The sequence below is a fragment of the Emydura macquarii genome, unplaced genomic scaffold (assembly GCF_026122565.2).
Source record: "Emydura macquarii macquarii isolate MOO-44397 ecotype Brisbane River unplaced genomic scaffold, CSIRO-AGI_Emac_v2 contig_2676, whole genome shotgun sequence".
Lineage (NCBI taxonomy): Eukaryota > Metazoa > Chordata > Testudines > Chelidae > Emydura > Emydura macquarii.
In genome coordinates this window covers 46319782-47473214 of record NW_027132813.1, presented here as the reverse complement: position 1 = coordinate 47473214, position 1153433 = coordinate 46319782, and the positions used below count along the sequence as shown (strand labels likewise).

The following is a 1153433-nucleotide window of genomic DNA, read 5'->3' as shown; positions in this document are numbered from 1 at the left end:
CAGGAATAGAGCACAACGTCACACTGGCAACTCTAAGCCGGTGTCCGGTCCCTTATGGACTATAACCAGCTGCTATAAGTTAAAAACAAACTTGGCTGGCAGAGATCAGCCCAAAGAATCAGACTCACTGACACCTCCCCCACACCTCCCTCTAATAACCACATCTCAGCACAGTAGAAACTTTGGATTGTGCTTTTCTATTTTAATATTATAGGCCAAGATCCAGACTTCATCATCTGACATGAGTAGCCAGCTATGTTCTGGGTAGATACATGGTGGGAAATTCTCTCTCCAGCCATATTAGCAGTTCAGCCCAGTGAGTACGTGCCCCTCCCACACACCCCCATCATGGGGGTGCAACAGAGGGAGCTATGTAATGATGGATCCCCTTGTCCTAGCCTGCCCCAGCCAACCCCTTGCATGCTGTCATGCAGAAAGCTCATGCAGAGCAAGTCTTTGTGCCATACAGTGGGTGCACACACCTGGCAACACTTCCAGACGTCCAGTACTGCAGAATCAAAACTGCTCTGGTTTCATTAATCAGGCCTCTGCCATTGTATGCTTAATTTTCTGCAGAGTTCACCAATTAATGATTTCCATTCCTGGTGATTGACTGCTCTAGTTTTTCAAGTTGCTCCAGAATCTGATTTCCTCCTGAGAGATTCCAGCTTCCATCAAAAGCCAAACTCCAATTTTTCATTTAAAAAAAAAAATGCCTGTGGAGTCAGCATTTCCTTATTGTCTTCTCCAGTGAGGACAAAATGATTCAGACCTAACTGAAAGGCAGCAAGATCTAACGGTCAGAGCACCAAACTAGGAGTCAGACCTGGGTCCTGCCACTGATCTGCTCTGTGACTTTGGGCAAGTCTCTTCACCTCTTTGGGCCTTGGTTTCCTTTGTCCATCTTGTCTATTTAGACTGTAAACTCTTTGGGTCAGGGATTCTCTGTTATTATGTGTTTGTACAGAGCCTAGCACAATGAGGCCCTGGTCCCAATTAAGGTCTCTGGGTGCTACCGTCTTAAAAATTAAAATAATAGACTGGGAGCTAACCGAGATCTTTTTTTGTGTGGATTGCAAGTCAAGAACAAGTTTGGAGAGACTCAGCACTCTGGTATGACACTGTAACACTCTTATTCATGTTGAGTAGCTCCTTCAATAGAACCACTCATGGAGTAAGGCTTTCACTGTGGGCAAAGGTATTGGGAATCTGGGTCTTAGCTCACTGGGTTAAATCCTTTTGTCTTGAAAACTGCAAATTATTTGTTAATTTAAATACTGCCTTTTTTTCTTAAAATAACATATACGTTGGGAAAGTTCAGAGACTCACAGTACATTATTTATTATCAAGCTAATATTAGCTTAATCATGGACTATCACAAGCTGCCACTGTTTTCTGGGTCTGCCCATCAGGTTTTCAATCCAACTGAAAGCAAGAATTTTAATAGTTATACTGTGATTCCTTATTAGAAAGACTGAAGTTTAAAAAAATATTGTTATTGGTGCAAAAAAGCCCTTTTAACTAGGAATTTGGAAGTTCGAGAGCTTTTTTATTTTTAGCATTTACAGGGAAATGATCTTTTTTTTTTTTCCTAAGGAAATTAAGTTTGCACACCTACCTGGAATATAATTAGCTTCCATTTTTTTTAAAATACAAATATATTGGATTTGACACTTCTTCCCTTATTATATTTCTAAATTTGTACTCCAGAAAATGTGTGTTTGTTTAAAAATAATTAAACACAGTGGTTCAAAGCCACTGGGACAGCCAGGGCAGAATGTTGAACTTTACGTTCCCAAGAAATGTGCAGCCTTGACCTTGCCAAAAAATTCTTTTTTCTGTTTAAATGGTCACAGCTTTAACAATGGGTATCAAGAAAGACTCTCCTTTAACGGCATCCTTTACTTTTCACATAGTTAACCAAACACTCATGCCTATGGTGTATGCTGTCAGAACTGTGTTAATTATCTAGGATAATCTGTACACGTTAGCAAATGATGTCCCACTAGGTCAATACAGAAATTAATTGTGGAATTCTTGTCCTATTCACATTGTTTCCTGGCATAGCTGAAATCCACTCAGACACCTTTCAAGTCTTTTGCTGATCTAAATGTAGTTAATTGCTCAAGTTCTGGATGTGATGATTCATTCCCAGCTGTCTCAGACTTTGCTCCACTAAAATCAATATGTACAGCCAGCCAATAGGACATTCATGCAAACAGGATATTTTACTCATGCCCTGCCTTTTATGTGATTAATCCAAAGTAAGGAAGGGCTCCTGAATCACACTCTTGACATGGCAAATCCTCTTCACATTAGCCAGCTTCCCACACACACACAAGAGATTGGTCATGAATGCAGCCTTTCTGTCGCCCCTCTCCAGGTGCAGTGCTAGTCACACTTGAGCTTGACAGCATAACATAACAGTTTTCATTTGCCAGCCTCCTTGGCGGAGTATTCTTTTCTCTTCTCATTTGCCCATATATCAGTGGAAGGGCCAGCCAAATTGAAAATGAGTGAAGCACAAAGAGAGACTGTAGTTTCCACAGTGACAGTCTATGGGAAAATCGTGCACTGTTTGTTTATTTGTTTGTTTGTTTTTATGGAGCCCTCAACGGTCGCTGGTACCACTTATGACTGTGAAACCCCAGACAAAAGGCCTAAAGCATCTGGTCCATTGGTTACCAGTTTTCTGGGGAAATCATCACTAGCTGTTGCACATGAGCTGTGTGCTTTTTGTTTGTTTGTTTGCTTTACCTGGAAACCTCTTCATCAACCAGCGTTCTGCAGCTGTGTGCCACTGCAGACCGTTGTATGGGAGTAGCCAAAGTAACCAGTGTTAGAAGGCAGGTTTCATACAATGTTGTGGGGCAGCAATGTTTTACATTACAAGTTTGTGATTCCAACCTTGCTGGGTGGCGGGGATTGTGAAACTTTAACTAGATTTAGGAGTAGCAATTTTGGCTCTATACCACGTCAGCTGGCCTCCCGGCTAGGAACATTCACTCACTCACCTGCCATTAACCTAAGCAGCCACTGGATGTCTGCATTGCTCCATTCCAATGCTCCTGAAAAAGCACTTCCCTGAGAGGAAAAATATAGGTCTCTTAAAGATGGCAATACAGAAACAACACCTGGGAGGGAATACTCCTGTGTGACATCCATGCTTAAGGAGCTACATCCAATGGTTAGGCAGCTGGGATGAAGGCCAAGAGCTCCTGGCTTTATTCCTAGCTGCACCACTGACTTGCTGTATGGCCTTGAGAAAAATCATTTAACTGCTCCATGCCTCAGTTTCCCCATCTGCAAATTAACGCTTGTAGGGGGGTTGGGATAATTCATCAATGTCTGTGGAGCATTTTGAGAAGTTGAGATGGAAGGAGTTATGTTATGTCATGTAAACACAATGTATTATCCATTATTGCATGCCTTGTTTGAATGTGCCCTTCGCTCCTTGTCCTCCGACGCTGGGGACTGCAACAGTACTCAAGTAACCAATTCAAATGAGCAACATCAGCAACCCTTGAGATCCCATTCTCTCCTCACTATGTGGGTTAAACAGGAATGGACAGAGAAAGCGTAGAAGGCAAGCCAAAGGAAGTGTAATTGCAGTTATTTATTAATTATTGTAGCATCATGGTAGCACTTAGAAGCCAGGACTTCACTGTGCTAGGCACCGTACAAACACAAAACAAAAAGAGTCTGTGCCCCAGAGAGTTTAGGTATGTCTACACTGCAATTAAGAACCCATGGCTCTCCCATGCCAGCTGACTTGGGCTCGCGGGGCTTAGGCTAAGGGGCTGTTTAACTGTAATGTAGATGTCTGGACAGTGTAAGAGTGGCTGAACTCAGGCTGCCACCTGAGCCTGAACATCTACACCCCTATTAAGCAGCCTGAGTTGGCTGGTACAGGCCAGCCGTGGGTTTTCAACTGCATTGTAGATACACCCTTAAAGTCTGAATGTAAGGCTGCAGACAACAGCCCAGCACAACAACTGGATGGGAGTAACACAAGGAGCAATGAAACGATAATGGGCAGCGGGAAAAATAGGGGTTGCAGCACTCCAGCACTCACCCCAGCATGGAGGTTTTTGTAACATCCCAGCAGGAAAGAGTTCTGCCAGCCAGTGTGCTAACTCCAAAAAGGACCCAGCGAGCAGCAATCTAAACTATATTTATCCTTTGGCTGGGTACCTGGGAAAAAACTGACCTACGTGACTGGTTGTGGGAATTCCTTCCTATGCCATCAGAGGCTGGAGCAGGGACCAAGGGCAACCTGTGTTTGCCCTGTCCCAGTGGGAGCAGCCCCCACTGCAGACTAGATTATTAGGGAACACCTAGCTGCATCCCAACCATGCCTCTTCCTTCAACTGTGCTGGGGATTATCGTGAGGCACACGCAGGCCTGTGGCACTGGCTCAGATCTTGTTGGTGAGGACCTCTGTGCCATTGTCCCAGGGGATGCTTACATCTGCTTTGTGGCCCTATCATTAATTCCCCATGCCGTGAAGCTGCTTTCATCACATGTTTATAGTTGGTGTACAAGGACCCTACCCAGTAAAATCTACCTGTGTGCCCATCTCTACAGAGTCCGAGAGTCTCCTAGGCAAAAATACAATAAGCAATGGACTAAGTCTAGGTTTCCTTCCTACTGCCCCTGAAGTCTGGGCAGACTTTCTGATTGTTAGATTTTAATTTCCATGGATTTTCTTCTCCTCACTTTCCTCTCCTAGCATTTCTTTCCTTTGCTCTTTCTCGCTTTGCCTACTTTTCCTGCTGTCTCCTGCCTTCTAACAACTTCTATGTCTGGCTTTAGTGAGACATGGATCCTCTGTAAGGATCTCCCTCCCCCTGGTACACACAGACTTGTAAAAGCTGCAAGCTCCCCCCTTTTGTGTAATACGCTCCCCAATCTTGGGTGTAGAGTCTGGAGACACAAAAGAGAATACAAAGAGAAGGTAAAGAGACAAATTAGCGAAGCAGATTATCAGATGATAAAGTGGGGGTCCCTCAGCATCCAGCTAATGCAAGTAGGGAGTGAACAAGGGTCACTTTGCAATATGTATTGCACTAACTTCAATTTTGGGAAACTACACAGGGGCTTGGCAGGGAAGTGTGAGCTTTCTTACCTGGGCATTTTTCCTCTGCAGCATTTGCCTTAGGCGCTGTTTGAGGTGATTTTCACCCAGAGCCATCAGAGAGCTTTCTTTCCCACCTCATGCCCCTGTCCAAGTTCCCCTAGCAGCAGGTTCTGGGTTTAAAATTCTGCTGTGACCCAGAGCTACAGAGAAGGAGTGACAGAGTGAAACGGCTATACAGGCCATTTTGGCTCCTCCCCATGAGCTTCTATCGGCACTTGTGGCTTTCTGGTGTAAAAACTATAAGATCAGGTTGATGGAAACAAGGACCTAATTTAAAGCCCATTGAAGTCAATGGTAATCTTTCTAGCTGCTGTAGCCCTCTTCCTTTCTACACGTCACCTAGAATTAAGTCCAGAAATTTTTGGGAGGAGCCAAGACGAAGTCCTATTAAATAGAAGAGATCTCGTCCTCTGACTGGCAAGATGTTTAAAGATGTAAGGCAGAGAGCTTAAAGTTTTCAGAAACTGTTTAAGGGCTCGAGTTTCCCAGCATTCAAATTTCTGCCAAAAACAAAAACAAAAATCAAAACTTTCACAGGCACCATCACCACCACCACCATTTTTGATTAGCTCTACACAGAAGCCCAAGTCCAATTTTCAAAGCACCTAAGTGCCATTGAAAATCAGTAGGAATTATGTGGAATTCCTATTCCAGTAGGAAAAATGACAGCCACTTTTAAAAATGGAACATAGGCTCCTAAATCACATAGGCATATTAGAAAATTTTACCCAGAGGCTTTGGGGAAAACTCTTTTTTCCGGAATCAATTCTCCAAAAACTGAACTTGTCCCGCCACTGGGGAAAAAGTTTTCAGCTTTGTATAGTCACAGTCCAGGATGATATATTCCCCCTGCACTCTGGCAATTTCAGGTTGATGAAGCATTGTTCATTTCCAGTTAGGAAAGTAGTTTTCTGGGGATGGGGGAAGGGAGAAAACAAGTTTGGAAAAAATGTCAGACTTCTTCCTTCTTTTCTAGCAATTTAGATGTACATGAAAATTATAACATAACTGGTGAGCAGTGATTACTCACCGATCATAATTATCTGTGTTACCTTGTGCTCCTCTTGCCTGCTTATTGTGTCTCATTGTCTCCTTAAATACTTTGCAGTCTTTTCTTTCTATCAGCACACAGCTGCTAGCACAATGGGCCCCTCCGATCTCTGTCTGGGTCCTCTTTGCGCTGCCGGAATACAAATAAATAATTGTTATGCTTACAGAATGCAAGGAAGCAAATTAAAGGACTGTGGAAATGTGTGAAATGTGTCCCTTGCTCCCTGGGATGATAGCTCTGAGGGAGGCGATGTACTTAGCCACTCAGGAGCAGGGAATGCCTCACGTCACCTTAGTGGTCTGTCTGGCCAATACGGGATTAGTGTTGATGAAATGGGCTCCAGTTTTCTTTAGTATCAGCAGTTCCAGGAGAAAGTGTGAATGACCGGGCTCATTATCAAATGAATCCATAACCTCAGAGATGTCTTTTTCTGACCTCTTAAGGTCCTGTTCAACTCTTAAAGCATGTGAGTAATCCAACTGAAGTCAATGGGAAATACTCCTATGCTTAAAGTTACATACATTAAGTTAAGTATTAACTACTCACTTACTAATTAATTAGCTTAATCTTAATACTTAAGTGCTTTCCTGAGGACTAAAGACACCACAGCTCTCGTTTTTTGTCTTTGCAGTTATCTTCTCCACGTGGCCATGGAAGGTGAGGATGCGGTTGAGTTTCATGTTGAGGTATGATGAGGTGTAATCAAGTCACATATTTTTACCACATTTTTTTCAGTGTGTTTAGAGCACTCCTATTATCAAGATGGAATGCGCTTACTATTGTTTCTCCAGGGTTTGATTTGAGCCTCCATTTATGAGAGCACTGTTCGTTCCATAATTCGGAGATCCTGAGTTAATGCTTTCTTAATGTCCTGGAAGTTTGGTACCTGGATCATCATGGCAAGAGCATAGCCAAATTTTCACGACTGAGTTGGAGGCATGTCACTTACATAAATATTGAAAAGGTTTGGCGCGAGTGCAGAGTCTTCTGGTATCTCATTAGTTATGGTATGGAGTGAGCTGGTCTTATTACCTAGGTACACCCAGAGGCCTCTGTTACTCAGCATGGTCCACAGCAGGTAAAGTGTTTGATAGCAAGGTATAATTTTCGCAAGCTTCAGCATCAGGTCCTTAATCCATACTCTGTCATATGCAGATGACAGGTTGACAAATGCTGCCCCAGTCTTTAGTTTTTTTCTTAGTTTTTACCTTAAGAAGGTAGCTACAAAGACAAAAATGAGAGCCTACATAATTCAGAAACTAGCAGCTACAACCTGGAGTGCACTGACATCAGTATTGCGAATATCTGCAATGGCACGTGTATATTGGGTAGCTGAATATTGTGCACCGGTATGGAGCAGATGCAGCCACACACAACTTATTGACCCCCAGCTCAATACAGTGTTGCAACGCACCTTAAGTCGATTCCAACACCATGGCTACCTGTTCTGTCTAACATTGCACCCCCGCCAATACACCAAACTGCTCAGCAAACCCAGGAAAACAGATGTCTCCCTATCCACCAAGACTTCGGCAACCTGTCCTTCCAACCCCCAATGCTTTTAGTACCACAAGCCTTTCTGGATATATTCACTTAGCTTCATGCAATCATGCAATCAGAAGGAAGCCTGGAAAGCAGATTGGGCTAAATAAGACTTAAAAAATAAGCATCTTGTGCCAGATCCCACGCAGAAGGTTCCTGGGTTCGACCTCCCATGGACATCTTGGTCAACTCTGAACTGAAGCCAAACCAACCATGATAGATGCAGATATTTAATGCACAAATGGAAAATCAAGGACTCCCTGGCAGGCTAGCATGACTCCCCATGACAGACCATCAAACATATCACCACCTATTGCCCAATTTGTAAATATGAAGGAGGCATCACTGCAATAAATTCTGCCACTCCTGATGTAGCCATCTGGCTCAAACAACTTCAGGTGAAATTACAGTTACTGCTCTACACCAGCCATATGAAAGAAGAACAAGAATATACCACAGTTTTGATCCAAAGCTTACTAAAGTCAATGCAAAGACTCCCATTGATTTCAATGGGCTTTGGATCAAGTCCTATAACTGTAAAGTCCCCATTTAAAAGTTAACATCTATCTATTTATCTAAAGGTTTTATCTTATCACCCATCACCATAATATCTGAGAGCTTTCCCCATAAAATCAATAGCAATAGCAAAGTCTCTGGTTAGGCCTGTATTACTTGCCTTGCACTAGGAAACAATGACCTTTTCCTTCGGTATTTTCTGTTTTGGAACACAGAATTTGGCAGACCATATTTCTCAATCATGTCATGAGAACTAATCTGAACTTGGTTCCAGATCCAAATATTGCAAATGGATCCCATCTTTATAACGGACTGAACCAACCTCCCAAAGCTGAACACAGCAGACTTTCCGGGTGTTCAAAACCCAGATCTGGTCTTTGTGATTTGGGTTCATCCCTAATTTTTCATTTAATATATTGAATACGTACGAAGCATTGACGAGGATTAGACTAGATGACCCTTGCGGACCTTTCTAACCCTATGATTCTATGATCCTCTTTGATCTCTCCATCTGTGCCTTGCAAAGTGCTTTTTCCCCATAGCCTTGCATTATATTACCAAGATCAGGAAATAAAAATAATCCTAAAGAGAAGCATATTTGAGTGATTATCAATGCAACACTGAAGTAGTGAAAAAAAAAAAAAAGATAATACCTAAAATATTAGTTACTATGTAACGATTAGACTGTAACCTTGATCTTTGCACAAACCTCCCATTGGCACCAATGAAGGATCTGTTTATGGATGGGGCAGATGGGGAATATGGAGTCCTACATGTATACCCCGGGCCATGGACTATCAGTAAATATGGAATTTGCCCCAGTCCACCAACTGTGTTTGACACCTCTACATTAAATCTTGAAGGGAATCTCTCTTCCCTACACATGGCCTGCATAACAGCCAATCAGAACTATAGCCTGAGTGCCGCAGAGCACAAGGCTTGCTCTGTCCTTTCTTCCTGGGGGTCATATGGTACCCCAAAGGGGCTATGCTATTGCTCCACATTCTCCCTATACACAAGCCAGCAGAGCCAGCTGTCCATGCCAGAGATGAGAGAGATACACAGGAGTGTAGTGGTGGACATGCAGCCTCAATGGGCCAGGAACACCAGCATGTTCTGAAGCCTGTTGGTATTCCCCATAAAGTAATGCAGTTCTGCATCTCACCCCACTAAGGGGCAGTGCTCACGTAGAACAATCAAGCCCCTTCTGATTAATGCTTACACTAGAGGAACCATTTCAGACCTAACTTCAGCCTATCTCAATGTGAATATTCTGTAAGGTTCAAAATCTTAGTTATACATACCTATAATCATAGGCGTCTGCACTACTTGGTTTGACATGGGACAGGACGCAAAAAGGCAAGTAAATAACTGAGTCTTTCATGGTGTTTCCAACCTGCTGTCATTAGACAGAGCAGAAATGACATCAGAATTCTAGCTCAAAACCCACACCAAAAAAGTTCAGATTGTTAAGTAAGACTTCAATATGGGGAGGAAGGAAATTTAAATGGGACTTCTGCAAACTTATCTTGGGACTATATAACTCAAGGAACTGGTAAGGGCCTGCAAAGCTTTTTAGCTCTAGGTCACTGGTTTGAATCCAACCCAACTGGTAGTGACAGAAAATCTTTGCTATCCAGCAGATGTTCAGCAGCTCATGTGAAATGAGTTACTGGTGTCAGTTCAATTCTTAGTGGACAAGTGCAAGTGTCACAAAAGCAACCATCATTTGCTCTGGTTTGCACCCTTATGGGCAGTCTGTAGGGAGTATAAATGGGCTAATAGGCTGAGATGAAGGTGTTTTTTTCCAGCTCAAGGCTGAGACACATTAGCAAGGTAGTACCTGTAGGGAGCTTGCACTACCACGGCCTGTGCTAACCATTCCTGATGGCCAGAGATTCCTTCAGTTTCTAATTTGGCACCAATCACATGCAGAATCCAGCCCCATGCAAACAAAGAAAAATCTCAATCACTGTTAAAAAACAAGCTTCATAACAAGACAATTTTCATATGGCTGAACTGCTGAGACTCTCACATATTGAATAACACAACAGAAACCAATGTGTAATTAATAATTACTGAGTTATTCACTCTAGGCTTATTCCAGCTGGTTTTATTTGATGGTTTCCCCTTTTTTTTTTTTGGCTGTCCTTACTATTATAAAATTCATTCTTTTATTAATTTCATCACATTTCCACAAATATCATTCTGCAGAGGGAGCATGCCAGAAAACTATTAGAATATTACTTGCCCTGTTGCTGCCCTACATGCTGCATACATTAAACTGTCTCAAGATCTTTCCATCCAGTCCTCCCTAGCTTACATGAAGACACACACATGCATACCGCACTGGCAGTGTCCCTTTACTAAGGGAGCATTTGGGAAAGAACACCTAAGTTATGAAGGTTTCTTTTAAAAGCAAGATGCAATTTACCTACATTAGTGAGACCCTCCAAAATAAATAATATCAAGAGTACTAGAATGACAGTTTCCAGAGCAGATTATTTTTATATACTGTAGTCATCTGAAAGTCAGGGCCGCACAAATAAAATAGCATGTACTAAGTGTATTCCTAGATTCCTGTGGAACAAATCTGGAATTTTGCCTTGCTCTTACAATGCAATGTTTTTGCTATCTTCTATCACCTGTCACAGCAGCAAGCTACCAGAAATGAAAGCTTAAGATGGTCCTGTAGGGTAAATATCATTATTCTTCATTTAATTCGCTACAAATCAGTCTTGTTATGAATCAAGGAATGTTCATTAATCAATCCATTTTTAAAAATATTTTATTTGGCCAAGAGCGTCAGTTCATCCAAGTCACAAAGAAAAATAATTAAAACCATGTGCTACAAAGGGGTTCATGGCTACATGCTTACATCAACAAAGACTCAGAACTGCACAAACAATTACCATAGATCATGTTCACTTTCATTAAATAAAACCATGCTGAAAGCCAGTAGTACCGCTCTTATAAAACACACATGTTGTCTAATCTGTTTATGTATTCAGGACAAAATTTTACCCTCTGTCAGCCCTGCGAACTTGGACTACAAAGGTAAATCGGGGCAGAATTTCTCTCACCAGTTCCCCACACTCAAATATATTAGAGGGCATGTTGTATGAAGACACCTAATAGGAAGCAATAAGCGTCTGACGTTGCTTTCATTTCATATCTCTGGTAGCTCACTTGGAAACACTGGGATAGCAAGGGAACTCAATCTGGCCTTTACTGAGAAATGTATGTAGTGATTGAAGTAGGGGATTAGGAACAAGGATACCTCGATTCTATTCTTAATTTTGCCACTGTTTAACCTTTGGTGAGTCACTTATACTGACATGCTCAAACATGATAGGGGCCAGTTCCTCAGCCAGTGTAAACTGGAATAACTTCATTGACTGCAAAAGAGTTACACTGATTGACACCAGCTGTTTGGGCCTTCTTTGCCTAAAATCACACACCTCCATCCATATTTCACAAGAGGGTCATGCCTATACTATGCAGTTTTGTCGACAAAAAAGTCAGCTTTCATCAACAAAACAGCAGAGGTGTGCGCACTGAAATGCTCCTCCCACCGATGTGATGCCCCTGCTACGCCAACATAATAAAACCACCTAGATGAGAGGCATGGAGCTTTTTGCGAAATAGTTAGAGCAACACAGCGTCGGTGTACACACTGCACTTGGTTACGTCACCCTAACTGGCCTCCAGGAGGTGTCCCACCAGGCCCATACTGACCGCTCTGGTCAGCAGTTTGAACTCTGCTGTCCTGAAGGTATGCGCCCCTCCCCCGTTTAAAGGCCCAGGGATTTTTTTAAATTCCTTTTCCTGTTTGCTCGACATGCACAGTTCACACAGCATCTTTCCAGCTGACCATGCTGGCTTTTCGCAGCAGATGCTCTCCCACGTGGAGCACACCGGAGAGGTTCGATCTGCTGGGGAGAGGAGGCTGTGCAGTCACAGCTTCGCTCCAGCTGTTGAAACTTTGATACCTAGGGGCTGATTGTTAGCAGCATGCAGGAGCAGGGGCACGAAAGGGACATGCAGCAGTGGCATGTGAAGATCAAGGCACTGAGGCAGGCATACCAGAAGGCCAGGGAGGCCAACCGTCGCTCTGAAGCGGCACTGAAGACAAGCTGCTTCTATAAGGAACTGCACGCCATCCTCGGCGGTGACCCCACCTCCACCACCAAGAGCCCCACGGATACTTTGGAGGGACAGAAGGCAGCGTCCAGTGGACTCAGCCCCGATGACAAGGTGGTGGATGAGAAAGTGGAGCTGAAGAACGATGTGGAGCACATGGCAGGGTCGCCTGGTGACGCAGCCAGTCAGGACTTCTTTTCCACTCCACCGGGGTCTAGCCAGTCCCAGCACTCCAGCTCTGCTGCGCAGAATGCAGAAGAGGGGAGCTCCGGTAAGTCCTCATTTTGCTTTGATACTTCATGGTGAGAGGAGACTGAGCGCTCATGTCATTTGTTACAGAGTACAGGAGGGAGAAAGGACAGATATTAAGAATAGAGTCTGTCCATCTACGCAGTTGGGCCATGGCAGAAAAAAAAGTTTGTTAATGTACACGGGGATGTCCCAGGAATGCTCCATAGAAATCTCTAGGAAACTTTCCTGTAGGTATTCTGCAATCCTCTGCCAAAGGTTCCTTGGCAGAGAGACCTTGTTTCTTCCCCAGCTGTAGGAAACTTTGCCATGCCACCCGGCAATTATTTCTGCAGGGACCAGAGCAGCACACAAGCAAGCAGCATACGGAGCCGGTCTGAAGCCGTACAAATGCAGGAGATGCACCCTTGCATTCTGGGTTACTCTTAGAAGTGAGATATCAGGTTTGATTATCCTAGCCTGTGGAAAAGGGTAACAGTATTCAGAACAGGCTTCCTAGCCACTTGTAGTAACCCCATTCGCAAACCACTCTTTGTTCCTTCTTGCCCTTGCAACCCCCTGTCCCCCGGCAAACTCACCATATTTGGGACTCACACTGAACCGTGTGCTAGCCAAGGGACAGTGAGAAAGAGGCATGTGTAACTTTTGTGATTCACGGCTGTGAGTACACTCACAATACTGTCTCTGTTCATTGTTTCTTTGGCTTCTGCCCTTGAGGGCCCACTCCTTCGCACTCGCAGAGCACCTCCAGCAGATAAGGCACAGACCCTGGAAGAATAAGGAGGATATGTTTTGTGAAAAATTGCAGTCACCAGATGCAGCACATAGCGAAACGAGCATGCAGGGAGACAATGAAAGACTGAGGCTGGATAGCATGGAAAGGACACAAGGGTAGGAATGAATGATAAGCTACTAGAGGGCCAGACAGAAATGATGAAGTCCCTCATTACCCTGCAATCTGAGCACATCCATGCACAACTCCCCCTGCAGCCATTACAGAATTCTGCTCCATGTCCTTCCTAAACACTGCCACTGCATTTCTCGCGTGTTCCCGGACCCTCACGTACCTCGTGCACGCCACACCTAGGGATTGGTATCCCCAAGAGAGCTGGACTTACAGGTAGGGATCTCACAGTTTGTGTGTGAGACTGTGCCTCATTGTAATGTCCCGTTTGACCAAAGCTTTCCATTTTGTCCTGTTATTAAACTTGTATCTTTGTGTGTGTCACACACACACACACACACACACACACACACACACACACACACACACACACACACACACACACACACACACACACACACACACACACACACCAGTCAATGCTAACATTCAAACACAGTGGCTATAGGTAGGAATATTTGCTTAGTACAACTAACGCTCAAGAAGCAACCATTACAGGGGTAATTCAAGGCAGCAAGTAAACATTGCCTGGCCGAATGCATCACATAGAGACACATTATTGGAAATCATTGTCAAAATGCTCCTTCGAAAGCCTCCCTGATTCAAATAGTCTCCAGCTGCGCCCCTCGAATTGTCTTTGTATCTGGCTGCTCAAAATCAGCCGCCAGCCAATCAGCCTCAGCAGTCCACCTCTGGGGAAACATTTTCCCCTTCACTTTGCAAATATTATACAGAGTACAGCAGACCACAATGGCCGTCAGAATATTTTCCTCATCGAGGTCCATCTGGCCAAAAAGACAGTGCCAGAGACCTTTTAATTGGTCAAAGGCACATTCAATGGTCATTCAGCACCTGTTGAGCCTGTTGTTGAAGTGCTCCTTGCTGCTGTCTAGGTTCGTGGTGTAAGGCTTCATGAGCCCTGGGAGCAAGAGGTAGGTGGGGTCTCCAAGGATCACTCTGGGCATTTCCACATCCCCCACTGGGAATCTTCTGGTTTGAAAGAAAGTCCCAGCGTGAAGCTTTCTATACAGCACAGTGTTCCGAAAGATGCATTCATCCTGCACCTTCCCTGACCACCCTGCGCTGATGTCCAAGAAATGGTCCCAGTGATCTTCCAGTGCCTGCAAGACAATGGAAAAGTAGCCCTTTAGGTTGATGTACTCCATTCCAAGATGGTCAGGTGCCATGGTCAGATGTGCCATCTATCGCCCTGCTGCAGTTAGGGAATCCCATTGCCTCAAAACCATCACTATTATTTCCTGCATATTACCGAGAATCACGGTCCTTCATAGCAGGAGGTGATTAATGGCTCTGCACACTTGCAGCACCACAACCCCCACGGTGGTCTTTCGAACTCAAAACTAATTTGCCAGCTTTCACACAGTGATCACCACTCGCTTTTCCACAGTAAGGCAGCTCTCATTCTAGTGTCCTTGCGCTGCAGTGCAGGGGCGAGCTCCGAACACAGTTCTAGGAGGGCAGATTTGCACATCTGAAAGTTTTGCAGATATTGCTTGTCATCCCATACATGCATCACGATGCGATCCCGCCACTCCATGTTTGCTTCCAGTAGCCAGAGTCCAGTACCAACAGTCCACCGTGGCAAGCTGTTTCGTGAACACCAGCAGCAATCCTGAATTATTTGTTTCCATGGCAGACAGCAGGGCAGGCATCACCGATTCACTCTGTTTCACAGCCCATGAAATACTGCAGGGCCAGCTGCGTTGAGTTCATAATGCTTATCACCAAACTGGTCAGCAGCTCAATATCCATGCTGTCAGGCAGAGATGGCAGGCACACAATTTACAAGGGCTGTCGAAAAACTACACGAAACGAAGTCGGAAGCCCATGAAATTATGGGATGGAAATAACTGCATCATGGGACAGTGAGCACATACCCCTGGTGCACCACGAACTTTCCCAGAGCTCCCAGTGGCAGATAGTGACAGAGGTTGGAAAATTGCAGTGGGATAACTACCCATGATGCAACAATCTCTCTGTCGATGCAAGAGCAATGACTGTGGATGCATTCCGCCAACACAAGGAACGTTGTGTGGATGTGCACAACCGATGCTATAAGTTTACCAGGTGAGAGATTTACAGCAGAGGACGTGTGACGAGCTTCCTGGTCTGCAGAGAAAGCGACAAATAATTATCTTGTCTCGATCAGCATCAACCAAGGTTTGATTTACCACGAAGGCAATGGAGCCTTCTGAACCAGTTTCATACTAGACACGGAATTTGTGCTGCAGTGGAATTTCGGTGGCATCTTAGAGTCAGTCCACTATGTCAATGTGGACAGCCACAAACCATGACACGTGGTTAAGAACTGCAAAATGACTCAACTTCCTGGAGATCTTCATGCCTTTAACATCGCTGAAAAGAATGCTGTAGTTTGGCTTGACTGGATTGCATACATCAAATAATAAATAACCAATGTTATTAAAAGTGATTTATGATTGTCAATGTAACTTAAGTTGACAACTTTGTAGCATAGACATGGCCTAGAAAAGGTTTGCCAGTATACCTCTGCTTGTATAGCTATCCTGGCGAGCCCGGCTAGTGTAGACACAGCTTACATGGGCAAAAGAGTCCTTTTGCGGGTATAGTTTATGCCAGCTCCCCAAATGAAATAAGCTATACCAGCAAAAGGATTTTTCACCAGTATAACTGCATCTGTACTAGGGCTTTTAGCAATATAAAAATGTCATTAAAAATAGAGAGCCAAGGTGGGTGAGGTAATATCTTTTATTAGACCAACTTCTGTTGGTGAGAAAGACAAGTTTTCGAGCTTACACAGTGTTCTTCTTCAGGGCTGGGAAGGGTACGCCAAGTGCCACAGCTAACTACAAGGTGGAACAGACATTTTAGCATAAGTGGTTAACACAAATTTCAAGGGACCATTCAAGGTGATGTGGCCCGTTAACACTCACCCAGTCACAGGGGGGAAAAGAAGGGGAGGAAAAGTCAGCTGAGGGAGGGAAGCAGGGTTGTTAGTGGGTTACAGATTGTTGTAATAAGCCATAAATCCAATGTCTCTGTTCAGTCCACAATTGTTAGCATCTAGCAGAGTTATGAATTTCAGCTCCCAGGGTTGGCTTTTGAAAGTGTTGTGCAGGCTTCCTTTAAGGATGAGGACTGATTGTACAAAGTGGTTACTCTACATCTGCCCTAAGTGTTCACTCACAGGGGATATGGTATTTTTGTCTTATTTTCCTATGTATGTTCATTTGAGAACATAGTGTTTGTCTGGTTTCAAACAGTAGCTGTTATTGGGGAATTTAGTGAACTGGATGAGGTACATCACATGCTGTGATAGGCATGTATAGGACCCATAGACCTTGAAAGGTGTGTTGTGGTGGGCATTGATCATTATAGCAGTGGATAGATGTCTGCAGGTTTTGCATCTGTTGCTCTGGCACCTAGTGTTGCTTTGGTCTGTGGGGAGCTTGCTTCTGATGGTGAGCTTGGAGTGGTTGGGGTGGTGTTTGAAGGCCAGAAGAGGAGGTTCAGGAAAGATTTCTTTCTTCCTTTCCTGTTTATGACAGGAGGGATGTTAACAGGCCACTTCACCTTGAATGGTCCCTAGAAATATGTGTTAACTACTTTTGCTAAGCAATCTGTTCCATCTTGTATTTAGCTGTGACACTCTGAGTATGTTTCCCAGACCTGAAGAAGAGCTCTGTGTAAGCTCAGAAGCTTGTCTCTATCACCAACAGAAGTTGGTGCAATAAAAGATATTACCTCACCCACTTTGTCTCTCTAATATCCTGGGACCGACATGGCTCCAACAACACTGCAGAACTTAAAAAAAATAATCTCATGCCTAACCAACATTACTATACCTACAAAAGATTCTAGCGTAGATCCTGGCCTTAGTTACCTAAAGATGTGACCTGTTTTCCAGAAGTGCCATGCATTCCTTTAACTGTAGACTCCCACATTGAAACATTTTTGCCAAGTTTGAAACAGGAAGGAATAATATTTGCACAGGAATGTTTTGAAAATAAATGATTGTTAAAGGTCCAGTCCAACTCCAATTAAAGTGGATAGAAAAACTCTCACTGAAGTCACTCCCTCCATTCTTTGAGCATCTTAGATCAAATGTACCACTGGTCTCAGTGTAGTAAAGCACTTGCTTAATGTTAATGTCCTGAAGTGCTTTACTGAATCAGTGCCTATATATGGTGGGCCTAATCCCCTGGTCTTGTGCAAAGCCTGAATGTGGGGGGAGGGGGCGATGAGGTGTGAAGGTGTCTCTCACACCTTTGTGCACCCCCAATTCCTTGGGCTACCAGGGGCCAATTTGGCATCAGGCGTAGGTTAGGACAGCCTCAAGGTTGATCTAACTTATACTGGCTAGTAACACTCTTCTAGGTGCTATTACACCAATCAAAACTCTCTGGAGCACAACACTCCTTATTTTGTACACCTCTATGAACTCCCCACTTCACCAGCTTCTCACAAAATCAAATAGCCAAAACCTTTTTAATCTCTCTCTAACTGTTGTGGTCTTATACTTCTCAGCTGACCAAAGCTCATGTGGTACAGGACGTGGGCGAAGTTCAAACCTGTGACAGGGCCAGCACAAGGCCCACTCTGTCCAACTTCTACCCTATTTCTACTATATCTTGCAGAAAGGAGATAAACACAGGACACTCCAGATGAGGAAACACCATCAGCTAATGGGATGGAATTGTAATATTTTCAGAATTATTCTCTATCCCTTTCTTAATATGCCCTAATACCTTGTAACCTTTTTTGATTGCTGCTTCCCATGAAGCAGCTAATTCCACTGAGCTGTCCACAGTGGCACCCAGGAGCTTGTCCTGAGGGACTAGAGTTAATTTTTTGCCTATTAGTGTGTTTGATGAGTGCAAACGGTTCTCTCTCATATGCACTGATTCACACTTGTCTACAATCCATGTGATAGCCACCATGCTGCCCATTGCCTAGTTTTATTAGCTCCTTCTGAAGTTCCTCAGAATTCTAATTGTAATGGATGATATTATGATATCCCATTTACTAAAATATATCTTCTTAAACCAGTATTTACCAGACACTCCCAAGCGATTATCTAGTCAGAAAATAATCCTGTTAAAGGACTGAAGTGTCAGCAAACTAGGGTTACCATGTGCCTTGTTTAAAACATGGTTTTCCCTGGTGCTAATGGAAATGGTTGGTTCAATTGTCAGGGCTTGAGATCTCTGAGCTAAAGGAAGTTGGTAGAAGCTAATTTAAATGTGCAAGGGAAATATATTCTAGCACAAATGATCACTGAGAACTATCATTCTGAAGTTTGAAAGGGCGAACCTGCTAGAGTGACATAACTGAAGACCCAGATTCTATCACTGCATTGGGATGCTACAGAGAAATGCAAGCATTCAGAACAAAAATCTCTGAAGGAAAAAGTCAGCCAAAGGTTAAGTGTCCATGTTAAAGAAGTGAAGGGGCTGGAGCGAGCACTTCCCTAGATCACACAAGCCATGTGATAGCTGCCAAAAGTTGATTCTACTTCCACTTCTTTTGCAGACTGCAACATATTGATAGTTATTATTTATTTATATTACAGTATTACCCACAATAATATCAGGGTATTATTGAACAAACACCTAGTAAAAGACAGTCCCTGGCCTGAAGAGGTGACAACTGAAATAGGCAAGACGGACAAATGGGGAAAGAAAAATAATTATCATTATCCTCATTTTCTGCATGGAAAATGGAGACAAAAAGATTTAGTTCCTAACCCAGGTAAGAATATACTTGACTTTGAGCATGTGAGTTCTTCCACTGAAATAAATGGAGCTATGCACATGCTTGAAGTAAGGCACGTGCTTAATTGCTTTGCTGGATCAAGGCTTAAATGACTAGCCCAAAGTCACACGGGAAGATTATGGCGGAGCTAGGAATTGAACCTACAATTCCTGAGTAGAGCAGAGCGAATAAATGATTTTTTCAGTTTGCTGGCCAAAACAAACAAACTAAAGAAAAGATTTATACTGGATCAAACAAAATGTTTCATTCAATCTGAAACTACACCCTACCCTGCCATTTCATGTCTCCTGGGAAGAAAAAAAGCCAAAATACTTTGACTTTTTGCAAACTATTTTTCATTTGTTTTTTGGCCAAAATGATTCAACCCAAATTTGTGAATTGTTACAGTCAACCTAAAACTGACTTTCCTGGCAAATTCTTCACCCTGCTGTACTCCTGAATCATAGTCCAAAGCCTTTAGCACATAACTACTGATGGTCTCACAATTCCCATCATTCCTGTGCAATGTGCTTCATGATTTTTTTTACTTGAAAATTAAATTAATGTCTAAAACAATGCCTCTTCAATTTGGGAACCCAGAGTTCCACCCAAACTCATTTCATCCCCAAAGTTATCTCCATGTAGAATTTTCAAAAGCACTTAAATGACTTAGGAGCACAAGTCCCATTGATTTTTCCTGTTGTCAACTCTTGTGATATTTATTGTTTTTCTTAAAGCCTCAGCTCCTGGAGTCAAGGGATTATGCGAGAATCTCAGCTTTAATTTAAACAAAATTCTAGCCCTTATGATTGTAGAGAAAAGCTTTAAAAAAGGCTCACAAACCAGAAGGCAAATACAAGAAAAACAATTTTTTTAAAATCTCACTATTTTTAAGTCAATCTTATAATTTTGGAGGGAAGGGGGTCTGACCCATGATCTGATCACTTAAGGTTGGCAATACTGTGCGATATCAGGTGTCTCCTGATACTCGAATGTAGACAAAAATCCCCACAAGCACAAAGAATGCGTGCACATTCACTTGCAAACTTGTTTTATGTGAGTCTCTTGTCTTTAAGGTTCCATACACTAATGGTTATCAAATGGGCAGCTGTTTATTTTTACAGGGAAAGTCTACCCTGTGGAGCTGGTAGTTTTAAGTACTTTAAACAAACATTATCTGTAAACCCTAAAATGGTGCATTTATTAGCACTTTTATAAAGGGCTCGTTTACATTCAGATTTGTGGGGGGAAAAATAAACAGAACAACGGATAATTTAAAACCTTGTCATCAGTAGAGTCAGTCTCTGAGCTCAAGCACCTAATACTTTTTTCCAAGTGCAACACTTGGTGGCTGCTGCTTATAAACGGATTCTGGTCTGTCATTGTCAAATAAGCCAAAATATAGTCCTGCAAGATTTTCATCATTATTTAGAAGAATCAATTAAAAAAAAACAAAAAACAAAATATTTGATTTGTGACATGATTTGCAGTTTGTGCAAAAATCCCCCGTGGCCTGCAGAAAGATGATCAGTGGTGGTTCAGGATTAAACCTGACGTTTAGTGAAAACAAATGCCTGTCCTCTCACAGGCCTGTTGTACTTAGCACCCCTTTGCTGATGAGTTGCATTGATTCTGTGAAGTGTTCCATGAATTATGCCTTTGGTGCAGTGAAAAAACACCCTGAAAGAAGACAACCACTGTGAACGTACAAAACATTCTTTGTGTGAAAACTGCAAAGCTCCTCATCACTTTTCCTTTTTAATGGAGGCTTCAGCTACAAACAAACAAAGCAAGATGGAAGGATGTCATGGTTTTCAGCGTAAGTGCTGGATCTTGCAGTGACTTCCCTTACTGATTTCTTTCTACTCATCTGGTTTTCAGTCTGCTTCCCTTCTTCTCTCTCTCTTTTCCAAACTTTCAGAAAGCTTTGCTACTTGCCCTGGGACCCCCCTACTTTATCACACACCAAACAAAGCAATAAGGCAGTGAGACTCTAGGTTTGAATATTTAGAGCTGGTCAACATTTATCAAACATTTTTTCCTCTTTTTCCAAAAGCTTGCCAAAAAATCATTTTCAAAATTTTATTAAGAAACCCCAAAATTAATTTTGGGTTTTTTTTGTTTTTTTTTTTTGCTTTTCTGCTCTTTAGAAGAGGAAGAAAGAGGAAAATGGGGCAGACTGAGAGAGAAGGGGAGATAAAACTAAAAATAAAGAAGTCAACAATTTTCAAAACGTCCCGAGCATTTACAGCTTCAAGCTACCTTTTTTAGCCACCTATGCTTTAGTTGCCTACTATGTGATCTAATGTATGTGTAATATAGGTTTAAAGATGGTCTGCATATATTATCACTGTGGCTTGTTAAAAACTGTCAACACTTATTTTGGATAGAAAAATGGATTTTCAACTAATCCAATATTTGCCGAAAATATCTGCTTTTCTTGACATTAGGTTTTTCTTTGTCAGAAAACCAATGTTCTTATGGTTATAATAGACGACTTAATAATGAACTTTGGCTTTTCTTAAAAATGTTAAACTGATCAGATGTTTTATAAATATATAGGCTAGAAATCAAAAACAGTTTTAATAAATTAAGATATTTTAGTCAACTTCAATGGCCAAAATTTATTCTGAGTTAAATAGCTGTGTATCTAGGTTAAATATATTTCAGTGGAGTTTATCCAAATATACATCAGTGTAACTGAGAACAGCATTTGGGCCAAATCACTTATAGATTACCTATAATTATAGTTATCATAATAATAATGCAATTAATTCATTATATTTTATTATTTTACTTGTACTGATCCCAAAAACATAAGTAGTTTATGGAACAAATATCAGACCTGGTACTTGCCTTGTGGAGCTTGCATTCTAGAATCATGATGAGTGATAAAGGAAAGAAGACAGGTTGGGGCTAGGAGAAGGGAGGAGAAGGGGAACTTAAACAAGATTACGCAGTTGAGGCCAGATCCAAAGATGCTCATTGACTTCTTTTGAGCTTAGAGCAGGCCCTCGCTCAGGTAAGAAGTGTACCTCTTGATAAACAGAAAAGAGAAGGGGTTTCTTGCTCCCTTCCTTCTCCCCTTATACTGGGGGAAAGGGAATGAAGAAAGCAGGTAGGTGCATGAAAGCAGAGATGGAAGGAGGGAATGAGAGATGAGGTGATATTGATGAAGGGGAGTGGATGGTTGTCAGAGGAGAGGGAGAAGTCAGAAGCGAGGGGAGCAGTGCAGATAGTCTGGTCACATTGCCTCAGCAGCAAGGATCTAGAGAAATGAACCAAACAGCAGTACAGACTTTAGTCGCTAAAGTTTGTGCTGACACTGGAATAGGACTCCTTCAAGGGAGACGGGGACTACTGCAGGTGATAGGGAGAATGAGGGGAAGCCACTGGGTCTCGTAACCCACAGAAGCCCCCTGCTGGCCTTCAGGGAAGAAATCCCCATCTTTCTCCCCTGTCCTCTACTAGTTGTGCTGCCCCTGGAATTGGAGCAGAGACTCTTCAAAGGTCCTACCTTAGCCAGATACTCAGACTACAATTCTGCAGTTCATATAAAGCAGTCAATTGTGCTGCTGTTGACAGTGCAGGAGTTAACATCTGAACTTAAGTGCTCCATCTAAATATAAAGTAACCAGCCTTCAAACTGGGTCGCTGGCCTTTCTTCTGCCTTTCAGCTGCCCTTAACGTCATCTGTAGATAGACCTTCTCAGTATCCATCCTATTTAAACCTATCAAGATTCATTCACAAAAAGGAAAAAAAAATATATCTACTTGGAGCAAGTTTGGAAACAGGCTTATAAAGATTGGAGATGGAGTTGGCTGAAAAATGATTTTTTTCCCCTCCAGTATAAAATTTTGATAAGTTTTTCTTTGTCAATTTTTCACTTGTGTGTGTTTATGGTACAAAACTTAGAACCCAACATTTTAATACGTTCCCCTTCCCCGCACAAAAATCCCCAGGTTTCCACCAAAACTTACACTTTGTCCAAAGAGCCATTTTCTATTGAAAAGGTTTTTGTCAGTCCAAAGAAACACCATTGAAACAAATGGCGTTATTCCAGATTGACCCCCTCTGTGAATGTGATCAGAATCGTATCCCATTTTTCTTCAAGCTCATCTTGGGATAGTTCACTCTCTCTCCCCCACCTTTCGGATATAGAACTAACATAGGAGAAATGAGACATAACTCTTGTTTTCTAAATCACACCAGCTTCTTCTGAATTTATAATTAAGATCTATTTTTTTGGCAGGGATAATAAGAAAGGTCAAACCAGAACACAGCTGCAGGTGTGCAGGTACAATCCTCTACAGTGCTTTGTTTGAAGATGAATGAAAATGCAGGCAGGCCCTTTTAACTCTGTCTAATGATCCAGGGGCTGCTTTCTCTCTCCTTGAGGGACTATAGAAGGAGGCAGTTCAGCTGCTGCCATATAGGAAACATTTGGTCCTGCTGATTTCATGGCTGGGAAGCTTATATTGCAGCTGATTAGACAATCTGTTCTTTCCTCGTCTAGCTTTCATGTATCCTTGCATACCACAATGTGCTGCAAAGGAATGTAAATGATAGTGAAACAATCTGAAAGCAAAAATCCATCAGGATTATAATTAGTCCAAAATAAGGGTTAGATCTAATATAATTTAAATAATTATAATTTTTCAAATTACATACAAGTTCTAACATATGCAAAGAGGCTGCAATTAAAACAAAGCAAGTACATACAAGGTTCATGTAAAGATACCAGTTCATTTTTGAAAAACAAAAAGGAGAATTTGCACTTATTATCATATGTTCAATCTCATGTTTTACAGAAGGGTGTTCCTGACCAGAGCTGAATTCACACTGAATAGTCAGGTAATTTGTTGATTTTAAGGAGAGAACGGAACCATTCTATGAACACTGGAAAAGATGCCACCGCACTTGGTACAAGAGAGAGTCTAATTCTCATCTCAGTTACAGCTGTGCAAATATGGACTTACTCCATGTTGTTGTAATTCCATAAATATTTGCTTTCCCCAGCTGCCCATCAGCCTACCCACTAGGGGCCAGATTTTTAAAACCATTCAGATCCCAACAGCTTCTTTTTAGGTCCTTAAATAAGTGGTCAGATTTTTACAGTGAACTCACCTCGCAGTTAGGCAGGTAGAAGTAGCAGCCAGATTTTCAAAAGCACTTAACACCCAACAGCTCCCACCAGAGGTGAGAGAATCCCCCCCGCCTCCTCCCAATGAGCTGGGCTGAGCACTTTTGAAAGCCAGGCTGCTTTGTTTAGCTACATCAGCTGGTGCTGAGATCTTTGAAAATCTGGATGCAGCTGCAGTACTTGAAAAGCCGAGTACCTGAAAATAGGCCCCAGGTGTACAATTTTCAAGAGTGACTCAGGTGCCCAAGTCTCCCTGGGTGCCCATAAGTCACCTGGCATCTCAAAAGTTTTACCCGCAGAACCTAACTTCAGGCTCTAACTTCTAAAAAGCTTGACCTTAAGCAAAACCTCATATATAGTTCTCCAGGCAGCACAACCTCAAGCTTTCCAATAAACATAAATGGGCCAGACTCACCTGTGTTTTTATTCTGCTGGCTTCGGTGGAGTTACTAGATAAATGACGATGGACAAATATATTTAGACATGATTTTATATATAATATGCACACTATCGAATGAAAAACAGATCCCTAACAGGGACTGCATCATGAAAGCAGCAGCCCAGGAACCAGACTGTGATTTTAAGACTCAGGATGTGGTTCCCAGTTCCCAAAAGGACAATAATCTGTCTCAACACTATGCTGGCCACATAGTCTGTCTATTTTAGGTATTTATATGGACCCTGCTATAGTATCTGAGCACCTCATCATCTTTAATATATTTTACTTTCCTAACACCAGGCGAGGTAGGGATTATCATTTCCTTTTACAGAAGAGGAACTACGGCACAGAGAGATGGAGTGACTTGCCCAAGGTCACACCAGAAATCTGTGGCAGAGCAGAGAACTGAACCCAGGTCTCAGGTTTTAGGCTAGTACCCCAACCATTGAATTGTCCTGCTGCTTGTTTCACCGGGCATGCTAGCTGAGTCACACTGACTAACTCGCTGGCCAAGGGAAGCCAAGGACACCCACCCATATTAGAGGGCAGAGTAGCAGCAGCCTCAGGAAACCTGCTCTCCACACTGCACTTGGAGTAGGCTACTCCAGGGGATGCTTTGCAGCACCTTACTGCCTTAAAGAGGCTCATTGGGGGCTGCAGCTGAACCCCTATTGGTATGACTATATTGCATTGTAACCCAGGTCTGTGGGACCCAGGCATGCGGGCTTGGTGTTTTCAAGCCTGTGCTTGAGCGTCCACACTGCATTGTTAAACTGGCTTTACTGTTGCTGGACCCATGTCGCACAGCTGACATGTCTGTACTGTGCCATGCAGACCTTCTGACTTAGGTCTGCAGCTCGAGCTGGGTCCACACTGCAAAATGACAGGGATTGGATTTGAATCACGACAGGACTTCCCACCAGCTGGGTCCTAGTACCCAGATCTTGAGTGCTTGCTGACCCATGTCAAAGTGACTTGTGTGTAGACAAAAGGGGGCTTGGGCTCGGGCTCAAACCTGAGTCAGGGCTTGGGCTCAAATCAGAGCCTGGGCTTACTGTGCAGTGTAGACACACCTATAACACCTTTTGCTGTTTTCTTAAAAAGGTTCAGAGACTGCTTCTGAACCCCTGATTTGAACCTTTGCCCTCCCCAAAATCTGGTACAAATTGATGAAAAGTAATTGGATCATCACGATGTTTTTAAAAAAGATTGTTTCCAAAGTTCGCGTGTGATGTTTCCAGTATTTTATTGGAGCACACTGAACCATGATTCTAAATGTCTGCCTTAAACACAGAACTAAGAGATTCATACCTGTAGTGGATGAAATTCCAGGCTTTGTTTTGATGAACATCCAGAAGTTAGGTTTAGCCAAGCTTATAAAAACTTCTTTGGTTAGAGGAAAAATGTATATTAAGGCACTCCTCCTCCCCTCGCATCTCCCCAGTTTCTATGGAAAGTTAGAATAGGACAAAGCTGAAAAGAACTGCCTCCCAGTCACAGGTGCATTTTGCATATGATCTTCTCCCACAGATGATACATGTTCCAGAGGTTTAATGCAGGCAATGTGTTATGAGTGGTTATAAACCTTTAAAATCACTAAAGACAAAGAATGAAGTGTAGGCATTGGGATTAGATAGGAGCCATGAATACTTTTTAGGAGATGCTGCTCTTTGATTTGTCGGGGGAAGGGGCAGATGGCATCTTTAAGCGGGAACCTGTCGCGGGGCGGGTACACCCCGTCACGGGCATTGGGTCACATATGCTGGGAATGTGGGAATAAGGGGTGGCTTGATGTCTACCCTGCTAGGTTCTCTTCCGGAACGAGGTGGTAGGGTGGTCAAAGTCACTGGGGCTGCCCTTCTCTTCTGGGCAGTGCAGCTCAATGGCCAGAGTCAGCAAAACAGCCCTCCAATGGGGGAAGCGTGGCCCAATGGCCAGAGTCAGTAAGCAACCCTCTGACCAGGGCAGTGTGGCCTAGTAGCCGGCACCAATAAATCTGTCCTCTAATCAGGACAGCGTGACCCAATGGCCAGAGTCAGCACAGCGGCCCCCGTGTCGGGGCAGCACAGCCCAATGTCCCATTGGGGCACTGCCTACAGGGGTGCAGCGCCCAGGGTAGGGGGGCTCAGGCCTGCCCTGCTCCTCTGAGCCCCAGTCCAGGGCCATGTCGGTGCCAGGGGTGCTTGACAGCAGAGATCCTCCTGATACACGCTGACTGGCACCCTGCTTCACCCCCTTTAATACCGTTCGAGCCCCCTGGGCTACCTCCTACCCTGCTGTCGGCCTTGGTGACATTCCATGATTCCCTGGGGCCTCCAGGGGTGGCCAGTTGGCGTGGTTCCTGGCTGCTCGGTCCCTCGTCTTCGGGGTTCGTCTGACAGCCTGGGATCTGTCTGGGGCTCAGCCATGTTCAGCTCAGGAGTTCAGCATTTGCAACAGTCGCCTGGAGAGATGCGGTGGTGCACTGCCTGGGATGCTGCCTTTTATAGCCCCCTTCCACATTGAGCATGACTTCTTCAGCCTGCAGTGAGTCCTTAACCCTTTCTCACCCTTTCTAGGCCAGGGCGGGGCTGGTATGTCCCATCACAGAACCCTTTTGTTGGCTTGGATTCAGGCCCTATTTAGTCTTCATCCATCATTACCTGCAGGATCTTCAGAAGTGGGAGGGAGGGCCCTTGTGGAGACAATGGGACTTTTATCATTCACTGCAGCGGAGTCATGTTTCACCCGTTTTGTTCTTTGCATTCAAGCAACAAGAGCATGTAGGGAACAACTCCAATGTTTTTGTTTAACTATTAGTGTACCTCTAGCATAACACAAGCCACAGGCTGGGATAAGCAACAGGCTGCAGCTCCTTCTCTGAGCCTGCACCAGACCACACTCCTTTACACGGCAACTGGTAGAAAAATGACTCATCAGCTGGCATGCCCCACTCATGGGAAGGCAAGGCACGCTTTCCTCTGGCACCCACTGCTGACAGCCACTCCAGCCCTGTGATGGTCTGCTGCTTCTCATAACTCGGCCTCCAGGCAGGTCATTTTCAGTCCCACTCCTTCCAGGGTAACAGAGTCCCTCCAAACCATGGCCCAATGACCTCACACCAGCACTTTGGCTCCTGACTCTGGGCCCAATGTTCCTTACATCACTTGTCTCCAGGCTTTCCATAGGCCTTACCCCTTGTGTCACACAAAATTCTTCAGTGGGTGGTAGGGGAACCCATGCCCTCTCTCTCCTCTGGTTCTAATCCAGGAATCCTATAGCAAGCAGCTATGGTCTGCTCCTTCAAACCCCTTGCTGCCTCCCTGGATAAGTTCCTGCCTCAGTCTGTCTCCTGGTCCTTTTCTCCAGTCCCTTTCCAGGCTCTACAGAGTTCTTTGCAACTGCCCTCCTTATCAAGGCTCATCACAGGCACTCTCCACTGTGGATATTCAGAATCTTTCCTGGCCTTTTGCCAGAGCTCCCTTCTCAAGCAAGGATCCCAAGGCTTTCTCTCTCTCTCCCTCTCCCTCCCATCTCCCCTGCTCTCTCTCTTCTCTCCAGCTTCCTGCCTCCTTCTCACAGGAACCCTTTATAGAAATCACAGAAGTGTAGGACTGGAAGGGACCTTGAGAGGTCATCTAGTCCAATGTCCTGCACTGAGACATGGCTAAGCATTACCCTAGACCAGTGGTTCTCAACCAGGGGTTCTTGTACCCCAAGAGATACGCAGAGATCTTCTGGGGGTACATGAACTCATCTAAGTATTTGCCTAGATTTATAACAGGCTACATAAAAAGCACTAGCAAAGTCAGAACAAACTAAAATTTCATACAGACAAAATGAGAACATAAGCAATTTTTCAGTAATAGCGTGCTGCGACACTTTTGCATTTTTATATCCGATTTTGCAAGCAAGTAGTTTTTAAGTGAGGTGAAACTGGGGGTATGCAAAACAAATCAGACTCCTGAAAGGGGTACAGTCGTCTGGAAAGGTTGAGAACCACTGATCTAGACCATCACTGACAGATGTTTCTCTAAACCAATCTAAAAAAGCCTCCAACCTTTCTTTGTATTACCAGTTTCTCCCCACTTGGATAACCATAACTATTAGAATTTGATTTTCTGCATGAATGTTAGCACAAAACAATTGTAAAACTCTCCACTTTTTGCTTCACCGTGGGTAAAACAAACTTAAACCCATGTATTTTCTAGAGGAGAATTTACCTACTCATGTCTACACAACTGCAAGTAGGGAAGAGTTCATTAGCTCCCTCTTCATAATCCTGGTACCACTATTGTTGATGAACAGCTTTCTATCGTTTTAGGACTATAGCTAGCATTTAATTCTGCCAGGCTTGAACATGCTTGTCTCACATTCAAGCTGAATTACTGCAATTCTTAGCCTTCCGTTTTATTAACTTTACAGAACCTGCAGTTCACCCAGAATAAAGCAGAAGCACTTACAAAGCAGACTGTTTGGCTCTTGTAAGAACAAGACAGACTTACCTGCCCTAAAATCTACACATGGATTCCAAACATCAGCCAAAGCCAGTTTTGAAGTTGTCCTATCAAATTAAGAATTATTTTTCTCTGGTGTGTATTCATCTGGAGCTTTAAATGAGAGGGACATCAGAGCTATCTTTCACACCCAAACTACAAGCTATTTGGATTTTCCTGTACATGAGCTATCCTTTCTCTCCCCAGTGATTTTTTGCTCACCTGACAACTAGCCTTTCTGCTACCACCATGCACACAGCTGCTAATCCTGCTCGCTCCACCCTACCTCCAGACTTCCTCTCTGCTGTGCTTGAGGATCCTGCTCCCATTCCGCTACTTTTCAGACTACGGTGACCAGAAAGCAAGTGTGAAAAATCGGGTCAGAGGGTGAGGATAATAGGCACCTATATAAGAAAAAGTTCCAAATATCGGGACTGTCCCTATAAAATGAAGACATCTGGTCACCCTATTTCAGACAATGGATCCAATGCAAAAGATTTCACTGGGAATTTTGAAATTGAGCTTGCCTCCTCTTTGCTTGCTCTCTCCCCAGTGGGATCTGTCACCCATCCTCTCCCACCAGGCCCCACCAGCTGCAACTGAAGTACCGCCATAGGAGACACCCTCAATTTAGTGGCAAGGCATCCTATCACAATGGTTACCCCAGACTACCAGTTTTCCTTACATAATATGAGAGTCTCCCCTTTTATGGACCCTTTACTTGTAGCTTGGTAGTTCTACCTTTCCAGTGGCCTATTCACAGGTCATCTATCTGCTTTCCTTTCAGGTTTGGGAAGTCATTCAGTAAGCTTGGAATGGTTCTATTCCAGAGGCACCAGATGGTGTTCCCATCACACCACCTGAAGAAGGGATGATGGAAACCTCTTGGGTACCAAAAGCACAAGGTACCAGAGACAACCCGTCTGCACAGTGTCTGGAAGTAGCATGTGGGCGTCTTCTAAAGGAGGCCCATCCTTCTCAGCACAAAGAATGGACTTTGGCCTGGCATTTCTAAAAAAGACATCAACTCTGATTGGCAAAGAAATCAAAGGTAGTTTTCACCATTGACTGAGGTGGCATCAGATAGCCCTAACATTTTTCACCATCCCACCTCAGAGCACCATGAACATAGCTCAGAGGGTTAGTGGCGACACCTAACCTAGACTGCCCCAGAACCTTCAATTCGAAAGAGACTTTAGTGAAGCTCCTAACCCACACACCAAGAAGAAAACTGGAGCATGGGGGGCCACATTCAGTTCTATCAGTATACATCTCTGTTAAACTCTGTTCAAGTCCATGGGACAATTCATGTAAGAAAGTGCCTACCTGGAAAGGGCTGTGCTAGCTGGCCTTTGGGAAACAGGACAGAGCTTTTCTAAGGACAATCCAGTGGAAATTGTTGATAATGTTTCGTCTCTCCATGACCTGTCCATCACAGGGCAGCCCTGTGGGTAACTGCCAGAGCTAGGATGGTCAAGTACTGCTGCTGGGAGGAATAGACAAACATTGCCAAAGCCTTCAGAGCTCCCAAATATAGAAAGCTCAGACCTCTTCAGTCAGACTCACATCAGGAGGTTAATAAAGGAAGGAAACTATCTAAATCCACTGCTGGGATGGTTAACCCTAAGCCAGGCATAAAAGACACCAAGAAGTCTGAATCCCTAGCTTCTAAAAGATCTTTCACAGTAGCCAGCTTTGGGTCAGCTAACAACTTCCACCTGCTCCAGGGGCCTGGCTGAAGTAAGTAGCTTTCCAGTTCTGTATGTCTCCATGGAAAGATTTGAACTCACTTAGCCATTTCTAGACAGTCCCTCTGCAGCTACTGAAAGAAATTTTAACCTACCTCTGTCAAACTGCTCCTCGGCAAGCTCAGACACAGTATCCAGGTCAAGGAAAAAACAGCCTCTGTTCTCTCTTTCCCAGGTCCTAATCCACTAGCCCCTCTCCCCCCTTTTTTTGTCATAGGACTGCAGAGGTGTGAAGGGGCCACTTCACCTTGAATGGTCTCTTTCAATATGCATTAACTATTTATGCTAAACAATCTGTTCCCCCTTATGTTTAGCTGTGACACTCTAAGGCTAATGTCTATACTACCACTTTTGCTGGAGTAACTTATGTCACTGAGAGGTGTGAAAAAAACCAATCCCCTGAGCGACATAAGTTACGCCAGCAGAAGTGCCAGAGTGGATGGTGCTGTGTCAGCGGGAGAGCGTCTCCTGCCAAAATAGCTACTGCCGCTTGTTGGGGGCAGTCTAATTAAGTCAATGGGAGAGCTCTCTCCCAGTGGCATAGAACGGCTACATGAGAGATCTTACAGCAGCACAGCTGCTTTCCCAGACCTGAAGAAGAGCTCTGTGTAAGCTCAAAAGCTTGTCTCCTTCCCCAACAGAAGTTGGTCCAATAAAATATATTACTTCACCCACCTTGTGTCTCCCATGTCTTAAGGTAGCTTCTGAAACTTAAACTTCAGTTCAGACCCGGGTAAAGGGTCCCTCATCCACAAATAAATTTAGACAGGGATATCTTCTCCACTCAGAAGAGGAAATATCAACCAGCCTTCATGCTCAAGCCTTAGAAGTGGTATTGAATAGAGGCATTCACCATAGCTGAATAAGCTCCATTTTCATGCTTCCCCAAAGTCCACTGGGGGTTACCGCCCTGTTTTAAATGTAAAACCCTTAAATCAGTTTATTATAGCTCAGTTGTTCATTTAGCTGGTCTCAAAGACTCAAATTACAGAGCCAATATCACTTCATTGAAGTCAATGAGTGATTTATACCTGCTGATGATCTGGCCCAATGTTAGCACAGGGGCTTTCTTGCAAAAATACATCTGAGCTTTGAGTTTCAGATTCTAGAATGTGTTACCTCCTAGAAAATAACGTGGCTTTATTCCCCAGCAGATGACCTGTGATTTCATGAACAGGCAAGTCTATTTATTAGTGGGGAATAAGAACAAATGATTTTATTTCCTCCATCTTCTCCTATGCAAAGTCACAATGCAGGTGTCTTAGTCTTTCTCAAGGCCTCAGTTTAAAATCAAAAGACATGGGGAAAATAAAGCTCTATTTACAAAGAGTTTCAATTGATTGTAAAAGTTTGTTCTGTCCATCTGACTTCATTTAAAGAAACAGGTGAATCCTCCTGTCTGAAAAAAGAATGGACTTGATTCTCCACTCAGCTACAATGTCTATACACTATTATAACTCCAATGTATTGTGTGTTTATGCCCTACAAATAAACAGAAGTAGTTGTTCTCTCAGCAAAAAAATGATCTGTTTTACCCTAACGATCTATATCATGACTACTGGAGTGAATCATTTAGTCCCACTTGGCTACCCTTGGGATCAGCCAGTGCCAGACTCCCTCTCAAGAACGGCAAAAAAAATTCCAAAAACAGAATACATGTGTTTTGCCCATACATTACTCGTGAGTGAAAATATAAGCCCAGATCCACAGCTGGCATACACTGACAGAGCTCCATTGACTACAATTGCAGAAACTTTCACACATTTTGCATGAGGCCAGCAAAATTATACAAACTGTACACCGGGCAAAATGCTTGAATTCAACTAGAATGCATTGTAAAGTAACATTTGTAACAAGACTGGTGACATCTGAAAACCTTCCCCCCAGTTTTTCTGTAGAAGCTGTGTGAGGCAAAAACAAAGGCATAATAGCGAGTCAGTGGAAACTCTCCTGGGCTCTTTTGAAAATCTCAGCCACGAGCATAAAAAAAAAAAATCTCCACACATGCACAAGAAAAACGCTACAGGTTATCATTAGCTGTTTTGTAGCAGGAGGCCCAGGTTAAATTCTCTACTGGCCCACAGACTTTGTGACCACAGGCAAGTCATTTAGGTTTGTTGTGTGTCTCTTCCCCCCCACTCGGCCCCACTCCTCTCTTCCACACCCCTCTTTCCCCACTTGGCCTCCCCGCCAGCACGTCCCTCCTCCCCGCTCAGTCCCCTCCCCCACACTATCGCTCGCCACCTTGGGGAAGGGGGCTGTGTAAGAGAGAAGGGGGAACAAGCAGGGGGGAGGGACACAGCAGCAAGCGGGCCAAGCAAGGGAGGGGGCATGGCCTGGGTCAGAGTGGGGGTGGGGTGTGGGTGGGGCCACAGGAGGAAGAGGTGGGATGGGGAGCTAGCCTCCCCAAGAGGAAGCTTCACCCACCTCCCATGGTCGTAAACCTCAGCTCTCCCTTTCCGGGTGGGGCTGTTGAGTGCTCTGCCCCAGGGTCCAGAATTGCTGTCAGAGGGCCTGCTGATACCTGAAACTTCCACTAGCAAGGAGCAAGCACCTCAAGCTTGCAATGGATGCTTTGTGCTACTCCAGCCGCTCAAAGCAGTTCCAGCGCCAGCAGGAGGGGTGATCCCGAAGTAACAAAGATCTGCTGGGATGTAGAAAGTATATCTAGGAAAAAATGGGACATGGCAGGGTCTCTCTACTGCCCAGTGATTCCCAACTGCCAAACTAGCCAGAGACCTCCTGATATAAGTGTGAGCAGCATAGGCACAGTCCACGATTGTGGCCTATAACTTTAGATTCTTCTCTGAGGCCCTGAGCCTTCAAATCAGAGGCGATACGCAGCAGGGGCATGTGGGGCCACATGATACCTAGATTAGTTGCTTGGCTTGTACTGAGCATGTTCAGTAACGCTGCAGAAGCCGGCTGCCCTCACTCTGCTCCCTCCCTCCCCCACTATCGGCAGGCACAGGTCATCTCTGCTTCAAATATTTAAGCATGTGCTGAACTTTATGCATGTCAGTGGTCCCACTGAAGTCAGAGGAATGACTCCCATGCATCAACTTACATACATGCTAAAGTGTTTGCAGGATCTGGTCTCATTTGTACCGTTCTGACAGAGCTATGTGAAAACCTGCGTGTTCTACCTCATCGTGTTTTCACCGGTTTCATGACAAGCAGGATGCTTTCAGATTTTACCTCAGATCTCCATGTTCTTCCAGAAAACAAAAGATCGTCATCTTAGATTAAATCTTATCATCTTCTTTGTTTTTGTTGTTGAAAATTAGCAAGTTTTCACCTGGGGTAAATACCTGTCTCTTTGGGGGCACAATTTTTCTCACACACCTGTTTTTCCACTTATAGCTGTGCAAGTTACACCAGCATAAATCCAGTGACTTCAGTGGAGTTGCTCCTCCTTTTCACCAACGTCATTTAGAGGAGAATCAGGGCCTTTATCCATACTGCAATGTTATTTTTCACTGGTAGAAATGATGACATCTCAGCCAAGACCAAATGCAGATGCAAAAGAATTAGAAAATGGCCAAAATCAAAACGAAACACTCTGATTTTGTCAAAACAAAATATTTGGTTTGATCCTAAATGACTTTTTTTTTTTTTTTTAATTTTTCTATTTGCCAAAGATTTGGGAAGTTTTCACTTTTTGGTCCAACCTGAAATGATTTTTTTCCTGACATTTTGAAATTGCTGATGGAGCAAAAAATCCACTTTTCATTTTAGAAAGGTGTGCTCCATATTCACTGTAATGCTTTCCCAAGTTCACACAGCTGTTACCTTGTTTCTTTTCCACAGACGAAAGGGAGGGTTCAGGTAGAGTGACCAGATAGCAAGTGTGAAAAATCAGGATAGCAAGTGGGGGGTAATAGGCACCTATATAAGAAAAAGCCTTAAATATTGGGACTGTCCCTATGAAATCGGGACATCTAGTCACCCTCGCTCTAGGAACTACCATGCAAGATCTAGGCAGCAGGGTCTTTGGCCTTGTAGCTTTGTGAGAGCCTGTATTCCCCTCTTCTATATCCTCCTCCCAGGCTTGTTCCTGCCTGACTTGACACTAACTCCATTGGCAATTTCAAAGTGTCAGAGAAAAATTCATTTCAGGTTGGGCCAAAAATGAAAACTTCCTAATCTTCTGAAGATTGAAAAGTAAAAATTCATTTAGGGTTTCATTTTGATGTTTGCCATTTCCTAATATTTTTGCATTTAAAAAAAGTAAAAAGAAAGGAAATTTTGAAAAGTTGTTTCAAACCAAAAAACCAAAGTGTGTTGTTTTCAAAACGTCAAAATGAAATTGTTTGACATTATTTTTTTGGGTGGGGTAGGAGTTCAAAACAAAACAGTTCAGCAAAAATTACATGTTTTGCTGCCACCACATTTACACTTTTCATCCCCAAAAATGTTACATCCGAAAAATTTAGCCCAGCTCTATTCCACACACACAAAAAAAACCTCCGAAAATATTTACAAGACAACATCTTCATAGTTAGTTCCTTGTACTACAGATGCAAGAAGATGGAGGAATGATGATGCAGTGGGTATAGCTGTTATCTGATCATCTGATGTAGCCTTGAAAGGAGTGTCTGAAGTGAGAGTCAATAGACTTACTTCTGTCTCTAGTCGAGAAATCCAAGGGACATCTGTGAAGGAAAGGGATGCAGTCTTTAAGCCAGGTCAATAACAGACATCAGTAAGATATAGTTTTCATAGTTCTACATGGAAGATGTATGCATAAATCCCCATGTCAACAGATTTGTTCATGAGCCTGCCACACACAGCCTGGAATTTTTAGCCTTGCAGTCTGAAGGTTGGCAGAAACAGGAACTAAAGCAAAACATACAATGCTCAGTGTGTCATAAATTTAAAAGATTTAGGTTGAGGTTTTCATAGCCAGCTAGGAGATTTAGCCACCCAACTCCCATTGAAATGAATGGACTCCCATTGTGGAGCTGTACCAATTTCAGCCAGCTCAGGATTTGGCCCTTTGTAATTAAAGCAGACATTAAAATAAAGCTCAGTCAGTTCATGCCCTAGCCTGCACTAACACTCTATAAACTTAAACATTTCAAAGGAACTGTGCAAAATGGCCCGAACAGGTTGCTCACTGTCTCTGATCACTGTGCGCTAATCCACAGCTGTTCCTCATAAAAAAAACTACTAATCGGAACCTGAAAGTCTGACAAGAATTTGTACCCTTCTTTTTACATGTTTTAGTGCTGACTTCCTTCTCTCCTAACTAATGCTAATAGTTTCTGAGCTATTAACCTTCCTGTGAACTTCATTAAAATAGGAACCTGTTACTTCTAGCTGCTCAGTTGAATAAACAAGGGGAGTGGAATAGGAAAGGGAGAAAATGTCTGTATCCAGCATTGGGGGAAGCACTGCTGGGATCCAGTGTCCAGTTCTAGGGTCCACACTTCAAAAAGGATGTTGAAAAATTGTAACCTGTTCAGAGACAAGCTGCAAGGGTGATTTGTGTATGGAAAATATCCCTATAATGAGAACCTGTAGGACCTCAATCTATTTAGTTTATCAAAGAGAAGGTTAGGAGGTGAGTGAATTGGTCAAATCTGTAAACACTAAAATCTTGCTCTCACACTAAGAAAGAGATTTTTCTGTAAGACTAAGTATAGTAGCACCATCCCTGAAATAACAGCATTTACCCTGGGAGAAGATATGAACCTAGGGAGCTATTTAATGTAGCAGACAAAGGTATAGCAAAATATTGGAGCTAAAAAAATGAAAATTGAAATTAAAATATAATTAACAGTGGAATTATACCAAGGGAAACCATCAATTTACCAACTCTTAGGTCCTTACCTGAACACTGAATATCTTCTTAAGAGTGAAACTCTAGCTCAACCACAAGTTATTTGGCTCCATAGTGTTACTTACATAGTAGGAAACAACAGTTCCTCTAACTGCAGGAATTACTGGGGGAGGTTCTATGACTTGTTTATGCAGGAGGTCAGACCAAGCAACAGAATGGTCCCTTTTGGCCTTAAAATGCATTAATCTACTAGTTATTGCCCTCTGCTCCTAACTTGCTTCAAATACAACTGCTTAGGCAGTTTTCTGTTGTTTTTGGAGTGTACAAGTAAATAGGTTCAACATATTTAGTCAACATTTCACCTTTTCAGGAAAACACTTCAGAAGGAAAACATTAAGTACATTCTCTATACAAATATGGTCTGGAGAATACCAAGGATTGCATGGAGTAATACATGGCTAATGATCCTTTATATTGGAGGGGAGCACAGCTGAAAAGGGAGATTTCTTAAAGGTGAAAATACTCTCTCTTCAAATAAGGGGGAATCACTGTTCCCAGCACAATTCTTTTGCTTGAATTTTGTTGTGTGGGAAGGAAAGTAAATGGATGTTTCGTTGTCTTTTAGTAGGAGTCAGTTTCTACATTATGGGCCAGCTCCAAAGCTCATTGGAGGTCAAATGGGAATTTTTCCACTGACTTCAAGGGGCATTGGATTAGGTCCTATCTTTGGCAACGAAAATCATGTTTGCACTTTAAGACAGGAAGGAAAATACATTACAAACATATAAAGTTGCAGGCACTTTCCATTTACATGGAACCAAGGTATCCCTGTGCAAACATCACTTTTCAATGAACACGCTGGTTGCTGGCTAGTGTCTTTGCACTCTCCCCTCTGAGTCACTATTGGTGTCAGTAGATATGGCTAAAGGATCTGCCGTACTTTGAAAGACATAAAACAGAGGTCCTGACCACTTCTGCTCATTAAGGGCCAAAGTTTTAGTGAGCATCTATTTAATGCACATGAAAAATTTACCATTGTATTCATTTCCTCACACAAAAATCCAGGTGAAAGACATGAACAGGGTAATTAAGCATGCAGCCATCAATTGTTGAATGTATGTGCCTATGTGTTTGTGCTAATGTGGGTGTCCGATGCATTAATAGATGCAACTTTAATACAGATAAGTTGAAAATGTGGCTGTAAAGATTTCAAGACATCTTTTGCAAAAGAATGGTGTTAGCCCTGGTATTTCAGTTCTAGTAATGCATCTTACGTTCTAACCTACGTCATTGGTGACCCCTTGGAGTTTGAGGATGATTGTCTTCCAATAAAATGATAGCCAGTTATTGCTGGTGGATCTACAGGTGACTAATGAGACCCATCCGGGATCCACAGACCTTGGCACAGTTGGGGCAGACATTTCCCAATGGAAAGGGAGGAGCTAGATTGTTAAGTCAGGCTGTGGCAAGTTCTTTCCTCCTTTCCCATTTCTCCATTTCCTATTGTCTCTGTTGGATCTCAAAATAACCTTTTATTGTCACAAAGTCCTTTTCTAGTTTGGTTGATCGAGGGCTTGGGTTTCCCATGAGTTTTGGTCAATATTGCACTTCATGTTGGCTTTGACAGTGTCTTTGAAGTTTTTGGGGGTTTTTTTGCCTGCCCTTTGACTGTTGGCACATAGTTCAGTTGTGAGAACATCACCTGCTTTGGGAGTTGACTTTGGATGTCAGCTTTGGGAGTCGAACATGATCAACCAATGGAGTTGGTGGCGGATGACCAGGGTGGCAGGTGATTGCTATTTGCCAGAGGCTGGGAATGACCGACAGGATGGATCACTGGATGATTACCTGTTCTATCCATTCCCTCTGAAGCACCTAGCATTGGCCACTGTCAGAAAACAGGATGCTGGGCTAGATGGACCATTGGTCTGACCCAGTATGGCCGTTCTTATAGCTTCAAGGCTGGAGGTTTTGGTTTGGGACAGAACACTGATATTGTGCGTTGGTCATTCCACTTGATTCAGAAGATCTTTCGGAGGCACCGTTGATTGTATCTTTCAAGAATTTTGAGGTGTTTACAATATATGACCCAGGTATAAGAAAGCAGAAATAGCAACAGCCTGGAGCACAAGAAGCTTGGTTTGATTCTTCATCTCACTATCATTGAAGACACGTTTTCTCAAGCTTCCAAAAGCTGCACTAGCACACAGAAGACGGTGTTGAATTTCCTTGTCAATGTCAGCCTACATATTTAAAATGTTAGGTGAGTTTAGATTAGGTTAGCCTATAGTATTTATAGGCTGCTAATCACTATAGTATCTAGGGGACAATACAAGTATTAAAAATTAGCACAGAAGTATAATTAGCAATGCAAACTACTCTGCATTCTGGTGATGTTTGCTTTCCTGAATCAGTGCTATAAGCATGTGCTTAACTTTAATACACAGATAATGACAATTAGTCTAGTAATTAAGCATGTACTATATTTGAAAGTTTGGAGGGAGTACCAGACTCATAAACCACTTTAGGTGGTCCAGCCACTGGGGAGCAAGGGGGGAGAGGAACAGGGTCACTTGGTCAGTGAGTTACATACAGTGAGTTTAAATGGAGAGGGGATAGGACTGATGCTGAAGGATCATCACATGTGAGAACTCCTGAGCACAAAGGGCAGCTGCCCATCTCCAATGCTTTCTGGAATCTGTTTAAGAGGAGCACCAACACCTCCTTCTATCCCTAGCCCCCTCTCACCCCCCACCCCAACAGCAAAGAGGAAGGAAATTAATAAACCTCTATAAAACAGCAAAACAAGAACCCTATCGAGAGCACAGTTTTGACCCTCAAAGAGGAAGAAGAGCCAGAGACTCCATGGTGCCCCCTAGGGAGTTGGTTACTGCAACTGATTTTAAGTGGAAGGTGCCTAGATACTGTGGTGATGGGGGCAGTATAAAACCCGAAGGCTTGGTCTACACTTGAAAAGTTTTATTGATATAACTATGTCAGTCAAGGATGTGATTTCTTTCTCTCTACTTATTTTTACACAAACAGTTATGCCAGTAAAAGCCCGAACATACATACCTCTATACCAGAATAAGGCACTTTATACAGGCATAGCTTATTCCATTTCAGCAAACTGGAATAAGCTATACCAGCTTAAGCATTTGGATAGCCGTATAACTGGGTCCATAGGAGGAGTGGGGAGATGCTTTTTTTAACAATTCCAATATAATTAAAGAGGGAAAACTTTTTAAGTGTAGATTAAAATAGGTGGCTATTGGCCAGTGGCCTGGATTCTAGGTCCTACATGCACTTTGGAATTGACCATGTCGAAAGTTTCCAGGAAATTCAAGTAGAATGAGCTCAGAAATTAACAGAATTATATGTTTACAAGGAAACTCACCTAACATTTTAAAATGCAGCTTGACAGACGGAGTATAATGACAGTTTGTCTGAGTAAAACTGGACTACGGATGTTGGTATTTGGTCCTGTAAATAAAACACTTAACTAGACATGGTCAGATGTTTACCAAGGACAAGGCAAAAGCATTTGAACCCAGCTGCTTATGATGTATGGTCCTCCAAATATTATAGTGGTGTGGATCCACTGAACTCTTGTAATAAAAGTGTTTTAGTAAACCAAAAATACTACTCTTAAAAAACATGCCACCACCACTGGAATGGGATTTGCAATTAATGTGTTAGTACTACTGTGTGGAGCTACTGGGCATTACTGGCAAAGGTATTAGATGACATCACTATCAACCAACCAGAAAGCTCCAATGGTGTCCCAAATTCGATAGCCATTTCATAATCACTACACTACACAGCTCCCCTCCCCATCTTCCAAAAAACCATTGATCTTAGGTCCAGTTGCTTGAGAGCGTGTTAGGTAAACATTTAGATTCAGGATGATTGGCCGCCAGGAAGTGAACTCAGAATTTCAGCCAGAAATTTTGTTCTCAAAAGCTTGACTTAGATAAACACAGCGATACCCTCAGGTATATAAATGACCCCAATTCAGTTTCAGCCATTCATTTCAGCTGTTATAATAATGCACGCTCCTGTGTGTTTTTGTTGCAAAGGAAAAAACTACCATAAAATAATGAAGCACTGTAGTTGGTTCTTGTTAGATGGAATGAAAATGCAACATTTCCTGTTTATTTTTGTAAATGAATGAACAGAAAAGATTCACTGGCTAACCTGTTACATGCTGACCTTTTGCAAACCTTTGAAAGGAACACTGACAATTTGTATTTCAAACTTTTTTTCAGTAGAGTTAATGATTTCTCCAAATCTCTTGCAAAAGGGTTCCTTTGTGTGTTTTTTCCTTCATTCTAAAATGTTTCTTTTCATTTTTCCCCCTTTGCTTCTACAGGGTTTTGCCAACATAAAAAAAAAAAAAACAACCCTGATTTATCAAGAGCTGCGGATTGGTTGATGAGCTTGGCAGATTAACAGGGTAATTCTGCAGTGAATTCAGAGAGAGAGAGAGAGAAATACACATATGCTAGTTCAAAAGTTAGTATACACACAAGAGGGGAAAAAATGAAATCTGCAATCTTAGTCTGATGATGAAATTGTTGTTCCTATAAAACACTAGAAAATATACATAAACAGGGCTGCATTAATCAGAAGAGTCCTGGAAGCCATAAGGGGTTGTAGATATAGGGCCTGCTTCAAAGCTCGTTGAAGTCAGTGGACAAACTCCCGTTGTCTTTGATGGACATTGGATTGGGCCCATCGCTTCCTAAGCCAAGTCTATCCATTGTCAAATTTGACAGTCTGCTGAAGGTTCCTACATAGCTCTGTTTAAGTCTAGGCCCAGAGAGGAGATTTGATGGAAGTGAGTATTTTGATGCTAGTAGCCAGATATTTCACACCAATGTAGCCATTGCTGTGCTGGCCCTGTGAGCAAATTGAACATTACAGCACAGGCAAAATGCAGACTGGCAAATAAACATCAATTCCACCTAATAAGCCAGTGGGAATCCTGCTACTGATTGATCCTAAAAAGAAGCTGTGCCGTACTTTCCTCAGCTAGAAATTATTCCTCAGTGCATCATATATTGTCCTTCGTGTTAGAGGCAACATGCAGGATTACATTATATTTTTAAGCCTGACAATCTTTAGCCAGGTCAACTCAGCTAATTTGGCCAAAAAGTTGCTAAGACTCAAATCTTCCATAGGCAGCAACTGTATCTGGTGAACAAGAAGTTTCTCTCTTTTTCCCAGTGTAAGAGCTGTAGTAAGAAGTGTCCAGCTGATTTCCTCTTCCTGAGAAGAGACTTATGTGACCTATCTGGGGGGGGTTCGCCTTCTTCTGCAGCATGGGTCACAGGGCACTTGCTGGTGGATTCTCTGTACCTTGAAGTCTTTATACCATGATTTGAGGACTTTGATAACTGTGTCACAGGGTAGGGGTCTATTACAAGAATGGGTGGGTGAGGTTCTGTGGCCTGTGTTGTGCAGGAGGTTAGACTAGAGGATCATAATGGTCCCTTCTGACCTTAAAGTCTATGATTCCATGTGAGAGAGCAGGGAGGGCATGCTCAGATACCACAGTGATGGGGGTAGCATAAGAAGTACAGACCAACAGAGGGCAGTGCTAAAAATGGAGGGCCTGATTTCCAGAGATGCGGAGGACTTGCAGTTCTTACTGAAATCAGTGGGGTCTGGGGGTGCTAAGCATATCTGAAAATCAGACACAGGAGCTTGAAATCATAGAATCATAGAAGATTAGGGTTGGAAGGGACCTCAGGAGGTCACCTAATCCAACCCCCTGCTCAAAGAAGGACCAACCCCAACTAAACCACATATACAGGACCAGATCCTCAGCTGGTGTAAATCAGCATAGGCAGATTCACACCAGGCCCCTGATCCAGAAAAGGAGTTATGCATATGCTTAAGTATATCTCTATTCAAGACAGCACGTAAGCACATGCTTATCTAGTGTCCTGGATAAGGCTGCTTTGCTAAATCAGGGTCTCGTGGAGAATCTGGCCCATTCTGTGTTGGAAGTACAAGTTGCAAAAGCAGCTGTACAGAATCAAGCTAATTTCTTTTTTCACTTAGTTCTAAATACCAAAGCAGAGTATATCATTTAAGCAGTGGCTTCTCATTCCTAGTGGATTTATACCAAGAATCTGCTGTGTCCATGGAAACGCCAGGAAAAAGGATCTCAAGTGAGATTTCCACTTTCTGCTATCCATTTTATTGAGTCTCCCTCGTACATTAGTTGCCATTGGGTCCTCTTGCAAACAAGGACCTGACCTTAATCCTACGTGTCAGCCATGCCCTGTGAACAGTCTCTCTTCATTACTATACTTCAGCCACATTTGGACTCTCGTATACAGATAATAAATATTTGTTGGATTAACATCTAGAGGGAGGGAATGGAAGTGTGAACACCTTGACCCGAGATTGGAATGACATATTCCGTGCCTGAGGTGGCTTTGTAATAATAGTCCAACGGGGACATCTGAGGAAGAATAATTGAAAAAACAGCTTCTTTAAGTAGTCCACAGGCACCATGTGGTGTAATTCCCCCTCCCCCAACAAGAATGTTTCATATCATGCTGGTTTGGTGTTAAGTGTGCATATATAGAGGCATTTTTCTCCAAAATTTGGATCCAAAAACACATCAAAAATAACAGTTCATCTGTCACGGTTGGGAAGCATGTATGACAAGAAAATATTTGCTTTGCTCTGGTTTTGTGTTTGGTTTGCTGACCGCTTATATCAAAAAGCTAAAACTGCTTTTTCATCTTGGTGTAGTTTAGAAATATTTATAGGACAGATGGTCTATATTTGTGGGTTTTATAAACTTAATGAGAATAAAGAAAAAAAGCGCATATGGGTGCAATATTTTCTGGGGCTTCTTTGAGCTGACCAAAAGGTAGCCCTTTGCGAAACGAAGCAACAGTTCACATTGGGAGCTCCTTCAAAGGTTGACTAATGACTGTGAAACGGTAGTGGGCTTAAAATCAAAAAGGGACTGTCACTGGCCATCTTTTTTCACCTCAGTGACAGTATTGCTTGCAGTATACAGCATAGAGAAAACATACATTATTCTTTCCAGCAAGCAACTATTTCTTTAAACTTTGCCATTATGCCTTTTTTTTTTTTTTTTTTAATGGCTTGGATGTGAAAGCGCTCCAAAACTGATTAAATGCTGCTGCTTCATGTCTTATAGATTCACTCCTGGGAACTTGCTCTAGGCCAAAACAGCTCTCCTGTTCCTTTGGGTGTGATGCCCCTTATTCTACAACATAACTAGCATTTTATTCCAACATACAACTAATTTTTTTCCTTTTTTTAGCTAAAAAACATCATTGCACAGAGATTTGACAATGCAGGATGGTCTTGAGATTAAGGCACCATGCTGGACCTCAGGAGATCTGCATTCAGTTCCTGGCTCTGTCACAAACTGCCTGCATGCACTTGGGAAAAATCACTTACTCTCTGTGACTCAGCTCCCCCAGCTCTCAGAGGGGGATAATAATCCTTTCTTTCCTTCACCATGTGTCTCTCTTGTCTATATTCAGAATTCCAGCTCTCCAATGCAGAGTCTGTCCCGGATTGTGTGATCACACAGCACCTGGCATAATAGGCTCCTCATCTCTGTGTGGGTTTCTCAGTGAGTTTTTAACAGAAATCGTAAACATGCCATGTCATAGCTACGTAAAGAAATGGTGCAGGAAATGTATACCTCAGTCTGAGATCCACAAGGGTTAAAAAGATGAAAACCACCTGACATGGGTTCTTCCCAGCTGCCATATACGTCACCCCCATTTAAAACAACAATGGGCAGAAATTCTCAACGTCCTTTTCACTTTTGGCCAATATCACTCGGTAGCCAATTCAATTTGGTCAAAGCAGCTGAAATCTTGAATGACCTATTCCAAGGACATTCTGGCAATTAGAGATTGCACAATCTCTGCATCTTCTCATACCAAGACTTGGCTAGGCCAAAATACTTACATGTACAGCATTAAAAAAAATCAGCATTCAGCTTCTTTTCTGTAAACTACCATAATGTTTGTGCATAAAGGACAACTCAATAAGGTGGCCTACACTGGACTGTTTAAGGCCCCAATTCAGCAAGGTACTTAAGCATATGCCTGAAGCTAGGCAGAAAAGTCATGGCACTGGGTAAAATTTCCACAAGCACTTAAGTCACTTAGGAGCATTGTCATCAAACACGCATAGACTACTGAGGACATTGTGCCAGTCAGAGTGACCATGGTGGATGGCATCATACCAGGCATCATGAAGAGGAGTTCTCAGATCTGGTTCAGTTCTGAGAATCCTTGAATCTCCGGAGCAGCCTCATTGAAGATACCATATAGGATTGAGGCAGCCATATGCTGTTGGAGCGTTTAAGAGCAGGGTGCGCTGGAATGTTTTTGTCCATCCTGGCAATGTGGCTTAAGAGCCTGCAATGGCACTTTTTAATGTAATGAGCAACTGGCAGAAGGCCTGAGATCTGTACAATTATGGCATTTTGCACAAAATTAAACCACTTCATGCTCAGGATTTGGATCTGATCACACAGGTGGAATGCTTCTATCCGCTTCAAGGCTGCTTGCAAGAAGGGCCAGGTTTCTGACCTGAATATCAATACAGGTGGCACATAATCTTGATAGATCCTGAACTTTGTCTCAGCACAGATATGTTTTTGCATCTGTAAGCCAGACATGGACTTCAGGAAGGAGGTGGAGAGACCTATATGTTGGAGGACATCTGGTTTGCTGTGACTCTTTGAACTCTGCTAACAACCTAGGTAGATGAACTTGTCACACCCTCCACGATGTTCGAATGGGCAGCGAGTAGCACTGGCATAAGCTGTTCTACTTCAGGAGGTAGTTGTCCCTGCCCACACAGGCCTCAAGTCCAACTGGCCCGGGCCAGTAACACCCAATTAGAGCACCTGCTCAGGGTAATGAGCAAAGGCCAATGGCAGCCTCAGCAGATGAGGGCCAAGTTCCCCAACAGTGATGACGGTGGATTGTCTACAACTGTGGTTACATGGACCACACAGGGTGGAAGAAGGGCTAGATCTTCTAAATAGGCCTCCAGAACCAAAGGAACCAATGGCCTCTGGAGGAAGAGTTCCTGGGAATGGGGATGGTGTCTGTCTTCCCACTGCCTCCCAACAAACCCTCTACATCTCCCCAGTCCCAAGGAGGCAGAGTGAAATGAAGGGACAACCAGCCAGGACAGACTGCATCAGAATCAAAGCCCTATTACCAACTCTAGGAGGAAGAGCCTGTTCCACACATGACAGGAACAATCCAAAACTCACTCAAGGGAAGGGGCAGGCTCGTTGACCCCAACTTCCTGGAAGTCCAACCCGTTCCATGCTGCCACATGGGACGTGTTAACACTGAACGGTACCAGGTCCAAGACAGCTCTGCTTAGAGACTTCACTAGCTATGAGATGATAATTGCAGGCACCACAGAGACCTTCCTGCCACTTTAGAACCTAAGCACCATTTTCGAAAGCACCTAAGACACATTGGCTTCAAGGGGGCTACTGATGTGTTTGAAGCCAGACCCATTAAGGCTGTGATTTTCAAAAGGTACCTAAGAGATTTATATGCCCAACTCTTTTTTAAATGAATGAGAATAGGGCCTCTGAATCCCTTATGTGGATTTGAAAATCTGAGCCTAAATATACCATTCTGCCAATAGTAAAGCAGATTAATGTTTGAAAGCAGCCGCAACTGAACTGCGTCTCATGCGCTCAACACCAAGCTGGACCTAAATTCTATGGCAAAGTCCCTGGATTCCACTGCAATGCAGTGAAAAATCTGGAAATATTGCAGCAGCTCCAGATCCATTTTAAAAATGGAGGCCTTAATTCAGTAAATGAGAACAGACAAACAGGGCAGCAGCCCCTGGGTTGTTTAGAAAGTAAATTCCATGTATTTCATGCTGTTTCCACATGTTCAGTTTTCAATGTGCCACAGAATTGTGCATTGATGGAGCCATATTTTGTCTGAACGTCTGGTTCTGTCAGAAATAAAACTGGGTCAGTTTCAGCAGAATTTCATTTTGGAAGAAAACCAGGAAAAAGGTTCCAACAATATCAGTACATCTTTTTTGATATTTTTGGAACAATTATAATAAAAAAGGCTGAAATGTTATTACAATACAAAACCTTTAAGAAGTCAAAGCAAAACATTTTGATGAAGTCAAAATTTTCAGAAGAATTGTTTCAGAAAGAAACCAAATCTCAAAATCCTTCGTGACCAGAACTTCCATCCTCCGCACAGCTCTGTTGACAATGGCTAACCACATCACAGACCTTGTCAGGTTAGAAGCTGGTGGAGTGGGTTTGAGGATCATTGGAGCTTTTTACCAGATGTGGAGGCAATTTGCAATAAAGCACGGTAGAAGGGATTGGGGTTTTTTTAAATACCAAAATGATCAGCAGTGGAATAGTTAGCCATATTGGCTTTTAAATGGTCCTCTCTAGGTTGCTGGATAAACACCCGAATAAGATGAATGGGGCAGTTTACATTTTGGAATTGTTGTTTCAGTCTCTCTGAAAACTCAGACAAACAACAGAGCTTCATTTTACACTTGGTTGTGTTTCCAAGTCTTGCTTTGGATCCATGTGGACTAGAAGTATAATTTTCTAAATAAAATGACAGCTCAGATCCTGGAGCACAACTGAGCAGCCAGGTGTGAATTACATGGCAAATTACATGGCTGTAAGAGTGTGGAACACACAGAGCCCAGATTACTAATCTGGCTGTCCACTGATTTCAGTGTTGGGATTGACTGAATAGGGACTGTGTTGGAAAGTGGGTAAATTATGCAGGTTTTGCTTTTGCTCAGCCACTCTTAGCTGTTTTTCTTACCAAGACACACGCACACGCACACGCACACGCGCAGTTGGAATGCATTGAAATCTCCCCATATACAACAGAAGTGCAAAGCTGCGGAGGGCCAAATTCTGCCATGATTCAAACCTCACTGAAATCCCTGGGATTTCTATGGTTGTAAATAGAGAGAATTGCACCATGTGTGAAGAAAGATGCTCCCACTGAAATGTCCTTTTCCTACCATAACTATAGATCTTCACGGTTTTCAAGTTCTCTCTGCCAGGGTTTGTGTTGCTTTCTTCTCCACCCCCCACCCAATCTCCCCCTCCACAAACCACCTTTTCCTGTAGGGTAGAGGTGAGGTTTTTTTGTTTGTTTTTTAAAAAAAAGCATTCAGCAAATGTCTAACAATTACTTTTACAAATAGCTGAGGACCTTTTAGTCAGAATGTCAAATGGTAATTGAATCTTAACGTGTACTTTCCAAAGTATTTTTTTTCTGTTGTTGTTTATTTGAAAGGAAGGTAGTAAAACCCACAGATGTGGACAGTCATAAACCTTTAGATGAGACTCAATTTCCTTGATGTCTGATGATAAAATCCACTAATAAATGTATACAGATTCAAAGGCCTATTTGTTGTCCTGTCAAGTCAGGCCATGTGGAACCAAAAACGTAAAAGCAACCAGGAAAGGAACTAATGATGGGGGGGTTGCCTCTGCCAAGATGCACTTACTGAAGTTCCTGTGACATTTAAGGAACATAATGATGCGACATTCCTTTTTAACTTTATTGTTTAGTCGAAAGCAGGTTTTTACAGCCGAAGATCACGTTCCCAAGATAGTCAGTTAGGTTATGCAGATTTACACACATGCTGTGATCTCTTTAGTGCAGCATGACTAGTTTCTTTGCTAACAATCATTCATATTTGATGACAAAGATGAGGCTGGAGTCAATATCTCCCATATGGGGCTGGATTGTTTTTTTCCACGAACAGCTCTTTAGATCTCACAATGCATCAAGAAGCCTTACACACACACACACACACACACACACACACACACACACACACATATATCCTGATAATTATTTCTGAATGTGCAAATATAGTTCAGAAGAAAAAAAATCCCTTTCCGAAGTAACCGAACACCAGATTTCCGCAGAATGCAAGCCATTTTAAGACACTGCGATGTGCTCCGCGGTTAGCCCTGCTTCTACGTAATTAGGGACCTCAGTTACAAGTCTACAGCTGCAGGAGAGTAATAAATAGCTATTGCTGACTTCCTTATTGCCAATACGTACATCATGATTGTAGGGTGAAACGCAGAGATCTTTTCATACACTGAGCTTGATGCGGCAATGGCACTTTGATGTCATAAGAAGGCTGTTACATATTTGAAGTCCTAACTGTGGGCTCTTGTGGTGCTGTCAGCTTCCTGGTGAAACATTAAACCTTCCCATGATTTCTTTGGTATACAGGACATGCCTTTTATTTGCAGGTTTTGTGATTAAGACAACATCTGCCAGATCCTCAGATGGTGGGAATGAGTGTAGCTCCACTGATTTGAGTGGAACTATACCAAGTTACCCGAACTCTTTCTCTAGTCATAGCGCACACATGCACACACACATACACAGTGGGTTTTTTTTAAATATACAGTATTAAGGATGCTTCCTTGATCCATATTGTTCTAATGAATAGTACCTGTTTGCTTGTTGTTCAGAATACGCCCACCCTAAGAGCACTGGTCACCTCCAGAAACTCCCTTTTCAGCTCCTCAGTCACCCTAGCCCAGTTTTCTCAGCTAATCTAAGGCTTCTGAGGGATATTATCATGCATCAATATTTAACTAAGGCCTGGTCTACACTGCCGGTGAAATTCAGCGGCAGTCGATGGGAGATACACAAGCTACGTAGAGTAGCTTGCATATCTCCTGTCAACTTCCTAACTTCTGATTGCCACGCCGTTCCCACTACACTGCGCAGATTGGAAATGCCTTCCAGTCGACACAGCATTACTCTTTTTGCAGGGATGGATTAACGCAGTCAACATTCTGTTAGTTGGAGCAGGTCTCCACTTCCACTCACTCGATCCTGCTGAATCAAGCCAGCGGCGCTGACTGTGCCGCCATCAGTGTGCACATACCCTAAGCTCCTCCCAACCCCTGTAATTTTAATAAATTAATTCAGCTTCTCAGCCTTTCCAATACCTGCCCTCCCAGAGACTCCAGGTTCTTTGACCTTCGGCAATTTGAACATCTAAGTAAACCTTCCCTGTAATTCCTTAATCTCGGATTTTGTTGACCTCTACTGAGTTTATTGGACAGTGAAGAGAGGGGACTTTTTCCTGGGTGTGTGAATGTCTCTCTAAAAAGCATGCTGTAGTTCAACCACATGTTAGAAATAGGCTTGATAATGTTGGCATGTCATATTGAACTGTAATTCCCTCTTCTGCAGGACTTACAAAATGAAATCTGGCCTGTGTTATGCAGGACGTGAGACTAGATGATCATAGTGGTCTCTTCTGGCCTTCAAATCTATGACCATCTTTGTAATATAACAGTACTCCAGTAGCCAAGGGAGCTATGAAATGTGGACTAGGACACTAGCCTCAGAATCAGGAGACCTGGGTTCTATTTCCACTTTGCCACTGACCAACTGTAAGTGGTACCTGGTGCAAGATACTTCCCCCCTTTCCTGCTCTAGTGGTGGCTGGTACATATAAGGGTTGATTAACCAGCAATAGCCTTGACTAACAGACCCATGGTTTTTTAGCTCAGAAAGTTGACACCGAAACCTTTAGATCCAGAATTTCCAGGTTCCATCCGTGCTGCTAACAATCCACTCAGGGCTTAGTGTTGCATTTGCACAGTGGTCAGCGCAATGAGCTCCCCATCTCAGTTGGGGTATCTGGACAATACAAATAAGTAATGACAGGAACTGTGGAATAACTGCTTACAATTATATTTGGCACAATTGTGAGATCCATGCCCATTGTCGGTTACAGCACTTTAGAATCTGCCGGAAAAAATGAATTGTTTGAAAACACAATGGGATTTACGATGAAGTGGTGACAAGTGGATTTCCTCCCTGGCTGGAGGCTCCTATTGTTTGCCATCTGCACAGCGTGCCTTATGGAGTCACATCTTGCAACAAGAACACTGAGGTCTGGCCAAAAAAAAAAAAAAGCACCAGGAGGAAGGGGGCAGTTTCTAGTGCAAAGAACCACTGGATTAAAAGGTAGAGAAGAATCTCCTAGAGGCAACAAGACAACAGCTGTTATCAGAAAGAGGGACTAACTCACGGACAATTTATGTGGGAAAGGAAAACTGGGTACTGCGTTGTCTGGGAAGTACAGCTGTGGGAGAATGAGAAGACGTTCAAGACACCTGCATATCGGTAGATAGGTTGGGCAAAAGGGAGAAGAGTAAGGTCACAGGATATGATTGGGTAGAGGATTCATGGTTATGGTTGGGAAAGGCAGGTCAGTGGCAGAAAGGGAACTGGAATATGGCTGAAAGGGAGGCTGTTTTAAAGCGAGGGGTGGGTCAAAGTCAAATTATTCCAGTGCCATTAGTTTAGGGGTCAGGGAGGTTGCAAAGCAAAACTGGTAAATCATTTCACAGGGAAATGCAAAGTCAGCCCAGTTCTGTTTTAATTTTAAACCTGGAGCTCGGGCTAGACTTACTGAAATTCACGGATCTTTTGAGCCAGCCTGGTTCCCTCTCTCCCTCCAGGTTTGGATGAGTGAGGGCAGGCGTATGGTTCTGTGCCAGAGCTGTATCCAATCTCATAGGTGAGCATGATTTTACGCGAGATCTGGCCATTAGGGGAAACACATTCTGCTCATGAAATCACTGCAGCATATTAAGGTAAATGCACTGACTGGTCTGGTCACTCTGAGACCTTGACTACCCTCAGCAGCTCCACACCTCAGGCTCAGTGGAGGTGTCTAGTGAAAGAATGAAAATTGTATGTACAGGAGACAGAGCTATCTGGGATTGGCTGCAGACCATAGAACTGACTCTGGCAGAAACAAAGAACTACCCCTTTCCAGTCCAAAGACAAAGCACATTTTGAACTTGCTTCCCCGTCCAACAACAGATAGCACATCAGATAATAAAAACCAACCCCAAGGCAGTCTTGGCCCCTGAGAATGCTGAGAAATGCCACTGGGAAATGTTAGTCACTATGGGGAGAATTTGTAAAGGCACATACGGTAGTTAGGCACACAATTCCCACTGAAAGCCACTGGGAGATGTGTGGGTAACTGCCTTTTGTGCCATATCCAAAAAGTGCTCAGATACCATAGTGATAAGTTTAATATAAGACCCTGAACAGAACAAGGGTGTCAAGTAGCATTAAGTGTTTTGTGAACTGCATTAAAATAACCTCATTTTACATATGCCACCAAAAAGAGTTGACAGATGGAAATAACGTTACACTACCTGCCTAACTTGGATTTGAACTCATGTGGGTTGTACAGAAAAACATTCCCCACCACCACCAAAAGAAAAATGCTTTTCTTTGCTGACATGGATGGAATGAGAGACTGCATATGTATGTACAAATTATTTATCTGAGTTAGAAACAGCCCTATAAATGGACTACTACTGGCATACTGTATTCAATAAACATGAATGGAGTAACATTAACAATACATATGTAGACCAGATCTTCAGCTGAAGTCAATAGTACTTTACCCTTTTATACCGACTCAGGATCTGTCCTAGAATGCATATAAATTGCAACATTTGGAAACTGGGAAAATGCCTGAGAATTAGATTTCATTTTGTAAGTATTCAAAAAAAAATCTGTTTCATTATCTGGAAGACCAGAAATAAAACACTGTTAAAGAATCAGTGGATGATAAATATCATGGCACAACATAGTTATTAGCTTTAGTACACTGGATTCTGTGTCAATAATGCAGTCACACAAACAGGAAGAGAGATGGCACGCAATCATTTGGCTAATACATTACTTTGCTCAAAGCTAGTCTTCATTGCATTTTCTTCATCATCACCAGTTATGCCCCAAGCCATGGCCCCAATCCGGCAAAGCAACAAAGCTGGGATTTTCAAAGGGCTGAAGGGAGTTAGATGCCTGATTCTCATTGAAAGTCAATGTGAGTTGAGCACGCTAACACCCTGGGCCCATTTGAAATTCCTAGTCTTATGCACATGCTCAACTTTAAGCACGTTTGTAGTCCCACTGAAGTCAATCTAGTGAAGCAGATGCATAAGCAGTTTGCTGGATCAGGTCCTAAGCTAATATTAATTGCTGACAAGTTTTACACTTGTAGTTGGAATTTGTTTAGGAGTAAAACATTTAGAAGCTGGACTTCCTTTGCTGTTGGTTAATCTGCAGCGACAGGCAGACCCCCCTCCCCAGCCTTTGTGTGGTAAGTAGCTATGTCATGCTGCACTGGTAGTGAAGATTTATTGCATTGTATTAAAAGAACATTATCTGAAAAAAGTCTAGCCTGTGACGACGGAGACCCATGCGTTCAGAACACCCACACAGATTCCGAAGATTTAGGGTTTCAGTAAACATTTTCTTTGGATTTTATTGCACTCCGAATTTAAATCATCATTTTAAATTAATGAAGTTTCTAGCCCTTCTGGTTCTCCAGCTACACATCAGAACATAAGCCCATGTGCTGGAATCCCTATCTACAGCCAGCGAGACCCAAACAATAGCCCCAAGGGCCATGGTTCTGATCCAATGAGCAGTGGAGTTCGCAGAAAGACTCCCACTGACTTCAGTAAGCTTTTGGAGCAGGCCCCAAGTCCTGAGATCTTCATGGAGCACCAGTACTTAACACAATGGCCTATGCTAGCGAGTGGTATGGAGCTGCACTATCCCCAGGGAGGGATTGTGCCTCATTCTGTACCCCCCATCACCCTCAGCATGCAACGGAGCGTACACAGAGAACTATCCCTTTGCATGATACAGGCTGCTCATCCCGGGAGACTGTCCAGTGATGCAGATTGCTGTGGAGGCAGGCGGGGGTGACTCTCTGCTCTCCCGCTCCTGCTTTCCTTGGTGTGGTTTGCACCCTAGTGGCATTAGGAAGGAGTCAGGACTGCACTCCAAATGAAGAGATGATTTGTCAACCTGGCCGCTGTGCAAAAGGTACCGTGAGGAAGGCTCCTTGTGCCCTCCCCTGCCCAGTTCATCCATGCCAGGGACAGGCTTTATTTCTCTCACCATTTTTCCTCCCTCAGGTAAATCTACATTGAATTCAGTAAGAGCTTGCCTAAGAAAGGACCACAGGAGCAGGCCCAAATCTTGAGGTTGGCTCATGTGGTGCTGTGGGGCCTGGGATTTCATTACTCCCACATATGGGGTCAACAATGCCTTTCACTTATCTCCAAGACAGTCAGGTGCATGCAGAAGGATTTTGCTACATCTGTCCTTTGGGTTCCGAGGGCAGAAGCCTTATGTCTCTCTTCAGCGCGATCAGCTGTACTTGCATTGTGACACACTGACATTCTATTTCTTAGACACACTATCACAAGGGAATAGGGCTGTGGATTTAGATAACTGAGATGCTTATTACTTTCCTTCAAAATTAAGGTTATTTGCAGTGTCATTTTGTCATTTGCCCAAATGCCCCACCCCCCCTATAATAAGGGCACAAAACCCAGTTCACAGGACACCTGTCACACTTGATTAGAGACAGACAAAAAATTTCCTCAAAACTGTTTTTAATGGAAAATTGGGTTTTCAATAACAGGAAAGTTTCCATGGATATGTTCTGCTCTCCTAAAAAAAAAAATAAAAAATTGAGTTTTTCATTGGAAAAAAAATCAAACTCTCAAAAAGTATCTGTTTGTTTTCAGCTTGTTTTGTTTGTTTGTTTTGGGGTTTTTTAGTTAAAAAAAATGAGAACAACAAGCGTTTTATTTTCATCAAATATTCCCATGAAGGGAAAGAAGAGGGAGAGGAACATTTTCCTTTTAACTCTACATTTGATCCTACATATAATCTACTTACAGAACACCACCGCATTTGCCCATTCTGAAGACTCATTCGTTCCCACCCACTCCCACACCTCCAACATATCTAAACTTATTGTAGACCTCTTTAGTATTTAGCGCTATTGAACTTTTCCAAGTTCCAACAGAAAAAACAGGGGGAAAAAATCTGGTTTTTAGTAAGGAACATTTTCACATAATCCTTTTCACGTTTCTTTAGCCAGTTCTAGTAAACATCCTTTGGTGAAATATGTCTATATCATTTTAGCAGCAAAACAAAAGGCTGGAGTTGGCAAAGAGATTTAGGAGATCTGGATTCAATTCCTGACTCTGCCAGAGACTCCCTCTGTGTGATGTTGGGCACTTTCTCTCTCTGTACCACAGTTCTCCACCTGTCAGTGGGGATAATAGTATTCTTTCTTCCTGAGGTTGTTCGTCTGTTTTGTCTGTTTGTTTTATAAGTTCTTCAGGATTGACCCTGTCTCTTTCTTCGTGTATGTACCGTGTCTAGAAGAGTGAAGCCACAATTCTGTTCCATTCTGCCTACTATATATTTAATTTTTGAAAACATGCAAATGAGAATAAAGTCTAGTAGCAGTAGGGAGTCAAATGCCTTTCATACTGTATTCATTCATCAAGCTACAGCAAAAAAGGATGCCTTCCCATCTCATTTCCTCTTAAGAATGAACCTCAAAAACTCTTCTACAGCAAGGTTTACTGATGTTATTCCAGAACCAAACAAAAAGGACACATAAGACAGGAGAATTACAGGCATTTACACTGTGCATGTCTTTTTGATGAATCATTTCATGGATGCAAATTGAAATAATTACCAAACCATTATTATGATTCACATTAAATAATGGTAACTGAGTCAAGCAGTCTCTGCATGTGGAAGAGGGCAGGTGAGGGACAGTTTTTAATGTAATGAAAGGCCCACTGAAGCAACACTAACTCCCTAGCTTCTAAAGGATTACTGTACAGTAGTTCATACAAAGGTTATCCTTGCCAGTGGTATTTACACTAGACATGAGTGGGTACTTACATACCCACCTACAGGCATTGACTTGTGGATACCCCCAAATTACTAACTGACTCAGGAGGTAGCGTTTCTGGAAATAATGATTCAGTCCAGTGGATTGACTAGATGGATCTTTTCCTTCCCACCAAACCCAACTCATTGCTACCCATAACCTCATAACTGTGGTCCTGCTGGGTTTGGAAGCATGGAACAATGTGGGGAGTGTACATATATCTTTCAGCTGTGTCCCAGATCTTATACTGTGTGTTGTTTATAGCTCAGAACTCTAGCAGTCTACCTGCAAATAGCATTTACTTGATTTAATACCTACATTAACAGAACAATAAAATCAGTCAATTAAATCTGTAAGCAATCTCTCTAGATTTTTCCTCATTTTTCCAGATTTCACAGAGTTTTGGCAAATAATTCTAAATGCATGAATTTCACCTCCATCTCATTACAAACATATCAGAATTTCCTTTAACATATTTTTTGTTCAAAATTATTCATCCAAATGATTTCTTCAAATAATGCTTGCCTTTATTATTTTTCATTGCAACATAATCTAGAGGCCCTGGCTGAAATTGTGGCCTGGATGTGCTGGACAATAGAGCTGAATAAAATATTTTTACCAATATTTTTTTCCAGTGGAAAAAAAGGCAGATTTGGTGACACCAAAAACCTTTTTGTAAATTCGTGTGGAATTCACCAAATTATTTCAGTAAAAAAAAAAAAAAAAAAAAAGTCTTTAGAAACGTCAAAAAAAATTGAAACATTGCAATTTTTCAGTTTAAAACGACTTTTCATTTCAAAATTTCCCTTGATTTTATTTAGAAAAATCCAAAATATTTCAAAATGTAGATTTAGATTCGCATAAAGCTAAATATTTTTTGACCCAGATCAAAAGTTTTGTTTTTACTTTTTGATTCGCCAAAATTTTCAACAAATTTTTTTTTATTTGACCTGAAATTATTTTTTCTTCAATTTTTCAGAATTGCCAGCAAACCAAAAATTCTATAACTCACATAGCACTTCTAAGCACCGAACACATACATAGTAAGCAACAGTCAACTGTATCAAAGAGTTGAAAACTCTAAGACTTCAGTGCTACAAAAGACTTATGCACATGCTTCAATTTAAGGACAACATGAATTGTCCTACAGCAGTCTTTTTTTTTTTTTTTTTAACAAATTGTTGCAAGATAAGGTTCTATACCTGTAACTTGTTTGTTTCAAATTATTCAAAATATCACCTAATATTGCAAATTCATATTTGGAAAGCAAAATTTTGAATTCATGTTCATGGCAGAAGTCTGGTTCCAGTTGGGGAACAGCAAAATATCATGTCATCTATGCATTATTTGAAATTAGGGGTGTTTTGATTCAGTACATAAATGACATGATATGATATTTTGCTGTTCCCCAACTGGAACCAGACTTCTGCCATGAACATGAATTCAAAATTTTGCTTTCCAAATATGAATTTGCAATATTAGGTGATATTTGCTTAACATTCACTGTTTTGGCAACCATTACTGATAAAGCTCATTTGTTAGAATGTTAATGAAAAGCAAATGCAAAGCAAATTCACTTCAAAATTCAATCAAATATTGGCAGAATTTTGGGGGGTAATATTTGCTCAACTCTAATAGTTCTCTCTTAAAACAAAGCTATATAGATAAAGGTCCAAATTAACTAGTGGATTTACACCTGGGGTTAATTTGGCTAAGATCTTTATAGTTCAGCAACCCCATTTGGCTGTATATATACTGCAAGTGAAATCATTCCCCTTAAAAAGAAGACTATCAAGCAGAAATCAGCAACACCTGTGACGATGGTAAAAACAACAACAAGGCAAGATGTTGTTCATTTACAGTAAGAAGGATTTTACTTTGCCAAAATTTGTTTTGGCCTCTGGTTAATCTATGTCTAATAAGAAAGCAATGCATTGCATAGAAAATAAACTGCACCTGGATTTGAGTCATACCTTGTCCCTTTGAAAACCTACCATATCCTCCCCCTTAAATGTCTCTGATACAATAAACACATGAACATAAACAAGAATGTGACTCTTGTTTTCCCTGTCTCATCATTCAAGACAGAAAACTTAAAACAGTTAAAGGACCAAGACGCACAAAACCATTTCTAAAGCTACTTTGGGTTACTGTTTAATGTAATCCAGGAAGGAGACCATACAGCTAAGGTCTTGCTTAAGTATCATGTTGAATCAAGGCCTCAGTAGATGAGACAGACAAATGGTGGGAAAAGAAAAAGGCCCAGAGATGTGAAGTGACTTGCCCAAAGCCAGAGTGTGGGCAAATGGAGAATTGGAGAGAACGAATGGGGTCAAGGAGCTAGCGAGGGATTTCAGAGACATGAATTTAGTTTCCTGAAGCACCAGAAGTCCCCTGTGTGACCTTGAGCAAGTCAATTAGTCTTTTAATGCCTCAGCCCCCTAATCTGTAAAATGGGGAGAATAGCACTGCCCCACTTGTGTGTTGTGGGGGGTAAATGACACATTCAAGACTATGAAGTGCTTAAATACTACAGTAATGGGGGGAGGCCAGAAAAGTATTATAGATAGCTGAGAGTGGAATCCCAGATTTCAGTCCAGTCCCCTACCCACTAGATCAAGCTCTCTCTTGGAGGTCACCTAGACGCTGATGAACTGGCATTTGTAGTTGCTGAAATATAAAAAAATCTTTGTATTTTATTTCTGGTGTGCTTGATTGTAACCCCTGCTGCACAGCCCCAGGATTTGGTTGAATATTTTTTCTCTTTTCCTCTCCGACATCACACTGTCAGGCCGGCAGAAGGTTTGAGGAGTTGCCAGTGTTCAAGATTAATGTTTTTTTCAGTTCATTTATAAGTCAGTTGCTCCATACATGAACCATGTACGTCAACGCACCCGAAAACAAGCAACAATCAGATCCTTTTTCTCATGTCATCATTTCTTTTATTACGTGCTTTCCCATCCGGCCACACAGGTAGACAAAGTGAAAATTAAAATGACCAAGAGTCACGTCAGCAATCCCAGGACCACCCATGCCCTAATCACTGGAGAGCTAGCAAGTGTTTGAAGTATTTGTAATAGTAGCAGTACTATTTGAAGTGGTTCTATACTAGTTGCCTTTAGGTAGATGCCAGACAGACTATAAAGCCTCCTAGACCCAGATATACTTGACAGTGGTACATGCTAACAGTTCAAACTAAATACAGCATCTATACCAGGGGTGGCCAAACCATGGCTCGTGAGCCACTCGTGGCTCTTTTACAGTTAAAGTGTGACTCACAGAGTCCCCTATGCCCTCCCATTCTCCACCTACCAGACTGGAGTGGAAAGCTCAGAGCTTCTGGCCTGTGGCGGGATGGTCGGGCTAGAAGGTTCTGCCCAGCAGGGAGGGAGATTCTTGGGAAAGGGAAAGTAAGTTTCAGCCATCCCTGATCTATGCTAAACAAATCACATACATGGGATGACATTGAACTTCAGTTGCCTGGAAGTCACTTGCAGGTTTTCCCCTTGATGATTTATTCTACCTTGAAGCTACTTGTTCAGTTCTGTTCCCCTTCCCAAACTCCCTCCATGCCCAAAAAGTATGACTATAAAGACTCAATACATCAGACAAACAGTGCCCTAAGTAGTTCAAAAAAAGATTCTCTGGGTAGTGAGATTATGTGAACAATTGACCAGATCTGTGGAAGAAATGTCAGCACAAGCATAGAGAACAAATATTCTCTGTTAAATGCACAGCATCAGTAACCTTTAAAGCACTGCATTTGTTACCCGATGAAAAATAAGAGAAAAGAATGTGATAATGTTGGGTCAGATTTTCAAACCAGAGGAATGGAAATGGCATGCCTACAACTGAGCATGTTACTTTCACACCCACAGTGAGTATTTCCCTGTAACTGAGAATCAAGCCCAAGGGTTGCTACTCAGAGGGTGAGAAAAACAAAAGGGTTGTGTTGAGTAGAAGCCACAGCAAGTTAGCTCTAAAGAAACACAGGTGCTACCCTGTGCGGTTTATACTTCTGGGTTTTGTATTTTTGAGTTTACTTCTTAATAATCTTCATAGAAGGAATAAAAGACAAACTGGGTTAGCCAAACTTGACACCTGAAACCATGAAATAAAATTATAGGTGGAGAGGCGGCTCTTTTTATTCATGCCTCAGCTGACAGTGAATGCTCTCGGTCATTGTGAATCAGACACTGGCTTTGGAATCAGGAGACCTGGATCCTATTCCCAGCTCAGGCACTGACCTGCTGGGTGACCTTGGTGAAATCACTTCAGTTCTGTTTTCTTTGTCTTGTCTAATTTAGATAGATAGTAAGAAAACATCCCTGCCCTGGACAATCTGTACATTTGTATAGTGCCTAGCACAATGGGGCCCAAAGCATACTACCAGTTCTTTAAGCACTACCATAATAAGAAATAACATTATTTTCCCAGGCCGCTACTTGCTGCTTTGCATTCACAATTATTTTGGCAAATAGTTTAGGTCAATAAATTCCAACCTTTCGTTGTACTCAAAACAATTTGCTTCAACTGTCCAGCACTCATATGTGGGTCGTGAGCCAGAACACAAAATAACTTGCTCGAGTGCCCAGGTAAATCTTTTCACTAATCCATTTGTGCCAGGATGTATGTAACAGGTTGGATACTGTTTCTTTTAACAAACAATTGAAACTCTTCAGATGTGAGCAGAGTTCCATTGTAACACTCCGTTCTTGAAAACAAGAGTCTTAACATTTCCACCATGTGTGCTGAACTAGTTGAATTCATACAGAATACTTCAGGGCATTTAGAATGGGCATGTACTGCAATCAAAAACACATGTCCCATAAACGGTCCAACATAGTCTGGGTGAATTCACTGCCACAGGGTAGTTGGCCATTCCCAAGAATACATAGTAGCATGGTTAGAGATGTTGTGAATTTGCTGACTACTTTGACATTGTCCATTTCCTCTACTTGTGTATCAATTCCTGGCCACCACACAACTCCTGGCAAGGACTTTCCATTTTTAAAATTCCCAAATGGGCTTCATGTAATTCTTGGCATATAAGTGACCAGAACTTCCCCCATTACCCCAGTTAGCTGGTGGGAGTGGGGGTGGACTGTGCGTAAGGGGAGAATCTCAGGATTTAATTTACGCCATTCCAGCCAGAGTGGGGTTTACAAGGAGATTTACATTGTTCTAGTAGTAATATATCTGCTCTGAAATCACTACTGAATTATTAATTTGGAGCTTACTAGCAAATCATAATGTTCCATGACTTCTAAAATTTAACACATTGTAGAAGGGCAGGGTGCTGTTATAACCATCTATGAGCACCTAAAGGATGTAAGCACCAAGAAGGGAGAGGAGAGGAACTGCTTAGGATAATAATCCAAGGGGTAGAATTTGGAGTAAAGGGATGACATTAAGCACAAGAAAATATTAATCTACACAGCAAGCCAAATTTCCTATCTGTGAGAGCTATTAGATTGTGGAATAGTCTCTCAAGGGTTGTAGTAGAAGAAACATTCCTCGTGTCCTTTAAAAACTACTCTGAACAAAGACTCAGAAGTTGGCCACATCCCCAATTTCTCACTCCATGCTGCCGCACCACCTCTACCATGTTAGTGTGACTTCAGAAAGGAGATGCGCACTGCATTCTCTGCACAAAGCCTTTCCTCTGATCACTTTCAATCTGCTCTCGGGAGTCCAACCAATGCTTCACCCTCCTGAGATACTTGATAAACCCTCTCTACCTGAAATACAGTACAGGACAGAGCTTCAAATTCTGCAAGAGTTTTTCCATGTGTCTTTTGTGACTTGTATTCAGTTCTTTAATGGTGCAATCAGAGTGGATGATCCTGTCAGCCGTGATTCAGGGAAGTTCTTAAGCACATGCGTATCTTTAAGCAGGTGAGTGGTCCAGTTGAAGTAGTCACATGCTTAAGATGATGACACACGCTGAAGTATTTTGCTGAATCAGGGCCGTTGTGAAAGCATTCTTATCACAGGCACACTTCACAGTGGGCCTGATCCAAAACCCATCGAGGTCAGTGGAAGTATCTCTAACTGCAGTGGGCCCTACAAGCACTTTCACTATAACCAGCATTGGAATTTGTGCATGTCCACGCATGGAAGCAATTTGAGTCTTTCATTCTAATTCACTATAATCCGTAGATTCCAACACCCTGAACTCTGGGAAAGATGAGCTCTGATGCTAGATCTGAACTTGACTCTATCCCCTGCCTCTGTAATGGTCTGACTAGAATACAAAGGAGCATCAAACTTTGGGAAAGTTCATATCTGGATCAGGATCTAAACTTAAAAAACAGCTGGAGTCTATCCCTGTGGTGGATAGTTTCATTATAGCTTTGTTATACCACAGGTTAAGAAGTATAAAAAAAAATAAAATATTTAAAAAGAGCCACTGACAGGACATCTGCTGAGGTATAAATTTCAGGCTCTTTACACAAAGATCAGAGCGCCGCTTCTTAATAGCCATATAACTCCATAAAGAATTATCCATGATTTCACTGATAGATCACCAATGGAAAAAAAAAAAGCATAAAAGCATTCCACCTGTATTGCTGGCAGATGGCTTATAAATGTCGCACAGACGTAAACCTACTACTGGCTCATACAAGAGGTATTAAATAAACTGCTGAACATCTGCTGGTAAATACGCAGCAAACAAGAATGCAACTTTGAGCCAAACATCTGGTGAGTGTGGGCCACATCTTTGCTCATAAACTAAGCAATGTTTTCTGCTAATCATTAGCAGAGTTATTGATTTTAGATGTGTATCGCACAACTATAATTTTGTCAGAGAGTAGACCACATAAGTTGTTCTTTTTTGGTTGTTTCATTTTGTCTTATTCCAAAAGTCCGTAAATTGACGAGCGGGACAAAAATTATAATTGACATCATCTGTGGGAAATATTTCATAAAACAACAGGCCCAGATGTAGGATTAAAGCCATGTGGTAGTAAAATACCACACTGAAAAAACTCCAGGTTCCATGATTTCTTACGAAAACAGATGTGCTATTACTCCACTTTACTTGTTTTTCAATGCTTTTTACTCCAAATAATTCCTTCCCTCCCCCCAGCAACTGAATTAAGGAGAGAGCATAAATTGATTACAGATGGCGACTTGTACTTCAAAATCCTAACTGTCACACACTTTGAAATAAAAATAAATGAAACATTTTGCGAAATTATATTGAACTGTGTTAAAGGTTATGAAGATTATACAAACATATGTCTGCTTGTCATTTATATAGCACTTTGAGGCATGATAACCAAATCTATTGGATAGTGCTTTCCTCCCTGGGAAGTAGTAGTTCTCCGTGCATCCAGGATATATTGAAATGTAGTAAGTAACCCGTCTGAGAGCCCCTCAATTCAAACCACAAGATGGTTTAAACATTTGAATATTCTAACACAGTGTTTCTCAACCTTTTGGATACCAGGGACCAGCCTGCTGCCATCCTAAACTGTGTCAAGGAGATCTCAGGGACCGGTGCCTGGTCATTGAGAAACACTCTCCTAACGCACTTAATGAGAGATGCCAGTACCTGTGTTTTCTAAGACCCTCTTCAGCAGGGGAGACAACATAAAAATAAGACATCAGTTCTGTGTGTCTGGTTTGTCATGTAATCTCATAGTACTGTTATGTTCTTCACATGTGTACTGTGTGTAGCTAGCCAGATGAGAGACAGAGGCTTATATTGTTTTGAATACTAATTTGTCACAGTGCAGTGCAGAACTGCAAACAATTGTATTCTTACTAAATAGCTTATGGTCATGTGGAATCCATTATGATGCCACTAATTACAAATCATTAATTTAGCATTTATGGGATTTCACAATAGGCTTGCATGAATTCTCCATGGGAGTTTATCATAGCGTTAGTCAATCCTAATAAAATACAATGTAAATTAAGCTCCCATTATGTGCTACTTTAAAGGCTCTTGACCTGAACCTTTTCTAACAGAACCACTGTAATGGGAGCAGGATCAAGCCCTCTGTTGGGATACTTAAAGCCCAGAAGAAAATACTATCACAGAAGTTCACTTGCAAGAAGAAATTCAACTCCTGGTATTTGTTTTGAAAAATTTCAGTTCACTTTTGTGTGCATCAGTGCAAAGGACAAAGGAGGGGCAGCTAACGAGAACCAAGGGGGAAAGAGAAAAAGAAAAAAAAAAAGTACTATGACCAAAGAAATAATCAGAGAACTAGAGCAGAGGCTAGACCAATGCCCAAATAGCAGCAATAGAGGTGGGAACAGATGGCGAAAAAGCACACCAGTGACACGGTGTCTCATACAAAAACTATGCATCTAAGCCAGCTTCATCATTACCTCTTGAAGTCAAACCTTCACAGATTGGCAGTTCTTGCCACCTGGCTTTGAAAACTTTAGACCCTTGCTGCAAAAATCTTTACTAATGATGCAGCCCCCAGAACGTCCGTTCAGCCAAGCATGGCTGCAGGCTGATGGATGTGCACCAACTTGTGAAGAATTCCTCCAGCAGGGAAGCACCAAGCTTCACCAAGTGAAAACCTGCTCAGTCGATCCCAGAAGTGTTCTCCAGTCGACGCGATTAATCCACCTCCCCAAAAAGAGTACGGTTGCATCAACTGGAGGGCATCTCCCATCAACACAGCACAATGAAGACGTTGCGGTACTGCAACGTAAGTAAGTAGACAGCAAATACGCAAGCTACAGTATGTGGCTTGCATATCTCCTATTGATTGCTGGCAGCAGTGTAGACCAGGCCTAGTATGAATGCAGTAGCTGAAGAGTTACTAAGTGGAGGGAGATTATTGGTAAGGGACTGGACTACTGCTCACTTGGCTGAAATAAGGTCTTTTGGAAGGACTTTAGGCCAGGGTCAATTCTTTTCTGTTATACAAGAATCTGAAATCCCATAAGGACATGAAGTGCCAGGGTGAAAGAGTTTGAAGCTATAGTAAAGTTAGTGTGGGGGCGCACTAGTTAAAGGCCCTATCCACTTGCCCCAAAAAAGACACAGGTTCAAATCCTCCACTGGTGTAAATAGTTGCAGTACCATAAACATCCAGATTTAGACCAGCTAAGATTTGGTCCATGGACTGCCACCCTGCATGAGGTCACAGGTCATGAGAATGGTGGTACACATCATGAAGCCAGCATATAATGTGGCAGAACTAGCTGCTCCGGGAAGAGCAGTCCTGGACTGGAATAGATGGGGCATTGCCAGCCAGGAGTTAAGGCGCGACAAGAGCTATGTAGGGAAGTTTATATACAAGCTATTCACTTGTTTTCTGAGTCTAGCCAGGGATGATTTTCCTGTTCCTGAGCAATGAATGAAGAAATTAAGATGCAGAAAATCTACAATAGATTCCTCAGCAGGAGTAGCAGGAGATGCCATTTTGGACTGCAAGGATGGGACTTTCAGAAGTACTTGGCCTTGAACTAATTCTGCCTCCACTGAAGTCAATGACAAAACCCCCATGAACTCTAATGAAATAGGCCAATACTGAGAACTTTTGAATATCCCATCCTAAAAGACTGTCTCAGCCCTTCAGTGTTTTGGTAGCCCTAGGCTTCCTTTAATCTATTTCAAATATCCGATATTGTCTTCTAACACCACCCGCCTCTTCTTTAAGCATGTCGGAAGAGGCGGGGATGTGTTTTATAAAGATGGGATAGGCATCCAGTCAGAAAGAAGACAGGCTATAAGAAATGGGTGAAAACGGCAAAGTTTGGCTCCAAATCCACATCTGATATTCACTAAAAAAACAGAAATTATCACCCCTTTTTCAGCTACAGGTGAGGAAGGAAAAGATTCCAAGGCAAATCTGCTAGCATGGAATTGGGGAATACAGAGGTCCCTGTCTAGGGATAAAAAGCACTAAGTGATTTATGATTGTATTTTCTTATCATTGGATGAAAAGTCATCTACGGCAACTAGTCCTGTTGGAAACCATTATTTTTAGCACCATCTGTGATATGGACATCTCTGTCTTTGATACAAACACTATGGAAATGGAGACCATCAGCAGCAACTGTAGAGTGGGTGGAATGAGGAGGGAAAATAGCACAGTAGCAGAAGTTACAGGATTCCTTGTAGGTAGCTAAGAGGATGGCTTGGAGTAGGATATTGTTCAGTTAGCAGCCACATTTGCACAGTTGAAGCTATAAAAATCTATGTAGCATCAAGGGCAAGAGGAACTCTGCTCTTCAAGTTATATTTCTGCCCTAAATTATACCCAGTTGGCTTGTGACCCGTCCTCATATGGAATAGTTGGTCACAGACACCAGCAGCAAATCAGGAGAAAGTGACAGTATGGATGCATTTTACACTGAAGTCAGAGGATGCATAAAGGAATACACAAATACTGTGGTTCAGCTTTTGAACCTGGGGAAATATCTTTCACAATCGGGCAATCACATTGTTGTTGACTCCAAACCAGTGTTGATGGAGAAGAACGCTAGCATTGAATACATTGCCTCCTAAAAAGCTAATTATGGTTGGTTCCACCCTTTCCGCGATGATGTTGGCCCCTGTGACAGCCACAAAAGAGATGGCATTGCCTGGCACAAAGATATTGAACACAACTTCCCACAAGTTAAATTTTGAGCCAGAGCAAAATATTAGCCCTTACTACCTGTGAAAAAGAACATGACCTAACTGCTTGATCAATTAATAGCGCTGTAACTGTAAGCTGCTCCTTTCTAGCTGGCTTCAGGCCCAGAGGGGGCCCATTCCTAGGTTCCACCAGAACAGTGAAATTCTGGGGATTGTCGTTCCGAGGACCAATGGGAGTTACAGGCTGTCACAGCAAGGGATGCTGGGAAGGACCATTAGCAACCCCCTTTTGCTCAGAACAGACAATGATTAAAGGTAGGAGCAAGACCTGCTTGGGACATCCCTGAAGACAGAGAACAGAGGCTTTGATTAGGAAAGAGCAATGTGATGAGAACGAACTTGTGTACATGCTCAACCTCATGACGACTGATGGTCCAATATACGCAACACTGGCCTAATACATATCAGACTATGAAGCACTGGTGGCAATTTTCAGCCAGGGAACCTGAACCACTGTACAAGTTCCAGGCACACTTGGGCTTTCCTGAACATACCTTGCCTAAGATATGCCCACTTGCTGCAGCTCGATATTTTAATTGTTCAGGAGACTACTGGAGCAGACAGTCTTTGTACCAGCTCTCTCTGCAGAAGATGAATGATAATCCTGATGCAAGTCAGGACATGGGCACTTTCTGAGTGCATATCATAGCTATATACTAACATGCCTTCCACTGAGCCAAGTAATGCCAGCAGAGAATGCAGCAATGGAGTCTTCAAAGAATCAGGCCACACTGGATCCTGATAACTTTCCCCCTATCGGCTGTCACTAAAGGCTTGGAGTCATATAAACACATCATCCCCATACGGCTAGTATTATTTCATATGTATGGCCCTGCAAGACCTCTTCACAGCATAGCTCAGTGCCAGGTATGAGGATATAAAGAACAGCAGAGATAACCTACACACCAAGGAAGAATCAGGAGGAGCAAGATGAGGAGGACTTAGCATCAGCTTATGAGACAGAGTCTTTGCTCTTGCCAGAGGATCACTAGCACTTGGTTTGTAATGCTGTCGGGGTGATGGCTGCTTATCAGAAATGTTATTTCTCCATGGTTGTTGAGGAAAGGAAGGAGAATCATAATGTGAAAGCCAATGGCGACAAATTACATGGCCAAAACTAACCTGCAAAGTTTTCTGGGTCATTTGGCTCTGATCATCCATTCTACTATTCAAATTCAAACTGGAACAGGTGCAGAGAAGGGCTAGTAGGATGATCCGAGGAATGGAAAACTTGCCTTATTAGAGGAGACTCAAAGAGCTTGGCTCATTTAGGCTAACCAAAAGAAGGATGAGGGGAGATATGATTGCTCTTTATAAATACATCAGAGGGATAAATACCAAGGAGGAAGAGGAATTATTTAGGTTCAGTACCAATGTGGACACAAGAACAAATGGGTATAAACTGGCCACCAGGAAGTTTAGACTTGAAATTAGATGAAGGTTTCTAAACATTAGAGGAGTGAAGTTCTGGAACAGCCTTCCAAGGGAAGCAGTGGGGGCAAAAAACCTAGCTGGCTTCAAGACTGGGTTTGATAAGTTTTATGGAGGGGATGGTATGATGGGACAGCCTAATTTGGCAATTCACTGATCTTTGACATACTACTATATGCCCAATGGCCTGTTATGGGATGTTAGATGGGATAGACTCTGAGTTACTAGAGAGAATTTTTCCCGGGTGTCTGGCTGGTGAGTCTTGCCCACATGCTCAGTGTTGAGCTGATCACCATATTTGGCGTCAGGAGGCAATTTTCCCCTAGGACAGATTGACAGAGGCCCTGGGGGTTTTTTCACCTTCCTTTGCTGCATGGATCACTTGCTGGTGGATTCTTTGTACCTTGAAGTCTTTAAACCATGATTTGAGGACTTCAGTAACTCAGTCATAGGTTAGGGGTCTATTACAGGAGTGGATGGGTGAGGTTCTGTGGCCTGCATTATGCAGGAGGTCAGACTAGATGAGCATAATGGTCCCCTCTGACCTTAAAATCTATGAGTCTACTAGACTAAAAATCATTATCCTGGCTACAGCTTTGCCCACATCCAAGCAAAAAATTCAAGTAACTCAGCCCAGACTCACTGCTCCATTTGCTTTCCCAAAAACTAGAACCCATGAAGCTATGTATCTGACAGCCTACCGAAAGCCCCTATATAAAAAGTACTCCTGCACTGCATGCATGAGTCCATGTGTATCAGATGAATGCAAGTTCTCTGCGAGGTTGCTACAAGCCAAAGCCTGACGTGTCAAGTCTATATTGTATGGAAGATCTATGTGGAATATTACAGTGTCCTTTAACATCTGCCTGACCATGACCGCCATTAGTCTGTTTGAATTAATTGCCAGTGGCTGTTTTAGCCCTTTCAAAGTTTTGTTCTAGATTCCGAATCTCAGATCAGGCATTTTCCATTTGAAATTAAATTGCATTTCCCATAGTAAAAAGTGTAGACCATAAATACTGTGATAATTTACCAGGAACAGTTCAGCTGACTACCCATGGAAGGTACTATAGGAAGGTGTTAATTTCACCACGCTGCTTTCCTGCTCTAGATAGAGAAGAACGTATGCAGCAATGGAATCCAGGAAATAGACAATGCAGAAGGCTGAACCTCACAGTCAATACATTGGATTTTTATTTTTAAACAAAGGACTATGGCTGCCTTTCAGATCTTCTCAGCAGGGCCAGACCTCATCCCTGGTGTGGAGAGATTTTGCAAAATGAGGGCAGTTGCTCTTCAGGACTAGGCATTCTCTTTTCCTTTCATCTTTGTATTCATTCCTCAGTCCTACTTCAGTTATCTATCCCCTCCCTTTCTGCCATACTTTCCTGCTTGTACCTTCCACTGCATCATCCTCATCTCACGCTCCCCAGACATATCTGGGCCTCACCACTAACAGTAGGGCCCTACAGTTATGCTACTTTGAAGACTACAGGGCACTCAGTCAGGGAAAAATTCCATCAGCCCCCATTACAATCTGTAGTCCCCCTCTGCAGCTTGGGACATGGAGTACCCAAGCATCTCTCACCTAATCAATTCCCGGCCACTGGAGGGGCCTCAACCATTGGTGGCACTTCAGTCTGTCCTGTACACAACAGTTTAGTTTCCTGAGGACTAAAATTCTTTAGCTTAACTGGGCTCAACATAGGGGTCTTTGGATCAAATGTATGCTCTGCAACGTGCAGGAGCTCAGGTTAGATGATCTAATGATCCCTTTTGGCTTTACACTGTATAAAACAAAAGCTACCACTGAGTCTAGCGTCACCACCAGCATTTTAGATCTCACAGGCTAAGACCAACCAAAGTCAATTTGAGTTTTCCCCAGGCAGAAAGCTAAGATAGAAAGACTTGAAAGCTGTGCGATTCCTTGGAAGTGATGTGAGGAAACCATTTTCTGCTTTATCTAGTCTGATGCATAGCCAGACTTTGGTCCGGATCCAATAATTCAGCTGGCTAAATGTTTAGGAAAGGAGCCCAAGGTTTTTAAAGGTCACTCATTTCTATTGTCCACCAATAAGCAGCACTGGGTGTATCAGCAGAGGCTTCATTTAATCTGCTGACCTACTATATTTTCATTTTAAGCAACAGCTCATATTTCACCACTAATGGTATGTAAGGCAATAGCAAATGCTTGATTGTTATTGGCACACTATATCCCATCCAACTTTTATCACTTCCATTCATTTTCCTTCCAGAGCATAATTTGTGCACTTAAAGCTGTCCAGGCCTAAAAAATACCTTAGCAAGATGGAGTTAAAATGAGCTTCAGTCAATCCTTCAGAATCACACTTTCTTCTTAATGGATAGTGAAGCATTTTAAACTCTTACATGATTCTACATGCATTTGGGATTAAAGATGTTTTAGCAAGGTGAATGTCATTCAGTATTATTCTCCCACTCTTCTCGTGCTATAAGGAAATGCCCTTCCAGTCCTAATGACAGATGCCTACTCAATAACCAAATACCATGTGCCAAACACTAATGAGCTGTTGCATTGCATAGCAAGTCGGAAAAGATGTAGGATTGGAACCAAAGTGTATGAACATCTCATGATCCTACAACATCTGATTCTCAAGTCAAAAAGCCGCAGCTATGCTAAAATAATTAATCCTTACAAAAATCCTCTCTCTTGGGGAGACAAACACAGAGAAGAAAGGAAGTTCCATGGATAAGAGGTGTCAGAGTTTGATTGTAAGCTCTTCATGGTAGGGATGCTGGGCAAAATTCTGCTGTCACAGCTCTACTGTCTTCACTAGGGTTATATGGAGCCAGGGTTTAATCCTGCAAGGTGCTGAGTACCCTCTACTCCCACTGAAGTCATCACCTCACAGGATTTGGCCATATGCGAGAGCAGAATTTACTTCCACGGTGCCTCCCACCCCCCACACACGTATATTTCTGGAGTACCATATGCACTGACAGCAACCTGTACATAATAATAAATGCAGGGAAAATAATTATCTTCAAATGTACGCAGTTCAGAGCGTTCACTTCCATATTCCTGACACCCGCCCATTTGCAATCATCAGTCATCCTCATACATAGCAGCTCTCTGTATAGGTCTGGTTTCAAGCGCAGTTTATAGCACCTATTAAGGCTCCTCTAAGTTGTGTCAGCTGATAACTGCCATCTTTACCTCTGCCAACACCCACTACACTGGAGTTCAGGAGACAAGGTATCATAATTGTTGCTACACCACCAACAAAAATTGAGAACGGCACAAAGTGGCTGAAGAATAGGTCAAAACCCGGCCCTACGAGTTCATAAGCAAAAAAATATAAAATGTCTGCTTCTCCTATAAGTAACTAGTTAGAAATTCCAAGTGTTGACCAGTTTATTTCTATTTCACAGGAAATTTTAACATTTCAGAATCTGGTTTAGACATTTCCCCATTGAATGAAAATTTTGTTTCAGAAATGTTTAAAATGAAATTTATTGATATTTAAATATTTTTATTATTTGTATATTACTTCCTGACATCAGTTGTTGTGCATAATGTGACGTCAGCATGTCATAATGCCCATATGTCATGATATAACAGTCAAAATATTCTATTTCATATTTAATACACATTACAGGCAGCTGATATTTAGTATAGATTGAAACATCTTATTTTCTAGATCGAAGTGTCTTCTGTTTCGGTGCTGTAGTGAAATGGTTTGGAACACACACACAAAAAATTGTTTTGGGGAAAACAATCCAAAGCTATACTATCTGTTTTCACAAAATCTTTTGGTTTCATTGAAAACTGTTTTCACAAAGAAAGTAACTTTCTGAACTAGCTCTAGCTAGAAACCTCTAACACAGGATCTTCTAAAGTATCAAAGATAAATACTAACCATCCTTTGCAGCTCTGTACATCCGTAAAGACGGATGCAGAAAGCAGAACAAACTACTGGACAAAATCACTAAAGAGGTTTTTACACCACAGAGTTATGAATTACTGATGCTCTTTCACCTCCCTCATCTATTGTGCATTTTATATCTGAGATCCAGTAGGTGGAAAATATTATTCCGTACACTATCACCATGCTTACAGACATTTGATGTGTGTCGGTAGCACAAAAAGTATAATTTTGATTAAAAACAGTATTGCACAGTTTAAAAGTCAGAAACAGAAGAAGCAGACATACACCAATCATATGAAAGAGCTAGTGACTCCATGCGGTTAGTCATCTACATATGTGTTTATGGGAGCAAATATTACATGATGTTAAAAATTACCACATACTAATCAGAATTCTGCATGTCAGTGATCTTACGAGATTATTTTACTATATACAGCAACATACATTTGTTAATTACACAAACAAATAACAGCATGACCTTATTTTGTGTAAGCCTCAAACTTTCCTTACCTCTCCACCCCCAAAGCCCACAGCTAATGTTCAGTCTCCCTTTGCCACGTGTAAGTGTGGATGTCTACAAAGTTTGGAAGCATTCCAGCAAGTCATTAGGATTCAGCAAGCACATAAGGTAATAGCACTTCTATTTCTTCTGTTTAGCCCCCAATCATGCAATCTGTTTCATATGCAAGCATACGGAGCCCCACTAAAGTCAAGTGGGCTTTGGATTGTAAGCCTCTTAGAAAAGGGACTGTCTTTTAATAGGTGTCTATACGGTGCCTGCACAATGCAGCTGTGATCTCAGTTGGTGCCTCTAGACTCTGCCATAATATGAAGAATAAGAAAACGATAGGTTAGTTGGCTAATATAGACCCTAATTACACTGCAGACTTCCTGAAGCCTCATGGGTGCATTGCGCTGGATTCACTGGTTCGCTCAGGTCACTTTATGCTGCACAAGAGGCACAAAGTGGCCCCAAAGGGGAGAATATCCCTCGGCAGGGGAACTCTGCACCAGTGGAAAGTTGGTGGAGGCTATCTTTCTATATATTCCACAAGCCAACTCCTAGCAAAGGAGGGGGCATGTCAGAGATGTTGGGGAGGTGGCGTGGCAGAGTGAAGCTCCACTTCATCCAATTCTCCACTGGCATTCATTGCGGCTGCTCCCTTATGGCTTTAAATACTTACACCAGGGCTTGTTACCCAAGGATCACAGAGATGCAACCACTTTCTTGCAAGTCCCATTTCTTCCCCAGTGCCTGAGCAGAGCTCTGTCAGGGCAGATTCTCATTATCTTCATTCAGATACCAGCCACCTTGTAAAGATGCCACATGTGTGCCACAGGCCACCAAGTGATCAAGCCTTCAGTGCATTAATATGCTAATGCTTGTCAATGTTTCTGAAGTCAAAAGGGAATTTTAAGGGGGGGTTTTGAAGGAGGATAATGAGTTAGTTTACAGGGAGCTCATCCCAAGCCTTAGTGGCAGCATGGAAGAAAGTACAAAAGGGGTTAATTTGAAAGTAACAAGTGAGCAATAGAAGCTGACATCATAGGCCAATTAGAGCTAGTAGTCGACCTTTTGATAGTAAAAGAGAGATTGGGGGGAGATTAGGTCATGAAGGGCCTTAAAAGTGAAGACAAGAAGCTTATGTTTGATGCAATAGAGAAGGGAGAGCAGTTGAAGGGATTTAAAGACAGGGGTAACACGGTCAAGGTGACAGGCTTGGAAAATGATCTTTGCAGCAGCATTCTGAAGGGATGTAAGTAGAGCAACATTGCATACATAAAGGCCAGAAAGAAGGACGTTGAAGTAATTGAGATGTAAGATGATGAGGGCCTGGATAAAAGCTTTAGCTGTGTGTATAACTAGGATAGGTCGTATCTTAGGCCTGGTCTACACTGACAATGGAGGTCGATGTAACGCCGCTTACGTCAACCCCCTAAAGTATGCGTCTCCACTGGCACGTCAGTTCTGCCGACCTAAATCACAGTAAAATTTGACTTAATAAGACCACCTCCACAAGTGGTGTAGTGCTGAAGCAGAATTCTGTGGGTCAAATGAGCATTAGTGTAGGCAGAGTGCAATGTAAATCGATGTCATTGGCCTCCGGGAGTATCCCATAATGCTCTGTTCTGACCACTCTGCACATTTGCAGTCTGCTACACTGTGGCTACACAAACAGGAAATAGCTCAAGCCCTGGGAAATTTTAAATTCCCATTTCTTGTTTGGTCAGCGTGGAAAGAGCTTGTCAGCACAGCTGATCATGGTGACTGCACACTCCAAACATGCTCCAGCCTGGAGCCAACCTCAGATCTTGGATCTCATCGGTCTGTGGGGCAAAGAGTCTTTTCTGGCTCAGCTCCGAACAAGCAAAAGAAATTTGGATATCTATGAGAAGATATCTCACGGCATGTTGGAGAAGGGGGACAACAGGCTCCCTCTGCAGCCCCTGCAAAACTCTGAGCTAATGCAGTCTTTCCTAGCCCCCACCCAAAGTGGTCTAGGAGGAGGTTGAGCAGGGTGCAGTATGAGCTGCACTTCTCTCCGGTTGAGGCAAGCAGAAAGAGACGATGGCCCCTTTAAGGAGTGGGGATATGTGTTTCTTTCATGTGTGCACAGCCAAAATGGGATCTGTATCCCTGGCCCCACAAAATGCATGTGGAACATTCCATTTTCTTCCAATTACCCCCTCTGTGAAGGGTCACCAACAAAGAATGTACCACTCCTTCTCACTGTCCAGGTGCCTGGTGTAGAGCTTCATTAGCCAGGGGAGTAAGGGGTAAGCAGGATTACCCAGGATCACTATTGGCATTTCAACAGCGCCAATATTTATTTTTTGGTCAGGGAAGAAAGTGTCCGCCTGCATCATTTTGAATAGACCTGAGTTCCTAAAGATGCGCACGCCATGCAACTTTCCAGACCACCCCATACTGATGTTGGTAAAGCATCCCCTGTGATCCACAAAGGACTGCAACACCATTGAGAAGTATCCCTTTCGATTTATGTACTCTGTGGCAATGTGGTCTGGAGCTAAGATAGGGATGTGCATGCCATCTATGGCCCCCACACAGTTTGGGAACCCCATTGTGGAAAAGCCTTCCACTATGTCCTCCACATTTCCCAAAGTCACTACCCCTCTTAGCAGAAGTCTACTAATGGCCAAACACACTTGTATCACAGCTGCTCCCATGGTGGATTTACCGACTCCAAACTGATCCCAACTGAGCGGTAGCAGTCTGGCATTGCTAGCTTCCACAAAGCAATGGCCACTCTCTTCTCCACTGTCAGAGCTCATCTCAAGCACGTATTCATGTGTTTCTGGGCTGGTGAGAGCTCTCCACAAATTTCAAAGAAAGTGGCCTTTCGCATTCAAAAGTTCTGCAGCCACTGCTCATCATCCCATATCCTCATAATGATGCAATCCCACTAGTCACTGCTTGTTTCCCGGGACCAGAAGCAGAACTCTACCGACTGCAGATGGTGCATGACAGCATGCAACAAACGGGAATTGTTTTGTTCTATGGCTTGTAGCAAGGCGGCTCCTATGACATCGCAATTTTCAGCGCTGCGGCTCCTGTCTCGCCCCTGAAAATACTGCAGAATAAGACGTGAGTTGTTTGTGATGTTCACAATAATAGTGCAGAGCTGAGCAGGCTCCATTCTTCTCAGGCAATGACGTGCAAGCATCTGAAAGTGAAGGGTTTGAGAAAATGGTGCAAAAAGGAGATTGTCTGTTTGTTTTGGACTAGGACAAGAAGGTGGGGGGAGTATGTTGCATCATGGGAGGACGACAACCTTCCCAAAAGCCTCTGTGGCTGGTTGCACTGTGGGGATAGCTACCTATGTTGCACTGCTTTGATTGTGTGAATGTGTGTGGTGTGATCACGCTCCTCCGACTTCTAAAATTCAGAGGGTGAAAGTCGATTTAAAATAAATTGACTTCACTCCAGTGTAGACATACCCTTAGAGATGTTATGCAGAATACGTCTGCAAGACTTAGACATAACCTGGATGTGAGGATCTAGAAGGAGGTCCAAGTCAATGGTGATACAGAAGGTATGTACAGACTGACGGCGGCAGATCGATATATCCAGATCAATTGAGCAGCAGTGAAGACCCGCTCAATTGATCCAGAAGTCAATTCAATTAAACCACCTCTTCAAAAGGCGTAGCACTGCATTGACAGAGATGTATTTCCCGTCGGCTCAGCGCAGTGGAGACAGCGCACTAAAGGGAAGTTAGGAAGTCGACGGGAGTTACGCAAGCTACTCTGCATAGCTTGTGTAACTCCCATTGACTGCCGCCAAATTTCCCGGTAAGTGTGTACTAAGCCTGAGGCTACAGACCTGACAGCTACAATGGTGGTGTCCACTGTGATCAAGAAAGGATCTAGTGGGGAGGAATTGGGGAAGGGGGGCGAGGGAGATTCTGAGCTCTGTTTTACCAATATCAAGCTTAAGCTAACAGCTAGACTTGCACAAGAAATGTCAGAGAGACAGGCAGAGATTTTAGTTTAGACGGATGGTTACAGATCTGGTGTAGAGATAGATCTGTCAATCATCAACATAGAGATGGTAGTTGGGTTTGTGTTTGTGGATGAGATTACTTAGAGAGAAGATGTAGAGGGAATAGAGAAGTGGATTATGAACTCAATCCTGTGGAAATCTAGATGGGGATTAAGAGGTTCCTCCAAAGGACAAGCTGAAGGAGTAATTAAAGAGGTGGGAGGAGAACAAGGGGAGGACAGTCACAGAAGCCAAGTGATAGCTCCTGCTATCCATCACATGCGCTCTACTCCAGGGTGGCTTTTAAAAGGTTTTTTGTATGATTATCTTCTTCCTCGTTTGCCCCTCTCCCCTTTCTGGGCCCCTTGACATCCAGGGTGCAATCCAGACTAATGAGTAGCTATGTCACCCCTGCCTTGTAACCTGGAGTGCCCTGTATAATGCCTTGCCACTGTAGCCTCCAACCTGGACTGCCTCCAGCATATAAATCACTCCTGGCAATATCTGTGTGTGGGCTGCAGCCAGCTAGCCACACCTGGGCTCTTACCAGCCTTGGTTATGCTGCAGGGTGACCCCAACACAGCCCCAGTCCCAGGTTTCCCCCCAGAAACGTATGTCCTGTACTTAGGGTTGTTAACAGTCCCTGATTACAAAACACAACCCTTATTTTTTTCCATTTCTGTACAACAAGATTGTGAGTTGCTGAGAGCTACAAAAAGCAGCAAGAAATACCCCTGGCAAATGTAGGCGAGTATTGCTTATTATTAAAAAATAATAATATCAAGAGAAAGGTGGAGCAGGGTTGCTATGAAAAAAGTCCCTTATTTATGAAATACAATTAAATGCAATTAAATGATAGGCACACAACTTATCACCCCAAATGGGGTTACCCAGACACTTCAACTTGAACACAAAAACAATAAAACAAGTTAATTAACTACAGATAGATTTTAAGTGAGTACCAGTAATGCGGCATAAAAGTTAAAAATGGTTACAAGAAAAATAAAGATAAAGAATGTAACACACTATATTAGATTCAAGCGAAGTTCAACAGATTACTGACCAAGCTCTTTAGGCCAGGACCCTTCCCCCAGAGTCCAACACCTGCTTCCTTTGTCTCTTCAATTGTAGTGAATGAGATAGGCAGGAAGAGAGTGAGGGGTTCCTGGGGGGGTTGTTCTTCCTTTTTATAGGAAGGACAAAAATAAAGATGTTTACTTAAAGATTAAGACATTTATTAATGCCTAACATATTAGATTCACATTTGAAGCATTGTGTCCCCCACTACAGGAAGGATGTGGACAAATTGGAGAGTTCAGCGGAGGGCAACAAAAATGATTAGGGGGCTGGAGCACATGACTTATGAGGAGAGGCTGAGGGAACTAGGTTTGTTTAGTCTGCAGAAGAGAAGAGTGAGGAAGTATTTGATAGCGGCCTTTAACTACCTGAAAGGGAGTTCCAAGGAGAAGGGAGCTAGGCTGTTCTCATTGGTGGCAGATGACAGAACTAAGAGCAATGGTCTGAAGCTGCAGGTGGGAGGCCCAGGTTGGATATGAGGAAAACTTTTTTCCCTAGGAGGGTGGTGAAGCACTGAAATGGGTTACCTAGGGAGGTGGTAGAATCTCCATCCTTTGAGATTTTTAAGGTGCGGCCTGACAAAGCTCTGGCTGAGATGATTTAGTTGGGGTTGGTCCTGCTTTGAGCAGGGGGTTGGACTAGATGACTTCCTGAAGGCCCTTGTAACCCTAATCTTCTATGATTCAAGCAAAATTCAGCAGATTACTGACCAAACTCTTTAGGTCCCCCCCCAGAGTCCAACACCTGCTTCCTTTGTTTTTTCAGGTGTAGTGAATGCCATAGGCAGGGAGAGAGAGAGGGGGTCCCTTGGGGGGTTTGTCCTTCTTTTTCATAGTTTCAGTCCCAGTCTTGAAAAACATTTCCAGGTGAGAACCAGGAGCCAAAGGGTTTATGTGGAAGGATATTCCCTGCTAGGTTTTTTAACCTGTTTGAACTTCCTTTGTCTTTCTTTCCTGCTTGATGACTCTGTTTACTGCTTAAAAGCAAATTACAGCAAGCAGACATTTCTTTGTTTAGGACAGACCTGTTTGCCAACTTCTGTTTGGGCCAGGCTATTGTGTTTGGAACATGTGTTAACAGCATGTGGGGGTATTGTATAATTTCACACACGATGTTGCCACACATATTTCACCAAGACAATACTGACCAGCAAATTATGAGTTTTTAAATGATACCTCACAAGGCATACCTTATACAAACATTATTACAATGATGTGTAGAATGTGAACAAAGGGGTATATTCTGTCACAGCCCCTTTAATTGTTTTTATTCACTGATATCTTAAAATGATAACTATCACAATCGTGCTTTGCTTTATACAGCACTGCAAGCATCTTGGCCACAGGCAGTATATCAAGCAATATTTAATGAATCATTGTAATTCCCCTCTTGTATTCTTGTTTCAGTATCTATCTTGCATAAATCCGACTGCTTGCAGCAGCCTTTGAAAATGAAAGGCACTGCATAAGTGCTAAGCATTAAATACAATGGGCATCATTAAAGAGTAAACATTGGTCAAGATGCAGCACAAATACTTCACTGTGGTATCCTCTGTAAATATAGGGGTTGCCACAGTCAAGCCAACAGCAAGGCACAGTATTTGCTTACTTTTTAAATGGGGACCATGCTATTAATAACAAAAAGGTTAATAAAGAAAAAAGGAAAAGGCAGAATATGCTAAGGGCCTTTAATTTACGAGAGTAGTGAATTGTCTTTTGATAAGTATTTGATGTGGATTCGAGCATGCTTTTAGGCCCAGGCCTGTACTTGTTATGGTATGTAAACTGCACCACCACAGAACAAGGTGTGAGAGACGTAGCCCTCTGAGTCACAGTTCTCCCTGTGCTGAAGAGGAGTCAGTAGTAGTTATGTACTGTTGCCTTGCACTATCAATAATTGCAATACAACCTGCACTGGCTCATCTGCAGTAGCCAGCAAGTAGATGGATCCAAAGTTCTACTTATTCCCTAACTCTTCTGCCCACCTGCTCTTGGGAGAGAGAAGTAGACCGTTGTGCAGTGTCTGCTTATTCCTGCCAATCCAAAGGTTACTCAGAGGTTCAGGTAACCTTTGCAGAAATGCAGGGGGCAGGGATTCTTATTCCCAGGCATATCCAGTGGTAGGATTTTCAAAAGTACTTAATTGACTTCAGAAGACAAACCACATTGACAAACTAAATCTAGCACTATGTCAGTATCTATAACTTTCTAATGCATTGTAACATTCATATTTTTGGAGCCTGCATCTGTTTTGCTAATGAAGGGTGGGATTTTTCCAAACCAGCTTGGGGATTGGGACACCCAGTTTCCATGAGTCTTAATGAGAACTGGGCATCCCAATTCCTGATGCTGCTTTGAAAATCAGCCTACCTGCTTAATGACTACTAGAGATGGGCATAAAATAAATTTTCTTGTCCTGCAAAATTTGAGATATCACAAAATTTTCCCATTCAAAGCCAGGATCTAACGGTGAAATCTCAAAATTTCAAAGGATCAAAAATCCAGAAAAAAAAATTCTCTTCAGGTCAATTGAAACATTTCATTTTAATAATTTCAGACTGTTTCAATCAATATTTTTAACCATTAGCTTAAATTTCAAAATGAAAAGTCATTTTGAACTCAAGCTGTATTTTTTTTCATTTTGAAAAGGTCAAAATGAAGCTTTGACACCTTCAGAAATTAAAAAAAAAAAAAAAGAACCGAAAAATATGTCAAAACCAACCTTTTCCTGCAAATGGTTTTGGCAAATCTACAGTTTCCAGTGAAAAAATCATTTTGTTAGAAAATTCCCAATCACCACTAACAACAACTCATAGCAAAGAGCAGAAACTGAAGAGTAAATGAGCTGAGACTGAAAGAAAAAGCAAAGGCACCCAGAGTACAATGATCATGAACATCCCTTTCTTTGTGCTAGGCTTTCCTCAAGACAGACAAGCCTTCTACTTTCACATGGAAGGCCAACCTTCAAAACGTAAATATTTCCTGTAATTTATGATTGCAGAGCTAGAAAGTCATCCTCCTTTCATAGAATCATAGAACTGGAAGGACCTCAAGAGGTCTTCTCGTCCAGTCACCTGCACTCAAGGCAGGATTAAGTATTATCTAGACCATCCCTGACAGGTGTTTGTTTAACCTGCTCTGAAATATCTCAAATGATGGAGATTCCACAACCTCCCTAGGCAATGTATTCTGGTGCTTAACAACCCTGACATTTAGGAAGTTTTTCCTAATGTCCGGCCTAAAAGGTCCTGGCTGCAATTTAAACCCATTGCTTCTTGTCCTATCCTCAGAGGTTAAAGAGAACAACATTTTCTCCCTCCTCCTTGTAACAACCTTTTATGTATTTGAAAACGAACATGTCCGTCCCTCACCCGCCCCCCGTCTTCTCTTCTCCAGATTAAACAATCCCAGTTTTTCCAATCTTTCCTCATAGGTCATGTTTTCTAGACCTTTAATAATTTTTGTTGCTTTCTTCTGTATTATCTTCAGTTTGTCCACATCTTCTCAAAAATGTGGTGCCCAGACCTGGACACAGTAATCCACTTGAGGCCCAATCAGCACAGAGTAGAGTGGAAGAAATACTTCTTATGTTTTGCTTACAACAGTCTTGCTAATACATGTTTGCTTTATTTGCAGCAGTGTTACACTGTTGACTCATATTTAGCTTGTGATCCACTATGACCCCCAAATCCCTTTCCGCAGTACTCCTTCCTAGGCAGTCATTTGCCATTTCGTGTGCATGCAACTGATTGTTCCTTCCTAAGTGGAGGACTTTGCATTTGTCCTTATTGAATTGCATCTGGTTTACTTCTGACCATTTCTCCAGTTTGTCCAGATCATTTTGAATTTTAATCCTATCCTCCAAAGCACTTGCAACTCCTCCCAGCTTGGGATCCTCCACAAACTTTTAAAGTGTACTCTCTATGCCATTATCTAAATCATTGATTAAGATACTGAAGAGAACTGGACCCAGAACTGATCCCTGAGGAACCCCACTTAATATGCCCTTCCAGCTTGACTGTGAACCACAGATAATTACTCTCTGAGGATGGTTTTCCAACCACTTATGCACCCACCTTATGATACAAGCTAGATGCAGCTATTTCCCTAGTTTGTTTATGAGAAGGTCACGAGAGTTAGTATCAAAAGCCTTACTAAAGTCAAGAGATACCAGATCTACCACTTCCCCCCATCCACAAGGCTTGTTACCCTGTCAAAGAAAGCTATTAAGTTGGATTGACACGATTTGTTCTTGACAAATCCATGCTGACTGTTACTTATCACTTTATCATCTTCTAGATGTTTGCAAATTGATTGCTTAAATTATTTGCTCCATTATCTTTCTGGGTACTAAAACTAAATTGACTAGTCTGTTACGCCCTAGATTGTCCTTATTCCCCTTTTTCTAAATTGGCACTATATTTGCCCTTTCCCAGTCCTCTGGAATCTCTCCCGTCTTCCATGACTTTTTGAAGATAATCATGAATGGCTCAGATATCTCCTCAGTCAGCTCCTTGAGAATTCTAGGATGTATTTAATCTTTTATTTATGTATATAAGCTAACTGTCAGATTGACTTCTGGCTGTGTGTGAAATTCTGCTGCTTTATTGACTTACATCAATTCAAAATAAAAGGGCAACAGAGAAATTGCTGTTCATGGCAAAACAGGAGTTGCCACCTAAGGCGTTCTGTCAAACTAAACAGCCAGCCCATTATTTTCTTCTTCAAAACTATTCCTTGCACATTTCAGTTGGTTTGCAAGATGACTCTTCTGGGATTAAATAGTAACATTTCATTTTTCACTGATCCTTAACAAAATATAGCAAAGGTTTCTATAATATAACAGAAGGGTGCTGTTATTGTTCCAAGTATATTACATTTTGGACTAGCTGAATAATCTTTTGAGAACCAGAATGCTGAATCACACATAAAACACTACTATGCTTTCTTGTCCATTAAGCCACATTTCTACGGAAAAGCATTCCTTGATTTGGACTGTGGGATTTGTTCATCTGTGGAGCAAAGGAGGCTAGACATAGGGATAAGATCAGCTACAGCCTCACAATATTTTTCTTCACTGTAGTCCCATTGCAACTGAGGTGCTCAGTGACTTGGCCAGAATTGTGTTTAGCCTACAGCCATATTTAATCCCATTTTTGAATCTCACCGGTCACATACAAGAACTTAAAATGTTGTTAAGTTCCTGACCTCCCTTTCCTTGTGAGTTAAATAGTCTGCCCTGGCTTATGCAGAGAGACCAGTTAATCAAATGTCATCTTGGCTGATGGGGGAAATAAATCTGGTCTGAATTATCACTGAGGCTAACGCTTGTTAAAATTAAATATAAAAGATAAGTTTTTTTCCAGTGCTGAGATTTGCTGGGGGGCATGAGGGTGGAGGGTTACAACCCCTTGATTCTCCACCCCACTGCAGAGCCACTATACATTAGAGCAGCCTAGGAACTGCTCTAATTCATCCCAGCCATCAAGAGCAGCTAAAGAGTATGCACTAGCTGTAATTGCAAAAGCCATTTTCCTTCCTCCGCAGCACATCTCTTTCCACCCCTGACAGTTCTCTGATGCTATGGATAAGTAAAGGTTGACACAGGAGCCAATTGTACCCACTGAGAGCTTCCATGCTGAGGAAAAACTACAAAAACAGCACGAAAGGGGTTAGATCAGAGGAGAGAATGAGATTTTGCCACATGGTATTAAGATTATGTGTTTCACACATAAATATTAATGCCCCCATTCGTAATAAAGGGTCTGAGCCTTCAAGTCATTGTTATGCAAGTAATGCCATCGACTTCAGTGGGATGTTTATGGAAGGTTACCTGTATGAGTCAGATCTTACATCGTTGGTAAACTAGCAGCAGACCCTGCAAGCATTTTGTTTATTTCTACCAAAAAAAAGTTCTCCAAATCTAACCTAGTTATCCTCCCACTCTATATCATTCTACTGACTAAAAGCCATTTCACCACTTCAGTTGGCCTGCCTTATAACCCTTTCTTAGCCTCTCAGCTCTTGCAGTCTCCTGGCGGTTAGAGAGAAATGACAGCTCTGTTGTTAGGGTGCTTGTCCGTGACTCTGAAAATCTAGGATCAAGTCTCTACTCTGGCATGTGGTGTCTGTGTGACTTACAGCCAGGTTTTTCCCAAGACATTTAGACACCTAAAAGATGTAAATCAGCACCTAGTTGAGGACCTTTTGAGAATCCCAGCAGGTAACTATCTGAATCTTTAGGTGCATAAATACCTTTTAAAGTTTGGCCCTTAATCTCTGTGATTAGATCCCATCTGTACGATGGGGACGATAGCACTTTCCAACCTCACAGGAGTTTTATGAGGATAAATACAGTAATGATTATCAAGAATATAGATACTATGACAACGGGAGATATGCAAGTACTTAAGAGAGCTCAATGTCCAGTTGCTCATAAGAATCCAATTAAAAAAAACCCCACACCCCCTGAAGTACATGAGTAAATCACCTTGGAATAAATGTATATATTAAAATAGTTTCGTGGCCCTCACAATCATTTTATTAGCTGCTATAGGCTCTGATCCCGCCTCACTGAAGTCAAGATGGGAGCTTGGCCAGTGACTTCGCTGGGTCCAGACTTCAATAGAATATTGAAGTGCTTGAAGTTATGCATGTACTTAAGTGCTTTGTTGGATCAGCGCCACTGGGCCCAATTCTGTCACCCCCAATTACACTGAGTAGTTCCATTGAATGGGCCTAATTCACCCCTGAACAGAACGCCCAGTTGGATGCCTATACCTCACTTACATCTCAATTCAGTCCTTTTAAGTGGTGCATGGGCAAGAGGCCCACGCTCTGAATAAGAGTGAATTTCACCCTCCCATTGGTGCCAGGTCAGACTTGCAGTGAGGCCTCTGCTCACCCAAAGGCCTTCATGTGGTGGAGAGAACCACTAAATAAATTATCTTGTCTGTGGCAGGCTTGGCTGTCTCCCCATCAGATCCCCATATGTGGGATCTTTTCCACCCTTTCAATTTTAACATGAGCGATAAAACAAACAGCACAACACACATGCAGGAATCGTCTTCTAAAACCATAAGAATGTGGGTTTCATGCTGGATAAATGGCTCTGAAATGCCAGTTGTTCTATAAATACTAAATATCCCCTCAGAAATGTTCCCAAGTGAAACACAATCAGTTTGACCCCACTCTGGAGGTTCAGGTCCTTTTTATTCGAAGGTCAACTTCACCACTGGCCCCTGTGGGAACAACCCCTTTGACTATGCTGATTATTAAAGATGAGGCACAAAATACATCTTAGTGTCACTGGAATAGGCACTTGTCCTGTGCGTTCCCCACAGAAGTTCAGTGTAACTTAAGGAAGTAGCACTTACCAGGTGTCAGAACTAGAGCTGGGAGTACAAGCGATTTTTTTGTTTTGCTGGCAATTTGGGAGTGGGGGGCAGGGAGGAAAGGGCACCAAGTGTTATGTTAGATCTGAAACAAAACATTGTTTCAATTTCAAACACACAAAGTTGTGAGTTTTTTTTAATTTAATAAAACCGAAGGAAATTTTAAACAAAATCATTTCAAATAAAAAAACCCCTCTGTTTTAATTTTCAAAACAAACATTTAAACATTTTTATTTTGTTTTCCGGGGTCTCCCCCCCCCCCCCATGAATGATTTTGTGAAACCAACACAAATTCACAAAATGTTTTGGAGTCACTTCATCTGCACTTTGCACTGAAAGAAGTTTTGGACCAAAAAAACATTTCAACCAGCTCTTGTCAGAGCACACCCAGGGGCTGACCCAAAACCCTTTGAAGTTAAGGAGACTTTTTTCCATTGGCTTCACAATGGCTTTGTATAAGGTCTAGAGGAGCCCAGTACCTAGACATATCTGATTTTTTTTTTTAGGAATGGAGAATGTATGCATGTCTTCCTTCATACAAGACTATGGGTAGTTGGCCAAAAGTAAACTTGGGCATGTCCCTCTGCAAAACAGGGAAGGGGAAAAATGGGTAACAGGCAAAAACTGACTTTTCCTGCTTCTGAGAGGCAGAGTTCTGACCCAGATCCAAACTCAAGCTGCCCTCAAATTCAGGGGTGTTTGGATCCATTACAAAGTTGAGGACCCACACTGAAGTCCAAAAGCAGGTTCAGATGTAAATCTCATCCATCTCTCTGCTTCAGTTCCACCCCATTTCTGTAAGAGGGGGATAATACTTCCTTTCTTCCATCCTTTGTCATGTGTATTTGGATTGTATACTCTGTGGTGACAAGGATTGTCTCTGAGGTGCACATCCTCAAAGGTATTTAGGCTCCTAATTTCCATGAAATCCCAAGGATCCCAACTTCTACTTGTCTTCAGGCAGCAATGCCTTTGACCCATCCCCTGAGAAGCATCTCCAGGCAGCAAGCTGTCTTGGGCTCTTAGCGGAGACCAGGTTCCCTCAGCAAGACAGAAGCAGAGCCCTGCTCTCTGTTCTAATCAGCCCCGCATTCAGCTGGACCTTCCCCTTTTAACTGCCCTCTCCAAACCTGACATCTGTTATGGGTGTAATGGATTGGGGCCAGTTGTGTCCACAGGCCCTCTTTAACCCCTTCCTTGCTCACATGGGGCCTGGCTGCCCCCTCATAGGGCCTGTAACAACAATTGTTTTCTGTTCCAGGATTTTGCTTTTGATCCAACTCTAATAAAGAGATCTGCTTTAAGCAGAAATTATTTTGAGTTGTGCCATTCTAATTAAGGACAAGAAGAGAGTTCTGTCACCCTTGAGGAGTGATGAGAAACTGAGGTTTGCTTGTTGAGGGGAAGGGGAGGGGGTTAAAAGAAACCTCTCTTTTAAAAACTGCTCCAAACATCCCTGCTGCTGTTCTAGCCCCATTACAAAAGCCCTTTGCTTTGCTTAACATGGATGATTTAACATGTGTCCAATCAACTTCAATTTCTGGGTCAATCTAGATGGAAAACAATCAGGTGTTATCAATAGTATCATTTGGAGCAACATCAAAGCTTTGTTTGGAGCATAAGGCTTGATACTTCCCAGCTGCAGGGTACAGTACAGTGAGAAACTCCAGGATCTGACAGAGACTATAAGAGACCTTGTAAAGATGGAGGAAATTAACAAAGCAGGTGTCTGATGTGGGGAAGAGGGGGGTGGTTCTAGAAACCCCTTCTCTACATTAGACTTTGTGAGGAAGGGAGAGCAAGACAATGAGTGTAATCTGTGTAACAAATGCTTTTCGTAGTACCAACGCTAGTGGCTGGGAAAGAATAGAGTCCCTGATGATTCAGGGAAGGGTTTATGCCAATTTCCAACAAATGGTCAGAAGAAAACCTGCTTGTAGGGCAAGCTCTCCCATAACAGTCTGCTGCAGAGTACCTTGCCTCGTCTTCTGAATCTGCTGGTACAGATCACTGCCACAGACAGGTTACTGGACTAGGTAGATCATGCATCTGACCCAGTATAGAATTCTTACGGTTGCTATGAGTTTCCATGCAGGATTTTTATTTCAGCCAGGGTTATATTTCAATTCTAATATTAGGTGTGAAGTGGAAAGAAGGAAAGACTCAGAAAGGCAGGCAAGCATGGATTATTAAAAGCACAATTTGACAGCATCCTGACTGATATAAAAGATACGGTGGGTGTCACATTTTGCTTCAAGAATACAGGGGGCAGCTTTGGGCACTGGGAGGGGCTCCATAGGACACAACATTTCAATAATGCCTATCAAAGCAAAGCAATTTTGTATTTAATATACCAAACATAACAAAAAAAAAAGGCGGGGGAAACCAGTTTCAAATGGCAGCATTCAAACACTTATCACGAGGGCTCAGTCTCACATGGTTTAGTGAATAAACCAAGTGTAGAAGTAGGACGTGTCATACAATAAATGGCAAGCAAAGATAGCCAAGCAGATGCTATGCAAAACAGATGTACTTTGAGTCTCACTAAACTCCGGCTCTGATGGAATGAAATCCAAGGTGCTGAGATAAGCTGTATTGTGCCCATAACCATGTTGTTATGGACACTACATGATGGATCTTTGTGACTGACTCAAAAGATTGAACGTTGCACACACAGTTTCATGCAGGGGTCATGTGTTCCATGGACCTAGTTCTGACTATGCCTGATTAGCTTCCCTTGCAGTGGCAATTAATTCACAGGACTGAACTTGGCAATATTGCTCTCCTAATCAGGCCTCCCCCGCTTAGTGCCCTCACTTTGCTCTGGCCTGTTCATGTCACAGGCCTGCCTCAAGATGGAGCCAAGTAGCTGGGAGTAGATACCTGGGATGGCATTTGGACTTGCATCTCATTTAAGAGTGTGGCTAGGGGATGAAAGATTTAATTGCAAGAATTCCCTCTTCTAATTGGCTAAGAATTAAATGTGCTTTGACAATTAGCATGTAGCCCAAACAGATCAACTCTAGCTGGTTAGAACTCTCCCCTCACCCCACCCAGCACTTAAAGGCCCATTTTGGCTACTGGTTTCACAGCCTTGTGCCCTGAAAAGCCCAGATTCCTCTGTACCAGCTGCCTAAGGTATGAGAGGCATAGCCGATATAGTAGCTATAATCAGCTCCAGCTGGGACACTTCCTGTTTCCCACAGCCTTCAGTAACCCCTTCCTTACTTCTCAGGAGCATAGACCCCATCACACACCTAACATCCTACCTTTGGTAGGAAGGAACCTACTCCATGGAAGCAATGCCCCTTCCAGGAAAGGCCTGGATTTTAATACTGCATGACAGCTGAGCATTGCACCAAGAAGGAACTGAGCTGCAGCGTAAGGTACCAGCACTTAATCCTGACAACAGAGTTTCACAGCCGCCATCTTAGGGGTGAAGGATCTGTAGCCAAATGGACATGCTTCTTTAGTAGCCCATCTGACCGCCAGGCATTCCTTCTCAGCAACAGCTTTTCTTTTGGGAATAGTTCCCAAGCAGGCTACAGCCAAGGAGTACTTTGCCCTCTAGTTCCTGAGATAGGAGGAGTCCTATCATTTCTCCCAAAGCCTCAGTCTGGAAGATGAATGCCCTGGAAACATAAATCCAAATAATATAAAACGAGTTGGGCACAAAAGATGCCTTTGATAGCCTGGAATTCTCTCTCCCATGCTGAAGTCTACAGGGCCCTTCTAGGAGCTGATTGTTTGGGGAAGTTAGTGAGAAACGAAGCCAGTGTGGTGAATATGGGCACAAACTCTGTAAAATAACCAATCAAGAAAGTCCTTGACTTCTTCTTAGGGATCAGAATGCAGTAATCTCCAAGAGGCTGGACCTTACCAAATCACAGGAATCTTAGAAATGTAGGATTGTAATGGACCTCAATAAGTCATCTAGTGCACTGAGGCAGAACTAAGTATTATCGCAATCATACCTGACAGGTGTTTGCCTAACCTGCTCTTAAAAGCCTCCAGTGATGGAGATTCCACAACCTCCCTCGGCAATTTGTTCCTATGCTTAACTACCCTGACAGTTAGGAAGTTTTACCTAATGTCTAAGCAAAAGCCCACTACTTCTTGAACTGTCCTCAGTGGATAAGGAGAAAAATTAGTCACCATCCTCTTTATGACAACCTTCTATGTACTTGAAAACTTATCATGGCCCCCAGTTCAGTCATGTGTTCTCCAAACTAAACAAATGCAGGGTTTTTTTCAATCTTTCCTCATAGGTCATTTTTATCAATACAGCTGATTAAAAATAATTATTTTCAGTGGAAATGTTGGGGAAAAATAGTTGGTTTGTTATTTGTTGAAATGTAAGAGTTTTCTTGGGAAAAGAGAAAAATTGGGAAGAATGGTAAGGGAAAATAAAAAGTCAAAAAGCAAAATATTTGAGGAAGCGTTTGGTATTTGTATGGGAAAACAAGATATTTCACCCAAAATGAAAATTTCCATTTAGATCAAAGGGACTTTTCTTCATTTAAAGAGATGTTTTAACAGAAACAATTTTTTTAGATTGGGTTTATCTCCCCCCCTCCCTGCACCGCATCATTGATATTGGGTTTAGTTTTTCCCTGTTGTACTTTTGGTAGACTTGCCGTCAGCCCAAGCCAGCCCCAGTGACTCTAGAGTATGTCTACATTCATGGCAGCAATGTCAGTGCCGCCGGATCGATTTTGCGGGGTCAATTGAGTGGTTGTGGGGACCTGCTCAGTCGATCCAGAAGTCGACTCAGTAAATCCACTCTTGCAAAAAAGATTAATAATGCATCGACAGGAGGGCATTTCCTGTCATGCAGCATAGTGGGGACAACACACTAATTAGAATTTAGGAAGTCAATGGGAGATATGCAAGCTACTCTTTGTAGCTTGAATATCTATCTCCCACCGACTGCTGCCAAATTTCGCCGCAAGTGTAGACCAGTCCTAGGACCACAGACACATTTTTCTAGTGTGTAACCCAGTCTTCAAAGTACTCTTTGGTGTGGTCAACACCTGGCCTCTGGATTTGGTCCATTAGCCCCTGAAAGGTTGTGGTGGCCTTGGGAGGACCAAAAGACATGGCTTGGAATGGAAATGTATCAAAAAAGGGGTAGGAAAAGAAGTTTTCCGAAGAGGTCTTCAGGCAAGGGGTTTGCCAATGCCCCTTTATCAGCTCTGGGGTAAATATCAAGCCTGGCCCCAACTGTCAGTGAATTCATCCACATAAAGCATGCAGGATGTGTCAAAATGAAAGTGTATTGCCCTTCCTAAAATCAATACAGAAGCTTGTGAACACATCTGGCTTCAAGACCAGTGTTAACAGGCTATGCCACTCATGTTGAGAGTCCTCTCTGCCCACAAAGTCCTTCATATTCTCACTCCCTGCTCTTACTAGCATGAATTTTCAGATTCTTTGGTGGGAGTGAGGAACACTAGCTGAATCGTATGGTTGTTACTTCAGCTGAGGCACTTCCTAGAGCCTGGATTAGCACATATACAAATATATCCAGTGCTGGGGCTCTACCTGACCAAGAGACAAGGCTTAGTGAAAGGGTGGGGTTGTGGTTAGGACACTGATATGGAAGCAGGTACAAAGGAGTTCACTCCCTCTCTCTGCTCTAGACTCTGTGTAGGACCTCAGCCAAGACATTTAGTCTCTCTGGACCTTAATTCCCTAGCTGTAGAACAGGGATAACAATGCTTTTTTCACATCTTGTTTGTAGAAAATATGAACTCACTGGGACAGGGACTATCTCTTACTATGTGTAGGTACAGGGCTTTGCACAATGGGGCCCTGAGCTTGGCTGAGGTCTCCAGGCACTGCTGTAACACAATTAATAATGTGCCTGTACCCTCCTTTTCAGGTACATGCAATGTGCCTAGAATTCTTCATATGTCTTTATTCTCATCTGGTTATACACACTACTCAAGACAACAGAACTACTCCTATGGGCAAACTGAGCTGGATTTACCCATCAGTGTTTTTATTTACCACCATGCACTTGACGATCTCAGCTCTCTGGCTGAACTTGTCTATGTAGCATGTCTGAGCAGTATTCGGTCCTGAACCCACCAAAGAATGAAGAGAACTAAGTTATACAGAACTTGCTGCCAATTAAAATGCAGGACCTGAGAAACTTTTTCCAGCAAGAACGTATTTAAGGTTTTGTACATTTTTTCTACTTTGACATTAAAATAGTTTTCCCACCTGTCCCCCGAACATATGACTCTTTCCCTCACAGATTAGAATAAAATATTTATGGTGTCCATATAGATTTTAAGGGGAGAAGGACCATTGTGATCACCTAAGACCTGGTCTATACTACAGACCAGAGTCCTCTTTTTGCACCAAAACAGTGGTGATGTACACACTGCAATCACTCTCCCCCCACCAACCCAACTTCCCTGGTCTTGCGACAAAATAAAAAACACCTCAAAGAGAGGCGTAGATCTTTTTGTGCCAAACTTTTAGCCTCAAAGTGTCAGTGCAGACACTGTGCTTGGTTATGTTGTGGTAAATGGCCTCCAGGAAGTGTCCCACAATGCCCATCCTGACCGCTCTGGCCATCAGTTTGAACTCTGCTGCCCTGCAGTCATCCACCCCTCTTCCTTTAAAGCCCCGGGAATTTTTGAAATTCTACTCCCTGCTTGGTCAGCATGGAGAGCTCATCTCATTTTCCCAGCTGACCATGGCGGGTACACACACCAAACACTCTTCCACTTGGAGCACACCAGACCTTCCAGATCTGATCAGCATTTGGGGAGAGGAGGCTGTGCAATCCCAGCTCTGCTTGAGCTGAAGGAATTTCGATACGTACAGTCAAATTCTCATTCAATGGCAAAGGAGGACTATGAACAGGACACTGCAGTGCCATGCAAAAAATCAAAGAGCTGAGGAGAGGCTACCAAAAAGCTAGGGAGTCAAACCATTGCTCTGGTGCAGAGGCAAAGACCTGCCACTTCTATAAGGAGCTGGAAGCCATCCTTGGTGGCGACCCCTCAATCACTGCCAAGAGACCCATGCATAGCTCCGCAGGCCTGGTGGCAATGGACACTGGACTCAACCCTGACGAAGAAGTCACGGATGAAGAGGTCAACTTGGAGGGCAATGCAGAGCAGGGAACTGCGTTGTTTGCTGACATGGGATACAGGACCTCTTCTCAACCCCAGAGGGTTCGAGCCAGTTCCAGTTCGAGCTCTGGAGTGCAGGATGCAGGCAAGGGGAGCTCGGGTAAGTGATTTTTTTGAGTTGATGCTGCTCGGTTACACAAAGTACAGCTGTCCTTTGCTTTTTTGCATTATACAGATGGTTGAAGGGATAGAAATGCACAAGAGTAGCTGTGTTTGCATGTGCTTCCCATTCCCTTGTCCAGCTAGGCAGTGCGGTGAAGTGTGTTAATGCACACCAAGATTTCATGGGAATCCTCCAGAGAGATCTCTAGGAAACTTTCTTAGCCAGAGATTCCTCCACAGAGCTGCTTTGTTCCTTCCCCTGTAGTAAGGGACTTTCCTGTTCCAATTGGCAATCACTTGTGCAGAGACCAAAGCAGTGCTCAGGTGAGCAGCACAGGGACCTGGTTTGAAGCTGCTCGCTTGCAGAAGATGCACCCTAGCATCCCTGCTTACTCTCAGGAGTGAGATACTGGCTTCTATGGCCCCTGCCTGTGGGAAATAGTGGCACAATTTGAAATGTTGTCCATGTGTATATCCATCAATACCCCAAACAATCACCCATAACCTTTTCCCCAGCTTGAGTGCCCCCTCCCCTCTGGCACAACTCACCATGCCCTGGTTGATCGCTGAGCTGTGCGCTTGACAGGGGACAGTGAGAAAGAAGTATATTTTACAATAGTGAATCGGTGCTGTTATTGCACGGACAATCATACTTCGGTTCATTGTGCTTCTACAGATGTACCCTTGAGGGAGACCCCTCCACACTTGCCAAGCACCTGCAGCTGATAAGAAAACAACCTCGGAGAAGCAAAGAGGAGATGTTCCAAGAACTCTTCCACTCCTGCAAGGTGGAAAAAAGAAGAAAAGGGCATGGAGACACGGTGTGTCTGAAAAACAAAAAACTGATAGGCAGGAGAGGAGGGAAAACCAGGAACGAGTGATAGCAGATCATGAGCTCATGATCAAAGCCATGGAGGAGTAAATGGCACTGTTAATGTCACTAATAGTCTGAATTCATGCATGCTTGCCTCCCATTGCAGCTAATACACAACTGCTTTCCATGCCTTCCCCAAATTCCACCCACACATTCCCAGCCAGAGGTTAGGGGTCCATTACAGGAGTGGGTGCATGAGGTTCCATGGCCTGCAACATGCAGGAGGTCAGACTAGATGATCACAGTGATCCCTTCTGACCTTAAAGTCTATGAGATGCATTCATAGAAAGTAGAAAGATCTCGCTTGTTTAATTCTGCACTAGAGGGTGAGGAAGGTGTTAATATAGCAATAATCTGGGGAAGGTGTGTCCAGTGAGGCAATGGACAGCCACAAGAGACATAAAAATTCGTTATTTGGTCAGGGATGGGCTGATAAACTCAGTAGATTGTCATCCGTGAGATGGAGGATGTGCCTTCGTCTCAGTACAGAGAGTGCCTCAGAAAGGACCTTTAATCTCTTTCCGTTCAGAGAACATACATCACAGCCACACACTACTCCCAGCGCAGACATAGCCCACCTGTGTCCCAGTTCAGCCTCCCTAACGAATAAGAGGAATAATAGTGTGTAGGACTCTCTCACCCAATGGTGTGTCAGAATGGCCAGAGATGAAGGGATCATATCTGCTGTTAAGACAGAGTGTAAACTCTACCCCTATCTAGAGAATCCCTGTGCTTGGGGATCATCAACACACATTTTCTCAATGCTCACGTTGTAATTCAGCAATGGGAACAAGCGAGGGGATGCATGTGGCTAGCTAGTCAGCCCCAGGGTCAGGACCCTGAGCTGGATTCTTCAGGCTGCTAAGGCTACTTTGTGCTACTTCAACAGTCTGGCAAGTCCCAGCAGAGAATTCCCCAGGTGGAGAGAGAATTTCCACAAGCACAGATCTGACAGAGCCGTGCCTTTCCATGGAGTACAGGGGAGAAGGTGGTGTTTTCGGGACAAGAGGAGGCGTGGTCATGAGGTGCGAGGGACCTTACTCCAACAGTGTAAATCAGGACAAGTCATTTAACGCCGGATTAGAGGAGTGTGAGATTACACCAATACAAAATATGCACTTAGGCTCAGGTTTTAAAAAGTATTTAGGCCAAGTTCTGCTTAGCATTGGATCCTCAAAAGATATCTAGGTGCCTATTTCCATTCAAATCAAAAGTGGTTTCGACTCTTATGAGCCTAAAAGTCTCTGAGGACTCCTAAATCGTTACTGAAAATGGGACTTAGCTGAACAGAGCAGGTCTTAAATGCCTTTAAAAAGCTGGGCCTTATTCTAACTCGAACTCTGTTACATTGCTGTAACTTGCACTGGGGCAGGGTGGTCCTGATTCAGGGAGCCACAGCCAGCTCCCTGCTTCCTCCACTCAGCGCAGACATAATTGGGAAGCAGGGACCGCACACTCAGTTGTCATATTTTTACCACCACTGTTCCCTTCGTGGCCGAAGCCAGGCGTTGCCCTTTGAGGGGGAGGGACTCAGTACCCCCTGCTCACCCCCAGTCCAAGGCATAATTACAAATATTTTTTCCCTCAGGTCACACTTCCCTTCTCCCTCCTTCTCTGGCCACTGCGCTGAGGAACAGGAAGGGGATATCTGGAGTAGCCCCAAGCAGCCATTTACTGTTAATTGACTCAGATGCTGACTTCTCTCCAAGAGTCATAGCAGGTCACCTGCTTGTGTGTTACTTTTGGGAAAGTTACTTGCTTCCCCGTGGCTGTTTAAAAGGTTTACTTTCCTGCCTGTGGCTATTTTGAAGGTGGCTTTATCCCCAGGGTTATTTTAGTGATTGCCTGGCCTCCTTGTGGCTGTTTTTGGAGCACCCTGCTGCCTTGTGGCTATTCTGAGCGGACAACTCACCTATTCGTGATGAGTAATAGGATCACAGTCCCTGCTGTAGTGTAATAATGAGAGTCTCTCACGGATATAGGAATTGCCGGACTGGATAAGAGCCCTGGTTCATTTCTGCACCCTTATCTGATAGTGGTCAGTACCAAACACTTCAGAGGAAGGTGCAAGTTTCTTCTTAACCCCACCCCCTCAGTTAGAGATTGGTTTCTGCCATGAAGCATCTGGGTTTCTATCCCTTCCAGAACTCTTTGGAAGGTTTTATTTTCACTCCTTTTAATGCTGGATGTTCTTGTTATCCATATCAAGGTCTGGTCCTTTTTCTAATCCTGCTAAGCATTTTGCCTCAAAGACCTCTGGGGGCAGTAAAGTACAACAGACTAATTGTGCTTTGTGATAGCAGCATTCTTTACCTACTCATCCGTCAAATGCAAAACATGGCGACAAACGGATGGGTGACCCACAAAAGCACAGGCCTTCTGCAGTTTGGATTTCAGCGTATGGTAGCCCTATCATAACAAAGAAAATAACCATGTTTAGTTGTGTGGCCTTTAGCAAAAATCATGGTTAAACAACAGATCTGTCAGTGCCTCATTCTGAGATGTAAGGGGCTGGCTTCACTTCTAGTCCTTGCTAAGGGTGGTCCTAAAGAGTACAGATTGTAAGAGCACTGGAGCAGGGACTGTCTTTTTATTCTGTGTTTGTGCAGTGCCTAGCGCAATCAGCTCCTGGTCCATGACTAGAGCGCCTAGGTGTTACAGTAATACCCATAGTAAGTATTACACAATTGTATGCACCTCTCTAATGTCTCAGTACGAGTAACGTGGTGTCAATCCTGTACCTTTCCCCAGCATTTTTAAGGCACCAAACAGGTCATAACTGATTTTCTGCCAAAGTAATGAGGCCCTGTGCAGGTGGGTTCAGCTTTTCTGAGTTCTGATAGACAAAGTTGGATGGCATTGAACATCATGGATCATACCAGAATAATGCCTTAATCCAGGAGTACAATATTACTCGACATGCTTGAAGCGGGAAGAATCCGGACTTAAGTTTTTGTAGAAACTGAATAACAGTTGCTATTCACCTGGATCTTGACTTGGTATCCTACAAAACTTCTAGCTAAGCTTTAGTATCAAGTGATTCCAAATGTGGATTTGTCCCATGCCAGTCCAAACACCCCTATAATCAATTACCGGAACAGTGATTTTTGGTGTTACAGAAAGTCTTTGGCTACATCAACTTGAAGACATTAGCTTTTCTGGCTTTTGCTGTGGGCCACGAGAGGTTATTCCAAATTCAGCACTTCCACCTTTTATTTTTAACTGCAACATTTAATTTAATGTTCAGTTCTTTTGGCCTTCAGGGTCTGATCCAATGCCCATTGAGGTCAATGGAAAGACTCCCATTGATTTCAACGTGAGTTGGACTGGGCCAGGAAGTGTTGATCAGAACTGTTTATGTAACAATTTACAACGTTAAAAAGATCTCTTCATTTTAGCTTGGGGATTTTTTTTTTTTTTTTTTTTTTTTTTTTTTTAAGTTTAATGATCTGAAAGTCTTTGTGCTCTAACAAATTTTTCCATGGACTTCTGTCATTTTTTTTTTCTTTTAAATATTACAGTTAGCAACACAAGAACTAGTTTGGCCAAATGTCATCCTGAACTACATGTTGTTGTGGCCTTAATCTGGCAATGGAACAAAACCTCTTAAGGTACGTGCTCCATGAAGGCTGATGAAATTCAATTGCCTCTGCAGATTCCTTATGCAGATGTTCATAAAAACTACACTGAATACATAAATCACTGGTATCATGCTCACTTACTGTCTACATACCCTTCTGACTGTCATTACATTATTTTAGAATTTGTGGTGAAAGAAATGATACTGTCTTGGTTGGTAGCTAAGCTGGATATTGTGTTTATAGAATTGGTGTCATCTTGCTTGTCATTTACGAGTGCCCTGGACATGGTTGTAACATTTAGGGTATTTCTCATGCTCTTTAGGAGCAGATGGTAGGTATTTCCATACTGGATCATCTTTTCCAGTGGCCTGTCTCAGGCTTCTGAGGAATGTGCAAGAAATTCCATAGTGGACCAATATGGAATAAGGTTCCCATGAGCAAAATTTCTTCCTAATGGTCACTTTTGTCCTGACACCTGAGGGTATATCCTTCTTTTAAAAAAAAAAAAAATCTATCTAATGTTCTCATTATCCATACAAATGTCCTACTAAGCTCCTGGCCTCAAAATTACACCTTGTGGCAATGAGTTCCCTTTGTGAATAATGCACTGTGTGTAGAAAAGAACTCTGTTCTTTCACCATTTTTAAAATGCACCATCTTTCATGGTCATTGAAAGTCTCCTTCACTTCTGAGACCCTGTCTACACTTACCTCCAAGATTCGGCAGCAGTCAACAGGAGTTACGCAAGCTACGCAAAAAACTTGCGTAACTCCCATCGACTTCTCTGCTCCTCTTCTGTGCGCCGTCTTCACTGCATTGCGCCGACGGGAACTGCGTTCCCATCAACGCAGCGCTACGCCACTTGTGTAGCTGGTCTTAGTACGTCGATTTCTGGATCGACTGAGCAGGTCTTCACTGACCGCTTAGTTGATCCAGAGAAATTGATCTGACGGCAGCGACTTTGCCGCCGTCAGTGTAGCCGTAGCCTTAGGAAGCTAAATGGGGGACGGGAGAGAGGGCTGTCCTCGCTACACCATTCATTATTGTACAGCTCTGTCATGTTCCTTTTGATTTATCTACTTGCTAAGCTGTCCCACTCTCTTCAATGAGGACTTAAAATCTTTGTTTAGAACATCATACTTCTCCTTTTCCTCCTACCTCACCTCCTCATCCCATTATATTAATCCCAGGTTTTAATGCCTTACACATACAAGTGCAAGGAGAAATTTGGCTCCCCTTTACTGCCCCTGTACGGGCTACCTGCAACGGCAAATGCTGTGCAGCAGAGGGCTGAGTCTCTTCCATGCTGTAGCTATTCCCTCTCCCGCAGAGGTGGGCAGAGAGTGGATAGGCGAGGGTGGGGCATAGGCAGAGTCTCAGCTCCCCACCAAACACATGCACATTCATCAGCAGAGCTGAGAAGGGGAAGTAGCTTACTGCCTTGTCTAGGTGCAGTTTTTATAGTGGTTAATTATTTGAAGAAGGGGTGCAATTTTTATACCAAAATAGTTAAAGCTATTGTTGGGGTGCCATTAAAAACTAAGTGTCAAGGCCCTAAAACTGAGACTCCTCAAAATGCATTCACAGGAAAATTCCTAATCAAGTTTCTTTGTATGATTCACAAACAAAGCTGGACTTTGAATTTAAAAAAAAAAAAAAAAAATCAACTATGTTGAAAGATAAGGAAAAATGTTGATATTAAAGAATCATCCTGTTTTCCTTAACTCTCCCTCCCTTTTCTTTCTAATAGATTAAGGGTAGCACAGAAGGAGATATACTTATAACAGTGAAATATAAAATGAGGAATTGTTAATGGTAAAATGAAGAGCTTTGATAGCTATATTTTTAATTATTTGTAATTATGTATAGTGAATGAGTGCAGGTGAGAACACTTAAGCCAAGTCCTTGCTGGCATAAGTGTGTTTTTCCCAATTCTTCTTTTACAAAGTATTGTTAATCTTAAATTGTTACTTCTGAAAGAACGAAAGGTAACGTTTTGGAAGATGTAAGTAAAATATACAAAAACCATGTAACAATAAATAAAAAGCCCTTTTCTTTGGAAAGACCCAGGAGAGGGGGACACAAACCATGACCCAGGAACTGCAAACCCATCTGGAAAAATACAGAAGGCAAGAATCAAAGCTTGCGCATGTGTAATGTATAGGTTAGCACATCAACTCTTTGGATTTTAAGTAAACAGCCAGTTGGATAAAGATTAAGTAATCTATAATATAGAAACATAGAAAGGATCTAAGTGAATGTGGGCCTAAGATGGAGAAACACTGAACCAGACACTGAAGAATGGGTCTGAAGGACCAAACCAAAGGATCAGAGAAGGTGACAACTGTCATGAAAAATGGAAGAACTTCCGGTCGCCCCAGAATGTGATAACTCGGGCCCATTTACCAATTCCTTCTTGTCTTATTATTTGTCTGGCACAAATGTATGTCCAGACACTGGAAGTGACAATAATTCTGTCTGAAATTGTATAAATGAAGGCAACAATTGATTAAACTTCAGTTTCCCAACTTTTACCCCCAAACACTATAAATGGTTATATTAGTATAAAGCTCACTCCCCTTTTCTATACCAGTACAATTTGTTTGTAGACAAGGTCTACTGGTTACAGATGGGTACTAGATTATAGAGCCATCCTGGAGAAAGGGGATTGCCAGGGAATGAACTGAGACCCAAAAATCACTTTACTTGACCCTTGATTTGTTCCTGGGGCAATGTAGCTATGTACTACCCCTTACTTAGAGCAAATTGTTAGGTCACAGTCTAGCTCTTAACCAGTTCCTCAGAGTGCAGCTCTTCAGGACCATGGGCCACACCAGGGTTACACAGAGCAAGTCAACATTTCAAGTAGAGATTGTCCTTAACTGCAAAGTTCAGAGGTGGAGCTGGACTTTTCTCAAATGATCAGGGGGTGTCTGGCCCCAGATTTTGGTTTGACTCAGTCTAGAGAAGTTTGGTTCCAAATCCAACTTCTCCAGATTTTGGAGAGCAATTGTATCTAGACCCACCTCTGGTTCGGTCAGAGGAGAAGAGGCTAGTAGCTATTTCCGGCTCCATCTTGCAAAGCTATACATATTCTTAAGAGAAAGGAAAATGGAAAATTTCCATGCAGGTCATGGCAGAGGCGCTGCAGCTCTAAAATGCCTTTGACCATTTATATGGTTTTTATGCAAATATTTACTGTGCTTTCAATCAAAAACAAATATTTACTATTCTAATTGCAGCAGTACTTGGCACACACACTCCTCTTCAAATACAGAGCATCTTCCTAAGGAAATACACACTCAGGCTGATTAGTAATGAGTTTGCAAGGGAAAAACTGTTTTTTTCCACTATTAAAGACACCTTTCTTTTAGCTTTCCTAAACCTGTGCCAGCTGAGTAAAAATAAAGTTTTTGCTTCTGGTCTATTCCATTCTACCCACAAGCAATTTATGGGGTTGCTATATCCACTCGTCTATCTACATTGCCTTGCATTTCTAATGACTGTGGTGACCTCTGATCCATATCTGTTCTGCCACTTGCTTGATCCAGTTGCTCAATCTTTTTAATAAAGTGTAAAATAAATTATCTTTTGCTTCCACTACATTAACTCTTCTTTTAAGTGTTTAAGTTTGCTGGAGGTCACGGATCTCCCAGGATACCTCTGAGCAGAGAGTAGCATGCTTGAAAGGCAACCACAGACTCTGTTCCCCCTTTAGTGCATTGCCAGTGTTATTTTAAATAAGGCACTCTCCACAGAGTAGAGGAAAACAGATCAGAGACATGTACTAGTAATGGGTTGTCTACAAGACTAGGAAAGAAACTCAACAAGGCTTGAAACAGGAATAGCTACTGGTAGAAGAACCAAACACCTAAATACCATATAGACGTGTTATCAACCTAAAAGTTACACTAAGTTGTGAGCAATAAACTTGGCCCTGCTAAAAATCATAAGCTAGGTTTCTCTTGTCCCCCCTAAATTGCTGTCTTGAGAACTGGAGATATAAAGGTCAGCTCTTCAGCTGGAGTAAATCAGCATAGCTCCATTGACCACAGTGGAGCTATGCTGATTTACACCAGTGAAGGTCTAGCTCATCTCTTTGGCACCCCAACAGCTTAGAACCTGACCTGCTATTCATTCTGTGGTTTCAACAAGCAGGTCACTCAACAGATGAGCCAGGCACTTCACTTTCAGTTTTAACAAAGCCTTTACCCAGACTGCTCAGCTGAACTTTCCTTTTCCCCCTTCAAGAAGCTTCTAGACTATTCTGAGAGTCTCCTTAACAATCAGCAGCGTGACCTCCTAAGGCACATGCCCATTCAGCTTCTCAATGACTATCCTGCAATGCAACATTCTTTATCACTTCTGGTAACTTGTGCCAACCGAATATCTCACACAATCCACGTTACAAACCACCACATGGATGCCTTGGCTGAAACGATGCGGAGCACAGCCCTAGTGGCCACAGTCTTGGTTCAGTTTGTATATTATCCCTAGGGACAGATTTTTATTGCTTGTGCAATGCCTTACAATGCATCTTCTTGAGCACAATGAATTGTAGTATTGGGTGCTGCATGGTACTGCTTGTGGGCACCAGTCTGGCTCACGTTGCCCAGGCTGGGACATTACTCCATATTTCCATTTTGAAATCCTTACAATATAGTTTTTTGCTCCTCCTCTCAGTTTCATTAGTTCTCTCTCAGAGAAGCAGGGTGGCCTAGAGGAGTCTGCCTTGAACCAGGGTCATGGAGTTGCAATTTGTATTCTTAGCTGTCACGTATTATTGCTCCTAGCTCCAGGGTGCTAGTCACAGAACAATAAGTTGATCCATGCCCCAAATAGCTTACAGACTAAGTAAATCCAAGCTCTTCCACTGCTTTGCTGTGTGCCCTTAGCAAGGTAACTTACCACCAGTGTGGCTCAATGCCACAATAGAAAATAGGTGGCACAGTCACTTAGCTACCTGACAAGGATTAATTAATTGATATCTGTGTCATGCTCACCACATGTAAACCACTGTAGAAGTGTTAGCATTAATTACCTACTTTTTAAAATACTGAGCTATAGAATATTAGAAGAGAAAGCATTTCAAAGAGGTATGAAACAGCCAAATCAAATGCATTTAATAAATATGCATGGCAAACTTCTTGCAGCTAACTCCTGAACTACTAGAGCAGTGGTCCCCGAACTGTGGGGCATGCCTTCTTAGGGAACAATCGGGGGGCGGGGAAGGAGTGCCACGCTTTCAGCCCCACTCCACACTCAGATCAGCTCCGCCCCAACTTTGCTCCTCCCACAATTCCATTCAGCCCTCAGTCCCACTCTGCCTTCCGTCCCAGGCCAGCCCCCACAGGGGGCAAGAGGGAGCTCAATGCCCGCAGCCCTGCTCCACCCCCAGACTAACTCCGCCCACAATCCTGTTCAGCCTACCAGCCAGGCTCCACCCATATCCTACCGCATCCCCAGTTCCGCCCCCATCTCCACCTTCAGCCCAAGCTCTGCTGCTGAGGAAGCTTTGGCTGTACAGTAATGGGGGAGAGAGGAAATTCCCATTAATGGTAAAAGGGGAGAGACACGACTGGAAAAGTTTGTGCACCACTGTACTAGAGTGAAACTCATCCCTGGGCAGACAGCTAGCATGAAGCCAATGCAAGCTTAAGTCTCACTTCAGTTGTCAAACGGGCTTTAAGTGATAAATGGTGCATTTTTCATGTAGGCTCTCTGCACGGGGGTGAATTTCACTTCTAGTGCACAAGGACATTGAGAGCTGTGCCGTCCTTCCATGCTGGGTCTCCCTCTGAGACTTCCAATTTCCTTTTAACTCTAAACATGCAATACTCCCACCCAACTCCACCAGTGCTAACAGGCTGGAATGACAGCCTCTACAGTATCATCCACCTCCACCGTGTACTACTGGTCAGCTGCTTTTAGACTCAAGAGCTAGCAAAATATTTTTTTCTGAATTATATGGGCGAAATGCTAACCCCATTGAAGTCAATGGGAGTTTTGCCATTGGCTTCAGTGAAGCCAGGATTTCATCCTGTAGTAATGAAGTCAACTTTAACAAGATACCATTGAGCGCCACAGTTGGACCAACAGAACACGGCAGTTTTGATGAGGAGTTTCTCACTCTTGACATAGTGGACCGTATAAACTGGAATAGCTCCTGTGATTTAAATGGTGCTTTACACCAGTGGCGGATCTGGCTAGTTATGACACTGTCAAGTATAGGAACATTGCAACATCCACAGGAAGGCAAGTTGTTCATTGCTCAGTCAGTGTTTACTTTTGGCCTTATTTTTCCTTTATTTTCTCAAAGCTGAAGAGCAGCAAGCATCTAAATATTCTCCTGGCATTACCCACTTTCAAGCTCACCAAAATTGCCTGTGCCCCACTTCCCCACCACGTAGCCTATCACCACGTATCTGCTTCTGCCTGTGCTTGTGCATCACTGTTAGTACTCTACTTCAGAAAGGCAGACTTTACAGAGAGCCAAGCCATAGCCCAGCTAACGGTTTGGCTTGATACTAGGAGGCCAAATGCTAGCCAAGTCTTGGGAACTGCCAATATTGGTAACTACTGAGACATATTAAAATTGTTGTTTTTACTTTAAAAAGATGTTTGTTTAATTATTCTCTAATTTCAATTTCCATGACCTTACTGGATTTGTCATCTTTGTGGTAACTTTTAGTGTACACTAAGTTCACAGTGGCTCAAGTCCTGCATCTGTCAGAGCAGCGGCCACATTGCCCACTCCCAGCCAGGAGGTAGGAATATTCTTGGTGGCTTGGCTCAGCTAATGCTTCTCCTTTACAGACAGTGGCCTGGGCCTAAGCCAGAGCCAGAGTTGGGCACTAAGTCTACACTAGGCTTGAGTGTAGACCATTGGCCAACTTACCTCATAAAAGCATGCACATGTGCGCAGTGAAAAGGTTTCCTGACTGCAGTTCCATAACCGTTACTACCCTGCTGTCCCATATGGTTCACTGCTGCTAAAATTCAGTTTTTTGTAATTGGTAGGGGGTCTTTGAAATAGAGAGACTCCAGGAAAGGGGATATTCTGAAACAGGGTTGGTGTTTGGGAAAGGAGATGTGTCTGGGCAGCACAGAATGAATGCAACAAATGCCAGAAGTTCTTCACAGGTCTACAAGGAAGGGTGGCTCAATGGCTTGGGTGCTACCTTAGGCCTTGGTGGCTCTAGATTCAAGTCCCTGCTTGCCCTATGTTTTCTGCATAACATAGGTCCCTTGGTCTCTCTGTGCCTCATTTTTCCATCCAGAAAATGGGGATAACAGCACTTCCCTACCTCACTCAGGTGTTGTGAGGGTAAGCGTTGTAAAGAGTGTGAAGTGCTCAGAGGCTATGGTAACGGAGGCATTATAAATACCAAAGACAGAGCAGCTGACCTCTGCCATTCAGACTGGGACCATGACAGAGTGCTGTATCAACAGTGGCAGGCTGAAAGACTGATGAAGTAAAGACAGCATTCAGAAGTAGAGAATCATGTAATTGCTATTCATTTTAGAGGACTTCTTTAAAATTAATTGCAGACTCATTGCCTCCAAAGAAATAGAGGGTTTGGTGCGGGGGTGTGCGTGTGAGGGGGGACAGCAGTGCTAAGTTTAATTACTGGTGGAAACAATATGTACTTCACCCCTAGTGGGTCTGTGGCAGAGCTGGGAAATGAGTCCATGTCTCCTGCACCTCAGGCCATCACCTTAACCACAAGGCCAGCCTTCCCGTGATAATACAATTGTATTTTTAAATAGTACTCTCACAATAGCTCTGGGAAACGCATAAAAAGGCCTGCGGCGAACACATGAAAGAACAAAGGGGAAAGTAGGGATTCTGCATATTCATCTCACCTTCTAGCCCTATTTCTATGTCCCCCATCCCACATTAAGATTTGTAGGGGGGATTTTTAGAGGCACAAAGGACAGTTGGTTGCCCAACTAGCATTCTATTTTAATGGGTACTAGGCATCTAACTTCTCTTTGTGACTTTGAAATCAGAGCAGTTGGAGCACTCAAACCCTAGCATTAGAGGCTCCATGCAAATCTTCTCAAGTAGCACAGCTCCTGGACAAGTTTTATTATTTTAAGAAAAAAAACACTTATCTATTTCAAAACAAAACAGATGCAATTGGAAGCTCTTCACCCTTATTGCAGCATGAAGAGCTTGCTCCTTCTTTACATAAAAGCAGGAGCAGGCCCCAAATCATGCACTAATAGGAGAGCATCAGGGCTTGGTCAGAAGGTTATAAATTGTAACAATATGAATATTACAATGTTCTAAAAAAATCTGAATGTTGTTGTTTTTTAGTAGCTTGATGTGAAGAACACAGTCAGTGAAAAAGACTCCGACTGACTTCAAGGGACTTTGGATCAAGTCCATAGTCCTCATCTTCGAGCTATGGATAGAAAGGGAAAAGAAGGTCTAAGCAGATTCAAAGAGCTCAAGGCAAGAGGATTGAAAACCTTCAAGGCAGAATTGAATCACTCAGGGGTTGATGAGAAGACTCTCCCCCCCCTCTTTTGAAAGACAAGGACTTGATTAAATAAATAAAAAAAAAGACTCAATAAAAGATATCAATAATCAGAGTCTCCTAAAATACCAAGCTGTGAAATAGGAAACTCAATGGCTGGGCAAGAGACTGCCTGTTCCTGATAAGATATTATATTAATTAAAGAAATATGCAATGATACATTTGCCTTGACACAATAATCAAGTTTAACCATATTCCAGTGAGATTTAAAACCAGAGGTATATGCATAAACTCATCTTGCTTAATAGCATACAGTTTAGACGGTTAGACCTGGCATGGCTAGTGATCTTTATAAAGTCTCTGTAGTCAGTTACATCCTCAATTGTCAATATATGGTAAATTGAAGTGTAATTGCAGAGTCTAAATTATAAAGCATTTTATCTTTTCTTTTTTTTGGACACCCGGGGGTTTCTTCACTGTGTAATGATGCATTCTGGTGTCCCTGGTCTGTGGGATGCACCCTTGAACAGCTTAAGCTGGCTAACATGATAAACTTCACCCAGTAACCCAAATTTATCTACAGATAAACTCAATGTGTTCACAATGTGATGGGGAACAAGCCATTTATGACCCAAGTTATGCTTGGATACTGCCTATGACAGGTGTCCAAACTGGTTTTTTACTCTGTTTTATTCCTTTGTTAAAATACATTTTTAGCTTTATGTTTTGACTTTCCCAATTTTTGAGCACAAATATACCTGTTTCAGATGTTCTTGCAGGTTTTTGCATAAAGCCATTCATTTTAACTTGCTTGCACATGTGCATTACTAGTTTCCCATAATAGATAAACTACTTGACAGCTAAGTCCGGTGCTTATGATTTTCTGTTAGATATATTACTCTCCCCTGTGCCCGAGCACTCCATTTTAACCAACAGAATTTTTACCCAAGATTTTTAGAGTTAATTTGTTACAGCAAGTTAATTTTGTTTAAATAATTTAAAGCACAAACTGGAAGAACCAATACATTTTTTTAAAACATAGCACAGATGAAAATAGTATAAAATTAAAAGAAAATGAAATTTAAATGCAGGTTTGTTTATATAAACAATTTGAGGGTAAACTCATATCATTGGGTTATGCTCATGAAAGATAAAAAACTTGTTGAAATGTGTATAACACTTTGTAATATAACCACAGCTAACCAGACATAATATATAGTTATATTTTAACCATTTTGGTTATAATTATATTTTTATATTTTAATATTAATAAAGGTGTAAACAAGTTTAACCACCAATAAAGTTATCTTGTTAATTTAATTTTTTCATTAATATTGCAGTCTTTTCCTTACGGTTTTAAAACCGTGTTTGTTTGCAGTTGAATTATTCATTCAAGCAGAAATATATGCACATCTATTTATAATTGAGGCCCTTTTGAGCTTTGCAGAAAAAAAAATGAGTTGGTATTATGAAGTGCAATCACAGTATCAAAATAGTGTGGTACTACTAATGGTTTTTCTTAATATATACATACATATAAAATTATGCATGCAAATTTTTTTGTTGCGACAAAGAAGTAAAATAGAAGCTAAAATAGTCACATGACCCACAAAATACAACACTTGAACAATATGCTTTACATAAAGGACTACTTACAATTACAAGACAAAGATGCCAAAATGGTTATATTTAAATAAGCTATTAATGCTTCATCTTGCATAAAGTTATTATGGCAATGTGCACTATAAAATAAGAAGTTAAACAAAAGAATTTAACAAGTTACTGTTAACTTAATAAAAACTGATTAAATTAATAAACTAATATGGATTTTAATTTAGGTAATCACATTCCTTTACAACATTTTTATCTTAAGAATACAAGTATAAAGAAAAGCCAATGTTTTGTACATAATGTTAGTTAATGGCTAGTTTTGCTTACCAACCACATCTTCATTATCTGTTGAACTCCTGAAGGGTTAAAACAATTCATTTATAGGACTTATTTTTACCTTCAGCATTTGGTAATTTCTTTCTTTCAGTTTCTCTGTAAGGGCTGTAACTTTTAAAACAAAAAGGAAGGAAAGAATGCAGGAGGAAGCAAGGTAGGAAAGGAGATTAACTTTGCAAGGGCATTTCAAGCAGTATAGGCAACAGCAGCAAGTTCAGCCAAATGAGCTAAGTGAGCAATATAAGAAAAAAGGAAAGGAGAAGGTTTGAACAGAAGAAAAAGTTTCAGATCTATAATTGATGAGCCAGCCCAGGAGCCATTAGCCAGTATTAGCCAAACCATTTGGTACGGGTTAGCGACCTGGTCACTTGGATTTTGGATAATAAATCACAGAGGTTAGAGAACTTTGATGGTTATGAATCCTAAATACAATCTTGCAGCACAGCTAGCCTAGGTGGAGGTGGAAGTGAGATTTATAGTAGTGCTACTTCAGCAAAATGCCTTAAATAACCAATAATATAGGGTACTTATAGCAAAATGCTTTATTTGGCAAAATGCCCTTTTATAAATATAAACCATGGGAAAATAAGGGAGCTCTTGAAATTTTTTTGCAAGGAAATATGTAACTTATCACCAGGGTGCCTCATGCATGTGGGACATGATGAATAAGAATGATCCCTGGCATTAGGCTTGTTCTCGATACAACTCAGAAAAAGGAAAATTGGAAAAGACAGACAAAAGGAAAAGATGGTCAGTTAAGATGCAGCCAGCAAGAAGGAGAGAAGAACAGGAACAATCTGGCAGGAACAGACTGAAAATCAAGTGTCCCAGGAACTGCAGCAGAGATGGGCAACTTGACAAAGCATGGAGAGAGGGGAGTTAGAGGAACAGATTCAGGTTTTGCAGAAATAGTGGTGCCCACCGCTCCCAGTGCCAGGATAAAACCCAGAAGTCCTGGCTACTGCCCCACTGCGCTAACCCAGTGATCCTAATCCCCTTCTAGAGGAGGGAAAGTTTAGAAAAATTTGACAAGATTTTATACAGATCCCCAGTTGCTTCAATTATAGCTCTGCTTGTAATGTATCAGCTATTTATTTCTTGTGTGTCTGTTCCGTGACTAGCACAATGGGGTTCAGATCCATAACTGGAGCTCAGGAGTGCTACCACAAGACAAATAATAAATCATCACAGTCATAACACTGAGCTGTAGTTTAATATTTTGCTAAATGATTTCTTTTTTTCCAGTGCTGTTTGAAGACAGATTGTTGTTTCACAAGAAATTTATCCCCCCAGAAATTGTCAGAATTTGAAAATAGGCAGCTGCTTTATGAAACTGGGAAAAACTTGTCCAGGTTTGGCAAAAAATAGAAAGTTGATAACCTCTGCCAAAATAGTTTCTCGGAGACACAAGATACAGGTTGTGCCTATTTGTAAAACATATGCAAAAATGATCTAAGTGTCTTGCTTACATGTAACTCACAAGAGTTTTCATAAAATAAGTCTCCGGGGAGAACAGTGGCAAAGAAAAGGATTTTGAATGGCACAAAGTTAAAAATATACTGGTATCAAACCCAAAGGTTAGTGTTCCTTCTGAAACTGTATATATAAAAGTTCTATCATGTATATAAAAAGATGACAACTTGGATCCCCTCCAAAGAAAAAGGAAGATCATTTATAATTTCATTTCCAGACCAGAACGTCAACCAACATAGACAAATCAATCTGTTTAGTGCATGCTGAAATGTGATTTTGACCACACATCATAAACAGACAGAAAACTTTTCTTTAGCGGTCAGTTATGTATGACAAAAGGTGGAGAGACAATACAGTAGCAAATGCCAAGTCACCAATATATGAAAGAGGACTGAAATGACACATTCTAATAGACCATCTTCTCTGGAATTCCATACAAAATGAGTGAGTGTGGAGATGCTTGATTGCGGTTGATCTAAAAAGCGGTAAGGAGTTACTACAATCAGAAGGAGCAGACTGAATTCAAAACAAGGTTAGACAAAAAGATACTCACGTTTCGTTCCTCTAGCTAACTACTCATTTTAAGTTAGAGTTCGTTGATAGAAGTTTTCTTTAAAAAAAAAAAAAAAAAAGACTGATTAAATGCTTCATATTGCTTTGCAATATTCCTTTGGAAGTCTACCGACTGAAATACACACACATACACACAGTCTTCTAAGGACCTTTACAACAGCCAGAGTGACAATGGATGATGGCATCGCATCAGGTGTCACGTAGCAAAGTTCTGGAATCTGGCTCAATCCTATGAATCCATGAATCTCTGGGGTGGCCTCAACAGCGGCACCAGATAGGGTGAGGGTGGGCAGCCCTTTGCATGTGGATGGAAAGTTTGAGCGCACACTACACTGGGGTATTTTTGTCCATCCTAGCGGGATAGCCAAAGAGCACACAATGCTGCTTTTGGATATGAGGAGTGCTGCCAGGAAGACACATCATTGCAAGATTGTGGCATTTCACACAAATTCAAGCCATTTTATGCTCAGGCTGTGGGATTGACTGCATGTAATGGAATGCTTCTAGACACTTCAAGTCTAGGAGGGTCCAGGTTTGATCAATACAGTTACATTTTATATTAAGGGTACATATGTAGATGGCTGTAAAGCATTAATGAATTAATAGAAGTTTTAATAAATGATTCATTTGCAGAGTCCAACAGGTTAACGGGTTGCTTTTGACAACTTACAAGTGCACATTCAGTAGATGTTATCAGTAACAATCTATGCCAATCATTATTCATGTTTCAAATAACGTTCATAACATCTATCAGTCATTTAGGGTACAACTTTCAGAAGTGCCTAAGTCACTTCTGAAAATGGGACTGACATTCCTAAATCACTTAGGCACTTTTGAAAAATGTACCCTTAGTAACCTGTTATAAGCCATTTATAACTTTTCCCCTAATATAAAATGTTACCTAAAATATGACAACATTAATATAGGTTTCTAAATATGGTTGAATGCTGATGCTATTAAAGCAGAGTAAGAGCACCTTACACCACAAGGTGACCCATTGACTTAACTAACCGCAAGTGATCTCATCTATCTACCCATGGAGTTATTCAAGAATGACTAGTCCATTTTGGATTAAACTGAAAAGGAACAAGGCATAGTTATTCCAGAGTAAGCATCCATACATGGATTTATTTAGGAATAGCTATTGTGCTTTACATTCACACCCTACCTTAATCTGAATTAACTTTTAAGTGAAGACAAGCCCTGAAAGTATGGGTGTCAGAATCTGACATTAAAAATATTTAGTGGATCTGCAATGATACTGTCAAAACCTGCAACAACAACCACTCGCCAACAGGCAATCTGTTGTAAGAGACCATTTTATAGTATCCCAAAGGTTTCCTGTACAATTTTGCTTGACCTTAAGTTAAAGGACCTTGGCTAGACAACCAACTTTTGCTGTCTTAAGCAAAAACAAGTGGCCAGGTTTTACAGTATGTATCAGAACATCTGCTTTTAAGACTTTTAAAAAACCCTAGAAAATATGGTATTTTTCAATGATGTTCTAAGCAATTTTGGTTAGTTGGTGTGATGTGTTTTGCTACTGTAAAATGAACTGGGCCAATATTTTTGAACTCTGATGCCTAAAATTAGGTACCTAAACCCATGCTTAGGATGTGGTTCACAGAATTTGTCAGCGGACTGGAGGTTTGCCACTGAGTTCAGTGGAAACAGTAATGGCTCACCCATGTCACGGATATTTGCTATTAAAGTTTATTTGACCCTTCTAAAGATTATGTTTTTTCTACATCAAGCACTAGGAGAAGGGAATTTGAGAAGTCATCAATGCATTTTGAAATGGTTTTATTATTTTTTTAAAACATTTGGCCAAATTCTGAACTCAACTTACACATGTGTAAATCCATAATTCATTTCAGTGTTAAATCCAGAGTATTTTCAGTTGAATTACTCTAGATTTACCCTAGCATGTAAGCGCAGGATCAGGCCTACCGTGGTTATGGAGAGCAGTGAAAGGATGTTTTGTCACTGTAAGGCATTTAACATCTTGCCACATGCACACTCTTAAATCCTTAAGTTATTACGGTTCCCTGATATAAGTCTTGTATACTCTGGTGTTTGTAAAGGAGGCATCCAGAATTTCCTGAAACATATTTTTACTGTATTTACGATATTCTCTTAACTAAGCACCAGAACCAATATGGCCACCAAAATTTCTCTTCCTGTTATGTGCTACATACATTGCTTGAGATTTGTAGAAATAGAAGCTATGGAGATGGCATTAAATACTATGTGCTATACTAAACTTTTAGTATGCATACATTCCATCACTCAGTATTATATATTTCACAGAGGTCTGAAATGCATGTTGTTACAAAGTATACTATCTTTTTGTCCCAGAGAAGATTTACTCCTATCTGGGAAAATTTTCTTAGTGAGAGTGGGCCATAGAAAACCAGTAATAGCATATTAGATATTTGTTAAACTTTGTTCTCACAGAGCCTGATCCAAAGTCACTTTGAAGTCCATGGGCCAATTTCCATTAGCTTCAAGGAGCTTTGTATCAAGCCCATAAATTGTTATGTGCAGTGCCTGGTGAGACTGCTGGACTAACTAGAATTGAGCAAGCAGTTTGGTGCCCAAAGCAAGACAGATCCTGAACATTTTGGCTTCTTGCTTCTGCCTGCTTGGATGTGAGGTATGTATAATTTCATGCTAGATTCTCATTCCTCTGGAAAGATGATTTCACTTTTAAAAAGTGACTTTCCCCACCCATAAATAAAATTGATTGTTGAGGCCTGCCATATAGATGCCTGAAAATCATTACAACAGTAAAATCCTTTCAGTCTTCTAGTAGGTTCTAACCTGAACACTGCAGGCCTAGACAGCATAATGTAGTCTGCATCTCATTCCGTGACCTTTTAATCTAACCAGGAATATGTAGTCCCATAAAGTACCATAGGCTGTTAGCTAGAGAACTAAAGTACTGCTGAAATCTTAGTCTGTACCCAGCAAAATAAATAAGCATTAAAAGAGTCCGATCCAACTCCTACTGAAGTCAGTAGAACCACTTGAGCATGTGCTCAAGTATTTTGCCAGCTAGAGTCTGAGTTCTCGAGAGAGCCAGGACTGCTGGGAAGCCTTGTATGTTCCAGAGAGGGAGAAAGAGCACAGGCAAACTCAAAGCAAGCTTCCTTATCAAACAGAAAATAAGAGAGATTTTATGAATAGAGGCTGTTCAGAAGATTTCCATCAACTTGTTCCCCTCCGCCTCCAGAAAATGGCTTTATCGGCAAATAAATTTTCACTCATGTTTGTTAAAAAACAAAACCCTTGATTTTCTTTAAAGAATCTTAGAACTCAAACTGAAAATTGGTTACCAAGAACACTTATGGTTCAGGGTTTTGTTTTTTTGTTTTTTTTAAATGAAAATCTAAAAAGATTCAAAGAAAATGTGATGAGGAAAAAATGCCAACTAACTTTTTTAGTAGGGAAAATGTTAAGTTTCCGACCAGCTCTATTTCAGAATATGGGGAAGAGTGAAGCGATGTGCTGTAACATTGCTCCTTTGGCCCAAACCACCTTCCAAGGTCTTGCAGTGCTGTCTGTTAGGAGGAGAAGATGACTACATATGAGACAAGTATATTAACAAAGAAGTGTACACAAAGTCCGGTTTCCTGGAATGCAGTAGAAACAAACTTGTAGGGGGGATTTCTGAGCAAGACAGCTCAAGTCTGCCCTCCAGCCAGTGCTTAATTTGTAATGAAAGAGGTGCTGGGGCTCAAGCAAATTTTTTTTACATTCATAACTGATAGCTTTGGCACCTCTGGGCTTGCTGTATGAACTGCCCAGCTCTGGCACAAACTAAGCACTGACTCCAGCAAGCTGTGCCCAAGAAGCCCTGCCTCTCCACTTCCTCTCACACTCATGCCTACAGCTGCTACACTAGCTTTCTGCCTTCTAGGGTGTGTTTTCATAGAGCTATCTTGAGCTCTTATTTAGGTGTTGCCCCTAATCACCCCTCCCAATCAATCATGCATAAAAACCTCTGACCCAAATTTAGTGGCGCTAGCTGGCTTGTTTGGCATCAGGAAAATGCCAGAGCAGGGCTTTCACTCAGGCTAATAAAGTGAGATGCAGGGTAAGCCACTTGAAGCCCAACAGCCCCCTCCAATGCCTTCCCACAATTTTCTGTATGTGGTCAGAAGATCAGGGGAGTTCTCCAGTGAGGACACAGTAACTCAGGTAACTGCTTTATAATGTGGCCGTCTACACCCAGGTTAGGCCAATCGGACAGAAGTGCCAATCACCCAGGCTAACTTTTCAGCCAAAACCTCCTCACAGACATACAGGTTGCAATGAATATCCTAGCCCCTTTGTTTGCAACACCAGGGAAACCGCTTAGTCCACACAGCTTAGTTCTGACCGGCTATACAGCCCATTGTCTTCAGCAGTCACCACCTTTATCTGCAGTGGTTTTCTACCTAAAGGGGCCTGACTGCTCCTTTACTTCAATCTGGAAGAGGGTACTTGGCTTTAATGATCAAATCAACAACCTTGCCTTTATTTATTAAGCATCAGCCTGCCAAAGGCCTTCCTCTGCTCCAATAGATTTTGCAATTGGAGTGTATGACTGTGCAGTCATCATCTCCGACATCAGGAGTCTACATTTAAAATTCAAAGGGGGAATGTTGTGTTTAGAGAAATGTTGGTTTTCCCCCAACCCTCCCATTAAAAACTGGATGTGGAGAAAGGGAAGAGGTTGCTTTTTTCAAGTCATTACTGTAACTCCCATGACTTAGCTGATGGGTTTGCAAGTACTTTCCAATGAGACTTGTTGCAGAAGCTCTGTTTCAAATAATAGATGCATGCACACAATCACACCCATTTGGATGTGCCTTTTGGCTTGGTCTTTGGTTTGAGTTTGATTTGGCTCTCCTGTAGCTTATTATTGAACTTTTATTTTTTTGAACTGCCAAATGTGGGATGATGGGCTGGTCTTGTTGACATCTTGTGGCCCATATGCTATGTTCATTTTGCTGATCTTCAGTGCAATGTGACCTTGCAGTCAAAGAAAGATTTAACTCAATAACCTTCACTAAAATACTGCACTTTGAAGCCTCATTACAAGAAGCAAGCTATAAAGGACAACAATTTTCATCACTGCTCCTGTACAGAAAATCCTTTAAACCAACCTGCATGGTTTGTCTGGTTCTCCTTTACCAACCATGACTGGTTGAACAACCAAAGTGCAGGACGAGTAATATTGAGTCTTGGACCCATGATAGATAGAGGGTTAGAAGGCAAATACCATGGGCCAAGTCATCTGTTGTTGTAAGCCACTGTTGGTCAAAGGTCTTCAAACTGTGGAGTGCACCCTCCCAGAGGGGCATGGAGGAACATTGAGACACACGGCAGGGTCCAGGCCAGCCTCTATGTGGGACAGGGAGAAAGCGCCACACCCACCCCCTCCATTCTGCCCCAAGCTCTGCTCTGGGCCCCAGCCCCCAACCATGGCTCCAGCCTCAGCTCACGTCCTCACCCCCCAGTCCTGGCTGCAGGCAGAGTTCCCCAGCTTGGTTCCAGGTTCAGCCACTGGCCCACTGCCACCGCGGTCCCACTCCCAGTCTCGGCTGCCATGGCCCCACCTCAGCCCCCAGCCTTGGCCCCTGGCTCCCAGCTGCTGTTCTCGACTCGGTTCCCAGCCGCTGTGGCCCCACTTCATCCCACTTAAGCACATGAATAGAACTAGTCACAGGATCAATCTCACAAGATTCATGAAGCACTCTGGCCTCATCCAGCAAAATACTTAAGCATATGCTTATCTTTAAGCATGTGAGCAATCCCACTGACTTCAAATTTAAGTTCAGATATTTTGACCAGCTTCATCTAGATTATTAGAACTGGTTGAAGTTTTTTTAAACCAAAAAAATTGCTTTGTAAAATGGCCTTTTTTCAAAACTCCTTCCCACCCACCACAGACACACACACTGTCATCATTGCAGTAATGTTCTCGATTTTGTGAAGTGTGTCATAACTTTATTAAAAACAGCCATCAAAATGGTTATAAAAATGTTGAATTAGTTAAACAGAACAATAAACAGAACTTTTCAATAAGTTTAATTTGTGAAAAATTGAAGAGTGAAGAATTGTTCCAACTTGAATGCTTTGAAACAAAAAGTACAAGTTTTCAGCAAAAAAAATGGTTTTCCAGATCTAATAATTATTTAATTCTGCAATTTTTGTAAAACGTTTTCCTGATGCAGGTGGGAGGAAAGATGCTATACAATATTGCAATGTTAATTTACACATGCAAAATTTACTTTTGCCCCCTCGCCCCCCAAAAAACCCAACTTCAGTGGAAATTTTACTCTCTATCAGCCGCAACACACAATGGTCACTTTAAAAACATGCCCATTTACTCATGGAATTACTAACAGATGAATTTCCATACCAGGTCAGACTAGTTCTCCATCTAGTGCAGTAGTCTGTCTCCGACTGACGTCTGTACCAAATGTTTCAGAATCAGGTACTGCAAAAAAATTAATTAATTAATTAATTAAAAAGCACACGGTACACTGTTATAGGATAACCTGCCCTCAGGGAAAGTTTCTTCTATTAGTTGGATTATGCTCTAAAGCACAGAAATGTTTATCCTCTTTTTAAAGTTTTTAATATTAAAAGTCTGGGTACTCTAATTATCTGTTTTAATTAGGGTTTTATAATGCCACCCATCACCATAGTATCTGAGCACCCATCATGTAAAGATCAATAGCAATGAGCCCGGATGCTCAAACATATTTAGGTGACTAACTCCCAAGAGTTACAGGTAGTTAGACACCTGTGGATTTCATTAAGTCTCTGGTTCTTTTCACTTTTGGAGGTAAAAATTCTGCTTTAGGGTTTGTGGGGTTTTTATTTAAAAATATTTTTATTTAGGTATTTTGGGTAGGTTGAGTTGTTACACATTTTCAAGGACATAGGTTTGGGAATGGGCACAATTGGGGGGGGGGGGGGAAGGGGAGGGGTCAGTGAGATGCCAGTAATACAAGGAACCTAAAACTCCATCATGCAACATTTCATTAAGATTCGCCAACTGGCTGCTTTATACATAACTGTTTAGTATGAGGAGACAGTGACACGTGAGAACATGTGCCCACTTGTGAGTCTAAGCTAGTGGTGGGTGAGCGCCAACAGGTTTGGTGCTTTACCCCAATTGCTTAGGCCCTTCTACTGTGTCTCATCTCTCCCCCCAACGCACACATAAAGACTCTCCTGATAGTCCTAGTGAGAGAGGTGAATCCCCCTTCCCTCTGATGAGTTTTTATTATTCTTTTCTCCCTCTCCAGGGGGCCACAACATGGCCATAGGCCCTCTCCAGAGAGGAGAGCTAAGGTCTTACTGGTGCCACATTTCCCCCCAGATCAGACTGGCAGTGACATTGGGGGAGGGAGGGGGGGGCGGGTTGCCTCCCTCTGCAGTACATGGGTGCAGGTCACTTGCTAAGATTATCTGTGTATGTCTCACTTAATCATTTCCCTGCCACTGGGGGACCTGGGGCACTGGCGCACATCGGTCCCTCCTATTCTTTGCCTGTGGTACATAACAGTCATCTCCTGTAGGCTGTAATACTTTGATCTGATTTTGGTTGTTGGGTTTACCGTGCAGGTGCTGGAGGCCTCAAATAAACAGGAGGCCAGAGAAGGTGATCTCTTCTGGCCTTAAACTCAATGCTCCTTCAAGATCAGAGTTTTCCCAACCTCAGCTGGAACCTGTTAGGAGCAGGTCAGGTAGAGAAAAAGCCACCTCCTGGTCTGACAGCAACAACTTTATTGAACCTGCCAACTTATAAATGTACTAGCAGCATGAACAACACTACACGCCTTGTTCTTATACCTCAGTAAGACATTCTTCACTAGATCTATACGTGCACACTCGGATACGCCTTTTTATACACACAGCTCTTGTAATAAAACCCTGTGCCACAAAATACAAATTCCCTGTGCTCTACAGTTACACACTCCAAATGCCTGGCATGTAGCAGCCTCAAAGCATGTACTATTTTGGTGAAGTGGTAGTGGGGACCCAGTAGAAAGGTTGCATCACCACACAATATAGGACTGAATTAAGACTTTGTCAGCATGGGGCAATACGCAGAGTCCTCCCCCGAGTCACTTAATTTTTCTGAGCAGCCGAAAGCCATAATATAGTTGCCTGCGTTCTTGTGGCCTGGTTCTCCATTGCCCTATACCTTATATAGCCATCTACATCAGTGCCACAGCTGCACTTAGTAGCTTTTGATCTTATAATATTTCATACGCATTTTGCACTGATGTCGATGACTGCACAGGGCGCAGGGCAATGGAAAGACCAGACCTCTTGAGTGCAAGAGAAAGGGAATCTGGCTTTCCCCTAACATTAGGGAGCATTTGCAAAGCTGAACTGTGGGGAGCACACACAACACCTGTAATAATCACTGCTAGTAAAAATGTTCCCTTCCCCACACACCTCAAGAGGCACTGCACCCACTCCTACTTCGGTACAAATAATTCCTGCAGCCATCTCCCGAATATGCTCCTTTTCCCCCTCCATCCCTAGCATGGCTCTGTTTCATGGTGCTGAGCCTCTCATACCGTATATTACATACCATATTTCATATCTCATCAACTTCAGCTCCTTAAGCTAGGCACAGTTTATTTACAAACATAAAAACTTTGTGTAAAAGACTTAAGGTTGACAGGGAATTTCAGTGGAGTCCCGTGCCTCCGCTTCATACATTTGCTGTAGCGAGCCTGACTCTACCAACCTCAGTGGGAAATATAAACACCTCATCACAAGCGCTTTGTATTGTCTCCCTTTGCAATTTCCCTCAAGCCGAAGAGGTGTTAGGAAGACTTTCAAAAAGCCCCAGCCAGGAAGATGGTTGGAAGGCCATTGGCCTGAGAGCCCACTGCTTTCTACCAACCTCAGAACAGTGAGTAGAGAATCAAGCCCTGTAGCTCTAAAATCCCTTCTTCTGGCTTCCCACCCAAAGAAACACTCTAGGCAGGAGGAGATTGGGCATGTGACATTTCTGAAGAGGTTCATTTTTTCTGCAGCGGGGTGATCTCAAGCAGTGCTTAGATTGGAAACCATAGGCAGTAGTGGTACCCTGGTCTGTTAAGCAGTGCATTAAACATAAGTCCTAGACTGGCCTACAGACAGCACCTGTGTCTGGGCAGAGACAAACCCTCTGTCAATACAAAGGGCCCATTCAGGGACTCTCACAGCCCTTCAGCCCAGCAATAGCACCACACAGCAAATCCCCAACACCTAAATATACAGGGGGCTGCTCTCTAAGCCAATCAAGTACCCCCAGCCCATCTTGTAATGCAAAACAAGGTACCTTCTGTCCTCCATGCTGGTCACCAGTGCTTGGGTGTGGTGCAAGCTCAAAAACGAATGCCAGTTTCTGCTGTGCTGCCTAGCTTCCACCACTAAGCTTGTGTGAACTCCCACAATGGAGTTAGGCTTCTTCTTAGCCCAATCTCCTGACCCCAGATTCCAGCTGTGTTTGGGCTTTGCCACAGCAGCAGGCTTCAGCAAATATATTCCTCTTCATTCCTATCCCCATCAGCCAACTGACTCATAGCCAATCAGCTGACAGACAACCCACTACCACCCCACTTGGTCAGGGCTGAGTGACACTCCTCTCCTCTAGTGGAGAGTCAGGGGTGGGATTTCCTTCCAGTCTGCTAGCCAAAGGCACCCGGGGCCCGCCCTCTACTCTGTCCAGCCCCTAATCAGTTAGGGCTCCTGGGTGTAGGACACTGATGATGATCTGTGGAGTGGGAGCACCACGCAAGCTTCAGCCTTAGCTGAAGCCTATATTATAGCATGTACCAGTGTCTGCCTTAAAGGGCAAATCCTTCAGGTCGGACATCAGTCATGTGGTAAACACATCTGGGCCAATACATGTCCGTGGATTACACAGAATCTGCTTAAAGAGCATGCCTGTAAATGATGCCACCCTATTCCTGAACCCATCACACACAGATTTGTATCATCCTCCTTGTTCTTAAGTCAAAACATTGCTGCCTGTTCTGATAAGAGTTTTAATAGTGCAGCTGTCAGCCTAACACTATGTCATCAATGTAATGAAAGGATCAAGTTTCGAAAAGAATTATAAATCAGCCTAACTTTTTTTTTCTTTTTTTGCTTTGTTTTAATAGCAATGGCATCCACCGGTGGATTCAAAAGTGAGTGGGTCTATTCACCAGCGGAAATCAAGTCGGCTGGCTTGTCCTAGCAACTTTGTACTAGGGAGGCAAGGGCTTTCAGGGAAAGTAGACAAGAGGAGTGAGGGCCAAGGCAGAGGAAACTGATCCAGACGGATGGGTAAGAACACAGGATCCTTCTTTTCTGGAGGTATCAGAGGGCATGGCTGGCTCAATGAGAAATTTTGCTTGGTGGAGTTCTCCATTGGACGTGGGTACCTGAGGGCTGTCAGGTCTCCAGCAGCGAGCCCAGTAAGAGGATTTTTCTGGAGGTGAGAGAAAAAATAACCTGGCATTCACTGTGATGCATATGAAACTCCCTGGCCAGTATGAAAAATCACCCCTTGAAAAAGCTGCTCCCACTCCCCATGGCTCCCTCTAACCCAAAGGGTTTCTCCCCAAATGACTCTTTCCTCCACTTCCTCCCCCTCCACAGGGCTGATCTCATTTCCTGTGAAGGCCCAAATCACTCTAGTGATTAAGCTAAGTGTCCCACTCTGCCTAGCTCCCTCAATCGCATCAGCCGCCAACTGCTTCTTCTCTATCAGGGTAACCACTGCAGAGTGGCTCTCAGTGAAAGGCAAACATTAGAGGCTGGCATCAGGGAGCTAGGGAGGGACTCACTCAACAGCTCATTTTTCAAAACACCATTTCATGCTGGCTACAGCCTGGGGCATCAGCTAAAGTCCTAACATCCTGGGATGTGTGTGTCCAACTCTGGACTGTCCAGGGACAGAACCACAGACTCTCTTTTTCTTCTGGCTCAGGCAAACGTGGCAAGAGGGCAGCCTCCACTCCGCAGGGCAGGAGGAGAATTGTTAGGCTAAAGGATGCACAGAAGTACAGGGAAGTCTCCGTTCCTGTTGGCCCCAGAGGGAAGGGTCACCTTCTGGAGATGTCTATGGTGTCCGGGTTGTGACAGTCCTTCTCTGGTTACTCCTGCCCTGCTGGGACTTGGCTACGTGGAGCTGGCAAGCAGTATGTCACTGGTGATGGGTTGACATGAAGGGCCTTCCCCGAGCAGACATGCTGGCTGCCTCCCTTTCTCTGCTGCTGTTCCAGTGCCTTATGGGGCAGTCAGAGCTGCAGGCATATCAGAAGCAAACCACTGCCTGGTTATGCTGGAGGGGCTGGGAGGAGGAGAAACACAGAAAGGCCCGTCTCTTTCCAAACCTGAAAGAGGCAGATGGCTTGTTTGTTTGGGTCTCTCTTTACTACCTACTATTGGGCTGGCTGGCTGGGGACCACCTAAAACGCCCCTGGAACCTCCATGGGCCATTCTGATCCTGCAGCTGAGTCTTCAATTGCATCAGTGCCATGTGCACAAGGCTACACGATCCAGCTTGCTTGAGGCCTCTGTCAAAGGGAACGATAACCACCACAGCAGTGAAGGTCCCACTGCATTGACAGAGCTGTTTGGAGAAACTTGGATAGCATCCCCCACCCTGTACTATCAAGCCTGATTCTGATATCATTTACACCAGTCCAATTCCCCTGATTTCACTGCACTCATTCTCGAGTTACATCAGTCTAACTGTGATCAGAATCAAGGCCAGTACCAGGGTCTGGTCGATGCTAGATGGCCCTCTCATTCATGCCCACGAAAATTACTCACAGGTGGCATTTTTGTGCGTGTTAGATTGAAGGCGCTCCTTTATTTAACATCTGTAAAGGATCAAGTACAAATGTGATGAACAGTTCAGGGGGAAATTAGAGTGCGATGAATACAGTGTATATGCAAGTGCTTGGGACCGAACTAAACTAGTCTAGTTTTAGCACCTACTGGCATATTTTCCTTTAATTACAATGTGAATTGTTAATGCAGTACAAACAGAGTATATATAATTTCTATCAGTTCCTGAGTCAGCACTAAACTACTGTAGTTTGCAATACATGAACACTTACCAGCCTGATGCAATCAGATGCCATCACACATTTTTCATTCCATCAGTGAGTATAGAATAACATTGGGGAATAAAGGTAATATTTCGGAGAGCTGCAGCCCTTTGAAAGCATTTCCTGCTGAATGGGAAAACATGGAGGGAAAGTCAGCTGTAATGTACAATAAACTCCATTGTATCACTGAAATGGCAAGCTACAGCCCCATCCTTCCACTGACTTTATGGGCATTAGATCAGGCTTGATCTGTAATAACTGGTCTTTTAAAAACAGCCATTTTTCCCATGAACTTTTTTTTTTTAATCTTACAGTTATGAAAAGCCTGTGTTGGGAAGTCTGTGATGATAGTACCCTAACACCAGTCAGCCATGTTTCCTATGGAAAATAAAGGATGACAGAAGATGAAAGATAACATTAAACTCCTTTTGTCTTCAATATCTCAATCCCTTTCTCTAGCACTAAAACAGATAAAGGCTGGCCTCCTCCTTCATTCTTTGTGAGATCGGGTTCTCTCTTATTCCGGTTACTGCTGCCCTTGCAACCCGCCAGCATTTCTCCGGGTGACAGCTGAATCCAGGTGATCACAATACAAATCTGTGCCTAGGACAGGATTACTTTTGATGCTCCAACAGTGGATCACAAATCTAAGAACCACCATGCTCTGTAAAACAGAATATTAGAGGCTTTGCATGCCATATACATTTTTCTGTCTTCCCAGCAGCTGGATGCCATTTGGGACAATCCTCACACTTTAGCAAGTACAGGATCGGGCAGGACAGGAAATATTAAACCATCAAGAGTTCATGAACTAATTTTGAAAGTATTTGGTTGAAAAGGGCAGGAAGTTTCAGGTCCAATATTCTTTTATCCTCCCACCACATGCTAGGACTTTTTCTCCACTTGTCTACAGTTTCCATGTGACTTTGTGGTGCAAAGGCAGGAAAATATTCCCACAGGTGTGAGGGGAAGGATCTAGTGCAGTGGGTCAATGCACAGGAGATTGATTTACCATATGGATAGGTATGGTGTCCAAAAAGAAGTCTGTATTCATTATCATGCTAGTACTCAGTGGATATGTCAAAAATCCCAGATGTGACAGTAACATTGGTTGAGAAGCCTTCACATTCACAAGAGTAACGAAATATAGGTTCAAAACTAATACTATAAGGCCAACTTTTTCAGCAGGCTTTGACCTGCCTGCAAACCCCACATTTCTGCACCCATACAGGGTAGGCCAGAAGGGCACATGGGAGTTAGGCACCTAAATTCCTTTTGGGAACTGGGCCATCATCCCCTAGGTTGCAATTGCAAATGGAGCGATTGTTTGTGACAACAGATGCCTCCATACGTTTTCTGAGCACATAAAAGGAGACAAATGGAAATGTGGGTGTAAAAGATTCTAAATAAGTGAAGTTAATTGGGTATGTTATATTTTCAATGATATTCTGATTATCCTTGGAACTGGACGCTGTTGAAACGGAATGGTCTGATACTACATTACAGCTAGTAGATCTACTTTCCCAGCTTTGCCACATAGTTCCTGGGTGGTCTTGGGCAAGTCACTTCATTCTCTGCACTTCACATTTTCCATCTGTAAATAGGGGAGACTAATCCTTCCTTTCTCCCACCCTTTGTCTGTCTTCTTGTCTATTTAGATTGTAACAGCTTCAGGTATGAGGCTGCCTCTTATGATCCGAGCTTCTAGGTGCTACTGTAATTGAAAAAAATAACACTAAATAACTCATACAGAATTATACCAGAAGGATGATATTATTCTGTGTTATCTTTTTATTTGCTCCTTGCCACTTTTAAAAAAATTTGCTTTTGACTTCTTCTGGAAATGGTCACATGAAAGAAAAATAAATATACCTGAAATTTCCCATATGAATGGATGAGAGTTGTCTGCAGTGCTGTGGTTGGTAGCAAAGTGAGCCCATAGTTCAAACAAATGCACTTAAAAGTCCTCTGCTATTTATATTGGCTTTGTTTCTTGACCACTATTTTGCAAATGGCCTGCCTAAGACATTTGTCTCATTTCCAGCCTAAAAGGTACTCTGTCGGGGCTGATACACCACCGTTTAGTTTAAGCACTGGGCTCTTTGCTGGGGCTCCCACCTGTATATTTCAAGCCAGAGGAGCTAATTTGCGAGAGCTGATATCTGAAAGTTAAAGACACATGCAGTGATGGTACATTTGGTAGTATTGCACTGTCTCAGTTACGGCGCTGAGAACAGTCCGAGAGCCAGTCAGAATAGAGAAAGAGTAAGAAAAAGCAATATTTAGATACAAAACTTTCCAAGCATTTAGCAGACAATGGATTGCAGATGTTTATGTTTAAATGCCATTTACGGTCCTGTTGTTTCCTTTAACCTACTGCCCATCTTTCTGCAAGCGTCTTCTGATGAAAAAAACAATACTGCTGAAAGCAGTAGTTTTTTGGTGAGAAAAAACACTTTTCCCCTCATATATTTCTCCTGTATGCTAAAGCAAAAGGCCAGCATTTCAGTTTTTCCCTTTCGCAGACAGGAGGCCAGACTGTTGGCTCTGGTACAAACCTCAGAAATGGTAATAGAGCTGGTGGTGTAACTGGCCACAGGAGAATCACCCCAGCGCAGAGTGACCATGCCATGCACAAGAACAGAAGACTGGTCATACTGGGTCAGACCAATGGTCCATCTAGCCCAGTATCTTGTCTTCCGACAGTGGCCAATGCCAGATGCTTCAGGGGGAATGAACAGAACAGGGCAATTATTGAGTGATCTATTCCTTTGTCATCCAGTCCTAGCACATGGCAGATAGAGGCTTAGGGACATGGGCTTGCATCCCTGACCATCTTGGCTGATAGCCATTGATGGACCTATCTTCCATGAGCTTAATCTAATTCTTTTTTTAATCCAGTTATACTTTTGGCCTTCACAACGTCCCCTGGCAATGAGTTCCACAGGACTGTGCATTGTTTGATGTATTTCCTTGTGGTTTTTTTGAAAGCTGCTGCCTATTCATTTCATTGGGTGAGCCCTGATTCTTGTGTTCTGTGAAGGGGTAAATAGGCACTTCCTTATTCACTTTCTTTGAGATTTTATACCCCTAGATCACATCCCCCCTTCATCATCTCTTCTCTAAGATGAACAGTCCCATTCTTTTTAATCTCTCCCCATATCAAAGCTGTTCTGTACCCCTAATCATTTTGTGTTGCTCTTTTTTGTACCTTGTCCAATTCTAAATATATCTTTATGGAGCAGGAGTGACCTGGCATTGGCCACTGTCGGAAGACAGGATACTGGGCTAGATGGACCATTGGACTGACCCAGTCTGGCTGTTCTTGTGTTCTAGAACTGCACACGGTATTCAAGGTGTGCATTTATATAGTGGCATGATATTTTTTGTCTTATTGTCTATCCCTTTCCTAATGGTTCCTAACATTGTTAGCTTCTTTGACTGCCGCTGCACATTGAGCAGACGTTTTCAGAGAACTCTCCATGATAATTCAAGACCATTCTTGAGTGGTAGCAGCTAATTTAGAACAGAGTTGATATAGAAGTTTATGCGTCTCCCCCCCCCCCTCTCCCCGCAACTGTGCTGCCCATGTAGGTGGCGTGGCCAGAGCAAAAGGGGCATGGACAGAGCTGTATTACAACCTGCCAATCTCCCACTGCCATTTTGGCTCCTTACAGCCACTAGCAGCCAGAGTAACCTAGAACAGCTACTGGATAGATACCAAAACTCCCTTCAGGGCAGTGCCAAAGTGAGCTAGATGCCAAATTTGTGCCTGCTTCCTAATCTCCACTGTGCGGTTCTCAGCCACACCTAAGGACCTAGCCCAGCGTCAGTAGGACATTGATTCGATCGGGTGGCTCAGTCTCATTAAGGGCCCAACCCTTAAAGCCTATTGAAGCCAAAGGGAGTCTTTCTATCAACATCTGCGACCTTGGATCAGGACCTAAATGCAAAACTGTTATACAAGCTTTTCTCTTTGCACACCTCAAAATCACCTAAAGATTGAAACAGGCTAGCGTAATAAAATACTGGAAATTAAGAGGTTCTAGGTTTTTGGGGGTGGGGAGCATCCTCCCAACCAAGAGCCTATCCCAGGGTTCACTGAAGGCAGTGGCAAAGTTCCCATTGACTGTTATGGTGCAGAAGCAGACACCAACCTTCGTATTAGCAGGTTTTGTCAAATTCTCATTGCAGGATAGGAAACCTTATTGTATTTTAATAAGAGTTCAATATTTCACTTTATTAGGCTTAAATTAATGGTACATTGCCTGGTGTGTTCAGTTAATTTAATCCCTAAATTAGCAACCCTTACTGCATATTTAAATGCTTTGAACATGAATGGAATTATTTAAATACTTGAAGTTAAGCATGTGCTTAAATACTTTGCTGAATCGGGGGTTTAACTGCAGAAGTAATTGATTAATGCTATTTGAGAAACAGAAAAAAGGATGTCAAATATAGTATTCAACAAATTTCACTAACATTCATCAAGTAATTGATTTCATCGGGACTTAAACACATGCTTAAACTTAATCACACTTCCTGAATAAGGACGCCTTCCTTATAGTCACCAAAGAGAATTCTAATAGAATTCTAGAATAGCTACAAAGCTTGTTCAACACCAGAAAACAAAATCTATAATTATTCAAGCACAAAAAAAGGTGAAATATACTAGCCATATTAAGTAGCCAAATACTACTTTAGCTGCCCTTATTATTCTGTTAACCAAAAATAACCCCAGATAAACAAATCAATAAAATCCCAAACTTAAAGCAAAGGGGCCAAGTTTTCATTTCATGTGTTCTTGTGCAATCATGTGGAGTTTCAAGTGTGGCTGAAAGAAGAATTTAATCCCAGAAGTTTAGGGCGTGTTCCTGCTCCATTTGACTTTAAAAGCATAGTCATCTCCTTGTTCTTATAAGCCAATATTGTAATTATTTCTTCATTTAACTTGGTGTTTTGATTTTCTGGATGACACTGCTTCTCTAGCCATGTAAACGGTCAGATTAGCTCTAATGGACTAGAAAGGAGCTTCAAACCATTACAACATTTTAGATGCAATGATACGGCAATAATTTGCTGTAGGTATGGAATTTTCCCCACAGTTACATCAACAGTTCCTGTGTGGTTTCCATTAGTTTGCCTCTCCTGATTCTTTAAAGATGGAGACCTCTTGGATGTTTAAGATTCAACATTATTTTGAGCCAAAAAACCCCAGTCTATTTAGCATCTGAATAATGTTATCAGAATATTCGCTGATATCTGAAAGAACGGTGCTAAGAATAAGTGATAGGTGATCCTAAAGCGGGAGAGTGGGTGGGATGGAAATCCACAGGACGATTCTCTTTTATGCTAAGGTACCTCTACAACACTCTGGCAATGGTATGGGGCAATAAAGTGGACATAAAGTCAGAGAAACTCTTAGAATCTGGAAGCCAGTTTAGACACAAGGATCAGGGGAGTTGGGAAGAGTCACCTTTTCCTCCCATTCGCCCAAGCTGGACCAAGCATGAGCTAAGTGCAAGTAAGCATTTAGCCTATGAATCCAGCATCAGTGAGATCCACCAGAAAACAAACTACTTAGAAGGATGAGAGCAAGCTGAAGACCAAGGGAAGGATGGAAAGAGATAAGAAGGCAGTGAGTTGGGATGAGGGAATTAGGCCACACAATGACAAGAGTTTCACCCTTTTGGAGGGAGTTAGCTTTCACCCTTTTGGAGGGAGTTAGCCCCACTAATCCTCCAGACTTTTGTATTATTAATTGAAAAGCAGGAGAGGTCAGCAGAATGGAGTAGCAGATCATTAGAGTTGTTCTCTTCCCATGCACTGTTGGCAAAATTAGGCCATATTGGTTGATGCATTAAACTAGATGACTCCAAATGGCCCTGTCTCATATATGCCCTGGCACAGACTTATATAGACTTTAATGCCAGAAGGACCATCATGATCATCTCATGTGACCTCCTTCACATTGCAGGACACAAAACCTCACCCACTCTCTCCTATAACAGACTCCTAACCTCTCACTGAGTTACTGATGTCCTCAAATACTGACTAAAGATTTCAAGGTACAGAAAACCCACCATTTACTCTAGTTCATGTCCCATGCCACAGAGGAAGGCAAAAAATCCCCAAGGTCTCTGCCAATCTGACCTGGGGGAAATTCCTTCCTTACCCCACATATGGCGATCAGCTATACCCGGAGCACATGGGCGAGACCCACCAGCTAGACACCTGGGAAAGAATTCTTTATAGTAACTCAGAGCCCTACCCATCTAGCATCCCATCTCTGGCCCTTGGAGATATTTGCTAATAGCAGTCATGGATGGGCCATATGCCATTGTAGGCAATCTGATCATGCTATCTCCTCCATACACTTATCAAGTCTTGAAACAAGTTAAGTTTTTTGCCCCTGCAACTCCCTTTGGAAGGCTATTGTAGAAAGTCACTCCTCTGATGGTTAGAAACCTTCATCTAATTTCTAGTCTAAATTTATTGATGGCCAGTTTATATCCATTCGGGACATAATTATGTTCCCTGCTGTTCTCTGGGGGTTTAGACCTTGAGGCAGATCCTTAGCCGCTTGAAGTCAATGGGGCTACGACAGTCTGCACCAGCTAAGGATCTGCCCTATTGCGTCTAGTATATTGAGAATCACCTTCAGTACTCAGATTAGGCTGCCAAAGCTGAAGCATAAGGCATAGCTATAGAGCTAGCACCTTACTCATAGCAACAACATTTACCAATAATAGATGGAAGAGAAAAATGAGTCACACAATGTCAGTATGAATCATTGAATAACAGTCGTGAGTAATTATATTTATTCACTGCACTGAGACAACCACATGTGTCACCTCGTCTTGAGGATGGGTCAGTCCCCAGAAATCAGTAATAGAGGCATCTGATACCAGAATTATATTTTATTTCTTTCCACACATGGGAGGGCAGAGAGACGGGAAACTGGTTCTTAGAAATACCTTAAATCTGACATTTGCTAGCACTGTCATTCTATACAGACAAGCAAGGTGCGTTTTTGTGGCTGTAATTAACACGAGTGAACAGAAGTTGAGAAACAGTGGGAAGTAATAAGAATTTTTCTAGAAATAATTTGGATATCAAATACCACCCCAGAATTTGACCCAAAGCCCACTGAAGTCATTGGAAAGAGACTCCCATTGACTTAAATAAGCATTGGCTGTTTGTAACACAGCAGTTTTTAATTTGATTTGCCAAACAGCTTCTTCCCAGATGGTGTGGATACTTTGGCATCCCCTACTGTAGCATCTCTATTTTTGATTTTCTGCCTTAGAAAATCTCTTTTGTGGTTCGACCGCTTATTTTTTTTAACTTCCTATGATTGACATACGATCTTAGCTTGGCCAGGGTAAAGGGACGTGCTGCCTGGCATGTCATCAGGAAGAAACATACGTGGTCAAGAAGTGGTTTGACTGAAAACGAGGAAATATTTTGGATAGGATGTTCATGTGCAGAAAAAATAGCCCCGTTAGGCAGAGGGAAATGTCTGCCATCTAAAGAGATGGGCTCAGATCCTCAGGTGATATAAGTTGCAGCTCCATGGAAGATACCAGCTCTCCAGCTGCATAAATTAATGTCACATGATATATGAACTAGCCATGATTGGAAAGAGCTTGCCATTCAAATGGTGACATTCCCCCTCTTGCCTACTAAGAAGTAACAGGTTCTATTACATGGCATTGCTAAGGTTCTAGCACAAGAGGATGAAATAAGAAACCATTGGTGCTAGACTAGCCCACTTTCACATGTGGGCTTAATTAATCCTAGGATGGTAGATGATTATGTCTGTTGGCCATTTAACTAGCTCACACTTTTCTGGTACAGCTTGTTTTTCTAGTTATCACATGTGAGTTGCTGTATGCTTATTTCCTAAAAGTTCACAGGAACAATAAAACATGACACATTGTTGCTGTGGATGTTACTGCTTAGACCAAAAATAACCATAACTTGTGAATTAGGAAAATTTCCCCAAAATCAAGGGGCGGGAGGCTGATTTGGAGCTTTTCTTATACCAGTGTAAAAGCAGTGTCACGCTAATGGAGTTATTCCAGATTTGCACCAGTGTAAGTTTGAACTGGGCCTATGATCCTACCTCTGGGTCTGACTTACCATAAAGTTTTGAGTGAGCTGCTTTTGCAGAAATCCTGTAGCTCCAAGTCACCCCCAGGGAGCTGTTAAAAATACATTAAAATACAATTCAATTTAAATGTATAATGTGCCCTTCATGCCTAGATCTCACACCGCATGGCAGTTACAGCATGCTGTAAAACGTTATAATAAGAAGCAAGCGAATGCAAGCAGTAAATTGTGAGAGGCATGAAAGCTCCATAATAGAACTTCAAGGGCCAACACGAGCAACTGGCTGACATCTTACTGAAAGGAGGCAGTGTAGTGGATTAGGTTTTGCGTAGTTCAAAAAGGAATGGTGAATAGACTCTTCAGCTGGCTGCATCAGCAGATTTTTTTAAAGAAATCCTCCATCATGCCGAATTTCTTGGCATTTTGCCTGGCGGACAAAATTTTTTGCATTTGCTCCCTAGGAAAACAAAAAGTCATCTTCTAAGCAGGTCCCTGATATGTTACAGAAGGCAGCACTCTTTCCCAGATGCAAGTGAAGATAAATTCTGTCTGAGTGACAGGGATGGATGGTGGTTGGCCAGTGGGCACTGCCCAGTTGCCAAGTGGTGATCAAGAGACATGTAGCAGAGTCAGAGTCAAGCCAGGACATACCAGGAAGCTGGGGTCAGGCACCAAATTGCTAGCAGAAGACGAGTAGCGGGGTTAGGGGTGAAGCCAGGTCAGGCTACCCAGAAGTCAGGGTCAGGCACCAGGTTACAGACAGGATGCAAGTAGTGGGGTCGGGGACAAATGAGGGTCAAGAGCTGGAATCTAAGGCTCCGAGTAAGATAAGGTCTGGAGTAGAAGCCAGCAGACAGTCTGAATTGATTCTCACACAGCTCCCTAGTTTATATACAGGTATGGGCCAATCAAGGAATTGTCGCAATGTATTGTCAATAGCATTAGTACTGACTTGCCCTTCTTTGGAACCTAAGAAACCAGGGTAAGTGGCCCAGCAAACCTGAACACAGATGACAATTTCTCCCGGAAAGAAAAGGTGGATGAGATCATATCTTTTATTGGACGCATAGATGCACATGCCAAGAGAAGAATCGTTGATACCATCATATCACTACGCCTATCAAAGGAGCACAATTGTCCCTTGGCTACCACTGAAACCCAGTCACCATATGAGCAGGTAACAAACTCAGCAGTGGACGCTGCCACATTTGCCCAAGATCAGCTGACCAGAAGAGCCACAAACAACGTGGAGAAAGCAGTGAACGTGCATGCACTGACCCTTCCACATCAATGCTAATGTGTGAAACGTAGGCTCCCACTGAATGAAATGCCTGCTAGTTCTTTCAATTTGCTAGTTCAATACATATTTTTTGTTTAAACATTAAAGAAATTGTTCTTAGTTCCTGAACGCATTTGGGGACAAAAGTCCCCCAAAATCCAATTAATATAACTCTTTTTCACCGCTAGATGAAAGTGAATCAAATAATAAAGTAGAAAATGAACTCAGACTTCAGGCAATGGGCCAGATTTCCAGCTGGTGTCAGGGGAAAGCAGCTCCAGTGACTTCAGTGCAGCATTAGCCATGTTTATGAAGTGGTTTTACCATGATCTGCCCATCTTGAACTAGAGCTCAGGTTATCAAGAGCAGTTCTTTTTGGAAATTATTAGCAATTCTCATTGCATTTCATATTTCTGGGAGACAGTCTAGGGAGAACAATGGTGTCAAGCTCTGCTCCTCTGGAGGACTGAAAATAGAAGCTTTTTTTTTTTTTTTAATGTTGAGGTTACTGCAGACTTCAAAATAAGTCTCCATTTTGCCCTCGTTGCCAATACTCCAGTGAGCCGTTCACTGGAAAACCAAAGCCAGCCAGGTGGATGTGAGAGCTAGAATATGACTCCAACACCTTCCCTTAGCAGACTGGAAGTAATACATTAATAATCTTCCTTCGGAGAACTACCAGTGATTGTTCTTCATTTGACTGAGTCATTAGGAGCATTGAGTTAGCTTCAAGGGGTTCAGAAGTTCAATTAAATATGGATCAGCATCCAAAGTGTTTTATCCAAGTGTCTATCAAATCTCCAGACCCCCTGCAACCACATGCCTCAGACATATTCCTCCTTATTTTCTCCCTCCGCACTGCCAAATCATACCTCAATTCACTGCCACCTGCTCACGCTAATCTCTGTTCAACCCCCAAAGTCATTGTTCTACCCCCACTTCTCTTTAAGATGGGGAGGGGGAGATCTGAGGAGATCTGAGGATCTTGCAGTTGGCCCATGCTGGTTTGCTCACACTGCAAATAGTGCTCAGTACTTGTGCCACATTATTCTGGCAAATTTGTCATGACCGGTGTGCCGGAATCAAGTGGAGAGGCTGCCATACCTACTGGACCTCCATTTTAAGAAATAAGAAGTCAGAGGAATCTAGGGCTGACTAGGGTTGAGATTTGGATTATGAATAGAATTTGGTTAAGGACTAATAGCAATGGAGCTTGTAACTGGAAGGGAGAAATGAATAAGATCCTCAGCAAAGATTTGCGTACTGAGAAAATTTGTATGAGATAGTAAATTTTTTATACTTTTCCACAATTATAGAGGGAGGTTTATTTTGGGTTAGGATTGGGTAACATTCACTGCAGAATCCTTAATTCTTGTTATCTCTACAATAGCTCTTCATCCTGCTCTTTTAAGAGTTTGTTCAGCAAAGGAATAGGAAAGGGCCTATGGATTCAGTTATATCTTCACAGGCCAGCTTGCTGGGGATACGTTGCTTCTAACTGCAGCGTGATCCAATAGAAAGTGGACTGGACTGGAGTCATGATATCAGATTTCTTTCCCTGGCTCTGCCACTAACCTGCTATATGACTTTAGGCAAGTCACATCACCCCTCCGTAAAAAAAAAAAAAAAAAAAAAGTTGACCAAAATGTTTCATTTCTATTTCAAGCTTTATGTTTTTTTAAATATAAAATTGAAGGACATTTCCAACCCAAAGTCAATTAATGAAACAATCAAAACATTTCATTTAAAAATGTCAAAATGAAACGCTCCAGTTTCAGGGTTTTTTAGGGCAAGATTGCTTCCCAGGTTATGGTCGTTCTGAAGAATTTTATATTTTCAGGAAGAAATGGGTAGAGTCTTAAGATTTTAAACACTCATCTTCTTCTTGGATCATATGGGACCCTCCCTCCTCTATGTAATCTATCCCCATTTTCTTCCTTTCTTGTGAATGTCTTGCTACGCCCATTATCACCCTGACTTTGTGAAGGTGATAGGGGGCACCAGAAGCCAGCAGAAAAATCACAGCAGATGGCCAGCTGCCATTGAAATGTCTGTGCTTCATGTCTCCCAGCACATCAGAGCTGATTGACATTCTCTCCATTGTGGAGGAACCTAGAGCGTGGAGTTTGAAAGAAGTCCACCCTTTATCAACTGGCCAGTATTTAAGACACATACTTTGGAATAGCTGATGCTTCAAAAGCCAGCCAGAATGGTGGATGCACTGTACACCTATTTTCTGGGCTACTCGGAGGGTGGAGGACTCAGAAACCAGAAAAGAACATTGCATATCTCTGGATACGCAAAGGTGGATTAACTGGGGTGTTTCCGTTAGCTAGAATTCAGTAAATCAAGCCTACACTCTACAATGCACTGCATATTTGCAACAGCTACCTCTACCTTGTATGTCTGAGCTGCATGTTGAGATTTTTTTTGCAGGGGGTTGCTAATAGACCATGCAGGTCATCTCCTACATAATAAATAAATACATACATTTTGAACTTTGGCTATGGTAATTCAACATGCCAGTAGCTGAATGCACAGTCCTTGAATGTGGTTGGATCAACTTCCCCGGTACATGAGAAAATTGACTCTAAGCATGCAGTGTCTCTCCGAGTTCAGGTGCGCCACATTTTCCTTGGGAGAGTGCAGGGGAAGAGATTAATATAAACCCAGGCAGGCCCAAAATCATAATTTTCCAGAAAGAAGAGAAGAGCCCCTGCCCAGCTACCCCTCCCTGAAACAACACCGTCTCAGCACATTGGTTCCCACTCCGCTTCCCTTCCTCTCGGGAGTTTCACCTGGTCTTTTGCCCCCTCAAGGTGTTTTTCTCCTCCCTTGTTGCTAATCCTGCTCCCCTATCTTTTTAAATCCTGCAACAGACAAGGAGATTCCCTGCATTTAAAGGTGCAGTATATGCAATTCCAACTGAAGGAGAGGAAGTATTCTGAGCAGGCATTTGCAAGTTTGGGGGGATTTTTGCTCTAATTTCAAACCTGCTTGAACATTGTGTGTTCAAGTTTGATTTGAATTTGAACAGCCTTCCTCTGGTTCCATTTAGGAGAGACAGTGAAAAAGAAGAGCAAAGACAGTGCAGGAACAAGACAATTTTTCTCATTTGCAAGTGCTAAGTAAGCAAGGTCATTCTCTCAGTGAATTTTAGGCCTGGCTGGAAAACAAGATTTCCATTTTTTGTGAAAAATTGAACTTTCAGCATTTGGTTTCATTCCAGTGCAGAACGAAACCAAAACCTTTAGAAATTTTTCATTAAAATAAGAGAAACCCAGATTAAAACCCCGATCTTTTTAATTAAAAAAGGGACATTTTGAAAGGATTTTATTTTGCACAAACATGACAGTTTTTTCCATTCCAATGTTAAATGAAGACAAATTTCAGAATCTCAAAAGTTGTCACAGAACAGATTTGTCTTCCTCCAGCCAGCTCTAGAAATGACCATTTTCAGGTAAGAAAACGTCTCCTGAGGACTAGATTGTGACATTCAGGCACAGCCTTATATTTTTATTATTTGTATTATTGTAGTGCCCAAGAGCATCAGTCATGGGCCAGGGCCCCATTGTGCTAGGTGCTGTACAAATACAGCAAAGACAGACCCTGCCCCAAAGAACTTACAATTCAAGTAAAGGGATGCTGTAAAGTCTCAGAGAGACAGGGTGCCTCCTGGGCCACCTGTTCCTACAGTGCACAATAAACACACTAGAGAAACCCTACAGTGGAGTGCAATAGCATAATTTATGCACCAGCTTCCCCACCCATTCTGGAGTGCTGCTATCTTCCACCCATGTGGCTGGGCAATTCCACAAGCCAGCACATGGAACCAGAGTTCCACTTTCTCCTTACTCTCTTTGGTGCCTTATGCACCTGATTCCTTATGCTCTGTATTATGACATTCATATTTCTTGATTATTCACCAATGAACAGGTATATGCAAAGCCTTTGCAGTGGGGTCTTTGAAACAACTCTCTAATGCACATTTTTGGAAGAGCAGTTACGTAAAAGACCTGTTCTAGGAATTATTTAAGGGAAGTTCTCTGGCCTGTGCTGTACAGGACGTCAGACTAAGATGATCACAATGGCCCCTTGTGGCTTTGGAATCTATGAATCTATAAATTAAGAATTGTAAAAAGAATCAGAATATTGGTTATAGGATAATAAAGTGCTTTACAAATTAGGTTCTACTGTCCATGTGATCTGTACTTATGGACTGCACTTATATATTACAGCCTGCTTTGTGATATCAAGGTCTTTTTGGGTTCATCTCACTTTGCACATACTTGGCTCGGTGCATTATTAAGGCTCCTTCAGTCCTGTTATGGATTTGTGTGTCTTGTCAATCAACAGCTATGGATTAAAAATCCATATTAATTTTCCATCAAACACGTTACCTTGAAAACGTGCATAATAGTTGCCGTTTATCATGAAAGAACATAATTTACCATTTCTCTTTCAAATACACAAAACTATCAACCCACATTATCTAGACATGTCCTATACAATTTCATTTATATACAACAACGTGGCTTTCCGTTCATATAGGTGCAAAAAGAAAAAAGGACTCCATTTTTTGTTATTGTTGCTGTTTCTTACCATCTTATCTGACAGCATAAAATGTCTAAGCAGAATTCCAACCTCTTCAAACTCTTACATGAAAAGAAATCCCTCCTGAGCTAAGATCTTGATTGGAATATCTGCAATCTCCATCAAACACACTTGTGGGTAAGGAACACTTCAGTACAGCTGTTGGGAATTATTTTTTCCTGTTGTGAAAAATGTTGGTGAAAATGAAAACATTTTCATCAAAAAAAGTTTCCACTGCAAGTTTCAATTTTTCAGCAAAAATTCAAAACCTGAAGTTTTTCAATTTGGAAATGTTGCTGCAAGGCCTCTTGGGAGTTGTAGTTCTGTTAGCTCACGCTTTCATTCTCCTCTGTAGGCTAGGCTCACTGGTTGGATTACATCTCATGATTTTGATGGCAAATTTTTGCCCAGCCCCTACTCCTGATCTTGATGTGCCTGGTTCACTTTGCAGGCTGCTCTGGAGGCAGGGTGGGGCCAAGTCCACCACATCATCTCTCTTATTCCTCTTCCCACCTTGGTGGCTTGTAGAGGGAGCAGACCTTAAATTCTACTAAACACAGGAACTGCAATTGTATCTGTCCGTCTTGCAGTGTGAGTGTCCATAGCTCTCATTCACCACTGTACATGGGGAATTGAAAGGCTTCTCCCACCTGATATCTACCAGTTTTTATAAAAGGATCAGAGACGATCTGTCCCTAAAATAAAAGGCCGGAACAAATGATTACAGCTCAGTTTTCAACCCCTCCGACAAGAGGTTCTTTATAATCAGAGTTAAGCCAAGATCCAATACCCAGCTCTGACCCTCACATGACTCAACCCTCAAGAAAACTTGGATTCACACCAAAACATTGCATCTCAGCCCTATTTCTAATTATATGGAAACACAGAAATAACTAGAATAGTAAAAAGGGTGAACTCTGACCTGTACCCTCAACTTCAGGGGCAAAAAACAATGCTTGGATAAAGACAGGTAAAGTCCCATGTCTTAAAAAAAATGAAGTAAAATCCCAACGCTGAAAAAAAAAAGAAAGAAACACACACTTGGGCGCAAGTGATATTAAGTTTGATGTTTGCATCACTAAGTCTAATATCCTTTATGAAGGCTGACATCAGAACAAGAGACATCCTAATAGCGATGTGTAAACTACCAAGGATTTTCAGATGAGCAAAGGTAGAATACTGGTGCCTTTATATCACAGGCGGTGGCAAATGTTCAGTAATTTCCTGGAGTCCCTGGGCCTGATTCTGCTCTTACTTCCACAGGTTTTACACTGGTATAACTCCATTTGACTTTGCAGGAGTTACACCTGATTTGCAAACAGAACCAAGCCCTTTATCTGAGATGGTGGCTGACTGAGAAGAATGCTAGTAACATGAACATTTGGGGCAAGATTCACAAATGTGCTCCAGCTGCTTTGGGCATCTCTGGCACTGCAATGTAGCTATAAAGCCAGTTTAATGAGACCTGGCTTAAATGGTTAGTTAGGCAGCGTTTGAGAGCTTTGTTTCAATGGACTCACACAAAGCAGCCAGGGTCTAGGTGAATCTGGCTGTTGTATGCACTGAATAGTTGGGAGATTTTTGAAATCTAGTAACAAAGCTGTGACTGCTCAAAATCAGGTGATCATCAGTAGCACACAAGTATAAATTATCTACACGACTTCTCCTTTGTAATGAAAGTACTGACAAGAGAACTATTGTATTGCAAAACAGAAACAACTTAGACCCCACTGCCCCATGAGCGTGATTTAACCCGACATTGATAATACGTCGGAGGGTGAAAAGATAGTTTCTTCTCAATGCTGATTCAGTCCTTCGTTTCTCCAGTGAGATGGCCATCAAGGAACTGTCATTGTAGAAATGACTGAGACTGGGCTTTTTGGGAACAGCCAGGTATTGGACTGAGGCCTCCATCTCAATTCATATAGGCCACTGAACTATAGTAAGATGGCAAAATTCCCATTGATTTCTATAGGGCCCCGTGATTTTCAAGCACAAGCTACCTTCCCTGGTCTGAAACCAATTACCTATATAGAAAGGCTCTGTATCTCATAACCAGTCCTCTCATCCATAATATTTTGGGGGTTCATAGGTTCTAGCCCTCTGTTAAGGTTTACCAAGCCTTATGTTTAAGCACACTACAGGAGCATATGCAATTAAGATTAATGTGAGCGCCACTAGTTCGAAGCTCCTATATGCTTAGACTTTGGAATAGCTTGCAGCTGTTTCTTGAATTAGGCTAATAAACTCCCATTTCCTTCTCTCTCCTTTTTCACTGTGGTTGGTAGCTATAAATATGCAGCGATGGAAGAAACACCAACAACAATGTTGTAGTGTAGTGTATTCCATGCAAGAAGAAAACGAAATCTGAAACAACAATGGAATGAGGGCACAGGGTCTTTTCTGGTTAGTTGGAGACATGCTACAGAAAAGACCACCCTATGGGTGTCTCTCGGTGTTAAGTCTGACATCTCTTCTGCAATATATATATATATATATATATATATATAATTTTACAAGGTTCTAAGCTTTTTTATGAGGTCAATAAAACTCACAAGAGCAAACTCTCAAGCGGTTAAAGTGCAATGGTAGATGTCTTCGCTGTGCACTTGCTTCTAATAGAATTCCCACTCACTTGCCTTCAGCAAATCAAAGGCTTTTTGGGGGAAAAGTTATTCTTTTCCAAAGGAGAGAAAGAGGCATTAAAAGTTTGCAAGGCTTCCCCCAAAACATATATCCACAGAATACACTGTTGAGTGAATGAAGTGCACAATAGTTCAGGCTCTAGCTGAGAATTCCAGGACTTCACTGGAGAATCCAAAGGGCCAAAGATTACAGCAAAATCACTCATGAACTCCCACAGCACATTGTACTTCCCTTGTGGGCTTTATCAATGTATCTTGGATGGCAGCAATGTGCCATATAGTGTTTTCTTTCCTTTGAATGAAGCTAATTGTTTTTACGTCTTATCAGCCCTTTTGGAACCAAATGGTCTTTCACTCCACCCTAAGTGGAAGCATCTAGCTTTCTTCTCTGCTGCTTTTCAGGTCCTTTTCTTCAGCTGCCAACCAGCCATGTTCTCTAATCTAAGACCTGATCTATTCTATTCTCCTCCTCCATGTCCTGGATCAGTACTTGGTTATAAGCAATCAGTACATTCTTTTCAGAAAGTGGCAAACCCAGCAAGCTTCACTGAGGCCTCTAGATCTGTCAGTGGTAAAGGAAGGGGAATGCTGACCTCCAATGTGTGGGATAAAAGTAAAATGAAGCTCATGACAAAAATTAGTAAAGAAGGAAGCTCGAACAGATGGAAAGAATTTTGGTGGAGTGAATAAGATTTCTCATATGATTCAACAATTCAGTTGTTACACTGCAAGTTGTAGTAATGGAAAACAGAGCAAAGACTGGGGAGATGGGAGGTGGAAGTGAACTGAAAATAAAAAGATGTGTCACCTTTTCATGCAGGAGAGGTGAGGGTTACATATGTTTAGGATGCATTAAAACCATCTATCTCTAGGTGAAATTCTATTTCCTTTCCATTTGAATTTTCTTCTTCCACATAAGGATTTACTATTGGATCTATGTTTTACAAGAAAACCTAAGGTCTTCTGGTTCTCAATTTGGCCTATAAACTTCAGCATCATGGAGTTGGAGCAGCAGTTGGTCACAGGCTGACTTCCAACTAAATTATCATAACCTCTCACCTCTAGTGGAGGCAAGTGCATCACCACATGGTGTCAACACCAAACCTCAATTGTTAATAGAGTTCTTTTTGATTTCTACAGCTGATGGCTCATTAACTTTCCCCACCAACTTTTACCCAGCTGACAAAGGAAAAATATTCAGTCATCACACTAAAAAAGAAAATGCAGTGTTACCAATTCTCAGAATTTCATTGAGTCTTACAATATTTGTTGGCTTTATGAAGCCTCACCTCCTGGAGTCCAGAGATGACAACAACATGAGAATCTCAGCTTTTTTTTTTTTTTTTTTTTTCCTAAGTAAGTTTCTAGCCCCTCATGGTTGTGGAGAAAAAGCTTAAAAACATGAAGTGATGGCTCAGAAACCAGAAAGCAAATTTTTAAAAGTACATCAAAGCTATTCTATATTTTTGTTTTTAATCTTTTGATTATTTAGGCTAATATCATGATTCTGGGGGGCTTGTCTTGATTTCTGAAGGCTTGCAGTTGGTAATTTGCTCTTATTGTGTGCTGGGAACAGAATAAGGAGGCAAGAAAAAGGGAGAGAGGAGTGACAGCAAGAGAACAACAGAACAGAAACTGTGCTTGGAGGAGCTAATGATAGCCACCTGAGGTACCACGAGGACAGTCTAACTTACATCTGCACTGAGACGACTCATGTTATAACAAGAGCACCATGATAGGCTGTGGAGAGGCACAGCCAGGAGAGGATGAAACAAATAAAGACTGCCGCGAGAGACAAAGGGTAGAAGAGCAATGCTGGGGGCAAGCATGGATAGCAGGAGGCCGGCGGCCATCTGAGGGAAGGGGTGGGAGGCTGAAAGAAAGAAAATGTGAAGAGAAGGAATGGAAGAGGAGACTGAGAATCAAGCAAGGCAGGTTTGTAAGTTAAGGCTTTGATTTTCAAGCAGTGTACAAATGTTATGAAACATGCACACGGTGACAGAGATGCAGACATATATACTCTTTCACTGCATTGTGCAATAAATGTACCTAGTTTACAGTGTTGCTGGGACCTTAATTTGCGGAGATTAAATTTCTTGTCTCTTCCAATATTTTGGGTCAACATTACCTCATTTACCCAGAGACAGAAGACCTGGGAGGGTGAAGGTTAGTGCTTGGCAGACCAGATACTCGACTTAGCTCTGCTGGAGTCAATTTACACCAGTGGAGGATTTGGCTGGATGTGTTTTGCTAGAAATGCCCAGATAAAAATCCCTCCCCGCACTTGTCAGGGAAAACAGGTTAGAATCCTGCTGACAAAGGCTGCATCTAACATACCAGTTCCACAGTTAGCATGGTTCTGATCCAGATGTGGGCATGACCTAAGTCTTGTTCATGGCCTTAGGGGCCAATCCTGTGCCCATTGAAGTCAATGCGAATTTTCCCTTTGGCCATAAAAGGCACAGGATTGACTCCATTGGAAAGACATGACTGTAACAAGTATAATCTCTTGCAATGATCATACTCGGTTTGTCAGACAGATTAATTCCAGACATGGTGGATGAGAGATCAAGTTTGAATTTCCACCACACCCACCCAAAATTAACTGGAAGAGCCTCTCTCTCTCTCTCCCCCCTCCCATCGCCCTTCCCCAAACATCCCCACCGCCACCACCTCTCAGAGGGTAAAACTCGAACTTGTACAGATCAAGTTATATAAACTGACATTCCAGTTAATAGTTGCTTTGGAAATTCCCAAGCCATGAGCTGTCCTGCAATCTAGAAACTGTGGTTACCAAACATGAGCTAAATCAGAAACCGCTGCACAAAGAGTCTTTGCAAACATTCCTGGTGTCATTGTTTCAAAATAAAGCTTGTAATATTTGAATCCCATGACCACAAGAGCTTGTCCGTTGGAGTGTGTAAGGAATATCCAGTGAGTTAGGAAAGAATCCTCTTTATCCCCCATTTTCCACCCATTGACAAAACTGTATTGGATCAAAGGAGAGTCCTGCTGGAAACAGATACTGAGTTAACTGCAGCACGAAAGATCACTTCAGGATAATTCTGTGTACATTTTAACGCAGAGTACTTTCCGTATTCCTGTTACTGATCACTGTGCATCTTGGAAAGCATTTTGAAAGACTTTCCCTAGCATTCATGACAGATGACAACAATGGAAAGTGCCATCTTGTCCACAGAACTAATACCAGGTGGGTTACAACACTGCAATATTTTCCCTATACAATACCACCTTCCTCCATTGTTAGCAATATCATTACAATAGTGCATAGAAGCTCAGATCACTGTACAAAAATAATAATGAGGGACAGTTCCTGCCCCCTAAGGAGGTTGCAGTCTAAACAGACAAGTAACACTACCCTGATTTTAAACAAACATGGGGGAACAAATCACAGAGAATAAGTGACTTGGCCATGATCACACAGGAAGTCTGCTGCAGAGCTAGGAAATGAACACAGATCTCCTGAGTCCTAGTCTTACAAGACTATCCTTGCTCTCAGATGCCCACCTACCACCCTGGGAGATAGAAAGTGAATTCACTTTCAATGCTCAGTAAGGGCTGAATTCAATGCCTGGTGAAATCAACTCAAGGACTTCTATGCTGATTTTATTAGATATTAGATGAGGCCCTGAACTCTTCAGGACAGGGACCTTCTCTCTCTGATTTTGTACAGCACCTTGCACAATGAAGCCTCAATCTCAGATGGGGCCTCCAAGTGCTTCTGTAATACAGACAATGGGTAATACTAATACATTCTCAGCCTTTCTACTGAGATAGACTGGCTATGCCAGTTATAATGATGGACTTCATGATGTAGACATCTGTGCAACTGTACTTTATCCCCTGAAAAGCCATCAGATGCTATTTGACTTTGGCCACTAACTATTCTGCTCCAGATTTAAACTGGTGACCCAGTATCAAAAGATTTCAGATTCCATGATCTGGATTTTCATTTACACTAAACACCCTTGTACATTGCTCTGGCTCACTCCTAGAGCCTAGATATCTGTACAAAGTCTGCTGCCCTCCAATCCTCTGATACAGGAGCTGTTTTAGATAAGAAATCTCATATTTTTGCTAGCAACTCAGCCACTTCAAACTTGAGCTCCTTCAGAAGTCTTGGATGTAACATTTGGGCCAGGTGACTTACTACTTTTTTTAAAATTATCAGTTTGCTCCAGAACTTGTTTTTCTGACAACTCACTCTCCGAGACTACCTGATCTATAGTACCAGAAAAGGCAGGTCTGGGGTAGGTATCTCCCCCAACATACTCTGCAGTGAAGACTAATGCAAAGAAATCATTCAACTTCTAAGCAATGCCCTTATCTTCCTTAATTGCTACCTTTATCTCCTCATGATGCAGTGGACACACCAATTTTTTCCATACCTTCTGATATACTTAAAGAATTCCCTGAATAGAGATGCTTTCCTAAGTCAGTGCCTCTTCGAAGGAGAGAAAGGTATTTATATGCCCACTGGCCGCAGGAAACTTTTGGAACTTCTAGTTTTATTATAAAAGATATGTAGGACTGTAATTGTTGGTGAAATAAACACAAATATTTAGTAAATTGAAGTTCATTACTGGCAGATGGTTTGGTTCACTGAAATTCAGAACTTATCGGTAAGCTGGCAGTTTGTTTTCAGTAACTTTGGAGGTGGTGGGAAAAGGAAAAGAAATTTATCAGAGAACGATCATTTTAATTATCTTCATTCTGTTCCATCCAGAGAGGTTAAAGGAGAATCAGTCAGAAGCAGTGAAGTGTGAATAGGATTTTCTTTTCACATAGCAGATTGCAGAGCTCTGCAAAAGTAAAAATACTCAAATATTTCAGACCACAAAGATTCCAGGAAAGCGACAAGGATTCGGATAAGTCAGGCGAACACAGACTATTAACTCTCTGGAGTTTGTGGAGAATTCCAAATTTTGCTTGATCAGCTGAAACAATTTAGGGAATAATTCTCTCCAATTTTGGTGCCAGAATTTTAGCAAAGAATTTAGTGTCAACAGCGGTAAAGGTATAGGCCTATAATTGCAGACATTAGGAGAATCCTTGCCTAGCTTTTCTAGTAAGGTGATATGAGCCTTAGAGGATGAAGCATCTTTCAATGTCAATTAAATTTGGAAGTTAGAAGAATGCTAAAGGCTTAAATCAATACAGAACAAAAAGCCAGCTGAAATACAGGCTTTGCTCATTTTCATTTTTGGGCGGCTTTGGTAACTTTCTTGTTCAGACCTATTCTTTGATCAGCTTGCATGGCTAAGTTTGTGGTTTTTTGCTGTTGTTAGTAAGTATAGCCTTCAAATTTGTACCTCACAACAGAACGGAGATATGTAATAATGGTTTAATATGCACCCTGTCACGGCTTATTGCTCTATTAGTGTTCCATTGTAGAGAATGATTAGCTAAAGCCATGTTCTGATTGGCTAGATGGCCCTTTCTGATTATGTCAAAGCTGTGGCCAACTCCCAGAAGTACCCAGCTTGTACCCTCATCACTGGCATACACACCCTTGGTCTGATTCACGGTCGCCTTGCACTTTTTGCAGCAATTTATACCTGTGTAAAGTAAGTGTAAAATGACACCATTCCAATGGAGCAGCATGTATACTCACTTCCCAGCATAAATGATTGCACAAGATGCAGGACCTTCATGCATTATCCCTGTGCTCTCATGGCCGATTATTTTAAATGTGGGATGAGGGGAGAAGAGAACATTGATCTGGGAAGTACAACGTTGTAAGGCACCCTCTGGGAATGGGGACTGAAGAGGGGCAATTAGGTGTGGGTGGGGAGAGAGGACTGAATGTGAAAAGTGATGGCAGGATGGAGCATATTCAAATTCCCCAGTGGTAGCTGGAGAGGAGTAGTGAAGGACCTACCAAAGGAAACACTGAATATGCAACTACAGTGGAGTTGGAGGAGAACCAGGAGAGCATGGAGTCCTAAAAGCTGAGAGGGATAGACATCAAGAAGAAGAGCACAGTCATGGCATGGGTCAGGGAGGGGAAGACTTTGTCCAGAGACCAGCCACTGGAGACCCTGGTGGGTATAGTTTCAGAGGGGCATGCATAGTGGAAATCAGATTTGGAGAGGGTCTAGGAATCAATCAGAGGGAAAAATTCCAGGTATCATTTGTAGACAACATGTTTGAGGACTGTGGAGAAGAAAGGAATAAGAGAGACTGATTGATAGTTTGAGCATGAGGTGAGGGTCAGTAGTATTGTTTAAGTTAGGGGAGACCAAAGCATGCTTTTATGGGGAAGAAGGAACCTGATGAAAATGAGAGATCCATCAGAAAGGTGGGAGGGGCGGAGAGAGACTATTGTATCATACGCTTTTGACTGCCTCTCTCTATCCTGTTGGGCCAGTCACCTGAACTCACTACTTGAGTATTCGGCAAACCGAGAACATGATCCCAGTCCTACACTACATCGTGTGTAGAATTTGCCCATGTGCATTGAGAAGAGCAGTCATAGAGCCCGACCTAAACAAGACCTCTATAAAAATGAATTCGGCAGTTAAGAAAGCAGTGTTTGGCAGGTGGTTCCTTCCTACAAGAGTTTTTGCTGAATAGGCAGGCCATCTGTTTGGGGTGGATGTGGTGCGACAATAGTTCCCTACAAATCATCATCAACTGGTAATTGTCATTGTAGGAATCTGCAGCTGTTTAATTTTTTCCCCTAAAAAATGACAAAAATGCTTTAAAGTTAGACACTGGAATAATAAAACCATGTAGGTTTCTACAAAGAAAGCATGTTTTGGGGGGGATTCTTTGGTATGCTGTGTTTATTGTTTAACTAGTTGCAAACCACAATCTATTTTCATTGTCTCTCTGCTCTGAATTGTACATCTGGCTGCCGGTGTTAATGTCAACTTGGTGAGAAAATTCTCTAGTGGTTTGTGCCTGTCAAAAATCTCTGTTTGGCATGCCTTGTGTGTAGGTTTGGGGGTTGCCTTTGTTCTAACCTCCCACAGAAGGCTCATAAGTAAAATGCACTCCCCTTTAACAACAGAATCCAAAGTTTTCAACAAGGCTCAAGGCAGCCAACTCTGTACATGACTGAGAAAAATCAAGCAGCAGCATGCCAGTTTGGCATTTGTTAACCACTTTGACCAAAACCATCAAAAGCTTATTTGTTTGTTCATGTCCAATAAAATAGCTTACCCTACTGTTCTGTCCCCCACACCCCCTTGGGAAGTGTCTGATGCACAGAGGCACTGGGGTTGTCTCAAGTTTAGCATATCTATTATGCCTTTTAACCATCTGTTAGTGAATGTGAACATACAAAAAGGAGAAAATATTAGGAGGTGACCTGCTTTGTTGTGTCAGTTGAACACGTAGCATCTCCATGTGGCCGTTGGAAATGCAATGAATATTTTGTCTGTGCTGGCCATGTAGTCCTGTGAGCTGGGCACCTCCTGTGAAATGCTGAACATTTTCGTCTCCCAAATTTACTTTCCTGGATGTTGAAGGCATTCCACAGTTATTATTTATTGTTGGCATTACAATAGCACCCAGAGGTCCCTATTGAGATCAGGACACTGTTACGCTGGGTGCCATATATATACATATTAGGAAACCCTGCCCTGAAGAACTTACAATCTAAACAGACAAGACAGAGAAAGGGATGCAATCTACAAGCAAGAACTGACGCACGTAGAGATTCAATGATTTAGCCAGGAAGTCTGTGACACAGCTGGGAATTGAACTCAGAATTATAGAATTTCAATCTAGTGCCTTAACCACAAGATCATCCATCTTGCCCTTCCAGGATCAGGTAATTGCTAGTAAGGTCATTTCTTTGTCATTTATACATTCAAGCGAGTAGGGGGGGAACCACAGCCAAATTCTGCCCTCGGTTACATATGTTCAGTTTCATTAAGTCAATAATATTACACCAGACAAAATGAAGACAAACCCAGTCCATAATTGTTAAGACAATAAAACAGTCATAAGTGGATGCAACCTCTGCTCTTGACGTCACACACCATTCTATGGGCCCCTTCAAGTTCCACTGGAAGGCCAGTATTCTAATACCCACACTCAAGTCTGTGTCATAAATATGGGTATAACTCATGGAAATTCATAATGCTGTAAAAACAATGGTGATGAGTGACATAATTTAGAGAGAGCATTGTTGGTTTTGAAAATTAGGCTATTATATTTATGCTTTATGTGTGGATTTGGAAAATGGAAAACTTGGTATGTTTCTAGACATAAGTATATTTTTTTTTAAATGCGCTTCATTTAGTTTTGCAACTCAATGCAAACCACACAATCCATATTTTTATTTTTTTGAGGTTTTATTAAAGAATTTGGCCAGACTATCAGTGATCTGAAATGCTTCATATGTTGCATATACATAAATGAGCTGTAAATTGGACCTCATTTTTTCTCTCTCATGAAGAACCACTCCTCAAGTGCTAGATACAGCATGGTAATTACTACTGCACCAGTTTTTTTACTCCTGGTTTGGAGTTCATAACTATGCGATTAACTGGTTTATGGGTTCCCTGATTGTCCTGGAAGAAGAAAAAATAAAAAAGCCACACATTTTGGGTTGAGCAAAACATTTAAAAAAACTTTAGTGACCCAAAAGTTAATAAAAAAAAAGTTTCAGGTCAAACCAAATGTTTCGTTCAACCCTGTGATGGTTGGTGCTCGTTGGAAGCATCGCCTAGTGGTTAGGTGGTCAGGCCCTTCTTAATGCAGGGAGGGAGTGATAGGGAAACCTTGGCCGTAGTCCCTGTAAGAGTTACCAAAGTTCTGGCACCAAGGAGTGCCTTATGCTGCCCTCCCTAAGCCACTTCCTACCATCCACTCTTTCGTCAGAGTTTTGCTGTCTGTTGTGAAAAGGTAAAAGAAAAAGGTACTAACTGCACCTTCAGTCTGTCTCGGCCCACCAAGTAGGTGCCTCTTCTCCAAGAGAAGGGTTCTGCTGAACCCCTCCTCAGGATCTCCCAGGGAAAGTCTTTCTCCCTGCCTTGTCAGCCCTCGCTTGAGCTGTCTGGCTTCCTTTTAAGCTCCATCTCTATCTGAAGCATGTTCTGTAAGTGAGGCTGGATGGAGTCAATTGGTCTCCGAGTTGCTCTTTAACTCCTTCAGTTCTAGCACAGGGTTTATATACCCCATCACAAAATGCAAAAAAGAAATGTTTCATTTTGGTTTTAAGCTTTTTGTTTGTTTCTTTGTTTTACAATGATTATATTTTAATAAAATTGAAGTCAATTAAAAACAATCATTTAAAAAATGTCAGAAAGAAGCATTTTCATTTTTGTTCAGGTTTTTTTGTTTTTTTTAAACCAAACAATTTGGCAAACTCAGTGCAAGTTTACAAAATGTGTTGATTGACCCAATTCTTCATTTTTCAGCCCCAAAATTTAATCCAGCTCTATTTATAAACATCTGGAGCAATCTTCTGAAAATGGTCATTGACAGCTCACGCAAAATATTATTTCATCCTCAACTGTAAAAATATCACCATCACTTTCCCGCAAAAATTCCACTGGAAAATTTTGAAAAATCTAAGAAAAGTACGTGGGTCCCAATGGATTAAATGCTAAAACATTCTATTCTGTTAGTGGCAGAGGAAGGGCCAGAATTTAGAACTTCCTTGTGCCAATAACCCCTACGCTGAATGTATCAGGTCAGGGTGGTTTAGAATACGTTGGCCTTAGAACAATTTGCAAATATTATTTGCTAGGTAGGCAATATTAACAATCATCCTGTCTGACAAAGGGTGAAACTTGATCCTCAGAGAAGTTAAGTCAAGTCAGATCCAGGATTAGATCTACGAGCCCTATGCCTGATTTACTAGAGAATAATGCCCATAACTAGGAATGTCACCTGACTTTTCCAAATCCTCACAACGAGCATAGAATCATAGAAGATTAGGGTTGGAGTATTTTAGCTACCTTCAATAGCTGTGGCCAATTAAAATCCTGTATATTTCTGGATTTCACTTACAGTGGTGTAACTTTTAGATTTAGAGCTAGACAGCCCTGGCTTTTGTGCAAGGAGGAGTCAGGGACAATCACAGGCCTGCCCCATCTATATGAACCCGTAGGAGACATAAAACACCCTCAACAGAGAGGAGCGATGGCTCACTTCTCCTATATGCCAGTCCATGAAGCTCACTGGTCATCCTGGGGAAATGGACACTACAGTCACGCCAAGGGACCGTGCATCTTGCTCACTCTGTGTGCTGGGGTAGGGAGAGTCCATCCTGTAACATAATCATTCTCCAAACCCTTCCTCCAGCGGTGCAGCTGCACCCTGCTGTCCAAGCAGGGCTTTGCCTCACTGCCTCAATCTAGTCCCTAGAAATTTACATTCAGGAAAGAAAAGTGACTTTCATGGCAGTCACTGTAACCCTCTGTATTGGGCATAGGACCAGAAGTCATGAGACCTGAGTCTGAACCCTGGTTTTTACACTACATTGTTGTATTACCGTGGATAAGTCACTTAACGGGGTTAAGCCAATCTCATTCAGACACAGAATAAATCGCACCATGGTCCAGTTCACAGAAGACAGTTGTATTGGACAATTACTGTTGCAACTGGCATCGTTGCTGGCATTCTCTCATTGCTTCCAGGTCACTGTTGGAACATATTGACAGGGCAGAGTGGAGAAATCTGATCTACAATTGCCTGTGCTACATATGCTCTTTGAAGATGGATGGGAGGGTTGATAGATAATTGCACTAGCTGGGTGAGACAAGATCCAGATATAGACCAGGGTGACACCAGTATATTAAAAGTACCATGGCCCATAACACCTCTCCAAGCCTTCTAACAGCTTCATATATATGTCGAATAGGAAATTAAAAGAAAGAAACGCTGAACAACTCCCATCAGACTAGCAACTGCCCTTCAAAACTTCTCAGAAATAAAGGAATGGAGACATATTCCATTTCCTCTTACAAGGGGCCCCAGATGTTTCATCTGTACCTCATGCTCAATAGCTGACAGACCAGAAAGAATCAACATGGCTATCTGATTGTCATCCATTGCTAGCAGGAAATAATTCGTGAAATTAGCACAGTAACTTTACCATATTCAAGAGTGAAACTAGTTCAGCCAGGGTCAACTCCACATATCTGATGTTTTGTCACAAACTTTCCAGCAATTTCTTCTGCCACCCCAAATATGGGAGGAAGGACTGCTGTATTTCTCCAGCAACTCACTGCCTAATGCTCCCATAGTAGCCTTTGCAAGCAAGGACAAGCATGGATCTGTGTCTATATCAAAGCTCCCCAGGCACCTCCATCAGCCATACACAAGTAATGAATACGTAGTATTTGTCCCCTTATACATTATTCTGCCACCACAGACAGATAGCCTCGTCCAGATGTGGGAAGATTTCCTTCAGCAAAGTAAATATGACTCTGACAAATTGGAAACAACCCAAATTACCAGGATGTCTTCCTCTGGCCCAGTTCTACTCTTTCAGCAAAAAACAGAAAACAAGCTTTTTTTGTTTGTTTGCTTTTTATAAATTGTTTATGGTTAAGATTTTCTGCTTCTCAAAAGGCAAAACCTGAACATTTTTGTTTAAAAAAGATGAAAAAATTTACTGAAAAATGTTTTGGTTTCAGTTTTCTTTTTTTTTTCCAATGAAAAACCAGAACATTTTGATCAAAATGAAAACTTGTCTGTGAAATTTGCTTTTGATCAGAAAGCGTTATTCCATAGAAACACATTGGGATGAAATAAAAGTTGCCACCAGCTCTGATAATGCTATAATGAAGGCAAAGAAACATTTCTCCACCACCTGCACAGTCATGACTTAAAACTGCAAAAGTTATAAAATGCTTGGTACACAACTTCTACCTGTGGAGCTCTGTGCACCAAGTCTACCAGGAGGTGTATGGGGAGCTTCGATACCTGTAGACTTGGTACCTGACTTCTACCTGTAGAAGCTCGCTTTACTTTGAAAAGGTTCTCAGCCAGGGCTATCGTGATCTTAATATGAAAGGTCTACATTATTTATCAGGACTCCGATTTGCACACGCATATAATTTGTCTCTACCCGTCCTCACATACAAAATCTGCCTCTGCACTGTCAGATGAGCATTTGTGCACACAAACTGGGCTGGGGAGCAGGTGGTTATCCACTATGCATGTTCAATATCTTGTCTGCAGATGCAAAACAGGGTTTTAGAACATGAAAATAAATGCACGCTTAGACTATTGTCTTGTGTTCCCACAGAAAAATCTGATCCAAAATTGTAGCCTAGGTGGCCTAAACAGAAGGAGCCTGATTTCCTATAGAAGGATGATAAAGTAGTGATTAGAACAGTGGTTCCCAACCCGTGGCTGGCGGGATCTTTCAGAGTGGCCCACTGCTCCCTTCCCGCTGGCTGCAGAAGGGAGCCGCTGCCTAAGTACCCAGTCGGAGCACATTGCCAATGCAGGCTCCTAGCTGCAGCCAAGGGGACGGGAGTTCAGCACTTCTCTGCCCCTGGCTGTAGCAGGGAGCATGGCAAAGAGCTCTGCCTGGGTCCCTGGGCTCTGTGATCCCTGCTGGAGCCAGGGGAAGAGGAGCACTGATCTCCCACCCCCTGGCTGCAGAAGGGAGCCACTGCCTAGGGACCCAGGTGGAGCGTATGGTTTCCCTGCTCCCAGGGGGAAGGGAGATCCTCCTCACTGAATGCCTTCCCTCTGGCTGCAGTGGGGGAAGAGGAGGTGCTGGCAGAGACTGGTGGCCCTTCAGGGTTGTAAAAATTGTATTTGTGGCCCTCAAGACAAAAAGGTTGGGAACCACTGGATTAGAGCATGTGACTAGGAGTCAGTCTCTGTTTCTGGATAAGTAACTGATCTGCTGTTTGACCTAGGGCAAGATACTTCATTTCAAAGATAAAACCTACCTGCCTTCCAGTGGTGTTAATGGCTTAACCCATCCTGTGCAAAGCAATCTGAGATCCACAGAGGGAAAGTGTTATAAGAACGCAGCGTGCCTTTATTTAATATTTGTAATTGCAATGTAACAGTTATCATACTGGTGACGGCTCCTCAATCCCATCAGCTGCCCTCTAAGCTGTCTGTTCACCTTGCCCAAAAGCTGCCAGAATAGTTTGTAACATACCTAGTGCTAAGCAGAAAGCAGCAGTGCAACTCAGGCATCATATCCTGCAAACAGGCCATGATTTAATTAATTTGTATTAATTTCATTTGTCAGGTATTATATTGCACATACAGATTGGGTAAGAACTAAATGGGAAGAAGATTGCAGGGGAAAATAGTGCCGATCAAAGTAAGTAACGTTTCACAGAATAACGAAATTTAATTTTGCACACAACATCACAGCCATTTCAGCAAAATCTCTGCTAAGAGAACAGTTGCATTAAGACCGTCCCATAAATGAAGGTGGTATCTCATTAGATCCATCCACTCCTTTTAAATCTCTTTTCTCTCTCTTCAGTTTTTCATTACCACCATAAGACATTCCTTTTGCAATGTAAGGATGAGACATATCATAGCTCCAGTAAAAGAGAAACAGAGTAATTGCCAAAACTAGCAAAGCTCAATGAATCCTGAAGCTTTTTCTGATCCAGTTCCAGCTTATAAATGGTCAAGGCTTTGCAAACTTTATGGGACATCTGCAGGCCTTAGACAATTTATGTTTGAAGTGTTATATCAGATCTTGAAATCCTATTTTCACTTAAATAAAATAATGGGTAAAATTTATGCTTTGTAGAAATTTTTCTTACAGCCCAGTTTTCTCATAGCAAAATTATGATAAACATACTGGAGGTCCTTGGTATTCCTCTGGGCTCTTTCCTGTTCCCCCCACATCCCTCTCAGCACAGATTTGATGGCTAAGGTCCTTTCTGGACCAAAAAAAAAGTGACCTGAACCTTCATCCAAACCTCAAACCTAAGAAGCAGCAATCTTCTTCAAACCACAAACACTTTGGTCACAATATTTTTTTTCATTGCCTTTGGTCTTTCCAGGCTCTGGGTGATAACGGAAGCAAAAGTGACAAAATGATATGAAAAAGCCTGTTCTCATCCGATTTTTTGTAAACCCAAAAGATTCAGATAGATAAACTATGCATCCTAATGTCTGTGTACCAATGCGAATGAAAATGAGGGGCAAATCCTATTTGCCTTGCTTACTCAAGTAACACCAATGAAGTCAAAATAATACACGGACATCAGCTATGACAGACATCTATACAGAGGTCCCTCAACCCATACCCAGACTAAGCACTGTCAGTTATTTCTAACAGAGAGCGATACACAATGTGTAACTTATAGGCTGAGCTCAGGTCTCAATTTACTTAATTAATGTTCTGCTTCTACATATTTTTAATTTCAAGAGATTTGGTAAATTTAACATTGATAGAAAGAAACAATGTAGCAAATATGTTGAACAACATTAATATTTATTGGCATAAGGGTGCCACCTATTGTCATGATGGCCAATGTGAGAGCAGCTTTAACAGGCTCAATTCAAAAGTATATCCTTTTTTACTCTATCTTTGGATCATTTTTAATTTTTTTAAATGACCCAACCCCAACAGGTAAATATTTCTATACATATATTATGTGGGGAGGTTGGTTAATGGTACTGATTATTTTTTAATCAAACTTGGTCAGTGTTATGAACATTTTAAAAATATTTTATATTGTCCTATACAGTAAATGTCATATATATAAATAGGTTTGTAAATGTCAATTTCACCAAACATGCACAAACACAATGAAAAAATATTTCCAACAACACTAATCGAAATTTACAGATAAAGTAAGAAAAATGCTGCTTGAGACTTACTAGCGTTGATTTAAAGATATTTACTTTGCATACATGTGATGTTGACAATGTATGTTTTGATGGTTATACATTTTTGAACCTCAATATCAAATAATTATTGTCTGACTTCCCCCCCGCATTGTCTGATCCCCTATAAGTACCCACACCTGTAAAAAATTAAATAACAAATTTTTAAAATGCTTAAAATCCATAATTCTGCACAATAAAATAATACACATTCTGCAAAATCAATAATAGAAAAATTATTTTAAATAATCAGTATTATCTGTCAAAATAATAAACAAATAAAAATCAAATTCTGCCATACCTCATTCTAAAGGAGCAGATTTCCACAAGTGATCAGCACCCGCATTTGGGATCAGCGTTCCAGAAGAACTCAGCTCTCTGTCAGACACCTAAGTGGCTACATTTTCAAAAGCATTCAGCCCCCAGCAGCTCCAATTGTTCTTACTCCAGCCACTTATTTAGGTGCCTACATGAATCAGTGGAAGTTAGGTGCCCAACTCACTTAGGCACAGTTGTAAATCTTCCTAGAGCCCTGATTCTCAAAGGTATGAAGGCCAGGTCTACACTACAGATTTATATTGGTATCACTACATCACTCAGAAGTGTGAAAAATCCACACCCCTGAGCAACAGAGTTATACCGATTTAAATCCCAGCATAGACAGCGCTATGCCAGTGGGAGAGCTTCTCCCAGCAAAATAGCTATCGCCTCTCAGGGAGATGGATTAACTATGCCAATGGGAAAAGCTCTCCCTTTGTTGTAGGAGCATCTTCACTTAAGCGCTACAGCGGTGCAGCTGTGCCGATGCAACGTTTTAAGTGCAGACCTGTCCCCAGTCACCTAAATCTCAATTCAGATTAGGTGCTTAAATACCTTTGAGGATCTGGATCTAGTCACCTAGCTGTGTCTTTAGGCTCCCAAATACCTTTATAAAACTGGCCCTGAAAACCCAGCAGTAGCACTGAGTTTAATGGAAGCTGCTGGGATTCAGCACCTTTGAAACATTGATTCAGATGTCTCACTGTGGATTTCAGAAGCTCACTTTGACACTGTTTTCGTAAATCTTATTTTAGAATCCAATCTCAAGTACATAAAACATATCACCAATCTCAGTTGCTGTGCTTGCACTGATTGATTTTCTAAGGTAGCACGCCTTATGGTCCGATTACAAGAATGTCTAGTGTCCTAAAGTTACAGTGGTCTTAGTGGTAGAGCCGGTCATCATTTTATATATGAAAATGATTGTGCCGAAAAACAGTCTTTTTTAAACTTAAAAATAATTAAATTAAATTTTTTAATCCAATTCTTTTGTCAAAACTTGTTAGCAATATTTTTATCAAGCCTTTTTATCAAGATAGCTCAGTTATCACTTTTCATTTCCCCTTCATTTCTTTTCCCAGGTTTTTTTTTTCCTTCCTTGTTTGAAAATGACTGCAGGAAAAAAAGGAAAGAAGAAGTGCAGAAGATCCCCTGTAGGGGGCGGTGCCGGAGGTTCTTCCTCGGCATCAATCTCAGAGGGAGGCCACACCTCTCAGCGCCTATGCCCTTTGGGGAGTCCAAAATAAGGGGCTGCCTCTGGCCCTCAGTAGGGCGAGCCTTAGTTCAGGCCACTGTTTTGGGGAGAATAGTCTCTGGCCCCACGGGGCATGCCAGCAGTATATGGTCCGGCCCTCAGCCAGGGACGGGCCGGCATTGGAAAACAGCCTTCAGCCGGGCAAAGAAGTGGTCTATAGCCTAGAATCCCTGGAGGGCAGGCCAGCAAACAGTCTCGAGCCCCGGGCAGGGTGAGGAAGCAGTCTCTGGCACAGCCCTTCAGTAGGGCAGGCAGGCAAACACACACAGGCTTGAGCCCTCAGCAGGGTCATTTCATTGGTCTCGACTAAAGTTTCCCAGCAGGCTCGGGGGCTGGCCCTCCCCTTCTGACGGGTTCTGGGTATCATTCCCCATCTCGGTCTGATCGCTGGACAGCCATGGGGTCGCCTGGGCCCTTGGGTCCTCTGATTCTGGGGAATCCCCCCACGGAGATACCCCCAGGAGTGCCGTCCATCTGGGGAGTTCTCGATGAGCAACCCTCTGCAGGACTTGGGAGAACCCTGGCTAGTCCCGGCCGAGTATGACGGGGTAGGGCAGCCTAGTGGCTACCCCCACTTGTACCACTTGGGTCACTCCGGTGATGGTGAGCGGGAGCGGGCAGGTGGGGTATTCCCTCAGGTCCCCATGGATGCAGCGCAGGTGGACCCGCTCTCAGGTTTGCTGGACCGGGGAGGGATCAGCTCCTGGCGGACCAGCGTCTGTCCACATCCCGAGTCGATGAGAGCCTGCACCTGCCGATTGGGGAGCCTCACGGAGATTGTTACCGTGGGCCCGAGTTGCCTCCGGGCTCATCCCTCCCCAGTGCATACTAGGCCAAAGGTGCAGTCCATTCTGGGACAGTCTCGCTGTAGGTGGCCTAAATGGCCACAGGTGAAGCAGGAGCCGACCTCTGAGAGTCCAGGTTGGGCGCTGGTATCCTGGACCTGGTCGAGCAGGCCATGGAGGGCCAAGGCCCATTCTGGCCTCTGCCTGGGCAGCCTCCGATGAGCCACTGGGTTCAATGTCGCTGACGACTGGTGTGGCCTGCCTCCCATAGCTGGGCCCAGCTTGGCTGGGTGTTGGGGTTGAGGCAGAGGCTCTTAGAGCCCCCCTGTATATCAGCCGCAGGGTCCCTTGGGTTGGAGGGGCCTCAGCCTCTAGGAAGACCTCCATGAGATGCACCGCGACACTCAATGTGGCTGGGCAGTGGTGCATAACCCAGGTCCTCCCTCGTGGCGGCAAGATCTGGAGGAACTGCTCCATCACAATCTGATCCATGACTTCTGAGGCCAATCATTGGTCTGGCTGCAGCCACCGCCAACAAATGTCCTTCAGCTCCTGGGCAACAGCTCGGAGCCAGACGCCTGGCGGGTAGGCCTTCCCCGAAACCAATGCCTGAAGGTGTCAGGGATGATGTCCAAGGCATCCAAAATCCCAGCCTTCACTGCCTTATAGTCTCGGGCCTCCTCCTCGGAAAGCACCCGGTAGGCGGCCTGCGGGACTCCTGTCAAGTCGGGGGCCAGCAGGGTGGCCCACTGCGTGGGGGCCCAGCCGGCAGCCGATTCAACCCACTCAAAGGTGATGAGGAAGGCCTCCGGGTCGTCCTCTGGTCCCAGCTTGGTCAGGGGGAGCGGCATCGGGGCCCCACTTGGGCCCATCGTTCCTCCCACAGCTGTACTGCTAGAGCTAGGGAACAGGGCAGGAAGCTGCTGGAGGCACTGGCATTGCTGTTCCTGTTGCTGCGACCCCAGTTTGCAGACGAGCTGCTGCTGCTGCTGGGGAGCTCCTCCAGGTCCCAGGCAGTAGGAAGTGCTGGCAGGTTCTCAGGGTCCTTGGCAGTAGGCAGCTCGGGCAGGCCTTCCTCCGGGTCGTACGGTTCAGGCAGCTCCTCCGGATCCGCAGGGCCCCATGCCATGGGTAGATCCAGCAGCATCTCCTCTGGGTGGACGTTGGGCGTGGTCCTAGGCTTGAGCACCAAGGGAGAGGTGTCCTTCTCCCTCGGCCACTGGCCCCGGACTGAGCGAGCAGGCCTGGGTTTTAAAGGCCTAGCCCTGCCTAGGTGCTTTCAGTCAGGTGTTGTTTTTCCGGGTTCCCTCTCCCTCTGCGTCAATCTCAGAGGGAGGCCACACCTCCTGGCTACAGGGAGCAAAAAAGAAGAAAAAATGAAAAGAGAAAAAGAAGGGAGAAAAAAGGAAGGGCAGAAAATGAGGAAAGGAAAAATGATTAATTAAAAACTGATTAAAGGGTTTTTTTTTTTTAAAAATAAAAATATTTAGTGAAAGTTTTTGGGGAAAAAAAAATGAAAAATGGGCCCACTTTGAACCCTGCAAAAAGAGACAACTCTGATGTTTCAAATTTTTTCACAAAATTATTTTTCCAATTTTGATCAGCTCCATTTGGGAGGTTACTTGTACCAATGACAGCGTTGTCAAGGGGCCTCCACGCAAGCACCCCTACAACTAGCCCCTGCATCCCCCTTTGAGGGTCTTATTCAGTAACTCGCAAACCCTTGTGTCCATTCACAGCCCTTCTCTGGCTCTAGGTTTATTAAATTAACAAACATTCACAATAAAGGTTCTCAAGTCTCTCCATTTATCCTCTTATTGAGTCACTCCCAGGCCTTCCTACCAGTAGTCTCATTTTCCTAGTCCCAGGTTTCTCTCTTGGAGCCAGCTTACTCTCAGTAGTCTCTGTACGTCACTCTGATGTCCCCGAAAATCTCCCCTCTACAACTTCCGGCTGCTCTTCATAGGGAAATCAGCTGATCTTATTAACTAGGGTTGGCTGGTCCCAGGCCTTTAGACCTTAAAGGGCAAATCACTTTGTTACAAGTAGAAACAAACCTTCCAGATAGAAGTGTCCCTTTAACTGTGATAGTGGCATTGCAACAATAATTACCAACGCTGCTCAAAAGTGTTGCTTTGCCCCTGTAATGATGGTACAGAAGGCTAAAATTCTCATTGCAAAGCATCGGCTTTGTTGTATCCCCTAATTGTTGGTTTGCATTTCAAGTTTCAGTGAACCTCTGATAACCCAAACTGCTGACTTCTGCCAGCTATCAGACTGAGCCCACCAAGATTTGCATAGTTTCCATCTTAGCCCAGGTTTGCTTGAAACTTTATCTAGGTTACTGACTGAAGTATTTTATTACTGACAGACAAAAATACAACAAAATCCTTTGCTTTCATGACTCACCCTCAGGAATCCTCTTCCTGAAAGAAGAAAAAGACAAGAAAAAAAAATGTAAGGAGTAAGACTGGGTACAAACAGTGTTAGTAGGTAAAGAACAGATTTATTTTAATAAATGATGATCATTAGATATGAGAAACACCATTAATGATATGGGAATATCAAGCTACACTGTCTATCAAAGGGTGACTCTCCATTTTTATTGAAGGGATATCACACAGCATTTTGTACCTGATCTTTGTTCATACCAGCAAGTGTTTATCCTTATCCAATGGTCTTCAATAATAGTTAAAAATGTACTGGAACAGGACCACCGAGTTCCTGCTAAGACTAAGAAACATCCATTGCCTGTGTTTTTTTTGTTTGTTTGTTTGTTTTTTTGCTGATAGTACTCTGAAAGAATGAGCATTGTACTGTGTGTTAATAGATCAATATCTGCTTCTTTTAAACCAACAGGGTCTTAATATTATATTAATATTAACACAGTCTCTGTGAACTCTACAGGCATTCAGACATCATGGCAATGGTCAACCTTATAAAAACCTAGAGGGATACCAAGGGTTACCTGGGTTTCATTTCATTTGATCGTTCTGTGTTGCATAATCTGTAACCAAGCACTCCTGAACTAAGGTGTTCAAGCCATCTTGTACACTACTTAAAAACAGTCAGGGTACAGACTGAGCCAGTACATGCTCACAGCAGTTTTTCTTTGGTGACTCATGTATTCCTGCTATCGTTGAGCTTTCAGGTGCGGGTTTTTTTCTTCTGGGGAGATTGGGGGGCTAGGAACATGGTGGAGACACATTTCTAGCCCAAAGAAAACCTACCAAATCTGAAGTGATGCAATGCTGACTTGCTGAGTCTGGAGACAGAAAGAAACAAACTCTAAGGCAAAGAAGGGGAAAAAAAAAATCAAATGCACAGCTACAAAATGGGGAATAACTGTCTAGGCCATAGTACTGCAGAAGAGGATTTGGGGGTTGTAGTGGATCACAAATTGAACATGAGTCAACAATGTGATGCTGTTGCAAAACGGCTAATATTCTGGGGTGTATTAACAGGAGCATTGTATGTAAGATATGGGACACAATGTCCTACTTTACTCAGCACTGGTGAGGCCTCAGCTGGAGTACTGTGACCAGTTCTGGGTGCTACACTTAAGGAAAGATATGAACAAATTGGAGAGAGTTCAGAGGAAAGCAACACAAATGATGTAAGGTTTAGAAAACCTGGCCTGTGAGGAAAGGTTAAACAAACTGGGCATGTTTAGTCTTGAGAAACAAAGACTGTGCGGGGACTTGATAACAGTCATTGTATATTTTAAGGGGTATATAAAAGGACAGTGATCAATTGTTTTCCATGTCCACTGAACGTAGGACAAATAGTAATGGACTTAATGTGCAGCAAGGGAGAATTATATTAGAGATCAGGAAAAAACGTTCTAACTATAAGGGTATTAAGTACTGGAATTTGATACCAAGGGAGGTTGTGGAATCCCCATCATTGGGGTTTTTAAAAACTGGTTGGACAAACCCCTGACAGGAATGGTCTAGGTTTACTGGGTCTTGCCTCACTGCAGGGGGCTGGACTTGATGACCTGTCAAAGTTCCTGCCAGCCCTACACATATATGATTCTACAATTCTTTGGTGATCTTTTTAGCAGAAATAACCAAATATTCCAGGTCTGTGGCTTTGAGTGCGTGGAAGTGTGAATGGTGTCATCACTCTAATCCCAAAAGACAATGAAACCGAACCAATAGCTGTTTGACCTTTAACTCTTCCAAACAGAAGAATTCAATATCAGTAGTTATTCTTCTTTTGAGTTTTGGTTCTGGAATTCTAAAAATAAAAGCAACCCTGATATTCTTATTTGACAATGAGTTCCAGAGGGATAGCCGTGTTAGTTTGTTTTTAGCAAAACAACGAGAGTTCTGTGGCACCTTAAAGACTAACAAATTTATTTGGGCATAAGCTTTCATGGGCAGAAGTTTTATTTGACAATGTTATCTGGAGGCAAAAAAAAAAAGTCTGTTTTCATTTGGCTGCCCTTTACAAAAAAAAAAATCACCATTATTTAATTTAATTTTTTAGATGTAAGCAGCAATGAAAAAGCACCTATACAAAAAGTTCTAGGTACTCTAATGATTCATGTTAACCAATTGGCAGCATTAAATAATCATATAATAAAATACAGTTGTCTTTTAAAAAAAAAAAAAAAAAAAAAAAGAAGAAGAGTTTCCCATGGAAAAAATCAATATTCCAGAAACCACATTTTCTGTCAAGAAATTATTGCAGTGGAAAATTCCCAACCAGCTCTAGGGTGAACTAGTTCCACACTCCCAGAGATAATGAATGGCTGTGGGGATTAGTAGTGAGGTACAGACCCAACACACCAGTTGAAATTTGCCTTAGGTCATTCATAACCAAAAGCCACTACTGTCTGAAGCCCATGCAGCTTTATTTGTGTGTATGGTATATTAAACCTATAAGGAGTTGGGATAGGAGGCATCTCAGGGCTTGGGGAATATTTCAGAAGTAATGATTAAAATACCCTCATTTCGGCTCTGCTAACTAACCAATATGCAGCAAATGCATATTTCAGCTCAGCTGCTAATTCCCCTCAATTAACTTGTTGACTTGTAACTATCAGCAGATGAAATAAAAAGCTCATTTGTTTACCATTCGGAAAGACGGATTTAATGAGAACAGCTGTTCTTAACAACACAATCTAACCTTTAATTTGACCAGCTAATGGAAATCCTGATGTCCATGCCAAAGCATAAGTCTTAATTGTTGAAGCTGCTTTTACTTTTTTGCGCTAAAAATATAAATAAATAAGCCAGTAATCAAAGTTATAATATCCGAGGAGACATCTTTATGCCTTGGCGCTTGTCGATGGATAAGAGTAATACATGGAGTTTAAGAATCATAAATGGCCTCTTTTCAACTTCAACCGAGCTATAGGTTGACTTTGGAATTCATGTGTCCAGTCCTGCAGCTCTTCTATGAGAACACTGTACCTATACGAGCAACCCTGTTGGCTTCCACTAATCTATACATGGGTAGTCTTATTGACTTCAGTGGAACTACTTGCATGAATATTAAGGGTCCTAGGCCTGGATCCCCAATGGTATTTGGGCTCCTAACTTCCATTGATTTTAATTTAATAGGAGCCTAAATAGCTTTGGAGATCTGGGGCTTATATCCTACCCAGAGACTCTGGAATAGATTCTCAGCTGTGCCCAAGGTCTGCAGATGGGAGCATGGTCTTTGGCTCCAATGTGCCTTTTGCCGTTGTACTGTTGTAGCACAGCTGTGTATTCCTTTCATGTTGATATGTACTCCTGAATTACCTGCATCTGAATTAAACTGGGCACAGCTCTTATCATTCTGTGTGTTTTGTGAAGCACCTCCGCAGCCCTCTCTAATCTACAGATGGGGACAAATCAAAGGATTAGATCCAAACCCCTTCAAAGTATGGACAAGACTGGCTCAGGATCTGGAGTCAAGCTTTGCAGTTTATTTCTCTAAGATATATCCTAAGCAGAATACTGCCCAACCCAGGACAGCTGCCAAGACGCCCTATATTTTTGCATCAGCTCTAGCCCCCAGCAGCTCAGATGTTCCCTGGCTTGGAACCACACTGTCAGGGAACTGCTCTGTCTCCCTAAGAGCTGTGTTACCTTTTTCAAGCAGTGAGTTTCCATAGGACTAGAGAAGGGCGCCCCTGCCAACTTATATCAACCTCTCTTTCTCTATCCCCTCTCCCACTGGGGACCCAAAAGTGCACGGATAAGCCTCCTAGAGGGTGAGCTGCCTCCGAAGTGCCTGAGCCCCTTTCTGCTAGGAAATGGATGGTTTCCACAAGGGTGATCTGCACCATATCAATGGGGGAACTAATCTGGCCCATTATTAATTAAAGGTGGGGGAACAGGTAATACCACCTCAGTTTCACGGCAAAGCATCCCTTTCTGCCAGTTCCCAGCAGAGCAGCATAATGAAACATTTCTACACTTCAACGTGATTCGTCAGTCTTGCATAAAATCAAGACAGAGCTCCATACAGCGGGGTTTGGGTGCGGATCATAACAGGATGTTGAGTGCAGCGATTGTCACGCATGTTGGGGATTTGGGACATGGAAAAACACACAGCATTGTCAGCGTGGCTAAGGTGCAGGTTCTGAGCTTCACCCAGGCATGGGAACACTGATGTCTGCTCATTTCCTGTTACGTTGTTTATACTACAGATAATCCACCCTTGTGGTCAGTGCGGCAATGCTCTCAGTCCCTGAATCTACAAAAGCATCCTCTCCTATGGACCTTTTCTCTCCTGCTGAGTTGCTCTGAAGTTTGAAAAGCAGGCTTCAATGGAGTTTCATAAAGGGGTAAGGGTCTTTCTGTGCACATGCCTATACTAGTATGAGCACTGCCCTGGCTGGGAGATGGAGATTTATTATTATATTGCTTTAACTATGCCAATATAGTTAAAGCAGCACAACTCTTATGTGCAGATAAGGTCCTAAGCATGTTCCAGAGTTGCAGGTATACATAAAACTCTGCAGAGATTCCAGCATTACTTAGATGGAGAAAGAATATGTTCATGTAAGACTGGAACCTCTGTAAGGTGACTGATTATTTCATGACCACGCAAAAAAATACAGATCCAGTCAAATACATTAAATATTTTTGCTGCTGCAGCTTTAGAATTCACCAAAACACAGAGGGGGGAAAAACAAATAAATCTAGCAAGTGGCCCTTGGTTAGAGTTACATGTTTATTTAGTGTTCCTTTTGTTGAATTTAAATGGATGGCATCGCTAAGCTGTGTCAACAAATATCTTCCTTTCCTTTTATTGATTCTCCCCTTTCTTCCCGTAGCTTTTTTTTCCACAAAATCCTATTTCCATCTTTAATGAAATTTAAAAAAAAAAGGCAAACAAAGATTACAAGTCTGACATTTGCACAATATTTGTGTCACTTGACATTCAATGTGCAGTCATATATAATTGGATTTCTGTTTGACGCTGTAAATTTAAGTTATATTCTTGGCAAAGGAGACCTAGAAGCTGGCTAGTGAAAATAAAAAACCTTCTTTCGCTTTGTTTTGCCCACCTACTTTTCCTCCACAGCCAAAAATCGCAATTTGCTTTACAAAGAGAACCCTCAACAAGTCAGAGAGAGCCTGCCTCCTCCATTTATTTGCATTGTATAAGCTAACGTAAACCTAACCCTGCATTTTAATTCCCTGCATAACCTAGACTTTCTGCTTGGCTAACATAATAGCACAAAGAAAAGTGTCCGTTATATACAGCAAAACATGCTGCCGGTCGAACTTCTGCTAATATGAAATTACACAGGAAAAATGCTTATTTCCAACTAGAGAAATAACACACCAAATAAGGCTCTTATTCTTGCACTATTTCCTATTGAAAACATGACTACAAAGTATGCCTTTTATACAAACATCAGTTGAGAGCTGTATGCTACCCGATCAAAGACCTTTTATAACAAAATTAACCTATTTTAAAATAGTTACAAAATTTAGAACTCCAAAAACCAGGAATGCTATACAAATATATTCACCTGCATGATGTGTAAGTACAGCCTCCATCCTATACAGTTGTTCTACCTCTGAGCCCTTTGCCATCCGAACTGGAGTAAAGCAAGGTTGCGTTCTGTCACCCATTCTGCTCCATTTTCTTAGCAACTATGAAAACACTAATCCAAGACCATTAGCCACAGGGCATTCGCATCCAATATCAAACTGACGGCAACCTCTTCAACCTCTCTCGCCTCTGCGCCAGAACTAAAGTAACATCGGCAACAATAACCAAACTGCAGGATGCAGATAATGGTGGTGTAGTTGCACACTCCAAAGAGAATCTACAAACAACCCTTAACTGCTTCTCTGAAGCTTATAAAAAAGTCTAAGAGCTAACCCTGAACATCGGCAAAACAAAAGTTCTCCACCAGCCTGCTCTTGGCCATTCATCAGACGCAGCAAGGAAAATCTACATTGACAGAGAGGAACTAGAAAATGTAGACTTTGTGTATCTTGGCAGCCATCTCTCAGAGAGAGCAAACATAGATGTCAAGATTCAGCACAGAATCTGCTGCGCCAGACTTGCCTTTGGCAGACTACATCACTGGGTGATCAACAGCCATGACATCAGGACACACAACTAGACTTTTAGTTTACGAAGCAACAGTAATCCCAACTCTCCTTTATGGCTGCGAGACTTGGGTGACCTACAGAAAAAATCTGAAAAACCTGGAATGCCAGCACCAGCACTTTCTCTGGGAGATCCTCAACATAAAGTGGGAGGACCATCGCACTAACAACAGTGTTCTCACAGAGGCCAGTGTCTTCAGTGCTGGGGCCCTGATTATCCAGCACCAGCATGCCTACCAAAACAATTACTGTACGCCCCACTCACCAAAGGAGAAAAGAAACGGGGAGGCCAAAAGAAACATGTCAAAGACACCTTCAAAACCAACATCAAGAGATGTGGCATTGACACCACACACTGGGAGACAGCAGCCCAACATAGGGCTAACTGGAAAGACATGCCAGAAAAGGAACAATAACTTTTGAGGAAAATCGCCTTGTCCTGGTCAGAGAAAAACACCAGAAAAGAAAGGACAGACAACTGTCATGCAGCATTCGTGGCCCAACCCTGCCTTCCACCAGCCCCTCATCTGCCAATGAGTCTGCAGCTCAAAGATCAGACTCCTTAGTCACCAAAGGACCCGTATAAAATAAAACTTGTGAAAGAAATGATCCTCAATTCAGAGGGATCACTGACAACATGCAAGTAGGCATGGAGTGTGGATCTAAAATCAAGAACTATAAGTCACTATTTGTAGCCAAATTCTACCCTCCTTAATAATAAACATGCACTATCCTCCTGCTGTAGCTGTGTATCAAAATCTGACACCAGAAGAATTATGAGTGAAGTGCAACCCCATTCAGATGGCCAGCATAAGGCCTATGCACCACTTAAATCCTTAAATTAGGCCTCAAGTGGGATCTTAGCACTGCATAGGCTTCATGCTGGTTCTAGGCCCAGCGTGAAATTCACTCTGCAAGAAATAAAAATGGATGGACTAAAGACCTGTGGACAGGTCTACACTACAAAGTTGTATTAACGTAGCTATGTTGGTTGGGACTATGAAAAAACCCCTATCCCAGGCCGACATAGATAGATCAGCAAAACTCCCAGTGTAGATGTGAGATGAATGCTTTGGTTAGCTTAGGTAAGGGCTTAGCTAAGGGTTTAGTTGGCTTCGGAATGCTTCAGTTGGCTTAGCTGTGGAGTCCACAGGCGGTGGAAGCCAGCAGCAGTTGGGGCCTGCAAGCAGCAGGAGCCAGCAGCAGCCAGCGGTCAGGGCCCGCAGGCGGCAGGTGCAGCAGAGGGGACCAGTCCAGCCTGTGTAAGGCAGGCGGCAGAAGCCAGCAGAGGGGACTGGGTGAGCCCCACAGCCTAGAGGTGGACTGTGCAAATATGATAGTCAGTAGGGCAGGGGAAAGCAAGAAGGGAGAGGTGAAGGACACGCCCCACATACTCTGGAGTTGGGTGGATTCGGCTCATTGTGTTAATAAATTCTGTTTGCACTGTTTTCCCAAACCAGTGCTGTGTTACTTCATTTACATTTCCCTTTTTTTCCCCAAAATTATTTAAATATAACCTTAATGTGGAACATATGTATTTTAACAATTCATATTAACTTGGGGTTTTTTTGTTGCTTTTTTTTTTATGGGGGAGTGGGAGGGGAAGCAGAATATTTTCCAAGGTAGATGGGAAAGATTCTCAGAAAAGCAGAAAGAAAAGCTAAGGAGACTAAGTGTGGACAGCAGAATGTAATTCAGTTACTACCTTCTGTGTATCACCTTCATGACTAACCTATAAATATAGGATTACTGTGTCTATATCACATCATCTTAATGATTTCAGCATTTCTCTGGGGAAAAAAATTAATAGACTATCTTATAATGATATTTTATAATATAAAATAATCTTATAATTTTGTGAGAACGGTGCCAGACAAATTCACAAAAAAAGGATACAAGGAATAATATACACTGCACAGGTAAACTCTCATGGTTTCATCATAAGTTTCATGATATTTGATGGTGGAAGGGAATTTAAAAGCCCCAGCTCCTGGAGTCAGGTGATTATGTGAGAATGTCAACTTTCTTCTTTTTTTTGTTAAAGTAAATTTATAACCCTCATGGTCTCAGAGAAAAAGTTTGAAAACATCATCGCTAAAAGATAAAAAATGAGGTGGTAAATTAAAACAAGTAAAAATATATATTATTTTGGAAACCTCTTGATTTTTTTAAGCCAATGTCATAATTTAGTGGGGCCTGATTCATTATTTTATAATGTTTAGGGTTTACAGTAATGTAGCTTGTAATTCAATATGCTACAAGTCTATTACTCAGATCACTAGTATTACACAGGTTCACACATTATTTAATATGGAGTTCTTCTCTTGCATAGTTTGAAATGGCCTTTTTTTAGTTATTAAATCTTTTTTTTTTACAAACTCAAATAATATTTTTAAAGACAAAAATATTTCTTTTGGAAAATTCTCAGGTTTCCTAGAGCACTAAATATATTACACATGTATAGTTGCATTAGCAAGTACTAAGAATCTGATACTACAGCTATAGAAGCATAACCACTGCTGACTGACAGTTCAGTTTTTACTCAATTTTGTTTTGTAGTGAATATCTGAACTGTAGATTCAGATATAAACTATGTACAGCAAAGGAAGGGCACTTGTTTAAAGTAGAGACATTAGCAACTGATGTTAGCATCCCCTGTGTATTAGCAAACAAAAGAAATCTTTTGCACATTACTTAATGTTTACCTAGATTTTGCTGGTCATATAAAGTATACTGAGTATTTCTTCAGAATGACCCAAATTGATGGCCTTGTCTATTCATTCTTGCCAAGTAGTAGTTGGAAAGAGAGCAATGCATTGCGGAGAGTACTGCATTTTACTGATGACATCTTTACCCTTAAAGCTTCATTTTGTTAATTTAACTGAGCAAATATTTTTTTTTGACCAGACCCTCAGTCATTGTATATCAGAATAACATCAATGTCCCCTAGCTGAAAATCTGGCCCTACCAGTTCAGTCTATGTTAGATATCGGAATGGACTGGGTTGGACAATCTCATATTCTTTGAAGTTTCATGATCTTTGCAAACATTGCACAGGGCTTGGGAAACTAGGGTTTGTGAACTATTTCCCTCTGCAATTTAGATTCTATGTTTTTTTAAGGAGATTCAATAAAAAAAATAAACTAATGAATGGGAAGCCTGAATTGTGTATGAGGGGAACTTGCTCAAAATCATAGTATTGCCAATTCATTATTTTATCATGAGTCTCATATTTTGGTGCTTATCTTAAATCCCCAGATCCTGGAGTCATTAGATTATTTGAGAATCTCTGCTTTCATTTTTGAAATCTCAGTCCTGAAATGAAGGTATGCTTTCAACTTTATAATATATTTACATCTAAAAGGAATTAAAATACCAATTTAGGCCCTGATCCTGGAACCGCTTACACATGTACTTAACTTTATTATTGTGAGCAATCCCACTGACTAAAATAAGTTGATTTCAGCTGATCTATTTCAATGAGACTTATGCACGTGATTGCATTTCCTACTATGAGAAGTACAGGATTGAGGCCTTTTACTGTTGGTATGCCTTGCTGTAATAGGTTAAGAAGCCCAATTTTCGAATAGGGCATCTGAATCATGCATTTTAGACACTCAAACTGGTGCTCACAGTAAGCTCTTTAATGCTTGTTTTCTGTAACTAAAGGTCAACCTGAACCTCTAAATGTGGAATTTTTGACATTCAACTAAATAGCCCACTTCTAACACTGGGCCCACAGTGGTTGCTAAGATTTAATTATGTTTGGAGAATACAAGAGCTTAACTGAGACAATTCACACCCACCTCATACGTTTTTGATGGTGGCACTGAATAAGTAGTTCTTTGCTCCACAGATGCACTGGATCAAGGTTTAGCTTGTTACACATAAAAAATAAATCAGCTCATATTTCCTTTACTTCATTTTTCCAGCTTTGTCATACTGTCTAGGAGCACATTGCATGGTCAAGCCAGGCAGAGCTGTGCGTGTTAATAAACCTTTGGAAAACCATGGATACTTATATGTAATCATTTTTTAAATTAAATATTAAAAACACACCTGATGAATGACACTTTTCGTTTTATTAAAGCTCCCAAAAGCAGCTGAAGGGGAAGGGGGAAGCACTGCATAAGTGGAATCACAACTGTGATGCTGCTTTTCAAATCAAAAGGACAGTGCAATCTTTACAGGATATGGCTTTTAGCCATTTGTTTAATGCTGATGGGCCAATATACAACAACTTGAGCTTCTGATGCCTAATTGACAAACCAAATATCAGCTGCCGTTTTATTAATAATTTAGCATTCTTTTACTTAAGATCTGGTTTTGAGACCCCGTAGCCCCCACCCCTCTTTATTTTATCATTCACAAGTATCAACTCTGATCGCAGCCAGACACAGTAGACGTGAGCCCTGATAAGCGAGGGGTGTTTCGACACATGGGAGCCAGGCTAGCTGCTCAGCACCCTTCTGCTTTAAATCTGCCAAAGCACTTTAGACTAGAGCATGGCATGGGATTAATTGTTTAATCCCACCCACATCCCGCCCCGCAATACCCTCTCCTGCTCCCACATTGGTTCTTGCATTTTATCCCACTCCAACCCACCAAAACCTGAGATCCCAGAAATCCTGCAAGAGAGAGAGAGATTCTCCCACACTACATAAACAAACAAAAAAGAAGAGGTTGGTTTACACACACACACACACACACACACACACACACACACACACACACACTTTTTACCACTGAAAGAATAAAACAAATCTTGCTTAAACAATGTAAAAAAAACCCACCTAAAAAACCTTTAACTCTTGTTATAATAGATATCAAACCTCATTCCAGCCCTCACTTAAATTTAAGTACTAAAGCCTCTATTTTTTTAAAGGAAAAATTGCTTTACAGAGCTGATTTACTGCACTCTGGTTTACTGCAGTCTGTTTTTTTTGCCCTCCCCATCCCACCTGCAACAAAGTACATATTACCCGCTCCTGCTATTATGGCAGTGGGTCTTGCGGGATCCATGGTATCCCAGTCCCACTGCAGGGCTCTAGTTTGGACCCTGCATCACTGGCATAAATCATTTGCACACTTGCAAACTGGGAAGAAGCTCCTCCCGAACATTTTTGATTGGTCACATCGTGACACCAAACATCAGCACATCTCCTGGCATCATGATACAATCCAGTAAATTATTCCAGTTTATCTATAAATCATTTGTGTTGCAAGCGAAATATTTTTTTGGCAAAGCCAAGTGCTCCAATCTCTTGCAAAGACATTTAAAAACCAAACAAGCAAACAAAGCTACAAAGTTATTCTTTTTTCATCCTCTCTCCATTTTGAGTGAGCAAACACATGCACAACAGTAGTGTGCTAAGAGGATACATTGAACAAAGAATAAGCAAAGAACAGAATTCAAAGACATACATACAGTTGCTCAGAAAAGTAAGCATGAGTCAGCTGTAAGAACTATATGCTAGGACTGATTATAGCCCCCCACTCTGATCCCTCTGTTGCCTGAAATATAAAGGCCCAGATCCTCAAAGATATTTAGCTCCCATTAATTTGGGCCAGGGACCAAGGGGAAATTCTAGAAATCAGTCCTATGCTATTACTCCTTGCAATCCCCTACATAGGGGATGTGCTCAGGACAGGGCAGGGTAAGCTCTTGGTGGGAGGGAAAGAAGACACAGCCCCGAGCACCAGGTGGATTGTGGGCTGTGTTACAGTCTATGGCAGTTACAGCATCCCTTAGACAAAGGGCCATTTTGGCTCCATCAACTACCCAGAATCCACAGGACACAAATATGGTGTCAAACCCTCTCCTTGGACTGCACTTACTGTGCTGAATCTATCAGGAGGTGCAGCTGGAAGCACGTGAGCAGATTATGTATGCATGATACTGACACGCCAAGGCAGATATTCAGTCACCAGGGACCAGACACATCTCTCAGTTACAGCAAGGTAAATTCCAGAGTAATTCCAATGACTCAGCTTCCATTGTGCATAGCACAGGTATTATTTTGTAGCCAACCAGTGGCGATGAATCAATCCATAAGAAACAAAGCAAAACCGATACGATTTTGCAGTAGTTGTAACAGCAAGAAGCAATACATGGTTATGTTTAAACACATGCTGCCAGCCTCTTACATTATAGAACAGATGGCTCAAGAGAGAGAACAGAATCCACACCTTCTGTCTCAACTCTTGGTTTAACACCAGACGTACCCTGGCTGTTTGATTTTCTACCTATTCACCTCTTTGCTGAAGTCATATTTTGTTCAATGAAGATACCATACAAAGGCCACAGATGTGAGAGCTCTAACATTAGATTGCATTGATTTCTGGCAGGGAACTTACATTTGTATTTCCAAAGCTGAAGTAACTGCGGCTGTTGGGGTAGGGTGGGGAATTACAGCATCCATCATTTTGAAGGATTACGGTCGGGTCCATTCATTTTTGAATGCTGCTCTAGTCCAAACTCTTAGGTACCACTGACAATTAAAGCGAGTGTTGTGAGACCTGAAATAAACTAGATTAGGACTAGAAAGCCAAAGAACACCACTCCTTTTTCCATAAACCCATTGAAGGTATTTTGCATCTTATACAAGGGCAGGTTAAGGTGTATCTTAATGGGAATGGAAGCCAAAGTTCAGTGTATCACAGTAGCCTTATAAGAGTGGAATACTATAGTTTTAAAAGTTAGACAAGGTGGTGGGTTTTTTTTAATTCAGTGCTCATAACTATCATTAGAACTTGCTTAATGCAGTGATTTTATTTTGTCCAGATTCCTTACTTCTGAGTGATTTCATTCATCCTTGCGATTTTTCTTTAGAGATAACCAAGTAATACTTTCACATATGCCTTGGGAGACATTCAGGGCCCCGTGAGTTCACTGCCACGAACTGAATGCACTCCTTGCCCCAGATGTGGGATCAAGACTCTTAAGTTTCATAAAAATAAACAAACAGAGGGGATTACTGCTCAAGATGAGCCCAGTTCTGCTCTGAAGTCAATGGTTTGAAACCCAACCTGACATTTCTATGGTTGCAAACAAAACTTTAAAAATGCAATGCATAACTTGATGCAATGAAGTCTTCCCGAGTCTGTAGACTGCCTGAAACATTACCTCTGAAAGAGATGAACTGCCTTCTTCATCTTCCTGGGTTAAATCTGAAACCTAAAGGTGACCATTTGTGGAAACATGGTTAGCTATTCCATTGCTGATCATTTTAGCAGAAACATTCCACCAATCCTAAACTGTCTTCTTTGCCTTCCCAAAGGCCAAAGAAAAAAAATCCAACTGCCCCATACCTAGTTTCCAGTATCCCCAGCTTCTCTCTTGACAATTTCTATGGTGCAGTTGAGTTGTTAATATAGCAATCTGCAGCACACTGAAAACTGAAAATCACACAGGAGTTCTGTGCTGATTGTATGACTCAAAGATTTAATTGTGAATTTAAGATACTCTGCTGCAAAGTTTTCAGTCTGCTTCACCAAGTGATCTTTGACATAGCTTTATGTCTGGCTTGCTATACTACGCAGGGACTTTGATATAGCAGTTATACTCAGGGCTAGTCTGATGGCTGCCATATTGGCTGACACACCAGGGATTGAACCTAGAAACTTCAGAGCTAAAAGTATGAGTCTTAACAGTGCTTGTTCTAACAGCTGTAACAGACCCAATTCCTCTGCAGATAGGGCACAGAGAGGGACACATAACCCACATTGATCAGCGAGTTATACAAACATAACATATAAGAGGTTCAAGTATTTCTCAATGGGGCTGCCAGTTTCTTGAAATCCATTTTCCCCCAATAAGCTCCCTCCACTCCTACCACCTTCTCCATCCTCTTCCTCTTCAAAAGAGACAACAGATAGATAAAGACAGACTGGGTAGAATAAGTCAACATTGAGAGAATTCTGGTTATCATGAGACTGTGATCTCAGCACACCCAATTCCTAACAATTGGGAAGCTTTTTTTGTGTCATGGTGTTCAAAATGGGTTACAGCTGACAGTGCCAATCTCAGGTCAGACTGTCAGAAAACAGCAGACACATCCAAACTGGTGGTATATTCTATTAGATTTTACCAACTCAGTAACAAATGTGCACTTCTGGGTTTCTATATTAGCCTAACCATGCAGACACAAGCAGTCCCCTTAGACACTCCAGCCTGTATTACCACCCAGACAACCTGGACTTAATGATGAAAGGTTATTCAAAACAAAATCATTACACATTTGGTTACTCCCAGCCCCAAAGGGCCCGTCACTTACCCCAGATCTCAAAAACACTGAAGCCAATGTCTCTAGTAAACTAACTGAAGGTTTATTAGTTAAGAAAAAGAAATGAGAGTAATTTAGAGATTAAAGCAGATAAAATACATTACAGGTGAGTCAAAGTTTTTAAGTAAAATATGGTAGCAAAGATGTAGTAATTTGCTGGTTTCCAATAGTCTCTCAGGGTTACCTAGAATGGCTCTAGGGATCACGGTCCCATTATTCAGAATTCCACCCTGTCAGAGTTCATCAGTCCAAGAGATAAAAGATTGTTCCCTTAAACCAGTATTTATAGATCTTGCTCACAGCAAACACGTGGGTTTTTATGACTGGCAGCTGCCGATTGAGCTGTGAATGTCCATTGTTGAACATGAAATGATCTTTGCTTTGAAGTTAATGACGGATACTTCCTATACATACACAAGTAATCCAGTTACAGTAATAGACATAATAATTGCCAGCCATTCATTACAATAGGGATGGATAAGTGGGAACCATACAAGTATCCTTCATTAGTATTCATGAAGTTCAAAGATTGCTAAACGTAAGCAAAGAGATTCCTGTGATGCTTGGCTTGGGTTAGCTGTGAAAGACATTTTGAATTGACAGATTACTACACCTCTGTCACCTTCTGAATCACAGACAAACTCATTTGTGTGTATATACTCGCTTGTTTTAACCTGTAAATAACTTTCATTTCTTTTTCCTAGTTAATAATCCTTAGTTAGTTCCCTATAGGATTGGCTACAAGTGGGGTCTTTGGTGTGAGATTTAAGGTACAAATTGACCTAGGGTAAGTGACCAATCCCTCGGGTCTGGAATCAACCTGAATATTTTGTGATTTTGGGTGTAGGTGACCATTTATCACTAAATCCAGCTTGCCTGGGTGGCAAGATAAACTGAAGTGCCCAAGGGGATTGTCTGTGACTCCGTAGTAAGACTGTTAAAGTGATCCAAGAGTCCACATTTGTTACTGGGTTGATGAAATCTAATTATAGAAAATATCACCAGTCTGGGATGTCCACCCTGCTTTTTGACAGTCTCCCCTGAGGTTCACACTCATGGTTGTGAACCGCTCCAGGTAGCATGACAATGATATCTATGTCTCTTCTGTTCTCTCTGTCCATAGAATCTTGTCTTTCAACACTACATTTACTCCCTATAAAAAAGATTGTGTACATTAAATTAATGGTTTTACAGGTGGGGTCACATTGGTCCAGCTTGTTATAGTTTGGTATATGGAACAGGAATGAATGTCCTCCATGTGTTTAAGACAGACATTACCATTCAGGAAGTGAGACAGTGTTCATCAGTGGCTAGATCAGAGGACTTTGAATGAGGCAGCCCTGGGTTCTATTCCCAGCTCTACTTCCAACTTGCTGTGCAAACTGGGGCAAATCATTAAGCCCTTCTGTGCCTCAGTTTCCCCCTCAGTAAAACAGAGCTTTAATAAATAATACTTGCCTACTTTAGCACCACGACATCCCTCTGCATTCATAGAGACATAGAAATGTAGGGCTGGAAAGCACTTTCAGTAGTCATCAAGTCCAGCCCCCTGTGCTGTACCAGGACCAAGTAAACCTAGACCACCCCTCACAGATGTTTGTCTAACTTGTTCTTAAAACCCTCCAGTGCTGGGGATTCCATAACCTCTTTTGGAAACCTATTCCCGAACTTAACGACCCTTATCATTAGAAAGACTTTTCCTAATAGCTAACCTAAATCTCCCTTGCTGCAGATTAAGTCCATTATTTCTTGTCCTATGTTCAGTGGACATACAGAAGAATTAATCAATCATCCTTCTCTTTATATTTGAAGACTTATCAGGTCCCCCCTCAGTCTTCTCTTCTCAAGTCTAAGCATGCCCAGGCTTTTAACTTTTCTTCATAGATCAGGTTTTCTAACCTTTTATCATTTCTGTTGCTCTCCTCTGGACTCTCTTCAATTTGTCCATTTCTTTTCTAAAGTACAATGCCCACAACTGGACACAGTACACAGCTGAGGCCTTACCTGTGCTGAGTATAGGGATAGTTACTTCTTGAGTCTTACTTGCAATACTCCTGTTAACACACCCCAGAATGACTAACTTTTTTCACGGCTGCATCACATTGTTTACTCTTATTCAATTTGCAATCCCCTGTAGGCCCCAGATCCTTTCCAACCATACTACCACCTAGCTACTTATTCCCCATTTTGTAATTGTGCATTTGATTTTTCCTTCCTAAGTCAAGTACTTTGCACTTGTCTTGAAGGAATTTCATCTTGTTGAATTCAGACCAACGTGCTTGCAAGCCCTCCCAGCTTGGTGTCATCTGCAAATTTTATAAAAACACTCTCCACTCCATTATCCAAGTCAGTAATGAAAATATTGACTTGTACCCATCAGTACATTAATTGATGTCTATGAAGTGCTGAAAGACCATAATTATTCAGGACATAGAAAAGACTCTAAATAAGGAAACCCAATTCAATCTGGCAAAAGTGGGGATATAGGCGAAATTAAATGACTCCCGATTCAGGAGAATTATAACACATTATAATTACACTGCAAGCTTGCTAATTCTCACCTATGCAGTGGATACCAGTAAAAGTTGACATTTAACATTAGGGCAGTATTCCTGGTACTCCTTGCATATTTTCTCCACTAAGTGCAATGTATGCTGCAAATACCATGGTATTGTTCATTGCTTGCAATGGAATAAAAGATTATTTAAAAAAAAAAAAAAAAAAAAGCATATGCCAACCATTCTACAAGTGCCAGTGAATAAAGCATCAGGGACATGGATAGGACACTCGTACACTTTCTCTGAAAAGATAAGGCACCAAGATTTAAATTTCCAACACTACATAACTTAAGGATGCAGAAGACTAATGTTATCTAATTTGAATTATTATTATTAGACAGACATTCTGTTCATCTGTGTTAACAAAACCAAGTGTCAGATGACACTAATCTGTGGGGAGTGGTAGATACGCTGGAGGGTAGGGATAGGATACAGTGACACTAGATAAATTAGAGGATTGGGCAAAAGAAATCTGATCAGGTTCAACAAAGAAAAATGCAGAGTCCTGCACTTAGGACGGAAGAATCCCATGCACTGCTACAGACTGGGGACTGACTGGTTAGGCAGAAGTTCTGCAGAAAAGGACCTGAGGGTTACAGTGGTCAAGAAGCTAGATATGAGTCAACAGTGTGCCCTTATTGCCAAGAAGGCTAATGGCATATTTGGGCTGCATTAGTAGGAGCAATATAAATATTGGGCTGCATTAGTAGGAGCATTGCCAGCAGATTGAAGGAAGTGATTATTTCCCTCTATTCAGCACCGGTGAGGCCACATTTGGAGTATTGTGTCCAGTGTTGGTCCCTCCACTAAAGAAAGGATGTGGACAAATTTGAAAGAGTCCAGCAGAGGGCAACAAAAATGATTAGGGGGCTGGAGCATATGACTTATGAGGAGAAGCTGAGGAAATTAGGCTTGTTTAGTCTGCAGAAGAGAAGATGACGGGGGATTTGATAGCAGCCTTCAACTACCTGAAAGGGGGTTTCAGGGAGGATGGAGCTAAGCTGTTCTCAGTGGTAGCAGATGGCAGAACTAGGAGCAGTGGTTTCAAGTTGCAGTGGGAGAGGTCTAGGTTGAATATTAGGAAAAAGCTTTTTCACTAGGAGGTCGGGAAGCACTGGAATGGTTGACCTACGGAGGTTGTGGAACCTCCATCCTTAGAGGTTTTTAAGGTGCGGTTTGACAAAGGCTGGGATGATTTAGTTGGGGTTGGTCCTGCTTTAAGCAAGGGGTTAAACTAGATGACCTCCTGAGGTCCCTTCCACCCCTAATCTATGATTCTATTTGGATTATAAACTGTTCAAGGCAGGGATTGTCTTTTTACTCCATGTATATATGAGGACACTCTGTAGAGCTATCATTATTTCAATTTTCTCCCTGTTTATCAACTTCTAGCTTCAAGCAGTGGTGTAATCCTTAAAGTGAATGTCATTTATTGATTATCCTTTGGACCTGATATTGCTGTAGTATTCACTCAAGCAAAGTAGAGTGCCTATTATTCTCTGTCACTTGAAGTCTTTAAATTGAACTTTGAGGATTTCAGTAAATCTGTCAGAGATTAGGGGTCTATCACAGGAGCAGGTGGGTGAGGTTCTGTGGCCTGCAATGTGCAAGATGTCAGACTAGATGATCATGATGATACTTTCTGGCCTTAAAGTCTATAAGCATGTCTACACTCCGATAAAAAACCCACAGCAATGAGTGTCAGATGCCAGGGCAGCTGACTCAGGCTCACCAGGCTAAAAATTGCAGCATAGATACTCAGGGTGGGGCCAAAGCCCAGGTTCTGAGCCCCCCCACCCATCCTTGTGGCACTTCAGAGCCTTGGATCCAGCACAATATAGGACTGCTGCAGCCAGCGCCCAAGTCAGGTCAGATAACCTAGGCCAGTTGTAGCTGTGCCATAGGCCCTATAAGTCTGTGAAGCCAATGACTGCCTACCACAGGTACCCACTGGGTTGTGCTGCCTTGCCTGCTTCCATTGCCTCATGCTCATAAACATACCCAGGCTGCTTCCATTTCACTACATATACCCTATTCCACACCGACAGAACAAGACACAAGTATATTGCAGTAGAAACTTCTCGCCTTCACACAGCTCACCCATAGCTCCTTCTTCCTGTTCCTCCCAATGATATATCCTCCTGGTTACTGAACTAATTATCACCTTAGCACAGCTATTACCACCAAGGTGTCAGTAATCCCCACCCCCCCAACAGAAATTAATTGCTTCCAATTAAGCCTGCAGCCTTGGTGGTGCTACAGCTCAGTGAGCAGGGGGCAACAGCTAGCACTCTATCACACTGCTCTTCTGAAGGAGCCAGCTGGATTGATTGTTGATTTAAAAAATCCCATTTAACTGTAATCTAAGAAAACCAGAAAATCACAGCAGAGTATGTTCTCTTCCAGCCTCTCACATTGTGTTGTTTTGCATTCCCATATATAAATACTGTGTTTATTTGGAGTATGCTTTTAGTTCATAGGAATTAAGAGTAATACATTCAAAACATTTCTAAAAGAGATCTAAAAATGTCTCTACTATACATAAAAATAATCACAATTGATTGATATTCTCTGCACCTTCTCCTAGTGCTAGAAGGAAGTTTTGTGTGGGTCACATTGTAAAACTGGAAAAAACTCCCCCTCGTAGTATAACACTGCTCTGTCTCAACCTGAAGGCTTGTGATAAACTGGCCCTTAAACCTGACTATGATGCAGGGCCCGGCTTGCTGCTCAAGGTAGAGTCATTTTGGTGGAAATCTGCACCTTTAGAGGAAAGAAGGAAACTGGGTTTTTTAAACATGACAAACAGTTGATTCGTTAATATTGGCTGTTTGAAGCTACTCAGAGTTTGGAACATAATGAGCAGCCCTGGAGGAGAGAGATTCATGTGCGGAGTGTATGTGAAGTAATTAAAGGTGCTTAAATAAATGCTGTTTACCAAATTGCAGAGGCATGTATCACATGAATATCAACACCAGATTGTGCGTGTGTGTACACACACACACACACACACACACACACACGTACGTATGTGGGGGTTTTTTATATGATGGAATAATACATATAACAAGTTAGCTAGAAGTTATACCTCTCTAAGTATGTGTCTTATGCTAGTTATGTTTGAAAATAAGAAATACATTACATTTTCCATCACCCTCAAGAAGAAACTATTTTTCCTAAGAGGCTATATCCACAACCCCAAACCCTTGGTTGTTTGAAATCCAGATTTCAGTTATGAGAGTTTGGGCCCTTCTCTAGTGCAAGGTCTGGGGCATACCCCTACAGCTCTGATCCCAAGTTTTGTGATAAATCTGGGACAGAAATGAACAAGAACAAACATCTGAAAACACAGTTTCATTAAATGAGATCATCCTTTATGTTGGATCAGCTATTAGGTATATTGTATAACAAGGAAAGTCCAACTAGATTTATCAAAACTGCCATGGATTATGAATTCGTTATTTTGCTTTGGAACCAAATGCTCAGCAGGGAATGGAATCACAGTGTAAGGAAGGTATAACAAAGGTTTTGTTTGTAGGGGGCTAGAACCATGATCTCTGGTCAGCACTGAAGTTGGCTGATGTGTTTTCCATAATAACCAGTTGAACAATCTGAGCACTCAATCCCAGCCAAATATTAATCTGCTGGATTTATTGCCTTTGGGAGTCTTAAATTAAAATTTTCATTGGTAGCCTGCGTGTATGGTATACTGAACAGTGTAGCACTGTGACATTAGAGAAAGAAGTTTGTGAAGAGATGGGCAAACTCATCTCTGCCTTGAAGCCACATGAATTGTGATACTGCACATGGAGCATTTACTCACTTGGGTGGTGTGGTGATTCATGCAATATTTGTTACTAATTCCTCCATGTAGCTCTAATGGCGTATGCAGCCCAGGTTTGGAAACAAAGTTGGCTTGACCACATCAGTGCTATCAGTTGAACAAAACCAAATTTTATAGGAAAAATGCCATAGTAGCCAGAAATAATGCACATACACAAAACATCCCAACTGGTTTCCCCTAAAGAGTGCTATTCTTGCAAGCGTAAAATGGCTCAAGACAACAAAACCAGCTTTAATATAACAGCTAGAGAACACTCCATAGGTAAAACCCTGGCCTCACTGAACTCGGGGAATTTTGCAATTGACGTCATTGGGGCTGGGATTTCACGCAGCCACTTTGCTTTGCAAAGGTTTCTGTAGAGCTACAATTTTAACTCAGATGGTTTCATATAACCTGCATGGGGTTAAATTTAGGCCCTGATTCAACAAGACTCCAACGCACATGCATAACTTTTGTCATGGGATGCACACAGTCTCTTCCCCTTCTGGACATTAGGCACAGGTGCCGGCGTCATGCTGAACAGAGCCACACAGCTTGGTAACAGATTACTGATTTGTTCCACACACTGTGCTTTCACGTCAGAGTTACACCCACCCACTAGCATGGTTTAGATGAGACATCAGAAAGGAATCTGAGTTCACTGGATTCTGGCCCCAAGTTCAGGCAAGGTACGTCTACACCACAAAGAAAAACCCACAGCACTGAGTCTCAGAGCCCAGATCAATTGACTCAAGCTCATGGGGCTGAGGCTCTGGGGCTAAAAATAGTTGGGTAGACGTTGCCTCTCAGGCTCCAAGATCCTCCCTACTCACCATATTACAGAGCCAAGCTCCAGCCCAAGCGAGAACATCTAGCCTGCTATATTTAGCCCCACAAGCTATGCCCACCCCACAAGAGTCAGTTGAGCTGGGCTCTGATACTGATGGGTTTTCCTTTGCAATGTCAACATACCCTCAGATGCTTAGAGCTGTACAACATATTTTTTAAAATTGAACTTTGGCAAAACTTGCCTTTTGTTTTTTTAATGTGCTTTGATGGCAAATGTTTTCAAAGGGATATTTTGATGAAGTGGTTGGAGTAGTGGTTGAGAACAAGGGCCAACGGTCACAGCCAGACAGAGTTGGGAGCAGACCAAGGACAGGCTGAAACCAGGATCCAGGGACAAGCTGTGGGTCAGCATCCATAAACAAGCCAAATGAGGATCATGCTCGGAGTCCGGGGAGAACAGAAGTCAAAGCCTGATTGGAATCCGTCGGGAGGTGGGTGCATGGCTGGAGCGTCAGGACCAGGGCTGGAGCAAGCTCTGAGTAGGATACAGAGAAGGCTCAGGCAAGGCGGGGGCAGGAACAGGATTCAAGGCAGGCTTAAGGCGTCTGTAACACCGCCAGGCAGCAGGAGGGTTCTTAGCCGAGTGGTGCTGTTGCACAGACGAACTTGCAGCTCTGGTAGTGAGTGACATACATGTGCCTAGGGGTCATCTGACCCAGGCCCTGCCCTGGGATAAGCTGCTGCAGCATACCTGAGGGATGAGTCACTGCCAGTGAGTGAGTGCACCTATTAAGACTCTGGGGATGAACGGGTGAAAACCCAACCACCGCTAAAGGCCCCACCTCCAGCCTAAGGGGAGGAGCCACTGGACTCAGGTCTCAACTGATTAAGGGACACAACAAATTTAAAAAAACAGGGGCGGGAGTGAGGATCACAGGTTCAAAAGGGATCCAGAGGGGGACACCGAGCAGAGAACTCTAGACAGCGCCTGCTGCTCCTCGAAGGCATCCAGGGAGCCAGTGGACATGGCCCAGTGCTACTCTGCCTGGAGATGTGACTCAAGGGAGGACTGGAAACAGGCCCCGCAGTCGCAGAGCACACCCACTCCCCACATCCAACTGCCTCCTACTGGTGTGGTGGACGGCCACCTTGGCCAGCGCCAGGAGGAGGTTGACGAGGAGGTCTCGTGACTTCAGTGAGTCAGTACAGCTGAGTGAGCCGCCCTGGTCCAGCTGGAGGTTTGCCTCACACCCCGGGGTGCTCATAAATTAGACAGACTGCCTCAATTTGACCCAGTGAGTCAGCTCCAATACCACGAATGGATCTATCAAGCACAGCCACTTCTCCCTGATCCCCGCACATCTTCTGAAAAACCATATACCCTAGCGGGGATGTAGCTAAACCAGTCCTTCTCCTGCAGCTACATCCAGCTGGGACTCAGTTATGCATATAGAGTCATGGTTCTCATCACTGATCAGACCATGGGCTATGGTGATTTCACGACCCAGGAAGATGGCATCTTTGTAAAAATCATTGACCGGGAAATAAGTAAGTACGTACTAGTCCTGCCAGTTTCCCAATAGATGGCAGCATTGTTTCATCTTCTCAGCCTCCCCCAAAGGTGGTTATTGTAGGATCACAGCAAGGCTCCCATATGACAGCCTACTGGACAGATTGCAAAGCTCATCTCAACACCTGCCTGAGACCCCACCAAATATCCCCTCCTCTCATCCAACCCCTAAGGATTCTGGCCTCATAGTTATGGGTTCCACCCACCCCGCCTGGCAGCTCTGAGGATTATCTCCCTCCAGGTGCTGTGCCATCCTCTGGCAGGCTCTCCACGCATCGTCTCCTCTCACTCTGCAGCCCCTCTCGCTTCAGAAGCTGCAGCTTCCTCTTCGTGGCATGGCCTTCCGGCCAGGATGCCATGGTCCTCCCATTCTGGGGTATCAAAGTCATCCAACGTGACCTGTCCCAGGCAATCTCCCCTGCACTTCCTGGCCTGTGCCACTTCCCCAGTGGCTGGCAGGAGAACCAGGGACCACCCCCTACTCCGTGTTCCAGCTCAGGGGCCCTCTCTTCAACAGCCAAGGCTTGTATTGTCCAACGCCTTGCTGCTTTTCCCCTGGGTCTTTCCTACCTTTCTGGCTCCTCCTCTGGGTTTGCCCACCACACAATTCCCTCCTCCCAGGGAGTAACCATAGGCTATTTGCCTCCATAGCCCCAAACACGCCTCCCTTCTTCTCAAGGAGTGACTGCAGATTACTTCCCTCCCAGCTTCAAAACAGCCCCGCCTCTTCTCATCCCCAGTTGAACTTCATTTCTAATTAATCCCTGCTCCCTGGCTCCTCCTCCAGGTGCAGCCTGGGTAGGCAACTGGTCCACCTAGCCACCTTAACCCCTTCAGGCCTTGTGTGGAGTTGACTCCCTATCACACCCATAGAGAATCAATCCCACACAATCCGTTCTCTTTCTCCTTCCATAATCCTAAAGGCTCTCACCACTAACTTATCTAATTTATATCTTCTAAACCACTGCAATCCATCCTGCTCCCAAGAGATGCCCATTCACATTCCTATTTACATCCAGGTTATAGGTCAGCTCCCCAGTTTGTTCCTTCATCCAGGTTAGCATGTTTAAAGAGCATTGCGCCCTCTGCTTGGGAAGGAAAAAGCCATACAAGCTTTGTCCCGACATCTCCTGATCTTTCCCTGAAACCAACTGCTCAGTGCTGCATGGGGAACAATCACCCTGATCCAAAAAAAACCAAAAAACCATCAGTTGTGCAACCAGGTTCCAACCAAATTATGTCCACCTGTGCATCACCCTTGTTGGGACACTCAAGAAGAAATAAATGGACAGAAGAAAACAGATCTAGAACTTCTCACTCACATCTCAGCTTAGTCCCCTTTTAGAAGGGCAACTCATTGGTCAGCATGCTGCCTTGTGACGAGGCGCAGCATGGCACAATCTCTCCCCTTAGCCAACTCTTTCTGACAGCCATTCAGGTCCTCTGGTGACCTGGTTCTTCTAATGACTCAGCCCTCTGGCCAGGTCACATACAGCCTTACCTCTTCTGAGGTGTCAATCTCAAATAAACAGTGTCCAAAAGAATATTCATCATAATACCATATCTTCTTCCCCTTCTTGGTTCCTCTTCAATCCCACTCTTCTTTCAGAGTAGTAAGCTCCCAGGCTTCACCCTAGAATCCTCCAGCAGAAGTAAGAACACAAGCACAATTTAAGCTACTTCTGCCCATTCAACATTTGAACTTGAAGTTCCCCTGGGTTCTCCCCAGCTCCCTGATCCTCTTCCAGAAACCCAATACACAGGGCTACCTCCCTGGAGCCTTGCCCCTATTTCAAGGTCTATTTCAGGGCTACTCCTGTGGCTTTCCTGGTTTTTTCACCCCAGGCAGAATGAATGCCTGACCCTCACTCCCTTCTCCTTGGTCTCTCTCTTCTCTTCCAGGACTCCACTCCTTCCTATATGAAGCAGTCCCAGTTCCTCCTCAGCTGGTTCTGATAAGTAATGAAGTCTGACACCATCCAGCTACAACAAAGTGGGCTAATTGAGCTCTCATTAGGCCCTTGCATACCAGTTTACACACCCCACTATGATTAAAGGTTCTCCCATTACAGGATCTTATTCCCTGGATCTGCTGCCAAATGTGGGCTATGGAGACATGTAGAAGGGATGATATTTTCTATTAGCCTAGCAAATGAACTCTCCCCCTCTCTCCCGCCCCATCCCTAGGTGTGGTCCCACAAGATCAGAGTTGAAACATATTGACTGGGCAGTATAGAGAATCTTCCACTGTTGCTGCCCATGCTGTACATATTCTGCATCTAGAAACTTGATTTAGGTCTCCATAATTATCCTTACAGTACCTTTCATGGGCATAAACTCTCTTTAATATATGTTCTTTGCAATGCAGTTGTAACCATGTTGATCCCAGGATATTAGAGAAATAAGGCAGGTGAGGTAATATCTTTTAGTGGACCAACTTTTGGCCAATTGGAAAGGCTTTATTGGACAAGCTTCCTGAGCTTAAGAACTCTGTGTAAGCTTGAAAGTTAGTCTTTCACTAACAAAAATTGGTCCAATAAAAGATATAGTTTCTGAAATATGAAACTAATTGCAAAGTTCCAAAAAAGAGAGGTGAGGGTTTTGTTGATTGGTTTTAGCTACTATATTGCTATGAAGCAAGAGAACAGATGTGTGGAGTGGACTCCTCATCACATCCATAAAGAATCAATCCCACACAACCCATTCTCTTTCTCCTTCCATAATCCTGAAGGCTCTCACTTCTAAATTACATAATTTATATCTTCTCATCTACTGCAATCCATCCCACCCCCAAGACATTCCTATTTACATCCAGGTTATAGGTTAGTTACCCAGCTTGTTCCTTCATTCAGGATAGAATGGTTAAAGAACATTGTGCCCTCTGCTTGGGAAGGAAAAGCCATACAAGCTTTGTCTTGACTTCTCCCAATCCTTCCCTGAAACCAACTGCTTAGTGCTACATGGAGAACAATCAACCTGATTAAAAAAATCCCATCAGTTGTGCAATCAGGTTCCTACCAAATTATTTCCACCTGTGCACCACCCTTGTTGGGACACTCAGGAAGAAATAATCCATTTCTGGTTCTCATCTTAAAATATACATCATAGAAATAGTGTGTAATTCTCCCCCCCCCCCCCCAAACTCTTTTCCCAAACCTTTAGAAGGTTTGTCAACCTTATTATGATAGTGACTACCATCTCACTCACCCTCTTTTGAATAGTTGAGTTGTTGTTATATTTCTGGCTATCCTTACAGAACCTCCTGTTAAGAGCAAGATCAATGGAGTTCTCCACCTCCCACCTTCTAATTTGTCATCCCTCCAGAGCTTTAGTAACTTGAAACATCCAGTAAAACATAACAGGATTAGTTCTCCGTATAGAAATATTGGTTCTCCATCCAAGCTAAGCAAACATTCCTCACATTCTAAATTCTGGAGTTTAAATGAGCACACCCAACATATTAGACAAAAAAAGTGACCTTCCTAGTGTGAGAACATTATTCTGATTTTTGACATTGTTTTGTCTGAGACAAGACTGTGCTGAAGCCATTGTGAATAAACCAAGGACAATAGAGTAAATTTGTCTCTGATGTCGTTAGGACATTATACCATAAGATGGAGAAAATATTCACTTTTTTGATGGAACTGGACATTTTACATCGCAGTGTGTTTAAACACGATGTTTTGTTTAGGATTTTCAATCCCTATTTCAACCTATCCCATAATCTCCTTCAGAATAAATAATCAGATTATAACCCAAAACAGGCCCTAATATCAAGTCATGTAGTATGATCTGATGATCAAGAAGTTATGGTGGGTAAGAGGATGGGCAACAAAGTACAAAAAGAGAAAAGGTGATAATCAGGTTTTGGTGGAAGAGTTTTGGATTAGATGGAAGTGGTAGTGGATTACTATTTTTGGGCAAACACTTCTTGCAGAACCGTCTGTCAGTTTTACAGTGGAAACATGAAGGATTTTATAATGTTAAAGCCCACCAAGATGTTTGGTGAAATCAGGTGCCTTATTTCAAGTTATGTGTAACAAGGTATTTGTTTACACATCTATAAAGAATAACTTCCATTTCTTTGACATCATTTGCTTCTCTTTGGAAGCTTTCTCCCATGCTGTCCCTCACGCATGGGAGAAACTCCCCATAAAGATCTATAAAACTAACTCATTATCCTCTTTCAAAACCCTTCCTGTTAAATCTACAAAAAAAGTACCTTAACAGTTAGGCTGCTGTTGCACTGAAACTATTGTTGATCACATTGACCAATACGGTCACATTATTTCCCATTATTCTGTCTGTAAGCATCTATTGTTTCTTGTCTTACACTGAGATTGTAAACTCTTTGGGCAGGGACTGTCTTTTTGTTCTGGAATTGTACAGCACTTAGCACAATGGGATCCTGGTCCATGACTGGGGCTCCTACAAGAATGCAAACACCACTTCATAATCATTGGAACCATCACTGCTCCACATTGCAGTGACGAAAGTTTGGAGCATTAAATTGATGGCTTTTCAGGATTTCAAAAGCCAATATTTCAGAATTTCAGTCACCTTCAAGAAATGAAAACTAGTACACTTTCAAATACCCATACTTTATATTTTGGGCTTTTATGAGGCCCTGTGAATACAATATTTAGATTTAAATTCACAGTAAGCCATAATGAAAATATTTACCAGGACAGGGTCATGGAGGTTGCTACTTTTACACCTTTACAAATAGTGACTTTTGGGGCAACATCCAGATGAGGATGATCAAAAAGCAAAAAAAGTTTCCCATTGAAAAAAAAAATCATGCCATTGTTCAATCAAGGTTTCAGTAATCCTTAACATTTCTACCAGCTCTGTTTGTAGATTGTTCTAGCTTCCCCTTGTTCAGTGATCACTCATTAAAATCAGCAGCTTGGCTCTTTCCTCGTAACACAGTCCCTTCTATTTTTCTTGCTCTTCTGTGCTGATCTTCAACTTTCCAGTAGCTTTTCAGGTAAAGGAAGGTGCCTGAAGTGGACTCAGTATTCCAGAGGTGACTTCACTAGAGCCATAAAGAGAGGGACAATCACCTCTCTTCTCTGCAATGCAATGGCTTTGTGTATGCAGCCAAAAGCTGCATCATCATATTACATTGCAAACTCACTTCTAATGTGCTCTCCACTACTATTAGTCTTAAGACTTTCAGGATATTACTGCTTTCAATCTGTATTTTGGTGAAATACTCCCTGAATGTAGTAGCTCACATTCTAAGTCATTCTTATGTTCCGCTTACGTAACTCCCCAGGTACCGTTTTTTACCCTGTGCTCTTGAGAGGAAGGGAGTGAGCAGGCAAAGGTCCTCTACCTTCTCCTCAGTGCAGAGCACCATACCTACCGCTTAGATTTCCTTATACTCACATGCAGTTTCCACTCATACCATAGTGGAACAACCTTGCAAGGATTTGAGGATCAAGACCTTACTATCATTTGAGAATTTCATTAATGTGCTATCCACTTCTGAATCCAGATCATTAATGAAGATATCGAGCAAACACAGATATCTCCAGAAGAGCAAAAAAACACATTCTCACAATACCAGGTAACAGTATCTATCACTTGCTTTGGAAGACTATATTGGCTTTTTTTTACAGTTATCATCTGCGATTGCAATGCAGTTGGCTACAGCATGTCAGAGGAACTTTTTCACTTCAGACAATGCCACAAATCCTATATACAGAGACTCTTCTGTAGAGATATACTTGTGTGTCCTGAGCTACAAGTGTACTACTGAAAACACAGGACCATATTTGTTATGCCAGATAAGAGCACCAGTTCAGATATAACCCATAAAGTAAGAGCAGATAGATTTTTTTCCAGAATGAATAGATCCAAAAGCCACTTCAGAAGGAGACAATATTTTCTTACTTCCATCGTTTCAACCACAAGCATATACAAGGGAAGCATCACTGTGTCGAGGCCATGATTCAACAGCAGTCAGACTGGCTTGGGTGGAATACTAGATATTTCAGTCACCACTTCCTTTTAAATACTCTTTCCACTTTCTGAACATGTTACTCCTCCCATTTTGGCCAGTAGTATAGCTTAGTTTATCTGGAAAGAATAGTAGCTTGTTATAGACTCAGAGTTAAAGGACAGAAGGGACCATCATGATCATCTAGTCTGACCTCCTGCACATCTCAGGCTACAGAACCTCATCCACCCACTCCTATAATAAGCCCATGGCCTCTGGTTGAGTTACTGAAGTCCTCAAATCTTGATTTAAGACTTCAAGTTACAGAAAATTCATCATTTATTCTAGTTCAAACCAGTAAGTGACTTGTGCCCCACACTACAGAGGAGGGTGAAAAGCCCCCAGGGTGTCTCCAATCTGACCTGGGGAAAATTCCTTCCCAACTCCCCATATGGAGATCAATTAAACCCTGAGCATGGGGGCAAGACCCACCAACCAGACACCTGGGAAAGAATTCTCTTGCAGTAACTTGGAGCCCTTCCCATCTAGCATTCCATCTCTAGCCATTGGAGATATTTGCTAATAGCAGTCGTAGATGGGCCATATGCCATGGTAGGCAGCCTCATCATACCATCCCCTCCGTAAACTTATCGAGCTCAGTCTTGAAACAAGTTAGGTTTTTACTCCCACTACTCCCCTTGGAAGGCTGTTCCAGAGCTTCATTCCTGATGGCTAGAAATCAGTCTAATTTCAAGGCTAAGCTTGTTGATGGCCAATTTATATCCATTTGTTCTTGTGTCAGCATTGGCCCTTAACTTAAATAACTCTCTCCTGCCCTGGTGTTTGTCCCTCTGATGTATTTATATAGAGCAATATCTCCCCTCAGCCTTCATTTTGTTTGGTTAAACAAGCCAAGCTCCTTAAGTCTCTTCTCATAAGGTAGGTTGTCCATTCCTCTGATCATCCTAATAGCCCTTCTCTGCACCTGTTCCAATTTGAATTAATCTTTCTTAAACATGGAAGACCAGAACTGCACACAGTATTCCAGATGAGGTCTCATCATTGGCTTGTACAATGGCAATAACACTTCCCTATCTCTACTAGAAATATCTCACTTGATGCATCCTTGGATTGCACTAGCCTTTTTCACAGCTGCATTGTATTGGTGGCTCGTAGTCATCCTGTGATGGACCAATAAACCCAACTCTTTCTGCTCCTCTGTCACTTCCAACTGATGGGTCCTCACCTTATAGCAAAAATTCTTATTGTTAGTCCCCAAATGCAAGGTAATGCACAATTAAGTTTCATCCCATTTCTATTACCACTTTAAAAGGTAAATCTTCTTATATAATATTCTGGTCCTTCCCCATATTGGCAATGCCTCCCAACTTTGTGTCAGCCACAAATTTTATTAGCACACTCCCACTTTTTGTACCAAGGTCATAAATGAAAATGTTAAATAAGATTGGTCCCTAGACCAATTCTGGAGAAACTCCATTAGTATCATCCCTCTAGCCTGACAGTTCACCTTTCAGTATGACCTGTCATCCTCTCCCCTTTATTGAAAGATGGGTAAGGACCTGATTACTCATTAATCCCCATCTTCTCCAATTTAACTAATAATTTCCAAAGTGAAATTGTAGCAAATGATTATATCTACTGCATTTCCTTTGGGTAGAAAAATCTGTTATCTTTTCAAAGAAAGAGATTAGGTTGCTTTGGTGTGATCTATCTTTTGTAAAGCCATGTTGTATTTTATCCCAATTACCATTTACCTCTATGTGTTTATTTACCTCCCTTTCAAAATTTGTTCTAAGACCTTGTGTACAATTGAGTTCAAACTAACAAACCTGTAGTATCCCTGGATCACTTCCCTTCCATATTTGCAATTCTCCAGTCATAGGGTACAAGCCCCAGATTCATAAAAAATCCTTGCTACTTGACTTGCAATGTCATGTGCCAGTTCCTTTAATAGTTTCGATGGAGATTATGTACGGCCCTGATTTGGTCCCATTAAGCTGTTTGAGTTTGGCTTCTCATCTTGGATGTGGCAGTTTCTACTTCCATGTCTTTGTTCCCATTAGCCATCCTGCCACTGCCCCAAAGCTCTTCATTACCCTTATTAAAAACTGAGACACAGTATTCATTTAGGTGTTGGGCCATACCTAGGTTATCTCCAGCCTGTCCTCAGCACTAAGCAGCCCCCCTTCTTTTTATTTATATGGCTAAAGAACTTCTTACTATTGATTTTAATTTCTTTTGAGAGGTCCAGCTTTGTCTGACTTTTGGCACTTCACTTTTCCCCTACACTTCTGACCTCCAAGAGGTAGCTATCCTTGCAGATCTGTCCCTTCAGCTGGTTCAGAGGAACAGCCACGATCACTAGACTTGTCATTAAGAGTCTCAAATGATTCACAAAACCGCTCGCCTCAGATTCTGTCTCTTGATAGAAAGATTGTGGGCAGAGTAATAAAGGGAAGAGAAATAAAGGACAAAAGAAGCCCATCCAAAAATATCCAGGCACACAAGTATCTGTTTTCTCCATTCTGGAATCTTACACCACCAGAAATAAGGTATGTGGGCCAGATCTAGAACCATGTCATTTTTTTTCAGTTCACTAGCAATTCAAAACAAAACCAAAAACTTGTGTTGAACTGAAAATTAAATTTTCGGTCAGTCAAAAAGTATTTCATTTTGGGTAGAGCAAAACTTTTTTTTGTTTCACCAAAAATGAAACGTTTTGGCTCCGTTTTGAGGATTTAGCCATTTTGATTGTTTTTTTTAAATGAAATTAAAGAAATTGTGAAACAAAAAGTAATTTCAAAATGAAAAATTGAAACATTTCAATTTCCAAATTTTAGGGCCCCCAACCAAAACAATTCAGTGAAGCCAACATAAATGTGTGAAATGTTTTGGTGTCAAATCTGAGTTTACACTGACAACATGTTTCAGCTGAAAAATTTCTTCCAGCTCTAGACAGATCCACCATTGTCCACAGCTCATGAAATCATTTAAACTTGTGCATGGGAGGAGGGGTGCAAAATGCTCTCAGAGCACCATAGTAGTGTTTTGCATTCACTTTGCACTCGTGTGCATATAGTGAGAATCTGGCCCTTTGAGCCTCATTCCAACCTTTCTTTCACCAGTGTAAATCAGGAGTAACTTCATAGAGATCAATGGAATTAGGAGTGTAAAACCAGTGAGAGATCAAAATAAGACCATAAGAGTGGAAAAATTAAGAATGAAAGAAATTTACTTAAAAGCAAAGTACATACAGAAAAAAATACAAGGGATGTACAATTGATTTGCACTAAAAAAAATTTTTAAAACTGGCTTTGTTCCAATAAGTGTCCCTTAAGCATTTTTTTAATGGAAGTCCTGCTCATAATTAATAAAAGAACAGCTGTGTATAACCTTAAGGCAGCCTATGAGATCCTTGACCTGAATAGGGATAATCTAAAAATACTACTATGAATCTACAATGATTAAATGTATTAATTTTAATTTTGCCCAGGCTTTACAATTAGAATGCAAAACGTCTTGTTAATACTAAAGCCAGAGAGAAAAGAATTAGGTTAGTAGGTGAGCTGAATTCCTTGAGTGAATTTGGCTTCATTTAATTTCTGAAACCATAATGTAACATGAGTAACACATTTAAACTTTGACATAAGTTAGCTGCTTAAATTCCATTAGGGTACAAGCCAACAGTCAAATGGATAAATCAAGAGATTTTGTCACAGAATTTCAAAACTGCTACAGGGTTTGGACACCCAACTCCCATTGATTTTAATAGGAATTAATCATCCCAATCCTTTACATTGCTTTCCAAACTTCAGCCTTTATTTCCTTACCATCATACTAAAATTAAAGATTGGACCTTAGCAGCAAAATCCAGGTCTGGATCTGGATTTCCAAAGCCCTCTCCTGCAAAGGGGCTAAGGTCTAGATCTGAGGAAGGCAACTAGAAAGTCTGAGCTAAATACAAGTTGGGACAGATGTTAATATAAGGGGTTTCCTTTTTACAAAAAAGCAAGAACTGGAGCAAAGGTTGTTAGCTGAAATCTGAGTTCTTAATTATTTCAGTGAGGACAAAATTTAAACATGCCGTCATGAGCTCCATATTACTCAGTTAACATTTTTAAAATATTGCTTGGTTTTGTCCCAAGAAGAATTTGTCTCTGTTAAAAAACCTCCAAGCTATTTCCCTGGTCAGAAAATAGTGGTTAAATGACATTTACTCTTGGAAATCAACTGTTAAGAACTACCAAGAACTACCAACTACCAGTTTTCTTTAAAAGGTCACACTGAGACAAATTAACTTTATTTCCTGCCTGGGTCACAGTCACGTGACCTGGATCAAAGTTACAAAAGATACTGCTAGAATATTTAAGCCATGTTCAGCCATACTTAGTACTAGTGCAATTGGGTGCCACTCCACTAAAGTTAATTGGGTCAAAGGCTAAATATATTAGGCTTCTTTTTCTCAAAAATGTTCCTCCATTGCTTCAACAATGATTACACTAGTCTGGAGGTCACCGTAATTAAAATGCCAGCAGCTACCAATACTTGGTCTGTTGGAAAGTCCCTACCACTCCTGGTGGAATTGAACTAGTAGGAAGCAAACATGAGATATTTAAAGGAAAAAAGTCTAGAATAAACAAGGCCCCAAAGTGGGAAACAAAGGGGGCGGGGGTGAGGGGAAATCCATGAGGGTTTGACTGAGGTGTCTAGGTCTGAGATTACACTGTTGATAGTTTTAAAATAATTTCTGTCTTTTTACTGAAAGATTCCAAGGTCACGAGAACCATCACTAATAGTTGTTTTCTATTGTCAGAGACGATTCAGACAAAAGCCTGTAACAGTTCTCGGGGTGCCCAGGAGTATGTCACCTTGTTATCCCTGTCTCCAGTGAGAGGGAGTCTTTCTTGTCGTGGATGGGTGTCAGCTCCCTGACACTGCCAGCTCTTCAGCCACTCACGCACTCTCCTCTGGGTTTTTGCCCGCCCTTTCTTCGCTTTGAAGGTTAACAATAGATGCACCCGATCCCCAAATCCCTTTGAATCACTCTCCTGTGATATCCAGCCCCTGACACTGACTACTCACAGAAATCCCAAATCCCCTGCACCTAAAGGTGCAGTGTACCTCAATTTGCCAGTTTTACCCTAAACCACTGCTCCTGGAAACCACATAGCACTTACGATAAAACAAAAGTAGGTTTATTTAAGAAAGAATAAAATTTAGCTAGACACAAGAGAGCTATGGAAACAAGAAGTTACAATACCGAACAAAACTATAAAATGTGAACCTGGATTTACACTTATCCATATCTAGTAAAGTACATTCTCCTCCGCCTACTTCCGAAGTTCAGTTTATTGCAGCACAGGCTGGTTCCGTAATAACCAGGCTCCAAAACATTCAGGAAAGACCCCCCACGCCCCAAGGGATTTCCTCAGTAAATGGATTCAGAGTGTCTTTCCCTATACTCCGATATATTGAAAACAATCTTTTGTTTCTATTCACCACCAGGACAAAGCTCTGTCTGTTTTCATGTTCCTTTTTCACCTCGAAGAGGTTTCAATTGTTTGGTGGTGCTTCTGAGGGTTTGCCACAGATAGCGTTTGGAAGAAGCAAGGCTGGTCACTGAGCCTTGTATTACCTCGCCATTTGATTAGGGAGGAGTGAGAACTCCCTCTTACTTAGATAGGATGTCCCCAAGACATAATATTCCCTGCTATCTTAACTTCTACTCCAAATCCATGAAGCATACTTTCAATATAAAATACATTGTTCTTTAAATATCACATACATCTCGCAATGATTATGAGTCTTGGAAAGTTACAAGCTTTCTGTAGATGACTCACATGATACTTCTTATGGACAAATACCCTGCAGGATACATGTTTGGAGTAACAGGTTTGTCAGATCTGAAGTGAGAGCTGTTTACACAGAGAGGGGTCTCTGTGACACAAACTCCCAAACCTACAGCTGTAAAGGTGCTGTGAGTAGGGTGACCAGATAGCAAGTGTGAAAATCAAGACACATTTTGGGGGAGTAATAGTTGCATATATAAGAAAAAGCCCTTAATATTAGGACATCTGGTCACCCTACCCCTGAGGGGCTGGGGACATCCCACCAGGGAGCTGTTGGAATAAGAGTTGGTTATTTACCACTCAAGTACCTAGTGTGGAGTAAAAGTTAGGAGGTAACTAGAACTCTCATGTGGGAGTTTGGCTGGAAAAAAGGTCATTGTAATGTGGTTTTCTGCTCACCACTGGGGCACATCCATATGGCTGCAGCTGGGGAATAGCTCCACCCAGTCTGACACCCCTTTCTGTCCCTTGTTTGCACTGCAGGCCCTCTCACATGCCAGGAGTTACAGTGCTTCCTCTTCATGATTCAGGAAGTTCCCTCTCTGTGGTTTGTCCCTCCAACAAGGTCACTATGTTGTTTCCCCCACCAGAATATCAAAGTCTCCCTGGATTAATCAACTGGTAACATTCCAGACAGTCCTCTAATTCAAAGCAATGCCATTTCCCAGTGGCTAGTAGGGGAACCTGCCTTCTACTCCAGGTTCCAGCTCAGGGACCCTTGAATCAGCAGCCAAGGTCTGCACCATCCCAAACCTTGCTGCCCTTTCCAACGCCACCTCTATCAGGCTTCCGCTCCATCACCTTCTGGATAAACCCTTCCCTCAGGGCCCAGATCTTCAGGGCTTCTACTCTCCTCCTGGGCCTCTTCCTTTCCCTCTCAAAGCCCACACAGTGACTGTGGTCTTTCACATTGCAGCTCCCAACTGCTCTCACTTCCAGGATTTATACAAGCCCCTGGACTACTCCTGCCCAGATGGTCTCCATCTTCAATCAGGGAATGCTTGCCAAGCCTAATTATCCCCTAGGTGTGGCCTATCAGGTCACATAATCCTTTGTGAGCCTCGTAAACCCTTTCTGGGCTAGTGTGGGGGTGAACACCCCATCACAGGCATATATTGAATTTTGGACCTTGCACTTGAGGGTTGCAAAGACCCCAGGTTGAGCCCATTGCTTCTTGTTCCGTTTGGATGCCTGGGGCACTCCAGCCAAGAGACAGGGCTCTGCAGGCTTAGCACCTGGGCTGCCCTCTCCAGGCCACTCTCTGTTCAAGCAAATAGGAGCTTGCAGATTTCCAGGCCAGGCTCAGTTCAGTGACTCTCATGGGGTCTCTCTTTCCTGGCTCCCTGCCCAGTCGCTGCTGCTCTCCCATAAGTCCCACCCAGACTTATGCTCAGCAGTATTATCTGGCAGTCACTGCTTGTTCCACACCCGGGCCTGAATATTCTACTCTGAATTCAGTTTCTCTCCAGCTCCCTGCTTGCCACGCACTGCCTCCGCTTCTCTGCAGCTCCTGGCTCACTCTGCAGGGGCTGTTTCCAAATAGAGCCCAACCACTTCCTGGTTCAGGGACCTTTCCCCTACCTGGTCAAGAGGAAAGGGATGTGTAGTGGGGAGAGAGCTAATGGGAGTCGTAGTCCCCTGTTTAGCAGATCTATCACATTTGGAAAATAAAATAAAAGGGCATTCTCACACAGAAGTCTACACTGAAACAACTGAAGAGTCTAGCTTAAATCAACTAAAAGACAGGAAACTGACAGGCTTTAACAATGTCCTTAACTCACCCCAGTGTGCCTAGGTACAAAGGGATCAGGATTGAAACCTGGAGTTCAAAATGTGGTGTCTCTGTTTCCTTCCACCGCTGAGCTATTAAACTTTAAAAAAAAAAAATTGTTAAATTTACTCAGAAAGCCCCAAGTGACAGTAAACAGGACAGGGTGGTAATCTGTGCACTTTTCTTGCTTTTCAAGTCATTTTTCAACTTTACAGCTTTGCAAGATAACAAAAGCAGCTGCTTGATGTTGTTTATATTCCTTGCCAGGTATATTTCACACTATTCTAGCTGCTACCCTTTTTTTTTGGTTAACAACTTCACAGCCTCGTCCCTTTACAGCACATTGTCAGTTTACAAGATGCCAGTGCTGGCTAGCAAACAGGGGTTACTTTGCAAAAGTGACACAGTTTTCACAGGGGGGCAATAATGCACTGGGCCAAATCCTGCACTGATTGACACCTCCACATTTCAGTGAGCCTTTCCCTTATCCGTGTATCTCAGAAAACAAGGTTTTAGGTGAAATCATACACAACAATATATGACTGTGTTATTCATTTAACATTTCATTCCGTAGAGAAACACTGGGTTGGATATTCATATGCCTATATAAGACATGGCCTAATTTCCATCTGTGATGGGGTCCGATATTGATGAGCCACAGGGACAGCAGCTGAAAGGGTCTAGCAGAGCTGGGCAGGAATAGGAAAGAAAGGTGATGCTAATCCAGGGACAGGACACATGGTTTACTCATAATCCGCTTGTTGTCCACTGTAAACCCAGGTCCTTTTCTGCAGAGCTACTGCTTAGACAGTTGGTTCCCAGTCTGTAGCAGGGCATGGGATTCTTCCATCCTAAGTGCAGGACTCTGCACTTGTCCTTGCTGAACCTCATCAGATTTCTTTTAGCCCAGTCCTCCAATTTGTTTAGGTCACTCTGTATCCTATACCTATCCTCCATCAAATCTACCACTCCCCACAGCTTAGTGTCATCTGCGAACTTGCTGAGGGTGCAATCCACCCCATCCTCCAGATCATTAATGAAAATGTTGAACAAAACCAGCCCCAGGACCAACCCCTGGGGCACTCCACTTGTTACCAGCTCCCAACTAGACATCGAGCCGTTGTTCACTACCCATTAAGCCTGATGATCTAGCCAGCTTTCTCTTCACCCTATAGTCCATTCATCCAACCTATACTTCTTTAACTTGCTGGCAAGAATACTGTGGGAGACCATATCAAAAGCATTACTGAGGTTAAGATATATCACGTCCACCACTTTCCCCACATCCAGAATGGGAAGTGGAGACTCATTGGATGGGGCCAAGGAAGCAGCATGGGGAAGAAGGACTGAGTACTTAAGTGGTGAGGGGAAGGAAGCAAGACTTAAATTATGCCAGGACTGAGCCCCAGCACCTCTAGGCTTGACAGTTCATCGCCACGTCAGTTATGAAATAAAAAAAAAAAACTGCTAGAGCCCCGGCACCTCTTTCATTACAAATTAAGCACTGGGAGGATGCAACAGGAGCAGAGAGGAAATAAGCCCTGGGGAGTGGTGGGGTCGACAACCTTACCTTGAAGGATGGGCAGAGGGTCGTCAGAGACACTCCATTCTCTCTAGGCTTCTGCTTAACACCTAGCTGGAGACTGAAAACAGAGAGAAGCCCTCTTTGTGGGAGGAGGCAGAAACAAGCAGAAGATGGCTGTACAAGGAGCACGGTCCAGCTGGCTGCCACGGAAGCAGACAAGCTAGTGGCTGGATTTCCAGAACAATCCGTTTCCGTGGTGAGGAGGTGGTGGATTGCTGTAGCAGCTGGCTCCGAGCGGGCATTCCATCGGGGCAGAACCCTTCTACGGTTCAGCCATTTGTGATTCCAGAGGCCTGGACCTTGCAATGAACTGTGTGTGGGTGAACTCTCATTGACTTTGCTGCCTTCCACACAGAGCTCATGGCTATACTGGGCCTTAGAATGTTTAATGGGGGTTCTCTGTCTCCTTGACCCTCCTTTCCCCAGGAACAGTTGTCCACACAAGCACTGGCCAAAGCATCCATGCCAGCTGGCCTTGACTCTCACAAACAAAACAACTTTGTTATGGTGCTTGGACAAGAGACACACACCTTCCCGCCCTCTCATCTTGGTCTCCCTAGCAACCTTGTTTTGTTGTTCTACAAAGAAATGCCAAATCAAATAGCACACGAGGCAGAAGCACATTAAAAACCTCTTTCCTTCATTGAAAGCCTCCATAACTTGGCAACTTCCCTGCTTTGGGACGAGTAAACAGTTTAGACAGCATGCTGTACACTGCGATTTCTCTATGAGGATGCAGAGATCTGAAGTTCACTACTGTTCTGTTAGTAATTACACAACCTTTCCTGAGAATACGGTCATGCTGCTTGTCAGGTTAGAATTAGTAGCCTATTACATAAGGGTGCATTTCCCCTGACTCACTTGATGTATCGCAGCACCATCTGCTGGCTCCTATAAATTAAACAGATTGACATCTTTGCCAAAAAAAACGACTGGTAGAATATTTTTAACACTTCACAGCTAACCTGAAGGTTCAAGCTCTTGGTCTTTTCAACTACTTGTTGTTGCACTTTTTTTTACATTCTATAATTAATTTCCACATGTAAAAAGAAATCCAAATAGTTCTGCAAAACCCATCTCTAGAAAACCATCAGCAGAGATGGTTAATAAAATAATTATCTATAATAGACTTTCACCAGGAGTTCCTTCTCAGAAATGATATAATGAGCAAAATCCACCCACTCTGCTATTCCCCTAAATTAAACGCTAGTACCTTTTCAAAGATTTTTTGGCCATGATTTTGCAACTTCCAATAAAGTTCATGAACAAGCCACTTCACCAGAATGGTTCAGTAATGTTCATGAACTTTATTGATAGTTGCTTGTTGCAGTTAATTTATAACCTCTTGGGGGGTGAGAAGAGCAGAACATAATGTCTCTGCCACAGTAGATACACACAGTCAAATACATCTACAGCACCTACCAGGTGGATCTGCCAGGACTAGTCAATGTACTTTTATTCTTTAAACAAGCCATCAGAGGAACATAAAGAAAATGTGAATTTTTGCAAATTATCGCTTTTTTGTTTCTCTGAGTGGGTTTCCTTTGCCAACCTAAAACAATCCAGATTCAAAGGAGACTGAGTTCCCGCTCCCAAGAAAAAGTAACATAGTTTTCAGATTATTAAATTTTTGATACACAGAGGGTGAAAGTAGTGTACTTTACTTCTTTAAACACCAGGTCTCCAAAACCTTTACTCATTCCTGTAGCACAGTGTAAATCAGTGGGACTACTCATGTGAGTAAGAGTTATCACAGAAGTAATAGTTTGCAAGATCAGGAATTTATTTAGAAGTGTAGCATAATTACTATGTAAACTGGACAATTACCACGCACAGCATTTCAACGTACCATGGTATTTGAGGTAGCTCCTAATTTGGGAGATAATGTGAACAAGTGGATAGAGCAAGCTGGGAATCAGGTGACCTGGTTCTATTCCCAGTTCTGCTTTGAAATCTAAGGCAAGTCATTTCATCTCCATTTCCCCTCCTGCCCTTTGTCAGTTTTGTCTGTTTAGATTGCAAGCTTCTCAGGGCAGAGACTGTCTCTGACTATGTCATTGTACAGCACCTAGCACAGTGCCCCCCCCCCCCCATCTTGATTGTGAACTCTTGGTGCTACTGTAACACAAACAACAGGAATAATCATTTTAATTATGCAGAATACTGCAGACACTGTGGTAGAACTGGATACTACACCATGGTAAACGGCCATTCTCTACTATTGCCAGCTATCTGTTCACTTCCATTTCTATGGTCTGTGCTAACATTAATATACTATCTCCTAGAATGCAAGTTAAAAGAAAAGGGACTTCACCCACACAACCAGTAGCATGTTATATTCCTTTCCTGACTCGCTCTTTCATTGAGCCTTTAAAGCTGTTATGTGATGAACTGTTTAAGCTGTTATGTGATGTTATTTGCAACAACAATAATAATAATAATTATAATAATTTTAAAATGTGACTCCAAATACAGCACATTTGATTTAAGGAAAAGGGTTTCCCCTTTCAGGGCCCAGCAAACGTACAAGGTTCACACAAAGTACGAAGCGCTAATGAACAGAGTCTTGACAAACTTTGTTTTCCTGTGCAGGGTCTCAGCACATAATGATTTCATTCAGCAGCTACTGTTCAAGCATGGAAAGAGTTGGTAAAGAGAAATCCCACAGAGTTCAGACTACCTTTTTCCTAACGTTAGCTTCCCCCCTCTCCTGTTTGCCATTCGGGTTTTTTGCCAGAGATAACATAAATATTCATCAGCTGATATTTGCCATAGCTGTGAAATCATGAATGAGGCCAAGCGCCTTTTCCCTCTTGCCCTGTCTGCAAAATGGCAGCTTCTGGTCTTAGCTCATAGCCAAACGACACTTTCCGAAATCCCCAAAGTGCACTTGCAAGCTTTTCAAATTCCGTCGGGTTTTTAATGTGCAAAGCAGAAATGCTGTCTGCCTAATATTTACCTTGGGATTTACAGGGAAAAAAATATTACTTTGCTATGCTTTAAATTTTGGGATGCCTTGACGTAACGGACAGAAGTGCTGGCAGCTCAAATATTGGTTGGTTTATTTCAGTGGACATGACTGCTGCAGGTTTCCTTTCTGAATCAAACACCAGATACTTGAACGATTTGTTGTACAGAAAAGAGAAACAGCTTTAATCCGTAACGCTGTTTTTTTAACAACTTAGGTTCTGTCCCAGGGAACCCCAGGCATTGGAAAACACTTTTAATAAAAGTCCTTAAAGCTTACCTTAATGAGTGGATCCTGAAAAGTAGAATCTCCCATCCATTGTCACACCTGTTTTGCCTTTTATGGTCTAGATAGGGATTACCGCTTTAGAACTGTTCTAACAAATCCAGAATCATTCATTCAATCTTATACAGTTAATAGGTAGAGGAGTGTCTTAATAATTAATTTCTGCTGAAATGGCAAGAAAAATAATATAACAGGACAGATCCCCAACTGCCAATGAAGTCTGTAGAGCTACACAGGTTTACAACAGTCAAGCATTGAACCCAATATGTTATCATTAGAGGCCGGATCCTAAGAAGTGCTATGTGTCTACGCTTGATGGTTACAGGGACACAGCACCATTCAGGACCAGGCATGGAAGATGCACAGGTCTTGGTAGTTTGGATCTGCAGGAGCCAGTGCAATTTTTGCATGCATTTTGATTCACACACCTTCAATAGTTTTGGATTAGAATGAGCCCCCAAAAAATCAAAGCAAATCTCAGGCAAAAGTGATGGCTCTCATAGATTTTCAGGCTCACATAAGCTATTAGGATCATCTAGTCTGACCTCCTGCATAACACAGACCACAAAATTTCAGTCAGGGATTCCTCCATCGAGTCCAAAACTTGTGTTTGAACTACAGCATACCTTGTAGGAGCAGATCTACTTTTGATGTAAATACTCATAGTGATGGAAAATGTATCATAGCCCTTGGGAATCTGTTCCAATGTTTAATTAACCTTAGTGTGAAAAATTGGTGCCTTATTTCAAGTTTGAATTTTTAATACCATCATCTTCCAGGTGTTGGAAGCCCAGTGCAATTTGAGTTGCCTGACCACTGTCCTACAGGCCTAGCATAGCTTTAGTTGCTTGCTTGGCTATTCTGACCCCTGTAGCATGACATCTTCCGGTTAGCAGAGATGAATAGGACTACTGAGTAACCTTGCAGATGTCTCAGTTTCTGCATACCACGGCACATAACAAGACAAAATACACAACAAGTATGCTTGCAGCTGCACATAGATAATGGTGATGGGAACAAGAAGTTATCTTTGAATGTCTGGGGTACACTTTTTCACTGCCAAGGGGCATATTTTTACACCGCCCCTCCTATCACCAGATGTTATATTGGCAACCCCAAATACCATAGGGAGAATGGAACGTAGTCAAGGGTGAAAACCCAAAGTAGGTAATTAGCATATATGATAATGAGTAGAGAGGTAATTAGGTGAAGGTTGTTTATGGAAAGGTATAAGAAGTTACCACACAGATAAAGAGAAGCGCTCCATCAATACCTGACTCCACAAGAGGTGCTGCCAGTCAGACCAGAGGCCACTGACTCCCTAGCAGGGCCCCTGAAGAAAGCCGTTCCTGTATACAGCCTTCTGAGTGACTGTGTAGCTCTCCAGGCTTAGTGAGTATGATATATGGTAGTTAATTTTAGACTTTGTATTCAACTAGTATATCTATAGAAAGCCTTGCACATCAAACCTTATTGATCTGCAAATCGGGCGTACCATGTCTCACTGGTATTCACACTGATCACTAAACGTCCAGTATCAACACCAGCCACTGGATCGTGTTATCTCTTTGTCTGCTAAGGCTTGTCTACATGGTGCGTTAGTCTACACTACAGGGGTATAAATTCTAGTGCACCTTTACTGTGCATAGCACAATTGGCCTTGTGCGAACCCTGCTGGTGTGTAGTAAAAGCTTCCTACTGCATATAAATTTAGTCCCATTTTAAACAATACTACATTCACGTGCACTAGGGAACTTTTAGTGCACACCACCAGGGTCCACACGGGCTTGTTAGTGTTCAACACACTACTGCACACTAAAATTTATGCCCCTCTAGTGCAGACTAAGGCACTGTGTAGACAAGCCCCTAGATTAAAGAGTCCGCTAGTATCCAACATTTCTCTCTCCGCTAGTATTTATAGAACATGATCAAGTCTTAACCTTCACAATGATAAGCTACATAGATTTCACACAGTTGTTGCTATATAGCTGCAGGCATCTATAGTTGTTGCATTAAAACCATGCACTATCACAGAGTTCTGCATGGTTTCCACCCAAAAATAAAAATCAGACCACGTCTAAAAATCTGGCCCAGGTTCATTCAAATGCTTCTCCGACTTCAGCCAATCTTTCAGCAAACCTGGCTCAGGCTTTGTCTTTATAATTAACCCCACAACCCAGCAAGTTACACATGGGATGGCATTGTACTCTGAACAGCTCTCTCTGCTCTAGACTCAACTTTTAATTCATAGTCACTGAATTAAAAAATGATGACATTGTGAGTGCATAAAAAATTATGAGCCAGATGTTAGATGTGCACATTTGTGTGTCTAACTTCCAGGCACAGATAACCCCTGTGTGTGTATGTATTAGATATATATTTGTACACACAGAAGACCATTTAGGCACCTAACTTATCAAATGCATGTGGGAGGATTTGTTTTGCAAACAATTGCTTGCATGCAACGGTGATTAGAGCTGGCTGAAGTTTTCCAGAGGAATAGTTTGTTTGCTGAAAAATACTGTTTTGAGCAGACCAAATTTGGATCAAATTCAGTGAATAGTTTCAGTTTAAAAAAATGGAACCATTTTTTTTAAAAGCTGAAATGTTTCATTTTGATATTTTTGAAATGCAGCGTTTCCACTTTTCATTTCAAAATGATATTGCTAAATTTAATTTTTTAAAGGAGTAAAAACAACAGAAAACAAAACAATGGTTTTACTGTTTTTCATTTCAGTGAGAAAATATTTAAAATTTCCATTTGTTTCAACACAAAACAATTTTTTTTCTGATATTTTGGCCACCAAATCAAAAAAAAAACAAACAACCCACAATTATTCACCCAACTCTCATTATGATTACCTAATTTACAAAACTGAGTCCTCAAAATGAAAATGACTGATCAAGAATTTTTACTTTACCTCCTTTAGCTGCCTTTACTTAGGCTGGGAAATTATCTTCCTGTAGTTTATACTTCATTCAAAATCCAGAGTTCTTACCATATTGATTGCTACATTTTCACCCAGTAGTTACATATTAAAACACTGGATGTGCTTAAAAGCACATTTTGGGGATTAGCTCGCTGCCCTTATGGCAGTGTAAATAGCATTTAGAACTGTACAGGTTTATTACATTTCACTGCAGCACAATCTTGACATTTCCAGCACTAGAAAAATGAATCACAAAGACACCACGTTTTTCAGAAGGAACAAATGATTTTGGAGGCCTCCGTTTCTGGGTCTCCAACTCGACGCATCTTAAAGAGAAATGATTTCCAGAATGTGCGGACCACTTTCAGGTGCCTCAAGTTGGGCATCCAAATCACCAGTTGTTTTCGAAAATCTTGGCCATAAAAAATACAGATCTTCAGTAATAGGCTTATTATGTTTGTGCATTAGCACAATGGTGATCTAAAGCGGTCCAGAAAGTGCAGCTCCAATCCAGAAATCATCATTCACTCAAGTAGTTCTTGCTCATCGGAGTCAATGGGTAGGGGCTTCTTGCACGAGTGAGAGTGCAATCTGTTCTAGCAGCACTCCTGCCATTCAAACTACACTTGATTACAGGCCATTACTCTCTGCTGGAATGGTTGCAAGTGTGGGTCTATTCTGAAAAGGGACTATGTCAATAAGGGACATTCTCACCCAGCAGCAAGATTCACCTAAACTGTGTGCTCGCAACTCGCATGGCCATGAACCCTTCTTGCAGCCACTGTGCAGATAAGTGCCTGCTGTGCTCTGAGCTCACCCATTCCCTCCATTGCTTCTAGCACCACCAGCTGGGGAGAGGAAGGATCTTCAGGGATCTCTTGGCCCCAGCCACTTCTGATGCGGCCGCTCCAGGCTACCAGTGTCCCCAGGGCAGAAGAGAGGGAAGTGGGGAAACAAGCACTGCTTTTTGCCTTTTTTCCAGCCATCACTCTCCTGCCCTTCCTGCCCCTTTCTCTTCTTTTTCTCTCTGTCTCTTTTTTTAAGTCACGCACAGTGAAAGAGAGGGCCTGTGAGGCAGGGAGGAAGTGAAAGAGAGAGAATGACCGAGGGAGAGGTGAAGAAAACGATGAGGATGGAGAGGCACTGTTGCTCCTTGGTCATTATTCGGAGTCATACTTGCTGACGTAACCAATGGAGCTGCCCCAGATGACACCAGCTGAGGGCACAGCCCATTCCTCTGTCTCGTTACAGCTGTTTGAGACACAGCAAACATTTTTCCATGGGAAGCTTCCATCACAATCACCAGAATCTGAAACATTTTCAGTTAGCTCTAAGTGATCGCTCTGCTCCAGTCCCGCCTTCATACCTGACCCTCCTCCATAGGGTGTGGGCAAGGCGGAGGAGGAGCTACTGCTGACTCAGTCTCTCCTGTGACTCTCCCACCGGCCTCGGGTCACCCTGCTCTGCCTCCCACTCAGGGCCAAAAGCACCGGGGAGCCTCTTCCTTTCTGCCCAGTGGGAGAACAGAGCAGCACTCAGTGGCAGGGAGCTGCAACTGCAACTTCCTCCCCCATGCCCACCTCAATAGCTCTTCAGTGGGGAAATGCACCAAGCAACTTCACACATCCCCATTACCCCCACTGTGCTGCCTCCCCCTCCTCCAAGTAGGGGCTGAAAGCTGAGCGGAGAAGAAATGTAATGTTGTCCCCCACCATGCTGAAAATTGGGGAGGGGAGGAGATGTCCTCCCTCAAAATTACGCCCATGACGGACACTGAATGCTCTTCCAGTGCAAGGCTGAGACACACTGGGAGGCTAGCATGTGGAGTAGATGTCATTGCAGTGTGAAAATGTAGGTTGCTGCGGCAGGCACTGAAGGGCATCCTCCATTGTAGAAGGCCAGGCTGAGATGGCACAGAGTCGCCAGCTGCATTCGCGCCAGGCTTTGCTTGCTCTTGTGTTAAGAGCTGTGTAATGACTAAATAAAAATAACGGAGTTGTTCAATCCCAAAGCATCTCATTGAACTAATTGCACGTCTCGACTCCCAACAACAGACCACCATGTGAATGGCAGTAGACACTTGAGTAGTTTTCCAAAAGGCAGGATGTGAGGCCAGGGTATATTTTGTCCCCAAACTCTATAATATATACATAGAATTTATTACAAGACAAGCTTGGGAAGTTTAGACTAAATGGAAGGAGCTGGATCTGGATTGGTGGACACTTCTTAACCAACCTCAAATATGCTGATGACATGATGCTCTTTAGTATAACCAGCAATGCAGTACAATGCATGTTGGAGTCTGTTAAAACAGTCAGTGAGGAATAGGGACTTTTCTTGAATGTGCTAAAAACAAAATTCACGTACACTGACATGATTAACGAAAGCAGGATGCAAGCGGATATCACAATGAACAGACAAGCTGTAAAGGCAGTAGATTAATGTAATTGTCTGGGATCATATAGACTAACCCAGGAGGCTGTTCCCTAGAAATTGGAAGAAGAGTAGGGATGGGTCATTCAGCTCTGACCTCCCGGAAGAAAGTGTTGAATTAACATGGCATCTCGAAATGTGTGTGAAGGTGCAACTGCTGAAAAGCCTAATTTTTTTCCCTAGTGATTTATGGTTGTGAATCATGGGAAGTTAATGCTACTGACAAGAAGAAAATTGAAACTTTTTAAAATGTGGTGCTGGTGAAGACGTATCTTCTGGATGGGAAGAAAGATGAATGCCTACGTTAGAGCTATTATTGGAGAGAAGCAGATCCTGATGTCGGAAATCAACAGATACAAACTGATGTACTTTGGTCACATTATGCATAGAGATGTAAATAACCTTGAGAAAGTTATTATGGAAGGAATGGTGGAGGGTCATCATAGTAGGAGGCAACCAGTGAAGAGATGGATGGATGGTGTGTGAAAGATCGCGGAAAGGCCATCTCGAAGTTAACGATGTACCAATAAGGTTTTAGAAAATTGTGACATTAAGACGCGAATAAATGGATTTACTTACTTCAGTTGTTAAATAGAAGCCCCTTCAGGCCCTAATAGGCAGAGGTAGGGGAAGGGAGCCAGAATTATTGCTGATCTTGCGGTATCTGTTCAAGAGGGTAGATAAATGGAAGGAGTGTCAGAAAATGCAGCCCTTTCACAGTTACTAAAGCGCCCTGAAATCAATGGGTGCTTTTCCATTGGCTTCCATGGGTGCAGGAGGAGGCACTGAACCTACAGAGATTGCCAAAGAACACTGAAAAAGATCGACCATACAGAATCTCTAAACCCACATCTTCTTCTGTAACATGTACAGTACAACTTCCTCATTGTACAAGACCAATAATGGAAAAAAGATTACAGGCTTAAAAGAAATACTTATTTATCTTCATTTGCAGCAAAATGCTTTGATCTGATAGATAAGAGATACGTTTTTATGCTCATTTTAAAAAACTTGAAACAACAAAAAAGCAGAAAAATACATCTGGTGAAATCATCTGGGGTTACCATTCAGTTGCATGACAACAACTTATTTAGATTGTGTGCAGCTTTATAATCTTTTATAAAATAGTAGTTACCATGGGAACACCCATATCCATCCTGCTTCTGATAGCCAAAGTACCCAGCTTAGAAAGAGACATTCTTAGGATGTCTCCTTCTGAGCTTTTGTTGTTCGACTGATTACCCAGAAAACAAGTAGGGAATTGGACCGCTAATGCCTCTCCTGCGGCATCTACAGTGGCGACTGCAGGCTGACTAGTGAAGAATGAGCACTCAGAATACAAGGGTTGGGAAAACCAGTTCAGATAAAATAAGAACCAACCCAACCAAGGCACAAAGAAACCCTCAATCTGAACCCCAACCTTCGTAAAGTTTGAAAAAGTCTGGTACAGAATCTAACAAAAACAGTCGATTGGTTTCCACTCCCTCTGGACTTAACGGTAAGGACTTTAATCTGGAATATGAGGTGATATCCTGTGGGAAGGTAGAGTAGTGAGCAAAGGACAGACCTTGTAATTCGTTCGACTGTAGTTTCTGTTTTGCAGTGTGTGTCTTTTGGACATCCGACGTTAGATCCAAGGAGTCAGTCAATGCAGCTCCAGTCGCACACGCTGATGATCTGGCTTCCAGCATCTCAGCTCCATAACTAATGAGTTTCTGGGTGGGGGAAATGCAAAGGGGTTTGAGAGTTTTCTCTGTCCTAGTAGGAAATATGATGTCTTATCTGCTGCTAAGTTGCAATGGTAACTGTTATGCTCTCTGCCCCAAAATTTCTAATTTAAGTCATACGTCTTCCCACCTGGCAGGTGCAAGGCCAAGCACAGATTCCAGCAAAGAATGTTTCCTTGCTGCAGATCAAATACAAAGGCTTGATGCTGAACATCCAAAATTCCCACTTAAATCAATGAGACTTCCAGGGGCTAAGCACCTCTCAGGAAAAAAGTCCAAAGGCTCAGATCCTTAGTTAATGTTATCAGCATAGCTCCGTTGATTCCAACAGCTATGGCAATTTACACCAACTGTTTTAGACAAAGATTACATCATCATGTAAACACATGAAGTGGAATAAATGTCTTTTTGTTGTGGAGTGAGTTTCTGGACCTTTCTTATTGACACAAAACATTATCCCTATGGCCAGAAACTCTAGAAGGAAACGAGTCCTCTGCTCTTCTATTGGTGAAATGGGGAAAGTGCTGCCTGGGGAAAGCTTCATTTACATAAGCTACCTACCCACAATTCTTCTAGACACTGGGGGGTTCAACATAACTATACATGAATTTGGATTTGGGGACATAGTGAATTTCGAGACACACTTAAAGAGGGGCTGGAGATCTTACCTTGTGGTAAAGAGGTTATGTCCCAGCAGCAATACTCAGTTCAAGGTTTGCAAGGGCCACAAGAGATGGTGTGAACTGAAGACTTCATGACAAGAAATGATGCAGAAGGCAGCAACAGAGCTGAGTGGACTCCAGTGAGGCACCAGCCTCTCAGTAAAACTGAATAGGTAAGATGGGTTTTGTGATACCTCCAAGTGGAGCTGGACAAGTGTATGTGTGAGCAGGTGCAGCCAAGAGACTCTTACCTGTGGGACATTCTCACTGTCTGGAAAGAAGGGAATTAGAGGAACTGGTACCAGAGTTATTGGCGGGGCACTTATTTGCATAGACGTTCTGTTGCTGTGTTTTCCCAAGTTTATGACTGTGTTCTCTTTCCCCTCAAACACTTCCTTGTTTGTACTCAGTCTAGGAGTTCTTGGAAGTAGGGACGTTCTGGCTCTTAAGGGCCCCCAGGGAGGGTGCATTTAGTTTTCCCAGATTGTTGGGTGGGAGTTCAAACCAGTTTCTTTATTTGTCAAGAAGTACCCTAGATATATTGAACCCAGCCCTCTTTGCTGCCATTAACCACCTGGAAGAAGAGCTACACACATATAGGTATCACTCTAGAGTCGGTGTCACTTATTGTTAAAATACAAAAAGGACCCATTTACGCTACCTCAAAGACAAGCCTATCTCAGATCTGAAAGATGCATGATGGTGTATTCAGGAGAAAGTTAGAGCGTGTGGTATGATTTTGCAATTCATTAAAGCTCATGTGTAAATCCCAGCTCAGATCATGAAGTCAGACTTTTCCTACATTCGGAAGCCTGTTTCTCTTGTGTCCATGTTGGATTTCTGTATCCAACTACAGTATGTGTTTGACTTGTCCACAGACTGTGCCAGCTAGGACCGGCACAATACTTATCCCTCATGCTTCATGACTTAAAACAATCTTTAACTATTAGAGATCAGGATGAGTCCTAATATGTGGGGGGAGATTATTCCACATCTGCCCGCTGAAGAGTTCTTAAACCATCATCCAATCAGTGGTTCCCAATCTTTTTGAGTGAAAGCCCCACTAGTTAACACTAGGTAAAACATGTGCCCCCTCACCCCACATCCGACCCATCCATAAACACATATGACCCCTATAAACACATATAATAATAATAATAATACCACTAAATTACATAAATAATAATAATAAATTAGTCTTCCCTAAGTAAGAAGCTAAGCCTTCCCTGGCGCAGGATTTGTGGGGGGCTGCTCGTCCACTCTGGCTGGGCACCCAGTCGGCATCCAGCTTGGGGGCCTAAATGACCTTAATATTATTGAAACCTCACAGACCCCGCTGTAAGCCTCAGCGACCCCACAAGGGGGTCCCACACCCCAGGTTGGGAACCATTGATATAATGCATTTTGGCCTGGCCACTATCAGGAGCAGAACTCTTGACTGAATAGATCTTGGGTTTGAACCAGTCTAGCCATTGTTACGTAGAGTGTCTTATTTTTCTTCCCCAGAACCGGGCCTGTCTGACACACCCAGATTTAAAGGTAAATTTAAACCTGCATAACATATCACTGTACAAGCTCAGTGAATAATTTAACTCTGCTGCATTGATTTTACAAAACTGAAAAATCTCATAACCCTATATATGAATCTAACAGATAGGGTATAAAAAAAATCCAGTCAGAAAGAAAAAAAAATCATTTTATAGTAATATACTATAGATATAATCAGGGGGGGAAAAAAGGAAAGTTTAACTCAGCCCATAGTTAGCATGATGATGATGATGGAACTGTTATTGCTATTTTATTTTAAACAAGGAAAGTTAAAAATTGAAATTCTCTGCACAGAATTTTGTCTTTAGGGCCTGCTCCTGCACACCCTTGTTGAGTGAATGAGGGTTTCCAAGATGGACTCTCAGTTTGCAAACCTTTGTTAAAGAATGCTGTACAATTGCACGGATGCTATTCTGAAAGCTCAAAGGGCAGGCATCTGTTTACTATAGATGGGCAACATCGGGATAGGATGTGGGTTTTATAAAACCAAAATCAGGCATATTGCAAATTCAGTTGCATAGTTTGCAACATGTCAAAATTTTGCAAGGGACACATCTCCAAATAAGCCAAGGAGTTGGCTGCTACGGGAGGGAAGAAAATTTGATTCGTGCTCACAGTCATGGTGAATGAAAATGTAGGCACGTAACTACACACATACGTGCAGCTCTTCTTTATAAAATAGTTGGCCTTAGAGTCTATGAAATGCAAATGAGACCACAGTTAAGGTCTCATTCAAAAGCCCCACATAGAGTTCGTATAACTTGAAAGGATGAATCCACGCAGCTTGGATATGAACCTAAAGTTCCAGGCATCTCAGTAATTTAAAGCTGATCTCAAACCACTAAATCAGATCAGTAAAATAAGTCAACTCATTTCCTCCTTTCTCCCCTCAACTGCAACAAACAAATCAATTGATTGTCCCTTCCCTCATAATCAATAAGGCAATTTCACATCCCCCATCAATTCTCCTCCAAAGCGAATCTGTTCTCCTCTTCCCCAAATCAAACAGTTCTTCTGGCCCCATCTCACCCCAAAACCTCTTTGCAGGACTGCCAGCTCCACAGATGGAAATATGGACCAGGCCTCCAGTTCCCCAGGATCAGAGCTGGACAAGCAAGGATTTCTCGGAGTTGTGCAGTTGCCATATTAGCCCAACATTCAGAGAAGTTTGAGAAGGATAAGGCGTTTGGCTCATTTATTCCTGCATTTAACATAGAAATGGCCCCACAGGGTGGCGGTTTCTGTGTTGCAAAACCACAGCAATCATATTTTGTTTGGCAAAATGCAAACCGCTAGCATTTCAGATCCATCTTCATCAGAACCACCAGTGTCCATGAGAAAGGGTCTATGGATAAATGGTCCTGGCCCTGGCCCAGCTCTGATTTGTAGTTGTTGGTTTACTTGCAGTGCCCTCAACATGGTTGATGGATCTTTGTGGCATTTTGAGGCCACCTCAAATGCACATTCACAAAGTTGTGCATGAGACAGTAAGGACTTGTCATTAATGCATTGGATTGGAAATATGGGGGATCTAGGTTCTGCAACAGACTTCTGTGAGACCTTGGGCAAGTCATTTAGGGCTCTTAATCTCCCTTTGCCTCCATTCCCCATCTGTAAAATGGGAATAATAATAGATCTTTTCCCCCAACTGTTTGTCTTGTCTATTTAAATCAAACTCTTCAGGGTGCAGAAAGTATCTTCTTCGGCTTATGCACAGTGCCTAACACAACAGGGCCATGATCTTGACTGAGGCCTGTAGATGTTACTGTAATATAATAATTAATATAAAGTTATGAATGCACTCACCTCGCCCAAGCAATCTGGAATCTATTCTTGCAAAGTGAATTTGTGACCACTTAAATGGCAGATTGTACAGTGCTAGTCTTGTCTGTGCAAAGTTACAGGTACCTAAATGCAAATGCAGTGATTCTGCAAGCACAACTGACCACTTGCAGTTTATCTTAACTGTTTAAGCATTGTCCCTTGAAATTCATAAAACACAATGCCTCTGAAAATGAAGACGCTGAACTGTGACACAAAACTAGTTTGCATCTGGAGGAAATGTTTTGCTGTATTGAGAATTTTTTTGTTATGAGTGTAACACATGTGGCATTCTCCCTCTGTTTGGCAGGAGATAAGATAAACAGAAGCATAGCAAAATGAAAACAAAATGGAGCATCTATGCATCATGAAATAATTACAGTGCCGTTCCATTAGAATCTAAATCTGGGTTGGCAAGCTTGCTTTAAAAACAATTTTGCTCAACACACTGTGATTGAATTTGAAAGCAGTGACATTTTGCAATATAGTAGCCAGAGCCCAGCTGGTGTAAATCAGTGTAGGTTGACAAAGCCAATGGAGCTACACCGATTTATACCAGCTGAGGGTTTGGCCCAATAACTTTAAACCTACTTTCCAGGAGTATTCAAGGACGCCAACTTCTTTCTCTCTTGCAAGGCAGTGGTTACTTATAATGGTCTTCTGTGTGGGTTGGAGCCAAATGTCCACATCAAAAGTAATTTTATAAGAGAGCCTTCCAGTTCAGCTCAGCACACAATCACAACTTCAGAAATCAGCTTTTCCCATCCTCTTAGGATTTGCTTTTGGGCTGAAAACCATTCAGGAAGCCAAAAAATGCAGAGCCTACTTTCCTAGGTTTGTTTCACCTCTGAGTCTACTACATATTCAACAGGACCAAAACCTGCACTACTCATTTATCAAAGTGAGTTACTCTAAGTGTCTGTTTATTAACGTTAGGAAATTCTCAATAAGACACACACGTTTCACACATAACGCACATTTTGTTTTCCTGCTGAGCTTGCGAAAAGGTAACGCTTTTCACCAGAGCAGTTCTGTTTGGTTTGGCCACAAGTAAAAATAAAATAAAATACACCAGAGACCAGGGGAGACCTGAAGGTCACAAGTGAAGGTTTGGTGAGCTGGAAGCTCCCTGTAACACCCTTTCAGCTCCCGATTGTCAGATTATTACTATTTACCTACTGTAGCACCCCCTAGATGCTCTTTCCAAACATTCAAGAAGGAATGGTTCCTTGCTCCAAGGAGTTCACAGTCTAAGGACAGACAGGTAGCCAGTGGTGAAGTTACACCACATATAGGAGATCAGCTGGAAGCAGACATGGAAATGATTCAAGAAGTCAACAAACGAGCAGACAAGTCAGGAGCAATGGTGGAGCGGAGGAGATGGGTGGCAATGTGAAGCCGGGTCGGGCAGAGTTTGAAGGCCCTGACAAGAAGCTTAAATGTGATGCAATAGCAGATGGGGAGCCAATGGAGGCATTATAAGAGGAGAATGGTCATGCCAGGAAGATGCATCTAGGGGCTGCAATTTCAATGGACTGAAGGGGACAATGTGGGGACAGATCAAATACAATCCACTGGTTATGTCTCCAGGGTTCGGTTGAGGCACACTGGTGCCTGGCTAATGTTCCTTCTGTCTATGCTGTTCCTGATCTGTACGGGCCTGATCCAAAGTCCATGGAAGTAAATTGAAAATCTATTTATTTAATTGGGTTTCGGATCAGGTCCTAGATGAAATTAAGGATTCCAAGCCCTGGGGCTATCAATCCAGCACCTCTCATAAGTAATAAATTCACATGAATACCCAAGTACCCAAAACCAGAGGAATGCCTCTCGCTGATACGTGATTGTTAGGGCAATAGACTTGTCAAGACACATTTTGGAAAAAAACGTTATCACTGGAACAAACGCTAAAACTCTGAAAAGCCACAGATGTATTTTGTTTGCAGAACTGCTCCTCTGAGTCATGTGGTTTGCTTCAAATAACACCCAACAGCAGCTAGGGTCCTCCTAACCTCTGCCAGCCCAACCCTCCATCTCAAGGGCTCAAACTAGTTACTTGAAAGCTTCAGCAAAGTTGTCAAGATTTTAGAACCCCCTAATTTCCCTTCTCTTTCCCTTTACTTCATTGTCCACATAATATGATTGGGAGGGTGAAATACCAAGTATGCTTCTAGCTTTGCTATAGCTGCTGTGCCTTCTAGTGAAGGTTATCATCCTCTGTGATGGGCTTAATCCCCATCGTCTGTAAGGCAAGGGAAATAACCTAATTAGTTATGCTCCGCACATGAGGTGATTAGCTAATTGCCTCCTCCTGGCCAGAGGAGGCAAGGCTAGGTTGTATAAGATGCTGAGGGAGAAACAGGTCTCTCTGATAGGAAGAAGGTCCTGGAGTATGTCTTAATAGGTAGGCAACAACAGGGGAACTATACTGAAGTCGAAGAGGTGTAGAAGGGCTATTAATTTAAAGACTCATTTGAATCTTTATTAGGACTTGTTCATGCTATCCCAGAAGAGGTTTAGACTTCTGTGTGACTTGACACGAAGGCCCATGGAAAACCTGGATCCAGTCCAGACTCATGAATAGCTGTGCCATTCCTGCCCTGTAACCTTGATATCCTTTACAATGCTTTGCTGTTGTAGCCTCTAACCTGTACTGCTCACAAACAGCCTCCAGCATGCAACTCACAAGCTTTGTCTGTGTGGGCTGCAGCCAGCCAGCCACACCTGGGCTCTTACCAGCCTTGGTTATACTGTAGAGTGACCCAACAAACCCCCAGTCTTAGATTTGCCTCCAGAAATGTTTGTCCTGTACTGCCCATCCCTCTCCTGGACAGTATAAGTTTATATGAAATCCATTATTTCTTTAATAGAAATAATATGCACACAACTTGCCACACCAAATAATTACCCAAACACTTCAATTTAAACACACTGGATTAGATAAGGCAAGTTTAATAACTACAAAGAGAGATTTTTAAGGGAGTACAAGTAATGAGGTAACAAAGTCAGAAATGGTCACAAGGAAACAAAATTAAAATACTTATTGGTGCCTAACTTAACCTATAGCAGAGTTAAGCAAGGAGTCTTACCATATGCTTTCAGCAGTCTTACTGACAAACCCTCTAGGTCAGGACCCTGCCCCCAGAATCCAATGAAGGCTTCCTTTGTTGCTTCAGTTATAGAGAGAGAGTGAGTGCCTTGGGGTAGTTGTCTATCTTTTTTATAGCTTCAGTGCCCCTCTTGGGTACCAGGATACAAAAAGCCTATATGGAAGGATGTTCCCTGCTGCTTTTTCCCCTCACCTGTTCGAGCTTCTTTTCTTTCCCTTCCTGCTTGCTGATTCTATTTACTGCTTAAATGCAAATTAAGCAGAGCACACATTCCTCTGTTTGAGACAGACCTGTTTGCCAACTTCTGCTTGGTTAGGGCTGTGGTTTGAAGCATGTGTTAATAACATCATACAGGGAAATTTTAACTTAACATACAATGTTGCCACACATTTTATCAGGATGATTCTGATCAGTAAACTCTGAGTTTTCAAATGATCCCTTGTAAGAGATCATACTTTGTACAAAGATTATTACAATCGTGTGTAAGTTGTAAATAAAGAGGTACATTCATTCTGTCACACTAACATCCATCACATGAGGCTCATTCTCACTCTCACCTTCTCACCAGGGGGAAATAAGTTGTACTGTGTCAATTGTTTTTGTTTTGGTGGGAGAGGCCTGGGGGTATTTGTGTGGGTTTTATAAATCTACATGTTCCTCTGAGATCTGTTGACCCCAACCCCTGCTTTCTCACCCCATAATCAAAAATCAGATACAAAACTCTTGTCTTTTCACATTAATTTTCTTCAGGCAACATTGTTAGTCTAACACAGAACACAGGGAGAGTCCACTTCACCCTGAAAGTTTTTTTTTCTTCAAAAACTGAAAGATTTAAGGGAAATACATTAACTTCATCTTGCAGCCTTTTAACATTTGGCTCTGAAATCACTCTTTATGGAAAGGCCTTATCAGCTTAGAACTTGGAGAGTCACTCAGTTTGGAGATGAGCAGGCAAAGCAGAGCAAGGCCATTATCCCACAGAAGAAGCAACATAGAAATAGTTAATTAAACACAAGTACTAAAGTCTTCTTCCTCACTACCAAAATTTACTCTGGGCCACAACACTACGGGACCTTCCTCAAATTAGGTTGGGTTAAGGACAGGAAACTGCATCTTCTAAACTTTAGAAATAGATCTTAAACATGTAAACATAAGATACTGTGCCCCTATCTTTTGAGTAACATTTATATTATCTAAAATAAACAGTCTTTCTGAAGTTGCTCTGTAATTGACATCTGACACAGTCCACATTGCAACAGATATAAGTGCAGTAAACATTAGAAATTATGCTTCCGTATGCTCTGAGAAACATTCATATTGCCTTAAACAGATAAACTTTATTTTGTTGCTATGCAACATAATACATTCTGCAGTAAATAAGAGTACAAATTTTACAACTGAAGGGCAGCGTGTGCCCCCCCCTCCCCCCATATACACACATCCCCTTTGACCTTTGAGTTCAAGTCCCTACTTAAGTTCATGCTGTAGTATTCCATCATTTTATTCTAAGATTTTCACAAACTCCAGTTTTTGGCAAAAAAAGGATTCAATTAGTGAAGCTCAGTCAGGGGTATTTCAAATAGTTGATAAGGGCAGTGGCAGGGGGAGAGGGGGTGGCAAGATGCATCAGTCCTATCAACAGTGATGGGAGATAAATGGCTAAGGGCCTTAGCCTACGCCCATTTGTATCAATGACAAAATTCCCCAGGACGTCAATGAATGTAGAACAATGGGATAGAGACCTATCTCCTGCTTAAACTTGTCACTAGATTTCTAGGGCAGGATTTTCAAACCTAACTTCACTCCCATGGACACTAGCATTGACTTCAGAGTTAGGCTCACCAGATTACTTTAGAAAACTCTAGTCCTGGTATTTCATGTTCACTTGAGAGGCAAGATACCAAGAGTAACCTTGGTTTTAGCCAGGAGTGATGACTAGATTCTTAACCCGACTCTTTGTATGGACTGGGTCAGGTCTCTTAACACTTCCGTGCCCGATCCCATTTTTTTTTTTTATCCAAGCACAAGTCCCTTTGGACGCAGTAGAAGTTTAGTTTGCTCAGGGAATACAAGACCAAATCCCTTATCTTACTTAGTATTTATACTGCAGTGAAGTGAAATATTTCCAAGAAATAATCTAAACCAGTGTAAATTTTTTTTTTTTTTAGTAAAAGTATAGCAGCGCTCCAGCTGGTGTCAATCAGCATAGCTCTGTTGAAGTCACTAGGGCTATGTGGATTTATGCCAGCTGAGGATCTGTTTTATTGTCTGTATTCATATGTAATCATAATTTAAGTGCAAAGAGATTCATGTCAGTTAAGACTGAACCTCCAAAATCCTGATTTGCTGTACAGTCCCTTGCATTTCAAAAGCCACTGAGATACTTGCACATCTCCCAGTAGACACTGTTTACACAGTAATGTGGTTGCTAGGGGAAAGGATACCATGTTGATATGAAAGCAATATTTAATCCGGACAATCTAAAGTGTAGCTTCTATAAATAGTGAACAAGCAATATCCTCTAAACTTTTATATTTTGGTAGTTGCTTGCTATGAAAACATTTCTGTTCATAGTTTCATTTTAACAGCTAAGCTACTTCCAGGCATGCATCTTAACATCTGAGAAATGTTCTTTGCATCTGTACACATATTGAAAAGTCAGGGGTTTCTGGCTAGCTGGAAAACAACTGCAATTTTGTGCACCAGTAGAGAATTAGGGCCCAATCTTTCCCTCCTGACTTGCATCCGGGGCCAGATTTTCAAAAGTGCTCAACTCCTTTGAGGAGCTACTGCGGGATACTAAGCACTTATGAAAACCTGGCCCATGTACTGCTTTCAGAAGTTGCCCCATATAAACCAGTTGGGCTACTCTCCTAAGTAAGGGTTTCAGGATGAGGCTCAAACACAACAATCTGTCCACATTGAATAGAATGACCTTGTCCTCCCGCTCCCCCCTCAAAAAAGGCTTTCATGCTAAATCTTGGAAACAGCAGGCAAAGTTCTTCGTACCAATGTTCTGTCAATCCCTTTCACGCTGCAGCATCCTGGGAGAGAAATTAAATAAATATACTTAGACGAATAATCAGCATTATGCAGGAACTAGTTTTCCTGCAAAAGATGGCCCTTGACTGTTGATAGTCTCATGATTTAGGTCTCAAACTCAAGTCATAGGTTCGAGTCCTGGCTCTTCTACAAACTTCCTGGGTGAGCTGGGGCATGTCACTTTTATAGTTTAATTCCAGAAGGGACTATTATGATGATATAATCTGACCACCTGCGTAACACAGGTTAGAGAATGTCACCTTGTGATTCCCACATTGAGCCAAATAATTTGCGATTTGAGCTAGAATGTATCTTTTAGAAAAACACCCAATCTTGATTTAAAGACTCCTCGTGTTGGAGAATTTACCACATCCCTGGTGTTGTGTGTTAATGGGTAATTACCTACACTGTTAAAAATTTACTATTTTGTCCCACTAACTCTCTCTGCATCTCAGTACTCTATCGGTACAACAGGGACAATTATACTCCTTTTGTCTATATTATCTATTTAGATGGTAAATTCTTCAGGGCATGGACTCTCATGTTCTAGATTTGTGCATTGTTCTGCACAATGGGGTCCTGTTCTCTCTGGTCCCTGGGCACTAGTGTAACAAACATAATAAATAAAAAGAAATTAAATTATTCAGGATGGGAACTGTTTTACTATGTGAATGTGCAGCACCTAGCACAATAGGTCTTGGTTGGAGTGCCTAGGTACTACTGTAATACACATAACTGAGGCTATGTCTTCACTGATGGCAGCAAATTTGCCGCCGTCAGATCGACTTCTCTGGATCGACTGAATGGTCAGTGCAGACCCACTCAGTCGATCCAGAAATTGATATATTAAGACCACCTCCTCAAGTAACGTAACGCTGCGTCGACGGGAACCGGTGCAGTGCAGTGAAGATGGTGCGCAGAACAGAAGCAGAGAAGTTGATGGGAGTTACACAAGTTTTTTGTGTAGCTTGCATATCTCCGGTCGACTGCCACCGAATCTCAGAGGTAAGTGAAGACAAGCCCTGCGTCAATTCAGGCTTGTTAACTTTTATGGCTTAGTGGCTATGGCACTGGGCTGAGACTCAGAAAACCTGGGTTCAATTCTAGGCTCTGCCACTGGCCGGCTGGGTGACCATGTGTAAGGCACATCCCACCCTGTGTCTCAGTTTCCCCATGTGTAAAATGGAGATAATGATACTAAGTTCCTTTTAAAGCATTTTGTCATCTACAGGTGAAAAGAGCTAGATATTGAACCATTTTCATTTCCTAAACCGACCCTAAAAAAGCGGATGGCTAGGACAATTTTTTTGTATTAAACTATATTCTGCTGTAATAGTTTAAAGCTAATAATTTTAGCTTATGGCTTCTCTATGCAACACAGAAATCCACACTGCTGCAGCGGCGTTGGTGTTTGTTAGTTAGTACTGATCCAGTGCCGTGCTAGGGGACATGTCATTGGAGGTGCTGTCTTTCTCATGAAACATAAAAGCAAGATCCTGGATAGGGCTGTATGATTCTTTCATAATAAACCTAGAACCAGATTAAATTCGTTTTTCTGTTGACACAGTGCATCATGGGATGCACAAAGCCTAGTCACCAGCCATTATGGACCTGATCCAATGGCTACTGAAGTCAACAGCAATATTTCTATTGACTACATTGGGCTTTGGGTCAGGCCCGAAAAACAGTGCAATCCAAAGTACCCTGCCCGGTCGTTGCTGCTGAACTGGGGTGGAGTTGAAGGGAGTTGATCCCTTGCTGGTGTTTTTGGTGTAGTGCAAGTAGCAAGCTTGCTTTCACAGTCCCCTTGAAGGAGGAAGCTGGGAGAACAGAACTGTTGGCCAACCCCTGAAGATGTGGTGTGGGAAAGGGTCCAACCTACTTCTCTGTCATGATGCTAGAGCTGGAGGAGCCTCCAGGCCGGAAGGAGCCCCCAAAGAAGGCATCTGCAAAGAAACAGAGCCTGGGTCTGCTAGAAAGAGAGCATGTTCTGAAGAAGGGGGGCCCTGCACATGGTTTCAAGCAGAAAATATGGGAGATCTAGCATTTTCTGCCAAATTCCCCTTTGAACCTGAAATGGTGAAAATGCACCAGCCCAAACCAAAGCCCTGGATCTAAACACCACAGAACTGGGAGCCAGCTCTGAGTTTCTTACAAGGGTCCCATATCTCGATCCTGGGCCAAACTGGACCTCCACATCAACCCCCTCTGCTCTACGGGGAGGGAGGGATTTCAAAATATAGATCAGGATCCAAATGTTCCAGCTCAAGCCCATCTCTGGGGGGAAAAAAGAAACCGACATTTTCTGATGGTTCGTGCACAGGGAACATGGCGACTGTCATATGGCTCTACTCCTCACTGGTGCTAAAAGCATTAGAGGTCACTTGGTTCTTTTTGCAAGGATAGAGACATGAGCCCCGATAGTCTGGCCAAAATTCCCATTTCCACTTTGAATGTTCATTCTACTTCAATTTCCCCTTGCCATTCCAATAGGGCACGGGATGCGTCTTCCCATCCTGCACCCAACTGTTGTGTACAGTGAAACATTGTCGTCTTTCATCCTAGAGGGAGCTGGGTGAAGGGGGTTAAGTAATACTTAATCGTTCCCATTCAACTTATGAAAATTTCTTGGAGAAATTAAACTTTCTGTATGTTTTTTTTAAACATCCTATAGCAATTAATAGAAGTTTTACCTCTGTTTTAGAATCATAGAAGTGTAAAGGGACCTCAATAGGTCATCTAGTCCACTTCTCTCCACTCAAGCCAGGACTACGTAAAAATTAGACCCTTTCTGACAGGTGTTTGTCTAACCTGCTCTTAAAAACCTCCAATGACAGAGATTCCACAACCTTCTAGGCAAGTGCTTAACCACCCTGACAGTTAGGAAGTTTTTCCTAATGTCCAACCTAAACCGCCATTGTTGCAATTTAAGCCCATTGCTTCTTGTCCTGTCCTCAGAGGTTAAGGAGAACAATTTTTCACCCTCCTTCTTGTAACAACCTTTTATGGACTTGAAAACTATTATCAAGTCCCCCTCTCAGTCTTCTCTTCTCCTGATTGAACAAACCCAGTTTTTTTTAATCTTTCCTCATAGGTCATATTTTCTAGACCTGTAATCATTTTTGTTGCTCTTCTTTGGACTTCCTCCAATTTGTCCACATCTTTCCTGAAATGGGGTGCCCAGAATTGAACACAATACTCCAGATAAGGCCTTATTAACATGGAGCAGAGCGGAAGAATTACTTCTTGTGTCTTGCTTACAAACCTCCTGCTAATACATCCCAGAATGAGGTTCGCTTTTTTTGCAGCAGTGTTACACTGTTGACTCATCCACTTGTGATCCACTATGACTCCTCGATCCCTTTCCACAGTACTCCTTCCTAGCCAGTCCTTTCCCATTTTGTATGTGTGCAACTGATTGTTTCTTCCTATGTGGAGTACTTTGCTTTTGTCCTTATTGAATTGCATCCTGTTTACTTCAGACCATTAGTCTAGTTTGCCCAAATCATTTTGAATGTTAACCCTATCCTCCACAGCACTTGCAACTCCTCTCAACTTGGTATCATACACAAACTTAATAAGTGTACTCTCTATGCCATTATCTAAAACACTGATGAAAATATTGAACAGAACCAGACCCAGAACTGATCCCTGTGGGACCTCACTCGGTATGTCCGTCCAGTTTGACTATAAACCACTGATAACTACTCTCTGGCAATGGTTTTTCAACCAGTTATGTGCCCACGTTGCTCCATCTAGGTGGTATTTCCCTAGTTTGTTTATGAGAAGATCATGTGAAAAAGTATCAAAAGCTTTACTAAAGTCAAGATATACTACGTCTACTGTCTCCCCCCCATCCACATGGTTTGTTACTCTGTCAAATAAAGCTATTAGATTGGTTTGTTGTGATTTGTTCTTGACAAATCCATGTTGACTGTTGCTTATCTTCTTCTCATCCAAGTGTTTGCAAATTGATTGCTTGATTTTTTTTTCCTACACAATCCCTCTGGGTACTGAAGTTAAAATGACTGGTCTGTAATTCCCTGGGTTGTCCTTATTCCTATTTTTATAGATTGATACTGTATTTGCCCTCTTCCATCCTCTGGAATCTCTCCTGTCTTCCACAAGTTTTTTAAGATAATTGCTAATGACTCAGTTTTCTCCTCAGTCAGGTCCTTGAGTATTCTAAGAAGTATTTCATCAGTCCCTGTTGACTTGAAGACATCTAACTAACTTGTTCTTTCCCTGTCTTAGCCTCAGATCCTACCTCATTTTCACTGATGTTCACTATGTTAGACGACCAATCACTGTCCTACTCTGTCCTTTGTCTTCCTCTTGCTTCTAATGTATTTATAGAATGTTTTATTGTTACCCTTTATGTCTCTAGCTAATTTAATCTTGTTTTGTGCCTTGGCATTTCTAATTTTGTCCCTACACACATGTGGTGTTTGTTTATATTAATCCTTTGTAATTTGACCTACATTCCACTTTTTGTAGGACTTTTTTTTTTTCTTTTTTGAGTTTGGGATCATTGAAGATCTCCTTGTTAAACTAGGATGGTCACTCGACATATTTCCTATCTTTCCTTTCCTATAAAGGCGATTTGAGGAACCTTGAGAAAGATCATTCTCAATCAATGAACCATTTCTGTAGAACCCTGTTCAATTTCTATAACCTTGTTGTTTCCAATCCTATAACTCTTTTCCATAAGGGCAGCTCAGCACAGTCTTGCACATGGGTGGGGAAGGAGGCAGCAAAAATGCCATCTGTCCCAGAGCTCAGACTAGGATGATTTAGGGCATCCAGGATGGCTTTAGAAATAGGCACTGTGCACCTTTACCTACTGCACATGAACAGAACAGCCATGACTATGAGCATGCCCCCAAACCAGCAGGTTGTGTCCACTTCCTGGGACCCATGATGTCCCAGCTGGGTGGGGTATAGAACACCTGCCATGTTACAACACAGAGAAGAAGAGTCTGTGTGTCATTTCTCTCCACTGGTCTCACATGGAACCAAAGGGATGGATTTTCTCCACAGCTGGGTTTCCTTTGAGAAGAAAGATGTTATACAAATGTGATACAGTGACCATGTCTACACTGCAGTTAGAAGGATAAGTGCAGCATATCCATGCCATCTTTAATCTAGCTAGTGCAGCTAAAAATAGCAGTGAATACATGGTGACCGAGACCCCAGCACAGGTTGGCAACCTGACCAGGTACCCAGGTGGGCTTGTAACAGCCTTCACTGAAGACCATGCTGCCACATCTTCACTGCTAGCCTCACTAGCAAGATTAAATCTAGCACAGGTTGGCCTATCTGAGTGGCAAATAATACTTTCAGTTGCAGGGATCACAGAAGGAAAGATTGTGACAATGGAAAGGAAGCTGGTGTCTCACCAGAAAGTGCCATTGCGAGCTGGAATTCTTCCTTCAGCATCTGGAGAACTTCTTTTGCCCCTTCTTCACCCTAATAGATTGGAAGACAATACATTGTACTACAACATATATAGGCACCAGGGGATAGAATTAAGGTTTCGTGGATAATCTTAATTCTGGCATTTCATAACTTTTGAGTGCTTGAGTTTTCACCCAGAACATTCCCAGATCATATTTTCTGAATGTTCGTGTGTGTCTAAGAGGCTAATCTAAAAGTCAAAATTTGGACTGCAGCCTTTGACGAAATACCTGATAAACCAACCCCCAGATGATAGGTCTTCCAATGAACACTGCCGTGGCGCCAAGTGCTAATGCCTTGAGAACATCTGTGCCTTTCCTCACTCCACCATCTAGGAACACCTCCACCTTCCCTTCCACAGCCTCAACAATTTCTGGCAAGACATCAATCTAGAAAAGCAAGAAGACGACAGCAACAATTCAAGTCATTTATGACACTACTGAATTTTTAAGCGAACGGCCACACTTAGGAACCAATCTTTAATGACGATAAGCATGAATTGTGTGCCTAATATATGTGCACAAACAATGCAGTTGTATGTACAAATATGAAAGTGACTAATTATGCTAGTGTGCAAAGGGGGAAGTAGGTTAGTACTGATCCAGTGCAGTGCTAGGGGACACTTTGTTGGAGGTGCTGTCAGCGACCAGCCATTATGGACCTGATTCACCAGACCTGAAGAAAAGCACTGTTTAGGCTCAAAACCTTGTCTCTCTCACCAATAGAAGTTGGTCCAATAAAAAACATTAACCACCTTGTCTCTCGTACTAGTAGGCATGCACAAAGATCCTATTTACATGCACAATCAATGTGGCTGTAAGTTATCTGTGTATGGTATTATCATTTATTTGTATTATGCCGAACAGATTGCAATCCCATTGTGCTAGGCTCTATATGTACCCATAGCAAGAGACAGCCCTTGCCCTGAAGAATTTACTGTTAGAGCTAGTAGACAATTTTCCATCAAAACATTTTTCCAAGGAAAAATGGCTTTTTAATTGAACATATTTTTGTGATAATATTCAGTTTTTGAAAGGAACATGCTGGCATTCATTGAAAACCAAAACATTTTCAGTATTTCAACTAAAACCTGAAATACTATTTTAAAATGTTTTTTTCTAAATTTTGGAGTGGGAGAAGAATTCATTTTCTAGCCAACTCTACTTACTGTCGAACAAACAAAGGGAAAAGATGGGAGAAAGAGAGGGGTATTAGTCCTATCTTACAAATGGGGAACTGAGGCAGAGACAGATTAAGTATCTTGCCCAAGGTCACACAAGATGCCTCAAGTCCCAGACCTTAACTACAGGACCATCCTTCCTGTCATACCTAACTTTTTACTAACTAAACAAAACAGGAGAGACATTAGATTAGAAGCAAAGTGCTAAAGAGGCTGAAAATATCATGGAATAGGAAGGCAAGGGGGGTCCAGATTCATCCCTTTTCAAACAGGGATGTAATTAATTTCCTTTTTAAAAGATAAAAATATTGCCCACTTTCTACATCCAAACAAACTGCACCAACCTACAAGCGCTGTAATTACTAAAGTATGATGCAGACCATAATTAAAACATCTATTTCCTCCATGTGTAACTAGGCATTAGGAAATGTTAAGCAGTTTGTGTTCAACTCACATTTCAAAAACCCAATAAATTAAAACACATGATTATGATGCAGAAACAGAAACACTTAAGTATGATCTGCTACAAATAAATATATCATGAAAAATGTATTATAAAATATATCCCACTCTTGCAATATGAAATCCAGTGAACAGACAAAAGTGTTCTACATATGCAACTTTAACAGCTTCTCCTCCTCCAAGCTAATTTATTACAAGCAAATAATTTGTAACAAATACATTTTTTCAGTTCAAATTTTTCTCTATTTCAGTTGCCAAAATAAGAGTAGACTTCAAAATTCTTGAATTTACTTATTATTGAAAATCATTTCTTAATTTCTTCATGAATTGTCCATCTCAGAATAGCTCTCATAGCATAACTTTTTCAGAAGTGCCCAAGTGACTTAGGAGTCTAAGTCCCATTTTCAGAAGTGATCAGGCCAAGATTTTCAGCTAGGCCTTATTTTGTGGGTGCTCAGCTTCAGACATTTAAAAAGAGACCTCATTTTCAGAAAGTGCTGAGCACTTGCCATCTGAAAAGCTGGCTTTTCTTGGTGTCTTAAATTAGGGTACCTGAAAATTGAGGCTACCAAAATCAATGAACACGTTTAAAACATTGGTCTGTCACTTTTGAAAAGGGGACTTTGACTTAATCTATGAGGGACTCAAAGATTTTACAGATAGTTCACTGCAAATCATCTTTTATATTTAAACTTCAGAATCTATGCAGCACTGATTAGTAAAACACAAGTCACATGGTATTGCTTAGTTCCCCACTTGAGGGTCTAAAGTGCTGCCCTACACCATACAAAGGTGGAGTTTTACAATCCAATATATCATTTGAAATTTGCTTTCTGCAAATATTCAAACACTGCAGGTAATAAAGCCAGATCTACTGAATATTTGCACAAAGCAAATACGAAAAGTCATGAGCACAGTTACATTTCATTTTGAATGCAAACAAACATTCAAACGCGTTCCTCTTGTTGACTCAGATCTAATTACAGAAGTTAGCTGGAAGGAACAAGTGCTAAATTCTGCTCATGTGACTTATCACAAAGTATGTTCTTCTCTCCCTATAGGGGAAAGTCTCCTACTGATTTAATGGGAGAGGCACATTATTATACAGAGAAGAATATCTGAGAACTGAAAGACCTGAGAGTAGAATTTTGACACCTACCTTACATTTAAAAACTGAGACAAGTTGCCGGCTGACATATCCACATACTCCCACACTGGGAGCATCACTGCACAGCTTTTTTCTCCCAATCCCCCCTGATCATCAGTAATCATTGTTCTGCCTGAGACACATGGCCAAGCTAGGTCCAAACAGAGAATGACTCCTTGGTTTGTTTAGCATTTAGGAAACACTTGTGATCATAGCTACAGTAGGGAGCCAAGATAATTTTTTCTTCTGGAAAACTAGCAAAAGATGTTCAGTGTGGGGTCATTTGTGTAATACCAATAGGATCTGGGAAGGAGGGTTAACAGTGGAAATTGGCTGGACTTCCAGAGAGGAAGGAAGGAAGGAAGGAAGGAAGAAGAGACCAAAGGGCTCTAAGGGAAGGAAGGGATGTTCTAAAGCAAATATTTGACATTTTTAATTCAAAATGTTTTTCAATGAAAAACAGCCTGTGTCTCAGAACTGAGAGCTAGCATGAAAACATTTTTTAAATAACTTCCCAGTTTTACATCAAAACTAACCATTTCCCCCAAAAAATTGGTTCGGGGTTTTTTCTCTTGTGCACTTTTCTGCTTCTGAATGCAATAGCATGATTGATTAATAGTTGTATGTTTATTTACCCCATGTAAACTTTTTTTTTTGGCACGACTCAGTATCTTTTCAAAGCTACATCAATCTTGGAAAAGTTACAGAATCGCAAAAGGAAAAACTAAACACTAAGGGCTAGTCTACACTAGAAGCGCTGCATCGGTGCAGTGCCACTGTAACATGTCTGGTGAAGACACCCTATGCCGATGGCAGAGAGCTTTCCCGTTGGCATAATAAATCCACCTCCATGAGAGGCAGTAGCTATGTCAGTGAGAGAAGCTTCCCAGCAGTACTTAGATCAGTGTAACTTAAGTCCCTCGGGGAGTGGTTTATTCGCACCCTTGAGCAATCTAAGTTATTCCAAAGTGAGTGGTATTATTGACCTGCCTTTACTCAGCTACTCTGCAATTTTCCCAAAGTTGGAGATGTAGTGAAAAGTTAGAGTGGCAGACGTCGATTTTCATTTCTCATTTTGCTGCTACATAGCTTTTCAGAGGTTTTGAAAAGTTATAGTGTATCAAAAGGAAAAGGTGAGGAGGGGGAGAAACAAGCCTGGATATCATTCAGTGTATTGCAGTAGGTGGTAAAAGGGGGGGGGAATACTAAGAATGTCTACATTTTTAAAATTCAGAAAACTTTTTTTAAAAAATCCATAAAAATTTATCGAGGAAAAAACATAGTATTCATCAAATCCTGCACAGCAACTCTGAATTTTTTTGCAAATTTTATTTCCATGTTTCATCCAGCTTTATTAAAACTACTGGTTTCCTGTGAGACTCTTGATTTGGGGCAACCTCTCCTACCCATCAGAGCATCTGTCTCAATCTCCTGCTTTTCACACAGTCTCTCAAGAGCCCAGGAATCTCAGAAGCCAGAAGCCAGAGAGAGGATGAAAAGGGAGAAACTAGAAAGGAAGGGGGAAATGGTGGAGAAACTCAAAGGGGAGGAAAGCTGGGTGTGTTGAACAGGACAGCTTTAATAGATTTGTTGGTAGGAGGGTTTATTCAAATGAAGAAATTCATATTCAAATCTACACATTAAAACATTGCCTAATTAGTATAAAATCCCCAGAATTCCAGGCCTCCATCTTTAACAGGTACGGTTAAGAGAAGGTAGCACAGTACAGAAGTTGCTGGTCCCTACCATTCTTAGTGTAAGCAGGAGATCACCAAAGACTGGGGACTCATAGACATGAGAGGGGCCAGAAACAGAGGGGAGAGGGAAGGAGTTCACTAAGGCTCAACTCCCAAGCAAATGCATACTTGCTGCTTACAGTAAAATGGAGATATCTGAGTTAATGCAGCTACAGTTGGCTTCTCACCATAGCTAATCCAGTCAACAACAACTTTATTCTTTAGATGTGACCTATGGCCTCCTGTTACATGATTCATTCCACATTTCAGTACGTTTCCTTTGCCATCCGGTAGCGTGAGGTAAGACATTGTTTCAGTGTGTCACAAGACCCATGTCCCCACTAGCACCTCCTAGTGCAGTCACTGTTTTGCATTATCTATGTCAAGCCAAACATCAAGGGCTACTTTTCTCCTTCTATTAGGCTATTAAATGAGCTAACCTGAAACCATTCCTTTGGATTGCTTTCTTGAGCTCTGCAGCCTGCCCTCAGGTACCCAGAGGCGACAGCCCTCATGTTAATCCTTCCATGGCTTTTGGTTTCATTTTCTTAGAACAAAGAAATCCCCATCCTACCATCACACACATCAGTAAGGGGTTACACGACTGCTTAAAAAGCATGTTGTGAAATTCTAAAGGGCCTAGAGAGAAACCATTCATTGGCATTTAAAAAAATATAGCACACGTTTACATATTTCCTCTCCAGTAATCACATGTGCAACTTAAAAGTGGGGGGACACGTGGGAGAGAGTGAAAAAGTTAGCAAGAGGCTGCAGATGCAATTAAAATTACTAAACAGCTTCTCAAATGCCATTCTTAAGTGGTTTCACCAATATACTCACAGTTGCTGGGACACCATCCAGTTGGCGTGCACCATGGTTTGACACCAGGATCCCATTTACACCATGCTTCACAGCTTCTCTAGCATCATCAGCTGGAAGAAATAAGATTCAGCCCTTCAGCCTCTTCAGTTAATTAGGTCTGTCAGTATAGAAATGACAGCATCTGTAAAAATATTCTCAGTTAATGAGAATCTACCCAGAGTTCTGGCTTTTAATAGCTGGGCCTTGCACCGGCCTATGTACAGTTGTGGCAATAAATTGTGGCCTGACCGGGATTACAGTTAACATTTGTATCACCTAGATCGTTGGAGAAGATCATTTTTACTGCTCTGAATGGGCAGTTATTGGTCTCCTCTGGTGGCTGGTATGCACTTTCATCACACTGAACTGCAATTCATCATCATTAAAATAATCCTCCTGCTGTGTGTTTTACTGTAGTCTGAAATTAATATCATTACAGTACTAATCCACACTTAATGTAGTCACTTCACTATGTTCAATTGGCTTTTGACTGATTACAGAAGCTTCCGAAAGAAACAAACAAAAACAAAGTCCTGCTCTCAGGTTTGGACCTGTATAGGCCATGGGTTGAACAAGTCTATTTGTTCCCTTTTCATAGCTGATTTCAGATTCACCTAAATGAATGCCAACACATATGAATCCTTACAACATTATTGAAAATTGTATATTTTATTGATCTGGGAATATATCAGTTAAAATGGAAAGTTAGGGGTTGTCTAGAATCTAGACAGAGTGAGGATGGTCCCAGTCTTTGCTCTGGCACACAGTGAGTGACCTTGGCCAAGTCACTAAGGCGTTTTTGAAAATATGACCTTAAACGACGAAGCCTTCTAAAGTGCCTAAATCATTTTTGAAAAGGGGATTTAGGAGCCTAAGTCTCATTGACCGTCAATAGGACTTAGTACCTAAGTGACACAGACACTTAGGTGTATCAGTCACACAAAGACTTCAAAAACATTTTAAAGCGTCTTTGTGCCTCAGTCCCCCCATTTGTACAATGGGGATAATAGCATGGTCCTACCCCACAAGGCTTTTGTGAGAATTAATATATTAGAGACTTGAAGCGCTCTGATCTTATGGTAATGGGGGCCACTGTAAGTACTATAGATAGAATTATACTTAGTTTTACATATTAAAGTGTATATGTAAACATGTAAAACTATTTATAATACTTATACCCACTACCATAGTATCTGTGCTTACACACACACACACAACTAAAATATAAACTGTATCTTTTAACAGGATCTCAAAGTCCTTTCCACATGGTAATTAAGTCCCGTAACATCCTTCCGATATATGAAACGTTCATATTTTGTAAATGGGTTAACTGAAGCATGAGTGGTCAAACAACTACCTCAAAGTCAAACACCAAGACGGGCTGAATCAGGATTTGAAGCCTGAGTTCTAACGCACTGGAAAAGACCTCTCCCTTATGTATGTAAATGAGCTGTGAGAATCTCTGACACGAGGCAGAACTGTGCTGTAATAATACATGGTGAAAGGGATATGCATAGAACAATGCAAACTCAATTTCCATATAAAACAACCCTGTTTTTGCTGTGTGTGTACACAGCACCAATAACAATGGGGTCCTGCCCCATGAATGGGGCTTCTAAGTACCATTGCAATAAATAATAACTTAAAGCAACTTTTGGCTGTCCAGTCTCCAGATCAGTATGTGAAGAGAAAGGAGGTGAAATGTCTCATATACAACATTTGTTTGTGTGCAGGTGGCGTTGGTCCCTCAGGGAGGCAATGAGATTTAGCACAACAGGCACATAATTGAGAGTAAGGAAGTACTGAATGTAGGGTGACCAGAGAGCAAGCGTGAAAAATCAGGACAGGGGATAGGGGGTGATAGGTGTCTATATAAGAAAAAGCCCCGAATATCGGGACTGTCCCTATAAAATCGGGACATCTGGTTACCCTAACTGAATGCTATTTCCTGCTTCTGTGACTAGCTTGCCATGAGGCCTGGGGCTAGTCCCAACATCTCCAACCTTGAGTCAATTACTTACACTGACGAGCGCCAGAGAAGAGTTTATATGAGAAAGAAAGAGGAAGAGAATGCCCTTCAACTCCCACTGAACTCGGATGGCACGGAAAGACAGTTAGCACCTCCCAGGTGATGCCTGCCATTTTACAGAATCCAGCCCCGAGTTAGGAGGAAGAAGCCTTTTGTTTCAGCTAGTTTAGGCTCCATTTGGCAACTCATCCCTATTCAGGAAAGCATTTAAGCATGCATGAAATCCATAGTAAAATCAATGGGATTTCAGCAAATGCTTAAAGTTATTGGTGCCTCTGTTATAAGAATATTTTTAAAACGAGAAAGTAAAATCATGCACTCCCTATGCAGTCTTTATGTATTTATTATTTGAACAAATTTCTACCATTTAATCCTACAGAAAAATCAGTACCAATAAAGCAACATAAAAGTTTTTATTTCTATCAGCTGGTGATTTAAATAAAGGAAGCCTCATCTAGCTTCAAGAGAAGCTGTTGCTGAATCTTCACTGCCACAAACCTCTGAGAATTCCTTTTGCAACGATCGGCAGAGATGTCAATCCTCTGAGCCATTTAATATCCTCCCACGTGATGGATGGATCAATCGCTTGGGCTACATAAACAGCCAGTCCACTATTTTCGCCGTAGCCTTTCTCGGAGGAAAATGCCAAATCGTTGGTGTCAAAATTTTTCATTCTAAAGTTACAGAGAGACAAAGAAAATTAAACTGAAAAAAACCTCTCATTAGCCCTGCACTGAGTTCCATGCAAGCAGATCCCTGCAGCAGTACAGATCTTATGGCAGGATTGGAGCCTTATATAATGCAGCTGACAAAGGCACATATCCTAGCATTTAGGGTAATATTCAACACCAACAAAAACACTTTTGGCCAGTCACGTGTCTCTTAGCTTGCACAAAAGGGCCACTACGACTGTCATTGCAATCAATAGCAACATCCCCTTGCTTTCAAGGGGAGCAAAATCAGGTCCCAATCCAACAAGTCTTGAGACTAGAACCCATGAAGAGGAAGGATGGCCCAGTGATTAGGATGGTCTTACTAGCCTACGACTTGGATTCAAGTCCCTGCTCTCCCACAGGCTTCTTGTGTGACCTTGGACAAGTCCCAGAGTCTCTCTGTGCCTCAGTTCCCCATCTGTACAATGGGGAAAATAGTCCAGCCCTGCCTCCCAGGTTTGTTGTGAGGATAAATGCAGTAAAGATTGTGAGGAGCTCAGATACTATGGTAATGGGGCCCCTATAAGTACCTAAAATAGATAGATGCTCATTCTGCTGGACCAGGGCTGCTCCTTTAGGGAATAATCCAAAGCCCATTAAACATAGTAAGTGATTTCCTGGTCTCGTTGGTGTTGATGGCATAATACCCTTCAACTTCAATGCAGCCAGGATTTCAGCCAATGGATCTGGCTCATCGGTATCTCTAAGGTCTGTTTATGCTACGTGTACGACAGCAGCACGGCTGTAGCCACGTCACTGTAGTGTGGACAATCAGGTCATGTCTACACTACAGTGGCACAGCTATGACGCTGCAGCCCTGTAGTGTAGATGCTTCCAACCTCAACAGAAGGGTTTTTTCCCATCAACCTAACTGTATATATAGTGAGGGATAGGTCAACCTATGTTGCACAGGGCATTAACTGTTTCACAGTTATACAGTGATGTATCTAGGCTGACCTAAGTTTTAGATGTAGACCAAGCTTTAGTTAACCCACTCACATTTCCAGAGTTAGCTTGAAGCAAAGGAGATATCAAGGGGATTCTCCCCAGTGCAGTCTTCGTAGGACATGTCAGCTCATCAGATGAGCTGGCAAAGGCTTCAGTAGCATTATAGAGGAAGTGGCAGCAGCTGCTTAACAGTTTATATTCAAACACCCCTTTTTAGAATTGGACATAACTTTCTGAAATGTTTCCCTTTTGGACTGAGGTCATATCGTTTTATTGGACTAACTCCTCCCCTCTCCAGAAGTTGGTCCCATAAAAGATATCACCTCACTCACCTTGTCTCTCTAATATCCTGGGACCAACAGGGCTACAACACCACTGCACACCTTTTGGGCTGAAATTTTCCTTGCATGGTCACTGCCTGAAGGTGAACATTTTTGGAAAGTTTGAGCAAAGGAAGGTTCCACTGTTTTTTGTGTAAAAAAGAGGAATGTGTCATGTACTTCTTGCACACAGTCAGTAGCAGGTAAGGCCCTTATACCAGAAATGAACCGGCTACAGAGCTTCTTTTTCACTGAGAGATACACCAGAGATGTGTCTTTCAAAGCTCTTCTGTAACCCACCTCAATGGCCCATCCACCAAACCACTCTGCCAGAAACTAGGCCCCGCCTCTGATGGCATGAAGTTTTATTTTGCATTTCAATGAACCAAACAATTTTCACATGAAACCAGCTGGTTTCACTTTTCTCTTCATCCTGAAACTAGCTGAATTTCACATGGTTTTCAGCTTTTGTTCTGCGGCTCTAATCGTAGCATTAGAAGAAAATGAGAAGGGAACAGTCTGCATTCTCCCTCCCCTTTCCAGGTAAGATCCAGCTTTTCAGCAGTTGGTTTGTGGGGTGGATCGGAAAAAACAGAACCATGGATAAGATTATATAAATAACTCTTGTTTTTCTTGGACTGTGAAATGCAGATCAACACTTGAATGAATGTTGCCTTACATAAATTTCTGTGCACAATGGCACCTTGTCGTTACTCTGAAACTTTGTTGAAAGTCTGAAGCCAAGAAAAAGTTATTAGATAACGTGACAAAGCACCATACTGGAGAACTTCACCTAAGGCTCTGAAACAAAAAGATTCACAAATGTCTTTTATTTCCATTTGAATTACTCCATTTTAGAGTTTAAAAGAATTCTCTGGCTTTAGATGGTTTTGCAATGTTAATGTAATGAAAAAGCAGATTTTCATCAAAGTAATTCTACAAGTAGGGGCAAAATGTTTCAGAAATGTTCTGCCAAGTCTGACTACACGGAGGCTCACAGGTAAGGCCGGTTTCATTAGCAGTAAGTGATGCGGCAGGCAGGATGAGTTGTCGGAAAGAGATCTCCCTTATGTCTGCTAAGCAATTGGTGTTACATGCTGAGAGTCTAGCGTCTGACAGCCAGCAATCCTGACTCAGTTTGGATTCCTCAGTGGCACACTAAATTAGGTCCCTCCTGAAACTGGGGCCTCTTTCTCCATTCCAACTCATTATACAAGAAGACCCAGGTTTCTTTGTTTGTTTAAAATCAGGAGCAGTTCCCCTTTTTCCCCCCTGCTTTTAATACTCCCACTGATACTCAAGACCCTTTACCTCGGGGTTGGTCTCCAGTATGCTCCGAGAGATAGCAGGGGTGAGAGAACTACAGATGGAGCTTGCCTTACTAAAGGAAAGTGCGGCACGTGTCCTCCCGCCAGACGGGAACAACCCGAAACACACAACATTGCAGCAGCAGCAGCCGCCATGGAGGTGTGTATGCCTTAGCTGTAAATGTCCTTCCCGGAGCAGCAGGCTGGTCAGTACCTGAGGTGCGGGGGGAGCTGGAACTTGTTGCGTACGTCATCAAAACGTTTGCCGAGGAATGGCGTGTCCACGGTCACAAAGATTCCCTGGTAGCCTGCTATCTCAGCACGCTGCACTAGTGAGCGGGTGACCTTCCGGTCCTTGTAGATATAAAGCTGCAGCCAGCGAAGGCCGTCAGGAGCCGCCTGGGCAACTTCTTCAATGGTGGAGGTGGCCCAGGAGCTCAGCATCATCCCTGTCCCCATTGATCTGCAAGCTGAGGAGCAGAGGTTAGATTAGTGTCCATTCTTCTTATGTGGGACCCCTTTAGAGCTGTCTACTTGGCAAGAGTCACCAGAGTAAAACAGCAGTGAAGACATGGCAGCTCTGTTTTTAATTCAGGTTAACCACTCAAGTTGAAGCATATAGGGAAGTCTGGGGTTGGACTCAAGTGGCTAATCCGAGTTAAAAGCAAAGTCTCCATGTTTTCCCTGCTATTGTCACCCAAATTAGCTCACTTGGGCTAAGAACACACCTTTTTTCCTGCAGTACCCTGAACAGAGAAGGCAGACAAAGGGTGGGAGGTAAGGGAGAGGTGACTTGCCCAAGTTCAAACAGCAGGTCAGAGTTGGGTCTCCTGTCTCCCACTCTAGTTCCCTAGCCATTACACCACACGGCCTCTCCATAGACCTGAGCTTTTCCTCCTAGAACTTAAAAATCTGGTGGGTGAAAATCCCTCCTGTGCAGAAAGCTAGCCACAGAGTTATGCCTCATTTAAAAGCTCCAAATAGGGTTGAAATGGTGCCCAGGCTGTGTGCACAGAGGGGAATTCCACCCCAGGGTGCTTAACAAACCAACTAACCTCACACAATCATGTTTTATGAATCTAACAGGGCAATTTATCACTTAATGTAAAATAGAGGGAAAGACATAGTCAAGCTCAAAAATATCATATAGAGCCGTCTTTTTCTTGGTGCATGGCAGTATGCATATTTTTAATATAAATGGACCTGTGTCTAAAAACCTCATCTCCATACCTTCCAGGCCCTTAAAAGTGGTCTTTATGACAACGTTTGATTAAATAAGGGTTACAAATCTCTCCAAGTGGAATCTTATGAACAGTTTATTCAGACAAATTGGTTACACCCTTCCACAACCACTAGGCAGTTTTCAATCGGTGAACAAGCATGCTTTGGTCTTCTATCTTGCATGTTTTGCTATTCCATGAAGTGCAGACGGAGGGAATCGTAAATTACAGAATCTATGAAGCAGGGTGTTGATAGGCATTTATGATGCATGAGAATCTACTAAGTATTTGTTTTTATTTATATTCTCCGTTTGCTTAACTCAGTAGATGGACAACTGTATAACATGAACAGCCACAGATGGATCTGTTGCATTTACACTATCCTCGTAAAAGAAACGATATGGAACATTTTTACTCTCCGGCCTACCCAGAAAGTGTAAATTGCAAATCATTCATTTGAAAAACTTTGCCTCTTTCCCCCCCACAAACTAGCAGCAAGAAGATAGCGACTATTGCCAATGGATCCATTGCCCAAAAGTATGTGCTGAATAATTCTTGGTCTAAATGACAGATTGTTCAGAAACCAGTCCCTTGAAAGTATTTAGAAATCAAGTTGATTTGGTTGGACACATACGTAACATGGTACATTTCCGTCACCTGATTAAATAAGGATCATTTTAACAGTTAGGTGTATGACATATCAATACTCTCACATTTGAAATTCGCTTTCAGCAAATATTCTGCAAAATAACTGTGAAACTCACCATTTCAACAAATATTCCTACCAATAAATGTAATGACAATATTTATGGAAATAAACATCTGTGCAAAATGTACACAATATCTAAATTGAGCCATGATTTGGCCCAATGTGTAAGAAGGGAAGAATCCAGATTGATTTAAATCCCAGGTTGATTTCACACCACTGGCAATTCAAAGAAAAATCTTTTTACTCACGAGCTAATCAAATCATGATGGAATCTCTCAGAAAGCATCAGATTTTCAAGATAGAACACACCATTGACCCAGATCCAGCAAAACACTGAAGCACATGCTTTCATTTGCCATGAATAGGACTGCTCTCATGCTTAAATTTAATTGCTCAATATTGTGATTACCAAAAGTGCCTAAACAGGCTAGTCTCATAAATACACAGACTTTAAGGCCAGGAGGGACCATTATGATCATCTAGTCTGACCGCCTGCAAATTGCAGGCCACAGAACCTCACCCACCCACTCCAGCAGTAGGTCCATAACCTCTGGCTGATCTTGATTTAAAGACTTAAAGACCCAAATCTTGATTTAAAGACTTCAAGTTGCTGAGAATCCACTGGGATCAATGGAAGTTAGGCACCTAACTCACTTAGGTGATTTTCTATAGCCCACAATAAGTGTTGTGCAAAATCAAGGCCTTTAAATGTTAGTAACTCAGTTACTGCAGAAGCCTGAAATCAAATAATGGTAGAAAATGTAAATATTTTGCATTAATGTGTGTTTAGATAGTTATTTATTTACTATTAAGACTTGCCTACATGGTGGGGTAATGTGCTCTATGAGATGTGGCGAGGACAGTCTATTTGGCCCCACGGGTCTTGCGCTCTCTTTGGCTACACCGATGGTGTGGCTGGGTGGGAGCAGGGGGGGCCCAGTCCCACCCTCTACCCCAGGCTCCAACTCAAGGATCCTGTGAGGAGTAGCCTCAAACTGCTCAAACCGTGAGCAACTACCTTCCCTGGGTTGCCTGTCCTTGGGCCCCACTGCTCATGGTCTGCTTCCTGGAACCAGGACAAGGGTCTTTCCTCAGGCCTCTGTGCCTGTGATCCCTGGCCATGCCCAGATGGGCTTCCCCTTGACTCCTGTACCTTTTGGGTTGTGGTAGCAACAGCGATCGCTTCAAGCTCTGTAGCAGCTCCGCTCCGCTCCGTTCCTCCTAACTCCTTTTCAGCTGCCCCCATTCTGCCTAACTGGGAGGCTTTTAACTGCTGGGTCAAGCTCCTCAATTGGCCTCAACTGGCCTAATTGGCCTAATTGCCCTGGAGTAGCCCCAGCTGAATCACCCAGGGAACAAGGATTTGTTGATCCTGGGGCTAATATAGATACCTCCACTACTCTCTTGTAGCCATCAGGTCTGGCCCTGTCATAGCGGGTGTGATTTCTCAAGCTCACTAACGCGTTACATTTTAATTGGACTGTGTAGACCCTGCTGGTGTGCTTTAATTCATGCTGTTTGAAACAGTACTATGTTGAAGTGCACTAGGGAACTTGTAGTGTGCACCAGCAGGGTCTGTACAGACCAATTAATGTGCAACATTTTAGTGCACTTAAGAGATCACCCCCCAAAGCACATTATCCTATCATGTAGACACGTTCTTAGTTGTACCTCTGTAAGCCCAGTGACATAAGTGTAGCTGAAAAGGCATAAATGAAAACATAATCTTCCGTATTACATTCATGTATATTTTGTTAAAAGTAGGGGATCTTGAACATTTTTAATAAACATTTGAGTTCAACTATATATATGGAAATGAACTGGAAAGACAATGTTTACATCTGGATTCAGATTAGGTCTAGTTCATAGAAAATTAACCCTTTTTGGGTGTAGACCAAATCATCATCATTCTACTCATGCCATTAGGTGCATAATGCAGAAATCGGATGGTGCAAACCTTCCCTGTCCTGGTCTTGTTTATACAGCAATTTTAGATTCTAATTATAATGCTGCTGCAGCCATCATTGTGCTACTGAGTGTGCCTCTAGATCAGTATCTCCGTCTCTTGCACTGGGGGTCACCAAAGAAATGCTTGTTTAGGTTGCCTATTATTATGGACCAAATCCAAACTCAAAACTATAGGCATCTGTTTTGTATCTGCAGTGTCAAATCACACATGCACACACTCAAAGTTGTTCAGATTCTAAGTTCCAGTTTTAGCTGATCTACACTTTAAATATCTTGGACATTTTAAAAACATAATATTTTTCACCTTTCAAAAAACGATAATGATTGTGGCTGTTGTAAAACGACTTCAGATACTTAAATCATTTTTGTGAATAATAATGAAATGAACTGATAACTTTTAAGGAGCTAATGCTTCCATTATGTGTCCTCATCACCACCATTAACCTTCAAGGGAGTTACACTCTCGGTAATGGAGAATAGGCTAGTAGATGAATCCCAGCCTACCGTGATCTGAATGGCCAAGAGACTAGCTCCACAGACAGAATCTTAGTGACAATATAGCATGCTGTTGGGAGGCGGTTTGGTGTCCACACCCAGCAGTACTGCCTGGTGGTGATACTCTGGGCTGCATCGCCTGGCGGCTGGAGTCAACAGCCAGGGGTAAGTGAACCTGGGCCCTCTCTGCTCCACTGGGTTCCAACCCAGGGCCCAATGAAACAATCATTCAAAATGTGCGTCCTAGGGGGTAGGTGCCCCTATGCCCGCTCTCTGGGCCACTTCCTACTCTGGCTTCTGTTCCTCTGTTGGTATCCCTGGTTCGCTTCTGAGTCCCCTCTGGAGTCCTCTCTGTCTGTGCTCCAAAGGGCCTTCCTCTCGCAGTCGCGTCTCCTCCTCCTTGATTGAAAGGCCTGGAGCTCAGCCTCCATGGTGACCATGCCCAGCAAGGGCGGCTGGGTGGGGCTTTCTGGGCCCATAGCTGTTCCTTAACCCATACCTCCCAGTGTGGGGCTTGTACACCCCATCACACACCTTCCCCCTCAGGCGAGAATCTGGTGGTGGGCCTTCTTCCTGTTCTCCTCCGCAAAAAATCAGTGTTTTCCTGCTCCTTTCCTGGGCAGTGGAGTACTTGGAAGTCATAAGGCTGCAGGCAGAGGCAGCACCTCATAATCCAGGCATTGGTGTCTCCTCAAGTTCAGCCAGCAGAGAAGGCCATGGTCTGTGATGAGTAGGAAGGGATTTCCTAACAGGTAATAACATAGGGTCTCTATGGCTCCTTTCACCATTTGGGCCTCCTCAATTGTTGAGTGGTTTGTCTCTTTGGAGAACAGCATCCTACTCAAATACAATGCCGGGTGTTCTTTGCCACCTATCTCTTTGGACAACACGGCCCTGAGGCCCACTTCTGACGCATCTATCTGGAGAATAACTGGCTTGGAAAAATCGGGGTAAAAGAGAACTGGCCCCTGGTTTAGCCGGTCCTTCAAAGTCCAGAAGCCTCTGTCACATTCCTCCATTCATTGCATCTTCCTGGGTGGGGCACTCTTTACAAGGTCCATTAGAGGAGCAGCTATTGTGGTAAAGTAAGCACCAAACACATATAATAGCTAGGCAGGCCGATGAAACACTGCATATGCTTCTTGGTTGCAGAAGCCAGGCAATTCCTGGACTTTATCCATTTGGGGTTATAGTCAGCCCCGCCTCATGGTGTATCCGAGATATGTTACTTCTCTCTACCCCAGGCAGCACTTGGCCGGGTTTGTGTTAAGCTCTGCATTCTCGACAGCTTGGACTACCACAGTGATGTGAGTGTGGACTACCACAGCAGTCCTCCTAACCGCTACTATAAATGACTATGTCATCGATATAGGCAGTCGCATACTGGTTGTGGGATCGCAGCACCTGGTCCATTAGTTGCTGAAAGGTTGCAGCTGCTCCATGCAGGCTGAAGGGCATCATCATGAATTGATAGAGGCCAAAGGGCTTTGGGAAGGCTGTCTTCTTCCAGGATGCCCTTGTCATCAGGATTTGCCAGTGACCTTTTGTTAAGTCCAGCGTGGAGATCTATTTAGTGATCCCTGCTCTCTCTAATAGCTCATCCAACTGGGGCATTGAGTAGGCATCAAAGCATGATCTCGCATTGACTTTTCTGAAGTCTATACAGAACCAGGTCACGCCCTCGGTTTTTGGCACTGGTACGATGGGCCTCCTCCATTCCCTGCAGCACTCCTCAATGACCTCTAGGATCAGCCTAGTTTGGAGTTCCTTGCAAACCATTCCCCACATCTCCTTTGGTAGGGGGTCAACGATTTTCATGTACTTTCTGTTCAGGGATCATCGCAATGTGATGGCGGGTTAGGTGTAACCTTTCTGGGAGGGCTGAGACCACTGCAGGGAAGATCCGTGTCAGCTGCAACAGCTGCCCTTGCTGCACCGGGTTCAGCTCCAACCCCATTGGCATAGGTATTGGGTCTGGTGATGGTGCGGCTTGAGGCCTCACTCAGGTCCCGGAGGGGATGGGGACACGGGGCTATCAAAAAGTCTTCCTGAGCCTCCCAGGCCTTCAGGAGATTGACATGGTAAATCTATCTTTCCTTCCATCTCCTGGGCTGATGGATCTCATAGTCAACTGGACCTACCTTCTTCACCACTTAGAATGGGCCCTGCCATTGGGCCAATAGTTTAGACTCAGAGGTTGGGAGTAGCAACACCCCCCTATTGCCTGGTTCCAAAGTTGGCAACCGAGCCCCCTGGTTGTAGGCAAAGTCCTGTTTTTGTGGAGCTTTCAACAGGTTTTCCTTGGCAAAGCTCCCTAGTGTCTTCAATCTCTTGCATAGCTGGAGCACATATGGCTCTAAGCCCATGACCCAGAATTCCTGCTCTTCCCATGCTTCCTCGAGAAGGACCAAAATCCTCTGGGTGGTCTCACATATAAAAGTTCAAAGGGCTAGAATCGGGTGGAGGCTTGAGGGACCACTCATATGGCAAACAGAACTAAGGGCAATAACCAGTCCCAGTGCTGGGGTTTGAGTCAACACATTTTTTTCAACATAGCCTTCAGGGTCCCACTGAATCGCTCCACCAGCCCATCTTTCTGTGGGTGGTACATAGAGATCTTGTGGGTCTTACAATGTAGAAATTTGCACTGCTCCTGCATCAGTTTAGATGAAAAGTTGGACCCCTCATCAGTCAATATTTCTTTTGGTATTCCGACCCTCATGAAGAAACTCATGACTTCATTCACTATGGCAGGTATGTTTGTCGAGCACAGTGGTATGGCTTCAGGGTACCATGTAGCATAGTTGACTATCCCTAATATGTGACAGTACCCCACCGTGCTCTTCACGAGTGACCCACTAGATCCATCCCTATTCATTTGAGGGGTATGCCCACCACTTGGAGAGCAATTGGGGGCCCTTCGGCATCCCTTTGGGCCATGGCGGTTGGCATTCAGGCACAAAGCACAGAAATAGTAGGCCTCTTTGTGAATCACTAGCCAGAAGAACCTGAGGGCCACTCTCTCCAACGTCTTCTCCCTTCCCAAGTGCCCTGTGCATGGCACCGAGAGGACCAGGTGGAGAAGCCTCCAGTGGAACTTGCGGGGGACTAGTAGCTGATGTTGTGCCTCCCAGGGCAGGGGGCAGGGGTCTCTTGTCACCCGGTAGAGTCGCTCATTTTGGAACTTGAAATGGAGCCACTGTCTTGACTGTTGGACTTCACCCTCCTCCACAGTGGGAATGGTTACCTGCTCCCAGGCCTGGCTCAGAGTCTGGTCCTCTCGCTGTTTCCCAACAAAGTCCACATTTGCCAGTATCCAGCCAAGGCTCAGTTTCTCGGGCATCCCTCAGCTAGCGTATTGTTGGGTTGGCATCCTGGCTGGCCTGAAGTGCCCCCTCCCTAGAGCCTTCTGCCTTATCCTGGCCCATGAGCGCCCTTGTTTTTGGATCTGGGTTGTTCGTGATCAGGGAGCCTTTGTTCCATTGCTGCAGGAGCTCCCCAAACCATCCCAATATCACTGCATAGGCCAGAGTGGCTGACCCGGCAAGTCTCCATGTCACCTCCCACTTCCAGTTGCATTTTTGTCATGGTGTAGGGTTGCACATCCCCATGGATATACTGGATGTACACTGGAGTCCCCACTGTATTGGGGGATTCTACCAAGCTTGCCCATACAATGGGTCTGGTTACACCCAGAGTGCACCAAGCCTATCACTGTAGTGCTGTTGATTCAGACCAGCAGCATTATCTTGGCTGGGCTCCATTTCCAAGCTCTGGTGCCTGCCGCCAATGCCTGCCCATAGCTGCAGTCCATGAAGAGCACTCCTGCCTAAAATGTTTCTCCTGTCCACACTCAAATCAATTGCTCTTTGATGTCACCGGCGACTAGCTCACCCTCAGGTCTATGGGTCCCCGGGGGTGGGGAGCATATCCCCCTCCTGAAAGACATCACTCTTCCCTCCATTCTGCCTTAGTGGTTAGGGCAGGGGTATGCAGGGCAACTCCCCAGGACACAGCTGATTTAGACTGCCCTTGGCTTGTCCTCCTAGCCCAAGCCTTGCTTATGATTAGTGCTTTGGCTCCTGAGGCCCCTAACCTAAGGGTCGGTGTGGCTGGACCTCCAGTGGCCGCATAATTTTCCATCAGGGTCTCAGCTTCCCTCATAGTCAGTGGTTGGTGGCACTTCACGCACTCCTTCCCACCAGTTGGGAGAGTTTGGGAGAACTGCTCTAATACTACAGCCTCTGCCACCTGTACTCTGGTCTGCTTCTGCTACCTGTACTCCAATTCACTTCTCTTCTCCAACCAGTGCCAACACTGTTCCTTCAAGCATTGGGCCACCACTCCAGGCCAGGCTCCAGGTGGGTCTCTCTCTTTGCAAAGCCTCTGGTGGAAAATCTCTGGGTTGATATCTAGGTAGTCAAGTATGGCCACTTTTACCTTGGCATAGTCGAGTGCTTCAGTGGGGTCCAAGCTCCAATAGGTTGCTTGCGTAGAGCTGGTCAAGTATGGGGCCAAAAAGGTGGTCCAATGTTCTGGTGGCCAATGTGCCATGGTGGCCACCCACTCAAAGATGACCAGGAAAGCTTCAGGGTCATCTCCAGGGCCCATTTTTGTAAACTGGCTGGGCAGAATGATGAGTAGTGCGTCTCCTAAGGGTCCAAGTGCCATGATGTTGGATGCCCCTTGAGGCTGTAATAATGTTACCACCTGCTAGATCAAGCATTCCTGTTGTACCTGGTGCTGGGCCACCAGCTACCAAATTAGCTGTTGGGCGACTTGCTGTTGCTGGGCCACAATCTGTTGCTGGTTCTGCAGCATCTATTTCAGCAGCTCTTTTATATCCATGATCTCCCTAAGGTCGTCCAATCAGTATTCCAAAGGTCCTTTTAAGAGCACCCAGACATTACCTGCGTTCACCATCATGAGTCAAGGAGAGGGAGTTTGGTGTCCGCACCCAGCAATTCTGCCTAGTGGGGATACTCTGGGCTGTGTCACCCAGCAGCTGGAGTCAATACACCTGCTCCCTGGGCCACTTCCTACTCCAGCGTCTGTTCCTCTGTTTGTGTCCCTGGTTCACCTCTGAGTTCCTCCTGGAGTCCTCTCTGTCATGGCTCACCATCATCGACCTCTGCGAGTGAAAGGCCTAGGGTGGCTTGGTGGTGAGGCCTGGTCCCAGCAGCATGGGGCCTCGGAAGCTTTTCGGCAGGATCCTGCACCACGCAACTGCTCTCCTGCTCCATCCGCCCTGACTGTGCTAAGCTGCTCCCTTTTGAGCTCAGCCACTGTGAGCATGGCCAGCAGGGGTAGCTGGGCAGGGCTCTCTGGGTCTGGAGCTGTTCCTTAACCTTTCCCTCACCAGTGTGTTGTTTGTACACCCCATCACACATGCATATTGGCCTGTGTCAACTACCCAGACTAGATGATCACATTGGTCCCATCTGGCTTTATAATCTTTGCTGAAAATATACCCCCCATTCTAGTATTTTTATTTTAGCAATAGTTTTATGATGATAGAAGAAATTAACTACTCCAGCAACCATATTTTAGGCTTGAATTTCAGAATGTGCTTTTTCTTGATTAGTTATGCAAACTACTCCTGGATCCACACCCAGTTTGGACACTTGTATTAGCAAGATAATTTTGACAGAGCTTATGCATCAGATTATTTTTGCTATTCTGCCCACCCACTCTTGTTTTTCATTTCCCATTTACGTCTTGTCTTTTAGGCCTTGATCCTACACTGATTGCCGCATGTCCTTAACTATATACACGTTGAGTACCCCCATTAAAGGGGCTATTCAAGTCCCTAACATTAGGCATGCACACAGGTCTTCTCAGGTTCAGGACTTCAGACTGCAAATTCTGTAGGGCAGAGCCCTATATGTTTGTGCCTAGCAGAAAGGGGCTCTGATCTAGTTGAGGGACGCTATCACAATATAAATGATAAATAATAATCAAGTGTGACTCTTATCTGCTGGGAAATTCAACTTAAAACATGGCATAAAGGGACAGATTAAGGTTTATTAGGGCTAGATCAATCCAGAAGCTGGGCCAAAACCCCACTGAGTAGTGTGGTGAGAGATAACACAGTATGAAAAGGGTTAAGAAATGCTAATGGCCCCCTCCCCAGGGCCCTCCTGCCATCTAAACAGGATCTAGCTCAGATCCCACTCCCATTTAGCAGTATGGGCAGAGTAGATTGGTCATGACCTCTAGATTAAGATCCCTTGGGGAAGCATTTTTAAGGGAAGGCCTTCTTGTGTATTCCCTGGGGTTTGGCTTACATAGTGTGACTCAGGGAGTTCATTGCCCTGTATGTTTCTTGGGAGGTTGACTCGTTTTTTTTTTTTTGTTTGTTTCTCAGAGGGAGGTTCTCCCATTATTTCCAGTTTTAGGGGATCCTTTGGAAAGGGCAATCTGAATTGCCTGGCCATTCAGTCTGACTGGAATCCATCACTAAATATATCATCTCTAGGCCACAGGAGAAGAATGCATTATTTTGGTTCAACATAATGTCCTTAGGACTGGGTAGTATTTATGGAGAGAAGCAGCCATGGTTTCCAAGTTGTATTTTCTAAGAAATAAAATTGTTTGAAGTGCCTAAAGTTATTTGCTTGATGAAACACAGTCGGCCAAGAAGGCCCCTGCAATGACTTACTCAACAAAACACTCTGTGCCAGCCGTGCCTAAAATAATTTAGTCGACAAATTGAATTTTGTCATCTGCTCAGGAAGTCATTATGGAGTGGGGAAAATGTGTAATGACAAAGTACAAAACGGTTTCTGTTGATCTAAAGAATCAGGGCTGTCATTCTGGAGCATTTTGTACAAATGTGCACCGTAAAGGCCACGGGTTGTGTCAGCCTCTCCCGTGGTTCTGTTTGCTGCAGGGGCTCTGATTAGCTCAGACCAGCCATTTTTTGCCAGCATTGACATTGTTTGTTGAACAAACTAAATGACTCCGTTGAGATTTTCCAGAAGTACGGCCAAGAAGCCAGTGACCTAAAGGGGAACGAGGCACCCACATCTGCCAGTTGCAGTAGATTTGAAGTGCTTCGGAGAAGTCACACACAAAAACAGTGTAAGATCTTTTGTCTCGACAAATAATGAAGGAAGTGACCTCCTCTACTCCTTCCCTACAAAATAAGAGAGTGCAGAGGGGAAATTTTGACCTGATTTCTAGCTGGTTTGCCTAAATGGGAATAAGATCCTCACCCTCGGCCTGTGCAAAAACCTTTCCAGACTCCTGCTGCAGATGCAGGGGGACAAAAAATTCTGCATGACTGGCTCATCAACACCTCATGCTGTTGGGCAGAAAGAGATGAGAATGGGTAAAATCTTGGCTTGTCCCTACCTCACATGCCAGTACAGCTGAGCTGGTGTGGTGAGGAGGGGTTCGTTATCTCCCAGTAGTCAGAATCACTGGTAGATTACTTTGATTATTACCCCCCGAAGAGCAACATGGGGAGCAGCAGAGGAATGGTACCTCTGAGACACATTCCTTTCCCTGGGCTTATCCAACTCTGCTCCGTCCCTCATTGTGGGACAGAAGTGAAGAGATATTCCAGGATTGTGGCTTTTTTCATATTTAAATTTCCCGAAAAACCTTGTCAAGGTGAAAGGCCCCAAAACTCAGCTTATTTCCTTTTAAAATGCCATAAATGTGACGGCCAAAAAGTTATTACAATAATGTCGCACTATTGCCAGCGCGTCTTTCTGGATCACCAAAAGCAACAGAAGGCTCAATCCCTCCATCAGACCATCATGTGATTGCACCCATATCTCATCAACACGCAGTGGGCCACCTAAGAAGGGGTATCTGCTGTGGACCAGAAAGTAATTTGCATCCCTTAGAACAGGATTCATAGAACATCTTACCACAACCTTCAGTACTAATGTCCCCTCTCATCCCATACTTGGTGCTTGTAATATTCCCAGCGATGTTGATTTTCCATTTGCAGCTGTTCCCTCTGTTGACTGTGAGTGGAGGCAGCAACAAGTAGGAAAGGAAGAGAAAGGGTACTCCAGTGGTCAGTGTGCTAGCATGTCAAGCCTCGATTAACCAATGTGTATTCAGTGTGCTGGCACAGGGCCACCATCTCAGGGCGCCCTTCACCACACTGTCAGGAGGAAGGGAGGACACAGGCCAGAAAGGGGGAAGAGTGTTGTAGGGGGAGGGCCTCACCTTCAAACTGTGATGACACCTAACAGGCCAAAGCAAGGAGCTGGGCCTGTCCCGTGAGACGGAAGCTGCTGCACGGTGAGGGCAGGGAGGGCTTGCTCTGCAGCGTCGTCTCCCTGCCACAGGGCCTCCCACAACACCCCAGGGCCAGCACCTGACCCCCAGCAACAGTGAAAATAGAGAGATCCCCAATTTCCATAGTGCATAAGACCCAAAAATTCTCTAATCCAGCACTGCATCTTATGGCTCTGAAGTCCTGAGTCAAGTCCCCGTTCCACCACAGGCTTCCTGAATGTCCATGGGCAAGTAAGCTGGGAAATCAATGTGAATCAGGCACGTAAAGACCTTTGAAACTCTGGGCCTAAGTTTCACTGTGCTTCAGATTCCCACCTGAAAAAGGGGGATAATTGTTCTACCCTACCACATAGGGGTACTGTAGATAAATACATTAAAGATAGTGAGACACAAGGTGGGTGAGGTCGTATCTTTTATTGTACCAACTTCTGTTGGTGAGAGAGACAAGCTTTTGAGCAGCACAGAGCTCTGCTTCGGGTCTGTGCAGGTCTACGCTCAGCTCTGTGTAGCTTCTCTTTCGTCAATGGAAGTTGACCTAATAAAAGATATTACCTTACCCACCTTGTCTCTGTAATATCTGAGGACCAACACGGCTACAGCAACACTGCAAACATTAAAGATTGTGAGGCACTCAGATAACACAGTGAGGGGGGCTGTACAATTAGCTTAGATAGCTAGAAAGCCAGCTGTGTGAAGGCTGTAGTAGGTGCTGCTGGCCAGATGGAAGGGAGAGCCACTGTGGTACTCACGGGCAGTTCAGACAAATACATGTGTTACAACGGCATAGTAACTCATTGATATGGCTGACTATTTTCTGACTAAAGCCAGCGTTCCATTGCAAAATGTCGAAATGTTTTATCTTGACTGAAATTCTCAACTCTTTTTTTCTCTTATTTTGACATTTGTGATTTGAAATTCTTCTGGAATTTTCATTGTGTGGGGGAAAAAAAAATTCATCCAATTTGGGATGAAACGGTGAATATCAGAATTTCCCTCGAGAAGGTAATTCCATTTCCCGCCCACTCCAGCAATTGCACTCTTTCAATTGCACGGTCACCACCAATATTACTGTCAGGCAAGCTGTTGCAATACATGGGGCCAGATCCTCAGCTGGTGTAAATCAATGGTATCAATGGAGCGACACTGATTTACACCAGTTGGGAATCTGGCCCATAATCCTTACATACTGTACAGCATGCATATGCCATTTGCAATGTAATTACCAAGTCCTCACATGCTGGCACATTCCCTGCAAGATTGAGGCTTGGTCCACACTACAAACTCATGTGAGTATAACTACATCGCTCGGGGGTTTGGAAAATAAACACACCTGAATAACGCAGTTACACCGACCTAACTCCTGGTGTAGACAGCACTATGTCAACAGGAGGGCTTCTCCCATCAACACAGCTACTGCCTCTCAGGGAGGTGGCATACCAATGCCAACAGGAGACGCTCTCCCATCGACGTAGGTAGCATCTTCACTGAAGCAGCACTGCTGCCTTATTTTAAGTGTAGACAAACCTGGAGTAACACAGAGAAATGCAGTTTCATTCCCAACAGATACAACAATGCGGATGCCCTTCTACCCAGAGTGAACATTGTGGCATACAATCTGAAAGAAAAAATCTAGAACTGACATGATCTTAAAGCAAAATGCTGTCTCACGTCTCTGGCTGATGCTTTGTATAATGGAACTCAATGAGCAAATTAGACTCAGTAAATATGATTTTGAAAAACAAAGTGGGGGGGGAGACGGCTCATTCTACTAACCTTACAATCTGTTGTGTTGGAAAGATCAGGCTCAATGAGGACTCTCTCTCTTGGAGTCCAATCCCGATGACACCGGTATATACTGCTGTGCCTGCTGAACAGTGGCCAGAGACCTCAAGTAGATTTATTAATTAGCAGAGATACTATGTCTCAAAACATGCTGTCTTACTGTGCCTGCAACGTGCTCACCACCACCCCACTGAGATTCAGGCAACAGCTTTACCAAGGAACTAAAGGGCAGCCTTCTTCTGGCAGAGAGCCCCATGCAGGGGTGTGGTTCCTGAGATACCTCATGACAGCCATTTTCCTACTGGAAAGGAATGAGACCCCATACCACAGATGATGTCCTCACAATAGGAGAGGCACACGGTATCTATTTTTTTCTGTATACCTTACAGAGTATTCAAGGTTACAGAGTGCTGCATTTTCCAAGAGACCGGCCTAGATCCTCAGCTGATGTAGCTGCATTGAAGTCATGCTGTTTTATACCAACTGAAGTTCTCTTGTGTGCGTTGCTGTAGTTATAGGGATACCACACAGGCTTCCCAAGAGGATATAGGAAATATAAGTTAAATGTTTAGAGATGAGTCCGAACCAAAATGCCAGATGCTAACACTCCAAAATTTGTGTGTGGTATCTGAATGTGTTCATAGCTATATCAGATATCAAATATAGGCTTATTTGACCACACACTCAGCTAATAACAACTAGCTTTCATCAAGAGATCTCAAAGCCCTTAACAAAGGAGAAAGTATCATGCTTTTGCTTTTTCTGATTTAAAACTCAAGACAATTAAATGTCAAATCCTTGAGATTTTAGGTGCCCAAAAGTCAGGGCATTCCATAATGAAGGTATATCAGGCTACCACAACCACAACTCAACCCTTGTGGATAGTGTTTTATATCACTGTACTGTACATGCTCTTTAATTTAGGCCTTAAAACTGAATTGGTCATGGTTTCTGTGGGAGTCAACTATAGATTGTCCTGAATTTTGTGCATTTTAAATCTCGGCCTTAACACTGAGTTAACATGATTGCATTTAAGAGCATTATGGTTTGTAGTTTCTTCAGTAAGGTCCTATCATTGTAACCATGGCCAAAAATAGCTTTAAAAAGTTGTCAGCTGACCAAACCTTGCAAAGAAAACTGAGAGTGCTGGAAGTTCTTGTCTCAAATCACTACTATCTATTAAAGGTATTAGGGCTCCATCATGTGGAACATAGCTGTATAACTATAGAATTTTTTTTTTCTTAAAAAAACCGCTCAACTAGCTAATAAATCTCCTAGGAAGTAATACAATTTTAAACATGATATAAATCTTCATCAAAGCAACTTGCTCTTACAGAGTGTATGATTCACACTGAAAACTAAAGATCTAAGAAGGCCAGTCTTAATAGAAGGGTTATCCTTGATCAAGTCCTTGAACACTGTGGTGAGTTGCACTGCAATTAACCCTAGCAGTCCCTGTATGCGATGCGTCTAACCACTTTTTCATATAGAACTCTGTACTCCAATAGGAACAGAACCAGACTCAACATTGCCCCTTAATAAGGAACAGGCACAAGCATTTTTCTGCTTCTAGCATGGGAAATGTAATTAAATGTATAGTTTATGTACGTGCCTTGCCCACACAGTGCTGGTATTTTACCTTGCTTTCCCAGATTTTATAACCTTGTTCATTATTTTCACATTACAAAAATGTTAATGTACTGACTGGTCCTTTTCATGTACAATAATTATTGCATGGCCTCTGAGATACACACCTGGTGCTCTCTGTAATTCCATAGGGTTAGACTGAGCTAGAGACAAACAGCCCAGAGTGAGGGGTAACAAGTAGCTCCAAGTTTGACATTGAATACTGGTTAATGCGCCTGGACTTTAGCTGTGTACTACAGCTATGTAGACTGTAAGCTCTTTGGGGCAGGGACTGCCATTTTCTATATGTTTGTACAACATCTAGAACAATGGGACCCCAGCTTGGCTGACCCCGTGGCCTGATCACAATATAAGTGTGAAATGTTAATAGCACTCAAAGGGTTAAATTCCGTGAGCAGGGAGTGTTTTTATGGTGAAGCAATGGCTCCTGAAATCCTCCAGACAAAGCTACAGCTTCTCATAGCTGTACATAAATAGACCCACGACTGCCAGTAGAGGTGGTCTAATACTGGGGAAAGAAATCCATTAATCTTTATTTTCATTTTATGGACTTGTTTCTACTGAATTGTTTTACTGACTGCTTTCCCACACCCCTCTGTGTGCAAATATTCTAGCAAAGGACTTTACCAGCAGGAATGATCTCAGAAGCAACTAATGGTAAGTGGCTATTGCGGAACATTTGTGCCAAGTAAATGTTGAATTCACAATCAAACACCAGAAACATGACTCTGAGGGTTATGCTCATCCAGTCAGGGAATAGAAACAATACCACATGACTGGCTTGTATAATGCAAGTAACTTGAATGCTGTATACGAAACCCTCCCCTAGTAAGCTGCTTGCAAACAAGCTATCAGCCAAGAAATTATTCATAGAATGTGGTGGGAAGATAATTTTGAACAACAAATCTGAGGAAATTGCTCAGGGCTGTTGTGAAGGCCAAAACTATAACAGGGCTCAAATAAAGAACTAGAGAAGTTCATGGAGGATAGGTCCATCAATGACTATTAGCCAAGATGGTCAGGGATGCAACCCCATGCTCTGGGTGTCCTTAGCCACTCCCAGTTTCTGCAAACAGAGAACAACAGGATGGATCATTCGGTGACTGCCAGTCCAATTCATTCCCTCTGAAGCACCTGGCATTGGCCACTGTCCGAAGACAGGATCCTGGGCTAGATGGACCACTGGTCTGATCCACTCGGACCATTCTTATGTTCTTATGTAATTATGACCTGTTTACAGCCAGTTCACAACAAACAAAAAAGAGGTAAAATGCCTTGAATTAATTATTTGTTATGAATTATTCACCCAGCTCAAGTGATCATGAGTGAGAACTACAATGACTAGTGGCCTGGAAAAGACATCTTATAAGGAGAGACTAAACTGGCTCAATCAATATAATTTATTGAAAAGCAGATTAAGAGGTAAATACCTACATGGGAAAGAGATTTCTGATGGTGGAGGGCTTTTTAGTCTAGCAAACAAAGGCATAGTAACATCCAGTTGTTGGAATCTGAATTATTCAGACTAGAAATCAGGCACATGACATGGTGGATTCCCCATCACTTAGAGTCCAAGTCAAGACTGATTGTCTTCCTAAAAGATATGCTATGGACCAAGCAGAAGTTATGGACTTGGTGCAGATATTAATGGGTGAGGTTCTTTGCCTTGTTTTATACAGGAGGTCAGGCTAGATAAGGTCAATCTGGCTCTAGATAAGGGTCAAAATGTTCCCTTCTGGCCTTAAAATCTCTGAATCTATAAAGCATTGTTTATATTACCGTTGATTCCAAAAAGCAAATGATGGTGTACAGACACCTAGAAAATCATAGCTTTTGTCCCATTAAGTTTACAAAAGAAAAACAGATAGACAAAGGGTTGGGAGAAAGGGTGCAACATACAAGCAAAATGAATACACAGATGACTGACACCCAGTGAGATTCTGTCAGAATCTCAAGGAGTTCTGCGGGGCTTCTATAGAGCCATCTGCACTTTGTAGTACCCACAATGCAAACACCTGTCATTTGCTCCTGTTTACTTGCCAAGTATTTAAGCGGATGGCACATTTCCACTTTCATCTCTGCTGCGGCACTGAAAGCATTGTTACCTGGAAGTGCTGTCAAGCTGCAAGTGCCCCCACAGATGTTCTTGTGAAAAAGAATGTTTCTAAATTAGAGGCCAAATTTGTCACACCTGGGGGCCTAATGTGAGGCACCTAATCAAAGTGACCTGTTTTTCAAAATGCTGGGTGTACACAGTTTTCATCTGAAGCCAGATGGAGATACAAGTGCTCAGCAGTTTTGAAGGCCACTTTGATTTCAGTCCCTACACATTAAATTAGTGCCGGACTTTAGTCCCAAACTTTGCAGATGTTGGCCCACGTTGCTGTTGAAATGTGATTCATTTAATACAAAAGAATATAATCACTTCATGATTTGTCCCTTTTCTCTTTTACAGAGAAATAAAGAAAGCGCTTAACATGCAACAGTTCATGTTGTGCTGGAGCACAGACCTATTTCTGGAAGGAAGAGAAGAAATAAAAATGGTAGGCCAGTAAATTGGTGCAGCTTCATTGACTTCAGTAGAACAAGGCTGATTTATACCAGTTGAAGATCTGGCTCATATGGCAATTCCCTTCCCACCAATGCTCATCTTACCAGGCTGACTTTTTCAGGAACTGGAATCAGAGAAGGAATTGTTGTTAGTACAAAGTGCTAGAGAACAATGGGATAGATCTTCAGTTGCTCCATCAGGGCACTAGATTTACACCAGCTGAGGATCTGGCCCCAAATTCTAAAGTAATTCCATGGTAGCTGAACAAGGTGTTCTGAGAACATTACATATCAGAAGGGATTGTGTTAGCGTGTGGAGTACAGGGAAGAAACCACAGGTACATCCTCAGAGTTACACAAGTTTTAAAATTCCCTTTGGCTGGAATGGGAAATGCATGGCCAAATGCAAAAGTGCTCTGAAGGGCAATAAAATTTTTAAAAAATTAAAAATGAGATCTATGTCCCACTGAACTGATAAGTTCATCCTCTCATCCTTGAAACACACTAGAGAATATTTTAGCCCTGTTCCCATAAATGAAACAGCCTAGCCACAAGCCACTGCTGAAACACCCAGCTGACCCTGAAAATCAGGCCCAAATTCTGCTCCCAATTACACCAGTATAAACCCACCAGGAATTGAGTTGCTGTGCTTGTGTGGAGCCCCTTCTCCACATATCAACAGGGGTAAGGACCAGCCCTCTACGACCAGAGCCCTGGTTGACTAGGCAGCTGGTTGAAAATCCCATGCCTACTGCCTGTAGTCCTGGTCAGGCATTGTAGCCTGCTACTGTAATGGCAGTAGATGGTACCACCTGCAACTGGTCAACGCTGTGTGCTGAGAAGCAGTTAAGTCAGGGGTGTCAAACCCATTTGCTATGGCAGGCCAGATTTGAATTAAATGTACTTCAAGTGGGCCATACATACCATAAATCGAAATACTAGCCACAACCATTTTTATGTAGTATTATATTTTATTTGCTAGATATCAGCGATATAAAAACTGCAGTAAATTCACTTCTACAACTACTACTATTTTACGATTAAAAGAATCAATCAATGATTAAGAATTATAATATTGCGTGATGCCCCAAGACCACACTGTCCTTCTCCTGCCTTTTGAAGCGTGGTGTCTCGTGCACACAGTGCTCCATGCGCTGCCGCCAGAGTACACAGATCTCATGGCAGTGTGTAACGCTGCGACATTTCGCGGCATTGTACTCTCTGCCGGCAGGCATGAAGGGAAGCTCACCACTGTGACCAAAGAACTGGAAAGATGTAAGATAGAAATAATGTGGAATCTCATAGCTGCATCGGAAGGGTAGAGGTCATTTCATGACAATGAATAGGTACAAGTGTGCGATTCAGGATCTGAGGAAATGGGGTTGCATTTATGTCATCCGAAGAAACATCAAAACATAAAATCCAATCAGCAACCAAATAATTTCAGTTCACCTTTGAGAGTAGCCAGTCAATATGTTGAGTATACAGGTTTATGTCCCTATGACAGCAGCGGATGAGAACATGACTGATGAGTTCTATGAACAACTTGAAGAGACAGTCATTAAAACACCAAGTAAAGATATCATTGTTGTAATTAGGGACTTGAATGCTAAAGTTGGAGTTGTAAGCTTTCATAAAGTAGTAATGGGGAACAATGGTCCAGGTTCACAAAATGAAAGAGGAAGGCATTCAGTTGAATTCTGTTCCTCTGCTCACTTGGTCATTACAAACATCTTCACCCAACATCCTAGACATTTACACATGGAAGTGTATGACAAAGAACCAAATCAACTATGTTATGATACAACAATATTGGAGATAGACTGTCCAATGGACAAAGATTTTCTTAGTGCAGACAGTGGGTGAGACCACCAGCTGTTAGTTTCAAACATAACATTAAAACTTAAAAAGATCCAATGTTCAACAGGTCCACTGCATTTGGATTTGTTCAGAATCAATAAAAATTATATAACTTCTGTCCAGAAGAGGTTTGAGGCATTGGTACCAGGTGATAGAGGAGACCAACCCAAATGAAGTTATGAGATTTTGCTATATGGTTGTTATTGAAATATGTTGATAGTTTGGGAGATGCCCATTGTTAGCTCTCCAGCGACAACAAAGGTAGTGACCATCACCCAGGCGGGTGTTAAGCAACCATCACAAGCCATTGACCAGCAGGGGAACTGTAAACAAGAGATTTACAATTCTATTAGAGAAAGTTGTGCAAGCACCACATAATGAGAATTGCTCATCTCTATTACTCAACAAGGCCCACCAGGACATGCCTGGACCAGTATCTTTCATGGGACATGAATTGAGGGCTTAAAATAAAGGACAGTAGCATCATGAGTCCGCCTCTCTCCTCTCCCACCTACTCTGAAGGCAACAAGAATACTGAGAAAACAGAGTTGAAGTGGGGAGATTGGTCCCAGGCTGGGAAGGGAATTAAGGTTTAAGAACTATAACCTGCTTGCAACGACCAATCAGATGAGAAAAGCTGTTTGAATCAAATCTTACTTAGCCTGTTACAGTTTAGGATTTAGACTGAGATTTTATTTTTATTTCTTAGGTAACTATCTCCGACCTTTATTCCTACCACTTATAATTACTTAAAATCTAGCTTTCTGTGGTCAATAAACTTTTTTTAATGTTTTATACTTACCAGTGAGTTTGTCGAAAGTGCTTGGGGAATCTGCTCAGATTACAAAGGTTGGGCATGTCCACTACCCTTTGACAAAGTAGCAAACAAATTGATGAGCTAGCATTGTTCAAGAGAAAGCCTTGAGCAATATAAGATGGTACATTTCTGGGGTGCAAGGCTGAGGGCTGGGGGGATTTGCTAGTGTCTCCCTCTGTATAGTTCATGAGTGGCTTAGAATGCATACATGCAGTTTAGCTGGGTGTGTCCCTACAGGTTGTTGACTGAGCGATAACAGCTCTTGGAGGGGTTTGCTGCTTTACACGAGCAAAGCTTTTTGAGTGAAAGCCCAGGCTGTAGAGTTAAGGGGGCACACTGGTCCCTCAATTTCAGGTTGTACCTCGGGAATCCCGTCACAGCCGCATTGCACAGAGAATCAGCCTTGGCCCAAAGGAAAGGAGATTCTGATAAAGTTAGTAGTTTGATACTGACAGCTGTGATGGAGTGATTATGAGTGAATTCCTGCCTTCCCAAAGGCTGTAGGAGGGTCTGCATCCCAAGGTAAGGGGTGGAAGTTTCTAAGTAACTCCCCAGAGAGGGGAACCCCCCATCATATGAATATGACTCCCATAGGAATAGCAAACCAAGCACAGAACTTACTTGGCTGAAAGAGAATAAAGAGAATAGGGTGGAAGATCTGCTGATCACAAAAGTTAGACCCACCCATGACAGAATTAATATGCAGGCACCTGTATTCTTTGAAAATGTCATTATCTTGGGGACAGAGAAACATTTGTTGTCCCTATCCCATCTCTCCCGGACCCAGAACAAGTTACAGTGAGCTGGATTATATATCCCAATTGGTGTTGGATCCGCTTATACTCCATAGGAGCCAGATCCTCAGCTGGTGTGAACTAGTAAAGGACTAGGAGTCCATACAACTCAAAAGAGCAGAGGCTATTATCTGCTTATACATGAGCTTAATGATCAGTGGTTTCAAAATGCTCTTACAGCTTTTCTTTGTCAATTATGTATAGCTGTTTTGAAAAAGGGATTGTGAAATGGTTATTAACTTGGACCCTCTGCCTCCATTGCTGAATCATTTCCCATTGTAGATTGGATTTTCTCATCACTGTCATACACAGAGGGAGAACAAAAAACCCAAAACAAACCAAAAAAAAACCCCAAACTGGCAGCAACAACTAAAAGCCATCTGTAGGAAAAGAATCACTAGCAAGAAACAAAGCAAAAATTCGTGAACTGCAGGCTCAATATCATTCCATTCATCTCTTTGCTTTGCTAGAGGGGTTTCTTTACTGTTTACCTCTGGCAGTAGCTGTTTCTCCATCCATGTGAGCCAGGCGCTGCATGGCAGTTGCTCCAACACATATTGGCATGCTGATTTTCTGCCCTAAGATAGAGGTTGACAGGTCCAGTACAGACACATCCCTGAGCATCCGCGGGTACAGCCTCCATCTGGCATAAAAGGGGGAGGGGGAGAAGGAAAAAATTGACTGTATTGTTCACAGCCCATAATGAACAAGATCAGATTGCCTTTCGGCGGACGTATCATAATGAAAAGCTGAGAAGAGAAGGAAGTCCTGAGACCTATTTGCAAGGTAGACAGGGGTGAGTTAAAAGTTAGGAAGGAACACAGCTTTAAATTTACTACCTCAAGCTTCCGGGAAGCTGATTAAACGTACAAAGCGAGGGGGTGGTGGGGGTGAATCAATGGAGGAAAGAGGTGAAAAGCCTTAGAACATTATCAGCTGATACAATATTTAAAAAAAACTAGTCAGCAGATGCAAAACAGTTACATTTAAAATGAGTCTCAATCCCAGAGCAGAAGTGAGTGTCTGTCCAGGACAGAGAGCAAGAAAAATTATTGTTGCTCAGCTCGACTTCCCTCAGTTATTTCTCCCTGCAGAACTGAGAGCCTCCAGAAAGAAGCATTTCATGGAAAATGGTACAACGGGATCAGTGATCTCATTCACTTTCGTTCCTCTGTGGCTGTCACCCAACGCATGGTCCTTCTATCATATGCCATGTTCTTTCTTTAAGGCTAGGTTATCTCACTCGCTATTCAGCCAGGCAGGGGAGAAGGGAGTTCCAGGTGAGCCTTTAACTCCCAGACACAGGCTACCTGCATCATGGTTCGTGACCTTGTGGGGAGAATTCACATGGCTGGGCTGCTCTTTCAATGCAAGTTATAAAAGATTCTGTTGGATCAACTGGATTAGTTTGCCAGTTTAATTTTGTTAATTTAATGGCTGCAGTAAGTGACAAATGAGTAGACTAGTGATCAGTGAATATCCTAGCAAGCGAGCAGTTATGTGACACAAGAAATGTGGTGTGCACCATGCATATTTTGCGAGGGATGGCATGTAAATACAGTGGATTGTAAAATGCTTCTTTTAATTTTCAGGGAACTAGGAGAAGTTTGAATAGCAGGGAGATGGGGAGGAAATGGGTAGAGCCGTGGTTTCGCTCACCCTCTCCACTTCAACGCAATGGCCTAGTGCAGAGGGGGAAGTCATCTGCTACTGATCTGTACCAGCCGCAAGATTACTTCCTTCCTGGAGCAAGTGGGGAGGGATGGGGTGAATTGAAATGCTCTCTTTGTTGCCTGGTCTGGTCACGCACAGCTACGCACTCCCCCTTAGGCAGGGCTGACTGTTAAATTACAATCTAGCCCTTGAACAAGTCTGTCAGAAATCTGCCTGACCATCCCGATCCCTGGATTGGTCCCCGTCCACTGCAACACCTGGAAACAATACCATTCCCGAGCACACCATTAGGGTTCTTTACGAAGGTCAGGTTCCAAAAGGGATGCCAGGAAATGTTATTCCAAAACAGACCAACCCAGAAGAGTCATGTAGTGCATCACAATACAGCCAAACATCATGTGCTTTGACAGTAAGCAACTCAGGGCAGGGACTGTCTTTCTATTATGTCTTTGTACAGAACCTAACACGGGGAGGTCCTGGGTCTCCCAGGTGATGTCATAACATAAATAACTGTGTTAACATGAATGCCAGGCCGTCCGTCAAGTCATACTTACTGTCCCACAACAGGCTGAGTTCTAAAAGACAGCAGGAAAGATTGAGCCATTATTACTACAAACCACAAGAGGGTGTACATTAGTAGGTATTGGTGTCTGTCCGGAGTGCACTGAGAGACACAAGGAGGGAGGTCCTTCCAGCAATGCACGCACCAGCATCTTGCTAATGCACACTCGGGGGCTGGCTCCTTGCTATGAGATTGTGGCTCCTGAATTTTGATTAAAGAAAATTAATTAAAAGCTGCCCCGCTACTTCCTTTTGAAGCACCATGTCTATTATTATTTTTCATATTAGAGTACCAGCTCAATGCCCCAATGTGCTAGGCATTATAAAGGCAATGGCCCATACCCCGAAAAGCTTACCATCTAAGTAGACGCGACAAGTTTTATAGCGGGGGAACTGAAACACAGAGAGCTCAGGTGACTCGTCCAGGGTCACACAGACAGAAGCTGTGGCAGAGTCAGGATTTCCTGCATCTCTGTGCAGTGTCTTAACCACGAGATCATTCTACTTCTCCAGGAAAGTACTCCTCTAGGAAGAGGGAAAATGTTACCTTGCCCTTCATTCAAGTTATTGTGCTCAGCAATAGCTATAAAAGTAGCTGTGTGATTTAAGCATGCTATTATTATTTGCATTATGGTACGTGTTGGAGTCTCAATCCTGGCCCCAGACCCCCTGGTGCTAGGTGCTGTACAAACACAGAACAAAAAGATAGCCCCTGCCCACAGAGCTTACAATCTATACTATTTCACACCCATTGCGTTGACATAAAACGTGGTGTCAGCCTTGTGCCTTACAGTCTACTAAATAGGAATTACCACTCCCATCAAGACCTCCCCCTGTCATACCTGATTGCTGCTTTGGAGGGAAGGATGTGTTGAGGGATGCAAGGGAGGGGACATTGCTTATTTTTCCCACTTATCAGCCTCTCCATTCCATCATTTATAACCTAGACTTCCGTTATGTAGCCATAGGTCAATTTTCTGTTCTAGACTGAGTTGACCCTAGAAGATTGGTGTGAACTTTGTGTTCCCCTGCCACCAGATAACACTTACTCCTTGGTTTACTGCAACTAGTCTCCTCTGACTCCCCGAGTCAACTTTTCCCAGAGCTTATAAAGCAGGGATGTGTAAAACAGTTCAGAAAATATAAATCCCTCTAAAACCTTTGCCCTCTTTTCCAGGCAAACTTAAAATAAAACCTTAGGATTCTGAAACTTTGAATGGCGGATTCTCTGTAACTTGAAGTCTTTAAACCATGATTTGAGGACTTCAGTAACTCACCCAGAGGTTAGGGGTCTATTACAGGAGTGGGTGGGTGAGGTTCTGTGGCCTGCAGTGTGCAGGAGGTCAGACAAGATGATCTCGATGGTCACTTCTGACCTTAAAGTTTGAGAGTCTAAGAAATATTTCCCATCCTGAACTTCTACTGTCAGGTTTTGGCCGTGCTCTGTTCTGTTATGCTCAGATCCTCAGGTGCCATAAATCAATTTAGCTCCACTGAAGGACACCAGCTCCTTCAAGCTCCAGGATCAAGCTCTAAGTGTCAAACTACCACAACTCTCACAGTACTTCTAGTCAGGAACAGAGGCAGAAGTATCAAAATCTTTCCTTAAAAAAGCCTGTATTCATGGGATTTCCAGCCCAAATTTGCAGAACCAATAGGCTTGGCCACATTGTTGGAGGATAGCCATAAAACAACCTCGATTCCCAGCCCCTTGAAGCCCATGTTTCAGCAGTGGTTTTACAAGGTCACCTTTTCTTATGAAATAAACAAAATGACACATTCAATTCCTCCAACCCTTTGAACTATAGCATTTCTGGGACATATATTCAAAACCGTGTGTGTGTGTGTAATCATCTACTGAGCACCCACTTTTTTTTAAAGCTAATTTAGCCTGTGTAACCATGTGCTGTGATCAGCTGTTATGAGCTAAGCCGATTCCGTCTATGTCAGCTGTTGGGATGGGAAACCACCATGGTGCACTTAAATGATGCAGGAAATAGGCTTTTGTGATTCTTTCTAATGGTTTTCTTCCCAAGTTGATTTTTTTTAAAAAGGGAGGGAGGGAGAGTTTAAGGAATTCTCCACACCCACCCCCTTTATTTTTTCTTAATTTTTAGATTTAAATTCCATTAAAATTTCAAAAATTGAAAAATGTCAATCAATTCTATATTTGGTTTTCAAAAAGAGGAAACGTTTTCACTGGCATTTCCCCTATTTGTTTTCAAATTTCAAAACTTGAAATGTCACTGAAATGTTTAAATATAATATATTTTAACCAGCTGTCCTTTGTTGCCTCTGAGTCAGTGCTAATTAATGTCCCAGCTCTAGGTAAACGTACTGCAAAATCAAACTCCTTATCCCAGGCAAATTCTAACTCATTCTGCAACCTTACTTCCCTCCGTAGCCCTGCGCTTCCTGTCATATACTGTCATGGCTGGTGCCATGCACCATTCAGCAGTTACCCAGAGGAAACCTATTTGATCTCACTGGCTGTTTTGAATTTAATCAGTTAACTTTTGTAAAGCACTGGGATGACAGGCATCAGAGAAATGCAGCCATCATATCCCCATTAAAAATGTATGAACCTCTCAGGGCAAGACAGGTGGAAATAAATCCACAGATTTATTCAAAGAAGCCATGTAAGAGTGGGCACGTCCACCCACAAGCCCCCTTCTCTGGAGATCTCTCTGCAGTAGAAACAAGAAAACATTTCATTCACATGGCTGTTGATGGGGTGATGGCTTGACGCATGTGTTCATAATAGATTCTTTAGCCTCCCAATACAATGTGATGGAACTCCTTAATGTGCTCTACACCGTATTACTTCCATCAGCAAGCACTCGGCGCTGGGAATTTACACTTAACGGGCTTAAGGAAGATGGTGACTGAAAGAGTGCACTCTACTATAGTATGTGAGCACAAGCAATAAATCACCACCTATTCAAACATACCTCTCAAAGAGGGAAATACCAAATGAGGGGACGTGTGGCTATTCAGTGAAGTGCCTTGGCTTTCCAGAGGCAGTGTTCCTCTTTGTTCCTTTGAACTTCTGTATCAAATACAAAGCATTCCTGTTTTTTTAACTGAATATAAATGCTTGTTTGAACCTGACAGTTTTCTCAGTCTTCCCCAACAGATAGGACCAGTCATTTGAATGACCTTAATACCTAGCCACAAGGCAATGATTTACTGGATGGCTATGTCAAAGCAGTCTTTGGTAAACAAGCTGTCGTTGTTCACTGAGTGTTATTCCAAATGCCTTTGGAGAGTCCGGGGCAGAGTGTGTCACAACAGGTTATCAGAGATTTGACTCCCCACTCCATCCACATTTCATTTAAAATGCTGAAAGAAGAGATTTCAGATTGATTTCTTGAGTGCCATCAAGCCAAAGACACTCTGACCTTGTTCTAAAATCCATTCTCTGTTCACCCTGATTGGATATTAGACAACTTAAGGAGTGAATTTAATCAGCAGGCAGCACAGCATTGGAAGGACATGGCATCGTGGGACTAAAAACAAATGTAAGGTGACCAAGGTGACACTCTGTAGGGATGACGTGCTCTGACATCCCAAAATCTTCTTTGGTCTTAAAAATTTCACCTTTACAACAACCATCACCGTGTTATCCTGGGGCTCTGAAGGCACAGTTAGCTACTGTTAGCAGTAAAGTCCTGACAATGGAATGTGAATGCTGGCTCTTATTGCACTAAAGACTCACATTTACGATCAGCGTTAATAATCACTGAAAAATCAAAGAATACAAAAAAAGTTACTGTGACTAGCATAAAAACTCATCTTTCATGGAAATCTATACTCTAAACTCTAGGTGAACTGATTATATGTCCAGAGCATTTGAAGTTACTCAAACTTCTCATTGCCTTAAAGCTAAAACAAGCATTTTATAATCTGTTACATCTGTGTGCCACTCCCCCAGAAGTATGCATGGTACATACCAAATTAACTGTGTCACATCCCAAAGTAATTGGTCTCTTGTTAGGATATTCATTGATAACCATTCTAATAATTTGTCACTTAATGCAGCTATTGAGCAGATAAAAAAATAAACTAATCCAACAATGTAATCATGTAATTCGCATTAAAGGCATCAAAGTTATTTAGTGCGTGTACCTAAATAATTGCTTCATGTACCAAAACAGCAATCTGTGCATTTCCCACACACTGAAGAGTCGAAATGCGATTCAGCCTCAATTTTGTGCTGTCTATTGTGCAGTTAAAAAAACCTGAATTCTAAAGCCATAGTCAGTCCAGAGTCCTTTGTCTTAAAAGTATAAGTGACAATTGTATTTTTAGGGTAGGATTTTCAAAAGTATTGGCCTAACTCTATGCCATTGAAGGCAATGGGAGGTTTATGGGTTTCATAAATGAAGTTAAACATTAATGAATCTTTGCAGCACTAACTTTGTGAACTAAGGAAGCAGAATTCCCTTTTTTTCCCCACCAGAATGGGTGGTTCACTAAATCCTATAACTTGCCCCCAAGAAATCTGTGGTAGAATTAGCAGCTGACCCTGATATTCCTGAGCCACAATCCAGGGGCTTAACCACAAGATCATCCTTCCTCATTCAGCCTTTTGGCAGAAACATTAAGGATATTTCCTGGAGATAATACTCACCCAACCACACATTACCAGCACCAGCATTTTCTCCGGAATACCCTCAACATAAAATGGGAGGATCACCGCGCTAACATCAGTGTCCTCACCAAGGCCAACATCTTCAGTGTTGAAGCCCCGATTATCAAGCACCAGTTGAGATGGAGCGGGCACTGTGTGCACATGACTGATACATGTCTACCACAACAACTGTTGTACATCCAACTCGCCAAAAGAGAAAGGAAACAGGGAGACCAAAAGAAACGCTTCAAAAACACCCTCAAGACCAACATCAAGAGATGTGGCATCAACATGACACACTGGGAGACAGTAGCCCAAGATAGGGCTAACTGGTGAAGATTTGTCAGAGAAGGAATGACCACTTTTGAGGAAAATCGCCTTGCCCAGGTCACTGAAAAACACCAGAAAAGAAAGGACAGACAACTGTTATGCATCAGTTGTGGCTCAGCCTTGCCTTCCAACACCACCTGCTCATAGCCTGTACCTTTCAATACCTAGATTGCTCTACCCTGGCTCTAACATTATCATATTTCTGGTTAATAAGATTATCAGAATTTGGTGGGTGATCTTGCAAGAGTTGAAACACTTTAAAAAGTACTTTAAAACATGTTAGTATAAGCACTGGAGCCTGCAAAAGGATCCATCATCCTGATACCCACATGGAATCCCATGCTGTAGAGGCAAGATGATGTTGTGGACAGAGCACTGGACTGGATTGGACTGGGACTCAGGAGACATTGGTTCCATTCCTGGCTCAGCCGATGATCTTGGGGCAAGACACATCAGCTCTGTGCCTCAGTTTCCCCACCTATAAAATGGGGATAACAACACCAACTTCTTTTGTAAAGTGCCTTGAGATCTCCTGATGAAGAGTGCTGCATTAGAGCTAGATATTATAAATCCAGTGAGACACCATGTGTAAAGATCCAGGCGGGCAGATCCCTCTGCAGGAGTAGAGCATTGTATTTTAGACTTAATACTATATCTCTCTATTTGATCCGTCTTTAGCATGGTCATCTTTCTGCTTCTCTTTTACTTTGAAGTTAAATTAAGAAAAAGAGGAAAAAGGTGACAAATCATTTCAACCTGTTCTGGAATGGAACATGCCATTTCTGCATGCTGGACATGTTTCTTTTTACTATAGCCAGTAAATATTAGTCATCATGCCAGGTGTTTGGCACTTGTAATGGGAAAATGAGAAGGAGGGAAATATCCAAAAGTAATTACGATTTTTTTTTTTTACTCTTTGTTTTGTTAGAGAGAGAACAGATGCAAGAGATTAAAGATGAAAGCTCCAGAGATTAGCAGAGACAGTGTGGTAGGATTAAGACAACACCACCAATAAAACGTGTGATAATAGAACGAAAGAGAGCTAACCGCTGTTTGTTCAAACAGTTCGATTAGGCTTAACTGGAATGAGGCCTGGTCTACATTGCCACACTGGGTCAGCGTGAGATAACGTAACTCTCATGTCTCACGTCAATGCACTTACATCGACGCTGCACAGCATCTTCACAATGCTACATCAACGGGAGAATCTCCCGTCGACTCTGCCTTTCGGGGAGGTGGACTAATTCAGTCAACAGGAGAGCACGCTCCCATGAACTGAGCGGGTCTACACAGACCTGCTCAATCGATGCCACTACATCGATGCCTTCCGCCGCTGCAGTATAGACATGCCCTGAGATGACTATCCTGCATTTTTGTGGTGGTTTGGTGAATGGCATGGTAGCACAACAACAAGGCAAAATCAGGGGGTAAGGGGAGAGAATAACAAAGATAACTTGATCTAAAATTAGGTTTGGCACTTTCTCATGGAATCTAGTCAATCCCTTGAGAAAGGCCATTATACACAGCTTCCAAAGTATGGCACAACTTTGTCTCAGGCCATTGGGCCAAAAAGTTAAATGAATTTGAAAATATTATGAAAGACCAGATCCTCAGGTGTTGTAAATGAGTGCTGGTATTAGAACTACACTGATTTACAGCAGCTGAGAGATTTGGCCCTTAGTCTCCTACTACCACACAGCTGCTGCTTTACTAGAGGGACCTTTGGCAGAAGTCATTTTGGCTAAGGGGCAAGAGAAGATCCCCAAACATTTTCTGAATAGAGTAACAGCTCCCAAACTTTACAATGTCTTACAACCAAATGCTGCGTCTTTCATTAAGTCTAAGGGCTTGTCTACACTTGAAACGCTACCTACGCCAACTGGAGGTCTTCTCCCGTCAGTGTAGGTAATTCAGCTACCCCAAGAGGCAATAGCTAGGTTGACAGAATTCTTCTTAGGTAGGCTTAACTACACTGCTCAGGTGTGTGGGTTTTTCACACCCCTGAGTGGCACAGATAAATTGACCTAATTTTCTAGTGTAGACCAGGCCTGAGAAAGGCCTGAACCCAACAGAACTGGTCTGGTCCTCTGACTGCTCAACAGTAATGGCTGGCCTCAATAGAGATGTCTAGCACACAATCTAGCCACCCAGACTATGCACTAGGTTTTGTGAATTTGCTCCTAGGTGCACCAATAGGACACAGCTTTGATTCAGCTGCCATGCAGGAATGCACTTCATTGGTAGTTTGTGTAACTGAGTGGAGGAGCTGTGATTCACTATTTAAAGAGATGATATAAACCCCCTTGAATTTCATCCTTGTAAAGAGAATCTGATGAAGATGGAAACTGGTCTAAAGCTTGTTACCAACTGCTCCTTGTACGTTTGTCTGAGTCAATATATATTAGTGTCCATTATCTTGGAGTGCAAGTCAGTTTTGAAGTTCTCCCACATCTGTTATTTGCCCCCTCAGAAAAAATGTGAAGGCTGAAAAGTTCCCTGATGGCAGATGTATCACTCAGGTGGTGAAGACAAGTGTAGAAATTAAAATCTCAATCAACAGATTAAATACTGCTTACACCAGGCCTGATCCAAAGCACACTGAAGTCAAGAGGAATCTTTCTACAAACTTCAGTGAAAAATCAATTGGGCTCACAATAGAAGCTGGTCAAGAAAATTCTGTCAAAAATATTTTCCCTCTTTGGATGGAAAACTTTTTTAACTATATGGAAATTTTCACGAAAATATGTCATGTCCACAAAAACTGTTGCTTAGATACTAATTATTTTGTTTTTCAAAGAAAAATGTTGATGAACCATTTTTCATTTCTGTTGATTTTTTTTTTTTTTTTTTCAGGGGAAAAATAATTCCCCAACTCGCTCTACTCCTAGTAAAGATTTTCAACATATTAAAGAGTTATTCTGTCTTTTTCCTACCTTGAAAATGCTGCTACATTATCTGCTAATGTTTGTTGATTGTCCGCTCCTGATCGGTAATAGTCGTATACCGATTTTGGAAGAACTCTTTTGGCGTATTGTTCAAAATCACCAACACAAACTGGTTTTCCAGACATTTTGCAGATCCCACAGGACAAGCCTTTTCTTACATCCCTCTCTTTTGAAGCTCTATTTTTCGGTCTGTAAATCATTAATATGGGACTTCTCCAAAGTTCAAGTACCTTAAACTATTTAATCATTTTTTTAAAATGTGCAAACAATCCTGGCCCATTTCTTGACATTCTCTTTGGACTTTGCTACTATGTTCTGATTCACAGATTAAGGTATGTGCCCAGTTTGTTCAGGACAGCCACAGAATGTAAAGGTCAACAATGTGGGAAAAAGGAGAAGCAAGAAATAAAAATGAATAAATAAGCAAAATGAACATATTGGCACTATACGGATGCATCAATTAAAGCTTAACCAAGGCTAGATGATAAGTTCCTTGGGTCAGGGATTGTGTCTGTGTGTGTCTTGTTCAGTGCTCTAGATATTGTCAGTGCTAAAGACTGAAAATCCAAATCCAGATTCAAATGCTCACGAATTTAGCCCTGGTCTACACTTACCTGTAAATTCGGTGGCAGTTGACAGGAGTTATGCAAGCTACGCAGAGTAGCTTGCGTAACTCCCGTCAATTGCTGTGCTTCCCTTCTGCACGCCGTCTTCACTGCACTGCACTGACGGAAAGTGTGTTCCCATCAACGCAGCACTACGCCACTTGAGGGGGTGGATTACCAGCATTGACTTCCTGATCGATTGAGCGGGTCTACACTGACCACTCAATCGATCCAGATAAGTCAATCTGATGGCAGTGACTTTGCTGCTATCAATATAGACATACCCTTAGAGGAGTCTCAGATGTCTACAGTTAAGGTGTACTGGGAGATTTTGATAGACTGGTAAAAGGGCCAGGGCCACGTGATACTGCAATATTGATTATCATATTTGTTGCTAACAGCAGCCAAAGTTGATAGGCCTTTCTGCCGGCCAGTGCAGCATTGGCATGACTAAGCCAGGAGGGGAGCCTCTTGCTCAACCTTTGCCTGACCCTGCACCCCTCCCTGATGCTCTGGTGGACGTGCTGGGATCTGTGTTTCAGGAAAAGACCAATAAGCTTATTTATGCATGCCCTCTGGGAGATGTTTGTCCGGGCCTCAAGATATGCAGATTCTGCAGGAACACATCTAGTTAATTAAGTGCTCTGGCGACCTTAGGTCTAGCTTTTGAAACTTTTTTTCCTTTCTTGATATGTTATTATCTACTAACAAGGATAAATGGGGTGGGAGAGGCTTGGACACTTCGGAATCTCTTCTTGGACACAGCTTCTGGATCCTCCAATGGCAGCTGGAAGATAAGGCCAATGAGAAAGCCGTTGCTGTTTCCACTCGAAAGCAACCCCAGACTTCGGTAATTATTAAGTGTTGAGGGTTGGGGTTTTACTAAACTGTTGCGGACGTGTGTGAGTGCTTGAGTCTAAGTCAAGTATAGCTTTAAAGTAAAGCACTTTTGTGTTATACTGTTTCTATCAGTCCATCTATCGGACTTATTTCCTGACACCACCTCACACAAAGTAAAGTTACCACGAGCTTTGGGTTTCCAGAACCCCGGCCAACAGAGGCACCTACTCAGGAGATCTGGTCTCAATTCCCAGCTCTCCCACAGACTCCTTGTCCTCGAGGCAGCGACTGTCTTGCTGTGGCTCAGTTCCCCCTCTGTAAAATGGGATAACAGTCCTTCTTCTCTCCCACCCTGTCTTGTCCACTCAGACAATAAGAGACACACAGGCCCCAAAGCACTTACTATGTATTTGTGTGGCACCAAGCACAGTGGAGGCCTGATTTCAGCTGAACATCCAGGCTCTTCTCTAACCTAAATAAATCCCACCCGTAACTTGTAAAACTGGCCAGCCTCTCGCTGCTTTCTTTGATTCATACCAGGCCCTATGCTGCTATGCTTCCTCTTTTCCCCTGTGGGAGGTGCTGTGGGCACGGGAAGCCTGCTGTAGCTGTCGCCTCTGCCTATGCCTCCACTACAGACACAAGAGGGACAGAAAGAACTCAGCAGGTGGGGGCACAGCCCTGTGGCACCCTAGTGGGAAGAGGACTGAATGCCCTAGCAAAAGGAGAGGTTGAAACAGTGAGTGAAGGGTTGTGGGGGGAGGGTTGGGATGAGGGGAGAGAGAGAGAGTGATCTTGCTTGTCTCACTAGCACCTCTCTTCCCCTCTCCCATTAACTCCTGGCTGTCTCTTCCCTCCCCTTCCCTCCCAAACCCGATGCTGGCCCATATCATTAAGACCTCACCAACCCCAGTTCATTTGCCTGCCAGGCCCTTATCCTTAAACTTCTCTCTTCATAGTGTAAGGAGCAGTGCACAGTGGGACTAATAGTTTCTAAGGGTTGCAGTTCCAAAATAAAGATGCATAGGTTAGGCCAGATTCTAGTTTTATGCATTTTAACAGATGACATTCACATGTCCTAGATCCTCCTTTTATTTTTGGACTGCATCTAAAGACATCATCTACAAGCAATGATTTGCAAAGTCTTTTTGAAACTGTGCAACCACCTCAGATTTATGCCACAGCTGGAAATAAAAAGAATCCACCTAATAGCTGTTATTCATCCCAAATGTAATAACTGTAAAACAAGTCTGGATTCAGAAATGAAATCATAGTATTTTAACCATCTCACATTAATTTCTTATCATCAGCTTGCCAGAGAGAATTGCAACTTACAAGCACAATGTATCATATGTTTGCAACTTACTTGCACTGTAAGGGTCAATTATTAAGGATGCAGATGTTTTCCATTGGTGTTTGGAGTAGAAGGAGAAATCTAGAATTTAATTTAAATATAATCCTTCCAAACCATAGGACGAGACACAATAGAACTTTGACCGTTGCCTACAAGCTCTGTAGGTCACCCTTGGGTCACCACAGGGTCAGCGTAGGGCTTGAGCTCTCATTGCATTATTCCACTTTTGAAGTTACAGCAACTTCAAACCAGAGTAAGGTGCTAATGAATCAGACTCCACTATTTACATGTGAGGTGCTCTCCAATCAGGAACTGCATGTAATCAGAAAACAAAACCATCCACCAGTCTCCCGGCCATTTGCATTTTAAAGTGGCTTTATATTTCTTTAATGAGGCTGTAGAGTAAAAAACAAACAAACAAAAACTGAATCACAACACCTCCTAGTTCACCGTAGCGTGACACAAATTCTACTTTTGAAAATATTGCCTTTGTCTTTTTTTAAAGGTACATCGCTGTTGTGTGGATACACTGTCTGGAGTATAAGGTTCAATGATGAATGAGAAAAACACTTACGATTCAGCAGTGATTTTCTAACATCTTTTGAGAAACACCTTAGGGACTGGAACAGGAAGAAGAGAGATGACTGTAAGGTCAGTCTTGGGAAACATTTAAAGAAAACTATAGCACTTAGAGAGAAAGCTGCATACCTCTAATTGCTTTTCCCATATACAGGGAAGATTAGTCTAAGGGGTTTGAAAGAGAGGAGTTTCTGCTTCTTGTGGATATTCATCTGCTGAGAACTTTCATGAGAGGAATTACTGGAGATGAATATTAACGTATGTGTAATTATAGCAGGAGATATTTTATCCAAGCAACGCAGGTCACACATCCATGTTAATTTCAAGCAAAATCCAGAACGGTTTAATTGACATAGGGTCAACCCTAGTGATACAAAACTGGGGCTGTATCTACTTTTTTATTATTATTATTTAAAAAGCATACTGTCTATGCTAAACAGGTTATCTATTCCAGTGTCTATCAGAGAATAAGCACTGTGTGATAGCCAGACATTTTAATGTGTGCAGCTGTATTCAGAATTACTTTGTATGTCTGTTTATAATCTTAATAATTTGCACAACTGCTGAAGATAGCTACGCTGCTTCTCTCTTTCAAAGCTGTCCGTACCACCTCCCCCCGCCCCAAATCCACCCATCTCTCTACTTTTCATTAGTCACATTCACAGAAATGAGACTGCTTTTCTGTCACTAGCAGTGATTGGGCGCACTAGCCAATGCTTCCTCTCCCCCACTATGACACACAAATTCACTACACACACAAAGAGAGAAAAAGAAAAACCAGGAAAGAATGCTCAGTCCAGACTGGCTAAGAAGGTAAACCAAGGACCAAATTCCGGCTGCTCTGTGCACAGAGCGATATGCCAGCAAATGCCCAAGGCAAGGGAGAGACCCTGCACCTCAGTTTCAACTCCCCTCCCAAAGCCTGTGGGGAAACTGCTCATGTTCCTAGCAGAGAGAATGTGGGTAAAGATAGCCAGTGGAGTGCTCTGGGTCTCTACTGGCCATAATGCAGATAGCAGGTAGCATATGGAGCTACTGACGTGATAGGCCAGAATTAGCCCCCGATTTTTGATGTCGATGTAATCTATATATCTTTGTGTACATCTTCTGATTATAGATGGACATTCAGCTGGCCTGAAAGAATGGCCACATTTTCTCACGTTCATAGCAAATAATTCACTCAGCTGCACTGTGAAAAGCTATGCCAAACTACAAGCAAATTGTCTTAAAGCTCAAGTGAAACCTATTTTTTTTAAAAATATCCTAAATGCATAATAGCTCTTTGTGCTTCTTTGGTATCCCCAGCAGCACTGCTTTCACTGATTCAGGTGTTAGAGATGTCAGTCACACCACCTACGGAGCCTGCTGCCAGGCACCACTGTTTAAACAGGCACTTCCCCAAACAGCAATGCTGCAATGACGACAGATGCAGGAGGCCTCAAGTACCCGCGTCCTATGACTGCAAGGAACCGGCTTAGAAGAAGGGGGTCAAACTAATTTCAAGAGGGAGTTTGATATATTGTGAATATTGTGCAGCGCACACATACTACCACACATGAACACTGTGGACAGGCTTCTGAATAGCATAGTTAGGAGCTACCAGGAAGCGGGATGATCAGCTTTTCAGTGACATCACCACCTAGCTTAGGGTAGCAATACCTCTACACATAGGGGCTTGCATTATGCCTTGCATTGGGAAGGCAGCTGGCAATATCATGCATCCAAGTCCCTGATACCATGGAACAGCTCGGTATTGATCTACATAGGACTGTGATGCACCCCATCAGGATGGGTCTGCACCTACTGGGATCAACCCAAGACCCTCAGATGGAGGGTGGGGTAGCTCAAGCCAGAGAGGCAGGATACAGATATGTTGCTTTGCAGTGAGCTTTGTGCATTGGCTAGGAAGGCATTATCCCTTCCCACTTCTCAGAGCACAGCTGTCCTCCTAGCCTACAGATGAGATGTATAAGATGTGTGGTCACTGCTACCTGATCACAGGGAGCCTCCAAACTTGTTACAAAGCAAGTCAAAAAAAGGTTGTCTGATGATAGGTCTAATCATTTGGCCTCTTGTCGGTACAACATGTGTAAACTCGCCCCACACCCAGCACAGTGCACTGAACAACCTCCTCCATGCATCTGACAAAGATTTATAGACCAGCTCTGACACATAATTGGCTCCTTTATTTTAATGAACCTGTACCATTGCTGTCTTGCAGGAGGAAAGACTCCTTCTGTCTGCTTAATGAGACCTCAGCTGTCTTCGCTGTAACCTTAGGGAAAGACGTTGGCATTTTACTGAACAGCGAAGAGCTCACTTGAATGACTAACCAAAGATTGCTGATAAAAGTCAAAGCTCAATCCAATTGAAACATTCAAATGTAATTGTGGGGATGAGAGAGGGCAGAAATCAAGGCAATGTTAACATCCTATTCTGTAACTCCCATTGTCTTTCTTTTGCTGCCTGGCAGACACTGGACAGTTACCCTGGTAGGGACACAGCAGTGAAAGTTTAGCCAAGCTGTCCACAGAGCCCTGCCCTTTTCCAGGATAAAAGAGATAGTGAAGACATATCATAGGTTCTTTTTTTAAAAACGTCTTTATCTGTGTTACAAGCACCTTAGATGACTGAAATGGAGAGGATGGTCTATTCAGGGTCCTACGGAGAGTTCTCCTATGGAGAGTCCTACGGAGAGTTCAGAATCGGAGTGATATTAATCTAGTTTTCACCATTTAGGCTCCTGGTTTACTTTTCACTCGCCTTGGATATGAAGTCAGGTTCCTCTAGAGCCTAAAACGCTGAGCTCTTTCATACGCTGGGCGCTGCTGTTCTAGCACTTCTCTGCAGAAGTTGAGCTTTCATTTTTCAAGTGTCTAGCCGTGTCCTCTGCAAAGCTGGCCTCCCAAAGTAAGGTCTCATCCACATGGCCGAACAGCTGAGTCTGGCATGGCTCTTAACATTGGAAGTGGCCAAATTAGGCTATAGCATGGTTTAGTTCAGTCCATGTGGATGGGGTGAAGCACTCAATTGGGCACACTAGTGACAGTACCCGCTGGAAGTAGGGAACAGGGTCAGGAAACTTTGTGAGGTTCACATCAGAGTCCTTTTCTAATCAGCCACTTGGGGATGCAGGCTCTACAGAGGGTGCAGCTGCCCAGGTCTTGGGGTTCCCTCAGGGAAACCCCCAGTCCTGCAGAGTGTTAACGTCTCTGTGCTGCTCCTCAGACTCTTCCCGAATCACAGGCCTCCTTCAGGAGCTTTCATGTCAGAAGGCAGCTATCCTGTGATTACACAATCCCCGCCCACCTACCCACACACCCTTCCTTTGATCAGCATTAGTTTAGGTGTAAATATATGTTAGGATGGCCAACTGCAGTACAGCAGAGAAAGGCTCCTACAGCGCCTCCCTTTGCCAGAGTGCCAGGCGAGTCCATTTTTAAATAGGAAAAATATCAAAAAATGGAGAGACAGGGTTATGTATTAGGGACAGTATGACCTGCCACTTCTGGAAAGATAGGACCAATTGGCTCTTTGTTTAACGAAGGAAATCAAAGATGACAAATTCTACAGGCAATCCGGTAAGTAAGAGTCAGAGTCAGATGGGATGTTCTTTGATGGTTCTCTTGCTTGTTCTCAGATGAACTGCAATACATGGTTAAAGTGTAATTATGCTCCAGTATTTTGGTAGAATGCCTCAGTGCGTCTTAAAAGTATTGCAGCAAGTTGTTTAGCCAAATGATTTATTTATGTGAAAGCTTTTCTCTGGCCCCATCAGAATGCTTTGCAAACATTAATGAATTTATCCTCAAAAGCAACATGAGGCAGACAGGTCTGATTATCCTCATTTTACAACTGGGAAACTGATACATGGAGGTTAAATGACTGGCCCAAGGTCACACCTTGAGTCAGTGCAAGAGCTGAAAATTGAGTCAAGCTCTCCTGAATCCCACACCCATATCTTTTCCACAAAACCATCCTTCCTCCATTGTAAGATAGTCACTATACCATGCGAAGACAAGATTTAAAAAAAAGGTATGCTCATTTTCATGGTAAAATAACCTCTCCCCACACCTTACCCTAGCCAAGCAATTCTTTGCATATTATAGTTCTCTTTGGAAATTGTTCCTTCCTGGTTAGGGCAAAGGATTATTTGTATCAAATGAACACCAAAGGCCAGATTTTCAGGAGGGCTCAGCACCCACAACTGGGGGTCTCGATTTTCAAAGAGCAAAACTCCCATGTAGACACCTAAATAAAGTGGCCATCACTCCCAACAGGAGCTCCGGGGTTCTGAGCGCCTTTGAATATCCAGCCACTTACTGAGAAGCCTAAATGGGGAACTCCAGAGTGCAGAGTTCTTTTGAAAATCTGGTCTCAAAGGCCTATTGTCTTACATGCTACATTATCCATATATTGATCCATTCATGCATTTGGATACATTATTTACACCAGCCGATCAGTAGGGAAGGGAACATCTCAACATTTAAATAAAAAAGACATCTCTCTTTTTATTTACATAGCTACATGCATCTCAAGTCTGGCCTGGCCTGCCCAGGATCTTAATAACATTTGCTACCATATATACCCTCCCTTCCATTTTGATCTAAATACATCACTTTCCTTCGTGGATCTTTTTTCCGCCAGACTGTTACAGTGACAAGGCCTGGGTCCGAAAACCCTTCCCCAACGGCAGCCAGAGTGGCAAACTGAAATGTAAAATAACAACAGAGAGGTGAGGGACTGATGCACAATGTTCTCGTTCCCCGGCAGCAACCTGTGAGTTGAGTGCAGATGTGCAGTGTTGAGTTGAGTGCAGGTGTGAGTTGAGCGCAGGTGTGCAATGCTGGGTTGACAGTGGTAGGGTCCCTGGTGGGGAAAAGGGTAGCTTCCTGGCCAGTCACAGCAGACTGTGGAGGAGAACAGGGTGGCGTTGATGGGGCTCTGGGGAACGTCCATTCAGCCACACCAAGTGAGGATGATGGTGACCTCTACATGGAGACCAGAGAGTGGGAGTTGCAGGGAAAGGGGGTGCTGTCAAGAAGGCAGCAGGGTATTAAAAATGTATTTTAAAAAGTGAATGTAACATTTTCTCCCTCTTCTTAACCAGGGTATTCTAGAAAGAAGCTGCATCCATCCCAGGTGTCTTTTTGCCACTCCCATTACAATGGAGAGATTTGGTCCTGGGAAGCTCTTGTGATGGGACAGGGCACAAGCCACGTCAAACTCAACATGCAGCTAGAACAGAGGTTCCCCCAGCCACTCCATTCCACAGACTGGTGCGCAAGAGGGACAGCCTTTTGGGATCCTCTGCCAGCTCCTGCCACAGTCTATGCATTCTCCACCTCCTGCTTTCCTCCCAAACTCTTCGCCTTCCCCATGCCACAGGCCAACTGATAGGGCTCTCTGCGCCCTCTGGAGATCAAGTCTGTGCGCCGTCATTTGAGAATCTCTGGCCTAGAGCTTTAGCATCCTTCTAGACATCAATAAAATACTATGAAAACAGGCTTCGTCCTCCATGAAAACAGCCCAGTTTCTTTGCTCACCTTGTACGGCTTGCTCCACTTCCCCGCTCCGGCTATATTCACTGCACGGACTCTGAGGAGATACTCCACATTGGGTGTTAAGTTCCGCAGTTCAACGGAGTTGCTCGCTATTTGGAAGACCCATGGGTTGAGCTTCTCGATGGCCATATCTGTCCCATTCATGTCCACTTCATGCACCACCAGCTGGTAAAAACTCACCTGCTGTCTGGTGAATGGGTCCATCCAGCAGACCTGAAAAGAGTCCACATGAGCTTTCTTAGACCTGTGGATCTGCAGAAGTCATCCCTAGATTAGAGGGTGGAAAGAGGTTGTATTATCTTTAGAGTAAACACTATAAATGGCCATGTTGCCACACTCAAGCAGCCTACTGTTCTGTGACCACCAATGTCCCGAGACATCACTGTTATCTAGAGCCATATTCTCAAAGGTATTTAGGTGCCTAATTCCCATTAATTTCAATGGGAGTTAGGTGCCTAAATATCTTTGAAGATCTTGGCCCTAGTGATGAGTTCATTACACTTTCAGGTAGGAGGTCGAGGGTACATACTTTACATATGTCTTAGTGCGTGTATGAGCATTTGTAAGGAAGTGTGTGCATAGCTTGTGTGCCTCATTTGTCAGTATATGAACCCAATTCTCTTGTCTCTCACACCAGTGTAAAACCAGATGTAACACCATTTAAATCAATGGATTTATACCACTGTACAACCAGCTGAAGTGAGGGGAGAATCAGGCTCTTTGTGTTTATTATTATTTATTACAGCTGCTTGAATTTCTTTGTCAAAGTTCTTTGAGTGAAAATGGATTTTCAACACAAATGGAAAATTTCATTTTGATTTGTTCCCGAACCCCACCCCCTTTTTTTTTTTTTTTTTTTTTTTTTTAAATATACACTTTTCCTTCCCCACCAGAAAATGGGAGAAAAGTAAGAAAAGTGTGGGGGAAGGGGAAGCCAGAGGGGGAAGGAAACACAGTTATAAAAATCTTTTTCCAGGGAAAGAGTGGAAGAAACATTTGTTTAGAAACGAGAGAAAATGTTACATTCATTTTTTTTTTTTTTTTTTTTTTTTTTAAATACACTTTTTCTAGTTGTAAGAAAAGGTGAGCAAGAGCTGGGAAGGAAATGGGCAGTCTTGGTAGGACTGAGCGCAGCAGGGAATAGAGGCAATCAGTGAATGAAATTGTGGGTAAGAGGGGCAGGAAAACAAGAATTCCATTTTGAATATTTTTGGGAGGGAGGGGAAACAACCGTAAAAAAAAGAGCAAGACCTCTACTGTAGCCCAGTCGTTCAGACATTCATGGGGGATGTGGAAGACCCAGGTTCAAGTCCCTGCTCCATCTGATTCACAACAGGGACTGGTTCTCCCACATCCCAGGCATGTGCAGAGTCTGCAGCCCAGCTACTTATGCTAGGAACCAGGAGCCTCTGGCCTACTTCTCCATACAGTGCATGTGGTGAATGTGAACAACTGGAAAGTGAAGTTAAACACTCAAGATAGGGGAGGGGAAGGGAGTGACACCCTCTTGGAGCTGAAACTTTTGATGGAGTGAGTTGCAGTTTTTATTTCCAGCCTTACTGCCCAGTTCACCGGCAGCATTCTGATGGGCAACTGGCTTTGCTGTAGCAGTGTGTGTGGAGATATGGAAAATCCCCAGGCCACTGGATTCTTGGTGTGTCAGAGAGGAATATACTGGCCACAGACAAGGAGGTTGGGAGGGAGTGGGATGGCTACCTGCTATACTAGTGCCACCTGCAGGCCATCTTGGCAGGAACCAGCTTGGCAGGGACCTGCAGACCCAGCCATCTAGAGGCAATAGGCTATGTAGGAGGAAATAACCTCTGTAATGAGGGTGAAGGGAATCTAGGGACAGAATCTGAACAGGACACCAGAAATAGCTAAGGAAAGAGCCATGTTCAACTACCAGGGAAGTACATTGCTCAGACATTGATAAATTGATTACTTACTGATCAATGATAACCCATCCATTGGGTGGTTTGCATTTACTGTGAGATGCGCCCTTGAACCATGGCAATGATCTCACTGTTATTAAAGTAAAGTAAACAAGTCTGAGCTGCTTCCAGTAAGTGTCTACTGAAACGAGCCAGTCATTTGTCCACTGACCTTGAGATGATCTTATCTCCTGCCATATTTAAAAGAACTAGATAAATACAGCACAAATATTCAAATAAATGACAATATTATTGCCTTTATTAATCAAATAAATATGCCACATGGTTAGTATTTGACCAGCTCTCATACTGAATCCTACCACCAGTCCACCAAGTTCAGAGACCCACTTTCAGTGATGACCAATATCTGATTCTTACAAGGAAGGCAAAATTACACCTGAATAATTGGGCTATATTTAGTACGCAAGGAGGAAAACTCCTACCTGACCCTAGTCAGACTAGGCCCTGAATCATGAAGTTTGATCTCCTCTATTATCAGTAGCATAGGCTCTTAAAAGAGCTGGTCAGGAATTTTCTGTCCTAATCTTTTTCAGAAAACAAAGTCTTCCACGGGAAAATGTTTTGAATTAATTTTTTTGATTTTCCACCCATAAAAAAAATATGAATGAAAAGTTTTATGCCAGGTCAGTTCAACATTACGTTGCCTCTACTTGAGGCACCATGATGAGACTCATACCCTCCTTCTCAACTAAGTGCCAGGCTGCCTGGTATGACTGTACCTCCCATGAGGGACTGACCTCCTCTCTGAGTTGCCATAATGCATAATGGGCAGAGCAGTCCAGTCCGTAGAGGAGAAGGCACCGCAGTTCAGGTGAATGGGTTGAATGGGTCCAAAATTAAATGTTTACATTTTTGGTTTGTTGACCAAACTTGAATGTTTCAATTTCGATTGAAAATGCTTTGACATTTCTGAATCCAATATTTCACTGAACTTTTTGTTCCACACAAAGTTTTGATATTTTGAGTTTTTGGTCCAATTCAGGACAGATAAATATTGGAATATGAGAATTTTCTCTGGGATGAAAGTTCCATCCTGTGCATCAAGTAATTGAGAGACTCTGTGTTCTCATTGTGAGATGGGAACAAGGAGCATCTGATTGAATGGTAAAGCAAAAAGCAACCAAGAGGGTTCAGTTCAGCACTTCTCCACTGAGTTTTACTACAGAACCTGATAAAATGGAAAGGAGAACAACAAAGCTGAAGCCACTCAATCTGTGCAGTGATATCATTCACAGTATGCTCGCAAATGAAGGGTGGTCCAGGGAACTCATTGGTCAAGGAGGAATCCAACTCGCGGCATGATGCTTTAGAGTCCAGTGCTCCATCTAGGTCCATTGGGATGACAGACAACTTCCCATCCATCACCATACTTAGCAACCGAGGGCTAAGACTACGCACTGTGGCAAAGATCTCTTGCTGTAAGCTACTGCCAGAGGAGAGAGCATCTAAACTGACAAGCTTCTTGATGGTGGCATTGTTGGGAAGTGATTTGCTGCTGTCTTCTCTGTCCCTGGTGGGGCTGGCAGACTGACGACATAAGGGACCCTCGGTGTCATCCATGAACATTCTAACACAAGAGAAGATTAAATGTCAGGGGCCCATGTTGGCAGGGGAAAAGCGTAAGGAATAAAGTCACCTTGTCCCCAACAGCTGCCTAATGCAGCTGCAATCTGAGGTCTGGTAGCCTCATAAACCACAAGATGAAAGCTTGAATGATAGAAACCCTCAGAAGGCAGAATGAAAGAGCTTAATTAGAAACAAACAAGCAAACAAACAAAAACACCCACCTCCAGGAATATTATTTTATTATTTTGAACAAGATTTTGATACCTTTACTCATGATGAATTGGATCTTATACTTTACCCACTGAACTTGCTGAGGCTACTTCAGAAGTAAGGAGCTTCCCAACATGAGCATGTTCACTTCAGGCCCTTAAACCATAAGGTCAATGGGGAGGGATGGTGCCTTATTGTGACTTATCCAGCACTGAACACGGAGGCCTAGTGACAAAAATATCTTCTCTAAAGGGACACTGTCAACTGGAAGATCACATTGCTGTCTGAAAATTGTATGGCTACGCTAGTTGTGACACCCAAGATCTTAATGCAAACTTCAGGCTCTCCGATCTTGTTCTTAGATTCATCTAAAGGCCTCTCCCACTAAAAACGTGGAATGATATCCAAACGTTTGTATACATTTGACATTGAAGATGTAATTATAGTGGCTTGCGTAATAACTCTAGTACAATACCTACAATTTTCCGGACAAGAAAACTAAAATCATTAAGCCCTGAGGGAAAGTCTAACCATCAAGGAAAGGGAATAATGACTAACTTAAATGAGAATATGCAACTTCCAGGCATTAAGAGGAACAGTAAGCAATGGGTTAGAGAAAAGTATGTGAAGGCACAGTATTATGATTAAAGTTGGGAAGACAGAACGGTTACTTACCTTACAGTACCCGTGGTTCTTTGAGATGTGTTGTCCTCATGGATTGCATTCTTTGTGACCTTGCATCCCTGGCATGCAAGAAGAGATCTTTCAGCCTGCAGTGTCCTTTGGAGCCAGATAATTCCTAGCTAGCAGTTTATCCATCACCCTTCCACGGCAAACGGAAAGGGCAAAGCAGGCCCAACCATCTCTCAGTTTTTTCATTAATACAGAATCCCAGAGGAGCAGGACTCCATCGTAGCAGGGAAGGAGAGTAGATCATGGAGTCCATGTGGTCAACACATCTCGAAGAACCAGATACCTCTTTGAAGGACTGTCCACATAGATTCTATGTTTGGTGACTAACAAGCAGTTATTTGTTCGCTTGAAGGTGGGTAGTAGGAGTCCTAATTAAACAGTGACCGCAGAACAGCCCTGTTAGAGAGCACAGGAACTGACCTCCACATAGCACGTATAAATTTCTGAAATAGGGACATTTTTCAGACAGGCCACAGATGCTACCTGAGTTCTAATACCACGAGTTTCAATGTGGCTAGGTGGATCTAATTCAGCCATAACATGCCCTTATACAGTTGGAGAACCATTTACACAATCTCCGAGAGGTTGCCTGACCTTTAAACCTCTCTGCAAAGGCTGTCGAGGTGGGCTCCTAAATGGTTTTGTCCTGTCAATTTAAAAAGACGGTGCATTTACTACATAAAGTGTATGAAACTTAGCTTCTCCAGGGGTTAAGTGAGGCTTGGAAGAAAAGAGAGCGAAATAAATTGGTTCATGTGAAACTCAAACAACTTTGGGCAGAAATTTGGATGGATGCATGAGAGTAACCCATCCTTATAAAGCACTGTCAGTGGAATGCACTCTGAGGACCCAAATTCCTCCTACCTTTCCAGCTGAAATAACGGCCACTTGAAAAGCAGTATTCACTAACAGGAGGACTAGGAAACAGGTTGCTAAGGGCTCAGAAGGGAAACGCATCCATCAGCCTTGAAGTCCCAGGAAAGAGAGCACTCCTGAACTGGAGGAAAAGCACAATTAAAGGCTCTTAGGAACCTTAATGTTGTTGGATGGGAAAATACTGCATGACCCTGAATAAGAGGAGGATGTACAGATCTTGCTGCTAAATGGGGCCTTATGAAACCAATAGAAGCCCAGACAGTTTCGGGGCTAGTAGACAATTCAATATTGATTAAATGAGGGTTTTCAAGGGAGATAGCGGATGCTAAGATGTCCAAATAGAAAACCTCTTTCACTTAGCTTTGTCAATCAGTCTAGTCAAGGCTTTCCTGCTTTGAAACAGAACGTTCTGAACTTCAACTCAACAGTTTCTTTCGGTGGCCATCAGCCAATCACCATCCAGGTGGACGGATGAAAGGAAGTTGGGTCCAGGTGCAGGATATGACTGTTGTTCTGAGAGACTAAGCTGGGCAGAGCAGACAGGATGATTGGGGGCTGCCGCAGGGGATTCATCAGTGCCAAATACCAGAACTTCCTGCCTCATGTTGAGGCTATCATAATCATCAGTCCTGCGCCTTGCCTTGCTTTCTTTAGAACCCTGAGTATCATGGGGCTCAGCAGAAAGGCACAAATCAGTTACCGTGTCCAGAGGATGAGAAAGGCATCTATTAGGGAGCCCAGGCTGGAACAAGCATTTGACACCTTGTATTCTGATCTGTGACAAACAGGTCTATTTCTGGGAAAGCCCACTTACAAAAAATATTCTGTAGGAGCAAGTCTTTGATAGACCACTTGTGGTTTGCTGAGAGAACTGTCTACTGAGCTGATCTGCCAAGTTCCTGTGAAGGTCTGGGAGGTGCAGGCATTAACTATAAGAACTAATTAACAGCCCTTATTTGTATCTAGGAGACCCAGTCATGGACCAGAATCCATTGTACACACACAGAACAAAAAGGCGGTTCTTGCCCACTAACCTTATAAGTAGTCAGACTAATATAAACTACACTAGCACAGCACGCAGGGAAGAAGGCAAACATCTCACTGCCACAGCCACTAAGAAGAAACAGACATGGTTGGGCCCACTCTGTCCTAGAAGCTCTGGGGTGAGGGGCATGAGGACATCTATGATACAGGCACATCCCCATTGAACACTGTTGGCCAAAAGAATCCAAACTTGCATGCATGCACACTGAGTGAATTCCATTAGGACAATCACTCAGAGAAGAGTGGCACTTTTCCCTTGACCTATCAGTTCGTACTATAGGGATATAGCTAAATGTATTGAGATTATGTAGCCAACCAGCAGCGTGCTGTTATGAGCCTGCGGCTGGAAAGCTGGCTCTTATGAGTTCAGTAGGGAGCTTTAGTTTCTTTAGTGGAAAATAAGAACCCTTTTCTGTCCACACAATTTCTATAAGCCCCTGACTGAATCATCTAATATCTTTAACGTACATGGCAGCATTGACAATTTACACAACAGGTGAGGTTATAGGATATAGCACCATTTTTGGCCAACATACAAAGAAAAAGGCGGGAGTGATGGCCAATGTTCTACAGCAATGGTTCCCAACCTGTGGCCCAGGGGCCAAAAGTGGCCTGTGGGGGTTTTCAAAGTGGCCTGTGGCTGCAGAAGCTACTGCCTAAGGACCCAGGTGGAGTGCGTTTCCACGGGACTAAGAGACCAGTGCAGGCTCCTTACAGCAGTCAAGGAGATGGGAGATCAGTGCTCTCCTCCCCCTGGCTGTCACAAGGAACACAGCAAAGCACTCCGCCTGGTCCCTAGGCGCTGGGGTCCCTGCTGGAACCAGAGGGAGGGGAGCACTGATCTTCTGTCCCCTGGCTGCAGAAGGGAGCCACTGCCTAGGGACCCAGGTGGAGCACACAGGGCTACAGGATGCCTGTAGATTCCCTGCTGGAGCCAGGGAGATGAGAGATCAGTGAGGAAGCAGCCTCCTCTTTGAACTCCTTCCATCTGGCTGCAGTGGGGTGGGGGGCTTGCTGGTGGACACTGGTGGCCCTTCAGGGTTGTAAAAATGATATCTGTGGCCTTTGAGCCAAAAAGGTTGGGAACCACTGTTCTAAGGTGTGTTGAAATTAATCACAAAGGTGAATATTTGGAGAATAAGGCTGAGATTTTCAGAAGTAACTAGTGATTTTGAGTGCCTCCATTTTTGGGTGCCCAAAACTGAAGCACTCAAAATCACTAATCACTTTGAAAATCTTGTTCCAGAGTTGTTACAAAAATCAAAAATACCAAACAGACCTTTGAACCAATTGAAATGGCAAAGTGGATGATGAAGCGACTCACTCAAAGCTACACGTCACTAATATCTTAGACTTATTGTAAGGAACAGAACTCGACAGCTGTCCCAGGATTAGACAAGCACACAATGCCTGTATCTCCTATTAGAAAGAAAATAGAAAAAGGTTGATTTTTTTCTTACAGCATTTTGAGCACACTTGGAAATACGGCCCTTATCTCAAAGCAGAAACCAAAGGATTTCTGGAAAGAGAATATCTCTTGGAAGGATGGATGTTTCTTCAAATAACTTGCTTCTTGTTGATCGGTGACTGGCTTATAAAAATACCTGGCAAACGCATGTGGAGTCCTCAGCAGCAAGTCAGACTATCCCTGGAGTCCCTCCATAGTACAACATTACTAAACCACAGACTATGAAAGCAACCAGAGAAGGAATAAATTCTGCAGAGACTGGTGTCTGTGCCGAGCATGTGAGCTATTCCCCACCAGCAGGGTAACAGAACCACTGAGGTCATAATGACAAACAGGTGACTGCTGAGCAAGGACAATAGGAAAAAGTGTCTCCTTCCTGATTGGAGAGGATAATGTCATCATCATAAAGGCAGCCTGCTTTAGCAGGCAAGCTGCCTCGCATGGACACACCCACATCCGAGTGTCTCTCACCTGCTAAAGCAGTGGGTTATGTAGATATGAAGGCAGCATCAGGAGACCAAAGAGAGTTCAGATGGGAAGGAGGCAGTAACATGAGCTGAAGAGGAGTATGGAATGAATGCAATGACAAGAACTGATGGGTGCACCATGGAGGCAGGAGTGTGAGGAACGGAATACAGGCAGAAAAGAGACAAGTAGGGGACTACGGCATAAGGAGGTGGCATTTCTTTTCCTGAAAATCAGTAACGACAAAGAGGAATGCCTTCCTACGGCAGTTGCCAAGGGGAAGCCTCCTTTTATGGGTCTGCATTTCAGACTGAATTTATAGAGAAGGAATCTCACAGATTGAGAAGAGCTCCCCCCAAGAATTCAAACGCAGAAGGCCAACCAAGAATTCTGAGAGGCCATTCACAGTATGGCGGCCCAACGGTGTACCTAGATTAAAGGAGTTACACTTTTCTAAGGTCTCTCAATATTTGGGAGGTTTGTCTCTGGCCTCTTGGGACTAACAATACTGCCCACTCTTATATTTAGGACTCAGGGACAGCAGTGTGTGCACTTGGGGTGGGTGGGATGGGGAGGAGAGGGACAAACCCAGTGCTATCAGCATCATGTTGCGAGGATGCCGATGAATGCAGTAGCAGTGAGCATGCAAGACCATAGAGGTGTGAGCTTGTGTGAACAGCAGCTCTACATAAGAGGAGTGGAAGGGCTGCAACCTTCTATGTAAGATGCCTGGGGAAGACCAAGGCTATCAGGGTGGGTGCCTATGCATGTATGTGACAAGGCAGGATGCAAGATTATATGTAGGTTGCAGTGAGGACCAGTAACATGTGCCAAGGGAGAGCTGATGTCAGGGTAACATGTAAGAGCAGTGACCCCTACTGTAACTTTCCACCTCTCAATCATCTCTCTGTACCCCTTGCTCCACCCTCACTTTGGCACGTTTTTTTTTAAACTAATATAAGTGTGGTCTGTGTTCATAACATTTGTCATTGACATGACTGAGGAAGGGCAGCAGGTCAGGCAGATGAAGTTGTAATTGAGTCAGCAACAGCAGATAGGTGGGGCCAGCTGTTCCACTTTCTCCCATCTGGTTATCCCTTAACTTGCTCACCCACTCCCTCCTCATTCACACAGGAGAGTCCCTCACCCACCTTCCATCCCCACCTCGGGTGGATTTGTCTTCTGTTCCTCTTTTCTTGTTCTCATATTTCTTGACTCTGTCCTCTTGTCTAAATATTTAGGAGAAAGGCAGACACGCCCGTGGGGAACTGAGCTTCTACTGGCAGGTTTATTTCCAACAGACACTTTCTAAACAGAATCATTATTGGTTTAATCTCTATCCACTAAAAAACCCACATAATTCCCAAAGAGGAAAATTAAAGGATTTGATAGGAATTTTTAATCTGCTATTCCAGTTGCCCAAGAGATCCTGTGATATTTTAAATGTCTTTAAAGCCACTTAATCATATATCAAAGAACCAACTACTAAAAAGGTTATTTTAAAAAATACTGCCTTTTCCATTCCACAAAGCAGGCTTGTGTAATGAAACGCTGAGGGAATATTGAATTAATATTTCATAAGTGTTGATAAAGATTTGAGAGTGCTTCAGTTACTCAGCAAGTATTCTCTCTTGGGCCACAGCTAGCTTAATGAGTGCCTTAGAAGCTGTGGTGAGCAACGATAAAGAAGAGTGAGGAAATCACTTACCAGACTGAAAAGATCTTTGTCCTCCTTATTTCACTTAGACTCAGAGTTTATACTCTGAATAAATGGTAATGGCTCTCTATTAATTTCTAGCATGGTGTGCCGGCTAACTCCACACCGGCCTTTGGTATTGCAGCTAATCACATTTTTGTTATAGTGAAGAAGATTCTATATTTGATGTTGAGATTCAAACAGTGGAGCTGTACAAAATATTCACACTGAAATTCAAATGCAGACTGAGCTTTAGCCTCAAGACCTGGATTTGAAAGTCTTTCTGGAAGTCAAATAAGTCAAAGAGGGAGGGAGCATGGATTGGTGGGAAAAAATGACAGAGAGGAATTTGATGTCAGTTTCCTGAACTCAGATTTATAACCAAACAACACACTGACTTTGAGACCCTTCATTTGAATTTGAGACCCTTCAAACCAAACTTAGATAAGACAGCAAACCCCTTCCCAAAGGCCATATGGGTCTATTTTGAGAAATATGCAGCCCAAATATAAGAAGAAAGATTGCGGATGTACAGCAAGTGAAAACGTGACAGTTACGCAAAACTCAGCTGCTGCACTTAAAGGGCATTTGAGAATATTTCGTTCACTTTTGATATGCAAGATCTCATGTTTCACTGTGTTTTGGATTAGAAAAATGCAAAACCTTAAAGAGAAACTAGGTTGAAACCTTTTGTATTAAGATTAGAACACAAACTCATCAGCTGTCCAGTTTCACTTGACACTTCAGCCCACTCTAGCAACTCTTTGGAAGAACAGAGTGAGCTTTAACTTTGTAACAAAACATGAAACTACAAACTTCAACCACAGTGAATAAATAAACTCAGCATTTCAGAGAATTGCAAGGGATTTTCCATCTTCTGTTTCCTTACTGAATATAAAAACAAATTTTATGTCTCAATATACCGAGCCATTTGGGATTACAAATTCTGTTGCTTTAAACATAATTACCAAAACAACTGAATCTTGGACTCTTATTTCCGTACCTGAAGATGGTTAAGGAAAAAATTTGTATCAACTTCATAATTGGGTTTGTAGAGATAATTGTAAGTAGAATATAGCATTCAATTGGTCACACTTCATATCAAGGATACATTTACAAAGGGTTAATAAATGATGTATAAATGTTACAAGCATGTTACAGCCACCACTATGTGTTATAGATCAATAGGTGTTGTAAGACTAACAACTGATTAAACATTTATTAAAACATCTTCATTTATTAACCCTTTATAAACTATTTACAAATGCACCCTTGATATACAGTGTGACCCTTCAATCAAAAGTGGCTATGCTGAAAAATAAAAACTAGTCACAACCAGATTATAAATAAAAAAATTTATATGGAATTCCAGTACAAATACCCAGGGCTTAAGTTTGCAGAATTTTAGTATAAAAAGTAATTTTGCATAATATTTCCATGAAAAAGCCATGTAACAAAAAAAGTTGTCCAACAGAATTATAGTCTATACAGAGAGTATTCTAAGATTTACAATGATTTATATTTCACTTGAAACTTTATCAGAAGCACAATTAGAAAAGGCAAAGCTTCATTTGTGCCCTCTTTAGAAACACAGGCTTAAAATTTCAAGAGTGACTTGGTTTCTGGATGCCTCACTCTTTGGATGTTCATGCTGAGATACTCTGGGGCAGGTCTGATTTCAAGAATGTGCTAATCGCCAGCGTCTGAAAAGTATGTCTCTAAGTTGGGCACCCAAAATCACTAGTCACCTTTGAAAGTCTGCACTCCCCATCCATAGATCTTAACAGAGTTAACAGTGCTACATTTACTCAAACAATTTCAGCCAACTGTGTGAAGAACAGTTTTTTTCCAAAGACATTTTGTCTATATTCTGAATGCAAAGTCAAATTCTACTTCTGCAAAGTGAATCAAAAGAGAGGATGGAGCTGATGAGATGACAAACAGGGTCTTCTCAGTTGGCACAAAGGAGCAGTATTAATCCTTTAACTAACACAGAAATACAGAAAATGCTAAAATTGCAAGTCTAATACTGCTGTAAACATTTCAGTACTATACTAACATGACTTAACAAGGTTAAGACAACATACTTTTTTTTTAAAAGGTATAAATCCTCCATATATTATTCAGGACTGACACAGCTATTATTGCACAGTTACCACATTAGTCATCAAGGAGAAATTTGCCCTTTATAATGCTCCTTTAATAGCACCTGTCACTTAAACCAAACAGTGGATTTTCTCCAAAAGCCAGGAGTCACTACCGTTTTGTTACAACAGTCTATATGACAAAGGAAAATGATATTCTTAAAGCTGAGAGGGTGTTGTTAATGTTTGTACAGCCCTTTGAGAAGGTAAGTGTCCTATAAATACAATAATCAAACCCATTGTACTTAAAACTTGCAATATAATAGATTGACTATCAAACCAAAATTAGCAATAATTTTCCACCATATATGGAGTATGATGTTTGATGTATGATGTTTGAGACACCTTAAAATGAGCCTAGCATCATTCAATCAATGTCAGATTCACAAGACACATAACTAGTAGGAGATGAACAGTTGTCATTTGCTATGTGCCTAAAGGTTTGCTGTTCAGGCATGAGTCCCACTTGCTTTCTGTCCCTTCATCTACAACAGAACTGAGATTTCATGTCTTCTTTAGAATTTATCACTGAACACTTTAAAAAGCTCAAACCTGAAATATATGACATGCTTCTTCACTTCAATGGGAGTTATTTGAACATAAAGGGACTTCAGAAAATAGTTTCTGTAATTAAAGTTTTGTTGTTTCTCAGGACATCTTGTAATCCCTGCAGTTTGTATGGAAATAACCTTGTTATGTCATTTGCTCAGATCACTCAGTCTATGCAGAGAGAGGTGTAACCCTTTATAAGATTAACAGATTTTTCAACACCAATATGTCTAGATTTCAAAAACAGATGCCTATAAAATTACTCCTCACTTAATTCTTAGGCACCTAAACTAGAGGAAGATTTTTAAACCTAGCATCTTGCACTGAAGTCACTAGGACATGCTCTGTTCTTTTGCAAGTTCGACCTCTAATTTAGGGGCCTCAAGATGACTTTGTGAAGCCAACTTTAAAGCTCTTATTTTTTAAAATCTTGGCCATAACTTTTTGACATTTTTAATACGAACATTTCTCTCCCCCCAAATCTTTCATTTTTTGGAACAACTCAGGACTCTACTCTGTAGGAAATGTCCTTTTCATTTTATACAACACAGGTCAATGTTTTCAATGAATTCATGATGGACACAATCCCCTATATTTTCAGCGTCAAGCAGAGTTTTAAATCCATGACTCATTGAAGAGACGTCATCTCATCTGAATCCTAATCAGGTGAAAAAGAAGTCAAGTCACTGAAGATATAACACTTGGCCCACATGCCCCAGCCAGTTTTGGTGATTTAAGTATTTCATTTGCCTAGTCTTAAAAATATTCTCCTCTCTCGCTGTATGACTTACCCATACAAACAAGGAAAACTGACTACACAGAGGAAATAGTGAAATACAACCAAGGGTGGTAGATTTTTTTTTTTTTTAAATGAAACCTATAATCGCTTCCATTTACAGTAATCTGGCACCAGATGATGGCAAAAAGTCATTTTTTACATTTGTCCCTTTAAGGACAGTGGGCCTCAGCTGCACAGCTGAAGCCCTTCACACCACTTTTGAAAGGACACTTTTGTGTCCAGGCAAGTCAAGCTAAGCCATCTGTTCTCATTCTAGTGCACTGCCACAATTTTATGTCCATCACATCTGTTTAAGAATTTTCTCTGCATCTGTGTACAAAACCGAAGGGCTGGGGCAAAGAATCTAATCTTTATGGTTGTACGAACACTCTAAATATCTGAATATATTCAGAAGGAATTTAAGTACAGCCCCTATTCTGATCTCCTTTATGCTCAAGAGTTCAGGGAAGTTATACCTGCTTTACACTTGTACAAGACCAGAATCAGGCTCCATGACTGTAGGATTTATACTTAGCAAATGTTCTAAATTGGAAACATTTAAAAAAAAAAAGTGAGACACGTTAAATTATAATGTGAAAATTATATTGCTTTCTGCTAAATAACATCTGCACATTAACAGTAAAACAACTACCAAGACAGATGTCAACTGGCCACGTTAAGACTTATTGTCTCATAAGAAATCACCTTTGTGCACTTGTAACATCCCTTTTCTAACACTAGGGGGCAACCATCTGAAGCCCACAGAATACTCCTTTGTCTCAAAAAACAAAATCAAAAGTCTGATGCTATCAGCCAGGTTTATGCAATATGGTAACTTTTGTATTGCCTATTTAATTAAGATTTAAACAACCTTTCTGCTTCGCATTATTCAATGTGGATCAGCATGCTACCCAAGTGGGAATATATAGGATTATACTTCAGATATTCATTCACTTAATGGGATGTGGTTCTTAAAAGTTTCTTAATATAAATCATGCCAACTAGACTGAATAAAAGGCTGATTTCCTGAATAAACTGGACAGCATGGGGAGTTGTCAGCAGATTAGCTAGTGAGCCATTTCCACTTTATGCAGTTTGAAAGATACATGACTACGTAGATAAAAGATAGCAGTGTAACCAAAAGCTATTTCTTTCATTTCTTGGTGCGTTTTTTCCACTACCTCTGTCATTAAAGCCAGCACATTAGAGGTGAAAACATAAGTGGTTTTTCAGTTAATATTACTAAAGCAGTTTTGATTGCCAACTACTCTGTGCTGGAAACAGAAAAAAAAATAGAGCATTTCTCTGTATATGACTAGCTTGTACTGGCATTTATTGGCGTAGAAAGGAATACTTCTCACTTCAACATCTTAAAGGAAAAAGGTTACACTTTGGCAAAAAAAAACCCTCTTCTAACTAAACTATCTCCTTTCGAATCTCTGAGGTTCACACATGTCATTTTAAGCATCAAGTTGCTTATTATATTCCACAGACTAAGGTTTTTGATGATCTAAACCCCTTAAGTGATTAAAATCACCAACTGATGTAAGTCTGACTTGATTATTCAAAGGCATGGTGCACAACAGTTTGGGTCCACTTCAAGCACAGAATAAAACTAGTCACAGTTATAACATTATGGTATATTTTCAAAATACTTATTCAGTAGGGAAAACAAAAAACAAAAAAACCAATATAATGAAGGTGCTTCAGTTGAGTTGATGAAAGCAAAACCACCAAACAGAGTTGTTTTAATGGAAGACAATTAAGGTGCCTCCATCTGCTGTTTTATGATGTGCCTCATGTTTTTATAGCATTGAAAGAAAATAATCAGACAGAAAGAAAAGGAAGTCAGACTCCTGCTAAACTACTACTTGTTAATGCAGGTTTGTGAATTCAAATTCACTCGTCTTATCTTGCTTAGAGCAGTGTCTATAAAGGAGCACAAGCATGAACAACAAGCATCTCATTACCAAGTCTTTCATTCCAGTGGTCACGTCCCCTTCCCCTCAAGCCTCTCAGCAGATCAAATCATACTTATGGTTTTGATTGTCATGGCTAATGTAATATAAAAAGGTGTGCTTATAAAAATGGAAGTCTGTGAGCAAATATTGGCTTTAAAAAAAGGTCAGAAGAAAGAAGCCAGCTGATGCAGAACAGAGGTTTTGCTTTACGTAAACACAAACTACAAATCACGTGTTTGGCTTCAGCTGCAGACCAGAAGGGCCCCTGATATTTCTTTGGTCCAAGTTTATGAAAAACACCATGGAAACTATAGTCCATTGTCAGCCACCTGGCTTTTACGTTGCCTTAGAGAGCTTTGAGTCTCTGAATCAGATGGATGTTGTTCACAGATGTCTTCAGTCTCTTCTGTCCCTGATCCTTCATCAACAGCAGAGTCCTCTTCTGAGCCATTCTCACTTGCATTGGCCTCTTCACTTGATGTGGCTCCATCTTCCCCATCTGAAACATCCTTTTCCTCTGCGGCCTCTTCTAACTCATTTGCTGAAAACTCTTCAGCTTCTTCCACTTCTTCTACTGCTGTAAGCTCTGCATTCTCCTTTTCAATCAACTCTTCTGAAACAAAACAAAGAATGAAAATGTTTAAATCGTGAGGCCTGCTCATCAGCTGAAGTATCTTTTCTAGTTACTGCACTAACACAAGACTGCAAAAATTACAAAATATTCTTTATGAAAAAGTCCTTGGCGTAATTCTAATGTAGCATTATGATCTTCTCCTCATTTTATTATTTTACTCTGTTAGCACTGTACCCCCAAATTTGTCTGTCTTACTAGTAGGAAAATATTTCTTTTCATTTTGTTCCTAATGGATTACAAGTTAACAGTAGTTCCATTTTATTTAGTTCCTTGTACACCATCATCCGAAAAGTGTTAGCAGGAACATAAGCTCTGGGAATGCTTTTTCTTAGGTAATTGCAGCTATAGAGGCAAACACAAGCAGCACATATTTGTGTAAATTTGTCATAAATATACTTTTCCCATTGTTTCTCAGAGTAATGCATGTCTTAATATTACATGAAGTATATTCTCCACCAGTTTTAAATTTGGCCAAAGTGGAGTCTAATTACTTGGCAGTATCACTTTAAAGGATGCCTTTGAAACAGCTCATTATTTTCAATACTACTGAACCAAACCCAAAAACCTACCAGCAAATATACACATATACACAAATCAATTCCTTACTGCCAGGTTTCACTACAACTATGTCAAGATAAGATTCGTGGAATATGGTGTTCCAGAATCAAACCTAAACCTAGACTCCATTTCTGATTAAATATCAACCAGGGATTGAGATTTTTGCTTTGCGCCAGTTGCTACCTTCATTATTTTTATAGCGTGGAACCTTACTGTAAGAGTCTTCACACTGAAAAGATGGCATGACTGTCTCATTTATAAATCATATATAATAGATTCTGCTTATTAGCAACTCCTCGGTTGCCAGCAAAGACTTGCTATTATCTGGCATTTGTCAATAAGTTTGCAAGGCTACAAACAGGGAAGTAAGCAAGGGGCAGGCAAGCAGAGGGGAGAAGGGCTACAGCCCGGATGCTGGGGCCTTCTACAGGGGGCAGGATATGCTGGGGGCCCACCCGAGCTGCATGGTACCACTCCTGGGCACTCTGGAGGTGGGGGCTCAGCACATTCCAGCACTTCCTTCCCTGGGTGCAGTCTTCCAGCAAGACACAGCCCAGAAAGCCCAGGGAGAGTTAACCTGAAGAAGCCTCCCTCCGCATTACTACCCTGCCCACAGGCAAGTTTGCGGGGTTGCAGCCAGGGAAGACATGTCCCAGCACTTCCTTCTCCGACTGCAGGCCTGCAAACCTGCCCGCAGCTGGGGCCTTTCTTCAATAAAATGTTCTTAATAAGCTACATGCCATTGCCTATATCTGAAAAACCCTTAATATTAAAGTCAATGGGACAGGATTGGTTCGCAGCAAAATGTTATTAACCAGAAGTTAATATCTGGGTTGCTATTAAGTGGAATCTACTGTCTAAAGTGTATGGACCTTTCTAAAGGGCAGTTTTGACCCTCAGATGCACATACTGCTTCCATTAAAGTCAATGGAGCCATCTAAATATATTGGAGGGGATAATTCGACCTTAAATGTGCCAAGACTACAGAGAGAGAATGAAATAATATTAGATTATTAAAAGTGCATTTTGCGCAGTAAGAGGCAGCTTGGTCTACTCTACTGGATTGTTTAAGGGACTTGGAGCCAGACTCCTTAGGTCTAGTTTTCCTTCTGCCATTGACTCACTGTTTGCCTTTCAGAAAATCTTACACGGCAAATCTGCTCCAAGTGCGTTTTGGAGTTATATCTGTCTACTTTGTAGGGGGGGAAAAAAAACATATTTTCTCTCCATTTTAGCAGTGACAAGTCTTTCCATGTAAGGAAGATTAAGATGAACTCTGCTAAGCATCAACAAAAAATTGTCAGCTAAATGCGATAGCAAAATATTTAGTTCTGGTAATGATGCATGAGGCAGAAAATTTCCCAATTTGTAAACTGAACACACTGGATATGGAAGTAATTAATTATTATAAAACTGCATTATGGCAACTTATCTACACCCTGTGTGACTTTAAGTGTCACAATACACAATCCTGCATCCATATGTGACCATAACTTCCATTGAAGTGTTGCAGAGGGAGGTTCACGTGGGTCCAAAGTGTAGTCTGTGTAATGTCTGCCTGTGTACAAGATGTGGTTAAGAACTAGAAAAATCTTGTCAGCGAGGTATTGCTTGTCCCTTTAAATTAGAAGATTTTGTGAATAAGCATAAAACTGGGGATCAGCAGAACTATTTCTATTTCTGGCTCTATTATGGATTTTCTGTTGGATTTGGGGTATTTTTTAGCCTCTCTGTGCCCCAGTTTCTATGTCCGTAAAATGGGATTACTACTGCTTTTCCTAATAAGGCTAAACACTTTGGTGTTTGTAAAATGCTTTGAGTTCCTCAGATGGAAGGACACGAAAATCACAGTATTATTTACAACAGCAAATACAGACCTTGTCAGACATCCATGAAGGAAATGATTGTTGTCAGGATTAGTCAGTTGCCATCAATGAAGCTTAGAGAAAAGCTTTTTCATGAAAAACAATGTACATTAGTCAGCATAAATTATTCCAAAAATATAATATCCATGCACATAGAGTGCTTACCAGATGTTTCTGCTATGTACTTTGGCTTGGGAGGGCAAAGGCAGTCTGCAATCAAAACCAGTATCTGACAAGAAGAAGAAAATATATAATTCGGTGACTTAACCAGCATGCATTTCTTATCTCGCAGCCCCTGCAATATCAGCCCATTTGCACTACTGAACTGGGTTTCTGGGCTTGCAATCAATTTAACTGGCGAAGCTGTAACGAGAGGACTTTTTGAAGAAGACGGCAACATCCTGACTAAGTCATCTGTGCTGGGCCCCAACAGTGCAGGGGTATAGTTTTAATGTTTTCTCTATATAACTAATTAATTCTACATTATGAAACTGGTCACACTTCATATTATATTATAATAGATTATATATATTAAGTTTATAAAAGGTTAATAAATGATTAGTCCATTATTTTTTAATAATCTAACAATTAACCATCATTAGGGTTGCTTATAGCCACCTATAATACACCTTATAGTAATGGTCTATAATACATACTATTCATATCTAGCATGCTTAGAACATGTATTAATCATTTATTAACCATTTATAAATCCAAATATGCCCTTAATATCAAGTGTGACCATTAAAGTAGTATTTCAATATTTGGAATTTATATTACTCTGCATCTGTTCCTAACAAATATCTACATAAAAGTTAAGTGCAAATGCAACAGATTAATTTCTTCTAAAGAAAAACAATAATAGCAGTGGACAGGCTCAGACATGTTTAACAACAGCTACCATAAGAAGCACCACTTTCAGAAAGGAATTACTACTTACAAATAATTCTATGGGTCATTTTCCTCTTCTCTTATTCTACAATAAGAATTCCAATAGCCTTGCTTACCAAGAAGCAGAAGACAAAAAACTATCAGTGACTGGTAGTATAAATATCCATGCTTAAGTCACTTGCCTTAATTTATGAAGAGCACAAAGACCGGGAAAACCTTAATACTAAATACAGAAGCAGGAAGGAAGCAGAATATGAGACAGTTATGACAAAGTTACTAGCTTTCTATTGCTGTATACTCAACTTCTCTCATCTGACAATAATTCCAATACAAACAAGCAGAGTGTATGACTATGCAAAAAATGAGATTTAGCCTTGACCTAAGGAGCAGCCTAGAAAAACTACAACAAAGCCCAGCCTCAAAGGACAATAGCAGGTCCAGCTGTTAATAGTTACATAGGACTGAACAGAGAATTACACAGCAGACATGTCTGTATCAAATGTTGAAGCATATCCTCCATCCCTAAAAACCAGCATTCTTTTTAAGTGTCTATCAATAGGCAGTGAATGAAGAAATTAATTAACAGGCCTTATTGCCTTCTATCCACTAAATAACAGTGGCTTTAAAAAGCTAATTAAAAAAAAAACCCCAACATTTTTCCATGGAACAAAATTTTAGAGACTTACAGAGAAGCTTTATCTATGCTAAATCCAACGTGATTTTCCCTTAGCATCTAAGCTATGGAATTTCATCTGTACATTGAAGTAAATGGTTCAGAGAGAAACAGACAATTCATGTGCTGCCAACATTGACATGAAAAATATGCAAGAAACCTGAAGTTTATTCAAAACACTTGTAGGTAGGGTGGTCCAATACATAGTTATCTCCCCTCTTCCAATAAAGATTACAACTTAAATAGAGCTGGACAGAAAATGATTTTCCTGTACCAAGAAAACTTGAGATTTCAAAACATTTTCTTATACCAATCTAAACAGTCCAAAACTCAATTTTTTGTGAACTGATAATCTAGAAAATCAGTTTGGGTCAATCTAAACATTTTGTTTCAACCATTTTGAAATGTTTTGTTTAGATTTTTACTTCTTAGATTTTGATGTGAGGTGCCCTCAAGTTCTATGACTCTATATATAAACTTGCATTTTGAAATAAGAAGTCATTTCAAACCAAAAAAGTAGCCTTTTCATTTAGAAAATGCCAGACGTGGATGTTTTGACAATTTTGAAACTTTTCAAAAATATTTTGACATGGGAAATTCATCAACATTGACTTTCCAGTGAAGAGTTTTGGTTTTGACAAATCTGCCTTACAACAGAAAAATGTTTTGCTGAAAAATTCATGACAAGCTCTACTTAAGAAGGCTATTTGGGTAGAAAGAAAATGAAAGGATACCTTTACCAAAGTCTTAAAAAGACAACCCATAAAATAGCAAATGTAAACGAAAAGCCCGTCCCATTGAGGGAAAATAAATGTGCTTATGGAACTGTGCAAATCATTAAGTTCTGGGGAAAAAAACAATAGGAAAGATTTGTAAACCAAAGGTACATTCCTCTATGAAATGCCAAACAGCAAAAATAGCAGCTGTGAACAATTAGTGATAAGACCAAGATGCTTGCGATGCATAAACACCACATGACAATATCAAAAGACTCCTGCACCATGTCTATTGGAGAGCTTGCATTATTAACACCAGTGCAGAAAAATGGATAAGAAATTACCTAGAGTAGACAAGGACTTTAAACCCTGTTAAAATAAAAATCAAGATCTTGTTTTAAAAGCAAACCTTAAACCTTTAAAAAAGAGTAAAATTTTCAAGGGTTCTTAAGTGACTTAGGAGGCCAAGTCCTATAGACTTTCAGCAAGATTAAGGGTGTCTTCATTTACTTAGGGTAAAATTTTTAAAGGAACCAAAGTGAGCAAAGTGGCTCATCGTCTGCTAATAGCAGACATTTGGACACTTCAGGCAAGAAATCTTCATTCAAGAATGAAATACGTGCATGTGTAGAGAGAAACACTCCACTGGCAAATCTAAAGGGCCACTTCTTCGTCAAGACCCCGTTTCCCCAGAACAAATGTCTTGCTGACTGAGTCTGTTTGAATGTTCGGGGGGTTTTCTGTCCTTGATGTAGAAAAGCAGAAATTCCATCCAGGAGCATAAACTCACTGATTATCGGAGCAGCTGAATTATCTTTTAACAGTGGCGCGCTGGTATAAGCTACAGCAGCATGACTGTTACATGTGCCTGTTACATGGTGCACCACTATCATCCTTCAAAGACAGACATATGAGCTCCAGAGCAGGAAGCTAATCGACATATGAGCTCCAGAGCAGGAAGAGGGACTTAAGATACAAAAACCTGTGATCTCAGAAGATGAAGGCCCTTGGTGAATCAAGTCAGATTTCCACTGACAAGGTAACAGTCATATCAGCCTGTAATCTGTCAACTCCCTCTCAAACTTCTTTCAGTTCCTTTTTGCAGTGTTGTTGCCATGTCGGTCCCAGGATATTACAGAGACAAGGTGGGTGAAGTAATATCTTTTATTGGACCAACTTCTGTTGGTGAAAAAGACACGCTTTCAAGATACAAAAAGCTCTTTTCAGGTCTTCAATTGATTTTGTAAGTTCACTGCCTCTCTGCGGAGATGCTGCGTATAAAATGCATGTTACATTTTGATCAAAGATCAAAATGGTCAGTACATATTTATTGGATACAGATACAGGCAACTTCCTGTGATTTTTATCAAGTATTTCTGATTAGCTGGGGCATTTATCCTCCTTCTCCAATAAGCCAACAAGGCTGATGAGTGGTGGCCAAAGACTCTTAACTTCCACAATACGCTGTAGAGGGCAGTGTTTAATGTTACTTATTTCCTCAAAGAGGTTTGACTAGTGTGCTGAATACACTAAAAGTTTAGGTTGCTTGCATCAAAGAAGTTACCACTTTCTCATTTTCTTTTTGTTATGTAAGCAAAGACCTCATTATACTTCTCTGCATTCCTGGGTGACAGTCAGCAATTTGGACACAATATTCTGCGGGTTTCTTTTCAGACATGGAATAAATAGCAGTAAGTAGAAACACATTTCTCCTTGTAGCCATTATTGGATCAATTCTCACGTTCAACCAGCCATCTCACAATAATGACATGTTGATTAGTTTAATCCTGTCATTTTCCCTTTATTTCTTCACTTGCAGCATCTAGCAATGGATTTACAAGTTTAAATCTGTCTGGAGAAGCATATCCCATAATGAACATTTCAGTCATGTCTTTAAATTACTCATTTTATGCTACACTGAAGGTCAAGTTAGCAGAAGTGAAGGTTGCAACATTTTTATCAAATTCACTGCTTTGCCATTCTGTTTTTATGACAATTGCTAATTGTTCTTTGCTATTTCTGGATGCCAAACATGCACTGAAAAGGCTCCTCAATGACGCTGATGCACTGCTAGAAGGCACTGAGAACGTCAATAATTATTGTGGCTACATTTCAAGGATGATGGCATGTCCTCTTCAGACAAAATTTCAAGTTCGACATCAACGGAGATTCCCACAATCAAATCATTGCAGTGCTTTCTCAGTAATTATTTCAGTAAATTTGCTGGAGGGAGAAGAGATGTAAATTTAACATACAAGGCTACAGATCCTGAGAGGCAAGCAGCATTTCCAAGCCAAAAAATAGTGAATCTCTGCATGAGACTTTAATCCATGTTTTATGAAAGGAACATGAACAGTAGGGTCATGACTCAGACAGCTGTCTTCTTTTTGCTGGGAACCTGAAGCATAAGCGATGATTCCCAAGCAAAATGGGTTTTTTTAGGTAGCCTCTTCCTCCTCATCCTTTTTATCCTCTTCATCTAAATGGCCTCTTTTTTCCTCTTAAGATTCATAGTAAAAGTGTTTGTTCAAAGTTGAGGAATGAGTGAGAATTTCATGTTTCTATTCTAAAGGAGCTAAAAAATGCTGAAGGGGAAGTGGGTGGAGTCAGAGTATTTATACTGACAGTTCTTTTCCTCCTGCTTCCTTTATGTATGTTATATTGAAACTCCTTAGGATAGGAGAAAAGGGAATATCTAACAATTGCCATTTAACAAGTGAGGTTCTTTACATTAAAGAGCTGTTTTAGGGGGTTTATTTATTTGCAGTGCCTATGCAGTTTTTCTATCCACTGGATAATTATCCAGTTATTTTTACATAAAATATTTTCACCTCTTGCTATGGGCTTTTTTGGTTTTTTTTAACTAGGCTTTGCTATCCAATTCTGTTGTGACTTAAGATGCAAACACCTTCTTATCTGCTCTTGCAAAGTGCATCATGTAAGTGCTAAAACCAAAGTTTATACATAAATGGTAGAAAAAGAAAAACAAGAAAATGGTACCATATATTTCAAGAAACAGATCTTCCAATTAGTCACAAAATACAGTTTTTCTAGAAGTAAGGGCAAACAAATGAATCCACCAGGTGATAGTTTTACAACTTTTCAGTTTCATCCATTTTTGGGTAATAAATGTATTCTATTTCTTGCTAACTATGAATCTAATAAAACACCCATTTGATTCACATCTATTTAGCAAGGGTACATTTACTACTTAGAAGAACTGGCAGAGACATCTCAGTGTTATAAAAATTATAATACAGGACATTCATCTTTGCACAGGTTATACACTGGTGCCCACAATATGCTGTATATATTAAAGGATAAAGAAACACACACAATAAATACGCTGTTCTGATACAATTACTGTCCTGTTGTTTACAATCAAATTCTCAGACCCCTTTGTCTAATCCCAGCAATCTGTGCTCAGAACCTAAGGGGAAAGCCCAAAAGGTGGCTTTAAACCATCTCTTAGGTAGACAGGGGTCCAGCTTTGCCCCTGGTATGAGTCAGAAGAGCTCACGAAGCTTATTATGCAGGTGGATCACCAGAGTACAGCAGCACTACATCCATGCCTCCAGCTCCAGCCACACTCCCCGTGCCAGGGGCTGTGAGATGAGTATGTATGATGCTGGCTACACCATTTTGGGGATGACAAGTGAATCCTCAGCTGTCCTGTAAAGGCAGCTTAATATGGCCCCTTTACATTGCTGGAGCAGTGCAAAGTCTTGTTGTATTACTTTAGATGGAATATATGAGCCAAAGTTGTAACATAACCCAATCACTGTCTAATGCTGAACAGTGTTAAACAAGGTTCGGAGTTTTGGTATACAGAGACCTGGAGAGTTTTTAGAAGGAAAAATCCCTTGTTTAACAGCCCTTAGATGATATCAAAGATGGTAAAGTAACTTCCTTTTGCAGAAGAGAAAAGAAGTTAGTTGAGATGGCGTGGCGCTATTGTTGTTAATGTCCAATCCTATTTCATCCTAGAAAGTGATGAGATTGCCACTTCTACTGGCTCCAGTTGAATTCTCATCTGGGTTCCTCTCTCTGGCCTGATCTAGTCAGGACATCTGTTAGAATCTGAGTCTCTACTGTAAGTAGCTTTTTCAGCAACTGTAGTTCTGTGACTAACTGGGGATTTCAGAATACTCTTGGGTGTCAGTTCTGCTCAGCAACAACAGATGGCAATGTCACAGATGCTTGATTTTGATTCACTAAGGGGACTTAAACCAGGATAGAACTCATGGAGGAAACAATGGAAAATTAAGTTCTGATATAGGCTAAAATATTATCAAAACAGAGAAATTATGAACCATTGTTAAAAACAAATATCTTCATACACAATCAAATTACAGAAAACCTCTTTAAATCTGGGTACCTTCCCCCCAAAAGATCAAAGTCAGACCTTGACATTTAATGAATCATAACATCACAGAGTGAATCAAAGTGAACTTGAGCTTTCACTATAACTGGTCATTAATACAAAATTATTTTTTACTGTTTATGCTTTTTGAGCAACAGTATGGATGGATACTGGCACTGCAAGCACTATAATGCTACGCAAATCTCCTTTCCACCTGTTATACAGGATCTTTTCCACAGTAGTTGTGCTTTCATAAAAACTGAATCAGATGGATATAATATATCAAAATATTTACCTATAAACATGGAAACTTTCGATATAATGGTACACCTTGTGAAATTATTTACTATTACTGTATTTTAGTCAATTTAAAACTCGAAAAATACTGTGCTGTTCACTTATGAGAGAAGAAAATAAGCTAGCTCAGAACAACAACTCAAGGAATTCACAGTGTGTACGTGTGTAGCGAAAGCAGCACGCTACGACAGGAATGACTGAATGGGTGTAAACTCAGGTGCTTACACTTTGGTTCCCCAAACATACATCAACAGTAATAGGAAGCAAGGTGGGCAATGTTAACTTCACTGTCATACCATGTGTTGATTCTGGACACTTTGTGATCAGTGTGAATACCAGTGACACACGGTACGCCTGATTTGCAGCTCAATAAGGTTTAATGTGAAAGGTTTTCTATAAATATACTGGTTAGATACAAAGCCTAAAATTAACTACAATATATCATACTCACTAAGCCTGGAGAGCTAAGCAGTTACTCAGAAGGCTGTATACAGGAACGGCTTTCTTCAGTGGCCCCGCCAGGGAGTCAGTGGATCCTCTGGTCCAACCAGCAGCACCTCCCATGGAGTCAGGTGTTGATGAAGCACCCCCCTTTGTCTAAGAGGTGACTTCTTATACCCTTCCATAAACAGCCTTCACCTAATTATCTCTCTCATTATCATATATGCTAATGACCTGCATTGGGTTTCACCCTTAACTACATTCCATTCTCACCATGATAATTCGGGTTGTCAAAACAACATCTGGTGATAGGAGGGGGCGGAGTAAAAATATGCTTCTTGATAATAAAACAGTGTACCCCAGACGTTCAAGGATAACTTGTTGTTTCCATCACTGTTATCTATGTGCAGCTGCAAGCATACAGTATCTGTATTTTGTTTTATTATGTGCCGTGCTATACAGAAACTGAGTCATCTATAAGGTTATTCAGTCTCTGCCAACTGGAAGATGTCATGCTACAGGGGTCAGAATAGCCAAGCAAGCAACTGAAGCTATGCTAGGCCTGTAGGACAGTGGTCAAGCAACTCAAATTTACTGGGCCTCCAACACCATGCATTCGCCATACCTTGCTATGAGATACTGGCTCCCGAGGAGGGGTACTTAACCAATGGTCTCTGTTTCAAGGGATTAATTGCAAGAACTACATACTAGCAGGTGGAGGTCTGATCTCCACCTACTATAAAACTGTACATTTTTATCTTTAAAAGCTAATACCGCTATCATACCAGGTAACAGGACAGTAGCATCTTGTTCACACATGCGACCAGCTTAGGGAATGGGAGCTAGTTCAGGAGCTGGTGGTAGAGTGCCTCTTATTCCTCCCATTCAGAAAGTTTGAATGTTGGGGGTGAGGTCAGTTTGCAAAATATCCCACAAAACAGCTGCTACCAACACCACAGAGGTAAGGAATATTCACAGAAGTGCCTTGATGCTATTTAATATCAAGATCTTACTGTGACACTAGATACAGCCATTAATAGGACATGTTTTTCCCTGCAGCCCTAGGAAGACAGGTTAGGATCATTATATTGCTATGTATGCAATGAAACACACATTTAATTTAAAGTATTAAAAAAGAGTCTCCTTATAGCCATTTATTAAAAACAAATAGCAAAATCTCTAGATAATTTTTAAAGCAATGAGTTCACATTTGGTTATAAAGAGGAAAATTAAAATGTAATATTGCTTTCTTACCAAACCCAGGATTAGGCCAATCAACAGGGTGGCTAAAATGAAAATTGCATAGGAACCCCAGACATGAATTCCAAGAGTCCCTGTGAAGTAGTTGTGAATTTGCTGCAAATGGGAAAAGAAACAGATTTAATATTCTTGTGTTACATATACTTAGTATTCTGGCCAATTACTTATCCTGAAGCCACCGGTTCCGTAAACTGTTTTTCTCAAGTTATTTCCCAATTGAGACCTTTCATTCAACAGCCACTATTTATATCAAACAAATCTTCCCCCATTCCCCTCATGCACTTCCACACTACACTTACGCCTACTGATATTGTAATTGTTATAAGACATATGATGATAATAAAATCAAACCATTTATTTTCCTTGTTTAATAATTCTACATGTAAAAGCTGTTTAAGGAAGGAAACTGCCATTTTTCCTTCCTGCAACATTCACAAGGAATAGTGATATCAAATCTTCCTGAACTGAAATTTCATATTGGCCCCATCACTAATTTACAATGCAATTTCCACACTCCAGTCATCATACTGAAAAAGAGAGACACACTTGTAAGAGTGCATATGCTCAAAAATATGTACTCAAGTTGTGCATGCATTTCTAAGCTGAAATCCTGTATATTAACAAAAAGAAAAAGTCATGTAAGGAAATAATTATGTATATGGCTGAGACTTCCACAGCTACACTGGCCAGTGCGGCTTATCTCAAGGCTGCCTGAGCAGCTGGCCCAGGGGCCACCCACACCAACCACGGCTGGAGCTGCTCGAGCAGCGGTCCCGGGAGTGGCTCTGGGGACTGCCAGGGCAGCAGTGGTCCCAGGAGCAGCCTGTCTAGTGGCCAGAGCAGCAGCCCTGGAGACCATCAAAGCAGTGAGAAGCCAGGGGCAAGATGTCAGCGCCCAGCGAGCAACTAAGATTTAGTCAGGGGTATTTATAGTAAAAGTCATGGACAGGTCACAGGCCGTGAATTTTTATTTATTATCTGTGACCTGTCCATGACTTTTACTAAAAATTCCCAACTAAATCTTAGCCTTAATTATGTATAGTGATTCTCACATTACTGACTTGAATCTTTTTCACTCTCTTCTCTAGGTCTTGTAGCATACAGTGCGGTGACATCAACGTTTGCTCAGAAACTGGGTAGCAAAAGAGGGCAATATTAAATGAAAGGCTTCGGATTATTCGAATGGTCTGATCCCTGTGCTTAGCACTATCCTGCAGATCCATTAGTGTTAGCAATATTGGGGACCTAGTAAAAAAATAAAATTTCATGATGTGATCTGCCCATAATCATGCAGCAACTGGCATCACAATGAAATTTACAATTCAGGGGGCTTCCACCACAATTTCTAATCAGCACAGGAATTGCCACACTGCTTCAGACCCATATCATTACCCTGTCTCAAACACTGCCCAGCAGCAGATACTTCAGAGGAAATTACAATACACCATTACAGTAGGCAGATGTAGGATGATCTGCTGCCCACAAGAGAAAGACTCCTCCTAATCCCTAATAGCTGAGACTGGCTTTAAGGCATGAAATAAAAGGTTTTAGGTTTCTTCTAAAACCTCTCTTTAAAAAAAAAAAAAAAATTCAATATTATAACTCTGGATTTTCTTGTTATCCCTCCCAGTGTCCAATTCCACTTGCATAATGCACTAATGCACAAGAACAGTGTGCAAGTCATTTAACCACTGAGTCTTAAAAGTGCCCTCCTGTAAAATGGCATAGAAAAGATTTGCACCAGCTAGGAAAGGAATGAGAAGGAGCAATAAGCTATGCCATTCACTATCCCTGTTAAAGGCACAACTGAAGAATAGCTCAGCCTACCTTGCTGGAATTCAGTTGCTTGGCCTCCCATCCCTTCCGTTTGCTCTTTTAATTTACTGCAGTGCCCACTTTTCTGCCTCCCTTTACCCTTTGGGGTCACAAGTTACCCTTGGATATGTGGCCACTTCTTCATAGGAAATGGAAGCCCACTGTCTGTGCTCTACTGACTATGAGCAGCTCTGTACTTCACTCCAGCTGCATGCTTGATAGAGCATTCTGATCAATCTAGTTTTGCCTGATTAATAGAAAGCAAGTACCATGTTATCTTCAACATTTTTTTAAAAAAACCCTGATTTGTTCACAATACCATCAGCATGAGACTCACGGGGTGGGAAGAGACTTGTGTGTCTACTCATTGCTGGAGGTGTGTGTATTTGTGTACTAGATTCTGCCATTCCATGTTCTAAAGGCTGTTCTTTAAGCAGTATTCCAATCTGTCATCACCTGCCTTCCTACCCATGTGCAGTATTTAAGAATGTGCCACCTCCTTATCCGGCTACCAAATTGGTGGGGGGTGCGGACTGGTAGAGGCTCAGAATTTCTCCTACTAGCTCCATGAGGGAAGAGCCTTTGGAAAGCATGTGGGCGTGCAAATATTCCACCCCACTGTCCTTTCTGGTGAACGAGTTACTTATGTAGATGCCAGTGGACAGAAGCAAGAACTAAGAATGGGGCTCTGGGAACCAATGGCTGATCAGGAAGGGGAATAAAGAACACAGCTGAGGTATGGGGATGACTGTGGGAAGGACCATGGATGATCGGTGCAGTTTTCTATCATTTAATTTATATTTTCCAAGACCATATTCAAACAAGTATAAAATGTTAATTTTAAAAAATATGTCTAGCCCATTTCTTCATTTGCATTTATTCAAAGGACAAAAAAAAAGGTGCCCCATGCAAGACTCTGGATTCCTTGCCACTATTTAGCATTACAAAAGTTTTCATCAATTTGCAAACAAACCTGGAGTCTTCAAAACTTTAAATCCAGCTAAATATTCCCACGATGTGTAGTGAATCCTACTCCTATGTATCTAAACCATACGTAATTCTCCTCCTCAAAGGCCACATGCCACATGCCTTGAACATCACGAAATTCAGGCTATTTCAGTGACCAGGGATGTAGGTGAGGGAATGAAATCCAAATCTGAGGGGACTCCTAATTGTGGAGGACACCTTGGTATAGCCCCTTCCGTTAAATGAGCCACCCATTTCCTAAAAGTATGTAAAGGCACTGCTCTGGACAACTGAGTACACATTCAAAGTTCCTAAACTAAATCCTTTCAAAGGAGATATTCCAAAAATAAATATGACTTCTCCAAAAGTGAAGAATCTCATTATTCAAATCTCTACACGCAAGAAGTCAGATTTAAGTAACCTAATCTTAAGGAAAAAAATTCTTCTGGCTAGACACCAAGCATGAGAAATTCTAGCTGGAAATATTTTTTTAAGTGACACTAGAAAGATGGAACTGTCTAAAATAGGTTTATCCTAGAAAACTATTTCCAAAATCAACGTAAATGTCACCACTGTAAGTCCAAATTCATTTCTATTTTCTTTGTCAAGGTTTTTTACTTGTATAAATAAGAATAAAAGGAAGTTATATTAAATAGACTGATGGAATGTACTGCTGAAATATGAATAAGGGTGGGAATCCAATAAAGAAAAAGCAGCCCTGCTCAGAATGACAGATAAACTAGGAGCACTAGACAGGTAAGCTTTGTATTCAGTATAATCAAATGTGAGGCAATGAACAGAGGGAAAAAGAAGCAAAAGGCTCTATATCCACAACAGGTCAAATACTAGAAATACATAGCAGCTGATGGATCAAGAGAATGTCTTGCACAGAATGTGTGATACCCTTCAGAAAGACAGTACAATTCTGGAATGTTTAAATGCTTTTTGTGACAAAAAAAAAAAGGAAATTATTTTAGCAACATAAAAATAACTGAGGTCACATTTAAAATATTGTGCTTACTTCTGATCACCTTATTTTAAAAAGGGCATTACAGAATTGGAGAAAATGCAGTACAGGACAGCCAGAATGTTTGAAATGGCTTAGTAATTAGACTGGACACATTTAAGTGGTTATAAAAAAGGCTATAAGTTACAACAGAAAAAAGGACAAGAAATTCTAAATTTGAACTTAGGTCTTCTCTCATAGTCATATGGAAGTGATACTCCCCCAGCTTTGTATGGTTAGAGAAAGATACAACACTAAAATGAGCTCATGAATAAAATAATTCTTTCTGGCTGTTGTGCAGAGGGCCAACACAAGGCCCTCCAAAGAAAAGCAGCATACCCTCAATATGATGCAGAAAAGGTCTCCAAGCTAGTCCATGAGGACACAGCCATAAATCCATATTTACACAGATCCAGTGGCCCCAATATCTTATGCAACTGGAACAGCTGCTTTACACCAGCCTATTAGAAAAAAGTGACACCTAGTCATACTATTTATAGTCATAGACAAAGAAATCTAATTCAGATAGTTATGGTGGCAAGTGAGTACATGTTAACTTTTCAGTCAGAAAAACTTTTGAAGTGCAGCAATACTGAGCTTAAAGTACATAGCTTTTACTCTGCCCCCCATTACCTATTGCATTGTAACATAAGAATTACAATACCAGTGTCTTTCATTGTATAGCAATATCACTCACACTGACCCTTTGCTTTTACCTTTTTTACATTTATAAAAAAGGTTAAAAATAAAAATGTTTCAACGCCACTTGCCTCTGGCTCTTCCAAAGTTTTACAATTCTCCTAAAAAAATCATTTCACTCTGCCTGCCTGAATATTAATCAAATGAAATGTTCACCAAAGAGGCTTTTCATGAAGTGGTTGTATGGCTCCTTAAAGAAAACAGTTTTGAACATTTGTGAAACACTATTTTCAAGAAATTCAATACATTTCACACAAAACACCTGGGTAAAATGTTGCAAAAATTCTGTTCACCCTTTGTCAGGGACTGCAGGTCTTGAACCCTAGTCCACAGGGTTCTCAGAAGCCAATAAATTCCAACCTGCCACCCAGGGACCTGCTAAAAGTTGCTGGAATAGAAACTGAAACACAACAGAGGACTCCAGTCCAAGAATCCAAATGACAGAATGTTGAGGGTCCTGATTGGTTCACAGCTTCTATATAAACCTAGCACAGGAACAGGAAGTTGTCCATGCAACTTGGTTTTCCCTGCGTTGGACTGCTTCCCCTGCAATATCTGCTCTTACTGCCTGCTGCTGATCTTCTGGTAACCTGACCTGGCTGGCTCCTGACTCTCAGTTTGTGCTCTGGCCACTCCCAGACTCTGACCTCCTGCTATCTGACCGCCCTGACTCCTGCTCCAACCCTCAGTCAGACCACCCACATCCCAGTTGCGACACCCTTAGCTGTTGCACACAATGTATGGGACACTTGTGATTTTAAGTCACAGCTATAAGCATTCATATTTCATATGCACAGATTTATGAATTTTCATCTATATAATACAATTTACAACCTGACAGTGACTTGGTATTGCAGAACTTTAATGACAAATACTTAAAATATGAAGAGAATAATCTGCCGAATCTGTTGGCAGCCTAGTTCCGTTGTGAATGCAAGATATATTCCCCAATATGGTTGCAATCAGGCTATAACAATTCCCAGGATCAGTACAGAATTAATTTTAGGCTGGCTCATTCGATTAGAACTGCTAACCAACATTAGGATAACTTTGAACATTGAGTATCTTTGGCAGATCATAATCTTATCTATAACCTTAAAATGTCATTTTTGGCAAACAATTCATTAGCTGGGCATGATTTCTGCCTTCAGTTACAAGGACATGGGAATACATCAAGGGCAGAGTCAGCTACAATAAGAAAAATGTAAGTTATGTATGAGGCTGTCAAATATCTGTTTAAACATTGTTTTTTCAGACCTTAAATGCTAAACTGGAGAATAATGTGACAGTGATTAGGGTTACTTACCCTGATCCATCCAGACAGATGAAAAAGGCCTGCCATTCCATGCATCCTAAGAAAGAAAGGGACATACCCTAGATAAGATTAAGAGTTAGATGCATGACATACTGTACAAATTGGACGAAAACTGATGGAAGAGACAGATGTAAAATTTCCAACATCCATCACATTCAGCCTTTCACAGCTTCAAACAGAAATTTATATTGCACATTAGTGAACAAAAGGTGAAATTCATCCCTCCTGCACTATGCCTGCTTTGTATAGGGCACTAAGTAGAGACTTTGGAAGAAGAAAGTCAAGCAGACCAAAATGCACAAGACGACCTGCAGGGCCACTGTCCACAGCCACTACTTCATCCAATAGGCCAGAACAGCCACTACTGCCTTTTTGTAACCCCCAGGCAGGGCACAGTCAAGGATCCTGTGGTTCTTCACCAACCCAGCCTCAAACACACACTAGCCTATTTGGAGTAGAAGAGGCTCCTCGCACTTGTAGAATTCCTATCACCTTCCCAGCTTTTAAGCCATGCAAAAGCACTTCTGCTGGGACCCCATATACCGCACTTTCACTCGTGATGACTAAAGGTCTCTCTTACACTAAAGTAAAAAGGGATTCCAACACTCAAATCTTTGATTCATTGTTTCATCATCATCTCTAACAGTAAAAGTGTGGTTTTCACTTAATGAAAACCCCTGTAAATGTAGCAATTTACAGGAAAATACCTTATTCTAGCACTAAGTTTTATCTCCTACCATTCAGCAACAAAGAAAGGAAAACTGCACTTTGATGTACTTGCTAGTCACTTAACTATAGGAATGTTTTAGTGAGTTAAAATGGTCCTTGTGACCATAAGTCATCATATGACTGACAGTGACCTGCATAACAAAGCTGTTTCATTCCAGTACTCGGTGGACATAAAAACAGACATTCCTGTTAATAATAAAAGCTGAGCACTTACGTTTTTCATCGTCAAAGAACTTTGTGTGTATTAAATGGACCAATATTAGAGATGCCAGGGACTGAATAGGCATGGAAAATAAACTGCTCATACCCCAAAAGATCAGGGCAGAGGCATCACAGCAGGGTAGCTTGCAGAAGCTTAGACTGCCAATGCCCATGCTATGCTTTTTCAGTGGACAAGGACTTCAATCTTTAATGCTATCAGTCTAGCACCGTTTATTAGTAACATCAAAAACAATTATTTTAAGATAAAAATTATACTGTAGTTACATTATGGAAGATGGGGATTTCCATCCAGCTATGGGCTCTACAGCTTCCCACTTTCTCTCTCGGATATAGTCTTGAAGGTCCTCTGACGTCCTTGAGCCACGGTATCTGCGAAAGACTCCATCCTTCGCACTAAGGAGCACAGATACACGGTAATTACAATAATGCCCCTTATTATAAGAAACTGACTCTGTAGCCACAGTGACTTACCCATCATAACAAGTATTGGTGCCACTTATGAAGCTTAAAGTGCACTCCAACAAAACGACCCTCTATGATGAATTATGGTTCCAAACAAATTATGAATACTTCACTTCGTGAACTTTTACAAACCAAACAATCCTGAGGGATTAAACACATTTTTACAAGAATTATACCCATATCTGCATACCATTATGGCAGCGATTTTCTCAGAAAATTCAAATAGTTGGTATCCCAAATCCCATTAAAATTCAGTAGAATTCAGGCACCTGATTTTCTCTGGCGCTTCTGAAATAGCTTTAGCTTTTTTATTTTTTTTAAGTTAGTTTACAGACCTAACTGTGTGGCATATTATTTATGTGCATTTATTTAAAGGATTCTTACAATGTAATGGAGTGGAAGGATGAGGGATTGAACACCTTACAATTCCTCCCCTGAACATTTTTAACTATGTTCTGCATAAACAAGAGCATTTACAAACACTATTTTTCTTGGAAACAAAAAAACAGGTGCAGAATTTACCTGTATTATCACAGATAACAGTTTTAGTCAAAAGCTTGAATTAAATTTCAGAAAATTAGAGAGTGTTCCCCTTGTCCATTCATACACCCATTTTGCTTTCAATTATAGCAGTTTTAAGACTAGAGTTATGAGCAGAATTAGGCACACTCTGAGCGTGTGAGCATATGTACACATTAGATATATTTATTTTTAAGGTCCATACATTTAAAAATAATCTAAGAATAAAAAATTCAGTACTCCAAATATGCAGTATGGACAAATTATTGTTGAGATGAAAACCCAGACTTCAGTTTCCTGACATGTTTAAATTTGCAACCTTATCATTATATTAACCTTCTTATTTTTTGCATTAACTTTTAAGTAGAAAATGTTTCCTGCTTCTGCCTTTAGACTTCACAATTACATAAACTTTCCAAGAAAATTCTCACTTTGAGATATGGTCACAATAAATCTCAACTCAAAATGAAAATTTCTAAGAAAATTACGAGCAAGTGAGAACAGAGGAAAATCTTCTTGCAAATTTAACTATAGTGTTAGCTACTAAAATGTAATTAAAATTGTCTAATATATTTTACATCAGTTATTTCTTAGGCCCTGTCTACACTTACCTGTGAGATTCGGCGGCAGTCAACCGGAGTTACGTAAAGTATGCAAAAAACTTGTGTAACTCCCGTTGACTGCTGAGCTTCTCTTTTGCGCTCTGTCTGCACTGCGCTGCGCTACTTTTGTAGCTGGTCTTAGTATGTTGATTTCTCTAGATCAACTGAGCGGGTCTGCACTGACCGCTCAGTCGATCCAGAGAAATCGATGTGACGGCGGCGAATTTGCCGCCATCAGTGTAGCCGTAGCCTTAGTCTAATCTGAGTTACATATGCAGATCAAGGCTATTTTGTCTTGGCACAGAAAAACAGTTTTTAAAAGATATTTTAAGCTCTAAAATTTATTTCTTCAATTTTAAAAACTATAACTATCTATCCAGTGTTCTGGGTGCTTATTCCATAAATTAAAACACAAAATAGACAGACATAGGACTACTTATAGCTATATTCATCTCATCCCACACCCTTAACGCAGAAGGAGAATAAACTCCAAGTCTTGTTCTTAGCCACTGCGATAACTAAGGCTCTGGGGGAGGTGAGGAGAATTATGTTATTTAACATATAATATACCACAACTATGTTCAACAGGTAGTGGCTATCAAGAACACTATGTAAGAATTCATTTTAATTTGCATCTGTTCACAGGCTCTGCATGGTGCTTGCATCTGTATGGAAAGTGACAGCTTTGATTCCCTTATGATACAGACTTACTGGTAAATAGTAGGCAGCGTTGTGACAAAGAAACGGCCACTCAAACCTGGTAGAGAGAAAAAATACAAATCACATTTGTTCAGTTCAACTTCTGAAAAATAAATTTATATTTTGCTTTTCTAAAGATACCTATAAACATGTGTCTTTTCAGAACAAAATGTGAACATTCAATGCGGTTACCACATCTTTAATAAAATATGTTTAGCTTCATTCTAGAGAACACTGCACTAAATCCATAACACTATTTAATATAAAATATGGTCTAGTGTAATTGCAAAAAACCTAAAAAAACTGTTACCTAATGGTAACTGATTCTTTGAGATGTTTTATCTGTGTGAATCCCTCTAGGTGTGCACATGACTCTTGGGAGATCAGAATCTTTAAATAGCAGCGTCTGAGCTGCGCCTGTGGCATGCATGTTCTTGTTCCCTTCCCACTCCCACCCAAGGGCATAAAGGGCAGAGTGGCTGCAACTGTCCCTTAGTTCACTTGCTAATTCAGAATTCCAGTTAAGGAACACTCAAAAAAAGTGGATGAGGAGGTATGGAGGGGAGAGAGCCACGCTGATGACAACATCCCAAGGTATCAGTTACTAAAAGTTAAATAAATGGAGATTACTTACCTGTAACAGGAGGTTCTTAGAGATGTGTAGTCCCTATCTGTAGCCAACGTGTACCCCATGTACACCATGCGCCTCAGTCTGGAATTTTTGAAAGCACTGTCTCTTGGCCCACACCAGCAAGTGTAGCTCTCCCCATGCTAAACCACAGGCATAAAAGATGGTACAGACAGACACCTCTCCAGTTTCCCCTTCTTACTGCAGTCCAAACAAAATGCAGCACAGAGGATAGAGGGCAGGTAGTAAAATACAGATAGGGACTACACATCTTAAAGAACCTCTAGTTACAGGTAAGTAACCTCCATTTTGTTGAGTGATGGTCTCTGTGCATTCCATATGTGGGAGATTAACAAACAGTACTCAGGAGAGGTGGGAGTGAGGATGTAGAAGTGATAGCTGTCCCCACAGCTGCATCCACAGATGACAACTGGACCAGAGATGATGTCTCGTGAAGGTATGCAAAGAGCTCCTAGTACCTCCTATATATCTCTAGGAAGGGATATGTCTCTCAGAGATGCAGCCAAAGTAGCTTGTCCTCTAGTGGAACGAGCCCTCACCCACCAGAGGGGTTCCAGAGGGGGAACACAAGTTAGTTGGTAACAAAGAGCAACAAAGATCCATTTTGAAAGCCTCTTGGCCGATATAGCTTGATCACTCAGCTATGGAAATAAATAGTTTAGGTGTCTTTCTAAAGTCCTTTGTTCTCTGCAGATAAAAGGCCAAAGCCCTTTGGATGTCCAGAGAATGCAGCCATCTCTCCTCAACTGAGGCATACGGTGTACGGAAAAAAAATACTGGTAAGTGGATGACCTGGCTCATATGAAACTTGGAAACTGCTTTAGATATGGATCTGGGGTGGGGTCACAAGACCTTTTCTTCACAGAACATGACACATGGTGGGCCCACCCTGGGCACTTCCAACTCTCTGAATCATCTGGATGATGACATAGCTATTAGAAAGGCCACCTCCATGGTCAGATGGACCATAGAGCATGCAGCTAAGGCTTAAATAGGGGTCTAGTGAGAAGAAAAACTGAGGTCCCACTAAGATGCAAACTTCACCAATGGTGAAAGGATCTGAGAATCCCCTTCAGAAATCCAGGTGCGACAGGATGAATGAACATTGTACAGTTATCCACCAGAAGATGGGAAGTGCTGATCGCTGCTAAAATCACTTACAAAGAACTGAGCAAAGACTTACGGGTAAATAGATAATGTAAGGGAGCAGGGATCCCGGTGGATTCTGAGACAAGTTGCACTGGTGAGCCCAAGAGGAGAAATGCTTCCATTTTGCTGAATAACTGCTTGTTAGAGTCTTTTCTGCTTTTGGTTAAGGCTCTGAGTTGCAGCAATCCCAGACTGAGATGCCTGTGCTGTGCTAGAAGATCTGACGATGTGGGGATGACACCAGTAGGGCATCTCCCATAAAGCCCTTGCTCAAAGCTGTTCTGAAGTAGTACCAAGGAAATTTCCTGTTCTCCCACGAGGCAAAAAGGTCCCAGGCCAGCATTCCCCTTTGGGTAAAGACATCAAGAACCAAACTGTGAATCTCCCATTTGTGATTTGTGGGAAAATATATGCTCAGGCAGTCCATTAGGGACTTTTGCATCCCTGAAAAAATATTCTGCTGATACAATTCCAGATACCGATTGCCTCTATTCACAGAGGGGGAGAGCTCACTCCTTTGTTTGTTTATATAAAATACTATTGTTGTGTTGTCCAACATTATTTGAACACATCTGGTTCAGATGAGTGGGAGAAAAGCATTGCAGGCTCAACAGACAGACTGGAGTTGCTTAGACTACTCTGTAGCTGCCTGCACCACCAAAGAGGTAAGCAGTGGGTGAGAGGACAAACACTCTCACCCCTTGGACAGAACAAAGTAGTGCTTCTCAGCCTTCTTAGGGGTGGGAGCACAAGAAGCAGGAGTGTGTCAAACTGTCTTTTCTGGGTCCATGATGAGCTCGTTGATGGTAAGGGCCACTCAGCTGGGACCAGAAGGCTGAAGAATGTCTAGTAAACTATGCTGAGGCTCCTGGACTTCTTCATGCTGAATCTGTAACTCCACAGCCACCCTGTCCATAGTTCTTAATACTGTTTAAAATCATCTGGCAGAGACTGAGAAGATGGAGCAACAGCCTCATCCAGTGAAGATGACAAGATTGCTCCTGGAACCGGCAAGACCAGCTGAGCTTCCTCTTCTGAATATTATGACAGGGCTGGTTGCGAGTGTCCAAGAATGGCAAATAGGACTCCCGCTCCAATCCAATCCTGGCTGTCTAGGGAGGGGCTCCCAGGGTTCCCAATATTGCCAGTAGGACAGATGAACTGTCAGAGGACCCCCCATGGCATAGGGTACCACCTGTCGCTTGATCAATTGTATCTGGATAGAGGCTGGAACCCCAATATCCTGGGGTCCAGTGTCGGGCCACCTCCACCTGATGAAGCAGAGAGTCCTGTGGGGCCTCAGACTCATATGAAAAGAAAGCCAGATCCTTTATCTCCAGCGGAACCAACTGTACACCAATCATTGTGCTTCACGGCTGGCAGATGGGATGGGAAAATGACTGCCCTGTTGGGATGGTCTCTTCCTCTGGTGTAACAACATCCTGGAATAGATATAGTCCCAAAAGGAGGGGTAAATGCAGACAGGAAAGAGCAAAGCTGTCTTCCAGAGAGATGTAGATCTCAGATCTCCCTGGAGTATGAGGAGAGTCCATCGGCAGAGCCATTGGAACCAGAGTTTTGCTGGTCACCATGGCGGTCAGCTTGCTCCGGGGCTGTGTCACTATTGGTAGGGAATTGGCTTTAGAAGGCCCCAGTAGGATTGCCCCTATATAGGGCTGAAAAATACTTAGACTGAGGTTACAAACAAAAACTGACTGAACTAAAAGTAATCTTAACAGGCCCATTGCAAAAAATCTGTCTACAGCACAAAAAACATGGAAGCTTATGGTCTATTAAATTCCCACAAGGGGCACACTGGAATGGTAAACTTGTCTACTAGAAGAAAACTCAGATGATTTCCTAATTCATCACTGTTGGCATAGGATTTTAACATTAGCGAAACCCCAAACAACAGCTACAAAGTACCTTTGTACACAGTTATGTTTTTGGGGGAAAACAATCACATACAGCCTGGAGCTCAGGAATATTCAAGTATCATAAATGCACTGATTTTCCCAAGACCCAGAGAGTATCTGTCCTTGGTATCAAAATTAATATTTGAATGATCATCAGGTGCCAAAAATGGGTGGGAAAAATGAGGTTACCCTAAGAATGTATGGAGGAGCTCTAAGGAGAAATAAATGATAATGTTTTCTATTATAATTAAATCAGATTGTCATTTCAGGACTTAGCTGAGTCTGAGCTGGGCAGAGGTAATTGAAGTTCAGCAAGAGAGAAGGGGACTTGTGAAGACACCCTCTCTGAGCATCAGAGAACTCACACCGCTGCAAAATCAGCTATGCTCTCACCCCTGAAATTTACTTGCTTTTGTAGGCTAAAGAAGAGATCATAGGAAGAAAGGCTAAAAAGGGTTGCTAACTATAGGCTTGCTTTCTTATCTTAACAAACGGCTTTGAGTCTAATGGCACACAGGTCCATGAGGTCACCTGAGACTTTAAGAGGACCATGGTACCTGCAATGTTGCTTATGTGTAGCAGCATTCCCCTCTGCTGAATGGATTAAAGCTAGTTAGTGAGCTACCAATCCAACGTGGAGAACAAGTGGCGTGATTGACTATGTGAGCCGACAGCTCTGAGAAACTTTGCAGAGAGCGGATCTGAGTTACTGGTCCCCAAAAGAGTACATGAAGGGGGTGCATGCACAGTTAAAAGCTGGTGCTAGTTCGAAGGTCGTCCCTGGGAAGAAAGGCAAACCTGAACGATGACTCTCTGGGTGCCACCCTACTGAATGAACATTGCTTCTTCTCACTTGAATGGGCTTGCGGGTTTTGGGCCACTGATGCATATTTTGGTAGGGAAAAGGACTGGCAATGTTAGCTTTAGAACTACTCTGTTGTTATCCCCAACATGTTCGCAAAAAACTGCCAACGAAGTGGAGGTCTCGTGTACATCAGAGGCAAGCCTGTTATCCTTGCTTTGGACAGGGTGAAGGGGAGGCTATTATGCAGCTACTAGCCACTTTGCTGAACCCTCTGGCATATCCCCAGTTTTGTAGTGCAGAAAAGTAGGAGAAAGGCTCCTAAGCTCCTGGCTGCAGGAACTGGGGAGGATCTGCTAAATATTTCTGAGGGGAGAGTCTGCACTTGAGGGAGCCTCTGGTGACAGGGGAACCTCTCACAGTAGCTGCCCTCCCATTCCGCAATGCAAACTTCCTGGGAGGAAGGGGGGAATAGACAGAAACTTGTTTCCCCATGGAAATGCATCTCACTCAGAAAAGGAGGAAGCATTTGTTCTTCTCTACAAAAGCAGAGATATTGGAGATGACAAGTATGGCAGTAGAAGCCACCTTAAAGAGAAATTCTTCCTCCATTCAGTTAGATTGAACAATACCACCCACAAATAACAATTTCTGTCCAGGGCAGTGGATCTAATTTAGGACTTCTTTCACTGGTTGTTGTCCACAAAAAATGTTAAGATTAAAAAACAGAGACACACCCATAGGCATACCTGGCTGTATATTTCCTTTACATACATGCACAGCTGAAAACCATGTTTTATAGCAATTCAAGATATAACAATAAAGTTCTAACTCACATATGGACTGATGGACTAAAACTTTATGAAATTCATGCAGTAGAGTTAAGGTTTTTAATCTGAATGAAACGTGGATAGTCATTAAAAGTTCAAAAACAATCCTTCAAGTTATCAGTGTGTAACTCCTGTGGGAACCCAAGTGCCACTACTGCATATGCAGGAGATAATGAACATATGAGTATAGAGATAATCCTGACACGGTGAAAGGTGAGACTGGACAGTTGTCAATCATTTAGTCAACATCCCAAAAAACACACTGTTACCTCTCTTGGATACCTTATTTAGCCTACAAGGCAATGTGAATGGTTTTCGGCACTGGGAAATTGAAGCATGGAGAAGTTTAAAGCAATGGGTTTCAGGCTTTGAAAACAAAAAAACTGAAGGTACATTAAATAGATCCAGGTATTTTAAATTTTAAAGATTTCATCTGTAATTGATTGCCATTGTTACAGAGACACATTCACACCAAGAGAATGAACATGCATCCAAGAAGGCTTTAGTACCAAATATCAACAGCAGTTTTTAAAAAATTCATAAAGGAAGTTGTTTTCATTGATTTTATTTTAATTTTGCAGCTCCTTACTTTTACTAGTATGTAGAGATGTCAAAAACAGTAAAAATCATTACAGGCACAAGGAGACAGTCCTAAGCACTTCGTTTATGCTGTAACAGCACTATGTACCTGGAAAAGAACAGCATTGGACCAAAAACGGCAAAGAGAGCATTACAACAGAGAACAGAGAGAAGATGCAGAGGAGCTGAGAGAAAGGCTTTGAATAGCTATAATGAAGGATCAAGTCAGACAAACAGACTGAAATTATTAGTAGTTTTAGATCTCAGTTGAGAGAGGTCTTCTGTCACACGGAAGGTACCATTAGCCTCAGAACGAATGTTAAACAGAACTCTGCAAAAGTGGTATTTCTCAGCCAAGATGCATTTAAGAAACAAAAACCAAACTAACCAAGCCACTACTGGCCATTAAGCCAACCTGAAATAAGATAGCCTTAGATACAGTCAGTTACATCAGGCTGGCAAGCAGTGTGGAAGCTATGCCTTCACTGATGGCGGCAAATTCACCGCCGTCAGATCGATTTCTCTGGATCGACTGAGCAGTCAGTGAAGACCCGCTCAATCAATCCAGAAATCGACATATTAAGACCACCTCCTCAAGTAGCGTAGTGCTGCATCAACGGGAACACTGTTCCTGTCGGCGCAGTGCAGTGAAGACGGGGTGCAGAAGAGAAGCAGAGAAGTTGACGGGAGTTATGCAAGTTTTTTGCATAGCTTGCGTAACTCCAGTCGACTGCTGCCGAATCTCAGAGGTAAGTGAATACAAGCCCTAAGCAATAAATGAGCTAGTTGCAGGGAGTCAACTAGTAGGAGCAGACAGCAAGCTGATCTGAAACCAACAGGGACAGAAATATTGCAACACAACCAGACATTGAACTACAGATAGAAGTAGACCAGCATCCAGTTACGGAAGGCACTTTAGACCACAGGACAAAAGCAAGCTATAAAACAAAGAAAAAGACCTCTGGTATTTGCATATCCAAATCAAAAGAGGACATACAAACCTGTCAATAGGGTTACAACAACACTGTAAACAAGAAATACAATAAACAACAGAAAGCAAGTTCTCAGAGGAAGATTAATCAAGAGGACTCCCAGGAACCTGCGGGGGGGGGGGGGGGGGGGGGGGGGGGGGACACTAGTCAGTGTGAAAATTTAAAAATTGTCTTAGAGAAAACAATAATGGGAAAAACATTTAAAGTAGTGAATTTTTTTTAAAATTAAACTTTTGGAAAATAGATGCAGAAAAAATGGAAGGCAATATATACATTAGAAGGGAAAAAATCCATTCGTTATACAAAGAGAAAAACACTTTAAATCATTGTTTCTCAACCTGTGGTACGTGTACCCCTGGGGGTACACGAGACACAGGCAGGGGGTACGTGGCAAAATACACAGTGAAGAGAGGCGGGCAGCAGCCGCCGACTTCTGAGGGAGACGGGCAGCAGCCGCTGGCTTCCCGCCCAGTCCCACCTCCTAGCTGGGAGGTAGACGGCAGCCGCTCCAGTCCTAGGAAGCTGGGCGGCAGCCACTGGCTTTTTGGAAAGCCGGAGCTGCCCGCATCCCACCCCGTCCCAGCTCCCAGATGGGAGCCCAGCAGCAGCCTCCTGCGCCTTGCGAGCTGGGCTCACAGCTGGGTGGCTGCCACTTGTGCCCCAGCTCTGAGCCGAGAGACAGCCTCCCACGCCCTGGCTTGAATATGGGCAGCAGCTGCCTGCCGCCCGTCCACATCCCCGGGTCCCAGCCTGCATGAAAGCCTCCTCTGCCCCAGCTCTGATTGGGTGGCAGTCACCAACCTCCCCGGCTAGCAGCCAGACGGCAGCCGCCTGCAACTTGCCCAGGTGGCAGCTCCCCCCACCAGCTCAAAGCCCAGTGCCCAGAAAACTAGATGGAGAGCCCAGAGGCTTGCCCAGTCCTGGAGATGGGTTCTACCACCAGGCTTACTTGTCAATTTCACTGCTCTAGCTGAGCAGTGAAATTGACAACTATGACAGCCCCAGATTTTACCAGTATAAAAATGTTAAGAGGGGCCCACACAGTGTGATTTGCCCCAGGCTCATACCCCTCTATGGACAGTCCGGAGGAGCGCTGCTATCCATTCTGGTGGGCCACTACTGCCTGCTCATACTTCACAAGTTCCCACCTGTGTGAGGAGAACACCACGTGATCCCACCATCAGGCCATAGTGATTGGCTGGTGTTAACCTTTGCTCCTATATGGAGGAAGGGGAGGAGGAAGGAGGGGAGAAACAGCAGGGGGTTTTATGATCTGCCACAGCCACACAGCACTGAAGAACTCTCCAGTTTTACGAGAAATACAGTCGTCCAGCAGTAAAGGGGGAAAAAATTATTTCTCAGAGTGGAAAATTGAGTGTTGGGGTACTTATTATAATTTTCAGAAGTTAGGGGGTACCCGCTACTTAAAAGGTTGAGAAACACTGCCTTAAATCTCTTCAAAAATTTCTGAGAAGTAGAGTGAGCTTTTCAAAAGAGCCTAGAGCAACCTAGGTGCACAAGTACCATAGGCGCGCACATCCCATAGACAACCAAAACCACTTAGGCTCTTTTGCAAATGCTACCAGTAATTTACAAGTTATTTATTGGAAAGACTAATTTTTTGAAGTTTTCCCAAACAATTCTGCTTGTCACAGCCTTATTTTTGAAAGTGAATAGTGGCTATAGGCCCAAATAAAGACCGAAGCCCCATTGTTTTAACACAGTAAAAACACAAAAGACCTTAAAATTTAAGGGGGATTGAAAGATGAGGTTTACAATGGAACACTGGTTGCAATCTTAACTAGAGAGACTGTTGATATTGCCATAGTAAGGAGCTCACTGTTTCTTTAATATGAGAAAGCAGAGGTTTGATTTAATTAATTAATGAAAAAAGAAGGATTGTTTTCAAACTCATCCATTTATTAATTTGGTAACGATCTGTGCATTTGCTAACTCAAGAACCCATACTGGTAGCCTTTCAGTTTCAGAGAATTTTGGTGTTCCTCCAACTTTCTAATAATACAACTCACAAGCACACACTGAGCCTCTAGGAACACCTGGTATTCTTTGTCCTTGAGATTAGAGTTCAGCTTCACAGGTACAGAAAATTAAGTCTGAACGTGTTAAAATTAACAGTATGGAGTTAACTTAATTGCAGCATCACCTGCACTTGAGAAATAAACTCATAAAGTGTGTGTGCGTTTCCGTGGTTTGAAAAAGCAAAACCATCACCCTTGGAGTTCTGATTCAGACATAACTGGAACTTTCACTTTTATCACAAAACATTACTATAATTATGCCTGGCAGAATTTTTTTTTTTTTTTTTTTTTTAAATTTCAACAGCTAGTATTGATGTTTATTTTAAAGTATTTTCTAATTGTCATCGATATAAACTTTCACGGTTGTGGGAAATGTTGGGGGAAGAGGGGACAGACAGTAATTATTTAAAAGTAGATGTTGAGATTCATAAAGCTGAAGCTGTATAACCATTAAACCACAAGGTATCCTTAAATCAAATGCTAATAAGTTGTCAAGCAGCATTTTTCTTACTTTGCCCATCTTTAAAATTTAATCATCATCAATGAAAATATATTTTATATGTTTGCATGTCTAGGTTTGAAGTTTACTGACATTTACCAATAAAAATCTAATCCTTCCAAGCCTAACTATAATAAACTTCATCCTTTTACAGCTAGGATAAATGCAACATGTTTACAATTCTATCTGCACATGCTTATAAACCTAACAAAGCTTTCTTTATTTCAAAATGTTACATATATGTGCCAGACATTTAAAAAAATAAACAATGCAGGAAATAGCCTTTTGCAAGTATAATTTATAAAAAAAAGTTTTGTAAAATCTTTTTTCTATACATGCTTCATTTACAAGAAACAGAATTGAACTGGTCCCTTTAAAGTACTTAAAAGCATTCCTATAGTTAGATAATACAATAAGGCAATAAAGCAGCCAGCTAACAGAGACGGTTTATAAAAATTTCCATTTAGCTTGAGCGGACAACAAGATCGTATTCCCAACTAGAAAAAAAACATGGTTTTCAGTCTTCTTATTCCCCACCACCATTACTACCAAGAGGTGTCAAGTGACAGCCTTCCATGGCAGAGGTAGATCAACACTGTCGACAGACACTCTTATGGGATGTCTAGAGGGCACTAGGGCAGATGACCCATACAGATCCTTCATTTGGAAGACTGAAACACTATGCTGTTAAATTCAGAACTGTGAACAGCACATAGAAATGGGAGGAAATAACAATTATTTTGATTAAATAAATCTCATTTTTTGGAGCTGGCCAATTTTCAGGTGCCCAATAAAATGAAGCATTTTCCCAGTAGTTTGCATTGTTCCTTTTAAATACTTATATAGTGCTCATTGCACGCTGTACCTGGTTCTTGAGTGACGTCCACTTTTCCTACAGTGGTATCTAGAAGTTCACTTTCCTTTGCAAAATTTTCCCATGCTGCTTCAATCTGCTGGCAGGCTGGACACCACGGGGCATAACTAAGAATAGAGAAAAATGTATTACATTAATCTATGCACACTGAATTTTTTTTTAAAATCAAGCTTTCAAGAAAACGCACATCTGATACAAAAGAAATATAAAACTACTGATCGCAGATAAGTAAGCAGTTTTTTCTAAATTTCTCTTATTAAAACTACTGGATTAGTAAAAAATCATTAAATCCCAACCAATTTTCTCTAAATCCATAGGGATTTTTTAAAGTTGTTTAAACAATTCACAAGTCTGAAAAGTTCATCTTTTCCAAATCCTTCACAATCCAGCACAAAACAACTACATTTACACACAAAATGGATTAATTTTCATAGAAGCTGTCAAGAGTTACTGAAAAGAGGTATCTCTTCAAAATTTATGTCCTAAAGACAATATTCTACATCACCTTCGTACACCTCAGAGTAAATGTAATTTCGAGAAGGTCCCAATTATTACTTGATATTATCAAGGCAATGTACCAATACTGTCAAGACATACTTGTCTTGACAACATTCTTTAGAGATGCACACTAACAAAATAAAGCTCGTCAAACAGGAAAAAATCAAACAATAACCTGTAACGACTACATAAAGGAGTTTGATATGAAAAAGTGGGAAACTTAAACAGAAGTGAAAACAATAAGTTTCCATATTCAACTGGTAGAGGAAGGAGATGGGGAAAGTGGAGAGGCACAGCAACCTGTAGAAGCTAGGAATAACAACCTGGACATTAGGACATGGCACCTGTAGTTGCAGCTGGCAACAACGGCAGGATTAATTTGTTTTTTAATGTGTGGCAGGAAATCCCCTCTATTATATCCTCCCAGGGAAAGTGAGGGGAATATACAGCAATAGTTTATCTGGGACAGCTGTTGACCTAAGGATAATTTCATAGTACTCTGTGTCTGAAAATTTTGTTTGTTTTTAAATATATATGTTTTTAAATATATATGTATTTAAGACTCACTGTGGTGTGAGAGTGTGCACACATCCAAACTGAATCACAATGTTTGGGCCTCATCTTTTTGCATTGATCTCCTCTTCCCCCTCCCCCCTCCGACTCCATTCTGTGAAGGACAGTGGTGGAACAAAGTGCTGATGAAAAACCACCATGCTGGTTTCTTTAGGTCAGAAAGAGAAAGTGTTTTTTTTTTTATTATTTCCCCTTTCACAGTTTGTCACACATGATCCTGTTTTGGGGTGGGGGTTGGGAGGGGTGCACAGAATTGGACTCTGATTGTTTTAAAAATATTTAGAAGTGACTAGCGCTCCCAATGCCTTCTACAAGGATGGGCTTATTGTTTTCTCTCCTCCACAGGGGTCCCTTTTGGGTCTCAACGAAGGGCTCCCCAGAAGCTCTACCCCCTTTCTGCTCCAACGGAGTCACATGGGCCAGATAAGTCTGTGTTCCCCTTCAAGTCTCAGCCTGGGATATGAGTAGGCATCTCCTGGAGGGTGAGGAGGGGGCGGTTATGGAGGAGGCAGCAGGGGGAAGGAGCTGTGCTAAAATGCCCTGTTAGTACACTCTCTGGCATTAACGTGTGTGTTGTGTCCGGTGCCCTCCATCCATGACTCATATAGATCTGGAGGGAGAGAAAGATGCTGAGCTCTACAGTCAAGAGTTTAGCTACTGATAGGGGCTGTACAGACTAAGACTATCTTTCATTTGGCACACTGCCCTTCTGGCTCCACTCCCCTTATGGAGATGGGGAAGCAGTTTGTCCCTGGAGCTGCTTTTTCCAATCCTGCCTGGCTCCTTTCCTGCCCCAAGGGAGGCAGGCCAAGGTGACCCCCCCTCAGAATAGGTCCTGAGGAGCAAACTGAATCCTGCTCACTAAACAAGCCAAGTCCCTCAGTGAGGCACTCAGTAAGGTCTTTGTTCCCTGCCTCATCCCTTCCCTTTTGCCACAGGTTTTTCTTAGCCTGGCTCTCTTCATGAAGCCTGCAAGGGCACCATCCACTGCAAACGGGGCCGTATTATCCATTAGGCAAAATAGGCACAGTGCCTAGGGCCTACGAAACTTTCAGGGCCTACGAATTTTTTTTTTTTTAATATATATAATTTTTTAATTTTTATTTAAAAAACTATTTTTAATAGCTTAAAATCAAATTAGTTATTTTGGTCGGGGGGCCTATGAAGGCAAGTGCACCTCGGGCCTACGAAGGTCTTAAAACGGCCCTGACTGCAAATGTCTCCAAAGACAATGCAGAGCTTAGGGGACAAACGCTGAGTTAAAAATGCTAGTTAGAAATTTGAAATAAAAGGTTGACATTTTCCTCAGCTCAGAGGTCTGGTTGGACTTCCAGCAGCTGTGGAGACAGATAAAACGCAGGTGAAATCCAAGGGGCAGGGCATTCGCCTTACGGGCAGTAACTGACAGGTCCGGTTCTGCCCCCAAGCTGTAAGCAGGATTGTAATAGATTTGTGGTCCTTAGCACAAATGAAGAACAGTTACTTTTTATCTGTGTAAGTAGTCTTAGCCCTGAGGTTAGCAGGTCTTAGGTATATTTCTTAAGCCTTTTCTCTTTAGACTACCAAGAAACTAGACTCCCTTGATGAGCTAATAACGCATACACAATATTTCTAGAAAGATGCTGTCTTTTCTATCCTTAAATCTGCATTATTCTGATCTGGTATAACTACGGGGCTGGAACAAAATGAATGGGTGACTGGGGCAGTTTTATAGAAAAACTATTAATTTTGCCTAGTTTGAGTGCTTAGAAATTTGTCTTGTAGATGTTTCAATGCCACTAATATCCCAACTGTGAGAATTTCAGGTCATTTTAGAAATTAGAAGGGAAACTGTGATTGGAAATAAACTTAGTATTGCTTGTGATGATTAGAAATGGAAGCCTTAGCTTGAAAGCTAATATAGTGGAATTTTTTTATGATGTATGAATGAATATGTATGAGACCATTTTAAAAATATAAATATATAACATATCCTGAGAGGGAACAAACATTTACGGATAATATTGTAGAAATGCATTTCCTAACAGAGAAGCAAAACATCTTTGTACATTATATTTCAGATTCCCTCAGAGAAAGAGCTTCTGACAAACCAAGCAGACAATATTAAAATAAAAAATTCCATAAAATAACCCTGTGCTCTATGAAGAAAAGAATAAATCATTTGAGGTACATTCAGAAATCAGAGAGCAGTCAGAAAATAAAATAGAAATAAAAAAGAAAAAAAATGAAGAAAAACTATTTAATGAGAAAGCAAGAGGTGAGAGATAAGAAAGCCACTACAGAAAGCTGATGTGACAGCTATGATAAATATAGTAAGAGTATTGAAAGAAAGAAAATCCATAGGCCTACATCCAGGCGAGCAAGACTGGGATTCAAGAATATGCCTAAAGCATTCCACATTCAGAACAGGAAGAGAATTAATTATGTGCTATCCTTTCAAAATTCTAAGCTCCCTGTTTGCTGAGAGTTGAAAATGTAAAGTTTAAGAACTACAGGAAAGAAAAAATAAATGAGGCATAGAGGAAAAGAGTATTAAGAAGGTATGTGCAGACTGGAGGTTAAGGATGGAAGGGAGAAGGACAAAAAACTATTTTCATTCTCCTGTCTCCTATTTCCCGCTGTCTACACATCTTCCTCTTAAAAATAACAATGGTTTTAAATAAAAATAACAGAACATATGAGGCTTAGGGGAAAGCACAGACTGATCTTTTGAAAGAATTTAGGTTTTATCAAGTTACATAACAGTGGGATGGGTAATAGTTTTATAAAGAAGTTGAATCCAGCCTATGTCCCTAAAATCTAATAATTAGACATACTGATGGAAGTTTTATAAACCCAGCTGCACTACAAATGTGTTACCTGAGAAGATAATCACAAGATTTCCAATATTTACAAGATTAAAAGTTTAGTGGGGATTTTTTTTAACCAAAATGTCACAATCTGGCCTTAAAATAAGATGCCCAGATAATGAAGTTTTTCTTGCCTACCAATTATAAAGGTAAAGCTACAAAAACCATTTGAAGATATGAGCTAGATAACTGGTTTCCCGTGAGTCTATTAAGTTATAGGTAACCTCAAAATAACAGATTACTTTTTTTTTTTTTACATTGATGCTAAAATAGAAAATATTCAAAATATTTTACCAATGCAGTAAACAATTTTTCAGATCAGTGCAAAAAATGTGAGAGCCACCCAGAAGAAAAAAAAATACCTAATAAAATACTTTGCACTAGAATTGTAGCTCACCACTCGATAGACAGAATCTGCTCCTTTAGCACAGGTCAATGTCACACTGACACCTGTAGGCTGTCAATAGGACCAAAAACATGTATCCTAGTGCAATCACAAACAGATATGGTAGAAATGTATTTATTTATATTTTTTAAAACTGCCACTGATCGAAGAATACAGAATTGTTTTAGTCACTGAACAAACACACATTTACAGTCTTGTTACAAAGACAAAATATTTTCAAACCTTATCTACAATACTCTCTTTGATTCAGAAAGGGGAAATCACTGAGGTCAAAGTTTCAAGTTTCGATGCCTAGTTTTAAATCATTATGTATAATAATTTGGTATGAGTCTATATGACAATCAAACATTCATTCAATGTGTCAGTGGGGACATCACTCTTCAAAAGAAAATTAAATGGAACATTTAATGCAATGTTAAGCTTGACATTTTAAATGCACAAAAATTCAGGAAATTAAAAGTTGTGGTTGCTAAAATTATTGTTAAAAGCCACACTGGACCTATATTAAAGCCTGGCAGCAATGGTCCTATAACAAAAATAAGGCAACTCCTAGCCTACAGAATTGCTGTAAGAACCTTAGCTTTGAGTGTCCTCATTTGCATTAATTGATATATTAATTAATCATAGAATATTAGGGATGGAAGGGACCACAGAAGATCATCTAGTCCAATCCCTTGCTGAAAGCAGGACCAACCCCAACTAAATCTTCCCAGCCAGGGTTTTGTCAAGCCAGGCCTCAAAAACCTCTAAGGATAGAGATTCCACCACCTCCCTACATAATCCATTCCAGTGCTTCACCACCCTCCAGTGAAAATGTTTTTCCTAATATCCAATTGAGACCTCCCTCACTGCAACTTGAGACCTTTGCTCCTTGTTCTGTCTTCTGCCACTACCCTAGATCCATCCTCTTTGGAACCCCCTTCAGTTAGTTGAAAGCTGCTGTCAAATCTCCCCTCACTCTTCTCTTCCGCAGACTAAACAAGCCTAGTTCCCTCAGCCTCTCCTCATAAGTCATGTGCCCCAGCCACCTAATCATTTCTGTTGTCCTCCACTGGACTCTCTCCAATTTGTACAAATCCTTTCTGAAGTGGGGGGCCCAATACTCCAGATGTGACCTCACCAGTGACAAATAGAGGGGAATAATCACTTCCCTTGATCTGCTGGCAATGCTCTTACCAATACAGCCCAATATGCCAGTTGCCTTCATGGCAACATGGGCCCAATGTTGACTCATATCCAGCTTCTTGTCCACTGTAACCTCCAGATCCTTTTCTACAGAACTGCTGCCTAGCCCGTCGGTCCCCAGCCTGTAGCACTGCATGGGACTCTTCCGTCTTAAGTGCAGGACTGTGCACTTGAACTTCATCAGATTTCTTTTGACCCAAACCTCCAATTTGTCTAGGTCACTCTATACCCTATCCCTACCCTCCAGCATATTTGCCACTCTGCCCAATTTAGGGTCATCCACAAATTTGCTCAGGGTGCAATCCATCCCATCATCCAGATCATTAATGAAGATTTTGAACAAAACCTGTACTAATGCTATATTAAGGTGTAGATATTTAATATGTAATACTCTAATACCCAAGTCACTCAGGCTGCATACTGGCAACTGACATCGAGCCTAACGACTGAAACATTATCAATAACATTTGTTCTACCTATATCTGATTTTTTTTAAACAATAGATATATTACAGGATAGGGAAGATCTGGGTTCTGTAAAGTATTATTGCTATTATTTCCATCACTTGCTTCAAAATTTGGTGGCCATAGTTTCCAAAACATGGTTGCCCATAAAATATTTTCACACATATAATCAGATAAGAATTCGGGAATGCAATCACAATACAAAGTAGTTTAAGAAAACTGTTCAAATCCCAGAACTTCATCATCACAGCAGTTATTCTGTATACCTCAGAATCTGAAAGTAAAAACTGCAAGCAGTTATACAACTTTTGGAATTTAGCAAATGCCAGCTAATTTAAGAGTAAAATACTTTGCACATATAAAACAATTTTTTATTTAAGGGTCTCAAAGCTCTTTGCAATATTCATTAAGCATCGCAAAAAGCCTGTGATTAAAGTTTTATCCTCCATTTTATGAATAGATATAATTAAAGAGGTAAAAGACCTGATCTGTAGACATGCTAAGCATCCACAGGTCCCACTGAGGATTGTGGGTGCACCACATCTCTGAAAATTAGGGCACAACTCCAACTCTCAAGTTCACACAGCAAATCAGCAGACGTGGGAACAAAGAAGTCAATTGTCAGTGCTACTGTGAAGTCTCTCTGCCATCTTGTCTTGTTATACCTAGCCTATGCACCTGTCGTATGTTGCAGATACGTACACAGCTTAGTCTCTACAATTTATATTTCCTCTGCAGGACCTTCTGTAAAGATTGCCTCTAGTTGATGAGAAGGATATAGGCCAGCAACACCTTAGCTGTCCTGTTATTTATCTGGTCCACCAACCATCTGGTCTTTCATCCTGATACTTCCCAGTGCATGCATAATTGCATAAAACATTTCGTCTTTAACAAACATAGCTGTCAGGACCGATGAGTTCACAAAAAAAGCTAGAATTTGCTCTGCAGACCACAAAGGACCCCTGATACAATATAAGAAAATGACAGTGACAGGATGCTGCAGTTTCCACTGGCATTTAAAGGGGTTTTAAAAAAGATAAGCTATGTTTTAGTCATATTTTATAATGCACAGATAACAAGGGCACTGGTGCTGTATGAATAAAAATGTATTAAGCTCCAACACTTCTGATCAGTCAGCAGTGTAAACACCATGTTTCTAAATTCTAGAAACAGCACCTCAATTTATCTAAGCCAAACAAATATTTTACAGGATTATTTAACTGTTTGCATACTTAGAACTTGCAGCCTTATTGCAATTCCTACAGGGTACAAATGTTATACTTCTGAGGCTAGGTTCAGGTGATGTATGTAATATACACTCCACCTGATAAATGTAATGTAGGTAATTTAAGCCAGGTAAGTAACATTATTAAGTTTCCTGTACCCCCCAGGTGCTTGCGATGGACCACAGAGTTTCTGGTAAGGATAGTATTAAAATCATTGCTCCAAAAATGCCAGAGGCCGCTACATTTTTCCTCCCCAAGAACACCAAGTAACTGAGTCACCTAACTGCCTGTAATCTATTAGAGTTAGTGAGAGCAGGATTTCCATGGGAGAATGCAAAAAAGCAATCCCACTTCCTGATAGAGGAGGGAAATGAAGTCCTAACAGAGAAGGAGTTCAAGAAATTAGAACATGCCTGAGTCTTTAGGGTGTAGTTTGCAACAGGCAAAAAAGATACTGGATCAGTTCAATCTCGCAAGGACCGTACAGTCCTGGGTGCCCACACAACAGCTGCATTTAAAAAGCACAGATTGTATCACTGGTCACAAAGTCTGGGAAGAATGTTGAGCTATAGCTCCAGTCCGGCTCAACTGAACATGTGTACTATACAACAGCTTCTCTCCACAGTGGATGGGAAGCCAGAAGAATGAAAGATACATTGATTAAGGAAGGCATCTTACCTCCAACCCAAAATGCATCGGACTGACATTTTGCACCCTATACTCTATGCCACCAGCCTCAACCACCCAATCGGCCACTTCGCCAGGGACAGGGGAAATCCTTCACCAACATAATGGCTGGCACTGACCTGCCGGTCAGTATAGTGAATGCTTGCTTATCAGCTTCTATTATGTGAAATCCATGCACTCTTTTGTTTGCTACCTACATCTGACTTTTTAATACCTGCCCCAGTATATTAGTTGGAGCAATTTACTCCAATGCCAGTTTCCAAGAGACCTGGAGAGACAAGGGAATCCAAGGAAAGCTGGTCTTTAAGGTTCACAGACAACAAGTGCATAAAAACTTTCCAAATAGTGCTCTAACCACAGTGCAGCAGCATGATAGAGGTGGTGAAGGTTTGATAAAATTAGCCCAGAATAAATTGCATTGTGGGAACACTCAAGTCACCTGCCCTATTTTGAACAGCTCTTCTCTATCATGCCATTGAGGAGAGAGCCAGAGGCAGAAAAACAGCAGGGAGAGAAAGCCAACTGTGAAGGGGGCACATCAGAAAATCCGAGTTACTGATTTTATTGTATCATCAAATGATTGTATTTTGCTATGAGCACATGGGGAACAAGATGGATTTACAGAGAGCACAGGAACAGGCAATTCTGGACACCCCTGAAGATAAAAATAATTTCCTAGAGGCCAGCAAAACCATAAACCTAGCACACATATCCTCCTGTGGTTACTCCCTTACTAAAAATAAATATATAAATTGTTTTTATTATTTATACTGCAGTAGCACCCAAAAGCCAAAGCCAGGTTTGAGACCCAGTTGGGATAAGCACTGTTTAGACACAATAAGACCCTCCACATGATTCTTAACACCTGCAACCCTACTGTCTCTGCATTCACTCTCAGTATAGCCAGCTTCCAGCTGATATTAAGGTTATTGTAAGGGTGGAAAAGGCCACCAGTGAGGACAAATTCTTAGAACGCTCTTCACAGCCCCACGTCCAAGCACATAGCCACAGAGAAACATACTCTAGATGGGACCAAATATGGCAACAAAATTAACTTCAAAGGAGTGAGTTAAACTTTATTAAAGCCATACTATTTGTTGTGCTGAATTTTACAAGTGGACAAATGGTCCGGGGATGGACAGAAGCTAATCTGAAGAGTGAACCTGTCAACAGTGGCAGTTGGGACCAGGACAGATATTTAACACAGGTAAGTTTTATCTGAGATTTCATCTTCCACTACACCTGCTGAGGCTCTGGGGATGGTTGGGCGCAAGCCCACCTACATCTAAAAGACCTCTCCCCCACAGCCTAATGGGAGGAGCCACTGAACCCAGGCATCAAAAGATTATGAGGGACAAAAAAAATGGAAAAAAACAAGGACGGGAATGAGGGTCACAGGTTCAAAAGCAGGGATTTAGAGGGGGACACCAAGCAGAGAACCATGGACAGCGCCCACTACTCCTTGAAGATGTCCAGGGAGCCAGTCGACATGGCCCAGAACAACTCTGCTCATAGGCATGACTTGAAGGAGGACTGGAAATAGGCCCTGTATTTGCAGAGTACCCACCACCACCATCTAACTTCCTCCTTCTGGTACGGTGGACAGCCACCTTGGCCAGCGCCAAGAGGAAGCTGATGAGGAGGTCTCACGACTTCATGGGGCCATGGACAGGGTGTGTGTAAATCAGGAATTGTGGAGAAAAGTGCAGCCAGAACTTAAGCTGGAAGAGGGGCTGTAACCTGGCACACTCAATGTAAGTGTGCATCAGGGCCTCCTCTCACGGCAGAGACAAGTGTCGGGGAGGTCATGAACCATGCCAGGTACATGCCCATGCTTATGGCTCCATGAGGGAACCACCAACTAACACCCCCAACAGGCTGTAGGACCAGGACAGAATATGGACTGGTCCTCTCCCTCCTTGTGTGGTAAAAGATCCCATCATTTGGTGTTGGGGTGGGACACAAGGATGAGGAAATGAAGGGTACAGAGCACAAGCACATACAGCTGTTTCCAGGGCGCAGTTCGAAGGTGGACTAGCTCCAAGTCTTGCAGTTGGCTCAGCTGGTGCATGGGAGGGGAGGGGGCGCGGTGAGAGAGCTCACAGGGCAGGAGCCCGATGGTGAGATCTCTGCATCTTCCACTGCGGTGACTCCCTGCTATACACTCACTCATCCAGCTTAATGACAAGGCTGAGACAGAATGTCCTTCCCTTGTGTCCTATCAAAATTGACATGCCTTTTTACAGTACCAGGGTATCAGTTATGATTTATTTTTGAAGTTCAAATCCAAATTTGACAGGGCAGCCTCAGACCATATGCAAAAGTTTCTCTCCAAAGAGTAGGAAATAATACTCATCATCTGTGGCCTATTACCACCAATATATTTCCCTCGTTTAGTCTGTAATTTGTTAGTCTTTCAAGGTCCAAACTGACAGTCTCAAATATTTTGAAAAGTATATTTAATATAATGATCTATTCTGGTTCCCTGGTTCTCCTCCTTTCAAGTGCTCTAGTCAAGAATATTTCACCTTGCTGGAAAAGTTATTAATGGTTTCAGGAAAAAAAATCTCTATCTTGACTTTCTCAAAGACTGCACTTAACAATGGGTTTTCTAAAGCTTTATCCATGCACTGAACAGTTGTGTATTCAAACCTGCAAGACTCATACACATCAAAGCCCAGAAGCAATTGTAGGAGTATATTTCTTTTACATTAGATCCTGGCAACAGTGAATGAATTATATAAGGAAGTTGCTGCCTGTGTGTGATATAATTCAATGTAACACGTGATGTAACACAAAGAAACAAAATACAAACCAAAAAAAAAACAGATGCAGGAGTACAGAGAACTGCAGGCAGAAATACAATAATTTAATATACTGAATGCAGCATGTATGATTACCTGCCTTGCACCCAGAGTCTGGCAGACTTTGGGCTCCTGAGGACGACGAAAGTATTGGGGAAGGAGATCACCAAACTGGAGCAAGAAACTTGACCCAGTAGTTGGGATCCTGCTTCCAGATAATGGCATTGTATAATCTCGTACTGAGGCTACCTCTCCATAGGTGCAAATCACAGTTATTAGCAAAAGTCAGATAATAGCAATAGGGGGATTGGATCATTAGCAATACAGCAATACCTGGGTTTGTGATGATTGGGAGAACCGCACGGTGAATTGCTTGCCAGGTACCAAGGTTACAGATCTCTCAAAACATCTACATAGATTTATGTGGTGGGGAGGAGCCAGTGGTTGCGATACATGAAGAAAAAGGTAGGAGAGAGGTCCTGGTGGCCAAATTTAGGTTGCTAGGTAAGAGATTAAAGTCCAGGATCTCTACAGTAGCACTCTCTGAAATACTTCCAGTTCCACATGTAGGGCCAGTTAGACAGGCAGAACTGTAGGGTCTCAAGGTGTGATGAGACGATGATGTGGGGAGGAGGCTTTTAGGTTTATTAGGACCTGGGAAAACTTTTGGTAAAGGAAGAGCCTACACCGGAAGGATAGGCTCCATCTAAACCAAAACAGAACCAGATTGCTGGCATGTAAAATTAAAAAGGTTGTAGAGGAGTTTTTAAATTAAGGGCTGAGGAAAAGTCAACAGGGCAGATGAGTACATGATTCGAACAGAGACATGCCATAGGGGAGGATCTATTAATGCAGATTGTCTATATCTCAGTAAAGAGGAAAGGACAAAAGTTGATAAAGCACAAGTAGAAACTGAAGAGAAACAGACAAATGAAAGAGTCGCATTCAATTACATTACATGAAGGCAGACAACTAAAAAGGGGAAAATGTTATAAGTGCTTGTATACAAAAACTAGAAGTCTAAATACTCAGATGGGTGAACTTGAGTGCCTGTTATTAAATGAGGATATTGCTATAATAGGCAACACAGATTTAACTTGGTGGAATGATGACAATCAATGGGACACAGTAACATGAGGATACAAAATATATAGGAATGACAGAATAGGTCATGCTAGTGGGGGAGTGGCACCATACGTGAAAGAAGGCAGGGTCAAATATAGTAAAAACTTTAAATGACTCAAACTACACTGAAGAGTCTCTATGGATAGAAATTTCATAACTGAATAATAAGAGTATAGCGGACGGACTATACTATCACCTGACCAGGACTGTGAAATGCTCAGGGAGATTAATGAGGCTATAAAACCAGAAAACTCAATAATAATAGGTGATATCAACTATTCCCATATTGATGGGGTACATGTCACCTCAGGCTGGGATGCAGAAATAAAGTTTCTAGACATCATTAATGAGTGCTTCTTGGAGCGGCTAGTCCTGGAACACACAAAGGGAAAGGAGATTCTTGATTAGCCCTAAGTGGAGCACAGAATCTGGTCCAAGAAGTGAATACTGTTGAACCATTCAGTAACAGCAACCATAATATAATAAATTTAGACATCCTTGTGCGGGAGAAATACCAAAGAAGTCCACTACAGTAGCATTTAGCTGCGGAAAGGGGAACTTCACAAAAATGAGGAAGCTAGTTAAAGAGAAATTAAAAGGAACAGTCGTGAAAGTGAAATGCCTGCAAGCAGCATGGAAACTATTTCAAAACACCATAATAAAGGCTCAAATTAAATGTATACCCCAAATTAAAAAGAACAATAAGAAGGCCAAAACAATGTCACCATGGATAAATAGAGTAAAAGAGGAGGACAGAGGCAAAAAGGCATCCTTTAAAGATTGGAAGTCAAATCCTACTGAGGAAAATAGAAAGAAGCATAAACTCTGGCAAGTCAAGTATTAAAATATAATTAGGCAAGCCAAAAAAGAATTTGAAGAGCAACTAGCCAAACAAGACTCAAAAAGTAAGAGCAAAAAAAAAAAAAGTTAAATACAGCAGAAGTAGGAAGCCTGCCAAATAATCAGTGGGGCCACTAGACAAACAGGTGTTAAAAGAGCACTTAAGGAAGACAAGGTCATTGCAGAGAAGCAAAAATGAATTATTTGCATTGGTCTTCACTGCATAGGATGTGAGGGAGATTCCCACACCAGAGACATGCTTTTTAGGTGATAAATCTGAGGAACTGTCCTAGACTGAGGTGTCAATAAAGGTGGTTTTGGAACAAACTCACAAATTAAACAGTAGTAAGTCACCAGGACCAGATGGGATTCACCCAAGAGTTCGGAAGGAACTCAAATATGAAACTGCAGAACTACTAACTGTGGTATGTAACCTATCACTTAAATCAGCTTATGTACCAGATGATTGGAAGATAGCTAACATGATGCCAATTTTTTAAAAAGGCTCCAGAGGTGAACCTGGCAATCACAGGCCAGTAAGCCTAACTTCCGTATCAGGCAAATTGGTTGAAACTTTAGTGAAAAACAGAATTATCAGACACACAGATGAACACTATTTGTTGGAGAAGAGTCAACACAGCTTTTGTAAATGGTGAGGCATGATTTCCCATCTAGTAGAATTCTTTGAGGGGGTCAATAAACTGTGGACAAGAGTGAACCAGTGGATACTTTCAGAAAGCCTTTGACAAGGTCCCTCATCAAAGGCTTTTAAGCAAAGTAAGCAGCCATGGGATAAGACGGAAGGCCCTTTCATGGATCAGGAACTGGTTAAAATATAGGAAACAAAGAGTAGGGATAAATGGTCAGTTTTCAGAATGGAAAAAGATAAATAGCAGTGACCTCTAGGGATCTGTACTGGGACCAGTGCTGTTCAATATATTCATAAACAATCTGGAAAAAGGGGTAAACAGTAAGGTGGCAAAATTTGCAGAGGATACAAAATTACTCAAAATACTTAAGTCCAAAGCAGACTGCAAAGAGTTACAAAGGGATCTTTCAAAACTGGGTGACTGGGCATCAAAATGGCAACTGAAATTCAATGTTGATAAATGCAAAGTAATGCACTCTGGAAAGCATAATCTCAACCATACATACAAAATGATGGGGTCTACATTAGCAGTTACCATTCAGAAAGATCTTGGAGTCATTATGAATAGTTTTCTGAAAACATCCACTCAATGTGTAGCTACAGTCAAAAAAGCTAACTATGTAAGGAACCATTAGGAAAGGGATAAATAATAAGACAGTAAATATAATAATGCCATTATATAAATCTATCATACGCCCACAGCTTGAATATCACCTGCAAGCCTGATCTCCCCATCTCTAAAAACATCTATTAGAAATGGAAAAGGTACAAAGGGCAACAAAAATGATTAAGGGTATGGGACAACTTTCATATGAGGAGAGACTAAAAAGACTGGGACTATTCAGCTTGGAAAAGAGATGACTATGGGGGGATATGATAGAGGTGTATAAAATCATGAATGGTATGGAGAAAGCGAATAGGGAAATGTTATTTTCCCCTTCACATAACACAAGTACCAGGGGTCACCCAATGAAATTAATAAGCAGCAGGTTTAAAACAAACAAAAGGAAGCACTCTCTCACACAACACGCAGTCAAATTGTGGAATTTGTTGCCACAGGAATCTATCACTGTTTTCCATTAGCCCCAAATACTTTCCAGGCTAGCATCTAGCTCATCATATCCTATGTACTACTCTTCTTCCCATCATCTTCTGCACCCTCTCCATTCCTGTAACACACTTTCTACAGACTAATCTCACATGAACCTAATGTCTATTCCTTCAGTGAACTCCACTCAGGGTATGTATGTAAGAGTTATTTTTTATTAATATGTGTGTTACAAAGTGTGGCACCATTTATACTGAGAAAAATCACATCTTACATCTTTGAATAAGTCAAAACAGAAGTACATAAAAAGAATTGATAATCATGCTTTTAAAAGCATCTCCTCCCCTTTACAGCTGAGTATGATAAAATAATCAAGCATTTCACTTAAGCAGGAAGCTGATGACTAACAGTGCTAATACACTGTTCAGTTTGTCACGCACAGCAACTACTTTTGGCACTGTTTTCCTCTTCTGCGGCTGCAGTGGCAAAGCATTGCAAAGAGTACCACTTGATTTAGGTTTCTTAATGTGCACAACACTACTGATAGCCTGGCATTCCAGGAGTTTCAGGCCGATGAAGCAGAGGTTTTTTTACCTCCTTAACCCTGGCATTGTAAAGCAAGGGAGAGGCATAGTACAAATCCATAATACCAGAGATGCAGGTAGTGTTATCACTGCTCTTCAGGAGTTATCTTAGGACCATTCAAATCTTGTTGTTACAACAGCTGCCTCAACACTTGTCTGCGATGGTTAATCCAAGACAGGCAGCATTCACCAAGGGAACAAAAAATAAGTAGATTTACCAAGATTCTGCAGGAATCGAGACCTGATTTCTATGACTAGATGAGAAGAGTGCCACTTCTCACAAAATGCAGTAAGTCTCGAGTGCATTTTACCTGCCCAGTCGATATAAAGATCCAGGAATTAACCTCTGTCAACACCCCACATCACAACTGAGTTGCCTTTAAGATTGATATATTAATGCTTTTTGTGATAAGCATAAGAGACACGAGTTCCATCAATTTGTCCACTATAGCTGCAGAAGCCCTAGATGGTATGCCTACACTGCAATTCTACATCAATGGCTGGCCCATACCAGCTGACTCTGACCTGTGAGGCTTGGGCTAAAGTGCTGTTTAACTGCAGTGTAGACATGGGCTCCAGCATGAGCTCTGGGACCCTCCCACCTCATAGGGTCCTACCGCCTGAGCTCCCACCAGAGACTCTACAGTCTACATGCTTAGTCCGAGTCCTGCAAGCCTGGGCCAGCCGGGGGTTTTTAATTGCAATGTAGACATACCCTAACTGTGCTCAAACCCTGAACAGTAAACTCTCTGCATTCTATTGATGTATATACCGTTAGCACAATGGCTTGAACGGTAGACTTGCCTACACTACATACAGAGGACAAATGAGGGGTACTCAATATCTACAGTCAGTATCCCCAAAATAATAGGTATTCTTTTGTATACAGGGAGTGAAGCACTTGTCTGGGTAGCACTGATGCCATGCTAAAGCACCTCCTCCTCTTCTGATAGTTCTCTGACTATTACTCTCAGTAACACAAACCATTAGTTTGACTGGGGCCTAGTCCAAAACTAATGCTCCACTCTGACGGAATTCATGGCCAACAAACAGGTAAATCAGGCACTGTCAGGGCATTCAATCCACAGCTAAACCTGGAAGTGTTCTTGGTACTATTTATTCAAGGCCTCTGCAACTGTCAACAGTCACACTTGCACATAAATGTGTTAGAACTGAGGGACAACCTTCTGACTCTCAAGTCATTCCTCCCAGAAGAACAAAATACAGCGGTTCAAGTTTCCATAGACAATATGTCAGCAATGTATTCCCATAATATAAAAACAACAAAAGAAGTCTTCTCAAATATTGAGAAACATACCTTTTGTACTCGGTAAGCTGACAAAAAATAGAAGTCGATTAAAAAGCCTTCAGAACTTTGTTCATGGTAGCCTCCTGCTATTACCATTTCTTGCGTATATTTAGACCTCACACCCTTCAGCGCACTCCTTGTCACATTAATTGATGCAAACAGAAAAACATAAAAAGCTATAATTTCTTTCAAAGATAGTTATCCAGAACATTTTATCAATGAAATGCAGAAGGATTATTTCCAGATCCTGCAATTTTTCCAGCTGTGAATGGACGAACAGCTAGAAGGAGCCATCCAAGAACTAATTTTCTTTTATTGGTGTGTTTTGCAGTGATAAACAGTACTATTCTGGAAAAAACTTGACTCTTCACATCTGGTGTTGTGCAGAATAAGTTAAAATTGAAATGCTGATATTCAAGATTTTTCTGTTTTCTATTTGCCGCTTATAAATGTTGTCAGCGCGAGGCCAGTTATTTTACATTATTCCCTAAGAATTTACTATTGTATCACTTTGCACAAATGACAGCATTTTACAGATATGCAGGTTGACATACTAGACATCAGCCCTTACTATATGACAGACAACTTACAGCCTTTAAATCTACAGTGTAGTTATGGGCTGAAAAAGAGGTGCCCAGAGAACTCATCATGTGTTAGTGTACAAAGAAAACTCTGGAGACATCAAAGGACTTGGAAAAAATGCCAGGCCTCCCAACCAGCTAGGATTTGTACATCAAATAGTGCAACAATTTCAGAGGAGTATATTGGAATAAATTCTGGATCAGGAGACTGGTATCTGGATGGGAATCTCACCTCTAGGTCACCAGTTCAAATCCAAAGAAGGTAAGCAATGACCAACAGCTGTCATCATTTGATGTCATCATTTCATGCATTTGTTCTATGAATACCAGTGGACCTCAGACTAATTACTAGTAGAAAGATGTCAAGACACCTGATCACAAATCTAGCACCAGTGGATTAGCTCCCTCAGCAGAGGCCAAGCACAAAATGGGTACAGAGATTGAAGTTCACTTATAGAGGTGACCCCTTGAGGTGACTCCAGTCAGAGGCACATTAGGAGGTGCAAGGTAAGAGTGCATGGGGAAGCTTAAACAGCTACTTCACATCACTTACAGTATCTATGTATAAATAGAGTACATGAACCATAAGGGAAAAGGGCTTATGCAAGTCAAGTCCTGTCTCCCATACTCAGCTAGTGGTAATACCTGGGCTGATAGGTTTTCCATGCTACCATCTCCACGAGTCACCATGTCATCTATCTTCATCACTTCTAAGCATGGTAACACTACAGTTGTAGCATGAGAAATACAATTTATAAATTCATGAAGTCAGTGGAAGGGCAAAAAAAAAAATTGCAGACATCAGTCCATCAGAGGAGTTTATTGCTAGTTATAAAAAAATCAGGAACTTTCATTTTAAATTTTAAAATACCATAAGTATATACATTTGACTTTAAAAGTCCCAGTATCACATAATTCAGGTGATTTAGTCACCCCTTAAATCAAGCACCAGTTTTCAGAATAAGAGCACATCTGACTGAAATGAGCTCTGAGGTCTAACCAGCTCTGAGTTCTGACAAAATGAGCTCTTATGGAATGGAAACCAACCTAATAATTCTTTGGCTCCACTACTTTTTGATTTTAGACATTCACCATCAATCATCGCATGCTCCCTCTCTCCTTCCACCCCTTATGTGGGGGGATATGTTGGGTCGGGGGGGGCGAAGGAGGCATGTTGCTTAACATGTTTTCCACCTTACTTTCTATGGCCAAGAGGATGTGAGGAACCATCACCATGAATCACCAACTTGATTTTAGTATAAAGTTATTATTCATACACAGGCTACTGAAGTTTCTTTTGTCTTCATATAAAATCCTTAATTTATAAACCTTCACAGAAAGAGTCTAAAAATGTTGTTAGATCTTAAATGGTTTAAGTAAATGAAAAGCTGTTACACTGTACAAAACCTCTTCTGTTTAAATCCTACATTTTAGACCTAAGCTAACAGACTGTCTTCAAATAATTAAATACTCAGTGACTTACGGTTTCTGAAAAGGAACTAGGAAATCATTAATATATAATTTGATTATCAGTGGCTCATAATATTTTTCATGCTGCAGCAATCAGGCAAGACACTAGCAACCTGATAACCTCAACTCTATTTTCTTGTTTTTCCTCTATTTACATCAGAAACTCAACTTTCAATTTTCATATCACATTTTTGCATTTAGGATAGACAAGAATATACAGTAAACCGAATGAAAAATCAAGCCCTGATCCTACAAAACCTTACTCACAATAATGAGTGAGTATCTCTAAAGCAGCAACTTCAACATGGTCAGGGATGTCATCTATTCAGACTACTTACTGATATCACTAAGAGTCCAATAGGCTTCTGAAATCTAAAATGCTTAGGTGGAGCTGGACAGTCCCTCTAATCACCATGAAAGATGACTCAATCCAAGTAGAAGAAAAACAACAAGGCAAAAACAAGCCTAGGGAAATATACTAAAAATAAACATGAATGCAGCTTTCATAGACTCAATGCTAGTTTACATCCTAAATGTACCCAAGGACTTACTAAAGTTTAACATCCAGCACCATCAGCCTTGAGTCAGGTTATTTAAACATGCTTTATTCTTAGAAAGTCTGTTTATACAAAATTAGATCACCTGAACTAACTCACTGCTTCAGTTAGGACTAAGCTCTCTCTCTATTATGAGGAGCATTTTTTAGAAAACAAAATCTAAGAAACAAGTTCCCCTCATAACATCATTGCAAAGGACATCACTAGTAGTTCATAGTTTGCTTTTAACTGCTTGGATATTCAAGGTGTCAGAGCACTTTTTTACAGAAAGGCAGCAAATAATGCCAAAATAAAAATTGCACTTTACAGCACCCTTGCACACAAAACCAGGGGGATATTATAATCCCTTTTTAACTTTTGTTTTTAAAATGCTTTGCAAAAATATAGAATTGTTGTTTCTAAACAAATACAGCTGGGCTAACCTGTAAGTTCAAAATAACTGTACTTTACAGACTTGAATGGTCTGATACCCTGGGTGAAATCCTAGCACCTTTTCAGTCAATGGGAGCTTTTCCATTGACTTAAGTGGACTTCATCCTATGTGAGGTGCACTCAATTTCCACAGAAGTCAATGGCAGAACTCCTATGGATGTCAATGGGAGAAGAAATAGGCTCATGGGGCATTTTTGTGAGCTTCATATCTTCCAAAGACAGGGAGAACTGGACAAACCCTGCGGGGAAGTAAGAAGGGAGTGGGGAGGAGAATGTTATTATGCTGCATACTTAGGGCCGGGTTTACAACGGTGCCAGTGGTGCCATGGCCCTGGACTCAGACTCAGAAAGGGCCCCAGAGCCTGGACCGTGACTCTGCCTGCATTCTGCCCCAAGGCTCCGCCCCCACTCGGCTTCTTCCCCTTCCCCATTTCTACTTGGCTTCTTCCACTGTGCCTGACCCCCAGCATGCTCGGCCCCTGTCCCCAGCAGGCGGGCCCACACGGGGAGCGGAAGAGGCAGGACCAGACACATCTCATACCACCGGCCACTCCAAGTCACTGCTCTGTGCAGCACGGTGGTTGCCTGTGAGAGCCCAGTTGGGGAGGTGGAGGCAGCAAGTCACCCCCCTGCCCAGACCCAGCTGCCGGGTACAGGGACCAAGCAAGCCGGAGTTCCCTCCCTCCCATGGCACATTTCCAGCTTGCTTGGCCCTTGTCCTAGGCAACCAGGCCCCCTGCCATCTCTCTAGCCAGGCTCTCGGAGGCAGCTGCTGCGCTGAGTGGCCACCATTAGTCAGCATGAAAAGTGGCTCTGTCCTGCCCCCTCAGCTCTCTGCCCAGGCCTCGCTGTCAGGGAGAGGGGCCGAGCGACCCGGAAATCTGCTGGGGGGAGGCACAGCAGGAGAAAGAGCCCCCCACAAGTAACTGTGGTGGGGCAGGGAGAGTGCAGCAGCCCTAAGTTTGGCGCAGGGAGGGGGGTTGCCGCCTCCCCCCACCCAGTGTGCTTGCCCCAGCCCCTGTCTCGCTCTGGGACTGAATCCCTGGTCCCCCCACCCTGCTGTGCTCTTGCCCCTGGCCTCTCTAAAAAAAATTAATGTTTCCAAGTGTAGATTTTGTATGAGTCAGCAGAGCTAGTGCTGAGTGGATGACACCTCGCATGTTCAAAGGAGCTGCCATTCACATCTTAATAAAGGTTTTTCCAAACTTCTGGCAGATTATAGTGCTATAGACAAATGAGCCAGAGTCTATTTGAAAACATTATTTTGTGCTTAAATAGCAATTTATGTAACTCAGATTGCAAGAAAGAACAAACACAACCCATTAAAGGCACACGTCAGGAATAACCCTAGTAAATTCAGAATGCTGCAGTTTCAGCTAGTATTAGCTGAACTTTTGTAACCTTTGCCAGCTTCTTAAACAGCTAATTTCCTCTTGCTGAAATGGGTCTCAATTTGATCCAAATGCAGATTGAAACTGCCATAGTGAATTCATAAAGGAACTTTTTATCTCATCATTCTATTTTTGTATCTTAAAGATTCCTTTTATATAGCTAGCACAATATGCAACCTGGCATAATGTCAAGGAATTTTGACTTCTCTCAATATTTTCAGAATTAATAGATCTCAAAGTAGAAATTAAGGAATAGTGATAAATGAAGGCAAAATAAATAAATAAAGACAGCCCACCTTCTTCAGTGCAGTGAGAAGAGCATTACACATGACTTTTCTATTGTTGATACTGTTGTTTTATCCTCTATGCAGATATTGAAATCTCAAGGATTTTAATTCTAATCCTGCTCTGGTACATATATAACATATAGCTTTGTTTTATAATTTTACTATTATGTAGAGTTTGTTACCATGACCAGTTACATCACATAATGGCAGACAGCTAAAAAGTGACAATTTTTTTAAGTGTTTATATCCAGATGTCAGAAGTCTAAATATTAAGATGGGTGAACTTGAGTGCCTCGTATTTAATGAGGCTACTAATATAACAGGCACCACAGAAACTTGGTGAAATAAGGGTAATCAATGGGACACAGTAATACCAGGATACAAAATATATCAGAAAGACAGAATAGGTCATACTGGTGGAGGAGTGGCACTATATGTGAAAGAAAGCATAGAGTCAAATGAAGTAAAAATCTTACATGAACCAAACTGTACCATAGAATCACTATGGATAGTAATTCCATGCTTGAATAAAATATAGCAGTAGGGATATACTACCAACCATCTGACCAGAATGGTGATAGGGACTGTGAAATGCTCAGGGAGATTAGAGAGACTATAAAAATAAAAAAAAATCAGTAATAATGGGGGATTTTAAATATTGCCATATTAACTGGGTACATATCACCTCAGGACAGGATGCAGCAATAAAGTTACCTGACACCTTATCTAACTGCTTCTTGGAGCAACTAGTCCAGGAAGCCAGGAAGGAGAGGCAATTCTTGATTTAGTCCTAAATGGAGCACAGGATCTCGTCCAAGAGGTGAATATAGTTGAACCGCCTGGTAATAGTGACCATAACATTATAAAATTTAACATCCCTTGGAGGGGGAGGAGGGACACCAAAGCAGCCCACCACACTAGCATTTATTTTCAGAAAGGGGAGCTACACAAAACTAGGAAATGAGTTAAACAGAAATTAAAAGGTACAGTGAAAAAGGGAAATCCCTGCAAGCTGCATGGAAACTTTTTAAAGACATCATAATAGCGGCTCAATTTAAACATATGCCCTAAATTAAAAAACATAATAAGAGGACCAAAAAAGTGCCACTGTGGCTAAATAACAAAATAAAAGAAGTTAGAGGCAAAAAGGCATCCTTTAACAGTGGAAGTTAAATCCTATTGAGGAAAATAGAAAGGAGCATAAATTCTGCAAATGAACTGAAAAAATATGATTAGGAAGGCCAAAAAAGAATTTGAAGAACAACTAGCCAAAGATTCAAAAAGTAAGAGAAAAATAGTTTTTAAGAACACAGAAGCAGGTAGCCTATTAAACAACCGATGGGGCCACTGGCCAACCGAGATGCTAAAGGAGCACTCAAGGTAAGGCTTTTGCAGAGAAACTAAATGAATTCTTTATCTGTCTTCACCGCACACGATGTAAGGAAGATTCCCCAACCTGAGCCATTCTTTTTAGGTGACAAATCTAAGGGACTGTCCCAGATGGAGGTGGCATTAGAGGAGGTTTTGGAACAAACTGACAAATTAAACAGTAATAAGTCACCAGGACCAGATGAGATTCACCCAAGAGTTCGGAAGGAACTCAAATATGAAACTGCAGAACTATGAACTGTGGTATGTAACCTATCACTTAAATCAGCTTATGTACCAGATGACTGGGAGATAGCTAATGTAATGCCAATTTATTAAAAAGGCTCCAGAGATGAACCTGGCAATCACAGGCCAGTAAGCCTAACTTCTGTATCAGGAAAACTGGTTGAACAGAATTAGTAGACACATAGATGAACTCGATTTGTTGGGGAAGAGTCAACACAGATTTTGTAGAGGGAAATCATGCCTCACCAATGTAGTAGAATTCTTTGAGGGCATCAACAAGCATGTGGACAAGGGTGAGCCAGTAGATATAGTGTACTGAGATTTTCAAAAAGCCTTTAACAAGGTCCCTCACCAAAGGCTCTTAAGCAAAGAAAGCTGTCATGAGATAAGAGGGATGGTCCTCTCCTGGATCAGGAACTGGTTAAAAGATAGGAAACAAAGGTAGGAATAAATGGTCAGTTTTCAGAACGGAGAGAGATAAATAGTGTTATCCCCCAGAGATCTGTACTGGGACCATACTGTTCAACATACTCATAAATGATCTGGAAAAAGGGGTAAACAATGAGGTGGCAAAATTTGCAGATGATACAAAATTACTCAAAATAGTTAAGTCCAAAGCAGACTGCGAAGAGTTACAAAGGGATCTCACAAAACTGGGAGACTGGGCAACAAAATGGAAGATGAAATTTAATATTGATAAATGCAAAGTAATACACATTGGAAAATATAATCCCAACTACACATATAAAATGATGAGGTCTAAATTAGCTGTTAACACTCAAGAAAGAGATCTTGGAATCTTTGTGGATAGTTCTCTGAAAACATCCACTCAATGGGCAGCAGCAATCAAAAAAGCTAACAGAATGTTGGGAATCATTAGGAAAGGGATAGATAACAAGAGAGAAAATATTGTATTGCATCTTTATAAATCCATGGTACGCCCACATCTTGAATACTGCATGGAGATCTGGTCACCCATCTCAAAAGAGATATATTGGAATTGGAAAAGGTACAGAAAAGGGCAGCAAAAATGATTAGGGTTATGGAAAAGCTTCCATACAAAGAGAGATTAACAAGACTGGGACTTGGCAGCTTGGAAAAAAGAAGACTAAAGGGGAATATGATAGAGGTCTATAAAGTCATGACTGGTGTGGAAAAAGTAAATAAGGAAGTTATTTATTCCTCAGAACACAAGAACTAGGGATCACCAAACAGGGACATGGAAAATGCTCTGTTGGGGGGGGGGGGAAGGTTGTGAGAGGGACAAGTGGCTTGGGGAGGGGGTGGACTGTTCACCAGCAGAATGCACTGTACCCAGGCAGCTGGGGGGCGGGGAGGGTGAGCCTGGCAGTCCATGGGGAGGATGGACTGCCACAGGCAGGATAGGGCACAGGCTTGTCCCTAGGCTGTACGGGGAGAAGCAGACTGGGGTGGTGGGGCTATGGATGCTGGACACTCTGGGGGGAGGGGCTATGGCGGGCGGATTGTCACGGGGGGGGGGGGGGGGGTATAGAGGCTGGATTGTCGGGGGGGGGATGGGGGAGGAAGCAGGCTGGGGGGAGGGGGGCTATGGAAGACGGACGGTTGGTAGGGGAGGGGCCGTTACTCACAATTGCACCATCCACTGGCCCTGCAGCACCAGGCTCCAGTTGGCGGCGCTCAGGACCCGCACGCGGCTCCGCAGCTCGCCGGGGCTGCCCACCTCGGAGGAGGAGGCGGAGGCGGCGGCGGCGGGACCCAGCGCCCGCACCAGCCAGGCGGCCAGCAGCGCTGTCACCGCGGCGCCAGCCCCGAGCTGCCGCGCGCCCTCCGCCATGTTCGAGTCCCTGCCTAGCTCGACTGAGCCGCGCAGGAAGCGGCCCGGGCCAGGGGCGGGGCGGGGCCTCCCGCCGCGGGACGGCATGAGGGCGGGGCCTGGGCAGAGTGGGCGGGGCCACAGAGCTGGGACAGGGCCTGGCAGTGGGGCGGGGTCTATGTGGGGGGCGGGGCGGAGGCGGAAGGCGGGAGCTGCTGTCAGCCGAATGGGAGGCCTGCTGCTGCCCACATAGCCTGCCCGGGTTGAGGCACCCTGCCGCCCCCTGCGCCCTGTGGGGTCTGTGGTCCCTTGCCACCTGTGGGGAAGGGCTGTGCCCATGTGTTCACAGCTGTGCGCTGCTGCACTTGCCCCTCTGTCCATTGCCCGTAATGTGTGCGCAGCCTTCTCCGCCCGTGTTCTTGCACCTCCCCGTGGCTCACTTACTGTGTGTGTTCGTTTGGGCTTGTTTGCCCCCATGCTCATCTGCATAGGTGTGTCATGTATACATACATGGTCAGCTGCGTGCATATGCTCCACCATACCTACAGCCCCATACATGACCATCTGTGAGCACTTCTGTGCACAAATCAATACTAGGAAGTAAGGTTTAAACTATCATGTTTGTGCTTTACCTTTGTTAAAACACATTCTAAAGATCTCACAGTTTTTTCCCCCACTCTGTACAAAGATGCAACACAACTGCCAGGGGCAGCACCCCATAGTAACTAACTTCAACCACTTCTGACTACCCTATGACTGTTTGTAGATGGGGCCAATCCTCCCTCCCCCTGTGCAGATTAATGAAAGGCACACACCAACCTTCAAGCCCTCTCTGAGTGTTCAGTGTACTGCCTAGCCCCCAATCCACTGAATGTCAACAGAACTACCAGGCATACACCAGCTTGTAAATTTGAGGTCAGGACCAGCACTTTGCTTAACATCACAGCACTTAGATACATTTACAGTGAAAACAAGAATAAGTTTATCATCAAAGATTCAAAATTCAAATAATAATGAGTAAAAATATTGGAAACAAATGGCTACGTATAAAACAAAACCATAAAACTTTCTAGTGTTAAGTAGAAAGTTTCTCTCACCCAAAGTACTCTGCAGCGTTTTACATAAAAATACCCAGGTTGGGTCAGACCAATAGTCCATCTAGTTTAGTATCTAGTGCTGGATGCTTCAGAGGGAATTAACAGAACAGGGCAATTATCAAGTGATACATCCATCATCCAGAGGCTTAGGGATGCCCAGAGCATCGGGTTGCATCTCTGAACATCTTGGCTAATAGCCATTAATGAAGCTATCGTCCAGAGGAACCAGTTCAGCATCTACATTACATGCCCAATCACTGGGCTTAAGTAGGGATTAAGCCCACAGCCTTGCCATTATTAGCATCATGCACTAACCAGTTGAGCTAACTAACTAGGGTTTCAGCTAAGACTGGCTGAGACTCCACTTTCATGAATGCAAACACATTGTTTATTTCCTAGGTGCATGATGAACGGGTGTCTTCTTTGTCTTCTAGAAATATCCTCAAAGATCCTTGTCTTTACTCAAAGATAGGATAACTCCACCACCACAGCAAGTTTTCTTCCTGTGTTCCTTCCCTGTTGATTTCACATCTCTGTTAGCATTTGATTTCGTATGTAAGTGGGCATCTGTTGTGTTAGCTTTACAATGCTTAATTTACATTCTGAAAGAGAGAGATACATTTCTTACCTCCTGTCACTGATGACCAATACCATGATACAGACAAATATATATATTTGGTGAATTAGAATGTATATGCCAGCCTCATGAGATTTCAGTAAGCTCCTTGCACCTATTTACTTGTTGGCATTAAGAGGTTCTTGGGTCACACATGCATACTCCATGTTCCTCTTTTGCTGAGTGCTTGCAAGGAGTTTATTCATAATGCTTCAGCATATAAATCTCTTCAGAAGCATAGATCTGCTTCTATGAGTTGTTTAATTATAAATTTGAAAGACTAAGTGATAATCATTCTTTGATTATAGTACACAACAATGTTTATTTGACAGCGTCATTGTAAATTCAGTTTCACCCAAAATGAATTTATTTTCCTTTTGTGAAATTGCTAGTCTGTCTGTGCCCTCTACCCAGGGAATATGGCCCCCTCTGGTGAGAAAGTTGCCAAATTTGGGGTCACTCGTGTCCAGCATGAGCCCTGTGTAGTGACAGAGGTCAAGAATAGTTATCATCTACCTTATCTGGAAGATTAAGGCCTTTTCAAACCCCACTGAAGTCACTGGAGGTGTGTGGGGTTTCTTTAATTGACTTCTGTGGGTTTTGGCTCAGGTACTTAACTCCATGTGGAGAAAAGAACTATTCCAGAATAGCTATTGCACTTTAAATTCACAAGCCCTTAGTCCATTACTCTTAGGACTTGTATACACCTGAAAGTTAATTTGAATTAAGGTAAGGATCGACTTTAAAGCCTTGTCTACACTACAAAGATAAGTTGACCTATGTTAGGTCGACTTACAGCCACCACATTAATTACTGTGGTGGCTGATGTCCACACTACCCTCCTCACCAAGAGCACTGCCACCGACCTAAGAGGGGCAGTTAGCGGAGCTGAGAGCCTGGTCTCTCAGCTCTGCTGGCGGCTCCCTTCTGGGAGCTTGGCTGCCCCATAGGCTGCTGGTGGGCTGCCCCTCCTCCCCCTTGCCTCCCCGTTTCCAGCTGGGAGCAGGGTCCAGCTACCAGGAGAGTGGGGGGGGGGGCAGCTGGGCTCTAGCTGCCTCATTTTCTTGTTAATTTCATGGCTCCACTTCTGTGGAGCTGTGACATTGGCAAGAATGACAGCCAAAAGCAGATGTAAGGAACACAGTGTGTAGACTGACACTGCCTTGCCTATCTACACCATCATAAGCCCTACACCTCTCTTTGAGGTGGTTTTATTATGTCGGCATAGCAGGAGAATTACATGGGCAGGAGGAGTATTTCAGTGTTTACACCTCCACTGTTTTGTTGACAAAAGCTGACCTTTGTTGACAAAATTCTGTAGTGTAGACCAGCCCTAAAGCACAACAGCTATTCCTCAATACCTCCACATGTGGACACTCTTATACTGAAATAAGATTGCCTTCTTCCTTAATGTGAATTAATCTGAGCTGCACAAAGGCACTTTTATTGCAGAATAAGAGTGTCCACACAAGAAGCCTTTCTGCAATAGCTATTTCAGTCTATTTTCTTGTGTAGACAAGCCCTTAATCAGTTCTGTCCTTATTCATCCATGCCTTTGTCACATCCACGCTTGACTACTGTATTGCACTTCCTGATGGTGTTTTCCTTTAAGTTGAGTTAGAAACTACTACAATTGCAAAACCTGTCTATTGGCTGTTTGATCCTTAGAAGGAATGAGAGAGTCAGTTATGCCCACGTTCAGCAATCTGCGTTGGTTGCCAGGACAAAGGATAGAGTCACAGACTTGATATATAAAGCCCTTCCTAATCTAGGCATTAAATACTTGACTGCTTGCCTCTAACTGACTGGCAACTATGAAGCCACAGCAAATCAGCTCTCAGGCCTTAGAGACAGCCACAATCGGGCTAGTGGTAGAACTTCAGGGTCTTTCATTCTAGAACACTTTCCTGTGTTACTGGAGAAATCACTGGGTGACACCAAACCCTCTCCGTAATTAAATATTGCTTGGGTGCTTCAATCAGTGGTCCCCCTCCCGTATCTATCACTGGTTGATCTTATGAGTAACCACTGTAAACCAATTATAAAGTAAACTAAAATAACAATTTATTATGGGATAACACAATAATAAAGTTCACCTGGGGTTAAATAACTGGGATTGGAGATTAATTCCAGGACCTGTACCATAAAACGACCCTTGGCCCCAAAGTCCAGAACTTTAGTATTTTAGAGTTTTATTCTCTCTCTCTCTCTCTCTCTCTCTGGAGTGCTGATCTCGATTGCACCATCAAGGAATGGACCAAGATACAGGAACTCCAACACAGGAACACTGCAGGTAAGTAATAGATCTTCTGGTGTGGAGGTTGTCCTCTTCTCCCTCCAAGAGGTAATGGTTTTCACTAATCTTCACTGGAGCACGTTGCTACTCAGCTGCCTCTAGGACGGACAGCCCTGATCTGACTGGTGCATTGACCTTTATACTCTCCTGTTGCCAGGCAGATTCTCCCATCTTTTCCCGCCAAAGGACAAGAAGGGTGGGAAATGCTCCTTGAGGAAGGGACTCCAAGATGGAGTCTTAGTTGTCGTTTGTCCTTTTCAATATGGCGACTTGCCTCACTATGTTACCTGTCAGCTCTGTGTTCTTGGGGATCCAGGGCACAAAACCCCTACTGTCTGACTCACCTGACCCCTCCCTCCCCAGCCTTTGCTTGAACCAGAACTGATCAGAGACGGATTTACCAAAAGCAATGAATAGGCAGTGAGAGACACACCTAAACCCCTCCAAACAAGGGTGACAGGATTAAAGCAACTCCTCTAGCCTCACCTACATCGAAGATGGAACAAGGAAACATCTCTATTAGCATACCAAATGGAGAACCAAGCTTCAAGGCAGGAACCGCACTGAACTCTGCGATCAGTGAAGCAGGGAAGCACAGCATGATGGGACATCTCTGCTCCAGATGTTAATGAACCCACACCTGCACACACCCAGCTCAGCAGTTATCAGATCAATTCTAGTCACATATCCTTTATTGATTTTCAAAACACTGCATCTGCCTGATTGCATTGTGAACTCCCTGGAAAGAACACTGCCCATAGCCAGGAATGATCAGTTCTTATTGTCCAGCATAAACAAAACACTTCTGGTATACTCCCTTGAGTCATTGTTTATCCATAAACAAACCTAGTGTTCTCCCTCCAACCATTGCTTCTTCTCTACAGAAACCGCTACCCAAGTTCAAACCTTTGTCCTGATGCCTGGAACCAAAAACTGCATCACTTCCACCGGGACTTCACCTTTTCCTGACTGATCGTGTTGGTGACTCTGCCTGTCTCAAGCGCTCCGGACCCCCAGCTGAACAGCCCGTATCCTGAGAACCTTCGACTAGTTCAAGCTGCGCTGAGTGGTGAGATCCCGACTCTCTCTCTCTCTCTCTTTCTCCAGTTAAGCCCACTTTTTCTCTCAGATCTAATATGATCTCTCTCTCTCTTTCGCTCTCTCTCTCTTAGTCCAGGTATAACTTTCTAAACCTGACTTTTGTAATCAAACTTGGGCTAGATTTCCCCAATACCCCAATTGAAATCGTGTAATATTGTAAGTGTTTGGTTGTTTTTCTCTCCTCGTGCTATTAGTATCATAAGTTTTATATACCTGGCAATAAAATAACTTTTATAATCAAGCTGGTTGCCAAATGCTCTCCAAACTTCATTTACGCCCTTGTGTTCTTGGCTCCCCTATCTTGCTCTGCAGCAACGCTTCTCTTACCTAAGCTAAAGATCCCTGTAGCGCCCAAAAATCCTGTGGGGTTTGCTCATCAAGGGGGTTACTACTAGAACAATTGTAGAGTGAGAGTGCGGATAGCGACATGCTAAACCTGTGGCACATGAGTGGCAGCTTGGCAGTGCTGCTCTGCCCCGCTTGTGGAGTCCAGGAACATAAAAGGGGGGCAGCTGGAAAGTGCTGTGTAACCCAGCCTGAATGAGTCCAGGGGCACATAAGGGTGGCAGCTAGAAAGTGCTGTTCAACCCAGCCTGCTGAGTTCAGGACCATATAAGGGTGTCATCTGAGAGTGCTGATAAACCCGGTCTGCTCAGACACACTCTGTTAAACTATGAATGTGTGTGTGTGTGTGTGTGTGTGTGTGTGTGAGTGATTGAGTCTGGGGCTGGAGGAACCCAGCCCTGGCAAACTTAGGTCCTGCAGGGTAGCTCCAGTGGGAGGGGACTTGCAGAAGGGAGAAGTAAAGCTTCATATACAAACACAACTAACACAAGCAGTACATTAATAGAATTACAATCCCCCCTCCTCCCAGGAAAGTAACCCTAATAAATGAGCAGAGTGACAGGCAAATCTGGTAACAACTATTACCCCTGCTTGGACATTTAACTAACTATTTTACAAGACTAGGAAGAGAATTACAAAAACAGATTCAGACCCAACACCTGGGAAAGGTTTTCATTCAAGCACAGCATATTTATTATGCATAATATAAGGAGCTCTAATCATATTCATTTATTTTGGTAGGGGAACTGCTGATGGCTCTTTTGGATTCACTACTTTTTTATATCTGTTAGTCTTTCCTTACTTGCTTTTGCATTAATTTGGAATTAATTTTGGCTCATGGGGTGGTTTGAAGGCTATTTTAATTGCCCTTTTCCCATATTCTTTAGTTTTGGCTGATTGATCAGTATTTTAATATTGTACATTCTATTATTGCTCAGTGATTAGATTCCTGCCTAATGTGCCTTTGAAGTACTGTAAGTAAATAGCATGCACTAAATAATGACCTAATGCCACTATAATGGCCACACACAGATTTAGAAGTGAAAGCTAATGAGTTTCATTTCAATGATGTCAAGCTTTTCTTGCAAAACTTTCATCACCAAAGGGAAAGTCTGGAAAGCAGTTAGTTATAATTCCCTCCTCTCATGTATAAGCTTGATAAAATAAGAATGTGACCAACACTCATCTCCTCCATGGTCTCTGTCCTTTGTGTTCAGCCGCTGCAACCAGATGACAACATAACTCCAGGACCCTTCATCCCAGGTCCTTTGACCCAGGTGTAGGTTCCAAGAACTCTTTGCTAGTTACTACTTCTTAGGTTCAGCTGGGCAGGAAGAGGAGCGTCCTATAAAACCAGGTAGCTGGCAACAGAAAAGGGCTGCTGCAGGGAAAAAGCAATCACTCCCTGAGTGGAGGATTTGGAGCTAGTATACCCAGAGAGAGGAGGAGAACCAGAGTGGTGGGAAGGAGTAGTGGGGGTAGAGAAAGGAAAGCCCAGAACTGTTGGGTTGAGTGTCCCTGGACTGGAACCCAGAGTAGAGGGTGGGCCCAGGTGCCCCTACCAGCAACCAAGGGCATGGCATAGACCTAAGGCAGTGAATGGGAAGACTGCCTAGGACTATTGATGGACTGTACCCAAGAAGGAAGAAACGCTGAGTGACCTAGCTGGAGGACTAAGTCATGAAGAAGATGCTGTGGTTCCTAGAGCAAGAGAGGAGCTGCAAACCAGAGAGAGACAGAATGTGTCAGACTGATGGCATGCAAACCACAGAAGGGAGCATCAGTCTCGAGAGCTAATCCCCAGAGTGCACAGGAGGCGGTGCCAGTACAGTGGTGAGTGAAGCACCCTGTAACACTCACTTTCCAAAACTGGTTTCTTTTCACAGATTTGGGCTTGCTGCTTTCGCTAAGATAGTCCACTGATTATATAGAGACCTTTAATAATGATTATGAGCAGTTTTTCCCACAGGCTTAATGACCTAGCATAGCTATGCAACCCACAGACCAGTCTGCATGCCTCTGCCCAGCCAATTTCTATATTGCCTTTATAAATAGGCAGAATGGGCAATTTCCTCAATACAACTCCTTCCTCCCCATTCTGTGACTAGGGTCTTTGACTTCAAAAGGGCTGAATTTAAAAAATTAAGGGAATTAGTTGGAGAAGTGGATAGACCAAAGAACTCATGCATCTAAAGGTGGAGGAGGATTGGAATTACTTCAAGTCAAAGTTGCAGGAACTATCTGAAGTCTGTATCTCAAGGAAGGGGAAAAAATTCATAGGCAAGAGTTGTACACCAAGCTGGATGAGTAAGCATCTCAGACATGTGATTAAGAGAAAGCAGAAAGCCTACAAGGAGTGGAAGATGGGGGGATCAGCAAGGAAAGCTACCTCTTGAATGTCAGAACATGTAGAGATAAAGTGAGAAAGGCCAAAAGCCAAGTAGAGTTGGACCTTGCAAAGGGAATTAAAACCAATAGTAAAAGGTTCTATAACCATATAATAAGAAGAAAACCAAGAAAGAAGAAGTGGGACGACTAAGCACTGAGGATGGGGTGGAGGTTAAGGATAATCTAAACATGGCCTAATATCTAAACAAAAATACTTTGCCTCAATTTTTCATGAGGCTAATGATGACCTTGGGGATAGTGGTAGGGTGGCTAATGGGAATGAGGATATGGAGGAAGAAATTACCACAGCCAAAGGCAAACTTGAACATCTTAATGGGCCTAAACTTGGGGGTGGGGGGAGCAGATAATTTCAATCCAAGAATATTAAAGGAACTAGCACATGAAATTGCAAGCCCATTAGCAAGGATTTTTAATGAATCTGTAAACTCAGGGGCTGTCCCGTAGGACTGGAAAATCACTAATATAGTTCCTATTTTTAAGAAAGGGGGAAAAAAGTGATCCAGCTAACTACAGGCCTGTTAGTTTGACCTCAGTAGTATGCAAGGTCTTGGGAAATATTTTGAAAGAGAAAGTAGTTAAGGACATCAAATTTAATGGTAATTGGGATAAAATACAACATGGCTTTACAAAAGGTAGATCGTGCCAGACGAACCTGATCTCCTTTTTTGAGACAAGAACAGGTTTTTTAGACAAAGGGAATGCAGTGGATCTAATTTACCTAGATTTCAGTAAAGCATTTGATATGGTTCCACATGGGGAATTATTAGTTCAATTGGAAAAGATGGACATTAATATGAAAATTGAAAGGTGGATAAGAAACTGGTTAAAGGGGAGACTACAAAGGGTCATACTGAAAGGTGAACTGTCAGGCTGGAGGGAGGTTACTAGTGGAGTTCTTCAGGGATCGGTCTTGGGTCCAATCTTATTTAAACTTTTTATTACTGATCTTGGCACAAAAAGTGGGACTGTGCTAATAAAGTTTGCAGATGACACAAAGTTGGCAGGTATTGCCAATACAGAGAAGATTGGAATATCGTACAGGAAGATCTGGATGGGAAAGTGCAAAGTCATGCATTTAGGGACTAATAAGAATTTCCGCTATAAGCTGGGGAGGCATCAGATGGAAGTGACAGAGGAAGAGAAGAACCTGGGCATATTGGTTGATCACAGGATGACTATGAGCAACCAATGTAATGTGGCCATGAAAAAAGCTAATGCGGCCTTTGGATGCATCAGGCAAGGTATTTCCAGTACAGATAGGGAGGTGTTAGTACTGTTATACATGGCACTGGTGAGACCTCATCTGGAATACTGTGTGCAGTTCTGGTCCCCCATGTTTAAGAAAGATGAATTCAAACTGGAATAAATGCAGAGAAGGGCTACCAGGATGATCGGAGGAATGGAAAACCTGCCTTATGAGAGGAGACTCAAAGAGCTTGCCTTGTTTAGCCTAACCAAAAAAGGGTTTTGGGGAGATATGATTGCTCTCTATACATACATCAGAGAGATAAATATTAGGAAGGGAGAGGAATTAAAGTTCAGCCCCACTATGGACACAAGAACTAATGGATATAAACTGGCCATCAGGAAGTTTAGACTTGAAATTAAATGCAGGTTTCTAACCAACAGAGGAGTAAAGTTCTGGAATAGCCTTCCAAGGGGAGCAGTGGGGGCAAGAAACCTAGCTGGCTTCAAGACTGAGTTTGATAAATGTATGGAAGGGATGGTATGATGGGACACGCTAATCTCAGAATTGACTGATCTTTGACTACTGGTGGTAGATATGCCAAAGGCCTGTGAAGGGATGTTAGATGGGGTGGATTCTGAGTTATTACAGAGAATTCCTTCTTGGGTGTCTGGCTGGTGAGTCTTGCCCACATGCTCAGAGTTTAACTGATGGCCATATTTGGGGTCAGGAAGGAATTTTTCCCCCAGGGCAGGTTGGCAAAGGCTCTGTGGGTTTTTCACCTTCCTCTGTAGCATGGGGCATGGCTCACTGCTGGTGGAGTCTCTGTACCTTACAGTCTTAAACCATGATTTGAGGACTTTAATAACTCAGTCATAGGTTAGAGGTCTATTACAGGAGTGAATGGGTGACATTCTGTGGCCTGTGTTGTGCAGGAGGTCAGACTAGATGATCATACTGTTCCCTTCTGACCTTAGAGTCTGAGTCTATTCTCCCCCCCAACCCTATTTTTCTTTGTCATAAGCTATGATTTAGGGATTTAGGCCCAGACCTTCCAACACAAATCAACAATTGTCAGGAGGTTCAGAGTAAGCTTGCTATGATTGTAAATTGACTGTCTGACTTTCCAGTAGAATTGGGCTGAGATCACATTTGAATTTGATTCCCAAGCCATCCTTATGCTGTGAGTAAAATAACATCTGAAAAACATTTCCTATGCTACAGTAATTATCTGTTGCAACTATAGGCTCTACTACAAATACAATTGTAAACTCTAGAAACAGAGGGCATACAATTTCATCACATTCTATAAAAAATGTTCCATAATGCCACAGGGCCCACTTTCCAAATGGGATATGACAACACTAGCACCAGGCACAATGGATTCAAGTCAATTACAATTACCTAGTGCAACACATTGATTAGGGCAAGTGCCACCAATGCCCTCCACTGAAAGAGCTAGGACTGCTGAATTCTAGGTTGTAGCCCTATACTTCTACAACAGGGTTTTCAACCTGTGGTCAGTGGACCCTGGGGGTCTACAGACTATGTCTAAGGGGTCTGCGAAAGGTTCATTCCCATAGAGCAGTAGTTTTCAACCTGTGGTCTGTGGTCCCCTCTCTAAGATTTCTAAAGGCATCTGCATCTCCATTTGAAATTTTTTAGGGGTCTGCAAATGAAAAAAGGTTGAAAACCAATGTTCTACAAAATTCCTTTAGCTCAAGTGGTAGGGCCTGGGCTTTTGGGCAAGAAGGGTAGAGTTCTATATCTGCTGTCCTCATGAAGTTATGGGTGGCTGGTTACTATGTAGTTATTTATATGGCTCAGATGACCATGGTATCTGAGGCCTGGTCTAAACTTCAATGTTTTGCTGACATAGTTGTGTTGATTGTGGATGTCATTTTTCATAAATGGTTGGGAAAAAAAGGGTAAACAGTAAGGTGGCAAAATCTGCAGATGATATAAAATGACTCAAAATAGTCATGTCCAATAAGACTGTGAAGAGTTACAAAGGGATCTCCCAAAACTGGGCGACTGGGCATCAGAATGGCAGCTGAAATTCAATGCTGATAAATGCAAAGTAATGCACATTGGAAAACATAATCCCAACTATACAGATCTTGGAGTCATCCTAGATAGTTCTCTGAAAATATCTGCTCAGTGTGCAGTGGCAGTCAAAAAAGCTAACAATGTTAGGAATCATTAGGAAAGGGATAGATAAGATGACAAAAATATCATATACCACTATATAAATCTATGGAATGCTCACAGCCTGAATACTGCATGCAGTTCTGGTAGTCACATCTCAAAAAGATATTTTAGAATTGGAAAAGGTACAGAGAAGGGCAACAAAAATTATTAGGGTTATGGAACAGTTTTAATATGAGGAGAGATTAAAAATATTGGGACTGTTCATCTTAGAAAAGAGATGACTAAGGTGTGGGGGGAGATATGATAGAGTTCTATAAAACCATGAGTTTTGTGGAGAAAGATAATAGGGAAGAGTTACTTACCCCTTCATTACCCAAAAACCAGGGGTCACCTAATGAAATTAATAGGCAGCAGGTTTAAAACAAACATAAGGAAGTACGTCTTCATACCACATATAGTCAACCTGTGGAACTCTTTGCCGGGGACGTTGTGAAAGCCGAAAGTATAACTGGGTTCAAAAAAGAATCAGATAAATTCATGAATAGGTCAATCAATGGCTATTAGCCAAGATTATCAGGGATGAAACCTCATGCTCCAGGTGTCCATAAGCCTCTGACTGCCAGAAGCTGGACCTGTTCGACAGGGGATGGATCACTCCGTATTGTCCTGTTCTGGTCATACCCTCTGAAACATCTGGCACTGGCCACTGTTGAAAGACAGGATACTGGACTAGATGGACCATTGGTCTGATCCAGTATGGTCGTTCTGATGTTCTAATGTGTGTGCTCTTTATAAACAGGGCTTTGAAATTTATTCTTCTCAAATGACAGAAATCATGCATAAGACTTTTATACAGGACTCAGGGTTTCTCATGTGAAATTCAAAGAGCACTTTATTTCTGAGACTTGTAATTAAAAAAACAGAGCTGTTTACAATATAAACAAAGCCTATACATGCTAAATAATTACATTACAAGAAATATCTTAGGCTCATCATTCAGCAAAAATCAAGACAGTTTCTCCTATAAATCTATCCTTGCTCTTAAACTCTGTGACTGGACCTACCTTCTAGGCACAGGAAGTTTTAGGGAATATTGCAGTAACTTAGTTTCAAAGGCAAAATTGAAAAGTATAAGGGATCCAACTTTCAAGACAGCTTCAACATTGAAATAATCTGTAAAATTAAACAATATTAATTTGGTGTAACCAGCAGACATCCACATATGATTCCCACTGAAGTCACCGGATTAGATCCTCAGCTGCTCTAAGGGGGTGCAGCTCCATTGACTTCAACAAAACTACACCAATTTACACGGACTGAGAATCTGGTCCATACTAAGCCACATGCATTCATGGGCAGACTGAGTGCTGGTGGACAATATGGAGCAAATCCTGCGTCTCTAGTGACAGGTACACACAAGTTCCTAAGCACAGCAGAAGTGCTTTGCTTCTAGTTTGTAGGACATTGAACAGCCTGCACTGCAAGAACCTGCAACCCCTACACAGTACAGAACTCTGCAGTGTGCCTCTCCGCCCTGGAACAGAGAGGAGATTATTAGTGTATTGGGTATTTGACCAGTGTACCTATATGCAACATAACCACTATCCTGCAAAAAGAACAGCTGCAGACAGCCTGCTATTTTTCATAATGACTTATTTGCATTAGTTGCCAGGACCTATTTGAGGGATGTGAGGAAGATTGCCCTCTGTGTCTTTTATGGTCATGGCATACACACAGAGAAGTTAGATACAAACAAAATACTCTTGCAGGGAGGTTGCAGCATAACAATACCTTATCTTTTAGAATTCAGAACAATATCACCCAAGAACCCAAAAACAGACACAATGCAGGTTGTTCCCTAAAACAGAGTGGCACAATTCACCCCTTCTTATTCTAGCCTGTCTGCTGATTGACTGCTGTACCATCCAGATCACATGCTTCTCTGACTTAGAGACCCCCTAGACTGCAAGCAGAAGCAGGAGAATCCCTGACAGTTTAAAGTAATAGATCACTTCTAGTCCACTATATAGAAAACTGTGTTAATACATTAGAGCATCGAATGTCTTTGCCATGGGTAAAGGCTTTTTACTTATGCTTTGTTCATTGAATTTGAACTTCTGTGCCCACGTCTGCCTGGCTATTGCCAAATAAAGGGTTAATAGAATATTCAGTTCTAGATGCAACTGTGTATGGTACTGCATGTGTCTGGAATCTCTCTTCTGTAACTTTCCTTCTGTCAAGTTTATTTTTTACACAGTTAAATGCTGTCCTATTAGGCGGGGTGGATGTCCAATATTAAGGAATGTATAATCTGAGTGGCTTCTTTCACTACATTCCTTGACAGAATCATGACACTGTCAAGATCATTGTAACATTCATTTTCCTAAAATACACCCAATTGTATTAGCTATGTAATTTTCAGATCAATAGTGCTATCCAGAGCTATCATTCTAAAGTTTCAGGATTTGTTTGGGTTTTGTTAATGCTGTTTTTCAAAAGCATATCTTAACAACGTGTCTGGGAGCTAAAGTACAATAGCAAAAAATTTCCATTTTTATGATTTAATGTTCAAGTTAGTAGAAAAGTAAATGCCTCATTGTCACATGGACAACGGCAATTCTGACACTTTGCTGGAGAAAAACTGGACCCACTTTGGTCAACCCAACTGTATGGCGAAATACATGGTAAGAAGTATATTTCACCATATATGAATGGCAAATTACAATTTGCATTTCCAGTCCTAGTGGTAAAGGCAGACTTTTTGGTAGAAAGTAATAACATTTGTGATGTTACCTAAGTAACAACATACAAGATGCTGTTTAAAACCTGTTTTAATAGTGATTTGAAAACCATAAAATGTCATTTTAAGCAAAATGTTTAGTTTATAAACATTGTCCTGCTGTTAAAATATTACCACTTTCTATAATACTAACAAGTGCTTGGTTAGCAATTTGCCAGTGCACTGAATGTTATCTATTTAAGCTGAACCAAAACTTTTTTCCACAAAAAGCAGAGTTCCAATTTTGGCATGGGATGACAAATGGACAGTATTTGTTTTTGTCCTTCATGAGGCCAACTACTATATTCCCTGGAATCATTACTTCTTTACAGCAGTAAACTTGGAAAGCATTTAATTGTTTATATGCATTAAAATTGTAAGAGGATATTGTACGGTGACATTTTGCACCTGTAATACATACAGGGCTAGAGGGAAGTTGCTACATTAATAATATACACTTTTAATATGGTACTAAGAATGTATATCTGAGAAGCTCCAGTATATGCCAGCCTGCATATATGTACACTAAGGAATTAGGTCTAGATTTTCAAGTGGTCACTACCCACAGAACCTAACATTCTGAGCTCTTTTGAAAATCTGATTACTTCTTTGGTGCCTCAGTGGGACTAAGGGTGCACAGAACCTATGTTTTTTCATAGACAAGGCATAAAATAACGTACCCTCTCGCCTTCCTTGAATGTCAAACTACAGAAGGCATGTGGCTTCCACGGTGAGGGGGTGTAGTAGAAAAACTACACCGTGTACTTGTACTGCGGTAGAGGATTCCATAGCCTCCAGAGCACAGGAAAGGAAAGTAGGGACATGGGAGCCAGGCTGGGGTGGGAGCTGGAGGAGCTGGCTGCAGAGGGGAGGCAGTTGAGCAGCTGAGACTGACAGGCTGAGGAGACCCAGGTTGGGAAGCAACTTGTTGCTAGCAAGGGGGCCACTGGTGCAATGATAGGCAGATGTTTGAGAAGCAGCCTGCAAACAAGGGGGCTGTACAGATGGGTTCAGACAAAAGGACTGAATTCTGGCTGGAGGAAACACAGCTCTTCAGAGCAACATGTTGTTGAGCCCAGGAAAGGGGTGGACTGGAGTGCATATCCTGTCGCTAGGCTAGAAGAGACCCACTTTCAGAACCCAGGTTCATTATCTGTGACTTAAAGCCACCTTGCACAGGGCAATGGCACTGATTGTACCTGGTTGGCAAGTCTGAGTACAGCAATCCTTGGTTATTCATCAGCCTCTGGGTGTTTATGGGGGATTCACCATGGGCCAGAGCCTGAAGGTCTGAGTGCTTGGCGTGCCTACCATGCTTGCCTCCAATTGCATTATACACCCAGTGCTCTACCAGCAGGGACCACAGCACTCCCAGCCACTCCCCCCTGTGGGCTTGGGTACAACTGAATAGAACTTGGGTCTAGGCGACGTGCTTCATATTTAAAGGAAACAACCAATGTAAAATCCCCGCTAGAGGGAAGGCAGCATCTCATAGTGCCAGATCCTCCATTTAGAATTGTGTCCTCATCACCCTGCCCCTAGCAGACAAGCAGGCACACATGCTGGGGCAGATCCGCAGCTGGCAGCTTTCAGCATATCTTCACTGAAGCCACTGGGGCTATGCCAATTGACCTCATAGTATATAGAGGTGCACGCCCCAGAAAAATAAACTCATTGCTACATGCACCTTACTGAGGACCCAGCCCTGAGATGAGAGGCATGCAGGGGGAACTCCTGTGACCTAGCAAAGTCTGCGTGCAGGCAGACCCCTGCAGCTGTCTCTTTGCAGGATTCAGGCCCCTTCTGCGATCAGCCCCCACCCCTCCAACTGCTGCTGTTCACTTTCACAGTCTGCTCAGCATGCCTGTCGAGCCTCTGCAGATTGTAATGAAGGATGACATTGCAGGGGAGGTCAGAGCAAGCTTTCCACTTTGAGTGCATCAGATCAGAACAGCACTGACAAGAAGTGTGCATTTTTATTGCTTCGTTTTTCAAGAAGGAGGAGCTTTCCCCAGGTGAGAACATATTCCTAGCAAAATACTTCTTTTCTGCAGTAAAAAAAAAAAAAAATCTAAGGCAGAGATAGAATGCCAAGTTAGGAATAATTCCATTAATGCCAATGAAGTTATGGCAGTGTAAAACTGTGCAAAAGAGGCCCAGATTCTGGCTCTTTATATCAACAGAAGCTGAAATTAGCATCTCCTATAGTGTGAAAGTTTCCCCATCAGTCCTCCTTAAATACTTTGCCATTTCAGAGACATTCTGCTGCTAGAGAATCTGAGGGGGAAAAAATCGTGTTTAAGGGAAGCAAAACCCAGCTGTGGGCCCAGATTTGCATGGACAGTTTTTACTGACTTCAGTAGTAATTGCCTAGGGATCAGGTATGTGAGGACAGAATCAAACAGTAGAGGTTCAGCAACTATGCCTTCTGAGTCATATGGTGAGACTTACCCATCACATTGTTTCTAGCAACAGCCAGCTATACATATTTACATCCTCAGGGATCTATATTTATACTCCCCAGGAAGGTCATTGGTAAAATATACTGTACCAAATGCTACTTTCAGTGATGCTGGTGTAAATCTGGTATATTCACTGGTTTCACAGGTATAACTGCACAGCAGAATGTCTGCAGTGCTCTCAGCAATATACACCAGACATACTGTACTTGTAGAAATTAGATTTTTTTTAAAAAGGGTCACCTAATGCCTCAAGACTTCATATTAATAGAAAAGCTAAACCCTCATCTGAAAAAGTGCATTTTTTAATAATAGAAACTGACATAACTTAAGCTGTGTTCTTGCTCACAATCTGCATCTGGATGTATAAGTATTAAGAATGGGCCTGAACCAAAACCTCAGAAGCAAACATTCTAGAGCTTTGGAGAGTGGTTCCAATCCACACTCTCACAAACTTTGCAGCTGGCCATCTGTATTACAGGCCAAATCAAATCCCCAAATCCAGACACTCCTGAAGGGAGAAAACAAGATAAACAGCAGAAAACAAAGAAACCAGTTCCTACCCCACCACTGTGTATACACAACTTCCTGATGGCTGTCAGTCAGTCACTTCCACAGCAAGAAAATACGCTCTCATCCACATGCAGTGAGAACTAATGCACCTGGAACCCACACCTATGCAACTAGAGCTTTGCTGGAATAATATCCTGTCAGTTGTGCCAAAAAGACTGCTGTTTTAGAAGTCTGCTTTCATCCCTCTCAAACTGCAATATATTTGCTCATCATCATCACTGCTGTCAAGCAAATGTTCAATCCTTGTTCTGGAGTAATTATTCAACTGGTGACAACTAAAAGACAGCCTGATTTTTCCATTGCTCTGCATTTTGTGTAGGCATTCACGTCAGGCCAAAGTGAGTGTAACACCATCATTCTGATCTGGTAGCCTTTTACATCCACTTAAGATTTGGATAAATGACTGCATGAGGCACAAGGGGGTGGAGAATCAGAACTGGATAGCTTTTTCACATGGAGAAACTGACTGGCAGAACAAGGGTGATTAAGTATTCTGGTGTAGTGACCATTTGGGGAGCTATTCCAGCATAGCTTGAAGTATCCACAGGGGCAGTTATACTGGCATAGCTATAATAGCATAATGATACTGCTATAGTTCTGCTGGTCAATATCTTCCTAGTCAAGCCTTGAGGTTTGATACAATTGCTTTTTACCCTTAGAACCGTTACAATTTCTTTCAGATGGAAAACCTGTTTTGTTTTGCAGAAGGATAATTGCCTTGTCCAATTTAAAGTCTATTGGCGATGCGTTCAGTACTTTTAGATCAGTGCTGGAAGCAATAAGATCTGATCTAATCCAATTCCTTGTTCCAGAAGTATGCTCTTGATTACCCAGACCAAGAGTTTGTTATCATATTACTCACCTTATGCCACCACACCGGGAAATAAAGATTTCAACCCATTTCTCTTTCATGTGATGATCAGCCTTTCCTGCCAACCCCATTCCACCAAAGCAACAAGTCAATCAAAAATGAATGTTCATGAAGAAAAACACTGTTGTAATGAAAGCCACTTTCCAGAGAATAACTGCTTTGCTTACTGTAGAAGATCCCCTGTAGGTGGTGGTGCCGTTGGCTCTCCTTCTGTGTCAATCTCAGAGAGAGGCCACAGCTCCCGGTGCCTATGCCCTTCAGGGAGTCCGAACTAAGGGGCCGCCTCCGGCCATCAGTAGGGTGAGCCTTGGTTCAGGCCACTCCTTTGGGGGAATAGTCTCTTGCCTCATGGGGTGTGCCAGCAGTCTATGGTCCAGCCCTCAGGCAGGGACGGGCCGGCAGCAGAAAACAGCCTTTAGCAGGGCGAGGAAACAGTCTCTTGCCTAGCCCCTCGGGAGGGCAGGCAAGCAGACACAGTCTCACGCCCTAGACAAGGCGAGTCAGCAGTCTCTCGCCCGGCCCTTCTGTAGGGCAGGCAGGCAAACGCACACAGGCTCAAGCCCTTAGCAGGGTGAGCAGCAGTCTATGGCCCGGCCCTTAGGTAGGGCAGGGCAGGCAGTAAGGGGCTGGTTCTGGCGCTCAGCCGGCATCTACCCCAGGTCAGGGGGAGGGGGACGCAGACCCAGCCATCTCTACTATGTCCCAGCCCAGGGCCCTGTCAGTGAAGGAGTGTCCCTTCACTGGGTCAGCAGGGCTCCGGCCGAAACGCACTGACTCACAGCAAGTGTCAGCTCAGCCGAACCGTAGTCAGCTTCTCACCCTCTCCCTAGAGTACCTGGGGCTAGTTGTCTCCCTCTGGGTTGCCAAGGTAGAAGGCGTGCAGGAGTCCCACAAGTCCCTCACCATCAATCAGCAGCAGGTCTGGAAACTGTGTGGGGTCCTCTGCGGAGGGCAGTTCCTCTAAGTCCTCAGGCCCCCAGGCAGTAGGCAGTTCCAGCAAGTTCTCAGGGTCCCAGGCAGTAGGCAGCTCCAGCAGGTCCTTCGGGTCCCCGGCAGTAGACAGCGCGAGCAGGCCTTCCTCCGGGTCATACGGTTCAGGCAGCTCCTCCAGATCCACAGGGCCCCATGCCATGGGTAGATCCAGCAGCATCTCCTCTGGGTGGACATTGGGCGCAGACCTAGGCTCGAACACCAAAGGAAAGGTGTCCTTCTCCCTCCGGCCATTGGCCCCTGACTGAGTGAGCAGGCCTGGGTTTTAAAGGCCTAGCCCCGCCTACCTGCTTCTAGTCAGGTGTTGTCTTTCTAGGTTCCAACCCTCAGGGGTGGTTTGGCTCTCCCTCTGCATTAATCTCTGTAGGGAGGATGGCCACACCTCCTGGCTACACTTACCAAGTGTCTTCTCCCTTGGCAAGTCTCTGCTCACTTCAATGTAAGAACAAGAGAGGAGGGAAATATTCAAGGCAAAATCATATTTGCTTTATTCACACAACTAGCCCCACTGATTTTAAGGGGGGCTACTCAGGTGAGTAAAGTGAACAGGATTTGGCCCCAAATGCTCTCTGTTCAATTAACATTGAAATGCAAAGCATGGTGAGTGTATGATTCTTACTCCTGAGAACGTCCTTCTCATCAACAAAAAGCACAGAAGCGTGCAGCATGCCAAGAAAAGGGGATTTTTATTGCTCGAGAGAGAGAGAGAGAGACTGGATTTTCTCTCCCAGAGGAATGCAAAATGGAATGAGGAGCGTGTTTAGGTTACATAGTAATTTATGCAACCATGGAACTGTTCCTTTTTGCACCATAAAGGGGACAGTGCGCTAATCTTTCAAAAGGTTTGTGCAAGAAAAAAATATGGGGTGGGCAGAAAGGGTTAAGAGTCCTCAGAACCCAGAGAATCACGAAGACTTCAGCGTACAAAGGGAATGAGCCACCTCGATCAGTGTTTTTCAACCTTTTCGATACCCGGGACCTGCTTGCTGCCTTCCTAAACTGTGTCAGGGAGATCTCAGGGACTGGCACTGATCCACGGACCGGTCATTCAAAAACACGGCTTTAGATAACCCCGCTCATAGCTTGGTCACACATCTGATGCACAAGCATCTCCAAGACTGTTTGCTTGTAATGTTTGCTGGGGGGTCCAGACAGGACTGCTGCTGTTGGAAGAAGCTTTTTAACCACTTGGCATCTGTGGCTTTCAACTGCCATTCAAATGGTAAATAGAACAGGGATAAGAGCCGAATCTTGCTGTCCTTGCTCAGACAAAGAGTAAGGCAAAAGTCCTTTTGATTTTAATGGGAATTTTGACTGAATAGCTACTGCTGGATCAGATCATAGAATGTTGTATTGTGAAACCATTTCTGACTGGCATGTTCTACTGAGGCACGGATCTTCATAAACAGAAGGTGTTTAAAAAACAAAAACTATGGCCAGCCTATAACAGGCTGGCTCACCCTTTAAAGGCTGAAATCAGTCAACCCTGAGCACAGAATAAGCCACACCTGGGATAAAGATCAGTGTGATTGCCCTATAGCAACAGAGGAAGTTGCATTGTGCCATAGCGGTAGGTATGAGCAGGTCCTAGCAATTAGAACTGAGACTCCAGCTAGGTAGGGCCTGGGTGTGGCCTGCCAGAGCAACTAAGACAGGCAGGAAGGTCAAGGAGGAGGAAGAGAAACCTTTGTTTTGGGTAGACTTTTAGGTGCTCTTGGAAACTTTATTTTTGAATGTTTGTTAATTTATTAAAGGAAGAACCTGAAAAGGGATTGGAAGGAACAAAAAGTATTTGAAGTGTACTAACAGTCTGAGATGGGCCGCTGAGGCCGGCTGCCTGTCACATAGGCCACAAGGGGGAGCGTGGGAGACAGCTAGTCCAGTTACACAGACAAACAGGCAACCTCCCATTTAGCTTTGAGCTGGTTTCATTTTTTAGGGTTTAAAAAAAACCCAAAAAACCGAGAGGCCATAGCCTGCATGGAACTCTATAGTAAACAGAGACATCTAGTGACTCAATATCACCCTGCAAGGAAACATACTATAGTCACTACACACTATTTTGGAAATATTTGACAAATTGAGTTGTGCATTGTCAAACCAAGGACGCAGTCCCAGAAGCTCTCCACATGGATAACACTGATTGACTTCTCTAGTTTCATAGGTGCAGGGCTTGCAGAATCCAGCCTCATGAAATAAGGGGAACACCTGTGACAGAAACAAGCCAATATTTTAACAGGAATTTTTCTTTCAGGATAAAGATGTTGGACTAGTTTCATCCTAGAATAACTGCACAGTCATTAGTAGAATTACAGCAGGGATTGTTAGCCTATCATGGGCCCAATCCAACTCCCACTGAAATTCAAGAAGGGAGAGCAAAGAGGAAATACAGATCTCAGAATTTATATAAAAAAAAAACTATCACTGAAATGAAGCTCTTTCTGCCAAAGGCAGCATTAGCAGGCACCCTGGGGAATGAGTTTATAATATTCTGAGAAAAGAGTATGAATGTTGGACCTTTCATCTCATCTGGCAGGCTTTTCCTACCCATTAACTCATGATTGATCTGGGCAAGTAACCATGTGTTTCTGTAAGCAAATACCCAGTGAGATTCGCAGTATAGCTACACAGCAAAGAAGAACCCACGGCTGGCCTGTGCTAGCCTACTCAGGCTGTGGAGCAGTTTCATTGTTGGGTAGTCTTCTGGGGCATTAACTAGACAATCACAGATAGTTTAAGGGGACTGTCTGTGACTGCATGGTAAAGCTGTTACAGTGATCCAGGAGTTCACATTTGGTAATGGCTTGGTGAAATCTAATTCTAGAACACACCACTAGTTTGGGATGCCTGCCCTGGTTCTGACAGTCTGCCCCGAGGTCGGTACTCACAGTCATGAGCCACTCCAGACAGCATGATGTAATGCATGCAGTAACTTAGAAGCATTTCTAAACACATCTTTAAAAGTCTAACCCCTATCTTGAACAATACTAACATGCAGGTGAGTTGGTCTGGTTTCCAGCTATGAATTTGTCAGTGCTCAGCTGATTCCTATAGCCTGGGCAAGATCTGGCACCTGGTCCATCAGGGTCACAATAACCTCAAATAAATATAATCAATAAATGCATTATGTATGGTGAAGGGTTCATTTGGGTAGCACATTAACAGATGGAGGTATGCAATCTTCAATGGCACGTCCTAGAAGAGCTCAGTATTTAAAGTTCAGTTTTATTTATGCCAGAGGTTATTTCCTAGCTGGTCGTTAAAGGGCCTTCTGTATGGATAGCTTCATGTTAATTGCTGATGGCCTTCCATCTGTATCTATTAGCTCTCAAACTTGGCTTCCCTTTCTTTTTTTCTGCCAGTGTAATAAATTAGGGTTGTAGTTTATTTTTCTCTCTCTATGAAACATTGGCCTCATCCCGGTCTTCCTGTCAGGGAAACCTGAATAGTATTATGTATGCATATAAAATTCTTTCAGTCCCAAATCATTGATGGCCAAATCCCAGAATCCACTGCACAATCCAATAATGAGCTATACACTGGGTCTCTCCACAGGCTGGCAAAGAGAAATCTCTCAGCCACACTGTCAGCTGGCTAGAGAGCTGCTAAGCAGAAGCCAGCTGGCTGAAGTGGTCCTCAGTGGCTCCCATCCATCCCCAGGGTAGGCAAGCAGACTGTAGATTCATGCCATGCTGGATGCTCTAGCCCCGCCACAAAACAGTTACCTACCTTCTGTAACTGTTGTTCTTTGAGATGTGTTGCTCATGTCCATTCCAAGCAGGTGTGTGCACGCAGCATGCACAGTTCACTGGAAAGTTTTTCCTCCGAAGTATCCGTAGGGTCGGTTCTAGTGCCCCTGGAGTCACGCCTCCATGGCGTTCTATTTAGGGGCTTGCCAGCCCTCTGGCCCCTCAGTTCCTTCTTGCCGGATGGCTCCGACAGAGGGACAGGCGGGTGGATTTTGGAATGGACATGAGCAACACATGTCGAAGAACACCAGTTACAAGTAAGTAACTGTCTTTACTTCTTTGAGTGCTTGCTCATGTCCATTCCAAGCAGGTGATTCCCCAGCTAGACTTAGGTGGCAGGATCAGAGCTCAGAGAACTGCAGACTGGAGAACTGCTCTACCGAATGCAGTGTCATCTGTGGCTTGCTGAGTGATCGCATAATGAGCTGCGAAAGTATGGATAATGGACCACGTAGCTGCTCTGCAGATGTCCTGAATCGGAACTTGAGCCAGATAGGCTGCTGATGAGGCTTGGGCTCTCATTGAATGGGCTATTAGCTTTGGAGCTGGCACTTTCACTAATTCATAACAGGTGCACTGATGCATGACGTAATCCATGAGGAAATTCTCTGAGAAGAAACTGGAAGACCTTTCATCCTTTCTGCCAGCACCACAAAGAGCTGGGTGGTTTTCCTGAATGGTTTGGTTCTTTCTATATAGAATCCCAACGCCTTCCTAATGTCCAGAGAGCGGAGTCTACGTTCACAGTCATTGATATGCAGTTTAGGATAGAAGACTGGAAGAAAGACATCCTGACTTACATATAAATGGGACACCACCTTCGGCAGGAATGCTGGGTGGGGACATACTTGAACCTTGTCTTTAAAAAATACAGTGTACGGTGGCTCCGATGTGAGTGCCCTGAGTTTGGAGACCCTCCTGGCCGAAGTGACAGCTACAAGGAATGACAAATATAATAGGGAGCATGATGCAAGAGGTTCAAATGGGGGTCCCGTCAGTTTCAAGAGGATGAGATTGAGATTCCATGGAGGGACCAGTTGGTGAGAGGAAGGATACAGTCTATCCAAGCCTTTCAGGAACCTTGAAACCATCACATTAGCAAAAACAGAGCGCCCGTCCACTTCTAGGGTGGAAGGCTGAGATCGCCACAAGGTGCACCTTAATTGAAGAATGCACAAGGCAAGACTGCTTTAGACATAGTAAGTAGTCCAGGATAACAGAAATTGGGGCCCACTGAACCTGGATGCCCCTTTGGGTAGCCCGACAGAGATCCTTTTCCACTTGGATAGATGAGTTGCCCTTGTAGATGGCTTTCTACTACACAGGAGCACCTCCCTTACCCGTTCCGAGCATGAAAGTTCCATGGGATTTAATCATGGAGCTTCTAGGCTGTGAGGGGAAGAGATTTGAGGTTGAGATAGAGCAAAGTCCTGTGATCCTGCAAGATGAGGTCTGGGAGCAGAGGCAGGGTGATTTGATTCTCCACTGAGAGGCTTAGTAACAAGGTGTACCAAGGCTGCCAAGGCCAGGCTGCTATGAGGATCACCGACACCCTGTCCCGTTTGATCTTCAGCAGAATAAGCAAGATCAGCGGGAAGACGTAGAATAACTGGCTGGTCCACTGGATGAGGAAGGCATCCACTATTGACCCCGGGCTGCATTTCTGAAAACAGCAAAACCATAGGCATTTCCTGTTGGATCTTAAGGCAAACAGGTCTACTTGGGGAATTCCCCACTTCTGGAAGATGATGTTCAACATATCTGGACAGATGGACCTTTTGTATGTGAGGAAAGATCTGCTGAGGTTGTCTGCCAATGTATCTTGGGTCCCTGGCAGGTACGAAGCCTCTAGGTGTATTGATCAAGCAATGCAGAAGTCCCAAAGCTCGAGGGCCTCTGGATACAGGGGAGAGGATAGAGCTCCACCCTATCTGTTGATATAAAACATCTCTGTCATGTTGAGGACCAATACCACCTTGCCTTCCAGATGCTCTTGGAAGGCCTGACAGGCGAGACATACCACTCTCAGCTCTCTCACATTGATATGAAGTAGGATCTCTGACTGGGACCAAATACCCTGTGTTCATAACTGCCCCAAGTGGGCTCCCCAACCCACTGCTGAGGCGTCCATCAGGCGCATTAATGGCTGAGGAGCCGAGAAGGGAACCCCCACACAAATGTTGTTTGGGTTGCACCACCAGGTCAGAGACTCAAACACCATTGGAGAAGGAGAAACTATGATGTCCATATTGTGATAAGCAGGCCAGTACGCTGTTGCCAACCATCTCTGCAGGGGTCTGAGGTGCAGTCTTGCATGCCATACAACATACGTGCATGCTGCTATGTGCCCTAACAATTTCAGGCAGTTCAAGTCCTCTATGAGGTACCGCAGTGCATGAAAATGGAATTTTAGAAGGGAGGCTCTGGCTAGATCTGCATACAGCACTGCTCCGATAAATTTTATTTGTCTGGTGGGGATCAATGTCGATTTTGGGACATTGAGAATAAGCCCCAACCTGTCGAACATGTCCCTCGTGTGCATTTCTACCTGAACCCGAGTTTGACCTTTGATTAACCAGTCATCAAGGTGGGGAAACACTCGTACTCCTTTCCTCCTCAGGAAAGCTGCTACCACTGCCAGGCATTTGGTGAAGATGCAGGGAGCCGCTGAGAGGCCGAAGGGGAGGACAGTGAACTGGTAGTGCACTTGATCAATGATGAACCAAAGGAATTTCCTGTGGCCTGGAAAAATATCTACGTGGACGTATGTGTCCTTCAAGTTGAGGGCAGTGTACCAATCGCCCGGATCCAGAGACAAGATAATGAGGCAAGGGTAACCATTCGAAACCTCAACTTCTTCATGTACTTGTTGAGGTTCCAGAGTCAATGATAGGGCAGAGTCCTCCCTTGGTCTTCAGGATTAGGAAATACTGGGAGTAAAACACCCCCCCTCTGAGATCCCGAGGGACCTCTTCTACTGCTTCAATGTCAAGGATCGCCTGCAACTCCTTCTGCAGGAGTTGCTCATGAGAGGTGTCCCTGAAGAGGGACAGGGAAGGGGTGGGGGATGGAAGGATGGGTGAGAGGAAAATTGGAGAAAATATCCCAGTTTCACCATGTGAAGGACCCACTGATCTGAGGTGATTTGGACCAAGCACTATGAAAATGGGATAAACAGTGCAAAAACAATAGGGGTGGATCCAGGGAAGCGGATGATATGCCATCCTCGGGCATGCCCTCAAAAGTTCTGTTTGTTTCCCAAGCACTGCCTCAGGCAGCTAGAGCTCCTGTCTGAGGAGGGATTTTGGTGCCTACGCCTGTTGTTGTTTTTACTCCCTCAGCGGTTTGTGTCCTGTCTGGTTGGGCCCTGGTAGAAATGAGGCAAGGGCTGTGGCCTTAAAGGGTCTCCTCTGTAGTGCTGGCATATGAAGCCCCAAGGACTTTAGGGTGGCCTGCGAGTCCTTCAGATTGTGCAATTTGTCATCCGTCTGAGAGGAGAACAGAGCTGGGCCTCGAATGGGAGGTCTTGGATGGTACTTTGATCTTCCTGAGGCAGCCCTGAAACCTGGAACCAAGAGCTTCATCTCATCATTACCCCAGATGACATAGTCCTGGCATCCACGTCCGCACTGTCCATTGCCAGCTGGAACAAAGCCTTTGAGACAGTCTTTCCCTCTCTAACATGCCCCTCAAATTCAGTCTTGGAATCGGGGGTTAGAGCATCCCCAAATTTCTCCATAGAGAGCCAAGAATTAAAAGCATATCTTCTAAGGATAGCTTGTTGGTTTGCTATCCTAAGCTGGAGCCCCCCCGTGAAATAAACTTTCTTAACAAAGAAGTCAGTTTCTTGGCCTCTTTCGCTTTGGGGTGGGCCCCTGTTGCCCCTGACACTCTCCTGTCACCACCACCAGCGATCCCAGAGGTGGATGGGTAAAGAAACGCTCGTGTCCCTTTGAGGGGAGGAAATATTTCCTCTCCAGTCGTTTGCCCATTAGGGCCAAGGAGGCAAGGGTCTGCCACAGGGCTGCAGTGTTGTCTTTAATAGTTTTTATGAGAAGGAGAGCCACCCTGGAAGGCCCCTCCGGTGTTAGGATATCCCCCTTGGGGTCCCCTCCCTCAGTGATCTCCTCAGCCTGAAGCCCCATGTTCCTAGCGACCCTGCAGAGCAGTTCTTGATGCGCCCTACTCTTCGTCTGGAACTGGCGCAGGCTGGGTCCCTGCAACTGCCTCATCCAGTGATGAGGATGAAGATGCTCTGACCCTTGGGTCCTGCACATCTGATGGGTCCTGCTCTGGCTCATCATCTTCGGTGCTCGGATCATGAGCAATGTCGGCCCTGGTGCCGGGGTCCAAGCTCTCTACAGCACCGCATGATGCACTCGCTACTGAATGGAAAGGTCTGCTACTTGTAGCCGAAGCTAGCAAGTGGGACCTCAGGGAAGGGGCCCCTTGGGCCTGGTGGTACACCGAAGGTGTCCAAAATGGCCAAAATCTGCCATTGCGGAGCCCACGGCACTGCAAACGGTTGTGCTTCCCATGGTGCTGGAATGTTCCCCCTTTGCTTGCTGCGGTGCCAGCTTCTATGTGAAATGCATGACTCCACCTCAGAGCCAGATGAGAATTGTTCACCCCTCAACAACCACAGGGGGGGAGGGGCGGTGCCGCGTGGTGCTGGTGACTGGTGCCGTGGTGATCTCGACCTCAACATCATGGCCGGCTTGCCCCGGGACAATACCGTGGGTCTCCTCAGTACCAGATCATGTTGTCAAGGGAGGGAAGGCAGAGGCAGTTGGGGTGGCAGAGCTGTCTCCTCAATAAGGTCCACTGGCCGCCTCGAAAGTCTCTGGGGTGGAGGGAAGTTGAATGTCCTCCTCCTCCTTTCTATTCCCTGGCGGGGATAGTTCTGATGCCGGACTCGACGAGGCCCTCCTCTGGCCCGGAGTCAACGGCACCAAGGTTGAAGACTGCACCTTCGCCACTTCCCCTGGCTTGGATTTGGGCATCAGGAAGCACCCTCTGCCCTTGCTCCTTCTCTGCGGCGCCGGGGAGTGTGAGCGGTGCCACTTCTCCACTCAAGCCAAGGTGCCAGGGGCCGGTGCCGAGACCCCTTCTGCCTCGGGGAGGCATGTCAGTGCCAGGGCTGCTTCCTCAGTGCTGTGGCCTTTGTTGAGGTCAGAGCACTCTGCACCAACGCCGATGCACAACAGAGAGCAGGTCGGAGAACGGCCTCCATGAGCAAAAACTATCAGCACGGACTGCGCTCTTTCTGCGTCCTTGGACTGAAACCTATGCAGATCTTACACTTGTCTTTTAAATGGGACTCCCCAAGGCACTTGAGACAGGCCGAGTGCGGGTTGTCCCTTGGCATAGGCTTCAAGCAGGAGCTGCAGGACTTAAAGCCCGGCATTCCCCATCCCCGGAGGGAAGAGGAGGTTAAAGACCCGATAAGCAGGCACTTATCCTACTATACTAACAACAGTCAATTGAAAAAACTACAAACTATTTACAGGTACTTAGATCAGAAAAAAACAATCTGAGGGAAGCACTTGCTACAATTCCAGCGACCATCACAGGCGGTAAGAAGGAACCGGGGGGCTGAAGGGTCGGCAAGCTCCTATATAGAGCGCCATGGAGGCGCGACTCCCGGGGCACTAGAACCAACCCTACGGGTACCCTTCTGAGGGAAAACTTTCTGGTAAACTGTGCACGTGGTGTGCATACACCTGCTTGGAATGGACATGAGCAAGCACTCGAAGAAGAATGTCCGATCTCTCTGCCTGAGCCACTTTTCAACTAAAATAATATCTTGTGTGCAGAGTAGCTGCTTACAGGTTAGGTCTGCATGAGAGCAAACGAAAATTCCTAGAACATTTCTAGAACATTGCATAGTTTCCGAAGCACTGTATTTGAAAGATGGTATAGTTCCTCAATACACTAAGCTGGAACTGCCTTACAGCTGAGGACCACCCTCCCCCCAGTTCAAAGTCTTTGTCCTCCACACCTTTCTTACAGGTGTTGAGCTGGGGGGAGAGAGAGACCAAGTGATGATGTCACTTCCCCTCTTTTATATAACTTCCAGCTTGCTGGAAAGATCTATGTTTGTGACGTGGGGGTCTGCCCCCATGCGTCAAGCAGTCTCCATTGTCTATGTGCTCTCTTTGAGAAGTCTTCTGGGGTGGCCATTGGGAGAGTGGATTCCCTTTAATGGGCCATCAGCATGTCTGGCTACTCCATTGTTGTATCTGTGGAAAGGCTGGTTGTGGGTATTGCCAACCTCACAACATATTTCAGTAACACACACATAGCAAAACTTCATAACTTCACATACAGTCCAATATTGATGTTCAACAGGTCACAACTTTTAAAATGTTACATCACAAGGCATATTTTGTACAAAACATATCATAATTATATGACAGTGGGGGGTTCCAGGGTGCTGCTTTGAGGTATATGTGTCACACCCATGAAATCTAAAAATGAGAAATATCAGCTGCTAATCTGGGTTATAGAAAAAGATGGACAGCTTTCTAATGCTTGGATAAATGTCAGCAAAGAGAAAAAAAGAACTGAGGGCATATTAGAGTAGGTATGATGAATTGTGTAACCCAACATTTGCACGCAATTTCATCACAGAGTACAAGGTCCAAGTGAACCTGCAGAAAAGTGGAGAAAACCACCAGTTTGCATTTACTGACATAGATTAAATTTTTCAGATTTAGTATGCACTTAGGTTACAGTTTCCAAGGTTTCTTAGGCAACTATGAAGGGTGAAACTTAACTTTTTTTAAATGAAAGCAGAGACTTACGTTTTCACTTGACTCCAGTAGTTAGGGCTTTAAGAAACACACCAGATATAATGAGGCTCACATTAAAATCATGAGAGTTACCAATGCTGCAGTTAACATTGATGGGGAGAAATGTACAGGTTAAATTTAAATTGGAGTGTGGTATACAGGTTAATGTAATATCCACTGAAGAATACAAACTGCTGTAGCTCTCAAATACTTCTCTTCCTTCACCAGAAGTTGTGTGGTTAAGGAGGTGAACCATGGAGAGACAGATACCGCAATATGTAAATGTAAAATGATGCAAAAGGTCTACAATTTTACATCATAGAAACATGGTCTCAAAGGATGCCTGGATCTTCAATGGATTAAATTGGTATCAACAGCAGTAAACATCTCAGGCACAGTGCCAAGCTATGGCAGATGACCTAGTAAAAGGAACATCCAGATGCACTTCATGGATTGGGTGCTGGGAACACAAGATGAAAAATGAACACCAATAGAGATACTCAGAAATAGCCCTCAAAATTCTCAGGTGCACTCTGAGGCTGGCTGACTGAAGAGATTTTGAGATTGGAAACTGCCTGCAGTGGTCTGTGGCAGTGTTACCTACGCTCATGAGAGCTGAACAAGGAAATCAGGTGAAAACATTACCAGATGCCTCTGTCTGATGATGTAGTGAGTGAACTAGTTGATGGCTGGGTTATTGGGGTTGGATATTTTTGTTTTCACATACTGGATGCAAAGTCTGGGTACTAGCAGATAAATCTAATAAAGGGAAGATCAGTGTTCCTACAAGATGGGAAAACACTGGTTCACGCATCCAAGCCTCTCACATCTACAGAAACAAACTATGCAAAGCTCAAAAGAAATCTGTGCAGTTTTATTAGGCTTTGAGTGCTTCCATCCATGTCTGCGAGGGTGAAAAGCTGCTGCAGATCCTTAGCATCAGCCTTAGGAGACAATTATGAAATACACTTACTACGAAACCCCCAAGGCTATACAAATGATTACATTTCTTTTTTAAAAATGGGAAACAACAAATGAAGCAAGAAGGAAATGGGAACATTGTTGATGGAAAATACTTCAATAAGTAGCTAAAATCCACTATATTCATAGATTATAAACCCAGAAGGGACGATTAGATCAACTAGTCTGCCTTCCTGTGCAACAGACCATAGAATTCCATCCAGTTACTCTTCTATTGAGCCCCAAAACTTGTATGTCTTCCAGAAAGGCACCCAGTCTTGATTTGGAAAATTCAAGAGATGGAGAAGCCACCACTTCCCATAGTAGATTGTTCCAGTCACCTGTGGGTGGGATGAAGTAAAATTCCCTAAATGGCAGATGTTGCCCAGTATTTTGGTATGATACAATGCATGCTTATGACAGAAATTAACATGACTACGGAGAGCAGGATTTGGTTGTTAAAATAGGCTGACTAGAGTAACAGATTACTCAAGGCAAAAATAATCTTCTGAAGACACCTGGTTACTACCTAGAGCAGTGTTTCTCAAGTGGTGTTCTGCGGAACCCTGGAACACTGTTAGGGTTCCGCGAGCAGCTGTTCTCCACGCCACCGATCAGCTGTTCTCCACGCCGCCGATCAGCTGTTTTCCGCACTGCCAATCAGCTGTTCTCCGCTGCCGAGAGCAGCTGTTCTCCGCACCACGGAGAGCAGCTGTTCTCCGCACCGCCGAAAAAGGGAAGATGTCCCAGATTTTTCGGCAGAGGGTATCGAGTGTAAGTGTAATGTAAGTGTAATTTAATTGAGAAATGCTGATGCTTGCTTATTTTGACATTTTAAGACTGTTAAGAGTTTGGGTGGTTCCGCAATTATTTATGGAGTTCAAAAGGGTTACATGGCCAAATCTAATTGAGAAACACTGACCTAGAGAGTACTTCCAGTTACTTTTCTTGGCGATCCTATCCCAAGTGTGATTTTATTAATGATAGTTTGTGTGACTAGAATCATTTTGGGGAACTCAGATGCACAACAAAAAAGTAATTGACAACTTATTGCTCTGAGGAAGTAATCATCACTGTGTAACTGAGGAAGGGTGGCTTGTGGTTAAGACATCAGAAGAGTTGGGTTCGCTTCCCACCTCTGCCACAGATTTACTGTGTGACCTTGGGCAAATCATTAGGGTGGGATTTTTCAAATCTGCTGTCAGCATTGGCCTAATTCTGAGCCCATTGGTAGTTTTATCATTGACTTCAATGGGAGCAGAATTAGGTCAAAGTTTTGTGCTTCTGAAAATCCCACTCTATATCTCTGTGCCTCATTCCCCAATCTGTAAAACAGGGATAATAATACTACCTTTCCCCTACCTTTTGTCTCTTCGATCTATGTCAACTGTAAGCTCTTTGAGGCAAAGATTGTCTCCTACTATTTTTATACAGTACTCACACAATGGAACCTTGATCTCGGTTGAATCCTCCAGGACCTACCATACTATAACTGATAAATAACAAGTACTGTTTGATTCAGTGCAAGGAGTAAATTTTAATCAGTAACTTTTTCAGAATATCTTTAACCACCATTATAAAATCAGGGTATATTCTGTGGATCAGATTCTCCTGCCACCTATACCAGTGCAATCCCATTGATGTCCATAGGGTTGTGCTATGGAAAATGACCAGTAAGATTATTTTTTACAGTCATGAACTAAAAATAAATTACAAGAGGGGAAAAAGGAGACTAGGATTAATTCAAAGTAAAGAAAACTAAAACTTTTCTGTTTTTTAAGTGTGTCAGTATTTTGGCCTGCTTTGTTTTGAAAATCTTGAGTTTATTCACTTATCTCTTAAATTCACAGCAACATTCTCACTTATCTTTCTCAGGAAAGCATTCACTTTGCAGTGCTGCTCTCTATCTTTCAAAGGGTGATACGTTTCCTCTTTCTCCACTATGGCAAACCTGATGTACTTAATAATGCTGGCATGCTGCTTTCACAGCTATAAGTGTCAACCTACTTTCACGGTGAAGAAAGGGGAAGAGTGTTTGTTAAAATACAAGCTGGAAGCAGAAAAGAAGATTAGAGGGGGATTGTTTGGGCTCTTTCCTGAGGCTTTAGAAAAGGATGGAACATAAAGTCTTTCACTCCCACAACAGAGGACAGCTGCCAGAGTTAAAATGTCTCATCAGATCAGATTTTCTTCCTTTTTGAGTGTTGCAAATACCTTTTTTTGCCTTGCAATACATTACACCACTGAATTGTTTGCATCCTATTACATTTCCATTCCACAGCCAGGTTTTTAAATGTTACTTTCAGCATCAAGGAGACAGCAATGTTTGAATAGAGTTTTGTTGTATTAGCTAATTGCAGGGGGAGGGCTGAGGGAGTTTATAATTATTATTATTATAACCTTTCTACAAATAGAAAACTGAGGCAGCTATCTTAAGTGACGTAAGTCACCCTGTGTGTCCAATGAGCTGAGATCCTGGGCCATTTCAATGGGTGTTAGGCACCTAACGATCTTTGAGGATCGGGTCCTAAGCCCTTATTTAACTTTCCAATTATGGATTTAGGAGCTTAACCCATTTCTGAAAACCTAAGCAGTGGCCCCCATGTTATACTCCACTAAACCCATGGGGCCAGAGTCACTTTGGTGTAGCTCCATTGACTTCTTTCCTGTATAGTAGAATAGCTAATTGGGGCTATCCTATGCTAAAGACAGTTTAAGGAAAGTGTAGTGTCTAGAAGCTGTGCCTGGAGCCAGTCATGTGCTTTATCTTTTGAAAATGCCACAGCTGATTGGGTACTTATGGAGTTTGACACCCCCGCAGCCTCCCTACGGGAACCACCACTCAGCTTGCATTGGTGGCATCCACCCTCAGTCAATGTACTGGGTGCAGCATAGCAAACCAAGGGAGAACATTCCTGATAGTGGATTCAGACTGTGTTAGGATGCCTGTCCCAGAACCTTGATTAAAACATGGCCGCCAAGCTGAGCGTGCTCCCGCTGTTGGCACTGCCATCCTCTCTTGCTGTGCCATCCTGATTCCAAACCCTTTTATAGCAGCATGCCATGTGAAAAAGCAGCTTTGCTTCACACTGAGTCTCTGAAGCATTTCTCTATGATATTTCAACTTGAATGACAATGGGTAGTGGGCACTGCCCTGACGAGTCTTCACAGCCAGTCAAGCCTCGACTTCCCATAAGATAGGGCAGAAAAGGATGGTTTCCCAAAAGGCAAAAAGAGGCTTGTGATGGGGTATACTCCCCACACTGGCCCTGAGAGGGTAAATTAGGCCCAGTTAACCTATAGTTGGCACCTGGAGGAGGAGCCAGGGATCAGGGATTGATTAATCAGCTACGAGACTCGGCTGGACAGGAACAAGAGGTGCCTGTATTAATCCAGGGAGCTGTCAACAGAAGGGGACTGCAGGGGAGTAGTCTACAGTCACTCCCTGGGAGGAAGGAGGTGCGCAAACCCAAAGAGGGGGGAAGATAGGAAAAGGCTCAAGTGGAAAGCAGCAAGGTAGGACAGTTCAGGCCATGGCTGCTAACTAGAGAGCCCCTGAGCTGGAACCCAGAGTAGAGGGCCGGCTTGGGTTCCCCTACCAGCCACTAAGGGTGTGGCATAGACCAGGCAAAGGACAGTGGAGCGCCTGGGATGATTTGTTCCGGAAAGACTTGGTTACCGCCCCCGGAAGGGAGAACCTTGGAGTGACCTCCCTGCAGGGCTGCGTCACAAGGAGGGGAGCACAGTTCCGAGAGCGAGAGGGGTCCGCAGAGTGAGAGAACGCCAGGAGAGACGCGGTCAGAGGAGGGTGCGACGCCTAGAAGAGTTAGGTCTGGTCTACACTTACCTGGAAATTCGGCGGCAGTCGACGGGAGTTATGCAAGCTACACAGAGTAGCTTGCGTAACTCCCATCAACCGTTGTGCTTCTCTTCTGCGCGCTGTCTTCACTGCACAGCGCCTCTTGAGGAGGTGGTTTTACTAGGTGGACTTCATGATCGATTGAGCAGGTCTTCACTGACTGCTCAGTCAATCCAGAAAGATCGATCTGACCGCAACGACTTTGCTGCCATTCATGTAGACATACCCTTAATCGCCAAAGTTAGCAAGAGGAGGCACTGTGAGCGGACCCCACGACAGGCCTATATTAATCTTATTTGAACTTCCTCTGCTTGTGATGTGGTTTGCGGATGATGCAGACAGGGCACATGGACGTTAGAGAGACAAAGCGGGTGAGGCAATATCTCTTATTGGACCAACTTCTGTTGGTGAGAGAGACAACAAATCTTTGTCCATCCTGGGACCAACACGGCCACAACAACACAGCATACAAGATATGGCTGTGGTAAGCCTGTTTGCTTTTGACAGGAGAATTGGAATGATGGGCTCTCGTGTCAAGGGTGGCATACTCCCACTTCCCCTTGATGTCTTCTCAACACAGATCCAGTCCCAAACGTTCCCCAGCACAGGCGGGGGAGGGAACCCTTAAAAGAGCATGACCCTTAAAAGAGGAGGGCAGCCAGATCTCTTGGCAAGTTCCACTGCAGCCACAGCTGTGATTTGCTGATCACGAAGAGCACTAGTTGTATCCTAGCTAGCTCACTAAAAATAGAAGCACAGATGCTGCAGTGCAGGTTTCAGCATGGACTGCACAAGCCTGTGTGACCCCACACATGTGTGCGCGCACGCTCTCTCTCTCTCTCTCGCGGTACATATTCACTTGGGCAGCTGGACTGATGCTCACATCACACTTTTTTTACTGAGATAATTAGAGTGCCGCTAGCACAGGTCCTTTACACAAGCTGCAAATCACAGCTCTGGCTGCAGTATAGATGTTCCCTAAGAGTGCAACTGAAATATAGCTGTAGCTCAAGCCCTTACTAGCTTCTTTCCTCCATCATAAACCATCTTTCCAAAGCCCCGTGTTCAGCAAGGTGCCAATGATGGGAGGAAAGTTTAAAAAGCATTAAATGTTGTTTTACCTTCCCTCTAATTGTCCAGCGGTAATATGGCATATTTTTCAATCAGTTTGGAGTCCAGGCTGGTCAAACTCTCTGCTAGCACCTTCTTGTTGTTTGCAATATTCCAGGTGCACACTAACTGATTCCATTCTTTGCCGGGTACATGCGGACAAGGTTCTGTGCTAAGGGAATGTATAGCCAGTAACAAAAGACAAATGGATGCATAATTTGTCTTAAAGAATAGACAAGTCATAACCGCTTTTTGGAGTTTCCATTTCCCACTTAGCCTTGGCCTGCACAATTCTCAGACGAGCAATCTAGTTCTTCATTGCTCAGCACATTGTCAGTAATTCACACCAGTGCGAAGTGGGAATAAATGCTTTCAAATCAGGACGGCAGCATTTTACACCCACTTTGCACACAGGTGTGATTAACTGCACAAGGTGCAGAGCAGTGGAGAAGTAGGCCATTGAGGCACATAACTATTTGATCAGGTGTTCAGAAAAAGATGCCTGCCTAAAACACCAGATGAAAGGCCTACGGAAAATAGCATCTGATTAGAGGGTGTATGATCACTTGCTTAAGTGCTCAGACACAGGGTGAGATCCTCCCCTTCTGCTCTGGCCCCTTAACATAGGTAAAAGTTGGAGTGGCATAAAGGGGCCCTAAAATCCCCATATTCGGCCAGGGAGGATTTGCCTTGGGGCACATATGGTGGTAGACAGCCATAAGACTGCTCTCTGGGGCCCTGATGAAAGTCATGATGTGGAGTGTGTGGGTGGCATTGCAGCGGGTGGCATTGCAGAGATTCCAGGCAGTAGTGTAACCCATTGCCCAACTCAGTCCTCCAGGACTGTGGAAACTATACCGAAGGTCTCTCCAGTCCCCAGAACTAGGAGGGCACAAAGGTGTCTTAACGCCCCCTTAACCCCCGTCCCCTCAGGCAGCAGATTCTGTGCTACACTTCCTAGAGCACAAAAAACTCACCGCCAACACTTTGCAAACTCTGATCCTAGAGGATTAATGCAGAAAAAAGTTTAAAATCTAAATGCATCTGTCACCATGTGTGCTCTTTGCTTTTGTACTTCACTCACCTGTTTGGACCTAAATTTCACTTTGGTGGGCACTGGGTGCAGCAGTGCAATGAAGAGAATCTGTGTGAAGTTTAAAAACAAGGTGATTCTAGCAGGGCACGGTGGCCTTTGAATGGAACTACAGGCACAGCACTGCCCTGATCGGCCCAGAACCGAAGCATTCTAAGACCCATAATTCTGAGGGAAGCGGTGGACCTCACAGCAAGGAATGCTGTATAAAAGACCTATAGAGAAAAGGTCCAGTGTACATGAAAGATATCAAAATCTTATTTACATTTAATCTTAAATGAAAGCATGACAAGAATCCTGTTAACTCTATAAATGTGGGGTGTAAAGAATCTGACTGTGCCGTTTAAACTTCTGCCTTCTGACCTCTTGTTGCACTCTTGATGAGTATTGGTCCAAACCAATTATATTTAATGTTCATACTACTATCTTGTGTAGGAACTTGTGTCACCATCGCATCTTTCTGCAGATGTAGGAGATAAATGAGGATCCCAATAAAAGGAAAGGAAGCAAAATGGCACCCATATCAGATCCCCGATGTTGCCTTTAGCAACATTTTCTCATTTTTTAGAAAGAAAGGAAATAAAACGGAAAATTGCAAAATGTCCTGTCTGGATTTCAGAGTTGCTGTCCTTTGACAGTCAGTTTATTTCTGGGCTCTGGGGAAAATTCAGTTACACATAAAGATAGGAAATGAAATTACATCTCCAAAGCCTTAGTGTCCAAAATTTCAGAGAGCAAGCTGGCTGAAATTTAGCAGAAAACTCAGTAGCTTTCTCTTGACTGCTTTATGAAAAACAAGTTCTATCATCCCATTTCCTCATAAAAAAATCTAAATTGCCACATTAACCTAAATTAATTATCAGGATATGGCCTCATTTGGTCCATTGGAGTGAATTGGAATTTTGCCCATAACTTTAGTAGGAGTAGGCCCACGGGTGTCTCTAGTTTTATTGTGGAAATATTTTATATTTAAATGCAAAATCTGCATTTGATCTTCCATAAAAATAAACACAAAGATGAGAGAAACCTAGAAAGAGCAGCATTTAAAACCCAAAGTCCGAGAGGCTAGACTGTGATTTGGACACTCCTGCAAGGTAGTTAAAAGCTTCCCCTTAGGCTCTAACTTGGCTACACAGACCTTGCATCTTGGGAACATTGTAGTAAGCAGGGAAATAGCCCTGCTTATTCCCTCTCCTGGAACAGCTGGGTAGTGGATCATAGTGGGTAGGATTTTTGTAGGACTTAACTCATTGCCCCTTGGTACCAAAGTATATGAATCAGTAGTAAATTCCTATGGGTAAAATTTCAAAAGTGATTTAATTGAAAGTTGGTGAGACTTAAGAGTCTACCCGCCTAAGTCACTTTTGAGAATGGGATTTATGCACATTTTGAGAATATAATCCTGTAACTCCAAGAAGAAACCAGGGAGATACTAAGTATAAGAGTACGGAATCTGAGCCAGATAGCTTCCGGGAGCTACTCCCGGGGTAATGCATTTTATGCAGCACACCTTGCTCAGGGCTGGGCCTAAAATCTCAATCTGGCCCATAAAATTAAATAGAAAGCAAGAACCTTTCTATATTTTTTTTAACTAGCCTTTAGAATTTCAGAGATAATTCTGACCCTGTTATAGAATCCCCCAGGACAGATCCCAAAAATCTACACAAAGGTTTAGAATTTGCACCCAAAGCAATGAAAGAGCAAGTTCTCATTTTTATTGGCTTCATCCTCGTTAAATTTTATAAGATTCTCTCATAAGAGAAAACCTTTGTAAACATGTACAGAGAAGTTACAGATTATGTGCTTGATTGCCACTCCAGTTTTATGCCAGTGCAATGTTCTGAAATCAGTGGAGTTTCACTGCTGTAGAATTGATACAAAGGAGGGAAATATGAGGTTCATTGTGCCAGATTATGCCAATGTTATGTTGAGTAGCACCTTACTCCTCAAAGAGTCCCATTGAATACAATGGGACAACTCATAGAGTAAACTGTTTATTGTTATTACAAAGGGTAGTAATAGCAGAATCTGACCCTTCCTGGTTATTCATTTAAAACTAGTTACTTACAACTAGGAAACAAACATGAACACAACATGCTATAGTTGTTGTACAGTCAGTCTCACTATGTAATTAATCACTGCTGACCGAACTAATCCTACAAATAATTTAAAAAGAAAATGGTAAAACCTTCAAAAGAATGTACATTTAAATAAAAAAAGAGATTGGACTGAGTTTGGCCCACTGCTGTTAGAAGTTACTTTATCTAGACCATCCTCTAGGGAGGCCTTGTTGCCTAGTGGCTAGCACTAGTGGCTAATTCTGGCAACCTGGCTTCTGTTCCCAGCTCTGCGTGGATACCTTGATAGGTCACTTCATTGCTCTGTACCTCAGTTTTCCTCATCTGTAACCTGGGGATAATGATACCAGCTTTCTTTGTACAGTGCTTTGAGACTTACTGATCAAAGCTAGGTTTTATAATATGGATAAGTTTCACTGCCACTGTACCTGTAGCCTTACTCAAGTTCAGGGGCTGGAGGGGCAGTTCAATAAGTGGAGAGGCAGGAGAAGGTAAAGATGACTTCTAGTTTCTCATTGCAGCACAACGGTCAGCATTTTCAGACTAGACACACAATTTATTTTTCAAACAAGTAGCTTGACTGTTGTGTGAACAGATTCCTAGTGTTCCTTCTTGTGGTCATTTTTTGACACACCTTAATCAGAAATTTTTTCTCTTTTTTAAAACAGTTGCACCACAGTCATGCTAGTCAGGGATCATACGTAATGCATGAAAAAAAGACATCACAATTCATTTCCTACTATCTCATAGTATTCAGTTTTCATCACCATCAAATAAATAAAAATACGGTTGCCTCCAGCTCCGCTACTTAGCTGTTCTACCACCAGCAATGTAGACCTGTTAGCTATGGCATCACTAAGCAGAATGACCATGTCTGCAGTAGGAAAATTGAGGGGTATAATCTAATACAATGTCATGTAGATGTTGAAAATGAAAAGGACAGTAAAAACTCTAATCTCTTCAGCCCAGATCCCCATTGGGAGGTGGCCATCTAAATGCCTTTTGAGGATCCAGGCCTTCCTGACCTAAGTAGTGTTGCAGGAAAATACTGCTTGGAATGAGTGAGTAAGGGCAAATACAGCAGGGGCAAATACAGAGGGGATGATGTAAAGGGAGGGAAACAATTTTTTACTCTCAGGTATATACGCTTTTGGCTTCTCAAAACTTAAGACGCTACAGTGGCACTGCTATAACGCTTCAGTGCATGTGCTACCCAGGTCAACGGGAGGGATTCTCCTTTTGGTATAAGTAATCCACCTCCCTGAGAGGTGGTAGCTAGGTTGATGGAAGAATTTTTCTGTTGACCTAGTGCTGTCTACACAGGGATGTAGGTTGGCCTAACTATGCTGCCCAGGGGCGTGGATTTTTCACACCCCTGACTGATGTAGTTAAACAGACCTAATTTTCTAGTGTACGCCAGGCCTTAGCCCCCATTGACTTCAGTGGGAGTTGTGTCAATATATTTGAAGGCAGAATATAGTTCAAGGTCCCCCTGATTCTCTGTCCACACTAAAATTAAGCTAATCCATTTTAGAGCCAAACTTTCAGGCAGGACTCAATTTAATCTCTTCTTTTGTGCATGCAACTTTGCTCCTGCAAACACTAATGCCCTCACTTTTGTCTGCAACTTTCACTGCAGATACAAATATTAACAGTTATAACTGACTTGATGATATAACTGGATTTTATGTTCATAACTACTAATATGTATAATATCAGAAGAAATTTGTTCATGAATATGCAGGGAAAAATGGAGGCCAATAATGAAAATCTGTCTTACTTGTCCTAGGTTGTTCAGTAGTGATCAACAATCCCAGGGAAGCAGATCTGATTCTGTTTAGTAGTTGGCAGTGGAACATAAACACACTAGCCAAAATATTGCACCATGTAAAGGCAAATTATCAGACGTAGCTTCCTATTCTAATCTTACATATATTCATTTGCATGCACAAAATCAGCATTGGCCTATTGGCATTTGCAAGTATAAATCACTGCCAAGTTTAAAATGAGCCAATACTTGTTTCGGTAAGAAGGGCCTGATCTTGACCTCACTGTAGACATTGGCAAAGGTCCCATTGATTTCAGTGTAGGCTCAGAATTTGCATGGCCAAAATTGGAGACCATTTTAAAGCTGGGCTCTATTAGTCAGCCATCCTGGAATTCACTGCTGGATGTGGGAGGCAGTTGAAGATTTACCCGGTTTACCCAAATGGAAAGAAAAATGAGATGACAACTTAAAACATGTATTCTTTTCAAAATGTAACCCAAGAATTTAATACAGTTTAAAATGAATTAGCACAGACAAGTTGAAATTGTTCAGCACTTAAAGATTTTTCCTTTCCAGTTGTTGGACTTATCTGGTTTTCTGCAATAGGACTCTTAAGTTTCTTATTTACACTTGGGATGCATTAGCTAGCACCTTCCTAGATGCAGAATCACTTTAACATTGACAGGGAAGAAAAAAGTGTTGGCAAATAGCATGGGAGATCAAAAATCACTATCATTTGATGCACTTTTCAGTGTGAAAGCACTTTAAAGTAGTCTAAGTATGACTTTTCAAAATGGGTCACTCCTTTCTAAATCACATCTATTCCACCATTAGGTTTGTTTTGCCATGAATGCAGAATCAGAGTAATTCTGAATGAAATCAGATTAATCTACTTAGCACAGTACTTCCTTTTTCTCTACCTACTCATTATTCTTAATATTCCTCACTGTAAATAACATTCACGTGGGATCTGATCCAAAGCCCACTGAAATAAATGCAAATACTCCTATTAATATCACTGGGATTTGGATTGGGCCCTACCAGCACTAAGTACGATAGACACAGAAATAACCAAACAGGTGGGGTTGGAATAGCATTTTTCTAACTGAGCAGCTATTGATACAAAAGAGAGAAATTGCATAATAAATGCACCTCATTTGAAACGAGTGACCATATTCATATATGGGTGTCAGAGCTCTGGTCAGGTATGTACTCCCCCTTTGGTCACTCACCAGACTGTTGAGGGAATCCAAGTGCTGGACCCTGTGTGTTTTAAGCCTCCAGGATCTGAACAAAGCCCAGGCACTGCTGTTGTCTTGGGACCTTTAGAGGGTTTTTTTTCACCCCATCACAAGAAGAACAAGCTAGGCCCAGCCTGGAGGCCTTGGGGTTTTTTTTGGCTAAGCTTAGGCCTCGTTCTTGGGCTAAGCAGCCATCTCAGGAGAGGCAGCAACCATAAGCTAAGTAGCAGGCAGTCACATCCTCACATTCCTGAAATGACTTCAAGACAATGTATTATCAAGCTGTTAAGGTGATACTGTCCTAATAGTACCTACCGCCACCAGATAAAGAAACAAATCTTGAAATGCTTAAAGAAAACTTTGTTTGATAGCACTTTGTCTGGAATCACTTATCAACAGTTGTGGTTATAAAATCCACACTTCTTATTGTTCTGTCTTTATGGTACCCAATTCTCTATTGTTCATCTGAATGATTTCTGTCTTCTTCTTTGATTGTTTCTGTCTGTTGCATAACTAAGTGTGCACTATTTAAATCAATTAAGGTGCTGGGATTTGACTGGTTAAAGAACTGTTTTGTAATGTGCTAGGATGGTGTTTTATAGTACTTTAGTTTAAAAAAAAAAACAAAAAAAAACGAGAGTCCTGTAGCACTTTAAAGACTAACAAATTTAATTTCTGCAGGCATAGGCTTTCGTGGGGTGCAACCCACTTCGTCAGATGCAAGAAATAGAAATCAGATAGGGGGTGTATATATATACATCCCAGGTTAAGGAACAACAATGGGGAAGGTAGGTGTTAGCAAAGTCCATTCAGTTAGAGTAGATGAGGCCTATTCACAACCGTTGATTAGAAGGTGAGAATGTGTGAGCAGTGACAATTACTTCTTGTAATGAGATAACCATTCCAAGTCCCTATTCAGACCCAGTTTCATTGTGTCAAGTTTGCATATGAGTTCCAGCTTTGCAGTTTCTCGCTGAAATCTGTTTTTGAAGTTTTTTTGTAGGATTATGGCAACTTTCAAGTCAGCTACAGAGTGCTCTGGGAGATTGAAGTGCTCTCCGAATGGTTTATGGATGTTACCAGTTTTTATGTCTGATTTGTGTCCATTTATTCTTTTGCGTAGTGACAGTCCAGTTTGGCCAATGTACATGGCAGAGGGGCATTGCTGGCACATGATGGCATATATTACATTAGAAGATGTGCAGGTGAATGAGCTCCTTAAGGTGTAGCTGATGGGGTTAGGACCTGTGATGGTGTCACTAGAGTCGATATGCGGGCAGAGCTGGCAATGGGGTTTGTTGCAGGGATAGGTTCCTGGGTTAGTGTTCTTGTTATATGGTGTACGATTGCTGGTGAGCATTTGCTTCAGGTTGGGGGCTGTATGTAAGCAAGGATAGGTCTGCCTCCCACGGCTTGAGCGAGTGAAGGATCATCTGCTAGGATAGGTTGTAGATCCTTAATGATGTGTTGGAGAGATTTTAGCTGGGGACTGTAGGTGATGGCCAGTGGTGTTCTGTTGTTTTCTTTGTTGGGTCTGTTCTGTAGTAGGTGACTTCTGGTTACCCATCTGGCTCTGTCAATTTGTTTCTTCACCTCTCCAGGTAGGTATTGTAGTTTTAAGAATGTTTTATGGAGATCCTGTAGGTGTTTGTCTCTGTCTGAAAGATCGGAGCAAATCCGGTTGTATCTTAGGGCTTGGCTGTAGACAATGGATCATGTAATGTGTCCAGGGTGGAAGATATGTATTGTGGTCAGTTGGTTTTCGGTATAAGGTGGTATTAATGTGAGCATCCTTTATTTGTATTGTAGTGTCCAGAAAGTGGATTTCTTGTGTGGACTGGTCCAGGCTGAGGTTGATGGTGGGGTGGAAATAATTGAAATCCTGATGGAATTTTTCGAGGGACTCTTTCTCGTAGGTCCAGATGATGAAAATGTCATCAATGTAGCGTAGGTAAAGGAGAGGTGCCTGGGGACGAGTTTTGAGGAAGCAGTGTTCTTGGTCAGCCATAAAAATGTGGGACCATGCGGGTGCCCATAGCTGTGCCACTGACTTGAAGGTATAGATTGCCTCCAAATCTGAAGTAGTTGTGGGTCAGGACGAAGTCACAGTTCAGCTACCAGGTGTTCCATATCATCATCAGAGAAAATATTCCTGATGGCTTGTAGTCCATCTTTGTGTGGAATGTTGGTGTAGAGAGCTTCTACATCCATAGTGGCTAGGATGGTGTTTTCTGGGAGATCACCGATGGATTGTAATTTTCTTAGGAAGGCAGTGGTATCACGAAGATAGCTAGGAGTGCTGGTGGCAAAGGGCCTGAGGAGAGAGTCCACATAGCCTGCAGTCCTGCTGTGAGAGTGCCAATGCCTGAGATGATGGGGCATTCAGGATTCCCAGGTTTGATTGGTTAAGGTACAGCTAAGCAGGGCCCAAGTTTTAACTATATAAACTGAGGTCCAGAACACAACCCAAGAAGATCAGGGCTGCGAGACCTCAACACCCTGCCAACTGTATTTACAGAAGCTGAAGTCCCTGGATGATCTAATCCTAACTGGCCACCAGGAGAAGTTTGTCTGCATTATTGGTCTGCCTTATTGTCTGCCTTATTGCTTAGCATGTGTATTCTGTTTTGGTAATTGTTAATAAATAGAGAATAAGGATATTACTGTGTAAGGCTCCTTCACTGTTAAGAGATCCTGCAAAACCACAGAGAATTACACCTGGAGCCCTACGGATTGGGGTAAAGGTGGGGTGCCCTAGGGTGAGGATAATGGGGGAGCTTTAAAGGGAGCAGAGAAGCTCACATGCCGGCACCCAGTGGAGGTGGCCTGACCCTATGCTCTGAAGCTCTGCAAAAGGAGCACAGCAGGAGGCCAAACTGCTGGGGTCACTGATGATTGATGGTTTGCCTGCCCTGCCGAGGAAAAAGGACTCTGGACACTTGCAAGGCTAGAGACATTTTCTTTGATTAATTTCATTTACATGTCCTTGCTTTTCCCTCTTGTGTGGAAGGAAGGTAGGAAGGGAGGGTGTTGCACAGCAATCCAGTGTGCAGGACCCAGCTGCCTACTTTTGGGCCCTGGATCAGACCCTGCTGGAGAGGGTTGGCCTGGGTTCACCTGTCCACCCCTACTGGGGCTGGAGGCAAAAAGTCTAGCCTTGATACTAGGGATAGACTCATAGACTCTAAGGGCAGAAGGGACCAATATAAACATCTAGTCTGACCTCCTGCACAATGCAGGCCACAGAACCTCACCCATCCACTCCTGTAATAAACCTCTAACCTATGACTGAGTTATTAAAGTCCTCAAATCATGGTTTAAAGACTTTAAGATACAGAGACTCCACCAGCAAGTGAGCTGTGCCCCATGCTACAGAGTAAGGCGAAAAACCCCAGAGCCTTTGCCAACCTACCCTGGTGGGAAATTCCTTCCTGACCCCAAATATGGCGATCAGTTAAACCCTGAGCATGTGGACAAGACTCACCAGCCAGACACCAAAGAAAGAATTCTCTGATATAACTCAGAACCCACCCCATCTAACATCCCTTCACAGGCCTTTGGCATATCTACCACCAGTAGTCAAAGATCAGTCTATTCTGGGATTAGAGGTTCCCATCATACCATCCACTCCATAAATTTATCAAGCTTAGTTTTGATGCCTGCCAGGTTTTTTGCCCCTATTACTCACCTTGGAAGGCTATTCCAGAACTTCACTCTTCTGATGGTTAGAAACCTGCATCTAATTTCAAGTCTAAACTTCCCGATGGCCAGATTATATCCATTAGTTCTTGTGTCCATATTGGGGCTGAACTTAAATAATTCCTCTCCCTCCCTGGTATTTATCCCTCTGATGTATTTGTAGAGAGCAATCATATCTTCCCTCTACCTTCTTTTAATTAGGCTAAATAAGCCAAGCTCTTTGAGTCTCCTCTCATAAGGCAGGTTTTCCATTCCTCCGATCATCCTAGTAGTCCTTCTCTGCATTTGTTCCAGTTTGAATTAATCTTTTTTAAACATGGGGGACCAGAACTGCACACAGTATTCCAGATAAGATCTCACCAGCACCTTCTATAATGGTACTAACACCTCCCTATCTCCACTGGAAATACCTCGTCTGATGCATCCAAGGGCCGCATTAGCTTTTTTCATGGCCACATCACATTGGTGGCTCATAGTCATCCTGTGATCAACCAATATGCCCAGGTCCTTCGCCTCCTCTGTCACTTCCAACTTATGCCTCCCCAGCTTATAGCAGAAATTCTTATTATTAGTCCCTAAATGCATGACTTTGCACTTCCTACTATTAAATTTCATCCTATTTCTATTACTCCAGTTTACAAGGTCATCCAGATCTTTCTGTATGATATCCCGATCCTTCTCTGTATTGGTAATACCTCCCAACTTTGTATCATCCGCAGACTTTATTAGCACATTCCCATTTTTTGTGCCAAGGTCAGTAATAAAAAGGTTAAATAAGATTGGTCCCAAGACCGATCCCTGAAGAACTCCACTAGTAACCTCCCTCCAGCCTGACAGTTCACCTTTCAGTATGACCCTTTGTAGTCTCCCCTTTAACCAGTTTCTTATCCACCTTTCAATTTTCATATTAATGTCCATCTTTTCCAATTTAACTAATAATTCCCCATGTGGAACCATATCAAATGCTTTACTGAAATCTAGGTAAATTAGATCCACTGCATTCCCTTCGTCTAAAAAATCTGTTATCTTCTCAAAAAAGGAGATCAGGTTGGTCTGGCACGATCTACCTTTTGTAAAGCCATGTTGTATTTTATCCCAATTACCATTAAATTTGATGTCCTTAACTACTTTCCCTTTCAAAATATTTTCCAAGACCTTGCATACTACTGAGGTCAAACTAACAGTCCTGTAGTTAGCTGGATCACTTTTTTTCCCCTTTCTTAAAAATAGGAACTATGTTAGCAATTTTCCAGTCATACGGTACAGCTCCTGAGTTTACAGATTCATTAAAAATCCTTGCTAATGGGCTTGCAATTTCATGTGATAGTTCCTTTAATATTCTTGGATGGAGATTAGCCGGCCCACCCGATTTAGTCCCATTACGCTGTTTGAGTTTGGCTTCTACCTTGGATGTGGTAATTTCTACTTCCATATCCTCATTCCCATTAGCTACCCTACCACTATCCCCAAGCTCATCATTAGCCTCATTAAAAACAGAGGCAAAGTATTTGTTTAGATATTAGGCCATGCCCAGATTATCCTTAACCTCCACCCCATCCTCAGTGCTTAGCGGTCCCACTTATTCTTTCTTGGTTTTCTTCCAATTTATATGGCTATAGAATTTTTTACCTTTGGTTTTAATTCCCTTTGCAAGGTCCAACTCTTTTGGCCTTTCTCACTTTATCTCTACATGTTCTGATCTCCAAGAGGTAACTTTCCTTGCTGATCCCTCCCATCTTCCATTCCTTGTAGGCTTTCTGCTTTCTCTTAATCACCTGTCTGAGATACTTACTCATCTAGCTTGGTCTACAACTTTTGCCTATGAATTTTTTCCCCTTCCTTGTAATGCAGGTTTCAGATAGCTCCTGCAACTTTGACTTGAAGTAATTCCATGTCTCCTCCATGAGTTCTTCAGTCCAGTCCACTTCCCCAACTAATTCCCTTAATTTTTTTATTTTAGCCCTTTTGAAGTCAAAGACCCTAGTCACAGATTTATTTTTGTTTATCCTTCCATTTAGTTTGAGCTGAATTAGCTCATGGTTGTCCCCTACAAACCAAGGTTGTCCCCTACAAACAGTTCTTCTGAGGTCCTCACTACTCACCAATACCAAATTTAATATGGCATCCCCTCTTGTTGGTTCAGTAACTATTTGGTGAAGGACTCTGTCAGCTATCACTTCCAGGAAAATCTGGGCCCTACTATTACTAGTAGCACTTGTCCTCCAGTCTGTATCTGGGAAGTTAAAGTCTCCCATAATCACACAGTTCCCAGTAGTATTTACTTCATTAAAAGCCTTAAAGAAGTCTCTGTCCATGTCCATATCAGATCCCAGTGGTCTATAGCACACCCCAAGCACTATCCCAGGGGAAACTCTAGTAATTTTCTTCCCCAATGTGATTTTTACCCAGACAGACTCTGTCTTATCAATTCTATCACTTCTAATTGCTTTACAGTCTACCTCCTCATTGATATACAATGCTACTCCACCATCTTTGCCTTTATATCTGTCTTTTCTAAACAGCACATATCCTTCAAAACTTGTACACCAGTCATGACTACTGTTCCACCATGTTTCTGTTATCCCTATAATATCTGGTTTCACTTCCTCTACCAGTAGCTCTAGTTCATCGATTTTGTTACCCAGGCGCCTTGCATTGGTATACAAACATCTTAATTTTTGCTGTTTGGCTTCGCTCATGTTCCCTACCTGATTTGGCACAGTCATTCTACTGCCAATATCACCTATTAGACTGGTATCTACACTACCCTGCTTCTTAATGTCCATTCTGCTCCCCACTGCTGTGTCCTTTCTTACTTCGTTTTCCTCCCTCTCAATGCTAAAATCAGGCTTGGAGATTACCTGAGCATCTCCCAACCATCTACCCCAGCTCCCTAGTTTAAAACTCTCTTAATCAGTTGTGCCAGCCTCCATCCTAGAAGTGCATTTCCCTCCCTACTCAGGTGAAGTCCATCCCAAGAGAACAGTCCTCTGTCCACGAATGCTTCCCAGTGACCATACATCCCAAAGCCCTCCTTGTAGCAGCACTGCCTGAGCCATCTGTTGATCATCAGAATCTTGTCATGCCTTTGTTGTCCTCCTCTAGGGACAGGCAGAATCCCACTGAAGATCACCTGAGCCTCGATTTCCTTAAGAGTCTTCCCCAACCAGGCCTAGTCTCCTCTGATACATTCCAGCGAGAATCTAGCTACATCATTTGTACCCACATGCAGGACAATCAGTGGATTCTTTCCCACTCCCGTTAGGATCCTCTTCAGCCTCAGGTCCACATCCCATATCTTAGCACCTGGCAGACAGCACACCCTTCTGTTCTCCGGATCAGCTCTGGTTACAGGCCTGTCTGTTCTTCTCAGCAGGGTGTCCCCAATCACGTAGATCTGCCTTTTCCTGGTGATGGTGCGATTCTCCAGCCTATCCCTTTTTCTTTCTGGCTGTAAGTCGTTGCGTCTACTATTCTCCTTTGCAATCCTCTGCAACCATTCCTATATCCTCCTGGGGCTCTTATTTGGTGGTATCTCCATTGGCTCATCCATTCTTTGAATCGGACTAGCTGCTCTTCTCTTCTTCCTTGCCCTCCCAGCTTCAGTAACCACCTGCTGTGCCCCTTCTTCATTTTCCAACTCCGCAAAACATGTTTCTGAACTCTATTTATCCTTCACTAAACTGTCTTTTCCTCTGCTGGGTTCTCGCAGTAATATGCTTCCATTGGCCGCTTTCCTTACCCAGCATTCTCCCCTCAGAGTTCGTTGGTCCTGCTGCCATCTGCAGGTCTGGGTTTTTCCCTTTAGTCTCCTCATTCCTTTGCTCCATTATCAGCTCGAATCCTCTTCTAAACTCAACCAGAGTTTTCACCTGCATCTCCAACCCTCGAATCTTCTCTTCCATCAGCTCTATGAGGCGGCACTTCATACAAACGAAGCTCTTTTGAGGTACCCCCTCCAGGATTATGTACATCCCGCAGCTTCCACATCCAGTCATCTTCATTGTCTCTTCCACTACTTGCGTGACTACCACTACCACCTCTGTATCTGTCACAGCATTTCACCTACTTCCTGTCAGTGAGAGACACAAAAACAAAGGAAAAGCCTATATCCCATAGAGTCCGGACTGTGGCTGGGTGAAGCCTGAAGCCCCTTGCTGGGCAGTGGAACTAGTATATGTTGGACTTTTCTTTCCATACCCTGGAAGGGATGGATACAACTTGCAGCCCAGTCGGAGGGCCAACTCGCAGAAGAGGCAAGGCCGAAGCTGCTATTGAGAGGGGGTGCTAAGACAGAAGCATGCCTGGCACACCTTTGCCCACTGGTAGGGAGCAGATCCCTTTACAGGCCTTGAAGCACACTTTTGGGTGCAGACCCTGTGTCTAGCACCCTTTCTATAGAGCTGGGACCATGTGGCCCACTGCCCAGGTCCTGGAACCAGCAGTGAGTTCCTCAGACTGCTTCCTGTGATGTATACACTGTCTGTCAGGAACTCCACCATGTGGGTGTTCTGGGTCCCCAGGTTAACTCTTCAATCCTAAATGTAACCCATAACATTGGGAGACTATTCACAGGATTCTAGACCACCTTTACTTTTCACTTAATTGCATAAGGAATACACATCTGTACAAAAATAATAAACCCAACTTGCATTTCCCTGCCTCAGTTTCCTTACCACTCTTTGAAGTGGGGTCAAACATCTGGCTGAGTCCACGATCCTTCTGCTGCAGCATATGATTTTTTGTTTGTTTGTTTTTTAAACACTGAACCCTCTCCCCACCTCAGCTCCTGTCTTTGGGTGATCCGTACACTTCCTGTCTGCTACCCAAAGCTTCCGGTGTGGCTTTGTGCATCTTCTCCCCAGGCCCACCCAACCTCTGTGCTTTTTAAAGACTAGGTGTCTTTGTCCTCCACTGGGGTATTTACAGTTCTCCAAATACCAGCCCCTTGCTGATGGCATGTGGAAAACTACTTCTCCCAGCTTCAGCCAGCCTCTCAAAAGCATAAAGCATTGTGTGATGCTTCCCTCTGAATAGGCAATTGTTGAGTTCCAACAACCCCCCATGGTACCTGGTCTGAGAGACAATGCACCCAGCATTGCCAGCAATGGTGGAATTCACATAGACAGAGAGGCATTCCATGATTCATCAATTTCATAGTAACTTCTCAATATCAACCAGAATTAATTAATAAGCTGCCAAATCATGGCCACAAAATAGGATTCAAGGATTCAGCAGCTTGAGTATTGCTGACAGAATGCTGTGCTAGATCCCCAGCTGATGTAACCTGGCATAACTCCGCTGAAGTATTAGACATTATCATACTTTGGAGTACCAAAGCTTTTTTTTTTTTTTTTTTTTTAAAGAGTACCATGCCTAAAATTGTTGTGGCCAAAAGCATCATCTTGTGCGCAATTAGTCTTATTCTAGGAAAGACTTTCTAGGATAGTTTTTGTTTTAAACAATTGGAGAAATGAATAGTGAAAAAGTAGCTGTAGAGGAGATGTGAAGGCCAAGGTTTAAATCGTTTAAAACACAGTTCCACTGTGACATGTAGAACTGGTCAGCAAATGAAGTTTTCAGTGGAAGTAAACACCAAGTTTTTTATGAAAAAGTTAACATATTTTAGGGAAAATGACCTATTTTGATGCTGAAATGCTGTCCTGGTGCCTTATGAGAGTGTTTGTAGTTTGAATACCTTATGTTCCTATTCTCTCCTATAGTCTTGGCTCCCTGCTTGGATTAAATCTTTGGTTTTATTTCAGAGGGCATTTTTTCAGTTTTCAGGTGCTCAGCTTTTTGATTGAAAAGTTGAAACGTTCTCCAGAAAGCAGACAATTCTCATGAAAGTCTGTGTGTTGTTGAAAATCTGGCTTTCCATTGGGAAAACAGTCTTGATGTAAAACTTTCAACCAGCCATCGAGAAGAGTCACTTGGTGGAAAAGGCACCTCTTTGTATCTGCTTCCTTTGTACAGTGAGAGTCAAAGCTGCGTGACTGTAGGAAAAGTGTGATTTATTTTTAACCCATTATAAGCCCTACAGAGCTAACCCAGAAGTGGGAGAACGAAGTGGATTTTCTTCTGGCTTCTGCATCATTAGAAACGTTGTCTAAATTCTAATAGCAGGGCCTTGTGTGCACTGTGCATCTTGCATTCACTTTGCACAGGTATAAATGACTACACGAAAGGAAGGGCCGCAGAGAATTAGGCTGAGTAAGTCTGGAACCTCATATGTCAGCAGAAGCTCTCATTAAAAATACCAGGGACAGATTCATGGTCTTGTTAAGGCTGCCTTGTGCTGTGGGAATGCCTTAAACCTAGCTTAAAGGGCCACTTCAGAATTCCCCCTGGTAGAGGAATCCCCAGGAGCAAAGCTGTTGCCTTCAGTGTATGTATTTCAGCAGCACAGAGGATACTAAGCGGTTATTCGGGCCATGAAAACTGAGGAGGAGATGGAATCAGAAGCAAACCTGCATAGTGACAGTCAGCTAATGGATTAGTCAGTATATGGAGTATTTATTTGGAGTTCCTTCCGTATTTAGTCCTGAAGACATGCCATAACATTCCTCCGGGAGATTATTTTAAAAGCCCAAGGAATGTGTGCACCGTTCTTCTGTGTTATGTGTGCACATGCTTGTGCAGTCCATTTTTCAAAATGCAGGGGGAATGAGTGATATAAAGAACCTCCTTTCTATTGGAAAAAGGCAAAGCTATTGCTCTTCTTCAGCTAGAAATAAGTTTATTCTATTTTCCCTTCTGTAATAAGTTACTTGCTCCCCCGGAGCCATTTGGCACTATAGCTTTCCTGAGGCACTCTCATTTCACATTTCAATCACGATCTGTCTTCCAGTGCAATGCCACACTTCCCATATCGTCACGTCCAGGAGATGATTTTTATTTCTTAAGCAGGAATAGTTTCTTCAAATCAGGCTTAAAATGATTTTCTGGACCAACTTTTTAAATCAATTTTATGCTGAGTTTGAGACAGACAAAGGCTTAAAATGGACTTAAAGCCTTTGAGTAACTTCAAAGTTGTTGTGATGTTTTTGGTTGAAATGGCAATATGCATAACATTGAAACTTGGATCCTGAATATTCACAGTAATTATTTCATTCAGAAAACTAACTTTAAATGTTCTTGCACTAGCAATGGAATATCAAATTACAATTGTAAAATTGTCATTAGTGATCTCTGGAGTTGATATGAGGATGTCAAAACTCCAACAAAGTGATTGCATATCTCTGGAGATGGTGAAGCAACGTCAAAATGCTATGAAACAACATCAACAGAAGCCCACGGAGAGAATGGCAAAACTAAACAGTAATGTCAACTTGCAAGTAAAAATCTTGAGATGCAGTTTCGATCAAAAGCACCCATGTATTCACACCCTACACGTGGTTGTAGTAATCTTTGTGTAAAATATGCCTTGTGGGGTATCATTTAAAAACTAATAACACTGATCATCAATATTCTTGTGTAAAGTATGTACAAAATGCATATTAAGAATTATGAACACAAGCTGAAATGATGCAATATATTTACCAGACAAGTCTGGGGGAGAGGGTAAACCAGTTTCTCAAAGACAAAGGACAAGTTGATGCCTCACAGCTTGAACGGACTTTATCCAAGTGTAACCCTCAGGAAAATATATGTCAAATGGTGACTGAACTATAAAATGAGGGACAAAAACACCCCAGGATCTTATGCTGTCTCTTTCTCTCTCTCTTTTTTCACCTAAGAAGACAAAGGAACTAGCCCTTTGACGTTGGGGGAGATCCTGACCGGGGAATTTAGTCAGCCACACTGCTGGGAACCTGTGGTAAGGATTTTACCTCTAACCAAGTCTAGCTTGTTAAAATGCTTCCTAGTGGCTAAAACTTATCTTTAATTCTCTTGTAACCATTTCTGACTTTAATACCTTATACTTGTACTCACTTAAAATCTATCTCTTCGTAGTTAAATTAACTTGTTTTATTTTTAATCTAAACTAATCCAGTGCTGTATTTAAACTGAACTATTTGGTAACTCCAGTTAAAGTAGCAGACTATTGAAGATTGACCTTTTATAGGGCAATGGACCTTTACTATCTGAACTGTCAAGGAGAGGACTGGACAGTGCAGAATACATATCTTAGGAAAACTCTAGACTGGGAGTGTGTTGAGGTCACCCTGCAAGAGGTAACCAAAGCTGTTGGAAGCCAGAGTTTGACTGGAGAGTTTCTGACATGCTGCTGGGATCAGAGTTGCTGGACCAGGGTGGCAGCTATACAAAAATACTCAGGGTGTGACCTGCATGCTGTTAGGCTGTTTGTGAGCAGACCTGGGTGGGAGCTACAACAGCAAAGTATTGTGAGGCATTGTGAGGGTTATGGGGTAGGCAGTGACACAACCCCTTGCTGGTCTAGATTGCACTCCAGAATATATCCTCTGGGGTTGGAGATTACTGACTTGTGCCATGTAACGTTAGTTGAAGTAGATTGAAATAGGAGGGGGTGTCTTTTGCAGGATGGGAAGAGAGGCGGACAAGTGACAATAAATAATAGTCTATTGCAAAGTATAGCCAGATCTTCTAATTCATATCCATAAGTATGCCAGACTACTCTCAGCTCATCCAGGCTAATTTAATCATGATGTCAGTATACCTTGCTTTCATATATTTCATATATTTGTCTCACTCAGTTTCAGATACTTCTTACCATTTAATATGTATGGGAGTGTAAAATCAAAGAAGGGAAAAATCCATTAAGAACATTCACTAAATTGTTGACTTTAAACTTAGACTGAGGGATTAAAAGTTACTCTGATTCTTTTAGTAATCTAAGCAGTGTTGATCCACTCTGTAACCACTATCCAGGGAGAAGGATGTCAAATACTCTCATCAGTTCTGCCAGAAAAGCAAAATTATCATTATTAAAGGTTTTTTAAATTTTATTCTGGTTTTACTGGAGTCCATCCAGAATGAACTTCTTAATGATCATTGTCAGAGAAGAAAGCTCTATCACAAGACAGACTGTGCAAGAGTTTACTCTCAATAACACACTTGGTGCAAACTCCATTGACTTCAGTGGTATTGATCCATTGTCACAGGTCTGGATCTGGTCCACAGTCTCTCTCATTATAATGCAACAAACTTAACTTAGGCAGCAAATAAATAACTTGCAGTCAGATGTTCTCAGCAGCAATACTGAATGGCTATCAGAGGGCAAGCCTGCTGAATGTAATTTTAGAGAAATGATGGGATTTTTGTAACCCCAACTGGGACAGCCGAACAGTGCTGCTCCTGTGGGCTAAGCACTTAACTGTAACATTCAGAGGGTCTGATAAAACTCCCGTTGTAAGAGAATGGGATTTGAAAACAGCAGAGACGGCAGTTTATGGGTATGTTTAGCAATTCACCTTGGGCTTGATTTTGCAAGGGGTTGAGTGCCCTAACCCCTACAGTTTGCTGTGGACGTTTAGGGTGCTTGGCACATTGAAAGATTTGGCCTAGATCTAATGCTTTTAGGAATGGATTTGGGGAGCCACACTGTGGACATAGGCCTCCAAATCTCTTGAGCACACGGATCTTCAAGGAATTCAACTTGACTCCTTTGAGTCTCCACTGAAAAGGGCTGCCTTCTATGATAATCTAAAGGGCCATTTTCTTCCTTCTTTCCCCCTCCACTCTATTGTCCTGGTAGCATAGCCCCTCTCTGTATCTGGAAATATTACTCAGATACTTGCAACGATGTGGGAGGAGTTACTTGGCTCCAAGAGAAGGAACTAATCTTTCACCTATCCACAAATTCTCAGGGATCATATGGTCCCTTGGGACACCAAGGAAGCTATTGTTGGAGGGAACCGCTTCCCCTATTGTTCCTCCTCTCACCCCTTCCCCACCCCTTTCAAATCTCCTCTGCGTTTGATCTCTGCAAAGAGAATCTTCCCCCATGTTTTCCTGATTGGAGACTGCACAAGAAAAGGCTTACATTAGATGCCAGGAAAGGCCCCTGTCAGAGATATTGGTATGTGGAACTGAAGAGTTGGAGATGTTCACAGACATGAGTTCAAGCCCCGAAATATAGTTGCAATCCACAAATATAGCTGAATGCATGATAGCAAACCATGACCCATTCAGTTCCCTTCTCAAGTCAAACCTACCACTGACTTGCATAGGAACAAACTCCAGGTGATTGTCTTCCTCTATAAATACTACAGGTCTAGTGCTGCCTTCCCATACACCTGTGATCCCAAGGTAAGTTGCACATGCCCATATTAGTGAAGAAGTTAGTCCTGGATTTTTTGTATTTAAGTCAAATCAGGCAAAGCATCAGTATTTTTCTTTAGGTTTTTTTGTGCACTTGCAATAACTGCTTGTACTCTTCTTACCTCTTCTTTTTTTCTTAATAAAGTGTTTTAAAGTCTCCTAGTGATTCTCAGTTTTCTATTTCAGTTTTCCCACTGACGTGAATGATTTGAGCAGACAAACTGAATTGCTCTAGGTAACCAGTATGCTCATCAAATGCCATGCGTGATTGAGCTAAGTGACTATTATGATTTCAGGACTTCTTGAAGTGCTAGAAGCTGAATAAACTTCACACTCTAAATTTCAGTAGGTGAAGGCTGTTTATGCAGGACAAATACCCAATGGAGACTGACTGTTCTAATTTTTAAAATCATGAAAGCTTTTGACACTTGCACTATTAATTTTCCAGTAAGGACAGTGAGTCCTTAAAATAACTGTTTAGCTAACCTCTGTATGAACTGGCTGTGCTTGTTACTACTAAAATTGGAAGTACTCCTTGTACTAATGGATTTTGACTCTTCTCTGCTGCTTTACCTTTATCTTTTAAGCAAATATTTTATTATTTGAGAACCGATATTCCTTCTGTGTGAAAAGATAGTGCGCATTTTAAATTAATCTGACCTATCCTCTTTGCTACCATATCCCTGTAGAGTTTCTTCCTAGAAACTCATGACTGCTGAACAATAATGCAATTACTAGCATAGTAAATTGGACTGTACCAACACAATTGCAAAGCTTTGCATAGCTTTCTCTAATAATATCCTTTTTCAAGTACCAGTGTCTTTAGCCTGACCTCTGTTATCCTTGATGCTCAAGGATCTGAAGGCCAGCATATCTTGTAAGACTATATCCCAAAACACAGTATGCAAGCAGCCGTGTTGATTAAAAATCTTAAGCTGGCAATACATTAATACATTATTTGTGTGAAGATATAGGTGCACTAAATATTTCATCCTATTCTGGCTTTCAGCTCTCCCAAGTTTTAAAGCTCAGTTTCAACACTTAGAGCTGCTTTGATGGACACTTTTAATCACTTCAGTAAGTCAGGTCCCCTGCTTGGTTTATCAAGACTCACAAGCTGCCTTGAAATCCTAAAATCCCAATTGAACCATAAGCAGCAGGCTTCGAACTAATTTCCTGACTTCCTAGCAGTTGGGGGTGGGAGGGAGGAAGTCATCTGCAGCTGAACACAAGTGGGTTGAGCAAAGCCTTGGCTTTGCATCAGATATTTATGTGCAATTAGGTTTCATTGGATTTTAAGTTCTTTGGAAAAAACATTTTCAAAGAATTTTTAGGGGACCTATGGAAGGATAAACAACTGTACAGGAACTCCCTGAAAAATAAATGCATGTGCCAGCATAACTTGCTTTTAAAATAACTTCTGTAACATTGTGTGCCTTTATGTCATCTTCTTAATATAATTAGGTTTGAAGGTTTTTAAGTTAGAGAGGGAAAAATCAAAATATAATTCTATAACGGGTGAATAAATAGCTGGCTAAGATTCATTGTAGAACCACCCCTCTTACAAAGTGAAAAAAAATTCTGAGGCATAGCATGTTTAGAGGCTAATCACAAATGCCCAAGTGGCTCTGTAGTAACCAAATCTCTCTTTGTCAAGCAGAACTGTACTAGCACTCACAACATTTGAAAAAAATGATGTTTTCCTGATATATCCGTGACACTGGCTTGTCTGTCTGCTTTCAGTGGGCATTAATGTCATCCTGATGAATGAGTCTTCTAAAAAGTTCTTCTAAATGTAAAACTGAATACTTGGTGCTTTTCACATGTCCTTTATGAGCTGGCAGATGTGGAACTGAAGTCTTTTTAAACATGTTTGTATTCTGTGTGTATGTATGTGTAATATGCACTTTACGTGTGTATGTGTCCTTTTCTGAATTTAGAGTGCTTGACTTTATCATGTTAACATTCTGATAAGCTACAATTTTTTTTTAAAATAAAGTATAGGTTCCTGTATCTTATTTGAAAAACTGAAAATCCTAATTCCATCATGTGGAACAATATCAACCTGCTCTGTAGGTCATCAGGAAGACTTCCACCCAGGACTTTTAGATCCATAGCACAAACTGCTACCACTTAAGCCAAAGGAGTAACCGGTAGTGGTAATTGTCTTCTGTGGGAATCCTCAGAAGTCTATAAGTTCACAATATGCCCCACACTGCCCACTAGAAGGTTATCTGCCCCAGCACAGTTGCCTATATATTGTTTTAGTGAAAGCATCATAGCTGAGTGGATACAGCACTGGTGTGGGACTCAGGAGACCTGGCTTTTGTTCCTGGTTCTGCCACTGGCCTATTAGGTGACCTTAGGTAAGTTGCATTGGTGCTCTGTGCCTCAGTTTCCCCATCTGTAAAGTGAAGAGGATTTCTCCTTTTGTTAAGCACTTTGCGATGTGTAGTTGAACAGTGCTATGTAAAAGCTGAGCATTCTTCTGAGGCATACAAACTGAAACCTTTGGCCTGTTTTTAAAAAATTGTCACTACGTGATTTTAGTTAAATAATAAATAGATCTACATTCAGTATTGAAGTATAGAAAACATGCACATGATTTTGGCATGTGCTCTTTAAAGGACTCTAAATTTTTTGAACCACTTCAGCTATGATTAAGCACTACAATTTCCAAAATGAGTTAAACAACATTGGAGCAGTTCTAGGCAGCTCTCTGGTTAATTGACGATTTGCAAATTCTGCAGCTGCAGTTTTCATCACTAATTCTTCCTTCGGCTTGCCTATCTGGTTCTAGATACAGGACAGGTATAATTCCCATGGTTATTTCAGGTGTACAAATAATTCAGGTAAGTCACAGGCTCATAATCTGAAACTGTTAGCTGGGAACATTTTGTTGCTGACGTTGGCCAAACCTTCCTTAATTTTCTCATAGGGAACGTGCATAGGAAAAGTTTTCAGTGTTAGTAAAGCAAGCAGAACTGGCCTATTATTGTCATGTCCATTTTGAAAGGCCCTGCTATGACCCCATGGAATCAAAAGAAGCATAATTCTCTTGAGTGTGCCTCAGCACCTTTTGACCAAAGGCTAAAATAAAGATGATTATCTCCAGAACAGAATTGCTTCTGCCTGGAGTGAAGATGGTTTCATCTGCAACTATAGAGCTGGGCCAAATCCCATAAATCCAAACCACAATATTTGTTTGTATCACATAAGAAAGAGGGGTAATAACTCTTAATTCTTCAAATAAAGCAAATTATTGAGATACGAAGGCTTGGAAATGGGTCAGTAATAGTGTCTTTCAGTTTAAAACAGCTTCTTCTTTTAATAAAGAAACCCATTGCTCCTTAGGAAACTACGCAACACTGCCTGCGGCTCTTTTTAATTAGCTTTCTTGCTTTCATCTCATTTTTTCTGGAGATAGTTTAAAATGTATCTTTTCCTGGTACTTAGCAGAAGTTGTGACGTATTTTAATACCAAACTCTTTTTTTTAAACGGGAAAAGGCAGACAATCCATAGAAGGCCACTGTGCTTTTAACCCAATATGTGCCTAGTTGTTTCAGAGAGGTAAGAGCAGTAGCTGATCCAACAAATATACAGCCAGTCCACAGAATATAGCTTTAATGTTTGAGCATCATGGTTTTACTTGGCCTAATAAAATCCATTAGCAGTATTTAAGGTAGCTTTTGAATGTAATGTTCTGAATTTTAACAGTGCTGAATAAATGCTTTTTAAAAGGAAAAATGCAATATCTTCCTGTGTTGTATGCAGAGTTGTTGGAGCTATGTTGGTCCCAATATATTAGAGAGACAAGATGGTGAGGTAATGTCTTTTATTGGATCAGGTTTGATGGTGAGAGAGACGAGGAAGATCAGCTCTGTGTAGCTCAAAAGCTCGTCTCTCTCACCAATGGAAGTTAGTCCAATAAAAGATGTTGCCTCACTCACCTTGTCCGTCTAATAACCCGTGACTGACATGGCTATACCAACACAGCCTATTTCCTTGCTAATTCTAAGAGGATGCTGTGGCCCATTTAACACCATATACATGAAATGGGTGTCTCAAGGATGTATGATTTGTAGTTGGTTGCTGGTATTATGTACTAAAATATTAACATCCCCTTGGGATGCTTGCTGATCATTGAGCTATTTGGATACATATGGTTGCCAGACAGTGATGTCAGCTTTGGTGGCCTGGCTGCCCACTGATATCGGAAACAGCAATCTGTTTCCTTTAGGGATGTGGTAGAATCCTCACAGAGCTGACAATGGCAATGACTCACAACTGATAGTAGGAGCTGTGACCAGGATGTTGGTGGGCAGGGAGGTCTTATGTCCTCATAGAGGCTGAGGTAGTTAGCAAATGTAAGGATCAGATTATTGACCCTCTTACTCTCAAAGTAACACCACTGACTTCAATGGGACTCTCATGAGAAAAGATACTACTCAGCATCACGGGGAGCATCCAAATCTGGCTCTACACAGACATTAAACTCTTTACACCCTTTCAGGAAGATTATATTATGTTTTTAGGACACACTATTGTTTATGACAAATGTATTTTCAGGAAGATCTAAGAGCACCCTGTCTTGTAACAAACCAGAAATTGCTAGATAGCTGTCTGCAGGATTGGCTACCTTTTACACGAAGGGTTTGTCTGTACTGCAATCTGAGGTCTGACTGCAGAATGGGTAGACATGCTGATGCAGGTATGACTAAAAATAGCAGTGTAGATACCCTGAGTAGCTACTCATGATGCTAGCCTGTGCCACTGCTACTTTTAGCTGTGCTAATGCCGGTATGTCTACCTATGCTGAAATCACACCTTGGACTGCAGTGTAGTTAGCTTGAGTCAGAAGCACATCGTGCGGCTTCTACTGTGTGAGAAAGACAGCAGGCTGTTTGTGACATGGACAGCAGTTACCACTTCTTATACTGAATTCTAAAATATACTGAAACAGATGGCATGAAAAGAAATCCTTTACTTCATGACTCTGAGATCAACTGACTGCAATGCTACATTTTAGAAATAGGAAAAATATTGGGCTGGATTCAGATCTGCTACACTGGAGCTCCAGGAAGCTCAGTCTTATTACACCAAAGCCAACATCCCAATAAGATGGATTCTGTATTTCTAATGTAAGCCAAGGTCTAACTTACTCCATGCGGTGTGCAAAGAACCTGTGAAATGTCATTAAAAAATGAAGCTTTTGTTATTGTCAATGTCTTTGTAGGAAGGCGCAGTGGCCTTCCTCTGAGCCTGGGCCCGCGGAAGGGCAGCAAGCACCCAATCAGGCCCTAGAAAGGCCAACCGCCCAGTCTGCCCGACAACCGGACAGCTGGGATCCGATAGGTCCGGCCAGTCGGCCAACCCGGCAGCAGGGGGGAGGGGCCTCAGGGAGGACGGCAGCCATAAAAAGCAGGCCCCGGAGCCCAGAAGAAAGAAGGCTGCCGACGGAGACAGACACCCTGTCTTGCCGGCTACAGGGAAGGGCTGAGCCACACCCGGCCTCTGCCTCAGATAAGCCTCTCCCGGCCTTGAGGCCCCAGGAGCGACACCGGCAGCCCACCCCGAAGGCCTGGGTCGGGCCCCCGGGCCCCCTGGACTGGCCGAGGCCCGCAGGCCCGAAGCGCTGGGCCCAGCCTCGGGGCCGCAGTGGCTGGGACGAGCCCCCTGAACCAGAGAGCTGGGAGTTCCGCCCTGAAGCCGGTTCGGACTTGGAGGAGCTGACGGACACCCAACCCTTGGAGGCAGGATCGGACCTGGAGGAATTGCCGGAGGCTGAACCCTACCCCCAGCCCTGCGATCTGGAGGAGCTGCCCCTCGCCGAGGAGCTTCCCAATCTACCCCCTGTGGACGCAGAAGGACTGACTGGCCTACCCCGTGTGGTGTACCCGGACGACCCGGAGGAACCGACGGACACAGGTACCGGGGAACCCGGGGAGGAAGGAGCCCAGGGACAGCCAGAGGCGTGGCTGTACTAGGAGTACCGCCCAGTTGGCGTGTTGCGGCAGGAGCCCCGCCGACTGAGTGGCAACACCCGTGCCACTGCTAGGGCCCTGGGCTGGGACGCAGTGGAGTTGGGTGGGCCTGCATCCCCTTTCCCTCCCCCCTGATCCTTGCCAACCCCCAAAGGGGGAATAGCCTCTACCGCCTGCTGGACTCGAGCGCCCTGATCCTTGCTCGCCCGCCCTGCCGGAGGGCCGGGGCGAAAGGCTCCTTGCTCGCCCGCCCTGCCGGAGGGCCGGGGCGAAAGGCTCCTTGCTCGCCCGCCCTGCCGGAGGGCCGGGGCGAAAGGCTCCTTGCTCGCCCGCCCTGCCGGAGGGCCGGGGCGAAAGGCTCCTTGCTCGCCCGCCCTGCCGGAGGGCCGGGGCGAAAGGCTCCTTGCTCGCCCGCCCTGCCGGAGGGCCGGGGCGAAAGGCTCCTTGCTCGCCCGCCCTGCCGGAGGGCCGGGGCGAAAGGCTGTAAACTAACATTCCCCTGTTGAGTAGGAAGGCACAGTGGCCTTCCGCCGAGCCTGGGCCCGCGGAAGGGCCGCCAGGACTGGACCGGGCAGGAGCCCGTCCTACAGTCTTAAACAACCAAACTGCTATTTATTAAATGCTGTTTAATTAAAAACTGATTTAGGGCCTGAACCAATTCCCCCTGATGTCAATGAAAATATTTCTACTAACTTGAATAGCAGTTAGATCTTCCCCTTAACCCTTTGGAAACAGCAAACAAATGCATATTCAGCATGTCCTGTTAATTGCTCATTTGGCCAGCAGTCTGGAAACTGGAAATGTTCTAAGGATTAAATACAGCTTTGTCACTGGACAAAGAAATTGCATGTCAGGTTCTCACCAGATTCACATAAATAAAAAAGGAATTTATAATTATATCTGAAGTGGGTTTATAGCAGTCTGACACGCAGGGCTGACCACGGGTTAGGGAGACCTTTTCCCCCCCTCTAGGTCACTGGTTTTAATCTGAAAACAAGTCAAGTGAATGAAAATCTTTATCTGATTTTTCTGAAATTGGTTGCATTGAAGTGACTATCCTAGCTGACAAGTTTCCATGTCACAAAAGAACACCATGAGAGCTGGCACTAACTGCTACCCTCTGGGTACTTCTAGCAGAGAGGACAAAGATCAAATGAGCATGGAGAATACACTACCACTTATGCCAAATGTTGCCAAAAAGTGTGGGGAAAACCTGTGCTGCTGCTCTGCACAGTATTTGTTCTGTGCATGTGGCAACTTTCCCAAGCTCTGACACTGAATTCCTCCCCTCCCCTCTGCAGTAGAATTTCTGCTGGCGAAACACTTCCCTGTACCTGCACCGTTGCAATGCACTGATAGCTGAGGAACAGGCTCACCTGCTACATTCTGACTCGAGGCACAGCTCCAAACAAGCGCCAATCGTCTAAACTGCACTGCCCCAGGAGCAGCCCTGGGAAGTGCTGTGACTCAGATATGCCTGTATCAAGATTACACCTGCTCCCAAGGGATAGAAATTTACTCCTGGCCAATAGCAGCAGTGATTGAGTGCCCTTCCACCCTAATGCTGGCTCAGCTACTGGGACCAATGACGGGGGGAATGGGGAGCCAAGGTGGTAGTGGTCATTCTCCACCTGTCTGCTCCCAGGACAGTAAGTGGGCAAAGATAAGCCTCACTTAATTTTATATGCATCAATCTAAGGTGAAGATAGCCCATGTAGGGGCATACCCAGGGGGTCTTACTCCCTCATATTCCCTTGTGTGGGAATAGTCCGAGCCACAACCTGGCACTTAACAATACAAAACTCTAGAAAATTTCTTAGTGATCTCTTATGTATGTACTACAAGAACAAAGAGTCCTTTACTGCATATTGTAGAGAGAAGGTACAGGATAAACTAAATAGTTCCCCTATTCCCTTTAAACTCTACCACTCATAAGTCAATTTAAACACTGAAAAATGCTCTTCATGAGTGCCATTCAGGAAATATGCTGAACTCCTTGCTGTGCAGAGTCTTTCTCTGTCCTGACAATGGTTACCAGCCTCTGATTTTTGGAGGTGATCTCATTTTTCATACACATGGGCTCTTTCAGGTTGGCTTGGCAATCTCATGACCACCATCATAACAGGTAGAATACATCAGCTACTAACAGTGACTTAGAATGATGGAGACTGTACCATAATATAGGGATATGGGAGCAAAGGCAGTGCTTTTTGTGGATGATGACATAGCTTTTCTAATAATGCCAATATTAATTATACTGTAATATTGTTTGTGTATTGGATAAGGATAGAAATCACTGTTTCTTAAAAAATGGGGTTCATCTATTTTCTTCTGGGTTTAGATGCTTAGTTCAACTACACAGTCAGATGGAGGAAAGGAGCAGAATCTAGCTTGGGGCTAGATTGTCACAACTTTTATATGGCTATGCGGGGAATAAAAGTGAGAAATGCCCCCACACTCCTTTGCCTGAGACCCTATTCAAGCAAGTAAGAGCTGCTTGGATTCTGGATCCAGCAACTGGAGTAGGGGAGGGTGTGTGTGTATGTGTGAGAGAGAGAGACAGGCAGACAGACAGAATAGGGGCTACTCTCCCCATACTCTCTATTGTGAGCGGGGTAGTGAAAAGAGGCATGGAATGGGAGTGTGATGCTGTCTGGTATATGAGTGACCATTTATAAAATTATTGATTTCAATATTGTAAAATCGCAATAATTCAACTCCAATACTGCTAATAATCGGATATATATGGACTTTGAAGTGATTTGTATGTATCTGATTGCTTTGATCATGTTTGTTTCTTTCCTTTTATAATAAACCTTTTGTTTTAGTTATTAAAGGATTGGCTGGCAGCATGATATTTTGGGTAAAATCCAAACTAATATTGATCTGGTACTGTGGCTGACCCTTAGGGGATCAGGAGAACATTTTGGTAAAGGGAATAGAGTTTTTAAATAACTTCCAATTACTGGATCTAGTTGCTGATTGGGAGCCAGACACTGAAATGCAGTAAAGGGGACTATGTAACTTCTTGTTTTAGCTTCTTGATAACCAGTGTGGGGAATCAGAAGCACTGTTTGTGACTGGTTGGTGAATCTAACATCAGTGTTAACCACCAATTTTGCCTGCCCTGAGTGTAGCAATTTCAGGTGTGGCTGGATGGTCCAGTGGATTGGGCACTGGTCTGTGATGCAAGAGACCTGGTTTCTAGTCTCAGTTCAGCCATAGACTTCCTATTTGACCTTGGGCAATGAATTTATTCCATCCTGTGCCTCAGCTCCCCACCTGTAAAACTGGGATTAATACTGGGTGTTGTGTGGATAAGATCAGACTGCGAGGGGGTACCTGGGCCACGCAAGGCAAAACAGATTGTTGGGGCAATTAACTTGATAGCCTGAGCCTGGGGGAAAGCCTAGCTGATCAGGGGTAGGCTGATCTTGTATAAAGTCAGCAAGATGATAAAGAAGAGGGTTGCAGGGAAAGCAGTCTGCAGTTTTGCCTGGGAAGAAGGAGTGTGGGCTGGTAAACCCAATGGAGGAGGCTAGAAGATAGGAAGAAGTCCAAGGAAATTACGACAGTGCCAGGGAACAAGCAGACCATAGTTGCTGGATGGGGTCTCTGGGGTTGGCTAAGGAGCAGGGTCCCAGAATACTACAGTTTCTTTAACTCACCCCATGTATCACAGGCTTACTACAAATAGTAGACATACAAATGATAAAGGTGCAAAACAATAACATTTATTGGAAAACATACATGAGGACACTCTCTAACTAATCCCAAAGAAAAACTCGTTGCCAGTCAACTAGACCCCCAACATAAAGGTAAGTAGATAAACAAACTTGAAACGTCACCCCTCTTCTCCTCAGGTGGTGACGGTCCAGGTATGACAAAGTGGATGGGACAGGAATGACCACACATCTCCAGGACAGGGACTACGATCGGGTAAAGCACGTCTTGTTTTTTCTTCTTTCTCTTCTAGGGTCTTCAGGCAAACACTGAACTGCAAACACTGGACTGCTGGTTAGGGGATGGACGGCCTCCGCGCACACTATCCTCAGAGGGAGTGAGTGGGTGTCTGTCGCTGCAGGGCGCCGGGGCGGGGCTTCTATTTATTGATGCTAGTTACCAGGGTGGGTTACTTATTTCCCCTCCCCCACCACTCTTTTCTTTGCACCCGTCCCTTTGAACGGTGCACTCAGCACCACTATTTGTGCACACAACCCTACAAAGGATGCGCACAGCCCCCTAGTCTAATGCACTGGGCGCCAAAACCCATGCTCAGAGATTGTTTCTAGGCAGATTTTCGGGCAAGAGAGGTAACTAGAGTTCACACCAGAGCACTGTAGTGCATAGAACTGGGATACAAAGGCTAACATGAGAGAACGTCTGTCTACACTGGGTTGGAACCCAGAATAGACAACAGGCCTGATTCCCTACCAGCCACTGAGAAAGTGAGACAGGACCTAGTGTTCGACCAGAAGACTGTGTAAAGCCGGGGATACAGTGGGATTTTGTTACCCTGGAAGGGGAGGACTATACAGTGAATGGGCTGGAGGGCTGAGTCATGAAGAGGGATCAGCACGAGCAGCAAGGGGGAGATGTGATGTGAGCAACTGTTGAATGGGGGTTATCTGACCTGAAAAGAGATAATCCCCAGATGCAGCCATATGGAGGCACCCCACAGGTGAGTAATAAGCCCTGTGACAGGCACTCAAAAACTACAGTGATAGAACTTCTTTTTAAATAAACTCAGAGAAGCACTGTAACTCTGTTAGCTATAATTCTTGTCCCAAAAGAGCCAAAGCCAATTCAGTTTACTGCTGCTATTTTGTATCTTCCCATAAGTCATACTGTATTAAAAGGAGCAGCTTTCACAGCAGAATACAAATTGCAAACAAACGTAATAGGGAGAAGGATATGTATTTCACAATGTACTAATTGTGGGCAGTTCTGGAGATAGCACATATACTTCGTACTGACTAATATCCTTTCTCTGGGCTGTACAAAGTCATTATAATGAATGATCTACCCTTTTGGGTGTCTGTGCAATATGCATGTTCTCCGGACAAGTTGTGATCAGGACCAGGACTTGATTAAAGTGATAGTATTTAGCATTTATATAAAGTTCTTTCCATTTTCAAGGGGAATTTTAACTATAATCCTCACAACACTTACATGCACTTGAGTGTTATCACCATTTTATACATAAGAAGCTGAGATTTAGAAGTTAAGGCCCAGATCCTCAAAAGTATTTAGGCTCCTAACTTCCATTGACTGTAATCAAGGTCCCTAAATACCTTTGAGGATTGGAGCCTGGGTGACTTTTCTGACTTCACAAGTCTGTGTCAGAGCCAGGATTAGAACGCAGGGTGCTGGCTCCTGGCGCTGTGAGCCAGCCACTAAATCATGCCATGCCACTTCATATATCTCCAGTTAGGAGTTTATAAAAATGACTGGCCTTGTGGATGTCTTATTCTGGCTTATTCCAGAACTCCCCATAATACCCACCCTGCTTCCCCAGGGAAGTTATTGTAAGAGGACATAGAGCAAAGAAGCAACAAATGGAAGCATCACATCATCAGAACCAGCGGTGAGGGCTTGATGCTGTTGGCTAGCAATCTCCCAGGATTTATGAATTCAATGGGTATCACATGCCTCAGTTATTTCTTGGGCACTTATAGTCCCCCTGTAGAACTTTGGATCCTCAAGCTCCATGTCCACATGACACATAGCCTTAAGCCCCACAATCTCAGCTGGCCAAGCTTTTCGCCACTCTGGATTTAAAAAAAAAAGAGCAGCTGGATTGAGAGCGTATGAGGAAACCCCCTGAAATAAAGCTAGTTTCTCTGAGTCATTGTGGTCCTGGTTTGCCAAACCCTTCACAGAATGTATTTTTACAGACTACCTTTATCTCAGTCCATCTTTTTCCTTTTTTAAAAAGCTACTATGGGTTTGTGACATGTAGCAATAGCTTTCCCTGTACCTATACTGCAGAATCTAAATTTTAAAAAGCAGCTGGAGCCTTTGACAAAGTTGTTGGGTGCCTCAGTTTTCAGTCCTGTCTCCTGTCTTCAGTGGCAGACACGCCAGAGGAAGAGGGGGTGGTGGGAGAACCTTTTGTGGCCCATTATGAATAATGGACCAGATTCTATGCTGCAGCAGGTGTATGAGCCCAGGCCAAGAGACTAGAAAGATGGCATTAAATCACTTATTCTCCCTAATTTGGGGCTACTCCAGCCCTGGTATAAGTTAGAGCAGTACTGGAGGCTGCTGTAACTTACAGCCTCCTTGAACAACTGCCAATGGGCTGCTCAAAAGTCCAGAACAGCCAGAGTGCCCAGCATGCCACTGTAGTGGGGTCTGGCAGGTTAGTTTAGAGCTGCCTGCTTTGGCCCCAAACTTCTTGTGTGCCACATGCAATGGGGAATTCTCCAAAGAGCCATCCTTCCCTCTTTACTGTTCCCTGGTACAGCCAATTAATGCTATTCTGGTAAGATGAAGGAAGAGAATCCATCTCAACATTTCAAGTTTCTTCCCAAAACTGGGAAGTCAATGATTAGCTTATGTCCTGAAGGAAGAGGGTATCTGTCCCTTAGAAATGTCATACTCGAGCTGCTATAACCGAGGGTATTCACATAAATGTCTAATCCTGGTTTCATTACTGAGTCAACTTTAAAATCTGTTTGCAGAATAAACAAAGTTAAAATGAAAGCTAATGGAATCATGAAATGACTTAGAAGTTGATTTGCACTTGAGCTCACGCTATCCCTAAGTGCACTTTTAAAGTTATAAAGATATGAAGAATTACAGTATAAATTTAAAGCATAGCTCATCTAGACATCTTTAGGTACACTTATGCTGTTAGGCATATAATGCATCTGAAACACTGTAAAGATGCATTTTTAAAAGAGTTGAGAGATCAAAATCCGTTAGCATGAATGAGTGGTCATTGTAGATAGGGTTGACGTATTTCATATCTGTTCCTATATATATAAGGCTGTGAACGTCTGAAGAGATTTCTGATTCAGTCAAAGATGATCTCAGATGCCATTTAGTTTTAACAACAATTTTCATGTGCTTTTGTGTGATAAAGCAAGTACTCTGGGGATGACGCACACAATAGCTCAAGGTTTTAGAACACAGTTTGCTAGGCGGGGGAAAGAGCTGATTGTCTTCTCAATTTCATGGATTCTCAGTGTCTGCATATTGTGACAATGCATCTCTTTCATCAGGATAGGATTCAGCATTGAGAGGGTCTGGGGTAAATCATTCCCACTCTGGAGGTTTAATACTTCACATTTGTTTATTTACAATATTTTACAGGGTAGGCGTTAAGGTTGACCCAAGGGTTTCTTTAAACATAAACAGAAATATGTAGAGTTCCTAACTCCCACTGGAGCCTTGACTCTGATGCCAGCTACCAATCATCAGCCACCCTGTCTAACCACTCTTGGCCCAGCTATGCTGGTACCAAAGGACCCCCTACCCAAACACAAGGCTTATAGGGTAAAACAGTTCTTTACCTAGGAGAAGACTTTCCCTTTGCTACATATAACCCTTCTGCGGCTTGCTTCTCATCCCTCCTCCATCTTCTCTCTCATTGGAAGAGGTTTTTAAAGGTATCAGGCTGTACTTAATTAGACTCAGGTGTCCATAATTAACCTGAGACAATCTCTTTCTGTTCATAGGAAAAAGGGCTTTAATCATTTCAATACCCATATAACCTGCCTTCAAGCACCCTTCTAGAACTCAGGTCTGACTTTGTCCCATTTTCTCCCTCAGTTCAACTCCAAGGGATTGGGCTACTTGGGCTGAGAACCAGTATAGCAACCATCAGATACGGTAGCAAGGCATCCAACGTTTTCCCCATCTTGACTCATTACTTTCTGTATCATGGTCTTCAGTGTTCTGTTGAAACATTCGAGGCCAACCATCTGTGGATACTAAACCAAGGTGTGTAGGACCTGTATTTGAAGCATCACACAAAGGTCCTTCATTCCCTTTGATATTAAGGGAGTCCTCTGATATACGAGTCTCCTTGAGAAAATCTGAAGTAACTCCTTTCTGTTGTCTTGGATCATGTGTTTCATAGGGAGTATGGCTTTGGATACCGAGTAGCATAGACCTGTACCACAAGTACACTCTGACCTTAGGCCACCTTCTCCAGCAGACCTATCAGGTCCATCACTATCTTCTCAAACAGGACTTCAATAATTGGTAGGAGTATTAAAGGGGTCCTTAACTAAGGCTGTGGACACTGAATAGTCCCAAACTTCCATATATATTCCTGGCCAAAAGAACCTTTGTAGAATTCTGTCTAGTATTTTATACACCCCCAAATGTCTCCTGAACACATGACTATGGGCCAGATCTAATACAGCCTTTCTGTGCCCGCAGGGTACTAGAAGATGCTCCAGTTTTGGCTCCTGAAACCAGACTATTCTATATAATAAAGGCATTGGATCTGTGTTTTTCCCTTTTGAGAACCCCACTTACTTCAACTATTATTTTTCTAATATTTGATTACAGAGGCTCATTGGCCTGGTCTTGCCAAACTTCACCCCACATCTCTGTGAAACTTGGCCTAGACTCAGATTTGGCAGCTACTTGAGTTGCTTCTCTGCCAGCTGAATGAGACCATTTACCCACAAGTGCCCCTTTTTTGATTCTGGGCCAAGATTTTGTTCCCCAGTCTTTTGTCTGCCTTGTTTAGTCTTCTGGCATTTCACCTGTTGTTTGAAAACAAGTCTGGAGCTAATTCAAGGAAAATGAGAGGAGGGCTGATCATGGGGGCCATGATATTGTCCCTGGTGTTACTGCTTTCCCCCAACCCATCCACAAGGAGTAGATTTCCCAAACCCAGGGAAGTCTTGTCCTATGAGCACAGGGTACAGAAGTTTAGGGATTACCCTCACCATCACACTTGTGGTGCTTCCCTGGACCTATTTGTATAGGAATGGCCGTGTAGTAACTAACTGTCCCATGTATGCAGGTTATAATTATGCATTTGGCTTGAGGCAGCGGGTTCTGCCCCAGTTTCCCAGTTACAGCATGACTGCACTTCCTGTGTCTGCTAAAGTGATGGTCTCTATACCATTCATTCTGACCAGCCGCATATATCTGTATGGAGTCGTAGCTATTTCTACAAGGTTGATTAAGCCACAGACTCACTATTACCCAGATTCTTATGCTTGTGAGGAACTAGGGTATATAGCATTTCAATGACCTAGCCATGAGGAGCCCATGCAAACCACGTATACAAAGCCCTGGAAATTCCTCCTATTCTTTGGACTACTAAATCTGATCTTCTCTTCCTAGTTCCCCAAATCCCTTTGTGGCCTCAGGCATCCTTCCTCCTTCATCTTTTCAACATAATCTATGCAAACTTGCAGCAGTCTGGGCCTTCCAGACTGTGTTACCTCTCAACTCTGTGTTCTTGGAGAACCAGGGCACAGTACACAGCCTGTCTGACTCATGAAGAACTCCCCCCGCACCCTTCAGCCTCTGTTTGAATCAGAACTGATCAAAAGAAAGACTTACAAAAAGCAATGAAGAGGCAGTGGGAGACACACCTAAACCCCTCTGGACAAGGGTGACAGGATTAAGGCAACTCCCCTAGCCTCATTTGCATCGAAGATGGGACAGGGAGGCATCTCTATTCGCATACGGAATGAAGAACAGAGATTTCAAGTCACGGACTGCACTGAACTCTGGGACCAGAGACTCAAGGAAGCACTGCATGGTGGGAGATCTCGGCTCCCGATGTTAATGAACCCACACCTGTACACACCCAGCTCAGCAGTTATCAGACCAATTCTAGTAACGAATCTTTTATTGGTATCCAAAAAACTGAATCTGCCTGATTGCATTGTGAGCTCCCTTGGAGTAACATCACCCATAGCCAGGAATGATCATTTCCTTTTATCCAGCCTAAATAAAACAACTCTGGTATACTCTCTTGAGTCATTGTTTACCCATAAACAAATCTAGTGTTCTCCCTTGAACCATTGTTGCTTCCCTATAAAAACCCCTACCCAAGTTCAAAATTCTGTTCTGATGCCTGGATCCAAAAGCTGCATCAGTTCCACTGGGAATTCACCCTTTCCTGACTGATCGTGCTGAGGCTCTGCCTGTCTCCAGCACCCTGCACCCTCAGCTACAGCAACCACCTGGGAACCTCGACCGGTTCAAGCTTCATGGAGTGGTGAGACCCCAACTCTCTCTCTCTCCCCTCCCCCTCTTTTTTTACTCCAGGTATAGCTTTCTAAACCTGACTTTTGTAATCAAATTTGAGCTAGATTTCCCCAATGCCCCAATTGAAATCATGTAATACTGTAACTGTTTGGTTTGTTTGTCTCTCCTTGTATGGCTATTACTACTAGTATCATAAGTTTTATATACCTGGCAATAAAATAACTTTTATAATCAAGCTGGTTGCCAAACTCTTTCTGAACTTTGTTTACTCTTGCATGTTCTTGGTTTCCCTATTTTGCTCTGCAGCATCACTCCTCTTACTTAAGCTAGAGATCCCTGTAATGCCCAAAAATCCCATGGGGTTTGCTCATCAAGGGGGTTACCACCAGAACAATTGTAACGTGAAAGTGGAGCTAGAGACATACTGAACTTGTGGCATATAAGGGTGTCAGCTTGAAATTGCTGCTCAAACCAGCCTGCTGAGTCCAGGGGCATATGAGGGTTTCAGCTTGGACGTGCTGTTTGACCCAGCCTGCTCAGACGTACTCTATTCTGGTGCGGGGCCAGTGGCTTATGAGGATGGCAGCTTAAAAGTGCTGCTTGACCCAGCCCGCTGAGTCCAGGGACATATAAGAGGTCAGCTTGGGAGTGCTGATCGACCCAGTCCACTCAGATGTGCTCTGTTAATCTGTGTATATTTATGTATGTGTTCATCTGCTTCTGGGGCTGGAGGAACCCAGCCTTTGGAAACCTAGGTCCTGCAGGGTAGCTCCATTGGGAGGGGGCTTGCAGAGCTCCGTATGGAAACACAAGTGACACAAGCAGTACATTGATAGAATTACAGAAACATCCCACCACCCAGGAACGTAACCCTAATAAATGAGCGCACCCCCAGGTGACAGGCAAATCTGGAAACAACTGAGACTGGCCTCTTGGTCCAATACATGTCTTTTCCAGTAGTCTGAGAGAGCTCTTTGGCCATTTAAGTGCCTCTCTACAAGGGCAACCAAATTGTCATAAGAAGTAAGGTCATTTTGGCCAACCTACCCATATAGGTCTGACAGTAGTCCTCTCGTGAATCTGTCCAAAATCAAAAGTTCTACAGTCTCTTCTGTACTGTGGATCTTGAGTATGTATGTATGTTTCTATCTTCAATGAATCAGGTCAGACAGTTGTGATTTTGATGCTTTGTTCTCACAGTATCTCCACTCATGGATTCTCTGGTCACTTACCACTGGAATCACTCGAATCTACCAATATCTGTTTTCAAGTGGAAGTAGTCTGTAGAAGTTTCTACTGCTGTGCCATAGTAGGCTTTCTGGGCTTCCCACACAGGATTTGGATAAGGTTACTGGCCCACTAGTCTTGGGGCCAGGCCTCATGGAGGGCTGTTCTTTCAAATGTGAGAGGATATGTCTTGATGTATTCCTCTGTCTCACCTTTTGTAGATAATTGCTAGCCTTTAGGGATTGAGTTCTGTTGTGGCTACCTCCCACTGAAGTCAGGGCTTTTAGTTGTCTCACTATTTCCTGTAATGTGGCTCAGAACTGTGCTGCCTGTGTTATACAATTCTCCCTAGAACTGCTCACAGGCCTCTCTACGAATCCAAAATAGGACTCCTTCCATGTTATGATTCGTTCCCTTATCCAGCATCTATCATCTGGTTGGCCTCCCACCTCCACCAACTTTCCCTATAAAAAAATTATCACAATATTACTTTAAACTAAGGTTATTTATTATAAAACAACACAGTGGTTTAACATATAACACTTGAAGCCCAGACCCAACAATCAAGTGTAACAGTAAATGGGCAGTAACTATACAGAAAGGCTACTATTGTATTGTCTCTGAGCAGGAAACCAGAATACCGGACCATAGATTTCTCCAACCAGGAATCATTGTCAGGGACTCAGGACCTACCACTCAGGTGGGTCCCGGGTTCCTGATGATGACATCAACAGTGCTACAGATGTCGAATCAGAGACGCTTTCTACTAAAAGCGTGACAAATTCAATTCTAAAGGACAACAAGGAGACAACCCAAAATGGAGGGTATGAATAACCAAAATGGCTTACTCCTGGTTTGTCAGCAGTTGGTTTGTCTCTTGCTGTATTCATGCAGACTCTCGTTGAGAAGCCATTTGGACTCTAGTTGCCTCCTGCTCTGCTGCAGTGGCCTACACCAGTGCCCTCACCATCTTGTCCATTCTCTGCAATGGTTTCCCTCACTCCATTTCTGCACCAAAATCCCTCCGTCATACATGGTGTGACAACATATCTCTTGTCATGTCAGGATTCAGCATTTCTCCATCTGGCGCTGAAGTGTCTTGAGGTAAATCAGTCCCACTCAAAAGGTTCAATACTTCATGGTGGCTTGTTTACAAGATAGGTCTTAGAGTTGGCCTGAGGACTTCTTTAAACACAAATTGGAAATCCTGACATCCACTGGAGTATTGTCTCTTCTTATGACCAGCATCCTCTCTAACACTCTCTGGGCTTAGCTACATTGGGAACCAAGGACCCCTGCCCAACAGAAAAACACAAGAGTTCCTCTTATAGAGTACAACAGCTCTTTACCTAGGAGAAGCCTTTTCCCCTCACTGCACACAACCCTTTCAGTTCATAGGAAAAAGGGCTTTAATCATTTTAAGATAGACACCTGCCTTCAACCACTCTTCCAGAGTTAGGTCGGACTTTGTCACAATTCCTATAGAAGGAAAGGCACATTTGCTGGTAAAGTCTTAACGTAGTTAGTAACTTTCCCTGACAAATGGGTAACTAAAGACCTGACTCTGCAACCAGATCCAGTAATTCTAATCCTTGCGAATTGTAACTGTACAGGAATGGGGGCAGGTGTTTGTAGATGTCACTTGTTTGTTTGGTTTTCTTTGGGACAGGGGGAGTAAAGTATTTTATTTGATATGATACAGCAGTATGGCAAGTATTCCTTGAGCAGTATAAGAAAGTGGTTCTAAAATCTGGGCTAGATGCAGGAATCACTGGGTGAACTCTCTGGCCTGTGTTATGCAGGTGGTCACACTGCATGATCACAATGATATTCAGACTGGAATAGGTCAGAGAAAATTAGTCATTTAGAAGAGTTTGGTTTTATTTAAGTATTTCCTCCCGCCTCCCTCTCCCCAACATTAAATATAGTAAGGGGTTGAAATGTTTGAACTTGAAAACAGAAAATGTAAGACTGCTGCACATAAACCCTCTTTGACATAGGAGGAGATTAAACTAATTGGCTCTGTCAAGCACAGGTTGGGGGGAGAAATTGTTCTAGAACCCCATTACTCTGGTACCCACCATGTTTAAACATGACTGTACTACAAACTTCCAGTCTCAGGATTTATAGAACTAAGGCTTAAAAAACAGACATGAAATACATAGTTTATGGGCCACGTTTTCAAAAGAGTTCAGCATCCAGAATCAGGACTAGATTTTCAGGGGAGCTCAACTCCCATTCAGGCACTTAAATAAGTGGCCATCTTTCCAAAAGAGTACAGCACATATTGGGTGCTAAGCACTCTTGAAAATTTGGTCTTTTTAAGGTACCTAGGTAAGTGAAGCTCTTGTGAAGGTGTGCCCCAGAACTCCCTTTAAAATCTGTCTTCACGTGAGTGAATAACTGTTACTTGTCCTCGAGTATTTATAATTGATTTTGTACTTGATTAACCTATGCTGTATAGCTTAATTTTTATTAATTTTTTAAAATTTCCTGCATCCTACTATATACTAGTCAGGTGGCATGACAGAATCAAAGTTTTGGTTCAAATCAAATCCACAAATAAAATAATGTGGATAAGATGCATTCTCATTTAAAGACAAAGTCAATAACCTTAAACGAAAGTTGTGTGTTATGCATTGGAATGAGTCTCTTCTTCATGTTGATTAGCACAAGATTATAAAGCAGAGAGTGAAACTGAATATTCTCGTTAGCTAATGGCAACGTAAGAGGAATGTGTACATCTGTGTCTTTCTTCCTTGTTATGCTGAAACAATGCTGAAGAGGAATAGCGTCCCATAGGATTGGTCAGTGACTACTGTGTTAATATTACATTAAGGTATTGCAGTCTTGAAAGAAGGATGTACTGGCACTATCATTTGATATCTTTTATACAGCATCCCTTTGATAAAAACAACATGGTTTACTAGAAGAAAATCTTGCACCTACTAAGATTATTTTGTAATATGGATATTCTGCTTTCTCTCAGTTTACATTTAAATTTGTCATTGTTGCACTAGGAAAATCAGAATGCATCTGAGGGTATCTTTTGTACTAGCACTTTATTTATGAAAGACTTTTGACAATATTTTTGATCTCTTGTCACAACTGAAGTGCAGTCTTACTCCCTGCTCATTCTGATGACAAATGGTGTATCTGTCAGTTTATTCAGCCATTATTTATTAGTCATAGTTACATTTTTAATGCAAATTATTTTACTGTAATTTTTAATGCTATGGGTCTATCATGGGGTGCTCTGCTCATCCCTGGGTGGTGCCTTCTTCTGGCAATTCTGGGGATTAGCTCTGCTCAGTTCAGCACCCCCTTTCTTCTCTTCCACCGTTGCAGCTCTCTTTTCACCCACAGAGGCACAGGATGGCTACTTCGTGACTGCCCTCTGGCCAACTCACACTGTGATTCCCCTTTCAGGAGAATCTTTCAAAGTCCTTCAGCAGTGGCAGTATCAAGAGTCCCCACGCATGCATGGAAACTACTTAAAACCCAACTTAAGAGAGGCTCAGACTAAATGTATACCCCTAAATAAAAAGACCACAGTAAGAAACAAAAAATATTGCCACAATGGTTAAACAGAATAAAAGAGGTGTGCTGTTCTGGCTGCTCCATCTCAAAAGAGATATATTAGAATTGGAAAAACTACAGAGAAGGGCAACAAAAATGATTAGGGGTATGGAACAGCTATCATAAGAGGAGAGACAAGCAAGACTGGGACTGTTCAGCTTGGAAAAGAGACAACTAGGCCAGGCAGGGAGTGGAGGGGTATGATAAAGATCTATAAAATTGAGTGGTATAGAGGAAGTGAATAAGGAAGTGTTGTTTACTCCTTCACATAACTCAAGAACCAGGTATCACCAGATGAAATGAATAGGCAGCAGTTTTAAGGCAAACAAAAGGAAGTACTTCTTCACAGTCAACGTGTGGAACTTATTGCCAGGAGATGTTGTGAAGACCAAAAGTTAACTGGGTTAAAAAAAAGAATTAAATAAGTTCATGGAGGCTAGGATCAATGGGTATTAGTCAAGGTGATCAGGGATGGCAGGGATGATCACTTGATAATTTCCCTGTTCTGTTCATTCCCTCTGAAACATCTGGCGTTGGCCATTGTCAGTAAACAGGATAATGGGCTAGATGGACCATTGGTCTCACCCACTATGGCCGTTCTTATGTACCCAGTCAACATAGGGATAGTTGTAATCCATTATTGGGTTTTTCTGGGTTTTTTTGTAGCCTCTCTAATCTCCGTGAGCATTTCCCAGTCACTGTCACCAGCCTGGTCAAGTGATCAATAATAGAGTCCTATTGTTATAATCTTATTATTCAAGCATGGAATTTCTTCCCATAGAATCTCTATAGTACAGTTTGATTCACTTAAGACTTTTTCTATATTTGACTCTGCTTTCTTTCACATATAAAACCACTCCCCCGCCATTGTAACTGTCGTTCCTGTGTATTGTGTACCCTGGTATTACCATATCCCACTGATTATCATTGTTCCATCAAGCCTAAACCCCAAATAAAATGAACACATTCTTTATGTTGTACCATAATTCTGCAATATTTTATTTTTATAAAGGCAGTCAAAGGCTTTGACCACTGTATGGATTAGATTTAAATCCAGGCACCAGAGGTACTTTTGAAATATAAAAGGAATTTATTTTAAAAGAAATGTACATTTGATGAAGAATTTCTCCTCTGTAAAGATAAAATGTACTTTGCCAATCACATTTATAATACAGTATCAAAAACCCTTTGCATATTCATTTGTAATATTTCACATAGTCCTCTTAAAAAAATTGATGATGTGATTGGAATTATTTCAGTTCTGGCAATAACTGGCTGCAAGAAGAGTGTCCTCTTTTGGATATTTACAGTAAGGTAAAACACTACCAAAATATTGTTGTCAGCAAGAAATGTGTTATACTGAGTACTAACCACAAAGTTGTTGTGGTCTTTTATGTAGAAGAGCTGACCAGTAGAGCCTCAACTGTGGTGGCTTAATTTATAATAAGGGTTCATAGGAGTTCTACTACTCATTGCTGGTGACCCTTCCTTGTGACCCTTCCTTGTGACCACCTCTGGGGACAAGCTCTCCACCAGCCAGTGCCCCTTCCTTCAGTTGCTTACCCTCTCTCTCTGTCTCCAGAATCTATATTGCTCCCTCTTTGTGGCTCAGCCCTCCATCCAGCTCACTAGAGAGGTTTCCCCTTCCAGGGTCTCCGGGTCCCAGTGGACAATCTATCTCATGCAGTTTTCCATGCTATTGACCCAACTATGCCACTTCCCCTATGACTGGAGGGGAACCGAGGCCCATCAACTGCTCTGCGTATGCTGTGATTCACTTCAGCACACTCTTATATTTAAGCATGGGAGTAGTCTCCCACTGAAGACTACTCCCATGCTTAAAACTAGGCACATGCTTGAGTACCTTGTCAAAGAGATCATTTGGGCAAAGCAGTCCCATAATGCTGAACATCTAAGCAGGGTGGGTTTCCCAGCTCAGCAGTGGAAAGCCCATTCGGACCCTGCTTATACACCAACATGGGAGTGGAGAGCCTCTTACTCTGAAAAACTTCAGTCCATAGGGCTTACAGTTATATATATTAAATAATAAACAAGGCATTTATAAATGCCAGTCATCATCGTATCTAGGCACCATGTATAGTATCTGTAATACAGGAGTTTTGCTCCACCAAATTGATTTTTACAAGATGTTCCCAGCTAACATCTTTGCCCTACGTGTTCCACTTGCTCTTGCTAAATCATTATATTGATTTAAAGACTTCCATAGAGCTGTACACTGCTATGCCTGCTTTTGTGTACTTCAGCTGGAATATCAAACTGGACTGATCTTGACCTTTTTATCTTTAAAGATCCTATGGTTCTTTTGCAAGACAAGTGTTAGCCCGGATGCTCTAGCAAAATTCTAGTAGTGAAATTTTATCTTATCTAAAATTTCCTGGTAGTTTCAACTGGGCAAATTCTTCTTCATCTTCTCTTCCTTGTAGGGTTGTGTAAAGTTCCTGTCATTTGTTAAATGGCTCCCCCTATGCCTTACAGCTCTCTACATCTTGGAGGTTGGCTAAGTGATCTCAGTCTATCTGATGGAAAGAACTATATTGAGATAGTGTGTGATGACTGCTTTCTTGGCTGACACACTAAGAATTGAACCAGGGACCTTTATATCTAACAGTATGAACTGCTACAGTGTGAGGTAAAGAGTCAAGGCTCTGTAGTTATGGGCTGTAATAACTCCAATCCTCTGTGGATTGGCACAGAGGGGGACCTAGAACACACACATGCACTTGCCTATGGGGTTATAGTTGCACACTAAAATCACAGAAAGCAGGGAAATGGAAAAATTCAGTTTTCAGCAATAGAGTTGACTCAGCCACATTGCACAACCTCTGGGTACTCTATGGAGATTAAGAAAAGATGCCCATGCTTAACTTCAGCATTTCCATGCTCATAGCTAGGTATGAGGGAGAGGTGAGTTTCCCCCACTCCCACTTCCTTTGATACCACTGTTGTTTGGTTGGAGATGGTTTTCTGTAAAACTGGGCAGCTGCACAAATGATTAGGAAAAGAGGTGCTCTTTGTTGGATGAATGGACAGAAATTGCAGAATATGAGAGAAAGAGAAGAAAACAATGCAGCAGTGCTAATATTGCAAGATTCATTATTTCTTTTTCTTCACCTGCAGTTTTCTCCTTCAGTGTGATTAAGGCAAGTTTTTAAAAGGCTTTTGCATAGAGACTTCCTCATTCAAACAGGCCCAGCAGCAGTCCTTTCTTTCCCTCAACCACCTTCTTTGGGAAATTGTACAGTGATTAAGCAAAGGGGTAGTAGGGTTGCAGTCATTTATTTTAAAAAATAAACCTTAGCAAATGCACATCGAGTGTGTTTAAAAAGTCCATTGGAAAGATGGATATAGGATTGGTAGGAAGAGAGACTCAATGTAGTTACTATTCCAGCAGTGGAGACCAAGTCCTCTAGAGTTGACGTGGCAGTCAGAGTTCAGGAGCTGTAGTCCTCTCCTCCCCAACACCCCGCCACATACATACTGTCTGTCTGTCCACAAAATGATCTGGGGAAAATTTTCTGGAGCATTTTTATCCCCTCCCGTCTCCCCTCCCCCAAAAAGCCCCACACAGACAAGTTTTCTGAGAGGACACCGTCATCTGGACCAGAATTAGAGCCAGCATCCCTATTGCCAACATTTTATTATACGGGTTTATCATTACCTATGTTTTCCTACAGTTGAGCTGGCACCTTTTAGCTGACAATCCACAATGCTTTGCAGAGAATAAGTAAGCCTCGCAACACCCTTGTTTGGTGAATAAGCATCATGATACCCACCGAAACTGAAGCCCTTGTGCAAACCACTTCAGTTTCTCTCAAGTTGAGAACGGCAGAGAGGGGGAAAGAAACCACGAGTCCTGATGTCTGATCCCATGCTTTAACTGATACACAAGCTACCTCTCTTGTATGTGGATCAGACTGAAGCACTGTGATTGCATCGTTCATCAAAATTAGCCAGCTACATGTACATTTATATGCAGGAATCTGCACTATGTTTTGATAGATTTGGACTCATTACTTTAGGATATGCTGGATTTTCCCTGTGGAATGCTGGGATCCTGGCTGAGGAAGGGTGATCTTTTACGACCTGAAGTTGAGAAGTGCTGAGCACCTACAAACCCCCTGGGGATTGATGGGTGCTCAGTACATCCAGGGATCGAGCACATGGGTTGCAAACACTTTGACAGCCCCTGCTTTCTTGTCTTTACCTTCTCAGAGATAAACTCATTATATTGCCCTATCCTCCACTCTACCAATGATGCCAGCCTGGATGCTGCATTTATATGGCCCTTCTGCAATCTTCTCCTTGTTTTCTTCCACGCATGAAACTTCTTTCATGAGCTGGTCTGCAAGGCAGCTCCACCCTCCTCATTTAAACAGCTCCTCATGAGCAGCTTCTGCCCTGTTATATCTGAGAACAACACTGAGAATAGTTTTGATAATCACTTTGTTTATACTTTAAAAGAAGGGGGTCAGATCCTCATCGGGTGTAAATCGATATAGCTTTGACTTTGGTGGCAGTGTGCTGACTCACCCCACAGCAGGATCTGGTCCCACGTTCTTAGTACAGTATGCTAGGAGTTAGCCATCACTGAGGAACTGTGTAGTCCTATTAACATAGCCCAGGTCCTTTCTCCCACTTCCTTCTCTACTGGTTTGTTAACCCCTGATGTCACATCATAGTGAGCACAGTGAGCACATCTGTGTTTCCTTATCTGTGTTGTGAGGTACCTGGGAAGAGAGAAGAAAGTGAAAGGTGGTTGATTTTTTTGTGATTAAGGCCTTCAACTGGGATTCTGGTGATCTGGGCTCAGTTCTCAGTTCTGCAACAGACTTCCCGTGTGGCCTTGGTCTCTTAATCTCTTTGTGCCTCATTTCTCCATCATCCCCATAAAATTTGGATGATAACACTTACTTTCTTCTTGTGCCTATCATACCTATTTAGACTGTTTGGACAGGGACTGTTTCTTGCTACGTGTAGGTACAGCACCTAGCACCATGGGACCCTGATCGCTGTTGGGTCCTGCCGGCACTACTGTATTATGAATAAACAATAACTTAGCACATTCTGGGCACTTTCAAACAAATGAACGTTGTTGATTTTTCTTGATTTTTCCGATGAAGGAACAGCAAAATATAGTTTCTTTAATTTGCATACCCATTCATATTAATTCTGGAAGTACGCTGTCTGATCAATAATGATCTATGAAATAATATTGGGCACATTGCTGGTGGAAATAGTAATGCTCATGTGTATCATGGGTCCATTCTGGATGACCATCAGTTACATTCAAATAAAATCAGTGTATATGCCAGCTATTCCGCATGACTACTGCAAATCTCACCATGGTTAGAGAAAGCAACATGTGTCCTGTATTATATTCTGCGCAGTTCATTTTAGATCTGTTTAGCACAAAGTTTTATTTCTGCTTGCAGATGAGAAGCTGAGGTTCCTTTATGGTAATTGCTTTGCTTCAAATTATATGTCACAACCTTTATATATTTACAAGACTGCTGGGAAAACTAATGTTGAATCCTAAATTAATCATCAGATGTTTCATCAAAACTGTTGCATAATCTCATAAAAAGATAATGACAAGATCACTTATTGTTTACTTTCATAGGACCCATTCCAGCTCCCATTGAAGCTGATGGAATGACTTCAACAGGGGTTGGATCGGGCCGTTGGTAATCACTTTCAGTCTGACATAATGCTTTATTTTGGCTCTCACTCCCTGAACTAGAAGGGGATTGGATTGCTGTGGAAGTGGCTTACTCAACCTCTAATGGGCAGTGTGAGGGGAGAATGGGAATAAGAGAATTGTTCTGCATTGCTCGAGTGATCCCTCAGTGCTGTCTAACTCTCAGACAACAGACACACAGCGGCTGCTCATTCTTTCCCCCCTACTGCCAGTTGTGGTTAGGTCATAAATACCAAGTTGTAGGATTCCGGCTCCTTCATAAAGGCCTTTTTTCTTCCCCATTTAACCTCCTCCTTTCCTCTAAATATGACTTGTCACTAATGCTATCTTCCAGTTGGGAACTCAGGGAATGTTGCTTCTGATTGCCCACAGAGCAGGTTACATCCCTGAGAGCAGTGCTTAATTTGTGCCAGGGCTGAGTCCCGGCACCTCTAGGCTTGGCAGTTCATAGCCTTATTACCTCTGGGCTTACTGCATCAGTTATGAATCTAAAAAAATTGCTTGAACCCCGGCACCTCTTTCATTACAAATTAAGCACTGCTGAGAGTTCAGTGTTTCACCTCTGCAGGGCTCTGGCTCTCCCTGGTTTCAGGGTACAAGACACTGATTGCACCATTCTTCAGATCCAGATGTCTAGCTTCATAGTTCTTAGCTCATTTCTAGGTCACAGAGTCCACTATGGCTAGTCCCTGATTAATAGATGTCTACGTGTCCAACAGAATGATTTCTAACTCACAAAACTTGTCATAGCTCTTAGTGTTTCATCAGCATAGGAACCTGAATAGAAAAGAATAGCCTTTAGGTTACTTAGCTGACCTGCTGTCTTTGGATCCAGGGGGAAGATACTGGTTGGTCTCAGTTTGGCAGTTGCGCATATGTTGTATCTAGCCAGTGTGGAAAGAGATTAACTTTTTGTCTACTCCATGTACCTGGTCATAAGTGATCACACACAACATTGCTAGTCTAAAGATGCTAAAGAATGTTAAGATCTGGTCTTAAAATTTAAAGAAAGTTCTTTGAAACTTATCACTTGCTTGTAGGTTTAGAAGAACGAGTAAAAAAATGAGAAGGATCACGGTAAGATATTGTGGTTCAGGGTTTACGTCATTAGAAACACAATTAATCAAAGCCTTGGAATATCCCTTATGTTTCAACTACGTAAATGGTGTTCTGTTGTTTTGTGACTAATATTTTGTTGGTCTGAGAATTCCAGTCTTTACAACTATGTTTTGTAAGACAGCCAGAATGGAGATAGGAAGTCTGTACTGACTTCAAAATGCTTTGGGGAATTGGAAGTAAATACTTCTGAAATGGGAGTAGAGAATAATCATGAGGGGATTATAACAAGGCTTTACATTTTAAAATCAGATATTTAGCTCCATGATGAGGCATAATCATAATCTATTTGTATTCGCTTGAGAGCAGTATCAAAACACACACAAGCACCTGGGAACTTTCTAAAAATTTGAAAAGACAATGTGCCAGACTGCCAATACAAGAAGTTCAAAGCCAGATTTGTCTGTAGTACAGAATGATCTAAAAGAAACCCCCAACTATTTTTGTGAAATTAAATTGAGATGCTGTATATCTTTCAATATCCAACAAGTCCTTATTATTTATTTGCATTATGGTAGCACCTAGAGACACACGAGTAAGATCAGGAGCTCATTGTGCCAGGCACTGTACAAACACACAGCCCCTGCTCTCAAGAGCTTACAATCTAAATAGACAAGCCCGTCCAAAGGATGTGGGATCGGGGAAGAAAGGCACAGAGAGATGAAGCCATTTGAACACATTTATATAGCAGGTCAGTGGCAGAGCTAGGAATAGAACCTAGGTCTCCAGGGTCCCAATCTAATACCCTAACCACAAGATCACCCTCCGATCATGTGGTGATGTGTTGGTGCTTATAAAATTGCACGAACCTTGGTGCTCGAGCCTGAACTCATGAGCTTCCATAGGCATGGGTGTGCACAAGGGGGGAGAAGCCGGGGCATGGGCCCCCCTACAAATAACAGGGGGCACAGAGCTCCTTCCTCCCCAGGGCCACTGTGGAGTCACAGAACTTGCACCCTCAAAATGGACACATTTAAATTCCTGCGCATGCCCCCATCCATAGGATAAAGCCTGCAGGAGCTCCTTGGTCCACTTGGCCTCTGCAGACATGGAACTACCACACATAATAAGAAGGAAGGAACTTCCTTCGAAGTGGTCATGTATGGCTTACGCTGCTCCCCATTCCCCTTCCCACTGGTAGAGTCATAGACCATGGCCAGCCTGACACACATGGCAGTCAGGTTTGTGGGAATAATACCAAGGCATCCACTGAGCATGCATACTACCTCTCTGATGGTTCTTCCCATTGGTGGGGCAAGGTGAGTTCCTCTGGTGTCAGAAAATGGTCATCTGGCTGACTGCTCCACAAAAGAGGTGCTAGCCAGGGCATTGAAATGCCCCATAATCAACCCCCTCTCCACACCAAGTTAGCTTCTGCTTAGAATGAAAAGGGACCTATTTCCAACCCCTTGCTGGAAATTGGATTCATTTTTCAACTCTAACTTTGAATTAAGCCCTGTAGTCCCTTTCCAACCCGGAATGAAGAGGGAGGCTGGGATACATGTAGGGTTCCCTGGGGCAACGGAGAGCTCATTTACATGAGTTCTCTGTCCTTGGAGCAGCTTCACACCTCCTGACTGTGGCAGGAGTACAAGTCTGGTTCCTTCCTTCTGTCCCCTTCCCCACACCAACCCCAAAGTCACTAGGCCACCTCCTCAAGATAGGCCAACCAGATGCACAGCCTAACTGACCTTATACACCTCTTACGGCTGTGTAAGCCAGACTCGGTGTTTAGCTCTTAACCGGTACACTATGGAACAAAAGAGGCAAAGCTGCTTTTGGTTATTAAAATATAATAGTCAGATTAGAAATGATCACTTTCTCTAATTAAATACAGTTGATACAGTGTCTTCCAAATGCCCCGACCTCCATTTTGTGTTGTTCTCACAGATCAGTGGCATACAGACAATCAGCTACAGATGAATCATAATGCAAGTCAGGTGGAAGTACTTGCTGTGATGTATTTCCTATCTACGTGACAGATACGATCACCTAGATTCAGACTGGGCCAGTCCCTTCAATGGAGGCAGGACCATACTAGGAAAGGATGGGGTGAAGTCATCTCTGCCTGAGTTTTGGCCATTTGTCCTTGATGAACTATGATGCCTAGGGAGCTCTGGACTGTGGGCCATTCTTCTGCAAGCTGGTGAAAGCATGTTGGGGCACACTGGGTCCATTGTTGGTGGAGATTGTCAGTAGATCTCTTGGGGATGGGGGAGACTCAAGGTTTCAAGCACCTCAACAAAAATTAGTTAGGTTTGTTTTGAAGAGACCAACTCTTGACACTGACAGTCTTACCAGTCATTGTCCTTTTATTTATTATTTTTATTACCCTAGTGCCTAAAAGCCCCAGTCATAGAACAGGACCCCATTGTGCTAGATGCGTAATTTACACGGAACAAAAAGATGGGCTCTGTCCCAAGTGGCTTACAATCTAAATATAAGGCAAGAGACAACGGATGGATACAGACAGATGGGGAACTACAAGGAAACAAGACAATATTGGTCTGCATGATAGGCAGTCTTCTCGGCACACCAGCAGCCAAGCAATTGTCAAATTTTTGTAGGTATCAGGGCAAAACAGAGTTTTGAGGATGGATTTGAAAGTGGCTAATGATATAGCTTTACAGGTATTTATGGGGAGTTCCTCCCAAGCACATGGGGCATAAGGAAGAAAGTACAAACGGGCTTTTTTGAAAAACTTAAGTGGGAGTGGAGGTTGGTATCATGGGCCCATCAGAGACGAGCATTGATAGCAAATGAGGGATGATAAGTAGAGTGGAAATTGACTGTGAAGGGCTGTGAAAGTGAGGACAAGCAGCTTTTATTTGGTATGATAGAGAAGGGAGAGCCAGTGGAGGGATTCAAAGAGAAGGGTATTATGGTCAAAGTGATGGGCTAGGAAAATTATCTTTGCAGCAGCAAGATTGCAGTGGTCAAGGCCAGAGAGGCCAGAGAGAAGGATGTTGCAGAAGATGAGACATGAGATGATGAGAGTGTGGACAAGAGTTTAAATGATCTTAGTGATGATATGCAGAAAGAATCAGTTCCAGAGGGGCAGCCGTGTTAGTCTGTATACAGCAAAAACAACAAGAATTCTGTAGCACTTTAAAGACTAACAAATTTAATTTCAGCAAGACTTAGATATAGCCTGGATGTGTGGACCAAGAGAGAGGTCTGAGTTGAAAATGACACCCAGGTTATGGGCCTGAGTGACCGGCAGGAATGTGGTGGTGTCCACAGTGATCAAGAAAGGAGTAGCGGGGAGGACTTGGGGAGGGGAATCTAACAGCTCTGTTTTAGCTCTGTTGAGCTTGAGCTAAAACCTAGACATCCACAAAAAGCTATCTGAGACAGGCTGGATAGAAGGAGACCAGTGTGGAGTACAGAGATAGGCCGCCAAGTGTTCAGCATACAGAAATGGTAGTTGAATTTCTGTCTGCAGATGAGATTGCCCAGAGATAAGGTGTAGGGGGAATAGAGAACAGGACTGAGCACAGAGCCCTGTGGAACCCCCACAAAATGTTGGGGAGTGAATGAGGAGGCTTGTCTCTAATTTCTCTTTCTGAGAGAGAGGTTCATTTGGAAGGTTGTGACAAGGCAGCTGTGGCATTAGCTGGAATCCTCAGAGTTCCTCAGTAACCAGTTACTAGATAAGTAGATTGGAATGAATATAATAAAGCCAAGAAAGTGGCAGAGACCATTTCAAAAGAGCAGAAAATCTCAATCTGGGATTTTCCTTTGAATTTGCTTGTTATAAAAATTCTGGTCTAATGTCAGAAAATGAAAGTGCTTCTGCAGAACTCCTTCTTTCTCACAGAAGCTATGCTCTCATTAATGATTTTGCCAACACCTGCACAAAGCATTGCCACACAGGGATAGAGTGAGAATTAATTATTTGGAAAAAAGCTCAGAAAGCAAATGTTAAAGGGCTAGAAATTCATCTGATGTAAACTGATGCAGCAACATTGAAGTCAGTGGAGTTGTGCCTGTTTTTCACCAGCTGAGGATATGGTATGTAATAGAATACTTTATAGCAATGTTAATTTAGCCATTATTGTGCAGTTCTGATGGTATGCAGTTAATGATAAACAGAAATATATTAAAACACACTTTTATCAGGGAAGCAAGAATAGAATATATTACATACAGCAACCAGGGTGAAGTGACATCACTGTAGGAACCCTCTCTTTTGAGTCTCTTGATTTGTTCTGTTTCTAACTGGGCAGTCTTAGCATTGCATTAATGTAGTGTTTTGGGTTTAGCAGAGTGTTAATGTGCTTTATTTTTTCTGAGTAAATGGCAATTATCAAGCTGTTCCAGTTCAGCTGCTGATCCCCACATAAGGAACAGAGAAAAGAACACTGCATGCATGGTGCTGTGCAATTTCCCAATGTAATGAATTAATCTCCAGGACACACAGAACCATGGAGCTCCAAAGACACTGGCTGAAGAGCTCTGATAGGCAATGCTTGCACTAAAGATCACTGGGGGACTAGATCTGCCTAATCCGGCATCCTGTTCAGAAGAAATGAGCAGCTTTCTGCGGTATGGAAATACACGTGTGCCAGCTGCATATCAGGCTAGCCAATCCAGAATAATGGTGGGCTCACTGCACTTGTGGGTTATTGAATCACTTCATATACATGAAAATGCTGATGAAGTCACAGATAATCTCGCCCATTATGCATTAAGCTTTCTAATAGTCTATATTTTTCCAGGATTTTTAAAGATGTTTTATGACATGTTATGAAGAAAAAATGTTTTTTAAATTCTTTTGATGGGGAATAGATGTTGTGGAAGATTGCTCTTTCTTTTTCATCTCCCCTCTCCCCCCGCCTTCTAATTTTCCCTTTGTGCAGCTGCTGCTGTTGCCAGGCTGTCTTTGTTGCTATGGTGTTGTTTTGTGTGCCAGAATTTTATATTCATTCTTGAGTCACCTGATAACTTAAATGGCACAGCCACTCTGTCTCCTCACTCTTATAAAGATAAAGGATATATCAGACTTCAGCCATCAGATCTTATTTATGTATGACATCCAGTGAGTTGATCAAATTAAATATAATATATTCCACCATGCACTGTTCCTTGGTGCATAAAATTATTAATTTAACAGGTGTGAATTATTTTAGTAAAAGGGATTGCCTGAAAAAAAGATCTATTAGGGAGATCTTGTTGGGATTTTTACCTTTCACAGGTTTCTTTTTCACAAGACAGTCATCTGTGAAAGATTTCACTACACATTGCAGTAAACATTGGTAGGATTTGGATCCTATTCATGAAATCATTAGACTATTTTCTTGGCATTACTTTGTTTTTATTAGGAGACAGAGAGCCAAATCTTGCAAGTTGTCCTATTGAATCCAGTGGGCCTACCAGTATTAGTAAAGAAAACATAATTTACCCCACTTCACACTGTAAGTAAGATGATGCAAGTTTTTATTTATTTTTTTTAAACTCAGTTTGTCTTTCACCTTTGATCTGCAAACACTTATGCACGTGCTTAGAGTTAAGCATGTGAATAGTCCCATTGACTTCAGTGGGACTGAACACATGGTTAACGCGGGCGCGCGCGCATATGTGTGTGTGTAAGACTGAGGCCATAACTTAGAACCATACGATTAGAAGGGACTGCTAGGGTCATCTAGTCTAACCTCTTGCCAAGATGCAAGATTTGTTGTGTCTAAACTATCCAAGACAGATGGCTATCCAGCCTCCTTTTGAAAACCTCCAGTGAAAAAGTTTCCATGACCCCCAGAGGCAGACTGTTCCATTGTTTTACTGTTCTTACAGTTAGGAAGTTATTCCTGTGATTTAATCTATATCTACTATACTATAGTTTGAACCCATTGCCTTTTGTCCTGCCCTCTGTGGCAAAAGAGAACAACTTTTCTTCATCCTTTTTATGGCAGCCTTTCAAGTATCTGAAGACTGCTATCATATCTCCCCTTAATCTCCTCTTTTCCAAACTAAACATACCCAGTTCCTTCAGTCTTTGCTAATGTGGCTTGCATTCCATCCCTTTGATCATTTTTGTTGCTTGCCTCTGGATCCTTTCCAGTTTCTCTACATCTTTTCTATACATTGGTGATGAAAACTGGACAGAGTACAGGCTGAAGCCTAACCAGCATTGAGTAGAGTGGTAATGTCACCTCCAGTGACTTGCATGCTATGCCTCTGTTAATGCAACCTACATTGCATTTGCTTTTTTTGAAACATCAATGCATTGCTGACTCATATTGAGGTTGTGATCCACCACAACTCCCAGATCCTTCTCAACTTCTCCTTCTCTAAACTTGTTGCTTTACACAGAGTTTAACCAAAATAAATCTTTTAAAATTCTGAGACGCTCAGAATAACATCTCAGGGAGATATTTTGCATTTATTTTTCTTAAATCAGGATAAAGGAACTGTGTTTTTCACATTTTCCTTATCACTTTATGACACAATTATCCAATATCTTTCTTATAGCTTCATTTGATCTTACTTAGAACAATGCCATCTGTTATTTAAATCACTTATGAGTCCCCTATCTGTATTTGTCTACATACATATGCGTATGTGAATCTAACACATACTGTATACTGAATTCTCTCTGTAAATTAAATATATGTACATGTGCACACATAATATAAACATCATGTGCTCACATTGTGTGCATTTAATATACCTGTGCACTATCTGTTAATACACCATTAAGGGTGAGATCTTGAATGTGCAAACGTCAAGACATTCAAAAGTGAGCTCCTGAAGCAATCAGTTCAGTGATGGTGCAAATGCAACTTGAGATACAGCATTTTGGATTACTGTTTCTGTTAATAGATCACAGTAAATGTAATTGCTCCTAGTACATTGTCCCTTCCATTTCCAGCTGGAATTAGGAAGGGTAGACATGGGTGAAGATGACAAAACATATAAAACAGAAGCCAATTATAATGTAAGACACTGAGAAGTTGAGGCTGCGATATGTCTGGTTCTTATTTTCCCTGAACTGCTCCAACCAGACCATCTCACCCCTCCTTGCTGTCGAGATCCTGCTGATCCTGATCTTCTCCCAGAACCTTAACTTTAGCCTTTGTGGCTATAAAAGTTTGACTTTAATTGTGCATTTTTATTTTATTTGCAACCAGCATTGCAGATCCTCAGTTGGTGTAAATGTAAATGGAGTGACACAAGCTGATGACTGGGGATGAAATCTTGGTCCCTCTGAAGTCAATGGCAAAACTCCCATTGACTTCAGTGGGTCCAGGATCTCATCCTGGGTCCACAGTATCAAAGAACCAAGACACAGGCTATTGTTACTAATGTCCATACACCTATTTAATGCCATTTCCTTACTCATCTCTTTAAAGAATTACTTAGTTATTGAAATAGCATGCTATAATTTCCTTTGTTTCCCTTATTTGGGTGCAAAATTCATTAGATTCCTTATCTATGTGATAAATGGCATATACTTGGGTGACAAGGCAATCCTGACAACTGTTACACAGATTCTATTCTCAGCTACCCCAGCATAAATGAAGCTGTTCTGGATTTATGCTGGTGCATTTGAAAACAGAATTTGGCATCATCTCTCCTAAGTCATGGCAAATCAACAGAAATTAAAGCATTGCAGCGAGCAGACTTTCATCCTGACTAATGTGACATCCATTCTTGCATGCAAGCTTGATAAGAATAAAAAATAGATCAAACAGATTCATTGGTAGTGGAACACTGATTATTGTCTTCATAGACTATCACCAAAGGGCCAGATTCAACTCCTACTGAAGTCAATGGAAAACATCCCACTGAAGTCAAGGACAGTTGGAACAAGCCCAAGATGTTTTAATAACTCAGGAACTAACAATAACAGACAAATGAGTAAATCATTACGTTTTTGTAACTTATTTTTAAAATGTCTCTAAATCCATATACTTACACCAAATGAATTATTTGAAATAACAATCCTCAACACCAAAACTTATTTTCCTCAAAGGCTGTTTCCTCTGCATAATTTGCATTGGCCAAGTTAGAACAAGTTTGACCAGCTGCCTTTAAATCTTAAGGGTCAACCAGAAACCTCTACAGGAAAATCAGAACTCCTATGTGCTGCATCATCTGATACTTCATCTCTTCTGTGACTCTTCAGCAGAGAGGTCACTGCTACAGCATGTTTGATTATGTTCTTCAAGAACCTTTTCCTTAAAAACCTTTGTTTTAGGATGCCACCAGGATGTGAGTACACATCCTGCCCTCTTCCTGTGTTTAAATGAACTGAGAAAAGCATACCACAAATGGAGTTAAGGCCGCATGTATTTTATTCCAAGAAAACCTCTCAGTATGAAGAGAGCATAAAGCTTTCTAAAACCCCTTTCTTATTTAATTTTGTAGTTCACCACAGACAAGCGCTTTGAGATTATAACAAGAGCCCAGGTGGAGTTCATGTGTATTAATCCCTTTTTTTAGGTATTGTCTTTAGCTTTTCTTCACCTCATTTGTCAATTTCCCTTTGAACAGCATTCCAGTAACATTTTCCAGATATACCCTCAGCTTTTTCTGCACTTTATTCTCTCTGAAGAGGTATCTTTAACCATTAACAACCCTGCATGTCACACTGTATCTGAATAGCAAGTGTGATACAACTTTACCCCTGGGTTCTCACATAATTTGTTACAGTAATTTAGGCAATAAGAGGAATGCTTATAATAATAACATAATAATAATAATAATAATCCTTATCTCTTATACAGCACTTTTCAGCCAAAGTGCTTCACTCAGGAAGTCAGTATCATTATCCCCTTTGTACAGATGAGGAAAGTGAGGCAGAGGGCTGTGCAATGACTTGCCCAAAGGCATGCAGCAGGCTAGTGGCAGAGCAGGAAACAGAACCTGTGGCTAGGCATGGTGAGCACCTATATTTCAAGGAAATAAAGGCCAGGTGTAGGAAAGTTAGAGGACCAGCCTTGTTGTGAGGGACATAATCTTTTCCCTTATGTTTTTGTTCATGATATAAAGTCACACAGCATTTTTTTGGGGGGTCGGGGGGGAGGAACAAAAACAAACCCACCACACACACCCAAATAACCAACCCCAGGCGTTTGGGTCAGAACAGACTCTTTTCCATCACTGCTGCTGCCATGTAGGGTGTCTCGTGCATGTGATGTGCTACCAGCTGGACCACTGGGTGAAGCAAGCCCCGTCCCTTGGTAGGAGGGTTGGGTATCTTGCCTCTGGGTGAAGCCCAGGTCGGGGGAGGGGGGAGGCGTTTTCCCGTCCCCGTCAGCGAAGCCAGGATTTCACACTTCGTGCGATGCAGAATTAAGCCTTCGTCGCCTGCTCTGCAGGATGGCCCCTGCCCCCAGCTGAGTGCTCTGACCGGCGCCATGAAATACCGTGGAGCAGCAGGGAAAGATTGGGGGGGGGGGGGGGTAGAAAAAGCTTCCACCATGCCAACCCAGCATCCAGCAGGAGCCCAGCTCCTCCCCTCCTCCTAGATACCGCCTGTCCCTAACTTCGCCTCGCCATGGGGATGCAAAGCAAGTCCCCCCCCCCCGCTTTCCCTCCCCTTCGCCCGCCCCCTCCTCTCTCACCCGCCCCGCCCCACGCGCTGCGCCCGAGGGAGCGGCACCGGCCCGCTCGCGCCGCTAGGTGCCGCTGCCGCCCCGCTGGCCCCGGCCGGGTGAGGTGAGCCAGCGGCGCGGAGGAAAGTTGGGGGCCGAGTCAGCTGGGGACTGGCGGAGGCGAGGCGAGGCGGGCAGCGCGATCGCGGCGGGCACTGCAGCGCGTGTATATAGGATGGGCCGCCGCCGCCGCCGCTGCATGGCTCTCTCCGCCGGCGGCCGCGCCAGCTGCCTCCTCGCGCGCCGGTGACTCTCCCTCCTCCCCAGCCACCGCCGCCGCCGCTCTCCAGCCCCGCAGCCGCCGCTCTCCAGCCCCGGGCTCCTGCCCGCCCGCGCCGCCCCCCCCGCTGCCCATGGCCGGGGCACAGCCAGGCGTCCACGCGCTGCAGCTCAAACCCGTCTGCGTCTCCGAGCTGCTGAGGAAAGGCACCAAATTCGTCAAGTGGGACGATGTAAGTCGGCTCCCGCACCCCATCGCTTCTTCCAGGACGTGACCTCCAGCCTCCGGGCGCGCCCCAAGGTTGCCGCCCCTCGGGTTGGTTGGGGGGGGAGGGAGGGAAAAGGGGGGGGTGCGAAGGGGAACGTGGCCGGCTGCCCGCGCCCTCGTCTCGCTGTAAAGCGCAGAGGGGCCCGCAACCTTGCAATGGGTGGCATTTAAATTTGGGGGTGGGGGGGATGGTTCCTCCCCAGAGGGAACGCACATGTGGCTGCTGGCTGCGGAGCGGCGGGTGTGCGCCGACCGGTGCCTTTGCCTTGTTTGCAGGGGGTGGGCCCGGGGGGTGGTGGTCCAGGCAGCCGGGCAGGTGCAGGCACATGTTAAAAAGTTGCGGAGGTGGGAGGGGCGATTCTGCCCGCTGGGAGGGGAAAGCGGAGCGAGGGAGAGCAGGTGGCTAGTGCGTGGATTCTCGCCCCTGTTCGCTTTAGCGTGCCCTGCACATCAGCGTGCGCGTCTTCACACGTGTTGTTTGTTGTAACGCTTTGACATCTAAAATTTGTCTCGTTAAGTACTAAAAGTCTTCAGAACTTACTTTGTTTCCCTTGCATCTGTTCTTTCCATTTCACTTCATTCACTGGTCTCTTTCCCCCTCTGTGTGCGTCTCTTGGTTATGTTATGCGCCCTCCATTTCACCCTGTATTCACCTGCATTATAATGTATTGTAATATAAAGTGTGTTCTCTGTACTTCTATCTCCTTTCACTTTCCTTCCCTGTGTTCTCGCCCTCCATAACGACTACTTCCTCAGCCTCTGGCTGCATTCTTCTGTCTTCTCCATCCTCACTCTCTTTATCTGCTCTTCCCCCTCTATCTTCTGACCTGAAGACCTCTGTGTAGGTTGAAAGCCTGTCTCTTTCACCAGCAGAAGTTGGTCCAATAAAAGATCCCTCACCCACCTTGTCCTCCACCCTCTGTCACATGACCTGTGCATACACATCCTTGCATCCCCTAAATGCAGGACATCATATGTCCCCACTCACCTTCCTTCCCCTGTAAACATCTTTCACAGTCTTTGACTCCTCCCAAAATCTACAAGAATTCAAGTCTCCCCACCAGACCCCCTCTCTCATACACACTCATCTTCTCTGATTTCCCCAAATCTCTCATGCATTTTGTTTCTGCAACATCAGACACAAACACACATACCCTTCAATACAAATTATCACTCACAGGGAGCCTCCTTTGCACCCTGAAACCTCTGATGCATCTTCTATCTCTTCATCTCGGAGTTGCTACCTTGTGTGGGGGAGGGGTAGCTCTATGCTGCCACCTTCAAGGTAGAGGATTAGCAGCTGGGACTTCTTTCTCTCCCTGTAGGCTGTGCTAGGGAATTCTTCAGAGGCTGGGTGGATAGCATTCTCCTCACCCTCTTTCTCCCCCGCTGGGCCACCAGTTATGAGTGATGAGGATATAGCACAGGGTGAAAGGAAACAGAGGGGACAGGTTCCTTGCAAATCCCGTCACTCAGTGGTTGCTCCTGTGGGAAAACATCGTGTCCCCTCCCTCCACAGACAGCTAGAGAAATGGACAACCCACCAGGGTTAGTGCTGAAGTATGTTTGGGAGATGAAAATATATTGATTGGACATAAAGGAGAAGACATATGCTGCACCTCTTGAATGGCAAGAGAGTCATTGAGAAGAATTTGTTTTCGAGATCTCCTTTTATATTAGTTCAACTCTCAAAAAAATATTCTTGATGTAAAGTTTACTTCTCTAGAGACATGCACATGAACAGCTAGTGGGATAGCAGAGAGAGAGTGCAGTTTACCGTTCCAGTTCTGTTGCACAGTATCACATTACCATTGCTCTCAACCTATCAAGAGACCAAATATCTGACTCTGACCTTCATAAATGTGTGACAAACACGTGCAGTGAGGAATGCAACACCAAAAACTTGGGAGGGAAGTCTTGAAGCAATGTTGGATTTATTTATTAAGGGTTTCCTATAAACTCCGTTTCGTGACTGTGCCAATAATTTACTGTAATACACAGTGAGAACATCAGGGTTGCATAGTGCCAGATGTAGATTTGGGTCTAAAATGAATGATTAACTTGCTATTCGGGTTGAGCTGATGCCTGTGAGTTCTCACTGCTCAGATTTGCCATAGTGTAGATCACAGTACAGTCTCAGCATTAGTATTATGATTTTTTTGGTAAGCAATCTTTCCAGCAAATTCACAAACAACATATATGCTGAGGGCAAGTTAACAGTGATTTACGCTCTATAGATGAAGAATCCAAGCAGTTAAACAGAATACAAAATCCATGTTTAATATTTTTCCTGTCCCTCTGACATTTAACTGTGACAAGAACACAATTCTTTGTAATGTGCCCCGGATATCGTTACCTCAAAAGTTAGGACTAAATTATCTGCAGATAATACAAGCTAATGGAGTTGAGTCTGCAGAGAATTTGGTCCTTTGTTTTTATTTGTGAAGGCTATTACTGAAGCATTAGTCAGTATTCAGAAATGTCTTATAGGTGAACAGATGCACTCCATGAAAATGGAGTTTTCCTATATAACTAACTTACTCGGTGTTTTTATTTAATATTATTTAGTCTAAATGAAACCACGACAGTAGTGAATGTTAAGTTTGTGAGAAAAATCTGGCAAAGATGTAAATCCTAAATCAAGACTAATGGTCATTGATTCCCTGTTATATCTGGGCCCCCTGATCCTACAACCTCATATGCAAGAATGGATCTCCAGCCCCATTTTTTATCAGTGGGGGGCTCTCTGGATGAGGAGGGTTCTCTTAAATGTATATGCATGTAGGATTGGGGCTCAGATTATCTGCCATTGAGATACCTGCCATGGGCATAACATTGTGAACTAAAGCCAGTTTTTAGCTTTAAATTTCTTGATTTATCTAATCACAATTTACTTAGTGTGTGTGTGTATGTGAGAGAGAGAGAGAGGTTTTTTTCTTTAATATTTTTTACCCACGATGCTTTGTTCCAGGAAGGTAATCATTCCAGGAAAAAATATTTTCATGGAAGTGGTCTTACTTTGGCACTCTGTAGTTTGGGGTATTTCATGCAAATGCATGAATGACGATATGTTTCAAAACAGACATTAAAACAGAATAGACCATTACAACTACTTGGATCGATTATCTAAACATAGTGGTTGTGCAGAGTAGCTAAGCTCATCTACTCAAGTTCCTTATGAAATATTTGTTGGGTGGGGGGAGGAATTATTTTATAGGAGGTGATTTTCAAAGGTGCTTAAAGGGTTTAGGAGCACAAGCCCCTTTGGCTCTCAATGGAACTTGTGTGCCTAAATCCCTTTGGTGCTTTTGAAAATCTGTCTTCCTAAACAAATAATTAACTATTCTTCTCTTTTACTCCCTTCCTCCTCCCATACACAAATACTAGTCCTGTTTGTAGGCAGAGCCAAGTTCATAGCTCCCACTGAATTCAGAAGTCACCAGAACTTGGTCCTGGAATTTCAGCTTGTGTTATTTTGGCCCCCCAAAGCACCTGAAAACTTCTTGAGTTTGGTACAACTGAGTTGGAAAAGCTGTGATCCACTCCTTTGTCAAGACAGCATTTTCCCCTATGTACGCTTTTCCATACAGTGCATTTTCCTTCAGTTTTATTTCTCTAATATAAAAATGGCCATATTGACTTCTTTTCACATCTCATAAAACAAAGGCTTTTCCTCAGTGAAACCTTATGATTTGTACCAAGTTTCAGCCCAGAGCAAAATTTTCAAGATGAATTATAAGCCATTGAAAATAGCTTTCTTTAAATGGGAGTGCTGAAAAGATTTTACCCAGAGTAGCACTTACTGGCTATAACAGTCACACAGTGTGTTTGATAAAGAGTAATAGCTCTTAAAGAATTAATGTAATACTTCTTTGAATGATGCTGGATTGAGATTGAATGATGCTGGATTGCTGTCAGAAGCAGGAGAAATGCAGACTTTTAAACTGGCCCAGCAGTGTGCTTGAAAACTGACCTGCAGGAGCCATTTATAGGTTTACAGATAGTAGTTTACTTTGTGTCCATTTAGTAACTTTGCTGAGACAGCTAAGAAGCACAACACATGTAGTGGTAAATTTGTGATGTGAACCCTCATCTACTCATAAGTACAAATAGATCAGCTACAGTACATGCCTCGTGTAAGGCCTGATCCTGTGTCTGTGTGAAGTGTGTAGGTGATCTCAATTGAAAGACTGTAATGGACTTCATTGGACTGTGCTCTGAGCAGTAATAATCTTCTGTCAATTTAGGCTAAGTTTAGATCTGTGTAAGCTACACAGTCCTAGAGCCTGGAAATTCTATGTGTTCTGCAGGGGATTTCCTTTCTTGATGTTGAAATCCATTAAAATCTTATTTAAATAAAAGAGAATACACTTCTGTCTTGCCAGACAAGTGGAGTTCTCATACATCAGGACTGTAGGTGACTATAATATCCCCTGAGCCATCCACTTCCCCATTTAAGGATTTTTTTTGGCTTGAGACTCATTAAAGGGGCCTGCCGTCTGAAATTGGGATCTTTTAACATGTCTCAAGTTCGGCTTTCAAAAATCTAGGTGACCAGAATCACTGGTCATTTCTGAAAATATTAGCCTTTTGTAGCGGGGAAAGAAGTCTGGGTTGTTCAAGTACTGGTTTGACTGCCAGTGCTGAAGACACATTGGTGTGTCCCTTGTTCCTGGTGTCATAGTTACCGTTTCAGGAAAAGAAGGCTTAAAAACGGAATTTACACTGGACTGTAAATCAAACTCAAGGTTTTAGTAGTTCTTTGCTGAAGCGTTTTAAAGTAATCTTCAAAAGATCTACGTTCACTGAAAAATGACATCAGAAGGCTCTTCAAAGTCTGCTTCATTTAGGGATACTGTGTGTGGGGGGGGGCATAGTAAAGGTAGATATTAATAGTTGGGTGAGTTAATGAAACTTGAGTATAAAGGAGTTTTTCTCATGGTTGGTAGAGGTAGAGATCTGCCCCGACTTCGTGTGTAATGATTTCTGCTGCGTGGCCCCAAGCGGGAACAGGGCAGATGTGGCTAAGGTAACAACCCACTCCAGAGCCAGGGCACAGTTTAACTCATATTTTCTAATGGCAGTAATCGGCATGCCAGGCAGGTTAATAGGATATGTGGAAAAGTGTGTTTGTTTTCAACCCTCACTTAAAGATTTTCTTACTTTCCCTAGTGTTAATATGTACTTTACATAAAGGCTTTGACCGATCTTTGCCGCCACTTACGCTGTTTACTTTCACTTCCAAGTGTATTCTGTAAGTAATGGATAGATTATATTTACCAGCAATGCCCCCTAAATTGTGTGACTTTCTGACTACAAAACTGGAACCCAGTTTTCACGGTGATCAGAATTGAACTCTTACATACACAACATCGTCCAGTGGCTAGGGCACCGGAGAAGAAGGCAGGAGACTTGGGGCAAAATAGTCCAGGGTGACTAGTGAATTTTGGGTGCCCAAATTGAGACACCTTAAAGGGGCCTTCTCTTCAGGAAGGCCTGAGTGCTCATCCTTGAAAATTAGGGTCTTCAATATGTCTCAGGTGGGGAATGCAAAATCACTAGTCACACTTAAAAATCTTGGCCCTGGGCTCTGCCATTTCCTTGCTGCATGACCATGGGAAAGTCACTTAACCACTCTCTGCCTCTACATCCCCACCAGTAAAATAGGATCTTGATATTCACCCCATCTGCTTATGGCTCTCCTTACAGTACGCATCACACACCCCTCAAAATCAGTAATGACTTTTATTCTCACAGTATCCCTGCGAGGTAGGGAAACGTTATTGCCGTTTTACAGGTGAGGAACTGAGGTGCAGACAGATTAAGTGACCTCCCCAGGCTTACCCAGGAAGTTCATAGCTAAATCAGGAATTGAACCCAGAGTACTGCAGTATAACTCAGCAGATCCATCTGCTAGGCTCTCCTTACTTGCTTTTATAAAATGATTTTGCACTTTGATGGGTGATTTTGATCTGGGAGAATTCATGGGCCTGTTTGTTTATTTAGAATCTTTTAAAGAAGATTATCAAACACATTGGATGTGTTTATTATCCTTTATAAAAGTCCAAATAAATGTGTATCAAGTATTATCATTATGGATAAATAGAAATAAGTAAAACAAACTAGTTGTGAATACGTGCCTGAGAATGTATTTCTCCCTTGAAGAAATTTTCAGATATGGTTTAAATTGTTGGCTGTCATGTAACTTGTTTTATTTCGGCTTTTATTTATATATATATATATATATTTTATTCTGTCCATCTGTCATTACTGGATATTTCTGAGACCATCAGAAATGAACCAGTATTGGTCTGCTCTTAGATATATTCAGGGATTGGGCTGTTCCTTTTCTAAAAAAAGAAGAAAAATATACTCAACTGAATGACTTTCTTTTTCCAGCCAGTCTGGATTTGGAGATTTTTTGAGTCCAACATGTTCAGTTTGTGTTATTTTTCTTTCATTATATTTAATCTGCAATGATAGGACCAATGTAATGAACAAAAATCAACTAGAGAAGGATACACTTTTTCTAAATTAATGGAAAATGTAGTATAGCAGTTGTCTTGCAACACAAGAAGGTAATCGGGAACTAAATTTAAAAAATCATATTTCAAATTTTCAGTCCGCTAATATTTAATCACAGGATAAATTCTGATCTTATTGAACTCCATTGGAAAGCTTTCATTGACTTTTGTGGGACAGAGATTTGGTCCCAACGTCATCTTGTAAAATGAGGGCCTTTTACCCCAAAAGGATATGAAAAGTGTGTGTGTGTGTGTGTGTGTGTGTGTGTGTGTGTGTGTATAAAATAGCCTCTACTACCTTAATATCTGACTAGTTCACAATCTCATATATATATATATTCTCACAACACCTGTGTGAGGTAAGGAAGTGCTATTTTACACTCTTTACAGAGTGGAACTGGGACACAGACCAGCTAAGTGAATTGCCCAATGTCATGCAGGAAGTTTGTGGTGGAGCAAGGACTTGACATTATCTCTTATAAGTCACACGCTAGTGCCCTAACCACTAGACTATCCTTGGAACAGCTATGCAAAATCATGATTAAAGGACAGAAATCCTTACCATTTTAAAATCTGGTAAATAAAAATGTGTCAGCATGATTTGATTTATCATTATATACATTTTGTAAAAATGCTTTCTTTTAGAGTTAAAAATAAAAATGGAGACATATTCTGCTATCGAAATGTATCAGCCACCAAAAACTGGCTTTTTGTTAGATTAAAAAATTTCAGTGACCATTTTAAAATATTTTATTTACTGAAACAAGGTTGTTTTTTAATGAAAAGCTTTGATAAAAGTTTTGATAATGTTGACATTTTTATGCAATAAATTGCTGTTAGAGAAAAAGGTTTTTTTAATTTATTTTTTATTTGATTGAAAAAAGGTCTAGTTAAAGAAGTTTAGACCTTCTCTATTTTCTACGTGAAACTTGGCTTTTTAATTTTTTTTTAAAAAAATGTATTTTTGTTACTACACTCAAACTACTTTAAAAGAGCATTTTTAAGGTTGCAAAATCAAGCATTCAGAAGATAGAAAATGCCAGAATTAACATTAATTTGGTCTCTTGTGTGTATGCGTTATGATTCAGTCTTTAATTATAAGATCACATACTATTTTTCTACAGGATTCCTGGCTCATTCATTGCACAGGATGGATGGTGCTGACTTATTTTCTCCTCATTGTTCAATGGATGGCACCAGGGCTTATTTACTGCATATTATTCAAACCCTGCGCTGAAGACAGAATTATTCATTTCTTCATGGGCTTTTCTGTGGCACTCATCCCTATCATATCTGAGTGCTTCACAAACATTCATGAATTAAAGTTCACAACACCTCTGCATGGTGGGGATGTTATTCCCATTTTACAGTTATTTGCTGACAGCAGAAGCGTGGTAAGACTCAGGAATCTTGGGTTCTATTCCAAGCTATAAAGGGAAGTGTTCTGTAGTGATCATAGACACTTTTGCTTGTTCCCCTCCCCCATGCCTCCCAGCTTTGACCCCTTCTTCCCCAGCCTCAACAATTTTTTTTTTTTAAATGAAGTGACACGAAAGGCATGTCTACACTTTGAACTGGGTGGGGTGATTCCAGGCTCAAGGAGACCTACTTGCACTAGCTCTCAGCTGGCTCAACATAGCTAGTACACTAAAATAAGAGTGTAGCTGTGGCAATGCCCGTGGCTGGCTGCCCCGCGTAAATACCCATTGGAGACCCTAGGCATGTACTCAGGGCAGCTAGTCCTTCCTGCCATTTGCACTGCTACAGCTGCTCTCTCTTTTTGAGTGTGCTAGCTCTGTCTGAGTTAGAGCAAGTATATCTCCTTGAGCTGGGAATCACACCCCCTACTAGAAAAACAGACAGGGCAATGATAATCCCATCTTTAGGCTAACTCTGTTCCCACCTCCCACTGAAATCCTCACTGAAACTTAACTCCCCAGGAGCAGAGAGAGGCCCGGATGGAGCATCTTTGAAAATCCGACTTGATCTTAAATTTAAAAAAATAAATTAAAAAAAATAAATAAAGCACATCTCTTCAATATTGTAGATTTTTTTCCATTTCTTTACCTCCCCTCAGTTTCTCCACATCTGTATGTTTTTTTTAAAAAGAAACACTCTGCCAAATACTAGCTCCTCTTTTCCCATGTTATGAAAGCCCTTATTGTAGGGTCCCATTCCTTCTCCCACTGAAGTTATGATGATTTTGCCATTGTCCTCAACAGAAGGAAGAACTGACTCGACATACAAACCAGGAAGAATTAAAAGGCTAGTGAAAACCTTAACTGGCTTTTATGGTTTTAAAATCTCAAACCTAATATTAACATTGAGATTGTTGAGGAATTTAAATCACCTGATTTAAAAAAAACAAAACCAAACCCCAAGTATCTATCATTTATTTAAATCAGGTGGAGGCTTTTAAAAATAATTTGAAGGTTGCAATAGGACAAACTTTAGATGAAAATTTATAAGGCACTAAATGGGATTATTTTTAAACATATATATTTTAAATGCCATTCCTGGTGTGGTAGCCTAGGTCTTGTCTGTATGACAAAGTTGCACCGTTTTTAACTATACTGTACTGGTATAGTTAAATCTGTGCAGCCCTCCTAGTGTGTGGATGTGGTTATACCACTATACTTTATTTCTGTTATTATACTGGTATAAGCCGCCTTTATACTGCTACAACTGCACCCACTCTAGGGGTTGTGCTGGTATAATTACTTTAGTTTAAAAAAAATCACACCCATAACACACCCTACAAAATCTATACATGGGCCAAACGTTAGTTGAATCTGAGGGCTTGTCTACAGAAACGTTTAGTTTGCAGCAAGCTGGGGTGTTAATTTAGTCCGAACTAGCCTGCTGCACGCTACTGTCCTTGTAGATCCTGCTGACGTTCATTAACAGTTGGTTAAAGTGCTTTTATCTAGTGCTCTGTGGGGATGTCAGCAGGGTCCAAACAAATAGCGCAGCAGGTTAGCGTGGAGTAGATTCGCACTCCAGCTTTCTGTGAAGTCTGTGTTGACCAGCCCTTATAAAACTGCTATAGGCAAAAACCAAAATATTGGAAGATTCAGGCTCTGATCCTGCAGATTCTTGAACAGGCGTGTGATTTTACTCAGGATCGCCAGGCTGCTGTACTTGTGCTTAAGGCTGTCCATACACATTTGTAGCATCGGGGCTAAAATTGCGTTTCTTAAAAACCTTTGTCATGGGATGTGTCTAAAACACAGAGGTTTCACCAGTAAAAGTTTTTGTCAGAATTAATTCACATTGGATCGTTTGTGCCATTCAGTGAGTCCACACAACATTGGGCAATAGTGGCAAAAGTATGCTGCAGGGTGGATAGGCATCCCACTGTCCTCGATGGTGCCTCAGAGGCATACAATCTCTTTAGAACAATGAAAAGTTATTTAATTTTTTCAGTACACTAAAAGTTACAGTGAACTTTTTTTATAAACACAGGCCAAAATTTTCCAAAATGAGAGCCTAAAGTTATGCTTCTAAGGGGGAAATTTTCAAGTCTGGTAAGTCCTTGGTTCTCAATCAGGAGTATACATACACCTGGGGTACACAGAGGTCTTCCTGGGGGTATATCAACTCATCCAGATATTTTCTAGTTTTACAGCAGACTACATAAAAAGCACTACTGAAGTCAGTACAGACTAAAATTTCATACAATGACTTGTTTATGTACTATACACTGAAATGTAAGTACAATATTTATATTTCAGTTGAGTTATTTTATGATTATGTGGTAAAAATGAGAAAGTAGGCAATTTTTCAGTACTTGTGTGCTGTGACCCTTTTGTATTTTTATGTCTGATTTTATAAGAACGTAGTAGTTTTTAAGTGAGGTGAAACTTGGGGGTACACACGACAAATCAGACTCCTGAAAGGGGTACTGTAGTCTGAAAATGTTGAGACTCACTGTCCTAAATGACTTCCGATTAATGTCAAACTGCAAACCTTGATGGAGGGGTGTAGTCTGGATGATGCATTTCATCTTTCTTGATTTGTGTAAATTCAGTATATCAGGAGGTGATGTTGGTTGCAAATACAGCAGAGGTATGGAAGAGCATTTTAAGTGTGAAACTTCTTTTTAAAAATATCTCTATGCAAAATATGAAACTTACACTAACGATTAGGAAACAACTTAACAAAAAAAGTCCAAAATGTCTGTTTTAGCAAATCAAGGCTATAAAATTGGAAGAGAGTAAAGAACTAGCGACATGTAAATAAAAATAATCTGTTTTAAATTAAAAATCAATGTTGTAGGCTTTTTTTTTGTTTTTCTTTTTTTAATCCCTCTTGGTGTTGTATGTGCTGGGTCTGTCAGATCAGTCACCTCTGCTATTGATCTTGTTATTGCATTAGTTTGCAGAGGAACTCCATAAGAAGCTGGACCTCTGCTTGGTATTAGTAGCCAAAGGTGGTATTTGAAGCTGTTAACAATTTGTAGTCATTTGTGACAGGGACTTGTTGACTAGACACTGCAGATCTGATATGCTTTTCTCTGCTTTTTTTTTTTTTTTTTTTCCCCACCCTCATCATCTCTCTTCCCCATCTGGCACCTTGATCCCGAACATCTCCATGAATGTTTCAGCATGTGGTGTATTGCTTGTTCTGTTTGTTTATTTAGGGCCAGATGTTCAAAATAACCTCTTATTTAGCTACCTAAGTGTGTTTGACTTTCCAAAAGGGGTACCTCCATTGTTCTCAGTGGGAGCTGCTGGGCTTCGAGTACCTTTTTGACAATCAGGTGCCTAAAAGGGAGTTGAGCTCTTTAGAAATCTGGCCCTGAGAGAGGGTGTTGAGAATAGCCTCTTTGTTTACTTGTTTGAGGATATGCTCAACTGAGTCTCCTCTTTCCTTCTGTTGCTTTATTCTCTGGCTTTTCTTTTGTTTGTTGGATTCAGTTGGGGTGGGGAAGAAATGAGTCTCCCCCTCCCTTTTTGTTTGTCCATGGGTGTTTTTTCCTTTGTAGGGACCTCTTATTTATCTTGAAGGAAGGGAATTGTATTTTAGATACTCTTAAAGTGCTTTTGTGTCTCCTCTGTTTTGTTATCTGTTGTCTTTGTACGTGTGGCTGGAAAGCAGCTCCATCTGGAGAGGTTTGGAGGTGGGTCACTTATGTGGGGGAGGAAACTGAATGAACTGGTTTGAAGATACTCTTCGGGATGACTTGTAGTAATGTGGTGTACAATAAAATCTTACTTGTGTGTGTATATATAATACAGCAATTATATATAAAACATTATATTCTAAATCAGACAATTATGATTTGGAACCATGGGGTTGACCAAATTCTTGATTCACTGATTTAGGTTCCTCATTTTCTTGTAAGTAAATATATATGGAGTTTTCATGTTTCTTTTGATCCCTCCCCCCCCCCCCCCCCCCCCCCAAGAAAAGCCAAGAGTAGGAATGATTACATATTAGTAATAGAGCCGAGATAGTGTTCTTGTAGGAACTCTTGCTCCTGCATTTCCTGACTTAAAAAAATAAAAAGTCTGCAGCATTAGCATAGGTTTTGATTTTTATATTATAATAAAATTTCTACTATACTCAGAAGCTTTAATTAAAGAGACTATGTAGAATTCATCTTTATCCATAGCCTGGTACAAATTCCGTTTTGTCACCTTAAGGGGGTTGGAGGCTTTACCACAATTCTTTTTGTGGCACTATAGGGTCTGCTGAGTATAGCTGGCAGCCCACAGCATGTGACTTGAAAAATCATACTTTGACAGCTGTATGTCATCAGCATCCAACAGATACATCCGAACAGCTTTTGGATTTAAGCAGCTGATTTAGAATGATTAACCAGCAAAATTGATTAATCTTAGACATAATCTCTTTATGCCTGTCTTTCCCAAAACCACCGCCCCCTCCAAACGTTGCGTATGCCTCATCCCATAGAGGAGCGACTTGAGTCTCTTTTCCTGTACTGTCAGTTTCTGTACAGATTGCACAGAAAATGTCTGGAGGTGGGCTGAAGAAAGGCAGTTATGTGATGTGAATAATTTCTTTCTGAATGGCACAGATTTCAGAACACTTTTATAGTAATTTATGGCTACTGATATCCACTCAATCCCTTTTTCATTAGGTTTGTGTTACAAAGACTTATTTTCCATTGTATCTAATTCAAGCAACCACATTTGATCCTTTTGTAACTGGGTAAAACGCCAATTCAGGAAAACAATTCAGTGTGGGCTTAAGTTCAGTGACGTTCTTAAGCCTGTTCTTATTCAACAAAATACTTAAGCACAGACACAAGTTCTTCTGAAATTTAAAGTTAAGAATTTGCCTCAGGCCTTGTCTTGACTAGAAAAATAGATTGACCTAAGAGATGTCGACTTACAGCCACTGCTATAATTTCAATGGTGGCTGATGTCCCTATTGCTCTTCTTGGGTTGGTGGAGTGCGTCCTCACCAGGAGCATTTCCACCGACCTATGGGGCAGTGTGGGGAGCTGAGAGCCTATAGGCTCCCGGGCTGCCTGTGGGCTGCCCCTCCGGTCCCAGCTGGGAGCCGGGGAAGTTGTGCAGGGACTTCTTCCTTCCCCAATCTCAGCCAGGGCAGCTGCGTGGGGACTTCTCCCTTTCCCAACTTGGAGCCAGGAGTGGGCTGCAGCTGCCTGCATCCTGGCTCAGAGCTGGGAACCAGCCGCCCCGCACTTGCTACAGTTGGGAGCAGGAATTCGCCGCCGTCAGATTGATTGGCTTTTTTCTTTTTTTTTTTCTTTTTTTTTTTTTTCTCCTTCCCCCGGTTTGACTGAGCAGCAGTGAGAACACGCTCAATCAAACTGGAAGTCGATTTAATAAAACCACCTCCCCAAAAAGCGGAGCACTGTGTCGATTGGTACACATTTCCCATCAGCTCAGCGCAGTGGGGATGGCGTGCTAAACAGAAGTTACGAAGTGGACAGGAGTTACGCAAGCTACTCTGCGGAGCTTGCATAACTCCCGTTGACTGCTGCTGAATTTTGCTGGCAGTGTAGACCAGGCCTGAAATTGCATTACCCTAGCTATGCCAACAAAAGCCCAACAACTCTCGTTGAGGTGGTTTTATTTTGTCGAAAAAACAGGGCAGTTTTTGATCGGGAGTGAGGCGTGATAGCAGTGTGTACACCAGCGCTGTTTTGTTGACAAAAACTCTCTAGTGTGGACCAGGCCTAAGTATACTGCTGAATCAAAGCAAAATATTTTAAATCTCCCTCCACCCTTTTGATTTTTATGATATCTTTTGCTTAAACACAGCACTACTAGTATTTTTTGGTGGATCAAGCTTTCTTTTAGGTTGACTGTCAATACAGTTGCCTCAGGACACTTACCCTAGAGTAACTAACAAGACAAATTCCACTGCTTGTGTTCTATGGCTTTAGTGTTCAGAGAGAGAATTTCTGGTTTTCATTTAACAAAATGCTAGCCAGCACTTTTTTTTTTTTTTTTTTTTGCTTTTGTTTTGCGATCCTTTCCTTATTACTGTCCACCTTTCCATAGCTTCTTTTCCTCAATGTTTCCCCTTGATCTTACATCTGAACTGTTGGTATCTTGTGATGTACAGTTGAACTGTAAAACTTTCAGGGCAAGGACATAGACTTTTCTAAGAGCCAGATTCTCATACTTTTACATGTAGTCTGTTGAATTAATATGTTTTGTGCAGTAAGGTGCTGCTGAACACCTGTAAGGGTATTAGAATCTGGCCTTATGTGATTTGTAAAGTTGACATAAAATACTCCATAAATAAGCATGTCCCCAAAACAGATAACGTCACATGTCAGCTACGTTTGTCAGGTAATTCTCATTAAGGGCTTGATCCTGCATTCCTTGTGCATCCACAGGAAACATAGAGTTTGGTCCTATAAAGTATATGATCTTATGCCAGGATGAAAGCTTCTTTAAAGGGACACTGTACACGTCTCTGAATTCCCCCCCCCACCTACTGTTGATACAATATGACAGCTAAGGTTAAGATAACTGAAAGAGATTAGAGAAAATATTTTTCCAGGGTGAGTTTGTTTGTGCGTTTGACAAGCAGTTTCATTATTTCCCTTTAGTCAAATTTGGCTATTTGGATGCATCTTTCACACAGCAATGAGGAGAGGTTTGTTTATTTGTTTTTTGTTTTTGTTTTTCTTTTAAAGAGACTAAAACCACAAAAAAACTGTTTTGGATATTCAGGGCAGATATCTCACCATTGTTATGATGGCTGTAAATGGCATGACAGTAGCTAAGTGGGAGACATATTATCACTTTTTGCTTATTGTACCAACTATGGTTATTTCACTAATTTGTCTTCACCTGTTGCCTCCTCATTTGTTCAGATTGTAAGTTTTGGGGGATGGAATCTGTCTCTTTATTATGTGAGCACGCTGCCGAGCTCAGTGGAGGTTCCAATCCCTGGGTGGTGCTTTTTGGCACCACCGCAATACAAATGATGGATAAAGTGTAGCGCTTGAAACTACTTTACTTGCTTTTTTTTTTTTTTAAACTGACTAGACTTTAAATTGATGGTTTTAATCAAATCAAGCAACCTCCTTTGTTTCCATTATGTATTGGACATGACGTTTTATACATACTGCCCTTGATCCGGTCACACAAGAACAGGAGAAATTGGTTGTGAAGCTGAGTGGCTGACTGGGACCAGTCAGCAAAGGGATGTCCAAACCCAACTGAATTTAAGTCAGAAAGCAAGTTAAATGCCGTTGAGCCAGTGCCCATACTGCATTCTCTCATTGTGGTGGCCCCAGTGAGGACTGAATCAGAAAGACAAGCCTTCAAGTCCTGACCCACAAAGCCCAATGAGAACAAATTATAAACTGGTACTGCATGAGGAGAGCGGCCTTGTCTGAGCAATAAGTCCTTGACAGGGTGGATGCCAAGGGAGACAAGCTGACATAGCTGCTACAGGCAGGCAGCTGTCTGAGGAAACCACTAGTTTACCCCCTGTGGAAAAATGGTGATGACAGTCCAAACCTTTCAACCCTAACGCGCAGTTCATCCCTGAGGAAAACATCTGAATGAGGCCTATCCTGACTCCTATGACCAGTTTGTCACCACTGCACTTGGTGCTCTCATGTAAACACTGTAGGAAGCAGACCATGTGCATGTACCCTGTGGAAAGGCATGGACCAGGTTGCCATCTGGCTCCCATTCTGTGGTCCATGGTGGCTTGGCCACTGGTTATCTTCAACACCAATGGTTCTTGCTGGGATGGTCAGCGTTGGACCACTTTTCTTCAGGTAGTATTTGCCACAGCAAATTTAGTACCTTTCCAGTTCCACATAGGATTTCCAGTCTTTAAAAGCTATTTCTATAGAGAGGATAGATGCTCCAGTGGTGAGGGCACAGGAATTGGGATACTGGGGTTCAAGTCTCTGCTCTGCCACAGACTTTGTGACCTTGGGCAAGTCAGTTAACCTCTTTGTACCTTGTTTCTCCACCTGCAAAATGGGGATAATAGCACTGCCCTATATTGTAGGTGTGTTGTGAAGATAAACACATTTAAAGATTGTGAGATACTCAGATACTGCAGTAACAGGCGTCCTATAAGTATCTAAGACAGATAAACATTATCCTTCTGATTTTTAAAATTTTATCTTTAATGCATCTGTTTTTGGAATAAAAGAAAGTTGAGTAATATCATAGACTACAACTTACTTGATTTAAAAAAAAAACACACACACACAAAACATTTAAAGTTCAGCACATTTGATTTTAATTTGGTTTGGTCAGAGCCAGAATGCAGCCTTATTTATTGTTGCCTTGGAAATGGCTGAGCTTCAAAGCTTTTACATGAGCTGTAACTATTTAGTAGAAATATACATCTGCTTCCAGGATAATTTTTTATATATATAATACATTTTAAATGATCCCACGTAAGGACTTTACCATTGGATTTTTAACTGCTTTCAGAAAAATGAATATAGTTATAAAAACAACATAGATGAATACTAGACAAAAATAGGAAGTATTTAAATGGAAAACAGAGTTAACAAGAGCCCTACAGTAATATAATATGTGTAACTGCATTATTGGGCAGGTAAATTCTCTCTTGCACATATACAGAATGTAGAACATGCAAACATTTAAACTACTTAGAAATACACTATGACACAAAAATGGAGGTTTGGGCCGTGGCATTAAACTGTGTAAGTGACATTCTATGATCGGGACCTTCAGGGTGGCTTTTAGGAGTGTTATTTGGTAAGAACGAAGATAAGGTGTACAGCATTATAGCATCTGTGTAATGCAAGGTTAATGTTCATATTGTTTACCCTTTCTTTTGTAGGATTCCGCGGTTGTGACTCCAATTATTCTCAGAACAGATCCACACGGATTTTTCTTTTACTGGACAGATCAGAATAAGGTAAGAGAAGAAACGTTTCTTTTCATAATGATTTCAGGCTTGCCAGCTAGTGTGATAGGGGTGCGAGCAGGCAGCTTTGCACTCTGATTCTGGCATAGCCAGTGTGCAAGGAGCACCACAGTTCTGAGAGCTCCTTTGTGATGTAGAGCAGGCATGATGGGTCCTCCCCAGCACCTGCTGCACAGGGTATGTGACTGGGGAGGAGGAGAATGACTGACTGGCAATCCTCAGCTGCCTTAGTGGCCCCTTTTTGACATTGGCAACTACTGGCACAATGCAGAGTTGTTCCAGTTTACATCTGGGGACCAATCTGGGGTGAAATCTTGGCTACACTGAAGTCAGAAGGATTTTATCCTTCGTGTGTGGTTGGCCGAGCGTTGGAGGAGTTTAAAGCTGCCTATTTAACCCTACCTGCTGAGTTACTCTGCGCTCCTCAGCTGCAACTGAGGATGTGGGCCTAAATTTCTAAGTTTTTACTAATCCTTGTTGGAGACTTTCTTTTTAAATAACATTCCTGTACACTTGTTGGGAAGGCTGAGAGTCTGCTGCAGTTCTCCTATTTTACAGCACTATCACTCATATTTCCAGCACACAGTATCACTGGCATTACACCTGGGTGAAAGTGGAGCAATGCAGTGGTGAATCAGGCCCTTGATCTCTTGTCTGTGTGCTGTCACAGCGATGTGGTGGAAAAACACTGTCAAAGTATTATGAAGAAAATAGTTCCTCTGGTTCCTAGAGATGGATTGCAATAGTACTTTGTTATAAAGTAACCTTATCTTGTGTTTGTTTCCTGTTACGAAAGAAAATGTTAAAATAATCAAATTGTGTGGGTACTTTAGTGTTTCAGGTTTCATTTTCTGTTGGTGATTTTGTTGGGTTCAGAATATACAAGGCTGTTGCACCCCAGCTGCTGGAACTTACTTTATGAAACATGGTGCTGCCTGAGGAGAAAAGCAACCATTAACTGTATTCATATCCCATAAGCAGTTTACGGTTCTTTCAGAACCTTTTTTTTAATTCCTATATTTACTTTTCAGTCACATTCGATCCCAAGTCTTTGGAAATAATTCTTTGGAGTTGCAAAAGGGCCTTTTTTGTTGTTGTTCCTTAAAACAATTAAGCTTGTCCTTAACTTTGGAGGAAAAAATGATCCAGAGTTGATTGGCAAGTTTATTCCATTTTTAAGAGATTTGGCATACTGGCATTCCCTTCAGTTTCCTACTGTTGTCTGTAAAAACAATGTCTTGAAGCAATTCTGTAAAATGACTATTTATAGAATTGTTGTATTCATGAAAAAATGTATTTATAATGCCCAGAGCATTTTTTTAAAAGGTTGGGTATTTGTACAAGAGATGTAAGTGTCAGTTTGATTTTTAAACTTGGAAATCAAATATCTATAAAGGGCAACAAAAGAGATTTTGTCTGGTTAATAATTCATGACAACTAAGTAAAGCTTGTTTTCAAAACCTATCCTAAAGGTCTCTTTATTTAAAATATTTCTGTTAGGGGAAGAGCACTTTCTGCTTATGCAGGATATTTTTTGATGTTTAATTATTGAAGGTTTGTTTGTTTTGTTTTTTTTAAGTAAGGCTCAAATGGAGAAAAGTTCACATTGTTTCTCTCTCTCATCCTTCTCTTTGTTGTAAATACAATAATCTTGTGGTGATGAGTGAAACTGTTTGAAGAAATAATACCAGGCCAATGCATTCTCTTTGTGATTTTTGTTTTTCAAGTCATCTGCTTTTCTCATAGAGTGGGCTTGTTATTTTCGAGACAGAAGGATGGGGGGCCTGGCCAACCAGAATAATATAACAAATGATTATTGGCTCATTTCCTCAGGGATTTGGTTTTCTTTGGTTGCTGGCCCCTGATGGCAGTTGCAGTTGTGTACCCAAAGTATGAATGCTCTATATGAGTCACACCATAAAAATCACTCTGTCGGGACCTGATCTTTTGAATCAGGGACCCACCCCTGGGCAGGAAGACATGCCCAAAGGGAAAGTAGCTCATGGGTGATACCTGGAGGCATAAAATATACTGATTAAAAAACACTTGGTTTAAACCATTAGAAAGGAGCCTTTGAAAGCACATGTGTCTGGGCTCAGAAAAATGGTAGTTCTAGCTCTGCAGTGTGGTATCTTTAATCTGTTGAGCTAAGATGCTTTCTTAGATTTGGAAGCTGATGAGCCTCCTTTTCCTGTCTTTTTTTTTCCTTCTGGCTTCCTGTTCTCTTAATTTGCTCTTTGCTGAATACAGTAGTACCTATAGGGGAGGGAAAAAAATCATAGGCACCAGGGGTGTATTTGTGCCATCCTTTATGCTGTACTTAATGTGGCCATGTTTACAATGCACATAAATCTGGTATCCCAAATTGCTGGTGAATGTGTATGCTGCTATTGTCATTGGTATATACCAGGGGTGAAATTGTAGCCTTAATGAAGTCATTGGGAATTGTACTGTTGACATCAGTGCGGTCAGGATTTCAGCCTAGGTTCCGTTGAAAGACTAGCTTCCAACTACGAGTAGCAGATAGCTACTCACTTCACTCATTGTGTTTGCTCTACATTCTGCTTCACATCATCCTTTTTCTTTACAACTTGTTCTGTAAGGGTAGGAGTAGCTCAGGTCATGTCACCTTTTATATACCAAGCTCTCAAACACGTATGCTATGTAATTGAGTGGAAGCACCCAACAGTAAAGGGAAAGGCAGCTTCCCACTGGACGGTTATCTAAAATTGAAATTCTGGTTAAGTATTTGGTGAAATATTGTAAGGTGTGACGGCTGATGGTTGGAAATCCGAAGAAGAAATGGTAACTGCTGACACGCCTACAACCATTGAGAGGTCTTCTAAGAGACAAATTTTTCACAGCAGTGCTGTCATGTTTCTGACAGATGTAGACCATCACGGGTCATTCTGCTATCTTCAAGAAAGGAGAGAGGTTTATTAATTGCGGATTCAATAGCATTTTGGACTTACTTGAAACCATTATTTTCCTTTTGTGTACTGGAAGACGCAAACACACTTCTTGGTTTTATTCCATATAATCAATGCTAATTAAAATGTGTATGTGCAGCCTGCCTTACAGCTTGGACAGGTTTGTCAAAACCTCTGTTGTCTAAATCCAGAAAGAGGTGTGCTCATCTGACAACATTAAAGCCTCAGTGAGACACGCATCTCTTCACTGTTCATTTTTAAAAAAATGATCAGCTACATTATAATTTGAGATAGAAGGGTGTGTATGTGTTTGTGTGTGTTCATGCCCACTCATCAAAAGATTTGAAGGAAAGGGTAGATATACCAAAGGGAAAATTCTGCATGCATGACCTCTGTGGTGCTTTCTTGGTGATACTACACAGTTGGTGCAAATATAAACTGCATTTATACCAGTAGTAGTTCAGTTTATCTTGGTATGTGTAGTATTTCCTGTTCTGATTGTACAAGGCAGAGCAAATATCTCACTAAAATGAGATTCTGAGGTACATTTTTATTTTTAATGGTGCTGGTTTGATACCCTGTTATAAAAGACACAGGTAGAATTTAAGTAGCCAACTTTAAGAATAGCAAAGCCACAAATAACTTTCTTGCTCTATTAATTAGTAGGTAATGGCTGGTTTTAGGGCCAGAGAAAGAAGAGACATCATTGTGAAGGAAGATGAGGAAAATGTACAAAATGGTGCTAACAGACGAATGTGAGTTTATTGTCTTGGAGCTTGGATGCATATTCTCCAGGGATGATGTGAAGCTGAAAAAAGAACAAGATTTTGTTAGTGTCATATGTGTTCCTCCTTCACAGCCAAATCAGAGTCCAGAGATGCCAGCAGATGTCCCCCTTCCTTCCTGAGAGCCCTGGCACAAAAACAAGATCTTCTGTAGCTGAGAAGATGTAACATCTCAGTGCAAGGATTCAGTAATATTCCATGTAATCTAAGACTACACCTAGATGCCTTTAGCTCTGATGATATGAATGAGATGCATGGGAGACTAGATTGTTGTTGATAACCTGACACCCAATTTACAGCTCCAAGGGATTATTCTATTAAGAATTACTATGGAGAATGAGGAACAGGGAGTTTATGATTCGCCACATCTGTAGGCCAGGTGATGTGTACATGCCAGCTGTTTTTGAAAGGGAAGAATCAAAGAATTGGTATAAAGTCAGGGTTGATGGATGGTTTTGGAAGTGGAGGGATAGAAGGAGGACTAGCAGAATGAGCTGGAAAGTGGCATTAGCTCTTAGGTTCTTAGAAAGGCCCAGTCCGGGCCCTGGAAAGCTAACAGTCTGTGTGTAAAGCCTATCATAGTGTGGCCAGGTTTGTGATTAGGTTCTTTGGGTGCCACCCCAATGTAAATAACCACTTTAGAACAAAGCAAATAGTGGCAGTCACCCGCTGACCTTTCTTGGATGGTTGCTGACAGCAGACATTGATCAGTTTCAAGGCTATCTGGGTTTTTTTGAGACCCTGCTCATGGATGTAGGAGCTTGGGCTGTGACTTGTCCACTGCATGTGTGAGCCCCAGAAAGGCGAGTGCAGTGTCTGTGACTTTCAAGGGTTGGGCATGGTCTGGTGCTGTCCTCATAGTGCTAGGGCTCTGCCTCCCTCCATTCTTGAGGTATGTCTACATTGCAAACAAAAAACCAACCCCAAACCCTGCGGCAGCACGTTTGATAGCCTGGGTCAACTAATTTGGGCTGCCAGACCTTGTGCACTGGGGCTCAGAAAAGCAGTGTAGACATTCCAGCTTAGACTGGTGCTCAGGCTCTGAGACCTGGCAAGGGAGGTGGGCTTCAGAGCCCTGTCTACACTGCTATTTTTAGCCCGGTAATTGATCCACGCTCCGAGATTGGCTGCTGCGGGTGGTTTTTTTGTTTGTTTTTTGTTTTTGCAGTGTGGACATTCCCTTGGGTCCCCGCCTTGGTTTCAGGATCTCTGCTTTGTTGTGTTTCCCTGCAGCTTGGAATTGGGATGCGCTCATAAACCCTGGCAACACATGGACCCCATCCAAGGAAAGATGAGATAAAAAGGATGCTGCTATTATTTCAAGGACTGTCCTCTTGGAAAGCTGCTGTACCCTGGGCTGGTATTCTCCACCTTGCTCTGCCTGGTTAGATTAATAACTAATAAAAAATTAGATGGTGAAAAATACATTTTTGGATGTCAAGGATTTTGTCGTAGTGGTGAAGTATTTTCTCGAAGAATAGCCTTTGTGGTGCAATAGGAGAACAGAGCATAACTCAAGATACAGGTTACCTATTGATTGATTGATAATAGTTCTTGATCAGATGAATTCTTCTACTTTGAGAATAAGTTTGAAGATAGAGAAACTGACAAAGTACTATTATAATATGGCCCTGATCCCATTCCTGTGCTAGCCAGAGGCAGAAGCTAACTTAAAGGCAGAGGCTTCAGATCTCTTGTGATTTTTGGAGTATTTTTCTTAACCAGCCAGCATATGAGGTAAATGATTGTAGAATTCGTCAAAAACCATGCTGTATAGATGACCGGCTATATTTTCCTCTGAATAGCTTGATCTGGAGGAGAAAGCAATCCCAGGAGAAAATGCATGCAATTTGTGACCAGGATCGTATAGACAAGCTCACCTGCATTCTGATCCTATAGTCAGACACAGAATGGGGATCCATTCATTTCAGGATTGGACCTTAATTTGAACATTTACAAAATACCAATTTTACAAAACTGTAAGATGTCTTTTATTTAATTGTCTCTAATTCTTGTAGTAATTGTTTGAGACACCCATGCACAAAGTGCACTGCTGCCATTGATTTACAGCTGGGCTATCATTTGTAGTCAATCAATCCTAACTTAATTACATTTAAATTTGGAGCGTGACTTTTTTTCCCTCAAAGATGCCCACAATTCCCTTTGAAATTAATGGGTGGGATTTTCAGATGCACTTAAGTGACTCGGGAGCACAAGTCCCATGTGTCTTCTTGAGTCATGTAGCTGCTTCTGAAAAAAGTATCACCTAATGTGTGGAAATGCTCCAGGCAGCTTTGAAAAATCTCAGCCTGGCCCTTCAGTTGTTTCACAGTTGAACAAAAATTGTGCTTTTGTACCATTCTGAAAGAAAAGTAAACTTCTACCTGAAACCGATTTCACATGCATGCCCTTTTTTGGAACTTTCGGACAAAGAAAATAGACACTGGTACTTCAGGAATCATGGAGATCTGTTAATATTATTGCCCCTCTATGCAAGAGCAGGAATAGCAAGATTTTGGCCTTAACATTATAGCCCTGTGTTTGGGGATGGGAAGCAGAGATGTCGCACTTCATTGGCAGCTCTGAGAGGAATTGTGGTAGATGCAGACAGAATTTCCCTTTGGGGATCCAGAGCAGCCTATGCTGCAGTGGTAGCCTCATCATCTTTCAACATGTTTATTTCATATTCAGCACTAATCAGCTCTGTTGGCCAATGTGCAGTGCAGTTGGGCCCAGCCCTCACCCTACCCCTTTTGGGAAGGGTAGACCCTCTGGCTTTGCTACTACCAAGCTGTGTTTGTGCTCTCCCACCATGATGAGGATGACCCCCTACATAGAGGTGCTTAGTAGAGGGGGAAATCTCTTTGCATGTCCATTCAAAGCCAGCCAGAATACTGGCTCGATCCACGGCAAAGACCACAAAAATGTTCCACTCTGCTATGTGAAGTGTGTTCCTTGTCAAAATCTAGGGCCCATGTCTACACTGCAAAATGACGTAGATCTAAGTGACATTGGCATACAGCAGCTGCAGTTATCAAATCGCTTGTGTGTGTGCCTGCTTGGCTTCTTGTATCGGTGGTGTGCATCCTCACCAGGAGCGCTTGTATCAGTGCAGAGCGCAGTGCACCATGGGTAGGTATCTCGCTGTGCAACTCACCATCAGCCAGCGCAGGGTGTTTTGGGAAGATTTCGCAGTGCCTGATGGGCCCAAAATGAGTCACACCGGAGTGACTGGGAGCATGGGGTCAACTTCCTCTAACGCAGTGTTCTCTATCCCATATTTCATCTGCAGTCCATAATATTTCGCACCTTCCTTTCAAAATCCCACAAACCCGCGTGCCCCTCCTCACTGTCTGCCGTCTCAGACAGAAGCATGGAACCTGCACAGCTCTGCGCTATTGTCATGAGCGTTGCAAGCAGAGGACACATGATCCTGCAGTATTTGCAGGGCCACAAGAGGAGAACGTGATGATTCCTTGGAGGCTAGATTGCTATGGGACATAGAAAGAAACAATTCAAGGTTGTTAGTGGCATTCACAGAGCAGCTGGAGGTGGTAGAGGGCCGTTCCTGGGCCCAGGAACCCAGCACTGACTGGAGGATCGCATTGTCATGCAGGTTTGTGATGAAGAGCAGTGGCTGGAGAACTTTTGGATGCATAAGGCCAAATTCCTGGATCTGTGTGCCAAATTTGCCCCAGCCCTTCAGCGCAGGAACACCAAAAGGAGAGTGCACTGACAGCTGAGAAGCAAGTGATGGTTGCAATGTGGACACTTGCAATACCAGATTGGCACTAGTCAGTCCGAATCCGTTTGGAGTCAGGAAATCCACTGCAGAGGATGTTGTCATGCATGTGCGCAGGGCCATTAATCGTTGAAATGCCACTAGTGATCCTGGGTGACCCAGCCTACCCTGTGCTCCCGTGAGTCATGTACACTAGCCATCTCGACAGCACCAGGGAGCGCTACAACTGCAGGATCAGTCGGTGCAGAATGACAGCTGAATGTGCCTGGGCAAGTTTGTAAAATAGCCCAGTGGTTATAACTGCCTGCTGTGTCCTGCTTAATATCTGGGAAGCAAAGCAGGGGAAAGGAGGAGGGCCGAGGGAGAGGGGCTGTCTGCTGAATTTGAACAGCTAGATACAAGAGCTATAAAAAGAGCTCAGTGCTGAGATATTCAGCCCGGGGGGTTTGAAAGACCATTTTAATAGTGAGCCAGAGTCATGGGCGTTGCTGGAGTATGCTCTACCTGGCCTTGCTCTTCTGTGGCCTGGTATGAAACTTGTGATTGCTGTGCATGTAGGAATTAGGGTTGTCCATTAATCACAGTTAACACATGCGATTGACTGACTAAAAACAAACGTGTTGTGGTTTTTTTGTTTTTTTTAATGCACCTTAATTGTGCACCAGGCTCGGGGGGCACCGCTGCCTGCCTCCGGAGCAAGGGTGCCCCTCCTCCCCCCCCCGCCCTGCTCCACTGTGGCTGTCGCCTCTCCCTCCCCGTGGAGCTACCTCTGGCCAATCTGCTTTCTACCAGGAGCCAGCCTCCTATCTGCTGTGCAGAGTGGGGGGGCTGATGTCAGGGTACCCCCGACTGTGTACCCGCTGAGCTGGAGTTGAGGAACGGGGAGAGCCTGTCTGCTGCTGCTGGCTCAGGAGCAGGGCCGACCTTAGGAGTGGGCTGGGCCACCGCCTCAGGTGCCGTGCTTGGGTGGGGGGGGTACCGCTGGAGAAGGGGTGCCCCTACTTGCTCTGCTGCCATCTGCCTCCTCCTCCCCCCCCCTTGGAGCGGGGGGCCCAAGCTGCTCGGTCCAGGAGCTTCCTATCGGCTGTACAGAATTGTGGGGGAGGGAGGATGATGTTGGGGTGTCCACATCTCCCCACCCATGTACCTGGTCTCCACTGAGCTGGGGTGAAGGGACAAGGGAGCTTGTCTGTGTTGCTGCCTCTAGGTCAGTGGCAGCTGCCAGCGGCTCTGGCTGTCTGAACAAGCGTTCAGCCTGGTGAGTGCTCTGCTTAAAGAGCTAGTGGGCTGAACAGCCCCCTCCTCCCCCCCAACACACACACACTGTCTCTCACACTTCCCCCTCCCCAACACACACGTACAAACATGCCTTCCCCCCCCCCCCCCACCCCAACATCCAAAAATATTTAAATAAATAGTATTCTCTTATTGTTTAACAGTGCGATTAAAACTACGGTCACAACAGTTTTTTGTTTTTAATCTCACGCGATTGCGATTCATTTTTTTTTTAACCGTTTGACAGCCCTAGTAGGAATCTAACATTGTCAGTGCCCCTGTTAATATTGTCTGTGAGTGATGTTATGGGTTCTGTAATGCAGTGCAGTGACGGGAAACTAGTCGCTCTCCGACCTCCTCAGCACCAGCCACCTACATTGTGAACTAATAAAGGTGAATTATGTTCCAAAAAATAGAACGTTATTCTGTAACATGAACCAGGCGATTAAAAAACCATTTAGAACTTAATAAATGAAGGGAACAGAACTCATGAAAGGGAAAGAACACTCATTTCCATTTCTGGTACACCCGCACCAGCCGTGGCTTTCACCGGTCAGTGTGTGCGCAGCTGTGATTGTGTTAATGATCCGCCCGGTGGAGAGGTAGTAGTATTCTCTGACCCCTGATGCCCCGTGGAATATTGGGGGCAGTGTAGGGAGGTCCTGGTATAGAGCTGTCTATGGGTTGCAGAGGGAGGCGAGCGCAGCATTGTTGAATCTGCAGGTCCACCCGAGCCTGCAGCATCTGTGTGAGAAGCGCAAGCATCCCCTGCTGCACGTCCCTCTCCGTTTTCTGCACCTTTCTCCTCTCCGCTCTGTCCTTGTCCAGGCGGTCTGCAAGGGGGATCCTCCAGGCCTTGCGCTTGCTCTCCGAAGCAGCAGTGGCTTGCAGGATCTCCTGGAACACGTCGTTCTGAGTCCTCTTCTTTCTCCTCCTTATCTGGCTCAGGCGTTCGGCGGGTGTGGAGGGCAAGACCCTGAAGGCAACAATGGCAGCAGCTGCAGATACAACACACAGCGGTACCAGTGTCAGTGTATTTACAACAGAAACCTAAACTTAAGATGCTGAACTCCCTCCCCTTGCTCCCCAAAAGTTATAAGCACGACATCCTCACTTCTGCTTGGGATTGACAGAGCCCGGTGCCAGTCACAGCATCAGCCACTGTGAGTATGGCCATCGGGACAGTTGGGGAAATAAGTGGGGAATAGCTCGCTGGCATGATTCTAGTTGTATAGGGCCCTGGCACTGAATACTGGTGCTGTTTTCCATAGGCGGTGATGATTTTAGCTGATATTCAGTCCTGATGGTAACAGAGAGAGCAAGAGCACAGCTGCTGGCTTCCCGATGTTGCCCAGGCGTGTGTGCTGCTAGCCTGTGTGCTGCAATGGTGCCTGCTGAACTAATCGCTGGCTGGCGTGGGAAAATGTCCTGCTGCAGAGGCAGAAATAAGGCAGCCTTCCTCAGAAACCTTCGGTAGAGAATTGCAGAGTAACTCCAGGAAAGTTTCATCGGGATCTCTATGGAGGATTCATGGGTATCCCCAGGGCACATGAACAAACTGCTCTGCTTGGTCCCCACTGCCTAACTCTGGAGGGGAATGCAAAGCACATGTAACTCTACCTCTCTTGGTTGTTCCGCCACCTCTTCTAGCACGAGTACAAAAGAGCAAATCAACAGATGTGTCCTGCTACTTTGGGGGTTCCATCCTTGTAATTTCAAAGCAAACTGCCCACATACGTGAGGTTCCTTCCCCTGCATCAGACTCACCTGTAATCGACTGTGAGGGTTGGCTGCTCTGTGATAGAGTCAGAAACATGTCCTGGCTTGCTATGCAGCTGGATCTCCTGATTGCTTGTCCCCCATTCTTCTCCTCCTTCTCCTCTTCCTCCTTCACCTCCTCCTTTGCTGTTCACAGCAGAGGCCTGTGACTTGGTCTCCTCAGAAGTATCCACGGTGCTTTGGGGGTTAGTGGTTGGGTCTCCACCAAGGATGGCTTGGAGTTCTTTGTAAAAGCAGCAGGTCTGAAGCTTTGCAGCAGATTGATTGCTGGCCTCCCTGACCTTCTGGCATGCCTGCCACAGCTCCTTAGCTTTCACACGACATGGCTGCTGGTCCCTGTTACAACCCTTCTCCTGCATCCTCAGAGAAATCTGCTTGTAGATGTCCATGTTTCTACAGCCAGATCAGAGCTGTGTCTGAGCAGCCTCTTCTCTCTACAAGTCCAGGAGATCCAACACCTCCTGTGTGCTCCAGGCAGGGGCGTGTTTGGAGCGTGTAGGTATAATGCCCAGCATTGTCAGCTGGGCAGCTGCACTCAACCGTGGAGAGCTGCTATGTGTGCTCACCAAGCCAGGCAACCCGGAAAGGGAATTTCAAAGTTCGTGGTCTTTAAAGGGGATGGGTGGCTTCCTGTCTACCTGATCCCTAGGCAGTAGAGTTCACAACAGTGACCAGAGTGGTCAGTGTGGGACATTGTGGGATAGCTCCAAGCAGCCAGTAACAGTTGACATAAATAAGTGTCTACATTGACATTGCGTCGACCTAATTACATTAACTGTGACTCTACGCCGCTCAGGGAAGCGGTGTTATTAAATCAACAGAGAAGCACTTACGTTGGCTGGAGCCAAATTTAAGTGAAGACCGTTCCACAACAAGTTCAACAGAAGCTGCCTTGCGTCAACCTAACCATGTAGTGTAGACCAGGCCTTGCAGTTCTAGTCAGAAACAGACCTTGGTCATCTCAATGTCCATTGTAGAACTGTCACCCATCCTAGTTTAAGTTACAAGATTACTGCCTGTATTTTTCCATCAAAAACTAATTTTGTCAAATCAATCCAAATTTGCAATTGTGCATTTCTGCGTGTTGTTTATTTTCTAACCTGTAATATTTGAAGACGTCATTGTACTTACTGCGTATTTGCACACTTAAAAATATTTTGGTAGCATTAATAAAAATGACCCCCAAAACCCTGTTTGGAGATTACATTATATTCTCTTTTATAATAACCAGATGGTAAAACAGTGGTGTTTTGGAGGGGTGGGGGGTTATTTTAGCATGGATTTCTTTTTCAGTTAAGGTTAAGGGCCTGGAATGAGTAGGTAGACACTTCTTCAAATATTGACTTCATCTGCATTCTGACTGATTTCAAACTAGTACTTGAATGGTTCCCAACTTTGGTTTAGAAGAGTAAAAATTAATGAAAATGACAAGCAGATGTCTGTTACATATTCTTGTTTCAGTAAGGTTGCCCAGTTTAATCAGTCAGACACTATTCTCTGCATTGTAGCAGCTTTTTATGGCAGTATTAAGCATATCTCAATTCCTTATTAACTTTTTTGACAGAATCCCACCACCATGTCTCTTTTTTCTGTCTTGAGTCTTGGTAACTTACAAACAGCATGTCATCTGGTTTTTTTTGGTTTTTTTTTTTAAGCTATAATTTTTTTCTTAAATAAAAAAGAAGACACTTTAGCTTGGTTAACTGCATTCATGAAGGCCTACTTCAATTGTTTCGTTTTTTTTAGTTGAGGGCAGGCACCAAATTCCTATCTGTTTGTTTTTAAAGTAGCCAGGTAGGTTGCAACTTTAATACAGAACTTAAACAGCAGGGGCTGGAAAGTGTGGAGGTGATGGCAGACTTCTGCCATCCATGATCTCTTCACTCCCTTTCCATGCTTGTTTAACAGTGAGTGCCATAAAACCAAACAGTCATCCAATCCTGAGGCTCAATATCCTCCTCTAATCTCTGTCCTACATAGGACTGCCATTCTGGTCTGAACTGCCAGCAAAACTCCTTGGTCTAAAATCAGGGAGCCATCTGCCATTGGCATGGATGGTGAGTTGATCCCTAATCCATGGCAGAGGGCGTTTGGCAGGTTGGAATGTGAACACTCCCCCACCAAATGATTTAAAGTGGATGAGTCCTCACTGCAAGGGCTAATGGACATTACAGAAGTGATAACTCTATCTATTTAGCATATTCAAGAGAAGGTGAAGTGGTGCTTGATCATGGTCCAGAAGTACCTACAGATGGAGAAGATTTCTGTGTCTCGAGGGCTTTTCAATTTAGCAAATCAGCTGAACAAGATCCGGTGATTAGGAGGGGAAGCAGAAGCTAGATAAACTCGGGCTAAAAATAAGTTGCACATTTTTAACAGTGAGGGTAACCCTTGGAAGAAGTTAATTAGGCATGTGGTGGATTCGCCAGTCACTTGAAGTCTTTATCAAAACTGGGGATTAAAATCCTGGCCCCACTGAAGTAGGTGGCAAAACTCACATTGACGTCAATAGGACTAGGATTTCAAGAGATGCTCCAGCTCAACTACAAGGATGCAGGAATCACTAGGTGGTGCAAGAATCACTCGGGGATGTTCTATGGCCTATATCATCCAGGAGATCAGATTAGGTGATCATTATGGTCCCTTCTAGCCCTAAAATCTATGACTGAGGACTGATCTGATGTGTGTCATGGGGCCCAAGTGCCACAGCTGGAGGAAGAGAGGATGTAGGATCCTACAGGATCAGGGTCAGTTTCAGCATTCCTGTAAATAGTGGGTCACTTTTCAGCTAGTTAAATTGCCCTTTGAAGCTATGCCCACTTGCACCTGCTGGGGATTTGGGCCAGTATCTCTTTATGGTGCTTTGTGTCCATTTTTAAATTTGGTATTAAAGCATGGCATTCCTTAGTGACACACTGTCACAAGAACTTTAAATTAAGTCCTTTATATGTTTTACAGTGCATTTGATTATAAAACTATAGTCATTAAGTTTTACATACACTTACTCTGAAGCTAATATAATCACACTTATTTCACACAGAATATTTAAAGGGATGTATAGCTTTTAAAAAAACCTGCTCCAACATTCAAGTAGTTTTGTTTAGTTTACTGAAGAGTGAGTATACTGTGCAGTGTATTTTACTGCTAAGAAGGTCTTGGCAGGAAGTCTATAAACATGCCGACTGCCATTCCCCCTTTCTGAAAAGAAGGCCAAACAAACCCTTTGTACTAAGGCTTTTAGAAAATCAAGATTATAAATACCATTGAATCAAGGGGAAGAGGTGGTGCTTATGCCCCTCTTGTTAAGTGATTATCTTAATATGCTAAATCAAATAAAAGTTATTGTATTTTTCCCCTTTGTAAATATTTGGTAGTAGCCTTACCATTTCAGCAGGCAGAACCGCTTACAGTAAATCCGCACTTATCTGTAGTGAGACTTAGTCACAAAGGCATTCTGTCAGATTGTCTGTGCCATTCCGATAGCCTTTTGCTGCAATTGCAAGAAATAATCCACACACAACTCAGGAGAGCTGAGACATGTACTGAAGAGTATGTCAGTGCATTACATGCTTTGTACATGACTTGAACATTTTTGGATCAGTCGGGTTTTTTGTTTGGTTAGCAGTGAACACTTTTAGAAAGCCTGTGTGATTTATGACCTAGTCCTAGCACTCTTGTTGACATGGAGATGACATATAACCCATATCTCCATATCCCCCGTGGTAAACCCAGGCTCATCAGAGCCCTCGGCTCAATGGTGAAAGTCCAAAATCACTTTCTTCCTAGCTATGTTGCCTTGTTAATTATTGAAGAAACCACCTGTATCATCTGAACGTTGTTCTTTTCAGCTGTAATTTGAGTTAAACTCCTAGAAGTCAATCTGAAAGAGTAGTGAGTGCACTAGTGTTCGTTGATCTGAAGCAGACTAATTTAAGTGGCTTTGTGATGCTTCTTGGGGCACACAGGGCTCCGAGTCAGTACCTTTGTTGCCACCTGCTTCCATCATGAGGGGAGTCTTGTGTGTGTCAGCTGGGTGTTAACTCCCGATCACGACCAACCTGTCAGCCACTCGAGCACTCTCCTCTGGGCCACACCAGCCTGCCTTTGTCTTGCAGGTTGATGCTCAGCAGCCCTGTAGTCCCTTCAAAGTGTCTCCATGTGGTATCCAGCCCCTGACCACTGGCTACCCACAAAAATCCCAGATCCTCTGTTCCTCAAGTTTTACCTTAGACCCCCCCCCATGCTCCTGTATCACACGCAGCATTTGAGCTCAATTATAATAAAACAAAAAGAAATGTATTGAAGAAAGAATAGAAATTCAAATAGAAACAAGTATGAGTGATGGAAAAAAATGGCTACATACAAAACAACACAATACCATGCAAACTAGGGTCTATACCTAGTTACCTTTATCAGAGTAGATTCTCACCCCAAAGTTCAGTTTTTTGCTGCATTTGCAAGCCCCAAGGGACAGGACTCACTCTTTCATGACGCACCATGCAGTTTCATCCTCTGTAAATGGAGGCAGAGTGTCTTTCTCCACCCTGTGCTATACTGAATCAGTTTTTGCCTTTATTCACAGTCAGGGCAATCCCCTTATTGTCCTATCATTCCTTGTCACTTTCAGGTAGTTTTGTTGTTTATAGTTTGTTTTGGTATCATTCCATGGACTCTTTTGAGTTGTTGCAATGGTGGAATATTGAGCAATATATTACATTATTGGCTAGCCAGGGAGAGGTGCTGCTCTTTATGGATAAATACCATGAAAGTTGTGTATTAGGTGTAGTGAGGTTGTCAGGTCTGAGACAGGAGTTGCTTGTAAAGAAAAGGGAGTCCTTTGCCAGTTGTGTCACAGGCTTGTGTTATTTTTATTTTATTTTATTTTTTTTGTGCTGATTTCTCTCCATAGTAAACAACTTTGATTCTAAAGCTAGGGAGACTGGTAGATACCCTGGAAGGCAGGGATAGGATACAGAAGGACCTAAACAAACTGGAGGATTGGGCCAAAAGAAATCTGATGAGGTTCAACAAGGACAAGTGCAGAGTCCTGCACTTAGGACGGAAGAATCCCATGCACAGCTACAGACTGGGGACCGACGAGGTAGGCAGCAGTTCTGCAGAAAAGGACCTGGGGGTAACAGTAGATTAGAAGCTGGATATGAGTCAGCAGTGTGTCCTGGTTGCCAAGAAGGCTAATAGAATATTGGGCTGCATTAGTAGGAGCATTGTCAGCAGATCATGGGAAGTGATTATTCCCCTCTATTCAGCATTGGTGAGGCCACATTTGGAGTATTGTGTCCAGTTTTGGGCCCCCCACTACAAAAAGGATGTGGAGAAGCTGGAGAGAGTCAAGCGGAGGGCAACAAAAATGATTAGGAGGCTGGAGCACAAGATTTATGAGGATGATGAAACATATCTGGCACCACTGTCATGAAGATTTAAGCATGTGCTTAAGTTTAGGTGTGTGAGTAGCCCAGTTAAGCTCAATGGGAGGGACTACTTGTGTTACTGTGTTATCCCAGGCATAAGTTTTTGCAAGATCAGCGCCTTAATTTGTAGCTTGGCTAATCATTCTCTTCTCGGAGCGGTGATGGAATAGGTGGGGGATGGGCTATGGGTGTGCATGCACAGCCTCGAACTGAAGCATTCCTGCCCGAAGCTGGGAGTGGACTACAGTGGATGGACCACTCACTAAGTGCCCTGCTCTGTTCATTCCTTCTGAAGCGTCTGGCACCGGCCACTGTCGGAAGACGGGACGCTGGGCTAGATGGACTGTTGGTCTGACCCAGTGTGGCCATTTTTACATTTGTATATTTAAATCAGTTTAGTGCAGTGGTTCCCAACCTGTGGCCCGGAGGCCAAAAATGGCTCCCGGGGTCTTTCAAAGTGGCCCGTGGCTCCCCTCCCGCTGGCTGCAGAAGGGAGCCGCCACCTAAGGACCCAAGTGGAGCGTATTGTAGCAGTGCTACAAGACCAGTGCAGGCTCCTTGCTGCAGTTAAGGGATGAGGGATCAGCGCTCCCCTCCCCCTGGCTGTTGCAGGGAGCTACTTCTGGGTCCATAGGTGCTGGGGTCCTTACTGGACCCAGAGGGAGGGGAGCACTGATCTCCTGTCCCCCTGGCTGCAGAAGGGAGCCAGCGCACAGGGCTACAGGACGCGTGCGGTTTCACTGCTGCAGACAGTGACGGGCAATCAGCGAGGAGGCTGAACTTCTGTCTGACTGCAGTAGGGTGGAGGGCACTGCAGCCAGGACCTACCATGCTTGAGGAGGGGCAGGACTCTAAAAATCAGTGCCTTACGATTTGCCCTTCACTTAGCGGGCCACCCACTGCGACTTAGCTGCCAGGCCATGTCCTTCAGTGTGTAGTGACAGTCACTCATCAACACTAGTGCTTTGTCTGTGAGTGTGTGAGTAAGTTGTAGGTGTAAAATAGTGAATGCAAAAATGAGCACAGTAGCATCAGAATGTTTACTTTAAATATGTAGAGATTTGTAGTCTTTAATGACGTGTACGTCAATATTTTTTTATGAGTTGATAGACTGGTGGCCCTTCAAGGTTATACAAATTATATTTGGGGCCCTCAAGCCAGAAAGGTTGGGAACCACTGGTCTAGTGTCTTGGAGGAGTTTACCAAATCTTTTGGCCGCAGACTCTATGTAATAGTAAAGCTGCTTCTGCTACAACTTGGTGATGGGGTGTGATCAAAATGGGCAAAAACAACAGTGCAGTGTGATGCCATTAGTGAAAATCCTATGCCCCCAGCACCGACCCCCCAATATACTCAGTGACGGCTTGAGATGGCCTCACTTTAGGTAGGGCAAAGTGGGCGAGACACATGACAAGCTGAGTCCCTTTCAGCTCATAGGTGGCTTGACTGTAGAAAACCAAGAAGTTACAACTACAGTACAACTAACTCCAGAACTGTCCATGACCATCCCAGCTTTACATACTGACCTGCTAAATAAAAGCAATTCCCATCTCCCGCCTGGCTCCTCGTGGCAGGATTCTGTTGTCCAGTGCTGATAGCAGGTGGTGAAACCCAGCAGGGAACTCGTGAATCTGAGGGAACTAGGAATAGCTTTTTGAGAGAGACATAAAACTCTGGGGCAGGCCTGTCCTGAGGGAAGGAGTCCATTGCTATCTCTGCCAGTGTGGGGCAATGATTGTATTGTGTTCCATTGGAACCTCCCTTTTCTGTAACTAGACATATCCCCCCCCCCAAATAAACCTGACCCCGAAAGGGGTGACTTTGAATGTGTGGCTGTTTGTTTGGAGCTGGGTGAAGACTCCCCATGCTTCCCTGCAAGTAGAAGAGATCACGAAATGTCCACACTAGCAGCAGCAAGTTCAGGCTGCAGCCCTGTGGCCATAGCAAGAGGCCCAGGCTGCAACCTGACAACAGCGCTATGTTGGTGGGAGAGCTTCTCCCACCAACATAGCTACCGCCGCTCGTTGAGGTGGTTTTATGATGTCGATGGGAGAGCTCTCTCCCCTTGCCATAGAGCAGCTACACAAGCGATCTGACATCGGTATAGCTGTAAGCTCGCTAGCCTAGACGTGGCCTTTGACAGTTGGAGCCCCTGTCAGCCCTGCATGGACTTCACCGTAAATATGGTCCCTTGAAATATGTGTTAAATACTTAGGCTAAACAGTCTGCTCCACCTTGTACCTAACTAACGCTCTGAGTTAGTTTCCAAGACCTGAAGCAGAGCTAGCTCTATGTAAGCTCGAAAGCTTGTCTCTCTCACCAACAGAAGTTGGCCCAATAAAAGATATTACCTCACACATCTTGTCTCTAATATTCTGGGACCAACAGAGCTACAACAACACTGCATATTTATGACAACTCCTAGCAGAGCCCTCAATAATAAGACAGGCAATAACACCAATACTGATATTTTCATGTTGTACTGTAAACTGCAGCTGGAAACTGTGAATCTGGGCTACCTTTCTTCTCTCTGCTGGCTTTTAAGTTAAGAAGTGAGCCCCCCTGCTTACCTTATGTGTGCTATATAGATAACTTGAAAGGAAAAGAATCTGTTGTATATTTGAAGCGGGGAAGCTTTCTAGCTCAGTTGTAAACACAGGAGAGTCAGTCTAGCAACAATCTGTAGTCACCTGGAAGCCACAGATGTCATTTTTTTTCAAACTACTTAAAAATCTGCATGAGAATGGAGGGGAAAAAAGGGAGTTGGGGGAAGTGATGTGGATTGCAGCTGAAAGTGAAAATAGAGAGAAATCTTTCATGGGGGCCAGTTTCCCATCACTGGATATTGTATTTTACTTTTAAGAGGAAATCCCTCAACTTTCAAAACATGGAAATTGTTCAAAACCTATAAGGGAAATGGGACTACATCAAAGGCAGAGGACCCTTAGCAGGCATTGCCATTGCTAAATATAACCTCTTATTGTGTTGGATTTAGGCTTTGTAAAAGAGGTGTGGGAAATAAATACATAATATGGGCCTATCTTTCTGTACCCAAAATGAGAGAAGACCATGACTTTTAAAGAGGATTAGTGCTTTTTTGTGGTGACTGAATTTTTGGAACCCATCTGATCTCTTAAATTGGCCTAATTATTCAGGAAGTGCTGAGCACACCTCACTCTCTAAAATCATAGTTGTCCTAATGTAGCTTTTGGAGTACAAGAGTATCTCAGCCAAGTTACTTTACTGAGAATAGGCTGTGCTCTCATACTAGATTGTCTTACTTTTGGAGAGAGGGTAGGGTTATGCAGTTGTAGATCTCGGTTTAGAAATAAATATTAAGGGTGGTCAAATTTTCCACTGTAACTGTTTTTTGGTGGGAAAATTGTTTTTTGACAAAAACAACTTTTTTCACTAAAAGTCTCTGATGTAGAAAATTTCAGGTTTTAAAATATTTCCGCCAAAAACTTTGACAGAAACAGAAACAAATTTGGACCATCTGTACTAGAAAGGTACAACATGATCCAATGGCTGGAAGTTTAAGGTAGACAAATTCAGATTGGAAATAAAGGCATACATGTTTAACAGTGTGGGTAATAAACCAAGGGGACAACTTACCCAGGGTCACGTTGGAGTCTCCATCATTCACAATTGTTAAATCAAGATTGGTCGTTTTTCTAAAAGATCTGCTCCAGGAATTGTTTTAGGGAAGTTGTGTGGCCTGTGAGATACAGGAGGACAGATTAGATCAGTAGTTCTCAACCCATGGCCTGTGAGCCACTTGTGGCCCAATCAGCACACAGCTGCAGTCCATGTGACATCCTCAGGATCATATACGTAGTATATATATTGTCTGGATGTGGCCCATATAACACACGGAGACCTGCATATGTGGCCCACAATGGTAAATACATTGGTAAATAGGGACTAGATGATCACAATGGTTCCTTCTGACTTTGGTATCTGCAAATATGATCTCTTGAACTATTGATCTTGTATGTCACTGTGACACACTCAGTACCTTTCCCAGATCTGAAGAAGAGCTCTGTGTGGCTCAAAAGCTTGTCTCTGTCACCAACAGAAGTTGGTCCAATGAAAGACATTACCTCACCCACCTTATTTCTAGATTAGCCCATGTTAATTCATACATTTGTGAGATGTTCTCAGTGTTGCTTTATTTCTATCACTACATTTAGCTTAAGTAGCATCACTATCTGGCTTCAATTAATAGTTGTGCACAATTTTAGGAGTAGCATGGAGTAATGGGTAAGTGCATTGGAGACGGGGCCCGGGGATGTGGGTTATATTCCCAGCTTTGCTGTGGGATTTTGGGCAAGCCACTTCATCTTTCTGTGTCCGTTTCCACTCCTACTTGTCTGTCTTGACTATTTAGACTGTAAGTTCTTCAGGGCAGGGATTGCCTTGCTCTGTTTTTTTACAGCACAATGAGGTACCAGTAACACAGATCATTTGGCAGCAGATACGCTAATGTACCTAAAATCCCCCAGCTGTGTAGAGACACTTGCAATAATTGAACACAGTAGCAGATTGGTCAGCTGGAAGTCAGACTTCCATTTCTTTTTTTTACTTCTCTTCCTTGTTCATATCCTTCTCTACTTCAGGCAGGTGCTTTGGCACAGGTGCCATTGATTTTGCCAGCTGAGCTATTGCTAGTACGATTGTTAAGGATATTGCTCTTACATCAGCCTTAGTACTTTATGCGAAAAGCAATTAATCTCTTGATGTCTGTTAAATCAGATTCTCTGCATGCAGTTGTACTAGTTCAAATACTACTTTCTCTGTTTAATGTTTGCTCTTCCTACTCACTATTTATTCTTCCTATTGTGCTTTTAAATCTCCATTCTTTTTTGGGGGGCAAATATGCATTCAAATGAACTTTCTCCATGTAGGATATGTTCCACCTCTGTGCACATAATCTTCCTGGGTATATGTACTCTTCAGCTGTAACTAATAATATGAAATCGGGCAAATTAAAAAAAAAAAAAAGTTTTTAGCAGAAATATGGGACTTCACACAACCAACTATGGAATAATCTGAGTATTTCGTACATTTTCAACAAATACTTGCACCTTTTCAAGACCAATCAAGTCTTGAGACTGTTCAGAGTATGTCTACACTATAATAAAAGATCCATAGCTGGTCCGTGGCAGCTGACTTGGACTCGCGAGACTCAGGCTGTGGGGCTATAAAATTGCAGTGTAGCTGTTCGGGCTTGGGCTGGATCCTGGGCTCTGGGACCCTGCGAGGGGAGGTAGATGTACCCTGTGTCCAGTCATGCTGATCTGGTAACATTTTGCTGGAACTTTGTACAGGTGTAAACGACTACCCAAGTGGGTGTGAAACTTGTCCCATAGTCTTAGTGATGCTAGTAAGCACATACTCTATTCTGCAGTGTTCGCTTTTGGCTATACCACAAACTGTTGGAAGCAAGTGGTCAGAAGTTTCCTATACAGTCCCCATAGAGAGGACAGCAGCATCATACAGCTACCTCTGTCCTGCCTCTAGCCTTGCCCCTGTTCTTTACTATTTGATGTCCCCCCGCTGCTCCAGGGCCTAGTGCTGCGTAAGTTCAGTGATCGGATGACACACAGGCACATCCTCCCACAGCAGCCTGTAGAGGTGTTCTTCACACTTTTGTCCCGGGGTATTATTTTTTAAGTGTTTTCTAACTATTCTGGGGCAGCACACATCCTCCTCCTTCTCCAGAGAGTCTGCTGCAGTAGAAGACTGGCCTCCATGGAAGCATCACCCACAGAGGCGGCCTGGGGGTTATGCTGAAACAGAGATTTCAAAATCGTATAGTGTTTACGGCTAGAAGGGACCATTAGATCATCTAATCTGACCGGCACATCACAGGCCATTAAATGTCTCCCAGTGACTCCTCTATTGAGCTCAATAATTTGGGTTAAACGCAAGTATTTCAGTCCTTAGGAGCCTCAGCTGCTGTGTGCCACTGGCAGAGAACAGGAGAGACCAAGGTGCCACCAATGCTTGAGATCCCTGCAGTCACAGGGCCTTAGTTAGAGGAGATACACTTCCTTACTGATGCTGCCGAATCAAGGCTTTTTTTCCATAGTGTGTGGGGCGGGGAAATGACGGGAATAGCTATTCCAGTCAACATCCTGATGTTGTCAGGCCCTCTAGATCGAATGCTTTGTTGGAAAGAAGTCCTCTTCCGTTTCTGGGAAGGTCCCTGATGGCAACACCCTTTTAATAGAAAAACCAAAAATCAATAGGCCCCAGCTCTGAAACTCACGTGCATCTGTTTTATGTTAGTGTAACTCCACTGACACCAGCGGTTACTCCTGATTAACACCAGCGTGAGGGAGTGGCACTTGGGGCATAAAAGGGTTTACTGGCTTCCATTTCCTTCTCCATCCACCTGAAATTAAGACACCGATAACTCTTTAAATGACTCCCCCGAGGGGAGGATTCACAAAGGGATGTAGTTAAGTGGCGAACAGATGCTTTAAGGCTCCAAAATACATTTAGATTCTCAAAATCCCTGTTCAGCTGCTGCCTAATCCTGTAGATACCTGAACTGCATCGGCACATAATATTCTGCCAGTGGGCATGCACACAACCTCCTGGTCCTGACGCTGCTGACTCGCTCAGCACCCAACTCATGCTTGAGCCCTGGCAGGATTCGTAAAACAGGGTCTGCCCTGCCTGTGGGTCCAATCCACTAGACAAGCTTAGAGGCCACTTTAGAGCACATCTACCTGACAGGCCCCATGCAAAGCACAGCTGGAGGAGGTGGTATCCCCTTTATATGCTGTAGGCCAGTGGTTTGAGCACTCAGTCGGGGGGGGAGGGAAGAGACATGGGTTCAGTTCCCCCTCTGCTTGCTGTAGAGCATGGACTTAAATCCAGGATTCCCAGGTCTTACCCTTGTCTATGGGGTATTTTGAGGTGGGTTTCTCTTGTTGAAGCTGTTCATTTGCATAAAATACTTAAATAGTGATTGGAGTTTGGACTTGAACATGGGTCACACCCCAGGTGAGTGCCTTTCCCACTGGGCTATGGGGTCAGTCTCGCTTTTTGTGGATCAGTGACTAGTTATGCAAAGTGGAACAGCTCCAATAGCAGAGACTGAGAGCCCTGCTCCAGGATACCCTGTTGCCCATTGGTTGGGGTGCTCATTGAAGAGTTCAGAGACCCGCATTCAAGTCCCATCACTGTCATGTTAGGCAGAGTGGGGATTTGAACCTGGGTCTCCCGCATTGTGGGTGTGTGCCCTAACCAGTGGGTTATTTGGGTAAAAGTGGGGCAGCACCGTGATGACAGCATTTTTTCTTGAAATAGGGCTGAGCTGGTGTGTGGGTGCCTGGCTCCAGGACATGGTTTCTGGCTGTGAATCCTGAGCAGAGCGAGATGCGTCCTCCCAGCTGGAGTTAGGTGCTTAATTCCCTCAGAGGGCCAGGGCTTAGGCCTCAACCCTTTCCGCAGCATTTTCTATTGGCTATCTTAGGTGGCTCCCCACTCAGTGTGCTGGCTTCTGTGACTCCCTTTTTTAAAAGTTAAGCAACACTCTGCTTAAGTCCCCTCCCAGTGCATTCTTCAGGTGCTTGACTTTATTCAGAATGTGCTCTGCACTGTAAGATGAACAGTATGTGCTACTGGTGAAATGCTCTGTGAACGGTTGCTAAAGAGCATATTACAAGTTATGATCCTCCATGGCATTTTTATAATCTTTAAAATGTCCAACAATAAAACTTATGTTTAGGAGGTACACACAACATTGCTGTTTAAATGTGCTACAGTTAAACTCATGTTACATTCTCTCCCCACCCTGAAGCATTAACAAACTCCACAAGGTTTGGGGCTCGTCAGACCTCACCCCCAATTTATGCACAGGTTGTAGTTTCACACCACTGCCTTTCCATGCCCACTGCTCCAGTCTTCTGTGTTGCTGATGGTAATCAATTGAACAAAATATGTTAATACGCTATCTCTGAAGTATGTTCCTCTTAAGTGGGACATGGGTAATCGGGACAGCTGCATTACAGGAACATTTCCCAGGGGACGGATTGTCTGGTGTTCACAAGTGGCAATGACTGCTGCTTAGCCAGGGCAGTAGTAACAAAAATATTGATTAATGGACATGCCTTTGTTTGGTTCTAAGAAATAAGTAATGCTCGTTAAATAACAATGAAACTCTAAGCTCTGCTTTTCATACAGAAGTTGTTTAATGTTGTAGGCCTCAGTTATGCAGCTCTTGCTCACATCAATGGGATTACCTAAGTAATTGCTTCTCAACATAAAAATTGCACAAAATGCACCAATAATGATTGAAAGAAGGAGGAATAAAGGTGAAATGTAGTGTATATCCCTATTTTTCAGTACAGAATTATATGCTGTTTAGCTTTTGAGGCTTTATTACCAATAAAAATAGCCTGGTGTTTGTAGGACCATTCATAACCATACATGGTGTAACTGTCTTTTAAGAGGCAGCTATGTTCTATAATTCATCTAACAAATTGCAAAGGCTGTGTATCTATGCTGGCATTTTTTACCTGCCTGTTTAATAATGGCAGTTTGTTGTTAGATGGGTTTCCCAGGGTAGATATGAAAGCATATAATTCTGTACACCACCTTACTCAGGGCCAGTTAGGATTGGCTGTCTAGAAAGTCAAACAAATTGTCCTTATTTCTACTTTGGTCCTGTGTAACAATCATGCTTCCCTTTGAATCTGATTCCCCAACTCACCTCTGCTAGCTAGTCTTCCAGTATAAAATCTCTGCTCCATCACCACCCACCCCGCTGCTGGACCACTCACAATTTAAACAAAAGCAATCCCCCAAAATAGATGGGACATGAAACTGACTTGATCTGCATTCTTTGTAAACAGTCCCCTGCTTCCGAGGGCAGTCCCCTTCCCAGTTATCACTATAGTATCAACTCCTTCACTGCTCCTCTGTTCCCATGCCACTGTAGTCTGTCATTACTCACTGCAACTTCAGGAGATTAGCGTGTGAGAGAGGCTGAGCGCCCTGTGCTTCCAATCAAAGTCTGTGGACTGTGGTCAGGACCTTGGCCGTTGCTTTCTGCATCTGGCAGGCTTGGATCTAAGGCTCCTCTGATTTCAGTCCTCTGGAATTTTGCCCTTGATTTCGGTAGCTCAGGATCATGCTGTAGGGCTAGATTGCGAAGGTAGGTATGGTGATATGGAAGCAGCGTAACCGCAGGAGGTATTATGACTGGTTCAGAATTCTCCCTTGGGGGCGTGGGAGAGGAGGCACTAGCGTTTTGCTATTGGTCTGTGCTGGCAGCAAATTCTGACATCTTCCTGCACTGATTTTGCTGTGCTGACTCCCCATCTAGCTGGTCTGGTCAATAACCGCAATTTATTCCTATGCACCTGGTCCCTGTAACCCATGTAGCAGTGAAAGGGGGAGACGACTTATTCCACTGTGGGGCCATGTAGTCAAAGTCCCAATCTAATCTGTACATTTTAGCCTCCTATTAGCCACCTGGCCTCAGTGTTTATCTGTAGCACCATGCGCACCTGTTATACTACATATAAATAATGCTTTAATATTAAAGTTTTGCACATTGTGTTTTAAATGGCTTGTATATCTTAATGCCATCTACAATGTAGGTACATAAATACAGTAGCTATTGTCTGCATTTTCCACATATACTGTTACAGATTGGATAATGCCTGCATTCTCTGTACTGTGCCATTTACACGTTTCATAAAATCCATGCTGTGCTACTTGTGTTTTGATTTACATGAAAACAACATGTATATAAATCTTGCAGCCTGTCATCTATAGTTCTGTATTTCACCACATGAACCCATCTTACTGAATAAAGCTCCCTATGGGAACTTAATGAAGCCTGATGGGGTCTTTTGAACAAAGCATGGGGGAAGGCATTATGCTCCATCACTTCCTGCCCTGTGTACTCTGTTCTTGAGAATATTTCATGATAGAAACGTGTGAACATCCTTCACGGTGAAGGTTGCCTAAGAAAACTTTCTTGTTAAAGCCATCAGTCTGGCGATACTTTAGTATGTCTTTAAACAATTGTGTCGAACTTGTGGAAGGAGAGAGACTTTTTCAAAAGTCTCCATCCTCAGCTCAAATCTATTGAATTTTTTTTTTAAATTGAAAAATAATATTCCTCTTCCCCTGTCAAAAGTGAACTTCTAATGAATACGTACAGATGTACCCAGTCGTTGACAATCCATATAAGTATCGTTAGTGGTGTATCAGTTCTGTAAATCCATATCTAGATCCCACTCCTGTAAACTTACCTTTGCTTGACTTTAATGGAACTATTTGTATGCTTAAAGTTAAGCGTGTATATACAGTAAGTGTGTGCATGAGAGGGGCCTAAATAGGTTGCAGAGTTTTTGGAAATTCATTGGAGGCCAAGCCTTTGCTCTAATTTATGGATAAGGTTAGATATGGTATATTTTCTCCTGAATACATCAAATGTGTGATAAAAATCCATAGCAGCGACATATTTCATGTGAGGTGACTGTAGGTTTTTTGAAAGGGCTCATCTCTATAGTATCTGTACACCTCACATGCATTAATGGATTTAGTGTCATATCATCCATCTGAGGTAGGGAAGCATTGATCCGCTTTCACAGCTACTGAACATGTGGCAGAAAGAGCTGGAGTGACTTGCCTGATGTCATAGAAAAAGCCTGTCACGGAGCTGGTATTAGATACCAAATCTCTTAATTCCTAGTGCAGTGCCTTGACCACACACACAACCACCCTTGCTCTCCATTATGTAGCACCACTAGATTCCTAGATTATAAAGCCACAAGGGACCACTGTGATAATCTAGTGTGACCTGCATAACAGGAGACATAGGAATTCCCTAGCTTAATTCTTTGAATTAGTTTATCTATAATTCAAGTTGAAGTTAGTTTCGCATTCTGAGCCTACACTCTCAGCATACCCAGTTCAAATGACTTGAAACTTCACATGCTATGGCTTACCTGTTTTTTCTAAATTCATTTTTTACAAGAATACAGAAGCATATGCATTAAAAAAATGCATGCATTATATTGAAACATCACTTTGATGTATACATTGTAGAGGGGCAGCTGTTTGATACATTCTTTGCGAAGTGTTGTTATTGAGATGTGGATGGCCATATAGACACACAGCAGTTGGATGCATGCTTTGGAAAGTGCGAGTGATTGAGATGTAGATAGCCATGATCAGGGAGTGGAAGGGGAGGAATCTAATTCTGGTCACCTGTGTTCAAGAAAGATGAACTCAAAGTGTAACGGAAAACCTATTTTACGAGAGACTAAAAGAGCTTGGCTTGTTTAGCCTAGCAAAAAGAAGGCTGAGAGGGGTTAATTGCTGTCTATAAATACATCAAGGGGGTAAATACCAGGGAGAGAGAAGAATGATTTAAGATAAAGGACAATGTTGGCACAGGAACAGATAGCGATAAAGTGGCCATGAATAACTTTAGGCTGGAAATTAAAAAAAGACGGTTACTATTTGTCAGAGGAATGAGATTCTGGAACCTGGGGCAAGAAATCTAACTTATTTTAAGATGGAGCTTGATAAGTTTATGAAAGGGGTTATATGATGTGGTTGCCTGTAATAGTAGGGGACTGAACTTGATCCAGGAGGTAGCTTCCAGTCCTATGTCCCTATGTGGTCTAGAGGAATGGCAGAGAGAACATGACACAAGAAGGACAAGAGATCCGGTATGGGACATGGGAAGGAGGAACTACATGTTGAGTTGGGAGATTGCCTTGAAAGTGAGGCCCGTTCTTGCACAGATTGCAAGGTCTGGCAGAGTCCAAGAGGGCCTCATAAGGAATTACTCAGCAGTTTTTAAAACCCGGAGAAACTCTTATGTAAGAAGATTTGTTAGCCTGGAATTAAGACTGAAAGAATCATCACTCACTTTAGCCTAGCCTCCTTCTCTCCGCTTCCCTCCCTTAAGACACCATTGTTGTCTCATTAAAGAAAAATAACTTTTAGCCTGGAAATTGCAAGTTAAGGTTGTATATTACCAAAAAAAAAAAACAAAAAAACCCCAAACACTCAGGTATGCAGATGCACAGTTGGGTTCACCCATATGTCTCTTCTGGATTTATGCCAGGAAGATTGCTGTTGCTGGAACTAAATTCAAGGCTTTGGTGGTTTCATAGTTTTCACTTATCGCATTCCATTATATTTTAAGACCAGTGAAAGATAAAAATGGTGACATAGTGCGTTTAATAAAAGTATCAGTGGTCTATAGTGCCAAAAATCCTGACTCTCAAACTCTGGGAACTATTTCTTTTGTACGGATAATTAGACAAAGCATGTTAGTTAAATACTTACCCGAATCTTTGTAGGTCTTTTTAATATTACTTAATATACCGGTGCCTTCTATCGGAAGGTCTTAAAACACGTTATAAACACTAACTAGTTAGGCTTCAGAACAGCCTTGTGACGTAAGCGAGTGTTATAGGAATTTTACAGCTGGGTAAACTGAATCAGCTAGTGCCTGAGCATCAAGTCAGTGGTAAAATTAGGACTGGAGCCTGCAGATTTCCAGTGTTGTGCACTCAACCCAGCTCAGTGGTGTCCTGGGGAGAAAAATGCAAAAATAGGAGAGCTGCGAGAGACAGCTTAAAAGAAAAAGCACCATGCAAGGATAATGGAAACCACCTCTGCTCCCCCTTCCCAAGAATAGGAGAGAAGAGCAAGAGGAAGGTGATGGGGATAAAACAGTGTGGAGCAATGGGGTGGAATGAACTGAAGAGAAGGGTTTGGGCTGGAGTGACACCACGAGGGGTACACCCATCATCAGCTGGGAAGATGTGGGGTGCCTAAATATTGTATCCTCTCTTCATAATGCCAGTCCAAGAGGCTTCAGTATAAATTGGGATCAGTATTCATCCTGCAATGCTCTCATGTATTCGGAATGTGAGGATACAAATCATCAGTGTTGTCATGTGGATGTCCAGCCACTGGAAGAACCATGGGGAGGACAGACCTGGGACTTCCATTCTTAGCACAGTGATAGATCTCTTAAATATAAAGTATGTGTGGAAGAAAGGAGTCAGCTTAGGTGTTGGGGCACTGGCCTGGGATATGGGGTACCTGTGGTCAAGTCAATACACCTACACAGACTTCTTGTGTGACCTTGGACAGGTTACCTAGTCTCTCTGTGCCTCAGTTTCCTACGTGTAAAATGAAGGATAAAAGCACTTCCTGGGGTAAATTTGTGGAAAGATTGTGGGGTGCTTAGACACTATAGTATTGGGGGCTGTATAAGAATGGTAGAGGTGGAAGTGCACAAGGACCGAATTCTGAATGATTAATTTAGGAGGGCGATTCCCCAGTTTGTGTTTGCAGTGCAGGCTGTATCTGCTTGGGGGATTTGAGCTGCCAAGGTATAATCATACCTAAGTACCGGTGTAACTGTCTGGGTGACTGGAATCCCTGAGTAGTAAGGACTAAAAGGGGTTGCAGGAATGAGGGCAAACGTCACTCAAATGTGATAGTTGGATCGTAAGCAGGGCCCATCTTTTTGTTCTGTGATTGTACCTTGCCTAGCACAGATCCATGACCGGGCCTGTTGGTGCTACTGAAGTACAAACAAATAAAGTGACCCTCAGTAAAAACCAACCATGAGTATGTAACCCCCTTCCTTTCCTGGGTTACTTGGGAGCAGGCAACACTCACTGCTGTGCAAAGGCTGCTGACTACAAAGGAGATCCTGAGTATCCCAGTGATGATGTTGGATAGGTGGGAATCCTCTATCCACCCCACTGCCGCAGTCCCTTTACTTCTAAAATAATTTAAAATTGGCAGTGCCTCCACCTGGCTGGCCCCTGCACACGCTCAATAGTGGGCATTGGGAGCCCACTTAAGTCTTCCAGGACTAAATCTAGTCTAATAATTATAGTAATCTGTGACATAGGTCTAACTCAACAATTGCAGTTATGCAGACTAAACAGCCAATATACTTAAATTAGAGTTAACACACCTTTACTTAACAAATTAATAAAATATGGCATAACAGACTGAAATTAAACATCACTCCTATTTTAAATCCACAGGGGCAGTTGAATAAATCAATTACTAAAAACAGTATACAGTAGTAAATTAAACTTGTCTAACTGGCATCTACACTGCCACTATTTACCCCACCTCCGGAGTGTGCACTCCCCTAGAGTTCACAGTCCTAACCTCTTGCTTGCGTGGGTGCACTTGAAGATCTGAAGAAGACAGCACTCTGTTGGTTCAGTGTACCAGTTCAGCGCAGTTATCAAGCTGGAGATTTGGAGTTGGCCCAACCAAATGTCTGCAGTCCTGGCCCTGCTTGAAGGGACTCTCTCTCTGCCTATTCTCAGGCCCAGTCAAAGTCTCTCTGCTGTGCCCCTTCATTTACAAGCCCTGCCCCAAACAACAGAGGGGGGAACACTCACACCACCGTCACTGCAGGCCCACCTCAGCCAGCTCCGGGCTCAGTCCCTGCCCTGGCTTGGGCAATGCCACCAACCTCTGAAGTTTCCTGCTCAATCAAAACTCCAACAGACTCCCAGCAGCAGCAGCTTCGAGACCCCGGCAGCAGGCAGTAGCTGGCAGCAGGCAGCCAGCAGCTTCCAGCCTCAGCTGCACTCCACCCCAGCACCAAAAATGGAGTCCCCCACATGCTTTTTTCTGGCTCCCTTGAAGGGGAAGAATCTCTCTCTTTTTTCCCCAAGGCATCATGGGAGTTGTAGTCTCCCAGGATCTTCCCAACTGTAAAACTCCCAATTAAGTTCCAAGGCCCCTGAAGTACAAGGTGCTTACAAGGAGTAATGTGGACTTGTCTATTTTCATTCCCTCTGAGGATCTCAGTGTGTATTACAAATATTAATTAGCTAATCCACAATTAATATTCTTCCTATTTTATAGAAAAGAAAACCCAGGCCCAGAAACAGAGAAGTCACACACGGCAAACCAGAAGGGGGAGTAGAACCCAGGAGTCCTACCTACTAATCTCATGCTCCAACTTCTACATAGCAACTGCCTAGCATTTCAGAAGCCAAAATGGTTGAGAATGTCTGGGTCCTAGAGAGCCATAATAGATCTAGTGTGTTGAACGTTCTAATTTTTAATCTAATTTTGACGATGTTGCCAATTTGGGGGGTAATTGGTGTAAATAATTGGTATAAATAACAGGCATAGCACTTCCTTTCCCCCACCCCTGTATCTGTCTTGTCTATTTAGACTGTGTGTAAGCACTGTGGAGAAGGGACTGATTTTTGCTGTATGTATGGACAGAGCCTGGCAGGATGGATCTTGGTTTGAGCGCTCTGGGCATTATAGATACTACTAATAATGAAAGACATATATGTGACATACTGGGGCACAGTCCCGACCTGTGGGGGGTTGTGTCACTCCTGCCCTGCAACCTTGGGTGCCTTCCACTGCCTTGCTGTAGCAGCTCCCACGTGGGCTACTCACAAACAGCTTTCTAGCATGCAAGCCACACCCTGAGTTTCTGTGTGTAACTGCAGCCTGCCAGCTACACCCTAGCTTTCACCAGTCTTGGTTATTTCATAGGGTGACTCCAACACACCCCAAGTCCTGGATTTTTTCCCAGAAATGTATGTCCTGTACTGCCCAGGTCTCCCCTGGGCAATACAAATATATTAAAGCTGTTAATCGGTATAACTTACGTTGCTCAGGGGAGTGGAATATTCACCTCCTGAGGGACATAGGTTTTGCTTACACAGGCAATAGTGTAGACAAAGCCTCAGGTTACATCTACACAGCAAAAAACAAAAAACAAAAAAAAACACCACCAAACCAAACCAAACCAACCCCGTGGCAGTGAGCCTCAAAGCCTGGGGTAAGCTGATTTAGGCTCACGGGGCTCACGCCACAGGGTTAAAAATAGCAGTGTAGATGTCCCTTCTCAGGCTGGAACCCAGACTCTGAAACCTGGCAAGCGCCGGGGAGGATCTCAGAGTGCGGACTCAAGCCCCTTGCCTGAATGTCTACCCTGCTATTTTTAACTCTGTAGTGCGAGCCCAAGTCAGTTGACTTGGGCTCTGAAACTCAGTGCCATAGGGTGTTTTCCCCCCCTCTCTGTAGATGTAATCTTAGGCTAATTGTTACTGGCAGCAGCATGTAGGATACAGGCCCTACTAGAGTTACCTCCTGGCTGGTATTTGACCAGCCTGGCCAGTTATTTTAAGGATTTTGCCAATTGCTGGAAAAATAATTTAATCTGCTGGGGTATTTTTTACGTGGGACTACAGATTTGAATGATTATCACCACACACTGGGATATCTAATGTTAAAAGTCCAGCTGAAGACACCGCAGTGTTCCCACTTCTGCAGTTTAAGCGATAACACATCAAAACGGTTGAAAACACAACCGCTGTCTGCCCAGCAACATGCCTGCACAGCACGTGCCTGCGTGTGAGAGAGGGTTTGAGTCACACGAGAGTGAGGAGACATGCAATGTTATCAATCTTATCTATACGTGTTCTCTCTCTAGATATTATATGTGGCAGTGGGAGGGAGGGAGGGAGGTTTGCTGTGTTGCCTTGTGGTTGGGGATTGTGGTTGTGGCAGGCTTACTTTGTGGAGCGGAGGGAGAGGCTGCCCGATATTTTGCATTTCAAAGGTGGTAACCCTAGGCACTACATATGTAGCTACATGTTGCAGTGAAAAAAGCAGATTGTGTCCATCTGTAGCTACAGAATACAGCAAAAGGCTCTGGCGGTAGGGAGGCAGTGGGAAAAGGCTGCAGCAACTCCCTGCTGGCCAGTCTTTCCCTGATGCCTGCGTCTTGCCAGAGCCTTTTCCTGCTGGGGGAAGATTCCAGCAGTGAGGAGGCAGTGGGACACCATACTGCAAAAAGCAGCAATGTAGATGGAGACTGCTTCTGCATGTGAAGAGGTCTGTCAGGTACGTACCTGAACGGTCCGGCGTGTCTCTATTCACCTGAGCAGTGCCTCACTGTTTACCCTGCTATTTCTGCCTGTGCTAAAGGGGCATGCAGTATGTGTTAGCTACACGTTGCCATACGGAGCGTGCAGTGTAGACATGCTGGGAGAGTTAGATATCTTTTTGGTTTGTTATGTAACAACTTGGCCTGATGTCTCAAAAAAGTTTCCCAGCTGAATACAGACGCATTGTTCGTACCCAGGGTTTCGCATAGAGACAGATCCTGCAATCTGTTGTGCTGGAGTCTTCTCAGCACATTTGAAAGATATGGTCCCCTTTGCAGTTCAGTGGAGAAAGGCGTAATCCAACATGATGGCAAAGGTTCATCAATAGCAAAGCTCATTTATTTGCGCTGCCACTGACCCCAGGGACTTGGGTTTAAAATTGAATGGCTGGTGTCTGATTAAAGCCCTTCCTACTGATCTTTTTGCTATTGAAAATGTCACATAAAAGATTATTTATCACATACTTACAAGGAGAAATTTAGGAGTAAGCCTGGAGCGCAGATATGCTGCATTATTTAAGAGTACCTGGTGACTTCTTTCATTTCTCTGCTTGGGTGAACAGTTAAATTAAACTATACACCAGGATTTCAGAGGAGTGGCTGGGCTCTCTGTAGCAGAGGCTTAGGAAGAGTCATTCTATATTATTTACTTTACTGCAATTAGCCGTGTATGTGTTCTTCTCTGTTAGATATGGCCCAGACAAGAAAAGGAGCCAGAGAGCTAATTGTTTGTCTCATTTTATTGTTCCTATACATTTCTAAAGCACCTGGGCACTCATACGTACATTTGTCCACTACAAGAATTGTCTCTTAGAATGAAGAGCTATCTTCCTACTTCCTCTTGCACAGCTTTGGATAAGAAAAATTAGACTTCCTGTTCTATTTTGTTGTAGACATTAAGTAATTTTGTAAATATATGTAGACTTGTACCTTACACACATTTGCACCTGTCAGGGGGTAGGGGTAGAGAGGGGGGATTGGTTAGAAACGAAGTAGGTTTTAGCTATAATATGTGTAATTTTTTACAGCACCCAGAGCAATCAGTGCATTCAAAGGGGGATTCTAGCGGGTCAGACAGTGGCAAAGATTTCACATAGATGTACAGAGCTTTTATGTGGATCTACACAGTTCTGCTTAGACTTCCCTATAAGTATAGTAGCTAGATTGGAACCAGTCTTCTCATCTGCCTTTTGACAGAAGGCTGTAGCATGATGGTAATATTCCCACCCTTTCTTACAACATAGAGACAGCAGCCTAAGTTTTTGGAAGTGTGGCCCAAGTGTAAAGCTTTCCAAGGGAGGGGAGGAAATGAGGGTTTTGGTCCCTACGCCGGTACAAAGTACTCCAAACACTGCTATCTTCATCTCAGATTTCATCAGATGATATCACTTAGGGGCCTCTGAGCCTCTAAGCCATGAGACTTATAGCAGGAGTATGAGAAGTGCAGATGTGTTTGGTTTTCTTCTAATGAGCTACCAATAGGTCATCATTTAATGTTGTGTTTTGCTGTTGGTTGTTAGCTTTTTGCCTTTCCCAGAGTGCATTTTACTGGTACAGTTATTGATAGTCGTGTACATTCACTGTCAAAGTAAAGCGGGAGGATGCGATTTCTCAAGTACTCCGCTTTGGCCCTACTCCGCTCCTATTGAAGTCAGTGGTAGTTTTACTATTGCCTACACTGGGAGTCACTGGCAGTTCTTTAGACAAATCCTAGCCATAGTATATCACCTGCAACCGTAGGGCGCTTTTCTGGGTGTGGACTTGGAGCAGTCATTTTCATTAGTAAGAGAAATGCTAGTCTGACCCACAGAATCCCTTTTTTTTTTTTTTTTAAATGATGACTTCTCTGTCTTCATCCCATTTTCCTCATATCTGTTGTATTAGGCAGAAAGCAAGTGACTTGGTAATGATGTGCTGGGGACATATTAGAATCTTTTGTCAAGATTTTGATGTAACACAAAGTAAAATATTGGACTGATGTAAATTAAAGCTTTGGGAGCTGGTAGAGGGGGTGTACGAGAGCATGAAAGTATTGCTTGCCCCCTAGCAATTATATTGATAAGAGACTGGTTTTTTTTGCATCCTCTTTGAAGTGCTGTGCAGATGATAAGCAGGTTTTGCCAATTGAAATCTTGAATCAGGTGGGTATGTGAGTATTTGAGGATAGGAATAAGAAGGAAAAAACCCTTCCTCTGCAGACCATAGGAAAGATTGTTGTCATGTGGAGATAGCTTGGAGCCATTGAATTGCAGTAGCTTCTTTAATTAAAGTGCTAGGGCAAAAGAACAAGAACTTTTTCAAAGTTGTCAGGCTACACAATGTGGTGCAACCTTGGGGGTTTGCCTATGGTTTCAGAATAAAATGAACAACCCTAAAAACACTGCTACAGGTCAACACAGGAAAGCTCTTCCATTATAACAGAGAAATGAGAGAGAAATTTTTTTTGACAAGTGCAGAATTGTATTCTATTTAACTTGTACAGTACTTTTTTAGCAGTGGGTTCAAATTAAATGAGAAGCAGTGCGTGAGCTAGTGAGCATTTTTCACTAAGAATTCATGGAGTAAGGAATTGGTAAACACAGAGTAAAATAACTGGCTCTTCCTAGGCTGGTGGACTGGCAGAGAGAAATAGCTCTTTGTCTTTTGGTTTGTCGCTCAGGGTCATCTTGTTTGTTGCCCCTTCCCAATATGGGACTTGTTATTTAAAGAAAGTTCAGGGATATCTGCCTGCCCTCCACATGAGCTATTAGGATAAAGGCCAATATCTTCTGTCCCATCCCTGCCTTTGTATAGGTCCACTGTACAAAATAAGGACCTGCTCTCATGGATTTCACTAGAAGGAGGATTGAGCCCTAAAGTTAGCATTTCCAATTTTTCCATTGCTTGACTTTTTGCCCTTAACATAGTGGAATTTTTTTAATTAATATATCTGCGGGACCCTCCTCTTAAATTAGCACGTATTGAGGGACTGGATGATTCAAGGCATTGCTAGTGAGCTACAGAGCCTTCATCCATAGTTCATCAGTTGGAATCCAGCCTCGCTGAGTAGGGTTTAAAAGTTGTTCCCATATAGTGGATATTCAGTGGCCTCTCAGATGAGTTTGGGTCTCAGTACCAGTTTCCACATCACAAACTCATTAGCGTGTTTGGGATAACTGGCAGATTAAGCAGAGAGGCAAAAGATTGCATGGGCAATGGAGACTGAGTTATCCCAAGTCGTTGCTTTTTTTACCTTCCAATCAGTGAAGCATGCTGGCAGAAGTTAGTGTGGGAGGATTACTTTGCTGCTGCCCTGTTAAACAAAGATTTTAAATGTATAAGCTCCTTGGGCAGGGAGTGTGGGATTTTTTTGTTCTGTCTTTGTGTACAGCACCTAGCTCAATTTTTTGTGACCGCTTATAAGTGCTGCTTTAATCCAAATAATAATCAGGGATGTCTAGCTGATGTCACTAACAAACGCTAAATCCAGTTTTTTATAGTTATACGCACACAAGCACATTAAATAACTTGCATAAAATATTACACATGGAACTGTACAAAATGTGGCCGCTATGCTTTATTTCTACTAGGAAGGAGTAACTGTATGCGCACAGCAGTGTTCATTAAAGCATGACTGGATTCATGCTGCCCTTCATATCACTTTTGACCCTGTGCTATACGTGGAACACTTTGCACCAGTTCCACAAAGAATCATACCCCTGATCCTGCATAGCCTTCAAAATAAAATAACTGAAGAACATCATTTTTAATTGGAGATTTTTTGGCAGGAGAGGGCTGGCTTTTGGATGTGTCCTATAGGAAAATGGATTATTTTCCCTTCTTTCTGCTGCTTGTGTCTTATACTTGAGCAGCATCCATCTTTTTTTTTTTTTTTTGTGCTACAAATTTATTCTTGTCTCTGACCAGTGGATTTAAAGCAAAACCCCTTGAAAAACATACAGTAAACTTCTCGACACCCCACCACCCCAAAACCTTTGATATTTAACCCTACTCTTCTTGGCATTACCTCTATGTCCTACCTGCACTGCACATGGGCAAGACTTCATGCTAATTGATATTGCAGCAATTGGTTCAGCTCCCTTAGGATTCAGCTGGCTGTCGTAAGACTCAGAGCTTCTTCACTGGAAGTTATCCCTCTGGCAGCAACATTTCCCTCCTTGGTAGATGCCATAGGCTGTTAAACTGATAATGCTGGAGTGGCATCTGAATCTGTTACATATCTGTTAGTGATGAGGAAACCTCAACCATTTTGTATGATTACCTGAAAATTTTGAGGCTTCCCATGCTCCTTTCTAAGGAATGGATTAAATCTGTCTCAATGTTTTCGTCCTCTCGCCCCTCAACCTTCCAGGGCCTCTTGGGGAGAACTCATTCTTCAGTCACCCCTCTCCCCTTCACTCAATACCCTGCAGGTTTTGAAGATTCCATTGACTTTGGTGGGCCCCTTTGTGTGCCCCATAGTTATGTGAGATTTGAATTCAGTGTAGCATCTGTAGTTCTGCAGAGAAAATGGCAAGGCTGCTGGATACTGTAATGGGATCTTCAAAGGTAGGTGGATTTGCAGAACAAAGGAGCTCCGTGTATTCAGTTCAGTGGCTATTCCCTATAGTGTCAATACATGCTCTTTCCTATAGTGACAATCTTAGGAGACTTAGCAGTAGGAAATGTAGGGGCAGGATGGCTCTGTGCAGGGAGGAAAGAAAAGCCAGCATCTCCTTGACTGCCATCCCCAGTCAACTGGGATGCCAGGGCAGGCCCAGACTTTGCAGGATGGTAGCAGATCTGTGATGCGGGTGCTTTAGAATACTATTTTCAATAATGAGTTTACTGACTCTTTAAGAGACTATCCTTAACTGCATATAAGACCATTAATTGTTTCTTTTATACTGTAAATCCAACATCTTTGTCTTCCACTGCCACCAGCATAGCCATGAGTGGCATTGATTGGTGGTGTTGCGCTCCATTATTATAGAGCTGGAATTCCCTGATACTAATCCAATGTCTTACTGATCCTGCCTTAACTGTTCCAGTTTCAAAAGAATGTTACTTCCTGCAACCGAAGGTTAATGAACACTCACATCTTTACTGTGCAGAATGTCTATGCTCAGTGGCCTTAAAGCCAGCAGTCTTTGAGCATTTGGATGCTGGGTTCCTGGAGGAATATTGTGAGTGAAAATTTAGGAGAAAGATAAATTAAGGCTGTAGTCTGCTTGCGGCTTTGATCGGGTGGCATTTGGCGGGGGCTAATGCCCCCGAAGTTAGAAATAGGACTCACTGGAGATTAATTCTGGCAGAGTGAAGACTTTTGTAATCCTTTTACTACATAAAACCATTGCTCGGTCTGGAAACTGCATCTGAACTCTAAGGTCTAAAACCTGTCCTTGTCTTCACCCATGTAACTCCTATTATAGCCAATGATGTTGCATGAATGTGAATAAGGGAAGAATTTGTGCTCTGTGTGTCACTGGTTTTTTCCCCCCACTAAACTAAACAGATATACTAACCTGGATTAAACAATGCATGATGAACTCTAGTTTCCATTTATTGGGATTATTACCAGGTCTGTAGCTAATATGAAACACTGCAGTCCTAGGTTGGAATACCAGCCTGGAAGGAGTTATGGAGATCCAAGGCACTGATGGACTCTAGAAGTGGATGGTTCTGGCCAGGGAGGGAGCCTGGTGGGTCACCTGGAAGATGCACATATGCTTCTGGAACCACAGTGCAAAATGACTGTTTTAAATGTGCCTTCAGAGGCAGCTGCTGCACTGCTGTAGGAGAGCTGCAATTTGCATAGTGTGGTGTGAGCAGGGATGAGTCAAGCCTTTAAAGTGTGAATGCAGATAATTTTTATACAGTGGAAAAAAATTGCATAAAATTCAGGCAATAAATGAAATAGAATAATTGAAAGCCTTGCAATCTTCCTAAGAGTTGGGTTTTGTGGTGTTGTTTATTATATTAACTCTCAACGGGCGGGCAAACGTGGATAATCATTAGCTCTATTGTTATTAAACCTCTCCTTAAGGCATCTAACTTCCAGTGGTCTGCAGGTGAATAACAATGAAGTGTAATTTAGCAGAAGAAAGGGTTGTTGCAAGCTATATATAATCCACACCTGTGGCTACTAGTTTAAATATTAACTTGGCCTTTTTAAGTCTGACAAAGTAACCGGAAACTATTATCAAGATGGAAGGTACTACACAAACAAAACTCCCAAACTCTGCTCCTCATATTAAAATGAAGAAAACACTTTTAGCTTTTGATGGCGGTGATATATATTCCTGAGTGTATGCAGTTTTTTGTTTGTTTTATTTTTGTGGGTTTTTTATGATTTGCCTCCAGAAAACATGGTGTTCTTAACCAGAAGATGTTTATACAAAGTGATCAACAGATTGGCTCTGAACTGAGAACTTAAATATCCCTGTCCTTTACTGTGACGATTACTTCCTTTTTAGATCTACTTTTTTTCCCTCTACATCTCTGTTATTTCAAATGAAAACTTCCATAGTGTAATATTCTTTTCTGCAGTGTGAGCAGATCTGTCTATCACCATCGTCTGCTCCCATCAATAAGATCTAGGAATACATTCATAAAAAGCTGCATGCACGGATATTGCAAGCTCTTTGGCAGAGAGGCAGAGTATAGCTCATGGGTTCTAACCACTTACATTTAGCCTGTACTGGTTCATGTGCTGAAATTCTGCCTCCTGTGGGATCAGGGTAGCCCAGCTGCAAATGCCTTGCTTCCTAAGCAATCTTGTTAGCAGAACTTTGGAGACATACATGGTTTTCTTAAATGTGTGCAGAATGATAATCAAAATGCAATAATGGTGAATTATTATTAATGCTTCAAGATTTATATTCTGGTAACGACATCTGTCTTCACTTATGGCTTAGAAGAGCAGCAGACAGACGATAAATAAGGACCCAAATCTATTTTCTACATTATCACTGTACATTGAATATTTATTTGTAAAGTTCTCGAAACCACTTAGGTACTTGGAGGAAAAAATAATTCTTGAGAGCCTGTTAAAATTGGCTTGTGTTCTAGTCTCTTAGACAGTGTGATTGTAAAACATGGGTAAGTAATTCTAAATTGGAGTAGGAATGTTTACAGATCAGAAGGATCACAACATATGGGATTGGTGGTTAAAGCTTTCAGCAGAATTTACATGTGTTCTGTTATTCTGATATGTATATTTTAAAGCAAATGGCACTATTTTATGTCACATGTCCTTTCTACTTATATAGTTACTGGAAGTTGACCCTGTTATGTAACAGAATGAGGTGATCGCTAGAATTAATGACATAACAAGTCACAACTATTTTCCACTACGTGTTTTGACTGAGGTAAGCTAGAAATTGAAAATTACTTTTGTTATATAAACTTAATAAAAATCTCATTACAGTTTCAAAAGAAGTCTGTTATTCACAGCAACATTTTACTGGGTCAAACCCGGAGCAGATATAAATTGGCATAACTCTATTGAAGTCGGTTGGACTATGTCGACTTAAACCAGCTAAGGATTTGGCTCATTTTACTCTCTCTCTTTTACTCAGAGTCAATCATTAAAAAATGAAATAGGTAAGTAGCTGAGTGATCTGCTCATCTATATGAAGAGTTCCAGAGGGGTAGCTGTGTTAGTCTGTATACAGCAAAAGCAACGAGAGTCCTGTAGCACTTTAAAGACTAACAAATTTAATTTCTGCAGGCATAAGCTTTCGTGGGCTGTAACCCACTTCGTCAGATGTGAGGAATAGAAATCACATAGGAGGTATATATATACATATCTAAGGGTAAGGAACAACAATGGGGAAGGTAGATATAAGCAAAGTCCATTCGGTTAGAGTAGTTGAGGCCTATTCACAACCATTGATTAGGAGGTGAGGAGAGTGGGACACTGCAACTAAAGCTGGTGTGGAAGAAAGCCATGGGTTGAATTATGGAGGAAAGGGCTGGAGAAGATTTGAATATGTTTCATTTAAACAACAGTGCAACGAGTAAGGCGTGTGCCTGTTACCTTGATCATTTTGTTTGTTTATTATGTTATAGACTTTAAGGTCAGAAGAGACCATTATGAGCATCTAGTCTTATGTCCTGTGTAACACAGACCAAAGAATTTTCATCCATACCCTTTCCCCAAATCTATCCCTATTTGTTATTTAGATTGAGGGTATGTCTATATTGACGGCAGCACTGTTGGTGCTGCTGGATCAGTTCTGCAGGATCCATTGAGCAGCAGTGGAAACCCACTCAATCGATCCGGAAGTCAACGCCATTAATCCACCCCCGCAAAAAGAATAACGCTGCATGGATGGGAGGGCATTTCCCGTCAGCACAGCATAGTGGGGACATCGCAGTAGGTAGAAGTTAGGAAGTTGACGGGAGATATGCAAGCTATGTAGAATTTCGCCGGCAGTGTGTAGATCAAGTCTGCGTATACTCTTCAGGGCAGGAACAGTGCCTTCATTTGTCTTTGGAAAGTTTCTAGTATATTTTGGGTATTACTGCAATCCAGATAACTAATAGACAACAGTAAATATATTGTAGAGGCAAGTGGGAAATTCCTCTGACATGAGAGACTAAGGCAGGCTATTGGTAGTAGAAAAGAATATACTGTGATCTAAATCGAAATCATTAAGGCTGAAAATAATAGCTATAATCTGACTTCTTGCCAAATCTATTGGCGGCTTGGTTAGTAATTGTGATTAAAATACAGAAACAAACACTAATCATATTCAGACAAACCTATATCATTAGTCCAAGGCTCATCAATGCATGATTACTGAATGCTTCTCCAACTGCTTTTTATTAGCCTTTTAAAAAAATCTTGTAACTCAAACTACTAAAATCAAGGAAATTCAAGGTTAAAGTTGAAGCTCTCATCTTTCAGTGTGTCTGGTTGTGTTCAGCTATTGCAATATGCATTACTACTTTAGATCTCATTTTTTTCAGCAATGTGTATGCTCCTATGTGAAGTCTGTGTCAACTGTCCAGACCAGCCTTACATTTGAATCTCTTCGTTTTTTGTGTTTGAGTTGGAAACATTACCCATAGGCTAGCATAGTGATCAGGGATTTTATGTGTTCCCTGATGTAAATTCAACTGAGGTATTCCAGAATTGTTCATAGTGGGGTTATTTGCAACATGGTCCGATACTGGCCAATATCAGACACAGGATGTTTGACTTAGACTATGAGAGCAATCCAATTTGGTATTTCCTATGTTCCTATCCACTACTGGATTGAAATGATGGAAACTGTTTAATAGTGAAACTCCACCCAATAGTTTAATATAGGAAATTAAGAATATTTTAATTGAAAGGGCAGGGAAATTTTTAAAAACTTTCTTCAGCAATGTAGAATTCCACATAGGAGTTGAGTGTGCGCACAATTTAGATATATTTAAAAATGTGATCCGTTGGAATAACTTTTTTTTTCATTTTTGATTAGAATATATGGGTCCTTGAGTCAAGCGAATGTTATGGGAAAACGTAGTTGCTATGCGTGTACCGCTTTTAAGGTTTTAGGACCTGATCCTCCACTCTGCAACTTTGTAAGAATTTATACCAGTGCAGAGTGGGGGCTAAAGTGTTGTCCTTCTGATTCAGCAATGTCTTACAGTCCACCTACACAGGTATAAACAGATCCAGAGCCCGTGGAAATCAGTGGTAAGACTCCTATTGACTTCAGAAAGCTTTGGATCAGGCCCTTTGTCTCTGGACAATATCAGATGGAAGCTCCTTAGTCTCATGTTACTCTTTTTTTCAAAATAACAATACCTCTGTGGCTCAGTGGGTGTTTTTCCTGCCTCTGGGCCAGCTGGTCTTAGTTTCATGTACTATTTCAGAACTTGTGCTCATTCCCAGTGTTAATACCCGCCGTGCGATGCTAAGTATTGTAAGGATCCAGTACTTGATTCTGTGATCACAGAAATTGATGGCACAACCTTCTCTGACTTCAGTGGGAACAGGATTAGGCCTTTGCCCTAATACAGACTCTGTCCTTTAGCTGAAGTATTGAATCAAGGTCCCTTCTATCCATTAAGAAATGTTAGAATTAAGAAATTAAGACTATTGCAATCCTAGTGGTAAATTAATTATATGCTAGCACCGTGCGGTCCTGGTCCAGAACGTGGACATTTAGGGAATACAGTAATACAAATAATACACTATAAATTGCTTTGTAGCACTATACCTTTAACAAGAAAGGCACTATATTAAACCAAATTACTTCTACTATAATTGTCAACCAAATGTTGGATTTTTTTAAAAACAGTTTAATTTCCCAGTAAAGCACTATGAGAGCCTGAAACTAGTAGAAATCCTTTTTACCCATTAAAACAATTTTTTTAAAGAACAGAACAGTCCAGTAGATCTTTCACACTTTTCAAAAACATGGGCTGATCACCTGTGTGCCAATTTTCAGCACAGAGCTATTAATAAATTTTGGAAAGAAAGACTTAAAGGTATTTAGGATGGAAATGTTAACACAGCCCTATAATATACTGTTAGCTGTATTAGTTGGAGGGTGGGGGAAAGAAATTTATGCACAGTCATTTGAGGAAATTTTTTTTCATTGATCCAACACTTATCCAGATTAGAATTACCCATATCGTGCCATTTCACCACTGAAAAGAATTCTTTCAAAGGTCACATAACTTATTGTTGGAAATGTCACTTTCCTCCACCCCAGTAGTACCAGGTGTTATAATACTCTATCAATCCTTTGTTATCACAGATGTTAAGGTATTAAAAATCTTTAAAACAAGCAAACAAAAAAACTCTTTGCTATGGATTCTCTCTTGAAATTCAGCATTTGAGTTTTAAGGTTGTTTTACTCTGCACAGTTGTTTGTGTTGAATTTCTTCCAGCTCTTTTCACTTCCCAGGGCATGCAAAACTTGTTAAATTTCATGGGAAAGGATTGTGTTTTGGGTACGTAAACATCCAGCCAAGTGTTTTTAGAATTCTGGAAGAGGGGGCACTTTCTTTAAAATTGCTGGAGTCAAACACATCCATGGAGCTTGTTCATTTCCCTTTCTCGAGGGAGCATATTGTATTAAAATATTAGGAAATGTGTTTTCCAAGCTGGAGTTTCAAAATATCAGAATATCAGTTTTCAAAATATCCCTCTCAGAATAAAATGCACATCAGACTCTCTCATGAAAGCTGGTTTTGTTACTTGCTAAATGATATATATTTACCGCCTAGAAAAATCATGCAATAAATAAAGCAAGAGTTGGCATTGCCAAGGCTGATTTGAAATTTTCAAAGGAAATGTCTGCTTATGGTTAGCCTTTGATTTCATTTTCCATTGCACTTGCTAAAAAGAGAAGAGGACACTTAAACAAACCAGTGAGGCTTAATTCAAATTAAACAGGGAGCTTTATTTTTCAAATTAGGTGCATGTTTATTAAGAAATGTTAAATTTGCAAGCAGTTCTTATAGGATAACAAAAACTGCCAAGATCGGCCACAGAAAGCATTGTGGTAACGAGTAGCCATTTCTCTTCAGAGTCATTAAAACATAGCATGTGTTATGTTTACATTTTGTGTTTTGACTTATTAATTGACCCAAGAGTGTTGAAAATTAAGGGATACATTGAGTCTTTCATGCACTTAAGAGCACTAGGGGGTTGTACAGAGGGCCTGTTCTGAGTTAGCCAGAATTCCTCCTGGGATCACACACACACACACACCCCCCCCCCCCCCCCCCCCCCCCAGTCAATACCCACCGGGGCAGCAGCTACTTCACTTTTTGTGAGGCCACTGGATGACCTGATGTCTCTACTGAACCCTGGGGGCCAGAGGCTGCTGTAGGAGCTCCTCCAAGGTGCCCCCCCAAAAATCAGAAAGCCTGTGGCTATAAGGTTCCCGAGCTACAAAAGTTGGCTCAGGGCAGTGTGGGACCATGAATAACCTGTAAATTTCAGGGGAAATCCAGGCTTTCAGTCCTGGGCTTGTTTATGTTTTGAAGCATACATTTTGCAAAACATAGCTTAAACATAAATGACTTGGAACCTGAAGTCGGCATTAACACTTAGTGGGGCTCAAAAACTAGCGGGGGGCGGAGGATGGAGGGAGAGACAGAGGCTGAAGGGTGTGTAGGCCCCAGAAGTCAGATCTGTGACCTTGGCAGATGATTCATCTGGTTTTAAGCCCAACAATCCTGCTTTTATAAGGTTTGTCTCCTGTCCGGTACTGAGACAAGACTGGAGGTGGTTTTGTCTGGTATAGAGCACGCTGCTCCATCCCTCAGCTGTGATGGGGTATTTTTCAAAATGGTGTTCCCTGTGCGGCATGACCTCGGCTATGCAGGTGGGGGTGGGCCCTGTCTGTTCCCAGAAGTCCCAAAATGTTTAGTGTTCTTGGGATGTATCGATAGCTCCCCTGCTGCAATCAGAGTTTGTTTGTGTATAAACTTTAAATGCAAACTGAATGCTACATTTCCAGTAAGAATAGTACCATAGAGACAAACTAAAGTAGGTACACCAGTCCGCATACCTTTAACAACCGAAAATCAGCTCAAAATCATCTTCCGCTCCCACCAGGCTATCTGCCATCTCCCAGCACTTACTTGGATATTCTCAGCCATTGCAATATGCCAAAGAGCAACACAGATAGTTGAGACTAGTTCTGCAGGCACTTCTTCTCATGCATGGAAACAGGCTGAATGCTTTCATGAGCATAGCTAATACAGAATCACAATATTAACAGAAAATCTCTGGGGAAATCTCAGGCAAGTGCCTCCGCTTGGTGCATCCACTTCATAGGCGTGCGCAGCACATTTCATTAGGGTGTGCACCCAGGGAATTTTCATTATATTTTCAAGGGTGTTAATTTCAGCCACCGCTGCAAAATCTGGCAGCTCCTTCAATTTCTGCGGCACCGTGTCTATTTCACATTTAAATTTCCTGCTGCCGAAAAATCACGCTGATCCTTTGATTTCTGCGGCGGATCCCTGTATTTTGATGTATGACGCCCATGCATTAGGGTGTGCCTGGGCACACCCGGCTCACCCCGTGCGCATGCTTATGATCCACTTCTTCAATGGATGAGACAAAAACATATCTGTAGCTGTGTTTGGCTCAGCAGCAGAAAAACTTCTAGTTTTTTTACCACTGAACACCAGATAGTCACATTTTCAGAAGGCAGACAAGGAAAAAATATTGCACACTATTAGAGGACTTGATTTTCAAGCAGCCACCGCTCCAGTGGTGAGTGCTTGGTACTTTCCATAATCATCCCTTAAATGTCTCAAATATCCTTTTCATAGACAATCCTCATCCACTATGATGTTGACCACTCTGACCCGGATCCAGCTTAAGATGTTGACCACTCTGACCCGGATCCAGCTTAACTTTAAGCAGGTGTGTTGTTCCATTGAAGTTAGTGGGACGATAGATGTGCTTAAGTGCTTTGTGGGTTAGGTGCTTGAGTGTTCAGCATCTAGCATACGGTTTACCACGAACACCATAATATTCCTAGTATCCCTCTGGTTAACAAAACTTTATTATTATTATGTAGGCACAATAATGCTCCACTAAAACAATTCAGGACCTTTCTCTTGGCATTATCAGGGAGTTCTGAGGGAGTGTCATGCAGAAGGTGTTTTCTTAAACAGAGAGCCTCCATGCTGGAATGCCAATGCAGAAATTAGCAGTTGAGAAATACACCATTAGGCTCTTGAGACGTGAGAAGGAGTCTACCGAGCAGTGATTGGGAAAAGTAGATCTTCTTGAGTGCTGAATTCCCATTTTGTTTCTCTTGACTGTTTCCCAATAATACTGAAAAATAATTGACCCTTCCTCACTACTGTCCCCTGAGCCTATGGAAGTTAAAAGCTTGTGAGCACATCACCCCCAATCCCATTTCTTTGACTGGTAAGTATACAGTCCATCTTTTAACCAAATTACATACATTGCCTGAAAGTTTCTGACATACCAGTCCCAGAGGAGAGGATGCAAATAAGTCACCTAAATACTGCTAATAGGTTTGTCTGTATACATAGGCACCTATTTGTTAGCGCCGGGTTCTGACCATTCCATCTCATCCCCTTAGCCTGCGAAGTGGCCGTCTTTTTATTCTGATTCAGCTCTGCTTTTGGATCGTTACCAAATGTTATTCCCAAAATATCTGCTGCCCCTGTAGGGCCTGACACTATTTTCAAGGCTCCTGGAAAAGGAAGTCCCCATCCTCAAGCCTGTATAATCTATATGTTAGTGTCGGCTCCAGCTGCAGCTAAATAGTGTGTGCATGTGTGCGTGCATGCATATGCACACACACACAAAAATTTTTATGTACTGCCCACTAACATTTTCACATGAGCATGAAGAAACATTTGATTGCCTTATCTAAATCTTTAGTCCCATTGTCCATGCATATAAGGTGTGCAATCTCCTGTTACCATATACTTCCCACAATAATGGGGTCCTAAAAGAAACAATCCAATGGTGGACTTGAGGACAACATTGTCTTTTTAACCCAGACGGTGCCTCTACTTCACCTTCCACGCATCCACCAAAGGAATACACAGTGTAGGAATTTACATGATATGTTGCCAATTAATATAAAGTATGTGGAATATTGTGCAACGAGACCAACCATAAAATAAATTAAGTTCACACCATCAAATACAATGCCCAAAAGAACCCTCCCATTCTCCCCTTTGCCCAAGTTCAAATACCTTCCACAGACCGCTTAGCGTCTCAGCAATAAGCAGTGGCTGAATACTGGAGATGGGTTTCAGGTACGCTCTTCAAATGTGATTCATTATTAATACACTGCCAAAGGCATTTCTGTTATCATTGGCATTTCTAATCTCTCCACTTAACTGGGAAATATTAAACTGGTCATGCATTACCAACAAATGTTCAATACAAATGATTTTTTTTTCCTCTGATCTCTCTTTCAGCTACTCCATTTAGAAAGTCATCTCACGTATTCTTGAAAATGAATGTGGTAAATCAAAGAGAATAGACTTCAGGGTCTATTCATTTGATGCTATTTGTTGTTATATTTGTAAATTTGCATTTCCACAGGGCTTACGGCACGTGCAAATATGTCAAATGCCCATTTAAACTTTCGTTTCATATTCTAATTGCACACTATAACAATGCAGGGTGTCTTTTATTGGGGAAAAAAGCTACTAGTTTATGCTATTCCTGTAATGTTTATGCTGTAATTGGCTGCAAACAGATCCGCTGCATCCCTAGATACACTGTACAGTTACTCCCCTTTTCGATATTGATATCTCCCATAAGTTTCCAAGGACCACATGGAGGTATTATGATTCCATTTGGAAAGCTGTGTCTTACCAGCGTCTGTCATACTGGTCTATTTATGGAGGGTCTATTTATAATAAGCTCTTCTAAGACAACTGTATATAAGAAAGCCTGTATACAGCTCAGTGTTGGTGCAGTTGTAAGACACAGATCAGGCTACCTGTGAGGGAATTTTAAAAAGAACAAGGAATATTAGTTTGCTATGGAAGAATTTTGACCTATTTTTTTTCTCACCCTGTCCCCAGCAACTTTAATCTGGAAGAATGGGAATAACAATCTTTATTAAAGCACTTGTAATTGCACCTGCCATTCAGATGCAAAGGCCTTTTTAATAGAAAGAACAAGTTAGTAGCTGTACATCTCTTGTACATTAATCCTGTCACCTACATGGCATAGTTAATTCTTCCCCAGAGACTGCCTGGGCTAATTAACATTATTATTATTAAACCAAATTCAGTGAGTCTTTTTTAGGTAAAATATGGAGTAGTGCAATTTTTTTTAATTTTGTCTCCCAAGTACTGGGGAATCCCTCACAGCAGGAGGCAGTGCAGATTTGTACTGTTTTTCAAACCCCATTGTGCTAATTAACAGCAGACAGTTGTGGTTTAACATGCATCCGGTGTCTCTCTCCAGTTTATTTTTGCTGATCTTGTCCTAATATTTTCATGCTCCTCTATTTAGTATGTCTAGTGCTTTTTTAAAGCACAATGAAAGTCCATGGAATCAAATTTCAGGCTATCCCACCTGAAGTGAAGAAAACAAGATAAAAATGAGGTATAAGTGAAGAAAAAGAAAAAGAAAGCTCTGCGGTACAAAGTAAATGGATGTTTCAGCTAAGTAAACAATTTGTGGAAGAATGAGAGTATGCCTGTAACCTTTTCTCTGCTGGTTTTCTATCCTTGCACTGTAGAGTTGTTTAATGTCAAGGGTCTGATTCTGATCTCCTTTACATCAGTGCAAGGTGGAAACAAGTCCACTGCAACCATTGGAGTTACAGCTGGGTAAAAGGTGAGAGTTCAAAGATGGGCTCATTGGTGCCTTTGTAGTCCTCCCTAAAATGACCAGACTAGCACTCTCTCTTACTGCCACAGCCGCATCTCATGGAGTAATGAAACACAGAATTTCCACGCTCTCTAAAGGATTTACCCTGCAACTGTGAATGTCCCATAACATATGAATAATGGCTTTGATTAAACCAGCCACTGGCCAGTCTGCTCCTGTCTTTGCCATGGTTATCCACCAGAAAGAAAGAGCTGTGCGTCGAGCACCATTACCAGATCTTTGACTCAGTGACATGGCAGACTAGTGAGAAGGGAAAGGGCCAATGCTTCACGCCATAGATACAAAGTGAAACCCAAATTCTCCCCGCCTTCACCTTTGGGCCCAGTTTCTCCTTGGTGACTAGCCCAGTGGCCAGTCCTGGACCTTGATTTCCTCTTGACCCATCCAGTTACAACTCTTAGAACCAAGTAATTGGTTGCACTGGCTAGCTCTGCTGGACTAATGTGAGCTCCTGTTATAAACCATCCAAAGGATTCTTAATTGCTTGCTGCTAACTCTAGAGGAACTGCCATTTAATGGATATCATTACATGAATATAAATAGAGCCTTTAAAGAATCCAGATGTGCTCTTCACAGCAGTTACTATTTTAAACTTTAAATTCTGACTTACAAGTTATTTAACTCTCAGACACAAATTACCTTTGTTCATAAAACGTTTAATCCATTAAGTAATGCTGTATAATGAGTTGATACGATATCATAAAACGAGAACCTTTGCCCCCTATACTGTAGCAAGAATCTAATATTGCTAGTTTAACTTTTTGTTCTCATTGTAACTACTCCATTTTCAGCATGAAGCAGCCAATATTTTATATTTTCTTAATGGCAATAATGTAATTTCACAAGTGCAGTCAACGTTTCATGGCAGCATTTGCAAATAGTTTAAAATCTAAAAGGAACACTAATTGCCAGCCATGCCATTTTCATCCAGTTTTTAGTCTTACCTTCTCTTCTGCCAAATGGTAGTGATATTCAAGGGTTCTAAGCATCCCATTTGGTGCATGGTGCACATTAGACAAAAAGGTCTTGGTTGCATCTAATACATTCCAAAGTGTGCCACACACACACACTGCTGTATTATAAACCAGGAGAGAACAGTGAGGGCATAACCTTTGTGCACAGACATGGCGGGCTCACTCACAGAGGGCAAACAAGTGGGCATGGTCTTTTAAAAAGGTGTGGCCAAATACCCTATACCTAGGATGATACCTTCTAAGACCGTCATATAAAAAGTCACAAGTTAAAGCTGCTAAGTGGCGTTTTTACTTGCAACTCAGCTGCTTCACATGTGGAACTGCAGCAGATGTCGGTGCCATTGAAAGCAAAGGGATTGCATGAGTATAACTGAGGGCAGAATTCGGCATAGTCTGCCAATTCCTTAAGGGTCTACTCAGGAGCCATTTAAACTCATGTGAGCTTTGCCCTGACTTCAGTAAAAAATAGGACTGGTATCTAGCCCACAAAGTTCCCTCAGTGCAAATGAGTGGTGAGTTTGAATGCGTGCCTTGAAAAGAGTGCACATTTTCTGCATATTATGAGTAATACTTTAACTAGAATCCCCCCAGTTAAGAGAGAATGGTAGGAACATTCCTTCTGGTTGGAAAAGACACTATATCAGCAAAATGTCTAGTAGCAATGAACAACCTAATTCAGCAGTAGCCCATGGAACATCCAGGAGCAGAAGGAGCCATGTGATACTGCTGCTTGGGAAAGGGGCGGGGTGGAGGGCGAGAATCATTCTAAAACTTGGCAACCTCCGTTTTGAAGCTGCTAAATATATTTTGCCTGTGGCTGTGGGTATTAGCTTCAGCGCTGACGGGGTTAAAGGAAGAAGGTATGAAAGGATACAATTCAACATCACCCAAGGTAGGAGACAGTGAACTGTAAATGAATAACTTACACACAACCTGCGTCAAAATGTTGTTTGTGATGGAATTACTAGCAAAAAAGACAGATTTGTTTCTAGAGGAGCACAACCTGTTCTTTTGCGTTTGGAGATAGCATAACCACAACTTTCCAATGAATCTTGCGTTTGTGCAGCTGTCAAGCTCCTCAGGTTTTACCAGGAGATCTTGGATGTTCCTTCAACTGCAGGTGCAATAAACCTTAGATAGATTGAACTCCGTTTTTTAATCATTCTTGCTCAATTGAGAACAGTTCATTTCCCCAAGATTTGACTGACGTTCAGGTAAGTAAAAGCCTCCGTGGCTTCCTTCAGAGCTCTTGTTTGCTTAGGTAACTGCCTCTCTCAACTTCTCCAGCAGACATAGTCAGTTCCTTTGTCCAGAGCTTCCAAAGTATAACAGCTCCATTGACAGCAAATACCAAAAGTTTATGGCAACTGTGAACCTCTTCTGCTAAAGACCTACTAGTTTCATCCACAAAGCTTGTCACCACTTTTCTTTGGAACTAATGGGCTTGAGGAGCTGCAATGGCCATCTAAATCCTTAGTCTATCAGTAAACAGCCAGCTGTGTTTACAAGTTCCACCACTACACCTTTTGGGCTTGCAAACTTGGGCTTCTGCAGCTGAGCTTGTAAATATCCTGTAAGCAAAGAGCCACGTATGAATAATTGAAAGCAAATAATTTATTCAGCAAACTTAGCCTCTTTTCATGTTTGTGAATCGAACATGAGCAGTTAGACGGAATCAAATGTATGTACCTTAAATTGGAGGGATAATTTCTGAAAATTAGTTGAGGTTGTTAATTAAGTTTGTATTTAATATTCAAACTTCAAGCTGTCTTGACTTTGAACACACATAGCATTGATGGTATTGTTGTTATTCCCTGAGTGGATGAGTGTAGCTCTTAGAATTTGGTTCCCAATGTGAATACCTACAAGTTTAGAATTCACTTACTGAGAGCCTTCTATAATGTCCACTTTCAATTCACTATTTCTATTAACTTTCCTGCCGGTAAACTCTTCTCCTGGAACATTAATGAAAAGGGGAACAGATGCAGGCCAAGCCAGTTCACATTTTTATTCAAGCAAAGAATAAGGTGCTGCATTTCCATTAGCTGTAGATATGAGCATGTGAAAATGCAGTAGAGTGGAAACTGTTTTTCACCATTAACTATAAAATAATATGGAATAAAGATTTTGCAGGTTACATTCTGTTTCTGAAGTTACATCTTCTGTCGTCATTAGAGCGGCATGTACCACAACTGAGGGCAGAATTTGGAAGTGCACTTGGAACCAAAGCCCAGATTGACAAAGGGATTTAGGTGATGTGATGCTGATCATTGCAACGTCTAACTTCTAGATGCTTAGAGCGTTGCAAGAAGAACACTGTAATTCTCTCAAAGTCTAAGTTATTTACCTAGACTCCCTATACAATGAATGGGGAAAAACAGGTGTCTGCGTATGATTCATAAAAGTCTATACGCTAGGCAGGGAGCTGCCTAAGATAGCCAATGGGAGAAGTTGAGGAGAGGAGAATGTACTAAGGCCACTCAGCTGTGAGTCCTCTCCTGGTATTAAGTGTCTATGCTATATTTTGCGAAAAAAGCTAGGAGGAAGGGGAGAAGAATCTTCCTCATAACTCTTAGCTTAGTAGTTAGGATACTCATCTGGGGTGAGGGAAAAACACTGGTTCAAGGATGAGGGGAGGAGAAGGGATTTGAACAGGAATCTGCCAGTTTTTGGGTGAGTGCCCTAACCATGGGAATATGAGATATTCTGATGTGAGTGTCCCTTAGTCTCTCCTGTTTAAGCTGTTACACTTTGGATAATGAATCATTGGACCAGCAGGACTGAATCATGGGTCTCCCACATTCTGGGTGACTGCGCTAACCACTAGGTTATAGAGCAATTCTCGTCTTTGTGTACACATGCTCTCTCTGGCCCAGTGACATTTATCCAAAATACAACATCTTGCTCAGGACAGATTGATGGGTCTTAGACTTGGATTTAGAATTTCCTTTGCCTAGTTGCACATGAGGTGTCTTATTTTCCCCCGTGAGCAAGACGTTTGACTCCATTGTAAGTTGTCTCTGTGAAAACATAATCCTTTTTGATCATCCTGCAATAGGTGATCTCTGTTCTCAACACCTTCTCTTATGTTCAGGTAGGATCCAGTCCAAGATGTACCATTTGCTTCCTCCACAAGATAACCTGAGGTCATGGCTAAACTACTGTAGCCATCTGTCTAATTATTGAGTCCCCAATCTGTTGACTTATGCAGCTCAACAACTTACTTTCACAATGTCTCCAAAGAATTCCCAAAATTCTTCTTAAACAATCCTGGTGGAGTGAATTCAGTTTCATGTTGTGTACTTCCAATGAGTGCCACATTTCTGAGGCATACAGTAGTTTAAGATGGTCGTACCAGGAGCTGTTCTCCCACCAACCCAGATGATTCTGTCCAATCGTACATAGTAGATTTCAAGAAATGGAAAAAATAAATTACTTCCTTGCTGCTTTGCTTTATCCAATATTCTTTCCCCTCAGATCCTTATTGCTGGCTTTTTCACATAAACAATAGTAATACTGAATGTAAATTTTACAGCTGGCAGAGAAGGAACTGTTCCTTGGCCTGCATCAAAATAAATAAGTAAACACAGTTTTACACTCTTCAATAAAATTCCAAAACTTTTGATCTCAGTGGTGATGTATGGGAATGAATGGATTAACTCAGGAGACCTTAACAAACACATCCTTAACTGTCTTATTCTACACTGAGGCATCCTTATTGCAGGAGTCCTCAAAAATGCATCCTTAACTGAAACCTCTTGTGACAAACTGAGATGTCCTTAACTAAAGTGGCTTGCAAATCCTAAACATTCTGGGTTGCTCTAAAAGGAAGCTGTTCTAAGTTAATAGGAAATGTTATAGTGCCCAAGAGAACATAAATGTACATAAACTTTACAAATACCACACTGTCTTCCATCCATAAGGTCTCTAAAGAAAGTCAAGTTTGAAGCTTCCACCTTCAGCCACTACTGAATTCTGGGCATGTGAACATTTGTGTTTGGAACATGAGGGAACAAGTCTTGGGCCAGCTGAAAATTTTCTGTCAAAACTGTTATTTAAATGGAAAACAGGATTTTGTGAAAAATGTTTGCTTTTCACAGAAAACTTTGGTGGTTGTTGTTTTTTTTTTAATCTGTGTTTTTTGTTTTTGTTTTTAAATAAAAAAAGCCCTAATATATTTTGGCATTTTGACAAATTTTTTGGTATTCAAATTTCAGCCAAAAAATCTAAATTTTCCACAGGGCAAAAATATTTTCAACCCTCACTAAATATGAGATTGCCGCCCCCCCTCCCCCCCCAGTACTTTCCTAGCACAAATGTAAACAAATCTTGCTCATTTTCTCAAATATATATATCTGTAATTTGCCAGTTAGGCTGAAACCAAGCACAGACATTTTCATCCTCCGCAATGTTTTTTTGTAAGCAATTGAGAAAGAGGGAGTTACAAAGATAACAGGAATGCAACCTTCAGATGAGAATTCTCTATGCACAAATGCTATGTTAAAGCCACAGACAATTAATAAAAAGATTTAAACAGATGCTTATGATTATTAAGCACTACAATATGTTCTGTTTTTTTTAACCTGATGAAAACTACCATGTGCGTGTCTGTTATACAAACAATACTGTAATGGTGACGAATGTTGCTGCTTTTTTAATAGTGTGAATGGCATCACATAGGCCTGATCTGAAGCCCATGAGAGTCTTTCCATTGACTTCAGTGGGCTTTAGATCAGGCCCCTTGAGGACACAGTACAGGTATATGCAAGTCGAGAATCCTTTCATTAAAAACTAAATCTGCTTGTGATATTTGTGTTCCTCTTAGCAGTCACTACTGTAACAATACTTATATATTTACATTTGTTATCTTTTCTGTATTGGACAACTGATCCTTGGTGCTGTGCAATGTTCGGAGTTTTTTTTTTAAGATAGCATATGCAAGAAATGCTATATTAAACTGAGTTATGTATCTACTGTATGATGGCAATTGCATGCATAGCTTTCTTTTCATCTGAAACTCCCAGGAAGTCAGTTATTACAAACATGTTTTTGTTGGAGGTTGAACATTATGAGAGGACTTACAACCTTACATATATACTGAAGAGTCTTCATTCCTTTTGCACACCAAATTCTTATTGGCTTTGATGGGAATCATGCAGAAGTGGCTGAAAATAAATAAATTGATCTCATGAACCTTAAAAATTTAAGAACCCATTTTACCCATAGTGTTCATAGTATTTCAGTAATGCCAGGCACATTGAAATCTTAGTTTTTACATATGAAAGTAATTTCCTTAAGTATGTAAAGATGAACATTTTTCTTTACAGTGGACATATGGCAAATCCAGTTAATATGAACATTATTAGACAGTCTTGTCTCTGGAAAGCACTTAGCTGCAAGTTGAAGCTTCCAGTGTTTAGTAGATGACCTTTTGATAGGCCTCTTCCTCTTCCTCTCTGTACTTTATTGCTTAAATAAATAATATTAATTAAAATGACCAAGTGTATACATAATAGAAGACTGAGAATCTGTGATCTGAGAAGAAATGTGTGATTGACAAAGGCCAGGAAGTGTTGCTTGCATGCAATAAATCCAGGATGAAATTTAATGTGACTATAGCAAGTGAAAAGTGTTGATGTAGCTATCAGAATCTGGTAGACTAGAATGATTCCTTCAGTGTCTTAATGCACTTGGAATAAGGAAGAGAATAATGTGAACCTCAAAATGAATAATACAATAAAAGAGAGTAGTTGTTGAGGAGTTAGATATCTGGCTTGAGGTTGCCTTTTTGTAGGTTGTATGCAAAACCACATGTTTGTGAGAAGCATTATTAGATAACTCTCCAAGTCAATCAGTGATGCATAATGTGTGTGATGGCAGAATTGCGTAGAATTCTAATTTCACTTGATAAGTTTATCTTTAAATGTATTACTGTGTGGCAATTTGTGAGAGTTTATTAACTAATATTTTTAAGTTATGTTTCATCTGAGCTGCAAATACCATTCTAAATCACGTAATTACTAGACAGGTCTGTAATTTTACATTTGGGGGAAATGCTTTTGGCAAAGGGATACATTTTTGGACAGAATTAATTGTTGCAAGATTTTACTGTATCTGGAGGCCCATTTGGCTTGTGTTTGTTCCCCTTTCGTTTTTACTTTCCAAGAATATTGTCGAGAAAGTTAATTGAAAATGGTCAATCTTAAGTGGCTATTACAGAATATTCTCAGGAAGTGAGGTCTGAACAAGTAAATGCAAATGGAACTGTAGATTACTGTAAAGGGTGATGGGAGGCTTCTGTGGAATTCTTGGTGATGGAAATTAAGGGACTGATGGGGTCTTGGTGCATTATTATTAACTGGGATTATGGTAACAGCTAGATTCTTAACAGATTCTTGACAGAAACCAGAGCCCCACTGTGCACACAGTTCCTGCCCCAAAGCTCTCACAGTCTAAATAGACAAGATGGGGAAATGGTAGCACACTTTTACGGGTAAGAAGCTGAGTCAGAGAGCTCTTAAGTGACTTTTCCACACCGTAAATTTGTGACACAGTCAAGAATTTAACCCCAATCTGCTGAGTGCTTTAACCACAAAACTATTTTTTTCTTTAAAAGATGGTCTAACTAGCAATTAAAGAAGTTTTTCGGTGATAATTCTTGTGCATTATACCTGCCACTAAACTCAATGGCAAAGATCCATCTGTGTTCTCCAGTCAGAATATTAAAGAATTTAATAAAACACAAGGAAATATATTCACCAGGAAAGAAATGCATCAATGGCAAGGGTGAAACATGATCTCTGGGGGTGCATCCAAAGTAGGAGAAAAAGTGGTTTTTTTTTACCACATGTTAGCTAACCCAGGGTAAAATCCTAGAGTAGGCAAAACAGCTGTTGTTTTAACCCTTGCTAGAAGGTTGTCCCACTAGGTGTTAACATACCTTATCCCTAGCACAAAACTTGAGTAACTGGGCTGCATGTTGAGGAATTCCTTATAAAACAAAAGGAAAAGACCCTTCTGTACCCCCCTCATTCCCAAAACCCACACTGTCTGCTCCTGTGGGCCTGAGGCTGTAGGAGCCTCTATAACCCCTGTGCACCTCTCCAACTATGGGGGGAGGGGGGGATGTAACGCATGTATCTGTGCCACCATGTTCTGCTGGCCTCATCTAATCCATGTCCCCACACCTAGTCCCAATGTCCTCTGCATCAAGACAGACAGGGAACCTCTGCAAAGCTGTGCGCCACAGTGCACAGAGATACATATCTTCTGTGAGTCACCAACTCCTGCATAGGAGAACCATGCCCCAGTCTGTTGAATCTACCTCCTTCTAGGGACGAGTCCATATCTGTGTCCCCCTCTAGTGGTTGGTCCACTGAAGTGACTTTGCTGCTGAGTTCTGCTATAGGGTGTGGTCTTGCAGCTCAGAGCTCAGTCCATACGTGCTGGAACTAGAGGTTTTGGGGGTGCTGTCACACCTCCTGGCTTGAAGTGGTTTCCATCATATATTGGTGTTACAGTTTGGTTCAATGTCTCTCAGCACCCTCACTATAAAAATGGTTCCAGCACCCTTGCTGAAGTCCCTGGGTTTAGATCCCACTAGCAGCTCAAGCAGCGTTTGTTGCATGTGGAAAGAGCAGGGGCAGAATTCCCTTATGGTCCCTATTGCTGAATGTACGTCCTTCTACTAAATAGTATTAATTTAGAGGCAAGTTTACAATTGCTCTGAGTGGAAGGCAGGGGATGTGCTGGCTTGCATGACCTAGTTCTCTTACTTCTGTTATTTCTGTCTTCTCTGCATTTACATATTAAGTATGGAATTTAGTTATCAGCTCTTACAGAACATGTCTTTGTCATAGTGGGAAATTTCAAATATCGTTACAATGCTGATTACTGTCACTTGTTACCTTGAAGCCCATTGGAAGTCTTATTTGAGTCAGTTAAGAACTCAGTAGGCACACCTGGAAGATGAGGCAAATTTAACGCTGCCCTGATTAATTGATTTCGGCTCTTGGTGCATGCAAGATGTTCTTGGCCTCATTTTAATGGCTTTCAAGGTGTCAGTGAGCATAAGACTGAATGTAAAGTCATTTGTCACAGCATTTTGTCTAAAATGAGAAGTGTCATTGCCAGCAGCCAATATTGCCTGAATTACCCAATTTTAATTTTATTTCTGCCAGTGGCTATGAATAGTGATCTTGCTGAATCTCTCCGTTCAATAGGTCATTTCCTAGGACATATGTAGTCAAGTCAGTAGTACTGGGTTGTACAAAAATGTGTTACAACTGATCTTAGCTCTTTCTGCTAAATTACTTTTCTAAACATCCCATTTCCTGGGTTAGAAACATTTCAGCTTTCCCGAGGACACTTTAGAGAGAAGGGTGCAAGCCATCAAAAGGCTTCTATCTTCTACTGGATTTTCCCTGGAGTTGATGTTTGTCATCATGGTTGTCATGATGTAGCCTCTGGTCAACTGTCAGATTCAACATCCCCTTCCTTTGATCGTTGAGCCTCCAATGTGGAAGGTGTTTGAATGTTTTTAAAGAAAATGTATTGTAAGTGATGTACTTTGACATAATTTTAGATTACTGTAAGGGGTAACAGGAGGCTTCCGTGGAATTCTTGGTGATGGAAATTAAGGGACTGGTGGGGTCTTGATATTAATGCATTATCATTATTATTAATTGGGATTATGGTAGCAGCTAGATTCTTGACAGAAACCAGAGCCCCATTTTGCTCAGTGTTCATATGTACAAACATATGTTAGACACAGTTCCTGCCCCAAAGTTCTCACAGTCTAAATAGACAAGATGGGGAAATGGTAGCACGCTTTTACAGGTGAGAAGCTGAGTCAGAGAGCTCTTAAGTGACTTTCCCACACCGTAAATTTGTGACACAGCCAAGAATTTAACCCCAATCTGCTGAGTACTTTAACCACAAAACTATTTTTTTCTCTAAAAGATGGTCTAACTAGCAATTAAAGAAGTTTTTCGGTGATAATTCTTGTGCATTATACCTGAAATATTCAAAACTTCTCAATTTTAGAGCCCAATCCAGCTGCCACTAAGCTCAACGGCAAAGATCCATCTGTGTTCTCCAATCAGAATATTAAATAATTTAATAAAACACAAGGATATACATTCACCAGGAAAGAAATGCATCAATGGCAAGGGTGAAACATGATCTCTGGGGATGCATCCAAACTAGGAGAAAAGGTGGTGGGTTTTTTTAACCACGCTAGCTAACCCTGGGTAAAATCCTACAGTGGGCAAAACAGCTGTTGTTTTAACACTTGTTAGAAGGTTGTCCCTCTAGATGTTAACATGTGTTAGTGTGTCACAGTAAAAACTAAAATGCATTGTCTATCCTGGGATTTTACCACACGTTGTTACCGTGTGTTAGCTAATACATGGGGGTGAAATATTTCCACTGTTCCCCCCACTCTCCCGCCCTCCACAGGAGTTATTGGTTGGCAACTCTATGATATGGAATTCCAAAATCAAGTTGCATTGTTCCTTAGTAGGCTATAGTAGTTCTTAACATGAGGCCTAAAATGATAGAAATCTGTCTATCAAACAAATGTACTGAAAGAATGAAAACTAATTGATTCAAACATGGAGCAAGGAAAGCATAACCCATGGGTATTAATTTTATGGGGAAATTTTTTTCCTATGATTAATTCCTAGCAGATAAAAAAATCTGTTAGCAGACAAAAAACAGCTTCTATATCTCTGTTTGCATAAAGGACCTCTTGACATGGCTTGTGACTCGACCATTTGAAGTGGTTTGTCAAACAAAAGAAATGGATCCAGAATAGCAGGTCAAAATAATTAGTAATAGACTCTCCCTACTTCTCTAACTAATAAAGTAGCCAGTAATTCCTTGAGACAGTTCACAGGTAGAGTTGGCTGGAAAACAGAAAAAACAACGAGAGTCCTGTAGCACTTTAAAGACTAACAAATTTAATTTCTGCAGGCATAAACTTTCGTGGGCTGTAACCCACTTTGTCAGATTATGCCTGCAGAAATTAAATTTGTTAGTCTTTAAAGTGCTACAGGACTCCCGTTGTTTTTGCTGTATACAGACTAACACGGCTACCCCTCTGGAACTGGAAAACAGAAATTCCTTCCTGTGTAAAAACTTCACGTTTCTCAGATTTATTTTTTTTCATCTCAAATCAGGATGAAAAGTCAACAAATGCAATTTTTTTTGTGGGAAGACATTTCCAGAAAACTGCCAAGTGCTCATCTGGAAGGTTCTTGTCACTTTCACTTTGAGTCCCAGCTCTCAACTTCCATTTCTAAGGTTTGTCCAAAGTTTTAAAATAAAAACTCTGCCTATCTGGGGTTCAGGCTGCATTCATTACTTCCTTAAAGCTATCCCCCTTCCTCCTGAACGCTGTTCTTCATTCTCTTTCTAGAATCTAGTCACTGGGCCTGATAGATGACAGAACCCAGCTTCATGTGCTCCAAACTGCCAAATCCTTCCCCTTTGTACACCCTTGACAGGGAAAGGGAGTGCTGCCTATGTCGGACGAGGTGGAGCCAATACATCCCAATACTTCCATGATTCTCATGCTGGGTGGCATATGGCATTACAAATCCCCAATTCCTACATGCTACTCCTTTTCTAGGTTATTTTCTTCAGACATAAAACCATTTGTAGCTAATCTTAGTTCTGTACATAATTATTGTATTTTCAACCATCAAGGCAACTCTTTCTACTTTCCCAGGAGTTCATGTTCTTAATTGCAGCCTCAGATCGACTCTTAAATTTAACATTGCTTTCCTGTGATCTTGATACCTACTTGAAACATGTAGTAATTGGGATTGCATCCTCTGCACCCTAAACATTCATGCTTTAAAAACTGCTATTAAGCTTAATTGCCCCTCTTTCTCTCTTTTTTGGCTCCACAGAGCTGAACCATGGAAGAAAGCTTGAAATCCATCAGTCTCACTATTCTGTAGTATTTCTTTTTCTGCTCGTTGCAGTCTGCTTATTTTTCTTACTCTGTACAAGCTGTACCAACTCCTGTCAGCCTCCGGAGGGCACTCATCAGGTCAAAAAGAACAGCCCAATGATCATCTAGTTGGATACCTTGTTTTCGACAGTGATTAATGTGGGATTCATCCAAGGGAAGTATAAACCTCTGTAATGCATCTAATTGCGTACTGTTATACACCACTTCTTCCGGATGCTAGTGTATGATTATTATGTTTAATGTTGCGGCAGTACCTAAAGTCCACAGCCAGGTTTGGCCCCATTGTACTAAGCGCTATTATCCTGATGCAAGCTGTAATCACTGTATGAAAGAGAATAGATAGTCATGTTTGTGTAAATATGTACTTCATTTTTGAAATGTACCTTACTAAGCTACTTGTCTATCACAGGACATTGAGGCTACTTCACAGTGTTGCCTTTCAATGTTAGCTCATATTCCCCTTTCTTCTAAGTGTGGAAGGAAAGAAAGGATGATCAAATGGCGAGAATGCTAGGAGAACTGGGTCAAATGGAAGTTAGGCACCTAAGCGCTTTTGAGAACCCCACTAGATGCCTATCTGCATTTCTAGATGGCCAAATATCTTTAAATATCTGGCATCTCCTCTCTTTGGCTCAGATCCCCAAAGGTATGTAGGCTCCAGAGGTCCATTGATTTATCTGAGCCCCTGTGCCTCAGTTCTCCAGCAATAGCACTTCAGTAGCATTTCACTAGCACTCTTAGCACTTCAACAGCACTTCATTGGCACTTCAGTCGCTCTCCAGCAATAGCACTTCCCTACCTTGCAGGGGTGTGTGAGGTTAGTTAAATATTAAGGATTTAGAGGCAGTCAGATACCATGGTTATACACCTTAGATAGCTAGACGTGATTGCCAGCAGCCTCTTCTGTAATTTGTAAAGCTTTGTCAGGCATGTGCCTTCTAATGTTAGCTTACGTTCCTTTCAACTAAAACACGGGTATGTATTCAGCAGCCACATGTTCTCTAAACATCATTACTTTTGAGGGGGGTTAATAATCTGAAAGCTGCTGCTACAGGAGCTTCTGACACTTTAGTTGCCAAAGAGATTTCCCATGTGGAAACCACCCTACCAAAGTATACCCTCCATCATGCTTTCAGCTGATCATTGTTGACAAATTGGCATGTGGACAGCTGGGCTGGCTTTCTCCACCATGCTTTAAACTCCCTGCAAATGCCTGTTGGTGGCTGATGGTATGAAAAGAGTGGTGTGGAGTACTAAGAAACCATCTAACTTTCCTTTATATTCTTTGCTAGATAGGCGGCCAGAATTTTGAAGACTGAATTTATTCCACTTTGAAAAAGTCCTCTGTTTTCAGTCTTCCTGAAAAATTCTTATGCCTTTCAATCAGGCACCCTATAAGGTTGCCAATTTTGGTTGGACACATTCCTGGAAGTTTCATCACATGATATAATCTTTAACTAAAGATTAATCTTTAATTCTTGGTAACGCCAGGACAATCCCGGAGGGTTGGCAACCCTGCATCTGTCATCCATGGATGCCTGACTTCCTTACGATCTTTTGAATATCCCAGCTTGTCTCATGATATCAGATGATACCAAGTGATAGAGAAGGGGTAAGGTAAGAATAGGTAGCAATCTTCCTAAAACACATACCAAATTTTGTAGCATTCAGAGAGTGTCACAACTGTGTGTCGTACACAGCATACGTGTAAAAATAATGTGTCGGGTTATCTTTGTACAAACATCATCCTTTTATTAGAGTACAGTTTTCCTGAAAGACGTATCAAACTTAAAGATAACAATGACTACACCTTCCCTTGTATTATATTCATACACATCAAAACCATTGGAGTCTTAGGGAATATTGATTTATCTGGAATTCCCTTTTTGTTTTGATTAATGGTGATTATAAAATACAGCATCCATTTGTCCAATACTGCAGGGACAGTGTCAAATCTTCCTAAGTGTCTTCTCTCTCTCCTTTTAAGTGATTAGCAGATAAAATAATTGTTATTACTTGGCTTGTCTGAACTAGTTAGCTAGTTAGTTTGGAGAGCTGTGTTAATTGCTGAAAGTCTCTTGCTGGCTTCAGCCTGTCTATTGAAAATCTGCCTGATGTACTAGTTGAGGAATAGACTTTCTACTAAAGTAGAAATTACCTTTCCTTAACAAAACAAGTTCACAACAGTCGTTCAGTTCTGTAAAGAATTTTGGCTTTTTAGTGCTTGTTAGTTCACCAGAAGGTGCCATTTTCTTTGGATCCAGATAATTTGCACATAAAGGAGTGCATTTTGATACTTGCTAGACTTAATCCTTCTGAGCAACAGGCAGAACTATCTTATATGATAAAGTAGAAATGTACCTGACCAGAGTATTAATATTCTTTTTAAGAGCCATATATGCCTCTCTGCCTGTGCATACAGCTTCCACTGACATCAATAGAAGTTTTGCCACAGATCAAAGGCTGTATATGGCCCTATGTATATAATGTTGCTGTATGATTAAAATGACAATATAATAAGTCATTCATTTAAACCCTGTTGATACATGTAACAGATCCTAATTTTGCTCAAAACTGTTGAAGTCAATGAAGCTCTGAAAAAATTAGTTATCCCAGTAGCATATTATAGAACAGTTTAATATGCACAAAGATGAAACAAATACTGCAACTTTTTTAAATAAAAAAAGCACACAAGTGCTTAAAGTGTACTGACATTTTAACAATTATAATCAGGACAAAAAACCCTGTCAGCAAATATATTATTGGTACAGACCCAGATTTGATCAACAAAATTAGAATAGCCATAATTGACTTAATTAATCATCATCATAGGTTTGCTAATACAAATGAGAGGAGTCTTTATCCAAATGCTTGCACTGTCAATAGGCTCTACTTTAAGAAGGAAAAGAGAACAAATTTACAGATTTCTTGTCAAGTCACTGGAACATTTCCCAGTTCTTTTTCTCTTGCCCAGCCCTGGCTGCAAGTATTGTAGGTCTCCCAGTTAGGTACCAGTGAATCTATGTAGCTACTCAGCATGATTGTTACCTCTCTGCAATTCGGGCCAAATCCTCTGCCCAGTGCCTGGCCCATGTGGGGCACTGGACAATTGTAGGGGGAAAGGAAGAGGAATCATTCTCCCCACACCTCCAGGCAGCGAAGTAGGTGCAGAGTTGATTGCAGAAGCTGTTTCCAGCAGCCAGTAACTGGAGTCGCTGCCATAGAGCTTTATATAGCCCTTCCTCGTGCTTAGCAAGGATTGCAGGATCTGTTCAGTGGTGGATCTCTTGGCCATACTTCTTCCCAAACATGGTCGCCCTCTTCAGAGCCTTGTACAGGAGCAAGGCTCTATTGCCTCATCACCCAGTCTGCCAGTACTCGCTCACGCTGCAGATCCATGTCAATTCCCTTGACTGTGGAGAAGGGAGCTGGCTCCTGACCTTTGTCCTCCAAGGATTATGCAGTAAGAAATATTTTAAAGTGGGGAGTGGATATTTGGGAAATTAATAAATAAAAACACGAATGAATGAATGTATTTCTGCCATTCCTTGGGAGAATGAATTAATAAATTAGTGTATTTAATGAATGAGTGTATTTCTGCCAGTCCTTTTCTATCGGTTGGAATTTGAGTGATCAGATGTGATGGAGGAGTGCAACAACAGTTTTGTAAATGGCAGTGTACTGAGCTCACAGGAAATGTTTTGTGACAGTGTCTGTTTGTAGCAGAGAGGTGTGGCCTCCCTCTAAGATTTACACTGAGGGAGGGCCACTCTCCCCCTTGCATGCCTACGTGCACTACACTACACTGTTCTACAGTCCACGAATTTGTAGTAGATGATGACAAGTAGGTCTTTTAGTATTTTATCTATGGCCTGATCCCAATGTCCCTTGAAGTCAGTAGATACTCCCATTGATTTCAGTGGTCTCTGGATCTGACTCCGTAACCACACAAATTCCCAATATGTTTTGGTTGCATATATTTCATTTAGGAGACTCAAAAAAGAAAATAGCTTGAAAGTTACTTTGCAGTAAAATTACCAAGGAAAAATATTATAGGCATGTGAATAAAAATTTTAACTAACTGTAATTTGACAGCACTACAAATCTATTAGCAAACAGAAATCTCAGGAGATACCTACCTTACTAAGCGCACATTGATTTCAACCATTTCTGACAGCAGTTTTAAACCATTCTTTTTAGGTTTTGCATCATCAGTTTCTCAACGTGCCATTTTAAAGCAATGAAATGTCACAAATGATTATATCAGAGAAAGGGAAAACACTAAATTCAGATTCAAGCAGCATTCAGGCATAGCAGCTCTCATTTGCACTTTCCAAAATTGGTCTGGGAAGTTGGCATTTGCAAACCATCAGTAATATCAAGATACTAGATGCTTCTGCTTGAAGAGGTGGCGGGTAGTAATACCCTCAAGCTCCTGCATCAGAGTTAAAATGGAGCCCTAATTCTCTAAGCTGTTAAAATAGTTGCATATGCCTAAAGGTCATATTAATCCTACCCAAAACTAAACTTCAATAAACTATGTCCTGCAGTTGGTGGTAAAATCCATGTTCTTCAGGAACATATATAATGCAGGGCACGGTATGTTTTGGTAACCAGTAGGGGAAATAATTTTTAAAACGTATTTGGATTTATACTTTAAAACTTAAACATGCAAGAACACCTACTCCAGATTGTAGGCACCACTGCCATCAACTGAAAAAACAATACGATGCAAGCCTTTCTCCTAAATGAAACCCAGCCGCACACTGTCCGATACACACAACCATCATATAACGTACCAAAACTTTCCGACCCTTCTAATTTTCCAAAGCAGTGTCACTCTACTGTCACCTCATCCCTCTCCAGATATCTGCTGCAGAAGATGGACTTTGCAGCATTCCCCAAGGATCAGTTCAGGGAATTTGGAACCAGGATGGAGGGTTGATTCTAATAGAGAAAAGCTCTCATAGAGATCACCCAGACAGCCTCTCCCTGTTCTTTATATAAGGGACCTCCAGTTTAAGCGCATCTACTAATCTCAAAACCAGCACCTTGAACTCCCCGTGGATGGTAGTTGGCAGCCAGTGCCTCTCCTGGAGTCCTGGTGTCATGTGCACAGACAGGAGACTTCACTAGTAGCTGCTGTTTTCACCACCGACGTCAGTTTCCAAATGGATTTAGGGTCAGATGTGCAGAAGTGTTCAGTGTCCGGCAGCTCCCATTGCTCTCAGTGGGAGACGCTGCTGGTTAAGGACTACTGAAGAGCCAGTCTCTTCATTTAAGTGCCCAAGGGGGAAGTGAGGGATGCGTGCTTCTAAAAATCTGGCCCGTTAAGGTGTCGCCCCCATCTAAAGCACATGGTAGCAGCCCAACCGAAAGGTGACAAAGGCATGGATCGCGCTCATCTGAGCAGAAAGCCCACAACCTACTGATGCAGAAGCTTTAAGGCTTAATGTGCCTCTGGGGATAAATGATCAAAACAAGTCCCTCTTTCCAACAGGAGCAATGGGTGCCACCTCAAAGTGCAGCAGTCAGTGACTGAGTCAGTACCTTGGGAATAATATCTAACCCTCCAATCTTAACCCAAACATCGGATCCTGAATGTGAACTAGCTGGGATGTCCCACAGTTCTCCTGCTGGCCCTGAAGTACTGAGCTGGATCAGAAGGCTCATCACTGTTTGTGGGTGTTGAAATCACCGTAGCCCGTGTGCCTGGGTGACTCCCCACCTCTACGGTGGTCAGGGACTTCACAATGAGGTGGGTGAAGTGTACATCAGAACTCGTCCCAACCAGACTTTATGCTGGGGCACGCCCTATCGGATCTACTTCAGGGTGGTAGAGGGGAAGGCCTCTTAATGAGACACCATCCTGGCAGAGTCCTTGCTAGTAAGGACTAGGCCGGGTTGGCGCCATGTTGGATCAGTGGCTCCTGGTTCCAGCTGCTACCACCTCTCGTGGTGTGCATCCCCCTTCTAAGAGGACAGTCCATTCTGTGTGGGGGCTGGATGGACCAGAACTGTGATGTACTTAGTCCTACTTGCGGATGTCCCTGGCAGAGTTGTGAATGTGGCGGCTTTTAAAGGAGCACACTCCTCTCCCCTCACCCATTGATGGAGTCACTCCAACACATTTTTGTTTTTATTAGAAAATCATTTTAAAAAAAGTTGCTGGAGGAGGATTCAAATATCTTCGTGATTTCTCTTAGGTGGGTTCAATTTGAATCCTTGGTGTACAAACGTTTTGGATATATTTTTCATTCTATGCCCAAGACAATCTGACAATAGAAGCTAATAGATCTCCTAATGTTGATTTGTTTGTTTTTTTATGTGGTGTACAAGGTTTTGTGTTTTTCTGTTATTGGCAAGATGAGGAACTTGTGCAAAACCCACTGCCATTAGTATAAATGATCCTGTACTATTATTTCTAGGAAGCTAAATTTTTCACTAAAACTATAAAGGGGAAGAATGTTTTGCAAATGATTCACTGTGTTCTGAAAAGATGATTATACCTGTCTTCATTCTTAGTGTTTACTTACTGTTACAAAGCTTCATATGTTTATTTTATTTATTTTATTTCTGAAACAAAAGGCACCTATCTAAAGCTTTAGGGCCCCTGCCATCACTTAAAATCACTATCCAATATTCTACAGTGCAGTCCAGAGACGAAGGATGGTCTTGGGGTTAACCCACTGGGCTGTCTCCGAGATGGGGGTTAACTTTTCAGCTCTGCCACAAAGCTCCTGTGTGACCTTGGGCAAGTCACTCAATCTCTCTCTGTCTCAGTTTCTCAGTTCCCCACCTGCAGAACAAGGATAGCAATATTCCTTTCTCTCACCTTGTGTCTGTATTGTCTGTTTAAATTGTGAGCTTGTGGGGACAGAGGCTGTCTGTTCTTGTCAACATTTAATGGCTATGTCATTCAGGGGTGTGATTGTTTTTCCCCACCATAGCTATGCCGGCAAAAGCCCTAGAGTAGATGCAGTTATACCAGCATAAAAGTGCTTGTCTCTGTATACCTCATTCTGCTCAACAAACTGCACTAAGCCTGACCAGCAGGAACACTGTTATGCCGGTATGGTTACACTGGGTGGGTTTGCTGGTATAACTATATAGGCAAAATTTGTAAGTGTAGACCTGGCCTTAGTGTTTGTACAGCACCTAGGCACAATGGGGCTCTGATCTGGATTAAGGCCTTGAGGCCTTATTATAATAACAGTTAAAGTACCCCAATTGGCCTTATCTGTTAACATTATCCAGTGATATTTAGCCAACAAAAATCATGCTCCTTCCACATCAGACCCTACCCATCTCCTTCTATACATCCACCTTCCTGAAAAGTCTGTGAGAACCAATGGGCTTTGCGATGTGTACAGAGTGTCAGTACATTGGGCTATTTCAGACCAGGCAGGGGAATGAAATCCAAAGTGAAGGGGTCCTCATGGAAAGCACCCACCTGGCACCTCTCTCCAGCTTGATCACTGTTGGTATTACAGGGACAGGGAGGCAGATTATGCAAATAGGCAGATCCCAGCTCTTCAGTGCTTTAAATTGTCCCCAGAAGCCAGCTGGCAAGCAGGGCAGATCCTGCAGTACAACAGGTGTCTTGTAGGCTTTATAAAATGATCCACTCCCCAGGATGGAAACCACATTCAGTGCTAGTTTTAGCTTCTGAAGGATGTTAATGTAAACCCTGCCTCTTGCCAGCTCACAAGTGAATCCATCAGAGTCTCAGCAGCACCTGCTAGTACAGAAGATGCAGTTTGCACACGCCCTTGTGCTAGCAAGTGCGAATTGAGTCCATAGTTCAGGGTGCTGTAACACAGGACTCTTGTTAGAGGCAAACAATATGGTATTTCATTCATAGCAATCACACTTTATTTATTAAAACTTCTGTGGAAAGGCACCATGCCACGCTCTGCTCTCCTTCATACCAGCATAAATCTGGAGTAACTCCACTGACTTCTTCAGAGTTACTCCAGATTTGTGTGGGTGTTACAGAGAGAAGAGTCTGGCCTGAAGTCTTTAAAAATGCTTAGCATTCTCTTCAGCTATTTCTACATTACATCATTTACATTGGTGCAGCTGCGCTGCTATAGTGCTTCTGGTGAAGATATTCTAAACCAATGGGAGAGAGCTCTCCTGCTGGCTTAACAACTCCTGCCTCCACAAAAGATGGTACCTGTGTCAGTGGGAGAAACTCCCTCTCTGACACAGTACTGTCCACAGCTGTGCTTACGTTGGTATAACTTACATTGCTCAGGTGTGTGGATTATTCACACCCCTGCCCTGAGCAATGTAAGGTATATCGAAGTAATTTGTAATGTAGACATAGCCTTCATTTGCCTTTTTGTGTCTGAATGAGAGTCGGAGGAAATGTTAGTTAACATAGTTGAGGACTTTGTTAATTCTGCTGGAAAAACCTCAGAAGTGTGAAGGGAAAGTGGTCTCGATATTTAAATTGTAACTTCTTTTCACCACTAAAATCGCTTTAGCATAATGAATGCTTCAGCAGCAGCTTCTACAGAGATGCTGAGATAGGATCACTGTTATATGTAACATTATAACCTCTTGCCTTACCAGTGTCTCTTCGGTGTTAGATCTGAATTTTGCACTGTGCTTACCTACTGTATTTAGCTCACCAAAGCGGTCTTCTGCTTTCGTTTCTAAAACTGGACTTCACAGACACACCTTAGAGCGTCTCCGCATGCTGCACAGTTAGTGCACCAGTATTAAAAATGATCCTGTCATTTGGGAATATTCACTGAAAAAGAAGAGTGAAAGAATTAACAAGGTCCTGCCCAGTAACTCTTTAATTCAGTCACAGACCATTATGTATGTGTTAGCTATTTTAAAAAAAATAAAAATTAAAAAAAAATCCGGGCTCTATTAATGTTAATGACAAGACACCTACTAGGACCAGAGTTACACCAAGGTTGTCTGTTTGCTGTAAGGAGCTGATCCTGCAAGATGTTGAGCATCTTTTATATCAATGTCCTGAGACCCCTGGGTTTAGAAGTGGTGCAGTACTCCACCTGTTATGTGGAGGGCAACCCACAACGTGACAATTTGGAGGAAACACTGTAAGTCAAAATGCAGATTTTCCTGTCTGATGTGACGTTTTCTCATGTAGATGATGAGCTAGCTATAGAAATGTCTAAACTATTAAATGACGTTAGCAGTTTTAGCCCAGTTCTTTTAATAGATATATAGATATGTTTAACTGAAGCACCAAGGCATTTGTAGCTTTAATTGGCTACATTTTCAAGACTTACACACAGGCTATTTGTCATCATAAATTCCCTGATTGAAAATACTGGCTGTTTGACAATTACCTATGGCACTCAGGGGTGTGAAAAATCGACACCCTTGAGCATCACAACTATGCTGACTTAAATCCCCCAGTGTAGATGTGGCTAGGTCAATGGACGCATTGTTCTGTCGACCTACTGTCACTCAGGGAGGTGGAGTAACTAAAATGATGGAAGAAGCCCTTCAATCACTGTAACATACATCTACATAATGGGTTTACAGTAGCATAGCTGCAGCCCTGTAGCTATGCCTCTATACTCCCCGTTGTGTAGACAAGCCCCTAATGTCATTTGGGGAAGTGGTGTTCCTGTCCTGAGAGAGAAACTCCTTCTGTATTGGCACAGTCTGTGTAGTGTAGACAAAGTCCTGTGTCAAAGCCCCATTGACTTTAATGGGACTTAGGCTCCTTTTCACTTAGGTGCTTTGGAAAATTTAACCCTATATTAAAGTTGTTCGCATCTTGCAGGCAGCTCCCTGCCTAGCAAAATGTCAGATATGCAGTCCTTACCTTACTCAGGCCTGGTCTACACTAAAAAGTTAGGTCAACCCAGCTATGTCGTTCAGGGGTGTGAAAAATTCACACTCCTAAGCAATGTAGTTATGTTTACCTAACCTCCGGTGTCGAAATCTTCTGTTGACCTAGCTATCACCTCTTGGGGAGGTGTATTAACTACAACTGTCCCACTGTAGTGTTTCAAGTGTAGACAAGTCCTCAGTCTTCACGTAGGCAAAACTACCACTGAAGTATTTGCTCAGGCACGGCAGGAGTTTTACCTTGATAAGCACTGAGGTGAGAATTGCTTCCATTTTTTCAGCACTCTCTGAAATATATTGTTAGCCAGGACTGTCCCCCAAACCAGAACAGCCCTCAAGCACATGCTTATCGTCAAGCACACACTTAAGTGCCATCCTGAATAGGGATAGTCTTCAGTCTGTATTTATGTACTTTCGTGAATCTAACCTAAGTGAATGAAAATGAGTTTGATTAAACAGGTTTGACAGTTACGCTTCACATTGAAAAATGGGAGTTTTCCAGGTTTGTCTCAGCTGAAAAGTTGAATGCAACTAAAGCATATTTGCAAACAGCTTAATTACAAACTATAAAAAGAGCTCACGAGTAAGAGGAATAAACAAACATTTGCCCATTCCATTCTGCTTACTATGAAACCGCTTTAGATTGGTAAATAGATGATCAGATGGTTTGTAGCAAATGAGAATTCTGATACTGAGACAGCTCGAGTTCCAGTCAATGCTGAATGCTGCCTGAGGACAGGATGAACGTAATGTTATAGCCCCCACAAAATCTAATAGGGCCCACAGGAGAGTTAATCTGGCCCTGCTTATGTGTAATCTTTGTACATAAACAAGATCACAGTAAAGAATAATATCTGACTCTGTCATCAACTTCTTCTTCTAACTGGAACAACCTGCAACACCCCAAACTTGGCTAAATGCTGGGGTCAAAAAGGGATAACTATTATCCTTGCTCTAATGCTAATAATGTGCCTTGATTTCCAAAAACTAGCAAAACAAGTTGACTATATTTTGGATGGAAAATCTAAATGGTAACTGTGATTAGTGAAAGAAAAAAATGTGACTACAGTGGGTGAAGTCCTGGCCCCACTGAAATCAGTGGCAATACTCACATTAACTTCTGTGAGTAAGGATTTCACACGGGATGCCTGTTGTGTGACTGAGTTAGTATACTTTAGCACACAACATGTCTGTGTCTGGGGTGTTTTCGTTCTGAATAATCTTCTCAGCAGTTGAACTGCCACATTTAAAGAAAAACGCAGTGAAAGTGACCAGAAAACAGAGACAGCAATATTAGCTTTCAAGGTTGTATTTTTTTCCTAGTAAAAGAGGCACAGCCCTGTGTCATTTGCACAGCCATCTACAAGTGGACCAAAAAATAAATAAATAAAAAAATGAAGGGCCCACATTTCAAACAGATGCAGACTGGCAAGAGACTACATCCAGATTGGAGATCTGCTGGTGAATACTATTATTCTATTGTCCCCTTAAATCAGTGATCCCCAAATTGTGGGGCATGTCTCCATTGGGAAGTGTGGAGAAATGTTTGGGGGGCGCGTGGAGCGACCCAGGCCAGGAGAGTGGAGAGGGGGTGCCACCCAGCCCCGTTCTGCCCCCAGACGAGCTCCACCCCCAGCTGCAGCTCCATTCCACCCCCAGACCAGCTGTCTCCCTCACTCCCTGTCTGCCCCCAGGCCAGCTTCCCTCCTTCCCCCATGTCCCCATTTCGACCCATAGCTTCACCTTCAGCCCACGCTCCGCTACTGAGGAAGCCTTGGCTGTGCAGTAATGCGGGGTGTGGGGGCACGGACAGATTCCATTACTTGTAAGGGGAGAGCACGACAGGAAAAGCTTAGGCACCACTGTCTTAAATTCTTTTGTGATTTAGCTATACATTATCGTAATAGCATATTACATGTATATATATATAATGCTTTTCCTCTCAGGATCTCAAAATGCTTCACAACAATCCTTCTCCCAAATGTGTCATGTAATACACCTGCATTCTACCCTTCGGGAAAAAATCACTGCTGTGAAACATCAGTTACTCTGTATGTTTCACGTATTTGCTTGATATTCACGTCAGACATTTTAATTCAGATTATCTCATTGGCTGCTACTGAGGAGCAGTTATCTCTTATCAGTCAAAAGGTGTTATGCAGTCGCTGTCATCATTTGCCTTCAAAAAAAGAGTGGGCCTAACCCCCGTTGGTATAAATCCATTGTAGTCAGTGGAGCCATACCTGTTTAGACCAGCTGAGGATCTAGTTCAGATTCTGTAACGCTCAGTTCTGTTTCTACTGGTTGAGTAGCAAAGGACACTTTTTAAAAAGCCTTTTGTTACGATATTAAAAAAAATGTTTTCCTCTTCAAAACACCTCACCTCAACACAGTGCAATGTAATGAAACTTCTGCTATTGCGTTGGATAATGCATATGCCTTGTCAGTGTAGGAGCACCGAATGTTTTAGTTGCAAACTCTTCATACAAAAAAAGTTGTTAGAAAATATTGTGTGTTCATTGCACATTATTTTTTATGGACAAACTCTTCAACATTGCTCCTTTACTCCTCCCCTTCTTAAATAAGTCGGGTAGAAAAATTTCTGTCAGTGTTTTTGACAGGGAGGGAAGGGGACTGATGGAAAGTGGCTGCTCCACAGAAACGGATATTTCTTTGCACAAAGATTTCCGTTTTCATTGAAAATGTTCAGACTTGCATTGAAAACCTGAAAATGGTTCCACTTTTGGCAATTTAACTTAAAAAACAAAACATCCTGCTCCCCAAACAAACAAACACCTTTGTTGAAAGAATTTGATAAATTATTTTTTGTTTTCATCAAAGTATCTTGCAGGAAAAATATTCATTTCCTGACCAGCTGGCTGCGGCGCATAAGTTAAGGAAAAGTGCCTCTCCTGAGAGCTGTTAATAAGCCATTATGTACATACTGTTGATAAATCTGAGAGTGCTCTGTAACATGTTCTGTGCACAGCAGTATCTTCACCTTACAAAAGTTGTTTTTTTTACCATGGTATAACTAACATGGGTTAGTTATCCCACTGTACAGACCTAATAGAGACAAGGTTCCTGAAGCATTTACTGCAAAGTAGCTAGGCAAAGTCAGCGCTATACCCCGCCCACCTGGTTGCCCTTGCTTCATGCACCTCACCGTGAAATTGCAGCACCTTGGCTCCACTAGCAGGATAGCTAGGGTTATCCCATGGTGAAAAACCAGTCTTTTTTGCAGTGAAGACAAAGCTTATGTATATCAAACCATGACTACTCCTGTCAGTCACCTGTTTGGGAAGTGACTCCATCATTGAGTAGGTAGCAGGGATATGTCTGAAGAGTGATTTGTTATGTAAAGAATTAGTGAATGTGAAAGATAAAAGCAATGGAAAAGTAATGTGTTGCTGTTTGGGGTTTTTTTGCCCCCTTTAGAGCTTGCCAGCATCAGAGGTCCTTTTTTCTCTTCCCTCCGAAGGAGAAAGGAAACAAGAGAAGAGAAAATAATTTACCACACTAACATCTCCACTTCTATCCAGAGAATCATTGTCCTTGTTGCAGTTTCCCACATCCTGACTGATGAAAAAATAAGTATAGAAGATTACGAATAAAAATGCAAAATATGGTGGTATGTGCTGTAAAGAGGCATTGGCTACATTTTATTTTTGGAACAGACAACTAGCATTTTCAAATGTAGAAATAAATTGATTTTAAAAACCAAAGTTATGCTGAAAGTTGTATGCTGGTTTTTGTTTAACTTGAAAGCTCTTAATTCTGAAGGACTTTCATCCCTTTATTATTTCCTGGCCGACTGGGAGATTGACAAGACTGGGGAGAGGAACTCTGGTGGTTTTGTTGGTGGGGTTTATTCCATTTTTGTTACATTCATGTTGCTGCCACCATATTTATGGATAAATACTGGAGTCTCTTTTGTTGAGTTGTATCTATAGATTAAGAGTTTATCAAGGTCTCCCAGAGCTCGTTTTAGGTAGTGTAATATCAGTCTAAATAATAAACCACATGCAGTCCCTTGATGTATATCATCGATGACTGGCTAGGTCAATTGCCTCTTTCTGAGGGTTTATGTCAGTATGGCATAATAGGTGTCATATGATGGAGTTCTATCTATTTTAGAGACAAAATGGGTGAGGCAATGTCCTTTAATGGACCAACTTCTTTTGGTGAGAGAGACAAGCTTTTGAGCGTATACATAGCCCTCCTTCATGTCTGGGAAACTAACTCAAGTATCACTGCGTTATACAAGGTTTCCACAGCTTGTTTAGCATAATATATATGTGCTCCCTTCCCCTCCAATTACCATAGTATTTGACCACCTTTAATGTATTTAATTTTAGGTGCTGTTATCCCATTTTATGAATAGGAAACTAAGGCACAGGCAGACTGTGACTTGTCCTCCAAAGTCACAGAGGAAGTCTGTGGCAGAGCAGGGAATTGAAGTGAACCCAAGTCCTAAGACAGTGCCACTTCAAAGATCCTGGGATGATGTAAAATTCATGTTGCATATCTTGGCTAGTGAATGCCATGTAGTGTATGCCCTTTGTACTGTTAGTGTGCTGTCCATGCCGAGAAGATGGTGCAGAAGGGAGAAAAGCTGTACATGTAGGGTCTGATACTCCCATTCCCTTATGTGAGCTACATGCTCTGCTTTTTTTTCTGAGAACCCTACAACCCCTCCAGTACAGCTGGCTGGGGCTGCATGGGCCATGATGGAGTGCTCTGGGGAGGAGTGAGCAGCTGCTTCCTTTCGCATACACGCTTTGGGGTCCAGCAGCATTCTTAGTGGGTTTCCAAGTGGCATTAGCTTTCTGTTCCAGCCCTCTACCCCTTTGAGGAATGAGTCGGTTTGTAGTCATGTGGGGGACAGCTACTGGTAGCATAGTCCTAAAGAGCACCAGGCGCCAGGAGACTAGGAATCCATGGAAGCAAGCTCAGATCCATGGGGTTGGAACTCGGTTTCCTAACTGCACACACCCTTTTTGAGGCACTCCCAGGAGGACGATCACCATTATTTATGTTACATAATATGATATCACTATCACCATTTTTATTCTCCTTCCTTTTAAAAAATAATGAAGTTTGGCTTTGTGTTTCCATTAAAAGGCCAATGCCATTAGCAGTTCTGAATAACACAGAGTGGGTTGAACACGTTCCACTCCTTTGAAAGAATTTATGGGTTCCAAGGATTCCTTGGAATTGGCAGAAAAATGCTATTTATTATCTGAACACTATTTTCAAGCAAAATGAAAAAGTTTTCATTTAGTTTGAATTTTTTTTTTCATTTTTGGTTTCATAAAAAAAAGTGGTTGTCTGCTTCTCAATGAAATAGAAGAAAACAATTTTTTTTTTGCTCAAAAAGCTATTTTTCCTCACAATCTCCCCATATATTTTGAAGCAAATGTGTCAACCAACTCCAATAAGTGCTATTTTTAAAGTAGGGAATTCCATAGGAAGTGGCAGGATCTTCCAAACATAACATATGCGCTGCATACTGGGCAAAATGCTGTGTGCCTCTAGCAAATAGCTGAAGTCAGTAAACACAGCATATGGTACCTTCCTATTTTAACTACCTCTTCACAATATGGCTTTCAACTCCATGGTTATTGTCTTCTTACATTCTCTGCTTTTCCATACACGATATCCCAGTTACACATCAGGCTCTAATCTCTTCATTTTCAACCCACTGGCCATGATCGACACTCCTGTTATATTGCAAGCTGACCAGCTTTTATAAACTGCATTTCAATCAGTGTCTGTCGGTAAATCCATGTTTACATTTGTCATTGAAATTGCAGATCCTTTGCATGGTTTCATGGATTCCGATTCCCTGGAATTTCACCACCTTGTTCTTTCTTCGCTGTGATTTAACATGGGAGTTCTCGAAGTGTTATGTACCTCTCCTAATCTGTCCTGTTTTCTTTTAAATATGCATAACTTTTAACTGTTATAGAGAAACAGACTGGGTGAAGCTATCTAAATGCCTGGTTGATTTCTGAGAGACACTTTATGGGAGTGATAACACCACCTAGGCCTTATATACCACTTTCCATGAGTAGATCTCAAAGCACTTTAGTAAGGAGGTAGGTATCACTATCCCCATTCTATAGAGAGGAACGGGAAGCGAGGCACAGATACATAGTGACTTGCCAGAGGTCACATAGGGAGCCTGTGCATAGCAGGGACCTACATTCAGGCCTCCTGGATCTTAGGCTCATGCCTGATGCACTGGACCGTTCTGGTCTCCGTGCATTAGCAAACATGGATATTTGTATAGGCAACTACATTTTTATACTAACAGGTACTTTAGAAATACACCTTTTAATAATAACATCAAATAATTTTTCTTTAAGCATGGCCTTCTACATAATTGTAGATGCTGTAATCATAGAACGGCATGTCCTAATAGCTACATGGTCAATTCAGTTTGCTTTGGATCAACTCAGGTGGTGCAAGCCCACTCTCCACTCCCTAAAAATATCAGATGCATTATTTTCACAAACCAAAGCAATATACCAAGACATACTAACACCTTTGTTAAAAAAGCCACATCAAATAAGATGAACAATATTTTGGGGTAATACTAAATTGGAGCCCCCTTGAGCTGCTTTGGACAATACTGGATCGGTTGTCTGTAATCCAGATGATACAGAGGAGATGCAGTCAATCTAGTGTAAACCTCATTTGAAGATTTCTAAACCAATTCTTTTTATGGCCAAAATAAAGTCAAGGGCGCGATAAAGATGGAGTCTTATTGATTACACATCAAAACAAACAAGATTCCCATTGTCACAGAGAGATTTTTATCTCAATAACTTCCGGCTCGTCAGTTCTGTGTAGCATCAAAATTGCATGTAAATCTCTATGCCAATCTCAGTGCTTTCCATAGAGTCTGATTTTTTTATTATAAGAGAAATGTACGAATCCTTTTTGCATATTTGATATTTGCCAGTTCAGAAGTGAACTCTATCTTTAGTAATGCACATTTTATATATTGATTTATTTACTATTTGTATTGCGCAAGTGCCTAGAGATCCCAGCCCAGCTGTACTGGGCACTGCAGTTGTAATCTATCTGCTCTTGGTCAGTGCTGTTTGAAATTAACCCGTACATTGAGATCCACCGTTAGGGTCTAATTGTTTTACAGGTGCTTGAGCACCTTCAGCTCTGTAACAAAGTGCTTGGAGCTAGCACTAATTAGGTCCCCCAGAGTGGTCTGTTTGGGGATTGGAATGTAATTATCTAATCAGGCTGGCAGGGTGCTAGAGGATTAATTAGCCCATCAGTTGAGGACTGATAAAAAGGCACAAAAGGGAGAGGGAGGAGGGAGAACTAGCTGAGTCCAAATTCAGAGGGCTCTTAAAGAAGGGAAGGAGATCTCTTCTACTCTCAAGCTCTGGGAGAGGGCTGATGAGACAAGGGGCACTGTACTTCCACTAGGAACTGTTCCAGAGGGGTGTAAAAGTGTTGGCGGAGGAACCTAAATAAACAACACCAGATTGCTACCTACCTACCTAACAGTCTGAGCAGGTTTTGTGGTAACAGGGAGCAGGAGTGCACTCTGTTCCAAGCTCCCAAAGACATCAGTTGGAATTCTGGGTGCTGCATGTCTTCAAATCAGGCTAAGAAGATATTTGTCTGCAATCCAGTCAAGTACAAACCTTCCCGCCTCCCTCACCGTGCTCAGACTAGAACTCAGAGAAATGAAGCATGGTCCATGAACCTTTTCTGTTCCTGGACTAATCATGTCAGTGGCTACCATGCACCTTTTCTCAAAGGTATTTTCTAATTTAAAATATTGATGCTGGCTTTTGTTTAAAACTTACTTTGGAATCTGAGTGATATTTCATTCTGCTCAAGTTGTGGCCTTCTTTAAAAAAGAAAATTGCTAGTACATGATTGTAGAAAATGGCTAGTTTATTTGGAATATATTTACATTTTTCCTCATTGGTATTTGACTCATCTGTTTATCTTGCTCGTAGTTTCTCCTTTGGTTCCAGTGTTGAAATAGGTATGTAGTTAGAATATTATTTTAAACTGTTGTATAATACCCATTTTTATGGAGAGGAGATCTTCCAATGCGGTATTTAATATACTGTGCTGGTGGGTAAAACTGCTCAAAATGTAGAAAAACTCTCACATTTTAACCTATTCTGAGACCAATAAAAATGTTTCCAAATAAACCTTCTTTTATGTCTTCCCACCCTAACATTGCTAGTGGTAGAAATGCACTAGTGCCTGAAAACCTGAAAGTGCATTGACTAAAAATGAACTAAAAACAAAACTGAAGCTGACTATCTGTGTATTTATTGTCTGATTTGAGAGAATTTTCTAAGATGTTCCTGTAAACTAAATAAATATACTTTGAAAATTGGATATTATTTTTTCACCTGACAGTGTTCCTAGCATATATAGATAAACTTGGCAGTCCTTCATGTGTTACAGCTCTCTAGGATAAAGTTTTCAACATGTTACACAGGAGATTAGTTGTATCGTGTCACCAATTATTGGGACTTGTATGATGTATCCTTCTAAATTTCAGCATTATCATAAAATCACTACTTATTACAGTTTGTATACAGATCAGTCTGTGACTGATCCTACAGTCCTAATCCCGGTTACATTCTTGTTGATTTCTGTGGGAGTTTTGCCAGAGACCATGGTAACAGTCCCATCATGAGTTAAAATGGTGCTAATTACCCCAGAAACATGCTTTATGCAATCCTTATTCTTCTTCTGTTTGCCATGCATGTGCTATAATCCTATGACACTGATGAATCATCTATGTACCAGTGGAAATCTGAACATGCTAAACTAACGTGGGTTTATTTATTTCTGTCCTAATCTGAGTGAAGTTGCTTAACCTGACAACTAATAAAAATTACTCCTCTTTGAATAGTATCCCAATGGGTGCTCCACTGTAACTGAATCTGTGTCCCTGCGCTGCTGATCAGAGGACTTTGGTCGCAGGGTCCATTCAGCCAGTGCATGTGCTGCTTGTCTCCTGCCACAAAGCTAGCCAGTGTGCATGAGTGAACCCTCCTCAGTTCCTTCTCAACTGTCCCTGGTTAGAGAGAGAGCTATAGTTGTCCAATTGCGGATTGTTAACTCTTTTAAAATTATTAATTTTAGCTTCTCTTGAAACTTTTTTCTTTATTACTTCATTAGTATTTTATTTGGCCAGGCCCCTCCCCCCCCCAAAAAAAAAAAAAAAAAAAAGGAAGAGGAGAGAGAGAAGAAACAGGTCCCACCAACCCTGGTGTGGGGAAACACACCTGGACAAGAGTGTGTCTGGCTCCCCGGGCTTCAAAAAGTGCCTCAGTTGCAAGGAATCTATCCCAGTGACTAACGGACATTTGCAGTGTGTTCACTACCTGAGAGAGAAGCACATTCCATGGAAGTGTGGCTTGTGTCAGTAGCTGAAGCTCAGATCCAGGAAAGACCACGCTAAGACTCAAACTCCTACTCATGGAGTCGGCCCTTCAACCCCCGGACTCCCAGCAGGAACTCTCACCACGACCCTCTACTTCCAAGGGAGATGAGGCTGGAGAGATGAGCCACTCACACAAGGCCTCTAAGAAAAGGTCTAGACTGTGAGTTCCTGTAGCAAGCCCCCATCGAGCTGAAAGTTATCTCTGGCTCCATCAGTATTATCAGTACTGATGGCACTGAAGCCATCTAAATCAGGTACCTAAGACAAGAGTGATATCAAGCCGACGAAACAAGTCGGACTGCCCAAAGACTCAATGGGCACAAGCAAAGAAGCACTGGTACCACAGGTTTACAAAACACATAGAAGATCCACTTTGGGGAAGGTATCACCAATATTGACCTTGGTGCATCTGACCCCGACAGACCATGCTTCCCGGTCTGCATCTCCAATCCCATTGGTGCAAGCTGCTCAGCACCGACAACCACCTCCAGTACCGATGCCATCTGCACCGCTGGATTTCCAGTGCACAACTGGTCTTTCAGAGTCTGATGCCCCGGACTTGCCCTTACTCAGTACTGGGGCCCTGGTACTGAGTTCACCCAGAGCCCTGGACTTGCTGATGTCTTCCTGCTGAGGACCTCCTTTCTCATTATCAGAATCAGAAAGTGAGTGAAAGGACATGGGCTCCCTCTGTTCTCCATACCTGCCATATGGGATTCAATTTCACTATGGACATCAGTTGTATTCTCCACCTGATCCACAGCCTCCCTGATTTGGTCAACCATGGTACCACCACCAGCCTCTGCCAAACAGCAACCCCTGCCTATCCCACCTTCACTGTGTTCTTCCTCAACAAGGTCACTCTTAGACCACATCTGACATTCACTCCCAATGTGGCTTCTGCTTTTCATATAAACCAGCTTATTCAACTTCCAACCTTTTATCCTAAACCTCATCAGGATAATAGGGAAGCCATCCTCCATGCGCCCGATGTGAGGAGACCCTTGGCCTTCTATTTGGACAGAACAAGAGCGTTAGAAAGTCTCTGAGGCTCTTCTTCTCCCTTGCAGAGATAGGTCAAAGGGTACAGCGATTTCAGCTCAAAGACTCTCTAAATGGCTTTCAAACTCAGTCAAGCTCTGTTGCCTATCTCTAGTATGCACGGACTCTATGAGATCAGTCTTCTCTTCCGTTGCCTTCTCCAACGGTATCCCTATATCAGAAATCTGTGGAGCAGCTACCTGGGCATCTGCACATACTTTTGAAGAACAGTATGCCATCCTTGGGGACTCAGCTGCAGTTGCCAGATTTGGTGCCAGGGTGACGTTACCTATAACAGACTCGACTGCGAAGCCCCAGCCTCCAATGGTGGGCACAGCTCAGGAGTCACCTACAGTGGAGCACCTATAGGGACCCTCCTCGAAGAGGAAGTTATTCACCTTGTGCAGTAACGATGGTTCTTCGAGATGCGTGTCCCTGTGAGTGCTCCACGACCCACCCTCCTCCCCTCTACTTTGGAGTTCTTGTCATTGATTCTGTGCTAGAGAAGGAACTGAGGGGGGTTTGCCCATGCACGCTGGCTAGCCTCATGGCAAGAGAGCAGTAATGCATGTGCGGACTGAACAGACACTACTACCAAAGTTCTCCAATTGGCAGCATAGGGACGCAGACACGCCTACAGTAGAGCATGCTTAGGGGGACACAACTCGAAGAACCTTCATTACTGCACAAGGTGAATAACTTCGTCTTCTTTTGTACAAATAGCTCATTGATTAAATGAATGAGTTGGATATAGATACACCCCCTTTCTCTCTCACAGTCATTCGTTCAGTCCTTCTTTAGATCACACATTTGAGGAAAGCAAAGCTCTATTCCCATAGTGTGGCTATGAAATAAATGGGAAGGTTAAACAACAATGTTGGGGATTATGGTGCATCCCACTACTGCACACTAAGTTTTTGTACCCCTTTAGAGCGTTCTTTCTTGACCTGTATTCTCGTAACATGTCTCTTTTGCACCACAGCCATAAGGAAATAGTAACAACTTCTAAAAATAGTTGCTGCTTTTTGTTAAGATGCCAGAAGGGTTTCATATTTGCATGAGTAAACAAAGTCAGAGTCTTTCTTTTAAAATTACATATACTGCTCTCAAGGGAAGGTCTTGCTGACAATCTCCAGAATTACCCATGATGGCTTTTCAGCCATTTAACCTTTTCTTGTAATCTCTTAAACTAATTCTCACAACTTCAGTTGCCTGTGTTCACTTTTATTTCACTTTCTTCTAACTGCCGTTTTTAGATTGCAGTTTACCTTTTGTGCAGAGCTGCAGTAAATTCAGTAGTGATGTAACTAATAGTGTAAATGGAGTAAATTGCATGTACGTTATATTGGTAAATAGATACAATTTATACAAAGAGGTGCTGGAGGGGAGACAGGAAGAGCCGTTAACTGGAAGGTACAGGCTAGTTTTCTTAAATCTTCCTGCTAGTTGCTTTTCCTGCTGCTATCTTACCGTTCCATCTCATTGGCAGGTAAGGTATGCGTATTTACACTCACACCCATATGCAGACTTGTAACTTCAAGGCCTGCAAACATGTATTTGTTAATTGGGAGGAATGATGGTTTTGTGGTTAAACTGCTGGACTGGTTCTTGGGAGATCTGCATTTGGTTTCCAGCTCTGCTGCAGATTTCCTGTGTAACCTTGGGAAAGTCACTCAGTGTCTGTGCCTCAATTCTCCATCTGTAAAACGGGAGTAATACTTTTTTTTCCCTCCCACCCTTTATCTCTCATCTGTTTTGACTGTAAGCTCTTTAAGGCAGACATTGTGTTTTCAGTGCCTACCAGAATGGTGTCTGAATCTCAGTTGGGGCGCTAGGTGCTACTATGATTAACAATAGTAACGATTAATACTAGTAATATTCACCAAGTCATTTTTGAATTTTAATTGGAAGGCTTTACACAGCTCTATCTATAGCCTTTGTCAGAAACCAAAAATTAGGTAGGCCATTAATTTGCATGTTCATACTCAGTTGGTTGTCCATCAGAATACTGCTTCCTCGCAGTTGATTTGGAAGTGCCATAGGCCAAATGAAATCTCACCTGAATGTCAAAAAGTGACTTCTGTGCTTCTGTTTGATCAACTGGTGACTATCAGAGTATCAGTGGCAGGCAGGCAGTTTTCTCACCAGGCATCCAGTTTGTTTACTTTCTTGTACTTGTGAGTGTGCTTTTCTGAAGCACAGTTAGAGATGGTGGCAATCAGTGTTTAGCGAGTGGAGGTTTCTGTCATCTCCTTCAGTTCATTTTCTCCTTTTGGTTAAAACAGATTGAATTAGATTTTTTTTTTCTTATAGTTGCTGTGAGCCAAGAATAACTACTCTTAAGTGGTTGCTAAGATAGTGGAAAGCTGCAGCAACACAAACACCGAAGTACAGAATGGTGGCTTGAAGGCAAAATAACTACAACTGACACATCCTTTATTGATAGCACTGTTGTATGATGGACCCTTCCCTAATGTTAGTGCAGTAATACTACACTGAGTCCAACACTCCCAGAGCAATCCAGGTTAACCAGGGATTCAACAAGCAAATGGTTAAAAGTGACCTCTAAATAACACAACTTCACTAAGAGCTTATTGATAAAAGACTTAAAAGCTATAGAGGATGGACCCAAAAGGCAAGTGAATGTGCAGTGAAGAGGCCGACTGAGCAATGACTGGGAGCAGAAGCTTCTGAGCTGCAGAATGACTGAGAAAGCTTTTAAAGGATTCTGAGGACGTTTCATTACTAATTCAAAATCACTTTTCAGGTTTTAAAGGGCCATTAATAATTCTAGACAGGTGGAGACTTTTTCAGGGAAGTGTTCATACCAAGTTGGCCAGAAAACTTGTAACTGCTAGTGAAAGATGCTTGGCAGCTATCCACAGCCCACGGGGCTATGTATGGAAGCTGTATGCCTAATGCAGAGGGAAAATTATGTAGTTCTGCAGCCTTGGGAGGTGAATTGGTGCTGAGCCCATAGTGGTGCCATCCCCCATTGGATCTCCTCAGGGAGATGGGATATCATTCATAGACAGGACCTGGCTTAGAGGGACTGCATAATGAAAACCTCACCTATGATAAAAGGGGTGTAGCAGGCCTTAGCTGCTAAAGATATTGCTGTTGAACATATGCAATGATTCTTGTCATTATTAGCCTGTGCTATCTGGACTTCCTTTTCACATGGGGTGTCAACATATCATGGTCCTTTGTTATTAAAGACAGTGGATTGGTCAAAAAGAATCTATGTAGACACCTAACCTTTATCCACCTTCTTGAAACGACATACACAATTAATAAACTCTGTGTGCCCTACCTAAGCCTGAAACCAAGCTGACAGATTCAAGGAGACCCAAGAAGGGGAACCACAACCAGAAATGCTTGAATTTGTCAAAATATGTGAACTGCCCTAATTAACCAGGTTGTTCTTTACTCAGAAAAGTTCAGCTGGTTCTGACTTTGGAGATGCTCTCACCTTCCTTGAGTCCTGCAAAACGATGGCATAATATTTCAGAAGGACTTTACACCACAGTCAGCAAGATTCAGCAGAAGATGTTGGTCTTTGGCATCCTTTCCCTCTTCCTTCCTTATTCACCTGTCACAAATAACCAGTATATCCTATTGACAAAGGGCAGCAGATGCTCAAGGGCCCACTGTTTCAATTGGGAGAATATGATGTGTGTCCTACCAAGCTACCAGTTGAATTCTCTGTTGGCTGAACAGTATTCTTCCCCAGACTCCTCTTGCTCTACTTTAATAATTTAGGAGCTCAAATAACTTTGTTTATTGTTACCTTCCAATAAAAGCATTTAATCCCACTTTTAAATTGGAGGAGTGCACATCTAGGACCTGAATTTCTGCCAAAGCGTTTGCTGTTAATTTTGTAGAAGTATAAACAAACATGAGGGATGTAACTTCAATAGTTATTTACAATATGTGATTTTTATCACAGCTTAATTTCACTGCCTGGCAATAATAGATACTCTGGTGAGAATTATCATTTCATTTTATTTTCAAGGATTGCAGAATTGATTGTATCTGTAAAAACAATACATTGGTCTTCTGTCTGCAAAACTTACGAGAAGCCTAAGTAAGTATCACTGACTGTACGGGAAGTAGCAGAGGGGGAAACGGCACAAACAACACACATGAGAACAAATAAACATTTCATTTCTGTATTCGGAGTATCTAGGCCTCCATAGAAATTATTCAGTTGAGGCCCCTCAATCCACCCGAAGGAAACGTAACTGTAATCAAATGAATTGGGCTTGTTGACATTCACGTTGCGTGGCAACTTACATCAGTGCTAAATGAATGCTGAATGCTCGTTGATTTACACTGGTTTTGCACGGGGGTAAATGGCTGCATGAGGTGCAGAACAATGGGGAATCTGGCCCTACAGGTCTGCTCTCATGTTCAAGGTTAGGCACGTGGTTGGACACTGCCACTTTAGAACCTGATCCTGCAAGGCGGTTAAAGACTGGCATGAATACCAGTGACTGACCCGGAATCTGTCTGCCGGGCCCAAGCAACCTTGCTACCTGCCTCTCATTCATCATCACGTGCCTTTGCTCTCAGTGGAGTTTGTTTTGCTCTCAACCTCCGCCTTACTGTTGAGTCCAAGCTCCACTGCAGGTTACAGGTTTTGAATAGGTGGTGGATGATGCTGGCTGGTATTGTTAGCGCCAGATCTGCTAGAGCAGAGCTGTACTGCCGTCAATAGTTCATTGAAGAATGGGTGGGGCGGGGGGGTGGGGGGGTTGTCTTTAGCAGACCAGTGATTGCTTAAAAATGTTGAAAACCACTGTTAGCTGTAGAGTATAGAGAAGGAAGCCCATAATAGCATTTTGTGCTGGAGCCCCGTGCACCCATGATTAGTTTTTATTGGTCAGTTTTCTGAGTATACTGAAAAGCTGGGAAAAGCCACAAGCCGGTGTCTGGAATAATAAAAGTGCTTCCAGGGGTTCTTTGCTGGGCATTCATTATACATTTTATTTCTGTTCATATACTCCTTAGACGTTTCCCAGAATGGAGAGACAAGGAATAGGAGGAAATCACTGGTTTCCTTCTCAGACCCCTCCTACCTCCTTCTCCTAATCTCCTCTGCACGCTTGAGGCACGATGTTGCAACCGCCTTCCCTGTGGCTTAAGAGATCTGGAGGGGAAGCTCTGCAGAGCCTGCCAACATATTGCTTGCTTTGCAGCTGAATGGGGAGCTGTTGGGCAACCCACAGTTGTCTCGCTCCTCAGTCACTGAACCGCACATCCAGCAGCTGCTGGCTGATGGAAAGAGAGAGAGGCTGTGTCAGGGAATTCGCCAGTGCTATCCCAAGTGGCAGTTGGGAACAATATAACCAAGCGACTGCATAGCTCTGCTAGAAACTGCTGTACGGCTTTAAAAATGAGTGATATAACTTAGTTATCTAATGATTGATATGAGTAAATAAACAACATAGTAGTAATTGGAACCCCATCACTGCACTCACAACTGGCATCAACTCTTCTCCCTCCCTGTGATTGCTGTAGCTCATACCCATGGTTTTTCCACTGGGCCTGCAGAGACGACATGAAAGGATCTATGCTACCGTTGGGGGTGAGGTGGGCACACAAGCCCTGGTATTGTTAAGGGAAGCTGACAGCCTAGCATTCCACACCATCTGTTAACAATTTACACCTTGAAATTTAATGTCTGTTGGAAAAATCAAATAAACAGGCTTATGAAAGGAAGTTATTGACTGTGAAGGCAGCAAGGGAAAACCGATGTATCTATCTGTACTTTTTCAACTGGCAAGCAGATCTGTCGTTTTTAAATGATGGCCATGGTTTCTCATGCAATTCTGTTTGGGTTAGAGTTAGACCATGCCCTCTTCCTCAGTGAATGTAGGACAAGTGACATGTTGGCCAACACTGGGCACTTCCAGGACTAAAAAAGCACCAGTCTCAACAGCTTGTGCTAAAGAATAGTCTACCTGGGAGCTGTGACAGACTCTGATCCTCTGTGGACTGGGCGCAGAAAAGGACACCTGGTACGCTTTGTATCGTAGGTTACAGATGCTCAGAAGGAGACAACAAAAAACTCCTGCCCCTTTTATGCCTTCTTAATCCTGCAAGGTTGCAGAATGGCTCCCCCCAGTGCTGAGCATCCTCAATTCCTATTGACGTTAATGGGACGTGAAGCCATGGTGCAGGTCTGAGTCCAGAGACAGAAGACAGTCGCCGTCTATGAAGTAATTTTGGATGGTCGGCAGGTGAGTTCATGTAACAAGAGTGTAATTCATACGTGATTAGACCAAGCATTGGTGTCCACTTGTTACAATTTGAGAGCCAAACATTATCTTATAAAAGTCAAAGGGCTATAATCACACTTCGGCAGATTCTCCAGCTGGGGAATGGCTACACAGCCGCAGCAAGGAAGGGGCAGTAGGGGCTCAGTGCTCTGGGCTCATGGCAGAACTGCTCCTGGGGCTAAGGGGAGATGCATGGAGGCATCTGGGGAGGTGGACATCTGCAGAGAATCTGGCATAAACTCTTTATGAGGATCATGCAGCGGTAGACATCTTAGTGCCCTGCTGGTTCACCTGAGGACTTAAGTCCACAGCTTGTGGCTGTGACAGGTTCTCAGTTGAGTTCCCATAGGTTTGAATTAGCTGCAGTGAGTAACTTTATAATTATTTGTATTAATGTAGTGCTTAGGACAGCGGTTATCAACCTTTCCAGACTACTGTACCCCTCTCAGGAGGCTGAGTTGTTTTACATACTCCAATTTCACCTCACTTAAAAACTACTTGCTTACAAAATCAGACATAAAAATACAGAAGTGTCACAGCATGCTATTACTGGAAAAATTGCTGACTTTCTCATTTTTACCATATAATTATAAAATAAATCATGACCCCCTCCCCCCCCCCGGTTGAGAAACACTGATACAATGTATATAGCAGTATAAACAAAGCATTGTATGAAATTTTAGTTTGTACTGACTTTGCTAGTGCTTTTCATGTAGCCTGTTGTAGAACTAGGCAAATATCTAGATGAGTTGACATACCCGCGGAAGACCTCGCTGTACCACCAGGGATCCGTGTACCCCTAGTAGAGAACCACTAGCTTTAGAACCCCAGTCATGGATCAGGAGTCCATTGTGCTAGGTGCTGTACAAACACCAAACAAATAAATGGTACCCGCCCAAAAAATCTTACAATCTAAGCATTAAACAATAGATTAAAAAGGGATAGACTGACAGTGGATTACAAGGAAACAATGAGAAAATATTTGTCAGTGTGATTGGCGGTTGTCTCAGGACACTGACACATGAACCAATGCAAATTTTTCTAGGCATCATGGGAGAGGAGAGTTTGAAGGAGGATAAAACATGAGGAGCATCCTGAGAGAAAACATGAAGGTGTTTGTTTGTTTGAAAAGTTAACAAGCAGGCGATGGAGGCTGGCATGAGCCAATTGGAGTAGGAGTTGACATCACAATAGCAAATGAGAGGTGATAGACTAACAAACCTGGCAAGGGAAGATGGGTACCTTATGTTTGATGCTTTAGAAAAGGAGGAGACAGTGAAGGGATGCAAAGCGAGGAGCAATATGGGCAAAGCAACGGACTAGGAAAATGATCTCTGTGGCAATGTTCTGAGTGGCTATTAGTGGGGCAAGAGAGCGTTTGTCAAAGCCAGAGAGAAGGATGTTGCGATAATCGAGCTGTGAGAAGATGGGAGATTAAGCTGTGTGGATGGAGAAGAAAGGTGTACCTTAGAGATGTTATGCAAAATGAATTTGCAAGATTTAGACATAGCCTGAAAATGAGGACTTAGGGAGAGCTCTAATCTGAAGATGAGGGGGAGGGAGTAAGAGCTCTGTTTTAGCCATATGGAGCTTGAGCTGATGGCTAGACATCCATAGGGGGATGTCAGAGACACAGGCTGAAATTGTAGTTTGGACAAAAGGAGACCAGTTTGGAGCAGAGAGGAAGATCTGGGAATCACCCGCATAGAGGTGGTAGTACAGGACTAGGGATGGAGGAAGTAGATATTGGGAAGAGCCTGGCCTGAGGATCTGCAGGGCAGACCTTGCAATTGGAGAAAGGGGCAAAAGAGTGGAAGGCAGAGCCATTGTGGATCGGATTCTAGAATTTCCCTGGCTGTTCCTGAATGTGCAGAAATTTTGTAAATGTTCCAAACACCCAAGAACAACAGACTGCATTCCAAATAAATAACTGCTCTTTCATAGTCCCAGGCACAATTGATTTGCAACTGAAAATTGGCAAATAGTGCTTGCATTTAAACTTCTACAGATGGGATGGGTGGGCTCTAACTTCCGATGTTCAGTGTCCATTGGTGTTTTCTTGAAAGAGCTGAGAATTTTGGAAGAATTCAGCATTGTAAACCACAGATTTTGAGGTTAGAATCTAGGCTACAATTTCCAATGATGATATAAAATACCAATACTTGGGATACAATGCAAAACATAGCGATACTTTATTTTTAGGCTCATTAAAATATGTATGAGGAAACACCTTAAAATTTCTGAAAATAGAACTGGAGATTTAATTCTATTTGCTTTTGCATCAGCACAGGAGGCTTTAAAGAAAGGATACGGGGTGAATACCAATAGCGTTTTGCTATGATTTTAATGGATTTTTTCCCTCTCTATTGCTGAAAATATTTTTCCAGCATTAAATAAAGAAGATGATCCCCATTGCAACTCTCATACCACAACAACACATTTGGAAGAAAATAGAATGAACAGGGATTTTTTTAAAAAAGGTGATGTATCTTTTTCAGATGCACATTAGCTGAATGCACAAGATGTATCTCAGCAGTATGTTTCTAGGTTTTGATTTGTTTAAATTACTGTTTGAAACAGCAGGCCTGATCGAATGCTTGTTGAAATTAGTGGGGACTCTTCAGTGTTCATTTGGATTGGGCATGCAAACAGGAAGTAACTGAGTCAAGATCTGTTGAGCAATTGTTGAAAGTGGGCCATTGGCCACTGAATTGATATTCGGTGTAGTCTGTAAGGAGAAATATTTAAAGGCGCCCCTATTTCAGTAGTTAAACAGAGCATTTCATTGGAAAATACGATGAGTAGGCATGGGAAATGAATTTTGTTTGCAGGATGGAGGTAAATTTTTTAATCCTTTTCAATTCAAGTTGTTCACTGGTGCAGGCAATGCTTTCCTCCTTATCCTGCTCTCTTCGGGGTTATAATAAAGAAAAAGAGGGAGATTTGTAAAGGCACAAATAGGAGTCAGGCTCCTAACCCACACCGATTTTTGGTAGGAGTTGGGCACCTAACTGCCATTTGTGCCTTTCAAAATATTCCCCCCGAGACCTGATCCAAAGCCCTTTGAATTCAATGGAAAGACTTGCTGACTTCAATGGGCTTTCGATCGGGTCTGTACAGTGTGACAAACTTGGACTCAAGCATGTGCATTTATTGGGTTTTATTCTGCAATCCGTCTTCTGCTATTTATAAGCACTCTGTGCTAGATAAACTGAACAACATGCATTGTAACTGGTTGTTCTCTTTCGTGCATACTGTACAGAAGAATACTCACAGCTTGTGGTGGCTGAACTTAAAGCAACAAGAATTTAATATTTATTTCCTTTTATCAGACATGATGATGGGACAGACCAGATAGCATGCATCTCTGCTATATGCACAAGACATCCCTACTGTATGCACAGTTTTTTGGGTCCACAACTTGAGACACCTTAAAGTGGGCTGAAATTTATAGGGCAGTTACTAAAAGGCAGGCCCTTTTGATGTGTTTTCAGTTGAGTGCCCCCACCCACTCCAAAAAATCACAAGTCATGTTTCAAAGTTGAGGCCATTAAGTGCAAAATAAGACTAAGAATCAGGGCTTCAAAAATGTACACAGAACCTATTGGCTTGAAGACTAAGGCTACTATATCTCTAGACTACAAGCTAGGGGTCTGAATCCCCTGCTCATGTATATACTCTAGTGTTTTATACTAGCCTCCAGGAAGAAAAATATCTATAATGCCACCCTTTCTGCAGCTTAGTTATGTATTGCTTATTGTGTTGCTTTCAGTGTGACACATTGTCAGTCAGGTTTCTATGTAGTACATTTGACTTTCTACTATGGCTGGTAGAACATATTATTTGGCTAATTTCTCTGGCATTTCTGGAGTAATCTACTGCTGATTAGCAGTTGGCCAGCTACAGAGTTGGCCAGATAGCTCCAATTCTTTGACCAGCCCTAGTTACTATGAGAATGATCCAAAGCCCATTGAAATCAGTGGAAATGTATACCATTTTTTCACTTGGTCTTTCATATACCAGGTCACTTTGTGTCTTTGCCTGCATGTCAGAGTCTGTTTCCTTTTTTCCTTCTGTTCCCCTTCACTCCTGTTATCTTGTTCTCTCTCTCTCTCTCTCTGTGCCTTTCTCAGTTAGTAGCATTTCACACTCTGTTTGCACTGCTGTAAATGACTGCACAAAATGGAGGGCAATGTACAGTTGGGCCCCTGAAGCCTTTGGACAGGTGGCCCAGTGGGCTTGAGGAAGAATGGCCAGTAGTCCGGATCTGTCTGTAGGTGGAGCGTGACTAGCAGGCTCACTGCTCGACTTGTTAGGGAAGAGGGAGTAGCTTCCAGGTTTGCTTTAGATGGCGCTAATTCTTGCTCCAGTTCTTATTTTGCAACAGGTGATTTGTCCCTCACTAATTTTATTAAAAACATTATTTTTTAAATCCCCAAATGAAAAAAAGGAAATAGGGAAAACGTGCATGAGCTACCCTGCTCCCTGGCCACATGAAAGCAAAAGGAGGGGCAGACTTACATAGTTAGAGCTGCTCAGGAAACAGTTTATAAAGAATATGCAAAATTCATAACCTTTGGAAATGAAAAGCAATTGTCATTAAAACAAGCAAGAAAAAAAGAAAACTAAATCTCTCATTTCCATAGGTTACAGGTCAGATTATTTAGCTGTTTATCTGGCAATGCACGTGATAACATGCTACCTGATGATGAAGTTAGCAATTAAGGTGTTGAATGTAAATACCATAGTTCAGTATTAATGCAAATGACGCAGTGAAACGCTGTCTCACTAAGTAATTCTGTTGACAGCCGTTTTCTTTAGCCTTTGATTTACTGCTCATCTGGTGACGGCTGATTGCCCTTAACTCAGCGCTGGCATTTCTTTGTTTCCATGGTACTGATTTGCAAATAGAACTAATACTTGTATTTTCATGTGTTTGTGTGGCTCACACATTTACTGTTTCAACTGCTCTCCTTTAGGAAGAGATTGGCATACTACTGTTGAAGGGAAATTGCCAGAAGCAAAGCATGGGTGAATAATCCTTTAGGATGTGTTTGCGTTGGTACAGTCTGGGTGACTGGCTCTGCATTGCCATAGAAAATGAAAAGAGTTTTCTATGGGTCCATCCTTAAAACTGCTGAGAGCCTTGTCCCTTCCTCTCCCCCTTTACTGAAGCCAACACCATTGAGGAGTTGGCCTTAAACTGTAAGATGTTAGGGTAACATTTTCAAAAGCACCTGAGTGGCTGGGGCCCAGATGCTCAAAGGTATTTAGGGGCTTAACTCCTATTGATTTCTCGGATTGAGGAGCATACATCCCATGTTCAAAAGTGACATGCACGTGGGAGTGACAGTTAGTGGGATTTAATGTTGAGCACTCACAGCTGCAACTGAAGTCAATGAACATATAAAGCACTACATAATGCTAAGTTCTCTGGAAAAGCAGGTCTTAGGCATCGCAAACTGGGGACCCAAAATTAGTGGATACTTTTTGACCTTAAATGCTCTGGGCCTCAGTTCTCCATCTGTAAAATAGGCATAATATCCCCTCACCTTGCAGGGATGTTGTGAAGCCAATTAATATTTGTGAAGCAATCCATTACCCGTAGTGATGAGTTCCATTGAAAAGCCAGTGAGGAAATTAATAGTTTGGTCTTCAGAGCAGGGTTTGAATGGTGAGCAGTGAATAAGGCATTGGGCGAAACAAAGAGCAATGAGGATAAAACAGAATATTGAATAGTTGCTCATCACTCGAGCCCTGTCCATTCTATGGGAGTAGACTCCCTGGCTTCACCACAGGTGTGGGAGAGTGGAGGAGGAATCCTTAGAAATGTCCACATTTCCTGCTTTCCTAGGGAGGAGGAGAAGAGGACACTCATTTTAAAGCTCTGTATTAAACATTGCTCCAATTTTAAAAATGAGCATTTTAAATGCTGGCTTTTCTTATTCTTAAGTTTGCACCATTTAGTGCACTGAATCGGGATGTGTTTAACTGAGGCAGTCACTTGTACTGGGATATCTCCCAGGGAGCTGCCTTACCCTAATGATAATCAGTGTCAATCACTGTTGCTTAATCAAGGCAGCACCATAAATCCCACTTATCAGGAAAGCGCATGGCCAGTGTCAAGAGTGGTTAAGCAGGTGTTAACAATGCGTGGGGGTTCTTCCTTCCAAGTGAGAATTGGAAGCAAGGGATGTAAATCTGAAAAGCAGCTAGTGCTATATTTGTGCGTGCCTTTTTATTCCATATGGGGTTTTATGTAATGTTAACATCTTTTTTAGGCTGCTTTAAAAATAGCATCCTCTCTTAACTGAGATAGAATGAGAAGGTAGGAAAGAGGATATAGTGGATTCTCAATAGAAAACAAAATACCACTACAAACCCACTGTGAGAGAGAAACCCCACAGACTCATATTGCACCCTGGGTAATGCTTCAGGGCAGTTATGCCAGCCAGGGACAAATCAGCCTCACTGAATTGACATGACATACATACCTGAAACAGATCATTGACCACAATTGCCACGTTCAATCATAGATTTACAAGAAATAGGCCCATATTACCCGATACTTTTCATAACCGTAATTGCTTCTGTCTGCTCCATTCATTTTGTTTGCTGACTTTTAGATTTTGATAATTATTTTCCTAGCAAGAGAGGATAAACACTTCACACACTTTATTGATAGTTCGAAGATTCTGAATATCTCCCAAGTAAGAATTTCTGGGTTCTCTGCTGGGAAATCTCAGTGTTGCAGTGGCTGCATGGCTTTTCTTCCCCAAATAGAAAAACTATGGTGTGATACCAAAGTGTATGTACTAAATCACCCATGTTGCTACTCAGTCTGTGCATCCATCACTAACACAACAGTATGTGCCACCTGTCCTGCTTAAGAAGAATAGTCCCCATTTAACCGTAGCTAGCATTTTACAAATTCTTTCTGTCTAAAAATCCCTCCTTGTCCACTGCATTTCAGGAGCATTTTCAAGTGTGTCTAAGGTGTATCTGTCACCTTGTACTCCTGCATATTGCTTAGGTAGGTAAACAGTTTTGTGTCCTACCAGAGGATCCTAGTGTAGGTTCTATCCACCACGATGAGCTGATTCAGCCTGAACCACCTAAAATCTGCTGCAGAGATTAGTATAAAAAGAAAACTCTTCATATGGGGGTACTCTGGGCCATATGTGCACTGCACTGGGGGACAATTGGAGGCAATGAGCCTTCTCAGCCCCCTTAGGAGGGATATGTACTGCCCCGGGACCATTTTATATCCTCCCTCAAGCAGGTATTGCAATTCTGCCTAGTCTTGATGTGGGTTAACTTGACTTCACACCATATGTCTCGTTTTATTTGCTGCTTGGGCCTCAGGAATTGAAGAAGGTAATTGCGTACAGAGCAGAGAAAGAACTAGTTCCATGTTACAGATGAATGTGTTATGAGTAGAAAGCCCCACTGCACTTCGATACATTTTTTAGCTTACAGATATGTCATCTCCCTAATTTGATGTAAGCTTTGGAAAGCACATCTCTTCAAGCTGGCCCCTGTACATCTGATTGGTGTTTATAAATAGCCAGTCTGTTTCCACCCACTGCTCTACATGCACACACTTCCTGGGTCATTACAAGGTTTAAACAGAAATAGCTCTATATTCTGTTACATGGTGAACTCGATGGCAGGAGATATTTTGGAACTCACAGGAAGCCAGGGTGGCATTACAGGAGCTACTTGATTTTTGCTTTACTTCTCCTGCAATGTGCAGCCTCCAGATATGCAGAGACAGGTGGTGTTAAATCTTTAATAGAAACCTTAGTTAATATTGCACGGCCAAAACTTGCGTAGGAATGGGAAAGACTTTACTGTGCGCATCTTCACACTGTCCAGGCACGTTTCCACAGTGTGCTCATTCCTAATCCAGCACTAGAATAAAGTCTCTGTCATTTAGAGCCCCACTCCTGTAAAGTATAGAGTTACCCCCAATTACCATTGACTTCAGTCATTTATTATTTGTATGCTGTCAGTGCCTTGAGGCCCCAGGCAAGATCAGAGCCCCTTGCACTAGGTGCTGTACAGACAGAGTAAAAGATAACCTCTTCAAGCCAGGGACAGCCATTTAAAGAGACAGGCACCATTATCCTCATTTTATAAGTGAGGAACTGAAACACGGAGAGATGAAATAACTTACTTAAGGTCAGGCAGGATGCTTGTGTCAAAGCCTGGAGATGAATGTGGATCTCCTGAGTCTAAGTCCCGTACCTCAACCACAAGCAAACCTTTTCTTTTGAATAGCAGCTCAATAGACATTAAAGATACATAACAGTCACCTCACAGGATCCTCTCACGGGCTTGGGGCCTAAGCGGCTAGCACAAGCAATTACTATTGCAGCCAGCCAATTACTAATCACAGTCTCCCTGAAAAATGTATGGAAAGGCCTGGAAACTCTGTGGCTTGACTCTCAGAGAGCTTCCATCGAACCATTCCATAATGGGAACTAGTTGCCCACCTGTCCAGACCCACAGATATCCAGAGTAAGCCTTTCCCATCATGCGTTGAAGTGGGAGCAGAACTGCTCAGTGGCTCTAGTAGCCGTTGCTTTTCTTACATCCCACCCGTGTGGGAAAGTGCGGGTTGGGAATGGCCGGTGAGCCCAAAAATTCATATATCTACCAGCTATTGCCCCTGCTTCTCCCATGTCATAACCAGGACATGGGTAGCCTGACCTAGTGGTCAAAGCAGAAGTCAGGCCAGCAGATACCAGGAGATCAGAGTCCAAGAGAGGCCAAAGGTAAAATCAAGAGAGTCAAGTGTCAGGAGGCAAGCAGGGTCAGGTTACCAGGAGACAAATGTGAGAGCAGATCTACTGAGTGATAACCAGAATTGGGCCAGGTTGGGATACTATGCAATCAAGCCACAGGAGTAGGAAATGCATGATCCAGAGCAAGGTGGATCCTAGTTGCATGGACAACTTTCTGTTCCTCTGCTGGGTTTATATAGGGGCTGTTGACCAATCAGGTCCCCCAGCATTCTGCCAATCAGCTTCCAGGACTGGAGTCCTCTGTTTGAATTCAGCTCCTATTCTGAGCTCCTAGCAAGTCCCGGGGTAGCTCCAAAAAGCTCTATGGACTAGGGTTCAAGCCCGTCTGACCCAGTCACTCCCTGCACATCAGTACCTTCTTCACAGTGCATTAAGGAGGAAATAATGCTGGAGGTATTCTTATGAAGAAGCATAGGTTCACTTTCCAATTTAATATATATGTAAACTGACAAAGGAAGGAGAAATGCTAGTAAGACTGAGGATGTGAGGATAGAAGTGAAACAGCTGTGAAAAAGCTACTGCAGTAATGTAGGGTAGACCCAAAAATAAACACCTGAATGCAAAGCAAAACAACAGCATGTGAGATCTAATCAGTGAAATAAAATGAAAAGGGGTGCATATAGGGAGAAAAAAATACACCAGACTTTTCAAAAGAGCTCAAAGTGGATTTTCAAATGACCGATATCCACAATAGAGGCTAGATTTTCATGTAAAATTAACTCCCACTGTGAAGCGGATGGTCGGGTTTTGTGCTGAGGTGTTCTGAAAATCTGGACTCAACTCTGGGTGCTGAGCACTTTGGAAAAAAAGGCGATGAAAGCAAAACAATTGCATCTTAAAAAAATAAAAAAGGCTGTGTGTTTTAGTAAGTAATAAATATAGTGGGGAATACAAAAAAGCTGTGTGGGTGAGTGAGCGGAAGCTCACCATGTAATTAAGGGAAAGAAAGCAACTGATGAGACACCTAAAATATCGAGGAAGAAAAAGGATGAAAAGGTAAATGAATGAAAGAGGTGGTAGATGCAACAAACGTGTCCAAAAGCTAAAATAACAAATACAGTACAAGTGGCAATAATGTAAAGCAAGACACACTGGATGCTAAATAGCCTGGAAGCAGACATAGGATCAGAGGCAGAGCCTGGAAGAAACCTCATGTGCAGGGCAGTACTGAGGATGGGATGATGTGAAAAGGGTATGTGCACTTTCTACTCCTTCATCTGCCCTGGCCAGAATTTTCAGACAGGCTCAGCACTCACAATCAGAGCCAGATTTTCAAAATAGCTTGGCTCCCCACTGTAGGTGTGACGGGAGCTCTCTTGGCAGACTCACTGGGGAGTGAACGAGGGCTTTCCAGAGCTAAAGCATGAGCTGCTACTATTCAGGTTTACTAGCTGGTGCAGCAACACACTCATCTGCTGTGGCTCACGTGCAGAGAGGGACCTGTAACACACACTCACCAGCGGGTTACAGAGGCACAGAAATAAGTGGCCACATTTCAGGAGAGCTCAGCCTGTTGGGTGCTGAGATATTTGGAAAAAATCTGATCATCAGTGTCACAATAGGAGCTGTTGGGAAAACCTGGTCCTTATATACCTGACTAAAGGGAAGCTGAGCTCTTCTGAAAATCTGCCTCCCCATGACCAATGCAATATCCACTGCCAGCAAGCTGGGCAGGTCCCACTCTTCATGTCCTCAGGATTCACTGGAAAATTGAAGTGCTCTTGAACAGCTTGTGATAAAGAACAAATGACACATTGCCCGTTTGAAGCATGTGTTCTTTATATACGACACATTCTGGGCATCATTTATTTACACACTAGGCTTTGCCTGCCGCAAATGGGCGATGTTTTAAAGTGCAGAATTTTCTTCAGTTCAAGCAGATTATGCATTTGGAACTTGCTCTAATTGCATTTTTAATTCTTGCCAATGGCACTTTGAGCTCTGACGAGGTGCTTTTTTTGTATATAAAAATAAATAACTTGTGGCTATGATAAAATGTGGAATCCATCTCGCTTACCCTTACTGCTGAGTTAAGAGGAGTGAAAAGGATGGAACGCTTACTTTTGTCATATGACTTACGATGCCCACAAGAAGGGGTTCTGTTGAATGGACACCGGGGATAAAATGAACACAAATACCCTCTTCTTTGCAAGACGTTTAATGCACTTTAATCTACCTCTAGCAGATACTCATGGTTATCTGTTTTTCCACTTTGGCACCACTGAACAGCTTGGTATAAAAGGTATTTTGAAAAGAACTGCAGTTAAGAAGGGTACAGTCTCTAACCATGGCAACTTGCAAAATGGACTCTGGAGCCTCCATCCCTTCCACCTTCTCCTCTTTCATCCCCATTCTTCCTTTCCTTCCCTCAAGTCTGATCTGATCCTCTTCCTTCTCTGGATCCCTTTTACCAAAAAGAATCCTCCATGCCCATTTGTCCCTGGTAGCAGCAGGCATAGAAGGATCCTAAACAGAAAAAGCAGGTCCAGAGAACTTGAGATGTTGAGAAGGGAGAGTCAGCTGGAGAGTGAAAAATATTAGGGATTGAATGTAGTTTGGTGGGCATGTGCTCCTGTATCCCATTGGCATGTTGCCTCCACTCTTGGAGGAAGGCAAGAGATGGCAGTGCGGTTATTGAGAATCGGGTGAAAAGTTAATAGATGGATGAGCTTGGCATGTGGTTTGCTTGTTTCCATATATACAAGGAAAATGAAAAGAAGTGTTCCCCAGAATGAGAGAGATGTTCCTGGGAGGGCAAATGGAATGCTCAAAGTCTTTATTGGTTCACTGAAGCCAATAATAAGGTAACTAGAGTTGTTAAAAGTTGACAAAGCACTAGTCCAAGACGAACGGCATCGCAGAGTGCCAAAGGAAATAGCAAAGGAAATAGAAAAGCCTCCCTAAGGGAACTGTTTTCCTGTTGATATATTCTCTTAGCTCCCATTAAATTTAAATGCATCAGGAAGAGATTGTATCCTGTGAATGGCAGCATTACCAAAGGCGAGGTGACTAATGTCATTGCTACATTCCAGAAAAGAGGAAAAAAGATTTCTAAAGACTGTGGCCTCTCTTTTAATAATGGAGAAATGACTGATGGGACAAAATTGCACAAAATATTTAAGAGCTATAAGGCACGACAGTAATACTGCTGGAGAAGTTCAGGCTGGGACCCACTGAAAAATTCAAGGAAAAGTGAAACAAAGTTATCATCTTCCCAGTTCTGTGCATCACTAGCAACTGTTAAATTAGCACCAAAGCCAATCCCATGTTCCTCAAGGGAGAGATTGTCTCACAATGTGTATGTGACATGCTATGGACCTGATGTGATCCCCTCAGCACCACTCATCCCAAGGGACGCCCATGGGAAGGTCAAAACTATTTTTAAAAAACTGCAAAGTTCATCCTGTGGAGGTGGTGTTGCAGGCTGTCCTCAAAGGAAGAGGTTTGTGGCTTTGGAATTGAGCAAGAGGTACATGTCTCCATAGTTAAGGTCATAGGACAGGATCCACCGTAAGCATTTGTGCATCTGCAGAAAATAGTTTATTGCCGTGATTAAATTTAGTGTTACTGCAGCTGTGTCGGTCCCAGGATTTTAGAGAGAGCTAATAATATCTTTTAGTGTACTAACTTCTGTCGGCAAGAGAGACAAGCTCTCAAGCTTACACAGAGCTATTCTTCAGGTCTGGGAAATGTACTCAGAGTGTCACTGAGACAGATGAAGTGGAATAGATTCTTTGGTGTAAGTAATGATAACATATTTTGAAGGACAACACAGAGCGGACAATCATTACGTTGATTGCTTCGGGAAAAAAATTCAATGTAAAATCCTTAACAAACATCACAGGTACCACAATCTCTCTATCCCTGAGAGGAAAGCTATACAGTCCCTGAAATCTAACCACTAGATAGCGTTTAAACAAACAGACAAAGGGGATGCCATTATAATCCTCAAATGTGATGACCAAGTTAACGAGGCCATCAGACAACTCTCTAACACCACCTCTTATAAAGAACTCAAAGAAGACATCACACCACAATTTACCCAGGAATTTAGGAATATCATCAGATCCTTCCACAAGCAACTGCAAAATAAACTCCACAAACTCATCTCCCATGAACCCACCCCAGGGACCTTCTGCAGGCTTCTCAAATAAGGGAACCCAGGCAAACCCATCACCGGAAAATGGTAAATGACAAAAACACCAGATCACCTGTGGGTAAATTCTTTTCACAAAGCGTTCACTCTATGGCCTTGTCTACACATGGGGTAATGCCGGCAAAACTTTGTCGCTCGGGGGTGTGAACCGCCCCCCATCCCTGAGCGATAAAAGTTTTGCTGGAATAAGCACGTATGTAGCCATGTTATGTTGGCGGGGGAGAGCCCACCAACATAATAAAGCCACCTGAACAAGCAGCAGCCACTATGTTGGCAGAGAGCGTCTCTCGTGCTTATGCCGGCAAAACTTATATAGCTCAGGGTGTGTGGTTTTTTTTCCATACCCCAGAGCGATAAAGTTTTGCCTGCATAACCACGAGTGTAGATAAGGCCTATATTTGACTTATTCGTCCTCCTCCTCCTCAAAGGAAATGGGCACAACACTTTCAAAAGTCAAGCCTGGAAGCTTAAATTCATAACTTTGTTAGACACTAAAAATCCTGGACTGAACAAAGACATTGGATTTATGGTTTATTACAACAATCTGTTACCCACTAATAACACACCCAACTCCCTTCTCCAGCTGTTTTTTTCCCCTCCTTTCCTTCTTTTCTTTCATTGCCATGACTGGAGGGGTATTAACGGGCCACTTCACCTTGAATGGCCCTTGAAATATGTGTTAATTACTTATGCTAAGCAATCTGTTCTACCTCCTACTTAGCTATGACACTCTAGGGCTTGGCCTACATTAGACTGTTTGGTTGACCAAAGTCAGCTTTGGTGACAAAACAGAGGTGGTGTACACATTGCAATCACACATCCCCACTGCCCTGTTTTTCCGATAAAATAAAACTCCCTTGAGGAGAGGTGTAGGGCTCGCGTCAACTTAGTTAGGGTGATGTCCTGTCAATGTAGACACTGTGCCCCCTTACATCAGCTGTGGGGCTGTCATTCTTGTCAATTTCACTGTTCCAGCAATTGACAAGAAAGCCATGCTGACAGCTGAGCTGCTGATCTCTGCTGGGTGGGTGATGTAGAGGGGGCTGGCTCCTGGGGGGAAGCCCACCGGAAAGCCTGGGAGCCTGTGGGGCTTCTGGCAGGGAGCTCAGCTCCCCACACTGCCCCTCTTAGGTTGGTGGAATTGCTCCTGGTGAGGATGCACTCCACCAATCCAAGGAGGGTAGTGTGGACATCATCCACCGATGGAATTATTGAGGTGGCTCTAAGTCGACCTGTGTTAGGTCACTTATTTTTGTAGAGTAGACAAGGCCTAAGTAAATTTCCTGGACCTGAAGAAGAGCTTTGTGTAGCTCAAAAGATTGTTCGTCTCTCTCTCACCAACAGAAGTCGGTCCAATAAAAGATAGTACCTCCCTCATCTTGTCTCTCTATATTTAAAGTATTATTTGCAGTTCCCACCCAGGCAGAATTGTATTATTTTAAGGAAAGCCTGAAGCTAATCAGACAAGCAGTTTCTGAATTACAAGGCTTTGAAAAAGTGATGGATTTTTCCATTCTTTTTAAAATTATATTTTTTTTTCATGCACTCACAACACAAAAATTGCTTAATGTAAAAAAGCCAGATACCACTCAGCCTTTGGACAGATGTAATAGAGGGGATGTGTACATTGACTAGGCCATGCTGTCTCTCTGCTAACACAGCTCAGGATCAGATTTAAGATGACTTTTTCTTAGCTTGTATAAAGATAACCTTGAGTACCATGAGTAGACAAAGTAATGATAATACAGACGCTATATCCTGCTCATGTATGAAAGAACTTTGCTAGAGTATTTGCATTTCTCTTGACTGAATTTTGCTGTTGTTGGTATAGTAACATGCTGCTCAGATTTCAGCTAAATACAACAGCTAAATGCTATAACACATAGTTAAGACATGAATGAAGGGTTTTCACATTCTAGAGACTGATCCAACACCCATTGAAATAAGCAGAAAGACACCCATTGATTTCAAAGGAGCTGAAACAGGCTCCTAGTCTCAGCTCAGTGTAAACACTATCCACCTCTCATGAACCTTACTGCAAGCCACACAGTGAGCTGCAACTCCAGATTGCTTCTGGGACATTGCATGATGATGATTATCCTGGCAGGCTCACCCATTGTTTAATGTGCTTGATTTGACATAGTGCTGTTTACTGTCTTGATTTTTTCCATGAGTTTTTTTTAACGTCACAGCTGCCAAAAGGAAAGAGGTATTGTTTTTCTTTTCATGCATTTTAGAATGTGTGAAAGAAGACCATTAAGGTTGTAGTTTAAATGCCTAACTCTTCACTTCATAAATTAACACAACTAGGAACAACGCCTCAGCTGGTATAAATTAGGGTTGCTCATACAACTCACTGAGGCTACCTTTATTAACACCAGCTGGCACTCTGGCCCTACCATCCAGAGTGGCAGCTGTGTGTAATTTGTTTTAGCTGCTTGCTTATTATCCTGTGCTTTTTGGAAGTGCCTGAACTCCTTGTTGTGTCAGACTGTTTAAAGGAGACCTCTCTATGGCTGCTCTGGAGCACTATACTAGAATGTAGAGTATGGGTGTTGATGCAGCTTTCTTTTATCCAGAAGAGCTAGCTGTTAAATACTGACTGTTATGCTGTGAATTAGGAGGAAGGTAAACAAGTTATCCTCTTGACTGCATTTTCTCCATTTTGTGATCAGGGCAATGGTTAAGGTGCACTCTTAGCAAAACTGCCTCTGACTGAACCAAATTACTTCTGCAATGTTTCCTTACTGTTCTTAAGCTTGTAAACTCTTTGGAGATCTAACCCACCCCCCTCCAAGGGAAGGAAAGTTCTTAATATCATCCCCTAAATGCAAGGGACTGACAGGGTGAAATCCTGGGCCCAATTGAAGTCTGTGGTAAAAAAATTTCCTTTGACTTCAATGGGGTTGAGATTTCACCCACAAAGTTTTCACAGGTTTGTATCCTGCTGTCAGTATGCCCCAAAGCTTTGCCAACTTGTTTAGTTTTATCATGAATCTCACAATATGGGGTGTTTTGCTGAAAGTTCCTAGCTTTCATTTAAAGCAAAAATTCTACCCTTATGGTTGCCAAGAAAATATTGAAAGTGTGACCCGAGTGCACCGTAAAGACTCAAAAAACCCCAAAAGGATATCAAAGAACCCCAGATCTATTAGTCACTTAAAATGACTTCTGAATGTTGGGGGTTGGCGATAGTATGACGTGCACAGAACTGAAGAGGTCTGCTGGAGATGCTGGCCATCCATCGACGACTGATTAGCCAAGGCTGGCCGTTAGAAAAGAAACCAAAACGTCTTTATTTATGCTTGTAAACAGAACAAACCTGAAATGATCTCTGGGAAAACTAGCAAACATGAACCTCTGCATCTTGTAGAACTGAGCTATTTTAAAAAATGATTGTCTTTGAAGATGGTAGGATAAACATACACTGACTTAAATCTCTGCAAAGAAAACCGCTTTGCTTACTGTTGATGGATGTCTTTCTACTGGCACAGCATCTCCATATTTTATTTGTCTAAAGGCAGTGGATGGGATGTGAGTTTCAGTTCAGGTCCTTGTTTATCATTTTGACTCAGTTGCAAGACGTCCTCTTCAATGGCAATATATTTTAAGGACTTTTATGGTTTTCACGGGTGTCTTTTATTTATTTATTTATTTTTTAATTTAATTTTGTGTTTTTTGCCAGCTCAAGAAACTTCTTCCTATTCTCCCATCTGGCTAAACAACAAGCCACAAACATGACTAGAATAAGTTGAAACTGGCAAAATCTGTGACTTGCTTAATTAACTCTCCATTAGTTCATATAAACGAAAAGTATATTTTTCACTAAATACTTTTCTATAGATGTATGTACCACCCACATGCACATCTTTAAATTAAACCATAAGTCTTGGCTGGTCTATGGAGCGAGGATCTTGATCTTGTTTTTGAATTCAGTTTCCAAGAGGTATGCCATCATTTGAAGTACATGTTAAGGACATAACTGACCCGTGAGAACGTCTTCTAGCTCTTTACTCGGCAGAAGATCTACAAGGAGGCTTAGAGAGAGTAGGGTTACATTGTTTCCCTTATTCTAATAGAGTTCCTCATTCAGTGTTCAAGTCTTTTCATGCTGTTCTTCACCATTGTCAAATGACCGGGTCCTATCTTCCCATCTCACCTCTTTCCTCTGTGAGTGCTCTGAAGAGGAACTTTTGGGATTCTTTTTCTTGCCTGCCCCCAAGACTGAGCAGGCTATGGAGAGGGTAATGAGTGGAACTAGGAACTCTCTTCAAAATTTGAAGACGGTCTGAAACATTAGTGGTGAAGAGGGTGTTGGGGAGGCAAAGGGGAAAAAACAACTATCCTGTCGTCATGCAGTCTCTCTCATTCAGTGGCAGAAAGTCGGAGGGGAGGGGGAAAGTTGGCCCGGGGCAGGGAAAAAACAAACCTGGACATTCAGAATTTTGAACCTCTCTTTATTTTGACGAAAAAATAAAATTGTGGGAAAAGTGGGTTTTGGATTTGAAAGTCACCCTCTTTAATGGGGGGTGGGGAAGGGAAGTTTCAGTTGGAAAAAATGTTACTAGCTCACAGTGACTTCAGTGATTTGGGGACATTTTTAAATTTCTGATCATGCTGTGTTAGTATTATCCTTGCCCCTGATTTATAGCCATACTCTCTCTCCCTCCCTTTTCTTTTCATAGGCACAGATGGGAAATTCATTTTTAAATCTAAAAGCTAATACCTGAAATGGCTGATTAATCCACCTTGCTCCCCCCCCCCCTTTTTTGGGGGGGGTCTTATTCCAGTGTTTGCTAAACCTATCAATTCTTTGTTGTATAACCACTTCTCTGCAGCCCCCCAGGGAGGATTACTCATCTTGCACGGCCTTCCAGAAGCCTCTGCATGTCTCTGCCTGGTGTGTAGGGAGGGTAAGAGCTACATGCCTGGTACTTCCTCTGGTAGAGAGTAGGTGGGTGACACAAGGGGAAGGAATCTGCATGTGGTAAATGGGTAGTGTAAATTACTTCCCCCCCTACGAGCAAGGGTAGAACAGAGAAGGGATGTGGCGTTTTGAGGGCTTTTCTTGGGGCAGTAAAGCTACATGTCATCTCTTATTCAGGACATTTGGCGAAAGCTTAGCCTAGCCCTTAGATCTCAGCCTCCAGTTTCTGACTCGCATGTTCTAGCCAACCAAATGATGTGCCTATTATACATTAGTGCATCTTGGCTTGCTAAGCGAACCTTATATATTTTGTTATGGTCAGAGATGTGTCCTGAGCTGGAAGGAATTGTGGAAGAAAACACCTGTGCCCAAACCTGCTAGTAAGACTGGTCACCGATCAAAGGTCACATTTAAATATTTGAATCTGGAACATAGGGAAGCTAAAGACTGGGTTAGCAGACCTGCACATGGACCCTGCGGCCGAATGTGTGCCGTTGGTCTCTGCTGGCAGGGGATGTCCATCAGGTAGAAGGAAGGGACAGGGGTTGCTCCCAGTTAATATGCTTGACTGGTTTTGGCCATTCTAATGTTGCCTTTAATAAAACACCATGATAAGGGCTGAGTTACAGCTCTCAGGGTCTGATCTAAAGTCCACAGAAGTCAATGAGAGGGTGAAGCTCATGCCACACGAGCTGTGCTGTGAGGATGAAAAAGTTGTGTGGCCCGAGTGCTAGTGTCTAGAGGCATTTTGCCTGTAGTAGCTAGGTTTAAGCTCATTACCCGCAGGTGCACAGGAGAAGTGGAGGGAGGGAGGCAGGGAGATCTATCGTGCTCACCAGAGGCGGTTACTACGTCAAGAGAACCATTGTAGCGTGAGCTGCCCCTCATTCACTTCTGCTGCCACTGACCAATGTGCAGGAGGTGGGGCTCTGACCACACACCCACCTTGCCGAGACACAGCCCCTTGGGAGCAGCAATCGCTGCTGTCAATGCTAAAAGGCTCTCCCTCCTGCATTCAGGGAGCACATTATTGCAATACCCTCATCAGGAACATTAGAGGGGGAAGCTGCTGTTGGTGTCTTCTGCTGTGCCACCAAGGCAGCCACAATGCCATCCTGGATTTTTAAGATTGGTTTGCTAAAAGAGAGCTCACTGCAGTTAAATGGTATTTAAAAACTACTTAGGTTGCCGTAGCTAGTACTGCAAGCAACCCTACAAATACAGCACCGCTATCATGTGCCGGAGGATGCCAGCCTGCCTCTTCCAACAAAAGGAAATAGAAGGGCTGTTTCTGAATCTCAGATGTGACCTGTTGAGTTGTTTCAGGCTCTGACCTCTGTGGTGTATGTCGGATCCTTGTATGCCTGTGTTGTGTTAGAATAGCTCCTGTATTCATTAAAGGGGGGGAGCGTGGAATGCCTCTAAAAATGCTGCTCTAAGACTGTGCAACTTTTAGCAAACAAGTAAAAGTGTCGTGACTCAAGCTTTCTTTCTGTAGCCACTAAACAACATTCTCTCTTGGCTGGTGGTCTGTGTTAGGAGTTCTCTAACTTGCAAAGTGCATCAGTGCAGCGAGCTGGCTGCGAACAATGCAAGTGAAAGATGATTGATTAGCTATGCTGCTTTCATCTGGAGCCGCGTGTGACTGAGCTGAAGTGATGTGTGACTAAAAATGTCTGCTGACCGTCTCTGAACGTTCAAAAACAAAGAAAACAACCTGGAGTAGGCCTGATTCTCCACTCACTGACTTGGTGCAGATGAAGAATAATGTCACTGAAGTCAGTGGAATTACACAGGAGTAAAATGTGTGTGAGTGAATGGAGCTGCTGAATGTACTAGGCTGTGATTACTATGGTTTGCCCAAACTAATGTAGCCAGAGACACAGATCTGGAGCTAATTTAAGTAAATGTATCAGAAGAGCATTTTTGGAAACATTTCTCCCCTCTTTAATGAATATGGGAACATTTCTGTTTAGTTTGTCACACAAGACAAAATCTTTGTTGCATTGGGTATGTCAGATCCAGGTATTCAGAACACTGACTTCTCCCATTGAAACGAATACTTAAAGCACACTGAGATGAAAGGCACTATGTAAGTGCAGTGTATTACATAAGGCACAGAGGTTGCCATGAAAAATAAATAAGTATCCATCTTTATCCCACATTTGTACTTGAGATGCTAGTTCCTCCTCTAAGTGCAGGGAGAAACAGTGCAGTGTATGGACTACCATTATAAGCTAAATGTGGTCAACTAGTATAAGGCTATGACTGCACTGCAAATGGGAGGTGTGATTGCAACACAGGTACACACAGCCAAGCTAATTTTGAATGGCTGCCACCAGTGTTGCTGTGGCTATTGTTGCTAGCTAGCTAAATCAGATAGGTTGGGTATGTCTATGTGGGCTGGAATCGTAACTTCTGGCTGCTGTGTAGACTGACCCTAACTATGCATGAGAACCCCCACATATGTGTAATATGTTTATAGACAAGATTTCATCTTGCATATTTTCACTCGCAGTATCCCATCATAGCAACCAAAGTCAGCACTTTGGAACCACTGTTTATCCCAATGGATAATCTTGGAAGGGACCGAAGGCTGGCTTTTTGTTTGAAGACTGGTATATAATGAATGGAAGAGTTACAAAAGATCATTGGTGGTAACTTTCAGAGCAAGGCTCTAGATCTTTGTTTTCCATGTTACTGTATTCATGTCATCAGGTTATGGTGTTGCATCATGTACCGAATGGGGGAAGAGATGCTGGATACTTTTCTTTTCCACTCCTCTATGCAGTTTATTTGAGACATATTGCTCCATGGAGAATTGCTTTTGTAGATGGTTGTGCCCAGCCCCCTCAGTGTGGAACACACCCAAAAACGTGCCGTGCAATTGCTTGGCATGGCAGAATATGGGGGATCTTGGGTAGGGAGTGTGTATGCATAGAGGAAGGGGTTTTCTTGGGGTGGGGAGGGGGAGGAGCTGCTGAGACCCACAGTTCATTCCTCCCTAGAGTTATGGGGTGCACCATAAGTAAGGACAGCTACTTCAATGAGGGTGCAGCATTAGCTAGGGGGCAGCTTTCCTGTTCACTCCTGTGGCTGGGTAGGGAAATTTAGCCTTTGTGAAGCTTGCAGACCTCCTCAGCACATAACTCTGTGGAAGGGAATAAAGATTTCCCCTCTTAGTTAATTTTGGCTTAAGGTGCCCAGAGGCCTTTCAAACACAAGACACAAACAAATGCACCTTTATTTATTTAATGTTTACATAGAATACAATCGTAGAGCAGAAATAGATGCAATACGTTGCCAACAGCTGGCATCTTAAATCATATCTGATGTGGTTAGGACTGTCAGGCTTAGTTGTCTAGATGGATTCACTTCACAGCTCCTGGAGATGATTGACTGTTCTCATATGAGAAGAAATGCATATAGGGCGCTCAGCAGCAGATGTCTATTAAAATGAGGAGAGCAGATACCATGGCTGGCATTCCTTGAAGGAGTATCTCTGTGTGTGTTCAATAAACTCTTGGCTTGATAGGTCACAAATGACTTTTTTCCCCCCATTTTTTTAAGAGAAAAAAATTGACAGCCCTTGAGACCGAAGCTCTCTCAGATACTGAGACATGAAGCGTAGCAGCAGAAGCTGCGCTGTCACCGTACTTCACCCCAGCCCCTCTAGGGAGGAGACTGTAGCGCAGTTTCTGTTCTCACTGAGGGTCTGATTCAAAGACCATGGAAATCAATTGAAAGACTCCCACTGACTTCAGTGGACTTTGAATCAGGCTTACCATCCAGTGAGAGTACCAACTCATTTTACATAAGACAGCACCTGCAGTCTCTTGGGTCAGGGCTCCATTCCCCACTGCGGATTTTTGAGCTGTCCGCTCCCAGCTGAGTGCATAGTTTTCAAACCTGCTCCATGTTGAGTGTCATTTATGTTCAGCAGCAGTTAGAGGATTGCAGCTGCCATACATTTTAAAAAAATCCATTCAACGAATAGAAATAAAACGGCAGCATATTTGATTGACTCACCAAATCTAGTTGCCCATCTGCCCATGGTTATTTGGGTGAGCGTAAGCAGAGCTTGTCCAGTGCTCATGTCAGAAAATGTTTATAGGACTACAATAGCTAGTCCATTCCAGTGCTTGCATAGAAACAAACCTAAATTATGAGATCTTATTATTTGAATTATAACACTCAGTGTGTGCTGCGTGCTCTGATAAGAAGACTTGAGGAGTCAATCCCATAAGAGCTCTTATTTCCATAATACCAAGCACCAAGATTCCTATAATAACTCTACAAACAGTCCACCCATTTTTTATGAGTATCTGAAACAGTCCTTAATATACTGCTCTCTCTGACTTGTGCAGCTACCTTGTTCAGTTGTTTGCATAGTGATTTGTATTCCTAAATATTTTGTTCCAGGACTGCACAGTACACGATTATAAATATTTAAAACAGACTCATAAAGAGAGAAGATTTTGAAAGGTGGTTTAGCAATCACTTCTTGGACTTCTGATGAAAGTGGACTTAAAAGCAAAGTGCCTGGTGACAGCGTATGGACCCGTGTGGTATGCTGGCCACATAGCAAAGTTAAACTGGAAAGGCTTTTTATCTACCAAGTCCTGCATTCAGGATTCTGTGTATATCCTGTAGCAGGTGGGGTGTGACACTAGTAATTTTAGACTACAGTCAGAGCATCACATCTTTTATTGAGTTAGCTGGTTTGGGAAGAGATAATTAGCTGCCACTTGCAGTTGTAGAAGGGTGTTGCAGTTCTCCCACTGCCATAGCAGGGCTCATACATTATACAGCTGGGATTTTCAAAAGCACTCAGTGTGGTTGTGGCGTTGCTCCCTTTGATACCACTGGAAGTTTTACCTTGGACTTCAGTTGGAGCAGATTTAGGCCAACACTGAGTGCTCTTGCAAATCTTATCTGAAATGTTCTGATACACATCAGCTGAGAGATCCTGAGGGGAAAAGAGCTTTGTATGACTAAAAGCAAGAGGTGTAAATCGTAGACATCACATATTCACGTGCAGCTGTCTTAAACAGAGGATAAATGTTGTGCTCATGAAATGTGCTGTCTGATCATGGGGCTGATCTGGCATTCCTTGTACACCCAGAACTCTCGCTGAGGAGAGCAGAAGTTGTAGGCGTACAAGGAATTCAGGATGGAGCTAGAGATGTGCACGTATGTAATAAGGTGCTACCTGGCTCCATAACATTGTATATATTTGTTGACTAATCTAGTGGCCAAGTAGCAAAATCCAGCTCCTGTCGACAGTGGGTGGATTTATGTCGCTGCATGTTGTCTGGGATGAGTTTGGATTACACAGACACTAGAGCTAGTGTCTGGGATGGCACTTCATAATTTACTAGCAGGAATCAAAAGAACCAATAAACATCAATAATATGCAATTCTGTGCAAGTCCCTAATGGAAGTTAGAAATACTAATGGATGTAGTGCTTTGGAATACGATGCCTGTGGGAGAGGAAAATAACTGCATTGGAATTGTTGCACAGTTGAGAAGGGACTGCTGCATTTTCTGACATGTGCCATGCCTTGCAGTAAAGCAAAAGCTGTGTCATGTTCTACTTATTTCAGCTGAGGCATGCCACCAAGGCAAGCTGAAAAAATAGCTTTAACTCTGCTGAGAAGGACGACATGTCACAAAGTCAATCGGCTCTATCTTAACAGTGTTTAGCTATATACTAGTCACATTCTACCCAGGTTGTTGGACTAGATGTTCCTTACAAATGCAGCAGCTCCACATATGGGAGCCTCACCTGGTATCAATTTCTTATGTAATACCTCGATTTTCACCGACTGAGTATCTGACCTATTGTATAAAAAATGGAGCATTTATTATATATTAAGGGGAAAATTCTTCTGTGGAATATGAAGAGAACCTCGTAGTGGCTTAAATGGGATCTTTAGGTGTGTGCATCAAATGGCAGATTTTTTTGGCTTTAGTTCCATTTTTAAAAAAAAGTTGTGTTATTTAAAGAGACACCGTCAACTTGAATTTTTGCTAATTTATCTTTTTTTAAAATAAGAGGAAAAATAATTTTTCAGATGCAGGATCCCAGCTTTTGTTCCTTTTAAAATACCATGTTAAAAGTTTCTCTGCCGATGCGTATTGGGGTCTTTTAGGAAAGGAGGGTGGGCAAGTTCCAGAGCAATTCAGCCAAATGTGCTCTGCTCACTCCTCACACCCCAGCCCTCCCCAAGCTGCTCCTCTTCTCAGTTCCTGTTGCTCCCCAGGTGTGCAGGCATCCAAAGGGAAGAGACTCCTGGAACCAAACTCAGAAGCAGCTGCGATGCTTTTCCTGCTACATACCTTCTCGCAAAGCCTGGGAGAAAGTATGCACGGCAGTTTTTTTTCTTCCCGCACCCCTCCTCCTCGCCCCAGCAATGCCTGAGTGGGTGTCATGCTGGTTCACAAGACCAGAAGTGTAACTGACCATTGAAGAAGAGCTCTGTGTGGCTTCAAAGCATGTCTCTCTCTCACCGACAGAAGTTGATCCAATAAAAGATATGACCTCGGCTCACCTTAGCAAAACAGGGAGAATGACTCCTCACAAAGTGTTGCCTAATCCACAAAGTAAATAAACTGAAAAGATTAGGATTGGGTGAATAGTTTCCTCTATCTCAGCCTTAGGAATTGTAGGTGTTACTGGAAAGTCTAGTAGTTAAAATGTAATCAGATAGTTGTGGTTTATTTTTTTCAAGCTGGTGCCCCCTTTTAAATTTAGTCTTAATTCCATGTTGTGTTTAAAGTCAAAATAATACAAATTCGATATCTACAGATCCAGTCAGATACCCATTAGTACAAACAAATTAGTTTTGCATTAGACATAACAAAGGGAGGCGAGTGACAACAAAGGAGGAAAAAAACCTTGAACACGTGGCTTGAATGTGGCTTTTAAAATTCATCTTTAAAGCTAACCTGCCATATATTTCCTGCTTGTATATACAGATTGTTCATTTCATTTCCATATGCTTGGACATTAGGAAAAACTTCCTAACTGTCAGGGTAGTTAATCACTGGAATAAATTGCCTAGGAAGGTTGTAGAATCTCCATCATTGGAGATTTTTAAGAGCAGGTTAGACAAATACCTGTCAGGGGTGGTCTAGATATTACTTAGTCCTGTCATGAGTGTAGGGGACTGGATTAGATGACCTCTCGAGGTCCCTTCCAGTCCTATGATTCTATGGGCTTGTCTTCACTTACCTCAGAGATTCGGCGTAAGTCGACCAGAGTTACACAAGTTTTTTGTGTAGTTTCCGTAACTCCCATCGACTTCTGTGCCTCTATTCTGTGTGCCGTCTTCACTGCACTGCGCCGACAGGAACCGCGTTCCCGTCGATGCAGCGCTACGCCACTTGAGAACGTAGTCTTAATGCGTCGATTTCTGGATTGGCTGAGCGGGTCTTCGCTGACGGCTCAGTCGATCCAGATAAGTTGAACTGACGGTGGCGAATTCCCCACCACCAGTGAAGACTAGCCTATGCTGCATACATGTCACTTACTATGTTTTTTTTTTGAGTAATGTGCAAGGCCCTTTCTGGGCTTGACAGCTAGAACGAGACACTTCAGTGAAAACAGTAATGGTCAGACAATGACCATATCTGCCAGAATACGTCCCCTGTGTCAGTTGTTCCAGGCACATGGATTAACCAAAACAAACTGAGCAGTATGTGATGTAAATTGAACTGCCATTGTAACATGCAAGGTTACACCTACTTTTGCCAACTATTAATTGTTTTTCTGAATTTACACCTAAGATAATTACAAGTTTTGAATAGTATACTAAAGACCTATAGCACATAGCCAGCACACTGGATTTGGAAAGACAAAATGGAGAGGCTCTGATTATTTCTATCGCAGAGGAGGTAATTTGCTTCATAGTTTTATAATACAGAAGTCCTGTAATACAGATAACAGAGCAGTGCACATGGTCTACTATCCTAGTCATATAACAGCTAATGCTAACATTTTGTCCACTTGCTACGCGTGCTGTCAAACCTGAAAATTGGTGTCTTTACTTTGTACTGTGAGTGCTAGTGTAGTGACACCTTTGTATAGCCCTATGCGCTGTGGTTAATTTCACCTCTGGGCCTAATTACATCTGAACATATGTGGGGTCAGGAAGGAATTTTCATCCTGATCAGATTGGCCGGGGACTGTGGTTTTTTGGCCTTCCTCTGCAGCGGGTTGGTGCCCTTGTCTTTCCCTGCCCTTGTGAGGGCCTCAAGCACTGATGCACCTCAGTCCCAGGTATTCTTTGCTGGTGTTACATAATAGTTTTATGTCCTGCGGGCTGTAATACTTTGATCTCATTTAGGTGGTTGGGTTTAGTGTGCAGGTTGGTGTTGGTGATATACAGGAAGTTAGACTAGATGAACTGGTCTTAAACCTTGACTCTAAAATCTATGATTTAAGCAGGTGTGCCTCCCAAGTTACATTTGCATAAAATGAGTTTGGAATTGGGTCTCTTGTTCCTTTACCTATTTGCAAACTGACAGACCTCTAACACTAGACATCTGGCTGTGATTTTTGCCATGTGTTCTGTGCTACTATAAAAGGGGACAACAGAACACATAAGAATAGAGCATTCTCAGCTACCACAGAGAATGTACTTGCTTTTGTGAAGTATGGTCAGGCTCTAGTGATGTACAGGAGTCGCTTATTGGCTCTCACAGAATAAATATGGGATTATGGAGTATCATTTCTGATTATTCCATCAAAGGTATTTGGACACGTGCATAAGAACCTAAAAGTAATATGCACATTCATTCGATTATCTGTAATGGCTCCACCAGAACTAATTAAGGAGGCCTGTCAATATGTAATTCTGAACCTTTTAAAAGGGGGTAACATTTGTTCTGTCACTCTGAGGAAGCCATTACTGAGCCTAGCTAGACTGTTTAGTGGATTATTGACCTGACAGACTATAACCATGGCCTTCAGTGTAAGTATAATTGACACAAGAGGCTGTAATGTCTCCTTTAGAAGCCATCATGGCCTTTAACTGAAGGCATGCAGCACTTTGAAATTTGCTTTGGGTGGATGGATCATAACAGCTCTGGTAAATGGGGTATATGTTAACCCACATGCACAATAGACATTTGTTAAAACATGTTTCATAACAGTCAAAGAAAACACTTAAGACAATCAAGGCACATGATCTTTTTCCTGAGTGGAGAGCATGTCCTTATGCACAGCCAAGAGCCGTGAAAGCAGCCATGCAATGTCCAGTGGTAGTTATTGCTGTAAAGTTTTATTTAAAAAATAAAAACAATCCCTGTTTTTTTAATTCAGTTGCCTTTTTCAGTAGTTTGATTTATTGCAGAGTTTTTAAACAATTCTTTGCCCACACTAGCTGTGGAGTCTCCATTATGCTATGCAGTCACTACCAGATAGCCCCACTTTCATGTCAACATGTTGCATCACGCTGACCTGCAACCATTAAAAAGCAGTTAAGCATCAGCCAGCATTGCATTTCTTGGTGCAAATGGATGAGGAGGGAACTAGTTGAGAAATGAGAAGCTTCATGGGGACCCATCTGAGCCAGCTGGGACTAGCCATGATGGAATTAGGTTCAAGAAAAGCTCATTAAACATCTCTAGTTTGAAATACAAGAGAGAAGGCAATACTTCCTATGAAGTATAGGGAAGAGGAAGTTCCACACACAAGCACATTAAATGATTGTAGCTGTTTTTATCTGGAAAGAAAAGAGTACTGTTGGAGGAGATAGGATAGAACCATATAAAGTAATGAATGATGGGCCATCTAGGTGCTCCATTTTACATTAGCTCATCATACAAAAAGAGTACACTCAATGTAATGAAAATGATAGGAACAAATTCAGATTTGTGTACACAATACAGAGTCCAAGGAAAATCACTGCTGTGGGATATCATTGAGACAAGCAGCTAGGGTAGCCATATTGTAATAGAAATCAGTGTTTCTTAACCTGGGGTTTTAGAGGGGTCGCAAGTGCAGAGCTGGTATTGGGGGTGGCAAGAAAGGCAATTGCCTGGAGCCACAGGGGCGCCATGAAACTAAGTTACATGCCTCAGCCCCGTGGGGGTGGGACTCAGGCTTCAGGGGTACAGTAGTTTGGAAAGGTTAAGAACCACTGCAATAGATGGTTAATGTGAATGAAAATCTGCATGTTTCAGGGTGTAAGACGATCACTGGCTGGGACCAGTAAGAGTATTCCCGCTGATGATGTACAATTGAAGAATTCCCAGATAATCGATTTTATGGTGTATTGAAAATTATTATTTTATAATGGGAGTTCCTGTCCTGTTTTGCAGGCTATGGGGTTCTGTAGGGAAGTGTGCTATCTGCGTCTAGTAGCAGTCAGTGTGCAGAAAGCCAGCCTAGAATAAAGTGAGTAGTGCCTCTCTATTTTAGGGAGCAGCCTGCTTTGTCTCTCTCTCTTTCTGGGTTCTTGTGTGTTACCGTCTGAATTCTAAGAAATGAAGTAATTACATTACAACCTTCCAGCAAGAATACTTTGCTTTTATCTAACTTCCCTGTGTGTATGCCATGAACAAAACGGATTTACATTTTCATCAAATATCAGAAGTAGGGTTTTGACTAGTTGGATCACTGGTCTTTTCCAGTGTGTCAATTAATCATCATTATCATTTCTTTTCAAAGCACTTTAGAAATGATCCATACTTTTATTGTGAGGTGTGTGTTTCCAGATATATTCTGTACATATGGAGAGAGAGACTGTGTTGCATGCTAGATCATGGTTTATTAGCAAATGTATGTTTGTCTACATTGCTCGGACGTAGTGAAGCGATGAGTGAGCTATGTTTGTTTTAATGGCATCTGAAGCTGTTCAAAGATTTGGAATGTTATATGTCCCACTGGAGATGGATTGGTGGAGGGTAGTTCAGGCACTCAGACTAGATGGTAAATGTTATTTATCACATGCTTGGCAACTTTCCAAATGCATCTGTCTCGTGTGTGTGTGAGAGAGAGGCATATGAATAGTTAGGCACATGTTTTTATATTATACATATACAAGAAAATTGCTGTTTCCCTCTGAAATGCAGCCATTTCTATAGCAATTGTTAAATGCACAGCAATGCTACACAGATTTTAGAGTTTCTGTATTCCAGTCACCTTATAGGGAGAGTTTACCAAGGGAAAATGTACAGTAATTACCCAGTTGTTCTCCTTTTTAATTAGTGGTAGGGGTCTGGGTCTTCCAGATCTCTTTTTGTGCCAAATAGCCTTTAATCTGCGTCAAAACCTAATTTGACAGAAGGACAAACTATCTGGATGCAGCTAGAGGTGAAAAATATCAAATCTCTGCCCCTCAGTTTTACTGAGAAAAGTTGCAAATTCTAATACTTACATTGTGAAAATGGAAAAATGTTAAAAACTGGTCTCCAGTATTAATGAAACCCACTGATTCTCACAAACTGAAGTTCGGTACAATTTCAGTATATGTACTGGGGGGCTGCGAGTGCATGTCAGAAATGGATTGATGGTTTTGCAGAACTCTGAGATTTGTTTGGTGGCTTTTTCAAGACTCTTCGGAACTGCAGAGATACTTTATAATTTATCTCAGGTAGAAAACGAGTTAAACAATCTAAACTGGGATTCTTCTACTCCTAGCATTTATAAGATTTTAGTTAATCAAGTTAACAGAAATTAATAGTGAGTTTGATATGCATAACCTAAATATCTCAAACATTGCTAGGAATGGATTCTGTCTAAAACAGCTCTGTGGCTCTAAAGATAGAAACATTTGAAATCATAGGAGGTGCTGGAACCGGAAGAGGCTTGGAAGAGTGAACTTGACAATTCCATCTACTTCTGGAAATGTCACAATGACAAGAAAATGCTAAATCACATATAGTATTATGAGACTGCCCAAGAAATCAGCTGTTTTAGCCCTGTGACTTCTCCACTTATTTTGCTATTTGAGTCTGTTTCTGAAGAAGTCTGACTCCACCATAATTGATAATACATCTCAACTGATTTTGTATAATGAGCTGAGGCTTTGACTTACAACTGTAGTTATTCATGTGGCTTCAAGTTTGACAGTAAGGAAGATCCCAGCTCATCCTGTTATTAACCATTAGGAGCCAGATGATACCATTCTCACTCAGATGGAGGTAATATTTTACTCACAGGTAGATTCTTTTAAATGATTGGATCTACTCCAAAGGATGGACTACTTAAAGAATAAGGTTAATTCAGCCTGAATAAGAGTGATAGGCTTTGGCTCCAGAGTAATAGTTTATAAGATATATGTGAACTCTACACTAATTAATATAAAACCTACAGCATTATAATGGGTGAACTCTGATTTATGCTGACACATAGGGCCAGATTTTCAGAGAAATCACCTAAATTACACCCTGTCAAATTTGAGTGGAGAAGAACTTGCATATGCAAGAAGAAACAGATGCATACAGATATATCTTTCTGCAAATGCAGGATAGTGCATTCACACAATTATGCTCTGGCACAATTTAAGAGGATACTTGGAAAATGTGATCCACAGTCTTAAAAATAAGTGTTTTGATAAAGTACTAAAACATCACACATCTACACTTTTTTTTAGAGCCAGACTTCATAACAGGAAAACTAAGCTTCCTGCAGTGTTTGCTATATTTTATGATTCATTCCATTACTGTTCCATTTGAAAGACTGGAATTGGGCATAGATAATTGAAATCTGTGGGCAATTCATCTTTTGTTTTCTCTTTTCAATATCTTTGATTGATACTGTTTATTTTGCACTATTTCAGTCCTTGGAGTGCACCTTCCATGAGTATTCTGACAGTGCTTGCTTACAGATTTATCCCAAATCTATAGCTACATGCAGAAGAAACTTTTTCAATTCATACCTTCCAAAGTGGCAACTAAGCCTCAGCTGTTTTGGTTTTTTAGGTTTGGTTTTGTTTGTTTCTACTGTAGCTGGTGCATAAACTTTCTTGCCTTGTCTGTAAAGCAGTGAAACTGATGATATTGTACAGACCAAAGTGAGAATGAAGCACCTGAGGCAAAATAGTACTGATAAAAACCAAGACTAAACATTCACTTTGAAATTCCTTCAACAACTGATTGATGGCCAAATTTATAGCAGGGCTTTCAGTTAAAACTTTTCTGACAGCCTGTACACTATTAGGAGATGGGAAAAGCCACATGTCTGTGCTTTGAAGCAACTTTTGTGTATTTGGGGATATAATACCAGTGTGGTAAAAGAGTAGGACAAGGCCAAGATGGCTTGTGATTTAAGTTTGGATTGGCACAGGCAAGCTGATCTGCAAAAAACTCACTGATCAGTGAAATATGTTGCACAGGCACTTTTGTTACATTAGTCACTTGGTTGAAGAAATTAATGAGGTTATTTAACACTTGATAAAGTAACTATACACCTGGTAACATAGGATCAGATCTTCAGCCCCTTACTCAGATCGAGTAGCCTCTTGCTCCGTGAGAGGCTCCTTTGACTTAAATGGGGCCACTTTTGGCATTAAGATAGGTCACAGCGTGGACTCGGCCTTTTCAGGGAGCGCTGGTGCAGCCCACCAGTGCCTCATTAACAGCTCATTATGGGGCTTGATAGAGGGCATCTGTGTCTCTGTAAAGAGCCAGAGGGTAGGTCCACACTGCAATTAGACACCTGTGGCTGGCCCCTGCCAGCTGATTTTAGGCTCATGGGGCTCAGGTTGCAGGGCTGTCTAATTGTGGCGTAGACTTTCCGACCCAGGCTGCAGCCCACGCTGTGGGACCCACTCATCTCTCAGGGTCCTAGAGCCTGATCCCAGAAGTCTATACTGCAATTAAACAGTTCTGCAGCCTGAGGCTGTGTGTTTTTAATTGCAGTGCAGACATACCCAGAGAGGTAACTGTGGCAGGAGGAGCTGCAGAGAGTGAGAAGGCTCCTGCAAGTAGCAGTAGAAGAGTTTGAGATGCCAGGGGAACAAGACTCCAGCCAGGGAGTGGCCAGCCAAAAGCAGGGAATTGAGGGGGACCTTGGGTTTTGTTTGCAGCTTTGAGAGTAATTGATCCAGACCTCCAGAGTGGTGTTGCAACAGAGAGAAGCCTGTATGTGAAATTCATTGAAGTTTATTTCTCCCCAATTGCCTTTCTCCAAAAGTCAGAAGGTTGTTTTCCCTTCATGGACACTCTTCAGCCACTTTACCTCAGAAACAATCTGAGATTCCCCTGGTCTAATTGAAAATGAGCTTTGTTAAGAATAGTCAGTCAGATTGAAAGAAAAGATTGCATAATAAGGCAGCTAGTCTGAAACAGTTCAGCTTGGTAGGTACCCCACGCTGCTAACCTCAGCATTCAAAACTCATGAATTGGGCCTGGACAAAATCATGAGATTTTTAAAGGGGCTGGTGATTGTGTGAATACACTTGTGTGTGTGTGTCAATAAATGTAATCTTGGGGTCTTTTTAGTTGCCTTCTGGTTTCTGAGCGTGTAGCATACACTTTGGTCATGTTTTCCGACTTTCCTTTGTAACTCTTAGGACTGTAGACATTTTTATTTAAATAAAAGCTGAGATTCTCCTATAATCACAGGACTCCAGGAGTGGGAGCTTTCAAAAACCACCAGATATCACATGACAGTTGGCAACACTGGCAAATGAGGTCATTACACTGAAGAAATATCCTGCCTTTCTAGAATGTCTGCTTTTTCCCCCTTCTGAGCCTTTCAATCAGCTTGTATGTCAGAAAAGCAGTTTCTAGTTTCATCTTCCCTGCTCTGACTGACTTGCAGCCTACCTAGACTTTGGGTGGGATATTCAGAAGTACTCATTGCTGGCCTAACTTTGCTCCTATTGAAGTCAGTGGTAAAACTCCTGGTGTGACTGATGCAGAAATTAATATCCTCCCATGTAACTTCTCCCAGCCCACCCCCTGAGGGAAAGATATTTGTTGGCTCTCACCTTGTTTTTACTACAGTCACTGTAATCGCTGTCTTAGAGGCACCATTTAGCTTCCTGATAAAAATTCTTCCTGTTTCCCTTCCGTAACTTCAGTTCTTAGTGGTCAATAATTAACATCACATTTCAAAACTCCCACTTGTTGAAAACATGGGAATTAACTGTGCTATCTGTTACAAAAGTCTGTGTTTGATAGATTCTGGAGTATAGTTGTGTTTTTTTCCAATGCACTGTTTGGTGCACATTTGCTATTTTTAGATATTTTATTGTCTTGATCTCAAAGGGTTTTTGTTAACATTTTATTTGTATTCCTTACTACAGAAGACTGCAGTGAACCTTTTCCCAATTAATGCATTCTTCTCTCTTTCATGTTTGTCTTGTTTACATGAAAACACTGTTTGGAGTTAAACACAAAGCAACAAACCCAAGGCTATCCCTGTTAACTAATGCTATTACTATAGTTTCCATATTTAGCGCTTGGATTTTGTTGAAGTCTTATATTCCCCAACCCACAAACATTTTAATTTCCCACTGTCTGTTCTATGAGCATCAGTCAGCACCATTCCTCCAAAAGCAGCATGCTGCTACTTCTCGGCTATTCACCTAGAGGCTCATCTTTTAGGAGATTACCAAGTTCTCCATGCTAGTCTCAGGTGTCTTGTCTCAGGCTCAATTTTTTTTCAAGTTTCAGCCAAAAAGTGCTAGATTCTAAATTCTACAACACAGTACTGTCATCCCCATAGGATTTTAAATCCGGTTTAGGCAGGGATCACCCATTTGACATAGATGTGCCTTTTGCCACCCATGAAAATAGTTGTCTAAATTTGGACAAATGATATGCCTGTGAGAAATCTGAATTTGCACATGTTAAGTAAAGGTCCTGTGCAAAAGATAGGATGTGATGGTCTAGTTAAAGACTGTATGATAAGGCATCTGTACATGGGGACCAAATTAAGGTTCCACATGCAGCCTTAGTTCTGGCAATTGCTAACTTTTGAGTTCTTGGCTTTGCAATTTGAGCATTATTTAACATAGGGGTTTTTTTGGATATAAGTTAGTCTACAGTCAAGTTAGTGTTAAGAATTACTTACTTGGTTACTTGAATAGAAGGGTAAAAATATATTAAAAATGTTCTTATCAAAAAATGAATGATGAAAACCCACAAGAGGGTCTAACACTTCTGATTTCAATGAGGTATAGGCTTGTGGAGTGGAGTAACTCCTACAGGAAATCAGTGTTCTCCATTGGCATTCCACATGCAAGTGGAATTTAAAGGCTTCAAGGCCCAAATTCAGTGTGTGCTTAAGTCAGTCCCTATTCAGGAAAGTGTGTGCTAACTTCCCAGTGAAGTTAACAGGATCAAAGTGCACTTAGGCTTTAAGTTAAGCATGTGCTTAAGTGCTTTCATGAATCATGGGCCAATAGTGTAAAGTAACCCTAGATTTCTCAAGTTTTGGGGTAGCCAGTTAATTCATCTTTCATTGAGATTCCAGAATGACCCACTTCTTTATGCAGAAGAAGTCTAACTTCAAGTGTAACTTCCTCCCAGCGATATAAGAGCATGAGACATACCACTACAAATACACAAATAAAAATAATTTTCCCGTATGTATTTAGAAGATTCATAAAATAATAATGAAGGAAATTATGCATTCAGATTTCTAGTGGATGAATCTAAATTAAATTTTTAGAGATTCACCCACTAGTAATTTAGATTCTTACATGCTGCTTATCTTTGTTTTTTACTTTGATTTTTAAAATATGCTTATCCAATACCCTGGGGGAACATACAGTAAAATAAGTACAGATCATACAAAATAAACCAATAAGAAATTCTAAACTCCACCCAATTAATTCACCAATATGAATGACCATCCTACTAAACTCACACAGTTCACTGAGGGGATAGAAAATGAGAAAAACAGGGCAGGTTAAAAAATGTCAACAACAGGTGTTAAGAGAAAAAGAAATAGAAATAAGTTTACTTCTAACAAGTGGCAGCATCTGTTGCTGGGCAGACAGGAGAATATGTCAGTGTTTGTTTTTGCTGAGTTATTGCACTAGAAACTATAAATTCCAAGAGGGGAAAATGTGATTTGCCAAGTGATTACCAGATGTTTTCCTGTACTCACATTTGATTGCTGTATACAATTATGCACTCACCTAAACTCTTCTCATCTGTTACATCTAGACATGGAGTGCGTCAGCTGGTGTAAATTGGTGTAGTTCCATTGACTTTGATAGAGCAGTGCAAATTTACATCAGCTGCAGATCTGGCTTTATAAGTTTTCCATTTTATTTTTTGAAGCCTGTGCAACTTATATAGGGTCTTCCTTACACCTGCGAAGAGGGTTTGGGACTTTAGTCCTTACACAGGGAAAACATCTATTGAAACCACAGCAGGATCAGACCCATAAGGTAGGCCTGTGTATAAACTATTGTTTAATGAATTATCCCTTAACTGTCCTTTGGTAACTTTAGATTTGATAAGTAATTGCTTGTTTCATGGTATCGTATCAATATCAATAATTTATAATTGTATGAGATGTGTAAAATATGATCGTTTTTCTCCAAATGGGATGATAGATTCTTGTTTGTTACGTTATGAATTTCCTAAAAGACCCAAACACTAGAGCACTTTTATTACCTAGGCCTAGCATCCCTGCGGGGAAAGGCTGGTAAAATGTGCAGGGAATTTGAGTTCCAATGTGGCATTTGTTATTGCCTCATAAATAATTATCTGGCAAAAGTCCAAAGTGTGTGTCCCCATAATCAAGGAAGGATGTAGAAGGGATATGTGGATGCTGCTTCTCTGTCTTTCACTTGCTTGATCTCCTTGATATAGATGACCAGTGGTGCTGAAAAGTTTGCTGAAATACTTGTAGCATTTAAAGGGACATCAGGTTATTCACACTTCTGTCTGAATGTTTGTTACTTCCTACTGTTACAAGCAACACCTAAGATGACTCTAAGGCCATGTCTACACTATTACTTATGCTGGAAAAACTTTTGCCTCTTGGGTGTGAAAAAACACCCCCCTTAGTGACTTAAATTTCGCCAGCATAAGTCACAGTGTGCACAGTGTTATGTCGGTGGGAGAGCTTTTACCGCCAACATAACTACCACCGCTCGTTGAGGTGACTTTTTATTATGTTGATGAGAGAGCTCTCTCCTGTCGGTATAGAGTGGCTCCACAAGCGAACTTACAGTGGTGCAGCTACAGCTAGTGTAGACATGGCCTAACTGAAAGAGATCAGGGTTTTTTTTTTTTCTCTGTTGTTGAAGTCAGTGGATGCATTTGACAGCTCTATGTATGTAGTCAGTTTCACCTCTGTTTACTGTAGTGAGTTAGTCTGTTTCTCTTGTTTGCCTGGATCTTTCTGGAGAGAGGGGAGAAACATTCAAAACCAAGAAAATGTGGTGGCAAAATCCACAAAAATTGGCAGGGGAATTCATGGGAACGTGCAGCATTGGAGATCACTTTTTAATCCTTTTTTAAAATCAACCGTGGGTATGTATGTCTTCACTGCAGAATTAACACGGATGATCGACACTTGAGTCTGACCACTCGGGTTAGCCTAGGTTGGGTACAAGCAGCCCAACTGTAAAGCCATATCAGAGTTATGTCTTCTCTGATGTTGCACATTGTGTGTGTCACTAGAAGATTTTAGGCACCCTGCCATCAATTAAACATACAGGATGTAATCTCATCCACATAAAACAGCCAGTCAGCAAGAAAACCATTGCAGAGCAAAGTCACCTGTGAAACCCCAGGCTTTCACCTTCTTGAGTCCTTTCCAAAATGTCTCTTCAAAACAAAGGCTTTTCAGCCTGCCCTGAATGTCAACAAATTCAGGCTGCATAAAACAAAACAGAGATCATGTAGAAAAGCTTCAGGCTGGACAAATGTCCCCTTGCCATCAAGGGTCATTCTGCATGATTAAGGACTGCAGTATCGGTTCCATCATGAAAGCTTGCTGCTTGCCGCAAAGCATTGTCTCTTTCAGGTCTGTAGATGGATGAGGTGAAAGCCTGTGCTCCAACTAGCCACTATTTAGGGTGCTCTGGAAATAATACACTCTTCCACTTACTTCAAAAGGGAAAAGATAATGCTGATCTATACATGATCCCCTGAGAGCATGAGCCAATGGCAGGAAATATCCCACAAAAAATATGCAAGATCTCTCTTGTGGGGAGGCATTTAATCATAATGAACTCGCCTGGTGACTTTTTGATTTGGAGAGAGAGGCTTCTTAATAGACATAGTGCTTTTTTGTCTGCTGCATGAAATTTCAGTTCAAAGTGACTCAGTTACACCAAAGCTGAAAGTTGCCAGGTTATTCTTCAACAGATGTGAATAATTTTATTGTTGTGAAAGCTACCTACAAAATGCTCTGTACCTTCTTTTGAAACAGGTCCTCCTCCGATTCTTTTCTTACTTGGATTCTGGTCCCATCTCATCAGTTCTACCATTACTGCTTGCTGGCAGGGCCAGACTTCCAATTAGGCACAGTAGGCATGTGCCTAGGGCGCTGGCATTCTAGGGGCACCTAAACAGGGGCAAGTTACCCCAGCGGCCCTGGCCAATTTGGGGGCCCTGAACAAGTACCTGAACTCTGGTCCCACCCTCTGCTCCTCCTCCTCTCTCCTGGGGCCCTGCCACCCTGCTCCTCCTCTTTCCCATGAGGCCCTGGCCAGGCTGGAAGCCAGAGCCCAGGGGTGGGCATGTTCCCTTCTCTGGAACTGGCAGAGCCAGTTGCCCAAGCCCCTCTCTCCTCCCCCTACCACCCTGTTCGGAGCTGGCCCAGCTCCTCTCCGCCCCCATGCAGAAAACAGGAAGATCAGCTGTAGGCAGGGGAGCACTGAAGATACCGTGCCTAGGGGCACATAAGGTGTAAATCCAGCCCTGCTTATTGGTCCTGACTGTAGGGAACAGCTCCAATGAAATCAAACTAATCTATCTGGTATATCAACAGCATTTGTGTCTGTGCAAACTCCCACTGCTAAGTGCAGGGGGAAAAAAGGCTGTTTGGATGAACAACTTCTAGTTGCAAGAGTCAAGTCTACTTGCCTGGCAGAATGATTGAGGAAAGAGCTCCTACTGCGGTCAGACTTCTGGCTGTGAAGGAAGCAAACCTTTCTCTCATCCTCAGACCAGGGCCTTGTGAGCCAGCAGAGCAGAGCAGCGCAGAATTGAGGATTCTAAAGTAACCTCAGACATGCTCCTGGGAACATTTTAAAGCCAGAAGACAACCATGTTTAGCTCAGCAAGCCTTCTTAGTCCAGAATCTTGTGGAAAGCCATTGCTGAGGTATTTCAGGCACCTTTTTTTTTCCCTCCCTGACTTGCCAGATGAAACTGTAAACATTTCTTGGATGAACCTAGAGGGAATAACTTAACGCAGCGTGGCAGTCAGCCCAATGTGTCACACAGCGACGTAGGCTGCCGACAGATCAATACATTTACTTATCATTAATAATATCTTGCTCCCTGCTAATCTCATCAATCTCCAACAATATTGAAATATAGCCATAGCTTCAGACATGTTCAAGAAAACAAAGATTTTTTTTTAAAAAACCTATGCTAGTCCATCTTTTTGGAACAAGATGCTCTTCAGATACACTGAGAGTTTGAATCTGGGGTGATGGCTGAGCAGAAGTGGCATTGACTGTGTGGTGTGTGCTTATTTCTTCAGTACAGTTCAGTTCTCTGTGCCGCTGGTGGGGCTGAGAATTGTTACCACTGTCAGAGCATGTTCCTGGGTTTCTATTCCCAGACGAGGGAGCCAATCGGAGATTGTGACAATGGCAGGGATTCCTGACCCTAACTTTTGGCACTAAGAATTGAATTGCAGTCAGCTCTGACACACCAATTTCTAGGCTGCTCAGAATGCTGCTTATAGATCCAAGCAAATGATTTATTTTTTAATGTAGAGGTGAGGAACTGAATACGTAGACCCAGAAGGGTTGGTTTTGCTTAGTTTTATTATCAGAAGGGTGCTCTAGTATGGAAATCGTTCTCTTAATAGCACTGTGTATGGTGCGTGTACTGCAACCTATTTCCTCTGTATTTGAAAACGTTGTTTCTGTGTCTCCAAGGACATACTTTTAGAGATTGTGCATCATTAAGATGGAAAACAGTTTCTGAGTTACCGGTTATTCTTTTCTGGCCTTCCAGTGAGGAAGTCACTATCGTAGTCACTGGGCACAACTTTAAGAACAATTGTTTAGCAGATAGAAACTGCAAATAAAGGAACCTTACAGGACATCTGAGAAAAACACACAACACAGTAAGTTTATACTGCAAATGCAGAGCCTGGTCTTGCCAGATGCTGAGTGTTGGCTGCTCCTTTTGGAGGCAGTGGAAGCTGAGGGCACGCAGCATATCCCAGGCAATGCTCAGCCCTTGCAGGTTCTACTCCGCCGTTAAGTCTTGAGATGATAACACTTGTTTCACTGCGTGCAAAGAACCCCCTCATGCTTTCAGATGAATGACTGTCCCAGGCTAACTGTGTGTGTGTGCAGTGGAAGCACTAGAATGTGGACTGTTTCTCCTCCAGTATCCTAACCAAAGACATGCGCCCAAGGATCTCACCTCAAGACACTGAACATAAAGCTGATCAGGCTGAATTTGCAAGCTTCCACCCCTTCATGCTGGGCTGCCCTTTTCTTCTCTATGGTGGACATTCCTCTTCTGCTACCTCAGCAACTTACAGGCTTCAAAGCCCTAAGCATGCAGCCTGTTGCGTGACTCGAAAGCTCAGCTTTTTATAACAAGAAATGGGGTAGACATTCCTACAAATGGGGAAGAAGAAGAAGGGACAGCCTGTATTCCAGGATAATAAGGCAATAGAATGCTGAAATAATGCAGTAATATTTTACACTTCTACAGTGCTTTAAGATCAAAGCACTTTACAAGCACTAAGAACTCCATCTTAAACCAGGTGCAGAGCCTGAGTGTTCCAGGAGTTGTACCGTATGACTGGAGAATTACTAACATAGTTCCTATTTTCAAGAAAGGGGGAAAAAAAGTGATCCGGATAATTAGAGGTCTGTTAGGGTATGTCTATACTGACGGCAGCAAAGTCGCCGCCGTCAGATCGATCTTTCTGGATCGATTGAGCGGTCAGTGTAGACCTGCTAAATCAATCAGTAAATCCACCCCCTCAAGTGGCATAGCGCTGCGTCGACAGGAATGCGGTTCCCGTCAGTGCAGTGCAGTGAAGATGGCGTGCAGGAGGGAAGCACAGCAGTTGACGAGAGTTACGCAAACTACTCTGCGTAGCTTGCGTAACTCCTGTCGACTGCCGCCGAATTTTCAGGTCAGTGTAGACCAGGGCTTAGTTTGACCTCAGTAGTAGACAAGGTGTTAGAAAAATTTTGAAAGAGAAAGTAGTTAAGGACATGGAGATTAACGGTGATAGGGACAAAATACAACATGGTTTTACAAAAGGTAGATTGTGCCAGACGAACCTGATCTCCTTTTTTGAGACGAGAACAGGTTTTTTAGACAAAGGGAATGCAGTGGATCTAATTTACCTAGATTTCAGTAAGGCATTTGATAAAGTTCCACATGGGGAATTATTACTTAATTGGAAAAGATGGGGATTAATATGAAAATTGGAAGGTGAATAAGGAACTGGATAAAGGGGAGACTACAATGGGTCATACTGAAAAGTGAACTGTCAGGCTGGAGGGAGGTTACTAGTGGAGTACTTCAGGAATTGGTCTTGGGACCAGTCTTATTTAACCTTTTTATTACTGACCTTGGCACAAAAAGTGGGAGTGTGCTAATAAAGTTTGCGGATGACATAGTTGGCAGGTATTGCTGATACAGAGAAAGACCGGGATCTCATACAACAAGATCTGGATGACCTTGTAAACTGAGTAATAGAAATAGGATGAAATTTAAGAGCGGAAAGTGCAAGGTCATGCATTTAGAGACTAATAACAAGAACTTTTGCTATAAGCTGGAGGTGCATGTTGGAAGTAACAGAGGAAGATGTTGGGTGTATCGGTTGATCACATTGGCAGCTCATAATCATCCTGTGATGTGGCTGTGAAAAAAGCTAATGTGGTCCTTGAGTGCATCAGGCGAGGTATTTCCAGGAGAGATAGGGGAGGTGTTAGTACCGTTATACAAGACAGTGGTCAAACTTCATCTGGAATATTGTGTGCAGTTCTGGTCTCCCAAGTTTAAGAAAGATGAACAGGTGCAGAGAAGGGCTACTAGGATGAATGGAGGAATGGAAAACCTGCCTTATGAGAGGATACTCATTGAGATTGGCTTGTTTAGCCTAACAAAAAGAAGGCTAAAGGGCAATATGATTGCTCTCTATAAATTCATCAGAGGGATAAATACCAGGGAGGGAGAGGCATTATTTAAATTCAGCACCAATTAGGACACAAGAACAAAAGGATATAAACTGGCCATTAGGAACTTTAGACTTGAAATTTAGGTGAAGTTTCTAACCATCAGAGGAGTGAAGTTCTGGATCAGCCTTCCAAGGGGAGCAGTGAGGGCAAAAAACCTAGCTGGCTTCAAGATTGAGCTTGATAAGTTTATGGAGGGGATGGTATGATGGGACAGCGTAATTTGGCAATTGACTGATCTTTGACTACTAGCAGTAAATATGCCCAATGGCCTGTGATGGGACGTTAGATGAAGTGGGTTCTGAGTTATTACAGAGAATTCTTTCTGGGTGTCTGGCTGGTGAGTCTTGCCCACATGCTCAGGGTTTAGCTGATCGCCATATTTAGGGTCAGGAAGGATTTTTCCTTTAGGGCAGATTGGCAAAGGCTCTGGGGATTTTTCGCCTTCCTCTGCAGCATGGGGCATGGCTCACTTGCTGGTGGATTCTTGGTACCTTGAAGTCTTTAAAACATGATTTGAAGACTTCAATAACTCAGTCTTAGGTTAGGGGTCTATTACAGGAGGGGATGGGTGAGGTTCTGTGGCCTGCGTTGTGCAGGAGGTCAGACTAGATGATCATAATGGTCCCTTCTGACCTTATAGTCTATGAAGTGGGGGAACAGCTCCTACCCTAAGTGGGTTGCGGAGAATCAGTGTAGCTGCTCCATGGCTGCTAACACATCCTCAGGGCTGCAATAGCACCTGCAGTTCCTTGTACCCACTGTCTCCTTGGAGGAGAGCAATAGCTGATGGATCAGTACTTGTGGAGCCACTCTGCAGTGGGATCCTTGGATCATGGGGGCAGTGTTTGCCCCTAATTACGCATCACCTCATGGAGTCTGTACAATATCCTCCGCTTTTACTGATGGATAACTGGTGCACAGAAGAGCTAACAGGCTTGCTGAACTTTGCACAGAAAATCAGTGTAGAGCTGAGATCAGAATCTGGAGCTCCTGTTCCCCAGCCCCCACTGTAACCACTAAAGGATGCCCACTCACTGCAAATGTAACGAAACATGACTGGTATTTTTAAAAGCCATAATGAGGTGCTGTTCTTTGAATTCCAGTCCTTCATGAGGAACTTCAGGGGAAGTCTGAGTAGACTTTTTATTGCATGGTGGGTGCTGATCCAAAATCCAGTTCAGTCAATGGAAAGACTCCCTTTGAATCAGGCCCTAAATGAAGTAATCTATTTAAAACTGTGGTGCCGCTCTCTGGCCAATCACTGCGGGGTGTTGGAGAGTGATATAGACTTCTGCCATCCCTCACTAAATAGTGCCATCCACTGAAAGCAAGTGGTGCAGAATTTTCAAGGGTGGACACACAGGAGAAATCCTTCATATTTCATAAAATGCATAGAGGGCTTCTGTTTTTGCGGGGTTTATTCATTTCATTGGGAGAAGGTGTGTTTTTGTATTGGAAGTATTTTATCAGTGTTGAAACCAAAAATCAGAAGCCCTAAACACGTGCCATTTATTGGCCTTTTATGATGTGATTCAAAGTTTGAGTTTCAAAATCTCTACAATAATTAAAGATTGCTATTTAAGTTCTCCTACAGCTAGTTTAAATTTTCCAGTTCAAAAATATTTTTGATGCATAGGGCCTTTTTATTAGAAATGATGATTTTTCATTTGTTTGGAAAATCTCTAGTTTGTCAACCAAAAATTGAAAACTCAAGATTAAGTTTTGAATTTAAAAAAAAATTGGAAAATGTGCATGAAAAATTTTGAAAACAAGAATTCATTTCTTTCAAACACTTTTACAGAAAATACTGTTTGCCAGTCAGCCTATTTAAGAAAGTGGGAACATTTTCTGTTCTTCACTACAGCTGACTGTAGTTTGAGATAGGCACTTAAAAGAAAATCTTTCTCTCGGAAAGATGATGTGAGTTTTCATGAGCTGTAAAAAGGGCATTATGTGATTCCAAAATGCTTTCCTCTTTCTATGGGAAGTCATTATCTGTATACAGCTTGTTTAACGTGCTTTGTATTTTGGGTCAGATTGACACATGCAAGGAACACACTCACTGCTTATATCTTGTGTGGCAACTGGGCTCAGTTAGTTGGAGTGAAAAGAAGTCAACTAAACAACATTGCTTGCAGCTTTTTCTACCCCATTGGGGCAGATCTCCAGCTAGTGTAAATGGTCAGAACTCCATTGAAGTCATTGCAGCTATGGACCGTTTACACCTGTGGAGGATCACTGACTGTAGTCAGACTCCTACATCATGTTCCTTTCAGTTGTGCTTATCACAAGGTGATGTTGGCCTTCTAAGACTATTAAGGCCCCCATTTTATTAATGGCTTAAAAGAGGGCACCTGAGTCCTAGAGGGAAAGAGACTGTATGATTCAAAGACTTGGGGAGTCAGAGGAGTGAGACACAGGAAGGGTGGGTGAGAGCTCCCTGAGACTCCGAGAGAGACAGGAAGCAGCAAGAAAGTGCTGGCAGGAGTTGCTTGGGGGAGAGCAGTAAAGAGAGCTGAATCCAGATGAGAGCTGGTGGGGCAGAATAGGAGTTGAATAAAAGCTGTTGGGGAGGACTGGCTAGATCTGGGAAACTCTGCCGAATTGCAGGAAGGTTTGTGCAGAGGCGCCTGGGCAAAGGGGAAAAGCCAGCTTGGTCCAGGCAGACCAAACCCCGAAACAAGAGGGTTGTTGTGGGAGGCTGGATCTGGAGTGGAACACTGCAGGAGGGTGAGCCCCTGAGTGAAGACTGGGACTGTTGCAAGACTGGTCACAGTCAGACAGGGAGGCCTGGAGAGTGGGGCACAGGATCAGGGGCAAAAGGGACTAGGATCAAAGTGCTGCTGTTGGCTCTTGGGTGGGTGATTTGGAGGCAAATAGGAACAATCACTGTATCTTTATAGGTTTATATGGGAATTGGGGAATGGTTTTACCACCAGGTTTTGGGGAACTGCAGCCCTGATGTATGTGAATACATTTTGGCCAGAGGCGGGCCTGGTATTAGACCCTGAGAGACTATGTTCCTTTTGTGGGCGGACAGAAAGGGAAACTGAGGTTTGTCGCACCTGTTGTGCCATGGCCTGACATTGGAGGGGGTTTGAGGCGGGACTGCCCTGCCACAGGGGTTGACATGGATTTATGCTTCCCTCGTTGGGGGATTGTTTCCCTAGCTCTGCACATGGAGGGGACTTTCTGCGCATGCAGAGGGATCCAGTGATTCCCAAGCCCTGTCCCCTTGCCCCTGCATATGGCTATGGGGGGCAGGCCTAGGGTTGCACCGGCAGATGAATGTGCATCTTTCTGCTAGCACTGAACCCTAGGCTGAATGACCTATTCTTCATTCCCCACACTGTCTCTCTCTCTGGAGCAGAGCCCTTCTCCCTGGGATGTGCAGGTGGAAGATGCACTGGCCGAATGGCTCCAGTGGAGTTGAGAGCCATGGGGGCGCTGCAGAGCAAAGAGGGAGGCACGGTGCCTCTGCAAAGATGGCCCTTGGTGTGCTGAAGATTCCTGGGGGCTGGATTTGCTGCTGGTTTTGGGGGTGATCAGGAATTTGGGGGAAACTCGGTGAGGATTCAGAACCTCACAGTGTCATTCTGTCCTTGGCTTCCCTCCTGCAGGTGGGAGTTGGCTCCTAGGTTTGGAATGCAGCTGAAATGAAGGAGAGCTGTAGAGGGTTTGTGTCAGCATCGCCAGCGATGGAAGCAGAGCTCGAAAATAAATACGCACTTGTTAGTTGACTGAAGTTGTGGAGGCAGCAGAGGATTTTCTGTCTCTTGCGGCACTGCAGAAACGCTGGCTTCATTCTGGGTGTCAGAACGGTGGGCGTTGATTTTTAAATAGCTTTTTGGAGGCAGAGAATTCAGAATTTCCTTCTTGTTAGCTTATAGTAATTAGGATACAGCACATACTTTAGGGATAGCAATATTCACTAATGAGCATTTGGAGAAGCTGGTTTGTGTGGTTTTTAAAAATGGCACATAGCTGTGCTACCTCAAGATCAACCCTCTCCTCTCCACCTCAATCTAAGTGATCCTTCTACCGCACCTGATAATTGCATGCCTGCTTGCAGAGTTCAGGTAAAATCCTGCTTTTCTTTTTCTGAGCTGTGGTGTTGAGGGAAAGAGAAGGTCCTGGAGTCTACCTTCCAGTGCAGAGCAGGAAGGCTTGGGGAGGAAACATGCACCGTATGCAGCTCCATAATGGCCTCCCTCCTCATGGCAGCTGCCATCCATAGCAGACGGCAGCATATGCAGAGGAGCCTTGCCATGTCCTTAAAGTAAAAAACACCCTGGGTTACCATGCATCACTGGGGTATTAGCCTGTGTCCCAACATGTCATCTGAGTGCTAGATTCGAACCCTGTTGCATTATAGGAAATAGAGGAACGTGTCTCTCGCCTGTCTTCCCTGCTTAGTGTCCCCATACAGCAGATGGCAGGGTTTGGCTTTTTTATGCACAACAGATTTTCAGGATGTTTTAGCAGTTCACTAGCTTTAACTCACTGTTGAAGGGTTAGCTATATTTTCCTAAGGTATAGCCTACAATCTACAGAAAGCAAAGTGTGCCATTAGCAGCAAGACACTGGTTTCTATATCCACCAATGAGTGACTGAATAGCACCGCGTCTCTCTCTGCACTAGTTGCCCCGCGTGCTGGCAGCTTTACAGAGGCTCCTTCTGGCATTGTCTAGCAGAAATTTAAGTCATGACCAAAGTAAATTGCTAACTGGATTCTGCAGAAACTGAAGACAAACCCAGAACTGCCCAGCTTTTTCATTCCCGTGAATGTGTGTTCTTGTGACATCTTTGGATTACCCCTCTGGAAAACAGTTACACTTTCAGTGCTAATACACAAAGTCATTTGAGGTATTTATGGCCTGACAAGGCGCATTGGTTTCCTTTCACTCGAATAGCTAGCTATTGCCACATCAAATATCTGCTAGCAGAAGGAAATCCCATAATTTATTTGAATCATATATCAGGACCTAGAAGGAACCTGTGCTGTTAGAAAAGATAGGCTAGCCTTAGAATGAGAATAATAATATGTGGTGATTTTTAACAACTCGTTGTTTAAGAAACTAAGAGAAAAAGAAAAGGTGGATGAAAAGATCATAAAGAACTTGACAGTGAGAATTGCCTGCTGGGATTCATAAAGAGAAACTTAACTGATAAAGATCCTTTTCTATTGTCATTAAAAACCTTCCTTTTTAAAAGGTGGATTTAGTAATAAAATGGAGAACAGAGACTAGACTCTGACCTCAAAATCCTTCTGTAGACTGACCCCAAAAACCATCTTTGCAGCTACTGTGAGTGAAATCCTGGAATCTTGGGTGAAGTTCTGACCCAAATGAAAGTTTTGCCATGGACTTCAATGGGCCAGGATTTCACCTTGAAATTCCATTATTGACATAGGAGTTGATTTTATGATGCCTGACAACACACCATTTGGTATCCATCTTTTTATCCATCCACAACCTGAAGAATCACAGAACCATAGAAGTTTAGGTGGAAGGGACCTCAGGAGGTCATCTAGTTCAACCCCCTGCTCTTCTTTGAAGACTAAATAAGCCTAGTTCCCTTAGCCTCTCCTCATAAGTCATATGCTCCGGTCCCCTAATAATTTTTGTTAGCCTCCACTGGACTCTCTCCAATTTGTCCAAATCCTTCCTGTAGTGGGGGGCCCAAAACAGTGGCCTCACCAGTGCCCAAATAGAGTGGAATAATCACTTCCCATCCATCTGCTGGCAATACTTCTACTAATACATCCCAATATCCATTAGCCTTCTTGGCAACAAGGGCACCCTGTTGACTCATTTCCAGCTTCTTGTCTACTGTAATCCCCAGGTCCTTTTCTGCAGAACTGCTGCCTAATCAGTTGGTCCTCAGTCTGTAGCAGGGCATGGGATTCTTCAATCCTAAGTGCAGGACTCTGCACTTGTCCTTGTTGAACTTCAATAGATTTTTTTTTTTTTTTGGCCCAATCCTCCAATTTGTCTAGGTCACTCTGTATCCTATCCTTTCCCTCCAGCATATCTACCACTCCCCCCAACTTAGTGTCACCTGCAAACTTGCTGAGGGTGCAATCCACCCCATCCTCCAGAATGATCATTAATGAAGATGTTGAACAAAACCAGCCCCAGCCCTGACCCCTGGGACGCTCCACTTGTTTCTGGCTGCTAACTAGACATCGAGCTGTTGATCACTACATGTTGAACCTGATGATCTAGCCAGCTCTGTGACACTCCAAAGCTTGTTGCTTCCACAAAGTTGGTCCAGTACAAGATATTATCTCACCTACTTTGTCTCTTTTATATCCTGGGACCAACACAGCTCCAACAACACTGCAGTCAACTAACTGTGTTTGCTTCTGTGGCAGTGGAGTTAGGCAAATGAGAGTTTAACCCCCACGTCCCCCATAAAGCTATCCTTTTGGGATGACTAAATTAGTTTTGCTGTGTGCTATTGCAAACTGACTAAACTAAAGAAAAGAGAAAAGGAAAGGAAGGGTGTATGACGTAGACCTGACTGGAAAAGCACTTTTTCTATTTCAGCCTTTGATGTTCATTGGTCATTTCAGGGAATTTAATTGAAGTTGGAACTTTCTACTGAAATCTCTAATCCTGGATGTGCTTTTCATAGTCAGTCTAGAGATGAATGTGAGTCAGAAAGTCTGCATGTGTATTTAGTCCTGAATACATAAGGCCAGATTCTTTGCTGGTGTAAATTAGCATAGCTTTGTTTTACTTTAGTGCAGCTACACCAATTTATACAAGCTAAAAATCTGGTCCATAAACATAAACAACTATCTTGATAGGAATTTGCCTTGTTAAGCCTTGACAAACTCATTTTCACTAACTTGGACAACCTTTTCCCACAATGGGATGTTTATCCTGAAAAGAAATCACATATTCATTTGCTTGTTAAATTGAATGAGAATACAAAGCAGTTACTACAGATTCATGCAGGTATAACTGACAAAAGAACATAGTTCAGTACTTTCAAGTTGGGCCCAGGTATATTTATAAAAGATTTGACACAGTAACTATGCTATGCAGGAACGGGGAACCAGAATTTCTCTGACTTCAAAATTCGTTTTCTTTGTGAATCACAAGAAAAGATCAAATTTAGAAATTCCCTGCAAAACAAAATTTAAGAAAATAAAAATTGTTTCAGGTCAGTCAAAACATTTTGTTTTAGTAAAATCAAAAGGTTTCATTTTAATTTTGACTTCATTTTTTATCGATTTTAAAAGAAATTAAAACAAGGTCATTTTGATGCAAAAAATCAAAACATTACAAAAATGTCAAAATAGAAAATTTGGCATCACCTGACTTTGTTTTGTTCTGGGTTTTTTTCTGAACAAAATTTTGTCAGTCAGCATGTTCCCGTGGAAAGTTTCAAGTTCAAGGAATTGCATTTCTTATTAAAAAAATTTCAGCCAGCTCTAATTATCAGGAAACAACATGATTTCATTATCATGTAATTAATGCAGATTACAGAGGGGTTTACTCAACCAAATCCCCTGCTAATGTAAACTGGTATAGCTCCACTGAAGACAAATCTGCTCAGAGTTGTGCTAGGCACTTCACAGCAGTGTACGGTGTTGTTTGATGTGATGTTTGGAGGAAGGATGAATGGAGTTTACAGCAGTAAGATTACATGGTTTCTCAGCAAAGTCTGACTCTCAACATGGTGGTGTAGAATTGGTATATTTTGAGTAGTGTGGTGGGGTTATATATAAAATAAGTACGTACCTATGCTGATTCATTCCGTGTCATCAAAACAGACATCTACATTTACTATGTAATCTTGTCATAGGCTCAAGTGTCATGCAGAATTTCACAGAAACTAAACTATGAGCCATTAATCTTACTGGGGAACTCCGGTTCACAAACTGATGGCACAGTCCTTATTTTTATTTATGTATACTGTTTACATGTAAATCCACACTATGAGAAACCTAGTACTAGGCCTTAATATATAATTATGAACATGCAGCAGTATGTAACCAGACTGCTCACCAGCATGAACAAAGGTTACACAATCTGACCCATAATCATTAAATGCTGTTACATGATCATAATATGTATATAAATGCAGGTCAGTGCCTCATGTTTGTGAGTCGGGTGTATATAAATTATCCGTATTGTGCCATGCAACTTTTAAGCCAAAGGCTCCAAAGAAAGCAATGAGGAATTTTGCCTTGTTAGCTAATGTTATATTAATAGAAAGTGCCTAGCACAATGGGTGATGAGATTAGCTCCGTTTTGGGTGGTGGAAAATAACTAATAAAAGTGAGAGCGGGCCAGATCCTCCGAAGGTATACATTGGTGTTGCTCTATTGAATTCAGATTAGATTGCTTGTGTGAGTAGCCGCTCCCCAGCACACAGGAAGGGTTGCACAGTTTACAGTTTCTGTGAGTACGTGCTCACCCATATAAGTGAGGATACCCAATCTAGTCCTATATGGAGGGGTCTCCATCTCAGCTGCTAGTTGAAAACAAACGTCACAGGATTAATAATTCATTTCTTAGCATTTTTCTTGTAGATGAATTAAGAGATGTTATTCTCTTGCTAGATTAATAGGTCACAGTAACAATGTTTACAGGTCTCTCTACTCAGTGCCAGGCTGGATTTATATTGTTTTTGTCTCAGTTGCCATGGGTTTTCATGGCTCATGTAGCACACAGTATGGTTCCAATCCTGTGCCCATTGATTTCAGTGGCAGCAGGATTTAGACTGTCCATTTTGCACCCCTTGAACTGCAGCATTTTTCTGTCCAGCAGCAAAAATGGGAAGCATATTTTGGCTTCACAAATACCTGTCCAAAAAAAAAAAAAAAAAAAAAAAATTAGGAAATTGCCCTCCCCTCTTTAATGAGTCATTTGGAAGATGAAAGCAATTACTAAAGGTCACAAAGTTCCCGTGGGTGATATTCTTGAACCCAGCAACTTCTAAGACATGTTACATTATGAATTCTGATTTATACAGACCCTGATGAATGCAGGCTACAGTGGCAGTTATGTGGGTGTGCTTACCTCATTCTCTTGCCTTTAGATGGCAAATTACATTGGCATCAGGGCTACTGTTTCCACAGGTCAGGATGCACATGTAAAACTTAGATTGCCTAAATGTATCATAGTTATATGCTGTGGTGTTGTATCCATGTTGGTCCCAGGATATTAGAGCGATAAGGTGGGTGAGGTAATATTTTTTTATTGGACCAATTTCTGTCTATTGTCTCTGTCACCAACGGAAGTTGATTCAATAAAAGATATTACCTCACCCACCTTGTCTCTATAAATGTACCATTCAGTTCCAACATCTGTTTATAAACAAAAACTATAGGCCATATGTTCCCATGGTTTGCGTAGCTACTTCCTACAAAACTGCCTCAAAGGGGTTGCATACCTGCTTACTACCCAAATTTGTTAACGTGCATAAGGCTGCAGCAAGGATTCAGAGATTCCACTCTTTAAAAGTAGGGATCTACCCACAGTCCCCCTTCAGGTGGCCCAGCTTTTGTAGATCTCTAAAAGTGTTCCTAGAACTCCGCTCCCCTGTACTTACAATGCCCTTCCTGGAGGGAGCCTAGAAGGATACAAATGCTGGTAATGTTTGTTTCATTGTACTTTCTGTGTGGCTTATTCTTGATGTGTATTATTATCTGAGAAGAACTGGTTACATGTTTGTGTTTGAGGCAGCCTAGAAGTGCTTTCATAAAATGAATACATAGCTATTAATTGTTTTTAGAAATAAAATAGTTGTCTAATCCTACAATAACAAGCTTCTGACAATTGCTTTAGGTATAGTTCACAGTCTTCACTTGTAATCCCTTTTTCTTCTCCTTCTTTCATTTTATCTCATGTTCTCACTGTTGCAACCATTTATTTCTAGCAGTTGTCAATCCTTTCAGTTTTCTAAATCCTTCTCCTTTGTTTGTTTGTACAGAATTTCTTTCCTCAAGTCTATAGCTTCCTTCAAGCCAATGTTGTCATCTTTCGTGATTTTTTTGTCTTGTGATATTTGGTATTTTTTTGGAAAGCCCTCCTGTTGGGAGTCCTGTGATTACATGAGCATCTCCGCTTTTGTTGTGTTTAAAAAAAAAAAAAAAAAATTTCTAGCCCACAATTGAAGAGAGACACTGAAAAACATGAACCTTATGGTCTCAAAAAACAGAGTACACAGAGCACCCAAAATGTTTTCATCTTCTGAAAATCTTATGATTTTTAAGCCAATCTCATTACTTTTGAACTCTTGGGCTTGGCAGTAGTGCAATGTGGATACCCGAACTCATGTTGAGTATTGCCTAACGCCACAAGCAATCTTATTGAAGTCAGTGGGACTTCTTATGGGGTGAAGATATTTCTCAATGAGACAAAGGGGATCACCATGTGACCCTTAACATTAAGGGCCAGATACTCGGCTAGTGTCAGTGGAACAATGCTGAGGATAAAGCCTTAATTTCCTATAGTAATAATCTGCACGCTTCATGGTAAGTAGTGGTTTTTACCCTATTCAGCTCTGTTGATAGAGCAGTAATTCAATGAAAGAGAGACTGTCTTTAGTTTCCTTTTGCCCTGTTTTTCCACTCTCTGATTCCTGGTTCTCTTTTCAGTTTCTCGCTTACCTTATCTCCCTTTTGTTAAATGTTCTCTCTTCTCCATCTTTCTTTTATTACATCTGAAGTCTAGACCACCTCTTCCCATTCTAAATCTTATTGCTATTATCAGTGTGATAAACATTAATGCAGCTCTTCCATATTTCATTATTTTGGTTCCTGCTCATATTTGAGTGTGTCTCAGGCATTGTCAGAAACTTTACACTGTGTCCTTATTTTTTTTTTTTAATTCAAAGTCAAGTTCACTACCAGCTCCGGATAGGCAGCTATTTAACAGATCACTCCACTTAGCTTCGTTTGTTTCAGATGTTTTTCTTCAAGTCTCCTACACTGAATCTGTCTTCCTTCAGTTTTGATACATCCCAAATGGGTCCTCCACAAAGTATGCACTATAGTGGTTCATAAGAACAGCTTGAAGGAATAAATAACTTGTATTTATATCTTTCTTACATCAGAACTGGGAATAAAAATTAAGAAAGAATAGTCTAGCTGTCTGCACTAAGACTATTATGCTGCATTTTGAGATGCATTTAGAATGGTATGCATATGTGGCATGAAAAATCATAGAAGAAACAAAAACATATGGGAGGCATTCTTGCACTAATTTGACATCTCTGTGGTCTGGAAGAAAATTCTGCTCAAGGATGGACAAAATGTGAAGTGAATGTAGAAATGTTACAGTAAGACCTAGGGCCAAATCCTCAACTGGTGTAAATCAGCATTGCTTTGTTGAAGGTGGTGAAGCAGTGCTGATTTGTGCTAGTGGAGGATCTGGCCCCAACCCAGCCTGGGGACCAGTCATGCTGGGTGCTGGAGAGCAAAACACAGTGCACGCTGCAATCTTTGTGTACTAAGGATGGTGCTCACGCTTTGGGGGAGGGGCCCTTTGTTACCTCCTACTTGACAAGGAGGTTTCATGCCTGTGAGCTTCTGCAGCACTGGAAGTGGGTGAGTTCCAAAGCCTCTGCAATGCCCCCTGAATGATTTAGAAGAGGAGCTGCTCTACCTAGACCTAAGTAGATCCAATAACTGGGAGCCTTCATGTCCGGGGCACAAAGCAGCATCAGCCACTCTTCAGGCCTGTCAGCTGGGGTGTTAGCCCTGACGGCATTGGGTGCCGATGCAGAGGGTCTGTGCTTCGCTGCTGTGGCCTGCCCAGGTGTTTGGGGGATGGTTCTGTTATCTTCAATCCCCATTTTGTTTTCATGTCCTTAGTCTGTCCCAGCTTGGGTGAAGGCTGGAATTGAACATACAAGCCCCTGAGATGCCCGAAGGCCTTTCTGCTCCCAGCAGATGTTTATGCATGGGTCTGATCTGCTGATCCAACCAATATTCACCTCAACTACGATGGTGTGTCAGATGACGCAAGGGACAGAGGGGTGGGAGCAGTGTGGGTCTATCTGGGAGTGGATCTTCAATCTGGAACTGAAATGGTGCACACTGGTAGGGATAACGGTATGTGCACTTATACAGGCAGCCAGCTGTGAAAAGGATGGAGAATGGTGCTGTCAGGTGAATATTTGTTTCCACTGCCCACAAGTGTATTTCTCTCTCTTTATTATTTTTTTTTGACTGGCCTAGGATGTGGCCCACAAAAAATGAAAAGGAAATCAATTGACAGCTACTGTTGTATAGGTCACAAAGAAAAACTGTATTTTCTTTTGGGAATTTGGTTTTGCTTTGCAAGGTATGGTGGCTTTATACTGTACATAGATTCCAAATTCTATGAGCATCAGTTCAGTGATTATTTAAGATAAAAATTCTATCAAACCAGTGTTGCTCGTCTAGTGTGGTCTGATTCTTGCTTTATCATTGTTTAATTGTAATTGAACAGATTTACATTCCTGTGGTCTACTAGTCCTCCTCGTGGTGTAAATGAGGCAGACAATAACAAGAGGGGCTTTCATGTCTTTAAGCAAATCAGTCAAGCAGTCAAATCAGAATTATTTGTCTGCATCTCACAGGGTAGTTTGTGTTGTTACTTGGGAAACGTGCTGAGTGCTTGCAAAGAGCACACAAGGGGAGATAATAAATGTCTCTTCAAGCATTGTTGTTCTTTCTGCTGTCCATATGTGATGGCCTTTGCTCATGGAGAGCATTGCCTAGTAGTCAGGGGCTTAGGACCTTCAAGCTGCGGAGGTGGGGTGTGGTAGGAGAGCCCGGGCCTCCCACTCCACCGGGCTTCAGCTATCAGAGGGCTATTAAAGTTCTGGCAGCTGGAGTGCCTTAAGGCTGCCCTCCCTAGGCCACTTCCTACCCCATGATTGCCCAAAGCTGCTGTCTGTGCTGAGATGTGCAGAGGTGAGCTCACCGCTTGGCACCTCCTTGGCACTATGCATGGGGGGCAGCTCCCTCTTTCTCTGCCTCCTCCATTGTGTTTTGCAATGGAAGATGAAGAAATCATATGAACTGTGAGATGTTGGCCAAAGATACATGATTTGTACTGAGTAGTAAGGAAAACAGTCATCATAAAATTGATGGCGCACATTATCAATGAGTGCACAGCATCCCGCTTCTTCATGTACACTTTTCAAAACGTTCTGTCCACAATCATGTAGATTTTTCCATTGTAAAGTTAGGATCTTCTGTTTTGTGCAGTTCTCATTTGCAGACTGTAACCAGGAGCTAATTATTGCGAGACAAGGGATACACAAAGAACAATAAACAGAGGCTTTGTTGAAAAATATGAACTGCAGTAGAGTGCTTGGCAACACAGGAAATAAGCTAAATAATTGTGGTTTGAATTGAATCCTGAAACAATCAATATATCAAATTGTTGGTGGAGATGAGGGGCCGGGGAGACCAAAAGAGACTTGCAAGGAAACAATGAGGCTATATGACTACCATCCCAATGTTGCAATGAGGAATGCTACGAAGCAGTTACTCTGAATGGTGTGCAAGAGCTGCACACTTGCACAGAGCTCATTGAAGACTGAGGTCTAACAGTAGCATTACTGGGTAACACAAGTGCAGTTAGCAAAGTGTGTATTTTCAATGAATGGGTAACAATTTGTATTTCAACTTTTCCTTGTAGGAGACAGAGCTGCTAGATATCAGCTTCGTCAAAGATGCCAGATGTGGGAAATCTGCCAGAGCTCCCAAGGTAGGAACTGCTGTTGTGCATGTATCAGATGTTGCATTGATAACTGAGATAAGATGGCTTGGAAATTATATGCAGCAAATAGAGAATGTGTCCAACTCAATGCATCCATTTTGTTTTTTTCTTCATTAACACTATCTGTGAAAAAATGTGTCCAGATGTTTGGGCTCTTGACCCTGTGTGTATAATTCCGTGAATATTTTATTTGCAGCAAATAAACAAAAAATTGGAAACTCATGCATTATTTCTAAAGATACTGTCAAAGTGATGGAAGTTCTTAACTTCCCTGTTGACTGAGTGTTTAGTTCTAGTTCTCCCTTGCATTTTGTACTGGATGTTTGCCTGAGCCAGTGCCTGTTGAGATAAATTAGTCTTTTCCTTTTGACTTTAATGTTCATTGACTCAGTCCCTATGGACCCAGTTAGGTGTTTCTTGTACTCTCCTATTGTCTTCAAGGAATGTTGGTAACAGAAATATGTTTTCTGTATTGTTCTTTTTGGACAGAGAATTCTCACAGAGTGGAAAATCCTTAGCACACAATTCTGGTAACTGGACTGTGTCCTAGGGATATCCACAGAGGTTGTAGAAGGAAAGAAAATCTCTCCAGGGCTCTGGAGATGCAGCACTGCTGCTTCACAGTTGCTACCGAAGCTTCAGGATTGCAGTGGCCACTGGAGATGCAATTCCTACCTTGACCTTAGGGGAGGAAGTGGATGATGGATTTGCATTGGATCCTCTCCTTCCATACTCCTTTCTGCCCCTTCTGTCCTCCACTCAGCTGTGTTGCAGAATGCTTTCCCATGAGCTGCTCAGGCTTTGTCAGAATACATTTAAGCAGTGTGAATGGCAGGTTCTGTGTACCTGAGCATATCTGCTGGTTATCTTCAAATGTATTTATGTCTAGTTTTCAAAGCTTTGCATGTGGTGCCAGCAGCATTTGAAATGCTGAATTGTAATTGAAATGCTACAGAAGTACTTTGACATCCACATTAATATCAAATTAGTTCACCAAGATTAATAGTTTTATGATGACTAGTAATAAAACATTGACAAGGGTTGGAACACTATTTTAAATTGCTACTTGCCTTTATGTAAGGCATTCAAGTTCTAGCAAAAATATTTTTAGCTAAGATTTACATGCAGCCGTTGACTTGGGGGCTTTTATTTATTTGGTTGCATAAAGGCTGTTTTTGTTATCATGCATTACTGACTTGAGTACAGTGGCATTAATTGACGGGTACCAAAAAACCAGGACTCCCACCACCCCACCCCCAGTGGTGTAATGCACCCCACCTGTGTGAATCAGCTCGCCTTTCATCACTGATTGCGTGGGGGCGGAACAAAAGCAGCACCTGGATTGGCAGTTTGAAAGGGCCAAGTTTACCAGGTGGGGCAAAATGCTCATTTTGGGATTAGTCGTGCCTGTTATGCCCCGATCCACATGCTGGTCAAAGAGGTACGCTCAGCTGGGGATTGCATGTTACAGGACTCCCTTTCTTTCTGCCAGATCCACAGTACCAGCAACTCATGCTTTGAGCTCTGGACATCACTGGTTCAGCCCCAGGTGTGTTGGCTTAGATTGTGGCTATCAGAGAGGTCTGCTGACTCCCAAAGCCACTAGATGTGCAGACGCACTTCACCACCACTGCTCTTCTTATTAGGCTGACGCATACCGTGCCCAGGGACCCACTACTTCCATACCATTAAGCACTAGTGGGAATAATCCTTGTACTCAAATGAGGGCAAGGACTGTGATTGTGGCCAGCCCCTGCACGCAACCTATTCAGAGGAGAAAACTCCGTGCACTTAGCACCCACCTATAGAGCATCCATGATTTGCTCATCCTGCCTCATTCTGGAAAGTATGGTATATAAATATTATGGTCCAGATTCTCAGCATAGATCCATTTCAGTCGACTTTTACCAGCTGAGGATCTGGCCATATATATGATGCTGTGGGCATTCTAGGCTAAGGACATGTGGTAAGCTTATGTGGTCTGCGTCCTGGCTGTCTTAGAGACCCTGGCTCCGTTGAAGTGCTTGTACCATACATGCGCTTGTTATCAATTGAAGCGGAGCTGTGAATAGTCCTGAAGTGTAGCCTCTCATAAAGGCTTGTGGGAGGGTAGTTTTAGTGTCTCTTAGCCTTATTGGACTCTAAAGTTGGAGATATTTAGGTCATGGCGCAAGGCTCAACTCTTTGCCTCAGAGAGAGGATTTGGATGGAAGGTCCATTCAATGGGAAGAAATAGCTTTTTGGGGTTTTTTTCCTTTGCATTCCTCTAATATATCATGATTTTGGTATTGAATTCGGCGACTCTTTGTTTCCTGCCAATTTGAAAAAGCGAATTGAATTTTGTGTATTCATAATTATAAATGCTTGTAGATTGATCCTCTGTCTTATAAGGGCATGATCCAAAACCCCTAGAAGTCAGTGGGAGTCTTTATTTTCAGTGGTCTTTAGATCAGGCCTAAAGGTGGATAGAAGTAAAGTGATCACCTGTATCACGCACTGGCTTTTTTGAATGTCCAATGTAATTTATTTATTTTTATTTAAATAATAATAGCAAAGATGCTTATACAAGGCACTAAGTACCCTAACATCATTAATATTGCAACAAAATCCCAGTAGCATTAAAATAATCATTTGAAAAGGAGCACAGCCACCCATATATAAATAAACCTCCTTTCCACTCGTTTATTATTCTGGGACACACTTCCTCCACCCTCTTCTGAAACCCATCAAACAAAAGGAGGTGTTTTTTGTTAGCTTTAATTACTCTGGCACCGAGTTTCACCTTTTTTTTTTTTTTTGTGTCTGCCTAAAACCACACAGGACTATTTTCCTCCTTTATTGTATAAAGTCCATCTTTGGTAGTATTTGGCATTCTTAAGTACAGGAACCTCTCATTTATAGGCCTATTTCAAACTTGTGTGTGCGTATTATTTTCAACAATTGTCTCCCACGCCTTGAGAGCCATATTTTATTAATTGTTTTGTATGTGTTGTGTAATTTCCAATGTGCCTTCTTAATATCATGAAAACGAAAATTCTTTTCCTTTGGTCATTTTTAGCTGTAGCCGGAAAATATTCAACTCCTTTTATCTATTTTTTTGTAGTGGGTAACATTGTTAGTCTTTCTGCCAACCTATCTCACTCTGTCTCAAACTATCATCATATGTTTTGCTCTAATAACAGTCATTAAAGCTCAGATATGGATTTATGTGCTGTGGAAGGCTGGTAGAGTGGGAGCAGCCTGTGCTCTGGAGAAAGGAAATATTACGAAGGTGAATGTTTTAATACCTCCCAGGGCCATAATGTATGGTGCCTGTTACACCTCTTGGGAAGGTGTAATCTGTAAACCCCTTTATACTCCCCTGTAGTTGTGATAAAATGGACATTTTCCTGTACTTGGTCCTTCGAGACATGTCCCTTCCATCTAGGTGCCTGTCTGATCCTCATCACCATAGCATCTAAGCGTACTCACAGCCTTTAATGTATTTATCCTCAGAACATCCCTTTGAGGCAGGGGAGTTCTACTTCCCTTTTACACGTGGGCAACACAGACATGGGACAGATTAAATTACTTTCTCAACACCACACAGGAAGCTTGTCACAGAACCAGGGATTGATTCTAGGTCCTCTGTGACCCAGTCTAATGCCCTGTTCACTAGACTCTCCTTCTTTTAGCTGGGGACACTAGCATTCTGGATGGCATTAGTTCTCCCCATGTCTGCACTTCCACACACCGCAGTCCAGTTGTGGCTCCCCTGTGCTGGGATGCCCTAGGAAGAAGGGGCTAAATACACCCACTGTGCCTCTCGAACACCCACTCTTGGCAGGCATTATTTGAACCTTAAATGCTTTGAGAGTCTCAGCACCACCAGCTGTGTGTGAATATACCAACTTCTTGATCCATCTAATTAATTCTCCAGAAACCTACTGAGCATTTTGTTGCCTCTCACACCTGTGCAGTGTGATCTGTCCAGTGCCTTTCTGAAAGCTCAGTGGGTGAAATCCTGGCCCCACGAAAGTCAATGGCAAATCTTCTGTTGGCATCAGTGAGGCAAGCATTTTACCTAATAGCCTGATCAGCTGCTAACTGAGACTCAAACAATGGTATTTAACCACTCAAGTAGGTGTGGTGCAGAGAAGTCTCACCCCCTGGGGACTGTGCTTCAGGAACTATACCTCCCAGTGTGCAAAGGGTTAGGTAGATTGCACCATACTCCAGGTGCACCTGGACAACTATGACCCAGGAACCTTTTGGTGCCAACTGGCAGGGAGCACAGAAGGTGCATAGAGTTTTACAGGGATCCCCTGGATCAGATACATGCATAAAAATTCACTCAAAGGAGGCATGTAGTGTCTCTGATGTCATCATAATCATTGTAGAGTATATACACTGATAATATTTACCAAGGTATATATCTGTACTGAAAATTATAAGGTAAGGTAGCCTAGGTCACCAGGAGGGATCATGTCTTTTACAGGTTTCTTCTAAGCAGGAGATAACTGATACTTCTCTCTCTCTCTCTCTGGTTATGTGTGTACTGGGCATTTCATGTCTCACAAGGGAGGCCTATTTGCATACTGAGCCTGATACCAGTAGAAGGATAGTGAACTCTACGAGAGAGGACGTTGACAGGAAGAAATAAACAGCTGGAGGGATCCTGCTTACGAGTAGAGACAATGTATTTCGGGGGGGGTGTCTATCTGAGAGAGCGGATATAGGTACATTCTGGGTCTTTCACCTGGGAGACAAGCTGACATGTCTCATGAAAAAAGGATCCCAGCTTTCCTGGCTGGAAAGCGGTGTTGAACCGTACTTTATTAGACATGAGTATCTTGTTAGTTAAGTCTAGGCTGTAGAATGCGTGTTACCATTTTATGTTTTGTGTAACCATTCATTTTTATCACTCACCTCTCTTTCTCCTTTGTTAAATAATTTTTTGCTGGTGTTCACTAGGAGTTTAGCTAAGTGCTGTGTGTGCAGTGAAGTGGGGATGGGAGGCCCAGCAGGTAAGTTTGGGTGTACTGTTCCTTTGGGAGCAGCCAATCTGTGAATACTGTGAGTGTCTGTGGAAAGGGGGCTGACCACACTTGGAAGGCTCAGGGAGTGGGGTGTGCCTATTGCTAACCTACCTAGAGAGAGCTAGGCCTGCGTAGGCCTGGAGGGGAAGACTTGCATTGCTCGTGACCAGTAAAGTTGGGGAGCTGACCCCCGCCCGGCAAGAACAGACAGGGTTTCCTCACACTAAGGGGCAGGTGGAAGGAAGCGAGGTGCCTCATAGCCGTGGGTACCCCCAGGAAGTGTCACACCCACCGCTTCCCATTTTTTCTTGCCCCCTTTTTTGGATGACGTGTGTTGACAGGAGCCAGTTACACTTTAGCCCTAAACGTGGGCCATCTCAGGCCAGATTTCCACTGATATCCGTTCGCAAGGAAACAAAGATTCGCTTTAGTTGAATTTCGCTGTTCATTGTCTTCTCTAGTGGTGTACACTAAAGGTTCAAAATAGGTGAACAAAAGAAGGCCTCAACCAGTCCCCACATGTAAAGAAACTGGGTGAAACTCAGGGCTTGTTACCATGGAAGTGAGGCCCATTTAGGCCCATTGATTATATCATTATTTACAATTCAGCAATACCTAAAAGTCCCAGCCGAGATCACTGGCCACTGTGATGCTTTCTGTACATTCATGTAGTCAGCGGTCCTACCTCTATAATAAACAGAGAAGACAAAAAGTCAGAGGAAGGAAGTGATATCCCCATTTTACAGATGGGAGAACTGAGGCACAGTGAGATCAAGGACCAGATTTTTGAAGGTTATTGGGCATCTAGAGATGCAGGTGGCCCTTTAGTGGAATTTAGAATGAGAGTTAGGCCCCTAAGCACTTTCGAAAATCCCACTAGTTGGTGCCTCAATATTTTAAAAAATCTGTCCCCAAGTGACTTGTGATAGAGCTGGGAATTTAACTCCAATTTTCTCTGTTCTAGCCAAGGCTTTAATCATAAGACAGTCCTTCCTATCTCCCCAATTTTTAAAGGATATATTCTACTCTCCAACTTCAAAACACCAGGCTCAGAAATTGTGGCAATATTTCCCATGTGACTGCAGTGTTTGTACAAAGTCTTATGTTTTAGGTAAAAAGAGTAGTGGTAACCAAGGGCAAATATCAAGTGCAAACAGCATTGCAACGAATTTGCAGATGAGAAGATAAATGGAACTAATGTTCTAAAGAAAACTAAGAGACCTTTATAATTGTGAATTAGTAGAAGTGTCTTGATTTCAAATATAATGGGAGATATATATAGAGCTGAGGGAATTATAAAATGATCATCATAACCTCTGCTTTTTACTAAGTTATTAGAATAATTTAAGAAGGAAGGAAAAGTAATGTGGAGAGCAGGAGATTAATAAGCATTTCAACTATAAACCAGAAGGAATAACTGTTGATGTAGGTTCATTTCTGAAACATGAAATGCTCGTGGCCTCACCCGGTAATCTTTACTCAGTCAAAACTCCCATTGACGTCAACCAGATTAGAACTTCAGCAGGGGCAGGCACTGAGCTATTTATGTTTCAAAAATACTGGAGCAAATTTGTAAATCAATAGTTACTCCTTATGATGAAAGAATGAATTCCTAATTAATTTCCTCTTGCCCTCACATTTACCTGGTAGCAACCTCTGCAGTTTTATTTCAGCGTGAGGGCCGGTAAAGGCCTGTTTTTGTTCTTTCACTTGGAATGTTCAGTGTACGACTATAGAAGAAAATTAAATATCTACATGCAGTGAACAGAAAAATGTGTTCTTGTGCAGTAAAACATATATTGCTGTGAACATTCATATATTCTGATGTGTGGTGTAGAGAGGTCAATAATATATAAACTGTTAAATGTAGGAACATAACTAATAATGTCATAAGATTCATAAGAATATCAGTTGAATGATTAACTGCTGAAGAATTTGCATCTGCAGTATGCTAATAGGACTGTAAAATACACATTATTTTTGACCATTTTTAAACTCTTGAGACAATAACAACAGTTTCTATGGAAACTAAAATCTTCATGTAACTGTATAAGGACTTCAGGAGCAAACAGAAATATCAGGAGCTGTTGGCAGGGCTCAGGAAGAATCCTTATGACAAATGTTCACATTTTAAAACTTGTGATGCATTTGATTACTGCTTTTCCCCTTCATGCCAGCATCAATTGTTCAACAGGAAGTGAATTATTTGTAAGTGACATCTGGTATAGAAGCTTCAGAAAATTAAATAAAGAAATAAATAAGGGGACTGTTCTGAACGTCTATAATAAACAAACAGGGCAATCCCCAGTACTTCAAACATTTCAGCCCTGCAAATGTATTTCCATTAACATGATAAAACTCCGCTAAACACAATCATCAACGTTTTGAAGTGTCAGGTGTTGTGTTCACAACTCTTGTGATTTTTTACTGCAGGTCTCACAATATTTGGCATTTTTCTTAAAGTCCCGGCTTCTACAGTCAGGTGACCTGAGGAAAATCTCAGTTTTCAATTTAAAAAACAGGAAGTTTCTCGCACTCATGACTAGGGAGAAAAGCTTGAACATGTGAGCCTTAAAATCTCAAAAACCAGAGAGGCAAATAAAAATAATCCAAAATGTATTACTTTTTAAAATTTCTTGATTTTTTGGGGATCTGACTCACGAATTTTGAATGCTTGGGATTTTTACTGGGCCCGATTTTCTACTCCATTGCACTATTTTGTCATTGACACAGGTGTAATAGAATCAGGCAAGATGTGTATTGAGATTTCTTTAGCAGTCTTCTCTTCTATTCTCTCTGATCTTCTGGATTTACAAAGTGGAGCACTCTCCACTGACTCATTCAGAGCACTGTCTCTGACTCATTCAGTGCATAAATAAATAACACCTAGTGGTTCTAACTTGTGGTTAAGTTCCTAACTTCTGATACAGCTGATCCAATAGGAATTACAAGAAACCATCAGGATAGTAAATATAGTTGAAGCATTTGACTTCTGTGGCATCTACTGACCACTCGTTTATGTTTATAGACATGCTGTAGGGCTTTGTGGAATGTATACTTTAGGGGAAGTTTCTATAGTTCTATAAAACTCACGTTGAATGTGCTATGATTGAGAGAGAGTGATATCAGTGGAATATGAAAGATCATCTTGTTTTGGGGTGTTTTGTTCTACTTTGCCTATACTACAACATTTCTTTGTTTGAATTCTTCCTGGCTCTTTCGGGAATGAAATGAGCATCAGAGGGTATGTCTGTACGGAGCTGTAAGGCAACGGTATCCAACCTGGGGGGCAGGAGTCTCTGGGAGGGGGGGGGGGGGGGGAAGGCTGCCAAAGATTCCAAGGAGTCCATGAGGCTTCAGTAATACTGAGGTCATGTAGCCCCCCGAGCTCCACGCCAGCTGGGGCAGCCCTCCCGGAGCTCCGCGCCGGCTGGAGCAGAGGAGCAGCTGCACACTGGCCAGGCGCCCGGCTGGAAAGGAGCACCTCTGCGCGGGTGGGGGCCTGGAGCAGCCCCGGCCAACCCTTCAGAGCCCACCTTCTTTACCCTCAGTCCATGAGGGATGGGAAGAGGCGGGGCTACACGGGGCATGCGGTGGTGGCTGCACCAGTGAAAGCTTAGTTTCTTACTCAGGTAAGAGTCATTGATTATTATTAATGTAATTTAGTGTTGCTGTTGTTGTTATTGTTGTTGTTATTATTATTATTATTATTATTATATATGTGTTTATAGGGGTTTTATGTGATTATGGCCGCTGGTGGGGCGGGGCGCATGTTTAACTAGTGGGGCTTTCGCTCAGAAAGGTTGTGAACCATTTGTATGATTTCCAGCTCCACGAGACATACCCATGCTAAGTCTGATCAAGCTAGTGTGCTAAAAATAGTAACGTAGCTGCAGCAGAGAGAGTGGCAGGATGGGGCCAGCCGTCCAAGCATGCCAAGGATCATACTCCAGTGGCTTGCTCGTCCCACAGCTTGCAGTGCTGTATCTTCAGTGCTATTTTTAGTGTGCTCGCTCGATCAGAGGTAGCATGGGTCTGTCTCCCCGAGCTGCAGGTTACACTTTCCAGCTCCAGTGTACACCTACACAGATTCCTGCTGCCTAGGAATCAGTGATGTTCCTTTAATTACCTATTTACCAGAAAAGATAGGGTTTAATTGTCCTTATTAAATTCTCAACAAGCCCTACCTGGCCTTTGATTCCAGGGCCAATCAGGACCAGAGAGGGCTGGATAAAATCGACTCTGCTGGCTTCTGGAGAGGTCCAATTCAAATGTTAGAAGCTACTAGCCTCCTGCTTCTAAGTGCTGGGCAGTTAAGCTGCATATGCTGGGGCTAAAACCTTGGACAGTAGGCTGCAAACCACCAGAATGGGCCATTGTGATGATCTAATCTGACCTCCTGCAGAACACAGGCCATAGAACTTCCCTAAACTATAACTCCTAGAGCATCTGATGAGTAGCCTGCATTGTGACTCTGTGGGGTGCTGTGAGTGGATTTTGTGTTTTTGAAATGTTTTGATACATGTCCTCTCCCAGCTCAGAGAAGGACAAATGAAACTTGTATTCTGCCCTCTTCAGAGAGAGGGAAAGCACCTGTGACTTTTTTTGTGGAGGCCACACCCACCACTCCAGGTGGCCCTGTGACAACAGTCAAGTTATATTTTTATCAGTGGAACAAAAGAGGCTTTTGTCGTCTTTATCACATTTGAAAGCTGAAGTGTTGTTCTTTTCTTTGTGATCAAGGCTGAACTAGGGTAATTATGCTGTGTTTAATAGCCTCCCTGATAAAACAGCATGTGGGAAATGGCGCATAGCCTTTTTCTTCTACTCAGTAAATCCCCTAGAAAAGTTAGCCGCCTACTAGAATTTTATTGGAACATAGATCAGGCCCAGCTTTGCAACACAGCAGATTTCTGTTGCTCCGCTTGTTTCACATGTTGGTATTGCTGCTATTTTTTATCCCTTGATAAATTCATGTCATTTTTCCCTTCAACAACCTTGGCATTAAATTAGAAACTTTTATGTAAATTACACCTTAGTAGTGCTCTATTTCTGCCAACAACAAATAAAAGCAGAATGTGCACATTGCACACCTTCTCTTTGCCCAAGCTCATTTGAATTCACTCTACTTAAATACAACGGTGGCAGCTTTTCAAAAAACTGTTTGTTCTTTTCCTGCATAGCATTTCCATTTCACCTTAATAATAATGAAAGCTAAACGCAGTTTGTCCCCCTTTTGCAGCTGGCATAGCTATAAAAGAAGAGTTAACTTAAAAAAAGCAAAATAAAGATGTCAAGGAGATTTTTCTCTGTTGCAGAAAGTCTGATACACACCATGCTGTGTGTGTTTATCTGAAGGAGATGTTGGTTTAAACAAAAGCAAGTGTGTTTAGTAAAAAGTTTGCTATGGGTTGGAATTGTCTGGTAAACTTTACACCTAAATGGAATTTACCTTATGAGTTTGCAGTCACATGACATGGCAGTTTAAATAACTGGAATGCAGCAAAGAAAGTGATAAGGGAAATTTGCCTTTAGGGAGCATTCCTTGGGAGAAGAACACATTCCTTGCTTGTGAATTCATTGCAACATATAGAGGAGAGGTCTTTGTGACCAGAGTACTTGAGATGGGTGTAGGAAGGTGCAATCAACTGATCTTGTTCTAGGGGGAAGGCTGAAAATGAAATGCTGGATTTAGTCTGCCCAGGGATGAGTCCATGTTGGAGAGTTCACCTTGCTTACCTCAGATCTCTGCACAATGGGTTGGAATCCTTTGACTTTCAGTAGGATTTGTGCTCTTAAATCCCTTAGACACGTGTGAAAATCTCCCTCAGAATCTGTTCCAAGGTGATAAGAAACGTGATGCATCCAGGCTATCTACAGCAGTGATTCTAAGACCTCAGTGGTTCAGGAGCCAAATTAACGATCAACATGACACAAAAGAGCCACAGGAGTGTGAATTAATTATTTCATTTATTATAGTACTGTATATTCATATTTAAACAGTATGACAGGGGAAATTCTATCCCTCTCTCTAATCTCACAGCAAAATGGCGGACCAAGTATTATTATTTTATCAACTACAATGGTTAATAACATAGTAAAAGCATCCTGATTGGTTAATAATTTAAACTGGTTGTTAATTAAATCACACAGTATTTTAATATCTGCTGCAAGGAGCCGCAGGAAACGCATTAAAAAGCCACTTGTGGCTTGCAAGTCTCAGTCTGAGTATCATTGATCTACAGACAAAAGTATTTCTCTGTGACTAGTTTTCTAGGTAGTCTATGCATAAAACTGTCTGGATCCTCAACAGTTTGACTGCTTCCATGGCTGGTCTTTGTATCCTGCTCACACTCCTTTCTGTGTACCTCTGTATTGCCCGTCGTTCTGTGTCATCCTTTCTCTGTGTGAGAGAACAAACATCTCATGCTAGCATACATCTACCCTTTCCTCTTTCAAATCTCTCCTTAAAACACCCTTCTTCCAGGAAGTGTATCTCAGCATGACCTACCACCTGTTGAAGTGCTGTTACTTATATAAAACCCCAGCTGCTTCACTGCTAGATGATGGATCCTTATCTTGCTGACATGGTGCTCTTTATGTCTTGTCTGCTTGTATAGGTGTCAGCTTCTTGGGGAAAAGACTATTATCTCCACTATTATTTGGTATAATTATGTTGTTAGTGCTCCACAAATGATTAAAACATTACATTATGAAGCGGGATGAGACAATGGTATTATCTATGATGGAGTTTTACCTGGCATTTTAGACAGAGGTTTAAAATAAGTATGATGAGGCAGAGTAGGAAACCTTGTGGTAAAATGTAAACTCACGGAGGCCAAGAGCAAATTTCTTAAGCAAAGGTCCAACAATTTCTTCTTTAAGAGAAGCCAGCCCCTTGTCCTTGCTAAAGGGAGGCAATGACAGTCCCCTCCAACAATGGACCCACTGTTTTTCACAGTAAATTTTATTAACTAAGACACAGGGTTTGCATATGGAGGTGTTGAAGATCATATTTTCTTTGTACTCCCCCTTCTTTCTGTTTCCATCCATCTATCGTCTCTTGTCGTATATTTAGATTGTAAACTTTGAGGGGCAGGGACTGTCTTCTAATTCTGTGTTTGTACAGCGCTTAGCCCAATGGGATCCTGGTCCAGGACTGGGCTTGCTGGGCGCAATGATAATTCACATAAAAAAAAGAATAAAATAGTAATAATGTTGCTTGCCTATAAAGATAAGAGATGCTGCATTCTGAAGAAGCTGCATTTTAAGTAACTCTATCATGAACTCCAGAAAATAATTACTATAATCTATTCCTGGGACTAACGAAGGCATTAGCTAACCTACATAAATCCTTCGTGCTGAACAATGGTCTCAGCCTGGTAATATTTCATGAATCATATATTTTAGCGGTAAACTGAAGCTTACATACCCATTGATAGATCTGATGACAGTGTAACAGACCAAAGATCTTCTTTGGATGCTTGGACATGGAATCAGTAGTGCTATACGAAATGAAAATGCCGAAGTGGGAACAATTTTCAGCAGGCACTTAGAACAAATAATTAAATCTTCTCAGTTTTATTAGAATTCAGTTTAGTAAATTTACATGACACCCATAGCTTGATGCTTTGTAAACAACTGGTCACAGAGGAAGCGGCAGCATGGACAATTAGATGGAAAGGTTAGATACATTTGTTATCATGTGCATATTAATGAGATGCAGCTTATTCTGTACTCACTGAACTGGAAGCAAGTAGAAGCACATAAACACAAAAAAGAAGTTCTAAACCTGGTCCCTGTGGAGCACTGCAGTAAAGAGAAGCAGAATCTGAACCATGCAGACACACAGAAACCATCACCAACTGACGTGCTAGGTTCATTTTAACCCTGTGAAATCTGTATTACTCAGCACAACAATGGATACTAAATGTGTTAAAAGAATGATGTGATGGGTAGCGTGGAATATTGCTGAGAAGTCTAGTGATGCTAAAAATTGACAAATGACATAAGAGTCAGGAGAATCAATAAGGCATTATTATCTACCTTGAGCAATGCAGCCTCTGTGCTGTGATGTATCCTAAAACGTGATTGAAAATTTTGGATAAATCAGATGGAACTAAACAATTTGCAATTGATTAGAGGCACTTTTTAAAAAAGGTATATTTGATCAACCTCATAACTTAGGGCTAGTGTACACTTAAAACTTACAGTGTCACAGCTGCATGGGTACAGCTGTGCCGCTGTAAGAGCATGTGAGTATGCATGTTGTGTTGACACCAGAGAGCTCTCCGCTGACATAATAAAACCACTTAAACGAGCAGTGGTAGCTATGTTGGCGGGAAAGCATCTCGCTCTGATGTAGCTTTGTCCACACAAGCGTTATGCTGGCAAAACTTATGTCGCTCAGGGGTGTGTTTTTTCACAACCCTGAGTGACAAAGGTTTTGCCGGCATAAGTGCTAGTGTAGACAAGATCTTAAAAGTTGGATGAAAAGTAGAGAGACCTTTATTGGTGTAACTGTGTCTCTCCGGGGTATGAAAAATTCACACCCCTGAGTGACGAAGTTATACCGACCTAGCCCACCATGCAGGCAGCGTTATGTCAATGGCAGAGCTTATGCTGTCGACATCACTACTGCCTTTCGGGGAGGCGGATTAACTATGCTGATGAGAGAAGCTCTCCCGTTGGCTGTAGTGCGGTGCGTGAAGACAAGTCCTGAGTAGATTTCCCAGACCTGAAGAAGAGCTCTGTGTAAACTCAAAAACTTGCCTCTCTCACCAACAGAAGTTGGTCCTATATTCTCACCCACCTTGTCTCTCTACTATCTTGGGACTGACATGGCTACAACAACCCTGCATACAACAGTGGAAGATATCGTGTTTAGTTATTTGACAGAATTCACCTTACTAGGATTCAGGGGATTAAGAATGGAGAGTTCCTTGGATTCCAACAATATTTGGGAGTCTAAATATTAGATGGCTTACTGATTCTGGATTTATTACATTCTCATATTTGAGGTGAGAAGGGATTTATTTTAAGACTACAGCATACTCATTCTAATGCACTGAAATTGAGGTACACTATTCTTCCCTTGTTTATGGGACTGCATTTTCAAGTCCCTGTACTCTGCCTAGGATGTATGTCTTACATCGGTGTTATGTTACTGTATTCTGCTTGTGTGCAAGAGAATGGAAGCGAATGCATCCCCACCTCTGCTCTTGTTTATACCCATGGACATTTCAGTAAGAGATTTTTTTTGAAACAGCCAGGAGTACACTAATTTTAAGGCATGTCCAAATACCAGTTTTTAGAAATGGCATCGATTTCTGTGCAGTGATAACAAAATACCTCCTAGAGCTTTATTCAGTATGAATTCCATGTCTCTGAGTTTCCACAGCTCGGCTGCCTCACAGCCTAATCCTAGTTAAGTAAACAAAATGATCAATTAATGCTGCTGGAAAGTTTAGGTACTATACTTGCCTTTTGGTGGCATTCATCCACGAGGCCTTAACGAGCCATCCGTGTCTAAGGCTGCTTTAAAACTGATGGCTCAATATTTCTATTTTCTATTTCTATATAGCTTCTTATACCTTAATAGAGCTTTATCACCTTAGTATCAGAGCACCTCCCAGCAACACATTGAGCAGTGTGACTAACATCTGTCCCATGTTGGTTGTTCTCTCATCCTCTCCCCCACAGGGACAAGCGTCTGCAATGAAGTGTTTTCTTTTGGTAGGTTTGGGGTTTTGTTTTAGTTTGTTTGTTTGCTAAATATACCTGTTCTGTATGTCTATATTAGAAAAAGCAAGGTCAAAGAACTTGGTGTGGCACTTGGAGTGGAAATTTGCTATGGTCCTTGGTTCCTTTCACATATGGCCCATTGACATACGTGCCATCAACAAGGCTGAGCAATATTATTGTGCTGTCATAATACTGATGCTAGAAGAAACAGCCAGGTTTGCTTACTCCACTTTTTGCTCAGACTCCCACTGTATTCAATGGCAGTTTTGCCCCAGTAAAAGTGAGGACTCAGTAGGGTAACCACCTTTTTCCAAAGGCAAAAGCAGGACACATGTAGGAGCCCTGCCCCTCTCAGTGGCTCTGCTCCTGCTCCTTCTCTGCCCCTGAGGCTATGACCTGGCTGGAAACTGGAGCTGGGCTGTGGTAAGAGCTGCCCAGGGAGCCCGGGCTGCTGTGAGGAGCCCCAGATCATCCACCTGCCCTGGGCAGGAGACTGGGGGGCCCGAGAACAGTCCTCGCCCCGTGTCCCTGCCCCTCGGAGCATGCTGCCCAGGGCAGGTGGAAGGTCCAGGACTCCCCATGGTGGCCCTGGCTCCCTGGGTGGCTCTTACCATAAACCAGCTCCAGTTTCTGGCCTGGTCAGGGCCTCAAGGGGAAGAGGAGCAGCACGGGCAGGGCCTCCTGGTCGTAGGAGGCTAAGGCCACCACAGCCCTCCCACTGGGAAGAGGCTGGCGCCACCCATGAGCTTCAGGCATGTGTGGAGCGACACCACAGGGAATTTGGGACAGATTTTGTCCTGGAGTCATTCAGCCTGGGACTGGGACTTGAACTCTGCATTTCGGGAGTGTCCTGCCAGTTTAGGATGGATGATCACCCTAGGACTCAGGGGTGCCCTGGTATGTACTGCTCAGCGTGGGGAGTAGTACAGGACTGTTGCTTCCCTTAGCATGACTCTGGGAAGCTTTGTGCCCAGTAACACCCAATGCATTCTGGAACTGACCACAGAGTGAGAGAAACAGAGTTGGTCCCTCCTGACAGTGTCCTAAGGCTGAGAATCCTGCCCATGAGCCTATATGTCACTTCTACTAAGTGGAGCCCGTTTGTATTATCTTCTGGATATAGCATGGAAGTAGCTAAATTACATAAGTGTAAATGTATCTAACATTAAAGTGCTTGGGCTAGGACCACATTTCATGCAGACTTAAAGCGTGTAAATTGGACACAGGTTTTTTTGTTGGAAACAGTTGTTCTCCATTGCAGGAAGCTGAATTATCGCCTCTGTGTGCGCCAGGCATAGAAACTCAAGAGGTTCTCTTCAAAATGTACAGGAATGATGCCAGGTGCTTAGTAGAAGGATCAATCTGTTATCTTCCCAATCTGAATAAAAGTAGTCCAGTCTGAATTTCACACCTGCTCTTAGATATCATGGAGATAATGCCGTTTAGGGTCATATAGTACTCTTAGTAGTCAAATAGTTGCACGTGTGGTTCATGGGTAGTGATGTAATCATTAGATAGGTTAATTGTAAAATGTCCAGACCAAGGTTAGGAAGTACTGTAAAAATACTCTTAAAGTCCAGGCCTGAGTTTGCCTCTGTTGGTATTCAGAAAACTGCTTCTACATTTAAAGCTAAAAATAAAAGCATGTAACTGTAAATTACATTAATCTGTTAGTGTGAAGGTTTGATCTTTAGGGATGCTGCCACATGGCTTTGTTTGATGTTTTTGCAGGGAATTCTGGGGGAAAACCAAAACCCTCTAATTCTGAGACAATAGAAATACTGTTTATGGGAGTTTGTGTGTGTTTGTCAAAATAACTGTGCATCTAGTCAATACAATAGAAATTTAGAAATAGATTCAGCTATAAAGGAGAGTAGGTGGAAGATATTCTTTGTCATGCTAACATTATTAATTCCTCTCATATATTGGGATTGCATTGCCTCTGATTCATATCAGATTGTTAGGTGTTTGCCAAGAATCACAATCCTTGTGACTGTTAATACCCACATAACACTTTTTATCTTGTTTTAAAAAAAAACTTATGCCTTCACTTTTCCTCATTATTTCCATGAAGAATCCTAAAACACATATTTAATTACGATGTGAGAATGCTAACATAATTTGTGCTGCATGGATTGCAACATTTCTAAAACTGAATGAGCATTTTTGATGAAATATGATTACATTAATCAATTCAAGCTGGATTCTTTGCTGTTGGTGGATGGCTAGCTGCAGTCCACAATGCGTCTGGTTCCAGGTGACCAACATAGTAATGGGATGGGGTGTGCGTGTGTGTATTAATCCTTCCCTCCATCCCCTGCAACAGAAAGTGTCTCATTAACCTGACAGACTGTAATATGAGTTGTGGTTCACTGGCTGACATAATGAAAACAAAACAAACAAAAAAACAACCATAGGAGGTGAGGCCCACTTACAAGTGTCAGAAACTGCAGTTTTGCCATTTCTTACGATTGTATCACAAATCTAGAGATATTTGGTGATTTTTTTTCATGAGGCTCAGCTGCTGGAATCAGGTTACCACTAGAGAATCTCAGCTTTCATTTAAACAAAAGAAATAAGATTCAAGCCCGCCTGGGTGCAGAGAAAAGCTTGAAAACATCCTTCTTAAATGCTCCGGTACCAAAAAGATTATTTAAAAAAATATCTCATGACTTTTAAAATAATTGCATGATTTCTGAGGTCTGATTCATGATTGTTGAATAGTTGGAGTTGGCAACATCTTGAATCTGAATCTACATAGAATAACATTTTAGGAGGACACGCATAATCTGAAACTAATTTATGTTTGTGTTAGAAGACCATTGTCACAGCAGGCAATCTAAGTGTTACATGCTGGAAAAGTTTCTGAGGAAAAGTTTTTTCCCTCAAATTACAGAGGCAGAAGAAGGCAAGTCACTCTGTCAAGTCATGGGCAGTCACCAAAGATCATGTTCGGCGGTTTGGGGGGGGGGGGGGGGGAAGTAGCATTTTGTGGCTCAGATTCTGGTATCGACTAGCCAAAAAGCTAAAGTTCCTTTTGTCTTAATTGACACATATGCTTGGTATCACAAAATATAGCAAATCTCTCACATATTTTGGATAGATTCAGAGATTTTAAGTTTAGATGGGACCATTGTGATCATCTAGTCTGCCTGCCTGCATAACACAGGCCATAGGACTTTCCAAAATTAAATCCTGCTTCAAGTTCAATAACTGATTGAACCAGAGCATATCTTTAGAAAAATATTCAAAAATTTCCAGTGATAGAAAATCCACTACACCTCTTGATGAATTGATCCAATGGTTAATTAACCCCACAATTAAAAATTTGTGCCTTATTTCTAAACTGAATTTGTCTAGCATGCATAGATGGTTTTCTTTTGCTGAATTTTCTTTCATACATGGTCCATAAAAACAGTTAAGATTAATTGTAATTGTGTTGGGTTTTTTTTTTCCAGAAAATACATTGGTGGTAGCCAAGTAGCCAGGGTCAAAATGAACTTTGTCTAGCCTATCATTGTTTAAACATCTTCCTGTCATCACCCAAGATAAAACTCTAACAGGCAGAGGAACTCAGGAACATAAATGTTATCTTACTAGATCCACCCATCCAATCTAGCATCTGTCACTGATTGTGGCCAGCTCTAGATGCTCCAAGGAAGATATAAGAGTATCGGCAGTACACAGATGTGGATAATCTATTGAAAAGTTTTTCTGAACAGAACATTTTTGACTCGCTCTAAATTTACCGGATCAATGACATCTATTGACTTGCACTGTATTATAGTGGGAATGGCAACAACAGTGACAATTGAGACTGCATAATGGGTGTCAGTCTAACCTCATTCTTAGTTGCACAGACACATTCATCTTTAGGGGTGAGTGTTTCGAGGCTTCGTCTGTGCCTGAAAGTGTTTTTTTTTTTTTTTTTTTGTTTTTTTGTTTTTTTTTAAAGTTTGGATTATGTGTGTACCAGAACCTTTGGTTTTTTGTTCTGTTTGGTGTGAATCACCTACCCTCTGTAGTTTAGAGAAGTGCGGAAATCGTGGGCCAGTTTTTGTCTCATCTGGGGCTTGATCCACTTCCATTTGAAGTCAGTGGTGAGACTGCAAACTTCAGTGGGAGCTGAGTTACACCAAAAACACTACCGTGGCACAATGCTGCTGCTGTACTGTAGACTACGACGGAGGGGATTTTTCTGTCTCTGTAGTAAATCCACCTCTCCGAGAGGCAGTACCTAGGTCGATGGAAGCCAAGCTTGCAAGACAAAAGTTCTCAGACTATTCTTCAAAATATTAGCTAATACTGGGCAGCAGAGAGACTTCTAAAAGGAGTTGAGCACTTTGATGTACTACCAATAACATTTTTTATCCTTTGAGGTTTTTTGAAGGCTTTGCTGTTGTGTCCTAGAAAGGGGCAGCAGTAGGAGTAATCTTCAGGGATTAAAAATGGAGAATGAAATTCTGGCCATACTGAAGTCACTTAAATATCCCCGGATACAGTAGGATTTAGATGCAATCACTTCAGAGAGAAGAACATTCAGTAAACAATAACTGAATATTAGGTTGGGGGAACTTGGTATCAGACAGGACTGGAAATGGGGCATGGAATTTTTCACTATTTCACATTCAGACCGTACAGCTTGATCATGACTAAAGGCTTAACCTGACTCACTCATGTAACTGTTAGTCTTTCTGCTGAAATGATGGGAGTTGTATCGGATTCCAAGTAGTCAGTATCAGCTGATGGCTCTTTTGTAGCTTAGGTAAAATGAAGTAGTTGTCTCAATTCCTTGTGGACATGTTCACACTACCAAAACCAACCCTCTCCATTATCACTAATTGGCACTTTTAGAAGGTAGGGGAAAGTGTGAATGCGTTATGGAGACAAGCTTTCCTGGTTCATCTTCAGAGAAGATGTAGATAGCCTGCACTGCTGCAGTTTCTACCGTGTGTGTGTGTGTGTGTGTGTGTGTGTGTGTGTGTGTGTGTGTGTGTGTGTGTGTGTGTGTGTGTGTGTGTGTGTGTGTGTGTGTGTGTGTGAAAAAATATTGTTTTTGGCATAATCAATTATTTGGCATTTATCACCAGCAAAAACTTAACAGAAACTATTTATCAAAGATCCATAGTTAACCCTGGGATGACCAGCCAAATATCTGGTGAAATCCTGGACCTCTCTAAGCCAATGGGAATTTTGCCATTGACTTCACTAGGGCCAGAAATTTACTCTACTTTTGTAGAGGAAACAGCTAGGCGATGTTAGTGAAGCATTTTGTATTTAAAATGCAGAATAAATAGTCCCATGGCAGTGAAAATATTTAAACTCAGAGTCATCCTTTTAAGTAAAAAAATAAATAAAATAAAAATAAAATAAAGCGAAGATTATGTTTTTCCTTATTTACTCCTTTAACTTGCTTCTGAGAATAACCCACCAGTGATGTTCATTTTTCTGTTTGAGAAACACAAAACATCAGTCAATCATTTTTGGGGTCCCGCTGGCTTTATTCAATACTCTCTAACTTTTCTTGGTGGTGTTCCATTTGTGTTTTGTTTTATGGGCTGTGTGCTGTTTGATCGCCTGGGAAACCCAACAGAGCATCCTTTGGGAACTGCAACCTCTTCCTCCTACTCCAGTGGCTCTTGAGATGGGGGGGGGCTTTGCCGTTACCATTACTGTACCCAACAACTCATTCTGATGCTTTTTTTATAATCAGCGGTTTCCAGTATAATACAGCCCTGAGAAAAAGGTGTGCATTGTGCTGACTCAATAGGAGGCCAGCTCCCAGTCTTCTCACTGCACTAAAAGTGCCCAATCTGCGACAGATCTGTATCTGCTGCCTTGTAGGTTTTTTCCATGTGCTGGTGGAGCTTGACCACCAGCCATGTTCTACCCACTCATAGACTGTAAGATCAGAGGGGACTATCGTGATCCTCTTGTCTGACGTCCTGCACAACGCAGGCCGCAGAACCTCACCCACCCACTCCTATCATAGACCCCTGACCTATGACTGAGTTATTGAAGTCCTCAAATCATGGTTTAAAGACTTCAAGTGACAGAGAATCCACCATTTACACTAGTTTAAACCTGCAAGTGACCTATGTCCCATGCTGCAGAGGAAGGTGAAAAATCCCCAGAGTCTCCACCAGTCTGACACGGAGAGAAATTCCTTCCCGACCCCCAAAATGGCAATCAGTTAGACCCTGAGCCTGTGGGCAAGACCCACCAGCCAGACACCTGGGAAAGAATTCTCTGCAGTAACTCAGAGCCCTCCCCATCTAGTGTCCCATCACCGTCCGTTGGAGATATTTGTTGCTAGCAGTCGCAGATCGGCTACATGCCATTGTAGGCAGGCTCATCATAACCATCCTCTCCACTCTCCACCTTTCCGTTCACCTGCTCAGGGGGTAACACAGCATCTCTGTTGAGCTTCTTCCCCTCCCTCGCTTTGGCTCACCAGTGCAAGAGGAAGCATCACACCTTATTTCCCCTTTCTCCCATGTGCCGACATGCAAGAAAAAAATTGTAGACACGTATAATTTATGTATCTATTCAACTTCTTGGCTTTTTGCTTACATAATTAACAGTAACGTGTATAATTAACAAATCCCCAGATACTGTATGGGCTGGTGTTTGTAGACTCCATTAGTGACTGTTGTCAGAGTGCTAAAAGACTGCTTGTCAGGTGGCATACTTTGTTTGCAATGAGGATATCCTGGAAATAGTAAAATGTGGACATATGATAGTCTTATCACAGCACTGTAACATAACGATTCAGAAACTTGCAACAAGACACACTATGTCTCTGAGAGTACATATCTGTTCAGTAATTTTTAATCTCTGAGATTCAACACTCAGATGACAATGCTATCATTCGTATTGTCTGTTCGGTTCACTTTCCTCCCACACACAAAAACAAATGAACAAGCATCCGAGAACCACAAGAGTAAGGCTTGGATGCAGAAATCTTCTTGCATGTAAACTCAGCCGTTCAGCTACAGCGATTCAGCAGCCAGGAAAAAATAAGGCCGGTTGTACACAGAAAATCATGTGTGTGTTAGTCAAAAGAGCACATGAATGCATTACTTGTCGAATGAGATACAGTTCATATCTACTCTGGTCAAGCAGAAGAGTTATTCTCTTCATTCAACAAATTAAAAGACACTCTCTAAGTAAGAAAAATATTGCAGCCAGTGATGTGCTTGCTGCACATATAGTTACTGATCTGTAATCCAGCAGTTTTAAAACAGTTTTTCATGGAATGGATTCTGTCACATTGCTGCAGCACCTACCAGTATTCAAACAGCAATCAATGCTTGTTACTAGTTTTAGCCTGGTGCACAGCGCCAAATTAACCAGCACTGTAAATTGATTCAACTGCACTGACTTGAGTGGAGTTGTGCCTATATGTTTTGACTGAGGCTTACAGTGAATTTGTCACGAGGGCCCATTTAAGATTTACAGAGACTTTTTGGAGAAACAAATAAGAACAACTCCAGTACCTTTCTTACACCCCCATGGCTGCTTCATGTCATTCTCTGTTGTACAATCAACCCTGGTCACATTTGTAGAGGACATTGCAGTTTAAGAAATGGCAAATGCAGGAGGGCAGAACTTAACTGCAAAGTGACCTGCAGAGATTTAGAGCAGTAAGGACTGCAGTCTATTATGGAGTGAATCAGACAGGAAGATTCATCCCTGGTATAATATCCAGCATGCATTTGATTAAGCAGAGGAAATACAAACTTAGACACACAATTGTTTGAGTTGTGATTAGCTAGACAAACAAGCAGCCATACATATCACATTGATGGAAATGCATTGTCATCATGTCAACTTTTAGGCCCAGATCAGCAAAACACTTACCATGTGCTTATGTACTTTGCTGAATCAAAGCCTATATGACCTAATATTTCTCTTGTATGTAGACAAGTAGTATGGTAGCTTCCGGGTAAGCTGCAAGTTCAAGACTGAACAACAAGGAGGGGCAGTGTAGTATGGGGGATCTTGGTCTTGAGATGCCGTCCAAAATATGATGAAGGTTGAGAATCAGTGTATTAGTCAAAAGTTGCATAGCTAGCCCCTATATTTAACTAAAACTGTTTTATAATCAACGAACTGCTTGGCATTAACTCCAGGAGTGAGTCTGTAGCGTTACCTGGTAGTCTTATAGAAAAGAAAGAAACCCACCAGATTGTGTCTAGACTACCAAGTAATGCTACAGACTGAGGAAAATATCCTCTCCCCCGACCGCAGTTATAGCCCACAAATAAATAAAGGTTAAAAGTTGCATAGCTAGCCCTTATATTTAACTAAAACTGTTTTATAAATGTATTGGTCATTTCTAGAAACAGGGTATTGAATTTCATGAACCAGGGGTCTGATCTGACATGGTAAATTCTATGCTCTTGTTCATACTGCTAAATATCTAATGGCACACATGCTTTGGTTAAAGATTCTGTTCTGCAGGGAAATCGAGAAGGGGATGTTTCAGTTTAAATTTACTAGCTATTGGCAATTTGTCTGAAGTTTTACAATTGCAGTTTGTATTTTTATTTCCTACGTTACAAAGATGTGAAACACAGAAGTGGTGTTCAGGGTCTGATCTTTATTTCATGGCCCTGGCACAGGGGTTGAGTTTTAAAAGGTTATATACCCTGTCACATACCAGGGATCTGAACCCGATGACTTAGTTACATTCTTGACAACATTTCCATTTGAAAATGTTGTCTGAAGCCAAAAAACCTTCAAGAATATCCTTTCCTGTAGAACTTTTGATCACTTGTGAGACTGTTTCCTCCTGAGAATAACATAAATGAAGATGCATCTTCTAGGGCTTTCAGAAATCCTACCAAATAAAAGGCTTGGAAAGTTGTGCTCCCTGAGAAGCCCACAGGTGCCATGAGCATCAAAAGGTTGATAATTTCAGCATCTGAAGGAAGATCATTTGTGCTGCGAGGACAGCACTTTTCCTGTAACAATGGTTTCAAGCAGGGGTCGAAGTACAGAGAGTAGGAACAAATTTTAGGATCACTGAACCCATGTGATTATTTGGGTTTGAAATTTTTTGACTGAAATGAATTGAACGATATGGACTTGAAAGACCGGTCAGTTTATCTCAATCCTTTCATGTCTGCGGTTCATAGTTCATACACAATTGGCGTTCATATTACACTGGAAAAATCTATTTCCCACTTCTATGTAGGTGGCTTTTTAGCTACAAGAGCTCAGGTATGCCCAATTAATTATTATGTACATCATTTTAACTTGATGAAAAGTACCTCTAGCAGGGTCTCAAGTAATCTAACAAGCACTGAAATTCACCCATGGTACGAGGGCCCTTTACACAACCTGAACTAGACAAGTGGCGTGTTCCACTGTGGCACCCAAGCTGGTAAGGGGCTCTGTCACTGCGTGCCCTGTAACCTGGGGTGCCCTTATGCTGTGCAGCTTTGGTTCAGAACCCTGGCACCAGTAGCTTGCCCACAAACACAAAGTCTCACCCTGGCTACCACCAGCCTAGTTACTCCTTGCAGGCTGACACGAACAGCCCTGCCAGTCTCGAGTCTCTCCAAAACTGCCCTCCCTGAGTCCTTCACTACCAGACCCTCAGACATTTCCCCTCTGGTTCGTTCATCACCCCTAAAGGTATGAAACCAGACCCCCCCAGATTGTCAGCGTACTTTGGTACACTCATTCAATGCCGTTTGCATACCAGTGATTTGTACTGGGTGTAAAAATACACAAAGGGTTTATTTTAATAGCGACATCCAAGGTTGGAAGATAAAATAGGAAGGAAAAGGAAATATATACAAGTTACATGGCAAATAAACAAAAGACTCAACCTCAGGCTTTACACTTTCAAATTAGATAAACACCCTTTTCTAGTACAAGTTACCTATTGCCCCTAGCGTTCCCCTAGCATACCCCCTGCCACAAAGGGGACCCAGCGGTTCATGGACAACACCCTCCAAGAGACTGTGCCTCAGTTTCTGGATGCACACCGCAGACACAAGTCTGTTTTTAAAAGGTTTTTTTTCCCCTCTTTTTTTCTTCTTAATCCATGGTGACTTATGTTTATTCAGCATAAGGAAACCCCTTCTTGATTCAAGAGCCGGGGTGTCTCACTGTCTTTCCATTAAGCTTAATGGTTCACCAAGTCTCTTCTTGGCTGGACAATCAGTCATTACTTGGAGCTGGTTTTGTGTAAACCCCTGTCTTGGGGGGTGCTGTGAGGTGTAGTTGAAATTGTGATACAGGTTATGAGCACAGTTTTCTATATACATAAATTCATAACCACAGTCTGTATACATCTCTTATAATGACCATCAAGTTCAGAACATTATAAGTTTTCATATAAGACCTTACTTGACATTTTTGTACACAGTAACTTTGTATATAATCAGTTGATTCAATTGCTTATTCTTTGGGGTTCAGACAGCCGATTTTCCCCCTTGGCGTGTCTGGACCCTGATTGTCACACCCACACATGGGTGCAACTTGCATACACTGTGGAAAGACTCTTCACACCACAGTATATGGAGCAGGTGTGACAAACAGCAACAAGGTGGGGCAAGGATCGTCACGTGTGTTAATATGGAAACTATGATTTCAATGTCCTGTGCAAGTACGGCAAAGGAGATGTGGCCACAGTTCGAACCCAAAGGCCTGGGTCCAGCTTGGGGGATAGATTTCATGTCCCCGTATCCTACGTTGAACCTTGTTTATGCAGTGAAGCAATTCACGCTATTGAGTGCCAGAATGCTTTGAAGGTGGAGTACTGTTTATGTCAATTGTCATAAATCAGGTTTCCTGTAACGATCAGTAAACCACAAAGTATTTATAGGGCTTTTTGTTATCTGGGTTTGCCATGTGTTTTTTCAGTTTCCTGAATGGTTGTGTGAACGTACTCTTGAAATAAATAAATAAATCCCCTTTTTGCTACAGATATGTATCGGTGCCCACTCAAACATTCTGAAGCTCCTGTTGTTAAGTATTACTGTCTTTCATCTCTCACAGAGTTGTAAGGTATAATTGCAGTTTTGGAGAAAGTGTGTGTGTGGGGCGGGTGCAGGTTTAGGTACGGACAAGATTTATGTATACAGGGAACTATTTAGCAAGGGTGTTTCTCAGTGTTGCTAATTCTTGTGATTTTTCTTGAGAGTCTCAATATGGTTGCTGTTTTTTTCCTTAAAGCCCCCTGGAGCCAGGTGATTATGTAAGAATCTGAGCTTTCATTTAATTTTACTTAAAAAGTTTGGTGTTAAAAACCCTTTGAATCACAAGAATTACAAGAGACATCTAGAGGAAAGATCCTTCATTTATAAAAGAGATTTGCTTGTCTGTTCCACTATTTCTACTATTATAATTATTCACTGCAGTTGTAGATCAAGGTATTTGCTTGTTTGTTTGAAATGGCTTGACAGTGCCACATGAGGAATCTCTAATTGTGGGTATATATAGTTTGTCAATTTTTCTATCTATCTACACAACCTTTTATGAATATTAATACATAGAATAGGAAATAATTATCATCTTGTTTACCACTGTGTGTAAACGTTGGTTTGTTAATTGACACAACTATGTTTTTACCGTAACTGTTTTAATATTCGGTCTTGCCATTTGAAAAGTGAATGTATGTTTTCATCCCATGCAATAGTTTGTGAAACCAGCTACGGCACAGTAGCTGATTTCAGAAGATACGCAGTCTGCATGTCCACATTTCTTTGGTTAGGATCATGCATTAATCTATAATCAGTTTAAGTAAGGTCTATAATTTGTGTACAATTCCAGTCCTGTTCTCTATAGTATGTTTCTTGGAAGAATAAATTGTGTCTGACAATGTACTTGTTACTGGAGAGAGAAAATCAAATTTGTCTAATCCTAGAAATCTATCTCACGATTTTATTAGTGAAGAAGACCTCAGTCCAGAGTGCTGTCTGGAATGTCCCACAGAAACACCAACTAACAATCTATTAACCTCTGCCAGAGCACAGTATACAGTTCAAGCACTAACTAGGAAGGACGGATCTAAGCTGATTCCAATGGCTTCCTTTTGTCCACTACAAAATGTTAGCATCACTGTAAATTGAAACATCTTCATTTATTTTTCAGAGAAACCCAGTATATATCTAAAAGCTAAACCATTTGTTTCAGTATTTCTGTGACCGATCATCAAAATTGTTTCACTGATGAAAGAGATGGTTTACTGATTGTGAAAAAGATCAAAATATATATATAGTTCTTTTTTACTCTGCTTTGTAAATTGCTGACGAGCAGACGTGGCATACACATACAGTGCATTTGCAAATGTATATACATTATGTAAAAGCCAGGGCAATGCCCTCAATATTTATTTGCTTTCTTTTTCTGTTCATGGTGAGTTTGGGATAGCCTGTTTTTGTGAATCTGTGGAAGAAACAATGAACATTTGAAACAGCACTTACGAAAATATTCATATCTGAGTTGTTTTGAGGTGTTTCTTTCTCCTTCCTTTTTGCTGGAGGATATATTTAGAAGAAAAAGCTCTGTGTAATTTTTCTCAGTGATTAATTCTTGTAGGACATGAGAGTGAATATTTGCAGATAAAAAGTGAATATGTAATATTGGAACAATCGAATATTTAAACTGATGATCTACAGCACAATTTAACAGATGAAAAATTAACAGCAGGGAATTTATATAACATGTCATCTGTTTACATAAATCTAGGATTAATCCCTTACAGAACTATTACATTAGACGCACATGCTAATTTTGTTTTAAGTCTTCCAATGTGGTCAAATGTAATCTAATTGTACACCTCAGCACTATCAAACATTTTGGTGGAACTATAAGGATTATTGATAATGATAAAAAATCAAGGAAGCCTCAAACTCAATAGCCAAAAGTTTCTAAAACTACTTAGAAAAGAACACAAAAATATATCTAGAACTGCTTTTAAATCATCTCTTCTGCAGTGTGTATGGGCTTGGTGTACGAAAATGAACTGCTGACAACTGGTAGACTTCCCAGCAGGCAAATTGCTTAAAGAATGATACACAGTCGATGTAACTGAATTATTGTTGTTGTTTTGCCTGACTCCTTGCCTAATTAATGGCTAATAAAGGAATTTTTGAAAGCATACATTTAGAAGCTGACTGTCACAGAAAAGCTGGAGCTAATATTGTCCCTGAGCCTGAAGAGCTATGATAATTTACAATAGCTGAGGATCAGCGCCAGATAGTGAGCAAGATTTCACTCTTAATCCTTCCCATTTGATTCCATGTCCTTCAGATTCTTCTTTCAGTTCAACCCGCTTGTCCATTATTGACTTCGAAGAGGGGGCTTTGAACCAGCACTGAGTTTGAAGGATTTTATACAGGGAAAATTGTATTTATGAGCCTGATAACCAAAAGCCAAGCTTTTCACTATCTATTATTTATTCTTCCCTTAAAAGGATAATTAATTAAAAGATGAGATATTTGATGATGATGTTCCTGACGTTTTCCTGTGTTAATTTTTTTAATTTGTAAAATTGCCTTATTTAGCAGCCTGCCATGTACACAAGTGATCACCAGCAACCAACCCTGCTTACTTCTGAGAACTAAAACAGTGATCAAACACATCAGACAAATAAATAAATAATGGACAAGCAAAGATGTGGGGCCTGATTCTCCAGTGGCCCTGCATTTTGTGTAGGTCATTCACACCAATACAGGGTGCGGCTAAAAAGTACCCAAATCATAACTGCACACTTATTTTTCAAGCCCATTGCAATATGCCAAACTCAAAACTTAAAAAATCACAAGAGACAAGGTGGGCGAGGTAATATCTTTTATTGAACCAACTTCTGCTGGTGACAGGGACAAACTTTTGAGCCTGTGAAGCTTGAAAGCTTCTCCTTTCCACCAACAGAAGTTGGTCCAGTAAATGCTATTACCTCGCCTACATTGTCTGTCTCATATCCTGGGACCAACATGGCTACAGCAAACTGCAAATAATAATAATAATAATAACAAACTCCTAAGTCAGGCTGTCAAAGTTCATGAAATTAAAAAAAAAAAAAAAAAAAAAAAATACATGTTAAATTCTTTTTGTTTTTGGAGTTTTGAGGCTTCTTCACGTTTTCAAAACTCTCTCTGCAACCACGAGGACTAGAAACCTGATTTTTTCAAAATAAAAACTGAAATTCTCATGTGATTCCCCAGATTCCAGGAGCAGAGGCTTTAAGGAAAAGACCAAATATTGTGAGTTGGCAATGCTGCCATTGTAACCTCATTACCAATTCCTGATGTTTCTGTACTCTCCATACCTTTGAGTTACTAGGAAATAATCTGGAGTTATATAGCGGAACTATGAGAGGAGGTAAAATATCTATTTAAAAACAAAACAGATCTCTCACCTTATTGAGCCCCCAATTAACGTACAAATAGAAGATACCATTGTAACATATTGGCCTTATATGTCTTTAATTCAATTCACATAGCCACCCCTGTTTTTAAGGCAGTATCCCAAATCAGTAGCCATACTCCCTTAGGCTGTGATTCCATCAGATCAAACAAACAAACATGGGTCAAGCCAGGGCACTAGGTAGATCAGCGATGTCTTAGGAACAATTAGGCACTGTGAGGTGTGGGGCTGGTTATTCAGCAGGTGGTATTACTCCTGTTTCCAGCATCCAGTGGCCTAATGCTAGGTGTCCTGCAATGCTGGAGTACTGTTAAATGGAGGTCATGAACTCTTGTGGTAACTGAAGACCTCATGTGTTTTGCAAGTGTAGTGATATTTGACCCTATGTCAACACCAAAGTGGGTTATCTTTCATTTCCTGCCCTCAACTCCGGCGTTTTGCTACAGCCTGTTACATAGCTACTGCATTACAGGAGGTTACATTTCAGTGGTGGATGAAGTGAACTTTGTGCATAATTTATATGTCAGTTTATTAAAGATATAAAATGCCCTGGTGCCTTTTTAGAGGAAAGATACCAAATATATTCAGGATTATTTTTATTATTTCCTTATTTATTTATTTTGTTAATATTTGTTCTGTGTTCATAACAGCTCCTTATTATTCATTGTTTGTTCCTTTTCTATGTGTTGGATGAGGAAAGAGTCCTATTGGAAGACCATAAGCACAATGATCCTCAAATTTCAATATTGGTCCCTCTATTTTTAAAAGGATAAAAAGAGTACAGAACTCAAATGAGTTTACAGAAAGCAATATTAAGCTGAGGAAACAAGAAGAAGCTTTAATCAGAAAATAAAAATTTCTGTCTGAAGTTTCTGAATAGAGAACTCCATTTGGGGCCCATTGAGCCACAAAGATTCTTCCATTAGTGGGTGCCGCATTAATAAATACTAATACTTAATAGAATTGTGATGGTGCCTAGAAGCCCAATCGTAGACAAGGACCCTATTGCATTAGGCACTGTACAATCACAGAACAAAAAGACAGTCCCTACTCTAAAGAACTTACAGTCTAAGATGGCACTTAGTTCAGTCATATACTTTAAGAAATTTCTAAACATGGCTCTCCAGTCGAGAAGCTCCTCCCTTCCCCTTATGTGCTGCTTAGGCTTATTTACTAGTTGCCTTGACTTGGCCAAAACCATCTAAAGAAGGTTGTTGAGAAGGTCGTAAAAAGATAGTTAGCAAGGGGGCACTTGAAAACCAAAAGGTTGCGAGGAGATGCACCCAGAACTATAGGGAGTGGAATAATAGTTGCAGATTTATGCATGTGTCCCACCAGCTCCTCCCTTATGCAGAAGAGTCAGGCAGCAGAGATCTTTCTGCAATTACTCATCTATGTACAAGCCTCAACAGAGGAATTTCCAGAACTCTGGGCAGCCTCTGAATGAGCGTTCCCTTAATCAAGCAGGGTCCTGAATAGGTGGTAGGATGTTTCACCAGATGATAACTGGGCAGCATATAATGGCGATTGAGTGGACTATGTAGAATGTGTGTTATAAAGTTATTCCTTGGCATGGATGAGAGTTGGCTATGGTAAAAATCGGACAGCTTGGTTATGTCGTCAGTAAGGAAGGGGATTGAGAGACTGCACATGAAGATTTGATTTATAGTAGCAGAGAGGTAGCGGAGGATGGTGAAACAACAACTTTCATTGAAGCTGATGCCAGCTCTGTGCTGTTGATGTGTAAGAAGAGCATTCTGTAATAGAAATACAAGCCCTAATTCCCTCATCACTTACACTCAGTTAAATCAAGAGCAACATCATTGAAATCAATGCAGTTACGTTAGTTTAAACCAAATGTAAGTCAGAAGAAAATCAACTTCCAAACTACCATTAGCTTCAGTAGAGCTAGGATTTCACCCTTGATCTTCATTCTGCAATGATTTATTTCCTTTAGAATGTGCCTGTTGTCTGCTACTGGTTTGGGTTTTCCTAGAGTCTAAATTTCTATATAGAGTACTACTAAGGTGAGATATTGCAAAATCAATGACTGGCTGCTGGAACTGATAGCACTCCATATTGTTTTCTATTTTCTATAAAGCTTTTTCTGTGGATTTTTATCCCCCACTGGGTTGATTTTTATTTTAATATTGTTTGGTGAAACATTATTTAAAACTACTTTTCCAACATTTTCAGGCAAATTGTAGGTGTATTTAGTTTTGTAATGAATGGTTGAATAAAACTGGCAACCAAACTGAAGACTCTAGATAGAATTAGTATCTACAAACCAGTTTCATTTTTTGCTGAACTACTATGTCAGCTGGTAGAACTTACCTTACCAGAAGTTTTTAACAGAAATCAGAGCATGACTAATACTCTTTGGCAAAGATTTGCACACACAAAAGGGCCAAAGAAATCCAGATTTACAATACAGTATTTAAAAAACAAAACAACAAGCAAAAACCCAATCTATCTGCACATTTTATAGCCATAACACTATTTATATTTTAAAAGGAACGGCTTCATTGCACAAAGAGGAACCCATCCTATGTGAGAGATATTGGTGGCTAAAAACTTCTGCATATTGGAGACATCTACATGGAATGCATTTTTTAAATTGAATTATCCTACTCATGCAAGCTGCTTTGCTCCAGATAAACAAAAACAGACAGGCTATAAGCAGATTATTAAGATATTGTATAATTAAGGAAAAATCTTGGAAGTACAAACAGCTATTTCAATTTTAAAAGTTTGCAGCTGTACCTTGAGACTGCTAGCATGACTGTATGTGAACTAGGTATTTAATGCACCTGAGTTATTCAAGGTTTGAATGACTACAAATAAGTAATTCAAGATTTAACTTCTGAATCAGAATAAAGCTTCTTGTCTGTGCTAAATAATATGTCATTGGGGGTTGAAGTTGTTCAGCATCTGACAAGATCAGGCTTTTAAAGCCAAAACCTGCTCAGATGCTGCAAATTAGTTTTGTTATTTCCATGAAGACAATAGGTATGTTTTATGTACTATAAGGAAGTAATTTAAGTTAATTTATGTAGTGCAAAGCTATTTATATTGCACTTTATCATCTTGTAAAGTGTAGACAACAAGTGATAAACTTAAAAATAATTTGGCACTGCCAGCTTGAAGGTAATTGCTTGATAGTTTTTAGAAGGAATGAAGCAGAGTTGACAGTCTAATTTTAATGCTGCATTTTTGGTTTCTTAAAATAATATGTACTAGAAGCAACATCAGTGAGAAAGGCCATTAGTTAAGCTATTAAAAGCAAGAAGGTAGGCAGCATAGTAGGATAAATTCAAGGTCACCTGCATTATGAGGAATGAGAGGCAAGGTAGAGTTCTTTAAATAATTTCAAGTGGCATTTTCTCTGATCAATTAATACCTTGAGGTAGCTTCCTTTGGTTAGAAAATAATGTGTTAAAAATAGCAAACAAGCAAACATAAATAAATAAAAATAAAAGGTACTCAACTTCTCTTTGATATATTTTCTTATCCTTCTCCTAAGAATTATTTTCCTTAGTGGAAGGATACATTCCATAAATACCTCAATTTTTTAAATGTTTGGTTTTCCAAATTTAATTTCAATGTGGACGATGTACTGGAATAACAATAAGTGATGGCACTTAATCTATGAGTAGGATACTGGATTCAGGGTTATACCACAGGCTATACTAACAGCCATCTTATGCACACCCTTTTTTGGCCTAGTCCTGTGTTCAACCATTTAGACTATGAAGAATGTTTCTGTGAATTCATACACCTTGTTCAAGAATGGCTTCAATCCCGTGAAAAAAGTATTATGTGATGATACAACTGAAGTAGCAAAGTGCACAGAATCATACACACAAATGGGTAGAATTCGAGCATTTCCTAACTTTTGAGTGCTTCACTTTGCAACCTTAAAAACATTATTTGAATATTTATTTATTTTTGTTTAATGCTATGTGTGTAAATATTTTATATGCATGTATGTATAAACCTGATTTCAAGCATCTGTGTATATTGGGAATGGTATGTTTCTGTATGTGTATATTTCTTATATACAAATATAAAATCTGGGCTTCAGTGTTAACTGAGCATATTAGCAATATTTAAAATAGAAGATATCTGTACCATCATGCAGTGACATTTGCTCTGTGAGATTATATGCTTGTGCTGGCATAGGCAGTAATATCCACTGCCATTTATTCTACACTAGTAATTATTGAATCAATCGTACTACATCAAGTTGAGTTCTCATAAGCGAAGCAGGGGCAGCCTTCATCAGCATTTGGATGACACATATAAAGGAAAACTTTGGTGGTTCAGGAAATAGTTTGGCAATTTAGTAGGTGGTGGTCCTCTTTTTGAGTCAAAACTGAAACAATGCCCACCTGAAGATCCAACCAAAACGTCAACTGGAGATTCATACATTGGTGGAGTCTAGTCTGACTTCCTCTATGGCCTGGTCTATATTTACCATGAAATTCGGCGGCAGTCGACAGGAGATATGCAAACTATGTAGATACGTATCATAGAATCATAGAATATTAGAGTTGGAAGGGACCTCAGGAGGTCATCTAGTCCAACCCCCTGCTCAAAGCAGGACTAACCTCAGCTAAATCATCCCAGCCAGGGCTTTGTCAAGCCTCAGCTTAAAAACCTCTAAAGATGGAGATTCCACCACCTCCCTAGGTAATCCATTCCAGTGCTTCACCACCCTCCTAGTGAAAAACTTTTTCCTAATGTCCAACCTAGACCTCCCCAACTGCAACTTGAGACCGTTGCTCCTTGTTCTGTCATCTGCCGCCACCGAGAACAGCCTATCCCCATCCTCCCTGGAACCCCTTTCAGGTAGTTAAAGGCTGCTATCAAATCCCCCCTCATTCTTCTCTTTTGCAGACTAAACAAACCCAGTTTCCTTAGCCTCTCCTCATAAGTCCTGTGCTCCAGCCCCCTAATCATTTTTGTTGCCCTCCACTGTACTCCAACTTGTCTACATCCTTTTTGTAGTGGGGGGCCGAAAACTGGACACAATACTCTAAATGCGGCCTTACCAATGCTGAATAGAGGGAAATAATCACTTCCCGTGACCTGCTGGCAATGCTCCTCCTAATGCAGCCCAATATGCTATTAGCCTTCTTGACAACCAGGGCACACTGCTGACTCATATCCAGCTTTTTATCCACTGTTACCCACAGGTCCTTTTCTGCAGAGCTGCTGCCTAGCTTGTCGGTCCCCAGTCTATAGCTGTGCATGGGATTCTTCCCTCCTAAGTGGAGGACTCTGCACTTTTCTTTGTTGAACCTCATTAGATTTCTTTTGGCCCAATCCTCCAGTTTGTTTAGGTCCTTCTGTATCCTATCCCTACCTTCCAGGGTCCATAGGCTGCGTATCAACCTTTGACTTCCTAAATTCTAATTAGCGTGGCATCCCCACTACCCTTAGCCAAGGGGAAATGCCCTCCCGTCAACGCAGAGTTACTCTTTTTCCGGGGGTGGATTTATTCAGTTGACTTCCATATTGATTGAGCGGGTCTCCACTTCCGCTCAATAGATCCTGGAGAATCGATCTGGTGGCACTGAATTTGCTGCCGTGAGTGAAGATATACCCCATAACACATGCCATAGAACTTCTCCAAAATAATTCCTAGAGCAGATCTTTTAAAAAAAAAAAAAAAAAAAAAATCCAATCTTGATTTAAAAATTGTCAGTGATGAAGAATCCACCATCAATCTTGGTAAATTGTTCCAATGATAATTACTCTCACTGTTTGAAAATTTACACCTTATTTCCAATCTGAATTTGTCTAGCTTTAACTTCCAGCCACTGGATCGTGTTATACCTTTCTGTGCTAGATTGAAGAGCTCATTATTAAATATTTGTTCCCCATGCAGGTACTTCTAGATTGCAATCGAGTCACCCTTTAACCGTCTCTTTTTGTTAAGCTAAATAGATTGAGCTTCTTGAGTCTGTCACTGTAGGTCATGTTTTCCAATCCTTTAATTATTCTTCTGACTCTTCTCTGACCCCCCTCCAATTTATAAACATCCTTCTTAAATTGTGGGCACCACACCTGGATGTGCTGTTCTAGCAATTGTCGCACAAGTGTCAAACAAGTAAACTAACCTCTCTACTCTTACTCAAGATTCCCCTGTCAATGAATCCCAGGATCACATTAGCTCTTTTGGCCACAGTGTGACACTGCGAGCTCATGCTCAGGTGATTATCCACCATGAACCTCCCAAATCTTTTTCAGAGTCACTGCTTCCCAGGAGAGAGTCCCCCAACCTGTAAGTGTGGCCTACATTCTTTGTTCCCAGGTGTGTCCATTTACATTTAGCTGTGTTAAATTACTGCTCACTTGTGCCCAGTTCACCAAGTGGTCCGGATCACTCTGAATCAGTGATCCATGGTCTTTTTTTATTTACAGTTCCCTTAGTTTTTGTGTCATCTGCAATCTTTATCAGTGATGTTTTTGTTTTCTTCAAGATCATTGATGAAAAAAATGTAAATGTGTCTGCACATTCCCATTTAAAAATAATTGTTTATTGCTAACAGTGCAGAGTAGCTGTTGTTTTGTTTTTGAGTAATCTCTGTATATACCATCTGTAATGTAGTTCTGGGCCTGATCCAAAGCCACTGGAGTCATTTGGAGTCATTCCATTAACTTCAGTGAGTTTTGGATATGTCCCTTTGGGTATGGACAAAAGATGCTATAAAAATAATGGAAATGGAAGTTTTAGAGCTTTCTTTAATGAATTACCAGCACAGAATTAATGAGTCAAACAATATTACTTGCACAAGATAGCTTAAACTAAATAATTAAGTTCTCTCTAGTTTTAAATACAGCCTTTTGATAGTTAATATGGCAGAAATGTAAATTAAACTCCCAGTGATTAAGAATAAGTAGTTCAAAGTAATTAAAAGGTATGTACATAAAATACGGGGGATATCTAAACCATTTCCCACCACTAAATGATGTCACGTACTTGCATTGTATTAAGTGAAATTTTGTGAGTTGCACATAATTTTTGTAGAGGCAGGTTTAGTTATTACTACTTGTATTAACATAGTGCATAAGAGCCCTTAGATACTGCTAGGTGCAGTACATAGAGTCTCTGCCCCAAAGAGTTTACAATCTTAAGTATAAGATGAGACAGCAGATGGCTACAGACAGACAAATGGGGGAGAACAATGAGACGATATTGGACAGCTTAATAGGCAATGATTTTAGCATACCAGCAGCATAACTACTGTTAAGTTTTTTTATAGGCATCATGGTAAAGGCGTGTTTTAAGGAGGGCTCCAATCCTGCAAAGATTTCGACACACTTGCTTTAATTTATACACTGCATTGACTTCAGTGAGACTACTCACAGTGCATATATTTAAGCACGTGTCTACATGTATGCAGGATCAGGGCCTTAGTTGGGTCCACTGTAGAAATGCAACAACAATTAAGATATTAAGTTATATGCCTTTTAAAAATATTTTAAATCCCTAGGACAAATACTTTTTCTTCTGTTGATTAATATTTAAGACCTGACCCTACAATGCCCTACCTGTGGGCATGCCACTGCACTTGCACAGATCCACAATAACTTTACAGGGGCTCTGCATAGACGCTACAGTTATTCTGTGCAACAATTTCCAGGACCGAAGAGGTTGTATATTTATAAGTTATATGTTTATTGGTTTTAAGATAGATATGTTTCAGACCGAGATTTACAATTTGCATTTGAGGATTATAGTAGCTAATCCTTTCGGGAGTTATTTTTCTGTTAGTATCAGTTTTGCACCAATTCTGTACTTTTCCTCTGTTTCTTTCATTTTTTTTAAATTAATAGATTTCACAGCTGTTCATTCACTCCCTTGTTTTCCCTTTCTATTTCCTACCTCTTATCAATTATAAAACCATATCCTTTTCATCCTCCCAGCCTACCAAGAATGCAATGTATATATTCGGGTTATTTTCTTTATTGATCTCCTTACTTTGCCATTTGATAAATAAGCATTTTTATGGTGGTTCAGATGTGGATGGATATCAGCAGATAACTGCTTCCCTCTAGATGGCCAGATAAATTACTAGCTTTAGGGATTAAAACAGATGACCACACACACAAAAAAAACCCAAAGTTTTAAAACAAAAACAAAACTCCTGTTCACATCCCAAGACATCAATTCTGCCAGTCTCACTCATGCAAAACTCTCAGTGAAACCAAATGGGAGTTTTGTCTGAGTGAGATTGGCAAGGTGTGATCCTAAGACAGCACATGTAAGCACATAAACATCACATAAATGCTTTTCAGAGGGAACCTTGTAGGCTTTCACCTGTTATGTCCTTTGAGTTATGTCTCTAAAAGTTTACAGTCAGTCTTGCAGCAGCTGCTGATGATACTATCATCTAATCAGCACAACAAGCTACTAGATTATTAACACTGCTTTAGGGATTAGAGATGTCGCCAACTCGGATAGAGAAAGTACCAAACTTGGATCTTGGCAGGAAAGTAAAGAGAAAATTAGTTGGAAACACTGGTTGTGTTTTAAAATGTGACTGTGTTTAATTCGTATATCTGTGCACATGTCCTGTTAAATTAGCTTGGTTTTTTTTTTAAAGGCATTTCAGTTACCTTCGATATAGGAGTTGAGGTGTTCTCTTTTCTCTTTCACATAAATTGGGACAAAAGGAAAATATTGGACGGGATCACATCCTTGTATCTTCCATCATTTGGAGGAACAGGCAACACCTAATTAAGTGGCTGTCACTAACCACCATGGACTCGATTCTTATTTACATTAAGCCCCTTTCCTTGTCCTCCCCTTTCCCCCCACTGCTCTAGCAGTTTAAATAGGCCTTAAAGTGTGAATAAATTATTTACACTCACTCTGTGGCCACTGTATACTGCCATGGTGGTGTAAATGAGAAGTCATCCCACAGAGCCCAACTTCAGCCTTGTAGTAAGCAGGCATTACTCTGTTGGCTTCACTGGATTGTGCTAAGGCAGAATTTGGCCCAGAGGATTTGTATCTGTGAAAATAAAGGCAGAATTGATCCTAATGCGGTTCCAAAGGTGCAACGGAAGGCAAAATTTTCCCTTCCTGGTACTATATAATTGGCCATTATAAACAGTGAAATTCACCCCATTGCAGAGACTCTGTCCAAGGCCCTCTGGGTTGCTTATTCTCCCTGCACAAGTGAGTTTGTGTAGAGAGGAGAGAGGCAGGGGGGTAGCTTCCACACATTGGTGGTAGAGATGGGCTCACAATAAGCTGGCACAGTGAGGAGCAGTTTGTGAGAAGAGCCCACTGCATCTGTGTTCACATCGATCCAGGACCTAGTAACCCCAACAGAGCGTAAAGGGACAGCAACCACTATTCCAGCCCATAACCGCATGAGATGTATGACAGTTATTGTTATAATAAGTGCAAGTGTTAGGAGCATGTTGAGGGCAATGCAGAACTTCCTGCTCTCTCTCCATGACCTATGAAAGAAAAGATGAACGACGACATTCACAAATTCAGATTTCAAGGCCAGAAAGGCTGGATGGTTGTAGTGATCCTGACTGCCTGCACATGCAGGCTATAAAATTTCTCCCAGTATTGTAACTGTATAACAAAATATTCTTTAGAAATCTATCTCATCTCATTGAAAAGACTTCAGGTTATGTTGGCAAAGACCTTAGTGTAGACACAGTTATCCTGTCAAAAACATCCTTTTGCCAATATAATGTATTTAATTGGGGGAAAATGGTTTGTCAGTGTTTCTCAAACATTTTGTGCTGGTGACCCCATTTGGACTAAAAATTGACACCCCTACTAGAAAAAATTGTGACCCTGCCCCGTACCTTCAGCCCTGCTTAGGGTGGGGGGACTTCTTCCTGGCTGGACTTCTGATGATGAGGTTGGAGAGGTTGTTTGAAGGCCAGAAGAGGGGGTTCAGGAAAGATTTCTTTCAGGATGGGGTCCCTATAGAGTATAGGTTGTCATTTTTTGATTAAACCCTGTTTGGATTCCAGCGTGAGGTGGTAGGTGACAACAAGAGGTGTGCGGTTAGAGGTGGGTTTCATTTCTATATTTAACCAGGTTGTCTCGGAGTATTTGAGTGGTCTATTCCATAATGTGATCTGCTTCTCTGGTGGAGAGTCCTTGTTTGAAGTGGTTTCGAGCGTGTTGAGGTGTATGTCCCAGACTTTCTCCTCTGAGCATATTCTGCAGTATCTGTGTGCCTGGCTGTAGATAACAGATTCCTTGGTGTGTTTGGGGTGGTTACTGGATCTGTGATGATAAGTGTGGTGATCCATGGGTTTCTTGTGTAGGGTATAAGGACATCTTATTAAAGTATTGTCAGTCTTTAGTTTGTTCCATGAAATGCCCTGTCAAATAGAATACAGGGAATGGAAATTTACCTTGGATCCAAAGTCTGGGTCTTGCTATATTAAATCTTGTAGCTTTGGTAAAGAAGACATAGAATCACAGAAGAAGAAGGCAGCATTTGCTGGTCTCTTGGACACTTTTAAGGCTGAATATTTTGCAGACCAGCAGGAATTAAAAATAAATGCTGGAAATTTCAATAGAATGATTCCACAAAACTTAAATAAAAGTACTCAGTGCATTGACAAGAATTTGTCACCTGAGGATCTGGCCCAGTATTTACTCTGGTGTGGTTCTCACTCTTTGTGACATCTGAAGGTGGGGATGTGGAGAGCAGGGATAAAGTCCTGTGAGGCGTATCAGTAGAGCCATTCAAGTAATGGGATGTTCACATTCCAGTCTGTTGAAATCTGAAATGTTTCGAGCAGTTCTATAAAATGGGTCAAAAATGTTAGTAGTGCATATTTTTAAAAATATTTTTACCATAAAACTGTTCCCTCTTCCATGTTTTGAAGTTTTTCAATTATCCAGTGAAATTAACTGGAGAAAACGTTGGACTTCTTATTTCTTTAGGGTAAATATTTCTCCATTTAACTTCATTGACTCTATGCAGTTTCTCTTGTATGTGAAAAAGGAAACAATGACACACGTGCATAAGATAAAGAGCTACAAATAGGAATATTTAAGTAAGTGTTGTGACAGTACTGGGAAATTTTAAGATGTTTGCATTAAATAACAGATTATATATCACAGGTAGTTGATAGCCATGCTTACCATGACCTGCAAGGTCACAAAATATTTGCAGATATAGTACTGTTTTTAGAAGACCAGTACACTTCTTTTAAAAAAAAATCATTTGTTCCTGTAGTCAGTTGAATTCTGTAAGACCCACTCTAGTTCTCAAGATCCTTATTTGGCCAGATAGTTACCATCACCCATTTTCGCCTTTTCCTTTCATAAGTAAAAAGCAATTTTGATCTTTAATGCCCCCCTGATTAGCCTGCCTAATCAATCGTCTGAATTAATTAAAAAGATTCCCGGCTTCATCTTAATATCAGTCTGGGAATCAAAAGTGTCTTCTGCAGGAAACCATATCTTTTAGTTTTAAGTACCTCTGAAATGAAGTTCTCATGGATTAGTTAAGTCTCTGGACAGAAAGATGAGCGGGAAGAGAAAGATAAAACTTTCAGAATTCCAAATAACAAATTAGAATGATACTGGCAAATCACTAGGAAGGATAAAGAATTTATACATGAGACATAGGTAAGACAACGATCAGTCTATCTAAGGCAATACCTCCTTGTTGGAATTTGGCTATTCAGAATCATAAATGAAGGGATTATGTAGGTGACCCAGTGGCAATTTCTGCTTCAATATGACTATTGTTTTCTCAGTAGATCAAAGAAATTTGGTCCTGTTATTTTAAGGAAAAAGGAGTCTTGTTTAAGGAAACTGAAAGTCTGATTTACCTATGAATGCTATCTTTATGGATGGATTATTAAGATTTCTGGCAAAGGTTAAGTGTCAAAGTGAAATGAAAGTCTGATGCTACAGTAGGTAGGTAGGTAAAGTTTTAAGTCTGTTGAAATTTGAGTTCTGTGGTGATGGTTATGAAAGGTCATTTGGGAAATATTAATTAGTAGGTATATTCTTCACCTGTAATCATTTCCAGGCTTAATTTTCAATTTTGAGTGCCTCAGATTAGACACATACATGTCCAATTTAGAGAGAGACTAGGTGGGTGAGGTAATATATTTCACTGGGCCAACTTCTGTTGGTAGAAGAGACAAACTATTGAGCTTCACAAAGCTCTTCTTCAGGTCTGGAAAAGGTAACCAGCGTGTCACAGCTAAATACAAGATGAGACAGATTATTAAACATAAGAGGTTAACACATGTTCCAAAAGAACCCTACTTAAAATGAAGTGGGCAATGAACACCTCTGCAGTCATAGGACAGAGGAGGGTTAATAGGTTACAAATTGTTGTAATGAGCCATAAAACCAGTGTCTCTGTTGAGATTATCATTTTTAGTGTTTAGCTGAGTTATGAATTTAAACTCTTTTGAAGGTGTTCGGCAAGTTTCCTTTGAGGATGAAGACTGCTAAGTCAGATATAGAGTGATCATTTTGTGAAAAGTATTTGCCAACAGGTGCTGTGCTGTTTCCATCTTATCATTTTTCTGTTTGAGTTCAGTTGAGAGCATAGTGATTGTTTGGTTTCACCACATAGTAGTTATTGGAGTATTTGATGCACTGGATGAGGTACGCCACATGTTGTGATAGGCATGTATAGGACTCACGGATTTTGAAAGATGTTTTGTGAGGGATAATTATCATCATAGCAGTGGAGATATATCTTCAGGTTTTACATTTATTGTTCTGGCAGGATCCGAGTTGCTACTTCGAGTTAGTGTGTCCTGCTGTGTGGGGAGATTGCTTCTGATGATGAGTTTGGTGAAGTTGGAGGGTTGTTTGAAGGCCAGAATATGGGGTTCAAGAGAGATTTTTTTCAGGATGTGGTCCCCATCAAGTCTGAGTTGTTGTTGTTTGACGATACCCCCATATGAGTTCTAGTGTGGTGTGGTAGGTGACAGCTAAAGATGCAAAAATTTTAGAGACTCAGGATAAAATTTTCAAAAGCATTTGAGTGACTTAGACTCTAGATCCCATTTTCCAAAGCACCAAATTCCCAATTAAGGTTCTCATTTAGGAGCTAAGTCAGCTCTTACTAGTCTAAAATCAGTATTTTATGTGACTGACTTTAGAAATCCAGTTACCAGTAGCTGATGAGAGCTGCTGGGTGTTCAGCACTTTTGAATATCCAGCCACTTATTTAAGTGCTTGTCTATGGACCTAGGAGTTTAACTTTAGGCTACTATTTTTGAAAATCTTGTCCCTAAATTTTACAATTAGGCCCATAGTTAGCTGTATGTTAGAAAAATATTTATTGTACACTTTTATATGAGTCCAATAGAAAAATCTCGGTAGATTGTTAGAAGATTGGGGCCCTTTCTTTCACTTCTTTCACTGATTTCCTCTGAAATACCAACTGACAACTTTGTACAGTGTCCTCTGATGGTTTGCAAAGGTTAGAGATGAGGTATAGCTCAGCAGGCATTATGGACCAGCTCCAGCTTCTGCTGAGCTGCTGCTGAAGTCCATGGAAGTCTTTCCTTTGACATCAGTTGCAGTAAGATTAAGTCCTGTAAGAAGAACCACTCCACAGACCTCTGGAAAATAACATTGGACACGTAACACAGAATTCTTCCATTTTGCGTCACAAGCAAAATCAGGACTTTCATGGACAGCTTTGATCTGTAATTGACAACTAATATGCTACCAGTGGTAATAGCTGAACTTGAAGATATTAGGCATTCTGTTCAGATAAATACCCAGAGCATCAGAAAATGGATTGAGCCAAACCTCCTTCAGTCATCAAAACCAGGCAAAAATCTTGAAAGAAGAAGGTTCTCTCAGAAGATTTTTGGTACCACTTACTTCTTCAGCCCAGGCAAGAAATGCGCAGTACTTTAACCTCGGGTCAGAATATGGAAATAAAAATCAAAGGCACAGCTTCAAAATGGGGAATAACTTGAACAAAGATGTGGAGAAATTGGAAAGAGTCCAGAAGAGAGTCATAAAAATGATACAAGGTTTAGAAAACCTGACCTATGAGGGAGGATTAAAAAAAACCCAAACCTACGTATATGTTTAGTTTTGAGAAAAGAAGACTGAGGCAGGAGCTAATAAGTCTTCAAATAAGTAAAGGGCTGTTATAAAAAGGATGGTGACCAATTGTTCTCCATGTCTATTGGAGATAGGACAAGAAAAAACGTATCTCAAACTTGCAGCAAGGGATATTTAGGTTAGATTTTTAGGAAAAAAATGTTTCCAACGATAAGGATAGTTCAGCACAGGAATAGGCTTCCATGTTGTGGAATTCCTATCACTGGAGGTTTTTCAGACAGGTTGGACAAACATCTGTCAGGGATGGTTTGAATAGACTCGGTCCTGCTTCAGTGCTAGGGGCTGGACTAGTTGACCTCTCAATGCTATAAATGCAGAGAGATGTAGAAATGAAAAGTAAGAGTGTTTGAATTTTACAGACCCTCAAAAGAAAAAAAAATCACTTGGGTGAAGGTTCAAATGAGTTCTTACTGCATCCAAACCAGCATGTGCACTTCTTCATTTTCAAGCATTCATTTCCTTAATCTGACCTTTGTGACAGCAAAAATTGTCATGTCCAGTCTCATGAGAATATTGGATAGAAGAACTGGCTTATGTTAGCATGATGTCTCCCACATATGTTCAACTATGAAATCAGTACTGCTAATGTTAACACATGTTCCTATTCCTGGAAGTGTCTATACATCTAGCCCCAAAGGACTCTTGCTCCCAAGAGGGACGCCTTCATCCACCAACTGTGCACAGCAATCAGGGCTGGCCTTAGACCGAATGGCACTTCAGGCGAGGAACGTCTTTGGTGCCCCCCATTTATTAAATTTTGGAACACCTTGTTTTTTATTGCATTTGTAGCCCATTTCATGACTTCGCATGGTTTGCACGCATGATTTAATTATTGCATGTCATAAAAGACGATTCATTTGCTGTAAAATGGCCAGGTGACTTTTCAAGTTGCTTCAGAGCATCAGCTAAATTATGCCAGTAATTGTACCCAGAAAGTGCAAACAACGATTTGGCATTCTTGTCAAATACTTTGCAACAAAACCAGAACACTTTGTCAATTCATTTCGTGTAACGCCAATTTAGTTTCTCAGCTTTCTCGAGCACTCTTTTACAATGTGACTTTGACTCTGCTCATTTACTGGAAACTTCATATCCTCAATTTTGCTCTGGCCCATTCAAAATCAATGTTGGTAGAATTTAGGATTGTTGGCCATAAAGCAGGATCTGATGTATCTATTTGTGGTGTGCAATTTTTCTCACTGCTGTTTCTCTCATCATGCGAGGCTGATTCTTCTTTATTGTTCCTCTCCTTTTCATGTAAACCAGATTTTTCTTTGTCATTACTCTCCTTTTCATGTAAGCCACATTCTTCTTTATCATCACTTTCCTTTATCATGCCTTTCATCACTCTGCCAGCAAAACAGGACGATTCTCCATCACTTTCCTCACATTTCCATTCCTTATATTCAGGTAAATCTGCTAATTCCTTAGTAATAGGACTTCCATCATTTATGCTTTGCTCCTCAATTTCTTCTGCACTGGGATGATCGCTACTGCCTAAAGCTGGGTCTATGCTGTTCTGCTTCAGATATTTTTCCATCAAATTTGCCCCTTGCTGCAAACTAGATTGCAATTGAGCTTTTTGCTTCCTATACTGAGCTCCTAAAGGCTTCTTCAGGGGCATCTTTTATTTTCTGTGTGGCAAAACAGATGGTATTAGGAAGAGCAAAAGTCTATGTTCTGCAGTCTTAGAAAGTCATCAAACATTACATGTTAAGCATGACAAAAGAAGTAACAATATTTATTTTATATTGTTGTGTAGCTAGAGGTTTGATTGATATCTCTGGTATCTCATTAAATATGTTCTTTATTAGTCACTATTTACGCTCTTCAAGTCTTAAAACACAAGTACACATTCACAATTACACAATGAAACAAGGTTCACAATGTAGAAGAGCTCCAGAGGGGTAGCCATGTTAGTCTGTATACAGCAAAAACAAGAGAGTTCTGTAGCACTTTAAAGACTAACAAATTTAATTTCAGTAGGCATAAGCTTTCGTGGGTTGCACCCCACTTCCTCCGATGCAGTTGGTAGAAATAATATAGCAAATACAGGCAACATATATATATATATAGTAGGCAACATATACATATCCAAAGGCATAGACAACAATGGGGTAGGTGGATGAAAGCCGGGTACTTGAGGCCTAATGACAACCATTGAGTAGGAGTAAAAACAACAAGAGATCTGTGGCACTTTAAAGACTAACAAATTTAATATTTGCAGACATAAGCTTTCGAGAGACTTCAGCTCTCTTCTTCAGATGGAGTAATACAGAAAATAGGTAACACAGAGGCATCTTATAGATATCCAGGTGCATTGAGAACAATGGGGGAGGTGGAGTCCGGTACTTCAGACCTAATGACGACCATTGAGTAGGAGGTGAGAATGGGTGAGCAAAGTAATTTACCTTCGGTAGTGAGATAGCCACTCCAAGTCTCTGTTTAAACCCAGTTTGAATGTGTCAAGTTCGCAGATCATTTCTAACTCAGTTTCTCTTTGAAGTCTGTTTTTGGAGGTTTTTTTTGAAAAGTACAGCAACTTTCAGGTCAGAGACAGAATGCCCAGGGGAATTAGTGTTCTCCCACTGGTTTATGGATGTTGTTATTTTTTATGTCTGATTTGTGTCCATTTATCCTTGTGCGTATTTATCCTTGTGCTGAGTTAGAAATGATCTGCAAACTTGACAAACAAACAAACAAACCCACTATCACCAACAAGCAGGTACTGCATTTGGCAAAGCTCTTCTTCCATTGCTACGGTGATCTAATTGCTTGCACCACAGTACTTCATGGTCCTAGCTATAGAATCTTACAACAGGTGTCAGGAAGCCATGATTGGGAACATGGGTGCTGTGTAACGGGCACACTTACACACATACCATCCTAGTAGCATCAGTATTTGTGTCATGGATGAGAGCAGGAGGTAACCTGCCAGCAGCAGGCAGTGCTGCTGGCACAGTACTCCTGTGATTTTAATTTCCTTAGAAATTAGACTTTAATTTTCATAGGATGAAATAATTTGGGTTTTGATCATTTTCCAAAGGGAAAGTCATGGAGAGAAAAATCCCAGTTTTCTTTCCAACAGACTGCAGCCAAGAATGCTGATAGAGCATCTACATGTCAAGGAGGATATCACAGCATCTTTGCCCAGTGAGGTTAGATGTACAGCTCTTGAAGCCAAGTCTGAGAATATATTTATGCAGTTTTATTCATGGATGAATCTGAAACCACTGGTGTGAAAAGATTAAGACATTCCGTTTGTGGGGACTACACTTTACATTGTGACATTTTTGGCTTATTTTATAAATAATTAAATCTGGAAGTGCTTTGGTATCATTCTGCTGGTCTCCCAGGGGATATGAGCCATTACATTCATCAAGGCAAAAATAATTATGTAAAATTTATGAAGTGGGTACTGAGCAGAAGAATTTCCCCTAGCTTATTTTCAGACATAGCAAGGATGAGCATTTGCAAGCACTATTACACAAAACTTTCATATGCTCGTATTGCACAAATTATACATAGCTTGAGTCTGTTTCAAAGTGAAGAAAAGATAGCTGCTTCTCACTTAGGTATGGGTTTATGTAAGCATCCGCACAAGACATAAACCCCTAATGGCTCCAAGATTAATGCAATTAGAGTTCTGTTTGGGATTTAATTGCATGTTGTCTTTTTTATTAATAGCAGTGAGACTTTTTACATTAAATTGCATTATCTAAATATTTAAATATTCAAAGGCAAGGGAGCAACTTAGAAGGCAGTGATTCTGATAAAGACTTACACGTTGTATTGTACAACAAATTGGAGGAAGTTCCAGGAAGACCAAAACAAATTAAGGGGCTGGAGTGGTTTATTTATGAAGAAAGATTAAAGGAGTGTGTGTAAATATCGATACGTGGCTAAATAATGACTGCGGGGGACATAGCAGATCTGAAGGTGAAAATGCCAAGAGTTCATCTACAGTGTTTTGGTGTGTGGAATAAGGGCTGTTGGTGCCAGTGATTAAAGACCCAAAAGAGAGGGCCTAGTAGGGGTTTGTATGCATTGATTCCATATATTCTTTAGGCACTGTAAGCCTTTTGGTCTTCTCCTTGATTCCCAGCCAAGGAACTCTAGTGCTGGTCTCCAAACTACAAATCCAGGTCAGGTTAGTTGCTTGCAAAACACTATATAAGTGTTAAAATTCACCAGAATATGCACGCCACCCTGCAATTACTGGAGTCTGGTACTCTGCAGACCTGGAGTTCATTTTCACATTTCTCTTTTACAAAGCTTGTTTTAGTTGTTGGAAAATACACCCAGACCCTAGAACGAGTGATGGGCTTCACTATTGTAGCCAGAGGCCAGGGATGAACGGAACTTCCTTTTATCTAATTATCCAGTTATCTCTGAGATGCCTCAAACAATCTCCTTTCCCACCTTCTCCTGATCCTCAGGTCACCCCTGTTCATAGTGGTATAGTCACGGTTACATTCGTGGGGTGTAGTGAAAATTTATTTTGCTAGTTGGTGCAAAAAATGCTGCACAGACTCTGGCAATGCAGAGGTACAATAACTAGTACATTTTTTTGGAATCTGCCATGGCTTTATGTACTTAACTAGGATTACTTGCCTTAATTTTGCATTATTTTTCATCGTATCAGTCCACTGTGGCACTGTTGTATGTGTCTACCTGTTAGAACTGTGATTCAAGCCTCTCACTTGTTTTGTGACACAGGACAACCATTTCTTCTTGTTATTGCTAAGGGCCATATAATGCTCTAGATCTGTGTGTTACAACTTCCATTGAAACCTGTCAGAAGAGACCTTCCCTGAAACTTTTGGCTGGAATCAGTATAAAGATCTGTTGTGAATTGTCTTAGGCCCTGATTCAGCAATGTGTGATTCTAAGAACTTGTCTGCAGTGGGATATTGACATCAGTAGGAATATTGAGAAACTTCTACTTATGCACATGATTAAGTGCTTTGCTGGACTGGGGTTTTAACTAATTTCCTTCAAAGGCAAATTTAGACATATATTGTCCCTCTATTTCTGTTTTCTTTTATTATCATTTTTTTTAGAGTGAAGTAAATTTCAAAACCTCATTTATTTACCAATCTATCAAAGACTTCTGTAAATAAAAGCCTCAGAAAAAAGTTTAAATATCACAATAATATATCTTGATGTGTAAATCTCCAACTCCTTATATCCTTAAGAAGCATAAGTAATTCCAGGATAGGTTGATTTAGATGAGTGATTTAAATCACCAATTTAAATCATGATTTAAATCAACGAGGAGGAAAGCTTGATTTAAATAATAGATTTTAATTGTACTTTGCATTTGTACTTTTTAGTTATGTTCCTAAAGAAAAGTGGAATCTTACTGATTGGTAACCATTAAATATTTGCAATGTAGTATAGCCTTTACACAGAATTTGGTGCTTCTTTTTGCTAACCAGGAGGAAACACTAGTTCGCTATATATTTATTTAAGCAATTATGTAGCTTAACGTACATTTATTCAGATTCTTAATTTTTAATTTTTGAATATTTTAGAAAATGGCGAATGATACGTTTCTTACTTACTAGATGCTTAATTCTTTATTTGTGATTTGCGTCAAGCTCTATTTGGATGGAAATTCAAATTCAGTTACAAATACGCAAAGTGCATTTTAATTTTTTTTTAATTATATAAATCTACCTTTAAATGCTCTGGAAACACAACATAAACAGTTTGTCAAGGTTTATCAAAACATGTTTTTTATTTCAAAGTAACTGATCAATTAAACAAAGGAAGTATTATGTGAACACAAAATATTACGTGTGTGTTGGTGCAATTCCACATTCTTTAGAATGAGCACAAACCAGTGTGACAGGCTGTTTGTAAGACATACAAACAACAATTATGAACTAAATAACAAGGCTGGCACAGATGACATCAGTAAATGACTATTAGTAGAAAACCCTGCCTAAGTGAATTTAGCAGGCTTTCTTTCAATGTAAAAGCAATAATGTTTCTTCTGGAGCTGAAAGCTCTTACTTAAATGAATTTTTTTCAGCCAGCTTCTTTACCAGTGTTTCCCTAATTGCCAAAGAAGTAGATGCCAGGTTTATCCTAATTCTAATTTTTTTATGACTTTTGAAGCAACATGTTTTCTTGCTGGAGCCTGTGGGTTTAGAAATCTTAAGACTTCCATTCATTTTCCAGAGAAGCCGTTTTTAAAAATTCCTCTCTCTGCTCAGTAACAATAAATCATCTCATTTCATGAAGTTGTTGGGGCTGGTGACGTGCTATGCATGATCATAATTTAGCCATTAAGCCATAATTCTTTTTTCTCTGGTTTGTCTGTTTTTTGTTTTTTTGTTTTTGTTTTTGTTTTGGTAACTCTTTCCAAACTATTAGAAGTAAAACTGTGAATAATGTGCTTAGTTCAGATGAGTCACCTGCCTGACCTGCCACTGCTAGTAGCAAATGTTCGGAGTCATTTATATTGTACATTGCTGGAATATACGTCAGAAATTCTGGAGCTTTGTAATTCAGTACTATTCTCAAGTTCTATGGGTCATGGTTCTTTTCACGGTTTCTTATTTTCACTCCTTTGTACATAGTAAGCTTTGCGATAAGAGAACAAAAAATTATCTATTTTCCTATGAATATTTTTTTAAACAGTGACCGAGTCTATCCTTTAAATATTGTTACTGAGCTTTATATATTAGTATGTTGAAAAGTTTAGTGTGCTTGAAAGCATTTGTATTGTTTCATCAGAGTGTTTCTAAACAAACAATGTGCGGCACCAAGGTCCACACGGAAGGATATTGTACCCTGAAATTGCATAATACATTTTAAGACTGGAAGAGGAACTCTTTTGGTCAGCTGGTCTGACCTCCTGCATAATATAGGCCATAATATTTTACTCAGTGATGCCTGCACTGAGTCAAATAACTTGTGGTTGAGCTGCTGGATCTTTTTTAGAAAGACATCCAGTCTTGGTTTAAAGACTTCAAATGATGGAGAATGTATCACATCTCCTGGGTAAGTTGCTTAAGTGGTTAGTCACCCTCACTGTTTAAAAAATATAAAATAAAATAAAAGTGTGCCATATTTCCCATTTGAACTTGTTTTGCTTCAATTTCCATCCATCTGATCTTGTTTTGCTTTTGTGTGAACACCTCTTGCATTTTGCCCCAGTTCAGTTCTGATAAGGACTGCTGGAGCTAGTATAGTAAGCAAAAAAAGTAAGCAAAACCTAACAAAATCTAGAAGGAGCTCGATACTTGTAGGCATTTCTAAAATGTACAACTAAACATTTGGTTAATAACAAACACTTCAAAAGAGACAAGATGTTCAGTTGTGACATTAAGAAATTTTGATTTTCCTTTCAAACATTTGGCTAAGACTGGAGCTTAACTCACCTGATACTGAAGCAGGAATGAAGCAAGTTTATTATCAGAATGATGTGGTCTTAAGCATCCATATTTGCCACTTATATCTCACTGCCTGCCAAAGACAGAAATGAGTGCTGAAAACCACAGCTTTTCAGTGTAACCATAGAAGACACACATTTCTGAACCAGATGGTTTGGAAGGCTTGGGGCAGTAAAGCTGTCACCTCTCCTTCAGCCTAGCAGGGCTTTTTGGTCTAAATATAACCAGTTCTAGACACCACATCAATGTAATTATCATTCTCTGGTCCACACTACAATAAAAGAAAATACAGTAGAACCTCAGAGTTACGAACACCAAAGTTACGAACTGACTTGTCAACCACACACCTCATTTGGAACCAGAAGCATGCAATCAGGCAACAGCAGAGACAACAACAACAAAAAAGCAAATACAGTACAGTACTCTGTTAAATGTAAATTAATTAAAAAAATGAAGGGAACGCAGCATTTTTCTTCTGCATAGTGATGTTTCAAAGCTGTATTAAGTTAATGTTCAGTTGTAAACTGTTGAAAGAACAGCCCTAATGTTTTGTTCAAAGTTACGAACATTTCAGAGTTATGAGCAACTTCCATTCCCGAGGTGTTTGTAACTCTGAGGTTCTACTGTACAACTATCCCCTTGGCATCCTGAGAGTGATTTATTTTGGAAGATATTTTGTGTCATGGGTTTTGCATATATTACACAATTACGATCACTTATCTGTTACTAAACATCATGGCAAATAGCAACATTCAGTCTGAAGGTATATTGTTCCCTGTTGTTGTCAAAATCTAATGTTTTTACTGCATCAGTTTTAACATCCTGCCACCCCCTCCTTACTTCCCTGTACCACCTGGTTTGGGTGCTGTATAGTTTGGGGCATGAAGCATAGAATTGTCTAGCTGTCTAGAAGATTAAAACCCATTAAAGCATTTCTCAAAGTATAGTGTTCCAAGTAAAAACAATTGCATGATTGCAACATATAGAGTTCAGTCCTGCTCCCATTGGAATCATCTTAAAACTTCCAGCGTCTGATTTTCAAGAGTTAAGCATCCATACCTACCACTGATTTTGAGTTGGAGTTGTAGGTGGGCAGTGCTTTTGACTTCAATATAACATTGTAAATTAGTACTTCTCAAGTTAGCCTACGAACAAGTGTTTTACTAATGCTGTTGGAAGTCAACATTACATGATTCTGAGTCAATTTTTAAAAATAATATCAAACCTACTTTGCTTTGAGGTGCTTTAAAGTTGACCGCGTATAATGGACCAGTATTACAAAAGAATTACGAGAGAGATTGTAAATTAGAAGTATATTCTTTTTGAAAGCTTTTATACTGCATCTAAATTTGAAGCATCTGAATTCTTGTAAGATCATTTAAATGAATTTGTTTGTGTCAATATATACTTTATAAGAGCATGGAAATGGTTATATTTATTAGGAATATAGTAAATGCTAGCATATGGTAGTCATTTAATTATTTATCGTGTGTACCATGTTTTGTGCATTCTGGCTAAGGATACAAATGGATGACAGGATAGATCACTTGATGACCACCTGTTCTGTTAATTTCCTCTGAAGCACCTGGCATTGACCACTGTCAGAAAACAGGATACTGGGCTAGATGAACCATTGATCTGATCCGGTAAGGACGTTCTTATGATACAATGGTCACAGAATCTGTGACTTTCCAGGACCTCTGTGACTTCTTCTGGGGCAGGGCTTGGGCAACTCTCAACCCGGGGGAATGCCGGAGGAGTGAATTTTTGTTTATTGCCCATGACCTATCCCTAAAAATTTACTTTTACTAAAAATACCTGTGACGGAATCTTAATATTAATTATACCACATGTTACAATTCATATAGGGAATGTCAGTGTCTGCAGTATTAGTAATAAAATGATTTCAGTATAAATTTCTATAAAAAAGAAACTTTAAGATAAAAATTAGTCTTTAACATTATGATAAGAGTAAAAATGTACCACAACATTAAGGATTTTATCAAAGGCCCACTGAAGTCATTGGGAGTCTTTCTAACAACTTCCAAGTGCTTTGAATCAGGCCCCAAGTAATATGTTAATGTTTCTTAATTTAGACCCTGATTAAACAAGGGACTTATGCACATGCCCAACTTTGTACATGTGTAGTGGGACTAGTCATATACTTAAAGGTAGGCATATGTTTGCGAGTGGTGTTGAATTTGGGTCTCAGTGATGCTATTTTTCACTATTATTTCGTAATTGTTACTGTCTTTTATTAATAATTGAAATGTGCCCTATTTTTCATGGTTAAATAACATTCATAGATGAATACTAAAAATAAAACTGAGTTAGAATTTAAAGTTACATGTTGCCGACCTTACCCAACACAGGAAATGGGGGAAATGAGGACAAAATTCAATTCACTGTATGAAAAGTTTTGCAGTGTGCAGAATTTTTAATATATTCCCTAAAAGCACTCGATGTACCATACTTTTTTTTCTTGTTTGTGTTCCCACTATCATAAATGTTTTGTAACTAAACCTAGGGTCCCTTGCGTGTGGCAGTTTTCCCTTGTTAGGAAATGGTTTGTTAATAAAAGATATTGAAAAGTCAGGCTAGAGTCTCAGCTAGAGTGATGCTTTAGCTCAACTAAAGGTGATAGGCTTGATGCAGGAATGAGTGCCTGAAATTCTCTGACTTCTGTTGTGCAGGCAGTCAGACTAAATGATCATAGTGGTCTCTTTTTGTCCTTAGAATCTACCAGTAAATTGGCGCAGCTCTCTTGGAATTAGTGCCTGTCATTTCCAAATGTTTCCAGAAGGTTTGCAGTGTGCTTGGCAGATGCGTGTCATGTACAGAGCCCACTGTGTCTTCCACCAGCTCAGTCCCTGCAAATCAAGCAGAGTTTCAAAGTATCTTAGTGTCCATCTAAAATACATTTTCTCTTGATAGGAAACATCTCTTAAATATGGGTGCAAAAATGGCTATTGCAAACATAGTTGCGCCAGCCTTTGTGGATGGAACATGAGGTTGCTAAAATCATTTGTAAAAACAATTTTCCAGAATTTGAGCCAAATCCCGCTCACATTACTCATGAAAGCCATTTCATTGATGCAAATGGGCAGATTTGTGTGAACAAACTGAACAGACTTTGCCTGATCTATGTGCAAACAGTGGTTTTACAAAGCTGTGCCCCAAAGCTGCATCGTAACCGCACAGGATGGCCTAAACAGAGCAAGGAACTGAATTTTGAACACTGGCCAGGCCCTCTGCTGGTGTAAATTTCCATTGGGGGCATTATTGGAGAAACTAGTGGAGTGGAAGGGAAAACCATGGGGAAAGTAAAGGGAGAGTGAGGAATCTGTGAAGGGCTGTGGGCAGCAGCAGCAAGAGGGTCTTGAATAGAACAGGAGCAACAACAATAATGAGGCTTCAGCCAAGTAAAAGCACTGTGGGCCCCCGCAAAGCAGTGTATATAAAATGTATAGGCGTACATTCAGCCCAGTTCCTTCTTTAGTTTCAGCATTGTGAATGATGTCACCAGACCCTCTTGATGATGGAATTGAGCCCCACAAATCCCAGTTACCCGGTGTTGGATTTTTTTTTTCTAGAGAAAATTTTCGAAAGCAGCGAAGGGATTTAGGAGTACAATCCCATTGATTTGTGCATTTGGTTTCCCTTGGATCAATACCATGATTTCCCTCCCCCCCTTTTATCAGATCCTTTCAACAGTCAGAAGTATTGAGTAAGTACAGGCGATCAGATAAAAATGGCTTCCATTTAATTTTATTCCATCTGTCCTTCTTTATCACACCATGAACTCTTTGTTTACCACACATCCTTTGGCCTTTTCTGTGTTTCTAAAAGAGCATCCTGATTGCTGAGTGACTTTTAGTATTTAGTAAATTCTTGTAAGCCCCTCTGTCAGCTCATCGGATAAGTGTACTTGATTGAGTTGGACAACATGATTGACAGTAGATAGAAGGCCAGAGAAGCATGGGATTGATGAACAATCCGTTAACAGTCATGAAATAGTTCTGTCTCTGTGTGTGCGCCAGTGAAATATGAATGATTTTCCTTTTTATTCTAGCTCTTGGATCATGCAAAAAAGAGGCTTGTCAATACCACTACAGATTAGAAACAGCCTAGTTCGAGTATTCTGATATACAGAGGACAGAAATTGATATGATATAGAAGTAAAGAAATGTTTTTGGTTTATAGCTTGTCTTTGCTACTTATCACTATCAAGATATTCTTCCTCCTCCCATGGTCTTTTTAGTTACTGAAAGAAGAAAGCAGCGTGATACGCTTGCCAATGATTTTATGCTCTCTCTTTCATTCCCTCGAATCAACACATTGGCAACAGCTGTGAATCATGTTTCCCCAAACTCTTACTGGCAAAACTAGGAGGGCAAAGAATGGTTTGTGTTCCCTCCTTCACACTAGTTACACTGCCAATAAGGCTTTCAGTGAAGTACAGTGGGATACTGTGCTGCAAAGATTGAGTACTATTCTTTGGATGGGATGGGGAAGTGGGTTGTTTTTTTCTATAGTAGGAGCTAGCATTCTTGAACAAGCTCCTTTAGAAAGCGCAGATTCTCCACTCCTACCTCCCCTCCATTCCTATGCCCAGAATAAGAAATGTATTACGCAGACAAAGAAACATGGTGCTGCTTGTGTGTTTTTCTTTTCACCCTTGCTAGATATTTTTACCAAGTGAAAAGAGTTCTGAAAACCCTGTAATGAACATCAGTCTTGTACATTTTTGTGCGTGTGCGTGCTACTAATGGTTGGTAATTATACCTCTTTTCAAATATTCAGTGGATCTGACTTCTCTTTCTTTAGGAAGGAAAAAAAAATCCCTTTTGTGTAGCTAAGTGGTTGATGTGCTCAGGAGCAAACCTGTGGATGCATTGTTTAGAAAATGAAAAGAAAGTAAAAGGTGACAGGTTAATTAGTGACCTGGGGTGCAACGAGACAAATAATGTGCTCACATCTGTAAAAGACTTTCTTGTAAAATACGACTTAGTTCAGCAACAGGAACTCTTATCTCAAGAGAAATAGAGATGTCTAGGAGTTAGAAATTTGAGCAAGCGGAAGAGGAAAGATCATATTGTATTACATGGACGTTATTATAATTATCAGTGAATAGAAATGTCTAAGCTCTGTTCTATGTGCTTCTTTTTAAAGAGTCTTGGGTTAGAATTTTGGATGTACTTTTTTTGCCTTAAGCGTCCCATTCATATCTTCCCTCGGGTGGATGAGAAGCTGAGGCTGATGAAGGGAGTTGCCACACCAGTTCCCTCTTCCTCCATCTTTGTTGCCACTGATATATACCTTGCTTAGCTACAGAGACCAAGCTGCAGTGCAGATCTGATGAGCCTTGTCCTTCTTAGGATCACAACACAGTGAATTTATTTCCTTGGATATTTGTTACAGTGCTCTGTCCCCAATTTTTGAAAAATCTGTATATTGCAGAGGACTCATTGATGCCCCATTTCAAAGAAGTTAATCTATATTCTTTGGTTTTTTTCTTCAAACATTTAAGAATCTTGTGAGTATAGAAGAGTTTTGAATATTGTCTCAATTGTCCTTTACATTTAAATGATCATATTTAATAGCGGTGTCACTGAGGCTGTTAAATGATCTCTGTCATTCTGAAATACGTATCATGGTGGGTATATTTTTAAACTAAAGAAGAAGCATTTTAGATACTTGCCTTGCGTTATTAGGTTCTTGTATGAAAGATTAAACTGCATGAGACAATTGTCAACATCTTTTAAGGCTAATAAAAATAGAAGCTTGCTAAAAATTCCTGAGTCTTGGCATGTTAATGTCTGGATGCTTGTCAGAGTTGGAGAGTCGTAAACCTTTCCAACTTCTAAGAGTTAGGTTATGCCTTTGGACCCAGACTTCAATAAGTTGCAGTGCCTCAGGCAGTAGCCCCCAGAGATCTCTCTGAAGCATAGCGTTCCTCCCTTTTTTGCTTTGGGAATGTAATAATTTGCCGCTGACCTGTACTAACAGCAAATCACAAAACTGCTGTTTTAGTTGACGCTGGCTGGTGCATGAGGAAATGGGCAAAGACAAAGCTCTGCTCTCTCTTCTCAGCCCACTTGCTCTAAAGCAGCGATTCTCAACCTTTTTTTCCCGAGCTCCACTCGGGTCAGGTACAGTCAGGTCAAGTACCGCTTGACCTGACTGTACCTGGCCCGAGTGGAACTCGGTAAATAAGCGGGGAGAAACCTTGCCGCCATTTGACCGTTTTCGGGGGGGGATTCGGCGGCGGCAACCTTTCTCGGCGGCGGTGGGGGCGAGCTTCCGAGGCGGCGGCGAGGGGGCGGAATCGGCGGCTGGGTACGCCTTGCGTACCACCGAGCCGTCTTCCGCGTACCACCGATTGAGAACCGCTGCTCTAAAGCATGCACTATCCAGTTACTCCTGTGGGCTGAGACCTAAGGCCTGGCTAACCCACGTGGACGTGCAGGGGGGGTTCTTTCACCACTTAGTTGCCCTGTGTTGCCACTTAGTTCAAGTCACAACCTAACCCTACATTAATTTCAAATGCAGGGAACCAATTCTAGAGAGTAGAACAAACATTTTAAAAGCTACAGAAATATAGAATTTGTTTCTAATAATTTTTGCAGCTTATCAGATAAAATAAGAACATAAGAGGCCTTCTGAACTTCCCCTGTATATGTTCTGTTCTCTCTATATGTAACTCTTTCTAATAAAAGAATCTCAGCTCACTGCATACATGGCTACTACTATAACTTGGCTCTCTCTATGCATATGTATAACCGTACCAGGCCGTGTGAGTGTATATGTACACCATATATATATATATATATATATATATATATATATATATATATATATATATAATTATCACGGTCTCCACTGAAAATTAATATTTGCCCAGAAATAATGTTTTACTGTTGCTACAATTATTTTTTAATTCTAAGTAAAGGGGAGCTTGTGATGATTCAGGTGTCAAATGTTTCATTGCCTGTTGGACGAAGATGACTTTCCAAGGGTCAGCACTGTGAGGAGTCTCTTTTTCTTGTTCACAGCTCATTTCCCCAGTCCTTCAGAAGAGGATGATTTTGTATGTAATTGCATTATTTCTCAAGCCACTGGCCTGTGCAGGACAAGCCCATTCTACAGCCACTTATACCTGCCCCCACACGTATTTTGAGTTCGCCCCCTTCCCCCCACTTCCCCCAGCTGAACAGCTGCAGCACCACATTTGATCCCCTTCACCTTCCATGTGGGACAGTAAGGTTAAGCTCACTTCTCTCCACAATAAAGAAGGCGGATGTTGAGCGGATGACAGTGTCCTCTCTGTCTCCTGAGAACATGACTGCTTAGGGATATAATGCATGGGCCCTGTACTTCGTTTGATTCTGAAGTTTGTACATGTGTCGGAGTGGTTTAGTTTGGCCTGCCATTTCACCACACTTGGTTTCTTCACACTGACATCAGGGGCAAGTAAGACGGGCACTTTCTCCTTCCTGTGCACGTATCTATCAACATATGACTTTCTTCCATTTCTTCCCATTGTTTGAGTGGCTCATAACATGACTGAACACAGCATCCACAAGCCTCATACCTTATTTGCTGCATAGTCCAGATCTGCACAGGTTCATAATGGGGCAAGCCTGATAACCACGGATGTTTTCATCAAGCCCACCTCATCCACTGTTGAATTTTACAGTGATTCTCCAACATGGATACTGCCAGGAGCTAGCCTCAGAAACCTTGCACAGTCTGAGAATATAAAAAGATTTGGAGCATTTTTGCAACAGGCCCTTAGTCTAAATCTGTCCAAAAGGCTGTCACTGACATCTTCTAACTTAAGAACCCCTTTCTGTCGACTGGCAAAGGGCACATCTAACACACTGCTGTAAAAATATTTAGCCAAACTGTCTTGTAAGGTATCCTGTAAAAACTGGCAACACATTGGTCATGAATATCATTGTCCAATGCATGTACGGGTCATGTATAAAGAATTATCTACATGTGCTGGAAATAATGTTCTGAAAATATGTTTTGGAGGCAGCTGATAAACAAGGTTGCCCTAGACAAAGAAAGGTGAGGTCTTAGTCTTCCACTTTCTGCTCTATCCTCACATCTGTTTCTTTGAAGCTCTCACTCAAGACACTCTTCATAAAGGAATTAGTAAATCAATAGCACTTCAGCCTGGTTCTACAGGCCCTCATGAAACCTCCTTTGGAATATTGGGTGGAGGCCCCAATCTATTTGTCTCTAATGTAACAGTTGCTTCAAATAAGAGTATGAGAGTATAACTGAAGAAGCTCCAATATCCAGTTCTTAAAATTAAAAAGAACACAGTTCCCCTTAAGAGAGTTTTGCTCTGCCATACTTTGGTCCTACACGTGTTAGGGAGGCCGCGCACTCCAATGAACAAGGCATCGGGATGGGGGGCCTGGATTGTGTGCTAAGGCTGGTCAGTTTTCCTGGCTGCTCTTGTCATTTATATTCTTGTGTGCATGCCCACGCAGCCATTGCATATATCTAAATCTGTGACACCTTGTTTAATATACAAGTCATTATGTAAATATAATATAGGCTGATGCTAATGATAAATGCTAATTCCGTATGTGATGGAAAACTAAATGTAAAGCTGCTGTTACCTTTTCAGTTTCATTAATCTTTCATGGGAGATGTGCCATAGTTGACTATCGTTTGCAAGAACTGTCTCCCATCCCTTGTCACACTCTGTAAGCAAGTAATATTACCACTATTTCCCTTGGACTCCTATAGAATAAACGCAGCAAAGAGTGCCCTTGGATGAATAATAAATGGCTGGCAGGTGGCCCTACAAGAATATAAAGTAGCCAGCATCCCCTAATAATTAACATGCACATAATCTCCTTACACATTCAACAACCCCTGGGAAAATAAGGATGTGACTTACGGTACCACTGGTTCTACTTCATTAATTCTTACTTATTTTGGTATATGATTCCATTATATTCTTTCTTATGTCAACAGTGATATCAGTATAATTTGCTCTTGCCATTCTCAGAATAATGAAACAATGATTACTTTTAACCAGTCTCAGCTCCTGCCTATCAGTTTTCACACCATGTAATTAACATGGTCGTGGACTCTGTTCCCTTCCTAAGAAACCTCCTGATCCAGAGCCCATTGCAGGAGTCTTTCCATTGACTTCAGTGAACTTTGGATGAGATGAGGCCTTTTCAGCCAAATCTTGTAATTGTTACTCAGGCAAAACTCTCATTGCCTTCAATAAGAGTTTTTCCTGAGAAAGGACTGCAGATTACACCCTAAATAATTCACTGTTGGCTTACTAGCTCTTTCTTCCAGTTGTCAACTTGTAAATTACCAATGTTCCCATGGTTTAAAATTGCCTTCCCTCCCCCTCTCCTCCCCCCCCCATTAGCCAGTAAGATATAACAGGGTTGTTTCGATGAGAAAGGAAATATATTTTGACTCCATTGTGTCACAGTGCACTTTGAAGGTGATTTGTTTAACTTGTGTTAAGTTCCTGTTGGCAGTTGTTTTAGATGATTATCATTTTGTAAACATTACATAGTAGGTTGCAGAGCGCCAGCTGCTTTATGTTTTCTGTTCGGTAAAACATACAGTGCAGTCTGTTCACGTGGTGAACTTGTCGTTGGTTCCCATGTTGTTAGGCATCACAGGAGCCAGTACCCTCAAGAGGGCCAGTGTTCACTAATTCAGAAACAAAAGGGGTGTCGTGCACTCTGAGTTAGAAGCAGAGAGGGTGAGGTAGTGACTATAACGAGAGGGCAAATTAAAACACTGAATGTAATTCATTTCAATAAAGGAATGCGATTCTCTCCTTCAATCTGGGATCTGTGGCAATTAAGCTGCAGACTCCATTATACCATGGAAACCTGATTTCCTCTTAGCTGTTCTGTACGCTGGCCACTTGACCTGATACCCATTGACACCCAGAGTACGTCTACACTGCACTCCACTGGTGGCGGCATGCAGGGTATGTGTAGCTAGCACACAGCAATGAAAGACAGGTTGCATCCACCCTGCGGTGTGTAGCTACACATGTCCATAAAAAGCTCTGGCAGGGGGAGGCATGGGGAAAGACTCTGGCAGGAGAGAAGATCTCTGACAGTTCCCAGGGTGGGGAAAGGTTTCAGCAACGGGGAGCTGCTGGAGCATTTCCCTGCTGCCTCCCTCCTGCCAGAGCCTATTCCTGCTGCTGGAGTCTTCCACTACAGCTGGGAAATGCTCCGGCAGTGCGGAGGCGGCAGGACACTACATTGCTAAAAATAGCAGTGTAGACGGGAGAGGCGTGGCGTGTTTGTGTAGAGTAGGGTATGGACCCACAGCGTTCAGGTGTGTCTTTTCCATACTTGCCTAATCAGTGCCTCACCGTCTATGCTGCTGTTTATACCCATGCTATGCAGGCATGCTGTGTGTGTACTCTACATGCCACTGTAAGCCACGTGCAGTGCAGGGAATTTTCCTGCTGAGTTCACTGGGCACTGGACCAATTATCCCAGGCTTACAACAAATGCTGATTTGCTCTCTTTGTTTCTTTATCCTTTGTTTGTTTGTTTGTTTGTTTGTTAGTTCCAGTGGGCAAATCCTATCCACAGCCCACAACCTGGGGATGAAATCACCCCAGCAGCGCAGCAATTCTCCCACAGCTTCTGCAGCCCTGTGACCAACCGTAGGAGCCTTGTGGCTTTTGTGTCCCTCTTAGTGGATGAGGGAGAGGGATTTGCTAGTGGAGCCATATAACTGTGGACCCATTGGCCTGGCCTGTCCCCTCAGGGAGCCTACACAGAGTTGTGCTCTGTAGTACATTGTGAGGATGAATCCTCCGTCCTGCCTCATCAGTTCTTGACCCTATGTTTCTGCTGTGCTAGGATTTGACCCTAGTTCAGTAAGAAATCAATTCCTGTAACAATTATGATCACTTCCAATCCACTTAACAAAACCAGAATTGATAACTGAATCACATTTAAATGCTGAACCTCAAAGACATAACAAGGCATCTAGTTTTACAAGAGGAAAATGCGTGTAAAAGATGGCATAAAACATGGGAACATTCAAAATTCAGTTCAAAATTCTTAATGGCTCTCACTATCCATACTGTTAACATGCATCACACATATATTTAATCCTTTCGCGCATGTGTGCGTGCACACATGCACAAAGGGCAGTTGACTTATAGGTATTAGTGCAGTCAAACAACAGAAATGGATAGAAATAATTATACATATTTTATGCACATATGCAAAAATTAAAAATAATTTTGTATGTATTAACTAACCTTTCAAAATGGTATAGTCTTAATAATCTGTCATGGCTATTTACCATTGTTTTCATAAAGTTTCTTTGGAAAATCTGGTATAATGCAGGCCAAAGAACCTTGCCCAATAATTTCAAATCCATAATTTCTGTTTGAGCAATAGCATAGCTTTAAGAAAGATATTCAGTCTTGACCTAGCCTTCAAGGGATTGGAGAATCCACTGTTTTCTTAGAAACTGATTAATTTTTCACATATGGTTGCCTAGGTTTCTTCATAGATCATAGTCACCTATCTTCTCCATAAATTTCTTTATGTAGGACTCTTCATTTGGAGATGTCTTAATACTATTGCTTTTTTAAAATTTAATTGTGCTTTTTTCCAATAGACTGATTGTAGATTCTGGGGAGCTCTGAGGCAGTGCAAATTACATAATGACAATTGCCAGATTTATAAAGCAATATTGGCCAAGCAGGCTGATATGGTGACAGTTCCAATGACTTGTTTTCCTGCAGGTAAAAGCAAGCAAGCCGCTGTACTGACAGGATGTCTGCTGGTAATGAAGGAAAAATTTGGTTTTTGGGGGCAGGAAGATTCTTGTTATATTTGTGACAATAGTTAAAGGATCAGAGAGAGTTGCTTTCTCTTAACGCGGATCAAGGATTTTCTTAGAATACGGAGAACGATTTCATACCTGAAGCCAGCCATCCTGTCTGCTTGCTCCTCTCTTTCTCCCCCAAAGTTAACTCAGACACTAACTGTAACTTTTGGAAACATTCTTATTTAAAATTTTAGCCACTAGACAATCTCTTTTATGTTTTTTTTCCCTTTTCTCTCTCTCTCTCTTTTTTTTTTCTTTGCTTATGTGACGGACAAAAGCATAAGCACAGACATATGGAGTTGTTGTTTTATAATTTATTAATTCTGTATGGTGACCTGATTGTTGGATATATGGGTTAAATCAACAGCACTGGAAAAACAAGCAGGAAGCGAAACAATGGCTTGATATAAGTCACTCCTGGTAAACCAATCAGGGTTATGAGACAATACCTGAGCTATTAACTGTGATAGTTCTGTCTCTGGGTTCCAGCCAAGTTACCAAACTTGTTTTGTCACATGGGGTCAGAGAAGGGAGCCACCAAATCAGAAGGACTACAAAGACATAAAAAGAGTCTGTGTCCAGCGGTCAGACAATTGTTGGAGAGCAGTTCAGCCTCACGCCCAGGACTGCTGGGGATGTTTGAAGGAGATAGGCCTGCCTGGCCCACCATCACAGGATGGTAGGGCTTTAGGTAAGAGAGGCGTGCATGTTGCCAGTTGTTTATAAATATTTTTCTCTAAATGCTTTATTCCTATTGTTAAGATTAAACAGTACTTCATTTTAAGGAGACCGTCTAGTCACCATGTTTACCACTGATCAGATTCCCGAAGGCCTAACTCACTGAGCCCTGCTGGGTAAGCATAGTTGATACATGTGGGTCTGTTCTCCAGGACACTGTCTAAGATTGGGAAAACAGCATTATTTCACCCCAAGAGAAGAAAAAGCCTGAGGCCTGACACCTGAGGGGGTGCATTCAGAGAGACCAGGAATGGGATAGAGGAGCAGTTAGCCCTCTAACTGTGACAATTTATATTAAAGTCATGATCTGATAGTTAATATAACTTACTTATAAAGGTTCCCACACTTTCACTGGGCCTCTGGGCCTTTCAGTAAAAGAGTGCCCATTCCCAGATTCCATTCTTTCTGGAAGGAAATGCTAATTAAACATTTTAAGAGCAGTGACGTTGTTGTTGTTTCCTCCCTCAGCAAAGGCGAATGATTTATCACCTTTTTCAGGTTTGATACCTGTTGCACCTGTTGTTGATGCCTGTTTGACACCTGCTGTTGTTGATATCTCTTGTGCTAACCTGCAATTTTCTGTTCAGCTTTGTTGCAGTTTGGAATCTGAAGAAGTGCGTCTGTCAGTTAAGCTTATTGGTGGGGCTTATCAGTCTGAAAGAGCCAATCTCATGTGTGTCTGTGAAAGAATCACAGAATCCCTTTTCGCTAACACTGAACAAGGAACTTGGAGAACATTAAACAGTGATATCCTTAAAATGGTGATCGATTTCCTACACTGTAGGACCTTCTCCAGTCTCCTCCTGTCTGCCTTCTTGCTACAGTTTTAAAGTAACAGCGTACATATCTTCGCACGAGGTGCTTCTATTAGCTACTCATTTACTAAATGCAAAACATACTGTGTAGAAGATAATTAATAGTCCAGTCTTTACTGTAAAATCAGTCTGCAAACTGTCTTTCTTTCATCTTCTTGCAAGTGCCAGTGTTCCTTTGAGAAACATTTTTATTGTGTATGTATGCTCCTGCCTTAATTTTAAAATACTGTTGCTGTATTCTCACTTGAAAAAAGTCTTTAAAAAAAAAAAAAAAAGATGGGACCTTAGTGAGGATATAAAATGCTAAACTGAAATGGGCACTGAATGGCTAATCGAATTAGTGACAGCTAAGAGTATAAGGCATATAATATAAGCTACAGAAGCACTGGCATCCCTTGATTTAATTCTAGTCATTCACTTCTGCTAGCTAAAAGCAAGGAATGCTTTCCCCCCTATTTATAGAGCTATTATGTGATAGCCCATAGCTTTACAAATACTGCCAAAGTCTTGCTCTGCGACACAAAAGTCATCTTCTATTTAAATAAGTCATGGTGGTATGTGTATCACAAAATGGATGCACATCATGTTAACAAATACACTGTTGCCAGCCTTATTAGGTAGTTTATGTATGTGAACCTACAAAGTATCTGCAAGATTTAAAGTGTTTTGCAGCTGTATTGGTCCCAGGATACTAGACAGACAAGGTGGATGTGTTTGATATTCCGAGGTGTAATCCAGACCAGTGGGGGGCTGTCACCCCTGCCCCATCTTGGATGCCTTATAATACCTTGCTGTAATAGCTCTCACCTGGACAGCTTCAAACAGCCTTTGCGCATGTAAGCCACACCTGAGTGTCTGTGTGTAACTGCAACCTGCCAACCCCATGTGGGTTACACTCTGGCTTTAACCAGCCTTGGTCACTTCTGCAGGGTGGCCCCAACACACTCCCAGTCCCATATTTTTCATCAGAAATGTATGTCTTGTACTGCCCAGCCCTCACCTGGACAGTCCAGAGATATTAGTTTGTTGTCCCTTTAAGGGAACAATAAAAAACAACTTACCACCTTAAGTGGAGTTATCCAGACAGTTTAATTGAAGCACACTGGATTAGTTTCATTTAAAGAATAAAAGAAGTTTATTTAACTATCAAGAGATTTTAAGTGAGTACAAGTAATGAGGCATAAAAGTTAAAAATGGTTACAAGAAAATTAAAGATTAAATGCTTCCTAGGGCCTAACTTAACAAACCTAGCCTTGATTCGAGATCAAGTCCTTACCACATCTTTCCGACAGCATTACTGACCACCATCTTCAGGTCAGGACCGCTCCCGCAACATCCAACGTCTGTTTCTTTTGTCGTCTTAGGTGCACAGAGGGAGATGAACAGGGAGAGAGATCTCTTGCAGTGTTTGCCCCTCACCTTTGTAGTTCAGCATTGCCAACCCCAATGCTCAAGTCCCCCCCACATCATAAAATTGGCTTTAAAAATGAGTGCTTTTTATTTGTCTTCTGGATTCTAAACTTTTAGGGTATACCCAGGTCACATTTTCAAGCTTCTCTCTGCAACCTTGAGGGCTAGAAACTTGCTTTTAAAAATAAAATTATAGTTGAGATACTCATGTAATTACATAACTCTAGCACCTGGGTTTTTAATAAAAGCATCTCACAATAAAATCAGGAGAGTTGCTACCAGGAACAGAGTAAGTAAAATATACCACAGTGCAGAGATCCTATACAGACTCTCAGTTTCAAAAGTGGCTTCTAATTTCACGGGCTCTGCATGTGCACTGCTCCTGTTGACTTCCACTGGAGTGTGTGGTACTCAAGACTTCGGAAAATCAGGCACAAGGTGACTCGAGCTGAACAGTCGAAAACAAGCACCCAAAATTAGAGGCCACTTTTTGAAAATTTGAACCCAAAGGGTGGGATTTTCAGAGACATTTAATGTTGGCCTAATTCAATTCCTATTTAAGTCAAGAGAACTTTTTATCATTGATTTCAGTGGGAGCAGAGTTAAGGCCAAAGCTGAGTGCTTTTAAGAATCGCACCCTACCTGCTGGGCCTAAGGTAGGATTAAGTTGTACATAGGGCCTTGTACAGGCCTTTTGGAATTCTGAAATGTCACATAGAGAAGAAACTGAGATCAGGTTTGTTCAGTGTTAGAAAGAGGAAAATCTAGCAAAAACCACAAGGGAGCAATTTAACATATAAGCACCCACAAATCACTATAAGGCCACACAAGTTAGTCATATTATATTGAAATAGCACCTAGAGGTTCTAATTACAGTACTAGGCACTGTAGAAACATATAGTAGAAATCCAGTCCTTGCCCTGGATCCCTAACAAACCCCCCTCACCCCCCCCCCAAGCCCTTGTACATCTGAAGGCCTCTTCTCTACTTCCTTTTCCCCGCACTGTGTAAAACAACACTAGGGGTGAAATCCTGGCCCAGTGAAGTTAATGAGTATTTTACCATGGACTTCAGTAAGGTCTCCTAATTCAGGTCTCCTGAATTTTCTGATGGTGAAAGAATACCCATTCACTGTGTGTCAACATATCTAGAGAGCTGATCTTTATTTTTATTCAGTTTTCCTGCTTGATGCCTTTAATATATTTGATTTCCTAAGTACCTTGTTAACCGTGTAAAGCACGAAGGATTCTTTCTCCAAGAATCAGGCAGCACAGACAATACTGAAGAGGTTTATTCACGGTACCGGGAAGTCTGATAAATCAGCTTCAACTTCATGGTGTTACAGTAGTCAATTATATACGCTTTCTTATCGATTACATAGTACGTTTTAAATTCTTTACCTATTCACTTACAAATACAGATATTGTCCCATCTGGAGAGAACAACAGTGATAATGGTCGTTACATACATGCAGAGACACTTTAATCACTCTACTTACATCAAGGATCATAGGGCTACAGTCGGGGTGGGGGGAGGGTGGAGGAAGAAGGGGGGAGGGTCCTTACAGATAGGTGGCAGGTGAGACAGAAATTCTAAAAGCAAATGTGCTGTTCTCATTGGAATTAGAATTACTAAGAGAACATCTGGCTTCCTGAGCCATCGGATGTTTACACTAGCCATTGTCCTTGAGGTTCAGGTATGCTCGTTAGCCATTTAAATGAGTTTCCACCTACAACTTGTTAGCTGAAAACAACCTCTAGCCTTACAACTGAGAAATGTTATTCTTCAGAGTTGCCTGCCTTAAATATCTGTGATTTCATCGCCCACTTCACTGGCAGACACTAGGGGCATGGTCTCAGCTGGAACTAGCTCAGTGGAGCTATGATAATGGAGCTGCTGAAAATGTGCCATTTGTTCTCCCTAGTAAAATATCATCTTCACTTATTATCTAAAGAATAAGATGCTCTTCGCCATCTATTTCTTGACTCAAAGCAGCATCAGTGGCTGTACTGAGGGACTCTGTAACTGAAGTGGTTTGTGTAATCAGTGCTGTGCAGTTAATTATGATAGATTAAAAAAACATTCCCCTGCACTTTCTGAATATAGTTTTACTGAGGGCATTAGGTATTCATGCCTTTCACACAGATTGAATATGGTATTGTATCGATTATATATAAAGCAGATGATTAATTTTAGAACTAAATGGGGAGGTGACTTGCACCTTCTTGACAGTATTCCTGCCAGTTTTTCCCTCAGCACTAGTTAGAGTTGCCTCGAGTGCTACTCTACTTTGTTTCCTGGCTACAGTCACTGCAATGGGTCATTGATCACTGGGGCGTAAGAAGGTTCTGGCCACTCAAAAACCCCTTGCACCAAGCCCTCCTGTAGTGTAAGTATTCCCAAGGGATCCATGCATCTGCAGTGTGTCCGCTTTGCATTGTGAATCAGGTCCTATATATATTCACTTTAGGCCAAATTCTGCCCTTAATTAGGTCTAATCCGTCTAACTGGGGTGTTTAACAAAACAGAAATTCACTTGCGTTCCCCTCCCTACATTGAATCATTATCACCAGTGTTCTACACAAATAAAACCAAACTGAACAAAATGAAGTCCTGATTCTGCAATCTGATCCATTGGGGTACATTCTGACACATGTCTGGAGCCATATTTACGTCATTGGGACTCCCAAGGGTGCAGGTAACTGCATGGATCAGCTTGTCTGATCCGGTTGGATGAGTGTAAACATGAGTGGAATTTGATCATTTAAAATTTTATTTTCGGTTTTGTTTGCTGAATCTGATTATCTGTCTTACTCTTTCAAATATTTCCTCCTCCTGCCGTTAGATTATTATTAGTATTGTTAATAACAATAATGAAACAGAGTGTCATTAAAACCCAAGAGAACAAAGCAACAAATTTAAACTCAGAATAGAATTGCAAGTAGTGCTAGGACTTTGTGAATGAGTGAGGCATTTCATATGGCCAAAAATTCCTGATTGCCTCTTTCTGCCTTTATTTTTGTTTTGTGACTGCAGAGGTGATAATGGTCCGCTTTGAATGGTCCCTTAGAATGTGTGTTAATTACCTATGCAAAACAATCTGTTCCCCCTTGTATTTAGCTGTGATGCTCTCAGTATCTTTCCAAGGCCTGAAGAAGAGCTGTGTGTAGCTCGAAAGCTTGCCTTTCTCACCAACAGAAGTTGGTCCAATAAATGATATTACCTCACCCACCTTGTCTCCCTAGGAGGGACATGTCCTTGATTTTAGCAGAACATGTATACTTTTTCCCATCCATTTTCCAAAACACACTTCTGCTCCAATGCATTTCAAGGGAGTTAGAATGTGGGTCCCATTTTAAAATGTTGGGCAGATGTGACTATTTTTCAGTGCAATTATAATCTATTATGGCTGTAATTAAAAGATTCCAATAGAACTTTTATTCATTTATTCATTAACGTTTCCAGGTGTTGTCAATACCCCCAATCTGTTTTATAACCTGAACCTCATTCTCTCATATATTATGTTGACATTTGCGTAATTGATGAAATCCACTCATTCTCAGCTGGAAGTGACTTGTTTGTGCAATGTCTCAGGATGATTCATTTCACTGCTAACAGAGGGCTTCAGATTTCATCGTGATGAGTACCCCAAGAGAGGTGCTGAGTGCCCATTGATATGAATGAGAGTTGAGGCTGCTCAGTTAGTAGAGCCAGGCAGGCCTCCATTAACCATGTTTTTAATTCTTTAGGGCTTGTCCCTGAAGTCATACATATAAATCAGAAGTTATATGGGTGATTTGGCTTGTATTCTTGTATCTAAGATTATCTCAATTTTTCCCAGGATTTCATCCCTGGAATTTATGTGTAATTAACTTCCTGCTATGCCAAGGCATATGGAGCTAGATCTCCTCCTTGTTTTGGGACTCTCCAGCGGAGAGAGAAATTATCAAGTCTAGCTGGTGCCTAATAAATAATATTGCAGTATTTCAAAGACCTAGTTCACTAACAGGCACATTTTCTCTACAGTAAAGTATTGTTCTCTAGGATACAGCTCCCTACTTAATAAGATGTTTCTGGACATCTATTTCTGAACTCAGAGGCACCAAGACCTTTATGATTCTTTGTACTTTCAGCAAAACAGTGAGAATCCTGTGGCACCTTAAAGACTAACAAATTTATTTTGGCATAAGCTTTCGTGGGCAGAAACCCACGTACTTTGTACTTGCAGGGTCTTGTGTTCTATTTTGTATAATACTTTAAACAACTCCGGTTTTTCATTGGTCGTGTATTATAACTGCTGCTGCTCTGGTCTGTTGTGCTTCGGCTTACTGAATCCCTGCTCTTTGATAGATGTGGAAAGGACTTGAATTTTAATGCCCAAAATTAGAGATCCGAGTAGTTGAGGCTTGATGTACTTTCTAAATCTTAATACGTTTAAAGTTTTAGACAGGTTATAATCAAGACTATTTAAGAAGCCTTCCAAAAACCAAAAAAAATCCTATTATTCTGTGATCTGCAGAAATACCAGCTATGTATGGAATTCCTTTTGCTATCCAGCTTTTAAAGTGATCACAAACTTTTTTTTTTTTTTTTGTAAATGCTACTTTAAAAGGAAACAGAGACAGCTGAAGAGCAGGGCTGCGGAGTGAGGGAGACAAGAAAGTTCGGTACTGCTCATAGTGCTTTTATTCTATTAGCTGAAGTCTGGCAACTGGCATAATGAATTAGATGTGGCAGGTACATTCTCCTCATTAATGGCTCTAAATTACACTTCCGTTGCCCCGTGAAGATGGAAGGGTGCGTGTAAGGGGGCCGGAGGTAGGGCTGCATCATTGCAGCTTCATCTCTGGCAATGTGCTCTGTTCTTTCATACCAGTGAGTCATGATGGCATCTTCCGAAGGGAAGGGAGGAAAGTCCCAATGCCTGGCTTCTGTTAAGTTGGGAGAAAAAAGAGTAAATCTCCCTAGGAAGCTAGCACTTCCTCAGCTCTCAGTGCCTGTTGGAGATACTTCTATAGACAGTGTAGGTGGGATATGAAAGGAAAGGACATCCTTGCTGAGTTCATCTTATGTCACCTTTCTGGATCACTGCTGGCAGTTCAGCATGGATCATTTGTGTGTGACTGTCCCAGTTCATCTGGAGTTAAGGAACAGTAATTCTACTCCAATCTCTCCGACTGCCTCTTCTGGGCCTCTTGGATGTAGTAGCTAGTGGATCCACATTGTAAACTTTATGTTCAAGCCTGGTTTACTTGCAGGGTTGAGGCGTGGTCAGGAAATCTGTTTTTATGAAATGTTCTCTTGATTTTACATGTTATTCCAGCTCTGGTTAATGCAGGTTACATCCATAATGAGCTACAGAGACTATGATTTTTCCATATTTCTACATTTTTTTGTGTTAAAAAGAGAACAGCCCCATCCTGGAGAAATACAGCCTGACCAGCCACTGGCCCACAGTACTCTACTGGCTATGAAATCTGTCCACCCCGATCGGAAGAATTTTTTAAAGGGGCATGTACTCCAAAGAACTTGTTTCTCCATTCAGGAGCTTGGACAGAAGAAAAGTAAGCCAACTAGGAACAGATGACTCCACGCCCTCCCAGAGAAGAAGTACATTGTGAGAAGGAGAGGAACCAACACCTACCCCTCATGGTGAAAAGGAGCAGGAGATGCCACCCATTATCTGTGTCTGTAGCACTTAAGCTGGCCAGAATCTGCTTCTTTTGTTCTTTGGGATCTCCCATGAGGGGTTCCTTTTTTTGTTGTTTTTTTCTTTTCTGGGTGGATAACTGCTGTCACAGGGTGCATCACTCACCGCCAGACTGGTGTCTCCTCCAGGTACTCTGAGGATTAGCGGGAGGCTGATGTGTCCCCCCGTCTGCGGTTTGCGCATCGTCACTCTTGCTTCCGGCCATGTCATTGCCTGTGTTCTCCCCCTTCTGGGGGGAGGGGAGGAGTTTTAACGCCTCTATAGTCTTAGGCAGTCTTCCTGCTCACTACCTCAGTGCCACTCAGCCGCTGCCTGGTAGGGGAACCCAGGCCCACCCTCTTCTCCGGGTCCCAGCCCAGGGACCTTCAGCTCAGAAGTCTGGGCCTTCTCTCTCTGGCCTCACTGCTCTGTCCCTGGGTTGCTTCCTCCTATTGGTTCCCCTTTTCTTCCTGGGGCTACCAGTTCCCAAAGCCTCTTCCCAGGAAATATCTGCAGCCTGCAGATTTCTCTTTCTCTTCTCTTTCTCTTGGGAGTGACTGCCTTTTCCCAGCTGCCCCTTCTGCTTTCAGCTCCTGGGCATTATAGGCCCTGCCTATTTTTGTCCAGCTGAGCCTCTTTAATTAGCTGCCTAATTGGTTAATTGGCCAATGTGGCCTGCATTAAACCCTGCAGGGTGAGTGTGGGGTAAACACCCCATCACAACTGCTTGGAGGTTTTGCTGGGTCAAGACTTAGAAGTCTTTTGCTTTGATTATTTGACCTTATGTTTGCACTGAGAAAAATTCTTAAGTATATAGAAAAACTCTATTCACAAATTCTTGAAACCCTCTCTGCACCTGAAGTATTACATTCTCAGATGCATCAACGAAACAAATATTAATATTGTAGTATGGTAAGGATCAGGTCATTATGGAACCAATGCAGACAAAAATTGTATCTGACAGTCCACCCTTGTTTGCTAGTATCATTTTGATAGGTATCATTAGTATGTGGATTCAGAACATTGAAGTAGATGGAGAACACTAATGGGTACCAAGTGTCCATCAAGGCAATGCAGCAGCATCTTCAGAATGGAAAATAACTTCATATAATTTGTTTAGTCTGAATTGCTCAGTGTATGAAAATGTGTGGTTGGGACCAGTCAAGACATAATGTCATTTTCCACAGAGAAGATTGTTGTAGAGCATCTGTTGTGTTCTGTATCCATTCCACTCCTCTGTTAAACAATTTCTTATTACAGTGTTCTGTTAAAGTCGGTTACTCATTTTGCAACCTAATTCGGAAAGAAGGATACATTCCAAGAGCCTAAATAGTAAATGGTTAATCTCATTTGTGCAAATGTAATTTACTCAGATTGATACTAAACAGGTTAACCCATGGGCCGTAGTACACAGTGCTCAGGAAAACTATTGCTGCTTTTAAAGTATGTCCATTCATAGATTTGTAGACCAAGGCACAGATTCAGCAAGTACTCTTCACATGTGTTTAAAACCTATTGACATCAATGGAACCTAATCATTTTGTATAGTTTGTTGGAAATGCATATACATCTACATATAAATGCATGTATGCCAGATCTAATTGGCTGAGAGGGTCATGTGATCTAAAAGATCTGTATTGTTTTACTAGCTGATTAATTATTTTCAATGAGAAAACTATTGACTCAGTTAGTTATTGGCTGAGACAATATGACATAACCTGTGATAACCTAAAATAGTGTCTCCAAGGGCATTTGTAAGTCAACTGTTAGGACAGAAAAATCATACATTTGAAACACAAAGCCTCTTCCAAACTTCCATCAGTGGTTGGGGTCCACTTTTTTAGCTTTTTCATTTTTTATTAGGCTTGTTAACTTACAGCACACAAAAAAGAGAAGCAAACATGGTTTTTAAAAAAAACGTCCACAGGGCACCAACAGATACAACAGAGTCTTGAGTAAATTAAAAATCTTATCGTCAGTGTGACTGTGTGAGGGACAGGAAACGTAAAGTAAATTTTAAAAGTACAGACATCCAAGATGGTTGCCAGAGTTACAGCTGGGGCTCTGATGCTAGCATAGAGGAGTGTATTGTCCGGTGATATTAAAGCAGCAAAAGCCTTAGCATAGAGTAAATAAAGGTTCTGCACTTTGTAAAGAGTATTGTAAAACATCCACCGACCCTGAGTTTGACAGGCGGTGGCTGCACCTGTGTGAGCCTAATGAGGACTTTAATGAAGTTGAGCAGAGACACCGAGGCGTACTTATGCACTTTCAATGGCATGACTGGCCATAGAGATGACCTCCTGAGGTCCCTTTCAACCCTAATCTTCTATGATATATTGCCAAATACATCTCTGTTCAGGACAGCACTTCAGCACATGCTTAAGGTTAAGTACATTTTGAAGTCCTAAGGAACTCAATGGGACTTAAGCACATGCTCAAAGTTAAGCATGTTCTGCCCTGAACTGAGGCCTCAGTCTGCAGCTTTTTATTGTTGGTCTGCATTCTGACCCCAACTATTGGTGAAGAGGAAGGAAGGACTAATAAATCTGACAAGAAAAAGAATGGCTTCCCAGTAATTGACGGTCGTTCATGCCTACAGATTGTAGAATACATTGCCCTTATATGGGAAGTGTCAAACTGATGCAGTCCAGCTCACTGAGAAAGTATGACCTAAGGAAATATAATTGTAGGTCTGTCTGCTTTCATGTAGCTTCATTATGTTCCCTTGTTCTCTGAAAAGTTGGAGTTTTCATTACTAAGACATTCCTCCATAATAATTTATTTTTCTGTCTAGTTAGAAATTTTCTTCCACTTGCACTGGAACCTGTACTGTCATAAAAGTTTTGGCAACCTTATATTAATTAGTTGACATGTGTCTTTGCGTGCTGAGCTGATTTCTCTCACATGTTGCAATTTATCATGATTACATACTGTTTTATCTTTTGTAATCATACTATTCAGTGTTCACACATTGTGTATGCACTGAGATCAGCCTCCTCCATCCCTCCCACCCCCAAATTTTCATCCATCCCCTAGTTCAAACTTTTCAGTGTCTTTAACTAGTTGCAAAAATGTGTTGGAGGAGAATCACAGATTTCCTTCACAGTGATATCCTTTCTATTCTTGACTCAGTGGCATGCACTCTTCAAATAAATCGGATTTCTTCTTTATTCCACTATCTTCATATCAGTAATACGCTGAATGCTGCGTTTCCCTCAAGAAAATCTAAAACCTCCTTGTATTTGCATCCTGCATATCAGTGAGCATTAATTACTAATGACAAAAATAACAGTGTATAATGTAGGGAGAAATACTATAATTTGATCCTGTGACTTAGTCTCTCCATTTACTATTGCTATTAAATGATAAAAAATAGAAATGACAACAGGTTTTTCTTCTCCTGTTCTCTCAAAATATTTGATAAAGAGAAGGGAATGCCCCTGATTCTGTGAAACAAACCATAAATATTTATCAGGAAAATATTATAGCACGATTTCTTGTTCAGGAGTCATTTGGAGTTCTGTTTGTTTTGTCAGTGGTCTAAGACTGTTGCTATTCCGTGCATTTTTAAAATGCCTGTTAAAGTGCAGGATTGCAAAGTCTGATTAAATATTAATTGTGAAGTTGAGAATTTCTGTCCTCTCTTAATTGCTTGCCACATTGATCCCTAACCTCCAATTGAACATTCTCTTGCAACTGATTAAATATGGTGAAAATGAGATGAGAACCTACAGGAGGCTGAATTTTAGCTGGATTGCTTATTTAATTGTATGGAAACTGATATTTTTTAGAAATAAAACATTTTGGTGACATGTCCAGTACTAATTCTATATGCAGAACTCCCACTGATGTCCAAATTTTTTCCACATTGGTTTTTTCCACATTTTTCCACATTGGGAGTTTTCCACATTGAAGACTAAGTCCTGCAACCTAGCAGTCCTTACTTGGGCAAAGCTCCCATTAACTTTAACAAGCAGTTTTTTGATGTCCAAGGACTGCAGGATTTGCCTTTAATATGCAGAATACATGGTTCTCTTATAGTTGGTTTCCCATAGATACTCTAAAAAGCTTGTGACAAAATTAGGCCCATCCCACTGGAAGACACACAAATTCTTCTAGATACAGAATACTGACATTTCTGCTAGACACTCACCAATGCTGCAGTCCTTATGTGATGGCCACCATCTTGGCTGACACACTGGGGATCTCTAGAGCTAAAAGTATGACCTGCTACAGCTTGAATTAACACTCGTTAGCTGTGGATGAAACAGACTCGTATCCTCTGCAGACTGGATGCAGACAAGGACCTGTAACTAGAGCTGGGCGGAAAATGGTTTTCCATGCCTATGACAAGTTCAGAGATTTCAAATAGTTTCCCCCTCCCCTTCTACATCCCAGGGGTGGGCCATAACTACTGCACTACAGAGTCAATCTGTTCCCCCTCCCCCCCTCTCCCTCTCTCTCTCTTGCGCTCTCTCTCTCTCTTTCTCTGGCAGAATGAATATTTATTTACTGAAAAAATTACTCCATCAGGAAAGGTTGAGAACACCCAGTCCAAAATAGCCGATAGCCTGTGGGTTGGAGCACACATTTGGAATGTAGGTGACCCAGACTCAAGTCCCTGCTCCAAATCAGGTAGATCAGCCACTTGAACCTGGTCCTCCCACATCCCAGGTGAGTTCTCTAACCACCTGACTATTGTCTATTCTGGAGTGCCATTGTCTCTCTCTTTTTAACCAGAAAATCCATCTTAGAACCTGAGGAATTTTTCCTGATGAAAGTTTTCATCAGCATCCCCACAGAAAGGATGGGTTTCAGTGAACATTTTCTGATGAAATACTATGCTATTGAAATATTCCTGATCAGCTGTATCTGTGACACACACTCACCACTGGCTTGCACTTAGGCAGAATTGCCGTTGACTCTATGATTAGGCCCTAAAAAGTGCATTCCAGTCACGCCCGTCGCAAGCTCTTTTGGTTTCTGGGTATACTTCCAGAATTTAGCCCTTTGTGATGCTATTAGGATTCCTTTCACTCACTGGGCCATGTGTTAGTCATTTACACTGGAGCAAATCTGATTTACGTTGATATAACGGAGAGCAGAATTTGGTTCGCTGTTTGTGTCTGAACATTTAATATATTTTCAAGTCAAAAAGTAAAAATTCTGTGTGTACAGTTTGGCTTATAGGATGCAAACATTGGTTGGCATACAATCTATTTATATTTTAAATATATTTGTGTGTAGTAAACTCCTGTTTATCCAACATCCTATTAACCAAACCTCTGCATTGTCTACATTTTTTCCTTGCCCCCCAGCATGAGACACATGCTTTCTGCAGCATGCATCTCATGCTGGGGGACAAGGAAGGAATTTGGATAATGAAGTGGTTTGGATAATAAAGCAGAGATCCCTGACTAGGACTGCGAGAAAGCCATGGGGGGAGTTCACCCTCTCTCTGTATGGCGCTTGTGGCAGCGCAGGGAGCCCTCTGTACCTCGCTGTTAGGAGGGTGAGTGAGCAGGGCTGTGACCGCAGAGCTGCAAAGGGCTCCTTGCGTTGCCACAGGGCCAATGATACGCCAGCTCTGCAAGCGCAAGGAGAAGGGAAGGCTGCGGTCCTGGTGGGACAGAGGTGAGTCCAAAACTCCCAATTATCCGAATAAAATTTGCATCCCTCATGCTATACAGATAATAGGGAGTACACTGCTTTTTACATTTGTACCCTAGAAGGTAACATTAAAAATAATCATTTAAAAAAAAGAATGCAAACATTCTTGTTTACTATAATTTCAGAACAATTACTCCTTCTAGATGCAGTGTAGACAGTGTTGCATTCAATGCTCTGTGGACGTGCCCAGTGCCTAATACATTTTACAATGCACTTACATTCTTTAAGAATAACAATAAACACTAATTTCTCAGCTATGTTATGTTTACCTGTTTTGCACTTGTGCTAATTGAGGAACAAATAATATAATTACAACATCCAGGATATATAATTAGTTTCTCCTGGTTCTTTTTGGTTCCCCCCTTCACCTCCCCATTCTTCTATGAATAAATAGTTTATTTTCTTTCCTAGGCAGCATGTGGAAACTTGACCACAGACTGCTTTATGTGTAAACTAGAATAGTAACTATGGATTCATTTTTACCTGCATTTATAAACAGATGGCAAATTTGGCAAATTTCAAGAAAACAAGTCTAGTCTGAAGGTACACGCTTCAGAATGGCTCAGCTTTGGTCTCACTCTGCTCCTGCTGAAGTCAGCGGGACTGTTATCATTAGGATCAATGGGAGCAGAGTTAAATCACTGCTGAGTGCTTTTGAAAATGTCACCTTTAATATCCATAGACTTCATGCCAGCCTCGTGCATGGTACCCAGCTCCCACCTCACCTGCAAATATTCTCAACCCTGTACATGCAGGAGGATAAGAGAACTCATTAGGAACTAGCTTCGTGGCATAGGCAGAGGCCTGTGGTTATTGGACTAGCAGCTGTGGAGGCAGTAATCTACTGGAGATGGCTCAAGAACTCAGTGGACCAAATTCCATGCTGGTGTAAATGGGCAGCACTCCATTGAAGTCAGTGGAGCTGCACCACTTTTGCCAGCTCCTGTGTTTTTATCATGAGTCTTGCAGTGTTTAATGCTTTTCATAAAGCTCTCGCTCCTGGAGGCACATGATTATATGAGACTCTCAGCTTTCAGGTGAAAAATTAAACAAATAAATAAATAAATAAGTTTCTGGCCCTCATGTTGCAGAGAAGAGATTAGAAATGTGACCTAAGTGTACTGTAATAGATCAAAAACCAGGAGGCAAAAAAACCAAACAAACCCCCAAATGAATTATTTTGTAAAATCTCATGATTTTGAGTCAGTCACTTGGTGTTGGGGCCCTGCTCATGATTTTTTATGCATTGGAGTGGTCAGTACTGTTGCCTTGATTTACCCGAGAGCAGAATTTTGTCCCAAAACATTTAAATATCTATTTAACTCTATTGCTATAAATTGGTTGTAATTTTGATAGAACTGAATTCCTTTAGAATTCTGTTTTAATTAGATTCTTTTTACTTTGACAAGCGTGATGTTTGAATCCTCCCTTGTAGCAGGGACTTGAACTCCAGTCTCCCTCGTCACAGGTTGTTCTGGAGTAAGTTGCGGTTAGTCTCTACTGTTGAAGCTGTTCCACTTTGTATAAATACTTAAATATGAATTGGGCCAAAGAAGGAGAGCGTGAATGAGAATAGTTCTGTAGCCTGCTGACTAAGGTACTCACTTGGAAAGTAGGAGATATGGAATCAACTCTTCTCTCCTTTAGCCCTAAGCCTTTTTCCTAGTCAAAACTAATTTGGGTCCAATTTGCAGATAGTTTCAGGGCAACCAAAGCTGCATTATTTTAGTGAATTAATTATTTGTCTGAATAGTTTTGCCCAGCTCTACCTGGGAGCACCCATCGTGGATCAGCACCCCATTGCGCTAGGTTCTGTACAACAAAGAAAAAAAGATGATTCCTGCCTCAAAGAGCTTATAGCCTTGTCCCCTTTTAGACTATAGTAGAGGAAGACAAAACTTGAATGTGTATTGTAGGTGCAGGAGAATTGGACAGGATTGTGCAATCTGCTTGTTCTTCTCTGGTACAAATGCAATTCCATAAGCCAGTCAGAGGTAATTTGTACAGACTGAAAAGCCTGCATTGACAGGAGTCCCACAAGGTGCCCCAACAGGAGGGGAGAGAAGGAGTATATGTGGCAAGGTGCCATTAGTTCTTTTTCAGGAGGGTAGTGATGAGAGCCAAGCAGTTGCTGAGCTAAGGAGCAGAGGGAATTGCTACTGGAACTCTATGATCAGCTCAAAAGGTGCATTTTTAATTTCCTTCCATTAATTTGTGGGTATGAAGTCAGCGCAGATTGTCAGGCCTGGGGACAAAAAGTCTTCTACGAATCCACAAAACAGACATTTGCCTAGGCAATGGCTTTTGCACTCTGCATCAACTATGGGCCTGGAACTTGGCCTGAAGAGACTTCTCTCTAGAGGTGTGGGGAGAATTCATTCTCTTTGGCTCCCCTACAAGTGGATTCAGCCTCCAAGACTGCCAGCAAGGCAACCATTTATGGAGAATTGTGATGGGAGCACCTGTCTGCTGTTAGCTGTCCTGAGACAGTAGACAGTGGTGCTCAGGCATCACTGTGAAGGGCACAACATAAATGTACTCGTTTTACGATTACCACTTCACAGCCACAATTATTTTCAGCTACATGTGGGCTAGAGTCAAACCAGTGACTTACTGCAGAGCTAAACCCCGTTGCTAGTCCACTAAGTCTCATGCAGTGGTCTCTGAGGGCACTTTTAATTATTTTTGTCTCATATGCTTTTCATACATCGAAGTGCATTGTAAGACTGTAGCAATCATTGATAATCAGTTTGCTGTGGATTTTCTTGATGATAAATGTCAATTCTGTTTTCACATAAAGTATAATAAAACTGCTCCTAATGCAATCCTAGTAACAATAAAAAAAACTCCTTCCTAAAGATTTTTTTGAAATCAATTCCCATTCAGAGAGTATAATATTGAATTGTTCTACCACTGCTGGATAATTAAGGGGCTCTGGCCCCAAAAGTATTTATGGTTTCAATATTAAGCAGTTTTTTTCGGTGTATTTCCCCTACTGGAAACGAGTTATGAAGACTTTAAAGGGCTATCTCCAACTAAGAGGAAAGTTGTTCAGTTGAAAATCCAGGTTCTGAAACACTGATTTTCTCCACTGAAATTACCAAAAAATGCAAAAGAAGTGCCAATGGAGTGTAGAAAGGGTTTAAATTGGCAGTGTCGTGAGAACAGATACATAGTTTAATCTCCAATGTGGTAGTAAAACATGTAGTGTATTCAGATTTAGTTACAATGAAACAAGTGAAAAATCAGGGAACAAACAGGGAGCAGTTTGTGTGCTATCGTGTGGCTGTTTTGTATCATTCTGCTTGCTCAAAGCTTGTGTAAACAGCCTCGGGAATGTAGGGGGAATCTTCTGGTGGCTCAGAGCCGCTATATAATTTTTGCTCCAACCCCCTGCCCACTGCTGCTGACATAGTGGGCATTGCCAGCAGAAAGGGGGGATAACCAGGACTAGCTTATGCTCGCCTGTTTCCTGTCTGCTGTATCAGCTCCTTGGAGTTGTTAGCAGCTGGTGTAGCTTAGAGCAGTCATTAGGCTGTTCTAGATTGTGTCATGGGACCAACTGGAGGAGCACAAAAGCGAGCCTTATACAATCTTTGCATTACGCCTACTGAGCAGTCCTGTGCTGTACATGGCTGCAGCCAAGTATCTGGGGTAACATTTTCAAAAGTGACTTAGGAGTCTAAGTCTTACTGAAAGTCAGTGGGAATTAGGAGCTGAAGTGGGATTTTCAAAAGCATCTAGGTACCTAACTTCCATTGATTTCAATGGATGTTAGGTATGTAGGTGTTTTTAAAAACCCCAGTAGGAACCTACATATCTGTACAAATCTGGCTTTAAATGCCTAAATCCCTTTTGAAAGTGAGACTTAAGCTCCTAAATCACTCAGCTGCTTTTTGAGAATTTTTATCCATAGCCTTTTCATCTGTGCACTTTTTCTGCCATAATTTAGTTTAGATGATGAAGTGATACTGTAGCTACTGCATCTTAAAATGCTTTGTAAAGATTTGGAATTGGGGGAAAGAAAACCCAAGGTGTTTTATAACTTGAAGAAGACAACACAGATGAGGAGCTGCCACGTAGTTATAAAGATTCCGCAGGACCTTTTGAATTGTATTTAACAGGTATGTGGCTACCTACTGCTCTGTTTTTAAATCTATGGGGGAGTGAGTAGCAGTATTGCTAAAAGGAATGAGTGGGAAAAAAATCAACAATTACTAACCACCTATAGATATTGTTTTGAATGATGACATTGCTCTTAGCAGTCATTTTCCTGCTCACTGCTGTCTGCAGCTTTCCAGTTGTTTCCAACAATCTGTATCCACAGCACATCTTCTCTTATCCAGATCATCCACCAAATCTCCATTTAATACCTCACTTTTATCCCATTTGGTTATCTCGCCTTCTTCGTCTCATATTGTAAGCCTTCAGGATCCTATTACCTTACATGAACTAACATTACCTGATTCACAAGTTTATCCTCCTGCTTTCTCCCCTAGTGATGCTTGTTCTGAAACAGTGCACTTATATTTAACTCAATAATTTTGTTGCCTGGTTTAGAATATTAGGTAACTTATTCCCCATTATTAATGTTATTTTTATGATCTCAGTTTTCAAACTTCGGGGTCTAAAGTCTGGCAACTAAATCTGTAAAATGGATAATTAGCCACCTAAATACAGATTTCCTGTGACTCACATTCCTTTCATCTGGAGTTGTGGATGCTCAACAATTCTGAAAATCAACTTCTTAGGGGAAGAATTTTTGAAGAAGCATAAGAAAGTTGGGTTCCCAACTCCCACTCATGTTCTTATTTAGTGACGGCATACATGGTGCAAAATGGCCTTTGGACAGCTGGCGTTGGGATTCTCCTGCTGTAAATCTGGTGGAGGTGGTTCTGCTGCTTCTATACTACCGTCCTCCTACCCCTGGCATAAAGGGAAGGTGAGAGCATGAAAGAGATTCCAAGGGTTGAGAGAGGGAGGGAGGGACATGGCAGAGCAGAAATCCACAAAACCTCATTCTCCAGTGAGGGACAATGCACAATAGCCTAAAGGCTTCTCTAATTTGCATCAGCACCAGCTGGCTCTATATCAGGGAACTGCAACCAGTTTTCCTACCCCTGCCTTCTACACATAACGGTGGTCAGGCATTGGCCATATAGTAGGGATGGTGCAATGGTTAGGGAGTTGGCTTATGAGTTGGGGACCCAGGTTCAATTCCCTGCTCTGTTACAGCCTTTCTGCGTGACCTTTGGCAAATCACTTAATGCTAGGTCAACAAAGGGGTCTTTAGGGGCTCTGCCACCTGGTGGAATCCACAACCCCCAGTGAGGCGAGGCGCCCAGGCTCCTTGTGCGATGCATGCAGGTGTCTAAAATTGGGATCCACAAAAGCCATCATGTTGAGCAAGGAGCTGCCTAAGCTAGCCAATAGGAGATGATGAGGAGGGGAGTGTGGTCAAAACCTTAGGACTTAAACTCCTAATGGAAGGCATCTCCGTCCACTTGGGGTTCATCATTGCAAACCTGCTGCTGGAGTTAGGCGCCTAAGCCACACCAGCCCTTTCTCAAACGGAGCAGGAGCTCCCCTTTTATCATATAGCCCAGAGGTTAGAGCGCCCACTCAGAGCGTGGGAGACTCAGTTTCAAATGACCCCTTTGCCTGAGTCAGCGCAGGGGCTTGAACTTGAATCTCCACTGGTTCGGGTCTTAGGAGAGGCCCCGAACTACTGGGCTATAGAGCCATTCTCTTGCTGATCAGGGGGGCTGTATGAGTGCCTAAAATAGATAAGCACCTGGACCATGATTCTGTTCACTTAAAATAGGCACCACTTATACTTTGTCTTTCTAGTATTTATCCTTTTACTCTGTACATCCTTTATAAAATCATATTTCCCAAGAGGAAGGAGCTTTTTACCCATCTTCAGGAGAGATTTTATCATTCTCAGTGTTTATTTAAATTATTTCCTGTCTTAATCCACTGCACATCACTTGAATTTTGTCTCATATTCTCCCTATTCCCATGTTCATGCTCTACTAATCTAACAGTCATTCCTATTAACATTATTAATATAGAGCAGCTTTTGATGAATCAATGTAACGTCTACCACAGATTACAAACGATTTGATTCTACTGTTTAAATAGTACTTTCCAAACTCGTTTTATTTGAATATAATATTGAGTAGCTTCAGGCAAATTCAGTCCATGCATTTCTTCCTCTTTGCTAAAAACTGTTCAATAACAAGAGGAAACGATCAAAATGATTTATCTCATTTCTGTTAACTGTTGACACAGCACTATTGGTATACGTGGCGCTTTGCAGACATGGTTCCTGAACTAAGGAACTGACCATCTAAATTTGACATGGCACAGGGAGAAATGGCAATGGGTGGACAAGACTCTGTCTGTCTAGATACTTTATATGGTTCTCATCTCCATGGGGGTGTGTGTGTGTGTGTGTCCCACAATCATTCATGGGTTGGGTTTTATCGTCCCTGTGCTGTGGTAGGGCAGTATTATCCCCATTTTACAGATTGAGGAGTAGGGGAGGCGATTAGAGACATGAAGAGATATTAATGCTTGCTTGTGAGTTAGTTTAGATGCCTACCAGATTCAGCGGGAGTTGTATGCATTGCAGTGGTCCCAAAACTGGGACCTAGGCGCCTAATGCCTTTGTGCATTCAGGCCTAAGTGAATTGCCCAAGGTGACAGCAAGTTTGTGGTGGAGCAGGGATTTGAAGCCAAATCTCTTGAGATCTAACGTCATGCCCAAGCCACTCAACTGCCCTCTCTGCCTTTACACAGATGGGTCATGAGGTTGTCTTCATAATGTGGGCACCGTAGCCCAGATGACCCAGATCATCCCCTCTTGTGCAGGAGGGGAGAAATCTCCATGTGGCTCCTCCCCTCAGTTTGCCACCCTCTGACAGGCCACAAGTCCCACCCACAGACCTGGCAGAGACCATGGCTTTCTCTTGGAAGCCACATGCCGTTGTGTCAGCCCTGGTCACCTCTGCAGTTTTCCTTGCTATCTAGTTCTGTCAGATTGTTACAAGGGACTAGCGGTAGCTTCAGGAACGCTTGGCAGGGAGCTCCACAGAAAAGATGATACAGCCCTGGGAGCATGCGCATCCCTCTATCCCCACTCCATTCCCCTTCCTCTTCTTCTCCTTTGCCAAACCTCTACTCTTTTCCCCCATGTGGATTCCTTGACCCTGTGGGACGTCCTCCATGGGCTTTGGAGGAGGAAGAGGAGATGCTGGGGTGGCAGATGAACTCCTATTCCATGTGAAATAGGAGCGATCCATGCGCAGAGGCCCCTCCATGTGCAGACATGAGTGTAACCTTTCCCCCTCCCTTATAATGTAAAAATATTTGTATATCGCTTTGTTATATTTCCATTAAACCTGGCTCTATAATACCAGGGTGTGGGGATGGAATTTGGCATTGTTGATGGACTTTAAATTTCAGATCTTTCTAGCCCTACAGTAGGTGGTGGCTGTTGTCTGTCTCAGCCCAGGTAATTATTCCTTTGTTGCCTAATAGGGAAGGCTAAGTCTTCTTCTAAATGTATATGTTTTGTGGGGCTTGTCAGCTGCCTACTTGTAATCTGTGGTACCTAATGCTCTACTTAATGCCTATAATCCTGCTTTCCTTAGTATCTGATTCACACAGTTCCAGTGGTGATACTAAAGCTATCTCTAAAGCCTGGCTCATGTTTTTTGCTGGCTTGGGTGGAACACAACGTAAAGTAAATAAAGGTGAATATGTATTGAAAGGTTGATGGAACACCTCTCTTCCTTACAATTCTCTTGTCTCTCTCTCTCTTTTTTTTTTAAATAAATAAAACCAGTCATTGTATCCACATTAGTTTATATTTTCCTTGGTTCATAGTGTTTGGTAAAAATTTGCAGGGTTCTCACTACAAGCCTGATCCAAAGCCCACTGGACTGAGTGGAGAGACTCCCATTAACTCCAGCGGGCTTTGGATCAGTTAATTCACACCGACCTATTGGAGCTTATTCTCTTCTACGGACATAAGCCAACCTTCTCCACTTCAGTGACTTCGGGGCAAGACAAAGGGTCCAAGCACCAGACTCGGGGAGGATGAGGCAGTGAGAAGGGGCCATACTGCTGCTTTTCTACACTCCTGCGGCAAAGAACCGTCTCCCCTTAGCTGCGCAGGCATTTCTTCTCAGAAGTGATGACCACCCTCACTGAGGCGTGCAAGGCACATTGAGATGAGTGGAGACCCTGTAGGTAAAGCCTGCTTTTCCTTTGGGGAGAGCAGGTTCTGTAGATCCTGACCCATCAGATGGGAAGGAAGGAATGTGGAACAGTCACTTCTCGATAGGGAAGCAGAAGATCCTTCTTTAGGAAAGAATGAGGAATGGTCATAAGATTAAAATAAGGGCAGCTGGGAGAGAGCAGGATAAAGGGAAGAAAGAACAGAAGGAGGAAGAAAAAGAGAAGGAGGCTTATCCAAACTGTGATGCTCCTAGGACATGATCATCTTTCCCTGGCCTCCTTGGGATTCTTTCTCACTCTGATGAGGAAATGAGACATTCTGGGAGGCCCAGGTCTTAACACTTTGCTGGCAGAAAAGTGCAAAGAAGGTCCTCTTCCCACATTGCAGGCAGTGATCCCCATCTGAATTTTAGGACCCATCTGCTGATTTTCACAGGGAAGTTGCCGATAGATCCCAGGCTTCTGCTTTGCATCATTCTGCTTTGGCACACCCAGGGATTTGGTACGCTTCATGTTCAATATTGAGCCATGGTGTGCAAGAACTCAAAAGGACAGGTGCAGGATGGAGGGAAGGGAGGAGACAGGAAGTGGGGTATAGTGGGCCAAGGAAAGAGGCAGATTATATGAATCTTCAATTCATCTGAAATGAATCATTTGATTTGGTGCCTGGAAAACAGATGAGAGGATGAGACTGACAAATGTTTGCTCACCCATCCATACACTTCAATCAATCTAAAGTGACAATTTCAAATTTCCTTTTTTCATCTAATTTTTATGATAGTTAAACAGTGAAAGGTCCTATTACTAGACTATTAACTAAACTTGACTTGGAGTGGGGAAGAAGTTTTGTTGTAACTCCTCATTAAACATACATGCTTCAGAAATTATGCACGATATGAGGAGATTGAATCTTATATTATTTTTATCTTACTGCTGCATATGATTTCATTGGCCAGCCTCTGGCTGTCAGATTTTTGTGTTTCATAAAGCATTTATGGTTATATAAAGTATGCTTATGTGAATAAGAATAGCATCTGCTATTATACTAGCTAGGTTAAAAATTACAAGGGTTATCTATCAATTCTCCAGTTTCAGGAGGATGGTAATAATCAGTTGGGCAGGGAAAAAAATTCTCCCCATAGTATCATATTCTGCAGTTAGCCTGGTATATTATGGATTGTTCCTTCTTTCTCTGGAATATCTTTTTAAAGCCACTTTCAGTTACAAAATACTAGATTAAATGTAGCATGGGTTTGTACCAGTATAATCTGCAATTAGCCAAATTCTGCTCCAACAAAGCCTGCACAAACTCAACTAATTTCAAATAAAACGTCCATCTTGCCAAAGAAGGATGAAGTTTTAATTAATGTGGCCTTGAGAGATTAAGTTAGTGTTCTTAGGAGCGAAGAGAATGAGACTGTCAGCCAGTAAAATTATGGCTCAGGGTTTGAACTGGAGAGTAAAGTGGAGCTACCCCCATGTCGTGTGGTCTCAAATGAACCAAATATTGCACTTGATTTGCTTCTCACTCTGTAGGATGTATACAGTATGTCCTAGTCAATTCAAGAATCAAAATTTGTCTTTGGAAGGTTATAAAGGAGAATGTACTACTCCGTAGTAAGTCTAATAAATAGCTACTTGGTTTTTTAGGCACTAATGAAAAGCCTTTGAAGTCAGTGGAACGTCTTGTATTAACCTAAGTAAGCTTTGGATCTGGCCCATGTTCTATTGGAGAATGTTCCTTGAAACCATAAATCCACTCCTTTATCTTTTTCACTATGGAATAATTGTCACATTGTAGTTCTGGTTATGCTCTGTATAAAATTACATACATTTTACTGATTATTTTTCCACAGTGCTGGGCTATGTTAAACTCATCAAATTCCCCCGTTGGGTTGATTCCCATCTAGTTTCTCTATACACTTGTTTCTCCCTGTGAATACCAATTTTTTTTCAACTTCTGAGCAATATATATATATATATATATATATATATATATGTGCTGTAGCTTTCCACACCTCTTCACACAACCCACTTCCATCCTCTTCTGATGATTTCTATAGTACTGTGAAAAATATGTAATGCTTGGGGAGTGTTTGCATCTCTTTGTATTGCATGCTGCAGAACGAAAATGATTTTTTGAAGTTCCCCACCCCACCATTATAAAAAAAAAACAACAACAAAACCCTCAGAAATGTAATTTCATACAATATTCATAGCTTCTGGAAAACTTTTTGACAGTTCTGCATTCATATTTTAGGCATCTGAGATAAATGAACGAGTCTTTGTAGGTTTTTGTTAATGCATTCTATCAAATGAAACTGGCAGCAGGCTGTAAGGGTAACTTGAAATTATAACATCCAGATTCACCCAGAGGAATTTGGTTCCCATATGGCAATGGGGAACTAAAACAATTTTAAGTAGCACATTGATAACATTGTTTTAAAACCACTGTAGCAAGATTTTCTTTGGGGACTTCCTTTTTCCCCCCAAGTGAGTTTATTTTTCACCTGAATAGACATGTTTTATACGGCACTCAACATCATAGCGCCTCATGTTCATTGATGGATTTTATCCTCACAACACCCTTGTGAGATGAATAAATACTATCCCCATTTTACAGATAGGGAACTGAGGCACAAGGTAGATCAAGTAACTTGTCCAATGTCCCACAAAATCTCCATGGCTGAATCAAGTGTAGAACCCAGATCACCTACATCCCTATACAATGCCATAACCACTGGATAATCCTTCCCACCACTTTGGGGTGAAGAAGCAAAAATTAATTTGTATAAACAGATTTTAAAGGTCATGGTGCATAGTTTATGCCAGGAAGAAAACTGGGAGGAGTCTGCAAGAAAAATATATCTCAATCAGTAAGTGTATAATAAACTCAGGAGGATTTTGTGTTGAAAATAAAACGCCTCCAAAGCATTTCCTGGCTCTCTGCAATGTTTTTATTGTTGGCTTGAATTCAGTGTGTGGAACAGTTTTGAAATTTCAGCATAAGTCTTTTGAAAGGTTATTTATAGACATTTCAAAAGTTAAATAATGAACTGTTATGTTAGAACTGAAAGACAAGTATTGCCGTACATAAAGGCTGAACTCTATCTTACCTTCTAGATTAATTTTTTGTGCCTGTGCTTTAAAGGGCCCGATCATACAGGACGTTGAGCAGTCTGACCTGATCCAGCAAAGTGCTGACGGGCGTGCTTTCCCTTCAGTATGGGATAGTCCCATTGACTTCGGTGGAACTATCCAGGTGCTCAAACTTCAGTACGTGTATAAAATGCTGGATGAGGCCAGTGTGCACAGCGGCACCTTGCAGGATGAAGCCCTAAATTTGTTGGGCTGTAGTTCATCTCACTGTTTCTCTCCTACTCTAATCTAAGTTCCTTATTAAATGTCTCCGTGTCTTGTAAACAGGTCCCTTTTGCCACTGAGATGAATGGGGGAAAGATGGGCCTCATGCCTGGATTATTATTACCTCAATTATTAGCTGAAGTATCTCCCTCAGTTATGCATGCAGTAATGGTGGGATCAGCTGAGTAAAGCTCCCTGCACTCAAGGGAGCTTCTGTGCACACTTACACTCTCCATGCTCTCCACTTTGCTGGGGTGCTTAAAGGCAAGGGGAGAGAGGTTTCTGTGCTTCCTAGATCTCAGGGGCTCTCCTGGTACCTGGCTCTTGTGCAGGAACTAACAAGATGGTTGAAGGCTCTTAGTGATCTCGTCTAAAGGTCAAGTTGCCGGGCGTCTGGTTTTTGACTGGAAGGTCTGGTCAAAAAGGGAGCCTGGCAGTGTCTGGTCAGCACTTCTGACCAGACACTAAAAGTCGGGTTGCATGAAGTAACTGGCCTCTGTCACAAAACTCCCAACCCCTCCTCCCCACACAGACATACACACACAGTTCCTACTAACTTGATAGGGTGAGACTTTAAAGCCGTCTTACCCGTGAGGTTGTGGAGCAGGGAGGAGAGGATGACAAGGCAGGCAGTGCTGGCAGAAGACAGTGCCCGTCTCCAGGGCATAGTGATGGCAGCTGGACTTGGTCACTGAGCGCCCAGCCTGTGCGGCAACTGGGGCAGAGGAACTCGCCAAGCTCTGCCTTCCTCCCACCCAGCTGCTGCTTTAGAAGTGGCAATAGCTGGAGCCGCAACTGCCTGACTCGCAGGAGGCACCGAGACGCTTGGCTGCTGCAGCAGGAGTGATCCTGGGCTGCCAGACGGGCATTACTGCCCCAGCAAACAGGTCACAGCAGCGGGCATGATGTGGTCCGGGCGCAGAGCATGCCTTGCTTATCCTGCTCCCTGAATGCAGCCACTACTAGCACCCCTTTCCCAGCGCAGCCCTGCCTGCCGCCCCGGGAGACATGCAGCGAGCCCTGCCGCTCCTCAGGGGATCCTCTCCCCTGCTCTCAGCAGTGGGCACCGGCTTGGATTGCTGCCACGGGCTCATAAATTGTGTGGCGGGACCTCTCTGTTTGTAGCCACGTTTCCCAGCCCTTAATCCCTTCATTTCTCCCTCCTTCTGTCTCCTCCCTCCCTGGCTCTGTCCCACACTCTCCCTCTGTCCCCCAGTTCCAAGGCTCAGCAACTTTCTTCCTGCAGGAGGGTATAAATATGAAATCTCTGCCCAGCTGGTCCAGTAAGCACACAGGAATCCTTAACACTTAACTGCCCACTGGGGATTCCTCGCTCAAACACACACATGCCACTGACGACATGCCAATGCACTGTGAAATCAACAGTTTTCCAACATTTACTGATAAAAATCTAATTCTTCCAAGCCTACCTATCCATTTGCTTACAATACTTTTCTTTTCCAGAAATGCATTAAGTATGCCTGCATTACAAAAAATAAAGAACAATCCAGATCAACTGAATTGCCTGCCCTCTGTTAACTCCAAATGGAAGAATTATTTAAACATTACTGGTAATTCCCTTCATTTCCTCCCTACCTTCTACAGTTTCAGAAGCAGAGTCAAAAAAACGTATTTTCTATCCATTTGTAACAGAGTGAGAGAGCCAACATTTCATATCTAGAGGATGATTGTGGATTTATGATGGCATTTCAGTTGCTGTTTGGATTTACTAGTTTCTTCTGTTTTTATGGATTATAGACTCACTTATGCAACATTAAAAGAAAATTCCAGTAATTAATTATGCTACTTCAGACTTGGATCCTGAAACGCTTTACTACTCCTGGTACATGCATGTTTGCTGGATTGAGGCATTAGCGTTTGAGCCTAGGAGATACTGAGCACACACCTCTCTAATTATATTATTCATGAACACAAAATAATATTATATCAACTACAATATTTGCTTTAGTTCCATTAATTTCATAGTTATTTTTACAAATGCTACTAATTGTTTCAGTGTCGCCATAACTCTGAAAGGTCCTGGAACTGGATTTAATGTAATTAACTATTTCTTGGTGTTATTTGTGTTCAAGCCCTCTGTTAGGAATTGTCGATACACAAAAGTTGTATCACTTTCACTATACCAATATAGTTAAAGCAGTACAATGCTCTTAGGATGGACACAGCTATACCAGCACACATGTATATCTTCTTCCTATGTGGCAAAGGAAATAAGAATGAGTCAGACCCCTCCCACCCAAAATCATGAGATTGGCCCCAAATCATGGTGGTTTTGGTTTTTTTAAAAAGATTATATTGTGGGTTTTTTGGCCTGCTTTTTGATTTCTGTACTGCCCGTGCCCACTGCCAGTGTATATGTGAGGGACAATGAAATTGCCAACACTCCCAAATGTATTGAGGTGATTTTGGTCCCCACTGCAAGAACTTCCCCTCCTCACCTTGCCCAGCCCCCTGCCCAGCAATCAGTTATACCCCATAGCCTCCCTTCAATTCTGCCCCCACATCTGCCCCTGTCCCAACCTCAGCCCTGCTCCTCCTGCTGCCATGCCCTGACTGCCCCAGCCCTGGCCCCTTACTATAGGGACCGAGCCCTTCCCCACCCCCTTTCTCCAGGGACTGACGCCTGCCATGCCCCAATTGGGCAGGCAGGCGGGCTCCTTGTTAGATCCTCCCAGCCTGGTTTTGCAGGCGGCAGGTGAGGCTCGAAGTGAGGGGAGGGGGGAGAAGAGTGAGCGGGGGGCGGAGCCTCGGGGGAAGAGGTGGGGCAGGGATGTTCGGTTTTCAGCAATTAGAAAGTTGGCAGTCCTGTCTCAGCTACCGTCAGTTACTCCTGATTTTCACTGGCCTGCAGTGAGCTCAGAATCTGACCCCGTGACCTGGAAGATGCTGTGTTTTGTGAGGAATCTATTCTTTCTTTCTAGCAGTACATTGTACACACTTGGTAATGCTGGCTGTTCAGGTACCAGTTGACGTGCTGGATTCTTAGCTATAATTTAGACAAACTTCTTCAAACCTGTGGGCTAAATTCTGGCCTAGCTTCTTGTCAGGCAGCTAGCAGGAGCGGCATGGAATAGGAACTGCCAACCCTGTTCTGGCTGTCTCTTAAACCCCTAGAGTCTGTTCAATGGACCCTTCCTGAAAGGAGACATGAAAAGGGTCTTCTGAGGCACAGCAAACTCCTCGTGGCCTTTGAATGGCCCCTCATAACAGCTCCCGTATTAGATCCTGTTGATGATTTGTGCTGGGAAACAAGGGAGAACAGGCTGTGGGGGGGGGAAGAAGGGGGGCAGAAAAGGTACACATTTTTGCCCTCATTTTGCAGTGTTGAAGTTAAAAAATGTACGACTTATTGCGAGTCTGAATTTATATAACTTCCAGCCATTGGATCATGTTAAACATTTCTGTGCTAGTTTGAAGAGCCCATTAGCAAATATCTACATCCCTTGTAGGTACTTTTAGAATATGATTAAGTTACCTCTTAAACTTTTCATTCCCAAACTAAATAGATTGAGCTCCTTAATTCTATCATTATAAAGCATGCATTCCAATCCTTTAATCATTTTTGTGGCTCTTCTCTGACCCCTCTCCAATTTATCAACATCCTTCTTGAATTGTGGACACCAGATCTGGATACAGTATTCCACCAGGAGGAGCATCAATGCCAAATTCAGAGGTAAAACAACCTCTCTCTACTCGAGATTCTCCAGTTTATGCGTCCCAGGATTGCATTAGCCCTTTTGGCCACAGTGTCGCACTGGGAACTTGTGTATAGCTGATTATCTACCATGACCCCTATATTTTTTTTCAGAACCACAGCTTCCCAGAATAGAGTCCCTCATCTTGTAAATATGGCCTACAGTCTTTGTTCCTAGATATATACATTCACAGTTAGCCATAATCAAGGTTAAGATTCTGTCATGGGTATTTTTAGTAACAGACAAGGACAGGTCGCAGGCAATTAACAAAAATTCACAGAAGCTGCGACCTGTTCCTGTCTGTTACTAAAAATAATCTGATGCAGGCGGGAAAACAGAGCTTCCCAGGCTTACAGCTTCTCCAGCCTCACTGCTCCTGCAGGCTGGCTGGCCCATCAGCTGCTCCGCGGTGAGCCGGCCAGCCCCCAGGGCCATCAGCTCTGCCCCAGAAGTCGCAGAAAGTCACAGAACCTGGGAGCTCTGTGACCAAATCGGATCCTTAGCCATAATAAAATACATACTTTTTGCTTGTACCCAATTTACCAGACGGTCCAGATTCCTCTGTAGTAGTGATGTTTCCTCCTCATTATTTACCACCTCCCCAATTTTTGTGTCATTTGCAAACTTTATCAGGGATGATTTTATGTTTTCTTTCAGCTCATCCATAAAAATGTTAAAGAGCTTAGGGCCAAGAACAAGACCCCACTAGAAATACACCTGCTCGATGAGGATTCCTCATTTATAATTAAATTTTGAAACCTAGCAGTTAACCAGCTTCTTATCTATTCTATGTGTGCCATGTTGATTTTATGTTCTAGTTTTTTAATCAAAATGTCATGTGGTACCAAGTCAAATACCTTACAGAAGTCTGTGTGGTGTAGTTGTAGCCGTGTCGGTCCCAGGATATTAGTGACACAAGGTGGATGAGGTGATATCTTTTCTTGGACCAACTTCTGTTGGTGAGAGAGACAAGCTTTCAAGCTACACAGAGCTCTTCTTTAGGTTTGGGAAAGTACTCCCTGCATCACAGCAAAATGCAAGGTGGAACCATTAACACATGTTGTAAGGGGCCATTCAAGGTAGAATAGCCCATTAACACCTTTGCAATCATAAGACCAAAAAAGGGGCTTTGAGAGTTACAGGTTGTAGTAATAAGCCATATATCCAATGCCCCTGTTCAGTCCCTAATTTTTATTGGGTAGCAGAATAATGAATGTAAGCTCCCAGGCTTGTCTTCTGAAAGAGTGGTTCAGGTTTCCTTTGAGGATGAGGATTGAGAAGTCAGATATAGAGTGATCACTTTGTGATGGAGTGTTTTTGTCTTTTATCATTTTCCTCTGTGAGTTCCTTCGAGAGCCTACTCATTGTCTGGTTTCACCCGCATAGTTGCTGTTGGAGCATTTAGTGCACTGGATGAAGTGCACCACATGTTGTGATAGACATGTGTAGGATCCATGGATCTTGAAAGGTGTGTTATGGGGGGTGTTGATCATTGTAGCAGTGGAGAAATGTCTGCAGGTTTTGCATCTGTTGTTCTGGCAGGGTCTGATGCTGCTTTGAGTTGGTGTGTCCTGGTCTGTGGGGAGCTTGCTTCTGATAATGAGCTTGGAGAGGTTGAGGGGTTGTTTGAAGGACAGAAATGGGGGGTTCAGGAAAGATTTCTTCCAGGATGGGGTCCCCATAGAGTATGGGTTGCAATTGTTTAATGATACCCTATATGGGTTCCAGTATGGGGTGGTAGGTGACAATGAGGGGTGTGTGGTCCAAGGGAGTTTTATTTCTATATTGAAGCAGGTTCTCTTGGGTTATTTGGGTGATCTGCTTCTCTGGTGGAGCATCCTTGTTTTGTGAAGGCAATTTTGAGCACGTTAAGATGTATAGCCCGGACTTTTCCTTGGAACATAGTCTGTGGTATCTGAGTGCCTGGCTGTTGATAACAGATTTCTGGGTGTGTTTTGGGCGGTTTCTGGATCTATGAATGTAGGTGTGGTGATCCTGAGTTTGTGGTATGTGGTTGTCTGTAGGGTTCCATTGCTGAAGCTGATTGTGATGTCCAGGAAGTTGATGCTAGTGTGGGAGTGTTCCAGAGACTGTTTAATGGACAGATGGTGGTTGTTGAAGTTGTGGTGGAAATCTATATCAGGTTTATGATTGGTTTTGCGGTGCATTTGTCCAGAAAATTCTTCTCCAAGGTGGCCAGTGAAGAGGATGGCATATTGGGGAGCCTTCCTAGTACAGAAGTCTAAGTATGTTACATCAACACACTTACCTTTATCAACAAAATTTGTAATTTCATCAAAAGAAGATATCAAGTTAGTTTCACATGATCTATTTTCCAGCCTATGTTGATAAGCATTAATTATATTACCCTCCTTTAATTCTTTATTAATAGTGTCTTGTATCAGCTACTCCATTCATTACTTCACACGGGATCGCTGACAGGCCTGTGATTACCCAACTCATTCTGTTTATCCTTCTTAAAATATTGGCACAACATTAGCTTTCTTCCAGTCTTCTGGAACTTCCACAGTGTTCCAAGACTTATTAAAAAATAACGTTAATGGTCCAGCAAGCTCCTCAATCAGCAATTTTAAATCTCTTGGATGCAAGTTATCTAGATCTGCTGATTTAAAAATGTCTAACTTTAGTAGCTGCTGTTTAACATTCTCCTGAGACACTAGTGGAATGAAAAATGTGTTATTTTATGGTACAGACTACATAATCTGGGACCAGCACAAATACACAAAATACACAATGGAAATAGTTGTTGAACACTTCTGCCTTTTCTCCGTTGTTTCTGATAATTCTACTATTTACATCTAGTAATGGACTAGTACCATTGTTAAGATTCTTTTTGTTCTCAATTTACTTTAAAAACTCCTTCTTACTATCCTTAACTCCGCTTGCCATAGATTTCTCCTTGTGTCCCTTTTTTATATATTATCTTTTTAAAAATTATAGCTGCCTTGACTTCTCATCTAAACCAGGCGGGTTTTTTCATCAGTGATGCCTTCTTCCTTGATTGTGCGATTGTGGCTTTTTGGGCCACTAGTAAAGTGTTCTTAAGCAATTCCCAATTATTAACATTTTTCTGATTAAATTCTTCCTCCCAGCTGATTTGGCTCGTAATTGTTTTCATCTTTGTGAAATTGGCCCCTTTAAAACACCAGGTATATATATTACTGGTCTGGACTTCATTCTTTTTGCACATTATAAATGCAATCAAGTCATGATCACTTGTACCCAAGCTACCATTAATTTTTGATTGGTTCCTCTCTGTCTGTCAAGATAAGGTCTACTATAGAATCCCCCCATGTTAGATTCAACAGTTTTATTTAAAAAATACCAAATATGTTTCAGTAGTAGTGGCATTTGACCTGCAGTAGACATCACTCAAATTGAAGTCACCCATGATCATGCAGCTTTTTTGACTACACGTTATGGATAGCTGCATAAGGAGGCAGTCATTCTGTTCCCTAGTGTGATTTGGTGGTCTGTACTGGACACTAACTAATACCGTGTCTTGTGCTTTATCTGTTAGGACATTGATCCATTAGCATTCAAGATCATTTTCTTCTGAGTTATCAGTGACTTGGAAGCAGGTAATGCCATTTTTTGATGTAGAGTGCCACTCCCCATTCTTTCTGCCATGTAATCCTTCCTAAATAAGTTATAACCATTGATTTTAACATTCCAATCATACAAATAAGTCCACAAGGTTTCACTAATACCAACTAAATCAAATATATGCTCATAAATGAGCAATTCCTCGCTTGTTACCCAGACTCTTAACGCTTTTGTATAAGCAATTAAAAAAATTCTTCTCTTCATATCTTTGATTCCTTGATTAATTTTGTTCTCAACATCTCGATGATGTGCTAAATGTGCACTCCTATCTCCCTCTTTTTACCCTCACCTTTAGTTTTATACCCTCCTGACTACTCCAGTGCTGGGGGATATGGCTCATTGCTTCACCGGCATGGCCTGAAAGTGCCAGTCCAGGGAAAAAAGGGCTTCCTGCTCATACTCTCCATGTGGCAATGTAGAAAGTTATTGCTAGATCACTGGGGCAGCTAAGCACAGCATTATAATATGTGCTGAAAACAAGAGACCTAAATGATAGAATTTATAAGTGCTATGGCTGTATTAAATTCAATTTGCCATTTTAAGTTTAAGTGGCTGCTTTTTAGCTTCCTTTCTTCATTGCATTAAAGAGATGTCAAAGAGATGCAGTGTTCTTGTAGCCAGGCTGGTCCCAGGGTAATAGAGAGACAAGCATGTTTCTCAAACCAACAGACGGTCCAATAAAAGATAGGACCTCACCCACCTTGTCTCTCAAATATCTACAGCGAAAGGAGAGGCAAGTTGAATAGGGACTTGTTTCTGAAAGTTTCCTTTTTAGAGGAACCCTGAGATGGATGAGTCACAAAGGGGAATAACAACTTGTTGTCATTATCCAGTGGACAGTTAGGTAAGTGTCTACTTTTTTGAGCAGAAATAAAATATCTGAGCTATTATTTTGCTCATACAGTAGGCTAAGAGGTCATAATATAAACTCCACTTTAACCATGGTTAAGTTCCACTGAAATCTAAAGGACAGAATTAAAGACTTTATTTTATTGCCTCAGAAATTCTCTTCCAGGGATCTATTTTTAACTTGTTCACAACCTGTGTGATTCTAGATTCAAAACTGAGTTATAAGAAGAGCGCAGTCCATTCACCCCATGTGGATGAATTTAATCTATCGTGTGAAATTCACAAGGCAGCTCTTACTAAGCATTATATGATGTGGGACACTGGCTGAGGGACTGAGCAGGGGGACAGGTGCACTTCCCGCAACCAAAGAAAGCATCTTGGCACCAGAGCTGCATTTTACAGGTTGGGAGAGGGACTCTAAAGAGCTGTAGCTCTGGACTGCGTGTGCACGCTGTCATTCACCTACCACCACTGTAGACTGCATTCTTTTGTTTTGTTTAAATCTGGCTGCTTATTTTGATGTGTAAAAGGGAGCTAGCTCTCTTGAAAATATAGCCTCGAGTGTGTAAGCTTTCTTGAAAATCTGGCCCATTGTCAATTTATAGACGTTTTCAAGGGGAAAAACACGCTGTTCATTCAAATATTGATAAATCCTTTCCCAGGTATAAATTGTATCTGATTTGATTTTGTTACCTTGTTACAGCTTGAGGTGTTAAAGTTTGATTAAATGCTAACTATTCAGGCAATGAGAAGTGACAGGCAGGGGCATTTCGGGGCAATCACTGCTGCTTTAGTTGGTACTGTTGGATATCAGGCTGAAGCTTGTGTGAATTTAACTTCCTGGGAAATGCAGTCTCCCAGAAAGGCAGTGCCTGGAACATGGTTGCTATGAAATGGATATGATAAACATACACAAGGAAAACCATCAGATGCATGTATTTGCCAGGTGTTACTGACATAAGTGCAGCATAAATAATGGACAGAAATGCCATCTGTCTGATGACTCTCTAAACCTAGTCTCTGATCTTCTAAACACTCAAGCATGCACCCTACTTTATTACCATGGGTAGTTCCATAGCAAAGTTGAAAACATGCCTACATGTTGGCAGCATTTGGGCCTTAGTTGATCATTCAAACTACATTAATCCACATATCTAGGTTTTAGACACCTATCTAGGCACATATGTATACAGAATAAGGATAATTAAAATTCTCAGAATCAAATCCAGCCCTAAGAACTTGTGCAGAAAATGTCAGTGGGGTCTTATGGATTTGTATCTTCTGGGTAAGAACTTATTACAACAGGAATAAAACCAATTAGCAAAAGAGAAAAATGAAAATTTTCAAGGAATATTTTAACTAGAAAACATATTGAACATGCTGTTTCAGAATGCATGTATTTTTTTTATGAGCCCTAATTGCTATTGGAGTCTTCTGGTCATGATCCAGAGAACCCGGACTTCTGGTGGAAAGCTCTATTCTATTAATTGCCCGTATGAAGGGGCAACTGCTGCTAAGGCTAATTTACATGAATGACCTTTGTCTCGTGTAATTAGAGAACAATGATGTTCGGAATTTGCATTTCATTTATGGCCAGATTCACTGAATCAATATTAAACTTAATTGCACTATGAATTGGAAAAATGCAAAGCAGTCTGTGAGGTCATTTCATATGATAGTCTCCTCATAATAATATGGTAATAGCATGGTATATTGAATTGATTCTGGTAATTATATTTATGCAACACCAGATATCCACGTGCAGTTTAAAGCAATGCACGGGAGAGCCAATAGTGAATATACTGAAACTCTAACATTAATTACACCGTTGTCATAAAGTTCTACAATAATGACCAAAATATGCATCATATTTTGACTTTATTTTTGCAAAATTGCAGAAAATATTGCAAATCTTCAATTCTTTTACCACATTCATGACTGTCAACATTTGTGTATCTCTATTAAATGATAAACTGTTGATGCTGGTGAGTGTATTACATCTACTTTTATATCCTACGTTTTATCTATTTTCTTTCATTATAAAAATCCTTTTTAAAATGAAAGCACAATCATGACCAAGCTGTAACAAAATGAAACCAGATTTCTAAGAACAAATTTGCACAAACAAAAACCGTCATAACACATGGGCGGCAGCATGGAGAGCAATATGTTGCATTGTAGTGGGAGATCCAGTTTCCACAAAGGTTAGGTGCCTCTGAAAAATCCGGCTAGATGCCTATCTGCATCTTTAAGCACCTGAGTGCCTTTGAAAATCTAGTCCATCATATGCCTGATTGATATGTCATTCCATTCTAAGGCCACGATTCAACAAAGCACTTAAGCATGTGCTTAGCTTTAAGCCAGTGGTTTGTAAGCATATGCTTAAAGTTAAACATGCGCATAAATGTTTTTCTAAATAGTAATGAACTTAAGCATGTGCAGAAGTGCTTTCTTCAATTGGTGCCCCTATGTTCCAGCATTTACTCCTCTCTGAAAACATTTTTAAACTGCTCTTTGCTATTTTCCCAGAACAACAATCTGCCATGACTTTTCAACTAGTCACCTTCTCAGTGCTTTACAAAACTAGAAAGCTAATCTTAAAACAAGTTGTGAAGCCAATTTTCAAACAGCTGATTGTACAAAAAACTCAAATTACACAAGTGCCTCTTAGGATGTCTAGATCACAGGAGACAGTCATAGTTGAATGGAGAGCAGCTGCAGGTTTGCGAACAAATATTTTGACTGGTTTTGAGTTTGTCTGGTTTTGCAAATTGAGCAGCCTGTGTCCTGTTTAGTATTTAGATGGGTGACCTGCAGAGAATCACTTCTGTGTTCTGTAGACGTGTTGCTTCTTTGTCATAGCAATGGCTGATCTTAATTATTGTGGCTGAGATTTCAGAAGAGCATAAGGCATTTCAGTGATCAAGTCCCCACTGCATTTTAATGGGAATTAGAAAACAAAGTGCCTTAGTTTCCATATGTATGTATATATATGCACAAATAATATGCAAATGTTCTCTATAGTCATTTCCACACAGCTGCATGAGCATGGACACAAACACACACAACAATGAAAAACAACAGCACTATGTTAAAAGAATATTATCTAGATTGTAAATTAAACACTCAAAAGTTAGGAAATGCCACGTTTATATTTGTCCATGCAGCCTTAATTTAGCCCCCTTGTATATCCATTCTGTGCACTGAATGAGGTAGGGGGTCCTGTAAAAAAAAAAAATACTTTATCATGTGCTTAATACATGCTCACACAAAGGCTAAATTAAGGTTGCTCTTGAAAGCATGTTTAATAATTTGGGGAGGCTACCTAAGTTTTCCCAAGGAAGGCAAGAGGAAATGGTGTTTTTTAACACATGACATCAGAGTGGAATTTCACATCAGAGTGAAATTTCATAGGACAAAAAAAAGATACTTCTATTGCCTGAGGAGCTTCTCCCTGCTAAATATCAAAGGCCTGCTTTTGTCAAAGAAAAGGTCATGAGAATCTTTAATGTAAAAAAGTATTAGGGGACCTAATGATAGGGTTTCTGCCAGCTCCCCCAGCAGTATATGGATGTTTTTTCTTGTGGCTCACTGATAGTGTTCTGAAATAGTCGTTATGCAGAACCATTGGTTTGATTCCTGCACTTGTTATCCCACACTCTGAATCTTCTGTCTGAACAGCCATGAAAGAATATAAATTAAACATTGAGAGAAACAAGGTGGGTGAGGAAGAAACAGGTTGTTGAGCTAATCAGAGCTCTTCGGGTCTGAAAAAGGTTTCTTCAGCTGTTCCCAGTCCCGAAGGAGAGCTCTGTATAACTTGAAAGCTTGTCTTGCTCACCAGCTGATGTTGGTCCAATAAAAGAGATCACCTCATATCTCCACCCCCACCACCCTCATCTCACTCATATCCTGGGACCACCAAGGCTAGAACAACACTGCAAATGTAAATTGAATGTTGTTATTTTTATTGTTAATAGCAAAAGAGATTTGTAGATGCGCCGTATCAGATAGGTTGTGATCTTGCCTGATCTCACAAGGTCAGCAAGGTTGGTTCTGGTCAGTACTTGGATGGGAGACATCTAAAGTATAAAAAGGTATACATGATATGCACCAGACTGCAACTATTATTTCTTCTTCTAAGGAACTTCTCTCTGCATCTCTTATTTATTACTGATATTGGAGACAGCCAGGCACAGAATCTCCAATATCCTCTTGTGTGTGGATCAAAGTTCATAGCTTGAGTTTATCTTTATAACGGGCAAAATGTCAAATTTGAGAAAGTGTATAATGGTCCCAACTAATTTGTCAGTATTTCTAGGTCTGCTAGGGCCTGCTTTTGCAGTAGTGAAGTCAAAGGAGCATTGTCATTGACTGTAATGGTGAAGGATTGGGCTCTAGGTACACTGACACCTACAGCTTAAAAAATAAAATCTCTTCCACAGAAGGTCAGATCTTCAGCTGGTGTAAATCGTCAAAGCTCCATGGATTTCAGGGGTGCTGTACTGATTTAAATCAGCTGCGGATTGGGCTCAGAGTTTCTATTTATGAATTATATTGAAATTTACCAGTGAGTAGTTGGTCAAATACAGTATTCTTGATCAGTGTGTCTGTGTGTGTGAGTGAGAGAGAGAGCAGCAGCAGGAGTTGCATTTGAATATAACAGCATTTTTGCCCATGAGGAACTAGACACTTTCATATCTCAAACTGATGAATCAGTTGTCCAATTGTGACTTCCTAGAGCACAATCTAGACTAGTGGGGGGCTGAGTCATCCCTGACCTGCAAGCTTGGGTGCTTACAATGCTTTGCTGGAGTAGCTCCCACCTGGGCCATTCACAAACAGCTTTCCAGAATGCAAGCCACACCCTGAGTGTCTGTGTGTAACTGCAGTCCGCCAGCTACTCCCTGGCTCTCACCAGCCTGGGTTATAGTTCATGGTGACCCCCAGTACACCTCCAGCCTCAAATGTTCCCCCAGAAATGTATGTCCCGTACTGCCAAGCCCTCTCCTGGACAGTCCAAATATATTAAATCCATTATTCCTTTAAAAAGAATATGCCAGTGAAGTATCTTAAATAGTGTTATCTGGAAACTTCAGTTTAAACTCACAGGATTACCTAAACCAATAAATCAAGTTTATTAACTACAAAGAGAAAGATTTTAAGTGAGTATAAGTAATGAGGCATAGAAGTCAGAAATGGTCACAAGAGAAATAAAAATAAAACGCTTATTAATATCTACTTAAGAAACTATCTTAGTTGCAAAGCAAACTTTCTCACCACATGTTCCAGCAGATTACTGACCAGACTTTCAGGTCAGGACCCTTCCCCCAGAGTCCAGCGTCTGTTACCTTTTGTCTTCTCAGGTGCAGAGAATAAGATGGGCTGGGAGATACAGAGGGGTGTCTTGGGGTTTTTGCCTCTGCTTTTTATAATTTAAATCCCAATCTTGAAAAACATTTCCCGCTGAGAACCAAAAGACAAAGAGTCTGTGTGGAAAGATGTTTCCTGCTGCTTTTCTTCAACAGTTTGAGCTTCCTTTGTTTCCCTTCTTACGTGATGACTCTGTTTACTGCTTACATGCAAATTATGCTAAGCACACATTCCTTTGTTTAGGACAGACCTATTCGCTGATTTCTGTTTAGACAGTGCCGTGGGATTTGGAGAACGTGTTGATAAATTCTTACAGGGATATCTTATAACTTCACATATAATGTTGACACATGTATTTTATCAGGACGATACTGATCAGCAAATTATGCATTTTCAAATGATACCTTACAAGGCATACCTTGTACAAAGATTATTGCAATAGTGTGTAGAGTGTGAGGGGTATATTCCATCACACCGAGGAATCCTAAAAAAAAAATAGTTTTTCTTTGTTTGTTTAACATTTCTCCACTTGCCTTTCATAATAGACATGTTCCACAGTTCTTACTATCAGACTTGCTATCTGGAAGATATGTAAACTGCCTTTTCTGTTTAGATTTTCAGTGTAGTAGCCATGATATCTCTTTAGGTCCCTAATTCCCTTCCTGGGGGTGCAGAGATCTGTCTGCCAGTGCAGGACTAATAGGGCGGGACAGAGGAGCATTGGTAGCAATCCCCATGGGATGTCGTGCTGCAGGGAGGGAGGACAGGGAGGTGTGAAGGGGAAGCCACTCCAGAGAGGTGAGCAGGCAGCTATAGCTACATCTAGTAATGAAGTGCAGTGCTGTTAGTTGAATGCAGCAGAGAATTTGGCCCAGAAGATCTTCAGTGGAGATTGTCAATATTTTATAGAAGATTTGACTAATACTACTGCTACCTATAAGGCTTTGTAAAGGGGAAATAGTATTAAAACAATGAAAGATATGCTTTGTATCACCTTAAGATTTTTTTTAAAAAGGCTTTAAGCTAGTGAAATAGGAGGCATTTACTCTTTTCCCAAGAAGTTCTTTGGCAGCCATGCGGGTTATATTAGATCAAATCAGTGCTTATTCAAGGGATTGCAGGTAATTTGTTTTCAATATATTTTGTCCTACACTAACTGCAAAATAGGACATATTCTTGGCAAGACAAGTCCCCCTACAACCACTTCTTACAGTTCCCTGATGGAAAAATGGCCTCTATCAATCATAGCATTTTAAAACTGTTGATGTATTTCAAACATTCTAAGATTTTCTTTCATTAATGAAGCTAACATGCTTTTTTTGTCAAAAAGATCTGAGCATCTCTGAACAAAAGCACTTCGGGAACAGAATGGAAAGACAGTCAGCAGTAGGTTAGATTAATGTTAACTCCTTAGTATTGCTGAAATATCTTAAGAAACTCTTACCAATTTTGGTACGCTGTATCATTTGCATTATAAAACAGTGTTGAATAATTCAGAGCTCTGATGTGTTCTCAGTTTGTTTTTGTTAACTATTTTGTAAGCCTTTTGAATTTAGATGTAATCTAAAAAGATAGCCATAAAAGGATCATCAAAATAGCAGTTCCCTGATAAGTGTGAAAGAAAGAAGAATACAAACACATACAGTACTCAGTATTATTCCCTGCAAGTCAGCATATCTGCATGCTCTGAAGGTGTGTGTGGGGGAACCTATCAAAAACATGTGGGAAAGGCAATTAGCCAAAGTATATTCCTCCTATGCTCCTCAGAAGCACTGAAAAAAGCAGTATGACTGAGGGAGCAGCTAGGGAACAACTGATCTAAGCAGAATTGCTCTATCTTGGAATAAAACCCATGGGTGAAATCTTCACCTTTGTTCCAGCTCATTGATCCATCCTAAAATGGCCTAGGGGAGATTTCTCCTAATGCAAATATTGTAGTGGACAGCCGTAAGGCTGCCTTCCGAAGACACCCTGGCATGTCTTGGCATGGGGGTGTGCCAAGGGCAAGGCTGTGGATGGGGCAGCAGCACAATGGAGATTCCAGGCAGCGCAGTTCCAGGCCTCCAGGGCTCTCTAAATTATGTTGAGGACTTTGGAGAAGCCCAATATTGTGAGGGTACAGAGGTGGCTAAAACACCTCTGCTCCATTCCCTAGGCTGCAAGTTGTGTGCTGCTTTCTCAGAGGATGATAGAATTTCACTCCATGTAAATAAACCAGGATTAGTTATTACTGCGACAGGATACATTCATTCATTTTTCATAATTCAGATTCAAGAAGGATGTTGATATATTGGAGAGGGTTCAGAAAGAATCACGAGAACAATTAAAGGACTAGAAAATATTCCTTATAGTGATAAACACCAGATTGACCCCGAGTCTAGCTTAACAAAGAGAAGGTTAAGGGGTGACTTGATTACAGTCTATAAGCATCTACGTGGTGAACAAATATTTAATAATAGACTCCTTCAGTCTATCAGAGAAAGATGTAATGCGATCCAATGGTTGGAAGTTGAAGCTAGATGAATTGAGACTGGAAATAAGACATAAATTTTGAATGGTGAGAGTGATTAATCATTAGAACAATTTGCCAAAAGTCATGGTGGATTCTCCATCACTGACCATTTTTAAATCAAAATTGGGTGTTTTCTAAAAAATGTGCTCTAGGAATTATTTTTGGGGGAATTTCCATGGCCTTTGTTATATAGGAGGTCAGACCACAGTGGCCCCTTCTTGGTTTGGGAATCTATATAGAAAAAGTGGCTGCACTTTTTTCCATGTTTTAGAAGAGCCCCTCTTTGTATTTGTCTAAGAATCTGAGAGATGGGGGCCAGAATCTTGCAGGTTTTGGATCTTCCCTGGTTTTCTTGGCACCCAGCTGTCCTGTTGGTCTTGTGGACCTGGTTGGAGGCATGAGGCCTTATTTGTGTTCCAGATTAATGTGTTTCTCTCCTTCCCTTACCCTGGAATAGAAGAGAAATTCAGCTTAGTCTCAGTTCCTTTCCTCTGAAGAGAAGCAGATATCTATAAATATGGACTATAGCATATAGATTTGCTTAAATCATGACTTTTTCTGTATTTTAGTTGAGTACTGTAAAGAAAATATTGGTAGGGGTTAAAAAACAAAACCGATTCAACAAAAGAGATCATAGTCCTTGGTAAAATTGGATATTTATTTGCGTGTAACTTTAGTGCAATTGTGGCCAAGATGGAGTCTGCGCTGCAGGCAGCTCTGGCCAAGAAAAGGCCCATGCAGGAATGCAGCAGGGAAACTCCCTTCCACCCCAGAGGCACCTGTCCAAACCCCAGAGTGAATACACACACAGGAAGAGTACAATGAATATAGGAAAGGGAAATATTTATTTCAGAGGAGAAAAACAAAGGGGGAGAAGATGAGGGAGTAGTAAAATTGGGTTACATCCAACACGAGGTCTCTCAGACTCAGTGGTACCACAGTATAAAAGGGTACTCACCACGCAATGCATCTACACTCAGAGTTCAGGAGTCCTGGGCAGAGTTCCAGCCTGCCAGTGAGTCTTGGGTGCTCCCGGTCGTCTTTGGCACCAGTAAACTTTCCCCAACACACTTCTCTGGTCCCCTCTTCTGCCATTTTCTGCAAAGCCACACAGCGCGACCACCTCTCCACTTAGCTAGCTACAGCCTCCCTTCTTATTCCCAATGCAAGGTCACAAGCCCCCAGTACTCACAGCCCCATCCAGCTCTGGGCAGCAGTGATATTGGGTCCAGCTCCAGTTTGTCCTTCTCCAGTGCTCCTCCTGGCTCCTGTCCTTGAGCGTCCCTGGTTGGCCACTCTGTCCCTCCCAGACTTCAGGCAGGTTCTCGACTGCTTCGCTATATGAGGGCCTGCACGCTGTAGCCTTCTTGTCTGGAGCTATAGACACACCCACCCTGTCACTCCTCCTCTCTCTATGCCCTTGAAACAACCAGCACTTCCTCTGCCTCAGGAGAAAGTTTTAAAGGACCACTCTCTCTAAACCCGAAGGGGGTTACATGTGTATAGTTTTGATGGATAATATCATGGATTTATCATGGATAATTAACATGTTTAATTTTAGGCATTTTTCTATTTATATTTAAATGTTCACAGTTGCGGGAAATATGACAAGTCAGACAATAATTTTTTGAGGACAGTGGACAGTGAGGTTCAAACAGCTAAAGCTTTATAAAACACAAATTGTCAACATCCCATGTCAAAATATATAAAGTAAATATCCCTACATCACCTGTAATAAATTGTCAAGCAGCATTTTTCTTACATTTCCTATCTGTAAATTTCTATTATTATGTGAGGAAATATTTTTTTCTCTGTGTGTGTATAGAGAAATTGATGCTGGTCAGCATTTACTGATAAAAATATAATTCTTCCACATCTAATAAAAAAATATTATTATTTATTTGTATTGCCATAGCACCTAGGAGCCCCAGTTGTGCTAGGCCAAACCAGGACCCCATTGTGCTAGGCCAAACACAGAACAAAGAGTGTCCCTAAATCCATGCGACTCACACAAGTAAAGTCCAGTTTTTACAAAGGCTAATGGGAGTAGAAAGCATTTAAGAGGATCAAGCATATTCAGCTAAGGCTATGTCTACACACAGTTGAAGCACTGCAGCTATGCTTTGGTAGCACCGTAGTATAGATGCTTCCTACGTTGATGGACGGGGTTTTTCAGTTGATGTATGTCATGCACCTCCACAGTCTGTGGAAGAATTTTTCCATCCTCCTAACTGCATCTATACTCGGGGTTAGGTCAGCTTCACTACGGCACTCAGGTGTGAATTTTTTCACACTCCTGAGCAACATAGGTAGGTTCAATCAAATTTTTGAGTATAGATCAGGCCTAAATCAATGGGACTTAAGCGCTTCACTGAACCGAAGCCTAAGTTCACATCATTCTGATTACTATTTTGCCTCTTTCCTCCACGTCTTTTTTGATCCAGCTGAAGTGATTTCTGTCTTGAAACCAGGTAGAGATGGAGTCAGTGCTTGGAATCCAAATTTTTCAAATGGTGAAAAGCATTCATTTTTAACCCCAGCATTTTTGGGAATTGTTGAATTCTAAAACGACACTGGAATTGAAGAAGTGGGAGAAAGCAAAACAGTAATCCAGATGACATGATATTAAAATGCAGATGTTGTCTAGTGTATTTGTGACCCTAAGTAGCCCCCAATGCCAGTTGGCACACTGTTGCCATGATACATACCCGAAGGCATGTAATATATCAATGGAAAACTAATAACTCACTGATCGTTAATGTACTTGTGTGGTGCATGTACGATAAATCCACAAAGGACTTTATAACTATGTGCCGGAAATATGTTCTTAAAATGTATTTGGCAAGCAGTGCCTAAGCCACCCCTGTTCCAGGAATGTGGTTCTCCCTGCTTGAATATGTCTCCAATGGAAATTCATCTAGATAAAGAAAAGCATATAAACATGCAAGGTGAACAAAGCCATCAGGAGAACAAGCGTGGAAAGATGTTTACTGAACAATCTTGACGGGGGATGAAGATTGCACCCTCAGGAACCCTTCATGCCTCTTGAAGCAGGGCAATTGAACTTTGAAGAAGAAAGAAAAAAGCCATTTTGGCATCCTTCACTTGAGGAAACAAAGGAACCGAGTACTTTGAGCTCTGCTAGAGCTCTCTAGCTAGAGAGTCTGGTCAGCCATACTTGAAAAGAGACTCGGTGAGAGACCCTTCTTTGAACAGGAGACTTTAGTTTGTTAAATCAGGTTTTAGTCTTAGTCTTTGTTTGCTTATAACCTTTTCTATCTTTATTCCTTGTATTTGGTATCACTTGAACCTATAATTTTTTGTTTAATAACTTGTTTTACTATAAACCGATTCAGTGCTTTGATTAAAACAGTGTTTGTTAACTTCAGCTAGGGTAGTAAGCTGCTGGGTAGTGCTGTCTCTTTAAGGGAGCAGTGAATTTAGTAACTTCAGTAGGTGTTCAGTGAGAGGGATGGACACTACGGGACAGATTAAATTCAGAACTGGGGCTGTGTTGGGGTCACCCTGCAAGGAGTAACCAAGCCTGGTGGAAGCCAGGTGTGAGGCTATTGTGCTGTGAACATGCTGGTGTCAGGGCTCTGAACCAATACTATGGGGCACAGGGATATGCAAGATTACAAGTCAGGTGGTGACACATCACTTTACTGGTTTGGGTTGAATTCTAAAGCGTCACAGTATTAAATATTATTTCAATATTTGTTAGATTTAAACTAATGAATTTTTTTTGAAACCTTACATCTTATATTTTCTCCTCTTAACTGGGCAGTTCTGTAACCTCATTAGCAGCAGAAAATGAATCAAATGGTATTTCACATCCCTAGAAAGAGGAGGACCACAGTGGAAGGACACACATTAATTTGTCTTTGTTTTATGAAGCTTTAAAGTTTTACACAAACATTCAATAACACACCATCCACAACAAGAATCAATAAATTAGCTGGCACCCTCATCTGGTCTAATATTTCATGCAGTCCCAGGAATAGAAAACTTTTCTGAGCAGTGATCTAGGACCAGGGATCAGAAAGCAAAATGCTAACCTTGCAGTGGTCATCTGCAGCTAGTTCCTATTTTATGTGTGAGTTTCAGCTAGATACGTTGCTTGGCTATGTAAGCTGGCATTGCTGCATTGAAGTCAATGGAGCTATGTCAATTTACATCAACTGAGGATTTAGCCCTTCCAGTTTTGACCATTGTCTTATTCTTTTTTCTTTTCATCCCTTTCCCCATACCACTCTGCATCCTGCAGATTAATTCTACAGTCACAATCCAACAACTTTAAATTAAAAATTCTTTATTTTTCAATATATTCCTTTGATACACAAAATGTTCTCCTAAGTATTTACACCAACAGTCTTTGACAGGCAGTTTTCTAAAAGTAGTAGTGAATTTTTGCCCTCTAAACCTGATGATGTCTTCTGCTCGCAACCCCCAGAATGGGAGCATCACATGACTACTTGATTCTCTTACATTTCCACTTTTGCACTCAGAAATCTGTTATTTTCTATATCTTATCTGTGCTTTGCCCTAGATTGAATGAGGAATCATCTTGTCCACTTCTCAGTCTACTGTCGCTACAGTTCATTGTAGGTTACTCAGTTTAAAATGTATTTCTTCTAATGACTCCTTCAAAGTCTTATCAGGGCTGCTGTGGCATAGCCTATCTAAAATGGACAAAAGAATCAAGTTGGAGTTGGTGGGGTACACCTGGAGCCAAAGGGAAATTTTTGTACCAATTTTGATATGAACCAGAAAAGGGGTTCTTGAATTATGCCCTCCTAAAAATGCAATTGCTCACTACAATCCAAAAGGCCTTCTAACATTTTTTTGGTTTTGTTGCAGCTATGTGAAAGGAAGAGAGAAATGAAATGAGTTTAATGGACTTCCTTTATTGAGATCTAATGCCCAGGACCAAACTTGAGTTGATGTTAAGTCTAATTTCAAAGGTTATTAACTCATAAAGTATTATAGCATAACAAATAGCCGGTGGAGATCTATATTTGGGAGAGTGGGAGGGAATAAGACCCTAGACCTTTTGAGCCCTTTGCCTTGCAAAGATAGACCTCAAAATGTGAACCAGTCAATCCCCAGAGAGGCTTGCCATGGGAAAAAGTTCCCATCCCTTCTCCTTCCCTGCCTTCCCCTTTCCCCCCGCCCCAAAGCCTTGTGAGGTAGGACACCAAGCCTACTGAGCCTCACCAAAGGTCCCAATTTATAGACTGCAGGAGAGCCGCAGGTGGCCCCAGCCATCCAGTCTCCTCTCCGACTCCTCTGTTTTCAGTCTTCTCTTACCATGACTCTCCAGAGTTTCCTTGATAGACCTCTGTCAGTCACAGCATCAGAAAAACCACAGAAGGGTCATCATCAGGGAAACACTAGCAATTCCACCTGCTTTCTGCTCCAGCACTGAGCTGCTTTTCATCTCCCTTTGAGATCCCCTTCTGCAAAAGCCCACTCCCTCGCAATGCACCCCAATAGCCGTTAGCACTGCCTGAGGTGGAGCCATACACTGACAGCTCTCCTGTTCTCAGCACCAAGACCTCCAGGCTCAGTCGTCACTGATGCCTTTCTTCACATGTCGGTGCTAAATAAAACCCATCACTTCTTCCTCTGTAATATCTCGACATTGAGTCTTCCTTTCCCTGCCGTGCCACTGCTAAAGCCCCACTCCATGCCCCTGCCATCCCGTGCCTCACCTACTACGACCTCCTCCTCTGCTCTCCCTGCAGCTTCCTTTTCCAGTCAATCCAAACTGCAGCTGCTAGAATAATTTCCCTCTCTTCTGACTTTGCCCAGCCGACATCTCTGCTCTCCTCCCTTCCTGCTCTTCCCCCCCCTTTTTTATTTCCTACCAACCCTTTCTCTCTACCTGCACCCTTTGCCTCAACCTCTTGCTCTTGCAACATGCTTGTTGTTCTTCCCCATTTGTCTCTCTCACCGCAGTCTCTTTAGTTCTCCTCCCTTGTCCTGCTCCCTAGCAAATTCTGCTACCCGGTACAGTTCTGGCTCCACACGTCCCCGTCCGGTTTCCCCACCAGCCTGGCCTTTGGCTGGCTGGGGGCTGACTCCCCTGCTGCGCTGGTACCCCTTGTGTCTTACAAGCTGCCAGCCTGCTCCCTGCCCTTCCCCTGCCTCCTTTGTGTGTTGGCGCCCAAGTGCGGCGGGGTGGCTGTGGCAGGAAGGCAAGGGAACAGGGGCAGACAGAAACTTCCTTTTCCTCTCCACTGCAGCTTCTGATTAGAGGCGCCAGTTTCTTTCTTTCTTTCTTTGTGTGTTTTTTAAGCACTGAGTCTACTGCCTGGGAATTTGGCTGGACTTTCAGACACATTAGAATAGGTGAAAACATTGAAGGTAATCCTGGCCAAAATGGGAAAGTCGGTAGTTACAGTTTACAGTGCTAGAGTATATAAACACAGTGCTAGAGTGCATATATACACACACACTTGTGCGCACACGCACACACACACACACACACACACACACACAATTGCACTGATCCAAACACTCCAGAACTTGGAAGTGTTTGACTCTTGATCTGTACAGCTCGGGTCCATCACACACACACGTGTGTTAAAGATGAACATTATGAATTTTGATCCTTCAGATGTATTTTTCAAGGTCATCACTGCGCATTGGGTCTTGTGCAATTAAGCCTCAGGCCAGTGAGGTGGGGGCATGGTGTGGAGGAGTTCTGCCCCTATGGGAGCTCTGATAGCATGCTGCTTTGCGCTCCCACATAAGGCTGGGTACCATTGAGCCCTACGCGTTGCAGAGATTAGCATTCACTGAATAACTACCCTTTGGGGCACTCTCTATCTTTTACGAACAAATCTGAATTCTAAATCATGGAAAACCTGTTTCACCTCTTATTTTGTTACTATAGTTTCCATTCAAATCCTGAAGTTTAGACCAGAATAAGAACAAATGACTCGTTGTTTTACCTGTGTGCCCTATGGTGTTTTCAACAACAAAGATTAGCTGGCAAAAGTATACTATGCCTAATAAGGAGGTTTTTAAATGGAAACCATTGCTAAGTGTTGCTTCTCCTAATACAGTATAAATCATGAGATCCTGGATACAAACTGCAGCTGCTAGAATAATTTCCCTCTCTTCTGACTTTGCCCAGCAGACATCTCTGCTCTCCTCCCTTCCTGCTCCCCCTCCCCCTACCTCTCTTTTTATTGCCTACCAACCCTTTCTCTCTAACTTGACCCTTTTCCTCAACTTCTCGCTCTTGGAACATGCTTGTTCTTCCAAATTTATCTGTCTCTCCTCATTTCCTTTAGTTCTCCTCCCTTGTCATGCTCCCCAGCAAATTCATGCCTCTCTTCCCACTCAAAACTTTAATTTTAGCTCTTTGATACAAAGGGTCTCAATGGTAATGGCGATGTGCTGAACACTTTCTTCTTGGAAGCCTTGTTATTGAGCCACACACTTTTATCAGAATGAAGATGTCTAACAAAGACAATGTTCTGTATCCAAGATCTCATGATTTACATAGGAGAAGAAACATATAGCAATGGTTCCTATTTAAAAGCCTCCACAATAGACATACTATACTTTTGCCAGCTAATCTTTGTTGTTGAAAACATCATAGTGCACACAGGTAAAACAATGTGTCATTTGCTCTCTTATTCTGGTCTGTGAACTTCAAGCAGTGAACTGGTTCTTGGGATCACGTGACTGTGACTGACAAAGATATACGGTATGATTCAGTGCAGTACATTGATATTGGTTTTGTTTTAAATCGCTCTCTGCTTTAAATGCTTACAAATTAGAAGCAAATGAAAAATAAATGACCCATTATTCAGAAGACAGAAATATGAAAAGACTGCAGCATGCCCCTTCTGTATTCACCTGCCAGGTACATATACTGAAGGGAGAATTCTTACCCACTGGGGTAAATTAGCATAGCTCCATTGGAATCAATGGAGTTACCAGCATGGTTCCATTGCAGACAGGGGAGTGACACCTATATACACTAAGTGAAGATCTGGCCCTTAATGGTTCATAATATGAATTGTTTTATAGTGGTTGATGCCCCGCTGATATTTGTTACAGAACTCAGAATGATGTATAGACCTTTAAATAAATACCATCTGTCTAAAAATAATTTGAGTCACTCGGAAGATAATGCTGTAAACATACACATGCCAGCAATAATTAAATATGATTTGTGTAGAAACTGAACTCCAGATTACCCATCTAAGCCCAGCTTTATCAGAAGGTAGACAAAATATGTGTATTTATTAAAATGCTGCTGAAGAACAATTAGAAGCTAATTGATTGAAACAGTTCAGCTTTCCATTTAATGGATCAGTTCTGGTTGGCTGACTGCCTTGGAGACAGCTTTGAATAATGCTATGTGGATAGAAATGATACCTTTTGACAGATATATCATCACTTAAGAGAGAGTCCCTGCACTTTTCATACAGAAGGAAATTGAAGTAATTCCTCTTCTTGTGAATTTGGGAGATACTTTAAGTGAAGAAATAACTTTTTTGTGAAATAGCAAGTTCCATTTCTACATTATTTAAAATCAGGGAGTGTGGACTCTGCTCTATTTTAAAACTAGGTATCTGAAGAAATTCAGCTTGACTTATTTCATCTCCTTTTTTGTCCTTCTGAAGAAAAGGCTGCTGTTCAGAGCGGTTTATGCAGTTTATCTCTTCTCAGTTAGAAGAACCATTAGAATTGACGATTAAGGGGAAAAAAGAGGAGGTTTCAAAGTTAAAAATATTTTATTGGACCAACTTCTGTTGGTGAAAGATTCTCTTGTCTCGGTGCTGAGGAGTAGGCTGAAGCCTGGATGTCACCCAAGATTCAGTCACCACTAACATCATCTTAAAATATCTTTTGCAGTTGTTTAAAGGGACACAGTCAACTTGAAAATCAAGTCTTTTGTCTAAGAAATTCTGTACCCTACTACAATGGCCTGTAACACAAGAGGATTAGCACTGCAATCAGTTAGTGGAAAACAATATTTTTCTCAATTTTTTTTAGTTTGTTTATTCTGTGCATTTTGCAACATTCCATGCCTAGTCACTTTTCTTGTTTTCCCTGCAGTCAGTCAGTTCATGTCTTGTTGGAAAGACCCAGCTGGGGAACAGGAAAACAAAACAAGTATAAAATTTTGGGAAGGAATTAATAATAAATAAATATGATATACTGTTTGATTGGGGCTCTGTTTGTTGGGATTTTCAAAATGGCCATGTTAACACCTTTAACTGCAGAAAACAATCCTGCACAAAAGCTTAATGTAAGAAATGAAAAAGAACTATAAGCTCAACTGATGCTCAGAAAAACCTGAATGGGGGATTTTATTCAAAACATCCTCCCTAGATAATTTGTTCCAGTGGTTAACTACCCTTACAGTCAGGACATTTTTTTTATCTAAATCTCCCTGGCTACAATTTAAACCCATTACTTCTTGTCTTGTCCTTAGTGCATTAGGACAACAATTTATCACCCTCCTCTTTACAACAACCTTTTACGTATTTGAAGACAGTTATCATGTCCCCCCCTCAATCTTCTCTTCTCCAGACTGAACAAACCTATTTTTTAATATCTGTTCTCATAGATCATGTTTTCTAGACCTTTCATCGTTTTTGTTGCTCTCCTCTGGACCTTCTCCAGTTTGTCCACATCTTTCCTGAAGTGGTGCCCAGAACTGGACATGGCACTCCAGTTGAGACCTGTTCAGTGCATAGTAGAGAGGAAGAATTACTTCTTGTGTCCTGCTAATACATCCCAGCATGATGTTTGCTTTTTTTGCAACAGTATTTCATTGTTGATTCATTTAGTTAGTGATCACCATAATCCCCAGTTCCTTTTCTACAGTGCTGCCTTCTAGGCTGTCATTTCCCATTTTGTATTTGTGCAGTTGATTATTTCTTCTTGAGTGTAGTATTTGGCATTTATCCATATTGAATTTCATTCTATTTGTTGCAGCCCATTTCTCTAGTTTGTCAAGATCATTTTGAATTCTAATCCCATATTCCAAAGCACTTCAACCCCTCTCGGCTTGGTATCATCCACAAACTTTATAACTGTACTCTTTATGCCAGCATACAAATGATTTATGAAGATGATGAATAGAATCAGACACAAGACAAATCCCTGTGGGGCCCCACTCAATATGCCCTTTCAGGTTGACTATGAACCATTGATAACTATTCTCTTAGTACGGTTTTCCAACCAGTTGTGCACCCACCATATAGTAGGTTCATCTAGGCTATATTTTCGTAGTCTGCATATGAGAAGGTCCTTTGAGACAGTATCAAAAGCTTATTAAAATCGAGATATAACACACCTACTGCTTCCCTCTTTCCACAAAGCTTGTTACTGTATCAGAAAAGGATATTAAATTCGTTTAACATGATTAGTTCTTGACAAATCCATGTTGACTGTTACTTATCACCTTATTATCTTCTAGGTGCTTACAAACTGATTGTTTGATTATTTGCTCCGTTATCTTATTGTCCTTAGTCCCCTTTTTCTAGATATGTACTATATTTGCCCTGTGGGATTTCTCCTGTCCTCCATGAGTTCTCAAAGATAATTATTAATGGCTCAGAGAACTCCTCAGCCAGTTCCTTGAGTATTCTAGGATGTATTTTGTTAAGCTCTGCTGACTTGAAGAGATCTATCTTGTCTAAGGCCATGTCTGCACTACCACATATGCTGGCAAAACATATGTCGCTCAGGGGTGTGAAAAAATGTTTTGCTGGCATAAGTGGGAGTGTGCATAGCTGCTCCTTCTTGTTGAGGTGGTTTTATTTTGTTGATAGGAGAGCTCTCTCCCGCTGGCATAGAGCGGCTACACGAGCGATCTTACAGTGGCACAGCTGCATCGGTACAGACATGTCGCTGTAAGCTCGCTAGTGTAGACGTGGCCTTAGTAATTCTTAACTTGTTCTTTCCCTATTTGAGCCCCAGATCTTACCTCATTTACACCGACGTTCACTTTGTTAGTCATCTGATCACTGTTAACCTTTTTGGTGAAAACTGAAACAAAAAAGGCATTTAACACTTTGACCATTGCTGCATTTTCTGTTATTGTCTTTCTCGTCTCACTGAGTAATGGACCTACTCTATCCTTGATCTTTCTCTGGCTTCTAATGTGTTTGTAAAATGTTTCCTTGATACCCTTTGTGACTCTAGCTAGTTTAATCTTGCTTTCTGCCTTGGTCTTTCTAATTTTGTCCATATATACTTCTGTCATTTGGATAAAAATCTAAAACAGAGTTCCCAGATATTAGTGATAATTAAAGATCTCAAGGAACTTTTTGAAATAGAAGTGTTAATGCAAATAAACTGGGCAAAGTCCAGTGTGGAATATTGCATTTAGCCTACTTGAAATTCTACCAGCAGTTTCAATTTTGTGTGATATTTTTAGACCCAACCCTTGTGTACTGTACCTGTGTATACAGCATGATCAGTATTTTTCTGAAAGATTAAACAACTAGTGCAGTTCCATCAGAAGTTCCACCTCTGACATAAAGTAGGTGATAATTTTTCAAATAATCTCTTGGTACCATACATGGAATTTAAAATATCAGAGGCTTTTTCAGAGGGCCAAAAAGCAAACTGCTTATTATTGATTAAAAAAATTAGGGAGCGTCTTTTCAATAATTGGAAGGACTTGTGGATTTCCTGAAACACTGTGAACTTAATTACTTGAAGACCTGTGTTTCTATGAGGTGAGGTTGCTAACAGCCGACGTGTTATAAGCTAACAAATTCAATTTTTCGATCCTCAGTTTAAAAAAATTCCCTGTTACATAATACGAAGTCATCTTTCTTAATATTTGTATATTACTCTGAAAGTTACTTTGATTATCCAAAGCCTCCATTAATTTGCACTTAATGTCTCCCTATGATATTAGAGAATGAAGGTTTTACTTCAGTTATCCACATTTTTGAAGCAAGTAAATGTCTTTTGGTTCTTTTATGTTTCAAATAGAAATTTTTTTGGCCTAAGTAAAATAGGTTTCTGCCAGAAGTGAGGCATAAATATTTATTACCTACCTTCACCAAAGGTTGCCAAAAATGATATAAATATTTTAATATGTATATTACTTGAACAAAGGATGGTCTCAGCTCCAGGCTATAAACCTACTGAAGTCAAAGGACTTAAGCACATTTGTAAAGCTAAGCATGTGCTTCAGTACTTTTCCTGAATCGGGGCCCTCTGCTTTTTCTTCTTTATATACATTCCAGATTCCTGAATTATGGAACTAATTACTGCTACTGGATGGTGCCTAGAGTAGAGATTGTAAACTGAATTCAACCCTCCTTTGAGCATGTGCAATTCTCTCTGAAGTCAGCTTCAGTGAAAATGAGGTCAGTTGAATCTGTGCCTGTTTATTCTAGGTCTGATTATGGTCCTATGGGTTTTGTGGATATAGAGCCTGGATCCAAATTCCATTGAAATCGATGGTGGACTTTCTATTGATTTCACGGAAGTTTGGATCTGGCCCTTGAAATCATAAGCTTGAATATCTTGAATGTTTTCACTTTCCCCATGTACCTAAAACCTTGTGTTTGAGGAGCTCTCTTACAAACTTAGTCCTTTTTATTGATTTGCATTTAAAAGCCCTTGGAAACTGCAGCTTGGAGAGGAGTGTTTTGGTGCTCAAGAATTAAGAACACAAAGTAATTAGCACATGTATAAATAATTAAACAGTTTGCATTTGTCTTTAATAGTATAATTAATATAGCAAGATATTCATTTCCTTCCGTAGTGCTTTTCTGTATTTTCAGTTCAGTATCTGAGCAGATTTTTTTAAAAATTAATAATAATAATAAAAAAAGATTTTACAGCAATGCAAAGAATGTTTTTCATCTTAGATTTATAGCCTTTTATATTTCTCCAGAGACCAAAATGAAAAAGAGAGATTGCATTGCTTGGCATTTCCATAATTAGCTTGCAATAAATACAAAACGATAGCATTCATGTAATGTAGTGTCACGACCTCAGACCTATTTCTGTGCAGGGCATGAAATCAGCAAATCTGGGCACTTGAGTGAGCTTAGCCACTGCACCTTGGGAAAATAACATCTCCTCTCTGCAGGTGAGAACTCACAGCCCAAGGGAGGTGGGGCTATGGTGACTTTAAGCCACCTCTGTGCCCTCCTTATCCTGAGTGTTTCCAGGCTAGAGAGGCTTCTAGAAGAATTTAGGCAGCCCTTTTTAACAGTCCTTAAGTTACTACAGCCTCCCTAGGATGCTCTTCTATGGGCTACAGTGCTGCCCAGAATCTCCACAGTACTGTGTGCTGTGGTCCTGCTCCCAACCCCCTTCTCCTGCCGCCAGCTCTGCCCCTGGTAGCGGTTCTCAACCTTTCCAGACTACTGCACCCCTTTCAGGAGTCTGATTTGTCTTGTGTACCTCAGATTTCACCTCACTTAAAAACTACTTGCTTACAACATCAGACCTAAAAATACAAAGAAGTGCCACCGCACACTCTTACTGAAAAATTGCTTCCGTTCTCGTTTTTAACATAGAATTTATGGAATAAATCGACAGAATGTAAATGTTGTACTGACATGTCAGTGTGAGACTTGAACCTGTTTTTCACTTGTGAGCCTTGTGTGAAGCCTGAGTTCTGCCACCCCGGGCTGAAGCGTGAACTTGCGTGCCACCCCGGGCTGAACTTAGCTTTGCAGGTCCCCCTGTGGCATGAGGCCCTGGGCAGTTGCCCTGATTGCCACCCCCTAATTCCAACCCTGCACTTACAACCCCCCCTAAACCCATCCCGCAACTCCCCTGGGGGGTTACAACTCCCAGGTTAAGAAACACTGATCTGGATTGTGGAAACAGAGAGAAAAACTCTCTGATAGGTTCGGTTTGGGATACGGGGGGTTAAGCGAGACAGTGATGATTCTAGGGGTTTGCTTAACCAATAAACCCTTTATTTTATAATAAACAATTCTATCCTTATAATAAACAGTTCTATTTCTATAATAAACAGTTTCACAGCAAGCGATTGCACAGCAAACAGTGATAGCAAAGGGCAGGAGAACTCCGTGCACGAAAAGACAAAATGTGCCACCCAAGACTTTAGCGTTTTGTGATCTCTCCTGGATCACCACATGGCTGCCAGCATGTGACACTAGGGTGCCCAGTTTTGGAGTTCCCCAAAGAAGTTACAAGACAAACACAACAGAAAACAGTTAATCCATACTCACAAACATTATATACAGGTATACTATGCTGGCCAAATTCAGTTGCCGTTTGCTTAAGATACTGCAGACGGGAGAGAGCCACTGTGAGTGATCAGTTCACAGTGAAGCGGGCTAGTGAAGATGCGTCAGCCCGCCGAGCCGACAAGACCGGGGGATATGCAGGATGCCGGGTGAATTCCCTCTCTGCCTTCTGCCACCTGGGTTTGAACTTTTATAGTTTCCCCCTGGTCAGCAGAGGCTAAGCCCCATTGGTTGCTATTTGCTGCATGACCTTCTAAGGTCATGGCGTAGAGTTTAGCCAACCAGGTGCTCCTGATTTCCTGGGCAGGTATGAACCAGCCAACCAGGTGATTACAATTATCCTGGGCAGTTGCTGACCACACACCAGCAGGTGGGGTCACTTCATTTCCTTATAAGGAGACAGGTACATGCGGCTCGTGCTGCTGAGTCAACCCTCCCTAGGCTGCCTCTTTATCCACGTGGGGGGGGCAATGCATGTGGTGCTGCAGATGCCACTATGCAATTCAGTCTCCACATGGATGAGTTGAGTACCCTCTGGAAGAGCTCTGTGTACACCCAAGGGTACACACACCCTGCTTGAGAACCACTGTTCTACACCAACGGGGTTCTTGGAAGCCAGCTGTCATTCGCAATGTCTGCACTAGGGGAATCGTCCCCCAGCCAAATATGGAGCTTTTAGGACTCTCTATTGCTGCCCTGACCTTCTTACCTAGTGTAAAGGGGCTGGAGTGGGGGTGGGGATTTGACCACGTACCTGTTTCCTTTTGACTCTTTGTCTGTCTTGCCAATTTAGATTATAACCTCTTTGGAGCAGAGGCAGTATCTTATATGTATGTACAATGCCCTGATTTTGGTTGGAGACTCTAAATGCTACCACAATACAAATAATAAAGTGTAATAAATTATCTGTATGCTTTGCACAGAAGAACCAACATGTGTGGTTGTTCCTTGGAGACATACAGGAAGTAGTGTTGCCTTTTCTGTTATTAGCAGTACTCACAGGTTAAGACATGGCGGCCGTTAATTATATATGGCGGATACCCAGATTGCTGATGTACAGTCTATTGGAATGGTCCTATAGGTTTTTGACTGAGTTTAAAGTTAGGTTCTTAAAATGTGATTTCATTCCCTTCTTCTTTGACTGTTCAGATATGAAATTCAGTATTTTCAGACATGAAACATTTTATTTCTGATGAATTTCTTTAAAAAAATTAGATATAGCCTTGAAAGAGGTCTAGTTCAATACTGTTACCGTAGGAGTATGGTGCTTGGGAGAAGGGGTAGGCTCTGGTAGGCTTCCACATATTCTTGACTCTATGACTATCCTAAAGGCCTCCTGGCCTCGTTGTTCACCACTCTTCAGCGCTTAAAAACTCCACAAGCTCCTGGCTGCTGTGACTCAGACTGAGCTTTCTTTGATATAGATTGGATATTTTACTTATATAGGTATATTGGTACAAGCCCTAGTGTGGATGCAGTTATACCAGTATAAATGTGCTTATATAGTATTTTGTTATTCCCCTTCCCGTATAGGAATAAGCTATAACAGTATACGCACATTTATAGCAGTATAAAGGGTAGAGGGAAGAAAAAGGGAGTGTTGTACCGCATTAATTATAATTAATTATAGTTATGTATCCTTGTATACAACTGTACAAATATAGATAAAGCAGTACAACTTATGTGTGTGAACAAGGCCTTCGTGAGCGGCTCCATAGGAATGAGGTGAGTGGGGCAATTTTTGTCAGATAAAAAAGGATTTACAACTTGCATTTCTTTCCGAGATTCTAAGGAGCTGTTACAAATAATGGAGTGTGAAAAAACACAATTTATTCTGTGGTGAAGTACTTGACAGTAGGTTTTTTTTTTTTTTTTTTTAATACTTGCAGTTGGGAAGAAGTCTCTCTTAAGAGAATCATATCTGCTTACTTAAAATGTCCAATTCGGACACAGCACTACTTTGATACATTTTATCCTGTCAACCTTGTCTAATAAAGATAAACTATTCATGGGTGCCCACCCTTCATGTTGCTGTACAATGGTGGAACAATGATAAAGCAGATACATAGGATGTGAATCTCATAGACCCTTTTCTAGTGAGTCCCACTTGAATACATTGCTACTTATAACTTTTTCCCTCATTTTTGAGAATCAAATGACAATTTCTTAGTGTATTTGAAGCTAGCTTGCTGACTGTTTTACAACTGAACTCATTGAAATAAAACCCTAGTTTATATATGCAAGCAGAACCAGTGTTTTTATTTTAATACTTATTATTGTAATTGGGCCAACAATACAAGTATCTTTCCAGACTCAGTATAGGCAAAGGAAAATGAATTGGTGTTTGTACATGGTGGAAGGCCAAACAACAGGACAAAGTCACTAAGGTACAGGTTGGGATCCTTCCCTGCCAACTGAATATAGCTAGCTAAAGAATTTAAAGGGACCCTTTAAAAAACAGCTTTTGGACTGGCCCTGGCTTTAAGCTGTTTTTTGGAGGCCAGTGAAGCTCTTGCTACCCCTCCGGAAAACAAAAGCCACAGTCCTCTCAGGAGAGATGTTCCTTACGACTATCCAGTAGATAGCTATAAGCTGGGGACACATCAGATGGAAGTGACAGAGGAAGAGAAGAACCTGGGCATTTTGGTTTTATCACAGGATGACTATGAGCCACCAATGTGATGTGGCCGTGAAAAAAGCTAATGCAGCCCTTGGATGCATCAGATGAAATATTTCCAGTAGAGATAGGAAGGTGTTTGTATTGTTATTTCAGGCTCTGGTGAGACCTCATCTGGAATGCTGTGTGCAGTTCTGGTCCCCCGCTGTTTAAGAAAGATTAACTCAAACTGGAACAGAGAAATGTGCAGAGAAGGGCTACTAGGATGACCCGAGGAATGGAAAACCTGCCTTATGAGAGGAGACTCAAAGAGCTTGCCTTGTTTATCCTAACCAAAAGAAGGTAGAGGGGAGATATGATTGCTGTCTATAAATACATCAGAGGGATAAATATCAGGAAGAGAGAGGAATTATTTAAGTTCAGCGCCAATGTGGACACAAAAACTAATGGATATAAACTGGCCATCAGGAAGTTTAGACTTGAAATTAGACACAGGTTTCTAACCATCAGAGGAGTGAAGTTCTGGAATAGCCTTCCAAGGGGAGCAGTGGGGACAAAAAACCTAGCTGGCTTCAAAACTGAGCTTGATAAATTTACGGAGGGGATGTATGATGGGATAGCCTAATTTGGCAATTGACTGATCTTTGACTACTAGCAGTAAATATGCCCAATGGCCTGTAAAGGGATGTTAGATGTGGTGGTTCTGAGTTATTACAGAGAATTCCTTTTTTGTGTGTCTGGCTGGTGAGTCTTTTCCACATGCTCAGGGTTTAACTGATCGCCATATTTGGGGTCGGAAAGGAATTTTCCTCTAGGGCAGATTGGCAAAGGCTCTGGGGGTTTTTCGCCTTCTTCTGTAGCATGGGGCATGGCTCACTTGCTGGTGGATTCTCTGTACCTTAAAGTCTTTAAACCATGATTTGAGGACTTTAATAACTCAGTCATAGATCAGGGGCTATTACAGAAGTGGATCGGTGAGGTTCTGTGGCCTGCATTGTGCAGGAGGTCAGACTAGATGATCATATTGGTCTCTTCTGACCTTAGAATCTGTGAGTATCAATAGACACTGCCAATAACACAACAGCAATTGAAGTCACATGTTCCACCTCAGTAAGAATTATTTGAATATATTCCAGACTCTTAAACCAAGACCAGATCTCCTAGCTCAGAGCAGTGAGACGCTCTCTGGTGCTGGAGCAACTCCTGCATGCCATACAACTGCAGTAGTAAGAAACCACAGCTATTAGGGTTTATGGATCAAGAACTGGGAGTCCTCATCCTTTGTCAGCATTGAGACTGTAGGAAGCACTAACTGAATGACAAGACCTTATCCCTGCCTCAATTGCTTAAATGTAAATAGACAATCAGACACAGAGACAGAACCCAAAAAATAAATTCATCATCCAACAGCTTGAGTGGTTGTTTCATAAGAACGGCCATACTGGATCAGACCGATGGTCCATCTAGCCCAGTATCCTATCTTGTGACAGTGGACAATGCCAGATGCTTCAGAGAGAATGAATAGCATAGGCAATCATCGAGTGAGCTATCCCCTGTTGTCCACTCCCAGCTTCTGGCAAGCAGAGGCTATGAACACCCAGAGCATGGGGTTGCCTCCCTGACCATCTTGGCTAATAGCCATTGATGGACCTATCCTCCATGAACTTATCTAACTCTTTTTTTTTTTAACCTTGTTATGGTTTTGGGCCTCACAACATCTCCTGGGACCAAGTTTCACAGGTTGACTGTGCGTTGTGTGAAGAAGCACTTTCTGTTGTTTTAAACCTGCTGCCTCTTAATTTCATTGGGTGACCCCTGGTTCTTGTGTTGTGTAAAGGAGTAAAAAACACTTTTTTCTCCACACCAGTCATGATTTTATGGACCTTTATTCAATAGTTGCATATGTGAGTCATTTTATTATTCCTGATGGATTTCCTATCATATCTATCATATTCCTTCTTAGTCGTCTCTTTTCCAAGGTGAAAAGTCCCAATCTTTTTAATGTCTTCTCATACGGAAGCTGTTCCATACCCTTAATTATTTTTGTTGCCCTTCTCTGAACCTTTTCTAGTTCTAATGTATCTTTTTTGAAATGGGGCAGCCAGAACTGCATGCATCATCCAAGGTGTGGGCATATTGTGGATTTATATAGTGGCATTATGATATTTTCTGTCTTATATCAAACTCTTTCCTAATGGTTTCTTACATTCTGTTAGCTCTTTTGTCTGCTGCTGTACATTGATTGGATGTTTTCAGAGAACTATCATAATGACTCCCAGATCGGTTTCTTGAGTGGTAACAGCTAATTAAAACCGCATCAAAGAATTCTATTACATTGATGAGGCATGAGCTCCTTTACAAAAGCCATGTTGACTCTTCTCCGACATATTGTGTTCATCTATATATCTGATAATTCTGTTCTTTACTATAGTTTCAACCAGTTTGCCTGGTACTGAAGTTAGGCTTAGCTGCCTGTAATTGCCAGGATTGCCTCTGGAGCCTTTTTTTAAAAATTGGCATTACATTCGCTATCCTCCAGTCGTCTGGTACAGAAGCTGATTTAAGTGATAGGTTACATACCACAGTTAGTAGTTCTGCAATTTCATATTTGAAATCTTCAGAACCCTTGGGGGAATACTATCTGGTCCTGGTGATTATTACTGTTTAATTTATCCATATGTTCCAAAACCTCTTCTATTGACACCTCAGTCTGGGACAGTTCCTCAGATTTGTCACCTAAAAAGAGTAGTTTAGGTGTGGGAATCTCCCTCACGTTCTCTGCAGTGAAGACCCATTCAAAGAAATCATTTAGCTTCTCCTCAATGTTCCTGTCTTCCTTGTGTGCTCCTTTCGCACCTCGATTATCCAATAGCCCCACTGTTTGTTTGGCAAGTTTCCTGCTTCTGATGTACTTAAAAAAAAATTTGCTGTTAGTTTTTCTGTCTTTTGCTAGTTGCTCTCCAAATTCTTTTTTGATCTGCCTAACTGTACTTTTTCATGTCTTGCCAGAGTTTATGCTCCTTTCTATTTTTCTCAGTAGGATTTGACTTCCAATTTTTAAAGACGTTTTGCTTCTAACCACTTCTTTTACTTTGTTGTATAGCCAGAGTGTCTCTTTTTTTGGTCCTCCTATTATGGTTTTAATTTGGGATATACATTTAATTTGAGCCTCTGTTTGGTGTTTTTTAAAAGTTTCCATGCAGCTTGCAGGCATTTCACTCTTGTGACTGTACCTTTTAATTTCCATTTAACTAGTTTCCTCATTTTTGTGTAGTTCCCCTTTCTGAAGTTAAATGCTACTATGGTGGGCTTCTCTGGTATTTTTCCTCCCACAAAGATGTTACATTTAATTACATTAGGGTTGCTATTACCAAGCAGTTCAGCTATATTCTCCTCTTGGACCAGATCCTGTGCACACTTACAACTACATCAAGAATTGCCTCTTCTCTTGTGGGTTCCAGGACTAGCTGTTCCAAAAAGCAGTTATTTTTTTGTCAGTATAAGAGAGCTGGTCAAAAACTATTCATCAAAAAATATTTTCAAGAAAAATCAACTGTTTTACAGAATGAAAATTTTCACAAATACATTTAATTTCTATTGACATTTTTTATTTGTGGTTGGTTTCCCCCTTTCTTTCCCTCACCCCCATTTCCTTTTCTCCATTTCCATCCTTTTCCCAGAGGCAAATTAGAAAAAAGAAGAGGGGAGAAAAAGGAAAGGGTAAAAAAAACCCCAAACCCCCAGGAGGAAAAGGATTCTGCAACAGAGAGGAAAGCCAGTAGAGGAATTCAAACACTTGGCCAGAACAGTAGGGAAGGCAGATGATTTTCATAGAAGCATTTTGGCAAGGGAAGCAGAGTGAAGGGGGATCAAAGGGGATGGGTTTGCAGTAATCAAGGCAAGATAATTGCTTTAGCTAAAGGAAAGGAGTGATTTTGGAGTAGATGTACAGAGAAAAACCCCCTGGGATTGGATGTAGGGGGAGAAGGAGAGTAAAGTCAAAACTGGCAAAAGCCATGAGGCAGAGTGCAATGGAATTGTTGTCAGTGAGTGAGTGGCGAAGGAAGCTCGGGTGAGCTATTGCACATTTCAGATTGAGTTGGCAGCGGGACATCCATAATGAAATATCACAGACACAGAGGTTTCTGCACGAACTCTTCTCTTTGTCTTGTTTCTCTCCACGGTGGCTGCCCCTTTCTACTGAATTACTCGATGTGCCGCAGAGCTAGCGCTTTCAGCCATCTGTATGATGCACCAATATCATCTCATCAGGCCTGGTATGGAACTTATGCTTGTAGAAAGCCTAACTTTTCCTAGTAATTTTGTCATTTTGGTGCAAGTATCAATAACGTGTATGGTTCTCTTACAATTGTCAAACATGTTCCCCACTGTTGCCTTATTTACATAGCAGTTTACAAGCATCTGTAATATGACAAATCTGAAAAATGGTGCCTGCCATTCAGTATCATTGCCTAGACCTAGGCGCCCTAGAAATGCCCGAGAGGGGGAGATATAATGGCTTCATGCAGCAGTTGGTAAGAATTGTTTGTCATAAAACAGTTAGTCTGCACTTAAACTGTGTGGAGTTCACTTAGACAGAAGATCTTACCGCATTAAAGCCCTTGCTGGCATTCTTTCTCTACACATTAGAGCACAAAGCTTTAGAAATAAGTTTCTGGAGATTTTTAATGCTGCTCTTTACAAAAATTAATATTCTTATTTAACAATGAAGGGAAAAACTCAGAGAAGGGAAGGGACTGATCCTGTGCACCTTGTGCAAGGTGTTTAGTGCCCTTGGTTCACACTGATTCATGAGAGAGCTGATGGCATTCACCCTCTAGATATTATTATTATTATTAATTATTAATAATTATTATTAATAATAATACTGTTGTTGAGATTTGCAGCACTTTGGAGGATCAGGTCCTTTTAGACCAATATAAATTATTTTCAGGCTTCTCTATACATGCTGTCACTAATCTGCTCTAGTCAGGAGTGGAGAAGCGACTAAGCCACAAAGTGTTGATCTTCATGTAAACATCTAGTTTGTTCACATCCAACGTTTTTCCTTGGGCCCCTCCAGAGACAGGAGGGGCCAGGTTTTCAAAAGAGCTCGGTGCACAGCAGCTCCCATTGGGACACTTGTGGCCAACATACTGAACTCTTTTGAAAATCTGGCCCCAGGTTTCCAATAGACTAATATCCTGCACCCCTCCCCACGTCCCTACCAAAGGAATAGCAGTCAGTGTTGTCATCTTACCTGATGTCCCATAAGACTGTGTCCTTTCTGCGGTCCCATTCAACATCTAAATGAAATGGAGACGGAACATTCTCACAGGAAGTCAGATTGATCACTGACCTCATAGCATTCAGAATGAAATAACACCCTCATTTTTCCTACTTAGCGCAGCCTCTTAAATTCACTCATTAAAATAAAAACCTAACAACATACCACCTACGAAATATTATCCTCCTACAGGTGTGGGAAGGGGAGAGAGAGCTTTAAAAAATAAAAACAACAATTACAAAACTAATTACTTGGGAGGCACTCTGATACTGCTCTGATGGGCACCATATAAGTGGATCTCACTTTCAGCCATAGGAAGGACTAGAGATGTAGGGTTGAGATGTATACAGAACAAACTGGAGGAGACAGCCAGCATGACTCATTAAATTAAAGCATGAGCATGTCTATCCCTTTGTCCTATCTGACCTTGTCTGACTCTCTGTCCTACTTACGTGGTAAGAGTTTTGTTCTGAGCAATTTAGTAGCAAGTATAGAAAAGCCTTTGTGATGCTGACAGAAGTTCGCAGTTGCTGATTGCTGGCAAGCTGGTTGCTTCTGGAGTAAACAAAAGGTTTATTGCACTCATAGCGACCTTCCACTATAAGGACATAAGTCGGAATAAAATGTTACTGATGACTGAATTCTGTAGCATGTGCATCAGCTCAATGGTGCACATAGTAATTTTAGACAAAACAAAGGTGTTCTAGCGAGAGGAAAGAAAGTGTTACAAATACAGTACCTGTGTATTTAGCTACATTACCATGTAGCTCTATAAGTATTTGAGTGAGACTTTGTGGATGACAGAACTCTTTTATTCTCGTTGAGTCTTTTGGTTCTTAGCACATTGACACAGGGTTATTGATGGGAGGGAAAGGACATTCTATTCACTCATCCACTTGAGCCAGAACATGCTGCTCATTTATTCTTGGCTGCAAGCAGAGAAACTCATTTTTTTTCTCTCTCTGAAAGTGACAGTCTGAGAATGATGATTAGTAAAGAAGGCAGAGTTAGGAAGAATTTTCTGTAGAATAAAAAGTTGTAAAACTTAAAAAGCAAAAGTTTTACTTGAGCAGTTAGGAGTTTGTTTTTAAAATCTTTCTGTACGAATGTTTTTGGTTTAATTAACGTTGCAGCGGCTAGCTGGGATATTACTGTTTTGAGACATTTGTTCAAAGTTTGCAAAAGTTTGCACCCTATCTTTCTATCTATTTACTGGCAACCAAAATACATTCAATACATGAGGACTGAGCAAAGCAATTTTCTAAAAGAAAATAAACAGATGTCAAGGTTACATCTGATCCTATGAGGACCATTCTCTGGTAAAAAGCACTTTGTTCCAGAGATGCACTCAGTTCTAGTGCACAAAATTTCAGCATTCAGGCTGCTGACATGAGTCACAAAAGCTGTTGCTACATCTAAGATATTGGAACTTAAAACAGTGTTATTTCCAGTGCAAGGTACACGTGGATTCTAGTTTATTCAGGGGGTTAAGGCAAAATAGAGAGGTGTGGTGGTCCTCTACTAACATGTCATTTGCCACTCCTACATTCCCTTTGTTCTCCATTTGCCATGCCTCTCTTTAATCTCTCCTTCCCTTTTACTAACTACTACACTACAGGAAGGGTAGGGGCTCTTTCCCTCTTAGCAATCCCCAGCTTCTGTCTCTGACTGTACATCATCATTCTCTGTTCCAGCTGATGAGAGTAGGACTATGGAGTGATCTCTCAGGCTTGCCAAGTAGGAAGGGGCTCTCCTGGTTGGAGGCTCAGTATACCTGATCTCTCTAGCTCTTGAGTGATTACTCCTTTCCAGGCTCCTGGCAAAAAGAGAGAGGCACTCTTCTTCTAACTGGCCAGTGGGACTCTTTGACCCTGTTACTGGTTTCTGGCAGAGCAGCGTGGTGATCTTGAAGCAGGGAAGGGGACTCTTCCTCTCTTTCCTGGCTGCTGAGTGGGGTGTAACTGTTTTGAGGCTTTCTGTTCTATTCTTGTTGTTATACTTCACCCCTCATCTTGCTATCCTTTCCTTTTGGTTTTGGATGGGAAGATAGTGTTCCCCTTCTCCCATCTTTGTGGGGGAATGGCATCTTTCTCCTTTCTTGATTGCTGGTGGGAGGAGTCTCACCTCTCATTCTCTCACACTCCTATCTCCATTTTCCCCCACTAGCCTTCTCCCTGTAACCTCCCCCCCACTTCCCTCTCCCCTGCCCAGCTCAGCAGGGTTATGGGACAATGTGGTTCCTTCTTGCTTCTCAGGCCCCTCCCACACCACCACGTCTGTTAGCTCAACGTTTCATATACTGCCAGGTTAGGAGTCCGATCCTTCAACTCCAGTGGGCTTCCAAGGTGTGCTGAATGCTTTGCAGGATCAGGGCAAGTGGGCAGCGCTCTGAAAATCAGAGCTGTGTTGAGCTAGTTTAAAAAAAAAATCCTGGGAAATTTCAAAGAAGTTTTCGTTTCTTTGTTTTCATCTAACTTCCTCCTTTTCCTTTTTTAACAAATGTGCAAAACGAAACGTGTTTTGATTTTCCAAAAACATTTGCCATTCAAAAATTAAATAAAATAAATCGGGTATTGAAAACTAAAAGTTTTTACTAAGACATTTTTCAATTTCCTGTTTTTAATGAAGAAACCAGAACACTTCATAGAAAACAGAAATGTTCATTTTGGATAAAAAGCCAATTTTTGTTGGAATTACTTTTGGACAAAAACATTTCAACAAGTAATAGTGCTGTACTTGCTCTGAGTCTGTTATGACCAATGGAAGGATGTTGTCCTGGAAGTGTATTGTGGCTATCATAGAAAAGGCAATTTTAATTAAACAAATGATTAAGCAATAAAAACAAAAACAAAAAAATGATCTGAATTCCCCTACAAGAGATGAATAACAGGTAGGAAGGAAATGGCTTGGCTTTTAGGATACTCAGTGGGACCAATTCAGCAGTGATATGTAAATGAGTCTCTGTTAGCGTAACTTCCACCAACTTGGTCTCTCATTCGGCTCACTCAGTTAGATTCTGTTCTCTACTATAATAGTGTAGATCCAGAGTAACATCATTGACTTAAATTGGGTTTGCTCTGAATTTAAATTCTCATGATATAAACCAGACTCTTTGCCATTTAAACTCTTTCATTGAAATGTAATTTATACTGTCGTACCCATCACCTCTGAATTTCTCCCATTGTGTCCAAAAAGGTTTAATCCCTTTGTAGTGGCAAACATCCGCTCCCATTACTTTGACAATGAGTGAAATAATTAATTGGAATCATAGAAGATTAGGGTTGGAAGGGACCTCAGGCGGTCATCTAGTCCAACCCCCTGCTCAAATCAGGACCAACTCCAAGCAAATCATCCCAGCCAAGGCTTTGTCAAGCCACACCTTAAAAACTTCTAAGGATAGAGATTCCACCACCTCCCTAGGTAACCCATTCCAGTGCTTCACCATCATCCTAGTGAAAAAGTTTTTCCTAATATCCAACCTAGACCTCCCCCACTGAAACTTGAGACCTTTGCTCCTAGTTCTGTCATATACTACCACTGAGAACAGCCTAGCTCCATCCTCCCTGGAACCCCCTTTCAGGTAGTTTAAAACTGCTATCAAATCCCCCATCATTCTTCTCTTCTGCAGACTAAACAAACCTAGTTCTCTCAGCCTCTCCTCCTAAGTCATGTGCTTCAGACCCCTAATAATTTTTGTTGCCCTCCTCTGGACTCTTTCCAATTTGTCCACATTCTTTCTGTACTGGGGGGCCCAAAACTGGACACAATACTCCAAATGAGGCCTCATCAGTGCCAAACAGAGTGGAATAATCACTTCCCTTGGTCTGCTGGCAATGCTCCAACTAATGCAGCCCAATATGCCGTTTGCCTTCTTGGCAACAAGAGCACACTGTTGACTCATATCCCACTTCTTGTCCACTGTAACCCCCAGGTCCTTTTTTGCCGAACTGCTGCCAAGCCAGTCGGTCCCCAGTCTGTAGCAGTGAATGGGATTCTTCTGTCCTAAATGCAGGACTCTGCATTTGTCCATGTTGAACCTCATCAGATTTCTTTTGGCCCAATCCTCTAATTTGTCTATTTCACTCTGTATCCTATCCCTGCCCTCCGGTATTTCTACCACTCCCCCCAGCTTAGTGTTATCTGCAAACTTGCTGAGGGTGCAGTCCACCTCATCCTCCAGACAGTTAATGAAGACGTTGAACAAATCTGGCCCCCGCACCAACGCCTGGGGCACTCTGCTTGTTACCAGTTGCCAACTAGACATCAAGCCATTGATGACTACCCGTTGATTTAGCTAGCCTTCCATCCATCTTATAGTCCATTCATCCAACCCATACTTCTTTAACTTGCTGATAACAATACTGTGGGAGACGGTATCAAAATCTTTGCTAAAGTCAAGGTATATCACGTCCACTGCTTTCTCCACATCCACAGAACCAGTCATCCTATCATAGAAGGCAATCAGGTTGGTCAGACATGACTTGCCATTGGTGAATCCATGCTGACTGTTCCTGATCACCTTCCTCTCTTTCAAGTGCCTCAAAATAGATTCCTTGAGGACCTGCTCCATGATTTTTCTGGGGACTGAGGTGAGGCTTTATGTTATTGGAGGAAAGAGAGGAACATTTTTATTATCAACAAGACTAACATTCCTCTAAAGGAAGTGAAACTGGAAATCTGATGATTTAAGAATGCAGATTGCTTAATTCAGAAGAAAACACGGATAATTTTCAATATAACCAGAATCAGTTTAATGAAAAACAAAGGAAACAAATAGGGCAAAAGTTTAATTAAGGGCATGGTGAGATTTTTTTTTTGCGTGACTTGCTGAAATTCTTTATAGCTGTCCCTGTTGTAGCAGATGACTGGTGACCGAACTAAAATATTATTATTTATTAGAGCTGGTTGAAAATCGGAATTCCCATTCCGTTGGAAATTCTGATATCTTGACACCTGTTTTCATCTCAAATGGGGAAGAAATGTAGACATTAAAACTTTTTCCTGAATGGAAAGTTCTGAAATTTTTTGGATTTGGAAATGTCAAAACATTTTGTTTTGATATTTTCGATCAAAATGAAACATTTAATCATTTCTGGAGCTAAACGTTGCATTTCAGTTTGTTGAACTGAATTGAAAGGTTTCAGCTCAGTTTGACACTGAACTTGCACCCATCCATATTGTCACAGTGCCTTCTGGAAATTTCTGATGATTCATGACCTTATTCTTCACTGTGGGCTAGGCTTACCTGGCACACGTCCCATGATAATGCCATGAAATATTTTATTTTGATTTTTCCAACTGAAAATTCAAAATTTTCAACAACATAAAAAAAATTCAGCAAAACTACATTTTTCAGGTAAATGATTTTATGCATTTGCAGCCTGATGCAAAGCCAATTCAAGGCAGTGGAAACACTCCCATTGCTTTCAATGGGCTTTGAATCAGGCCTTTAATTGAAAACATTGTGATTGCTAATGAACTGCACATTACAAAGTGGATGTGTAATTTAGGGTGACCAGATGTCCTGATTTTAGAGGGACAGTCCCGATATTCGGGACTTTTTCTTAAATAAGTGCCTATTACCCCCTAATTCCTATCCCGATTTTTCACATTTGCTATCTGGTCACCCTAGTCTCATTTGTATTTTGGAAGGAAAAATTGGCAACAGAGAACTCTAAAAGTTCTGTGATCCTAAATTTCATGAACAAACATAGTTACTTACATACTCTCTCATCTATCTTTGAATACATCCATTTAACTGATATAAATAGCTGCTTGTTTCTTAGTCCACCATACTATTTATTAAAGATATTGTCAATAACAGAGCAGTTAAGAGGCTATTTAAAGTAACAACTTTGGCTGTGTTTAGACTGGGGAAGTTAGTTCTGCAGAAAGCCTCCAGTATGCAAAACCAGAGTAATTGCCCATTTTCCAGCTGAATGCTCAATATATTGTTGTTACATTAGTCATTTTAAAGACTTGCCTGCATCTGAGAAGGTGCACCATCTGCTTTATTTCCTGTGAACTTGCACACAGTTTGCTTGTATTTCATGAGTTGCTTCATGGGATGGCCATCAACTAGTGTATGTACCGATTATTGTGACTGATGAATAAGAGTGGGCATGAGTTCAACTGATGGATGTGTGGTGTAAGGCACTGGGAAAGGTAGTAAACCTGCTGCCCGTTTTCTGTGAACCAGGAGTGATGAACATTTTTCTCATTTGGTGATACGTGACCCAAAAGGCCAGTTTACCAATAATTGCAAAGTGCTTTGAGTGTTTCAGGTAATCCAATAAGTAGACTGGTTTTTTTTCTGGTTTCACAGTATCAGAACTGGCTGTGGATCCTATTTCATTATTAATCGTTTTATTCCTATGGTCAATTTTTTAGACTTCTTTAATAATAGTACAGATTGTACAAGAATCCCACATGACATTCTGATAAGTGAGATGGAGAAATGTGGGCTCGGCAGAACTACCATTAAGTGGATACATACTTGTTTAAGCAACCTCAAATAAGGAGTAGCTATTAATGGAATTATGTCAGATTGGAAGGCGGTCTCAGTGGGATTCCACAGGGATCTATTCCAGGTCCTTTGTTATTTAACATCTTTATTAATGGCATGGATGTAAGAGTAGAAAGCATACTGATCAGATTTGCAGATGAAACAAAGCTGGGGGGAAGTGGCAAACACTTTGGAGGATACAGCTAAAGTTCAAATGGATACATTGGAGAACTCGGCGATAGACAATAAAATGCCTTTCAACAAAGGCAAATGTTAAGGTGCTATACCTTGGGAAGAAAAACGAAATGTACAAATACAGAATGGGGGACAATTGCTGAGAAGGATCTAGGAGTTATGGTGAATCCCAACCTCAACATGAGTCAACAAAATGATGCAGTTGCAAAAAAAAGCAAATGCAATGTAGGTTGCATTAACAGAGGCATAGCATACAAGTCACGGCAGGTGATAGTACTGCTTGACTTGGTGCTGGTTAGGCCTCTGCTGGAGTACTGTGTCCGGTTTTGGTCACCAATATATAGAAAGGATGCAGAGAAACTGGAAAGGATCCAGAGGCGAGTGACAAAGATGATCAAAGAGATGGAATGCAAGCCACATTAACAAAGGCTGAAGGAACTGGGTATGTTTAGTTTGGAAAAGAGGAGATTAAGAGATGACATAATAGTGGTCTTCAAATATTTGAAAGGCTGCCATAAAAAAGATGGAGAAAAGTTGTTGTCTCTTGCTGCAGGGGCAGGACATGAGGCAATGGGTTCAACATACAGGAGAGCATCTTTAGATTAAATCTCAGGTGAGGGCGTGTGCAGGAATTTAAATTTACATGCCCCTCCCCACACACCTCAGCAAGAGCTCGCTTTTCCCTCCCCCAGCCCTGGAAGGAACTCACTCTCCCTCCACCTCCCTGGGGCTGTAGGAGTTCTGTGCCCCTGATGATAGGGGGAGGAGGGGGGTCATGCCCCTGCTTGCCTTCCTCCTTCTCCCCTTTATGTACGTTCCTGATCTCAGGAAAAACGTTCTGACTGTAAGAACAGTAGGACAATGGAACAGACCTGCTTATGGAGGTTGTGGAGCCTAGGGAGGTTTTCAAAAGGAGGCTGGACAGCCATCTGTCTTGGATGGTTTAGACCCAACAAATCCTGCATCTTGCCAGGGGGTTAGACTGGATGACCCTTGCAGCCCCTTCTAACCCTATGGTTCTATAATTCTAAGAGAGTTTGACAAATAGTACAAAATGCTAGTGTCTGGGCTGCAGTTTTAAACTATCCTTCTTCCTTAGTAGCCAATTGATTTATTTAATTACTTTCCTCCCAGATAGAAATTGTAGCCAAAGCCTGATAATTCAATGGTATTATAAAATTATCCTTCTCTATCCTCACGTCTTGAATGCTATAATTTTTGGATTGGTCAACCACCATTTAACTCTTACTGGAGGTTCTAATTTTTAACTGGAAAACCTGTCAAACTTGCAGCCATTCAACTACTTGACTTAGGAGAAAAAAGAGAGGATTATCACCAATTGTGTTATCCAAGCATTATTTTAGGTTGAAAACAGATGTGTGTCAATTTTCCAGAGCCATTATTTTCCCTGTGACATCGTGTAGGCAAAGACTTCTACATGAACCGTGAAACTATCAACCCAGAGCTTGAGTTAGTTGACTGCTATTCCTGCTTTGTCTGACTATCCTCAAGCAAAATTCACACTTGAAATTTAATCTCAGTGTTCATAGCTTGATAAACCTACTGATAGCTATAAACTACGGGATAGCCTTACAAATTCACCGAAACAAATAAAATATTGAACAAGAATGATATTTAGCAGTTATGTAGCATAATTATATATTTAAAATGCTGTGCAAACTATTTATTCAGACTTGTGAATTAAACTTCACAATACCCCTGTGAGACAGGAAAGTTATATAATCTCCCACTTAAGATGGAAAAACTGGGATTCACAGAACAGTTAAAGCCCAGATTTTCAAGAGGGTCCCCCTATTTCGGATGCCTCAATTTTGGGTGCCAAAATTTAGAAACAGTGGCTGGAATTCTCAAAAGAGTCTAAGAGAGTTAGGCACCAGACTTAGGGTCCAAATTTCAGAGAAGCAGTGCATCTGCAACTCCAGTTGAAATCAGTCCCAAGGGTAAAATCCTGACCCCACTTAAATCATTGGCAAAACTCCCATTGACCCAAGAGGGACAGGATTTCACTCTAGGCTCTTTCAAGTCGGGCACCAAAATTAGAGGCGACTATTGAAAATGTTGCCCTTGCGAGTGGCTTGTGGAAGGTAAAACAGCATGTTAGTGGCACAAGTTGTTGCTCATTTCTGGATGTCAATCGTTTGCTTGCTCTACAAGATGCCTCTGGCTTGCTAAAAGTCTGGCATTGTCCGAGTCCATTTCAATGGAAATACTTCTCTAATTTCTTCTTACTTTGTAAAGCTATCTTCATATTGTAATGTATTTATTTTATTATTGGGCTTCTGGTGGTTTTTACTAGAGTAAATTACAATAGAATAACAATTGCAGATATTATATTTGTTTTTACTCCATGTAGAAATTGACTTCAGATGGTAGGATTAGAAGAAATCAAATGCAAAACATAGCTTTTAGTTAGTAAAATTTGCCAACCATTTATATATATATATATATATATATATATATATATATATTTTTTAACCACTGATAATTCAGGCCTATGGAATTGATGGATATTCTAAGAGCTAAAATATGAAGGCCAAAAGTCAAGTTTCCATGACTGATTCACATTTAAAGGAGACAACCTGATCTTCTTTTTTTATCCTCTGATCTCAACTTCGGACTTACAGCCTTGAATGCCACCTGACATTTCAGTAGGTGGTACGATTTCAAACAAGAAATGTCATCAGTCACACAGCAGGAGTATCAAAAGCATTAAGAGAAATATAATTAGCAAAAAAAGGTTAATACCCATCAAAGAGCAACAGGCCTCAGCCTGGAATCTTTACTTAGCTTCCTCTGACACGCCCTCAGCTGCCCCACAGTGGTGGAAAGCAATGCCTGCTACCATGTGACCTCTGCCTCCCTCCTCCCTTCCCCTGTCATGCACTCCATAGAAGCTATTGTGGCCCAGTGGCTGAAGTAGCCTCCACAGCCCCTGCTTGCAAAAGGTTTGAGTAGGGCGAATGAGAGTATCTGCAAAGCTTGTGACCTGCTTCTCTGAGCTCCCTGCTGTTGTGCATCTACTTTGCACAGCAGAAGCATTTCTTTTGCCTGGGAGCATGAGCAGGATGGATCTGGATTTGGTGCTTTGTGATCACATAGTTATATCATAGCCGTTGCTAACTGGAACCTGGTCAGCCTCAACCAACAGACCTGGAGACTGAATTACTCATTGACCTCGGTAGCTGGTCCATCCATTATAGGAGCAAGGCAGACTAGCAGGGAACTTTGCACCACTGATGGATGTGTTTGGAGGTGTGTAGACAACTTTAGTCTCCAGAACTTTGAACTCTGCATCTTTAATAAGTGCTAACTGTACTTTATGAACGTAATCCAACTATCAAGTAAATCAAGTTAGTTTTATAGCCTTTGATATCTGCTGTCACTTTAATTTTGTCAATTTTTGTGCTACTTTAAAACTGAGACTTTTTAACCTGCCTCAATGATTTGAACATACTGTTCCCATTGGAAATTATTTGACAATTGCGTGTCCAAATTCCCCAGATGGCTTTGAAATGCATAATTCAGGGAAAGTCTTCCTTACTGCCATCATTCTGGGACTCTGCCCAATTCCCAAGGATATAGATCTCATTTTGCTAAGAGAAGAGGCAGCTGCCTAAATAACATCCAGTACCTTGAGGAGAGAATTTTCAGTACTTTTTAATAGCGCAAGAAAACTTATTTTAACACTCCTGTTATAAAGGTGATTATATAATATCATTCTTTAAATGCAGTAATATTTCTGTGATGGTATCAACTCACTTAAAGAAGTGCTATTATTATAGAATAGCACTTTTCACAAGCACACTACATTATTAAAATTGCATTTATAATTCAGACCCCAAATAAACAAGCTAGTATTGAAGAAAAGTATTACAAATTTATCCCTGATCATAAACTCCAGAGAACAGTGAGATTTAGATTTTTATGGCTAACTCACGTTTACTCAGTTGAGTAGTCCTATTAAAATCATTGGGACTCCTCAGCTGAGTAAGGAGAGAGAGGTTTTATTCTAATTCTTTAAAAAAGCGACTGAGGGCTCTTTCCTCATATGTGTATTTTGGCTTAGTATACATTTCGGTTTAATTTATGCAATGTTGATTTTCCTGCTCAGAATTTGATGGGTTTCCAGAAATATTTCCAAGTATGTGTGAGAGAGATGAGTTAATACACTCCTTGGATGCATATATAGGGTGCTCTCAAGTAGGAGTAGAGAGGTTATTTTACCTCTGTATTTGGCACTGGTGCTACTGCTGCTGCAATTCAAGAAGGATGTTGATACTTGGTGAGGGTTCAGAGAAGAACCAGGAGAATGACTGAAGGATTAGAAAACATGCCTTTTAAGTGATTGTCTTAAGGAGCTCAATCTGTTAAGGAAAACAAAGAGGTTAAGGGGTGGCTTGATTACAGTTTATAAGTACCTAAATGAGGAACAAATACTTGATAATGGGTTATTCGGACTAGCAGAAAAAGGTATAACGCAATCCAATGAATGGAAATTGAAGCTAGACAAATTCAGACTGGAAATAAGAAGTAAATGTTTAGCAGTACCAGTAATTAACCACTGGAACAATTTTCCAAGGGTCATGGTGGATTCTCTACCACTGGCAATTTTTAAATCAAGGTTGGACGTTGTTTTTTGGTTTTTTTTAAGCTCTGATCTAGGAATTATTGTGGGGAAGTTCTATGGCTTGTGTTATACAGGAGGTCAAACTAGATGATGACAATGGTCTCCTCTGGGCATGTAAGTCTCCCTCACAAAAAAAAAAGGAAAAGAAAAATTGGAATTAGGTCAAACAAATATATATTCTTTGTTTCTTTATCTAAAAGAAATTCATTGAAGATGGAAGTCAATGGATTTACCCTGATTTACACATGCAGTCGATCTGGCTCAATGCATGTGTAAACATTTTAGTTAGTATAGAAAAAGAAATCCCAGACATTTTCCAATTTGGTGTTAGTTCCCAGATCTTAAACACTAACTCTACTGTGAAACAACTGAGCATAAGCTGTCCTCTTATATGCAAACGAACACACCCAGTATCCCACTTGCTTCAAAATGCCACTGCCACAAATGCTTCTTGATCTAAACAATCACTGTTTATTCCAGACAGCTAAGCCAACATGCAAAACATCTGTTAAGGCTGGTCATAACAACCTGCCATAATGGAAATGAACCCAAATTGTATGGCTATTAAAACGGAGTCCAATTTAATTCATTCCCACAATTGACCTATCAAGGAAATGTTTGGATGGTTTAAATGCTTATTAGTATATTAAACTCCAACATTCTCTTCTATTTCCCTACTTTTTAATGATTGATGTTTGAGATTTAGGCACAAATAGGCCTTTTTATGTTCTCTTTTCTTTTCACCTATTTTTTTCAACACAGCAAACATACAGTTCCTGACCCTGCCCTCTTAAAAAGAATGGGAAAACACCCATTGATTTCAACTGGAATATTTCGCCATATTTACTATGGTGACTGCAAAGAAAATCTCACAGTTCAGTTTTGAGGTCAGAGAGTTGACATTTAAGGGTGGGATTTTCAAAAGCTTTGCTTTACTGCCATTGACATCAGTGTTTAAACTCCCATAGATTTCAGTGGAAGCAGGGTTAGGCCGGTGCTAAGGCTCTTGCAAATTCCATCATATATTTCACTCCATCCATCTTGCAATATTTCATGTCACTGATGGCGCATGGGGAATTATTTCACCCTTCCGTCTTCTTTACAAGGAAGGAGTCCCTCTGAGGAAGTCAGTCTCCAGACTGCAAGGCTATAGACCCAGTGATTGTGTTTGCCATGGTAGTTCCATTTAAAAAAACCCTCAGCTCTTGGATTCATGTAGCTAGAGGAGAACCTCAGTTTTCATTTAAAAAAAAAAAAAAAAAACCCAAATTTCTAGCCCTTACAGTTACAGAGAAAAGCTTGAAAATGTGACCTGAGAGAAACCCAAAAACTTAGAAACTAGAATATAAATAAAAAGAATCCATATTTTTTTTAAAAGTAATTAATTTTAAGTCAATGTCATGATTTTTTTGAATGCTTGATGTTAACAATACTGAGATTGTGTGGCACTAGCTTAACCAGTCTGTCATGGGAGGTAGGGGAGATGTTTTTAGGTAAATTAAAAGTCCCTCAGTTAAGTTTATTATAATATATTTCATTTGTATAGTACTTTTCTTTCAAAAAGATTTCAAAGCAATACAACTAATCAACATTATATTTGTATTATTTCAGCTTATTAAAATTGATAACCACAGCATTTAAAAATACCTTTAAAAAAACCCTGAAAGTGGCACGGCACTGAATCTTACTCCAAAACATTCCTTTATTAAATGTTGTCACAATTACGTTTTCTTTAGTGTACATGGAACAGGATCTTTTTTTTATTAGTGTTTTCTGTAGATTTTTATTCAACTGCCTAGATTTTAGTAAAACCGTTTTTACTATGCCATTAATGTCTGACTTGTGAGGCTGAACATGCTAAATGTTCATTTAAGCCAAAAGAAGCACATCTGAAGGATATTGCTATCATCTGCTATTAGTTTGTAGTCTTTTGTTTGCATTTATCTTGGAAGTGGCAAGGAAAAAATATTGTCCCTCTCCAAACTTCAGCATGACAAGTGTTAATCTGTTTTGAAGATCAGGAATCAATATACATATCTGAATGGTGTTATAAGCATTATGCAACGTTAGAGCATTGATCCCATCTACTAGGACATTGTCTGCTGTCAACAATGGGTGTTACGTAAATTGAGTTGTTAGTAAAACTTACCTGTGCCATTAAAAAGTCAACACTTATCAGAAATTGGTGTGTGAGACAGAATAGGAAATATCAATGCTAAGTAAAGTGTAACTGTGGCATTTCAGAGGGCAGTCATAACTGTTGGCAAATACTGACCTTTGATGCAAACCTTTGGATTTTTTGCATCTTGTGCTTTTAAATTCACAGCCTTGAATGTAATTTCTGACATTTAATCTGAATGCCAAAAAGTGAAAATATATAGGGCAGGGACTGTCTTTCTGTTCTGTGTTTGTACCGTGCCTATTACATTGGGGTTCTGGTCCATGGCAAGGGCTCCTAGGTGCTACAATCATGCAAATAATACATTTTTATACATACCATGTAGTCACAGTTGAAATGTAAGAGATTGCTTTCAAAGATGTGCTTTTAAAAGCAAAAGAGACAAGAAATCCGGAATTACCATGAATGGTTGACATGATGTATTCCCACCTCATCATATGCTCTGACAGACGTTTGCACTATGCAAATCAAGGAGGGTGTGTATATGATTGCATGTGTGTGTGTGTGCAAAGGGAGCTTTCAGCCATCTTGTGTTCTTCAGCTGTGAAGGATGATCTAACTCAGGGGTGTCAAACTAACTTGCACTGGCGGGCCACGTTGCAATAAAATGAACTTAAAGGGGGCCATACCCTAGCGGTGTCCGACCCTCCACCGAAAAACCTCACTGCGTCCTCACTTTCGGCGGCAGCTCCTGGAATATTGCTGGGCAGCAGCTGCTAGGGGCTGAAACAACAAGGTTGTCGGGCCAGATCCAGCCACCCACGGGCCGCATGTTTGACACCCCTTGTGCCAACTATCAGTAGTCCTAAGGGGTCAGCTGAACCACTGGTAGCCCTCATTCCCCTGGCCATTTCTGCTGGACTGCCAATAGGGAGAGAGGGGATTTAGGAGCCGCTCTAGCAGCTCTGCATCACCCAGTGTCACACAGAGATCGTCCTCCTGTGGCATATTAATCTGGGTTCAGGGCTTCTCTTTATGCTGGCAGAACAGCATGGAAGTGTCCTCATACAGGGAGAATCTGGCCCACAATATTTTGCCAACAAATATCCTTGTTTAAAGGCTGAGGGGAAAAAACGGTCTAGCAGGATTCTTGACGCTCAGACATTTAAATGTGCCCAAAAATCATTATCTTGGAGCTGGGAACAAACATGAGAAATCAATCCCAATAGATAATTGAAAATAAGGGTATAGAATAAAAGTTACCCTCTCAACCATAAGTCTTATAAAAAGAGCAAATTAATAAGTGCACTCTGGCAAGAATAAATAAAAACTCCACAGTCTGTCGTGGAAAATGTGGAATGCAGAAAGGTAAATATTATATGAAGGATTATCCCTACTTGAGCGGAATCATTCCAGAATCAAATCAAGGAACTCTCCACCCAAAGCCAATACAGTTTATGAAATCAATAGGGAATCTTCTTATATGTCAGTAGAAGCCATATCTGAGGCCTGCAAAGCAAAGAGTTAGTGTGTCCCACACACAGCCCCATTTTGGGTAGGTCCGGACATGATTGTGCTTACATTTTACAAACCAGATAAAATAAAGCATATTCAGATCACTATAGCCATCCTCTTCAAGCATCCAGCCACTGGTTCTTAAATTTCAGTGTAATGTGACTACCTTAATGTATTCATCTCAGAATGAAGAGAAGGACTAGGGCTTCGAGAGTTTAAGTAGGCAGTTGAAGTTGGATGAAAGGCTCTACATCCCATCACCTGTCCTGTGAGCAATCTAATGTGCCAAAACCAAATTCATTTTATCAGAAAAGTGAAATTCATGTTTTCCACACTCTGATAACTGCAATGGCTGAACTTCAAAGAAAATTATCACCAAGGTGCTAAGAGTAAGTATAAGATGTTTCAGTTAAAGAGAGATTTTTTTTGAGGAAGTCTACAAGTGAGTGAAATTGGGGTTTGGGAACTGATATACAAACTGATTTTTAAGTTACTCTCAGAGATCTTCTTTGGGCAGGGAATCAGTACAGGGTCTACCTTAAAATAGATGTTGAAGTGATCTTTTATGTGCATCACTGGGAAATTATATTTTATAGTCTATGAATTTAACATTATGGAGGAAGTGGAAGTAATATTTACAATGAATAAAATAACTGAGCTAATAATGTCAGGTTAGATAGACAGGTCAAGATGTGCCAAAAAATGGGACTTTGTCAGACTTAAATAACTGAGGAAAGCCAGGTACACTTGTAATGCAGTGTATTACTCATTTGTTGCTATTTTTCAGAACCCTTTTTACCTCACAAGATGTATTTGAAGTCTGTTTATTTCAGTGACCAAATGCTTCTTGTAACTGACTGTCTCTCAAGGTCAATGCAACCTTTCACGTCGGACCTAATTCTTTATTCTCAGCCAGGCAGTCACATTCAATAAAATATGTATAAAGCCAATTCAGTGAACATTAAACTGAGCAGATCATCATATTAACAAGTAAAACACCAAATGTCTCACTATTGGTGTTTCCTCTCCTGTGGTGTGTTGGGTTTTCAGTTCTCTTCTTTGTATGATCATTGTGGTTCTGTTTGTAGGCAAATGATTGCTACACTAGTGTTGTAAGATCTAGGTAATATGCTGTAATAGTATTTGAAACACTAATAGGTGGAGTTCATGCCATTTAAGGATAGGGGTTAGGAAGGTTAGAGTAAACAGATTCTTGCGGCATGGGAAGTTCCAAGAAAGCCCAGTGTCTAGAGTGGAAGAATGGTAAAGAGGAGGAATGAGGGTGTGATCCCTCATTGATTAAGTGAACATGAAGGGTAGGTCTGCATTGCAAATGCAGGTGTTTTCTTAGCTTGGCTTAGCTAACTTGTGTTTAAAATAGCAATGAGGACACAACAACTCATTTTGTAACTCTGATTATTAGCTTGACTTCAAACCCAGGTTCCTTTATAGGCTTTAACTTGAGCTGCTAACTTGAGTTAAACTGAGTTGCTGTATCGTCACTTCTATTTTAACCTGAGTCAGCTAACACGGATGAAGAACACGCATTTTGCAGTGTAGACATACTCAAAAACGCTCATTAACTTCAGTGGGATTTGGATCAGGCCCTTTTTGAATTACTTAATCCCACTTTAGGACATGCAAGCACCGGCTGCAGTTTTTTTCCTTCAGAAGTAATTCACTTTCCTGCCCCTAGAGGCTCTTCCCCGCCCATGCTGCTTGTGTACTTCACTATCTGTAGAATGGAGAGGGAGAGGACGAAAACCAAGGGGACAGGAGGCTGTTTACTGGGAGGTGTCTAGGAGAAGGAGAGAGAAACTGGGAGCAGGGGTTGTAGATGAACTGCAAGGGTATCCTGTAGAGGGAGAAAGGAGAAACTGGTGGGGAGGGTCCAGGAGGAAAGATAAATATTGCGGGTGAGGGAAGTGAGAGAGAAATGAGTGTATTGTGAGGAAGGTCTGAGGTGAGCGTGGGCCAGGGTGAAGCAGGGAGAAGTGGGAGGATCCTAGGTTGGAACACTGACCTCACAGTCATGATAAATGGGATGTGATCTGTTCATACTGTAGCTGTAATTAAGCTGGGTACACTATAGGTGTCTTCATTTTTCTCCAGGAAAATCCTACTGTGACGGGGGACACTTACCTCTTGTGGCTGCCTCCTGTTGGCCAGATGTGATGCTGCAATCCTTTTTTCTCTTGGCACTCTCTGGAGGCCCCTTCAAGTCCTGCCCTTCACTTGGGCTTCCCAACAGAGCCTTGTCCCCTTCTCAGGGTTTGGGCCACTTTACTAGTGGCCTGTGCGGGAGATGTGGGCCCACCCACTACTCTAGGTCCCAACCCAGGGACCCTGTAAGCAATTGCTAGACGCTGCTTCCTTTAATAGTTGATGCTGGGCTGCTTCCCACACAGTCCCATCACCTTAGGGTTACTGTCCTTTGGTTCCTTCCATCTGCTCCCAGTTTGAGCAGGGCCTCTCTCAGGCTGTTGCTCTGTCTTCCAGCCCTTCCTCATCCTTCTGGTCACAGCCAGCATCTGGCCTCCTCAGCCCCTGCAGCTATTTTAATCTGATTTGCTGCTTCCCTGCAGCCTTTCTAGGCAGACCTGGAGGACCCACCAACACTGTTCCTTTCCTGGGGTAGGGTGTGGTAGGATCCAAAGCCTCCAGCACTTGATGTGCTCTTTTAGCTCCAATGGGATCATCCTCAGTAAGCAGGTCAAGTATTTCTGTAGACACCTATGTAATATCTCTTTATGATGGATTTTCTCCCTAAATTTGGGTACTGTGGGAATGAGAGAGACTTTCTAACTTTGTAGCTACCAAGACCTACTAAAATAATTACTTAGATTTTCAGGCAGCAAACATCAGGGATTGTAAAATTGTCTGTTTACATACTCTGTTTTCTTTCATATGTTTATTCTTAGCCTGACATTATTTACAAAAAAATGATTTTCCTTTAAATATGTTTAGGCAACTACTATGCTGGATGGTTGTCAACCTGTTAATATTTTCAAACTCTTTCAAGGGCAGTTCATTAGAAAATTACATAGAAAGTATCACAATAGAAAAAGTAAGTAGGATATTAACTTTAATACAATTATCCTAATATTCTGTGGGACAGATTGCCAAGTCGTGCAAAGAAGCATAGCATCGTACAAATCAGTGGAGCTATAGTACATGGATTTACTCCAGCTGAGGAACTGTGTGTGTGTGTGGGTTTTTTTTTTTTTTTCTATATACAAACTTTATACATGATGTTTATTAGGTATGCTTAATATTACTGGTGTGTGCATGTGTATCTATATATAAATATCAAATTAGCTTAGCTTATTCATTTATTTTAAATGTGCTGTTTGTAGTTATAATTGCTGTAATCACGTTGGGGAAGGTGGAGTTGATAAAATTCAAATGCTTTCTGTTTTCTCTATGGGAAACTGGAATTTTAAATAGTTGTTAATCATATAAGCAAGAGTTCAGGGCCAGATTTTCAGATGCCCAGCACTCAAAACTGGAGCCAAATTTTCAAAAGCGCTTAGCAACATGCTGAGCTCATCTGAAAATCTGATCTTAATGTCCTGGGTTCTTAGGTTACTATATTTACTTAACAAACAGGGCTAACTTGGGCAATCTCCTTCTGTGACTAAGAACTCACCAATATGAGGAAAAGTTGCACAATGTAGCCTACAGAATGTAGCGTACTTCAGTAGTCCAAATATAGTTCAAACTCTAAGCAAATGGGCATTCCATCGGAGACCTACATTGTTTGCAATTAAAAAGTCAACATATCCTGAGTGGCCATAGCTTCTAAGTGGAAGCCTCTGAGCAACATCCCTATTAATAGATCATTGGATAACCTGTCAATGGAAAAATCTACATCATGCCTCTCTGTCTTCAGGACAATCAGCTTGAGATACAAGGAATGGGCCAAATTCACCCCGTTATAACTCACTTAAGTTCAGTGAACTTCAGTGGAGTTAGCCCAGGGATGAACTTTCACCATTATATTCTTTTTCCTATATAGAGCATGCTTTTGTTTCTGCTTCTAGCTGCACAGTAGTGGTAGTTGTATGGAATGTTGATGTGTAATCCCCTATAGTTTGATTGGCGTCTTCATCTGTTAATGGTGTGTGTTAGATTTTAAATGCTGTAATTAGCTGAGTGCCACCTGCATATGACATCAGGTTGCTTTAATAATGTCTATCAAGTCAGCTATTTTTATGTACAAATCCTAAATAAAAAGGTGAAAAGATGCCAATATGTCTCTAAACAAAGTGTATCTCCACTAACGAAATGAAAGGAACTGTAACGTTAAAAATGCAGTTTGACATTACAGAAGTGACATTTCGCTATTGCTATAAAATCAGCTGTATCAGTAGCAAGCTGATGTATCAAATTGGAACTTTTGTTAGACTTATTAAATACAACCACTATAGATGTTTTTCTATTTAAAAACTGATCATGTATATAACATTTTGTTGCTAGGTACCTGCTTGGGCAAGAGCTGGTTTCTAGGCATCCAGTTACTTTGAGTGTAACCCCTGCAATGTCTGCAAGTGATTTCTGTTCATGCAAGTTCTAATTTTCGCCTCGTTATTTTTCATGTTCATAGTTCAGTGTATAAAGAGAATTCCATTTGTTTGCTCAGCTTTAGTCAAGAACATTCATTTATATGAGCTAAACTCAGAAAATGTACATTAAAGCCACTCTTTTTGGAGCTGAAGAAACAGCATGCGATGGAAAAGAGTGCGTGACAGACATTGTTACAATCAAGGGATAACAACAAAAAATCTAAAGAAAAGGACTTTATTCTTCTGTTTACGCTGTAATTTTTGTATTTTCATGTCATTTCAACCAAAAATGTTTCATTAAAAAGAAAAAGAGAAAGGAGAGTCATTTGCCATTCAGAGAATGAGGTGTTCAGTTTGCTAGGCACCCATGAGTCCAGTACAGCCACAAGAGAAGGCAGGGATACTAAAAAAAAAGGAAATAATTGGGCTTCCAAATGCAAGTTTCATGTATTTTGTCCAATATTTTAAAAAATAATGGGAGTTAGATTTTGTGTATCAGTTAAAGCTGCTTCCTGTAACTTGTGTCATTAACAGTTTTTTCACCAAGGGCCCAGTTCAGGAAAGCATTTAGGCTTCAATTCAGGAAAGCATCACTTTTTTGTCCAATGAAGTCAAAAGTGCTTAAGGTTCAGATGTCCTATTTTCATGTGCATTTCTTGGTTTTGTATCATTTCTTCTGTGTGTTCTGCACAAACCAGCCTCCATGTTACCCTTTTCAAACACATTGTGGCCATTGTAAAGTATGCTCCCACTACTTATAATGCTTCAGTTCTCGTGTGTCTCTTGTGGGGCTAGTGATGGACTAAAAGATCTTGTTGGAATTTATTTTTTTAACTCTTTTGAAATGCTACAAAGAGTGTATACTCAAGAATCACATGGGGTGTCAAGTTCCAGATGTGTCAAGGCACCAGACATGTTATGTGAAACTTCAGTGGAATCTTCAGCTAGTTTTAGTGGCTCCCTTTTGAGCTGTCTAGGTACCACATTTCTGGTCAAGTGGTAAATGTTTACAAGGCACCAAAGTGGTCAAAGGCATCCTAGCCACGTTTTTTCCTGCCATGAAGCAATGCTATTTTTACCCCTCTTGACTCAAGAGGTTAGCCAAATTCAGAGTGTTGCAGGTTGTTCCAGCTAGGTGGGAAAACTGATGGTACAGCCCGATACAAAAATTGTGAATGCAGGTGGACCAGTGATGAAATCCTGGTTTCACTAACGTCAATTGCTAAACTCCCATTGAGTTCAGTTGTTCCAGGATTTCACCCCAAAAGTCAAATGAAATGGACAGTTAAGCAAACTAGATGAAGTCAGGTGCACACATATACATGGTGCAGTCTTTCTTGCTTGCGTGCTTTACAAGCGTAGCCGAAGTCTACTTTGCATGGCATACAATATGTACTTTAATACATGGGCATAACAGAATGAGTTTAGGAAAGTGTAAGAGCATTTGTCTGGAATTGTCTAGCTTTTGTAGTTTAAAGAAAATGCATTTAATAGCGCATTAGTTTTAAGGGACTCTTGCTACTCCATATGTCTGTTAGAGTCAGGCTTTGAACCTGTACCTTCAAAAGATGAGGTTCTGATTTAAAATTAAAAAAAAAAAAAGTTTTAGTGCTGAACGTTCTGTTTCTGTCTAAAAATTGTAGAGAGGCTCTGAATACTTAGAAAGTTTGTGAGGTTTTTTTTAGTAGGTAGTCTCCTGGGCCCTGTTCCAAAGACATGTTCTGAGTACATATGTCAGCAGTGATCAAAGGAAGTCTTGTCAGTTTCTGTTAACAGCTGTGCTCCACACAGGTTAGGAAATTCTTCTTTTCTTATTTGAAAGAACATAAAGGGCTAGATTTACAAAACACATTAGAGCTGTTGCCTGGAATTTCTTTTTTAATTGGGGATAGATCAAGAAATGTCAAAGCATCCAGCCATGCAGCCTTTACTCATGTGAGGTGTCCCATTCTTTTTTGAATCAAATTGATATTCTTTGGAGGGATAAAGCTTTTCTTAGATCTGCCAACTACAATTTTGGTACCAGATCCTTAGCTTTCGTAAATCAGCATAGTTCCATTGAGGTTAAAAAAAAAAAAAAAACTACACCATTTATAGGGAATATGTTTTGATGACTTGTCTTTCTAAGGGGTTCTCTTCACTGCAGAATTAACTCAAGTTGTAACTTGAGTGTTGCCCCTAACTCAAGTCCCTTCCACATACACAAACCCTTCACTTGAGTGTGACTGTGCTTTTAATTCAAGTTGGCTGGCTCATTGGGGATATAGGCCACAGCTCGAGTTAGCACAACTTGTCAGCTGCTAACACAATTACTCGGTGCATTTCGAGTGTTCTTTTGCAGTACACCACTCTCACTCGAGGTAGGCTAACTCAAGAAGAGTTATCTCATGTTATCTGTACTTGAGTTAATTCTGTAGTGAAGACAGAACCTTAGAGGCTGTATTTTCCACTATTCATAATGCTTTTCCTTGTTCGGCTGTAAAAGAACAAAAATTATACAACGTAAAAATCATTCAGTAAATAATCCTAAAATTGGACTCAGCAGGAAACCGTGAGCAGCTCTGTGACATTCTAGGAAAACAATAATACTGTATACTTGTTCGCTGTGTTGGCTGCTCAAAGCATTAGAAGAAATCTCATTGATGCTCTCTGTGGAATATGCTATTGCATTTAGAAAAGGGTGAGTATGTATGTGAAAAGAAAGAGAAACCAGCTTTTTTTTTTTTTTTTGCCAAGGAACAATGTTTTGTTTTAGTTAGTCTTCAGAGCTATATCCACCTTTAAAGCATAAGTCCACCTAGCAATAATTTAAGACTAATACTTCAATAATGACTCCAGGTGCTGCAGACAACGGACACAATTACTAGTAAAATCACACACAAAGACAGGGAGCTAGGTCTACAACCATAGACCTTCCGTATGAAAAGCAAACGGTTCCATCACATGAGGTAGAGAACGCTTTAGCAGGTAGTATTTGCATGTTCTCCTAGCCACTTAGCAAACCAGCTACTAGAATTGACCCAATCCCATGCACATTATATACTCTAATGAACTACCAGATGCACCTCTCATCAGTTAGGGGTGGCATTTCACAAACAGGGCCACCAATCTGTTACAGGATGGTGAAATTCTGGTCTGCATGGGTATTTATTAGTTTTTTTTTATCATCTCACCTCCAAAGCAAGTGAAATTGTATGGATAACCCAATTCAGTGTATGAAACTCACCTCACTTTGTGGATTAATTGGTCTGAGTCCTCCTCACTGTGGTGTGGAATATTTTTAAAGGCATTGTTATATGTCTACAATTATAGAAAGATAAAGCATACAGTTTAGAATAGTATAAGGACATAGGATAGCTGGTACCGTTGTGCTGCTAATGAAGAACAGAACTGCATGTGTTATTCACTCTCACTGATCCACTTGATCCCCCATAGATCCAGACAAACTGACTAACGCATATCAGAGGTAACATTCATAGTGGATATATATACATGGTTCCAGCTATTCTCTTTTTGTCTGGGTTATTTCAGATCCATTGCTCACAGATTATTTCTACAATCCATTCAGAGGTAAATGCTAGTCAGAGATTAGGTGATTATCTTCATAGTGGCATGTAATACATTACTATACTTTATTGTGACAGTTTCTAAATGAAACAGGTAAGTATGTTTTGGGTAGTATCCGAACTGATGCTAAGGTACAGTTCCCCTAGAAGTACATATATTCTGAGAGTGGTTACAGGGTTTGAAGAATAACCTGTTTTTAAACTTCTGTTTCTACTACATTTCCACGAGACCGAGGAAACGGAAATGTCATCTACAGTGGAACAGAGGGAAGGATGAGTTGGTTTCAGCTATCTATAGAAGACAGATTCTGCTGAATATGCTTCACAGTTTCTTGCAATTTTCACTCCAAGAAGAGTCAATATTCTGAATAAAATGAGCACATCTAATGATAGAAGTACTGTATACAAAAGTATAGTTCAGCTACTTGAGAAGGAGCTCAGAAAGCTAACCAGCATGAATGATCAGGATTAAATGTTTTGCTTTTCCACTTTAGACTCCAGTGCGAATAGATGGACCAAGGTTAATAAACGACTTAATCTATTTCTAGCCCCAAATGTTGCCATGTGCCCATTGTGCTGCTTTCTTCCACATCCACGTATGTTAACCATTAACTAGTCTGAGAACTGCTCCTTCTCCAGCTCTCTATAGATACGCCCATACATTGTTCTGTGCACACCCTTGCAACCCTGAGACCAGGCTGACTGGGTACTTTTGGATGAGAACATCTTAAGAGCTTGTAATTGATGTGACTTAACTGACCAGAGGGATCTCTGCCAAACAACACAATACATGTTGTGTTCAACAAGGACTTTAGCATGCTGCTACAGCATTGGTCCTCAATCCATGGCAGTACAAAGAACAAAGGCAGGAACTGAATGTAGACGGGTCTCCCATAAAGCAGTGCAGATGCAAAGCATGACCATGCAGTCATAAGGCTGGGTTGCCTTTTTAGTTGTGGTTCACTATGAGTCTTATATTAAAGTCAAGCTTTTCTGCCTCTCTTGGCAGCACCAGGAGAGAGGAAGGAGTTCCACAGCTGCTTAAGTGTGTGTGTGTGTGTGTGTGTGTGTGTGTGTGTGTGTATATGTGTGTGTAGTGGGGGGAGGAGGAGGAGAGCAAAGTGAAAATGGAACTTTCATTTATTCGCTGAGGGATAAATACTCACAGCTCTTACATGGCTGCCTACAGAAGTAAGTCCAACCACCTTTTGTTACCTTCTCTTGTCAGATTGTGATTCTGGCTGTGGGAGGGAAAGGGTGCTGCTTCTCTGATATCCCCTGCTATGAGAAAGTGGGTGGGGAGTGGATAGAGCTCCGCTTCTGTTTGTGACGGAGGAGTGAGCAGCTCCACGAAAAAGAAGTGCAGTAACTTATTTCCCCCTTTCTCCCAAAAGCAGCGGGGAAGAGCGGAGAATCTACATTCATCCACTGGTCTACTCCTGGGGTGACAGCTGTGCATTGCCCTTTACTCAGGGCAAGTTGTAACTAGAGCTGGCTGAAAAATGGAAATCCCTTCCCTTGAAAAAGGTTGAATTTAAAAAAAAACAAAAACCCATCATCCTGAATTATGAAATTTTTCACTGGAGGGGAAAACTGAAATGGAACTTATCTGCTTCCCAGCAGCCCACCTGGAAGGCTCTTGTCAATTTCACTTTCTAAGTGAAATTGTCTAGTGCCTTCTAGACTAGCTTCTGGAGAGACAAAGAGTAGGGGTGCTCTGCCGCTCTCCCTTCAAAGCTTTGTGACCAGAGATTCAGAGAGCCAGATGCTAAGCTATTTCACTTCCCCCCAGTTCCAGGAGTAGTGAGGCAGAGAACTGGAGCGCTCATCCCCTATAGCCCACAGATCTGGGGGGAGGCAGAAAGGCATAGTCAGGATACTCAGCCTTGGCAGTCCCCTTGGAATACTTCTGTCAATTTCAATTTTGGCTCAGAAGAGCCTTCCTGGCAGCTACCCAAGGAGCCATCACTTGGATTTTCTCAATAGAAAGATTTTGTTTGTTTATCATACAATCATAAAACTGGAAGGGACCTCGAGAAGCCTTCTAGTCCAGTCCCCTGCACTCCAAGCAGGACCCAGAATTATCTAGACCATCTCTGACAAGCGTGTATCCAACTGCTCTTAAAGATCTCCAACGATGGAGATTCCACAGCCTCATTAGACAATTTATTCCAGTGCTTATCCACCCTGACAGTTTGGAAGTTTTTCCTAATGTCCAGTCTAAACTGCCCTTGCTGCAATTTAAGCCCATTGCTTCTTGTCCTATTCTCAGAGATTAACAAGAACAATTTTTCTCCCTTCTCCATGTAACAAACTTTTCTGTACTTGAAAACTGTTATCATGTCCCCCCCTCAGTCTTCTTTTCTGCAGACTAAACAAACCCAATTTTTCCAATCTTCCCTCATAGATCATGTTTTCTAGACCTTTAATTGTTTTTGTTGCTCTACTTGGACTTTCTCCAGTTTGTCCACATCTTTCCTGAAATGTGGTGCCCAGAACTGGATTTAGTACTGCAGTAGAGGCCTAATCAATTTCCTGCAGAAAATTTTGGTTGCGCAAAAAGAACATTTTTCATTGGAAAATTATTCTGACGAAAAATTTCCAACCAGCTCTAGTTTGTAACATTACAGTCTAGTCTGGAATAGTTGGAGGTATAGCTAATCAATGCTCTGATATAGCTACACAAAGTGATGCAGACGACAACAGTCAGGCTACTTTCCTGGATTATCTTTTTCTGAGTCTGTGTCAGAGAAGAGCAAGATGTAAAAATTCTGTTGTCCTGGTTATCTGTATTCTGTGTAGAGGCTGTGCACATTCGTTATTAAAAATAAAATCTGTCATCACAACTGGCAGTAATTGGCACCCTTGTCTGGACTCTCTATTGAGAGGCACCTGTGTAATTCAATTAAGCATGCTCGTAGGAGCATAGACACACACACATGTATTTATTTATAGAAGTAAATTGCAGTAAATGAAAATACTCCTATTTCGTTGTGCGTCCAGTTCTTTGACTCATTAATCTTGATGCTTGTTGAAAGAGTTTTTCTTGTACAACACAAAATGCATGTGTGAGATCACTATTCAGAGTGCTGAATTTTCTGGTCTTATTCTAAGGTAGAGCATGTGGTTTACATTTCAAAAACTGCCTTTGATTGTGGGCACAATTATTTGGGCTATTTAATTACACCCATTGGGTGTGTCTACACTGGATTAGTTTTACCTCACATTTATTGATTCCCAGTTAACTCAAGGTAGTTAACCACCGGGTAAAGGCAAGTATGGACACTCAGGAAAAAAGGTGTATTCTTCACTTGTGGTAAAATCTTAGTGAAGACAAGGCAGACTGTTGATTTAACATGAGTTAGTAGATTGAGGTAAACCCTAGGCTCCTCTCTTGTCTTTAAATTGACCTGCTAACACTGTGTGAAAATTACAAGATGCCTTATCTTCACTGGGAGTTTGCTTCATGTTAGTTATCTTGTGTTAGTTAAGTGGAGTTAGGAACCTTCTTTCTTAGTGAAAATACAGTCCAAATATTTGTACCAGGCTCTAAAAGTTTTTTATTTATCTTAGGGTAAATCACAATCTCTCTCTCACACGCACACATACACTCTCTCTTTCTCTCTCGCCTCCACCCCCTCAACCTTACATTAAAAGAACATTATTAAGGTTGCAGAGTCAAGCACTTAAAAGTTCGGAAATATCAAAATTAAGGTTGCCTGTATGGATGGATAATGCTCAGTTCCTCTGTGGAGATGGTGCATGCACAGTCAGGTCACATATAGGAGCTGTAAGGGGCTGGAACATATTTAGTTCCACTCTAGGGATAGCACACAGGCACTAGGAGCTGTGAGTCACTTGAGTGTGCTCAGTGTGGACAGAATCTTCAGGGAATTTAGCTTCTAAAACGGAGGAGACCTCTAGTGACCATGTGCCCACTGAGATTTTTCAAAGGCTTATCACTTGGCCAAAATAGTTGGTTGGATTTTCACAGGAATAGCAAAAAGGCACATACCTGACACAAAGGTCACTCCTTGTCAAATTTCAAGTCCCTGTTCCAAATCATGGGCAAAACAATATATTTTTCCTTTGCCTCATTCTTGGCAACAGTTGAACCACTTTGGCTGCAATTAAAAAAAGAAAAGTTGAGGGCAAATCAGCTGGAGGAAGACACCTGTCATGTAAAAATTCAGCCCAAACAGTTGATGTCTGGCAAAGTATAAGCAATCGAAAACTGCATCTTATCATGGGAAGTTGTGACATTCCCCAGAGTGCAGTCTGGACTGTTGAATAGCTGTGTCCCCTCAATTCTCTAGCCTAGGTGCCTTTTACACTGCTTTGCTGTATAAACAGCTACTTCTGGCCAGTTCAGACACAGCCCTTAGCATATAAAATCACTCCCAGCTGAATTATATGAATACTGTGGCCAGCCACTCATGAATTACATACAGGGCAACACCAACAAATCCATCGTCCCAGCCTTGTTCCTCAGAAATGTGTGTCTTGTACTGCTCAGTACCCTTCTGAGCAGTACGAGCTCATAGAAAGTCCATCATTTCATCAAAGGAAAAATTGATAACGCACCAGCCTTGTTATTCCAAATGGAGCTTCCCACATACTTTAATTTAAACACACTGATTTAGATAAAACAATAAGATAAGTTTATTAACTACAGAAAGGTAGATTTTAAGTGATTACAAGCGATGATGTGTAAGTGTCAGGATTGGTTACAAAAGAAAATAAAAGACTAAAATGCCAGCTAACAACTAACTTAATAAGTGAAGGGAACTTAAAAACAAAACATTTTTTCTCACCATATGCTGCAGTAAATTTCACGGACTGGGTCTCCTTTCAGCCTTGGTCCCCACCCCCATAGTTCGATGTCCTTCGAGTATTCATTACTGTCATGAGCAGAGAGATAGGAAGAAGAGAAGTGAGGTGGAGGCCACTGTCTCTCATTCTTATATCCCTCTTCCTTCTTTGAGGATTACCCTGAGCTAGGGTGAAGGTGACAAGCAGTCTCTTGTGGATGTGAGGTTTGAACCATCCCTGTGATGAAGTGTAAATTTCTTGTTTACCTCTTTCCCCTGCTGGAAAATGGCCGCTTGAGCAGGCCGCTTTAACACCTAGCTGGGGCCAGTGTGTCTTTGTCTCTGATAAACTGGGTTGTGGGTGTTACCTGGAATTACAACATTTCGGTAACAGTCCTACAGGAGACTCTTACATCCTCCATGTAATGTAACTACACATATTTCAACAAGATAATGATATTCAGCAGATTGACTTTTCAAATGATAGCTCGCAAGGCATACTTTGTACAAAATTTATCATAGTCTTGTAGAAGTGGTGAACATAATGGTATAAAGAGTCCCAGAAATGTCAGGCAACTCTAATGATTGGTGGTGTTACCAACACCATGCAGAATTACAAATGTTTTTAGCTTGGAGCAAACATTTGGGGAGCATCCAGACTAGCCTTTACAAAAGTGTTAACTACCTTGGATTAATTTGCAGTCAGTTATTTTGAGGTAAATAGCGAAGAAAAGCCCATTGAAGAAATTTCACTAGAGGTCTACTTAAATTGCGGATTGGGCACAATTAATTGAATTCACATTAAACTGTGGTTGCAAAATTGCAACAGTATCGGAAGCAAGACTCAGGTCCTGATATTTAGTTGTGTGCCTTCAATGTGAAGGTAGAAAATTTGATCTCAAAATTCAATGTAGTATCCAGGTACAATTTGATACTTAGGCTTCAAAATGGTTGCAGTTATGGGGCCAACTTAATTCTGCCCACGATATTGAACACTGATTTGAAGATTCAGGCCTAAATTTATCTTGCCTTCCATGATTAAACAGCTGGAGTTTCCCCCACTTCTCTATTCAATGTTTTAAAACTTATAATGTAAAAAATTTTATTAGTTTAAAAATAAGCCTGAGATAACAGTATTGTAAAGAGGCCATTGCGTCTCTGTTCATCTGTCTCCCAGGATTCAAACCTTTGAACTATCATTTATGCAAGTTGCTGAGAGATCTATTTATATCCAGCATTTTGAACTCAGGGTCCTTGGGGAGGAGGAGATCTTTGTGTAGAGCAGAGGTAGTGGCACTTTTTATCTACCACCTATGTCTCCCTCCTACCTTCATTTCTATGACACCTCTTCTCTCTGACAGACAAAACCTTGTTGAAGCTCAGGCTCACGCAGCGTTGCTTAAGACTCCCACTCCTTCTAAACTTAGAAAAATGTTTGCTACTTATTAAAAAAAAAAAGAGAGACATCTATTGTTAAACCACTCAGCAGCCCCTCCTGTCCCTTAAATTGTTTTTTTTAAATATGTTGGTTCAAATTGGTCCCAGAGCTGTAAATCGGAATTATTTAGAATTCAGGCCGGGATGTCTTATAGGATACCAGACCACCTAGTCCATAGAAACAGGTAGTGCTGATTTATCAAAGGATGATGGTCTCAAGGAAAGCCCTGGAACGATTCTGATTGGTTGGGCCTTGGAATATTTGATCAGTCTTTGTAGAAATATGGCTAACTTGCTCAAGTTGACAATGCCTTCTTCTGTTCACACTACCGCGTGAGGGCTTGGTCATGCTATTTCTCTGTGTCCGCAGTGAAAGACTTGGTGGATAACACCTGGGTCACTCCTGATGCAAAATTTAACCTTTTGTCTTTATAATTCTAAATGACTGACAGATAAAGTGAAGCTGTGGTCTTCAGCAGTCCACATCATTTAGCAATTCTTCCCTTCCTAACGAGCAACTAATTCCTATTGAGAACCCCAAACAGAAAAAGTAACATAGAGTTTTAAAGAGAGAGAACAATACATTCTCATATGATGTCTGTACCATTTAGCTTGCCATTTCCATATGCTCCTGCAAGATCCCTTAATAGAAGGCTAGGGATAATGTGATCTCTGCAGAGAGACTGTAATGGAGTCCTACTCACAGCTGGGGCACCTTCTTGTGGCTGCATCTGGGGATTAGCCCCCCATCTGATGTCCCCTTCTATCTTTCATTCATACTGCAATCCCTCTCGTGTTCTAGGAGTTGCAATGCTTCTTCTTGGTGAGTCAGGATGCTCCCTCTTTGCGGCTTAGCCCTCCAGCCAGATCACTATAGTTTTCCTATTCCAGGATATCAAAGTCTCACTGGACTGGTTGACTGGGTATTGTTCCCAGAGGTTGTCCCATTCAAGGCTATCAATTCAATTCAATCTTTCCCAGTAGCTAGTAGGGGAACCAGACCCGCCCACTACTCCAGTAGGGACCCTCAAATCAGTGACCAAGGTCTGCATCATCCCAAACCTTGCTGTCCTGGGCCTTTTGCTATTCCATCTCCTTCAGAATCAGGATTCCAGGACTTCTACTTCTCCCTCCCCCGCCCCGGGTTTCCTATTTTCCTTCTCTAAGTACAGAGAGTGAGTGCAGGCTTCCCCACTGCAGCCTCCTTCCATCCTCACTTCCTGGCCTCCTATCAGCTGGTCCTGCCAAGCTGGGCTCTATGCTCAGTCCACGCTTGCCCTTCAAGCCCAACTCTTCTTCAGGCATGGCCTATCAGGTTACTTAACCCCTTGTGAGCCACATGAACTCTTTCCGAGCTAGTGTGGGGTGAATACTATCACCAAAATGTTCTACAAGTGTTATGCCCTACTGGATGTGGTACTGCAATACTTTCACAATACAGACTCAACTCTTAATATTGCTGTCCTTGCTGTAGTCTGCCAAGCCTAATGGCTCGGCTCATGAATGAGGGTGCACTTTGCAGCTAAGTGCACATTTCTAGCCTTATTGTATTCCAGTTGTCTCCCGTTTGAGTGGCCGTTTGCTCAAGTTCTTAAGGACCTAGCTGACAACATGAGCTCAGTGCTCATATTAGGGAAGAAGTTGGCATCTGTGGTGCTCCTAGATTTAAGGCTAATTTTCATTACTCACTCTCTTTTTACAGACCAGGTAAGGTTGCTGGTCATTTTGAGGCCATTCCTTGTGAGGAAAAAGCATGGAAACCAGCTCCTAGAGGCAGTCTCCTAGAGTCTCTAGAGCAGAGAAAGGGTTTTAAGTTAGACTAAAGGGTTCACTCTGTTGTCTTTCAGATGTACTTTCAAGAGGTCCCATTCCTCTATCCTGTGTCATTCTCTCTCCTTTTGTCTCAATGACCTGTTGGGGGAAAAAACTCATTGTTCTAGAGACTATAAAACAGTTAGGAAGCATACGCTGGTGGATCCCAGGCAGCTCAGAAACATGGATAAAAGTAATGTTCAGCACAAGCACCAGATGAACACACGTGGTATTTCAAAATCCATATATAAGTAATAGTCTTTGACAAATGGGGGTGTGCTTTTTAACACTTATTAACACTGGATCTGGATCTGTTACTGCATGTGTTTCTGTACCATATATGGGGATGGATATTTCACTCCTAGGGACCATCTGGATAGCAGATCCTGCCTACCTAGAGTAGGAGGAAATGGCGCTTTCTAAAAGTCGGCTACCTGCTTTCATTTAAGGGTTGTTAAAAGACAGTGCTAGAGTCAGTAGCATTAAATGGCTCTAGCTCACGCTCTAGATCAGCCCCCTAACTACTTTGAGTAGGGCTGGGACATAAGAACCAGACTGAGGCCTTGTCTACACTGAAAAGTTAAGTCAACCCAGCTACATCATTCAGGAGTGTGAACAATCCAACCCCCTGAGCGACGTAGTTAAGCTGACTAACCCCCAGGTGTACACAGTGCTAGGTTGACTGAAGAATTCTTCCATCGATCTATCTACCACCCCTCGGGACGGTGGGTTACCTACACTGATGGGAGAACTGTGCAGGTGATGGGAGTAGTAATTTAACCTCCTAACTCATGCTAAATAAACAAACTGCCTTGGGTTCACTAGCATTTTACCAATCTGTGTTCTGAATTCATGTCACCTAACACAAGTTAAATAACTTGAGGTAAAACCCTAGTGCACCCAAGGCAGTTTGTATATTTAGTATGAGTTGGGAGGTTGTTATTTAACTTGAGTAAAGAATACACCCTTTTTCCCTAGCAAAGACAAGGCCTTATAAAGCGAAGTTCCTTCTATCTACACTAAAAAAAGTTCTTCCATGGTTCAAAGGAACATGAGTTGATTCTATGCTTCTCCTGTAATTTAAGAAGAAATACTATCTAACTTAGCTTGTTGTAAAGCGCAACATGAGATGAGACTAAAGACAGTAGGCTGTTTGTTGTTGTTAAATCCCTTTTCCCCCAACGTTTCATTCCAACTTCTAAATAAAGTACTTTATTTTAAGATGGCTTTTGGTCACAGTATCACTGATCACCAAAGGGAAGAAATCCAGGTGTCCAACTTCCAGTCAGCCCTGCAAGGTTATAAGTGGTTGACAGTGCACCCAGGTCTCCTTCTAAGTGTTTTTCACCCCAAAGACAAATAAGGGTAAGAGGCCCAAGGCCTAAGGTGTGTATATTCAGAGAGACAGGAAAGAGGACGGAGGCACAGCTAACTCCATAGCCATGGCTGTGTCTTAAATAAATTAAACATTAAATTGTAGCCTTAATGTGAACACAAAATTACTCCGCATTCCTATTCATTCTCACTGTCTCTGTTACCATTGACAACAGCACCATTCTTCCTGTCATGCAGGCTTATAACCAGAGCCTCATCTGTGTCTCCTCCCTCTTCTCCCTGACATCTAGGCTGCGTCCAAATCCTGATGCTCCTTCCTTCACAACATTCCTAAGGTTTGATCTTTTCTCTCAGTCCAGAAACAAAAACTCTCACCTAGGACTTCAGTGTCTCCTCCCCTAATTATTGCAGCCTCCTTTCCTCTGCCCTGCCTGAAACACACACATCTTCCCTCAAATATATATACAAAAACCAGGCACCAACATTATCTTCCTTGCCCATCAACCAGAACCAGTCACCTCTTCTTTGAATTTGTCCACATGCCACCTGTCTCATTGCACCATACTCAAGCTTCTTGTCCTCGCCTTCAAGTCTCTGAATAACTCTGCCCCACCTGTGTATCTGACCTAGTGTTTTATCTCATTGGCCACCCCCATTCAGATCAGTTACTGAAGCCCAATGCTCTCTGGGTCAGATTTTCAGACAAGCTCAACATATTGGGTACTGGGCTCTTTTGAAAATCTGTCCATAAGTGTCACAATGGGAGAGCTGCTGGGTGCTGAGCACTTCTGAAAAACGTTTCCTATTTGTGAGTGCTGAGCTCTTGAAAAATTGACCTGAGCTTTCTGGAAAATCTGGCCACACAATCCACTTTTCCAGCAATTATTTCTGTACCTCTCCCTCATGCCACCTCCTATGCATTGAAGCCATCTGTCTCCAGGCTACCTCCCTTCCCTCATTCAAATCCCACCTTAGGACCTACCTCTACTGTTACACCCAGCAGAAAAGAGTCAGCCAAAATGATTGTCTTTCCTTTTCTACACTATATATTTTTTGTTTTTAACTCTACTTTTTTTAAAATTCCATCACACAAGACTTTGCCAAGCAATTACATAAACTTGTTACTGTGTCAGCTGTCTCTCTTCCTGGAACCTCCTCTTCTCTCACTTTCTTTCATTCCCCTTTCATTCCATTGTGTAAACTTTAGTCCCATTCTTGCAATGAGCGCTGTGTGGGCACAGGTGTCCCTTTAAGTGTTCATTGCAGAAATTGAGGGCTTAGACTGCAGACTTTTTGGGTCAGGGACAGCATGCTATTTATTTGTTCTGCAAGATGCCTAGCATGCTTGTGAGTTCTGTAAAATAATCATAAAAAAAATTAGCCTTAAGGCCATATTGTGGTTTCGATTATGGGTACAGAATTCTCATCAAAATCACTTATGTGCATGGAATTTTCACTAAGGCAATTGTAGCTGGCTACATATGTGGTTCTGAATCCAGAATATAGTTCAGATAATTTTAGTACCAACTGTTTCCCATCAACAGATAATGAATTTGAGTTTAAATTTTTGCATGCTCGTTGTAAGAATCATGAAATATATGTATGTATTTACTTGGAAAGGGGCATTACATTTCCTTGCAGTGGTTCAGTGAAGCTTTGTGTCATATATATTTAATATATTTCTTCAAAAGTATCGGACTGGTTAACTGGTCAAAGATTGTTTAGGCAGATAAAGGAAAAGCAATTGGATATACACTTGCTATAAAACATTTTTTTTTTTTTGGCCTTACTAGATGTGTTTATGTAGCAGCAATGGAAAGAATTAATATGTGTAGTACAAGTTGTCAGGGAGCTGCCAAGATATTTATTCTGTATCCTTCAGGTGTGTTTTTTATGTTTCGCTCAGTCATTCCAGTAAACAGTGGATGAAAGCGTTTGCAGATCAAAATGTAATTTTATTCAGGGAAGAATCTAAAGGTCTCAGACATAGCACATGAATAAATACAGGGTCAATGTTCTTACACTGATCTACTTGCTTCAAAAAAAAATTGTATAAATTATTCTACCTCTTCTCTCTTTCAGCTGGCTTCAGAATCTTTTTTAAACATATCAGCTCATCAGCATGGCATCAAAAGCTTGGCAGCTATTTCTTGATAAACAATTACTGCTAAACTAATAAACAACATAACAGCTTATAATTAATACACATCCATCAAACAGCCACTTTATTTCTTCTTAAAATATGATGCCCTGAAATTAGCACTTGCAGAATAAAGATGCAGGTTTTGTTTTTGATTTTTCTATATAGAGCCATGGGAAAGCCTGTAAAGGATATGGTGATTACATAAACCGCTGTCTTTTTCTTCAGGCTGCTTCCGACTGCATTTGCACATTTCTAGGGACTAAGTAATGTTTCATTTTTAATAGGGTGCTGCTGGAAAAACTACACAAAATCTCAATTAGGATTTTGCCCTCTCAGATAGGACTATTTTCATGGTAGCAAATGAACTCTACTGTGCCTTCGTTTTTATTACTTGTTAGCAATGGTTTTAATCTTATTCTATGTCTTAGTTGCTTAACTTTTACTAATTTGCTAAGCTTTCAGAGATACTGTATGCTTAAAAAATCAGGCTTAGATGTTAATTAAAACTTAAAATGAAATAACCATCTTATTAGAATACTGTCCATGCTACAGCTAGGCTGTACCCGCTCAGTCCTCCCTCTGCATGCTCACTGCGCACATCTTCACTCAGCACAGACCTCTGGAACACAAGAAGTCTTCCTCAGGTTTTCCAGGGAAGTGAAGGAGACTGTTACAGAGGAAATCAAGTTATGTTTCTGCCTGGGGAAGGAAATCCTCTGCTTGCAGATCAAAGGAGCACAAACTGGTCCATTACCAACATGTTTTTACTAGAAATTCCCAAATGAAAAAATTCCATTAAGTTAAGATGGAGAGTATGTATCAGTGACTTGAGGGTAAAAAAGATTACAAGGATGCTGCATTTTCCCAGAACCAAGCATTATAAAGCCAGGGAAATTCAGAGTTAAGACTTCATTTAAAAGAAATCCAAACATGTGAAAGGTAAGAAATACGCAGTTAAGGCATCCAAGCAGCCCTCACTCTGCCATGTAATGATGTCATCCAATAGCCACATGATTATGATTAAGACATTTCAGTGTTTGTGGACCTGGATTAGATTAAATAGATTTTCAAAAATCCATTAGATTTTTTCCATATTTATTTTTCTCCCCTGGCGTCACTGGTTACACATGATCCTGCGTGACTGGGCTGTAAACCATGCTTTCCAGTTAGTAGCAAAGTAGCCCTGATGCTGCAGGCATGACAAATTCAATTGTAATGCTGAGCATGGTTCATACCTATCCAATATTTGTAGCGTATGTCTACACTGTAATTAAAAAGCCCAGGCCAGCTGACTTGCATTTGCAGGCTCAGGCTGTGGGGCTGTTTAATTGCAGTGTAAACATATCCTACACTTCCGGGCTCGGGTTGCAGCCCAAGCTCTGGGACCCAGGGTCCTAGAACCTAGGCTCCAGCCAAGCCCAGAAGTCTATGCCTCATTAAAAAGCCCTGCAGCCCAAGCCCTGTGAGCCTGAATCAGCTGGCACAGGACAGCTGCATGTGTCTAATTGCAATGTAGACATACCTGTAGAGGTAACTTCTTGATATAATAAATAATTGAACGGGAGGGGTGTTGTTCACATTATATGCAAACTCAGTTGATACAATAAATTATTTTGGGGGGGGGATGTTCACATTATATGCAAATTTATTAAGCTGTTTACAGAGCAAGTAACAAAAATAAAATATCTATTAATCTTACTCACCAAAATGTCCTGTATTGCATAAGTTTAGCGACCTAAAGATTATTTCTAATGCACAGAAGAACGTGGGCAGGTGTTGCCATGCTGTGCACTACACACATTCTGCTTTGAATTTGGCAGACTTTTTCCTTGGCAATTTAGCTGGATTTATTTTTATGCATGAACGAAATTGCTTCGTTTGAGGAATATATTCCTAGATGGAATGATACTCAACTTATATGTATAGAAGCTTGAGATGACTTCAAACAACTATGATCTATAATGAGGAAAGATATTATGCATAAACTTGTCAAGCAATACTATTCATGAAGATTACAGCATAACTTTATCTTTCCGTTTATCTTTTTATTCTTATATTCCAAGTCCTCTCTTCACTATTGCTCTATTGGCCATGTTTTCTGACTGAACTGATTCAATTATTTGCATTATGCAAAAAAGTCCTACTCCTGCAAACACTTTTGGGCACATGCTTAACTTTGCATATGAGTTGTCCTATTGAAACCAGTGGGACAGTTCATGGGCCTGAACTTAAATAAATTAGCATATGTGTTTAGGGCCTAATTGTCAAACATACCCTATTTATCACCCTCCTGCATTACTGAAAGCAACAGGATACCTCTGTTTTAATATTCAATACATCATCTCCCCCAATATCTTACATTTTTATTAAATTGTTTTCTTATTTTTGTTTTGGAAAATATTATTTTTATTAGGGAAAAATTATAATCTTCATTTTATGTAACTGATAACATCTAGTATCTGTTGTATTTATATCTTATTGGGTAATTGTTTAGTCATGAAAAAATGTTCAGTATGTATTACATTTTTTTTTTTTAAATTACTTCAGGTATTTTTGGACCTTACAGTGACAGCACAAACTAATTGAAAAAGATGTTGTCTATGGCCCTGATCCTGCAAACTACTCCTGTATAAATTTACTCACTTGTGTAAACCTGAATCTGTACTTTCAGGTTCAGATTTATCATTTAAGAGCCCTACAATAACTTTCCCATATTCTACTGACTGTGTATTTTCAGGGGCGTTGAATGAATGTTAAACTGATTTGTTTTTAAACTTCTAACTAATATTTTTAACAATTAATTTATACTGTATGTATTTTACAGTGCCTTTATAAGTGCCTTGAATGGAATGACTAGTGATAAATCCCAGTCTAAGGGATTGCTTACAATTAAATAAAACACACAAAGTTGGGGAAGTAATATCTTTTATTGGACCAAATTATGCTGGTGAGAGAGAGCCAAGCTTTTGAGCTAACACAGAGTTCTGCTTCAGGTCACTGAATACCTAAATCTGGAGCAATTTTTTTAAAAGCATGTAATGTGTACTGCACATTTTTTTTGACTAAACAGTTACCTAGAAAGAAACAATTACCTGGAACTTCTAGATATTAGAAGTTATTAGTTACATAAAGTGATTTAAGACTGGGTGACCAGATGTTCCGATTTTATAGGGACAGTCCCGATATTCAGAGCTTTTTCTTATATAGCTGCCTATTATCCCCCACTCCCTGTCCTGATTTTTCACACTTGTTATCTGGTCATCCTACCTGAAGAGAAGCTTTGTGTAAGCTCCAAAGCTTGTCTCTCCCACCAAAAGTGTGATCGAGTAAAAAAAAAAAAAAAAAAAATCACCTCACCTACCTTGTCTCTCCAATATACTGTGACCAACACAGCTATTGCCTAAAACACCCAACGCAGTCACAGGAGACTGCAGTCCAGAATCTCTGAGTAACGGTCATGTAAATCCAGAGCAACTTTTGATCAGTACAGCTAGAAATTTCTCCCTGAGACTAGCCCAGGTGTGTGCTGTCGCTATTGAGTGTGCCAGAAAATTCAGTCGTGAGAAAAATGTGGTTGGATCAACTGCAGAGGACTAACTACTCTGTCTGGGGACTGTACAACACGTAAGCTCTTGAGACTCCTTCATCCTAAGCTTGGAGTGTCCTGGGAACCAGAACCACCATGGGACAAGGAGAAATAGGCTAAAACGCACTGTTTTTCTTCCAACATTTAGGATGAAATCCACACAGGAGTGCAGGAACCTCTGACACCATTTAAACCCTGTGGAGCTGCAGTGAGGACAGCTACTGAGAGGGACATTTGTACTCTCTTCCCTTGCTGAGGGGATCGCTGAGCCACCTCTAGCTAGGCCAAACTAGAGAGGAGAAATTAGCTAGCTTTAAAGTCATGCTCACACTTTTAAGAGGATATTTGAACTCTACATTGTTTATAAAACATTGAGAGCTCAAAAATGTTTCTTTTCTCTGGCTTTTGTTTCATTCCCCACCCATTTTGGAAAGCGTTGCTTTTTCCTGTGTTTTTGAATGGTGTTGGTAACACAGCTGCTTTTATTAGTTAATATCTTTAACTTTTACACCTCTTTATCATGCCAAAACAGCTGTCGACCGGCAGCATTCACTGGTAGCTTGAGACTGGGAAACAGTATTTGTTACTTAACAGCTGCTGCTGTTGCTGCTGCAAAACTAGTAGTTAAAGCACAAACTGTGGTTTAGAAGCTGACAAGATGTATTTGTCTTGGAGAGAGAGGCTTTTGGGTTTGTTTTACAACAGCGATACATTTAATATCTGTAGAATCCATTTTAGCCACCTCTCTTCTGACAGATTAAAACATTTAGGGTGACATTTTACAAAGTGCTCAGCACTGGCCTAACTGCTCTCATTGAAATCAACAGTGAAATTCTCATCATTGGGCACTTTTAAAAATCTCCCTCCTGGAGATGGAAAAATCTTCAGTGTGCATCTCTAAGGTCAAGTAACCTAAGAGCAGAGGGAAGGAGAATATCCCTGAGTTTATCAGCTGAGGACGTATAGTTCAACTAAAAGAAAGGCTTGTCACAGCGTTAATTTACATGGAGGGAATTCATCCCTCTGCTTACAAAGTATGAACCAAGAACTAAGTGAGAATGGAGCCCACAAGTTGGGTGCAGTTCTAGTATATAGCTCTCTTGTGTCTACTGTCGCAGCCAGAGGATTGTAATAACCCCTGCTGCCCATCCATACACCCCTCTTTGATAACTGTGTGTGTGTGTAAGGGTTGCTGTAGATCTCATATAGATCCAATCCTATAGCCTGTTCTCTAACATGCACCCAACAACCTCCACTGGTGTGGCCTAGTCAGTGGAGTTGGTTAAAATGTTTAGTCAAAACACTTAAAGAAAGAAATAACTTTTCTATCATAATAAAATTTTCATTTGGGTTAAAATTTTCTGAGGTTTTTCAACAACAATTAAAAACAGACACTAAAATTGAAAAAAGGGTTTGGAGTAAAAAAAAAAAATCACGTTTTGACCTATGAATTTTTTTTTTTTTTTTTTAAACAAAAATCACCTTTTGAAAACTGAGGTTGATTTCTTTTTTGTTTTCATAAGAAAGCTGTAAACTTTCCATGGAAAATGAAAAACACAAATCCCACATTTTGAAATTTCCTGCAAAACAATTAACATTTTAACATTTAATGAACATTAACACTGTCCAACAAGTTCTGCAATTCATAGCTGGCCCAGAAATCCCCTCAGCAACATGCATGGAGTTCAGAGGCCCTTGGGTATGCAGCTCTTTGGGGCTTAATAACTTTAGAGGGCCTTGCTCAAAGCTCTTCCATGCCTGGGTAAGGTTCATTCTCAATGAAATGTGAAAAAAGAGCCATTCTTAGTGAGGCTTCCTTTGTCCCAGGATGGCTTCCGTTCTCAGCTCAGCATAAGCCCATCCTGAGAGCAAGTCCAACATCTGGTCCCCCAGTAGAATTCCTCCGCCTGGCTGAGTTTTCTGGCAATCCCAGCTGTGAAATCCTGACATCTGGCTGGATATGGGTGGGATTTTAAACCCACTTAGTAGAACCTTTAGAGCCCTTGACAAAGTGTCCCTTTGACTTTCCCTAAAGAATCCTCAGTCCCATGTCTTTGACAGAGAAATGATTTGCCCTAAATTTCACAGATCTTGAGCCCTTGAAGCACTCATCAAGTCTCAGCCTGCAAAATGGTCCAGGCAAGCCCTGTATCTCCCTCCTCAAAGGGAGATGCATGATCTGACAGCCTGTATTACCTAGCATAGACTTTAGAGAGATTTGTTGGGCACTCAGAACTTCTGAAAACCTGGATAGGTGTGTTTAACTGTTTTTTCTTTAATTTGTAACTGGTGGCTAAGAGAGGCCATTCCAAGCAGTTCAGTTGAATCTGAGCCATTAGTGCTTAATATTTCAAAACGTCCAGGTCTTCCCCAGTGAGTGTACTTGCCCTCTGATGTACTGTATTCTAGAACCAATCCTGCAAACACATGCACAGGTAACTTTACTGACATAGGTATTCCAACGGGCATCAGTGCAACTGTATGCTGGCATAGCATTGCACAAGAGGCCCCAGGGTTACAATTAAGCTAACACATTTAAATGACTTGTCCCTTTCTTCACAAGCCGTGTTTAGCATCATGTTAGTTGTCGTGTATTCTAACATGAGGCATTTTTCTAGTGTGAACCTGGCCTAAGTGTTGGCTGGATAAGGGTCTCATAGTACAAAATCTGCATAGGTTTTTATGATCAGGAACCAGTCCTGTGATAGCCTGTTGCTTTTTAGGAATATTTCCAGTTCCTCTTGCATTAGACAGACTCAATTTATTTTGTTTCTTCTGCTGTCGTTCAGTTGGTTAATATTAGCTGGCAGGTAGAGCTCTCAGGGCTTTGAGGTAACAATGAGTATTCCCCCAGGAGAAGACAGACAGATGTGTGATCACCATGTCAAGTTCAGGATGGCTGAGAGGGAGGAGGCACCATTTATCAAACCTATTAACTTTAAAAGCATATTCTGTGCTGCAGATGAAACTGGTTGTTTTCATTACAGAATAGACAACTGATTGAGTAGACAGCATAATAATAAACATTGAAGGATTAATATTATTAAATGCTCTGTGGCAAAAGTCTTTCTAAATAATCAGAGTCCTTCAAAATCTAAAGAGCATTTCTATTAGCCACCCTTCACCAAAATAACATTCTCCTTTGATAAGAGGAAATAGCTATTTATTTTTACCTTTATTGATGGGGAAGGTCTATTTTCTCCTACATATGACTGATCTGTAAGGTGATAGCCTTTTCCCTGTACAGCAAAGTTGTGGTGCTTGTGAGCTGAATCAGAGGGAAAGAAGCTCTTCCTGCTAAAGGCAGGAATGATATCTTTAACATTTTGTTTACTACATGATATTTCATAGGTCACCAGGAGGAAAGAATAGCTACAAAAATTCTAGGAGTGAAGAAGGAAAAATTGTAACTGAATGTGTGAAAAGAGCCCTGCCCTCCATTTCCTGGACTCCGTGCTTTAAAAAACATAATTTGGAGCTACACTTTATAGCGATGATCTTTTATGTCTAATGAGAAAATTCAGAAATATTGTCCCCAAATTGTAATTACTGATACAGACCGGGATGTTAGCAGCCTGGCCAAATAGTCAGAGCAGGAATCCAGGTTGAAGAACAAAGACAAGAGTCAGCACTAGAGTCAACTGCCCAGTTATCATAGCCCGGGGTCAAGCCAGACTCAGAACCAGGAATCAAAGTTGGGTAGTGGCCAGGATGTGGTGACTGGCCAGGGACTCTCAGGCTTGGGTTCAAGACTGAGGACATCAGAATTACAAAAGGAAAGAAAAAGATGAAGAGTGGATTTCAGCCTTTAACTGACTCCTCCTTATCCCCCAAATATACTTGTAATTTTATCTTGTTGCTTTAAACTGATGTTAGGCTGCACCAATTAAACTCAGCTGCACCTATGCCAGCAAAACTCCCATTAGCTTCTGTCAGTTTTGCCTGTATATGAGTTTGAGGATTAGGGTTTGATGTTTGTCTAGTAGCTAGAGATATGGGAAGAGTCAGAATTGCATCCAGACCATTGCTAGAAATGCTACAAATAATAGCTGATATATATGAAGACATGTTTGTTATATAATGTTTACTGATACATATACCATAGCAATTAGCTATAGTCAAATGCCTTGCTTTGTCCCAAAGGTATAGTATGCTAGAAACATGAAAATATGAAAGTATATTTTTCTTTAATATTTCATGTTTCATTTATTTTTTCTGTTTGATCATGGAGATAAAAATGCATGTTATATATTATCAAAATAAGAGAGAAGAACGACTTCACCAGAATTCAAAATCCAAATGCCCCCTAGATCTGAATTGGGGGATTTGAGCCTATGGGTTCAAAAGTGTCTAAGTCTCATGCTCACAAGTGATTTAGGGTCAGATTTTCAAAGCTATTTAGGTGCCTAAGAATGCAGATAAGAACCTACTGGGGTTATCTGAAGGGCCATGAACTCATCTGAATTCAAAATAAACACTGGGAAGTAAATGAAATGAAAAATAAATATTTCACAGAAACGTGGAAATATAGCTTTTTTTTTTAAATCTTCTGTCTTTCTTCTGTCTCTTTTGTATTAATATTGCAACTCATTAAGTGGCATGAAACGAGTTTTCCTTAGCACATGGCAATTAGAATGTGTATTTTATAGAAGGAAGATATTTAACCAACAAGTTAATTGATCAACAAGACAACCAATTAATATAATTGACTAACATTCTTGAAGAAATTCAAGTGAGCAGCTCAATAAATGGCTGCTGTGCAGTATTAAATTGAAATAATGTATCTTGAAGTCACAGAAACAAATGCTGTCCTAGGACTGTGCTGTTGTGTTATGTACAGAATAGTGTTAACAGCTGATCTCTGTTTAGATTAACTACATAACAATAGGTGCATTAAAACTGATACGTAACTTTCACATACGTTTTACATAAACTTATATGTATGTACATTAACTAGAGCATATAAAAGTGAGAAGGTGAAGAGGTAAAAGAAATTAGTGGAATATTTTTCTCTGTGTATGTAGTTGTTTGACATGACAACTAATTTTCTGCAGCAATGTGTGTGTGGGTAGCCCCAAATTTACTGAAAATTTTATCCTCACCTGTGTGTCTCATTTTTGTTGTATAACTGTGACTGTCATTTTAGAACCAATACAGAGATTCTGCTTAAGTGATGATTAAGGGGCACATCCACTGGGGATCCCATAGTGACATGATTTGTCTTGGTAGCTGGGATAAGAACTCGATAAGATAAGATAAGATTCAATGGATAAGCTCAGACTTGATATGATAAGATTCAATGGAATCGTAAAGTTCGCCAGGACCATGCAGATTCTGTTAAAACTTTTGATTCAAACCAGGTCGGCTAACTGGCCAGCCTGCCTAATTTCCCGCCAACTCACTCACCTCTCTCCCCAGGTTACCCAGCACCTTGGCAGCCCACCAGGTGGGCTATTAGAGAGTTCAGGTTCTCTGGCTTCTTGACCTTCTCTCTCTCTCTCTCTCTCTCTCTCCCCCCCCCCCCACCCCAAAAAAAAAAAAAAAAAAAAAGAGAGAACTTTTCACAGGACAGAAATTCCATTTCCTGGCCAGCTCCAGTTTGCCGGCTCTTGCAAATTGATTATGAGTGTTGCAGTATTTGCAGTTTTTCATATAGTCCCAGCACATGGAAGCAGGAGATTAAGGGAGAATTTCAGCTTTCCTTTGTTTTTTTAATTAAAAAAATATATATATATAATATATATTATTATATATATTAAATATTTTTCTACCCTTCGTGGTTGCAGAGAAAAGCTTGAAAATGTGGCTTGAGTACACCCTAAAGACTCAAAAATTAGAAGGCAAATAAAAAAAAATCCCAATTTTATTATTATTTTTAAATCTCATAATTTTTTGGCCCTAACTTGTGATTTTTTAATGTTGGGGTTGGCAATACTGGGTCTTTTCCTGTGGATCTAGAGGACTGTCTCTACTTCCCATGGTCCTGATTCTGAAGTTCCTAGTCTGGCAAAAATTTCAAGTCCCTTGTCTCAGCTCTGTTCAATATGGGATTGGAGAGCTGACAGGAGGTGTGTTAGGACTCCATGATCCTGTGCTGGCCTGGTTCTAGTATTAAGTAGCCTGTGGCCCCCTTATGTCATACAGACCAAGGTTCTCAGCCCATCTTCCAAAGACGAGAGGTTTGATTTTGATCTCACACTTATTTTAGAGCAGTGTAATTTGGTTGATGTCAGTGGAGTAATTTGCAGTGTCAGACCAGGATCAGACTCAGAGACTCCTGTGGTATGGATCCTGCTTGCATTTAAATTAATGGCAGATTTGTTCCTGGGTAGTGTACATCCTAAGATGTTTAAATATTGGACTGATGTTTTGCACACAATTGTAAGTTTGTATGCTTAGCCATTGGTACCATTGCTTATAAATATGTTCAAATACCATAACACATGTAGATAGAATTAACAATTTAAAATCCCTCAAATATGTGGAAGCTTAATTGCTAATTGGAGATGATTTCAGATGCTCCATCAAAGAATGGAAGTAACTGAACCATCCTTACTGCATTTTATTTTACCACATAGCTTCTGCATTATTTTAGGTCAATATAAATATTGGATTGAATTTGACAAAATTGGTTTAGGAGATGTATCTGACTTAAAATGATGAAGTAAGTTTTTACTGTGTGTTTGGGGAAAATCATGAAATCATGCTCAGTCCTTCCCAGAAGTCAGTGTAACTTCCTGCAAGGTAGGTATTCCAAATCCTGCTTTAACACCATCTTTTTCCACCTGTTTGTTAAGGCTGTTGAGGCAGCTGTGGATGAATGTAGATACAGCTGTGGGCAGCCCTATGTCAGCATTTTCATTTTGTCATTTTTAATTTAGGCGATAGGCACTGTAAATGCCCAGCCTCCTCCTGGGAGCCCACTTGTGGCTTCAGGGCAGCCTGGCAAATGACCGCTTGCCTCATTTTCTCTCTTGATGTCTCAAGTAAACTCAGTAAAGCCTTTGGAATATAAAAATAGTCCTTTTTTGTGCGGTTAATTTATTACCAAAAGTCCCACTACCATAAACCAGAATCCCCCCAGCACAGTCCAAACAGTACATTTGTCTCAACGGTCCAACATCAAATATGGCTTCAGCGTCTCTCACCATGCCTCACCCCAGCTCCCAGCTGCAGCTCTAGTGCTTCTCACCTGACTCGCCTCAGCCTCTCTATTTGCAAACCAGGAAGTGGGCGGGCTGCTAAAGGCCCCTCCCCCAGCCTAAGGGGAGGAGCCACTGAGCCTGGAACGCAACTGATTACTTGGGACAACTAATGAAAAAACAGGAAGGGACGTGAGGGTCACAGGTTTAAACGAAGGGAGTCAGAAGGGGACACCGAGCAGAGAACCCCAGACAGCGCCCACTGATCTCGGAAGGTGTCAAGGGAGCCAGCGGACGCTGCCCAGAGGAACTCTGCCTGGATGCGTGAATACACAAGGGAACGGAAGTAGGCCCCACAGTCGCAGAGCACCCCCCCAGCCAACCTCCTCTCCCTGGTCTTGTAGATGGCCAGTTTGGCCAGGGCTAGGAGGAGGTTGACGAGGAGGTCCCACGACTTCGTGGGGCCATGGATGGGGTGTGCATAAATGAACAGGTGCGGGGAGAAGTGCAGCCAAAACCTCAGCAGGAGCTTCTGGAGGAGCCGGAAGAGGGCTGCAACCTGGTGCACTCAAGATAGATGTGCGCCAGGGTCTCCCTCACGCTGCAGTAGGGGCAGGTGGTTACAGGTCCCGCCACTTTGTGTCAGGGCGGGATGCGAGGGTGAGGAAGTGAAGGATGTGGAGCATGAGCGTGTAAAGATGGGCCCTTGGCGCGGTTTGGAAGAGGACCGACTGCAAGTCATGCAGCCGGCTCGGGGCATGGAGAGGGGGTGGCCGGGTGGGCTCACGGGGCCGGGGCCCGATGAAAAGCGCCGGAGGGCCGGGACTGAGGGGCGGGCGGGGAGCACCCTCTCACAGGGCCCACTCGAGGTAAGCCCAAGCAGTGGGGGGCAAGGCTGAGCTGGGGTGTTTCTCCATCCTATTTCCTCCCCAGGTAGGATTACAGATCCATCTGAAGTCATTAGCAGGCTCATCCCTTTATCAATCTTCAGCCCTTTCTGACCCTTTGAATGAGGATTCTCACTCTACTGCTCTCAGCCTTGAGTCCTCTCTAGCCAGAACTCTTTGTCCTGGGAAAGTATATAGGTGAACCCCTGACTGCCTTCCCCTGAACCCCTGACCAGCCTGATCTGGCTCCGCTGCTCAACCAGGGAACTTTCAGTGCTCCATCTTTCAGGGGCATCCCCTCCCTGAAGCTCTCAGTCCAGCTGAGCTCTTATGCTTAGGAATCCGGACTTTCTCCCTTTCTAGACTGCGGGTTTTAAACTCTCCCTCTAAGCTTTCTCTCAGGAATCTGGACTCTGAGTTCTGAACTCCTCTGTCAGCATTCTGAACTAATTCCCAGGGGCAGCCACATCCTCCTCATCATGATACTAAGCGAGGGCGCAGCTGGGTAGGGACTGAAGAGCTGAGCCCAGTTTCATTTAATGAGCCAGCTACCCTATCACAAGCACCCAGGGCACTGGATAGATGCCTATCGATATATTTTAAACATTTGCATAAATAAATTTTTGTTTGGTAAACTGCATGTCTAACTTCACTGAGGAGGACTGGGAGTATGTGCTCATTGGTCTATTGAAGTGTTGGTAATGGGACATGCAGTTTACCACATGAATGAAGGAAAAGCGCCAGGAAAAGACGGGTTGACAACCGAAATGATAAGAACTGGAGGTTTTTGTTCAGAGGTTTAACCACTACTTGGAAATGCAAAAGATACCATCTAGTTGGAAGGAGTCTAACATCATTTTGTTGCATAAGAAGAGTAACTGTGAATATCTAAAAAACGTGTCCAATATATCTGCTCTCACATGTTTACAAGCTATTCACTAAATTAATAACAACTCGAATCTCACAGAGTCTGGATGAGCAGCAGCTGAGAGAGCAGGCAGGTTTTTGAATGAATTTCAGCACAATGGACCATATCTTCACTATAAATCAGCTATTGGAGTGCTCCAGGGAATACAAATTCCCTTTATGAAATGCCTTCACTGACTATAAAAAGTTTGACAGTGTTGAGATCAGTGCAGTGGTGAAAGCTCTTGCAGAGCAGGGCATCAACAGAAATTACATCAAATTACTAAAGGAAGCAAACTGACTGCACTAAGCATTTGACTCTGTTTGACACTCCCCTTCACATCCCAATCAAAAAAGGTGTGAAGCAAGGAGAAACGTTTCACTGAAATGTTTCACAGCCTGTTCAAAATGGTATTGAGATGTATGAACTGGAAGGGTGGAATCAGTGTCAATGGAAATCAGTTAAATCATCTCAGATTTGCAGATGATATTGTGTTGATTGCCAAAAACACAATCAAAATACAGAAAATGCTGTGAGAACTCAACACAAAAAGCAGCCAAGTCACACTGAAAATGAACCGCTCCAAAAGGAAATTTATGTAGTCTGATGTCCTGCCAAAATCCCAAATAACAGTTTAGGGAGAACAAATAGAAGTTGACCAATAAGTCTACTTGGGCCAATAAATTAATATGCACCATGACCAGGAAGGTGAACTCTCGTGAATAAAGAAAGCTGGTTGGCATGCATTTAATTCTATCAAGGATGTCCTCAAGGAAAAAAATTAATAAGGCAACATGTGCCAACCTCTTCAACCCAACAGGACTGCTGGCAATATTGTATGGCAGCGAAATATGGGCGCTGAGGAAGATAGAGGAGCAACAACTGTCCATCATGGAGAAGGCAATGGAGAAAAGATCCGCAACCGAATCCCCAGTGAAGTGATCAGAATAGTGGAGAGCAGAATGTTGTTGTTGAAAGCAGGTACAATAAAGTGCAATGAGCTAGGCATATAGCTAAGCTCATGGACAATTGATGTACTGCATTTCTAACCTAATGGAATGCACAAGAATTGAAATGACCACTCAGCCAACTTCCAAAGAGTTGAGAAGATTTTGTCATGAAAAGGCATTGCCCCCAGGGAGAAGGAAGGACAGGATAAGAGAAGAATGGAAGATGTGTTGTGATTGGCGCAATCTATACAAGGGCTCAAGGGCCACTCGATCGAGGTGATTAAGGAGGAATAAATAAACACAACATCTGGAAAAACCCATGTAGCGCAAACTCTCTTAACAGAACGTACATGCCAGCCTTTGAAGGAGTGATACAAATTTCTATGGAAAAGTATGATAGAGTGTTTTCAAATAATTTGTATGGGTCTGATCATCCCCTCCAGTGGGGAGGGAAGATTACATGCAAGATTCTGCTTGGTTTGTGCCACAGATTTTCCACTTCCATTTTCCCAGCCTCATGGAGCTGGGGAAGAAGAAGAGACTGTAGACTGGGTAATCTCTTGGTAAACTGGAAACCAAGGCTATGGATCCTGGCTGGAGCTAAAGAAGAAAAATCCCTCTATATGGCTACTAGGCTTCCCTTTCCATGTGGCCACGTAGGTTGGGTACAGTGTTGTGCTGCTACTGTTTCTACTGCCACTGCTGTATGATACAACCTGGTCTATGGGGAGTGGTGATTAATGGCACAGTAGACAGGTAATGCTGGATGAACCAGAACTCCATCTGTGATGAATTGCCTTGGATTCTCAGGCCCCTTCCAAGGGTTTAGCAAGTCCGGTACTGCCACTACAAACAAGTGATGGTGGGACTGCAACCTGAATATCATCATAAACATCATTAAAATTGACCTCACTACAGACTGGTCTGTTTGTTGAGAAGCACATCTCTCTAACTTAAGTGATTTATCAATTTGCCCATGGATATCTGCTGCTCAGGATAAATGGCGATTTCAGTCCTTCCTTTTCCTTTTTTTTTAAGCAATAACTAATTTTTCTCAAGTGAAACCACCAATTACTTGACATTTCAGTGATTGGAGCTCAGTTGCTATCTCTTGGGTTTCAGTAGGAAAGGATAAAATGTGCAAAACATGACAAATTACAATGTATTGGTTATGCGGTCTGCTTTTTTCCATCTTTTTTAATAAGAGTAATATGACCTGGCAATTGTAGTCTAGCACAAATGTTATATTAATCTATGGTATTGGGACTCACTGTCAAAAGATATCACTGAGACCTTGATCTTAACAGGATTCAAGAAAGGATTGGACATTTATACATATGGCAAGGATATCTAGAGTTATAGCAGTAAGGATATAAAAAGTAACTGAAGGTTTTGGAAGGGATAGAAACCTTCATGATCCTGGGCTAATGGAAGTTAGGAGAACACTTTCCCCATGGGCAAGTTATCTCATAACTGCCTACTAAAAGTTTTCTTGCATCTTCCTTTGAAGCATCTCGTACTGATCAGTGCTGGAGGCAGATACTGGGCTAGGTGCATCACTGTTTTGATGCGGTATGATAATTCATATTTGCCTATGTAGTTTGCTTCTTCCTCTTGAGTTGTTCTTTTTCATGTTTACAAGCGAGCATAATGTATTCCTTTTTTTGTGTGTGTGTTATTGTTTCATCTATTTGAAATCAAATTAAAAGAAAAAAATCTTTTCAGTTCAGACAGAAAAAAGATAGTAGCACACACAGTTCCGATCAGTTCTCTGGCATTTACAGTGATCCGGCGTTTGATAATGGGGCGATTGTTTTTGATGCACAGGGCAGCATAAATCCAACAAAATCACAGTCAAGTGTGTACAGATGTGATGCTGACGTGGTCCTGTTAAACTAGGCTGGAGACATGAAAGGAAGCATGTGGGTTTTTTTTAAGGAGGGAGAATATGAATGAGATTGGGATCATAATTTAAATATCACTGAATAAACATAATTTTGTTTTGTACTTTTTAGACAGCTACAGTCTCAACAGCACATATTACAGCTTTGTCATGCTTAGGAACTAGGTAATCAGGATATTGAATTTAATAAATAGGAGTTATTGAATTTCCTTTGAATGCTTTTGGTGATGTAATGTCACTACTGTACTTATCACATGCAGCTGGCTGCTGTACATGACTTTTACTTGCTCATACTCAATAGCAAATAAGCATGATGCATTCTGAACAACTTTGTTAGTGACTAGGGATGCTCAAACTAGTTTGGAAAACCAGCCTCATGGCACAGACTCTATCCCTCCAGTTTATTCAGGCTGCATCTGAATTTGAAAATTTGACTTGGTTTAGAACGGAAAACATAGCCATGTTCAGTGTCATTTTCCCCACCATCACCAACTGTCCACCTTATCTCATTCTAAGATATGTCTGCTCTCCAACCCAATTGTTGTTTCTCTTTACCAATCAAATACTCTTTCCTTTTTAGATTCTCCTATAGCCTCAGCCTGTCACAATAGTCCTATGGCTACACTTTATTAAATAATAAGAATAAACTACTCAGTCCACAATCACAGTCTCAACCTTGTGCTGCACTCTGTGCTATGAAGGGCTTGTGATAGATGCATTCTGGGGTTTTCTGATGCAGGAACACACCACAAGTGGCTTTAGGAGTTCTTCTATAAGGAAAGGAAGAACAGGTTCACACAGTGTTGAATGGAGAAGATTGGAGTCGAAGGCAGTTGTCTCTTAGGAAAGGCAGTCATTCACACATGCAGAGTGGGCAGAGACTGAGCGAGGTTGTGGCTGTGAAGTATGTAATCCACCAGTTAGTGTGTATTGTTGCATCCCTCTCTGTGCCGGATCCACAGAGGATGTGAGCCTGTTTTTGTTTCAGCTCTCAGCATGAGAGCCTGGCATTGTAGTTCACACTGGAGAGACGCCTGCTTTCATGTTGGCCAGCATGGAGGCTGTCACAAAGGCACTTCTGTCTTTCTTTCTGGCTTCTCCTTTGTGGTTTCTCAGTCTGCTGCACTGAGAAAGAAGCCAGGAGTGAAGCGCGGGAGGAGAGTCCGTGCAGTGAAAATGTTCAGCTGCAGTCAGCAGGGAAAATTAAATCTGCTTTTGGCCTGAGGCTACAAAATTAGCAGTGACAGCAATCTCTGTCCTGCCCCTACCACCTCCAGGCAGTTTTGACATCTCATTGGGGAAACAGAGCACAGAGGGAGGGAGCAGGGAGAACGGACAGTGGAGCGTAAGTGTGCTGGACCCGAGCACATAAGGAGTAACTTGAGGGAGCAGGAGGTCTCAGTAGGTGATCATGATGAATGGCACATGCCTAGTAGAGGAACCAGAGGGAGAAATGGACATGCCATCTGTGCTGGGAGAGGGCAGGAAAGAGTAGTAAGAGATCAGACCTTCCCCCCAAACTCAAGAAGACTCTAATTGGAGGGAAGAGCCAGGGTCTGTTTTGGGGTGCTGGGGTAGTGGTGGATTTGCAAACAGCTTGATTGTCAGTCATTAAAACTGGGCCAATAATGGGTTTTTCGCTTTGCTGGGAATCCCAGAAAATTGAAAAAAAAGCTTCATTTTGGGTCAAACCAAAACCAAAATTATTCAGCAAATGGAAAAAAAAATAAATTGAAAGGATAATTGTCATTAATAGTCATCCATGATGACAATAGATGGTTACTGGGCCAGGGAAAAAGAGGATTAGAGGATAACTCTATATGGTGGTTAGGGAACTCACCTGGGAGTTGGGAGATCCAAGTTCAGACCCCTGCTTTAGTGACTCTTTATTTATACAAAGTGAAACAGCTTCCACAGGAGACACTGAGAGAGCCACATATCCCATAATCCTGTGGCTGGGCTGCTTTCCTGTAATGTGGAATACCTAAATTCAAATCCTTTCTCCATGTCAGGCAGTGGGGGGACTTTACCTTTGGTCTCACACACACCAGGTGAGTGCTCTAATCACACAGCTTACACTTACAAGGGCAGCATTACCACTTCCTCCGGCCTGTTTGTGAACCTAGTCCTCCTTTCCTTTGCTTTTGTTGAACCGCCTGCAAATCCAAATGAAATGTTTTGAGTTCCAGCGATAAACATTTTTTTCCCCACATTACTGAAACATTGTGACTTTTTCAGTTTGGTCAAAACTGTTTGGCAAACACAACACAAATTCGCAAATTGTTTCAGTGGACCGGAGGCAGCACTTTTTTGGCAAATAAACGGTTTGCCTGAAAAATTTTGCCCAGCTCTATCAGTTATTCGCCATTGCAAATCTGTCTGCAGGCTCCCATCTGCCTTCGTGTATTGACCACTATGTAAACCCAATAACCCTTTGTTATACTGATATCATTATACCGTGTTCTCCGCTGAGTTTTCACAATAACTTTGGGAGTAGTTACTTAAGGTTGCACAGGAAAGCTGCAACAAGTGGAGGATCCTGAAGGGTTTTGTCAATTCACTGACATTTTCACAAGTGAAATCCCGTTTTTGGAACTGCTGCTCTTAGGTCTTGGCAGGAGATTATGCTGAACCCCGCTGCCTTTGTAAGCACTAAATTGATCTCTTTTTTTCAATAAGAAATTCAGTGCTGAAAACTTCTCAGAAAAGTACAGGTTTCTTCTCTTGCTGTTGTTTTTATTCAAATAATCATTACATCAGACCAAAAGGAGGAAATTGCTCAGGGCTAAAGAAGAAAATTTTAGAATAGTGCCTAGAATGGGGCCCTGCACCCATTCCAGTCTGGAGTGAATTTGCTGCACATTCATCTTCAGAGAACATAAGAATGGCCATACTGGGTCAGACAAATGGTCCATCTAGCCCAGTATCCTGTCTTCTGACAGTGGCCACTGCCAGTGCCTCAGAGGGAATGAACAGAACAGGTAATCATCAAGTGATCCATCCCATCAGCCATTCCCAGGCTCTGGCAAAAAGCAGTGGTGCCCATCTGCCTTCATATATTGACTGATATGTAAACCCAATAACCCTTTGTTATATTGATATCATTAATAGCCATTGAAGAACCAATCCTCCATGAAATTCTCTAGTTCTTTTTTGAACCCTATTATAGTCTGGGCCTTCACAACATCTTCTGGCAAGGAATTCCACAGGTTGACTGTGCATTGTGTGAAGAAATACTTCCTTTTATTCATTTTAAACCTGCTGTCTATTAATTTCATTTGGTGTATCTAGTTTGTGTATTATGAGAAGGAGTAAATAACACTTCCTTATTTACTTTCCCCATACCATTTTATAGACCCCTATCATATCCCCACCTTAGTCATCTCTTTTCCAAGCTAAAAGTCCCAGTCTTATTAATCTCTCCTCATATGGAAGCTTTTCCATACCCCTAATCATTTTCGTTGCCCTTTTCTGTACCATTTCCAATTCCAATATATATTTTTTGAGATGGGGCGACAAGATCCGCACGCAATATTCAAGATGGATACCATAGATTTATAAAGAGGCAATATGATATTTTCTGTATTATTATAGAATCATAGACTCATAGAATATTAGGGTTGGAAGGTACTTCAGGAAGTCATCTAGTCCAACCACCAGCTCAAAGCAGGACCAACCCCAACTAAATCATCCCAGCCAGGGCTTTGTCAAGCCACACCTTAAAAACCTGTAAGGATGGAAATTCCACCATCTCCCTAGGTAAGCCATTCCAGTGCTTCACCAGCCTCCGAATGAAGTTTTTCCTAATATCCAACGTAGACCTCCCCCATTGCAACTTGAGACCATTGCTCCTAGTTCTGCCATCTGCCACCACTGAGAACAGCCTAGCTCCATCCTCTCCGGAACTCCCTTTCAGGTAGTTAAAGGGTGCTATCAAATCCCCCCTCATTCTTCTCTTCTGCAGACTAAACAAGCCTAGTTCCCTCAGCTTCTTCTCATAAGTCATGTGCTCCAGCCCCCTACTCATTTTTGTTGCCCTCAGCTGGACTCTTTCCAATTTGTCCACATCCTTTCTGTACTGGGGGCCCAAAACTGGACACAGTACTCCAAATGAGGCCTGATCAGTGCCAAATGGAGGAGAATAATGACTTCCCTTGATCTGCTGGCAATGCTCCCACTAATGCAGCCCAATATCCAATTAGCTTTCTTGGCAATATCATATCCAGCTCATATCCAGCTTCTTGTCCACTGTAACATCCAAGTCCTTTTCTGCCAAACTGCTGCCTAGCCAGCCAGTCAGTTCCCAGTCTGTAACTGTGCATGGGATTCTTCTGTCCTAAGTGCAGGACTCTGCACTTGTCCTTGTTGAACTTCATCAGATTTCTTTTGGTCCAATCCTCCAATTTGGTTAGGTCTATATCCTCTCCCTACCCTCCAGTGGTATCTACCACTCCCCCCAGCTTAGTGTCACCCGTAAACTTGCTGAGGGTGCAATCCACTCCATCCTCTAGATCATTAATGAAGATGGTGAACGAAACCACCCCCAGCACCGACCTCTAGGGTACTCCGCTTGTTACCAGCTGCCAACTAGACATCAAGCCGTCGATCGCTACCCATTGAGCCCAATGACCTAGCCAACTTTCTATCCACCTTATTAGTCCATTCATCCAACCTATATTTCTTTAACTTGCTGATAAGAATATTGTGGGAGACTGTATCAAAAGCTTTGCTAAAGTCCAGGTATATCACATCCACTGCTTTCCCCACATCTACAGAGTCAGTCATCTCATCATAGAAAGCAATCAGATTGGTCAGACATGACGTGCCTGTGTTGAATCCATACTGACTGTTCCTGATCGCCCTTTCTCACTTCCAAGTTCCTCAAAATGGATTCCTTGAGGAATCCATGATTTTTCCAGGGACTGAGTGAGGCTGACCGGTCTGTAGTTCCCCAGATCCTCCTCCTTCTCTTTTTTGAAGATGGGCCCTATATTTGCCTTTTTCTAATCATCCAGGACCTCCCCCAGTTGCCACAAGTTCTCAAGGTAATGGCCAATGGCTCTGCAGTCACATGAGCCAACTCCCTCAGCACCCTCCGGCACCATGGACTTGTGCATATCTAGCCATGTCTATCCCCTTCTCAATATTCTGTTAGCTTTTTTGACTACTGCTGAACATTAATTGGATGTTTTCAGAGAACAATCCACAGTGATTCCAAGATCTCTTTCTTGAGTGTGGTAACAGTTAATTTAGACATCATTTTTTTACATGTATAGTTGGGATTATGTTTTCCAATGTGCATTACTTCTGCCATTTTGTTGCCCACTCACCCAATTTTGTGACATCCCTTTGTAACTCTTCATAGTCTGCTTTGGACTTAACTATTTCGAGCAGTTTTGTATCATGTGCAATTTTTGCCCCCTCACTATTTATCCCTTTTTTCAGCTCATTTATGAATATGTTGAGTAGTACTGGTCCCAGTACAGACCCCCAGGGGACAGGAGTATTTATCTCCCTCCATTCTGAAAATTGACCATTTATTTCTACCCTTTGTTTCTTATCTTTTAACCAGTTCCTGATCCAGGAGAGGACCTTCCCTCTTATCCCAGGAGCATGTAATTTGCTTAAGTACACTATATCCTCTGGATCACCCTTGTCCACATGCTTGTTGACCCCGTCAAAGAGTTCTAGTAGATTCGTGAGGCATGATTCCCCTTAACAAAAGCCATGTTGACTCTTCCCCAACAAATTGTATTCATCTATGTGTATGATAATTCTGTTCTTTATTATAGTTTCAACCAGTTTGCCTGGTACTGAAGTTAGGCTTACTAGCCTGTGATTGCCAGGATTGCCTCTTGAGCTTTTTTAAAAAATTGGCATCATGTTAGCTATCCTCCAGTCATCTGGTACAGAAGCTGATTTAAATGGTTTCATACCACAGCTAGTAGTTCTGCAATTCCATCTTTGAGGTCCTTCAGAACTCTTGGGTGAATACCATCCAGTCCTGGTGACTTACTGCTGTTTAATTTATCAATTTGTTTCAAAACCTCATCTAAGGACACCTGAGTCTGGGACAGTTCCTCAGATTTGACACCTAAAAAGAATGGCTCAGGTTTGGAATCTCCCGCACATCTTCAGCTATGAAAACAGATGCAAAGAATTCATTTAGTTTCTCTGCAATAGCCTTATTTTCCTTGAGTGCTCCTTTAGCATCTCAATTGTCCAGTGGCCCCACTGGTTGTTTAGCAGGCTTCATACTTCCGATATACTAAAAAAAAAAAATGTTGCTGTTACTTTTTGAGTCTTCGGCTCACTGTTCTTCAAATTCTTTTTTGGCCTTCCTAATTATATATTTACACTTCACTTGTAGCAAGTTGAAGCAAAATAATGTAGAGTAAATCAGAAATAAGAAATAAAGGGAAATCTCCGGAGTATGACCTCTGAAGGCTCCACACAGCAAAGATTTAGGGCTTTTTTGATGTTATTGCTAGCCCTGTGTTGCACTATAGCAAGCTATTTTGTCCTTTGGTTGGATGATATTGGGGGCTTAGCTGAGAGAATCAGCAGAGCTTTGAAAAGCTGTGAATGTGTTGTTAATTTTCCTTAATCACTGAAGTGCTTATTGATAATCTGCTTTTATTATGGCTTAAGAGAATTTGTGTGCTGTACATTTTTGTACTGCTAAAAAGGTTCACAGTTTATTCATCTTTGTCAGCTACTAACTGAATGATGGAAATTTAGGTATATTTAGGAATGTCTTACGTTTCAAATGTAATAATTATATTTCTGCTGAGATTTGATGTCCGTTTTCTAACTAAAAAGACAGCATCAATTTTGAAATTGACTAATTTCACATAATTCAGTTTACTGATAAACTCTCTTTCAGATAGATCTTGCTTTTTTTAAAAACAAATCTGTTAAAAATATTGTATAGGGTGATATGGGTGATTTTGGTTTTTTCATACTGCTCTTCACAGAAGGGTCTGTATTTAGAAGGGCCCAGGAGCAACGCTATCAAACATGCTTGTTTGGTCCTATTTATATTTTGCTGTTGATGCTATTTGTATAGTTTTGGAATTTCTCTTAATTTAGACGATAAAAATACAGTAGTCAATTGGCAAATCCCCTGATTTTATTAAGAGTCTCACAACATTTTTTTTCTTAAAGCTCCTGCTGCTGGAGTCAGGTGACTATGCTAGATCTAAGTTTCTAGCATCATGGTTACAGTTAAAAAGCTTTAAAATTTGAACCCTAATTAAAAAATCAGAAGGTAAATAAAAAGAACCCCAAATATGACATTTTAAAATATCGGCCGTTTTTAAGCCAATCTCATGAATTTTTTGAATGCTTAAAATTGGCAACACTGAGTCGATTTCACTTTCAGGAGCGAATTCACTGGCACAGTGTGCAGTGTCTGGGTTGCAAACACTGCAAGAGAATAGTTATTTGGTTCTGTTTTTAAACTGCTTTCCTTGGAATTGACCTTTTTGGCCTAAATTTAGTCTGACAACGTCCCTTTACTATAGCTCTGTTTTATTTTTCTTCCATCTAGAGTAAGTGTTTACTGATGTATCTGCCATCTGAGATTACATCTACACTACACACCAGTGTGGTCAGCATATAGCACATGTGTAGCTGCATGCTACGGTGAAAAGCAAGCCACACCCTTGCTGTGGCGTGTAGCTACATGTGTCAGTGAGAGAATCTGGCAGTGGGGAGGCAGCAGAGAAAGGCTTCAGAAGCTCCACAGCCTTTCACTGCAATGAGGAAAAGTAATGGGGATATTCCCCTTCCAGAGCCTTTCCGCACTACTGAAGCCTTTCCATGCTGTGAGAAAAGGTAGTTGGACACTACGCTGCTGAAAATAGCTGTGTGGACAGGGAGGCACATCTTGGGCGAGTAGAGAGCCCTGTGGGGTACGAACTTGTGTACACACCCATGCCCTTCGGGCATATCTTTAGTCACCTAAGCCATGCCTCACCAGCTACGATGCTCTGTGTACCTATGCTGGGGGGGGGGGCTACGCACATAACTAGGCTACACATCGCTGAAAAAAGCATGCAATGTAGATGTACCTCCAAAAGGGCACAGTCAGGCTCAGTTTGTTTTCAGAGGGGCTTGTGGTGGCATCTTGCCTTTGTTTATGAAGAGACAATTGTCTTTAAAGTGTTTCTTCTGTTTGTTCCAGGTGGAGTTGGGCAACATGTATTAGAACAATGCTAGCTAGCCAAAACTGTACATATACATAAGTATCTGCTCTTACTTATGTATAGAGAATCTGCTCTTTTTCTATCTGAATATATAATCTGCTTAGATTAAAAATCTGTTAGGGAGCAGAAAGGGTTTTAGAAAAACATGTTCCTTAGCTAAATCAGATCACTAAAATTATTTTAAATTTTGCTATATACAAGGAAAGTAGCCCTATTTTGTTTTAATGATATTTATTGGTATTATTGTTTTGCATATTTCTGTTTCAAAGTCTCTTACATGGTGTAAAATGTTTCGAAACATTTCTTTGAACATACTTAAAAGTTTTTGTTGGTTTCATTTAAATGTAGCTCTCCAGAAGCAATAAGCCAAAGTTACAACTTTGAAGTAAATTTATACTTTAAAGGGAATCCGTGATCAGTTAAGGTTTCAGATCTTGTGTCCCAAATGAAATATCATCTCCATTTTAAGAGGAATTCAAAGGTTTGAAGAGCTGTACATTTTCAAAACAAATACATTTTTAAACATGCAGCTATAATAGTGTCAGCAGAAGGCTTGCGAAAGATCTTAAGCGCTGGTACCTGATCTTATAAATGGTTTGAATGAAGAAGTCCCATTGAAGACAGCAGTTTTCCATGTGGAGGAGCACTTGCAAAATCAGGCCCTGAATTCTTGGATATCTGAATTAATATCAGCCATTCACGCCACAAAGTCCCAGAAGATACTATTATATTTCATCACCCAGAGGCAGAGTTCCGGGAGAAGCCTGTTTTGCTTGCAGAAAGCAATAACATTAAAGTTTTCCTCATCTGTTTCCATTCTGACCATACAAACCTGTCTTCTTTGTGCTTTACTAGTTTTGAATCATCCTCTTGGATGCTGGCAGGAGCAATTTGTACCCATGGAAGAAGCAGCACCTTCATTGGGATTTATTCATTGGAAGGGAAGGGGACAAGTCCACAGTTACCCTCTGCCTGAGGGAGATGAGCTTTACACTTAGTGAGAGTCCTGCCAGATGCATCTCTCTGGGAAATGTGCTGATTTAGTGCATCTTCTAGAGGGCCAGGCTGTGCTGCTGCTTCAAGATCCTGGTGGATTGCCTGGAAGGAGGAGAGGGGAAGGGGGGGGGGGGGGGAGGAGGAAGAGAGGGTTGCATTACAGCACCCCTACTCTAGGTGGACTTTTGGTCTGCAGAACCCAGGCAGTGGATCTGGCCCATTGGATGTACAACTCAGGTCCCTAATAAAATGTGCTTTGGAAAATGAAACGCATGTGTTTCTAGGAACAATGCTGCCTCGCTTTGGAGTGATTTCCTTTAACCACCCTGATTAAAAGGCTGATGAGAATCTGGATGCTCACTTTCAACTGAAAGATACAAGGCTCAAAACTCCACAGCTAAGCCTCTCAGAAAGGCTTGTACACTGGGAAGCCTTTGGTTTTTTGTAAACAGTGTCTTACTGTGTTATAGCCTCACATTAAAAGAAAAAAAATGCTAACGATCCCAGTGCCTTTTAAATGGCTAAACCTCCCCCCCTCCCCCCCCCGCTATGCAGGAGGAAGACATAATTGGAGCTTAGTAGCTCCATGGGGTGTTGCTAGCACTGCCAACGGAGCTAGAAGCCCAAGAGGGCATGCCCCTTCCCATGCTTTGGCTGGACTGTTGTGGAAAAAGCACTAACTGCAAGTTGGCAGGCATGTAGCAAGTCTTGCCAGCCTCTGCCAGGTGCCCAGGATGTGCTATAACTTTGAAACAGACAGTGCCTCCAGGTATTCGGGCAGTGTGCTTCTGGCTCTTAGAAGGTATAATTGAGCCCTTTGTTTCATTTTTTAAATATAAACAATCAAAAATCCCCCAGTTGTTGAGTGCATTAAGCCTAGCAGTCATCCTGGTTTAGCAGTCTCTGCCTTAGAAATGTTTTCAGTGTGTCTGATGCTGTTTGTGTTGCTGTAAAAAGTCTGATTTGTGACTAGTGGATGGTTTTATTGCCTTTTTGTAGGCTGTGTGTCAGGGGCAGCATGCTTTTTATATATTTTTCTGTTACCATTTTATTATTTAATGGCACTGTTGATTTGTGGCAAGGCTCTGTTTCGGATGCTGTCATGTCGAATGAAAACAATTCTTTAGAAATCACTGGATGCTTATTTCTTGACCGTGAAGATTTTGTGTCTTGTGTTTTAATAACAAAGGCTGAAGAAGCTCTGAGGTGATAAGCAATTTTGACTTCCATGGAAGTCAGTGGGAGACGAAGGCACGGTCAACTTGCCACGATAGCTGAGGTGGCGCATCAGACTTTTAATCTGCGACTCCAGAGTTCATATCCCTGTTCTGGCGGTAGCAGTTCCATTACTGGATATGTTTAAATTGGGGTTGTAGGTTTTTCTAGAAGATATGCTCTAGTTCAATAGCATCTATTTCATCTGAAACAGCAATTAATGTATGGAACCTTGTGGCCTCAGTATGCAGCCACCAACTCTTGCTGGTGGTCACTGACAATTTTTCCTAAAATACTTAGTTAACTTTAGGAAAAACAAATATATGCCCAAATCACTGTAATTTATTTATGTAGGTTTTTTGCAGACTCACTAATAAAAATATAACGTGCAGTTGTCTCTAATCTTTACTGGATCTAAATAGAATAGAAACACAAATAAGGTGCTTTGCATGTTGTCTTTTTGTTTTTGTTTCTTTTGCTTTTACTTTTTAAGACTTGCTAGCTAGTAAGTCTGCTCTGTGAAAAGTGATATTTGTATGTTTGTTTAATATCACTTTCCATTGCCTCCCAGCTAGCTAGCAAGTCTGCTGCTGTGAAAAGTTATATTACCAAACACACAAATATCACTTTTCACAGCAGACTTACTCAGCCCTGGCACGCTGGTGGACAAATTCAGCCCTGGATGGGGAGCTGAGGGAGGCAGCAGGAGCCAGGGGCGATGGGGGTGGGTGGGTAGGAATTGAGCCTGAGGCTGGAGCCTGAAGCCCTGCAGGTGGGGACCAGAGTCTGGGATCGGAGGACATCGTAGCAGTGGTGAGTCCCAAGGCCAGCACTTGCTGCCACATGGCTGTGGGTCAGAGCCCAAAGGCCTGCAGCCATGTAGCCAAAGCCCAGTGCCGAAAGTTTCAGAATGGGCCAGGAGTGATGGTGGGGGAGGGAAGCCGGGGTCGGCACTCAAAACCTGGCAGCCAGATCCTGGTGTTCACCACCATGCTGCTGAGGGACAGACCCCATCCCCTGCTGGGAGCCCCAGGGGAGTGGCCGCTGCTTTGCCCTGCTCCGCCCCTCACTCACTGCCCAGGAGGCTGTGGCCACAGGAAAAGCCGCTGGTGGCTGTATTTGAGAAACGCTGTGCTTAGCTGGTGATCACAATGGTCCCTTCTGGCCTTGAAATCTATGAATCAGTCTCATAATCAGCATCTTGCCTACGTATTTTTCATCTTAGATACAACTGTACATTCTACAGGAGGGGTAAAATTTGCATACGCATCAGTGAAATCACAGTCTACTTTGATACCAGTGCATTGGTCTTTCTCCCCCCTTACGTGGCTGGACTGCATATAGCAGTTTATCAGTCTGCTGCAGTCTGTGGGTTAATGACTCTTATTCTTTAGATAAAGCAATGGAAACTCTTCTTTTAGTTTCAGTGGTCTGGGGTCAAGACTTGCCACTCACCCACCTACACATGAGTTACCATTACAAGATGATATTAGGCGCTAATCATTTAATATAAACCTCTTTGTATGTTATAAATGGTCTGCTAAATGGTTTTAAAACAGTTTAAGATGGCCAATGGAGAATTTCTCCTGTGCAGGACAACTTGTCACTTCTGCAGGCTTTCAACCAGCAGCTTCACCACCTCCTGTGCCAGCTGTTTCCCCTCCCACAGTGCAAAGGGTAGTCATGACATGGGTGGGACAGGGAAGAAGAGGTTCTAGTGGTCTGTCTGTTATGCCTGATTCGCCGCGGTATAAGGTGTGCTATATCAGGGAACTGCGTTCAACTCCCTGTGGTCCCTCTTCTCACTCAGAGAGAAAGGAACATTGAGCCTCAGTGTAGTAGTTTGAAACAAAAAGGGTGCACGTAGCAGCAAAACAATTTCTAAAAGGTGTGTCCAGAAAACCAGTAATTTTAAAGGTGGGAATTGGGAAAGAAAATTGTTGGACTTGAGTGGGTTTTGAATCAGGTTCTCGTTGTTTTACTTTTGGGTTCCACTATGTAAAATATGCAAAATCTTTCAGAATCAGACATGTAAAATTGCCTCTCAAAGACCTACAAAACTGCAGCCGGTATATTAACCTATTGGCAAAAATGAAGAGAGCTTCGCTTCTACAAACTGAAATCAGCATGAACAGGCGGAATTAATATCTTTAATATCAGGGGAAAATACCCATATCAGTAGCAGATTAAACAGATTTACAGTAAATTCCATCGGGTAGATTTGGGAAAAAGGGCATCGGTGCAACTTATGATGTGAGATTTCAGTCTTTCTTTTACCTTAACTTTTTCCTTGTGCTTGGTTAGACGAGGTTCTTACAACAATGCAATATTTTACCTTTGGTTAAATACATAGACTGAAATAAGAGTCCAGTACATCCTATAGCAGGTTAGATACAAATGGCTTCATTTAATAAGTATGTTGTTTAACAAGCACTGTACCATAAGCTAGCCTGTTAAAGACCCTAGAAAGATTGGACTATAAGAGCATTCAGGAAGACAGATGAAATGTTTTGTCCAAAACACAATCACTTGACCTTCAAGTTGATACGCCCAGATCCTATTTAAGAGGTAGATATTATTATTTATTATGCTATTCATTGTACAGCATGTTGGGGAAAATAGTGACTCTTGAACAGTGTTAAATTGTGTTAATTATGGTCTCTTTGGACCTGTGTTATACATGAGGCCAGACTAGATGATTTAATGGTCCCTTCTGGCCTGATATGCTATGAACGCTGTCAGAGAAAAGGTAGAAAAAATATTGATATAATAAGAGGTTTTTGGAGACTCTTCGGCGAAATTCGAGGAATTTGTTGAGTGATGTTGTATATGTACTATTGGAATGAAAAAAATCCAGTGTGAAGGATGTCCCTTGAGGATATCAAGATATTTCCAAAAGCAAATATAGTAGCATACAAATGTTTTTTTAAAGAATTAAATAAAATGGGGAAAAGTAATCAAATAGACTGTTTTGGAAATATTATTTTGTTAATACTTTATTGGGAGCCCTTATCTCCACTATTTTTTATATTGTTAATTTTTTCCTGATTCATTTGTCTGTGTTATAAAGGGCATTCTGCCATTCAGAATCAATGGACTCTGCTGCTTAAATTTGGAGATGTGACAAACCAATCCTTTCTTAAACCCCTTCAAGAAAGGCACTGCTCTTTCTCCCATTTCTTTAGAACTAGCCATAGTTTCTGTTGACTTCCTGGATTTTCTTTTTCTACATTAAGCCCCCTTGGAGATCTGTGTATTGTAGCTTGTTGTGGTGTAGAAATTCACTTTGAGTTTCCAGGATGCTTCTGGAATGAGGACAGCCAAAATGGCCTGGGCAAACATTCCTTAACAGTAATAAGACTTTGCTAGCCTGCTAAAATAGCCTACTAGTTCCAAGGCTCTCAAGCCCTACCAATTGGTCAGTTTGTCTCCCAGCTTTATGGCCCTCCCCAGAACTGTTCATCATGGTTTGTGGAAATGTTATTTATATTATCCATGCTGAGTGTGGTGGCTGTAATTCTTGTGACACCAGAACTATACAGATGGAGATTTACAAACAGGAAACAATGCAGAGTCCTAAAGATATCAAAGAACATTACAGATGGCTACCACTTGAAGGCAAGTTGGGTGTGATGCAAAAGCTCCCACTGATTTCAAGAGGCTTTGAATTGAATTAAATGGATCAGGCCCTAGTTTAACCTTCCTCTTCCTCCTTCTCCCCGCCCCCCAAAAAAACAAAAACAAAAAAACAACCAAGAAATAAAAGCCAACAACAAAGGATCCTCTAGAGTTCTAGAAGCCATGTTTTGTTTGGAGAACTTGCATTAGACTTCATGCGCAGAACCATAGCTACAGCCAAAGAAAATTGCACTTGCAGACTAAGATATACAGTATACGATCAAATCCACTGCTGGTGCAACTCTGATTTCAATGCAGCTATGTCAGTTTATACTAGATAAGGATCATATCTGTTGTATTGTGTGTCTTTTTCCTCTGCCCAAAGAGTATGACAATAGAATATGAAAAGTTGCTAAAATAAGATTTAAGAATCAGACCAGATTTTCAACTATCTGTGAGGTATGGAAATAGCAAAGAAATATCATAAAGTCCAAGCTGACTCCATTTGTTCCAAAGGGAAATCACATGGAGCAATCAGATAGCAAAAAGGCAGGAGTATTTTGCCAGTCTCCGGTACTTAACATTCTGGCTCACTCTTCTATGTCTGGGAAAATCAGAAAAGGGGGCCATCAGCATACTGAGTAACTGCTTGAGGAGTTGAACCGTCTTTGCATTGCATTTCAATTAACAGGGATGGCTCCAGCAACAAGAACCCTTAAGACATGACATTTGTAACCCTTTATCTGATGAGAGTGATACTGGAAGCCTGCGTAGGTAGTTAGAGAGGACAAGAATACATATTGTTTGATGAAATGGACATAAGACTAATCATATTTTTGGCACAAAGTTGATCATTTAGAATATTCAGAAGAGGAAAAAACCCAAAGAGAAGTAATTTGTTGCATTTGAGACAAGACATTGCAATCACATTTACAGAGATGAGATGTTAAAGGCTTGCATTAAATCTCAGAGTTTTTGCTATTGACCTGTTTTGCTACACTGGTAAACATAGTGTGTTCAAAAAGAATATCAAAGCCTTCCCCAGTTATTTATGATATTCTTTGCTAGATGTGCATGTGTTTGCATTGTATGGGTTACATGTGTATATCAAGGAGATAAGGTCTTCTGTACTTAAATAAATAAATACCGGTGTGCTGCCAAAAGGAAGGTAGACAATATGCAGCCTCTGCAGAAAACCTTTTCACTGTGCAGTCATTAAATCCATTCTTACAGTTTGATCTCAAGAAATGGGAAGATGTTGCTATGAGCACAATATGTCATCTGAGATATGCAGTCTCACATTGTTCACTGGAGCTTTTGTGTTACAGATGCTAGATAAATGAAGTGCAACACTTAATTAGAGCAAATAAGTGTTGGGAGAAAAAAAGTTCAAAGTCAACTTTTACCTGTGCAACAAAGTATTGTAGCTAGAACAATAGCATGGTCTCTGGTAGATGCTGATTAGAAGTAAATCCATTTTCTATATGGAGATATTCATTGCTAGAGACATGAGCTTACATTGCGGTAAAGATTTAGTAGGACTAGCTTGCAAAGGGGCAAAAGAGATGCAGCTTTTGTCATGTGATGTAAGGCCAATTTTTATTAGGAACATAACGTTGAGTAAACCAATAGGTTTCTGTGCCTGTGCTGGAAATAGTTTGATTCTTGAATAGACAGGACTTATCTAATTTTAATGGTGTTGCTTGTACTGAATTGATCTTTTGTATGTTCGCATTCTTTTAGATAAATAAATTATAACCATAGTCACATTTCAGTAGCCTTTGTCAGTGAATAATATCAGTGCCACATTAACAAAGTTCACACAAGAAAAAAAGGTAAAAATAAATTTAAAATCCCAAACATCCCTGTTTATATATTTTTAAATGGCTGCTAATTACTATGAGTTGCAAAATGTTTGTATGCTCTGTTTGTGTTATAATAATGTATTTATATGATCTGTTCTTGTCATAAAGATATCAAAAGAGCTAAGAAGGCAAATGAGAGAAAAAGGAAATCAGAGAGTAAATATGACTAATAATTAGTGACTGCATTTATGATGAGATGTCACTCAAACAAATCCTAGCATTGTGGATGTGAATATACATATGTCTAAATAGACACGTAGGTTTCTCACTTGTCCTCAGGCTTGCAGTCATGTATTGAGAAAGTGGAGGTGCAATTGTGCATGTGCAACGCATAGGCTTATTTGTAGTCTGTAGATCATGCCCACTGATCATGTGTTTTGCCAACGCCTGCAATTTAATCATGAGTCTTGAGATATTTGGTTATTTTTTTAAAGTTCCAGCTCCTGAAGCCATATGAATACATGAGAATCTCTGCTTTCGTTTTAGAAACAGTAAGTTTCTCAACCCTGCAGTTGTGGAGAAAAGCTTGAAAACATGAAATCTAATGGCTCAGAAACCAGAAGGCTAAATAAGTGAATATGATGCACATTATTTTTGAAAATCATAAGATTTTTTAAACCAATCTCCTGATTGTGGGGGCCTGACTCATGATTTTTGAATGCTTGGGGTTGGCAATACTGTAACTAAAATAACTACAATTAATACGAGGCTATGGGCATATGAAGAAATAAATGAAAATGCATTCCAACAAGTATATAGTTTAATTAGGTCCTTTTAAAATCCATACTCTCCTTTATCTCTAAAACTCCAAGAAGTAGATTCATTTAGACTGATAATGACTGGAAAGCCTAGAGCTACTGAATATCCCCTACTTCAAAGTTAGCCAAAGTTCACTTAACCAATTCAGTTAGTATCTTCTTCTAATTCAGTTTTGGAATCCAAACAAGTATTACATTATTTTAAACAAGAATAAGTTAAAAGATAAAAGACAAAGCATTATAGCCTAACAGACAGCATAAGGGAACACACTAATGGAGTGTGTTGCAATATTTGTTTAATGTTTCCTTTACCCAAATAAAGCCAAGGTTGCCAGCTGTTGGAGCTCACCGAAGAGGGAACTGAGTGTCAGCTACACCAAGCTGAAACAGTGCTGTAAGGAAAATATGGGAAACTGTGGCTCAAATGAACTCAAATGTTCTTTTAAAAATGTACAACACCAGTGCTACGGACAAGCTGGAATCTTTCAAAGTATGGAAATTCACAGAGAAAAGAACAGCTGTCTCATTAAAAAGCCATCAGTGGCCAACATTTACCACAATGATATCTAATATACCACCATTTCCCCCTATATATAGAACAGAGAATAGCTATATGGCAACTGTTGGCAAATGTTGACTTTTCAATGGCAGCTATTCTGTAGAATGTATAATCATGCACTGTTCCGCTTTGCAGAAAAATGCTGACATGCCTGAAAAAAAAAATCAATCAAGCATTACAGCCACTGACCAAAGTTTCAGTCCAGTTACGTGACACTCTCCTTGAAGTGTGCATGCTGGTAAAAGATGATAAAAGAAAAGCTTAAGCTGTGTGAGAAAAGTACACTGAGTACACAGAGAATGACTATCACGCTTCAAATAAGCTAAACCATAACCTTTGTGATCTGTTTTCATGAGGATTTGAAAACGGCTTATGCAGCATTTAAAGTAAAATCATGTTATTAGGACATTTGAGTCTATTATTCAGCAACTGTTTCAGGCAATCAGTGCTCAGTACACCTTGTGCTACTTGTCATTTTCTTTACTGTTACAATTCTGGCTGAATGCAGGTGCTCATAAATGTGAGAGACTGATCTCCTGGCTAGCACTTGTGGGGAGTCAGACATAATAAAGGCAGGAGTTCTGTAAGCTTTTCCGGCTTTCCCATTGAGTTCTGCCATGAATCTCATTCATGGCTTACACCATTCAACCTGCTATTCTCACATTAGATTTTTCATATCAGATTGCTTGTTGGCTTTGTGATGTGGTTGGATGTCGGCTAGGTCTTATGCTCAGATCTTTTTTTAAAAATCTTGAACTGCTTCAAATTTGGCACCATATTTATTTAATTGTATTTCTTTCCATTTAAATTAATTTCATCTCTCCATGAAGCCGAATGCAGTCTTCTAGTCCTAAGTAGTGACATAGAGCCTGATCCAATCCCAAGGAAGTCCATGGGAATCTTCCATTGATTTCCAAGATCTTTGAATCATACCCATAGATTGTAAGGTTGGCAGCTACACGTGCTAGAATGTTTCTCCTTTTTTCCCCTCCACTATTGATAATACTTAGTACATCAGTACAGTATGCTAATATTGAGCATTATACCATACTGGACGTAGGCTGACCAGACAGCTGTGACAAGAACCATTTCTCCCGACCAACTCAGCTTTTTCTTCTTGTGCCATTTCACTTAAGCAGAATTATTGTTTCGGTAAATGTCTTCTACTGAGTGTTCCCTGTAGACTCCTCTGAGATAGTGTTGTTGTCTGTAATTCCAACACACCTTTACTGTGCTCAAGACTTTGCTAGTTAGAATGCCAAATCTTAGAGAAAAGAACAATTATTTTCTAATATCTGATTTTCCTTTAACAGTGTAGACATTGCTACTCTGATTTCCAGAGATGGGCTATAATCTCTATTAATTCCACATATGAAACTCCCATTCATGCACCAAGAGACTGCAGGTTTGGGTCTGATATTTGTATGAGGCATTCTCAAAATGGAAACCAAAAATTTATATTGGAAAAGAACTTCTTGCGGAAAATGTCTCAGGCATGAAACAAACTGTTTTTTGTGTTGTCATTGGTTAGTTCAAATAAAATTTGTGGGTTAAGACAAAAACCTTTCTGTTTCTCACATTAAATTCTTTGTTCTGTGTATTTAATCATATGTGAAAGGCTTCAAACATTCATATATTAACCGAGCAAGAAACAAGGCTTGGAAAGTAAAAAGCTGATGTTTTCAAATCATTGCCTTGTCTTCTAAATGTGAAAGCCACTATTCATTTGTGTTACATTGCAAAAAATAAGCAAATTTCTTAGTCAGTATTTTCTACCTAAGAAGCATTGTAATGCTTAGAAAATTTCAAGTCATAAGAACAAAATTCCAATTTCCTTTTATTTGTATAACTATAAAAAATAGATATTTTCTTGAATAATGGTTTGTATTTTATAAGTTTGTGTTAAAATTAAATATATTACACCTTTGAAAAAATCAAAACAGAGCAAGCCTGATTCTTATTTACAATAAGGCCCCTTCAGTCTACTCTGACAATTTAAAGTGTGTTTAAATATAGTGTACCGAACTTTAAGCCCCTCTTTACACTGCCAGATTGGTGTAAAGGGGCAGAAGTTTAAAGTAGTATCAGGCCCAAAATGAATTTTCTAAATGTCTGTCATTTTGAATCTATACTAGATTGATTTCAATATGACCACTCATGTGCTTTAAATTAAGCACGTTTAGATGTTTTGCTGAATTCAGGCCTAAATGCCCAGATTCAGTCCTCATGTGCATGTGTGTCATTCCCATTGAAGTCAGTGGGAATTGGTGCATGTGTCAAAGGACAAACTTTAACTCAAAATACTTAATGTAGCTGCACCTCAGTGGGATCCCTATTCTGCACTCTGTATCCAGAGTATGTCTACACTAGATCTCTACAGCGGCACAGCTGCAGATATTTACTACAGCAACACAAGGGTAGTAAATCTACCTTTCTAAATCTTGGTCTACACTGCCATCGATGGGAGATACGCAAACTACGTAATGTAACTTGCGTATCTCCCATCGACTTATTTACGTTACCATGCCAGGGAATCTCCACTGCGCTACGTTGACGGGAGATGCCCTCTGGTCGACACAGCCTTATTCTTTTTTTTGTTTGTTTGTTTGTTTGTTTTTTTTTTTTTTTTGGGGGGGGGGGTGGATTTATGGCATTGAATGGAGAGCATGTCTGGGATTGATTGAGTGGGTCTCCACAGCCCGCTCAATCAATCCCGCTGCATCGATTCATGCAGCCCCAGCAGTATAGACATACCTTAAGAGGTTGTAGCTAGGTTGATGGAAGAATTAGTCTATCAAGTGTCTAGTCTAGTGGTGTCTGCATCAGGCTTAGGTCAATTTAATTATATCGCACAGGGCATGACATTTTTCACAGCCTGGGTTAAGGTAGTTAATCTGATCTAATTTTGTAATATAAACCAGCCCCGACTCTTTTCTCATACCAAGTCTACGCTATGGGAACTATACTGGCACAGCTACGGTGCCGTATATAGGTTGGCATAACCCTGTAGTGTCGCTGCAGACTCCACCAACGGAAGGGGTTTTTCCAATTTTCTACCTCCCTAAGCAATGGTAGCTAGGTTGATTATTCTTCTGTCAGCCTAGCTACGTCTACACTGGGGGTTAGACTGGCATACCTATATCAGCCAGGGGTGTGGATTTTACAGCTTCTTCAGTGATGTAGCTATGTCGACCTAATTTTAAGTAGAGACCAAACCTCGGGCAAAACTACCATTAAAGACAATGAGAGAAATTAGTGTCATTGAAGCAAGAACTAGGACATGTTAGATGTTTTGATTCTTCCCCTTGGATACAGCATTATCCAGTTACTCTCGTATTGGGTGGAAGCAATCATCCCACTACTCTAAAGCTGACCAAGACAATGCTACACTAAAGCATCCCCTGCCCCACTTCATCCCACCCCACTCACACATCCTGCTCCAGATCCCTCCACTATGCACATTCTGTGGGCACCTTCTGTTCCTCATTACCATTATGGGATTTACTCATTCAGGCTTTCATGCTAAAGTACATGGGACTATTCATGTGAGTAAGGCCAGAATGATCTGGCCAATACACTACACATTCCTTGCTCAAACAGAACCCCTATAGTGTATCACCTATCTGTTTGTTCTTGTTATTATCTAAGTATTGTTAATTTCCCTGCTGAGGTCATAAACACAGCCCTTCATGTCCATTAGCTAGAATGTTAACATGTTTACATTTGCAACATCTAGCTACTGCCATGTCTGTTGCTCTGTAAAGACTGATACTTGAATCACAAGGCGCAAATCACCTTTTTAAACACAGCTTTGAATTAACATCTCATTTCATAAGGTTTTCATATGCTACTACGTGAATGTTTTGTACAAAATTGGCCACTAATGTTTACAGACAGTGGGATGAAACAGAAATATACTGATGTACTTTAATTTTGCTTTTCACTATTAGCTCATTCTGTGGGCTGCATTTTTAAATTCCTACTCAGTTTCTACCCCATCTTAACTCAACTCAGGTCGAATTCATAATGCCTTCATTTGGAAGTGTATAGAATTTAATATCTGCAGATTTTTGTATGTGAGTTTCATAGAACTCTACACAGAATTCTCTTATTTACCTTTTTTATGCTTTTATTTAAAGGCAAAGGAGAATTCATATGACAGTTGAGCTAATAAAATATGCCATGTTCAAAATTTTTCTCCACTGCTGTTGACACTTGATCTAAGTGGGGTGGGGGTAATCATGTTCAGTAGCTCTGGGCTTTTTAAAAAAATAAACAAACTTGTTTTTTTGATAGACAATTGTGTTGCTTTGGAACATTGAATGGACTACATTGTCTGGAAGGGATCTCAGAACAGGTCTCAAGCGGCAACATTTCTCTGCTTAGATGTATGAGACAGAAAAAAGAGATGGGTTTAGATTTCAGTTTTCTCCTCAATCTCCAAGTGAGCTGAAGTCTGTTCTGTTTATCATTTCATTCTCTTTGTTCATGGCACTTTACAAAACTGGTAAAGATGGATTCCTTGCCCCATAGTGCTTACAAGCCAAATGCAATTAGAGAAACCAGAGGAGGCTCTGCGAGGTCAGAGAGTGTAGCAAGGTGGTCACTTACTGAGCTCCCCCTCTTGCCCAGAGGTTGCTTTGCAGGCACCCCACTTCTGTTTTCCCCTCTTCAAGGCCCCCTTAAGAACTGCACACAAGCTTTCACATGGATAGCACCACCCGCTGCCTGGGGCTGGTTTAATAACAGAAACAATCTTTTTCTGCATTAACACCGGACTTGCATAGGTCCAGTTTAATAACAGAAATAGTTCTAACAGGCCTCAGGATCCCAACATAAAATTCAGCCCCACATAAAAGTCCATGGTTCGCTCCAATGTCTTCTGTCACTGCCAGAGCTCTTCCTCTGTCTCGGTCCGTGCTCACAGCTCTTTCTCTCAGCTCTCCCTACCTAATGCTAGCCCCAAACCCTGTCAGAGTGTCCGCAGAGGAGCCTCCTGCTCCTTGAGCGCCTCTCTCTTTTCACAGCTCCCTTAGTCTCAGGGTCTACCCTGCAGGAGCAGTTCACACTCTCTGCAATCTCTTTACTGTTTCCTGAGTTGCCCAGCTACATTGTAGGCACCTGTTGCTGTTTATAGGTCAATCACTGATCTCTCCCAGGTCTGGCTTATTCAGTGATCAGGGCTGGAGCCTTAAGGGGCAAGCCCCACCCTGTTACCGAGAGATTAGTAGACGCCATGCACTCAGAGTCACAAATGGTGGAATAATAGCAGAATCATTCACTAGAACATTGCAAATGAACTCATTTAATAATACTTAGATCTTACATAGCACTGCTCAGCCGTCGATCACAAAGTGCTTTGTACAGGAGGTCAGTATCATCACCCCACTTTTACTGATGAGCAAATAGAGGCTGAATGACTTTCCCAATATCACCCACCAAGCCGGTGGAATAGAACCCAGTTCTCCTTTGTCCTAGCCAGTGACAGAATAAATTAGATCACGCTGGCTTCCAGACAGACTTCCTGGGTGAACTATACCTCTGCTATAAATGTCAACATTGCAGTAGCATTTTGCAGGAGGGAAAACAAGGGCAGAGGGGGGAAAAAAGACTTCTTGTGTCTTCTCTCATGCAGGGTCAGGTGTTTGTCTTGCATATGCAGATTATAATTGTCTGATATAGTGATTGTTCCATTTGATATGCTTGAAAAGTCATTGTTTTCATATTCCATTTTTATATTCTGCCCCCAAATTGCACCCTGAGAAAATATAAACTTGCCATCTGTGACTGCTAGGTTACCTTCTAAATACTCATGTTCAAATGAGGTTTTCCACAGATGCTTATCACTTTAAAAAAAAAAAAAATCTATGCATTTTGATATTAAAGTTTCAACATATGTCCTTCATTATCCTGTGAGATGGTTCAGCTGAGTAAAGGTACCTTTTCACCAATTGTACAGAAATTTTTGCTTGTTGGTTCCATCAAGAGTCATGAGAATATTGTGTAAAATTGCACATTGAAAATATGCACTGGACATGGTATTCTATAGATCATTCTGATAGATCACAGTGTTCTGGGTTACATAAGTTAACAAGCTAGACTCTGTGTCAGAAAAAGTCATATCACACGAAGTTTTTCATATTTGAATGCTGAGCAAAGGTGACTACAAGGCATGATGATTCTGCAGCACTTTTAAAGGCTGGAAGAAAAGAGCTATCACACACTAGACTGATTCCCTAAAGATGCTGATTGATCAAAGGCTTTTTCTTTTAAGTTGCAGAATTGGGTAATTCTGTGAAATGTCTGCTAAAAATCTCAGCAAAATGGTACAATACAGCAAACTGATTGAGTGGCTCTGGCGTCGTCCAAAGACTAAACATTCTTAAAACAATTTATAGTACAGTGTGTAATGTGCAACAGTAAGTTACTGTTTGCAATTTGTCCAAATGCTGTATATTTCAAATATTTTACAGTTCTTACATGCTGGTGATTACAGCAAATATAACATAAATATATAACAGTGGCTATGAAGGGACTGGGGTACTATCATCACTGCAAGATTATGGTTCCTGCTATGGCTGGGCTAGAGGATTCTCACCAAGCTGACTTTCTACTAGGCAGGAATGACCTGCTCACTAGAGCTGGTCAGAAAATGGCCTTTTTCCATGGAAACTTTTGACTTTTCAGCATAAAATCAAAAACCAAATTTTTTTATTTAGAAATTCTGCTGTGCTGCCTCATGCTCCCATCTTCTCCTATAGGCCAGGCTCTGTTGTAGGCCTAGATCTCCCATACTGCACTGTAGTGCCCCCTAGTGATGAGGGGAAGCAGTTGTGTCAGGGGACTCCCCTGACCACAGTGCATCATGGGAGATGTAGTCCATCTGAGGAGCCCAGCAAATAGAGGAGATAGGGACATGAGGAAACCTAATTACAGCTCCCATGCAGGATCCTGGCATGCCCTCCCAGTATCTAGCCCCTTCCCCAGCATTGTTGCCATTCACCACTTATCCTTAGGGAGACAACATTTTTCTGGAGGAGATCAGATCCCAGCCAGGTATCTCCTGTCCTCAAGAATCCAGCATTACTCCCCGCTTCCCAAAGCTTTCTTCTGGGCTTTAAGTAAAACAAAAGATTCAAAACAAAAATTCTCTTGCTGAGAAGTGTTCATTTCAACAGTGGACTGAGAATGTACTCCCCACCTGCTAAACATTGCTTCTTCTAACTGCACTCCAGAAGTGCTACAGAGGCTCTTAGGAATGGAGAAACAAAAGGTTAGAGATAGCTCAAGCAGCACCATCAAGATACTAACATGGAAAGCAAAGACCACAGTGACTTTATAATTCCTATAATAGTCAGCGTGCCCGAATAGGTGACATTTTTTTAAATACCTAAGTGATTTAGTAGCATAAATTCAATTTTCAAAAGAAGCTAAGTCACATAGGAACCTAAGTTCCATTGAAAATGAAGGGGACTTAGGCTACTAACCGATTCAGGCAATTTTGAAAAATTTGCCTACTATGATCTTATGGGTGGAATGTTGAAAAGTACTTGACATTGGCCTTATGTACTCCTACTGACGTCAGTAAGCATCACTGACTTAAATGGCAGCAGAATTAGGCGGACACTGAGTGTTTTGTTTTAAGGAACAACTGTTTGGGGACATAGATTTGCAAAATGTTACCCTTTTTATAACATCCATTCATTCTGCTCCACATTTCTACATTTTCTGTTCAGAATGTTTTCCCTCATTGCGCAAGACTTTCATGGTGAATATCATATAATATTCACCGATAGTCATTATTATACTTTGAATCCCTGATTTCTCACCCTGACCTTTCCAAAGCGTTCACTAGCCATTAAGATAAAATGTTCTATAATAAGTCTCTGCCCAAAAGCTGAACATTGGGGAAAGTTAAATCAAACTTCCTTCAACTCTTTTTTGAGTTGAGAGAGAGAAAATAAACAAAACACATTTTCCTATTGTGTGCTCTAAAGGAATGAGATAATCTCAAAGGTTACTCTGTGTGATTGTACTGCAAACTCAGGAACCCTGGAAGAATCACTCAGTTTAGAGGCTTTAAAGTGACACTTTAATACCAGAGCTAAAATATCAAGTTTGTGCTGTAATTCAATGGGCTCAGGACACATTTGTCTTTGAGCAGCCTGCTCATTGGGGTTTTTCTTCATTGGATGAACTGTAATGGTATAGGGAGTACACTTAGAAAGTTTGCTGACAATACCAAGCTGGGAGGGGTTGCAAGAGTTTTGGAGGACAAGATTAAAATTCAAAATGATCTTGACAAACTGGAGAAATGGTCTGAAATAAATTGTCTGAAATTCAATAAGGACAAATGCAAAGTACTACATAGGAGGGAATAATCAATTGCATAAATACAAAATGAGAACTGACTGCCTAAGAAGGAATACTTAAAAAAAAGGATCTGGGAATCCTAGTGGATCACAAGCTAAATGTGAGTCAACATGTAATACTGTTGGGAAAAAAAGTGAACATCATTTTATATCAACAGGAATGTTGTAAGCAGAACCCAAGTTGTAGTTCTTCCTTTCTTTCTACTCAACTAGAGTTCCGTGTCCAGTTCTAGGCACCACACTTTGGGAAAGATGTGGACAAATTGGAGAAGGTGCAGAGCAGAACAACAAAAATAATGAAAGGGTTAGAAAACATGATTTACAAGGAAAGATTGAAAAAATTGTGTTTGTTTAGTCTGAAGAAGAGAAGACTAGAGGAGACATGGTAACAGTTTTCAAGTATGAGAGAGGTTGTAAAGAGGAGGGTGATAAATTGTTCTCGTTGTCCCTGAGGACAGGACAAGGGATAATGGTCTTAAATTGCAACACGGGAGATTTATTAGGAAAAATTTCCTGACTGCCAGGGTAGTTAAGCACTGGAACAGATTAGGGAGGTTGTGGAATTTCATTGGATTTTTCTAAGAACAGATTAGACAAACACTTGTCAGGGATGGTCTAGATAATACTTAGTCCTGCCTTGAGTGTAGGGGATTGGAATAGATGACCTATCACAGTCCCTTCCAGTCCTATATTTCTATGGTACTATTTTTGCATAGAGTTAATAAGTCTTATATAAATGAAACAATCTTAAATTAATGGATGTAGTTTATAACACTTGAATAATTAAAATCTTCTTTGGTGCCTACTGAGTGATATTAGTAATAGAACACTGGCCCATATTCCAATGTAAGAAAACGAAAGTTCTTTACAAATTGGCATGTTTTAATTGAAAAGTCTATTTTTTCAATTAACAAATGTATGACTGTTAAACAAATGGTCCCAATTCTGCCCTTTTTACACTGATGTAAATCCAGAATAACTCCTTTCAAATCAATTAAGTTATTCTCTATTTATGCTGTCAGATATGACAGCAGAATTTGCGCAAACATTTTTAATTTTACTAGTGACACAAAGTGGGTGAGATATTATCTTTTATGGGACCAGCTTCTGTTGGTGAGTGAGACAAGCTTTTGAGATATACAGAGAGCTCTTCAGGTCTGGGAAAGGTACTCAAAGTGTCACAGCTAAATGCAAGTGGAACAGATTGTTTAGCATAAATAGTTAACAAATACGGTAAGAGACTGTAGTGGGGCCCATTCAGCGCTAGGGCACCTTCTCCTGCCTTCAAAGGGGATTAATTCTATCCAGATCTGACACCCCCTTCCTTCATTTACTCTCACCGAAGCCCTTCTCGCTCTCTCTCTTGCACACTTCCTCTTCATGACTTAGTGACCTGGCTGGAGGACTATCTGTGTTTCCCTTTCCAGGGATATCAAAGTCCCACAGGATTGATGGTTAGGCTGCCTTTCCATGCCACCCTCTATTTCAAGCCTATGCCACTCTCCTCAGTTGCAGGTAGGGGAACCTGGACCCCACTCACTACTCCAGGTTACAGCACAGGGATGCTTCTAGTCAGACACCACAGTCTGCTCACTCCCAGACCCTGTTGCTATGTCCCTGTGTGCCTTCCTACTTCCCTTCCCTTTTCTGTTTTCTGCCCAGCTCAAGCTCTCAACTCCCAGGGAGTAACCGCTTCCCCTGCAGCTTCCTTCTTTCCTTAGCTTGCTGGCTTCCTACCAACCCCAGCCTACACTGCTCAGCTGAGTTTCAGCTTCTATGAGGGCTTACCTATCCAGCCTATTAGGTTAATTAGCCCCTTCCCCATTACCTTAACTCTTTCAGGTGAAGTGTGGGATGAACACCCATCACAGAGACCATTCAAGGTGAAGTGGCCCATTAACACTTCTGCAGTCATAGGACAAAAAAGTGGGGTTAGTGGCTACAGATTATTGTAATAAATCATAAATCCAGTGCCTTTAAATCTGTGCTTTTTAGTGTCTAGGCAAGTTACGAATTTAAACTCCCAGGCTTGTCTTTTGTGTTGTGCAGATTTTCTTTGAGGATGAGGACTGAGGTCAGATATGGAGTGATTGCTTTGTGAAAACTGTTCTCCGATGGGTGATGTGGTGTTTTTGTCTTTTATCCTCTGTTGTATGAGTGCATTTGAGAGCATATGGATTATCTTCTTTCTCCTACATAGTGGTTATTGGGGCATTAGTGCACTGGATGAGGTACACCACGCGTTGTGGCTAGGCATGTGTAGGACCCATGGATCTTGAAAGGTGTGTTGTGGAGGGTATTGATCATCAGAGCAGTAGAGAGACCTCTATAGGTTTTGCATCTGTTTTGGCAGGGGGTATGTCTACACTGCCACAGCACTGTCAGCACTCCCGGATCGATGCCGCGGGATTGATTGAGCAGGCAGTGGAGATCCGCTCAAACTCTCCTGGAAGTGCTCTCCGGTTGATGCCATAAATCCACCCCTGCGAGAAGCGTAAGGCTGCATCAACCGGAAGGTGTCTCCCATTGGTGCAGCCCAGTGGAGATGCGGCAGTAAGTCAAAGTCAAAGTTAGTAAGTCAATGAGAGATACTGCCACCAGCAGTGTAAACAAGACCAGAGTCTGGTGCCACCTTGAGTTGGTGGCTCCTGGTCTGTGGGGAGCTTGCTTCTGTTGAACTTGGCAGATTCTTTGAAGGCCAGAAGAAGGGATTGGGAAAGATTTCTTTAAGGATGTGGTCCCCAGGGGTTGTAATTGTTTAATGTTATCTTGTATGGGTTCCAGTGTTGGGTGGTAATTTTACAATATCATTTGATATTTTTGCTGAGCCTGAGATTTTGAAAATTTAAGGGAGTTACCAATTTACATATGAATCAGAAATGTCCATTTACCTTTGGATTTCAATGGGATTTAGGCACCTAAGTCCCTTAAACTCCTTTAAAATCCTGATTAAATTAACTATAATTACTATTTATTAATTTCCATTCACAGAAAGAATGGGAATCTGGCATACAATATCATTTTTTATTAGAAGAGACATTCACTGGATATTGTCTCCTATTTCAAGACCACAGACTGTTACTCTTCTTGATTTTGCTCTCATCCCTAGTTTTCTGGTTGTTGTTAGTATTCCATCTGCGTTTTCCTACATTCATTCCTAATGATGTGCACTCCATTTTCTGCTGGAACCATTTCCATCACCTCCTTCACACATTGATTTTCCATCATCCCTATTTTAGTTTTATCACTTACCATGTTGTTTTGCTGCTCACAAGTCTATGCTTCTCATTATTTCCATCATGACTCTGTTTTCCAAGCTGGTAGGTTTGTACGGAGAACATAACACATCTCAAATGCATCCAGCCACAGTTTTTATGTTGTCTTCATTGATTAGCTCTCAGCACTATACAGTTCAAATCAACCTGTTTTCAATGATTTTCATGACATCCCCTGAGAAATTTCTTCTCCTTCCAAGTGCTTGCCAGAAACATTGCCATTGGAATGCTCTTTTTCTAACATTTACTGAGAGACTGCATCAGGCACTTCCTTAGCTATTGAAATTCATTTATCATTTAACCACCTGAATCCAATTTCTTTACGGATTCTTCACTTCACTCTCTCCTGACGCACAAGGGCTCAGAATGTTTTCATATTTCTTATTCATACTCCTGGTATATTTCATTCCTCGTTTTCAATATACAGATTGCATCAGTATATAGTCACATTGCCTTGTGAAGTTGAATTAACTTTTTCTGTTAATTTCCAGTGATAGGTCCATAATTTAAGTTTAAGTATAGCTGTAACACACCGCCTTCCCATGGATTTTTCCATAATAAAATAGCCTATGACTTATCAGGTAATTTAAAAATTAATGCAGTTAATATAAAACATCACAGAATAGCTTCTGAATTAAATGAGGTTACTGCACGACATGACATCTAATGAGAACTTGTGGTTAGCATGAAGTAGCCCAGGAGAAAATGTGTTGTAACTCACTGGTGAGTGTATGTTATATGTCCCCCTCTGTGCCCAGTCCACAGAGTTTGAGTCTGTTAAGCCCAAGCTCAAGAGTTTTAGCTCAAGCTGTGGCAGTTTATGCTTTTTAGCTCTGAAGTACTCCAGTTCAGCCCTGTTTGTGTCGTCCAAGATGGCTGCCATCACATCATCACTGTCATTCTTACCTCCTTTCAAACGTGCTCTGTAGCACTAAACTCTTAAAATCAATGGCAATGGTACGTATTTAGCAACACTCAAAATCATAAAGAAATAATTTCTGACAAGATTGTGGCTTTCCTTTCCTTCATCTGCTTTATATTTTGTACTTCCAAATCTGTGCATCTTCCACTCTGTTGATAAATCTGAGATCTTACCAGTGAGAACCCTGTACCACTCTTTCATAGCAATTGTAACCTACATTTCAACCTACATTTCAACCATTTTTGACTATAGTGAGGCTGGTTCCTACAGGTAAGGTGGAAAAAGATAAGGTGGCCAAATAGAATATTTCATGTTCAGTGTAATTTTCCAGCAGCTCTGATCAAACTGAGATCTGTCAAAGTCATATGCATTAACTCAGAAGTTTATAATTCATATATTTTCAACATAAACTGTTAGTGGTATGTTCCAGATAGTTATTTGGATGCTATGTAGGCAACAATTACATTCAGTACCATAGATGTTTGGGGTTTAAATTTCCACCACCTAAAAGGTGCAGCAAACTCAATACCGATTGTGAGAATTCGCATTCCAAGCCCGCAGAGCTCTCAAAGCATAAATGACATTTATACAGTGCCTTTCATTCAAAGGATCTGAAAAAGTCTAAAGACGTTTCAACCTATATATATAGAGGAGTCACTTAAATGCATAGCTACATCTGAGATAAAGCCTTCAAACAGAGTAACTCTACACAGCAGTTCAGGACTGAAAGAAGAATACTTTATCTGATTTGTAGATGATAGGTGGAAATTGAGCCAGGACCAGGGCAAATATTCCTGTTCTTATGTAATGTGCTGTGCAACCTGCTGTAGAAATCACATTTTCGGTAAAAATATTTTCAGTGGATGGGAATGATTACAATACTCCACACTGGACCAAAGAGAATGAATTAGCAAGGGTTTCATTGGAAAAAGAAAATTGAATGTCAAGTTTGTTTTCTCTGCTTTCTCTTTGCTTGAAATTCCATTGCAGAAAAATAAAATATTTGAGAAAGAGAGGAGACAAAAGATTTTTGTTACTAAGGTTTTTTTTGAACAGTGAAATATCTGCAGCTGATGGAAATTGATACAATTTTGCTGCTTTCAAAAACTCTTAAAGGTTGCTCATTAAAATGTGATTGTCGCTTTCTTCTGTGAGTTAAGGCTTCTTTGTAAAATATCTTTTGGATTAAGATGTGCTTTAACACAGTTCAGTGTGACAATTGATAGAAATTACTCTTAGAATTGGGCTATTTTCAATGTAGGCATACTCCCAAAATAGCATGGATTGAAAAAAATATTGCATTTGGTTCAGTTTTACAGAAGTAAACATCTTCTTGCTCTTATATTTTAGACTCTTTTTTTGCTAGGGTGTTTTTACAGGTGTGAACTGGATGGAATTACTATGGTATAGTGTCTAGCAAAAGAAATGCTTTCAAGAAATAAGAGCCACCATACTAAAGCTGTGGAAGAATAAAAGAAAGTGTATAGCTGTATGGTACATTAAATGGATGTCAAACTACACATCTGGTATTATGATGTCACGATGCAGATCACTCACCACTGGGCTGGTGCCTCCTGCTGGCCATCTTGGGGATTAGCTCGAGGCCAACACCCCTGTCTATAGTCTGCACACTATCATTTGATCTCCGCCTTTTGCCTGCGGCCCCTCTCATAGACTCAAGAGTCGCAGCGTCCTCTTCCTGGCTCAGCCCTATAGCCACGTCACTCTCTGTGTTCACTCCAAGCAAGTGGCCAAACTTTGCAAACCAAGGTGGGGATTAACTGCAGTACCATGCATGTCCATGCCAGTTAGCGGCAGCAAATTTAGTAAGAGTGAATTAAAGATGAAAATAGATATATTTTAAAAAATCAAAATACATTTTGCATTTTTATAATAATGAAAAGGGAGAGTTTTAAAAGAGCTGATTTGAATATCTTTGGTGTTGCCAATGAGGAATAATCACCTCATATATCAATCAGGAATGAAAAACACATGAAATCCTTTCAACTGGATTTGTTGCTGGGTTTGATTCCCATGCCTGGACATTTTCTTTAATCTGTGAGAAGGGATTAGTGACAGACAAACTATTTGTAGTTTGACTTCGGTCTCAGGAAAGAAAAGACTGAGAAAAGAAATATTGATTTCTGTGAAAGATGACTCTGCCAGTCTGTTTGATTGGAAATTCTCAGTCCTGTATTATTGCTTGATGATGTGTGACAGAAAGGCTTTTTGAACCAGCTTTGAAATCTGTATTTGAATTAAAAGCAATAAATTCCATTTAGCTGTCTGGGATATCTCATACCTTTGTTCCACTATTTTATCCTAAAGCATTTCACTGGCTTTTATGGGGTTTTGCTGAATGATTGTCCCGGCAAGATCTTGTTGTGGAACCCTTACTCATAATGGTGAGAACCTATACAAAAAGTTTTAATGAGCAGTGTTGTGGCCTGTAGCCCACAAGCGGCAGTAGAGAGACATACACTCTCATGAGGAGCTCTGAGAGGAATGGGTCATCCTTGGATGGCCTTGTGCAGTGGATGGTACATGCTAGGGTAGTAGAGCCTGTTCTCCGCACTGGAGCTGGACCATTCTGTAGGACAGTGCAGGTAGGGACAGGAAAAGAGAGGCAACTAATTCCACATGTAGGCTGCGAAATAAGTACCCTGATTTTGTAGTGTTTCTTATCATTCTACAGCTAGTATCCAAATTGGGCCGTGTATTTAGGTGGTGAAAGACATAGCTAATTTTATGATCCAAAGTTTAAAATTTTGGGCCACCTTTTTTTTTTTTTTTTTTTTTTTAAATAGGTGCAAGCTCTGATGAGGTATTTCAGAAGGAAGGACCTGATCTTGCATTATGGAAGTTCATGGGAGGTTTGCCATTGACTTCTGAGTAAACAAAATCAAGCTTTAAAGCCCCAGTCCAGCAAAAATATTTAGCATATGCTTAAAATTAAACTAAGTTAAAGTCAAGAACATGCTTAAGTGTTTTTCTGGATCAGGGCCTTTGAGAACTCTCTTTGCAAGTTTAGCCATCTTCACTAAGATTATTTCTCCTGGGATTTATTCAGAGCTAGAAATGTAGAAATGCAGCATATGTTATGGCCTTAGAAATTTCATTCAGTTGAGCACTGCATTTGCATGAAATCCCACTGCCAATTTTATTTCAACTCTCTCCAGTCTACAATAATAACAATTTGTGATTAAAAAGCACCTCACATTCAAAGGAATTCCAAAGTACATTTAAAATTATAAAATACAGATTAAAACATTTGGTAAAACGCAGGTGTCATAAAATATGCTAGCAATGAAAATGATAAAAATATAGGCCCTGATCTTGCAATTGGCTCGAGTTAGTACTTGTGTAAGAGTTTACCACATACAATAGCATGTCTGATTTGTCTAGAGTGATTCGTTTCCAAATACCTGCAGCTTCTTACTCTGCTGGGATAACTTTTTATGCTGTCCCTCTAATAAGGCTTGTAGCACAGTTTTGCCAGTTGGAGTGACAACGAATTCCGTGACTCACACCCATTCAGACTTAGACAGGTGAGATAGTTAACATGAAAATTATTCTCCTCTATTCGGCATTGGAGAGGCCACATTTGCAGTATTGTGTCCAGTTTTGGGCCCCACACTACAAAAAGGATGTGGACAAGTCAGAGAGAGTCCAGCGGAGGGCAACAAAAATGATTAGGGGCTGAAGCACAAGACTTATGAAGAGTGGCTGAGGGAATTGGTCTTGTTTAGTCTGCAAAAGAGAAGAATAAGGGATATTTGATACCTGAAACGGGGTTCCAGGGAGGATGGAGCTAAGCTGTTTTCAATGGTGGCAGATGACAGAACAAGGAGCAGTGGTCTCAAGTTGCAATGGGGGAGGTCTAGGTTGGATATTAGAAAAAAGTTTTTCACTAGGAGGGTGGTGAAGCACTGGAATGGGTTACCTAGGGAGGTGGTGGAATCTCTATCTTTAGAGGTTTTTAAGCTGCAGCTTGACAAAGCTCTAGCCGGGATGATTTAGCTGAGGTTAGTCCTGCTTTGAGCAGGGGGTTGGACTAGATGACCTCCTGGGGTCCCTTCCAACCCTAATCTTCTATGATTCTATGAAAATTGGACTCCCAAAGAAGTCCTCTAATTTTATTGGTGCCACAATGTTCAGTCTTTGTCCTGAAGCTGCAGGAAGTCCTTTGGCAGTGATCTAAAATAGTTGTCATGGGAATCATGGGATATAACCCAGTAGGACTCAGAAAAACTCAGCTTCCCCTCCACCACATTCTCTTTCAGAACTGAGAATGTATTAGAGTCACTGTTTAATCTTTATAAGGGTATGCTGTCAGCTTTGCATATCTTGCCTTTGCACTTCTTAAACTTCATGCAAGATGCCTGTGAGCCCAATTTAATCTCTGCAGTGATTGGTTTTTGCGTCTGATTTAGGGGCAGCTAATCTTTAAAATATGTGTGGGAAACAGACTCCCACAATATCTTGTTCAAACAAAAATACAGCCTCTGTTTATGGTCAGGGTATCATCAGGCACGTATATGTACAATTATTGTTAATGGCCATTTATATTCAGACATTCGTTGTGTGTTGGAAACTGTTATTAATTTACCCTTTTTTATACCTATTCTTAAATTTTATAATAACCCTACTTTAGTTTTCTATAATGCTTTACTGAATTAAGACCTGATGTTTGGCCCCTCCAAATCAATGGGTCCTGTGCTTTGGGCTGCAGTAAGCATAGAATCAGACCCTAGTGAATTTATTCTAACACAGTGGTTCCCAACCTTTTTGAGTGAAAGCCCCACTAGTTAACATTAGGTAAAACGCTCCCCCACCCCACGACCTGGCCATAAACACATATAACCCCTATAAACACATATAATGATAATAGTAATAACACTAAATAATAATAATAAATTACTCTTACCTGAGTAAGAAGCTAAGCCTTCCCTAGCACAGCCACCACCGCACGCCCTGTGTGGCCCCGCCTTTTCCCGTCCCTTACGGACTGAGGGTAATGGAGGCGGTGGGTGCTGGCGGGCTGCCCATGGCTGCTCCAGGTCCTCACTGGCGCAGGGCTGCTCTGCTCCAGCTGGGCGCCCGGCTGGCTTGGGGCTGTGGGAGGGGGCTGCTCTTCCACTCTGGTCAGCACGGGGCTCGGGGGAAGCTAAATGACCTGAATATTACTGAAGCGTCATGGACCCCGTGTAATCTTTGGTGCCCCTCCAAGGGGGTACCACACTCCAGGTTGGGAACCATTGTTCACACTCCAGTGAGGTAGATACATATACATCCTTGATGTAAATGCAATAGATGGAGGAACTGAGGGACAGAGAAGTTAAGTGACTTGCCTGTGGTCACTCAGGAAAATCTTTAGAACTGCTGGAAAGAGAATCCATGACTCCTGGCTCTCAATACTATTAATTTAGCAGAAGCCCAGCATCCCTTATAAAAAGCAAATTGGTTACCTAGAGAAGGGTTGTCCCAGAATGGTGCAAGTATCCAAATGGGATTGGCAAATACTGTGCAAACATTGCAATTATATCACCATGTCCCCTTTCAAACCTTCATAAAATTAAAGCACTATTAAAATATCGAGAGAGGTCCCTTTTTAGCATCTGTTTTGAATAAATTCCCAGCAACACACCACCAGTCCGTTTGTAGGCTGTGTGTTGTTATTTTAACAGTGCTGATTATGTAGCACTTTGGCAAGTACCACTGGCATAATAGTAGTCTTTCACCAACAGAAGTTGGCCCGATGAAAAATGTTACCTCCCCTACCTTATCTAATAGTGCTACATATGTATTCATAATAGTCCTTTGGAATTTCCAGTGTTGTATGTTTAGCCCTTGATGAAATGAACTCTGCATTCTTACAGAGAGGTCCGTTTTCAAATTCTCAGCCAGTCTCTTTTTACTAAAGGAAGCCTTTGCACCTTGGCCTTTGAGAGTTATAGAAACTAAAAAAGAAAGTATTAAGCAGGGTGCTTTATTAAAAGAAGGATCGCATGTTTCTTGGTATTGCCAACCCCAAGCATTCAGAAATCACGAGTCAGGCATCCAAAATCATGACATTGGCTTAAAAATCATGAGATTTATTTTTTTAAAAACCCACCCATTTGTGGTTCTTTTTCTTTGCTTTCTGCTTTTTTGTACCTTGTGGCGCATATTTTCTTGCTTTGATATCAGTGGAGTTTAAGCATATGCTTAAATGCTATCCTGAATAAGGATGTTTTGTGGAGCTGATTTGTGTGCATGTATTGGCAATATGAAGTTTGTATTTTCACAGCAGCAGCCTATAAAAATCTAGGCTTTTACTATAATTGGATTTTCACTCCACATATATTACAACACTCTCATGTAGCATTCATTATTTTATAACAAAGGCAGAAAAGAACCTGAAAGCTGATAATACATCAAAATTCTTTAAGTTAAATATGGCCATTCAAACAGTCCAGCATTTTTAATAATAAATGTTATATGGTTATGTAGAATCATGACTAACACGTCCTGCTATAATATTTAAGTGGTGAAGAATTTTAATACATTTTTCTGCTAAAATGACATTCAAAATAGACTTCCTTTTAGAGCAGAAAATGGTTTCTATGTGAACCTGGTATTTCTCAAAGGCTTGAATATTATCTAAAGGAAAAAGTAGTTCCTGTGAGAGACGTGTTTCCTTTTCTGGAGCTTTTCTAAGAGACTGAAAGGTTAGGGTTAGGGAATCAACGCTGTACATTTGCCATGCAGGTAAGAGATATGAACTGAATTTATTAATGTTCTTTGCATATGCTAAACCAGCTTTCAGTAAAGCTGTGATTTATGTTTTTCATAGTCTCATGGTGTTTTACTGTAGGATCCAATACACTAAGAAACAGAATGTAGTAGTTAACATATTGTCCACATGTTTATATTCATATCTCCATTAAATAAACAGTATAAAATGGAAATGGCAGTTTACAGAAAAGGTAGAAAAATTTAGTTTAACAGCTGATACTTCCTCTCTCAAAAAATGGCAATTTGCCCTTCCAAGACAATTGACTTCATGATCACATAGCTCTTTACCAAATCCATTGCCATGATTCTGTGTAAAGAGACCACCACAACATGCTTCTTCTCAATTTTAATACTTACAAAACTAGCAAACCACCCAGGTGGTTGTCACAAGAAAAGTAGATGATTTCCTAGGGATTTTGCTGGCCTCTGTGTGATATTGTGACACAGAGAATGGAAGATTTCTAAATATTTGGGGCATGATGGTGGTTGAGATTCTTGAAAGGAGGCTCTATGCCACTGCTGTGCATGTGTTTGGGTTAGTAGAAGGCAGAAAAGTGTGATTATGTGATCCTCCGCCTTGAGCTACTTAGACTGTAAACTGTTTGGGGCAGGGACTATCTCTGTGTTCCGTGTGTGTGCAGCACCCAGCACAGTGGAATGTTGCTCCACGACTAGGGCTGCTCTGTGCTACCACAATACAAACGATGATGAAGATAACAACAACAACAACAATAATAATTAATAAAGCCTTCATGGATGGGGGGTGCACGGATTGCGGACACTTATCATTATATTCAGTGTTTCGATTGCAGGTAGCGCCTGGAGGCCTCAGCCAGGCCAGGGCACAACTGCACTAGACAATGCACAAACATATAGAAAATTACAACTCTTACACTTTAAAAGACAAAACATAATAGTTCAGTGAGACAAACAAGTGGCATGAGTGCAGAGGAGAGAGGGTAACAAAAATAATAGGACCTGTGCAATTCTTAGTCACTGAGGAACAGCGATCACAGCTCACCACCTGCCTTGCCTGTGGCAGTTCTCAAATACTCCACCATGGCTCTGCAGCCTGGGAGAAGTATTCCATCTGCCTCATGATCCCTAATCATGGCTCGTTCACTTGATCTTTGCCCAGAGGTCAGGATCTGGCATGCATTGTCTATGCTTTTTTTATTCTTCTCTTCCCTTTGAGTTGCTCTCATTCATCCTGATGGCTTTTGTCAAATAGAAAATCAAAAGTTGAAAGATTTACATAGCCATTAAAGGCTAAATTCTCTCTGATCTGGGCCACAGAGTTGATCTCTTGATGTCTGTTCTGCTCTGTGGGTGAAATTCACCCCATGCAAAGGGCCAGCAAATATCCTGTGCACTGTTTAAGTCCTTCTGAAATCCTCAGAATAGGACAAAAGAGGGGCAGAAGAATAGAGATGAAGAATTTCATCATGCAGATGACAGAGGAGATTTTGGCCCTAAGATTGTGTCATGACCCACAGTTTCAGACTCAGATCTGTAGGGTTCCTGGAGTCATCACATTCAGGTAGAACTGGGACTCCCTGAAGCCCAGATCAGCTAGAAGACTCCCCTCTATAGAGTTTCCAATTGGCCAATTCTCCCTACTTAAGCCAAAAGTAGGAACAACTGGGCTCTGCCCTGCTTTGGGCAGCTCACTACTTGCTCATGTCTTATAATCCTGACCTCCTGTTTTTTTGACTCAGCCTGATTCTTGGTATCTACTTATGGTTCTTGATCTCTGGCTTGTCTCTTTTTTCCTGACTTCCTGATTTCCTTATTCAGTCTGATTCCTGGTATCTGTCTTATAGTTCCTGATCTCCAGCTTGTCTCCTTTTCCTGATCTCCTGCTTTCCTTACTTAACCTGATTCCTGGTATATGACTCATGGTTTCTGAATTCCAGCTCATCTCCTTTTCCTGAGCTCCTGCTTTCCTGAGTTGTCCTGATTTCTGGTATCTGACTGTTGGTTCCTGACCTTAGCTCCAGACCTCCTGGTTCTGAACCCTGGCTGGCGTGGGGACCAGGCCTCCCAACCCAAACACTAACCACTATGGATGGCTGCCTACATCCCGGCCCTGATAGATTGGTCCTGACAGTATAGGTCCAATCCAGCCCCCAGTGAATTTAATGGAAAAACTCCAATTGACTTCAGTGGGAGATGCGTCATGCACAGTGTGAGAATTATTTAAACATATACATTTATAAATGTCTGTTTCACTTCTAAATATTCTCGTTCCTACTATATTATAAATGTCTGAGTTTATACAGGGATAGAAGTTACAATTAGATGAAAGTGTTGGTCATTTTAAGGAAATTATTCTTGAAATCTTGGAATGATATTACCCTAACAGCTAGAGGTGGATAGAGGATGGAGGTTCCATTTTGTGAAGAATTGCAAGTTTTTGTAATCTGACTTAGTTCTGATTTGGAACGAATATCCACAATTTTGAAATTCTGTGTGAAGGTTGTTTTTTATTTTATTTTATTTTTTTTTTGAAAAAAGGGTTTCAGGTCAATCAAAATGTTTCATATTGATTTTGACACTTTAAAATTTTGCATTATATAATAAATATAATACAATATTTTAAAAATTTTCAGAACAAAAGATCCTTTCAGAACAAAAATCCTAAACACTTCACTCCGAAAATGTCAAAGTGGGACAGTTCAGCATTGTCAGAACTTCTCCCCTTTTTTTCCAAAATGAAATTCCAGCGAAATCGACCCAGTTTTGCAAAGCCTTTTGACTTCAATAGAACTGTATACTGTGATGAAATATGGTTTGGTCAAAGTTTCTCTGACCAGCTCTACTAACATCTCAGATACAGAAATAAGATATATTTTGACAACATGTTTTATTGTAGGTGAATGGGTAAATGTTACTTGATCATTGTAGGAACAGGAGTTACATTTCTTACCAAAGCGGTCTTTGGGACCAAACACTTTTGTGTTGATAGATTAAATTATTCATATATTCATAGATTTTAAGGCCAGAAAGGACCATTATGATCATCTAGTGTGACCTCCTGTATAACATAGGCCAAAGAATTTCATCCAGGTACTCCTGTATTCAGCCCAATAAATTGTGTTTGAATAAAGCGTATCTTTTCGGAAAAGCATCTGGTCTTATTCTGAAGACTTCAAGAGATGGAGAATCCAGCAATTCCCTTGGTAGTTTGTTTCAAAGATCAATCGCTCAATTAAAAAATGTGTGCCTTATTTCCAGTTTGGCTTTAACTCCCAATCATTGATCCTGGTTGTGTTTTTCTTCACTAGATTAAAGAGTCTGGTAGTGTTTTCTCACCATGAAGGCACCTGTACCTTCCCATTATAGCAAACTTTCCTTTTTAAGCAATTTACACACACCCACTTACACGAAACTTGTAACAAAAAAGAATGAAGCTTTCCACTGTCATTCCTTTATTTTACTAACAACTTTGTAAATTTATGACTTTAATGAGCGAGACTTGCTATAGTATTTTAATTGTGCACCTGTTTCTTGCTGCATCTTTTGATATTCATTTTATTTGGCCCCTGTGATGTTTCTGGTTGTTCAGTCCCGAGAAAATCCTTAGCATTTGGCACATTCTCCAAGTATTTGACATAGATCTCAGAGGAGAGTCTACTGCTTTGGGAGGGTGGTGCTGAAGCTTTGACAGGGTTTAGTAAGATAGGTGTCACAGTACATTTAAGGTGAAGACTTGGATGGCCTGTTGCCCGTTGATGTGTACAAGAGTAAATCAGTACTTGAGCCTTAATAAACACAGAAATTTGTTCCTCAGAGATGGGATAATTTAATAATTAATCCTCATGGTTCAGAGAAAGTGAGGCTTAGCTAGACAATATACAGTACACTACAGAGAGCCCCTCAGGGTGAAACATAACTAGTGGACTGTATCTGCAGTAAATGTATGCTGATTATTAGAGCTGGATGTATTTTTTTCACATACTTTATTCACCAAAAATGCAGCTGTGATCAACCTGAAAGTATTTTCAAATTTGATACAAATTTGTAAGTAGTTTTGGCCCCCAAAACAGTTTTCAGGACTATGGCTATGTCTACACTGCTGTTTAAAACCTGCAGCAGTGCATCTCAGAGTTGGGGTCTTCACACGCGAGCTTCTGGAGCTTGTGCTACGGCATTAAAAACCATACTCTAGACATTGTGGCTCGGGCTTTAAAACCCGTCCCCTTTCCTGGGCTTCAGAGCTCAAGCCCAAATGTCTACACAGGTATTTTTAGCACTTTAGCACAAGGCCAAGTCTTTAGATCTGGGCTCTGACGCTCACTGCTGGGTGGCAGCACCACTGGAGGAGGAGGAGAACTTCCTGATAAATTTTAGCTCCCCGTAGTTAGGGCACTCATCGGGCATGTGGGAAACCCAGGTTCACATCCCCACTCAGCCTGATGCGGTGAAGCAATTTGAACATGGGTCTCCTACACTGCAGGAGAGTTCCCTAGCCCTGGGGCTATGGAATATTCTGATGTAGGTCTCTTTCAATAACTCCCGTTGAAGCTGAACTCTTGTATATAAATAGTCACTGGATCAGGAACTTGAACATGGCTCTCTCATGTCATAGGGAAGCGCCTCTTTCCCTGGCCCAATGACTATTAATTGTCATTAATATTGTCATTACTGGCTTTGGCAACATCCCCTCTCAGTAAAACAGGTTCCTATATCCAAGGTGGTATGGAGTCTATTATCTGATCCATAACATTTGCCGTAGCAATATAGACACTGCAATCTCTGTTGTTTAAAGAATTGCTTTGTAAAATACCTCCTCAGACCTTAGAAGATGAAAAGCACTGTATAATAAGCACGTGAGGTCCATCTTTTTTTCCATTTTGTTGAATACTGTATTCCATCTCCCAAAATGTCACTGAGAGCAAATAGGAATCCAGAAAAAAGAAAAGATAGATCTTTAATCTCAGAGGAGAAGAATTGTGAAACATGTCCTAGCAAGGCTTTAAAAGCTAAGTCAATAAAACTATATAGCAATGTTTTAGATATACAGAGTACAGTAGGTAACAAAAAAGATGGCGTAGTGCAAATTTTAGGAGTTAGGTTAAAAGATTGTGATATTACAAGGCTATATTGCATTTACTATAACATGTAGAACATATATTAGTTGGAATTTAAATACTAGCAGGTTACATTTTAAGAACACTAGCCTTTCTGCAATGTCTGGGAGCAATCTAAGATTGGAGAAGCTATCATCACCATTGCTGAACATGAAATTGGTCAGACTTCAAGGAAAGACACCACAACTGGAGACGGATTTGGAAGGCCGGTAGAATTTTATTTCCATCAGTCTATCTCTGGACTAAGTGGATTCTAATAAATGTTCAGTACAGTTTTGTGAATGTCAGTAGAATTCATCAATAAACTTCTCCCATCCATCCCAGGCACTCTTAACTATTCTGGCTTTCTTTTCATGTTGCTGGAGGATTTCTTCTCTACCCTGCACTTTTATTTTGGCTTCTTCAGTTTGGGGCGTATTTTCCTTTGCCAGCTTCTGGGGTGGCAGCAAAAGTAAACAGGCAGCTCTTATATGAGGGAATTGCAAGACCGGCATCTGTCCTATACTTGTTTGACATAAGATGAACCAGTTTGAAATGGATTCTAAATTTTTTCATCCTGCTGACATCATCCTTTGTCACCCGTTCTGTGTTTGTCTATTTGGAATGCACATCACTCCGGGCATCCATCAGTACTTGCGCCACTGGGGTGTCACTGCAGAAATGCTGGCTTTGTGTGAGTTGACCTCCTGGGTCAGATCTTCAGATAGCTCCAGTATAAGAGCTGTAGTTAGTGAGAGACTCCAGTGGGATGGAGTCAGCAGCCTTGTGTATAGATTTATCTTTCAGCAAACATCTAAGCACATTGGCAGCAGAATCGTGTCTGGTCACAACATCTTGAATCAACCTTGAATAGTCTTCACCATGCTGGCGCCAATGTTTAAGACTTACGTGAACACTAACATTAGCAATCTGCCATTTATCAAGCGTACCGAAAGAAATCTTCTAAATGGTAGTTCCTGGGTGTTTAGCGCCAACAGACTTCAGCCTTAGCACAAATATTTTCTTTGTAAGCATGTCTAGCTGGTTTTCTGTGAATCTCTGAAAGAGCTGGATGATTTTTCTTTTTCTGCTTGGCCTCATTAAGATCCCAGTCCAGCAAAGTGCTTAGGCCCAGATCCCGGGAGGCATTTCAATTCCTAACTTCCATTGATTTCAGTGGCAGTCAAGCTTTGTGGGATTAAGACTGTAAAGCTGGTGGACCCCCCTGCCAGCCAGTGCCTCAGATAAACCTCCAAACAGCAGCAGAACTTCAGTCCCTTTCTTTCAGAACATTCCAACATCAAACAGAGAAATCTGGTCCTGTTTGCTGACCCTTTTCCAAGTCCTTTTCTCTGACCTAGGGATTCTTGCAAGTCTTTCTCCCCACTGAAATGCTTGTTGGCCTAAGGACCAGATGACTTCAGACTATCACCTCCTTCCTGGCCTCAGACCCATCTCCAGGGAGGCAGCTAATTGTCACAGCTGGGGCTAAGACCTTCTCCTTTAGAAGGCAAACCTCCTTTGGGCAAAGGCTAGTATTTTTGCCAGAATTATCACTTGCATCCCAATTTCTTCATACATGCCCAAGGGTAACAATGTTAGCAAAAAATGTGCAGGGAAGGTGGGAATACGTTTTCTAGAGTTCTCTGTGACATCCAAAGTAAAAATGCACAGCTGGAATGGGCTGGGTACCTACAACTGTGATTCAGAGAAGCCATTTCAGATTTAAATGGGAGGGGAGGGTCCAGGGGCCACTTAGGCCCCTGTCAGCTCTTGGAAATTTTGAAAGATAAAATGTGAAAATCGATCTATTTCGGGAGCATTTGTTGTGATTATTGCCTATATCTTCAACAACAGTTCATTACTACAAAAAAATTACCAGCATAGGCCAGACAGGTGACTTTTAAAACTAAGTAATCTGCACCTGTGGCATGCAGACCCAGTACCAAATAAAACCCTGTTTTTCAAGCTTATACAACAATGAAGTTCAAAACACACAGGAAACAAATACAGTAAAATATTATTGCTCCCCCAGCCTTGATGTATCCATCTTCTAGTCTTTGCATAGCTAGCCGTATAGTTACACAGTATGATACATTGCTACTATTTTTAGTTGAGAAAAATCAAAAGATATGGAAGCAAAACGTTTTCTCATATCCGCTATCAGAGTGGATAACATCTTGTCCTTGGCATGGCCAAAATAGAGTAAGGCCTTGTTGACATCCAGGTGTTTTGCAGGGTCACGCTGAGCATGTGTCCACATAGCCTGTGGCCACCTGCAGCAGCAAACCCCTCAGCCCAAGTTGACAGACTTGGGTTCACCCTACCGTGCAGAAAATAGATGTGTAGCTTTAAGCTGTGCCTCATGTTCTGAAGCCCATTTCCTTCAGCTCTTCAGAGCCTGAGCTCCAGCCCAGTCTGCAGTGTGGTAGTGCGAGCCTGTCACCCTGGGGCTGGGAGGCTTGCTGCTGTGGACCATGTAAATATACCCCGAGGGTCTGTCTACAGTGCATTTAAAGACCTGCTTTTGGCCCATGCCCCCTGACTTGGGTTAGGGGGCTCAGGCTCAGGGGCTGTTTAATGATGTTGCAGACATTTGGGCTTGAGCTCTAGCCAAAACTCTGGGACCCTCCCCCAACGCAGGGTCCCAGAGCTCGGGCTTCAGCCTGAGCTCTAACATCTACACCTCGGTGAAACAGCCCCATAACCCAAGCCCTGCAAGCCCAAGTCAGTTGGCACGGGCCAGCCATGGGTGTCTAATTGCAGTGTAGGCAGACTCTCAGAGGCCCAAAGCATCAAATCACTAAAGCACTCTCCTGCCACTGTCTTTAACTTTCTTTATCTCAGAGAAGAACCTCTCATTTGATGCTGTAGAAACTGGGAGGCTCAACACATTGTCGACGATTGACAACAAAGGCTGATGGTCTCTTGGTGATTCATTCAGAACATTGTAAAATTCAGAATTTGATGTCAGTTTTTGTGGCGCAGTGAGCATCTTGGCAGCTTCAGCTTCTGCATCAAGACAGTGAAAACGGGTGCCTGTTGATGCATAGGGATCCACTATTGTCTTTAGTTCAGTATAATCAAGAAAACTGTCACTGTTTAGATTACAGGCATTTAGTGCAGAAAGAAAACGAGTTAGAGGTGAATCATCTGTCAAGCGCAGCAAGAATTCTGTCCAACACAGGATAGTAAAAATCAATTTTAATATATTCTTGACTGCTCTTGGGAATGTCATATGCAGATGACTGACCCAGTGTGCCAGAAACAAAGAACAGTGCCAGCTTGGAGGATATTTTGTTCAAAATCATGAATATTTTTTTTCCAAAACTAAAAGCCTTAGCAAAAAAAATACCCCCCAGCAGGCTCCATCAGCTATCTGAATTCAAATAATTTCTAGTTTTTCCAGTACCGTGCTCTATCATACTTGCCATTTTCAGAGGGAATCATCATGGAAAGATGAACTAGTTTTACATAACCCATCAAGTTTAAGTTCTTTCTGGCCTACCTTTTGCTGTGCTTTAACAAAAAGCTCATGGGGCATGTAACTACTGTTGAGGAAGATATGGACCTTTACCTTCAGTAAATGTAAAGACTACCTGACACTAGGTGGTGATAGAACATGTCTCTACAATAACAAGGTTAAGCCTGTGAGCATCAAAATGCACATAAATAGCACGTGTAACATTTTCTTGGATTTGAACGTGCGCTCCTGTTAAATGACCACTCAGCACACAAACTCCATCATAGCACTGGGCAACAATGTAATTTATAACAAGCTTCAAATGCCGTAGTTCTTGAATTATCAGGTTAGAAACTGATTCAGCATTTGGGTTTTCCATATGGAAGCACCCTAAAGCTCATTCCTAAATGATTACTTTTCTATGGATATGCACTAGGAGACACAACAGTTCTTTTTTGGATCCATCTTTTAGTTTTGTCAGCAAGGACATAAAAATACGTGGCTTGTCTGACCTCTTCAGCAGTGCTTTCTCTCAGGACGTCTGCAGTAGAATGTATTAAATCATACTGGTACTGTTGAGATGTTTAATGTCTTTACCTGCTTGTTAGTTAATTCAAAAGACTGGGTTTAATAGAACCAACCAACTCCAGAATGTCGGTGTAATTTCTCTATTACTGGAGTTGTGCGTTTCCTCATGCCCCTTAAAAGCGATACCTTGGTTTGCAAAGAGTATGAATACCTTTAAAAGTATTTCAACATGCTGTCGATTTTCAGTTATGGCAGCATGATGGCTAGAAATGAGCATATCTACATCATCTGCTGAACCACTGGTTTCAGTTTTCTTGTACACTTGCCATGTATGGGATGCTCTCTTATGCCTGGAACTGAGGGCGTGCTTTTTAACAAACTTTGAAAGTCTTTCCATTTCTTAAAGCCTCTCCCAGTGAATGTGCTGTTGCCAGTCTTTTCTCTTGGTCTAATTTTGCTTTGAGTAGCAAAGTCACATCATGGAAAACAAAGAACAGAATGCATTACAGCTGGGTATTCAGTCAACGGGTACAATGAAAACCAACAGCGCTTGAAATGTCAACCATTGGCCATCATTGCGCAATGAAATATCTACGGGTGTGAAGGGTGCTATCATTATTTGCACCACGAATAAGAAACAAACTCTGCCTTGACAGCCTTCCACTGCAGCTGCTGTGATCAGGTCACACAAGGGCTTCCTGAGGTGCGTAGGTGGTGGCCACTGGTGATGCACTGCCAGTAGGATCATCATCCTGTATGTTTTTCTATGTTGATGGCAGGTCACTATTACCGGCAGAAACATTTCCACAATTCTTTTCCAGAGATGGCGCTTCATTTCCACAGTTTTCATTTTCAAGGGCCTTTCATTTAAAAAATGATCAAATGTTCTTTTTCGGTGGTGGTGCAGGCTCCATTTGTACACTTCAAAAATGAAAATAACATTGAGCAGAACATGTACACAAAAACACACTAACTATACAACGCGCATTATTATGATTGAGTGGGTTTGTTGCCTGGTTTAAAAATATCTCCTGTGATGGGACCCGTTACAGAATTCATTTTGGTTTTAAATGAAATGTGGAAGTTCATTACATTGCAGATACAGTTCAAATTAGATTTACAAAGCATTTTCTCAACTGGAAGTTTTGCACCACTTATATTTCTAAAACAAAAAAGTATCTATTTATCAACCGGCCATCATCAGTCATCATCCAACATCCCACTTTCAGTGAATCTCACAATCTATGAATTCTTGTCTTGCCAGATCCTGTAGGTAATCTGCAGCTTGCCTAAGCATGCTATCTTAACCAATCCTATCCTAACCAAACTATCTTTACTATGTCAACGTGCCCTTCCGGTGACCATGGACTTGAACGCACTAAATGTTTTCTTCTGCAGAAATATTAACTGGCAATTTAAATTTTAGAAGCAATTAGTTAATGCTTTATTACACTCTCATAGTGCTTTGTGGATAACGTAGTTGGTTAAAGTGTTTTAAATAGGAAAGTCTGTGACAAGGACATTCTAGGTGAATGAAGAGAGCCTAACTTGCTTCAGCTGTGGAGATGCCACTAATAGAATCAGTAAGAAAATGTCTTTTTTCTTCTTTTTTTTTTTACTTAGCAAAGCAGCTAAATCAACTCTGCAACTGATAGAAAATCAAAAATAAACTTTTAAAATCAATGTACTACATTAGGAGTCATAACCAGACACAAACATTGATAATAAACTTTGAAATACTTTCTATGAAGCATTTATTAACAAAGTAGTCAAACTTCTGCGGCCAATTTTGTCACCAAAGTATCACCAGAGTAAAATAATTTGCTAATGACACTCCCAGTTTTTAAAAGTTACATTTATGACTCACCAGGAGGAGGCAGATGGAAGATCCAGTGCCAGCAACTGTTGTACTTCCTTGATGGTGTCCTGAGGGAATGCTTTGTAAACTAGAGCATGCAACCTTTTCCCGATAGTTTATAGGTTTGAGTTTCTGGATTGTGGGATTAGTAGGCGCAGGCTGGGAAAGTCGTAAGATGGAAGAGCCGGAACACAAACTATTTAGGTGTATTGTTCCTAAACCAACACATGGTATGAAGCATGGGGGCACTTTACCTAAATGGTACCCCTGCTGTGATTCAGCTAGTTTATGGTAGGGTGCATTCCCTCTATAAAGTCATTTTTGCCTACTTTGTGATGCATATTCTTGAAAATATGTTTGTCTGAGTTTGGATTGCTATTCTGAAGACTCAGTATTCCCAGACCCTTTGCACAATACCCTTCCATGCCTTGGGGTGTCTAATTTTATGCATAGCTGCTGTGGAGTGGTGAGATGCTGTGTGGCTCTAAGAGACTGTGACCTTTGCAATAAGGTTCACTAGATGAGAATCAGAAACACAGCAACTTCCAGGAAAGACAGCACTTTGTTTCACCCCTCCTGTGCCAAACAAATCCAAAATGGATGCCCTGTGCCTGACTCCTTGTTTTTGCATGCTGAGAGAACAGTCCCATCACTTGGAAGACTGGACATGATCTATCAGCACATCCCCTGATTAGCTGTCAACCATGTACTTTTAAAAAACCCTTTCTGGGCAATCCCAAGTATCTTCATCATCAGTGAATTCATGTAGAAATAAATCAAACAAGGATGTTCATCGCATTCTATATACAGTTTTGTTTTATTCTAATAATTACCACAACAAATTATTGTTTAGTTGTGTAACATTTAAACCACAGAGCCATTTTAAATTAGAGTGTAAACTCTTCAGGACAAGGGCCATCTTTTTTCACGTTTCTTAAGCGTCTAGCAAAACTGAACAGTGCCCACTAAGCACAACTGCAGTTCAAATAAGAGGAAGGAGATGATGAGAAAAGGAGTAGAGAGAGTTAAAAGAAAAAAAAAGAAAATATGGAAGATATTAAAAAAACCAAAAAAAGATGCAGAGGGGGAATAAAAAGACAGCCCCCCACCCCAAATATAGTTTCAAACTGTTCTATTCTTGTATGTAGGATTGAATGGTGCTTTGATTGTTTCTAGTACAACCAAGAGGTTAATATTTTCCCAGTTCAGTTTCAGGTGGGGAGGAATGACAGACCTTTTCTAGCCCTGCTCCTCGTTTGAATGGGATGTTCATCAGCCTGATTTTGGTTTGAAAAGGCTAAGAATAACAAACAGAAAGTAATTCCAAATGATCTTAAATGAAATGTTTTACTTAGAAAATAGGAAAAAGAAAAATACAGCATGCCTAATCTAATGCTATGCAAATCTTTGCTAGATTAAGAACATAAGAATGGCCATACTGGCTCAGACCAATGATCTATCTAGTCCAATAGCCTGTCTTCTGACAGTGGCCAGTGCCAGATGCCTCAGAGGAAATGAACAGAAGAGGGCAATTATCAAATGATCCATCCTTTGTCTGCCTGTCCCAGCTTATGGAAGTCAGAGGTTTACAGGTACCCAGAGCATAGGGTTGTGCCTCTGACTATCTTAGCTAATAGCCATTGATGGACCTATCCTTCAGGAACTTAGCTAATTCTTTTTTTAACCCAGTTATACTTTCGGCCTTCACAGCATCCCCTGGCAATCATTTCCACAGGTTGATTGTGCATTGTGAGAAGAAGTACTTCCTTTTGTTTGTATTAAATCTGCTGCCAGTTACCTTCATTCTGTGACCCCTGGTTCTTGTGTTATGTACAGGGGTAAATAATACTTCCTTATTCAGTTTCTCCACACCATTCATGATTTTATACATCTCTATCATATCCCCCCTTAATTGTCTCTTTTCCAAGCTGAATAATCCCAGGACTGGTCTATACTTACTGGCAAATTTGGAAGCAGTCGATGGAAGTTATGCAAGCTACATAGAGTAGCTTGTGTAACTTACATCAACTTCCTAAATTCTCTTCTGCATGCCGTCTCCACTATGCTGCGCTGACAGGAAATGTGTACCCGTCAACACAGCACTATGCTTTTTTTGGAGGTGATTTTATTGAATCGACTTCCAAATCGATTGAGCGGGTCTTCACTTCCGCTCAATCGATCTGGATAAATCAATCTGACAGCGGTGAATTTGCTGCCATCAGTGAAAACATACCCTCAGTCTTTTTAATCTGTCCTCAAATGGAAGCTATTCCATATCCTTATTAATTTTCATTGCCCTTCTCTGTATCCTTTTCAATTATAATGTATCTTTTAGAGCTGGGATAACCAGATCTGCAGGCAGTATTCAAGGTGTGGACATATCATGGTGATGCCTATTATATCAATATCCTCATTTACTGCCAGACATTCAGGTTCACTCATCTGAGTTCTTGGACTTCTAATATTTGTATACCAGCATTGTAAAATTTGTCAATATTTAATTTTCTGCCTTCATTTGATGTAATTGAATGGGACTCTTTTTTGTTTGGCTGTCTCTTCAATTCCTAGCTGTGCTTTATCAACTTCTGTCCTCTCATCTTTACTAGTATATAGAGTATGCCCTTCCATCAATCTTCCCCTATGGGATGTCACTGTCCAAACTGCATCCTCCTTTGCCCCCCTCAGCTTTCTTCCAGCTGTTAGTTTAAAAACTCCTCTACAACCTTTGTAATTTTACATCTGAGCAGTCTGGTTCTGTTTTGGTTTAGGTGGAGCCCATTCTTCCTCTGTAGGCTACTCCTTTCCCAAAAGGTTCTCCAGTTCCTAATAAAGCAAAATTCCTCCTCTGAACACCATCGTCTCATCCCTGTATTGAGGCCCTACAGTTCTGCCTCTCTAACTGGCTCTGTGCATGGAACTGGAAGCATTTCAGAGAATGTTACTATGGAGGCCCTGGACTTTAATCTTCTACCTAGTATCCTAAATTTGGCCCCCAGGACCTCTCTCCTACCTTTTCTTATGTCACTGGTACTTACATGTACCATGATCTCCAGTTCCTCACAAACACTGCACATAAGTCTATCTAGATGTCTCGAGAACTCTTGGGTAAAGACTAAGTAAACTTTGTACACCCTGTGTTCTGATTGATTGAAAAGTCTTACATTTCTTCTCGGTCTGTTTCGCTCTTCTCCCAGCAGCAAATTAATGTCATCTTTATGTCTTTGTCCTTGCCATCACAGTCCCATGGCCACACCTCCTGCTTTTATATTTCTTTGCTGTTTGTGTCTTAGGTGTGAAAACCTGTCATTAACTATATCTTTGAGGTCAGCTTTGCCTCAGAGCACAAACAATAATATTCCTCATCTACAACATATTTGAATAGGCTTATTATTCTGTCTCCTTTTCTTCGCAATTTACCATTGTACCCAATATTTAAAGAAGCTCAACATCCTGTGAAAGACAGCTTTTCTGTTTCTTTCCAATTAACATGTGGTACTTCAGAATATTCCTTTGAACCAGGCTAAGCATGTAGTAGATACATATAACCCATGAATGCAAATGCGTGTAATACTTATCAGATATCCTTGCTAGATTAATGTCTACTAGTATGTTGATATACTGCCTATTCTGAGATTTCCCTACTTTCCAAGATAAATGATCATTTTCACACTCTTAAATTTATCATCCTGCTGTAATAAATCCCATTTATATTGTACAGTCAGCACTTAGTTTGTAACTCAGAGGGTATTTAAGTTTTGAAGAACTGTAGCATGAATAATAAATACATTTATTTAACAGTGAGAAAAGTTTACATGAGAGCTAAATGGGAACTGCTATTATATCTGACTTTCACAATCACAAGTGATTCAATTCACCAGAGAGATATTTTATAATGTCTTAACTTTTCTGAAGGAATGTGAGTGTTGGTTTTAGAAATAGTACAATAATTTAACCCAATAAGGATCTGCTTCACTAGGCAAATATTTATATTTATACCATTCTGAAAAATTTTACTTTAGAAAGAAGTCTGCGCTTTCAGATTGTGTTAGCCCTCTACAAAGGGGTGAATTTCACCCAATTTGACTTCAAAAAATTCTTCCATCCAGCTCTCTTTTGTCTGAAGACAATAAGCTCTTCAGGACAAGGGCTGTGCATTTTTCTGAGTTTGGAAAGCACCTAGCACATTTGTTGGCACTACTGCAGTCTAAATCATCAAAAGCCAACATATATACAAAATATCCAAAATTTGATAGAGATTGTGTAACTAGTGCCAAAACTCAGGTACTATATTTAACTGCAAAATTAATTAAATATCTCTTCCCACTGCAGAAATGGTGTGCATTTGTTTCTACACTACTAATCCTAGACATTCACGTTGCTATAAAAGCACGCGACTGGAAATCCTGCTTAAATATATCTGGATTGTGACTTTTAATTAAAAGAATATGTTTTATTATTTTCTTAAAAGATCTCTTGAGACATGGATGGGAAGGGGAGTGGAGCAGAAGTACGTTCTTCAGCTATATGTGGTGGTGGTGGTGTTTCCAGTGAAGTCTGCTTAATTCTTTGTGGGGGAAGAAAATCAGTTGAAATCCTTTTCTTCCAACTTTGGCCCTGATCCAAAATCCATTAAAGTCACTGACTTCAGTGGACTTTGGATCGGGCTCTATGGCTCTGATTCAACAAAGCACTTATAAGCACATGATTAACTTTAAGGAGCCAGGTGGCTGGAAAGCTTTAAGAGGCCCTGACAATCTATCCTCTTTGCTACACCCAACCAGAGATCAGGGTCACTGGAAAATCACGCACTGTTCCCAGAGGTGATAACTTCAGATATTTCAGTGAGAAATGAAGCAGGCCAGAAATGTAAATGATGCTTAAAATGTTCATGTCTCTCAAAGCTGCGAGTTATTTTGCAAATCAGATGTTTACTGTTTCACAATATATTTACTTACAGGATCCAAAATTGCGGGAACAGTTGGATGCTGGGAACCTAGGAGGTCGGCTGGAGAATCGAATGATAACTGTTGTGTATGGTCCAGACCTGGTCAATATATCATACTTGAACTTAGTGGCATTTCAAGAGGAAATAGCAAAGGTACTGTGCATTCAATGTTATCATAATTATTTACATTTACGATTATTATTTATTCAAATATGGATAAAATAGAGAAAAATGAGGTGATCGTTAAGGTGCATTCACAGATGAAATGAGCTTGCTGTTACAGAAACATACTGTACTTTGTCGCAGCAGCAAAGTGTAATCATTCTTTTCTGGGAGTGTTCATGGGAAATTGTAAGCCACTGAAGTCGTTATCCTCAGAACATTGCTGGTTATTCTTTTTGCACAGCCAGGATGAGTGTTGTGTAAACAACTCTATGTCCAAAAAATTGCCTCATCTTCAGAGTACACGTGAATCTCCAATAAGAAGCCAATATTTATCAACAGCTGTCACGTTATTTCCTATTCTGTTGAAAGTCTGGAGTATCCATGATACCACAGAGTGGAAACTGTTGACTTTTTAATGTTGTGCTAGGGCAAAGTAATGAAATGAGGTTTGAGAGTCTATTTATCTGCACCTGCCTATTTACAAACTGTTATGCCAGCAACGAGACATGGCTTATACACCTAACCTCTTGTAGTGTGCAAAGATTGGTACTGCAGAGTAATAGGCATTGCTGTTCTCCGCTTTTAGTCATTACCATATGTAAAGCCTTTTTTTGATACAGTTTTATAGTATCCATCAAGACAAGGTGTATAAAATTAACATGTGTATTCAGCAAAATACAATAGATTTTTAACAAATGCTTTTAGGTGTCTGTCTTCAAATACCTCGTAAAACCCTACAATCATTTCATTATAATCATAGTATTTTTTTTTTCAAAGGGCTTTCCCCCAAACTGGAATTAATGGGCTATTTTTCACTCCCACCTCCACACAACCAGATAAACTGTTCTGCTGATGGAGTTTCAGCTCCAAGACTACTATGGACACAACAGCCTTCTTTATAGTTTCCATCCAGAGGATCATGAAATCCAGTAGACTGTCCAAGATCAGGAGTCTTTATAGACTCCTGCTCTTTGTCTAGTTAAGGGGATATTTTCATTACTCACCAGTATCCTTTGGCCTCTCATCCAACAGTCTTTTGAGGCAGGGCAGCCTTGGAGCCAGAGCTAGCATTGTCAACGCTGTAGTTCAAAAATAAGGGACTGTTTTCCATCTCATTCCTCCTCCCAATATTATTATCATAATAATAATCAATAAACAGTACTCACCTGCATTCACCAGAGGTATTTTTTGCTGCTTTTGCAGCACTCAGCAACTCCCAATTTTGTTGTACGGAGATGAAGAAATAAGGGACGTCCCTTCTAATAAGGGATTGTTGACAACCCTAAAGAGATCCAGCACCTGAGCAGAGCATCAACCCATGTGGGGAGAGATGCGAGGAGCAGCCCATTTGTTCCTGTGAGGGTATGGCTTCCCTCTTCCCCCATGCAGCTGTAGTTGCAAACTCCCTATTGCTGGTTGGTTGGTTTGGCATTGAACCAAACTACAAGTTCCTTCCTTTCTGGGCTATGCAGAAATATAAACAAAACAAATAACAGTAGTCCACAAAGCACTTTTTGGGGAACACCTGTCTAGAGGTTTTAAAAAATGCAGAATGGTTACCTCATGGTACCTTGTACAGCTAGGCTGCTAAGAAACCCAGCACAGTTTTATTCTGCATTGTTGGAAGCACTTGAAATAAACATGAAGAAATGGAAAAGGAATTTGAAGGAAGATGTAAAGGCATAACAAAGTTGAACTGTGCAAATCTACTCACTCTTTGGAAGAAAGAGGAAATGAACGAATATGGGAAGAGTTTGTGCCTTTCTTATCTGTTTTCAAGTCCATCCATGCATAGGCTAAAATCATGCTATATTTGCTATTTGAAGGACAAACTAAGCCCTGGTCTACACTTATCTGGCGATTCGGCGGCAGTCGACGGGAGTTACGCAAGCTAGGCAGAGTAGCTTGCGTAACTCCCGTCAACTGCTCTGCTTCCCTTCTGCGTGGTATCTTCACTGAACTATGCCAACGGGAACCGCATTCCCGTCGACGCAACGCTAGGCCACTTGAGGGGGTGGTTTTACTGCGTCAACTTTTGGCGACTTCTGGATCGATTGAGCGGGTCTTTCCTGACCGCTCAATCCATCCAGATAGGTTGATCAGTAAATAAAATTAGGTTCTGTGGAGCTACAGTGAATCCCGAGTTCACCCCTTTGATTTTAGTAACTAAGATCTAAATCAGTCCCTCAATGTATCCTTGTTGATAATCTGACATATATGTAAGCAAATTGAGTTCATTTGTTACTGATCTCTCAGGCAGTATGGCCTGAGGGTAGGATTTTCAAAAGCATTCAGCACCGACATAGCTTTGCTCCCATTAAAGTCATGCTAACACTCTGACTTATTTCTGAGGGAGTAGAGTTAGGCGAACACTGAACACATGTGAAAATCCCACCTTGCTTGTGTATAGTGCACTTTACTAAATAAGCCCTCTAATTTTTCACATGCCCAGTTCCTGCATTGAATTCCACGAGTATATACCCCTGCATCCACATAAAGTCTCACTGGCTTCTCTACACTGGCATGCACACTTTGCTATTTTATCTTTCACGTGCCATATGTTTAGGCTTGGAAGAATTCAATTTTTATTTTTGGATTATTTCAATAGATAATATCAATGTTTATTTTTTAAGCATTTATTTTAGATTTTTATTGATGTACATTTTTACAATTGTACAAAATTATGGGTTTTAAGCCTTTTTAAATTTTTATTGATTTAAATTTTTAGTTGTGGGATATTCTGTGCAGAGTTGGACAGTAGGGTGGATCAGACAGTAATTATTTAATGACAGTAGATGTTGATAATCAAAAAAAAGTTTTATAAATGGTAAAACACAAATTGTCAACATCGTGTGTCAAATATACAAAGTAATTATCCTTAAAAAAAAAAAGTCTAGTCAAATTGTCTAGTCAAAGTCTAGTCATTTTGCCTATATGTAAATTCCAATTATTATTGATGGAAATATTTTTTTCAGTTTGTATGTACAGCAAAATTGATGTTTATTGACATTTACCAATAAAATCTAATCTTTTAAAGCTTGAGCATGTTATTTTTCAAGCTAAAACACCTCACTCTGAAAAACATAAACTAAAATTATTTGAAAAAGTTCTTAGCAAAGCATTTTAAATAATCAAATAGTATTCTTTTCTTACAGGAGTAAGTTTGTATTTCTGTAGATTTGCATTTATTATTATTCAACTTTTGAAATTAATTTATTTTGAAGCCTTTTACTGGTCACTCCATTCAAAAGGTTTAGTTCCTCACATGTGCTTTCTGGGTTTTGATAGAATTAATGAGGATTTGAGCCTAAGGCTAAGCATTTACTACTGATCTTGCATTAAATGTATTGAATAAATGAGGTCATGATACACTGTTTTGCTTACATTTGTATAGATAAAATAAGTCATTTTTAATGCTCTCTAGGCATAAGTTGAAGGCAACAGACATGCTTGTTAATACAAAGAGTGCCTGTTTGTATCTCTTTTGTTGGGAATCCAAGAAATGGATTAGTAGACACATGCTATGATGGTGGGGCTGAAGATGAATGGCAGTGGTGCAACTCTTGTGTTTATTTAAGTGGGATTTGTACATGCATATCAAGGAGCAGGATTGCAGGGGATTCAAGACACTTTGGATCAATGTCCAGGCTTGATTTTTCTCTGACATATCTTGATGTAAGTTCTGCTGTAACCAGAGTAATTGAAAGGAGAATGAGCCCCTCTGTGTTTATTTTTTTCCTGTCCCTAGTATGCTCAAGGAGATGTTTCTCCGGCCCCATTTTGTCTGATCTTCTCCATTCGAATGACTCTTGAAAACCTTTTGAGCTTCTGGCTTCCACTCCATTAAATGTCTCCAAAGCATTTTCTTCTTTCTCCAGTAACCTAATCTCTGCCCCTTCAGACATCTACTGTTTCCCATCATTATCTTTCTGATGGTTCCATTCTTCATTTCTTGCATTCACTTCATCTTTATGCTCATCTTTGGGAATCTGTTTTCAAAGCTATCAAAAATTCCTTCACGAGTAGTCATGTAGGTCTCATCCATGTAGTGTGATTGATTATGATACATGAGTTTTGGTATCATCAGCCTGGTCTGAAAGAAACTCTCTTGCCTTTTTTAAGGCAACTCTGACCATTGCATTCCTCTTTCATCTGTCCTACATCCACTGGATTCTTTTACAGTATCAGATTTTCCAGACTTTCTCAATTACCTTATTTGCCAGTGACAGAACCTATTTTATTTTGTCTAGTATTGCATCTTTTAGGGTCCTCATTTCCTTCATTTCAATTTACTTAGAAAATGTTGTTGAAGAGAAAGACTTCTATTTTTCTATACAGCTAAGGAACTCAAAACATAGGGTCCTCAAAATAAAAATTGGGGAAATGAACAGTACCAATAGAAAGGGAACTGAGACAGGGCTAGATCATGTGCTGGCTGTATCGGAGTTCAGGGGATGCCTGGATCTGGAGAGGAGGAAGATTGAGGGTTATGGAGAGAGAGCAGGAAAGAGAAATGAACATAAATGGGAAAAGAGCAGGCATGTTGGGCTAGGTAGCCCATTGGTATCTGAAATTATGTATATTCTACAATGCTCTTTCCGGGCTCGCCCACTTACTCTTTCACCATCTCCATTACGTCCTTCATGTTTCTCACAAGGATTGCCATGTAGCTTGTATATTCTATGCTTCTGAGAAATTTTGTTTCCCTGGCAAGTTCTGTTCCTCCCCGTGTGATTTGAGCTACCACCTCTTGTAGTAAATTTACCAATATGCTAAAACTCCAATCTAAGCCTCTCCCCCTCTGTCTCCTCCTAGATGTGCCACTGTCATGTCAAAGTCATTAGGTCCGAAACTGAACTTCTCATCTTTACCACCAAATTCTCTTTTCTTTCCCTCTCTTCTCTGTCTCTCAGCGGTCTCCAGTTTTCCAAGCTTGGAGTTATCCCAATTCCTCTGCTTATCCTACCTCCATACCATCCCCACATACAAATTCCCTTGCTAACCCTGCCAGTTCCACCTCTACAATGCCTTGTAAATCCCTCCTTTTCTTCTGAGATAAAATTGCTCATCTTTTTCTTTGATTAATGCAACCTTCTCTGTGACCCTCCTCCACCTGTAACTCACCTTCCCCCACTCCTCCAGCTACAATCTGTCCAAAATGCTGCTACATTCAGCTTCCATATCTGCCACCTTGACCACATCACTCATCCTCTCAAATCCCTTGCTGACTTGAATTCTTCATCAAGCTCACAAATTCCTCATCCTCATCTTCAAAGCAGTTTCTAGCAATGCCTCCCACATGATCAAAATACAGTCTCCTACTTCACATGCCTTCTGTCTGCTCCATCAGATCCCTACTTAAAATCTATTTCCCTCATGGAACCCACCAAAGATGATTTCTCCACTGATGTTGTTCCACATTTTCTTTTCCTTGAGCTGTTAAACCTTTTTATTGTATCTGCCTGTTTGTTTTTAATAATAATTATATAATATATAATAATATAATCTGCCTTAGTTATAATCCTGGCTCCACTGCAGTTAATCATAAAACTCCCATTGACTGACTGGGGCCAGTCAGTCATGCTATGTTTTTCCACCCTAGGACCTTTTTCAATGCCAGAGAGTTTTAAAAGAGGCCTGGATGTAAAGAGAACCAGGCCCATAATATAATACTGCTCCCATATGGGCTTAAGTATCATACCAAAATGAGAAGGGACAGATGAATAAGATGCCTCACTCTTGTTTTTGTTTCTCACTAAGATGTGTTTATAACATAAACCATGATTCAGCCCTCACTCCAGAGAGAAAGCTCCATCAATATATTATTCACTATCATCTCTGTGATCTTGATCTCTCTTCAGGCATGTCCATACTACAAATACTGTAGCTCTTTGATGGAGATGCTCTAAGCTGATGGGAGGGAGCTCCGCTATTGGTCTAGTTACTCCACCTCAGTGAGTAGCTCTCCCACTGACATAGCACTGTCTACATGGGGCGTTAAGGTCATAATAACTACATCTCTCTGGGATGTGGCTTTTTCACACACCTGAGAGGTGTACTGCAGACCTGGCCTTATTGTTTCTCAGAGAGTCCTACCCTTGATAGAGGAACATGGTTTGTTTTGGAGTTGCAGATTCAAAAACATTTCTGAAAATATCTTCATATAATTTTGGTCTACACAGTTCTTTGTGTTTCATAGTCTGCACAGGTATTTGTCCCTTGATTCATAGAAGATTAGGGTTGGAAGGGACCTCAGGAGGTCTTCTAGTCCAACCCCCTGCTCAAAGCAGGACCAACCCCAACTAAATCATCATTGTTCAATCCTATTTAATATATCTTTGGGTTGAGGTCATAGAGGGCCTGATCCAAAGTCCAGTGAAGTCAGTGTTAAAACTCCATAAAGGCTTCATCAGGCCTTTTGATCAGGGCTTTAGCTAACAGTTCGTTGCTTCCTCCATAAATAAGGGATTGTCTACAGGGGGACACTCAGGAAGGCTAATGTGATTTAACTAAAGGTGTGGAATTGCATTAAATTAAATCAAAGTAAGGCCACTCTAATTCTGAATTAAGGAGTCTACACAGGGATTCAATGCTGTTTAACGAATCAATTTAAAAATTAATTTGGATTAATCTTCCTGAATGTCCCCCTGTAGACAACCCCTAAGTGATTCATCTACAACATATGACCAGGTACCATATGTTCTGTGATATATTTTGAATATACTTCTTTATTCTTCCAAATTTCCTTTTCTGTTAAAATAATCAGTAAGATAAGCAATACAGAGTCATGCCTTTTTAAAAAAATGAAATCTCTAAGATGTTTCATACCAAAGGATGCTGAACTGTGACTTCAGCAACTTCAGTTGTTAATCTTGAGCCAAAGACAGACATGTGAAAAACGCTGTCTTCACGCACATTCAGTTCTGATTTGAATTAAATGTTTTCAAGAATGTGTAGTACTTAGGTGCTGTCTTTTGCCATGAAAAATAGCTGTCTCTCATATTGAGATAAATGCCTGCAGGTATATATTCTGCTTCATGTAATAGATGAAGGAAATGCATTCATTGAGCAAGAGCTCTCAAAATGTACTTCACATTGTATGCTTCTTACTGACCAGAGCACATAACAGCTACCTAATTTTTTAGTAAAGTTAATAGGAATGACATAAATAATAAATTATGGTAACAGAACACAGCCAAAAGAAGAGCAGAATATATGGCTCTTTTATTATGATGGAAGCAGTTTGCTTGAAATTAAAATTTGTTACAAGGCTTGATTGTTCTATTTTTAAAAAATACCAGACATTAGAGGCTTCCAAATTGGGAGAGGAGTTTGTTGGCATTAGCAAAATCTTAGCTCAAAATCTCCAGATTTATCATTTCCCTTTGCATTATGTCTGTCGGTAAGTGTTCATAGTTACAACCCCATGGTAAGGAACAGTGATTCTGAGTCTGTTGTAATCTTCCCACAATAAATACTAGCCGTTTTCTGTCTATGTACAATAGCTATTCATCCCACAGAGTGTTCACAGCATGGCTTGCATTGTGGAATCTATGCTGCCAGTAATGTGGGCTACCACAGTGTATTGTACAGTGTATTATATGTCAGACCTTTGGTTTTCAGTTTTTACCAATTATTTTTTTTACTGAAAATGTCCCAGGTTTTACAAAAGGCATTATATTTTTGTTTGTTTGTTTTGTTTTTTTACCAATTTCTACCTGAATTTTGGAGGTGCCAGAACTCGTTGGACCTGGCTCCCTGCTCCTGAAGGAGAGATGATGGCTCGGTAACCTGTCACTGAGCTGCCATCTCTTATTCTGGATTAGAGAGCCACATTAGAAGTACCAGAATGATTTGAACGCTGGTGTAGATGTTATTGTCAACCCCATGCACGATCGCATACACATTAGCAGCTTGACAGATAGCTTGGATAGTTAGCAGGATTCAAAGTAAATACAGATTAGTGAACTACTTTTCATGCTAAAATGGTTCAAAAATGAAAAACTGTGTCTAACTACATTTCAGATCATAAGGGTTTTTTTTTTTAAGTGGGGGGAAAAAACCCAGAAGAAAAAAGAAGAGAGTAATATTTACCCGGAAAATTGCAAAGATATTTTTTTGCATGGATTTTCACCTGCTTTTAATTTTTTTGTAATAAACACTGGTACATTCCCAGGAATTTTTAAACAAAATAAAAACTGAAAATGCAGGGTCTTAGTTATATGGTGAGTCATAATTTTGGGTCTCAGTATTGACTGTATACAGTGCAGTTTAACCATTAGGTAGCAAAAACAACAGGACACAACTTGTTTCATAGTCTTATCCAAACAGAAGTCAATAGATAGACCCCCATTGATTTCAGAGTGCTTTGGATCTCTGCTCATTGCCATCATTTCATGACAGGAAGGATGATGTGACTTTTGGCAGCTTTCCCGATCTTGGCTTTACTGGCTGGAGTTTTGGGGGATTTAAAATGAGTACCCTTGAAAGTGAAGGGAAGTGATATGTATTCTGATTGTATTATTGCTCAATCTGAGGGTTGGCGTTCAGTTGCTAGGCCTGAGTGCTGCTACTCTTACAACTGTCAGAGAGAGACGAGTGAGGAAAAATAGCTTGACAAGAATAACTGCATATAAATAATGTTTGCAATAAAAATACAGTAACTGCGTGTCCACTCTCCGTTCTTGGGATGTATTTGAAGTGATTTCGTTCTGTCTGATCAAAACAAAACCCACTAGGTTTTATTAAAAGAAAATGTATATAAGTGACTAAAATAACATTTTATGCTACTATTAAACTTTGCAGCAGTTAGTGTTGCAAAGAGAGGTTTTAGCTGTTTGTTAGTGCTTAAAGAAAGCGAAGTTTACAAAACGTTGCTATTCTGAGGCTACGTTTACACTGACAGCGGCAAAATCGCCGCCGCCAGATCGATCTTTCAGGATCAATTGAGCGGTCAGTGAGACCCACTCAATCGATCAGGAAGTCGACTAAGTAAGTCCACCCCCTCAAGTAGCGAAGCGCTGCATCGACGGGAACAGTGCACAGTGTGAACAGCGCGTAGAAGGGAAGCTGAGCAGTCGACGTCAGTTACGCAAACTACTCTGTGTAGTTTGCGTAACTCCCGTCGACTGCCACCGAATCGCATGGTCGGTGTGAATCAGCCCTCTGACTGGAAAATTGAGACACCAGGATGAAATAAAATGCTATCTTTAACATGCTTCTGCTGAAAACACAGTCACAGGAAAATAATGATTCTAGAGGGCCCTATTGTTTTGTTGTTCTGTCTCACATCCCTTGTGTCTCAAGGTTAGACCTTACAAGTTTACTGTGAAGAATACAATACAACACAATCTGTCCTAGGAGATGGAGGTCCAAAATCTCTCAGCAATGAATATGTAAATCCAGAACAACTTTGTGATCAATAGGGCTAAAAGTCTGTCTCTGAGATCTAGCCCAGGTATCTGCTGTCACTGTTGGGTGTGCCAGAAAACTCAGTCATGAGGAGAAAGTTGTTGACTCAGTTGCAGAGGAATATTCTGCCTGGGAAATGTACTTTTACCAGCTCTTGAGTCTCCCTCATGCTGAGCTTGGAATGACCTGAGAATAAGGATCGCCTTTGGGTCTATTACACTAGAAACTCACATAAAAATGTATAGTGTCAGAATACTTTGCCCTTCTTAACCTTGACACAATCAGAATAGCAGGAGAGGATGTGACCCCCTCCATCCCCGCAACCCAGATTGGTGTGTAGCTGTGTCACCCCGATTCTTCACTTCTGGGCCCCGAATTATCTCACTTTGCTGTATGAACCACCCACTTCTGGGTCGGCCTACACCCAGCCTCTTGTGTGTAATTGGTTCCTCACCTAGTGAAGGAGCGCTCCAGCCAGCCACTCATGGGATAGACCCCAGTCCCAAATGCAAGCCTGGGAACTGCCGGCTTCCAGGGTTCAGTGCTGTACACTGCACCATGCAAACTCATTTACATTTGTTTGTTAATTTATCAAAGAAATCGATATGCACCAGCTCTGTCACCCTACGTGAGGTATCTGCACACACTCAATCCACATGCACTGTTTTAGATAAAGCAAACACATAAGTTTATTGGCTACAGGAAAATTTTAAGTGAATCTAAGTCAGATTATCAATAAGTCAAGGAATTCATCACAATTAACTAAATGATAACTCACATCTTAATTTAAGATTAATGTGTCGGTCTGTATTCAGCTTACCATACAGGCTGGTTGCAATGTCCCTGTGGGTAGATTCTCAGTCTTTGGTGTTGCTTAGAAGATGGATTCCAGGGGAGAGCCAAGAGACAAAGATGCCTCAGCTTTTAACAAGTTTCCCCAGTGCCCCCTGGGGTCAGGTGATCGGCCCTGTCTGGCAATGTGCATTTTTACCCCACTTGACTAAAGTTCTCACAGGTGCTTAGACCAGTCCATTGTTCCTGTATGCATGCCTCTGTGGGGCATGGAAACACAGTTTTGTGTTCATCTGCATCTATTCAAAGCATGTGAGACACACCTTTGGGTATAGGACACAGCAGAATTTCATATCTGTACATATGTGTGACATTGCAGGAAACGTGGTACCATAACAATAATGTTCAGTGTGCAATGAGCATTCCAAAAATGTCTTACTTGGCATACTTTGCATCAGACAATACACAGGTACACTGTAAGGGTGAATGAACATGAATGATATACAGATCACACCATAAGGATGTACATGGGGTACAGTGTGTCACAGAGGAATGTTATTTAGCTGCTGAATGGTGGATAGACTCAGGAAGGGAGTTTGGAGAAGAAGAGGTTACAGTAGTCTGAGTGAAAGGGAGAATTATGTATGAACAAATGTTTTAGAAGCATAGACAAAAGGGGTAGATTCTGAAAATGTTCTTAAAACATCAAGATTGGGCAAGATCCTGGTTGTGAGAAGAAAAGAAAAAGAGCATCAAATATAGCTCTCCAAATGCAAACTTGAGTGACAGGAGGGTTAGCAGATCTGTCAACAGTGATGGAGAAAGGAAGAACATATTGCACATGCTGAGATGGGTTCAGCGCACCATTGACACACATCACCAGAGCACGTGAAATTTTAATTAACCATGTGATTGTGACTTCAATGGAATTATTCATGTGACTGAAGCCACATTATCCAAATGCCTGTGTCTAAGCCTGTTGTTCAAAACAAAGTCCCGTCTCTGAACATTAGTTAATTGCAGTAAAAGTTTTCTTACTGGAAACCTTGATTAACTGAACACATTCATTTCCCCCCAGGATATTCAAATAATTGAGGTACTTTTGTATTTCCCTGCTGCTGTGGTTTCTTGTACATATTTCTCAGGTCAATGTCTAAAGACCCATACGGAATCTATACTTACAGTTGTGTTTTGACTACATACCTTAAGGGGAAAGGTTCAATAGTGTTGCCTAAATGCATTTCTTTCCTGTAGATCATTGGTTTTTATAGCGGGAATTGTACCTCCTACCCCTTGGTGTGTCTGCCAAGATGGTGGCCATCACACAGTCATAGGTCTTTTTCTGTAAGCCTGATCAACAGCCCATTGAAATCAGTGAAAAGACTGCCATTGACTGCAGTGCGCTTTGCATCAGGCCCTTGTATTCTCATATTTGAAATCTCTTTTGAAACACACATGTCAAATAATACCCAGTTTAAAGATCATGTCGGTGGCAAAGTCTGTGATTTCTGCATGATGAAAAACACAGGCCCCTAGTCTAGAAATTAAGCTGTGCTGGGAATGATATGGATGAGGCTTTTATTAAACACTTTCTAATAATAATACTCATGTTGAAACTGTTTGCCTTCATGAAAATAAAGATATAAACAAGCACCTTTGAGAGGCTGCATATGGGCTACATGAGCTGTAATTTATCTCTCTTTAGGAATGGACGGACGAAGTTTTCAGTTTGGCAACAAACCTGCTGGCACAGAACATGTCAAGGGATGCATTTCTGGAAAAAGCGTAAGTAGCCGTAATATTTATTTCCAAGGGTGTTACTCCTTTTTCTGAGTCATTTTCCTTTTTCTTTTGTCAGCCTTCTTGCCACTTATTGTTTATACTTTGTTGGCTTGTCAGTTCTGTAAACATAGATTTTCCTCTCTTGCTGAGTTAAAAAAACCTGATACCTAAACTATAGTTTAAAATAAATCAGGGAAATATGATTCCTTTCACAAACTATTACCTAGGAGACATGGCTGGAATACACTTTTGAATGCCATTGCCTTCTTCCTGTTACACACAGAGGGAGTGACGTCAGGGTTAAAAACAATGAATTTCAGACTGACCCACTTCTTTTTTTTTCTATGCTATCTATTCTTAGTCAAAGAATGAGAAGTACAAGATTTCCATTTTCCTCAGTCTGATCCCTCGGGTCTCGCTACTCAGTAGAGAGAAACTGTGAATCTGTTCCTCTACATTCATTGGCACACAATGCATTGATTCTGAGTACTGTAGGACAAAGTACAAAGGGTTTTTATGATAAGTTTATAAAAACAGCAGGCACTTTGCAAATTAAAGAAAAATAGCTGAATAAATCCAAGATTACCAGGTGTCATATGGATGATGAGTGCACAGACAGCTAGTTTTGTTTAAATGACAATGTTGAGAACTTCATGATAGAGCCTGCCAGATTACAAAAGATGATTCCTGGCCAGTGTTACCTTATTTGCTTTATCCTGGTATGAAGAGAACTGCATTCAAAGTTCAGACATACAAGTGCCTAGTGAAATGCAGCTCCTTCAGTCTTCCAAAGCTTTCCCCAGGGTGTCATATGATTCTTTTACTGAAATGGTTGCTATTTGTGGCACTCAAAACATGGCAATTTTGATTCTTCTTTGAGTGACTGTCCATATTGTATTCCATTGTGCATTACTCATGCACATCATGCACCCGGAGTTGGAGTATTTGAAAGTGGTGTCCGTTGGTCTGAGTGTGTGCCTTGACTAGCCTCATGCTTCTGTCTGAGGTGATAAAGAGTAGGACAGAATGACCACGTCTCTGGTTCTTTCTCACCACCACATGGTCCAGGTTGGAACCTCCAGTGTTCTCACCCCTGATGCAGCTCCAATACTTTTAATTGTACGTAGGTTTGTCAGTTTTAGTCGTTGTTTTAATAGTTTTACTTCTTTTCCTAGCATTAGTAGTTTACCAGTTTTAACTGTATAGAATAGAGTTGAGGGACACGTACTCCCCACCTCCGTATTCCCAACTACGCCCAAAACTCCAGGCTTCAAACTCTGCACCTCCTACCTGCACTCTTTCCCATTCAGCGACAACCACCAATGCTGCCTCGACTTCCTGGGAGAATCTCACATCGCGGGTGGGTGCAATATTTGTCAATTTTCCCCAGCCGTCCCCAAGAAGGGTGAGCACTTCGTCTCTGGAAGTATCTCCTGAAGATAGCCATGAGACCACAATCACACTCGGACCAGGGAATTCTGTACATCAGCTTGAACCAGTGAGGAGTTTGTCTCCTGCTGCTATTACATCTGATTCTGGTACCAGCAGAGCCACCCCCACAGATCTCGTGGCTGGGCCTAGTCAGGAGATTAGGAAGCACTCCCATAAGCATGGGATTAAGTCTTCCTCCAAGTCCACCTCAAAGAAACTGGACATTCCCTCCACTAGCTCAGCCCAAGGAGACGTAGCATGTTCTAAGTCGCACCTCGCAAAACGTGAGATCCTCCAACACCAGTAAAAACTTCAGCACCGGTACTGGTGGCCAGAAAGGAGAGAGTAATCCTTATGCTGAGATACCTTCACTTTACCAGACCAGAGTCCCTTTCTCAATCGGGTCCCTCCATCTCTAGGGAATTAATATCCCCACCATGAGACATGCCTTCAGTAGGGGGGCCCCCCTCACATATGCACCTCTCCATTGGCTCTGATGGTACCACCTTTGGAGCCAGAATCTGACTTTGGAACCCCATGGACAAATCATAATGAGGGGAAGAACCGTCTTTCCCATATCACTCCTTTGCACTATATGAAGACTGGCATGCCCATGGGAGCAATTACCTCCTCACCGTCCCTGGAACCCCTGGTACCCCATGCCATAGTGACTCCTGAAACCTCCTATTGATCCTGCCTATTGGCCATATTGGGGGCTCTAGAGTCAGTATCTTCTTTCAGAGCCTGCTTGATCTGAGAGGGAGTCATCACCTGGTCCCCCTCCACACCCAAGGGGCCATCAAACATGCCCTCAGATCCGATGGCGGTGGAAGAATAATATAGCCAGATTCCAGTGGTCCCACTGGAGCTGGCTAGCTTCCCATCCTCACTGCTGGATGAAGCTGTTACTGCATCATCCCCTTCCCCACTGGATGACTTTTGACAGTTTCAAAATCTTTTATGGAGAGTTGTGGGGGAAACTCCAAATCCCACTGGAAGAGATCCCAGCATAAGCTTCAGGACATTCTTCACACTTTGAGACTGACGAGAATAGCACCGCCAATCAACAAAGTCATACTGGAGCCAGCCAGGACAGCGTGGCACATTTCCACCACATATTCTGGCATCCCTAAAGGGGCAGGAAGGCTCAGAATTCCTATTAGCCCACCCAGCTCTGACTCACAGTAACACTGGCAGATCAGCTCATGCCAGAGTCCCAAGCTAATTCACCTGTGTATTAGTATCGATAAAAGTGATTGTTAAATGTATAAGAATGCATTTGGTGTTTAAACTTCATGAAAACTAATGGGATGTTACATCCATTGTTTTCATATATCTGTATCTTGTTATAATGTAATAGCAAATATTTACATTGTAGGTACCTGTGTAACTAAATAACCCATTAAATGAGAAAGAAGCCTTGTGGAATGCAGGTGCAGAAAGTTAACAGAAAACTGTTAATTTCTAAGCAAGTGGTCATTGTGTGTGATGATCGGAAGTCAAAGACTCAAAATGTATTCCTCACTCTCTGTCATCAAGGGAAAAGCCCTTGTGGATAGTGACACTGTGAGCTTGTTTTCTGTGAGAAGAAGCTATAAGTATGGATTCATGGAAAGATCCTGGATCTCTAGAGTGTTTGGATTCTTGCACGGAAGTGTACCAGATGCAAAGCAGAGCTCCCCAGAGACAATCTGGGTACCTTGAAAAGATTTTTGGAAAACTAGCAGTTTATTACATCACTGCCACCCTTTGGAAATTACAAACTATGACTCCCCTTGGCATATATTTTACCTACTTTCACGTCTCAATAACTCTCACTTCCTTTTCTTAGGTAATAAACCTTTAGTTAGTTTACTATATAATTGGCTACCAGTGTTGTGTTTGGTGTAAGATCTAGAGTACCAATTAATGTGGGGTAAGTAACTGGTCTCTTGGGACTGGAAGCAACCTAAACGTGATGTGATTTTTGGTTTAAGTGACCTTTTATCACAAAGTCCAGTTTGTCTGAGTGACAAATAGACTGGAGAGTATACTGTCTGTGACTCCATGGTAAGATTGGTATAGTGATCCAGGAGTTCGCGTTTGTCACTGGCTGGGTGAAATCTAATTCTAGAACACACCACCAGTTTAGGCTGTTTACCCTGTTTTATAACAGTCTGCCCTGCGTTAGCCATTTACAGTCATGAGCCATTCCAGACATCATAACACTACTCACTAGTGGTTCAGGCTTCTGAAGAGAGGTCTAAACAACAACACACTCAATTTAAACCTGCGGATAAAGAAGGGAAGCATCTAGAAAAGTTTTCTCTTCCTCCAGTTTGCAGTTTAGGATAGCCAATTATCAAGCATTGTTGGCTAAATAGGACTTCCTGAATTACACGAAATTCAAGGAATTTTCTAATAGTCTCCCACAGCAAGACCATGCCAGCTTTCAGGCCCTTGTCAATGAAGGAAAATTAATAGCCAGAACTGCCCTCCAATCCACAGTAGATGCAGCTGATACTTCCTATAAGGCAATGGCTGTGGTCATTGTGATGCCAAGAGAGTCTTGGCTTCATACTTCTGGTTTTCCCATGGGGACCAGATTACCATCGAGGACCTCCCTTTTGATTAATCTCGCTTCTTCAACAAGAAGATGGATGAGTCTCTTCATATCCTTGTAGACTCCAGGGTACCCTTTGCTCATTGGGCATCTATGTGCCTGCCCCAAAACAGAAATTACACCGCCAGTTATCCACACAGAGGTACAGGTCTCCATATTTTTACCAACGGAGACCCTGTGAACCTCCATGCAAGCAACAAAAGGTCCAAAGATCCCGCTTCGCCAGTCCCCTCACTCAAACCTCAACAGCCCAAGCCGAGCCACAAGCCAAGAAAATTTTTTGACACAAACTCGAGAACCTCCAACCATTGAGCCTAGCATCTTGAGACTCTTCTACTTCATTTGGTGGTCATTTAACACTCTTTTTCCACACCTGGAGTGCAATAACAACAGACAAATGGGTGCTGAATATCATCCTTCAGGGCTATATGATAGAGTTCATAATGCTATCTCCTCCAAGACCTCCCTCCCTGTTCCCCTTCGGGGATCACTCTTATGACAGTATTCTCACCCAAGCGGTGTTCCTTATTACAACGAGCAGCAATAGAAAGCATTCCTCTACAATATCAAGGAACAGGTTTCTATTCAACTTACTTCCTAATACCCAAGGTGGTTGGAGACCAATTCGTGACTTCCGTCACCTCAGTCACTTCATCTGCAAATCCAGCAGTAGGAAAAGACTCCACTAGACAATGTTACTGAGTTAAATGGAAAGGCTTTTTGTCCTGGGCACAACATAAAGATGTTATACCAGAAGCTGCAGAGATTCCCCTAATCCTGGACTACATTCTATCCTTAAAGACATCGGGTCCCACCCTCAGCTCCTTGCGAGTCCACCTACCGGAGATTAATGTGTTCCATCCTCCTATGGATGCTTACTCCATTTTTACACACCCACTAACTCCCGGATTTTGGAAAGACCTCATAAGAACTTTCCCACATCTATGAATAATCACACCTCAGTGGGACCTGAATCTGGTACTCTCAATATTAACAAAAAACCCCTTTGAAACAGTGCTATCCTGCTCCAAATCCCTGCTCTCCATGAAGGTCACCTTCCATGTTGGTATCACTTCGGTGAGAGGGGTTGGTGTGAACTGAGCTATGATGGCAGACCCATCATTTACAGTATTCCACAAGGTTAAGATCTCTTTACACCTATACCTGAAATTTTCACCAAAAGTAGTCTCCCAGTTTCATATTAACCAATCCATTCACCTACCTGTTTTCATCCCAAAACCAAACATATCTACAGAAGAATGTAGACTCCATTTCCTCAACGTCCATTTACCTACAGAGAACAAAAACGATCAGGAAGTCCCCTACACTGTTTGTTACGGTAGCAGAGTATCAGGGAACTAGCCATCTCTACCCAGAGAATCTCCAAATGGATTTCTGGCTACATTAAACTCTGCTACCTGCTGTCAAATCAACCTCCCTCCACGGGGCTACAGGTTCACGCCACTAGAGCTCAACCAGTGACCAGCATCCCTTCACGATGTGCCTCTCATAGATTTATGTAGAGCAGCCTCATGGAGTTCTGTCCACACATTTGCAATACGCTATGACTTGGTGCAGGACTCCACGGTGGATGACTCCTTTGGCACAGCAGTTCTCTGCACAACTCTTCCATCCACATCCTCCTCCTACTTAGGTACTACTTGTCAGTCATCCACAGTAGAATATAGTAGGGACCATCACTTGAAGAAGACAACAAAGTTACTTACCTGTAACTGGATGTTCTTCGAGATGTGTGGTCCCTATCTGTATTCCACTTCTGGCCCTCCTTTCCCTCTGCTTCAGATCTGTTAGATTCACAATGGAGAAGAAAATGGAGACATGGTCGATCCACCCCACCCTTTCTCACCTTGGATGGAAGCACGGGGTGAGTCAGGGCACGTGCACAGACCAACAGACACCACTTCCAAATTCTTTGAATCTGGGCGCAAGGTGTGCATGCGTAAGCCACAGTGTAATGCAGTTAGAAACCACACATCTCAAAGAACCTCCAGTGACAAATAAGTAATCTCCTCTTTCAGCTCTTAGCTCACAAACGACTAACACTAGACTAGATTGCACATGATAGACACAGCCTGTGTTGGATACAGAGCAGAGGTGCACTGCCTCTAGAGGAAGCAGAATGTGTGTGTCTGTGTATGTGTGTACGAAGGCAAAGAACTCTAAGATGCGTAGAGTAGCAGGCAAGCATCGTATCTCTATGCCTTTTATTTTTCCATTAATTAATAACTCACTTAGATGCTGGAGGGTTTCTAGGACCCTTAGTACAGAGGCCAGCTCAGAGTTACTCAAGGTTTCCTTGACTTTGAAGATTAAACATCTTGCTCCATTATAATTACTGTACTGCATAAAGTGGTGGTCGTAGTCCTGTTAGAATCATGTCATCCAATTTGAAAATGATTGCATTAGAACAGAATTTAAAAGCATTTTCTTCTTTTTGGCATCCAGACCTTCACCATGTCCAGAGTGTATTAATAAAAGGGCTGAACAGGTTTCCTGTGATCAGATCAGATCAGATGAGGAAGAATAGAGTTAGAATAGAGTTAGAGAACAGGCGCTTTGGATTTAAATCTCTGTTTTCTTTGTTATAATTGTGAAGTACATTTTTGCCTTTATGACTGGAGTACATCACAAAGGCTTAACATGGGGACATGGGATTGATTTCAAGTCCTGGGTCTATTATCCTCAGAGCTAGCAGCAACCTATTGGAATAGCATGTTTAGCTTTTGAAGGTGGTAGCATCTCTCAGCATCAGCCCTTCTAGCCAGTAATGGAGCAGGAATAACATTCAGACGTCCTAGGAGGGAAAGATTATGGCTATAGAGCAAGGTAAAATGGTGTGACCTCAGGGGTCCATAAAAGGTACCGAGAAGTCCTGGGGGAAGGAAGCCTGATCAGTACCGGTCAGGATAGTTATAACACCAGTGTTGCTGAGTCTTGTGATACCATCGTGAATCCTACAACAGTTGAAGCTTTATATAAAGAACACAGCTGAGAATCTCAGCCTTCATTTTACTAACATGTAAGTTTCTAGCCCTCTTGGTTTCACAGAAAAGCTTGTACATGTGAACTCAGTATACCAAGTTCAATGTACAGGGGAGAGGGGGGTTAATTAATTCTTTATGTTACAAACAGACAAACAAACAAAAAACCCTAAACCAAAAAAATCCCCCAAAGGCTCTTTTATTTTCTGACAAAAGGTTGATGCTGTAGATCCTTACAAAAGTAGCCCTCACTCACTTCGGCAGGTCCCAAGGAAGGCCTGATCTAATGCTCTCTAGTCAATGGAATGACTCCCATGGATTCCTGCAGGCTCTGGATCAGATCCTGTTTGTGAGAATAAGGATGTGCAGCGCTTAGAAATATATTCTCATCCCAATGCACCAATGGGCATGGCAAGGGTAACGCTGTGAGGATTGAGATATAAATATACTCTTAAAAGGTCAGTCCAGGTAATGCACTGAGTTGTCTGCAAATAGACAACTTTGGAAGGTAAGTAACGGATTTGTGCACCAGAGAAGCACCAGGGCTACCTTAACCCATTTGATCATCCCACAAGGCTTTCAAGCTGACACGGGTGAAGTGGCCAGTTGGGAAGTCAGACTCATTTAGCGCATTGATTCTAAGTCTTTGAGCTGACTCATGTTTGCTAGAGTGTGTTCACGCTCTCACTGGTGCCAGGACATTTAATTGGCTATCAGGCTGTAGAATGGTTTTCTGAGGGAGGTGATGGAAGGATCCATTATTTAAACCTGGACCCAACAAAGCAGTAGGGAGCAACCCTCACTTAGCAAGATTCCAGACTAGCTGCTCTACTGGGTCATTCCATTCCTAATGTAAGAGGATGTCATCACTGGATCTAGAAGTTGTAGCTTGAGGAGACCATACTAGTATAGGCTAAGGTTTAAATTAGTACAAGGATACTGTCTCTCACTGAAATGTGAATAGCCTGGAATCCTCCTTGGAAAACTGGAATGTGTTTATTTACTGTATTTTTACAAAGGTTGGTGGGGCACCAGGACATTGGATGGGTGGGTGTGTTTTTATATTCTATTTTCTAAAAAGTCAAGGAAAAATTTCTCTCCAACCTGCATAGAAAGGACATTTAAGATATACATTAGGGAAATGTAGGACTCGTGGGCTGAGATTTTCTGAAGTGAGAGTCTGATTTTGTGCTGCACATCTAAGAGACTGTAGAAGCCCCTAAGGCACAGCATAAAAACTTGCAGCCCTGGGGAAAAGGGGGCTCAAGTGTGTTTAAGATACTTTCTGCACCATCCTGATTCTAGGTTCCTTTAGGGTGGCTAGCCGCATTCGCTACCATGGCTACACCACACTAGCTTGATCAGCGCTAGTGGGGGTACGTCTCCTTGAGCTGGGAATTACATCTTCCAGCTCCATTGTAGAGAGAATCTCTGATTTTGTGCTTTTTGATGTCAATTCTATGGGGTTTGTTTTGCATTCTTGTGTGCTGGTGGTTTTTGCATCACCCCATATGGATGCAGGTGATGTTTCTCATTCAATATTGATGTTTGTTTATGATGTGTCCGACAAAATTTTTCAGACAGTACAAAAGGAATGAGTAAAACTAGCAAACTGATAGAAACAATAGGGTTGAGCTATAAGAGTGTTCGAAAAGCTTTTAAAAAGAAAAAGGCCATTAAAATGCTTTTTTGTCTACAGTTACACAAAACTTAAGCTGCAGGTTGCTCCAGAAGGACGTATTCCACTGAAGAGGTAAGTTCTTCTGTCCTTTGTTATTCAATTGGCTTTTTCGAACTTTTGAGTGTGATTTTAATCTTTGGATAGGTGCTGGACTGTCACCCCTTGGACTGAAATCTGTGTATCCATGCAGAATGCATATGGCACAGCTGTCAGTGCAAGCGACTTCCTCACTGTTGTGTCAGTTTGCTCCACTCTTAGCTAAACAGACCACTTTTGGGGGCAGGAACCAGTTCTGTCTTCATGGGCTGTGGGTGAAGTCTATGGAGTTTGAACCTCTGTATTTGAGGGTTAGAACTGGGCCGCATTTTTGATGTCCTTGATGTTAAGACTATCCAGTTAAGAAACCAAAAGTGAAGAATTGTCCAGTGGTTAGGGACCTGGGGTCAAGTCCCGTCTTTGCCCTAGATTCCTTTGAACAAGTCACCTAGACTGTCTGTGCCTCAGTTCCCCATCTGTAAAATGGGGATAATAGCACTTCCCTACCTCAAAGTGTTGTTGTGATGATAAATACGTTAAAGAGTGTAATGTGCTCAAATGCTAGGGAGGGAGCCATATAAATATGTTAGATACCCATTGTGATAATAGCGTTAATGGTGGGAATGCTGGAAAGTGGGCTGACATCACCAAACTAATTTAATATATGCCACTCAGCGCCCACCAAATGGTAATAAATGTTGATTACTACCATTCTGGCCTGGATTGTAACTGGTGACCTAGATGTGAAAGGAATTGATTTCCCCTTACAGGGCTCTATATGTCCACACCTTTTATGCCCTTCTATGACTACTTTCCCCTTCAACTCCCTCACCCCGCCCCCAGTGTTATGTGTTTATCTGACTGGAATATTTTAATTTCTTTTCCTCTTTTGTTAAAGTGTTTCTGTTTTCAAGATCAAGCTATGAAACAAAGGATGAACACACAAGTCTTCCAAAAAAGTCACGTTGCTGTGCAGTCTGTTAGCCATGCGCAGCTTGTGTCCATATAATACAGAACAGTGTGATATGCCTTTGAACAAATCCTGCCTTGTTTATTTCCATTTTGCAGCATATACCGCTTGTTCTCCGCTGACAGAAAACGAGTAGAGACTGCACTGGAAGCTTGTAGCCTTCCATCTGCAAGGGTAAGCATTCGAATATCATCTTAGCCTGTTCTGAAGTGCTGCCAGTTCACAGCTGATTCCAGCAGTGTTTTCTCAGGGGCTGATCATGCCCCTTGATATCTGCTGAATAAATAGGCCCTCAGCCAGTGGCTTTTCCTCTTCTACATAGAAGATACCCTTAGATTCCACAGATGGCTGTCTGCAAGTCTGAGGCTTGGTCTACACTTACCTTGGTGATTCGGCAGCAGTCGAACAGAGTTACGCAAAGTACGCAAAGAACTTGCATAACTCCTGTCGACTTCCGTGCTTCTCTTCTGCGCGCCGTCTTCACTGCACTGAGCTACACCATTTGAGGAGGTGGTTTTAGTACGTCGACTTCTGGATTGACTGAGCGGGTCTTCATTGAACACTCAGTTGATCCAGATAAGTCGATCTGATGGCAGCGACTTTGCCGCCGTCAGTGTAGACATAGCCTGAGTCTCTTTGTTGAGGAGTTGGGAAGGGAATTAGCAGGGCTTGAAGGAAGTATGGGTGAGCTGGAGGCAAAGGTATAGGGTTGTGTGCCATACCTTTGGAGATGCCATGAGACTATAATACAGTCACTGACTCTGTTATTACATACCTCCTGGGCTTGCAGTGTTAGCCCAGGGTATAATTGGAGTTGACCATAGCATGACTCCCATCCACACACAAAAGTCTCTAGCTCAAGTTAAGTGGTGCTTTAAACTCGAGCTAGCAAGCCTGTTAGGGGACATGGGTAAAAGCTGGAGTATGGTTGATGCTGGAGCTAGTAATGCAGTACAGATACAGCTACTCTGCACTGCTAATCCAATCATTCTGTTCCGCTAATACAACTAGAGCTGGTTGGGAATTTTCTGACAAAGTGTTATGTCAGAAAACAAATTATTGAGGCCTAAACTGTTCACAAGAAAGGGTCGATATGATCAAATCTCCCAATTTGACTTTTTTTTTGGAATAATTAGGGGTTTTTTTATTTATTAAAAATTGTAGTTAACTTATACTAAAAAAAGTTATTTTGTTAAAAAAGGTCAAAATCTGAATAAAACATTTTGAAATTATCAAAACATTTTGATTGCCCCAATCCAAAATGTATTTTTTAGATTATCAGTTGGTGGAAATTTTTGAGATTTTGGCTTTTCATCCTGTTTTGGGATGGGAAAAAAAAATTCAAAATCTTGGTAACTCACAGGACAAGAAAACTGTTTCCCATCCCGCTGTAAACACAATTGCTCTGTGCTGCTAATTCAAACACTTTGTGCATCTCAAGCGTTTTTTGCTGTTTCATTGTTCTCATTTGAGCTAGGCTAACTCAACAGGAGTTAACTCAAGTCTAGATAACTCCAGGTAACACTGCCTGTAGAAGAGACCCCATTTTAACGGAGGGATTTCAGAAACAGCTGCCACCAACATAGTCACCGGCAATGTAGCTTCAATGGAGACAAAGCTGCAGCAGAAACACAGAGCTGGCATGCAGAAGGCCCTAGCTTCTTGTGAACACCCAGACTCTGTTTGGGGCCTGGTTCCACAGCTGATTCCTTAGGGAAGGGCAAATCTGGTGCACCAGCACTACAACAGGGCAAAACTCCATCAGCCTAACTTCAGAGATCTCGTCTCCCACTTGCTCAATCAGTCCCTCAGATATTTCAGAAATCTAGGAAAAAATGGATCTAAAAAGATGGAAAATGGCTTTGCAAGCAATTTATGTAAATATTTGCAAAACATATGTAAAGATTATGGAAATCTAAACTAATTGTGAAAAATAGTAAACTGTATACTTTACCACCACCAACATATATGTGATTGGTTTTGTACCTTTTCATTTGTTCCTTAAATATATATATATGTGTGTGTGTGTGTGTGTGGAGGGGGGAGGTTTGTTTCCAGTATTGCTTTTCATTTAATTGGCAGTGCAGTTAGCATTTAAGATGAGATATTCAAGAATCACGGAAGTATGCTTTTTAACTCATTTGATTTAATGTATCTGTTTACTGAGTGGTAACAAGGATAAAAATGATTTCTTAATTCTCACTGAAAGAAACATAAACATTGGTAGGAAACCACAAACTCTTTCTGTTATTTATTTGTCAATAGTCAATTTTATCTAGAGATTGCTGGATATTTGTTGCTGGGATACCAGTTTGAAAATTATTCATAGTATAAGGTAGATCTTTTTGTTCAGGACAAAAACTGATGTGTTACATGCAATAAGGAAAACTCTGTTGATTATCCTGGAAATAAAATCTTTTAAAAGAAACACACCACTTCATGACCAAATCCTCCATGAAAGAGTAAATCCCACAGAGTTAATGGGAAAATTTACTGTTTTGACTTCTGCCCTTTCAATTCTGTGTTCCCATCTATTTCAACAAGCAGAAAACTGGGCTCTCAACTTCCAATTTTTGTGATATTTTAACCCATCTTGTGTCCTGCAGACATAAAGTTTAGTACTGGGTAAAGTTTAAACTAGTACAGGATACTGTCTCTCATTGACATATGTGAATAGCCTGGAATCCTCCTTGGAAAACTGACATTTGTTTATTTCATGTATTTTTTACAAAGGTTGACGGAACACCCAGGACATTGGATTGGGTGTGTTTTTTGTATTATATTTTCTAAAATCACAAAGCACAATTTCTCTCCAAGCTGCCTAGAAAGGATATTGAAGATATACATTAGGGAAGTGTAGGGCTCGTGGGCTGAGAATTTCCAAAGTGAGAGTCTTATTTTGTGCTGCACGTCTAAGAGACTGTAAAAGCCCCTAAGGCACGGCAAAAAAAAACACTCACAGCCTTGGGGGAAAAAGGGTTCAAGTGGGTTTAAGCCACTTTTGCACCATCCTGTTTCTAGGTTGCTTCAGAGACTGTTATGGCCCCTGGCGTGTAGCCTGTGGCTACACTAGAGAGTTTACAGTGGCACAGCTGTACCGAAGCAGCTGTGCTGCTGTAAGCTTGCTAACGTAGCCTCGCTAAGCTGATGGGAGAGAACTGTCCCGTCAGCTTAACTACTTCAGCTCCCACGAGTGATCGCAGCTATGTGAGGGCAGGAGAAGCACTCCCACCGACACAGCACTGTCCACACCAGCGCTTATGTCAGTGTAACATGTCGCTCAGGGGGGTGGTTTATTCACAGGCCTGAGCGACATAAGTTACGCTGACATAAGCTGTAATATAGACATAGCCTCAGCCTTAGGATACTGCCTAAGTTATAGTACCTGAGCTGAGCTGAGCTGCCTGACTGCATCACTGCACAGAATTCCTGTAACTGTGTCCACTACAGGTCCAGCCCCTGCCCCTAACATGCCCCTAATGCTGCGGCTTGTGGAGTAGGCTTCAAAAGACAAATGGGTAGCTATATTACTTGATTCCTATGCTGGTGGAATTCTCCTCCAGCTGGAACAGAGATTTTACAGTCCCTTTATGCTGCTGTGGAAGAATAATAGGAGGGAGAATCTCTCCCTAAAAGCAGTGGTTCTTAACCTTTCCAAACTACTGTACCCCTGAAGCCTGAGTCCCACCCCCACGGGGCTGAGGCATGTAACTTAGTTTCATTATTTAGTTTCATTATTTAGTTTATTCATTACTTAGTTTCAAATTGCTTTTCTTGCCACCCCCAATACCAGCTCTGCACTTGCGACCCCTCTAAAACCCCAGGTTAAGAAACACTGCCCTAAAAGCCTAAAATTAAGCTAATAAATTCATATAAAGGCACCTAAATAAGGGCTTGATCCTGCAAGGTGCTGAGCACTCTAACCCTAATTCTGTAAATCACTTAAACATGTGCTTAACTTGAAGCATATGTATAGTCCTATTAAAGGCAGTGGGATGATTCCTGTGCTTAAAGTAAAGCACATAAGTAAGTGCTTTGCTAGTTCTGGGTCAGAGTGCTTAGCACCTTGTAGGACTGAGCCCTTATCCAGATTCCTACATATGAATGTAAGTGCTTGTGGCCTGATTTTCCAAATTGTTGAGCATCCAGCAGCAAATATTGAAGTCAGGGAGGTGAAATTTTCAAAAAGAAGGTTAGGTGTCCAGCTGGAAGTTGGGCATCCAACTCCCAAAGGCATTTTTGAAAATCTCCGTCAGGTTTGTTGAAGTCAATGGGAGCTGAAAAGTGCTCTGCACTTTGGCAAAGCAACCATGCTTCAAATATGAATTTAATAGCTTTACTTTGGGCACTTGTTTTTTAAAATCTTGGCCATGGAGATTGTTTTCTACACTCCATTTAGCATAGAAACTCATGGAAAACAGCCATTGAATGTAAGTATTCACTCAAAAATAAAATAACTGACTATTGAATCCTATCAGTGCAAATAATCTAAATAGCTGGTAAATTAATAGGGTAATGATACAAATGCTGCAAAAGCAAGTGGGTTTCCAGACAAATCATAAATTATCAGTGCCTGAAATTAATAGAGGGCCTTAATCAAAAAAGAATACTGAATGTCAAATCTACAGCAAATTTAGAAACAAGGAATGTTTTTCTGCTGTGCAAAAAGTAGGGCAGTTTGTTCATAGATCACAGAAATAGCTTAGGACCAAAAGTGTATGGCTGTCTCCACTGATATGTGGCTGGCTCTCAGGGCAGCATGTTGAAAGGGACAAGATATTTTAAATGTTTTGGGCAATGAGGAATTTGCTATCCAAATTTAGTGATTGTCTAAAATTGTCTTATAGGTTGTAGAAGCTATTTGGGCTGGGTTTTTATCTCCTGTTTTGATCTTTGTGCTTTTTGCAATACTGAGCATGTTGGTGGTGGTAAATAAATAATAATGGAGCTACATAAATTTCACACTTTATTTCTGCCCAGAGGCTTGCATAGATGGCTTTTTGTATGGCTGTGGCCATAAATGGATGGAAATTCAAATGGTATCTCTGAATTTGAACCAAATTACATGGAAAAGGGGACAGAAATGTAGATCTCTGGTCATCAGGAAAGGCCCCCATCCTGCAAAGTGCTGAATGCCCTCACACTCCCATTAAAGCCAATAGGAACTGAAATCTATACCAGTGTAAAGAACTTCAGTAATCACAACATGGGGGAGGGTGTCAAAATTACTCCAATGAGAAATACTCATTTAGTGAAGCAATGGCATATTTTAATTATCCGCTGTTTAGTGAGTATTCAGATGCAATACAAATTGAGGTGCATGCTTTATCGAATAGTAGAAACATTTTGCTAATCAAGCAGAAGACTCCTTTAGGAAGACACATTCATCAATGCGTACTAAATTAAAACTGAGTGGGCACAGCTAAGGTTTATCAAAGTTCACCAGTTCACTACAGTGTGAAAGGAGTCAACTGTTTTGCCTGCTCCTACATGATCATTTTTAAGGACTCCCAAAATATTCTAAACATTTTAAACTAAGGTTGTAATATTTGGTATTGTACACATTTTTAATGAATGTATAGCAGTCAGATTTTGGAGAAATGCCTATTGTCACCTGTGGCAATTCTTTTTTAGATGCTGAGCACACCGCTGACAAAGTATTTTTCTGCCTGGTTCTCTCTAAGAACCATAATTAGGTGTAGCAACTGCCTACAGATTATGCCCACACAAGCACTCAGAAACTTTACATGGTGCCAAAACAAAGAGAGTAAAGAGCTTTTAGCTCCTCAGCTCTGTAGAACTATATTTTTCAAGAATTGTCACTATTTGTTTTGTGTTGTGCCCTACAGTATTTAGTGTTAAACAGGGGTGTCAATACATCTGAAGACTGAATCAATTCATTGGAGCATTTTCTCCACTTGATATGGAATCTCAAATTGTACACTAACAAAGAAAATAATGGCATCTCCATTTGTCACCCACAATATAAGCAAACTTATAAGGAAGTCCAACTTGGTTATTCATAAAGCATTCTGCACCCATCAGTGAAAAACAACTGATTTTTTTCTCAAAAAAAACAAAGGGAACCAAAAAAAGCTGTTGAGAAAATTTTGCGCTCTGTAAGCATGCATCACATACAGTCAGCAGTTCCACTGTAGGGTATGATCTCATTCCATCTCACCAGCTAAACAGGTTCGGTTTGGGTCAGTTCTTTGATTAGAGGCAGAATTCTGGGTGGCGTGGAAAGCGGTGTGGAGTGATCACTAGATTCTCTTCTCTGTGACTCAGTATTACACCAGTGTCCCATAATCGTGCTAGACAGGTGAATACTTTTTAACGTGCCTTTGAAATGATCACTGAATTTGGAAGCAAAAAAGATTGTCCTTGCACACGTGTCCCCACAATGCACTGGAGATTTGTGCACATTGACAAGGTTTCATCCAGAGACATTGGGTTAGATCTTTGTCCCAATTCAAGTCACATCTTTGCCATTCCAGCTTCTAAAGGGGCAGCTGGGAATTCCTGTGGTTGGCTGAGGTGTGTTTTGTGCTCTAGCTGTCACAGGTTCCTAGGGGACTTTTGGACTGTTCCAGCCAGCATAACTTTGAGTAGTTGAGTGGTTTCTCTAGCTTAAATTGGGGGGCTGGTTTGGCCACTGATCACCTCCAGGATTAGGGGAGATGGAAGGTTCCCTTGTAGCCATGTTTCATCTCCACACCCCCATCCCACCTGCACTGAGTAAGAACTTGGTGAGGATTAGCCTCCATTTCAGCAGTGGATTTGATTGTTTTTAATAGATTTTTGTATATTCCTATTCTACTTCACTTTCCATCTGTCTTCATTCCAACTCAAGTATGACTGTGGGCACTGATTGTCCAAAGCCACGTTCTGGTTGGTCATGTGTGCTGATCGCAATGCTACATGCCTGTGAACCAAATCCTAGTAGTACACAGCAGGGACCTCATTACTGAGAACAGTGAAGTGGATGAGGGGGGAAGATAACTGGTGACAAATATAATGGAAGAAGATTTAACCCACTGGCCAGTGTGTCCCCCTCTGTGCCCAGTCTACAGAGAATGTGGCCCCGTTGCTATGGAATGACCTCCATCTTGGCTGACAGCAGGGATTGAACTGGAGATCTCCAGAGCTAAAAGTAGCCATCTCTACAGTTTGTGCTAAAGATCCAGGCTAACTGGTATCTGTAACAGGCTCACATCCTCTGTGTATTGGGGACAGACAAGGATACCACACACACACTGCGTGGTGGCTTACACACTTCCTCTGCTCTTTCAATCCTCTGAGGCCTACAACAGTTCAAATCTCAAAATGGGGGCTGTCACACAGATGCCGTGTGGGCTGGGTTTCAGGGGTGGAGTGTTAAAAGAGGAGGCCTTTGTGAAGGAGATGAAGAAAACATCCCCGTCCCTCAAGGATCCAAACTTGCCCTTACAGCAGCAGCTGGTGGTCCTGCACCTATATTTAGCTCCCGTGTAATTATACAAACTACATTGGGGACTGTTTAATACACCCAACTTAGGTGTTTATAATAGGAAAATGCATTGAAGGTGGTTGGTGGGCCACAAACTGCTGATGAAAAGGTGTCCGGGGTGCAAGAAGGAACAGTCCAGGAAACAAACATAAGGAAGCAAAAATGAAAAAAGTTGGAAAAAAATGAATAGCTCGTTAAACATAATCAAAATGACTCTGTGTGTGTGTGTGTGTGTGTGAGAGAGAGAGAGAGAGAGAGAGAGAGGCATTTCCAGTTCCCTCAGCAACTTATGTTCATATAAAAACATGTTACTTTTTTGTGGCTGTCTGTATAATTGACTTATTTTGAGGCGCTGTTGCTGCCCACACTGTGTGGAACTGACTGGAGGATTACATGATCTGAGGCAGACCCAGGTGGTGGGAGCATAGCAAGTGTGTGTTGAGGGGACAGATATCTCGTTCTGAGCTCTCACTGTGCCACACTGTCTAGGAACACTGAGCTTGGGGCCTTTATGGATATAACGGAGGGCTTAGGTACCCTGATGGTGGATAGCCCACCCAAAGGAGGATGGCAGAGGTACAAGGTGCAGGCAGTCCCTCTTGTCACCGACCCTGAGCCAGCCAACCCCAAAAGAGGGTACCCTGGGGAGGGAGGACTGAAAGCAGGACAGTTGAGGAATATATCGTCAACACATCCCCTAAATAGCCTGCAGTGGTGAGGCTTTGGGTGTACTCTCTCCTAGAAGAAACATCAAGGGAAGGTGTTGCTACAAACACCCACAGGTGATTTACCCTTGGGGCTCAATGAATCCCACTAATGTGGGGGAGGAGACAGCAATCACACTCATGACATATTTTTACCTAAAGCAGAAAAATATTGAAAAGTTCCCTTCCCTCTAACAAAGGCTTGAATAGACACTTCCGGTTTCCTTGGCAACGGTGCTAAACAGCAGAATAAATAATAGCAATGATTTCCTCTGTCAGCGGCTTGCTTCTGTCACAAGTGGGCTCAGCCGCATTTACAGGGAAATGGCTTTTGTATCCAATCACAAAACATTTTCTTCTGACGGATCAGAATCGTGTAACTTCTGTATGGAGCGGTATCTCCTGATACTGGGGTCCTTCCACAGCCAAAGCCCCCAGTGCCTTCCATGTGGGTTGCTCACATGAAGGGAATTCAGGATCAGGTCTTCAATACCTATTTTCCACCCTTTTGCATTTTCAATTTTATTCTGGCCCCTTAGGAGGTTTTCTCTACACATTAATTATTTTGCATGTCATCCTCCTTTCTCAGAAAAGTTCAGTGGCTGATGCAAAGGCAAAAGGTGGTAGGACTGTGCAGCTTGCACTATCATTTAGGCCTCCTCTCTGCCTTTTCCCAGCTCAGGTGCATGGAGGGAGCAGGATGAAGTGGATGAGGGGGAGAAAGCTCTTCCCTGAGCTCAGGGACTGTGGTTGGATGGGCTCTTAGACGACTGTCGAATAGGAAGAAAGCTCTTGCATTCGTTTGAGTCCCATGCAAGGGGCCAATCACAATAAGGCTCAAATCTTATCTACTATAATAAAATCCCTCATGCATAAGGGCAAAAACAATAACCCTATTCTTATGGAAAAGGTCTATAGAATATAGTAGGGATGATTAAAAGTACTGTATAGAAACAGGGTTATATAAATTATTCTAGAGATTTATAAAATTTAGTAAAGGGTGGCATCTTTCTTTCTTTCTATAGGTTTTGGAACCATCCGATAAAATTCTATAGTATTCTCTATTAAATTACATTGGATTTTCAAACAAACAAATGAACAAAATAAACTTATAGAAAGGCTAAATTCCATAGGACTTTTCAAGAAAAGTAATATTTATCCATGTATCCAGAGTAAGTAGTTGGAAATATTTGTGGTGCCCTTGGACAAGATCAGGGTGTTAATTATTGCTCAGGGCCCCAATTCTTTTCCTGGTTCTTCACAAATTCCAAGGCAAATAACGTGCTACTGCTTTATAAGAATACGAGTTCACTTCCCCCTGAACCCTGGCTCCTCTCTGCTGGCCAGCTTCTTGCGAGGCACAGCGTGGATTCCACCTATTCCGTGTCCTACCCACTCCCCGCTCACCTGTGTAGAGCTCACCCATTCTCTCAGTAACTCACATAGTGGGAGAAGGGGAAGTTTTGTGTCTTTTTACACTTCTGTGTGGGTGCATAGGGCAAGAGATAATCTTGACTAAGGGAGTTATTGAAACTAAGATGATTTTTTGTTGTCAAAAGATATATTCTTAAAACTGCTGTTATTCAAGAGAGTCGATTACTTTGCAAAGGCAATAATCTTGTAATGAGCTGCTTATAAACAGAGTACAAAAAGTGCTGTTTCTTTACTTCAGTGTTTTTTTCCCCCTCCTGTTTCACAGAATGATTCAATCCCTCAAGAGGACTTCACCCCAGAAGCATACCGAGTATTCTTAAACAATCTCTGTCCTCGGCCTGAAATTGACCACATCTTTTCTGAGTTGTAAGAAAAGATACTTTTTTTCCCCCTCCACTACTTTTCTCTCCTAGCAATGGCAAAATAAGTTATTTAGGATACAGCACCACGACGACTGCTAAGAACAGATTTCCATGTCAAGCAGGACTGTTAAATAACAGTTATTTAACCTAGGAGGTGAATGTAGATCAAAAGTTCCTTCCTCCAAGTTTTAGCAACTGTTTTTAATGGCCAGAGTTTTACAGTAATTTATTCCTGGAGGACTAGAACTGCCAGCCTTTGTTTCTCAGTATGGATTATGATAGTTTAAGTTTTAGTGAGAAAAAAGGAGGGAAAATTATAAGCATGAGAACAGGCATTAGATATCAACGAATATAAATCACTTGAAGACTAATTAGGAGTTGGAATAAGAATACAATGGCATTTAGGATTCATGCATGATGCAGTTAGAGATCATATGCCTCACTACGGTGTAAAATAAATTTGCAAACAGCTGTGCTTTTGTCATTTCATATTTTCAGCTTCGTAAACACCTGAAACCCATAAAACTTTAGCTGAACTATTTCACATCCTCTTTTTCTGAGATGGGATCAGTACAGTTTTATGTTTTTTGGTAAACCCCACAGACCTTTCAGGTTTTAAAAAAACCTGCATTGGTTTCACTGGCATTCCTATGTGCAGCTCCATCCCCCACAGGATATTGACTTCTTCTGCAACAATCTACTGTCTCACTGCTATTGGAGACAAACACAACCACGGACTAAGTGGTTGCAATACTCCTTGATTTCACTAAATATTGCACCTGCTTACTCCAGAGCTAAATTTGGCCTCTTGGCATGCAAGTAGACAATGGCATGTGATGGTATGGCTCCTCCAAGATTCACAGTACTTCTCAATCCCGACACAGCCTCTTCTCCTATTAGCAGTGGAGCAGGAAAATGGGGCCAGATAGAAGCCAAGTGGATGAGATGTTAGTTCCCAAGACCCCTAAGACACATCCTAAGAGCCACCAAAGCAAATTCATGAGCTTATATTTGAAACCTGTGTGTTCTTTGTTCACCTTTTTTCTCCCCCAATCCGTAGCCACAGTGGTTCCCAATCTTTTTGAGTGAAAGCTCCATTAGTTAACACTAGGTAAAACACATCCCCTCCTCCAGCTGCCCCAACCTGGCCATAAACACATATAACCCTTATAAAGACAATTAATAATGATAATATTGCTAATTTACATTAATAATAATAATAGACTCTTACTTGAGTAAGAAACTAAGCATTCCCTCAAGGGGGACTGTTCCTCTGCTCCAGCCAACGGAAGGCTTGGGGGGCTAAATGATCTCAATATTACTGAAGCCTTCCGAACCCCCTGTAATCTTTGGTGCCCCCCCCCCCCGCCCCCCCCAAGGGAGTTCTGCACCTCAGGTTGGGAACCGTTGCTGTAGGGTGATATTTTCAAAAGTGCTCAACTTTGGCCTAACTTTGAACTTAATAGTAACACTACCATTGATTTCAGTAACAGAGCCAGGACCCCAATGAATGCTTTTGAAAATGCCACACATAGTATCTCCTTAGACACCAATCCTGCCTTCATGCAGGCATATCCTAGTACCCATATGGAGCTCACTAGGGCCCAATGTGTGTTCAGCCGTCCATTTGCACAAAGCCGGTTGCAGAATTGTGGCATGAGATTATCAGCTCCTTGGGCTGAGATCTGTCTTTTTGCATGTTTTATAAAGTGCCTAGCATATTCTGAGGGCACTGTAAAACAAGCAAATAATAGTATAATAAAGTCCGGGCTTCTCTCCTCCAGCATAAAAACCTAAAGGTTAGGCCTGGAATGCCAGTGGAACATAGGGGGCAGGATTACAGCATTTCATTTCCTGTCATTAAAAAAAAATACTTCCAGTACAGGAATCTAAGAATAGAATTTTCAAAAGCTCACAGCATTGGCCTAACTTTCTTCCATTGACAGCAATAATGCTGAGCACTTCCCCGATAGGTGTTTAATGAAGAAAGTTTGCCATACATAGTCATAAAGTAAATGAGTTTGGAGACTTAACAGAACATAGCTTTGTTTTCTGGTAGCTTGAATCTTGTTTCTGTTTCCATGGGAAATTGCAAAACATTGAACAAGAATGCAAGGGAAAATATTCTAATTCCTTTTTTTTTTTTTTTTTAAACATTGTTTTTCTCTAGCGGTGCCAAGAGCAGACCATACCTGACTGTTGATCAGATGATGGAGTTTATAAATTATAAGCAACGTGATCCACGGTTAAATGAAATCCTTTATCCACCGTTGAAACAGGAGCAAGTTCAACAACTGATTGAGAAATATGAGCCCAATAATAATCTAGCCAAGAAAGGTCAGTAGTTTTCATATTCTTCCTGTACTCAGTTTCTGGTTTGAAACAATGAACAAATTATACTAGTGCAACACACTGGAGCAGACATTGGTTCATAGTCTAATCACATTTCCAAATGGCTGATTTTAGACTTTACAGGCTTGCGAGACTTGAGGTAGTTAATATTCAAATGAATTTTGTTGGAACTGATGTTAGGAAGGATGAGCTGGTTTCCCTGTTTGCTCTTCAGTATGTATAATTGATAGTTGACTACTGTTCCTCTGATACGTAAATTTCAGCACAAGCAGCACTATGACAATAATTATTTTCTTGCATTTGAAATGTTTGGGAAATGCAAAACATTAAATATCTCTGATTGTTTATAATCTGAGAAAAATAATTCCATCACTTGATAATAGTAATAATAATAATAGCAGAGCCATCTATTCGCTGATAAGGTGGTTATACAAAGCAGACTTTGGGAACAGCAGAATGTATTTTCTATCATAATCACAGAAAATTCTCTTTTGAAAATCATGAACGTTGTCTGGGCTCAGCTGGGCATTTTGCCAAAAGTGCTGTGAAATCCTAATCATGTCTCAGCAGATAGACTTTTACTACCACCCTGAGTCTTAAAATAACATTAGTTTTTACGCATGGTTTTGTTTATTCTGATTTGTATATTTTAATGTCTCCCTCCTTTTCAATGTGTTTATACCATAGAATTTCTGTGGGTGTGGGAATACCCTGAAAAAGAGATCTTATTTGAAAAACATATTTTGATTCAGAGTTACGGGACCCAGTCTTACAAGTTGCTAACCATCTCCTCAGAGGTGCTGAGTGCCCTGAATTCCATAGCTTCATCACCTTGAAGGATTAGATTCAAAATAACCGTCAAAGAAGCCAAAACCTTGGAGCCTCAGTTGAATAAAACTCTCAGGGCCTGATTCTCATTAACCCTAAGGCCAGTACATTCACGCCAACTTTAATGCCCCTTTACACAGCCAGAAGGGGTGTAAAGGAGCCTGAATGTAAATGAGAATCAGGCTTCCATTGGGGAGTTTGATTAAACACGGGCTACAGGTTTGGGCCCAGATTAACGTTAAGAAAGCTTTTGAGTTTGGCAGCAGAGAATTGTGTGTCATAGTTACAGGACTAGCCGCGTCTCTGCCTTCCGTTCTGGTCAAAGTGCTCCTCTTCCTCAGCCTTGGGCCTCTTGCCCTTTCCTGCTGCGAGTGGGATCTCGTGATTCTTCCACTCCTAAACTGGACCAATGTACACTGCCCAGTTTATACCAACTGGTTTTCACCCCATAGAACTGACTGGGTGTTGGACTCCTGCTTTTCCTCCCTTCAGTAACCTGTGACCGTAATGCAGTGACCAGCAATCTTAAAACAAAGTATTTCCATGTAACAGTTGGAACAGAGCATCAGAGAAAGGGGATTTTAAAACAACAAGCAGGCTATCCACAGGTTTTGTCTCATCTAATCTTGTGCTTCATTTAAGCTAAATTCGACAGGCTTTCTACTTAAGACAGAGGAACAGAACAGAACCAGTATACTTCCCCCTAGCAATCCTGTGCTTGTGTCTTTCATTCTGGTTCTACTAGCCTGACCCACCCTGTTTGAACTAGTTTCTGTGCTCCCCAAGGAGAGTGAGCTAGAGCAATTAAGGCTACTGGCATTGACTCTTAATGACCTTTAAGTGGAAGTTGTAAGGTGACTATTAGAATGGGCCTCCTTCCTCTTTCTGTATGTGGACAATCTCTGCCACCCAGTCAGACCTCCAGGATGAAATATCCATTCCTATGTATGGTAGAGAAACTCCATGCTAGTGACAGATCCAGCTTTAGTAGTTATTAATTAGTTAGTTATTAATTAATTAGTAGTTATTAAAGTGCAGCATCCCCCCCATTTATCACAATTACAATTTCCTTGGTAATTTAAAATAAGCTCGAGGGTCCTGAATCAGCAAAGCATTGAAATACGGGCTTAACTTCAAGCATTTGAGTAGCCCCACTGAAGTAAAGGACAGGTGCTTAAAGTTAAGGACATGATTAAGTAAAGACCTAGTGGTCACATTACTGTTTGTAGGACAAAAGTGAAGGGGGTCTTCTGTTAGGGTGAATGCCACTATATGCATGTTGAGTATTTCTAGTGAGTTCACTAAGTCAAGAAAATAGGTAGGTTAGCTGCAAGTGTTTTAATGAAAAAGTTTCTGCAACAAATGCTTATACAAATATTTAATCAAATTAATCTACTAATTTCAAATCAACTACTTAATCTATCAATTTTTGGACTGATTCACCATTGTCCTGCACCTTGTGCAGTCATTTAAATCAGTGCAATGTGGGTGTAAAATGCAATAAAATCAGAAAAGCAACTTTTTTCACTATTTGCACTGGCACTCAACAATGATGAATCGGGCCCTGTTAATTGAGAGAGAGATTGACAGCTAATGTTAAGAAATTGATTATGTGAAAATAAAAATACTGTAGACTGGTCTGTCTACAAAACCAAGAGGAGTACTAGGCAGTTTGTTGCTATGCATTGGGTCAAAGCTTTTGCTATTGTTAGAGATTTGCCGACAGTGAAGTTAGTCAAAAATCTATGAATATTTGGTGAAAAAAAGTGATTTTTTCCCCTTGAAAATATTTATAAAAAATGTTTCCAATTTTTTCACTGAAAATGTTTCCCCATAAAAAAATTGACTAACTCTAATTGGAAGGAATCTATTAGATCCTCTTGACTGTATTTATGGAAGAATTGCTAATGTCATTGAAAGACCATTCCAAGCACAACATAAAAACCTACAATGCAATGTATTCTGAAGGAGGATACTTTTTCAGGGGTGGAGAATGCAACTTACATTACTTTGATATTCTGATACAAGCCTAATAATGCTTAGATGAAAGGGCTTCTAACGATTTGTTGGTGTTAGTTATTGATCCTGTCTGTGTAAAATTTTCAAAAGGGCCTAAATCCTATTTTCAAAAGTGACTTGGGCATTTGAAAGCAATGGGAGTTAGGGACCTGGGTGCTTTTGAAAATCCCCCTAGGCACCTATCTGTATCTTTATGTGTCTAAATACCTGTAAAAATCTGGCCCTAAATCACTTTTGAAAATGGGATTTAGGCTCCTGAGTCATTTACTTATTTGAAAATCTCACCCCTTATTTTTTTGTGGCATAATTAGCAGTCTTTTATGTTTCTATATTTTATGTGACTGTAGGAGATATCCGTGTGAAAGAGTGTGATAACTTTTGGCAAACCCACTTTTAACAGCTACTAATTTAAATTAGATTCAATGTTATTTTCCTATTTTTGTTTGTTTTTGTAATGAGGTTTTAAAAAGTTAGAGGGAAGACTTATTTAAAAGAATAGAAGGAGTCACAGTGGAAGTATATGAGGCAATTCTACAACCTGAATCTAACTGAACATACCATTTCAACGTAATTGAAAATCATTGTGTCAAAACACTATTAAAGACCCTTGCAATTTGTAATCTTAGTTATACCTACGTAAATCCGGAGTAACTCCCCAGAAATGTTGCACTGAGATAAATGAGGTGAATTAGGCCTGTAATGTTTAATTTACTCAATAGATCTTAACAGTTGTTTCAGTGGTACTTTGCCTGCAGAGTCTGTGGGAGGTACTAATTCAGATGTAATCTTATCCCTTATTTGTAGATGGTTTGCAGTGGAGGTCCATTCTCCATACACATGATCATCACATTGATTAAATCAGCATACGGGTAGGATAACAGATAAAATAAGTATGATTATTTAAGGGATAGGAAACTCACAATAAAATAGTATCAGAAAGGGAGGGTACATATCCACAATGGGCCACTCAACATTTCGGATATGCCCAAATCTTGAGAGAGTTTGGATCCAGATTCCAACTTTGTAGCTCAGGCGCCTCTACAAAACATTACTAGCTGCATGGTGACGTGTAGCCGTTGGTCAAAGCTGCGAGTGATATAATGCTGTACAGCTTCAGAGAGGAGCACCAGTAGGACTGTGCTTAAGAAGACAATCCCTCCCTATGCTCCCTCCCATGCATGCCCCCTGCCTACAGACAACCAGCTCCATGGACTGATGTAGAGGTAGGGACATGGCCACATCCCCTGTTGGGTCCTAGAGACACCCAAAGGAAACAGTCTGATGTGCAGGGACTCTGATTGCTCCAGGTTCTTGTGCAGTTGCATAGCAGAGAGGAAGGGATCCTTGCATCCTCAGTACCTAGCAGCAGTAGAAAATATGTAGTTGATTCTTCTTCGCATCCATGTAACATTGCAGGTACCTTGCATCTTTAGATACTCTGGTTTCTGCTGTACCTTTAGGCACAACCTCACTGAGCCAACCCTGCTGGTGGTCCCCTCACCTCATTTAGAGAGACTGATACACACAGCAGAACTAGCATCACATCATCCTAGGAGAGGCAGGTTGGTAGGATCGTTCATATACTAGCCTGGTTATATAAAGATCCAAGTCCACTTATTTGCTCCACCACAGACTTCCTGTGTGACCTTGGGCTCTCTGCGTCTCACTTCCCCCACTGTAATATGGGGATAATAGCACTCCCTTAGCTCACAGGTGTGTTGTGAGGATAAATACATTAAAGACAGTGAGGTGTACACATGCTTGGGTATCTAAAATGCATACATAGATCCTTACACTCTCTGAGTGTAAATAGTGTGCCCCTTTTATTCTCTCTCCCACTATGTACTGTCACAGAGGCCTACCACAGACTGGCTGTTAAAGTGCATATGTCAATTGAAGCTTTTTTCCAATCACCTCACTTTTTGTTTCTAGACTGAAAGCCCAAATACAGATTATCTGTTCCATAAAGTGAAATTGTAGTAGCTCTAATTGGTGTTGTTATATGTACCTGCATAATCTAATATACATTATACCTTTACTTGATTTCACAAAGGTCCTCTGTATATTTCCCCTAGGCCTTCTTTCCAAGGTCACTTATTTCATTAGTCAAATCAAGTTAAGTCCTTTCAAATCTAGCACTCAAGAGCCAAATCCTGCCTGTTTGCCTTACATATGTGAATAGTTCCTTTGACTTCAGTGAGAATACTAGAATGAATAAGGTAAGCAGGATGTGGTCTCTTGCCTTATCCTTGCAAATATCAGAACTTCTCTCCTTATTTTCCATCAGCTGCAGGAAAGCCTATCTCTTGAAAGATCATCTTATTCAACAGATATCAGAACCTGCTGTAAATCAAATAAAAGATGTGTTGGGATGAGGTCTGTGAAGATATGAATAGACCTGAAATCAACACCGAATAAAACATGCTGACTAGCAACATGGAGAAAGTGTGAAATGAACCTCAGAAAGAACTGTATTGTAATGGCATGTGCTAGCACCATCCTAATGAGGGTTTGAGCAAAATTTCCAGTCTGTCCCTCTTCTCAGAGGTTTATACATTTTCTGCATGCAGTTGCTCTTGTCTTAAAGCCTGTCCTCCTGGATACAATTTCTATTTTTCTTTCAAAACCTGTTCTTTCAAGGCCTGGTCTTGCAATCCTCACTCAGGCTTAATTTATACTAAAGCCAGTGAGAATTAAACTTGAGTAAAGGGTGCAGGGTCTGGTCAAAGACAGTAATTGCCCCTTTTTCTTTTTGTCTACACACACATTTGCATTGCTGTTATTCAAACTAATTTAGTTCAACCAGTTTAAACCCTTATGTTTAAACCCATTTTAAACACGCTTACTTTGGTTTCAGCGTGTCTTATGTGAGTGTAGCGTAAACCTTTTCCTAATCATCTGAAATGAAATCAAAATGGATGTGTACACACAGCCTTTTGCACCAGTTTATTTAAATCAGTGTAAAATCATAGTTTTAGAGAAACCAGTGCAGCACAGAGCGTAGACAAGCCATGATGATCATACTATTTGTAATTAAGTTACCAAAAATAAGAAATATGATGATGTATCCACAAAAGCAAAATTTTCAGAGGATACAAAACTATTCAAGATGGTTAAGTCAAAACAGGCTGTGTAGAGTTTCAAAGGGATCTAACAAAACTGGGTGACTGGGCAACAAAATGACAGCTGAAATTCAGTGTTGATAAATGGAAAGTAATGCACATTGGAAAAACATAATCTCAAGTATATATATTTAATGATGAGGTCTAAACTAGCTGTTACCACTCAAGAAAGAGATCTTGGAGTCACTGTGGTTAGTTCTCTGAAAATATCCACTCAGTGTGCAGCAGCAGTCAAAAAAGCTAACAAAATATTAGGAATCATTAGGAAAAAGAATAGATAATAAGACAGAAAATATCATATGGCCTCTTTATAAATCCATGGTATGCCCACATCTTGAATACTCAGTGCAGATCTGGTTGCCGCATCTCAAAAGACAGATATCAGAATTGGAAAAGATACAGAAAAAGGCAACAAAAATTATTAGGGGTATGGAACAGCTTCCATATGAGGAGTAATTAATAAGATTGGGACTTTTCAGCTTGGAAATAGATGGCTAAAGGGGATATGATCCAGGTCTATAAATTGATGACTGGTGTGGAGAAAGTAAATAAGGAAGTGTTATTTACTCTTTCTCATAACACAAAAACTAGGGGTCACCAAATGAAATTAATTGGCAGCCAGTTTAAAACGAACAAAATAAAGTATTTCTTCACACAACGCACAGTCAACCTATGTAACTCCTTGCCAGAGGATGTTGTGAAGGCCAAGACTATAACAAGGTTAAAAAAAGAACTAGATAAATTCATGGAGGATGGGTCCATTAATGGCTATTAGCCAGATGGGCGGGGATTGCTGTTTGCCAGAAGCTGGGAATTGGTGACGGGATGGATCGCTTGATGAGTACCTGTTCTGTTCATTCTCTCTGAAGCACTTGGCCTTGGTCACTGTCGGAAGACAGGACACTGGGCTATATGGACAATTGGTCTGACCCAGTATGGCCGTTCTAATGTCAGAGCCAACCTTTGGGCCTTCCAACATCCACAGCCCTGTGCCTACTCATTTGGGAGCACTAGTAATGGAAAGCAAAACTTCTGTTTTCTAATTGGTTTCCAGTCTTTTGTTGTGAAGACAGCTTCAAAACATTGAACCAATCACTACGATTCAAAGAAACTAGCTCTGTTCTGCAGCTGAAAGCCTAAAAATCTTGCTCCCCCTTTCGTTTCTCCCCGCCTCCCACGACAAACACATACGCACACTTTTTATGTAGAATGAGCCAGTTAAGTTTGGAGTGTGTCCATATCAACGTCTTGCTAACCACCCCCAAAATCTGTTGGCAGGCCCTATGCATAGTCATGACATGATTAGCAACTGATAGAAATCAGCTATTGGGATAAGACTTGTGGGGGACAGTATTGTTTTACAGGCCTGCTCCAAGTCGCTAATGCTAGTTCTGCCCATTTGTTTATAAATATGGAGAGATTCTCCATAGAATAAGTTACACAACCATACAAATGCAGAATAATTGCAGACAAACCCTGGACATTCTGCAAAATCTAGCCAAGACACAATGGCATGGGTGCAGAATCATGTGCTATTGCAAGGGATTGTGCAGAGGTCGAATTGGAAAAGGAAAGTAAAAGGTACTGATATTTTTCCAAGTGCTCCACAAAATAAGCTTTCAGTAGATTGTGCAGGTGTTCAAACCATGACCATGTGTGCTGTCTGAGCTCCACTCCCCTAATACACCAATGGACTCTTCCAGCTTGGCTTCCCTTTGGGTGTGGCTCAGATGCCCTGTTGGATTTCTTGGCCCTCACCCCTTTTTTGAATTGGGGGAAAAAAAATAAGCCTGCCCACTCAGGGTGCCAAAATAAGTGACCAATCAGAGTAGATTGTGTAGATCTTCACAGTATGATCCTTCCTCTCCTTCCATGGAGTTAAATAACTTTCCCCTCCTTGCCCAATCACTTGCCAGCCAGAGTTGTGCGAACACGGACAAGCACAGTTCCCAGACCATACTGAGACTGGCCAAGGAGATAAGCAAGAACAGAGCTGTAGGCCTCATTTGGCATATTTGGCCCCTTTTCCTCCCTCTGCAGGGAGCAGCAGTGCTAAGAGAGAGAGACGGGGTTGAATGTTCCCCAGCAGCCACGTAGAAAAGCTGTTCTAGGAGCTTAAGGTGAGGCAGAAAGAGAGCCTGACTGGAGCGATCATCACCCAGAATTAATGAGGTACAACAAGAAACAGAGCGATAATATGAGGAAGGCAGAAAGCAGCACAACAAGAGTCAGATGGGGAAGGGACACATGAAAGATGGTCTAATGAGCCTGGATCAGAGGGGCACAGATGGCTCATGTAGGCACTTATACTGAGCTCATCACTGTAGTGTCTAGACATCTTACTGAAATAAGTGGATATTTAGGACAGGAGAGAGGAAAGGGAGAATGACAGAAATTGCAGGGTTGGGGCTTCAAAGAGCAGGACAGTGTCAATCTGCCAATCACATTATATGGTTCTGAAGGAAAAAATATCACTGTGCATGAAATGAATCAACACCAGGGAAACCGAATCATATCCAAACCCAGGACAAACAAAAAAAGCCCCATCAGAAATCAAAAGTTTTTTTCCAACTAAGTGGTTTAAACCACTTTATGTGTGTATTGGTGTGATTTAAAGTGATTTGTGGTGGTATTAGAGAGATTTTAAAGACTACTTATTAGCATTAGGTTGGCTTAAATGGCCAGCCATAGAGCAAATTAAATTGCTCCTTCCCCCCAAATTTCTCAAAAGAGTTTAAACATGTGCAACTGGTGTTTTTTGTTTTGTTTTTGTTTCCTGTTACTGCCGTTTCTGATTTTGTCAGTCCTATCAGCTGTACTCATTGTCTTGTTTCAGATTAACTGATGGTTTGAAGAATTAAATAAAAGGAAACACGAGACTAAATGTAAAACTAGATATTAATGGTGAAGGGCTGTCCCCTTCCTTTGTTTGAATATCTTTATATATTTATATAAACGAAAACGGTTGGCCTAATTTTCAGAAGTTCTGAGTACCTGCAAATCCTATGGAGGTCAATGGGAGTTGCTCTGCTGCATCCTTGAAAGCCAAGCCAAGTATTTCTCTTGCATTCCTACTGTTAAAGACGTTATTACCCTTGTTTAAATTGCCATGTGAAATAGCTATCAGGAAGTCAGAATCCAGTTCAGAATGTTTTGATAGGTCAAGTATCCCATAAAGGTCTGGACGTCTAGTCGATTCCTACAAAGATAACCAATAAAAATACAGCATTCATTAATTTTCCTGTGTGCCATAACACACATCAGGATGTGGACTTAGACTGGATACCCTGTAATTTTGAGATGGTTGAAAACATTTGGTTTCAAGCTTGCCTGTGCAGCTATGCTGTAGAGATGAGGGCTCAGTTTTGCAGTGTTGAGCACTCTGACCCCAGTCTAATGAAGCACTTGAGAATGTATTTAAGTTTGTGTAACAGTTGGGGGTAATATTATGGACAATTCTATTGCACTCCACTTTCCTACACTTCATCTTAACTCTTTAGGTATTTCTACACTGCAGTGAGGAAGTGTGATTGCAGCACAAGAAGACATGCTTTGGTCAAAGCCCCTCTAGACATAGGCTGTGTTGAAGCTGAGTTCTCTATTTTCAGGACTTTGGAAAGCATTACAGAGTTAAAGCTTGGGACTATTATATGCAAGCCCCTGAATTTATAGAGTGACTGCTTCCAGTCATCTTCAAAGACAGAGTTCTACACAATTCTTAATAAACAGACATTTGATGCATACATAAACGTTGTAAACAGTATTCAGGATATTTCTTTAATAACTTTTAAAGCAAAAGCTTTTAGGTAGTAAATCTACTGGTGCTCTTTCTACAGACTTCCACCACTTTGTTGCTCTTACATGTATTGCAATGAAAGGTTTCAACGTTACATTTACATTTGTATACATTAGTACTCCTATAAACACATTCCCCTCTGATCTTCCTTCACAGATGATCTCTGATGGCTTAAATATGTAGTGTGTGTATGTCACTTAGATTCTTCAGAGCTTGAGAACAACAGTACCATCTCAGTTCTTTTCCAACCACTTCAGTCTTGTCGGCAAATGGCTGTCTGGTGTTTCTTACAGCTAGCAGCATTCCAGTCCTTGGGTTAGTTTACTCATGTGAGTAGTCAGAGCCCCATTCAAGTCAATGGTGACTACTTACATGAGAAAAATTACATGCAGGATCAAGTCTTTAGATTGTAAATTTGGGGGTTCAAGGGGTTGTCTTCCTACATATCTGTAAATCACCTAACACACTTTTTGACCCCATAGTCTGTTGCTAAGTTAAAATTAAGGTTTTGCAACATCAGCAAACACTTATGGTTGACAATGCACATAGGTCAAGTATGTGGTGTGTTGTTTGTTTCTGGAGGAAGTGTGATGTTGTGGCTAATATTTTGCATAATAACTATGAAGGAGATTAATATGTGTAGTGTTTCCTTATCTGCTGCAAGCAGAAGGAAGTTCCTTGTGATGATGGGCAATCTATCATGGACAGCAAAATCATGCTACACGGGCACTAAGCAGATTAAGAGGCATCTCATAGCTTGGTCTTTCCATGCTGTTTAAGGCTTGCATAAGATAGATATCACATGGGGCCAACCTTAATCCCTTTTAAATGAAATTTTTATATATGAAATAATAATCATAACCTTATTACTAAACATTTAATGTGGAAATTACCTTAGTTGTTTGGGTTTTAAAAAACCCTTTGGTCTGTGAACACATGATGTCAAAGGACTTATAACAATTTGGATCAGAGAGAAGTGAGACTTAAATTCTGAGTGCCAGGTGTACGAGTCCTGTCTCTGTCTCTGTCTGTGCCTGTGGAGTTTAGGAACTCCACAAGAACACTACCCTGTGTATCTTTGTTTCTCTGAAAATTCAGTTCTGCTGAAGTTCCTGCCAGCCCCGCTCTGCCAACTACCATATGAAGCTTATAAAATGTGCAGGTAGAGCTGTGCAAATAACTGATTTTTCAGTTCACTGGCTGTTCTAAAAAATAATAATAAAAAATGGGGATTGAATGAAACTTTTTGTTGGATCCAAAACATTTCAGTCAGTTTTAAACTTTTAGAATATGTTTTAAAATTTTGATTTGCATAAAATGGATGTAAAATGAAGGCATTTGGAATAGAAAAATTACAATGTTTAATTCTGATATTTTTTCCTTTTTTTTTTTTTTTAATTTGGCAAAATTAACACAAAATGTTTAGGTTGTTTGAAACCTGCATTTTTCTCTGGAAAAAAATGTGGACCGAAAGCTTCACCCAGCTCTGTGTCCAGGACTCTTTATTAAAGTTATAATCTTTGCACAATAACACCTAGAAGTTTATTGCTTCTGAAGTGAATCATTTTTCCATCAGCTGCCCAGAATAACTCAAGGCCCTACACTTAGTGACTTCAATAAATTTAGAGTTTCTAAGCGAAGAGGAAGAGTAATGTGAGCCCTGGGGGTGGTGTCTTGAAGTGCCCTATAGTTTCTCCTTCACTGGTTGATGAATCAGAACACCAGCTTATGCTCTCCCAAGTACATTTTTGAGATATGAGATAGAATAAAGATTTTATACTTTTCCATGTCTTAAATATGGGTATGTTGAAATATTAACTCTGCCTGTTGTAAACCCTAGGGAAAGTACCACGTTCTCCATAAGCCAAAAATCTGTCCTTTTATAAAACTTATACTTTTTCAAACAAAAAAGAACCTTTCTCCAACAGCAATAAGTGTTTCTCCCCTCAAGCTCCCTCAGCTCCTCGATCAACCGCCTCATAAATATTGTGTGTGTTGTTGGAAGGGAGAGAGGGGGGTAGATATTTAGGTGGGGGGGGTTTCAAATGAGCCTACGGAAATTATGTGCCCAACTCCTATTTAATTTCCACATTCATTCTCATTTTCTTGTGCAAGTATGGTGGTGGTTGTGCTTGCTTTTTTAAACAATCAGGTAAATTAATGAACTCTCTGTCATAGATTAAATACTTTTATAGAGTGCCTGGCACATGTATTTTTTTCCAGAACACTATTAAAAGATCACGCAGTATTCATTTGAATATGGATGTACTTTTCCCCCTGTTAAACATCAACATGTTTTTAAACAATTTGGTCCCACTGCTTTAAATCACCTTTCAGTAACTGCTTAAGAATAGTTAGAGACACAAGGTTGGTGAGGTAATACATTTTATTGGACCAAGAAGGAGAGCTCTGTGTAACTTAGAAATCTTGTCTCTCTCACCAACAGAAGTCGGTCCAATAAAATGTATTACCTCACCACTTTATGTCTCTAAAATTCTGAGACCAACACAGCTACAACAACACTGCATGTAAGAATAGTCAGTCGCATTAATGTCCTTTGATGACTTGATGGGGTCATTTCCTAGGCAACAGTGTTTACTGGCACAAACAAGTACAAAATAGGTAAGTGCCCTGCTGTTGCACTTTGAAGGAGCTTTAATAATGCAATTCTATTTAAAGCATAACTTTTGACATATAAGCGGTGGGCTTCCTGTCACCAGAAGTTATGGGGGCAGATCTTCCAAAGTGCTGAACAGCTCCTACAAGGTGCTCTTAATTCTGACATTAGAAATTAGAGATATTTATATTAACTTCAGGGTTCTGAACATTTTCCATGCGCTCCCCCATTTTACTGCAGAAGACCCCTTGGCAGTTTTCCCTGTTTAATAGTACAGTACAGCAGAGCCCACCAAAACTGCACTTCACTAATCTTCACAATTTTTAATTCAGAGAAAAAATCTGACTTCTCCCCCTTTCTCTGCAAAGTATTCATAGAGTGTTCAAGTTAGGTTCTCTTATTACTGAGACTTCATTAGTTTTAGAAATGGCACTGTAGCAAGTTTTAGAGTGTGTTTACTATCAGAATAATTACATGTAAACTACTCTTGTCAAAATAAATGAGCAAAGTACAGTTTTGTAATGCATTCTCCTTTCTTTTTACATGTGTGTGTTTGACTTGCTTGCCAATTTGTAAAATTCATTTTTTTGCACTAGGTTGCACATTTGTTAAAATCATACTGAAATAGGAGATCTCCTCACCTGGAACAGTAACCTCCCCTTTACAAATATGTTACAGTTGAAGCACTTCAACTTTCTAAATTATTAACTGGCGCAACATAATAAACAAACAATGTAAATCAAAGCAATGATGTGGACTAGCAATAATGGATATTGTAGATGTGAATCTAAAAAACACAACAGTGGGAAAATACAGCTTTATATGTCTTGATAACATGACACTTTTTTTTTTTTTTTTTTTTTTTGCTTTTTAATCACTGGTTGTATTTTGAAAGTGCAAGGTTTAGGCTGAGTTCTCCAGCCCTTTGTTGAGCAATATTTATGGTGTAAGGTTTTGCCTGTTGTCCCTACATTTATAATATTATTCCTCAGTAATAAGTTTAGGTTGTAAGGGAAACTTCCTATTCTGCTACATTTGTTGCATATACTTGTAAAGAAATACAAGCTGTCTTGCACCCATGCATTCTCAGCCTGACTCTGCTCTCAGGTGTTTATCAGGAGTAACTGCACTGAAGCCAGTGGAGTTACCTCAGTGTAAAACTGGTGTAACTGAGAACAGATGCACATCTCTGGTCTTCTTGGATCATATGTGAAGATCAAATTTTCCTCATCCCAATCTAGCTTCCACCAAAATCATATTGCAGAATTTGTTTCATCAACGTGTGAGAGTGTGATGGAGACGTATCCCAAGAAGCTGTAATGAAAGTTTGTCTCATCAACTCATAGCCTGTTTGGGGCCCCTTTCCATGGGGGGAAGGGTCCACAAACAAATTTTAAAAAGGAAATTCCCCAGTCACTCACATCTCCCAAAAATCTGTTCCAAGGCCTGGCTCTTACCTCACAGCCTGGGTGAGTAAAAAGGGTCTCCTCCACAGAGTATGACTTGCAGTTGCCCTGCCCTAGCTGACTCCCTTGCAGCTTCTCAAGTCATTCCCCTCCACGTTTTCTTTCTCCTTCCCTGAAACTGTTTCAGCTCTTTGAGAAGGAATCAGCTGCCAAAGGCTCCTCCTTTCTGCAGGTATCTCTGGCTGCCTAATTTAGCAAGCCTGTTTCAGACTTCAGGCCTCCTACAGGCCAGCTCCTTCACTCCATCTCACTCAGAAGACAAGGGAGTCTCTACCATAGGCAACACAGGCAGTAGCAAAGGCCTGGCTAATCCAGGCAATTACCCCCTGGGGCTACAATTTCTTGTTGACTCTGGCAGCCTGGAAAGAACCTGCTAAGTGCATGCTAATGAGTGTCAGGGCAAGCAGTGCATTTTGTGCCCCTCTTCCTCTTCTCTTCCATGGAGGAACTCATGGTACCCAAAGAAAAGGAGTGCAATGGCCCCAAAATCCTAAAACAGCCAGCAAAGAAGACAGTAAAATGGCCCAAAATGAGAACAGATGGATTTTGCTTCCTCTTTCCAGGGAAGCAAGAAGAAGACTGGGAAGAGGGAATGGGGAGGTGCTCAGGTAGCTGAAAGGCACTAAAATAAACGTTTCCTATTGGCTGCTGTCCTACATAATCTGTTTAGGAGGAGGAGCCCCCTGACCTCTCCTCCTTGGTCCTGTGCTGTTGGAACCAGGACACACGTTTGTTTTTCTTTCATTTTTTAAATTTTCTATTTCCACTTTGGTAAGTTATGTAAGGGTTTTCCAACCAATATCTGCTTCTTTCCAGCACATTTTGTCTCATAGCTGAGTCCCACAACAAAAATCTTAGTGCAGAATTTGTGACAGCACTGTTATTTCCATTAATTTTAACCTTTAAAACAGCGTTACCTTAAAGTACTGGGGAATTTTTAGTTCTCACCAACAGTGTCTGCATGGACCAATTAATGCACAACACGTTAGTGTGCTTTAGAAATCACATTCCCCATAGTGTTCCATTAAGACAGGCCTTAGTGGCCCCCAGATCACAGTTTCACAGTTTGGGAAAATAACTATACGTGCCAATAGTGACATTCCTATAAGACTTTATTTGGCTGAGACGCGAATTGTGGTCTACTGTGATTCACTGTATTTTTATCTGTCACTCTATATTCAAAATCTCATTATCTACAAATATGACCAATTATCATGGGATCCAGGCACCACATACATAAGAAAACGTTAGAACTACTTCTCTTTGCAAAGGACTGAATGTCTCTGCCTCTCTCATATCAGAGAAGATATCTTGTACAGGACAACTTATTGTTTGGCTTAGAAGGCATCTCGGGGCCAGTTCATTGCTCTAGAAAGGCTGTTGTCTTGCATTCTTACCTGAAAGTGTCCAGACATTAATTCATACTGAATTTTGGAGATTGGAATCCTCTACCGGGAGGACAAAGCAATATCTTGGGTTTACTGCTTTAAAAACTTCACATATCAGGGTCATCACTTTGAAATGAAACTGGAATTGGATAGGGAGTCAGTGAAAAGCACAGAGTTAGATGTTTTCTCTTTGGACTGCACAATGGAGCAAGTTGCTGAGGTTCCATGTGGCTTTTGTGGTTATCTGCAGCTGGACTGTTCTGAGGTAATCTCACCTAGAGTGGATGAAAGCATTGATCACCTAGGTCTTCAATCAAGAGGAAAGGGTATGCTCATTTCCACCAGAATGAAATTTAGCCCCCTCCCTCCCCCCTTCCGGTTTTTGATATTTTTTAATGTAACCTTTTTAAAAATATTGTTAAACCTTATTCAAACTGTTTTGGTTTAATAATTGTAACCGTGATGTAAAGTAAAACCAGTGGGATTGAGCCCTGCCTACATTTATGCAATTCCCACCTTCAAAATTGATCATAATTGGGTCTGTTGGTTTGAAAACATACATTATAACCTAACTTTAAGGAAGCATATATTAGATGGTCTTGTATCAAAGAGACAGTCATAGACTTTTAAGGCCAGAAAGGACCGATATGATCATCTAGCCTGGCCTCTTGCATAACACAGGTCATAGGACCTCACTCAATAATTCCTGCATCGAGCCCATCATTTCTGTTTGAGCAACAGCAAATCTGTTAAGCTACCTCTGCACTACACACCACTTTCGGCCACGTGTCGTGTATGTGTAGCTAAAAGCAGCAGAGAAAACAAGCTGCATCCACACTGCGGTGTGTAATTATATGTGTCCGTCAAAGGCTTTGGCAGAGGGGAGCCAGCAGAGAAAAGCTTCAGCTGCTCCCTGCTGCCAGAGCCTTTCCCAGCGGCAGAGAAGAGCTCCAGCAGTGGGGAGCTGCCAGAGTTTTTCCCTGCTAGTGGAGCATTTCTTGTTGCAGAGAAGGTCTCCAGCAATGGGGTGCTGGTAGCTTTTGATGGAGCTTAACCCCATCACCTGCAAATTGAGGGAATGCACCCAATTAGTCATGCTCTGTACCTGGGGAGGTAAGTAGCTAATTATCTCCTGGCCAGAGAAGGTGGAGCTAAGCCATAATAAGTAGCCTGAAGGAGCTCATTTGGATAGAAGACTGCAGAGGAGACAGGTCTCTAGCAGACCAGAAGCCTAGAGTTAGGGTAACAGATAGGCTATATGGGGGCAGCATGCTGCAGAGGCAGTGTAGTTCCTGAAAGAGAAGCCCTGAGATAGGGTTTGGCAAGTAGAAGGAGAAGACTTCAGTAGCCCAAGGAGGCAGAAGAATTATTCAGATATATTTGGACTTGTTCTTGATACCTTGGAAGGGGTTTGAACTTTGTGACTTCCCCAAGGCTGTGCTGCAGAAGACCTGGAGCCAGAGGCAGCCAGCCAGCAGGAGGTGCTGGAGCTAAGGATCCTGGTGATGTTATGCCCAGACACAAGAGGTTGCCCCATGGGTGAATGTGCCCCACCACACAGCCTTTCCCTGCTGCCCTGCCCCCTGATGCCAGAGCCTTTCCTGGCTGAGGAGAAGGGCTCTGGCAGCAGAGAGCTGCCAGGTCTTCTCCCAGCTACCAGAGTCTTTTCCTGAGGAGGAGAAAGGCTGCAGCAGCGGGAGGCAGTGGGAAACTAAACTGCTAAAAATAGCAATGTAGATGGGAGGCATGGCTTTGGGCAGTAGAGAACATGTAGGTATGTACTCTGGGTACATACCCATATCCTTCAGGTGTGTCTTTACTCTACTAGCTTAATCCGTGCCTCACTGTCTAAAGTGTGATTTATACCCATGATAGGAGGGCAATGCATGTATGTACACTACATGCCGCTAAAAGAAATCTACAGTGTAGACATACTCTTAAAGAGACATCCAGTCTTGATTTCAGTAAAGGCAAAGCAAAGTGAAAAGGGAAAACTTTCTACATGTCAACTATAGTTTTTATATATAGTCTAGTTTACCTGAAGCTCCGTATTCTGAAATTATGTTTTTTAACATACAATGTGTATCATTAATCACCAGCTGTTGTGATTCTTAGTCCTACTTTCTAGCAGGTAAAGCAAAGATTTTCAAAACTACTTTAGGGAGTTAGAAACCCAGTTCCCAATAAAATTAATGAGAATTGGCTGCCTGATTTCCTGAAGTGACTTTGAAAAACCCATCCTACACGTTTAACTTGCTGGTAACGACCGCCATTGGAGTAGAATGCACAAATTCCATAGACGATGGGCCCTTGCGAGCAGAGCCCCTCTTTCTTGAGTGTTTGGAAAGAGCCCAAGACAGAATGGGAGTTTCCATGAATAAATAATAATTAGTAATAAATTTAACATTGTAACGTTACTTGCATACTTCCTTGACCTGTATTTATAGACATGAACCATGCAAATCTGGGAGAAATTTTGGAAGCTTTGCTTTTTCTGTTGTAAAATCCCATTTTCCTTTTACATTTGAGAAGACCCTAATCTTTTTGGAGATTTTCTGAGGTTTGTGATACTAGAGGCGCATGCGAATTATTGGGTAGACATTCACTTTGCTATTTCATTTCTGCTTGGTTTATCTACAGTTTAATCATGGTAATAAGTAAGTGGAGGAAATGTTTCCTTACATAAATGCAGAGTAAATTGCTTAAGGCTCTAAATATCTCTACCACAGGTAGAAGACTGCACAATATATTGTTTTCCTATTGTAGAAACTATCCTGAGACATCAAATGTTAGTTTTCCCTGTTCCATAGGGATCACCTAAAATGATAAAAAGTTGGTGATGGCTTCATTTTTATTAGAGCTGTGCAAATAGCTGATTTGTTTTCCTGTTTGTTTTGCTGGCTGAACTGAAAAATAAAAAAAATAGTTTTGGGTCAAACAAAATGTTTTGTTCAAACTGAAATTGAATGTTTTGCTGTGTTGTGATTTTGAGGTTTTTAAGCTTTTCTTAAATAAAATTTGAAAATTTGAAACAAAAAGTTTTGAATTGAAAAATCAAAACATTTAATTTAAAAATGTCATAAAGGAATGTTTTGAGGTTTTTTGGAATTTTTTGTTTTGTTTTTCTGATTGGCAAATTTGACATAAATTCACATAATATTTCAGTTGGCTGGAATCTGCATTATTTTGGCAAAAAAGTTCAACCCAAAATTGTAGCCTAGCTCGAATTATGACGACAAAGACTTCTAATTCAAATAAGGCAAATTCTACTTTCCTTGTTAGATTAGCTCTTACTCAGCAAAACATCCTAGATCTGACTGTCCTTGGCTGCATGATGGAGTCATATTTCCACGTGGATTAACTGATATTGAACAATTTCTCTTACCTACTCAATTTAAGCACAGACATGCTTTTTCTCTCCCTACCTACTTGTCATTCACCAATATTTATTCTGGAAATTGCTTAGGAAATATCATTCTCCATTCCTATTCAGGTTCCCCTGTGTCTTTTTTACAATATCTCAAGGCAGCAATACAGCAAGGAATCTTGCTTTTCTCCTGCGTTATTGGTTAAGATTCTTTTGCAAGATTCTAATTATATAGTGAACTTTTTTTTTTTTAAACAGTGTTTACAGTCTTTGTAAATTTGTGGGTTGCTAGGTGGGTGTAATTCAGAGTAGAATTTTGTCTCTTAAAAAGTAAAGATCCAAAGTGTGAATCATTCTTTCAACACGACAGTATATTCTCCAATATTATATCAGGTCTAATTTTAAATGAGTCAAGCAATGGGGCATCTGTCACACCCATTGCACTACTGTTCCACAGTCTAATAAATTTCACTATTGTGAAGCTTTTTCAAATATCCTACATTTTCCATTGCTTATTCTGATGTCATTGCTCCTTGCTGTTTTTTGCCCTGGGCCACCTTAAACAGTTCCTCCCTATCCTCATTGCTTATGCTTCAGATGCTTGTCGACAGTTATTGCATTCCTCCTTAGTCACTGTTTACGGAGGTTATACATACTGAGGGCTCTCATTTTTATTTCTCTAGGTACCTTAGAGAGACAATGTTGTCTAATGGTTAGAGCACAAGAGGCAGAGTCAGGAGACCTACGGTCTTTTTGCCAGTTCTGTCTATAGGCAGGTCATTTAACCTTGTCATAGCTCAGTTTCCATCATGAAATGGAAATAGTAATGCTTACCTCACTGTTTAAAGCCCTTTAAGATGCTTGGGTAGAAAAGGCTATCCTGTAAAAGTGCAGTTTATTATTAACAATTTCTGTTGCTCTTCTCTAAATTCTCTCCAGTTTGCAGACACTTTTGTGATTGTGAAGAGCACTGACATATAGACCCCGATCCTTCCAACACTTCTAGCGCGTGCTTACCTCTAAGTCATGAAGCTAATGGGACTCCTCTCATGATTAAGATTACGCATGTGCATAAGTGTTGGTGCGACTGAGGGTTGGTATTTTCACCTCCTTGATCAGTGACTTGATATCAGTATCCTGGGCAGCCCAATATCACATTGGCTTTTTTACCACCATGTCTCATTGCTAATTCATCCAGTGTTGCTGTCTTTTTTAACTTCTCCATTTTCTTCCAGTGTTACTTATTTCCAGGTACCTCCCTCCCATCCTATTTTGGATTATTTTCTACAGAGATATTAAGCTTAATTTTCACCTGCTGAATCTCATCTGATTTCCTGCCTATTTTTCCCTGTTTCATTGCTGTGTCCTTGCTTGTATTCACAATGCCTCCCAATGTAATATCTGTCAATTTATTTTTCATGTTGCTGATCATTAATTATCTGAAAGCAGAAGGAAGTACAGTGGTCTTTCTTGGGACCAATACTGTTCAATATATTCATAAATGATCTGGAAAAAGGGGTAAACAGTGGGGTGGCAAAATTTGCAGATAATACAAAACTACTCAAGATAGGTAAGTCCAAAGCAGACAGCGAAGTTACAAAGGGATCTTACAAAATGGAATGTCTGGGCAACAAAATGGCTGATGAAATTAAATGTTGATAACTGCAAAGTAATGCACATTGGAAAGCATAATCCCAACTACACATGTTTAATGATGGGGTCTAAATTAGAGGTTACCATTCAAGAAAGAGATCTTGGAGTCACTGTGGTTAGTTCTCTGAAAATATCCACTCAATGTGCAGCGGCAGTCAAAAAAGCTAACAGAATGTTAGGAATCATTAGGAAAAGAATAGATAATAAGACAAAAAATATCGTATTGCCTCTTTATAAATCCATGGTACACCTACATCTTGAATACTGAGTGCAAATCTGGTCACCCAATCTCAAAAAAGATATATTGGAATTGGAAAAGGTACAGAAAAGGGCAACAAAAATCATTAGGGTTATGGAACAGCTTCTCTCTGAGGAGAGATTAATAAGACTGAGACTTTTCATCTTGGAAAAGAGATGACTAAGGGGAATATGAAAGAGGTCTATAAATTGATGACTGGTGTGGAGAAAGTAAATAAGGAAATGTTATTTACTCCTTCACATAACACAAGATCTAGGGCTCACCAAATGAAATTAATAAGCAGCCAACTTAAAATGAAGAAAAGGAAGAATTCCTTCACACAACACACAGTCAACCTATGGAAATCTTTGCCAGAGGATGTTGTGAAGGCCAAGACTCCAACGGGATTCAAAAGAGAACTAGATAAATTCATGGAAGACAGGCCAATGGCTATTAACCAGACGGGCGGGGATTGCTGTTTGCCAGAGGCTGGGACTGTCCAATGGGATGGATCACTTGATGATTTACCTGTTCTTTTCATTCCCTCTGAAGCACCTGGCCTTGGCCACTGTCAGAAGACAGGATCCTGGGGTTGATGGACCATTGGTCTGAACCAGTATGGCCGTTCTAATGTTCTTAAGACATTAAATGAAATCAGCCCTAGCACTGGGTGCCCCATACAATCTAATTTATACTGTCAGAACCAGAATGGACCATCATGACCATCTAGTCAGCTTTCAGTTCATTTTCATTTATCCAGGCTTTGCTGGATTATCTTTTCCAGTAAGATTCTTTCTTCAATAATATCCAGATATATGAATTCTATCATATCCCTTCCTCCATTAGCTTATTAATGTGATTAAAAAAGTGATCAATTTGTCTGGTGCAACTTTTCTGTTTTGCTGATCACTGTGAGAATGTGGCTTAAAAGAAAGGGAGGACAGAGTTCCTCCTCCTATCAGATAACTGATGTAGCTTATTAAATGCCCAAATATTATGGTGATGTGTTAAACAATTAAAAAACCTTAAGTGACTTAGGAGCCTAGTTCCCATTTTTAGAAGTGACTTAGCTATTTAGGGCCCTATGTCCCACTTAACTTTCAATAAGGCTTAGGTTCCTAAAGCCTATGGCCCCTAGACTCTCAAAGGTATTTAGGTACTTAATTCCCTTTGGAGTTAGGCACCTGAATATGTATGAGGATCTGGGTCTCAGACTCCTTTGAAAAGGAGGGTTAGGCTCCTAAGCTACTTGAATGCTTTTGAAATTTTTTACCTGATTTACAAATAATACATAGAATATCAGGAATGCTTATTATTCCAGGTTTCCTTTAGGCCCTTACATGTTTTTCTCAATACTTTTTCCAGTATTTTACCTCTCCTGTTCCTTTATATAGTAAAATATGGGAATCCATTTTCTATGGCCACGCTCCCAGGATGCCACTTTCACTGAACCTCACCAAAGCCTGCTGTGCGTGTGCAAGTTTTGGGAGCCAAATATCAGGCAACTGAAACACTCTCTCTCTCTCTCTCTCTCTCTCTCTCTCTCTCTCTCAGTGTACTGGCTCCATGAGAGAAAAAAGATTAGAGGCACTGGAACTAGCGGTGTGGGGGGTGGAAGTGGTTTCCATTTGTGACAGAGTCCTTGGCAGCAACCCCTAAGCCAGCCCTCTGTCATGCCAGCCCAGAGTGAGGTAAATTGGAGCTGGCTAGAGACACCTGCACTTGATTGGTGCAGGGGAAACAACTGTCTGCCTAATTAGCCCGGGGCTATAAACAGGCCCAGGTGAAGGGGAGGAAAAGGGGAGAAGCTGGGGAGTGGAAGGGGAACAGAGGCTCTACCAGTCTGGCTGCAGAAGCTCCTAAGGCAGCTAGCCAAGCTGTATGTGATAAGACGGCGATGGGACTGTAAATGAACTGCACTGGATTGCTAACTAAGAGGATTTTGAAGTAATTTGTGACAAAGAGGGTGGCCGAAGTGGAGGGGCGGTGGTAGAGAACCCTTACACCATTGTACACAGGCTTTCCAGTTTGGTTCAATGACTCCATGCCCTGACTAAAAATTGGTCCAGCACCCCTGAAAAAGATACCTTATGTTAGTCCTATTATACAAAAGTATAGTCCATTCTGTGCAGGAACAAGATATTTCTGACAAGCTCTTCCAATAAGTCCCGCTGTCACATAGCATGAAATATTCTGTGTGTGTTTTAATTTGAAAACAAGTAGTAGTAAGGGAGGTAAAAAACTCATCAGTCACCAGCCGTCCTGTCAAATACAATCAACGATCCATCTGTTTTCTCTGTATATAGAAGAAAAATGTATGAATCAGGCTGTTTTTTACACTGTTTTGACACCAAAAATAGCAATATCTATTTCCTTTCTTTAAAAGAAGTATTAAGACAAATAGTAATTGATCATTGATCAGGAACAGGTTTGGTTTAAGTTGAAAATTGGTGATCCATTAGAACATCCTTAATGTTTTCTTGCATAGCAATTGTTAACCTTGATATGATGGAAGTAGAATATTCTGTTACAAAGGGCACCCAAGGGTACCTGCATTAAATGTGGTACCTTTTCCTTTTGAAACTCATATTTTTAAACAGAGCAAGTACCCACTGAATGATGGGAAAAGTCTAAGTAAAGTGTAGGATCTTTAAAAGAGAGAGAGCGCACAGGAAGGAGGAAGAATTTTTTGTGGACATCATCTGGGTGAACATTTCAGTGGGGGCACTTCCACATTACCCCATGAAATATAATTTTGCAAATAAGTTCTGAATAATCACATGTATTAGAGAGGAGCCATCCCAATGAGAAAGAAAGGCATTCTGTATACTAGTGAGCTACTGAACAGGATGCTACCCCAGGAAAGGAAAAGATCTCAACTAATATCTGCAAAAGATTTATGGACATAGCAGATGTGATTATAACTAAAGTACAGTTTACTCCATTGCCAACACAGCTAAGAAAGAGTGTTCTGGATTCTATCCCTTCTTTTGCATTATCAGTGGAATTATTTACTATAGGCTTGATCCAAAAGCCATTGAAATTAATGGAAGTCTTTCAACTGACTTCAGTGGGCTTTGGATCAGACATAAAAACGGCCATACTGGGTCAGACCAATGGTTCATCTAGCCCAGTATCCCGTCTTCCAAGAGTGGCCAAAGCCAGGGGCTTCAGAGGGAATGGATAGAACAGGTTATCATCAAGTGATCCATCCTGTCAGTCATTCTCAGCCTCTGGGAAAATATATTCTAGTTAGTTACACAATTCAAACATATAAAAGTCAAGAGAGCTATCAATGGAGGGCATTATCTGAAAGCCTTAGGTCCACACAGGGAGTGATTTGACCTCTTGAACTCTTATTAATGGTAATAGTGAGTGAGAAGGAAACAAGCCAGTTTAATTCTCTTTTCACAATAGTATACTGCCCAGGAAGAGAGATTATATTGATTATTTTAAAGAAATTAAATTTGAACATTTCTATAGATCTGAGTTAGAGAAAAAAAAAACGTAAACATTTTTTTTGCTTGGTGAGGTAGCTAAAGATACAACATAGACCTAATGGGATTATTGCTGAAGTAAGGTCTGTGTGATCAAGCCCTATATTCAGTTTCTTGTCCTGCTCCTTTTTAGGCCCAGGACTGTGTTCTCCTGTTTGTAGAAGAGCATGAAGAATGGCAATATCACTATGAATCTGTCTTGTTATAGTTCACTGGGCAGGTTTTCCTTTACCTAATACTCAGATAAAATATGATAGCTGCTAATGAAAGAGCTGATCATGTTTTTTTTCTTTCAGCATGCCTAAGAAAACTGAGAACTAACTACCAATAAATTCAAGTAATTTTATTACGAACTGCCATCTGTGGAGACTTGTCTCTCATTGGTTGGCCTTGGCAAGGTCATTTACATGGTCACAAACAATTTATTATGTAGTACCCAAAAGTAAAAACATCTTTGACATCAAATTCTCACCATTGCAAAATCCGCAATAATTCTGCTTACAAATTGCTTCAGTTTCTGAGAAGTGGTCTCGTACATGGTGATGGAGAAGAAGTAGCCCACTGTAGCGGTGAGCTAGCTGCTAAGATGTGTGGGGGTGTAGCTAATAAGGCCCTGAGGCCTCTTCACATTAGCACCACCTGTTTACGGTTCCATGGGTATTTGGGGAGAGGATGAGGTAGGGACCTGTGGCAGGGGTGTGATGGGGAAGTCTAAGAAGCTGCTCTGGGTTCAGCTGGTACCAAATGGGCACACCTGCAGAGTCTGCTCCACTTGTAGGAAGCAAGCTTAAAAGGGAAAACTTGTCACAGGAAGGACAGCACCCAAACTGTCTTACAGCAGGGTTGCTGGGAGGAAGATGGTATGTGAACTTCTGCTGCCCACAAGGACCCACCAGACCACATACAAGCCGATTGCTGTATGGAGGGATTGAAGGTAAATCCTGACCTGAGGTTTAGCCATACCTAACTGCTATAAACAAGCCAGATTTCCATAGATTCTCTTAAAGGAAAACTCAGACTAAATGTCTTCTTAACTGGAAGGTCCCTGTCTCTGGAAAGACTGGAGTAAGATTCCCAAAGGAGAAAAGATTTTGGAAGGGAGGACACTCTGAAAACACCCAAGCAGGGCCTGGAAATGGTCCAGCCTATCACAGGGGGTGTTAACTCTGTAGGAAACTGTCACAGAACAGCATTAATTCTCCGTTTGTGTCACTAAGAGCCTGATCCAAGTCATTGGGAGTCTTTCTATCGACTTGGATGGGTTTGGGATCAGGCCCTAATTCCCTGGGTAGCAATATGAGCCAGTAACAGCACAGCTCCTTGCTACCTGAACGGGGCAGGTCCTTGGGTCAAGCAGATTGTCCAGCCATCTGATTGCCCTATGAGTCCCTAGGCTTGAACCCTTCCTCAGGTTTCCTGATTATTATTTCTCCAGCCCAGAGACTTTCCTGTGGAAGGGAAAGCATTTAGGCCTCTGTCTGATGACTGATTACTGTGTGACAGAGCATCCAAGGAGCCCCAGAAGATTGTAAGTCCAATTACAGTGTTCAAGTTGTGGAAGGGCTCAGTGTTTTCCCTTTCATCCTTCTTACATTTATTGTCATAAGAATGAATTATGATTGCGCTATTTTGTATTCTCCCGACACGCCTTGTCGCAGGAATAGATTCATTTGCTGTGATGACCCTGGGTTGTTACAAGAACAACACATCAGAATTTAAATCTGTTACATGCTTTGGTTAACTGGCCACGTCTTCCTCTCTGATCACAGCCAAGTCCTGAAATCCATGCTCAGGCTTAAAATAACTACTTTATGCTAGGGGGAGAGAGAGAAAGCACATTTTCATCCGTTAATTTCAGAGGACTTTACAAAGGTGGGAGAGGGATGCTATTTCCTGTTTTACAGGTCAGGTTGTCTGAGGCATAGAACTCGTGACTTTTGCTAAGGTCACAGAGTTAGACAGTGGCAGAGTTAGGAACAGAACCCAGATCTTCCACGCCCTAGCCCTTTACTGAGTTCGCTACCTCCTGCAGTTAGACATACTGTGCAGGATACTTTGGACAAGCCGAGAAAAACACATCTTCTTCCAGCTTGGAACCTGGCCTTGTTAGGAGACATCCTCCTTATCTGATCATACACTCTTCAAAGGCAGAGAAGTCAGTATTTATGTTCATCTGCAAGGAACAACTATGTAGCGCATTGAGAGTATGTTGTGCATCAAACAGACCTGTAGAGGAAAACTAGACAAACAAAATCGGGGAAAAAAGGTGGGGAGGGCAGGGGAGCCCTGAAGGTAAATGTTATGGCTTGGCCTAGTGCAGTGCATGTGTCAGATACAGAGTAAGTCCAAGCCTACTATATAACACTTACCCAGTGGTTTATAGATCAAATTCAGCCTCTGTGTAAGCAGGCACATCTCCACTGAAGTCAATGGTGTAGATTCCCCTTGTGCCAAGGCTGAACTTGGTCCTATAATTTCAAAGGAATGCTCAAATTTCATTAGTCCTGACACCCTGGGAAATAAGAATTAGAACACAAGTAAAATAATTACAAAACAAAGCTAACACACTTTCTAAGGGGGTTAGTTAGTCTGAGTTCAGAGAGACATACTGGAATCATATTGACAAAAGAGAATTTACCAGTTCCTTTTGGTTGCTCTGTATCCATAGCCTTCTGCTCCTCAGATTCCTGGTATATTTATTCCCCCAGCAGTGGTGTTTTTACTCTGTCCTTATTCAGGATAATTCCCAGTCAATGGGAATTTGCCTGAGTAGGAATTGAATGCAAACTGAATTAGGACCCCAGGATTTGGCTCTAAAGGAACTGGAGAGAATGGGAACAATTAGAAGGTCAATGAACAAACCAGAAGAAATGGCCAAGTGGGACTATTTATAACATTTTATAGATGGGGAATCTTGATGCTTGGCTTTTTTTTTTTTTTTTTGCAGTGAATGGAATAAAAAGGGTGGCAGGACCAATCTCTCAGTATGAGAATATTCTCCTAATTTTCAAAGCAATAGTGGATTAGCCAATCTAATCCCAATGAAATCAATTGATGTCATATGTGTAGATCCCTACACACAGTAGAGATAATTATATATATTAGGGCTAATTATAATAACACTACAGTAAATGGTATACATCTAGGCCATATTCATAACTAGCCTAATATGATTATAATGTGGCCTTTCTCATATGCCACATTCTGGATATGCAATGAATGGAAAAGTATGTATATCGCAAGGATACTGTGCTTAGAATTAATGTGTGATTCTCCTGAATCTGTGCTTTCCCAGGACAGATATCCATAGATGGATTTATGCGATATCTGAGCGGAGAGGAGAATGGCGTTGTTCCACCTGAGAAACTGGATTTGAATGAAGATATGTCTCAGCCATTGTCTCACTATTTCATCAATTCCTCACACAACACCTACCTCACAGGTATAGTATGGGAAAGATCTGATTTCTTGCTTTACAACATTAATAGATGGCATTTTTGCAGTCATGCAAACCACTCAGGTGTAAATGATCCTACAGTCTATTGTTTCTGAAAAGCAGGAAAGGCACAGCTATTGATTTTTATCCTCATTGGTCCACGGATATGTTACCTCCTTATTCTTATTAAAATTGAAGATCCATTGGAAGTTATATAGTTCAGTCAGTGCCTGATCCAAAGCCTAGTGAAGTCATTGGAAAGATTCCCATTAACTTAAACGGGCTCTGGAACAGGCCTTTAATTTAGAAAAGAAATGCTTCATTGTCTGCCTAGTGTCCAAAACTTGCGGTTAGTGATAGACGAACTAGTATGGTAAAATATCATAGAAAGAATCTCCTTCATTTTTTCCCCCTCTCAATCCTGAAACCAACTGACCCTGAAGCTTTTGTGCGATCAAACTTCACAATAAGTTTTGCTTTAGTTGGGGAGTTTAGAGAGATCCAGAATGGCTCTTGAGTCTCTGCCCTTTTCCTCTTGGAGAGGGGAGATCTGACCTACTAACTGCCTTCAGCATCTGGGCTCTTTGATGGTGCAACCCAGTTATCACAAATGCTGAGCACCCAGAAGCTCCCATGATGTAATTAAATCAAGGGCCTGATCTGCATTATTTGTGCACTAAAGTCAATGGGGCTTTAAAACACTTAGGACAGCAAGTGCAGATCATTATCCTGATAATGCTACATAAAGATTTAGGACCCTATCTTTTGATGCTCATTTATTATAATCTTGGCCATAGGGTTTTGTCTCCATGGAAAGAATTGTAAATTCACAATTGTAAAATGTTTTATTCTACATCATACAAAAATTAAGCATTTTTGTTTAAGCACACTCACCTGGGGAATTTTGTTTGCTACATTTGATTTTAAGTTCGCATCATCTTGCGTCATATTAAACAAGGAAGTAGTGATACAATATGTAATAAAAATCTGGCTCGTATATAATTGATTTATGGTCTTTTTAACATTATTGATTCAGCAGACATGCCTTAGTTCTGCAAAATGCCAGGGAGCAGTAATCCACACACAACAATCCCATGTTGAAGCAAAATCTAAATAGGGCAAGTGGTTGTTAACTTGGATCTGTTATATATGTTCTAGTACTTTTTGCAGCACCTACTACTGCTTTTATATAGTTAATGAACTGTCAGTATTTCCATTAGACACCCATATTTCATAGTTTTATACCTTGACTGTAAAATGTGTTTTATCCTGAAACTTGCCATGCTCTGCTCAATAGCAGCTTAGTTTCTGCAAATTGGGGGGCGGGAGGGGAGGAGGGAGGAATATCAGCTTGTCTGTTTAAAAGTTATAATTCTAATATCCAGAAAAGTAGGATCTTTGGAAGAATTCAAGCATTCTAAACACAAAAGCAACTTTGTTTTCTATAGTGATATTTTGCAGGCCCATTGTGTGTAATGTGGACTGGGCCTTACTGATATACAGAAGAATCCACTTAGTTAGAATGCTGCAGTGTTAGAAAGAATTCCTGATCCATGGAAGCTGTCACTTCAATAGTAAGGCTGTTCTCCAAGGAGCTGTAGAGAAGTGGCAAGTCTGTCACATTAGTGGATAGGCCCATGCAGTGGGGAGGCAACACAGGGTCAAATTCTGCTCTCATTTATGGCAGTGTAAATGTGCAGCAACGCCATTGATTTCAGTGGAGTAACTCTAGACTTACATAAGTGCAGCTCAGAATGGAATGAATCCCTAAAAGTCTCACTAAGCAACCAACAGAACAGACAACTAACAACCAACTAACAGAAGCCTGGAAATACAGAATCATTGATGAAACTTTGGCATTAATCCAAACTATTCTGCTTAGATATCGTATATGTCTCCACACAATAAATAACCTTACAGTACGCACCTTAATATCGCAGGAAGGAGTGAGTTCCCGATTGTGTTTCAAAATTGCCTTGCCTTTTGCAAGTTTAAGTCAGACCAGATTCTAAAAAAAAAGGTCTTACCAAACTGCACCTGCAGATTACTTGACATGCATTTGTGAGGGCATAGTTTCAGAAGGTACTCTTGGAAATGTAGCCCGCATTGCTATTAAGCATATCATTTGTGGATCAGTATCATTCAAATATTATTACTAGTACAAGTGAAAAAATTGTCATAATTTTAATTCAGAAAAATACAAAATCATTCTGTGTTTTAACTTTCTGAGATACAAACTATGTGCCCCATGACTTAGTGGGTTTGTTGTGCTCAGGAAATCTGAGACAGCTGGCCTGGAATGGGATTTAATCAGTAGTTTGTTTGGTTTTTTTTTTTCATAGATGCATTACAAAAGCTGATACCTATAGATTGTACTTTCAAACTAGACCAGATAAAGTCATGTTGCTGTTTGCATTCATTCAGCAGACACTTAATTCAGTTTAACATGTAAACAAATGCTACAGAATTGTTATCTTATTGGTTGACTGTTGAAGGGTTGAAGGTTGGGAACAAAACCGTCAGTAACATCTGTGTACTAATTTGAGCAGTGCAAATGGCAATCGCAACCAATCATGTAATAATTGTTAAGGAAGTAGGGAAACCAGTCTAGCAATACATCTCAATTATGGTTACATTTATTGCCCTACTAATTATCTATCCTTTTGTTAGTTTTTAAGCTAAGAAAAAGGCATCCCCAAAGAAACACTGTTCCAACACGAAGAGAAACATATGCACAGTCTGACTTTATTTTTAATTGTAATGACCATTTTCCTAGCCTTTAGTAGAAACACTTGGCAGTACATCAAGTCCTGATTATTTATTTAGAAGCATTATTGCTTTTTTTCTTTTCTCTCTCTCAAGGAAACGCTACAGTTAAGAACAAAGGTAAAAAACAATATGGAAAGAAATAATTTCCATTAATTCAAACCTGGCTTAAAGAACTGTCGTCTTCATGGCAAAAAATACTGCCCTCATCACTGTTGGTTTTGGGGTTTTTTTTTTAAATATGCTTGAGACATTAATTCGCAGCCCTGCTTTGTGACTGATTTCTCCCCAGTGTTGCCTCAGGTTATTGCTATTGTCACAGTGGGGAGTGTACACTTCAGCAGCTCTCCCTGCAGCAGGGGAAGCCAAGGCATAATGATCATTATCTATCACAATCATTATCACACACTTATTTAACCTTTTAGATGTATTTTGCCATCTTCCTTTTTGCCTCTTAAAAGGAAAGACAAATGCATGTGGGAGGCAGAGCTCAGCAGTTTTGGGTGTTGTGTATGTGTGTATAGACTGCAAAGTCTACCCAACTAACTCCCAACCCTGCTTCGCCTCCAATGTCCGTTTCCTCTATCCATGCTCTTGGGCCACTGAGCGTCTCCCATGAAAAATACCAGGCTCTATTCCTCGGTTGCAAGTTCATTCTCTCCTTCTTATTGCTACCATATTCCTTGCCTACACCGCCTTCCTGCTTTGCTGCCTTATCAAATCCCAAGCCCACAACCTGTATCACTTATTTGCAACCTTCACCACATCCCTAAAACCTTCCCACCTCACCCCTGCACTCACCTCCCTCCTTGCACAAGATCTTTTCCAAGCAGGATAGACCTTCCCAGCTTGAGTTACCAGGGAGTTTTAGGGGTGAGAGGGAAGTTATAGGTGGGCCAAAAAAAAACCCCTACACTATGATGCTCCAACTTCACAATTTCAAGGGACAACAATGTGCCGATGAGGAGGAGAGGGGACAGTGGCCAGTCTGAGGCTGCTCTCTTACGTAGCAGCACTAAGCCAACTTTCCTCTCCACTCACCATCTTCCCTGCTGCCACAGAACACTTGCTGAGCTGCTGGGCTCAGGCAGCAGGCTCCGAAGGGCCACTCTACAGCAGGCTCTGCTCCCTCCCAGCTCTGTCTGGGCCCTTCCCACCCCTCCCTGTTGGCTTGGATAGTAGGAGAGCTTGGGAGAGGCGGGAACCTGGCCAGCAGTTGAGAGCTGAGGTACCCCAAATTTCCCTGTTACCCCTGTACTGTCTCTGTATGGAGGAAGGAGAACTAGAAGCCGCTTCTGGGAGGATACCTGGGACTTCTTTGATGGGAACTTATAGGGAGGGAGGGAGAGGGAGAGGGCATTGGCGTAGTGCCCGGACTGAAGCACCACTGCCACCCTGCGGCTTTGTAGGGGTGCTTCTTGGCCTTCGCCATTTCCAAAGCTCCCACTTGGAAAATCGCAAAAGCCCATCCAAGTTACCCAGTAGAGGGACAATGCACTGGGCTCTCAGTGGTTAAAGTTAGCTGGAACATGGAGCTGCATAACTTCACCTCTTACCAAGAAAGGTACAGCTACCACTCCATCTACTCCACACCACATTTATATTGCCATGTCAAGGACTTACCTTGCCCACCTTTGCATGGTTCGTAGACTATTTGAGGATGCTTTTAAAAAAAAGTAAAGGGTAAGTTATTTCATGACGTTCCTGCTTGAGCAATGCATTTTAGTGAGGAAAAATGGTCCAATGGTTAGGGTACTAGTCTAGGAACTGGGAGATGTGGGTCACATCTCTGCTCTGCCACAGACTTCCTGTGAGAAGTCACTTAGCCTCTCTGTGCCTCAGTTCCCAATCTGTAAAATGGGCACAATAGCACTGCCCTACCTCACATTGTGAGGAAAATCATGCTCAATATTGTGAGGTGCTAAGGTGGTATGGTAATGAGGGCTATATAAGTACCTCAGATATATTTTAGAGGTGGTCTGACACTATTTGGAGTCACACGTGCTAAAATAAGGGTTATAACGTGTATAAATCCTAATCCTTCAAGCCCTGAGATGATCACCAGCTGCAGTCAGAAATTTCACCCTGCCCCAATACAATATCACACAGCTACTGTGTAAGGGTCTTACACTTTCCCCTGAAGGTGAGATTGGCAGTACTGGTCTAGATGGACCATCGTTCTCTTCTAGCGTGGCAGTTCTTACATTCTTACTGTCAAACATAAAACACCATCATGTGGGATTCATCTCGGGGTCTCCTGCTCCTTCACTTGTCAGACTCTGCATGTGCCATGGAGGCAAAACTCTTGGGGTATGTCTACACTGCAGTTAAGCACCCATGACTGGCCTGTGTCAGCTGACTGAGGCTCCTGGGGTTTGGGCTGCTGCACTGTAAAATTGCGGTGGAGACATTCAGGGGTCCCAGAGCTCGGGATCCAGCCCAAGCCCAAACATCTACACTACAGTTTTTTCCAGTCCCATAGCCCAAGCCCTGCAAGCCCGAGTCAGCTGAGACAGGCCAGCCATGGGTGTTTAATTGCAGTGTAGACATACCTTCAGTTCCTGAGGATTAATAGTTCAGGCTGTCTTTATAGCAGCTGGTACGAACAGCCTTGGAAGAGGTCTGCCTTAGCTAGCTGCAGAGATGAACAGACAGAGTAACAAGTTGCTGATATGTAGGATGGGGATGTAGGAGACACAGAGAAAATAGGTAGGCCCAAATTAAAGGGTAGGTTAAAAAAAACCCCAAAACAAAAAAACCCCACAACTTTTAATGGCCACATATCACTTCTTTGTTCCCTTTCATTGCTTTTTTGTGGGGGTAATTCACTGTTGCTTAGGGGTGCATTATTAACATTTTCTGTGCCTGTTCTTGTTGCCCTTTTGAAATTTCCTGAGTTTGGGAATATCTTTTAGTGCAGCACTCAGAAGCCTGTGGATTAGAGTGCCATTAAAATTAGAAGTGTTGTTATCTCGAGCTTTTACTTTAAAGAGGACATAGCCCCACTGGCATACACTGGTACTGTACCTTGTTCTGAATGGAGTACCGGGGCAAACACATCTAGGCTGCCAAATTTGATTTTTGGGACTGGAAGCTCCTTGACCACATTGTGCTAGTCCCTTGGACTCTTTATCCATGTGCTGTGGCATGTTTCCAAACCTAGTTCCTTAAAAAAGTGTTGGGGAAAACTAACCAGCACGTCAACTCATGCACCATAACTTCAAACAAATATAGTCAGACACCCAGAGTGAAATCTTACCCCATTGAAGTCAATGGGAGTTTTGCAAGTGACTTTAATGAGTTGAGGATTTCATTCCTGGATTGCACTATGCAAAATATGTGATCAACAGCATGTGCTAGAAGCAGCTACGCACTGCATCTGTTTGAAGCAGTACTGAGGTGAATTTCAGAATGCAACTGCCCCTGGAGCCCCTCCAAGCCAGTCTTACTTGAACAGGAAGAATGAATCAGGGCCTCACACCTGACTTGCTCTGATCTCACCTCTAGAGAGGCTAAGGTAAGTGCAGGCTTTGTCCTATACTACGTGACACTTTAGTTGTTTGTTTCTTTCAATCTTTTAAATTCAGATTTGAAGTTATGTCTTTGGCAGTAAGACAACTCAGGCGTATCAGATCTGATGCTGGATGTTTTACACATCAGGTATGAAACTAACTGCTGTGTAGATATAAATTAAAATGAGCTGGCATTTAATATAGCTATAACCGTGCTAAGCTATAGTTTAAAGGATACATCCAACTAGCTGTGTGCTGGAAAAAAACCCCTCTATTCCATGTTTTACAACTATGGCAAGTGCATGTGAACACAAGCGTACTAGTCCAACTTTGAAAATCTAGATCTGAGTGAAAATTTCTGCAAATTATGTTGTTTGCAGCCAGAATGGGTAATTTTAAGCCCAGGGACATGGAGACAGTAGGCTAGGCCCTCTGACAGCCAACACAGCTGTGACAGATGAGTGGTTAAAACAGTGGATTCAGAATCAATGGGGTTTCCCTGTGCAGGTTTGAACCAGGAAGCGGCTGCATTTGTTCGGATGTCTTTTTCTAAAATATATGCTCTAGGAATTATTTTGCAGGAGCTCTGTGACCTGGGCTATACTAGAGGTCAGACTTACTGAGCACAACAGTCCCGTCTAACCTTGGAATCTATGAATCCTCAGTTGGTATAAATTGGCATAGTTATATGACACCCCCCCCCCTTATCATACCTGAGCATCTCGCACGGTTTAATGTATTTATCTTCACAACAATCCCACAAGGTAAGGAAGTGCTATCCCCATTTTACCAATGGGAAAATAATGTATAAAGAGATTAAATGACTTGCCCAAGGTCACACAGGAAGTCTGTGGCAGAGCAGGACATTAAACCAGGTCTTTCAAGTCTGAGGCTGGCATCCACTGGACCATTCTTCCATTACCTGAAGTCTTCCATCACAAGATGTTTGCACTGCTGTTACTGGAGCTGAACCTGTTGTAAAGCTTGAGGTTTCCAGTGCTGGAAGCCCAGCACCTTTAATTAACACACACATTTGATTTAAATGTAGTGGGGGATAGGGGGAATCTCCTAAAGTCTCCATGTTTGGGAAAGAGTTGGGTTTTTTAATTTTACAAGGCGTCACTATTGCAAACAGGTAATATATTTACATTTTTACTACATAGTGCATCATCACCTCAGGAAATTTAACTGACCAAATAAGCGTTGTGATTAGGATTGATTTGGGAGCTACTGCTGATACCATTAGTGACAATACAACTGTTGATTTTCTCTTGCACTAAATTGTATTGTGTGTTATGACATAAAGAGATTTGCTGTCCCAGGTTTGTAGGGTAGCCCTTGTGTTGCTTATTTAAAGTGGAACACATGCTTTAGAACTCAGACTTTAAAAAGAGCTCTTTTATTAAAACATGGGATGGAGGCTAACTTGGGGATCTGAGCAATTACTTTTGAAGACAATGGTGGCAAGTAACTTTAAACCTTTTTCTTGAAGTTTTGCAATTATTATAGAAAATCTCATTGATGTCAAAGATGCATGTTTATCAGTCATTTTAAAAATGCAAACATTTCAAAGGAAGGAGAATAATAATGAGGCACACCTGACTTGTATGTCTGTCTGTCCATCTAGAGCTTGATTCTGGTCTCCTGGTAGTTTTGTATCCAGGTAACTATTGCCTTCTATGGAGTTAGTCCTGATTTACACCATTGGAAATAAAGGCAGAACCTGAACTATGGCATTATCTTGTATTAACTCATTTTCTTTTAGCACTCATGCTCTTTAGATGTCTTTGACAGCCTGCCTGTCACCAGAGGGTGAATGATGTTGTTAGCATTCATTATTATTAGATTCATTATAATCACCCCAGCAACCCAGAATAAATCTGCTTGTTTCATGTCCTTGTTAATGTTGTTGCAGCTGGACAGCTGGCTGGTAGCTCCTCAGTAGAGATGTATCGCCAAGTGCTCTTGTCAGGCTGTCGCTGTGTGGAGTTGGACTGTTGGAAAGGACGGACAGCAGAAGAAGAGCCCGTCATTACACATGGATTCACCATGACAACTGAAATATCCTTCAAGGTATAACGATGCAACCCAGTGTCACTTTATCTGGGGTACTTTCTTGCATGTAAAAGGTGTCCCAACACATGGCAGAGTTAAACACCTTTATACAGCAAAGGTGGAAGAAAAGAGCAATTGAGGAGAAAAGAGATGTTTTTAGATGAGTGTTGGAAACACATGGTGAGTCACTGAAACTGAGAGACAGAGGGAGAATGTTCCAGTAGTCCAGAGCTGCAAGAAGATCATGAGTGGAGAGATTCCATATTGGGACAGAAAATTCCATCCTGGGACAGTGCTAGATGCTAGAGAAAGCAGAAAGACATATATGGTGTCCGTGACAGGTTTTATAAACGAGGACAAGTATGAACTAGAATCTTGAGGTGAATGGGGAGCTAGTGGAATTGTGTAAGGATAGAGGGGATGTGACCACATTTCTTAGTACAGGTGAGATGATGAGCAGGGAGCCCTGTACAGGCTGGAGTCTGGAGAGCTGGAACAGAGGCCGTGACAAAAGGAGTCCAAACAAGAAGAAGGCCTGAATGAGGTTTTGACAGAGAAAGAAGCAAAGCTCCCATTCTTCTTCCCTCCTCTATCTGGCAGAGACTCTTAACTCCCTGCCAAGTTTGCTGTCATGTGTTTTCTCTCCTTTCCCTGGCTTGCAGCTTTACTCATTCCTTTTCCCTTGCTGGTCTGACTATTAGCACTAGGGTTGCAGAAAGGCCTGCAGGGAGAACTGCTGCGTAGTGTCCCCTGAGGGAGAAAGGAGGCAAGAGTTCACATAGCTAGTGGCAGAGGACCTCTTTCCCCTACAGGAATTCAAAAACTGACAAAACCCTGGCACTTCCAGTGACACTTGAGATGTTATTCCCATGATCCCCCTGAACAAGCTGGTACCCACAGCTTTGGAATCTGGGTTAATGGGGAAAGCAGGAAACAAAAATGCTGGAGCTTAGAAAGTAGCAAAAGAGTAACTGTGGATAAAGGAATAATGAAGCTGTAAATTCCAGGAAGCGGAGTGACAATGGATTGCCAATCCAGGTAGCGAGATGTTAACAGTGTCAATGGGACCTGAGCATTTGTCATAATAAATTAAAACGATAGCTATAATGTGTTTGACCGTCTCATGAAGATAAATCTGGTATTTGAGGTAGCAAGTATGACCAAAAACATCTTTATTTGGGGGGCAGGGAAGAGGGGGATATTAATACTACTCAAGCCACAAATAGAATTTCTAGGCTTCTGAACTTCATCTACATTTTATCATCAATAGTAAATGTTAGTCCATAGCAGTAACGTATATTACTTAAAATGCGATCTCACTTTCAGTCAACAGTATGTATTTCATCTTCAGTGTTTGTGCCTCCAGTACTAAATGTTAGCTAGTCAGCAGTAATATTACATTATCTACAATGCTATGTAAAGGCGGCATTTTAGAGTCCTGAAAGAATCACCTCCTGTTAATTTTAGGTACTTCTTTTCTATGGAAATACATTTCTAGGCTTACTAAGATGCAGAAGATATTTGAGAAAATATCATCCTTCTATGAAGCATCCTTGTATTACAGGTGATAGGCTTGACCACTTTAACAGCTACAGATTCTGTGTGCCTCTCTTTCACGGTGAGGCACAAGTGTTTTCTTGTCTTGATAATCATTCACTTACAAATAAATAAATAACACAACAACAAAGTACTCATATTTCACTTGCACTGCACTTCTTCACTTCTCTGCTTTTTTCACTTGTTTTCTCTACCTCTGCATTGATTGATTTAGTCACCAGAAATTGTAAAATACAACCTCTGGCACTAATATCACCAATCCTCCCATTCCACTGTGGAGAAATTAGTTGATGCTGACGTGTGTAGAGTTTGATTGCTGGAAGTTGTTTAATTTCATAAGGTGGTTCTCAACCTCTTCTCAGCCATGTACAAGAGTGTAAAGCAAAATCTGTCTGATGCTTTAAAGCATACACGAGAACTGGGCCCAGGAGATTTCAGGACACAGTTCATGTCTCACTGGCATTCTGAAGGGGTGGGAGGCTAGTTTGAATATAATCAGCACTTTTCAATCACCCCTAATGCAAATGTCTTTTTAATGTAATTATTTATTACTTGTGGCTTCTCTTTTAGGCTCTAAAATGTATGCTGGCTGATGTAGAAGGAGCAAAGCGATAGTGAAATAATGCATCAGAGATGTGTGAATCGATTCTGAATGATCATTGGCTCTCGCTGTTGGGTGCTAAGTCATCAATCAGTTCATGCATTTGGCATGGCTATCACAAGCAATGATATTTGCTCTGACCATCAGTTTTCACCGACATAAATAGATTTTCTGAAGCGTTGAGACAAAAAATAATATAAACTGACTGTGAGACTGCTTCATTTTTTCATTTTTTATCTTCTCTTATGACTTGGAGCAATTTGTGAGGCTTCTGTCTACTGCAGAGTGGGAGCCTCTGCAGGTCTATGACCTTATAACAAAACCAAACATATTCTTTTGTCAAAGTCAGGAGTTGCTTTCTAGATATATGTACTTTTGGGTATACTTTGGAGAATCATTTCAAGTGAGCCATGCTCCTGCTGCAACAAAACCTGGATATTAGCATCATTTCTACACTGACTGAAGTGGATCTGTGTGTCACTTTGAAGGTGTGGAGAGCACACAGTCCCCAAAAGGGCCCATCACTTCAATGACTTCATGTTTGAATCTCTCATCTATAGATTCACCCAATCCCAGTAGGGTCTCCACGCTCTTACCCTTTCAGGCTGACTTTTTTCCCACTTTGTTTTCTCCCCCTATGTTCAGTATTTTTATCCCATTTTAGGAGCTGCAATGACAGCTGAGGCTATAGAACTAGTTCATAACTGGAGCAAAACTCTCCTTCCAGGTGCATAATGGGGCGCTTAGCTTTCGTACGGGGCTCTCCCTACAACATGCAGAATTCCCACTGCTATCCATACCGTTGTGTGGATCTGAGAGAATTTCCCTCACTGACCCCAGCAGGTGTCTAACATGTAACAAATGCTGTACCCTTCACTTGGATGTGAGTCACAGGTCTCTTAGAAAGAACATTTCATAGAATGCTATTCAGCCTAGATCTACTACAAAATAAGAAGTAGATCTGTGCAATAGGGCTGAGGGCCTGCAGCTTGATTATTTTGCGGTTCGTGTGTAAGAGCGATGAAGTCTAAGGGGGAAGAAAAAGTAGAGCCAATAAACCTTCGAAAGCTCTAAAGAAAAAAACTCTATCTAAACTAGCCTTTCTGTAGATCATAAAGGGTTGGATGTTCAAAAAGGTCCTCGTGATTTAGCAGCACAAGCCCTATTGGCTTTCAATGGGACTTGGTGCCGAGGTCACATAGGCACTAATAAAAAAAATCCCACCCAGTGTCACAAATGTAAGATGACATCAGTGTTTGGTGAGCTGCCTGGGCTAGAAGCAAGTTTCATCTAGAAGGAAATAGTTTGTGCTTTCCCATGGGGTATGCAGTATCTGTTGCTAGCACTCATGGTTCTGGAGATACCAGACTATATTTGCTTACTTATGTATCATTTATTTATCAGTTTTACTTCTGTAAATAAACATATAACCAGAAACCTGTGGCTAGATAGAACTGACCTGTGCTAGGCCCTGAGGAGGAAAGTTCCAAGTTTGGGGGAAAAGGAAAAACAAATGGCTTCTAAGCTGCTCAGAGGCTGGAGAGCGAGAGGTTATCTTGGTGGAGATGAGGGAATGATCAGTGCGCCAGTGAGGCAGTTTAAGTGTGTCAAGTTTGTTATTTATGATCAGGTGGGTGGGTGGTGTGCGTGTGTGTGTGAGTGCACGCACATGAATAGGTATATAGATATATTGCTGCAGACTCAGTTCCCCAGCTGGTATAAATAGTCACAGCTCAATTGACTTCAACTGAGCATCTGCACCATACAGTACAGGTATGATTTGATGTCTCTATAGAGATATGAAAAATATAAATACCGGTATGTTGCCAACTCTTTTTATATTTGGTGGGTTTTTTTTTTTTTTTTTAAAGCCCTAGGCCCCACCGTTGTGTGAATACACCAGAATCTCAGCTTTCATTGAAATAAACATTAATTTCTAGCTCTTATGGTTGTGTAGATTAGCTTGGAAAGGCAGCCTCTATAAGTTCAAAAGCCAGAAGGCAAATAAAAAGAACTCTCAGAAGATTAAAAAAAAAAACCCTTCATTATTTTGAATTTGATTTTATGATTTTGGGTGCTTGATTCATGGAGGGTTTTTTTAACACAGTATGGTTATAGCAGCCTTCAGTGCTAAAGTGAGTTCATCTGGAAGCAGGTTTGTATTCCAAGAGGGAAGTGTGAATTATTTCTAACAATAAGTGCATTGATAGAGGATAAAAATGGGCACAGAGCTAAAATGAGTGTCATAAAATGATTCCACTGGTAGATTAACTATTGCCATCACATTGCATCACTACTGTTGAAAGGCAGCCTTTACTTACATTTACTTTACATTTCTGAACCATAGTTATATAGGTTATAGATATTATACATTATTTACACAGTTGGCTTGTTACCCAAATAACAAATATTACAGGATCTTATTAGGGGATAAGGCAACAAGCCGCATTTATTGTGAACAAAGAAACTTCTGTAGATAGTATCAAAGAAAAGAACTACAAATTACAGAGACATGTTTCAATTGATGCTTTCATTCACATTCACACACACTGACAGGCACACACAGATAGAGACAGACAAACATACATAGGGATCTTCCAGATGTCATAGTTACCAGCTTCTTGGTGCTCATGATAGTCACTGGCCAGGTGACTAGAGCATGAAGATGAGGAGCAAGGTTCTGCCGATGCGCATCGGTACTCCTGGCTGATGTGATGTTGTAGACCCGAACCTCCAGCCTTCATCTTCTTGTCCCATTTTATAGGGAAAGGACCCCATGTAAGTCTATGGGTTTTGCATTGTCATGCTGCAACTGCATTCTTGGTGTGATCCTCAATCACCCACATTGTTGCAAGCCTGATCAGATTTTGTCCTTTGAAATGGGCTGGCTCCAAAGTCATCAGGGTGGGCTCCTCTTAGGCCATTTGATCATCTTTGCTTCTTTCTTCTTCCCTCAAGCGTTTTAGGTGAGGCTGGTGTTTTCTTCATGTCTGTTTCGATATCCCTTACTCAGACCAATTGTTCAATCACTCTTTTTGTCTACACCCAACTCAATTGCTCAGCCATTCACACTTCAGTCACTCAGGGCCAACTCCTAGCTGAAGAACTTACATATTATTTTTTAGAGCAAACCTTATTTCATTTTTGACAGTGTCTTTCACAATTAGATAGATACATTACATTGCACAGTGTGGCTTTTGTACTTAGAATAGGATTTTTACAAATATATTGGAAGCAGGTAAAATTAACAGATAAACTGGCCAGTGGACATAGTACAGACATTTACAAACAATCTTAAAATTATACAAAGTACAGACAGACTTGAATTAACATTTAAAAGGGTAGAACAGTAAGAGTCAGTTTGAGGTTTTAGCTTTTGATTCAGACTGATGTGCCTTTTGGTAGGAAGGGGAGGGGTGTTTGTGGCTCTGTTCTTACATATATTTCAAAAACAAGATTTTGGCCAACAGGCTGCTAAAACTCGATGAAACAATCTTTTTTATATTGTTCCTTAAAGGGATTTCCCACATCAAACAAGAGGAGACTGAAACTTGTGCATCAGAGTAATTAAGGATTCCCCCCCCCCCCCAAAAAAAAAAAAAATGAAAGATGCTGCTTAGAAGATACAACAGGCTTGTCAAACAAAACATGATTACTTCAATTATTCAAAATAATCCACGAAAGGTATAGCTTTAAGCATGGAATCATGACCTGCAAAAAGTTCTGCAGTAAGCTATTGGTTCAGTCACAGAGAGGCACAAAAACACTTCTGGAGTGAGATAATACTTGAAGCTTATAACATTTTGGAGACTAGATTGCAGATCAGACTGCAAAAGCACATCCAGATCTTTGAGGTTGTTCAGAATAAAACGCCTGGGCATGGTTTTGGAAGGCACTGAGTTCTTTTGTGTGTGCTTTGCAGAGAGATAAGTTAGTTCAGGAACCAAAATATATTTCCATTAGACATAAAGGTGTTTGTAACTTATCTGTGTCCTAATTTTTTTAGGAAGTAATAGAAGCTATTGCTGAGTGTGCATTTAAGACATCGCCTTTTCCGATCCTCCTTTCCTTTGAAAACCATGTGGATTCGTAAGTAATTACAGTGTTACAATGTTTGGTTAAACAATGTTATAATGTTAAGATACAAGATTATTTAGCATTTTTGTTATCTGGCATCAGTCATCATCATTAGTGAATTTGTCATCCTACATGTAGGCCTTTAAGATACTTATGCATGTGTAGAGCCCTACAAATCTGCAGATGCAGATTGCGGAGGGATGCAGACCATGTTTGCAGATCACGGATCAGATGCGGATACAAATTTTGTATCTGCGCAGTGCTCTAAGAATGTGCAAAACTTTAAGTACGTGAGTAGTTTGATTTGAAAGAGACTGCTCACCTGTATGCTCACTGAATCGAGGCCTTGAATGTGAAGGGTAATGATTTAATAATTATTGTCCAAATTCTGTCACCTCTACTCAGGTTGAATAGTATCTTTCTGCCCAAGTAGCCTCATCAATTTTAATGGATTTACTCTTGCAGTAACATACTTCTCCAGCAGAGTATGTGAAATTCCCATTGACAGTAAACATAACAAAAATAAAAGAGGGAGAGTGAGAGACTATGTCCCATAATCTGTTCTAACGTACACAGCAATTTCCTTTGGAATTGCCTATGTGCAAATTAGAGTGGAAGTTGTCCATTGTGTTTGTCTGAGTGGAGATCCCAAAAGTGGGATTTTGTGTGTTGGAGCTGTTTGGGAATTTTTCAACGAAACCTTTTTATAGCAAAGAGTGCAGATTTGTCTAAACCAATGCTTTGTTGAAAGGGTCAGTTCTGACAAATTTCCTGTTTTTAAAAAACTTTTGGAAAACAGTCTTGAAATGGTTGAAACGTCTCAATTTGACATTTTTGACACGAAGTTCTGGTTATCTGGTTTTGAATGACTTTTCATTTAGAATTGTAGGTTATTAGTAATTTTTAAAAATATTCTGAAATGATCAAAACAAAATGTTTCAATTGACCTGAAACAAATTCCCTCCCCCCATCTTTGGTTTGGGAAAATTTTCAAGATTTTGACTTTTTGTGCCAATTTGGTTGGGAAAACTTTCCTGTGAAAGAAAAACTTTCTCTTCTCACCTCTGCACCTGCCCCTTCCCCACCCCCCAGCTCTAAAATATATATGATTAGTCAAGAAGTCAGGAAAGATTTTGGGACTCCCACTATTTGTACTGTTAGGAAAAATTAGATAAAATGAAAAAGGGATAGATTTGGTTATCAGTGGATACTAATGCATTGTTCTTCATTGCCCAAAGCCCATACTGACTGATTCACAGAGCAAAAGTAATATACATAAATGGCTACTCATCCCTCCCTTTTAGCAGAATCTAGGAATCCATTGTCTTAGAATGAACTGGGGTGTGTCTACATCATAGCAAAACAGCCACCAAAAAAAAAAAAAAAGGTTTAGGAAAAAATTCCATCTGCAGTTGACCCAAACAACTGAAACTGTGCTGATTGCCAGACAGTATTGCTGCCGTTCCCCCTCCAGCCACGCCTTCTATATCAATTCCTCCTTCCACTGGAGAAACAAATCAGGAAGCCTGGATGACTAAAGTTTGAAAGGTACTTATAGGACCAAATTCAAAGGTGTGGTTAAAAGTAGCAAAGTGTGTGGAAGGGAATCTGAGTTTATCACTGGAAAAATGTACAAGTTGAAGTTGGGGGATTGACCTTCTTTACCCTACACCTGTTAGTTTCTCTCACTGATAAACCCCTTTCTTTTGGATCCTTGTTATGTAAATTATGCCAGTTAGACTCCCTTACACCTACCCACTAATGTATCACTTACATCATCTTACACATCACGTCTGAATCTGACCCAGAGTCTCTAGGGAATATGCTTGTCTTGATCCTTATTCTTCAAATCTGTATTTTAAAAATATCAACAAGCTTTGTTTAGAAAAGACAGATAGGAGAATCAGCATATGGACCTATTTATTATCTCAACTATTAAGGTCGAAAGTTTAAACAAAAAGCATTAAGGATAAGGTCCTTTTCAAAGGACAAAGACATTAATAATTGCAAAAAAGAAAAAAAACCAGTTATTTTCAGAGGTAAAATAAGTGCCAAAATATCTTGAGAAAAATGGGATTAAATTTTAATCACAACTAAATATGTTGTGAAATTCCAGGAAGATGAAAAGTTGATAGTAGAGTTACCACTGTGTTACTCCAGTTTTATGCCAATGTTACCCCATAGAAATCAATGGAGTTTCACCATCATAAAACTGCAGTGACAGAATGATGAATCAGGCCCTAGATGTACTTACTATCTGCAGTGCTCTTTCATGTGTTATGATGACAATAACAAGTTATTAACATAGGATATTTGGGAAAGCAGTATCAAATGTCTTCTGTTTATGAGGCTTTAAGGTTGACTAACTATTGGTATTGGTTGTTATTAACTTTGTGCTGCAATAAATTATCCCATTTAACGTGTGCAGCTTCTAATTTTGCCTTGGCCAAATACCATTTTCAGTTATTTGACTGCATGTTACAATTAGACTTTCATTTCTTCACAAGTTGCCGGAGAATACTGCAATTAGTCATGCCAGTCAGAGAATCCTTCACCTAATTTCATGGAGTGCTTCTTCTGCCTTTCTGTTTAGATGGAACATTATTTTCCTTCTAGATTTTCATGATCATTCAGGTCTAAATGCCAGTTCATAATGCTAAGTACTTTTGTAACTTCCACTTCTGGACAATTTGTGTAAATCCTTGGAAGTCAACTCCCGGTTATTTCTGTGGGACCAGAATTTTCCCTATAGTTCTCAGCTGTATTAGATTTGTATTCACTGAACATTTTGTGTGAAGTCCCAGTTGCATCAAAGTTAATGGGAATTTTGCCATTGACTTCAGTTGGCACATGATTTTACCATCTATGCTTTGGTCATGTCATTTTTTAGTGATTTTTAGATCACCTGAGGTAAATATTTTTTATGAGCTTTCAATATTTTTTCCCAGAAGGACTTAAACTTCATGGAGTTTAATAGCATGTGAATTAACTCCTCCATTTTCCTTACCATTACTGTAACATATGGTACCATAACCTGTGTGTCATTTTCAACTCAGACCTCTCTCTTGGTCCTCACTTCTGGACTATGTCTAAATCTTGCTTATTCTTTGTGCATAACATCTCTAAAATTCAGCTTTTCTTTTCCATCTACATGGTTAAAACACTTATCCAGGCTCTCATCATCTCATGTCTTGATTACTGCAACAGCCTTCGCTCTGGCCTTGACAAAAGCAATTTTGCCCTTCTCCTGTCCATTCAGAATGCATTCTAAGATCATTTTCCTAGCCTGATGCTTTGACCATATTTTGCATTCCTGCATTGGCTCCTCCTTCTCTATCATATCAAGCATTAGCTGCGTGTATTCACTTGCAAGGCCCTTCACGGTCAATCCCCATCCTGCCTATAATCTCTCTTTCACTGTTGAGTTGTCAAAGCTTCCCTCTGATTGGCCCATGATATCAACTTGCACTGTTAAATTTGTGAAATTTGCACTGAAAATTGTTAAGTTTTCAAACATGTACCTTCGTACCTCTCCCATCTGTCTGTATTAACCTATTGTCTCTTGTCTTATATTGTAAGCTCATTGGGGCAGAGATAGTCATTTTTTATTTGTACAGCACCTAGCGCAATGGATAAGCCTGGATAAGTGATTTTTAAACAAGGCTCCACAGGCGATCCTGGCAATTACAGGCTGGTAAGCCTAACTTCAGTACCAGCTGGAAATTATACTAAAGAACAGAATTATCAGACACATAGATGGTGTTGGGGAAGAGTCAACACAGCTTTTGTAAAGGGATGTCATACTTCACCAATCCTAAAATTCTTTGCGGGGATCAACAAATGTGAACAAGGGAGATCCAGTGGATATAGTGTACTTGGACTTTCAGAAAGCCTTTGACAAGGTCCTTTACCAAAGTTTCTGAAGCAAAGCAAACAGTCCTGGGATAAGAGGGAAGGTCCTCTCATGGATCACTAACTGGTTAAAAGACAGGAAACAAAAGGTAGGAATAAATGGTCAGTTTTCAGAATGGAGATAGGTAAATAGCAGGGTCCCAAGGGATCTGCACTGGGACCAGTGCTATTCAACATATTCATAAATTATCTGGAAAAGGGGGTAAACTGTGAGGTGGCAATGTTTGCAGATGACACAATAATACTTAAGAGAGCTAAGTCCAAAGCAGACTATGAAGAGTTACAAAGGGATCTCACAAAACTGGGGGACTGAGCAACAGAATGGCAAATGAAATTCAATGTTGATAAATGAAAAGTAATGTACATTGAAAAACATATACATACAAAATGATGGGGTCTAAATTAGCTGTTACCACTCAAGAAAGATATCTTGGGGTAATTGTGGATAGTTCTCTGAAAACAACCGCTCAATGTGCAACAGCTGTTAAAAAAGCTAACAGAACGTTAGGAACCATTAGTAAAGGGATAGATAATAAGGCAGTAAATATCATAATGCCACTATATAAATCCATGATATGACCACACTCCTGAATACTGCATGTAGTTCTGGTTGTCCCATCTCTAAAAGATATTTTAGAATTGGAAAAAGTACAAAAGGGCAACAAAAATGACAAGGGGTATAGAACAGCTACTGTATGAGGAGAGATTACAAAGACTGGGATTGTTCAGCTTTGAAAAGAGATGACTAAAGGGAGATATGATAGAGGTCTATAAAATCATGAATGGTGTGGAGAAAGTGAATAGGGAAGTGTTATTTACCACTTCACATAACACAAGAACCCAGGGCGACCCAATTAAATTAATAGGCAGCAGGTTTAAAATAAACAAAAAGAAGTATTTCTTCACACAACGCACAGTCAACTTGTGGAACTCATTGCCAGGGATTGTTGTAAAGGCCAAAAGTATAACTGGGTTCAAAAAAGAATTAGATAAATTCATAGAGGATAAGGTCCATCAATGCTTATTTGCCAAGATGGTCAGGGACGCAACACCATGTGCTGGGGTCCCTAAGCCTCTGACTCCCAGATACAGGGACTGGACAACAAGGGATGGATCATTTGATGTTTTCCCTATTCTGTTCATTCCCTCTGAAGAATCTGTCATTCATCTCTGTCAGAAGACAATATAGTGGACTAGATGAACCATTGGTCTGACTCAGTATGGTCATTCTTATGTTCTTATAATGGAATCCTGGTCCACAATGAGAGCTTGTTGGCACTGATGATGATGATGATGATGATGATAACCACTCAATGTCATTCATGACTCAGTAAGGCATCCGGTATAGTGTGTGTGTTTTACAGTATATAAAATAATTATAATTTCAAGCTATATCATCATTCAGTAACGATATTGAGGTCAAAGTCAGTGAATTGGGGAAAAAAACAGTTCTAAGAAAAGAAATGGACCCCCGAAATGGGGGGGAGGGAAGACATTTAGACCTTGCAAACATTGGAAAGGCCTCAGAAGTACTATGGGGTTTGAAATGAGACCTGATATAAGGTATCTAAAAATCTGAAGGCAGACGCCTCTATAATTAGAAACATACTCATGACCTAGCAGCTAAAAGGTTAAGTAAGTAATCCTTGAACAGTATCCAAGATCAATTTTTAGATTATACTTAATTAAAGTCAAACTCATCTTGCTGTTTTCTAGCTAGAATTAGCATTACAAATATTAATAGTTGTCACGCTATCTGTAGTGGCTCACGACTGTGAGTGCTTACCTCAGGGCAGACTGTTAAAACCAGGCGAGATACCCCAATCTGGTGGTGTGTTCTATAATGAGATTTTACCAAGCCAGTAACAAATGTGAACTGGATCACGACAGCAGTCTTACCATGGAGTTACAGACAGCCCCTTAGACAGTCCAGACTATCTTGCCACTCAGACAAACTGGACTTAATGATAAATAGTCACTTACATCAAAAATCACACCACATTCAGGTTGCTTCCAGTCCCAAGAAACAAGTCACTTACCCCAGAATAACTTGTACCCTAGATCTTACACCAAAGACAGTGCCTATAGCCAGTCCTGTAATAATCTATCTAAAGGTTTATTCACTAGGAAAAAGAAATGTTATTTACAAATTAAAACAAGTAAACATAGACACACAAATGAGTTACCATCTAAATCCTAAGAGTGACAAAGTCGTAGTGATCTGTCAATTCAAAGTGTCTGTCAGGGCAAATCCAGGAGGAACCCCTGTGGATCTCTGCCTCAGTTTAAAGTCTCTGGCCCTGTAAGAGTTCAAATAGCAAAGAGCAAAATGGAAAATTTTCCTGTGACTTGTTTTATTTCCTTCATTCAGCTTCCACATCAGAAGGAGGAGCTTCTTTGCATTTAGCATTTCCAAGGTGCAGTAGAATCACTAACCAATCCTTTGTATTGCCTTGTTCCTTGATGGCCCACCTGATTTTGATAGTCCTTCTGGATTGGTGGGGGAGTGGGCTGGGAGAGGGGGAACAATTCCCGTGCCTGGGTTCATAAGTTCAGAGCAATTTCAAAGTTATAAAGCAAAATTTACAGATTTTCTTGTTTCATGGAATACCGACATTACAAGTGAAATTAATCCATGTAGCAATTTATAAGCATTTCATAAAGTCTAAACACTAAATACATTCTTATAAATTAATACCTATTTTGAGCAAAACTAATGTATAGGTGAACTGGTCTGGTCGCCAGCTCTGAGTTTGTTAGTACTTAGCTAATGCCTTCAGTCTTGACAAGAGCTGGTATCTGGCTTGCCAGAGTCACAATAGTGTTTTTAGCAAGGTTTCTTTTTCTGGATCCTCCTTACAATCTTCTTGACCAGTGTTTCTCAATCTATTTACCATTGTGAGCTGTATAGGCAGCTCTCTATGTGTTATGTGGGCCGCATCCACACAATATATATACTACCTATATGGCCATTAGGATGTCACATGGGCTGCAGCTGATTGGGCTGTGGATTGAGAGCCACTGTTCTAGACTGTAGGCTCTTCTGAGGAAGGACTGTGACTTTGTGTGTGTCTGGTACAGCATTAGGCACGCTGTCAACACTTCACAAATAACATGCTATTATTATACGTAGTACCTAGGAGCCCCAGTTATCGACTACGACTGCATTATGCTAGGTGCTGTACATACACCAAACAAGAAGATGGTCCTTGTCCCAAAGAGCTCACAATCTATGTAAAGGTACTTGTGTATTTCCCGCTTAACACGTATTGAATATGTCTCATTAAAGGTATTATGTTCATCCTTATTCTTGTAAATACATTCCTTTGCCATTGCACCCTTTTTGCCTTTCTCCATTTCCCATATTTCTGGTACAATTCCCTACTTTATGGATCATTACTGTGTAGCTCAGTATGTATAAAATGTTAGTTCTTCAGTCAGTGAGAACTCATAGGATTGGCTGTTCTTTGTATACCTCTTTACATATGAGTTATTTAAGGTAGTTGCAAAGCCAAGTATGATGTGTTAAATTAGTCGTTCTTTGAAAGGAAGGGAGGCAGGGAGGGATCCTCACTATTTTCCATGAGATTTTTGTAAAGAGAGAGAGAGAGAGATGTGGGGTTAGGACAGGATGGTACAATCTCCTTCTAACACTACTTCTAGCGAGGATGGTTCTAAACCTGAATTCTCTGTGTAAGATTTCACTGTTGTGTAGGAGTGAAACTCTCACTACCTCCAGACTTCTGGGGGTTTTTTGGTTGATGTGCCCTTTTGAAATCTAATCTTATGCCTGTTCCTAAGTTTTAGATAAATGTGGGGTTTGATTTAAAGGACACAAACTTTGAACATCATAGTCACTAGGAGTGTGGATCCATTAAAAATATATGCTAGTTGAGACAATTAAGATAAACTTGCCTATAATAATTACCCCTTGGAGGCGAGAGTTATAACAAATCCCCACTCACTTATCTGCTTTCTACAGAGAGCTGGGTTTTCTTGTGCACGGACCTGTTTTATTTGTTTGAAAAGGTGCTGACAGTTCGATACTGACTATAACTTTCTACTTACACCCTCAGCTCACTGCATTCCCCACCAACCCTTCCCTTGACGGTTTTTAGCTCTGTTTGCTTCCTACTCATCTTCCTAATCTTATGCCTGAGGCTGAAATGGGGATCTTAACTTTCTTGCAGAACTGGCTGAATTTAAATGAAAGCATCAACAAAATACTGCAGTGATTAAAAATGCAGCAGTTTAAAACCTGTTATAGCTTTGTGGAATCATTTAAAATCTACAACATATGTATTGTGGACAATTGAAGTTATGAGCATTTTAACCTATAGCTGCTAAAGATGGAATTCCCCAAATGGAAGCACTGCTGAACTTTGGGAAATTCAGATTCTGAGTTAAATGCTATCCAGGCTTCGTCCCATCTCTGATTTACTCACTGTGACATGAGCTATCAAGTACATTGCTGGCACACAACGAATAATTAGTAATCATAAAAAGAAGGTGAGCTTGACAACAGAATCAGGTGTTCATTAATGCAAATAGTGTAGATTGCTGAAGTGCATGCTTATCCAAACACTTTTGACTAGATTCTCATTTACACTAAGGCCCCTTCACACTGCCTGGGTAGTACAATAGGGCTTTAAAGTGGATGCACTAGTTGATTTTTGTTTGTAAAAAGTTAATCAGGAAGTAGATTAAAAATTCTTCCTGTCACCTGGGCAGTTGTCGTTTCAGCTAAAGCTGCTGGGGAATTTTTTGACAAATTGTTTTTCATTGAAAAATGCAGATTCATCAAAATCAAAACTGCTCATGAAACAGGGTGGGTTTCGATGAATTTTGCAACTCAAAAAATGTTGGGGGAAAAACATTTATTTTCAGTATTTTCAAAATTTAAAAAAATCCTGTTTTCCTGTTCAAAATGACCTTTAAAAGGTTTTAGGAAAGAAAAAAGTCAAATTTGAAAATGAAATGTTTCAGAATTACCAAAACAAAACTTTTCCCAGTGACCAAAACTGATTTTTGTATTTGTTTGGCTTTACTTTGTGAATATTTTCAGGATGTTCAAGTTTTTGCCCCAAATTGAAACACAAAAATATTCAACACTCAAAATTCTTCATAGGACAAGAAAACTGTATCCCACCCAGCTCAAGTTTTAACTTCGTGTGAGGAGACATGATTGTAAACTAGGGGATCCCAAATGTTGTGACACATGGGTACATTCTGTGATGAACAATAGATGCAGCTATAACTGCTTGGAGTCATTCATGTTCTGTGAATAGAAATTGCTTGTTGTTTGAGTTCACCAGCGACATAATGTGTAGTTGAACAGTTTTATCCTGTCCCTGTGGTTATAAAAAAAACTGCAGGTGCAGGCCACATTTTAAGGCTATGCAAGTGGCATTTATAACCTATCTGTATCCTAAAACTCCCATCACAATGATATCCAGATATTATTTTACTCTTGGGTTGCACTATGGACAAACTGGCTATAAGCACAGTCTGTTGAGTTTGACTTATCCCTAGTGGACATCATGAAAACCACCACAGTAATTTACTGTTGTAAAGTGTGATATGGGTAGACAAGCGTCTAATGAAAGGAAATCTCAACAGTGCTTTGCCCTACAGCCTAAAATAATCACCCAGCTACTTGCTTCAGGAGCTTGTTACTAAAGCCAGCTCTGCATTAGAAAGCCGTTGCTGATCAGCATAGCTATATCAGCAAAGCCCTCCTATATGAACAAAATTGCATTTATGCCAGTTTCCCAAACACCATAAGCTAGATCAGCATAAGCAGAATTATACCGTTCTGACTGTATTTTAGGTTTTTTGCCAACAAAGCTATGCCAGCAAAAGTTTCTAGTGTAGAGCTGGCCTTGGAGAGACCGTGTTTGAGGCCATGTTAATCTCTGCCAGGTGTTGGAAGTGCCCTTAAAAAGGCTCATCCCTTTTCTCTTTGTTTGTGTCTTCCGTTTCACGTTCTCAAGTTACAAAAAAAGAAAAAGCAAAGCAAAATAGAGGGGGAAAAAGTAAAGACATAAGTACATCTTGAAAATCCATGATGTGAATGAAAAGTATCATGAAGGAAAACATATTTAAAGATGTTTCCTACAAGAGCCAAACTTGTGTAACAGTTTATTTCTATCACTCACACAACTGACGTATTCAGTTTTTATATTCTATAAAGTGCGTGTGAATATTTGTCTCTGTGACACATTCAGTTTCACTCTTTCTGACTTCAGATGGCCAATGCCTTTATTGTGTTATTTCATGTATAATCCCTGTGATAAGGCTGTCAGAGAAGTCAGAATAATAGCATGATGAATCTATATCATTGTGAACAATTTACAATGATAGGATCAAGAAATTATCCTTTCATCTAGTTAAGGGATATTAGATTTTACCATTACTGCTGCTTTTCAGCCTGCAGTATGAATAAGCCTCGCTTAATTCTATCCTTTTCCCCTTTTAGCCCTAAGCAGCAAGCCAAAATGGCAGAATATTGCAGATTAATTTTTGGAGATGCACTGCTCATGGATCCACTGGAAAAATACCCAGTAAGATGGTTTGGTATTTCCTTGATCATAAATATATGTAGGAATATTTATTTACATATTTCAGTTTTCTGTTGTTCTTCATATACTGCTTACAAGATAGAAGCAGCTGTTTTTGGGTTTTTTTTTGGTTTGGGGGATTTATAAGTAATTTATGCAAGTATTGGATTAAGCATATGGTTTCTGATGTGGAGATTATTGTGATACAATGAGTTCTAATGCTATAAAACTAAATTGGCTGTGACATCTACTCTTTTATAATGTGGGCTTTCACATATCAAATAGTACTTATGGTTATTATTGTAGATATTTCATAGTGCATTTTTTCTTTGTCTGCTAAAGTGCCTTCATTGGCATTGTTTTGTTCAGCACAGAGACCACCTGTTGTGCAAACCACGCTTCATCTTAAAATGGGTTTACATTTTTGGACTGCAGAACTGTAGGTACATTGTGTCAGGTGGAGAATGAGAAGTTACCATTGGACCATTTTATTTATTGCAAATCTCTCTTTCCTTTAAGCTTGAAACTGGCGTCCCCCTTCCAAGCCCTATGGACTTAATGTACAAAATTCTGGTGAAGAATAAAAAGAAATCACATAAGTCTGCCGATGGCAGTTCAAAAAAGAAGCTCTCTGAGCAGGCTTCCAACGCGTGCAGTGATATATCCAGTGGGTTTGAACCTTCATCTCCTGGAGCAGGTAACAGTTGAACTCTCAAATACATTACTACCTGGAACATAAGAAGCCCGACTGTGATTGACACTAAATCCTGTTTACACCACTCTGTAAGTGTAAAGTTGCCTCTGTGTGGGTCTAGTTCAGTGACTGGTATGTTACATACTTTGGGCAAAGCGCTGTCTCCTTACAAAAGCCAAGTCAACGGGTTTTGCTCTAGAGGTCTTAGGGGGGGTTAAGGCTCAAGAGTCTTTCCTGCTAATCTAATGACCTGGTGCATTGTTTTGTGTGCGATAGCATGTAGCCCCCGCTCACTGCTCTTGGGGAGTTTAGTATACTGTCCGCTCCTCCAGTCTGCCACTGCCATGTGCCCAAACTCCAATGCAAAGGGAAGCAACATGGGGCAGAGCATTGCAGTATGCAAGGAATATGGCATCCTTTGCAAGGCCTTGCCAAGTTCTGTGCACAGTGAAACTGCAATGGATCTGCTGTATTTAGGACCGAGTGCAGGGGGCAGTTGGCTCTTAGAATCTCAAGGCCCCATTTACTGCTGCCTCGCATCTAGTAGGGTCACATACACCAGTGCAAGAGTGTGTGTAAAATGCTAGCACCTCAGAACAGTAGCATTTTACATCCACTTATGTTACATTGGGGCAAATGACTACACAAGGTGCAGGGCAAGGGTAAACTGGGCCCTAGGTCTTGAATTACATCAGGGTATATTTTCAGCTCAATATATCACTATTTAAACATGTGACTCCCATTAATTCCCACTCCTCTCTATGAAAATACACTGCTCTGTTTCCATTTTACTCACCTAAATAAAACAAACCAATTGGTTAGCATGGGCTGTGCATTCATCCTGGCAGAGAATGGATTCATTTTCCTGAGACTCTGCAGTTAGAAATACATGGGTATAGATTATTTGCATTTCCTTAGCTTTGTTTTCTCTAATTATCACCACACTACACTCTTAGTTTTATACCTGCAGCTGCTCCCGCCCACCTGCAATGCACAGTACATACTGTTCATGCAGCTAGAGTTTGGGGTCTTAACTATGCCTAGTGTAAACCTCCTGTATTGCTGGGATTGCTGTTTTCCAGAAGCTGGGAATAGGCAACAGGGGATGGCTCACTTGATGATTACCTGTTCTGTTCATTCCTTCTGAAGCACCTGGCATTGGACACTGTAGAAGACAAGATACAGGGCTACATGGACATTGGTCTGACCTAGTATGACCATTCTTACGTATTTAAGAGGGTCAAAAACTTTCTCCAGGCCAAAACTGGGCAAACTAAGTCTCAGGCAAAGAGCAGTTTCTAATAAATAAAATATATAAAAATATCTTTAGCTGCTTTTGATTTGACATCTATCTATCTAGATATAAATATATCTACCCAAGTTCACTAAGATTTGTTCTGCACTCCTGTAACAAACAACATTGAATTGTTGATGTTTTTTTAAGTTCCTATGTTCTAGTGAGAAACAGGTAAAATAATATTGAAAATATAAATCCAGCACAACTGGTGATTATAGAGATCTTAACCAATGGGAAGTAGTAGGTAATACTTCATTTCTTGTTAGTCACTAGCAGATTTTTTTCAATGCAGCTTTGAAACAGGAAGATTATCATCATGTATTAGTTATATCATGGTAGTGTATAGAGGTCCCATTTATGATCAGTTTCCCATTGTGCAAGGCACTGTTCACACACATAGTAAGAGACAATCTCTGCTCTGAAGAGCTTACAGCTTAAACAATTATTATTGGCTGGTAGCACTTCCCAAAATTAAGGTTTCCTAACACTTTGCATTAGAAGACCCTGTTTACAGCGGCTTATAATTTTGCCATACTTTAATCATTAGGGGTGCAATATTCCATGCCAGGTGTCAACCAGTCATGTAATTAAAAACTGTATCACAATGCATACACACAAGACGGCTGAATTAAGGTAGCACAGGCAACTTCAATTCCAAACTTTTGATTGTGTGATTTTTTGCAAGCTTAATGTTCTTTTAATGTAGGATTTTTCTTAATCTATTATTTAAATACATTGATCGAGGTATACAGGACTTGTGAGAATAAAGACTTGTCTTGACTAGCAGTGTTGCATAGTCAATAAAGCACTGGACTGGGACTTGGTAGACCTAGAGTCTATTCTTTGCTTGCCCGCTAGCCTGCTGGATGACCTTGGGCTAGTCACTTCACTGCTTTGTGCCTCAGTTGCCCCCTCTGTAAAATGGAGTTAATGATACTGACCTCCCTTGTTAAGCACTTGTGAGATCTGTGGATGAAACGTGCTGAATAAATGCTGGGTATTATTATTACATGAGAAAGTTGTGCTCATTTAATTTCAGATGCAATATAAAACAATTTTAGTCAAACCGATGCAAAAGGTGTGGAGACTTGTATTTCATTTTAAATTAGGCTTTTTTGGCTGAGCTGAAATTGATTTGGAACAGATTTAAATTAAACTGAAATAAAGCACTCTTAAAGATGACTCTTGGATGTACTTACAAGCACAATGTAACAGCAAAGTATGATTGTTATTTATAACCCATAATAAGAGTGTTCACACAAGGGTTTGCACCTGATTCACTAAGTTGGTTTTTAAACCAATTGAAGGTACTTCTCTGTGAGTTGAAAATGCCTGTATCCCACTAGCTTTGTTTCAGCATTGTATTCGGGCCAAACCATCAGATGTTTGAGAAGTTGGTTGTGGGTTAGAGTTTCATTTTGGCAAAAGAAAATCTCATTCCTAGCATCTTCGTGTTTTGTTTACTTTCCATATTACATCTGTAAGCACACTGGCGGTAGGCTGTTTTTCATGGGTTTGACACGCATGGATTATTTAATATAAAGGCACAAAGCAACTGACAGCTTGAAGCAGCCAAATTTTGGATGACTGCTAAGTGCCTGGCTAACGTTTAAAAACAGTGGTGCAAATTCTTAACTCTTCACTCTTAGGGGTGAAATTCACTACAGAGCAGAGGAGCTACTTATGCAGAAGTTCAGGAGTACTAGGGGAGAATGAAGGGGGGGCATCTGTGCTCTAAGTAAAAATGGATTAAAGCTTTTAGAGCTAGACCCTCAGCTGGTGTAAATCCGGTCATACTGTTGTAGTTGGTGGATTTGCTGATTTATACCAGCTCAGTATCTGGCCCATTGTCAGATGTCAGCAAATGGCAGCTTTAACTTTACAAGCTGAATCAAGTTAACTTCTAAATCTGAAAAGTACGTAAGTGCTGAAAGGTGTCCAGAGAGTCAATAAAAGGTTCTTCTCCCCCACCCCCCCGCAAGGTGTTGGTGCAGGTGCTCAGCTGATTGAGCGATATTGATGCAGTTTAGACTGCTAACAAAGCTGCACAGGTGAATTTTTACATTTTTTAATTCACTCAGAGATTTTCAAAGAGGCCTATGGAAGTTTTGAATTTAATTCAGTGTTGAACACCTAATCCTCCTAGGCTTCTTTGAAAATCCTGCACTGTTATCTTACTGCATACGTAGTCCTCAAATATCTATAGTCAGACTCTGTTCAACTAGCCTTTCCCCTTTTTCATCATGGTTTTTATTGTAGATTCATCTAAAGTCAAATAACCAGATCCTCGGCTGGTGTAAATTTCAGTAGAACTACACAGTGAGTGGAGCTATGACAACTCATATGAGTTGAAGATCTGACCCGTAGTTTCTAAAGCTGTGTTAATTTGCAGTATGTTTGTAGACGTACATGTGTTCAACTGCTGCAGCGTGTGCTGTCCCACGAGAACCCTTGGAAGTGAGAATTGATCTCACGGGGGATTTTTCAGTTAAATCTTTTAAGATAAATAGGTAATGTGTTGCAGATTTCCCTCCATGGCGATAATAATCTACAAACCAGTTGGTGTCACTGAAATATGCCAATCTCGTTTGCTATAATCTGCCCCTTCTTCCTTTTTAGTGGACTCAAGGAAGTTCTTTTTGCTAAGCTGGATGAATAAACTGAGAGATTCATAGCCAGTGGCTGTTACTGCAAGTCCAGCGAGAACATTGCAGGTTCTTAGCAATACATTTCAGATCCCCAAGTTACCCTCTGAGCCTGTTTAGCAATTGTGTTATTTTCTTCAATGAAATGTTCAGACAAAGCTTTGTTCGTGAATAAAGGCATGACATATCAACACTAGTGTCTGTGAGGAAACCGATCCTAGGTAGTCATAGCTTGGTTGAGAAAGTAGCCCACATTACTTACATTAGATGTTCTCTACATACTCAGAAAAAGTCAACAGGAGTCTTTTTGTTGACTTCAATGGGCTTTGGATCAGGCCATGAATTCGAAGGAAGACGTGAATTACCTTTTCTCCCAAGGAAAGAGATTGTGGCATTGTGGATAAATTCTCATATTGCAGTTTATTTTTTTCAGCATGCAAGGACGTTAGCAGTTCCTTTTGCCAAAAGAAAATTGCCTTGCCACGGCTAACGGAGAGCAGTGAAAAATGTGGGCAAAAGGCTGTGAAATAAAAAGCTTTATGCAGCCTGTAATAAAACATATTAACCTAGCAGGTCCGTCTAGGAGTCTACTATGTAGGTTAAAGCTCAGTTTTGATGGCTTCTTTGTGAAAGTAAAACCTGCTGTAGAAATTTCTAAGGACAACAGACTGTGATTTTTTATTGAATGTGATTGCTTCCTGAAAACATTGTTATAAGAATATTTTGTTTAGGGGGAAAATGTTTGTTTAATTAATTCACAAATTAATCTGACTTGCCCACTTGGTTTTGCTTGGTATAAAATAACTGAGAACAAGACTTTAAAAATGTGTGTAATTCAGTCTCATCTCCTCATTCCCTACTTTTTGAGTGAAAAGAATGACACTTAAGTAGTTTCATCACACTGTTTAGTTTACATTGCCCTCTGCTGGTGTATGTGTGATATGCCACCTCAGAGCTGACGGCTAGGAAAACATGTAGGGACAGAATCTCAGCTGGTGTAAATTGAAATAGCTCCATTCTGTTGACAGCAACTGAGCATCTGTCTCACCATTTTCAATATATTTATGACAATAAAAATATTAAATATTTTAATTTAACCCAAAATACTGAATAGCTACATTATCATCTCTTCTATATTATCATTAATAGTAGTAGTTAATCCTGAGGGAATTCCACGCCAAAAAAAAAAAAAAAAATTCTGCATACAACATATTAAACTTTGGCATATTTTATTTGTCAATAAATAATTGTGGAGCCTCCAGCATGGCAGTGAGGAGCACAGCTCATTGGCTGCATGGAGGTGGGAGACCACCCTGCACCCTCTCCTCTCCCCCGGGACACAGAACCATTAATGAGGCTGCCCCCAACCCTGACACAGCACAAGGGCCAGCCTTTCCCAGAAACACCCCATGGCCCTGCCCCTCCATGCCAGATGCACCAAGATAGCAAGTGAGAGGGACAGAGTCTCACACACACGCCAAGCCCTGGGCCCGATCCAGGTGTGGGGCAGGCAAGCTTAGCCCAGCAGAATCCAAGGGTGGAGGGGCTGAGAGTGGGGGGATCCAGGTGTGGGATAAGAGGGTTCTGTGTGGGGCAATCTGGGTGCGGGTGGCTTGGTGGGGATCTGGGTACAGGGGGATCTGGGCTTGTTGCGGGGTTCCAGGTGAAGGGGAATGGGACTCTGCAGGGAGGTCCAGATGAATGTGGTTGGGGCTTAGCAAGGGGGGCCTGGGTGTGGGGGAATGGGGCTCAGTGGGATGGGGGTCTGGGTGCAGGGGGGCTCAGTGGGGTGATCCAGGTGCAGGGCAGGTGGGACTCATCAGATTGGGGATTCGTGTGCGGGGGTGGTCTGGGTGCAAGGATAGGGGTCTGAATGCAGGGGCAGGGCTCAGTAGTGGGTCCAGATGCACAGCCGGGGGGTTTCTGGGGGTTGATCTGACCCAGTCTTGGCCACTCCTGGTGGGGGAAGAAGTTACATCCTCCTCAACCCAGCTGGGACTAGCAGCTGAGCCGGCGCAGAGTAAGAGCCACTGGCCAGGACTTCCAGAGCCACCATCCAGGGCGTCTCCTGCCCTGTTGCTCCCCCCCTCCTGCAGTGATTTACCTCTCTACCAGCTGCTCCAGGTGCCCGAAGTAACGTGACCTCACTGCTCTTTCACCTTCCCTTTGCTTCTCTGTCTTGAAAGTCATTTTTCTGCAGGGAAGCAAAGAAATCTGTGGGGGACATAAATGCTGCATGTGCACAGTGATACAGAATTCCCCCAGAAGGTTTGTATTAGTCATGTTTATTACAGCGGTGCATAGGGGCTAACCAAGAATGCAGCCCCGTTGTGCTAGGCACTGAACAAATGAAGAGATTACAGTCTAAGTAATGGTACTTATATAGCCTCCTTTGCCCTGGTTTCTGAAAACTTCATGGTCTTTACTGTATTTATCTGTACAACACCTCTATGAGATAGGACTGTACTATTATTCCCATTTTACAGATGGAGAACTGAGGCACAAAGAAAAAGCTAAGTGACTTGACCAAGATCACACAGGAAGTCTGTGGTAGAGGAGAGACTTGAACTCAAGTCCTGAGCTAGTGCCCTAATCATTGGGCTGTCCTTGGTTAATAATATGCGATATTATATACGCACTGACTATCATAATGCAGCATTCTTTTTTGAGTTCATTATTCTGACATCTAAACTGCTCTTCTGAATCACTGTTTTGTTGACCACAAAAGTCCTTTACAAAGGAATTGGTTGTTTGATAGGCAAATTCCCCAAAGTAACTCAGCAATGTTGAGGATGGATAAACCACTCAAAACAGTGAATTTGGCTTGTTATATGAGAGGCAGTCCCCCTAAAATGTGGAACCCTCTAAAGCAACAGTACTTCAGTACTTCAAGGTGTCCACCAAGGATAGTTTTGGTATTTTATAATTATTGTTTCAGCCAATGATTATATTGTAATTAAAATGTTGCAGGAGAAGCAGAGATCGAGAGCGATGATGATGATGACTATGATGATGACTGTAAAAAATCGTCAATGGATGAAGTAAGGACTTGAATGTTTTAAAATAGTTATGGAGTGATTCTGGTAATCGTTTAATTTGGCTTGCATTACTAAGTGTTGGACTGCCATCTAGTGGAAGAAGGGAAGAAGTGCACTTAAAACATATATGCATATTTTAGAAATGTTTGCCAATAATCTTAAAACAATTCTTGAAAAACATGCACATTGTTGCTCACTTCAATATTTTAACTTAGTAAAATAAGATTAATTATATCACTTTTAGACAGATATCAGTTTAGAGTGAGTGTGTGTGTGTGTGTGTGTGTGTGTGTGAGAGAGAGAGAGAGACAACTGTGACAACTGTGTTAAAATCTGTAGGTGACACATCTTTAGTTATTTATTTATCTGGGTGCTGACAATGTACTCAGCACTTTTCAGAAGATAAGATAACATAGTCTCTTTCCCAGGGATCTTACAGGCATGTACAAAGAATTAAAATATCAGGTGTGTAATTTAACTTTTAAACAGAGTGGCAAAGGCTCCTCTTCTTAAATCTGTGAAACTCCCACTAGGCTGATTAAGACTATTTCACATGTATTTCCTTCTGTCCCCTTAAAATTCCTCCTTCCTTCCACGGGTCTCCTGACTTTGAGTGAATTTCATTGGCTAACACCCTGTTAACAAAAACAAACAAAAAATGACTCCCTTCCTCTAGATAAGGTGTCCCTAAAGGGGACAAGACGAGCCACATATCAAAAGGAAATAGAGCTGATAATCTGCATACACAAATGAATAATGATCTACTGGAGACTGATCCCCCACCCACTAAAGTAAATGGTAGATTGACTTTGCTGTGGCAGGTAATGAGCACTTGGAGTCTTAACTATATAAAGCCTACTATATAGAAATCCCACCACTGAATTTCGATATGCAGTAAACACAAATCCTTCCCTTGTATCCTTGTTCTAGGGTACGGCTGGCAGTGAAGCCATGGCCACTGAGGAAATGTCTAACCTGGTGAACTACATACAGCCAGTGAAGTTTGAGACTTTTGAGATATCAAAAAGTAAGTAAGCTAAATATCCAAAGCAGGCCCACCAACAGGAATTCTGGGCCCCATGGCAGAACAGTCCTATTCCGCCTCTTCCCGCCCACGGACTTCCCAGGCCCCACCCCTCTCTGCTGTGCTCCTCCACCCCCTTCGTTTGGTCCCCTTCCTCTCTTCCACACTCCCCCTTCCCAGCGAGCGACAGCCGGGGGGGGGCTGGGCAGGGTGGGGGGACGAGGGATGTGGCGAGCAGCGGTGGGAGGGCTGAGGTGGGAGGAAGGATGCGGTGAGCAGTGGTGGGGTGGCAAGCGGGGGCAGGAGAGGAGGGATGTGAGCGACAGCGGGGGGCGGGACTGACTGGGGAGGAGGGACACTGCAGTTGGGAGGCCAAGTGGGGAAGAAGGGGTGGGGAAGAGAGGAAGGGGGCCAAGCAGAAGGTGGGCAGATAGGGAGAGATGCAGTGGCATTGCGGCCTGGGGCAGAGTGGGTGTGGACTGTGGGCTGGGGCCACAGATGGAAGAGGCGAGATGGGGAGCTAGCCTCCTCCAGTGAAAGCTTTCACTTGCTGCCCATGCCCCGCCCCTTTTAATATGGCCGGGCCTCTGGACAGTTGCCCCCGTTTGCCCCTCTTCCACTCCCTACCCCCGTTGGCAGGCCTGATCCAAAGCATTATTTTATTTATTTAGGAGGTTGCTTTCTTATGTCACTGGGAATTAACTGAACATATCATAGGGCAGATTCTCAGCCTGTGTAAATTCTGTTGTCATATCTCCATGGAAGTCAAATAAACACCAGTGGAGGATCTACCCCCATCGGTATAGGAGAAGAGCCTGCTTAGAAAGCTGATGACTCTCTGCTTTTCTCTCTTTAGTGCATTACATAAATCCTGTTAGGGGTATTAGAACTATGTACATGTATCATGGGACAATAGGTCCACATGAATTTTGAGAGATGGGCTGGTCTAAACATTCAGTTTTGTCGACGGTCAACATTGGTACAGTGTATGCAGCTGGTTCGACAAAGCTTCTGGAATTGAAAGTCTTTGCTCATCCAATTAAATGTCCATGAATAAATAGCATCAGAAATATTGTCAACATTTGAACAATGAGGTCGTGACCACTGAATGAGAAACAGCAAGTGCTTTTCCACTTTGCCAACATTACACTTATAACAGATAAAGTATAAACAGAGAGCCCACCCCTCATGTAAATCTATCTTTTCTGCCACAGCATTGGCCACAACTTCATCTCCTGCTGATTTTCACTGATAAAGTCTTGCTGGGAATGCACTTTGCAGCATCCATAATAAACAAAGCAGCAGCATTTCCTGTTTAGGAGAAGAACCCCCTACCATCTCCCTGCCCTTTTTCACTGTGTTTTGACAGGAGACAACATCTTCCTGACATTTCTTCTTTGTTAAAATAGCATATTGCATTTTAATGTTTAAATCCTGGTGTATGGAGGATCAGCTTGAAGACCAGCTTTATGGGTGCCTAAATCCATTACCTCTATACAAGATTTTCCATCTACTGATCCTTGTACTGCAGTTGTTATGAGCACGATGACAACTGGTTCATCTGAAGCAAATTAAGTAACTCCCCCAAACAAATTTTAAAATATTTAAAACTTCCTTGTTCAGTCAATGTATGTATGTGTTTATATGTCTGATCCCATCTGTCAGCTCAACAGCGATAATGGGGCTGAAAGAAGTCTTTACATCACTTTCTGTCTTGAACCAGCTTTAAAAATATGTTTTAAAAGTGTCTGTGTGTGTGTACGCATACTGGTCCCACTTATAGTAAGATGTTTGTATTTAAGTTGCTTGTTTCTACTACTCAATTCTCTGTTGGATGCATGTTTATAACTTCCATTAACACTAATGGGAGTTATGAGTACACATCATGGGTAAAAATACTCCTCCTAGAAAGGAAGCTAAATGTGTGAGAGAACTTTTATTTTGAAGTCTGCCAATGTTTCAGAACAATACATTGTAGCTGTTGTCAAAAATTTGGGCATAAAGATTCATCTCCCACATGCTTTTGCCTTAACTGACTTCTACTTCTTGTAAGGAACTGTGTTCAGATTTAAGGGCTTATCTACACTTACCTTGGAGATTCGGCAGCAGTTGACCGGAGTTACACAAACTACGCAAAAAACTTGCGTAACTCCCATCGACTTCTGTGGTTCTGTTCTGTGCGCCATCTTCACTGCACTGCGCCACTTAAGAAGACATATCCAGTGCCTCATTAATATTCTTACTGTGAGAAAACACGAACTCAGATACAACGTTATGTTATTAAGCATATTATCCATGCTGTATTCACAACCAGCACAACCTTCCAATACGTTGAACTTACACAAGTCAGGAAAGCTGAAATGTTTCATACACACTGCTGTCCTCCATCCAAGTTTGCTGTTTTTAAATCAATGGGTCTTGTGCTCCTAAATCACCTTGCTGCCTCACTATGGACTTAGCAGCTGACCTTTGGGCTCCAATTTATGAAAATTTTGGCCTGCGTGTATAAACAAGTTCACAATCATTTTGTTTAATATAGTGGAAGCCTACATAACTCTTCATTGTTAACACTGAAGCAGCCTTTGTATTGAAGTGAAACAGATTTCATGCCACTAAGATAAACGTTTTTAATAAAAATACAATTTTTTAAAATTCATTAAAACACTGTCTGCCTCCTCTACACTCTGCCCAATAATTCTTTTCTGCTTTTACCATGCCAGGCTGTCAGCAACTTCAGACACCTGCCATTTAAAAATAGTTAAATAAACCTGCCGCAAAAACATTTCTGTCCTCCCCCAACAAATGTGTAATTTCCCCCACTGGCTTCAGGGGGAGAAGAGGGGGAGGGAAAGCAGGTTCAATCCTGGACCATGTTTAAGACTTGATATTCACTTGTTCTTCATCCTTTGTACCCCCATCCCAATCCACTGGAGAGAGAAGGGGTCAGCAGAGACATGTCCACAGAAGCCTCTTCCCAGTTGCCTTCCACTGAACAGGAGATCAAAGATACTTATCCCTCAGTCCCCACAATTCAAAGACTTCTCCTTGGCCCTCCCCCTGTAAGTTAGAGACAAAGCACAGAGGAGGAACAAGAGGGGAGCCAAGGTGTGGGATTCAACTGGATGGCTATGACATATTGGAATGTAATCCAGACTAGTGGAGGGCCCTGTGTTGTGTGACCTCTGCCCTGTAACTGGGATGCATTGCTGTGTAGCCTCCAACCTGGACTGCTCACAGCCAGCCACCAGAATGCAGGCCACTCTTAGATGTGTTTGTTGAACTGCAGCCTGCCAGTCATGCCCTGGCTCTCACCAGCCTTGGTGCTACTGCAGGGTGACCTCAACACTCTCCTAGTCCCAGACTTTCCCCCAAAATTGTACTGACCAACCTTCTCTTGGGCAGTCCAAGTATATTAAGTCTACTATGCCTTTAAGGGAATAATATACACTAGCCTGTTATCTTAAATAGAGTTACCCAGACCCTTCAACTTAAACATACTGGATTAGATAAAACAATAAAACCGTTTTATTAACTACAAAGAGAGAGATTTTAAGTGAGTACAGGTAATGAGGCAAAAAACTCAGAAATGGTTACAAGAAAAATAAAGATAAAACACTTTCTGGTTCCTAACTTAACAAACTATATTAGATTCAAGCAAAATTTCTCACCACATGCTTTCGGCAAGATTACCGTCCAAACTCTTCAGGTCAGGACTGCCCTCTAGAGTCCAATGGCTGTTTCCTTTTGTCTTCTCAGCTGCAGAGAATGTAATTGGCAGGGAGGGAAAGAGGGGTCCCTTGGGGTGTTGGCCCTTCCCATTTATAGTTTCAGTCCCCCCCTTGAAAAACATTTCCAGTTAAGAACCAGGAGACAAATGTGGAAGGATAGTCCCTGCGGGGGGTGGGTGTGGGTGTGGGTGTGTGTGTGTGTCCACCAGTTTCCTTTGTTTTCTCTTGGTGCTTGAAGACTTTGGATACTGCTTAAATGCAAATTAAGGCAAGCACACAATCCTTTGTTTAGGACAGACCTGTCTTCCGACTTCTGCCTAGGCAGAGCTGTGGGATTTGGAACATGTATTAATAACATCATAGAGGGGAATCTTATAATTTCACATACAATGTTACCACACATCTTTTATCAAGACAATATTGACCAGCAAATTACAAGTTTTCAAATGATACCTTACAAGACATACCTTTTACAAAGATTATTATAGTAGTGTGTAGGTTGTGAATACATCACAGTGGCTTTAATGCCTCCAGGTATTTTACAACTGATCGGTATCCCTCAGCACTCCACTCACAATGCCTAGTGTTAGACTAGAACAAGCCAAGATGAGAGAGAACCAGTCCGGGAGCTCCTGCAGTGATCTGGCAATGCTGTGAAATACACCTATGGGGCAGATTCTCAGCTGGGGTAAATCAGTTAACTTCCACTGAAGTCAATGGAACCAATGCTGAGGGCAGCAGTTGCATGGACTTCATATTCCTGCACACCTTGCCAGTTTAATTAATTGTAAGATTATAACATCTGTGTTCTCCGCTCCAGCCTAGAGTGTGGACTTCAGTGACATATGTTATTGCTCTGTTAGAGCACAGTAACAATTATTTTGTTTTCCTTTTATTTGTTATTTTAATTTTCCCAAACATTGTTTTGTCAAGCACGTTTAATTTTAAATATAATTTTAAAAGAATGGAAAAAGAAAATCTTGGAAATCATTTGATGATATGAATGGTGGTGTGAAATATGTAAGTCTCTGAATAGCAGATGGAATATAGGCACTGTGTTGAACCCATTAATTTGCAGCTCTACTGTATGTCAGCGTGTAAGTTTTTCTCTTTCACCAATTAAAGATATTACCTCACCCACAGGGCCAACCCGAGCTATGGTATGACTGGGCAACAGCCTGGGGCGCCTGATTGGATGGGGCGCCAAAATGTTTTGGATGGGGCACCAAAATTAGATACTTTTGGTATCTATTTAGCACTAATAAATCACACTGATCCGTCAGTTTCAGCGGCAGCTTGTCAATTTCGCTTTTCCGGCACTTACCCGCTGCCAAAAAATCTCGCTGATCCTTGCATTTTTTTCGGCAGCGGGTAAGCGGTGATGGGAAAAGCGAAATTGACAAGCTGCCGCCAAAACTGACGGATTAGCATGATTTTTGGCGGAGGGTAAGACACAGTGGGAAATTCAAAAGTCTGCCCGGGGCGCAAGAATGGCTCGGGCCGGCCCTGTTCACCCACCTTGTCTTATAATATCCTGGGACCAATAAGGCTACAAAATATGGCAAACCACAATGTTCTAATCTATCACTATTTTCCCCTTTGAACTGCAGAACGCAACAAGAGTTTTGAAATGTCTTCCTTTGTGGAAACCAAAGGGCTTGAGCAACTCACAAAGTCTCCAGTGGAATTTGTGGAGTATCCTTGACATTCAGAAAGATGCTTTATGTGCCTTTATAAATCTGAAAAAGAGCCATTATGATTCTTCATTGGGCTTTGGAGACATGAGTTTGGGAAATTTAGAACCCAACCTAACTTTGTTAAAGTAATTATCTCTTCCATTAGCAAAGAGAGCTGGCATCTGATGAGACCTCATTTAGCTTTTAGAGTGAATTCTTGTGATGTAGATTAGAGGCAAAAGGGATCAGCTTTAAATACAGATTGAAGGTCTAGGGAGGAAGAGAGAGTGAAATTATTAGTGAGCACGTTGACTTAATATTAATAATGGAAAAATAAAGCATCAGTATTTTGTTATATAAAATGATATGAGATAAATTGAAACAAAGGAAAATTTGTCAGATAGAAATCATCTGGGTAACTCAGTACTTTGCACAGTTATATGGGAGATCTGATTTTGATCCTGGTCATGGTTAATTCTTCTCTGGCTACCAGGAGCTAGCGGCATTGATTTATTATTTGTGGCTTTTGGAGAAAAAAAAAAAAATTAAAGGGGAGTCCATTTCAGTGTAATGGCTCTCAGTGTATGCATTATCTCTTTTGAAGCCTACAATTCACAAAGAGGCATCCAGGTACAACTCGACCTTAAGGAACGTTAACTGAGAGCAACTTCTACTTCTGGACTGCAATGTACTCCCATATCTTAAATTTGTGGAGTGGCCATTTGAAGCTCAGTCTTTCAGTTTACTCATCGTTGCTTTCTCTATGTGGAGGCTATATCTAAAGCTTATTCCAGGAGAGCAGTTCCTTTTTAACTGGACACTCCTCAGTTTAGCTTTGAAAAGATTGTTACCACTGGCTAGTTTCTGTAGATGCAATTTAGGACCATACTAGATTATTTACTGTGGTGGTAACTGGAGTTACAAATATATTGTCTTCTAGATCCACACTTGCCTATGATTTTTCACTGCTTCTTTAGAGTCTCTCTCCTCACAGAAACAAAAGGGAAGGTATGTCAGGTATCATTTTATAATCTCAACCTAGACACCTGAATATGTATATAGGCAGGCAGCCCTCCCAAGAATGTGAATCTGTGGAGGCAGTATGATTGAAGAACTCCACTAAGCAACCTACTATGGTTCTGAATAGGACATCTACATTTAATGACTGAAAGTATATATAGTTATTTTGCCAAATGTACTGTTTCTTAACCACTCACCATCTAGATATAACAAAATGCAGCTTAGCCGAATTTATCCAAAGGGAACACGTGTAGATTCCTCAAACTACATGCCACAAGTCTTCTGGAATGCTGGCTGTCAATTGGTTGCTCTTAACTTCCAAACTGTAGGTAAGTCTCAGCTTTTTCTTCATTTAGTGGGCTGTATTTTCCTCTTTTTGAATAGGTTTTGTGATTAGGAGCCAAGGGAGTTGTTTTGTTCAACAAAAGATGTTGGGCTGTAGACCAATTATACAAAGCTGTTTGTTCATTCTTATCCTGAACCCAAGTTACTCTCAGATTTATTAGCAAATTATACTGTAATGTAACATGCACACAGTGGTCACCTTAAAAAGTCATCATTTACCAACAGTTACCATACTGCAATTTCTGAAATTTAGCAATGGTTTTCTTTTCTGTATATTGGAAAAAATTACAGTATTTCATATACAGTCCAGTAAGTATTCACTTGTTAATAGCAGCCCCTCCGTATTGCTTAATGAACTGAAAATATAGCTACCTTTCCCTCAGTCTCCAGAAACAATTATTATTAATCATTTTTATTGCAATAATACATGGAGGTCTTAACCAGTCCTGGATTCAGTTGTTCTTGGCATTGTATATAATGGCACGGCCAGATTTTCATAGGCAGGCCCAATGCGCGCATCCCATGAAATGCATGCACACTGTTCCCACAAACACCTTCACATGCATGCACAAAAAGCAAATTGCACATATAGGTGCCTTTGTCTCACTGAACATCAACAGGCCTTGGGAGTCTGTCATTTTTTAAAATGAGACATAGCCATCAAAGTCACTTAGGCTCTTTCACACTGAGCAGAGCAACATTTAAATGCTTTTAAAAATCTGAGACCTAGGTTCTTTTGGAAATGTTACCCCACATCTTCTAGATCATCTCTAGAGAATTCCATCCTCTTACAGAGAGAATCCAAGATGGTGGCCACTGAGGATTCTGTGAGGAAAACTTGAGTCTTTCAGTGAAAGATTTCCTGAAAGCTAGGTTAAACAACAGTGTTCAAGAAATAGCTATTTATTCACATTACGCTCTGTCATATTAATGCAGCTATACTTGTTTTTGTATATTTGATACTTATCCAGAAGTTAATTCCTTATGATATTTTTATTGCTTAGATTTGTCTATGCAAATAAACATGGGGATGTATGAATACAATGGCAAAAGTGGGTACAGGCTAAAGCCAGAGTTTATGAGAAGACCAGACAAACATTTTGACCCATTTACTGAAAGTATTGTGGATGGAATTGTCGCTAACACTTTGTCTGTGAAGGTATGTACATAGTTGTTGAAAATTCTGCTTATCGTTATGTTAGAACCTGGACATGTTTCTGTTTTATCTGGAGCCCAGATAGATCTCTTTTAGGTGTGCTGTCAGGAGTTGTGATTTACAGCACATGTAGGCATACCCAAAATAGCTTTAATCTGTATACCGTGAGGAGGGACGCTCACCATCAGCAATGTGTAGTGGTCAGATCGGCATGTGGCAGGTTGTCTTCCAGGCATCCCCCTTTCTTACTGCCACTCTACCCTGAAGTATTCTGTCTTTCCAGTGACTCTGTCCTCCAGCCAGGTCATGTATTCAAGGTTGTCCCTTTCAGGATATGTATAGAGTCCAACAATGGAGGGGGGGGGCCTTTAGGATTAAGTGGGAGGCTCAGGACTCTGTCCCTTGGGTCACGATCTCACAACCCAGACCTTTTATCTTCAGGGGCTTCTCCCCCCAACTAGGTTCCCTGCATCAGGGATAGACCTCTGTAGTTGTCCCTCTGCAGAGGTTGGTAGGGGAGTCCAGGCCCATCCTGACCATTCGGCTCCAATCCAGGGCCCAGTGGTAGACTGCTAATTCCAGCACCCGGGGGTGCTATGCAGTTGCCTCTCTGGATCACTTCCTCCCAGCCCCCTCTCTCTGCACCAGCTAAAGTAAAGATCTAAAACACAAAGATAAATTCTTTAGCCTTCAGAGTGTCACAGGTCCCTTCTCAGTAGGCTTGGTTAGGTCACCATAGGCAGGCCTCAGGGAGCAAGAGCTCCATGTTGCTCCTTCTCTGAAGCTCTGCGTGTAGGTCAGCTCATCTACACTGTGTGTCTGCCAGTGCCACTAAGCTACTGTGTTCCCCTTCATAGGCTCTTCCTCCAGCCTGTTCAGGTTTTGCAGTTGTGATGGAGCAGGGCCTTCCAGGGCCAGGCCAGCCTTTCAACCCATCCATTTCCAGTGTGGGGTTTGCACAGCCCATCATCACAGGTATCAATAGCAGTGAAGGTGCAGCAGCATGGGCTTTAGCCTGGCCTATACAAGCCCACCCAGGGTCCTGGGTACTTATTTGGGCAGCTAGCCCACATTGAAGTTTGTGCTGCCATGGCTTCCCTATTGGTACTCACTCTAGCTAGATGTCTCCATGTGCTGCAGTCATGGCTCCAGTTGCCATGTAGACATACCATAAATGGAGACACTGATATAAATTTAATGTGTTTGTAGATTCTTAAAAAACCAGAAGCTCAACCTTTGAAGGAATATTGTCTAGTAAGTGAATGTGCTTGTGTTTTATATTTAATATCTATTTAATATAATTTAATATTTTCAATTCCTTTTTCTGGATTCCATCGCATAAGAGCTACCTGGAAATTGGTGTATTTAAGAGACGTTGACGATTATTGAGCTTTTGTTTATGAAGTGCTGTATTTCAAATAGTGTAAACTTTAAAATGTCCTTAATCCATGCTAACTTGCACTGAGATGACCAAGAGAGTATGCTGCTTAGTATAAAGGACTACAATAGTAGGTTGTTTTTGTGATGAGATCAGGAAGTTATAAAAGTCATGGTTTTTCTACTCAGAGTTACAAAAGCAATTTATCTGAAATTCTGCTGTTATTTCACTCATAGGCCTATTCAGCTGGACAATCTCCCCTGTGCCACCCACAAAATATCCTGTTTTGTTCACTAAGAGGAAACTGATACCCACTTTAAGGCTGCAAGTCAGCCGTGGCAAAGCAGTGGTGTGAGGGCATGTGTGATAGAGATGGCAGCTTTGGGGAACCGTCTGAATGGACGTCATTCAGTCGCTCTCAGGAGATACTCAGCACGTTGCAGGAAGGAGTCCTTAAGAGTAATGAGGCAACTGCCAGAAGCTGGCTCTTTTTGACTATCCAGTAGAGATTATGTTAGATGTGATAGCGTGGCATGGTAAATGCTGAGGCCTCACACATGAATGGGAGCGGGCATACTCTGGGTGAATCTGAGGTTACTTCATATTCCCTGACATTGGCTGAACATCCCTCTGCTCTTTGTTACTTAGGGAATTCATCAACAACCGTTACATTTACCTCATATTTAAAAAAAAGAAAAAAAGGCTGGAAGGAGACTTTTGTTTGAATTGTTTTCTGTATGCAGTGTGGCCTTCTATAATACAAGAAAGAAAAAAGTGCATCTGCTCTTTTGTCGTTGCCGCATCACTACACATAGCTCTGGTGTTACCGTATCTTTTCATTTACCATACATAACATTACGCTACAGTACTGTTTTTGCAATATTAGAGAATTCTCGTTTTGAGTTTTGGGTTTATTTAGGAGAGACCTATACTCTCACTAGTAAGAATTCTTGCAGCCTGAATTTCAGCCAGTAATTTCAGAATCCACTAAAAGCTCTTTATTGATCACTTCCAAACATGCCTATTTTGTTTTCTAGATAATTTCAGGTCAGTTTCTTTCGGATAAAAAAGTTGGTGTTTATGTAGAAGTAGACATGTTTGGCCTGCCTGTGGATACAAGACGAAAAGCTTTAAAGACAAAGACCTCTCAAGGCAATGCAGTTAATCCTGTATGGGAAGAAGAACCCATAGTATTTAAGAAGGTTGGTGTGGATGTTTATTTCCCTACTATGCACAGTGATTATTTTATCACTCTCCAGTAGGTTGATTTTGTGGTTTTACAGAAAATTACAATTATTGTATATGCTGAAGAGATAACTTAAGAGACTCTGAAACAGCTATGCTTTAGAACCCAGCCCTGCTCTAATGAAATCAAGCCAATTCCCCTAGAAATCAGGCAACTGAAGTAACGTTTTTTGCTTCATTGATGCAAGATTGGGCCTCTATTCATATTTCAAAGTGCATGAAGCCCTGATTTTTTTTCAAGGTATTTAGGTGTTGCTGCACGACTCAGTGTTGCCATGCCTCACTAATTTAGGAGCCAAGGTCTCATGTTCTAAGTGACTGAGGCATTTAGGAGCCTATCCTATTGACAATGGGATTTGACACCTAAGTACTTTAATCCCTTCGAAGGAGATTTAGGCTCCTAAATCAGTTAGGCATTGCAATGCTGAGCACCCAACACGTAAATACCTTTAAAAATCTGGGCATAGGTGACTTAAAAGCCTAAATCCTGTTCACTTACAATGGGATTTAGGCTCTTAAATTACTTAGGTGCTTTGGAAAATCTTACCCAGAGGACCCAATCCTGCAAAGTCAATGCGAGCTGAGGGTGCCACGCACCTTTCAGAATCAGCATTGTTATTTCATAATGCTTTATAAATGGGATTGCAGCCAATTTCCTGAAGAGAACACTAGGATGGTTTATTTTTAGTTGACTGGATAATGCAGTTAATCAGTCTTGGATCAAGTTGTTTGACAAACTGCCTTTTCCCTATGTCCCATGGCAGCCATTAAAGTTCATGGAGGCACTTACACAGTCAGTGCCTGAAACTCTGCTTTCTAGGAGTTGCAGTAAGACTCCCTCGCCTGACAGCTTCGTCTTCAGACCTCCTTCCCTTTGGCAGTCTTCCAGGACTGGATTTTGGAAACAGCATTAGCAATTTTGGTGTTGCTGTTGTTGTTCTCCTGGGCATTTAATTAATATATTTTATTTCTGTTAACGATATTACCGTAATGTTTGACTCATAATGGACCTGGATTGTTATTTGAGTGACCTCAAGATTAACTCGTATAATCTGTTCCTAGAAGAGGGTAGGGGGAATTAAACTAAGTGTCTACATATTTTTAGGTGTAATATAAGCATCCAGTAAAACAAAACACTGATTTCCACATAGTGTGTTCTGAGAAAATGATGCATGTGTAACCAGACTCATAACACACTTGTTTATTTATACGTGGCTTCTCTATGACACAGTAATGAGACATGATGCACATTTGTTACAGTACTGTTCAGTTGGATAGGAATTAAGGTGGGATCTGTTTCTTGTGGGATTTGGGCCTTTACTAACATTTAAGGAAAAGGAAGAATGTTCATTCAAACCCAAGCACTGTTTTAGTCTCAAATAGGCCTTGCTCTGGGACATGAACAGTCCTGACTTCTGGGTCCCAGCTCTTGTCAGCAGAAAAGGTCCAGTGCCACAGAGCTTTTGAGGATGAAATCGGAGACTGCCTTTCTGGGACTCTACCCAAACAAGCAGGCCCTTCTGTCTGATAGCTTGCAGAGAAAACCAGCTGTTGGTTGTGGCCACTCTGGCAAAGACTACATCCCACTGGAGAGTGGTGTGGGGTGAATGTTGGATGATGTCGCGCTCAACAGCTCTGTGCCACAGGCCCTATACTATCCCCATGTGCCAGAAATAAGGATCGGGGGACATGTCTGTTGCTAGAAATAAGCTAGGTGATGGGAAATTTCTCATTACTGCTTGTTGGATTGGGAGTTGAAAGCTCCCTTTTGCCTGCGCTTCGCTTTGTGAATCTCTAGGCCCTAGTTCACCTGGGCCTCCCCACTGCCTTGAGTATTGAACCCCATGCACAGCAAGTGCTTTTGAAAGGGGCAGACCTTCCAAACTCAGTTCTTTCACATATCCTTACCTCAGGAAGGAAAAGGTTAATCCTTCTTGCACAGGCAAACTGATTTCCTATGAAATCACTCATCCTTCTGGATAGAGTCATGCTGTTTAGTATATCACCAGAGCAATCTCCCTTTTGTATTTGTGTTATGAAGTATATTATAAGTATATATAATATATATATAATAATAATATATATAATATATATATATATATATAATAAGTATATTATATAAAATATAAGTATATTATATTAGTATATCACCAGAACAATCTCCCTTTTGTATTTGTTTATGAAATTAGTACAGGTTCCTTCCTGGTCCATTCTGTGGTCTTTTAATCTATTTCTTCCCCCACCCACACACCCCTCGCCCACCAAGGCATATCCATTGTACCAACTCTGGGAACTTAGTGTTTGACAACCCTGAAGGACTTTCCCACCCCTTCACTGAGGTTAAGGTTAACATCCCAGGCATACCCATCTCTGCTCCAGGCCTCACCTATCCGGTAAACGTCATTTGTCTGATCAGCGGATGTCGGGATAGGTGTCCTGTAGCACTAGCAATAGCACTGCAGAGCTGTTAGGTGGAAGCATGCAATGGAAAGCACTTATCGAGGGTACTGTTATTGGCCTTATGCAAGCATGCTAAACTGCCTCACTCAATTTCTGCCTGTCATGATGCTTTATGTAATTAAATAACTAAAGTCTAGCAACATGTTCAGACTTTTCATTCTTAAAACACACCGATGACAGATTTGTTATCTGATGGTTATATCAGCACTAAGGTGCTTATCACTGCCCTGATTAATTAATTAAGGAGTCCTTAGGACAAGAAAACAGGCCTGCATTGGTTCTGAGAGACACTCATGATTTCATCTAATACATGGTCACTAAACGCTACATTTTCAAAGCAGGATTCAAGCATAATGAGAGTCATGGTGCTAAAGATCCACGTGCTGCTTTGAAATTGTAAGTGTAAGTTCTCAGCTTCAGATTTGGCTGTTCTAGACATTCCCTATCAATGAGTTATTCATCTGTAAAGAAAACGTCCTGCCACTCTGACCTGCTGTATGGCAAACCCCTAGTATAGCTATAGAACTCTTTTTATTTGCTGACTAGAGCCTTATCTTTCTACTCTGCTCTATTCCTTGTATGAAGAAGGAGCTTTTCTTATTTATAGCAGAAAACTGATAACTGTACCAAATATGTCCCTGTAGGTGGTTCTGCCTTCTCTGGCATGTTTGAGGATAGCAGTATACGAAGAAGGAGGAAAGTTTATAGGGCATCGGATATTGCCTGTCTCAGCAATTCGACAAGGTACGCTAATGACTTTGCTGCTGTAAACATACTGTAATGAAGAGAACCAACATGGCAGACCCCCAGCATATCTTTGCTTACTTCAGTGCAGTTATGCTGATATACACCATCTGAGGTTCTGTCCCGACATATGCAGATGGAGAAATGCATCTAATTTGATACTTTATTATTTCAGCTTGAGCTATAACTTTATTTTTACTTTAAAAAAAGTAAATAATTTTGAATACATTTATATCATCTATGAAAAGAGAAATACCCTAATCACCTAGAATTTAAATTTATAATGAAAGAGGAAAACCCATGGAACTAAAACATACAAAGCAGTTGATGGTTTTTACTGGTCTCCAACATACCACAGCATGATTTAATTTAACAGTTCCCAACCTGGGGTGCGGACCCCCTTGGGGGCACCAAAGATTACAGGGGGTCCATGAGGCTTCAGTAATATTGAGGTCAGTTAGCCCCCCAAACTCCATGCCGGCCGGAGTAAAGGAAGGACTCCCCTCCCCCGCCCCGCCTAGGGAGCAGCTGCCCCCCCCCCCCCCCACCTCCCAGCCCCACACCAGCTGGGTGTCTGGCCAGAGAAAAGCAGCCCTGCGCTGGTGGGGGCCTGGAGCAGCTCCGGCCAACCCACCAGGGCCTGCCTCCATTTCCCTGAGTCCATGAGGGGCGGGAAGAGGCAGGACTACACGGGGCATGCAGTGGCGGTTGTGCCAGGGAAGGCTTAGCTTCTGATTCAGGTAAGAGTAATTTATTATTGTTATTAATGTAATTTAGTGGTATTATTACGATTTTTATATGTGTTTATGGGGGTTATATGTGTTTATGGCCAGTGAGGGGGTGGGTCGAGGGGTGGGTGGGGCATGTGTTTTACCTAGTGTTAACTAGTGGGGCTTTCACTCAAAAAGGTTGGGAACCACTGATTTAATTTAAATAAATTAAAGCCATGAAGCCATTTTTATAAAGGGGGATGTCAGCCATCATTGACATTTCTCCTTTTAAGTCGTCGTTTCTTAGGTTGACTGCTCAGTGAGCTTTATCTGAGGTGGGTGGAGACACTGAGGGTGTGAAACTTGACTGATCCTTCCACACTAATCCTTCCACAGTTTGACTAATCCTTCCACACTTTCAAAATTACCTGCAAATTCTCATATTTTAGGTGTATTTTAATTTTAGCCACTATGAAGGATTCATCCCCCACACACACACCCTTTTTAAATATGTTGCCTTGTCATTTGTTTGTTCTGGTTCTCTGGGTTTTTTATTATCAGGTATTCATGTTGTGTGCATATTACGGGGTCCTGATTACTTTTAATTAACACTGCAGCTCTCCGAGTATCTTGACAGGAAGTGCTTATAAAAATTTAAAAGGAAAATAGAGTAGGTTTACAAAACCAAATCAACCCAAACTACATGGAAAACAATAAAACAGGTTCAAATAATTATATAAATTAGAGCTGGGTAAATAACTGATTTTTTTGGTTCACTGGCATTTTTTAAAAAGAATTTCGGTCCAGGCTGAACCGAAACGAAATATTGCGAAAAAGTTTGGCACGTGGAAAAAATTAATTTAAGGTAAAAGAAAACAGGTTTAATTGGACCCAAAACATTTTGTTTCAAGCGTGTTTAAAGGGTTCAATTCACCAAAGGAGGAGGAGGAGGAGGAAGTAGTTATAAGGAGGTTAACCCTAGCAGCAGCTCTACCACCAACAATTCTGTGCCGTGAGGGAGACTCAAGTTTTAATCCCTGCTCCACATCACACAGAGGGGGGAATGAAACCTGGGTCTCCCACATCCCCACTGAGTGCTATAACCTTTTAGCTAAAAGTTATGAGGAGAGCACCACCACCATCTCTTCCTCCTCCAGCCATTTTGTGAATGGCCTCTCAATCTCTCCAAATTACTTTTTGGCTGAAACTATCTGGCGAATTCATGTCAAATTCACAAATTTATTTCATTTGACTGATATTCGCGAAAAAAAAACAAAAAACAAACCATTCACCCAGCTCTGATATAAATTGCAAATTGACATGAGCCAAAGAACAAGAAATCAGTCAATGGCTTAAAAATAAAGGGGAAAAGATTTTTTTTTAAATTGTGGTGTCTTGCACCTTTCACCTGCTCCCTTGTCTATATGTTGTCTATGTAGCTTGTAAACTCTTCTGGGCAAGGATTTGCCTTCCTATAGTCTCTAAAGACCCTAGGTCACTTAGGCACTGTATAAATAATGAATAGTAATGTAGTTACATTGGAAAGCGTTTACATTCTGGACTGAACTGCTCTTATATTCCAGGCTATCATTACATCTGTCTGAGAAATGAGCGGAACCAACCTTTGATGTTGCCAGCAGTCTTTGTGTACATAGACGTTAAAGACTACGTACCCGATACTTACGCAGGTAACTTTTAAACTTCCCAACTATGAACAACAAAGGTAAAATTAAATACACAAGTCTTTGGAACCCTCTCAGTCTGTTTGTGACATAGAGCTGGATGCACTACTGTATAAAACTAATGTAGCAGTCTGCAGTTGCCTGCATGGATCACAATCAAGGATCAGGGCCTAAGTACTTATTTCCTAGCAGACTTCATGTAGCCCTAAAGAAGCCAGGAATCTGGGGATTTTGTAATATAAACAATGTGCAGTGACTGTGAGATTCAAAGTAAAGTACTTAATTTTTGGAGTCATTTATAAACCTGGGTGGTTTTTGTGGATCATATTGCAAATGTGCAATTTAAAAAAATATTTATTTAGTGTGAACTTAAGGGTTCCAAAGCACTCAGCATTGTCCTAACTAAGCATTGGGAGTTTTACTATTGTCTTCAGTGGGATAGAATTGGGCCAATGCAGAACAGTTTATAAAATCCCATCTTAAAACTCTTTCCCAGAGAGTGCACATCCATGGCTCCAAGTGTTCTGGACATAAAATTAAAAACACAGTAGATAGGAGAGACAAAACAAAACTAATTTAACATTTCTCCTTCTTCCCCCAATTCATCTCACAGTAATTAAATAGGGATTAAAATCCTTACCTAAATACTGGCCTAAACGTGTGCAGAATGTATAGTCCAATAAATGGTGTTTCACAGTTAATAACATAATGCCTTTGGTATGATGGCATAGTCACACTTTCACTGAAGTTTCTGATGTCCAAGTAGTAACTCTGAATAATAGATTTTAAGAAGAGCTATTCACCTTCTTAACACCTCAGCATTTCTAAAAACATAGATTAAGGAACTTTGATCTGAAATATTTACTTCCTTTCCAGATGTGATTGAAGCATTATCCAATCCAATTAGATACGTAAACTTGATGGAACAAAGAGCTAAACAGTTGGCAGCACTCACACTGGAAGATGAAGAAGAAGTAAAGAAAGAGGTAAGGCAGACTTCAGTCACTGAAAATTCATCAGATTCGATGGGATTTTCAAAAGCATCTACAGGATTTAGGACTTCATTGAAAGTCAATGGGACTTGTGCTTGTCAGTAACTTACGGACTTTTCAAAAACCCATTATCTAAGGGTCAGGTTTTGATACACTTATGTTGTGTACATTGTACTCCATGTGGGATCCAGTTGAAGTCCCTGGGGGTTATGCATGGAGTTACCCTTACTCCCTTTGAGTAGTACTTATCTGACTCTGGTCCTTAGTGAAAAAGTGTTGGATGCCACCCACAATGCAAAAAGCTAATAATGAGAGAAACAACCACAGACCCTCATTTTTGTGTAGCATTCTGATGGAGTGGTTTTCCTAGTTCCAATGAGAGAACTATATCATTCGCTTTCTTTGAAAATATTACAAATTTTGCAGGAATTTTGAGGGCTTTCTATTTAACAGCAGTTTCTCTGAAAATCATATTCTCTTCATAGAGGAGAGATGCTCTTCACATACTGATGTCTCCACATTTTGAGCCCAATTTTCATTTACACAAAGGCCCTTTTACACCAGTCTGGCAGTGTAAAGGGCCCTTAAAGTATATCCACTATAAAGCTCCATTAAACTCCCATAGTGATGTTGAGAATCCTTTATGTGAATGAGAATTCAGGTCTATTGCTCTAGTTTAACTGGATTTTGTGAAAGCCAGATTTTCAGCAGAACATCTGTGCACCTTTGTTTCCATAAGCACTTACCACTAAACCCCCATTTTTGCCTGTGCAGCTGCAGTGATTGTACACACATATATTGATGTGTATTTTTGTGCATGCCTGTCTCATGGATCCTCCATCCTCAAAGGTATAAAAGCTCAACCAAACTTGTTTTTGTAAGCAAGAATACACTCCCCAAATAAAATTAAATGAGGGAAAATCATTACAGTTCCTTGGCCAACAGTTTGCCTCTTTGTCTCTTTATTATGTGCAGTCTTATAAGTTTACATGACTGAGGACACTGTGAAATACCCAATAGTATATCAGAAGGTTTATCTAGGACGCTTGACACATGAGATCCTATTTTAGTAGCAAAATCTTTTTTTAACATAATCTTTTAAGTGCGTCTAGGGATAATTTTTTGCTTAAACAGTGCAAACATATTTCTTTTGGACAATGTTATTACTGATTTGTTAGTCTGAGGGCTTGTATACACTAGTGCTTACTTTGGTATGACTTATGTCACTCAGGTTGGTGAAAAAGCCATCCCCCTGAGTGACATAAATTACATCGACCTAAGTGCTAGTGTGGACAGCGCTATGTCAGCAGGAGAGCTTCTCCCTCCAACACAGCTGCTGCTGCTTGCGGAGGTGGAATAATTATGTCGACTGGAGGCCTCTCTCTCGTTGGCATAGAGCATCTGCACTAACAGCGCTACAGCGGCCCAGCTACATCAGTACAGCTGTGCCACTGTAGCGATTCTAGTGTAGACTAGCCCTAAGAAAAATACTCAGAGAATACTTGTTAAAGACAAACAGCAAGATGGGAAGCTAAGTTGCTGCAAGCAGTCTTGGTCAATGCTCCCATATTTCAAGCAGCTTGAAAACTCTAAGGGCAAAGGCATTTACTTCACAGTGGGAGAGAAGTATGTTTTAGGAGAAAAATGGCACGATGTGGTATTGCATTTATCAACAGTAAACTAGTAAAACGGATGCAATGACAGGAAAGATGCACAAACTTGCAACATTGTTTCATTTTAAGTGTCCCATTCTTACTTTGTCTTGGTAAACATACATACAGGGTAAGATATATGACATGTGGGCTGTACTCATAAGTCTGAAATTGACTGATTCCTAAAATTATACTTTTCTCATTCCTGAACTTTTGTGCATTTTCATACTATGTTCTTTTCTTGTTGTATTCAACCTCTTGGGCGAGGTTTTCAGAGTGAAGGGTGTTACTTTTGTACATGCATGTTCGCTCATGAAAATCACACTTGCAATGCACAGTAGGGTAACTCCATATCTAACTGCCAGATTTGCACACAGAAATGCATGTCCATTCAATTTTGCTAAGTACAATTTCAACAATACAGCTATATTTGAAAGATTGTCCATTATGTCCAAAGATGAGTGGTTTCTTAGCACAGAATTTTTTTCCATTTCATTTTTCTAATCTGGCTTCTTGCAGCTGTTGATGAAGGAAAATAGACACATTTTCAATGAGATATGAGAGGTTAATCTTTGGGTGTAAAAATTAGAAAAATCCCAAGATAGCAACCACAGAAGTTACTTAATTCATTGTACTCCCAGTCTGAATCAGTAAAGTCGGGGAATTAATAGTTACAGAATTGTATTTTTTTTTTGTTTTGTTTTGCAATATTTAGCAGTTACTTTCAGAACAGAAATCCTTTTGAACATGATGTGAATTCCCAGTTTTCGATCACTGACCACTACAAAAGTCCAGACCTTCCTTCACTGCAAACTTTAGAGTTATTATATGTAAAATGCTGTTTCCCAGAAAAATACTTTGTAAAATTACAAACATTTAAATACTTTAGTTGTAAATGTTGTGCATTGTAGCCGTACTGATGTCAAAGTACAGTACGCTGTTCAGTGTATTTATGCAAAATAGTGTAAAGCAGTTTTATGGAGCAGATACTCTGCCCCCATTCCATTCCCTTTGTTCATATGGCACAAAGGGAGCAGACATCCCTCACAGGTCCCCAGCTAGGATTCCTTGGCATGGAGAAGTCCTCACCAGGTGGAGAGCCATGTAGCCAATTCCTAGACCCTTCTCCCTGCAGACCATGGCATGGGGGATAAGTATGAGGGCCTGGAAAGGGGAGTGGCCAGAGCTGCACTCTAGCTGCTCCTGCCAGAGCAATATATTTTGGGGACCACAGCCAGCTGATATAAGCATTCCTGCTGTGGAGCTGGGGCAGAGAATCAGTGGATTTAACTGGCTCCCTGACAACCCTGTCACTCTGCTACCTCCAACTGCAGATGACAGTAGTTGAGAATCTGGCCCAGTAATTCTGTTTCTCCACTTCAGTGGTTTTTGGTTTAACAAGCTGTTTGATGGAGAAAAGAAATTGAAGAGAATTCTGGGATAGCATTTTCATGTATCATATATAATAAAATTTGCTAAATTGAACACCACACCAATGAAAATTCAGTTTGGCTGTCAAAATTATATATGCCAAGCATGAAGAAAGACCCTGTATAAGACCCTGTTTTCAGTTGCTTATAACTTTGCCAAGCTTTAACCATTCAGACTGAAATTTTCCATGCTGGGTGTCTGCCTCTGGGTTTTTGTTTGTTTGTTTTTAAGTTTCAGCTGAAACAGATCAATAGTTTCTGAGAATGAAACTGGGGTTGGTCCTTGTTAAAACATTCTTACAGCTATTTCCTTGGGAAGTTCACTCCCCCAGTGCTTTGGAGCAGGGACTTAAAATTTTGCAGGGGGGCAGCCTGGTGTCAGAGATGGGCCTTTTGCTGTTTTCACGACAGCCTGTCCAAATGTGGCCAGAACATAAACTTCCAACAAATCGAGGTTTTCACATGGTCAGCAAAGCCTTGTTAGAGATAGGTGGTTGAATTCCCTGAAGATTCCAGTTTGGAGCAGTGTTTTGAACTTATCAAATGCTATACAAATACTTAGCTCTCTGAAAAGTCAAGCCCTAGTTGTTTCCACATGGGCAACCAAAATGAGTGGACACTTGCCAATTTTGGCCTTATCTCTGTGTGTCTGTTTTCCATCTGTAAAATGGGGATAATGATACCACCTTACCCTTTAGCTGATGGAAAGCTAAAGTCATTAATGTTTGTGAAGCATTAAGGTATTAAAAGGAGAGCAACACACAAAAGCCCTTAAGGGTTAAGTACTGGAACAAATTACCTAGAGAGGTTGTAGAATCTCTGTCATTGGAGGTTAGACAAACACCTGTTAGGGATGATCTAGATAACTTAGTCCTGCCTCATTGCAGGGGACTGGACTTGGTAACCTATTGAGGTCTGACATTTCTGTGATTCTCTGACATTAATAATTCTGTTTTCCGAGCAGGTGTTGCATGGTGTACTATAAATAGGTTTGAGGTACATACTGAATGAGGAGGACAAAAAGAAATATAGAAAAGCTGTCAATTCAGTTAGCACTATCCATCCTACATACTGAATGAGGCAGAGGTTCTGTGGAAAAAATAGTATGAGATCATGTAATTAAAGACTGTATCATAATGCATACAGACAAGGAGGGCAAATTAAGGTTGCACAGACAACCTTAATTTGGCATTTCCTAACTTTTGGTTGCTTGAATTTACAACCTTCATAATGTTCTATATACATGTATAGGATGTACCCGGGAGGTACCAGTCATGGCTCAATCACTAGGGTTAAGTTAAATCATGCACTTAAGGCAGGGATTCAGCCTCTTTGATATTTGTGAAAAATACAGTGGTTCCTCCCCAAAATGACAGCTCTCACTGTACAGCATGTATACAGAATTCTGGAGTACAGAATGTATTTTCTGAGAACTTCCACATAAATCTGTGAATTAGTTTATAAGTTAAAATTAATTTGAAAATGGGTCCTTTAACAAATTCAGCATTGTGTGTCAGGTCTTTTTTCTTGAATGATCTCATCAAGTCTTCAAACTTCCCATGTAGTTAGCAATTGATTTAAATCTCATACACAGGCTTCAGCTGAAGAAATTTGAAGCACAACACTGATTGATAGAGGGGTGTGGAGGTCAAAATTGTATTTTCCACTCTAAACTGGCAACACTAATTGTCGTACCCACCTTGGGGTGGTTGGTGGGTGTTTGAAAATAAGAATGCAGCTCAAAAAACATTATATCTTTTTTTTTTTTTTAATCTCATGAGTAAGGATACAATTTAGTCATGGAGGTCACAGGAGTCACGGATTCCTTGACTTTACTGGACCGCCTGTGTGCTCTCCCATGGCTGTGGCTGGGGCTGAAGCTGGATTTGTGTGCCTCTCTGCCCCCCCGTAGCTGTGGCTGGGATTGGTGTTGGGACTATGCATGCATGTTTCATGGCTGCGACCAGAGCTGGAGCCGGGACTCTGAGCCCCCTCTATAGTAGTGGGTGTCTCCCTCTCCCCCAAGGGGATCTAGCTGTCATTCTCCCTCCCCACGCCCCGCTGGGTTCCCGCCCCCCTGGTTATTTTTAGTAAAGTCTCAGACAGGTCACAGGCTCAGTTAAATTTTTTTTTTTATTGCCCGTGACCTGTCTGTGATTTTTACTAAAAATAACTGTGACAAAATCTTAACCTTACTCATGAGTTTGGAGCCAATAATGAGTTTTTGGGTCTGACTCATGATTTTTGAACATTTGGAGTTGGCAAAACCTTTATTGCTCAAATCACATTAGCTGTTCAATCTGACTGCAGCCATCCTTTTTCTAATCCTTCCCCAGGCTTACCCTTCTTCATCACATGACATTTAAACTTCTTGCCTTCCCCTGCTGGAACCTCCCATAACTCGACCCCTGCCTAGTCAGTCAACCTAGTCTCTTATTGAAGCATCTGTCCCACAACTGTCACTCTGCCGATAATACCAACCTTAGCGTCCTGTTTGCCCACTTCTCACAGTTATCTCTGCGTCTTTGTTCATGCCACCTCTTCGTGGAATACCCTTTCTGAGCTGGCACCCCAGCTGCTACTCTCTCCTCATTGAGATCCTTCCTAAAGACCCCGCTGCTATCATGGCGTCCACAGACATGAGTGAACAAAGACTGTAACCCCAAAATCTCCACTACATCCAGACAAGGTGGAGAGTGATGGCTACAGGGAGCTGATCGTGGCTCACTGATTCAGAGACACCCAGCCTTGTCATAAGTCAGAGCTCAAGACATCCTGTCCTTCCTTATGCCAGCAGCATAAGGTCTCTCTTAACAGAAAGGATCAGGCAGGCATGGTGGAACCTCTTAGACAACCCCTCCTCCTCCGTACATCAGGTGCGGTTAGTGTGGAAGATAGCTACAGTACATCTGCTATTGGCAATTCTCCTGCACAGGGGACTCCCCAGCCACTTTTTGCTGCATAGTAGCACAGAATCCAGCCCTATGTATCTATATAAGGGTATGTCTATAATGACAGCGGCAAAGTCCCCGCCGCCAGATCGATCTTTCTGGATCGATTGAGCAGTCAGTGTAGACCTGCTCAATCGATCAGGAAGTCAACTGAGTAAAACCACCCCCCCAAGTAGCATAGCGTTGCGCCGATGGAAACACGGTTCCTGTCGGCAAAGCGCAGTGAAGACACCACGCAGAAGGGAAGCAGAGCAGTTTGCGTAACTCCCGCCGACTCTCCAGGTAAGTGTAGACCAGGGCTAACACTGCTCTACCCTGCTGAGCATTAACTTTTGCTGAGTAAGCACAGTCTTTTAATAAAGACATGACAAAGCATAGGGCGTAAGCTAATATTCCTTTTATACTTCACTACTAAAGCAGTAAAATATGAGGGTGGAATATATAATGTATTAAGAAAGATAGCCTGCAATATTCTCCATTAAGGGAAGATTACATTCGCTTAAAAATTGAGGTTGATGATGAATTATGAGACGAGAAAGCGCTTTATAACAAGATTAAATTGCTTGTTACACAGAAAATGGCTCTTTGTTCACTTCCTGAACTTGTCTCACATTTTCTGATTTAGTTTCTTGAAATAAATGTCTCTGGTGCCCAAAACTGAACAGTCATATTAATCGTTGGTAAACAAGGTACAGCGCTACATAAACTTGTATGCCATATATAAACCTGGTCACAAAAAATAAAATTTGCACCTTCACGCACAAAACTGGCTCCTAACTTCCCATGCATGAATTTGCAAGCTGGGATGCAAGTTTATAAGTCTAGCTTTATTTTTATTAATAATTCATGCAGTGCAAGTTCTAACAGCAGATCACTGTTTTTATGAAACCGTTGAACATGACTTCATTTAACAGTGTTTAAAAAAGAAAAACAAATAAAAGCAGCCAAGACTTCTGCCAAAAACATGATCATTCTATAATGAAAGTGGGCATGTGTATCACTGTTCGGATCATGTTTTGCTTGTGCATGAGATAAATGAAATGGTTGGAATAGATTGAATCTCCTAATAGAAACAATGGTGGTGGCATCCTCATATCCCATCGCACAGTTTTATTAGAATTAAGTTGTCGAGACAGAGATCTCTTCACAGTACACAAAGTGTTAAGTTATATGACTGTTGAGCCAGGTTGCAGTAAACTGGCAGTCTAATTAGCATAAAACAATTATACCAGAACCTGTTTTGCCTCTTGATAGAGTGGCAGACGGATATTCTGAAACCTGTGTCCTGCTTGTAATTTGATTATCCTCAAGGAACGAAATAGAAGCAGCCTAAGGAACAGTCCAGGACTGTATTCAGCTGATGCCATGGCAACTGGTTTTTCATACACTTTTTGGCCATCTCAAAATCCAGATAGCTTACCACTGCTATGAGTCCCCCCTCCTCCCTGAGCATTGTAAGGTGTTCATAAGGGAGCTGGCAAATAGGAAAAGGTTGTGGAAAATGCTTAGACGAGCTGGATACCAGAGATACGTTTATGCAAAATTCAGCAGGATGGAGGTACTGTTTATATGCTCATTGTTGAGTGTAATTATGATAATGTTATATCCTGGGAATAAGAAACATGCGTGTGTGTCCTGAGAGTTGGTGAATAATTATACTGGCATGTGTATCTAGTAAAATTAGCTATGAAATTTGGAAGCAGTTCTATACACATATTTTATTCATAATAGGGATCTGGGTGGTATTTTCCTGCTGCCTTCGACATTACTTCTAGAAGGGGGGGTTTTGATTCAGTACAATGCTGATTCCATATAGTTTCACCTCTGATACTGTTAGCCAATATATATTATAAATGAGTAGAATACCTGTCTGTTTTGTGGCTGAAAACTACCCAGTTGAGTTATATCTTGTTAACAAATTTTCTTTGTGGTTATACAAGACAAAAGTACACTCAGAATAATTCTTCAGAAATATATGTGCTGTATTTCTTTAAAGTTAAACAACAAAAATGAACGTAACTGATACAGTGGCAAACAGAATTACTAACTCCATATTTTTCTTTTAGAGCAGTGTATATAAAACCTGTAAGCAATTTCAGAATCAAAAAAGGCATGAAGCTAAGACTGAAAATAAATAACTCCCTCCTCCTCTTGCTGCATTTATGTATGATGTTTATATCAATTTCAAAAAGTAATGTAAAATACTCTGTATCTTTAGGTTGATCAGGGGGATGCACCATCAGAAGCTAACAATGAGCCCAGACCAACACCAGCAGAAAATGGACTAAGTCACTCCACTTCTCTAACACCTAAGCCAGCAACTCAGATTGCCCATAGCCAACCAGCCCCAGGTAAAAGACTTAAACACATTTTCCCTACATCAATTATTTTTTTTAAAAAAACAAAAACCAACACCACTACCATGGCTGAGTAACAATTTCTCTGTGTGCTTTGCATTAAAAAATGTAAAATGAGCGGTAAGAAATTGTCCCGTATTGTAACACACATCATTATTTTATTTCACATTAGTAATAGCCTCCTTCTTCCAGAAGGATTCCTATATGCTTCATATGCTGTATCCATTCATGCCGGAAAAGTAGTCACCCCTAGAGTGAAACAGGTCAAGATTACACAAGAGTTGAGGACAGAAATAAAACACACACATAGACACAGACTACTTGAACCTTGGAGAGGCAATGAGAAGTATCCAGTATGAAGATTACTTTGGTCTTTCCTTGCATATCTTAAATACCAGTGCAGCAGTTAAACATGATGGGCCAGGTTTTCAGCCGTGCCCAACACCCAGCATCTCCCGTTGTGCCAGTGGAGTGAGATCCTGAGAACAACGGAAGCTCTGGAGAACTAAACCCTTCTGAAAAATCTGGCCACTTCTTGTAGGTGCCTAAATGGAGTTGAGCTGTGTAGAAAATCTGACCCCAATATTGTGTGCTGAGCATTTTTTGACACCTGACTTTATGTTGATAGGCATAATAGCAGTATGTTTTGAACTTCTCCAAGTCTTACTGTAAAGTACACAAATCCCTTGTGTCAAATGCTTTATAAAATCTCACTTCTTCCAGAAGTGAGTTTGTTGTCCCAACCTCTGGATGTTTTAGGGGACCAGTCTTCTGTTATTTAATATTTACATACTCTGTCTCTTCTATTGCAGTGTCTTCAGGGTTGTCTTCATTTTCATATCTTAATACAGCACAAGCAAACTGTTAATGCTAAACAAATGATAATATCCTCACACACATTTTCCTGGGAAAGGTACAATTTTACTCCTGTCTCAGGTCCTCCAAAACAATTGCATCCTCATCTCAACACTCACACCCACACTTTTATTGGTTTGGCTATGGGCCCATGATACTTTAGAAGCAATTTGCACACACAAAGGAAGATGTAAATAGGAATGGACATGTATTTTAATGAACAAACATTAGACATTTTTCCTGAGTTTTGAAAATAGTGAAGTATATTTTGCATATGTTATTGTGCAACTGAGTGTTCCATTACAGGCAAGATTGTTTGTATGACAGTTCCTTATGTCCAAGTACAGTAGGCTCTTAAGTTGCTTTTACAAAAATATTTCCAGTTATTTGTGCATGCATTTACATTTTACTGTGCACTTAAAATTCATTCTTTGAAAATGGAGGCCTGTATACTTTTATATTGATATATCTAGTTTAATAAGAATTCTAAAACAGCATTGTTGCCAGTGTAATTATGGATTGTTCATCAGAGGACCGATTCAACTTCCACAGGCTTCAGAGAAGTTGGATCAGAGCCTTTTAAAGCAATTTTGAACTGTCACTTAAAGTAACAGTGTTTTACTACCCACAAGCCTGTTTACCTTACTCAGATGATTGGTCCCACTGAGTTCAGTAGCATACCTCTCATAAGAAAAGTAAGGAGGCTTGGGCATTTAATTTTGTGTTGTGGTGTTTTGTGTTAATACAAGCATTGCCTCCATGTTGCTACTCTTGGGAAGTGTAAAGGGATATACCTAAAAGATATATTTCCTCATATTATTCAGAAATGTTCACCAAGTGTATATGCCATGTCAACTGCAATAGTGATATAGAATATATATAAAGTTTCTGAGGGCAACATATGTGGCTTCTGTTTAAAAATAATTTGAATCAATAATATCTTTTACCTCTAGGTTCTGTGAAAGCACCTGCAAAAACAGAAGATCTTATTCAGAGTGTGCTAACAGGTAATAAATATACAGATGTTATGCAGCAGCATACGCCGAATGAATTTTACGGTGTTTGTTCAGGGATATGTACATTTCTGGAAATAGCCTGGTTTTGACCTTTCGTTGTCTGATTATTACTGAAATAATTTTGTGGCAAATGTACATACCAGGACTTGTTCCATTAGGACACAGTCTTGCAACTTTGAAGTCAATGGTGGGGTTGTCATTGACTGCTGCAGTGAGAACAGGATTGAGTCCTTACAGGGCACTTTTTCTTAATATTTTCTTCTGTTGCACTACCTCCAGTGCCTGCAATGGTGGGAATATTGGGAGTCTGAATGTAGAGAAGGTACCAGTATTACTACCACCATATCATCTAGACTTGCTCTGAGCAGACTTAGATGACTTAATGCCAGCACCTTGCATTCGCTAGAGCTCTTACTATTGCTAACACTGTTGGAGATTCACCAGTGATAGCACAGCTATCAGTGCAATGTAGGGCCCAGTCCTGAAGTCAATGGCATAACCCCTAACAATAAGATACACAGCTTGATACCTAGCTTCATACCTAGTTGAATGTCATTGTTGGCTTAGCTTCTTCATGACATCAAGTCCATTCTCCACTTCCACAGCAAAGAAGCCCTTTAGTTCAACTTCTTTGAAGAATACATTGATTCTGCTATACTAAGAGATATATTTTCACTTTGGTACATGAAGCTTTAGTTTTGTAATCCCCATGGAATTCAACTGAAAATGGACCCTATAGAAGTAACTTGTCAAAGTGTTGCTCAGCTAAAGCCCTGTGTACTGATATGAAAATGTGTCCTTGTGCTCCAGACCAAACCATTGCCTAGAAAAGGAAGAGTGTGAAAAGAACAAGTAACAGAATTTCCCTAGGATGTATCCCAATTTAAGATAGAACTGCATTTGAGGTTAGCTTTGGATTTCAGTTAAATTCAGTGGTTTGCGCTGTTGAAAATTTCAAAATTGGAGGCCCATCCAGAGCTTTGGCTTCTTTTCCATAAGGATTTTTGTGAGTTAACATCTCCCATTTCCCCTCGTTAATCTCTGTTTCCCAAAGAGCACATGTAACCCATTGGTGAGTGTGTTACTGGTCCCCCAATCCTCAGATGAGATATGAGTTGTTACAGCCCCTAGCTATATATAGTGCTTTAGCTCACGCTATAGCAGCTTATGTTTTTAGCTCTGGATGTCTCTGGTTCAATCCCTGGTGCATCAGCCAAGTTGGCAACCATCATACATGTACAAACTGAACATAAGATGAACGCAACATAGAATGGAACTCTCCAACCTAAACATGCTAGCATGACCCATTGTAATTTAGACTAAATCAGAAAATGAACAGTGTCTAGTATAACCAGCATCGGACAATTTTTGGATATAAAAGAGGCATATAGATTTTTTTGACTCCATCTTTTCAGCATCTCTTCATTGTGTCTGTTTTAGATGACATTTCCTTACTGAATGTACAATTAAGGAATAAAATAGATCTGCCTTTCCTTGTATTTTAAAATACAACAAATATTTGTCTGATAATAAACTGCTGAGAAATCATCCATAGCAGATCAATTTGAGAAAGTTGGTAAATCTTCATCAAACTGGGAGGACTTGTTTAAGGGAAAATGAGCCAATGGAAATATAAAGGAAACAAGAATAAAGGTCTAGCTGTGTAATGTTTTTAGAACTGGGACTGGCCCATTATTCCAGACAGATTGGTCTGGTGTTCATACATGTCCTACTGTCAGTGCCTGGACAATGGCAGCTTGTACTAGGGACATTCTGAAGCAACTACTCTGTCCCCAGAAGGAGCTACATCTAGTCCTCCTCTGTCAGAGGGATATTCATCCATAATAGGTTTCTGGTAGGTTGGGGAAATACAGGAGAGAAGTGTGGTTTCGTTTGTCTTGTGCTGGTGGGAGTCCTCTGTGTCTGAGAGGGCTTGAGGGAGAGAAAAACAGTGTATTTGCCTTGCTAAATGAGCTGATTCCTAATTTATCATTTAACTCCCTAGACTTTAATTGATTACATTTACCACAATATTTTTGGCCTTATTAAGTAAAGTGCAGATAAAGTTGGTTGCTATCATTGAAAGCCCCTGATTTATCTCAAGCCAATAAACTTTGTTTATCAATAGTAAACAAAAGCCTTTGGTTTCCTGCCCTGTTAACCAGAATTTGAATGTCCTACTAATGTATGATTTCAATCAGAGAAAAATGATGCCACTTCTGTGATTGTTGTTGCAGAAGTGGAAGCACAGACTATCGAGGAGCTAAAACAACAGAAGTCATTTGTTAAACTGCAGAAGAAGCACTACAAAGAAATGAAGGACCTTGTAAAGAGACACCACAAGAAAACCACTGATCTGATCAAAGAGCACACTGCGAAGTATAATGAAATCCAGAACGATTACCTGCGACGTAGGGCAGTCTTAGAAAAAACCACAAAAAGGGATAGTAAGAAAAGGTATGTTGACTGGAGTTTCCTCTCCTTTAATACAAAAGATCTTTATCCATTTACTTTTAATTGGTAATATAACAAATACGTGGAGTTAACACAAGAATACAGACGTAAAACAAAGGCCATGACATTCATAGATTGAATGAGAGCAGGGATCTTGAAATGGAGATAGAACCTACAACTATGGACAGAAGCCCCCCTTGTCATGCATTTCTTCTCTACTCACAAACAAATAAGACTGTCCCAATTTATATGGTACATAGGGTGTCTCCTACTGTACATGGAATGTGATATAGACAAGCAATATGTGTGTTGAGAAACCCGCTTTCATCTGTATGGTGATGTCAGGTGATTCAGCTGTTCTGATAATCCATTCTTTTACAAATAACACATAGAGGACTTGATTGTGGAGTTCCCACAAGCCCTGAGTAAGAGGCTGTACCTAGGTGCAAGACCAGACCTGAGACCAGCTCACAACTCAGTCACAATTCAGTCCCTGATTCCCTCCTTGCTGCAGGCAGGAGGTAGTCTGCATTAGCTCTTTACTAGCACCAATTACTTGCCTTTCCTAGCAGGTACAAGTGCACTGGCTGATGGGCTTTGCATGGTGTCACACACTCCCGATGTCTCCCTGCTTTTCTGCAGAGGAGGAGCAGTGTCCGCATGGAAACTGCTGCCCTCTCCACTTTACACTGTAACTCATGCAGGTAACCCAAAGAGGGAAGGTAAGAGACCACCTTATGCCCTTTCCCTCCCCTGCACAAATAAATAGAACAAGCCATGATCTGGCCCAAAACGAACAAACAATTAGCTCTTGATCCCCCAGTGTTAATTCTAAAGGTGCAATTGGAGTATTGTGTCCAGATTTGGGCCCCCCACTACAGAAAAGATGTGGATAAATTGGAAAGAGTCCAGTGGAGGGCAACAAAAATTATTAGGAGGCTGGAGCACATGACTTATGAGGAGAGGCTAAGGGAACTAGGCATGTTTAGTCTGCAGACGAGAAGAATGAGGGAGGGTTTGATAGCTGCCTTTAACTACCTGAAAGGAGGTTCCAGGGAGGATGGAGCTAGGCTGTTTTCAGTGGTAGTAGATGACAGAACTAAGAGCAAAGGTCTCAAGTTTGGGTATTAGGAAAGCCTTTTTCACTGGGAGGGTGGTGAAGCACTGATATGAGTTACCTAGGGATGTGGTGGAATCTCCATCCTTAGAGGTTTTTAAGGTGTGGCTTGACAAAGCCCTGGCTGGCATGATTTAGTTGGGGTTGGTCCTGCTTTGAGCACAGGGTTGGACTAGATAACCTGCTGAGGTCCCTTCCAATCCTAATCTTCTATGTTTCTATGATTCTAATTAAACCTGAAAATCAAAATTGGTCCTGTTTTATTATTTGTGGCAAGGAGCGACATTCTCAGCTTGATGGTGCCTCCAAACTGGAATCCTGGAAAGACTTGATGATCGAATACTAAGAATTCTTCAATTTAACATCTGATAGATTTACTGACTAACAGCTGACAGTAACTGAATACATTTCAAAAGATGAACTTAAGAGGACTCCTTAAAATGTTTTGATTGATTTATTTAAGTAGATCTAGACAAGATGTTATGGCCCCTTTCCTTATGCAGTCTCGTGCTGTGCCCTGTTTACTTTGCAATTCTCCATTGCCTGGTATTTTTTTGTTTGTGTGAAAGTGATTTTTTTAAAAATTTTGTTTAGAAAATAAAAGGGTATGGGCACTGTAGTTATTTCTGTCAATTTGATGTGAGAAGTGTAATGTGACTCATTAAATCTTTTTAATACTCATTTTGTGCATGTAGCAATGAACTATATATCAATAAAGACCCTTAAAAACCGCTACCACAAACACTTACGCAAAATGTAATTACTCATATGCCTAAATTTATGCAGGGTTGGATACTAATAATACCGCAGTTGAATCTGCTTCATCAGGGATGCCTTTTGGTAGGTTTCTGTTCCTCCCAATTATGAAGCCTTTTCATTTAATTATAATTTATTTAAGTGTAGTGAACATTACAGCATCATTCTGCAACTCATTTAATTAAAATAAGCATCATTACATTCTGAGTCCTTTTTATTATTTCATAAAATTGACTATTTGCAATTCATCACAGCCTTTAAAATATGAAAACCATGAACATAAAAAATAATCTGCAGGAGACAAGCAGAGAGAGAAAGCCAGGAGTGATTTCTGGCTTCTGACTTCCATAATAACACGTCTGATTGTAACTGATGGGGAAATAGCCCACAAATCGTTCTCAGAAGGCAACTTGGCCGTTTGATTGTCTGAGGACAGAACTGTCATTCAGTTTAATAGGAGTTTTGTAATCCTAAAGCTGCCTCTCCATGTTTAAGTGACTTTGGCTGTGTTCTGTTTTCAGAATGTCAAATTCTAAGTTTGAGTCTATAAAATTCTTTATCGCTGTTTGTCAGCTCTGTTGCGCAGTAATTTGTAATCTGCTATATTGTCTAATGCCACCATGCAGGACAGAAATCTGCAGACAGTGGCACCAAGATTTTTCTTTCTTTGGTTTATTCCATTCAAACTTCGACTGTATAACAAAATCAAATAAAAAACTCATTTACCTTTCAGTTAAAGGACATTTTTTGTTCCATTAGGATGTGGCCATAGATCTTCCATAGTGTCAGGCAATGAAACATTCAACTATGCCTTATTACATTGAGCTCCCAAATAATTTCAAAGATGAGAAGTTTTACATTGGAAAATATGAAGGTTTAGAAGGTCTGATGCTGAATTTTAAAAAGACAAGAATATATACTTAGGGTTGTTCAAACTTGCAAGTGCAAATTATCTTAAGCAAAAGACATATAATAAGTTACAACATCCCAGCAAAAAGTCAGTTTATATCATTTTAGATCATTACTGAAGCTGTTTCCCTGCAACTACAGAATACAAATTACTATTTTGTCAGCAGTCCCTGTATTAAAAAATGACTCAAATGTGTATAACCTGATCAGAGGTCAATCAATGTACTACAGCTGTGTGTAGGATTAGGCCCTGATTCAGTAAAGCTGAAGTCGGTGGGGTGACTCACATACTGAAAGTTACATAGATGCTTTGTTGAATTGGGGTCATAATGGTGTAATGATTGAAGATTTTTATTGAGTGAGCTTGTCAGTTAAATATCTTAAGATCTGAGCATTTTTAGCTAAGGTTTAGCAGTAAGCCATATTTTTTTCAACAACATGAGTTAAGTATTATCCTGAAAATATATAAGCTAATCATATAAATTGCTCAGTTTAGTAAGCATGACCACCCTATTCTGTGCTGCAACTCTGTATTTAGGTTGGACTCTCCTTTCACAGTGATACTGCTAGTACTGCCATTTGACAAGTGTGATGAAAATGTGCATATTGATTAAATTTACTCTGTTCATGGCACAAAGTACTCAAGTATCTATATACTGTGTCGTTCAAAATCCCAAATATAGTGCAAATTGCATTACAGAGATATATAGTGACATTTTCAAAAGAATTTCAGCTTTTGAGTGCTCAGATTGAGACACCTTGGCCCAGATTTTCAAAAGTACTTATGCACCTGAAGAAGCATACAGACTCCTAGTGGGATTTTGAAAAGTGCCTAAACAGATTAGGCACCTAATTCTCATTCAGTCCATAAAATTTAGACTATCTGCATCTTTAGATATCTAAATACATTTGAAAATCTACTACCTGGAGCCTGATTTTTCAGAAGTGCTGACAGCTGGCCTCAAGTGCCTCTGAAAATTAGTCACAAGGTGTCCTAAATACTTTGGACTTCATGCTTAGTAGGCAGTGGCTTTGCACAAATTGATTTTAGGATTAGATTGATACTCAGTTAGGAAAGTTGTAACCCTATTTAAATTTTCCTTGCTAAAGTAAATATTCTGTCAGTATAAACTATCGGAACTGGGAAAACAGTGCTGTACCATTATTTCTATCATTTCTTTCTGGAATATGTGTTGCTCATCTTGGCTATCAAACCTTGTAGCTGAAAATTGGGTTATGGGCATTCAGAGATTTGGTATGGAGTGTGCATGCTAAACTTGCATTTGGTCTGGAAAATTGACCTAGTAGTCTCACAAGAACAGAATTTCCCATAAGAAGACTAGTATTCTCTTGCTCTGGCAATAGCTTGTCTCATGCTATTTCAGTGTTTTAAATTCAAATCCATATCAAAAGTCTCTCCCACTGCAACATCTATGTTCATCACCTATGCCTAACTGTGCCAAGGATGTGGCTCAGGGGAGTTGGAGTTAGGGCTTTCCCAGTAATTCTCTTGCACCATGGAGAATTGTTCTGAATTGGAACATGGCTATACTCAGACAGCATTGTAGGACCCACGCACACTTTATCTGGACTGATTCAGCTTTCACTTTCATTTAGTATAGTAACAAGATCTTCCTAGTCTGTCATGGTGCTGAGAAGGCAGGATCTCGATGTTTTCAACTTCCTATACAGGAATCTATTTTTCCTTTAATTTAAGCCTGGTGACATGTACCCGGATATTTTAATGATTGATGCAATATGAATGCTTTTGATAAACCAAAAGCAGAAGTGCAAAAATCATGGGAAAAGTGTAAAAACAAAAGTCATCCAATCTCATGGAACCTCAGGAAACTGTTCGGTTTCCCATAGTGTTGCGTGAAGGTTCAGTCTTTATTATATTCAAACCATTTTGTTTGTCTCTGTTTAATTTTTTTCCAAACCATTTTTGAAAATTAATATACAACCCAGATTTGTAGGTCTGTCCAGTAGGGGACGAACAATTAAACATTGCACTGTGATTGAGGAAAGGGAGAATTTTATTGCTGGTTAAAAACTTAAAAGTGAGATACAAAGGTCCAGATCCTCCACTGGTGAAAATCAGTGTGGTTCCACTGATTTCAGTGAAGCTACTCCAGTTTGCACCAGCTGAGAATCTTGCCCCGTGTATCCATCCAATCAGAAAGAAGGCCACACTGGCAAAGTAGAGAACTTTCTACATTATAATTATAATTGGTTTTCTGGATTTGAATTTCTGAATGGCTGACTCGTGTTCCTTCAAATTCTGCTGTCTCTTCTGGGCTTTATAATTCTGTCCATCTGAAGTAATAACTCTACCTGAGGCTGAACTGTAGCCCTTTTCCACAAACTGTCAACACTAATTGTGTTCCTGAGGTTTCCTAGGCAAGTAATTTAACACCTAGAATAAAGGTGTTAAAGAATAAACACCTAGGAATATGGATTAGGACATTATTTTACATGTTTCATTTTTTTGATTTAAGATTTTTGTTATTTTACCATTAAATTTATGCATTGTTTATCTCACTCTCATATGTGCTGTTCACTGCTTCCCTCATCTCCCCCTTTCTCCACCTTTGGTTGTTTACCCTCATTCCCCGGACCAAAATCTCAGGCTGCTTCTTAGGGAGTTTAGTTTTTAAATTCTTCTTTAATTTTTCCTTTGCTTCGATGTGCTGCCTTACTCAGTCTTACTCCTTTGCTAGTTTTCTTTTTTACTGAAGTCCACTGTTCTAAAGTTCATTAAATACTTCCACACAAGTGCACACTCATTCACTGTACATAACTTCCAATGGGGAGCCAGTTAGCAGATAAAGGGACAATTTAGCACCTAAACAAACACAGGCCATGCTTTTTATAAATGCAAGCCTCAAATTAGGTTCCTAAAGTCATGTTTAGGCACCTAAATAGATGACTTTATTTTCAAAAGGCTCAGCACCCAATAGCTCCTATTAATCTCATGGAGGGCTGAGCTATTTTGAAAATCAAGCCACTTAGTTAGGTGCCTAAATGTGGACTTACGGACCCAACGAGGCACCCAGTTTGGGAAAATATTGGCAATTATGTTTATGACTTATTTATATTGAGTCTGATTCTCCACTGCAGTGTACCTTGTGCAAATTGAGCTTAAACCACTATAACCTTCACCATACAGTACTATATGTTTTGCACTCATTTTGCATAGAAAATGGAAATCAGTGGAGAAACCAGCCTATTATTTTAAGTGTGTATTAGATCATGTAATTGCACTACTAAGAATATACAGGGTTGAGAGACTTAAATATACAGTGCATTCTTGATGGGCTACAGCTACTACTTTAGACAATTGCTAAAAGAAAAAGAAAGAAAAAAATAGGAATTGTACTAACTGTACTTATTGAATGAGTTATTGGTATTCCATGTGTCTTTGCAGATGTGAAACTGGCAGCCCAGATCACAGTTCTTCAACTATTGAACAAGAACTGGCTGCCCTTGACTCAGAAATGACCCAGAAGTTAATAGAACTGAAGGAAAAGCAACAACAGCAGCTGCTCAATCTCCGACAAGAACAGTATTATAGTGAAAAGTATCAGAAACGAGAACATATTAAGCTGGTAGGTGTAAGACTCATGGTTTACACTGATGATCTCGCAATCATTCATGGAAGTTATGTGCTGTTATTAATTAAGTTGCATTTTGTCCTGCACATCCCTTCCCAGACTCCATTTCTGAGCCTTAATTTATCCACGTCCACAGTGTGCATTCTGTGTTCTGTGAAAACAAAGCTGTGGCCAAAAATCAAAATGACCAGATCATGACTGGGACATCAAACCACATGAATAAACTAGGGAAACACCACATGTAAAACTCACTTGCTTGAGCTACCAGCATTGCAGGGAGGTGGGAGAGAGAGTAGCCTCCTGGAGACCACTGCCCCCCTCCTATCCAGCAATGGGTGTAGCCAAACTCTGCCCTTCTTCACAAATCCCAGAACTCCAGCCAGTGGAGCTGAGTGAGCACTGAAGGGAATATAAACCTGCTGCTTCCACAGTGGAGCAAGGTAACAATCAGGGAGGGAATTGTGACTCATAGTCTGGTCTGCCAGATTGCAAATTGACCATCTAGCCTTATACACAGCGCTGGTCAGGGATTTTTTATGGAAAATGCCAGTTCGTCAAAACTGAAACTTTTCATGGAAATATATCGATTTCTATGTAACTTTTGTCAGGAAGGTCCAAGATGGAATTTAGAAAGAGACCCACCATGCCAGAATGGTTGGTGGCTAGGAAACGTTGCCTTGATTCAAAGCAGCAGCTTGACGTGGGTCTCCCACCTCCGAGGTGAGTATCCTAACCACCAGGCTATTGGCTATTCTGTGGCAGGTGTCTCTCTCCTTCTCCCCCCCCGTCCCCCCCCAGTTTTTGTCATGCGAAATTTCAAATGGTCTCAGTTTCATGTCACTTCAGAACAAATTCCAGAACCTCAATTTTTTTTTGCAAAATGGAAGTGTTGTTTTCTGGCCAGCTCTACTTGTATGTTTACTGAAAGTGTTGAAAGGGATATAGTCTGAGTTCTAAGTTTTCTCATAATGTAATGAGTTGGTGGAGCTAAAGAATGGTTTTATGACTGGTTGATCTCTTCGGTGTTATGGAGAGGGTGGCCTGTGTATTTCTGTGTGCGAACGCCTTGCAACTTTATATTTTTAACAGTTATTTAGCAATTAACACAGCTCTTTTTTTGTAGTGGGTAATGTAGCACCTGTAGTGTAATGCTATTTTAGAAGGATATACCTTGAATAGGAAATAGAATTTTCCAGTCTCAGTAATTTGTTCTTTTGATTTTTGCATATGTTTTGTGACTGTTGGGAGTCATTGTTAAGGTTAGAGGGCAGTGTAAATCAGTGAATGATGAAGGGGAACATGGCTGTGAGGAAAAAACTCTCTCGTTCATCCTTACTTAATAACCTCAGCACAGAATAGTCCATATTCATTGCAGCATTTGAACCATGTTTCCTGTTTCTTCTGGCGCTTTTTAGACTTATGATATTCTCAGAAGCAAAATTAGTTGTAAAATAAATTTCATGAAAATAAATTAATAAAAATAGCTTCAAACATTCCCTGAGGCATGAAATTTTGCCAAACAATGTTCTCTGCAAAAACGAATCCCTTAAAGGGATGCAAAGTTACCCCAAAATTTGGATCCAAGAGGTTCTATAATGGCTTTGATGTGTTAATGGATCAATCACAAGTCTTAATTCTATAAGTGGGTAACAGGAGGTGGTCCACCTAGAGGGTTCACAAGGGTTTACTAGGGATTTCCCTTTTAATCTTTTGGAAAACTCCCTAGATCTCCCTGCCTCAGTTTACCCTTGGGTGAACATGGATACAGCCTTCCATTCTAAGGACTGATATATAGGCAGTAATTTCTTTGAAAACAAAATGACTTTATTATATGTTATTTCTAATACAATTTAAATCGAAAATCAACACAATGTAACAAATGGCATAAGTCACTTAAGCCAATACAAGACACTATCATAGAATCATAGAAGATTAGGGTTGGAAGGGACTGCAGAAGGTCATCTAGTCCAACCCCCTTCTCAAAACAGGACCAACCCCAACTGAATCATCCCAGCCAGGGCTTTGACAAGCCAGATCTTAAAAACCTCTAAGGATGGAGATTCCATCACCTCTCTAGGCAACCCATTCCAGTGCTTCACCACCCTCCCAGTGAAAAAGTTTTTCTTAATATCCAACCTAGACCTGCCCCTCTGTAACTTGAGACCATTGCTTCTTGTTCTGTCATCTGCCATCACTGAGAACAGCCTAGCTCCATCCTCTTTGGAACCCCCCTCCAACTGTAGTTAAAAGCTGATATCAAATTCCTCCTTACTCTTCTCTTCTGCAGATTAAATAAGGCCAGTTCCCTCAGCCTCTCCTCATAAGTCATGTGCTCCTGCTCCTAATCATTTTCGTTGCCCTCCACTGGACTCTCTCCAATTTGTCCATATCCTTTCTGTAGTGGGGGGCCCAAAACTGGACACAATACTCCAGGTATAGCCTCACCAGTGCCTGATACAGGGGAATAATTACTTTCCTCGATCTGCTGGCAATGCTCCTACTAATGCAGCCCAATATGCCATTAGCCTTCTTGGCAACAAGGGCACACACTGTTGACTCATATCCAGCTTCTTGTCCACTGTAACCTCCAGGTTCTTTTCTGAAGAACTGCTGTGCTTAGCCAGTCGGTCCTCAGTGTGTAGCAGTGCACAAGATTCTTCTGTCCTAAGTGCGGGACTCTGCACTTGTCCTTGCTGAAACTCATTAGATTTCATTTGGCCCAATCCTCCAATTTGTCTAAGTCACTCTGTATCTTATCCCTACCTTTCAGGGTATCTACCACTCCCCACAGCTTAGTGTCATCTGCAAACTTGCTGAGGATGCAATCCACCCCATCCTCCAGATCATTAATGAAGATGTTGAGCAAAACCAGCCCCAGGACCGATCCCTGGGGCACTCTACTTGATACTGGCTGCCAACTAGACATCGAGCCATTGATCACTACCTGTTGATCTTTCTATCCACCCTATAGTCCATTTATCCAACCCATACTTCTTTAACTTGCTGGCAAGAATACTGTGGGAGACCATATCAAAAGCTTTGCTAAAGACAGGGTATACCACGTCCACTGCTTTCCCCACATCCGCAGATCTTCTCATCAATGAAGGCAATCAGGTTGATCACTTGCCCTTGGTGAATCCATGCTAACTGTTCCTGATCACCTGCTTCTTCTCCAAGTGCTTCAAAATGGATTCCTTGATGACCTGCTTCATGATTTTTCCAGGGACTGAGATGAGGCTGACTGGTCTGTAGTTTTCCAGAGCCTCCTCCTTTCCTTTTTTAAATATGGGCACTGTTTACCTTTTTCCAATCGTCTGGGACCTCCCCCAATCTCCATGAGTTTTCAGAGATAATGGCCAATGGCTCTGCAATCACATCAGTCAACTCCCTCAGCATGCTCTGGCCCATGTACTTGTACATGTCCAGCTTTTCTAAATAGTCCTGAACCTGTTCTTTCACCACTGAGGGCTGCTCACCTCCTCCCCATTCTGTGCTCCCCAGTGCAGTAGTCTGGGAGCTGGCCTTGTCTGTGAAGACAGAGGCAAAAGAAGCATTGAGTACTTCAGCTTTTTCCACATCATCTGTCATTAGGTTGCCTCCCTCATTCAGTAAGGGGCCCACACTTTTCCTGACCCTTCTTGTTGCTAACATACCTGTAGAAACCCAGATTCCTTATACATATGTATAAAATAACATTGCAATAGTACACATTTAATAACATTACTAGAAGATAACATTCTATGAGTGTTGATCAACCAAGCATAGATTGGGTGAGGTAAGAGGCCATTCAAATGCAAGCATCCAGCTTTATTTACAACTGCACTCATGCATTCCTTATTTTAAGAGAAGTTGTACTTATTCACCTTCTTTTTGGTCAAATCCCTCTGTCTCATCTAAGGGTCCTTCTGCTCTATCAAACTGCTTGCTGCTGCGTGATGCATGCTGCTGTCTTCTGTTGCTGTCTTCTTCTCTGACCATCAAACCACTTCAGCACCTATGGACCCAGGCAGAGCGCTTTGCCGTGCTCCCTGCTACAGCCAGGGGGAGGGGAGCACTGATCTCCCATCCCCTTGGCTGCAGCAAGGAGCCTGTACTGGTCTCGTAGCCCCATGGCAACATACTCCTCCTGGGTCCTGAGGCAAGAGGAGAGGAGCGGCGGGCCACTTTGAAAGACCCCATGGGACACGGGTTGGGAGCCACTGCTCTAAACTATCATTATTTACTACGTATAAAAAACCTTTGCATCTAAAACTAACTATATTTTATTCATGCCTAAACGTTATGATACTGTCACCATTTTTGTTATGCTAATTAGAGCAAATAAATCCACAATATTTTTTTTCTCCCCCTGTGCCTGCTTTTCAGCTGGGTGGCTAAATGCTGTCTCTGGTGCTGATCTCCTTACATGAACTGGAGCAGCTTAAAAAATCTCGTGAATCAGTAAGGGCGTCCTTTATAGACAGTGAAGAGTTATTTTCCATACATTATTCCAAGCCAGTTTTTGTTTTCACAACTGGAACGCTGCCATTGGCTGAGGCACGATCGTAAGTCCCTCTGAGCTAACTTAAGGAAGACTTTACAGATGAAAGTGATGATGCAGAATGTTTCGAGGGGGGAAAAGGGTTTTTTAAGGAAGTTTTAATACATACACCAGCATTTTAGTGGGTAGGAAAAGCCATTGTTCATAGGTTAGAAGAATACATTGAGATTCTGTGCTATGCCTCGAAGATATAACCAAGGGGAATTGGGAGGAAAAGTGGCACCTTTGTGCCTTCTGGATTCTGGGCTCATCTGTGGGTCAAAATGCCTCCATTTTAAATTAGACCAACTGTGGGGGTGATTCTAATTTACGAGAGCCTCCCAAAGTCTGGAGAATTCCCAGAATCTCCATAGCACCGTGGACTATGATGATTCCCCATCCCACTTCTGGCACGATTCCTCGTACCCTGAAAACACCCTCTGCAGCAGGGTTTCCAAGTGTCCATATGCTGGGGAAGTTTTCCCCTGGTTTCAAGGAGCATAGGTCCTAGAGTCCTCTCTAGCAAATTATAAGGCCTGAGAGGCAGGGGACAGAATCTGTCCCACAATAGGCAATAGTGCCTATAAGCTGTCGCTTCAAATGTTTTATCTGTCAGTCTTTTTTTTTTAAAAGCTGCCAAAGTAGGCTTTTTTATAAAGTTGTTTTCACTATAAACTTCAACTCCAGTCAAATATTGTCCCAAATTTTTAAAAGTGTGATCAGGAAATGACCAATGCATGCACAACAAGGCACATGTGCCTGCAAATCCCAACATGCACGTGTGGATCAGGCTTTGCTTATATATAACTAGGGATCATGCACAAGTGCATGTATGCTTTTAAAATTATGGGACTCAATTAAATATGGTAATAGGGTTATGTGAATCTGAGGTGTGATACCAGTGTTTTAGGGTTAGCAGAAGGTATAGAATGGAATGCCAAAGCAGTTCCATGGCTTCCAAAACTGTTTTAATGAGATATATAAATATACCAAGTGAGATTTTCAAATGCACTGGTCTACTCTGCTCCCTTTGAAGTTAATGGTAACATTTCTACTGATTTCAACAAGATCAAAGTTATGCCAACCATAAGCACTCAGATTCCCCAGCTGTAAAATGGGGATATTGGTACTCACCTCTTGGTACAGTGCTTTGAGATGGAAAATCCTCTAAGAGACTGTACCTATCAGAAACTGTAACCACACTGGGTATTTTGATAAGACACACAATTATCTTGTTAATCAGCAGTAAGCAAGATAAGAATAGAAGTAAGCTCTGGCCGTTCTATGGAGTGGGTGGAACATTGGTTTTAAACTATTCTTGACTGGTAGACTCATATAAGTTCAATATAGGCAAAAGAAAGTGAGATAGTCCAGTAGTAAGCCCTCTAGCATAGGACTTGGGAAACCCAGATTTGGTTCCCTGCTCTACCACAGGCTGACTGTGCGATCTTGAGTAAGTCACATAGGATCTCTGTGCCTTTGTTCCCCATCTGCAAAGTGGGGATAATAGCACTTGCCTACCTACAGGGATGTTGCAAGGATAAATAGATTAAAGACGGGAGCTGCTCAGATGCTACAGTGACGGGGGCTATCTAGGTATCTTACACAGAGGACCTATTTAGTTGTCTGTTCCATCCATTTGCAAGGGGACAGGGTTTTGTTTCCTGAAGAAAAATGTGTGTTTCTAACTTGCTTCTATGCTCCAGCTGGTAGCTAATCAGCAAGTGGTAGTCTTTGCAATTGTGCTTTGTAAATTCCTGTTTTGAGCGCTCACCCTCAAAGTGATACAGCCCATTGTAAGAATGGCCATAGATGTATTCCACCTATAGCCTAGTGTTACTGTTCTGCCATCATTTCTCAAATAGGTATAGTGCTCATACTTAGAAGAAATTGCAGTTAGAAAATTTCCTGAAATGTTAACTTTAAAGACTTTTAAAACCCTTTGTGTTGGGTCTCCACTGGCATTCAAAGCATACTCCAACGTACATCCAAGGACATGAAAATAATAAAATGTTTGATGTTGCATGATGTGAAAAAATCCACATGATTTAATATACTCATGCTTATTTATGATTAGATATTTAAGTCTAATGGAGTGACTGAATACTTATATTTTTTTTTAAAAACACAAAGCTAATGAAAAATGAATTGGCAAAGCAAGAAAGTGTGGGAGTGCGTTTGTCATCCTTGTTTCTTATGTAGCTTATCGTCAAAGTTAGGGCAGATATCTTGTCCCCATATAAGCCCATGAGAGTTTGGCCATTGTGTTTAAACAGGCCAGGATTTCACCTTCAGTTCCTATCCTTCAGTTGGGTCCCCTCTTTGGGATTGCTGGATCAAGGACTTGGCTTGTATTTTGCACTGTGGACCTTGGATAGTTTGTAATGCAGACTCTTCTTTTAAAATACAGTTTTTGAAAAAAACTTGTGCTGAAAAACACTAAGTGGCTGGCTGCCCTGAAGCCCAGATGAAGGCAGTAAGATTGTATGGAGTGCAAGTCCGACAGAATCTAGCTGCTTCTACAATGTACACATAGATGTTGCAATTTGTAATCTTCATCTGTTAAAAAACAACTCTTCTGTAAAAGCTTTTAATTTAAAAATGCCTTCAGTTTACTTTCTATAAAAAGTTTAGGTGGGAACTTTTCATGTTGATGTATCCCTTTTGCTATAATTTGTTGATAAGTTCATACCTTTCAGAAAGGTAGATCTAGATATTTCTTTCCTCTGGACAAAATTGTATATAATCATGTAACTAAAGACTATATCATAATGCATATGTAAAAAGGGATCAAATTAAGGTTGGATAAGCAACCTTAGTTCTGGCATTAGGGTGCTTGACTTAGTGACTTTAATAATGTTCTTTTAACATCATTTTTGGGGGTATAATTTCCCAGGTTTTTAAAAAAACAAACTAAAAAAGCAGATATTCCATCATGTGACATCATATTGATACCCAAATGGATCATCAGCAGGTTTGGAACTTTTAGATCCACACTACAGACCTCTGCCACTTCAGCTAACAGAACAGTTGGTTGTGCTGTGTATGGGCCAACACTGGAGATGATGGGACCCTTTGCGAATGGGTTTCACAGATATTTGCTGACAGCAGAGAAATGGTGAGGCTCAGGAATCTTGGGTTCCATTCAGGGCTCTGTAGAGCAGTGTGCTTACTGGGGAATAAGCATAGACTCTTCTGCTCTTTTCTCCTCAAGCGTGACCCCTACTGACTCATCCACTCTGACCTGTCACAGTCTCTTCCCCATGTCTGGCTCCTCATCCAAGTTCCATTCTCCTCACATGGCCAGTCCCAGCCTCCACTCCTCAGGCTTCTCATCCCAGTCTTGTGGCCTATCAAGTCCTAGTTTCACACTCCAGACTCGCTGTCCTAGTCTCCTTGACTGGCCATTTCCCCCACCCCTGCTCTCAGCTCCTCACCCAACCTGTCTGTATCTCTCTCTCTCTCTGGCTTTCTGTGAGACTTTTTTTCCATCCCAATTGGCTTCCAATCCCAATCTTCCTCCCCACGCTCTTGCATCCAATCTCAGGGACCTTTGTCCCAGTTCTCCCCTCACACCTGAGTTCCTTATCTGATCCGTCTTCCATCCCCCTTTACTTCATTCCTTCTGTTGCAATTTCGGGGCAGCAGCACCTGTTTCCCCACTCATGGTCCCTCGGTGGCACTCATTCTAGGCTTCTGGCTGCCAGCCATCACCTCTCTAGAGCAGAGACCTGCGTCTCATTCCCTTCTGACAAAGGGTTTTTAAGGCTGCACAGTTGCCTGCTTTACACTGTGATATCCCCAGCAAACCAGAGTGTCTAAACAGGCCAGGGTCTGATCTTTGCGTTCTCTCTGATTGCTCTGAACAGTGAGATTGCCAGAAGTTATGAGTTACCACTCAGCTCCTTCTAACTAAGCACATTTATTCTTAAGGTAAAAATGTTACAGAGAAAACATATTAAAAGCAGTAAAAGAACCTACCTGCTAAAAAGCTTATGAGAGGTCACCCCCTACTCCAACCTCAGGTCTGGTGTCAGTCCTTCAAAACCCACAGCTGGGTTTTCCCCGGGATTGCAAGTTCATGGCTGTCTCAGATTCAGAACCAGAATGCAGGCTGGGCACTACAGCCATTTCTTTATACCACTTGGGCCTTTGATCTGAAGTTTCCAGAAACAGGTAGTCAGCAGACAAAGACTTAGCCTCAGAACATAGCTTCAAAAGGTAGGGGTTTTGCATAAGCGGAGGTGGGAAATTTGCATTAATCTCCCCCAAGGTATTCCCCAGGAAATCCACTCAACACTTATTGTCCATTCTTGTCTGGCACATTTTCAGAATAGTCCTTTGAACTCCCATGCCTCGCATCACATCTCCCCCATACAGAGGTTGCATACAATCCTTGCCAACAATAATACAGAAACTATGTCCTGCACGTTTCTCAAAGTCACTACCCTTCTTATTAGAAGCCTATTGATGGCCCTGCATACTTGCATCACAGCAGCTCCAATGGTGGATTTACCAACTCCGAATAGATTCCCAGCTGACTGGTAGCAGTCTGGGGTTGCCAGCTTCCACAGAGCGATGGCCACTTGCTTCTCCACTGTCAGAGCTGGTCTCAAGCGAGTATTCACGTGCTTCAAGGCTGGGGACAACTCCGTACAAAGTTCAAAGAAAGTTGTCTTTCGCGTACGAAAGTTTTTCAGCTACTGCTCATCATCCCACACCTTCATAACGATGCGATCCCACCAATCTGTGCTTGTTTCCCGGGACCAGAAACGGCGCTCCACGGACTGAAGATGATGCATGACAACCTGCAACAAACGGGAATTGTTCCACTCTATGGCTTATAGCAGGGTGGCCTCAGTAACATCTCAGTAACATCGCTATTTTGCATGCTGCGGCTCCTCTCTCACCTTTGAAAATACTGCAGGATAAGCCATGAGGTATTTGTGATGCTCACAATGATAGTGCAGAACTGAGTGGGCTCCATGTCTCTCCAGCAACAGTGTGTATGTGGCAAAAAAAAAAAAAGGCGTGAAAAAGCCTTTGCAGTTTGTTTGGGACAAGAAGGGAGGGGGAAGGAGCATGTGGCATCATGGGAGGATGACAAGATTCCCAAAAGCCTCTGCGGCTAGTTGCACTGTGGGATAGCTACCCAGGGTGCAATACTTTGAATGTCGACCGAAGCATGGCGAGTGGGGACGCAAGAACCCGGCACAAGGAGCATAGTGTGATAACACTCCTGCAACTTCTAAAATTCGGTGGGTGAAAGTCAATTTAAAATAAATCAACTTCAGTCTGCAGTACAGACATACCTTGAGTGTAGATTGGATTTTCTGAGAATGTATAAGTAAATTTCTTATTTACTTTGAGTTAATTAAAAACTGGAACCTAAGAAAATGAGCATGTCCCCATCTTTTCCTAATCCTGAATTAATTTAATAAAAGAGATTCTTCAAACTTTCCATTAGATACCATAGTTACATTCTTGTGCATAGGCTATCTATGTAAATCTATATATATAAAACAAACAAATTATGTTAAATGTTAAGGATATAAAGTCAAGTACTCAAATGTTGGGAAATACCAGAATTAAATGTGTCCATGCAACCTTAATTTGGCCCCCCTTTTGCAGATGCCTTTTAATACAATCCCTAATTACATGATTGCAAGCAATTTTTGTCCACAGGAAACCTGACTCATTCAGTACAGATAGGAAAAACACATCGTTTTCCCTAACCTTCTTCTCAGAAGCAGGTGAACCATTTTGTTTAAATAATAATAATAAATTAATAATATATTAGCCTGGGGCAGACTCCCAGCACAGAAATGTTCAGCCCGAATGATTAAAGTTTGGCAGAGTTATAAGCAACCAAAAAAGAGTCTTATAATAGAAGTAGTAGGCAGCCTTAACTATACATGGCAGTACCAGTTCTGCTTACAATTTGAAGAAATTAGTTTGTGTTTGAGTTAAATTATTAACAATTGTATCTAACTTATGATTATACCAGACAGACACTGTTAAAATGGAGTTAAGTTAAGAATACATATAAGTAATTTAGGCCAAAATATATTACAGGAATATTGCAGTTATTCCCAACCAAGTGTTATAAACCTAAGAAAGTCAGAGTTAAGGTTAATCTTAAAAGCAATTCAAAGATGTTTAGGTCTAGGAAGGCAGTGTGGTCTGGTGGATAGTACACTGGCCTGAGACCTAGGTTCACTTCCCAGCTCTGCTGCTGGGTGACCTTGGCCAAATTACTTCCCCTCTATGAGCCTCAGTTTCCCCCTCAGTAAAATGAGGATGATGATCCTGACCTCCTTAAGTGATGTACTAATGAAAAATGCTAGAGAACAGGTATTATTAGTATGGAAGTGCACAGTAGGACAACCAAACAACCTTATCTGGGTCCTCAAGTGACAGTTGGAAGTAACCATGTTGTTATGATTTTAGTGTTTATGGTCCTGGATTAAATAAAACTGATTTGTAAAGACACACTGTGATGGGGTGGATTAGTCCCGGAGTCCCCCTGCTGGAGGTGTCAGGGTCCTGACATACCCATCCCACGAAAAGAGTTGTAGAAGAGTCTTCCAAGATATGCAGAGAGACTGTCTGGGACACAGCCAATCGGGGAGGCTGCAAGGGGCTAGCCAGTCGGAGGGTTGCAGGCTAATATAAAAGAAGCTATAGTGCAAGACCAGTCAGTTGGTGCTTGGAGCCTAAGGAGTGAATATGGTGCTCCTGAAGGACTGCAGCACCCTGGACAGCTCAGTGCTGGCAGGGACTGGGGGAGCGAGAAAGAGTGCCTGGCTTGCTGCTGGGTGTGTGTGTGTGTGTGTATATATATATATATATATATATATATATATATATATATATATATATATATTAGAAGAGCCCTGAGGTAAGGGTGAAGCATTGGTGAAGGCTGGGACCATGGGGAACTGGCTGAGTGAACTGAAAGAAGTTTGGCTAAAGGGACACGGCAACACGTAGCTGCTATTGTTAGGGTCCCTGAGCTGGGACGCGGAGTAGTGGGTGGGCCCAAGTCCCACCCCATAAGCCACTGGGGAAGAGGCCTATTATTGGACACTGATAAACCCCCAGAAGGATATCTGCACTGTTAAGAGGTCCCACTGGAGAGCTGGGGCCAGAACAAACCACAGTGGGTGAAGTGTCTCCAGGGAGGAAACCTTGGGGGCATGGCACCTTACCAGGGCCATGAGCACTTAAAGACTTTGTTGGACTAATACCCTGGAAGGAGTCTATTTGAGTTGTGTTCGATACAGACTGTGAGATGCGGTGTGTATTCATTTAGGAATAATTTTGGATGATAATCTCTACCACACTCCAGGGGGGTCCAACCTTTTAGCGTGAGGGGCCACATTGCAATTTTTTTCTCACTCAGTGGGCTGGTGAGCAAATTTCAAATGGGCCGTGCTGCTGCTGCACCTGGCCGGCCGGCATGGGACTGCAGGGGGTAGTACAGGTGTCAACTTTTATTTTTGCCAGTGGGTGCCGGGGAGGGGGGGAGTTTTGGGGGAGTGGTGGGAGAAAGACACATAACTGGTCACGTGACTAGACGTGTCTCACAGCTTTCCTCCCTTGCCCATGGCCACCGTGCTCTCCTCACTCCCTGCCCCAATTATGGGGGACAGGACGGGGTGGCTCTGTCCTGCTCCCGCTGTGCTCCCCAGGACATTTGGCTGCTCTCCCTGGCACCTGGGCGGGGAGCCACTTCCTACCTTGGCTCTTCCTGGCTGCTGATCTGCAACGGGGTGGCTGCCTGCAGGGGCATGGCTGGGAAAGGCGGCTTCTCCTCCTCCTCCCTGTCCTGGGCTGGCTCACCTGGCTGCTGGACTGATTCCCAACCGCAAACTCCCGGGGAGTGGGAGAAGGGAGAAGAAGGGGGACTTCTGGTTCCCGTAGCCCCTGCCCCCAGCAGCGCTGCTTCCCCTGGCTGAGCTCTCACTGGCAGCTGCCGCGCTGCACAGAGCAGCATCCCAGCTGGCCGGGGCTGCTGAGGGGTGTGGGCTCCGGGAGTGCTGGACAGGCCTGCGTTCTGGCTGGGCTTGGCTGGCCGGCGAGAGCGGGGCCTTGGGCAGAAGGGAGGGGGGGGGTTAGCCTCCCAAGGGAGGGTAGTTGCACATGCTGCACAGAGCAATGTGGAGCAGTGTCCCATCCCAGCCAGACATGGCTCATCCCATGCCTACCTCTGGTCCTGAGTCCTTCAGGGGAGGGGCTGTTCCTCAGCTCCAGCTGGCAGCCCAGCGGGCTGGATAACAGGCTTTGGTGAGCCGGACTCTGGCCCGTGGACCATGGGTTGGACAATCCAGCTTTAACCTATATCTACAATGCAAAAGTAACTGGTGTATCATCAGATGTGAATTTAAACCAGTGCAAACCACTGTGTGGACCATCTTATTTCAGTTTGAATGTGTTTATTGATTTAATTCAAATCAGTTAGGAAGAAGCATAAATTCATCCAAAATAAACCACTCTTAATCCAAAATAAGTGTCCATGGAGGTGTTTGCACCAGTTAAACTGCATTAATTTAAAAGTTAAGTCAGTGTGACTAGTTCTAGGGCGGAATGGTTAAAGTGACTTGCTATAATCTGGAAGATCATGGGTTTGAGTTGTGATTGATCTCCCCCTGAAAGGCTACTTCTAGTTCACCCAGCTGCAAAATGGGTACCTGGTCCATTGGGTTAAGGCAGTTGGATGTGGTGCTGGTCACGTTGCTCCCTTGTGGATGTTTGCATATGAAACTGATGTGCCTTAACCATGTTAGCCCAATGAGCCATTGGCTTGGGGCAACACTGATGCAACTTTCCAGTGTAGAGAAGGCTCCACTTTTCCTAGGACTTGGAAACTTCACTGTTTTATATCATGTGTTGTAATTTACACTTATGAAAAGTGATCTACCAGGTGTGAGTGGCAGTACTTCACTCCTGCTTTGCACAGGCGTAGATGACAACACAAGTGTCACAGCAGTGTGGAATCTGGCCTATAGTAAAAGCTGGAGCGTTCTTTCATAGGAATTATGTTGTGCATTCAGTGAGCTGATCTGTTTTGTGTAATGATCTGCCTCTGATGTTTCCTGCATAACATCGCCTAGTCTATTGCTTATGTACAGTGATTTGTTGGATCATCTAAATAGCAGGTTATTTAAAAAGCGTTGGCAGTTAAAATGAAACATATGGAAATACTTTGGCAGCCAACTGAATAACATTCCTGAGCAAGACGCTAACAAATGAAGCTCTGATTCTGATCTAAGTGATGAGTCCGTAGTTGCCAGTTGTGTTCCCATTTGGCTGCCCAGGTAATGGTTATCCCAGCTGATGTCTTGGGACTGTTTGCAGCCATATTCACCCTAGCCCTCAGTCCTGAGATCTCCACTCTTCTTGCACTGCCTGCCTCAGCTGATAGTGGCCCTGCAGTGCCCCTCATCTGCTGGGCTAGAAGGGTGGAGATGGGGGCTTATTAGTGCTCCCCGCCTAGCTCCTCTCTCAGAGCTGGACAGAGTGGTCAGAGTTAGGGTTCTCAGGACCTGGTACCTCGTCCCTCCCACCAAGTGGAAAATCAAAGGGGTTGTTGTGAGTACAGAGGTGCTGCTTTCTGCTCTGCATCCTGCTGGGACCCCTGCCATGCTCCACACACAGCCCATTCCGCTTTCTTTCAGTCATACTTTTTTTTTTTTTTTTAAGGGGGTTTGTTTCTCCCCAGCTGCCCAGACGTGCCCTTTGCAAGTGTGTGTGCACGCTCATGCACTGGAGGCTGGGTGGGCAACATAGGTGCTCCTTCCCAGATCAGGGTCTCTCTCCCATTCTCTGCATGTGCGGAGTGAGGGGTTGCTGTGAAGGGGGAAATGGAACGAAGGGTCTCAGCTGACCAGACATGAGAGGCCTCATGATACTCAGACCTCTGGTTTACTTGAAGATTTGTCCCAGGCCAAAATTTCCACATGTTGGCCTCAGTGTGAATCTTGCAGCGTTTAACTAACCCACAAATAAATATTTCCTGAACTTGGGCCAAATGTTGCCCTCAAGCCCAAAGGGCTGGCCTAGGTGTGAGTGAGAACAGAATTTGGCCCACTGATTTTTTTTCTCTTGTCAGCATTCATTTCTCTTCTCTCTTGATTTTGTCATGTCACATAGGTCGCATAGGGCAAACTTTTGAGGATTGTCATTCCCCCTAGGCCAAGAGGAATTTAAATGCTTTTGGTGCAGATTACTAGCCAGTGTGGGTATTCTCTGTTTTTAAAATGCCCTTGACTTGAAATGCTGGCCGGTTTGAGGTAATCTTAAAAGTTGGAATTATCTCTGCCCAAAATATATTTCCTTATCTCTCCAGATAAATACTGAATTGACACTCACTGGCACTTCTGCTAATGGCAGGTTTGAATATGTCCTGAATTCCTTTCCAGGCCAGACACAAGACTGGCTCCCTCTTTCTCTGTCTATCTAGTTTGCCTTCTCCTTTCTTTCTTTCTCGCACCCAGACTCTTAAGAGATAAATAATCATTTGAATGACTTGAGATTTTAGTAGGAACTTGCATTCCCAATGTTGTATGATGCATTCCACTAACAAGAAGATGTGACGACAACATTGCACATTTACACACTCCAAGTGAGGAAATCCCAAAGTTAAGGAGGCACATGTGTCTTTATCACTGCCCCCTTGGGCTTTATGGTATGGTCTGTGTTTATGTGGTCACAAGCTACTTCTCAAATAACACAAAGTAATATAATATCACTTATCCTGTAACAGTTGCACATCTGTATCATTTTGAAGTATTGTGTATTACTCTGTCCCTGCCATACAAATAGTCCCAAAAATGATGTATTTGAAAAGTACACAGTAAAACCTTCCTACACAACATATTGCAGATTAACTATGACACTAACATGCAAAGCACTTTTATGTTTGCAGTTAAATGAGGACCAGAAAATAAACCCCTTGCTTACATAGGCGAGCAGTTATATGAGTATTCCAGTGAACTCAGGAACATGCCCTTACTTTGGTAATAAGCTATGTATGATATGGGTTGTATCTTACCTTTTATTTGGAAGGAAGAATTTGTGTTACTTTTTGCGAACAAACACTTTAGACAAGCATATAATTATTTTGTGAGGGTTCTTATTGTATGTACGCCCCTTTCCCTGCTTGCATTTACATTTCAAAACAGACAGTGATTGTTCCTCCAGCTTGGTTACATTTTCTGACTTGTTCAGTTATGAAGTGTCATGATGATTACTTTTTCAATAAGAAACATTTTGACAGTTTCCTCTGAGCATTATATGAATTAATATTTTCTCTCATGGAAATTTGCTTTACAGCCAATTGAGAATTCTTTCGTAGTTGCATACTTCGTCATTCTGTAGTTCTAGAAGAGAATTCATACTCAATACCCTCCTTTAGTTATCTGCAAATAGGAAAGACAATTGGGTTTTACTAGCTACCTGTTACTATACATTCTTTGTTTCATGGTTCGAAACATGTATCTGATTATTTTACTGAATTATACCTAAATGAAAGGGTCCTCTGCCACTGCCCCTCCACTTCAGCCACCCTCTTGGTCATGAATGACTCGAAGACCCTCTGGTTTAGCTGTCCAGTGTAGTTTATTTACAGTGTGCAGTCCCACCACCTTCTTACAACATACAGTTTGGCTAGCGGACAGAGCCTTGCCTTGCCTTGCCCTGCCCCTCCCCTCCCCTGGCTTCTCCTTCCTTCACCTGGGCCTAATTAGGCAGACAGCTGTTTCCCCTTCACCAATCAAGTGCAGGTGTCCCTAGCCAGCTCCAATTTACCTCACTTAATTGGGGCTGGTGTGACAGAGGGCTGGCTAAGCGGTTGCTGCCCAACACTGTGTCACACAAAACTATAGTGATCTTCAAGTGAAATATATCAATAATCCTTTTATGACTCGTAATATTACGAAGTTAGCCTCATAACACTCATATGATGTAGGAAGTATTATTCCCCCCATGCTTCCGATATATGAGCAAAGAATCCCTTCTAACCCAATATGTATGAATCTATTACTTCTCCCTGGCTACACCAAAATCAAGATTGTTATGAATAGTAGTGTTCTGAACATGGCAATTGTGTGCCGCATTCAGAGAAACTGAACTAGACAAGGCCATGGAGATTCAATTGTAATTTACCATTGACCACACTTATTCATAAGCAGGATAATACTTGGGAGCTAATGAGATTTCTATGTGTAAATTCACAGTCCGCAAGAGGACAATCCATACTTCATTGATAGAACTGCTAATAGCTTTTAATCACATATATATCTTGGTGGTGATAGAACATTTTCATGTTCACCACACTACATTTTTGAAGAAATCTGGGATTATTTATGATAACAAAATGTAAAATGCTTATTGTTTGGTTTTTTCCCAGCTCATTCAGAAGTTGACAGATGTAGCGGAGGAGTGTCAGAGCAGCCAGTTAAAGAAACTAAAGGAGATTTGTGAAAAGTAAGGTGCTATTCTCATGTAACTAACTAAATCTTCTTCACCTTCTAACTTCTGGTTGAAATATGTATGTGTGTGTGTAGACTTATCTTTATTACTCTTTCCTATAGAGAAAAGAAGGAGTTAAAGAAGAAAATGGACAAGAAGAGGCAGGAGAAGATCACAGAAGCTAAATCCAAGGATAAAAATCAAATGGACGAGTAAGTATATTCTTAAATCATGTTAGATTTTATGAAGCGGTTCAAGGACACTTGCTCCGTGTGAAATCACAAGAAAAGCCTCCACTAGCTGATCAGTATGCAGGCAGTAAGGGGTCACCAAAGTAACTATGCCACTTCCTATTGAACTACTCAAATCCCCTCCTCCACAAGGCACTTTGCCAGCTAAAGAGGTGCTCTTGTACTGCACTCCATGTCAAAAGAGAGAATCCTCATGAAGAGAGCCACGGTCAATGTGGTGACAGAATGGCACACTTAGGCCTTGATCCCACAAATACTTCCACGTGTGGGTGAATGCTCATGGATAAACCCATTGGCTTCAAATCAGCCTTGTAATGATACTCTAGTGTTCTGTGAGCCATTTTCAATATGCAGCATAAAAAGAAAGGAGTGTGGCAGGCTGGCCCCTCTAAGGGTACAGGGTTAAGGTAGTTTGGGTGCCTTGTTTGGGAAATGCAACCCTAACTGCATTTCTTGAGATCCCACCTTTTCATGTGTTTAAAAAATTCTAATGATACTGAATGATAGATAGCATGTGCTCAAACTGCTGACAGTTCCTGCAACTTTAATTTCACCTTAACAGAGTTTGTGTAGGAATTTCCTTCCTTTTGAACTTTATCTATTTTAAACTTTCTAAATTCAACAAACAGCAGCATCGTAAGGGAGAGTTTGTGCTACTTTTGTAGTGTCACCTAAGATACTTTGTTATTGATTCTTCTTTCATGCTAGTTTTAGCCAGTGTGGAGTTACTTCTGATTTTTCAACAGTGGAAGTGAGAGAAGAATAGGGTTCTAGGTGTGCAGTATCTGTAAACAGGTGCAAAAATATTGATTTGTTTTATGGCTCACAAATAAGCACATAATATAGCTGGGCTGTGTCCTCTTCTAGTGCGCAGTAAATGGGATTTGTTTGTTTTCCTCAATTAATTTTGGCAAATAATTCAAAGAGAGAATGGAACATTTTAGGTCTGCACTACTGTATTTATTATTAGTTATCAATCTTTGTGTAAGGCCTACTGGGTCTCAAATCCAGGCCTGCAGAGTTGCTAGGCAGTGTATGCCCCTGCACTGCCACTGAGGTTACATCTACACTGAGGGTGGTAAAGTTGCCACCGTCAGATCGACCTATCTGGATCAATTGAGTGGTCAGTGAAGACCCGCTCAATCAATCCAGAAGACGCCAGTAGTCGACGCAGCAAAACCATCCCCTCAAGTGGCATAGCGCTGCATTGACGGGAACGCAGTTCCCGTCAGTGCAGTGAAGAAGGGAAGCGCAGAAGGGAAGCACAGCAGTTGACGGGAGTTACGCAAGCCACTCTGCGTCGACTGTCGCCTAATCGCTGGGTAAGTGTAGATCAGTCCTGAGTAACAGGTGTAACCAGCTTGTGTATTCCCACTGTGGAGACCAAACACAGGAAGTCCCACCTCAAGTGGCTAGAAGGACAGGCACCTTTATGGCACTCGACTGACTCCCTGCCCTATAGAAACTCAGGGGGTGTGTCAGGAAGTGTCCAGACAACAGTGTGGCACTAGCTAGCTGCTATGACCATCCTGTGTTCTGTTCCTGAACTCCTTGTATTGACCTCTATTCTGACTTGGCCTTGACTCCAACTTGAATCCTGGAACACCTACATGGACCTTGTTACATGGCATGATACCTCTACCTGATCCCTGACCTATCTCCAGCTCTGCCCCTCGGCTTGACCTTCAGCCTGCCTATTGACTCTGATACTGACTCTGAACTCCAGTGGTTGTTCTGCCTACTGAGCTCCTGCCTACCTTTGCCCAGGATTCTGATGCTTTGTAATATTTAAAACCAAATTTTAAAAAACTGCAAAAGAATTTTTAAAAAACAGCCAAACAAAAAACCAAAACAAACAGCCAGGCTTTTCCAGAAAACCGCGATTACAGAGTGTCTAGTGCAGCATCACCACTGTATATGGTTTGCAGCTTCTTGTTATAGGAAAAAGAAATGCATCTTTTTATTGGATAGAAATGAAAGATGGGCTGCGGAAATCAAAGGACCACAGTGCATGACTTCAGAACAAAGATTAGAGGAATTTAATAAGCAGCTGAAAGAGAAGATGACAAAATGGGAATAGTAAGTGGTAATATGAAAGAAGGGAAAGAATTATTTAAGGTGGGTAAAATTGGCTTAATGGCATTCAAGTAAAACTGGGAAAAATCACTTAGGCGTTATGAAAAATGTTCTAACAGTAAAATCAATTACAACATGAAATGATTTGTCAGTATAGAGTTTATTGAAATACCAAATTAATTGTTCAAAAGGAGGCAGGTAAAAATCCCTAAGGAGGCTTCCTCAAACTTCTTATGCAGGAAAACCCCAGGAAGACAGCAAAAGGAGCAGGAAACTGTACTGTGTTTCTTCCCAGTTGTTCCAATAAGTGAACAAAGTTTGCCACCCTCCCCCCCCACTACTGAAAGAGGTAGCAGGACCCTGCCTGCAAAGCCAGTGGATTCCATCAAGACCTCCTGTGCCAAGTAGGTCTTTGAGGATGCTCTCTCACAAATGTGGGAAATCATAAGACACCCAGATTAATATATTGTGCCAAGCTTTCCAGGCTTTCATTTTTCTATTGTCCCTAATTTTTACCTGTCTCTAGGGTTAGCGTAGCTGCCTGGAAACAGCATATCTGAGTCCCTTATGTAGAGAGAGTTTTCCCAACCAATTCAAAATTCTGTTTAACCGTTCAAGTGCTCCTTGATTTCCTTGAAATATTGCAACTAATCCATCATTTGGGGATAGTTTGCTTCCCTCTCTGCAAACTTCATAAACCATAAAGAAACTGCTTACATTATATAATCAAATGACCACATGCCATCCTCTCTAATGAGCTACATGGTCACTATAGGCTTGATACTGTGCTCATTGAAGTCCATGGCAAAACTCTCATCGACTTTAATGGTGCAGAATCAGGGCCCATATTGCCAGTGGGTAAACTTTTCAAAGGCGCATAAGGGTTTTTGGAACCTAAGTCCCAGTGACTTTTAATGTATCTGCACTGCCCCTGCTATGGTGCAGATGTCTATGGCAGTGTGTACTAACTCTAGCCAGGCAGTCCTGAAAAAATTCTGTCTCAAAGGTCACAGCAGATGAAGCTGCTGAAATGTTCCTGGCCAAGTTCTTTTGACTCCACTTAAAGTGGTTGAACAGAAAACATATATGAAATAGGTCAAAAGAAACATATTTTTGTTGTTCTCAGTCCGTGTACCAGTTCTGGGGTTACCCAAAACAGTAAAGCAACAGTGTTGTGGAGCAGAACAAGCCAATGCAGTTCAAAAGCAGAAGACAAGCAGCCATGCCCTATCCCTAAAATACTGCAGCATGTCACCAGCTATACTACCACAGGAGCAGAGAAGCTCAGTGTTGAGCAGTCATTTGGCATGCCGTGCTGCCTGCCATTGTGAAGTTAGCCCCATCCAATGCCTACATAATAATATATTCAGAGACACTTCTAAAATTCAAGTGTTTCAACTGAATCCAGTGCTCCATGGCTTACTTAGTAAAGTTATGGGGTGAAATCCTGACCCCATTGAACTCAGAGTTTTGTCATTGACTTCAGTGAGGCTGAATTTCATCCACACTATCTGCTCACTGACATGGAGTGCTGCGTAATGTAACGTTGGGCAATATGTTCCTGGGGATTCCCTGTGTGTTCTTGTTAGTATTCCATTTTAACATTTACAAGAACCACTGCCCCACTGGAGCAGCAGCAGGAGTGCTATTCTACAGCAGAAGGACTAAATGAGAGCAGGACTTGCCTGACATTATCAGGGCTTAAAGGCAAGAAACAGAAAATAATTTCATTGCAGGAGGTCACAGTAAAATCTGGACATTTCTGAAGGTACAGCTCTGACATCCTGATTCTAATGCATTAGACACTTTAGAAAAGCAGATGGATGGACAGACAGAACTGTCTCTTCAAGGCATAGTCTATCTCATTGGGTATTGATTTATCTGAATTCACAAACATACTGATGTAATTTCGTCTATTGCAATAATTTGTTAATCCTTTATCTCCAGAGAGAAGACAGAGATGATTCGATCGTATATCCAGGAAGTGGTGCAGTACATAAAAAGGGTACGTTAGTCTGTTGTATTTTCATCATTTGTAAAACTTCAGTTTTTACAGATTACAGTTTGAATGGAAGTTATCCTTGGAGTGATTATGAGTATATACATTCCACTGTAGAGCTATGTGCACCCAATACACACTCAAGTCAGAGACTTTTGCAAGCAGTAGCACTAAGAGGCACATATGCCCCTGCCCTCTCCATGCACAGAGCCAAGGGCATAGAAGGGGCATAACCGCCACCTTTCTCTCAGTTCCCTCTCACCATCTATGGTGACAGCACTCTTGAGGCTTGGTTAGCCAATTTGGGAATTTTCTCACTTTGTATATAGTTATAGTTCACTTAGTATAGTTATAGGTTGATTAGTTAGTTAGGTTTTTTCGGGAAGGGGGGAAGTTGCCAGGCAGAAATTTGCCGCATGCAGGGCCCTTATCCTCACAAGAGTTACCTAATTTGTTTAGGCGAGGGACAGAAGGGATAAATGCCGTATCTGTACCTTATTCCCCAGGAGAACAAAGAAACAGAGGGATTTCTGACTTAAGGTTTATCTTCTGGAGAAGTCAATACATCCCTGTTCAGTGCCTGACCCCTACAATGAGAGGCCTTCTGGACTCCATCAGTTACACAATCCAGGAGGAAATCACCTCTTCCAACTCCCGTAGCTACTAGTGAAACTCCTGTGGAAACACAAGGTCCCTCCCACTTTGGAGTCCACAGACCAAGAGGACCCAATAAAAGAACTCCTAGATATTCCTCCTCACATCTCTTCCTCTTAAGTCAACTTCACCTCTGCCTGAACACTTTAAGGTCTTTCAAGACCTTAGAAGGAGGGCAGCTGCTTCTCTAGGAGCACAGATGGAACTTGTGCAAGATAATCTGCACAAGCTATTAGATATCCTGCAGACTTCTGCCCTGGGAAAGGTCACTCTTCCCATTAACGAAGCCCTGCTGGAACCTGCTAAGACCCTTTGGCAGACATCCACTTCAATTCCACACACTGCCAAATGTGTGGGTCGATAATATCAGGTTTCCCAGCAAGAATATTATTTTTTTTCACTCACCCTTCCCCAGATTCTTTAGTTGTCACAGCGATGAATGAACAATCGAGGCAGTTGCTCCCCAAGACTACCCTGAAAGACAAGGAATTTAAGAGTTTGGATTTATACAGTAGAAATCCCTAGACCTTCATAAGCCTTCAAATGAGAGGGCCAATAAAGCCCGACAGTTTGACAAAGTATCCCTCTGTTAATTGGTCAGCAATTTCTAAATTCACAGATAAGTTGCCAGAGCATATAAAGAGCAGTTCTTGGCCATAGTCTCTGAAGGTCACCTTACTGCCCAGACATCTCTCTAAATGGCTATCAACACATCTGATATGGCTTCTCATTCAATGGCAACAGCCATCTCAATGAGATATTCTTGTTATTTACAGGCCACCGGCATCCCAAGGGAACTTGAAAATACAATAGAAAACTTGCCATTTGAGGGCACTCAGCTCTTTTCTCAAAAGACTGATGATGCCACGTTCATGTCAAGATTCCTGTGTGACTCTTTGCTCTCTGTCTATACCCGAGTGACTAAGAGGAAATATTTCAGACCACAAGCCCACTATGGAACTCAAGATCATTCTAACAGAGATCTTAGCCTTCTAAATGTTGCCCATCATCTTTGTCCACAACAGGCCTTCTCATCAAGACCTCAGTTTCAAAACAGTCATTTTAGCATCACAGTCAAAGACAAAATACTGACTGTAAATCATTTCCAAAGTGTCAACTGCCCATTTGGAAACTGGCCTACCTTTCTTGTATAGTGCATGGACAGAAATCTCTTCAGATATTTGGATTTTTGGCACTGTGAAGGAGGGATATGTTAGCCAAATCACTTCCTTCTCCAACCCACCTTCCCCATCGCTTTTTAGGGACCCATCTCATGAGGCTGTATTAATGCAAGACCTACAGTCTCTTGGATCTGAGACCAGTAGAGGAAGCTCTTTATCAGCACACAGAGAGAGGCTTTTATTCCCACTATTTCCTGATTTTAATAAATAGAGGTACCAGGAGGCATGTACCACCTAGTGTTACTGCTGGCATAAGTCTCTGACTTGAGTTCATTGGGTGTACATACACATACAGTGGAATGTATAAGTGCATAAAACATCTTGAAGAACAAGAGTTACTGTACAGGTGAGTAACAATTTTTTTCTAAAATTTTAAATAAAGGTTCTATAATTGCAACTTTTTGTCCAAAGCTATACAGATTATTTGCATACTACTCTATATGAAATTAGAATTTTGTGTCTTTTTTTTTTTTTTTTTTTTTTAACAATTGGTGACTGGGGGAATTAAATTATTTTTCTTATCTAAGTCTAGATTTATTTTGATCTTTGAATGTGCCATTTTTATTCATTGAAACCATGTACGGTCTCTTGCCTTCAGGTACTGGAGAAACATTTTTGTAAATTGGTTTGCCGACTCAAGAATGTAATGATTGCTTAAAGAACTCTGAGAACCAAAGAACATTTAATTACAGCATATACTTTATTCTTAATTAGGTTTGTAGAACTGCTGAAATACATAAGCATTCTAAGCAGAGCTCTGCTAAATATAACATTTGTGTGTTGTGGAATTTCACGAGAAAATGTTAGCTATTTTATGGTTTCAACTGTTTTTATGTTGTATTGGACCCCAAATTTTGCTATGTGAAATGTGGATCAAAATGTTTGTTTTCAAATCAAAAATATGCGAAAGAAACTCCCGTGAATTTCTTTACGTCTTCAATGCAGAATTAGTTTAATTCAACAATTGGGTCATTTTTGCTCACAAAGGCCCCAGTACAATAAACCACTTAAGAATATGCTTAACTTTAAGCATGTGTTTAATTTCCATGAAGTCAAGTGCATGTTTAAGTGCTTTGCTGAATCAGGGCCCAAGTCCTGTACTGTAGCCAAAAATATCTGAACATGTTTCCTTATTCAAGGCCCCCATCCTGCAAAGAGTTTCTTTTGGCAGCAGGAATTAGCCAGATAGGGCTTCTTGCAGAACAGGATCCAGAGTTTGCAATAAAATACAATAAAATACTATTTTTAGGTGCATTGCATTGTCACAGCTATTTTGCACACTCTGATTCTGAATGCCTCCTGTGAAGTTAATATGCAGTGTTGTAGCTGCGTCAGTCCCAGGATATTAGAGAGACAAGCTTGTCTCTCTCACCAACAGAAGTTGATCCAATTACCTCATCCACCTTGCCTCTCCTGTGAAGTGTGTTGTATATGCATCTATAGAAGAACTGTTGCCAACAATAGAAGTCATTGGTGCATGTCAAAAAGGGGATTACACAGCTGTATTAAAAAGGTTTACAATTTTCATTAGAGAATTGTAATATTTTTAATTGAAAATTCAGCAGGTTTGTGTGTTGGGTGAAACAGAACTTTTTGCTGCTTTCTTATAGCTAGAAGATGCTCAGAGTAAAAGACAGGAGAAACTTGTAGAAAAACACAAGGAGATTCGTCAGCAAATCCTGGATGAAAAGCCCAAGGTAAAGAGTTTTGAACATTGACATAGTGCTTTTAAAAAGTTTTATCAGCAAGTGCACCTACTGTGTGCACCAGTTAAGCTGATACTTGAGAAGTGTGACAGAATCCGCATGTACTGAAAGTGTCATAGATAAGTTCCCCGATATCTGAAATTATGAAAAAAGTCAGGTAGCAACCTGCTAGTGAGTACCCACTTCAAACTCTGATTCCCTGTAATTAGATCAGCCTTTTATTCATTGTAGAATATTTCTAAAAGGCATCCGGTGTAAAGGGTGCTTCTGACCAGCAGAGTGTGCCCTTTACTGTAATGTTCTTTAGCAGTACGAAAACAAAACACAGTTTGCATAAAAAAGGAGATATCTTTTTAGCATGCTTAGCTCAAATGTTCTTGATACTAATGACAGCCTGTAAAAATAGATGATGATAATAGATGTTTTTCCATTTGTGGAAAAACAATGAGATCTGTCAAAACACTGTTGTTGAACATGGTGTATTTGCTGAATTTTCTACCCTGGAGTTTGTGCATTGAATCTTTTCTATTCTCTTTCATGTCAGCTAAGAGCATGTAGTATTCTGAAATCTCTCTTTCTCTGTGTCTGTCTCTCTCTCTCTCACATGCACATTTTATTTTAGAGATTGTGGACTGGATCCTGTTTTTGCTGAAGCCAATGGGAGTCCATTGACTTCAGTGGAGCATATTCGGGCCCCTCAAATGTTGTCAGATTTGTTTTAGGAAGACATAATTACATCAACAGGCTATTGTACATGGACACAGTGTCATTCATCAGAGTGCTCTTCCCAGTCTAATTCTTCATGGGCCATTGTGATTATATCTGCTTTCATCTTTTCTATATTGGATCCAGTATGTTACAGGCTTCAATTTTAATTTCTTGTCTGCCTACAGCCTAATGTTTCAATACTTGTATTAGAGTTAAATTGGCAGTAATAAGGAATTTTAATTTTGACAGTAGTTAATCAGTGTTGTGAAATATCAAAAGAATAAATCAGGTAAATATTTTAACAGCTGATGATTGATAAATGATACACTTAATACGTTTCTAAAAATTACATATTTTTGTTCATGTAGTTTTCTACTTTGATTTTGAAAATCAACTTTATAGAAAGTTATAACAATAATAATAATTAATAACAGTTAGCTTAAATGCATTGGTACCTGGGATCAGAATATATCCTCTTCCTTAAATGTTCAAATTACTTCCTTTTTGTGTTTGATCATCAGCTTCTCTTTAGGAATTTTACTCATTTATTTTTTTAAATTAATGGAATTTAAACGCACAAATATAATGCAAAAACAACTCCCTGTCAGTAATTGTAATGCTATTATTTGATAAGCTTGTTTATACAAACTCTTAATTAACTTCTTTCCTTCTTTTTTTAATCTCAAGACTCCTACTGTACTTTTTTTTTTTTAGTAAAGCAATAGCAGATCTGAACTCCAAACTCACGCCCTACCATAAGTATATGAGTTGCGTGCAGAGAGAGGGATCATGTGCAGGCTGGGAAGGGTCAGAATCCTCACTCACCCATTCACATCCACAACCTCAGGGCAGTGCACAATGCAACTCTGCAACTCTTACCCAACCCCTTTATAAGGGTTTCTGCTAGATCCTCTCTGTATTCAGTGACTCAGGGCCCTGCCTTGAGAGCCTGCATAATGTTGTGCTCAATAGTTCACCAAGGGGTCTGCATCCTTCCCCTTCCCCTGCATCCTTCCCCCTATATCCTTCAGGACTGTGTGTAATATAGCTCTTATTTGGGCCAAAGGATTTAGTGCAAAACAAGCCATTCATTTTATCAATAGTTGGAGGTTTTTTTTGCTTTGTATTCAAAGCCGAGCTCCCTTATTGGCAGGGCATTAATGTAATAGATCAAAAGTTTCCCCAGTTATAGGTGTTTGAAAGGTGCAAACACAAATACATATTCTGCAGCCCTTCCAGTGGTAGTTCTCCGAGTACTTAGACCTGAATTATTTGTACATTCAAAGCTCCCACCAAAACTGATGTTAATATAAATCCCTGGGAGTTTATGGGTACGGACGCAATACAGGATGAGTCCCAAAACAAACAGTCTAATATGTTTAGGGGGTAACAATCCTTTTCTGAGTGCTCCTGGCAGTAATGTCATCTCTTTAACTTGGTTACTTAGCAGTGAGGCACAAAGCTTGTTGTATTATGACTTTCCATGCAGAGCCCAGGCATAGGCAAAAAGATGGTTGCAATCTTAGCCATTACATTTGCAGCTTTGATATGTTTTGAAGTGTAAGTTCAAATTCACCACTTTAAACACCCCACTGAAGTCGGCAGAATTACACAAAGTATAAATCAATGCAGGTTTCTTCCCCTAAATAAGGTCGAGACACAGGACTATGTTGTAGTTTTTCAACTGATTGGCTTATAGTTGAAAATAGCTTGAACTTCCCATCTGCTCTTGTTTGACTCCTGAACTGATGCTGTTTACTATGTTCCCCTTGAAGTCAGTGGGAGTCTTGCTTCAGTGGATTTCACATTGTAACTGTATAATAAAATACTCTGGTCTTGCAGAGACTGGAAATTCAATAATCTCATGGATATTTTTCTAATATATATGTGCGTGAGGACATGCCAAATACTTCCAGCAACCTAATGTGGGAGAGAGCCTCAGGAAAAAGACAATGTCACCTTGTTAATTCAAAGACCATGTGATCATGTGTGGAACAGTAAATACCCTGGCCTTACCCTTCCTTGATTGCCCTCTCCCTTGAGTGTTATGTTAGAGAATGCACATCAGAGAGAACTCATCCAATGACTATACTCCTCCAAGTTCATAAATTGAAAGCCATGTGACAATTAGAATATATGAGGGTTCCTAATTTATGCCCTCCTCTTGAGCATCAGATATTGACCACTGAAAGAGAGGTAGATAGGTTGATTAGTTATAATGATTGTAGGGAGTTTTACCTGCATCCTGTGTGATAGTTCCCTCCATTGTCTTCTTCCTGACCGCACCATTTCCTATCAGACCCATTATTTCTTTTTGCTCCTTTCCCCCCTCCACTTGCTCTCCTTTTTGCTTTCTTTTGTTCACTTCATATTCATCATCCCCTCTTTTTTTCCTCCCCATTCTCATTCCTTGTCTTCTCTCATTTCATTCATTTATATTAAGCCTTCATCTGCCCCTCTCTTCTTTCCCTTCAGTCACCTCCCTTGTAAATTCTTGAAGGCTACATAGGAACACAGCTCATTACAACTCAGTATGGAATTCAGTCCATGCAGGGCACAGAGTGATCTGGGATGCTTACCGCAGTGTATGTGTGGCACTGTGATGTCTAAGTACACCTGAGGGACTTGAGGATGGCATGTTCATTTTATCTCCGTTTCTTTGCATGGGATAATCTGTACATCCCTTTAAACCTGAATTAAGGGCATTTCCATCCCTTCCTCTCCCATTGCATTGCATTGCGTCAATTCACATGAGAGGGCAAGGAATTAATTCTTTTTCATGAAAATTGATTGCTACAGTACATGGACCCTGCACCTCCTGTCATTGGTGTCGATGAGAGTTTTGCCCTGGAGGTTCATAGAGACAGAATTGATCCCATTACACTTTGTGACTTTTAGTTCAAGCCAGTAGAGCACATTATTATTAATCATACTTTACACTTCTATAACGCCTTCTCATGACATACCATAGTTCATCCATGGACATGTGGGGAGTCTGAAAGCAGCCACTCTGCATGGCATGATTCACTCTGTAAGAGCCAAGCATTTTTCCTATGCAAGATGAAGATGCCCAAAAACACTTTAATGTGGCCTATGAGCTCTATGACCAGCTGCCACTATCACCACCGTTGTAGGAGTCACATATGTCATGCTACTAGGCAAAGTCCAGTGGCAGCACAACAGTAGAGACTCCTGTGCTGTTAAAGCCTGATCCAGCTGCCATTGCAGTTGACTGGAATCCTTCCACTGACGTCTGTGGTAACTTAGTGCCTGGAGGAAGAAAGAGCCAGCACTGCAAGGAGGATGTAAATCATCTGTGTTTATAGTTCCACAGCTTATGCTCATTTTGCATAAATCAGAGGAGAAGGAGATGGCCTAATGTGTCTTATTAAATTGCTTTACATGGCTTTGACCTATCCCATTTATGATTTTTTCCTCAGAAAACAGCATAAAAGCAAATGTACTTTTCATTTAAAATTGTGTATTAAATAGAGGCAAGTATAAGAATCTGATGTATGCTAAATAATTTTAAAACACAAGCTTATTATCTCACAGTTTGTTATGCATTATTAATTGTACTTAGTGTGTGTATACATTGCTATACTTAATCAATAATTTATACCAGGGCTGTGCCTGAAAAATTTATGGGGACTTAAAATGACATGTTTTTAAGGAGCTCCAGAGCAAATTAATGAGCCACTCCACCGCTAAAATAATAATCCTCCTATAACTCCAATGTTTTCAGCCTGTTGAAACAGTGCCTTGCAAAAACAATGGATGATGTCTTCCCTCTGTCATGCACAGTATTCAATTATTTGAAAGCACAATTAAGGGAGAATGATCCTGTAGTCACAGAAGATCTTAAAATAGCTTTTTTATACACTGCAACTTGGTTGTACAATTCCCCTTCTTTTGTGGTTTTTGTTTCAAATCATTCATTTTCCTCATGCATATAATGTAGATGAATTAAATAAGGCTGTTCATGAAAGTAAGGCCAGCAGGATTCTCTCTCTAATTTTTAAGAATAATCAGTGTACAGTCCATATGATTCACAGAACTTTTGAAATTACATTAGATTTGTATTTATCAATTCTCAGAGCCGAGAATTGCTATTTTAAATCAATTCAGTGGGAAGAAAGCAATTCCCAGGAAGTTTGATGGCTCTTCCAATATGTTTTCAGGTCACTGCACATTGTATAAAACCATACCCCATTTTCTGTACTCAGTGCCTTAGTAAGATGTCAAACCTCCTTTCAGGACAAGCTAGCCTAGATGCACTTCCATCCAACTCCTGTCAGACCCATTCAAGTTCCACAGTATGAGATCATTCAAAAGTACCAGGGATAGAGCTTTGCAAAAAGATTATTTCAGTTTACAGGGCTTCATGAAGACCTTGGATACCATAGACTCATATTGGCATGAAGGAAGTGGCGTTCTTAAAGTGTTCCCTATCATAATTTCCCCCTCTCTCCAGCTCCTAGAAGCAAATAGTCTTTTCTGTGCCATGGATACAATTTTAAGCTCTCCAGATTTTAAAAAAGAAATTTTGCTTGAACATGCAGCTTTTAAGCTACATGAGTTAAAGCAATGCCTAGCAGTAAAACACAGAAGGAATAAAGAGAGTTTAAAATAATGTACTGTTTTTTTCATTGTTCAGCTTCATTTTTCTAGGCTTGTAAATCCATCAGAGTCATATGAGTTAAGTCTCTGTGTCTTCTTAAAGAGGCAATAGCACAGAAACATGCATGACATTTATTCAGTCTCAATGAACTGCAAACCTTTTAAAAGAATATTTTTACAAAAAGAAATTTCCCTGGACTGAGATTTTCAAAGCCATCTCAGGGTTTGCTCCTTCAAGATACTGAGCACTCTGCTCTCAATCCGGCAATGCACTTAAGCACATGCTTAACTGTAAGTGCATGAATAGTCCCATTGATTTTCATTGCGATTACTCACATGCTTAAAGCAAATCATGTGCTTACATGCTCTGCAGAGTCCTCAGCCACTCACAGGATCAAGCCCTAACAGAAGAAGCATCCAGATCCTCTAAATGGCTTTGAGTATCTCAGCTCTGATGTTTGTATGTAGTTGTATGTTACATTTGAGTGAAAATCTTAGGTTTTCTCTAGCTGCAGTAATCTTGGAATGTCTTTTTTTATTCATTTCGAAATTATAGAATTTGCAGGGTGTATTAAGTCTGGAAAATACGTATCAGACTTACTACTATATGTTGTGGTCATTAAATAGGCAGAGCTTGATCTCACACCAGTTTTGCTCAAGTAAAACTCCATTGACTTCAGTGGAATGATTCCAAATCATGACCAGTGTAGGATCAGAATCCTGCCCTTAGTCTTCAGCCTCAATCAAAAAAAAAAAAAAAAAAGAGGCCTCCACAAGTGCAATAAGAAAGCTCCAGTTTTCACTCCAGTCTTTGATTCAGATAGATCCCCTCTTTTAATAACTGTTTATTTTTTCAGAAGAACATACATTACAGTTCTAAAGATGGATAACGGGTCACGAATGATGCATGTAACAATCTGAAGTGATGTTCAGTATGTTAATTAAATTTTTTTTCATGATGATACTGTACATGCATGTGTCACTTAGGAATTCTAGCTTTCAAATCAAACAGCCCAAACGCCTACATTGAACTTCCAACAGCAATTTGCAAAATGCTGCTATTTTTATTTTAATGACTTGCAACTTTATTTATTTTTAATAAAGATGTCATCAACCCTTTGTAGAAAGAGAGAAAACATAAGTAATTTTTTAATGAAAAATAGGGAGGAAAAATGTTAAGAAAACTGGTTTTGTTCAGCAGAGGACATTATTTTTCACACATGTATTAATTGGTTTTCCTTGTATGAGGTGCCAGAGAAAATCCAATTTTTTTGAGAGCGGTAAGGAATTGATCTTAAAGGAATTAAAAGGCCATTTTTTTTTTCATTTTACACCAGTGTAAATCATAAGCGACTCTTTTTATTTCAGTTGAATCACTCCTGAAAAAATACTCTGGTGAGACTCAGAGCAGCATGTGGTCCAGAGTATATTTCATATGGTTTAAAAGTTTGATTTGTGAAGGTTGGTGAGATTTTTCTTGATAAGAAACTAAGGAACCAGCCCTGTGGGGAAAAAAGCAATAAAAAATGTCTTTAGAGATATTGCTAGTGGGAACAGGCAAACCAGTTCTCAGAACAAAAACTTCACAAACCTCCTTCTGAACAAAATTAAACCTAATTTTTTTTGTTTTGTAAGGTCTAGGCAAGTTAGATGAGTGTTTTAGCTCCTCCATCCACCTCAAACAGCTACTTAACGTATGTCTGAGCACATTCCAGTGTGTCGCTGTCTTTCTTAAGCATTTTCACTCCTGTTCTAAACTAGAAAAAGAAATGTTCTGAGTCAAAACCTGAAGATCATCTCTGTTATAATGTGTACATTGAGATTTCTGAGTGGTGTGAATGTTCAGCAGTAGTGTTAGGTAGAAGTCTGTGGCTCGAAACATCGGCAGTCAAAGGTGACTAAACAGCTTTATGCAATCTGAATTTGGACTCAGCCGAGGGCCAACACAGCCCCCCGTTTCAACTAGAGGAGAACTGTATTATAGTACTGTGGAGAATTCCCCTTCTGGTCCTCCTACACACCTCCAGCCCCTCCCCCTACACCAAGCATTTCAACGGTGACAGCATAGAGCCGCATATGCCCACAGGTAAGTCAAAACATGGAGACCTAGGAGGAGGATCAGAATCTGGGGGGAGCATGAGCCATTATAGCAGGGATAAGGGAGAGACAAGAGAACGTAGGGAGGAAATCAAATCAGTATCTTAGATGTCTGCATACTAATGTGAGAAGTATGGGGAATAAGCAGGAAGAACTTGAAATGCTAGTTAATAAACACAACTATGACATGGCTGGCATCACAGAGACTTGATGGGATAATATTCATGACTGGAATATTGGTATAGATGGATACAGCTTGCTCAGGAAGGACAGGCAGAGAAAAAAAGGAGGAGGTATTGCCTTATATACTAAAAATGTATAGACTTGGACTGAGGTTGAGATGGAAATAGGAGACGGACTTATTGAAAGTCTCTGGGTAAGGATAAAAGGGTAAAAAACAAGGGTGATGTCATGGTACGGGTCTACTACAGACCACCTAACCAGGAAGAAGAGGTGGATGAAGCTTTTTTAAACAACTAACAAAATCATCCAAAGCACAGGACCCAAAAATCTGTTGGGAGAATAACACAGCAGGACAGACTATCCAAAAAGTTCTTGGAATGTATTAGAGACAATTCTTTATTTCAGAATGTGGAGAAAGCTATGAGGGGAGAAACTGTTCTATATTTGATTTTAATAAATAGGGAGGAACTGGTTGAGAATTTGAAAGTGGAAGGCAGCTTGTGTGAAAGTGCTCATGAAATAGTAGCATTCATGATTCTAAGAAATGGTAGGAGGAAAAGCAGCACAATAAAGATAATTGATTTAAAGAAGGCAGACTTCAGCAAACTCAGGGAATTGATAGGTAAGATCCCATGGGAAGCAAGTCTAAGAGGAAAAAGAGTTCAAGGGACAGTTTCTCAGAGATATTATTAAGGGTACAAGACCAAACTATCCCATTGCTTAGGAAAGATAGGAAGTATTGCAAGACACAGCCCTTGCTTAACCAGGAGATCTTCAATGATCTGAAACTAAGAAAAGAGTGGTACCAAAAGTGGAAACTAGGTCAAATTACAAAGGATGAATATAAACAAATAACACAAGTTTGTAGGGGCAAAATTAGAAAGACCAAGGCACAAAACAAGAGTAAAGTAGCTAGAGACATAAAGTGTAACAAGAAAATTCTACAAATACATTAAAAGCAAGAGGAAGACCAAGAACAGGGTAGGCCTGTTCCTCAATTAGGGGGTGTTGTGGGGTAAGTCCACCCCATCCCCTGTGGGGGAGGGAAGTGGGGTGATGACGGGCTGCATGGCGCCCCTACGAATGCAGTCTACCTGACTGGTCCCTCCCCAACCAAATGTCTCAAGGTTCTGGGCCGGGGCTGTGCGGCCTGGCGGCCAGAGTCAATAGGTACCCTCGCATCAGGGCTGTGTGGCCTGGTGGCTAGAGTCAATAGGTGCCCTCGCGTCAGGACTGTGCTGTCTGGTGGCCGAAGTCAATGAATGCCTTTGCATCAGGGCTACGGGGCCTGGAGGCTAGAGTCAATAAATGCCCTCGGGTTGGGGCTGTGCGGGTAACAGACTACCGCGAAGGCAGGGGAAGTGCAATCCCCTGCAGGCTGGTGCTCAGGCTGGGGGTGGCTATCACCCCAAAGCGGGTGGCAGGGGGGTAAAGGGACGTAGGCCTGCCCAACTCCACCACGTCCCAGCCCAGGTCCCTGTCTGTGGCGGCGGTGGTCCCCATCCACGTCAGCAGGGATCCCACTTCAACACATTGACTTGCCGCAGTGGGAGGTACCACTTACCCCATGCCCCTGAGCTACTTCCTACAGTTTCTCCTGCCGCTGTCGTCTGGGGCTCGTCAGGTTCTCAGGGTCCCCTCGCATCAGCATCTTACTGGGTGTCAGTCTCCAGACTGTCAACAGCGTCCCACGGGTCTCGGTTCAGTTCACCAGAGTCTCTAGTTACTCCATCTCGTGGCTGCAGCAGCTCATGGCCGAGAGCTCCTGCCGGGCATCCTTCCTACTTGGCCATCCTCTTGAATGAGCTAGGCTGCTCCCTTTTTTCATAGGGCAACAGTTGGAGGATGCCCAACAGAGTCTGGGGAAGTGGGACTTCCGTTGCCCTGCTCTTTCAGTGCAGGATAAGCCCACACCGTCATACGGGAAAAACAACAACAGAAAGTGTGGAAATAGCAGAAGTGTTAAATGACTTTTTTTTTTCCAGTATTTTCACCAAAAAGTTTAGTAGCAATTAGACATGTAACAGTGAATGCCAGTGAAAATGAGATAGGATCAGAGGCTAAAATAGGTAGAGAACAAGTTAAAAATTCCTTAGATGAGTTAGATGTCTTTAAGTCACCAGAGCCTGATTAAATGCAACCTAGAATATTCAAAGAGCTGACTAAGGAGAAATCTGAGTCATTAGTGATTTATCTTTGAAAAGTCATGGAAAACAGGAGAGATTCCAAAGGACTGGAAAAGGGCAAATATAGTGGCAATCTATAAAAAGGGGAATAAGGACAACCCAGGAAATTACAGACCAGTCATCTTAACTTCAGTACTTGGAAAGATAATGGAGCAAATAATTAAGCAATAAGTTTGCAAATACATAGAAGATAATAAGGTGATAAATAACAGAATGGATTTGTCAAGAACAAATTTTGTCAAACCAACCTGATAGCTTTCTGTCAGAAGGTAACAAGCCTTGTGGAGAGAGAGGAAGCAGTAGATGACTTTAGTAAGCCTTTTGATACTGTCTTGCATGACCTTCTCATAAATAAACTTGGGAAATACGATCTAGATGGAGCTACTATAAGGTGAGTGCATAACTGGTTGGAAAACCATTCCCAGAGAGTAATCATCAGTGGTTCATAGTCAAGTTGGAAGGGCATATGAAGTGGGGTCCCACAGGCATCGATTATGGGTCCGGTTCTGTTCAATACCTTTATCAATGATTTAGATAATGGCATAGAGAATATACTTACAAAGTTTGCAGATGACACCAAGGTGGGAGGGGTTACAAGTGATTTGGAGGATAGGATTAAAACTCAAAATGATCTGGACAAACTGGAGAAATGATCTGAAGTAAATAGGAGGAAATTGAATAAGAACAAATGCAAAGTAGTCTGCTTAGGAAGGAACAATCAGTTGCACGCATACAAAATGGAAAATGACTGCCTAGGAAGGAGTATTGCGGAAAGGGATTTAGGGGTCATAGTGAATCACAAGCTAAATATGAGTCAACACTCTATAACACTGCTTCAAAAAAAGCAAACATCATTCTAGGATGTATTAGCAGGAGTATTGTACGGAAGACACGAGAAGTAATTCTTCCGCTCTACTCTATACTGATTAGGCCTCTACTGGAGTATTGTGTCCAGTTCTGGGCGCTGCATTTCAGGAAAGATGTGGACAAAGTGGAGGAAGTCCAAAGAATAGGGAAAAAAATTATTAAAGTTCTAGAAAACATGACCTATGAGGGAAGATTGGAAAAATTGGGTTTGGTTAGTGTGGAGAAGAGAAGACTGAGAGAGGATATGATAAGTTTTCAAGTACATAAAAGATTGTTACAAGGGGGAGGGGGAAAAATTGTTCTCATTAACCTCTGAGGATAGGACAAGAGGCAATGGGCTTATATTGCAGCAAGGGCAGTTTAGGTTGGACATTTGGAAAAACTTCCTATCAGAGTAGTTAAACAATGGAATAAATTGCCTAGGGAGGTTGTGCTATCTCCATCATTGGAGATTTTTAAGAGCAGGTTAGACAAAAACCTGTCACAGATAGTCTAGATAATACTTAGTTCTGCCACACTTGCAGGGGACTGGAATAGATGACCTCTCAATCCTACAATTGTATGATTCTATGTAGGCCTCGTGGCTCCTGCAATGGAGCAATTTTCGGTAAACAAGTTGCAGTGCCTTTACTGACCCGTATGGCACTAAGGGTAGCATATAGGGGCTGGGTTGGAGGACAAAATCAGCCCCAATGGCTCTAAGGGATAACGCAGCAAACATTCTTCTATTTAGAATTATGCAGTTACTTACAAAGAAATCTCCTTTGGTAATATCTGATTCTTCCTAATGGACAGTCCATTGACATGACCAACAGTCATCTTTACTTAAGTTCTCAGGATATGTTTTCTCACAGTGGTGGGCATAGCAATGCCAATAATAACAATTGCTAATAAATTATTTGTTAAAGGTATATAAAGCAATTATTAATTTTGACATGAGTGCGTGTTTAACTGTTCCCAAGACTATTGTCTCCCTGACCCAGAAAGGAGAAGATGATAAAACTCACCTTGCCCTACACTCAAGAGAAAATCAGACCAGGAAGGAGACATGAAGGTGGATGTATAGCTTCTTCCTGTCAAAACCCATCCGAAGAATAGATAAAAACCTAGGGAGTGAGGCTAATGATGTTGCCCAAACACAAGACTCCTTCTTTAGGCAGTATAATTAGGGGTTGTATATTGCTAAGACGATCCCAGGACAAGAAACATAGCTATTTAATATCTACGTGCAGTATACAGGATAATGCTATAAAGATATCTCACACTTATGCTGAAGAATCTCAAAGCACCTTAGAAGCTTTTTACATATAGTTATCATTTCAGCATTGAAATTCAGGGGCAAACCCTTGGGTGCAAAAAATGTTCTGTGGAATGTTCAGTGTTCACCCAAAGCAGCTAGGATAGCTATTCTGAGGTCTAATCTGAAAGAACCATGTGTGATACCATGCATGGAAGTGAATGCATCTACCTCTCGAGAAAGGGGAGCTGAAAATGATAGAAATGAGTTGATGTGTATAGCAGGATAGCTTGTCCCACAAGGGCTGACAGCCTAGGGACCAGCCAACTCTGATCACTGGGCATGGATCAGGTGATTCTCCTATAAAGAGCAGCAGGAAGGTGCAGCGAGTGGGAGATTCTTTAGGAGATCTGAGATTGCAAGGAGAGAGTAGACTACAGCAGAGCTTCCTGGGAGTTGAGACTGCGACTGCAGCCAGGTTGGGCCTGGGAGTGGCTTGCCAGAGCCAAAAAGGCCCCAGGCAAGAAGGCCATGGAATAGAAAGAGAAACTTTTGCTTTTTGTAGATTTTAGCTGGATTTTAATTTGGGACTTCATGTTTTATATGGAGTTTATTTTTAAATGAATAAACTCAGACCCCAAAGAGGCATATTTTTGTCCAAAAAAAATCCTGTGTGAAGTTTATTTAGGGAACCAAGAGGAGAAACTGAGGTGAGGGGCTGCCCTGAGGCCACCAGGGGATGCTGGAACGTGGCAACTCAGTGACAACATGATTATGAGTTGGAAGAGATTTATGACAGAATGTTTACAAAAGCTTCCAATTACTGAATTAGATCACATTAATGTTTAAACCTCAGAAGGAAAGCCTCATGAGAGGAAAAACAACTGTGGGATTACTTTTGCATACCAAAGATAAATTATTGGAAGGGCCCTAACAGGGAATGTTTGAATAGTTTTTAATATTTGCTGTTAACTTTCCATTGTTTATGACATCCCTCTTTGAAATTTGAAAATAATTTTCCTCCCTAATTTTGTCTTTTGTTCCATAACCGTTGACTTTTCCCCTCCCCCATTGTGGAATTTGGACCAGGAACCTAGTATTTATTAACATAGTGTTTATTACCACCAAAAATACATACCGCACATTGTACAGCACTTTATAATCTCAGATCCAGGAATGAACTCCACAAAGATGGAACCTTGCAACCATACAGAACTCTTTGCTGTATCCATCTTTGTGCATCAGAATTACCATATTTGTTATTTAACTGCTGCTGTGATGTAAAACCAAGGGCTGGAGCACAATACTATGACTGGTTAGAAACTACAAATCTAATGGCCAGAGTTTTAAATAAATATTGATATTTATTACAGTCACCTTGTCTAAAAGATCAAAATAGAAGTGAAAAAGGAAAAAATAAATAGAATAATACCATATCAACTAATAGATAAATCAAATCCCCAATCTTGCAGAGACTTAAGCACATGCATAATTTATGCATGCAAGTAGCTCCTTCAGGCATGTGAATGATTGGATTTTGTAAATCTGGCAGTTCTGTAAAATCAAGATCTAAGGTAGTCTATAAGTACTTCCATGGCAATATAGAGTGTGGCTTAACGATAGATAGATCGGAACACACTGCAATAACATAAAAATTGTACTAAATGAAGACTATCCCAAACAAAAGCTAACTAAAGATATAATACAGCCAGTCTTGTTTTCTTTGTTCTGAGGACGGTGAGCCTTAACCAGCTTGGGCTTTACCCTGCCTGTAGTTTTAATTTGAGTTTATGCAATTTGGTGACCATACTCTGCTGTGCATTCTTATTCCTGCTTAAATTTTGATTGGTGATGTTTTGCTCTTATAGTCAAAGTTACAAGACGAGGAAATGGGCAAAGTCTTGCTTTGAGATTTGATGGTGGTATAGTTGTGGACTGCTGAGCCCTTGTGATCATTGCTGTCTTTTGTTCAGGGTATGTGTGGTAGTGTTTATATAAGGAAAAGCACTCATGGAATGTGTGTCAAATACTTGTGAAAGGTGGGCATGTACACCAGAGCATTTGTGACAACAGGGGGGCTTGGAAGCTCTGCCCAATAGGCTTTGGATGTCATGCTGATAAAAGAAATTGCCACTTATAGCTTAAATGTAATTTCATATTGTATTTCATGGTGGTCTAAGACCCTACTGCCAGTCATTAAGGCACTAAATCCTCAGTGTCCAAAAATCCCAGCTGCTACCAGAAAGTCTTGCAGGGTTTTTTTTTCTGAATTAAAATAGACAATATTTGTTTTTGTTTATCCATTTTGTACAGTCTACTTTGCAGGCTTTCTGTTGCTGGCCATATGCTGGACAGATTGGGAATGGGACCTGGTAACTAAAGGCAAGAATATTAATCGAAAATGAGCTACAACAAGGCTGATTATATTCAGAGGCATGGCCCAATATTGTCACAACTCAGAGAAAAAGACTATGTCTAATAATATTGTAGGTTTGGTTTTGTTTCCCTCCTTAAAGCAAAGGTGAGGACAGACAGGCAGTAACACCATGGCATCAGTGAACAAATACACTTGTCTTATAAATAAGGGAAACCTAGTAAACTCCGCTTAGCAACAGAAACCAATCTTAATTAAGTGAGGTAAAAACAGCAGAGCAAATTTCTGTGATGCAGCAATATGGCCCTTTCTCTCTTCCCCCCATTTTAAAAATATCATTTATTTACATGACTTGTATACACGTACCAAATGAAAATGAATGAGCAAAACTGATAAAGGTATCCTTCAGTAAAATACGCTAACAAAACATTAGCATGCATTTGATGTACATTTATACTGTGATTCACAACACAACAGGTTTGGAGGCAGGGAAAAGTTACCAAGACTGTGTATAGCCTAAACACAATAGAAAGCCTTGTGAATTCCCCAGTGAATGATTCTTTAGTTTTAGTAGAGTGAGCTCCAGAGCAGCAGTTATGTGAATGATCTGAATGCACTATCCATTTGTGATTTGTGGGTTTGAGTTTTAATCCACTACAATAAAATTCAGATTGCTTGCAACTTGTATCTTCTAAACATTAATAGCTGAAGCACTGCCAATGAGTCATGCGGCTATCTGTAACCATGGTAACCCCTCTGTTTAGTGGCTGGAAGCTTTGGTAGAAGACAAAGTATGAAAAAATAATATATGTACTGTATATATTCTGTGTATGTGCATACACGTTTGTGTGTGTATATATGTACACATACATTTATGTCTGTTTCGGTACATATACACATGGATATATAAACACATACAGGTGCTAGGTGTGTGGAGATGCTGTTGATGTGATAAATTATAGAACTATGTGATGAATTGCATTTACCATGCACCTTTGGGTACTTCACCAGCACTCTGCCGACTAGTCAATTTATTTATTTAGATTAATGTTGAAAGAGATAATAGAAGTGATCATCTCGGACTTTGGGCACCCCTTAGAAAGATTAAAAATTCACAATCAGAAAATGACATTAGTCAATTAAAACTGTCACTATCACCGTCCCTACGGTCACTGTTTCCAATATTTAATTGTCTCTTCCAGTAAATAAACCCATTTATTTCTCAACCTGATGCCTCTCCAAATACCTGAGGGGAAAAAATTATAAGCTTTGCAGCATGTCTAAAAAGTAACAAATCCAGACTGTTGCAGGCTCAGTGGAAGAGTACATTCCAAAGTCAATGGGCCCTCTATATTGAAGGAGTCCGTGTTCACTAACTACAACTGCAGCAGAAAGGCATGAGGAGAGGGGTGGTCTCTCAGGCCTTGTCTAGGTGAGGATTTAAAGGTGTGATATCAGACGAAATTACCTAGATCGATCTATCTAACACCTTCTAGAACATTTGACACAAGTCCCAGCAATTGCACTTAAGCACATGCTAAATGGGTTGAGTTAAAGCTTAGCTGGGATCCTAGGTTTTAATTTGTCCAGTTTGGCACTTATTAAAGATCAATAGCTTTGTCTTGACTAGAGTTTCAGAAGGCATTAATTAGACCAAATTCAATAATGTGATAGTTTCAGGTAACCCAGACTGAGGCCCACGCTACATAAAACTTTACAGATCAATAGCTGTACCTTGAACTCCACTTGGAAGACCACAGACAGCTAGCATAGCTCATTGGTCACTGGTGTAATGCTTAATAAATGTGTGTCAGGTTCTAAACTATCTTCAGCTTCTGAATGATCTTGATGTGTAGCCCCAAGAAGAGCACACTCCAGTAGCCTAATCTTAAAAAGACAAAGGCATAGATAAATTTAGTAAGGTACATGTCTGAAACCCAAGGCCACACTTCCTTACAAAGCACAGAGGGAAAGCCATGGTCTACACAGCTGCTGTCTGAATAGCAGCTGTGGGTATAATATGATCCCTAAATTGTAAACCTGTTTCACAATGATCAGACACACACCATCAATTGGTGATGAATGTGGAATTTAACTAATAAGGCTGGTTTGGTCACTTTGAAGTATGCCTTAGCTATAGTTCTAGAGGTCCTGGATTAATATCATGGGGAAGACCTGGTAGAAGAAGTGAAAATTATTTTTTGGAAGGAAGGATAGGCCCTGGGATTCAGGACACCCTCATTCAATTCTCTGCTCAGCCATAGACTTCCTGTATGACTTTGGGCAAATCATTCAGTCTCTTTTTGCCTCAGTTCCCCATCTGTAAAATGACACCCTACTTCACAGGGATGTGGTCAGGATAAATATATTAAATATTGTGAGGCACTCAGATACTACAGGAATGGGGACCAGATAAGTACCTAAACCAGATAGAGTACTTATAAAGGGGGCCAGAGCCAACTAGCTATCAGCCAAATTCTGTTCTCTGTTACCCAAGCATAAAGCTAAAGTAACTATTGACCCCAAATGAGAGATCTTTGGAATGCAGTAACAATTACCCAGCCATTTCCATCTACTTCTAAAGACCCTAGACTTTTTAACAATGTTAGACTTAGTCCTAAGAAAATGGATTTGTGGGAGAGATGATGGGTGAGGCATCAAAGATGCATGATAAATCCACTTCTCACATGCCTTCATATTTTATCATATGGATATCTCGCCCCATTATGCAATGTCTGTGTCTCTCTCACATGTATAAACTGTATTGTTTAATAGTAGCTTTTAATTAAAAAAAAAACAAAACCAAAAAACAGTCATTGTAAAGGCCATTTTAGCTGCTTGAACACAAATCTGCTTTCCCTTCCAGTCCTGTCCTTTTCCATTTAGCTAATTGAAACTAATAAGGCTCTTTTGTGTGCTTCTGTGTTTATTAGATTAACCTGATATCCTAGTTCCTGGGGATTTTCTGAGTGCTCTGGCTGAATTATATAGAAACATGGGTTTGTCCATGCTTTGTTACCATCAGTCATCAACACATTTAGCACCTTCTCTCTCCTGGCTTCCCCTTTCCACCATGGTTTCCTTATTTGTTTTCTCCCCTTCCCCTTGTTGCTCCCTGCCTCTTTTTCCTTAATGTGGAACTTCGGTACACCGGTTTCTGGCCTAGACTTGCTATATTGCCTGCCACCTCTCTGACTGCAGACACCTCCTGCTCAGTGAATGTTTTGCTAAAGATTATGCTCTAGTTCAAGCAGGAATTATTTTGGGTAAGTTTTATGGCCAGTGTTATGCAGAATGTCTGACTAGATGACCCCAGTGGTCTCTTCTAGCCTTGGAATCTATGAATCTGAATTCTGAACATGTTTCCACAAGGAGGTAGGAGGCTTCACAGATTGTGCCTTGTTCTCTCTTGCCCACAGAATTAAAGGAGAAGAGTAGGTGATGTATTCAGGCTTAGCACAGACAACTGGGCCCAAGTTCAGTATTAAGGTAGGCAGGAAAGGAGGAGGAGAATCGAATGTTCAAAAACGGAAATTTGAGTGGGCGTTTCAGGGAGGGCGTGTGTGGTGTCCTGTTTTTGTTGTGGGGGAGGGTTGTTTGTTTTTTGTTTTCCTTAACAGGAGCTGAGGCAGGAGGGCTATGATGGATATAGAGGCAGTAGAGGTAGTGACCCAAGGAATAGAGGAGACAATGAAGATGACCAGATGTGGAAGCTGTGGGATGTACGTTATCCTGGAGTGGGTACCCAAAAAGAGTTTCATTTGTTTGAAGTGCTGCCTGATAGAGCTGATGGAAGAGAAGATCTGAAGCTTGGTGATGCAGGTGGAAATTATGGTTGAAGAGGATTATGTTTTGAAGAGGATTTGAGCAGATAATGGAGGGAAGGCAAGAGGAGGCTGAAGGGAAAAGTCAAGACTCAAAGATGCAAGCTGGACTGGAGAACTGTGAGGATAGACCGATGGGTGAAGAAAGTGGCCAGTGGAAGCATGTGATTACGAGAACCAGGCAGAGGAAAAGACCAGCTAGTGGGAGAGAAACAGAGCTCAGGAACAGGTTTGCTGAGTTGGAAAATGAAGAAGGGGCATAACAGGCAGTGCCGGAAGGTGAGAGGGCAAGGAAGACAAGAAGAGCAGCTTGTTCTACAAGAACAGGGGAAGAGTCAATGGAATAGTGACTCCCTACTAAGAACAGATAAGTCTGTCACCAGAGCTGATCTGGAGAACAAAAGGGTGTGCTGTCTGCCGGGAGCTAAGATACAGGATGTGGACCTGAGGTTGAAGAGGAACCTATTGGGAGCAGGAAAGAATCCACGGGTTGTCCATCATGTGGGAGCAAACTATTCTGCTAGATTCTACTGGAATGCATCAAGGGAGACTGTGCCAGGCTGGAGAAGACACTTAAAGAAATGGAGGCTTAGATGATCTTCATTGGGAATCTACCTGTTCTTAGACAAGGAGAATGAAGGCAAGACAAGATTATGAAGATCAACAGATGACTCAGGCAGTGGTGCTACAAGGAGGGCTTTGGGATGTCTGAACACTGGGAGCCATTCATGGACACAGGACTGTTCTCTTGGGATGAACTCCACCTGAGTAGGGAAGGAAGTAGAGTTCTGGGATGGAGGTTGGCACAATTGATTAAAAGAGCTTTAAAGTAGGAAGTCAGAAATGGTTGGGAGATAATCGTATAATCTCCATGCCTGATTCTAATATCGACTGGGAGGAAAATCAAAAAAGAGAGAATATAGCAAAGGAAAAAGAAACAACAATGGGTAGGAACAATGCCATTAAGAGGAATGATAGTGCTAACAGTCAGGTAGGCGATACTGGCAGTAGAATGACTGGACCTAATTGGGTGAGGAATCTGGGTGAAGGGAAGCAGAAACAATTAAGATGTCTGTACACCAAAGCAAGAAGCCAGGGTACTAGAACTGAAGGAACTAGAATTAATGGAGCAGACAGTGAAATCAGATATAGGAATAACAGAAATTTGGTGGAATAGTAATTATGACTGGAGTATAGCTATTGAAGGGTATGTGCTGTTCAGGAAAGACAGAAATAAAGGTAAAGGTGGTGGAGTAGCATTACATATTAATGAGGAGGTAGACCAAAGAAATTAGAAGTAAAGGACTGGATAATACAGAGTCTGTTTGGGTCAAATTCATTTTGGGGAAGAAAACTACCAGAGGCTCTCCTGTGATAGTGCTTGGGGTATGCTACAGACCCCCAGGATCCAATTTAGTTATGGATAGAGACCTCTTTAATGTTTTTAATGAAATAAATACCACTGAGAATTGTGTGATTATGAGACTAACTTTCCTGATATACATTGTGGGAGAAGTGCTACAAATAATAGTAGGGCCCAGATTTTCATGGATGTGACAGCTGACAGATTTCTTCACCAAATAGTCACTGAATCTACAAGAGGTGATGCCATTTTAGATTTGATATTGGTGAGTAGTGAGGACCTCATAGAAGAACTGATTGTAGGAGACAACCTGGGTTCAAGTGATCATGAGCCAATTCAGTTTAAACTAAATGGAAAGATAAACAAAAGTAGATCTGCAACTAGGGTCCTTGATTTTTAAAAGAGCAAACTTCAAAAAAAATTAACAGAGTTAGTTAGGGAAGTGGACTGGACTGAAGAACTCAAGAATCTGAATGGGGAGGAGGCTTGGAATTACATTAAGTCAAAGTTGTAGAAGCTATCTGAAGCCTGCATCCCAAGCAAATGGGAAAAAAATTGTAGGGAAGTGTTGCAGACCAAGCTGAATGAGGAAGCATCTCAAACAGGTTATTAAGAGAAAGCAGAAAGCCTACAAGGAACAGAAGATGGGATGGATCAGCAAGGACAGCTACCTTTTGGAGGTCTGAAAGCATAGAGAAAAAGTGAGAACTGCCAAAAGCCAAGCAGAGTTGAACCTTGCAAAGAAAATTAAAACCAGTAATAAAAGGTTCTCTAGCCATATAAATAAAAAGAAAACCAGGAAAGAAGAAGTGGAACTGCTAATCACTAAAGATAGGATGGAGATTAAAGATAATCTAGGCATGGACCAACACCTAAATGAATACTTTGCCTCAGTTTTTAATAAGGGTAATGAGAAGTTTAAGAGTAGAGGTGGGGTGGCTAATGGAAATAAGGATATGGAAGTAGAAATTATCACATCCAAGTTGGAAGTCAAACTCAAACAGCTTAATGCGACTAAATTGGTGGGACTAGATAATCGCCATCCAAAAATATATAAGGAACAGGCAAATGAAATTGCAATCCCAATAGCAAGGATTTTTAATGAATCTCCTATGACTGGAGAATTGCTAACATAGCTATTTTTAAGAAAGGGGAAAAATGATCCAAGAAGCTACAGGCCTGTTAGTTTGACCTTAGTTGTATGCAAGGTCTTAGAACAAATGTTGAAAGAGAAAGTAGTTAAGGATATAGAGATAAATAATAATTGGGATAAAATACAACATGGTAGATCGTGTCAGACCAACCTGATTTTTCTTTGAGAAAATAGCTGATTTTTTTAGACAAAGGAAATGCAATAGAACTAATCTACCTAGATTGCAGTAAGGCATTTGATACAATTCCACATGGGGAATTATTAGTTAAATTGGAGAAGATGGGGATTAATATGAGAATTGAAAGGTGTATAAGGAACTGGTTAAAGTGGAGACTACAACAGGTCATGCTGAAACTGTCATACTGGAGGGAGTTTACTAGTGGATCCTCAAGGATCCATTTTAGGATCAGTCTTATTTAAGATTTTTGTTAATGACCTTGCCAGAAAAAGTGGGAGTGTGCCAATAAAATCTGCAGATGAAACAAATTTGGGAGGTATTGGCAATATAAAAGAGGACTGGAATATCATACAAGAAGATCTGGATGACCTTGAAAACTGGAGTAATAGAAATTAGATGAAATTAGTGCAAAGTCAGGTACGTAGGCATTAACAAGAATTTTTGCCATAAACTGGGGATTTATCAGTTGGAAGTGACAGAGGAGGATAAAGACCTGGGTGTATTGGTTGATCACAGAAGGACTATAAGCCACCAGTGTGATGTGCCTGCGGAAAAGGCTAATGCAATCTTAGGATGCATCAGACAAGGTATTTCCAGTAGAGAAAGGGAAGTGTTTGTGCCATTGTACAAGGCAGTGGTGAGACCTCATCTGGAATGCTGTGTGCAATTTTGGTCTCCAATGTTTAAGAAAGAAGAATTCAAATTGGAACAGTGCAGAGAAGAGCTGCTAGGATGATCAGAGGAATGGAAAACCTACCTATGAGAGGAGACTCAAAGAGTCTTGTTTAGACTAACCAAAAAAAGGTTTAGGGAAGATACGATTGCTCTCTATAAATACATAAGAGGGATAAATACCGGGGAGGGAGAGAAGTTATTTAAGTTAAACACCAGTGTTGAGACAAGAACAAATGGATATAAACTGGCGATCAACAAGTTTAGGTTTGAAATTAGATGAATGTTTCTAACCATCAGAGGCGTGAAGTTCAGGAACAGTCTTCCAAGGGGAGCAGTGGGGGCAAAAACCCCTAACTGACTTCAAGATTGAGTTTGATAAGTTTAGGTAGTGGATGGTATGATGAAACTGCCTACAATGGGATGTAGCTGACTAGTTGCTGACTGCTAGTTGCAAATATCTCCAATGGACGGTAATGAGACACTAGATAGGGAGGGCTCAGAGTTACTACAGTGAATTCTTTGCAAGGGGTCTGACTGTTGGGTCTTGCTGAAATACTCGGGGTCTAACTGACTGCCATATTTGGAAAGCGTTTTCCCCGTGGTCAGATTGGCAGAGACCTTGGGGGTTTTTCACCTTCCTCTGCAGCATGGACACCAGTCTCTTGAAAGTTTAAACGAGTGCAACTGATGGATTCTCTGTAACTTGAAGTCTTTAAATTATCATTTGAGGACTTAACTCAGCCAGAAGTTATGGGTCTATTACAGGAGTGAGTGGGCAAGGTTCTGACCCTGAAATGTGCAGGAGGTCAGACTAGATGATCATGATGGTCCCTTCTGGCCTTAATGTCTATGTGTCTATGTTTGGGGTCCCTTCAGTCAGTGGCATGTCCTCACAAACCTTCTGCTTCCAAGCCAGCCCCGGTCACATGGTCCCCAAACTATCCATCTCTTTATCCTATTTCCAGGTCCCTAGAAGCAATCTCCGAATGAAATGTACTTAACTGGGGTGAGACTCATCTTCTTACAAGCCAAAAGCCATTTTCCTCACTTCTATAATAACTTTAAATGGGTCAGATTTGGGTCCAAGCAAGCTGTCACTATCCCTTTGAAGAGGAATTGTAGGGTAGTGCCTTGGCAACAGGTGAATACAATAAAGTATTCCAGTGTTTGCAGGTATTAAATCTTTACTGGAGAATAAATGTGTCTCTAAAAGAATGCAAGCATTCAGTATATGTCTGACAGTGCCTTACAAACAGCTCAGGAGAAGCTAATCAGGCCAAGTCTGATATATCCATCTCACTCACTCGATGTTCAAGCTGAACAAATCAACAACAGGGTACTTTGAGGAAGGATTGCAGCAGAGGAACGGGAAGCAGCTGGAGTAAGCATAAGAACAATTGGAGAAGCTGCCAGGGAATGCTTCCCCATATCTGTTTGGCTTGGGAGGTCTGATTTGGCTGGGCCCACCTGTATTATGAACAAGCATTCTGTGGCACTGCTGCCCTGGCCTGTGTATTGAGACAATGACATATATGGTCTCTATCTTCTGCTGCAACTAGAAACTCAAGCCCTGCCTGAGAGCCACTAACCTTTCTCCTGGAAAAGAGGGGCTGTTATTAGGGCAGGAAAGAGGAAATCAAATTCAAGTGGTTCTGCACCTGCTGCTGGTCTGAACCACATGGCGTCCTGCCCAGCACCAGAAGGAGCATCAGCTCCCCCAAAGCCCACCGTCTGCTTTTCAGCCCCTACACCCTGCCTGCTACGGAGCTGCTTCTCCTTCACCTCCACCAGGCCCCTTCCCCAGCAACTCCTACCTAATCCCCCTACTTCAAACTCCCATCTACAGCCTTCCCCCTGCCACCCACCATCCCATAGTCACCATATGCCATTCCTGGGTGTGGAAGCATTTATAAAGTTTTGATTAATCGATAACTTCTGGTAAGAAAGGTTCAGATTAACAGTCAACAGTTGGTTGCTTTAGTAATTTCTGTTTTGACTGTTTTGGTATTTTCTATTTTCTATTTTTCTATTTTTAGATTTTGTTTCTATTAAATCTGAGGGTCATTTTTTTTCTACAACAGCATCTCAATTTGGGTACACAATATTGTATGCACAGTAATTTGTGCCCACAGATTTGCTCACACAGACAAGGTGTGTGCATGGACAGCAGTAGTTAGACTTCTGACTACCCAAACTATTTGATTGGTATCCCCCCATCATACATGCACTTGCAGGTCATCATGCATGTAGACTTACAGGCTGACTGAGGTCCTTCTTAAAGGATCTGAACCCTTTCAATTTCCCTTGAATTTTAGCTTTTTCTGAAAGGTTGGAGTCTTTAAGCATTTTGTAGAGCAACATACAAATTTTTCCTAATTTTCATCTTGACTAGTAGTGCGACTGCCAATTCGTGTTCACTTCTGGTTTTGGCCCCTTCCCATATCTTTCCCCTTTGTTTTCATTCATAAGTCATCAAATGCTACCACTTAATCTTGTGCAGAAAATAATCTAATTCTGGTACTGTCTGTGGTTGTCTCAAAAGATTTGCAAGACTTGCATTTCTGCAGTGTCACTCTTCCCCTCTGCCCTGAGGGTTGATGGCACATTGAATTAATATTCTCCAGCCCCTTTTACTGTTCTCTGAACTCTCCTGTCCGCCCTGCTTGCAGACTTGTCCATTATAAGAGAATACCTATGAGGGTTCTTTCTCTGGAGGCTTACTGATCGCACAGCTGTATACTAGTGGGAGAGCACAGCTTATATTGAAAACAGTGTTCTCCGTTTAGCTTTGTGTGATGGCTCTATAGGTGAAGGCCCTCAGTTTTTCCATTGCAAGTCTGTGCTAAGGGAACCCAGTTACTGTTTGTGGCATAAACCTGTGAAAATATAAAACCCTTAAAACGCAATGTACATTATTACAAAGTTATTGTCCATATTACACAAATGTTGACAATTTGGGCTTAGGTCCCGTATCAAAAGATGCTCCCACGGCAAAATAGATTAACAGATTCTACTTCGTCTAGCTGCTGACTAAACCCATTTCTCCTGAGGAAAAATTCTTATGAGAGTGAAACAATTTGTGCCAATAATTGTGCAGTATTTGCCATAAATACCCATTTTTATTCACTCAGTTCTCTCCAGGGGTTTCCTCATTGTCCTAGCCAGAGACATGAGATTCTCCTCATTTCCGCCCCACCCACCCCATTCACATTCGACTCTAAGTCCAATTTGCCTGTGTTATACTCTTTCCTTGTCAGAGTATCATTGACACTCCTTGGAGTTTGACTTCAGTAACAATGCTTGGAAGGGCTGCAGTGTTGGACAATTAATTAGAAAAAGGAGGGATTGCTTTTGAGTGATCTGCTGTTGGGAAAGCCTGTTGCCCATATCATGCTCCCATCCCTTTCTAGCCCAAGAGGAAAGACAGTGTACATGGAAGCCATTATAAGTATTATTTTATAAAATTATTTCCAAAAAATACTGTATAATTGCTTCCAAGAACACTGTGAAAAATAGGGTTTATTTGACATAACTTTATAAAATTAGGTAAAAATAAAATAAACCCTATTTTTCACAGGTCAGTTTCTAGCATTTTGCAGCATGCAATTAGGTTTGGTGATAGTAGAATCCTATCGGCCTTTTGTTTTATTTTGTAGCCCATGAAAATCCCATGTGGCTTGTAAACAAAAGTGAGTCTGTCAACCAACCTTTTTATGACTAAGAAATCCTACTCTCTTTGATTTTTTTCTGCTTATGCATTTCTTTTGCAACCTCCTTCATTGTTGTATCTAGATGTCAAATACAAAATTAAGACGCACGCTAAAATGTCCATAATACTCTCCATCACTTCTTAATTAATTAGGTGTTGGGTATTTTAATCTTATCCAACTATGAGAAATTTGATCTCAAGTTCCTATTTATTTATACAGTGCTATACACATCTGTGATACTGCATATAAACATTATGTAATAATAAGCAATGTCAGGTCATTCTTCAGCCCTTATACTTCCCCCATCTGTCTTTCTCTTGTAGTATACTTAGGCTGAAAGCCCCCTGGGGCAGGGACTGTCTTTTAGTTCTGTGTTTGTACAGTACCTAGGACAATGGGGTCCTGGTCCACGTCTAGGGTTCCCTGATGCTACAGTAATACAAATAAATAATAATTTTCCTGAAATAGATGTTATGCGCCTAAAAAGAGAGTCACCAGAGACTGGTAACTCTGACTAATGCAGGCCAGTCCACACATATGGGCTTTTTTCCTGTTTCACCCAAAGACCAGACAGGAGCAGGAAAGAACTAGCTGACTTCCTGGTGTGAAGCTAGGCACAGACACATCTCCCTCACTCTTGTCTACACAGGGAGGAGAGCAGGAGTTCATTCTCCCACCCTTCTTGTTCTAGAATTTTCTGTACCTGGCTAGGTATTTCTGAGTTGGTTCAGATTTTAGGACTGACTGAAGGGGAAGATGAAGATATTTTGTAAATGCTCTGCCTGAGGGGAGGCCATGCAGCCCACTGACACTGGCTTTCTACATTGCTTTTACTCTAAAGGCTCCAAACCATAATTTGCTGCAGACTCAGTTTCCCCTTATTCTCAGCCCATCAGCTGGGAGGTCATAAAATGGAAAAGAGCTTCTTCTCTCAGACTCCTAAAGGCCTCCAGTCCAACCTTATTTGTGTGGTGTCATGTACTATGCCTTTAAGAGCTAAGTGTCTGGATGGGGTGCTGTGATGGTCTTGTTATGCTTGTTGGAACCAGATGCTGAATAAAATGGAGCTGTTGCAAGCAGCTTAAGCACTGAGTGTTCACTGTAACCCATAGTCTGTGTCCACCGTTCCCTCCTTCTTCCTTGACCTGTACTCTTTCATTACCAAAGCTTTTGTGGAGGTCCAAGATCACGTGAAGTTGACTAAGTGTTTCCCCCCACCACCAGTGGCAAAAAGCCTTGTTAAGCCACCACCAATCCCGCCTACCATATTTTGGCTAGTTTTAGTCCCATCTTTCCCCATCGTCAATGGTTCTTTATATGCTTTTGTCAAAACACTACATAGCGCATTTCAAACTGGTTCCGGAGTCTTGGCCAGAACCTCCTTGGCTATTACAGAGGGTACTGTAAATACAGAAATACAGGTGACCCTTATTTCTGAGATGATGACACTAAAGGATGCTAAATTCCTGATGCAAAGCTGGATAAAAATTTGCCCATTGAATGCTGGAGCATGGCAAAACTACTTAGAATGTCTTCCCTCTATTGGTTCTGTCCATTACTGTTGTCCCTTGCTGTTGAGGAGAAGCTGGATAATAGCCATGCCTGTCCATTCTTTTGTAAAGGTACAACTTATAATATTGATATGTCTCCTGACACCAGACTTATACACCTATACTGCCATGGTGAAAATCCTGGGTTGACTCCAAAGATAAGATTATTGTAAATCAAGCCAACAGATTTATAATGCCTAGGCAGATTGTTGTCCTTATCAGGATATATTTTCAGAAAGACAAATGGGAAGGTCTTTTGTAAGTACATGATAACTCCAAAGCTCAAGAGATTCTGCCATCAGCATCACAATACCTCCTCAAAGACTTCACCTTCAGGTATTCTGTATCAGTTGTTTCCTTGCTTCCAATTACAAATTCTACAGCTGCATGTGATGATATGTGGCACTCTCAAGACCACCCATATGGATTTATATTTTGCTCATTCATCTTCTTATTTGACCCTAATCTGGTAGCTATAGAAATCTCATCTTTCTAGAGGAGTTTGCTTCCCTGCCCAAATTATCCTAAACTCATGACCACAGATGCCAGTCAGTTTGGTCTCCCACAGAAAGCTGAATGCCACAAAGCAACTGGTCTCCCCTAAATGTGCTTGAGTTCATAGTGCTAATATGAGCTTTTCACTTTTCAGGAGAAGCATAGTGTAGTGCTCTCTCCTTTGAGATGTCAAACTACAAGGCTTCCAGGAATGCTAGGAGCAGTAATCTCTCTTGGGAGGAAGAAAAGACATGTGAATGAAGAAAACCTGTTGGAGACTATCTGGCAGTAACAAGTAATAGCAGACAGTAGAGAGAGACAGTAGCTCTAGTATCCCCTTAGGTTTTGTTGTTGTTGATTCCAAAGTTAAACTGGCTCAGTACTCCTGGCATTTGCACAGTCCCAAACTAAGGAATTACGTATGTTAAAATTACTGGAGACATCACAACATTTCTTCTGCTTTTACATCTTTGACAGAAAGATGGGGTGGCTGTTTTTTGTTTTTGTTTTTTATTAAATATAGAGCATATTACCAGACTAACTTTCAAGCTGGTGTCTTACCTTATTTTGTACAAGTATTTTTTAACATATGTGATATTACAGGAATATGTGAAACATGTATATTCTATATTTGGTATTTTACTCTGTAGTTTTTAGGAAAAATCTAAACTACTGGTCAGACTTTTAGAAAGGACTTGGGATAATCTTACTCATTTAGTTTGAGAATTTGGCATTAACTTTTAACACCTAATCCTAAATTTGTGGTGCACAGATTATAAATTCTTCATGTGTTTTTTATAGTTAAGTATATACCTAATGATAAATGAATATATTCTTGTAATGTTTTGTTTTACTTTGTAATAACTGAACAGATAAGAAAATAAATTTTAAGCTTAATTCTTGTTTTGAAAAGCCTTATATGACTGATAAACTTTTGAAAATTTTTGCCCTTAGTCATTTCTAGATACTTATATGCAATATTATTGTTGCTGACTGTTTAAAATTAGCAATTTTGATTTTTTTGCAGTACTTCTAATGTTAGAACCAACAGAGAATTTGGGGTTGTAAGTCATTTTAGTTCTGTTTTTAGAAGGACTTTGTAAGTGGATGAAATCATGCCTTCTTAGCCTTTATTCCTTTGGAATTTTTTATCACTAGGACACTGCTATACATCACAAGTATCTGTAAAGAGACTTTTGTTTCTTTGCCTGGCTTTTGTACTAGTCATTCTTTCAGCATTGTTTCTCAAGAGTAGTTTCTATTACATAATTAGATCCTGATTAAATATCAACAAGCAGGTAATATTTCACTCTTTTGTAATTTCCAGACCTCAGTACAGCTAGATACATGGGAGTGCAGCACGTTCTGTAATGTGCTTGTTATAGTTTGGTGCCAGTTGCTAACTGGCAGTACAAAGGGGCACTGTTGCCCTGGGATATTTTAGTCTGTTTATCCTTTTTGTGCTGCCCTTACTCCACACCTGCTGTTGTTTTTCTGATGGATTTTTGTAAATCAGATGAATTCTGATTCAACCAAAGGTTGAGTCAGATTATTTAGATAAAGCAAATTAATTTAGGTTGAGTAACACATTTCATTAGTCTTTTAAGCATTATTTTTTTCAGCTGTTTGGGAAGGAAATTTATATCAAGCTATGAGTCTAAAACGTTAAAAGCCCTTATGAATTAAAAGGGGCATTTGGTATTGTAGTATTTACTATACCATAACTGGACAATACATTAAAGCCATAATATTCAAAAAGGAGTGTCTACTGCCTAAAGCCCAGATTTTTAAAGATATTTAGGCATTGTTTTTCACCAGCAGAACTTGGTCCAATAAAAGATACCTCACGCACCTTTGTTTCTCTAAAATCATAGTGAGCAAGACAACTACAACATTATAATTAACCAAGTATGTTAGTTTCAAATAATGGTGATGCTGTATAAACAAAATCACAGCAAACCTCACTAATTAGGGAGGCACTTGGCATTCCATAGTTGAGGGCGAGTTTAGTTTTGTTTTTAAAGTAGGAATTCATACGCTAAGTGTGAAAAACACTATGTGTCTTTCCCAAAATTATAGCATTTACTTCTTGAGTATAGATTAATAGAATGACTAATCTGAGATTCTGTTAATACGCTTACTTGTTACAATTAACTTTAAAATGCGTCCCTTAAGGAAATTAGCACCCGGTGTCAGACATTCTTTTTGTCCAAAATGACCTTCATAACAAAACAATGCAGAGCCTTTAAACTTCCCATACGGTTAAAACTCAGTGCAATCTTGTGCATATATTACATTGTACAAGCTGCCCTACTCAAAATGGCCACCATCTCCCATGGTTCTCCAGCAGACTGGGGGCACAAGCTGCCCTCAGTTAAGATGCAGCATGACACTTGAGTTGCTGTGTCCATGCTGACACTGCATTCACTCACATGTCGCGCTAAGACTTCTAAGGGCACATCTTCTGGTTCTTTGTGCTGTAGTGAGTTTATATAGTCTATGAATTCTTTCTGGGCACACAAAGGAGATTATAGGAAAATACTGGAAGTTTAATGCTGCTAGCCTGCATCCACACTACAGAATGGACATGTTAGCAGCTGGCAAGTTGTGCTCACTCGAATTTTAACCTGTACCTGGCCTTGGGCCAGTCACCATGACTTGCAACTCGTTAACTTTGTAGTGAAGTTCAGTCCATAGCTGGTTGTTGCAGGGGGATGAAGGACGGAGTCCTTCCATTGCTGCAGCCTTACCACCTCCCGCCTCACTTACCGGGGGTAGGATGAGAGGCTCTAAGTAGGGGTCATAAAATCCAGCGTGCCCTACCCTCAACCCCATGCTGTCATGTAGTGATCCCCCACAAAGCTGAGCACATCCCACACAGATGCGCACACAAACCTGCCCACTCCTACGTACCAAGAAGAACTGCATGGATTCTACTGCTAGGCACTTGTTGCAGTGAGACAGGATTTATCCATCTCTTAAATAACACAATATATTTTGGGTCAATTTTCTGCTTTTACCAAATAGGGGGGAGAGATGGATTTTACATGAGCAGCTGAATCCATTTCCCTCAGTAGGATTTAATCTGGGAAGAGTCATTTCATTTTGTGTAAAGCGTCTCAGATTATATGATCTTTGTAGACTACTGAAACCAGACTCACAATATAGATTTGGAAAGTCATGACTTTACACCAGGCTTATTGACATTCTGTTGTGCATTTCCCTTGCATATCATTAATATGGAGCATATAAATGTTCTGATCACATGAGACATCTGATCGCTTTTCAAAGATCTAAAAAGCTGGAAGAGTGAATATTTAAATACTGGCTAGGTAGTGTTTTTACACATCAGAATTATCAGTCCCATTATATCTGTCTTTCTCTCTGTGTACAGAGCATGCAAGAGATGTAAATTCCATTTTTGCTCTCCATTCTCCCTACGGTATTAACCGTATCCTAGAGGAGTACCTTACATATTCATGAAAGATAATGCAATGTATAAAGCAGTAGAGAAGCCATTTTAATGCAATAATGCTAGTTGACTTTTTTATGACTTAGTTACCGTTTGATGAGCATCCGGGAGTTGCATAAATACAATCAGCTGTATCTCACTCCCCCCACTTTAGAAAAAGAAATGTTTTGTTGCTGTTCTTGTAACTGGCTTATGCAGCATTAGCCCCCATGAAGTTTTCTCTGTCACTGCTACTGTGCAACCACAGTAGACTCAGCCAATGGCACCATGCCTTCTACTGAAGCTCTGCAAATAGTGGAAAAGGGAAAGCCAGAGTTGCAAGGCACAGAGTAACAACCCTTTATGACTTGATCCTGCCCCCATTGAAGTCAGTGGGAGCAGGATCAGACCCTTTATGAATGCCTTTGTGAATCTATGGTTTTTCTAGGATCTGAAAGGCAATTCCGCATACTCACTCAGCCGTTACGAGACAACTTCCTGGAAATTACACAAGGCTGACCTTGCAGAGAACCTTAACCCCTCTCCCATGAGCTTTTCCATGGGAAGGATTGAACAAGACCATTGGTTTTAGACCACCAGTCTAATTTCAGTTAGACTCCCTTTAATTGCACTAACTCTTTGTTTTCAATAAGCAAATACATAATAAACAGACAATACATTCGACAGCTCAGGACTAGTGGGAAGTATCCAAAGTAAAGCGATCATCATTGATCTGTGGAAGAATCCATACACAGCTTTATGTTAGGTGAAAAGATAAATTAAGATCACCTTCCCTTCCCCACAAAATGACATGTTATATATCTTCCATGAATGGCTTTATTGAAATAATACCTCAGAGGTTACAGCTGACAGTAATTGACAAGGTGCAAGAGAGGAGAGCTTTTTTAGAGCTGGTGACTAAGATGAAACCTGTCTGGCAACTGAGCTTGCTTCTTAGAAAGTTGGTCTCAATGCTTGCAAGGCTATGGAGACAGCTCCATTAAACTCAATGGAGAGAAAAATTAGGCATTTTAAAGTGGTGTTTGTGATTCACAAAACTTTACTAAGTACAAATATCAGCCAGTGCTTTGTGTTTCCAGAATTTGCTTTGCAAACACTGTGCAGAGGGAAGAGAGAAAGAATAAAAGTGCACCTTCCTCTGCTTTGCTGCTTAGTGCCAGGTCCCTCCGCTTTCTTCTTCTTCTCCTCCTCCTCCTCCTCTCCAGCCCATGATTTGCCTCATGCACATGCTCACTGCTCACAGAGACTGCTTTTATTTCAGTTTCATTGTCCTCTCAGCTGCTTCCGGCACTCGTATCCTCCTGCTTTAGAAATATGTTAGAGACCCCATATCTTCGCCCTGTTGGAACAGATGCGTCCAGCATGCAAACTGTACATGCCACATGTGAGCTAACTAAGAAACAAAATTAAAATGTTAATCAAAGCCTTCATGCTTTTACTAAGTATTAAGCAGCAGATTGTTAGGCGTGTAAGTAGGTCACACATTGTGTTGAACGATTGTGCTTTGTCCTTAGCCATCTGGCAGCATGAATCAACGTCAGCTGGATGCAAATATAACTCTGCAAAGGTGACCTTGGTAACAGTATTGGTCCATTGAGTAGAGATCTCAGGAGGGTTACCTGCATTCACAAGTACATTTTAAGGGTAAAACTGAAAGTGGCATTGCATGTTTTCTAATGCTGGGAAGCCTTCAGGATGTATGGTTGCAACTGTCACTACCAGTTAAACTGTCTGCTATTTTTCATTGATAACTGCATTTAGTTACAAATCAGCTGTTGCTTTAACCAACAGTCATAAATCTGGATTTCAGTGCATACCCAAGGGTTCACTGAAATTCAAGTGAGGTAGGAAAAAAGCCTAAGGAAACCAAGTAAGATGAAAATTATCCTTTGTGTTTGATTGTTGTTTAAAAAAACAGGAGGGATGGGAAGAGAGAAATTTCCAGGTATTATCCAAGACATATTGTGGAGTGAAAGCCATTGTTCTTTTGAACACTGAAATGTAATTGGCTTAAAAAAAGAGCTCACTATTGGAGGAGGGGGAAGTAACTCATCTCTTGAAGTGGAAATCACTAAACTTTCACTGAAAACTGAGAAAACCTATAATAACATTTACTTGTTAAAGTAACACTTGTCAGATCAAATCTGGCCCCAAATTTTTCGGTTTTTTTTTAAGCCTTTGCAAAACCTAAGACCAATAAAAATGTTTTAGTTTTTTAAAAGCCAAAGAAATCGGTTTTAAAAAATAGAATTCCCTTATGTTGATTCCAGCCCAAACATCACAGCATTGAACATGTGCTTAAGAGTTGTGCTGGAATGGGGCCATATGCCTGTATTGGAATATCTAACTTTAGGTGCCCAAGTTTGAAATTTTTGGCATAAGTGACTTTCCAAAGGGCATAGTTTCCGTGTCAAGATTAGAACCAAATTCTGATGACTCTCAGGCCTGTCCACTAATCACTAGGTCACATAACCTCTCATGGAGATTGCTGAGCTTTTCACAATATGAATCCTTTAGTAGAGTAAGTGTTTCTTAAAAGAAGTTAAAAAAAAAAAACTTTTAGGGAGAAAATATAAAGGAGAGAGGGCAGATTTATATGTTTCCAAAGTTCCATGCAACCTATATTGTGGGTTTACCATTTGGCAAACCTACACCAAAGAACTTTAACTCTCTCCTCACATCATCCTAAGTGGAGGCATCCTATACAGAAAGACCTGTAACTGAAGAGACCCTGCAGTTTCCTGAATTCTGCCTTCCAACATTCTAACCCACTTCATTAAGGAAGCCCCTACAAAAGCAGAACACAAAAATTCAGCTTGTGTGTGACTATTTGACTGAAAAATCTATGTTCAAATATAATAAGCCAATTGTCTTCAAACTTAGATTGTGTTTGCTTTGCCAGTGATGACTATGAAATACGGCCAAGTCATGGTTTCTAGCTTCAGCTCTGTGAGAGAGCACAACATTTCAACTGGAAGAGTAAGGGAAAACAGTTTTCTTCCATTTAAAAAAATGATTGACCCAATTGTACTCAATTAAAAATGAATAAATAGAGATCCTTTGTGCTGATCCTAAGTAGTGAAAACATCTGGTCAAAAAGAATTTGTCGGAGAAGGTTACAAGAAAGTTGGAATGGAAACTGGAACTGAGCCTTAGCCATGTGTTCATTGCCAACTAACACTATCATTACAGAGAAGATTATGTCACGGAGGTCACGGATTCTGTGACTTTCTGTGATCTTCGTGACATTTTCCCCTTCAGCCCTGGGGCGGCAGGGCCTGAGCTGTCAGCCGGCGGGGGCCCCGGAGCTCTGAGCCGCCATGGGGAGACCCACAGCTCCCAGCTGCTGGCATTGTGGCTGGGGCCTTGGAGCACTGAGTAGCTGTGGTGGTGGGTGCTACACCCCCCCCCCTCCTGCAGTGGGACTCAGGCTGTCATTTCCCTGCCCCCCGGCTTCAGTCATTCCCCTGTTGCCCCTCGGCCCTACTCCCATTATTTTTAGTAGAAGTCACAGATGAGTTGCAGGCTTCTGTGAATTTGTATTTATCACCCGCGACTCGTCTGTGACTTTTACTAAAAGTAACCATGAGAAAATCTTAACCTTAAATATCATATATTTAATATCAGGCCACCAGCTGCTACCCGTACTCACACATGAATTTCAATGGCACTACACACCTGAGTGTAGTGAACAGATTGTGACCCTCTGAAAGCAGCCTGGAATTACAAAAGGAAAAAGTAGCAAACACTGCATTATAATATACAATGGCATTATTGTCCACTGGAGGTCACTTTTTCCACTATAAGGGATAATTGTTTCCACTAGGAACAGTAAACATCTGTTTCATTATTAAAACCACTGAGAAATGTGTTTATATAAATTACTGATGGATGTGGCTCAGAGGAAGTCTAGAATCCTTGTGGAATATTGTTGATGAGTAACACTGTCATCATACATTTCCTTAACATTTTATTTATGTTGCTTTAGACATAAGATTTTATGGATTTTTTGGGTTTTATTTTCTTTAAGCTTCCACATTTACTTATTCCTCTAGAACAAGCAGCCCAGTTATTTCATATGGAATAAAGTAGCCAGTGAACTTTACTATTTTTCTGTTTGTGATTAGTTTGGAAATAGACCTTTTTAGTAATTTATTCATTGTTTTTATTGTGAAGCTAATAGTTTTTTAACAAATTTTGGCTTCTTAGTAATTTGTGAACTGCTCACGTAGATTATTTCCTGTTATTTGTGAGGTGTGACTGGTCACCACCAGTCATATGGTATTACTTCTGGTCTGTGCTTTGGGCCTCATTCAGCTCCCAATGAAGTCGATGAAAAGCTTCCCACTGACTTCAGTGAGGTGGATTGGACTCTGAGGGGGGGAAATCATGGGCCTGTTGAAGTCAATGGGAATTGTGCCATTGACTTCAGCAGAGCCAGGATTTTACCCTGAATGACTGCAACTTTTTAAACTGTAGAATAGCAAGTACTGACCAACTGTCGTATCATGTCGACAGTTCAAGCACAAAGTCACATACCAAAAATGAGTATTCATATAGACTTCAGTTCAGGAAAACATCTGTATTCAGGACAGCACTTTCAATTGAAGCACGTAAAGTCTCAAACATCTGCAAAAGGATTTTTGTTCATGATGCCAAATTCACAAATAGACAATAAAATGGACCCCACATGACCAAACTGAAAAATCATTCAGAATTCAAAGAAACACGCCTAAACACTTTTATTTGAGTGTGGTGTGTGGGCGGGGGGGTAGTATTTCCACAGCTCTAATCTAGACCTCTTCCCTACAGCGAAAGCATGTGTGGGTTTTCAGTAATCCAGTTTACAATTCCTTCAGAGTTAACTTTTGAATAAGAAAGTGCAATTGACAAATATCCTTTTAATTTAGGTAGTGATGGAACTACTGTTTTAAGATTTGAGCACATGAAAGGTGATCCACTCAGTGTGACATTTTTAAAAATCCTGTTATATTTATTGAATTTAATTTTTTTTTATTCTGTTTAATTTAATTGCATTTATTAATGGATTAAGTCAAACGAAATAAACACTATTCCTAAAATTGGTCGGCATTAGTACCATATACAACTCATCACTTTGTCACCTTTGTGCTTCTCCACACCCTGGTGTTCCTGAGGGATGATTTGTCTCAAGCACAGAGCAGCGTAAAACTGCACTAACTTGTCCAGCTGGTTCCAGCCCTAGTGGAGCTGTTATGCTAGCTAGGAATCTCTAGAATAGAGATCACCCACCACCTTCCCAATCCTGGTCAACATGGTCCTTATTTTGGTGAAGTTGGTTCTATGCCACTTGAAAATTTCCTGAACCAGAGCATCCTTTTTCCGGCTGGTTTCACTGGCTTGTCAGCCCCATTGCACTGCCGGTATAAAGGGGCCTGAACAGAGCGTAAGATCTGGCCCAAAATCTTACTATCTTTTGAGAGTTCACAACCTACAAGGAATCTAGTACATGTTCTGGTTCTCCTAGGGCTTGGAGAATTATGCAAAGTCAGCCTTGAAAAAATCAGAAAGAGATGAATAATGAGACTATTTATCTTCCGTGTGTGTGTGTGTGTATATGTATATGTGTGTGTGTGTGTGTGTGTGTGTATGTATATATATAATATTAAATAGTAGAAATCCATTTGTAACATTTATAAAAAAACGGATTGTTAATGAATATGTATTATTATTATTTATTTGTATGGCAGTAGCTCGTAGGAGCCAAAGAGGACAAACACAGCACAAAAACCCTGGCCATATTGCTTCCTGATCACAGTGGTGAACCAGATACTCTTTACACCTTTAATTTTATATGCATTGACTAGACTAATGGAGACTAGTGGACTTTAATACTTGTATTATGCAAGAAAACCTGAACTATTTCTTGCTTACTCAAATATAGAACTGATAAATAGCCATCACATTCATACATTTGGTATGATTGTTAGTATTATTAATTATTTATTTGTGGTTGCACACGCTATCTGCCTTGTAACTTAATTAAAACCTCTAAGATCAGCTAGTAACAACCAACTATTGTGAAGTTATACGACATGAATGAGAGAGAGAGCTGCAGCTTTTACAGTAAATCTTTATCCCAAGAAAAGCAGACTAGATGACCCTTGCAATCCCTTCTAACCCTATGGTTCTATGAATGAATAAGATATCAATTCTGATTCTCAGAAGATCAATGTGAAGAGCTTAACACAGCTTTAAGCGGGGGTGGAGAATGAGCTCTGTCCTTGGATTTTGAGACAAATAAAGAGACTATAAGTGATATAATGAACATTACATCCAAGAAAGGTACAAAGCTTTGCCTCAGGGCAATGCCACAAAGCATAGCTGACGCTGCTGTTCCTGACATAGAGCAGTTTTATTGCATAGGTGTATTCTAACCTCTTGCACAGAGACATAATGACATTACAAGAAAGATGTATGCCATCCTTCAGTGCAACAAGAAAGAGCGCAGTGATCCGTTAATACAGCAAATCGATGTGACAGTCTTAACAATTTGTTGTGCTTCAGACCGTGCTTGGCTCTTTCTATGAAGGCAACATGACAAAGTATTTTGCAAATGTCAAGGTAAAGAACTAGTAGCAACTTGTAAGACACTTTCTAAAATCTGATTACATGGCCAGTTGTGAATTTCAGGCCTGATTTTGTAGAACTCTGAGACTTTCCATTTGTCATATCCTCTGGTAAAGATAATAAGGTGATAAGTAACAATCAGCATGGATTTCTCAAGAACAAATCATGTCAAAGCAACCTAATAGCTTTCTATGACAGGGTAACAAGTCTTGTGGATTGAGGGAAGCAGTAGATGTGGTATCTCTTGACTTTAGTAAGGCTTTTAATACTGTCTCACATGACCTTCTCATAAACAAACTAGGGAAATACAATCTAGATGGAGCTACTATAAGTTTGGTACATAAATGGTTGGAAAACCATTCCCAGAGAGTAGTTATCAGTGGTTCACAGTCAAGCTGGAAATGCATATCGAGTGGGGACCCACAGGGATCACTACTGGGTCTGGTTCTGTTCATTATCTTCATCAGTGAGATAGATAATGGCATAGAAAGTACACTTATAAAGTTTGCAGATGATCCCATGATGGGAGGGGTTGCAAGTGCTTTGGAGGATAGGATTACAATTCAAAATAATCTGGACAAACTGGAGAAATGGTCTGAATTAAATAGGATGAAATTCAATAAGGACAAATGCAAGGTACTCCACTTAGGAAGGAATGATCTGTTGCACATTACAAAATGGGAAATGACTTCCTAGGAAGGCGTACTATTGAATGGGATCTAGGGGTCATTGTGGATCACAAGGTAAATATGAGTCAACAGTGTAACACTGTTGCAAAGTAAAGCAAACTTCATTGTGGAGTGTATTAACAGTGGTTTTGTAAGCAAGACACAAGAAGTAATTCTTCCGCTCCACTCTGAACTGATTAGGTCTCAACATGAGTATTTTGTCCAGTTCTGGGTGCCACATTTCAGGAAAGATGTGGACAAATTGGAAGAAGTCCAGAGAAGAGCAACAACAATTATTAAAGGTCTGGAAAACATGATCTATGAGGGGAAGATTGAAAAAACTGGGTTTGTTTAGTGTGGAGAAGAGAAGACTGATGGGGGGGGGGGGGACATGATAACAGTTTACAAGTACTTAAAAGGTTGTTACAAGGAGGAGGGAGAAAAATTGTTCTCGTTAATCTCTGAGGATAGGACAAGAAGCAATGGGCTTATATTGCAGCAAGGGCGGTTTAGGTTGGACATTTGGAAAAAAAATCCTAACTGTGAGGATAATTAAGCACTGCAATAAATTGCCCAGGGAGATTGTGGAATCTCAGTCATAGAAGATTTTTAAGAACAGAGTGGACAGACACCTGTCAGGGATGGTCTAGATAATGCTTGGTCCTGCCTTGAGCAGAGGACTAGACAAGAACAGTGGTTCTCAACCAGGAGAACGCGTACCCCTGGGGATATGCAGAGGTCTTCTGGGGATACAGCAACTCATCTAGATATTTGCCTGATTTTACAACAGGCTACATAAAAAGCACTAGCGAAGTCAGTACAAAGTAAAATTTCATACAGACAATGACTTGTTTATACTACTCTCTATAAATATACACTGAAATGTAAGTACAATATTTATATTCCAACTGAGCTATTTTATAATTATATGGTAAAAATGAGAAAGTAAGCAATTTTTCAGTCATAGCGTGCTGTGAGATTTTTGTATTTTTATGTCTGATTTTGTAAGCAAGTAATTTTTAAGTGAGGTGAAACTGGGGGTATTCAAGACAAATCAGACTCCTGACAGGGGTACAGTAGTCAGAGAGGTTGAGAAACACTGGACTAGAAGACCTCTTGAAGTCCCTTCCAGTCCTACGATTCTATGATTCATTCAGGAGTTTGGGTACCCAGTTTGGAAAATGTTGGTACATGTTCTCTGAGAATTGCCTCTGCAGATTGTCACTTATGGGTTATGTACCCTGAGGCAGTTGAGTGTTGAGAACCTTCTAGAGAGTAGTGCTTATTAGAGCTTCCCAAGTACCCTTTCATGACATTAATCATCTGGAGCCTAAGCTGTAAAAGGGCTGTGTGGTTCCAACTGCCTCAGATTTTTTCCTTTACATGATTGTCTGTAGGTAGTAGAGATACCATCTCTCCATGCCTGGAGGTGTCAGTGAATCCATATGTACCTGTACAGAAACTGGTTGGCTTTGGCTGAAAAGATAAGCTCTTGAAGAACTCCTGAAAGTTACAACTACTGTTTCTATCCCTAGGACTGCATATAACTGGGGAAGATCTACCTTGATACCTAACCAGATATTCTCTTTTATAAGGACTAACTGGGACTCTGTACAAATCAAGGCTTTCCTTCCACAGGCATGATTTGTGGACACCTATAGATCTGAGGAAGCTTTGAAGACATGCTTTTGTATTTTAGAAATCTGTTGGGCTGCTACCTGGGGCTCTGTTAATACATTCATACACCACTACTCTCATACTTGGTCTGGGAGGGCCGTTCTGCACTCTGATTGATAAGAACTTCTCAGCCCACCTTCCTGAGCAATTATTGCTCCAGGACAAGAACATAAGAATGGCCATTTTGGGTCAGAACAATGGTCCATCTAGCTCAGTGTCCTGTCTTCTGACAGTGACCAATGCCAGATGCTTCAAAGGGAATGAACGGAACAGGATAATCATCAAGTGATTCATCCCCTGTCACCCAGTCCCAGCATCTGGCAATCAAAGGCCTAGGGACATCCAGAGCATGGGGTTGTATCCCTGACCATCTTGGCTAATAGCCATTGATGGACTTGTCCTCCACGGATTTATCTAATTCTTTTTTGAATTCAGTTATAGTTTTGACATTCACAGCATCCCCTAGCAACAGGTTGATTATGTGTTGTGTGAAGTACTTCCTTTTCTTTGTTTTAAACCTGTTGCCTATTAATTTAATTGAGTGACCGCTGGTTTTTGTGTTATGTGAAGGAGTAAATAACACCTCCTTATTCACTTTTTCTATACCAGTCATTACCATTCATGTTTTATAGACCTCTGTCATGTACTCCCTTTGCAGTCTCTTTGCTAAGATGACCAGTCCCAGTCTTTTTAATTTCTCTTCCTATGGAAATTTTCCATATCCTTAATAATTTTTGTTGCCCTTCTCTGTACCTTTTCCATTTCTAATATATTTTGAGATGGGGTGACCAGAACTGCACACAGTATTCAAGTTGTGCATACCATGATTTATACAGTAGCATTATGATATTTTCTTTCATATTATCTATCCTTTTCCTTATGGTTCCTAACATTCTGTTAGCTTTTTTATTGCTGCAGCATATTGAGCGGATGTTTTCAGAGAACTATCCACAGCAACCCCAAAATCTCTTTGTTGAGTGATAACAGCTAATGTATGTATGTATTGTTGGGATTATGTTTTCCATTGTGTGTTACTTTGCATTTACTTAACATTGAATTTCATTTTGTTGCCCAGTCACCCAGTTTTGTGAGATCCCTTTGTAACTCTTTGTAGGTTGATTTGGACTTAACTGTCTTAAGTAATTTTGTATTATCCGCAGACTTTGCCACCTCACTGTTTACCCCTTTCTCCAAATCAGCAGCACTGATTCCAGGGCAAATCCCTGCTATTTACCTCTACATTCTGAAAACTGACCATTTATCCCTATCCTTTATTTCCTGTCTTTTACCCTGTTACTGATCCATTATAGGACTTTCCTTCTTACCCATGACTGCTTACTTTATATAAGAACCTTTGGTGAGGGACCTTGTCAAAGGCTTTCTGAAAGTCTAAGTACACTATATCCACTGGATATATATCCACATGTTTGTTGACCCCCCCCTCCAAGAAGTCTATTATATTGGTGAGGCATGACATCCCTTTACAAAAGCCATGGTGACTCTTCCCCAAAAAATCACGTTCATTTATGTGTCTGATAATTCTGTTCTTTACTATAGTTTCAACCAATTTGCCTGGTCTAGAAGTTAGGTTTACCAGTCTGTAATTGTCAGGATCACTTCTGGAGCCTTTTTTAAAAATTGGCATCACATTACCCATTCTCCAGTCATCTGGTACAGAAGCTGATTAAAATGATAGGTTACATACCACAGTTAGTAGTTTTGCAATTTCATATTTGAGTTTCTTCAGAACTCTTGAGTGAATTAACAGTAATAAGTCTCCAGGACCAGATCGTAATTTATCAGTTTGTTTCAAAACCTCCTCTATTGACACCTCAATCTGGGACAATTTCTCAGATTTGTCACTGAAAAAGAATGGCTCGAGTGTGGGAATCTCCCTCACATCCTTTGCAGTGTGGGAATGTACAGAGGCAATTATTAGAGAGGGAAGAAAGCTTATTCACCAGTAAGTGTAGTTATTTCAGGCATTACTCCTGCATATGCACACTAACTGCCTATATTCTCTTCGTCCTCATAGTTCTAGAACTCTGAGGTTTAGTGTAAGGAGCTAATGGGTTAGGACTGCATGGCCCTTCTATACATTCTGCTCTGGAAGTTTGGTGAGGACCCTTCTGTGATCCCAGTGGGTGTTGTTGTCCTGGAGATTCCCACTCCCACTCCCAAACTCAGCTGCAGATGCATATCTTATAATGGTGAATGTGCAGAGAATACACTCAAAGTACTGGTCAGGGATCTCCCTTAAACTTCAGACTTTTTTCTAGTTGCTATTCCACTGTTTTTTTATTCTATTTGCTTAAACACAATACTGAAAAGAAAGGGATGGGCGTTCTCCTGAAATACACAGTCAGTTTTAGGTATTTTTGTTAAAACCTGAAACCAAAAGCATGGGCCAATGGGGGTCAAACTCAGATGTTGCCTCTGAACCTGCAGACCTCCCCTTGACAGCAGAACTGTTTATTATTCTGCTACAAAGCTAGGAGAAGCTAGAATTGGGGCATCCAGGCAGGGGGAGGTATACACACCATTGTGTGCCACAGGATTCTAGCCTAGTAAGAAATTGGATCTCCCTTGGGCTTTGTATAAAATACTAAGTGTACCATTCTTTGATTCTTTAATGCACAAAAGTGAAATAGGCTGTCTGGGGATATTCAATCTGCCCATTGCATTGTCGTATAGATTTATTGTTCATACAAACTGTGGAACTAGACTGTAAACATAGAATTATATACCACTGACTGGGTTAATTGGAAACCATTTCTGTGGTGTGCTGTAGTTCTTTAGGATTAAATGCTGTTTGAAGCAGGAAATCAGTGATTTTAAATTGACATTAAACAGGAAATTGTTTATTGTGAATTGATCTTCAATAGGCACAGTTGTACAGAAAGTTCAAAATAAGCAGGATTTTCTATTCTGCAAATTGATATTAAGTCATCATGAGTTTAACAGCATCAGTTCAATGTATTATCTAACTTTGACTTCAGATGAGAATGCGGCTGAAAGTGTGCTGTTAAAAATGGAGTAATTAGCTTACTATATAGAATAGAGTAGGGACTTTCCCCATGTTGCACCTTGAAAACCCTAATTTGGATTATATATTAAATCTGGCAAAATAAATATAAATGATGATTTGCTGAAAAATCTTTTGCATGCAAGATTTTTCTTCATTTGTTCGTACAGTTTGTGATTTTGCAACCATCGAATTTTGATTTTTAATATAGTTTGAGGGGACTCAATGTTTTTCTTGATAAGGCAGTTGAGAACTGAAAAAAGGCCCTTTCTGATACAACTTCATTGATTTTAAACCTTCTCACAGAAAGAGCACCCGCTTCCCACAAAAACTAACAAACATAAAAAACAGAAACAAAAAACCAGCACCACATGGCCTGATACATTGAGCACAAGATAAAGATTTGGAAAGGCCCAAGTTTTAGCTGCACCTCTGCAGCATAGTGGCCTTATTAATACTTTTTACAAACCATATTAAGCCTGAGGCTGGTAAATATAGTTAAGCCCATTTTACAGATGGGGAAATTGTGGCTGATAGATGTCAGGAGATCATCTGAAAGGAACACAGTAGCACAGGAAGGATTGTTAGAATGTCAGACTGTTAAATTTGTGTTAAATTCACTAGACCACGGAGACTCCTGGACCAGTTGCATCCTGAGTCCAGTCTGATTCTCATCTCAGTTGCACCCGTGTAAACCTGGAGTCACTTCAGTGACATGAGTGGAGTCACTCCAGATTTATACAGATCTGACTTAGAACAGAATCTGGGGTAGGGAGAGAAACATTTCTGAAACCCCCAGTATTCCAAATCAAAAGTGTGTTGTTTCATCGTAAAGATCAGATAGCAGGGGAAATTGGAGTGTCTCATTATAGAGATCAAAGTATATAGAGCTTTGTGTCGAGTTGCATGCCCAAACAGAGAAGTCATGGAGCATATGGATCTCCTTATATCCCCATGTAGAGTATCCACATCACTAGACACTGAGAAGGTGGGGAAACAGCAGCTGCCTCTGGGTTGTTACTCCCCTTCCCATATACATGGTTGGGGAGAGTCACCTTCCGCCCTATATTGGCAGCTGTCACAGAGGGCAAGTAAGTTGTACGAGCCAAAGGGCCTGAATAAATTATTTCCTCCCTGGAGCAAGGTGGAATCAGGGTGCAGAGTGTGATCCCCAGAGTCACGTTCAGGCTCCTGTCTTTCTCCTGGGGAAACACAGCTATGCACTGCCCTTTACTTAGGGTATGTCTATACTGATGGCGGCAAAGTCGCCGCCACCAGATTGATCTTTCTGGATCGATTGAGTGGTCAATGTAGACCTGCTCAATCGATCAGGAAGTCGACTGAGTAAAACCACCCCCTCTGTGTAGTTTGCGTAACTTCCGTTGACTGCCGCCGAATCTCCAGGTAAGTGTAGACCAGGGCTTAGGCTGCATTGTAACTTTACAATCTAGCCCGTGAAGAGCTTTGGGGCGCTTGGCTCTTTTGTCCAAGTACAGTCCTAAAGGTACCTTTGTAGGTAAAGCACCACAGGAGATTGATTGGGTCACTCTTGGGAGAGTTTATAACCCAGAAAAAATATTTAATAATTTACCAATATATCCAGAAAAAGCTAATAATTGATTCCCAATAAGAACAAAATAACCAAAGCCCTAACTCATTTCCCAGGGTCAGTTCCCCGCATTAGTTACCAGCTGTGCAAATTCTTTGACCTTAAAATTAACTAAACAGTAAGTTTGGGAGCCAGTGTGGCCTAGTGGATAGGACAGTGGTGTGGGACTTAAGAGACCTTGGTTCAGTTCCCAGCTTTGTCACTAGCATGCCAGATGATGTTAGGCAAGTCACTTCCCCACCATATGCTCCAGCTTTCCCTATCTGTAAAATGGGGATAGTGATACTGACCTCCTTTGTAAACACTTTGAGATGTACTGATAAAAAGTACTACATGTTATCAGAGAACTTTAATAATTATACACAACCAATTATATTATTGTTAGTGTGTCATAATTTACCTTAATATTTCAATGTTCACCATTTAAATGATTCAGTATTCAGTTTTCTTAATACTTCACTGTTCAGTCCTATCAACCTTTTCAACATGTCTCAGAACACCGCATTCACAGGTGGGCACTCTATTTCTTTAAATGTGAGTCCGTTACCCTTGTAGTAAAGGAACAGCCCTTCCCCCTTTTGTGGGTAGTCCTTAATAAAACACAGGCTGATACACAGCCAGCAGAGAAAATTACTTAGGTATCAATAATGACTTAATGCCAGATTGTGACTTGTGTGCACAGGTGCAGGGAGCAAACGAGGGCATAAGATGTAGGAGGGAAGGAGGCAATGCAGATCTGCTATGTTCTCCCCTTGTATAGGTGGGTGAGAAATGGGAGGAGTCTTGACTCCACACACACACTTCAGTGCATCTGATAGCATACTTATGCCGACATGTCAAGGACCATATGCTGAATTGGAGCAGCAAGGAGAGTGGGGGAGAGAAGGTGCCTCCCCCAGTCACAACAAACTCTGTCCTGTGCTGCTTCAGTGATAACATAAAAACATCCTGGTCTAGATCACTGACCATCTAGCCCTTAATGCGTCTCTTTCTAGGCCCATCAAACTCCCTTGAGAAATTGGTCCATGGCCACCAACATATTAGTTCACCTCTGAGCTTCATTTGTCCTCATCTATGAAAAATGAAGCTATTTATCTACTTCAAACTAATATTTGTAGAATGTTTCTTTATTGGAGAGTATTATTAAGAGCAGTTGATGGCAGAGATGATAAAAGAACTCAGGATCACTTGGCTTCTAGCCTCGCATTTACTCCACCATGCCATTTGGAAGATACTTAGCACCTCTGATCCTCTCAAAAAATGCTCACTCCTCCTCACAGATTTGAGTTCTTTACAAAAAATCCAAACATTGAGAAAACAGACCATGCAAAATTATATTTTAAAAAAATCAAACAATTAGATAAATTTACCTATGTAGGAAAATGATTACATTTAATTGAAAACAAAACTTTTCCTTGGCAAAACAATTAAACAATTTAAAGTATGGACCAAATGGAGGTTGAGCTATCCTGAAATGCTGTTTTAAGCCCTAATTCTACAAAGACAATATGCATGTGCTTGACTTTAAGCACAAGTGGTTCCATTTTGCTCAATGTACACATGGTCTGAAAGTTAAGCATATGTTGTAAGTATTTGCAGGATTGGAGGCTTAGGGTATAATAAGGATGATTCATCTCTATTTAATTTCAAAGAAAAGAATACAAAAAGCCTAATCAAGTTTCTAATAAATATAGATGGTGTCTGGAGCAGAAGAAAAATATGCTTCCCAACAAAGGTACACATACAAAGCCTTGAACAGATTTGTACTCCCCATCTGCTGTACAACACGGGTTATAAAAAACAATTACGAACATAATCTTAATGGATTCAGTCTCAGACAAGAATCCAGCTCTCTGAAAGTAGAAGGATAGTGGACCACTAGCAGGACTTATATTTCATGACAGGAAGTAGTTGTCAGGATCTCAACAAGGGCAGTCAGGGCCAAGGGTCAAAGCAGGGGCAAACCTGAGACTAGCAGTAGCCGAGGAGTTTGTAGTCAGTTCCAGGCCAGGATCGATACGAGGGTCAGAGTTCAAGTCAGGTTTCAGGATCCAAGTCAGGAGGCAAAGTCCAAATCAAGCCAGGAGTTCAAAAGCGTAGAAAAGGAACAGTCATGGCAGCCTCAGGAGATCCTACAGTGTTGCCTGCACACTTCCTGGAATGCTCGTTGGGTTTATATAGGGCAGAGAGAGAGCCAGTCAGGAGCCCTGGGACTGCTGTCTGTCAAACCATTGAAGTCAAACTTCCCATGGGTCTGTGTTCACAGCAGATCATGAGAACTGGAGTGCAGGTTAATTGCAGCTTGGAGATGTCAACTGCCTGGTAGTTCTACAGGATAGGGTTCTAGATCTGTGGGGCTTTACGGTAGTATACCACTTACAGTATGTCTTTTGGCAGCCTATAGGGTATATACATTGCACATCTCTCTAGCATTGATATGAATAGGATTGTAAATAGTGAGGCACTTCTTAGGTGAGTAGAATAAAGACAAGCTTGAACCCACTGGGTATATAGCCTGAGTAGGTGGCCTACAGGATTTCTACTTGCCCAAGCAGTGCCTTCCTGTCTATACTGCTATTTTTAGCAGTGTAATATCCCGCTGCCTTGGAGTCTTTCCCCACCACAGTGAAAGACTAGCAGTGGGGAAAGGTTCTGGTGGAAGAGAGTCAGCGGAGAAGGCTTCAGCATCTCCCTGCTGCTGAGTCTTTCCCCACTGCCTCCCCTGTGCCATAACTTTTCACTGACATGAGTAGCTACACACCTCAGTATAGACACAGTCTGCTTTGCACTGCAGTGTGAAGCTGTGGGCACCCTACACTGCTGCAAGAGGTGTGCACCGTAGATGTAGCCGTGATTACAGTCTCAGTCCTAGACCATTCCACCTCATAGCCCCATGAAAGGACTCAAGACTCAGATCATTTTAATACCTCATCAATTAATACTGAAATTTAGAAAAAATCAGTAATGCTGCCCAAAATCATCAGATAGATAGTTACTGTTACCCAGTTTAACTGAACTCATGGTTGCACAGGTGAAATGAGGACAGAATTTGGCCTTTAGATCTAATATTGATTTTTCTTACACTGGTTTTACACCACTCCTGATTTAGTCCTGATTTACACCAGCATAAGTGAGATCATTCTGTCACTCCTACATGTCTTCACTCTGCTTTCCTTCATCAAAGAGAATTTTCTGTGAATTTTTAATTAAATTAGCTGCTCCAAAGTTTTGTTTTGTTTCAGACAGTTTTGTTTCAAAAAGTTTTGTTTCAAACAGACACGATGGTCTAGAGTCACAAAGAACACAAAGTTTCTGTATCTTTTGAAGGCAAAATGGCAGGACCAAAACTAGTAAGATAGGACAAATCACCATGAGCCAGATTCTGCTCTGAGCTCCTCCCTATAAAGCCCAATTGAATTTATTGGAATAGCAAAGTGTTCAAGTCGAGGGGAAAATTTGGCCCTGTATCTCACCTTCTTTCTCTTTTTTGTTATGTGATTTAACCTTCTGCTTGTAGATATTTGTATAGTGAAAGTTCTTATTTAAAATATCAATGACACCTCTCTTTTGAAGGTAAACTTTAAAGCACATCTAAGGGCAAACTTAAAAGGAATCCACAGGTGCTGGAACTGGGGGTGCTGCTGCATACCCTGGCTTGAAGTGGTTTCCATCAGGTACAGGTTTACAATTTGGTTCAATGGCTCTCAGCAACCCACTATACAGATTATTCCAGCACCCCTGAAGGAATCATGAATTAAAAGCAATTCTGGGAGAGAGTTTCAAAAGCAACTAACAGGTTTAGGATTCCCATTGACCTGTGCTCCTAACTTGCTTGGGTGTTTTGGAAAATCTCCTCTTCTTTCTCAAACAAGGAGATGTTATTACAAACCAGAGCAGCCATAAAACCCTGGTTCTAGGCCGAAGGCCAGGGCAGTGACTGTATAAATGATTGCCAGCTGGGTGACTGGGGAAGAAAGTTTGAATTGTCAGGAACCGTGCAAACAGAATCAAGTAAGGCGTTGTGAGACAATGTTTATGGTAGATAGTATTCCCTTTTTATTTTCCATAATATGATTCATTTTTATTTGTAATGTTTTCAAGAGGCCCATAAAGCATAATCATAAGAAAAAAGAAATCCACATTGACAGAACTGATTTTGAGCTTCAGGCTTAAGCGCAGTTTGTTGCTGTGAATTCCAAATATGAGGTGCTCTGGGCCAGATTCTGCTCCCACTTGTGATTATGAGGTAAATCTGGAGTGACTCCATTTACTCCAGTGGCAGTCCACTGGATTTTCAGCAGCGAAACTCGGAAGAGTATCTAGCCCCTCATGACAGCTTTTGAGACCAGAAATGTAAAACACTCTTTTTGGTGAACCTTGGGACAATACAGGACATCCACACATTGACTGTTGTCAGATAAAATGAAACATGTTTATACCTTCACATTTTAAATGCTTATCTTGCATTGAATGATTTCTGCACTTTCTGTAGTAGGAGGGCTTCTCCACAGAAATGCTGAGATTGGGAAGATACAGCATTGCAAATTAACTTTGGATAACAGAAAAAATATAACCATTTTACTCTGATCTCATAAAATGTAGTCCGTTCAGAAGAAGTATAATGTCTTCTCGCTGTGTTGTTGCCTTAACATGACTGTGACTAATAGCTATTCAGCAGCATTATTATGATTTGGGAAGCAGTACATTTTGTCTGTGTGGCATTAATTATCTGCAGATTTTAGATGTTTCATGAAAAGCCACTTAGCATGACTACTGGGCACGCACAAAGGCAATAAAATCTATTCCTTTCTAGAATAAAAGAATTTCTGGTTTTTAAAGACAAAATCCATATAACTAACAATAAAATAAATGTAGTCATAACTAATGAACTCAAAAGCGCTTGAGATTCACAGTTCATTTTAATCCTTGTGTTTCTTCCTGACTCTCTTTCTTATGCTGCAAGACAATCCTGTTTGCTGACTGGAACTCCATAACAAGCGAGCACGCTGTGGTAAATATGTGTGTGCAACACATGATTTATGATGTCTGATACACTCATGCTTATTGGATCAAAAAATAGCAATAGTGGCAGTGCACATACGTTGTCTATATAAGCTCTCAAAATATTGTAGAATTTGAATTATGTGCACCTTAATTCTAACCAGGGTGTCAGATCTTGTAACTTTATATCACAAAGGAATTCAGGCTGTCAATTAGCTACAGCTGCTATACAGATATCTCTATTACATCTGATTGACTGTGTTTTGGGTACTTGCTAATAATGAAGGTGGTAATCCTGAGTATGGTAGAGGAGCATTGTTTTATTGTCACGTTTGGATGTTGCTTTTTTGAAGTTATTCGCCATTTTGAGGCTGATTTTCAGCTTCTAGCTAGGTGGTATTTGCATGTTCAGGATTGTGCACCTACTTTGCACACGCCCCACCCGGTGTGCACACACAGATCCCCAACTATGCACGAAAAAGCATCCAGGCATACCTATCTAGCTCTGGGGTATGTAAAATTGGGATTGCTTACATGCAAAGTAAACAGGCATTTTCACAAACGCAAATGTGCACTTACCAGGGAGGCAAGCTAAAAATAAGATCCTTGAAGTAAGGGACAGAAGGAGTATTAAACAAAGGAAATAAGTTAGCCCTGGGATGGTAGTTCGTGTGCTCCGAAGCCTATTTTAAGGAAAATTCCAAGGGCCAAATTCAGACCTGGTGTACTGGGTGCAACTGTCCTGGAAGTAACTGGGCCAAACTCTGCAGTGACAAAATGGTAGTGTAAGTTAAACCTCGCATATAATTTTGGTATAAAACTCATGCAAGTGCTAAAATAATGCACCTTCAGTGCAACCTTTATCAGTCAATGGCTATGTAAAATAAATGTCACTTTCAGGCCAAAAGGGCAGAAAATGTAGGTGCCGCAGGAAAAGTAACAAGAGAATATGCATGATAAAGCAGCTTTCTCATCCCACTTTACATTTCACCTTCTCATGGCTACATTTCTCCCCCCCTTCCCCATTCTGCTCCCTCGGGACATATTATGGATTTATTTTGCAAGCTCCACTATCACTAATGCCCATTTTCTGACCAACTTATACTCAACATGTAACTTACAACCCCATTTATGTCACTGCTAATGTAGCACTTTTACAGGCCAAGATGGAAGAGAGTTCAAGGGGAAAAGAGATTAAATGGTTTCATTCATTCATTGTGATGCAATATAGGAGGGCTTTGTAAATTCTGTTACGTATTAATTTCATTCAAATCCAGCCATATTAAGTTAGTTGATAATGATTTTTTTTCTCCCCGGTTACTCAATTACAAGGCATTTATAAATCCAAATGAATGTAAGATGAGCACACAATGCACAAAACATATTGTTCTGCTTCTTCACCATAACCAGGGAAGTGATTTGGTAATAATGATCAGTTTACAAAAAATGCATTAAGGGGAAACATTTTGTGATAAATTTAAGTATTACTTCAGCTGTTCAGTTACCATAAAATTTATTTTTGTTTTCATTAGAATAGAAAATGAAAAGTCTTACCTTTCTGCTACTCATTTCTTTCTATTTCAGCTTAAAAGTTTGTTTTCAATGCTTTCTTAAAAAACTTAACAGACAACCAGCTAGGACCAAGCATAGTTGACTTTAATTAATTTGCGCCCAACTATCATACCAGGGCTGACTTTGGCCTGTTTCACCATGTTACACTGGGTACTATTTAAAATATACAGTGGTGTCTGTAATATTTCCCATTCTGAATATATGGAGTACCATGTATAGCATGGTGTTGAAGACATCAAGATTTTAATGGCACCTACTGTACTGCAAAAATAGCCATGAATTTTAACTCCTACAAACAGAACTGAAACCTGCAGTCCTTATTCATGCAACTCCCATCAACATGCACCAATGACATCACTAACCACTGCTATCTGTAGGCTGAAACATCAGCTGTTAACACACAGCAGCACTACACAACAGTTTAGGACAATAGATGAAGAATACTACAGCCAATTGCAAGTGGAAAAGTAATTTTAGTAGAGAAAATGTAGTTATATGTAAACTGATGGTGTTCTAATCCAGCTCCAGATAAAAGCTACACATTAGTCAGAGCCAAAAAGCTACCCTTCCTGAAGTATCGTATATTAACCAAAAGGTCACCTTCAAGGTAATTGCCCTATATGAACCCCTTGGAGTTTTTTGGATGCTTCTAGGTTGGGCTTCTTTCCTTCATGACTTCTCTGACCCAGATCCGCACTCACTTCTAGAAGGCTGCCCTTACTCCCCATACATTCAGCGTGATGTATAATGAGCTACATCTGTCCCAGAGGGTCAGCAATGATGAGCATGCAGCTTCCTGCAGGGTTCCAGTGCCTGCTAGCAGGGTGAGGTAATATGAAAATTCTGTCACTCTTAAATTACCCAAATACAAATTTTGACACTGCAAATTTAATGCAATCATATGCAAATTTAGGTGGTTTGGTTTGGTTTTTATGGGCTCTTTGATGGATCAGAATATATTGCTCTTATACGTTGCCCTGAAAACGTCACCTCCAACAGCATCACACTCAGTAGTATCTCCCTCTGCTCAGGCATTGGTTCAATACTGATTCAAAAGCAAGTGTTCCATCTATTGATTCACCAGTACCACTTTCTGAAGCAGTCTAGGTTGGTTTTTTTGAAGGTCTCCTATCTAAGAACTGATGAAGGCCAGTCCCGCTTCGTTTAAGAAACCTGGCATAATCACAGTCTGAGTTGTTATAGCTGTAGTGGCCATAGATACGCCTTCCAATTGGAGTCAGAGCTGGCAGGTGCCAGCTGATTGCCATTGTCCTTATGGAAATATACCTTTTTTTCCCCCTATGGAAATATACATTTTTTCCCCCTATGGAAAAAATGTGTCTCTTTCTTGAGGAAAAATGTCTTTTTCTGTGATGTGGCTGAGCTCCAGCTGCACCCAACACAGATCTCCCTCATAGAAGCATGTTGAAACTTTGTCCTCTTTTAATATGGAGTGACATGTTATGTTTCATAGATTGGTTTGACTTCTAATGTGTTCCTACCAACTAGTAAAATATTAATGAGCCAGTGCTCAGAAGCACAGAATGATCTTTCTGGTGTTCATTAAGTGCATAGATAAAAGAGAGGTTACTTTTTTGTACTGCACAGAATTATGTAATTTCAGTTTAGAGTAATTGCTAATCACCTAAAATTGAAATGATCCTTGGTTTTGTTTTAAAGAGCATAGAAGAACAAGAAGTAGAGGAAAAAAAGAAGTAGAAATGGAATATGAGACTATAGTGAAAGTGAGTGAAACTCCCCTTCTTATCTAGTAACGCTAATGTGTTTTCATTTTACATGTCAAACTTGAGTCAGTAGGATCCACAATTTACTGCCCATTGGTTCACGTGAAACTGAACTCTCTGAAGGTTTTTAGCCCTTTTATTATCTGATGGCTGCATTACGTATGTTGCACTGACGGTTACATTCTGGGAAAACAGTTTGTGGCTTCTTCACATCATGTCCCACCCCACTGTCTGTCAGTTTTGTTTGTGATGCTTTTGTGATTATTTGTGAAGCCCACCTCTAATGCAGTGATCAGGAAATGCACGTAGCAGCATGAGTATAAAAGTTTTTCAGGAAGCCATCTCCATTGTCCTTTTTGATCATATGAGCATCTTCTGTTCCATCTCTCAATCCACCCCACTACAGCTTGTCAGAGCCAAAACCCTGTTCCCCTAAGACCACCCACAGAAGGCCCAAGCCCTGTTTCCCATAGACCATTGGAAGGTCCCCTGAAGAAGTACAGAGGTTATGGGAAAGGAAAAGAGGGGGCTTGAAGTCTCCAGAGGAGGGCATCAAGGACTGGAAGCATCAGTAGGGGGAAGAGACTGTAGGCAAAAAAGTGGGGCAGACTGGGGCATGAAGACATTTGAGGGAAGGAGAGAGATTCAAGATCTCACTGAAGGATTAAAGAAGCCTTGTTGTGAGGTGCACAAGCTAATAGGGTTGAGAAGAGAGTACCAAGGCAACAGGTCATAGGGACGGGGAAAAGAGAAGTGACCAGGGGATGGGAGGGCTGGGGGAAAGTGTGGCAAGCAGAGTGAATTTACGGCAGGGAAGGGGGAAGAACGGGGAATTAGTGGAGACAACAGGAGAGATTAAGAGACAAAACGGGGAGGGGGGACTGTTCTGGTGGAAATGAAGAAGATTGAGGAAAAGACAGGCACACCCACCAGGAGTGATGAAAGTAGCATATAAAAATAATTGATTACTTTAAATTGTTTTATAGAAGGATTGATGCCAAAATTGCCCTTGCAGAAGGGACAAGGGTTGGTTGTGTGTCACAGAGCACTGGGAATATGACTATGTAGGAGGAAGGGAGCTAGGAACAGCTGCTTGTAGCTATGGATGTGCATGGGATCCCAAGTTTTCTTCTGCCTGGGGGGGTGGGAATAAACTGCTTTGATTATTAATCAATCATTTTTGTTTGCTTTCTGCTGATCTTTTACCATGCTGATGCTACCTTTCTGAATAATATAATATAATATAATTATAATCATATAATTTGTTTCTTGCTGATGGAATAAGAACAAGTTCTGTCGTTTTGGGGGGACCGACAAGGTATTGTGACAGAGTGTAACTTCCCTTTGGAGAGTTACTGTAGTAAAGGATTTCAGATAATTGCTAGGAAGGCACTTATATTTGTTTGCATACAATAGTTATTTTTCAGTGTCTTAGGGCCAGGTGGTTTCAGTGGAGCAAGGGGTAACAGCCTTCACAAAGTTGCTGCTACTTCACCTCCTGTGCAGGCAGATAAAGAAGAGGAGGGCTTAGCAGTGAAATAATTTATGCCAGCTATCAGTCTGCTGAAGGGTACTCACCCCTAGCCGTCCAGAGTAAGGAGGGAACTAGGAGGCAGATTTGGACTCTTAAGTTATAATCTAGTTACTGGTCTGCTTCTGGGGAAGCACAACCACATGTTGCTCCTTGCTCAGGGCTGTAGCAGAGACATAAATTAGCCGATTATCTTTTAAAATGCAGAGAGTTGCAATTGGTAGTTACAAATGTTTGGAGGGGACCTCAGACATCTAATATTAAAGAAGGGGATGATTGGGGCATGTAAGGTGGTACAGTTGAGACAGAAATCTATGGTGAGGAAATGGGCTGATCGTAGTGGTGGGAGAGAAGACTTAATCTACTGCAATCTCCATAGCTCCTCTAAATATTTTAACACACCTTTCTATACACCTTGAAAGTAAATACATCTCTCTGTAATTCATAATCCTCACCATCAGTAGCTCAGGATCACATCTCATTTGCATCTAGAGTTACTCATACTCCTTTCTGCTGTGATGTCTACAACAAAGTCAGTAGTCATGAGGCATCTTGTTTGCTGTGATCTCTGTTTTCCATGCTGGCCAATATCATTTAATTGCTTCCTTGTGCTCCCGCATGTGTTGTTTTATCCACCTGTTTTCTGTAGTCTTACAGTTAGATGGTAAATGCTTTGAGGCAGGGTCTTCTCTTCACAGCTTCATAGATTATAAAGCTAGAAGGGACCCTGTGTATAACACAGACCATAGGACTTCCCTGAATTAATTCCTGTTTGCAGTAGAGCATATTATATGTTCGTATAGAGGCTACCACATTGGGACCATCTTCAGGACTAAGCTACAGATCAATCCAGGCAACACTCACTCTGCAAAGAGACTACATCCCTTTAGGATTTGCCATGATGATGATGGTGGTAGCACATTGGGGCCCTGAACTCTAGGCTCTACTGTAATAGAAATAATAAATCATTTATATGTTTATTGATGCTTAAAATGTCACCTTAATTTGAGTCAGATTGGTTTTCTGATGTGTATGATCTGTCTTCTGACCACACGGATGCTACCATAGTCTTCACGTATCTATACACATCATTGCATGCTTATAATCTCTTATTTTAATGTTTTTTGTTGTTGTAACTTGTAAAATACGTGTTTAAAGCAGACATTTCACTGTAAATAGTGCTTAGTTCTCTTCTCTCAGCTTCGCAGGATTATGCAGCAAAACTTGTAGGGCTGGTCCTTGCTTTTCATGAGCTCTAGGTTCAAACATCAACCCAGGAAACCACTGGACAAGCATTTTCATGAGCAAACTTGTTGTAACAAAAGACAGTGGAACTCTGAGAGCATAATAAATACCTTGGTATCCTGATGATATGCAAAAGGGACAGCAGGATGATTTACCGGAGATGGCAGTATTAAATTGGCAATAGTTTGCCAGGAAGCTGATAGTTCTTTGTTATTTATATGTAAATGTCATGAGGATATTGATTTCTGCTTCTAGGAGATGTACTAACTTATTTCCTGAAAAGCTGAAGGGCTAAACTAGAGCTCAGTCTTTTTAAAACAATTCAATTAACATTTAGAAAGTTAGAAATAACAGTGTTAAATAATAGTATTAACTGTTGTTGCCTCTTTTGACCTGAGCAGCTAGGCAAAGTTTGGGACCCTATGAGATATGTAAGTTGGAAGTAGAAATTGATGAAGTCTGGTATTTTCTTTGATGCAATCTTGCTTATTTACAAGGAATGTACAGAACCCTGTGTTTCTGAATGAAGAAGGAATCAAATAGCATGAAACAGCTACTTTTGCTCAGAGCATTCTTTTCAGCCTGCACTCTGACCCAAAAACCTCTCCCCAGGTTTTTTCCAAGATCAGCCACCATGTTTTCAGCTAGCTGCTCCTTTTGACACACTCTCTCTCTCTCTCTGTCCTTGTTGTCTGTCAACACAGCAGTTACTTTTTGTCCTGGCTTCCCACACACAAACACACAGCCCTACCCAAAGCAATGATCAGCAAAAGCTCCTGGGTAGGTTCACAGACCCCTTTTGTCTTAGGTGGGCCTTATGCTTACAGTCATGTTAATTGAAGGGTGAGTTCACACCCATCAATCTCAATCCATAAAAATGTTTCACCCAACTCATACCAACACCCCCTCTCCCACCTCAGCTTCACCTGCTGTCCCGATGAGGCCTAAAACTGTGACACTCAACAGCCCCATCCCAAACAGAAAAAATAATAACCCACATTCAGAATGATACAAGGTTAACTATTTACATATGTACAATGTCTTTCTGTCAAGATATTTTCACATCAACACAAAATAATTTTATTCCCTTCCAAATCTCTTTTCTCTCCCTGGGTTTTCTTTCAAGCAGCCCCTATAGATTGCCTATTGTTTCTGTGGAATTTGCTGACTGAAGCAGACCCTACCCTTGAGGAGAATTCACTTTGTAACAACTTTTCCTGCCTCAACTTCCACAGCTACATTCTCAGATTCAGAGGGCAGCAAAACTGAAATTCTGTCCCCCAATATCTTCTCAGGTGGTCCTTATGGATGATGTTGGGTTTAGTCCTGGGACCCAACTATATATCCTACATACCACTTCATTGATTTGGGTCAATGCTGTATAGGGTCCCTCCCAAGGTGTATCCAGGTTAGGGCTCCTACCCTTCTTTCTTCAGAGACTGTGGAACCAGATCAGGTCCCTCCTTTTAAAGGTTTCCCCATATGACCTTACATCACACAGCTTTCTCATTTTGTCAGAGGCTAGCCTCAAATTTTCCCAAGCAAAAGGTGTGAATTTTTTCAGTTTTGGAATGTAGGGTAGTCCCAAAGGTTCAAATCCCTTTGTTCCTCTCCAGGAACTCGATACACGAGTTTTCCTGGGGTCCTTAGCTCATGCCCAAACATGAGGAATGCTAGGGTATACTTTGTACTCTCATTGACTGCTGTTCTATAAGCCATTAAAAGAAATGGGATATGCTGGTGCCAGATCCCTGGGTGCTGTTCTGCAATGTAGCCAGCTGAACCCCCAGAGTCCTGTTGAACCTCGCCACCATCCCCATCAGATTGTGGGTGTGCTGGAGTGGGGCAAGATTTGTGGATGCCTAGAATCTCACAAACCTGTTGAAACACATTGGATTCAAAGATTCTCCCTTGATCTGTGTGTAACTCACCGGGGCCCCAAAGTTGGGTGAAGAATTCATTCACTAGCCTGCTACCGTCACAGCCCCTTGATTTCTTATTGGGTAAGTCTCAGGTCATTTTGTGAAGTGGTCCATAGCTATCAGCAAGTATTGATTGCCAAGAACATCAGTGGCAATGCACTCCTTTGGTGCTCCAAGATGCTGCTGCAAAGGGGCACTCCCAGTTTTAGGGGGGCTCTTTTTTTGCAATGCAAGCATCACATTTCCTGTACCAATTTCTGCATCCTGCCTGCATTTTACCCAATAGAAATTCTCCCTTACCTTGGCTAAGTTTTTTGCAACCCCAAAGTGTCCAACAGTTTTAAGATCATGATATCACCTGAGAACTTCCTTTTTCTTTGTATCTGGTACAAACAGCTGCTACCTGTGTCAATTACTCACCAGTTTCTCCCATCTCCTATACAATATTTCGTCTTTAACCCATTAGCTTTCTCAATGTGACCAGACAGCTTTTACTGTGGCATTGTGAGAGAACACTACATTCCAGGGTGTGTTTGCCAGTTGATTTTCCTATCACATAATCCTGATATCAGGGTCCTCTCTTAGAGAAGTTTTTAGTTGCTCTGGAATCCATTCCTATAGCCTCATTTCCATTGTTCCAGTGGATGAAACAGGAACATGGGCACTCTAGGAATTGGAGGAAGAGAGGCATGCCCATCTCCTTGAGCAACTAGTGCCTTGTCTCCTGCTTGGGGCAGCGTTTGTAATTAGCCTCCCAACAAGGCTGTCTGAATAAGGCAACAGTATTATCATGCTCATGGCCAGGCTTGTGTGTGGCTATGAAATCATAGCACTGCAGTTTCTCCAACCAGCTGGCAAGCCTATCCCTCAGGGTTCTGAATCTAAAGAGCCATTGCAAGGCAGCATGCCCTGCCCTGACCACAAACTTCCTCCCATGCAAATAGTGTGGAAAATGTTCCATAGATTTAACCACTGCTAAGAGTTCCTGTCAGGTAGAGCAATAATTTCTCTCAGGAGAATTTAGACTTTTCCTGTAAGGAGCTTCCACCCTTTGAAGTCCCTTGTGTTCTTGTGTCCATACTGCCCCCCAACCATAAGCACCGGCATTCGTGTCCAATATGAGATGGGTTTTGAAACGTGGCTAGGCCAAGACAGGAGCAGGCACAAGGGCACTTTTCAACTCTAAAATGCTACATCACTCTCTGCTGACCACTGAAATGGCTCCCTTTCTCACCCAACCCATGCAATGATTTTTCAGTATAGGCAAGTGAACCTTCTATAATAGGAGCAGAGCCTTATAAAATGGCATATCTGCGAGTGCCTGGCACATTATCCAGCTCTGTACAGCCTCGGTTTCCTTTTTGTCAGTGGAAATTCCCTCCTCACTGATTTTGTACCCAAGGTACATTACCTCTTTTTTAAACAACTCACATTTCTTCGGGTTCAGTTTCAAATTGGCAGCCTTCAGGTTATCATAGACCATTTGTAAATGTTTTAGTTCCTGCTCAAATATTTTAGCAAGCACCAGGATATCATCTAGGTATAACAGACCGGCCGAGAGGGGCATGCCTTGTAATACCCTCTCCATTAGCCTCTCAAATGTGGCTGGTGCATTGCACAAGCCAAAAGCCATAACTTTAAATTGCCATAAGCCTTGCCCTGCTGTGAAAGCAGTTTTTTCCTTTATCTTTTGGATCCATTTCCGCTTGCCAACACTCACTTTTAAGTGTCAGTGTGGAAAACCAAACTGAACCTTCTACAGCATCCTGGGTATCGTCTATTCATGACAATAGATAAGAATCCTTTAAAGTAACTTCATTTATTTTTCTGTAGTCCACACAGAAACTGGTGCTGCCATCCTTTTTTCCTTAACCAGAAATATGGGCAAGGCTTAGGGGTGAGGCCCAAGAACTGGTTGAAGACTTGATTATGCCTTCCTGATATGTTTCTTTGATGGCCCTGTAATGCCCCTTCCCTCTTTGCTACTGGTAGGTGAGGTGGCTATTTAATGGATCAGTTTCCCCCAGCATCACTGTTGTGCTGGACCAGTGCAGTATAACGTATATGTATGTTGGGTTGGGAGAACAACGTCTGATTCCTTACCAGAAAGTACAGTAGATGTTCTGCTGCTCCCCGTTTAAGTGTGCTGTACTGAGTTGGAACAAATCCAATAGAAACTCCGGGAGTCCACCTTCATTCCCTTCACCCTTATAGTTTTCTTCTAAACTAATGTTTACCAGGTCTCTCACATATCTCAACTGCAGTCCCATTTTTTACAATTGGCTGTTTGTCAGAAACACTCGACAAGCTAACCGGGATCAGTTCTTGTTTCAGATCCACAAGAGTTTTAACAGCTAAGATTCCCCCAAGACCCTGGGTCTCAAAACAGGTTTCAAAACTCCCCCTCTTGCCCTTGCGGGAAAGTTACCACAGCATGTAGCTGTTATAATAGTTTCTGTCCCTGGGAGCAGGACAATTTGTTCACTGCAAATCAATTGCCTATAAATCATTTCTGTCACGTGGGCCATATCTTTATAGGGAATTTCCACAAGACTGACTTTCTAAGACATCTTTCCTGGTATTGATTACACAGTGTTTAGCCATAATGAAATGCAAGTCAATTATTAGCTTATCCACAATTTCAGCCTCCCAGATTTCTTGCTCCAATTTCGGAGTTCCAATCTTCAAACCCAGTTTTCCCAGTTTTTGGACTGGTGCCCTGGCCCTAGTCTCTGTCTCCATTTGAGACCATTTAGGTGGTTCAGCTTGGGATCCCTAGCCATTTTAGTATCTGATCCAATAACTATTATGTTTGAGCCTGTGCCAATTATCCCTATACACATCACAGATCCTATTACAGATTAAAATAGCCAGACTCCCCATTTCCTAAACTGGGAAAAAAGCTTTCACTAGACACTTGTGACAGTTTATCTTGGCCCACCATAAATTAAAAAGAATCCTTCTTTTTGTGGCCCTTTTCTTCACTGTACTAACATTTAACTGAACTGTTTCCTTAAATTTTTGCATTATTGCCAACATTCCTTCTTTTACAAACTAAATTTATCCTTTGTTCCAATTGTTCAGTACGGTCACAACTCAGATGAGAATCTCCTCTTCCATCATACTAGACACAGAGCTGCACTCTCAAGGCTCATGGTGATCGGCTTCCATTATCCTCACTAGTAGCTGCTTCTACTTCTGGTGCACTGCTGCAAGGAGAGATTCAAGTTCTGAGGCAAATTCCACCGCCTTTCAGTGTGTCTTTGGCCTCCTTTTGCTGATCTTGCTGTGCACATCCAAGTCCAGCTGAGCATCCATAAATTGATCCATTGCCAGTCTATCCTGGAAGGCCTTGGTAGTATCTGGGTGTGCCAGGAACACAAGCCTCCACAGAACCTCTGCCAGTTCAGGTGGGGTTTCTTCTTTCCCTCTTCTTCTAGCTGTGAGATTTGCCCTAGCCAACTCAGATTGATGGTAACTCCAAACCACATGTCAGGGGCTTGTTCCAGGTCTAGATTAACTCAGTCCCTTTCTGAGGGTAAATTCTGCAGCACCATCAGAGCTGGTATACCCAAGTTGGCTGCTAGTATCCCCCTTTCTGTCCATCTTCCCAGCTGCTGAGTTGAACTATAATGTTGAATTGAGCCAAATAAGCCCCCCAGGAATTTTTCTCCCAAAGACAGTGGGTTTTTACATTGTTTGAGCTGGGACAACCCAAAGTCTCCCCTCTGGGACCTCTGTGGATTACAAAGGGGTAGAAAACTGTTGTAAATGTACCCAAGCCCTCTGGCTGGCTCAAGTCCTTATCCAGGCATCTGCCTTCCACTGTGATCTGACCCTTTGATTTCCTTCTAGAGCTAAATGTTCAGTTCCTTAAATCCTTGCTGCAGCTCATCTCGGTAAATTCCAAGCTTGCTTGGCCTACACTACTTCCAGGAAAAACTTCTAGTCTGTGGCAGTCAGGTTGCCGATCATCTCTTTGATCTCTCATGCCATTCCAGACTGGGTGCTTTGCAGCTGGGCTTCCCAATCTTTCTGGACACTTTGTGGTTGTTACTCCAACAGAGGTTTGACCTCTGCCTGCAAGGCAACCACCCACCCTTTCTTGGAATCCTCCAGATGCTGCTTTAATACCTTTTGTGAAATGTCCAGGTCTTGTTTGAATCCTTTTGTGAAGTCTCCAGCTCCAGTTTCGGGTCTCATTTTAAATTCTGCTGGCCATTTGTTATTTCTACAAGCACCTCCATTTTTTGTTCCACCTTAGTTCAACAGAAATACAACCTCACAATCTCTGTCCGTGGAAACTAGGTCCTGCTCATAGCAACAGTGTTGCCCCTTTTGACCTGACCTGGTAGTCAAAATTCGGGATCCTGTGGGATGTTCCAGGTGGAATAGAAATTGGGGGGCGGGGGGAGTCTAGTAATTTCTTTGATGCAATTTTGTTTATTTACCAGGAATGTTCAGAGTCCTCTGTCTCTGAACATGGACTTCATCAAATAGCAGGCAACAAATAGCTTCTTTTGCTCTCAGCACCAAGAACATTCTTTTCAGCCTGTACTTTGACCCAGAAATCTCTCCCCAGGTTTCTTCCAAGGACAATCCCCCCCTCTCCCCGTGCTTTCAGTTGCTGCTTTACACTGTCTCTCTCTGTGTCTTTCTTCTCTGACCTCAATTTCTTTTTGTTCTGGCTTCACACACGCGCATCTACTGAAAACAACACACAGCAAAAGCTCCTGGCTGAGTTCACACCTTTTGTCTTAGCTAGGGCCTAAGCTTTCAATTATGTTAACTGAAGGGTGAGTTCATGCCTATCAATAATCTCATAACAAGGTTTCACTCAGCTCATAACACATACAGTCATAGGAGCTGTTCAGAGTTTTAACAACACGAACCAAACCGTGATCTGTATCTCCTTATTTGGACCATGTTACGGGGGTGAGGAGAGCAGGTGAAGGTTATTCAGTACAATTAGCTACCCCAGTTGTGGAAAGGAAATCAAATCCCAAGAGGAAAACTCCCCTGTTGCATGCTCTGGAGCTGCTCCCATAAGCCGACCCCTTCCCCTGCAGGTGGAATCTGTGATTCCCTCTCTCCTCTCTTCACCCCACTACATGGCAGGGAGGGCCCTGAGGAATGATTCTGGGGGAAAGGAATAAGGAAGGCTGACTGGATCCCCTATCATGAGCCTGGGTACTAGGAGCTAGCAAGTACTGCCATAATGTACTCATACCAAAAGCCTTGATTCAAGAAAGCTTTTAGGTACATGTGTAAATCAATCCCTGGTGAGGAAGCACGTATTTAACTTTAAGCACATGCTAAAGTCCTTCACTGGGTTTTGAGCACAAGCGTGAACACTGTTCTGAATCAGGATGTTTTCCTCAATGAGGACTGCTGGCTAAAATTTGCAGTCTCTGTCATGTGGAACTGGAATTCTGCCTGGTGTAGTATCAGCTTCTATATCTAGCTGCAGCATGGCTTATGGGAATAATATTGCACTTGGCAGATCACATTCTTTATTTTCATGAAGTAGGTGTTAAAAACACATAAATAAAATACGTGCCATGAAATATGTAGGCGGGATTATTTCTGCAAATAGTTGATACTGAACTTCAGTGTTTCAGAAGTGATTAGAAAAGATTCGATCTTATTGTAGTTGTTGTTGTTATTAAATAGCTACATTACACCCAGAGGCACCGATCAGAATCAGCATTCCATTCATATTGATAGAGGTCTGGGCGGTGCTCTAGTGAATTGACAGTCTAATGTACCTGCTTTTAAAACATTCCTTTTCGTGTAAATGCTACAAAGGTTACATTTTCAATGCAGCGTTTAGGATTTTAGAGGCAATACTCCTGTTAGAACTAATGGCATTTGTGCGAATTAAACCCCTCCACTATTCTTTTAGTAATGTACCTTTTGTTGCATATAGTGGTTACTGCTGCAATAAAGGCCGTTAGAATATATTGGATGTATTAATATAGAATGTCGAATGGAGCTGAGGGTTGTGGTAGAAGCATATGAGAATTATAACCCACCCTCATTCACCTGCTTTCTAAGCAGGGCCTCGGGTACTCAGCGGCACAATGGCACCAAATTCTCTGGCAACAACCCCTAAATTCTGCATCAATATGAACTTATCCTATCATCCTGGAATACCTTTTATTCCAACCCTCACCCAAACAGACACCACCGTAGCTGACACTTAAAAGTATTCATTGGTGAAAAAATCATCCATGGGTATTTTTGACAGTTTTTTATTTTTTGGGGAGGGGTGAGGGAAGGGGGGGGGGGGGGGGGTTAAGATAGGTTTTGTTTGCTGTGTTCGCCAGCCAAGCTCCACGTCCCAGGCTGGGCACTTGATGTGTTGTCCAGATGGCCTGTCTGATCACCTCTTTGCTTTCAAGTATACCAGAGAGGTGGGGTGCTGGTAGCCAACTTCAGCAGCTTATCTCCCGGGCTTCCCAGGCCGCAGTCGCCTCACTGTTCTCCAGGCAGCCCAACCCACTAGCCTACATGTCTTGGTCCCCCACTCCCTGCCTGCAAGCTGGGCTCCCATCTTGCCTCCCCAGAGCCTGGCTCCATCAAACAATGCAGGAAGCATGTACTGTAATTTGATTAGCTCCCCCTTGAGGGGAAAGCTGGAGAAGACAAGGCAGATCTTGGCAGGGCTGGGCAGGGAGACAGGCACAAAAGCACAAATTCCACAGTATTTTGGGAGAATGCCAAATATTGTGGTAGCAGAGTCCATGGGAATTGAGGCAATTCACACTTCTTAGAACTACTGTTTCAGGCTCTCTACAGACTCAGACAGGCATCATTGCATCCGTTTTACCTTAAAACATCAACTGAGAGTATATCTGCAATAGCAAATGTTAAAAACAGTTTTTAAAAATGAAAGCTGCAATTCTGGAGCACAGTTCTGTGGCGCAGGATGAATTCTGCAGGGCCAGATAACAAGGGGCCTTGATTGTAACATATTCTATTACTCTGCTTTTAAAATAATTGAGAGGAGAGCAATTCTCTCCTGTATCCCCTTCCAGCTTTCCTAATCATTCATCTTGGGCCCTCTTCTTTTCATATGTTAATGCTTTCAATTCTTCTTCCCCCTCTGTCTCCCCCTTAGAAGCGGGATTTCTCCAGCCATGTAAACCAGTTGCCCTGTCTTTAGGATTGTGACAGAAGCCCAAGATATTTTCCTTTGCGTGGCTACTGTTGTGAGTCTTCTCAACTTCAGTGGCAGTCCTCTTCATAGCCTGGAATGCTTCTTAGCCTTGAAGGTTGCCATTGATGTGGCTCAGGGGAGAATTGAAAACCTGATTCCGTTCCTTGAAGAAGAAGGCAGGATAGTAAATTATGTAGTTTGAAAAACAACACGGTTGCTTATCAGTCTGGATCTTTTATGCACAACATATGTCTGTTCTCTCACCTGATTCTCCACCCCCAGTGAAATTGACCATAATCTTCAGTGTAAGCCCTGCCTTCAAGGCAGGCAGGTATTTGGTGTATTCAGAAATTCAACCAACAGTAAGGCAGTATTAAAAACAAGAGAAAATACCTTATAGGACATCCAGATGAAAATGGGAGGATTTTTGTGATTACCGTAAAGACCTCTGGCATTTACTCTGCAGGTGACATGCATGCTGATACAGTACATGAATAGGTTTTAACCCCTTAATGCTATGAGTCATGATTTTTCAGTCTCCACTCCCTATGGCTAGCAGCAACAATAGTTAATAGGGACCACAGTGAATATACACTAAATATACAAGATACATTTCCTTTCATTACCCTGATAGTGTTCTATTTGGGAAAAAAATACTGATGGTTAGAAAGCAGAACAAGACAAGATCCTCAAGAATTATCTTTGACTCCATTTCAGGAATGCATCCCTACTCAAGAAAGTGCCTAAACACATGCTTAACTTTAAGCGTGTGCTTAAAGACTCATTGAAGTAAGCGATCCATAGGATTGAAGTCAATAGAACTGAAGAATGTGCATTTACCTGAATAGGGATGGACATGCATATGTGCTTTGCTGAATCAGAGTCTTTAGGAGGGTCAAAGAGACTCTCACAAAATCACCACCATGAATTTTGACTATAAACATTAATGCTGACGTTGATTTTCATAACATCTAAGGCATTTGGGATTCAGGGTTCCCTGTTCTTACACAATGTTGTATTTTTCTGCATTTCTTTTGTAACCAAGGGTCATTTACAGTATATCCAGAGCAGGAAACTGATGTGAGGAAATTTCAAAGGCTAAGCTCAGTTTGAACGTTAATGGGAATCTGCTTGTTATTGTCTATTATTTTCTGACGGTAGGAAGAATTATTTGACACATAGTGGAGCAATTCCACAGTGCTCTTTCTTTTCTTAGCAAATATAGGTACCGTTAAGATTAGGGTACTGGAAGCCATAGGGCAGTAAAGAAATTTCTCTGATGGGCTAGTACAGAGAGAGACAGGAGATGGTTCAAGTTGCAAGGTTCTAAAGAACTGCCAACCTCGGGCATTCTTTCCAGCATAGAATATTAAAGCAGGATCATTGTTTGACTCTTACTTGTAATGATGGGGAACCACTGATTCCAAGATTCCCAAATTAGTGGTTTGGACGTTTACTGTGACCCTCCATTGATCCTGAGGATACAGATGACTCAAGAAAAAATATTCACCTGCCAGTTAAATGGTCCTATTTTTTAACTCTCTTTCCTGTCATTGACGGTATGTCTTCACTGATGGCAGCAAATCCGCCGCTGTCAGATCAATCTATCCAGATCGATTGAGTGGTCAGTGAAGACCTGCTCAATCGATCCGGAAGTTGACGCATTAAAACCACCCCCTCAAGTGGCGTAGCGCTGCGTCGATGGGAACGCATTTCCCGTCGGCGCAGCACAGTGAAGACGCTGCATAGAAGAGAAGTTACGAAGTCGTCGGGAGTTACGCAAGCTACACAGAGTAGCTTGCATAACTCCCATTGACTGCCGCCAAATTTCCAGGGAAGGGTAGACCTGGCCTGAGGCTACTTAAGTAGCAGTGTGTAAGCAGTCAGATCCTGATGACTGATGCAACAATTCATGTGGTGTGACATTACAAGTTGCTAGCCTGAAACCAGTTGTGATGTCACAGATGCTGCATTGTTGCTTCAGTATCTGAACAAAGCAGAATGGAGGGGAGCATCGGCTGTCTTCAGGCCTCTTTTACAAAGAGATCAAGACAATTTAAAAGCTTCTCAGTGAGTCACAATAGCAGGCAGATAGAAACTAAGAACTGTGAATTCCCCATGTGTATAGACAATATGTGTCTCCAATAAGCCCATCTGTGTTAGCTAACAGAAAAACAAGAACATTGACTAAGAGTTAGTCTACACTTAAAACTTATAGTGGCACAGCTGTATCGGTATGACAGTACCTGTGTCGGCGAAAGAGCATCTCCCGCTGACATAGTGCTGTCCACACAAGCGCTTATGCTGGCAAAATTTATGTCACTGGGGAGGGGGGTGTTTTTCCACACTCCTGAACGACAAAAGTTTTGCCAGTATAAGTGCTAGTGTAGACAAGACTTTAGCTATTTAAAGCTCCTCCCATCCACATTTACCTTGCATATCTATTGCGAGATCTTGGGCTTACTTATGAAGCTGACCTCCCTTTACAGTAATAATATATTTCTTTCAGCATAGGACTTTTGGCTGAAAGTAGTTTTACTGTATAATCTGGAAAAAAATACATGGAAAATACAACATATATAGATAAAAGCAGAAGCTTATAGCTGCAGCATGTAACAGCAGAAAGTGGTAAATTGAGAGTCTCTTGTGTATTCGTTGCTCCCATTATCTTTTCTTTGTTATTCGAAGGCTGAAGAAACCTTTTTCTGGTAGCCAAGATTCGTTGGTGCTTCAGCTTAATTTTTATTGCTTAACGTTAAATACAGGTCATGTCTACAGTGCAGCAATTAATGGATAGCCTAAAGTCTTATTATTTCAAACTAATTGATGTGTAAGAAATTTTAAATAACATAAGAGTGATAGGAAATTTTAGGAACGATTTATGTAACTAATTCAGAATTATCCTATCACTGTTGTATAAAGTAGTAAAATAATTTAATTGTTCAGTCATAATTATTAGTTCTAATATTGCATGCCTTTTTTCTACATTTCTAAGTTCATATTCATGGATGGGTCAGCAAAAGATAAAGTTTTACAAGTCATAGTTTTAAAAAAAATGCGGGGGAGGGATTAAATTTACAACTTCACTCAGTGGAGCTCTTCCCAAAGAAAAAGATAACTTTCTGGTATTCTAAATAAAACTATGAAATCTGGACATATTTTAAACAGAGCTGTTGACCAACCAACCAACGTGTTAAACTTTCCAAAATAACATGATCATGGCAGGCTGTGTTTTTTCTAGTATCCATGAAGCTTGTCTCCATATAGATTGTGATCAGAATTGCCATCACAGAATACATTCTGAAGTTGCATGCACTTGAAAGAGTCTTTTCAATGTGCTGGGAGATGCCAAGTGTGATAACAATAAAAAAAAAAACAGTATCAGAGGTCTAACAAAATAAATGTCTCTTCAAACAGACATCCTTGCCATTTGAAAAGAAAAGGGGGTTATAGTGTAGGGGCAGGAGTTGGTCAGAACAAAACTTAAGGATCTTAAACTTACAAAGAGTCAAGAATAGAAATTAGGTGAGATAGAAAGCAAAGGAAGTTCCTAGGGACCACATTGTACCCTCCTGTGGTATATCTTGGACAAAGGAGACAGAAGACTTGGAGAAACTCCATGGGGTTCACCTCACATCAGGCCACATACTCAGATGGAGTAAACCTGACATACTTCAGTGGGAATATACCAGGGACCGAATCCAAAATCCATTGAAGCCATTGGGCTTTCATTGACTTCAATAGGCTTTGGATCAGGCCCCAGCTGAGAATCTGCCTTACAGATGGCTGGATGACCATGGAGGAAGCAGGGGTGGTGGCTTCTAAACTGCCTGGGTCATTGGGATCTGTACAGAAAGAAAGTTCCAATAACACGGAGGGTTTCCTCTGTACAAAAGCCTGGCGGCCATTCTCCCTCCCTTAGTATCCATGCTGCCCTTGGCCAGTCTGCTCTGCATAAACTCTTCTCCCCTTCCATGAGGGAGTCGAGAGCATGGAGCAAAAGGCAATAATGCCAATTCTAGCAGCAGGATCTTCACCTCTGTATTCTAACAGAAATTCTGCTGGTTAGAGAAGGGAGTACGCTGTACCAAGCAGCTGCTCCTCCTCTCTACCCCTGTCCCTGACACCATCTATCCCTTCACCCTCATGCTCTGCAGAGTACTGACCACACACAGATTGAGGACCTCCAGAGGCGCCAGGAGTAGGATGGGGAGTCATGCCTACAGCTGTTTCTCCCCTTTCTGCTCCTTTTGGGGCTTTCCACCTCATTTTACGCATCTTTGTCCATCACCATGAATAATAGTGTGGGGGAATGAGAGAGCCTCTATGTCTATCTCTCCAAAATATTGGGAGTGGGGGAGGGGAGTGCTTGTTATCTCTCCTGCTCACTAGATCAGAATTTGCAACTTTAGTCTCTACTAGAAGCTATCAGATCTGCTTGGAGAAAAGCATGTTTTCCAGCTTTCTAACTTGCCTGGATAATATGGGCATCAAGCCCCCCAAAAAATTTTAAACAAAATACGCACAGCACTTCAACTCCAGACAAACATCTGCTTCAGAGAACATCCTGAAGGGATAATATTTAGCCTGCTCATTTTGGGGTTATCCTGATATATTTAGGTCTACCTTGTCTGTTCTAGTTTTTGTCTCTTCAGGAAAGAAAATACAAGTTGTCACTTGCCCTTAAACAGTTGCAATTCAACACCTCTTGTGAGAATAACTTGCAAACTAATGCAAATTATTTAGGGATCTGACTTGCATACAGATAGAGAAAATCTAGATAGACTCCCTCTCTGTCTGAATCACTGACCAGTAACTAAGCTACTGTCAGTCAAAGTATAGCTCAGTTAAAGATTCTCTCTTTTTTTTTCTACCTATGAAGGGACTCTCTTTGATCTTGTTCATATTCCCCCCGTCAGTTCTCTCACTCTCATTCCAGCATTCTTTACTTTTAAACTAGGAGCTGTTATTCATGATTGGTATTAAATATGTATTATTTAGTCATTAATAATTTTGTGTGGTGCTAGCATCAAATCAGAATCAGGACCCCATCATATTGGGGACAGTATAAACTTACAATAAAAGAGTTCTTACTTCAGAGAACTTACAAACAAAGAGCAGGCCTAACAGCTGGGTGAGCTGGTGATAGGAAGGGTTGATGGGAGGGAGAGAAAGACATGCTATGTGCATAACATGCAGGTTTTCCATTTTATTATGTATCCCTGTTGATTTATAATCCACCCGCCATTGTGGCGTCACCGTGTTGCACTGAACTGGTGCCGGCCAGGGCACCTCTTCCTGTAAGTGACTGGTGGGCCACTACTGCAGAAGGCAGCATCACACAAATACTGATTTTGCAGCCGGCATTGGCCACACAGGTGAGTGGATTCTGTCACCTTCAGAGATCAGGGTGTCAAATCCAGATCTAATGCAAGCGCTTGGCAACGCGTCTCAAATCCGTGGAGTTATTCATGCTTATTCCTGCCTTGATTATGTAATGGCTGCGCTGAGGGTTTATGTCAAGGGCATGTCTGCACTATGAGCTGAGAGTGTGATTCCCTGCTACTGGCTCTCATCAAGCCAGCATGCTAAAAATAGTAATGTGGCTGGGGTAGCACAGGCGGCGGCAAGCAGCAGCATGGGCTTGCCACCCCATGTACGTAGCCAGGGGGTTCACCCAGATTTGTACTCAGCATGGCTAGCTCGTGCTGCTGACTGTTCTACTGGGGCTACACTACTATTTTTAGCATGCTAGCTTGAGGAGAGCTAGTGCAGCTATACCTACCTCCAGCTCCAAGTGTAGACATAGCCTAAGTGGTCCAAATTTCGACCTAGTGCAGTCTAGAGAAAGCGGATCCAACTCCCAGGAAGTCTCTGGGCCAAAATCAGAAGTGCATCATTGCCAATATTTGAACATTTTTACTAGGACAGTTTTCCAGAGGAGCAGCCCATCCTGCTCAGCTGGGATCTCTAGGCAGTACTGTGACATAAATAATACAAATGATACTAACATGTGCCACAATTCTGAGGTGATATCCGTGGAAGATAAGGTATTCCTGCTTCTTCCGAGGGCACTGAAGGTACTGGTAGTTTAGCTCACTCTTTTTATCTTCCAAATCCATCAGGATTGAAGAATTCTAGTGGGATTTGTTTCAGAAAGAATAATTCCCTTTCAAAAGCTAACAACACTGAACCAGAATAATTTAGGTTAATGTAATGAAATTACCATACTCCTTTCATGCTAAATAATGCTTTTTTTTTTTTTTTTTAGTTGTGAATCGGCTTTATGGAATCTTTTAGAAGGGAATGGATTGTCATGCTGTTTTTCAAAACCCATTTTAAATGCTCGGTATAATTTACATTTGTTCTGCACATCAATCTAGAATGGTATCGCTTACCTGACAAAAGCAGAAGGGAGAATGACATTATGCATTATCCCCTTTATCCGCGTACTGCACCTAACTAAAACATTCAGAGACTTTCCCAAGAAAAAATGAAAAGTCTAGATATTGGATACTTATCTCATTTATAATGATGTAAATCAGGAGAGACTCCATTCTGCTTGGTAGCATGACACCAGTGTAAAAGATGTAACTGACATCAGAATCAGACTCTAAATAGTGAAGGAAAGTCTTACGGCTGTCTCAGCCAAAGATTTTTTAACTGCCATTTTGATATGTATGGAACCCATCGCTTGCATAAACTATATGGTGTAATGTCAACTGTGGATGTTTATGATGGAGGGACATAAATATATTGGATCTAGACTAAAATTCTCTTAAAATGGAGCTAGGAATCTGAATGGGGAAACATCATACCAAATGCACACTTTAAGGTAGGAAGGCCTCTTTCGCCATAAGAGTTTGTTTGTAGAGAGACCTGCCTTAGGGAAGATGGGCTTGTATTTTAAATATTCAGCTCATACTGTACCTCAGCCTCTGGCTAAAATGACTGCTGCTTGTTATGCACCCTCTCTCAGGTGTAGAGATGGGAGGGTAGGAGAACTGAAGATCCCAGGACCCTGAATGGTGCAGTAGAGGGAAGGGAGGCTAATTTGTATGCGGTTGTGAATGAAATCCAAACCTTTTCTGTTTGTTAAATTCAACTTCACATAACTTCACAAAGGCTGCACCGCTCAGAGGTGCAGAGGGCAAAACAGGGAAGTTTGACCTTTGGTGGGAGGGGGAGAGAAATCCAGGGACAGTTAGTCTGCTTCCAATCAATTCAGTGTTAGAACTCCCACTCTCTCCATTCAGTGGGAGCAGAGTTAGGCCAGCACTGAGGGCTTTTGAAAACCCCACTCTCAGTTCACATCAAGGAGCGTAAGTAAATGGTACCTTTTATTTGTTTTTACTACTTGATTTATATCTAGTGCATACCAACACCGCAATCTAAAGCCTGAATCCCACAAAGCTGTCCACACTGGCAGGCCTACATGTCTAAGCAGAGCCCTACTGACATTAAGGAGTCTCAGTGAAGATCTAAAATTCAGCCTACTCCTTGTAATGATTGGGGTCTATGATGTCATATCAAAAAATTTACCTAAACTAAGATCCCCAATCCTACTGCAGAAAAAGGAGACCAAAACCCTATCTGTTTAGAAACAGGCTGACTAAATGGGCCTTGCAGTGTGCCAAGAAAGCCAGCAAGCTTTGGCTGTAACAGACCAAGAGCAGTAGTGAATTCCATTGTCAGAGGCCCTCCAATGAAACCTTACCATCCTACCCGTGCAGCAATCAACATAGGGATAGCCATCTAGGGGGTAAAACATGGCAGTCTTTAAAGTACCTATAACCTAAACTAAAAAAGATCAACATTTACCCTTTGCCTTGCAACATGAATTAATTAAGGCAGTGCAGTCTGCAGAGCACTTGGGGGGAACATATCCTATGTGAAGCACCAGTAATTAGCAAAGACCCACATCCTGCACTAGCTGATGGGACTGAATGGTCTTCACATCTCAAACAGGTTGCATTATAGTAGCCTGAAGGTAACAAAAACAGACACAACAATCTGCAGAGTGGAAAAAAAATCACTCTCGCCATTGCTGCTTCTGAAGCAATGATCCGAGCACATCCTCCAAGAAGGTGCCTGGGTTGTGAACAGGGCTCCCACATGGGGGAGAAGGGTAGACTTTACCGGGGCCTGAAGGCCTTGGGGGACCCAGCCGAGGCTGCAAGCCCCATTACCATGAGGAAAAAATGTTTCATGGCTCATGAGATTGTATGTATGGGATGAGGGACAGTGGTATGTGTGTGGGAGGGGGCCCGTGTTACAAGTTTGTACTGGCCCCGAAAAAATTATGCTTGGGCCCTGGTTGCGAATCATAGAAACAAAAGGCAGACATGCCCCACAACTGAAAAGTCAGATGTTACTTTTCCTATTTTCTTGGATTGCTCCTTGGGTAGTTTTCATCCAAATCCCAAACTGAGCCAGACTCTAGGAAAGCCAGGCAAACCAAATAAACACGAGCTAATTGAATCTTGGCCAAATTCCAGTTTAGGTAATTGCATTCTGACCACTTCAAAAAAATTAAAATCCCCCTCTACTTTTAACTGGTGAAGATACTGTACTAGTACATGGTATGCTGCCTATTTAATTTAATTTATTTATATCTGTTTATCAGCACCTGTCTGACACTCTAGATGCTATACAGTTTTTAAAACTGTGTTTAATACAGAATTGTAAAATTCCATAGTACAAAAAGGGTGACATTTTCATAAGTGCCTAAGTGACTTAGGAGCCTAAATCCCCTTTTCAAAAGTAATGTAGGCACTTAGGCCCAAATCCTCAAAAGTATTTATGCTTCTAGCTTCTCTTTTGACTCCTAACTTCCATTGATTGCAAAATCTCATTGACAGTCAATGGGATTTAGGTGCTGAAGTTCCTAAATCAGTTTTGAAAATGAGATTGAGGTTGGGTGGGGAAAAATAGGTTACTTTATCAAAAAGATTGCCTAGTTTATAATGATTAAAATAATCTTTTGGCTCTACAAAATTTAGGATAGACAATAACATTGAGAGGCAGAAGTGAGTAGTGGTTTGAAAGGACATGTGGAGTTGTTAATCAAAGTAGCAATTCTAGCTTGTGCCACTAAATTGAGAGAATAAATCAATGAGCCCTGCTAGAATCACATCACAGAGTAACACTGTAGAAATTCTACTTGTAAGCATGATTAACCTTTCTACATAAAAGAGGTGCGTTACCCTGTTCTTTCTAGCTGATTTGAGCATTTGCCTATCCCTGTAATCCTCATATGCACATTTGGATGGTTAATGTCAGGGCGTCAGATACCACGTTGATCAGTACAGGGTCAGATTCTGAATAGAATTTCTCATTTGGCTGCTATGAGCGAAAACTGTGGATTGCCCACTAAAGAGCTACAAACAAATAGAACCTCTAGTGAGATTCAGTATAAAATCTCTGGTTACATTGAGTGAAAACCCAGGATTGTGTTGTTAGTGAGCGAGTTAGGAAACTTTTCAGAACACCCTCTTTTGTTGCAAAGGATTACAGAACTGTAACTACTTGAAAAGGTTTTCAAAGACACTTCCATGGCTTTGATCTTTGGTCACAGAAAGGTTGATTTCTAGTTTACAAATACTCATTTTAACAAGATATTAACAGAATGTCTGCTCAGTAATTTGCAGAGCAGACTTTTCAAAGAAGCTCAGAGCTGCAGAGTCTCCTTCATGACTTGTATAAGTGTTGTCACACATCAGGGCTCACCTTGCCACTAAGTAGGGAAAACGTCAACGATAGGGTTTTATCAGTGTGATTACCATTAAAGTCAACAATCCCATGCAGTTCTTCAACAATAATAGGCATAAAAATTACACCAAACATATACTGTAATTGGTGTGTCGTCCCCCCCCCCATCAATAAAACAATGCTCTTAGGTGCAAAATCTTCAGTTCCTGAGGCTGGACTATAAGTGTATGTCTACACTGCAAAAAAAGACACCAACCTGAACCAGCAAGTCTCAGAGCCTAGGGCTACAGACCTATGCTTGTGCTACGGTGCTAAAAATAGCAGCGTAGACGTTCCCACTTCAGCTGGAGGTCAGGCTCTGAAACCTGGCATGGGAGATAGATCTCAGAGCCTGTACTCCTGTCTGAGCAGAACATCTACACTGCTGTTTTTAGCACCATTGCACGAGCCCAGGTCTGTAGATCCAGGCTCTGAGGCTTGCTGCTGCGATTTGGGGTTTTTTGGAGGGGTTGTGCAGTGAGAGCTCTTGTTACTGTAGAGGGTGCCTAAGGGTTTTGGCTGCTGGGGAGTGTAAAGAGTAGATCAGAATGAGTCAATGGAAAGAAGTGGCCAGCCTCCACCAGATGTCAGCCATTTGCCATGCTCAGAGGGGACATGCAGTGGTGCTGATGGGGGTTGTGGTGATGCCACACGAAGATTCGGACAGGCCATACTAGAATGACCATTATGAAGTTAAACTTCAAAGACTGAAAAACACTGTTTAATTATATTCCGATACCTGTTTGGAATTGCAAGGGATCCACAAGAGGTGCCAGTTTCCATCATAGCATTTTATAGTTTCATAGGATCATGACACTGACTTCTTTGTAAAAATGCTTTGAGATTTGAAGTTGAAAAGGCATTCTGTAAGAGCGAGGTATTATTATAACTACTTTGCGTTGCCTATTACGTCCTGTCATTTCTGGCCTCCAGGGAAAAGTATCCCAGGCTTTACGGTCTTCCTACCTCTCTCCTCTCCTCCAAAAATAGCCAAACCATTCCCCCTGCAGGACAGTAGTGCTTTTAGGCAACAGAGACTGTATAACAACTGACCCCATGGATCCCGCTGCAGTCAAGAGACATTCACCTTAGCAGCAGTCAGGCTGTGCAGCTTTCAGATTATAGTGACCTGTAGTAGGCAAGGGACTAAAACGTTTCTGGAGTACATCAGTTCTGTCATAATCTCCAGATGTAATTCTGATAAAGGCTTTCCAAGGGACTGTTAAGCACTTTTGAACAGATAGTTAAAATAATGATACCCTTCCGAAGGGTTCTGCTGTCTGATATTCAGCTCTCTATTTAGGGGGCACACTGGAAGCTCCATGGAAGTGAATAAATAGCCATCATTAGAAGGCAATGCAGAAACCACTTTGTTATGCTTTAATACAGTGCCATAAAGTGCATGGCACTTTACAAAGTAACCAAATCAAAGCTTATACTGCAGCTTCTGTTGAGCTGTGTCACTGGAGTTATTTATCCTGGATCCACACCAGAGAAACAGAGTTAAGAATGTGGCAATAGAGAGGTAGATGTCAGTGGAGTTTCTCTGGATTTATTCCAGTGAAATAGAGAAGACTCTGGCCAGAGAACTTTCTTCAGTTTCATGATGGTGTAAAAAGCAAAATCTGGCCCAAAGTCATCATGCATATTCAAGGAAGAGGAATTGTTTTCCTTTCATACCAGTTCAAATTATCCCTGTTTATTTGTATTATGAGATACATAGGTCACCTATTTATAGAGTCATCAAAAAAATCACCAACAGCTTAAGAAAGTATTCTATCTACAAATGGAAACAGTTAAACTGCAAGTACACAAAATATTCATCAAAAACAAGAGTGGTTCCAGATATACAGCTTAAAAGGCACAGAGAGGGACTTTGCCTGAGAAATAACTGAGGAAATGTTAGAGAAATAGAAAACAAATGACTATAAAAAAAAATCCCCATACATTTCAATGTAATCTGAAGACAATGCAAGAGATTTGAAATGTGCAAATACAGCCAATAGTCAGTTGAGGTTCCTGATTCTCCACACAATACCCAGGCTGCTATAATAACATGCTTTTACCATGGATCCCATAAAAAGATATGTATTTCTAATGTATCTATCATCTTAGATCTAGGTATCTGTTAATAGGCTAATGTCCTTGAAGTAGGTGGCAGTTTCCTTAACAAATAACAGGCAAAATTCCTTCACCAAAGAACTACAATCTAAGAGCCTTAGTTAAGGGCCTGATTTACTTCACAAATCCGTTAGTGTAATTGGGGTTGCACTAGTATAAAGCAATCTAGTCAGGCAAGAAGCAGCGCACATTGGTCTGTTAATAACCTGGATAAAACTAAGTCCCTAGCCATTTCCATCAAGCAGCCTCCAGCTGCAGATTACAAGTTCAGTATTAATTTGTCTGGATGGGATATTGAGCAGGTGGCAACAGCTGTATACTTGGGAAGCATCAGAGACAGTGCCAGAGGATGCTCAAAAGATGTAGATACTCACATAGCAGCCCCTGCTGCCATGTTTTGGCCCCTTCAGGATACGTCTACACAGCAGCTAGGAGCAAGCCTCCAACCCAGCTCAGAGTCATAGAGTTTTTATGGCCAGAAGAGACCACTAGGTCATATAGTCTCACCTCCTCTGTAACACCAGCTGCCAAAACCGCCTAAAAGGAAGAGAGGCTGGTGCTAGCTTTGCTCCAGCGAGCATGCTAAAAATAGCAGTGTAGAAGTCATGGCTCAGGGGGCAGCTTGTGCTCTCAAGCCCACCCAACACTCTGGGTCTAAGATTGGATGGATAGCCCAAGTATCCACCAGAGCTGCAATGTCCACGCTGCGGAGCTAGCCTGAGTTTGTCTATCCAGCTTGCTCCCAGCCACAATGTAAATATGGCCTCCATGGGGGAATGTCATGACATCAAGCTTTCTGCAAAGCTGTGGATCTATAGCACCTCAGTTATACCACCTCTATTGTACAGCAGTGAAATACGGGCACCGAGGAAGGTTGAAGAGCGGCGGCTTAACATTTGTTATTCTTGTCATCTGCATAAGCTGCTCCACATTAAGTAGCAGGACAAGATCAGAAATAAGAATATTCATAGCTGAACCCACAGCCACGTCCATCAGCCCTGGTTTGGTCTTCCATTCGAATAATATGTCTGTACCAAGAAAGCCACCGGCTTGGTTACAGATGTGTTATTAGGATGGAAAACCAATGAATTACAGAGCATGTTTATTAAGGAATGCTGCTACACTGCCAGGAATCTGGTGGTCATCAAAAGTTTCAGTGGTGTGATATATCATCACTGATGGACATAGATTGAACATCCAGCTAACCCGCATTAATGACCTAACTAGAAATTGATCCATGGATCACTGCAAGGAGGACATCTCCCTTTGGGATTTGCCATGATACTGATGACATTAGCATAAAGCTCGGGGTAACTGTATCTCAATCCAATACCCAGACTGCTATAATACACACACTTTCACCAAGTATCCCATTAAATACATATATTTAATGTATCTCTCACCTTGGGTCTAGATACCTGTTGACAGGCTAATGCATTTCACCAGTCATAAAATCTAAGGCCTTGATCCTGCAACACTTACGTGCATGCATAACTTTATTCACATGAGTAGAACCATTCAAGTCATCAGGACAACTTGTGCTTAATGTTAAGCAAGCATGTAAATGTTTACAGGATCAGAGCTTAAGGGCATCGTCTGCATCCAAAGGCAAATATTTTGTCTTTAATGGGAGCAGGAATGTGCATTAAATTAAGTGAGTGATAGGAGACAAAAGAAGGGAGTAAGAGGGCTTACAAAAAGATCAGATGGGGTAACAAAAGATTTTACGGACACCTAGGTTTGTAAAGAGCTCTGGGTGCTTTGTTATGGGTTGTTTAAGTATATAGTTGTGCCGTTAATAAACTGAAGTTCTCTCTGCCGAGGCAGAGAGAGTTGCTGATGAATGACTGCAAATATTATCAAGGTGCTGGAAGCTGTGAAGGTGGGACCCTAAAGCTGCTGAGTGAGAGTCCTCATAGGGAAGTGGCGTTTAAAGGCTGGAGCTGCTACCACTCTCATCCCACATGGGGCAAACTGGAATCTGAAGTCCCAGAGAGCTGGAGTGGTGGGAAGCAGAGGCGGGGGGCTTAGCAGGCCCTGCTCCTTCCTTGCTTCAGCTGAATGAAACAGTTGCACAGGAGTGGGAGCCTGTAAAGTGTTGTCATTGGAAGAGCCCTGAAGTCGATGCTCTCAGTGGGGGGAAGGGCATGTTACCAGGAGCCATGTTCTCAGGTGACTGGAGATTGACCTGTGGGGAGCGTGGGGGCAAATCTCTCTCCCCTGCCACCGTGGCTGCAGCTGCTATTGAAGCTGAGTGCCTTTGGACTGTTAATTTCCCATGACAGCGAGTGTTATTTGTAAGGGCGATGGTGGGTGGGCGTCCGCTGAGCTTTGGATGTCCTTGTCAGACTTCAGTGGTCACCTGAGGAAGAATTGTGCTGTTTCCTAGTCAGTTAAAAGACTGTGCCATCCATCACTTACATAGTCTAATGCATAGTTAAACTGTCTCTGTACTGTCATTGTTAGTGCCTTTTGGTCTTCACATAGCAGGTTCTTTGGACATGATTCTCTAGCGGCCTGAATGGTTTCTTTTCATCCTTATCTCTAGTACCCATGTGTAGCTTGTGAAGTCCAGATGTTAACACATGGGCCCCATTTGCTCTTGTGCTAGTTTGCACTTACTAAAAACAGATATTCTTTATTTGATCAGCACTGCTTTTCAGCTGGGTCTAATTGTCTCTGCACGTATACAGATATTAACTCCGCTTTATCAGAAACTGCGAACAGCATTTATGAACTGTAGTAAGAAGTGAGAGCTTAAGGCCTGTAAAACAGGCTAAGGCCTAAATGGAAAAAGCCGAGTGAACAGAAGTATAAGGGGGTCACTCAAGTTAACTGAGACTGGTATAGGAAAGTGCTGATTCTGCAAGGTTGTAAGACTGCCAAAATATTACTAAAATATGTAGTAAGTATAAGAGGTACCAAGACACTAACTCTCTGAAATGACACTTTTATGGGTAGAAATGATACATGGAGTGGCAGTGCCCAAATCAGCCAATCAACGGAAAAAGGTGGTATTAGACCTACGTCAGGAGGGTGGCAACTACCTACGTGAAAGGGGGCAGACCGAAAGTGTATGTAACAGTGTGGTAATTGGTGTGTTGGTTACCGATATTTATCAGTGTAGGCTGCGTGTGTGTGTCCCTGTGTAGATGCTGTCCCAGCTCTGCGCAGGAAACTGAGACGGCTCTCACGATCGAATGAGTCGACACGACCACAGATTAGCTGAGTAACGAAGGCGCCCAAGCTAGGTTTATTGAGTGCGGCACAATGAGATATGACTTACAGAGTATCTCTGGGTCAGTTTCATATTGGCGGCGTTACAATGGTCTCGGCTCAACGGCGAGATTTTCTGTTATCCCCTAGACCGGACACCGGTATTCCCTCTGACACCCTCTTTTATACACAGTTACATACACTTTCGGTCTGCCCCCTTTCACGTAGGTAGTTGCCACCCTCCTGATGTAGTCTAATACCACCTTTTTCCGTTGATTGGCTGATTTGGGCACTGCCACTCCATGTATCATTTCTACCCATAAAAGTGTCATTTCAGAGAGTTAGTATCTTGGTACCTCTTATACCTACTACATATTTTAGTAATATTTTGGCAGTCTTACAACCTTGCAGAATCAGCACTTTCCTATACCAGTCTCAGTTAACTTGAGTGACCCCTTATACTTCTGTTCACTCGTCTTTTTCTATTTAGGCCTTAGCCTGTTTTACAGGCATTAAGCTCTCACTTCTTACTACATGAACATGAGCCTGGAGTGTAAGGGATACACTAATTTCCTACTTCAGGGTCACGTCCCAAGGAGGGGAGTCTTGCACTCATGAATTCTCCTTTGCATTCTTTCCATGGGGCCCTGTGATTGTCCCTTCCCCCAGTGAGCTATCTCTGGCTTGGTCTACACTTACCCGGTGATTCGGTGTCAGTCAATGGGAGTTACGCAAGCTACGCATAGCAGCTTGCGTAACTCTTGTCAACTGCTGTACTTATGTTCTGCGCGGTGTCTTCACTGCACTGTGCCACTTGAGGAGGTGGTTTTAGTATGTCAGCTTCCTGATCGATTGAGTGGGTGTACACTGACTGCTCAGTCAATCCAGATAAGTTGATCTGACGACGGCGACTTTGCCGCCATCAGTGTAGACATACCCTGAGATCTGCAGAGGCACAAGGATCATCCATGCTTGCCAGTCCCAATTTTCCCCCTCCAGCCCCTTGATAGCACGGCTCCTGCTGGAGGTGTGTTGCCCAGCTAGTGCCTCTGGATCCTTTTCTCAGGTTCCACATCACAGAGGGAGGAAGTGCATCGGTTAATGCGACAGACTAGGCCTTGAGTGAGCACATAAGTCCTGCAGGGTTGTGGGATATGATACTTGGGTGCATCTGTCTCTCCAGGCTCGCCCCTTCCCGCCCTTTGCTATCACTTCCTATAGCATTGTGATCCGAGTCCCGCAGAGGGTTCTCAGCAGTGTCAAGAAGCAGAGTGGGGAGGAGAACAGTGCCATGGAGAGCACCCTCCTTTGCCATGCCAATGGGCTGCTGTTTGGTGGTGGGAATAGCATGGCCCTTTGCAAGAAACTCTTGCTGCTTCAAATTAGAAAAGAAAAAATTGCTGCCTACAGATCACTTGATCCCTAAATTCTGCTCAATTTCACTGTCCCTGTTACTGAGCCTCCATCTGTTTTTTACAATTCTCACTACTTAGATATTCTTTAATTCCGTATCCCCCCAGAATGGCTCTCTAATGATGTAAGCTCTGAAAATGAAAAGCAGCAGAACAGCAACACATTTGCTCTCTGTCCCCTTTGTCTGGGAGTCCTGCATGCACTATTTTGGAAGCTCCATGGAGGTCATCAACATTCTGCATATTTGTTGTTTGGTGCAGTCATAAAAGCTCCAAATCCGCTACTCCAAACTGTCTTTGGGCACATAGGTCAAACATTTGCATGCATGAAAATAAGTATGTGGAGCTTTAGCAGGCTCAGAGAAGCATGTGGGGGGAATCAAAAGTGGTTCAAGCACAATATTTCAGTTACAGCCATCTGGTTTTTCCTGATCCACAGCTTTATCAGCTCACTAGTGTTGAGGAAACAAACAGTTATTCCTAGTGGCATGTGAAAATGGAAATGTAAACATAAAACATTCAGAAGATTTATTATACCCACTTTTATTAATAATCCCGGTGCAATCCCACTTTCATTAATAATCAATATAATCACTGCTATATCACCAGCATTCAAAATGGATGCAGTTTATCCCACACAATGCATGGAAGAAATGAACTTAATTGCTTCATTCATCAGTCAACCAAAAACAGCAGATAGAATTAAATATTATGCTGGATGCTTCCTAGTGCCCCAATAGTTATGGATGCATAACAGTTTTAGATACAAGTTTTCAAAACATTTGCCTTTAGGGCTTGCATTCTCCACGCTTGGCTCCTGCTGGAAGGAGAACTTTTTCTATTCTTTTTAAATAACACCCCCTCAGCTATTTTGAGGTCAAAGAAGTTGGGGAAAAAAATTCCATTTACAAATATAGAAGCTGGAGAGGATCACAGCTTTGTGCAGAGTAGGGGAGGCACGGCACATGATAGCATTTCCCAGTGCCTGGATCAGATGGAGTTGCCAGAGCACATTCTCAAGACAAGCCATTTGGGATAACTCTGGATGAGTGAGGAAAAAAGGTACCTGCAAGCCACTTTTATAAGCCAACTCCCTGGATGCCAATCCAAAGGTTCAACTCATAGTAGGCTCAAGGTAATGGCCCCAAAAATGTTGTTATGGCAGTAGGGTTAATCAGCCAGACATAGTGGCTTTCCCGCCATGTGCCCTTTTCCTTGGCCAAAACCCTTATGTCAGGATGGGGTGGATTATGACCAAGGACATGAATCTGCCACCTGTAGATTCCCCTCCAGTTTCAGGTAGCCAGTTAAGCAGGTTTTGTGGATCCTTTGCACTAGTAGACTGGCACAAAGCAGCCATGATAGGGATTAGGCCCTGGACCACAGATGCCTCTCTGTGTTTTCACTGGGCAGACTTGCCCCAATGAAGTTAGGATGGGATTGCTAGGATTTAGCGCTCAGGTTACTAAATCAGTGTCATCTTCAGTGCAAGCAATAGACGCCTGTTCTTCCGGCACTGAAGGTCTTGGATCTTATTCCCAGTGCTGCCTGCATGTAGTATAGATGTTGACCAGATGTGTCTATGTACGCAGCTACAGATTTGTTACTATGTGCTTAGGCTGATGCTGAGATTTTAACTACGTTGTGCTTCTGCAAAATAAAGTGTTTTATTATGTGATGATATGATTCCTATAACTAATTAGCCCGGCCATTTTTTTCACACTACCTGAAATGAAAAACAGTTTCACCAACAAGAGCAGGAGGGTTTTAGATACTGAGAACTGACAAGCAACCCATATTCTACTCTTAAACTCAGTAACAAGAGAACTCTGAGTGCTCTGAATCAGGTCTTATTCAGCAGTGTGGGGATTTGACTTTTTTTCTTTTAACCCAATGTACTCCATGTGAACTACAAGCCTCCTGGTAACTTGTGCTGACAGCACACTGGAATTTTTCATGTGGTCGTGTTATTTTTGTTCTTGGTGGAAGCAGGAGTTCATTAGTTCATGCTGAAAGTATGCAGAAGTTTAAAGGGGATAGTCAAAATAAGTTTGAAACCATAGTTTCTGCTTCTATGCTTGGTAATTCTATTGACCCTCCTTGGGTTTTTTTGTAGTATTTGTAATGACCTCTTAGCATGTGTTACATTTTGGTAAGTTTAAAACTAACCTTTGGGCATACTTAACATAAAAGTTATAAACTATATAAATCATAGCATTTGTTTTCTTTCCTTACTGCTTTTTCCTTGCTTTAAGATGAATGACCCATGTTAGCTTTCACTCCTGTGTTCCCAGGCAGTGCTGCTCAGAACTTTTTTCCCTGCTCCATGACCCTTTTCAAACAGTATTTTCACCAAGGACCCTGAAAGACTTTTGTTTTGCAGCTGAGAGACTGTTTGGTCCCAGGGATTAAGCGTTAGGGTAGCTATCAGGCATTCATGAGTTCTAGTTCTGGCATGACATTGGTGTGTCATTTTAAGTAAGTTACTTTAAAGTAGGGTGTTAAACCAGGGACCAATTCAGATCAATACATGTGCCCACAGCTGTTCACCCTATGACCATGCAAGTGAAGACCAAATATCAATATCTTCAATACAGAGCTATTGTTTATTGAAAAGCAGATATCACAGACAAATAGAAAGGACTATACAATGCCTCTCCTGAGTAAGCCTCAGTTTCCCAAGCATAACCCTCAGTAACTATGCTGGCCCCAACACAGTGTCCTGATTGGTAAGCAAAGTGTGATAGCTACCACTCCTAGGTGACGACTGTCTCTTCCTTATTCAGGTTCCCTCAGGTCCTTGGTATATTTTCTGAGTCCCTTGTAGTGGGGTTTTGACTATCCCGAAGCCCTCTGGTCTATGAACCCTTGGAGCAGGGTCTAGGTTACCCCGAGGCCCTCTGGTCTTAATCCTTCTTCTGTCCAACAGTATCACTGGCCCTCTTTGATATTTGAGATATAGATAGAAAAAGCTAGATACCATGTGATCTTCCCAATATTTATACCCTCTTCCCAAAGAAGTCACATGTCCCCAAAATATGCTTTGCCAGCGAATTACATGGCATATCCCAATTAATTCATAATTTGGGAGGCGGCTGCAGGGATTGGCTGATATTCACTTATCGTGGACTACTCGACTCCAGGCACCTGATGTCACATCATTCTATAGGGTCAGTTTACTCAGATCAGCTCGCCCCAGATTCGCCATTGCACGCCTCCACATGTACACACCAGGCAAACTGGCCATTGGCTGACCGTGACCTTTGGTCTTCCACATCAGCATAGCTGCTTACACAGGATCTGGACAAACATTTTGTGACATATATTGATGCCAAGTGCAAGTTTGGCCTTTTCAGTGATTTTCCACAGTCTAGTGCTATGAGATCCTGCTCCCAGAATCCTCTAGCACTCAGGCTCACCAAACTTGTCCATTGTGATACTATATAGTGATTCAGCACCGTCCCAACAAAGGGCTAACACTTACTTACAATTACCTCCCTCACGAGACTAGTGTGAGAGTTAACTAATGGTTTTTAAATTTCAGGCACTGGTAGGTATAAAATCTTAAAGATATATTTATTGAGAAGATAAGGCTATATGGCCATGACTTTCAATATGTGCATTAAAAGGGCCTGATTTTCAGAAGGTGGGTGCTTTCTAACATTGGTCCCTTTAAGGTGTTGCAAAAATCACTAGGCCCTTTTAACATTCTTGACCTTCTGTATTTTAGTTAAAGGCAAGGAACTAACACTTCAAAATTTGCAGCCATTATGGTGCACACCCCCTTAACACCCGCCCCACAGGTGCTAAGAGAGGTGGCATTAGTCAGTTTTTTGTCAAGGTGGTGTAGAAGAGAAAACATTCATAGTTTTATAGAGTTTAAAACCAGCAGGGGCCAATAGATCATCTAGTCTCACCTTCGGTATATCAGAGGCCAGTACATTTCACCCACATACCCCTATATTGAACACTGTGATTTTAGTTCGGTTACGCATTTAGTAGACTAAACTATTGTGTGTCACAGGCAGAGAACAGGAGAGCCAAGGTGCACCAGTGCCCAAGGCCTCTGTAATGGCAGGGAATTGGTTAGGTGAGATATACCCAGGACCTGGGCGTTACAGTGGACAAGAAGCTAGATATGAGTCAACGTTGTGCCCTTGTTGCCAAGAAGGCAACCGGCAAATTGGGTTGTATTAGTAGGAGCATTGCCAGCAGATCGAGGGAAGTGATTATTCCCCTCTATTCAGCATTGGTGAGGCCACATTTGGAGTATTGCGTCCAGTGGACAAATTAGAGAGAGTCCAGCGGAGGACAACAAAAATGATTAGGGGGACTTATGAGGAGAGGCTGAGGGAACTAGGCTTGTTTAGTCTGCAGAAGCGAAGAGGAAGGAGGGATTTGATAGCAGTCTTCAACTACCTGAAGTGGGGCTTCAGGGAGGATGGAGCTAGGCTGTTCTCCGTGGTGGCAGATGACAGAATTAGGAGCAATGGTCTCAAGTTTCAGTGGGGGAGGTCTAGGTTGGATATTAGGAAAACTTTTTCACTAGGAGGGTGGTAAAGCACTGGAATGGGTTACCTAGGGAGGTGGTGGAATCTCCATCCTTAGAGGTTTTTAAAGTGCAGCTTGACAAAGCCCTGGCTGGGATGATTTAGGTGGGGTTGGTCCTGCTTTGAGAAGGGGGTTAGACTAGATGACCTCCTGAGGTCACTTCCAACCCTAATCTCCTATGATTCTATGATCCTAATAGGTGAACCAGATCCTATACTACAGAGGAAGGCAATCCCTGACAATCTGACCCAGGGAAAAATTCCTTCTCGACCCCAAATCTTGCAGTCAGTTTAATTCGGAGCATGTGAGCAAGGTGCACTATCCAAGCATTTAAGAAAGAATTCTTAAAGCTCTGGCTGTGGCTAATCTCTGATGCTTCTCCGGAAGGTGGAAAAAAAACCCAAAATCTATCTGTCCAATTGTGCACCAGGGAAAAAAATCCTTCCTGGCCCCTGTGACCAACTGGATGAAGCCCTGAAACATGAGATTTGATTATAATCACTGCTTTAATGCAATATGAGTACAGTGAGGGCAGTACATGCAGTCCTGTTCTCCCTATGGCCCAGGAAGGAAGGGAATGAACAGGGGATTCGCAGAGTCACAGACTCCAGGGCCAGAATAGACAACCCACAACCATCCAGTTCGATCTCCCATACAGCACAGCAGAAATCTGATATTTCCTCTACATCTCAGGCCTTGTGTGCCCATACTGCATGTAGACACACAGACCTGTTTTGGCGTTCTTCCACAAGAACCTATCTATGCCAGAAAACTGACAGCAGAATCCAAATCACCATGTGTTCTGTGTCATGTGGCTAGTTCAGGATCCACACAGGGCTGAAGAGAAGATGAAGCTGTGGATCTAGACAAGCAAATAAAATTTTCTTGGCAAATCCCAATGAAGTTTAGAAATTCTTGATAAATAAAAACCATTAATAAGAAACTTTTTATTACCTAATATGAATAAAGTACAGGTGAAGCTATTTTATTCACCCATATTAGATACTAAAGTTCCTCTAAGGAGTATGAATTAACAGAAGTCTTTTTTAAAAGGCTCATGAAGCAAGAGCCCATGAAGTAGATACGAGAATGCTATTGATAATCCATGTTACACCTTGAAGCATACACATTGAAGCATACAGAGATGTAAGTCAAAATGAGAATCAGAGTGTCCATAATTGACCTAGATGGATAAAACCCATACATAGAAACTAATTCTGCCCTGAAAAAATTATAGTTTGCATGATTTTTCAGATATCTGGCTCACTGGACAAAATATGAAATTAAGAGACATAGTTTCAAAAAGAGAACAAATAATTATTCTAAGACCCTGTCTACACTTAGCTCTGAGATTTGGCGGCAGTCGACGGGAGTTATGGAAGCTACGCAAAAAACTTGTGTAACTCCCATCGACTTCTCTGCTCCTCTTCTGCGCACCGTCTTCACTGCACTGCGCTGACAGGAACCACGTTCCCATCGACACAGCGCTATGCCACTTGTGAAGGTGGTCTTACTACGTTGATTTCTGGATCGACTGAGCGGGTCTTCACTGACCGCTCAGTCGATCCAGAGAAATCAATCTGACGGCGGCGACTTTGCCACTGTCAGTGTAGCCATAGCTTAGGTGTCCTTTTGATTCATAGCTGCAAGAGCAAGATTTCCATGACTATCATAAGATATGATTAGACGTGGGCCAAAATTGGAAATTCTATTCCAAACCCCTGTGTATTTCACAGGAGTGTAGATACAAATTCCTCAAATCCAATTCTGCCTCTATTCCAGATCAGATCCTAAACGGAAAAAGGCCTATTTCTCAGGATGGTCATAGCCAAAACCCTACAAGTTATTTTCACAAGGTTTTTGGCTGTAATAGCAGAAAACTCACAAGATTTTAAATTAAATTAAATTAAATCCCAAACTGAACCCTAGTCTTAATTTGGGTTTGAACCTAGACCACATGTAATGGAAATCTGAACACCATCACCTCACTCATAAGTCAAATTGATGACATTTAGTTCTAGGAATTATTTTGGTGAAGTTTTATGGTCCGTGTTATATAAGAGGTCAGACTAGATGATCATAATGGTCCCTTCTGACCCTGGAATCTGGGAATCTAGGAGCAATACAGTCAGATAGTTGCTCAGAACGATAAACCAATCAGGGATGTGACAATGATTTCTAATTTCATATATCATGCTTTGGGTATCTCCTCAATATACTAATTCCATTATCCACAGTAAACTGTTTCATTGTACGTATTGATGTGGTCCTTCAGCATGTAATATTTGATTATTTGTAGCCAGATTACGTTGAAAACCTGCATTCGGTACATCACATTGCTGTTTATAGAAATATGTTGGTTCCTGTTTCTTAATTAAGGAACAGTACCATGTATCCCAGTACCATGGGCATTGCATTAGAAAAGGGTTTTACTGTGTGCTAATAACCTCCATATGTGGAGTTCCTCACTAAGAGTTAAGAGTAACTGTAACAAGGATTAACGGCTACACGTCTCTGAAGATTCCCATAAAACAAGGCACTTAAGAAATGACTAGTTGATACAAATTGACACTGGCAGTCTTGCCAGTGATTGACTTAATTCTGGGGAGTCTCAGCTTATTACTGGGAAAAATCCTTAAGAAGTTTGTGGCAGGAAAACTCCAGTGGTTTCTGAAGTCCTCCAATTGCTGTGACACTGATCAGTCAGATTTTAGACCTCGCTATGGAAAATGCACTGGTTGCATTAGTCAGTGATCTCCTCCTCGTGATAGATGGATATAAAGTGTCCATGCTGCTTCTTTTATAGCTGCTGGCTGCCTTTCATAGCCATTCATACCTTTCACATGGGTTAGTTGACATACCTGAGACCCCTAGAAGGACTGAGTGGAGGGTTTTTTGAACATGAAAAGGCCCAATGGGTAGTATTGACCAGCTGCTCTTCTGCTGGAGTGATCCTGTAAGCAGGTTACCACAAGGATATATTTCAGCATATCGACTGTGTAGAATTATGAGGCTTACTGAGGAGAGGTGGACTGTGATAACACACCCAGCTCTGCAGCTTCGTCGCATTAATCTTGGTAGGTAGAGTTGAACAAATGATCCAGAGGTGGTCTGAGACTGTTGACTGAATGAGAGCTGGATATAGATACGATAAAGGGAATGTTGGCAGGCTGGAGGAAACAACCAATAGAATTGGCACCCCGGATTGAGTGAGGGCATCTGCCACTTGCTGCTCAGGTTTTGTAATTTAGCAGTTTAGATCTTGGTCTGCTCCTGGATAACCAGCTGGGCTGAAGCACTTTTGGCACATGGTGAAATGTGACTGTCCTTTTTCTCTAGGATGTGGCCCTTGCTGCAAATATCCCTGCCTTTGGTCAGCTCCAGTGACCAATGTATTATAATACATTCATTCAACACCATGCTATGCATTGAGACCATTCTAAAATGGAAACTAGTGCAGAATGCAGCATCCCAGTTGCTGGGTAGTGTATCAGTCAGAGAGCATGCTACAGTATTGCTCTGTAATCCTCATTGGCTGTCAGTAAGGATCCAGAGGGATTTCAAAGTGTCAGTTTGTAACCTACTGCTATTATTTCTTATTTATTTATCTCAGGTAGAGCCACACTCTTCTAGGTGATCTCAGAGGATAGTTCCTTAAAGACAGAGAGAGGATAGGGAGAAGGGGCAGAAGAAAAAAGAAGAGACAGTATTACATAAAAGAATCATAGAGCTGGAAGGGACCTCGAGAGGTCATTTAGTCCAGTCCCCTGCACTCATGGCAGGACTAAGTAATATCTAGACCATCCCTGACAGGTGTTTGTCTAACCTGCTCTTAAAAATCTCCAACGATGGAGATTCCACAACCTCCTTAGGCAATTTATTCCAGTGATCAACCACCCTGACAGTTAGGAAGTTTTTCCTAATGTCCAACTTAAACCTCCCTTGCTGCAGTTAAAGCCCATTGCTTCCTGTCCTGTCCTCAGAGGTTAAGAAGAACCATTTTTCTCCCTCCTCCTTGTATCAACCTTTTGTGTACTTGAAAGCTGTTATCCTGTCCCCTCTCAATCTTCTCTTCTCGAGACTAAACAAACCCCATTATTTCAGTCTTGCCTCATAGGTCATGTTTTCTAGACCTTTAATAATTTTTTTTGCTCTTCTCTGGACTTTCTCCAATTTGTCCACATCTTTCCTGAAATGTGGTGCCCAGAACTGGACACAATACTCCAGTTGAGGCCTAATCAGCGCAGAGTAGTGTGGAAGAATTCTACTTACTTAAAACACTCCTGCTAATACATCCCAGAATCATGTTCATTTTTTTTGCAACAGCATTACACTGTTGACCCGTATTTAGCTTGTTGTCCACTATGACCCCCAGATCTCTTTCTACAGTACTTCTTCCTAGGCAGTCATTTCCCATTTTGTATGTGTGCAACTGATTGTTCCTTTCTAAGTGGAGTACTTTGCATTTGTCTTTATTGAATTTCATCCTATTTACCTTAGACCAATTCTCCCATTTGTCCAGATCATTCTGAATTATAATCCTATTCTCCAAAGCACTTGCAGCTCCTCCCATCTTGGTATCGTCAGCAAACTTAATAATTGTACTCTCTATGCCATTATCTAAATCATTGATGAAAATATTGAACAGAACTGGCCCCAGAACTGATCCCTGCGGAACCCCACTCGATATGCCCTTGCAGCATGACTGTGAACCATTGATAACTACTCTGTGGGAACAGTTTTCCAACCAGTTTTGCACTCACCTTATAGTAGCTCTATCTAGGTTGTATTTCCCTAGTTTGTTTAAGAGAAGGTCATGCGGAACAGTATCAAAAGCCTTACTAAAGTCAAGATATACTACATCTACCGCCTCCCTCCATCCACAAGGCTTCTTATCCTGTCAAAGAAAGCTATCAGGTTCGTTTGACATGATTTGTTCTCGACAAATCCATGCTGACTGTTACTTATTACCTTATTATCTGCTAGATGTTTGCAAATTGATTGCTTAATTATTTGCTCCATTATCTTTCGGGGTTCAGCAGTTAATCTGACTGGTCTGTAATTCCCCAGGTCGTCCTTATTTCCCTTTTTGTAGATGGGCACTATATTTGTCCTTTTACAGTCTTCTGGAATCTCTCCTGTCTTCCAAGACTTTTCAAAGATAATCACTAATGGCTCAGATATCTCCTCAGTCAGCTCCTTGGGTATTCTAGGATGCATTTCATCAGGCCCTAGTGACTTGAAGACATCTAACTTATCTAAGTAATTTTTAACTTGTTCTTTCCCTATTTTAGCTTCTGATCCTGCCTCATTTTCACTGGCAATCTGAAACAAAGAAGTAATTTAGCACCTCTGCCATTTCTGCATTTTCTGTTATTGTTTTTCCTCCTTCATTGAGTAGAGTGATCAAAGTGGTAATTGGCCTTGTCATGGCAAAATAAGACTGATGCAAATACATATTTGAAATCTGGGATATATAAACTATGCCAATTTACTCCTCAGATTTGTCACTAGCTGTCAGCAATATAGATTGAGGGTGGGCAACATGGCTGTCGGCGTGGCCAGAGCAGATGGTTACCATAATCAAAATGAGAGATGAAAGCCAGGGCAAGTGTTTTGGCAGCAGGGATAGAAAGAAGAGGACAGATCTTAGATACTAAGGAGGAAGAAGCTACAGGATTTGTACACTGCTTCTAGGTGTGGGACGAGAGAGAGGAAGGAGTTAGAGATGGATTCAAGCTGGAAAGAGGCAGGTTTGAGTAACAGGGAGGATGTTGGTGTTGTCAACAACAACGAAGGAGTGGGGGAATGGACGAGGTTTAGGAGTGAAGATGAAGGTTAGTTTGGGTCATGGTAAGCTTAAATTGATGGTGAGACATCCAAGAGGAAGTGTCAGAGAGACAGACTGAGATGTGGGATATGATGGAGGCAAGTTGAGGGCAGAGAGGTAGATTTGCAAGATGTTGACACAGCTCTGGTAACTGAAGCCAAGTAAGCAGATGAGGACACCTGAAGAAGGGATGTGGGACAAGAAGAAAAGGTGACCTAAGGACATGAGGGAGAGGTGGACCCACCAAAAAACACACTGAGGGCACAGTGAGAGGGATAGGAGGAGAACCAGGAGAGGACAGAGTCAAGGAAAACACAGCTGGACCAAGAGGTCAAGAGAGAGGGTGTGATGATGGTGTGAAAAGCTTCAGAGAGGTCAAGAAAGATGAAAATAATAGCCCTGACATTGAGGTTGAATGAGATTGTTGCACTGTGTGAGAGCAGTTCAGTGGGTTGAAGGGGACCAGAAGCTGCATTGGACAGGTTCAGGGATAGAATTGGATAAGGGGAACTCAGCAACCTATAAATCCCCTAAATACAAAACACTGCTTGAGATGTGATCACCTAAGAGTCCCCTGAAAATTGCCACAGTTGCAGTTAACAGAGGTGCTCACATTAAAGCCCCATCCAATTAAGAAAGAAAGTGAGTGGGTGCTGTCTGCAAGGGAGTTCTTTGCTTTGGAATTCATCCCCTACTCTTTTGTGCCATTCAGTTTTGGGCATGCCTAGCTTTTTCTCCAGTTTGTCTGTATATGCAGTGTTGTTTTTAATTCATGTGGAACATGCAGATCCTAGAACAGGCACTGAAAAACAGGAAATCCAGATAAATAATGCAAGAGGTCCCACAACTTTCTGAAGGCAGAGAGCCAGATTTGCATCACTCTGCCTGCTGTGTGCCCTTTCCACCCTGGGACAACACAGCATCCCCTCCTCCCCCCCCCCCCCCCCACCACATTCATGTCCAAGATACATACTGCATTAGTCTGATCATATAACTTGTCTGTGATTACTTGAATATCTAGCCATAAAAGATGTAATTTAAGAATTTATTTTTCTCTCTCTGCTTCAGTTGACAAGTTTTCTGAGTTTTTCCTAATGTTTCTCCAACCAAGATAAATTGGCAAAAGTTACAATATTGTTTCCCTGGGCAAAATGTGATTTGAAGCTATGAAACATTCACAGGACCGGACTTTCTAACTAAATGCTAATTATGGCCCTGCTCCTTCAAAGATGTTTGCATGTGCTTAACTGTAATCAAGTGAGTGGTCTTCTTGAAGTCAATTAGACTAAAGGAAGCATTGTGGCCTAGTGGATAGAGCACTGGATTGGGACTCAGGACACTTGGGTTCTGTTGCCGCTCTGCTCCTGGGTGACCTTGGGCATGTCACTTAAACCTAGATCCACAAAGAGACTTAGGCACCTAAAGACCAGTTTTCAGCCTCCCTTATAATCTTTGGCCCAGTGGTTAGGTTACTCACATAGGGTGTGGAAGACCCTGGTTCAGTTCCCTCTCTGCCTGATGCTAGGATGGGATTTGAACAGGGGTCTCCCACCTCAGAGGTGAGTGGCTGAACCATTGCACTATGGGACATTCTGATATGGAACAGTCTCAGTCTCTCCTGTTGAAGCCTTTCTACTTTGGATACATAATTAAATATGCATTGGGCCTGAGAGAAATTGAGAATGAGTCTGTAGTCCATTGGTCGGGGCATGTCTTGTTCATTTCTCTCCTCCTCATCAAGCAGTGAGGGCAGCTGAACAGGGGTCTCTCAAACCCCACATGAGTACCACTCACCAGAGATTATAAGGGAGGCCTTCTCCTCCCCTCAGCTGTTTTGTACGCCAGAACTGGCTTAGGCTCCTGATTCCAGGAAAGGTTTCCCAGCTGTGAATCACAAGGGGAGCTATGCACTGACCTATGTGAGAGGAGCAATGATTAGGACACACCCCTCTTGCTGGCATTTCACATTGGCGACTTTAGACGGCTCCTTGCCTACTGTGCTTAGCTTTTGTGAATCCTATTTGCAGGCACCTGTCTGTCACCCCATGCATTGTATAGGGAACTTAGGCACCCAACCTGGGGTTTGTGGATTCCAGTGATTTTTCAAGGTGCCTAAATCCCTTCTGGATCTGAGCTTTAATTTCTTGTGCTTCAGTTTCGGTAAAATGGGATTAATAATACTGACCTCTTGTGTAAAGCACTTTGAGATCTACTGATGAAAGTGCTATATAAGAGCTAGGTATTATTATTAATTACTCACAGAAGTAAAATTAAGCACATGCATGTTTGCAGGATTTTGGTGCATAAGAGTGTGGCTTAACAGAAGAAAATATGTAAAAATGGTTACATGTGCCTTCAGCTTTGCAGTGGATGCATGATAATTAATAGATGCATGATAGATAATTAGGTGCATCATAGGTATAGCCCTAAAGCTAAAAATGGAAAATTAGCACCACATCTCATAATAATAACAAATGGAGATGAGTTTGTAAGTTTTACCCTTCCTGTTTGTAGTGTCCCCATGCTGTAGGTTGCTGCTCACATCAGAAATGATTTAAGACCATTTTTGTTTTGTTTTTGTTCCAGTTACAAGTTGAACTTGATCAGGAATATCAAGACAAATTCAAAAGGCTCCCCCTGGAAATTCTGGAGTTTGTACAGGAAGCAATGAAAGGGAAAATCAGTGACGATGGAGACCACAGTTCTGCCCCTTCCTCCCTGACATCTGATAGTGGAAAACTGAACCATAAACCTCTGCAAAATGAAGGGGAAATGGAAGAAAATAATCCAGAAAAAGTGTTTGATACTCCTTTTTAACTACCCATGCCAGCCCACAGGCAACAGCTCTTGTGCCAGGGCATGCTACTTCCATGCTGCCCATCTTTCTGAATGCAGGAGGCATCTCTATTGAAGTGCACATTTTAAAAAGAAACATTTTATAGAGTTATTGTGCAAAGGTCTTCATTCTCATTCTTCATTTTATTATTATACTAAAGCTTAGTGCAATCATAGTAGGGAATGAATGTGTTAATACTTTTTTTTCCCAATGTACAATGGGTAGATTTCAGGCCATGTGCACTGTTAAGATAGTTTAATGAAGACCAGTGTATTGTACAGAGACAAAGGTGCACAGGTTTCCTTTTAAAGTGCTAGCGCTAAGTGTCCCAAGCTAATACAGCTCTTACAGGATTGTATGACAGTTAATCATTTTTGTTTCTTACTTACTAACTGCACCTTGACAGCTATATCATCATTTTACATTTGCACTGAACATTTGATCCTTTTTAGCTTTGCAAGCACTGGTGGCTTGCTGTCTAGATATTATGTTTATCATGTGGAGAGAAATATATTTGCTGCTGAAAAAAATCTTTAGTTGGAACTGTGGTGATTAGAGTAAGTTTAAAATCAAGAGTTGGACTCAGTCTGTGTAGATAGAGAGATATGTGTGTGTGTATGTTGTACACTTGTGTGAGTGCATATGTGTTTGAGCATATACATATACACACACATCTACAGTATATACACACACAGCACGTATGTATTTGCAATCGATCTGATCTCACAGCAAAATGAAAAGTTTCAGGGATGCGTGAATAGAAAACCTTTATAGATCGTAACTTCTGGGTTACACTGATGTTAAATAAACTTTAAATTATAAGATTCTTTTTGTGGAGTTGGTGTTGTAAATTGAAGTATGTTTAGAAAATAAATTTGATATAAATTTTTCAGACTTGAAAGGATTGATTTTAAGTATCATTTTAAATTTACTGAATTTGATAGGGTTATAAAAATGCTTACGATTACAAGATTTGAAAAATTATGAGCATCTTCCATTATTTTTAAGACTGCAGTTCAATTTTACTAAGGTCTGAAGTTTAAAAGCAAATTTAAAAATCCAACCACTGTTATTTAAAACATATATTAATCCATTTATCCATACCTTAACATAAGAACAATCCAAGTTTATGTACTGTATGATATGCATGAGAGAAATAAATTGCATATTTTCAGAAATCTATATAAAAATAATTAGTAAGACTTACTCAAAATCAGGATATTTGAAAAGGGAAAAAAAAATATTATTCTCTGGCATCCCCTATTAAAGAGGATATGGAGTATGAAAATATATATGTCCTGATTCTCATTTACACTAAGGACACTTTATACTGCTCTGGTCACGTAAAGGAGTCTTAAAGTGGGCATAAATATAATTTAAGGCCCCTTTAAAGTACCAGAGCTGTTAGACCCTTCGTGTAAATGAGAAACAAACTCAAAATGTGTAAGTTTTCTTACTTAGGCCTCAGTCCTGCAAGCACTCACATGAGTAACTTTATACACATGAATAATCCTATTGGATTCACTGAAACTACTCTGTGGGAAATAATGCTCGCATACATGTTTGCAGAATTTGGGCCTTAATTTGTATTTTTAAATAAATACATTTAAATGGTTTAATAGTTGCATAACAAAGCATTTTAATAAATAATAGCATTTAAGTTACTTTACTTGCTTTCCCTCAGGATTTTAGTACTTTTAAGTAACTTATTTTATTTAAATTTAAGCAATAAATACAGATCAAGCTTAAGTTTTGAGTTAACTAGTATACGTGTATATAGATATAAGTTCAAATCTTAGAAAACAAACAGTATTTTGATGTTTCTTTTTTAAACTTAGAGCAGGCAGAAAGAAAAATTGCACATTCTTTGGAGATCTATTTTGGATTGAAGTATTCTGATTAATGATGATTAAACTAATTTAATGACCATAAAACTCAAAAGTCTGACTTTGATTTTAGAAAAATCATTCTACTTTTGCACTTTGAAGAGTGACATTAATCATTCAATAAAAGCCTAGAATGATAAATTTAATGCTGCATTTTATAAACTAAAAATGACATAGATTGTCTAAATTATAGCAAGGATATACTAATAGCAGTGTTCACAACAATACTGAAGACTATTGCATTACAGTAATTGTTGCCTTAGGGTAAAAATCACGACTCCATTGAAGTTCATGGAAAAACTTCCAGGGATTTCAGGGTAGCCAGGGCTTCACCACTAGTCTTCAAGTAGACTTGGGCAAATACAAATTAGCCTTTTATTTGTATTAAAAAAAGTTAATGGTTGGACTAAGTATAATATCAGTTGTATTCATTTTACAGTATGTTTGTATTTGACCATTTACTGTACTCACATTTTTTATATCTGTACAGTGCTACTTTTTGCAATTGTAGGGTAGTGTGTAATACTGTACATCTTGCATTGTTCAGATTATTACAGTGAGACAGATATTTAATATTAATATTACTTGAACTAAATAAGGAATGAAAAAAGGGTCTTTATGATGTGCAAGTCTTGTGCCTTTTATGTATTTGCCTTGTTATGTGTTGAATGTGTGAAAATGCTGTACTGTGGACCTTTCCGTTGTATAGAATAGAACTCTCTATATATTGAACTAGATTGTGCACTTCAAATATCTTTACACTACTGAGAATAGATTGGTTTTGGCAGTATGAGCAGAATTTTAAAAGTTCTAATGAAATGCCGGACATTTTGGATTTAACATGTTCATAATTATGTAAATTAATGCTCATGTATTAATTATTATTATGTATTCATTAAAAGATAACTAAAGGGACATTGCTTGCCTTTCTTTGAAATCAGTGTTGCTCTTGTACATTGTATTAATCGTGTCTGTGATTGATTGGACTTTGGTGATTTGCTTTCAAAAAAACATCAGACAAATATTTCGGTTAACAAGTACATATTTTTGTTTCTCAATCTGATTGTTTCAGATGCATAATTCACATTTTTGTAAGAATTCTATGCAATTTTGTGGCATGATGTTTCTTCCATTTGTAATTTTATGTGCTTTCATCACAGATCCAAAGGACAAATAAAAATTTTGTTAACACAAAACTGGTGCTATGTTTGTTTATTACTGGCTCAAAGAATTTGCTTCCAACTCCCAAGCCCTTCAGTGACTAGAAGGGTAATGGCATGAGAAGTAGACAGTGAATCTTCCCTGCATGTCCTCAGTGCTATCTTTATAGAGTGGAGAAAAGAAAATTGCACACACCAGAAATATTATATATTTACCAAAGTTCTAAAGCAGTAAAGCACACGAAAGAAAATGTGCTTCATAATTGACTGTGTGGAAAGAAAGTTATTATGTTACATAGCAGGCTTCTATAGACCAGTTATTACATGATTTAGTGATTTATTCTTCACCTCAAGGTGTGTGTGCGTGTTTTACTTTAGCTAATTCAAAAAATTGCACATACAAGTTAAATGAGACTAGACTCCCTTTCTTCTACCCCTCACTGTTTTGCAAATGATGTTAAAATGTATACTTTAAATGTTCATTTGCAAGGCCTTGCATTGAGAGCTTTGAGATGTGAATCCATTAATATAGTGTTCATCCTTCTCTTCATATTTATTTACCTTTGAATTTACCAGACAGAAAAAACCCCTGGGAAACACGACAAGATGGGTTTATTAATTCATTTTACCATGGGCCCTATATCCTCTTAAAATAGTCTCCCAAGGCAACTTGGTACAAATTGTCTGAAGGAAACAAGGGTGGGATAGAGGAGCAGATGTAGAATTATGTGAGAAGAGCAAAGCGCTGGGGAAAGTAGAGACTATGGAATTGACAGGAGGGAATCAGAACAAGGCAGGGGGAAACAAAGGACTGAGAGCAGCAATGAAGAGAGAGAATTATATAGAAGATAATGAAAGGAGTAAGTGATGGAATGGAAGCAGGGAAGAGCGAGTGATGTGGCAGGAGAGCAAATGGTGCCCAGAGTTCAGGGAGGGTGAGATCATAAAGTAACCTGTGTTTGACAAAGGCAGTGTCAAGCGGAAGAGGAGAGATCACTAACAGTAGTGAGATGCTGAGTGGGAGGCACAGAACCAGGTTGGGTAGGCACAAGGAGTTGCTAAGGCATTTCCTGGAGATGGAGCAAGGAGTCTAGAGAAAGCAAGTGGGAGAGTGGAGCATGGGGGATAAAGATTAGTGAGAATAGTGCCAGATGGGTAGGAATGAAACTATGAGAGAATTTCAGGAGGACAAGCTGGGACATGGCTTGAGAGAGAAAATGGATTAGCTGGGACGTGGTACCTCAGCCTGGGGCTAAAGGGCAAAGGCGTACAGGTCTAGAAAAGGGTGATGGGGATGAGTAGAGAGGAGGAAGGAGGGGGGGAAGTAAATGAAGAGAAAGGCACAAGTAATGAGCAGAAGACAAGCACACTAATCCTGGTGGGAAAAGTCAAAGCGGTCACGGGAGGGAGCAGAAAATAAAACTCTGCTCCCCTGGGGTCCATTGATGTAGAATTCTCATGGGCTATTGAATAGACTGCTTCAGAGCTTGTTGCCCTTGGGTTATGTGGGTTGATTTTGTTGCTGAGGACGAGAAGGTAGCATTCTTGGACTCTTAGAAGGGCTGCTGGCAGGCTGACGATGGCTGCTTAGGCCAGGCAGCAGGATCAGAGGTGTGTGCTGTCCTGCATCTTGGGGCTCCAGGGTCAGAGAGCCAAACACGGAGCGTGGGGCTGCCACTGTCCTGGCGATATTCCAAAGAAAAAAGTATCACCAAGCCAGTAAAGGTATGCTGGCAGGCAGTTACTGTCACTGTGGAGACCACCCACCCAAGCTGGAGACCCCAGGGAGCTCCTGCTGATCCCTACTGACTGGCTCCAGAGAATTACTTCCAGTTTGGAGACCTGCCAATAGTCACATCCCTTTTAAGTTCCTTAGCCTTGCTGGAGGAAGACGTAGGGAGGGGGTCTCACTAGTGGACACTTGGCTAGCTACATAGACATGCAGTCAAACCAGAACCACTGGTAGCTACTGCCTTTTGAAGTCACAGTGCTGTAATAGCAGGGGAGTCCAAAAGCAGTCATTTTCCTTCAAGACCATGGCCAGTAATCCAGCCAAGTGAGTGGATCCTCCCTGATGGGGAGACTCAAGCTGTTAATTAGTGGCCTGTCCCTAAAGAACCCCACCCAGCAGTTGGAAGGCAGAAGCCTCTGTCTCTGAAACCAAGCGCAATAGCAGCAGGAGCAGTCAAGCTACGCTCAGGACTTCCAGCTGTGAGTTAGTCTTTACAGAAAACATCTGAATGCCAGCTGGGCCTGCTTGCCTCTGAGAGACTGAAGGGATCTCCTGAAGAGAAAACGTACTAAGGGTTGAGAGTAGCACTGTGCACGTCTCGCCCAGGCCTTTGCCCACTGGACTGAGATCCTAGCCTGCTTACCACAGGAGAATTGACTTGACTCTGTGTGGGGGATACCTGATTGCGCCTTGGTGAGCACCCTATGGTTTTCTTTTTCCCCTTTGGGAGCGATTTACTCTGCTTGAGTTAGAGGGAGTTAAGATGAAGATGTTGCTGAAAGAGCTGGAGATGCAGCCAGCAGCAGCCTCGTGTAAAAGGGCCACTTTTGCCTTGCGGCAGCTCAATTTGGCCAAATTTAAAGGGCCAGCCCACAGAAAGGCATTTTTGGGAGAAAATTGCCTATAAAGCACGCCAGCCTGCAGCAGGAAACATTAGTAAGAGACAGGTGGTTATCAAAAAAAGTGCACCTGGGAAATGTCTGGTTTAGTGCTCTTGCCCCCTTCTCAGAACCTCTGTGTGGGGAAATGGTGGGCGTCTCAAGGCAACAAATTGTTGAAACCACAGACAAATCACTCTAATTGGCATGTTCCTACACCAGCCAAACTTGTGTACTAGAAGGGAATATTAGTCAATGCTGCTTAAAGCCACATGACCGCCTCTTCCATGCCCTGCAACAACAAATATGGCTCACAAAGGGCAGATGTGTCATGGGCACTAATGGCGCTGTGGGAACTGTGCTATGTTGCTAATGCCATGGAGAGGCATGCAGATGAATACGGTCCATCAGGGACCCCAGCCCTGGAGGCTTGGGGATAGTGTCATTCCCATGGATTTTTACAAAGGGGGAGAGGCGTTGGGGGGCCTATGCCTGTCTTTCTCAGAAAGCAGGCTGCAGAGCCCAAACGTAGCAGCAAAATTATTCCCATCTGAATTATTTTGAGCCTTGAATTGTTGTACAAAGAAAAGTAGATTGGGCTGCAGGGTGACTCAAAGAAATAATTGCATGGAAGGTGTCTTGTGACCAGTTTAATAAACCAAGAAAAATAATGACAGAAGGCCAACATGGAATTCTGTGTGGGCTAAGAGGCCGAGGTCTGTGGCTATCCTGGCCATGCTGCCCCTATTCTGGTATGTATTGTTTTGAAGAGAAGTCTTTGCCTCTTACTAGTGTAGTGAACTTGGCTCTCTGCTGCTGAGCGTGATGTGCACAAGTCATCAAAGAGCGGGGGTTGAATGGCCAGTGATTTCTTTCTGCCACAAGGTAAAGTATATTTCTTGTCTTTGTAACCTGGATGTGTTCAAGGTCAATATTCGTTCTCTACTTGGCCGATGATAAACTGAGGAAACTTAACTCTGTGACAAGAGAATGTCTTTTCATACCTTCATGCGTCATTTGGATGATGCTGTAGAAAAATTACCTGCGGGAGAGAGTAGAGACAAACTCTTATCCTGACCCCAAGACCCTGTCCCTGGACATTGTCATGCCTCGGCTTCGCTGTGGCGAATCAGTCAGGCTTTAGTGCCTCAAACCACTGAGATCTGCTAGTATTTTATAATAGTTTCACTTCTGCAAGGTCATTACTGAAACTGAAAGGATGGGGAAGAATCAAGTGCACAATCTGAAAGTTAGCCACCACTCAGAGCTCCAGAGGAAGGTGGGACTGTCCATGGGAACTGGAAGGAAATGCCTTTCCTAAGGCTAAATATGGTGAGCACTTTAACTTTGTGTTTGTGTCAAGTATCACCCATGGGTTAGCCTTGACTTTCAGATGCTATTTACACTTCGGCAAGTAATGGTCATCTTTTAGCTTCTTCTTTAGTTTGCTTTTACAATACTTATTATAAAGGGAGACATGACTGTTTCTAGATCTGTGTGGTTATTTATTCCACCTATGCACTTCTGGCTAAATTCACCATTGGGGTAACAAGTACAACTCCACTGATGTCAATGGAGTTGTATCCGTTTGTGCCAGCATGGACAGTAACCTAGTGGCTTGGCCTGTCACTCAATATTAGGTGTAATATTTAACTATAGCTCCTTCTGATTAATGTCGCTCGCTGCTATTCATTTTTTTATGCTTTTTTTATATTACACAGAGTCCTGGAAATGGAAGAAAACATTCAGGTATCGCCTTGATAACAGTAAAATAATTGCTTCTTTTCCCCCCGGGGAAATCCAATTTAGAACTATGTCGCACTCCCTGTAATGGAGTCATTTTATGAACCGCAGTGTTCTGTCTATTTTCTTAATTTAAAAATCAAAACTGAAGTCTCACAAATTCCCAGTCCACATTCTGATGGCAGATCAGGGAGTTTGGTAACTTTCAGATGTCAAAATAACAGATCATTTCTTTTTTAGCTGGCTTACTATGAAAACATTGTTGTTAGCAAGTATTCCTGAGATGCTGCGGGCCCCTGCTCCCAGCTGTAAACTAAGGCCCCAATCCTGTGTTTAAACGCAGCATGCTGTTGGACAGCCATGCATGCATATGGAGCGCCAGTGCCATCCACGGGGCTCTGCGTGGGCTCCCACTGATGACAGTGCAGGACCAGGACTAAGGGCCTTATTCTGATATCCACACTCATATTGGGTAGATTCTTACTCTCCCGTTGGTCCCATTGATGTCAGTGGGATTGGCTGGATTAAGGTGCTATTCAACAAGTCATTGTATCAGAATCTAGCCCTAAGGCATTAGTACATTTACATATTTTCTGATTATTCCGTCCATTATTTACTGACACTAGGTATTACAGCAAATGTGTTTTGACCATGACAAACTCAAAATATATTTGTATTTACATCTGACAGACAGGTAAATAATTAGGACATATTTTAGATGCTATTATGGGACTCTGCTTCATATTGCTTACCAAGGGCAGGTTTCAAACCGTCTCCAGGGACACTTTCATTTTTAAAATCTCTTCATTTCATTGGCACTAGCTGCCACCCTGGCTGGCAACTTCATCAGAAGCCAAATATGGAATGGGCATGGAGATTAAATTACTCTTACCACCAGAGGTGATTCCCTCCAAAACATGTCTGTGCCACATGGAAAAGACAGGGTGCAGAGACCCTTAGCTGAAGTATACTTTTTCTTTGGATAATGAGACTGCTTTATTTTCTGTTGCTGTTAAACTGATTTGTAAGTGTGCATCCTTCATCTTAAAGCATGTAGGAAACCTCCACTAGGGGTTTAGTTCAGTTTACTTCTGAAGTAATTTCATGTGTAGCTTGTTCTCTACCTACAGTCCCTTTAGATTTAACCAGGTGTCTCTGACTTCCTTGGAGCTACAGTTGAAATACCCAACTGGTTTTGCAAAATGATATGTTTTGCTGTTGTCTCAGAAGGTGATCCTTTCTCAGAGCTACTGCTTTGCAGGCTTGTGTTTTCTGAAAAGCAGAGCTCAAAAAGGAAACACTGAGCAGAATGCCTCCAAGCTATGATTCTGTCTGCCGTCGCTCCTTTACAACGTTCTTAACAAACATCCTAATTTCTATAACGTGTATTTCTTTCGTACAGTTCTCTTGTGTCCAATTCAGCAAGGTCGTTGAGATTAGACTAGCCCCTAGAAGCCCCAATCAAGATCATTGTGCTGGGCACTGTACAAACACCTAGTAAGAGACACGTTCTTCCCCAAAGATTACAGTCTAAACAAGCAAAGAGGATTTTATCCCCATTTTACAACTGGGGGACTGAGAGACAGAGAAATTAAATGACTTGCCCAAAGTCACATAGGAAATGAATGGCAGAGTTGGGCACTGAAGCCAAATCTCTTCAGTCCAGTGCTTTAACCACATGCCCCTCCTTTCTGTTCAGCACGATGAAGCTATGGCTAGACTGCCATCACTGGGTGTGATTGCAGCTCCAGCAGACATTCCTGAGCTAGCTTTATTCTAGCTAGCTTGGGTCCTGGTACAGTGACACTGTGGCAGCGCAGGCTAGCCCTGTGGGTAATTTCCCAGCGCTCCAGGTGGGTTTGTACAGCCTGCACGGAGGCTCACGCTGCTGCAGTTTCATTGCTCCAGGACCTGAGTGCTAGCTAGATTAAAGCAAACTTGGGTAAATCTATGTGAGCAGCATAATCCCAGCTAGTGATTGCAGTCTAGACAGACCTTTACTACTGCACATACATTGTCTCTTTTATTCTGTTATTATTAGCCAAATAATCTTTCCTCCCCTCTGTTCTGGGCAGACATACTTCCACAGAGTGGGTTTACTCCATACAGCTTGCACATGGCAGAAACCAAGAAAGCTTGTATGTGATTGCCTGCCAGCCCATGCTAGTGTGGGCTGTAAATAACCTGGAGCCTTACTTAGGTTAAGATGCTGATATTAAAGTACCCTGGCAATACAGATTCTTGTTCCTCATATTAGCTCTGATTCAGCTTGCGATGGGATGTTCACGCCCACACCACTCTGGAAGGGTAAAGGTGGCTCAGAAGGGGTTAATTAACCTGGTAGACTGCATTGCAGGAGGGGCCCTTAGACTTGACTGGGAAGCACTAATTGAAGATGGAGCCCATCTGGGCAGGAGGAAGCAGGGCTTGTATAAAACCAGGAAGACGGGGATATGGATTCCTGTAGTTACTCTCTGGGCCTAGGGAGGAGATAAAAAGTAAACTGGGGTGGGGGTCAAAGTCCTGGTAACCTTAACCTGAGGGAAGGAGTTTCACCAGAGGATGATGGAGGGGACAGCCTAGAGGGGTGTAGCAGGAAGAAGCCCAGGGAAACAGTAGTAAGGATTGAGGCAACTTTGGCTGCTGATTGTAGGGTTCCTGGTCTGAAACCCAGAGTAGTGGGTGGGCTTGTGCTTCCCCTGCCAGCCGTTTGGTACATGGCACAATGTTGAATCAAAAGACTGTGTGGAATGGTACCTGGACAGCTGATCTGGTGAGACTTTGTTAACCTGGAAGGGGAAAATTTCATAGTGACCTGGCTGGAGGGCCAAGCCACTAAGAGGAAGCACTGTGACTCCTGGTGAGCAAGAGGGGGCCATGGTGTGAGCGAGTGGTAAATGGGCATCAGACTGGGCAGAGCTAATCCCCAGACACAGCTGCAAGTGAGTGCCCCGGGGTGAGTGGAACCCTGTTATGCAGCTATTAGTAAATTTTTCCTTTGGTTTATTTAAGAGTCCAAATTTACCAGCCCAATATAAATATTGACTTTGGTGTAGATAGAACATATAGTGTGGTTTTAAAAAAAAAAAAAAAAAAAAAGTGGTATTGCCTCATTTGGCATCTTCTCTGAAACGTACTTTAGTTATTCTAGTTGGTGGAATAACTAGTATGCAAGCCATGCTAATCCGGAAACCCATATTCTCTCCAGATGCTGCAAAGAATTCTTTGGTGGCCTTACAGTCCTTCAGGAAATGCTGTACTGTTCAGGCATGTTTTGTAAAAATGGAATTTTTTCCAAGGTTAATCGTCAATGCCCCTAAGACGTATTTACAGTCTAGCTGCTTCTTAGGGACAGCTTCTGTTCTACATCTAAGTGCAAGGTTTTGGTGGCTCAAACTACATAATCAGGGTGACGGATTTATAGTAAATCCTGACCTTGATTTATGTATGTTGAGCTGGCTATAGAGGGTCCACAATGCTTTCAAAGCTAGATTCAGCCCTTGCTACACTGGCTTTTTCCAGCATGACCGGGAGTATAGGATCCCTGGGAATGGCATTCCCACCCAGAGGGCATGTAATGTATCCAGACACTCATGCATGCACCACCCCTCTAGCAGGGCCCTCCTGTGGTTATCAAATCCTGCCAAGTGCGTATTATATTAGTAGTGGGACTGCACAGCGCAAAGCAATTGCAGCTGGGTTGCCGCAAGCACTGGGGTTCTGTGCAATTCCACGAGCAAATGAAAGCTGCTGTCTCCTAGTGGAGTCTGCAGGGGAGGGTGTTACTACAAACTGCAGGCTGGGCTCTCACTGAGGAACCGCATCCTCCTGCAGAGCACTGAGGTGCCATTTGTAGCTCCCCACCCCAGCAGGGTGAATTCAGCCAATGGGGTCTTAACAAAAACAGGTCCAAATGCCTCCCTGCTTAGATGTTTTAATAGCTAACGTGCCTCTTGCTGCTCAGTGTCAAGCTGGCTTCCTAGACACCTCTTTACCATAAACAGTATGGTAGGGGCCCCTTTGGGCCAAGTAGTTAGCTAGAGTTCAGGACCTGGCAGGTCTGTTCCCATTAGGATGAGAGAGAGATGATCTGAATCAGGTGCATTCTTGGTGTAATCTTATCTACAAAAATTCTGCATGCAATCGCAACAGACAGCTTCCTTGCTTAGAAAGCCCCATGTCTGCTCTGCAAGCTCTGTGCCTAAGAAGCTCTCTGCTTCCTTTCTGGTCTTCCCCTAACATACAGAGGCTACAAACAAATATCCGACCCCAGCAGCTGCCAACAGAGAAATGCCTCTCGGTCTGCTTGGGTTAGCTGGCCATGTGGCCTGCTTCCACAATGCTTAGCCCTCAGCCTTCAGCTGTTTTTACTACATGAAAGAGCTTGTTTATGACTGCTGAGCCTGGAGGAGTGTGTGGGGCACAGCCATTGGGTTGAAGAGGTTTGTAACTGTCTTTTGGTACAAGATGGACGCCATTAATACCTTTCAGCATTACAATAGCATAACAACCATAATAACAATTATTATGAGGGGGGGAATAAGGTTAAACTGTTCCAAATAAGTTTGACATGCTATGTATGCCTTGAGCTTTGTCTACAACCAGAATTGCCCCAATTGCAGCATTCAATAGCCAGCCCACCTCTGATGTAGCAACATGGAAAAGTGAGACCTGGGCTAATGGAGTTTACCTCCTGTTTGATACTAGTGTAAACGGTCCTGAAGCAAATCGTGGCTTTTCTTACACCAACTACTAGATTGGAGGCCAGCCATTGGTTCCAGATTGCTGGAGTGAGGGTAAAGTCCCATCATAGATGAGGCCTCAAATATAATTGCCTTCAAGTCTCATTCTTATTGTGGCTATTACAACCACAAATTACATCTAAGCACAGCAGTGTAGTCCCTCACTTATACAGCCCGAATTGCAGTTAGGGTTGGCAGGTGCTCCTTTTTGACCAGAAAGTCTGGTCGAAAAGGGGACCTGGCAGGATCCAGTGAGCTATACTGATGGGATAACAGAAGTCCAATTACCAGGGGGCAGGGGAAGACGTTGGGTCATTAATCTGCACCAGCCCCTGTTCAGCTGGGGCCGCCTCCTACCTGCAGGCAGGCTCCTTGTCAGGCTGCTGCAGTGAGTGATGGGGGCAGGGCCCTCAGGGGAAAAGATTGAGAAGGGTGGGGCTGGGGAAGAGGCTGAGAAGTGGGTGGGGCCTCAGGGATTAATTACCAGCAATTAAAAAAGGTGGCAATCCTAATGCTTTGTAGTGCTGGTTGCCTCTGGTTGCATCTTTGAGTGAAGGGAAGGCTGCTGTACTAGGAAAATTTTCAGTTATTCATTCTACATAATTTTGTCTAACGACTTGTCATCTCAAAACCCTGTGTTTAAAATTGCAATGAAAGGGTTAAAGCTCAGCAAACTGCCTGAAAGCCACTTGAAATTCAGGAGGTGAGAACAAGTCATTCATTATTTCGGTCCTGAGCCTATTGTGGAGCAGGTAGGCTTGAAGTTTGGAATAAAGGGTTGCATCCTCCTAGGATTAAAGATCATGTGTTCCTGGAGTCCTATTATGTGACATTATTCTCTCTGAAAGCAGCACCAGGGAAAGCATATCTGAGGTGAGGAAACTTGAAACAAGCTCTGGTGTAAACAGTTCCACCAATGTATTACTTTAGAGCTGTGGGTTCTCTGATTTTTTTTTCCATAATGTTGCAGACCTAAATAAATAAATTGGGACACCTTTCAGTCCCTCTGCAAAACTCTCCTTTGACAAGTTGCCTAAAAAAACCTTGACAACTGTTATGCTACGGGTGTGCTGAGAGCTAACATGTTGACAAACTGTCTTCTTGCTGATTGTGCTCCCCAATTTGTCTGGATTTCTCTTGTCTGATACTTAGGTTGTAACCTCCTTGGGGCAGGGAATCTTGTTTGATAATTGTGCAGTGCCTAGCCCAATGGGATCGTAGGTGCTATGGTAATACTAATAATAAAAAGGGAGGGTGGTCACAACCTTTTGAATCTTGCCTGTGTCACTCAGATTGAGAACCCATGTGTTAAAGAGAAGGAAAAAGGATGTGAGGAGATGGAGCAGGCCTCCTGAAAAGATTTCCTTGTTCTGCCTCTCCCTAGTGTTGCTTGCACTGTGAACAACCATGGTTTTGTAACCAACCTGTGATGGGCCCAGCTCACCCTATTACAGCAAACACAATTCAGTTGGATCCCTTCAGCAGCTATTTTCAAAATACAGACTCTGTGCTTCCACACTGCTTTGCCATGTCTATAGTTGTGCATTCTGGGAAAATCTGGGGAGTGCCCAAGCAGAGTGCCCAGAGGATAGTAACATATGAGGCAATGCATTGTGGGATGCCCAACAGAGCTGGGGGGAAGTACTAGTCAATCCAGTTACACAGGTTTGGTTCAGCAGTTCTCTCCTCACAGTAAAACAGCAGCTTGGATCTAGGAAGACAACTAAATGCCAAATTAGGCTGCCAGCAAGGACATGTTTTGTGTCCACACACACGTTTAGAGCCTACCATGCTGGCAAATGTTAACAAAGCTATGTGGTGTAGTGTATACAGGATCTCATCTTCCAGATGCTGAGAGTCCCAGAAAAATGGGATGTACTGTGTTATCTCTCTGCTAGCTCTGTAACTAAGCTTTTCTGCTGCACTGCAAAAAACTAACAACTAGTTTTCAGTGATTCATGCTCAGTAAAATGCATCATCCACCTAGTGTATGGCCTTGTACATACAATAAGTGCCATGGGACAGTGTCTGCTAGTGTAAATTGGCATAGCTTTATTGATGTCAATGGAACTACACTGATTTATACCAGCTGAGGATCTGGTTGTATATTTATGATTCTCTGACTGCCCTTTCTTAGAGCATTCACTCAGGACAGCTCTTGAAGATACACTGCCACAGTGTGTCCGCTACAAGCTTCTTTCTCACAGGGTGAGAGATTGTAAGCTCTTTTGGGAAGGGGACACACTTGTTGTGCTTAGCCTTGTGGGGCCCTGATGCTTAGTTAGGGCAACGAGTGACTTCTGCAATACCAATGTTTGAATTGCAGTCCCAGCATCTCAGAGACTCCAACTTTACATTTAAAGCAATCTGGGAGAACCTGCATTGCTATGGTGGAACCTTGGGAGCCCATTGTCTGCTTTCTACCTCATTGCCTAAGGGAACTGGGAAAGAAAACTGACAGTGCCTTTATGCCTATGGCATGCTGGCCTACAGATTTCTTAGACTTCTGCACTATGACAGACATTTAATGCCCATGTCATGAAAACACTCTAGCAGTTCTCCCATGCTGCAGAAGTCTAAGCCATAGCCCCTCTCAGTTCCACCAGGCTGTTTTGAAACAATCTGGCAGATGAAGAATATTATTGTATCTGTCACTAATGACAAAGCGACAGTGATAGATCAGTACAATCCCTTTGTTTCTAGACCCCCAAATCCTCTTGGGTGCATTACTAATCCCCGTGATGTTCCTGAGAATTAGATTTTGCATTTAGATGTCTAATTTAGCTGAAAGGTCTGACAGAGGCTCAAGGGCATATTGTAATTTATGCTTATTAAATTGCCACCAGATCTGCCTATTTTCAGATGGTCAGACAAGAATATTGTACGTGCATGGCCAAAGGAGGCCAAATCACACTATCTTTGAGAAATCTAGCTTCATAAGTGTAGATGATATGAATGGCTGGAGATATCCAAATCTTATAGGAGGCCAGAATACTGGTGGCTCAAATGCATCCCTTAACATACTCTTCAGAGGGCTAGGGCCAGTTTCAGGGGGCTGGGTAAATGATTGTAGGCATGCCTTTCTGGAGAGTATGATTTAAGTTAAACAAGTTATTGGGCTCAACATAGGGGTAACTGGGTCACTTCTGGCCTTATGAACCTATAGCGTAAGTGGATGTAATTTACACAGCGGAAGCGATTAAGGGTTGGGATGCTCTGGTGCTGCAGGAGGCGCTTTGGTAGTGAGTGTTGCCAATCCCAAGCTTTCCAAAATCCCCAATCAAGCACCAAAAAACACAGGAGTTTGGCTTTGAAACCATGAGGATTGGGGTTTTTTTTTTGTTTGTTTTTTTTTTAAACTAATGTTGGGGTTCTTTGCCTTGGTCCTCTGTCACAGATATTAGAGGTCGCATTCACAAGCTTTTTCTGCAAACTTGAGTCCTAGAAATCTTTTCATTTACAAAAAAAAAAAAAAAAAAAGCTGAAAATCTCTCATAATTACGTGCCTCCATAAACTGGGGCTTTAAGAGAATTACCAAGAATCATAAGACTCACATGAGTTGGCAATAAGGGTTTTATAGTGATGATGGCCATATGGGTACTTAGATTGGTTTTCCTGTGACAGTCTGTATCCGCTATAGGGTGTAAAATGAAGAAGACCTCCTTGCTTTATCCTAAGCTCTCCTCTTGGATGCTTTTCCTATTACCTTCCCATCGCGTCCCTTCCCTCCTCTCCCCCCTCCTCCTGCCCCCCCCCCCCCAAATCACCATCTCTCTTGCAGTTTCAGGGACCAAACTTGCTCCTACTGAAGACCATGGCAGAATTCCCATTGACTTGATTTCAATGGGAGCAGGACCAGACCCATTTACATTAAATTGTCAGTTTACCAGTGTGTCTCCTCTCCATTTAGCCCTCAGGGTGGATATGCTGGGAGACTGAAGTCATTTGCCTTGTGTTAGTTGGGTATTTAGTAACTCTGCTGCCAGGTGAAATAATGAATGTGCTGTCCACTCTATTATAGCAAGTAAAAACAATTTAAATAAATTGCTGCTCAAATTCCATATTCTAGCCATTACTGTTTGGCACTCTATGGTTGCGTTTCTGCATAGAGAGCAGGTAAATGTATGTAATCTGTGTTCTTTAATGTGTTTTGGATGCACTTTTTTTTCATGCAGACCTCAATGCTACAAGTCAGTGCTAGAATTAGAGAGGATTGGTGGTTATCCCATACTTCTATTTCTTGCTGCTGGAAATTGAAAAAACGGGGAGAAGGGGTAAACTGGGAAGGTGAGCTCTTGAGGGAAGCTTTCCTGGTTTGTAAAGAACTAACACCATGGGTCCCTGATTCCTACTTGGGGTCTCAAGGTGCTATACATAAACAATACATATCATAGAGCTGGTAGAAATATTTTTTACAACAAAATGTCATTGAACTATGCTATCAGAGATAAAACATTCCATAGAGAAGCAGTGGCTTTGACCAAGTTTTAGTTGGGAATAGTTTTGAGGCCCAAGGTTCTCTGGTCTCTTCTGACCAAAGGGAGAGACCAAATCAAATTGAAAAGGTCAAGATTTCAATCTGAAAACCACCATTTTGACACACATCTGTTTCAGAAAAAGATGCAAAAGTTGAATGAATGAATTCAGTTGAATTCATTTGAAAGTTGAAAGGAAACCAACTGTGAAACTCAAGTTGCCACACACTGGAATTGTCATCCTCCACACAACTCTAATAAACAATAGTGCAGTAAAAACAACGAGAGTTCTGTGGCACTTTAAAGACTAACAAATTTAATTTTAGCAGGCATAGGCTTTCGTGAGGCAGTAGATGCTCATTAGTAGCAACATATCTGTGCCTTTTTGCTATGTTGTTCCTAAGTGGCTGTTGCTAGGAGGAGGAGTGCTATCTGATCCATGATAGCCTGCTTTTTCTGATATGTAAAGCAGTACAGGCCAGCAAACGCAATGCACCCCTTTGATGCCCAGCCCCTTTTCCCTGGCCAAGCCACAGGCAAAAGCCCTGACCTCGCCCCCAAATCAAATCAAAGCTCTTATGTCATCCCCTTTACCATAAGCCAGGTTTCCTGGCCTATGCATCCAAGTGATGGCGGGGTGACGGTGGCTGTGGTCCCTTGGCACCCATCACCAGTGGTAGGCAAATTCTGCTGGGCCATGGGATTGCCACAGTGCTAACTCAGCCCCCCCGGCCCAGTTCTCCTGCAGCAGGAGGAGCAGCACCCCCTCCAGCTGGGAAGAGACTGGGGTGGTCAGAGAAAGGAGACAGAGCCTGTTACCCCAGTCAGAGCTGGGGGTCAGCCCCAGATAACTCCAACCTGACCTGGGGCAGAGGGCTGAGGGGGGCAGCACTGAGACCACTTTGATCCAAAATGGAGGATCCTGATGACAGATGGCTCATGAGGAACTGGAGGGGATGCAGTGGACTGTGGTGTGTGAAGCATTTAGGGTGTTTCAGAAGGGATGGGGTAGCCGTTTTGCAGGGATAGGTGGGGGAACCCCAAATTTGAGAGGCATGGGGTAGGGGAGCCCTGGGTTTGGCCAGGGAGCCCCCAGTTGGCAAAATGGCCCAGTTGCCGGGGTCAGGCTGAGGATGCTTCCACTGGCACCTTCACGCTCCACCCTGGCGAAGAATGGCTGGCTGGGGAGGGCACCTTGTGAAGCCTGCAATGGGGAGTGGGGTGGCTCCGAGCAAGGACAGGGAGGGGGACAGTTCAGTGCCATGGGGAGAGGGGTTGCCCAATCTCCCACTGCAAAATAGCAAACCCACACCCTGCTGCTAGCAACCAAGATGGAGGGGACAGCTCAGTGCACTGGGGGTGGGTCCCTGACACTTCCCACTCCAAAATAGCAACTCCTCCCTGCCACCTATGAGCCAGGTGCTAAGGGAGGGGAGAACCTTCCAGCTGCTCCTCTGCTGCTCCCCCTGACCTCAGCTTCCTCCCCCGCAAAAAATCCCTCTTTTCCAGACCTCTCCCCCCTCACCCCCATCTCCCCTACACATGCTCTCCATTCAGGCCCTGAGGCAGGGCAAGTGGATGGAGCTGTGTGCACTGGAGCTGCATTGAAGGGCCAGGATCAGGTGGGGTGTAGTTGGGGGGACACCGCCCCTACAAAGGCCCCCCGAATCTCTGCCCCCGGATGTGATGTCACAATGCCACAAATGTTGCTCTTGTGTGGCGGCTGCATTGCTGTTATGGAGTGGACAATGCATGGTAGGGAAAGTGTTCCCAGGGGAAATGTGGCTCGTAAGTGGCAGTTGCTCTTACAAGGTGTTGTGGCAAACAAGCGTCTTATGTAACGAGAAAACACTGGCATCTCCCCTCCATTCTTTATTTAATGGCATGGTGGTGGAAGGAGTAGGCGGGTGATGGGCAACCCAGCCAGTTCTACCAATGCCCTGGGAAAGTTCTAGATGCAGGCTGGTGTGGCTTGCCTCTAGGCTGCAGAGCCAGAGCTCCAGCCCAAGCCACAACTTCAAAGAACTCTCAACATAACTATATTTAAAGCAATGACCCTCCCTAACCTGAATCTGTCAACCTGCACAAGGAGGCTGGCTCCTAGCTTTGTAGACATACCCTTAGACTCTAGCATGGCTACTCATGTGAGTAAGTGTTTGGAGGGACAAACCCTTATAATAATAGTTGTGAACAGAAGAATAATTGATTAGATTCAATATTTCAGGCCAAAAATATTCATTTTCTTTTCCCTCTTGAACTCTCAATGGTGGTTAAGACTTACTCTACAAACATCAGAACAATTTATCAGTGGTAACAAAATAACACTTTCAATGGACAGAAATTATAAGTAGACAGACAACTGGAGTTAACAATAATGTTAATTGATAATAGGTAATGTGATGAGATGGAGATAGTTCTCTGCTCAGCTGTCAATGGGCTGATGAACAGGTGGCTATAGTCTGGCAAAATGATTGAACTGAAATGTGTTGTAGCTGTGTTATCCTTAGGATTAGTGTGTTTGCACTGAGTGTATTCTGCATTAGTTCTAAGTACTGAGCAAGCCCATCTCCAACAGTTAATGGTAATATATTTCCACTTTCCATTTTTTTTAAAGTGACAGATTTCACAACTCTTTTGAAAGAGCATTAATATTAAATCCTCTGGAAAATTTCAAACTGCACATCTGTGATGACAGTCCTGTGACAGAACATTTCCCATGAGGGGGGGGGGGAAATTCAGGGGATATCACATCTCAGCAAACTTTACTCTTTTATTTTCCTCCAGGGACATTTAGAGCAATGAATTCGCTTTCGATAAATGACCAAAGTAACTTCTGAAGAGCAGTTGACAGGTTTTGACAACTGATTAAATGTGCATGTTACTGTGGAGTGTTGGTCAGAAAGAAGTAGCTAAAATGTGCCTGATGTTCTAATGAGCATTCAATACATCATGATGACTTCTATTACAATTCTCAAGCAGTAAACCCAGTGACTTTAAAGTGCGTGGATTTTTTTTTTTTTTTTTTACTGTGGTGGAACACATACTGTGAGGAAGCAGAGAGTACATGGATATATCTACACAGACTTGTAACATTTCAGAACTGTTCTTAACTGTTCCAAATTAAGAATAAAAACATTCCATGGTTTACGTCAACTCTTAAAATAAGCATTTTGTATTGCTAATGTCCAAATTGAAGTCAGACTCTTTCATCTAAAACATTCTAAAATGACTTGGGCTCAAGATAAATGCTCTCCCTGGTACTCAGCAGTTAAAATCTCTGTCAATCTTAATTTTCTTTAACAGTTTCCAGATGCAAGTACTCTTATATAAACCCTTAAAACAAAAATATCATTCCTTTGTGGGGCTTATTGTAGTTAAGCCTGTTCTTCTGAACTCTGATGTTGATAATATTATTTGTATTATGATATCCCCTAGAGGTCCCAGCCATGATTGTGCTAGGTGCTGTACATCCACCTTGCCCCAAAGACATTATCTAAATAGACGAGAAAGACACAAGGTGGGAGAGGAAACAGAGGTTAAGTGACTCAGTCAGGCTCAGTGACAATGCGAGGAATAGAATCCAGGTCACCTGATTCCCAGTTCATACTATCAGCTAGACCTTGCTGCCTCCCAATCAAAGTAGGTGTGATACATTAAAAGACATGGGCCAGATCCTCAGCTGGTATGAATCACCCTAGGGACACTGAATTTGATAGTTACACCAATTTATGCCAGATGATATTATGGTCCTATATAATTAAGACTAGAAAACTGCTACTTTTAGCACCCCACTCTTTCAGAGGCCCTATGCTGTTGAGACACCCTAGACTGCTAGTAGGAGATGCATCTTCATTTTCTGGCCCCAATCATCCAACATGAGTCCCAGTGGCAATATGTCAGTGCAGCAGTTAGCATATATTGACTTCTTTGGCTACTGGTACGTCTTCCTCTTTTCACTGAAAATCAACTGTAGATAGAATATAAACCCAACCCAAAACAACCATGAACTAACACTGCCAGTTACTAACATACAAATAGACACATCTCATCAGGAGTCAGACTGTGAGGGGTGGTACTCTTCGAGCTCTGCCCACAGAATAACCTCCACCCACAAGCTGCCAAAACACAGCACTGCTTACAGCAGATTGTGTAGTGGGATGGGATGAAACCCATCAGAGCCTGGAAGGGTTAAGGATTGAGGTCCTCACCCACCTGGGGATTTTACTGAGTTCAGTTAATCAGTCATGGAATAGGTGTACCTCATTAACTAAAAGGAATAAGGAAGGATCAGGTGATAACTTAAGGGACACTTGCACCCCACAAAAAAGAGAGAGAGAGCCCAGTCTGAAGGGAGAAGCCACAGCGAGAGGACAGGAAGGCTGGCTCCTGGGAAGGGCTGAAAAACCAGACTTCAGGAAGTTTGCGACTGGCAGCACCATGGTGAGCTGAGGAAAGGCAGTGGAACCCTGGGAAAGGGTTGAACACAGGGCCCACCAGATAGGGTGATTCTTTGGACTATATCTGGACATTTGTTACCCTGGAAGGGGTTTGAACTAGTCACTTCTCAGCCAGAGGGCTGAGTGGTGTGCGATGGTAAGTGCCCTGTAGGGGGCACAGGAGGTGAAACCCCCTGCAACATCACACCCTGACACACGGGGTGCAAAGGTGGTGAGTACACTACATAACATATAGATATTGGAAGTAGGAATGTGTGCCCCGGGGCTCCCTGGCATGGCTCCTTCATGAGAATGGAGGGGGGAAAAAAAGTGATGGTATCATCCAAACACCACCCACCAAGATGTGGTACTGACACATTGCAGTAAACTGCACCGACTTGTGACCTTCCCTCTCCTTTTATACACTAGGAACCAAATCCTTCATGATATTAACATTTAATTTGTTATGACTGGGCCTCTGTGTGAGCACCTCAAGGACTAAACCAATTCATGACTCTCAGCTATTGTTCTAGCCTTTCTGAAGGCACATCTCTGCACTGGTTATTTTCGAGTCACCGTTTCAAGGATTTTCTCCACAATCGTAACAAAGACTTTATTTATTTATTGTTCCCCCCATGAAAGATGAGATTCTGGAGAACAAAATAGTACCTTCAAAGAAGTATTGGAATGGCATATGTGTGTACTAGCTGTTTCTGAACGCTCCATCTAGGATGGAGGTCGGGGCAGATAATCCGGGTTCCCCTTGATAAATGAGAGGGACAGTTTGCCACTTATTCAATATCTGTTAATTAAGGCGATCTCTGAATCTTACTGGCCATATGGCCATTCGTGTTGTCCAAATCTTTCCAGCAGCCTGTTCAGTCACTGAGGGGGATCTGCCAGCTGTAGTCTGAATTTGCTGCTTCTCATTGCTGGTTGGGGCGAGGGGAGATTTGTCAGCCATGAGCACTCACAGTGACATTCTGGATGCCACTGTGACACAGGTTTAGGTTTAGATGCCTTCTGTTCTTCTCATTGGACGGGCACAAAATGGTGATTATGACCTTCATAAGGCCTGAAGGGATCACTGTGATCATTTAGTCTGACCTCACAGGCTGTGGAACATCCCTGAACTAAGTGCTCTTTTCGCTGCAGCGCAGTAGGGCTGGCATGACTTTTGCCTTGGTGAACTTTGAAATCGGACATTCCCTCCAGCTGACTATGCAGGTGACTCTTTTTGCATTCTTGCGGTAATTTTTCTGTTCTGGTTTCCTGGCATGGTTCTTTTGTAGCTACCACAGGATTTAGTTCGGGAAGCTTGTTAAACGTTAGACCTAAGGTTTTTGTCCTCTATCCCATCAGTCTCTGAACTGACAATGTTAGTGAAGCATGGTGAGGTGTGGCAATACTTTAATCAGGCTAAGGCTTGGTCTCAACATGAAAGTTGTACTGGTGTCACTGTTGATTAGGAGAGTGGTTTGTTTTTTTTTTTGTTTTTTTTTTTAAACTAAAAGCTACACTGGTCAAACCCCTAATGTGGACACAGTTATACCTGTATAAAAATGATGTACACCAGTTTAATGTATTCCTCTTCCCATATGGGAATATCTGTATTGACAAAGTATTTTTATTCCAATATAACTGCACCCACATTTGAAGGGGGTGCACTGCTTAACTGTTAAAGCAATGTAAATTTCTAGCATAGGTGAGGCCTAAATCTGAATCCCTTGAATCTGCCAGGCTTTTAAAATTATGTTCTTTGCTATTTATATTGAGTTTGCTGCTAGCCCTTTAGACCACACGTTGTAAGGGCTTGAAATGATCTAGTGAACAGTTCTCACAAAAGCTTAGATTCTTACATGCACACATGACTCCAGGAGCTGGGGGTTTTAAGAAAAACAATGAAGCCCACAATAAAATCCCAAGAGAAATAAGCTCAGTATTATCAGTTGACACCAGGCATTATACATGTAACACAGAGGAGTGATTGCTCTGCTCTATATTTCTCTTCCCTAGCAACCTGACATGGATGCAGGATACAAAAGGTTAATACCTCAATGACATGGCAAACGACAGTTCCACTGACTTCAGTGGCTATTGTTACAAAAGCAGTTGTTTTATAAAGCTGAGCTGAAGATTTAGGCAAACAATGCTCAGCAGAAATTTAAAAAGTAACTAATGCGTAAGGATGCTGGTGGCAAATCAAGAGAGACTTGTGTGCTTTAAAAAAAAAATTATATAACCATCTTAAATAACAAAGGCTTGGCTCAGTCAATCCTGTCACCCCAAATTCAGACAGTCAGTTTATGGACAGAGGAGCGTTGCCTTGCCTAACTCATCCTCAGATGTGTTAATGCTTTCATGCCTTTAGCTTTTCATAGGACTTGTTTAAGAATGCTTATCTTGTATGCTCTGCATTAAATGCACAGCCAGAGATAGAGCTGCCTGTCTGCAAGTAAGGAGGGCTTTTTTCTGAGCTCTGACAAAAATACATACATTTTTAACATAGCCTTTAACTTTTAATTGAATTTCTAGAGTCACATTACCATCCCCCTTTCTAGATTAGAATAGGCACGATGGGTTCGATAGTCTCAACAGAGACGCCAATGACTGGATGAGCATGGACCTACCATGGAAAGGGGATGGATTGAGACCTGAGCCAAGAACTTTCAGGTAATGGAATGCATTTCTCACTCCTAAAGCCCATTCACAGTCATGATCTGCTGGTCCAAGCACTAACCTAGGACTCAGAAGATCTGTGGGTTCAAATCCTGGATCTGCTATAGACTCTCTGTGTGACCTTGGTGAAATCACTCAATCTCCCTTATAGTGCAAAATTTATCTATTAACCCAAGTTTTTTGCCTGAAAGGTAAATGTGGGATGTGTTTTAATGATTGTGCTACTGAGCTGCTAATTTTCACTTGCGTAATCTGCCCTCAGAAACTGGGAAAGGCACATTTTTAGAAACTAACAAAAGAAATTATGTTCTCCTTTATTAAAGTCCTTTTTCAGAGCAGAGCCACCCTCTATGTGGGTTCACAGCACTGGCTGTACCCAACAGCTCTATAACCAGCATTGCAGAGCTCTTACCTTCAAAATACCAAAAGATCCTCAACTATGGAGCCATGAGGCTTTTATTGAGTTCAGATCGGAGTTCAGTTTGCATCAGGGCTTACATCTCATTAGCAAGGGGAAAAATGTTATTTTCCGCCTCCCCTCCCCCCAGTTGTTTTTTAAACTGGAATTTTAGCCAACCTAAAAAAGGATAAAAATCAGATGTTTTGCAGCATAAAAAGGATTTAAAAGGTGACTTTTCTCCAGTTTAGCATGATGCAGTTTGAAATGGTAGTGATATCTAACCTTGGAAACAAAGTATAGTTATTGAAATGACACTGCCACAGCAAATGCAATATGCATGCACAATAAGAGCTACAATATGGCTTTCCCAGTGTGGATGTATAGGATTGGGTGGAGAAAATTGACACTGAGAGTCCTGTTCCTTGCCAGACCTGTCCTCCAGTAAGGGCAGCACAGTTGCAGTTAGTGGAATAAGTAACAAAGCTCCCCTGATTAGCATTTCTATAGACTTAGAAAGTGACAGGATGGCTTTGCACACGGAGTCTTCCTGATTGTTACACAGGCTAGTTCAAGGGTTTGTGTATCTGCTATACTCTGTGGTTTCTCCTGAAGAAAGTCTAAGGATGACCCAGTTGCTCTCTGAGCACAAACTGGGAGAGGGGATGCGTCTGGTAGGACATGGTAGGGGTGAGGCATGCTTTCCCCAAGCACACCAGTAAGGGTGCCAGAAAAGCCTCTGCCACCAGTGCTGTGTATAGTCCCCCAGTGCTTCTGAAGCCATATGCAAAATGCCTCCTTCCATCCCCTTCAAGAAATACAGCTTCTATCCAAGAGCTGATATATAGCCTGCAGTCTCCTGGTGGTGGCAGCTTGCTGTCTGTATCTATGGGAAATAATTACAATAAAGGGTTTTTCTCTCTTCTAATACTGATGGCCACATCCAGAGCACCATGTCTAATGGCTTTTGCTTGGTCTCCTACTGGAATCTTGAGTATGTGTATAACCCCTGCCTGCTTGGTGTGGCAGTCTGTCCTACTCTAGTGGCAGCTAGCAATTGATGAGCCTGGTACAGTGGTAGCTAATAGAGGTGTGTCTTAGCTCAGGAAGTAGACGCTCATGCATTGAGGTCTCAGGTTTGATCCCAACTGCCGCCAACCAGGGTCTGTTGACATTACAAGTGCAAAACTTGAAACTCTATTTATCTGATGTGATGTAAAAAATTAAACTTGCTGATTTGGGTTGGCAAATCCCTCTCAGGCCTTAAGTGGCCTGTTTTGGCATGGTTCTAGAATGTGCAATCCCTGAATCAGGCAAGAAGAGCATAACACAACTAATGGCCAGTAGCCATGGAAAAAAAGTAGCCTTAAATAAACTATTCCATGTCCTCAGTTCTGTAGCAGAGGGGAATAAAATAGCAACATAAACAAATGTCAGGTCCCTTACTAAGCACAGACCACACTACTTGGCCCCAGCTATGTGGGTTGATGAGATCTTCATGTGCACTAGTGCAGCTCAATCTTTGTGGCCTACTCTCCTGTGGAACCATTTGACAGAATTATTGGGTTGTAAATGGAAGACAGATTAAATATGCCAATTTTTATAGTTATTAAAACTGCTTTATGCCAGCCCATAACGATGCCTCCTACCAGAAGCACCTCAAGTGTTCCTCCTTGATTATAATCCGTCCTCTTTTGCTTTGAGTGCTGCCATAAGAGTACAGCAAAGTGTCAGGAACACACCAAAGTGCTCAAGAAGCACTTTCTCTTGATGGAATGAAGACATGTCCAGTTCTGTTCCATATCTTCATCAATGATTTAGGTAACAGCATAGAGAGTAAAATTCCCAGATGATACCAACTGGGAGGGGTTGCGAGTGCTTTGGAGGATAGGATTAAAATTCAAAATGATCTGGACTAACAGGAGCAATGGTCTGAAGTAAATAGGATGAAATTTAATAAGGACAAATACGAAGTACTCCACTTAGGAAGGAACAATCGGTTGCACACACACAAAATGGGAAATGACTCCCTAGGAAAAAGTATTACAGAAAGGGATCTAGGGGTCATAGTGGATCACAAACTAAACATGACTCAAAAGTATAACACTGTTGCAAAAAAAACAAACATCATTCTGAGATGTATTAGCAGGAGTATTGTAAGAAAGACATGAGAAGTAATTCTTCCACTCTACCAGTGCTGATTAGGCCTCAACTGGACTATTGTGTCCAGTTCTGGGCATCACATTTCAGGAAAGATGTGAACAAATTGGAGAAAGTACAGAGAAGAGCAACAAAAATGATTAAATGTCTAGAAAACATGACCTTTGAGGAAAATGTGGGGGAGGGTTTGTTCAGTCTGGAGAGAAGAAGACTGAGAGGGGACATAACAGCTTTCAAGTACATAAAAGGTTGTTACAAGGAGGAGGGTGAAAAATTGTTCTCCTTAACCTCTGAGGATAGGACAAGAAGCAATGGGCTTATATTGCAGCAAGGATGATTTAGGTTGGACATTAGGAAAAACTTCCTGTCAGGGGGTTAAGCACTGGAATAATGGCCTAGGGAGATTGTGATAACTCCATCATTGGAGATTTTTAAGAACAGGTAGACAAACATCTGTCAAGCATGGTCTAGATAATGCTTGGTCCTGCCATAAGTGCAGGGGACTGGACTAGCTGACCTCGCGAGGTCCCTTCCAGACCTACAATTCTATGTATTCATTGTGTTTTTCCCCTGTCTGTCAGCATAGTGCAGGCCGATTTCTCCAAACCCAATTTGCAATCTGTAGTCTAGAAGAAAAGGCGCGTCAGCTGTAAGAATAATTTGCACTAATAACGTACAAAAACTAAACTTTTCAACCTGCCTGATGTCAAGCAAGCAAATACTGAATGTCACCGAGTTTCTGAAGCACTAATGTGCTTGACAGGCATCTCATCTACATTGCTCTGTAACATATGTTCCTTTTCAAAACATTTATTTCACAAGTTATTGTTGAGCAAATACCATCACAAACGTTAATCGCATAGGAATTTATTGCTTCATCAGTGCTCATACCTCCTTTGTATTCTTTCTGCACTTTATAGGAGTGGCTATGTATAAGAGAGAATGGTGCATATGCGGCTATATAAATAGTTAATATAAAGAGTGCCATCTACTGGCACACACAATTTTGTGGCATTGTTTATGTTGTTAGGTTCAATAAAGTTGTTGCTGGTGTGTACCACAAACGGACTTCTGAGTCCAGCTCTGAACACCACAAGTGATGCAGTTTTACTCATATAGTTGCTCTCAAAGTGCATTTTATGCACGTATTATTAGCAGAGCCCTGGTCCAGAGACAGTTACACAATCTAGACAAGAATGTCAGCAACTCTTCTTATTACTGCTAGGATTGTGCACATGTACACAAGTACCTTGTGCCAGTGACATTTACGATAGAAAAACACAGAACAGATGCAATGAAACTTGGTATATTTTAATGACTATGAATGTGATCAGATAAAATTTAATTTTAAACTCTATGCCCAGCTAACAAATCCTGTAGCAACCTAATTTTTACTAGAGTGATGCCTAGACAAGGCCTGCCTATCTCTTTCCCTCTTACCTGTTCTGAATGTTAACTTCTTATAGTTCAAAAGCAAACCATCTTTCTCCCTCCCCCTATCCACGCAAGAGAAAAGGAATGTTAAACTTTGAGGATTATAAAGAGGAAAGAAGCTGCCCTGAGATTCATAGGGTCTGTATGCCCCCCGGGATGAGGAGCAATAGCAGTTCTCTAGCAGAGAACAACAAGCTAACCAGGGGAGGACTAATTTTCACTTGCAGTAACTATCCTTTGTAAAAAGTGCTGACTTATCCTTTGGCTTATTTGTGTCTACTCAGGTTGTGGTTTGTGGGGTTTGATTTTTGTTTTCTTATTGAAAGCTGGTATATTACAGAATGGATGATCATATTTTGTTTATGTACACTGTCTTCCACTTCCTGGAGAATCACTTCTGTATGATCATTAATTCAGCTATTGAAATAACACTTTACATGAGCATATACTGGATTATACAATTTATTCATCATACCTTATAGTCTGGTGTATATTAGGATAAGGGGCTCTTATCTGCCCATTCTTCTTAGCACCTTTTAATTTTCCTCCCCTTTTCTCTCATCTCTCTTCTCCTCTTGTTAATGCCCCATGGAAAGCTCTTTGCACTTACAGGGCATCGTTTACCCAAAGGTCTAAAGGTCCGTTTCAAAAGTGCTCTGCTGCAGCAACAGGACCATGGCATGTTCAATGTGAAGCTGTAGTTATCCCACTGAGAATGCAGCATCAAGGCTTCACTTCTGAATTCCTTACAGATCCAAAATTCCCACCAAAGACAGTGAGTGCACAAGGAATGAAGGAGCTGCAGGGCTGATATTCAGAAAAGCTCAGCATCCAGCAAGTCCCGACTAGGCACCTGAATAATCAGATTTTTCAGATAAGGACCTAAATGACATTGGTGCTGAACATCTCTGAAAAGACAGCCACTTCATTGAGGTGTTTTGGTGAAAGCTGAGCTCTTATGAAATAGCCACCCTCGAATGTGGGTACTCAGCACTTTGAAAGAGCAGGCCCTCGGTAGGCAACTCAGTTAATCCGTAGATAGCTCATTTAATAATCACCCTCTCCTCAGACTCCTCCCTCATCTCTCTTCCCCAATAAGATTGTTAACATCATAAGGTACAGGGGGCTTCAGTGCCACAGCGAGGTGTCACCTTTCTACCCTTCCCTTTGCCAGCCAGAGTGAATCTGGAATCAGCTTTGTCAACTTGTTGAACACCAGGAGACATTACTTAGCAAATATGTTCTACCACACACAGAGGGACAAAATATCTTTGTGCCCTGCAGGAAGAGTCTCATTTTTGCAGACGTGCAAGATGATGTCCACCACTGGTTACAAACCTAGCAATGCCCATGTTGGGTAGGATTGCATTAAGATGACTGTAGCCATATAATATACTGGTCCAATATATATGTATCAGACGTATCAACTGTAAAATATATATGCAGGAATGATGGGTGTTGTCATATAATTTGCTGATTAGCATTGGAATGTTGGTCTGTAGATCACAGCATAACATCTGAGGTTTTCACCCATAGGATCTTTAGTCAATGTAGCCATGTAATTGAATTTGCTGATTTCAAAGGTTACATGAAAACCAAGTGTTACTGTAACAAGAACAAAGTGGTGATGATACTGGGCAGCTTTCCATTGCAAACTCACACTTATTGATTACAAGTGCATGCTGCAGGACATAAGAAAACCAAGAAGTACTGAGAAAGGTCCTTAAGCTTTTTTTATTTCAGCCAATGTCCAAGGTAATTTTTCAACCATGTCATTAAAAGACATTTAGTGTTAAAGAGAGGAAAAAGTAACAAGGGCTGGGGTTATCTTTATTTGAATTCACAAATAGAGGCAATCAGGAAACCTTCATGATTTTTTTTCTTAAGAAGTGGCTCAGTGATAAACTGTGGAAGGTTGGTGTGTGTCCACCTTCAGTCAGAACAACATGTGATGTTTCAAGGCTGCGTGCCTGTATTCATCTTGTGTAATGGTAGAGCAAGGGATTTCTTTCCTCAGCAAAGATAGTTATCTGGATGTGAGAGCTTATACAATGAGACTTTCTAATTTTGTTCTGTTGTTTTGTGGAGTTTCTCTAGCAGCTGCTATAATGGAGATTGTAAAAAGTGGCTATATTCTCCCCTCCTGGTGAAGGGAAGAACAGCATCATAGGTGTACCTGGACATAGTGCATTATAGGAGATGTAGTCCAGCCAGGGAGTGTGGCCTATAGAGGCAAATAGGAATATAATGACCTGAACTACAACTCCCAAGAAGAACTGTAACACAATTTGATTTAGAATATTTCAGGTTTTGGCTTTAACCCCAAATATTTTTGGGTTGGGGGCATTCAATTATATACAGATATATCTGTATGTATGTGTATATATAAATAGACATTTTCCATGACTAGTAGACATTTTCCACACACATTCTCTTAGTTGAAATCTCAGTTTTCTGTCAAAATAGTTTTGATGGAAAATTTTCAAGCACTTCTAGTTTTTACTGAGGCAGTTAGAAATTTTAGAGAAATATCTTCAGTGAAGACAGGACAAGTGAATCAGTGAAAAAGCTGAAAACAGAACCTATGACATGCTAACCACAATCATTCTGCACTCAGCATGCATATGTGTTTCAATTTTATTTCTAAATCACTGTTTTGTAGTCCCACTTTCCTGGAACTTTTATTAGACACCTCCCACTTCAGTGGCCAAAGTACTGGTGTGCAGAAATATAATTTCTGAGTCAGATTTTCAAAAGTGCTCAGCATTGGTCTAACTCTGCTCCCATTGAAGTGACTATTCCTAATAAAATCCAGGGACTTTGACCATTGACCTCAATGGCAGAAGAGTCAGGCCAACATTGAATGCTTTGCACAACCCCTCCTTAAACCAACTCATAGAATCACAGAAGGTTAGGTTTGGAAGGGTCCTTAGGAGGTCATCTAGTGTCCAACTTCCTGCTCAAAGCAGGACCCACCTCGATAAATCATCCCAGCCAGGGCTTTGTCAAGTTGGGCATCAAAAACCTCTAAGGAAGGAGATATCACCACCTCCCTAGGTAACTCATTCCAGTGCTTCACCACCCTCCTAGTGAAAAATATTTTCCTAATATCCAACCTAGACCTCCCACACTGCAACTTGAGACCAGTGCTCTTTGTTCTGTCATCTGCCACCACTGAGAACTGCCCAGCTCCAGCCTCCCTGGAACCCCTCTTCAGGTTGTTGAAGGCTGCTATCAAATCCGCCCTCATTCTTCTCTTCTGCAGACTAAACAAGCCCAGTTCCCTCAGCCACTCCTCACAGATCATGTGCCCAGCCTAGTAATCATTTTCATTGCTCTCCACTGGACTCCACTTTGTCCACATCCTTCCTATAGTGGGGGGCCCAAAACGGGACACAATACTCCAAATGTGGCCTCACCAGTGCTGAACAGAGAGGAATAATCACTTCCCTCGATCTGCTGGCAATGCTCCTACTAATGCAGCCCAATATGCCATTAGCCTTCTTGGCAACAAGGGCACACTGTTGACTTATATCCAGCTTCTTGTCCACTGTAACACCCAGGTCCTTTTATGCAGAACTGCTGCCTAGCTCGTCGGCCCCCAGTCTGTAGCAGTGCTTTGGATTCTTCTGTCCTAAGTGCAGAACTCTGCACTTGTCCTTGTTGAACCTCATCAGATTTCTTTTGGCCCAATCTTCCAATTTGGCTAGGTCACTCTGTATCCTGTCCCTACCCTCCAGTGTATCTACCACTCCTCCCCCGGCTTAGCATCATCTGCAAACTGCCTGAGGGAGTAATCAAAATGTGCTTCAAAATGGATTCCTTGAGGACCTGCTCCATGATTTTTCCAGGGACTGAGGTGAGGCTGACCAATCTGTAGTTCCCTGGATCCTCCTCCTTCCCTTTTTTGAAGATGGGCACTATATTTGCCTTTTTCCAATCATCCGGGACCTTCCCCGATTGCCATGAGTTTTCAAAGATAATGGCCAATGGCTCTGCAATCACATCAGCCAATTCCCTCAGCACCCTCTATTGGAGGGTGGCATTGCATCCAGCCCCATGGACCTGTGTATGTCCAGCTTTTCTAAATAGTCCTGAACCTGTTCTTTTACCGCTGAGGGTTGCTCACCTCCTTCCCATACTGTGCTTGTCCAATGCAGTAGTCTGGGATTTGACCTTGTCTATGAAGACAGAGACAAAAAAAGCATTAAGTAGCTTTTTCCACATCATCTGTCACTAGGTTGCCTTCCCCCTTCAGTTAGGGGGCCCACACTTTCCCTCACCACCTTCTTGTTGCTAACATGCCTATAGAAACCCTTCTGGTTACCCTTCACGTCCCTTGCTAGCTGCAGCTACAGTTGTGTTTTGGCCTTCCTGATTTCGCTCCTGCATGCTCGAGCAGTCTCTTTATACTCCTCCGTAGTCATCTCACTGAAGATTTCTCTGTTAAGCCAAGCTGGTCGCCTGCCGTATTTGCTATTCTTTCTGCACAGTGGGATGGTTTGTTCCTGTGCCCTCAATAAGTTTTTCTTTTAAAAATTTCTCTCCCTTCTTCCTCATATTAAATATTTTGCTGCTGAATTTAAACCTGCCAGAGTCGTCTTGCCATGTGCCAGAGCACATTGATTCTTAGGCAATGGAAAGGAGAAGGTGGATGGAGGCGGTGGGTAAATCCTGGAAAGAATATCTGTCACTGGGAACCTGCTTTGAACATACGCACTCTGTTTTTTGGATTAACTTTATTATGAGCATTTATAGTGTATGCATCACTGTGGTCTTTGGAAGCCACTCCTGCTTCTTGGTGTTTAAAAAAGGGACCATGGTGCTGAGCTGTTTTGAATATTTTGTGAATGAAGTACCTAGTAAAAGAGGTGGCTGCATACTTCTCAATAAAACCCATTCCCAATAACAAATCAAGCCCTGCTATTCTGTGCTTTGTTTTCATGCTGGACATGTTTACAGGCTGAGAACATTCTTTAGTAGTACTGTAAATCATCAGCGGAACATACCACAGGCCACACAGTGACTGCATGGCCGCCTCCTTCCAAGATCCCAAGGGCTGAAACTCACTCCTTTAAGGGTCCCATCCTGCAAAGCATTTAAACCCTTTCCTAACTACACACAATGCATAGTCTCATTGAAATTGACAGGGCTATGCATGTACCTAGAGTTAAGAAGGTGCTTCAGTGTTTTGATGGCCTGGGGCCTAAATGCATATGGCTATTTCAAAGTGGGGATATTGCCATATTCATCAACAGCACCGCCTCACCTCAGCAGTATGCTCTGCTGCAGCTACAGTTTGTAGTAAAAGAGACCCCTCAAGATAAACAGCTGAATGATGAAATACAGGAACAGCCTCTCAGGGCTGTTCGAGTGTCGAACTGTGCTCATGACTCATTAGGAACTATAAATATGAAAATAACCCACAGAGCCGCCCTTTCCAAACTGCATGGCTGTTGGAGCACTACAGCGATTCATTTCATTGCACCACCTAGTGGATTTTAGTTGTAAGTGTAGCACCATGGCAAAGTACAGCAGACTTCAATGTAGCTGGACATTCTAATATATTGTAGCCTTTTTGTTTGTTTGCTTTTGTCTTGTCTCAAGTTTTGATCATGGCAATGGAGGTGTTAACTTAGGAGTAGACTGAAGAGACGCTAATTCTTTATTGTATATCAACATGTTGGGGGGAAAACTAGAAATGAGCTCAGATATATACATGTGATCTCTAAATACAACTGCATTAGAAAATTATTAATCCATGTAAATGTCAAACTGCATATGACATGTTAGTCACCTACAGTTTGAATTCACTGCCTTTACAATTTAAGATAGACTCTTGATGCCAAGACCTAAGGGAATTTATAGGTGTTTAAATTAGCTATGTGAGAGTTCCCTGCTATCCTCTGACTCCAACAGAAATACATGAAGAATTTACCAAAGAACATTAATTTTACAGTGTGAACAGAAGAGCTAAAGTGTACAAATAGAATTTTATTCATTCACAACAAAATATACACATACGTAAAATTTCATACAACTCAGAGACTCATAGACTTTAAGGTCAGAAGGAACCGTTATGATCATCTAGTCTGACCTTCTGCACAGCACAGGACACAGAACCTCACCCATCCACTCCTGTAATAGACCACTAACCTATAACTGAGTTACTGAAGATGGTATAAAAACTTTAAGGTACAGCAAACCCACCAGCAAATGACTCATGCCCCATGCTGCAGAAGAAGGCGAAAACCCCCCAGGGCCTCTGCCAATCTGCCCTGGGGGAAAATTCCTTCCCGATCCTAAATATGGCAATCAGATGAACCCTCTGCATGTGGGCAAGACTCACCAGCCAGACACCCAGAAAGAATTCTCTGTAGTAACTCAGAACCCAACCCATTGAACATCCCATTACAGTCCATATTTACTGCTAGTAGTCAAAGATCAGTTAATTGCCAAATTGGGCTGTCCCGTCATACCATCCCCTCCAGAAACATATCAAGCTCAGTCTTGAGGCCAGCTACAGTTTTTGCCCCCGCTGCTCCCCTTGGAAAGCTGTTCCAGAATTTCACTCCGCTGATGGTTAGAAACTTAAATAATTCCTCTCCCTCCCTGGTGTTTAGCCCTCTGATGTATTTATAGAGAGCAATCATATCTCTCAAATTGGTTCCAGTTTGAATTCATCTTTCTTAAACATGGGAGACTAGAACTGCACAGCATTCCAGATGAAGTCTCACCAGCGCCTTGTATAACGGTACTAACACCTCCCTATCTCTACTGGGAATACATCGCCTGATGCATCCTAGGACCACATTAGCTTTTCTCACGACCACATCACACTAGCAATTCATAGTTATCCTGTGATCAACCAATATGCCCAGCTTCTCCTCCTCTATCACTTTCAACTGATGCATCCCCAGTTTATAGCAAACATTTTTGTTGTTAGTCCCTAAATGCATGACCTTGCACTTCCCACTATTTAATTTCATCTTATTTCTATTACTTAATTTGATATTTTGCTTTTTCAGAAGAAAGCAAAGAGCAATAAGTGACATATAGGTTAGCTACACATTCCTTCAAAATAGGGCATGGATTAAAATGAAATTTTGGGGTTTTCAAAAACACTCAGCTTCCTTTGATATTGATGGGAGTTTTACCATCGGGGGTCAATGGAAGCAGAGTTAGGCAGACACCAAACTCTTCTGAAAATCCGACCCTTTGTGTGTGATAGTAGGGTGAGCAGCTCTCTGGAAAAACACAGAGTTTGATCTAACACCCTCCAAAGCCAATGGAAAACTCTCTTGACTTTGTGGGTGTTGAATCAGGTTCAGAAAGAATAAAGCTCCTGCACATGAAACCAATAGCAATGCCTCAGATCCCGCATCAAGCTTGGTCCACCTGTATTATAATGATAAGGGAGAATAACACCCTTGGAAACTGTTGGGAAGCTGGTGGAGAGCAAATAAGATTAAAATAAAGTCCCAGAAGGACTTGCAATAAGATCTCCCTTTATATGGACCTGTGTTGAATACTTAACAGCAAAGTCACATTCGCAGGATTCTGGGGAGGGTTGGGCTGGTGGGTTCATGGTCCAGGAGCATGTTATATCCAGTTTTTCTGAAATTGGAGGAAATACCACTGGGGGAAAAACAGTTGGAGTGAAAGCTGCTGGGAGCAACATTAGCTCCTGTCCTGGGCCGTCCCTTCCCTGCCCCACAAAGAGGATGTCCCAAACAGCAGCACACCAGGACCAGGCTTCCCCAATGAGGACAGCATTTGTCAGGAATACTACAAGCTGAAACTCATAGATTTTTCCTGGGCTTTCTGTCCTGCTCCTGCATGTGGGTTTAGCCCAGGAGGGTGTGATATGGACCTAAATTTCAAACTTTTCTCACAGACTTAGATCTGTATCTATAATAGAGAGGTATAATTGATAAGAAAAATACTATTGTATGGTCTCTGTCTATAATACTTACTACTGGAAGTAGTAATTACTTCTAATACTACTGGAAGCACTTACTACTTACATACTACTAAGTATGAAACATATTACTGTAAGGTTTGTGTCTATAATAGAGAGGTATGATTGATAAGAAACGGATTAAAGTAACTTTATGGTTGAAACAGAAGAAAGGCATTTACTCTTCCACAAGTGAGAAGAAAAATATCTTGGGGTTATGGTGGATACAACTCCAATACCTTTGGTACATTAAAGAGGTATTGGTATGGTACAACAGATGTGGTCTCAGACAAAAATTAGGAACATTATTTTACTGACCTCCAGGAAGATAGCGCGGGCAAACAGCGTAGGATAAATCAAATGTGCAGGTCTGGTTCTCTTATATAATAAGACTATTATAGAAATCAAGGTGTGCTGGAGAGCAACCAGAGTGGGACAAGAATGCAAAGATCATGGTTATTAAAGGAAAAAAGCTTACAGAAACTAGGTCATGTATTTTTAGGAGAAAAACAGAAATTAATAGGAGACCTCCATAAGGTTTAGAGAATTCTAAGGAAAGGACATGTTGCAACACCAATGAGGCAGTATTAGATGCATGACATGGGGAATAAAATCTTGAACTAAGGAAGTGCTAGTCATTTCTTTGCAGAGAGCAGATAATATGGGGTACCCTCAGCTAAATACAGCAATAGGAATAACTTGGCATAAATGGCTTCTGAAAGCAGTGAGGCCTGAATGCACAAAAGAAGTTAGGCACCTGGGAAAATGGTTGTTACACAAAACTTGAGTTTTGTGCCTAAGCTCCTACGTAACACATGGGGAGAGACGGACCCACTAGACTATGATTTGTAAAAGCCAGCTTGCCTAAGCTAGCCAATGGGCGATGCCAACCAGGGGGATATGTGCTAAACCGCATCCCTCTCCCTGAGATAGGTGCCTGAGCCTGCACTGCAGAGAGGTGCCTATTTCTGCCTGTAGTTCACAGTTGGCATCTTCTTTAGACTTAGACACCTTTATGCTATTTCAGCAGGAAGTCTGGTGTGGGAGGAGGAGAAGGATGACAACTTCCCTCATAATTTTTAGCCGGGTGGTTACAGTACCATACTTGTTGGCGGTGGGAGACCCCTGGTTCAAGTCCCTCCTCCATCTGAGGTGGGAAGAAAGGATTCAAATGGAATCTGCCACCTCATAAGTGAGTGCTCCAGCAGCCTGGCTATTGTCATTTGCATGCTTTCTCTCAGAGTGTCATTTGGAACGAGTAAGGGCACAAGCCTGAGACTGACATTATTGCCTGGTGGTTGCAACACACGCCCAGGAGGTGGGAGATTCAGTTCCCTTGCTTCTGTGACTCTTTAATCACTTATCCCGAGTGCAACAGCTTCAACAGGAGAAACGGAGGGAGCGCTGCATCAGAATATCACCTAACCCAATGGTTCCAGCGCTCTCCTGTGAGAAAGGGGATTTCTGGTCAAATCCATCCTTTGTCCTCCTCAGGTGGAAGGAGTGGTCTTCCTAGCCACTGGGCTGAAAGATATACAGGAAGTCCTCCTTGGCTATCTTCCATGAACTCACCTGCTCAGCCCAATCCAGTAGGGAGTGTCTGAGCATGCCTACTGGATCAGGCCTCACAGGTGAGTTAGGCAGTTGAATGTCTATTTTCCCCTGGCACGTGAATCACTCTGGAACTTAGGTAGGAGTTAGGCATCTGGGCGCCTAGAGTGAGGCTGCAGCGTGCCTGCTCAGAGGCAGAAACATATGCCCCTAGGGAACTTTCACTGCAAAAACTTTAGGTGTTGAGTGAGTTTAGGTGCCTACAGGGTCACAGCAGGGGTTTTGCTGAGTCATAGTGGAGACAAAAATAGGACTTAGTCACCTAACTCCTTTTGTGCATTCAGGCTTTTGAGATTTATTTGTCTTACAATGGTCTATTACTCGTACTCCTGTCTGAGTGCCTGTGATACCTTGATGTTGTCCAATGACAAAGGTGTTTTGAAATAAAGGCTACAACCACTGAGTGGAAAGCAAAGAAGCAATTTTGTAACCATTGTGGTATTAACAATGATTTCCAAATGCTGTAGAGAACACTGAGATACCTTCCACAATAGTTTTTTTCCTTTCAGACTGAACCATGTTACTGCAGTATGCAACACACACAGAATTAACATTGTGGCCAATAATTTTTAATCTCCATCAAAAATCTCCTGCTAGAATTAAGGATTGGATTTAAATGTCTCCAAGCAGGATATCCTCAACAGGTGTGTGTTAAGTGAACATCAAACCAGGCTGCTATGTTATTTTGTGTGCCATCATTTACAGAAGGTTAGTTTTTGGAGAGTAGCTCAGCAATATGTTTTCGATGCAAAGCATTGTATATGACACATTTGCCATCTCCTGCTCTATGAAATACATAGTATTATCTGCTGTATTATCCAACTGTACAACACAATTTATTTTGTTAGCTAGGGTTTGAAAATTATGTGTGAACTGAGGGAGAAGGTTGTTCTTTGCTGTTCTGGTTCATAACATGGATATTGTAATCCCATATTTCCTCTGAATAATTGTAGTCATGATGCATTATTTATTGATTCATTTGTGGGCATCTCCGTGGTGTTCATCACTGCAGTATCTGATAAGAATCTGCTAAGAGGCAGACATGTCACTGCAACAAAATTCTTGGAGAGCACAGAAAGTTTGTTTGTTTCTCTACCTTTTGTGGTCCTGTTTCTGATTTATTTCAGAATTAGAATAACAAATCCTTTCCCAAGTTATTGTTTGATGTTGGGACAAGGCTCCTTCAGGAATTCATAGTGAAAATTAGGAATATTGCAGTGAAGGAGGATTTTAAAAAAAGTGGGCAGGGCAGAGGAGAAGTAATGTCAGGTAATCAGCAATTGGACAAGAGATCAATACCATGTAATATGTACACGCTGAGGAGGATATCCTTGTTTTTATCACTGTTTATTATTTCCATATTACCATAGATATTCAGAGTACTTTACAGGCAAATGCAAGAAGACACAACTTCTGCCCAGAGGATTCTCTTTTCTTTTCCTTTTCTATACAGTCCTTTCCTTTGGGGCCAATCCTGCTCCCAGTGAAATCAATGGGAGTTTTGTTATTGACTTCAATGAGAGCAGCACTGGCCTGCCGTAATGCAGAAGTGGATCTTTCTGAGTAAGTTATAGAGCCTAATCTGCACCCCTTCCCTGCGCATGTGAGCAGTCCCATTGACACCAGTGGAACTCCTGGCATTATGATGTGGGTAATGTGTAGGGATTACTTGTGGTTCGTTAGGACTAGATTCTGCCAGCCTTCTAAAATCAATGAGCACAGTGGAAATAGGAATTACTCCATGTAAATAAGGGTGGCAAAATTTGGCCCTTAATAATTACCTTGTGGGCTAAGGACTGTCGCTTATTGCGGGTGTAGAAACCATTTTCTCTTCTGTGGAGTAACTGAAGCAGGATCAGTGGGAGTGGAAGCCATTTCCTTTTCTGTGTGTCATAACAGCATAAATCCTTGGGCAGAATGGGCTAGAGTTCTCTCGTTCTCTTCGGTTTTCTCTGATGGTGGGACAGGGACCCAAAGGGAGGGGCTGATTCAGAAAACTAGGCTATTATGCCGATTTCCCCACTGTATCTGATAACAGGACTTTGTATGAATGTGCTAGATGTGAATCGAGACTGTATGTATGTTTCCTGGCTGGCCAGCCAACTCTTTTTATCCCCTTTATTCTTTTTTCTCGCTAGTCTGTAACACAGGTAAAGGATGGCTCTTGAGATCATGGTGGGATTGTCCTGTAATATACAACGACAACGCAAGGGATTTCTACTATTTCTTGAGGGAACCCTGAAAAGAGGGACTTTTTGGCTATAAGAGAACCCTGGTGAACTGACTGAGAAAGTGGGGGATAGATTAGTGAGGTACCTAGTCTGCCTTCTACAGTAAAAAGGCAGGGTGATGCCCTTCAAACTTTAGCCAGGGCAAGTCCATGCTTAATTGGGCAGGTTAAGTAGCTAGATAAGTTAGAAAGGCTTGTCTATTCTTAAAGAAGGCCTCTGGAGGGGATTTATGTTCAATGTGCTGCTGTGATCATAGTACTGTGTCTTTAAGGAAGCCAGAGTTTAACAGCTACCTAAGTCTAGTATAAAAATGCTTCTCAAGCACAAGAATTTCGCTTTGATGAAGGTTGTAGACCAAGAGGGATCCACTGCCTGTGCCTGCAGCATAGAAATGCTGAGATAAGGGGCAAGTGTATCTTTATTGTCTTCTAAGGTGCATTGCCACATTTCTTTTGTTTGTCTTTCGCTTTTGCTTTAATGTTGTATTTTCCTGCTTAATCACAGGCTTTATTTACCCAGTCGTCCAGTCCCTCTTGCTGTTATCTCTAGCAAAACAATGATAGTTCTGCAAACCTAGACTGCTGCATTTGTCAGCATGGTACAATGCCACCTGTTCAGTTATAAAAAAAAATTAACACTTTGAGATACTAGAAAGACTTCTGGCTTGATTTTTTTTCAGAGGTGTTCAGGGCAACTGGGGGAAGACCTTGACTTCATTGGCAGCTGTGGGTTTTCAGCACTCATGAACATCAGTCACTATGACACCTTTCCTGATATTTGTTGCAGAAGGACCACACAAAATGCAGGCTCCGATGAGAAACTGATGAGGAGTCACGTTTTCAAAAGCTCATAATTTCCATTTTCCAAACTGATTCAAGAGCTTAAATCTCAGTGAAAGTCAGTGGGACTTAGGAGCTACTTGTGAATGAGACTTAGGCTCCTCAGTTACTTATCATAAAAATGTAGCGCTGGAAGGGACCTCGAGAAGTCATCAGGTCCAGCCCCCTGCACTGAGACAAAATGAGTAAACCTAGACCCTCCCTGATAGGTGTTATGCCAGCCTGCTCTTAAAAACCTCCAGTGATGGGCATTCTACAACCAACCTTGGAAGCCTGTGCCAGAGCTTAATGGCCTTTCATTGTTAGAAAGTTCTTCCTAATACCTAACCTAAATCTTCCTTGCTGCAGATTAAGTTAATTACTTCTTGTCTTATGTTCAGTGGCCATGCAGAACAATTGATCACTATCTTCTTTATAACAGCCCTTAACACATCAGAAGACTGTGATCTGGTCCCCCTCAATCTTCTTTTCTCAAGACTAAAAATGCCCAGTTTATTTAACCTTCTTCATTGGTCAGGTTTTCTAAACCTTTTATCATTTTTTGTTGCTCTCCTCTGGACTCTCTTCAATATGTTCTCTTCTTTCCTAAGTGTGGTGCCTAGAACTGGATGCAGTACTACAGCTGAGGCCTTACCAGTGCCAAGTAGAGTGAGACAATCATCTCCTATGTCTTACACACAAAACTCTTGTTAATACACCCCTGAACATTAGCCTTTATCCACCTACATCACATTGTTGACTCATATTCAATTTGTAATCCACTCTAACCTCTTCAGCAGTGCTACCATCTAGCCAGTTATTCTCCATTTTGTATTTGTGCATTTGACTTTTTCTTCCTAATTGAAGTACTTTCCACTTGTCTGTACTAATTTCATTTTATTGAACTCCAACCAATTCTCCAATTCGTCAAGGTCATTTTGAATTCTAATCCTGTCATCTAAAATGATTGCAATCCCTCCCAGTTTGGTATCATCTGCAAATTTTATAAGCATACTCACCTCTCCATTATCCAAGTCATTAATGAGAATATTGAATAATACCAGACCCAGGACTGACCCCTATGGGAACCCATTACATGCATCCTCCCAGTTTGACAGTGAACTACTGATAACTACTCTTTAAGTGTGTTTTTTCAGCCAGTTGTGCACCCATTTTATAATAATTTAATCTAGATGACATTTCTCTAATTTGTTTATGAGAATGTTGTATAGGACTGTCAAAACCTTTATAAATCAAGATATGTCACATCTAAGGCTTCCTCCCATCCCTTAGGCTAGTAACCCCATCAGTGAAAGAAAATGGGTTGGTTTGGCATGATTTGTTCTTGATCAATCCATGCTGCTATTCCTTATAACCCTATTATCTAGGTAGTGCCTACAAACTGATTGCTTAATAATTTCCCCCCCTATCTTTCTAGGTATCAAAGTTAGGCTGACTGGTCTATAATTCCCAAGGACCTCTTCGTTCCCCTTTTTCAAGATAGGTACTATGTTTTTTCTTCTCCAATCCTCTAGAACCTCACCCATCCCCCATGAGTTCCCAAAGATAATTGCTCACCGTTCTGAGATTGCTTCAGCTAGCTCCTTAACTACCTAAGGATGAATTTTATCAGGCTCTGCCATTTTGAATACATCAAAGTTCTCTAACTATTCTTTCCCTGTTTTGGCTTGCACTCCTTCCCCCTTGTTGTTAATGATAATTGTGCTGAGTATTTGGTCACCACTGACTTTTTTTGTGAAGACTGAAGCAAGATCGGCGTAAAACACCTCAGCCTTCTTGATGTCATCTGTTATTAGCTCTCCTTCCCCACTAAGTAGGGGACATACACTTTCTTTCTTCTTTCTCTTGCTCCTAATGTATTTAAAAACCTCTTCTTATTACATTTTTTATCTCTTGCTAGGTCTAACTCTTTTTTAAATTCAAATTATCCTATGGTTTATTTTATTCTACTGAGCATGTGTCATAAACTCAGCTAGTCAGGGAACCAGAATATAACATCTCTCCATTCATTTGACTTGAATGCCAATGAACAACTCATCTGAAAATGCATCTTGAAAAACTTTCCTTGGTTTTTCACAGATATTTTAAAAATGAATATATAAATACATAAAAAAAAATCTCTCCAGATTAATCGAAAATCTTAGCCACAGTGTCTAACAGAACAATATGATTTGACTTTAAAGTCAGATGTTGTAGAGCTCTAACAATGGCAGAATTAGATATGGTTGTGCTTTTTTAACCAACTCTTTGAAACAAACAGGAGTGTGTGCCATCAATCATACCCTTTACAAGGATGGTTTGCAATGTCTCTTAGGATCAAGATTTGGATTAATCTAATTTGGAGATGGACACTGAAGCCTAGTGACATTCCATATGTCATTATTAACTATTTCACTGCTGATAATTTCAGCAGAAACATCCAGGTACTGGGTCCATGGGAGTAGTTTGGGCTGGGAACAGAACTTGGACAGAGTACTGCCACTTTTTTCTGCTCATTTGGGCCCTGAATGTCAGCCATTCAAATTACAGACCCAAGCATTCTGTTATGTGTTTTTAGTGTAGGATTTGTCGCCACTAGATTACCAGCTCAGAATTGTTGGAGTTTAAAGTAATCTAATCAAATGAAAAACCAGCTCTTCAGGTAAAACCAGTCTCCTTAATATCATTGCAGAGAAGGCTTTATTTTGGCATGAGTCCAATTCCTTATGTCTCCAGAGGAGAATTACATTTGCTGCAATCAGAAATGCAAAGGCACAGTTAGCATAATGGAGTCTATTCTTCTACACGCAGAAGGTGTGTACATAATGACTAATTTTTGTGTAACCTATTTCTAATTATGTTTAAGACCAAACTTTTGACTGGGTACAGACTTCTTTTGTCATTCATTGAAAGCAAAGATCCACATAAGGAAAGCAGCACTTTAAATATCAGCTTGGATAAATGTGAAATTGTTTGAAAAAAAGAATACTGAGCTCTGCATTTTCAGTGGGGTCTAGATGAGTTAGATGCATAATTCCTTTTGATTTTTCAAGGGGATGTGGGCATTTAATTGTCTTAGCTGCCTTTGAAAATCTTGGCCAGTGGAGAATGGAGGAAAGGGTGAGATCTTAATTCCTTCTGAATCCAAATCAAAACACTGCACTCATCCTGTCGTTCCAGCTCGCGGTTCCTTAATGGCTTCCTCCCCTACCCCAACAGGCTGAAACTATAATGGGAAGTCTTCACTGCAGAATTAGCCTAGGTGATCCCCAAGCAGATTAGCCTAGCCCAGGTGTGAGCAGCCATGCTGCAAAGCCTTATCCATGTATGTGTCCTCGCCGGTGCTGTGTGCATCCGTGTGTATCACTAGGACTGATGGGGAGTTCCCATGGTTCTTTGTGATGCAGTAAGCTGAGCCACTCTGATTCTTTCCCAGTGAATCGTAAGATAATTTGTCTTGTCTTTTGGGCACACAGGGGAATTATGGGAAGGCACTTGAGGACTATCAGTACTAGAGTAGCTTAGCTTGTGGTATCACTGCAGAGTGGACAGGTTAGCAGTCTGAGTGAAAGCAGAACCTGGGCTCTAACCCACAACCCTAGCTGTGCCAGCCAGCTCAGCTTTAAAGCACTTATGTGAGAGGTTTTTGTGTGTGGACTGGAAGGGGCCAAGAGGCATCACCTGGGTAAGAGCTTGCGCCAATTCTGCAGTGAGGACATACCCTTTGTGATTAGAATCCTTGCTGAATCCTGGAAGCTTTATAACCTCTGAGTACAAGTGAGAGGATCTCAGCAAGTGATTTTGCCTGTCTTAAAACATTCTTGGGCTATGTTTTTACTGTTTCTCTTCCTATCCTCAAATAGCATAGAAAATGCTCTAATGCACTTACATTTTTAGCTTAAAACTATGCAAACTTTTTAGCAAAGAAGAGGATAAAGCTCTCAAAGCCAAGTGATTTTAGATTAGCATTATCACATAAATATAGTAATGACCTTAAATTCTCACCAGCAATTAATTTCTCTGAAACAGACCATAACTGTTCAGCACCGTTTTTATTGTTCACTTCTATTACAGTTGCACCTCACTGGGGCAAACACCCCATTGTGCTGGAAGCAGCATACATGCACAATGGGAAACAGTCCAGGCCCCAAAAAGTTTACCATCTAAATGAACAGATACAGAGTGGAGAAAGGAAGTATTATCACCATGCTACAGATCGGGAACTGAGGCACCATGAGATTAAATGACTTGCCCAAGATCACACAGTAAATTGAAGTCGGGTCTTGTGAGGCCAGGTACAATGCCTTAACTACAAGACCAGCCTACCTCTCTTCTTAGGCTATGTCTGTACCGTGTCCGGAAGCGTGTGTCTCAGCTCAGGTAGCCACACACACGCTAGCTCTGCTGCAGCTAGCAAGCTGACAATAGCAGTGATTCAGGCCAGCAGCCCAAGTACAAACCCATGTGGACCGTTGCTATTTTTTGTGGGCTAGCTTGAGCAAAGAGAGCACACGTCTGTCTGCCCAAGATGTGAGGCGCGCTCCCAGCTGCAGTGTAGATGTACTCTGAGTGACGACATGAGGTTTCATAGTAAATTGTATGACATTGGCATTGACAAGAGCTACTGGCACAGGCCTAGTGCCCTTCAACAGATGAATAGCCTGAAAACTACCTCATAGCAACAGCCAGAAAATATCTTTGCTTATTGTTTTGGTAAACTCAGTTATGAAACAGCAACAGTAGCCAGCCAGACACTGGCTACTAGGGAGGAAGCGTGTGAGGAATCCATTTTCCTGGCTGCACAGCTGCTCCAATGTAGGATAGGGGGTGTAGCCTAGCAGGATCTGTGTAGCAGCAGATCCTGCTCTTATCAAACTGAAAGCTGAATCCTCTGAGCAGCAGGGTTCTGAGACATCGGGTGAGGGGGCCCTGTCCTAGCAGAGCAGCAGGCTGGATTTGTATGGTCCCATGCTAAGAAGTGAAGACAAAGATTTAGTGGAAATAGCAGACCAGTTAAATGGCTTGGGTGGTTTGATTTTAAACCTGTTATATTTGCAGAAAGATTTTAGGACATCGGTTTGGGTAGAAACTGAGTAGGAACTTGCTGGGACCCAGAACGTTTCAAAGAAATGGTGCTCCTAGTGAAGGAAGAAAGCAGAACCCAAGATTTATATTTGTGTAAAGTATTATAATCACTGAAGAGTCTACATTTTTAATGTCACTGTGCTTTTTTCCTGGCTTTGAAATATCTGTTTTTCATAAAGCTCCATGCAATTTTTATGGTGTTATAGATACACATGATTATTAATAATTAATAGAAGTTAAGTGTCCTAGGACTGTCATCCATCCAGAGTAGTCAAGTGACACACACACACAAGCTCTGCCTACTCCTTGGCCTCAATCCTACCGTTACAACAATAGGCAGGTGATCAAGCATTGGGGGCCAATCAGCCATTGTGCATGCGTGATTGACCTTGCAAAGTGTGCAGCCGAGGCGCTCAAATATCAGAAGGTGGGACTGGATCATAAGTGTCTGACTTCAGAGGAGGAAGCTTGTATGCTGAATGCCTAAAGTTCTGCAGCATGATACTGATGGCTGCCTAGGAGTTGTTCCACAGGTCAGAATTCCAGAGTGCTCCACTTGCCTCTAACACGTCTGCTAGCTAGCCATGCCTGCAGCACGCCCCTAGGCTGGGAACTGCAGTGGACTGGGCCATATATGTTGCTCCTATGGCACTCCTGCTCTGATGGCGTTTCCGGGGGGGCCCCTGATTCAGATTGAGGACTGGCATGCCTCAAACTCTCTACCCTTGTTTAGAGTTACAGGTAGGAGGGAAGAGCAGAGAGAAGGACTGACATGGGACAATGAAAAGGAGAGAGAAGAGGAAAGATTGAAAATCAGATCAAGGGAGTGGGGGAAGCTGAGGAGGGAGTAGATCACAGCAGGAAAGATAAGAGAAGGGGTGGCTGGTGATCTTGGAAAGTGATAAATAACTAACTGGATTATGGGATACTAGTGTAATTTGGTACTACCATTTTTGATACCCCAGGAAATTACATCTAGACTGTCCCTCATTAGGAAGAGGGTCTCCCGTTTTAAACCCAAATGTACTTCTGCTCCAGGAATGGCGAAATTGGGGTTTTAGTACATGTCCTTTGTGGTTATGGACTTGAGCTCAAATCATTTTAACCATAATCCAAAACTCATTTTTGTTGTCTGGATTACAGTAGCTCTAGAGGCCCCAGCCAAGATGTGCTAAGTGCTGTATGTACACCTAGTGAGAGACACTCCCTGCCGAAAGATCTCACAAAGGATGCAGTGGAAAAATGAGGTCCAGAGCGGTGGCCTGACTCTCATAAGGTCATACAGAAGGTCGGTGGAAGAGCTAGGAGTACACCCTAACTCTGAGTCCCAGTTCCAGGCCCTGTTCACTGGAACAAACAAACTCACAGATTCCCAGGGACGGTACAGAGAAGAGGGTGAGGGAGATCCATCTTAACACATCCTCGCACTGCCTGCTGATCTGTGCACAGGGAGAACGGCTGTCAAGCCAAATCTTAACTCGTTTTCAAGTATGACTTTGTGGAGGGGATTATCCAGGTCCACATTTCCCAAATGCATGGCTAGTGTAGTCTGCTACTGACTAACTTCGTGGCTAGAGATAGATTTAAGTGTGTGCTGTCAATGCACAGTGCCTGTTGGTGCCCTGGAGAAATATGGGCTCTTTAGTTTTTCTCCATTCTGAATGTCTATATTATCGTCTCCTTACAGGGATTAACATGAACTGGGGCAAATATCTGTTTGTGCTTGGGGAACAGAAAGCTATCCAAATTAAAAAAACTAAACAAAACTTATTCCCTCACCCTGTGCTTCTTAAAGTGTGTATAGATATCACACATGCCAAAGGCCTTATAACGTGTGCTGCTCCTGGACCCTGTATAAATCGTGTGTACTATCACAAGAATTAGCTTTAAAATGAAGGTAAAGGAGACTGCACAATTTAAAAAACATATGGGCTAAATTTTTAGCTGGCTTACATTAGGCACAGCTCCATTAACTTCACACCAGTTGACACTAGCAGAGAATGTGGGCCTTATTTCCTTGATTTGAAGAGAGACATATTGCAGTGATCATACTCCATATATACAGTATATGATGATTCACAGCTCCTTCTCCCAATCTACCTTTCTGCTCCTGTTTTTGTCCATTGCTTCCCAGTTTGCTCTGCTCCACTGTAATGCCAGCCACAAACCCATGACTGTCTACTTTGTCCTACAACCAGCTTCACACACTTTTTTATACCAACCCCTCTGCTGTTGGTGAATGGATTCAAAGAACCACTCTCTTCCTCAACTCCCTGCTCAAGAACAACTACTGCTATCATGCCTGTAAGAAATTAGCCAACTAATTATAGCTGGGATCAAGAAAAGTGGAGAAGTGTTGATATTTATAGAAAGAAAAGAGGGGGGAAGAGGAAGGGAAAGAAAAGTAAATGTCACTGTTTTATTTAGAATTGGTTGATGTTTTTGAATGATTTTTTTTTTTTTATTTTAACCAATCATGGCCTTTTTAAAAAAAAAAAAAAAAAAAAAAAAAAAAATTCACAAAAAAGTTTAAATGTTTTTGTACAAAAATGTTCAGGATTTTTTTTTTTAACCAAACATTATCAAAACAGCTATAGAAATTATCAAACTTTCATTTACAAAAGAAAAATATTTTCCATAAGGGTTCAATAAACATTTAGATTTACAATAAAAAGAAAGTCACACTGAAAAAAATATTTAAAACACGAAAACCCCTGGAACTGTTTCCATCCCTGTGAAATTGAAATGTGTTCATTGTTCTCTTTTCCCCATCCTTCATTTGATGCTTGTATCCTTAGGCCTAGTCTGAACACAGATTTTGTAATACTATTACTATTGTGTGATTTTTTTTTTGTCTTTTACTGAAATATTTATACCAGTACAACACCCTACTCAGTCATACTGGTGCAGCTTATTCCTTTTCCCATACAGGAGTAGATTGTAGCAAAATAAGCACTTTTTATACTTTTTACACTAGGGGTGGCTATATCACTTTAACTGTATTGGCATAGGTAAAGTCATACAACTTTTGTGTGTAGAGCAGCCCTAGGAGTTTGTGAGCTCTTCAGGGCAGAGATTGGGCCTTCCGTTGTCTCTGGGCGATCCCTAGTGCATTCACGCAAATAATAATTTATGTAAAATGTGTTGGGGGAAGAACTTTAGTTCCCATCCTCCATAGGCTCCAGGAAAAATTGAGCCAGCTGCATCTGCTGGGATCTGTGCACGGACGTTGTCAAGTATTACAAATAACAGTGGTCCAAGTAATCTGGGCCGTTAGGTTCCCCATCACTGGAGGGATTTTTGTATATACTGATGAGTTTTGAGAAATCTACTGCACTTTACAAACATTAACTATTGGTTCCAACGCCTGTGAGAAGTATGTTATAATATTACTCCCATTTTAGACGTATAGGCACTGAGGCACAGACAGATTAAGGTCAGAATCTTCAAATTTTGGCCTGTTATGTGTGGGACTTTAATCCAAATTTGGGTACTGAAAAGAAAGGTGGCCCGTAGCTTCCATTGCTTAGCTCCTCTGGATTTCAATACCTAATGTTAGGCACTTATGTCTACCAAGGCCCCTGAGGGAGTCAGTGCCAGAGCTCAGATTAGTCCCTAGTTTAGTTCATTAGACCCTGCTGCCTCTCATCCCATTGAGCTTCCCCTTCTTGTGGCAAGAGTCCATGCTGGCTGGCTACTCAGTAGAGGCCAACCAGCTGCTCAGCAGCAGGGAGCATACTATATACATACGAAGTACACTAGTATCCAGCCGATCAACATTTTCTAAGTTGTAGCCATATTAGGACTTAATTTTTTGTGTCTTTCTGAGATCGTATTCCTGGGAGATTTATCCCGTAGAGTTGTGTAACACTTTCCTTTCACAGTGGCCTCTGAGATCATCTACCTCATGCACGTAAAATTATCAAGAGAACCGGGCAGCGGCTGGGGATTTAGTGCAAGGTCACATGAATAATGGTATTATTTGCAATCAGAGAATGGCTAAATTTAAATCTGTTACTGAATCGGATAGAATGCTGTAAAGCGGGGTAGCGCGTGTGATGTGCAGTGCATAAGTAAAACATAGCTGGTAACGGGGGCAGAGGGACGTATTGGGGGGTTAAAAGAATATTCCCCAAGAGAAAGTGGAACAGAATTTTTAAAATGTTTAGAAAATGTTTTCATCGTTTATACGATCTTTCATCTTTTATTTCGGAGTTGTTTTAATGCAAATATATTTTCTCCAAACAAAACACAAAATGAAATAAGCAACAATCTGAAAGTAATAACTTCATATAGCTGATCCTCTGCACGTGCAAATTGCTATAGCTCCATTGACTTCAACTGAGCTATGACAGCTTACACAAACTGAGTATCTGGCCCTATATGTCAAAATAAAACAAGGGAAGCAGTGAGGGTAAATAGACACCAGATTTGGTACACTATTTACCAGTCACGTATTTCAATACAAATTTGCATAAATACCTAATATACACAACCCCCCTCCCCCCCAGATTCTGACATCCTTACTCATGCTGAGTAGCACCTAACTCCAAGAGTAGGCCCATTGACATCACTGAGATGTGTAGCCATGTAAGGTATTACACACTGGGCCCAGTTCAGCAAAATATTTAAGTACATGCTTAAATACATCCCTCTTCAGGAAAATAATTACATAATCCCTTAATTTAAGTCATGTATTGAGGTCCCATTGAAGGCATTGCGAAGTCAGTGGGATTTAAGCCCTTTGCTCAATGGAGATTGACTGCTAAATCATGGCTATCTGAGTGAAAGTGGCAGGTGAAGCTATTAGTGCTGCCTCTAGTTAGGTTTGCCCAACACTTCCCATTATAAGACTCTCTCTTGTAGTGCATGTGCACAAGAGGGTTGAATTAAGGCTGCACTGGTTCCTAAATTTTGAGTGCTTGACTTTGCAACTTTAATGACTGTTTAATGTAGCATATTTGGTGTGTAATATCAGTATATACTACAGAAACGAAGACCGTATAATCCATGCCAAAACCTAACAATTCTATTTCACTCCATGCAGAAAATCTAACAGTAGAAAGATGAAGGCAAATTTCTATCTCAAATTATTGACACAGGGTACAAATGTGAATGATGCTTCCTGTTTTTTATTTGTGCTGACCAAAAGACGAAGCAGTCAGACATTGATAAATCTCTCTTCTCAGGCATGGTTTTATATTTTAAATTCTATTTTGAGTGCATCTCCAGTAAATACATATTAAACAGCAGCACATTTTAAAATGAAACCAATGCCTAACAGAACACATTTACAGTATAGAGAGGGGGTTTTGGTAGAGAGGACTAAGAGTTTTAATTTACTGCAAGTTTTTATGATCAGTTTACTTATAGAAATTAGACATGAAAAACACCCATTAGATCAGCTAAACCTTCCCATAGCTATTGTCATGCCTGGTGAATCCTATTCCTTCAAATCTAATTTTGCCAGCCCTTCTGCCCTGTACAAAGCAATATACCATACAGCAGAACAAACCATGAAACCAAAGTCCTTGTATAACTGTAATTCTCCTACCTGCCCATGTTGTTAAAAGGTATCTGTTGCCGTTGTGTAGAGTATGCAAAAGACGATGTACGTAGAGTGAGCTGATGCTGTATTATAAAGACAGAATCAACTGGATCTGGATTACAATAGGAGCCAAAGCCGAACACTATAGAAATAGAGCACTATATGTATGAATGTATTCTCTTCACTTTCATTCTTTATACGTGCTGAAATTATTTAAAAAAAAAAAAAAAAGTAATATATTTTCACCAGCATCACTGGGATTTTAGTTCTAAAGGGAAATCACTCCAAAGTAGGCTAGCATAAGTAATCCAGTGTGCATACTGTATGTAATAAGCCAGGTCTGATACTTAGTTACATACTCCAAAAAAGGCTCCCAATGTATATATTTTCCCCTCTTTTTTCTCTTTGCTAATTTCCTGTGTACCAGAATCAAAACAGGTTTGAACCCAGCCTGATACATGGCTGGACATCAACGTGCCTTGTGAAATAATCAAGCCACAGGCCACTTGCTCAGGACCTGTGTCTACCCCTCATACTAGTAGTTAGTACCTTACTTGATGATAAATCTTATTGAAATCAATGCTGACATGGGCTCTGATCCTGCAAGGGGCTACATATGCGGGCAAGGGTCTCTCTGTGCAGGACTGGGCCTTTCAGCTATGGTGCACAAGGGAAAAGTCATCTCAGTGGTGTGAAACATGACATTCTGACGACTTCTAGCTATATGGTTCCAGGCTATGGAATATATATATATGGCATTGCCCTATATTTGCAAACCAGCAAAGCTTCAAAGTCCTGGCGAATGACCTTCTTTCTTTCATAAATCTTTATTTTTTCCCCACTAGTTTTCTTTCAAGAAACCTAGATAATGCCATACAAAAATCTATGTTAAGGTTGCACAGTGTAGCAGTTAAAAGTCAGGAAATTTAAGAGTTAAGGCTCTTCAAGCAACCTGAAGTACCTTTTACATATATAATTATACAACATCATGCAGTTTCTTCTATAACCTTAGATATGTATGTGTATTATCTAATGCTGAATAATATGCTGTGTTTATCAGATGAACAGTCATTTATAAGAAAAGTACACAGTAAAATGTACTTACAAAACGTATGCTATAGATTTAATGGTAAAAGTGAACATTTTATGTCATATATGCCATTTAACTTTGCAGCTATATTGGCTTTGATGTTAGCTGCCTCATTTTTCTGAACTGCACATGAATGAAAGTTGTACTGAATATATATAACCCCAAGATACGGGAACTTGTATAAAAAGTCTAGGACTCAGACATGCTGGACCATTCTGACAATTTAAATAAGTATATAAAAATGAAAAATGAAGATACAAGATGCTACTCATGCATCTAAGGCTTTAGAAAATATCGCATGGTACTAAAATGATTTACTTGAGAAATAGTAAGTGATTATGTAACTAGTAAGTGATACATGCAACATTATTTTGTCATTTCCTGAGTTTTAAGTGCTAAACCATGCATACCACAAAATACATAAGATGTGTGACACAAATAAATTAATGTCATGGGGAAAAAGATATTTGGAATTCCTCACATGCTTGGTTTTATTACCTTAACATTGCATTAAGATAAACATTGTTTTGTTTTCATTATTGATGTAGATTTGTTCCCTGTTAAGTGAAAACGCTTGGTGCAATATTAAAGATTATAGGCAGGGTTAATAAGACAAAGAGAGGAAACACCTGGAAAGCATTAGAAGTTGGTCTCCGACCTATGTCTTTCCTAAATTTCCAAGAGACCAAAATTAATCATCCTCATAGGGAAAATGGGCGATGTTAAATGGGGAATCAATGGGAACAGGTTTGTGAGCAGACAGGTGTATTTAAGCTAGAGAGAAGAATGATATGGCATAGAATAGTGATTAGTCTGTTAGGAAGAATATTGAGCATCACTAAAAACAGAATGTCAAGAAATTGGTGTTTTTCACTTATATTGAGATTTTAAAAACTACTTTGGCAAAATAAAATGTGAAAACCCTTCAGTACAGGTAGAGCCCAATTTTAAAAAAGTCAGGAACCTCAGATACTGTGTTGGACTTGCAATTGTGTGTCTAATTTATATATACAAGACTTCTGTGTGCATCCATCATAACTGTATTTCTACATTCAAATAGAACATAGATAGACAAAGGCCAATACTCATTCTGTGCACAGTCATAATTGCATGTATAAATTAGGTTACAATTGAATGCACATTTTTGCTCTGACATGTCCCTTGGTGCTTGATGTTTTAAAAATCACACCTTAAAGACTAAAACTTTATCTGGAACACCGGAACATTAAAATTGCTGTTCTGTATCAGGAGATCCATCTACTCCACTATGTAATATCCAGCGGTTGCCAATACCAGTTGTTTGTGAGAAAGATACAGGAAATATTGCAATAGGTGGTTATGAGATTACCTGCTCCCAGAACAAGTGTCCTCCTGACCCCTATCAGTCAGAAGTTTAAGGCCTAAAGCATGAAGATTTATATCCCTTCCCCAAACTCTAGATATTCTTATTAAACATAAATGACTAATCCAATTTTTTAATCCTGCTAATTCAAGGTCGTGGTGTTACCTGGTGACAATGAGTCCCACAGGATAATTGTGCATTGTGAATAACAGAATTTCTTTTAAGAAAATGTTTTTGGGGTGAATACGTTACAGCAACTTCCCCATGAGAAATAGAGGTCACTAGACCCTTGCCAGTACAATAAAGCACTGTTGTCAAATAGTTTTCATGTAGTAGCAATTGTCCTCCAGTATTTTTCTTTTAATGTTATCATGGTATCTGGAAAGCACAGGGTGAATAAATACAAAGAAGTGGTAATGGGATGGGAGCTGGGGAATGACATGCGAGTCAATCGCAAGGATTTTTCTCAAAGAGCATTCCAAATCCAAGCAAAAGTTCAATACCATCCAGACTGAAAAAGTCTTCCTGTGGAATTGCCTGCTGAGCCAGAATTTTCAAGGGGATATATAACCATATGAAGCTGAGGTGAACATTAATTATGCCTTGAGAAATATTTCTTGAGAACGACTCTTCTCGTGCTGTGTTGTTCTCATTTAACAAATTAAGCTAAATCAACATAAATTGGTTGTCAATTGAATTAAACTAAATTAATATATGACAATTCTAAACCAATGTCTGTCCAAACAGGGATTTGCATCAGTTTAATTTAATTGATTTTAAAACTGATTTCCGTTAATCTTTTCTATGTTCAAAGGCCAAACAGTTTGGAATGATTTTAAAGTCTACCAGGACGACTCCATACATCAAAGTTTGAACAAATAAAACAAAAAAACCTGCAAGCAACAAAGTTTTTATACTTTGTATAATTTAGGGCAGGAGGATTACTACCTTCCAGTTTTTGTGCATCACTGCACCAGAGCAATTGCAATCAAAACATAGGCCAGCACTGTCAAAAGTGACTAGTTATTTTAGGAGTCTCAATTGCTGGTGCCCAATCTGAGACACTTTAAAGGAGCTTTACTTTCTGAAAGTGTAGAGCATTTGCTCTCTGAAAATCAGGCTCCTTTAAGGTGTCTCAAGTGCAGTCAAAAATTGAGGCACCTAAATTCACTAGTAACTTTTGAAAATGTTGGGCAAAGTTTATAACAACTGAGGAGTCCAAATTACTTTCTTGTGAATATCTCAAAAACAGATGCAAACCTGGTGGGTGCTTTAAATACATTTGCTAGCCTGTCCTTGGAATCCTTCCATGGAACAGGAAAATCAATGGACTATAGTAACATTTAATCCACTCCAAAATAAGAATTAGATTTTTTTTAAAGTTGTCTGTTGCCCTTTTTCATTGAGAATTATTTCCTATGTTTGCCAATATTTAACTAGGGAATCCAGAAAAAAATCTCATCTATTCTTTGGTTGCTTCAAACATTGATGATTGGAGCTTCATCTTTTATGACCTTCATGATAAGGATAAATTTTTATTAGGGTGTTTGGAAAGTGTCAGGTCCTGTCTTGACTAAATGTTACTAAGCACAGAATTTCACTCCGCCATTGATAGCTTTCATTTGCTGCCAGTATGGTTCAGGATTTTTTTTAAAGGTTTTAGTTAAGTTCTAGATTTCCAACTTTCTTCTTTGACAGGGTTACTGGCCAAGTGGATAGGAGGAAACAGTATATGTGATATATATTGCATTTTAGTAAGGCTTTTGACATAGTCCCATATGACATTCTCATAAACACACTAGGGAAATGTGATCTAGATGACATTATTATAAGGTAGATGCACTACTGGTTGAAAAAAACATACTCAAAGTGTAGTTACCAATGGTTTGTTGTCAAACTGATCTCTAGTGGGGTCCCACAAGGGTCAGTCCTGGGTCTAGTGGTGTTCAATATTTTCATTACTGACTTGGATAATGGAATGGAGAGTATGCTTATAAATATGCAGATGACATCAAGTTGAGAGGGCTACAAGCACTTTGGAGGATAGGATTAGAATTCAAAACCACTGTGACAAATTGGAAAATTGGTTTGAAATCAACAAGATGAAATTCAGTAAAAACAAGTGCAAAGTACTTCACTTAGGAAGGAAAAATCAAATGCTAGATACAGCTACTGCTGAAAGGGATCTGGGGGGTTACAGTGGCTCACAAGTCGCACATTAGTCAACGATGTGATGCAAGTGGAAAAAAGGCTTAACATTCTGGAGTGTATTAACAGGAGTGTCATATATCAGACATGGGAAGTAATTGTCCCGCTCTACTTGGGGCTGGTCAGACCTCATCTGGAGTACTGTGTCCAGTTCTGGGCACCACGTTTCAGGAAGGATATGGACAAATTGGTGAGAATCCAAAGGAGAGCAACAAAAATGATAAAAGGTTTAGAAAACTTGATATATGAAGAAAGATTAAAAAAAAAATGGGCATATTTAGTCTTGAAAAAAGAAAACTGGGGGGGGACTTGATAAATCTTCATATGTATTAAGGGTTGTTATGAAGAGGGTGGTGATCAATTATTCTCCATATCCACTGAAGGAAGAACAAGAAGTAATGGTCTTAACCTGCAGCAAGGGGGATTTAGGATAGATATTGGGAAAAACTTCCTAAATATAAGGATAGTTAAGTTCTGGACTAGGCTTTCCAGTGAGGTTGCAGAATCCCCATCACTGGAAGTTTTTATGAACAGGTTGGCTAAACACCTGTCAGGGATGATCTAGGTTTACGTGGCCCTGTTTCAGTACAAGGAGCTGGACTTGATGACCTCTTGAGATCCCTTCCAGTCCTATATTTCTATGATTCTATGACTTAGTAGGGTCCCTCATGTCCTGTAGAAGAGGGGTGTCAAATTTACTCTGTGGCAAGGGCCAAATTACAATATAATGAAGCACAAATCTCAGGAGTAGAATAGGGCCTTTGCTTAATCACTAAGAGGCCGTTCCTACAATGCAATTTTTTGGCATTTCTTCTCCTCCCCCAAACCTGAATGGAGTCTCATTGACTTTGGCGCACATGCAGAGGGGGGTCTGTGCTAGTGGACTGGATTGCAGAATTGGGCCTACACTTTTCATTAGAAAAGTTTTTGTTGTATTCAGTATGAATCAGTTGGGGAAAATTGTGCAATTTAAGGACCAGGGTCATTTCTGCACTTTGGTTTGGCCATTTGGGTTGCAGTTACCAAACTGGTCCCACAAACTTGGCATGCAGCTAGGTGCACATTTTACACGTGCAATTGCCTGCTACATTTTTAGAAAATTTGGTCTTAAAGGTGTGACAGGTACAGCAATATCCTGCAATATCCCTGGGAGACCTTATTGAATTAAGTGTAAGTATTTCTTGGGGTCCATTGTATTAAATGAATGGTTTGTGTATTATTGTGGGCCAGGATTGTATGTAACCTTTTAAGGGGGGAGATGTGACTGATTTGAGACCTGAGGGGTTCAAAGGACTATACTGAACAATGTGGCAAACAAGAGTGGACTTTTGGAACAGAAAGTGTTCAGTGGTTTTCCTAGCGAATATCTAGTGGGCAATGAATGCAAATGCTCCACCTTTTGTTATGCAAACACCCGGCCTTTTGAAGCTTCACCCTGGAGTGGGCCATTACCTGCTGATTGCCTGTTACATGAGGCCAAGATCAAAGGTCCAAGGTGTATAAGGAAAGGATGAAATACTCATGGCGGTTCTGAATCTGAGATAGTTATGAACTTGTAAACACGAGGAAAACCCACTGGTTGGGTTTGAAGGACTGACGCCTACCAGATCCTGAGGTCAGGGGTGATCTTTGATAAGCTTTTTAGTATGCATTATTGCTATTATTGCATGCTGTTATTGTTTTTATATATTTTCTGTGAATTCACTGTAAGAATAAATGTGCTTACTTAGAAAGAGCTATGTGGTCATTATAATTACAGGCAATACACTAAGCATAGCCTTTGGAGGGAAAGCGAAGTACTAACGCTGGCCTTTTAGGCAGTCTGGCTTGGAACCATGTTACCTGGAAAACCCCAGTGAGGAGAGTCTCTGCCCAAGAGAGGTGATGGCTAAGGAGTCAAGATCCTAGAGGGAGTGCCCTCAAAGAGACAACAGAAGTGGGAATACAGGTGTAGTTGCCCTGAACTGTGACAGAAGGTATCTGCATTAGGGTATGTCTTCACTGATGGCAGCAAATTCTCTGCCATCAGATTTGATTTCTCGGGATCGACTGAGCAGAAGTGAAGACCCTTAATAAATCCACCCCGGAAAAAGAGTAACGCTGCGTTGACAAGAACGCATTTCCCGTTGGCGCAGCACAGTGGAATCGGCCCACAGAATGGACTTTAGGAAGTCGACTGAAGATATGCAAGCTACTCTATGTAGCTTGTGTTTCTGCCATCGACTGCTGCCGAATTTGCCCGTAAGTGTAGACCAGGCCTTAGTCTTCAGAATTAATATGTATTTGATATGAATGAGGCACTTCAGAGCTCTCTAATGCCATGATTCAGGAAAGCACTTAGGCCTGTGCTTAAATTACATTGAAATCTATGCCCTTTAGCTTAAGTGTGGGCTCTGTTCCTTTCTTAAATAGAGAAGGATTAAACGCAGGCTTAAGAACTTTCCCAAATTTGGAGTGTAGGGGGTGTTTGCCATGTTTCAGGTGAACACAACGTTCTATTTGGTTGTTTTTGGCGGGGTTTCCTTGACAAATTATGAGGACTAAACACTATATTTTTAAAACCATGAAAACTTGTAGAAATTAAATAAATGATAGTGTGCCCTGCCTCTGCTACGGGCAGCTGAACTCCGACACTGACAAATCAGCATGTTTCAGGAACAGTCACCGGAGAGCAGAGCAGTGGCCTGCCTAGTCAGTATCCTGTCTCTGACAATGGCCTGTACAAGACACTTCAGAGGAAGAAATCCAATAATAGATCATTATAAAATAACTTGTCCACAGGAGAAGCTTCTCCAATTGGGGCTAGAAAACTGGCTGTTCCAAGAACAATTATTTAAAGTGCTGAGAAATTGCTTCTCTGAACTTTGACCTGACATGACTTTGACCATGTTATGTGTGGGTTGTTGAAGTTACCCATTATTATTGTTTTATTGTATTTTGTTGCTTCTCTAACCTCCCTCAACTTTGTGCACTCAATATCATTTTCCTGATCCAGGGACTAGTAGCATATCCATGCTAGGATATTTATATTCTTATGACTTGGAATTGGTAGCCAAAAATATTCTAATGTATGATCTTGAGTCCTGCTCACTTAGAATACTATAAAGATCTACATACATACAAAGGCTTTCCATTGTAATGTACCTGTTCTCTGAAATGGTCTCTCATCACAAATATTATCTTCCTTGAGCAATTAAAAAATAGCACTGAAATATCATCACGTACATACCCAGACAGCTATCAGGTTGCATAAGTACATTGGGATTTTTATGCCTCAGGCAAATGTGTGCAACGTTTCACACATCTTTGACTATTTGGCCAGTGATGTTCTGGGCCTATGTAAATATAACTGGCTTTTGAGTTTCCCCTGCTCCTTTAAGCTTTAGGTGCTGCAGAGCAACTGGTGGTGTTTGTACAACACCTAGCATAATGGGGCCCTGGTCTTGGTTCATGATGAAGCTCCTATGCACTACAATAATACAAATAAGAATTTTAATAATAATAATAATTTAGTGACCATTAGGAATTTGTTGCTTGTACCTTGACACTGGTTTTCCAGAAAAGGATCTAAGAGTGTCTTTTCATGCATTGCTTGGACATGCTTAGAGACATCAGCAGTAGAGGAGATATCCAAGCAGCAGCTTTTCCTTATGTAGGATTATGTCTGCATCTAGAAAAGACTGTGTGAGGGCAGTTCTGTTCTATAAGATCATCATACCAAAAAGCTCATTGGTGCTATCATATTCAGTCTGGAGACTATTAACATGCTGATAAATAAGAAAAGCATAACTTCTGTGTGCACAATTATGCTATTACCTTTCATAGTCAGAAGATTACTCTCCATGGCCTACAACAGTACTGTGAATTTTCCAACAGTTGAAGAGATAAATACATAGCTGACAGCGTATCAGACTGGATGGAGTGAGACTACACAGAAATGTATATGTGCCCACCAATGTCAGACCGATACTTTTTGTGAAACAATAATAAAAATATGGAGATGACCACTCACAAAAATACATTCATATAACCTGATAATTTGGAAGGTATTTCTTTTATATATCTTTTAATATAAGTAGGATTCAGCTGCTGGGAACAAGTCTTATTCTCTTGTTCTAGTGTGTTCTTATGTTAAGATTCCAATAGCTTTGGTGCAAATCTGGAGTAGCTCCAATAACTCCAGACTTACACAGGACAGATGTAACTGAGATAGGAATCTGGCCCTTCCTGTGTAAACCTTATTGCCTGAAATTATGCCTCTCACCTATACAAAGAATTTTCTCTCTAAATCTAAAGTAAAATGAAAACAATCACTCACCTCCATGAAAACATGCACCACTTTTTCCTCCTGTGACAAAGGCCCTCAGTGTAATTCTTTAATTTAAACTAGCAAAATTGGAACAGAGAATTATTTTCTCGGGGCTCTTTTCTGTAAGCATCAATTATAATGTCTAATTTACGTGAAGTTTAGTAACACAACTCTGTTGTACATAACCCAAAAGCACTGAAATATGTTCACATTAAGATCTAAGATCATACAAATGTTAATTGCAGAATTGTCCAAATGTTAATAGATGTTTTCCTCTTAAGGCTATACACAGCTATTTGATTAGCTTGCACATATATCACTATCAGAACACATTTGTAAAGGGACATTTCTCAACATCAAATAATTATAGCTTGATTTTTGGCTGTAAGATAGTTTCAATCAGCTTTCTATTTAATACATCTTTTTAAAATGAAACTTACTGTGTCCCTTACTTTATTTTACCTCCTTTCCTTTCCTGGATGCACTCCACTGCTTTTATATTCCCCATAACAGATTATGATATGCCCTGTTTTCAGTGTCTGTAGTGTCCTTTTTTTTCTTTGTCTCTCCCTCTACCTCCATATATCCTTTTCCTTTATACTATGTTCTCTTCTTCATCCCCTATATTTTCTGCCTGTACCACTTTCCCATCCCCCATCCAATCTTTCTCTTCTACTATATTTGTCAAATGTTGTCACATCAGTCCATCTCCTACTCCAATGTGCACTTATTTACTCCCGCCACCTCTGCCCCCAAATCTCACTGCCTTTAGTTCCCTTATAAATAGGACTGGAAAAATTAACCAGACACAAGAGTCAAAGGATTAAACTAGGATAATAAGAGGCTCCACTACCCAGAGACTGCACCCAGGTGAAAATCCAAGGCCTTTCCAGCAGCTGGAAAAGAGAATGGTGATTGGATTTGGACCAACATGCTGTCCCTGGTGGACCCTGTATAGGGGCTCCATCTTTTCTCATCTCTAGCAAGTAGGACTCTGATAAGTCTGAATTTTCTTCTGGCTGCTGGAAGAAAGAAGTGTGCTTTCTCTATCTGGCCCCAACTTTTCCAAGAGCCTTATGGCTGGCACAAGGTCATAGAGAAGAATAAGTCTGTCTCTCCCACTGATTTGTTTTTGTGTATGAATAACTTGTAGTGTCTGACACCCTCCTGCTCACAGCTTTCTCCAGTAGCAGCAGTGTGAACGTGACATGGTTCTTTACAGTAACACAGCTGCTTTCTGCTGAATTCTGAACAGTGGCAGTAAAATTGACCAGAGTCCTGTTAAACTCATTCTGCTGCTGCTTGGCAGAGCTACAGTAAGAGAAACCAGAGGCTTTGGAGTTGTCTGCAGACAGGGAGACTACACTGCACTGGTTTATACATGGCTCACCTTTAAAAGGATTTTTCAAAAATAGGGGCTGGGCGCTTTTTTTAATGAAAGCACATATTCTGAAGAAGCTGATGCCACTCATCCAGGCAAAACTTTCAACTCACCATAGACGATAGGGCAAGTGGATTCTTCAAGACCTGGGACCATATATTTCAGAGAGAAGCTGACTTTAGGAAATTTTTGGAGTTTTAAAAACGTGTATTGGAGCTATTTCTTCATATCCACCCACCTGCAAAGCCTGATCGTCTTGGCATCATTAGATCAACTCTACAGAAAGAGGAAGCAAACGATGTTAATATTCAATGAGTTATAAAATCTGTGCAAATAAATTCCAGTTCTGAACAAATTCCTGGTTCCAATTCCTCCCCTGCATTCTGTGGAAATGACCCATCTGACATAGCATAAGCTTTGGGGGCTTGCCAGCTCATGTATCCAGTATGAATGGCTTGACTGAGGGCCCCCACTTTGAACTGGAGGTGTTGAGGAGAATGGTGAAGGTGTAATGGATTTTTGTAGATGGGGAGGAAGGAGAGAAGGGATGGATTTTTTGAGTGAGAAAAGAAGAATGTATTTGGGCAGGCGCACGTGTACAACACACACAGACTCATGCGTGCACAAACACATATTCTGGTCTTGCATCCGAGCAATGCTCATTGACTTCCATGGGGAATGCATGAATGTAAATAAGAGCAGGGGCTGCTTGGCAAGTATTTCTCACACCATCTATTTATTACTCCACCTCATTCTGGCCTAAGCTACTCACCTAACCAGCCTCTGTGCCTTCCTGCATACCATCCCTTACACCTGGAAATCCCTTTCTGACCTGCTCCACCATGCCTCTGCCTCTTTGCCCTTTCAATTCCCTTCTCAAAGCAAACTTATTCCACAAAGCTATTGAACCTTACACTGGCTGTTATAAACTATTCTATAAAATCCATACGATGGACCTAACAAAACACATGCCAGATATCACCAATCAGCCACTTTGCCTCCTTTCCCCATCCTTCATGTGAGCTTCTGAAGCAGAGGCCTTACCTACTTCATACTAAACTGTAAAATGCCAACCATGCTTGAGCCTCAATATAAGCAACCTAAATAAAAGGGACCTAAATAGAAAAATACAACACAAAATGATCCTTGAAATACACAGCAAATTACGGTCTTGCTCCCATTGATGTCGATACCAAAACTCTGATTGAATGGAACTGTTACATCAGATACAAGTTCCTCCTTTTATCTTTGCTGGGGGAAAAAGGAGGTGTTTAGTTCATGTGAAGACTAATTGAATTGATAGGAAGGATACATTTAAGGTACTAAACATAAAAACAGTATTATTTTGTGCTTCTGGTTAAGAATATTAAGGCATGCCATAAGGAACATCAAAGCCCTTAATACTTCTGCAAATGCTACTGCCATGTGCTTAATCATCTGTGCAATATCTCCAAAGATTTTATTTAATAAATGGCAGCATTAAGAATCAATCCATCTTACAGCTTCCAACTCTGGCCTTTCATCAAAGATTATTTTCACTTACGGCCTTATTCTGCATTCCTAATGCAGACACAACTCACTGAAGTTTTGCCTGCATAAAGACTGAATGGTGCAGGCCTGAACTGCTAATTTTCCAGCAAGCCTCTTTTCACTTCAGAATGGGATAGTTTCTTGGGGTAGGGTCAGCAAAGTCTACCGATCTTATTTTTATCTTAATGGTGCTATACAACAAAGGTTCGTATGGTCATGTACCAGAAAAAGAAAATAACATGGTATATAAACTCAAGTCAGTATAGATAAATATTTAAAAACAAAAGGGAAAACTGCAAGCGAATAACCAATCATTCCTTTAATGTAGTTCTGATTCAGTACAAAGGCTGTGTTCACATGCAGTGTAATACATAGTGTATTGTACAGCCAAACTGGGTTTATGATATCTTTCAAGGAATGGATTTTAAAAGCTATTATGTATCTCTAATTTTAAAAAATGGTTTGCTGAGTTGAAGCCTGGATTTGCAGGATCTAATCAGAAACACTGAATTTTGGAACAGAAGTATTGGAAAGGGAAGGGTTGCACTTGATAGAGGAAATCATTTGAAAATGAAATTGCAAGAGATGTCATTGGATGGAATAACTCCAGCTACACTACAGAGGCCACTGTAGCATGCTGCAGTGGGAAATCTCACCAACGTCTCTCTGCTGGCGTTTCCCTTTGTGGGCTTGGCCATACTGGGACGAGGAACTGTGATAGAAAGCGTGGTTCACCACCACCCTCAAAGATGTTTTTAAACAGAACTGTCTTTATCTGCATAAAGGCAAAGCTGGGTTTGCAGTTGTAGTTAGCTGAACTGTGTGCGCTGGTTATTGTCATCTTTGCTACCTCACGAGGTTTTGTGGCACTAAAATCTGTCTTGAAAAATAGTCCCGGATATCACACAAAGTGTATCAAGCAATTCAGCTGCTCAGATTATAATGCCCAGGTGGGGACTCCAAGGTCTGTCTTTTTGTGCTGTTTGTATAGCACCTAGTACAAATAATAAACAACAACAGTAATAATCATTAGGATCAATGGGCTCTAATGTCAGGGGAGGGGAGTGTCAATATGCATTCCCTAATTCCCTTCAGCACCATTCTCCTTCCAGGGCATACCTCTCACCAACGCCATAAAATCTGCCCTTGTGGGCGCCCTAACACCTTCCTCTGCCAGGGAAAAGGAGAAGCAGCAGAGTCACCCTCTGTACACTTACAACACTGCCCTCTGCTGATATATGTCAGTTAGAAAGCGTTTGGAGGTGTATTGCTACGCATTTTCCCAGAGCAGACATACCCCTACAGCAGTGGTTCCCAACCTTTTTGGCTCGAGGGCCACAGGTATCACTTTTACAATCCTGAAGGGCCACCAGTCTCTGCCAGCAGCTTCTCACCCTCCCCCCACCACCCCAATGCAGTCAGATGGAAGGAGTTCAGCGAGGACCTCCTCGCACTGATCTCCAAGCTCCCTGGCTGCAGCAGGGAAACCACATGTCCTGTAGCCCCGTGCACTCCACCTGGGTCCCTAGGCAGTGGTTCCCTTCTGTAGTCTCTGCTGGAGCCGGGGAAGGGGAGTGCTAATCTCTCCTCCCTCTGGCTCCAGCAGTGACCCCAGGGCCTATGGATCCAGGCGGAGTACTTTGCCACGCTCCCTCCTACTGCCAGGGGGAGGGGAGCGCTGATCTCCTGTCTTCTTGGCTGCAGCAAGGAGCCTGTACCAGTCTTGTAGCCCCGGGGCAACACGCTCCATCTGGGTCCTTAAGTAGCGGCTCCCTTCTGCAGCCAGCGGGAGGGGAGCAGCGAGCCACTTATGGCCTGCAGGCCATGGGTTGGGAACCAAGGTGCTGCCAGCTCTCCCGATTTGATTGGAAATCTCATGATATTTGGTGTGTTTTTCCCTTAAAGTCCCAGGTGTTGGAATCAAGAGACTGCATTTGAATCTCAGCTTTCATTTAACCCCCACCCCCATGCCTTCCAGTAAGTTTCTAGCCCTCATAGTTTTGGAGAAAAGCTGGAAACATGAAGGTAAATAAAGGCACCCTACATTTTTTTAAAAAACAAACCAGAATTTTTGCGTTTTGAATAATGATTTTGGAACACTTGAGCTTGGCAATATTGCTCATTTCTCCTCCCACCAAATACAGGTTGACCCAGATTAGGGCTGGTGAAGAAAAGAAAACTGACATTGCAATCTACCACTGTCTAAAGTACATTAACCAGAAGGAAAAAGTCACGGATAGGTGGACTGTCCCTTGGCATACATCACTATCAAACAGCTACAGCTTTCACAGCAGTGAAATATCTTTGGAAGGTTTGAGATAAATCTGTTCAACAGGAAAATCTTTTTTTCTTTTTTTTTTTTTTTTTCTGTTTAAAAATAGTAGGATTTTTCTCTTTGCATTCATATTTCTCAAAAAGTGTCTGATTAAAAAAACAAAATCAAACTTTCCAGTTGCCTAATCCTCACTGAAGTTTCAAGACATGTTTAAATTGTGAAGTTCTCTCTGATTAAAAGAATAGGTTTGGGGCAAGAATTGCAAGAACGTTCACAGGATTTTTAATGTGTGTAACTGTCTGCAGTACTGTGGCATTGCAGAAGACATGGATATACAGGGCTCTCAGTTGGCTTTCAGGGGGTGCAACAGCCCACACGTTAGCTTGGTTTTGTGGATTTTGGGACTGGAGAGTTGGTTCTGAAGTGCTCACACTTTTTTTCCCTCTCTGCCCCTTGGGCCAATTTAATTCTTTGTGCAACTCTGTTGCAACTGGTGGAGTTACACCAATGAATTTGGTTTCTTTTCCTGGAAATTACTTAGTTGGCACCCCTTCCCCTCTGTCTGCAGCTCCCACTTAGACCAGGTGACTCAGCAGATGCCTCCCCCATTCCTTGCAGTGCCACTTATACCAGGCAGATGGTGTGCAAATCCATCTGCATCACCAGTGCAGAGCTACTCCGGTACTCCTGCAGAGACAGCTGCTCCTCTTCTCCTGGCCAGCAGCAGAAAGAACGGACCATAGTCTAGAGGGGAGATTGTTGTGGTAGCCGGGGGTGGGTAATGGAGGAGAAGGAGAAAAAAAGGATAGAGAGAAACACCGGAACTATTTATTTAATGAATTAGATTTTTAAACATGTACTTTATTGTTGATCATGTTCTGCTCTGTTACAGCAGGGCACTGCCCCATCCCCACTCAAAGAGACAGGCAGGGAGAGTTCTTGTATTTAAAAATGTAGTACACAGTGTGGGAATTATGACCTGTTGTTGCAGTTACAGAGAGACATACGCCCTGAGAGGGACTGGGCAGATTTCTATAGCAGGAGCAGTAGAGAACCTTTGCTTTTCATTTTCTGATTCTTGGGAGGGGTGGGGAAGTGTGTTTGCAACCATGGGACTTTCTCACACTAGTTAATCTCAGTCCCCCTCAATCCCACCCTGAGCTTTCCAGTATGCTGGAAATGCACATCCACTGCTTCTGCCTTCCAGGGGGGTGCAGCCTTCTCCCGACTGCATGTGTGACCAGGGCTGCTGTTATGGTCCATTTCCACTGCGCCCTCTCTAGGACGTCTCATGCTCCACATGGTGCACGACACGAGTAATTGCTTTGCTAGCCTGATCACAGGGACTGTAGCTGAGCTCCACTCCTAAGCAAGATGAGAACTCCCCTTTATGGCCCCCACCCCCTTGTGCACCCAGGGAGAAGCAGGGCATAATCCTGTCATCAATGTCGCTTTCCTGTGTGTAATTTATACCTGCCTGGGTCTCAATAAGTGCTGTACCACACAGTAAGTATACCCAGAAGTATTCAAGCAACCTAAACTGTCTAGTACCTAACAAAATACAAAGGCATAACGCTATCCAATGGCTGGTTGCTGAACCTTGACAAATTCAGAGTGGAAAGAAGGTGTACATTTTTAACAGGGAAGGTAATTCAACACTGGAACAATTTACCAAGGGTCGTGGTGGATTCTCCATTGCCGCCAATTTTAAAATCAAGACTGGTTGTTTTTCCGAAAGATCTACTCTGGGAATTATTTGGGGAAATTCTATGGCCTGTGTTATATGAGGCAGGGGAAGGAGAGGTCAGAATAGATTATTGTAGTGGTCCCTTCTGGCTTTGGAATCTGTGAAAGTGTGGTTTGCTGTTTGACACTCAGATTTATTGCCAAAAGCCAGCTGCTTGGGGTTCTACTGACTGCTAGCTTATGCATTCATGGACTCTTGCCCTGTATCATTGCCAGTACATGAATTAAAAACAAATACAGAAAAATAAGATAAGAAGATAAATGAGAGCTCTTCAAGGGAGAAAAAGTGCATGAGCTGGTGCAGTGGACTTCTTGTGACTCATCTTGATAACAATTCACTTTCCATCCAGTAGTTGTCACGTGTCATATCCTGCAGATGGATCCATGGTGGGTGGCATTAATATAGCTGTGTTTTTCAGGCACACGGGTGTCTGGCTTTGTGCTTGTTGCTGTTGCTTGTCGGCCAGTGATGGCCTAAGCTTTGTTATAGATTGTTAGGCTAAGGCAAATGGAAACGAGCAAAAAGCAATGTGACTGTCATTCGAAACACAGCAGGTAAGATTCCCTGCTGCCTTGCACATTGGGTCGTCATTTACACCTGTACAAAAGGCGTGTAAAAGGCAGATGTGTTAGAATAGCAGTGTTCTGCACCCACTTTTGCAAAAACACAAGGTGCAAAGGAGTGGAGAATCAGACCAGTGTCTGAACAACTAAAATAGCAAGGTTCTTTAGGTGGCTAATTGAGATACCATTTTTTATTCTTATTTAATATTATAGCACCCAGAAGACTTGAAGAGAACCAGGGTCCAGTTTTGTTTGGCACTATATGAAAGCATACAAAACAAAGCCCTGACCCAAAGAGCTCAGGCCTGGATCCTCAAAGGTATTAGATATTACGGAGCCTAATTCCCATTGATTTCAATGGGATCTGGAGTTCTAATATCTTTTAGAAAAGCCAATTACCTCTGCAGAATATTCCTTGGTGAATTTTTGATGGGAAAGTGTTTAAGCACTGGAAAGGGAAGGAGGTGCAGGTAAGAAGGTAGGTGACACTGGTTAATTTTATTAGGTAAGAGTTTACTAGAAAAATTAAACTATAGAAAACGAGGCAGAAAATTGTTACTATAATCAATACAGTGATATACAATGCACTGAGGCACAGGTGATGATGGATGCTGAATAAACTCTGGAGAGAGAAAAATATATCTAATAATTTAAACTAAAACAAATTTTAAAAAATTTGGATTGCATCCTTTTCTCTGTCTTTTTTTGGCTCAGTTATCTTTTTAGACTAGAAAATCCTTGGGGCACTGATCTGTCTAATATCTGTGAAGTGGTTAGCGCTCTTGGGAGCAGCAGTGTAGCCTCATGATTAGAGCACTAGACTGGAAATCAGCAGATGTGGATTCTAGTTTCAGCTCTGCAACTGGTCTGTTGAGTGACCTTAGGAAAGCTTGTGCCTCAGTTTCCCCACCTGTAAATGGCAGGTAATGATACTGACCTTGTTTGTAAAATCCTTCAAGGTCTACTGATGAAAAGTACTAATTAAGAGGTAGGTATTATTATAAACACTAATTAAAACAAAAACGTTTCTAGTCAGTGACCTAGCTTAATTGCAACAGATCTATATGTATTCCACTATGGTGTAACTGTATGTATAATATTCCTTTATTCGGGTTTCTAGTTTTTGGGGTTTTTTTAATTTCATTTGTTTTTCTGTGTATTTTTTATTTCATATTGTTGTAAACTTGCACATTAAAATTGGAAATTATGTTAGGAATAATTATGTGGGTCTTTTAGGGTCTGTATATGAAGAAATCCAAATGGATTCAGACAGCTGAAATTCTGCTACAAATTAAATCTGATTTGTGTATTCATCACATCCCTGTTCATAACTAATGAATCCAGATATTCAGCAAATTGAGGAAAAGAATACAAGTGAATTCAGGTGCTGACAATAGTCCATGCTAGCCTTTATTGCTTGTCATGGAACAGTGGCAAGGAATCACAATCACTAAACAAAGAGCTATAATCTAATAGAATTAATAGTATTACAGTATGACCCGTAAAGTACTCTGTCTCTCTCTCTGTTCCATTGTAGGGGAGATTTTCAAAGGTGCAAATGGTAAGTAGGTGCCCCATCTCCACTCAGTGTGAGAGTTAGGCACCTAGCTGGTATTGGTGTCTTTGAAAATCTCCCCCCTTCCAGCGCCCCTCCTGCTTGGCTATTTGATACAGTTTTAAACAAAAAATACACACATTCTCACTGTGGTCCCATCTCAATTCAGAAAAGCACATGCTTTACTTAGACATTGAAGCCAATTGGACTTAAGCACATGCCTAAAATTAAGCCTACTTTTCCTGAACCAGATACTTCCCTGAATTGGAGCCTTTATTAGTAAAGAATTCATTGCTAACACACTGCTATCTACTGCTATTCAGAATTCAGAAGTGATGATCATGTTTCTAGTAAGATTATGTGTTTGTGAGCAGGGGATAAAAAGCATCTCCTTTTCTTCACTAGATGCAAGTACCCTCCTGGATCTGCTTAGGATGCTTAGGTCATTTTATTCAAGACAGTTTCCTTGAGGTAATTTTATTTTATAATTACTTTTAAAAAATCAGATATTGGCAGAACCTTTATTTACCAGGGATCTAACATTTAACACGGCAATCTCAGCTTAAGTCTAAGTATTATCTAGGACATGGAGCCACATTTTAAATTCCTGTATTTTATATGAATTATAGTGTCTAAATTCATGATAGTCTGGCATAAGTGTTTATTTACAGTTGTGGAGAGGGAAAGGTCCTGTGAAGTATTTCATTGTGGAAAGTGAAAGTTCCAAGAAGATCTTTTTAAAAATAAAATTGTTCTTCATTCTCCCTAACCATAACATCTGCTTAGAAAAGCATTATTATAGGGGGAGACCGTGGTGACACCTACAGTTAAAGCTGACTACTACTTTCCATTATTTCAGTCCTTTCAACTTTGCCAAACTTCAACCATCTGGATTAAAATAGTCTATGATTGCAGTCTGCCTCTGCTTGGTTTTTTTCCCCCAACAAAAATGGTTCAGCTGTTTCCAAGACCCAGTTAGTTTTTTTGTTTTTGTTTTTTTTTTAAAAAAAAGGTTGTTTTGTCAATGTTAAAATGTTCTTCAACCATTTATTTGAAGAGCTTTACTGTCTGCAGGGTTTAGAGCAGAGCTTGGAATTTGTCAGTAGGATGACCCTGGCACCTTTTGAAGTCCTTGTTAAAATACATTCAGATCTGGCTGGACTATTAGCTTCTGAAAATCACATAGGGCACAATCCTGGCCCCACTAAAATCAAATAGCAGTCTCAATCATTGTATTATTAATGATATATGATTATATAATAAATTTGTTCCTGTGACATGGGTCCCTAAGGGAGTCACGCTGAAATTGCTTAACTAGGGTAAACTGCAAAGAATGGGGGCAGGCAAACCCCCAAATACCGGTGGTTATTTCTGAAAATTAGATTCACCTAGCCAGCAACAAACATCTTCCAATTATCTCAGTGGTTATCCAGAAGCCAAAACCACAGTTCCCTTAAAGCCACCCAGCCCTCTGACTTCCACCAAGACAGCCAAGTCAAATAAAATGGAGATTACTGAAAATCTTTGTAAAAAAGTTCTATCAATCCCAAAGGATTGGGCACATTACTAACCAGGTCAATGAATATTTCAGATCTTATCCAAATGCATGCTTAAAGCCAATACTTCTTAACTAAACTAATATTTATTTTAAAAAAGGAAAGAGAATATTGGTTAAAAGATAATTATTCACACATATGAGAATAAAGTCCATAGTTAGTTTCATAGTAGAGATGATAAACTGAGTTGCAAAAGTTCTTTCAGGATCAGTTTTGTAGTAGTGGTGGAATAAACTGCTAATTTGCAAAGTCTCTCTGAAAATTACCCAAACATCTTGGGGGGTTATCAGTCTTTGTTTAGAGCTTCCTTGTTAGAAATCCAGTCCAGAGTAATGAAGGTAGGAAATGAAGACAAAATGGAGATGATTCCAGCGTCTTTTATACCTTCTCCATGTGGATGGATGCTCATCACCTTAGTTTGTGGAAAATTTTTGGCACAAAATAGAGTCCAGGGTCACATGAACAAGTCACATGTCCTTGTATGCTTTGTTGAGTCATAGGAACAGCCATTACCCATATTCTGGCTAAAAGAAAGGCTCACCGGAGGGGGATGAGCTTCTTCTATGGCCCATTGTGAGAGCTAAGTGTCCTTTGATGGGCCATCAACTTGCATTATTCATTCACAACGTGCTGGCTAACTGTATCCAAACTACCTTGCGGGTATTACCCTAGAGCAAACATCTGAAATACAGATGGTCATATTCATAACTTCAGATACAAAGATGATACGTGCATATAAACATGATAACCATATTCGATCGATTGTAACTTTTCCATTGATACTTCATATGATGTATTTTGTATAAGATTTGTGATAATTATATAACAGTGGAAGCAACAATGATATGCATGGTCATATTTTAATCATACAACATCACAGTTCCAGAGGATCGTGCTTTCATCAGAGCTTAGGATGGACAGTGAATGAGGCAAAGGATGGACAGAAGAGAAAGGTCATGCTCTTAAGTTATCAGGCTAGCTAGGTTCTATTTCTGACTCTTTCACAGACTTCCCATGTGATGTTGAAGAAGACCAATATAATGCATATGCACAAAAGGAGCACATTAAAATTGTTCAGAGAGCATTACTTCTGGCATTAATTAACTTTTGAGTGCTTCACTTTGCAACCTTAATATACTTTTGCATGTAACTGTAATACATATACAGTTATATTGACTAAGGCTGCCCAGGGCTAAGACTCAAGCGGTCTGTGGCTTGATTTTCCACTGATGTGAATTGGTCAGTCGAACTATGCCTATTCACACCAGCTGAGGATATGGTAGTATAAACTGGCTGCATTACTGATTCTTTGTGTGACCTTGGCCAAGTCCTTTCTGCCTAAAGTTTCAATATTCTTCACTTAATATTACATTCCCAACTTGAAACAACTAGATCCTGAGTTTCAGTCAGGGAGCACTCACAGGTCACAGGAAAATGTTGCCGTACCTCCATGTGGCTTAGGTTATCCATAGGTCAGGAGTTCCTAAATTTTTTGCTGGCACGACTCCATGTTAATTATTTCCTCCTAGTACCTTAGACAGCATGGTAGACACGATTTTGAAGAGAAAAATGCCTTCCCCTGCAGTGTGACCTTGCACGCACCATACATGCGAGGTCACACCATGTGGATGATGCCCTTTCGTAGAGCAAAACGGTGCCTTCCATGAATTATGACCTGGCATGCCCCATGCATTGTGAGGTCATCCTGTGCAGAACTAAATGGCATCCTCCATGCATTATGACCCGCCATGCCCCATGTATTGTGAGGTCATCCTGTGCAGAACAAAATGGCATCCTCCGCACAGTAGGGATCACCATGATTCCATCTGCTGATGGCATGAGACCCCATTTGGGATTTCAACCCACAGTTTGGGAACCGCTACCATATGTAAACGGTGAACATAACTCTTCACAGAGACATTGTGTGGTTAAATGTGTTAATGATTGTAAAGTGTGCTGAGCTCCTCAGAGGGGGTGTTCAAACTATTAGTGTTATATACTAAACAGTTCAGGTTATGACCTTTGAAAAAGTATCTTTGCTCTAAATATGCGGCAGATTGAGTTAGCCTCTGACGAGGCCTGACGAGGCTACCGTATCTTAGCTCACATGGTCATATGATCTAGCGGTGTAATAGCAATAGCAGTAGCTAGCTTGGAGACAGTAGGTGTAAGAAAACCATGGGACTGTTTTAAAGTATTTGTATAGATTTATCTTCAGGTCACTTTTATTTTCTCTTTTCCTCACTTTCCGCCTGCCCAAAACTACAGTTGGCTGGCAAGCCCAAGGAACAGCAGAAAAACAACAAAATATGTCCCACATTCTGTAGATGTAGGATTAATTCAAAAATCTAAAATGCAGGATCTTTTAGCCCTAAATTTAAATCAGCATCACTTATACTTTTCTGAGTCTTCTCTCTTTTAAGTCATGCTATTTAACATTTATGTAACTCTTTCCACTTTAACTAATCCTCGCAATCACCTCTGAATGAGAGAAGTATTAATATATCCATTTTACAAATGGGGAAACTGATACAAAGTGGTGCTGTGACTTGCGCACTGTGACCTAGAGTGTCAGGGGCAGAGCCAAGATTTAGAACCCAGGTGTTTCAGGCTCTCTGTCTCAAGTCTAGTTTACTAAATTGTGTGATTGTTTGTGCGTGTGTGTTTGGTTTCTGTTTTTCCTCAATTTATTATTCCAAATTGCTGAGCGCTTAGGAGGACATTAGTTGAGAAATATAAATGAAACTGCCACTGCCAGTTGTATTGTGTTTGGAAATCGAAATGTGCAAATAGGAGGTTATACCGTAATTGTATTGAGGACACAGGAATTTATCTTAATGATGTAGGATTGACCCTGTCACTTACATGTTGAGTGTGAAGTTCCAGATCCTTAGTATATTCTCACTTTTATACAACTCTCAAACAGTCTTTTATTATTGAGTCCACTTGCTGTTAAAGCTGACATTGCCAGTAACTCTAGTTCTATTCCAAAGCCACACTCCCCAGAATTAGTCTTTTGATGACTGCCCTTCCTGACAGTGAATAAGACAAGTCAGGTCATAAAGGAGACCTGGGAAGGTGAAAGACTGTAAAAAGAATGGAGGAGTGTGTCTAACAGAACTATACTTTTACTGACTTTGGATTCCACTAGACATTCCTATAGCATCTGTACAGTTACCCAAATATTTCCAATCAATGTCTTTTACTAAGTTATTTTATAGGAGTTATAATTCTGAAAATATTATGCCAGCTCTTCAAACAGCAGTAAGATCCCTTTTCCCTGACAAAGGAACTTAAGCCAACCTTACAATGGCAACTGTAGAATTCTCTAATGCAGAAGGCATGTTTAGAGCAACAGTGAGGATATAAGTCAGGATGGAGTCACAGAAGAGTGTGCGATAGCAATCTGGGACCAGTGGCTAGGGGTAGATCTACACTGCAATAAGATACCCATGGCTGGCCCATGTCAGCTGACTTGAGCTCACGGGGCTCAGACTGCGGGGCTATAAAATTGCAATGTAGATGTTTGGGATCAGTTGAAATAATATTTAGTCTTGCCCAGGGGAGGGCACGGGAATTTAAATTTGACCCCTTTTGGAGGGGAACGTTTTTGGCCCTCCCTCTCCTGCCCCAGGAAGAACTTGCTTTTCTTCCTCCCCCTCCCTCAGAGGAGCTCACTCTTCTCTCCTCCCCCCGGCCCCAGGAGGAGTCTGCTTTTCTCCCCCCCCGCCTGGCTTCAGTAGGAGCTCACTCTACCCTCCCCTTCCCCGGTGGCCCCCAGGCCAGAGTTCTGTGCCTCCAATGATTATTGGAGGGCTCGGACACCTGCTTGCTCCCCTTGTGTATGTACCTGGTCCTGCCTCAGTGCAGGGGACTGGACTAGGAGACCTACTTAGGTCCCTTCGTTCTTCATGTCAATGATTATATGATTCTAGGCATGTCCATATGTAACACACTTTTTTATATTTTTAGATTTACCGAATATAACCTAATATACTATGGATTTCAAAAGAGTGTTGACAGTGACAGTATCATAGTAAGTTCAGCAGTGAAAAGAAAATACAATACTTTATGGATGCATATTCATCTTTAGAAAGCTCATAGATTTACTTGTTTATATCTAAATGAAATACTGTTAACCATAACCCTTTCACTAGCTCCACCTTCACCTCAAATACAAGATACTTGTCATCTTTAAGGACTTTCATAATTTATCTTATATCCTGTCGCATTCCCCCATCCTCTCTGTTGTGCCAATGATACCAGCCTTGATCACCTATTTGTCCACTTTTCACACATTTGCCTTTGCTCTTTCTTCCATACAGTTCTCTATGGATGAAAAACCCTCCTTGAACTAGTCATAAAGCCACTACTATGTTCACTTTTAAATCCCTTCTCTAGACGCACTTTTACCACAATGTCTGTGGGAAGTTTCTACCTAATGAAGTAGATAACGATTAGTAAATACCGATACCTGCTTAATGTATTTATTTACATCTTATTAATTTTTTTTTACCTAATTACGTACACGCCTAGTCTGTGTAACCCTGTGTTACCATCACTGCCCCTCCCATCCTCTTCCTTACTCTGTCCGATTGTTACACCAATCTGTTACATCATTTTAAAGTGGACTGTAAGCTCTTCAAAGCAGGACTGTTTCTTACTATGTGACTGTACAGCACCTAGGACACTGGGGTCTCTTCCCTGACTAAGGTCTGTGGACACTATCATAGTACAATATAAAAATATAATATATTTGTGGAAAATATAGTGGAAGAGACATATGAAGCATTATTTTCTGGGCAGTAGTTAATGAAATACTGGACCTTAACACTGTGACATTCTGATTTATAGAAAAGCTATTTTAAATTGTTTTTGAAATTTTCTAAACTTATTACATATCATTTCCTTCTCTCTTTGGGGCCTGTCCTGTTAGACTCATGGCACCACAGTCACCTTACTTTAGAGGTGGTAGTATGTAAAAATCAGTGCCATTCAAATACTTAGAACTCTTTAACCAAACAAACTGAATAGTTTCTGTGCCAAATTTGTGGCCTCAAAAATTACATGCTGGGGTGGTGTAGTAGAAGGGTTTTATTGCCACTTCTGTAATGCATGCATCCCAAACAACACATCAGCTTATTCATCAGCTTACATATAATGTATATAATTCTTACTGGTGAGTGTGTTTTGCTTCATTTTTTGCTCATGCAGAAGCTGCTCTGGTATCTATAGGGAAAAGATTACAAGATTATTTAAATTTTTGGCATATCTCTACTATGTAGTAGTTTAAAAAGAAATGTGATATTCATGGACACTGAAAAGGAAAATTCCAGCTTGTAAAGTGTGCAGCATCCTGGTTCTGTGGCAGCGAAAACCTCTGAAAACATCACTCTGTGTCCAGTCTTTTCCCAGTGCCAGTTCAAGGTATGGTCTTAATCCTTAAGGCGCTTGATGAATTGGGGCTTGGCTGCATCAGTTGGTCTCTCAATTCATAATACAGCTAAGCAACTGCATTGTTTTAGACAGTGTTTTTCAACCTATAGGTTACAACCAGGAAGTTGGTCCAAGGCAGTGTCCATTGGAGACAACCTAACCTCTGAAAGAAAAGGCAGAATCCAGTTGTTCCTAGGACTGGGTGGGAGCCAGGGAGGGCAGAGAAGGTGCAATTTTCTCCCTTTCTCATTCCTGTTGCTTCCCCTGCTCCAATACTTCCTGCTCCCCTCCAAACTCAATCACATTCCAGTTTTTTCTTCTCTCCTCAGCCCCCCAAATATTGCTTAGCAGTGGAGGTGATGAAGAGGTGATGGTACGTGGTGCA

General features: G+C 41.6%; 3 protein-coding genes and 2 long non-coding RNA genes across 14 annotated transcripts; 1 reads left to right on the top strand and 4 right to left on the bottom strand.

Moving 5' to 3' along the window:
* Positions 1 to 23280: 23280 nt before the first annotated feature.
* LOC137164090 (uncharacterized) lies at positions 23281 to 26272 on the bottom strand. The gene is made up of 3 exons (XR_010922929.1): positions 26194 to 26272; positions 24859 to 24892; positions 23281 to 23846 (listed from the first exon to the last, which is right to left on the bottom strand). It is a non-coding gene; the product is annotated as an uncharacterized lncRNA (long non-coding RNA).
* A 186812-nt stretch (positions 26273 to 213084) lies between these two features.
* On the bottom strand, positions 213085 to 264632 carry HAO1 (hydroxyacid oxidase 1). Its single transcript, XM_067565323.1, has 8 exons — positions 264449 to 264632; positions 254809 to 254960; positions 232431 to 232686; positions 229427 to 229602; positions 226879 to 226970; positions 221744 to 221902; positions 221456 to 221525; positions 213085 to 216058 (listed from the first exon to the last, which is right to left on the bottom strand). The coding sequence occupies exons 1-8, from the start codon at positions 264583 to 264585 to the stop codon at positions 215988 to 215990; spliced, it is 1113 nt and encodes a 370-aa protein (XP_067421424.1). The 5' UTR covers positions 264586 to 264632; the 3' UTR covers positions 213085 to 215987.
* A 19429-nt stretch (positions 264633 to 284061) lies between these two features.
* Positions 284062 to 344311, bottom strand: TMX4 (thioredoxin related transmembrane protein 4). 2 transcript variants are annotated; one of them, XM_067565321.1, is made up of 8 exons: positions 344058 to 344311; positions 319860 to 319975; positions 309552 to 309597; positions 307522 to 307650; positions 306298 to 306343; positions 300500 to 300601; positions 292030 to 292093; positions 284062 to 289420 (listed from the first exon to the last, which is right to left on the bottom strand). In XM_067565321.1, exons 1-8 carry the CDS (start codon positions 344261 to 344263, stop codon positions 289116 to 289118), a joined length of 1014 nt encoding a protein of 337 aa, XP_067421422.1. In that variant the 5' UTR covers positions 344264 to 344311; the 3' UTR covers positions 284062 to 289115. The 2 variants fall into 2 exon arrangements, with proteins under 2 accessions (XP_067421422.1, XP_067421423.1); XM_067565322.1 differs by having other exon boundaries at positions 284062 to 289417.
* Positions 344312 to 437194: 92883 nt separating this feature from the next.
* Positions 437195 to 1079883, top strand: PLCB1 (phospholipase C beta 1). 9 transcript variants are annotated; one of them, XM_067565313.1, is made up of 33 exons: positions 437195 to 437579; positions 454432 to 454509; positions 597195 to 597263; positions 826434 to 826574; positions 838495 to 838574; positions 847306 to 847359; positions 848392 to 848467; positions 858186 to 858286; positions 860453 to 860619; positions 887921 to 888067; positions 896255 to 896412; positions 902559 to 902641; positions 913020 to 913104; positions 913621 to 913798; positions 920708 to 920778; positions 921706 to 921802; positions 927138 to 927222; positions 928428 to 928552; positions 929573 to 929727; positions 932140 to 932304; positions 935452 to 935551; positions 937845 to 937949; positions 938820 to 938929; positions 947187 to 947319; positions 949134 to 949187; positions 951434 to 951653; positions 957860 to 958040; positions 974978 to 975054; positions 975162 to 975251; positions 979314 to 979371; positions 982811 to 982897; positions 1035440 to 1035504; positions 1076831 to 1076964. In XM_067565313.1, exons 1-32 carry the CDS (start codon positions 437481 to 437483, stop codon positions 1035476 to 1035478), a joined length of 3468 nt encoding a protein of 1155 aa, XP_067421414.1. In that variant the 5' UTR covers positions 437195 to 437480; the 3' UTR covers positions 1035479 to 1035504; positions 1076831 to 1076964. The 9 variants fall into 9 exon arrangements, 8 of the variants coding, with proteins under 8 accessions (XP_067421414.1, XP_067421415.1, XP_067421413.1 ...); XM_067565314.1 differs by lacking the exon at positions 1076831 to 1076964 and adding an exon at positions 1053636 to 1054236; XM_067565312.1 differs by lacking the exon at positions 1035440 to 1035504 and having other exon boundaries at positions 1076831 to 1079883.
* On the bottom strand, positions 710846 to 712855 carry LOC137164433 (uncharacterized). Its single transcript, XR_010923030.1, has 3 exons — positions 712794 to 712855; positions 711403 to 711543; positions 710846 to 710947 (listed from the first exon to the last, which is right to left on the bottom strand). It is a non-coding gene; the product is annotated as an uncharacterized lncRNA (long non-coding RNA).
* Positions 1079884 to 1153433: the final 73550 nt, after the last annotated feature.

Excerpts from the sequence above, each read along its gene's own strand:
- PLCB1 (XM_067565312.1), top strand. The coding sequence starts at position 437,481 with ATGGCCGGGGCACAGCCAGGCGTCCACGCGCTGCAGCTCAAACCCGTC. Across the intron at positions 858,287-860,452 it reads GACCACATCTTTTCTGAGTT|CGGTGCCAAGAGCAGACCAT; the intron begins GTAAGAAAAGAT and ends GTTTTTCTCTAG. Across the intron at positions 902,642-913,019 it reads TTTGAAAACCATGTGGATTC|CCCTAAGCAGCAAGCCAAAA; the intron begins GTAAGTAATTAC and ends TTCCCCTTTTAG.
- HAO1 (XM_067565323.1), bottom strand. The coding sequence starts at position 264,585 with ATGTCTGGAAAACCAGTTTGTGTTGGTGATTTTGAACAATACGCCAAA. Across the intron at positions 254,961-264,448 it reads AATGTAGCAGCATTTTCAAG|ATGGAGGCTGTACCCGCGGA; the intron begins GTAGGAAAAAGA and ends CTTTTATGCCAG. Across the intron at positions 221,903-226,878 it reads TGGATGGTGTCCCAGCAACT|ATTGATGTCTTGCCAGAAAT; the intron begins GTGAGTATATTG and ends TTGCTTTTCTAG.
- TMX4 (XM_067565321.1), bottom strand. The coding sequence starts at position 344,263 with ATGGCGGAGGGCGCGCGGCAGCTCGGGGCTGGCGCCGCGGTGACAGCG. Across the intron at positions 319,976-344,057 it reads GGCCAGTGGATGGTGCAATT|TTATGCCCCGTGGTGTCCAG; the intron begins GTGAGTAACGGC and ends CTCTATTCTTAG. Across the intron at positions 300,602-306,297 it reads ATCTGTCTGGATGGATCAGG|CAAATTCACAACTACTTCAC; the intron begins GTAAGTAACCCT and ends TCCCATTTGCAG.